The 1,115,395-nt window shown below is 51.9% G+C and overlaps 10 protein-coding genes and 1 long non-coding RNA gene across 28 annotated transcripts; 4 read left to right on the top strand and 7 right to left on the bottom strand.

Moving 5' to 3' along the window:
* Positions 1-8,133: 8,133 nt before the first annotated feature.
* Positions 8,134-106,773, bottom strand: CACNA1S (calcium voltage-gated channel subunit alpha1 S). 2 transcript variants are annotated; one of them, XM_054026421.1, is made up of 44 exons: positions 106,149-106,773; positions 95,895-96,000; positions 85,563-85,702; positions 84,824-84,957; positions 83,364-83,516; positions 82,612-82,817; positions 81,424-81,527; positions 80,013-80,161; positions 78,846-78,927; positions 77,815-77,975; positions 77,096-77,321; positions 75,490-75,697; positions 75,151-75,271; positions 74,606-74,720; positions 74,354-74,447; positions 72,999-73,068; positions 71,994-72,126; positions 71,548-71,677; positions 69,438-69,497; positions 64,653-64,759; positions 62,779-62,866; positions 62,176-62,283; positions 61,260-61,312; positions 58,808-58,954; positions 58,300-58,501; positions 53,415-53,573; positions 52,731-52,841; positions 51,099-51,182; positions 47,260-47,316; positions 42,585-42,713; positions 41,797-41,862; positions 41,199-41,290; positions 39,627-39,786; positions 38,299-38,426; positions 34,889-34,985; positions 33,415-33,517; positions 26,632-26,733; positions 26,366-26,490; positions 24,629-24,757; positions 22,504-22,694; positions 12,717-12,799; positions 11,737-11,831; positions 10,544-10,681; positions 8,134-9,528 (listed from the first exon to the last, which is right to left on the bottom strand). In XM_054026421.1, exons 1-44 carry the CDS (start codon positions 106,307-106,309, stop codon positions 9,352-9,354), a joined length of 5,484 nt encoding a protein of 1,827 aa, XP_053882396.1. In that variant the 5' UTR covers positions 106,310-106,773; the 3' UTR covers positions 8,134-9,351. The 2 variants fall into 2 exon arrangements, with proteins under 2 accessions (XP_053882396.1, XP_053882397.1); XM_054026422.1 differs by lacking the exon at positions 47,260-47,316.
* Positions 106,774-112,019: 5,246 nt separating this feature from the next.
* LOC128836795 (alpha-1,6-mannosyl-glycoprotein 4-beta-N-acetylglucosaminyltransferase-like) lies at positions 112,020-124,073 on the bottom strand. The gene is made up of 4 exons (XM_054027391.1): positions 123,926-124,073; positions 118,841-119,004; positions 117,851-117,998; positions 112,020-114,237 (listed from the first exon to the last, which is right to left on the bottom strand). Exons 1-4 carry the CDS (start codon positions 124,071-124,073, stop codon positions 113,093-113,095), a joined length of 1,605 nt encoding a protein of 534 aa, XP_053883366.1. The 3' UTR covers positions 112,020-113,092.
* An 89,378-nt stretch (positions 124,074-213,451) lies between these two features.
* Positions 213,452-215,696, top strand: LOC128836981 (uncharacterized). The gene is made up of 2 exons (XM_054027739.1): positions 213,452-214,016; positions 215,074-215,696. Exons 1-2 carry the CDS (start codon positions 213,467-213,469, stop codon positions 215,505-215,507), a joined length of 984 nt encoding a protein of 327 aa, XP_053883714.1. The 5' UTR covers positions 213,452-213,466; the 3' UTR covers positions 215,508-215,696.
* A 16,947-nt stretch (positions 215,697-232,643) lies between these two features.
* On the bottom strand, positions 232,644-234,652 carry LOC128837429 (mediator of RNA polymerase II transcription subunit 15-like). The gene is made up of 2 exons (XM_054028618.1): positions 233,744-234,652; positions 232,644-233,147 (listed from the first exon to the last, which is right to left on the bottom strand). Exons 1-2 carry the CDS (start codon positions 234,282-234,284, stop codon positions 232,645-232,647), a joined length of 1,044 nt encoding a protein of 347 aa, XP_053884593.1. The 5' UTR covers positions 234,285-234,652; the 3' UTR covers position 232,644.
* A 16,456-nt stretch (positions 234,653-251,108) lies between these two features.
* Positions 251,109-256,590, bottom strand: LOC128835830 (jerky protein homolog-like). 2 transcript variants are annotated; one of them, XM_054025624.1, is made up of 2 exons: positions 256,308-256,590; positions 251,109-255,686 (listed from the first exon to the last, which is right to left on the bottom strand). In XM_054025624.1, the coding sequence occupies exon 2, from the start codon at positions 255,204-255,206 to the stop codon at positions 253,593-253,595; it is 1,614 nt and encodes a 537-aa protein (XP_053881599.1). In that variant the 5' UTR covers positions 255,207-255,686; positions 256,308-256,590; the 3' UTR covers positions 251,109-253,592. The 2 variants fall into 2 exon arrangements, with proteins under 2 accessions (XP_053881599.1, XP_053881600.1); XM_054025625.1 differs by having other exon boundaries at positions 251,109-255,683.
* Positions 256,591-256,850: 260 nt separating this feature from the next.
* On the top strand, positions 256,851-414,947 carry PPP1R12B (protein phosphatase 1 regulatory subunit 12B). Of its 7 annotated transcripts, none has more exons than XM_054025617.1 (26): positions 256,851-257,211; positions 290,082-290,212; positions 292,864-292,982; positions 297,741-297,900; positions 303,286-303,430; positions 305,422-305,496; positions 307,701-307,780; positions 308,194-308,339; positions 312,365-312,477; positions 318,312-318,509; positions 319,364-319,446; positions 321,329-321,454; positions 326,050-326,232; positions 326,864-327,049; positions 344,511-344,601; positions 349,404-349,568; positions 351,017-351,200; positions 351,811-351,923; positions 352,405-352,446; positions 390,670-390,686; positions 391,550-391,697; positions 393,245-393,349; positions 393,652-393,705; positions 394,953-395,003; positions 397,638-397,724; positions 408,201-414,947. In XM_054025617.1, exons 1-26 carry the CDS (start codon positions 256,933-256,935, stop codon positions 408,285-408,287), a joined length of 3,168 nt encoding a protein of 1,055 aa, XP_053881592.1. In that variant the 5' UTR covers positions 256,851-256,932; the 3' UTR covers positions 408,288-414,947. The 7 variants fall into 7 exon arrangements, with proteins under 7 accessions (XP_053881592.1, XP_053881593.1, XP_053881595.1 ...); XM_054025618.1 differs by lacking the exon at positions 397,638-397,724 and adding an exon at positions 402,647-402,824 and having other exon boundaries at positions 408,201-408,287; XM_054025620.1 differs by lacking the exon at positions 326,050-326,232.
* An 8,083-nt stretch (positions 414,948-423,030) lies between these two features.
* Positions 423,031-620,814, bottom strand: SYT2 (synaptotagmin 2). Its single transcript, XM_054024662.1, has 10 exons — positions 620,748-620,814; positions 493,589-493,658; positions 456,969-457,166; positions 448,752-448,921; positions 437,613-437,738; positions 436,892-437,059; positions 436,176-436,343; positions 435,014-435,131; positions 433,656-433,789; positions 423,031-430,765 (listed from the first exon to the last, which is right to left on the bottom strand). The coding sequence occupies exons 3-10, from the start codon at positions 457,147-457,149 to the stop codon at positions 430,559-430,561; spliced, it is 1,272 nt and encodes a 423-aa protein (XP_053880637.1). The 5' UTR covers positions 457,150-457,166; positions 493,589-493,658; positions 620,748-620,814; the 3' UTR covers positions 423,031-430,558.
* Positions 620,815-643,356: 22,542 nt separating this feature from the next.
* On the bottom strand, positions 643,357-945,521 carry NAV1 (neuron navigator 1). Of its 7 annotated transcripts, none has more exons than XM_054026395.1 (32): positions 945,283-945,521; positions 842,738-843,555; positions 840,520-840,623; positions 821,612-822,355; positions 746,422-746,524; positions 737,671-738,036; positions 679,489-679,627; positions 678,426-678,726; positions 675,929-676,622; positions 674,116-674,565; positions 673,678-673,719; positions 672,758-672,906; positions 671,691-671,861; positions 670,544-670,596; positions 670,229-670,252; positions 670,038-670,115; positions 668,932-669,015; positions 668,129-668,240; positions 666,774-666,895; positions 661,181-661,377; positions 660,484-660,649; positions 659,917-660,091; positions 659,367-659,458; positions 659,120-659,215; positions 658,312-658,471; positions 657,589-657,824; positions 656,792-656,946; positions 655,148-655,219; positions 654,314-654,510; positions 652,648-652,766; positions 652,077-652,274; positions 643,357-651,061 (listed from the first exon to the last, which is right to left on the bottom strand). In XM_054026395.1, the coding sequence occupies exons 2-32, from the start codon at positions 843,535-843,537 to the stop codon at positions 650,966-650,968; spliced, it is 6,495 nt and encodes a 2,164-aa protein (XP_053882370.1). In that variant the 5' UTR covers positions 843,538-843,555; positions 945,283-945,521; the 3' UTR covers positions 643,357-650,965. The 7 variants fall into 7 exon arrangements, with proteins under 7 accessions (XP_053882370.1, XP_053882373.1, XP_053882372.1 ...); XM_054026398.1 differs by having other exon boundaries at positions 821,612-822,352; XM_054026397.1 differs by lacking the exon at positions 945,283-945,521 and adding an exon at positions 883,002-883,054.
* A 112,135-nt stretch (positions 945,522-1,057,656) lies between these two features.
* Positions 1,057,657-1,071,863, bottom strand: LOC128835383 (uncharacterized). 2 transcript variants are annotated; one of them, XR_008444642.1, is made up of 2 exons: positions 1,071,616-1,071,863; positions 1,057,657-1,060,420 (listed from the first exon to the last, which is right to left on the bottom strand). It is a non-coding gene; the product is annotated as an uncharacterized LOC128835383 (long non-coding RNA). The 2 variants fall into 2 exon arrangements; XR_008444643.1 differs by having other exon boundaries at positions 1,057,657-1,060,369.
* A 555-nt stretch (positions 1,071,864-1,072,418) lies between these two features.
* On the top strand, positions 1,072,419-1,095,051 carry RNPEP (arginyl aminopeptidase). Of its 2 annotated transcripts, XM_054026378.1 has the most exons (11): positions 1,072,419-1,072,822; positions 1,076,020-1,076,160; positions 1,079,926-1,080,077; positions 1,084,097-1,084,213; positions 1,084,389-1,084,624; positions 1,085,637-1,085,750; positions 1,087,147-1,087,259; positions 1,089,806-1,089,914; positions 1,091,483-1,091,707; positions 1,093,573-1,093,715; positions 1,094,679-1,095,051. In XM_054026378.1, exons 1-11 carry the CDS (start codon positions 1,072,445-1,072,447, stop codon positions 1,094,841-1,094,843), a joined length of 1,893 nt encoding a protein of 630 aa, XP_053882353.1. In that variant the 5' UTR covers positions 1,072,419-1,072,444; the 3' UTR covers positions 1,094,844-1,095,051. The 2 variants fall into 2 exon arrangements, with proteins under 2 accessions (XP_053882353.1, XP_053882354.1); XM_054026379.1 differs by lacking the exons at positions 1,072,419-1,072,822; positions 1,076,020-1,076,160 and adding an exon at positions 1,078,941-1,079,025.
* Positions 1,095,052-1,106,078: 11,027 nt separating this feature from the next.
* On the top strand, positions 1,106,079-1,112,972 carry ELF3 (E74 like ETS transcription factor 3). Of its 2 annotated transcripts, none has more exons than XM_054028238.1 (9): positions 1,106,079-1,106,194; positions 1,107,275-1,107,424; positions 1,108,284-1,108,505; positions 1,108,861-1,108,944; positions 1,109,054-1,109,179; positions 1,109,491-1,109,583; positions 1,110,523-1,110,639; positions 1,111,275-1,111,470; positions 1,111,734-1,112,972. In XM_054028238.1, exons 2-9 carry the CDS (start codon positions 1,107,283-1,107,285, stop codon positions 1,111,843-1,111,845), a joined length of 1,092 nt encoding a protein of 363 aa, XP_053884213.1. In that variant the 5' UTR covers positions 1,106,079-1,106,194; positions 1,107,275-1,107,282; the 3' UTR covers positions 1,111,846-1,112,972. The 2 variants fall into 2 exon arrangements, with proteins under 2 accessions (XP_053884213.1, XP_053884212.1); XM_054028237.1 differs by having other exon boundaries at positions 1,108,281-1,108,505.
* The last annotated feature ends 2,423 nt before the right edge of the window (positions 1,112,973-1,115,395 follow it).

The following is a 1,115,395-nucleotide window of genomic DNA, read 5'->3' as shown; positions in this document are numbered from 1 at the left end:
CCTGGACCTCCCCCACTGCAACTGGCCATTCCCCTAGCCTGCCAAGCGAAGCCATTTGCAAGGCACAAGAACCAGGGGATTGTGTCAGCCCAGCTACAGTGCTGCTCCTTGTCCAGCCCCGTCCTCAATTAACCCTTTACACACACAGATGTAGCCTGCACAGAGGCTTAGATCGTACGGCGGGAAGGCCCATTGTGATCGCTAGCGTGAGCTCCTGCATAGCACGGGCCAGGGGACCGAGCTGAATTAATTCCTGCCTCAGTAGAGCAGATCTTTCGGGAAACCACCCAGTCTCGACTGAAAAATTGCCACTGCTGGCTGGGTAACCCGGATGCAGACGAGCCTGCCCCAGCTGTGCCGAGGACTTGAAAACCGGCCCCGCAGCCCCTTCCTATTCTTACATATCTCAACTGATTCCACTCCTGTCCAGAGTCGGACGCCCTCAGTGGCAGCTCCTCCACACTGCTGTGCTAATGTAGGAAGGGCACCTGCAGTAGCAGCCAGAACTCCTGGGTCCTCAGCACACGTACTGCCTTGGGAGGTAAAGGTGGGGAGCAGACCTAGGTCCAGACTCAGACTCGAGGGCTGCGCACCTGCATCGCCCAGACGTCAGTGGGAATTCTGGGTGCTCAGCCCCTCTGAGAACCAAGCACCTGGTGTTTCAAGTCACCGAACCCCAGGTCTGTGCGGTGACATACGCTCCCAGACAGCCCTTTGTAATGAGAGGTGCTGGGGGCAAAGCAAGCGTGCCTCATTGTTCAATATTACAGCAGCTGGGGGACCCAACCAAGAGTGGGGCCTCCCTGTGCCAAGCACTGCACAGTCACACAGTGCGAGACAGGCCCTGCCCCAAAGAGCTCACAAGCTAAACAGACAAGACAGACAAAGGGTGGGAGAGGAAACTGAGGCACAGTGCGGGGAAGTGACATGCCCAAGATCACCCAACAGGCCAGTGGCAGAGTTCCCTGTGACTCTCCTGTGTCCCCGTCCAATGCTGTGACCACCAGACATCCCTTCCTCCCATCACCCCATGTATTTGCTCTGGTTAAGCAGCTCCCTCTTCCTCTCCTCAGCATTAGCTTTGCAGATGGGCATATTGTATGTGTCTCTTTCCAGGGTACCTCTCGTCATACCAGGGTTAATTACAGCCCAGATTCACCCCCTCAAATTCCTGAATAATTTCTCCCACCTCTGAAATGCAGCCAGCTCTCACATGACAGGCAGGTGAAATAGCATGCTGCCCCCATAGGAGGGGAAATGTTGCCTGATGACACAGAGCCAACTCCCTTACACTTAAGAGAGGTGCATTATTATTGTCTGTGTTACCAGAGTGCCTCCATTGTGCGGGGGGCTGTACAAACACACACCAAAGAGCTGGTTTGTGGGCCCAAGCGCCAACAGGCAGGTACAGAGAGAGCCAGGAAGCAATGAGACAATCCTGATCAGCGCCATGGCAGCTGGTGTGCTGCACCTAGGGACCAAATAGCAAGTGTGAAAAATTGGGATGGGGGGTGGGGGGTTAATAGGCGCCTCTATAAGACAAAGCCCCAAATATCAGGACTCACTGTAAAATCGGGACCTGGCTGAGCTCAGAGTCGGAATCATTGTCAAGTGTGTTATCAGCATCACAGCAAAGGAGGGATTTGCAGGACAAGGAGCGGGTTTGTGGGGGTTTCCAGGGAGCTGTAGTGTTAATTTCAAAGGATGAATGGCCCCAGACAGTCACAGGTGTGAACATGAGCCTGTCACCACCCCAGGTCTGGAGTCCAGAGACCTCGGCCTGCTTAGTCCCATGGCAAATGTGCTCGAAAGTTCACGCCAAAGGCTGGGAATTATTGATCAGGGGACACAAGAGAAATAGGTTCAAACCCAAACCCGAAAGCCTTCTGCGATTGACGCGGAGTGGTTCTGCAGGAGAAACGATCCAATGTATCACAGGGCATTGGCTAGAGTCGCTTATTCTGTCCCTCTTAGCAGACAGGAAAGGGTTCGTTCTGTAGCCGGATTGCTGTGAATGGGGGTCACTTTCCTGGCTTTTGACCCAAGAGACCGATGCAGAAGGAGGAGAAGAGACAGGGTAGTAAAGGTGGGGCAGTACGGCTTTCCACCACCTTCTCAGGATACAAGTCACTGGCTGATACCTGGGCTGGCAGGTCGGCCTCCTCCCAGCTCACTTCCCCAGGCTGGGGTGTCATCTGGCTGGTCTGGTCCCTCTCCTTCGCTGGCAGGGCAGAGCCGGGGGGGACTGTCTTCTCCTGTCATGCTGGTGTTGGGCCATACTGATGGTCTCACATCAGGTGAAAAGCCGAGAGAGAGAGAGAGAGAGAGAAAGAGAGAGGACAGGAGGAAGACGGTGGGGGGTAGAAAGGAACACACCGGGAAGGGGAAAGCCGAGCAGGTTCTCACCTGTATTAGGTGTGGTCCTCGCTGTCCAGCGGCGACGGGCCGGTGTCCTCACTGGCGGGCTGCTGCGGATGTCCGGATGATCGAGGCTCGCCAACCAAGGGCAGAGCGTCTGCAGTGTCTCTGTTAGCACAAGAGAGCTCCTGCCACGCCGGCTGGGGCCATGCTACAAAGCACAAGGGCCCATGCAGCATAGCTTTTAATGCCCCTGCAGTGCAGACATGGTTTGGCCTCATTTGCAGGATCCCTTGCCTGGAAAATGTTAGCTGGGAGTCAGTTTCTCCATCACGTCTCTGGGAGGAGAATCCAACCTGCACTTGTGTAGCGCGTTTCACACGGCCCCAGCCGTCGCCTCCTGCTGGGCTTGGGGTGGGTTTGATTTCTGGGCCCATTTCCAACCCAGGCCCCTCACAATGACCCAATCTCTTGAGACCCCCTCAGAGCTCTTCCCCTTTGCCTCCCTGACAGGGCTGGAGTCGTTTAGCCAGCAGCAGCCTGCCGTCGCTGCGGCATCCAGGCCAGGACGCAGGAAGAGACACCAGAGAAAACCACTGGGTCTGGCTGTGTCCAGCAGCCTCAGTGGAGGGTCTCCTGTGTATCCATGACAGGCCAGCTCGGTCTCTCCCCTGCCCCGAGGGACACAGCAGTGCTGGGCGGTTGGCACCGTTAGGTGAGTGTCAGCTAGGGTTACCATATCCAGCAAATAAAAAAAGAGGACCCCCACGGGTCCTGGCCCCGCCCATTTCCCCACCCCCAGCCCCGCCCCAACTCCGCCCCTCCCCACCCTAACTCCGCCCCTCCTCCCTCCCACTCCCAGCCACACGGAAAGGGCTGCCCCAGCGCTACCGGCTTCACGGTTTGCTGGGCAGCCCCCAGACCCTGCGCCCCCGGCCGGCGCTTCCCCAGCACAGCTGGAGCCCGGGAGGGGAAGCGCCCAGCCGGGGGCGCAGGGTCTGGAGGCTGCCCGGCAAACTGTGAAGCCGGTAGCGCTTGGGCTTCGGGCAGCCCCCTTGCCTCCGGACCCTGCGCCCCCAGCTGGGCACTTCCCCTCCCGGGCTCCGGCAGCGCAGGGTCCGGAGGCATGGGGGCTGCCCGAAGCCGGTAGCGCTCGGGCAGCTCGGCTCTTAAACAGAGCCGAAGAGTCGGGGAGGAGCAAAGCTTCCAGCCGCGGCGGCTCTGCTCCTCCCCGACTCTGTTTAAGAGCCGGGCTGCCCGAGCGTTACCGGCTTCGGGCAGCCCCCCGTGCCTCCAGACCCTGCGCCGCCGGAGCCCGGGAGGGGAAGTGCCCAGCAGGCGGCTGGGGTCCGGAGGCATGGGGGCTGCCCGAAGCCGGTAGCGCTCGGGCAGCCCGGCTCTTAAACAGAGTCGGGGAGGAGCAGAGCCGCCACGGCTGGAGGCTCTGCTCCTCCCGACTCTTCGGCGCTGTTTAAGAGCCGAGCTGCCCCAGTGCTACCGGCTTCGGGCAGCCCCCATGCCTCCGGACCCTGCACCGCCGGAGCCCGGGAGGGGAAGTGCCCGGCCGGCAGCTGGGGTCCGGAGGCAAGGGGGCTGCCCGAAGCCGGTAGCGCTCGGGGAGCTCAGCTCTTAAACAGAGCCGAAGAGTCAGGAGAGGAGCAGAACCGCCATTTTCCCGGACATGTTCGGCTTTTTGGCAATTCCCCCCGGACGGGGGTTTGAGTGCCGAAAAGCCGGACATGTCCGGGAAAAAGAGGACGTATGGTAACCCTAGTGTCGGCTTAGACTTGAGCTGGGCCTGAACCAAGAGCTGATCCCAGGCACTCAGCAACCCCCTGAGCCACCCATCGCCCACCTCCCCCACTGAACCGCAGCCAGGCCCCAGGGCACGGGACACCTAGGCGCAGAGCCAGCGCTTTGATGTCCCTGGGACTAGGCTGATCCCCTTGGTCACATGAGTCCAGTGAGGCGCTGGGAGGCCCTGACAAAGCCCCATTGTGGGGCAGGAAGTGGGAACAGCCTGTCCGGTGGTGGAAGGAGGGGGTCTGGCTGCACAGAGAGAGCTGTTCCTGGGAGTCAGCTGGAATGAGATCAGCAGGTCGCGGGTATCCTGCAAAGCTCGTGCTATGGGGTGAGCCAAGGGGAGACTCGGTGGCTGGAAGCTGAAGCTGGAGACATTCAGGCTAAACATAAGAGGCCCTTTTTCACCGGTAAAAGGCCCTTAGCCAGTGGAACAATGCACCAGGGCGGGGTGTGTTCACCATCACTTGGAATCTTGCACGGGGATCAGCTGGGACGGGCTCAGAAGCAGGCCCCAACTCTGCCAGGAGTCATGGGCTGGATGCAGGAATCACTGGGAGACAGTCTCCATCCAGGGTGATGCAGGAGGCCAGGCTGGCTGGTCACCGTGGTCCCTTCTGGCCTGAAGCTCTCGGAACTGGTTTCCTGCCCCCTGGGACCTGCCTCTCCCCAATTTCTGGGTTAACTCCTGAGCAAAAGGGAGGGGTAAGACTTGGAGTTGGACAACCAGCCCCCTTTAATGAGGATACGTCTGAATTACATCCCAGATGCCCCATCCACAAACATGGGCTAGTTTACCTCACTCCCCATGGGTAGGTCAGGTGGGGAAACTGAGGCACAAAGCGATTGAGGCCATTAATATTTGTATTTCACCTAGGGGTACATCTACACTGAACCCCCCTCCCCCCATGACAGTAAGTCTCAGAGCCTGGGACAATGGGCTCAGGCTTGTGGAGTCTGAGGTTAACCACTTGTTTCCTTGGCACCAGGCGATGCTCCAGCCCCAGATGAGCTGCAGCGTTTGGGCTCTTTACGGCAGGGAGGGGGCTCCAGTTTGGCCAGCCGGGAGCGTCATAGTCCTGGCCGGCTCTTGCTGCACAGAGCTCCCGCGTTTGCTGGCAACCCAGCGCCTCCCCCCCAGCCCCCATTAAACATACAGCGCAAGCAGATTAAGGGGCCCCCATTGTTTGATGAAGCCTATTTTGCTCAGGTCCCCAGGAATCCCATTCGCTCTGTTCCACCTTCATGTTACTCTTTCTACCCTGCTCTAATGGCCCCAGCCTCCCTAGGTCCCCTTGCCTGGGCGCGGGTCAGCACACAGACTCACGGACTTTAAGGCCAGAAGGGACCATCATCATTCAGCTAGTCTGACCACCTCCAGCTGAGTTACTGACGTCCTCAAATCAGGGTTTAAGGACTCCACGTTACAGAGAATCCACCACTGACACTAGTTTAAACCTGCAAGTGACCCGTGCCCCATGCTGCACAAGGAGGCGAAAACCCCCCAGGGTCTCTGCCAATCTGACCTGGGGGGAAATTCCGTCCTGACCTCCAAATATAGTGACCAGTTAGACCCTGAACATGTGGGCAAGACCCAGCAGTCGGACACCTGGGAAAGAATCTGCAGTGTTGTCCTAGCAGTGTTGGTCCCGGGCGATGAGACAGACAAGGTGCGGGAAGGAATATCTTTGATTGGACCAACTTCTGTTGGTGAGAGACACCAGGACCTGTAGAAGAGCTCTGTGTAGCTCAAACGCTCCTCTCTCTCACCTGCAGGAGTTGGGCCAACTAAAGATATTCCCTCCCCTCCCCTCTCTCTAAGAAAGAGGCTCACAGTGTCAGCTGGGACAAGCGCTCACTGATTTAAAGAGCAGCTGAGTCCCCAAGGGGGACTCTGCCCTACTGGTCAAAACATGGGCTCTAGCTTCCCTGTTCTGTGTCCCCAGGCTGTCTTGTATGAAGACAGGAGCCAGCGCCCCAGCTAATCATTCCTAGGCCTGTTGGCCTCTCTCCAGGAAGTCATAATTATCCGGCCAAGTGGCCTTGATCCAAATGGCTCATCCCAAAACTAAGGAGTGAAAAAGCCACTGGAGCCTCATCCCCATGCAAGCTTTTCTCAGTAGCCTGCAGCCAGGACCAGAGGCAGATTAAGATTTTGTGGGGCCCTGGGTCAGAGCATCTCTTCTGCCTCTAGTCCCAACCCCCTGCACTCCTGGTGCTCCTGCCAGGGAAATGGGATCAGGGCGTGGGGGCCCCCCCAATTGCCAAGGCCCATGGGCATGGGACCCATTAGCCCAGTAGCTAATCCGCCACTGCCCAGGACTTCAGATTTACAGAGCGGAGAGAGGAAGGATAAGCATAATGATACACTGGATTATTATAGATCTCATTCCTTATTGACAGTAGCAGTGTGGCTCAGGCACAGAACTGGGGACCAGGAGGCATGGATTCTGTCCCCAGCTCTGACACTGACTCCCTTGTGTGACCCGGGGCAAGTCACTTCCTTTTGCTGTGCCTCAATTTCCCCCCACCTCAGCCACACACCCTTAAGATCTCTGGCTGGATCTTGATTAATGAAGTTTCACAACTCCCCCGCGAGGCAGATGGGTACCATTATCCCCACATTACAGAGAGGGAAACTGAGGCACGGAGCAGGGCGAGTGATTTGCCCATGGGCACACAGTGTGCCAGAGCTGGGAACAGACTCCAGGAGGCCTGACTCACGGTCCCCTGTTCCAACCTCTAGACAATGCTCAGTTCCTACAGCGTGTGTCTGATTAAACACTTCGCGGGGGGGCCAGCCACTCCTTAAACCCCCAGGGATGCCCCCTGACTTCTGGGGGAAGAGCCCTGAGTTCCGTCTGAGCACAGGCTTAATTTCCCTGCCAACTCCCCAGCTCTCCACCCCCAGAGAGCCGCTGACTGCCTGGCTCCTTTCCCCTCCCCCGCCCCCCCCCAGGGGGACCCCCTGCTGTCACTCGCCAGGGCTTGGCCGCAGATGGTCCCTGTGACAGCCACTTCCCGTTTATTAAGTTAACAAATAAACACCATGGCTGAGAGCAGACGGGCTCTATTGATTCAGCGCGTCCCACGGGACCCATAATTTCTCTGCATTTTAATCTAGATTAGCCGGGGAGGAGCCAGGGACTGGGCTAGCAATGGGCTCACACTGCTTCAAACCAGAGCGTGCAGCCCGGGGGGCAGAGGGGAGGAGAAGCACTGTCCAGCAGGGGGTGCCGTGCAGCCACCCCCACCGCTCACCATGACAGAAGTGCCGTCCTGGCAGCACTGGCTGGGCAATGCTGTCTTGGCTGGGGTGGGGTGTCTCTGGCCTTGTCCCAGATCATGCCACGCTGGCAGGACAGCACGGACCCCTGGAAGCCATGGCAGGCCAGATTCTCCCAAGAGCCCAGTCCCCAGCATCGGGCTCCTTGGGCAAGTTTGCACAGCGAGGGAGAGGACGAATTCAGCAGATCAGCCGTTCGCTACAAATCCCGACCCCAGCACATCTGCTCCCTCCACAACTTTCAAGCCCTATCGGGTTCCTTTCCTGGTACGAATGAATTTGGCTCCGGTTCGTCGCCGGAGAAGGAACGGGGCTGGATTATCAGCTAATCACAGAGAAGCCACATCCTCAGCTGGCCCAGGTCCATTGACAGCAATGGCACGATGCTGATTTACACCAGCAGGGACCCCTGCGCTCCCCTCGTCTGACCTTCTGTTTAACCCAGGCTGGAGAATTTCAACCCGTTGTTCCTGCCTCAAGCCCCTGCCTTGTGGTTTTTGGAAGGAGCCATCCAGATGCAGCAGAATCCACCCCACTCAGAAAGTTGTTCTGATTGTTAATTTCCACCCCCACACAGTAAGAACGGGCGCTGTATCTGAGCTAGATTTCACCCAGAGCACTTATTCCTGCTTTGAAACAGAGTGAGGCAGCCCTACCTTTGAACCCAGCCTGGGAAATTTACCACAAAAGGCACCAAATCTCCTCTTTATTGGGCTAATTAGAACAAAACACACATGTGATTTTACTCAGCATCCGGAAATGCCACCTGTCCTAGGCGAAGACAATGCGACACGGGAGATTGACCCAGGGCTTATGTGGTGAGCCGGCCCCTTAGGGCACGGACCTTCTTTCTGTCCAGTGCCGGCACAGCCCCGAGCATCACGCTGGGGGCTCCTAGGCACTAGGGTAATAGCAATAATAAATCACCACGGGGCAAGCTGCCCCTCCCAGCTCAGGGTCCAAGCCAAGGGCAGGCCCAGGCCGTGGCTCCTGGGACAGAGGAAGGGATGCCGTGTCAGAGGAAGGGTGGGCTCGTGGTTAAGGCTCTGGCCGGGACTCAGATGTGGGGTCAGTTCCCACGTTGGCCACAGACTCCCCCTGTGACCTTCGGCCAGTCACCCCGGCGTTGGTTTGCAAAGGCTCATGTGACAATGAGAGGCGAGGCCTCCCGGCAGTCACAGGGAGTGAGATAAATAGTGAGAATCTCCCCTTCCCCTCGCTGGGCCTCGTTCCCCATCTGTAGCAGGTGCCTTGTCTAGATGGCAAGGGCCGGCTCTGGCTATGTATGTTCAGCCCCACAGTTGGAAAGTGGCCGCTCATTCGGCAGGCCTGACTGGAGACACCTGGGGGGCTGGTGTTCAGAGGGACGGGCACCCACGAGTCCCGCTGGCGTTGGCTGGAGCTGCGGGTGCTCAGCACTGCTGGAAAGCAGGCCCCCAAGGGTCTCCGCTGGCCCCCCTCTGATCGAAGACCAGAGCACTGAAGGACAGAGCGGAGCAGCGCGATCGCAGTGCCAGGGATTTAATGACCCGTCCGGCGCACACGTTACAGCTCTTGAGAGGGCAGGGGGCGCACCTTGCCCACACAGCACCAGACACCCCTGTAGGAAATGCCCCCGGAGTTCAGGCCCTCACCGCTCCTTCCCAAACAGCCCGGCGAGTCCTTCTCTGGCTCCCATCTGCCTGGCCCGGGGCAGAGAGCAACCAGTCAAGGCTGTGCGTGGGAGGAGATGGCGCTGTGTTTCCACGGTAACCCTCTCAAAGCCCACAAACAGGCAGCACCTCCCGGCTCGCACCGTTGGCGAGGGGGATCCCCGGCAGCGTCTCACAGGCAGAGGCTGGAGATGGCCTCTGGGAGCCAGGCATGCCAGGCCCAGGGGAGCTATGCAGGGACGTGGCCAAAGTGTGTCAGTGGGTGGAACCGGCCTCTGCTCCCTCTGGGCTTTCCCTTCCCCTCAGCAGCTCGGCCACAGCCTCTTCCATCAGCACCATCTCCAGCTGGCAGGTGGCAGCCACCTCGACTCTCATGGCCGTCACAAAGGATGGGTCGTGGGCCAGAGCGCCCAGGCCCCTGGAGAGCAGAGCCTGCAGCAGAAGAAAGGGATCAGGACAACCTGGCTGCTCAGGCTGTGGAGAAACGACCTCTGGGCTCTGTGCAGCTGATGCCTGCGCTTCTGAGCTTAGCACAAACCCGTGGAGCTGGGAACGTTCACACGCGGGAGCGAACCGGGCCTACAGCAAAGTGTGAGCAGACGCTCGGCAAATTCCCCGTATGCAGCTTCGCTGGTGCCCCACAATCCCGACCCACAGCCCCTGCTATCCCAGCCCTGGGCTCCCCCCAGCTCCGCCGGTGCCCCTCAATCCCGACACACAGCCCCCGCTATCCCAGCCCTGGGCTCCCCCCAGCTCCGCCGGTGCCCCTCAATCCCGACACACAGCCCCCGCTATCCCAGCCCTGGGCTCCCCGCAGCTCCACCGGTGCCCCGCAATCCCGACCCACAGCCCCCGCTATCCCAGCCCTGGGTTCCCCGCAGCTCCACCAGTGCCCCGCAATCCCAACCCACAGCCCCCGCTATCCCAGCCCTGGGCTCCCCCCAGCTCCACCGGTGCCCCTCAATCCCGACCCACAGCCCCTGCTATCCCAGCCCTGGGCTCCCCCCAGCTCCACCAGTGCCCCGCAATCCCGACCCACAGTCCCTGCTATCCCAGCCCTGGGCTCCCCCCAGCTCCACTGGTGCCCCGCAATCCCGACCCACAGCCCCTGCTATCACAGCCCTGGGCTCCTCACACACACAGCTCCGCTGGTGCTCCTCACTCCCAAACCACAGCCCCCTTCCTGCGTCTATTCCACAGCTGGCTTTCTGCCTGCCTTACTGCTGTGCCAGCACCATTACTGATCTCTGCTTTCACCCCATTCCGATCCGTAGGCTCAGGGCTGGCAACTCCCCCTGTCCCATCCTGCTTCTGTCCCCGCCCCCTGGCCTCACCCCATCCCACTCCAGGAGCTGTGGCCTCTCTCCTCCTTTCACCGCTCCCCGGGGAACAGTCTCTCCAGTCCCACCCTAGCCAGTCCCCCTGCTGGGTGCTGCCCCACTGCTACCTCCTGGATGAGTAAGGTGGTGGCTGGAGTAGAGGCAGCAGCATCTCCCTCCCTGTTCATGTCACTGCCACCATCCAGCTGGCACTTGGAGCTCAGGTCCGCTCCCCGCTCCTGGGCAGCAGCCTCCTCTCTGCGCAGCTGGGTGGAGAAGGAGCCAAAAGTCACATCCTGGGGGGTGAGCAATACTGAACGTGCTGCAACAGCCTCGACAGGTGGGCGAGGTGGAGGCTGATCCGTGGAATTGCCCAAGGCCACCCCCCAGGCTTGCAGAGCAGCTCAGATCCCTCTCGCCCGCCGTGGCGTCCGCTAGCCGCCCGGTGGCATCCCTTTGGAGGAAGAGCGCAGCCTCTTCCGGGGCGATGACTCAGCACTTGGACAGCACTACCTGCGCCTGCCCTGCTCCCCGCTGGGCTCCGGGAACAGCCGGGCGCCCCAGTTAGTTTAAGGAGAGGTGGCGATCGTTGGCGATGGTACAGAACCCGAGGGCCAGTCCTGCCTGGCTGGGCACTAGAGCAGGGACCAAGCTCTGAGCTCCAGGATACTGCCCAGTCACTTGAACTGGGCTCCTGTAGAGTCAATGGCCAACTCCCCCAGGCTAGCAACAGCCCCCATCCATAGCCCCAGGGGCCTTCTTTCCTCTGGAGCACAGGGCGGAAGAGGACAGGGGAATGGGCAGAGAAGGGGCATGGCTACAGAGCCTCATCTCCTTACATAGCGGAGCTGTGATTACCTGGATATAACAAGGCACGCCCCCCGCCCCACAGTGCTCCATTCCCTGGTACGCCCATCCCCACTCCTAGCCACCAGTGGCCCCGGCAGAGGCTCCAGCCCTGTGGGCCGTTCCAGTTGCCATTGGGAAGAGGGCAGGGGTGCCGGAGACGGGGTCTTTGCGCCTGAGCCATTCGGGAGGCTTGTGGCTGGACACTGGGACACCCCCAGCTTCCCCCAGCCCCATGGCCGCGTCTCTGCTGAGGATAGGCCATGAGCGCAGGCTCCGTCCTGCTTCCCAGGGGCCAACCAGGCTGGGGCGGACGCAGCGCACGAGGCAGATGCCAAGCTGGGATCTCCTGCTAGCTGGCCCCGGGGGACCCGGTGCCTCCAGTGCACAGTTGTCTTGGCCAGCCCAAAGTGGGAGGGGGACTAGCCTTCCCCCCTCCCTCAGATGAGCCACATGATATCCCAGCGCCATTTACCTGCAGCTCTAATCCCGGGCATCCGCCGACACTGGCTGCCCGCCTCCTGTCCAGCCACCGCTGCCGCTTCTCCAGGCGGAAGGAGCGGTTGTGGCCTGAGGGGAAGGGAACGGGTGCGTCACTTGGGGAGCCCACGGGAAGGACACTGCTGTGGCCCTGAGGCATAGGGGGTGCCAGCTGGGAAGGGGCTGACTAGTGCGGGGGCTGGGGAAGCAGAGCTCTAGTGCACTTGGAGGTCCTGTGCACATGCCCCAGCCAGCCCTGGGCCAGTCCCCTCCCCGGCGACCCCCCGAGAGAGGCAGAGGGAACTGGATGCGCCCCTCGCTCACAGGGAAAGAGTGGAGCACGGGCCTTCCCTCGGCCTTACACCCAGGCCGCACCTGCCCCCAGCGAGGCCTGCACCTGGGGATGGGAAAATAGAGACCTGGATGACCCCTCCTGGGAACCACGACCTCCTGTCTCTGCCGGCTGAGGGGGAACTTGGCCTGCAGCACCCCAGGAAATTCAGCCTCCTGCTTCCCCTCCCATTGAGGGCCATGGCGCCCTGGGAAAAGGACCCCTGCCCCAGAACTGGCACCCCCAGGGAAGGAGGTTATCTGCATTCGCTGCCGCAGGGAATTCCAGTGTTGGCTTCTCTTTCTATTGCTTAGTTCATCCTTAGGGCCATGAAGAGACAGCCCCTGCTCCCCGATAAAAGGGGGCTCACCGGCTGCCTTGGTGAAAAATGGAGTCCCACCCCCACATAAAATGGGGCCCCTCCCTTCCACGCCTTATGGAGTCCCCCCAATAAAAGGGGGGCCTCCCTCCCAACCCTCTGACAAAAGAGGGTCCATCCTCCAAGCCACTTGGTGAAACATGGGGTCCCACCTATGCCCATCTGGCAAGCTGGGAGTTTCCCCAGGCCATGACACTGCCCCCCTAGGACACTCCTCCTAGTAAGGCCAGGAAGTGCCCGGTGCGACGATGCTGCAGGTACTGACCCAGGGCAGAGTGTGGCTGTGGCTGTGGCTGGCAGGATGCCGGCAGCATCTTCTCCCCCCGCAGCTCGTCCTCGTACTGCACCCTGTCAGAGACAGGAAAGAGCGTCAGGATGGCGCAGGGACCACCACCCAGCCACCCCTCCAAGGGCTTCCATTCACAAGCGTCAGTCACTATGCGAGACCCTAACTGCCTCCTGCCCTCTGTCCACCACAGCTCCCTCCTCTACCCTCCATCCCCTTCTTCAGCACCTCTGGGCTCCTCCCCTTCCTCCTCTACCCTCCAGCCCCTTCTTCAGCACCTCTGGTCTCCTCCCCTCCCTCCTCTACCCTCCATCCCCTTCTTCAGCACCTCTGGTCTCCTCTCCTCCCTCCTCTACCCTCCCTCCCCTTCTTCAGCACCTCTGGTCTCATCCCCTCCCTTCTCTACCCTCCCTCCCCTTCTTTAGCACCTCTGGCCTCCTCCCCTCTCTCCTCTACCCTCCCTCCTCTTCTTCAGCACCTCTGGGCTCCTCCCCTCCCTCCTCTACCCTCCCTCCTCTTCTTCAGCACCTCTGGTCTCCTCCCCTCCCTCCTCTACCCTCCATCCCCTTCTTCAGCACCTCTGGTCCGTCCCCTCCCTCCTTTACCCTCCACCCCCTTCTTTAGCACCTCTGGCCTCCTCCCCTCCCTCCTCTACCCTCCATCCCCTGCTTCAGCACGTCTGGTCTCCTCCCCTCCCTCCTCTACCCTCCCTCCTCTTCTTCAGCACCTCTGGTCTCCTCCCCTCCCTCCTCTACCCTCCATCCCCTTCTTCAGCACCTCTGGTCTCCTCCCCTCCCTCCTCTACCCTCCATCCCCTTCTTCAGCACCTCTGGTCTCCTCTCCTCCCTCCTCTACCCTCCCTCCCCTTCTTCAGCACCTCTGGTCTCATCCCCTCCCTTCTCTACCCTCCCTCCCCTTCTTTAGCACCTCTGGCCTCCTCCCCTCCCTCCTCTACCCTCCATCCCCTTCTTTAGCACCTCTGGCCTCCTCCCCTCCCTCCTCTACCCTCCCTTCTCTTATTCAGGACCTCTGGGCTCCTCCCCTCCTTCCTCTACCCTCCATCCCCTTCTTCAGCACCTCTGGTCTCATCCCCTCCCTTCTCTACCCTCCCTCCCCTTCTTTAGCACCTCTGGCCTCCTCCCCTCCCTCCTCTACCCTCCACCCCCTTCTTTAGCACCTCTGGCCTCCTCCCCTCCCTCCTCTACCCTCCTTCCCCTTCTTCAGCACCTCTGGGCTCCTCCCCTCCATCCCCTTTTTCAGCACCTCTGGGCTCATCTCCTCCCTGCCATAATCACCCCCACCCAATCATATTAATAAAAACAGCACAAACACCACTTGTATTAGAGAGAGAACCAATGACTGGACAGTCAAACGCTCTAGGTACTGGATGGATGGATGTGTAAGATGGACAGATGGATTCATACATGATAGAAGGATCTGTCTCGGGATAGATAGATAGATAGATAGATAGATAGATAGATAGATAAGGTGAATGGGGACAGACACAGACAGGACAGCATGACTAAGTGTGAAGAAGGAGAGGTGACTTACCCTGGGTTCTTTTGGCACCTTAGAGACTAACAAATTTATTTGGGCATAAGCTTTCGTGGGCTAGAACTTACGTCATCAGATGCATGAAGTGAAAAAATGTAGGCAGGTATAAATATACAGCACATGAAAAGACGGGAGTTGCCTTACGAAGTGGGGGGAGGTCAGTGCTAACGAGGCCAATTCAATTAGGGTGGATGTGGCCCATTCCCAACAGAGGACAAGAAGGGGTGAATATCAACAGGGATGAACACAGACTAACACGGCTACCCCTCTGAAACCTGGGTTCTTTGAGATGTTCTGGCACCACAGGATGTGCATGCGGAGACTGCAGTCGTGCTGGCAGGCCTGCACAGAGTCACACCTTGTTCTCTGAAGGAGTGAAATGGGGCGACGTATCCGCAGTGGAGGGGAAGGAGGCCGGGAAGGTGGAGCACCCATAGGAACAAAGCATCTCGAAGAACTCAAGTTATGTAAGGTAAGTCACCGTCCCTTCTTCGTCGAGCATATGTCCCTGTGGCGCCCCGCTGCAGGGCACTCCAGAGCAGTAACTCAGAGAGGAGGGCATGCCACAGAAGTGAGTCAAGGACTGTTCGGAGAACGATATCACCAAAGGCAGCGTCCTCTCTGGAAGCAGGGGACATGGCACATCTTGGCACAGGGCTAGCAGAAGACCAGTCGCAGTCCTGCAGATTTCTGCTATGGGAACATACTGGATGTGGACTGAGCTCCAGTGGAATGTGCTATCACCTTGGGGGGCGGGGGGGACGCACCCCCTTTCTGTCATAACAGGTTAAAATACAACCTGCAACACACAGACAACCCCTGTATGGATTAGGAACAGGTTGGCCCTTTATTCATTTTGTTAGCAACACAAGTAGCCTGGGAGAGGCCCTCAAGGACCTAGTCCTGTCCACAGAGAAGGCAAGGGCCCGTCGAACATCCAGCGAATGAAGGCTTGAGACCTCTCTGGAGGCCTGAGGATGTGGGTAGAACACTGGCAGGCGAATCTCCTGGTGTGATGTTATTGACATAATCTGGGACCATATAGATCATTGTTGAAGCCAAGGTCCTGTAGTGGCACCCAGATCTTGTATAAAGGGGGTCAAATGGGGTGTCTAAGACAAGGTTATGGTTTACTGGTTATGATTATGCTGTCTATATGTGTGTATCAATTTTGTAGTTGAAGTTATGAATATTGGCTCTATACTGTCTGTATTTCAAATTTATGCTATGCTGCTGGGTGACATCCCAGACAAACTGGTGTTAGCTCTGCCTAGCCTGCTTGATGGCCCATTAAGAACCATCACTATACAATGGACCCATTGAGAGAAGGCAGATACGCCTTGTAACTCAGCAAAGTATGCAGGGACTGGCCCATGTGACTCCAGACTCCATTTTGCTGTAATTTTCCACAGTAAGAACAAAGGTGTTCTTACACCTGGAAAAGACTATATAAGGCTGATGCCTCATCTCCACCTGGTCTTCAATCCTGCTTCTTACCTCTGGAGGAACTTTGCTACAAGCTGAAGCTTTGAACAAAGGACTGAGGACCCATCCCAGCGGGGGATGTATTCCAGAGACTTGATTTGAACCTGCAGTTTATTCTATCGCTGCTGCAAGCCTGAACCAAGAACTTTGCCATTACTGTATGTAATTGATTCCATTTAACCAATTCTATCTCTCATCTCTATCTTTTTCCTTTTATGAATAAACCTTTAGATTTTAGATTCTAAAGGATTGGCAACAGCATGATTTGTGGGTAAGATCTGATTTGTATATTGACCTGGGTCTGGGGCTTGGTCCTTTGGGATCAGGAGAACCTTTTTCTTTTACTTGGGTATTGGTTTTCATAACCATTTGTCCCCATAACGAGTGGCACTGGTGGTAATACTGGGAAACTGGAGTGTCTAAGGAAATTACTTGTGAGACTTGCGGTTAGCCAGTGGGATGAGACCGAAGTCCTCTTAGTCTGGCTGGTTTGGTTTGCCTTAGAGGTGGAAAAAAAACCCAGCCTTGGGCTGTAACTGCCCTGTTTGAGCAATTTGTCCTGAGTTGGCACTCTCAGTTGGGTTCCACCAAAACCGCATTGTCACACCTGGTTAAATGTGATCTTCCAAGGAGACCTTAGGAAGAAAATAGGGCTGGGGACACAGTAGAACCTTGTCCCTATGAAAGGGTGGGATATGGTGTATTAGCCAGGAGTGCCCCCCGCTCTCCAATTCGTCTTGCTGAAGTAATGGCGCCCAGGAATGAAATTTTGAAGGCGATATGGAGGAGAGAGCAGGTAGTCATTGGTTCAAAGGAGACTTTCCTTGGAGCATTAAGAAGCAGGTTGAGGTCCCACTGGGTCCCAAACAGGAGGAAACCAGTTGTATAGAGCCTGGAGGAATCTGGCTGTGACAGGGTGGGCAAAAACCGAGAAGCCCTGGATGGGTAACTGGAAAACTGTGAGAGCAGCCACCTGCACTCTAACAAAGCTCACGGAGAGACCCTGTATCTTTAATTCCAGCTGGCGGTCAAGTATTTTGGAAAGGGAAACTTCTAGGGCTTGGGAAGAAGAAAGAGAGCATCAAGAGTGAAAGTGTTTCCATTCCGGAGATAAGTCTTGCCGGTACTGGGCTATCTGCCAAACGAACTGACTGAACTGCAGCCAAATGAGTTAACTCCATGGTCGAGAGAGCCATTCGGGAGCCAGGCCCTGGGGTTCAGAGAGGACGTATCTGTCATGAGGATCTTTGATGGTGTGCGATGCAAGAATGGGGTTCCCACACCGACCCTCTGTGGGTCTTTCTGTCATGTAAGGGAATCCAACACCTTCTGAGGCACCGTGACCCCTTTGGACAGGTGGTGTCTGTCTGGGATATTTACTGTTCTAAACCGCATCCTGGAGACATCTGAGATGGAGTCTCACATAGGAAGTCATGAACGTGCAGGAGGCTGTATGTCCCAAGCGTGGAAGACGAGCCCTCATGATTGTTTATGGGCTGAACTGTAGCACCGAGATTAGGCTAGATAGGGTGGAAGATGTCTCCCAGAATAGATAGGCTCTTGCTGTTGTGGGCTCGAGTGGCTCCTATGCAGTTTATCCTTTACACTGGAGTTAGTATCAATTTTTTGTGATTGATGCGAAGTCCTAGTTAACGCCTTGGCCATGGCCGGTTGGACCTCTTGGAGTGATCAACCCCTGATCAACCAGGTGTCCAAATATGGGAATACCAAGATCCCCCATTGACAGAGACTAGCTACTACTGCCAAGAGGAACTTCGTAAACACCCTCGGCACCGTGGAGAGTCTGGAGGGGAGAACTTGGTGTTGATCGTGGTCCAATTACAAAGCAAAGTAAACACTTGTGGTGATGGGTGTCCTGTAGGTCGTGGGCGACGAGCCTGTGTCCTGGATCCAACAATGGGAGAATGGGAGCGAGTGTCACCATGCTGAACTGTTGTGCTAGAACTTAGTTGCTCAAGTTTCTGAGGTCAAGAATCGCCCTCCCGCCTCCGTCTCTCGCGGGAACTAGGAAGTAGTTGGAATAGAATCCTTTCCTGATGGACGCTGTTGGAACCAGCTTGATTGGCCCCAGGAGGAGGAAGGATGGGACCTCCACAACACTGGACTGAAACCGGTCTCTTTGATCTTGTGGCAGATGTTCAATGAAGTGTGTACGTTCTGAGTATGTGGTAAAGTCCCATTTCACCACCCAGGCCCGAAATTGCCACTACGGAATTGAAGAGCAGCTGGTGAGTTGCTCTTTCTGCCCCATACGTCCAGTCTCTTGGATTCATTGTCTATTGGAGAGGGTCTACATCGAGTCTGACAGCTCCTTTCATTGGCTGCTAAGGAATTAGTGCGAGGGTGGGAAAAGAAGTGCTCCCTCCCCTTTGGTGGGATGTAGTACTTCTTATCAGATCTCTCAGGTGGGTGGAATTGTGCTGGGGATAGCAATGCCTCATTAACGGGCGGAGCAATCTTTCCTTGGGGATTGATATTCACCAAAGAATGTTATGACTCCTGGACTTCCTCTAGCGGGATTTGGAGAGAGTCCGCCAGCCTCTTCATGAGCTCCTGGAATGTTTCGAACTCATCAGCAGAGGAGGGCTGGGGTGGCGTTACCGCCTCGGCCACAGATGAAGAGGACTTAATTGAAGGAGGTGAGACCTCCTCAGTTGGAGGCTCTGACTCCTGCTGTGTATTGTCCGGTACCGAAGACGTGCATAGTACCGGGAGAGGGACAGCTGCTTGCCATGGATGGCATGGGACCAGTGGGTGCCTGTAATCTCTTCTTGGCATCCTGTGGAACTGGTCACCGAAATGGCCCCCAGGACTCCCATTGATGGGGGGAGGAACAGGGAGAGTGTCTCCAATGACAGTTATCGTCTCTGGGTCTGTGAGGCCTGGCAGGTTCTCTAGGATCCTCCTTGGTACAGGGACCCTTGGCAGCCGGATGGTATGGCACCAGGAAGGATTCCTGTACCGAGACCTGAGAGGCTACGTGATGGCTCAGGTAATGTGGCGGATGCTGACTGCTGGAGGCTTGGGTGGGTTTTGGCCTGCAGGTGCCTGGGCTGTACCGGTGAGGAGGCTCTGATGGATCCCATAGCAATGGCGTCAGGCTCATCCGAAATGATGAGATCTTCAGATAACTGAAACCTGGAAGGAGCTGGAGGGCACTGACAGCCGCTGACAGCCAGAGGTGAAAATGTGGACCTTGAGATGGAGACTGCTGCAGTACTGAGGCGGATGCAGGGTCCTGTATCATTTCAGAGCTGGGGTCAGAAGCTGATGCCAAGGGATGTGTGGTAGCCCCATGCGGATCATGGTGCCACGGAGGATCAGGTACATGGTACCGACACCTCGATACCGGACTCAGTTGGAGCCTCTACGGTAACCCTTAATGGACACGAGGGCTCCTGAGAGTGGGTCTTATGAGGTGACCTACCCCTTTTCTCCCTGTCTCTGGATGGGAAGGAGTGCTTTCTCCTCTTCAAAGGCTTTGTCTCCGTGGTCCCAGCTGAGGCTGGGCTGATGCCTGAAGGAGCCAGTGCTAATGCCTGGGGGGAAGCGGACCTCTCCAGAGCTAGAGCATGTCCCTTTAACAGGACTGCTAGTCTCGTCTCCCTGTCATTTTGGGGCCTGCCCCCAAACCCCAGACAGATCACACACTTTGAGGGGATGGGGGAGTTCCCCAAACACCGTAGGCAACTCCAATGTCGGTCACTGAGGGGAAAAGACCTGTGGCAAGTCTGGCAGGGCTTAGCCCCTGGGGTGTTAGGCACAACAGATTGATCGGCACAAAGAAAGGTGCAGGAGTAGATGGGGAACCCCCTCTCCCAGAGCACAGAAACGTGCCAGATGAAATACAAATGAAAATAAAATATAGGGCAAGAAAACAAATGAGAAACGAAAATACACGAGAAAAGTCTTTCCTGAGGTGAGAGAAAGGCGGGAAGCAGAACACAGCTACCTGCCGAAAACTCGGTCTCGAGCCACAGGCGTCTGAGAAGGAACTGAGTGGCGGCGGGCTCTCGCCTCCCTGTATCCCGTCGCTCGGAGCCGGCGCAGGCCCACCAGCACAACGTCGCAGGCTCCAGTCCAGGGCGCACACATCCTACGGTGGAGCACCCACCAGGACGGATAGTGGAAGGACTCATGAGGGCAACCTAGTTATGTTTGTGGGGTAACCCTTGTCCCCCATTTCGCCGCCCTCCTGTTTCTGTCCCTCCTGTGTTGTTTTGTTCAGGTGTCCGGCCTGGGCTAGCACAATGCTGCAGTCTATCGCCCCCTGCTGGCAGGACCATGCAAAGATATTCCTGGCTCTGCTGCTGCTGAGCTACAGGCCTTAAAGCGGTAGCAGCTGATGCGTTCAGATCCGAGGTTCGCCTCCTCAACCAACCCCTGCTGATGACCCTGCCAGGGGCATGTCATGCTTCAATTACAAGCGCTCTGGGCGGTGGCTGTGTCTTTTCTGCACTCTCTGGAGCTGTCTAACTACATAACATCACCGCCAGGGCCAGAGAGAGCCAAGAAGTGTTTGGGAAACCGAAAGCCACATGCAGATGGGCACAACTGGGCTCAGGCCAAAGGAGTCACACTGCTTATGCCAGCCCTGGGGCCAGCCCAAGTTCCTTGCAGCGTCCATATGGATAACAGTCACAGGGGCAGCCTTGGAGGGGCAGTCTGCCAGCAGGCACCATTCATTGCACCTACAGCTGTCCGGGGCTTCACAAAAGCTGCACATCTGCGCACAGAACTAGTCTCAGTGACCAGAGCTTTAGCCTGGGCACCTGAAATCACGCGGCCCGATTCGCAGTGGGGCTGAGCTGCCCCCGGTGTCAGAGCGGCTCTGCTCGCTGCTGCTCTAAATCGGTCTCTGCTCTGTTCGAGACTCTAAAGTGCCCCACCAATAATCTGGGGCCAGATCTTCCTCTGGGGTAAATCAGCCTGGCAGCCGCACCGTGCCTGTTGCTGGGATTAGTCTGACATCTGCTGGTGTAAACAGGATCTGCGCCGGCTGTACCGGGATAGTCGCTTTCAAAGGCACTGTGCTCAGGGCCGGCTCCAGGCACCAGCTTACCAAGCAGGTGCTTGGGGCGGCCACTTCGGAGAGGGGCGGCACGTCCAGCTGTTCGGTGGCAATTCAGCGGACGGTCCCTCACTCCTGCTCGGAGCGAAGGACCTCCCGCCGAATTGCCACCGCAGATCGCGATCGCGGCTTTTTTTGTTTTGTTTTGTTTGGCTGCTTGGGGCGGCCAAAACCCTGGAGCCGGCCCTGACTGTGCTCCCACTTTTTTTAAGAGGCGCTGTATTGTCCTTAACCCCGCGTGTGCCCTATGGGAAGCACAGTGTAGAACAGCGGTTCTCAACCCGTGGCCCGCGTAGGGTGACCAGATGTCCCGATTTTATAGGGACAGTCCCGATTTTTGGGTCTCTTTCTTATATAGGCTCCTATTACCCCCCACCCCCCGTCCCGATTTTTCACACTTGCTGTCTGGTCACCCTACGCCTGCGGGCCGCATGCGGCCCAATTAGTACACAGCTGCGGCCCGCTCAGCTGTGTGATAGAGGCCGCAAGGCGGGCCCTGGGACCAGGCAACTAGCTACCGCGTGGCAGGGTCCAGGCAGACGGCTGCTGCTGGGCCCTGTACAGTGGGGTCCTGGCTGCCCCGCAGCCCCACACAGTGGGGGTCAGGGTTAGGGGTCCCCGCACAGCAGCGTCCAGGTTGGGGTCCCTGCCCCACACCCCACATCCAATTCTCCACTTCTGCCCCCACTCTGTAGAGGGGTCTGTGGGCGGAGGGCACTGAGTATAGGGGTTTGTGGGGGGGTTAGATGGGGGGCCCTGTGGTTCTTAGCCTGTGGCCCAGGTAACACTTTGTGGGCCACAATGATAAATAGGTTGAGAACCACTGGTGAAGGGGTGAAGCTGCCTGGCCATGGGGAGGCGTGTAAATGAGACCTGGGCAATGCAAGCATCTGTTTTTGCCTGAGACCTGAAGGCAGAAACTGCACCCTCCCATGGTTAAAGGGGAGTAAGGTGGCCAGTGTCTGGCCCGACCCACACAAGAGTAAACATATGCATGGGTGCACACTCACATGTGCACGCACGCACAAGCACCCAGGGCTGCACCCGGGCTCACAGTCCCCGAGCGCCGAGCTTCCCCCTGCTCCCCAAGTCACAGCAGCCGCGCAGTCAGGTTCCTCTTTTATGGAGACTGCGCCGTTTATACAGACAGCACATTGCCTTGTGGCCCCCGCTGCCAGGGCCGGCTTTAGGCCAATTCCACCAATTCCCCCGAATCAGGCCCCACGCTTAAGAGGGCCCCACGCCCAGTGGCAGGGCTGCCGGGGTGGGGGGCAAGTGGCAGAGAATCCCTTCCCTGGCTAGAGGCACCTTTTTAATTTTTACTCACCCGGCGGCGCTCCAGGTCTTTGGCAGCGGGTCCTTCACTCGCTCCGGGTCTTTGGTGGCACTTTGGCGGCGGGTCCTTCAGTGCCGCCGAAGACCCGGAGCGAGTGAAGGACCCGCCGCCAAAGACTAGGAGCGCGGCCTGGTGAGTACAAGCCCCACGTGTTTTTTTTACGTGGTTTTTTTTTTTTTTTTAAGTCATCCCTGTCGGGGCCCCATCGAAACTGTTCGAATCGGGCCCCGCACTTCGTAAAGCCGGCCCTGCCCGCCGCCACACGCCCTGGGGGGCTGTCTCCGACCGCCGAGCATTACCATGTGGCTGTGTTGCTGTTGTTGGTGTTGGTGTTCCTGTCTGGGGGGAAGTCATCGAGGAAGACAGGGGAGTCCAAGTCTTCACTCCCCACTTCGGTGAACTGCAGGGGTCTCTGGCTGGTCACGTGGGGCTGCAGGGGGCTGTTCCGCTCCATAAAGGAGTCAACATGACCGAACAAGCCACCCGTCCTCTGGAACCAAGAGGGGAGAGGTCAGAGCGGGCCTTGACAGTGGCGCTTCTCAAGGCTTCCCTGCCTGTGGCACATGCTGCCTGACGGTCCGGATGCGTTTGGACCCATGGTGAGCCAGCAAAGGCCAGTCATGGTGGCTGAATTTAAGATCATGCACAGCAGGGGAGCAGTAATAACAGTCCCAGTTCTTACAGAGCTGTTCTCAAAGCACTTTATAAATAGGGGGGTCAGCTCCTCACTTCACAGTGGGGGAAACTGAGGCACAGAGCAGGGAAGTGACTTGCCTTAGGTTACCCAGTAGGTCCATGGCAGAGCTGGGAATAGAACCCAGGTCTCCTGAGTTGCAGCCCACTCCCAGCCCATCCACTAGGCAGCACTGCCTCTCCTACCAGATAAACCCTCCCATACTAGCAGGCAGCTCTGAACGCGAGGGATTCCCTGAGGAGTGAGACTGGGCAGGACACTGTCACAGACTGCTGGCAACCTGGGTTGCCATGGTTATCATTACACCACAGCCAATTGGAAGCTCCCAGCATAGTGAGTGCAGAGGGAATCTGTCAGCAGTGTTGGGTCTGTGACACATAGTTGTGCACCTGGCAGAGGTGCCAATACACACTAGCCAGTCCATCCCAGGAACGAGCACTCTTCCATCACGTTAACTGGTTAATATCCCGCTCTGCAGTCTGGGGGGGTCAGTACCATTATCCCCATTGTACAGGGGAGGGGAAGGGACAGCCAGGGAGAGAACACCAGTGCTGGGATTAGAACCCAGAGATCCTTGAGCTCAGGTCACCAGCCCATAGCTCCACCTAACACAGGGGTGGGCAAACTATGGCCTGCAGGCCAGATCTGGCCCACCAGCTGCTTTAATCCGGCCCTCAAGTTCCCGCTGGGGAGCGGGGTCTGGGGCTTGCCCCGCTCCAGCCAGGGAGCAGGGTTAGGGGCCGCTCCACGTGGCTCCTGGAAGCAGCAGCATGTCCCCGCTCCTATGCGTAGGGGCAGCCAGGGGACTCCGCTCTGCACGCTGCTTCTGCCCCAAGCACTGCCCCCGCAGCTCCCATTGGTCGGGAACCACGGCCAATGGGAGCTGCAGGGGCGGCGCCTGCGGATGGGGCTGGTCGTGCCTCCACATAGGAGCCAGAGTGGGGACATGCCACTGCTTCTGGGAGCCGCTTGGGGTAAGTGCCACCTGGAGCCTGCACCCCTAAGCCCCCCCTCCATGCCCCAACCCCCTGTCCCAGCCCTGATACCCCTTCCACGCTCCGAACCCCTTGGTCCCAGCCCAGAGCACCCTCCTACACCCCAAACCCCTCATTCCCAGCCCCACCCCAGAGCCCGCAGCCCCAGCCGGAGCTCTCAACGCCCCCTGCACCCCCCCCAACCCAGCCCGGACCCCCTCCCACACCCTGAACTCCTCATTTCTGGCCCCACCCCAGAGCCCGCACCCCCAGCCAGAGCCCTCACCTCGTCCCGCACCCCAACCCCAATTTTGTGAGCATTCAGGACCTGCCATACAATTCTATACCCAGATGTGGCCCTCGGGCCAAAAACTTTGCCCACTCTAACGCCTGGGAACAGAGGAGACGGTGACCCAGGACCCACTTAGCCAGTCGGTGACGTGGTTTCCTGTGACTGACACTCTCCTCTGTGATCAGGTCCATCTCCACAGACTGTGGCATCTCCCATGCTAGTGGTTTTGTGCCCCCCAGCCAACTCAGGTGCTCACACAGTGCTGGGTCCTGCCCAAGCGTTTGGCACCAAGTGGCCATGACAATATGACTATGATCTCGGGCATCATCAGTCACCCCTGGCACCTGCTGGCTGGCCCCTACCCTGTCTGCAGCAATCAACTCTCAGTGTGCTAGGCTCCGCATGGGACACAGACGGTGGGGCTGGTATGTGTGGGGTTAGAGGGTACCTCCCACTGTGCTCACCCTGTATATCCCTTCCTCAATCGCTGCCTCCATCATGGCCCTCTCCAGCTCCTCCTCGGCAGTCAGGTCCCCAGAGATCGCTCGGTGTATCTCGGGCGCAGCTTCCTCTTCAATGCTTCTCAGACCGGCCTGGTTGGATGGACAGAGATGGGGAGGTCGCTCACGGGGCTGCTGGTGGCAGGGGGAGCTTTTCCTCGCCAGGCAAGGGGAGAGGGAGGCTCAGCAAAGCCCAGTGGTCTGGCAGCTCCAGCTTCCTTCCCCAAACCCTCAGCCCTGGCCCCGCAACTGCCTTCACCGAGCCCAGGCTGCCCTGCCTACTTCCCAAAGGGGGCGCTCTGGTGCCTGCTGGTTCAGCAGCCTCTCCCACGGCGCTAGCTCTGTGCACTGGGTGTGGAGGAAAGGGGGACTTCACACAATGGGGCTGGAGGAGGGTAAACGGGTTGAGCCGTGGGGTCGGGGGTTTCTCTCTAGGGCAGCGGCATCTCTGCCCCTCTCGCAGGGACATGGGGGCTGGCACATCTCACCTTGCACATGTTGGAATTGGATTTGATACCCAGGGACAGATGATCCTACACCCCGCAGGGAGGCCATGGAAACCCTGAGACATGGCTGCATTCCAGGTTGGACAAGAGAAATGCCCCCATCTCCCCAGGGGAGGAGTCCTCTGTGCTTGGGACATGCCCCCCAGGACCTCTGACGCAGGGAGACTGGATTCCAGTTTGAAACTCTTGCGTAGGACTGTTCGTTCCATCAGCCAGAAGGGGGGGCAGGGAGCGACATGAGCCTTAGACTTTCCCCTTGTCCCTGCCTCTTTGTCCCCATTTCATGGGTGGAGAAACCAAGGCAGACAGGAGGGAAGTGACTTGCCCATGGCTACACGAGTCAGTGGCAGAGCGGGGAAAGAACCCAGGAGTCCTGCTGCTCACCACCGTGCTTACTCCTCTAGAGCGCGCTACCTCAGTAGAGACTGAGTCTGGGCTCTCGTGGAAGGAGCAGGGCTGCAGGAAGGGTGGTGTAGGGGCACCAGCTCTGAGATTCCATCATGGGAAGCCCTTGAAAGCCCAGAGCTCAGTCAAGGCCCCAGTCCAAGCTGTGTGCAGCAGAGACCAACTGCCAGGCCCCGAGGAGGCAGCCTCCAAGCGCTCCCTTAGGCCGGGCCAGCCTCCTCCATTTCAGGACTGTTCCTCTTAACAAGAGGTCCCCTCACTTACACACTGAGACCTGTTTGGGGTCATCCACGGGCTCTCCCATGCAACGTACCCTTTGTGCAGCCCCATTTTCAGTGTTCTAAGGGACGGAGCTTCCACCCACAGACTGTTCCCCTGTCTCCATTTCCCTTTGTTCAGCTCCATCCCAGTGCTTCCTCTCCGGCCGTCCTCGAGAATTCCTCTGCCAGCCTCGTACCGACACCTTCAAATACTTAGGCCTGCTTCCCACCTTGCCCAGCATATAACAACACCACCACCACCTAGCTCTTGTGAAGCACTTTTCACAAGGAGATCTCAATGTGCTTTACCACAGAGGTCAGTGTCCCTATCCCAATTTTACAGCTGGGGGAACTGAGGCACAGAGAGGGGAAATGACTTGCCCAGCGGTGCTGGTGGCCGAGCCCTGGTCTCTATCCACTTGGCAATTCTGCCCCCTGAGCCCTGCCCTGCCCTTGTGCAGGAGAGACAAGCTGGCTGCTTTATCCAGGCAAGAGGAGCGGCTGGGATCCCCAGACCTGTTTGCACTGACCTGGATAGCAATGGCGTTCTTTTTGGGCCGATACCCATAATACTCCTCCTGGCGCTTCATGAATTTCCTAAAGTGCTCCTGGATGAGGAAGGTCGCGTAGAACTTGCCCACAGTCACCTCATCCTCTGGAGGGGAGAAAGCCAAGTGAGGCCATTAACACTGCCCAGTGGCTATACCCAGCCCCCGTCCGAGCGGTGTGGGGCAGCGGAGGGGGCAGGCAGAGGGTGCTGGGGAGAAATAAGCCAGGGAGCATGGCAAAAACGCACCTCCAATTGGTGGAATGACCTGGTCCAGGAGTTTCATGCTAGTTCTCTTCCAGATCTTCTTGATAATGGCCCTCAGCTCCTCGTTGGCCTGCTCAAAGTTACCTGTGGGGAAACAAACCACCGATCCGTTCATTCCGCCCCGAGGGAACACCGCACACAGCCAATGGCTAAAGGGAAAGCCAAGATGCAGTGGGTGAAATCCATCCTGTCAGCGGTCACTCGAGTGAAGGCCCATCCGTGTTTTCTAGAGCACTCGGGGTTCCCTTCACAGTTGCGTTTGTGTTCCCACCACTTGCGTTAGGTTCATTCGGGAAAAAAACACTGTCTCTTGTCATCCTGACTTTGTGGCTCTGTCCTGGCATGGTGCCTGAAGAGTGAGAGGCGGCAGGATGGGATGACACACCCTGGCCTTGTTGAAACTGGGACAAGCCTAGAAAAATGGGAGGGGTGAGCCTAGGGAGGGGGCTCACTCAGCATGCTGTGACGGCTATTTTGGGCTGTGAGCTTGGGCTTTAACATGCTAAACAGGGAACAGTCTGGCCTGGCTGTGGATGGGAGACTTTGCTGGCACACCTGGATGCTACAGGAAACAGCTTTGGTAACATGGGAAGTAGTCAGTGCCCTAAAAGAGGGCTGTTAGGGGTCACCATGTGGACGAGGCTATTGGTTTTTGAGATACGAAACTGTTGCCTTGGCCATTTATGGCCATTAAAAATGCAAGGGCACCTTTTTACAAGTGCTGACCCTGACAGCCTTCCCAGCTTCCATCTAGGGTTGCCAACCCTCCCGGATTGGCCAGGAGTCTCCTGGAATTGGGCTCCATCTCCCAGAGGCTACTGACGCCAATCCGGGAGATTTTAGGCTACTAAAAGTCTGGCAGCGCAGCGGGGCTAAGGCAGGCTCCCTACCTGCCCTGGCTCTGCGCCGTTCCCAAAGGCAGCTGGCAAGTCCCTCTAGCTCCTAGGCAGAGAGGCAGCCAGGGAGGGTCTCTACACGCTTCCCCCCACCCTGAGTGTCGACTCTGCAGCTCCCATTGGCTGGGAATTGCAGCTAATGGGAGCTGCAGGGGAGGTGCCTGCAGGCAGGGGCAGCACATGGAGCAGTCTAGGAGCCGGACATGCTGGGTACTTCCGGGAGTGGCCCAAGGTAAGTGCCGCCCGGCTGGAGCCTGCATCCCAACCCCCTGCCCCAGCCCTGGGCCCCCTCCCAAACCCAAACTCCCTTCCAGAGCCCGCACCCCCTTCTGCACCCCAACCTCCTGCCCCAGGCTCAGCCCGCAGCCCCCTTCCACACTCTGAACCCCTCAGCCCCAGCCCAAAGCCTGCACCACCTCCCACACCCCAACCCCCTGCCCCAGCCCAGTGAAAGTGAGTGAGGGTGGAAGAGAGCGAGCAACGGAGGAAAGGGAGATAGAGTGAGAAGGGGGCACCTCAAAGAAGGGGCGGGGCCTCAGGAAGAGGCGGGGCAAGGGTGTTTGGATTTGTGGGATTAGACAGTTGGCAACCCTACTTCCATCTCAATCCCACCTCCCAAATTTCCCTCTGCCATTTGAAATAGATGGAATTGCGGTTCACCTTCCTGTCTTTACCTGCTGGGTGGTGTCGCTACCTGCGCTCCGACGGCTGCTGTATTCCCCCCAGAGAAGGAGAGGTTACTCACCTTGTGCAGTAACTGGAGGTCTTCGAGAGGTGTGTCCCTATAGGTGTTCCACTTCAGGTGCGCATGTGCCCCATGCACCTCTGACTGGAGATTTTTGGTAGCTGTTCCCATTCGGCCCATGCATGCCCTCCCAGCAGCCTCCTACCCTGTGCCGGGGATAAACAGGGCTGCGCAAGTGAACTGCCCTCAGTTCCTTCTCGACCCTGAAGTCCCGTGAGACAGAACTCCAAAGCAAAGGGGAAGGAGAGTGGGTAGTGGAGCACCCATAACAACACACATCTTGAAGACCTCCAGCTACTGCACAAGGTGAGTAACCGCTCCTTCTTCTACAAGGAGTGTCCCAATGGGTGCTCCACTGCAGTAGCCCCTGAAGGAGGAGGGAACTGTGGAGCTGCCTCTGACCTAGAGGCGTGTACCAGGGCACAGCGTTCGGGAAAAGTGTGCACCGAGGCCTCCGTCGTCACTCTGCAAATTTCAGCAATGGCTGCATTTTTAAGAGTGCCCTGGAGGCAGGCTGGAGACTGGGCTATTCTTCTCGAGGGGGCCGACCATTAGCAGCCTGGGAACGAGCATGAATGGAACTGGAAACCCACTTTGAGAGTCTCTGGGGGGAGACCGTGGATCCTTTGGATCTGTCCACAACTGAGATGAACAGTCTGGGAGACTGTCTGAATGGCTTGGTTCTGTCCAAAGAGAAGCTAACGCCCCTCTAACATCCAAGCTGTGGAGGGCAGCTTCCTCTCTAGTCTGGCGTGGGTCTGGGGGAAACACAGGAAGGCGGATAACTTGGTTAATGAGCGAATCAGAGGATATTTTAGGTATGAACTTGGGATGTGGGCCTAACAAAACCTTATCCTTGAAGAAAACAGGGAAGGGGGGCAGGAAATCAGCCATCAATGCTCCTAATTCCCCAGTGCTCCTAATTCCCCAATGCTGCCTCTAAGAATGCCACTTTCGTAGGCAAGTGCACCAGAGAGCACTTAGTGAGCAGCTCAAAGGGAGATTTCATGAGGCAGTTCAAATCCCATATGGGAGCAGGCTCTGCGGGAAAAGGTTAACCAATTCCTTGATGAATTTTGCTGTCGTGGGATGAGCAAAGCCTGAATGAATCCCTGCACAGGGGAACGGAAGGCTGTCGTAGCTGATGAATGAACTCTGACGGAACTCACAGAAAGAGCTGAATACTTTAAATCCAATAGATAACCAAAAACAGGGGAGAGAGAAGAAGGAACAAGGTCCATTTTTGAAGGTATATCTGGTAGAGATCTTTCTGATGTTTCTAATAGGATCTGTTGGATCTCTGTCGAATGGGAAACCTCTATCCCCAAAAACCACTGAGGAACCAAGCTCAGAGTCAGCAGATGGCCAGGTTGGGATGGAGAGTCCGACTGGAGTCCTGGGACAGCACACAGGACATGGCTGGAAGCTGCAATGCTGAACAGGAAGTGAAGTGAGTCATGGAAGGGTACCAGACCTGCCTCAACTCAGCTAGTGCAACTAGACTGACTCTGGCTTTGTCTCGTTTGATCTTGTTCAATACCCTCTGAATCAACGGTGTCAGAGATGTATAGAGTAGGCCCAAGGAATGAGAAAGGTGTCTCCCAACGACTGATGGCCCAATCCTCTTCTCAAGCAGAATTTCTTGCACTTTCTGTTGGCAGTAATTGCAAAGATGTCTGCTTCTGTAAACCCCAGGTCAGGAATCTCTGTTTGAGGACCTGAGGGTCCAGTTCCCACTCGTAATCATGGGAGAAATGTCTGCTCAGATCATTGGCCATGGTGCTCTGCATGCCTGGAAGGTAAGCGGCTGTGAGGACGTGACTGGCTTGACACCAATTCCACAGCTTTATTGCTTCAGCACAAAGAGAAGGGGATCTCGCCCCTCCTTGAGATTTACGTGGAACATGCAGGTTACATTGTCTGTCATGACCTTCATGGATTGGCCCTTGCTTAAGGGAGGGAAGTGGATACAGGCATTCCTGACTGCTCCTAATTCTAGGAGGTTGATGTGCAGGAGAGACTCTTGAGACAACCATTTGCCTTGGACAGTGTGTCCCATTAGCTACACTCCCCATCCCACAAGGAGGCGGCTGGGCGATAGGAACTCCTGCACGGACTTTGGACAGGTCCTTCACTTGAGCGAGTGTAGCACGTGATGAGGGCCAGACACCAGATTGTCTTGACTGTTTGTTTGTTCGGGTGATAGACTATTCTGAGCCAACCCTGGAAGCAGCAAGATGTAACCTGGCATGTTGTGTTATGAAAGTACAAGCTGCCATATAACCCAGCAGTTGGAGGCAATTTCTTGCTCTTGTCAGGGGGTTATTTGAATCTTGGCAATAAGACTCATCAGTATCAGAAATCTGTCGGAAGGAAGGTAAGCTCTGGATGTTCGGGCATTCAGAGATGCTCCTGTGAAGTTTATCTGTTGAACTGGAGTCAAAGTGGACATTACAGATGGCTTCTGTATTGCAGAGAAGACTTTGACATACAATGGTCCTTGAACAGCCAGTTGTCGTGGTAGGAAAGATGATTATTCCCCACCTGTGCACAGCTACTATTGCCAGGACTTTGGAGAAAACACTTGGGGCAGATATGCTTTGTTCTGTCTGCTACCTCCTTAACTATTTAAAATACACCTGTTCTAGTTAATACATTTATTTCTGGTTTACAATAGAACCCAGTCAATGTGATTTCTAACGGGGGGGGGGGGGGGGGGAGATGTGCACACCCTCCTCCACACTGAGAGAAGAGGCGAATCTCATATAATTTCGGGTCTGTACTCCAAGGGAGGGTGGACATCTGGGTGCTGTGGCAAGCTCCTTAAGCTGAGCCTTCCCAGAGTGAATCTCTGTCTCTCTGTGCAGGTGGGTGTGGCCCTGCCTGCGTGCTGGGCTGGAAAAGACGGGGGAGCCGAGCCCAGCAAGACCAGATAAAGGGGGGCCCGGGCTGACAGAATGGTCTGACTCAGTGAAATCCCAGCACAGCAGGTGACATCCCAGGGGGGTCCAGCCTGTCACAAAGGTATCAGGAGAGATGCTGCTATGGTGGTACCTAGGGGATCCCCACACAGATAGCTGAGAATCTGAAGTGGAGTCCTCAGCACAGTCCAGAGGAGGAGCAGACATTGGAGGCGAGGATGGTTCTCCACCTGGGACAGGTGGTACAGGAGAACCCGGGGGTACCGGAGGAAAGTAAGGTCTCAGAGGCCCTGCAGATTTCACTACCGATAGCCATGTGGTACCCATTCTGGCTCATCAGACTCCAGCAAGTCTTTGGAGAATCTAAACTTCTGTGGTACTGGGTGAACCTGGACTGGATGGGGCTCTGACGCGACCAGTGTCAGTACCGAGGATGCGGATTGTTCTGGTGGTATCTGTCTAGTCAATAGCGCTGATACTGAAGATGCTGAGCTCGGAGGAACCGATGTTGCTGTCAGGGTCACATGTTTAGGCACTGGAGGTGGTATTGAAAAGTCTGATTATGCTACAGACTTTTTAGAGGCAGAGCGTTTAGGGTCGTTTCTGTAGCAGGATGGAGCCTCAGCAGTGCCCTTCCTGGTGTCAGGATCGGGGCAGCCCAGCCTACTAGTTGGAGCCAGAGCAAGGAGGAACTGGGAACCAGAACCAAGGATCAGAGCTTTAGTCTGGACCCAAGGGGCAGAACCGGAGTCAGGAAGAAGGAGTCAGAGTCCAGAGCCAGAGTAAACTGGGTTTAAACAGGAATCAGGCTGGGGCAGGGCTGGGAGTGGGCAGAACAAGGCTGGAGCAAGATAGACCTGGGGTGACTGCAGCTGTGGGCGAAGCATTGAGCAGCCAGTGACCTGCTGCTGCTGCTGGGCTTACAAGCACACTGGCTGGTTCCCTTCAGCCAGTCAGGTGGTCCTGCTGCAGCCCATCTGGGCTTGCTATGCCTGGAGACTAGCTAGTCCCAGGCTCAGCTGCAGGCCCTCATTCCTGACACCTGGGACAGGAGGTCTCTGAAACGGTCGATCTTGACGGTGACTGAGGGTCGTTTGAAGTGGGCCGTCCAGGAGGAGAGCCGGAACTCTGCTTGGGAATTTGAGCAGTGCGCTCTGTCTTCCTACCCGCAAAGTCCTAGGCGAGCGGGGTACGGCGATTGAGGGGCACTGTGCTCACTTGGCTGCGGCTGTACAGGGGGTCTCTTGGGCTTGGACCCTGAGCTGGTTGGACGGCGAGCTCCATCATGAGGATCCTAAGCTGAATCTCCAGGAGTTTTTAGATCTGCTTTGAAAAGCTGAGCAGATCTTGGAGTTGGCTGGAATTGAAGGTGTGTCCCAGACAGCGGATACACTGGGAATGTCCGTCACTGACCAGGGTCGATTCCCAGCGGGAAAGGCAGCGCTTGCATCCCAGGAATCCTGGCACACCAGGTTGATGACAATCCCCAAGGCAAACCCCTCAGGAAGGGGGAGGAGGAAAAAAGGGGCTATTAAACAGAACCTCCTCAAATTAACCGAAGAGGGACAATTATAAAATAAAGGAGAGAGGCAAGTAAACTAAATTAAACCTTGAACTAGGAACTCGAGGCTAAGCTAGAGCAAAGCGGAAGCGGGCAAGCTTGATGCTCTGTCTCAGGCCAGCGGGGAGTTGAGAAGGAATCGAGGGCAATTTGCCTGGGCAGCTCTATATACCCTCAGTACGGAGCCCGGGGATGTCTGGAGTGCATGCATGGGACGAACAGGCACTGCTAGTGAACATCTCCAATCAAAGGTGCTTGGGGTGGAGCACCGCCAGGGACACTCCTCAGAGAAGAAGGCAGCATTCTGTGGATGGGTGAAAGGATCCCTACACAACCCTCACCTACCTCACATGGGTGTTGTGAGGCTAAATTACAAGGGGCCAAGTTCCCAGCAGGTGTAAACAGGCGACTCTCCTTTGAAGTCAAGTCATGCTGATTTGCAGCAGCAAAGGATCTGGCCCTCGGTCCCAGATGAAATGCACCAGGGTAGCCGATATTACTCACATCTCACGCTGATGGCTGGGGAGGGACCCCTGCATGGGTGAGGCTAGGGAAGCATTCTGGAGGCAGTCTTTATAGATGCACCAGCCAGCGCTATGCTGGCAGGGCAGGGCACCAAAGCAGACAGAGCGTGTCCCTCACCTTCCGTCTTAATCTTGAGAGCAGTCCGCACCAGAGCGAAGAGAGTGGCGTTGAAGGTGACGGTGCCATCGCTGTTCAGAGGCATGTTCATGCACACCAGGCGCTGCACAACAAACGACAACTGCGTTCACCCCCAGCCCGGAGCACACTTCCCACGCACAGGGCCGGCAGCAGACCCCGGCAGGACCACTCAGGCCTGGCCTAAGGGAGATGTTGCGCCGGGACAATGGCAGCACAGTCTGAGAGCTAGGGAACCAGAGAGACCCTCCTGGTCCATCTGTGTCCAGCAGCCCCCTTAGAAAGAGTACCCTTTATATTCATGACAACGGAGATCCATCTCTATTACACGGCACTTGTGCAAAGGACACTCTCCAGAGCACAGCTCACCAGTCAGCAAAGACAGACCACGGAGGCATAGGCTGCATTGGAACAGTCAGGTTAAAGGTTATAACTCTCAGACAGGTTGGTTTATTCGGCAGGCTGCATATGGCAGGTGTGGCCTCACCAGTGGAGATGTCGAAGGTGAGGGAATTGGGAAGACATAGAATCATAGAATATCAGGGTTGGAAGGGACCTCAGGAGGCCATCTAGTCCCACCCTCTGCTGGACCAAGACATCCTTCTATCAGGGATGGGATCAGTGAAATCCATTCAACCACAAAGGCAGCGGGGTGCACTAGAGGATTCACTAGAGAGCCTGTCCAACCCAAAGGATTCTGGGATAAGACTGCATGGCCTTTTGATAACATGCCATTTCACCCAGTGCTCCAGAATCCACAGCTGGTTTAAAATGGCAAAACTGCCTTGAACTCTGACCCAGGAATTGGGTGGCTTTGTTAACGCTTTGATGGCATGAGTCAGAAATGTCTCCCATGCTCTGTGGAGAATGAGCGGGTGCAGGAAGAAGTGCCGCCCACTCTCCCTGCTCCCTCTGCAGCCCCCGGCTTTTGGAGAGCTGCCTCCTGCAGACAACGGGACACGTTCCCCGCTGAGGAGTTTGGACTCCCACCATAAGAGCTTTCATGCAGCTACAATGGGACCCACCGAAGCTGAAGAAGGGCCTGGTCCCCAACCCCAGACCTGAACATGGGGACACTAGAGCTGAGCCGTGCAGCTTGGACCCATCTCTAGCTGAGATTTGTGTCTGACCAAGAGCTTCGGGGTCTTCTCAGAGGTGGGGGCCTCTGCCTTGTATTGGACTGACTGTACCATGGGGGATTATAATTCAGGAAACCTGAAGTGTGTCCACCCATTTAAATTGTCTCGCTCCCCCCAAAAGCTTCCTTCTCCATTAAACACTTGATATCAGATCATGAGGATACACAAAACCAACCCTGGATTTCTCCCCAGCCCCTTTCGGTGGGAGCTGGGGAACCCAGAGGCTGCAGGGTGTGCTGGAGGGAGCGGCGGGGACTGGGATAGAGCCGTTCAGCATATCAATCATGGAACCTTTCCCTTTGCAAAGGGGTTGTTACCTTGCAAGCCACGCGGTGCGGACAGAACTTCCCAAAGCCCAGGGGAGGCTGGATGCGTCTCAGCAGGGTCACCACATCCAGATGTTTGATTCTTCCCCTGCAGGAGTCAAGAGACAGCTGTGCTTTACCCATCTGCTCCAGTGGTAGAATTGCAAACCCTGGCTGGGGGTGGGGAGTTAATTGGCTTGGGGGGCAAGAGCTCAAGGTCCGATCTGTGGCTCAGCCACTGACTGCCTGTGTGACCTTGGGGAAGTCACTTAGGACCAGATTTTAACGGTATCAGACGTTGCTCCGCTGAGTGATGCAATACCGAACTGATTCAGGAGCCAAAGGCTCGTTTCCAAAGGGATATAGATGCTGGCAATGGGATTTTTGGCTATTCACGGCCTAAATCTCTTTTGAAAATGAACCTTAGGCTCCTAAATCAATTAGGCATTGCAAAACTCAATGCAGCAATGCCAAAAACCTTGAAAAATCTGGGCTTTAAGTCTGTCTGTATTTCAGTTTCTCCATGTAGCGGGGTGGACACCCGCTCCTGCCCTGAAGGGCTTGAAATCAGCCCTGAAGGAGGGCTACAGGGGTAAAATAGGGTTACCATTTGTCCGGATTCCCCCGGACATGTCCGGCTTTTTAAGCTAAAAATAGCATCCGGGGGGGAATTTGTAAATGTCCGGACTTCCCCCCCATGCAGAGCACGCGCGGCTAACAGTGCTGCCGGCCGGCCAACAGTGCTGCCGGCCGGCCGGTGTCACTTACATGGGGCTCCGACACTCAGCCAGAGAGGGCTCCTCCTCCCCCCCCCCGCAGCAGAAATCACTCCCTCCCTCCCTCCCTGCATCGCAGATCGGCTCCGGCAGTCTGGAGCTCCTCCCACACTGCTGCCCAGCCTCCGACGAGTGGCTCAGGCAGTTCCTGAGCAAGTTCACCGAGACATTAGGCGAAGAAAGGCCAACAACAAGGGGGCCAGGGGATCGGAGAAGGGGCAGGGAGGTTTTGGAGGGGGCAGTCAAGAGACGGGGCGGGGGTCAGGAGTTCGGGGGGGGCTTTCTGGGGGTGTGGATAAGGTTTTGGGCAGTCAGGGTACAGGTAGGGGGAGGGTCCTGGGGGGCATTTGGGGGGTCTTAGGAGGGGGCAGTTAGGGGACAAGGAAAAGGGAGGCTTAGGTAGGGGGTGGGGTTCTGGAGGGCAGTTAGGAGCAGGGGTCCCAGGAGGGGGCAGTCAGGGGACAAGGGGGGTGGTTGGGAGTTCTGGGGGGGGGCTGTCAGGGGGCAGGAGTGGGGAGATGGATCGGAGCAGTCAGGGGATAGGGAGCAGAGGGGTTTCGATAGGTCGGGAGTTCTGGGGTGGGCTGTCAGTGGGGTGGGGAGTGGTTGGATGGGGCGTGGGAGTCCCAGGGGTCTGTCTGGCGGTGGGGGTGTGGATAAGGGTTGGGGCAATCAGGGTACAGGTAGAGGGTAGAATCCTAGGGGGCCAGTTAGGATGGGGGGAGGGTCTCAGGAGGGGGCAGTCAGGGGACAAGAGGCAGGGAGGCTCTCTTAATGGCTCTCCATGCGTCTCTGGACCCTCTCAGCTGTCGGGCTTGGACGGAAACATTGCCTGAGGGTAGTGAGAGAATGGGTTATCGGTGAGGTGGGGGTGGGCGTGAGCCCGGTCAATAGGGGCAACCCCTACCAAGATCTGAGCCTTTTCTCACACGCCCGTTAGAGCTCGACATTATGCTGTTTGGGACCCCTCTTTGAGGAAAGCCTCTGGATTGCAAGTCCAACCGCTACCTCCTCGTGGTGAGAGTCGGTAACTGGCTTGGATAGCCAGGCGGATTGCGGAGGACGAACCCACATCCCACATTTAGTGGGGTGTGGGACGGGGTTGGGCAGCCCCATATGGTGCCACATGGATGCCCCCCTGGTAAGGGTAGCCTCCCCCAGGTACGGGTTGACTCCCCCTGGTAAGGGTTAGATTCCCCCTGGTAAGGGTAGTCTCCCCCAGGTACGGGTTGACTCCCCCAGGTACGGGTTAGTTTCCCCCTGGAAAGGGTTAGTTTCCCCCTGAGAAGGGTAAATCTTTTAGCTATGGAAAAAAATAATTTATATTTTTATACCGGATTGGCGCTGGACCGGGTTAATAACGCCCCCGCTGTTGGCTTTGATGCCCCGGCTGACAGTGTTAAATATATTAGGGGTGTGATCAGGGTCGCTGGACCAATGGATAAAATGGTGTGGACTATAATGAAGTCTCATGAGAATGAGAGTGAGAATCAAGTCCTCCCAGTGGAGCATGGAGAGGAGGTAGAGGAGAATGTTTGTGATGATCATGGTGAGGAGATTTTATCTATCTTACCGATGGTTTTTACAAGGGACACTTTTAATGATTTAACTATGGACAGTTTTAATCCAGATTTTAAGTATTTAAGTACATTTGATGATCCATATGTTAGGGAATCGGGATATCTTAATGCTCATTTAGTTAATGGGTCTAGTGTATTAAATAGTTTTAGACCAAGTACTGATTTTAATAGGGATCGTAATAAGGATCTTAACAGTACTGGTAGTAATATAAATATATTAGAAAGTAGTTCGTGGAAGGATGGGGTTTTTTATTTAGAGTATCCCGTTGATAGTTTTAATTGTCCAATATGTCCCCAGATATTACCAACATTTGGTAAATGGGCCAAACACATTAATGTGGTTCATAAAAGTAAAGCCATACGAGTTGTATGTAGTAAATGTGGAAAATCTTCTCAATATCATAATATAGCTTGCCACTACCCCAAGTGCATACCCAAGAAGGCGGATACCCCAATGAAGAGCCATACGTGCTCGGTCTGTGGGCTTGGTTTTCATACTAGATCTGGATTGAGCCAACACTGTAGACATAGACACCCTGCTGTGAGGAATGAGCAAAGAAAAGAAGATATGGCTGCTAAAAGTAAGATCAAAGAGGGATCGACTAGATCTCGTATATGGACCAAAGATGAGGTTGCGCAGCTTATACAGTTGGAAAGGAAATATATTGGGAAAAGGAATATAAATAAATGTATTGAGAGCGAGATGAGGACCAAAACGAATAAACAAATATCAGATAAAAGACGAGAATTAGCAAAGAAGAAGTTAGTGGTAACAGGAGATAGGGAGGAAGTGACTGAGGTAGAGGACATTAGAGTAAATATATTAGAAATTCCGCCCCCAAGAGAGAGGATTTTCCCACTAAAAGGACATCCAGAAGTGGATTTAGTGGAGAAAATATGTAAACGGGGAAAACAAAGTAGGGAGGGAAGAGAAATAATAAATAGTTTAGAGGAAATTGAAGGATTCCAGCTGTGCTAACTTCTCTCAGCCTTTTAAGGAAATAATCCGCTGGCCTCCCTGGCTGCCACTCAGACCCAGGCCAGCCACAGAGCAGTGCTCACTCACTTGGCTTCTGGGTCGTATTCTGCCCAGATTCTTTTGAATTCGTCCAGATGGTGAGGACCCAGGATGGACCAGTCTCGCGTGAGGTAGTCAAAGTTGTCCATGATGACGGCGACAAAGAGGTTGATAATCTGGCAAGAGAGGAGCGTACGTGAAGGGGACCAAATGCGGAGCCAGATCCTCAGCTGGCACAAAGCAGCTCCCATTGAAGTTAGCTGAGCATCTGTCCCACAATGCACCAGAGAGGGCAGGACATGAGGTCTCCAAATGTGAAGGACTTATCTAAAATGACAGCGCACGGCCTGGTGCCCTGCTATCTTCCCTGTGCTCTAAACTGCTACTGGTTGGTCTCCTCTGACTTAGTACAAAATTCTCCTCTCCAGCCTGCCTGCTAGATCTCAGCCCCGATATCCTCGCTCAGACATTCTCTGTCTTCTCCCTGAGGGACCCATTGTGCAGGGACCAGGCCTGCTGTGTGGATTAGGGAGAATTTGGTCCTTACATCGATACGCGATGGGCAGCCAATCCAAGCCAGAGAGCGTTTCACAGCCTGTCTAGTAGAACTACTGCATGGAGAACACACTAGAGGGTTGTTTTTACATGCTTTGCTCTCACCAGAGCAAGACCCAACCCAGGACCCATGTGCCCCACAGGATCCCAGGCTGAAAAAAGAGGGTGAAAAGGGTCAGTGGATGGATCCCCTCATGCAGGGGCTGAGTGAGGGCCAAGCAGAGAGGGTTTCCTGAAGCCAGCAGAGTCTGCAGCTACCATCGGGCAGGGAACAGACCTTAGCTCTTTGGAAATATTTCATACCCAGCCAGTAAAACCTGTGACAACCACAGGCGAATCCTCCCCTCGCCCCCACAAGACGGATGCTGACATTTGTCTTCAATTCGCGTGGCAGCCCATTCATGTCAACCCCTCCAGCGTGACTGTGGGTGGCTCAATGGCTTGCCAGGGGGTGGGCTTTGGAGGGTGGAGGACAGCACCTCCTGGTGACTGAGTTCTGGAGCAGCACTGGTGTTTTTCTTCCCAGCCTTCCTTCTGCCACTGGCAAATGAAGCGTGCTATACCCTCAGCCTCGCAGGAAGGGGGGTGGCAGCTGCACATTGCGGAATACCCTGAACCCTTTGGACCCTGTCTGGACTGCTCTGGGCTGCCCCGGACCTGGGGTGCCACGGGACAGCTCATGCGAGAAAGCCTTGGCATTCGCTCTCTGGTTGGTCCCCTGCTGGCACAATCCTATGGCTTCCACTTTCACCCTTCTCCTGCTAAGGACAATGAAGGGACCGGGAGCTAAACACCAGGGGATCCGGAATCAGGAGCCGTACCAGGAAGGCGCAGAGCATGTAGAAGCTGATGAAGTAGAAGTAGGCGAAGCCTGTGCCACAGGTGTATTCCTCCCCTGGGGTCCAGTCAGACTCGGGGTCACACTTTTTCCCGTAGCTGCAGGCCAGCAGGATCTCCTGCCAGGCCTCGCCTGTCGCACACCTAGGGAGAAAGGGAGAATGCCAGCTAGGCTCTGCAGGGAAGGGCTGCCCTGCCCAGGAAGTATGGGATGAGATTAGCTGGAAGGGAGCAGGAGCTAGTGGTTACAGCAGGGGCCGAGAATCAATATTATTGGGTGCTAGTCCCAGCTGTGGCTGGGCAGGGGACTAGGCGTCCGGACTCCTGGGTCCTAGCCGCAGCTCGGGGAGGGGAATACGATGCAGCAGGTAAAACAGGGGACTGAGTCAGGACTCCTGGGTTCAATCCCTGGATCTGGGAGAAGAGTGACGTCTAGCGGTTAGAACAGAGGAGTGGAAGTCAGGGCTCCACTCAAAAGTATTTCATTTCTGAAACATCGAATGTTAGGGACAATTTGGTCCTTACATCGATACGCGATGGGCAGCCAATCCAAGCCGGAGAGCGTTTCACAGCCTGTCTGAGTAGAACTACTGCATGGAGAACACACCACTTCATTTCCACAACGTGGAAACAAACCTAACCTAAGCTGACGAGGAATTAAACATTTTTAAAGTTTTGATTCAAATCATTTGGAAACGTTGCCATCAGAACTGGTGTTGAAATCAACACGTTCCCACGAAACTTTGCAATTTCAGCCCTACAGCGTCTTTGGGTGGTGAAAAACTAAAACTTTCTGATCCGCTGTGCTCCAGCTTGGCCTTGCGTTCAGCACCAAGCCCAGCTGACCTCTGACTTGTGAGTCAGGCACCACTGATGGGCTCTGTGGGCATCCCCAACAGGGCTCATGCGTCTTCTTTGGGCGAGTTCTGGGGAGCCCAGTGTGGGCCCCAAGGCACACTCAGGCCACAACCTGACCCCACAGTGTATTTTCCCTGGAACTTGTTGCAACCGTAACCGGCTGGTCAACGAGCCATACTTCCCCCTCTGTGCCAGGTCCCCAGCGGCTAGGACGAGCCCATGCCAGCTGCAGGACTTACGCCCAGATCCTCAAAGGTGTTTCGATGCCACCGATTTCAGGGGCCACTTGTGATGCCGAAATATCTTTGAGGCTCTGGATCGTAGCCCCGCAGCACAAGCTCCATGTTCAGCTCTGGAGGTGCTGGGTCCAGCTCCTGGGGATGGCCAGGATGACAGTGCCAGGATGGTTACACCTCATTGTTGCTTCCGTGTAGGGGGACCCAGGCCCTTGTGTTGCACCATCATGGACTGGTGCATTGTGATCCAGTGCAACCTCTGGCACACATGAGGGGCCCTTTAATGACCTGTGGGAGTGAGGAACTAGCCTGGGGTCTTCGCTCCTCGGGGAAGTCAGGCTGGCTTCCCCCAGCAGTGGCTCTGCATTACAAATGCCCCCAGGCTAGCTGTACCGGGCACCCCCAGAGGATGGAATGGAAAGGGATGCGGTGGGATGAGGAAGGGGTGGGGCCTACACAGACCTGAAGAGCAGCAGGATGGCTTGTGGGAAGGTCTGGAAGTTGTTGTTCCGGTTGATTTGGGTTCCATCCACCAGGGCGATTTTCCCAAACATCTGTGAATGACATGCTCAGATCCCAGCTGCCCTGCAGAGGAATGTCCTGCCATAGGCATTCGTTGCTACCCTCCACCCCACGTGCTCCCGCTCCTGGCCTCACCACTGCTCCCGCTGGCTCCTTTCCAGCCAATAGCCTGGCACCACAGGGAAAGGGCTGGCCTGCCAGGATGACCTTGTGCACTGGGCAAAGCGCTGGGAATCAGGGGCCCAAGGTGTGTTCCCAGCTCTGCGACTGATTTGCTGTGTGAAGCCGGAGCAGTTTGACAGCTCTGTGCCTCAGTTTCCCCATCAGCGGAATGGGGATAATAACATGGTCTCCCCCTGGCAGGGAGGCTGCTGGGGCTTGATTCACTAGTGACTGCAGAGCACTCTGAGACCCCCCTGGTGGAAAGACAGTGGGGTTGTATCTGTCGTGCGGCAGGAGTGCCCGAGGGGTGACCCCTGGATCCTGGCTCTCCCACGCCCTGCCAGCCGGGGCCCCAGCGCTGTCCCCACCTCCTTACCTGCATCCCGATCACAGCGTAGATGAAGAACAGCATCACGATCAGCAACGCCACGTAGGGCAGGGCCTGTGAGACAAAGGGTCCAGGGCTCATGTGGGAGTGGAGCTGAGAGGGAGCAGCCTATCCCCGCTGTGGATCCCGCCTGCTTTAGGAGTAGGAGTTCTACAGGCTGGAGCTACCAAGCTCTGGTGCCAGCCAGGGGTCCAGCGGGGCAGCTGGCCAGAGAGTGAGGCTGTCTGCTGCTGGCTGGGGCTGGAAGCTGCCACTAAAAACACCAGTTCTCCAGCATTCCTGCTGCTGTCATTCACTCCACAGCCTGCACAGGGAGCAGCCTGCACAGGGAGCTCCCTGCCCCTGCAGCTGGGACAAGCACTGGGGCGGCGGGGGGGGCAGGGAGAAAGGGACATGCACAAACAGGTGCCTACTACTGAGGTGCTGGAGAGCACCCTCAGCGCCCCTCCAGTCCTGGAAGTTCCTGTCCAAGGGAGCTGGCGATCTTACTGATCTGGTCTGATGAATATGGGGCCAACTGAGGCTCTGAGACATGCTGACACCAGTATGAATGAGCACCTGGGAAGCCCTTCTTGGCTCCTCCTGAACTCCTAGATGCTTGGATAACATACATGTCAAGTGCGTGCCAGCTAGTGACTAGTCCATATCGAGGTTAACAGCCTGCTGCTGCTACCGGCTAATGGAGCTCTTGAGCAGTAGAGGCCTGTGCTTTGGGGCTGAAGGTCCCATCTTCAAAGCCAGTTGCCCAGCCACACTGGGAATTGGTCCATACGCACCTGGAAGGACTTGATGAAGGTCCAGAGCAGGGTCCTGACTCCTTCCCCCCGGCTCAACAGCTTCACCAACCTCATCACCCGGAAAAGTCGGAAGAAGGTGATGGAGACGCGGGTATTGTCTGCAGAATCCTGCAGGCAAAGCACGCCCCTTAGCTGCTCAGTGGGAACAGAAGCCCCAGGGAGGGGAGGGAGGGAGCAGGCCCAGGAGACCTGCTGAGCTGTTCTGGGCTGCTCGGCCACAGGGAGGAGCCACTGCTGTGCGGAACTGGTGGCATTTCCCCCACTGTTCACCACTACAGCCCAGGGATCTCTCGGATCTGCAGCCCGGCTCAGTGCTCTCCTGCAGTTGGGTGTTATGTGTGTTAGAGTAAGCCCACTCGCTGGGCCGGCTCAGGGGAGCTGCATGCTGTAGTGAGGGTGGAGGAGTGCTACCAAGTCAGTACATGCCAGCGAGGATGATCCAGAAGAGAGCCTCCCTCCCCCATGCTCAGCTTCACCGGCAAGGGTTACATGATGGAATCCGGTCCCTCCTGCTTCACCTGGGGCTCTGGTTGCCACCACACTGGGCCCGAGAGCAAGTCTACGGCAGAGTGCAAAGGGTTTGAGCTGGCTGGGCATGTCTGGTTTGGGGTCATAGAGCGGGGCTGACCAGGGTGGGGTGGGAGGAAGGGAAGGAAGGAAAAGGGTAGGTTAGGGTGGGGGAGACCTTCGAAAGACGATATTGCTGCCCCAGGTCCCCGCGAGTCCCTCCCTGTCTGGAGGGAAGTGGGGATCGGAGCCCTCCCGAGGGGGAGGTGCAGCAAAGGAGGCTATCAGGAGAGAAAAGCTCTTGGCAAGAGTGGGAACTCTCCGCTCCACGACAGGGGCCACAGACACACAACTGACAGCACGACACCCGCTTGAGTAGCCAAACGCTGCTCGGCGGGTGCATCCCTGGGCATGGGACCTGCAGTAATAACACCTCCTAGCTCTTTGCGTCAGCAGATCTTGAAACAATTCACAGATCCCAGTCTTCGCACCCACCGGGCGGTAAGGCAGGGCTAGGTTCTGACGGGGATCTGAGGCCCAGCGTGACTTCCCCAGGGAGTCTGGGGCAGGGAATTGAACCTGGACCTTCCGTCTCCTTAGCTAGAGCTCTAACCCCATCTTTCCTGTAGCTCACACACTGCCTACCCCACCAGGAGCCCCAGGTGTCTGTGTCGGATCAAAGGCTCCCAATAACTTTTGGAACAAGCTGAGCAAACACTCCATAGTGCTGATCAGCCAGGATCACAGCTTGTGGGGAAAAGCCTCCGCCCCGCCCACGTAAGCTTTGTCTTGTCTCATTGCACCATCTTGTTCGGTAGTGTTCGCTGGGGAGGAGCTGTGGTTGGCACACTGACTCACTGGGCGGCGTGGGGCAGAGGGGGGAGCAGAGACCTGACCTGCCTGTATGTACAGAGGGGGTGTGCCAGGCACAGGCCATGGGCATGAGATCAGATGATCATAGTTCAAGATCCCACTCCCCACAAGGCAGCTGTGGCCAAATGCTCGATGTGGGGAGCCACAAGTCCTGGGTTCTAATCCCGACTCCACCAGCAATTTGCTGGGTGACCTTGGGCAAATCACTGACCCGCTCTGTGCTTCAGTTTCCCCAGCTGCCCAATGGGGATAGTGACATTTGGTCACCAGGCTTTAACACCACAGTGGTACCAGTGCCAGAGGCAGCGGTCCAGCAAAAACAGCAGGTCATCTCCAGCCGCTCCAGGTTGCCACACTGAAACCCTAGCTGCCCCTCTTGATAGCCCAGGGGCTGGCTCGTATGGGGGGAGCTCTGCAAAGGAGAGAGTGGGTTTATCCCGAGGGGTTTAGTGAAGTGTCCCGAATTCTGCTCTCCAAAGGGCTCCTGGTCTGAAAAATCAGCCTGTTGCTATCCCTGCCCCAGCTCCATCTTGGCCCCAAATCGCATCCCAGCCTCCATCTCTGGCCTCTCCTCACGCTCCAGCGTGCTGCTGTCCACCCAGAGCATTATCAGCACCAGCAGCAAAAGCTCTTCCAGGTCTCTGGGCACCGCTTTCTGCTTTAAAACACCCCCACTTGTTCCAGCCGAACTGATGGAGTTTGTTTCTCTCTGTTCCCCTCCATCTGTCCACCGCCGGCTTCCTTCATAACTGCTGGCGCGAGAGCCTTCTCCTCTGCATCGCCGGCTGTCGGAAATTGCCTCCCTGTGCTATTCCGCTTCACTGAGCTTTGATCACAGGTCACATCTCAGCTGGAAAACATGCTTCTCGCTTGCCTGCTCCTCCCTTCCTTTCTCTCTCTCGCCTTCTCTTTCCCCCTTTCTTTCTGTCTCAATTCATAAACACCGCCTGCCATCTCCCCTGGGGTGTGTGCAGCCGCTCGAAACATCTGACTCAGTGACACACCGCCAGCTCCAAAGAACTCGGCACTGCCCCGAGCCAAAAGAAAACTAGCCAGCACCTGGGCAAATGCCTAATAGCCCTGGGCCCCATTGTACCAAAGAGGGGAGGGAAACTGCAGTCAGGGCCCCTGCCCACCACTAAGGATCCCCAGACTCTTGTCCCCCCGACATTCAAAGCTGGGGGCTGCCAGGGACTGTCTCAACTGATCTCGGCTGTTGGGGTGGAGCACGGGGAGAGTGTGTGAGGCGGCTAGGAAAGCGGCTATGTAGAGCTTCACTGTGGGGGCGGGGGAGGTGTTAAAGGGCCCACGTGACTTAGGAGCACAGAAAAGTAAAATTAGACAAAACACCCACGCAGATGTCTAGAGACCTTTACCTGAACCAATAGCAATAAAGGATAGAAAAAGGGGTTTTTGCCCACAATTCTAACAGATACACCACAAATGCGTACATACCTGTCATCCATACGCACATACATACTAGCCTATGGGGTAAGTGTACCCTAACATTTCTGTGGGGGAAGAATGAAATTTGGGCATAAGAGGAAGGATTTCCGACTAATGCCCTATAAAAAGGAGAAGCAGCTCACCATTAGGCAGGCAATCTACCCACCCATCTGCTCCTATCTACTCTTCATTGTCTCAACTACGTATCGATGCTACCCAGCTACCACGGCTATTAACTATTAATAGGCCGTATTTCTATTTCTTTTCAAATTGTAAGTTAAATAGGTATTTCATCTCTCTTATATTTTATTTTAATACAGCTTAGAGTTAAATTAAAAGAGAGTAAACAGCTCTGCATTAGCTTCCTCTGCCAGAGATGTGAAAACGGAAATTGCCATAGGCGTGGTATCACATCTCCCAACACCGGGTTATCAAAACAGGGTGTGAGTATTAAATCAATTTTGCAGCTTATAATCTTATATTCATATATATATATATATATATAATCTTAAAGAACTGTGATATTTGTAACTCTGTAATTCTAACTGTTTTACCATTTGCTTACTATCGTCATTGATGTTAATAAAAAGGTCTTTATGACTATATCTGTCTCAGTGTAAACTTCCTGTCATACCCCCAAAGTTCCTTTTATAAACTCTGTGAAGCCTGATTCAGGACGAACTTTATCCTCTGATCAAACAAATTGGCGAGCCAAAACCCATCCTAATTAATATCCACAATAATAATTATTAAAATTATTAATTAAGTAAAAATTATTTAAATAAAATTAAATTAAGTGGACACATTAAATTAACACTACTAACACACCCCAAATCAGGCTACACCCACAGTCCGAACCTTCACCCCCTACACTCAACCCTCTGCCCCAGCCCTAAGCCCCTCATCCATGGCCCCACCCCAGAGCCCGCACTCCCAGCTGGAGCCCGCACACCCCTACACCCCAACCCTCTGCCCCTTTCCACACTCCGAACCCCTCAACCCCACCCCCACCACATGAATTTTGTTATGTTCACCAATATGGAGGTGATGTGTCACACGTCACCTCCATATTGGTGCACATAACAAACTTCATTCCGCACATGGGTGGGAAAAATTAGAGGGAACATTGCTTCTGGGACTCCTGACTTTTGTCCATCACCAGGAGATCAATTACCACCGACACCAGCACAGGCTCTGTACCATACACAGCCGAACAGGGACTGAGGGAACCCAGAGCCCAAGGCAATGTCAGGCCAGGAGGGAAACTAACCTTCCGCAGAGAAAGGAAGGTTCGAGAAACATATCCCTGCAATTGCACCAAATCACATTGTAAGTAGCTGTGCGCATACAGCTGGGGGAGAGACCTTCTACAAAGTAATGTCGCGTTAGATGATACAATGAGCAGGTAGAGCGACTGTCCTGTCTGTACAACAGCCGGATGCAACCTTAGTTAGATGGTTCTGTCTCTGGTTGAGTTTTGCTGTATTTCATGGACGAAGGATGGATGGATAGAAGAAAAGTGTAATATGGATGGATGGGTCAGGGTAGGATAGGGAGGGGTGGATGGATAGACAGATGGATGGAGATCACATTTCAATGTGAGGTAAGAAGATCTCCTGGAGGTTGGGTGTGTTTCGCTCCCAGACCATTGGTGTCTTTAGCTCCTACCCCCGCTCCGCTATGGGAGAGTCACCCTGTGCATTGCAGAGCAGCTCCCTGGATTCACACCATGCAATACACGCAAACACAGCAGCCGAGTGCAGCAGAGAAACAACTAGAGGAAGAAAAATAAGGAGACCCACTGCAAGCACATGCAACTGATATTTACAATGCCATTACAGCCTCCGCTTAGGCAGTACAGTCCGCCACTGGAAGCAAGAAAAGTCTGTCGAGAGAACAAGAGAGTCAGCAAGAGAAACTTTCAGAGAGGCAGGAAACAAAAGAGAAAGCGAGAAAGAGAAACAGGTGGCTGGGTTCCAGAGAGAGCCAGACAGAGAGACAGATCCTTGGAGGGAAGGGAAAGATGGGAAACAGAGAGAGAGAGAGAGAGAAGACAGGGTAGGATGGCCCAAAATCTAACACACAGAACAAGGCAGATCTGAATTCGGGCCCAACCCCTAGGGCAGTTTGAAGGAAATATCAAGTTGGGTAAGACTGGAAGAGAAATGTTCTGACTTGGGAACCTAAAGATAGGCACTAGGGGAAACATCTGCAAAAGTACCAGAGCAACTTAAAGGCCTAAGCCCCCAGTGACGTTCAATGAGACATAGGCCTTGTCGACACTAGAAAGTTGTTCTGCTTGAACTGTTCCGGGGTAGTTAGAGCAATACAACCTGCCTTGGTGTGGACGCAATTATACTGGTGTAGAAGGTGCTTTATACAGGGATAGCTATTCCCATATGGGAACAGGAATACAAGTACATAGCAGCTTTATATTGGCATTGTTATAGCTACATATTGGTCAAAAATTCATGCCTGTAGCCAACATACACAACAGTTTACATTTTCAAGTGCAGAGCAGGTCTTACGCTCCCAGGTGTCTGAGCCACTTTTGAAAATGAGACTTCAGCTCCTAAGTCACTTCGGGTTCATCTTCACTATCAAGTTAATGCAGGCTCTTTCTCGGGTGTTGCCCCAACCCCGGTTCGCGTCCACACACAAAACCCTCTCACCCAAGTGTGCTGAATTCGTTAATTCCTAGAGAGTAGCTATTCCTAGAGCCCTGTGCGGATACAAAATTTGTATCCACATTCGATCTGCAAAAATAGTCCACAGATAGAAAGCAATTCTCCCCTATGCCCGGAATACAGCTACAAGCACCACTTACAGCGTCACACCAGGCCTAAGTGGTGTCTAGCCCTCGTGCTGGCCCTGTGTGCAGGACTGAATTTCACTTGTAAGGCCTCACCCACTGTGCAGTGATGTCAACGAGTGTATTGACTTAGTGGGCTTTGGATCACGGTCACAGGGCATGATCCAGCAATGGTGCTTAACTTTAAGTCCCATTGGGACAGCTTGCATGTGCTTAAATGTTTTGCTGGATCGGGACCTGAGTGACTCAGGAAAGGGCTTCAAATAGCAAGGCATTCTCCTCCCCATCTTGCACGAGTCAGTGAACAGCCATACACAGAAACACGAGAGAGAAAGGAAGCAGAGAGCAGGCAAGAGAGGATAGACATAGCAAACCAGCGTTAACATTTTTCTGGGAGAAAACAACTGCCAGGGACGGCTTTGTTACTGGTGAACCCATCCCAGTGGCGCTGCTGGGACCCAGTTGGCAGAGTTTCGTGAGGGTGCTGTCTCCCTAAACCACAGTGCTCCCGGGGTCTGTGCGCTTGGGCAGGAAGCAGCATTCCAGAGGCAGTGCTAGCCCATTGGGCTAAGCAGGAACATTTTGAGGGGCCCCCACACAGCACATACTGAAAAAGCCAGTAGGGAGCCCCCATCAGCTGCTCGGGGCCCTAAGCAATCGCTCAGTCTCCAGAGCAGACAAGGCTACAGACTCCAGGTGAGACAGGTGCAAACACATACCCTGATGGGCAATGACCACTTGCAATGACCCAGAAACCCCAGCTGCCAACAGTGGGTAGAGAGGAGTACTTACCGGGTGGGTTGATGCTCTCCAGCTACATGCCCAGCTTCACTAAGCATAGTTCCCCCTAACCAAAACCTCCAGCACGGTCCCTAGAACTCTGGGTCCCTTAGCTCCTGGTGGCCAGACAGGATCTCCCCTTACCCCTGGAGCTTTGACAGTGGCCATGAGGGGGGCTGTCAAGGTGCGTGCCTGGGAGTGATGTCAAGGGGGAAATGAGGGGTGGGGGGATAGCGGGATGGCCGAGTGAACCCTCTGGAACGAGACCAAAAAACCAGCCCCGAGGTCTCTTGTTGGAGGAGGGGATGTGGGGTGATTTGGGCAGCGTGCCCAACCCATTAGTGTTTCTCGATACCCACTGAATGGCAAGCTCTTTCCAGAGGGAAGCCAGAGCTCCAGTGGATCCCTTCCCAAGCAACAAAGGGATCTGGAGCCCAGGTGCCCTCGCGTCTGAGAACTGCTGGGAAGGACACAGCAGCCCAGAATGTGTTTCAAGGCCCCCCAGGCAGACAGAGAGCACTCCGTGGGCACAGAGCCGCTCGATGCCAGCTCGGCGCTTGGGGAAAGGGGCTGGTAGCTGCTGCTCTGCCTGGAACTCCTGACAGCAGCTGGTAACTGCCCAAATGAGCAGGCAATTTGGGGACCTCTGCAAGCTCCCTAAGGGGTTTGTCCTTCGTGCTGGCTGGGAATGGTGAAAAAGTGGAGGGGCTGACACAGTGCCGGTCACTAAAGCTGGGGTGGCAGTCCTGCTTAGGAGGGCTTTTGGTTGCTGTTAGCTGGTGATGACATGGGAATGGAGCCAATGACCCAATACCCGGTGGGGGGCAGCTCTGAGGAGTCCTGCTCTCTGGAGTTCGGCAGCTCACTCAGCCAGTGCGGTCGCCTCAGGAGAACGGAGCCAGCCACAGGGCTCCTCTGGGCTGTAGGGATGGCAATCCACCATGCAGAACTGGTGTGCACTGGGGCTGGGAAGCTGTGCCCGAGAACAGGAGAGGATGACATTTCACCTCCTCCGGGCCAGATCTCCTTGCCGATGGTTCACTCTCAGATGCTACCCAGCTACTCTGGGACAGCACAGACAGCGGGGACACTCTGCAGTGACAACTGGATGGGCTTTTTTATTAGCGAGGACGTGCTAACCCCACTGGAGTGCTCACTTCGGAAGCTACTTCTCCGACTACAGCTGGGTCGATTGTACGCACCGCACACCCGATGTGTGTATGGAGCTGGTTTCCGTGCCACATGCTAGCAACGAGGTACACAGCTCCCAGCAATGCGCTGTGCACACCTCTCTGACAATGCTCCTGTGTGCAGGCTGCTCGGTACATACCCACTGCAGCGTACACATGTGGTACCATGTAGACGGTATATACCGAATATACTCTGGTGTCTATTGGATATACAGGCACACATATACAGAGTAGGCACCGGGTATATGTGGCAATCGTCATACACACTGACACACTCCAAGCACACGCAGCAGATTGAAACGGTGCCTGACCCTCACGGAGCGCAGGGCAGAAACTTCTTATAGGGACCATGAGGCAAGGGGAACCCTTTCAGCCATCTCTATGGTGATCTCAGGCCAATGAGCTGATTACTAGCCATCTGGGCATGTGTTTAAAGAACGCGGGCAGGGCATGGCATGGGTGCAGCCTCTGGGGAGTACTGGCATATGTCACTGCGGAGTCAGCTTGAGGTTCTGGTTCTGTCCCAGGACAAGGGCAGTTTCCACAGGGTACCTCTCCAGGCAGATTCAGGAGGAGGGGTGGGGTGAGGGTCACTGAGGCTGGGGGGGTCCACTATGGCTGTGTAATGGCTGAGGAGAGATCCCGTCAGCGCTCTTAAACAGCGAGAAGAAGGTTAACCCGTGTGCCCACGCCCCTGCCCCATTCTCCTTCTGCCTGGCCCAGGTTGCTCCGCCAGCCGGACCAGTGTCCCGCACAGTCCTGCAGGAACCCGGGCCTCCCATGTGACAGTGGGACGCTGGCAGCCTGCCAAGGCTGTTACTGCCATGACATTACTGTCCTGCCCGTGCTCTCGGACACGTTCCCTCCGCCCACCGCGGCACTTACATCGATCTCGCTCAGGATGACGTCGATGATGCTACCGATGACGATGAGGAAATCAAAGACGTTCCAGGGGTCGCTGAAATAGCCCTGAGATTGGAGAGAGTAATGAGGTGGGAATGACTGTGGGGCTGAACAGGGGGAAAGGAAAGGAAGAAGCTGAGGGTCAGACAGGGGGGTTATAAACTCCCTGCGGAGGAGACCTGCCATTCCTGAGCGCAGTGCGCTTTCTCCCTTGCAAACCGCTGCCCTGCTCACCGCGCCAGAGGGAGGGTCTCCGTTCGCCCACGCAGAACAATGCCAGCACGGCCAGGCTGCCCCCCATGCCCCGAGATGGAGAGAGCACTGCAGAGCTTGGATTTAGATTTCCTTCCATGTCTACTCTTATCCGCTGGCACCCAGCACCCACTGAGCTCTTGGGGTCAGACCTTCCCAGCTGATTGGTGCCGATGCTTATTCTGGGCGAGTCCTCGGCACGCCAGGGAACAAACGCTCCTAGCCCCCAACAGGCCCAGCAACAGTGTGATTGTCCATCAAGGGAGCTCGAGTCAGGGCTGGGATGGTGGGGAAGACACAGCTCACGAGTACAGGGGAGGTGTGTGGCCAAGGAGCTGCACTGGGAAACATTCCCTGCAGTGCACCTACCCCGGCCCACATCACTGTGGATGGGTCGCAAGCAGCGGCTCTTGCGGCATGCCCCACGCTGGCTGCCTGGGTCTACAGGCGTATAGGGAAGGCAGGGGACAGGGACCACGGAGATGATGGCCGTCTCTCAATGGGCATCAGGGACATGCCTGCAGGGTGGGGCGGGGGGCTCTGCCTCGCCTCTCACGTGGCTCAGTGGCTGTGGTGGGGGGAGGTTCAGGGGCTCTCCCAGGACCTCTCACACGCAAGCCTGGTTTGATGGGGGGTCCGGAGAGCTCTAGGGAGGACCACTAGCCTCCCACCCCCATTGGAGAGACACCCAGGACAGTGAGAGCAGCGGAGTGGGGGTGGGGGTGTTGGGCGAACAGGTAGCTGGAGGAAGGGCTCCCCCTTGTGGCCTGGATTGGCCCTGCTCTTCCCCTCAGGAGCTGCCAGGTCAGCCTGCAGCCCTTGCCCAGTTGACTTCAGAGGCACTGTCCACATGAGTGACTGGGCGTGAGCAGGTCTCTTCGGGGCCCCAGGCTCTGAGGCGATTGTGTTCCCAGGACGCCGCATAGGGAGAAAATCCCATGCCCACTGCTTGGGGTGAGCCCCTGCCCTCCTCCAGATTCACACCCCCTGGGCCCCCCTCTGGACTCGCACCCACCAGTCACGAATCGGGGTCTGCAGCGGAGCCATCTCCAGGCAACCCAACGAGCACAGCTGGCCTGCAGCAGGATGCCTATGGATACCGCGCTTGAGGGGTGGGGAGAGCCAGTGGACAGGCTCTTAAGCCCAGCAGCGGCAGTAGCAGCAGTCCAGTGGCTACTCAAAGCATTTGTCCATGGCTGGGACAGCTCTGCCTTGTCTCAGCTCAGGTAACTCGGTTCTGACCCTGGGCTCTGACTCCTGCTCCAACCACTGGGCACGGCTGCCCACATCCTGGTCACGTTATGTACCCCCCCCAGCACCCCTCTCCAGACTCATGCCCCCAGACTTTCACCCCACACTCACCTTGGCTTTGAAGGCCATGAGCTTGAGGAACATCTCCAGGGTGAAGAGGATGGTGAAGGCCACATTCAAGTTGTCCGAGAGGTGGTTCATCTCAGCTGACTGGTTGTAGTGCTGGGGAGCCAGGAAGAGGCACAGGTTAGCCCACTGGGCTATGGGGAGCAGGTATGGGGCTGGGGTCTCAGATTCTGGGCCAGATGTGAGAGCCTGAGAGCAACATACAAACCTAGAGCTCTGGCGGGGTTGGAATGTGAGCAGAAGTTGTGATGCTTTCCCCCATTCCACACACAGCTCTGCCAATAGTCCTGCCCCCTAGCCCCTCCCTGTTCCAGCCCTGGGTCCTGCCCCACTGACTCCTGACTCCTGATCCGCAGCCCGGGCCGTCTCCGCACTCACACACAGCTGTGCCACCGTCCCTCCCTCCTCACCTATAGCACCCACGGCTTTTCCATAGGAGGGGCCTCCCTGGAGCAGTGATGCTGAACTGCCTGAAGTATCCCAAGCCAAGATTAAAACCCAGATATCCAGGGGCACCCGACCAGTGGCCCAGCCTGAGTCTCACTTTGATGGCTTGCTAGTCTGCTACCAAGAGCAGGGTGGTCTCGGACACCCCACCCCCAGGCCCCATGGACAGTGATCAAAGGTTGCCAGCCAACAGCGAGGTCGTTAGCTTTGCTCCCTCCTCACCTGCATGCCCAGGCAGATGGTGTTCAGCATGATCAGGAAGAACATGAGGTACTCGAAGTAGTAGGAGGTCACCACATACCAGATCTGGTACTGATAGGGGTTCTTGGGGATGTAGCGTCTCAGAGGGCGGGCTTTCAGCGCGTACTGGACACACTGGCGCTGGGGCGACAGGAGGAAAAAGGTCAAGCATTGACGCCCGTGGAGCAGAGGTGGCACCGTGGACAATTATGAAACACTCCCAGCTGTAAAACCTCCAGCTCCACTCCCTGCCCCTCTCCCCTGCAGAGCCAGGCCAGGCCCGATTTCTCAATGCGCAGGAAATCCTGTGATTTTGAACATTTTTTTCCCTGTTCTGAAAACATAAAAATTAGAAATTCCCATGAAACAGAAGTTGTGTTTGGAGCCGATCTAAATGTTTTGCTCTGAGAAAACGGGAATGTTTCCCGCCGCCTTCGACCTTCGTCAGCTTAAATCTGTGGTTTGTTTCGAATGAAAAATCAAACCCAAAACCCCCCAAACATTCCATTCAGAAAATGGCTGAATGGCTGACACTAGCAAAACGCTTCATTGCGGGAGGGGGTTCCAAATGATATTTCATCAGAAGGGACATATTTTCAAGAAGGGACATATTTTCAAGAGCATCAGCATTTTCCATAGGAGAATTGTGATGAAACATTTCTGCCCCTCTCTGACTCCAGGCTGCCCTGGTGCACGGTTACCAGCAATCACTTGGGCGTTCTGCTCTCAGCCCCTTTTGGCCCAGGTCACCTGGATTAACGCCCTCTGTTCTTGCACATTGGGCATGAGACTCATAACAACCCCAGGTGCTCAGGATCTGGGATCCACCCATCCATCTGTGAAGCTGGACCACAAGTCCTTAGGGCCATTTGTGATCACAGAAAAACTTGACCCGGTAACCTTTTGATTGCAGCTGCCAGAATCCCTCAAAGTCCACCCCTTGTTCCACATCTCCTTCCTGAAACCTTTCACCGAGAATCCCTTCCCACCCCATGCTACTCCTCCCCCTCTGCCAATAACTGGGCTGGGCCTAGAGGAACGCATGGGCCAGCGGATTCAGGACTCCTGCCGAGTCCGGGGATGACTCCAATAGCTGAGTGATGGGGAGGGATGGGGCCCAGAAGAGCATTTGTGGGAATCCCTGAAACACGTCCATGCCCTGGACCTCCTGCAGGCTCCCCAAGAAACCCAGCCCAAGGGCTCCAGGGAGGCAACCCTAAAAGAAGCGGGGTGCTATCAGGTATCAGACCAGCTAGGACCAGTCACTGGCCTAGTCCCTGACTAACTTCGCTGCAAAGCAATCAGTGAGCCTATCTGCACTACCTTGGAACTGACAGAGAGGTCACAGCCCCTGACAGTTCTAAGCCCGGCCCCCACCGCAGATCAGTGGCTTCTTACCGGGTACCTTGCCTGCAGCATCACTTGCCCTTGTTCCAGTCCCTGCTCCCTTCCAGCTTCAAATTTTTGGCTTCGATCCCCAGCTCTGCCCATGGCTTACCACGCCTTCGGCTCTGGCATTTGGCTTCTGACCCTCGGCTCATTCCTGGACTTTGCCTTCTCTGGACCCAGTTCTAACCAGTTATTAGTCTGGGTGGGAAGCTGGAGCCCCTTGCACTCCCAGGCAGGAATGGGCCATATAGGGCCATATTCTAGCTTTCCTTGGGTGGGTGAGAGGGCACAGGGGGCAGCATGAATCCTGCATGACAGTCGTGGCGGGGACTAACACCACTGGGAATGCCAGATGTCCCTCATGGGTGTGGCTGGGGCCCAGCTGCAAGGCCAGTGTGCAACAGTGGGAGCATTTTCTGCACCTTCTTAAAGGGAGCAGCAGGTCCCACTCCCGAGGGGGCTCCCCAGCCCACCGCCACCCCTTGTTGGCAGGCCACCGCCTGTCACTGACCTGTAGGGTGACCAGATCTCAAGAGTAAAATATCAGGACACATGGGGGGGCACACCCGAGGCACGGGGGAGGGGAGTGCACAACTCTAGGAAGTTGCGAGGGGGGTGCATGGCCCCGGCTCCGGCCCCCTCTGCAAGCCGCGGGTCGGGGACACACGGCGCCGGTTCCAGCCCCCTCTGCAAGCCACGGGTCAGGGACGCACGGCCCCGGCTCCGGCCCCTTCTGCAAGCCGCAAGTCGGGGACGCACGGCCTTGCTCTAGCCCCCGCCGCAAGAGGGGGTCACAGGGCTGGTGCAGGGGGTTGGGGCGCAGGAAGGGAGTTCGGGGTGCTGACTCCGGGAGAGAATTTGGGTGTGGGAGGGGGCTCAGGGCTGGGGCAGAGGTGCGGGCTCCGGGCGGCGCTTACATCAGGCAGCTCCCCAGAAGTGGCAACATCTCCCTCTGGCTTCTAGGCAGAGGGGCAGTTAGGTGGCTCTGTGCATTGCCACGCCCACAGGTGCCGCCACAGCATCTCCCATTGGCCGCGGTCCCCAGCCCATGGGAGCTGCGGAGCCGGTGCTCATGGCGGGGCAGTGCGCAGAGCCCCCCGGCCATCTCTGCACCTAGGACCCAGAGGGAGATTTTACCACTAGTCATCTGGGTAGGGAGCCTACCAGCTCTGCACCAACCAGAGGCCTGGCAGCCCTATAATATTGGGACAAATGGGGTGGGGAGTCCCCTTGGGAGTGGGACCTGCTGCTCCCTTTAAGAAGGTGCAGAAAACACTCCCACCGTTGCACACTGGCCTCACAGCTGGGCCCGAGCCACACCGCATGAGGGACCTCCAGCATTCCCAGTGGTACTAGTTCCCACCACGACTGTCATGCAGGATTCATGTCCATCATACATCGGTCGGGACACAGGACAGAGAGTTAAATATCAGGAAAGTCCCGATTTTATCGGAACGTCTGGTCACCCTACTGACTTGGGGCAGGCCCCCACTGCAGCTCAAAGGGTCGATACTGTGCTGCTCCCACATAGCCAATACGCTAGTGTGGTGGGGCGGCTGCCCCACACAGGGAGGAAGGGTTAAAGCAGGCCAGAGGGAGCCTGTGCAGAACCCTCCCATTAGAGAGGCGAGCCAATCAGAAGGTGGCTTGTTGCAGCGGCCAATCAGGGCCAACAGAAGCCATATATAAAGGGCTGCTCAACAGAGCAAAAGGCAGTCTCTCCCTGGTCTGCTAGGGAGAAGGACTGGGTGCCTAGGAGCACCGTGGCTAGAGCAGTGCTGGGCAGGGTAGCAGAGCAGAAGGAGCTTCTGGCTGACCACTGCCAGACTGAGGCCCCGGAGGAAGGGCAGACAACATGCTAGGGCTGCCCCCGACTTGCCCTGAGGGAAGTGGCCCACACAGACTGCAGTTTGCCCCTGGAGCAAGGGACTAGACTGGTGACTGCAGCAGGCCACTGAGGCGAGTGGCTGGACTATAGACTGCCAGTCCCCCCGAAAGGGGTGGGAGACAGCGGAGAGAAGAGGACGCCGGGGAGCAACGCGGGTCACAGAGTGGTGGAGACAGCAAAGCGGGAGTAACGGCGAGCGAGACACCACCGGAGGAGGCCGCCCTGTGGAAGGATTTGAGCTAATTCCAGAATGGCCAGCAGGAGGCGCCATGGTGGTGAGTCTCGCTCCGTCACAACTAGTTAGTGTAGGGTTACCATACTTCTAGGTTTCCCCGGACACGTCCGGCTTTTCGCTCATTAAATAGCCGTCCGGGGGGGATTTTAATAATCTAAAAATGTCCAGGATTTCCCCCAGTCGGCTATTTAAAGAGCGAAAAGCGGCTGACAGGGCGGCCGAGCACCGCTCGCATTGGGGCCTCGGCAGTCAAAGCCCCTTCCCAGCTCCCCCGATCCCCTGCAGCCTTACCACGCCGCCCGGCAACGCTGGGGGCAGGGCTGTGCACCTGTGAGGGAACGCGGCGGCGGGGCTGGCAGCGGTGGCCAGAGCCCCTCCCCCGCTTCACCCCTCCTCCACAGTCTCAGCACGCCGCTTGGGCGGGACGGAGCCAGACATCTGCTCTAAGCCGAGCGGCACGGTAAGGGGGCCGGGGAGTTGGAGAAGGGGGGCAGTCAGGGGACAGGGAGCGGGGGGGGGTTGGATGGGTCAGGGGTTCTGGGGGGGCTGTCAGGGGGGCAGGGGTGTGGAGAGGGGTTGAAGCAGGCAGGGAGCAGAGGGGGTTGGATGGGTCGGGAGTTCTGGGGGTCCTGTCAGGGGGCGGGGGTGTGACTATGGGGTGGGGATGTGGATAAGGGTTGGGGCAGTCAGGGGACAGGTAGGGTCCTATGGGGGCTGTTAGGGTGGGGGGTTCTCAGGAGGAGGCAGTCAGGGGACAAGGAGCGGGGGGGGGGTACTGAGGGGAGTAGTCAGGGGGTGGGAAGTGGGTTGGAGTGGATGGGGGCAGGGCGGGGTTAGTGCGGGACTTCTCCTCCCTTACCCCCTGCCCAGTGTCCTCTTTTTTGATTGTGGAAATATGGTAACCCTAAGTTAGTGGTCTGTGCAGCCTGGCTTATTGGAACCATCCTGGGCTCCCAGTGTGGTGGCCAAGCCTGGATGTGTCGGTGAAGGTGTCAGAGAGCAGACAGAGAGAGGCACAGAAGAACAGGGGTCTCATCTTTCAACTCTGCAGCTTGGACACACCCTCGTGCCTGGGCTCCCAGCCTCTCCTGCCTGGGGTCCCCTGCACCTTGGTCTTGCCTAGTTCACACCCAGCTAGGGCACCCCGGCTCTCGTCCAGCTGGCACTCATTCCGCATGCTTAGCCACGTCCAGACCCTGGCACCTAGCTCTGGTACAACTGGCTCCTCGCACCCAGAGCCTGGGCATCCCTGGAACCCAGGTCATGGGGGCTGGGGTGGGAGAAGACTGGGGGGTCGGAGGGAGGTCTCGGCAGAGTGGGGGAGGTTCCATGGGGGGGGATTCCACGGGGAGTACCTGGTTCTTGTCCAGCTCGCAGTTCTTGTATTCGCTCTCGCCCTGCTCCTGGAAGGTGACGATGACAAAGCCGACGAAGATGTTCATCATGAAGAAGGCGATGAGGATGATGTAGATGATGAAGAAGATGGCGATCTCCACCCGGTAGTTGTAGATGGGGCCCATGTCCTCGGTGTGGGTGTCAATGGCCTTGTACAGCAGCCTGGGGGGTAGCGAGTAGAGAGCATGCAGTTTACCAGGCTGCATGGGGGGGCGGCTCAGTCCAGCTGAGCTAAGGCAGAGAGGTCAGGACATCCCAGACAGCTGCTTCCCCTTTGACTGCACTGGCACCTCTGTGCCCCTGATCGGGGGTGGGGGGGTCTAACCCCTCTCCCCATCTTCGGGAGAAGTCCCCTCACATGGCATTCCCCAGCCAGGCAGCAGCGCCAGTGGGGTGCTGGGATCTCCCCCCGTGCAGCCTGACCCAGTGCCCGGCCCCCATGCTGCGTGCTCCCCTCGGCGGACTCACTGGGGCCAGCCCTCGAAGGTGGAGACAGTGAAGAGCGACATCATGGCTGAGAGGACGTTGTCGAAGTGGAAGTCGTTGTGCACCCACTCGCGCGGGTACAGCTCTTGCTGCTTGGGGCCGCTGTCCATGTACACGATGAAGTTGCCTCTGGAACGGGAGGCAGCGGCGCATTTACAGACGAGGGGTGAGCGAGTGGGGGACTGGGCCCAGAAACTCTCCGGTCCCCTTGCCCATGACACACACGTGCCCGCCTGCTGAAGACTCCATGCTGCTCAGAGCACGTTACTGTCTCACCAAATCAACCTGGGGAACTCACAGCAGCAGGAAGCCAGAGGCCAGTGCTGGTCGCGACAAGCACCATGGCCAAGTATGCGAGTTCTGACAATAACAGGAATCGGCAGTCATGCAATCAGGGTGTGCTGAGGAATGATCACATGTGGATGCCAGGGCTACAACCCATCTACAACCTGCCCAGCAGCCTCACCAATATCCACCCTTGGTGCCTCTCCCCAGAGTACCTGGGATCAGATGGCAGCCTGGATCTACAGGCTGGAGCAGCTTGGCAAATCCCACCACATGCCTGGCAAATCCTGCTGTCCGGGATGAGCTCTGCCCTTCCACAGCCAGGGAGACTCATGCCCCAGGGCAGCCCCCTATACACCCAGACACGTACTTCACCCACTAGCGTGTCTGAAAGGGGACCTGCAAAGGTGACATAACACCTGGGGATATGGGAGGCACGTGACTCCTCCATTTGGGGAGGCTGCGTGTGCCCAGACTATGGCCCCGCCCCTGCTCCAGCTCCTGCCCCACTCATCCCCGCCTGTGCCTCTTCAGCCCCTCCCCTGGGGTTCCCCTGCCTGCCCACCGGCTTCCGGCCGCTCACCCCTCGTGTATGCGTGTGTCTCTTCACCCCCTCCTGCAAGGCTCCCCTGCAAGCAGACTGGAGACAGGAAGAGGACAAGTGGGAGCGGGAACTCAAGTGGAGTGCGGGCAGGACCACAGCCAGGGTACCCACCCTTTTGGCAGCGGTGCGCTCCAAAGGCGACAGGCCGTCTGTTTGGGGAGGCTTAGCCCCCTCTGGCCTCTTATACCCACCACCCATGCCTGGGGGCTGCCATCTTCTGCTCCTGCTTTTGATGATGAGTGAAGAAGGCCTGAAAGAACTTTCCCAGGTTGTTCCATAAAACACAAGACAGTCCCAGGCTTAGGGTTGCCAACTTTCTACTCACACAAAACTGAACAGCCCTGCCTGCCTCCCAGGCCCCGCTCCCTGCTCACTCCCTCTGTCACTCGCTCTCCCCACTCTCACTCACTCCCTCATTTCCACCAGGCTGGGGCAGGGGGTTGGGATGCGTGAGGGGGTGAGGGCTCCGGCTGGGGATGCGGGTTCTGGGGTGGGGCCAAAAATGAGGGGTTTGAGGTGTAGGAGGGGGTCCGGCCTGGGGGATGGAGCCGAGGGGTTCGGAGTATGGGAGGGGGTTCCAGGCTGAGGCAGGGGGCTGGGGGGTGGGAGGGGGTACGGGCTCTGGGCTGGGGGTGTGTGTTCTGGAGTGGGGCCAGAAATGAGGGGTTCAGGGTGCGCGAGGGGGCTCCGGGCTGGGGCGGGGGTTTGGGGGTGGAGGTGCAGACTCTGGGGTGGGGCTGGGGATGAGGGGTTTGGGGTGCAGGAGTGTGCTCCGAGCCAAGGGCGTGAGGGGGATCAGGGCTGGGGCAGGGGGTTGGGGCGTGGGAGGGGGTCAGGGGTGCAGGTTCTGGGCGGCGGTTACCTGAAGCAGCTCCCGGAAGCAGTGGCTTGTCCTTCCTCTGGCTCCTACGTGGAGGTGCGGCCAGGTGGCTCTGCGTGCTCCCTGTCCGCAGGCACCCCCCCTGCAACTCCCATTAGCTGTAGTTTCTGGCCAATGGGAGCTGCAGATCTGGCACTTGGGGCGGGAACAGCGTACGGAGCCCCCTGGCTGCCCCTACACATAGGAGCCAAAGGGGGGACATGCTCCTGCTTCCAGAAGCCGCGGCTGACTTATCCCTGCTGTGTCGCTGACCAGACTTTTAATGGCCTGGTCAGTGGTGCTGACCGGAGCCACCAGGGTCCCTTTTCGACCAGGTGTTCCGGTCAAAACCCGGACACCTGGCAACCCTGCTAGTGCCTTAACCATTGGCCTGGCCTTCCTCTGGCTTACGAGCCCAACTCCTCCTTGGTCCTGGCCATTCAACACTCCCCTCGGCTCCCTGCCCCCTAGAGCAAGCTGCCCTGTGCTGCAGGCTTTGCTCTGCATAGAGACCCACGCCTGGGCTCCTCTGCTCAGCAGGGTCCCGGGAACAGGCTGTGAGCACAAGAGACAACAAACCAGGACTGGTTCCTCGCCTTCCCCACAAGTCCCCCCTCAGGCAATGACACCCCTGGTCCCTGCGCTCTGGCTGCGAGGTACATGCAGTGATGACAGGGGGCGCCTACCTGCATTCCTTTTCTGTCATCTTGGCCGGATCCGTACAGCTGCTAAACTTCCCCTAGGTTTAAGCAGAGAGCAGAAGAATCAGGGATTGTACTGTGAACCGCAGGGAGCCTGACAGATAGACCTGGGGAGCAAGGACAAGGGCAGCTGCTGGCAACTGCAGTACATCCTGACATGACCCCACGGCTTGGCCCCGACCCAGGGGGCAGCGTCTCCACGGCCCATTCCAGCCTGAAAGGGGCTGGTTAGTGCCAGCCGTGAGCGTCTGGGCCCTACCCCAGCTGGGCCTTTCCTTAGAGGTGGTTAGAGCCCAGCCAGATGTGCCAGCCCTCAACTCTCCCTGCGCAGTCAGCAGCACTGACAACCCCTAGGAGCCTGCAAGGCCCGAAGGCCAGACCACTGCTGCAGCAACCCGTAGCACTTCTAGCCAAAGAGTCACGTCAACCTCATCCAGTCGCACAACAGCGCAAGCGCAGACCTGCCTGCAGTGCCACGGGTGGTCAGGAGGAAACACCTGTGATCCTGCAACACGGTGGGGAGCTGGAGTGGGCGGGGGAAACCGAGTCACAGGTGGGGAAGGGACTGGCCCAAGGCTACCTGGCTGGTCAGCACCAAAGCTGGCAAGAGACCCCCAAATTGGCTGACTCCCACTGGGCCATGGGGCTGCCTTGCTTGGGCACAGATTATGCATACACTGCCCTGTTCTGCCTGCAGCGTGCTGGTACCCCCAAGGGGATGGCCGGGGATGGTCCTCGGCCTCCCTCTGAATTTCTGACATGGGAGAATCCCCTCTCTTAAAAGAAACGAAGAGGAGCCACTTCCTGGCGCTTCCCTGAGCTAAGCTCCACCCCAGCTCTCCCCAGGACAGGGAGGGTTGGGGGAGACCAGCGCTGGGTTCTGGCCGGGAGGGGCTCTCACCTTGAAGAGCTGCACCCCGATGCAGGCGAACATGAACTGCAGCAGGGTGGTGACAATCACAATGTTGCCGATGGTCTTGATGGCCACGAACACGCACTGGACTACGTGCTAGAGAGAGGAGAGAGGCCAATGCAGAGATGGGCCAGGCCTGCAGCACCACGACCTGCTGTGGGTATCGGCCGTGCCCCTGTGCAGGGGAAGGGGCCATCCCAGACACGGTTGGGGGACACAGCACCACACCAGTGTGCAGGGGACATGGCCATCCCAGACACGGATGGGCGACCCAGCACCACACCAGGGGAAGCGGCCATCCCAGACACGGACGGGGGACCCGGCACCACACTGGTGTGCAGGGGAAGCGGCTGTTCTAGATGCAGCGAGGGGACCTAATACAAAACCAATGGGTTGCCTCCCAGCTGTCCACAGACACCTAACAAAACACCTGGGTAAGAGTGAAATCAGGTGGCCTGAGCCCTGGGACGTGCAGTCCTGGGATCCTGCTCAGATGGCCCATGATCTGGCAGGTCCTGGATTCCTGTGGCAGATCTGAGGGGGGCCGTGTCCACCCCCTATGGAGGGCCCTTGTCCCTGCCTTGCTCTCACCTTCAGCCCCTTCGCTCTGTTAATGGCCCGCAGCGGCCGCAGGACTCTCAGCACCCTCAGGATTTTCACCACGGAGATGGCGCTGGACCTGGGGAGGGCGGGGGGAGACGGGGTGACTCAGCCAGCTTGGGGTCTGGCCAGACAAATCAGCTCCTCACACGCCATCAGGAGCCAAACCGGCCTGCAGCGATGCATCGGGGGAGAGCCAACACCTGTGCCCCTCCAACATGGGCAGGGGAGCTGTACCTGCCAGGGACAGGAGGGGGCAGACTGGGGGGACAGGCAGGCGAGGAGGGGGCATGCTGGAGGGGGCAGTCTGGGGGACATGCTTGGAGGGCAGGCCGGGGGGTGCAGAGCAGCAGGGGCAGGAGGGGGCAGTCTGAGGGGAATGCTTGGGGGCAGGCCGGGAGGTACAGAGCAGGAAGGGGCGTGCTGGGGGGGCCGTCTGGCGGTGTGCTGCAGGGGGCAGGCCGGGAGGTGCGGGGCGGGAAGGGGCGTGCTGGGGGGACCGGCTGGTGGTGTGCTGCAGGGGGCAGGCTGGGGGGTGCAGAGCGGGAGGGGGCGCGCTGGGGGGCAGGCTGGCAGTGTGCTGCGGGGGCAGGCCGGGGGGTGCGGAGCGGCAGGGGCAGGAGGGGGCAGTCTGGGGCGCATGCTTGGGGGGCAGGCTGGGAGGTACAGAGTGGGAAGGGGCATGCTGGGAGGGCCGGCTGTTCATGTGCTGCAGGGGGCAGGCTGGGGGGTGCGGAGCGGGAGGGGGCGCGCTGGGGGGCAGGCTGGCGGTGTGCTGCAGGGGGAGGCTGGGGGGTGCAGAGCGGGAGGGGGCGCGCTGGGGAGCAGGCTGGCGGTGTGCTGCAAGGGGCAGGCTGGGCGGTGCAGAGCGGGAGGGGGCGCGCTGGGGGGCAGGCTGGTGGTGTGCTGCAGGGGGCAGGCTGGGGGGTGCGGAGCGGGAGGGGGCGCGCTGGGAGGCAGGCTGGCGGTGTGCTGCAGGGGGAGGCTGGGGGGTGCGGAGCGGGAGGGGGCGCGCTGGGAGGCAGGCTGGCGGTGTGCTGCAGGGGGCAGGCTGGGGGGTGCGGAGCGGGAGGGGGCGCGCTGGGAGGCAGGCTGGCGGTGTGCTGCAGGGGGCAGGCCGGGGGGTGCGGAGCGGCAGGGGCAGGAGGACAGGCCGGGAGCATGCTCTGGCGGGGCCAGGCTGTCATGTGTTCTAGGAGGGGATTGCAATCCAGTTTGACAGAGCTCCCCAAGGGCAGCACTTCCAGGCGCTTCCCACCGTGGGGGAAGGGGCAGGCGGCTGCACAGTACATCAGTAGCAGAGTTGGGCCTAGCCCCCAGGGTCGCTGACATCCCTGTCCTGAGCCCTAGCCCGTAGGCCACATTCCCACCCACCATGAGGAACAGAACCCAGGAGTCCTGAAGGAACTTGGGGGAGGAGGAAGGCAATTCCAGATTGAAGTGAGTGCCTGCCCACAAAATCCTTGCATATCCAATTCATATCATAGCCTCTCCTCCCCATTCTCAGGGGTTGTTTATTTCCTTACTCCCAACAGTGTGGCTGGATGACTTTGTGGCACTGAATAGTGTATGAATGCTAATGCAAGGGGAATCAACCAACTCACATGCTTCTGGGCACAGGCTGATTGTCACAGGGATCAGGAGGGAATTACTCCCCACCCTCCATCTACAGCCCTGCATCTGCCCAGGTGCATCCCTACAATCTGCAGCATCAGTTACTGGTCATTGCTGGAGGTGAGATACTAGGCTAGACAGACCAATGGCCTAACCCATCCTACGTCTCTATTGCCAACGTAGATGACAGCACAGCAGATGGCCCTATCCTCTGCTAAACAGGCAGACCTGTTGCTACAACGGGTGCTTACTCAATTCCCATGGAGATGAGGGAGACAGCAACCACCAGCAGATCCAGGATGTTGAAGTAGTTCCGGCAGAAGGACCCCTTGTGAAGGAATGCACCGTATGCGGTCATCTGAAGGGAAGCAGAGGGGAGTTAATGGGAACGGGGCAGATCACCTCTGATCCTCTTTCTTTTTAGTATCAGGGGGTAGCCGTGTTAGTCTGTATCTACAAAAACAACAAGGAGTCTGGTGGCACCTTAAAGACTAACAGATTTATTTGGGCATAAGCTTTCGTGAGTAAAAACCTCACTTCTTTCTTTTTAGTGACTGCTGCTCATGAAAGAGGCCAGATTGGAGCCCTGGACACTTAAGTCCTCTCTAGATCCACAGAATAGGCACAGTAAAGGAAAAAGAAGAACAGGAGTACTTGTGGCACCTTAGAGACTAACAAATTTATTAGAGCATAAGCTTTCGTGGACTACAGCCTGTTCTTCTTTTTGCGGATACAGACTAACACGGCTGTTACTCTGAAACAGTAAAGGAAGCTTATCATGTACCACTGAGCCAGCGAGCCTCAGCCCCACCCCACAGGAGTCTCTCCAGGGAGTTCATTCTCCACAGCCCATTCTTGGCCCAGCTGCCAATTGTGATGGTGCTTTTCTCACGCAGACACCTGTGGCCTAGGAACTGGGCTGACAGCCACTAAACAAATGCTTCCCTGGGCGCCCAACCGGCCACAGTAGAGCACGGCCCGCAGGGCCTTCTCTGACTGGTCCGTCTAGGGTGGGACTCAGGAGCAGAGCTGGTCAAAACTCGGCATTTCTGTTTCGGGGGAAATTTCGACACATCGTCATTTGGTTTTGGTCCTGATTGGAACAAAAAACATATTTTCAAAATATCCCATGAAATGGAAGTTTTGAAAAATGTTGGTTCTGGAACACTTTGAAATTTTGTTTTATTTTATTTTATTTCTTTTTTTTTGATTGTTTAATATTTTTATTTTTCTATTATTTAATGACATGTCTGTGGCATACACTACTACTACTGGTGTCATAAAATGACATAATCATTTAATTATTCTATTGATTTTATTTTAAATATTTAATAACGGGTGCTTCAGTCTAGCAGAGAAAGGCATAATATAGTCCCATGGCTGGAAGTTGAAACTAGACAAATTCAGACTGGAAAGAAGGTGTAAATTGTTTACAGTGAAGGTAATTAATCATAGGAGCAATTTACCCAGGGACGTGGTGGAGACTCCAGCACTGACAATTTTTAAATCAAGAGGGGATGTTTTTCTAAAGGCATTCTCTACGTTCTATGGTCTGTGTCACATAGTAGGTCAAACCAAGTGATCATAATGGTGCCTTCTAGCCTTGGAATGGATTAATCTGTGCATTTTTAAAACAGTTAAGGGCAGCTGCTACTTAGCACTGATTGAAACATCTTCTCTTCTCTTCTAGGTCAAAACGTCTGCGGTTTGCATTGTAACTCCAGTGTCAAACTATTTCATTACAACACAAACAGGAGACATTTTGATCTAAAAGAAAAGCGAAGCTGTTTCAATCCATGCTAAGTGGCAGCTGCCCTTAAAGAGTTTTAAAATAAACTATATTAAAATAATATTTCTGCTAGGGCTGTCAAGCGATTAAAAAAATTAATCGCGATTAAAAAAATTAATATTGATTAATCTTGCTGTTAAACAACAATAGAATACCATTTCTTTAAATATTTTTGGATGTTTTCTACATTTTCAAATATATTGATTTCAATTACAACACAGAATACAAAGTGCACACTGCTCACTTTATATTTATTTTTGATTACAAATACTTGCACTGTAAAAAACAAATGAAATAGTATTTTTCAATTCACCCAATACAAGTACTGTAGTGCAATCTCTTTATCATGAAAGTTGAACTTAAAAATGTAGAATTATGTACAAAAAATAACTGCATTCAAAAATAAAACAATGTAAAACTTTAGAGCCTACAAGTCCACTCAGTCCTATTTCTTGTTCAGCCAATCACTCAGACAAACAAGTTTGTTTACGTTTGCAGGAGCTAATGCTGCCCGCTTCTTATTTACAATATCACTTGAAAGTGAGAACAGGTGTTCTCATGGCACTATTGTAGCCGGCATCACTAGTTATTTACATGCCAGATGCGCTAAAGATTCATATGTCCCTTCATGCTTCATCCACCATTCCAGAGGACATGCGTCCATGCTGATGACATGTTCTGACTGATAACAATCCAAAGCAGAGCAGACCGACGCATGTTCATTTTCATAATCTGAGTCAGATGCCACTAGCAGAAGGTTGATTTTCTTTTTTGGTGGTTCGGGTTCTGTAGTTTTTGCATCAGAATATTGTACTTTTAAGACTTCCGAAAGCATGTTCCACACCTTGTCCCTCTCAGATTTTGGAAGGCACTTCAGATTCTTAAACCTTGGGTTGAGTGCTGTAGCTATCTTTAGAAATCTCACATGGTACCTTCTTTGCGTTTTGTCAAATCTGCAGTAAAAGTGTTCTTAAAATGAACAACATGTGCTGGGTCATCATCTGAGACTGTTATAACATGATATATGGCAGAATGCGGGTAAAACAGAGCCAGAGACATACAGTTCTCCCCCAAGGAGTTCAGTCACAAATTTTATTAATGCATTATTTTTTTAACAAGCGTCAACAGCATGGAAGCCTGTCCTCTGGAATGGTGGCCGAAGCATGAAGGGGCATACGAATATTTAGCATATCTGGCATGTAAATACTTTGTAATGCCAGCTACAAAAGTGCCATGTGAACGCCTGTTCTCACTTTCTGGTGACATTGTAAATAAGAAGCAGGCAGCAGTATCTCCCGTCAATGTAAACAAACTTTAGAGACTGGGAATGGTTGGGTCATTACACTAATTGAAATTTTTTTCCCCATGTTAAGTTCTCCTCACACCTTCTATGGGTCATCTCGATTATCACTTCAAAGGGTTTTTTTCTTCTGCTGCTGATAGCTCATCTCAATTGATTGGCCTCTTACAGTTGGTATGCATTCTTCCACCTTTTCACGTTCTCTGTATGTATAAATATCTTCTGTCTGTGTGTTCCATTCTATGCATCCGAAGAAGCTTATGCTGAAATAAATTTTTTAGTCTCTAAGGTGCCACAAGTACTCCTGTTCTTTTTGCAGATACAGACTAACACGGCTGCTACTTTGAAACCTTTTTTGTCTGAGTGATTGGCTGAACAAGAAGTAGGATTGAGTGGACTTGTAGGCTCTAAAGCAGGGGTTCTCAAACTGGGGTTTGGGACCTCTCAGGGGGTCACAAGGTTATTACATGGGGGGTTGAGAGCTGTCAACCTCTATCCCAAACCCCGCTTTGCCTCCAGCATTTATAATGGTGTTAAATATATAAAAAAGTGTTCTTAATTTATAATGGGGGTCGCACTCAGAAGCTTCCTATGCGAAAGGGGTCACCAGTAAAAAAGGTTTGAGAGCCACTGCTCTAAAGCAAGAGTGGCCAACCTGAGCCTGAGAAGGAGGCAGAATTTACCAATGTACATTGCCAAAGATCCACAGTAATATGTCAGCAGCCCCCCAACAGCTCCCCGCCATCCCCTGCCCACCAGCAGCCCTGACGATCAGCGCCTCCCCCTCCCTCCCCGCACCTCCCAATCAGCTGTTTTGTGGTGTGCAGGAGGCTCTGGGTGGGGGGAGGAACGAGGACACGGAAGGCTCAGGGAAGGGCGCGGGAAGGAGTGGAGTGGGGGCAGGGCCTGTGGCAGAGCCAGGGGTTGAGCAGTGAGCACCCCCCGGCACATTGGAAAGTTGGCGCCTGTAGCTCCAGCCCCAGAGTCGGTGCCTATACAAGGAGCCGCGTGTTAACTTCTGAAGAGCTGCATGTGGCTCCGGAGCCACAGGCTGGCCACCCCTGCTCTAAAGTTTTGCATTGTTTTGTTTTTGAATGCAATTATGGAACCAAAAAAATCTACATTTGTAAGTTGCATTTTCACAATAAAGAGATTGCACTCCAGTACTTGTATGAGGTGAACTGAAAAATACTATTTCTTTTATTTATCATTTTTACAGTGCAAATATCTGTAATCAAAAATAATATAAAGTGAGCACTGTACACTTTGTATTCTGTGTTGTCATTGAAATCAATATATTTGAAAATGTAGAAAAACATCCACAAATATTTAACAAATTTCAAGTGGCATTCTATCGATTAACAGTGCGATTAAAACTGCGACTAATCGTGATTTTTTATTTAATCGCATGAGTTAACTGCGATTAATTGACAGCCCTAATTTCTATTATATTATGACATGTCACAGTAATAGGGCATATTATGGGTGTACATTAATGGCAGTTGGTAGTTCGTATTGATGGAAACCTAGTGCAGTGTTACTCCTGCCATGGTATGAAATAATGTAAACATGAAAAAAGAAAGGACATCAAATTCTAAACAACATTTTGAACATTTCCAAACCTCTTTTTTTTTGGCAGGAATTTTTGTCAGAATCAACACAATTTCATGACAAATTTCAGTTTTGGAGAAACTAACGAAAAACGTTTGAGGCAAATGTTCTGACTTGCTGTACGGAGGAGGCCGCCCTAGTGGTGACAGTAAGTGGCACAGGCTGGCCAGCGAACCCCCAGTGCTGTCTGTGTGCAGCAGCAGCCTCAATCAAAGATTCCCCATTCACTGCAGCCACTGCTGACGCCTGCCTCTGCTCTGCCCCGATCAGCGGCTCCCCTCACCGCTGGCATCACCCCATTATGCACTGTCTCCAGAAAGATGGGGTGTGACTCACCTTCAGGACTATTTCAACTGTGAACACGGAGGTGAAGCCGATGTCAAAATATCCCAGAACCTGAAGATAAAAATCAGGGAGAGGTTTTGGTAACTCGGGAGACCAGATGTTATTTGAATGTCCTACAACCAGGAGCTTTGGCAGACAGACGGCACACTGCCCCGCTGAATGGAAACTGCACACCTGATACTAATAATAAATACAACAATAATACATACATGCTTTGCACTGTGACTGCTTCTTTCGCGCCAGCATCTTTAAGACACTAATGAATTAAGCCTCCCAGCCCCCACAGCAGTCAGAAGAGGATTATCCTTAGCAGAGCACAGCAGTCCAAGGGTTAGAGCCCAGGAGCCAGGAGTCCTAGCTACTGTTCCCATCTTTGGGAGGGGAGAGTGTTCATAGAATCATAGAAGATTAGGGTTGGAAGGGACCTCAGGAGGTCATCAAATCCAACCCCCTGCTCAGAGCAGGAACAACCCCAACTAAATCATCCCAGACAGGGCTTTGTCAAGCTGGAACTTAAAACCCACTAAGGATGGAGATTCCACCACCTCCCTAGGTAACCCATTCCAGTGCTTCACCACCCTTCTAGTGAAATAGGTTTTCCTAATATCCAACCTAGACCTCCCTCACTGCAACTTGAGAGCATTACTCCTTGTTCTGTCATCTGCCATCACTGAGAACAGCCGAGCTTCATCCTCTTTGGAACCCCTGTTTAGACAGTTGAAGGCTGCTATCAAATCCCCTCTCACCCTTCTTTTCTGCAGACTAAATAATCCCAGTTCCCTCAGCCTCTCCTCATAAGTCATGTGCCCCAACCCTCTGATCATTTTCATTGCCCTCCGCTGGACTCTCTCCAATTTGTCCACATCCCTTTTGTAGTGGGAGGCCCAAAACTGGACACAGTACTCCAGATGTGGCCTCGCCAGTCAGTGTTCTAGTGGTTAATGCTGGCGATTTAGGGTCAGGACTCCTGGGTTCAATTCCTGGTTCTGGGAAAGGACCATGGCCTAAGGTGTCAGGATCCCTGGGTTCTTTTCCCAGCTCTGTAAGCATCTAGCTAGGTTATCTTGGGCAAGTAATTTCCCCTCTCTGGGCCTCAGTTTCCCTGTGTGTAAAACGAGGTTAGTGACAGTGCTTTGGGGTCCTCAGATGAAAGGCTCTGTACATTCACAGTATTACAATCCAAGACAATTTAAAGGTGGGGAATCTGAGGCACAGAGTGATGTTAAGTGACTTGCCAGTGATCACACAGGCAGTTAGTGGCAGTGCTAGGGGCAGAAGCCAGGAGTCCTGATTCCAGTTTTTTAGAGCAGTCCCATTTTACCTCAGCTGTGTGCCCCACGCTGCTGAGCTTTCCACGGAAACCTAAGCCAGCAGTCCAGTGATTGAGGGGCCCACCAATGGCTCAGGCCCCTGCAATGGCAGGGATTTGTTTTATTGAGACATACCCAGCGGGTCCTTGCAAGTGATCTGTGCCCCAGAGGAAGGCAAAACCAGCCAGCCCCAAGATGCCAGCCGGTGTGACCTGGGGGGGAAACTCCTTCCTGACCCCAAATATGGTGATCGGTTGGACCCTGAGCACGTGAGCAAGAATCAGCCAGCCGAGCATCTGACAGCACGAATGCTTGGTGCCACCTCTGCACCCTGCCCAATGGCCCACCTCCAGCCATGGAGTTCTGATGAATAACTCCATCCACACTTGTGGGGTCTCCGAGTGCTTCACAGGGCAATGGACTGCTCTGTGGGTATCTCTACCGCTCCCTGCACCACAGGGGCCGAGCAGATCCCAGTGGGGAACAAATGTAACCTCACAGGGCAGCTTTATTATCCCTCTGCTACAGACTGGGATGGTGAGGCACAGAGAGGAAGTGACTTGCCCAGGGTAAAGTTAGTGCCAGCCAGGAATGAGAACCCAGAATCCCCTGCTGCAGCTCTGGAACAGGTTTTCCTTCCAGAGCCAGGAAAAGAACCAAGGACTCCTGATTCCTCATCCCCTGCACTAAACTCTCCTTGGGCACAAGGCGATAGCCTGGCAAGCAGCTCCCCTGAAGCTGCACGTTTCTGGTGGCTCAAACTGCTTTCCCCAACAGCCCATCCTGGGAACCTTGTTCCTGAAGGACACAGGCCGGATGGGATCCTCGGCCGCCAGGGAGACGCTGCTGAGCAGGATGAAGAGCAGGATGAAGTTGGTGAACCAGGTGGCGTTGACGATTCGGTGGCACAGCACTCGGATCCTGGGGAAGGGAGAGAGGGGAGGCAGGCAGTCAAAGCATTGTCAGCTCCAAGGGGCTGAGTGACAGCCCAGGTTAGAGCTTGGGGAGTGGTGCAGCTGGGGAGATCCCTGCGTGAGTCTCGGGGGTGGCACCCCTCATTCTGTGTGCCCGGCATGCTTCGACCCTGGGACAGCGTGTGGGCACAGCTGGCTCCAGAGGCTGTAACAGCCCATTACAGTTAAAGGTGTTACTTTGTAGCTCAGTCGGGAGGTTCCAGGTTCTATCCTCGCTGATCACTGCTGGGTTTCTGACAGATGGGAGGAGAAGCAGCACCTACTTGTTGGTTGGGCTGAAGATGAAGAAGGCACTGGCTTCGGGCATGGGTACTGCTTTCTCCTTGAGCTGCAGCTCTGCCAGGGGGCGTGGCCGAGGGCTCAGGGGGATTTCGGGCTCATCTTCCTCATCGTCACCTGTGGAGCAGCCAGAGGGAGGGAAACATAGTCAGTCACTTTGAGCTCGCATGTTGGGGTCATTCACTTAGCAGAAGCTAAAACTTAGAGGTAGAGAAGGATCACTTGGTCCCTCTCCATCCTGGGCAGCCAATGAGGGATTGTTTCCTTAACCATCCGGAGTTGGGGATGATGAGACCCCGTGGTCCAGCTGCAGGATGAATCAGCAAAACAGCTCTGACCCTCCATGCAGGGATCAGGAACCTGACATCTGGCCATGTTTCCTTTTATGCTGGGCAGAGAGATTGTGGCCACCACAGTTAGACGAAGGGCTGTGGCTCCCTTCGCACCCCACAGCCCCTGGGGGTACTCACACTCCCGCTGTGGAGCAAGATGCTGCTTGCCATTAGAGACCCATAGGACAAAACCCTGGGGTATCCCCCGACATCCTGACTTCAACTCCTCCAGGCCAAACCCAGCTCCCATTGTTCTCAGTGTGTGTGTGTGGGGGGGTCCCCCATCTTATGTCGCCTAGTGCGCCGCCTAGTGGCCAGCAGGACTCACCCGTCAGTGAGGCAAGTAACACCCCACAAGCAATGGAAGAGGCATGTGCAGAGTCTGGTATCCTCCCCAGAGAGAGGTAGAACTCCCTGATCATGCCCCTACCCTCATACACAGACCAAGTGCTGCAGAGAACTGCACAGAGTTTATTCCAGCTCGGCGTCTGCTGGAAACAAACCATGTGGCTTTCTGCATCGTAATAAGCCACTAGCTGAGCTGCACTCTTGGGACCAGAGCCCTCCAATGGGATTTCTCTCTGCAAGCCACCCCAATCCTTTCCATCGCTCCCTCAGTCTCTCCGGCTGGAGGCAAGGATCAAGCCAGAGCCTTACCTGGGAAGTCAGCAGAAGGGTAGGGGTCTTTGATCTCATTCACGTTTGATTCAAACTCGTCCACTTTTAACTGAGAAGGAGAGAGAGAGGCGACTAGCTGAGCATCCCGGAAACACCACCCGTGGCACTGCCAGGGCTCGGCGTGCCAGCCTTCCGCAGGCCAGCGGGACAATGCTGCAGGCAAGAGGCAGGGAGAGCTCCCCGATCTCCCACTGGGGCAGGAGCCATCTGTTTGTTCTGTGTTTGTACAGTGCCTGGCACAATGGGGCTCTGACCCACGACGGAGGCTCCTAGGCAGAAGTGGATTAAGGTTCCCTGGGGCCTTGGGCCAGAGCAAGTGGGGGGCCCCTCCCCACCCCTTCCGCCTGTGGCCCCACCCCTTTCTGCCCCTTCCCCTGGGGCCCGCCCCTGTTCCACCCAGGGTCCTCCTCATTCTGTCCCCCCACTGCAGCCCCACAACCCCTTTTGCTCCTTTCTGCCCCCCCCCACTGCACCCCAAGACCAAGAAGCTCTGTCCCGTGCCACGGCCCTGGGGCCACAGCAGGGTGTGAGAGCTCCTTCAGTCCCAGGGTCTGGATGCTGAGGCTTCCCCCGCCACCCCCGTGCTTCTCTGTGGGACCAGGGTCTGGCTGCTGTGGAGGGGGCTTCCCCTGCCCAACACTTCTGCCACGGAACAGGGTCAGTGTGTGGGGGCTTTCCAGCCTCACCCGCCCGGCGGCCGCAGCTCCAGGCTTTCGCTGCTGCCAGCAGATTTTTTCCGGGGGCCCCCCCAGTTGGCTGGGGCCCCGGGCCCAGTGGCTAATCTGCCACTGCTCCTAGGCGCTACCATAATAGAAATAATTAATAATAAATAACAGGAGGCAGGGGAGCCAGGATCACTGGCCAGTTGGACAAGGGCCTCTGATGGGCCCTATATGTGTGTGTGTCTGTGAACACGTGTGTGTAGAAAGATCTTGAGTGGAAACTCCACCGAGACAGTCCTTTGATACGGGACCTTTGATCCTGGGCCTGTACCCACTGAGTCCCACTCCCCGTCCCCCCGCCATGCTTTTTGGGAGGGGACAGGGAAAGCAGGCTCGCTCGTCAGAGGAATGATCCGGGCCTACAGGGCATACAGAATGGACGTCTTGCTACAAGTCTCCGGAGATGCGTCTGCTGAAGCTCAGGATTTTGTCCCCAGTCATTCCGTGGGCCCTGGGGAAATCTCCCTCCCTCCCGCCATGGCCATCCACCTTTCATGCACGACAGGACAAATAATGGGAAGACATTACTGCTGGGTACCGTACTCCTCAACTGCCAGGGAAAGTTCCCCTAGACATTTGTTCAGATGAGCTCAGAGGGGTCGCGGCACTGACCTTGGCTGTGGTGGGGATTCCTTCAGCCTTGGCTTTCTGCTCCAGCTTCTTGGCCAGCAGGAGCTTTTCCTCCTCAGATTTCTCTGGGTAACTTCTGGACAGGGAAACACAAAAGAGAGGTGAGGAGTGAGGCCATGGCAGAGATGCAATGAATGCTGCTGAGATGATGCCCAAGACCAGCAGCTCACATTGATTTGCAAGCCCTGGGCCCTTGGGGGTTCCCGCTTTTAAGCAGCAGAGAGCAGCACCGACCTGGACATTTTCCTCCGCTTCTTCTCCTCGGCTTTGGCTTTCTGGGCCGATGTCAGGCTCTCGGCCTCGGCCAGATTGTCCACAGCAATGGCCAGGAAGACATTGAGCAGGATATCTGAGAGGGGGTGGGGCTAAGGAGCTTAGGGAGCATGCTCAGATGTAAGGAATGGCCCAGGCTTAGCGAGAGCCTGTGTGGTGACACTAAGCAATGTACGCAGGCAGCTGGGGAGAACCCCAGGTTCAGCAACGAGCCCTCTGTGTACCCATGACAGCTGCCTCTTGGCTGTCACCAGGGAATCTCTGTTGGTGTAAACAGTGGGATCCAAAGCCATGAGACCAAGAGAGCTCCCAACTGATTTTTTCATCCCTTTTAACCCCCACTCCTGTTTCACCATTTCCCTCACTCCTGGTACTATGATGTCTGAACGTACCATACCCAGCCCCATAGCTCTTCCCCGACGTGTACTTGAACCTAGATGTGACTGTGCTGGATAAGACAAGAAAACGCCCAGCTGTTACTCCCCAACTGGCTAGAAAGAGGATACAGTTCCCGCAGACAAAGAGGATGATGAAGTAAATGCATACCAGCACGCCGGGGAAGGAGGGCCCTTTATAAGCCATGATCCCATTATACATGATTGAATTCCAATCTTCTCCGGTCAGGATCTGGGACACGGGGTGAGTGAAAGAACAGGTCAAGTAGAACCATTCCACTGGACCAGAAAGAACAGAACCCAGAAGTCCTGACTCCTTGTTCCCTGTTCTAACCACTGAGTCACACTGTCCCCCAGAGCCCAAAAAAGAATCCAGGTATCCTGACTTCAGCCCCTCCTCTATGCATTAGACCAGCGAGATTGATGCCCACTGCACCCCATGCCCCGTACCTGGAAGACACTGATGAGCGCCTGGGGGAAGTTATCGAAGGTGCTGCGCCGCACCTCCATGTCTTCAAAGTCGAACTTCCCGCCGAAGAGCTGCATCCCCAGCAGGGAGAAGATGATGATGAAGAGGAAGAGGAGGAGGAGCAGGGAGGCGATGGAGCGGACCGAGTTTAGCAGGGATGCCACCAGGTTGCTCAGAGAGGTCCAGTACCTAGCGTGAGGAGAGGCACACAGGCTGCTTACGTCGAGGGGCGCCACTGGGGCGCACAAGCAGAAATGGGGGGCAGGGTGATGAGGGGAATGCCCTGCTCAGTTCGAGGGGGACACTCCATCATCTCATCTCCGCTTGGCCAAATGTCTCCCGTGTGGTCCTGGGACCAGGTGTTAGACAGGAGATGATAAGAATAATGCCTAGCTCTTCTGTGGAGTTTTTCATCAGTAGATCTCAAAGTGCTTTGCAAAGGAGGCCATGTTCCTTGTCCCCATCTCACAGGTGGGGAAACTGAGGCACTGGGCAGGGACATGACTTGCCCCAGGTCCCCCAGCAGGCCAGTGGCAGAGCTGGGAGTAGAAGCCACATCTCCTGATTCCCATTCAAGTGTGCTCTCCATTAGGAAACACATCCTAGTACTCAGTTCCTGGCTTCGCCACAGATGTCTTGTGCAACCATGGGCCTGGCACTTAGCCCCTCCGTGCCTCCGTTCCCCATGCATGAAACAGGAATAAGGATGCTGCCCTGCCGCACAGGGGGCGTGAGGAGGAATCAGTTGCTCTGATGTTATGGTGATGAGGGCAGATAAGTACCTGCCTAGATAGATCTGGGGAGCCAGGTGAACCCCATGCCCAGCTTCCCCCCATTTTCATTATTGCCACCAAATATCCCAACCTAGGGAAGTGAGGGTCATGAATCCTGTGGCATTCTCAGCTCCCAGCTCTGTTGTGTCTCTGGGACCCCTCTGGCAGAGCGGGCTCCTGCTCCTGCTCCGGGTAGCTGTGAGGAGCCTCGCTGGGTCCCAAAGGACAGGCTGAGCTGCTGGTTTGTCTCGTGGCAGGAGGGCTCAGACCCTGCACTCTCCACGCCCTCCTTCCAGCAGGGCCGCAGGTAACTACTCAGAGTGTGGTTTGCCCCACCACTCACAGGACAGCCTGATCAGCTGGGCGCTGATAGCGGTGAGTCAGTGTCAGATTAGAGCCCCAGGGTTCTGTGTCCCAGACCCCCACCTCCCCTGCTCTGATCCACTAGCCCCCCCTCCCCTCCCAGAGCCAGGGAGAGAACCCAGGAGTCCTAGCTCCCCGCCCCCTGCTTTGACCCACTAGACCCCACTCCCCTCCCAGAGCTGGGAACAGAACCCAAGAGTCCTTACACCTAAGCCCCAGCTCTAACCACTAGACCTCACTCCCCTCCCAGAGTTGTAAACAGACACTAGGTATCCTGACCCTGGCCACACAGAGGCCGGAGAACTCACCAGTTCCCCTTCCTCAGCCTCTGGCAGCTCATAGTTGTAGTCATGCCTGAGGCCTCAGAAGGGGTAAGGACAGCCCAGCCTCCCAGTGCATGCCCCCCTGCCTGTACTGCCTGACCCCAGGCCCTGGGGAGAGGTGCCCCCACCTGGTTATCTTGAAGATCCTCAGCAGGCGAATGCACCGCAGGACGGAGATGCCCAGGGGTGACATGACGTTGATCTCCACCAGGATAATCTCCAGGATGCCGACGCACACCACGAAGCAGTCGAAGCGGTTGAAAAGGGACATGAAGTACTGGCGCAGGCCCAGTGCATACATCTTCAGCAGCATCTCGGCCGCAAAGAGAGCCAGCAGCACCCGGTTGGCACTGTCTGCAAGCAGCGAACCCAGCCGGTCAGCGCTCTGGACTGAGGCGGCAGATCCCCCGATGGCCACTAGCAACTGCTCATGAGACCACATCCTCCTCCGCCCTCTCACTACGCCCCCTGCTGCCTCCCTCTCCCCCAGCCTACGATCCTGGGGCAGCGCAGCAGGGAGGAAGAGGAGCCTGACTCACACTTACCTGCCCAGCTCCTGGCCCTGAGCAGCGGCAGCAGAACGCTCCCTTCCCCACCCCAGCAAGAGGCGGGTCTGTGCGCAGGAGGGGAAACACAAGACCGGGAGGAAACTACATGAGCAAACAGGCACGGGGGGGTGTGCGTGCACTTTTGTGTGTGTGTGTGGTGCGCAGGCGCATGCTCATGTGTGCGATGGTGTGTGTGTGTGTCTATGTCGGTGTTCACGTGTGGGCAGGCGTGTGCGCATGCATGCCCGTGGATGCACTGAACCGGCAGCGGCTCCCCAGCCCCGGGCCGCCCTGCTCACCTTGCACACGAGTCAGCCACTCGGGCTGCCAGTGATGCTCGGAGGCAATTGACAGGGTATTCAGAGAGATGAGCAGGATCACCAGCCAATAGAAAAACTTGGACTTCACCACCTCGCGGCACTTCCTGCGGAACAGGCGGTTCCATCGCCTCCACTGCCGGCTAGAGAGATGGGCCAAGAGGGGTGACTTCAGGGCTCCCTGCCCCCTGGCACCCAGCCCCAGAGGGCAGAGTCATTGCAAAGCGCCCTGCCCACCAGCTCCCAGGGACCCAAGCAAACGCATAGGAGAGGGGTTCTGCAGGCAGGGATACTGCTTTGCCCCTCTCTACCACCTTTCCTCCATCCCAAACTATTACCAGCACGGAGTCAAAGTCCCCACTCAATCACCACGACGCCAAATGGGGATGCACCAGGGTAACAAAGGAGATGCTGGTGTGTTAATGAACAATTTGTTTCAAAGCCCTGGGGAAGTGTGCTTCATTTATCCCCATTTTAAGGATGGTGAAACTAAGGCACTTGCCCAAGGAATAGGAACAGATGGTGAAGCTAAGGCACTTGCCCAGGTGTCCGGGCTGCTCGCCCAGCGCAGGGTCCATGAGATGCCTTCCCTTCCGCATGGCGGTCGGTCCTGTGCATGCTCTGGAGAGGACACTGCCCCTTAAAGAGTGCGCTGGCCTCACCTGTTCATCAGTTGGAATGACCTTGGATTTCCTGACACCACTCACGCAGTTCCCGGAGCCCTGGGGTGTGCTGGGTAGGAGGAGGGATAGTGGACAGGAGCTTGACGCATGGTCCCCCAAAAGAAGAGGCGGGATACCACCTGAACTAGCCTTTTTCCAGATCCGGACATAGCAAAATCAACCTTTGCATGGGCTGCACTGAACATGGTGTATCCACCCCCCCAACAAAACTACCAGCTCTTCCGATAGGGGCTGTTACAACAGGATTGATTCCAAGAGCAGGAGAGTCAGGATCAGGCAGGAGAGAGAGAGACTCTGTGTGTGTGTGTGTGTGTGTGTGTGTATACTCACAAGAAGAGAATCCATTTGTTCATGCCCTCAATTTCATACAGGCTCTCGGTCTCTGAACCCCCTTCCTCTGATGGCAGCATCCCTATGAAAGAGAGAGATCTTCAGTGAGCTGGGGACCCTCTCAAGAGACACATGGGGACATCGGCAATGGATTCCCACCGGAGAGGGAAGGGGAACTCTAAGGGTATGTCCACACTGCAATCGGAGGTGTGATCGCAGCTTGTGCAGATGCACCCGAGCGCACTTTAATCTCGCTAGCTCCGATACTGGAGTGGTGAAATTGGCGCATAATCACTCACAGGGCTATTGCGGCTTCACCCGCTCTGGTGACCGAGCTGGCTAGATGAAAGTGATTGCAGCGTAGCTATACCCTGAGAAACACATCTGCAAAGGAAGGGTTCCCATCTAATAACTCCCTAAGAGACACAAACCTCCTCAAGAGACACGTCCGCGCTCAAGAGAACAAGTTTGGGAAGGAGGGGTTTTTTGGCATCGTAATGTGCGAAGAAACAGAGCGATACTAGACACCGCGGGAGTGTAACCGGTGGCAATAGAGAGCAGGGGACCAGCGATGGCGTTCAGAATTGTGATCATTACATATAGCTCCACAGCTGTGTAAAATGCCCCACAGAGTAAACAAAGAGCCAAGGGATTACATCCAAGCACATAACAGCATCCCAGGGAGGTAATGGGGAAGGGGGCCAATAACTCTCTTCTATAGCAACTTCCACTTCAGGTTCTCAAAAGCCCTTAGCAAATGTGACTAATTTCAGCCCAAAATGGGCAAGTGTTAGTACATCCCACTACACATGGGGAAACAGAGGCACGGATTGGTGAAGTGACTTGCCCGAGGTCACCCAGTAAGTCAGTGGCAGAGCCAGGAACAGCCTATGGGCTTCCCAAGGCCTTGGCCTGTCCTATGCCATAAGACTGTCTTTCTTCTCCAAAAACTCTTCATCTCTGGCGAGTCTGAAGCAGCTTCTAATCCTTGAACCTGGATAATGTCAAGGGAGGGGCAGCCTCCCTCAATGAGTAAACTAGGAGCAAGTGCACACCTTCCCCCGGCCTCCCACCCCGCTCATCCCACAGACACCCCCCTCCCCTTCCCTGGTAGAGGATTTAACCATTCTCCAGAAGCGAGAGGCTTTCCCCAGGTGAGGATGGTACCTTCTCCCCTGGCCCGGTGGCTGTCCATGACTTCGGCATGGGTGATCCAGTCCATGTAGCCCTTCAGATCCTCCTCCAGCTGCTGCTTCTCTCGCAGCTTCTGGAACGTGCCCCGTGACTTGGCCTTCTCACGCTCCTTGGTGAACTCCCTGGAACAAACCCAGATGGTTGGCATGAGGCCAATGGAGAGGAGGCTCTGCGGGCAGCTTCAATCCAGACCTTGCTCATGGGACACACTCATCAAGTGTGTGCCACGTCCTATTCTAGTGGCTAGTCCCCAGAGAGGACAAGAGCCTACTACTGCTGCCAGCTGGTGGAATTACTCCTTTAACTCAACTGAAGACTGAGAATGGATCAGTCCTGCCTTTTACCTTTGTTATATAATACAAAATTGCGGGGGCAGGGGGAGGAATACAGACCTAATAACAGGAAATGCTTCCCTATTCCTCATTTTTTTATCATCCTGTGGAACTCCTTGCCACAGGACACCACAGAACCAACTACTACAGCTAGATTGTAAAGAGGGCAGGTTAACATTAGGAGCACTAATGGCTGTCCCCACTGCTGCTGTTGAGGCACACAGGAGTATCCGATACTGGAAAGCCTTGAGAAAATCATAACAGAGTGTCAGAGCTAAAGGGGAAGCTCATACAGCTGGAGGGTGCAGAGAGATTGCCAGCTGTGCCCACTTTCCTGCACTCTCCATAGTAAAGGTGACCTATCAAGGGGGAAAAACATTGGGCTTGGCCTTTTTTTGCTCCCTTCTGAGGGATAAAGCAGGCCTGGAAAGGACGGGTGAGTTTGTTTTCAGTGGTATTTTACCCGTTTGCTTTAATTCGTGTCTTGGCTACGCTGGAAGACTCGAGGACTAGTAAGATTGTGACACTGCAGGGACCAAGGAAGTGACACCTGGTTAACTGAGAAGGGAAGGGAATTTTACAGGGACCATTTAAAACTGCTGTTGGGGCAGGGACTGACTTTGTGTTCTGTGTTTGCACAGCACCTAGCACTATGGGGTCCTGGGCCAGGATGGGGGCTGCTAGGTGCTACCACAATACAACTGAATAATTACAATGTGTTCATTGTCTGGTTTTAAGTTAAGACTGGGGAGAAAAGCTCTCTGAGTTAAGAATTCCGCCATCCTGTCCCTTCAATTAAGGGCTGAGAGCGCCCCTGCTCCACATTCCTGAGTCATCCAAAGAGTTCTCCAAGAGAAAAGGGTTTGATAGCCTTGGTAGCCAAGGTACCAAGGAAGAAGGGAAGAAGAAAAGGGAAGAAAAAGGTTAAAAACCCCCTTCAGACTTTCTGTTCAGATCCCCAAACTCAATAAGGGCCCGGCCCCTCCCTCAGGGCAGACCCCTGCTGAGACAGAGAGAAAGGAGAGTGGCACCATGCAGTCCACACGCCTTACCCGCTGAGCACGCCCAGCACCAGGTTGAGAACGAAGAAAGAGCCCAGCAGAATGAGGCTGACGAAATAGATCCAGGGCCACTCGTTCCCGATGGCGTCGTTCACCTGAGCAGGACAGAGGCAGATGAAGATCCAGGGGGAGAACCAAATCCACCTGGCTCAGGTAAGCCCATTACTGGAGTAGCTGAGCACCTCACAGTCTTTACGCATGGGGAACTGAGACACAGAGCGACTAAGAGACTTGCCCACGGTCACAATGGGAGTCTGTGGCAGAGCAGGGAATTGAACCTGGGTCTCCCAGGTTTCAGACTTGTCCCTACTCATTGACCAGCCTTCCTCCCAGGAACCCAGTGGTTAGGGCACTAGTTTAAGGCTTTGAAGACCCAACTCCCTACTCTGCCACAGACTCCTTGTGTGACCTTGAGCAAGTCACTTAGCCTGTGGGTCTCAGCTCCCCATCTGTGCAATGGAGATAATAGCACTGTCCTGCCTGCCTCCCGGGGAGTGAGTGGGGCGGGGGGGGGGGGTTAATGACGGTGAAATGCTTTAAGATCTAATGGTGAAAAGCACTGTATAAGAGCTAGGTGGTGTTATTATTAAAAGCCACCAGATACAATATCAGACACTGGCCCAGCAACCTGTGTCTCAAGCTGCCCTCAGCCCACACTCCTGGGAACAAAGGATGCCCAGAAGGGTAACACACCAAGCGCTTTCCAGAGGCAGAGGCGGGACTGGAACTCAGCTCTGCAACTCCCAGCCTGTCCCTGAGCCGTCACACCATCCTCCTCCCCTACCATTCTTCGTGGCTTGGAGGGCAAGTTTATGGTCGCTTATACCTGAGCTCCAGAGCTGAGGAGCCGTCCGAGGACTCGCTCCCACCAGGCTCCTGTCTTTTAAGGCAAGGGTGGGGTTCGTTTGAGAGTCTCAGCGGTACTTGGACAGGGACTCTCTTGGCTAGGCAGGGTTCAAACACTCTGCTGCACTGGCGGGTGCCACCTTCTCCCTGGGAGCTCATTGCTCAGTGGATACATCATCCAATAGCTGCAGAGTCTGCGGGGCTCGCTGCCCCGGAAAGATTCCCACCATTTGGGAAGCCTGGCCAGCCCAACCCACTTAGTACCAGGTTCTTGTTCAAAGAGCGTGCCGGCGTCTCCTCCCTCGCAGCCAGCGGGCTCAGGCCTTCACCTACCCAGTAGAGGACTTCCGTCCAGCCCTCCATGGTGATGCACTGGTACACAGTCAGCATGGCGAAGCCAAAATTATCAAAATGGGTGATGCCGTTGTTGGGCCCTGGCCACCCACTCCTGCACTCAGTGCCATTGAGAGTGCAGTGATACCCGTGGCCGGTGGTGGTGCACGGGGATGGCTTCTCCATTTCCCCTTTGGCAATGATATCTGAGGGTGAAACCGAAGCACAGAAGTCAGGCTGAGCAGAGGAGAAGGACAACTACACTCCTGCTGCTGCTTGTGCCTTAGCCCCCGGCCCCACGCAGAGGAGGGCTCTGGCGCAGTGCAATATACCTCCTAGCCATGCCATATAGCCCTATAACACCCCCAGCCACGCCATACACCTCCCAGCCATGCCATATAGCCATATAATGCCCCGAGCCATGCCATAACCCTCCCAGCCATACCATATAGCCATATAATGCCCCGAGCCATGCCATAACCCTCCCAGCCATACCATATAGCCATATAATGCCCCCGGATATGCCATACATCTCCCAGCCATGCCATACAGCCTTATAATGCCCCCAACCATGCCATACACCTCCCAGCCATGCCATACACCTCCCCGCCATGCCATGTAGTCATATAACGCCCCCAGATATGGCATACACCTCCCAGCCACGTCATATGGTTATATGGCTATATGGTGTGGCTGGGAGGGTTATGGCATGGCCCCCCCCGGCTGGTGGGAGGGTCGCCCACGTTCCAGACCTGTCCCGATGTAGTAGCAAGTCTTGTGCAACTTTCCCTTGAACAGCTCCTGCCCAACGATGGCGTAGATGATGATCATGAAGAGGACCAGCAGGGCGATGTGGAGTAGGGGCACCATGGCCTTGATGATGGAGTTCAGGACCACCTGCAGGCCTGCAGCCGAGAGAGAGAGAGAAGGGTAACAGGTCACACCCCCTCCCCTCCTAACTGGCAGCATGGTGTCTCACAGACACATTGAACCGCTTCGCCACCGCAGCACATGGCAGGGAAGAGAGGGAGGGACCTGGACCCAGCTCTCACTGGTGTCAACCACTAGGCCATCCTTCCTCCCCAGCATGTGTCCCTATATGTCCCAGGAGGGGGTGTGTGTGAGAAGGAAAGCACTGGTGACTGAAATCTCTCAATCCCATTACAGGCAGCAGCAGCTCCAGGCCCCCTCACACTGCCCCAGAGGGATCGGGGAAGGCTGAGTCCCCGCAGTTCATCTCCTTGGGAGATGGTTTCAGGATGGGGGCATCTGGCTCCTAGACACTGGGGTGACCCCCACCAGCTCCTTTCACAACAGGCTATGGTGGGATTGACGCATGCTGGGTCTTGGTGGGTTATATCTCTGCGAGGGGCACTAGCACTGGGACTATCTAGATCAGGGGTGGCCAACCTGTGGCTCCGGAGCCACATGTGGCTCTTCAGAAGTTAACATGCGGCTCCTTGTATAGGCACCGACTCCGGGGCTGGAGCTACCGGCACCAACTTTCCAATGTGCCGGGGGGTGCTCACTGCTCAACCCCTGGCTCTGCCATAGGCCCTGCCCCCACTTCACCCCTTCCTGCCCCCTCCCCTGAGCCTGCCGTGCCCTCGCTCTTCCCCCTCCCCCCTAGACAGGGCCAGCTGCAGGCACCAGCTTGTCAAGCAGGTGCTTGGGGCGGCCACTCCGGAGAGGGGTGGCACGTCCAGCTATTCGGCGGCAATTCGGCGGATGGTCTCTCACTCCGGCTCGGAGCGAAGGACCTCCCGCCAAATTGCCGCCGCAGATCGCGATCGCAGCTTTTTGTTGTTGTTTGGCTGCTTGGGGCGGCCAAAACCCTGGAGCCGGCCCTGCCCCCAGAGCCTCCTGCACGCCACGAAACAGCTGATCTGGAGGTGCGGGGAGGAAGGGGGAGGTGCTGATCGGCGGGGCTGTCGGAGGGTGGGAGGCTCTGGGAGCGGGGGGGGGGAGGGAGCTGATTGGGGGCTGCTGACGTATTACTGTGGCTCTTTGGCAATGTACATCGGTCAATTCTGGCTCTTTCTCAGGCTCAGGTTGGCCACCCCTGATCTAGACTTTGCTGATGGGTTGGCATTCCGCGGAGGCCCAGCTGGGGGCTGGCCACAGACCCGTGCGAAGGGGAAGCCTACTGCAGCTGCCGTGACCCTAGCCTCCTGCCAGCGAGCCGCCTGCCGTCCGGGCAGCTTTCACCCACTTGGCACTCCCGACACCAGGCGCAGGGGTCTCAGCACGCGGAAGGCTCGCAGGGCTTTGACGTCAAAGCCGCCCTTCCCCGACGGCGGTATGCCCTGCATCACGTTGATCTGCTCCACAACCACCGTGACCAGCCTGCCAGAGTGGGTGAGGAAGGGAGTGGGACAGGGAAGAGAGGGGAAAGGGGAGGAGGGGGGCGAGAGAAGGAACATGGAGGGAGAGGGAAAGGGGGGAAGGAGACAGTAAAAAAAAAAAAAAATCCAAGCAAGGAAAGTCAATCTCACCCTGTACAGGCCGGACCGGGGAAGTTCACACCACAGCCCCTGCCAGCACAGCTAAACCATAATCTCATCTCAGACCGGTTCAGTGCGGCTTTTTTTCTGTTTTTCGGCATGGCCAGTGAATCGAAAGATCGGTTATTCTCCCAGCTCTGATTTAAAGCCAGCCCGTGTGCAGAACCTGTAGGTCTCAAAGGAGGACTTAAAAGTGGAGAGGGCGTGCGGGCGAGCTCAAGGGAGTCGTCTCAGGCAGAGGGGCGCCGTGTGGGAAAAGGCAAGTGAGCCTCCTCCAGGGGGAGTCACTAGAAACACTCCCACCGGCTTCAGTGGGCTTTGGCTCCAACTCCAGGTCTCGGGCCTGGTCACGCTCTCCCTACCATGGTCTCACAACCCGCCCCAAGAACAAACAGGACATTTTCTAAGAAACCTTCTGCCCACCCGGCCAAACCAGCTCTCCTTTACCCCAAAGAGACAATGGCGAAGTCCAGCACGTTCCAGCCGTTTCGGAGGTAGGCGTCCGTGTGAAGTAGAAACCCATAGGCGATGATCTTGAGTGTGGCTTCAATGGTAAAGATGATCAGGAAGACGTACTCTATCTTCTCCTATGAGAGACAAAGGGCAGGAGGGAACCAGGAGTGAGGTGGGTAACAGACCAGCGATGCCTAGTGAGGGGGAATGACCCAGCAGCCCTGGGACCCCCCACAGCAATCATGCAGCAAAGTGCAGCTTTTGATGTTATAGTGGGTGACCGGATTTCAGGGGGGTCTGGAGCCTGTCTGGCATTGACGCAAGAAGCTACAGCCCCCTTGCGAAGTTTGGTCCTGCTGGAAGCCGGCAGAGCCAGCACTGGCTCCGTTCCCTCCTCCCATCCTGTGAAAAACATGGACAGGGCAGGACCTCTGCTCTTTTCCCCTCCAGCACCTGGCCTGGAAAGGGACAGAGGGAGCCATTCCTAACCCCCCAGCCTGGGAAAGGGGAGATGCGAGGGGACCCCACTACAACCCCCAGGCCTGGGAAAGGGGGGTGAGGAAACCTAGGAGGAGCAGAGGTGAGGCTCCGAGGGCTGGATTGAGGGGTTGGGGACTGATGGGGGGCCTGAACTGATGGGGGGATGGGGAGGCTGCGAAAGAGAAGACTATTTAAAATAAAAAAATATTTATTTTTAGTTATTTGGACAATTATTAATTAAAAACCAAATTATTCATTGTAATTACTGGATCATGTACATATGTATGTAGTTATCAAAATTATACAACAACAGAAGATGGTTTAAATTATTGTTGAAATGCTTTTGAATGTGACTGAATTGATTATTTTTTAAAAAAAATCATATTCAGGGATTACGACTGTAACTACTGCACTGAGCTAAGGAAAGGTCTGAAAGGGGCTTGCTGTTGTAAAGATCTTCTTACGTGTCAAGATCTTTACAGCTCACCTCATTATTCAAAAATCATTGGAAAACGTGCTGCACAGAGAGAATGCTTTGTGTTTCTCAGTTGTTCATTGCTCATTTGCTGGCTCCATGTTATAGGCCTTGTTCAGTCTATTTCTAAATGTATGTGAATTAGGTTTTTCTATCATATTGTAACTTTGTCACACGACAGAGCTCTCCACTGAGTACTTAGGGTTATACCTGTGTACAAGAACTTCCCATACATCCTCCCCTTTTTCCAACCAGCATGGATGCCTTCCCTCTACGGTAGCTCTCCATTTTGGAATGGATACTTTTGAGGGGCTCCATCCTCATAAGGAGATACCATTACCAGAAGCATGACTATTATATTGAAATGAATCTCTTGGTACTGAGGACTAGCCCAAATACAACATCTTCTGCATCTTCTCCTTTTGAATTCTCCTGAAGTATGTCTGTCTACTTGCAGCTTCCATTCAAGCAGCCAGAGAGAGGCACGTGTTCATTAAAGGTTTACTTGTCAACCGGACATTATCTCTCTCTCTCTCTCTCTCTCACACACACACACACACACGCAGAGGAGAGTTCGAAAGGCAAAAGACAGATTGAAAAACAGAGTTTGATGATTTTTTTTAAAAAAATCTCACTGATTGTGGGGCCACTCACATGATTTTAGAGGATGTGAGTCATGGTCCTGCTTTGAGAAGGGGGTTGGACTAGATGACCTCCTGAGGTCTCCTCCAACCCTGATCTTCTATGATTCTTGATCTCTTGAGGTTGGCAATACTGCTATTGGGTGAGAATCTCTAATTCACGTATCCCCTGTTGTTAAGAGGGAAAACGGAGCAAACCAGTTTAATACGCTTTGAGAGAAGCCCCCCACTCCCTCACTAAGTGGCTTGCTGATCTGCATGTGATTTGCATCCATAGCCTCCCAATAACTCTGTACCCAGCTAGCATTCCTTCCACAGCCAACTCCCAGGTCACCTCCACACCTGCTGCTCCTGCTCACGCACAGCCTCTTACTCCTTGGGGGAATTCTGCGCCGCCACACAATGCACAATTTTGCAGAATTCCATTGCCACTGCAGAATTTCTAACTGCCACTAGGGGCCGCTGGACTCTGCAGAGTGGAGCACTTAGATGCTCATTCTCCCAGGGATGGAGAGGGCCTTGGAGATGCAGCCAGCTCTAGCAAAGGCTGAGGAAGGACACGGCTGCACCACACCATGTCCCCCGGTGGGACAGTAAAGAAGCTGGGGGGAGTAAAGGCTCTGGGGGTGCTGGTGTCTGTGCCGGGGACTGCCCCGCGACTGGGCTCTGCGGGGAGGGGGTGTTGGTCTCTGGGCAGGGAGTGCCCTGCGGCTGGGCTCTGCAGGGAGGCGGTGCTGGTGTCTGGGCCAGGGGGTGCAGTGTGGCTCGGCTCTGGGGATGGGAGTGCAGGTGTCTGGGCTCTGGGGGGCCCCACACAACTCCTTCCAGCGCCCCTCAACTGGAACTGGGTCATCATAGAGGTTTCTTTAATTCTCTACTCCTGGAAGAATCTTTTTTGCTGTTGTCTGCATTTTGTTGACATACTTGTTGACAGGTATTTTGAAATAAATTACCAAAATAATTGAAACTAAAGTGATTATATTGTGTCATTTTGACAAATAAAATATGCAGAATTTTTAAAATTTTGGCACAGCATTTTTAAAATTTTGGTGCAGAATCCCCCCAGAAGTAGCCTCTGTCTTCCTCCTGAGCCCGGCCCCCTCTGCTCCATTCCACCGTGATCTTGTCCCTCTTTATTAAGTACAGTTGAATATGACATCTGAGCCCCACACCCCCACTCTGGCCAGTCCCCCCAGCTGGGTCCCTCACTCCCACTGTGACCAGTCCCCCCAGCTGGGCCAGTACCCCCAGCTGCCCCCAGCCCCACTGAGGCCAATTCTCCCATCTGGGCCCCTCACCTCCACTGTGGCCAGGCCCCCCAGCAGAGCCCCTTTCCCCCACTTCAGCCAGTTTCCCATCAGTGGGGCCCCTCGCTCCCATCAAAACCCAAACTGAGCCCTGGTTTTGCCCAGGGCTGTGCTTGATGGGTTCGAGCTAGGGTGACCAGGTGTCCTGATTTTATAGGGACAGTCCCAATATTTGGGGCTCTTATATAGGCACCTATTACCCCTCACCCCCGTCCCGATTTTTCACACTTGCTATCTGGTCACCCTAATTCCAGCTCCCTTTGTGTTCCTGCCCCCACTAGTGGCAGGAAACTGAGGTTTGGCAAACCAGGGGAAGGGGAGAAAACCCCTAAACTCCATTTGGGCAGAGAGGATGCTGCCCCCCTCCTCTCCTGCCTTCGTCCAGAGGCTTTGCTGTCTGGCGCTTCAGCTGACCCAGTGCAGCTGCCTGCGGCCATCAGGGCCCAGAATAGTTGCTGCGTTTTGCACCGGGCACAGCAGTGCCGGCCGCCTGTCCATCACCACAGCTGACGCTAATCACTGCCTGTTGCTGGGGCCTCTTCCAGGTCAGGATTTAAATACTTTAGAACCAGCCAGATATTGCGGGGGGTGGGGGGGGTATTTATATTTATGTTTTTACATTCACACCCCACAATAACAGGGCAGGGAGATTCCCCACTTTCAGTTTGCTCTGGGGGCTGCTGAAATCCTGACCCCACCTGGAATTACACCCTGAATGCTCTTCGGAGCCAGACTCTAAGACAGATGCCCATCTCCTGCTGCCATCAATAGGGGTGCATGCCAGGTTTCGCCCACACATATCTTCCTAAGTATTCATTTGACTGGTAGATTAGAAAATACCAGAACTGAAAGAGTGAATTCACCTTAACAGAGGATGGGACCCAGGATTGAAATCTCCCGCCTCTAGGTGCTGTGCAAGAAATCAGGCCAAAGCCCATGTAGCTCCCTTTTCACCTCCACACAGACAGCAAACATGCCAGGTATCACTGTATAGCTAGCAGCCCCATTCCATATTGTGACCCGAGAACCTGTTAATGCCAACCAACAAGGAGGTACAGAGGGGTACAGGTGTACCCTGAGGCCAGTATGCACCTTCTCATTCACCCAAGAATGTCATGAGAGGTATCCACAGAAAGCCAGTGTCACATTGGTTATTGATATCATTGTGAGATGTATGTACTGATATTATGTAAGGAGTTAGAATCATCGAATATCGGGGTTGGAAGGGACCTCAGGAGGTCATCTAGTCCAATCTCCTGCTCAAAGCAGGATCAAAGTATATATACTGAAAACATGGTCTTATAGAATGGATTAAGGTGTGGTAGAAATCTATGAAGTCTGGGCTACAGACTTAAAACTGCCTTCACCAAACAAGGGCACTCCACCAGAGAAACAGATCACATCAAGGAACGACCCCACACTGGAACCCATATCATTGGACATCATCCAACAGTTACAACCTATACTCGATGGGGACCACATCCTGAAAGAGCTTTCCTGAACTCTCTCTTCTGGCCTTCAAACAACCCCCCCATCCTCTCCAAACTCATCATCAGAAGCAAGCTCCTCGCAGACTAGGACACACCGACTCAAAGTGGCACCAGAACTGCCAGAACTACAGATGTAAAACCTGCAGACATAGCTCCACTGCTGCAATGACCAACACCCCACACAACACACCTTTCAAGATCTATGGGTCCTACACATGCCTATCACAACATGTGGTGTACCTCACCCAGTGCCCAACAACAACTATGTGTGTGAAACCAAACAATCACTACACTCTCGAATGAACTTGCACAGTAAAATGATAAAAAACAAAAACACCCAATCACCTGCGGGCAAACACTTTTCACCAAACGACCACTCTGTATCTGACCTCTCAGTTCTCCACCTCAAATGAAACCTGCACGACACTTTCAAAAGACGAGCCTGGGAGCTTAAATTCATAATGTTGCTAGACACCAAAAATCACCATCTTAATAAAGAGGCTCTGGGTTTTTTTTACCTTCTTCTGCAGTGTGGGGCATGGGTCACTTGCTGGAAGATTGTCTGCATCTTGAAGTCAAGGACTTCAATGGCTCAGACACAGGTTTGATACAGGAGTGGGTGGGTGAGATTCTGTGGCCTGCGTTCTGCAGGAGGTCAGACTAGATTATCTTAATGGTCCCTTCTGACCTTAAAGTCTGAGTCTATGACACTGGATTTATGGCTTATTACAACAATCTGTAACCCACTAACCCCCTTTGTTTGTCCCATGACTGCAGAGGTGGTAACGGGCCACTTCACCTTGAATGGTCCCTTAGAATATGTGCGAGACTAGGTGGGTGAATGTGTTGACTACTTATGCTAAACCATCTGTTCCACCTTGTATTTAGTACAGAGCACCTTTCCCAGACCCGAAGAAGAGCTCTGTGTAGCACCAAAGCTTGTCTCTCTTGCCAACAGATGTTGGTCCAATAAAAGATATTCCCTCACCCGCCTTGTCTCTATAGTCTTTTTAAGCAGAGCAGAATCCCCTCCCCGGCTCTGCTTTCTACAAGTCTCTTTGGGTCTGTACCCACAGCCCATACACTCCATGTAGCAAGGTCTTATAGACCAACACTGGCTAGCCATGTGGCACATGTTTGTCTCATAGCTGTCCAGTAGGCCACCCCTCCTACTGCCAGTGGACTACTCTCCCCTCTGCCACAGTATTCACACTGGAAACACACAGGGGACAAGGCAGGGAGGTAGGTGACACTGCAGGCATTGGGGTTTCCAGGGTAGGATGTATGCAGGGAATTGCTCATACATGGGCCATGGCCCAGTTAAATCTGGCAGCCAGAGTGCTGACCTGCAGGATCCAGACATGCATGGATAGGATAGACCCTCACGCCTCTGATACCCATTCGTCCTACATGCCAAGTACACATGTAAGCATCCCTCCTGCCAGGCCAACACGCCCCCGGGTGTGTGAGTCACACCAACCTGCCAGTCTGTGCCAGGCACCTCAGCTCAAAATGCCCCTCTAGCAGTGACGGCAGTTCAGATATTGGAGAGGGGTGTAAATTCCAGTCCCCACTCATCCCACCCCCTCCTCCTGCAGGGACCCTGGGTCTCCCTCGGCCGGGAAGTCTCCCCACTTTCTGACCCACACAGTGTGTGAGCCAGTGCTGCCAGGGGTCAAGTTCTTGGTGGACTCCCCTGTGTTCCACGGCACAGCAACAGACGCCCTGTGTGCAAGGTCACAACGCCATCTGTCGGTACAGGGGGGCGGCAGGCCATTGTCAGTGAATGGCGTTACAACCCCCAGGTTGCCCAAGGGCATCCAGCAGCGCAGTGGCAGAGCTGGGTCTCCTCACGCCCAGCCCAGTGCCTCACCCACTAGACCACACTGCCTCTTGGGCACCTAGTGCTATAGAGACTGATGGAGGATAGGAGTGTCTGTGGACAGCATGGTCCTGTGCTCCTTACTCAGCCCACTGTTAATCAGGTGTGACACCAATCGGATTATGCCGGTGTGAATGGGGAGCGAGAGGAGAACCAGGCCCTGGCTTCTTTTCCTGGAGCCTCAGCACCCAGGGCTGGGAGGGGTCTCACATGCAAAGCTAAGGCAGGCCCTGGAGGGGAGACCTGCAGGGATTTTACAGAATCAGGATAAAGAGAGGGCCCCTCAGCCCAGCTGTAGGGGGCCAGTGGCTCACAGCGGACAGAGTGGTGGAGAAGATGGGCCACTGCGTTTCCCAGCTATGCCCTCCAGCCCTGCTCACGTCCACGCAGAGTACTGCTGCAGAGATATCCTCCTAGCTCAGAGGTGGGCAAACTACAGCCCACAGGCCTCATCGCCCTGCGGGACCATCCTACCTGGCCCCAAGCTCCTGGCCCGGGAAGCTAGCCCCCGGCACCTCCCCCGCTGTCCCCCCTCTCCCGCAGCCTCAGCGTGCTGCGCCACCAGCGCTCTGGCGTGCCGCTCCAGCCGGGCAGCATGGTGGCATGGCTGCAAGCTCCTGCCGCTCTGAACGGAGTGGTAAGGGAGCTGGGGGGAGGAGGAAGTTGGATAGCAGTCGGGACAGTCAGGAGACAGGGAGCAGGGGGTTGGATAGGGGGTGGGATACCGGGGGGGGCGGTTAGGACGGGGGGTCCTGGGAGGGGGCGGTCAGGGGACAAGGAGCAGGGGGGCTTGAATGGGTCGGGGGTTCTGAGGACGGCAGTCAGGGGGCAGGAAGTGGGAGGGGGTGGATGGGGCAGGGACCAGGCTGTTTGGGGAGGCACAGCCTTCCCTACCCGGCCCTCCATAAAGTTTCGCAACCCCAATGTGGCCCTAGGGCCAAAAAGTTTGCCCACCCCTGTCCTAGCTTGTCGTCTGGGCCATCTTGCCCCTCTCTTTGCCTCCCTCGTCTCTACTGCATCGTAGGTAAGCTAACTGTCTTCACTGGCAATGGCCCCAGGGCCTCTCCCCACCCTCCCTTTCACCCACTCCCGAGATTCCAGACTGCAACTCCTGCCTCCGATTGGACCACGATGGTAGGGTGACCAGACAGCAAATGTGAAAAATCGGGACAGGGGTGGGGGTTAATAGGAGCCTATATAAGAAAAAGACCCCAAAAATTGGGTTTCAATCCCCTGCTCCCAGTGTAGGAACGGATGCACCAGGCATTAGGCCCAGAGCATGTGGCGGACGTTTTTCCAACAGCGCCCAGGAGGCAGGAACCCAGAGGGAGTATTTCCAACCCAGACAGCCTCTCGATGCTAGGAGACCCCGGCTGGAAGGCTGCCTGTTCGAACGGCTCCCTACGCAGATCACGGGGGATCTCGGCGAGGAATGCATACAGGGGAACACATAGGAAAGAGCGGAGGACCTGTTCCTGGCTTGTACACTCAGCTTTCCCCAGAGCTCCGGCCCCCTCATCCACTGCTCCTCTCCTCCCATAAACAAGTGACGGGGCCTTGCTTGATGAATCCCAGGGCTCCTGAGACAGGCTGCAAAGCAGCAATAACTCTCCCTGGGAGCTGAGCGAGTGGAGGTGCCACTTCCGACAAGAAGCCTTTCCCTTTATGGACTCCTTAGCTCCCAGTCATAAACCTTGCTGCTTTTCTCCGTCAGCGCTGGCCTCTGTAACCCTGCCAGCGGGGCCTTAACTCTGGGACCTACACGGGACCCCCAGCCATAACTTAGCTGCCCGCTCAGATCCCCGAGGTAGGCTGCAGGACTGTCAGCTACCAGTTATTTATTCACTTTAAAAGCAACAATAGCAGCCCCTGCACATGCCCCTGGCTCTGACACTCTATCATCTCCGGGGAGGTCTGAGCAGGCAGAGGAGCGTGCGGATTCCTTTTCTTGTTTCAAGGGACTCTAGCAACTGGATTGAGATCTCTGGGGATTTCGCTCTTCTGTATCCACTCAGCAGGTGCAGCGCGCGCGCGTGCGCGTGTGTGAGAGAGAGAGACACCACTGCCCTCGCCTCTACTCTGCTTACAGCTAATGGAGATTTTCGTTTTGCTCTGAAAGTAGGGGCCTGGGCTTTCTGGAGCAAGATGATCTGAATTAGGAGCCCACCGTCACTATGAAAGTCTAAGCGCACACAGTGTGAAACAGGGGGACAACTATGCAGTTCTTAAGTGGCCAAACTGAGGGGGGCACGGAGGAACATTTGGAGGGGGCACAGCACAGAGCGCGGGCGGGGGGGAAATGCCACCCCGCCCCGCTTTGCCCCCAGCTCCACTTTGGCTCCAATCCCAGCCCCAGCTGAAGATTGGGCCCCAGCCATGGCCCCGCTCCCGACCCCAACCATGGCTCTGCTCCCGGCTGCAGCCCCAGCTCCGGCCCCGGCCTCAGCTCCAGTTCTCAGGGGCGGGATGTGGACAGGTTCCACTATGGGTAAGGGGGGGCAGGATGGAAAAAGTTGGGGAACCACTGATCTAAAAGACCGTCAAGCAGAGTTTTCCCCTAGAAAAGGCTCTAGAGCTAAGGCGAATATGGGAACTGGTTCAAATGAAAACCTTACAAGATGGTTGCTAGAATAGGAGTCGTGACCAGCAACTTGACATGAGCTTCTGGCCCACACAGACTGGTTACAAGCTTCACCACCAGCCTTCATTTAAAATGAATTACTCACAAGCCCCCGCCTAAGGGGTAGCCCCCCCTCCCATAAATTAGCACCATGGGGGCAGAGGGTTGAACTGGGGGCTGTTTGTCGTGTGGGGAAAGAGACAGAGAGAGGAGCAGAATGAGAGACAAGAAAGAGAGGGATGCTGAGCAAAGAGCCGGCAAACCCCAAACCCCTCATTCCCAGCCCCACCCCAGAGCCCTCACCACCCCCTACACCCCAACCCCCTGGAAAAAGCCTAGAGAGGGCTTGTGGGGCGCTGGCTGAATGGGTGCTATGAGTGAGGCCACTTTGGTGCCTCCTGTGTTCAGGGATGCAGGACTTTACAAGGAAGGGACAAACACACAAGACTGCATCGATTGAAGACAATCTCAGATTCCATCATCAATTTCTGCTCTCAACTGGACAACCCGCAGGGTCCCAGAATTTGAGTAGCTGCTCGAGTCAAAGGGGATAAAGGAGTGGTTTAGTGATGTTAACAGTCAACAGAGATGTTTTATTAACATAGAATCATAGAAGATTTGGGTTGGAAGAGACCTCAGGAGGTCATCTAGTCCAACCCGCTGCTAAAAGCAGGACCAACCCCAACTAAATCATCTCAGCCAGGGCTTTGTCAAGCCTGGCTTTAAAAATCTCCAAGGATGGAGATTCCACCACTTCCCTAGGTAACCCATTCCAGTGCTTCACCACCCTCCTAGTGAAATAGTGTTTCCTAATATCCAACCTAGACCTCCCCCACTGCAACTTGAGACCATTGTTCCTTGTTTTGTCATCTGCCACCACCAAGAACAGCCGAGCTCCATCCTCTTTGGAACCCCCCTTCAGGTAGTTGAAGGCAGCTATCAAATCCCACCCTCCCCCACTCTTCTCTTCTGCAGACCAAATAACCCCAGTTCCCTCAGCCTCTCCTCGTAAGTCATGTGCCCCAGCCCCCTAATTATTTCAGCCCCCTAAACAGCTTCTTACTTGTGGGGCCAGCCACTCCCATCCCAATGCAACAGGAACAGAGGCCTGTGTCTTGGTATTGTGGGTCCCAGCTTCCCTTCCTGCTTATGGACTCAGAGGCTCAGGTGCAAATTTCATGACTACATAACTGGAGATCATGCAGCTCACGTGCTGGTGGTTGGAGGGTGAAATTTCAGTGCCAGGCAGGCACTAAAATCCGTGGGCGAGGGGCTCAGCCCCTTCATGCTGCCTTGACTTGATGCCCTGGCTATTTTTAAAAGGTTAGTTTGGCGCACAAGTGAAAGAAAAAGGTTTGCCTCGGGGGCTTTGCCATGAGCAAGGCGGCGCCGGGCGGGTTTGTACAACACGAGGACGAGGATGTCTCTTACCAGGCTGGAGTTGGAAGCATTGGTATCATCGTTCGGCATGGGCAGGTAGACGGCCAACGCCACGCAGTTGGCAAAGATGGTCATCAGGATAATGATCTCGAAGGGTCTGTGGGTGGGCATTAAGGAGAAGCACAGAGCTGAGGCGCAGTCCCTGCATACGCACCAATTAACGGTAACCACCTCGTCAGCTGGTACAATGCCACGGCACCGGCCATATTTACACAGGAGAGGCCCAGGGATGGACTAGCCAGGGGGGCTGGGAGCACTGGCAGAGCTGGGGGGACACCCAGGGCTGCAATAACACGGGGTGCGGTTGCCATCAGACCTGCCAACACTCCCACAGTTTCAGAGCCTCTTACAGATCTGGAATTTTCCTCCAGGGTAGATTGGCTGAGCCTCTGGAGGTTTTTCGCCTTCCTCCGCAGCATGGGGCAGGGATCACTAGCAGGAGGGTCTCAGCCGATTGAAGTCACTAAAACACAGGATTGGGGACTTCAACGGCAGAGTCCAGGGAAGGGTCTTGCGGCCTGCATCATGCAGGGGGTCAGACCAGATGATCATAATGGTCCCTTCTGACCTTAAAGTCTATGAGTCTATGAGTCTATGAGATCTGGGGCACAGCCCATCAGTCTAAAGGGAAATCAGTCTCCGATTGGCTGCCTTCCCTAGTGCCCCACCCCTCGGGGAAGGCTCCCCCTATCCTCTCCTGTGAATGGGGACGGGTTCCTGCCTCCGCTTCTCCCCATCTCCCTCCCACCCTAGGGCTGCCAACTTTCTACTTGCACAAAACCGAACAAACTTGCCCCACCTCCTGCCCCACCCCCTCCAAGGCCCCGCCCCTGCTCACTCCATCCCCCCTCCCTCTGTTGCTTGCTCTCCCCACCCTCACTCACTCGCTCATTTTCACCACGCTGGGGCAGGGGGCTGGGTTGTGGGAGGGGGTGAGGGCTCCAGCTGGGGGTGCAAGTTCCAGGATGGGGCCAGAAATGAGAGGTTCAGGGTGTGGGAGGGGACTCTGGGCTGGGGCAGGGGGTTGGGGTGCAGTGGGGGTGAGGGCTCTGGGGTGGGGCTGGGAATGAGGGGTTTGGGGTTTAGGAGGATGCTCCATGCTGACACCAAGGGGTTTTGAGGGCAGGAGGGATCAGGGCTGGAGCAGGGGGTTGGGGCCGGGGAGTGGGTCAGGGGTGCAGACTCCAGGCGGCACTTACCTCAAACAGCTCCCAGAAGCAGTGGCATGCCCCCCTCCGACTCCTATGCGGAGGCACAACCAAGTGGCTCTGCATGCTGCCCTGTCTGCAGGCGCCACCCCCGCAGCTCCCATTGGCTGTGGTTCCCGGCCAATGGGAGCTGCGGGGGCGGCGCTTGGGGCAGGGGAAGCTTGAGGAGGGGGGATGAAGAACCTCTGCATAAGGAGTAGAGGGGCAAATGTGGGGCTGGGGGAGGGGCTCAGCAGTGAGGGGGAGCTGGGGAAGATTGGGCAGCTAGAGGAGCACAAGACTGATGGGGAGGCACAGAGCTGATGTGGGGAAAGGTGGGAGCACATTAGTAAGTGCTGTGGGGCTGCTGTGACCCAGTGACCTCTTGATGCCAACTGGCACAGCAGGTGCAGGGGGTTTTACAGGGCTCTCCTGGGTCAGTTCTATGCACGTTAGTACTCCAGAAGACAGTCTCCAGCAACAGCCAGTAGCATGCTAGTCATCACAATCATTTTGAAATGTATGCATGGATAATATTTAAGGAATTATGTCTCTATACTTAAAATTATGTTCTTAAAGCCTCAGGAGCTGTGGCAGGTAATCAGGAGGGGACATATCTCAGACAGGTTCCTTTCGGGAAGGGGTTACAGACACTTATCTCCCCGTCTGGTCCTTGTCTGTATTGTGTACGGTCCCTTCATAGCAGGAGTCTAGCTTGTGGCTCAGTATGCAACTAATCTAGATTACAAAATTGACAAGAGACTGCAAAATCTACCAATCCTCGCCTACAGACAGCCCCCCAACCTGAACCAAATACTCACCAGCAACCACACACCACACAACAAAAACACTAACCCAGGAACCAAACCCTGCTGCAAACCCCGGTGCCAACTCTGTCCACATATCTATTCACGGGACACCATCATAGGGACCTAACCACATCAGCCACACCATCCGGGGCTCATTCACCTGCACATCTATCAATGTGATATATGCCATCATGTGCCAGCAATGCCCCTCTGCCATGTACATTGGCCAAACTGGACAGTCTCTATGCAAAAGAATAAATGGACACAACTCTGACATCAGGAATTCATAACATTCAAAAACCAGTAGAACACTTCAGTCTCTCTAGTCACTCAATAACAGACCTCAAAGTGGCAATTCTTCAACAAAAAAACTTCAAAAACAGACTCCAACGTGAAGCTGCAGAACTGGAATTAATTTGCAAACTGGACACCATCAGATTAGACCTGAATAAAGTTTGGGAGTGGTTGGGTCATTACAAAACCTAAATTTCATTTCCCCAATACTAATTTCTCCCTACTGTTACTCACACCTTCTTGTCAACTGTCTGTAATGGGCCACTCTCTTACCACTTCAAAAGTTATTTTCCCTCCCTTGGTATCCTGCTGTTAATTGATTTATCTTGTTAGACTGACCTCACACTTGGCAAAGCAACCCCCATCCTTTCATGTATTTATACCTGCTCCTGTATTTTCCACTCCATGCATCCGATGAAGTGGGTTCTAGCCCATGAAAGCTTATGCCCAAATAAATGTGTTAGTCTCTAAGGTGCCCCAAGGACTCCTCGTTTTTTTTACTGATAGAGGCTAACATGGCAACCACTCTGAAACCTACCGGGAGGAGCAATTAGCACCAGGGGGTCTGGGTTACGAATAAAGATCAAAGGACTGTTTTGAGATAGCCTGGGCTGCAAAAGAGACACTGGGGGCTCCTTTACTTAGGAGGCAAGCTGCCAGCATGACTTGTCTCATGAAACAAGGATCACAGGCTGTAAAAGGCTGGAAGGATTTTGGGTGAGCATTGCTCTGTACAACATGAAAGTATCGAGTCTAGGTTCTAGAATGCGCGCTCTGATTTTACGTTGTATGTAACCGTTGGTTTCCAATACACGCCCCCCACAGCACGTCTCCCATGCTGGGCAACAAGACAGGATGGATAACACAGCAGTTCAGACAATAGAGCTCCTCTGTTGCCCTGCTGTCAGGGGAGGGAGAGAGCAGAGCAGCGCAGAGAGCCCCAGCCAGGACTGAGAGGAGGAGGAGAAAGACAAGCCCTAGCTGCAAGAGAGGTCACCCGGCTGCTGAGTGGCTCCTGCCCGCTAGATTATCCAAATAAAATCCGTGTCCCGTGTGCTATGTGATCTGCATCAAATAAACTGCTGCGTGTGTCCCTCTGGACACACCCAGTGTGTGCAAAGCAGGGCAGCGATCGGAGGTGGGACTGGGGAGCTGTGGGGGGTGTGGTGTACAGCTGCTTTGGGTGCAGCGAACCTGGGACCACTCAGTGAGCGATCAGCACACTCCAACCTCCCAGTGTCTCTTGGCATGTGTCAATTGCTAACCCTTCAGTGACAGCAGGACCTGCAGAGGCCTAGAGGGTAGGGCCTGGGGTGCCAGTGGAGGTGAGGAGCTGACCCCCGGTGGGCAGAGACAAGGCTCCCACAAGCAAAGGGCAGGTGGTAGCAAGGTGCCTCCCAACCCCGGGTACCCGTGTGAAGCGTCACGGCTGGGCACAGAATTCATTCATTTGCATTTAGGGAGAGGCTGGAAGTGTCCCCACCCCCACGCCAGGGAGTATTTCATGCACATTTGTCCAAGTTGGTACAAATTCAAACTCTGCTGCTTTTTGGCCCCAAGGCGTTTGTGACGAACTGGGCCTGTTCTCACGGTGGTCTGTGAATGCTGACAGAGGAGTGTGCTGGGATAGTCTGCATTGCAGGATGGGATCTGCCCGAGGGCGCATACCTGAGTGTGTAACATGAGAACCCAGGAAGGGGTTGAAGGTGAGGTGACTCCTTAGCCCGGGAAACTGAACAAAGGCTGTGTGAGGGGTCGAAAAAGGAGAGTGCTGGAAGCAGGCTAGAAGCAGGAGGGAGAGAGGGCTGGGGGGCAGAGATGGCTCTGACCTCCCAAAGGGGGCTGGGCTGGGATGCCCGGGGACCCCAAGATGGACCTAACTGAGGGGGTCCCTGTTGTCTGTGCCTGCAAGACCTGTCTTGGACTGTATTCCTGTCATCCAAATAAACCTTCTGCTTTACTGGCTGGCTGAGAGTCATGGTGAATCGCAGGAAGCCGGGGGTGCAGGGCCCTGAGTCCCCCAATACTCCGCAACAGAAGCGTCACGGCTGGGCACAGAATTCATTCATTTGCATTTAGGGAGAGGCTGGAAGTGTCCCCACCCCCACGCCAGGGAGTATTTCATGCACATTTGTCCAAGTTGGTACAAATTCAAACTCTGCTGCTTTTTGGCCCCAAGGCGTTGCCAAGTCTGGGGGCTGCAGGTCAGCATTGAGGGGCAGTGGCAGAGCTGTGTTTGGGGGTCTGCCAGCTGGGATAGCAGGGGAGCTGGAGGTCAGGGCTGGGTGTGTGGGGTTTGTCTAGCACCTACCTGCCCCCTGTTTGGCCCGGGACTGCTCTTGGCTCCCTAGTAACAGAGACAGGAAAAGCAAAACAAAAGCAGGGTCTTGCACAAACATCTCCACTTGTTCCTCTGCCGCAGCAGGACCCAGAGCCCCGGGGAGCGGGAAGGGCCGGGAAATGATGCTCGCCGGGCAATTTTGCAAGGCAAACCAATCCAAATGCTCTCCAGCCATTTAACAGATCCAGTCACCCCTCTGCTCGACAGCCTGGGGGGATGGTGCTGGGGGTTTGCTCCCCAGCGGCTGCCCATCCTGCGCCTGCCATGTATGTGGAGGTGGATCGGAGATAGCGGGGGAGGCAGGGGGAAAGGGTGTCACAGGACACACAGCTCGTGTCCCTCTGTCATCCCACCCACGGAGCGTGTTGGGTTTGCTTTCATGGGGCCAAGCTGAGAACAAGGCGGCGAAGATTCAATCCGGGGGAAGCAGCGTGGCCTGGCTAGGGGATGAGGCAAAGGCCTAAGACACGTCAGCTGCTACAGACAGTGACAGCCGGAGAGGCCCAGCCATTGGGCTAAAGATCACATCACACCTGAGGTCACTGCGTGGCTGGAGACCATCCACAGTGATGACAGGCTGGGCCCCGACGGCCAGGAGGCCGCGCTGCTCCTGGGACACTCACACTGCAGGGGACATTAGCTGGTGCCTGATCCTCAGAGTGGGGCTCCCCGGGGCCGGGCTCCCCAACAAGGCACTCCTCCCCTCCCTGGAATACACCTGGGCGCAACCTGAGTCTCTGCCTGCCAGGGCACCTGCCTGATGAGGGCTGTGGGGAGGGGGAGGGATTGATAGGAGTCAGCTTTCAATTACCTTGTGCTGGCCTGTCCTGCAGCAATTTCACACACGCTCCTGCACCCGGGGGTAACTGCGTAAAGCATAAGCAACGCTGAGGACAAGGTCTGACACCCCCATCCTTAGTCCCTTCCCTCTGGGCTCCATTTATTATCCCAACAACCACAAACTCACCCCAGGAAAACAAAACTGCCCCAGCTAGGGCTTTCTACTCAGCCATAGCACCTAGGGCCTCTCTCCAGCAGCTCCTGCAAGCAACTGTCCTTTGCTACAACATCTCTCTGCAGACCCCACCTCCCTGCCCCTCCTTAGAGTGAACTAAGCACCTGTCTCTCCTCAGCTAGGTCTTATTAGTGAACAGGGCCAGCTGGCCACAGGCCTGCAGCCCTTAACAGGGCAAGCTGCCCTGTTACACAGGCCAAATGAACTCTTTAGATATCTTTGGTAAAGGGAGCCATGTATATCCACGACGACGTCTTTCGACGACAAACCAACCCCTTTGCTCCGTGGATTAAATCTCCTGGCCGTTCAGCATCCGCCTGCTGCCTAGACCTGCCGTAATCAGCTGACAAGGAGGCCAATGGCTGCTCAAGATGATCCTCTGCTGCCTTAATTTTAGTCGCGTGCCCGAGGTGGACATGCTGGCCGTCCGTATATTTCACCCCACACTTTACTGTCAATCACCATCATCAGCCTCCCGTAACCCTTCCATCCCAGGCTCTTGGGCCTTGAAAAACTCAAGTCCCTTCCCCACCATCTCATTTCCCTCATTTGCTCCCTGGAAATAACGGTGCTGCCCTGCATGGAGATCTGCAGAGGGAAAGCGCTCATGAGTTGTTACAGAGAACGAAACCCCCCCTTCCCTCGGGTTTTTCTCCCCTTCTCCAGAGGAGTTAAAGGAGGGACATAGGGATCGAGCGACCCGCCTGGAGTCACACCCAAAGTCAGTGGCAGAAATGGAAACTGAATCCAGGACCTCCTAGTCCCCTGCTTCACCCACTGCATGCGCTGCCTTTTGTCCTGCAAGGATGGAAGGAGCCTGGGACTGTTCTCTGTGCCTCTGCCATTTGGGGATTTACTCTATGTAGTTCCCTCCCAGATACTCCCTAGAGAAGTATTTCCTTGTGGTTGGAGCAGGGGCCTGGGAGTCAGGAGCTCTGTCCCTAATTCTGGTCCTAACCTGCTGCATGCTCGGGTCTTAACTCGTCTGTGGCTGAAGTGCCGAGGGGTGCCAGCCTGGCCCCTTTTGCTGGCAGGAAATGCAGCCAAGTTAAACCAATCCAGCCGTTTGGGATCCTGTGGGGGCAGGGTTCCCTCCTGGCTTCTCTCCATTTATGACTCCGGCAAAGCCCTTTGAGAGCATCAGCTCAGCCCTGGTGGCAGCAGCAGCGTGCATCATAAACCTGTCTCTAGCTGCAGCCTAAATCACACCAGGCCTGGAAATTTGCTGGCTTTTATAGCCAGGTTCTCTGGGGCATGACAGGGAGCAAGCTCCACTGGGCACCGGATAAGCCACCTGCCTTCTGAGCATCGTGAAGCGAGGGTGGAGTCCAGGTGCCATGTATACCAGTAATGGGGCACATGTCCCCCCAGCACCCCAACACTCCCAAACCCCACTCCGTACACCCCCAGCACGCTCACAAAGCACGATTACAATTAACCCCCTACCAAGCAACTGGCCTGACCTTTGAGCAAATGCTACCTTGAGTGGGCCAGAACTAGGCCACTTCCTCTCGTTGCAACCCCAAAGCAGCAAACCAGGGGCATTGTGGGTATAAATAGTACCCAGTGCATTGTGGGTATAAATAGAATCTGTTGCATTGTGGGTACCAGTGTTACCTGATGCAGAGGAATCTCTCTCATACACATGCTGTCCCCTACCCTGTTTGCAGTGACTGCTTCTTTGACCTTCCTGTTGGCACACCTGTCTCTTTCCTCCTTCCAATCTGTGTTCAGTAGCAGGTCCATTCGCTCTCATGGCTACAAGGGGTTCAGTGGTTATGGCAGTGACCTAGGAGTTGTAGGTTCTAGTCCCAGATGTGCCACTGATTTGCAGGCTGACCCTGAGCTAGTCACTTCTGCTTTCTGTGTCTCTTGTCCCATGTGTAGCTTGAGGGCACTACTTGTGTTACAGCTGTGGGGAGCAGTTGTGAGAATTAATTCGTTAAATGTTTGTAAGGCAGTGAGAGAGCCTCGGGCAAAAGCAGCCTAGAGCGTTATTATTAAAAGGATACAAAAAACCCACCAGGTCCCAGAGCCCTTTGCATAGGGTAGGACTGGGATTGCTCACTCCTCACTGAAATGCTGCCACTTCTGAGGTAGAACACTGCCTGGCAGGAAGGGAGGGAGGAGGAGTCACTAACAGCTATTATGCAGGAAGGATTTTAGGGAGGCAGAGAGTGCAAAACTGGAGCGTACCCAAGACAAAGGCCCCACACGCCATTTCTTCCAAAGGTACCACCGAGCCTTCAATGGCCACGCCCCACACTTTAGGTCTGATCCAGCAGCGCAGGGCACCCGGCCAGGTGCCAGGCTTCAGGACTAAGTCCATGAGAGAAGCACCACCTCTTGAAGAAGTGAGGTTTTTACCCACGAAAGCTTATGCCCAAATAAATCTGTTAGTCTTTAAGGTGCCACCAGACTCTTTGTTGTTTTTGTAGATACAGACTAACACGGCTACCCCTGATACTTGATGCCACTTCTTGAGTCACTAACACCTCTTCCTGCTGCACCCGAGATGATCTCCCAGCCAAGCTGTGACTAGACCCAAACATGCTTCATGTTCCATACCTGCAGCCCACAGTACAGGGACTCTGATGGCCAAACTGCCAGCATGTACCCACAGGATGACAACCCCCTCCTTGTTTCATTGATTTCTCCCGGAGTGAGATAGCGCCCTCAAGTCAAGAAAGGACCCAGACGACATGCCTGATGGCCAGAATGCAGCCTAGTACGCCTGGGTTGAATCTGGGCCCTTTGGGATCCTAAAAGCAACAGCCTCTGTCATTTGAGCTAATGAAGTAAGGCCCAGCTTGTTACATATTTAGTAACTGACACAGTTGGAGCCGGAATGCCGTTGACTGCCAATGAGATTTTGGCTCCTAAGTCCCTTTTGAAAATGATATGTAGGGTTCTGAGCACAGCAGTGCCTAAATACCTTCCCAATTCTGGGCCTCGGGCTATGAGCTGGAAGCAGCGGCATCCTCCTAAACACTTGTCACCAGTGTGGCTGCCTGTAGCACTCTCTGCAGGCCACGCCTGGCACTACAGGCACTCCCTGCCTCAGTTTCCTCCTCTGAGGTGGCCCCCAACCCTCAGCCTTCCCCACCCAGGCTGGAGGTGGCGATGGGGCCCAGCCCTCCAGCCAAGTCTCTGACTAAAACTTCACTCCTTCCAAGGTAACAAGAATCCAAACACACAAAAGGTTCTTCCGCTCTCCATGGGCTCCTCTTCAGCCCCCCAGGGTTAGCTCCCGGCCCCTCTGGGCTGCCATTCCGTCATCCCTGCTGCAGGGTCCTGATCTGAGGCCAGAAGGGCCCATTGTGGCCATCTGGTCTGACCCTCTGTATCACACAGGGCCTGAACTCATTCCTCTTTGAGCTAGAGCCGAGCTTTTAGCAAAGCCGGGATCAGAGAGCGGGGAGCCTAGGGCAGTGATGGATGGAGAGGGAGAGGTGGAGGGGAAAAACAGAGAGATGGTAGTGGGGAGAGAGAATGAGGAAGAGATGGGGAGAATGAAGGAGAGAAAAAGGGAGAAGGAAAGAAAGAGGGAGAGAGAAGGGAATGGCGGAGGGAGCCATCCATCTGTGATGTCAGACAGCAGCTGCGGGCAGCCGGCGAGCGGCTGACTCACTCTCTGAGCTATTCCAAGCAGCTCGCAGTGTCCCTCTCAGTCCCTTCCCCCCCCACACACACACTTTACTTTCCCAGTCTGACATTTTCTCCCCTACGCCCCGCTCCGGGCCACCTCCAGCTTTTTCTCTTTGCTGCCTCCTGATCAAAGTGCATCCTCTCCCCACCACACCCCGATCCCTGCCCCGGCTTCTCCAATCACCCGGCATCTTCCTGCCCCTGGCCCCTGCATTTCGGTTCTCTCCTCCTAGCCCTCTCCCGAAACTGGTTGATCCTCTCGCATTCCTTCCCCAAAATGGTTTCTGCCTTCCTTGGCTTCCCGCCAGCACCATGTATATAACTTCCCTCCTGAAGTGAAAGCAACGTCTCTCCCTCTCTCCTGGCTGCACAACGCCCTGGAGAGGGGAACCCTTGGGATTATTTCCCATGGCCCCATCTTCGCTTGGTACCAAAGAGACTGAACAGAAACCGCAGTGTCCAAACCGCCTCGGTTTCTCTCACCCAAACAGCCCCCCTTCCACTGAACACATCAATTACCATCTCCAACCTCGTCCCAAGAAAACACAGGCCAGATCCTGATCTCCCTGACTCCGGCTTCATGCCACTGAGTGCAGCAGGATCACAGAACCGGGCCCTTCAGCTATATTTAGCCTTTCCTCGGCCTCCCCTGCTCTTTCGCATTGCTGGCGAGATAGACGGTACAAACAGGCACTTCGTCAGCTGTCAGGAACAGGAAAACCAGATCGATCGCTCACTGAGTTTAAACCTGTCCACACCCACCAAACGGCCCCAAACATTCTCTCCTGCGCCTTAGGCACGCACTTTCCTCTCGCTCACCGCTGGGTCGAGGCATTCCCTCCACACGCTTTCTAATGCCTCCTTCGTGCTTTGCCAGGTGTCCATCCCCCATGTTTCTAGACACCCCCACGCAGGTCCCGTCTCCCCTCCCTGCCTAGACGGAAAGGATACTTCCATTCCACAATGCCGATGCAGGCTTTCCGCAGCGGGTGCTGAAGGGTTAAGCAGAACAGAGCCCTGGCTGGCCGCGGGGCTGCTGGTGGCACCGGTTTCTTTGACTTTTCTTTCTGTTGCTTTTTCTTCTGATCATCCTCGGCAGAAGCAGGCTCCATGATCTTCCTTCCCTAGCTGCCTCCGCCAGTTCTTCTCCCCCCGTCCTCTCCTCCCACGGCTGAGACCCCCGTCCCCAGCCCGAAGCCCCTTCTGGTTCTCTTCTGCCGAGCCAGTCTCCTTGGTGCAGAGCGGGAGGCGGAGGGTGAGGGGGACTGGAAATCGCACTCACACATACACAAATGCACCAGGCATGAGTTTAAAATTAGACTCCGTCCCCGCTCTCTGGTGCTGTCAGAGTTCCTGAGACAGCAAAAGAAGCCCAGCAGCTGTTGCTTATCCCAACACCGGTAACTGCTTCCCAAGCTACGGCTCCAGGTTGGGAGTGGGGGTGAGGGACCCACTTCAAGAGGGAAATACTCGGCGAAAATCCCTTTTCAACCCACTTCAGCTCTCTCCCTGGCCCTCTTCCCCATCTCCCTCTGGCTTCTGAAGCAGCCCAAGGAATCATCAGGCTATTTAAACAACACAAGCCACCTGCTTTGTCCGACTGGGCCCAGGGTGCATCTAAAGAATGAAATATCAGTCCTCGCTTGGGTTGGGTGACTGCTGCAGATAAATCCTACCTCATTTGCAAATGTATTTGCCTCTCCCGTCTGGTGTTCGCTTTCCGGTAATCCTTCCAGCCAGTGCATTTGTTAGGACAAACATTCCCCGTCAAAGCAAATGTTGCTACTAATCAGAATCAGGGAGTGTATGGAAACCCCTCTGTGCTAGGCGCTGCACGTACATGTGCGACAATCCCTGTCCCAACAAGTGTAGAATCTAACCAGACACGAGTGGGAGGAAGTTAGAGTTCTGATCCCCACTTTGCAGAAGGGGAACAGAGCAGGGAGGGCCAGATCCTCAAAGGTATTTGGGCACCTAACTCCCACGGGGCTCAATGAGAATCAGGCACCTAACTGCCTTTGCGGATCTGGGTCAAAGTCCCAGTAGCAGAGCCAGGAATGGAACGCAGCTCTCCTGAGCCCCACTCCAGGGCAGGAACCCCGAGTGTCTCCTTCTGCATTGCAGAGTAGTCACAGAAAGCACGTGCCGAACTCGGAGCGTTTGCCCCTGGATCCTGACTGTAACTAGCGGGCACTTCTCCAAGGCCTGCCCAGCAAAGGGGGGTCAGCAGTGCCGATAGCTTCATCCAGAGCGAGGAACACAGCCCATGTCTCCTGCTGCTTCCACTCAGCTGCCAGGGAAATTCAGTGGTTAAGCTCTGGTGCAGGCTGCCAAGGGAGGCTGTGGAATCCCCATCACTGGAGATTTTAAAGAACAGGCTGGACACACACCTGGTCTAGGTTTACTGGTCCTGTCTCAGCACAGGGGGCTACACTTGATGACTTCCCAAGGTCCCTTCCAGCCCCACATTTCAAGGATTCTACAGGGCTTGTTCTGGATTTCACCCCCTAAAAGGGTCTAGGACTGGCTAGCACCAACACCCAACATCATGTCTTACCCCTCTGTCACATCTCTGCATTTTACACTGACTGATCTGCCTGCATGTCCCCTAGGGAAATGTCTACATACAAACAGTTAAATACTCCAGGAGATGTATTAGACTTTGCCCTGCTACAGGGGCCTTTACCCTGGATGTGTTTTACAAACATTACTAGATAATAATACCGAGCACCTACAGAGAGGCTTGTATCTGCAGATGTCAAAGCTCTTTAGAAAGGTGGGTCAGACGTATTATCCTGTCACAGAGTGTGGGGGGACACAAGGCCCTGCACCCCCGGCTTCCTGCGATTCACCATGACTCTCAGCCAGCCAGTAAAGCAGAAGGTTTATTTAGACGACAGGAATACAGTCCAAGACAGGTCTTGCAGGCACAGACAACAGGACCCCCTCAGTTAGGTCCATTTTGGGGTCCCAGGGCTCCCCAGCCCCCTTGGGAGGTCAGAGCCCTGTCTGCCTCCCAGCCATATCACCAGCCAGCTCTGAACTCTCTCTCTAGCCTTTGTTCAGTTTCTCGGGCAAAGATGTCACCTGGCCTCTAACCCCTTCCTGGGTTTTCAGGTTACATACTCAGATATCCTCCCTTGGCCAGTCTCCCATCCCCCAATGCAGACCGTCTTAGCCACACTCCCCGTCAGCATTCAAAGACCACATTAAGAACAGTCCCAGTTCGTCACATATCCCCATTTCACTGGTGGGGAAACTGAGGCCTGGAGAGGCAATGTGCTCAGAGGCATGCAGCAAACCCACAGCAGAGCTGACAAAACAACCATATCTTGCACTTCTAAACCCTGCTCTGCGAACACCTGACAAAGAAAGAATGTATCAGTGTCCCTATTTTACAAGCAGAGAAACTACAGGCCCACATGACGGGGGTACTGGCCCCACACCAGACAGCAGGCCAGGGACAGAACCTCCATTCCCTGCCTTGCAGCTGGAGGTGCTAACCACTCTGCCACCACCCTGCTATGGCTCATATAGGGTGACCAGACAGCAAATGTGAAAAATCGGGACAGGGGGTGGGGAGTAATAGGAGCTATATAAGAAAAAGACCCAAAAATCGGGACTGTCCCTATAAAATTGGGACATCTGCTCACCCTAGGCTCATACCATCTCAGGATCATGTCATCTGCCATGGAACTGCCTGTCTTGGGAGCATCCCAATTTGAGGGCCAGCAGCCCTGGTGCGACACAGTCCTGAAGGAGAATCCCATAGCTACATGCCTGCTAACCAATGGGGGGAGGGGAGACGCTGCAGCTGTTCCTGTCCATTGCTGTATGTTCTGGGAGAATCGGCTCAGCTGTAAAGGGGTAAAATTAGCAACATTAATGCCACACACGCACACACCCCCAATCTTTTCCCGCATTTTAGGGTCAAATATTCCTTCTCACACCCCAAATGATGAGGTCCCTGGAGGTATCATGGACCGTTCACCACATCTGACTGTAGTCCTGAGTGGGTCCCCATTTTGCCCTCCCTCCTTCTCCCACAAATCACTGTCCCCATGTCACTTGGGATTCAACCTATGAGCTCCGCTACTGCTGCAGCCCCAGCGGGGAGCTCTGAGGATCTCAGCCCTGTTCCTGGCACTAGCAGCTGCTAGTGGCGCTGGAAGGGTCTCTGGGGACATCTTGTGGGCAGCTGGGCATATGGCAAGCTTGGAATTGGTACACGCACCTTGGTAGATGGTTTTCCTCCACCCCAGTCACAGCTGTGAATAATTGCACACACTGACTGATCACTGACTAGGTGTGTTCTTTTAAAGACAGAGATCCAGCAGTGTGTGAATGGAAGGCCTAAGGAAGGTCTGCTCCCTGCCTCGTGCCATCCCCTTGGCCAGGAAGGGTTAGCCGCAGAGGACTGACATGGTGGTGGCTCCTGGGGTTTTCTAAGGCTCTGGGTGAAGAAATATCAGACCTAAATGGTAAATTCAGAGGCGACGGTTCCATACGGCCCCAGCTGGACAGACTCTGCCTCTGGCAGGGATACCGCCAGCCCTAGAAGACACAAGATCGTCCTGAATGGTACCATGGGACCATCACGGAGCTGGATTTGCAGGTGCCTTTTTGTGGTTCAAGAGTTTTCAGGCTTTGACTCAGCCCCAAACTGCCAAGGGAGATTCGGCCCAAACTGCCCCGGGTTAGGAGGCAAACTCTGTGCCAGCCCCGAGTAGCACCTGGCTTCCAATCAAATCCACCAATTGGCAGGCTCCCCTTGGAGGCCTGAGAATCCTCAGCAGAGCCCAGTGGGGACTGTGGCATTCAAAGATCACATCCAGACCACAAAGGTGATTCCATTAATTTCAATGGGATTTAGGAGCTGAAATGCCCTGGAGGATCTGGGCCTCAATGCTGAGGGTGCTCACAAGCGCTTCTATGCCTAGTTCCAGCTTGCTGTGCAAAACAACAAGAGCTTTGTGGCACCCTGCCCAGACTCTCTGTCTGGGAAGCTCAGCCCTTGAAGGCACAACTCCCAATACCACATCTTCCTTTCCAGGCCAAAACTTAACAACAATAACTCTTAAAACCCCAACATTTATATAATACACAATTATACATATTGATAACCAAGGTAATAACTACACTAACAAGGTTCAATTAGTCTGTGAGATGCCCTGCACTGTCGCTTAGACCTGGGAGGTGTAATGCCATGGCACACATACACAGAAGTTAGGGGGGGGGGGGAAATCCCATCAATGGCTCTTGCTGGATGGTTGTTAGGTTCAGAGTTCCTGAAATGCAATATGATTTATTATCAGGGGGTAGCCGTGTTAGTCTGTATCTACAAAAACAACAAGGAGTCTGGTGGCTGGATGCATCCGAAGAAGTGAGGTTTTTACTCACGAAAGCTTATGCCCAAATAAATCTGTTAGTCTTTAAGGTGCCACCAGACTCCTTGTTGTTTTTATGATTTATTAGTACACCGCATTGAACCTATTTTAAATGCTCAGGGACCAGACAGTGGAATATCTTTTCTGGAACTCATGAAGGTCTGTAAAGAACATGACCTGGAACTTTTCTATCCTGATGGATTTGACCTATTGGTGCTTTTGGCAACATTACCTGTTACAGTTGCAACTGCAGAAAAATGTTTTAATGCTAAAAAGTGTAAACTTAGTAGACTTTGCAGCCACCTGACAGAAGCTCGTCTTCAGCAGCTGTTAATTGTTGCAGTAGAGACTGATGTAACCAACAGCGTTAACACAGAAGAGGCTGTGGATACCTTTATCCAGATGGCTCCCCGGTGCATGGATTTCCGTCGAAATGGTGAGTGTGCCACTGTTTATTTCTATGCAGATGATGTAGGTGCGTGTGTTGATATGGTTTAATGTGTATAATATGTATGTGTTTAACTTGCCCCTCCAAAAGTGGTCAAATTGAAATTCCTGCACACGCCCCTGCCCACCAACGTCTCAGGCATGCTCTACCTGTTTGCTGAAACAGGAGTGAAAGCACAAGCAAGAGAAGCTCTTCAAATGGGGACTCCTCCCTGTTGCTGGCTCTGGTTGCTGGGAGCGTGCAGACCCAAAAGACGGCTTGGCAGGATGCGTTGGGAACCCAATGGGCCGTAACAGCTTCCTGCCACGTGCAGGGCGAACAGTCACGTTTTCCCACACTGAACCAGGAGCTAGAGTGGCCACAGCTGGGGAGGGCACTAGGAAGCCTGCGATAGGTGGTTTGACTCCGGTTTGAGTACTGCAGTGTGTATGCTGGAGCCCCGGCTTTGGGGCCTGTGTCCTGAAATTCTAAACCTAGGGCATGGACACTCCCAAACACAGGGTCCACGGACTCAAGTCCCACTAACCCATGCCTTACATTGCAGTGTAGACATGCCCTCTGAGAGCTGGCTGGGGGTTTGGGTTGCCAGGCTTATTTAGCTTGTAGGCAAGGAGTGGAGGAGCAGGCCAGAAGTGCAGGCTGGCCTCTAGAAGCCAAGGCCCAGAGAGCCAGCTGTGTGCGCTTAGGACTGGCAATGATGGGTGTGTCCTGGGGATACCCAATGTTGCCAATTCCCATGATTTTATTGTGTCATGATATTTGATACTCCTCAGAAGGCCTGAAGTCAGGTGAATACAAGAGAATCTCAGCTTGCACTTCAAACAAATATGAAGGGTTCTTTTCACCCTCTCGGTGGTGGAGAAAAGTTTAAAAACGTGACCCAAATGTGACTCTAAAAGCTCAGACACCAGAAGGCAAGTGAAAAGAACCAAATATTTATGATGTTTGTAAAAATCTCGTGACTTTTAAGCCAATCTTGCAATTGTCAAAGGCTTGAGCCTAACAGTGGATACACTAGATGAACACTGCCACAGAACGGAGGAGTTCTTGCCCCTGTATTTGGCCCCGTGGTGCCAGGGGCCACACAAGGCCCTGCTTCTAGGGGCTCAATGTGGTTTCGGAAGAAGTCAGGAGCGAGGAGGGGGCTGGCGAGCAGGCTGTCTTGTCTAGTTAGATTGTAAGCACTTGAGGGCAGGCATTGTCTGCCACTCTGTGTTTGTGCAGCACCTACCACAACCAGGCCCTGATTTTGGTTGGTTCCTAGGCACTGCTGTAATGAATGTGATTAATAACCTGCCCCTCCCACCGGGAATCTAGCCCCCTGGCATTCGGGGTACAGCATTTTAGCCGTCAGGCTGGAGAGGTTGGACGGCCAGTTTAAACTGTTGGGGTAGAGCAGGTCGACTGTGAGCAGTAGGATCCTGAGGCAAGGTTTCCCCCGTGGCTGCCTCTGCCCTGGGAGCAGCCTCACACCCTGGGGGATTGGTTTTGCCCACATCTGGGCTAGAGTTCCCCAGTGGACAATGCTCTGAACCTGCCCCGAGCTGGGCACTGCTGGCTCTCCTGACCTCTCCAGAGCCCCAGAGGTCTGCTGCAAGCACCATTCCAGGTCTCGCTCCTGGGGTCTGGCCCAGCGGGACGCCTTACCTGGGCCTGGTTCTGACTGCACAGCCCCCAGAGGAAGTAGTTCAGAGGAGTCAGTCAGCTCTGTGGGGCCAGGCTCTCCTATCCATCGGCAATTAGTGCCCAAGGACATAGGGCGCCCTGAAAGGCCAGAGTATCAATGTGCTGCATTAGCTCCCATTTCGTGCCCTAATGCATCATCCTGCCATGCTACCAGGATCCTGCTATGCCACTGCCTTGACCCTCAGTGCCCCATCTTCCTTCCCCACTAGGCCCTCACTGTGCCTCCCCTGCAGGGTGCCATTGCCTGGGAGGGGCAGTGCCACCACCCTCCATTGCCCCTCAGACACCCCCAAACCGCTTGCTTGCCCCTAAGAAGGGAGGCCAGCTCCCTGGTGTGTGGGTCACCAGCCATGCCTCTATCCCCTGCACCCCCCTTAGCTGTTTGGTTTGGTCCAGATGCTGATGCTGCGGATGATCAGCCATTCGCTCTGACTCTCTGTCACTAGAATCCGCATGCACTCCGGGGCGGCAGCCATGCTGTTCTCCAAGCCGCTCCGTTCAAAGTGTCCCTTCTCAAAGACTCCGACGTGGGTGTATGTAGAGCAGCCCTTGCCTTTCCCCTGCCGCTGGCTGCCCAGCTCCACGGCCCCTGAGTGGAGATAGTCGGTGTGGCGCTCCTCGGAGCCGGTGTGGATCTGGAGCCGTGAGATACGGGCAGGCTGGTGGAACACGATGGTGAAGTGGCTGCCGGCAGATGGGGCTTTCCCCCAGAAGTACTCCGGCATCGTGCCGTAGGCCTTGCTGGGCAGGTAGTTCTCAAAGGTGTCTATGTCTGTGAACATCACAGCTGGGGGGTTGTCAGGCAGGTCCAAGGAATCTGCCTCAAAGTCGTTGTCTTTCAGCTGATTGACCGCCCCCTGGAAGGAGGAGTACAGGCCGATGTGCTGGAAGAGGGACGGCTTGAAGCGAATCACCTCCTTCTGGGTGAGCAGCAGGCGGAAGTGCCCCAGCAGCCAGTCACACGGCATTTCCTGGTAGAACAGCAGCAGGAACTGGGACAGCTGGGGCAGGTCGCTGGAGTGGTAGAGTTTGCCAATGTAGCCCAGCTTGGAGAACTCCAGCGTGACCCAGTAGGAGCCTTCCCGGGATGCCACTGCCTTCCTGATGGCAGTGAAGAAGGACTTGGAGCACTGCACGTCGTCCTCAATCATGAGGTAGTAGGAGGAAAGGTTGGCAGCGAAGCTGAGGAGATAAGCATAGTCCACGTTCTGCTTGGATCTGAACTGCACTCGATTCTCGGCATCATTGTAGTTCCTCTTCAGGCCTTCCAGGGGCGGGTAGCACTCCGGAGGGGCATGGATAACCAGCAGCTGGCCCCGGAGGAGGTGGGGAGTGAATCTTGCGGTAATGTCCGTCACCACCTGGGTGTTCCACTCCGAGTCCGGGTCAGCCAGGTGCACCACCACCACCATCTCCTCCAGCTCCTCCTGGATTGACTGCTTAAAGATGGACTTCAGTGTGTCCAGGAGGTAGTTGCCTCGCTTCCGCTTGATAGACGACAGCCCCACAGTGAGGAACTCTGAAACACAGAGGGATGAAAGGACAGACATGAGCACCCCTGACACATCAGTAAGGCCCAGACCTTCACGGTATTTCGGGGCCTAACTCCCTTTGAAATCCAGGAGAGTTGGGCACCTAAACATCTGTGAGGGTGCGAGGCTGGCTGATTTCACAAGAAACCAATAGCAGGTCCTTGTGTTTGAACTCAGGCTGACACCCTCTACTGAAGGTCTCAGAGGATGGCTGGGCCTTTACGGGGAGTTGTGCCCAGCCTTACCTATGACAGATTGGCTACATCCCACCTGAGATGGATAGCTGCCTTCAACTACCTGAAGGAGGATCCAAAGAGGATGGAGCTCGGCTGTTCTCAGTGGTGCCAGATGACAGAACAAGGAGCAATGGTCTCAAGTTGCAGTGGGGGAGGTCTAGGTTGGATATTGGGAAACACTATTTCGCTAGGAGGGTGGTGAAGCACTGGAATGGGTTCCCTAAGGAGGTGGTGGAATCTCCATCCTTGGAGGTTTTTAAGGTCAGGCTTGACAAAGCCCTGGCTGGGATGATTGAGTTGGGGTTGGTCCTGCTTTGCAGGGCCGGCTTTAGGCACTGCGGGGCCCGATTCAAAAGAGCTGCCGCTGAAGACAGCGGCGGGACTTCGGCGGCAGCTCCTTTGGCTGCCGGTGCATTCGGCGGAGGGTCCTTAGCGACGTTGCGGGGCCCTCTTAGGGGGAATCGGGTGAATCGCCCTAAAGCCGGCCCTGCTGCTTTGAGTAGGGAATTGGACTAGATGACCTCCTGAGGTCTCTTCCAACCCTAATATTCTATGATTCTATTCCTTTCCCCAACTTTGTGTCTGTCTTCTGAATTTCAATGGTAGGCTCTAGGAGTCAGGAAGCAAATTGTACTATTTGTTTGTACAGCAGCTAGCCCACTGGTAAATGTGAATTGTTTAATGATGCTAGTAATTTCAGGAGAAATGTGTGCGTACCCGCCCTTGCTTATTTATCACGTTTTCTTGTTAATTTCCCCTTTGCGTCCTACTGAATCTCTCTCAGTGAAAAGCTCCAAGCCCGTGTTGTTTAATCAGAGTGGAATAGCTGCCATCTCTCCTTGCCCCAGATGACTCAACCACTCCCACTGCACCTCCAAACTGACGCAAATGAGAATTTTAGTGCCACCAAAAAAGCCCTCCACCAACACACAAGACAGGACAGGGTCTCTTCTCTCTTCTGCTGGTCCCCTTCCGCAAGGGAGAGCAGGAGCAGGTAGGAAGAACTGCCTCCCTGTGGCCATGGAGTAGCAAGAGTTGCACAAACAGAGCTAGAAGGAAGCTGTACGTCTTGTGCCAGATCATTTTGCCCACTGGGCGACAGTGTCACACCAGCTATGCCAAGGGGAAACTCCCTTCCTGGCTGTGATGGGGGACACCAGCCCCACACTGAGCTGGCAAGGGCTATGAGGCTCAGCCCTGCCCCGCTGCACGCTGCCAGGTAATGAACGAATTTACAAAGGGAAGTGGACAAGTCTGTGGGTGGCTGGCTGTCCCAGGAGGAGAACAGATCTCTTATCTTTTGCTTCCTGAGGAAAGGATCAGCCCAGAGCCTTTGCAGAGACTGCTGACTGGGTGCCAGAGCTGTAGGGGGAAGGTGGGCCTGGCGCAGGATGGTGGAGTTTGTTTTTGGAACCCCTTCTGCAGTAAAGCAAAGCAGTAATTTGCAGGCTGCCTGGGCCAGGCCTGTGGGGCCCAGTGAGACTGCGGCAGGGAACCTGTGTCTGGGAGCAGTGGGGAAATGCCTCACTAAACTCCTGTGGATTTTTGCACCCTACGCAAGTCTGCCCTGTGGTTTGTCTCGGACCCGGGAGCGGGGGGGGGGGGGGGGGGGGGAAACGGTCACACACTCCCATTTGCAGCAGAGGGAAGGCCACAGCCCACTGTTGTTTCTGTTTTGGGCCTTCTCCCGTGGGCGTGAATAGCTCCTCAATAACAAACGTCTGCAGCCGCTATTCCAGGCTCCGGAGAGACTCAGCCATGTGTTTGCTAGAGCCCTAGTGAGGGTGTGGCAGCTTGTAGCTTTCAGAGGAGTTAACAGGTAGAGGCTACGGGGAAGCCTAGCCTTTAACTTGACCTGCAGACTCATGTGATAGCTACAACCTGCCTTGTCTTCACTAGGATGTTAACTCAAGTAAAGCCCACATCATTCTTCCAAGTAACGTCAAGGCTGCTCCCAGACCTCTCAAACGGCGGCGAGCCCCACCATGGGCAAGACAGCCAAGCCCAGCACCCGAACACAGGTATAGACTCAGAACCACAGGGTGAGAAGGGATCGCAAGGTCAGCTCGTCCAGCCCCCTGCCACGATGCAGGACTTGTTGTGTCTAACCCATCTCAGACAGACGGCTCCAGCCTCCTTCTGAAACCTCCAGCGAAGGAGTTTCCACAAGCTCCCTGGGCGTCTGTCCCATCATCCTACTCTTCTTACAGTTAGGAAGTTTTTCCTGAGGTTTAATCTACATCTGCTGTGCTCATAGGTGCTGACTCTGTGGGTGCTCTGGGGCTGGAGCACCCATGGGGAAAAATTGGTGGGTGCCTTGCACCCACCGGCAGTTCCTCGCCCTGCCCCCCTCCCCGCTCCAGCTTACCTCCGCTCCGCCTCCTCCCCTGAGCGCACCACCACGTCCTGCTTCTCCCCCCACCCTCCCAGCACTTGGCACCATGAAACAGCTTTTTCACATGGCAAGCCTGGGAGGGAGGGGGGAGGAGGGGGAACGCAGCGTGCTTGGGGGAGGAGACGGGGCCAGGGCGGGGATTTGGGGAGGGATCCAATAGGAAGGGGCGGAGTTCGGGCGGGGACTTTGGGGCAGAGGTGGAGTCGGGGCGGGGCCGGGGTGGGAAGGGGTGGCGGCGCTAGAATCCACCAACACCAAAAAAAGTTGGCACCTGTGGCTGTGCTGTAGTTTGACCCCATCACCTCTTGTCCTGCCCTCTGTGGCAAGAGAGAACAACTTTTCTCCATCTTTTTTATGGCAGCCTTCCAAGTATCTGAAGACGGTTATGTCCCACCCTTAATCTTTTTTCCAAACTAAACATAGCCAGTTCCTTCAGCCTTTGCTCATATGGCTGCATTCCTTCCCTTTGGTCATCTTTGTCACTCGCCTCTGGATCCTTTCCAGTTTCTCCACATCCTTTCTAGACATTGGTGACCAAAAATGGATACCGTCCTCCAGCTGAGGCCTAACCAGCACTGAGTATGCCTCTGTTAAAGCAATCTAAAATTGCATTTGCTTTTTTTGCAACAGCATCGCATTGCTGACTCCTGCTGAGGTTATGAACCACCACAGCTCCCAGATCCTTCTCAGCAGTGCTGCGGCCAAGCTGGTTATCCCCCATTCTGCATTGGTGCCATAGCAGCAGTTGCAGAAATCCGTCAGCTGGCTTCCCAAAGGCTGCTCCGCTATGGCTAACCCAGTGTTTCTTGCCAGTCCCGGAGATCTCCTAGACACAGTTTAGGAAGGCAGCAAGTCAGTCCCCGTGGTATCAAAAAGGTTGAGAACCACAGCTCTAGACCATCTCTCTCCAGATCCAGCTGCTGGCAGAGAATGCTGGAGGCTAAAGCAGGCTGGTCCTGGGATACTCACTCTTCCTAGAGGGGGCGTGGCCGGCAAGGTAGCGATAGGAGATGTTCCTGGAGGCAGAAGCGTTCCACAGCTCCTGAAAGCTGCGCAGGTTCCCATCGGGTTGGAGTTGCTGCAGCACCATTTCCTGGACCCAGCGCTTCACCTCCTCCTGGGAGCCAGAGCAGAGCCAGCGTTAGCTACTGTTAGCGCACCCCAAGGCAGGCCTGTGGTAAATACACCTCGTCTGCCAGGGGTGGCAGCTCCAGCCCAGAGCCCCCTTTGCTCAGGAGGGCTAGAGCTGGAGAACAGCATCCCCTAGTAGTGCTGCTCCACCCCCCACCCGGCCAGTCACGCCCTCCTCCTGCTCAGACATCTCCACTGGAGTGGGGCAAGGGAGGAGAGGCCATGAAGCCCCCAATTCAGGGATGGGAGGTGGGGTTAGGAGAGGGGAGAATGGACCCCAGAGCAAGGGAAGGAGATGTGGGAAAGCCCATGGGGCAGGGCAAGGGGAAGGACGGGGAGGGGATGCGGGGCAGCCCAGGGGCAGGGCCAGTGGAGCACAGACCCCAGAGCAAGGGGAGGGGAGGGGATGTGGGGCAGCCCTGGGGCAGGGCTAGGGGAACACAGACCCCCAGAGCGAGGGGAGGGAGTGTGGGGCAGGGCAAGGGGAGGGACGGGGAAGGGATATGGGGCAGCCATGGGGCAGAGCCAGGGGAGCACAGACCCCAGAGCAAGAGGAGGGGAAGCCACTCAGCCCATGGGGCAGGGCCAGGGGAACACAGACCCCAGAGCGAGGGGATGTGGGGCAGCCCTGGGGCAGAGCCAGGGGAGCACAGACCCCAGAGCAAGAGGAGGGGAAGCCATTCGGCCCCTGGGGCAGGGCCAGGGGAGCACAGACCCCAGAGCGAGGGGATGTGGGGCAGCCCTGGGGCAGGGGAGGGGAACACAGCAGTTAGGGAGCACGGGGGCAGGCACAGGCGAAGTCTCCGCCCAGCCCAGCCCGGTACTCACCACCAGTGGGTCCTCCGGGCGCTGCAGGCAGAGGCTGAGGAGCAGGAGCAGAGCCAGGAGCGTCAGGGCAGTGGCGAGCAAGCGCTTTGGGAAGCATCTCATGGCAGCCGGGCTCCGCGGGCAGGGGCTGGTGCCTGGGGGTGTTGCCAGTTTCGACCGGGCTCCTTCGGGGGAGAGGCAAGAGTGCATGAGGGACACCGTTCGGAGCAGCGCTGCCCGCCTCGCCTGGGGAGCGCCTGGCCATGCAGAGGCGGCCTGCTCAGGGAGCAGGGCAGGGAGGGCTGCCGGGCAGCCAGCCAGCGCCTCGGCTCTCACAGCGCGGAGAGCCAGGGTCCCAAGCGGCTCTCACCAGCTTCCATGACAAGGGTCCGGCACAGGACACCCGTAAGGGTGAGGGGCCCGGCGGGGAGCTGAGGGTGTTTGCTGGCCCTGCAGGGGCCAGGAGGAAACCGCCACAAACAGACTGAACTCCTAGCCAGGGAGCGGCCCCTGACTGAATAAACTTGGGATCTGCCATACTAAGTTATGTCACATGACATTGTCATAGAAATTTCTGTCCGTTCCAGCTGAGGAATAAGGAGAGACGGACACAACTAGCTAAGCAAGGAGCCCCGGGAGGGGCGATCCGTTTATTTCAATTGCAATTGGGTTCGAGCTCATAAGTCAGCAAGAACAAAGAAAACACTTACACCAAAGCATTATATGCAGTTGCTTATGATAATTTATCGCTCTATGATTGGCTAAAATTTGCCATTATTACCATACATAATTAGCAAGTTACATGTATCTGCCCCTCTTATGACCTCTTATTGTTTATTTATTTGCCCCCTCCTCCTTGCTTATTTTGCAAACCAAGCGGTTAGCTATCTACAGGACGCAGGCACAGGAAGTTCCATTATCTCCAGGTTTGGAGTTTGGCGACATTTCCTCTCGAAGGAACTTCCTGAGTTAAGACATAGCTATAGCTGTGCTGTATAGCTTCCATGTGTACGTGACAAATTTGCCCCCTGGCAGGTAAGTAGAATAATTTTATATCAACATGAGCTCCTTTGACTTATTTGTCAAATGGACAGGCTAATACTTGGCTGCCTTCTAGGGCTGGGGGAGGAGGGCTGCAAAGCACCTGAGCATATAAACAGCACTCAGGACAGGTGGGTGCACCCCCACTGGTCTATAGCATATTTGAAGGGAGAGGTGCTGTCTCCCCCCCCACCCCCCAATTCCAATTGTGAGATGTCCCACAAAACCCAGTACACTGCAGAGCTCTGGGGCGGTGCAACCTCCAGATCCACTCATTGCACTGAGCGCTGGAAGATCTGCAGGCACAGATCCATTTGTACGGTGCACAGCAGCTCATGGGTCCTGCCAGAAAAATAAAGCTACTAGTCCAGGGGGCTGCACCCGAAGTTCACGAGGAAACATCAGCTACTGCAGAACATGCCTGCCGACGCAGGTGAAAGGAGCACACCCTAGGGTGGCTCTGACCTCCTGGCTTCCCAGGTGCAATACACAATATTTGTTTTGCACTGTAAAGCCTTTGATGATTTGGCTGTTGCAGTACCTTGGCTCTCTTCTCAAGTGATACCTGGACATCTGAGAGCCGGGGGTGCGACTTGTGCTACCAGCACCCAGCTGTGCAGCACCCTCAGGCGCAGCCTGCTACCTGCAGCAGGAATCTGGCATGAAAAGCAAGGGCAGATTCGGGGCGAGGAGAAGCAGCTGCACAACGTCAGACGTGTCTCAACTCCTCTCCGACCACTTAGAATCCCAGCCCAGGTACGAGCACGTGGACGCACCAGGCACTGGACCCTAGACCCAGTCTTCAGGTGTTAAAGGATATGAATGGCAGGGTCTTGCTCACAGCACTTGATGGTCATCAGTAAATAGGAACCCCAAACTGCTCAGCACATGAATCCAGCCAGCCCAGGCTCCTGGCACCAGCTGCTCCAGAGGAAGGTGCAAGAAATCCCCTAATGAGCAATTACGGACAAACCTGCCCACAGAAGTTTCGCCCTGACCCCGGTCAGGTGCTAGTGGGTAGCAGGAGGGTTTATTAGTCCTCTCTAGGACCCTTTTACCTTGGGAGGATGGGCAGGGCCCGCAATCAACACTTGCTAAGTCACTTATTGTAAATGTTACGGAATTGTTCAGCCAATGATGCAGATGCCCTCGAAACACATTACAGCCCTTCACCCTGCCCTTTCTAATACCTGCTGGCTGCTACCGAGGCGGAGACATGTGCGATGGGATGAAGGAAACTGCCTCCACGGGCCTTGGGTACCACCAGCATGAGACGTGGGCAAGTGGTCTCACTGCAGCATCATTCTATTTGTTTTGAGCGCACTCCTCCCTGTGCCTGGTACAGGAATAGCCCCCCCTTTCTTTTCGATAGCCTCTGTAGGGATGGCTATCCCACAGCCAGAGGGGCAACTGCGGCTTCTATAGACATCCCCCAGCTAGCTTGGGTCTGGCTAGCTTGAAAGCAATAGCCGTGAAGCCCCGACAGCTTGGGCTAGCTCACTTGCTCCAGTATCGCGACCCATGCCACAGTCACACCTCTGCCTGCAGTGGGCTACCTCGCCAGCCCAGGAAGGACGGATACCACACCAGAGCCTGTTTCAGGCCCGTCCCTCAAGGCATCATTTATTGATTAACCAGGAACTTAGGCAAAATCCCCAAATAAGGTACTGCCTCTGCCCGGCACCAGCTCCTACAAGCTCTTCCCTCACCCAGTGCACAGAGCCAGGGACTCCCATAGGAACCTTTCTACTTCCTGCAGCTCTCACCCCCAACCTGTGTACCAGGGAGTCACCTGACAGCTGGGTTCTTTCCCTGACCACAGCAATTCCTGCAAGCATCAGGCTCCCAGCCACTCTCAACTGAGCTCTTGCTGGCCTTTATAAAGACCAGGTGCTTTTCAAGCTATCACCTGATGCCCTGGCCCCACAGCCTGTGAGGATTAGTCACAGGTGGGCTGGGCCCGTCTCCCCTTAAAGGGGCCAGGCATGCTATGACACCTATCTAAAGAGTTCTGGAGGCACCAGTCATGGATCCATAGTTAAAGCTGACCGAATTGTGTTCTTAAAGCAAGGATTCAACTTGTTCATTATGTCTAGAGAACACAGCCTATCCCCTCTAAATTACAGCCCTCACTCCAAGCGGAGGCCGAATTCTGCAAGAATTTACAAATCAATCTATTAGTTTAGGAGTGAAAATGGATTTAAAATTGGGCCTTTAGAAAGTTAGCATTTGGCATCAGGTTTTTTGTTGGTTTTTTTTTTTTTTTTTTTTTGGTCCTTTTTGATCTCAGTTTAGCCATTGTCTATCTAGGCAAAAATTGGCAGGGAGATGAATCTGGACCCGATCCGGTGCAAAGAGTAGCTTTTGAAAAGAAATATGTAGGATTTCAGACTGGAGAAAAGGCGTAAATTGTTAACCATGACAGCAATTAACCATGGGAACAAGTTACCAGGTGGATTCCCCATCATTGACAATTTCTTAAATCAAGATGGGATGTCTTCAGAGAAACTCACTAAAAACTGCCCGTTGGCAAAACGGCCACTGTCTGCCATTGTCCTCCGTTCACGGCCTGCCCTGGAGGCAATACGGTTGAGAGCAGTGGGGGAGAGCTGCCATTTTGACAAAGGGCAATTCTTTGGGGGCTTCTCAGAGGGAGAAGATTCCCTGTGCCAGCCTCTGCTGATGTGAATGTTCAGTTCTGAAAAATAAGGGCAGAGAATTACCACTAATCCTGCTCTCCAGATCTATCCAATAGGGTGGGTAGGGGAGAAGGGAAACTGGTGTACATGCATGGGAGGTGGGTGTTGATCATACAATACCAGGGATGGAAATGACCTCTGGAAGTCATCTAGTCCAACCCCCTGCTCAAAGCAGGACCAATCCCCAGACAGATTTTTGCCCCAGATCCCTAAATGGCCCTCTCAAGTATTGAACTCACAACCCTGGGTTTAGCAGGCCAATGCTCAAACCACTGAGCTATCCCTCCCCTCATCCCACTATTTTGTGCTGATCTGGGGGTGCAAGTTTATAAGACACGGTTGGCTCAGTCATCGGAATCCTACCTCCAGCCCAGGACTCCTGCGATGAGAGGGGATCTCTCTGGAGCTGGAGGCCGGGGGACCTATAGGGACCTATTGCAATCCTGTGTTGCTCGCAGGATGACGTACTGCAAAAAAACTGCAAAAGGACACCTGGGCCTCATAAAATGCTGGGCTTGAATGGCCATGCCGGGGCGCACCTCAGCGCAAGACTTAAGTGCAAGAGAGCCCCATCGGGTTCTCGCAGCATGACCTGAAAGAGAACTCCAAACACGTCCCCTGCCTACATCGCCTGTAACTGCTCCACTAGTCCATGATCTGCAGGTGCTCCACACCTCTGGAAATCAGGTCAAGGGGTCTCAAAGCTGGTGCCCACAATAGCTGCCCCATTTCACAAATATTGGCCTGACGTTCAGCTAGTCATTGGAGAAAAATCGAGACCCTTAACAAGATGCCAATACTGCTAAGCCTGCCTGGAGAGCTGTGCCGGAGGAAACCAACCAGTGACATCTCCGGTTGACTGGTGCCCTGTTTTCAGACAGGAAACAACCCACTGCTCGTATTCAGGGGAGGGATCCTGCTCCTGTGGACCAAGGTGTGACACCACAGCTCTCAACGCCCCTTTGCTCACGCACTCCTGCACAAGAACGCAGACGGCCGGTTACCACACACTGACAAGGTGCTGAAAACTACATTCTTACAGAGAGGACGCAGCGGTGGGAAAGAGTCTAATGCACTAAGTAAATTCAGGAGTCAGTTGCTGCATCTGCCTCTTTGTCCACTTAATCACAGATCCTGGGCCAGGCTCAACAGGCTGCCTCTGCCCTGGCCTGGTTTCCTCTCCACGCAGGGACTGTGGGGCAGCGTTGCAGATCATAACTCATGTGGTAGAAGCCTGCCCAGTTCCATAGCTGGAGGGCAGTTTGCAATTCCTGGCCTCCCTTGATCCACAGGCTATCCTCTGGTTATGGAACCTAGGCATTGCACCTGGACGTCTGCATGCAAGAGGAAGGAGTATCAAACCTACCTTGCTCTCCGTTCTCTGGCCAAGTAACTTCCCTTCCAGTGGGGGCCAGGAACATGCAGACAGTCAGGACAAAGACGAGGCTGGGAACCTGAAATTCAGGTTCAGCTAACAAGTCAGGTGTCTCAAACATGCATCTTTTTACAAACATCTCCTGAACTTCTTGTTTAGTGACAAACAAAGGGCTGGCAGGCCAGGGGTGGATATACAGACAGCAGTGCCTGAGCAGAGCCCTCTCCACCCGCCCCACAAGGAATTCCCTGCATCAGCAAAACCACGCTCTCCTAGAGGGCCAGGCCTAGCTAGGGGACACACAGGGATGCTTCGAAGGGGTCTGCGGGGCTAACTGGGGCTCTTCCCTGCACTCCAGGATCCCTGATTCTACCTCCATCACAGCTGTAGTTCTCCAGACTGATAAAAGAGAGTGTGATGATGTTACACAATGTTCATATATTATTGAAAGGTCTGGGCAGGAAAGGCTCCTCGCATTATGCTCTCAGCGCTGCCTGCTGGTATTTGCTGCAGGGCCAGGCTGTAATAGTCCATAGCACTTAGAGCATTAGGGAATGAACCCTCCCAGCAGGACTATCCTCTATGGGGGCAGGGGAGAAACCGAGGCACAGGAAGGTTGGAGCTGACTGAATTGGTTGGGGAGCTGGCGGGGTTGTGACATCACAGGTACCAAGCAAGTGATGTCTGCTGAGACAGGAACAGAAGGGATTTTTACCCAGACTGTTTAAAGTTCATTGGTTTGTTTCTGTCAGCAGTGTGGCCTAGTGGCCAGAGCTCTGGGCTGAGACTTGGGGAGACCTGAGTTTTATTCCTAGTTCTGCCATTGGCCCGCTGGGTGACCCTGGGCAAATCACATTGCTGCTCTGTGCCTCAGTTTACCCATCTGTAAAATGGGGATAATAATACTGCTCTTCCTTTCTGGAATGCTTTGGGATCTGTGGAAGGAAAGAGTTAGTGATTATTATTATTTAATACACACACATGCAAGGAAAGCTCTCCCAGTCCCAGCGCTCCCATTCCTTCCATCAAAACTTCCAATCCTTCTTTCAGAGTCAAGCAAGAGTTCTTCCAGTGGGCAGACAGACCCGACCTAGCTTTGCTCTCTCTGGCAGGAGTACCAACAGGAGTGAAGCTGTGGCAGCATGGGCTAGTCAATCGAGTCCACATCCAGGGTCCCAGGCAGGATGGCTATTGATACAGCACATGCTGCTGCAACTTCACTGCTATTGTTATTTGAGCTAGCTAGTGCAAAGCTAGCTTGGGTCTGTCTGCCGTCACCCCTCTGATTATGTCTGCCATCACCCTCTGCTGCTGTCACCCCTCTGATTGTGTCTGCCATCACCCCTCTGCAGCCGTAACCCCTCTGATTGTGTCTGCCATCACCCTCTGCAGCCGTAACCCCTCTGATTGTGTCTGCCATCACCCCTCTGCTGCCGTCACCCCTCTGACTGTGTCTGCCATCACCCCTCTGCAGCCGTAACCCCTCTGATTGTGTCTGCCATCACCCCTCTGCAGCCGTCACCCCTCTGATTGTGTCTGCCATCACCCTCTGCTGCTGTCACCCCTCTGATTGTGTCTGCCATCACCCCTCTGCAGCCGTAACCCCTCTGATTGTGTCTGCCATCACCCCTCTGCTGCCGTCACCCCTCTGACTGTGTCTGCCATCACCCCTCTGCAGCCGTCACCCCTCTGATTGTGTCTGCCATCACCCTCTGCTGCTGTCACCCCTCTGATTGTGTCTGCCATCACCCTCTGCTGCTGTCACCCCTCTGACTGTGTCTGCCATCACCCCTCTGCAGCCGTCACCCCTCTGATTGTGTCTGCCATCACCCCTCTGCTGCCGTCACCCCTCTGATTGTGTCTGCCATCACCCCTCTGCAGCCGTCACCCCTCTGATTGTGTCTGCCATCACCCCTCTGCAGCCGTCACCCCTCTGATTGTGTCTGCCATCACCCCTCTGCAGCCGTCACCCCTCTGATTGTGTCTGCCATCACCCCTCTGCAGCCGTCACCCCTCTGATTGTGTCTGCCATCACCCCTCTGCAGCCGTCACCCCTCTGATTGTGTCTGCCATCACCCCTCTGCAGCCATAACCCCTCTGATTGTGTCTGCCATCACCCCTCTGCAGCTGTAACCCCTCTGATTGTGTCTGCCATCACCCCTCTGCAGTCGTCACCCCTCTGATTGTGTCTGCAGTCACCCTTCTGATTGTGTCTGCCGTCACCCCTCTGCTGCCATCAGCCCTCTGATTGTGTCTGCCATCACCCCTCTGCTGCTGTCACCCCTCTGATTGTGTCTGCCATCACCCCTCTGCAGCCGTAACCCCTCTGATTGTGTCTGCCATCACCCCTCTGCAGCTGTCACCCCTCTGATTGTGTCTGCCATCACCCCTCTGATTGTGTCTGCCATCACCCCTCTGCAGTCATCACCCCTCTGATTGTGTCTGCCGTCACCCCTCTGATTGTGTCTGCCATCACCCTTCTGATTGTGTCTGCCGTCACCCCTCTGCTGCCATCACCCCTCTGATTGTGTCTGCCGTCACCCCTCTGCTGCTGTCACCCCTCTGATTACCTTGTAGACACCCTCCAGGACCCAGACAGTACGTCTCAGGCCCCAAAGAGAAGGCTGGAGCTTCAGGGTGCATAAGGACCAGTTCCTCTGGGTATTTGGGTTTGCCTGTGGAGCGGATTCACAGCTTAGGCGCTCCCATTTCTGGCCCAGTAATGGCTCCCGATGGCAGCCAGCACCTTTAGTCCCACTGGTGTCTTTCAGTGAGAACGGATTCACCACAGGTAGCAGCAGCACCTAGTGAAAGTCACTCGACAGGGTTTCGCCGGGGACTTTTCCTTTTATGTAGGTACAAAAAAAGCAATCTAGGGAATTTAGGGCCAGACCCAAAGCCCATTAAGGTCAATGGAAAAACTTCAGCAGGCTTTGAAATCAGGCTCACAATGCACCGAAAAGTCAGGGTATGTGAAACCTGAGCGACCGCAGGAACTCATCATCCCTGCTGTAGTATAAACTCACATAACCGATGCGATGTCTCCAATAACAGCACAACGCCATGCAGCCCCACAATCACAAGACACACGACTGATACTGTATTGCATTATAGGTGGCCGAGCAATAAAATCACACATGCAAACCTGCAGCGCACACCCTGCTGGTCACCTGTCCATCTTTCCCATCCCCTTTTCCTAACGGCGCAGTGCTTAGCTTGGACCTTTGAACAATTTTCACATCTTCTCTCGAAAGCTCTGCTGACTGTATTCGTACATAATGTCTCTTTCCAAACACTAACTGCTGTCAGGATTGTTTTGTTTCTGATATTTACATGGCAAGGATTTGTAAGTCACATTGTTAAAGATTCCAAAATAGTTGAAAACAACTTCCATCAGTATCCAAGAGTAAGGTGCCTCAGTCCCTTCCAACGGGGTAAATCATGCATAAATCACAAGTGATTTGTCTGGTAGTCTAGCAGAGTGCCCAAAGTCTCACTGTGGAATACTAGGGGAAAAAGGGGCAGCCGTCACTCAGTGCAGTGGTAACCTTGATCTAGGTGACTTATAGGGTCATCAGATATCCCGATTTTATAGGGACAGTCCCAATATTTGGGGGCTTTTTCTTATATAAACCCCTATTTAAAAAAGATGTGGAGAAACTGGAAAGGGTCCAAAGAAGAGCAACAAGAATGATTAAAGGTCTTGAGAACATGACCTATGAAGGAAGGCTGAAAGAATTGGGTTTGTTTAGTTTGGAAAAGAGAAGACTGAGAGGGGACATGATAGTAGTTTTCAGGTATATAAAAGGGTGTCATAAGGAGGAGGGAGAGAACTTGTTCACCTTAGCCTCTAAGGATAGAACCAGAAACAATGGGTTTAAACTGCAGCAAGGGAGGTCTAGATTGGACATTAGGAAAAAGTTCCTAACTGTCAGGGTGGTTAAACACTGGAACAAATTGCCTAGGGAGGTTGTGGAATCTCCGTCTCTGGAGATATTTAAGAGTAGGTTAGATAAATGTCTATTAGGGATGGTCTAGGCAGTATTTGGTCCTGCCATGCGGGCAGGGGACTGGACTCGATGACCTCTCGAGGTCCCTTCCAGTCCTATAATCTATGAATCTATGAATCTATGAATTACCACCCACCCCGTCCCGATTTTTCACACTTGCTGTCTGGTCACCCTGCCTTAGCACAATGGAAGTTTATTGTTGCCTTAGTCATTAACTTGGGGATTTAAAATAAAAATACATTTTTCTCACCTTGGACACTGAATGGTCTAAGTAATTCCCAGACTAATTCTGGAATCCAGACCCAAAAGAAGCCACCTTAGCTTGGGCTTTACTGATTGAGACTATGGTGAAGAGAAGCCAGGTCACGGGGTACTTAAAGTTCAACATACTCTGGTAAAAGGGGGGAACCAGTCATGTTATTATGGGGTGCTCTTGCAGCACCATCATTAAGATTGCACGGAGCCTTCTGTTGAGAGACGATTTTTTTAAGTACACTAAAATCCACATGCATAGTCACATTGGGCAGAAAACTGCTAGGCCGGTGGAGAGCCTAGATGAGAGTTAGCATTGGAAATTTGGGGCACATGGTAAAGGGGTTCTTGAGATACCATCCCCACACCATGACCTCATTTTCAAATGTGCTGGTTCTGACTACGCTTTTTTGCCCAGACCTAGGGAAAAACTAGAGGGAGTACTCACATGCAGCTTCTATCACTGGGCTGCCCCTCAGCTCAGCTAGCGTTGGCCACCAAGAGGCAGCTTCAAAACCCGATCGGTCAGCAGTTAGGAGCCTTTCGGGCTGGTTGTCCGAGTGGTGTATGTGATTGCGATAGCTACAGCATGCCAGCAGGAGCAGGCTTAGCAGCGCAGGCTGGAGCAGCATTTCTTTGTAAAGTAGGGTTACCATACGTCCGGATTTTCCCGGACATGTCCGGCTTTTGGGGGCTCAAATCCCCGTCCGGGGGGAAATCCCCAAAAGCCGGGCATGTCCGGGAAAATCGGGAGGGCTGGGTGGTGCTCGGCCGGGGCCGGCGGTGCGGGGCCGGGGGCATGGTGCCGGGCCGGGGTCCGGGCTGGGAGCCGGGTCGGCCGGGCCGGCGGGGAGCCGGGCCGGCGGGGAGCCGGGTTGGCCGGGCCCGCGGGGAGCCGGGCCGGCGGGGAGCCGGGTCGGCCGGGCCCGCGGGGGGCCGGGTCGGCCGGGCCCGCGGGGAGCCGGGCCGGTGGGGAGCCGGGTCGGCCGGGCCCGCGGGGGGCCGGGCCGGCGGGGAGCCGGGCCGGCCGGGCCCGCGGGGAGCCGGGCCGGCGGGGAGCCGGGCCGGCGGGGAGCCGGGTCGGCCGGGCCGGCGGGGAGCCGGGCCGGCCGGGCCCGCGGGGAGCTGGGCCGGCGGGGAGCCGGGCCGGCGGGGAGCCGGGTCGGCCGGGCCCGCGGGGGGCCGGGCCGGCGGGGAGCCGGGTCGGCCGGGCCCGTGGGGGGCCGGGCCGGCGGGGAGCCAGGTTGGCCGGGCCCGCGGGGGGCCGGGCCGGCGGGGAGCCGGGCCGGCCGGGCCCGCGGGGAGCTGGGCCGGCGGGGAGCCGGGACGGCGGGGAGCCGGGTCGGCCGGGCCCGCGGGGGGCCGGGCCGGCAGGGAGCCGGGCCGGCCGGGCCCGCGGGGAGCCGGGCCGGCGGGGAGCCGGGTCGGCCGGGCCGGCGGGGAGCCGGGCCGGCGGGGAGCCGGGTCGGCCGGGCCGGCGGGGAGCCAGGCCGCCGGGGAGCCGGGCCGCCGGGGAGCCGGGGTCCGGCAGTGCTGGGCGGGCCGGGGGTGGTGGGCCGGGGCCGGCACCCCAGGGCCCGAGCCGACCCAGGCTGGAGCCGCCGGGGGGGCTAGCCTGGGCTGCGCCTCCTCCCCCCCACACCCTCCTTACCTGCTTCAGGCTTCCCGCGAATCAAATGTTCGCGGGAAGCAGGGGAGGGGGCGGAGACTTTGGGGAGGGGGCGGGGTTGGGGAGGGGGTATGGGCGGGGCTGGGGGCGGGGGCGGGGGCCGTGGAGTGTCCTCCATTTGGAGGTACAGAATATGGTAACCCTATGTAAAGGCAGCATTTCAAAGTGCTCTGAAATTCACAGGCAGAGTGAAAGCTGGCATGCCAGATCCGAGGCTAGTTCAGCTCGGTGGGGCCGTCCCGGGGTCATTTGATCAAGGGGGTCCTGAGATACAGCTGCCCGGAAATGTCCTGTTTTTAAAATTCAGGCTTGGTGCTTATTGCAGACACAGCAGTGAGAGCAGGGTGGGAGACACAGCACATAGCGCTGAGGCCAGGCAGTGAGCGTATAATGGCCTGGCTTGGTGCATTATCTTGTGCAGCCAAGTATTTCTTCAAAAACAACAAGGAGTCTGGTGGCAGATTAAATAAATCTGTTAGTCTTTAAGGTGCCACCAGACTCCTTGTTGTTTTTGTAGATACAGACTAACACGGCTACCCCCTGATACAAGTATTTCTTCTGATCCTCAGAGCGACTTTGGCTGCCAACTTGCCTGTTCTGGAAGGGAACAAAGTGCTGCTAAGCGTCCTTAACTCCCCTATAACAACAGTTTTTGTGGATGGATTGAAAACTCTAAGGCAAGAACCCACACCAGGGGTTACTCCCACTGCAGACGTGTCGATGCAGCTTACGGGTGAGCTGGTGTTTCTGTGCTTTAAGGTGCTTTAATGAGCACAATAGCTAACGAGCATTGCTGGTTCATTAGCTCCACAATTGAGTCTTTGTGCATACGGCACTTGTGCACTACAAGGGCTTGACGACACAGGGAAATTGACCCGCCCAGAATAATTCGCCCACTATGGCTAGGCCAGTCCACTTTCCCGTGTAGACAAGAATTCCGTCGCGCTATACTTTTGTAACCAGGCCACAGCTCTCTCAGCCGGCCTGGCGACGGAAGCCCGACGCTTTCCCACAGCTCAACCCTGCGTCAGTTAAATCTGTGCCCCTGCACCTAAAACGCTGCCTGGCTGTGTTCAGATTGATGCACTGTGGGGAAATGCAGGCAGCTATCCCATAGTGCCTCAGCAGGGGACAGAGCGCCTGGCAGCCCTGCACTCAGAGCAGCACCAGCAGCACGCAGGGCAATGCACTCTGGGATAGCCTACCGCATCGAGGACAGCCAGGACTGGCCCGCCTGGTTACACAAACTCTTAGGGAGGCCTGGTTTTAGGACCTGGATCTCGAAGATCCAGGTCCTGGGCCCTCTGCCTAATAACAGTACTCAGCACCTGGGGAGTGGATAGGTGACATGGCTAGCGCCAGGCGTACCGAGCTGTTTATCGGATCAAACAAACGTTACAGGGTGTCGCCAGAGCCTGTGGGGACTTCCTCCAGTGCAGAGGCCGCAGGCAACAGAATACCACCCCCTGGCCAAAACCAGCAGGGAAAGGGGCCCCATTAGACAAGCGCCCCATATCCACAGCAAACGTCACCACGAATCTTGTCCGACATGCTGCCACCACACACAGTAGAGAGCCTTTGTTCCCTAGTGTGGGTAGACACCTTGATTTCCTGGCTGGCTGAGTGACACTTCCACCTGTCTGGGGTGGGGGTGGTTTTGTTTGACAGCCTGGACGTGTTCTTCACAAAGGACTGTGACGGGTCCAGGGAGGAGTTCTGAGACGCAGAGGAGTGCTGGGAACTTGAGCAAGACCCTGGCCATCTCTTCCATCAGCTCTGGGGTTTCTTGGGGCCCAAATATTTAACCAGGGGCTTGTCCGTCTAGCAGAGGAAGGTCTAACCCCACCCAATGGCTGGAAGATGAAGCTAGACAAGTTCAGAGTGGAAATAAGGCGTGAATTTTTAACAGTGAGAGCCTTAACCATTGGAACAAGGGCCACGGGTGGATTCTCCATCACTGACCATTTTAAAATCGAGTTTGGATGTATTTTCTAAAAGCTCTGCTCTATGAACGATTCTGGGGAAGTTCCCTGGCCTGTGGTAGACCGGAGGTCAGATCAGTATGACTACACTGCAACCAAAAACCTGCAGCACAGAACCCCTGTTAATTGACTTGGGCTCACCAGGCTCAGGTTGTGGGACTAAAAATAGTCTAAAAGCGTAGACGTTAATGCTCAGGCAGGAGCCCGGGGTCTGAGACCCTCCCCCTCTCGAGGGGTTTCAGGGCCTGGGCTCCAGCCCGAGCCCGTATGTTTACACTGGAATTTTTAGCTCCAGAGCCCAACCCGCGCGAGCCCCAAGCCAGCCATGGCTGCGACGCAGGTGTTTTATTGTGGCATAGGCGTATCCTAGCTGATCACAACGGTTCCCTCTGTGGCATCGATTAATCTTGATTGCAATAAGCACATGGGGTTGGGACGGATCAGGACTTGGTCTATGTACGGAAAATAGCAGGCTCATAAAGTGGGGGATGAACTGAGGGAAGTCTGTGCCTACGCTGTGCAGCACAGAGACCGTATCTCAGCGTGCATTGTCCCAGGTGCTGCCGATGCTGCTCTGAATGCATATCTTCCAGGCACTCTGGCGCAGAGCTACCACAGGATTTAGGCACCTAAACCCCAGTTGCAACGCCTACCTCCCTTTGTGGTGTGGAAGCAGAGAAAGAACTGACAGGAAGGGGATGCAATACATGACAGTTCGTTAGCAAGAGTCAGGCTAACTGTAACCCTGATAACGCGAGATTTGTAGAAGCGAGGATTGTGTGAGGCGGGTGAGAAAGAACTGTGTAAGAAGTCATTATGACCTTGTGTAGATAAGGTATAGAAAATATTGTATGTTGGCAAGAGTCAAAACAAGTGAGGAAATGAGATATCAAGATGGCCTATGTATAAACAAAATGCAACTGTTGCTCATTATTGTCTGTAACAAAAGGTATAAATGCTTGCTGTAATTGTTTACCTGTTGAGAGACCTGCTTAGCTCTCTCCCTCTGCGCAATTGTGAGAGTTAATAAAGCATCTGACTTGCTATACCTAAACAAATAGTGAGAACTCTGTTTTTCTCCGACAATTTGGGGGCTCGTCCGGGATGGCAACGCCCGCAGAGGCACCGGCAGCTGCTACGGATCGTTCCCCTTTGAACCCCATGGCGCCACAATAGAGGTAGGAGACCTTTTGAAATCTCTATTGGGGTGTCGGAGGAGGACTGTCCGTGGGGCCGTCTGTCCCTGTTGGGCTCACGCCATCCGAACTTATTGACTGTGCAGCAAGGTCAGATGCTGAGCGGCGTAATAGGGGAATTGTTTGCCGCCCCCTGTAAGCATATGCTAGGTGCATAGGGTTTGCACCTGTGTTGAGGGGTTGTTACCGCCTCAGGAGGGGTTTTTACCGCCTCGAGTGATGCATCGAGGTACTTGGGAATAGTACCTGGAGGTACTTGGGAATAGTACCTGGAATAAGGCCTTGGTGTGTGTGTGTGTGTACACCAGTGTGAATTGAGTGTTACCGGAAGACGCCCAGAGTACTCTGCGAAGTCTTTTGGCTCGTGACCAGAACTACTCTAATGCAAGCCCGGTAACTAGAGGATCTTTTAGGAGATCCGACCCACGGTGGGCTAACTCGGCCTGGCATCGTCCGGCGAGGAGGCTACCTGGGTCTAGGAGTGTGTGAACCCATCTTCCCTCCCCTTTTCCTCTCCGTGAGCCACTGACAGTCTGATCATCTCACTGGATGCAACAGAGTAAGCGGCGCCATCTCTCTGAGACTAGCCGACGCTCTTTGCTGAAGGGAGGTGTAGGAGGGTTGTGGCCATCCTCGTTAGTCTCTCCTGTGTGAATACCCTGTAGGGAGAGTCCTTAGTTTATGTGCCGCTAGCGCGGACAGGGCATCCTCCTCCCTGTGTGTGTGATTGGAAAATGGGTGGGGGACAGTCTAAGGATTCCCTCTCACCCACTAAGGGTACCCCAGCTTATTTCATGTACGTACATTATGGTACTAAAACCTGCAGGTATTTAGAGAATTGAAATCATTACACGCGTGAAAATTCATCTAAACAATGCCCACTAGAAGGTACCTTCAATCTAGATAAGATCATACATCTCAGAGGAGCTTTTAATCACCAAAAAGCCGCTGACACACAATGGGAGCAATTTGTCTATTGAGGAAAGGAACGGGTTAATTTGAAATTCAGCTTGGTCCAGAGATAAAGAGAAAGTTAATCTGCGTTCAAGGTCAAGAATCAATGCAGACCAGGCTAAGTACAAAGAAAAACTGCTTTCGGCCCCAGCTGACTGTGAAAAAATATAGACATAGTCAAACCAAAGGCAATACAAGTTACAGTGCTGAGATTACATTTGCAAAGCTTAACTGTCCAGTGAGATCCAACAGTCTGCCTTTGCGACCCTGGAGCTGGCGTGGTTTGGGGAAGCTGAAGAAGCCACAGGCAGCCGGCCTGGACTGGAATCACTGAAAAGACGCCCCAGGAGACCTCAGGGTGTAAAAGAACTGCCCTCCCAAGAGAGGAAGCAAGTTAGAGATTGCACAGCACCTTCTCTGAACATTATACACAGACATGGCCAGTCTGGACGTACGTGTGTGAGTATGAAAGTGTGCCTACTCTCAGCCGCAGTAAGTCTGAGAACCGGAGAGGGGTTTAGCATTCCTCTTTCCACCCCGGCTGACCGGGAAGGGTGTCAGGTGGATCTACCCCAGTCGTAGCAGGACTGGGCAATAGAGAAGTTGGAGAAAAGGGAAGAGTTGTGTACTTGATAACTAGAATTGAGCAATTAAGAGCATAGATCATGAACCAGGCAGCAACTCAAACCTACGCCCAGGGCAAGTTGCAAGCCTTGAGACAGGACTTCCAGGCAGAAAAGGAAGCACTGGCTAAGCAAGTGCCGGTCCTTCAGGGACTTGTCAGAATTTAACCATTTGTGTTTGCATATGCTGTAAGAGCAGTGTGTTTGCCACAAGAGAAAATTGAATAGTTAAATGCCAATGGGCCATGCGTTTTGCCCAAGTGGCAAGCCTCACGAGGGAGGACTCGGGTAGCCTTGTGAGTAAGAATGTTTAAGAGAAGAGACCAGGAAGGGTGGGGGCTAGTTGAGAAGCCCACCCTCCTATCTAAATTGGTAGTGAAAAAGCTGGTGCCCATGGAAGGGACGGTTCAGCGAGAAAAGCAGGATCGGGCCCAAGCGGGCAGGTAATAGATAGAGAGATTGGAGAACAGGTTGGAAACTTTGAGGGCATAGTGGAAGGAAAGGAGTAAGTAATTATAAGCATGGGGGATTTCAAATCCCCAGGATAATAATTGAAATGGTAAAATGTGTGTAAGACAGAGTCTTTGTACCAAGGTGCAAGGCTCTCCTTTCTTCTGCTGAATAAAGCAACTCTTCCTTATCCCTGTCTGGCTGTTATTGGCTCTCAGTTAGGTGAACCCGATATTTTGGTGACAGTTACTGGCAACTCCGGTTAATGAATTTCTGTCTTATACATTTAGGTGTTAGGTGTGTGGACGGAACTGAGCCTCTCATTCGTAATTCCTCAGAGTGGAAGCCATCGCGTGCGATGAAGCTCTGAGGTTGAATTGGGATCCTTCTGTCCCGTCCCCTGTAGCGGTCAGTATTAGTAGAAATTCCTGTAATAGGATCCTATTAGGCCATAATTCCCTCTGTTCTCTGTGTAATTCTCTGTTAGAGTATCAGCAGGCAGATGGGTGGGTCTCTGGTAAAACCCTCTAAGGATAGCCCTTTGAATTATATGTTAAGTAAATGGCTTTTACCCAGTGTTCAGGAAAGAATAAAGATTTGAATTTGTTTTTGGGTAACAAAATAGCAGATAAAAGATCTGGTAAAAAGAGAGAGAAGGACAGTGCCCCTGGCTCTGTGTGGTCGAGCTGTCACTTTACTAGGCGTGCATGGAGATTTTGTAAGCACAAAAGAAACAGTTACACCTTGTGTAGAAATTGATGTGGCTAGTGTTGTGGAAATTGAATTGTGGAGAGGATGTGCATTTTCCCCAGAACATGTGCAGTGTATATTGTAGCAGAGGTAAAAGAAATGCAAACCTACCAATATAGGTTGTGTTGTCTCTTTCAGATCACTGGGTGTTTGAAAGCAGGAGTTAGAAGTAAAAGGCAATCAAAAGTCTGGGAAAGTTAATTGTGTCCCTTTTTACATAAGAATTTTTAAGCTGTGGATAGCTTTGGATCTGGAAGCAAGCCAGAAAGCATCTGTATTAATGCAATTTTCTAACTAATAAGGTAGAAGCCACTGAAACCTGGGCTGCCTATGAAACAAATACAAGGAAATATGGGGTAATTCCTCTATTTTGTCTAAAATCAACAAGAGTATGTGTGTATATAAAGGAAATATTTTAAGCAATGACTGACTACCCAGAAGGGGTAGACCTCTGTTCTTTTGTCTTTCAGATCATCAGAGAAAACGGATGCCAGCTGAACAGCATTCAATGTACCATGCATTTACTGGTACAATAGGAATTATTTTTGTGTTCTTTGTCCTGTCTTGTGGTGTTTGTCTTGTGGCCAGAATTGTTGGGTTTAATATTTTCATAAGACAGTCTAGTTCAAAATTAAATAGAAGGGTTAAATCAAAAAGCAGATACTTGTTTTTATTCAACTTGGAATACAAAAAGTGTTTGGATAAATCAGGAAAATGTGATATACTAAAGTCTAATACAGTTGCTTAAGTAAGAAAAAGAAACTTCATTGGCCAGATTTTTTTTTAATTGAAAAAAATTGTTGTTAAAATTTGCATACCAACAGTCTTTGGAAGCAAGGACATGGAAGGTTAACCCACTCCCCATATTGCCCATGGGATCCTTCTGGCTACTTCAGATTTCTAGCCAGAGGGCTGGGGAGGGAGGAAAGCTATTGGACACCTGAGGTTGTACCGAGTGGACTCCTCAAAAGTGGGTGTGCTTGTCCTGGTTTGTTGCTCCAAAGCTCTGTAATAAAGTTATTTTACTGGAAGAGTGTACATGGCATACATTGAATAATCAGACTAATGTACTGTATAATGGCAATGTGTATGTGTCCATTGTTGGGAAAAGGTGTATGAGTGAAAAGTGGAAGTTTCCTTTGTAGGTTAAAAGAAGCCAAGAACGGGAGAAGGAAAAAGAACAGAACGAATTAACTGAGGAAAAATAGCTAGCAAGCTCAGTCCAAAGATAAGATGCTGGCACCATCCAAGGACACTGCCCACAGCTAAGACTTGGCTGATAGCCAAGAAAAGGGGGGCCTGAATGTGCCCAAGCAACTATGAGATCTGCAAAACACTGCCAGGCATTAATGAAATGTGTTAGGTTTCTTTTCTCACAGATAAAAGAAGTGCTACCCAAAGACCCTAGCAGCCCTGCCATTCATTGAAACAAGGAGACTGAGTCTACGTAAAGTCCATCAACGAAAGACTGCTTTGGCTCCACACTGGAAAGGCCCTTTCCAAGTCCTGTTAACCACCACCACTATGAAGTGCCAAGGACTACCTGCCTGGACCCATGCTTCTCACTGTAAAAAGACCCCTCCACCTCGGGAGGACTCTCCGACTGATGATAAGCCTATTTCTCCTTCTAGCTCTGCTGTGTCTTCTGGACAGCAGGAAAAAGAAAGAAAGAAAAAAAAGACAAGGTGAAGTGCTAGTAACCTCTCCCTTGTCCAATGACAGACCTACTGTGCCTCTGGATTTTTCTAGAAGAAGCAAAACCATTACAGGGTGATGTGCTAGTAACCTCTCCCCTGTAGGATGCTAAACCACACTGTTTCAGGAAAAGAGAAGAAGGAACACTTGCTTCACTGAAACCACAAAGTCCAGGGATTCCTGACTACAAGAGACATTAAGAACTGACCCTGGTGAAGAAACAAAGAATTATTCACTGGCAGGAAGAAACTTGTGGGACCCATGCTTGGGAACGTGGTATTGATTGGATTTTGGGGTTTATTCTACAGGCTGCGCCCTGTGTTTTGGATAAGTCCTTCAGCATGTATTGCCCTCCCTAATTGGATTTTAAATGATAAGTACCAAAGGCACCTTGTTGCCATTGCCCCTGCCATCTCCTCCATTACACTATTACCCCTGTAACACATCCAAATACAGACAATGCCATATATTTGATAAAACCAATGACTAAGGCCTTCACACTTTAGTGATTTATTTAAATATTGTTTGAAAAAATATATTTTTAAGGTTCAGGATATCCCATATAAGCGAACAATTGAATGGATCAGTGGAGATAAAAGTATATGATATCACTACCAGTGAACCCCAAGAATTTATAATTGCTCACAGGGGGGTGCCATTAGATTAGCACAACAGAGGGCTTGGGTTATTTCCTCTAGAAAGAAGAGAGACTTGACCAGATCCCTTTGGGATGGGGCCAATAATGCAGCAGCAGTTTGGAATATTTTTAAGAACCAAGAACATGATGAGAAATTGGGGCAACTAGAGAAGGCCATTGGCCTTGTTTCTGGAGCACAACTAACCCAGGTACAGGCTGGAGTTGGTGAGTTACATGTCATCTCCGCCCTTAGTTCTATGACCCAGAAGTTACTGACAGAGATGGTATTGAATATCACTGAGGCTGGGAAGGCATTGCAGTGGGATCTAGCATGCTCAGAGATTCAGGATTTCTTGAATGACCAGCTAATGGCCATTTGGAATGATCTAGAGCACCAGGCTTGGCCCACTGCCCTTACAGACACATCAGGAGTACCATCTGATCTGTGGCCATGGAGACATACTTGGAAACTTTCTGGGTGGAAGTGTGGACATTCTCAGTGCTCCTTCCAAGCATATGGACCGGTTCAGGGGGTGTGGGCTCCCACATACCGAATCCTGCCGGGTCCATGGGGAGGATGCATGTGGGATTGGGTAATTCACCGAGACATCTGGGAAATTAGACCTCCTGGTATGCCCAATCGATTTTTAGTCAGTGCTCCTGGGATTACATCTGACATTTGGATGGGGTTAGGGAGTCAATGGACATTTTGGCCGTTACAACCCCCACAGCTTCAGTGTATCCGTAAACTGAAGCCAGGAGAAGTTGTTACTCTTCATGACTACGTTTGCTGGGAGGGTAGGGGACAAGGAACTACCCTGACAGGACACTTACTTTTTTAAGCTAATGATAGCTGTGTGTATGTTAAAGCCACCACATTGCAAGACATACATTTTAATCTCATTACCACTGCAGGCAATCATATTATTTACTGGCCTGCAGATATAATTTTGCAAGTAGTCCTTAGGTTCCAGATACCCTTTAATTGGACTAGTTTAGTACCTGATCGATTTCAAAATTTGCTTTCACTGTTACCAGAGGTTCAGAAAATCTCTGAAGTACAAAAGGGCAAATTCACATGCTTCAAAATATGTATCAAGTTAAAAAGTATGCCTTTCAGACAGCTTATAGAGTATCCACCTTATGTACTAAGTATGATGTATTGTGTTATATGACTAAGATTGTACAACAACCCCATCATATTATCACTATGGGAATGTTATTGCTTGTGTTGTGCAGGAGTATGTTATTGTTGTTGTAAAGGACGTAATAATAGTAATACCTTTCTCGTCCATGCTCATCATGCATTGTCATTACATCCAATCAAAACCCCTAAGGTTGAAGCATCTGATGTAGAATCTGAATTCCGAGATTTAATGCAAATAGAGATTTGAAAATGTTTGTTGTACTAGTAGTACAAAAGGGGGGGTTGTGGTAGCAGAGAAAGAACTGACAGGAAGGGGATTGCAATACATGACAGTTCGTTAGCAAGAGTCAGGCTAACTGTAACCCTGATAACGCGAGATTTGTAGAAGCGAGGATTTTGTGAGGCGGGTGAGAAAGAACTGTGTAAGAAGTCATTATGACCTGGTATAGATAAGGTGTAGAAGACCTTGTGTAGATAAGGTATAGAAAATATTGTATGTTGGCAAGAGTCAAAACAAGTGAGGAAATGAGATATCAAGATGGCCTATGTATAAACAAAATGCAACTGTTGCTCATTATTGTCTGTAACAAAAGGTATAAATGCTTGCTGTAATTGTTTACCTGTTGAGAGACCTGCTTAGCTCTCTCCCTCTGCGCAATTGTGAGAGTTAATAAAGCATCTGACTTGCTATACCTAAACAAATAGTGAGAACTCTGTTTTTCTCCGACACTTCTGTGAGCTGCTTTCAGGTAAACCTGCAGCTTTGGGGCAAGTAATTCAGACCCTGGGTCTTTGTTGGAGCAGACAGGAATGTCTGGCTCAGCAACACAGGGCGCTGGAGTCCTGAGCTGACAGGGAAAACAGGATCAGAGGTAGTCTTGGCACATCAGGTGGCAGCTCCCGGGGGGTTTCTGTGATCCAACCCATCACAGGTCCCTCCCATGACCCCGGTGGGGAAGGAGAGGCTCTAAAGCCCCGGCCAGGCCAAAACTAATCTGGGCTGGGGCAGCCCATGGCTGGGCAGTCACACATTGGCTGGCTTGTGACTCGCCTGCCCATTGTGACACGCCCCCTGCTGGCTGGCACAGCCTCATCCCCTCACTGCCAGGCTTGGCTCTGGCAGAGCGAGAGCTGGCACGTGCCGCTGGGAAAGCTGATCCAGCCGTTTCAGCTCTGCCACTGGTAGCAGAAAGTGGGTGGCCCACATACACGCCAGCTTCTGCCCACTCCTGACTCCAGGTAGGAGAATCTTCTATTGCCCGCCTCTGCTTTTCCATTGCATCGCCAGCCACACCGAGCCTTCCCCGGGCTCCTGGCTGGGCGGCGCACGTCTACCAAGTGCCCCGGTGCCGGCTGTCTAGCCTGGTGCCAGTGAGGAAGTGGGCAGCGGCATGCACACAGGAGGGAGTCTGCGGTGGCCAGACAGAAGGGGTCACACCAGTCCAGCCCGGAGGGGACGGAGACAGGGAGGAGGGTTTGGCGGGGCTGGTGGCAGGGCACAGGAAGGCGACACAGGCTGGTAGATGAGGCATTGGGCTGGGATTCAGGAGAGCGGTGTTCAGTTCCCAGCTCTGCTGTAAGTCTTCTGTGGGAGATCAGGTGAGTCCCTGTCGCTCTGGGCCTCAGCAAACTAGGGAGAGCAGGTCCCTGCTCCATGCGAGGGGTTGAAAGGCTAAATACAACAACACCCGCGTGCTCAGCCACTGCCATGATGGGGCCAGGTAAGGGTCCAGACAGGGAGGTAGCTGGTGGCCAACATGGGCCATGTGGGGGTGATTAAAGGCAAATGGGAAGAAGCATGAGAGGTGTGTGTGATGGAGTCCCCAGACAATGCTCTGGAGCTGCTCCCTATGAAGCCAGTCAGGACTCTGGTGAAGTCTCCTCTCTGTGAGCAGACTGTCTTCTGGGCCAGAAGCTCAAAGGGCTTCCACCTTCCTGGGTCTGACCTTGGAGCATTCAGCATCCTCTGCCCCTCCTTGCATTTCCCACAGCGAGTCCGCCCAGGTGGGGTCCTGGAGAAGCCAGAGGGTCCTGCACCCCCACTTCGCAGTCAGACGTGACTCTTAGCCAGCCAGTAAACAGAGGTTTATTAGATGATAGAAACATGGTCTAAAACAGCTTGTAGGTACAGAGAACAGGACCTCTCAGCTGGGTCCATTTTGGGGGGCAGTGAGCCAGACACCCACATCTGCACTTCACTCCTCGTCCCCAGCCAGCTCCAAACTGAAACTCTCCAGCCCCTTCTCTCTGGCCTTTGTCTCTTTCCTGGGCCAGAAGGTCACCTGATCTCTTTGTTCTCCAACACCTGTAGCTATCCCCTTGAAGGGGGGAAGGGCCTGGCCATTAGTTGCCAGGAGACAGAGTGTTGGCCATTTATGCACACTGGCCTTTATCCCCCCACCTAGAGACTTAAGAAATGCATAGGGGAAACTGAGGCACCCCTACAGTATTCAGAGGAAACATTAAGAACAGTCCCACTTCGTCACAGTGAGGGAGTTGGAGAGTCTGTGGGAAGCCCCATCTCTTGTGAAATCAACCACCCCCAGACGGTGCAAGCTGCTCCAGATCGGGGGAAGAGTCCAGCTATGAATTTGGAGCCAGATCCTGGTTTGGATCTGAATCCACCGGCGCTGCAGAGCGTTCAGCTGTGGGGAGCTAGCTCCCGCCCATGCCAGATCACAAAGTGCCAGTTCAGCCAGCCGCCTGCCAGGCTCTGGCAGCGCCCTGTGTGGAGCTGCAGCTGGGCCCTCCAGAGCCGAGCTGCTGCTGCTCCTCTCTGCTGGCCAGCCAGCCGCAGCTCCTCAGCACCTGCCCGCTCAGCCCCACCTCAGTGCTCCTGCCTCCCCAATCTCCTCCCTGGCGCTGCACCTTGCCCCCTGCCCCTGGCATGTCAATACCCAGCGGGGCCGGGAGCCAAGCGTCCCGGGGGCCATCTGTAAGGTGCTGATTTCCTCCTGTGCTGGGCTCCAGCTAATCCACAAGCCAGGAACTGGCCTTGTGTCTCCCAGAGCAGGTATATCAGTCTCACAGCAGCAGCTCAGTCTGCTCAACATCACTCCAGGGCCAGGAACTCGCTCCTGCCTGACATAGACAACAGGCTGAGCCTGCTCCAGCCCTGTTCCTAGTCCTACTCCAGCCCTGGTCTCGCTCCAGCCTTGCTCCACCCATGCCTTGCCCCGCCCCCTGAGTCCAGCTCCAACCACTAGGCCTGACCACCTCCATCACCTTTGCTGACACCATCACTTCCATAGGAAATGGCACTGAGGTTGCCGGGGGAACAGGCATTCTCAGGGTGCCAGGAGCCATTGTTCTATTTACCAGGACAGTCCGATGCCAGGACAGTGCCCCTGAGCGCTGGAGAGGACTAGGGCTGCATTAGGACACCTGAAGTGCAGCTGCTGGAGAGTCAGCAGAACCGCCCGGAGACAGCCACGCTTGCCTGCCAGCCCGGGAAGCCCAGAGACCCAGAGCGTAGACGTCTCTCAGAGCATCTCTGCCAGCAGGAGACATTGGGTGAGGAATAGAGCCGTCCCGCCTTCGGGCAGGAGCCATTCAGGAGACCCAGCGTGGGGGGAATCGGGCTGTGTGTGTACAATGTCTAGCACTGCAGGGCCCTGATCCGGGACTGAGCCCTCTTGGCACTTCCAAAATACAAAGGAGAACAGCAGGGCTGGAGGATTTACAGGCTCCGTGTGAGGAGGGCTGGTTGGGTTGAGCCAGCAGTGTGTACCCAGTAACACAGAGCTGCGCTAGTGATGGAAGATCTATTTTGTCTTTCCTACTTAGCACTGACCAGCTGCAAGGATCCTGGCGGGCCCTGGTATGGTTGTAGCAGCAGACTCAATGTTCGGGAAAAGCGAGATATGTGCAATAGGCAATGTAGTTCCGTCTGGGCACCAGCCAGCTCCTGTGCCCCAGAGAGCTCTCACAGCTCACACTGAACCAGGGACAAAGGGGGCAGGAGGTTGGAAGAGAAGGTGCCAGCCTGGGACCCAGGAGACTCATAGTCAATTCCCAGCTCTGCCACAGATGCTCTGAGTGGCCTCGGGCAAATCCCTTATTCCCTCTGTGCTGCAGTTCCCTGTCTGTTCAGTGGAGGTAGCAGCCAGGCCCTGCCCTGCAGGGGGCAGTTAGAATAAATGCAATCGAGGTTGGGCAGTGCTCTGATGCCACAGGGATGAGGGCCAGGATGGTGCCTAAGACAGACCAAAAGCAAGGGGGAGCTACAGAACTGGTGGTGACAGGGGTTTGGCCTTTGACTGTCTGCTCTGGGTGGGGAAGGACAGGCTCTAAAGCCCTGGCCAGGCCAAAACTAATCTGGGCTGGGGCATCCCATGGCTGGGCAGTCACACATTGGCTGGCTTGTGACTCGTCTGCCTATTGTGACACGCCCCCTGCTGGCTGCCAAAGTCTCATCCCCTCACTGCCAGGCTTGGCTCTGGCAGAGCGAGAGCTGGCACGTGCCGCTGGGAAAGCTGATCCAGCCATTTCAGCTCCGCCACTGGTAGCAGAAAGTGGGTGGCCCACATACACGCTGGCTTCTGCCCACTCCTGACTCCAGGTAGGAGAATCTTCTATTGCCCGCCTCTGCTTTTCCATTGCATCGCCAGCCACACCGAGCCTTCCCCGGGCTCCTGGCTGGGCGGCGCATGTCTACCAAGTGCCCCTTTATCCCCCCACCTAGGGACTTAAGAAATGCATAGGAGAAACTGAGGCACCACTACAGTATTCAGAGGAAACATTAAGAACAGTCCCACTTCCTCACAATGAGGGAGTTGGGGGGCAGTAAGCCAGACACCCAAATCTGCACTTCACTCCTCGTCCCCAGCCAGCTCCAAACTGAAACTCTCCAGCCCCTTCTATCTGGACTTTGTCTCTTTCCCGGGCCAGGAGGTCACCTGATCTTTGTTCTCCAACACCTTTAGATATCCCTTTGCCAGGGGGAAAGGGCTCTGGCCATTAGTTGCTAGGAGACAGAGTGTTGGCCATTTATGCACACTGGCCTTTATCCCCCCACCTAGAGACTTAAGAAATGCATAGGGGAAACTGAGGCACCCCTACAGTATTCAGAGGAAACATTAAGAACAGTCCCACTTCGTCACAGTGAGGGAGTTGGAGAGTCTGTGGGAAGCCCCATCTCTTGTGAAATCAACCACCCCCAGACGGTGCGAGCTGCTCCAGATCGGGGGAAGAGTCCAGCTGTGAATTTGGAGCCAGATCCTGGTTTGGATCTGAATCCACCGGCGCTGCGGAGCATTCAGCTGTGGGGAGCTAGCTCCCTCCCGTGCCAGATCACAAAGTGCCAGTTCAGCCAGCCGCCTGCCAGGCTCTGGCAGCGCCCTGTGTGGAGCTGCAGCTGGGCCCTCCAGAGCCGAGCTGCTGCTCCTCCTCTCTGCTGGCCAGCCGGCCGCAGCTCCTCAGCACCTGCCCGCTCAGCCCCACCTCAGTGCTCCTGCCTCCCCAATCTCCTCCCTGGCGCTGCACCTCGCCCCCTGCCCCTGGCATGTCAATACCCAGCGGGGCCGGGAGCCAAGCGTCCCGGGAGCCATCTGTAAGGTGCTGATTTCCTCCTGTGCTGGGCTCCAGCTAATCCACAAGCCAGGAACTGGCCTTGTGTCTCCCAGAGCAGGTATATCAGTCTCACAGCAGCAGCTCAGTCTGCTCAACATCACTCCAGGGCCAGGAACTCGCTCCTGCCTGACATAGGCAACAGGCTGAGCCTGCTCCAGCCCTGTTCCTAGTCCTACTCCAGCCCTGGTCTCGCTCCAGCCTTGCTCCACCCATGCCTTGCCCCGCCCCCTGAGTCCAGCTCCAACCACTAGGCCTGACCACCTCCATCACCTTTGCTGACACCATCACTTCCATAGGAAATGGCACTGAGGTTGCCGGGGGAACAGGAATTCTCAGGGTGCCAGGAGCCATTGTTCTATTTACCAGGACAGTCCGATGCCAGGACAGTGCCCCTGAGCGCTGGAGAGGACTAGGGCTGCATTAGGACACCTGAAGTGCAGCTGCTGGAGAGTCAGCAGAACCGCCCGGAGACAGCCACGCTTGCCTGCCAGCCCGGGAAGCCCAGAGACCCAGAGCGTAGACGTCTCTCAGAGCATCTCTGCCAGCAGGAGACATTGGGTGAGGAATAGAGCCGTCCCGCCTTCGGGCAGGAGCCATTCAGGAGACCCAGCGTGGGGGGAATCGGGCTGTGTGTGTACAATGTCTAGCACTGCAGGGCCCTGATCCGGGACTGAGCCCTCTTGGCACTTCCAAAATACAAAGGAGAACAGCAGGGCTGGAGGATTTACAGGCTCCGTGTGAGGAGGGCTGGTTGGGTTGAGCCAGCAGTGAGTCCCCAGTAACACAGAGCTGCGCTAGTGATGGAAAATCTATTTTGTCTTCCCTACTTAGCACAGTTCAAAACTTAGCACTGACCAGCTGCAAGGATCCTGGCGAGCCCTGGTATGGTTGTAGCAGCAGACTCAATGTTCGGGAAAAGCGAGATATGTGCAATAGGCAATGTAGTTCCATCTGGGCACCAGCCAGCTCCTGTGCCCCAGAGAGCTCTCACAGCTCACACTGAACCAGGGACAAAGGGGGCAGGAGGTTGGAAGAGAAGGTGCCAGCCTGGGACCCAGGAGACCCGTAGTTAATTCCCAGCTCTGCCACAGATGCTCTGCGTGGCCTCGGGCAAATCCCTTATTCCCTCTGTGCTGCAGTTCCCTGTCTGTTCAGTGGAGGTAGCAGCCAGGCCCTGCCCTGCAGGGGGCAGTTAGAATAAATGCAATCGAGGTTGGACAGTGCTCTGATGCCATGGGGATGAGGGCCAGGATGGTGCCTAAGACAGACCAAAAGCAAGGGGAAGCTACAGAACTGGTGGTGAGAGGGGTTTGGCCTTTGACAGTCTGCTCTGGGTGCCTGGGCTGTCAGACCCCAGCCAGCCACTGGCATTGCCAGACCTCCCTGATCTATGGTGCTGCTGCTCTCCCTGCTTCTAGGGGTCACTGCCTCCCCCTGGGCCGAGACTCCCGCAGCAATCATCTCCTGGGGCTGCCATGGCACTGAGCGGCTAGCAAGGCCTGAGACTCAGTTGGGCGGGGGAGGGGTGCTATGAAAGCAGTTTCTGTGTTGTTGCCGCGGTGGGAGGGGAAGCAGAGATGGGGCCATTTTACATCCTACGGCCAAGGTGCCCAGCAGCTTGGGCAGGCGCAAAGAGCCGCCTGCGTGGGCTGGGAGCTGGGGGAGGGGAGCGTTCGGGAACCCCTGTTCTGCGCTGTCACAAGGAGGAGGAACCGGGATGGAACTGATTCTCCCACTCGGGGATCTGGAGACCCCCCCCCGGCTCCAGCTGTATGGACGCGGGGAGGGGCTCTGGCCTGGGGTCTGCAGGAGCTGGGACTAGATGAGCCCAGTGGTCCCTTCCGGCCTAAAGTCTGTGACTGTGGGGAGCGGAAGGTCCCTCCCATGACCCCGGTGGGGAAGGAGAGGCTCTAAAGCCCCGGCCAGGCCAGAACTAGTCCGGGCTGGGGCAGCCCATGGCTGGGCAGTCACACATTGACTGGCTTGTGACTCGCCTGCCCATTGTGACACGCCCCCTGCTGGCTGCCAAAGCCTCATCCCCTCACTGCCAGGCTTGGCTCTGGCAGAGCGAGAGCTGGCACGTGCCGCTGGGAAAGCTGAGCCAGCCATTTCAGCTCCGCCACCGGCAGCAGAAAGTGGGTGGCCCATATACACGCCAGCTTCTGCCCACTCCTGACTCCAGGCAGGAGAATCTTCTATTGCCCGCCTCTGCTTTTCCATTGCATTGCCAGCCACACCAAGGTTGGATGAGAAGGTACCAGCCTCCCTGCCGCTCTCCTGCCTTCTGCTCCTGCCCCTTCACGGGTGTGAATGAGCAACTCCTGCTGCTCACGAGCCCGCCCCACCTCCCCCACCCCGCTGGCCTCGCCCACCTGCGAACTGCCACGGCCCCAATATTCCTTGGGGAAGGGATCAGTGTCATTCCATTGGGCAGGAAGAATCCTGAGTGGTTGGATCCAGCCTGTCTGCTGTGCAGCTTGTGAACCAGGAGAAGGAGAGGTGGGAGTGACCCAGAGGAGGCCGTTTGGCCTGTGGGATGGGCTGCTGGCCTGGGAGTTCAGACACCTGGGTTCTAATCCTGGGTGACTTTGAGCACATCTCTTCCCTTGTTTCCCTGCTGGCTGCCTTGGCTAGTTAGAGTCTGAGCCCTCCAGCCCAGCGATTGTCTGCAGCACCTGGTGCAACAGGGCCCTGAGCTCAGCTGGCATCTGTAGGTGCTGGTGGGACAGAAATAACTGGGCTGGCCCTGATGCTGAACGGGGCAATCGCCTCTCGTCACTCACAAGCAATGCCTTGTCCTGGCTTCTTGTAGGATGGCTGAGGAGGGCAGCCCAGAGCCCAGGCTCGCCTGGGAGGAGACAAAACCTCCCCCAGGGAAGAGTCGGCAGAGGAGGGTATGGCAGGAGCAGCAGTGTGCGCGCCATCCCGGTGAGTGGGCGCCTTCTGGGTGGGCGGAGGGGGCTGCAAAAATGGCTGGGGCCATGGCCCTGCATTGGGGTGGGGCTTGGCCCCTGTGGGGGTTGGGGGGCAAGACTAGGGTGTCATTGTGGGGAGAAGACTCCATAGATCTTGTACTGCTCTGGGTTGCCACGAGATGGAGAGACAGGAAAACCCAGATGGGGGAATGGCCCCTCCTGCTGGCAGCAGCTGCAGCCACTAAAGCTGATCGGGGCATAGCGGCAGAAGCATCAGGTGGAGACTGACTGAATCGCCCACCCCGATCTGTCACGCTGCAGGGTCGGAGGATGTTTTCCACCAGTCGAAGGGGATGCTTGGTGCACGGTGGGTTGTTAAAGCCTAGGATTGCAGGGCGCCGGCCAGAGCGTAAGATGCTCCCTGATGTTGCAGCCCCATCTGTTGGCTCCTTTGTCGCATGTCGCAGCACAGGGCATTTGGGGGGAGTGTTGACGATGGGAGCCCAGTGCCTGCCCAGGTTACACCCAGTGGCTCTGGCTGGCTGTTGGTGGCAGGAGAGGCAGTCAGAACAAGCAGAACGGGCAGGCCCTGGGTCCCCATATCCCATGCAGACTGGGCAGCAGTTCCCTCTCCTGCTGCAAGGACCAGACCGATTCACTCCCAGTCCCTCTGCCCCCTCCAGCAATGGCCCGGAGAGTGGGGACACCCCTCATGGCCTGACATCGTCCCTCCTTCCAGGTGTGGCGCTCCCCAAATCCCCACGCTGAGCCTGCATGCTAGGCGGGGAAGTGGGGTGGCCGCTGGGAACCAGGGCTTCGACTGGGTCTTTGCTGGGCTGGGCAGCAAAGAGGTGGGGAAGCCAGGGATCGCTGTGCCAGCCCTGCCGTGCATCGGGGCTGCTCCCCTGCTGGGGCGGGAGTGGGGGCAAGGGTTTTCTCTAAGATCTCTGTCACCCAGACTGCAGCTTGGCAGACCCAGGTATTACCACTGCTCTGTCTTTGATCAGATTCACGATGGCCATGTAGCACCGCCTGCTTTAAGGGGCCAAACTGGAAGGAGAGAGAGGCCCTGGAATGCATAGACTCCTTTCTGAAGGGCAATGACCAGGTACCAAGAGCCCTCCTCTGACCTGTCAGCTAGTGCCCTGTCCACATGCACATCTGCCCTTCTCCAGATGATGCATGGATTCTAAGGCCAGACGGAACCACTGTGACCTCCTGTATAACACAGGCCAGGGACCTGCCCCCAAATAATTCCTGTTTAAACTACAGCATTTTAAAAAGTCCCGTCTTGAGTTACAAAAGGTCACCCACCATGCCCCTTGCTCAGTTGTTCCAATGGTCTATTACTTTCTCTGTTAAAAACGTACATTTCCAGTCTGAATTTGTCTAGCTTCAATTTCCAGCCCCTTGTGGCCTTGTGCCCACTGGATTTGGTCAGTCCCTAGTGTGACGGGTTGCCCCCCTTTGAGGTGCCACCTGCTGTACCGGGCTACCACCGAGCCCACCTGTTCTGCCAGCCTGGGCCCCCTTTACCTCGTCTTGCTGGGCTAGGCTCACAAGCCTCTTCCAGCCATACACTCAGGCAGGGCCACTCCCAGCTGCAGAAAGACACAGACACTGAGATCAGCTCTGGGAAGACTCAGGTGAAAGGGCTTGTCCCAGTACTCTGGTGCCCACCTCCTTTGGAGTACAGACCCAAAGGTTTTATGAAATTCGCCCCCTCCCTCGATGTGGAGAGAGGTATGCACAACTCTTTGCCCCTCCCCCCAGTTACTAATTGCACAAACTGGGTTATGGTATAAACAAGCAATAAGATTATTAACTACAAGAGGTAGCTTGTAAGTGGTTATAAGAGATAGCAAACGGTACAAAGCAGATTGCATTAGTAAATAAACACAACACGCAAACTAAGCTTTCCACACTGGATAGATAGGCTCTACATGAGCAAATTCTCACCCTGAGTGATAAACAGGTGGGCAGATTCTTAAGGCACAAGCTGCCTTGGCTTTGCAGCTTGGATTTCCCAGGTTTTCTTACACAGGCTAGGAATCTCTCTCCAGCCTGGCACCATCACTTCTCATAGTTCAATCTTTGTCCCTCAGGTGTTTCCAGGTGTCTTATTGCAGGGAGCGTGAGGTCCCCCCTGATGTCATTGTTCCCCTTTTATCTCCTCTTCCCACCCGCTGGAAAACTCTTTTGCTGTGACCTGGGTCCAACAGTTCCCATTGTGTAGCGTTCTCTCGGAGAGGTTTCTATTGTGGACAGTTCCTGGGGTAACCCTGCTGCTTATGTGCATTTCCTCAATAAGCCATTGTTTGGCGTTTTTACTGTTGTACCTGAAAGGCTGTTTTGAACCTCACAACGTGTTTCAGGAACACAGACATAGCTGAACTTCATAACTTCACATACAACGATAGCACATACAATCCAATGAGACATTAATGTCGAGCAGATAAAGACTTTTAGAATGATACCTTACAATACGTACTTTGTACAAAACATATCCTAATGACATGACAGTGGCGAATATTGGGGTGTCAGGGTGTCCCACCCAGCTGTTCCTCCCACTCTGTCAAGCCCCCAGTAACACTGTCTGGCTGCCTAGCCCCCATGTTGCAGTTCCTCTTTGGACACCAACCCCGTGAGATCTGCTCCCTCTCTAGTCTGGTTTCACACAGAGCTGCCCTGCCCTCCCCAGATAGTCACTCCTGTTACCAGATGAATGGCCTTCTGCCACTCGGCATATCAACGCCTGAGCAGCACTGGGGGGAAGCTTTCTAACATCTCTCCCACTGGCAGCGCCTTTCCACGCTAACCTTCCTGTTTGTGTCTAATCTCTGCGGGGCGTAGGACGAGGCCCAGAAAATGAATTTTTTGAATTCCATCGTCAACCTCGTCATAGACATCGTGGCATGGAGCCCAGAAATAAATATGGACCGCAAAGCCCTGCTACTGGAGAAGATAACGGTGAGTAAAACACACACTGGGGCTGTGTTACCTGGCGGGTTTAGTGATTGGCCTGGAGATCTCTGCAGATTTGTCTAACTTGAGCTGCCAATCATTGGATCGTGTTAGACGTTTGTCTGTTAGACTGAAGAGCCCATTATCAAATATTTGCTCCCCATGTAGGTACTTACAGACTGTCATCAAGTCACCCTGTAACCTTCCCTTCGTTCAGCTGAACTAATTGAGCTCCTGGAGTCTCTCACTGTCAGGCATGTTTCCCAATCCTCCAATCACTCTTGTGGCTCTTCTTTGACCCCTCTCCAATTTATCAGCATTCTCCTTGAATTGTGGGCACCGGACCTGGACACAGGATCCCAGCAGCGGTCGCACCAGTGCCAAATACAGAGGGAAAATAACCTCTCTAACAACTGGAGTTTGCCCTGTTTCTACATCCCAGGATGGCATTAGCCCTTTTGGCCCCAGCGTTGCACTGGGCGCTCATGGGCAGCTGATTACCCTGACTGCCAAGTCTTTTCCAGAGTCACCGCTTCCCAGGTTAGAGCCCCCCATGCTGTGAGTGTGGCCTGCATTCTTTGTTCCTAAACATAGAACTGTATGGAAATGTAGATTGTTCCCTTGCACCCAGCTTCCCAAGTCACCGGGTTGCTCTGTATACGCCAGTCTCCCTGCCCAGAGCCCCAACACTCTGCAGTCAGTGCCCACTAGGGAACTAGCAACAAATCTGCTCTGTAGATTTGGCAAGTCTTTGCTCTCCAGCACTGCAGAAAGCTTTCCAGAGCTCACCTCCCGTCCCTGAACGTGGGACAGCGTGGGCTGGTGGGTGGTCCAGTGGGCTGGGGCTCAGCACACCCGGGTTCTACTCCCAGTTCTGCAGTAAGACTTTGGGCAAGTCACGTCCCCCTCTGTGCCTCAGTTTCCCTTCCATGCCTTGTCTCTTCTAGTTAGCTCGTGAGTTCTCTGGGGCAGGGACTGGCTCTCACTGTGTGTGTGCAGCACCGGGCACAAGGGGGCCTGATCTCAGGTGGTGTCCCTGGGTGCTAATGCTGATGGAGCCTTTCAGTGCACTGGTGCGTGACACTGGGGCACTGACCACAGGCCGGGCACTGACCACAGGCCCTGCACTGCGCTCCCCGTCTGGAGCCCTGCACACCATCAAGTCCGCAGTAGGACGACCTGGCTGCCGAGCCCACATGTTGCAGGCCCTGCGCTTTGCTCCCCAGTCGGAGCCTTGAAGGAGCTTGGAGCCTGGCTGGCATTTCCCCACATTGTCTCCCCAGGAGATGCTTCAGCACGAGTCCGTCGACTCCCTGACCGACATGGTGCGTCAGCAAGCGATGCTCACCATCATGGAGCTGAGGTACCCAGCCTGCCCGGCCCAGCCAGTGCTGTGTGCAGCCAGACACGCCAGCCTCTTGGCATGGCCAGTTCTCCAGGGCATTCCCCCCTCTGCTCCTCCCCCATCTTCTGATTCCGCCGGGCACGTGGCAGCAGGTGATGGTGCTGGTTCATGTGGGCTGGCACCAGTGGGTAGATGGTGGAGGATTCTTCGGTGCCTGGCGACCTCTCCACGTGGCCTTATGAAGATGTGGGGGAGGGAGTGAGGGGGTTAGGACTGGTCCCCTCTGGGATCCCGCAGGAGATGGCTCTGCGGGGAGAGGGGCAGTTGGGTGCTGCTGGAGCGGAGCAACCGAAGTCACTGCCAGCTGTGCCAGCTGCGTCACACCGGCAGCTCAGCGACCCCCTGTGGCTGAGAAGTTGGGCAGGCTGAGCCCTGGCCCGTGGCACTGTCTGTGCCATGGGGGGCTCTCTCTCAGCGCCGCTGGTGCCCTGCTCTGAGCTTCCCAGAAGCCTGCCCATCAGGCGTCCGGAGGTGGCAGATGCTGCGGGCTGGAGCTGGGCTCTCGCTGTTGGCTCAATAGGTTCCCCAGGAATGGGAGGGGGAGGCAGGGCAGGCGCTGGAGCGGCTCTCCCCACTGGGCACTGGCTTCCTGACAGCGGGACAGGTGACGGCATTGGCCACGATCCCGTCTCTGCTGGGGCGGAGGGGGGTGATTTGCATCAGCAGTGGGCGTAGCTGTTCCTCACTGGCTGCCACCTGCCACGAGGGGCGTGGCTCTGTCCTGCAGGGGGCAAGTAGTCACCTGGCACCTCATTGCATGTGCTGGGGCCATGCTCTGGCAGTGGGGGTGAAGGGGTTAATGCTGTCTGGGCTGTCTCCACCTTCCTCCCCCCCTGCACACAGCTGGGTGCCCTGTCCAGCAGGCTGAGAGCACTGGGCAAGGGGCAGGGCTTGGATCCCTGCCTGGATTCTGCCCTGCTGCGGGCTGATGCAGCATCTCTCTGCTGGCCCGGACTGTGCAGCCGCAGTGCAGACAGCTGTGGTGGAAGAGTCTCTTTGCCCCCAGCAGGACAGGACTGGCAGGCTCCTTTGCACTGTGGCCACTTGGTTCAGAGGCACTTTGGTGCCAGCAGGCTCTAGTCTCCCGTCCGTGCCGTTTGCGGGATGTCTTTCTCGGCGAAGCGCAGTGCTCTCTGCCCCAGCTGGTGAGTCCTGGTGGGGTCTCAGCAGACAGCTGCAGACTGCACTAAGTCCCTGCCTGTTGGTATGAGAGAAGGCAGCACCAGCTCCCTCCACCGCCCCCTGACCTGTTCTCATCTGCCACCCCCCAGTTGGAGCCCCGTCAGGTGTTTCCATGTCCTGGGAGCCTGACGCCAACATTAGCGCGTCAGTCCCGCCTCAGCCCTCCAATCCGCACGTGTCTCTTCTCTTAGCAGAGTGAAGCCACCGCTGCAGGACCTGGAACGATCCAGCCTGCTCGCAGCCTGCTTCTCCAGCGTCTTCTCCCTGCCTCCAGCAGAGACCATGCAGGGCAAGGAGGCTGCTCTCTACACCAAGGTAAGCCCCAAACCGGCCACGCAGAGCCACCCGAAACCAAGTGGGAATCCTGCCGGTCGCTCGTGTACCTGTCCCCTGGGAAACCTGGCACTGGCACATGAGTATAATAATCACAGCTCCTCGGCAGGACTTCAGCTCAGGACCTGCAGCACCAAAGCACAGGCCCCACCACTGCAGATAAAGGAGTAACTCCCTCATAGGGTAGCAGTAGTAGGCATTTCTCCTTCACATGCACCGACAATTAGTGGGGAACAGACACTCCCTTCACAAGCACATTCATCCCCAGTGCGTGGCTGGGGGCACAGGCCTGCGATTGGCTGCTTCAGACGCACACAGGCCAGAGGAACTGAAGCTTGGCTGGAAATCTCCCCTCCAAATGTGCAGTCCTTTCTGACTCTTCCAGTGGGTTAGACTGCATGCAGTGGCCTTTCTGGGGACAGCAAAGGCAGGTGGTGTCCTGTTGCCAGGAGTTTGCAGTAGGTCCCCTGTGGGTACAAGTGAGTGGGTGAGCTGGAATACCAGGGGCTGCCGTGGCCTGGGGGGTGTCACATGCCAGGGCATTGGTTCATCTCCTGGCTGGGTAACGCCACTTGCTCTGGTGTCTCCTCTGCTCTGCACACAGACTCTGAGAGCCATGGATCAGATGCTGAAGGCCTTGGTGTGTGAGCATCAGGAGCCCAAACTTCTGGTGGTGGAGAACATCTTGGTGGTCTGGAGGCGTGGGGGCAGGAAGGGGACTAGTCCTGTAGCTGGGGTGGGGCTCAGGGACCAAGACTCCATTTAATCACAAGCATGGGACACTCCCCCCTCCTCTCCCCCCCCCCCGGTGCCTTTGGCTCCTCAAAGTACGTTCTATACAAAGGTTCTTGGGCTGGAGGGCCAAGTGCCCCCGCTATATCTGAAAAACGTCTGCACGGGGTGGGAGTGGAGGAGTGCAGGATCTGCCGTGTTCTCCACTGAGCCCCCATCTGACCCTGGCATTCATTTGTGTTCACCAGAGTGAGATTCCCCCAACGTTCTAGTTCTGGGGCCACAGGAAGTAGATTCTGTGGGTGGTTTGTGCTCCAAAAAGAGGGAAATGTCCTTGACAGAGATTCGGTCTCCTCGATTCCAGAGCCTGGGAAGAGGGAACACAGAAGTGCAGGGCTGGAAGGGATCTCAAGAGGTCATCTACTCCACCCCCTGCACTGAGGCAGGGCCAAGCATTCCTAGACCGTCCCTGATGAGTGTTTGTCCAGCCTGTTTTTTAAAACCTCCGTGATGGGGAGTCCACCACTTCCCTAGGTCACCTGTTCCAGTGCTTAGCCACCCTTAGACTTTTTCCTAATATTTAACCTAAATCTCCCTTGCTGCAGATTAAGCCCATTACTTCTTGTCCTACCTTCAGGGGACATGGAGAACAATTTGTCACCATCCTCTGTATAACAGCCCTTAATGTATTTGAAGACTGTTACCAGGTGCCCCCTCCATCTTCTCAAGACGAAAATGCCCAGTTTGTTCAACCTTTCTTCACAGGTCAGGTTTTCTAAACCGCTGAGCACTTTTGTCGCTGTCCTCTGGACTGGCCCCAGTTTGTTCACATCTTTCTTAAAGCGTGGTGCCCAGAACTGGACACAGTGCTACAAGCTAATACACCTCAGAATGACATTTCCCTTTTTCACAACAGCATCACACTGTTGATTCCTATTCAGTGTGAGACCCATGATAACCCCCAGATCCTTTTCTGCAGTACTGCCACCTAGCCGGTTATCCCTCACTTTGTTTTTATGCATTTGATTTTTCCTTCCTAAGTGCGTTACGTCACATTTGTTTTGACTGAATTTCATCTTGTTGACTTGAGACCAACTCTCCAATTTAGCAAGCTCATTTTGAATTCTAATCTGTCCTCCAAAGTGCTTGCAACCCTTCCCAGTTTGGTGTCATCCGCAAACTTTACAAGCATACTCTCCTCTCCGTTAACCAAGTTCTTAATGAAAATATTGACTAGTACTGGACCCAGGCACACCCCTGGGGGACCCCACTTGAGACACCCTCCCACTTTGCCAGCGAGTCAGTGATAACTCCTCTTTGAGTATGGTCTTTCCATCAGTTGTGCGCCCACTTTACAGTAATCTCATCTGGATCATACTGGCTTAGTTGGCTTCTGAGAATGTCTTGTGGAGCTGTGTCAAAAGCCTTACTAAACTTCATATACATCATCATATACTGCCTCCTTCCATCCACTAGGCAAGTAACCCTGTCAAAGAAGGAAATTAGATTTGTTTGGCATGGTTTGTTCTGGACAAATCCATGGTGCTCTTCCTTATCACCCTATTATCTCCTCTAGGTTCTTACAAACTGTTTAATAAGTTGTTCAGTATCTTTCTGGGTACCAAAGTTAGGCTGACAGGTCTATAATTCCTTGGGGCCTCCTCGTTCCCCTTTCTGAAGATAGGTTCTGTGTCTGCCCTTCTCCAGTCATCTGGGACCTCAGCCCTCCTAACGGTTCAGAGATTGCTTTGCCTAGCTCCATCTAGGGTGAATATCATGTGGCTCTGCCAGCTTGAATTCATCTAACTGACCTAAATTGTCTTTTACCTGTTCTCTCCCGAGTCTGGCCTGTATTCCTTCCCCCTCGTTGTTAATATTGTGTTAAGCATCTAGTTGCCATTAACCTTTTTAGTGAAAACTGAAGCAAAAAAGGCATTAAACACCTTGGCTTTGTCTTGCTCCGAATGCATTTATAGAGCTGCTTCTGATTGTCTTTTATGTCCCTTGCCAGTTAGAACTCATTTTTGCCTTAAGCTTTCTGATTTTCTCCCTATGTGCTTGTGCTATTTTTTGGTACTTCTCCTCAGCAATTTGTCCCAATTTGTTTCTCTCAGGCCCTGCTCCCCTGGACCGCATCCAAGGAGGTGCATGGGCGGCTGAGGGCAGTGGAAAGGATCACCTTCCTGATGAAATTAATGGCTTGGCAACCTAAATGCAAGGTGAGCAGCCTGTGACCCTGGCCGCCTCCTAACTGCACTGAGCAGCCTCGCGGTGCAGCGCTCCCTGGCAGGGAAAACCCGGGCCTAGAATAGTGACTCAGCAAGATCCTCGGTAGGAGTCCAATCTACCAAGCACTGATGTCGATGGGTCTGTCCTCTGACTCCAGTGGGCTTTGGGTCGAGCCCCATAATTCTGTCTCCAAGGACTCTCCCCGCTGTTTCCCTAGCACCAAAGTCTGCTCCGCAGGGTCAGTGCATTTACACAGGATGGCCCTGAGAGCAGCCTCTGAACCCAGGTGTCTGTTCACCCCCTTTGTGAGTCGCCCATGGGATGCTTTGGCATCAGCTCCTGCCAGGCTGCCAGAAGAACGCCCCCTGCTCTGGGTGCTCAGGGCCATTTAGCTGCTCCAGCTGCTCCATCCCCCTGTGTCAGGGCCTCCCCTCCGGCAGCTGGAGGGGGGCGTTTGGATGATGTGCCCCCAGAGGCTGAACAGAAGGAGGGAGGTGGGAGGGGACACACTGAAAGGGATGGGAGGGGCCAAAGGAGCCAGAGCACTGGGGAGTGGGTGTGGGGAGGCTGTGCAGACCCCTGGAGAGGAGGGCAAGGGGTTTGGGGCGAGGTGGGGAAGAGCAGGGAGCCAGCGCAGGTGCTGCAGGAGGGGCAAGGGAAGGTCTGGCAGGAGGGGGAGATGAGAGGACAAGGCTGCAGGAGAGAGCCGGCGGGAGAGAGCCGGCAGGCTGGGGATGGCGCAGGAAGGGAGGGCTCTGGGGAGCTCCAGGATGGAGTGAGAGAGGCGGGATGCAGAGCAGAGGAGTCCAAGGTGACCCCAAGCTCCTGGGCCTGAGGTCAATGGAGGGCGGGGGATGGGAGAAGGGGCTGGGATTAGGCGCTTGCCCTTGAGATGGAGGCTGGACGTTAGTTCATTCGTTACCCGGGTCCCCACTCGGTAGCAAGTTTTGCTGACTTTGCTGACCAGATTTCCCCATCCCTGCTGAGCTTTCCTCAGCCCCTGGTGATGGGACCCACGGCTCCTCCTGCTCTCATTGTCCCCAGTCTCTCTGCACTGGGCTCTGACTCCCCCAGTTCTAACCCATTGCTAGGGCAATGCCAGGGGGACACGCTGCGCTAGGCCTGCAGGGGCGAGTGACTCCCTTTGCGCCCTCTCTCCATCAGGAAGCGGAGGAGTTCAGAGTCCTGGGCCAGCTGGTGGCGTGTGTCACTCTGTGCCATCCGGAGCAGGAGATCTGCCGATCGTCTATGGAGGCATTTTTCCACCTCTACTCCTTCATCCTGCAGCTAAAATGTAAGAGCCCTGGAGACCCTTGTCCTTCCTAAATACACTGACATGGGGTTTCCAAACACGGAAAACATATTTCTTGAACACTTCTGCCTTTTCTGCAATCTTTTAAACAGTCTCCATCTAGTAATGAGCCTACACCACTGCTAAGATTTCTTTTGTTCCTAAATCACTTTTTTTTAAAAACCTCCTTATTATCCTTAGTCCTGCAAGCCATGGAGTTTCCCCTGATGTCTTTAGCTTCCCCTATCTATATTCTACTCTTCATAACTCACATAAGAATGGACATACTGACTCAGACCAATGGTTCATCTAGCCCAGTATTGTGTCTTCTGATAGTGGCCAGTGCCTCATGCTTCAGAGGGAATGAACTGAACAGGGAAATTTTGAGTGATCCATCCCCTGACATCTAGTCCCAGCTTCTGGTAGTCAGAGGTTTAGGGACATGCAGAGTATGGGTTTGCATGCCCTGATTATCTTGAACCCAATTATACTTTTAGCCTTCATAACATCCCACGGCAACAATTTCCACAGGTTGCCTGTGCATTGTTTGCAGAGATACCTTCTTTTGTTTGTTTTTAACTTGCTGCCTATTCATTTCATAAAGTGACCTGTAGTTCTCATGTTATGTGCAGGGGTAAATAACACTTTCCTATTCACTTTCTTCACACCAGTCATGATTTTATAGCCCTCTATCATATCCCCCGTTAGTCATCTCTTATCTAAACTAAATGGTCCCAGGTCTATACTACAGACCTCTATTGTTATAACGACATTGCTCAGGGGTATGAAAAATCCACACCCCTGTCGCAGGAGCACCTCTCCCACTGACCTCGCTAGCACCTCTCCAGGAGGTGGATTAAGAGCTTGTTGGCATAGGAGCATCTTCACTTAAATGCTACAGCGCCAGTGCAGCTACGGCGTGTGCTGTACCCAACCAAAAGAGTGAGAACTCTGTTATTCTCCGACAGGCGATACAGTGTTTGAAGTGTAGACTTGCCCCCAGTCTTTTTCATCCTTCCTCATATGGAAGCTGTTCCATCCCCCTAATCATTTTTGTCGCCCTTCTCTGCACCTTTTACAGTTCTGGTATATCTGTTTTGAGACGGTGACCAGAACTGCACGCAGTATTCAAGGTGTGGGCGCACCATGGATTTATATAGACATTATATTTTTCTGTTTTATTATCTATCCCTTTCCTAATGGTTCACAACATTCTGTTTGCTTTTTTAACTGCCACTGCACGTTGAGTGGATGTTTTCAGAGAACTATTTACGATGACTCCAAAATCTCTTTCTTGAGTGGTAATTTAAACCCCATAATTTTGTATATATAGTTGGGATTATGATTTCCAATGTGCATTACTTTGCATTTATCAACATTGAATTTCATCTGCCATTTTGTTGTCCAGTCCCCCAGTTTTGTGACATCCCTTTGTAGCTCTTCGCAGTCTGCTTTGGATTTAACTATCTTGAGTCATTTTGTATCATTTGCAAATTTTGCCACCTCACTGGTTACCCCTTTTTCTGGATCATTTATGATTATGTTGAACTACACTGGTCTCAACACAGATCCTTGGGGGGGACCCTGCTATTTACCTCTCTCCACTGCGAAAACTGACCATTTATTCCTGTCCTTTGCTTCCTATCTTTTAACCACTGACCCATGAGAGAACCTTCCCTCTTATCCCATGACATCTTCCTTTGGTTAAGAGCCTTTGGTGAGGGACCCTGTCAAAGGAGTCCAAGGACACTATATCCACTGGATCATCCTTCTCCACATTCTTGTTGACCCCTTCAAAGAATTCTAGTAGATTGGTGAAGCATGATTTCCTTTTACAAAAGCCATGTTGACTCTGCCCCAACAAATTGTGTTCACCGACGTGTCTGATAATTCTGTTCTTTCCTATAGTTTCAACAATTTGCCTGGTACTGAAGTCAGGCTTACCAGGGATCACATCTGGAGACTTTTTTAAAATTCACTGTCACATTAGCTATCACATACAGAGGACGATTTAAACGCTAGGTTACATACCACAGGGCACCTAAGTCTGTCTGGATGTCTCGTGAGAGCTGCAACCTTTGCACCAGGCAGGCAATTTACCATGTGGTTCTCCCAGCCATCACAAACCAAACTGCTTATATGTCTATTGATTGAATCCCCCATTATTATTACCAGGCTTTTCTTTGTAACTGGGGTTCCTACCTCAATTTGAGAGGACATCATGACTTCATCTGGAAGGTGGGTCCCAACTATGGGATCGTCTCCCTCTGCTCTAGCTCGATGTTCTCCTTCCCCGAAACTTTCACCCTCCTCAGCAGCACAGAGGCTGTCAGACTGGGGGTGGGACCACTCTACTGTGTCCCTAAAAGTCTCCTCTATGTACCTCGCTGTCTCCCTTGGCTCCACCAGTTCAGCCCCTCTGGCCTCCTGGTCTCCGAGGGCCAGTAGCTCCTTGGGCCAAATGCCCACATATGCTACCTGCCCATAGGGCTGGTAATCATACATGCTGCATTCAGTGCAATCAACTGGTGAGCCCCATGCTGCTGCTGCCATTCTGCCTGGTTTATTTTTACTCTTCCAGGGGGGTTAGTTTGTTTAGTTTTGTTTTTGGGGAGGGGGTTATTGGCCTGAGTTTACAGTATGGTTGTTAGAAGTACTTGTCTCTCACACACCCTCTCTAAACTTTCTTGCAAAACTCCCGTTTGCTAACCGAACATCTGATTTATATTGCCTGCTGTCTGTTTCCCCTCCCTGGTTCAGCCTCAATGATGGTGGCTGTCAAGGCTGCTTCCCCACTCTGAACTTTAGGGTACAAATGTGGGGGCCTGCATGAAAACTTCTAAGCTTAACTACCAGCTTAGGTCTGGTCTGCTGCCACCATCCCAAAGCTAATTCCCTTCTCTGGATAGCCTTGAGAGACCTTCACCAATTCCCTGGTGAATACAGATCCAAACCCCTTGGATCTTAAAACAAGGAAAAATCAATCAGGTTCTTAAAAAGAAATTAATTACCTTTTTAATTAAAGAAAAAAGGTAAAAATCATCTCCGTAAAATCCGTATGGAAAATAACTTTACAGGGTAATCAAACTTAAAGAGCTCAGAGGACCTCCCTCTAGCCTCAGGTTCAAAGCATAGCAACAAAGATAAACACTCTAGTAAAAGGTACATTTACAAGTTGAGAAAACAAAGTAAAACTAAGACGCCTTGCCTGGCTTTTTACTTACAAGTTTGAAATATGAGAGACTTGTTTAGAAAGATGGGGAGAACCTGGATTGATGTCTGGTCCCTCTCAGTCCCAAGAGCGAACGAACTCCCAAACAAAGAGCACAAACAAAAGCCTTCCCCCTGCCAAGATTTGAAACTATCTTGTCCCCTTATTGGTCCTTTGGGTCAGATGCCAGCCAGGTTACCTGAGCTTCTTAACCCTTTACAGGGAAAAGGATTTTGGAGTCTCTGGCCAGGAGGGATTTTATAGTACTGTACACAGGTCAGCTGTTACACCCTTCCCTTTATAGCGATGACACTGACGAACAGTGAAGAGTATCGGCAGCTCCTCAAGGACAGGCAAACCCTGTACGGCTCCTGGGACACCTTGTTCACCAACACCAGCGATATCACATGGGTAAGTACAGTCAGTGCTTCACGGGATTGTTGTGCGCAGAGTTATCAGGAGTCAGAAATTAACACCCTAGGAGTCGGGGGAAGGGACAGACCCAGGCGTGTGACTGAGCCCATTCATCTGGGCCAGAGCCCTGCCTATGGCCCACTCCACCTCATAGAATCATAGACCTCAGGAGATCATCTAATCCAACGCCCTGCTCAAAGCAGGACCAACCCCAACTAAATCATCACAGCCAGGTCTTTGTCAAGCCGGGCCTTAAAAACCTCTAAGGATGGAGATTCCACCACCTCCCCAGATAACCCATTCCAGTGCTTCACCCCCCTCCTAGTGAAATCGTTTTTCCTAATATCCAACCTAGACCTTCCCCACTGCAACTTGAGAGCATTACTCCTTGTTCTCTCATCTGCCACCATTGAGAACAGCCTAGCTCCATCCTCTTTGGAACCCCCCACCCCCTGCAGGTAGTTGAAGGCTGCTGTCAAATCCCCCCTCACTCTTCTCTTCTGCAAACTAAATAAGCCCAGTTCCCTCAGTCTCTCCTCATAAGTCATGTGCCCCAGGCCCCTAATCATTTTCGTTGCCCTCTGCTGGACTCTCTCCGATTTGTCCACATCCTTTCTCTTGTGCGTGGCCCAAAACTGGATGCAATACTCCGGATGTGAACTCACCAGTGCCGAATAGAGGGGAATAATCACTTCCCTCAATCTGCTGGCAATGCTTCTACTAATGCAGCCCAATATGCCTCCCTACATGCCACATCCCAAGATGCACTGGGGCTCATCCAAACCTGATCCCAGCTCCTTGTCAGGCGTGGTGGAAGCTTCCCCAGAGATTAATGCAACAAAAGGCATCATTACATCTGTGCACCAGCGCCATCCCCTGCTGAGAACTAGAGAGTGTATCCGTGCTGTGCAGTATTGTGCCCCCGTGCACTGCCCGGCTGGCCTCTGCCATGCACGGCAGTTCCTGATTGCTGACTGGATACTGTGCTGCCCAGGTGCAGTAACCCAGCCCTGTCCCGGCAGAGTGGGGTTTGCCTGCACTCCTGGCTGGGCCAGTCCTGGCTGCTCGGCCACTGACTGGAACCGCGCTGGGCAGCAAAAGTGGTTTCACTGGCAGGTTTGTTTCAGATGTTTGGGAAGTACCTCAACGGATCCGAGCGCATGGACTTCCTCTGCACTGCTATTGATAGCATGAGAGACACCAGCGTCCATGACTCGGTGGTGGCCAGGCACATGCTGCATGAGATCCTGATGGTCCCTGGCCCAAGGCTGGAGAGGGTAAGAGCTGCAGTGAGAACACCCTGCTGGGGGAGCCCATCCGTGGGAGACTCTAGGTGTTATTGGGGGGCAGGTCTCTGGCTTGTGCAATGTGGGGGGGAGGGGGGTCAGTCTAGGTCAGGGATCTCAAACACGCAGCACATGGGCCACATGCGGCCCGCGAGGTAATTTTCTGCAGCCCGCGAGCCCCTCGCAGCCCCCGCTCCTGCCCTCCCCCAGCGTTTACCTAGAGCGGCTCTGGCCCAACGCGCACCGGGGCAGGGCAGACTCCCTGCCTGCCTGCCCTGCCCCCGCGCCGTGCCGGGAAGCGGCCGGAACATGGGGAAGAGGGGGCACACTGCTGTGTGTGTTGATGTTGCTTCAGGCACCACCCCCAGCAGCTCCCATTGCCCGCGTTTCCCCATTCCCGGCCAATGGGAGATGCTGGGGGCGGTGCCTGAAGCAACAGCAATACATACATCCCGGAGCAGCGTGGGGGCGGGGCAGGGCAGGCCAGAGCCCGCCCCCGGAACTCCTCCTGCAGCCGAACGCCCTGCCCTGAGCCCCTTGCCGCATCCTGCACCCTGACCCCCTGCCACAGCCCTCCTGCACCCCAACCCACTGCCCTGAGCCCCTGCCGCACCCTGACCCCCTGCCCTGAGCCCCTATCGCACCCCACACCCCTCCTGCACCCCAACCCCCTTCCCTGAGCCGCCTGACGCACCTTGCACCCCTCCTGCACCCCAATCCACTGCCCTGAGCCCCCTGCTGCACCCCTCTTGCACCCCAATCCCCTGCCCTGACCCCCTGCCACACCCCTCACCCCTCCTGCACCCCACACCCCAACCCACTTCCCTGAGCCCCCTCCTGCATCCCTCACCCCTTCCCTGACTCCCTGCAGCACCCCTCACCCCTCCTGCACCCCACACCCCAACTCCCTGCCCTGAGCCCCTGCCACACCCCACACCCCTCCTGCACCCCCTGGGGGCAGGGAGGGGGCGGAGTTGGGGTGGGGATTTTGGGGAAGGGGTTGGAATGGGGGCAGGGAAGGGGTGGGAAGAGGCGGGGCAGGGGTGGGGCCTCATGGAAGGGGTGGAGTGGGGGTGGGGCCGAGGGCGGCAGGGGGGAGGTGTCAGTAATGCGGCCCTCAGGCCAATGTACTAGTCCTCATGTGGCCCTTGTGGTCATTTGAGTTTGAGACCCCTGGTCTAGGTGATCACCATGGCCGCTTGTGGCCTTGCAGTCTATGAATCGATAGACTGGGAACTGGTCCTGTGCTCTAGGTCTGGGGCTGGCGAAGAGGATCTGGGAGGGCAGATGGCTTTCAGGTGCAGCAGGTCCCTGGCACCCCAGATCAATAGCAGTGCGAGGAAGCCAAGGCCCCCATCTCCTCATTTCCCTTCCAGGTGTCATCCAGCTGTGATGAGCATTTACAAGAACCTGGACTCCATCAGCGAGACCCTGTCCTGGCAGGAGGTGTTCAGGACCCTTCTCGTGCTGGGCAACCAGTACAGCGAGGAGGTGGTCAGAACCCTGCTGGGCTGCTCGCTGTCATGTGACAGGTACGGGGCTGGGGCTGCCGTCGCTTGCGCTCTGGGTCCCCCGGACTGGTCCCGCTGCCAGGGACAGGGGAGTGCAGAACCTTCCAGAGATCTCCTTCTCCCTGCAGAGCTGCTGCTTCTCCTGGAGGGTTTTGCAGGCTGGCTTGCCCTGGAGACAGGCCAGCCTGCAAAACCCTGTATGGCATCCCTCAACCTCCTCTGGGGCTGACACTCAGACCCGGTCCCCAGGCAGCCTGCACCAGCAGCAGCGGGAGGGCAACAAAGAGCTGGCTGGTGCAAGGAGTCCCAGCAGGGTGCCGGGGGGGGCGTGGTGCAGGAGGCTGGCGGGGCTCTGACCAAGTGCCGTTGGCTCTCTCCCTTTGCAGCGTTGCTGCGGAGATGTGGTGGATGCTGGCATCCCACTGCCAGACCATAGAAAAGGTCCTAAAGGAGCTGCTCAACACGCTGCGGGAGCAGCCGCTGCACCACCATCATGTCTCTCAGAGAGAGGCCCCCTTGGCTGTAAGTATCAGCCCCTGCAGCAAAGGAAGGAGCGCCGTGTGTCCCCGTCACTGCCTGAGGGTGTCTCTCAGTCTCCCACTGGGTATAGTCATTGGTCCGAAGAGAGAGAGCGTGACTCTAGCCAGTGCTATAGTCGAGCCGGAACACGCCGAAACACTCTCCTGGTGCTATTCAGCAGCACTCCTAGAACCACAGGGTGAGAAGGGATCGCAGGGTCAGCTCCTCCAGCCCCCTTCCACGAGGCAGGACTTGTTGTGTCTAACCCACCCCAGACAGATGGCTCCAGCCTCCTTCTGAAAACCTCCAGCGAAGGAGTTTCCACAAGCTCCCTAGGCGTCTGTCCCATCGTCCTACTCTTCTTACCGTTAGGAAGCTTTTCCTGAGGTTTAATCTACATCTGCTGTGCTGTAGTTTGACCCCATCGCCTCTTGTCCTGCCCTCTGTGGAAAGAGAGAACAACTTTTCTCCATCTTTTTTTTATGGCAGCCTTCCAAGTATCTGAAGACCGTTAACAAGTCCCCCCTTAATCTCCTCTTTTCCAAACTAAACATAGCCAGTTCCTTCAGCCTTTGCTCGTATGGCTTGTGTTCCGTCCCTCTGATCATCTTTGTTACTCGCCTCTGGATCCATTACAGTTTCTCCACATCCTTTCTAGACATTGGTGACCAAAACTGGACACTGTCCTCCAGCTGAGGCCTAACCAGTGCTGAGTAGAGCAGTACTATCGCCTCCCATAACTTGCATGCTATATCTCTGTTAATGCAACCTAAAATTGCATTTGCTTTTTTTGCAACAGCATCGCATTGCTGACTCATGCTGAGGTTGTGATCGACCACAGCTCCCAGATCCTTCTCAGAAGTGCCATGGCCAAGCTGGTTATCCCGCATTCTGTATCTGTGCATTTGATTTTTCTTCTCTAAATGTAGCACCTCACATTTGTCTTCGGTGAATTTCATTTTGTTGTCTATAGCCCGGTCCTCCAATTTACCATGATCCCTCGTAATTTTAGCTCTTTCCTCTAAAGTATTGGTGACTCTTCCTAGCTTTGTGTCATCTGCAAACTTGACCAGTTTGCTCTCTCTATCTACATCCAGGTCATTAATAAAGATGTGAAACAACACCAGACAACAATATTGTAATCGAGCCAGAACGCACATAGTAGGCAAGCTAAATGACATGATTCACATCTCCGGCACAACTGTCTGTTACAGCCAGCAGTCCTCTGATGCAGTGAAAAGAGCATTAGGAAATTCTTCTCTTCCTAACTACTTCTTTGAGAAGGCTAAAGGTGCTGACGAAGACAGCAGCAGCCGTGCATCGACTGCAGACACAAACACAAAAACAGAGCTCTTCCTGTAATGGAGTTCACTGAGGTGGCTATTGCAGTGAGAACGAACTGTGAAGATTACCCTTCAACAGCCAAAGACCAGCTGGCATGAATTCTGGTTAGTGGATGCTGAAGAAGAGGGATTATCCTTGGTTGTCCTGCCATGATGGTAAGCTTGGATGCCTTAACGGTAGCAAAGTTTCATCAGGGTCTCTCCATAGCAGTAGGGTGGTGGTAGTTTTCTGTTTCTCCTTATGGACCTAGCTGAGAGTCCAGATTAACATCTCTGCCAATGAAGATAAAGGAACACAAAGATTCAACTGCAGGTAGCTTTACAGCTTTCAACAGAAGCAGAAACCTCAACTTTTGAAGATGAAGTGGTTAACATGACAAAATCAGAACTTGACACAACTGTGCAGGTAAAGCGAATGGCATATTACATTGCTAAACATGGCAGACCCTACTCGGATCGTCCCAATTTAACTGAATTCCACATACTGCATGGTGTAGATATTGGTATCGGTCTGTGTTCACAATTCAATGCTACAGACATGCTAGACCCTATCTCATCTGCAATGCACCGAAAGCCTTGCAAATGACGAATGTGTGCTCAGATGCCGGAGAGTGACGGAAAGATAGCCATGTCTGTTGATGAATCAACTACTCTGAGCAACGAATCAACAGTTAGAATCTATTTAAAATGTGACACTTTGAAGGATGATTATCCTCACTTCATGTTTCTTGATCTGATTGCACTTCCACATCAGACGGCTTCAGGCACTGTAGATTGTGAGCTGAAATGCCTCAATAAATCGAATTCTGATTACAATTACTCTTGTAGTATTTGCGAGTGATGGTGCTAGTGTTATGCTTCGGAAGAACTCTGGCGTAGCGAGTTGTATTGTGAAGAAGTACCCAAATGTTCTAGCGAGGTAGTGTGTGAATCACAGGTTGGATTTGGCAGCTGCTGAAACGTTAAGTGAAGTAAGAACTGTAAATCACTTGGAATTCTTTGACAAACTGTATACGCTTTACTGCCGGTCACCTGAAACCAAGAAAGAACAAGAAGAAGGTGTGAGTATCAGCAGAGGGAAAATTACTTTTTGTAGTGACCCATTATTCTTAAATAAAGTGAAAAGGAGGTAGGGCAGCTGTGCAACCGATTTGGTCTACCAGTGACAGGAATAGTCAATGTCTAGCGTGACTTTCTTGACTATACTGGTCAGAAGTGCCAGCTCAGCTGAAACCTCTGTTCAGCTCCACGCGTGTGATTTCATGCAGCACGGCTGAGTGTGAGCGTGGATTTAGCCACATGACTATGATTGTGAATGGCAAATGCAGCAAGCAGCTTATTCCGCATATGTCATTGCTCATGTTTAGCAAGCTACGTGGCCCTTCATTTTCCATGTGGCATCCTCTCAGCTGTGCCAGAACTTGGCTCAGACATCCTTGTTCTCCCTCTGATTCACAGACACATAAATTACAAGATGGAGAAAGACACTTTGTGGAAATACTTGTAGAAATTAGATAAATGCATTACAGCAGGCCTTTGCTACTTCAGCCCCTGTTATGCCTTGATGTATTTTGTGTTACTTCTGTAACCTACTAGCTAGTTTCAATTTAAAATAAACTTTTATTATTTCCACCTGATAGAGTAATGTCTATAGTGCAGCAGCATGATTTATTTTGTATTTTCATTAGCCTATAGGCTAAAGTAAAAAGAAAACGTGCTACGCATTCATTGGGTTTTTCTCACTGTACTGTCTAGCTTTAGATCTTTTACATAGTGTGCTGTGTACACATTAATGGCATTTCAGCATAATGATTTCAACAGTTAAAATGAATTGAATAGCTACCATAGGGGGGTGTGTGTGTGTGTGTGTGTTTGTGTGTGCGTGCGTGTGTATACCAGGGGTTGGCAACGTTTGGCACGCGGCTCGCCAGGGTAAGCACCCTGGCGGGCCGGGCCAGTTTATTTACCTGCTGACGTGGCAGGTTCGGCCGATCGCGGCCCCCACTGGCCGCGGTTTGCCGTCCCGGGCCAATGGGGCCGGTGAGAAGCGGCACGGGCGAGGGATGTGCTGGCCGCGGTTTCTTGCCGCCCCCATTGGCCCCATTGCCTGGCCTGCCAGGGTGCTTACCCTGGCGAGCCGCGTGCCAAACGTTGCCGACCCCTGGTGTATACAATTAAAAAAAAGAAAATCTAATACCTTGTTATTTTGGACAGCCAGCCTGTCTCCAGCCATGCCTGGTTTAGCCAAGTATTACTGTACCAGAAATTCAGTAGACAAATAAAATGTGAATTTGTATAATTCATGTTTATGAAAATCAATATTTTAGTGGCATTCCAGTACCTTCAGATTTTGGACTACACCACTGTCTCTAGCCGATTGGTTAGGGCACCCAACTGGGAGACCCGGGGTCTAAACTCTGCTCCAATGACTATTTAAGTGTTCCCAAGTAGAGATAGATACCGAATTCCCTTTGGGGGTGGGGCTTAGGCCACACCCCTCTCCTCAGCATTTCCTATTGGCTGGTTTAGGCAGCTCCCCACTCTTAGCTTTATAGATTTCAAGGCCAGAAGGGACCTCTGTGATCATCTAGTCAGATCCCCTGCATGACACAGGCCAGAGAACTGCCCGCAGATCATTCCTAGAGCAGGTCTTTGAAGAAAAACATCCCATCGTGATTCAAAAATGGTCAGTGATGGAGAATCTATCACCACCCTGGGTAAATTGTTCCAATGATTAATTACTCTCACTGTGACGTGTATGCCTTATTTCCAATCTGAATGTCTACCTTCAACTTCCAGCCACTGGATCATGTTAGACCTTTCTCTGCTAGACTGAAAAGCCAATTACTAAATATTTGTTCCCCAGGGATATACCTATAGACAGTAATCAAGTCATCCCTCAACCTTCTCTTTGTTAAGCTGAATAGATCGAGCTTCTTGAGTCTCTCACTGTGTAGGGTGACCAGATTTTATAGGGACAGTCCTGATTTTAGGGTCTTTTTCTTATATAGGCTCCTATTACCCCCCAACCCCCGTCCTAATTTTTCACACTTGCTGTCTGGTCACCCTATCACTATAAGACATGGTTTCTAATCCTTTAATCATTCTCACGACTCTTCTCTGAATCCTCTGCAATTTATCAACATTCTTCTTGCATTGTGGGCACTGGAACAGGACCCAGGATCCCAGCAGTGGGTCACACCAGTGCCAAATACTCCCACTCGAGATTCTTCTGTTTCTTTATCCCAGGATCACATGAGCTCTTTTGGCCACAGCGCCACACTGGGAGCTCCTGTTCAGCTGATTATCCACCAGGACTCCCAGGTCCTTTTCAGAGTCTCTGCTTCCCAGGAGAGAATCCCCGTCCTGTTCCTAGATGTATTCATTTACAATGAGCCATAGTAAAACACATACTGTTTGATTGCCCCCCAGTTTACCAAGCGATTCAGATCGCTCTGTATCAGTGACTTGTCCTCTTCATTATTTACCACTCACCCAATTCTTGTGTCATCTGCAAATTTGATCAGTGATGATTTTATGTTTTCTTCCAGGTCATTGATAAAAATGTTAAATCGCGTAGGGCCAAGACCCGATCCCTGCGGGGACCACACTGGAAACACACCAGTGCAATGCTGATTCCCAGTTTACAATTACATTTTGAGACCTGTCAGCCAGTTTATAACCAATTCATGTGTGCCACATGAATGTTACTTTTGTATCCTTCTAGGATTCCGATCAAACTGGAGTGCAGCGCCAACTCAAGCGCCTTACAGAAGTCTACATACATTATGCCAATGCTATTTCCTTTCTCTACCAAACTTGTAATCTCATCGAAAAACAGATCACAATTATCTTGGCGGGAAATATTTTCCATACACCCATGTTGAGTTGCATTAATTAAATTATCTTCTTTAATTCTTTATTAATTTAATCTTCTACCAGCCGCTCCATTATCTTGCCTGGGATCGATGTCAGGCTGATAGGCCTGAAATTACCCAGGCCATCCCGTTTACCCTCTTTAACAATTGGCCCAACTGACTCTCCCTCTGGAGCATATATGGAGCCTGGGCACTTAACTCAGGGCTGTGAGTCCACTGGGCAGCAGGGCACATGAAGCTAGGCATGGCAACGCTGAGCCGAAGTCCCTTCTGTGGTTCTAGCCAAGGTCACACAGGCTAGGAATTGAACCCAGCATCCCAGGCCTTAGCCCCCAGCCCACCCCTCCTCTCTAGGTGCCTCGGGGGAGCGAGGGAAGGATGAAGGCCCTGCAGTGACATCTGTCTCCTGTTCTTGGCTGCAGGCCACCAGAGCCCTGTACGAGATCTTCAAGGAGCAGGCCTGCAGGCAGCAGGTGAAGGAGCTCTTCCCTCAGCTCTCCATCGCCCTGCTGTTCCGGATCACATACACGGTGGAGCTGTCCATGCATAGCCAGAGGGTGCATAACCAGGAGGACACGCCCGCACCCCTCAGCCCTGTCAGGTACCATCAGCCCGACATCCCGCCTCGGTTCTGAACCATCGCCCGCAGGCACGCGGCAGGGCCTGGCCTGGGCTCGCTCAGTAACAAGAGGCTCGCTCTGCATGCAGGTGTGCGGTGAATGCTATGCAAGCCTTGCTCCAATGTGCTGGCTGCAGGGACCAGGCCACGTTCATCCAGAAGCAGGGTGGCTGAGGCATGCTCATGAACGCTGACATGCACCACAAAGACGTCTTGATGCTTGCCCGGTGAGTGTCTTGTCCCTGGGGCTGCTGCCCAGAACTGACCGCATCAGCATCTCCCCTCCCTGGGCCCAGGACACGGCCACATCGCCTTCCCCGCTGGGTGAGACGCGGCTCCCAATCGCCTGCGTGGAACAGGCCACAGCCTCTGTGCCGTTGGCCGAGGGGTCAGTCGGCTACTTCTCCACTCTGCGCTGCCTGGCGTAAACCGCTTCCTGCGTAGCTCTGGCAGGCGTGGCTGGGCAAAGACAGCCTCCGTCATGTCTGTCTGCAGCGTTGGTGTAGCCCTGTCAGGCCCAGCACATGAGAGAGACAAGGTGGGGGAGGGAATGTCTTTGGCTGGCCCAGCATCTGTGTGTGAGAGAGAGAAACTAACACAGAAAGCTCTAACACTTGTCTTAGACCAATCTAAGATATTCCCTAACCCACCTTCTGTCTCTCATCACCCAATATCTGGGCACATGAGAAAGGCCACCGAGCCCACCGACGCCCTTCTTTGTCTGCAGTTCTCTTGCAGCCTATCACGGAGTCCCCGGGCAATGCTCTGGAACTGCTCCCCACAAAGCCAGTCAGGACTTTGGGGAGCCTCCTCTCCCTCGGAGCAGACTGTCTTCAGGGCAAGAAGCTCACATGGCTTCACCTTCCTGGGTCTCTCCTTGGAGCATTCAGCATATGCCCCTCCGTGCGCTTCCCACAGCGAGTCCCCCCAGGTGGGGTCCTGAGGAAGCCAGAGGATCCTGCACGCACCCCCACTTCGCAGTCAGACGTGACTCTTAGCCAGCCAGTAAAACAGAGGTTTATTCGATGACAGGAACACAGTCTAAAACAGAGCTTGTAGGTACAGCAAACGGGACCCCTCAGCCGGGTCCATTCTGGGGCCCAGCGAGGCAGACAACTCCATCTGCACTCACTTCCCGTCCCCAGCCAGCTCCCAACCGAAACCCCCCTCCAGCCCCTCCTTTCTGGCCTTTGTCTCTTTCCTGGGCCAGGAGGTCATCTGATCTCTTTGTTCACCTTTAGCTATCCCCTTGCAAGGGGGGAAGGGCCCTGGCCATTTGTTGCTAGGAGACAGATTGTCAGCCATTTATGCACACTGGAGACTTAAGAAATGCATAGGGGAAACTGAGGCACCCACACAGTATTCAGAGGAGACATTAAGAACGGTCCCACTTGGTCACACAGCCCAGCGCTGCGTGCTCGGAGCTGGCCTCGTGGAAGAGCTCCCTGTAGAGTGATTAAGGGTCTGGGTCTCTAGCAATTAGGCCGCTGGGCATTTTAAGCCAGCAGGAACTAGTCCGTGCCAGCTGCACGTGACTAGTCACCCGGGATCCCCTGTCCTGTGGCACTGGTCTGGTTAGATTTGTAAATGGAGAACCAGTCCTTGCCCACCTCAATGATGTGGTGTTTGTGTTTCCCATGCCAGGGCCATGCTTTCGGTCAGTTTCCAGGAGCGTTGCTGGATTTTCCAGGAGCTGATGGCCATCCTCAACTGCAGGGATGATAGGCGGTACATCCCGGCCATGGCGTTCTTCATTCAGGTGAGCCTCACAGGCGGGTGAGGGTCGTGAGAACAGCCCTAGCCCAGCGGTGACTGTGGCATGGGGCTGACCTATGGCCAGGGGCGGCAGGTTTGTAGAAATTTTGGTGGTGACCAGCAGAGTCCGCCCCTCCAAACTCTGCCCCCCACCTGCCTAAGTCTCTGGGAGGGAGTTTGGGCGAGGGGAGGAGGTCTGGGGTACAGGCACTGGGCTGGGGTAGGGGATTGGGGTGCAGGAGGGGTGAGAGGTTGGGCCCTGGGAGGGAGTTTGGGTGGGGGAAGGGGCCTGCGGTGCAGGCTCTGGGATGGAGTTTGGGTGCTGGGTGCAGGCTCCAGGCTGGGGCAGAAGGTGGGGGTGCAGGACGGGGTGAGGGGTGCAGGCTCTGGGAGGAGTTTGGGGGCAGGAGGGGGTGTGGAGGGATGGGGTACAGGCTCTGGGAGGGAGTTTGGGGGCCGGAGTGGGGTGTGGGAAAGGAGTGGGGGTGCAGGCTCTGGGAGGAGATGGGAGGGTGCGGCGCTTACCTGGGGCTCCTAGGCAGGGCGGGCCTGGGGGTCTCCATGTGCTGCTACCCCCAGGCACTGCCCGCGCAACTTCCTACTGGCTGCAGGGGCGCTTGGGGTGGGTGTGACGCAGTAGGGAGCGGGGTGGATTGACCTGGGTATGTCGGTTAGTTTTACTGGACTGTCTGCATGGGGGATGGGAGAGCAGGGGATGACTTTAGGTGAGGGACAGTACCTGAGCCTGTAACCTGAGCCAGGAAGGGGGGAGGGGCAAGTCGACACTGTTGGAGAAAAACTGAGTTCTCACTATTTGTTTAGGTACAGCAAGTCAGATGTTTATTAACTCTCACATGTGCAGAGGGAGAGAGCTAAACAGGTCTCTCTCTGGTAACTAATTACAGCAAGCATTTATACCTTTCATTACAAAAATAATAAGGGACAGCAGCATTTTTGTTTATACATAGGCCATCTTGATATCTCATTTCCTCAGTTGTTTTGACTCTTGCCAACATACAATTATTTTCTATTACCTTATCTACACAAGGTCTTCTACACTTTATCTATGCTGAGGTCATCATGACTTCTTACACAGTTCTTTCTCACCCGCCTCACACAATCCTCGCTTCTACAAATCTCGCGTTATCAGGGTTACAGTTAGCCTGACTCTTGCTAAGAAACGTCATGCATTGCAGTTCCCTTCTGTCAGTTCTTTTCTCTGCTTCCACAACCCCCCCTTTTGTACTTCTAGTACAACAAACATTCTCAAATCTCTATTTGCATCAAGTCCTGGACTTCTGATTCTAAATCAGATGCTTCAACCTTAGGGGTTTTGATTGGATGCAATGACAATGCATGATTAGCATGAACATGAAAGGTATTACTATTATTACGTCTTTTACAACAACAATAACATAATCCTAAACTAACTAATAACAATACAAGCAATAACATTCCCATAGCAATACTATAATGGGGTTGTTGTACAGCCTTTGTCATAAAGCACAATACATCATATTTAGTACATAAGGTAGATACTCTATAAGCAGTGTGAAAGGCATACTTTTCTACTTGATATACATTTTGAAGCATGTGAATTCGCCCTTGTACCTCAGAGATTTTCTGAATCTCAGGTAACAATGAAAGCAAATTTTGAAATCTATCAGATAGTAAGCTAGTCCAATTAAAGGGTATCTGGAACCTAAGGGCTACTTGAAAAACTCTATCTGCAGGCCAGTAAATGATATGATTGCCTGCAGTGGTAGTGAGATTAAAATGTATGTCTTGTGATATGGTGTCATTAACATACACACAGCTATCATTAGCTTGGAAGAGTAAGTGTCCTGTCAGGGTAGTTCCTTGTCCCCTACCCTCCCAGCAAACGTAGTCATAGACAGTGACAACTTCTCCTGGCTTCAGTTTACGTGTACACTGAAGCTGTGGGGGTTCTAATGGCCAGAATGTCCATAGGTTACCTAACCCCATCCAAATGTCAGGTGTAATCCTAGGAGCACTAACTAAAAATCGATTGGGCATACCAGGTGGTCTAATTTCCCAGATGTCTCGATGAATTACCCAATCCCATATGCATCCTCCCCATGGACCCGGCAGGATACGGTATGTGGGAGCCCACACCCCCTGTACTGGTCCATATGCTTGGAAGGAGCACTGAGAACGTCCACACTTCCACCCAGAAAGTTTCCAAGTATGTCTTTATGGCCACAGATCAGATGGTACTCCTGACGTGTCTGTAAGGGCAGTGGGCCAAGCCTGGTGCTCTAGATCATTCCGAATGGCCATTAGCTGGTCATTCAAAAAATCCTGAATCTCTGAGCATGCTAGATCCCACTGCAATGCCTTCCCAGCCTCAGTGATATTCAATACCATCTCTGTCAGTAACTTCTGGGTCATAGAACTAAGGGCGGAGATAACATGTAACTCACCAACTCCAGCCTGTACCTGGGTTAGTTGTGCTCCAGAAACAAGGCCTATGGCCTTCTCTAGTTGGCCCAATGAGTTTCATTGGAATGTGTAGTACTGTTTGTATCTGGATAAGTTACAGTGGTGGTGGCAAGGGTCAAGGGACTAGTGGTAGGTGTAGTCTTTGTAGTGGCAAGGCGTTTTTGATATTCATCATCTGAAAGCCAATTAGGGAGGGCAGTGCATCCTGAAGGTACCTGTCCATAAGCACAAAGCCCTGATCCTGGAAAGAATCCACCCCACCACTGGACCCCACATTCCCAGGAACGTTCCCCACAGTTCCCTCCTTGCCAATAAACAATGCTTCGTTTCTTCCACCAGGGCCAGTTCTTAATGTCTTTTGTAGTTAGAAAGTTCTGGACTTTGGTGGTTTCAGCAGAGCGAGTGTTTCTTCTTTTCTTCTTCAAAAGCAGTTGTGATTCACCATAATACAGGGGAGAGGTTACTAGCACTTCACCCTGTACTGGTGTGGTTCCTGTAAAAGAATTCAAAGGCACAGTAGATCTGTCAGTGGACAAGGGAGAGGTTACTAGCACTTCACCTTGTCCTCTTTCCCTGCTGTCCAGGAGGCACAGCAGAGTTAGCAGGAGAAACAGGCTGATTAGCAGCTGGAGAATCCTCTCCAGGCGGAGGGGTCTTTTTGCAGTGCGAAGCATGGGTCCAGGTGGGCAGTCCTCGGCACTTCACAGCAGTGTTGGTAGTTAGCAGGACTTGGAAAGGGCCTTTCCAGCGTGGAGCCAGGGCAGTCTTTCGCTGATGGACCTTTATGTAGACCCAGTCTCCTGGTTCCAGCGAATGGCAGGGCTGCACAGGATCCTTGGGTAGTGCTTCTTTCACCTGTGTATAGAAAGACTTAACACATTTCATTAGTGCCTGACAATACTTAAGCATTGTGTCATCCATTAAATGAATGTCCATCTGAGCTAGGGTCAGTGGGGGCGCAGTCGGTAGTCTCATCGGGCGCCCTGTCAGAATCTCATGAGGGCTGAGTCCAGTCTTTCGATTGGGAGTGGCCCTCATACTCATTAGTGCCAGAGGAAGGGCATCTGGCCACTTCAAGTTTGTTTCAGCACAAATCTTGGCCAGTTTATTTTTCAGAATTCCATTCTGGCGTTCCACTGTTCCAGCAGACTGTGGATGGTGGGGGCAGTGAAGGTTGTGTTGAGTCTGCAAAGCTGCACATAACTCTTTTACAATCTGTCCAGTAAAATGAGTTCCACGGTCACTGTTGATACTCACAGGGATGCCAAATCGTGGTACAAAATCTTTAAGCAGAAGTTTCACAACAGTCCTGGCATCTGCTTTCCTGCAGGGAAAAGCTTCAACCCAATTTGAAAATACATCCACCAAAACCAATACATATTCATAGCCACAACATTTAGACAGTTGAATAAAATCAATCTGAATATTTACAAAAGGTCCCCAAGGGGGAGGGTGAGCTGCCTGCCTAACTTTAACAGCTTTACCAATGTTATGCTGCTGACAAATCACACATTGTTGACAGTAGTGATGTGCAATGACTGGGAACCCGAATGCACACCAATCTCGGTTAACTGCAGCAACCATCCCCCCTTTGCTCACGTGAGCCATTCCGTGGTATACACGAGCAAGATAGGGCATTAGCATCTTTGGTGCAACCAGGCGACCAGCTGGGGCACGCCAAAGATGATCAGGGTGTAGAATACAGCCATTAGCACTCCAAAAACGTTTCTCAGCTGCTGGTGCAGCTTCCTGGATCTTGGCCAGATCCTCAAGGGAGGCTAGTGGAGGCTGTTCAATCAAAGCACAAGTATATTCAGCCTGAGGTGCAGAAAGGGCCGCGGCTTTGGCTGCAGAGTCTGCCAAAGCATTTCCACGGGTAACTTCATCATGAGGGGTCTGGTGAGCTGTACATTTCACGACAGCTATAGCTTTGGGCAATAAAAGGGCATCTAAAAGAGCAGAGACATACAGACTGTTCTTAATAGGAGAACCAGTGGATGTAAGAAAACCTCTATACTTCCAGAGCAAACCATAATCATGTACCACTCCAAAAGCATAACGAGAGTCTGTATAGATGGTAACTGCTTGATCCTGTGCTAGAATGCAGGCTCGAGTTAAAGCCACAAGTTCGGCCACTTGAGCAGAAAACACAGAAGGAAGGAAAGCACTTTCAATAACAGCATGTGCAGAACATACAGCATAACCAGCAACCAATTTGCCCTTAGAATCTCGCAAGCACGAACCATCTACAAAATAAATAAGATCAGGATTTTGCAAAGGCACATCTAGTAAATCATCTCTTGGACGAGAGAGAACCGATGTCACAGACACACAGTCATGTGGGTCTCCGTCTTCGGGCCCAGGCAACAAGGAGGTAGGATTTAGAACAGGGCAACGAGCCAAAGTAATATGAGATGAAGACAACAAGACAAGCTCATATTTTGTAAGACGAGAAGTGGATAGATGCTGTGTCTTAGATTTTAACAAGAGAGCAGCCACAGCATGAGGAACAGCAACAATCAAAGGAGATCCTAAGACAATAGATTCAGATACCTGAACAGCAAGAGCTGCTGCAGCTACAGCACGCAGGCAAGGGGAAAATCCAGCTGCCACAGCGTCTAGGGCAGTACTGTAATAAGCAACGGGACGGTGTTTGTCTCCGTGCTTTTGCGTTAATACAGCCAAAGCAAACCCATTACGCTCATGACAGAAAAGAGTGAATGGTTTAGCATAATCAGGAAGTCCCAGGGCTGGTGCACTGGACAGACTTTGCTTGATAGCAACAAAAGCTTGTTCAGCCTCTGGAGACCAAGGAAGAGGCTCAGGGGTACCTGACTTAGTCAGATCCTGTAAGGGTTTAATCATTGTTGCATAGCCTAAAATCCATTGTCTACAGTACCCAGTCATGCCAAGAAAAGTACGCATTTGAGAAATAGTTCCAGGCCTAGGCATATTTAGAATAGCTGAAATCCGAGAATCTGATAAATGACGAGTACCAGGAGAAATATCATGACCAAGGTAATGAACCTTGGGCTGACACAGCTGTAGTTTTTCCCGGGATACCTTATGACCCTTAGCAGCTAAAGCAGTCAAAAGAATCAAAGTATCAGTTTTACAAGATTCAAAAGAGAGGGATGCCAACAAAAGATCATCCACATACTGTATAAGCACTGATTTACCTGGAAAAACCACATCATCCAGATCCTTCTTCAGGATCTGGGAAAACAAGGAAGGGGATTCAGTATACCCTTGGGGTAACCGAGTCCAGGTGTACTGGCGTCCTTTATAGGTAAAGGCAAACAGATACTGACTCTCAGGGTGAATGGGGATAGAAAAGAAAGCTGAACATAAGTCCACAACAGTAAAGTAGGTAGCTGAAGGTGGAATACAAGAAAGAATTGTAGCTGGGTTTGGAACCACAGGAAAGGAAGGTAAAACAACAGCATTAATCGCGCGGAGATCTTGAACAAACCGATAAGTGTTCTTTCCTGGCTTCTTTACAGGAAAGATAGGAGTATTACAAGAACTGGTGGTAGCAACAATAATACCCTGCTGTAATAAAGACTCCATTACTGGGGCTATACCTTCCTCTGCCTCAGGACGCAGAGGGTACTGGGGAACTCTTGGCAAAGCTTTAGAAGGATCAACAAAAATCTTAACTGGTTCAGCGGTCCGAATCTGTCCCACTTCATTAGCATGCTGAGACCAGAGATGAGGAGGAACTTGTGATAACAAATGCACAAGTTCAGGGTTACGAGTTGTTGGTAATTTAGCTGGCTCCTCTATGTGGAGTGTAGCCAACACTAGATTGGTATTCTCATCAGGAACCTGTAAGAATACGCCATCTGGTGTGCAATAGATAGTACAACCTAATTTACACAAAAGATCCCTTCCCAGCAGATTCACAGGAGAGGAGGGGCTGAGCAAGAATGCATGCTTGTCAGCAAGGGGCCCTAGTGAGACAGCAAGGGGTTTTGTGACAGGATGCGAAACAGGTTGATTTGAAATGCCCACAGCATTTACAGACAAAGTTGACAAAGGAACAGAGGGAAACTCCTCGGATCTTAGAGCAGATCTAGTAGCTCCAGTATCCACAAGACAAGTAACAGTTTGTCCTGCAATTTCACAGTTTACAAAAGGACCTTCTTGATCAATGGGAATTAAAGGATTCATGATGTAGTTACGTTCCCTCAGGCTGTCCTAGTATGAGGTAGTTGGTGGGGTAAAGGTAGATGCTTCAGGATTTGGGAAAGGAGGTGGAGGGTTCTGAGACAATCGGGCTGGGCATGCATCTTTCCAGTGTCCCTCTTGGCCACAAATGTGGCATGCAGTGTACCTAGGTTGGGCAGGATACGAGGGACCCTTCCCTCTTCCTCGCCCACGACCTCGTCCTCGTCCTCGTACTCCTCTCATTCCCCCACGGCTCTGGTTTTGATAAGTTTCTAACTGCAGGGTCAACAGTTTTGTTTCAGTAGTCTCTTTCTTCTGCTCTATGCAAGCTGCACAATGATTGGCGACTGTCACCAATTCAGAAAGGGGTTTAGTTTGCCAGCCAATACAGATAGTTCTTAACTGCTGCTGAATCTTTGGTAAGAGTCCCTGAACAAAAGCAGCCCCTACGGCTTCTCTGGCATTTTCAGCTGGCTGAGCAATTCCCGAATGCTGTTCAAAAACCTTAGTCAGCCTATCTAGATAATCAGCAGCGGACTCTCCTTTATTCTGTTTACAATAAGTAATCTTTGTCCAATCTGTCTTCTTAGGGCAGACTTCCGTCACAGCATTTACGAGACGGTCCCTAGCCTCTCTCAAATCACGATCAATTCCAGGGTCAGCAGCTGGCCAGGCTGCCTGCCTGGTAAGCCGTTGTCGAACTTCGGCTGGCATAATCATTCGCAAGAGTTGATTAATGTCTGCCCAAGATGGATTATAACACTGAACCACCGTCCGGAGTTCGTCTCTAAACTTTTCTGGTTCCTCCCTGATGTTAGGAAATTCTTTCACCAAGTTTCTCAAATCTCCTGGTGACCACGGAGCATGCACTGTGACCAACTGTCCTGCATTTCCAGGCAGGTCTCTTAAAGGAACCTGGAGTGCATGTGCCACACTTCTAGTAAAATATCGGGTACTTTCCTCAGAAGGATTAGAATCAGGGGAGCTACTGGGAGGCTCAGCATCATCTCTTTGTGGTGAAGAAGAGGCTTCTCTCCCAGGGGAAGAGAGAACAATGTGTGCAGTTGATACATGCGGTAGTGAAACTGGCACTGCCGGGTGAGATTCGTTAGCAGACCCAGGCTGTGCAGGGGGAGGAGGCAGCTCGGGCTGCTGCTGCTGCTGAATGTTACTGAAGAAATCTAAAATATCCTCAGCAGTTTCCTCCTCACTGTCAGACCTAACTAATTGGGGATAAAGGGGAGTAGAAGGAATTGCTCGAGCGGGAAGAGGATACACAGGAGCAGAAGGAATCGCTCTAGGGGGTAAACAGCTGGATGCCTTACATTTAAGCTGTAAATGTTGCACTTGAGCCTTTAACTTTTCCTGGGAGTCCTTTAGACTCCGCACTCGAGACTCGTGGAGTCTCTTTGTTGCTTCCTCCCACCAACAGACAAATTGCTCCCACTGTGTATCAGAGGCTTTTGGTGAAGCCAGAGTTTCTTTAAGGTATTTAAGTTTGTCTAAATCAAAGGTACCTTCTAGTGGACATCGTTTAGATGGATTTGCACGCGTGTAAAGATTCCAACTATCTAAATACCTGCAGGTTTTCGGGCCATAATGTACGTACATGAAATAAGCTGGGGTACCCTTAGGGGGTGAAAGGGAAGACTTAGACTGTCCCCCACCCATTTTTCCAATCACACACTCAAAGGGGAAGGATGCCCTGTCCGCGCTAGCGGTTCATAAACTAAGGACTCTCCCTACAGGGTATTCACACAGGAGTGACTAACGAGGATAGCCATGACCCCCTACACCTCCCTTCAGCAAAGAGCGTCGGCTAATCTCAGAGAGAAAGCGCCGCTTACTCTGTTGCATCCAGTGAGATGGTCAGACTGTCAGTGGCTCACACGGAGAGGAAAAGGGGAGGGAAGATGGGTGCACACACTCCTAGACCCAGGTAGCCTCCTCGCCGGACGATGCCAGGCCGAGTCAACCTACATGGGTCGGATCTCCTAAAAGATCCTCTAGTTACCGGGCTTGCGTTAGAGTAGTTCTGGTCACGAGCCAAAAGACTTCGCAGAGTACTCTGGGCGTCTTCCGGTAACACTCAATTCACACTGTGTACACACACACACACACACACACCAAGGCCTTATTCCAGGTACTATTCCCAAGTACCTCCAGGTACTATTCCCAAGTACCTCGATGCATCACTTGAGGCAGTAAAAACCCCTCCTGAGGCGGTAACAACCCCTCAACACAGGTGCAAACCCTATGCACCTAGCATATGCTTACAGGGGGCGGCAAACAATTCCCCTATTACGCCGCTCAGCATCTGACCTTGCTGCACAGTCAATAAGTTCGGATGGCGTGAGCCCAACAGGGGCAGACGGCCCCACGGACAGTCCTCCTCCGACACCCCAATAGAGATTTCAAAAGGTCTCCTACCTCTATTGTGGCGCCATGGGGTTCAAAGGGGAACGATCCGTAGCAGCTGCCGTTGCCTCAGTGGGCGTTGCCATCCCGGACGAGCCCCCAAATTGTTGGAGAAAAACTGAGTTCTCACTATTTGTTTAGGTACAGCAAGTCAGATGTTTATTAACTCTCACATGTGCAGAGGGAGAGAGCTAAACAGGTCTCTCTCTGGTAACTAATTACAGCAAGCATTTATACCTTTCATTACAAAAATAATGAGGGACAGCAGCATTTTCGTTTATACATAGGCCATCTTGATATCTCATTTCCTCAGTTGTTTTGACTCTTGCCAACATACAATTATTTTCTATTACGTTATCTACACAAGGTCTTCTACACTTTATCTATGCTGAGGTCATCATGACTTCTTACACAGTTCTTTCTCACCCGCCTCACACAATCCTCGCTTCTACAAATCTCGCGTTATCAGGGTTACAGTTAGCCTGACTCTTGCTAACAAACGTCATGCATTGCAGTTCCCTTCTGTCAGTTCTTTTCTCTGCTTCCACAACACCTTTGCCCTTTAAACTGGACAAAGGGAGAGTGGGAGAGAAGGAGGAGGAGAGAGCCTGAGGGAGGGGTTTTGGTTTCAGTTTTGGGCTGGGTGGGAAGAGGCAGAGAACCCCAAGTCTGGGGTCTAAGATCCTTGCCCCCCAGAGGGACCTGGCTGAAGGGGTCCTGGTTGTACTTACAAGCGCTGCTTGGGACTGTGTTCCTGTCATCTAATAAACTTTCTGTTTTACTGGCTGGTGAGAGTCACGGGTGAATCACAGGAAGTGGGGGGTGCGGGGCCCTGACTCCCCTACACTCCGTGACAGTGGGACACAGACCCACCCCACTCAGGGGCCGCAGGGAGGGGCCGGCAGCCATGTGGAGCAAGCAGGCAGGAAGCCGCTCAGCTCCGCTGCACTGCGGGTGGTGAGTGGGGGCCCTGGGCTCTTTTAAATGGCCCGGGAGACGCGGGGGCGGAAGGCGGGGCCGAGGCCCATGGTGCCCAGGCACCGGGGGCCCATAGAACTCGCCGCCCATGCCTATGGCCAGGAGAGGGGTAGGTGGCTCTGGGGGTGGGTGGGTGACCAGGGGCAGGGAAAGCTCCTAAAGCCCTAGGGGTGGAGTCACTGACTCTGGACATTGTTACAGGCCCCAGCTGGTGTTGCGGGAGTGGAGCAAAGCCCAGGGTCGGGTGTCTCTTGTTCCCCAAGGCTCAACTCCATAGAATGGTCCCTTGTGTGACCTCGGCCCTCAAGCCCCCTCTGACGTCCGTATGCCATGCTCAGGCCGGGCCCATCCACGGTGCCCGGCGTACAGCGCATGCTGTGCCCGTGGCAGGTGGAACTAAGGGCTCCTTGGCAGAGATGAGTCGTGAGGGTTCAGCCCCGTTCTCTAGCTTGTTTCGCTGTTGGTGTGTTAGCTCCTCCAGTGCCCTGACCTTGGCAATAAGCAGGAAGACGCCATCCTGGAGCAGTTGAGTGGGCAGCTGAGAGACCCCAACACTGTGGTGCGCTGGCTGGCGCTCAAAGGCCTCCTGAACCTGTCCCTGTGCCCAGAGAAGGTGAGACAGGAGGAGGGCTGGGGGACAAACTCAGAACCGCAGGGAGCTGCTGCAGGGCTGGGGTCATTGAAAGCTTCCATGGGGACATGGCCCTGGCCTCGAGTCAGGAGCCCTGGCTTCTATTCCTGGCTCTGTCACTGACCTGCTTGGTGACCTTGGGCAAGTCTCCAAGCCTGGCTCCTGCGGGGTGTGTCTCTGGGTGTGTGCAGTACCTGGCACTGCCGGGCCTGATTATGTCTGGGGTCTCTGTGATCCAAAGAAGCCTAGCACTAGATTAGCAGCAGAGCTGTGGACTCTAGACCCCAGGGAATGCTGGCGACACCAGTGATCAGGGACGCCCAGACAGAGCCATTTCGCTTCAATTAGAAACCATTTTTTCCTACAAATCCCCTTTTAAAGCCTCATAGGTTTTAACTGTTGACGTCACAGCTCTGTCCCGCAGCACTTGCTCCTCTGAAGAGCTCTACAGGGGCCTTTTGCTGCTAAGATCTCATAACAAATCTGATACACACAGTATAGTGAAGGCAGAGAAAACCCTTGGGGCTTAAATACACAGATCTGGCAGCCTGGTAAAGAGGAGACAATCTGAAGGCAACTCTCACTAATGATAATTTACTTACCCTGAGAATAGCGGGTCAGTCCGGTTTATTAAACCCGGACTATGATTCTAACAGACATGGAGAGGGCGTGACTGTAATTCTTTGTCATACACCATTCCCATCGTTCCACGCGCCTCAGCCTGGTTTTCACTTGCTTGTGGTTCATTTTTATTTCCGGAACCGGTTAGCCTGCATTTGACACATTTTTTTCCCTGATGCCGGTTGAGATTTTCATAGATTCATAGATTCTATGACTGGAAGGGACCTCGAGAGGTCATCGAGTCCAGTTCCCTGCACTCATGGCAGGACCAAATATTGTCTAGACCATCCCTGATAGACAGTTATCTAACCTACTATTAAATACCTCCAGAGATAGAGATTCCACAACCTCCCTAGGCAATTTATTCCAGTGTTTAACCACCCTGACAGTTAGGAATTTTTTCCTAATGTCCAACCTAAACCTCCCTTGCTGCAGTTTAAGCCCATTGCTTCTTGTTCTATCCTTAGAGACTAAGGTGAACAAGTTTTCTCCCTCCTCCTTATGACACCCTTTTAGATACCTGAAAACTGCTATCATGTCCCCTCTCAGTCTTCTCTTTTTCAAACTAAACAAACACAATTCTTTCAGCCTTCCTTCATAGGTCATGTTCTCAAGCTCTTCTCTGGACCCTCTCCAAAAATGTTTTGTGGGGCTGTCTTTGAAAGGTTCAAAAACCAAATACAGAAATGATTGAATCTGGCTTTTAGTAACAGACCAACCCTAGAACTCGTGTGCAAAATTGGCTCCCTTCTCTAGGCTGGGCTGTAAGGACAGGGACTCGGGAGAACCCAGGTTCGGTTCCTGGCTCTGCCAGACTCTCTGGGTGACCATGGGCGAGTCATGTAGCCTCTCTGTGCCTGAATTCCATGTCTGTACAATGGGGATAGAAATCCTTCCTTTGTGTGCCTAGCCTGTAAGCTCTAGGGCAGGGGACGTCTCTTACTGTGCCTGGAAATCCCCCAGCACAAGCCCTGATTGCAGATAGGCCCTCGAGGTGCTATTTGAACCCCTATAACAATAATAGACTTGATTTATTTGGGGTCAACGTGTTGTGCAGAGAACTTTCCACAGATGATACCCGCTAATAAATACCATCCCCTGAGATCTGGGGTACAAGGAAGCAGCTGCTTATGTTGCAGGTAGCCGGCCCTGCTGCCCATGATCCTAGCTGGCTGTGCAAAGGCTTTGAGGCTCTAACATGTCACCTGGAGGCAGGGGCGCTGGAAGACTTTTTATAGTGGAGGTGCTGCACCCCCCCTTACCCCTGCCCACACCCCCTGCCACTCCTAGAGCTGGGCTCAGGAGCAGGGCCATGGCTCCAGGAGCCGGGGGGGGGGAGGTGGATGAAGCAAGGGGACCGAGGCTGGGGCCACAGATGGGGGTTGGCGCAGGGCTGGCAGCTGGGACCCTGTGAGCGGGGCCAGGAGCAGAGCCCCGTGTAAAACCTGGGAGTGCTGCAGCACCCCCTTAGTTCCCGTGCCTCTGTCTGCAGGGGAGGTGGACGTTGTTTTTGAAATGGCTTGTGGGTCACTGAGGGTGTTTCGTAAAGCAGCTCCTTATTTCACGCAGGTGGGGAAACTCCAGCGTCTGCTGCCAGAGGTCCTGGAGCAACTACAGGAGGTAGACAGGGACATCATCGCCAAGGCCATTACCGTGCTGAAAAACATCCTTGCCGGCATGGACAGGCAGAGCGCCAGCCACGCGGCTGTGCAAGTGGCTGAGAAACTCCTGCCTGTCATTGATGATGTAAGGCCTGGTGGCCCATGGGAGACCGTTCAAACTGCGGACCTGTGAATGGGGGCTGGCGGGTGGGCTAGCAGGGCCTGTGTATGGTCCTAGCCAGAAAAAGGATTGTTGTAAATGACGTGAGCCCATTCCCGCCTTCCTCTGCTACCCCACTCTCCATCAGAGCGTATGGCAGAAAGGATGGGAACCCTTGTGTCCTGCAGGCCTGCTGACAAGGATCAGGGCAGCCTGGGGACAAGGCTCCCCTTGTGGAAGGACATGCATTCCTGAGTGTGCATGCAGCGAGGGGGCCTCTGCAGCACAGGGTGCTGCAATGCTCTTGCTGGCTTCCAGGGTGACAAGTGATGGTACCCTGGTGAAAATCCTGCCCCTCCTTTCCCTGGCCAGGAATCCCACAGCTGGCCTGGGAGCTCCATAAGGAAACGGCTCCGTTTGTAGGTTCTGCAGCTACCACCCTTTCCTCTCCCCTTCGTTCTCATGGCAGCGCAGCGTCAAAGGAGGGCCTAGTTCTCCCCAGGCCTTTCATAACCACAAACTAGCCCCCGCCGGCACGTTCACCAGACTGATGTCCAGTCCCCCACTGGATGGTGAGATCCAGCAAGCGGGCAGGAGAAAGGGGCCCATCCATTACTGCCTTCTAGGGGTAACCCCCCAGTGGGGGCTCCTGGAGCGTCCACCCACCTCCCCAGCTTTCACAACACTAAATACTACCCTCAGCCCTGCCGAACTCTGCTGGGACCCTGCCGCTCTTTATTTAGTAGTGGCACAGGCCCAGCTCAAGCTGTTCTCAGGGTCTCCTGACCCCAGCTGCAGGATCTCGCCCTGGGGTGAGCCCTTTAAACCAAACCCCTCTCGGGCCCAGGGGGAACAGAACAGGTTCTATATGGGGGGGGGGGTGTTAAATCCAAATAGCGTTAATGAACACAACGCCCATCACCAGGGAAAGGCAAATAGGCCTCAACAACTGGAGGGAAGACCAGCGAGGTGCCAATTCAACATCTGCCTATGCCCACTGCAGTGCAGCTCTGATGCCCCCAGACCGCTCCCATAAGTTTTGTGCAGAGCCTGCCCGGCTGCTCTGAGCTGACACCGGGGGCAGGAGCAGCTGGCTAGTAAGATTAACATGGGATGGAGTCTAGCAAACAAGCCAGGCTACCTGTGTAATGGCATGTTACCCTGTATGATACTGTTCGACTACTAGGTGACGCTCTGTAAAATACCTTATTTAAATGAACCTCAGCTGTATCCAGCAGAGCATTAACGGTTCTTATGATGAACCCATCTGCAGTGCTCAACTTGTGCCAGGGCTTGCCAGGGCTTAGCCCTGGCACCTCTGGGCTTGCTGCATCAGTTATGATTGTAAAAAAATTGCTTGAGCCCCAGCCCCTCTTTCATTACAAATTAAGCACTGTCCATCTGGTGTGTGTAAACAAGCTCTGTAGGCAGTACATATCTGGTACAGAACGTGATATGGTGTCAGGAGTAAACTAAGAACAGAAACCAAAGGAAAACAGCAACACAGGTTGCAGACGGAAGGAACAGCAACAAAGTTTGCAGGACCTCATCAACATGCCCCTCTCTGATTCCCCAGAGAACGTCACCTTTCATAACCCTTCACAATGGACAGACTGGAAACAATGTTTTGCACGATTTTGCATTGCAAACAAGCTGCACAAAGGAACTGGGGATATACAGGTATTGACTTTAATTTAGGCTATGGAGAAGCACACAGAGCATATCTTTACCTCCTTTGACTTTACTGAAGACCATCACAAAGACAACTATGCAAGGGTTGTGGTTAGGATTGATGCACACTTTATAACCGAGGGAAATGTGGTTTATTAAAGAGCATGTTTTCAGCAAAGAATTCAAGAACCAGGGGAAAATGTTGAAAGTTTTAGAAGACCTCTGCATCCCCTGGCTGAAAACTGTGATTTGGGGAATGTAAAACATGAAAATTTCAGAAACAGGCTGGTTATTGGGTTAAAAGATAAAAACCTTTCATAGAGACAAGCCAGGTGAGGTCTAAATGATATTCCCTCACCTACCTCTAATATCCTGGGACTGTCACAGCTACAACAATACTGCAAAAAACCTTTCACAGTAGCTACCGCCGAAGAGAGATTTAACTCTACCCACAGCTATACAGCTAGCAAGAGTCAGAATTAGTCAAACAACAGACAAAAGCAAATTGAAAAACCTGCAACTAGCTTAAAAGCTACAAACAGACACTTAAGTGTTAAAAGTCTTTCTCATAAAATCCCTGAGATAAGGAGAGAGAATTCGCAGGCTAAGAGGGACAAATGCCAGTCTACATGCACAAGGTGTGGAAAAGTCATATCCCAAGGGATGATGCATGTCCAGCCAGAGGCGCATGCTGTAATAAATGCCTGAAATATGGACATTTTGCAGCTGTTCGTTACACTGAAGAAATCAGGGAGTTGACTCATATTGCAGACAATCAAGACCCATTGATTCTGGGATCTATCACTTGTGATGACATGGCGCCCGCCTGGAAAGTGACATTGAATATTCAAAGCAAGACTATTGACTTTAAAATTGACTCGAGAGCTGATGTCACACAGCTCTGACCCTCCCTCAAGGGATTTTGAACTGCATGGGCCAGTTCATCACCGAACCAATTTACAAAGACAAAAGCTTTGCGTTCAGTGTGTATGAGATCAAAGACCAACAACCTTCTCAGCTGCAGTGTAGCAGCCATGATGGGCCTAGTGAGAAAGATGGAAGAACTTGAGGATCTGATGCTATTGGGCTTTTGAAAGGTGATCTAGTCCAAATCAACTTAAGAGGCAATGCTAAACCAGCGAACAACCACCTCTACAAGAGAGAGAACTGGGAAAGACTAGCTGCAGATTTTTGTGAATTCAGAAGACATCATTGCCAGGTCTATTGTGGACTATTTTTCCAGCTATATAGAAATAATGTACTTGAAAGACATAACATGTTGCAGTGTTATTGAGAAACTGAAGTGTACGTTTGCTCATTTCTGTATCCAGAACAACTAGTGATGGACAATGTCCCACAATTCACTGCAGCAGAATTTAAGTCAGTCTGAATGAAATATGATTTTGCTCATATCACTGGCAGCCCACATTACTCACAAGCGAATGGAGAGGCTGAGAGAGCTGCGCAGACAGCCAAAAACATCTGACAGCAGGAAGATCCATTCCTTGCTCCTCTGAATTACAGATCAACACCAATAGCAGCTCCTGCATCTAGTCTAGCACAACTCCTCATAGAAAGACAACTCAGAACAGCTGTTGCAAGAACCTACTACGAAGTGGCCAGACAGGAAGAGCGCAGCCAAATCAGATAAACAGGCTAAAAGAATCATAGAATCATAGAATATCAGGGTTGGAAGGGACCTCAGGAGGTCATCTAGTCCAACCCCCTGCTCAAAGCAGGACCAATTCCCAACTAAATCATCCCAGCCAGGGCTTTGTCAACCTGGGCCTTAAAAACCTCCAAGGAAGGAGATTCCACCACCTCCCTAGGTAAAGCATTTCAGTGCTTCACCACCCTCCTAGTGAAATAGTGTTTCCTAATATCCAACCTAGACCTCCCCCACTGCAACTTGAGACCATTGCTCCTTGTTCTGTCATCTGCCACCACTGAGAACAGCCGAGCTCCATCCTCTTTGGAACCCCCCTCCAGGTAGTTGAAAGCAGCTATCAAATCCCCCCTCATTCTTCTCTTCTGGAGAATAAACAATCCCAGTTCCCTCAGCCTCTCCTCATAAGTCATGTGCTCCAGACCCCTAATCATTTTTGTTACCCTTCGCTGGACTCTTTCCAATATTTCCACATCCTTCTTGTAGTGTGGGGCCCAAAACTGGACACAGTACTCCAGATGAGGCCTCACCAATGTCGCATAAAGGGGAATGATCACATCCCTCGATCTGCTGGCAATGCCCCTACTTATACAACCCAAAATACCATTAGCCTTCTTGGCAACAAGAGCACACTGTTGACTCATATCCAGCTTCTCGTCCACTGTGACCCCTAGGTCCTTTTCTGCAGAACTGCTACCTAGCCATTCGGTCCCTAGTCTGTAGCAGTGCATAGGATTCTTCCATCCTAAGTGCAGGACTCTGCACTTGTCCTTGTTGAACCTCATCAGGTTTCTTTTGGCCCAATCCTCCAATTTGTCTAGGTCCCTCTGTATCTGATCCCTACCCTCCAGCGTATCTACCATGCCTCCCAGTTTAGTGTCATCTGCAAACTTGCTGAGAGTGCAGTCCACACCATCCTCCAGATCATTAATAAAGATATTAAACAAAACTGGCCCCAGGACCGACCCTTAGGGCACTCCGCTTGAAACCGGCTGCCAACTAGACATGGAGCCATTGATCACTATCCCTTGAGCCCAACAATCTAGCCAGCTTTCTATCCACCTTACAGTCCATTCATCCAGCCCATACTTCTTTAACTTGGCGGCAAGAATACTGTGGGAGACCGTATCAAAAGCTTTGCTAAAGTCAAGGAATAACACATCCACTGCTTTCCCCTCATCCACAGAGCCAGTTATCTCCTCATAGAAGGCAATTAGGTTAGTTAGGCACGACTTCCCCTTGATGAATCCATGCTGACTGTTCCTGATCACTTTCCTCTCCTCTAAGTGTTTCATAATTGATTCCTTGAGGACCTGCTCCATGATTTTTCCAGGGACTGAGGTGAGGTGAACTTATGAACACTTTTACAACAGATGTCATGCAGAGAACTGCCTGGTCTAGAACCTGGTGCCCAGAGGCGACATGTAACTGCTGATTGGGGGTCACCGTTTAAAGGTTCAGCCACTCCCAGAACAGCTCAAGTCACCCCATACCCAGGCTACCCCCTCAGCCTCACCTCCCAGAAAGCAGTGGCCCCTCCCTACAGCATCCAGCTATTGCTCCTGGTTCTCCCTGCTTGGCACAGCTCGCCCAGCCTCCCTGGTCACTGGACTGGTTCAGCTCTGCCAGCAGCCATGCAGGGAGGGGGCCCAGCAGCACCATGTGACCAAGCGGGGCCGGCTCTGAGTTAACAAGAAACCCATGCACAGGAGTGGGGCAACCCTCAGCCCACCCCGAGCCCCTGGAGGCTGGGTGGCTTCCAGTCATGGCTTCCAAGGCCCCCTATCTGGGAACTCCTGCACATTTACCACTCCTTGGCCCTGGGTTAAATCCACCCCAGGTCCCTGTGCGTGGCTTGAACAAACACCAGTGTAGGAATTTCCCCCCCACGCCTGGCCCCCTTGGCCTGGCTAGAGGGCCGCTGTGGGTCAACAGCAGTGTGAGCTCGGCCCGCAAAGCGGGAGGACAAACTACACCCCCCCCTTCGCTCTTTGAATCTTTCCTCGTCACTCCCTCTCTGCCGCCCCTGTCCTGGCACTGCTCTGCCCTGAGCATTCCCCCTTGGCTGACACAGGTGTGTGCTGATGTCAGTGTGCCCAGAGCTGGCTGTGAGAGCCCAGGGGCAGTCTCACCCCACCTTACTGCTCTCCCTGGCCAAGAAGTTACCAGGCCAGCCCCTCAACTGGTGGAAATCTGCATCTCTATTGCCTTCAATGGTGCTATGCCCATGAGACTCTGGCCCCAGCTGTGGCTGTATGGCTGGGGGTGAGTTACCAATACCCCCTGCAGGGCAGACATCTCTGGCACAGTGAGCGCTCGCCCCGCTGGGTGAGAATGACTGTCACAGCATCTCCTCCCCACGTCGTCTCTTGCAGGTGTCCAGCAGGCTCCAGGTGCTCTCCATCACCCTCTTTAAACACCTGCTGGAGCTTGTAAGGGGGCTCGACAGGAGGCGGATGAAGGAGCCTGTGCTCCAGAGCCTGGTCCCGCTGCTCCTCGTGCATGATGAGCGTCCCAACGTGTCCCAGGTGAGGCCATGAGCTGGAGCCTGCAGCGGATACCGTTACAGAGTGACCAGTAATTTGTTTTGAGGGGGCAGCATGTGACACCCCCTCTTTAAAGGGTCTCGCTGACAGAGGGCAGGTGCTCAGTGCTGTGACAGTCAGGTGCTCAAAATCACTTGAACGTTGAGTGCAGTAGCGCCATGACCATGGCGCCCCACCCAACTGCTGAGTCTTCCCTGCATCCTCTGAGCCCAACACTCCCCCCCTGCAGCCAGGCTGAGAGATTGGGTGGGGGGAGGGGTCGCCTCACCACTCCTACAGCCACTGGCCTCCGCACATTCCCTGGCTGTGCTGGTGGGAAGAGCACAACCCTGGCCATGGCCCCTACCAGGAGCAGGGCTACCCAGTCTCCAGATGGTGCGCAGGACCCAGTGTGCCCTTGGCCAAGCGGCCCGGACAGCCCGTACTAGACATGAGATGCCCAAGCCGCCCCCCCCCCCCCCCCCCCGCCCCAGGTGTCTGTGCACATGCTAGCGCTCATGGCCACCATCACTTGGGAGCCAAATGCCACCAGCACTAATGAATTCACCCTCCTACCCACCATGAGGTGGGGAACTGAGGCACAGCATGAGGCCTAGCGCCTCAAAAGTATTGATCACCCATAGGCATTAGGCACCTAAATCCCTTTGTAGCCCTGGGCCTAAGCAACTTGCCTGAGTTCCTGCAGGGAGAGCTGGGAATTGAGTCAGGTCTCCAGCCATTGCCTTAGCCACACCGCCGCCCTTCCGCAAGCAACCTGGGGCCGGGAAGCATTCAGCACGCACGGCCTCCCCGCCTCTGGGTAACGAGGCTAGTGGCTTCCAGCTCCCGTAACCGTGGCCGGCTCGCCCTGGCCCCACTTGTTTTGCAGGTGTGTTGGGACACCCTCAGCAGTGCGGCAGAATTCCTGAAGTGGCACCAGCTTGGTGGCTTCATCCAGCGCAAGGATACCTGGCAAAGCTGTGACTGCCTGGTGAGGGAGCCCTCAGGTCATTCACTGCGCAGCCCTCGCTGGTAGGAGTGGGGGAATCGGTGGATAGGGCACCCCCCATTGCCCGGCTCTGTGCCCACACTGAGCCCCAGCCCCGGGACCACTCCTGGCCCTGGGTGTAGTCCCTCTGCGTGATCCCCCCGGCACAGGAAAGACGGGTGAAAACAGGACGTGCGCTCCACACACCTGGAACCCGGCCTGCGGGACGGAAAGGCCTTTAATAACCTTGTGCTCCCTTGTTCTGATCCTAGCTGACGCGCTACAAGGGGAGAGCCAACAACTTTCTGTGCCAGACCATGGCCTTTCTGGAGAACCCACAGACTCCACTTAGACAAGCGGCCATCAGGTTCATAGGTAACCACAGAGCAGGGGTCCCTTTAACAGGGGGGCTGGATCCGGTCCCAGGCTCTCCTCAGTCCCTGCCAGCAGCGAGAAGTAACCCTTGGGCTCCTGATTGTCCAATGCAGGATCAACGGTGTCAGAAGTCCGCAGGAGCAAGCTCACCCCAAACTGCCCTGATGGGCTGATGGGCCCCCTCTAACCCCACTGCTCCCCATGCAGTCCCCATTCCCCCCCCGCATACCCCACCATGGGCTCTTGGTAGTGAACCCTCAAGGTGCTGTGCTCTCCTTTGGCAACCAGCCCTGTAACCATCCCTGGGGACTCACCCTTTGCCCTGGGGACTCGGGAGCACCGTCCTGGCCAGCGAGGGGCGGGGGAAGCGAGGGGTTGCTTGGAGGGTGACATTTGACACCCTCGCTGGGGATGCGGGGATGTGACGAGCTGTTTGTATGTGTAGGGCTCGCTGCCCGGCAGCTGGACCAGAGGAGCCAGGACAAGCTGGATGCCATCTGCAACGGTGGGTGGTACCTGCTTTGAGCACTGAGCGCTAGGGGGATGAACGGCCCAGGGCCATGGGCTGGGTTCAATCTCCGACGCCAGCAACATGATCTCGGGCGAGAGCCACAAAGGGATGCAAAATGTAGATCCCCAAACCCCTGATCAGCTGCCCCCTCACCCTGTCGTGTCTGCTGGTTGGCATGTGCCAGGCACTTAGCCCTGACCTCAGAGCTGCGGCCTGGCAGATCCCCAAACTGGGCCTGAGCTGGCTGGCCTTCACAGATGATTGCACCCCCCAAACACAGCCAAGGTGGGGTGCTGCCTCCCCCCTTGCACTCACTAGCCCAGTGTTTGGAGCAGTCACCTCCACGTGGGGTGCCTGGGGTGAAGCCATTGCTCCAAATGAGGCAGAGGTGACGTCCGGTCACCTACCTCCTTGCTGCGTGTCCGGACCCCTGGGCAGTGCAGGGCAGAGCAGCATCTCCACATTTGTTGGCGAAGGGCGAGGGGGGGAGTGATATAGCTCAGGCTTCTCACTCCCAGAGCAGGTTCACAGCTGGGCCTCCCAACCAGAGCTAGAGAATGGCTGAGCTCCCTCCTCGGCATTTCCTGGATGGCAGCAGGGCACCTAAAGTTAGGCATAGCCTAACAATGTCCAAGCCCCCTTTATGACTCTCCCCCTCTCTGGACCTAAGTGCCCATCTGTGCATTGGGGGGAAGGCGGAGGGTAAATACAGGCAGGGATGAGGTGCTCAGATACTGCAGGGATGGGGCAGTCCTAGAAATAGTGAGTGAATGGGGTTCATTGGGACTTCTTGCCTGTGTCTGGAGGCTCAGCCATTTGTGGAGGGCAGCAGGAATGTTTAGTGAAGGTTGCTGGTTGTTCCTGCTAGTCCCCTGCCTCCCGCCTCCCAGCCTGCTGCCTCCTTGTCACAGGCCGAGAGGTACAGCGCTGGCTTGGTCTGCTGGGGCTCTCCAGAGCGCTGTGGCTCTGACCTCCATTTCCTTCCTTTCAATCTTAGACCTCAAAGGCTTGCAGCAGGACAGCAACTCCTCGGTCCAAAGCCTGGCTTCTCAGACCATCTTCATCCTGGAGGCGTTCAAGAACCACCCGCCAGCCCACAGCAGCCTATGGACATGCTTTCATAGGATAAGAACAATGTGCACTAAGGAGAGCCCGGTCATTGAAGCTGCCCAGCTGCCCTAGCTCTGGGAAAAGCCAGCCTCCCTTCCCTGGGAGCTTCGTGCCAGACCATGGCTTCTTCCCCATTGGCTGCCTGCTCTGCGCAGCTATGTGAGTAGTTAACTGCTCGATAGCTTTCATCACCATGTACTTTTTGATAGGTTTCCATGCACTGTGTAGCATTTACGTCCCGCCCTCCATCCCCATTTCCGGTCGTGTATGTTTTTGTCACCGTCAGCCATTTTGAAAATTTATTTTGTATTATTTTTCTGTGTTTGGCCGGGGGAAGGTTGTGTGCCTGTGTTTTGACATATTTAGAGAAAAAGTATGAACGAGTAGAAAGAGAGACTGTAAGGGGTTCACGGCTCCCTCCCCGTCCGTATGGGCGGGAGACCACGCCCTTTGCTATGATACTTCCGGGTACCTTGGTTTAGGGGAAAAGTAGCTCAGTGTTAATGGTTCTAGCCTGCAGTCAGGCCAAGTAATGGTAGAGAGTCTGTTTGCCCAGAGCCCTCAATCAGGGCGGGGCGGCAATCGAGAAGGGGCTGTGGCCTACAGTCAGGCAGCCAGAGCAACAGAAGGTCCATTTGCCTGGCCACTGATCAGGGTGGGGCAGCAAGCAAGTAGGGGGGCTCTGACCTACAGTCCGGCAGAGCTGTCGCAGTCTAGGGGAGGTTACTTCTCTGGTGGGAGAGTCAGCACAACCGTCTGGCATCCGGATTCAGGCGGGTGCCAGACCAATGCAGGCCTCCTGACAACCAGGTGGGGAGGCTACCACTCCTGACGGTGGGGTGGTGGGGGTAGCGGAACCCAGGCCCTCCCGCTCCACTGCGTCCCAGCCCAGGGCCCTAACTGCAGTGGAGTTGTCCGACACTGGGTCAGCGGCAAAAGTCCAACCGCAACATGCTGGCCGGCTTGTAGTCAATAACACATCTGAATCTGATTTGGCTTCCCTGGGCTACTTCCTACATTCGATTCCATGTGTACATGGGTTCCAGGGTTGTTGTTTGCTTCGCTGGGGTAGATGGCTAGTGGCAGCCCCACCAGCTCGTCGGAGACCCCGGCGTCTTGCAGCTCTGTCAGCCCCTCTGGGTCTCTGTCAGGATAGCCGTCTCCATTAGGTCTGGGGTCACGCAGCGGGGAAGAGACGTCCTGCTCCTCCGGCAGCTCTCTCCCGACTGAGCTGGAGGACCAGCCTTTTATAGTTCCGCTTCCTGTCCCGCCCTTCTGCTTCCGGTGGGGTGGCCGCGGAAGTCCCAGTTCTGCCCAACAAGGGGCGTTCATGGCTCCCTCCCTGTCTGTCAGGGTGGGAGGCCACGCCCCCTTGCTACAGAGGCCTTAAAGGAAAGGAGTTTTAAAAAAAGAAAGATTGGTTAGGCTTAGAGGAAAAAAGGAAAGAAAGGTTATTTTAAATAGAAGAAAGAGGGGAAACTAGAGAAAGCAACAAGAGAGAGGAGTTTGTTTTATAGATTAGTAAGAATGTGGTAAAAGGTTATTTTTGTTGGGACTAAAAAATAATAAGAGTAAAAAAGTTGAAATAAATTTTAAAAAGTAAAGGCTAATTAAATAAAAGGGAAATATAAAGGAAGGTTGAGAAGGTTGGGCGAAAGAAATCACATGGCAGAAAAATTAGCAAGAGATCCTGTGTCAGGGACACAGGGCTGTGTAAAGTACAGAAAACAGCAAGAAAGAGAACGATCCTTTTTTGTTAGTAAGCAGAAAACAGAACTGTGCAAAAGAGAGAAAGATCCTTACCATTTCCTGCCGTTGTTCGGCCATCGTGAACCGAGAAGCACAGCTTCCGCCACAAACTCTGCTCCCCCATTCTTGCATCGCTAGCAAATTTCTACATGTTGTCAGTGCTGGGCTCATGTGGAAGCTACAGAAGGCAACCATTTCCTGCCTTTTATCAGCCATCTTGAACCGAACAGCTCTCCTACGTTTTGCGCCATTTTTTCAGGATTACCCATGCAAGTGCCATAGCACGGCAAGCATGGAGCCCACTCAGATCTCCAGTGCAGTCTTGACCATTGTAAATACCTCGCACATTATCCAGCAGTATGTGCAGTATCTGCAAAAATGGGCGAGGAAGCAACGACAGCGCCATTACCATACTGATGAGGACATGGACACCTACGTTCCTAGAAGCATGGCATGTGGCGATTGGGAGATCATGGTGGCGTTGGGCCAGGTTCATGCCATGAAACGCCGATTGTGGGCCCGGGAAACAAGCACAGACTGGTGGGACCACATAGTGTTGCAGGTCTGGGATGATTCCCAGTGGCTGCTAAACTTTCGTATGCATAGGGCCACTTTCATGGAACTTTGTGACTTGCTGTCCCCTGCCCTGAAGTGGAAAGACACCAAAATGAGAGCAGCCCTCACAGTTGAGAAGCGAGTGGCCATAGTACTGTGGAAGCTTGCAACGCCCGACAGCTACCGGTCAGTCAGGAATCAGTTTGGAGTGGGCAAATCTACTGTGGGTGCTACTGTGCTGCAAGTAGCCATCATTGACCAGCTGCTATCAAGGGTAGTGACTTTGGAAAATGTACAGACCATTGTGGATGGCTTTAATGCTCTCGGTTTTTCTAACTGCGGCATGGCGATAGACGGAATGCATATCCCTATCTTGGCCCCGGCACACCAGGGCGGCCAGTACGTAAACCGTAAGGGGTACTTTTCCATGGTGCTGCAAGCACTGGTGGATCGCAAGGGACATTTCACTGATATCAACGTGGGATGGCCGAGAAAAGTGCATGACGCTCGCATCTTCAGGAACTCTGGTCTGTTTGAACAGCTGCAGGAAGGGACTTACTTCCCAGACCAGAAAATTACTGTTGGGGATGTTGAAATGCCTATAGTTATCCTCGGGGACCCAGCCTACCCCTTAATGCCATGGCTCATGAAGCCGTACACAGGCACCCTGGACAGTAGTAAGGAGCAGTTCAACTATAGGCTGAGCAAGTGCAGGTTGGTGGTAGAATGTGCTTTTGGACGTTTGAAAGCGCGCTGGCGCAGTTTACTGACTTGGTTAGATCTCAGCACAACCAATATTCCAGTTGTAATTGCTGCTTGTTGTGTGCTCCACAATATCTGTGAGAGTAAGGGGGAGACGTTTATGGCGGGGTGGGAGGTTGAAGCAACTGGTCTGGCGGCCAATTTCGCACAGCCAGACAACAGGGCAATTAGAAGAGCACAGCAGGGCGCGCTGCGCATCTGAGAAGCTTTGAAAGACAGTTTCATGACTGGCCAGGGTACGGTGTGACAGTTGTGTTTGTTTATCTTGAAGTTACCCGCCCCCTATATTTATGAAAGGAAATAAAGTCACAGTTGTTTAAAAACTGTTGTTTATTATTTGTCGCACAACACATTGAGAGAAATAAGAAGGTAGATGGGCGGGGGGGGTTGGGTTATGGGGATGGAGGAGGAGGGAAGGACAAGTCCAGAAACCGAATCAAAAGTTCGCATATGCCAGCTTTCTGCTACTTGGGCGATCCTCTGGGGTTGAGTGTGTGGGTCCCCATAGCCTCCCCCCTCGTGTTCTTAGGCGTCTGGGTGAGGAGGGTATGGAACTTGGGGAGGAGGAAGGGCAGTTAAACAGGGGCTGCAGCGGCAGTCTGTGGTCTTGCTGCCTTTCCTGCATTAGATCCACCATACAATGCAGCATGTCAGTTTGCTCCCCCATATGAGCTTGACCACAGCGTCCTGCCTGATCTCATCGCATGCGTCCCTCCTCTCTTCGTGTTCCTGTAATGCTTTATGGGACTCCGCAATTGTTTGCCACCACACATTCAGCTGGGCCCTATCAATGCTGGAGGACTGCATGAGCTCGGAGCTCGGAGAACATGTTGTCCTGAGTTTGTTTTTTCCACCTTCTAATCTGGACCAGCCTCTTGGATGGAGTAGGGCCACATTGAAACATCTGCACCTGTGGGAGGAGAAAAAGGGAGGGTAGTATTTTAAAAGATACATTTCAGAGAACAAAGGACACACTGTTTCTCAGTGAAACGGGCAATTCATAGTACACAGCACATCACACATGGCTGGGCAACAGAATTTAGTTTGCAGCCAGCCATGGTAAGCCCTAGGGGCATGCGGGGTTCTGCTTCTTCCGCATTCATTTCAATGCTTTCAAACTGCCGGGCTCCCTTTCCCATAGCAAGCAATGCCTGGTGGGTTTGCAATATAAAAGGAGGGCCTGCGGGCTCTCTGGGATGATCGCTTCACACAACCCCCCCGCCCCCGGGACCCACCGCGTGGCTCCGACGAGGCTCTGAGCAGGGATGAGCCCTTTGAACTAAATGCGAACAGCCCAGCGTGGCTGTGTTTCCCCCCAGCCCCCCACCGCGTGGCTCCAATCAGGCTCACTCACCAGAAGTACCTTCTCCAGGGTCATGGTCCGGGAGCCCACCTTGGGAGTTGGGGGATGGGCTATTGGCTCCTGCGTTAAGAATGGTTCTTGGCTAGGGGTGAAAACGGATTCCCCACTTGCCGCCTGTGCACTGTCCTCCTCCTCCTCTTCGTCCTCCAATAACTCATCCTCCTCGCTCCGTTCAACTCCCCCCTTGGAGGTATCCACGGACAGTGGTGGGGTAGTGGTGTCATCACCCCCCATAATTGCATGCAGCTCACAGTAGAAGCGGCATGTATGGGGCTGTGACCCAGAGCGCCCATTCGCCTCCCTGGCTTATTGGTATGCTTGCCTGAGCTCCTTGATTTTTGTACGACACTGCTCTGTGTCCCTGGAGTAGCCTCTTTCCGTCATGGCTCTGGAGACTTTAGCGTACGTATTTGCATTCCTTTTTTCGGAACGTAGTTCTACCGTAACAGAGTCATCTCCCCAACATGCGATGAGATGCAGTACCTCCCGTTCGGACCATGCTGGATCTCATCTGCGAATCTGGGACTGCATGATCTCCCTGTGATGGTGGACTCTGCATGGTCGCCTATGATGGTGGACTGTGCTGCTAGTCACCTGTGCTGCTGGTGACCAAACAGGAAATGAAATTCAAAAGTTCCCGGGGCTTTTCCTGCCCACCGGGCTAGTGCATCGGAATTGAGAGTGTTGTCCAGAGCGGTCACAAGGGAGCATTCTGGGATAGCTCCCGGAGGCCAATAACGTCGAATTGCGTCCACAATACCTTTAACCCGGGATTGCGATCTCGATTGAAGCACTACTCCACTTGCCAAGGTGGAGTACAGAAATCAGATTAAAGAGCCCTTTAAATCGAAGAAAACGGTTTGATCGTGTGGACGGAATGATTTTTTTTCAAATTAACTCAGCTAATTCCGAAATAAATGACTAGTGTAGACCAGACCTGAGAGAGGGAGAGTATAGAAAACAGCAAGAGATCCTTTTGGCTTAGTGAGAGAAGGAAAGTATAGAAAGCTGAAGGGAGGGCAGGGAGCGTGGGGGTGGGGAAGAGAACTTACCCTTGCGGCTGTATGGGGATAGATAGATAGAGGGGGTGTATGGGGATAGATAGATGGGGGAGTGTATGGGGATAGATAGATAGATAGATAGATGGGGGTGTATGGAGATAGATATATAGATAGATAGATGTGGTGTATGGGGATAGATAGATAGGTAGAGGGGGGAGTATGGGGGTAGATAGATAGATAAATAGATAGATAGAAGTGGTGTATGGAGATAGATAGATAGATGTATGTGGTGTATGGGGATAGATAGATAGATAGATAGATAGATAGATAGATAGATAGATAGATAGATAGATAGATAGATAGATAGAGGAGGTGTATGGGAGTAGATAGAGAGAGGGGTTGTGTATGGGGATAGATAGATAGATGTGGTATATGGGGATAGATAGAGGGGGAGTATATAGATAGTGGGGGTGTATGGGGATAGATAGATAGATAGATAGATAGATAGATGTGGTGTATGGGGATAGATAGATAGATAGATAGATAGATAGAGGGGGAGTATGTAGATAGATAGATAAATGTGGTGTATGGGGATAGATAGATAGAGGGGGTGTATGGGGATAGATAGATGTGGTGTATGGAGATAGATAGATGTGGGGGTGTATGGGGATAGATAGATAGATGTGGTGTATGTGGAGAGAGAAAGAGGGAGAGAGAGAACCCCATTTGCTTTAAGCCCTTTTACATTTTATGGGACTTTTCTGTAATCTCAGCTCCTTGAACTTTTTCGTGGTCCAAAGCAAACAACAACCCTGGAACCCATGTACACAGAGAATGGTCGTGTAGGAAGGAGCCCAGGGAAGCCAAATCAGATTCAGCTGTGTCATTGACTACAAGCCGGCCAGTGTGTTGCAGTCGGATTTTCCCCACTGACCCAGTGGCAGGCCACTCCACTTCTATTAGGGCCCTGGGATGGGACGTAGGTGAGTGGGAGGGCCTGGGTTCCCCTACCCCCGGCAACCCAACATCAGGAGTGGTAGCCTCCCTGGTTGTCAGGAGGCCTGCATTGGTCTGGCTCCCACCTGAATCCGGACGCCAGACGGTTGTGCTGACTCTCCCACCAGAGAGGTAACCTCCCCAAGACTGCCACAGCTCTGCTGGACTGTAGGTCAGAGCCCCGCTACTTGCTTGCTGCCCCACCCTGATCAGTGGCCAGGCAAATGGACCTTCTGTTGCTCTGCCTGCCTGCCTGTAGGCCACAGCCCCTTCTCGATTGCCGCCCCGCCCTGATTGAGGGCTCTGGGCAAAACCCCAGGCTGCAGGCCTAGATAAAGGCCTACTGTAACAGGGTGGCTACCCCGCTCCTGCCTGAGGGGTTTAAAACAGCCCTGGCAGAGGGCTGGGGCAAAGGGAAAAGCTACTGGGCTGATTGGGGAAGTAGCCACAGCTGGGCCATGCCCCAATCAGGCCCCAGCTGGCCTGTATAAGAAGGCTGGGAGCCAGGAGCTCAAGAATCTCTCTCTGCACTCAGAGAGAGAAGGGCCTGACTGCAGGGAGCTAGACAGGATACCTGAGTGGAGCAGGGCTGGGGAAAGGCTGAGGAGCTGGGGAGCTCCAGCCTGGATAGCCCCAGGCTGTGGCCTGGTAATAGGCCAAGGGGTGCTGGGGGTTGCAGAGGGCAGCCCAGGGCTAGGCCAAGGCAGCAGGTCCGAACCCAACCTTGCCGATGATGAGTGGCCTATACTGCAGTCTTCCCCAGAGAGTGGGGGCTAGCTGGTGACTGGCAGTGGCCTTATCCTGAGGTGAGGTGGGGTTAGTGGGTGGGGGTTCCCCTGGGAGGGGAGACCTAGCGTGTGTGGGTACTGCCAGGGGGCAGCACCCAGGGCAAGGGGCACCGGGGTCCTGGGAAGGACACGGGAGCCTGCGTGCAGAGGACAGGCGGATCACTGGCCTGCAGAGGGCGCTCCAGAGGCTGGAGAGCTAATTCCCTGGATGACCAGCAGGAGGCGCCGCAGGGGTGAGTCCGGATACTCTTACACCTACAAAAGGTACTCGGGCTGCAGAAGGGCAGCCCAGAGATAGGCAGAGGCAGCTGGTCCAACCCCCCTTGCCGATGATGCGTGGTTTATATACTGCAGTCCGCCCCAGTGAGCGGGGGCTAGACAGTGACTGGCAGTAGCCACTGAGGCAAGGTGTGGTTAGAGGGTTGGGGGTTCCCCTGGACACCCAGATAGTGGGTTACTGCCGGGGGCAGGACCCTGACGTAGAGGGGTACCGGGGTCTGGGAGGTACACCGGGACCAGCGGCAGGCGAGACACCAGCCTGTAGAGGGCACTTAGAGGCCGGAAGAGATCATCCCTCACCGTTGCCCTGCGACACAGACTCTCTATCTTTGCTCGGTCTGACTGCAGGCCTGAACCATTAACACTGAGCTAATTTTCCCCTGAACCAAGGTATCCCAGAAGTATCATAGCGAGGGGCGTTGTCTCCCGCCCAGATGGACGGGGAGGGAGCTGCAAACCCCTTACAGCCTCTCTTTCTAGTCTTTCATACTTTTTCTCTAAATATGTCAAAACACAAGCACGCAACCTTCCCCCGGCCAAACACAGAAAAATGGGGATGGTGTCGGCAATGGGGATGGGGTGTGGTAACCTGTCAAAAACTATATGGTGATGAAAGCTATCGAGCGGTTACCTACTCACATGGGGTTGTCAGGGAGGGGTAGTACCTCTGATGGGGGAGCAGTCGTACTCCTAGGAGTAGCTCATCCACTTTGGTCCCCACTTGACAACATCCAGCTCTCACCTGTGGCTCCAAGTAGCTGTCAGCATGCGACAGCGGCCACACCCCGGAGACCGTCTCGACCGGTGGGCTAAACCAGGTGAGGGTAGCCGATGAGTATGAGACTCTCGGTGAGTGAGGGCCTGTCTACCCATTGCATGCGAAGGCTGGATCCGGCTGACTGAGGCAACCTGGTTCAACCTGGTTCAATGGTCAGGAAGGCGATGACAGCAAGCGTTGTGGAACGCTTAAGAGCACGACAAGACACGTAGGCGTCCTGGTCATCCACTGCGCCCTGCCCTATCTCCAGCCGTCTCGACTTCTGTTCTTGCCATTGGATACAGATAGGAACTGGGAAGAGAGAGTGAGGCTGACGTCGCGCAACTCTCCCTCACTTTAATCCAATTCATGCGCAAGTCTCGACATGATATGATGTAATATGATACGATATTAAGTCCTGTGGCGATGGGCGAGCGACGAAGCAGCAGGTGTGGATACACTGGGAGCTGTAGCTGCGGACCTGCACATAGGCGGCTCAGGCATAATGGTCATTCCTCACTGACCGAAGCAGCAGTGGAGCTCGGCATCTTTTGAGTGACTGAGCAGCCCTATTCAGGATTGCACTGCTCACCTCCGTAGAATGAGGAGGGGGCTAGAAAAGGTGCCCTAAACATTGCCTGCTTCACCTTACCCTGGCCAGCATACCGCAGCTGGCGGGGATCCCACAAAAGCGGTCGTACAAAAACAAAACTTAGAGTGACACCGATCACTATTGGCACATGGAATGTGCACATGTTACTGGACAACATCACGGCAGACAGACCGGAGAGAAGAACAGCACTTGTCGCTAGAGAGCTCGCACGCTACAACATTGACATTGCAGCCCTTAGCGAAACTCGCCTTGCTAATGAAGGACAGCTGTCCCAGTCAGGCTGTGGCTATACATTCTTCTGGAGTGGCCGCAGCAGTGATGAGCGTCGCGAATCTGGAGTTGGCTTCGCCATCAAGAATCATCTTGTTTGGAAACTTGCCAGTTCCCCCAAGGGTATGAATGACAGGCTCATGACAATGCAGCTTCCGCTTCAAAAAGTTAAAAACAAGCTATTTTGATCAGCGCATATGCTCCTACAATGACCAACCCAGAGGATGTGAAGGATAAATTCTACGAAGAACTAGATACTCTGCTATCGTCAGTGCACCGCACAGACAAGCTGATTCTGCTTGGCCATTTTAACGCAAGGGTCAGATGTGATGCCGCAGCCTGGGAAGGAGTCATCAGGAAAAACGGAGTGGGAAAGTGTAACAGCAATGGCCTGTTACTGCTGAAAACTTGTGCAGCACATGACCTTCTGATCAGCAATACGGTCTTCCGCCTTCCTACCTGTAACAGGACTTCGTGGATGTATCCCCATTCCAAGCACTGGCATTTGATCGATTATGTCATCAGGAGAAGGGACAGACAAGATGTCAGGGTTACAAAAACTATGTGTGGCGCTGACTGTTGGACGGATCATAGGCTCCTAGTATCCAAAATGAAGCTCCGTATCATGCTGAAGAGACGACCACAAGGCTGTAAGGCTCTCAAAAGGATCAACGTGTCGAAGCTGAAGAACAGCCGCACCACTGAAAATCTAGCGGAAGACCTAGAGAATGAGCTTGCTGATCTTCGTATTGAGTATGACGCTGAGAAAGACTGGGAGCGATTCCGCAACACTGTCCATACAGCTGCATCGAAGATATTGGAACCCTCCGCATGCAGGCAGCAAGACTGGTTTGACGAAAATGATGCAGAAATCCAGGCCTTACTTGCTGAGAAGCACCGCCTGCATCATGCATATCAAAACAATCCATCCTCAGTGGCAAAGAAGACCGCCTTTATCAGCGCTCACAGAACAGTACAGAACCAACTGCGCAAAATGCAGGACTTGTGGCTGAGCGTCAAAGCAGATGAAATACAGGCATATGCGGACAGGAACGACTATAAGCAGTTTTATGAAGCCCTCAACACACTCTATGGTCCACAGTCTTCTGGGAGCTTTCCCCTCCTGAACTCTGATGGTACTGTGCTCCTTACAGAGAAGACGCAGATTCTCCAGAGATGGGCTGAACACTTTGAAGCAATTCTCAATCGCCCCTCAGTCATTAATGAGGAGGCCATTGACAAGATGCCCCAGGTTGCAGTCAATGACTCCATGGATGCTTCACCAGAAGAGGACGAAGTGAAGAAAGCTATCAATCAGCTGTCAAGTGGCAAAGCCCCAGGGTCAGATGCTATACCAGCAGAGGTGTACAAAGTTGGTGGACCCGTGCTGCTGCGGAAACTCACTGAGCTGTTTCAGTCCTTCTGGAAGCAGGGAACCATTCCACAAGAATTTAGAGACTCATCCATCTTGCACCTCTATAAGAGGAAGGGCAATCGCCAAGTATGCGACAATCACCGTGGAATCTTGCTGCTTTCTACAGCGGGGAAAATTCTTGCACGGGTTCTGTTGAACCGATTGATCACTCACCTGGAGAAGGACTTACTGCCAAAATCACAGTGTGGCTTCTGCAAGGGACGTGGGACTATTGACATGTTTTTTGCTGTGCGTCAGCTACAGGAGAAATGTCAAGAGCAGAATCGTGAACTCTACACCACTTTTGTGGACCTCACAAAAGCATTTGACTCTGTCAGTCGCCAGGGCCTGTGGAGGATCATGTCGAAATTTGGCTGTCCAGACAGATTTATATGAATGGTACATCAATTTCATCACGGTATGATGGCTCGTGGCCTGGATGATGGTGAAACATCTGAGGCCTTCCCAGTCACCAACGGCGTCAAGCAAGGGTGTGTTTTAGCACCCACTTTGTTCAGCATGATATTCTCTGCCACTCTGTCTGCCTTTCAACACTGCTCTGAAGGAGTAGGCATGAAGTATAGAACTGACGGGAAACTAGTCAATCTGAGGCGACTGCATGCTATCACCAAGGTGAAGGAAACTGTGCTTCGAGACTTTCTCTTTGCCGATGATTGTGCTCTGAATGCTAGTACAGAGCCAGAAATGCAAGCCAATATGGACAAGTTTTCAACTGCATGCAACAACTTCGGTCTCACCATTAACATCAAGAAGACTGATGTAATGCACCAGCCAGCTCCCCACGCTCCGTACTCAGAACCGTCCATCACTGTAAATGGACAGACTTCAGACAGTGGACCACTTCATGTACCTGAGCAGTACCCTTTCCCGAGCAGTGTCAATCGATGATGAAGTAAACTGCAGAATTGCTAAAGCCAGCTCTGCATTTGGCCGATTGCGCTCCAACGTTTGGGAACGTCAGGGATCAGCCTACCAACGAAGCTGAAGGTCTACCGAGCAGTGGTGCTTCCAACTCTGCTGTACGCCTGCGAGACGTGGACTGTCTATCGGAGTCATGCACGAAGGCTCAATCACTTCCACATTTCCTGTCTGCGAAAGCTTCTAAAAATCAGATGGCAGGACAAAGTGCCCGATACTGATGTCCTTACTAGAGCCAGTCTGCCATCAGTTCACACATTGCTGATGAGAGCCCAGACCAGGGGGGCTGGACATGTCGTGAGAATGTCAGACGAACGCATTCCTAAACAGCTCTTCTACGGAGAACTCACTCAGGGAAAGCGCTCCCATGGAGGACAAAAGAAGCGGTTCAAGGTCATGCTGAAGATAACTTTGAAGTCCTTCGAGATCAACACCGCCACATGGGAAACCTTCACACTGAACCGTCCAGCATGGCGCAGCCTCATTCACACAGGCAGTAATACCTCTGAGGCGAGGCGTATTGCTGAGGCTGAAAAAAAGCGTGAGCTGCGCAAGTCCAGAGCTGCTTGTACATCATCGACAGTGCCATTACATGTCTGCCCGACGTGTGACAGGACGTTCCACGCCCGAATCGGACTGATCAGTCATCTTCAGACGTACAGAGCCCGGTCATCGAAAGAATGAGTGGTTGAGGTCTTCATCGATAACGATGGACGAACATCACTCACATGCAATCCCCCACCCTGTACATAGCAATCCTCTGTTTCATTTTGATGTTTTTTGATGTACTTTAATGCTTTTATTCATTTTATTGATTAAATAATTGTAATTACAGTAATACATCGAGGTATAAAAGATCTACACATCTTCTCTTGAACACAGACCGCTCCAATGGATCCCACAACCCATACAGCGAGAAAGCTGTAGCAAGCGTTAACATCTCCAAAATCATAGCAGGTGCATTTTCCTGCCCGGATGTTTGCAACACTTCTATAGTATAGACACAGGGTGAGGGCTAGACAAAGTGACCACGGTTAGTCCTGCTCCATCTCTACTGTCTGGGTTTCCATCTGCAGCTATTCACACTGGAAATGCAGGACAGGGGTAAGGTTAGCCCATCACCAAAAGAACCTTAATGTAAAGCAGTGCTCCTGCCAGTGCCTGGTGGGGATCATGCAGACAGACTACACCCCAGGCTGGGCATTGTCCCAGGGTAAAGCAGGGCTGTAGTGGAAGGTGGAGGAGCCCCTGGACGAACAGGGTGAGGCATGGGACAATGCAGCTAAGAGTTGCAGGGCTGGGCACCAGAAGAATCGCCGGGTGGAACTTTGGGGTATGGCAGGGAGGGGTGGAACGAGCCCCGCTCTGGGTCAGTCCCAGTGCCAATGGCCCACTGCCTTTGAAGAGGCCATCGATGAAGGCCATTTGTCCTACTCCCCTGGGTCCCACAACCCAGCTCTGGCCAGAGAGAAACTTTGCCTTGGAATCTTAAAGCAAGTGACTTTGTTGTTAGGGCTGAAGGGGGTGGTGGGATGGGAGACGCTGTCAGCTCAGAGAAAAATCTGACCCTTGTGCTCGTTGGGGGATCGTACCTGAAATGGGGGTCAGCGGGAGGTGGAAGGGCTGAGTGTAAAGGACCAGGAAGGAAACAGGGTCCTGGGAAAGAGTCAGTGCTGGGACACCCCGTTGCTCATGAGACTCCACCTTCCGAGTAGTGCGGCCCCAGGTCTGTAACCCTTATGCTGGGGAGCGCTGCCAAGCAAAGTCTCCTGCTGCAGGCGCACGGCCCTGCCCAACATAAGGGCTGCAGAACAGGGCCCTCAGAAGGGGGGTTACTACTGTGTCCTGAGGAGCATGAGGGATGGGACCTCTCGGAACCATGGGCTTCCCCCAAGGCTTTGGGGGCTAAAGGAGTCGGCTTCTGAAGTGGACACTGTGCCCTGTCACCAGTGATTAGTGGGAACGGGCCTAGCACTCTGGCTGTACGGGTGCTAACAGCTAATCGGGGGTCTGAAAGGGGTGAGCCGAGGGGTGCTAGACCTTAGTCAGCCCTACCCCTGCAGCGCACATGGTAGCAGATGGGGCAGAGTGAGTCCCAACTCCAGGAGGATACAACAGCCAGTGCTGCGAACGGAGCTGCACGGCCCGTACGGCTGGGAGAGGACAAGGGTGCTCGTGGGGGAGAAAAGAGCCTGGCAGAGACAAAGTGGGGGGAACCAAACAAAGAGTTCCCACTTTATGTCAACTCTATTTAAGGCAGGGAAGATAAGCAATCAGGGTCTTCAGTTCTTCCTCCCCTGACTCCAGCACAAAGAGACACTGGAAAACACCTGAGAACAAAAGACTGGACTGAGGGAGGAAACAGCTGCTGATTCAGGCTGGAAAGATCTTTCTGGCCTGTGAAAGAATCTGCCTGGAACAATATTTAGGGTGAGAAATATTAGTTGTAGCCAATTTCTGTAGTGTACTAAGGTTAGCAAGCCTGTTTTGTTTATTTACTGAAGTGATTCTGCTTGTTACCACTTAAAATCTACCTTCTTTTAGTTAATACACTTTTCTTGTTTATGCTATAAGCCAGTTTGTGCAATTAATATCTGGGCAGGGGCAGGGAGCCGTGCACATCTCTCTCCACACCAAGGGAGGGGGCAACTTTCATAAAACCTTTGGGTCTGCACCCCTTAAAGGGGGAGTCCCTGGGTACTGTAATAAGCCCTAAAGCTGGTCTCTGTCTGTGCAGCTGGGTGTGGCCCTGCCTATGTGCTTGGCTGGGAGAGGCTAGTGAGCCTGACCCAGGAAGATCAGGTAATAGGGAGCCTAGGCTGGCAGAAAGTGGGGGAACTCAGTGATTTCCAGCACATCAGGTGACTCCCCAAAGGGTGCAGCTCATCACAGTGGTGACCTTGGGCTGTGGGGCCCGAACACAGAGCACCCTGGGATACCATGTCCCTGGGCACCATGGGCCACGATCCTGGCTTCATTTTAGGGGCAGACATCTGGGCTTAGGAGCAGTGTCAGAGGGGCTCAGTACACCAGCCAGTCACCCCAAAGACTGCAGCGCTGGGTCCGGCTTTCACCCATCCTTGGGCCTGATCATCTACCCTGGGGACCTGCCCCAGCAGCTGCTGTAGTGCGAAGCCCTAGCATAGACAGACTAAGCTGCTCAGGGTTTGTGCCAGGGCAGCGGCCCCCGGTGTCAGTCCTATCTCTGGCCCTTCACCCTGTCTATGCTGGGGGCCACCCTCCTGCTCCCCCTCCACTGGGATTCTGGCTCTGGGGTCCCTCTGAAGAGCCTTGGCGTTGAGGCCAATAGTCCCAAGCCAAATCCATCCCTGCCTCAATAACACAGCTTCCAGCCAGGAGGGAGCAGGCCCCCGCCCAGCACATAACAGCTGCTCCCTCTGCCTACGCAGCACCCGTCTCCCTCCCCACAAGAGCTGCCCTCACCTGGGGGCCCAAGCTAGCCCCGTCCGGGCCCTGGCGGTACCGCCCCGAGCTGTTGAGCTCCCAGATGTAGACAGGGTGAGGGGTGGCTCATGGAGGGCATGAAATTGTGCTCCAGTGGCCGGGCCCAGGGAAGATGTCCTGGGCTGGATGGGGTCTGGATCTCAGCTCTCAGGACTGGCGGCATGGCAGGGAAGAGCATTCCAAGCTAGAAATATGAAGTATTATTCTGAAGTCCTATTGTAACTATGCAAAATGTGGGCTATTAATGGTGGCTTGGAATCTTGATGGCTTCCATTAACTAGGACAATTGGTTGTAAATGGCTCTGTTTACTTGTAAGCCTACCTGTGTGCCAGCCAGTGGGTAATGAAGTCGCACAGGACATGTGAACATATCACATGATACTGGAATCCATCTTAAACCTGGTGCTTTTCCATTTAGAAGGAAAGGTGGGAACCCAGAGAGAGACAAAAGATTCCTGCCTTGTGCCAAAGCTATAAAAGGGGGTGGAACAGAATAAAGGGGGCTGCAGTCATGAAAAAAACCCTAGTTACTACCGAAGCTGGAACTAACAAGAACTATACCAAGGGAAAGGATTGGACCCAAACTAGGAAGGAGTCTAGTCTGTGAAAGATGCTTATTGGAACATCACTGAGGGTGAGATTTACCTGTATTCAGTTTCTTAAATGTATCAGGCTTAGACATGTCTGTTTTCTTTTCTTTTGCTTGGTAACTTACTTTGTTCTGGCTGTTATTACTTGAAACCACTTAAATCCTGATTTTTATACTTAATAAAATCCCTTTAGTTTATTAATTAACCCTGAGTAAGTGATTAATACTTGGGGGAGCAAACAGCTGTGCATATCTCTCTCTGTGTTCTAGAGGGTGGACAATTTATGAGTTTACCCTGTATAAGCTTTATACAGAGTCAAATGGATTTATTTGGGATTTGGATCCCATTGGGAGCTAAGTGTCTGGGTGCTGGAGACAGGAGCACTTGCTGAGCGGCTTTGGGGGCGTGGACCAGACCTGGGTCTGTGTTGCAGCAGACTAGCGTGTCTGGCTCAACAAGGCAGGGTTCTGGAGTCCCAAGCTGGCAGGGAAAACGCGCTCAGAGGTAATTCCAGCATGTCAGGTGACAGCCTCAAGGCGGTCTCTGTGACCGAACCCATCACACCCCCTATTCTCCCGTCCCTTAACTGACAAAGAAGACTTAACACCTATCCTGGGACCTCCCCCCCCCCCCCACTCCTTTATCTAGGCTCCAACAAGCACCTCTGTAGGTGTTGCCCATAGACAGAATATCTAATTCCCCACCTGTGTGCTCCCCTTCCATCTGTGCAAAAATGCACCTTCATGGGGGGGAATAAGAATACAGATAATAATCTGTTTCATAAGCCTGGAATTCCAGACATTAGCTGTTTTGAAAGGTACAGTCCAGTTATGTACACTGCTTTTCACTGCATTTGTGTGCAAGAAAAACTACCTTTGTGTTTAAATATAAATCAAAGGGATACAGTGTACTATTTATTGTTTGAAAACAGTATTTTCTATGCTCAGTTTTAAAAGTTTTTTTGGGGAAAAAAACCAGAGGAATACTGCATTGACGCTGATTTAACAAATATTAGAAGGGATAGGCTAATATGCATGTGTTATCACTGCCCTCTCCTGGAATAAACCAGAACGGCTGAGTTGTAAACCATAGGTCCTGCAAACCCACTAGCTAACTTTTGCTCAAGTGGTGGGGCCTGTGCTTTTGGAGCAAGAGGATCAGGATTTATTCTTGCTGTCCTTGTCAATGCTAAGTGACCACACCTAGTACAGCGTAATGACAACCATCCGGAGCTCAGATACTGCAGCAAAGGTGCTCAGCGGGGCGTTACCTGCTAGTACCTAGACAGACAGAACCCTAAAGTCTTAAGGGACCAGCATTTTGTTATAACAGATTAAAAACTCGAATGCAGTTTTTAAACATTATGGTCAGAAAAATAAAGATATTTAAGAGATCTGTGTGAGGGAATGAACGAAGAATTAAAATTCCAATAAGAAACTTGAAACAGCTGCCCTAAAGCTAAACCCAAGAGAAGCCCAGGTTAAAACGATTCTGACTTTCATGTAGTGTGATGGACACGAGTCACCTTTTCTTGATGGGTGGAACAGAAGGGAAGACAAAGAACTGTTGTCATCCAGTCATCTTAAATGCATCGCATCCAGATTGCCTTGCTGAGTTACTTTAGCACCACACATCCTTGCAGCTGCTTGGCCCAGTAAGAACTCCCAATGGATACACATGCTACTTCTCAGTACATCATTTCCTTGCAACTGGGGAGAGATTTGAGACTCCTGTGAGGAGCAGGCCAGGAATAAACTGCACCAGAACACCCCTCGTGAACATGACATCCGTGTTCATGTGCTACTTCAAGATCTGAGCTAGAAAACAACGTGTTGAAGGAAGTAGAAAGAAAGAGGTCCGCCTTCCCTTCTAGGTCATGGTGTTCTTGCATTGTTTTGAATTAAATCCTACCATTGGCTTTAAAATCTTTATTGCAGATTTTTAGAGAATCTCTTCTCGAATGGTTTGTTCTGGGAAACGTGCTCCGTGACATAGTTTCACTCCACATGACCTGGACACAATCCTTGTGATGAAATAGTTCAGAGGCAACCCAGGGAGCTACAAAAGCTAGTATTTGTGACTCAAAAAGAAGCACTCATCCCTCTAGGTGTTTCTACACTGAGGAACGGTCCGGCAGCAACAGGTACTAAGGCACTAATGCAGGCAGCGCTCAAAGGAGTTATTACCACCATGTCATGGGAAATTGCGCAGAGATGGTTTTCCAGACACAGCGGTTAAAACAGCCTGTCTGCTCTAGTGCTCATGCTGTTGCTACTGCCCGTGCAGCTGAACGACGGATAGCAATTGCTGTAATACTAGTAATTAATGTGTCTAGGATTGACAGGGCTTCCAAGTAGAGTGGGCGGGAAACTTATTTGAGTTGGAAAATTCCACTTTGCTGGAGCAAAATGTTTTATCAAAACTGTTGCAGATTCCACAAAACATAGGCAGGTTTCCATGGAAACCTGCTGGTGTTCCGGTGGACAGCCCCACAGCAGAGCACTGGCTGGAGGAGGAGTTCTCTCAGCTGTGACATTCCCTGATCTGCAGCAGGGAGCCTGCCCGCCCCCAGAGCGGGGCTGGAGCTAGGGCTCTCAGAGCTGGCTAGGCTCCTAGCTCAGCCAAACTCTCTGCTGCGGTGCGGTAGCCTAGAACCCCTGAGTGCCCTGGCTCAAGCAGGGGCTCAGAGCTGCCAGATTCCTTTCCATGGAGCTGGGAGCCTAGCTCCCAGGGTCTGTGGCCCCAAGGCAGTCCCACCACCAGCCAGGGAACCCAGGGCTTCCAGACTCTCTGGTCAGTGGTCCGCCAGTGTAACCCATCTGCCTAATAGGGAGATATCTCTTTAAGAGATCCGCTGCGGGAGGTAGGAGTGAGGAGTTGTTGCTAGACAGATTAAGTACTCCACATCCAGAAGCTTCTGGAATTGGGGGTGGTAGTTTTGGGTGTGCGCCAATAGGTTCCCCGTTGCTGGGGTCAGACTCCAGGACGGCGAGCAGTCAGTGCAGGAAGCAGGCTGGTGCCCCGAACTCTGAAGCATTTTGCAGCAGTTGAGTGATCTTGTGAACCCTCGAACAGGGAAGCCTGGGCAATGCTGCTATAGCCAGGGGAAACTGGGAGGGAAAATAACTTCAATTTTAATTGTATGTTTTGAATGTTGTTTTGATTTTAGCCAAACTGTTCTAGTTACATTGGTGACTGAGGCCTGGTCTACACTACGACTTTAATTCGGATTTATCAGCTTTAATTCGAATTTACCCTGCAACCGTCCACACAACGACGCTATTTATTTCGATGTAAAGGGCCCTTTAAATCGATTTCTGTACTCCACCCCGACGAATGGAGTAGCGCCAAAATCGATTTTAACATTTCGAATTAGGGATAGTGTGGCCGCAATTCGATGGTATTGGCCTCCGGGAGCTATCCCACAGTGCATCATTGCTGTCCAGAGCGGTCACAATCTAAACTCGGATGCACTGGCCAGGTAGACAGGAAAAGCCCCGCAAACATTTGAATTTCATTTCCTGTTTGCCCAGCGTGGAGAGTACAGGTGACCACAGATAGCTCATCAGCACAGGTAACCATGCAGGCTGATAATCGAAAAAGAGCACCAGCATGGACCGTACGGGAGGTACTGGATCTGATCGCTGTATGGGGAGAGGATTCAGTGCTTGCAGAACTTCGTTCTAAAAGACGAAATGCCAAAACTTTTGAAAAAATCTCCAAGGGCATGATGGAGAGAGGCCACAATAGAGACTCAGATCAGTGCCGCGTGAAAGTCAAGGAGCTCAGACAAGCCTATCAAAAAACAAAGGAGGCAAACGGTTGCTCCGGGTCAGAGCCGCGGACATGCCACTTCTACGCCGAGTTGCATGCAATTCTAGGGGGGGCTGCCACCATTACCCCACCTGTGATCGTGGATTCTGGGTCGGGGATAGTCTCATCAGCTACACCTGAGGATTCTGCCGATGGGGGAGAGGAGGAGGAGGAGGAGGAGGAGGATGAGCTTGCAGAGAGCACACAGCACTCCGTTCTCCCCAACAGCCAGGATCTTTTTCTCACCCTGACTGAAGTACCCTCCCAACCCTCCCAAGCCAGTACCCAAGACCCTGACCCCATGGAAGGGACCTCAGGTGAGTTTACCTTTTAAAATATAAAACTTGTTTTAAAAGCAAACGGTTTTTAATGATTACTTTGCCCTGAGGACTTGGGATGCATTCGCGGTCAGTTCAGCTACTGGAAAAGTCTGTTAACGTGTCTGGGGATGGAGCAGAAATCCTCCAGGGACATCTCCATGAAGCTCTCCAGGAGGTACTCCAAAAGCCTTGCCACAAGGTTTCTGGGCAGTGCATCCTTATTCAGTCCTCCATGGTAGGACACTTGACCACGCCATGCTTGCAGCAAGTAATCTGGTATCATTGCCTGACAAAGCCTGGCAGCGTATGGTCCCGGTGTTTACTGGCATTCAAGCAACATCTGTTCTTTATCTTGTTGTGTAATCCTCAGGAGAGTGATATCACTCATGGTAACCTGGTTGAAATACGGGAACTTAATTAAGGGGACAGAGGTGGCCGTTCCTACTGGGCTGTTTGCCTGTGGCGGAAAATAAATCCTTCCCTGCAGTTAGCCAAGCGCAGATGGGAAATTGGCCCTGAGCTTTTCGCGTTTGGCTAGCAGGGATCTTCCCTGTTACCAGCCACGCGGTGGGGGGAGGGGTACCGTGATCATCCCAGAGAATTTATGGCGGGAGGGGGGCGGCGGCGGGGGGGGGGGTGGTTAGTTTGGTTCCTGCAGGGATCTTCCCTGATACCAGCCACGCGGTGGGGGGAGGGGTACAGCGATCATGGCGGGAGGGGGGGGTGGGGTGGTTAGTTTGTTTTCTGCTGCTGAATGTTAACAGAAAAACCGCAGCACTCTACAGGCTATGCTTGGTATGTGGGAAAGGAGGGCGCAGAAGCTGTAAGACAATGGCTTACCATGGCCGCATGCAAGCCGAATTCTGTTGCCCAGACCTGTGATCTCTAGCAGCAAAGCCACAGGCACTCAGCATTAAGAGGCAAAATGCGACCTTGCACAGAAATCACATGTGCTATGTAATGTGAATAGTGTTGGTCACCGTGAAAGAGTATAAGCATTGTTCTGCAAAATGTAGCTTTTTAAACAATTCTCTCTTTTTTCCCCTCCCTACAGCAGCTGCAAATTCCTCAAGCCTCCCTCCTCCATCCCGAAGGCTATCACAGATAAGGCGTCATAAGAAGAGAATGCGAGACGAGATGTTTTCTGAAATTATGGAATCCAGACACAGTGACAGAGCTCATCTGAATGAGTGGAAGGAAACGGTTTCAAAGTATAGGAAAGAAGCCAGTGAACGTGAGGACAGGAGGGACCAACGTGAGGACAGGAGGGACCAACGTGAGGAGAGGAGAGACGCTCGAGATGAGAGGTGGCGGCAGGAAGATCAGAGGAGGCAGGATGCAACGCTGGGGCTGCTGCGTGAGCAAACAGACATGCTCCGGGTCTGGTGGAGCTTCAGGAACGGCTGCAGGAAAACAGACTGCCGCTACAGCCCCTGTTCCACCCTCCCCTCTCCCCATGTTCCGTATCCTCCTCACCTAGACGTGTAAGAACGCAGGGGGGGAGGCTCCGTACACCTTCCCATTCCACCCCAGTAGACAGCCCAAGCAAAAGGCTGTCATTTTTTTAACCTTTTTTTAGTGGCCTTTTCCTTCCCACCGATCCTCCTCCCAAATCCCACCCGGGTTCCCTCCCTCTTTTTCTAATCTATTAATAAAGAATAAATGATTTTTAAATGATAGTGACTTTATTTGGTTTGAAAGAAAGCTGGGGGAAGGGGGAGGGTGGGTTCCTTACAGAAAACCAGTCAATAAAGGGGGCGGGTTTTCATGAAGGAGAAACAAACAGATATTTCACACTGTAGCCTGGCCAGTCATGAAACTGGTTTTCAAAGCTTCTCTGATGCACAGCGCTTCCTGGTGTGCTCTTCTAATCGCCCTCGTGTCTGGCTGCGCGTAATCAGCAGCCAGGCGATTTGCCTCAGCCTCCCACCCCGCCATAAAGGTCTCCCCCTTACTTTCACAGAGATTGTGGAGCACGCAGCAAGCAGAAATAACAATGGGGAGATTTCTTTGGCTGAGGTCAGAGCGAGTCAATAATGATCACCAGCGACCTTTTAAACGGCCAAATGCACATTCTACCACCATTCTGCACTTGCTTAGCTTGTAGTTAAACAGCTCCTGACTCCTGTCCAGGCTGCCTGTGTATGGCTTCATGAGCCATGGCATTAAGGGGTAGGCTGTGTCCCCAAGAATAACTATTGGCATTTCTACATCCCCAACGGTTATTTTCTGGTCCGGAAAGTAAGTCCCTTGCTGCAGCCCTTTAAACAGAGTAGTGTTCCTGAAGACGCGAGCGTCATGAACCCTTCCCGCCCAGCCCGCGTTGATGTTCGTGAAACGTCCCTTGTGATCCACAAGTGCTTGCAGCACCATTGAAAAGTACCCCTTGCGGTTTATGTACTCGGTGGCTTGGTGCTCCGGTGCCAAGATAGGGATATGGGTTCCGTCTATCGCCCCACCACAGTTAGGGAATCCCATTGCAGCAAAACCATCCACTATAGCCTGCACATTTCCCAGAGTCACTAACTTTCGTAGCCGCACCTGAGTGATTGCTTTGGCTACTTACATCACAGCAGCCCCCACCGTAGATTTGCCCACTCCAAATTGATTCCCGACTGACCGGTAGCTGTCTGGCGTTGCAAGCTTCCACAGGGCTATCGCCACGCGCTTCTCAACTGTGAGGGCTGCTCTCATCTTGGTATTAGGGCGTTTCAGGGCAGGGGACAGCAAGTCACAAAGTTCCATGAAAGTGCCCTTACGCATGTGAAAGTTCCGCAGCCACCGGGAATCATCCCACACCTGCAACACTATGCGGTCCTACCAGTCTGTGCTTGTTTCCCTTGCCCAGAATCGGCATTCCATGGATAGAATCTGCCCCATTAACAACATGATCTCCAAAGCACCGGGGCCCGTGGTTTCACAGAATTCTGTATCCGTGTCCGTGTCCATGTCCATGTCCATATCATGCTTGTCGCTGCGCTGCCGCCGCCGCTGCCTCCTCGCCTCGTTTTTCTGGTCCTGGCTCAGCATAAACTCCACGAGAACGCGCAAGGTGTTTACAATGTTCATGACTGCTGTCTTGAGCTGAGCGGGCTCCATGCTTGCCGTGGTATGGAGTCTGCAGTGTTCACCCACCCAGGAAAAAAAGCGCGAAATGGTTGTCTGCCGTCCGTTGCTTTCATGCAGGGAGGGAGGGAGGGAGGAGGTGAGGCTGTACCCAGAACCACCTGCGACGATGTTTTTTGTCCCATCAGGCACTGGGATCTCAACCCAGAATTCCAATGGGTGCGGGAGACTGCGGGAACTATGGGATAGCTATGAGATAGCTACCCACAGTGCAACGCTGCAGAAATCGACGCTAGCCCCGGTACTTGGACGCACACCGCCGAATTAATGTGCTTAGTGTGGCCGCATACATTTCGACTTTATACAACCTGTTTTCCAAATTCGAATTATATAAATTTGGATTAATCCCGTAGTGTAGACATACCCTCAGACGAGTTGAGACAACTTTTCTTTAAATGCAGTAATAGGGAAAGAGTCATTTCTAGTTTGCTCTTCTCAGATTTGTATTTTCTTGTAACAGGATTTTCTTTAAATCTAGACCGGTAACTGAGTGGTTGGTTAATCAGTCAGCTGGCTGGCTAGCAGGGATTTCAGCAGAGGAAGAGTCTGCCTGGATTCCAGCTGAAGATTCCTACAAGCAATGGAGGGAAGATGTTGTTTGAGACTCAGCAGACTGTCTAGATTTGGTGATCAACGACTCTGAGACTTAGATGAACAAAACCAAAGCTTTTGGGAACTTTCAGTTTCTTCTAGGGTGACCAGATGTCCCGATTTTATAGGGACAGTCCCGATATTTGGGGCTTTTTCTTATATAGGCTCCTATTACCCCCCACCTTCTGTCCCAATTTTTCACACTTGCTGTCTGGTCACCCTAGTTTCTTCTCACTGTATTTCTGTGGGGACTGAACTGTTCAGATTTTAATTAGTTTTCTTTATGTATAACTGTGAAGGTAATGTCTGTGGATTATAAAATAGCCATGTCATGCTGTAACAATTAGATGATTATTTTTCGCTGTCATAAGATTTTATCAAGTTATTTAATTAAATTCATTTCTTTAGTTCCTTTTGGGACTTGAATGTGGGGAGGTTGACCCTGTGCAATCCTTGCTTGAAAATCCTTAGAGACTGAACTCTGGGTCTCCAGCTACTTTCTATGGGAGTTGGGATTTTTTATTTAAGGCACTGGAGACGGGAAATGAAGTGAGGTTACAAATTGGCACCCGAACAGACAGGAACTTGAGGATTGCTCAAAGCTCACCTCTGAATTCTTTTGAGGAATAGTGCCATTACTTATAAAAGAATGTGGCATTGAATAGTATTGAATTTGTGCACTGTATTAATATTATGAAGATAATGGAAACTTGTACACAGTTAGTGTTAGATCCCTATAGGACCATTTTGGTCAATGATATGTCCCCTGTTGATAGTACAGCAGAAATGAAGAGGGCTATTAGAATCTTTGGTCATGTGACCAATGAGGCGGGTGAACGGAGAACAAAAAGATACGATTCTCTGTGAATTTGAAGACTTTTTCTGACACACACCTAGGAAGGACATGTGTGTTGCAGAAGCTAGGGCAGAAACGGGATGTGACTCCCATTCATTTTGAGATTTTGCCATTTATATCCACTGGTTCTGTGCCCAGAGTACCTCAGTGCAGGAATCTGGGATATTCTGTGTATTCTGACAGAGGGTTCAAAACTGAGACACAGGCTGTGATTACACCTGTGGCTGACAGACAGACTAGGTGGTTAACAGATGCTACACCAGTTATAGACCACGATCCAGTAGAAGCCTCTATTCCTGCTGTGAGTCTCCCTCCTGACACGCAACAGTTTTTGTTAGAGAGGGTGCTGAAATCTGCCAATGAAACTGTGACTGATGTGAAAATTAAACTGAAATATGTGTAAGCAGTCAGATGAGCTCTACCCTGACATCTGGTGGTGAATTATGGCGAGTGTGGAAAAGAACTCCAGGGGCTGATCTGGTTTGCATAGGCACACCCACTCGCCTGGCATGAAACAACAGCAACTGAAAGTGGTTACTTTGGCTGGTGTGGGATCCCCAGTTTCTCTATTATTGGGGGCAGGAAGAATAAAGTTTTGTTACTCTGATTCTGTGAATCAAGGCCAGTGGAACTGTTGTATGACAGAAGGACTGAGTGAGTCCTTCACCATTACCTAAGTATCACTTGCTTGACAAGGGGCATGGGTTACACAACCCAGTGAATTGAGAGAGGATGTGGACAGGTATTTGTACCTGATGGTATGGGCCCTCTTTGAGGGTTTGAGACACCAATTGCACTACCTCCTCTCTCCACTGTTGAATGTCAGAGCTAACTTTGATTCCCTTAGGAGTCTAGTTACAGGCTGCTGAGCTGAATTCACTTTGGGCCAATGGTGCACTAGCACTGGGGCTCCCCTACTATGAGCTGAAATTGCTAAGAGCTGAAATCACAGAAGAGCTAAAGTTATTAAGAGCTGAGATCACTGAGACTGTGTTAACTAGTGGGGGAGCCTGAAGCTATATTGCTAAGCGGCTGGCGGAGCAGCTAGCAGAGTGGAGCCTCACGGGGACGGTTGGAGCGGAGCTGAGCGACTCACAGGTCGGTGAGCAGGGCGGAGCGGCTGGAGAAGCAGCGAGCAGAGTGGAGCCTTGTGGGAGCGGCTGAAGTGGAGCAGAGCTGAGTGGCTCACAGGTTGGTGAGCAGAGTGGAGCAGCTGCCAGAGCAGTTCATGGACAGCGGGAGCGGCTCACGGGACAGCTGGTGGAGTGGAGTGGAGTGGCTCGTGGAGAAGGCTGCGGCGGAACCCCACGGAGAGGCAGCCGGTCGGCCTTGGATCACGTAAGGTGCCCCTTAACACTCTGCGTGCCTTCCCCCGCCCCCTGCTTGAACTCTGGGGCTGCACTGACCAGGGACAGAGACTTTGGGGGGTTGTTGGACTTTTGGGACTTTGGTGATCCTTGGGTTGCTGGACCCAAGAGACTTTGGGGGGTTGTTGGACTTTTGGGACTTTGGTGATTCTTGGGTTGCTGGTTTCAAGAACCAAAGGGAAAGGACACAGCCCAATTTGCTGGGGTGGGTTTTTTGCTCATGAAGCCTGTTTGTGGTGTTTTTTCCAATTTAATGCTGATGTCGTCTACCTCATGTTATTAAACATTTTCTGTTACACAGACTCCGTGCTTGCGAGAGGGGAAGTATTGCCTTTTAGAGGTGCCCAGGGGGTGGTATGTAATTGTCCCAGGTCACTGGGTGGGGGCTCGAGCCGGTTTTGCATTGCGTTATTGAAACGGAACCCCTAGATACAGAACCCGGCCCTTGTTGCTGCCAACTTAGATGGGCAGAAGGGTTACATATGGTTTTGGGTAGTTCACCCAGACCCAGTGGAGAAGAAGATTATCCTACTTGGCGAGCACAAGCCAAAGAGATGACGGAAGACAGTGAGATTTCTGACAAAGTCAAAAGGAGGAAGATTATTGAAAGTTTATTACCCCCAGCATTGAAGGTGGCTTTAGGAGCTGGTAACAAGGCATCCGGTGTAGAATGCTTTGATATTTTAGAGAAGGCATATGGAAGTGTCAAACGCATCTGAGCTTAAGGCTCAATTTTCTGAGACTCACTAGAGAACCACCTTCTACGTACCTGACTGGACTACACACATTAGTCCAAGAAGTTTTGGAGGCCAGTGGGGAAAAAGATACTGAATTGGACTCATATACAAAATCAATTTTTCCGTGGTGGTTGGCATGAATCCTTATTAAATGCACTCTTATTAAAAGGGATTAATTGTAGTGGTAGAAAAAAGAGCATCTCTTATGCCACACTCCTTTTTGAGGTGAGATCCATTGAAAGGGAGCACTCTGATAAACAGAAGAGAGAACTTCAACAAGAACTAGAAGAAAAAGGAAGGCCTTTGAGTAGGAGTAGTTTGCAGTTGATGAAAGCCTATGAAAATACTCCCAGTGCCCATGAAGAAGTCACTGCAATAGACTGGAAGAAGAAATATCTGCAGGCTGAGCAGCAGTTGGAAGGACTGCAGTTGACCCAGCCAAGTTCTGAAATGTCCATTGCAGATACACGATATACTCCTCAAAGACCCAAAGAATTTAATAAACAAGCAATACCAAGATTTAACAGAAGAAATCCTTTATGTTTTAACTGTGGGCAAATAGGACATTTTCAAAATGAATGTCAGAATTCTCCTGACCCCAATTTAATACATCAGGAGCTGACTGGTAGACATTCAAATCAGAGCAAGTTTGAGCCAGCAAGAAAAGAAACTAACTCCTCTCAGAGCAAGGCTGCTAGTCAATGGGTTCAGGAGACAGATGTTACCCAAATGGGTGTCAGTGAGGCCATCCGGCAGTTAGCGGGACCTGCTTGTCATGGCTCTGTATACCTAGGTGGAGTAAAGAGTACCTGCCTAACAGATACTGGTTCTCAAGTTACTTGCATATGTGAAACTTTCCGTAATGAGCATTCATCTTATCGAAAGTTACAGGCAATTGGCAGTATAGTTCAGATAGAAGGGGCAGGAGGGCAAATGGTTCCATACCTGGGATACATAACCTTGAAGATATGATTCCCAAAGTTCGGCTGTGGGACTAACAAACAACACGTGCTGGTGCGTAAGAAGACCGGAGCCCTTGGGATGGTGGTGGATTATAGAAAACTGAACAGCATTACCAGAAAGGATGCCTATCCATCACCCAGGAGAGAAGAAACCACAAAGGGATTAAGGTACCTAACTGCAAAAGTAGATCCCCGAAGCTCCCTGATCAGCTGCCCCCTCACCCTGTAGATGCCTGCGTGTGTGGGCATGTGCCCAGGCACCTGAGTCCTGACCTCAGAGCCTGCGGCCTGACAGATCCCCAAACTGGGCCTCAGCTGCTTGGCCTTTGCACACAATTGGGTCCCCCCCAAAACACAGCCGAGGTGGGGTGCTGCCTCCCCCCTTGCACTCACTAGCCCAGTGGTTGGAGCAGTCACCTCCATGTGGGGTGCCTGGGGTCAAGCCACTGCTCCAAATGAGGCCACAAGGTGACGTTCAATCTCCCACCTCCCTCCTGTGTGCCCGGAGCCCTGGGCCAGCGTCTCCTCCACATTTGTTGGAGAAATCAGGGGATGACATAGCTCAGTCTCCTCCTTCCCAGAGCAGGTTCACAGCTGGGCCTCCCAACTGGAGCTAGATAAGGGCAGAGCTCCCTGGGCAGGCCGGGCTTAGCGCATACCCTCCCCATGGCATTTCCGAGGGGTCGCGCAGCAGGCTGGCCTCCCCGGAGCCTGGGTGGCAGCAGGAGGGCACCTACACTTCGGCCCAGGGAGGGGGAGATCCACAAAGGGGGTTCAGGTGTTGTCAGGCTGCACCTAAGTGTCCATCTGTGCACTGGGGGGCAGGGGGAGGGTATGTAACCCACACACCTTCTGGGTGTGGTGTTCTGGCCGAGCTAGTGGCACTGAGCCCACTTAGAAGGTGGGGTGTGTGTGTGTGTGTGTGGAAATGAGTCTGCTCTACAGCCTTAGCTAAGAGCCAGTTGGCTTTTAGCTCATGCACTAAGCTTCCAAGGTCCCAGGTTCCATCCCGGACAAGCCCCCACGTGTAACAGTGACAGACTCCGGTCGTCAGCAGGCGGGATCGAACCTGGGACCTGTGGAGCTTAGTGTATGGCTCTTAAGTCTGCGCTACAGCCTTAGCTTACCTCTCTGTCTCTAAGTGGTCTCAGTGTCACTAGAGCGGACAAAACGCCACACCCAGAAGGTGTGGGGGTTACAGGTAAATACAGGCAGGGACGAGGTGCTCAGATACTGCAGCGATGGGGGAGTCCTAGAAATAGTGAGTGAATGGGATTTGTTGTGACTTCTTGACTGTGCCTGGAGGCCCCCCGTCAGCTGTGGAGGGGACGTTTAGTGAGGGTTGCTGGTTGTTCCCACTAGTAAGCTGTCTCCCGCTGTCCAAGCCTGCTGCCTCCTTGTCGCAGGCTGAGAGATACAGCACTGGCCTGGTCTGCCGGGGCTCTCCTGAGCGCCACGGCTCTCACCTCTGCTTCCTTCCTTTCAATCGTAGTCCTCAAAGGCTTGCAGCAGGACAGCAAGTCCTAGGTCTGCTGCCTGGCTTCTCAGACCATCCTGATCCTAGATGCCTTCAGGGACCAACCCCCCACTCCGGCTGCAACTACAGACCTTCGCCCGCAGGATCAGAAGGATGTGTGCTAGGTAGAGCCCAGTCACTGGAGCTGCTGGCTGCCCCTGCTCCGCTAAAAGCCAGCCTCCCTCCTTTGGGGCTTCGTGAGCCTGCCTGATCAGGGCTCTTCCCACCACTCTGGCTTCTTCCCCATCGGCCGCCTGCCCCGCTGTGTGCAATCCCTCCTCCTACAGAGCAGCCCTAATCCTCAATTTCATTTTGATGCGTTTATTTATGAAGATAGCGCAAGGAACAGACACCTCCATTGGAAAAAAACATGTACTGCATGAGGCTTAAATAACCCCCGTTACAGTAATACATCGAGGTATAAAATCTATACACACCTTGTCCTATACACAGAACGCAGAACGCGCCGCTGGGTCCCACAACCCATACAGAGAGAAAAGCCTCAGCAAGCACTGACATCTCTAAAAACATCTCCGGGCAAGAAAAGGCACCTGCTGTTTGCAACACTTGTACAGTATAGACACAGGGTGAGGGCAAGACTCAGTGACCAGAGTTAGGTCTGCTCCATCTCTACTGTCTGAGGTTCCATACACAGCTGTTCACCCTCAAAATGCAGGGTAGGGATAAAGTTACTATCCCATCACCAAAAGAAAGAACCTCAATGTAAAGCAGTGCTCCTTCCTGTGCCTGGGGTGGGGGAGAAATCACGCAGACGACTACACAAAAGGCCAGGCATCATCCCAGGGTAAAGCAGGGCTGTAGTGGAAGGTGGAGGAGCCCCTGGACGAACAGGGTGAGGCATGGGACAATGCAGCTAAGAGTTGCAGGGCTGGGCACCAGAAGAATCGCCGGGTGGAACTTTGGAGCATGGCAGGGAGGGGTGGAAGGATCCCTGCTCTGGGTCAGTCCCAGTGCCAATGGCCCACTGCCTTTGCAGAGGCACGAGACCACTGATGAAGGCCGTTCGTCCTACTCCCCTGGGTCTCGCAACCCAGCTCCCCCAGGAGAGAAGCTTTGCCCAGGAATGTTAAAGGAAGCAACTTTGTTGTTAAGGGTGAGAAGGGAAGGGGAGACACTGACCATGTGATGGCACCAGTCAGCTCAGAGAGAAATCTGACCCTTGTGCTCTTTGGGGGAATCGTACCTGAAATGGGGGTCAGCGGGCGGCATGATGGGAATGCGGTCGGCAGTGCGAGGGGGTGGAAAGGCTGATTGTAAAGGACCAGGAAGGAAGCAGGGTCCTGGGAGAGGGTCAGTACCAGGCCATCCCATTGCTCATGAGACTCCACTTTCCAAATAGTACGGCCCCAGGTCTGTAACCCTTTCGCTGGGGAGCACTGACAAGTGAAGGCCCCTGCCTCAGGCACCTGTCCCTGCCCAACATAAGGGCTGCAGAGTCTGGCAGGAGATTAGAGAGAAAGCAGAGCAAATAGTGCAGCAACCGCGAGTTCAATTGTCTCCACTGTCAGTTAGGGCCTGGCCCCCTGGAGAGATCTGTATGAGCAGGGGCTGAACCGACAGCAGGTGAGGGAACAGGGCCCCTGGGTGCCACGCTAGGGGTACATGCAGTGCCCTGCAGTGTAAACAAAAAGGAAAGTCATTCCAGGCAGCTCAGACTTTAACTTACATCATCTCCCCACTGGTCAATTTCACCATCCATCTGCAGGAGGCGCCATTGCTGCAGCGGCCTTGAGGGCTACCTGCGCTGACCTGTCCCTCCCATTGAAGGCCAGTGGAGCCACTCCCTGAATTCAAACCCCCTTCACGTGCAGTGCGTAGGGGAAGGCAGCCAATGGCCTGTCAAGTCTTGGATGGTTTCAGGGCCAGAAAGGGGGATGGAGAGAGAGGAGGTGGGAGCAGGGTGGAGAGAGGTTGGTGGTCAGATGCAGATGCCATTTGTAAGGGTGTAGGTTACGCATCCATAAATGAGTGTGTGTCTATGGGCCTGACTCTCACGGCCCCACAGACACTGCAGTGACAGGTCAGGATCAGAATCAGGGCTAGGGAGACGCAGCTGACTGCAGTTCCCAGGCCTGCATCCACGTCGGGCTCCTTTCAGCCCCTGAGTTACTGGGCTACAGCACCCTTCCCTCCCCACCCCCGTGAGCTGGTGCCAACACCAAGGAGACTCGTGGCGGTGAATTTGTCTCCTGAGCCCTCGCTGTCCTGCCCTGTTATCTGCTTCCCAGAATAGACACACCCAATTAAACTCTCCCAGCTCACACACTGTCACCATTACTGTCACCCACTGCCCCTGCATGGAGGCATTTGTTCTCCATCTCCCCACCTTACATGGTAACATCAGGATGATTGTACCCAAAGGGACCTCTTGATTTGTACTGTTCTTTTGCCTGTGCTGCTGCCTGAAAGCACAACCACGTGCAATCACGAGCAGGCAGATTTTGAAGACAAGGAACAAAATATGACTCCTTAGTTCTTCCAAGAGGCTAATGCGCCAGCTACCAAAGACAGCAGGGGTACATCGGGGGTGTGCTTTGAGTTACTGGCCCCCAGAAGGGGTGCAGCATATATAGTTTAGGGGAATGTGCTTCCTCTTTGTACATTACAAAGCTGCCCCTTATTCCCATGATTAAGTGGCATTGTGCTTTCAGCTGGGACTGGTCCAGGATTTGCTCCCTGGTTACGAGGAAGGATAGTTTTGTGGCTAAAAATCCAGGGAGCAGATCCTCAGCTGCTGTAAACCATCCTTGATCCATCCATGAAGCTGTGACCATTTTCACCAGCTGAGAATCTGACCTGAGGGCCTTTGGATTCAGAAAGAAATGGACATTAATCCAGCGGCTGGGAAAGAGTCCCTGTTAGGGGCCATTTCAGCCAAACACAAGCTGTATACAACATGAGCTTAGGAGAAACGCCATACCTCTGCTCTCACATGGGTCCTGAATATGATGCCACAGGAGGCTCTTGTTAAATTAGGGTTAAGTGCAGCCAGATCATGGTAAAATCGGTCACTGCATGGTTCCAGACAAGGAGCCATTCCCAGGTGGCTACAGCCAGCATCAGGACCAGGAGGGTCATGAGGGCGCATATCGATTTCACTAAATCTCAGAGGGCCCCACTTCCCAGGTCCTCAGCTTCAGCCGAATCAGCGTCAGGCTACGTCAGTGCTTTCAAGAACAGGCAGCCAGGGGCTTGGCCCGGGCCCTTCTGGGCTCACAGCAGGGTTATTGTGGGTTCGAGAGGCATTCCGATGTCCGCCCGGCCCACGCTGGCTCAGGGTGGCATTCGGACTCCTCTTGACAACCTGCAGAGAGGGTCCCCATGTAAGAGTCAGGGTCATGATTTTCAAGAGCGGCTAGTTGTTTCAGGGGCCCAGCCCATGACCCCTTAAAGAGAAAGCCCTGAGCACCCCCTGTCTGGAGGTCAGGCCCCTGTCAAGTGTCAAGTTGGGCCCTCCAACAATCAGAGGCCCTTTTTCAAAGGCTAAGGGGGGCATTTTTCAAGCAGAGCAAGGTGCGGTATGTCACACTGCAATGCTAAGGCAGGACAAGCCCCCAGGACCCGAGTGGTTCAGCAACGCAGGTGTCAGCAGACTGTGCGTTTCCAGGACAAATTCAAGTTTCAAAATCATAAAAAAAAAAAAAAAAGGCTCAGACCGTGAGGTAGCTTAACCAAAAGAACCCCCCATATGACACCCCCCCAATGAAAAAAGACTGCAGGTGCACACACAACTACAGTACAACACGGCCCCTGCCTGCTCTCCCTGCCACACAGGGAGAGGAGCCGGCAGGGGCACCTCAGGGGAAGGGCTTTGCCCAGCACACGGGAGCTGACAGTGGACACACGCCAGGTGCTTTGAACTGGATCATCTGATGCCGGCTGGCTGGGCGCCAGCCATGGCCTCGGGACAACTTGGGAGGTGTGACGTTATTGATATAATCTGGGACCATATAGATCATTGTTGCAACCAAGGTCCTGTAGTGGCACCAAATCTTGTATAAAAGGGGTCAAATGGGGTGTCTAAGACAAGGTTATGGTTTACTGGTTATGATTATGCTGTCTATATGTGTGTATCACTTTTGTAGTTAAAGTTATGAATATTGGCTCTATACTGTCTGTATTTCAAACTTATGCTATGCTGCTGGATGACATCCCAGACAAACTGGTGTTAGCTCTGCCTAGCCTGCTTGATGGCCCATTAAGGACCATCAGCTATACAATGGACCCATTGAGAGAAGGCAGATACGCCTTGTAACTCAGCAAAGTATGCAGGGACTGGCCCATGTGACTCCAGACTCCATTTTGCTGTAATTTTCCACAGTAAGAACAAAGAGGTGTTCTTAAACCTGGAAAAGACTATATAAGGCTGATGCCTCATCTCCATCTTGTCTTCAATCCTGCTTCATACCTCTGGAGGAACTTTGCTACAAGCTGAAGCTCTGAACAAAGGACTGAGGACCCATCCCAGCGGGGGATGTATTCCAGAGACTTGATTTGAACCTGCAGTTTATTCCATCGCTGCTGCAAGCCTGAACCAAGAACTTTGCCATTACTGTATGTAATTGATTCCATTTAACAATTCTAACTCTCATCTCTATCTTTTTCCTTTTATGAATAAACCTTTAGATTTTAAATTCTAAAGGATTGGCAACAGCGTGATTTGTGGGTAAGACCTGATTTGTATATTGACCTGGGTCTGGGGCTTGGTCCTTTTGGATCAGGAGAACCTTTTTCTTTTACTGGGGTATTGGTTTTCATAACCATTTGTCCCCATAACGAGTGGCACTGGTGGGAATACTGGGAAACTGGAGTGTCTAAGGAGATTGCTTGTGAGACTTGCGGTTAGCCAGTGGGGTGAGACCGAAGTCCTCCTAGTCTGGCTGGTTTGGTTTGCCTTAGAGGTGGAAAAAACCCCAGCCTTGGGCTGTAACTGCCCTATTTGAGCAATTTGTCCTGAGTTGGCACTCTCAGTTGGGTACCGCCAGAACCGCATTGTCACAGGAGGAAATTTCCATCTTTCAACCTGCTTGTTCCTATTGACCTCCTGTGGGGTTTTGCTGGCCGGGAACGTCACGAGATGCAATCGCTTGGTGCGAGACAGGGGCCCAGCCCCCATGAGCGCTCGGTCTTGCAACGTGCTGCGGGTCACTGGAGTGGTGTTGCCTGGGATAAGCCCCGAGGGAAAGAATCGGGGAATCCCAAGAGGTGGCCACTGGGCTACATGCCAGTGAAATCTTCCCTTCTCATGCAGCGACCCCCACTGAGCGCCTGAGCCAAACTCCATGGAGGTCAATGGGAGACTTTCGGCTGGCTTCGGATCAGGCTCTTAAAGAGCAGATGAAGCCCCATTAAAGCAGAGACACCACTGCCCTGGCTGCCTCCTGCCCCCAGAGCCAGTCACACCTGCCAGGGCAGAGCGGATGTCAAGTGTTACCCCATGAGAGCAGCTGCATTCGACAGCCGTTGTGCCAAGCAGAGACTCAGACATCCTCCTCCAGCGTACAGACCCCCCACCCATGCACCAGTGACATGAGTGGCGACTCAGAGCCCCTAGCTCCCATCCTCTTCATTTCAGACAATTCACGTTTGCTTGTCCCTCTTGTTGCCAAATGGAAAAAAAAAATCCATCTTTTCTCTCCCAGCCAGTTTAGTCTTGTTCCATTGGGGGGGGGGATCTTGGATATAACCCACTCTCTCGGTAGCTGGAACGCATCACTTTAACATGCGTTCCCCTCCCCCATGGCATCGGCAGAGCCCTGGGGACGCTTCTCCTTTCGTTGGGGGCAGGAGTGGGAGAATGATGGGTGGTTGTCAGGCGTAGCTAAGCAAACCAAGTCACTGTGTTTGGATCCCCCAGAGCCAGCACCCTGGCAGGACTTCCGAGCTCCCCATCCCGGTCAGTAGCCAGATGCTCAGGGTATGTCTACACTACGAAATTAGTTCGAATTTATAGAAGCCGGTTTTATTGAAATCGGTTGTATACAGCCGATTGTGTGTGTCCACACATAAAATGCTCTAGGTGCTCTAGTCGGCGGACCGCGTCCACAGTACGAGGCTAGCGTCGACTTCCGGAGCATTGCACTATGGGTAGCTATCCGACAGCTATCCCACAGTTCCCGCAGTCTCCGCCGCCCCTTGGAATTCTGGGTTGAGTTCCCAATGCCCGGATGATGCAAAACAGTGTCGCGGGCGGTTCTGGGTACATGTCGTCAGGCCCCTCCCTCCCCCGTCACAGCAACGGCAGACAATAGATTCGCGCCTTTTTACCTGGGTTACCTGGGTTACCTGTGCAGACAACATGGAGCCCGCTCAGCTCAGCTGAGCTCACCGTCACCATATGTCCTCTGGGTGCCGGCAGACGTGGGACTGCATTGCTACACAGCAGCAGCTGCCAACTGCCTTTTGGCGGTAGACGGTGCAGTAGACTGGTAGCCTTCATCGGCGATCTGGGTGCTGGCAGCCGTGGGGCTTGCCTTTTGGCAGTAGATGGTGTATTACGACTGTTAGCCGTCCTATTACAAGTCGGGTCATCGTACGTTAGCAGAGTCTTTCCTGAGCAGCCGATTGTGCAATAGGCCTGAAGACCATCGTCATACACCGCCCCGTATTTGCTGCCAAGCACCCAGAAAGATGCCGAGGACTATCAGTCACGCTGCACCGTCGTCTTAAGATGTAAAAAATAGATTTGCTCTGTATTCATTTGCTTCCCCCTCCCTCCGTCAAATCAACGGCTTGCTAAACCCAGGGTTTTCAGTTTAATCTTTGGGGGGACCATTCTGTGTGACAGTTGTTTGTGTCTCTCCCTGATGCACAGCCACCGTTCTTGATTTTAATTCCCTGTGCCTGTACGCCATGTCGTCACTCGGCCCGCCCTCCCTCCTTCTCCTAGTCCGTCAGATACTACGTTTGCGCCACAGCTCAGAAAGCCGAGAAGCGGTTCGCGCCTTTTCTTTGAATTCTGGGTTGAGATCCCAATGCCCGGATGATGCAAAACAGTGTCGCGGGCGGTTCTGGGTACATGTCGTCAGGCCCCTCCCCCCTCGTCACAGCAACGCAGACAATAGATTCGCGCCTTTTTACCTGGGTTACCTGTGCAGACAACATACCACGGCAAGCATGGAGCCCACTCAGCTCAGCTGAGCTCACCGTCACCATATGTCCTCTGGGTGCCGGCAGACGTGGGACTGCATTGCTACACAGCAGCAGCTGCTAACTGCCTTTTGGCGGTAGACGGTGTAGCATGAGTGATAGTCGTGGGGCTGGCAGCCGTAGGGCTGCATTGCACCAGCCCCTTCCCAGGCGATGGTATATTATGACTGGTACCCATCGTCGTCGTACTGGTGTGGCTGTCAATCATGGCCACCTGGGCAGACATGCTACTGTTTCGATGATGATGGTTACCAGTCGTAATATACTATTTTCTGCCAATTGCCCAGTATTGTCTGCTAAGCACCCAGAAGAGGCCGAGGGCGATGCTGGGTGCTGGCGGACGTGGGGCTGGCAGACGTGGGGCTGCATTGCTACACAGCAGCAGCCCCTTGCCTTTTGGCAGATGATGGTATTTTATGATTGGTAACCGTCATCATCGTACTGGAGAGGCTATCACTCATGCTGCACCGTCGGCTGCCAGCTTAAGATGTAAAAAATAGATTTGTTCTGTATTCATTTGCTTCCCCTTCCTCCGTGAAATCAATGGCCTGCTAAGCCCAGGGTTTTCAGTTTAATCTTTGGGGGGATCATTCTGTGTGACAGTTGTTTGTATTTCTCCCTGTTCCTGTACCTGTACGCCATGTCGTCACTCGGCCCTCCCTCCCTCCCGCCCTCCCTCCTTTCCCTGGTCCATCAGATACTACTTTCGCGCCTTTTTTCTGACCAGGCGCCATAGCTAGCACTGGGATCATGGAGCCCGCTCAGATCACCGCGGCAATTATGAGCACTATGAACACCACGCGCATTGTCCTGGAGTATATGCAGAGCCAGGACATGCCAAGGCGAAACCCGGACCAGGCGAGGAGGCGATTGCAGCGTGGCGACGAGAGTGATGAGGAAATTGACATGGACATAGACCTCTCACAAGGCACAGGCCCCAGCAATGTGGAAATCATGGTGTCACTGGGGCAGGTTCATGCCGTGGAATGCCGATTCTGGACCCGGGAAACAAGCACAGACTGGTGGGACCGCATCGTGCTGCAGGTATGGGACGATTCCCAGTGGCTGCGAAACTTTCGCATGCGTAAGGGCACTTTCATGGAACTTTGTGACTTGCTCTCCCCTGCCCTGAAACGCCAGGATACCAAGATGAGAGCAGCCCTCACAGTTGAGAAGCGAGTGGCGATAGCCCTGTGGAAGCTTGCAACGCCAGACAGCTACCGGTCAGTCGGGAATCAATTTGGAGTGGGCAAATCTACGGTGGGGGCTGCTGTGATCCAATTTGCCAGGGCAATGAAAGACCTGGTGATAGCAAGGGTAGTGACTCTGGGCAACGTGCAGTCAATAGTGGATTGTTTTGCTGAAATGGGATTCCCAAACTGTGGCGGGGCCATAGACGGAACCCATATCCCTATCTTGTCACCGGAGCACCAAGCCACCGACTACGTAAACCGCAAGGGGTACTTTTCAATGCTGCTGCAAGCCCTGATGGATCACAAGGGACGTTTCACCAACATCAACGTGGGATGGCCGGGAAAGGTACATGATGCTCGCGTCTTCAGGAACTCTGCTCTGTTTCGAAAGCTGGAGGAAGGGACTTTCTTCCCGGACCAGAAAGTGACCATTGGGGATGTTGAAATGCCTATCGTGATCCTTGGGGACCCAGCCTACCCCTTAATGCCATGGCTCATGAAGCCGTACACAGGCAGCCTGGACTGTAGTCAGGACCTGTTCAACTACAGGCTGAGCAAGTGCCGAATGGTGGTGGAATGTGCATTTGGACGTTTAAAAGCGCGCTGGCGCAGCTTACTGACTCGCTCAGACCTCAGCGAAAAGAATATCCCCATTGTTATTGCTGCTTGCTGTGCGCTCCACAATATCTGTGAGAGTAAGGGGGAGACCTTTATGGTGGGGTGGGAGGTTGAGGCAACTCGCCTGGCCGCTGATTACGCGCAGCCAGACACCAGGGCGGTTAGAGGAGCACAGCAGGGCGCGGTGCGCATCAGAGAAGCTTTGAAAACGAGTTTTGTGACTGGCCAGGCTACTGTGTGAAACTTCTGTTTGTTTCTCCTTGATGAACCCTCCAAACCCCCCCCCCCGACCCAGTTCACTCTACTTCCCTGTAAACCAACCACCCCACCCCACCCTCCCCTCCCGCTTGCAGAGGCAATAAAGTCATTGTTTTTTCACATTCATGCATTCTTTATTAGTTCCTCACAGAAGTAGGGGGATAATTGCCAAGGTAGCCTGGGATGGGTGGGGGAGGAGGGATGGAAAAGGACACACTGCATTTTAAAACTTTAACTCTTATTGAAGGCCAGCCTTCTGATGCTTGGGCGATCATCTGGGGTGGAGTGACTGGGTGGACGGAGGCCCCCCCACCGTGTTCTTGGGCGTCTTGGTGAGGAGGCTATGGAACTTGGGGAGGAGGGCTGTTGGTTACACAGAGGCTGTAGCGGCGGTCTCTGCTCCTGCTGCCTTTCCTGCAACTCAACCATACGCTCGAGCATATCAGTTTGATGCTCCAGCAGACGGAGCATTGCCTCTTGCCGTCTGTCTGCAAGCTGACGCCACCTATCGTCTTCAGCCCGCCACTTGCTCTGTTCATCCCGCAATTCAGCCCACCACCTCTCCTCTCGTTCATATTGGGCTTTTCTCATCTCCGACATTGACTGCCTCCACGCATTCTGCTGTGCTCTATCAGCGTGGGAGGACATCTGCAGCTCCGTGAACATATCGTCCCTCGTCCTACGTTTTCTCTTTCTAATGTTCACGAGCCTCTGCAAAGGAGAAACATTTGCAGCTGGTGGAGGAGAAGGGAGAGGTGGTTAAAAAAGACACATTTTAGAGAACAATGGGTACACTCTTTCATTACAAGGTCGCATATTTCGGCTTGCAGGCAGCCATGGTAGGCCACAGTGTTTTGGCTTTTTTAACCTTCTTAACATGCGGGAAAGGTTGCAAACAGCAGCGCATTTCCCATATCAAGGATGAATTGGGTTGTCCATTTAAAATGGGGTTTCAATGTAAAAGGAGGGGGCTGCGGTTTCCCGGTTAACATGCGGCACAAACACAAGTAAACCACCCCCCCACACACACACACACGATTCTCTGGGATGATCACTTCACCCCTCCCCCCACCGCGTGGTTAACAGCGGGGAACATTTCTGGTCAGAAGAGCAGGAACGGGCGCCTCTGAATGTCCCCTTAATAAAATCACCCCATTTCAACCAGGAGAGCTTTCTGGAGATATCCCTGGAGGATTTCCGCTCCATCCCCATACATGTTAACAGACTTTTCCAGTAGATGTACTGGCCGCGATTGCCAGGGCAAAGTAATCATTAAACACGCTTGCTTTTTTTTTGTAATGTTTACAAATATTTACAAAGTTACACTCACCAGAGGTCTCCTGTGTGCCCTGAGGGTCTTGGGTGAGTTCGGGGGTTACTGGTTCCAGGTCCAGGGTCACAAACATATCCTGGCTGTTGGGGAAACCGGTTTCTCCGCTTCCTTGCTGCTGTGAGCTACCTACAGTACCTCCATCGTCATCTTCCTCGTTCCCCGAACTGTCTTCCCTGTGTGTTTCTCCAGTGAGAGAGTCATAGCACACGGTTGGGGTAGTGGTGGCTGCACCCCCTAGGATCGCATGCAGCTCCGCGTAGTAGCGGCAAGTTTGCGGCTCTGCCCCAGACCTTCCGTTTGCTTCTCTGGCTTTGTGGTAAGCTTGCCATAGCTCCTTAATTTTCACGCGGCACTGCTGTGTGTCCCTGTTATGGCCTCGGTCCTTCATGGCCTTGGAGATCTTTTCTAATACTTTTCCATTTCTTTTACTGCTACGGAGTTCAGCTATCACTGCTTCATCTCCCCATATGGCGAGCAGATCTCGTACCTCCCGTTCGGTCCATGCTGGAGCTCTTTTGCGATCCTGGGACTCCATCATGGTTACCTGTGCTGATGAGCTCTGCGTGGTCACCTGTGCTCTCCACGCTGGGCAAACAGGAAATGAAATTCAAACATTCGCGGGTCTTTTCCTGTCTACCTGGTCAGTGCATCTGAGTTGAGAGTGCTGTCCAGAGCGGTCACAATGAAGCACTGTGGGATAGCTCCCGGAGGCCAATAACGTCGAATTCCGTCCACACTACCCCAATTCCGACCCGCAAAGGCCGGTTTTATCGCTAATCCCCTCGTCGGAGGTGGTGTAAAGAAACCGGTTTAAAGGACCCTTTAAGTCGAAAGAAAGGGCTTCGTTGTGTGGACGTGTCCAGGCTTAATTCGGTTTAACGCTGCTAAAGTCGACCTAAACCCGTAGTGTAGACCAGGCCTCAGAGGCATGATGGAAATGAACACGTTTTCCCACCTCAGAAACACTGCTTTGTTTCCACAGAGCAGCAGCGATTGGAGGCAATTTTTACTTTGTCCAGCAGGGGGCGATCAATCACAGTTTTTGTAGGGTTTGCTACTGCAAGACAGGGCAGCTGGATTATCAAAAGGCAAAACAAATAAATAAAGAGGCTGCTGATGTTTAGAAAGTGGAAACATTTCCCATCCAGTTTATAAGTTTGAAAGGAGGTCAAATCTGGGGTAAGAAGCCCTTGGTGTTGTCCTTGGAGCTGCCGTGTAGAAGGACACCAGGGGAAATCACCTGTTAACCAAGGATACTGAAAGTCTTGGATCCCAGAGAACACACAATCCATTGCTGATGGAGTTAGCTGAAGAGCCAACACTTCACCGCCCCCAGCACATCAACGGGAATCAATCCGTAAAACCAGACTCCAGCCGCCGCTTCCTACGTGACGTGCGGAGCGACACAAGAAATGCACCTGGGGAAAACGGCCAGCCTGCTGCGGTTCCCTCAGGTCCGTTTCGCTGCAAGTTCTGCACCCCCAGGGCGTTAAGCAGCAGCGAGAAGCTGGCTGACGAAGGGTGCGACTGCACTGGGCGTTGGCTGCGTGGGACTGGGACGCCTTAGCCAGTCCTTAGGGGAGGGAGTGAAGGTAGTGAAAGACCCCAGTGAAAGTGAGTCCATGTGCTCTGGGGAGTGCAGCGCTGTGGGGTGCCCACGTGGCTCTGGCAGCTGCAGGCACTTGGCACCCAAGCATGGCGGGAGATGGTGGCGAGAGACCTTACGGAATTTTGACCTTTATAAAACCCAAATCTGGGGTGACCTTGGTGATTTAGTGTCTCGTGCCAGACTGGCAGTGCAGGTGGGTGGCAAGCAGAGCATGGGCAGGCCATGGGCAACCCCTCATTGCCCCCCCCCAGCTCTGCTAATGCACCTCAAGTCTCATGTGGGCCCCTCCCGCTACCCCGTCCTCCCCTTCATCCAGCTCCATTCTAGCCCTGCCCCGCTCCCTGCTGCCGATCCCGTCCAGAGCGCCCCACGCCCTCTGCCTTTGCCAACGCACCTCTCTCCTCTCCTGACCATATAACCACCCCCTGCCTGCCCTTCCACTACTCTAATCCCAGACCTCTCCCGAGCCAGGCCCCACAGGCCGGCAGGCAGGGAACTGCCCCAAGCAAACCTAAACCCCTCCTGTGAGATGGTGCGGAGAGCTTAGCCCTTTTCCCAGCATTAAAGCCTTTCCCGGCTATTAAAAATCCCCAGGTCCCAATCTGTTCTCAAGGGTGCTTAAAACATTCTTTAAAACCCCACTATAAAAGCTTCGATCCCTTCCCGCAGCAGCTGGGAATGAGCTAGTCCCACGCACAGCAGAGATGGCACCAAGCCGGGTGTCCAAATGGGCAGTGAGGGGACCACAGGGAAGAGCGAACCGACCAGTGCGGGATTAAGGCTCAGTCAGGTCAGGGGGTACCTAGAGTGAACAGATCCAGAAATTCCACTTTTCCTTGGAGACGCCCACAGGGATTTTCCCGATGTGCCAGCTTCCTTCTCTCCACCCCTGGGGCAGAAGGGGGGGCGTCCTGGCTCCGAACGAGGTGGGTCAGATGCAGAGGTCGACAATTGCCAGGCAGCATGCGGATTTGGTCAGGAGACCCAGCGATGGAGCTGCTGCTGGAGCCCCTTGCAAGGAGCCCCAGTGCAGTGCCGGGGCTCGGAAGCCATCTTTGGGAGCGGGTCATTCCCCAGTGGTGCTCCATGCACCCTGCTGGTTCTAGGCTGGGGTCGGTAGCACACCAGCCCTCTCCGTATTTCGGTACCGGCCGGCAGATCCCAGCTCTGCTGAACGACGAAGTGTGGAGAGGGGCCTGCAGCCGCTTGCAGAAGGAATGAGACCCCAGGCACCCAAGAGGTGCAGAGGCAAGCAGCAGGATGCAGGTGGCAGGATCCCTCTCGCACATCCAGGATCTGGGGCTGCTGAACGGGCTGCGGGACAGACGGGAATGATCCTGTTGAGTCTCTCAGCTTGGGGTCCTCCCCGTGGCTGGCAAGGCCATGTCCTGAAGCAGTACCTGGCCACGCCCTGGTCAGCAGAAAGCCCTATGCGTCATGGAAACCCAGCGTGGGGCTGGACGGGAACAACGCCCCCTAGCTGTGGGAGTTGGCAGTTCACAAAGCCCCAGCTGAGACGCCGTCACCCCAGAGTCCTGGAAACTGGAGCACACACGGGCCAGGCCGCTCCCAGCTCTTCATGGCCAGGGAGAGGGGCTGGGGCCTGGGCCCGGCAGGGAGCCTGACAGTCGCCCTGGCTCCGGCCTTTCCAGTGCCTAGGTCGGGCCGTTCAGCAATCTTCTCCGGCTCCAGAGCTTCACTGTCAGGTCGCTGGGGAAGGAAGAGAGAGAGGAAGTGAGGCCGGGGGCTGCCCCCGCCCTAGCTGGGAGAGGCAGCACAGCGAGTACAATCAGCTAAAGGCCACGCCCTGCCCCCAACTCCCCCGCCCCCAAATGCATCACGCTGCAGCCCAGGAGAACCAGGCCACTGTGCCCCAGGCGGGCGGGCACCGGTGCAAGGAGGGAGCAGATGCGACCAGCTGCCCGCCAGCGGGATAATCCCCCAGAGCGCCAGTAATGGGGCACTCGGCCAGAGCGCAGGCTCAGCCAGTGACACCTCACTGGCAGTGGCCAGTGAAGGCAGTGGGGGGTGGGGATGGGGCGGGGATCCCCCCAGCAGTGGCCCAGGAGGAGCAGTAGTCAGATGGGCAAACCCCATGCAGCACCGAGCCGGCCGCTGGATCCAATCACCTGGGGGGCAGGAGGGGCCAAGAGGACAATCTCTTCTTGCAAAGAGCTCTACAAGGGGGGAAAATCCAAAAGACTCTCATACCGTTAAGAAGCACCTGAGACCAGAGTGGAGAGAGAAGAGACAGAGAGAGAAAAGGAAAGAGAGCCGGAGATGGAGTGAGAGCCAGAGGAGCGTCAAGGCAGAAGCTAGTGGCACGCCCCTTTATGGCAAGGACGTGGTGAGGAAGGCAGGGGGTGAGCCCCGGCACGTAAGTCCATAGCTTTACCCAGCAGTCACTGCAGCACAGAGAGAAACAGAGCGGGGAAGAGAGGAAGAGAAAGGAAAGGAGAAAAGGGACATGGTCGGAAAAGAGGAGATCAGAGACGGTGCCAGCGACATTGTGAGCCCGGGGACCCTCTCTGGGGGCCAGGGCTGTGCCCAGGGGCCGGGGAGCGGAGGGAGGGGGCAGTGGCACTCTGATTGGAGATGCACAAGGTGCCCTCGAGGAGGAGCTGGTGCCCAGCAGGCAGGAAGCCCGTTCTCTGTGCTGAGGGTGGCAGGGCCAGCAGCACCAGGTCTGGCTAGTCCTGGCACGTCGACGGAGCTGGCAAGAGCATCCCAAAAGCACGGCGGGGCAGGTCAAGACCAGCGCTCGGCATAACGGGATGGGGCAGAGGAGCCTCACTGTGGGGCAAACCACCTGTAGCCCAGCTCCAGCGCTGTTCCCGTCCCTCGCTCCCAGTGCCATTCCAGGCCCTGCCACATGGGGGGAGCAACAGTGGGTTTGGAGAGCTCCTGCAGCTCTGCTGCACTGGGGTGAGTTGGGGGTCAGACCTCCCTCCCCCATGCCGCAGGGGCCTAGCCCTACCCACTGCCCTCACCTGGAAGCAGTGAATATGTGCTTGGAATTGGTGCAGATGGCATTGATGGGGCTGTCGTGGCCCTTGATCTCCCCAACGGGAGTGAAGTTCTCCATGTTCCAGACCTTCACCACGCCCCCGCGGCAGGCACTCAGCAGTATGGGGCGGCCGGGGACGAAGGCCAGGACACAGACCCAGTCCTTGTGCGCGTTGGGGATTTGCTGGCAGGCACAGAGACAGGGCAGAGCCAGTGAGCGCCCACGATCCACGCTGCCAGCCGGGGCCATCAAGACCCAAACTGCCCCCTGAGCTCCAGGGCAGGGTCAGGCCAGCAGCCAGAGCCAGATGCTGGGTTTGCAGCTGGCTGCTGGCTCTGTAATGGGCTGAGACAAACCCCCCACATCTGTACCGTGGCTGAGAGCTGGAATTTTTAAGCTCCGCTCCATTTCTCATCAAGCAGCAGCCGAGGATTTGAATTGCTCGCGGTCTGGTTCACAGTGAGACACATCACAGGCCCGATGTGGCCGGTCAGCTTCCCGATAGGCTGCAACCTACAAGCAGGAGCCCGGGGCGTCAGGGTCTGGGGTGTGCTCAGCAGGAGGCGCTCGTTCCTGCAGGCCCTTCGCTGGCCCAGCCTCCAAGGCTCCCAGCAGGGACCCTTCCAGCCCCAGGCCCCTCTCCACCATCCCAAGCAGAAGTGGGGACCTCGGGCTCCGGGGCGCAGAGCACGGAGCAATCTCGGGGATACCACATCCCTCAGCACCATGGGCTGTGATCGTGGCCTTGGGCTAGGGGCGGGGAGCTGGGCTCAGATGCGGTGTCAGGGGGTGACCGGCTTGTCCTCTGAGTCCCTAAGGCAGGGGCGGGGAGAGCTACGGCTCGCAGGCTGGATCCAGCCCGTTGGTTAATTTCATCTGGCCCGTGGCGCCCTCTCCCACCACCCGCTGCAGGGGAAGCCCCAAGCCTCCACGCCCTCCTGGCAGGTAAGTGGCCCGTGATTGATTTTTCCTGTGGGTCAATGGCCAGTGACAGAGAAAAGGTTCCCCACCCCTGCCCTAAGGGCTGCAGCTGGGAGAGGAGCACTGGGTCCTACTTTCAGCCCCCCTTGGGCGTGATCAGCAGCTGCTGGGGCTGATGTAGTGCAAAGCCCAGGAGCAAACAGGCTAAGCTGCTCCACGCTGGGGTTTGTGCCAGTGCAGCTTCCCCCGGTGCCAGTCCAAATCCGCCCCTGCCTCAATAACACAGCTTCCAGCCGGGAGGGAGCGGGCCCCTGCCCAGAACGGCTGCTCCCTCTGTCTACGCAGCACCCGTCTCTCTCCCCACAAGAGCTGCCCTCACCTGGGAGCCCGAGCTAGCCCCGCACGGACCTGTTGAGCTCCCAGATGCGGACGGAGTTCCCGGTGGCGGCATAGAGCATGGTACCGGCGGGGTTGAGCGTGATCTGGCTGATCTGGTGCTCACCCTGCACGCTGGCGATGGTGCGGGTGCTGGTCCCGGCACAGGCATCCCCGGAGATCACCTGACCCGAAGAGCTAAGCCGAAGAGACAGAAACAGGTGATCCTCAAGGCAGAGACCCTCGGGGGAGGGAGGGGGCAATTTACACAATGTGGAATGGAAGATCTAGCCCGTTGTGGACTGATTAGAAGACTGGACAGCGTCTGTCCCCAGCCATCTAGAGGGTGAAGCAACGCCACTTCCTGGCCACATGCAGTGCCAGTGGTGCCAGGATGAGACCCCCCCGCTCAGCCCCACGTCCCCTCAAGCCAGGAGCAACGGCACAGCAAGGGTGACCCAGGCAGCAGGTTTTGGGGGGGGCGTCCCCAAGGGAGGTGCCTTGCCGAGCAGCCAGCCAGACCCGTACCAGCAGGCATGCTAGCTCCACGCCCAGAGCGGAGCGACACAAACCCCACCCCTGGCCTGGAGTTGATGTTGACAGGCAGCCCAGGCACGGTCCTGCCAGTCAGATTTTAGGCCTGGGGAGGGACTGCCGGCAAAGAGACGTCTCAGTCTGTGGCTGGGCACCAGAGAGAGGGGCTGATTCGCTGGGGTCTCGAAACGGTGCTGGCAGCTGCAGATGGGTCATTACCCATCCCTGGTCAAAGCAATCGTAGGGTGCACGGTGCCCCCTGAAAAAGACGAGAGGAGCAACTGCCCTCAAGCCACGGAGCCTCCGCGAGCCAGGCCAGGCTAGAGCGACCAGTAGCATTGCAGCATTCCTAGACTCAGGGCTGCAGACTGGCCCAGCCCCCTGGCCTTTGCAATGGTGCAGGACGCTGGCAGGGCAGCGTGTCGAGCTTGGCCAGGCCCACAGGGCAGCCTCAGTGCACCAGGTACTTACGTGAGGGTGCGGACGCACTTGGCCGAGTCCTGGATGTCCCACACCTTGATGTAGGAGGTGGAGACGGTGAAGACCAACCCTGAGTGGCTGCAGTACTTGATGGATACCACATTATTGGGGTGGCCCTTCAGCGAGGCGATTTCCTGGCCTGTCACCAGGTTCCACATTTTGCAGCTCCAATCTGTGGGAGGAGGCAGGAGCATGTGATGCTGCGGGACCCTCCTCTCCTCAGCAGAGGAACCACACAGCTCCCCCCTCACCCCACTGCCTCCCCCTGCTCCAAGGAGTCCCAGGGGTGAGAGGGGAGCTCAGTCCTCGTGGCCCATCCAGCCCCTGGCATCTCAGAACTGCCGACGGGGGGAAGGTCTATCAGAGCCAGGTGCGAGGTGAACATCCGGCCACTAGGGACCGGGCAGAGGCCCCAACAACTCACTTCAGGGATGTCACCACACAGCTGTTCAGCCTAATGATTCATGCAGCATTGCTGCCCTCTGCTGGAGGGACCCAGAACTGCTCCGGCCCGATGTGGTGTTTGGTGCTCTCAGGCATGCTGGTGCCATCCGAGCAGCAAACTAGGGAGAGCAGGTCCCTGCTCCATGCGAGGGGTTGAGAGGCTAAATACAACAACACCCGCGTGCTCAGCCACTGCCATGATGGGGCCAGGTAAGGGTCCAGACAGGGAGGTAGCTGGTGGCCAACATGGGCCATGTGGGGGTGATTAAAGGCAAATGGGAAGAAGCATGAGAGGTGTGTGTGATGGAGTCCCCAGACAATGCTCTGGAGCTGCTCCCTATGAAGCCAGTCAGGACTCTGGTGAAGTCTCCTCTCTGTGAGCAGACTGTCTTCTGGGCCAGAAGCTCAAAGGGCTTCCACCTTCCTGGGTCTGACCTTGGAGCATTCAGCATCCTCTGCCCCTCCTTGCGCTTCCCACAGCGAGTCCGCCCAGGTGGGGGTCCTGGAGAAGCCAGAGGGTCCTGCACCCCCACTTCGCAGTCAGACGTGACTCTTAGCCAGCCAGTAAAACAGAGGTTTAATTAGATGATAGAAACATGGTCTAAAACAGCTTGTAGGTACAGAGAACAGGACCCCTCAGCTGGGTCCATTTTGGGGGGCAGTGAGCCAGACACCCACATCTGCACTTCACTCCTCGTCACCAGCCAGCTCCAAACTGAAACTCTCCAGCCCCTTCTCTCTGGCCTTTGTCTCTTTCCCAGGCCAGGAGGTCACCTGATCTCTTTGTTCTCCAACACCTTTAGCTATCCCCTTGGAGGGGGGAAAGGCCCAGGCCATTAGTTGCCAGGAGACAGAGTGTTGGCCATTTATGCACACTGGCCTTTATCCCCCCACCTAGAGACTTAAGAAATGCATAGGGGAAACTGAGGCACCCCTACAGTATTCAGAGGAAACATTAAGAACAGTCCCACTTCGTCACAGTGAGGGAGTTGGAGAGTCTGTGGGAAGCCCCTCTCTTGTGAAATCAACCACCCCCAGACGGTGTGAGCTGCTCCAGATCGGGGGAAGAGTCAGCTGTGAATTTGGAGCCAGATCCTGGTTTGGATCTGAATCCACCGGCGCTGCGGAGCATTCAGATGTGGGGAGCTAGCTCCCGCCCGTGCCAGATCACAAAGTGCCACTTCAGCCAGCCGCCTGCCAGGCTCTGGCAGCGCCCTGTGTGGAGCTGCAGCTGGGCCCTCCAGAGCCGAGCTGCTGCTCCTCCTCTCTGCTGGCCAGCCAGCCGCAGCTCCTCAGCACCTGCCCGCTCAGCCACACCTCAGTGCTCCTGCCTCCCCAATCTCCTCCCTGGCGCTGCACCTCGCCCCCTGCACCTGGCATGTCAATACCCAGCGGGGCCGGGAGCCAAGCGCCCTGGGAGCCAATTCCAGGTGGCACCCCGGAAGGAACCCATCGCAATACTGATCTAACTTAATTCAATAACAATTAATTTATGGTAAATTGAGATAATTGTGATGTAAATAGAATTAAGAGAGTCTGCATTGTGATTTAAAGTAGTTTAATTAAATCAGTTTTAAATTAATTGAAAGTTAAACTGGTGCAATTTTGAATCTAGACAGAAACTTGGAATACCCTAGAAATTGCTCTAACTTATGGTAGCTGGTTATCCCCATGAGCCAATACACCAACTGAGATGCTTAACCCATCCTCTCTTGCTCCTGACACACTCCATACACTGGCAGGGGGCAGTTGATGCAGGACCTGGCTATGCCAGATTTATACAAGCTGAGAGTTGCCCCTGCCCCCTGGGAATCCTCTAAGGCCAGGTTCCACTCATTTGAATCAAATTTCTCAAAGAAGTTGGGTTGGAAAGAGAAAATCTGGCTCTTTGTACCAGAGCAGGTTGAAAAATCTGATTTATTTTCTGCAAAAAAAATTCAAAAGAAATGAACATTGTTTCTTTTAACATTTTCACTGAATTTTTCAGGATTTCAGAAAAACACATAAACCCCCAAACTGAAAGTATTTTGTCAAACAACAACAAAAATTTGGTTTTCAGGCTTTTGGGGGTTTCTCACCAAAACCTGAAAAACTTTGACAAAAATGGAAACTGTCTCATAAAAATGTCAATTTTTTTAAAAGCTGATGTGACGAAGTGGAGGGTTTTCTTGTTTTCTGTGGAGTTTTCAATGGTTTGCATGCGGAGGGGGTGGGACTCAGTTTCCCTGGGTGTTACTGGTTTAACGAGGTGAGGGGAGAGGGAGTGTGTTTTGCAGAGGACCGGAGAGAGGACTTGGGGACCCAGCCGATGGCCGGGAGGATGGACACCCCAGCAACTGATGACCTGTCGACCCAGAGGCCCAGCTGAGGAGACACAGCCGGTTCTGGCCAGTGGGTGGACAATGGGCTGCAGAGTGAGGACCCAGTGACCTAACCAGCCGGTTCCAGCCAGAAGACAGAAACGAGGAGAAGAGGCCCCGGTTTACGACCCTGTTTACCTGGAGAGAAGACAATGGACAGAGGCGGGGCCTGGGGCCGGTGATCTCAGATGCCCAGCTGGGAAGCAGGGGGGCTCGGGGCTGGAGAGAGGAGGCAGGCAGAGCCCACCTGGATGCAGAGAGACTGGGATGTGCTGGGCTGAGGGAGGCCAGGCCTGAGGCTCTGAGAGTTTCCTGTGCTGTGTTCAATTCTCAATAAATCCTCCTGTTTTATGCTGGCTGAGAGTCACTCCGGTCTAGAGAACAGAGTTGCATCAACCCCTTCGGGGGTGGAGGCCCCGGGGGTCCAGAGCGAGTGGACTCCCTGACGGGGCCCACGGCAGAGACAGACGTGCTAAGGCTCAGATAGGTGCGGCTCCAGGAGGTGGAGGGGCCTGACCCCGAGAGAGAGTGGACCCCCGAGAAGGGCTGTCGCACTGAAAGGGGCACCCCCCACGGACCACACGGGGCCAAGAGTGGGCACGATCTGTGAGTCCGTGACAACGTGGTGTCAAAAGTGAGATATGTTGTGGATGCACCCTGTAGACGTTGGCTGCGGGCGTAGGCGCTTTGCAGTGAGTGGCTGCCAGCAATAGAACGAGGATATTGAATGGAACCAGCCTGGAAATGGCCTATAACCAGCTCCGTAAGAGCGACCTGGCACATCTCTGCAGGGAGAGGGGGCTGAGCGTGGGGAGGCTCACTAAGGAGCGGCTGATTGCTCAGCTTGTAGAGAATGACCCGTCTGAGGCGCAGGCTCCAGACCCCAGGGGGACTCCTGGGGTGCCCGGAGAGCAGGGGAGTAGCCGTGAGGGCAGTCTGTGTAGCGACCGGGAGTGGGTCAGTCCTGACTCCCCAGTCAGTACAGGGAGACCCCAGTCAGGTTCCTCCCTAGAGGAGCTGCGGAGATTGGAGCTGCAGCTGAAAGCAAAGGAGCTGGAGCTAGAGGATTGGAGGCTGGTGGACACAGAGAGAGAACGAGCAGACCGTGTAGAACAGCAGAAGCACGAGTTGGAGATGGACAAGAGGCGGGCCAAGAGGGCCTGCCGCGGGGTAAGTGGGGAAGGGCCCCGAGACGCCAGTGGTGTGGGGAATCTAGACACCAAACTGCTGCCCCAGTTCGAGGGGGGGGGGGCGGGGGATATTGATGCCTACCTCACAGCCTTTGAGAAGGCTTGTGAACTGAACCAGATTGACCCCGCAGACAGGCTTCGCTGTCTGACCCCCCTGCTGGGTCCCAAAGCCATACAGGCGTTCAGCCAAATGGATGGTGTTGATACCGGGGACTATGACCTGTTCAAACAGGCTTTGCAGCTGAAGTTTGAACTGACCTCCGAGGCGTACAGGAAACAATTCCGGGGTGTGCGCAAGACCCCAGGTGTCTCTTACAAGGAGGTCACCAACTTGCTGGGGGAATATCTCCGCAAGTGGGGGAAGGGCGCAGGGGCCACTACCGCAGAGGATGTGTATAACCTGGTGGGCTTGGAGCAGCTGTATGACATCTGCCCTCCAGACTTGAAGATGTGGCTAGTGGACCGGAAGCCCAAAGATCTGCGCAGTGCAGGGGCACTGGCAGATGAGTTCGTGGACAGTAGATCGGGGGCAGGGGGGAGACCCACATCAGGGACTCATAAGGGGAGTCACCCTGAGCCCTCTCAAAGGTGGGACTCCAGGAAGCCCAACTCAGGGGTGCCCAGGACTGCTGGGGCGGGGCGACCCCCCTCGTGGAACGGAGGGACATGAGATGTAATTACTGTGGCCAAAAGGGGCACAAGGTGGCACAGTGCCTGAAGATGAAGGAAATGGCAGCCAAGCAGAACCCGCGGGGTGTTAACTGGGTGGAAGCCCACCGAGAGGGGGCACCGCCGGGCCCAGGGGCTGCAGTCAAGAGGGCTGTGCCAGGGGGAGGGGACCACCAGGCCAGGCCAGCAGGGGAAGGCAGGGCCCCAAGTCCAGAGCACCCGTACCCAATCCGCCGGGTGAGCATGGGACAGGCCCCAGGGGACAAGCGCCACATCATCCCCATTGAGGTGGGGGGAAGACGCGTCCAGGGGTTCTAGGACACGGGTGCAGAGGTGATGCTGGCGCGGTCCGAGGTGGTGGACCCAGACCAGCTAGTGCCCGATGCCTACCTGACCCTGAGGGGAGTGTTTGGGCCCCCCGTCAAGGTGCCTGTAGCGAGGATACACCTGAAATGGGGGGCTAAGGAGGGACCCAAAGAGGTCGGGGTGCATGACCATCTGCCTACCGAGGTGCTAATGGGTAATGACTTGGAGAACTGGCCGGATGGCACTCATAGTGCCCTGGTCCTTACCCGGAGCCAGAGCCAGCGAGGGGCGCGGGACCTCCCGAGGGGGGGGCTGAAACGCCGAGGGTAGGGCTCGACAGGGCTGGGCCGGAGCCTCCGTCCCAGGGTGGGGAAACTGAGGCGCCACCAGCCAGGGCTGTATCCTCAGACCCAGCAGCTGAATTCCAAACGGAGCTGCAGGTGGATCCCTCCCTGGAGAAACTGAGGGCCCTGGCTAGCCACGACAGTGCAGGGTCCGAGGGGGAGGACCGCCAGAAGCAATTCCTGTGGGAGAGGGGATTCCTGTACCGGGAATGGACTGGTTCAGGGTGAACTGAATCTTGGAAAGTTGGGAGGCAGCTGGTGGTTCCCCAGAGGTACTGCTGCAAACTGTTGTTCTTGACTCACGATATCCCCCTTTCGGGGCATCAGGCGCACCAGACAGAGGCTGCTGCAGAACTTTTACTGGCCTGGGGTCTTTGATGCGGTCCAACAGTATTGCAGGACCTGTGACTCCTGCCAGAGGGTGGGAAGGGCCCGGGATAAGTGTAAAGCCCTGCTGAGACCTTTGCTTATCATAGAGGAGCCTTTCCAGAAGGTGGCCGGGGACATAGTGGGGCCCCTCAGCAGGGTGACCCGGTCAGGGAAGAAACACATCCTGGTGGTGGTAGATTTTGCTACGCACTACCCCAAGGCGGTGGCCTTGTCCTCTATCGAGGCAGACACCGTGGCAGACGCACTGCTGACCATCTTCAGCAGAGTGGGGTTCCCCAAGGAGGTCCTCACAGACCAGGGGTCTAACTTCATGTCAACCCTGCTCCAGTGCTTGTGGGAGAAGTGTGGGGTCCGACACACCTGGGCCTCAGCCTACCACCCTCAGGCCAATGGGCTAGTGGAGAGGTTCAATGGGACCCTAAAGAGGATGCTGAAAACCTTTATGGACCAGCACCCGCAGGACTGGGACAAGGATTTACCCCATCTGCTGTTCGCATATAAGGAAATGCCCCAGGAATCCACAGGGTTCTCCCCGTTCAAGTTGCTGTACGGAAGGAGGGTGAGGGGGCCCCTGGACTTGATGAGGGCCGAGTGGGAGGGAAAGGCCTCTCCCGATGGGGAATCAGTGGTAGAGTATGTACTGACTTTCAGGGAAAAGCTCGTGGAGCTCATGGGCTTGGCTAGGGGGAACCTAGCAAGGGCCCAGAGGAAGCAGAAGGTCTGGTACAACCGCTCAGCACGTGCCCGCTCATATGCTACCGGGGACCAGGTGATGCTCCTCATCCCCGTGAGGAAGAACAAGCTGCAAGTGGCCTGGGACGGCCCCTTCATGGTCATCAGACAGGTAAACGAGGTGAACTATGTGGTGGAACTGTCCAACCGGGCTCACAGCCACCGGGTGTATCACGTCAACATGATGAAGCCGTACTGGGACAGGGAGAAGTTGGTGCTGGCTGTGTGTGGGCAGTGGGAGGAGAACGGAGAGGACCCCCTGGTGGGACTCCTCCCTGAGGCTGGGGCTAACCCCTTGCTAGAATCAATTCCCCTCTCAGACCAGCTAACCCCCGCCCAGCAGGCAGAGATCAGAGAGGTGCTGCATTCATATTGCCAGCTGTTCTCCAGCTGGCCTGGGCTCACTAACCTGGCTCTCCACTGGGTGGAGATGGGAACCAACCCTCCCATCAGGTGTTCCCCATTCAGGGTCACTGGGAAAATAGCCCAGGACCTGGAGAGAGAGGTCGGGGACATGCTGGCTTTAGGGATGATCCAGCCATCCGCCAGTCCCTGGGCCTCGCCCGTGGTGCTGGTCCCCAAGAAGGACGGGTTGATCCGGTTCTGTGTGGACTATCGGAAGCTCAGTGCCATTACCGTGTCCGATGCCTACCCTATGCCTAGGACCGATGAGATCCTAGACAAGTTGGGGGGTGCCCGATACCTCACTACCATGGATCTTACCAAAGGCTACTGGCAGGTGCCTTTGGACCCGGAGGCCAGGGCGAAGTCCGCCTTCACCACTCCAATAGGGCTCTTCAAGTTCTTGGTCCTGCCTTTCGGCCTCAAGGGGGCACCTGCCACCTTCCAGTGCCTGGTGGATCAGTTACTAAGGGGGATGGAGGGCTTTGCTCTAGTGTACATTGACGATATCTGTGTCTTTAGCCAGACCTGGGAGGACCACGTGTCCCAGGTTAGACAAGTGCTGGACCGACTCCAGGAGGCTGGGCTGACCGTAAAACCGGAGAAGTGCAAGGTGGGGATGGCTGAGGTATCCTACCTAGGCCACCGGGTGGGAAGCGGCTGCCTAAAGCCGGAACCAGCCAAAGTGGAGGTGATCAGAGACTGGCCCGCTCCTCAAACCAAAAAGCAGGTCCAAGCCTTTATTGGGATGGCAGGGTACTATCAAAGGTTCGTGCCCCACTTTAGCGCCATAGCCGCCCCCATCACTGAGCTGTGCAAGAAGGGGAAGCCAGACAAGGTGGTCTGGACCGAGGAGTGCCAGGAGGCTCTCCGGGCGCTGAAGGAGGCTCTGGTCAGTGGCCCAGTTCTGGCAAACCCAGACTTTGACAAGCCCTTTATGGTGTTCACCGACGCCTCAGACACGGGACTGGGGGTGGTGTTAATGCAGGAGGATGAAAAGGGGGAGAGACACCCCATCGTGTACCTGAGCAAGAAGTTGCTACCCCGGGAGCAGAACTACGCGGCCATCGAGAAGGAATGCCTGGCCATGGTGTGGGCCCTCAAGAAACTAGAGCCATATCTCTTTGGGCGACACTTCACCGTGCACACCGACCACTCTCCCCTGGCCTGGCTGCACCAGATGAAAGGAGCCAACGCCAAGCTCCTGAGATGGAGCCTGCTCCTGCAGGATTATGACATGGACGTGGTCCTTGTGAAGGGACGTGACAACCTGATAGCGGACGCATTGTCCCGGAGAGGGAGCCCTGAACTTCCCCAGGTCACTGGTCAGAGTGACCCCGCTCAGTTCAGTCTCGAAGGGGGGAGAGATGTGACGGAGCAGGGAGCGGGGCAGATTTGACCTGGGAATGTTGCAGGGGGGTTGCAGTGGGGATGTGGGACTTCCCTTGAAGGAAGCTACCTGAGCTGTAACCTGAGCCAGGAACGGGGGTGGGGAGAATTAACACCTTCTGCCCGGGAGACTGAACAAAGGAGAGGAGGAGCTGGGGGGAGGGGGAAGAGAGGAGCTGCAGGAGGAGTTTTGGTTTGGTTTCAGTTTGGGCTGGGTGGTGCAACGCAGGGAACCCCAAGCTGGGGTCTAAGCTCCCTGAACCTCCCAGAGGGACCTAATTGAGGGGGTCTGGTCGTACCTACACGCTCTGCTTGAGACTGTGTTCCTGTCCTTAAATAAACCTTCTGCTTTACTGGCTGGTTGAGAGTCACAGTGAATCTCAGGAAGAGGGGTGCAGGGCCCTGACTCCCCCACACTCCGCGACAGGGGGAGAGACACCCCATTGTGTATCTGAGCAAGAAGCTGCTGCCCCGGGAGCAGCACTATGCGGCCATAGAGAAGGAATGCCTGGCCCTGCTGTGGGCCCTTAAAAAAACTGCAGCCATATCTATTTGGGTGGCGCTTCACCGGGTACACCGACCATTCGCCCCTGATGTGGCTGCACCAAATGAAAGGGGCTAATGCTAAGCTGCTAAGGTGGGCCCTGCTCCTCCAGGGTTATGACATGGAGGTGGCCCATGTGCGGGGGAGGGCCAATGTTGCTTTATCACGGGGCGGGGACCCTGAACTTCCCCAGGTCACTGGCTAAGTGACCCTGCTCCGTTCAGCCTTGAAGGGGGGAGAGATGTGACGAAGTGGGGGGTTCTCTTGTTTTCTGTGGTTTGTATGCGGAGGGGGTGGGACTCAGTTTCCCTGGGTGTTACTGGTTTAACGAGGTGAGGGGAGAGGGAGTGTGTTTTGCAGAGGACTGGAGAGAGGACTTGGGGACCCAGCCGATGGCTGGGAGGATGGACACCCCAGCAACCAGTGACCTGGCAACCTGGTGACCTGGAGGCCCAGCTGAGGAGACGCAGCCGGTTCTGGCCAGTGGGCGGACAATAGGCTGCAGAGTGAGGACCCAGTGACCTAACCAGCCGGTTCCAGCCAGAGGACAGAAGCAGGAGAGGAGGCCCCCAATTACGACCCTGTTTACCTGAAGAGAAGACAATGGACAGAGGCAGGCCCTGGGGCTGGTGATCTCAGATGCCCAGCTAGGAACAGGAGGGCTCTGGGCTGGAGAGGGGGCGCAGGCAGAGCCCACCTGGGTGCAGAGAGACTGGGATGTGCTGGGCTGAGGGAGGGGCCTGAGGCCCTGAGAGTTTCCTGTGCTGTGTTCAACTCTCAATAAATCCTCCTGTTTTATGCTGGCTGAGAGTCACTCTGGTCTAGAGAACAGAGTTGCATCAACCCCTTTGGGGGTGGAGGCCCCGGGGGTCCAGAGCAAGTGGACTCCCTGAGGGGGCCCACGGCAGAGACAGACGTGCTAAGGCTCAGATAGGTGCGGCTCCAGGAGGTGGTGGGGCCTGACCCCGAGAGAGAGTGGACCCCCGAGAAGGGCTGTCGCACTGAAAGGGGCACCCCCCACGGACCACACGGGGCCAAGAGTGGGCACGATCTGTGAGTCTGTGACAGTCACTTTGTGGGAAAAACGTGTTAATGACAAAATGTTTAACCATCTCTACTTTATATGCTCAGGACACAATGTGACACACCTGGGATCAGGGGGATCTGAACTGTTCGGCATGGAAAGGGCTGATGGAATCACAGGAGGGATGTGTACATATAAGTGCAAAATTAAACATTCCCACTGTTGATTATTTATACAATTTGGACTTTGCTCTTGGCAGATATTTGAGTTTAACAGTAACTTTCAGTTTTGGGGTGAAATTCACCTTTATCTAGAGGTCTAGGCATCACTTAAACACACTTTAGTCTAATTTGCTAGATGTTCTTATAACGCACAGATCACCATAGTATTAATTACACCCACAGGGTCTAATGTAGTCTGTGTTCTCTAGAGCTCTACGCTGGGTGCCAATCTGTACCCTTTGATATGATTTAAAGTGAATTTAGTAATGCTGTATTACACCACCGTGGGTTCGGCTCTGGTGGCTAGTTTCAAGCTTAACAGAGTGAAAGTCACCTCTGCTACTTGCTTCTGATTTAGAATCTCTAGGAACACAAAGACCAAGGATAATGACCACACAGACATTCACAAGTACAAGGTCTAGACTGTTTTCCAAGTTTTATTAAAGTTACAGTTAAAGTTATGATTACCTAAGCATATAGAAATTCTATACACACCTATGCACAAGTTACATATATAGCCATACTCACATCCTTAATGATATTCTTAAGGTCTGATGGCTGCCTTGCCAACTGATCATCAGTAGAGGGATGGTTCCTCCTGGAGTTTCCCATAGGGAGCTCAATTTTCCTAATCTGGGCACCCTCTTTTTAAAGTGTGATTCTGATTATACATTATTAGGATTTACACACATAGTGAACCCTGTGGTTAGGGCATGTGTTAGAAAAATGTGACTAACACCACTACTGTTACTGTTAATTTTTTGGCATATCACCCATTAGTACATCTTTTCCCGTAATCTTGTGGCATAGGGTCATTCTTTGGTCACTTACTTATGTCAAGCATTTCTTAAGCCTAGCATTGCTAAGCTAAAAGCGTTCCAGCCCTACTTACTTAGATACCTAATACAAAATTATCCCTCCTAACTACTGATCAGTCTTGTACTTTTATAATCCTACAACGTAACTCTATTGAACATACAATGATTATATATGACGTAACATGTTAGTTAATCATAATATCACATAATAAATTAACAATAAACTAAAATCATTGGCTACAAGACTTAGAACCTAGCTTGGAGACTGTCAAAAATGATATTAATATACAAGTATCACTTTTCACAGCAGCAGACTTACTAGCTAGCAAGTCTTAAAAAAAAAGCAACCAAAACAAAAGAAATAACAACAACAAAAAAGACAAGAACATGCAAACACCTTATTTGTGTTTCTATTCTGTTTAGGTCCAGTAAAGAATAGACACAACTGTCCATTATTTTTATTATTGAGTCTGCAAAAAAAAAAAAACAACCACCCTATATAAATAAATTCCAATGATTTGGATGTGTATATGTGCATATTTATTTGTTTTTCCTAAAGTTAATTAAGTATTTTAGGAAAAATGATCAGAGCAACCACCAGCAAGAGTTGGTGGCTGCACTCTGAGGACACCAAAAAATTTGCTGTGAGAACCACTGGACTAGCAGATCACAATGGCCCCTTTTGGGCTTGGAATCTATGACTTTCCAGGCTGGGCAGCCCCCTGTCTACACTGTGAATTCCCCAGAAAACTCAGACCGCCTAAGCAAGTCCGCTTTACTTTTTTCCTCAAAGCACAGTGTCAAAGGTTGGGTCCAGAGGTGCGAAGTTGCCTTCACCTTTTCCCAAATATTTCCTACGAATCCCACTTAAATTTGTTTGTCTAGGACATTGTTTCAAAGAATCCTTTGACGCTCATAACATTTCCTAGGGTAAACGTTTAACCATGTTTCCTCCCTAGAGATGTTCTATACAATCCCACAATTTTACATACACATTTGCATTTTTAATATAATGAACTCCTAAGATACTGAATGTTAATTCAATAAGGTTTAACTTCATTCAATAAGGCTGGACCAGGATATTTAAGGAAACTGCCATATCTGTCACACTGACAGCCAAAGTCCTTTTTGAAAACACAATTACTGCAGAATTATAGAGATTTTTGCAAACAGAGATAAGAAAACAACTAAGAGGCAACAGATGTGGGAACCACTGACAACCAGGAGAGTGAATTTTAATAAAACAAGATTTAAAACCATGGTCTCTCTCCTATATCAAAGTCATCCCGTGAAAGGTCTGAAACTGGAAACACTTAACACGAAGCATAATGCTTATTACCATGAGTAGTTAGCTCCATTGTTCAACAAGAGTTTGATCCTGCACAATAGACTGAAATCAATGGGCCTACCCCCCCTATGTTTAAAGTTAAGGATGTGCTTAAGTGTTTTGCTGGATCAGGCCAGAACGCTAAGCATCTGGTAGGCTCACACCCCCATAGGCTCTGCAAAGTGATTGTTGGTCAAATAGATATGTAACAGGGAAGTTAAATGCCAATTCTGGCCACCAGAGGGAGCTCATAATGTACAAAACAGTAGAACCTCAGAGTTACAAACACCTTCTGAATGGAGGTTCTTCTGAACTCTAAAATGTTCATAACTCTGAACAAAACATTATGGTTGTTCTTTCAAAAGTTTACAACTGAACATCGACTTAATACAGCTTTGAAACTTTACTGTGCAGAAGAAAAAATGCTGCTTTTAACCATCTTAATTTAAATGAAACAAGCACAGAAACAGTTTCCTTACCTTGTCAAATCTTTTTTTTTTTAAACTTTCCCTTTTTTTTTAGTAGTTTACGTTTAACATGGTACTATATTTCAATTTTAAGTAATTTCTCTTGCTTCTTTTTTAGTGTTAGTTATCCATGAAATAAAAAAGCCAACATAAAGGCCCACCAATTTAAAAGTCCATTCAAATAGCACTAAAAAAATGCTACCGCAAAACGTACCGACACTAGTCTTTATAATGACAATTTAAAAAAAAAAAGTATCCAAACTTAACTTTCCTGCTTAACTTTACAGCATAAACTATGTAGACTTGAAAAAATCTTTAATGGTACTTTGCTTGAGGTTGCTAACAAGCTTTTTTGCTGCCAAGGTGCGTAGCTTGTGAAGCATCATTAGGTTAATCGGTGTGGCTTCAGGCTGTTGTTCAAGCCATTGAAGACAGGCAGTGAAGCACTCTTCTGCTTGCATGTGTGGGATCTTCTTGGCGTTCTCCCCCTCCTTGTCGCTGTCACTGTCCGGTTGTGCTGTTTCTCGTACCAATTCAATTATCTCATGGTCGCTAAGAATAGGGTGCCCGTTCTCATGTTTATCTGCGTTTAGCCATTCCTCCTGTTCCTCCGTGGTGATATCCAAAAGCTGTCGCTCTTCCGAAAAATCTAGTTGATTTATTTCCATCGGCTCATTGTTTTCCAAATTATCTGGTTCAGTGTTATCAATACACCGCCAAAGTGTATTCCATGAGTGTCTCAAAGACTCAGAGCTAATCTCACTCCAGGATTCGGCACACATGTAGACAGCATCTTTGATTGTCAGCTGTTTACAAAAATCTGTGTAAGATTCAAATTGCATTGATCCCAGTAATAATCGCTGTAAGAGGTTTCGCTTGTATCGACATTTCATGTTTTCCAGAATGCTTCGGTCCATTGGCTGAATGAGGCTGGTGACATTTCGTGGCAAAAACAAACAACGAATGCTTCCATCTTCTGTCAATAGATTTTCAATGGCAGGATGAGATGGAGCATTGTCCATCAGTAGCACAGCTCGGATAGGTAACGATTTTGAGGTAAGGTAGTCTTTCACAAGTGGAACAAAGTGTTTAAAAAACCAGTCGGAGAAAATGCCTTTATCCATCCAAGCACAGCGCTGGCTGTAGTAATGGACAGGTAGAGCTGACATAGTGACGTTTGCAAAGCAGCAAGGTTTCGCCTTTTTATGAATGAACACCAATGGGAGACGGAAATCCCCGCTTGCATTAGCAGTAGCCATCAGCGTGACCCGATCTTTACTGGATTTGAAATTCTTTGCCTGTTTTTCTGAATTGTCTGCCAGAGTCTTGTTTGGAAGCAGGCGCCAATACAAGCCCGTCTCGTCGCAGTTAAACACTTGGTCCCGGGTAAGTTCGTGCTGTTCAATAAATGATTTGAAAATGTTTTTAAATACACCTGCAGCATTCCAGTCACTTGTTAGAAACTCTTCTTGCATCCTCAACTGCCGTATTCCATGCCGATTTTTGAACCGACAAAGCCACCCTGTGCTTGCTTTAAAATGGTTCTCACCTTTGTCTGGATACATTTCTCGGTAGAGTAACTTTGCCTTCTCAGTAACCATGACACCACTTATAGGAGTGCCTTTTGATCTCTCTTGTGCAAACCACAGATGCATTGCCTTATCAAAAGCATCATCAGCAGCTTTGCGTACAATACACCTGGTTTTTACTGTTCCATTGTCTTTGGCTTCTTTTGCAAATTGCTTTATTTTTTCCTGGCTTTTCCGAATATCGGTGATGGTTGATTTCCCGATACCATATTCTACTGCTATGTTGCTGAGGCTAACACCACTGTCGAGTTTTTTTAATATTTCTAGTTTTGTGTCAATTGAAAGTGTGACACGTTTGCGCTTCCTACTGCTTGCCATTTTGTTTAGTCACACAGTATTTGCTTTCCCCCCCCCCTCTGGTGCTGCCTGATTGTGTAATTCCGGTTCCAAATGAGGTGTGTGGACCAGTTGACAAGTTAGTTTGTAACTCTGGTGTTCGTGTCGGCGAGGTTCTATTGTATATGTAACAGAAACATACTGAAACTATTGAATAAAATGTAGTCACAGACTCCTAATGGAAAACTGAAAAATATTCTGTTTTGAAACAATTCAGCTCTGATCGAATATGTTCTGTTTTCTTTTTTTCCGTCTCTACTTGTTGTTGTTGTTCATGAAAATAGGAACTTTGTTACTTAAAAATTAATCTGCTGCTCCTTCTTTCTCAGTTTGTAACCTTAAAAATATTCCCACTACAAACAGATGTGATGTATCAAAGGGAGTGTACTGAATTCGGAATAAGGTGCATGAGTGGGTTAATTTCTAAACAATGAAGTTCCTCCTTTCAATCAAATGTTCCTACTGATCAAACAGAAGACAAAAAGAAAGAACATGTTATATTAAGTTATTACAATTCATTATTGAGTAATTAAAAACTGGATCATGATGCACACTTATGAGGAGGCAGAGGAAGTTTGTATGTGCGCCTTTAGGCACTGATCCTGCAAATAGTTATACACATGCTTATCTTTAAGCATGTGAATATATCCATTAGTTTCAATGGGACCACTCATGTAAAGTTAGGCAAGCATTTGCAGTTTGGCATCGACACTTCCGGCCTTTTGAATGCTTTAGGCCCTAATCCCACAAATTTCAGTGGGCCCAGTAATGTGCTTAAAGTGCCATCTGTGTGGACGTGTTTGCAGGCTCAAGGCCTAACTGTGCAGCCTTAACAGATGGTTTTTTTTACATACATTTTAAAATCTATTTCTTTGAATTGCACTTAGAAAATCCACAATTGGGGACTGTTTCGACAAGACACCCCCAGGAGGCAAAATACGATGCCATGGTGTAACAGACGCCTAGGGCTGCTAATGTTGTAGTGCAAAAATATGGGGCAGTTTTCTTAGCACCCCTGCCCTACCCCTCCTCCAGATATTAGCACTGTCATCATCATTAGTAGCAATAATACGCAGTACTCACCTGCATTTACAGGGTATTTCTTGCTGCTTTTTGCAGCACTCAGCAACTCCTGATCTTGCTGTACAGAGATGCAGAAACAAGGGACAACCCTTGGCACGAGGGGCTGTTAGCCAGCCTAAAGCCCCATGTTTGGAACAGCCTCAACTTTGCATGCCTGGGACCTGGCTTTCCCCAGGCCCAACGCTGGGGAAAGTGATTGACTGTATATCCCCCGCTGGGCTGTGGGTCGTGAATTACTGCGGGGGGACTGGATTCAACAGGGGCTGCAGAGGAAGGCGGAAGTGATGCAGCTGCCCAGCCCGCAAGAAAGGGAAAGTGCTTCCAGTTCCGGAGGCTGAAGTCTCGCTGCTCTTTCCGCTTGGAAGTCTGGGAGTTGTAGTCCGAAGGGGGCTGTGCGCGACCGGGCGGAAAGGACAGGCGCGGCTCCTGGGCGCGGAGGAGTCTGGGAGTTGTAGTCCGCGCAGGGCCGGCGTCGGAGGGCCTGGGGGAACTACGTGGCCCATGGTGCTTCCGGGCAGCGGCGCCTGCGCGGTGCGGCCGAGGAGTAGTAAACATGGCGCCGGGGGCGCTGCGCTCTCCTCCGGGGTGAAGCTGGCTGCGGTCCCTGCTCCTCAGTGCGGCGGCGATGTCGGAGCCGGGGCACCTGGGGGTGAAGCGGGCCGAGTCGGCGCGGCTGCGGCGGGCCGAGCAGCTGCGGCGCTGGAAGGGCTCGCTGACCGAGCTGGAGCCGGTGGGCGCCCGGGGCCGGCACCGTGGCGGGGGGGCCCCCCGCGTCCGCTTCGAAGAGGGCGCCGTGTTCCTGGCCGCCTGCTCCAGCGGGGACGCCGAGGAGGTGAAGCGCCTGCTGGCCCGCGGCGCCCGCATCAACACGGCCAACGTGGACGGGCTGACAGCGCTGCACCAGGTACCGGGACCGGACCCCCTCCCCGCGCCCGGTCCTGGCACCCCCCCGGCCCGGACACCGGTCCGGACCCCCTCCCAGGGACCGGACCCCCTTCCCGCGCCCGGTCCTGGCACCCCCCCCAGCCCGGACACCGGTCCGGACCCCCTCCCAGGGACCGGACCCCCTTCCCGCGCCCGGTCCTGGCACCCCCCCGGCCCAGACACCGGTCCGGACCCCCTCCCAGGGACCGGACCCCCCCCCCAGGGACCGGACCCCCTCCCCGCGCCCGGTCCTGATCTCCCCCGGCCCGGACACCGGTCCGGACTGCCCCCAGGGACCGGACCCCCTTCCCGCGCCCGGTCCTGGCACCCCCCCGGCCCAGACACCGGTCCGGACCCCCCCCCAGGGACCGGACCCCCCCCCAGGGACCGGACCCCCTCCCCGCGCCCGGTCCTGATCTCCCCCGGCCCGGACACCGGTCCGGACTGCCCCCAGGGACCGGACCCCCTCCCCGCGCCCGGTCCTGGCACCCCCCCGGCCCAGACACCGGTCCGGACCCCCTCCCAGGGACCGGACCCCCTCCCAGGGACCGGACCCCCTCCCCGCGCCCGGTCCTGATCTCCCCCGGCCCGGACACCGGTCCGGACTGCCCCCAGGGACCGGACCCCCCCCAGGGACCGGACCTCCTCCCCGCGCCCGGTCCTGATCTCCCCCGGCCCGGACACCGGTCCGGACTGCCCCCAGGGACCGGGCCCCCTCCCCGCGCCCGGTCCTGACACCCCCCCGGCCCGGACACCGGTCCGGACTGCCCCCAGGGACCGGACCCACTCCCCGGTCCTGACACCCCCCCAGGCCGGACACCGGTCCGGACTGCCCCCAGGGACCGGACCCCCTCCCCGCGCCCCGTCCTGACACACACCCCCGGCCCAGACACCGGTCCGGACTGCCCCCAGGGACCGGACCCCCTCCCCACGCCCGGTCCTGACACCCCCCGGCCCGAACACCGGTCCGGACTGCCCCCAGGGACCGGGCCCCTTCCCCGCGCCCGATTCGGACTGCCCCCCTGGGACTGGACCCCTGCGCCCAGTTCTGACGCCTCCCCGTCCCTGACTGCCCCTTGAGACTGGACCCCCCGCGCCCAATCCCTATGAAACTGACATCCTGGCAACGGACCTCCATCTCCCCGGGAGAACCTCTCTCCAAGACCCCCATGGGACTGACACTAGCGAGACCTTCTCTCCCTGGGCTGTCACTCCCCCGGGGCTGGGACTCCTCGGATCTCTCCCAGGACTGGCACCTCCAGGGGGCCTTCCCTCTGCACCCTCACCCCCTGAATGATTCTCCCTCTGTGATTGGAACCCCTAGGGGACTTTTCTCTCCTAGACTGCTCTGGACTTACCCCATGGGGCCACCCCACACTGATCTCCCCACCCATCCCCAGGGCTGTCACCTCCTTCCCTGGTAGGTGGTCTGTTCCACTCCCCAGGGGCCAGGACTTCTTGGGCTTGATGCCCACTTTTGTGTGGCTGACTCCTGGGGGACAGGCTGGTTATGCCCTGGGCATTACCAGGTGATGGTGTCTGAGAGGTAACTTCCCCGACAAGGGCAGAGTAATTGCTATTTCCCAATCTCACAGACAGGTACTTGGCTCTTCACAGCCCTATGTCAAGTACCAGCTGTGGAGATGGGAGGTAGTAAGGGTCAAGGGGTGCTGTCCCATCACCTTCCTGGCTGGGGTGGTGGACACCTTCACCAGGTTGTATTCCTGGTAGCTCTTCTCCAGGTAATTGTATCTAAGGACCCCTCATCCCCTGAAACAAAATCTGCCCCATCAACTTCCCGTGTTAAGTAATCTTTGCTGCGCTGCACAATGTAATAACCTTCCTCCAGCCTATTGCCCAGACTAAGATAATCCTCTCCTTCTCTTCCCCCCACCTGGCCCCTTACAGTCCCACTCTGGAATAACTACTGATCACTGCCCAGCGCTATGTACAAAGAATCCTCCTTGCTCATCAAATTTCATTCTCCCCCCAATGTAATGTTCTCCTTGCAGCAGGTTACACCCCTACCATGCCACTATTCACTCTCCATGCCTTAGGCTACATTGCCTTCCCTTCCCCAATAACAGCCACATGGGTTTTCTTTCCACCAGTAACAAATAATACTCCCTTCCCGAGAACCCAGGCGGAGAACAACATAAGACTGTAGAGACTTGGCTCAGTGCACCATCTTTTCCTCTTGGGGGGGGTGGGGGTAGGGAGGGAATCACTGAGGAGAAAGAAAACAAAGCTTTCAAATATCTTGTCAGTTTCTTGCAGGAGAGGGCAAGATCAGATTGGCCATTGTTAAGGGCAATGCCTATATCTGGGTCTTAAGATGTTTACGAACAAAGTGAAATAAACAAGGCTTTGGTGTGAGAGAGGTCCATTTTGCATATATGTCTATGTCAGTACCTACAGAAGGGACCCTATAGCATCTAGTGCAATAACATATGAGCTGCTCTGGCTATTTTAAAAATCAGGCAGTTTGATTATTGTAAAATCTCGCAAGGAAATAGAGCAGCTAAATGAGCCAGATAGAGTGCTGGGCTGGCTGTCCAATCTTACAGCAGAGAGAGAAATTGACAACTCTGATTTCTTGAAACTTTATATGTAGAAACTGTTTCAGCTCTAGGACTGTGTTTTTCATGTCTAGAAATAACTACTGTACTTGGAAAACTTGGGGGTTGCCATTTTTGCAAGGTCAAAATGGGCTCTTGTCTGCCTCCTCGTATCTACCATGTGGGAGTTGCCCTGATACTTTTGACTTCCAAAATTTTTTTTTCTTGGCAACCTTTGCAGAGACCACAAGGTGTCAAAGTCTCAGATAAGCAACATGGATTCTATTAATATAAATCCAGATGTACTGCAAACTACGCAAAAGTAACCTTAGAGGCTAGCCTTAAAATGTCAAAATCTTGGAAATTCAGAATCAAGCCCAATTCGTCCCTTAGCTTACGTTGTGCCTATGTAATGCAACGTGTTACATGATATAGTGTATTAATGTCAGATCTGTGGTACCCTGGTACAACAGTGAGGCAGCTATATGTTTAAAATGACTGGCAAGGAGCTTAGCAGAGCATCTGAAATTACAGCTGGTTGCTTTTGTCAGTGAAGTCAGGTTTATTTTAAATTGTATTTAAAAGTTCTTGTTTCTTGCACTGGCTGAGACCTTGTAGACTAACTATCACTGCGTTAGATTTTTGTGGTCAAGTGATAAGACTTTGAAATTATGGTTTTATAAAGAATATGCTGACTATGGTGGCACAAAAAAGCAACAATAGTTGAGTTGTGTAGTAGCTCCTGTCTTGGTTTGGTTAGTATTGTGAACTGAAATATTTGGGACACCTAGCAACTCTGTTCAAGGAATGTGACCGTTTCTGATCTGGATGTAGGCTGTGGTCTGCGTTCATATTTCCTCATGACCAAAGGTGACGTGCTTTGACATATCCCGTCTCCTCCTCTGGGCCAGTTTGATTGCTTGAGTGTACAGGTATTAAAGGAGTTTTTTAGCTATGGTATTGTGGAAAACACCAATTGACACTGTAGTGAAAATCCATAATTCACATTTTTCTGATATAGTTTTATTTAATAGGTTGTACCTCATAAGCTATATAACATTTGTACTTCTACTTTAATTATCTTGGTGGTAATAATGGATAATCCCATGGACTCTAGCAACAACCGTTATGTAAGTAGTTATTGAAGAGTTTAGGGTGTAAAAAGTATTTGATAGAGGAAAATTGAATTAGTGGTGGATGTAGCATGGTAGAGTTGGAAGGAGAGGTTCTTTTGGAGTCCAAGATGGAATTGTTGCCACAGTTCGAGGAAATTATTATATCACCTTGCTGACGCTTGCAATACAGACCTCCAGAAAAAGCTTGTAATTAAGCATATCGCTACTTGTGGTTTGAGCATTGGTCTGCTAAACCCAGGGTTGTGAGTTTAATTCTTGAGGGGGCCATTTAGGGATCTGGGGATTGGTCCTGCTTTGAGCAGGGAGTTACCTCCTGAGGTCCCTTCCAACCCTGATATTCTATGTGTTGTCCGAGTTTTCAGACATTGATGATAAATTATTTCTACCATGAGATCAGATTTATTGAATGAGGGACCAGCGATCAGCAGACAGCACCCAAACTTCAATTTGTATATGGAAAGGATTCTATCTTAGTGACTAACAAAGTGTTGGATAACACAGTGAAGAATAACATTTAGAGCTTGATATTGTAAACTGTTAACTTATCCATAAGAATAGTTCTTAGATATGTGAGTAGTCAAAGTGAAACAAATGAGACAACACAAGTGTGAGGCTTAATTGTATGAGTAAAGATTTGCAGGAAGGGAGGTGATATTTTGATTGCTAATAAACTTTGCGCTAGTTTCCCCCTCCCGCGTTAGAGTGTTGCCGTTTTTCACTGTGATGCCAGACTAAACGTTCTTGTATATATTATAAATTCATGGAACGCTGTTTATATATGATAAAGTTGATGCTGACTGATGTAAACCATGTTGCACCCGACAGATTTATATCAAATGATAATGCATATGTAACCTTAAATATATCTGAAAATCTGAGTGATGGTGTTTTGGTATTGAGTATATGGGTCACAGGATGTTTTCTTTCCTATTTGGAAGATGACACTCTGGATAGTGTAAAGCCATCCCTCAAAGCCAAAGTAAGTTGAAGGGCCTGACAAACAACTAGTGTGTTGACAAAAGCTGCAACAAATAGAGTATAATACAGTCTGAATATTTCTGTAATACGGTTATTTTTATTGGCATTAAAAACATATTTTGGAGAGAGATTTAGGGCAGACGGTATAGGGTGAATGATGTGCACGTACACTTGTAAAACCAAATGGCTACGTAAAGAGGACAGGGATTCTGTTAATTGGAACAAGTCTGCTTTGTTGCCGGGGTAGTTGGTAGGAAATGTTTTCTTTTCCATTAAAGCAAGTATGTTTAGGCAAACGAGGTGCTTGTGTTCAAGGAGTTAAAATGAGACTTTCAGTACAAGCAGAGGTTTGTCTAGCTCAGCAGTTCTCAAACTTTAGCAACCTGAAGACCCCCCATTTTGTGTTAAAAATTTTCGCAGCGCTCCAAGCCGGCTTCTAATTTTCCCCTGGGATGCTCAACCCCTGTTCGGCCCCAGGCCCCACCTTGTCTCCACCCCTTGCCCCAAGGCCCCACCTTATCCTGCCCCTGCTCAACCCCTGCCCCTCCTCTTCCCAGCCTCTTTCCTCCCTCCGAGCATGCCCCATCCCCTCTCCTCCCCCTCCCTCCCAGTGTCTCCTGCACACTGCTGAACAGCTGTTCTGCGGTGTGCAGGAGGCACTGGGAGGGAGGGGGAGGAGTTGCAATGGGGTCAGTGGCCTCGGACATGACTCACTGACCCCCAGGGGTTTGTGGACTCCAGTTTGAGAACCGCTGGTAGCTCATTGGTTTACGCAAGTTAAGAATGTGAGTTTCAACTTTCTGCCATTTCATTCTTGCGTGATTTTACATCTTCATATATAAATGTCACAGGCCACACAAAATAATATTAGTTTAGTTTCACTGGAAGCACTCAGTGGCTTCACACACTTTATTGCTTTCATACAGGGTAAATTTGAAGCATCTTGCACTTTTCCATTTGGATAGTCATAGCTATATGTACTTGGGGACCTACTCTTTGCTATATAACTGTGAAACTGTATTTTGAAAATGACCTTTGAAATTACAAGTGGCATTACAGAGCCTCCAGCTGGCGGTGGCCATCTTTCTGAGAAGTGTCATGTGTGGTATGTGAGTCTGATCTGAGGGCCAAATTCTGATCTCCGTTATGGATGCTGTAACTCAAAGTAGACTTCAGTTGAAGTTGTGCACTTAGCCCAGTGACTGTAAAACTGTTTTTGGGTTAACATCAGCCAAACTCATCACGTAAACCTTCAGTAGCTTTTCATGTGTTCAATATAAAAATTCTTGCTATGATCATTTTTAGTATTTTTAAGCAGGATGGAAAGTAGCTTCCCGGCTCTTTGAGCTCTGGTCAAGTGAAAAATTCTCTGATATAATGTGTGGAAACAGCTAGTGTCATTAACTTACCCATCAGCAAAGCCTCCATTTCAGCTGGAGAATTAGAAATACCAATTTCATTTAGACTTTATTTTCAAATAGTTTAGGCATGCTGTGTAGCAGGACTCAAAACTATTCGTGCTGAGTGGGAGGTGGGACTCAGCAATCAATTTCAGCAAAACTTTAAACTTTCTTTAAAAAATGTTTCTAGTTCTCCTTGTTGTGAAGACAACTTTCTGACCATAGACACCACTGCGTGGTTTTGGGTCTTGTAGGCACCTCCAGTGCCTGTGCTGATCTTCTTCAGAACTTGGCCCAGCAGCAGCAGAGTGAAATTAAGACTTGTAGCACTTTCATTGCTGCCATTCGGAACCCTGAGGGCATTAGTGGAACAAAAGTTTTGGGCCGGCTTTATGCTATAGCTGTTTAGGAGAACTCTGAGCGGCAGCAGGCACTAGAGCTATTTATGAAGGGAGTGCAGTTCAAAGGGGAGCCCAAAAATTCGAGATGAAGGGAAAGGTAGTGTAATGAAGACACCTCCCCATTCTCACAGCAGCCAGGAGGCTCTCAGGGGGAGGTATGTACGAAGTAGTGAAGGGTATATTTGGCTAAGTATTCAGACGTCACATTTGCATGTTCTGTTTTGGCCTCTACACCTTTAAATTAAGTTTTGCCTATTCATCCAGCCTAATATAATTTAGGCTTAGATGGCTCTATCACTGAAACATATTCAATTCCTACAAGTCAGAGGACTGGTTTGCTAGTCAAGGTGAAACATACCTGTGCCATCACACGTGCACAAAGCCACTTCTCCAAGCTGTGATTCCAGCAATTTAAATTAAATAGTGCTGTACTGGTTGTACTCTACTTAATTATAACATTGTTCATCAAATTTCTATTTGATAAATTGTTAAAAATATAACTTACTACTAGAGCTGGTTGAATAGTAGGAAAGAAATGTGTCTGATTTGATATCTTTTACTGCTGTTCGTCAGACATTCTCTAACTACTGTTTGAGCAGCTGTGGGTGTAGCTGAATACCCCAGAGACGTATTGGTCAGATGAATTTAATTGGACAAGGACTGATGAAATGTGAAGAATAATCACTGAATACTACGTGACCAGCCCAATTCACTCAATTTCTTTAGCTTTTGGAATACTTTTTTTCCTTTCTGCATTCACTCCACATCATCTTTTCTTTGCTATGTTAAATCATGTTCAGGCCTTTTTTTTTTTTTTTTTTAGCTGTCCTCAGTCCCTTACACCTGCCTCCATACACCTGTCCATGTGCCCACAAGTAGGCTTGGAAATTTTGCCTGGCACTTAATAGCCAGAGGACTAAAATTAACCACATACTGAAACCAAACTGGGAACTTCCTGTCCAGGACAGTGTCCAGTGAGAAGCCAACACCCTTTCTCCCCCATCTACTAGGGAATTCCTACCAGGATGCTTTTCTTGGCCCTTCTTTAGGGGCAGCATATTTTATATCGTCCTCTAGCTAGTAGGTGTTACATTTTGAAGCCAGCCCTCATACCCCTTATCCAGCTGCTGGAAGGTAGGGGGGAGGAGACATCCTTTGTAGTCCCATTCCCCCCCACTCTGTTGCACCCCCAGTTTACTTGCTGGGAGGAAGATGGGCAGGGGTATCTCTCTTCCTTCTCCAGCATACTGACACCAGTATTGGGGGAAGTCCATCTATGCTACTTCCTTTTCCAGCCTCCATTCAGCCCTCAATAGTAAATAGATGCACTGTCTGTTTCTGCTGCTGCTCAGAGCTTTCCCAAGCAGGAACAAAGTGAAATTGATGAGATTTTTTGTTGTCAATTTCACTGATATCCCCAGCTTTCTCAGTAGCAGCTCTGAAAACTGACAAGTAGAGCCCTGTGCGGATACAAAATTTGTATCCATGTCAGATCTGCATGTGGATATCTGGATGCGGATATCTGCGGATATAAAGTAAATCCACGGATATCTGCAGGGCTCTACTGATAAGACTCTGGTCCCTTAAGTCTATTGCTGCTTCAGAAATCTTTGAGCAGTAACAGTAATGCTGTCTGCAGATTTCAGAAGAGGAGCACTGTGTTTGTTTACACTCAAATGATGCTTGGAAATTTACTTTCACCACTATAAATTATTATTTTTTTAAATGAAAGCTTGGATTCTACAGGAAGCATTCTTTTTGCCTGTGGCAAATAAATCTTTAAGGTGCTGGGTGGGTGTAACAATACTGTGCCCTAATATGAAGACACATTGAAGGCCTTATGACTGACCTGCGTAAATACTGCTCCTTATGTCAGCAGGTGATATTGGAATCTTGCATAAAAACGTGTTGTGTGGTGCTTCTCACACAGAATACCTGGAATGCTCTGCTGATTTACAGCTATGTCATAGCACATCTGAAGCCTGAGCTATAGGAACCAGTTGAAAGGTTAGGGATGCTATTTGAATGCAGAGTTCTGTTGCTGTTAAAGCCTGAATGAGATTACCATAAAGTCTATAACATGAAATAGGCAGAAGTGTCTGTGATAAACTTCCAAGACTAGTGTTCAGTTTATATTTTTGCAGAGTAACAAAGAGGGCTAGAGACTCTTTTGAAAGTGCCGATTAGGTGGAGTGTGGCTCGTATGGCACTCACCAAGGCTCTCACAGAGGCCATAACACATCGAGATCATCACTAACCACTAAAAAATGTAGCACTTCAACTCGATAAAAATAGTCCCATGATCTAGCGCTCTATTGAGGATTAGTGCATGCAGCAGGTCTGAAAAGCTGGCATGGTAGAAGTATGTGTATTAGAACAATTGTCAAAAAGTGAAACACCACCCAAATGAGATTTTATTTTTTTTTAATTACAGATTTTACAAGATAATTCTCTTCTAAGCTAGGGGTGAGAGGGCAGAGTTACACGGGCTATAACTTATGCAGAAAAAAACCTTTTTCAGAGGACTGGGGAAGGGTGTAACTCAAAACAGAAATGGAGGACCCTTTGAGGAATATTTTCTTGTTTTTCTCAAGAACAAAATCTTCCATGCAATGAATGAGGCTGCTTGGCTTAGTGATGATGATACAGCTTTAACATGCTGAAGGAGCCAATTCTGATTCCAGGGATCTGGGTTTGGAGTTAATTTCAAATGTTCCCTGAGGGTAGGTGCAGCAGGGGTACGCTAGGAGGTGCACTCTTGCAATCTCGTGCCCTAGACTACAAATTCCCAGGAACCTGTATGAACTTTACAAATCCCAGAGCCATTGTTGTGGGACTCATTCTGTACCTTCAGCTTGAACAGGTGTACAGGTAACCTGTCTAGCGGTAGCTCTGCGCAGACCCAGACGGGAGCATTTGTAGGCTCTTAACTGATAACTAAAAAGCCTTGAAAATGGAGGGGAAGGGAGATTGCCCTGCCCCAAATCATCCCTGCTCCTACAACCATCAGTCTCTTTCAGAGCTTGGAAGTTTCCTAGGACACTTATTTTTTACCCCTCAGTACCCTGTAGAGGTTATGGATGCCTCAGTGTTCCTTCCTCCCTCTTTCCGTGCAACTCCTGAGAAGCTCAGAAGGGCAGAATAGGAAGTCTGCTAATGTGCATCCGCTGGTGTGAAGTAGCAGCACTCCTTGTGTGTAGTGGTTGCAGGGTTCTCCATTGCATGCCAATACTCAAGTTGTTGTGGAAGGTGCTGGTTTTGTTGTGCTCCTGAGTTCATTGGACTGTGCTGAGCTTGGAGCGCCTCTGGCTAGGCATCTTGTTTTCCTCTATCAAGAGCTGTTTATATTATAAAAATCATAACTCCAGTGTTCAAAACTTAGGCATTTGATCCTGTTTTGTAATGAATGCAAGATTTACGAATGGAATCTAATTGTGTTCTTTAGGGGGGGAAATCTTGTGAATGGGCCTCTGGTTAGATTTAAATCCATTTCAAGTTTCAGGTGTTAAAGCAGATGTTTGTAAGTTAAGTTCTGAAATTTTTTACACCCAGCCCTAAAAATTCAAGAGTCATTTCAACTCCTTGGTCACAGAGTGGACTTATTTGAAACTGTGTAGAAAACGAAATCTTTATCCTAAAAGCAAATGGTGTAACTTTGGTCTTGGTACTCACTTTGTTTTCACTCCTGACAAAGGGATTTAAATCCTGCTGAAACTGGAAAAATTGAACCTCACCCCTAACTTTGAGTTTCGCTCCCAACATTTCCACAATACAATAAGCTGACCTTGCAGAGGGACACTAGAGCAACGTCGGCTTTGCTTTTCCAGCATTCAGCCTTGGTCGTAAATCTTTGTGAAATGTACAGAATGTGGAATGACCACCTGCCATTAGCCTTTTCTGTGTCATTGCCTTTTCAGGCTAAAACTAAACCTGGCCCCACTCTGATACTTTGAGCTGCAAAGTTGATCTGACATTGCAATCGCTCAGCATCCATTTCCAGACTCTGTCTGAAACTGCCTCCTATTTATAATTTGTCGTTCACTGCTGCCTTCCAGGCTGTTAGTGTTGCTTCTCTGCAAAGTTCAGCTTTGTTTGGAAAGAGGTGATATGAACGACTTCAAAAATCTAAGGTCTGGGCTAAATACCATTGTACAGTTGAACAATCGGTGATTTTAAAACTGCCTTAGTTAAACTGGTGTAACTTTGTGTGTGGGCACTCTGTTGGTTTATATCTGTGTAGTTTGTGTCATACAAGCGCAAGCTAAACGGATATAAATAAAGTTTAAACCAATGGAGTGCCCCCCCCCCAAGGTTTCACAAGTGTAACTAAAATGATTTCAACTTAAATTGATGCAACCCCTGTGTGTAAACAAGTTTAAGAATCTCAGACATAATAAAAGGTATTTCTCACCTTGCCTGGTCAAGATTAGAATGTATGCAAGGGTTGGTTAGTCTGTCCCAATCAGAGGTTGTGGGGGATTTCATCATGTGTTCACTGTCCATATAGCCAATAATAGGTGCATTCAATTGTCTGACAATTAAATTAATGTCTGTGTAGGAGCAGGTACGTTGAGTAGGAGCTTGGATTTTCTCCTTTGGTGGAATATAGTGTAGTTGAGAGTGAACTTGGCCCTTCCAGTCTATTTTGTGCTATCTTAAGTCTTCCTTGGGGCTTGTTTAAGCAAGTTGTACTACTTAAGCTGTATCAGTATCGTTAAAGCAAAACAAGCCCCACTGTGGATGCATACCACATCCTTGTGGAGACGATGTAGCTGCATTGAGGCTCCCAGCATTCCAAGCTGAGGATGTGCTGCTATTCTTCTACTTTACCACTGAGCTGGCTTTTAGAGGGGACTGTGAATCCAGCATCATGAACTAGCTCTATTGGAGGAGGGGCTCATCTTCATACCCGACATCAAATTAGCCCCGCAATATGTTTAAAATAATGATACTTAGCACTGTACATCTTCAAAGCCCCTCCAAGCCGGTTACAAACTAAGAATCTAGTGCATGCGAAGCATGTCCAGGATTTGAAATCCAGAAAAAAAATTGACAATTGAAGAAATATTGCCCCTGATCATTTCGTTCATGGCTCAGGAATAAATGATTTGATTTGTCTGATCAGCAACATTCTGTCATCATCTTACTACTTTGTAGACCTCACATTTTAGCAGATTGATGGAATTTTCCAGAGCAATACGATGCAATGTAGGAAGTAATAGGTACAAATAACACTTCAGTAGCCTAAATACATGAAAAGCCCTGGAGTAGGGCGTCCTCTCTCCTCTCACTCTACTCAACACAGTGCCCCACCCCGATGCTAGGTGGTGGTTTGCTGCTTGTGAAGCTTCTGTCAGATACAACGTAAAGACAAAGCCCTGAATATTTGCAATCTTGAAATGTCAATGAAACTCTTCATAAAAGGGGGGTGTTATGTCCAAATCTCAGTTTAGGTGATTGGACTCTGCTTCCTCTCCTCCCCCATTCACTTGCAGCTCCACAGTTGCAAGGTTGCTGTGGGCTGTTAGATAATTGTCCTGTTTCACTGCAGTGCTGACTGCACTTCAGTGGTGAGTAAACTGATCCCTTTACCTGCCTGGCTGAATTCACAAAAACTGTTGTTGGTTGAGCACTTTGGGGGCTTAGCTAGAAGGCGCTAGACGAATACGTCGCAGTTACTATATGCCCTGCATTTCCCTCCTTGCCTTGTTTCTTGAGCTTGCTCTTTCTCTAGCACTGCCAGAATGACCCAATTAGATACTCCTCTGGTCAGGTAATGCTAATGCTCTACTGGAAGAATGCCTGAATGATACTGCCAGCTAGATGCTTTAGAGCTACCTTGCCAACCCTGCAAAGGCAGCAACCTTGCCTCTGAGTCATCGCAGGCACTCTTTCTGTATGTGTGCGCTTGAGTGGTCTCCCTTGGAGATGGTATAGAGTAGGGTTACCATATTTTGTGCCTCCAAATGGAGGACACTCCACGGGGCCCCGGCCCCGCCCCCAGCCCCGCCCACGCCCCAACTCCGCCCCCTCCCCAAAGTCTCCGCCCCCTCCCCTGCTTCCCGCGAACATTTGATTCGCGGGAAGCCTGAAACAGGTAAGGGGGAGTGTGGGGGGAGGAGGCGCGGCCCAGGCTGGCCCCCCGGCGGCTCCAGCCTGGGTCGGCTCGGGCCCTGGGGTGCCGGCCCCGGCCAACCACCCCCGGCCCGCCCAGCACTGCCGGCTCCCGGCCCAGCCCCCGGCCCGGCACCACACCCCCGGCTCCCCGCCCGGCCCGGCACCGTGACCCCGGCTCCTGGCCTGGCACTGCGCCCCTGGTTCCCCGCCCGGCACCGCGCGCCCGGCTCCTGGACCCCGGCCCGGCACCGCGCGCCCGGCCTGGCTCCCGGCCCGGCACCCTGCCCCCGGCCCCGCGACCCCGGCCCTGCACCGCCGACCCCAGCCAAAGAGGCCCCGGCCGAGCACCACCAAGCCCTCCCTCCCTCCCGATTTTCCCGGACATGCCCGGCTTTGGGGGATTTCCCCCCGGACGGGGATTTGAGCCCCCAAAAGCCGGACATGTCTGGGAAAATCCGGACGTCTGGTAACCCTAGTATAGAGAAACGTGCTCTCTGCCCTTTCCATAGAAAATCTCGTGTGTCCGAGGTGGTTAGGTGTGTGAACTGCGCTACTTCTGCAGGCTGTGCTTTGCTTACCCTGTGGTGATCTCACAAACAGCTGCACGTGTCCTCGTGACCACCAGGGCAGGTGAGCATCATTCCTCTTTAGTTGGGCTTCTCTATGATCGCAGTTTGCTCAGAAAGCAGTCTCGTCTTTGCTTGCTGGCTTAGCTAGCGTGATCATATTACACCTGCACTGGGTTCTTTGTTGACTGACAAAGCTGGCACTGTTGATCCTAAAGCCCTTATCTGTGTTTGAAATATCCTCCCTGAGCATTTTTCTCACGGGCATTTCTACCCAAATACCACCTCTGTGAAAGCTCTCCGCCATCTCATCATAACTGGTAGGCAATCTTGCCTTTGCCCTGACTGACCCTAGGTATGGAATTTCTTTCCCACTTTCTCTGTGTAAACCACACAGTCCACATCCTCCCAAACCTGTATTCCACATGGTTGTGAGTAACCACTGGTAGTTCCATGTTTGTTTGTTTTTATGACAGTTCGAAGAAGATGGTCTCTGATTTTGATTTAACATAGTTTACTGTTCATCTCTCCCAATGGACTGGATGGGTGGGCTTAAGGTGATCAGAGAACAACTGTGAAAAAACGGGACGGGGGTGGGGAGTAATAGGCACCTATATAAGAAGTCCCAAAAACCGTGACTGTCCCTTTAAAAATGGAACATCTGGTCACCCTAATGGGCTTTATAAATGTAACTCTATTAAATGAGTTAATTGTGGTGCTGGGTAGACCTAGGGTTGCCAACTTTCTAATCACACAAAACCGAATACCCATGCTCCGCCCCTTCTCTGAGGCTCCGCTCATGCCCCGCCCTGCCCCTTCTCCGAGGGCCTCCCCCACTCGCTCCATCCCCCCTCCCTGTGGCAGGGGTTTTGGGTGCAGGGGGAGGGGATGAGGGCTCCCTCTGGGGATGAGGGGTTTGGGTGTGGGAGGGGACTCTGGGCTGGGGCAGAGGGTTGGGGTGCAGGGTCCCACCGGCACTTATTGCAGCTCCGAGGAAGCGGCTGCCAGGTCCCTGCGGACTCTAGGTATGTGGGCCACCAGGCGGCTCTGTGGTGTGCGCTTCCTTCGTGCTCGCAGGTGCCGCCCCCGACAGCTGCCATTGGTCGCTTCCTGGCCAATGGGAGCTGTGGATCTCCAATTGGGGTGGGAGCAGCATGCCAAGCCTCCCTGGCCGCCCATGTGCAAAGGAGCCACAGGACCAGGTGGCCACTTCCGGGAGCCCGAGGGTCCTGCTGTGCTGCCGACCGGACTTGTAACGTCCTGCTTGACGGTGCTGACTGGGGCCACCAGGCGTTCCGGTCAAAAACCGAATGCCTGGCAACCCTAGTGCTACCTCTTATTCCAAGTGTATGAGTTTAAAGTTCAGAGCATATTGCAAGACTTGTTTAGATCTCAAGTCAATAGTGGCTATAGAAATACCAACAGGTATTCCTAAATATTATGTATTATACCCTGGCCATTTCAAGCCCTATTGGGTTGTCTTCAGTAGACAAACCGATCAGTGCCATGGCGTCCAATTTTAACTTGGAAACCTGTTAATCCTCAAGAAAACTGCTTAAAGTAGCAGGAGGTGCACAGGGAACAAAGAGTGGACTTTGTCTGCAATAGTTGGGAATAAATCCATATATGCTGACACACTGTAGCTAGACTTCGGTAAATTGTGCTGTTTATAAAAATTCTCTTTCCACTGTTGCCCTATACAAAATCAAAAACTGTTACTTAAGGGAAATGGGCTGGTCTCTTAATGTAATTTGTTCCCAAAGCTAATCTTATTAAACAGCAATATTTAAAGCCATATGCATTGTATAGCCCAGCATGTTCTAAGCTGTGGAAAATCCAATGTTGCAGCAGGATGTCTGCCTTGATCTTGGGAACAAAGGTGTCTCTTTAAAAAGTTTTTTTTTTTAAATACAGATTTTAATCTAGGTTCTTGGAATAATGCAAGCAGTTGTGATTGCAAAAACATGATCAATGAATGTGGCAGTTCCTACTTCATCTACTATCTTTCCCTTTCACATGATTTGCAATATTGCCATCTTAAACTTCAATCTAATCTTGAAGATATTGCAAAATTCTGTCATTGTTACCTATATATCAAAAACTACTGTTTCCTCTCTTTATCTTTACTGCAACAACTCTTGGTCGTATATTGCTTCGATTGCTGTACCTTCTTTTTCCCTCCTCCAGTCTAGCCAAAACACTGCATCTCAAGTCCTTTTTCCTGTTGATCATGCCCTCGCCCACCCTTGAATCCTTACCCTTGTTTTCTTTGTACTACACAATTCAGGATCATACATCTCTCTCTTAGGCCACTTAGGTCTACACTTAAAACTTAGGTTGACCCAGCTACATTGCTCAGGGATGTGAAAAATCTACCCCGGAATTCTTCCATCAATCTGGCTACCAGCGATGGGAAAACCTTTTTTGGTGCTATAATGCGTGTCGACACAAGCGCTACAGCGATGCAGATGCAGCACTGCAACTGTGCGGTGTAGCGGTTTAAGTGTAGACATAGCCTTAGTTCCCTTTCTTGCTCCCTTCACTTACCCTGCCCAGACCTGCTCGCCTTCTAATCCAGTCACTTCCTTCTCTCCTCGATTTTGCACTTTTATTTTTGTTACTCCACATTTGTCCTCCAAGTGTCCTATTTCCTCCAAATTTCTCCTTAGTTTGTTCTCATCTATTACCTCCCCACTCGCTGACCTCTTGTCCTTCCAATGCGTTGTCTGTCTCTTGTCTAGTGTCTGAGATTGTAATGGCTTAGTCTGTTTTGTAAAGAACAGTAAATATTTGTGGTGCCGCATAAATCATGGCTGATACTGTTATGGCTTGCGGGGGGAAAAGCTTCTAGAATAGAATGCTTTTAATTCTTGCCCCTGCAGATAATGTTCAAACTGTTCTGCTGTTATACAGTGCACTGTCAACTCTATTGCAGTGCCTGCTGTCAGTCAGACAAAGTGAGAGGTGACAGAGTTACGGCACTACACCACAGTGGGAAGATGAAGGGATGCAGAAGTGATAAATAGAAATGATTCCACAGGCCACATTGGGGAAATGGTGTACAATCCATTCAAACTCCGGAGGGCTCTTCAGAGACCAAGGGCTGCCAGTAAGACATTGGGTTGGAACAGGTATTCTGTTGTTTCTCCCTTCTTTCTAGAGACCTGAAATTCTGCATTTCTGCTGGGAATAAAATTGAAATTTGTAACAGCAAATCTGATTCTGCATTACTTTGTACACAGAAGGTCACTATTCCTGACTATTAGCATTTAAAGGGACGCTTCATTAAGACTAATGAGGAAAGTTTACACCTTAGTACTGTTCAGTTTTCAAGCTGAGATTCAGCAGTATGACCTTGCCTTGCTTATACACCTCTACCCCGTTATAACGCTGTCCTCGGGAGTCAAAATATCTTACCGCGTTATAGGTGAAACTACGTTATATTGAACTTGCTTTGATCCTCCGGAGCGTGCCCCGCAGCCCCGCCCCTCCGGAGCGCTGCTTTACTGGGTTACATCCGAATTCGTGTTATATCGGGTCACGTTATATCGGGGTAGAGGTGTAAGGTCGTCCAGGTGTTTAAAATTGGAAAGGCTAGAAACTGCTTAAATCTCAGTCTGGAGAAAACTGCAAAATCCTTAACACCCTTAACTATACAGTTCTCTCCAGGCTTCTGTGAATTATTTATTTACATAATTTGAATATTGAAGAACAAACAGAATTATTCCTACAGAATGGATTTCCTGTGCTACTTCATTGCTCATGGGAATTTCCTTTTTTAAACAGTGGTGGTAAATATCTCTCATTTGTCATTCGATGAAGGGTTCAGTAGCAGGTTCTGAAGCTGCAGCTCTCAAATTGCCAAAGGAACCTATAAAATGCACTACTCAGCATGCTCTGTCCATGACCTCAAAGTTATTTTATTTTTCATTTGGGTATAGTAATTCTCAAATTCCTTCCTTCTACCGATCACTTCATAAGAGATCTTTCCACACACTACCTCCCCTAACATCCCAGTCCAATACATGGTTCTCAATGTCTTTTCCTGGGGCCCGCCAGGAAAGACTTCATGAACCACTGATAGTCCACAGATGGCAGTATGGGAGATATGCAGTTGGAAACTTATCTGTTCTTTTCTGTTTATTTCATATTTTGCTTTGAAGAAGGCTTTTTTTTTATTACAAAACTTCCTTTCCCTATATTTAGGCATGGCCAAATTAGATTTTTATTTATTTTGTAACTTTGATGGATCATAGCTGTTTATTTTAAAGCACTTTTTAATTTGTATCAGTTATAGGAGGATCAGACAGTGGGGTCAGGCAGTAATTATTTAATGATAGTAGATGTTGAGATTCAAAAAGTTAAAACTTTATAACGTGAAAACACCAAATTGTCAACATCACGTGTCAAAATATACAAAGTAAATATCCTGAAATTAAACTCTTAAGTTCTCAAGCAGCATTTTTGCTACTTTGGTATCCATAAATTTCACTTATTATCGATAGATATATTTGCCGGTTTGTACATGCGTGGTGTACAGATCTAATTCTTCCAAGCCTATCTATATTCAAGAGAAGTGTTTAGCAACCCTAATAGGGTAGAGAGCATCCTGTTATGATTAAGGGCAGCACAATCTGAGCTCTGAGCAGAAGCATGATTGACACCTCTCAAATCGCATCAAATGCCTGTGCCAATTCTATTTTGTTCTTTAAAAATATCTTACTAAACATAGTAAGTGGAAACACCATTTATTGGGGACTGACAGCAGACTCCTACGCTTGCTCTTTTCCTCATTCATTAGTCTAAGAACTTAGTGTTGGCCACGTTCTGGACTTACAAGCTGTTTGTAAACAACTTCAATCTTTTTGCCCGTCTCCAGAAAACATACAACTTCTCTCCGTTTGGGGAAGAAACCCTGTCACATTCTGTTTAATGTGTCAAAGGCAACGCTTCCTCACAGGTTGAAACCTTTGTCAATATGAAGGGAACTTGCCCTGCAAACTGTAAACCCTAGCTACTGCATTTTGCAATGGCAATGCGTACACCTATTCCTGCTCAGTGGGAAACTTAGGGCCAGTCTCCACTACCATACTACATCGTGATGTATCTAGCAGAAAAAATGTATATATCTAGCCGGAAAGGTTCCACTCTGCCATTTGCCACGTTACTGTGCTTGTAAAATTAGAGCTGGAACAGGGGTGTATGGGCCAGTACTGGTGGCCACTTTTTACCGGTGGGCAATACTGGCTTACTTTCACCCTTGAGCTGAATTACCTGGCCTATGTTTATCTGGGGGGGAGGGGAAGGCACAGAGCTAAAACATTGTAGGGGGTTGTTAGCATGACATCTATTTTTGGTAGGAGATGTGAAATTGCCTGAAAACATAGAATATTTGTGTTGCATTGATCTTTCAGACTCCAACTTATTCAGACATGAATAGTTGTGGATCCAGCCACACTGTACTACTAACTTAAACTCCTTCAGGAATTACTGTCAATGGTTATGGCCCTTTACAATTGATGCCATTTACTTCTAGAGCTAAGAACACAAGGGTCGCTTATTAGAACCCATTTGCTAGTTACAAACACTGGATGTAGCTAAATCCTCCTTCAGTCTTCTAACTCTGACTAATGTACAATAGGCAGAACTTTTTTCTGTTATGAAATCTGAAGTCACTCAGTCCAGGGGCTGAAAATTACGGTAGTTTTAGGGTCAGGATTTTCTACATTCAGTCCCAGCTGTGTGGCAAAAAGAACTAGTAGGTCAAGTGACATGTTTATGGTGTCTAATCTACTGAACCATTAGGGTTGTCAGCTTTCTAGTGACAGGCTTTATTTTTTAGCTCTGGCAGCTCAACAGATATTGAACTCATTCCAGTATGCTTTCAGATGGTATAAAGCATTGACTTCTAGCGATTATTTCAATACTGGGTACTAAAATCATGTTGGAATTTGGGGCAGGGGAGGCAGGGCAGAAGGATGGGCGTAAAGCATGACAGACACTTTACTAGGTATGCATTCTGGGCAGTGAGTTGTCAAAACACTAATTCTGGTCAGTGATTAGGAATGGAAGAAAGCTGATGTGGAGACTGTGTGGATCATTGTATGCATGTAAATCAATCCTTCATTCACTGAGTGAAAGAATAACTTAAACTGGTATTGCTCTCAGGGCCGGCTCCAGCATTTCTGCTGCCCCAAGCAAAAAAAAAAAAAAAAAAAAAAGCCGCGATCGGCGGTGGCAGTTCAGCGGCAGGTCCTTTGCTCCTAGAGGGAGTGAGGGACCTGCTGCCCCCGAATTGCCGCAGTGCCGCCCTTCTCCCTTGGCCGCCCCAAGCACCTGCTTGTTAAGCTGGTGCCGGGAGCCGGCCCTGATTGCTCTACATATGGAAGATGCTGTACTGTAAGATCAGCCCATAAAAAAGGCCTTTAATAGTAGTGTTTGCAGAGACGTACTTTGCATAATTGGCACAGATCATTGGTGCATGTTCATCAAAATGCTAATTGCCTGCAAATCTAATGAGGGGGTAGCTGTCTGCAGTGGTGATGGTACATACATATGAATGTTTGCCTGTCATATAGCAAAGGCAGAGGCTATTACCTTGCTTCCTAGGCCTAGCTTAGCAAACTTTTGGCTTGACTAAATTTAGGGGCTACGTGTCAGTCTGATCTTGCTTTCTTTATATGGATGGCACCTGTTACTTACCAAGGGCGATTGTATCACAGAGTACTAACATGCCAAGGGATAACCAGGTGAAAGGAGAGAATATAGAAACTATGTGAATGTGGCTTATTTATCTTCATTTTAAGAGGAGGTAAATTTAAGTAACAAGGTTTGAAGTGATTTGCCCAAGAACACGTAAAGACAATAGCATGGCCCTGGGGAGAATCCAGAATTGGACTCCAAGTCTTGTGCTTAAACCAATGAGTTTACATTACTGAAATCTTTTTCACTGTCTGCTACCTTCTTGCCCTTTCTTTCAGCCGTACAGGGTTTTTATTAACTGTCTTCTGATTTATAACAGCTACTGTGTTTTCAGGGGAATTGTCTTATGTTCCTGTTAACTGGCCTTGATACTGCTGTGGACTTTAAGGTTTTAAATATTTTTGACAGTAAAAGGAGACAGCAGTCTGTAACTCTTCAGCCACCAGATTAGAAAGATTACTTTCTCTTGGTGAGAATGGTGCAACTAATATCAAAGCATGGGGCAACACAGCCACATAAGTGGTGCTTAGAAAACAGTGTTGCCTTCATTTTTAGTATGCTAGGAGTTTCTCTTGTTATAGTTATAATATAAGAATTCTGAAACAGTTATGTCCTGCATGAGGGATTTCAAAGGGTAATGAAAATGGATTTTAAAAGTGGATTCCTGGCAGGGAAGTGCCTACCGTAGTATTCCCATTGGGTATACTAATATTTTAGCAAGGGTAGGTTGGAAGTGTGTGGGGAAAGCCCTGCTACTCTTTTGCAGATATTTGGATTTACAGAACCACTGGCAAATGTAACCTGGTGCTGGAGATACAGGATCACTTGAAAGTGGGATTTTTGGTGGTGGTAGTTCTGACAAACGACCCTTTAAGTGGAGAGCTGTGATCATGGGACATAATGGCAAGGTCATACCTTCCCGTGCTGACAACTGCTAGCGGTGACAGTTGCAAAGCTATTTTGGGAGCTCCGTTCTGTTTTCTCTGAACTTCTGTCTCTGTGTTCCCGGATTTAACTCTGATGCTGTTCAGCTGTCATCAGGCTTGCCTTTATTTGTTGAGTGCTGGTCCTTTTGCAGTGTATGTTGACACAATAGCTTTACCCTTTCCATGCATTTAGCAGAAGAAACCTAGCCTGAAGTCATGGAGTCAAAGGCTTTGTTCTGCAGATGTTCTGCTTCTATCAAGAGAATGTAATATTAATAAATCTTGCTGTAACAAAACTTAGTAAGACCTATGTACAGTAGTGACTGTGTGGTTTCACTGGACTGCCATTTCTCACAGACCAGGGTGTTAATACAGTAACTAAAATCTTCAGGCGCAGCTGACATTTTCCTGGTTGTTGTAAATCTTCAGCCACTTTTAAAGTCAGGTTACAAGCTTGTTAGCTCCAGTCAAATCTTCCGAACAGTTTGTTCCTTGATTACATAGGGAGCAGGACATTGTATTGGCTTTAGGTATCTTTGAGGTGCACCATCTAATACATCAAGGCATCTTGTGGCTAAGGGGTAGGAATAAACTACGTAATTTTGGTTCTACTCTTGGTTGTGCTGTAGACTTCCTGTGTGACTTTTGGTAAATCACCAAATCTCTCTGCTTCATGTTTCCCTATCTGTAAAATTGGGGGCAATATCTACCTACATCAAAGAGGGAGGGTGGGGTGGTTGAGCTCAACTCATTAAAAGCTTTGAAGCACTCTGCTGTCATGATATGGTAATGCTATATAACTGCAAATTGTCAGTGTAGTATTGTGTAACTTCCTAATCAGTCATGCCAAATAAATTAGTCTTAGTCAGTTGTGCATATTATAGAACTAACAGTTTGGAGGGAAGACCTTCCTCTCACAACGGAAGCAAAGGGTTGAGTATTAAAAAGACAGTCTTCATGAATTTTGCTCAGTTTTTAAAAAAATCAGTTAAAAGTAGCTTTGGGAACTTCAGAATCCCCCTCCTGGTTCTTGTAATTTTTTTTGACCTATTTTCCAATTTTTACCTCTCAACAGTGTTGCTATGTGACCTATCCAAACAGAGGAAACTGACTTTATAAAGTGTAGCCAAATACACAAATTAAACTGAAAACATGATTTTTTTCCTATAATCTTTCAGTTACACTATTGTTAGTATGCATTGTAGCGGTAGTAGGGATCAAATTGTGTAATGCATTGTGGTGGTATCCTGAACAAAATTGCCAAAATCAGCCAAAAATACAAAGAATATTTTTGTTTCCAGACATTTTACTTGCATAACTAGATTTCATTAGTTCTTATGAAGGGTGAATTGCTTTTACTGTTTTTAGACAAATATTTAGGTTGACCATATTTATTGCAAAGACTAAACATGAACATAACTTTCATGATGTCTCTAGTAAAAATCTGACAAGTAGGTCATAAGTTCTGTCACAGTAGCTGATTGAGAGAAAGCTTTAAAGGCTTCATGTCCATAGCAAGAGAGTAACTTTAGTTGCTGTTTAGCTAGTTTGGCATATGACAACTGACACTAAACTCGTTTAGTCTCTTGCATGGAGGGGAAGGATGCAGAAACCATGCTTTCTGAACCGAATAAGACTCTTGTATACCCTCAGAGCATAGTACTGTACTCATGGTTAGGCACTCCTCATTGCCAGTATCCAGCTACTATAACTCTTTTAACTCCACCTTGTTCAGAGCGAACCTTTAAAACTAAATTCTTAGCATGATTTGGACCTGCCTAAACTTGCTGAAAATGGCTTAGCTGCACCTGTTTGGTTGCTCCCATTACAGATGCCTGTTGACAGCACCAGGTAAATTTCCTAGGGTGGACAGGATAAATCAGGTTTCAGAGTAGCAGCCGTGTTAGTCTGTATCCGCAAAAAGAACAGGAGTACTTGTGGCACCTTAGAGACTAACAAATTTATTAGAGCATAAGCTTTCGTGGGCTACTGCCCACTTCTTTGGATGCATGTGCTAAATCAGCAGCTTCTACTGTTCCTGACGGCTAATGCAGAATCTCCTGCCGCTCAATAGGTGGAGCTACCTCTTCGTGATGCCAAGGTGCCTACTTCAGGTTTCTTCTAGGATAGATTCCTTCTGAGGAGAACACTAAAGGAATACATGTTTGCTGCCCTTTTATTTATTTATTTATGTAGTAGTTCTAGCTGTCTTTCCAACACTTAGACACAGTCCCTGCTCTGAGGAGCTCATAATCTAAAGGCAGAGGTCAGGGAAAGGGAGTAAAAATAGGCAAGTTGTATACAAATCACTTTACTATTGGCAGTGTGACAGGGAGGTTTGTCGAGAGACTTACATATGGGCAGGGTAGGGCCTGTGCTGTTGCATGAAGTGAGGTCCTACCATGGAGAGTGGGCTGCATGAAAGAGGCTTGGAGGTGACCATATTAAAATCTGATTGTGCAAAGCTTGACAAGGACGGGCAGAGTTATGTAGAACTTTGAAGGTGATAACAAAGTTTAAATTTGAGACTATATTGGCTGGGAAGACAATGAAAGGATAAAAAAAAATCAGGAGTTCCATGAACAAATTCATGGACAAGGAAGTTTATTGGCAATATTTTGAATAGACTGAATGGGGCAACATGTCTTTGGGAAGCCAGAGAGGAGGACGTTGCAGTAGTCAAGATGGGATAAAGTGGGGGACTGAATCTCTTTAACTTGATTACTTAGCTGCATGCTACATTGCAACTTTTCTACTGTTCTAGCTGTAATTCTCAGTAAGAAGGTGGTACGCAGCTGACTGTTTACACTCTACACATATGCAAAGGGAAGTGCATGTTAAAATAGAGCTCTTCAATACTGTTTTCTCTTGCTAGAAATGGGTGAGGCTTGCTGCCCAGGGGTCTGACTCAGCAACATTATTGCCTTTTCTCTTAAGAGCTGCGCGAGTCATGGAAGGGTGCTGATACAGGATTCTGCCACAGGCCAGTTTATTTATAGTAAAGGTCAGCATGCCATGAAAGCCATACAGGTTACCCTGCTCACCCTTTCCCCATTCTGCATATCCAAACAAATCTCCTAATTTTGTGGAGGTTTTTTACTCTTAAACAAATTCTGCTAAACTGGGGAGGAAGCCCAGGAAATGCAGAAGTGGTCTATGGTTTTAAAGCACAGTGAATAAGCAATTACTCCGTGGCAGCTTTGCTCCCAAACTCTTGTGTGTAGACATGGGAGCTGTTCTGTGATCACATGGCATAGGGCAATGGGACATACTATCTGTAAACTAAATATTTGTTCAATTGGACTAAGTGAAGTATAGAAATGAAACATACTGTGGGCCAAGATCACCCTTGGCATAGGTGAGTTGACTCAAGTGCAGTCACACCATTTAACTTGGTTAACTGACTTACATCACACTAGCAAACTACACCGGTAAATTGGCAATTAAGAGGCTTGTAGAGTACTGGGGAGCGAAGGTACTCTCTTAAAGTATTAATATGGGCTGTTCTACTTGTGTCCTGGAAAGGAGTGACACATGGCCAATTTCAGGATTTATTTGTAAGCAGTTAATTAAAGTCTACATAGTTTGATCTCTCAGTTCTGGAGTATGTAGTAAAATCCCATAAAATTTGGTGAACCCTCGGGGAGGAGGGGGGAGCATAACATGGACATCTGTAATACTCTGAATGTCTCCATCTGCCTCAGTATTCATCCACACTTGAACCCATCCATATTTTCCGTACTTATGGGGTTTTTCCTGTAACCAGCTGATTCCAGACAATTCCTTGGAAATTTTATGCTGGGATTGGAGGCGGGGGAGGGGGTGTCTCACCTATATATAGGTGCATTGTGATAGTGTCTAGGATCCCCAGTCATGGACCAGGGTCCCATTCTGCTAGGCGCTTTACAAACACATACAGTCCCTGCCTCAAAGAGCTTACAGTCTAAATAGTCTCTCTGGGGACCTGTGGGGGATCTCTTCTGAGATGACTGGCATAAATGAGCAGTAAATCTGGTCGGACACAAACATTTCATGAGAATTTCATCACATTTTCTTCTATTTCCCTAAACTAAATCTTCCATCAGCCCCATTGAGCAGATTGTTGGTATCTGTGTTGGTGTATTGCGGCCCAGATGTGTCCGGTCCCCTTCAATACCTCTGCCACTCTTCATGTCTCCTTCTAAGAGGAGTGAAATCCAAAGAAAGCCTGGCTGTGTATCAGGGTGGATTTGGTTTAAATCAAATTGATTTAAATCATCATTTAAATCACTAGTCAGACTCAATTTAATCATGGTTTTCTACATAAAAGTGCATTCTTGTTGGTTGTTATAACCTTAATACATATTCTTCACAACTCAGAGATAGATGTAAATTTCATTTTTAGAAGGTACACACTATACATTTTTAAGTGATTTATTTTGAAAACTCTCAGATTAGTTTTACAGCTATATCAGAAAATGAATGATTTTTTGGTTATTTCATTTACCAAAGGTAATTGAAGCAGATATTTACGAAGTCATTGGGAGGTGAACTATCTCCAATTCAACAGGTTAATCATTAATATTTGGAGATTTTCTTGGTCTGCTGTATTAGGAGGAGAACATCACCCGACAGACATTTAAATTGTTTTATTTAACTAAAACAACGTTATGTATTCTGGATTTTTTTCTTCAACAGCAAACATAATATTTTAACAAAACAAGCATATGAATTTGAGTTTAGTTAAACATTCAAGTTTTTTAAAATCAGGTTTGTTTTTGTTAAAAATTGTTTTTAACTAAAATAGTTAAATGAAATATTAAAAAAAAAAAATTAAATCGACTGTGTCAGTCAGGTCAACATGAGAAACTTAAAATATTGGCTTCTGCAGCTAACTCAGTCGTCTTCACCTTCGTTTTCCTGTTTGTTCATAATCTGGATAAGAAAAACAAGCTTTCCTGCTTTTTAAGGTCCCAAACGATTTCTCAAATTGGAACGAATTAGTCCAAAGGAAGAAAATATTCTTTCTACACCAGCAGAAGAAGCTAAGGCTGTTAAAAGTGAGATTATCACTTCAACAGTCTCTAAATCCAAGTGCTTAAGTGACTTCCACCAGTTCACTGGTGTGACTTTCTTTAAAACATAATCATCAAACATCTATTTCTTGAATGGTTCTTATTCCCAAACTGGGTCTCTCTTATGGCCTGCTGCCATTATAGGTTTTTCCCTTCTAGTGAGAGAATGGTATGGTATATCTCAAATCAATGAAAGCTACACTCAGAAAGACCTCAAGACTTTTGGAATATGCTGTTCAATCAGTTTCACTTTTGTTTCTACTGCCTGTCCCTCCCTTCTCACATTTATCTCCAGACTTCTCCTTGTCCAGATCTATTCTGCCCCCAACAATCTTCTGTTCATTGAACTTTTTGAAACGTTGCACTTTTAGAGAGAGGTAAGGGATTGACTCTGTGTACACAAATTTGCAGAGGGACAATAGAGTTCAGGTCTGTTATTTCTCACCTTTTCTTTCTTTCTTTCTCTCTTTCTCTCTCTTTCTCTCTTTCTCTCTCTTTCTCTCTTTCTCTCTCTTTCTTTCTTTCTTTCTCTTTCTTTCTTTCTACACAGAAGCCCTTGGAACCCCATAAAATTGGGTCCCTAATCCATGAACTATTGAAACTCATTTACAAAACTTTTCTTAAACATTACATGAATATATTGTCTCATACTATAGAATTAGAATGTATAATCCCTATTCCATGAGATGAGATCTTTGAACTGTAATGTATCTTAATTAAAACTATCTTTAGATAGGTTTTCTCCTCAAAAAGCATTTGATCAAATAATTGATTTTTAGCCACCCTGCTGTGTATTTCAATTCTCTGAACTGTTGGGACAGACCTCCATGTGCACTGTCTGTTTCTGATGCGGGACTGACAGCTAGCAATGTTTTCATAGTGATAGTATTTCAAATAGAAATGAGATTTTAGCTGGTTGCTGATCTAGCAAAGATTTGTGTGTTGTGTGCCCCCATGTTTTTGTGTCCCTTTCTATTAGCTCATGCTTTCTAAGTGACCACCTTAGCAAGAGCTATTGCCAGATAATGCAATACAATCATGTGGATCTGTACCTGCTACCTGAGGTTGGAGGTGGGAAGCTAATATTTGGAAACTGCAAGTTTTATGAACTGAGTTTTTCCTCCCAATGAAAAACTGCTAGGGGGTCTGGTCCCCTGCCAGGACCAGAGAGACGAACACAAGGAGGTGCAGATAGAAGTTACTCAGCAACGCCAGAGATTTGAAGCATACAAGCAATCTTCCTTTGAATCCTAGTTCTAGGCACTGCATGAAACTTGCAGTGAGAGTCACTAAAGTATAAAATAATATACTGTAAAAAGCATTTAGAATGAAGTAGCTGCCAATAAAAATACATGGGTCACTAATACTTTTACCCACATAAGAGGCCGACGCTGGCTCCTGCTGAAAATCTTAGCTAGAGCAGTGGTTCTCAAACTTCATTGCACGGAGACCCCCTTCTGCCAACAAAAATTACTACATGACCCCGGGTGGGGGTGGGTGGGAGCCTGAGCCCCACTGCCCCGGGCTGAAGCCCTTGTACTTTGGCTTCAGCCCCGGGCGGCAGGGCTCAAGCTTCGGCTTCAGCCCCAGGGCCCAGCGAGTCTAACGCTGGCCCTGGTGACCCCTTTAATATGGGGTTGCGACCCACAGTTTGAGAACCTCTGGGCTAGAGTGAACAGTACAGATGGTATCCATAATTTCTCTCCTTCCTCTCCCATTCCATCAGATGATTTAGTTGGGATTGGTCCTGCTTTGAGCAGGGGGTTGGACTAGATGACCTTTTGAGGTCCCTTCCAACCCTGAGATTCTGTGATCCCAGTGCAAGCTGTATTTCTTCTTCTTTTTGCAAGTTTTACACAATCACACACTGCAACTACTGTACTTTAGCCTGCTCTAGAGGAAACTTGCAGTGTTTCCACATTTGAGCAACTGTTGTAAGTGGACACTTGTATTGTCTAAAGCTAAAAGGGGTGAGAATTCTTGACTATTTTTTACTTTGCCGTACACAAGAAAACAAAATTCAGTAAATGGTGTAGCTAGGGGGCCTTGTCTTCCACGTTTCATACAAAACAATTGCCCAGCTGAAAAACAGTGTTTTCTATTTCTATGCTAAGCTTCTTTTGGAGAATTTGAAAGCTGTGTGCTGTATTAATACAATATGCCGCCGGGGCCGGGGCGGGCCGGAGCCGCTCGGCCAGAAGCAGGGGAGAGGGATGGGCAGGAGGGGGCGGAGCGTTCAGGGGAGGGGGCAGAGTTGGGGCAGGGACTTTGGGAAAGGGGCGGAGTTGGGGCGGGGCTGGGGCCTCGTGGAGTGTCCTTTTTTTTTTTTTAAATTAAAATATGGTAACCCTACAGGAACAGGTGGGGATTTATCCCATTATCCCTTCTCTTTCCAGCTTGCATTCCACAGGAATCGTGCAGGATGATAAATTCAAGGCCAGTACGAGACAGAGACCCCAAAGAATGCATTTCCCCCTTTTTTTGCATCTAGAAAGCTTCCTTGGAGCCCAGTTAATCTAGTGGTTTGAGTGAGGACCATTTCAGTTCCCTTAGCTGACACCCAATCTGTGCAGTTATAGTTGGTGGTGGCTATTTTTGTAGTTCGGATGATAAACAAAATAAACTCTATTCTATTTCTGTCTAACTCATATAGTGTAGACAATGTGAGTACATTCTCCTGATTGTAAAGTCAATCGTTTAAAGTTTATCTTTCAGGTAAAACTCAAACAGAATAACAAAGTAATTTACACAAGCAACAAATGTATAATTTTTGCCAAGTTAACTTATATCTCAAAACCCCATACTACAAGTTGTTCCCTGCGAATTTAAGTGTTCTCTGCAGTCTGCTAAAACTATGGGTCATGAAACATTTAAAATGTTGTGTGTTAAGTCCTTTTCTTTACTCTTATTGATCATACAAGATTTCCAGGCATAATTCGCTTTTTTTTAATATGTACATTCCCAGGTGAAAAATTAGGTAACATGGAGTTGAGTTTGTAAATATAACTTATTGAGACATGGGTGGGGAAATCTTGAATCTTATCTTGTGTTTAGGATGATATCTTTGAATTTTGAAGGCTAAGCTTATTATTGTCTATTCTTTAATTCAGGTTTCCCCAGACTTAATCTCACCTGTCCCCTAAAAAGAGATAATGACCTTCCATTCTGCCTCCAGCTCAACCTAATTTAAAATTTGTGTATAGAACTGTAAGCATGCTAGGTAGAACTGGTGTATGATGGAGACATTTTGATGAAATTCTTGAAGAGGACTCCTGTGTGCTAAATTCAATGGAATAAATGGTCCCAGAGTCAAAAATTTTAATGTGATTCTTTCACTGTACAATGTTAAACATGGTTCAGTGTTTTGAGTACAGAGACTTGGGCCTGTTTAGTCTCATGGTGGAAACGCTAGAAAACTAATGCCAAAGTTTGGAAATTTACTGATTATTTCTTTTTCTCTTGTGTATTCTAAACAAAACATAAAATATTTTGAGTTTGAAATTAAGTTGTTTTGCATAACCACTCAAAGCTGCAAATTTTTGTCAAGTATCCAGCACATTTAAGGTAGTTTTAACTACTAAGAAATCCTTAATTTCAAACTCAAAATGTTTTGTTTAATCCCTTTTCTCGTGTGTATGCTAATCAATACATTTCCATCCATTCCAGTTTCCATCCAAATGCAGCTTAATACAAATCACTAGTTAAAAAAAATCTAGTAAATAAGAAATGCGTCTTTCATAATTGTCTAACAATTCAAAATTGTAAAAATTGAGACTCTGAAGAAGTGTATATTAAGCTTTTATAATTGATTAAATGTGTATAGATATTGTTTATACTCCTAGTTAGCAAATAAAGTACCAAATGTAGTGAAAAGACTCTCAACATACTTAATTGTTACTAACAATGAGACAACCTCTAGGAAAATGACTAAAAGGTGCAAATGCAAAACAAGATTTAAAATCAGTCATTTGAATCAAGGCTTCCTATTTGCTGATTTAAATCATGATTAAAATGTGTGATTTAAATAAATCCTCCCTGTTCTGCTCTCATGTAACTTCCTCTTTGCTTCCGTACAGCCCACAAAAATAACTGAGAGTTGGAGACATGTATAACACTTCTTATACATGAAAAGTGTAAATATACTGTGAGAGGGTTGTCTGGAATGTGGTCACTTTGAGGAAGAGATCTGAAAACAAATCTCTTTTGGGTGACTGCCTGTGACCTAAAGTAACCCAGGAATAGCTTGTTGCGATAAAAAGAGAATGTACTTTAGTTGATATTGAATACTCCAATATTGCATTGTCTGTCGAGTAGGATAGTCCGGGTATGTAGTCCTACCTTTGGAGTAAGTGATGTGTATTTTGGGGTATCTAGGATTGTCTCCTGGTTTTTGTGGTTCTGGGTTAAATGCAGGGGCCGCGTTAAAGCTGTTTAGGTGACTGAAACTGTTCTCATGCTATACTTCTGATTTTGAATAATGCTAGTGGATTTTTTGAGAAAATGATCTATGAGGCTTTTTCCTTTCGTAATTGGTAGATGTTTCCAAATCTTGTAATAGGCCCGAGTGCAGTGACCTTTGGGCTGCACAGGAATAATTGCCAAGGGTATGCAGTTCTTGCCTCTGAGCGGTGCGAGCTGCTTTCCCACATATAGATCAGGCTGCTGCTACCTGCCCCGTCTCTGCTTCGGTGCTTCCCAGTCCAGTTTTGATGCTCTCAGAGAGAGGGAGCGTACTGGCTGGGTATGGAGAATACTAAGGCGCTAGCTGAGGGTGTGTCTACATGTACAGCGCTGCAGTTGCACCAATGCAGCTGTACTACTGCAGTGAGTCTGGTGACGACACTCTATGCTGATGGGAGAGAGCTGTCCCATTGGCATAATAAAACCACCTCTATGAGCGGCAGAAGCTACTTTGGTCAGAGAAGGTCCCACTGACATAGAGTTGTCCACATACGTTACACTGACATAAGCACTGATGTCGCTCAGGGGGGTGGTTTATTCACACTCCTGAGCAACATAAATTGTGCTGACATGAGCTGTAGTGTAGACATAGCCTTAGACACCCTCCACCTTATGCCTCAGGGCTTTAAAGGGTAGGGAGTGGGTTGTAATAAAAAATCCTACAAAGGAAAAATTCCTCCTAGCAGTCCAGCCACCCCATCTCCATTCAGGTGCAAATCAGTAGACAGCAGGATTTTTTTTTTTTTTTTTTTAAAGGGCAGCTTCCCTGCAGGCTAGAGACAGGAATGATGTGTAACCCATGAGATGGGAAAGCTTAAGAATTTTGTCATCTTTTTTTGAAAACCTCCCTTCCTGACTAGTTAGCTCAGCATCAGTTGAGTGTGTCCTTAACATATTCAGATTTTGTTTAAAGCTTCAAAATAGGTTCCTTGCTGAAAGAGCAAATATGCTGGTAAAAGAACACAAATACTCCTGGATGGACATGAGTGGTAAGAGTCCTAACTATTTAATAACTGACACTCCCCCATCCCCCAATCTGCTATAGTTTAATTACAGAATGCAGGCTTTTTATTTTAGATGTTTGAGGAGTGAATATGCTTATGAAGGGAACCTCATAGTATTTTTATTTCACTTCAGAAAATGTGCTCTTTGTTTCCTCACTGTTTTTTGGTGGTGAAATGGCTTTTTGTTCAAAGCACAAAGTGGCTATTTTCAGGTTGTGTATCACAACAAACATGCCATGGTGGCCTCATTAGGGACCTTAGGAAGTCTGCAGCCATGGCCTACAGATGATCAGTCTGGCTAGAGGCCAAACACCCATATATGTGAACATAGGAGGTGTGTAATCCTTCAGTACTTACTACACCTCTGGCCTCCAAGTAACTCGTTTTATCTTCCCATCTACTCCTTCCCCTGCCAAAAAAGTTAAAAGGACTCCTTGAAAGGCACAAACAAGAACACAACAGAGAATCACAAATGAGTCCAGCTACTTTTGAGCAATGAAGGGATAAAGTGTATAACTTTCAAGTATTCATTCTCTTTTGCGAGCTTGTGTATATTTGAAACATTGTCCAATTTGCCTAAAACTGATCAGAAGAATTCCACTCTGTATGTCAACTATTGGGCAGATTGTTTTGATGAAGCTAAAGGGGGATCAAAATCATCTTCACAGTGGAATGAAACCTTAAGTGGTGGTCCAGTCTAAAACATGACTGTACAAATGTTTTTGTGAGGATCCATGTCTGTCTAAATGATTTCAACGCCAGATCTGCTCAGGTTACATGGGAAAACATTTGTCCTTACACTCAGGTTTGCAGGCTTAGCCTGGGATCTGAAAGTCAAGCTGGTTCTTTCTGGCAACCTCATAGCAAAAGTTTCTGCAGTTGAAATCTAGTAGTATTGATACGCATGCTAGACTAGAATCCCACTCTCTCTTGAATAGCTGTTTGGATTCTGTAGTGCTAACAGGAATAGTCAGATTTAATTTTAGTCAGTAAGGTAAGCAAAAACTACTCTTAATAAATGAGTTTGAGTAACAATATGACATTTTTATGTCGTTACTTCTCAGTAAAATTTCATTTTCACTACGGATTCATCTGTATAAAGGGGCAAATATCCCGTGTGCAGAAGTTCTGATTTTCCTGCATGTTTGACTGTTAATTTCCCTGAACTCATACTTGGGCTGTACAACCCTAATGCAATAGTTATTTCCTGGAGTGTCCTGTCATTCATGTCATTGAAACTTTTCTGGAACACCATGATCTAAATAAATCTACAAGTTGCCTTGCTTATAGGAATCTAATGGCATACTTAAGATGAATATAGACAGATCACTTTACAGCATGATCCTTTCCACTGAGGCAGGGTGCGTATGGGGGAGGGAGGGAACAGGACAAACCAGTACAGAGATATCAGAGGCAGAGCTGTCAGGTAGACAGACATCAGTGAGCAGGCGTAGTGTGGGTGTGAAGCCTAGGCATCACTTACTGCTAGTAAACCGAAAATGGAAGTTGTTTACTATATTTAACACCACCTGCTTCCTCCCCCATAGGCCTGTATAGACGAGAACCTGGACATGGTGAAGTTCCTGGTAGAAAATGGAGCCAGTGTAAACCAGCAGGATAATGAGGGCTGGACCCCTCTTCACGCTGTGGCATCCTGTGGCTATCTGAACATAGCAGAGTGAGTGAGTTTCAAGCTGTCATGGGTATTTACAATAACAGATTCCACACCCTCCTTCTCAGATCTGGCACATGGAAGGCTGATGCCATGTGACTCAGAACAGTAGATCTTGGAAATGCTAAGTTAAAAGGACAGAAGATAAGTTGCTCTTAGTCTTTGCTGTTGATTGTAGGGGTTTGGGTGGAAGATGACACCAGTCTGCCTTTTGATAATTGCATCTGAAGTGCTTAATGCATTGTCAGATGTCTAAGCTAAAATTTGCTGAGCAAAACAGAAGCACAGTGACTGACAGTCTGCACACTAGAGAAACGAGGTGGCTTTTATTGGACCAACTTCTGTTGGTGAGAGAGATGAGCTTTCCAACTTACACAGAGCTCTTCCTCAGGTCACGCTAATAAAGCACAAATCAGCTGCAGCTCAACTACTTGCTGAGCAGCTGTGCCGCTCCCCCTTCAAAAGGGAATGCATGCAGAATTGTAAACTTCTTTTCTGGTGTACATTTGAAAAATGTCATAGATATAATTACCTTGATGCTGTTACTCCTGTTTAAACCCCTACCGTCAGACACAGTGCACAAGTGTAAAGTGGTTAAATTATTGGATTAAGCAGCACCAGTGTAAAGCCTTGCTTTTTATACCCATGCAGCACCTCTGACTAGGGGTTTGCAGGATAACTATAGTGATGTCCTCTTGAAAATGTTCCTAATGTAGACAGGTCCTTGGAGTACCACTGCTCAAAAGGCATGAAAAGCCCTTAGGGGAAGGGGAGATGTTTGGGCTGCAATGTCCCCAGTATGCTAACGCCGTTCTCTTCAAATCCAGATTGAGTTCCCATTATTTGCAAGCTGCCTGACAAAGATGGAGGACTAAGTAAAAGTAACTGCCTGTTACTTAATCCAGTTAAAATGGGTGTTGCTATGTTGGGTTTTCGTGTAACATTTAGGTACAACACAAGGGATTGGGCTCAACACGGATAACTAGGCAAAATTCTTTATCATGTTACACACAAGTTCAGACTGGATAGTCTAATGGTCCCTTCTGGCCTTAATTGATTAATCTTTGATTACAAGTGCTGTAAATTAACAAATGTAAATGCAAAAATAGAGTGCTAAATCTTATTGATTTTTTTTTTTGGTCCAGTAGGTTTTTAAAAATATTTAATTTTAAAAACAGAAGGCTTGTCTACATGGAGACACTCAGGAAAGTTAATACAAATTAACTAAAGGTGTGGATTTGTTAAATTGCACCTGTGTGGACACGCTCATTCAGAATTAAAGTAGGCTTAATTTGGTGTAGGTAAGATCATAGAGTGACTTGCTCCTCAAGACTACTCTGACTTCGGTACTTGGAATCAGTAAATGTGCTGAGAGGACTACCACTCTGCAATTGACCGTGGCATTCATTCCAAGCCATGGGACCAATAACTCTAGTTGCACTGGGGGAGATGTTACGATATTAGATTTGTTGTTCTAAGCCAGCCAGTTACTGTGAGGATCTGTTTAGGAAAGTGGAATAATTGGCATCAAAATATTGCAAAACTAAGCAATAGGGTTCTCATTTGGTTGAGTTGTGCTTCTGAAAAGCAGACTGGCTCATACTCAAGGCAAAGAGAAATTAGCAATTTTTTTCTTCAATTTCCGCTCCATGCACTGTCCTAACCCAAGAAATGTCCACTACAGTTCAATTACTCCTGTCTTCTCATGGGGTGGCCTTTTGCCTGAGTGGCCCAGGCAGACTCTGCACCATTGCACTGATGGTGAGTGGCGGGGAATGCTAATTTCCAGGGGCAAAGGGTTAATGAAGGTGTTTTTTGTGGGTTTAACTTGGGTGAGGAAGAAAATTTTGACAAAGAGGTGTAACATTTTTGATAGAGGACATTTAGGGGAAAGGTCAAGTATAAAATGACAAACTTGGCATCAAATATCAATGTAATTTCTGCACATCCTAAAACCCAATCAAAGATATCATGGAGCTAATAAGCTTAGTGGATGTGCAGAGTTTGGGAAACAGCTACTGTGTTTTTCATGTCTAAATCCAGAGCATAGAGAAGCTTCCAGATACTGTACAAAACTTGCCTTTACATTGTGTTCACTTTAGGCTTCCTCCTCTGGAGAAGCTTTCAATGCTAGATAAGCTTTGGAAATTTCAAATAAGCTTTTCTGAAAGGGGATGAATATAAGGAAACAATATTTTTCCTACCACTCCCTCCCTAACCTGTCAGACCTTTAACCGAGAACGTTGCTAGTCTGTCACATTCTTTAATGACATGCAGGCTGAAGGAGGAATTGCCTGCTCTTGTATGAACTTTTGATTCACTTATAAAAAGGGAAGTGGAAGAACATAATGAAGATCAGTCTTGTTTGGTTTTTTGTTACTTCAAAACTCCTTTAAAAGCGCAAGCATGACCATGTTCGTACATGAAATCGAGGCATTTTAACTGGCTGTATAGGAATGGGAGTATATCAACTGTCTGCATGGGCTGCTATGGAGGAGCAGCAGGAGTTCTAAACTCTCAATTGAGAGGCTTACAGAGCAGTCTCATTTGGGACCTCACTTGTATCAGAAAACCAGATACTCTTCTGCTGTTCAGTCATATCTGAATTTCAATTCTGGTAACAGTCTGATACATCAGTATGGGTCTAATCTGTATAGATACTTGCTCAGCCATGGAGCCAACGTGGCTGCTGTGAACAGTGAAGGTGAAGTCCCATCTGACCTTGCAGAGGAAGCAGCCATGAAGGACCTGCTTCTGGAACAAGTAAAGAAACAAGGTAAGCCAGCTGTGTACTTGAACATGCTTCCTTTGGGCCTTCTAGGGGCTTTATAAGGAAACTGGATGTACTAGATGTCTTGATGAAACTGAAATCTGGCCCAAGGAGTAGCAGAACAATTTTACTTTGATGGCCTGGCATTAAAATAATTGTACAAAACACGCTGTGATCTAGTTCACAAATTACTAATACTTCATTTCCATTCTGCATCCTCTGTAAAAGGGCTTGTGCAAAGAAGGCAAAATACCAAATGGTTGAAAATGATAATGCCTCATACAGGATCTCTTTACTCTCAGATGAAGTTAAATTCAAGTCTCTGATATCCAGAGTGGATTGATTTAAATCAGTGACTTAAATCACTGATTTAAAATCATCAGCCACAAAATTTTGATTTAAATTATTTGTTTTAATCTTGTGTTGGACTTGTACTTTTGAGTTACTTTTCTAATCAAAGGTTGATTCTCATTGGTTGATAGCCATTAGAACATGTTGATTTGCAATTAAAATAGCCTTTATGCTAAATTTGGTACTTTTTACTAACCAGGATGATACACTATATTATTTATACACATTTAAGCAATTATAAAGCTTACATTTATTCAGATTCTTAACATTTTTTGCTAGAAAATGGTGACTCCTTTCTTTACTAGATTATTTTTTACTCGTGATTTGTCAAGCTGCATTTGGATGGAGATTGGAATTCAATTAAATGCACCAACAACATTTTAAAATTGTCTTTATTAAAATACCTTAAAGTTCTGGATACATAGGAAAAAAGTAAGTTTCCCATAACATGTTTTGCATTTAATGCTGATTTATTAAACAGAAGTACTATCCGTTGTTAATGAATCGAACTGATTGTGTCTGGTCACCATGTCCTGCAAGATTTTAGAAATAGTAAATACCATCCTCTCTCATGATTTTTATCCATTGATTGAAAGGGGTATTTTTCCTGCTTTTTCAACTCCCAATTGGTTTCTCAACTCTGAATGAATTAGTCATTGAACTGAACTAGTTGAATAAACTGAAATGATGAAAATATTCTCTGTACGTGCAGACGAGGCTACTCTTGTAAAAAGCTGGTTTAGCACTTGGACAAACTCTGGCTGTAGGTGCTTAGCCAGTGACTTCAAGTTCAGTGACTCATAGACTCATAGACTCATAGACATTAAGGTCAGAAGGGACCATTATGATCATCTGGTCTGACCCCCTGCATGCTGCAGGCCGCAAGACCCTTCCCTGGACTCTACCGTTGAAGTCCCCAATCCTGTGTTTTAGTGACTTCAATCGGCTGAGACCCTCCTGCTAGTGATCCCTGCCCCATGCTGCGGAGGAAGGCGAAAAACCTCCAGAGGCTCAGCCAATCTACCCTGGAGGAAAATTCCTTCCCGACCCCAAATATGGCGATCAGTAATACCCCGAGCATATAGGCAAGAGTCTCTAGCCTGACCCTTGTTGGCCATTATGCTGTTCATGTACCATTGCTTGGTTTTCCTTGGCTACTATGTTTTATCATTAAACCATTCCCTCCATAAACTTATCCAACTTAATCTTAAAACCAGACAGGTCCGTCGCCCCCACCGTTTCCCTCGGAAGGCCGTTCCAATATTTCACCCCTCTGATGGTCAGAAACCTTCGTCTAATTTCAAGCCTAAACTTCCCCCCGGCCAGTTTGTATCCATTCGTTCTCGTGTCCACATTAGTACTAAACTGGAATAATTCCTCTCCCTCCCTTGTATTAACCCCTCTGATATATTTAAAGATAGCAATCATATCCCCCCTCAGCCTTCGCTTTGTCAGACTAAACAACCCAAGCTCCTCTAATCTCTTTTCATACGACAGGTTTTCCATTCCTCTGATCATCTTAGTCGCCCTTCTCTGCACCAGTGGTTTGACTTTATTTAAAACTTTGGCAGCAATAGTACTGTTTGACTATTTTTTCTTTAAAAATTATTTTAATAATTTAGGCCTTAAAATTGAAGTTGAAATAATGACAACTTATATTATGTTTATTTTTAAAAAGAAAAATATATTTAAATACAAATCCAATTTGAATAAAAGATTTTTTTTTTTTAAACCAGCTAATTGATATTTATCCAGCCAGTTGGTATCTGTGAAGTCCTAACTTCACTGAGGTCTGTTATAATATTGCCATCATGTTATTTCTAACAAGAAAAACTTTTGCAACTTGGATTTGCATTTGATATTTTTCTCCACTGGGAACCACAAAGGTCTTGTCTATACTGGGTTTTTTTTAGCAGCTACACTGTTTTAAAAAGTGTCTTATGTCTGAGCGGTTTGTGCCAGATTCAAACCAAGGTAAGCTGCACTGGTGCAAGTTGCTGTTTACAACAATGAAAAGCATTGGTGCTAGTTACGATGATTAGGGCCCTACCAATTTCAAGGCCGTGAAAATCGTGTCATGGACGATGAAATCAGCCCTTCCCTGTGAAATCTGATCTCCCCTGCTGCTGGGCACCCCGGGTTCCTAGCTGCTATTCTGGCTGCACTGGGGAGGGTCAGGAGTTGTCCTTCCATTGCATGGCCGCTCTTGGTGGGGAGATCAGACCCACCTCCAGAGGCGGCTCAGAAATGAGTGGTCTGCCCTCACTTCTGCACTGCAGCAGCCCAGGAGCTGGGCTCTGGGCTTCCGTTCCCCCACACCCCAGCGGCTCCACCCACAGCACCAGGCGCCAAGCTCGGGTCTTCCTCCCCTAGCGGCTTCGGCTGGGCTGGGGCTTTTGCTCCCAGTGGCTGCAGCTGGGGCAGCCCGGGCTCTGGGCTTCAGCCCTGCAGCTTCAGCCAGGGCTCGGGGCAGCCCGGGCTGGGGGCTTCCTCTGCCACTCCAGGCGGGGTAGTGTGGGCTCGGGGTTTCCACCTCCCCCACCTGCCTTCCCGCCTCAGCAGCTCCAGCCAGGGCAGCGTGGTCTCTGGGCTTCCACCCTCTCTCTCCCCCACCCCCGCTCCAGCTGGGGCTCAGGGCTGCCCGGGCTCGAGGCTTCAGCCCCACGGCTGCAGCTGGAGTTCATGGCACCCGGGCTCGGGGCTTCTTCCCCTGCTGCTCCTGCCGGGGGTCAGGGCGACCTGGTAGGGGCTTCTGCCAGGGCTGTGGCACCTGTTTTTCCTGGGGGCCCACAAATTGGCCAGGGGCCCCTGCCTTAATCTGTCCCTGGCATGGACTAGCAGCTAGGAGCCCCTGCCTGGGGTGCTCCCAGCAGCATGGGGGAGATCCTACTCACCTCCACCTCTGGGAATCTCCTCTAACTGCAGGAAGTTGGGAGGGTGCTGCCTTCAAAGCCCAGCTCTGAACCCAGCACAGAAGTGAAGGTGGCAATCTTGGGACCCCACTACAACAACTTTGCAATCCCCTCCATGATTCCATTTTGGGCGGGACCCTCAGGGTTACAAAACCATGAAATTTCAGATGTAAACATCTGAAATCGTGAAATTGACCAATTTTAAAACCCTCTGGCCGTGAAAGTGACCAGAATGGACTGTGAATTTGGTAGGGCCCTAATGATGATGTATAACCTCCTCGGGCACACAAGGCCTAAGTGTTCCCTCTACAAGGCACTGACTAGACTGGCTATCTTTGCGCTGGTGTGGCTAAACATGTTCCGCACGTCTCCAGTGGAAGCTTGCACCAGTGTAAGATGGCGAAGTTTTAAACAGCAATAAACATACTAACCTGGCTTATCTGCAGACTTGGGAAGGCACCATTGTAGTCCTTCCTTTTTGGAAGGTATTCTCTGCTGCTATAAGGGTTAGAGCCTTAACTTTTAAAAATGGAAGTTTAAAGTCTGTAGTAATTAATGGAACTGAGCCCTTATGCTCAGAGACCGTTTCCTACTTGATATTGGCATCTGGGAGACTGGAATTTTCAAGCCTTGCTTAGGAAGAAACTTGAAAGCCTGCCTAGAAGGTTTGCCAGGAGTTTCTACGGAAAATGTAGCCTTTTCTGAGTTTTACTGCATTCCCTTGGAAACGAGAGCCATTTAACTCTGCTTCGTTGTTGCATAGCTTACTAATGATGTTGGTGCTGGAGTAGTTTGTGTACTGGAATGACTCCAGCCTTAACCCACATATGCAACTTAGACGTTGTGTTGGCTGTTTTGTTCCTAAGTGATCTTTGGGGCAGGATCAGTGACTCCATTATTATAGGAATGTGATGAATCTTGTTCCCTTCCATGTGGGCGCACACCAACATGCATGCTCGCATTTCTGTGGTCACTTAAATGCATCACTTGTTTCTTTGCAATACAACACATTGACTTCAGTGAGTTTTGGGCATGCAGGAATGTACTGTTAATAAGCTCATTTATCAATAGTTTTTTGGGTATTTTAACCTTGCAAGAGGTGTCTGAGGTGCATCTCATCAGCTGTACACAATAGGTTAAATGTATATTCATGTTTAATTCAGTTTGTTAGTCTGTTCTTTAGGCTGTGCTTGACTTTTTTCAAGCTAGGTCTGCATTTTTGAGGACTCAATTCTTGCACCTATAACAATTCATGCTTTACCTAGTAATTAATTGTGGGCTGGCTTGTGAATGAGCCTCTCAATTTTAAGTATTATGAATCTCAGTGAATTTATTTCTATTGAGGGTGGTTCAAGAGTTCTCCTACATCCTAGGAAATGCTATTAGTGAGCTTGCAAAATGGCCAAAAATTTTGTTAAAATTATTCCATTTTAAATTGACACACAAGTACAGGTGAGTTTTGGTTTGATTTTGTTTTTCCATCTGCGATCTGCTCCCACAGGGGTGGACCTGGACTTGGCAAGGAAAGAGGAAGAGCAACAGATGCTGCAGGATGCACGGCAGTGGCTAAACAGTGGGAAGCTTGAGGATATAAAGCAACCTCGATCAGGTGCTACTGCTCTGCATGTAGCTGCAGCCAAGGGCTACTCTGAAGTCATGAGGTAATGACTCCTTTACATCGGTCAATGCCTTGCATTCGGTTCTGTTGTGGAATGGGGCGCTCCTAGTGCTGTAGTTGAGGGTGGAGTTTGTTAGGCACCCAACTGCCTTTCAATCTCAGCTGTTCCGTTTATAAACATATGCACCCCAAAAGATGCCCATCCAAAGCGCTGGGTGCCTCGGGGTATTTCTTAGCCTGAAATTGAAATAAGGCGTGTGCCTCTCCTTCCCCTTGCCATATGACCTTAGGGGAGAATTGCGGAGAGGAGCCAACCAGACTCCAGCCTGTAGGCGCAGAAGCAACCACAGCAGGGATCTGGGGACATTCTCATCAAATGTTTTCAGATGTCCTCTGCCCTGTGCTGATTGGCTGTTTACTCCAACCTTCCCACTCCCTCTAATTCAGTCTCTTCACCTGCTCCTCCTACCCTCACCCTCCCTTCGTTCCATGTAGCTGATCCCCCCCCCCCCCCAAGTAAACCCACCCAAAAGAAGAAGAAAAAATATGGAACTATGTGACATTTGCCACCATCACATTGTTGACTTTGTTGGTGTGTTCTACCCCATCCCCCACCCTGTCTCTGTCTTGTATATTTAGACAACACTGTCTCATGGCTTCCTTGTACTTTGCCGTCTGTCTGCATCCATCCACATGTAGATTGTATGCTCTCCAAGGCAGGGACTGTCGTCTTGCTCTGTTTTTTATGCGCCTAGCACAGTGGGATCCTAGTCCATGACTGAGGCTTCTAGGCGCTATAGTAATACAAAGTACCGTATGTACTCCTTCATTAGCCCATTTGTTTATAAGCCGACCCCCCCAAGATGGTTAGGTAAAAATAGCAAAAACTGTATGATCCTTTCATAAGCCAACTCTATATTTCAGGGGTTGGCAAACTTTGGCTCCCGGCCAATGAGGGTAAGCTGCTGGCGGGTTACGACGTTTTGTTTACCTGGAGCATCTGCAGGCACAGAGCCCCTCAGCTCCCTGTGGCCATGGTTCGCCGTTCCCAGCCATTGGGAGCTGCAGGAAGTGGTGCACCACTTCCCACAGTTCCCATTGGCTGAGAACGGTGAACCACGGCTACAAGGAGCTGAGGGGCTCCATGCCTGCAGACGTTCCAGGTAAACAAAACGACAATGTATTAGATATTCAATTCAATGATTCCATAGAGTTTAAAATCATCAAATTTTGGTGTAGGCCCGTTTATAAGACGACCCCCGCTCTTCAATGTGTCACTCTTTTACCAAAAATGTTCGGCTTATGAACAAGTATAGACGGTAATATAATGTAGCACTTCTGTAGGTAATATAATGTAATATATATGGTAATATAATGTAGCTTAATTCTTGACTATGCAGGGTTGGGAGTTGCAGGTTAAATGTTATTGCAGTGTAAAAGTGATTGCAGTCTCTGTACCAAAATGTGTTTTGCCTGGAAACTCTGGGTTGAAGTGTAACTAATTATTTGCAGGAAACCAATGACTGCCAGTCAATGGTACAGTGATGTACCAGTTATGTGAGATTAAGTTTTACTGCTTTTTGCATGTAACTATTGGTGCCCCATAACTTAAGCCCCTGTCACACTCTTTCCTATAGATATGCTAAATAAGTTAAATTAGTCATGCAAAATTGTTGTTTGAACTTGTCAGCCTAGGGAAAAAAACACTAGCCAGTCCTCTCTTAACACCCACATTCCACTTAGGACTTGTCTACACCACGCAGCTTTTAGTGACAAGGCTGTGTTGACACAGCCTTGTTGCTAAACGTCGGTGTGTGTAAACGCTGTTTGTCAGCACTTTTGCCAACAAAATACTTCCAGCCCCGTGAGTGGCATTCGCTTTGTCGGCAGGAGCCGCGTTCACACTGCCACTTGTCGCGGCAAAACTTTTGTCTTTCCGGGGGGGAGGGGAGGTGGAGACTTTTTTAAGTACCCGTGAAAGACGAAAGTTTTGTCGACAACTTGGCAGTGTAGACAAGCCCTTAGTGCTGCTTGCAGTTTCTGTAATGGAGAGGTTCCACTTGGACTGCTGCTGAGCTGAAGCTGAGTGGTTCCTCTGATAGGCCTGTGAGTGTAAAAGAAGCAACCCCTGGGCAGCCTAGTAATGTACTTGGGCAAGTGGAACTTAGTGAGGTTTTCTCCAGCAAGGCGTTTTCCAACATTCACCTGTGTGCTTTGTCCCATGCCACCTCTTGTGCTATGGAGGAGCACCTTGTAATCTCCCACAAGGCTGCTCCATTGTCCAGGCTCACATCCCCCCTGAAAACTCTCCTCCAGTGTGATGACTACAAGACACTCAGTTGTGGTTAGGCAGTTGGTGTGCTCAGACTGCTGGTTTTATCCAGCTCTTCATAACCATCTCAGTGTTTCCTTGTGCTCCACCATCCATATGCACCTGTTGGCTCTTGTCTTATACTTGGATTGTAAGCTCTTTGAGGCAGGGACTGTCTTTGTTCTTTGTATAGCGCCTAATGACACAATGGGGCCCTGATCGGGCCCCTTGGGCTCAACCACTGTAAAAAATAATGGTGCCTTGTCATGTCTGTCCTTAGCAGTGTTTTGCACACAGTCCAGTAATGAGGTGGCCACACTTTCCAATAGTCACTGTTGCGAATGGTGCTTATACCTCTTGTGGAGAACTTCCCCTCGCTTCTAGCTATTTCAGAAAATAAAACTGAGCTAATCTGGGCTCTTACCCTTCGATATTTTATGACCACCTTTGAGCTCAAATCTAAACTCTAGTGACTTACACCAAGGGCAGAGAGCCAGGAGCTAGCAAACCTCTTGATGAGACACTGAATTGCTCCTTGACCTTGAGCAAGTCTCTTAACAGCCTTGTTTCCCCACTTTCTCCAGCTGGAAAATTAGCTTAAAAAGTCAGCACCTGATCGAAAAGCACATGTTTCAGCTGAGCTGAGCTTTCACAAGGAAACTGCTATGTGAGCCATTTAACAATACTATAGTTAGTTAGCACTGTAACACAGCAGTTTAAAAGCAGCAGAAATGTCAAAATCCCAATGCTGCCTCGAATGACAGTGCTATAAAGGCAGCATGCTCTGCCTCTGATCAGTGGTGGCAGTTTGGAATGGCACACGGGTGCTCATTCTCTGTCCAGTGCACCTCTGCCTTCGGGAAGGTTGGTGTGGTGATGTGGGTATTCTTGAAGGTGATGGTGGAATCCCCAAAATACAAATAATCAAAGAACAGTGGCAAGCGTCTCAATGCGTAGAGCCCTGCTGTGACCTCCCTAAATGTTTAGGCTGGTGGGTGCTTAGTGTTGTTAAAAGGCAGTAGGTCTTGTGCTTCTCAGTCACTTTGGCACTCTTGACAGTCCCTTAGGATCTCAACTATGGACACCTGTTTTTCAAAAACCTTCACATAAAGGTCTTGACTGGGTGCCAGTGTTTCATGGCATCTGCAATGATCAGATAGACAGGTGAGGGGGAAAGTCAGACAATGGTATACATGGTGGAGGTGTTCCCAAAGTGTCTGGCTTGCACCAGGATTTGCTTTTACTGCACAGATCCCAGTCTATTAAGATGCATGTCTTGTAAGGCTGATTTGTGGGTTGTCTTGTTCATTAGCTGTCAGTCACAGGCAGTGAAATCCTTGCTCCAATCCCTCTCTGGTAGTCCTGCCCCCACTGGCCTGTCAGTCTGGGGAATTTCAGTTGTGCTCTTTGGCAGAACCAGCACTAGACTCATCTCTAGACTGTAGTGAAGGGCAACCAGCTTTTTCTTAGAAGCCATTACTGGGACTTCTCTACCCAAAACTTATTGGGTCTTCGTTTGGCTCCTTCTCTGCCAAACATCTTCACACTGCAGAGATCCCATCTGGCCTTCCCTTCCAAATGCAGGCTTCTTCTTAGAGGTACTGGGGTAGTGATGCACAGTGGCTGGACCTCTCCCAAGCCTCCCAGTTTCCCCCAGTCTCCCTGCATTGCCAAAATATGCTTTTGTTTCAAGGCCAATTTTGTGTGTAGTCCTTCCAAGATTTTCCTCCTTAAACTGTTCACGTAGTGGCTCATGCACAGATTATACTACTTCTCTTTTGTGCACTAGGTGCAATTCAGGATGTTGGGACTTCTAATCTGTAAGGTTTTGCATGGCTTGTTATGGCAACCATGAGTCTCCCTGTGCACTGTCCTACCAGCTGCAATCATCTGGAATGATGTGGCTAGTAGACCCCAGATTAATAGACAAGGTCTTCCCCTTTTGGTTCTACCAAAGTCTCTTTGCCCTTCAGGACAGGCTACAAGTCATGTTTTTCCATTCAGGTATATCCTGGGTAAGAGGGTCCTGTTGTGGGCTGGGGAAGTATAAATTGACTTTTGTTGTTTGCCTTTTGACTGTCTTTCATATTATGACAGTAATGTGCCCGAGAGAGATTACTAAATTACTCAAGGTAGTCGAGTCCAAAGCTGACTGAAGAGTTACAAAGGGATGTCACAAAACTGGGTCACTGGGCTACAAAATGGCAGATGAAATTCAATGTTAAGTGCACAATAATGCATGTTGGAAAAATATAATCCCAACTATACATACAAAACGATGGGTTCTGATAGAATGTTAAGAACCATTAGGAACGGGCTCGATAATAAGATAGAAAAAATCATATTGCCTCTGTATAAATCCATGGTACACCCACACCTTGGATATTGCTTGCAGTTCTGGTCGCCCCATCTCAAAAAAGATATATTAGAATTGGAAAAGGTACAGAGAGAGGCAACAAAAATGATTAGAGGTATGAAACAAGAAAGGCTATGAGGAGAGATTAAAAATTTTCCCCCAGTCTCCCTGCATTGCCTGAGGCTTTTTATCTTAAAAAAGAGACCCAGGGATGATAGAGGTCTGTAAAATGGTGAGTGGTGTGGAGAAAGTGAATAGGGAAATGTTATTTACCCCTTCACATAACACACGGGCCATGGGTCACCCAGTAAATTAATCGGCAGCAGGGTTAAAACAAAGATAAGGAAGTTCTTCATCCAACACACTGTCAACCTGTGGAACTTGTTGCCAGGGGATGCTATGAAGGCCAAAAATATAATTGGGTTAAAAAAAGAATTCGACATGTCCATGGAGGATATGTCCATTAATACTATTCGCCAAGATGGTCAGGGACGCAACCCCATGCTCTGGGTGTCCCTAAACATCTGACTGCCAGAAGCTGGGACTGGATGACAGGGTGTGGATCACTGAAAATTACCCTGTTCTGTCCATTCCCTCTGAATCATCTGGCACCAGCCACTGTCGGAAGACAGGATATTGGGCTTGGAGGGATGGTCTGACGCAGTACAGCCATTCTTATGTTCTTATTTGCAAATAAACATAAAAATACAAATGGCCTAATGTTTACCATGGGGATTCATTCTCTTTTTTTCTTTCCTTAGGCTCTTGATCCAAGCTGGGTTTAATTTGAATGTCCAGGACAATGATGGCTGGACTCCACTCCATGCTGCTGCACACTGGGGAGTGAAAGAAGCTTGCACTATCTTGGCTGAAGCGCTCTGTGACATGGACATCAGGAACAAGCTGGTAAGTGAGTGTTAAACTATTGATGCAACTTCAGAGTTCTAGTGACTGTCTGGAAGCAAGGATTGCACTGCTCTGCTCTGCTGAAACAGTCTTTACCTAGAAGAGCCCTGGTCCCTGTTAGGTCAGAGCTGAAGTGTGATTTTTTTTATAGAGAAATGCACACAAACCTCTTTTGCCCATTGCTCAGCCCAGCCATCTGGTAAGTTGCACCAGCTCTAATTACCCTGTATAAATTGAAACGTATTTGGAAACACAGAATTTAAAGACTTCCTGTTTCTGAGACTGCTACCCTCCCTTGTCTTGTGGAAAAAGGTTAGTGAGTCTTGAGGCTCAAGAACGTAAGGGAAGGGAGTGCAGGGTATCTTCTGTCCTGATTTAATACAGTCTTGACAACTTAAGTGACCAAAAATCAGTCTTATTTGCATGGGAAATAAGCCAGGTACAAAAAACTTGGTGGTGGTAAAGCCAGAGATTTTAACGGGAAAGCTTTAATTGTGGACATGTAGCTGTGACTGAAAGCCTGTAGCTTTTTGGAGATAACCGATTGGATGCTGAAGGTTTTAAATCCTTTCCGTTCACTCTGAACATCTTGGTCAAGCTGGGGGCACCTGCAGAATTCTCTAGTTGTGAGGGTGGGAAGCAGAGAGACAGTGTAACTATTTTTTTTTTGCTGCTGAAGTATTAACTTCAGAGCCACATACTGTTAATGTTTTAAAATGTACTTGTCCCCCATGAAACTCCCATCCTGTTCTCCTTTCCTGTTATTTCTGAACTCTGATGTGTATAAAACTGTTTTTACCTGTCTAAATGGCTTCCTGCCTGAATTGATTCAGTGCTGTGATATCATGGCCACTTCTTTGGCAGTGGATTGAGATTATACCTGCTAGAGCGACATCAGTGAATGAATCCAGGCAGGAGGCTTAGGCAGCTGAGAGAACAAATTATTTTTTTAAAGTGTCTGGCTGAGTGTGGCATTTTCCTCCTTGTATAAATGAGGAATAGAGTAACATCTGCTTGCAGTGGAAATTGATTTGAAAAATTACACTTGTGATTCATTCTGTTTATTTTTGTTTGTATGATCATTCATCTAAGGCCTGATCTGGCAAAGAGAACCACATGGACAGACCCCTGCCACCACAATTCTCTTTGCCGGATTGGGACCTAATTTGCAAAATTCTGTAATCCTCAATGATTGTCTCAGTAACTGCTGCAAATTAGCAAGGTTCTACTGTCTTATTGCTCTGCAAACAATCCCTTTGAAAGTTAAGTGGATCATAATATCTTTAGTGATCTGAGTATGGGTTGTAAATTCCCTGGCCAGGAGCTGTGGCCTGTCAGTCTTCATTTAATCAACAGCCATCAGGTTTCATTATTAATGTGATTAATAAGGTGGCTGAGTATTTTAATTAAAATGACGGTGTTGGAGGTCTCTTTCATTACATCCCAAAGTGGCCTTCCTAGTTATTTTATATTTGAGTAACAGTTCAGGACAGAGACCCCTCAACTTTGTCCTGTTGATGGCTGCATTGGCAAATTGCCAGGAGCTTAGAAGGGTGCACTAATGAATAGGGCAGGTTGAGGTCACCCTCATCCTTAATGTAGATGTGCAATTTTTGGAGAGCACGTGACCCAAATGCAATAGCTCCTGCTGCTGAGTTGGAGCATGGGATCTCATTCTCTCTGAGCTGCACTTGTAACAAAGGTGAGTCTGGCCATGGGTTGCATTATAAAACTGCAGCCTCTGCTTTTGGCCAGTCCTAGTCTAGGAATTAAGTGACTATGTCAGAATGACACGAGGGCTGTCTTCTCTGCCATCCCATTCCATATGTCAGCTGGCAGTTGGAGGTCCAAGCAGGTCTCTGAAGGTGGGGATCTCCTGAATGCGTACTGCGGCAGGGAGTTCAGTTCTTTTATCCACTGGTAAAGAACACTTCTGATGTATTAATGAAGCTTGGATGGTGCCTCTGTTTTCTAATTGCCCATGTCATCAGGGCCAGACACCATTTGATGTGGCTGATGAGGGACTGGTTGAGCACTTGGAGATGCTGCAGAAAAAACAGAATGTGGTGAGTTTTTGGCTGATCTCTTTCTTGCTTTCTAAGTAGCTATCTCTGCATGGATAATCTAACATATATATGATGTCTCAGTTGAGGCATATTTTTTAGATAATTAGGAGACATTAAACGTAATGGCATACTTAAAGTTCCAGAACCCGTTTGCTAGCACCTCAGCTGTAGCAAGAGGGTCAATGATTTATCAACATCTGGAATTCTAGATATTGAATGTAGCTGTACAGTTAATCTTTAGATTTACCATTGTCCCTAAATCTCTTGTTTCTGGGAGGTACTTACATAGCAACTAAGGAAGGCTTATGGTTACTATAACTTCACGTAAAGGAAGGTGATTCAAACACTGTGTCCTGCTTTATTCTGAACTGGTATATTTGTTCCTGTATTGTCTTTTAGAAGAGCAAGACTGAGGGAGGGAGAAGTAATTATAACTATGTGAACCCCAACATTGGGAGAAGTTTAGTAATTTCAAACCCACACTAAATAATGTGTCATCTTGTGATGTGGTGGAAGCCTTTGGTGAAGGTGGTGTGGGTAGCAAGCTGATAGCAAAAACGGTGGGTCTTGATCAAAGGAAAATTGACCCTCGTATTGCAGCATTGGCCTGGAGTTGCACTCCTTCCTAGTCCATCTCAGACTTGCCACTTATTCATTGATGTCACCAAGATCCAAGCAAGCAAAAAAAAAACCAAAAAAAAAAACCACTGCATCTGGCTGGATTTAACACAGTGGAATTAAAGCGGTGTTGCTAGAGAGAAAACGTTCGCTATAAAAACGTGGTGATACCAGTACTTACAGCTTTGAGCAATAGGGCAGTGAGAGAGGTAGAACTCAGAATTCTGGCTGCAACACAGTGGCCCAGCAGTCCCCCATTGCATCCCAACTTCTCAGCAAATTAGGGGAATTGATAAACTAATATGTAAACAGGGTTCTTTAGGCTTTTTCCCAGGAAGTGTGAACCAGCCTAATGCAGAAAACTGCACTCCTAATTAAAAAAAAAAAAAAAAAATCAAACTACACCTACAAATTCTCTTGCATATAGCATAAAAAATTGCTATAGCATGTATGAGCTGGCCATACACAAATTTCTTAATGAATCTGGCCATATTTCTTTCAGGCAGGACCAGGAAAAATGGTGGGCTGTCTTCTGTATTCTCACCTAACCTTAGGCTAAATGAGGCACTCAAAGCTCATAGGAGAAGCTCCTTATTTCAAGTCATGAAAGGCTTCCCTGAGCCTATGTCTGTTAGTTTTTGTGCATTCAAAGATGCGACTATGTTTCTGCTTCTTACCTGTCCAGAGGGATTCTGGGCCTCTATCAGCAGAGGAAGAACTTGTAACTTACCTTGGGCAGTGTGGAGAAGAAGCGAAGGAGGGGAGAAGTTCTCTGCTGAACAGACCTAGCTACCCCAGTCAACCTCCCCTTATAGCACTGCCTTGAGTATTCTGTTAGCTTAAGGCATCCAATCCTGGGGTCCCGCAATGTTTTCCAATCCTATAAACCCTGCACTGCAGTGTTTACAATTTTGGGATTCCAGGATACGTTCACTTGAAGAACATGAGTGCCAGGCTGAGGGTTTTTTAGTGGGATTTTCAGGCTCAGAATGATCCTCAAAATGCACAACAGTGCTAGAATTAGTCTCTTTCTGCTCTACCTAAAAACATGCTTATAGCTCCTGGGAGTTACCCTGACTATTACCATGCTGCTGCTGGTTTATCCATCCCCAGTGGAATCACTGGTGACGAGATTTCCTGAACCAGTTGGCCAAAACACTTCCATCACTGCAGGAATTGACACTTGATGACAACCTCCCCTCTCCCCCACCCCAATTCTGTGCATGTGCTTGAAAGAACAGGGCAGTACATCTGGGGCAAGTATCTGACCCTTAGGGTCAAAGGGGACTCCCCTCCGTCAGCACTGTTGCTGATTTCCATGGAATTCCCATGAAATAACACTTGAGTGTAACAATGTACCTGGTATCTACCTTATGCTGTTATAGCTATTCCTGGCCATGATGCGGTGCGCTTATAGATGTGTATTTGCCTGTCAAATTGAGCAACGACAAAGCACTTAACAAGGAAAAACACCTGCTACTTCCTCAAAATGAGGTTTGGGATGACTTCAGACTGATAACGAGCTGCTCGTGCTGCTGATGCCTGTTCAAACATGACCTTCCCCTTCTTCTTCCACCTTTTGACAGCTGCGCAGTGAGAAGGAGACGAGAAACAAGCTAATTGAAGCTGACATGAATGGCAAACTGCAAAGTGGACTCTTCAAAAAGTAAGACCCACAAAATAGCTGGTGTAGCTTTTGTCTTTTCTACAGTCTCCCATACTCCTGTCTTCCCTGTGTAGCTATCTCCAGCCTCTGGCTGAGGACTTGATGATCTCATTTGAAACCTTTTAGTACAGCTAGAGGGATTGCCCTGGAGTAACATAAGGCACTCTAGTCCACATCTCCCCAGGGTGAGTGGGGAGCTGCCCCTGCCAACATGGGGAATGCAGGATCGGGAATTTCACCAATAGCAAATGTACTGGGTAGGAAATACTGGGGAGCAGAAGTGTGTAAGAGATACTTGTGTGCTTACCTGTTCTAGATGTAGTGACTTATCTGCAGGTTCCTTAAGAGTAAAGGTCACAAATAGCTGATTTTCCCCCCTGTTGGCACATCTTAAAAACTCCTATTTGTCTCAGCAAAGAGAAGATTCTTTATGAAGAAGACACTCTGAAGTCCCGGGAACCAGAAGAGGAGAACAAGGAATCGAGCAGTTCCAGCTCTGAGGAAGAGGAGGAGGCCGAAGAGGATGAGGCTTCAGAATCAGATGCTGAAAAGGAGGCAGGTAATGCATAATGCAACACCTGAGATTTTAGTTAGTTAATTAAGATATGAGGCCTCAGCTAGGGAGTCCCACTCACTGTTTTTTCCAAGGCTAAATGCATTTTAAAAATGTTTCTTCAGATGAGATGAGCTGCTAAGTAAATCACATGGACTGGTATAGCATATGGTGGATAACTGTATAGTGAGACATCTTTTAAAAAATGGAAGACCTGACTTTATTGACCCTAAATTTATTTTAAAACAGATGAATACTTCTTAGGTGAGAAATTAGAATTTGATCTCAATACCCAAAATTAGAATTGCTAGAAAGCAAATGTAATAGTCCTTGCCCCATCCTTTCATTTAATACAACTTTGCAAGACCCTTTTAGAGGGATGAAAACTTTCATCTTGCCAAATGTTTCAAACCAGCGTTGTTGTTTCAAGCACTGAATGCAAACAGGACATTTTCCTTTTTGTTTACTGGCTCATAGATCAGCATAAGTGTCAGTAAAGATCTGGGGGTAGGTTTTAATTTATGTTCTCCATCAGCTCTGCATCAGGACAACACAAAATGTTATGTAGGTCTTATATAAACGGTGCCTTTTCCTCAGCTTAAATGTTAAAATGCTTTAAATTTTTGAATGGCCTTCCCCACTAGACAACGCTAACTTTGGGATGGGCAGTCGTTAGACACCCGTGAAACTTTGTTGTTAGATTTTTTTTTTTTTTTTCATTTTTTTTTGGGGAATTTTGTGTTTTTGTTTGATCACCCCTGCCTCCTCGCACACCCCTCACCCCCTCCTCCATCCCCTTTCCCTCCACACTCTTTGTACAGCCGTCAAATCCTCCTGCTGACCCCCACCTGCTCAGCACGCATGTGACCTGTACGGGACCTGCCATTGGCTGAGTGCACTTTGTCTGGTGGAATTGATCCGGTTAGCTCACCATTTGTGCTCATGGGTGCTGCCATTGGCTACTGACTCTCTCCTGGCTGATTAGAAGCTTTTGATTTTTTTTTTTTTCATTTTATACATCGCTTTTTGTTTTATTTCGTGGTTATTTCATGTTTGAGAATAACACGGGGCTCTCGTTAGTTTCCAGCCTTACTTGCTTATGTTCCCCCTTAAAGGTAAAAATTTTGGTGAATGAGAGGTTTTGAGTAACCAGTTCAATGTGTGGAGAAAATAGTACTCCTATTGTACCTTGAATATAATGAACTGAATGAAGATGTGTCTAGAAGTTGGTCTTCTAGTTAACTTATTTTAATGCCGCTCAGTAAAAGCCACTTGCTGTTGTTCTAGATAAAGGACTAAAAATGTGTTTTCAGGAAAAATAAACCGTAGGAAATGGAAACTTATTTCCTGTTACATTTAAATACTCCATCACCACATGGGAGCAGGGAAAGCTTTTTCTGATCTTGGTGTATAAAGGTTTCAGTCTGTTGAAAAATAATGGATTCACTAAGTACATAATGTACTCTCAGGCTTTAGGTGCTGCTGCTAACTGCTGGAGTTCCAAGCTCCTGGTTTCTTCATAACGTCTCTGTGGCTTCAGTTAGGAACCTAGTCAGGGGGTGTGTGGTGCACATGTTGTTCAAGTGACCATATTTAGGTCTCGGCTTCCTGATTTACCCATATCTCTGCAAAGAGGGGCTGACCACAGATTCCTGTGACACTGTTTAGCTTTCATCCCCAGAATAAAAACAGAAAACGAGTCTCCACCCTAGTGTTCTATAGATGTAAGACTGTTAGGATCCCAGTTGTTCTAAACAATGACTTTAGAAAGCTACAAAACAGCATTTCGTTGGATGATAATGGTACTTAGTTTATCAATATATTTGCAGTTTTTTTCACTAGATAAGGAAGAAGAATATTGATCAAAAGTTAGTGTGGCTATGGGTTATAACTGCACCTTACTTGGTCTATTTCCTTAGTGTGCTAATCAATAAATCTTTACTCCAGTGAGCATTACAAAACTGTCAAACAGCTATGGAAGCACAGCCTGGCTTCTGTCTGGCAGCAAAAGAACTATCACTTGGGCTCTGATTGAACAAACTTGAAGATGGATGATGAGTTAAAGGGACCGAAGCATCTAGGCTGATCTTGGCAGAACTGGCAGTTTAAAAAAAAAATCTTTGTCTATGTATGTTAATGACCAAGATTAAACGTTTTTTAAAATTAAGTCTTTTGGTATGTAAATAAAATAAATGTCATATGGATTTTAGTCCATGTGTAGTTGCTCTTCTATTTAAAATAGAGTTTTAATAAGCAGCAACTTTGTCTTGTAATCTCAGGTCTTGCAAGCAAAGCAGGGGCTTAAATTAAATACCAACAAGTAAGCTTGGCAGAATGACTTATTTTTTTTATAATTTTGAGGGATAATATCTGTTTTTAAGTATTTTTTTATTTTTATCCATTTTAAATTTTCACAGTTTCACAATTATGAGGTATTCACATTTTTTATTTTCAAATTAAATTTTCAGCTGTGGGAAATTATGGGGGGATCAGACAATTACTTAATGACAGACATTAAGATTCAAAAAATTAAAGCTTTATAGCCATTAAAGCAAATTTGTTAACATTGCATGTCAAAATATACAAAGTACAGTAAATAGCCTTAAATCAAACTAGTAAGTTCCCAAGCAGCATTTTTCTTAGCTTTGCCTATCTGTAAATTTTGATTATTGAGGGAAAAATTTGTTGTTAGTGTGTACAGTGAAATCGATGTTTACTGACATTTACCGATTTTAAAAAAATGTAATCAATCCTTCCAAGCCTGCCTATAAGGAGTGGTTTTGCTGCAGGAAGTGGTGTGTCATAGTGTATCAGCTTCAGAAACAGTATGGATGAACCTTATACAAACATGGAATTGAAGTTAAACTGAAGTCAGAGCAGACCTGTTTTGGCAACTCTTGGTGTAAAGTAGCTTTCCCATATGTAAAACACAGATGTGTTTTAATTGCTGACTCTGGTATGAAAACTTGAGAAGGCAAAAGAGCCCAGAGTTTTTTGTCTTGGCCTTATTTCTTACAACTCTTACAGGAGTTTAGATCCCTCTCTCTGCTCAGCTTTCTGATTTGCTCAAAGTGAGTGAAGGCAGCCAAGTGAAACTGAGAAGTTCCCCAGTCCCTGAGGAGCAAACAGCAGTGCACAAAAAGTGCTGCATTGTATCTTTGTGTACTAGTCTGCTTCAAACTGCTACTGAAAGATAAAACAAGTGCAAGACAAACTGTGCCAGGTGGGCGGCCCCAGCGCTGGCAGCCCCCACCTGGGCGCTGCAGGCCCAGCACCCCCAGCCCTGAAGCTCCAGGTGGCACAGCCCCAGCGCCCGCCTAGCCTGCCCCAAGTCCCAGCCGCAGAGTGGGTGAGGCCACGCAGGGCTGTTTGGGGAGGCATAGCCTTCCCCAGCCTACGATGTGTGCCTCCCATGTTCTTAGGTAACAAGGTGTTTGGAACCGAATGCTATATTGTAGGGGTAGAGGCATCTGTCTTGACTAGAAATCAAAAAGCCTTAATGGTGGAAGCTTGAGCTTGTAGAATGGAGTAACTAGGTAGCCACAGGATCTGGCTGTTTTGGGTTAGTTTATTCTTGACTATCTCCAGAGTGATCAGCTAGTCCCAGCTGTACACAGAAATGTCCGTATATTTCGGCATTGCAGAAATACTTTAGTTCTCAAACCCATATGTCTGGCAAGAATGATCAGTTAAAGGAAATCTAATGAAGGAAGCCTGTTATCTGGCCTCAAACGCTCTCAGGAAAGAAGGGGCAGTTTACCTGCTGGGTGTGAAATAGATGGCTCTGTAAAACCATGCTTCAGCTTTAACCACTTAGTGCAGAGGTGTTTTAGGACTGGGCAGAAATACCTTTTGTTCAATGAGTAGACTTAGGGATGCTTCCCTTTATTCTGAGTGTGGGGAACTAGAATGTTCTGTTATTACACAGGCTCTGGGTCTGCTTATTTGCACATCACAGTGGTAAAGGGAAAGTGGTTTATAAATGCAACATTCAAACACCTTGTTTTTCCTCCCCTTCTCTAAAATTGTAGAGAGAAAGAAAGAGTCCTTTGCCAACCATTCTAGTCATGAACCCAGGACTAGCGTCACTGAGCAAGTACCACCACCAGAACATAACTCCTTCACCGCAGCTCCTGCCAGAAAAGTAAGTGAATTGGGGATTGACTTAGAGTCCAACTGTGCATTCCATTGTTGCTTTAAAGCAATTGGGTGCACTGGAGAATAGATTTTCTTAAACTGGTGTTCAGAGAGGTTGCAAGACTTACAATCAGATACTATTCTCTCTCTGATTTAACAAAGAGGCACAGTTAATGGCATAATAGTCTGGGACATGCACAAATAGGGCTAATTTTGTCTGGTGTGCTCTCTTTCCATTATGTCACCCTCTGAAATAAGTTGGGCCATTTAAAAAAAAAAACAACACCACGTTACTGCTTAACAAGTACTCCTGGTTCTCTGGCCAAGAAGGACCCCACTGCCTGTTTGGTGACAGAAGCAGTTTTGTCTACATCTGTTCCCCTAGTTCCTTTCAGCAGAAAATACTGCAACAGAGAGAACTCCATTGAAACTGTCCTTATGGAAGCGACTGGTAAAATTCCTGTTTTTGCCCTTCATGGCAATGTGACAACAATGCAATTGGTATTGAAGCACATAGCCTGAAGATCCATCCAGGTTACATAACCTGCCCCAGACTTGATGGCACTGTATGAGCTGTGATGCTACACTAATGAGGTAGAAGTGAGACAGCTTGTCATTTCTCTGGCAATGATATTCTCCCCCCTCTCCCTCGAGTGAAGCTCTCTATAGCTACTGAGATTAGACATAAACCTCTTCTGACTCTAAATCCACTTGGCTAGCAGGAGCCATGAGTGTGGTCCCTATGTGTATTCCATACATGCCCAAGACTGGAGAATTTGCAAGTAGTGTCTGTTGGTCCGTTTTTGGGCCCTGGTGTTCTTTGTGCTCAGTTATCAATGGTATAAGGAGAGGTGCAGACCAACCTGTTTATTCTTACTGTTGCCCAGCCTGAGTCGGAATCCTATGTCCAGAGCCACCTTTGCACTGTTTTCGTACCTGTAAATATCATAGTGTATAGTTTTTAGTGTTTTCAGTCTTTTAATTAGCGTAGTTTGGTCCCCCTGCGCTCTGCTCCTGCCTTGGGGCCTCCCCTCTCAATTTCTTTTCACTCCCCTCTGAAGGACCATGTCTAGAGTCCTGGGATTTAAGAAATGTCTCTTGCCCCTGCCCCATCTCAGTCAGCGATGATGGCTAGTGCTGCCTTTAGTGTCTTGGCGAGGCTCACATCTCCGCTAAGTGCAGCATCTGCCTCTGCTGCCCTCCCCAAACCTGAGAGGCGACAAGGGTTTCAACTGAGGAAGTACCTCATGGAGAAAGTCATGAGACCCAGTCAGAGCCTGGCAGGTGAACCCTCTGGTACATAGGCCTCGGTCTGCAGGCAGTGCCCCTCTGAGCATGAGCTCCGAAGCAGAGGCCATGGCTGTTAAGTCAGAGTAATCATTGCCTCAGGCCTCTTAGGAGAGTTAGGGGCACTTTCATAGATCCTTTTCCACATTTGCTTCTAAAAGAAGGATCCCTCCCTGACTTGGACAGAGTCAGGTGAGTCCTCGTGTTGATCCTAAAGACTCAGCTCTGCTTAAACCTCCTGACCACGAGGGTAAGGTGTGAAGTAGAAAAGTCTTATCGGTATTGGCTCTGGCTGACAACTTGAAAGCCAAAGGATCGGCACCTGCCAGCACAGACTGGGAGCTCTAGGATAGACTCCTCTTCAACTGTACTGACTTGTTCCCAGAAGGATCCGCTGAGCACCATCAGTCCCAAACACTGGGATACCTCGTGTTCTGGGAGGGACTGAAACTTTTACCTCTTTTGAGGATATTTTCACCTTACCTTGTCCTCTGTTTCCTCTCCTTTCTGGTTCTCCTGAGGGACACCTCAACAACAGAAGAAGAAAGAAGAAACAACCCTTGAGGAGAAGGGACTAGTCCTCTATTCCATAGATGAATTGAAACATTCATCCACCAGTACGGCCAACAGAGCCAGAATTTACCTTCTCATTGGTTGATTCTGATGTCCAGACAAGCCATCGCTTCCATGTAGGGGGTTGGCTCAGACAGACAGCAGGAGATCTTGGACCCATCCTATGCCCAGACGTGACCACCTAGGGAACCGATGGTATCCACTGCATTGAGATTCCCCCCCCAACCAGTTGACACTTCATACTGGCCCTGTTGGGATCCATGGGATCCCTATGCTAGAGACACTCCAGATCTATGCGTGAATCCTGCCGGCCCTCTCCTCCTAGTCAATGCCAGCTGGCTCCATCAGAGCACGTGGAAGGAGGAAATGGAGCTGGATCAACCGGTTCTGACAGATGTCATCGTCTTTGCCTGATGAGGCAATTGCTCCATCCTCAGCATCCCTGCCTGAAAACCACAGGCAATACCAAGAACTCTTGCAGAGTGTGGCAATTGAACTCCAGATTCCACTCCAGGAGATCCATGATATGCAGTATAAGCTCATGGACATCTTGCAGCCCACTGGCCCCAGTCAGGTGGGCCTCCCAGTAAATGAGGCCATCATGGAACCAACCAGGGCGGTATGGCATACTTCTGCATCTTGCACCCCTACCCTGAAAAAGGCTGAGAATTGCTAACAACCAGGTCCTGTTAGCAAAGCACGATTTTACAAATTACTCCAAATTCTTGGAGTTTGAAGACACTCCATCAGTGGACAGGGTCCAATTCCAAGCCCTCACTGATGAAGGCAAACTGGTAGCTAAGATTTCTTTTCACTTTGCAATGGACACTGCTGATACCACATCTAGAGCTATTGCTACGGTGATACTTGAGGCATGAATCATGGCTTCACTGTTTGGGGTTCCTCAGGGAGGAATCCCATTGAGGACTTGCCCTTTGAGTCTAACCTCTGTAACGAAAAGGCGGATGAGTCACTGCGCTCATTAAGACTCCAGGATGACACCCCACTCCCTGGGCATTTATAGCCAGCATCAAAGAGGAAACACCACAAACAGATGTATAAACCAAGACATCTCCCTCAGCTGTTCTACTGCCAGCACCCTTACGAACTGCCGTGCAATGTCAGAAGGTGCAAAGCCCTAGGTAGGCAGCTCTTTCAATCACAGCCACTCAGCCCCATCCACCAACTAGAGGTTACTTTTGACAGGATGCTTGAGAACTACATACATTTATTTATGTCATCTCCAACTGCCCCACTAAACCTTTGGTTGCCCCCTCGCATTTTTCACTTACAATTGGAGGGCAATAACAGTGAATAAGTGTGGAATGGATACCATCCACTCTGGCTATGCCATCAAGTTTCTCTCCTTCCCCCTTGCAAACCCCTTTCCTGGCCCATCTCCAGGGACCACCCTCAAGAGGAAATCTTCTGTAAGGAGGTGGACTGTCCCCTCCAAGGAGGGGATATAGAGTAAGTGCCACCTCAGCATCTAGGAAAAGGGTTCTACTCCCTATATTTCAGTCTCCAAGAAAAAAGAAGGATGAAGACCCATTTTCGACCTACATCAGCTGGATATTTTTATTTGCAAATCATAATTCTGCATGTGCACATTGGCATTGATAATTCTCTTCCTGGAGAAGGGCATGTAGCTCACGGCTCTCAACGTGAAAGATGCTTTCTTTCATGTGGGCATTCATCTGCCCCACAGAAGGTTCCTCAGATTTCTGTTTGGACTGGCAACCTCACAATGGTGGTGGCCCAGATGAGTCAAAACAGCTATACCAACTTCCCATACCTGAATGAATGGCTCCTAATGGGCAGATCCAATCAGGAGGTTCAATCAGCCACCCTATCTTTTCTCCACCTTCGGACATCCTTGGGTATTTGTGTAAACAGAGAAAAGTCTACTTTGAGTCCCACAAAAACCTTAGACTTTGTAGAAGCAACCAAAGAACTGACTTCAGCAAGGGCCTATCTCCCTATGGACCAATTTCAGGCCATGAACAGCTTAATTCAAGTCACCCTCAGACCTCAAACTACAGTCAAGGTCTGTCTTTCTCTGCTAGCCCACATGCCCTTGTGTACTTGCATAACGCCATTCACCAGGCTTCACCTCTGTGTACAGGCTGGCTTTGGGCTGTTTATTCATCAGACAGAGACTAAATGAATATCAAAGTAACAATCTTTGCCAAGGTCACGGCTTTCCTGGTATGGTAGATGAACCTGGAGTAGATGCATGTTGGAGTTAGCATTCTTTGTGCACACCTGACGGGACCATAATCTGTATTCCACGACCCCCCCTCTTTCCCCTCTGCTTTGGATCATGACTAGATTCGCGATAGCGAAGGATCTGGAGAAGCAGTTGGTCCGCACCTCACCTTACACCCTTGGAGCTCTAGGATTCAGGCGCAGACCTACAGACACAACGTGCAAATTCTCTGGTCTCAGGCACAAGGAACATGGGCGTACCCATGTTTGGCATACAGATAGGGACCGTACATGTCAAAGAACTTCCAGTTACAGCTGAGTAACCTTCATATCTTGCATTCCTTTTGGTGGCCCTGTGCTTAACATCTCAGGTTCGTACACTGAAGTGCAGGTTGTTATATGCTAGGTTATTTTTTTTAGAGTGAGCTAATAGGTATGAGAGATGCAAGAGGTTTCATAGTTAGTCATGAATTGTTTTGTATGTGCCAGTCAGCCTAATTGCTTGCCCAGAGCAAATAAGATAGCACTCCCTATGGCATAAACTTAAATTTACTTAACCAGGCAAGTGATGAGGAAGAGAGCGCGAGCAACAATGAATAGTGCAGTTAACCCTTTCCCTGCTGCATGCATTGCAGCTACCTCAAGCCGATGAGTGCTTCCTATGCAAGTATGAAAATCCGAAATCTTAGTAGTTTGAGACTTTTGATTAATTGAAGTGGGTTAACACAGAGTAGGTGTACGTTTGTTTTATAGATAAACTCCTTGTGTACACACTCATCAGATTAACCGAAATCCCTTAATTAACACAACTTCGCTTACAACAACTGTCTCCTGCCTCTTGAGCTTTTTCTGTGTCTCACTACCATCAGACTAGATTTCTTGCTGGGAAATGTCAGTATAGTGGCCTCACTGTGTCTTGTAAGGTAAAATCTAATAGCTGTAAGGTCTCCATGAGGTACATGGGTTAAGGTAATCCGGTAGTGTTTAGCTTTTTTTTCTTTGGAGTGAAATCCATCCAAAACCACATTAAAAAAACATGAAGGTTGCAGTTAAGTACACAAGTCTCGAAATGCCAGAATTAAGGTCCCGTGTGCAAACTAACCGTCCCATTGTAAATATGCATTGCAATAGTGTTAAATGAGTGCGTACTACAAAGGTACAACAAGAAAAATACACATCTCTTCTATAGCCTTGCACATGAGTAGATGGAGGCAGATGTTTTGCAGGAGCCTCCCTCTTCTAGTACTGATTATTTTCATGGATCTCTCTAGCATACATAGAGAAATATGCCAGTACTACAATATGGTACATATCTGTAGCTGAAACAAAGTTGTGAAACAATTGTATATTTGAGGAAATAGTATGTGGTTGTATAGCTGAAGTCCATAATAAAACCAATACAGAGCAGCATGTACAGAATACATGGTTGCATGGTTTCTCATATGAAGTGTTCACTTGCACTCATGTGGGATGAGCTGCATAAGGCACTTGGGTCTTTGCCATTCTTGAGTAGTGCACCCTTCTTAAACACATGCTGACAAAACCTTTATATTACACCTTTTTATTCCCTCTCTATATCCTAATTAACCTTAACTTGCATTTACAGATTAGAATTGTGTGTGTGTGTGTATATGTGTCTAGCTATCGCTAGAGACTGCATTGAATCTCATGCTTTAAAGTGTAACCTACTTAGTAAAACTCTCTGGGAAGTTAATTGATATACTGTCTGCAGTACCCTAGCTTCCTACCCGCTGTTGTCTTCTCCCACCGCAGTTCACCAGTTTGCTCAACAAATCAGAGGAGCAAAAGGATGAATCTCCCTCATCTTGGAGGCTTGGTCTACGGAAAACTGGCAGCCACAATATGCTAAGTGAAGCTGCTTCCCGGGAGGCACTGAGAGAGAGAGGTTCCTCCATCTACCGCTCTTCATCAAGTCCCCGGATTTCTGCATTATTAGACAACAAGGAAAAGGTCTCCTTTCCCTCAAAACAGTTTGTAGAGAATCCCATCTGAGGGGTGCTTACCAAGCAGCGTCAATCAGCTTACCCATCTGTAAGGCCATCCCACTTTTGAGCGTCATCCCACTGGGTTTCAGTTACGGCCACTCGTTCGTAATCTCCATAATTTAATGCCCCTGTCATTCTTCTTGCAGCTTTTTTTCATGCTGCTTGAATCTGTGTTCAGATGCTTTAGTACATTTATACTTTTCTCCTGTTTTGAAAAGTACGCCATCTTACTTTCTATGTTGGTAGTTCATGCAAAATTGTTGGAATTCAGCCAAAGCATTCCTTTTACCCCTTCCTACCTAAATTGGAGCCTGCCTCGCAATCCCCCAGCAGTTTGGCATCCCACATACTTTAGTGGGGAATGTCTAATCCAGCCAGTGAGTGACCTGTGTTCACAGTAGGTATTGTGCTGCTCTGAATCTAAAGGCTTCCTCAGTGTGCTCTCCATCCATTCAGCTCTGCTGCCCATTTACACACGATCTATCTTAGTTTAGAAGCTGCCCTCAATTACTAGCCTCACCTTTACCATGCTAGTTGCCAGGGAAGCCAACTCCCTAAAAAGAACATATGGTAAATTCTAGAAAACAGATCTTTTGGGCTATTTCTTGAAATGGTTTCAGGCTGACTCCTCCATGCCAATTTTTAAACTTAGAGCAAAGGCCTTGAAAACTGGCAAATTTGGAAAAATTAAAAACTGACTCTCACTTCTAGAAGCAAGAATGGAAACACTAATTCAGAAGTGTTGATGAATTCCATTGAAGATGTAACTTCCATGTGGAATATACATTATCTTGAAATACGTTTTGTTTTTTCCTTCAGGATAAGGACAGCAAAAACTACTTTGCCCCCATAACCCCTAGAAGACTAAGCAGTACGGGTGACATAGAAGAAAAGGAAAACAGGTAGGACTTGGACTGAATTTAAGGCTCAGATTTTATTCTGGTGAAGATTCTGCTGGAATTTAATTCTTAGAAATGCCTTTCTGCTGTTTGTGTTCATGCTTCATAGTTTTCACTCATCACTCCCAAGCGCACAGGTGTTTGATATGGCTTGAAATCTGGCAACATTTTATGAAAAGTGAATTTAATGGGCCCTTCCCTCAGTAGGCGATAGTATCTGCTCCCTAAACTCTTAAATTATTGGCACACTTTCAGAATTTAAAATGTGAAATGCTGAAAACGATGATTATACACACATCTCTCCCCTCCATTGTGATACTATGCAGATGCCTTCTTGTCCTCTAAAATAAGTCTAAATTTGAGTTCTATCAGAGACCCCGGCTTATTGTACTGTAACTTGCTCAAACATCATCTCTTCCATCCCATTTGTTTTTGTCCACCAGTTGCTTCTTGATTGTAGCTTAAGTTTGTGAACTCTGGTGCAGGGACTCTTCTGTGTGTCTGTAAAGTGCCTAGCAGGATGGGGCCCCAAGTCTTGTTTGGTTACTCATTGCTGCTGCTGCAGTATAAAAATGGAAGCAGCATCTGTCTCATAACATGATTATTTGGGGAAATGCTGCCTCCAGTGGGTTCCTTGCAATGTGATCTAAGGGGAGTAAGATTTGAGCTTGGCTTGATTTGTAGAGCCAGCACAAACTATAATTGTTGTGAAGCAGTTACACCAAATAGGCTCTGAGAAACAATTTCACAGCAATTATAGATTCTGTACTGTTCTTGTTACATCCTGCCTGCCGTGCTCTAGCTTCAGTCTCAAACTGCCACCATTATTTGGATCTTAGCAGACAATTTGTATTTGAAATTACAGGAGGGATGACTGATAAAGCTGAGTGTATTTGAACAGTGCCTCAGACTGTGCTGTACTCAGCTGATTGCTGCTAAGTGTCCCTTGCTCTGTAGGATGAAGAAGGATCAGGCTATATTAGCAGATGGTATTCACAGTATACTGTGTGACACAATTTTTCCAGTACTTTTCTTTTAACACCAGCCAAATCAGTGCTTCATGGAATGCTCTAGAGGCTTGAAGTAAAACAGCACGAATAGCTTGAAATCAAAATTGAAAAATAATTGGGAGCTCTGAAGCATATTAGCTCATGCTACAAATAGGTTCTGAGTCCTATAGCTGGCGAGAGGCAATTGCCAGAGAACAACACACAAGATACTTCCAGCATGGGAGTGAGGGACTTGAGCTCAGATTCTTAGATCCCATTCCCCTGCTCCTTCACACGTTAACACTCGTAGGGGCATTCATTTGTTTCTGAATCATGGCACATAGTTCTAGTTGTTGCTAAATGTTTATACATGCTGCTTCTGGCTCCTAAGTCAATAGCCTAAGACTTAACATATTGGCTCAGGCCATTGATCCATGGCCTGGGTATCCTGTCTCTGGCAGTGACCAGTCCTTGATGTCTCAGAAGGTAAAAGGAGAGAGGCAGGGAGAGCAAGATCTTTCTAGGTCTAATGTATGAAGTGATTTTCTATAAACAGTCTGAATTTGGATCAAGTGCTTGTGGTCAGAGACCTTGTGTTAATGTGTGTGCAAAACACTATGCATTCTTGTGACATTAAATAAGTAATAAATACTTGGGAATTACTAGAGCTAATTTTAAGGGAAATAGTTAATCAAAATGTCCCCGTTATCCCTGTGGTGAATCAGGACTGTAGCTGGAAAAGGGTTTGTATTGCCTGAATGTGGAGGGCTCTTTGCTCTTGCCACTGGATGTTGAGACTCCAGCACTTAACTTCGTGCTCAGCAGTGTGATAAACCACGACAACATGGCTCCAGAGTCTTTTTAAACTGCCGAAGTGCTCTCTTCTGCCTCAACAGAGAATCTGCTGTTAACCTGGTGAGGAGTGGCTCCTACACCCGGCAGCCGTGGAGGGATGAACCAAAGGGAAACGAAGCCCCCCAGACTGGTGCACCTTCCACCTATGTATCTACCTACCTGAAAAGGTACCACCTGTAACAGTTAAAATCAGTTTTGCTCAGTAAGCAACTTAAGTTCTTAACATGCCATCCAGACTTTTGAGTGGTTGCTTTCTTTCTAATTGCTGCATTAGTGTGGCTGGCCTTGGTGTCCTCATTGCTTTCCTGCACCCAGCAGCAAACATCCAGGCCTGCTTAGCTTTTTCATTATAAACCCTGTCGTCTGCAACTTAGATTTTCATGGATTTTAACACATTGGGCTAAACTTTAAAAATTGTTTTCGCATAATTCAGATGCAAACTTTTTCAACAAATTATATTGGTGTAATTGTGTTAGATCGCTAAAAACAAAATTCCTCTTACTGCACCCTTGGCTTAACGGAATTGTAAAATGCAGTCTTGTGGGGGACCTAAACAGGTCTGGGAGTCCATTTCTAATGGTGTTGCACGTTACTGCACAACTTTGGATAACAAACTATCCAAAAATAACTTGGAGCATTCCTGTTTCTCTTCTCTCCTGTCTGTGCTGCTTCTCTTAAGTCCAACGCCAGCAGCTGGAGCAGAAAATGAGTGCTCCAGAGTTCATGAGCATTAACAGCCAGACTTGTGAGGAATGTGACTGGTATCCAAAATCAGCCCACATAGTCCATTTCTTCTGGCAGCAGGAAAATAGCTTTTGTGCAGGTGCATGTGCCACTCTACATAGGCAACTGCTGCTTGCTGATGGGATGGGAAGGCAGAGTCAGGAAAGAAATTTGCTCTGCATACAGCTTTTCCCAGTTGGCCCTGTCCATTATCAGTTTGGAAGGGAGAGGTTCACCTGGTATTGACTGCTCCTGGACTGAATGGACCAATGGCCATTATGACAACCGTTATATTCTAGACTTCTCTCATCTCAATTGAGAGAGGGAGGAAACTTGCTCCTAGTGAAGGGGGATGGTGAAATTTTCACCCCTGAACTTGCCTTGTGAAATGACAGGCTCACTCACAAGTGTGTTGCTTAAAACTTGAGTGTGTAAAACCATCACAGATCATTAGTGCAAGGGAAGTAAAGTTTACAATTTTAGATGACAGGTTTCTTTTTAGATGAGGCTTTTTCCAAGTGCTAGACCCTCAAACTGAATAATTTGTCCTTAATGTGGCGTAACTCTGAATATATGGGGTGAGGGAGATTCTTGTGAATGTTACCATATTCCTTGTGTTCTAGTGTTTAGGGGATGATAGCAAAACTCAGCCTTTTCATAGGATATGGCTATCTAGCTGCTGAGTAAATGGAGTTATTCATACACAAGGGGAAGCAGCTGGATATTTTCAAAGCAGGAGACCTTTCTTGTGAGGCAGTGTTCCATTCCAATGAATTTACATCTATCCTGGGATCTGATGCCACCAGCCAACGGTGTGTGCTTCTCTCTCATTTGACAGTCAGACAGGTGGCAGCTGGTTGCAAGACTTTCACCTCTGCTGCCAGATTGTCTTAGACATAACATAGATGTTGTCACTTTAGCTGACGTGGTTCAGGTCAGTAATGTTACTGAACAACCTCAATTCTGCTGGGATTTTAAAACTTTCTTCCTTTGTGACTCAGCTAATCCAAAAATCAGATTTACAAGGAATATTTACCCAACCCGCCCCATGGTGCCATGATTAAACTCGGAGGCACTAGCTGAAGCCTTGGCTGGCACAGACCACTTTTGGAATTGCACACAGTCAAGTTATTTCCTATGAAAGGCCTCATTTAAGCATTCATCTGAAGGGAGAATATCTTTACATAATAGGAAGAATGTGCAGCTATATGTGGCTACAAAAACCAAGGTGATAACTTGTGCATCTTATGCACTAAGAGTGAACTTGTGATCCGTTTGTATAGTAGTTTCAAATACCCCTCCATTGTAAAGTGCAGAGAAACAAATAAATGCTAATATAGATCATGTATGAAATGTTAAAGACTTACAGGTTGTGAAAGACTCTAGTCCCATACACCAGCGTGTAGCATGAGGAAAGGAATCTGATTGTCCTTCACGTAAGGTAACATTTTGTCACTAGAAACTTGACTTCCTGGTACTACAAAGTCACTAAATAGATCTGTAAAATCAATTCCCTCTATCTTAGGATGGGCCTTTAAAATGGACCTGCCATACTTTAATGTAGTTAAGGGAAAAAATCTCCGCAATTTTTCAGTGTGGCTTAATGAGGAATACAAGGCTGCTCCATGTTGAGACCTTAGTTTTCTTCTTAATCTCTGCATTTCCCACACATGTTGCTTTAATTGATCTCAAACACATTCATTTAAACTGTATAAATGCTCCTCTATGTTTGCAAATGGACCCCTAGTGGACACCAGCTATCAGTGACAGATCCCCCTGCATCAGTGCTGAAAAGGGCTTTCCTGCTAGTGAGGAGGGGACAGCTGTTTTCATTATTATTGCAGAAGGTGTTCTTTAGACTTGGCAAATGACAAGAATATTTCTCAGTGATGCTGAAAGTGTCATTCCCTCTCCCCATCTGCCCCCCAAACTCCCTCCTGTGTGCACACAACAGTGGTGAAACAATTCTCAGCGCCCCTTGCTGACAACCAACCATAACACTTCCATTTCTGAGTATAGACTGGCCTTAAAGGTCTAGTTTAGGTCACTTGCTGATGCTAAAACATGCAAGAATTGACATCGCAAATCAAACAAGTCTAGGATCCTTTGACAGCAACTTGATACTTCAGAGGAAGATGCCAGATACTCCAAAATGGACTGACCTGCTCATATGATCAGCTTCTTCCTACGCCTCCCTAGGCTCTCATACTTAGGACAAAAATATAGAAGGGCTATGCCCCATGTAATATAATTGAAAATGTTTTCATTATGCATGAGACACAAGGTGGGTGAGGTAATATCTTTTATTGGACCAACTTCAGTTGGTGAGAGACAAGCTTTCAGTAAATCCAGTGTCTTTATTATGACTGTGATTTTTAGTGTCTAGCAAAGTTATGAGTTTAAGCTCCCAGGCTTGGCTTTTGAACGTGTTGTACAGGTTTGATCAGTTTTAAATATGTTGCTGTGAGTTTAATTGAATGTCCCCTTGTTCTTGTATTGAGGGTGAATAGAAGTGCCCCAACACCTCTGTCTATACCATTCTTTACTTTAGAGAAGGAATGAGAGATCTACACAGTCCTGATCATTTCAGTCTATTGTTGCATGAAAGGCTTCCCATTAATCACTTTCATTGCCCAGTCTCTGGACTGCTATTCCAGATGTGAACATGGTATTCCATGTACAGTTGAAAAACCAGGTCAGTTTCAGGTTTCATCTCAAATTGTCTGACATCGTCTTGCATAAAATGAAGGGGAAGGGTCAAATTTATTACAGGCAAAGCAAGTAGTGTCTCCTGTTTAAAGTTGACCACCACTTCCCTATATTATACATACCCTATTTTCAGTTGTGTATAACTTTGGTTAACATTTAGCATTTGGGCTGAAATTTTGCATGTAAGGTGTCTGCCTTCTGGCTGCCTTTTTTTTTTTTTTTTTCTTTTAACTTTCAGTTGTTTCTGAGCATGAGACTAGAGAAGTATGTTTTGTCCATGTTAGAAAAAATGTAGTTTCGTTAAGAAGTGTTAGTATCCCCGTGCTTTGCAGCATGGACTCAGATGGGCCTTTGTGTTGGGGATGTGCCTCTTGCTGTTCCTGAGAAAATCTACCCAAGTTAGAAGTCTTTGGAAAAATCTCATGTTGTACATGCTCAGTAGATGTCAGCAGCTATGTAGTCCTGGGCTGGAGCATGCTCAGTAGTTTTATGAGGATGATACACGTGCAATTCAGCCACATGAGCTGGGAGGGACTCAGTGAGGATGGAATCTTCAGAGATTTTAGCTGCAAAGTTCCATGTCTCTACTGCTCATGTGCAAATTGACCTTTTTCAGAAGCTTGTAACTTAACCAAATTTGGGTGGATTTTCTTGAACAGCAAAAGGAACATCCCTGACATAGTCTACCTCCCTGTCAAATGTCAAGTCCCTGCTTCAAACACGGAGGTGCTAGAGTTTCTCAGTGAAATAGCTGTAAGAATTTAACATGGCAAAACATAATTCCCTAGCATTATTCTTGCATATGGTTGAACCATTTTGGCTGAAATGTTCCAAAAATATCTAGTCTGAGGCAGACAACCTGCATGGAAAATTTTAGCCCAAACAGTTAAAAAGTTTGGCAGACTTATAAACAACTGGAAACAGGGTCAGGCAACATCTGCCTATGTCTATATATACGTTCCTTGGGTTAAGTGATTTGATCCTCTATTATTGTCTCCACCTTTCCCCAGTGCTTGAGAACACTACTGGTGGTGCCAGTGGTGCTGCTACAGGTGGAAGCAGGATTTTCCTTGTTTTTGTCAGTTCTCTAAACTTCCCTGATTCACTTCCATCCCATTATTCTCTCCCCATGACTTACAGAGCAGGGCCATCGTTGCATCATTGATATATGTCCAGAGTGTTCTCTTCGATGACCTCTTCTTGGTCTAATGTCTCTTGCATTCATTTTGCTGAGATTTAAATATTCCCCCTCCAGTTCACCTAAGGGCCTGTGATGGTCAGCAACTGGTTAACCATGTGCTGAAGGGAGTGATCTTGTGATGTTTTACAGTGCTTCATTTGGTAGAAGTAGTGACCTCAACAGTCCCTACATTTCAGCCAATCGTAATACATCTGCTACCTCACCCACTACCATTGGTTCATCTACCTCATTGGGCACCCAGTGGCAACCTGCCTCTTCCTGTCCTACATCTCTTAGTGCGAACACTACTGCATCAATCCGCCAGCATACCAGGTAAGGGCTCTGGGCTCCATTCAGAGAACACGGTAGAATGCTCATGTCCCTAACTGACATACACAGTTCTGGGGGTGGAGGTTCTGAATTCTAAACTGGTTGGAAATCAGTTCCATTATATAGTGAGCTCCTGAACAGTGGGTGCTGATGAGGCATTTCAGTTGAAAAAGTGCATATATTGTGTTCAGACTGTTTTAACAATGCATACCGTTAAGACTGCATACACAGCCTTAGCTTTGTCACTTCCTGACTTGTGATTAACTATGCACCCTTATTTTTCTAGGTAGCTCTTCGTTACAGCATGTGTAATTTCTAGTGCCACTGAGGTTTTATTTTTGAATTGCAGGAGCTTTGAGACCATCCCTCCTTCTGCTTATTGACCAATTAAATTCCCTCAGATTTTCCAGTCACTTCTACAACAATCAGCAGTGATGTCAGGAATAATTCCTCCTACTGCTTATTCTTCTAGACATCCTTAAAAATGCCTTCTTATGACATTCCATCATACCATTGTATTCATAGAATTGGGGAAAACTTCTTCCTAGCTTCTAATGTTTCCTTAAAGGTATTGGGGTCTCTAAGCCAATTGAGTTCACTTGCTTTGTATCCCATTATGTCTTGTATCTTTCAGAGCCACATACCGGCAACAAACTGACTCTACCATAGAGAAAAATACAGAGAACATCTCTGCTAGCACTCCACTAGGTGTAATCACAAATCGCACTTTACTCAACACTGCCAATGGTGTTACATCTGCCAACGCCACATCAACTACTGGAACGGACTCCTCAAATGGAGAAGTCAGGGAGCGAAGAAGGTTAGTGATCAGAATGATGGTGAACTTCATCTGTGGTGTGTGCAGATAAGAACTGATAGAATCATTCTTTCTGGGTGGTGCTTGGTGTTAGTTAGAAGATTTGAGTGTCTTAGGCCTTTCTGCAAAGACAAACACTGATGCCAATTGCAGTGGTGGTGTGTGGTGTGGACACACCTCTACAGTGAACTGTGGTCTAAGACATGTTCGTTCCACAAAACAAACAGCCATAACAACCTACAGCTACAATCACAACAATCTAGACCTGGGTGTGGGAGGAAAAGGAAAGGGAATAACTAAGCAGAAGCTGAATTCTGGTATGGTTGCTAGACAGTCAGTTATGCTCTAGGAGGAGCAGCATTTTAAAAAAACTGCTGCAAGCATGAGGCTGCTGTTGCCGTTTTCTTTTTCATGTGGAATTATTTTAAGATGGGCAGGAAATAAGGCTGGGGTAGCCAGTTTCAGATGCAAGGTAAGATTTTCTTTAAAAAGGGAAGTGCAGAACATCAAATGAACACCATTCCTTCATGCAAACAGGTGAAATGTGCCAGGACAGTCTTACAGTGGCATCAGAGTCCAGTAAATTTTAATAAAAAAGGCACAATGCTGATTTGCATATTTCTAATTAGCAGCCTGGTTTTGACAAGTTACTGTCAATGGGAGAAGAATGTTTAAAGCAACTAGACTCTTGTAAGCTAAAGCTAACTCTTTCCCCTCAATTCCCAGCCCTACTGAGTGGGGAGCTCTGTGCTTGGTTCAAAAATGAGGGAAGGGAAAGGATTATAATGGAAATTGTTAGATTGTTTACTACAGCCAAAGTCTGTATCACTAGAGCCCTGCAAATCTGTGGATATCTGCTTCATATCCCCGGACCATTTTTGCGGATAGTGGATCGGATGCAGATACAGCCGCGCAAGGCTCTACTTACCAGCGGCGCCTGGCCCGCAGCATCCCAGTTAGGGCAGCCTGGGAGGTGCAGTGCGCTTGGTGACAGCGGCAGCAGCAGCCAGTGGCTGGGGCTGGGTGGCAGATTGGAGTCGGGGCTCGCCGTTTTACTTCCTGTCCAGCAACTCGGGCCCCTCGGGCAGCACCAGTGTCCCCACCATGGTCCGCCCAGCAGCACTGACCGTGCTCCTGGGCCCGCACCCGGCCACGGGGATTGGAGCGGGCGGGGCCCTGGCACCCCTTCGCCCCACTTTGATGAAACACCACTGCTGCTGCTGTCACTCGCGAGTCCCCGGGAAGAGCACGTGATGCCCCTCCATTTCCCAAAACAAACAGAAAAGAACTATAAGCTCTCCTTGTCTATTCTCAACCTTCTCACATGTGAATCTCAGTCTAATTTACCGGTGCTTGGGAGTGTGATCTCTAGCAAACCAGCAAACTGTGTGTAAATCCTGTCTTTGTGGCCAGTGTGTTGGTTCCTCATGCCACCCAGGACTTAGTTACCTAGTCACCCCTTACCTCAGTGAAAGACCCCGACTTGGTTGTGCTTAACTGGTGGTCCGCTTCCTGGTAATACTGGTCTGCTAGTCATTCAGACAATCTCTTCTGGGCTCTGCCAACCCTTACTTTGCCTTATAAGTAACAAAAGGTATACCTCAGCCCCTGGGCCCCTCTGAAAACATCCCTGGCAGCGTTCAGCCCACCACTGGACACTCACAGAAATGGATATGTTTGCTGTCCCCAACGGGAACAGTATGTACATAAGCTTCTTTCATTCAGCTAAGCATTGAAACATATTTATAATAAAAACACAAATATGTTTATTAATCAAGAACAGAGATTCAAATGAATAGCGAGGAAGAATATTGGAAACAGAATGGTTACCCACATAAAACAAAATGTAAAATGCCATTCTAGGTCTACACTTATTGATGGTTACCTTTCTTCTTTTATAAAGTAGATTTTCTCCCAAGGATTCAGTTTTTGACAGAGCTGCTAGTTTTCAGTCAAAACCATGATCCAAGTTTTCATGAGTATATGCCACACCCTTCAAGGAATTTCCTCAGTAAATGAATACTAAAATGTTTTTTTTTTTTTTTCATCTCCTCATATTACCCAAAACTCATTGTTTTGACCCTCAGAGTCAGGATGAACCTCCCCATCCTGCCATGGTTCCCTTCCTGATGTGCTGACTCCAAGGTGCATTCACATCTTCGTGTTGACTTGAAATGCAGATGTAACTCCCTGTTTTGTTTGGCTTACAATGTTTAATCTACATATGAATCTAGGTAGACAAATGAACATACATCCCTTTATATGGCAAAAGCAGTTTTTCACCCCTGCTGGGGAATAACAGATGGATTAAAAACTATAAGGACATAGTTTCAGTATATAGTCATAACTTAAAATATAATCCGTATTTACAACAGTATTAATGACCAGCATGATCCTGGCTTTCGTTTAAGATCTCACATGATACTCTTTATAAATGGATATTATGATAGCAAAGTGTTTAGGTATAGCGAGTTTCAGGTACTGTGATAGAACAGTGGTACTGTGATAGAACAGTGAACACTTTGCCAGCTAGCATTGAGGGATTCTTAAGGTCACCTGTTATCACTAGGCTTCAGAGTTAATACCATGTTTTGATGAAAGAAGACCGTGGCCCTTCTTTCAGATACTGTAGACTATCTAAGACCGTATCCCATCAGTTCATATTTAGATGTTTCTTTGCAACAATAAGGGCTGAAGCTTATGTTTGGGGAGAAAATGAGAACTTGCAGTTTGTAAAATCTGAATCTGTCTCAGTGGCCAGACTGATCCGTTGGGTGAGCTGGATCCTGCGCTCAGGTGGGAGTTAGGCACCAACTGGCCAGACCAAGTTAAATGTATTATCCAAATGGAAACTTAACCATAGTCAATTACAGCTATGCAGCCTTCAAGTTCTTCCCCTTAGCTTGCATAGATGCTTTGTAATGCTGTCATTGCCGTGAATACTCCATTGTGGGATATTGTGGAGACTGGTCAAAGTGCACTGTGCTGATTTGACAGTATTGCAGTGCCGTTGGGGAGAGAAATCTGCCAAGATATCTGAGTGATTGGAATTAGACAGGCAAGGCTAAAAAGTTAATTGTATTGCAAAACCAGTTCACGCACATGATATCGGGTCCTTTTAGGTGCCTTGCATTTTTATTAGTGAGCCATCTTTTAAATCTGTTCTCTATAAAGAAGAGAAACCCCCAAATCCTTGCCCCATCTCCACTCGCTGTATAATCAGATGCAGTATTTTCATTCATGCTTTGCACCAGTGGGTTCAAGCTGCCTCATTGGTTAGCATGGAGTCTCGTGACAGCAGGGATACCGGAACGGTGACTGCTTGCAGGTTTTGAACTAGGGTTTGGAAATGGCAGAAGTCAGTGGGGTCACCTCAGTGGAAAAGCACTGCTTGGCAAAGAAACCGGTTTGTTAAAAACAGAAAATGGCAAACAGTTGTCAGGGAAGTGTTGTATAGATTTCAGCTCCCAATGGCAGCTGTTTCTGCACCTTGAAGTCTTTAAACCATGATTTGAGGACTTCAGTGTCTCAGACACAGGTTTGATTCAGGAGTGGGTGGGTGAGATTCTGTGGCCTGCATTGTGCAGGAGGTCAGACTAGATGATCATAATGGTCCCTTCTGACCTTAAAGTCTGTGATTCTATGAATAGCATTCTGGTCTGGTACAGTGTTTCCAAAGCTCCAAGTTCCTCTTAGCAACAATAACATGTAAACAGGCCCACCGGATAATATTAGAACAGTGAGATGCCTCCATAACATTCGGCCTTAGACTGTCTGAAGCCAAAAGATTAAAGTGAAACACTTTGTTAGGTTTAGGAGAAATGACTAGAAAAGCGGTCTGGGATGCGCTTCTGTCTCCACTGCAGGCGGCACACTTCTCTGTCTTAAATGTTGGCTTGCTCTGCTGTCTCTCGCTGTGTCTTTGCCACTTTGTTCTTCTGGCTACCAAAATATTGTGATTGGCAAATGCTGCATAATCACTTAAGCATCACATCTTAAGCACCTGCATCTTTCCTTTAAAAGCTCACAAATCCATGTGGGGATTATCCTATGCAGTTGGAATATGCCGTACCAAACTGCTGCCCGTGTCCTGTAAGAGAGCTGATTTTAGATACTTGTATATAATGTACAGCTGTATGTTAGTGTCCCCTTAATTCTGCTGCTGCATTCTGTTGCTGAGCCTGCTAGCTGGAAAGATGTTCTGCCTCCTGTGCAGCTCGAGTATTTTTGCCAGCTGATTTTTCATGGAATTAGAGAAATTGGAGATGGAGAACACTGTTAGGCTGTCTAGATTATTTCCTGCCAATGCAGGATTGCTCCCTATTGTAAAATCTTTGTCCAGGCTAGGCCAAACTGTGTAAATAAAATTCTCAGAAAGGCATGGATTACAGGCTTATGGAAGCAGTATATAAAAATCTCACATGCAAGTCCTTCCCCTCCATATGCAAGGCTAATTGATCAGCCTTCCTGGGTTTGTGCTCTGCCATGGATGGTAAGGGCTCCCATAGCTTTTCTAATTGGAACTGCAGGCACGCTATTGGTCAGGTGATTGTTTTTCTGAGGTGCAATGATGACCCTTACTGCCTGTGAAAGATCTTTACACAGCTGAGAGGCTGTCCCTTCTGCTGCTGTCACAATGATTTCTCTCAACTGTTACCAGCTATTTGATCGCTTTTTCCCAAGGAACTGTGTCCGCCCCTTCACTGCAGTGCTCGCTACCCCTCACAGCCTTACCTTGCATTGAGCATCACGAGTGGTGGCCATGTTCTCCTCATCCCCCACCAGTCTGAATGCAGCTCACTTGTTCTGAGTCCAGTTACTAATGTCCCTTGTAGATGGATATGACTTTCAGGAAGATCTTGGCAGTCCTGACTCGCTGTTCGATTTGTCTGGTATTGCTGTGAGATGTCCGGTCCCAGAACAAGCATCGCAGGGGTCTGGACTTCTCTGAAGCCTTCCATCAAGCAGGGCTGATTCAGATGAGGTTGCTAAACCTTCGGCTATAAGGGGCCACACCCTCCAGGGACTGGCTGAAAAGTTTGTGTGGAGTGGACCACTTGTTTTGAAGTGCCATGTGCTGAGAGATATGAGCTTCCCCTAGGATTTTTTGAAAGGATTGGGGGGCAAGTCCCTTGTCTACAGTACAAAAAAGTCTTGCTGGCATAGCTATGCTGGCAAACCCACCTGGTATGACATAGCTAATGCCAGCATAAAAGTGGTTCTGCTGGCATAGCTTGCACATAGGGCTTCTGATTTTCAGCTCTAACTGATGAACACTAATAAAACACCCTGATTCAATAATAATATTAATGAAATGGGTGGAACTGGTTACTTGTATCTAAGGCCTTGTCTACATGGAGCATAATGTGGGTTATGGTGGTATGATTTCTAAAGCATGTTAATGGGTTGAATGTTAATTGGTCCATGTAGATCCTCCTGGTGTGTGCTGAAGGTTCCCTAGTGTGCTTTAACATAGTGCTGATTAAAACAGTGCTACATTAAAGGGCTCTAGGGAACATTACAAAGATGACTCATTACAGTACATACTATTATAACGGGTGCATATAATACGCCATTACTCAGTACAGTATATACAGAGGGCCTCACCCCCCCCAATTTTGAACAGCTTCATAAAACTCAAATTGCTGAAAATAACCCCCCAAAATGAATTTACTAAACCCCCCAAAACCAGAAGCCCTACTTATGCAGTTCCCCAAGAAAGACAAGCCATACCAGCAAAAGCACTTCAGTGCTGATGTAAGTGCATCTGCACTAAAACTTATACAAGCACAGCTGTATAAGACACGAAAAGTCATTCTTCCGCTCTACTCTGCGCTGGTTAGGCCTCAACTGGAGTATTGTGTCCAGTTCTGGGCACCGCATTTCAGGAAAGATGTGGAGAAATTGGAGAGGGTCCAGAGAAGAGCAACACGAATGATTAAAGGTCTTGAGAACATGACCTATGAAGGAAGGCTGAAAGAATTGGGTTTGTTTAGTTTGGAAAAGAGAAGACTGAAAGGGGACATGATAGCATTTTTCAGGTATCTAAAAGGGTGTCATTAGGAGGAGGGAGAAAACTTGTTCACCTTAGCCTCTAAGGATAAAACAAGAAGCAATGGGCTTAAACTGCAGCAAGGGAGGTTTAGGTTGGACATTAGGAAAAAGTTCCTAACTGTCAGGGTGGTTAAACACTGGAATAAACTGCCTAGGAAGGTTGTGGAATCTCCATCTCTGGAGGTATTTAAGAGTAGGTTAGATAAATGTCTATCAGGGATGGTCTAGACAGTATTTGGTCCTGTCATGAGCGCAGGGGACTGGACTTGGTGACCTCTCGAGGTCCCTTCCAGTCCTAGAATCTATGAATCTATGCTGATTACACCTGACTTTCTTTTTAACTGGCATAGCTCTTCTGGTATGAGTTATAAGCGTAGACCAGGCCTTTGAGCTCCTGGTGGCGATAGTAGTTTAAAGGGACGTTTCTGAAGTTGAAATCTAATCAGTTTATGCAAGAATTAGGAGTCGTTTAGTTTACTGCTTCTGTCCCTCCCTAGTTCCTCTGCCAGTTGGTGTTAGTTTTATAATCAGTTTCCTATTTTGTAACATAACTTTCTTTCCAGTGTTCCCCTATGAAAGACCCATCGAAATGGGGGAAGGTGCTTAGTGCACAGAGCAAGCTGTTGGTGTACAATCAGTTTCAGACAAATGGTAAATGGTTGGTTTCCCTTATTTTTTGAATAAGCGCTGCAATGTTTCAGGGATCCATTTGCTAATTAAGGCAGCATGTAGATAGCTAAGTAAGTTCTGTAATCTATATTAATAACTTAACCCATGCCCTCCTTCGTCAGTGCTCTTGGAAGAGCAGATTTTGGCAAGACCATTGTACCTCGTGATTCTTGTTTTGTCCAGAGTCAGAACACAATGACCTAACAAAGTGTGGGTTCCTAGTATGGCTGTTAACCCTTCGTGTTGTTTTCTAGAGCCGCCTGCAAAACAGCATGGGAATCTGGTCTCCAGAGGGTTAGACCAGAAAAATAAATTTTTTCAAGTGATAGTTTAGAATGTCAATCCAGAATAGACACTAGAACAAACCACGAGTGTCTCCACACTAACATTGGAGTGCCTTTCTGATATCAGGTGTTTCAGATGTTAAGAACTTTGGTTCAATTCAGTATTTAAGTTTTGTGTATGTGTTAATTTGATCATTTCCATGGATTGCAAGTTTGAACACAAATGGTCTCCACACTATGGACTTTCACTTCGTAAAGTCTCACTACTTAATCTAAAGCGGGGAGATTTAAACCTTTTGAGCTGAGCCTCCCCCCTTTGCGGCAAGTTTCAAATACACAGATACTTACCAATGGCCCAGCCTAGGCTTCCTCAGCAGCTGGCTGCTTCTACCTTGCAGTCGGGCTGCACTGCTAGGGCAGGGCTACTACCTGACCCTTTCCCCATAGCCCCTCAGGTTTTCAGAGTAGGGGAAGGTACGTGCCATGGTCTCTGGGGACGGAGGCTGCCGGGAGTGCAAATCAGCAGAGGTTGACACTGACCCACAGGCTAAGGTTAGTTGGAGGGGGTGCAGGTGGGGCTCCCTCCTTGCCCCTCCCCTCCCCATGGGGGCTGGCCTGCCTGGCATTGCTGCTAACCCTCCCCAAACCCTTAAGGGGGCATGCCCCACAGTTTGAAAACGTCTGATCTAAAGCTTTTCAATTGCCTGAACCTCCTTATAGTTCTTGTAGAAGTTTGTCAGGGCCTTAGACGCTAATTGAGCAGAGTGCTTAGGGCATACGTGCTTAATTAGAAGGGAGAGATTTTTCCTCATGCAACACACTGGGTAAGCAAAGGACAGCAACAAGTTAAAAGGTCTCCCTGCACATAAAGTGAGTAATCATCCAGCACCTGCTGTTGAAAGCTCTTATCTGCTATGTTCTTACAGTTAATCTCTTTCAGATAAAATTGTCCCTTTTTATAAAAAGCTGGTGGGATGACGTGGGAGGGTCAGGAATTCTTTTGGCTCTCTGATTTTCCATGTTCGGCAGAGGAGAGATTATGTTTGCTTTATCGGAAATCAGGCTGCATTTGTGTTTGGGAAAGGTTGAGGTGAGGGGTGGGGTGTCACTCTTCTCAAGAGCCTGGTTTCCTGTGCAGAAAGCAAGCAGGTGTGCTGCTAGGCTTTCAGCTCCTGGACTGAGTTTGCGCCACAGTTTTCAGGGTGGGGATTTTATTTGGCACCCACGTCCTGCGTTTTTGGTCCTGAGGAAGAAACTGGAATTTGGACGGATCAGCTCAGGCTGTGGGCTGGCCTGCTGACCTAAAGGGTCACCTCCATGGCTTTCTAGCACATGCAAGAATCTAGAGGAATACCCAGGAGAACTAAGTAGCTCCAGTGTTCTCTGAACTGCTTAGAAGGGACTGGAATAAGGGACAGAATGGAACAAGCAGCAGGTAAAACTGCCTTTCACTTCTAGATTTTTGCATCCAGTGTGTTCCCCTTTACCTCTCTTCCTTACTAATCAAAGGCACTGGTGTGTCCCATTTGTTTGCTCAATGTACTTGATAGTGAGGTTGTCTGTGTGCGAGGGGTCCATTCAGGGTTCTTTCTCTATATGTGTCTGATTTACAGACCACCTATCCAAAAATGGCCCCAAAGGCTAAATACTTATTGGTGTATTCATGGGAGACTATATACAGTGTGGATAGCTGAGAACTAATTCAGCTTAAAAACATGGGCTGTTCATTACATTTGCCTTAACTCCCAGCACCTGCTGGTGAATGCTGAGAGCTGAGTGGTGAATCAAGTGAGTTAGCTGCTCTGGAGTTTTTGTGCGCCAATTTTGGCATAAGCTGCAGCAATAAAGTCTAGGTCCCTTCCATTCATCTTGGTAGGAATTACTGCTCCCAAAAGCCCGTGTAGCATTTAATTTTGAGTATCTTCAGCATAATGCTAAAGGCTTTGAGTAGGATAAAGGATTACAGTCTTAGCTATCCAGCGTATATAAATCTATTACAAGTTATAGAAAATATTGCCAATATTACTAATAAGCTTCCAACCACTGGCAAATATTCAGTCATTTTTGAAATCTCATGATTCCATAAGGTGGCAGTAGAGGGCTGCTTAGCAGTGTCTGCTGGGCATTCATTTTTGTTCCTGGTTTGTTTGTTCCACCCCTTGCCCCTCTGGTAGCATTTCATCTGTGTCCCCATTCCATTTTAATTTCTCATGGTGAGATGTTTCTTTCAGTGTTCAGGCATCCAGGTGTGTGTATTTTTTTTTCTTCAGGAATTGCTCTCCTTACAGCAGACTGTAAAATATCTATTGTCAGAGTTCTTCTAATTTCAGTTTTGCTTGCTGTGTGGCTTTACCTTCTAGGTGAAATATGTGTTCACTGCTTTCATTCAAGAAATGCCTCTCGCTCTAAGATGAGTGTGAGAAACTTTGAAATCTTTCTGGGCCGGGGCACCCAAGCTGTGCCTGGCTGAGTGTTCCACCTGACGTGCTACAGCTGACTTACATTCTGCTCCATTTCATGCAACAGCTCCCTTCTTTGACACAAAGGTGCAGCCTATGGAGACCACAGCCCCAGCATGCAATGCTCCATCTAGATCTGAGACTAAACAGCATTGCACGTTGGGACCTGTAGTTTTGGCATCACATTGCCACTTTTAAGGGAAGCCAGCTTGAAAATCCTAACTCTATCTAGACAACTTTGCAGCTACTGTAGCTGCAACTAACGACATGGGTAACTAAAAAGCTAATGTAGGGAATTATTTCCATTCTTTCTGTTTGCCTTGCACTTGACAGCACTTACGTATGCTTTATTCTTTTCCCCCTGCAGTCAATTAATCTTTCCCTGGCTGAAAAGCTCCACATGAACCAGAAAAAAAACCAAAACCCTCCCAAGCATTTTTTTGAAGAATATTTAAAATTTAAGATGTACAACAAAACAAGCCCAATCAGAAACTGAATTCATATTCTCTCTCTCTCTCTCATATATATTTTTTTCAGGTTTCTCTATAGGGTTTAGCCAATAATTGGTTTTGAGGAATATGATGAAAGAGGTCAACCAAATTATTAACTGAGTGTGGTTTAGCCTTTTGCATTATCCAAAACATTCACCAGCTTGAATTCCTTGCTGTTTTCCCCCCTGCTGTCTTTGTGAGTTTTCCTGAATTAGTCCAGACTCAATACCACTGTTTCATTTCCTCATCCCTTTGGAAGACTAGGGAGCACCTGATGCTGAAGGACAGCCAGCACTTGGGTCCCCGAGCAAAGCACTTATCTGTATTGCAGTAACTCTAAGGAGCACTGGTATGGACAAAGCTGTACAAACACAGAACAAAGCCAGTCTCTATCTCCAAGAGTCTTCAGTCTAAAGACAAAAGTCAACAGGTGGATACAGAGAGATAGGGGAGCACAGTGAAGCAGTGAGAAAACACTAGATGGCATGGCAGGCAGCGGGCTCAGCACACCAGCTGCCTAACAGTTGTCCAAGTCTTCGTAAGCATTGCAGCAAAAGAGGAGGAATAAAGGAGCACGTGTAGTTTGAATAGGAACTGACACAGATCGCAAGTCCTCTGAACCTTTTCATTTTGGGGGGGTCAGGCCTTGACAGTATCAAGTACAACTGAGCATATGCAGAATTTCAGCTTCATTTCTGTCAACCTTTTAATCATGCTGCAAAATAGATCATCCGAACTCATGAACATTTAAACCTTTTTATGTTAAGACTTTCACATTCAAGCTGAAGCAGCATGACTAGTCATAGACTGGCGGAATTCAGTTTGTTTTTTATTGTTTTGACAGATATTGATTTTTTTTAAAGCAGTTTTTTATTTTTATTGATTTTTTTTTTTAAACTTCACAGTTGTGGGAAATGATGAGGGGTCAGACATTTAATGACAGTAGATGTTGAGATAGAGAAAGTTAAAGCTTTATAAACTGTTAAAACAAAAATTTTCAACCTCACATCAAAGTATACAAAGTAAATAGCCTTAAATCAACAAATCATACCTGTTACTATTCATTTGCTAGTCCATTTGTAACAAGCCTAATTCAGAAATCGAAATCACTGGATTTTGACTCTTAAGTTTACAAGCAGCATTTTTTTTTAACTTTACCTATCTGTAAATTTCGATAATTACTGGTGGAAATATTTTTGTCAGCTTTTGTGTAGAGTGAAATCAGCATTTACTGACACTTACCAATAAAAAATTGAATCCTTCCAAGCCTAACTATTCACCACAGTCTAAACTAATGTTAAGGCAGAAACACCAGGGACTGAAAATGGTGTATGGCCTGTTCAGACAAGCTGTTTACAGTAAGCTGAGGCACACTTAGAGTATTAGATCCTGAAATCTTATCCCCTTGTCTTCAGCTTATTAAATCACTCAACGTTGGCAGGCTCAGTCCTTTCTGATTTTCTGCTTAAAGTGCTTGCAGAGTCTGACATATCCCTCACTCCTGCCTGTCAGGTATCCCTAAATGTTCCTCGGCCGGCTTTCTGTGGCTACTGATTTAATCAGTATTTATAGTTAACTTGGATTGATGCATGAGATGTGTTAGTGCCAGGGTGGAATAAATGAAGCAAAGAACAGGAACATTCTGTGTCTGCTTTTTTTGTGTGATCAGGAGAGTAGCCTTTTTGCCTCCTCCCCAGTAAGCCTAGTTATTGATTTGCTGTCTAGTGCATAAAATATGTATCTGTATAATGGATTGTATTTTGGGAACTGTTATCAGCACTGTTTCCTGCAGCGCTTGCGTATGGCCTCCCCCACAAAGCTTGCGGGCCGTTTGTTAGCAAATGGCAAGTCTCTCCCTACCTCAAGCTTGCGGGGATAGCTGCGGCAGTGCAGGTTTCCACTAGTTTCCCAGGGAGACAGTGCAGATCCTGCAGGATTTCACCATCTTTCCCAAAATCTCCACGCTTGTCCTGACCTTCAAGCCGCTATGCAGGCCTGCGTTAGGAGGTAACATGTTTATGCTTTCTCTGTGCTATCCTACCAGAAGGGTTCCTTTCTAGGGATAATGGATTTATTTTGTAAACGCTGCCATTTAAAAAAAATCCTCGTTTATTAAAAAGCATAGTGGGTTAGCTGCCTTGTCACAAGACCCTGAAGATGCTTAGCAACATTATAAATATCTGTAAAGTGGCAGATTCCTGCTCCACATTTTTAGCTGAAAAGATTAACATGAAATTGCTGCATTATTTTGAATAGTGATACTGTACCTTTAGGAGCAGGAACTCAAAGTGCTGGCTTTATCTGTGGGCTGAACATTTGCAGATTACGTAGCTGTTCAGGGTTCAGTAACCCATGCTATTCATAGCCAGAGATGTCATGAAGCAAAATTCAGCTTTGGCTTCTAAGAAAATAAAACAAACAGATCTCTAGGCTGTCCTGTAATATTGTCTATTAAGGACATTTCAGAGAGTCCGTCATGAGCTAGAGAGGTGGGATTTAAGGAGAGCGTGTGCCCAGTACACTGGGGGAGTTCCAGGTAGAATGAGCTGCATGAAATATAGCCCTTCTCTGTCAGCAACAGCGCCATTGTTGAAATGAATGGAAATCATGTACTTATTGTCTGCACAAAATGCATTTATTCTTAGTATTATTATTGCTGTGAGAATATTGGTCTTTGTATGAACAGGCAGGATAACGAGGGGTTTTACAAAGGTGTGGACCCTTTGTAACTAAGGCCGCCTCTATACGTACAGCGCTGCAGTGGTGCAGCTGTACCGCATCTGGGGAAGATGCTCTATGCTGATGACATGCCGAGCTTTCCCGTCAGCATAATGAAACCACCTCCATGGGCGGCGGAAGCTCTCCCACCAACATAGCGCTGCACACACAAGCCTTTGTCGGTGTAACATATGTTGCTCGGGTGTGGTTTTTTTTCACACCTCTGAGTGACATAAATTATGCTGACATTGTCTGTAGTGTAGACATAGCCTAAGTTTTTAAGATAAATGCATCCTCTGGGTTTATAGCTCTTTCATCACAGGGCATTTGACAATATTCAGCTGGAAAGAGCCTGGGAGTTAAATGAAGACAAATGTTTAACTTCCAGTGTTGAGTTTTGACCCACGCATACCTTAATATCCTTGGGGCGAAGGGCCCTTCATCATTACTACTAGAATAAAATACGGTAACTTCAGTAAGCTTTACAGGTGCTGGCTGTCATGCTGTCAGACAGACAAGGTGGGTGAGGTGATATTTTTTTATTGGGTCAACTTGTATTAGTGAAAGAGACAAGCTTTCAAGCTACGCAGCCGCCTTCTTCAGCTGGATGATGAAGTTTTTGCCAGAAGTGGCTGACTGCTGATAGCTAGGCGGTATCCGTCTACTTGGCTATAGGTCATTGACTTGGATGGCTGGACCCTGAAAGATGCTTGTGCTGTTACAGACTAGCATGGAGGAAACTAACACTTTTAACCCGACCATCTTAAACTGCTGTATTCTTCAGGCATATTCGCCTCCTTCTCCAGTATCCCTGGGTATCCAGAAGGTTACCATGTTGTTTCTTCTGCAGTGTTTCTTTTCGCTTAGGTCTCACTTGGGAGATGTTTCTCTCCATGGCATGTTCTCACTTTGGAGAGACACTGGTCTCACAGGCTAACAAGTTGACCTGCCCCCAGTACTTTGGGTTCACCAGTCTGTGTGCTCACTTTCACTGCTGCCCGTTCTGTGCCCCATCCTGAATCTCCCTTTCCTTCTTTGCAGGCAACATATTTTTTTTTTGTTGCCCTTCTGACCCAAACAGTTAAACCACGGGACCCTGAATATTAACTGTTTTAGGAGAAATTGATGGAATCAGGTGTGTTCTTTGGTGCAATCCTGTTTATATAAAACCAATGAACATAAAGTCTTGTTTCCCTGAACACAACAGAAATCAAACAGCAGGAGACCATTCCTTTGGTTGCAGAATGTCTTTCCAGGCATTACTCTATCCAGAAGCACTTAGTTTTGTCTCAGGTTCACGCTAAAGTATTTCTCTGGCTGCATCTAGGGCATGGGTTCTCACATGAAATTTTTGGTGGCCTCAGAGTGCGGCCACCAACTCTTGCTGGTGCCCGCTCTGACAATTTTTCCTAGAATACTTACTGTAATATACTCGTTCATAAGTGTATGGTAAAAAAAGTGACGCATCAAAGAGTGGGGGTCGGCTTATAAATGGGTCTACACCAAAATTTGATGATTTTAAACTCTATGGAATCATTGAATTGAATATCTAATACATTGTCGCTTTGTTTACCTGGAGCGTCTGCAGGCATGGAGCCCCTCATCTCCCTGTGGCTGGAAACGGCAAACCGCGGCCACTGGGAGCTGAGGGGCTCCGTGCCTGTGAACGCTCCAGGTAAACAAAACGTCCCAATCCGCGAGTGGCTTACCCTGACGGGTCGGGAGCCCAAGTTTTCCAACTCCTGAAATATAGGGTCAGCTTATGAAAGGGTCATACAGTTTTTGCTATTTTTACCTATCCGTTTTGGGGGGGTCAGCTTATAAACGAATGGGCTAATGAACGAGTATACATGGTAATTAACTTTAGGAAAAACAAATAAATATGCACATATACATGTCTAAATCATTGTAGTTTATTTATGTAGAGGTTTTTTCAGACAAAATAATCTACAGTTGTCTCTGTTCTTTACTGGACCTAAATAGAATAGAAACACAAATAAGGTGCTCCCTACCCACCTCCCATCCAGGGCTTAATTTGTCCCCCAGCTTGCCGGGGCTGAGTAAGTCGGCTGTGAAAAGTAGTATTAACAAATGCACAAATATCACTTTTCACAGTAGCAGACTTACTAGCTAGCAAACATCTGACCGAGCTGTCACTAGACGTGTTGGTTGTTGATTGAATTTCCAGACTCAGGGAGACATCCACTGAAGGAAAAAGCTGTAAGAGCAGTGTGGAGTTGTTCACATTTTAGCTTTGAAATAGCTACTCTACACAGCAATGGCATGGTTGAGTCATGTCTGATGATAGAATTACCCTCTCAGACGTTTACAGTAACTTTAGGTGAGCTCCAGAAATAACACTTCTGCAATGAGTGATGGAAAATACGTGTGCAAATGGAGGCCAGCATTTTCAAAAGCCACTAGTGATTTTTGGGGCACCTCAATCTTTGGGGGTTCAACTTGAGACCTCTTAAAGGGGCCTGATTTCCAGAAGATACTGAGCATCCGCCTTCTGGAAACCAAGCCCCTTCAAGGTGTTGCATGTTGCGCACCCAAAATCGCTAGTCACTTTTAGAAAATGTTGACCTAAGTCTTCGTAAATGTGGGGATGAAAGGAAAGCTTTGCAAAATGTGCTGTCCTGATGTCCCTTTGGGCCTCTACTATACCCCATACACTAGGGTGACCAGAGACCAAGTGTGAAAAATCAGGACAGAGGGTGGGGGGGTAATAAGAGCCTATATAAGAAAAAGCCCCAAATATCAGGATTGTCCCTATAAAATTGGGGCATCTGGTCACCCTACCATACACATAACTTCCTACTCATGAATGCATCACAAATATGTTAACACCAGGATATCCTGGAGATTATTCCAAATACTACATCCATCTTAGGCAGGGCTTCCCAGTAGTATTAAGACTCATCACAGGTGCAACTCTTTAGAAGACTTGCTGGTCCCAACTCCAGCCTCTGGTGTCCTTTTAATTCTACCCACTTGTACACAGGCATTATCTCAATTTACACAATCACATCCTGTTTCTCAAATGCAGTATATTAGACACTTTTTTCCCTACAGTCTTTGATACAAACGTGGAGCATGCTGTAATTTTTCATGTACAATCAAACTTTGTTGGAATGGTCCAGTTTCTTCATTTACTTAGACTTTCCACGGGACTGATGTCTTACTGGTATGTATTTTACTCATTTAGCAAGTCCTACAGTTTCTCCAATATGCAGCACAGCAGTTAGGTGCAGTTCAGAGCAGTAAACTAACAAATCTACTTAGCTACAAAATTTCACTGGCTAAATTTCACTACTGCTCTGTTGTACTTAATTTGTTGTATGTTTTGTAACTGTACTCTTCATATAAATGACTTTAACTGCCTCTGGGTGGTATGCAGAGTAGAAGACTCTCCACTTGTCTAAGGTTGTAGAAAATGTATATCATACTGATTTAGACTGTCCTTATGCATTGGTGTGCAACCTTCACTTTGTCCCTTCCTGGTTTGAGTGCTTAACCAAACAGGTACTTTTCTCAACAGTCGAATTTATTTAGGAGTTTAGGAGGAGGGGAGCAATAATCAGAATGTAGAAATGTGTGTTTGGCTAGACGTGGCCAGAAGACCCTATTCCATGCACCTGCAGGAGCAAGCTGCTCACCCTTAGAACTAATTCATTTGCAGTTTGTGCAGTACAAGAGACACAGTGAATGAAGCAAGAATGTCCACAATCCCTGTCTCATTGAGTGTGTCTTCAGCTAGTTGATCACTGTCCAGTTGAGTACAAAGGCTAGTACCAGAAACTTCAGAGGAAGGTACAAGTAACCCTTGATAGACAATTATGAAATAACCTGCCTAGAGGGGAAGGTTTTCCTGCAACACCTATCATTTAGTAGATGGCTTATGCCCTGAAGCAGGAAAGTTGATTAACCTTCTAAAACTCAAGTATCAGAGGGGTAGCCGTGTTAGTCTGAATCTGTAAAAAGCAACAGAGGGTCCTGTGACACCTTTGAGACTAACAGAAGTATTGGGAGCATAAGCTTTTGTGGATAAGAACCTCACTTCTTCAGATGCAAGTGACTTGCATCTGAAGAAGTGAGGTTTTTACCCACGAAAGCTTATGCTCCCAATACTTCTGTTAGTCTCAAAGGTGCCACAGGACCCTCTGTTGCTTCTTCTAAAACTCTTTAATCATGTCTATTGTACAGGTATTTTCTCATATAAACATCTAATCTTTCCATATGTTAACTATGCTGTATAAAGTGGTTTCTTCTGTCTGCTTCAAATGGATTACCTTTCACTATAAGAAGGTTGGGTGGGGTTTACTCCAATATGTATGCTGGAGTGGGTTCCTTTGGTATTGCTGCACTTCAGCAGGGGTCCATTGTAACAGACTTCATAATGATGCAGGATTTATTTACATTCTGAAGTCTGATTGTGAATGAGATTACGCATTTCTGGATTTATTTAATTCTGTATTGAGACTTGAAGGAGGTAGGGGTATATGAGGTCCCAGACGGTATGCAGAATGTGCCTTCTAATGGGGGTTGGCTTACAGGGGAGCATAGAATGTGTCTAACAGGTTAACATTTCAGAAGTCATTGCTTGAAGATACTACAATGTACGTGGCAGCCGCAGCAATCAGCCAGGTGCTGGGTGGCCCTAGGAAATGGGAGCAGAAGGTACTTTCCAGTATTGTGTATGAAATGGCATGAATACTGTCATTGCTTTGAGACTTGCAAATCAAAATTGTCCGATTTTATGTTAAGTGTTTTTGACCCTTTCTTTCAGGTCATATCTGACTCCTGTGCGGGATGAGGAAGCAGAGTCACTAAGGAAGGCCCGATCCAGACAGGCCCGCCAGACTCGTAGGTCTACACAGGTGAGGAGTGAAATTCCTGATGGCCCTGCAGCAGAGTAGCAGACAAACTGGCATTTAATGGGCGGTGGTATCTTGTTCTGCTAGTCCATCGCCATACACATATAGACTTGTCTGAGGAGACAGAAGGGGAGTTGGGTGGTGGCCTACAAAAGGTGCCAAGGCAGCTTTACAGTCCTTTGATTGGAGAAGACTTTGTACATCACTTGGGTTTCAAAGCCCTTTACAGACTAAATGACCACAAACAATACACAAGGATTCATGTAATTTGCTGAAATGCAGCCACTTAAAAGGATGTCATGTTTCACCTTATAACAGCCAACAACAATGTTACACAGTTCGGAACAGAAAACAAAGAAACATATATCCATCTTAAACTTCAGGAAGAATTGGGTTAGCAGATTGCAGTTCTCCAGGTCCCAGCTTGGCTGGGACAGTTTTCCAGGATGTGTGAGCAGTTCTCTGAAGATCTATCAGTGTTTGTTACAAATACTGATTGTCTTTGTTTGAAGTGATTACAACTAGGCTGTAGAAATACATCCCAGGCTGACATCCAGTGCACGTCCTTGCCATTCAAACCATTTTACCCCAAACTTGTTTAAAAACAAGTTTATATATTTGAGCTACATAAGTGCAGGAAAATAAGACCACATGCTGAAGACGGCGTGTGTGTATGTGTTGATTTAACTCATCAGTATTTTTAAATGACTTCACAGAATCATAGACTTTAAGGTCAGAAGGGACCAATTTGATCATCTAGTCTGACCTCCTGCACAACACAGGCCACAGAATCTCACCCACCCACTCCTGTATCAAACCCCTGACCTATGTCTGTGCTATTGAAGTCCTCAAATCATGGTTTAAAGACTTCATGGTGCAGAGAATCCTCCAGCAAGTGACCCATGCCCCACGCTGCGGAGGAAGGCGAAAAACCCCCAGGGCCTCTGCCAATCTGCCCTGGCGGAAAATTCCTTCCCGACCCGAAATAGGGTGATCAGCTAAACCCTGAGCATGAGGGCAAGACTTACCAGCCAGCACCCAGGAAAAAATTCTCTATAGTAACTCAGATCCCACCCCATTTAACATCCAATCACAGGCCATTGGGCATATTTACCGCTAATAGTCAAAGATTAGTTAATTGCCAAAATTAGGCTATCCCATCATACCATCCCCTCCATAGACTTATCAAGCTTAGTCTTGAAGCCAGATATGTCTTTTGCCTCCACTGCTTCCTTGGAAGGCTGTTCCAGAACTTTACTCCTCTGATGGTAGAAACAGTCATCCAATTTCAAGTCTAAACTTCCTGATGGCCAGTTTATATCTATTTGTTCTTGTGTCCATGTTGGTACTGAGCTTAAATAATTCCACTCCCTCCCTGGTATTTATCCCTCTGATATAGTTATAAAGAGAATCATATCTCCCCTCAGCCTTCTTTTGGTTAGGCTAAACAAGCCAAGCTCTTTGAATCTCCTTTTATAAGACAGGATTTCCATTCCTCGGATCATCCTAGTAGCCCTTCTCTGTACCTGTTCCATTTTGAATTCATCCTTCTTAAACATGGGAGACCAGAACTGCACACAATATTCCAGATGAGATCTCACCCGTGCCTTGTATAATGGTACTAACACCTCATTATCTCTACTGGAAATACCTCGTCCGATGCATCCCAAGACCGCATTAGCTTTTTTTCATGGCCATATCACGTTGGCAGCTCATAGTCATCCTGCGATCAACCAATACTCCGAGGTCCTTCTCCTCCTCTGTTACTTCCAACTGATACATCCCCAGCTTATAACAAAAATTCTTGTTGTTAATCCCTAAATGCATGACCTTGCACTTTTCACTATTAAATTTCATCCTATTAATATTACTCCAGTTTACAAGGTCATCCAGATCTTCCTGTATGATATCCCGGTTCTTCTCTGTATTGGCAATACCGCCCAGCTTTTTGTCATCTGCAAACTTTATTAGCACATTCCCACTTTTTGTGCCAAGGTCAGTTATAAAAAGATTAAATAAGATTGGTCCCAAAACCGATCCCTGAGGAACTCCACTAGTAACCTCCCTCCAGCCTGACAGTTCACTTTTCAGTGTGACCCGTTGTAGTCTCCCCTTTAACCAGTTCCTTTCCCCATCTTTTCCAATTTAGCTAATAGTTCCCCATGTGGAACCGTATCAAATGCCTTACTGAAATCGAGGTAAAATACTGTGTTTCCTTTGTCTAAGAAATCTGTTACCTTCTCAAAGGAGGAGACCAGGTTGGTTTGGCACAATCTACCTTTTGTAAAACCATGTTGTATTTTGTCCCAATTACCATTGACCTCAATGTTCTTAACTACTTTCTCCTTCAAAATTTTTTCCAAGACCTTGCATACTACAGATGTCAAACTAACAGGCCTGTAGTTACCCAGATCACCTTTTTTCCTTTCTTAAAAATAGGAACTATGTTAGCAATTCTCCAGTCATACAGTACAACCCCTGAGTTTACAGTTTCATTTAAAAATTCTTGCTAATGGGTTTGCAATTTCATGTGCCAGTTCCTTTAATATTCTTGGATGAAGATTATCTGGGCCCCCTGATTTAGTCCCATTAAGCTTCTGAGTTTGGCTTCTACCTGGGGTGTGGTAATATCTACCTCCATATCCTCATTCCCATTTGTCATCCTACCATTATCCCTAAGCTCCTCATTAAAGACTGAGGCAAAGTATTTGTTTAGATATTGGGCCATGCCTAGAGTATCGTTAACCTCCATTCCATCCTCAGTGTTTAGCGGTCTCACTTCTTCTTTCTTTGTTTTCTTCTTATTTATATGGCTATAGAACCTTTTACTATTGGTTTTAATTCCTTTTGCAAGGTCCAACTCTACATGACTTTTGGCCTTTCTCACTTTATCCCTCCATATTCTGACCTCAATAAGGTAGCTTTCCTTGCTGATCGCTCCCATCTTCCACTCCTTGTAGGCTTTCTGCTTTTTCTTAATCACCTCTCTGAGATGTTTGCTCATCCAGCTTAGTCTACAATTCCTGCCTATGAATTTTTTCCCCTTTCTTGGGATGCAGGCTTCTGATAGTTTCTGAAACTTTGACTTGAAATAATTCCAGGCCTCTTCCACCTTTAGATCCACAAGTTCTTCAGTCCAATCCACTTCCCTAACTAATTTCCTTAAGCTTTTAGTTAGCCCTTTTGAAATCAAAAACCCTAGTCACAGATCTATTTTTGTTTATCCTTCCATTTAGTTTGAACTGAATTAGCTCATGACTTCTCTTGTTACAGGTAGGAAGACCAAAATGACTTGCTAGTTTGGTTTCGGTGTGGGAGGGAACACAGCAGTCTCATTTTAAAGTGTTAATATTTCTACTGATCAGTGTTCTAATGGAGAAAATAGAAATGATCACATTACTATGAATTTACACTGACGTGAGGACCATCCAAAATTCGAGAAAAATATGGGTGGTCTGTTAGAGGCACAGATACCATCACTAATCCCATAAGAACCACCCTGTCTGCTTGGTTACCAGCTTCAGTAAACATACCAGATGAGTAGACTCAGTTGTCACCCATTATTGCAAAAATGTGTAATGAAGTGTTTGTAATATACCTGCCGATGTTTTTGTGGGCTGAAGTCAGACACACAGCAGCATCGTAGGGAAATTCAGAAAGTAGGTTGAATTAAATTTCTTTGAATACAACTCTAGGCATCAGTCCCATAAATTAAACATCACAATGTGAATTTAAACCAAGAACTGCCCATAAATATATCCAGTGCAGCCCATGTCATTCTCAGCAGCCTTAGTGAAAAGAGAAGATGGGCTTTGCAACATGCCTGGAAGGCTGACTGATCTGGGCTCTGGTGGATCAAGGCTTGTATTCCAATCTCTGCTCAGACAGCTGTGCCTCTTTCCACAACACCATGGGCTTCATATCTATCACCTGCACAATTTAAAAATTCAAAAACCAACTTATTTCGTCTATGTACAACAGTGGCCCACGGAACCCAGGAGAGGGGTAAACTTTCCAGAAATCAATCTAGTGTTCAAAGTCTCTTTCCAAGGAGCTAGCTCCTTAACACCCATCACCAAGGAAGGTGTACATTCAGAATGGGAAATAATCTGTCTGATAGTCATGTGAATTATGATGAGATTGTCGCCATATGGGTTTTAGTCCTTTGTGTTTATAGGAATGTTACTTCCCGGTCTGAATTTACTAACTTTACACATTGAAGCCTGTAGTTGATGGTTACCATTTGTGGCTTAGTCTAGAATACATCAGACTGAAACACCATCAGAAAAGTGTGTGTGTGTGTGTGTGTGTGTGTGTGTGTAACAGAATAAAAAGTAAAATCCTGTGATGACAAAGTGGCTGGAGAAAGTATATATTGGAGTGCTATAGTCCAGACCCTCCGACTGGCACATCTGGTGAGCTCTAGTAAGTGTTCCTGGGAACAGTTAATTCAGCGTACCCCTTCCAGATGTACAAACTAAGGCTGCAGTTCTGGTTGCCGGTGATATTGCAAGCTCCTTTGCTCTTCACTCTTATGGCTTGATGCTCTGCACTGAGTTTGCTTTTGAGGAGTCCAGTGATGATGCATGTTAGCTGAGAAGTATTAAGTGCTATCCCAATCTATTACTTTATATAAGGGGCAAGAGACCTCTTTCAGGATCAAGACCCATTGTGCTAGGCAAAGTGGACAGGTGTTACCTGTCTTGAAGAACTTGCCATCTAACTAAAGAGACAGGTTTTGTCAGGTGGGTGAAGCACATAACAAACCAGCATGTGTAACTGATGCAATCTTACCCCTTTCCCAGGGTGTAACACTCACAGACCTTCAGGAGGCAGAACGAACTTTCAGCCGGTCTCGAGTGGAGCGGCAAGCTCAGGAACAACAAAGTGAGAAACCTGAGAGCACTGAGGACAGCAGTGAGAGACGGGAGGAGACCCGGCCCTGGTGGAATAGAAACCAGGATGAGGAGGTGATCTCTCTATCCTTAATAGTTGCTACTTGAGAGTTCAGTGGTTTGGGACAACTGATATTGATTAAAATTCTTCTGTCTGTCTCCTTGTGGATTTGCTACTAGGAGGATTAGTACAGTCAGAAATGACCCAGGCTTGATTAATCTGTGTATAGTGTTGCTGTGTTATGGCTCAGCTATTGCTTTGTTCTCGACTTGACATAACACTTGTCTCTTGTCAGACAAAATAAATCATGAAAGTAACAATACCATGGAATGCAAAGGCTAATAAAAGGAGAATTGTGCCACAGTTCCTCTCTTCTGGCAATAAGGGTCAGGATTGAGGCCTAGCATCTGAAGAAGTGGGTTTTTTACCCACGAAAGTTTATGCCCCAAAAATCTGTTAGTCTTTAAGGTGCCACTGGATTCCTTAATGTTCCTCTACAGATGTTTTGAATGTAGTTGGTGGATTCAGGTGTTTGGGGGTGGAGGGAGGGGAGAGGAGAGAGAGAGAAGTGTCGTAGGAGGTCATCATCTCCCCAGGCATTACGTTTATTTGGACTCTTGAACCCAAGCGGCTTTTCTTACATAGAGAATACTTACTGCAAAATGAACATCCAGCTGGAGTAAAGTCAATGAACACCACAAGAAGTATTGTAAACAGATGAGTTGTGGAACCCCTTCTGTATAAAACCTCACCATTGACTTGACTTCCTATAGAAAAGATTGAGTGGTTGAATTAACAAAACCTGTTACACAACTGTTAATCTTATCATTGGCATGTATCCTTGTTTTACATGGAAGCTGATTAACAACTACATGACAAGAAAAGAAGCCTGAATCCAGCAACTCTTTAGTAGATAATGTTTTCACCCCTCAGCTCATATACACACCTAGCAAGCAACCTGGAGGTCTGTGATATTTCTACTAACCATCTTCTATAGCCCAGATTGGCTTTTCCCATAAAATGTGCTCACAGCTTTTTGCACCTCCATACCTCATCCCACTGTGAACCAAGTCCTGTGGTGATGGTCTCCTATATCTCTGCAGGAGTGACATTGCAGTACTGGCCAAACACTTTACTGGGGACAGATATATAATGGTCCTGTCTCTTTTGTCCCCCTTAGACTCTCGACAGTTCATTTCTATAAAGGATACCTGCTAGTCTTGGCAGTATGGGTCAAGCAAGGCTGCTCTTCGGTCTTCAAGCTGTGTTCCGAATGTGACTGTGCAATCCAAAATTACTTAAAAATAAACAAAAACCTGTTTCCTCTTCTGCCACTCACCCCAGCAAGATGGAATACATTTTATGCTGTTTTCCTAATCTGTCGTCTATGGCAAGGTGTGGTTTATCCAACGGCAGTGTGGAGGGCTGTAAACGCTGAGTGATTACATCCAGTAGCTAAAGTCCAGCTCTCCTAGTCGTTACCTTTCTGCTAACCTTTATTTATGGCTCTGTTTATTTACAGTCTGTCTATCGGCGATTAAGGTGTCCAGCACAAACAGACAAACCCACAACACCAGTATCTCCCTCCACGTCAGCCCCTTCTCTTTACGCAAGTTCTCACCTGGCCCGGACAAATAGATCTCTGGACCCTGACTCTGTGAACCCAGCAGACTTCCAAAGCACAGCCACTGAGATGGAGAAAAATGGTATGTACCTCCTAAAATGAGAAGACAACCCAAGCATTTCAGGTCAAGGTGTTTAATGAATAAGCAATATGCTCAGTGTACATAGCCTGAGATTCTAGGTTTATTTCCTGCTCTTCTAGCAGGGGACTGGTACAGGTGTGCTGCCAGCTTGTCAGATGTGTATGTAAACAGAATGACTGAAAGAGGGTATCCAAGTCCCTTATGAAGTGGTCCATTTTTATTGCCTTTCGAGACATGAATAAGAGGTGGTGGCTTTTCCTTTGACCATCTACTGGGAGGGAACATCTAGATTCTCCAGGAAGTGGTGCTAGAGAACTTGACTAATGTAACTCCTCCCTCAGAATCCTGATAAGCTAATGCCCCTGCATGGTGGTGGGAGCTATGCAGATAAAGGGACAGCCACTATCTGGGCCCGTCTAGAAGAAAGGAGCGCAAAATATTAGGTTTAGTGGGGAAGAGGGATTCCATCTTGCATGTTTATTGACTGAAGTGTAGTACAACACGAGCCCTTTCTTAGTGATGGAAACCAGTTTGAAAATGTCACCAGGGCTTTGAGAAAAGCACACAGGTAAATCATTTAAATCAAAGCAGTCTGTCCTTGTTTGGCTAGAGTGTGAAGATCAGGATTTAGATGATAGATCTCCAAACAAGCAGTCAATCCGAGAGAGGCGGCGGCCAAAGGAGAGGCGAAGAGGCACTGGAATCTCTTTCTGGACAAAAGATGTGAGTGACTTTGTTGGGGTGGGAGAAAAGGGAATTTGTTCTACCACATTCAAAGTGAATTTGCTTCTGGTTTTGAATAGGATGGCTGCATCCCGTTAGCTTAGTGCATAGGCCTGAAAGGTCCCAGGAAGAAAAGCTCTGTGTAAGCTTGAAAGCTTGCGTCTCTCACCAACAGAAGCTGGTCCAGTAAAAGATATTCCCTCACCCACCTTGCCCTTTAAAGTTTATCAAATGGGAGGTAATTGGAGAAGCTCTGAGATAAGCACCATCTCCTGCCTTTGAGAATCTGCCTTTGATTACTGAGACTTAAAGTTCCTTTGTACAATCCCTTTCTCAAAAGCTTTTCACAGTTACCTAGATATCAAGAATCAGCACCTCTCTCTTGAAAAGCCTAGTCACGTAAATACCAGGAAATCCAAACCTTGCTGCTATAGAAGTTATTACCCTACATGGCTACATTCATTTTCTTCTTTCTCTCTAGGATGACGAGGTTGATGGGAATGAGGAAGTGAAGGAGTCTCGGGTAAGTGAGGATCCAACGATTTACATTGCTTTAACTACCTTGCTGTCATCTACATTTTGGTGGCAGCAGGACTGCTGTGAATTCACTTGTATTTGTTAGGGAAAGTGTGTCTGTCTGAATTACACATTGCTTCCAGGCCTGGTAGTCACTCCAGTTCTGTGAAGCAAATCGCTGCTGATCTTTCCTCGGGAAGCTATGGCACACATACACCTTGAATCTGCTGTTCTATGAGGTCTGTGTAGTCTGATTGTCAAGGAAACCTGAAGGGTTGTAACAGCGGCTGTGAGATAAAGGCTGTGCTAGGGGTCTAATATACTGTATCAAAAGGCTGACTGCAGAATGTGGGAAGTGTGGCTATCACAGGTTGCAAGGGAAGCAGAGATCTCTTAACCAGAATGTGGCTTAATAGAGTAAGAGGGATTCATTCTAACTTAGAAAACAAGTATATTTATACTTCCCATGCCTACACTCTTGTCTTGTGGGTGCAGGCTTTCTATTCTTCTATCCCCTACAACTGGAACGGTCTTGCTATTCTCCAAATTCCTTCAAATCTCTCTTCCTTTCTTTCATCTATAATTGCTAAACCCTCCATTGCCTGAACAGTCTTGTATCTTGCCTTGTTTTGGTCTTGTCGGTCTTGGGCTGAGACACGTTTGGGGCCAGGAACATGTCTTGGTCTGTTGAACAATGTTTGTTCCGAAACCATCAGTGCATCATTTGTTAGACCAGGAGAAAAATAACAGCTGTTCAAGGCTCCATAAGTACCTCACTGGTGGTTGACATCAGGTGCCAGCATGGGCATATGATTTTATTGTTTAAAAAGAACCCAATTTAATTCAGTCTAAATGGCTTTTTCACATATTTTGCTAAACAGATAATTTTGTGGCATGGCGGTTGGTGGCACTGTTTTAATCAATTGTTGAGGGATCCATATTCAATTCTGTGGTGTTACAAATTAAGTTTTCTATGTCATGGATGCTTGTCCTTTCCTTAAAAATACCCTACTTTGACTCAGCCTGATAAAAGTGAATCTGATAGGGACTGAGACTGGTAGGCAAATGGGATGACGGCACAGTATGTCCTTATCTTACAATTGCATAAAGTTGCTCGTGCCAGCCTTCCCTTGTAGAGCACTGAAAACATAGAACTCAAGATGTTCTTCCCAGACTCCATATTGTAGACAGAGCAGTAGCACCATAATTCCCATTATTAGAACCTGCTTTCAGTTGCCTAAAGATTGCCAAACTTTAATCATTTGAGCTGAAATGTTCCATGCCAGTGGTCTGCCTGAAGCTGAAACAGAAACTTTTCTGGGCAGTTTCAGCCAAAACTGTTTAGCCATTTCAGAGAACGACATAAGTGGAAAAATACATTGGGGTGTGTGTGTATGTACTCTCACATACACAGACACACACTGTCAATCTTTTCTCTGGGAAGCTCTCTGGAAACAGGAATTTGAAATTTGGCAGGCTGGTGGCCTTTGAGCTAGCTGTTCCTGTGAAAAGCTGGCCAAGTTATAAGCTTTTGAAAAACCTCAGTTATTACACGCTCACTAGAGACTTCTTAGAGTTTAGCGGCTAAAGTCTCCCCAAAATCTGCTCACAATGAGCATGTTCCAACCCCTCACAGCTCCTGCATGTGACCATGACTCTCCCCACAGAACAACAGAGTATGGACCAGCTCAGGGTTGTGGGAACTAAACTCGTCTTTCTATGTAATTGCTGCTCTGGGCCGGGTTGTGACTGGGCACCAGAACTGAGAGCAAGCAACTAGACCAGAGGGAGGAGAAGGAGTAGAATGAGATGAGGAACCTAGTGAAACTGACTTGGGGGGAGGAAGAGACTGGGACAGGGAGGAGCCAGTTGGTGGAGGGTGAATGGGAAACCGATCTCATGAGGTGCTGGTGTGCAGAGGGGATGACTGAAAGCCTGGGTGGATGGAGTGGCAGATCAGACTAGGACTGGGATGAGAAGCCTGAGGAGTGGAGACTTGGACTGGGTAGGCAAGGGGAATGGGACTGGAATGAGGAGCCGGGGTGGGGAAGACGCAGGACCTTGACAGGTTGGAAGGTACAAGGCCGAAGGTGTCAAGCTTGGGAAAGGCAGGCAGAAGAGTCTGGTTCCACTAAATGAGACACCCTTCAGAGCCTGGAATGGACTCCAATATTCCTGAGTCCCACCCATTCCTCTGCTGTTAGTAAATATCCCTGAAACCCATGGGTAAAGTGTCCTATCCCCCTATAGTGCCCATCCATAGATGGGATGACAACCTACTACTGCTAGCAGTTACTCGTTTAGCTCAAGTGGCAGAGATCTGTGCAGTGGATCTAAAGGTTCTAAGTGGAATTTCTATATTAGTTTGCTTTTTAAAAAAAACCATTAAATTATGCAAACTATGTTAAAAACCTAAGCGTTCTCCTTGTGAACATTGATCACTCAAAAACTAGGAAATTCCAGAGTTAAGGTTGTTTTACCTTAACCCCCTTGTGCATATGCATTATGGTACAGTTGTTAGTTACATGATCATAGTATTTTTTCCACAGGAGCCCTGCCTCTTCATCCCAATCTCATTTTCTTTGACTACCTTGTACAAGTGTCTTCACTTCTCAGGTCTCATCCCAGTCTCCTAGTCCTGCCAGTCCCAGATCAGTTTCTGTAAGATGCTGCATTGCCTGACAAGTTTTTATAGGCATGTTGCTGTACTGTGAGAAATACTTGGCATAGTGATTAAGAATGTAGTGTGGGGTTCTGCACTGCTAATTGGAGAGAGAAGTCCTTACTACTGGGTGTGTGTCAGAAAACCTGGTAGATCAACAAATATTTGGACTTGGATAATCTGGATGCAAAATGTAGATGAGGATTTTGTTTGGGCAAAAAAGATGGAAGAAAAATGTAACTTAAAATAGCAAATTTTATATAATACAAGTAGAATAAAGGTTGTGATTCATAGAGAAATTATTTTCCTGCAGTTCTTTTTGGTGGAATTCTGTCTGGCACAAAACTGTGCCTTGCCCAGAAGTTCCAAAGATGGGCCAATGGGCATTTAAGCTTTTTGTAACACTCAGCTCTGTGCCAAGTATTTCTCTCAGTACAGGAACATGCCGATAAACTTGTTTGACAATGCAGCATCTTAAGAAATATTGTCTTTAAACCTGACTTGTGTATAAATACAATGAAACACCTTTGTGAATGCTTACTTGGTAAAGTTATAAACTTCCAGGACAATGAGAGGTGATGAAGAAAAGGTCTGTTTACATGAACTTCTGGTATCAGCCCAGAGAATACTTCACAACAGCTATGTTAATGGATTTGAATCTTTACACAGAAGTGAGTCATAGGGCTACAGGTCTAGCACATCTGTTTCTATTGATTGTTATCCTATTTATTACTTATTAAAAGATTCCTGATGATTTGAAATTGCTGCTACAACCATCCAGCCAAACTCCGTTCCACAGTGTTTACCTTTTTGAGTGTTGTGTGTCTTTAACACAGTGTCATCAGATGAGGCTGTAGGAGTTTGAGTTTGTGCTCCAACTCATTTTTATTAAAAAGCGTTCAGGAAATTCAACCCTTCTATAGGATAAGCTAGAAATTCAAAGTGAAACCTGATGCATCTGAGAATCCTTTTATAAAACTGCAGCTGCCATGTGGCAGTGTTACAGCTGCTGCAGAACCATAGCTTTATGGACGGGAGGGGGGGGCAGGCTAATCAAACTCATTGCTTTAAAAAATACATATACATCTTTAAATCCAACTAGTTGGAAGCTTGTATTTCAGAGCACATGACCCTGGCTCCATTACAGAGGTGCTGTCTTTAATAGTATGATTGCATATTTGAATAGTCCTGCAAGGCCATCACTTAGAACCATGATGGAGTCTGTCCTTTCATCCTCCTCCCTTTCCCCGCTTCCAAAAAGGAAACTGTTCTGCTGCTGCACAGGAAGTTCCTAGCCTGCCCTTTTAGGTGAAGGGAGGGTCCGCCTACATCTTGAGTTCTCTCCTTCCTAGGATCTGATTGCCTAATATGGTAAGGTATGTCCAAAGCACAGGCTGTTCTTTGTCCAGATACAAGGGAAGTTGATTAGCAAGAGATTGCCATAGGTGAACGCTTTAGTGACTGATCCAGATGGAAAGCCTGCTTGTCTAGATTAGTGCAAAATGTTAATATGTACCATAACTTCCTGTCAGAGACCAGTTTGCTGCTCAATTCCTCTTGGGGTAATTGTAATGCAAAGAGAGGGGGAAATATTTACCACGTTGTATTCACTTTCTAGCACAGATGCAGTATGACATGGGCGGGAAGCCATCCTGGCCCATGTCCAAGGCAGTGTGGGAGGAACTGTGTGTCACTTTAGATGAGTACAGTGAAATAAGGCACTTAATCATGCACAGAATAGGGATCGGTCTCAGAAACTTTGGCTCTGTGCAGCCCTGTTACAAACAAAAATGCTACAGTTGATTGTATATGTTTCAGGGAAAGTGGTTCTGCAGTCTAAACGCATGCAGTTAGCAACATGTATCTGAATAAAAGTTGAGGCTAAAAATGGCAGTAAACCAATCTGCAACAGCATTCAACTATTGGAGCCCTTAATATGTTTAGGGATGGCTGTATTATGTTGGTAGTACCCTGAGTATCTTGGTGGGGCACTGTAGAAATAAATATGTATTGTACAAATATTTTTAAAGCTTTACTCACCATCTGCACAGATTCTCTCTTATATCTTTTGTCCAGCCTCATGACTGTCGGTTGCTTTTTCTTAAAACATCATAGGATTGTCCTGGAGTCTCCAGGAATTAAAGATTAACCTTTCATTAAAGATTATCATGTGATGAAGCCTCCAGGAATATTGGCAAACCAAACCAAAATTGGCAACCCTAAACATCACTGTTTTGGGAAGGAAGCCTGACTTCCTATTTATGCATCACCATGATACAGCATTTAAATCATCGGCCTGTATGCTACAGTAAAAGTGAAGGGGCAGCTGGCTAATTCCTATTTAAGGCACCAGGCATTTGGGGACAAAAATGTTTTGTGAAAAGCTGAGTAAACCACACCCACAAATCTGTTCCATGTAAAACACATGCTATGGCCTCTTCAGACTGCTCCCCTATAATCACCCAGGTCCTGACTAGGGAAGGGGCAGGATGAAACAATATGCTTGATGAAGGCAAGCAAGCCAAAGCCATCTTAAACCTGGCTCTGTGTCCAAAGAGAGGCCAAACCAAAGAAAAATTCCAGTAATACTTTCTGGAGTTCACACTGACCTTCTCACAAGATTGTGGCTATAGATTTCTGTGTCTGGGTGACTCCAAAGGCTAGCCTTGTGCTTCAACTTCTTGGTTTAATGCAGTACCTTCAGACTTGGTCTAGTGTAAACCTACTAGTCTGTGGAGGTTGCTTATAAGGATGGTCTTTGATGGGTTCGATGGCCCTTAAGTCATGACCTGGACCTGGACATTCCCTGCATTGCTTGTATTGAAATAAATTCCTGTTACTTTAAGGATTAGCAGAACGCTTACAAGCTTAAACCATCCAAACAAAAATTAACAGGATGTTTGTTTATAGTGTCCAACTATATCGCTTCATAGCATGTTAACAACTTATTTTTCTTTTCATCTTTATCTGGTTGACTGTTTTGTCGGTTCCCTACTCCTGTTGGTAACTAAACAATTTAGCCTTTTAGTGCTTGCAGTAGCTTGGAGCTGGGCCCATTTGCTCCAATGGGCGGTACGGACTTGACCTATCAAAATGTCTGATTTTGCTTTGTAATAACTCAGGAAGGGACTAGTAAATATCTGAATGTTAATGTGAGTGTCATGATGAGATTTGTGTAGCTATAAGGGTGTATTTCTTGAAGACTATATGGGTTTTGTCCAAACAGTAGAGGGAAATGGTTTCAGAAGACACTAGCTCATACTTTTTTCCTTACTAAAAGCTTCCTCAGTTTCCTTTATTCATTCCCCAAGAAGCAGACAAAATACTTGGAATAGTGTGGCAAAGCTCCTCTGTAGCTGTCACTCCTAGCTGCCTACAGGTGCCTTTGGAAATGATGCATGCTCATGTCTGGGTGGTATGCAACTTGTGTATACAGAGAGCATAAGAAAATGGAGAGGCTGCATTGGTTTGTGGCTTACAAGTGGAACAAAAAGGGTACCTAAAATTCATTTGGAAAAAAGAAGTCAGACTGACCAAAAAGCATCCTACCTGTAAAGGAAGAATTGTGTGTTCTAAATTTTCAGTGTGTAGATGCCGCTTGTCACTTTGGTCCTTGGAAGGTCATTCCCCTTGTTCTGAAGCACTGGCTATATTTTCCCTTGATGGCTAACTTCTGCAAGAGGCCTCATAATTGAAATGTCATTATTGGTTATACTCCGATAGACTTAGATTCCTCATTCTGGAGGTTAGCATTGCTTTGCGCTGGGTATTCTGTCTTTCCATTTTATAAAAAGTAAATTCCTTATTCTGTAAGGCTCTTTACTGGAAGAAATTGTCATCCAGCCTGGTCTCACCAGGCGTCGATATGGGGGAGTTCATTTCTTAGTGCATTTTATGTGCCCGTTACTATTCGTGCTAGTACAGAGTGACACTTGGGTGTCTTTTGCACAAAATCTTGCCCACCGCTCCTAGTTTCAGCAATTTATTTACTAGGAGAACTTAAAATCTCTATGAAAAATTGCACCAGCTGTTGAAGAGAAGGTTTGTCCACTAAAAATTGGCCATCCTGATCTCCTTGATAGAAGACCGGAAATGTGATCATTTAAAGATCAAAATAGTAGCATTTGCAGAAAATCATATATTTTAAAGCATTTTTAAAGGAAAAGAGGACAGAAAAAATATCCATTACATAACTTCATTTGTAGCATTAGGCCAAGATTTTCCAAAGCAACTAGTGACTTTGGGTGTCCAACTTGAGATGCCTTAAAGGGGCCCAAATTTCAATAAGTCTTAAGAACCAATCCTCTGAAAATCAGGTCCCTTTTGAGGGGTCTCAAGATGGGCACCCAAAATCACTAGTCACTTTTGAAAATCTTGGACCTAGGTTTTGGAAACATAAAACTTCCAGGGAAGTGAAAGTTTATGGCAAAAATGTGTATTTCAAAACTCTGAATTATTTTGATAAAGGAATTGAAGCTACAATTTTAGTAACCAGTCATTAAAAATGACCTGAATGACCTGAAAATCAAAAAGGAATTCTACAAAAAGTGGAAACATGGACAAATTGCTAAGGATGAGTACAAAAGAATAGTACAAGCATGTAGGGACAAAATCAGCCTCTGGCATAAAATGAGTTATACCTAGCAAGGGACATGAAAGGCAGTATGAGGTTATATAAATACATGAGGACGAGAAATAATCAGCTTAATCTTCAGCCAGGCTGATTAGGTTGGATATTAGGAAAAACTTTAAGGATAGATAAGCTCTGGAACAGACTTCCAAGGGAGGTTGTGAAATCCCCATCACTGTCCATTTTTAAAAACAGGTTAGACAAATATCTGTCAGAGATGGTCTAGATTTACTTGGTCCTGCCGCAGCACAGGGAGCTGTACTAGATTACCTCTCAAATTCCCTTATAGCCCTGTGTGTCTATGGTTCTATGATTAAACTAGTATACAATGTAAAGGGTTCATCTTTCTAGACAAAAATTGTTAGGAACTGTTACTCGTTTTATGATAATACCGCATAGCTGGTTATGAATTAATATCATTATGAAACTCCCATTAATGTACTCTGAGGGGAGTTAACCCCTCACCAATTCTCCTAAAGCTTTTTTAAAAGTGAAGGTTATAACCTATTGGTCTCCCTCAACATATGCCTCAAAAGTGACAAAATGTGGAAGGATGGGTATAGGGAGGGATTGTCTTCATAAAGAGAAGTCAATGGTAATTTAATTCTAGCATTGTTGCACAAAAGGTAATGTGCAGGAGGAAGTGAAGTCGGCGTAGGCCCCGATCCTGCCGTCTGCCCCAAGTGGGCACTCCTGTTCTGAACAGAGTTCCTTTGAAATTGGTGGACCTCTGCCCTCATGCAAGAGTCCACTCAGGCAGACTAGCTTTCCCTAGTGTGTACTGCTCTTCTGGTGAGCTGGAGAACCCTTCTATGTGGCACAGGCTCTGAATTGTCACGTTTCCTAAAGGAGGTGACAACCGAGCTTGCGTTCATTTCAGTGTGCCAGTTTATATACTTGCAGTGCACTCAGAAATAGGTTAGAAACCATAATGAAGTGGAATTTTGTTGACTTAGTTATAAATGTTTCCAGTGCCATTAAAAAGGCAAGGTGGGTGAGCTAATATCTTGTCTCTGTAATATCCTGGGACTGACACAGCTATAACTACTCTACACACTAAAAAGGCAGGCATATTTAAAGTATTTCAGATTGGTTCCATCCTCCATATCTCCCTGGTTATTTCCATACACAAATGAACAGGAAAGGTCATGGATGGCTGGGTTGGGTAGGAAGCACATGGAATCTGGTGCATCCAGAGATGAATAGAATAAAACTTGTCTTAGGCATATTAATAGCTGTCTGAGGCTTTCATATATCTTTTTACATACTAAGCTCTCATGTTCTGGAAAGTCCCCTTTGGTTTAAAAGTGCTACATTTGCCTCTGGTTATGATGTTACTTTGGCCTTGGGTACACTTTCCCTGTATGGCCCTTCAGCAATATTCTGGAAACTTATGTTCCTCTTTCATTTATTTGACTTGTTACTGCTTCATGCATCCTTGTTATGAGAGCTATACTGAGGACGAGGGAAACTAGAGTAACATTTCCTAGAATGTAATCATTGAGCAGCTCTTAGTGGAAAATATTATACACTGAAAAAATGCTATATCCAGTGGCAGACATGGGCTTGAATTTTAAGTCACTTGCATGAGCACTGTCCTGAATGGGAATTGTGTATTGACCATGTAAAGCAGCAGTGCTGTTTTTGTCAGGCTATGTTCAAATTTTAAAGTTGCTGCTTCCCTTTTTTGAGTAAAATACAGAACTGACGCTGTGGCGTGAACCTGGATGTGGAAAGACAGGTTAAAAGGGTTTTTTTTACTGTCTTTTTGCTGCCTGTGTGAAATCAGCATTTGATCTCAATCTAATTCCTAATGGCTCAGTAGTCACACATGGCTCAGTTTCAGCTGAGACCCAAGATTCTAACAGGCATGAAAATCAAACCAACGCTAGAAGTGAACACTCCTCTTGAGACTGAAGCACAGTGGGGATGATGGTAGGAGGGAGTTCAGCACCGTCATTGCCTGTGCTTCTGAGCTTTATACCCAGAATTTAGAAGGGAATTAGAACTGCAGTCTTTAAGACCATCTATTTTAGGCAGAATAGGCATTGCTATGCCAATCTTCATATAACAAGAGGAGTCTGTTTCCCAACATGAATGCAGTTGTTACTTTTGATTGCAGGCAGCAAGGACATTCTATTTTGCTGTAACTCCCTTTTGCTGTCTTTTCAGGTGTTTGTGAATCTGACACTGGAATTCTCCCTCCAACTCCTCTCTAGTTCATTACACTAAATAAGTTGGGGAAATTCCTAGAATGGGGGAACAAATGTTCACTCTTCTAGTTGCTCTGTTCCAACATATTTTATGCTTGAATAATGAGTAGCTTGTGCATCTCATCTTTTCTTTCAGTAGTAACCAGAGTAGTTTGATTACATTTAGAAGAGAAATGTATTTAAACTTTTACAGGTGCTAAGGACCAGTCACTTTCTTGCAGGTCATGTGGCTTTTTTTTATTGCTCTTTGCTCTGGCCTTTTTTCTGTATTTCTTAAAAACAAAAAAACAAAAACCAGACTCAGAGACACATACACCACTTTGTCCAGAAACCTTGAACTTCATATGTGAAACAAGGGGCTAAGATGACTACACATTATGAGGAGTTAGTTTTAGTGCTGATTGAAATATGTCTGTTGGTTTATGGTTCCCAGCCTTTGTATGAGCAGAAAACAAGCTATTGCATTTCAGCTACATTGGAGTATGTAGGATGGGGGAAAGTATGACTCCAGATGTGTGTTGGAGTGATAGTGAGTGAGAGAAATTGCTGTGACTTTGGGAGAGTGGGGAAAAATGGATCCTTTCCTTCCTAGACTGCAAATCTGCAAGACATACGATAAAGTCAGCTCATGGGAACGCCAGTTGGTACACTGCAGACGAAAGACTATTCACTTGTACAGTTTGTATTCCATTTATGGGAAAGTGCTGCAGTGCCTTTATATGTTTACAACAGAGCCTAGTGCCAGCCCAATAATTTTTTTGTTACAGTCCGTTCAACCCTCTGTTGCTGGACATAACCTTGTTTGGTTCTAAATAAACGTTGTAAGACAGTATTTGTATTAATGTTACCTGTTGGAGTGCTACATTACATTTTTCAGGGATAGTTACCTCTCTGGAACAGATTTTAAATGTACATTTTTCCCATATAGTAGAAACAAAAGTAAGTTATTGTTACTACTCTCAAAGGAGACTTTCCTGCATATCTTTTGAGAATAGAAGGCTAGCGGTAATACAAGAAACATGCGTCATCCCAAGAGCATGAGTAAGTCATAAAGCTACCAATCTCAAAACGAGGTCACCCACTGAAATAGAGGATTATAATGCAATTCTGGCAGCATTTCTTTAAGGATGATGGGAATATGGGATAAACAATAGCATGTACGAGATTCAAACTTTTATTTGTTTACAAGTCCACCTAAAGCCGGGGTTCTCAGACTGGAGGTCAGGACCCCTCGGGGGGTCACGAGGTTATTATATGGGGGGGTCACGAGCTGTCAGCCTCCACCCCAAACCCCACTTTGCTTCCAGCATTTATAATAGTGTTAAATATATTAAAAAGTGTTTTTAATTTATAAGGGAGGGTCACACTCAGGGTCTTGCAATGTGAAAGGGGTCACCAGTACAAAAGTTTGAGGACCACTGACCTAAAGAATCTGAGAATGCTTTTGTGGCTGTTTATCAGAATGCTTACAGACCTGTACTCCAGTTACCTGTGTCCCATACTATCAGGAATTTAGTGTCACTGTTGCCATCCGTTTCTCTGCTTGTAGAGCAACAGATATTAATTTCAGAATCGCTACGTCTCGGCTAAGACTAGTAAGGCTTATTAACCACCAATTATTTGGAGCCCACATCTTCTACAAATGTCAGTGCCTCTCTTTCTGCATTGGAAAAAAGTCATGACCTTTTCTCGGTGGAAATCAATGGTGGGGTTTATTCAATATATGCAAGGAATTATATAAGCTGAATTTTTTTAGGAAATCATGATATTGAGGCAGTCATGAAACTCATTAACTTCTGACCACATTACAAACCTACACACCACCAAATTACCACCAGGCACTCAATACAAACAACTTAATATACTGTCAAATTCAATATTGATCTCAATTCTCTGGGTCTAGTTTTGTGTACCAAACCAGTAACACAAGAATCCAATTTAGGCAAATGTATATGTTATATTTGTCTCGTGACAGGTAGTTCAATTTTTAAATTAAATTTCCATGTATTTTCTATAAACTGCTTTGATCCCAACATAATTACTTTTAATTTTATTTTATAGCTGAGAGTAACGGCTTTGTAGCTTGGCCTATAGAAAGACAACTGTCAGGGCAGCTTAATTTCATAAGCTTTGGAATTTCCCCCCAAAACAGTGTCTCAGGAATAAATGTGGCTTTAGAATATTCTTGTGAATCCTGATTTTAATGTGTAAAACTAACTTTAAATACAGCTTTAAAAAACTTTCCATGAGTCCGAGCAAGACTAACTGGATAATGTGCATAAGTAAGAGCATCAGGCAGTTAGCCTGCACTACTGAGTTCCAGAAACGATAGAGGTGAAATAACATTTTAATAGGAACAGAGGGTCCTGTGGCACCTTTAAGACTAACAGAAGTATTGGGAGCATAAGCTTTCGTGGGTAAGAACCTCACTTCTTCAGATGCAAGAAGTGAGGTTCTTACCCACGAAAGCTTATGCTCCCAATACTTCTGTTAGTCTTAAAGGTGCCACAGGACCTTCTGTTACTTTTTACAGATTCAGACTAACACGGCTACCCCTCTGATATTTAAATAGGGTGTCGATTAATTGCAGTTAACTCACGCAATTAACTCAAATTAATTGTGATTAATCGCACTGTTAAACAATACAATACCAATTGAAATGTATTAAATATTTTGGATGTTTTTCTACATTTTCAAATATATTCATTTCAATTACAACACAGAATACAAAGTGTACAGTGCTTACTTTATATTATTTTTTATTATAAATATTTGCACTGTAAAAATGATAAAAGAAATAGTATTTTTCAGTTCACCTCATACAAGTACTGTAGTGCAATCTCTTTATCATGAAAATGCAACTTACAAATGTAGGTTTTTTGTTACATAACTGCACTCAAAAACAAAACAATGTAAAACTTTAGAGCCTACAAATCCACTCAGTCCTATTTCTTGTTCAGCCAATCGCTAAGACAAACGAGTTTGTTTATATTTGTGGGAGATAATGCTACCCACTTCCTAATTACAATGTTACCTGAAAGTGAGAACATGCGTTTGCATGGCACTGTTGTAGCTGGCATCGCAAGATATTCACGTGCCCTAGATGAGCTAAAGATTCATACGTCTCTTCATGCTTTGGCCGTTGTTCCAGAGGACAGGCTTCCATGCTGATGACGCTCATTTAAAAAAACAAATGTGTTAATTAAATTTGTGATTGAACTCCCTGGGGGAGAATTGTATGTCTCCTGCTCTGTTTTATCGGCATTCTGCCAGATATTTCTGGCAGTCCCGGATGATGACCCAGCACACGTTGTTTGTTTTAAGAACACTTTCACTGCAAATTTGACAAACTGCAAAGAAGATACCAGTGTGAAATTTCTAAACATAGCTACAGCACTGTACCCAATATTTAAGAATCTGAAGTGCCTTCCAAAATCTGAGAGGGATGAGGTGTGGACCATGCTTTCAGAAGTCTTAAAAGAGCAACAACCTATGCGGAAACTGCAGAACCCAAACCACCACAAAAGAAAATTAACCTTCTGCTGATGGCATCTGACTGAAAATGAAAATGCATCGGTCCACACTGCTTTGGATCGTTATCGAGCAGAACCCGTCATCGCCATGTCCTCTGGAATGGTGGTTGAAGCATCAATTGACGTATGACTCTTTAGCGTATCTGACATGTAAATATCTTGCGAGGTTGTCTACAATAGTGTCATGCAAATGCCTGTTCTCACTTTCAGGTAACACTGTAATTAAGAAGTGGGCAGCATTATCTCCCATAAATGTAAACAAACTTTTTTTTGTCTGAGCAATTGGCTGAACAATAAGTAGGACTGATCGGACTTGTAGGCTCTAAAGTTTTACATTGTTTTATTTTTGAATGCAGGGGTTTTTGGTACATAATTCTACATTTGTAAGTTCAATTTCATTATAAAGAGATAGCACTACAGTACTTGTATTTTTGTTTTTAACAGTGCAAATATTTGTAATAAAAATAAATATAAAGTGAGCATTGTACACGTTGTATTGTGTTGTAATTGAAATCAATATATTTGAAAATGTAGAAAACATCAACAATATTTAAATGGTATTCTGTTGCTCAACAGCGCGATGAATTGCGTAATTAATCACGATTAATTTTTTTAATTGCTCAATTAATTGCGATTAATTTCTTTAATCTCTTGACAGCCCTACCTTTTAATGCAATAAACATCTAAATTATATTCCATAGACATGATTATTGGGTGCCTGTTGTACAGTTGAACTAGTAGACACTCTTATTGTATTTCTTGAAGCAAAGCAGAACAATCTAATGGTAGGTCCAAACTAAAAGATGAAGTAGCATATTCCCTGCCACAACCACTCTTTGCACCACTCATCCCTTTTGATCACAGCCCTCACCCCCATATTAAAACAATTTCCTCTCCATCCAGAACTCCTTATCGGATGGTTAAGGGAAAATAGGAGTTACTAAGACTGCAGGGCTCTTGATGTAACTTACTGAAAAGGCACATGGCTTGAGGAGCATGCTTCTTAGTTAAGCCCAAGGAAATAATGGTAAAACTGCCAAGTTAAATATTAAGAAAATCAGTCTAAAAGTAAGAATTTGAAATGGGTGACATTACAGAGATCTCAAAGTAATACACAAAGCTATCTTCAGTGTAGTAGCCCGATCTCAGAAACTTTTTGCTTCATGGGAGTCGTCAAGGGAAATAACCTTGTTAATAAACATAACTCTCTGAAATCTGTTCCGGGGCAGTCGTCCTCACCACATGGAAATCCCTATAAATAAAATATTAACTCTCGAAAATCGGGGATTTAGGGGATTGTTGTATTATATGCTGTAGTATGGAAGCATCAGGTTTTACTGGAACAGCTGAAAAATAGTTTTGTCATAGGTTAGGCTGTGCCAAAATAAACTGGATGGTGCATATTCAGTGCTCGTGTGTATTTCAAGCATCCAGGGGAAGGTGGTAAACTTTTAGTTGCCTGTAGGAACTGGAACTGAAGGGCAAAGCAGTGGGTTGGAAGAGATGGGACAAATGCTAAGCCATTGGTCTTTCTTTGAATCTTGCCTACTTTTCAGTGTTTCACTAGTAGATTTCTAATTCTTTCTTCTATGAGCAATGTTCACGGGTGTTATGGAGTTAGATAATCTGTGTGTTGTGTGGGAACATCTTACAAACTGTTTCCAGCTTCCATCCCATCTACAGTGAAGAGAGTTCACAGGGTTGTTGTCCAGAATAGATTTCTTCTGCTGGCTCCATATCCTTTGAAGACTTCTAATTTGCTCAAGGCTTGATGTCCTAGGAAGGGTATTTGTCTTAATAAATTATCTATGGTGGAAGCTTTATAGCTAAAAGATTTAAATTGTTCTGTTTGGCTAAGGGCTTCGTCCTGCTCTTTCTGATACACTGTGGTGTTGGATTAGAGTTCATCATGCTTTCCCCATTAATTATTTGTATAAGTCTCCTCCGTTAACCAGATCCACACAGTGATTTGTAGGTATTGTGTTTGTACCCAACTTCCCTTTAGCCTCTTGCCTCTCCCTGAAATACCGTTATAGATGGGGGCATAAGACTGCATGAAATGGTATGCTGTATGAAGCGGCTGGGTGTAATTAAGACTGCATTATATTTATACTTCAGGGATGATCTGAGTGTAGAATCTTTTTCTGTTGCTATACTCAACTGCTTTACATTGTTGTAAATGTCCTGTACCTGCCAGGACTGTCTGTCCATGAATGGAGTCTGTGGGAAGGGGCTGTTCATGACATTAGCAGAGATGTGTTCTCTCTGAAATGCCTTGTTCTGCAGCTCACCGTGATTGTAGCTGTATAAATGTTCCTAGTCACAATCAAATCACCGTGGAGAACAACACACATAGCTACATAATACAACATATTGCTGCTTACACATGAGAGTATTTATTTCAAAACAAGCCAGGCAGAACACACAGCCAGTCAGGTTGAGGCAGCAATCCCAAACATTGAAGCATCAGTCTCCATCAGAACATGGTGAATAGCAGAACCATGAGGGATAGAAGATTCAGTTTGGATAACAACACTGGGAAAACTTAAAGGGAAACAGTTTTAAAAGCTGAGAAGAAATTAGGTAGCTGTATGTCTGAATGTGATTACACTTTAAAGTATTCTCTTGCTCCCCTCCCCTCCCACCACCGGCCACTTTGGTCTGCTTCTTATGAGGTGACGGAGAGGGATTCTCATGCTGTCCTTTCTAGCCAAAAATTAGGCCATGTCCAACTAGTGATCAATGGTTCCATGTCTAGTTGGCAGCTGGTATCAAGCAGAGTGCTGCAAGGGTTGGTCCTGGGGTCGGTTTTGTTCAATATCTTCATTAATGATCTGGAGGATGGCGTGGACTGCACCCTCAGCAAGTTTGCAGATGACACTAAACTGGGAGGAGTGGTAGACATGCTGGAGGGTAGAGATAGGATACAGAGGGACCTAGACAAATTAGAGGATTGGGCCAAAAGAAATCTGATGAGGTTCAACAAGGACAAGTGCGGATTCCTGCACATAGGATGGAAGAATCCCATGCATTGCTACAGTCTAGGACCGAATGGCTAGGCAGCAGTTCTGCAAAAAAGGACCTAGGGGTTACAGTGAATGAAAAGCTGGATATGAGTCAACAGTGTGCCCTTGTTGCCAAGAAGGCTAACAGCATTTTGGGGTGTATAAGTAGGGGCATTGCCAGCAGATCGAGGGACATGATCATTCCCCTCTATTCGACATTGGTGAGGCCTCATGTGGAGTACTGTGTCCAGTTTTGGGCCCCACACTACAAGAAGGATGTGGAAAAATTGGAAAGAGTCCAGCAGAGGGCAACAAAAATGATTGGGGGCTGGAGCACATGACTTATGAGGAGAAGCTGAGGGAACTGGGCTTATTTAGTCTGCAGAAGAGAAGAATGAGGAGGGATTTGATAGCTGCTTTCAACTACACCTCTACCCCAATATAACGCGGCCCGATATAATACGAATTCTGATATAACGCGGTAAAGCAGCACTCCGGGGGGCGCACTCCGGCAGATCAAAGCAAGTCCAATATAACGCGATTTCACCTATAACGCAGTAAGATTTTTGGCTCCCGAGGACAGCGTTATATCGACGTAGAGGTGTACCTGAAAGGGGGTTCCAAAGAGGATGGATCTAGACTGTTCTCAGTGGTAGCAGATGACAGAACAAGGAGTAATGGTCTCAAGTTGCAGTGGGGGAGGTTTAGGTTAGATATTAGGAAAAACTTTTTCACTAGGGGGGTGGTGAAGCACTGGAATCGGTTACATAGGAAGGTGGTGGAATCTCCTTCCTTAGAGGTTTTTAAGGTCAGGCTTGACAGAGCCCTGGCTGGGATGATTTAGTTGAAGATTGGTCCTGCTTTGAGCAGAGGATTGGACTAGATGACTTCCTGAGGTCCCTTCCAACCCTGATATTCTATGATTCTATGAACAATTTACACTTTTTCAGTGCTAGCCTCACTTGCATTCCAGATGAGTAGTTAACTTTAATTGGCATATGTAGAGAGCACAGAACTCAGTGTTTGCTTTGGTTTTAATAATCAAGCTGTGAAGGTCACTGCCAGTCACCGTATTGCACTTAAACTCTGAATTCAGAGCTTTCCCTGCCCCCTCCAGAGCAATATGACCACGAATGGTTATGAATCACTGCATTGTTCCTATGCAGTGTATCAGCAGACTGTTGGGAAATGAAGAAACAATAGAGTGCAATTCAGAGTTCTTTAACTCCACCTTGGTGACTAGCATGGACTCCTTCAGACTTGTTGCTGTTATGACACTCTCTCATTGTGGTTGCTACACAAGATAGGCTAATTTGAATCATTGTATACTGTTTTGGAACCTCAAAATGCAAGACTTTGTAAGACAAAAACAGATGTGTCAGAGTTCTATGACCATTCATTTAGAGAACCGAAATAGCACTATTGCCAGCTGTGAAGAAGGCAGAGTTTGATTCAGAACTGAGGTGCAGGAGGATGGTCACATGGTTAAGGCACTGGACTGGGACTTGTGCGATCTGGGTTCAGTCCCTGGTTCTGCCATAGACTCAGTGTGACTGAAGGCATGTCACCGAATATCTCTGTGCTTCCTTTTCCATCTTGTAAAATGAGGGAGTATTGTCTGGATACATGAGACCACTCCCAAGCTTTCCCACTAGCTGTCACTTTGGTTTGCCTGTAAAATGGGTGACTGGATCTTCAACACAATCACTTACCAAGTAAACTTGGTCACTGAGATGGCTTCATTTATTGTGTGGAGAATGAGTCTCTCAAGCAGATATTGTTCTCCCCTTCTTAGGGTACTACAGAAATTATATTCCTCCCCCACCCTCCATGTGAAGTCAGTACATATGATGAATGACTGAAGAATTTCTATGTCTAAGTTCTGTATCGTTCTCTCTAAGCACTATTCTCCAAATATACCCTTCAGCAATGTTTACACTCCACAGACATGCAGTTTGCTAAAAAGGTGGAGTGTTAGACTGACAGGCAGATATGGAAGTGCCGGAAGAAAAAATGCTTGTTATACTTACAGTAAAATGTTCTGTGATAAACTACCTATAGAGGTGGTAGGACAAGATACCACACACAAGTAGGTTAACTCCAGGCACAAAGCCACCTCTGTCAATAGCTGACTTCAGTAGAAGTCAGTGTAAATAAGCCCTATGGTGTTCGCCATCCATTGGTTGCAATGTGCTGCTCCTTCATCAATGCTGGATAAATGGAAGTAGTCCAGTAAACTGATACCTGGACTAATGTGTTTCCAATAAGGAACACCACTGTAGGGTTAGAAGCTTGGGAAATCACACATTCTCAAACACATGCTGTTTGACTGAGATCCTACTTAACACATGAGAAGACTTTAATGATAGGATCATAGAAATGTAGGGCTGGAATGGATCTCAAGAGGTCATCTAGATCATCCCCCTGTCCCGAGGCAGGACCAACTATACCTAGGCCATTCCTGACAGATGTTTGTCCAATCTGTTCTTAAAAACCTCCAACGGTGTCAATTCCACAGCCTCCCTTGGAAGCTTATTCCAATACTTAATTATCGTTATAGATAGAAAGTTTTCCCTAATATCTAACCTAAATGTTCCTAGTTGCAAATTAAGCTGATTACTTCATGTCCTAGCTTTAGCCAGAATGGAGAACAATTGATCCCTGTTCTCCTTATAACAACCCTTAACACATTTGAAGACTCTTATCAGATCCCCACTCGGTGTTCTTTTCTCAAGACTAAACATGCCCAGTTTTTATAACCTTTCCGCATCGGGCAGGTTTTCTAAACCTTATCATTTTTGTTGCACTCCTCTGGACACTCTCCAGTTTATCCACAGCTTTCCTGAAGGGTGGCATCTAGAGTTGGACACAGTACTTCAACCGATGCCTCACCCGTTTATCTCCCACGTCTTACATGCAACACTCCTGTTAATACACCCCAGAATATTAGCCTTTTGGGTAACTGCATCACACTGATATTCAATTTGTGGTGTGCAGTAACCCCCAGATCTTTTCCAGCAATACTATCCGCTAGCCTGTTGTTCCCTATTTTGTAGTTGTGCATTTGATTGTTCCTTCCTAAGCAAATACTTTGCACTTGTATTTATTTAATTTCATTTTATTGATCAATTCTGCAATTTGCCAGGGTCTGTTTTGAATTCTAATCCTGTCCTCCAAAGTGCTTGCATCCCCTCCCAGAGCACCTCGGGCATGCTTCATGTGCAGTCATTCAAATAAATGTACCGTTTATTCTTATTTGATTTGGATTTGAGTGGCATTTGCTCGGCCTATCAAGTGCATTTATTCAGATGTGCAAAGTGTTATTTTTCTTTATTTGCCAGCACTGAAAATTCAAAACCGTTTTCCTGACAGGCCAGTTTGTGCAATAAAGACTGTATCCAGAATTGACAAGCCGACTGGCAGGGTGCAGGGCAGGGTGCATGAGTTTGGAGGTTAAAAAAAAATCCAGGCAGAGGGGCTGTCCAGCTACACTCCTGTGTAAGAAGAAAAAAAAAAAAAAAAGCGCCTGTTTGAATGCCAGCACATCAGACAGGCTCAGCTTGCCTGCTCATAGCTCTAACCAGGCTTTTAAAAAAACCCACTTGTCCTCCAAATGTTGTACTCTGTGTAAGCCTGCGTTCTGTCTAATGGTAGCCTGAAATGTTGTTCTGTTACCGTATCTTCCTAAGTAAGCAGCCTTTGACCTAGCCAGCTGCAAAATAGTAGCTTGGAATTTAGATCTTGCATAGTGTTATGAATTTGTGTGACCTCCAGCTCTGAGCTCTCTTCGCCATGGGAGTTTGCATGTTTTCTTCTTCCTACAAGTGGCAGCCTGGATCCCAAGTTGAAAGTGAATCTTTGGCTTTGGCCTCCCTCCAGCATTCTTTGCTGAACAAGTAAGGATTTGGAATGTCAGAAAATAGCAAGAGGGGAGGGAAGATTTTGTGTGTGTGTGTGTAAAGCCTTCTGTAACGAGGAGGACGGAACAAAACACAACTTCATCTGGACTGCCCCTTTCTGAAACAGTGCTCGTTCCTGATTTATACAGTTTTGTTTCTCTTAAATCATGCAGCTCTGCTCTGCTGCTACAGCAGAGAGCTATCGGCTGTGGAGTGAAACAGGTTTCTTGCAAAAGCTTCCTATTTGGATAAAACTAGCTATTCCTCTGGCTTCACCCTTGTAGGACTGGAGGGGTTCTACCTACTGCAGTTATTGGAGGTCTTCAGTAATATTCTGGCTTTGGGTGATCCATAGGAAACATCCTTTTTTGGAAGACCTTAAAGCGGGCCTTGATTCTGAGGGCGGTGCTGCAACACCCCGGACTGTAACGCAGGTATTCCTTAACACTTTCCCTTCAACTTGAACAGGAAGAAGCATTGTGGGGCAGCGTTTACTATAAAGCTACACTCTGATGCCTAAAAGTATCACTCTGCAAACAGCAGGCTTTTAAAATTACCATAACTGTGTTAATGATGAAATTTGTTTGATCTGACTTCGGAGAAGGAGCTTCCCAACAGCACGTAGCGGAAGGAAAGTGAAGACTTGGACTTCATTGCTGCTTGCAGAGGTGCTGCTATCCCCCTCCTGCCTCGGAGGGACCATGTCGTCCTTGTACACCAGGAGCAAGGAGTTCACCCGAAACAGGAAGTCTCAGTCTGACTCTCCCCCGTCGTCTCCCTCCCCGATTGCAAAGACGCTCAGAGTAAGCAGCGTTTTCATTACTGTATTCCATTGTGACCTCTTCAGCGCTGGTTACAGCCAGAGATGAATGAAGTCAGTCTGTCCTCTTGTAGTGGGAGACCTAAGTACTTCTTGCTTCTCTGCACAGGGTGACAGTATGAAATAAACTCAGGAAAGCTCCTGTGTAGCAGCAGGTTTGAACCCTGTAAAAAGGTATTTTCCGCAGGCCCCATGCGGTAGTTACTTGGCTGAATGATTAGAGAATCTTTGTCACCCTATCTCTGCGTTTGCTTTCTGTTTCTTTGCAGTGGGCACAAACCCTTGTACATTAAATGGCGGAAAGCTTTGCTAGCAAAAAGTGTTTGAAGTGGAAATGAGGCAAAACCTGAACAGCTTGTTAAACTACACTTTGTTTTTTCATGTGCACTTAAATCTTACAAATGCACTGAAGTTTGCCGTGCAACTGGGCTCAACCTCAGCAGCCCTGTGAAGTGGGATGTACCTGAGTCATTTTCAAAAACTTTGAAAATAGCCTCTTGGCAGAGATGACTAGGTGGAGGTGGCTGTAATTTTGCATTGTCCCATTCCTTCAAATCGCTGCGTTTGGAGATGACCCCTCTGACAGCTTTTAATAATACGTTTACAATCACATTGCTAGTGGCTTTGGAGTTGTGTGAAAAATACTCTCCAGGGGCCCACGTTGTTAGGTAGGCAGCATGCCCTTGGTCTAGAGATTTTATGCATACCGTAGTCCCGCAGGAAAACTTTGGCTGAAGAGGTGAACGAATCTCTAGGTAGCCTGAAGTGGTCACAGAAGACTAATATGCACTTGTCTCTTTACATTTTAATGACATAATATCCTCTTCAGAAAGATGGGAAAGGTCATTTAAACCATTGTTTCCTTATGGGAAACAGTCATTGACACTATAAATCTTTAGCTGTATGCTCTCCGGCTGCTGCTCGCCCCTGGCAGTTAAATTTAATCCTGTAGTGCTGGGAGTCGGTCTCCAGCACTGGCAATCGGTTCTATTACTGCATCTACTGGGAGCTTCTAGATGCTTATTGCCAGAGCCAGAGAGCTAGTTTGGGAGCTCAGGGAGTATCCATCTTCCTCCAAAGCTGCGTGAAACTGAATGGATCTTTTTTAAATGTTCAATTTCTGCAACTGCATCTGCACAGTAATTTGATCAGTTGGCAAAGAGGGGAAATAGTGGGTGGAGAGCCTTTAAATTTTGTTCTAAACTGGAGACTGAAACGAATGTTTAAATACTCCAGTCATCCACTTATTAGAGAAGGTCAATGTCCACATTGTTTCTCAGACCCAAGCTGACTCATTCTCTCCTCCTCAACCATTTGTGCTGGGAAGCATATGACATGCACATCTGGCTGCAGCTGTCATTGCTGTGGTCACAGACACTCACTTGAGCTACCTCTGGCTACCTAACCCATAAGATGCAGAATGATTAGGAACTCCTTCTTTTATCTGGAGTAACCATGAACAGGAGCACAGCCTCTTTGGGTGGCTCAGCTGCAGATCACAGAACCGAGTTAGTGATTGGTCCTGCTTTGAGCAGGGGGTGGGACTAGATGACCACCTGAGGTCCCTTCCAACCCTGATAGTCTGAGTCTATGACAGGTGGCTCAGTCTCTGATCTAGAGTCCCTTGCCCCAGAAGAGTGCTCACTTGGGATTGTAATACCAATGAGAGGATTTGTATGATTGGAGAAATGCTCTCATAGCACTAGTGGGGCCACTGCTCCTGGTAGAGCACAGGGATACTTTAAAAGTGCAAAGATTTCAGACTGCAAGTACACCAGCATTATTACAGTTCAGTGTAGGACAGTCAGAAGTAACTTTGTCTCGTTCCTGTAATGGATGTCAATGGTTAATTACTGAAGAGGTTTCAGATGAAGTGTAACAGCCCCAAACAAGTTGGACTTACCCAAAGTAGGCCAAGTCGGTTAGCTGTTTCTCCCAGTACCACTCCCAGACTTGAAAACAAAATTGTTGATAATCTTAATACAGCAGGGAGCACTGCATGATCCCCTCAGTTTCTCTAATCTTAAGGCCTCATAGCTAATGACGTTTGAAACGTGAATTTATCAACACCCATACATAGTTGGCTTTATGTTCATCCGAAATTCTGTGGTCTCTCCTTTTGTATTATGGTACGTGTCACCCAAGTTGTCTTTTCACCCTTAATTTGGAAGACCTCTCCTAATCACAAAACAGAGACATGGGATCACATTGCTTCATTATAAACTTTTACAAATAATAAGAAGCAGAACATACTGTACTGCAAAACACAGAGCATCACTGCAGTTACTGAAAAGACTGTAGAGGTAATTCAGGATGAATCCCAACACTTAGTTCTCAGCTGACCTCTATGTCAGCGCACTGTGTTATGGTATGCAAGATCATCCATCGTCCTAATTCCCTAGGCACATCAGAGTCGTTCAAGAACAAGTAATCCTGAAATGTTTTATTTTTTTGTTTCATATACTAAGACGGTTTACAACAGTGTTGGAGTGGGAGTAGCCAAACAAATCCTACCAAACCTTCTAGAGTAACCACAGCTCACTTCAATGTCCCAGCTTGCCAAAAGAAAATTAACTAGTTGGTTTTACTTTTAATTCAGGTTTTGGTGATCTAAATTAACATCCAGTTGGCATAACAGTCCAAAGCTTCCAATGAAATAATAGTGGGAATTGTGTGGCAGCTTCTTCATGGGGAAACTTTGTACCAGATTCCTTCTCCCCCAACAGAACCTTCTTCATATAAAGTATTTGCACCATCACTGACAAGGGTTTGTTCCAGAAGAGCTCTAGTAGTTACTTCAGTGTTAGGTAACTCCATAATATCAAGGGGCTGCATATTATGCATGTGGAAAACCTGCTCAGAGCAAGACAGGCAAGGTTGGAAAGGGTTGGGGCTTAAAATGTTGGCAGTCTAATTTAAAGTCTTTTAAAAGTCCCCAATATGCTGTTTGAAAGCCAAATGGCCCAGCTCTTTTTGTCATAGAGTTAAGCATGTCTTCCAACTCCCTAGTACCTGCTTCTGTGATTCCCCCCCCCCCCCCCCCAAAAAATAATTACCGGTTAGCCAAGTCTTTCAATGCCCAGGGATGCATATCCCCCCAAACTGCTGACTTGGGTATATTCAGCTTTTTCAGGTATTTCCTTACCTGTTCTTATCAATAGCTATTTTCATTTATAAGGTCCTCATTACTTTCTAATGGTCCATACCTCTTGTTCAACACTGGCTGTGAAAAAGCATGTCAGTAGCTCAGTGACTTTAAATCCATCAGTTATGTTTGTGCCCCTCATTGAATCATGTGGTACTTTCCCTGACTAGCATTAATCTGTGCTGTCTTTTTGCTACACTTTGTCCATAAGGTACTCCATATCGGTTACTTCCCAGATTGCCAGTTGCAGTACAGGTTCCTTTTTCCTGTGCGATCTTGGAATAGTCCTCCGTATTGGCCACTTAGTCCTTGAACTGTCTAGCAGAATTCTCCTCTTCCCTGCCTTAATTATGACATTTCAAGATGCTCCAACTTTATTCCATGCTGACTGATTTCAGTGTACCTCTCATTTGACCATCTAAAGTGCTATGTGAATGCTAAGTATTATCACAGTGGGGAGTGCACTAGTAACTTGGTTAGGATCAGTCTCCACTGTGAGTGGGCCATATGCTTGATCTCTGACTCTCCAATATGGTGGCATCTGGTTGGGAGGAGAGGGCAAAGGCTCTCAACTTGCTCCCACTCATATCTCTAGAATTCTCCCAGTTCAGTCCTGTAGTTCTCTTGAGCAGAGGCTTCTGGGTGTACTGAAGTGCACCAAGCTACATGGTGGCTTAGTGATGTGAACAAGTGATTCTAGACTCTAACCCAGGTCTTAAAAGGAGAAAGGCTAGTGTACGGACTTGTTAACGACTCAGTCTGCAAACGTGTTGCACAAAGACAAGAGCAGCATATCTTAGATGTTAAAACATGAGTAACAGCATAAAAACTTATTTGTGTGGATATACAATCAAAACCAGAGTTCTGTCACTTCCAATCCAGGAGCACTGTCCTTGTGCACTCACTTTGGTAGAAATGTTTGATTGGATTACAGCCTTGGAATAGTTTTGAGTACAAACAGATCTGACAGTCCCTTTGCACTGTTTGATTTGTGAGGGTTTTTATTCATGTGACAAGTTTTTTAATCCTGTTTCAGATATGAATGGTAACAGGTTTATTCTTATATTAGGTAAAACTACTTAAGTGTCACTTGACTTGTTTCTTAACTGCAAATGAATTATAGAAAAGGCTACTTTTTATGTCAATATTCCTAGAGAAAATATTCTCTCTGGGTTCTCTGCTAAATGGCTTGTTGGAGTACTCTAATTGCAATAAATTGGAACTAGATAAAAAATAAATGGTCTCCTGACATTTTACTCCTGGAGTGCTGACTGATTAGAGGGCAGTAGCTTATATGCTATCTCCAGTTATCCTGTTAAGCGTCAAATACAGTAACCTGTAGTCTTTATAGAGAACTAACTTGGTCAGTGTTGCTTTTCTGCATCCTGGTTGGCTTATCTCTGGTCTAGGAGACGAGTTTATGGATATCCTTTCTTAGGGACATTTAGCCAGTCAGAACACTATCTCATAATTAGAGGGTGCATTGCACAGAAGATGTACAAACTATATAAATATGTTCCTGTTTTGCACTAAGAACCTGCAGCCTGAACTGTTCCAAGATACTCTAAAGACCAAATCTCAGATACAACATGATGTGGTGGGCACAATTAAAGAATCCAGCACTGCATGTGAGAGCAACAGCTGGTTGGTAGAGACTTATCTTATTTGAATGTGTACCATGAAACGAGTACCTTTTGTCAGTCTGTATGGAGACTGATAACAGATGTAGATTTGCAGGGCTCCTCTGAGTCACCTTAGATGCTGGTGCTAAGTCGCAGTATTGGGTTTTGATGTGAATACTGTCAAGTCATGCTGATGGATCCAGTTAGCTCCATCAGGGTATAAAGGGGGATGAATGCTTTTTTTGGGGCCAGAGGTCCTGAAGTGACAGTCTAGAAACAGACAGCCACAAGGAACAGACTAGCCATAGATTGAAGCTATTCACTTATTTTAACATAAAACAAAACTCTTCTTCCTTGGTGTATGTATCTTTGTTCCTGTACACCAGTGAACATTGCTCAATTCCAATTCTGCTGCTCCCCCACAAAGCTGCTGCTTAAATGGCTGAGTAAGGAATTGCTTCACATTTAGTCACTTTTCCGATTCCTGAGCACTGCACTAGCTTTTCCATCTGACTTTTCATATATATCTTGGCTGCATCTGGAAATGGGTTGTATTTGCCTTCTAGCTACCTGTAATCCATCTATCACTTGAATTGCCACTATGATGTTCCCTTACCCCTTATTGGTGAGAGCAAGGAAGGAATAATGGGAGACTTTCAGATGAAGTCTGAGTTTTATACAAATGAGCAAAATCTAATAGGCAGAATTCTAGTCTGGTGTAAAAGTTAGCATGTTCAGAAGCTTGTTTTGCTACCGTAGTCAGTGACTGGTCGCAGAGTGGAACCCCACATCCTATCTCTGATTTTTAAAATTCTCCATTTGACCTGCTACCATTTTTACCGCCGATATTTGCTGCTGAAGAGCCTGGTGGTTCAGTTTTAGCTGTCAAACAGCTTGCATATAAACTGGCCATTTAGCTTTCATGCTCACCACCTAGAGAGAAGTAAGAGTTTGTTTCCGTTCCTGTTACTCCAGTCAGGAGACTCCTCCAACCTCCATATTGTATTGTACTCCCTAAACAAAGTAACACAATGAAATGTGCATCAGTTGCATCTTCACTGCATGTTCACACATTTCAGTGATAAGTATATGTATTTTATCAATTTTTAACTCGTAAAACAGATTGTAAAAGTAAGATTGCTTTTGAATGCCACAAAATGCATAAGTTGCTATTGCATTTTATTTTGTCCAATTTTTAACTCCAATTCCAGACATAAATACTGTCCTTAATTAGCTTAGCTGCCCACTAAAACTACCGATGCTAATCTCATGATCTTTAGAGCAGTGATTCACAGACCTGTTCAGGAACCTCTTGTGATCCAGATCACTTGTTGATGGTCTGAACATAGCTATGTGATAACACTGTGCTCTCAGCAGAGAGAAATAAAACGAACGAAAGGGGACAGTATGACCAGCTTTTTCTAAAGGGGCAAGATATTTAGTGCATTGAAGACAGCTAAACATACCCAATATTCTCCAAATTACTTTTCTGTGTAATTGTTTCACGTGATTGTTGCAGTTGCCACGGTTACACCTTTGCAAAAAGTAGGGGAAGTGTTCATAGGGCAACATCCCTGAGCGTGTTCCGCCCTCTGAGAAAGTTGCAGTAGCTCTGCTTTAGGCAACTTGAATTCTGGCCAGTTTCCAAGTGCCATAAATGTGTGTTTAAATCCCCCATACTAAAACTTGGAAAAGCCCAGACATGGTGTTTGAAGGGGAGGGGAGCAGAGAAGAAGCAACAGCCTTACAAACCTATGACCTTGTGAAATTTAGAAGCAAAAAGCCTTCCCACTCCTGTGTCACTTGGGTGCCTGCTTTTTATTTCCTCTTGAAGCTGCAAGTCTGGAGGGTTGTGGCTAAGATCATATTGCTTCTCTGCAAAATTAAATTTTTCACCAATAAAATCTGATCTGCCTTCAAAAAAGAGGGGGTGGAGAAAAGAAAAATTATCAGCCACAAAACCAGGTTTCTGAATTGTGGCCTTTACTAAATTAAAATACAATCCAGCTTGACATTTTACATGCAGACTTTTATCCCTGTGGGTTTGTGATAATGAAGTTCAGCTGTTGTAAAGCCAAAGGGCCGTGCAAGAGAAGAGACTGGGAACTGAGGGTAGGACTGGAAGTCATGCAAACTGTAGTATTACTGTTGAATTTTAGGCCCAGTTTGGGATTGGAGCAGTGCACTAATCACACACAGTTGTCACTCAGAATTATAGTACTATGTATTAGTTTCTGATTTACAACAAGGATAGCAAGTTTAATTGTCTAAGCTGTTCAGCTAGTCTCTGAAGCCGCGTTCATTCTTGGATGATCATCTAATGTGCTCCAATAAGAGCAGCTTTTATGAAGCTAAGCCTGCTGATTTATAGTTTGGGAAAACATACTTTGCATCAGGTTTATTGGGGTTTGGGGGTGGTTTGGTTTTACGGGGTCATTAATCACATGCACAGGACTTGTAACACTTGCACTCACACATACCTAAAATTGGAAGGCAAGCTGTGTTCTTTTTCAGCCCTAGCTTAATGGAAGCTCCAGAAGTATGTAGCTGTCATGTCAGGAGGCTTGTTTTTCCAGAGATACTATAATTTCAAGAAGCATTATCAAGTACTCTATGCCAGTAGGGCATTCCTTTAAGAATGCATGTCCTTGTTATACTGCTTCCATTCTAAGACCGCACTCTTCAGTTCTTGAGTAACATATGTAATTCCAAAGAAATGTGTGGGGTAAGAGGCATTAGACTGAATCATATACTTGTCCGATCTGTATATGCATGAATAGGAGTGTGAGAACCTACAATACAGGTCTTTTTTCCTCAACGCTATTACTAGTGCAGCTCCTCTTATGGTAGTAATGGTGAGAGAGAGCTCTAGTCTGAACAAGGCACCAGTGGTAGCTGTCATTTTTTACCACCGTCATACCAGAGGCACTGCACCAGTGATAGCAACTGTATAAAATCTTGGGAGTGGGAAGCGGGCATAGACAAGGTGAAAGGTGTGTGTGTGTTGTCTTCTTGACAAACAATGCCTCCTAACTCTTTGGGTGTTATGCACATGCGGGAAGGGGGAAATGCCCCTAAAAGCAGGTGACTTTTGTTTTTGTTAATGTAAGTGGTAGATTCTCTGTAACTTGAAGTCTTTAACCCATGATTTGAGCAACTTAGCCAGAGCTGAGGGGTCTATTACAGGAGTAGTGGGGGAGGCTCTGTGGCCTGCAATGTGCAGGAGGTTGGACCAGATGATCATGATGGTCCCTTGAGACCTTAGTCTATGCACTCCAAGTTGTTTTAAAACCCAAACTCATGAGGCTCTCTGGGCGGATACTTGTCAACAGAAGCTTAAACTACAGGCAGTGCATAAAACGTGGCCTTTTCATTGGGAAAGGTGATGAAGGGGGTGTGGCTTGAGCTGTGCTCCAGGATCTCGTTAATGGATAGTCATTTTATCATGGATATCCATCAGACACTATGACAAAATACAGTAAAACAAGTCCCGTGTAAAACATCCCAGAATAGCCCAGATTTTCCCAAGCTTGACGAGTTAGAGATGATACAGCATAAAATGTTCCCGGCCCATGTATTGTCTTTGGAAGAAATGTAAATATTAGATTTTCCCCCCCATCCTTGCAGGGTCAGATCTTGGCCACAGAAGAATGCAATTGAAGGCAATTAGGCCAATTTCTGTTTTGGCAAGAGAAAAGGTTGAGCCCCTTCTGGCACTGCCTTTTAGGGCTGCATTTTATCTTAAGCCTTCTATAAGGAGGTTGGTTTTAATTATACTTTACTGAACTTCTAATAGCTGCAAAAGCTTTTGAGTTTTTTAAAGGAAGTCTCCAGTGTTCCATAATCCGAACACATTTCTAAAATCAAAAGCATATGGCGTCCCGGGCTCTTTTCAATCTCGTTGCTATCCAAACTAATAAACTGCCGATACCTAGCTCTGCTTTTTAATTAGAAATGGGAACAGAGTAAGCCCAATGAAATATCCTGGGGCAGGGAAGGTTGGAGAGAAATAGCTTCATGTGGGAAAGTTCAGAGCAATATTAGGATAACTAATACTGCGCTGTTTGCCTCCTTGGTTCCTTAGCACCAGCCCACCTCAGAGGCCCTACGTTCTGCCAACCAATCAATCTCGTCTGGATGAGATTCCCACTGGGCCTCATTAGTACCCTTTCTGGATTGGCTAGACAGGTTGCTGAAGAACAATATAATGCATCCTCTGCTGCTGCTGCTACCTGACCCCAAGGTTTGATGCTTTGAGTAGTTCCTTTGTATGTGACCATAGTGGTTTCACATCTTAACTCTACATGGGAAGAGGGCAAGCACTAGGGCTTACCAGAAACTTGAGTGTGTGCCAATATGCTCTCCTTTTCACCGTGCTCTGGTTTCACATCTTTAAAAGACTGCACCTTCTAGGGCTTAGTGCTTCCTGAAGAAATGCCGGCACATTGGTTTAATACCGACTCGGGAAGTATATTGCCATCCGTATCACTAGCACAGCTCCTTGGTTTTCATTGGTTTCCTATCTGAATACTGCCCCAATCGGGCCCTCTTTGGCTTGTGAGATGTATGATCTCACAGCTTGAAGTTGTAAGGCTGCAATTGTTTCTAGTTAAACTTCAGCAAGACCTCAGGAAAATGGAATGAAGTAGACAAAACGGACAATATAGTGTCTGAAAATGCAGTATTAATGGCCAAGAAAAAGGACAGTTAAGGTTCTGATAGTTATAGCTGCATTGCACTCCTGGGCGTACTTTTAACATAGCATAATGTAAGGTATCCATTTAATAAAAAACAGGAATGGAAAATACCACACTTGTATGTACATGTCTTACTGAGTAATTCTCTCATTGTACTATGGTAACCTTTTTGTCGTCCTCTTCTCTTCCTGCTCCCCACTCCTTTCCTCTTTAGGAGGTTGAAGTCTTCAGCCCTTACTTGTCATGTATGAATTTAGATTTTCAACTCTTTGGGGCAGGGACTAGGTCTCTGAAGCACACACCACACTCCATTGCTCATGTATCATGTGTTCAGTGAGATTGAGTTAATGCTCCAGGACCCGTAACGCTTGCATTTTGACTTTAAAAATAATGTTTAACTATGCAACTTCATTGTTGCTGTCAATTTTTTTGCATTTTTCCTACAACTTTTTCAAAGGGAAAACTGGTGGAGGGAGAAGCGTTGGTCAGTAAAACAGTTGTCCCAATGCAGTTTTGGCCAGAATTTCAGACAAGCTCACTGCCCACAATTGGGCCAGATTTTCAAAAGAACTGGGCATGTTGGGAGCTGAGCTCTTTTAAGAAGCTGCCTCCGTTTTGGGGTGCTGACTAGTACATCTGGATGTCTGTCTTTGAACAAATGACACTGGCCTAGCTTTTGCCTCTTAATTTGCCCCGAGGCTTACTCTTTCCCAAGTCATCCCTGGTGTGCGTCTCCTGAAATGCGCAACTGAAAACTTAAAGTATCTACTGTAAGTTCTCAATCATCAGTTTTAAAATACTCATCGCTTTGTTAGCTTCAAAGCTGCCTCTGTGAGGATTATGTTCAGACAGATTTTCGCAGTTCAGCTCCTTTGGCTGGAGCCTACTCCAAAATTTATGCTTGACCTTTTTTTCACAATGGGGGAAAATTTATTTTCTTCCACTATCTTAAAATTATGTGAAACTTCTCCTCTGAAACTTTCACACACACAAAATTGGCCTTTGGACAAAGACCAACCATTGAAAATGTCAGTCTCAAAACTGATTCCTTCCCTCCCGTACACACCCAAAAGCCTGTGGTCAATTGTAAGCATGGTTTTATGAGAGAAAACTTTTTGCAACTTTTAATTACAGTAGGGTTATAGTGCAGTTTCCTCCAGGTTTGGACAAACCTGGAACTTAATGATCTTTCTCTCAAAATATTACTTGAACTGGATCACTCTGCTGGACTATAAATAGGCTGAGGGAAAGCGTCCAAGGCTTTCAGACCTTGGGAATAACATACTTGCAAATTCAAAATGGGGAGCTAACCCAGCAACATTAAGAGCCGCCACACTTGCACTTTGCTATTCAACGGCCAAATACACACGTCCCATGTGGGAAAGATTGGCTCATGCAAAGAAGCTGGGCCCTGTTCTGAATGACAGCTGTCGTTACATCACAGGATGTCTAAAGCCAGACGTGAACAGCCTCTATGCGCTTGCCAAAATTGTTCCGCCGGATATCAGCAGATCAGTCACAAGCAAAATAGAATGATTGCGTCAAGTCGAAGGTACCAGACATCTGCTACGTGGCAGTTAGCCGCCTGAAATAACCCACACTTTCTAGCTCCAGTGCAGTCTCTTAGAAAATCACTGATGGCCATGTGACTGGAAATGGGGCACACGCAGCTAGAAATACAAGCTGAGGATGTCAAAAGGCACATCAGTGTTGCCGAATACCTTCCGACAGGTGCAGGGAAGGATTGGTTGACCTAGAGATGTTGTTTAAAGCACCTCCATATAAGAGATGGCCATTCAAAAATCCCTGTGCACAAAAGGGGCTACCAACAACCCAGACATGGGACTGTGGTGAAACACAGCCATGGACCATCTGCTGGTCAGCTAGCTCCCGGAGGAGCCATACACCATGGAAGACCTCTCCAGGGCCACAGACGGGGCCATATCATGTGCCTGCTACGGGGAAAAAAAAACTATGATTGTGGGTGGAAGGACACAAGAAGATGATGGACCTTGGGAAAGATGCTAAGCTTTCTGCAGAGCTGCAGTCTGGGGTACAAATGTGAAATCCAATGATTTCCTGTAAATTATTAACTTATAATAAATTGGATTAATTTAACAAGACAGAGCCGCAGAGATTAAGTGTGCACCCAGACCCACCCATCGAGAAAAGCATCAGGCAGCCTTGGCTTTGTAAGTTGTGGTATAAAGATGTTTTTAAAATAGGGTTACCATATTTAAAAAAAACAAGAAGAGGACACTCCAGGGGCCCCTTCCCCGCCCCGGCCCCTCCCCTGAATGCTCCGCCCCCTGCTCCTCCCCCTCCCCTGCTTCCCGCGAATCAAATGTTTGCGGGAAGCCTCAAACAGGCAGACAACAGGTAAGCTGGGACTGGGGAGGTGGTGGGGTGCGAGGAGGCGCGGTCCAGTCCAGCCCCCCCAGCCGAGCGTCTCTGGCCCCGGCGTCTCCGGCCAGGCTCGGCTTGGGCCCTGGGGCGCCAGCCCCGGCGACTCCAGCTCGGCTCAGGCCCCGGTTCCGGCCGAGCAGCTCCGCCCCGGCCCTGGGCGTGTGGCGCCAGCCGAGCACCCCCAGCCCCGGTCCCAGCGGCTCCGGCCCAGCTCGGGCCCCGGTTCCAGCCGAGCGGCGCCGGCTCCAGCCCAGATCCAAGCCCCATGACCCCTCCCTATTTTCCCGGACATGTCCGGCTTTTTGGAATTTCCTCCCGGACGGGGATTTGAGGACCAAAAAGCCGGACATGTCCAGGAAAATCTGGACGTATGGTAACCTTATTTAAAATAACCACTGAGGGGGTTGTTTGGCTGTTCCTTTCATGTCGGTTCCTAAATGCCTGTTGGGCTGCCTTGCAGTGTCCTTTCCAGCAGTAATTTTGGCCCTAATGAAGTAAGAAGTGCCCTGCCTGAAAGGATGCTGCCTGATGCTCTCATGGAAGGGAGTAGAGCTGGGATGACACAATGCTGTTGTCTCTTTTCTCCCTCTTTCTGTCAGTAGCTTTTAGTCTCTTCCCCCCCGACCCCAACCCCCAATCTCATTTGGTCTCTCTCCCCTCTGCCTGAGAAAGACTTCCCTGGTTTGTGAACGAAGTGACCACATTGTGCTTTTCATAAGGTGACCATGTGATATCCCCCTCCCTCCCCAATTCAAAACGGTTTCCCCTTCTCCCCCCACGCTGCCCTCCAGGAAAAGAGACCTGTTATTTGAGGACTTTCTCAATGCTGTTACAGAACATAAACAGTCCTGATGTAATAGCAGCAAAGCTTCAAATTAAGTGGATTATTTCCATGACCGGTTGCTGTCACTGAAAGGGATTAGCATATTGGTCTGTAAAACACTTGAATCATTTTCAACAAGAGCGTTGTTAATCACCCCCTAATTCCTCTGCCCTGCGGAATGGAGAAGATGGAGCCAGAAGACATTGGGTAGCTGTCTGACTTTTGTGCTGAAGTGAGATGCTTTATTTTAAGAAGCAAGTTTTACTAGAGCCTCTTGCAAAAGAGCAAGGAGGCTTTGTTGTGTCAGGCAGGAAGCACAGAAGCGGGAAAGCTACTCAAGGTAAACATCACAGTATGAGATGCCAGTAAAATGTGGAGGTTTTCCTCCTTAACTCCCTGCAAGGCCTCTTAATTACAGCTGCCCCAACCAAAAGCTCTTAGAAAAATAAGGCACATGCCAAAGCGTAGCCTTGTGGTTAAGGCAGTGAACAGAAGGTCAGAACTGTGTTCAATTCCCAGCTCTGCCAAAGACAGCTCAGGCAGTTTAGGAGCCAAAGTTTCTCAGAAGATCAGAGTGATATGGGCCCCCAAGTGCTCAGACACCTTTGAAAATGGGACAGTCTCCTGAATCACTGAGGTGTGTTTGAAAATGTCCTCTCATCCAGGGCCGGCTTTAGGCCGGTTCCCCGGAATCGGGCCCCATGGGTAAGAGGGCCCCGCGCCTTAGGTTCACAGGGGGGGGGGGTCCACTCCGGGGTCTTTGGCGGCGGGGGGTCCTTCAGTGCACCGGAAGACATGGAGCGGACCCCCCCCACCCCTGAAGTGCTGCCGAAGACCCTCTGTGCCTCAGTTTGCCACCTGTACAATGGGGAAGAACAAACGTTCCTTATCTTCTGGCCGTCAGAACAAAGTAATGTTGGTGAGGTACCCACATGCTATGGTTAGGGCCCTATCAAATTCATGGTCCATTATGGACAATTTCACGGCCATAGGATTTGAAAATTAGTAAATTTCACGTTTGCAGATGTTTAAATCTGAAATTTCACAGTGTTGTAACTGTGGGGGTCCTGAACCAAAAGGAGATTGTGGGGGTCGCAAACCTGTGTAGGGGGGTCATGGGATTGTCACCCTCACTTCTGTGCTGCCCTCAGAGCTGGACAGAGTGAGGAGGAGGGGGTGTAGAGCTATCTGTAGACAGAGAGATTCCCTGCAGGGCTGCTCTTGGGTAAGAGCAAGCCCTGCCCCGCCCCAGCCCTGCCCCAGCCCTGCCCCGACTAGCAGCTAGGAGCCCCCTTTGCTGGAGCGCTCCCAGCAGCACAGGGAAGATTGGATCCAACTCCACAAGCCTCTAACAGCTGTAGGAACCTCTGGGGCTGCTGCCCAGTCCCAGAGCATCCTGCAGCAGGGGGAGGCACCCGGAGGTGGGTCTAGTCCGTCCTCCCACCCTGAGCAGCTGTGCAGGGGATGGACCAGTTCTGTCCGTCCCCAGCCAGATCTAGGAGCCCCCTTTGCAGGGACGCTCCTAAGAATAAGGGGACATCGGATTTCACGGGGAAGGGCTTATTTCATGGCCCGTGTTGCATTTTTCATGGACATGAAATTGGTAGGGCCCTAACTATGGTGATGGGGCCACACAACTGCCTACATGGAGATAGTGGTTCGCTTTTTTGCTTATTTCCCTAACAGCAGACACGCTAAGGGGAAGACTTTCAAAAGTATAAATAGAAGTTAGGTGCCTAATTGTAATTTGTCTCTTTTGAAAATCTTCCCCTCAAACTTTTATGGCAGAGCTACTTCAAGAGTTAGCAGTTGGCCCTAAACAAGGGTGCCCAAAGTATGGTCTGAGTGTAACACAAGGGATCCGGCAGCTATAACTGTAGAAAGAAGACGGAGCTAATTGATGGCAGCTTTTTTCCATTGCTGGTGAACTCAACCAACAAAGCAATTTCTGTTCACTTATCAAATGCGGTTTCACTGTTTGCTCCCCCAGCCTTGAACTGTTATGTAGAGTTGCTTTGTACAGCTAAACACTTGCCAGGTTTCACTCCAGAGGTGGCTGTGTAATGAAGTGGTCCCTGTGTACTGTTTGAACAGCGTTTTTGTTTGCAAAGCACTTTGGAATCCTTCTCTGTTGCTATAGAAACGTGAGATTAAATTATGAAGAATATTTAAGTACAAGCAAATGTGGCAGTGCACACAAGCTTCTGATGCACCTTAAGGTTGTACTTGAGTTAAACTGGATGCAGGCCTCATGCTGCTGGAAAGTTGACAGAATGATGTGGTGCTTCTCTCAGTTGCTCTGTTCTTGCTCAGTTTCTGTAAGCAGGATTTTTAGGGTTTTTTTCACCCTGCCTGCTCATAAGAATATTATAGCCAAGGAGAATATATAGAACCATTTGCTGTGTATTTCTCCATGAACATGGAGAAGCCCCTGGACTTCAGACGTTGATAGAGATGCTGAACACTCTAACACAGGGGTGGCCAACCTGTGACTCCGGAGCCATATGTGGCTCCTTGTATAGGCACCGACTCCGGGGCTGGAGCTACAGGCAACAACTTTCCAATGTGCCGGGGGGTGCTCACTGCTCAACCCCTGGCTCTACCACAGGCCCTGTCCCCACTTCACCCCTTCCCACCCCCTCCCCTGAGCCTGCCGTGCTCTCGCTCTTCCTCCCTACCTCCCCCAGAGCCTCCTGCATGCCACGAAACAGCTGATTGGGGGGGGGGAGAGCGCTGATCAGCAAGGCTGCCAGTGGGCGGGAGTCGCTGGGGGGAGGTGGAGCTGATTGATGAGGGGCTGCTGATGTATTACTGTGGCTCTTTGGCAATGTACATTGGTAAATTCTGGCTCTTTCTCAGGCTCAGGTTGGCCACCCCTGGGCTAACAAGACTGCAACCCTAGTTTTGAAGCCTAGGTGGACTTTTCACTATCAAGCAGTTTGAGATAGGGTTGCCAATTTTGGTTGGACATATTCCTGGAGATTTCATCTCATGACCTAATCTTTAATTAAAAATTCATCTTTAATTCATGGAGACTCCAGGACAATCCTGAAGGGTTGGCAACCCTAGTTTGAGAGACAACTTCAAGCTAAATCTTGGGTCTTAGCCCATGACACCCTTAAAGGGTTCAGATCTCACCTCTTGAAAATGGGCAATAAGTTATCCACTCAAGTGAGGCTTTTGGCATTAAATTTTACAGCGTATTTGATTAGCTCAAGTCCAACAAAGGAGAATTAACTGGGGAGTGGGGTGGAGGGGGCGGGCATGGGATTAAAACAGGGCCCACTTCTCTACTGCTTTGTGCTGTCACTTGCACTAGTGCAGTGGATGTAAAGCATTAATACTGTGATATAATAGCATTTTACACCCGTTTTAGAGGTGACAAAACTAACACAAGGTTCAAAAAGGGAAAATCGTGGTCCAGTTGGCATTGGATTCTGTAAATTAAAACTTAAATGTCTATAAAATAAACACAAGGGTTACAGAGATGATGGAAGGATGTGTGGGGACCATACTTGTGATAGTACATGCTGTGTCATCTATGCCACTACTGTTTGACTTATGCACTTGTATGTAATGGAGAACATTCCAACCCAGAAGACTCTTTTTAGCAAGTGTGGCTTACCGCAGCTAACCTCTGTAGCAGATTGTTGTGCCAAGCCAAACTATGCTCTGATTTATTTTATGTATAGGTTGGCTCAGATTGTCTTTGGTTTAAGAGCACAAGTGGGCTGCAGCAGATGCAGTGCTAAGAATAGAACTGCAGGGGTGATTTGGAGGTTGGTTGAACTCGCAGGGAAATACTCTGCACCAAAAATTCCAAATCATCTTGCCTGGTGCTCTGCAGCCAGGGTCCCCCAAAGTTTCACTATGCTCAGGTACTGCTGTGTCCCCTCAGTATTCTTGAGTAACTTCTGAATAGAGCATTCCTTCTGCAGGAAGTTTGCTTTAGGTGGGAGATGTTCAGCCTTGAAAATAATGCCAATTTGCAGATTTTCAGACTCTAACACAAATACGCAGGGGGAAGGAGAGAGGGTTGTCTTTGTGTCATACTTTTCCATACTGTTCTCATCTATCTCGCTCAATGGACGCTTCTTCCGTCAAGGTTAGAAGGCATGCGTTCATTTAGAGAGGAGCACGTGTACATTTGTTATGAATCTAAGGGAGATCTGACAACCAATGAATTATTCCTTTCATGACGAATGTCCCTTCCATGAATAAGATTTTGGGTGCAGTGCACACATGGTAGCAGTCTTCACTAATGGATATTTTAGGCTTGCATTTAAGGATATGTAAAACGTAAGCTATCATTGGTCTTGGTAGAGACAAAATTTAAGTCAGCCTAATGTGAACTAGATGGAGGAAGTTTAACGTACAGCCAACGGATTTAGAACTATCTCCATGTAAAGGAATCTCATTTGTTACAGACAGACACACACACTCCTATCTGACTCCATTTTCCTCCCTGACAGTCATCTACAATGTTATGATTTTGGAAACTTGGATTTTGCCCAGTGTCTTCAGATAGGTTGAAACTTGAAATGTTGCAGTGAAGTCATAGCAATTGAGAGGTTATGGGAAAAGATCAGAGATTTGTGGTTTGGATACGAGAGATCAGTTTGGATAAATGGGAAAAAGCTTGTAACAGTGTTCTTGGGGCTTGCTTTCAGAGTTGGAAAGTAGCTCCTAAGTGCTGTAGCTGCAATTCTTGAGTTGACGTGTTAATGGTGTCTCACTTGCTAATCCTGTTTTCTTTTGTCTCCCTCTTCCTTTAGCATGAAAGACTTTCCAGGTAAGAGCTTTACCATTCACACTTTCTAATTAACAGATATAAATGGTATATTTGTCTTGCCTCCTACATTCACAGCACTCTAAATGAGTAGCATTTCCTGCTTATTGGAGATGAAGCATGGATCAGGGTCCAGGACTAAGTTGATTCCAAAAAGGGTTCCCTTGATATAATACTTGCCTCATGCAAGTTTTGGAACCATTCTTCTCCCAAAAAGAAATCACATAGGCCTTGGCTACACTCGGGAATTCGCGGCAGCACTGTGAAGCGCGAGTGTAGTCGCACCGCCAGCGTTGCGAGAGAGCTCCGAGGGGAGTAGCGTGCAGCGCTGCAGGCTCTGATCACACTGGCGCTTTACAGAGCTGCACTCGCTGTGCCCGGGGGGGGCTTTTCACACCCCTGAGCGCAGCAAGTTGCAGCGCTGTACAGCGCCAGTGAAGCCAAGGCCATAGGCAGTGACTCAGCAAGGAAAAAGACATTATCCCTTTCACTGCTGTTTGAATGGGTGGGGAACCCCTCCGCCAGCGAGGCAGAACCATACCTTGGGGGAAAGGTTGGCAGAAACCGCTGACTTGTATATCCTTGATTGGTGGGGATGGGGCCAATACCCTGTTTTCTGAGTTTCCAAGCTGTAGGTGACCATGTCGGTCAGGAGTTCCTCATGTGAACTTCATTTAAGCTTTGCACTGAGCTCCAGAATGGTAACAGTGACGCTATGTCAGTGACTGTTCTGAGGTGCTTCTGGTAGGTGTTGAGATGTTTCTTGGAAGGCTTGAGTCCTGACCAGTCGTGGTCACACTGACCACATCTTAGCTGTTCCCAGGCTGATCTTTACTCTACTAGTGTTGGATCTTGTTTGTTTTTAGGTTGGAATCAGCAGGTACAAGCCCTACCACCAGCGACTCGTACAGCGATCGCGCCTCCAGCCGCTCCAGCGCTTACACCAGAAGAGAGAACCGCCTGGCTTCCCTCAGCAGTAGAACAGAGGAGGAGACTAACAGGGACTATAAAAAAGTAGGGCTCTTTTATATGTAATGTTTCTACCCCATGTACCCTAAGAGCTGCCTGTTTGAGCTGTAGCCTTCTTGCAGAAACCTGAGGTCTGCGGGGAGGAGCTGTGAAAGAACAAAAAGGGAGAGTTTTCAGGAATCACTAAAAGTTACCTTGCAAGCAAAGGGTTATTTTAATCAGCTCAGCCATCACCGGCCTTGTTTCTCTTGACTTCACTGTCTGTGGGAATCACACTCCTTCAAAGGTATAAAGAATCATGGACTCAGGGAGCGAGAGAAGATTGAATACACAGGAAAGAGGCGAGCAGGCTGGAGAATGGTTCCAGCTCAGAGTAGTTTGGTTTAACAACATGCAGCTAGTTTACAAAGTTCCTTTTCAGGGGAATTTCTCAAATGACAAAGATGAAAGCATCTGAAAAGTAGCTACACAGTCTGAGTGGCATTTTGGAAAGCCTTATCGTGCATTATCGCTGGGTAATCTTTGCTCAGTGTTTATAACCACTGGTTTTCATGACATTCTTCATCTGCTTTGAATTAGCACCAGGATGAAACCTGGAATGCTAGTTGGCAGGGGAAACCAAAATACGTAGTTTGGTATTATGAGCTAAGGGGAACGTAATATACGTCCGTCCGTGGGCGTTAAGCTACCACCTTTATATAGCTATTTTGGAAGAACCTAATTTAACTCTTGCCTTAATCCTTCAATAACTAAAGCTAAGGGGTGAAATCATTCTTTAACCTGATCTTAAAGCAGGGAGGAACGTGTGGGTGTGGATGTGTGTGAGAAATAAATGAAATAAAATATGGTAATAGCAAGTTACAACTGTGTGAAAGGTGAACCGATTAAGGTGATTTTAATTCCTAGGGATGTTAAACCCTAAAAGGTACTTCATTTTCGATTTTTAAATAATGTGGTATGGTGAGAGAGGACTCCATCCGAATTAGAAATCAGTGTCTCCTTAATAGCCAATCAACGTGCAGGACTGTAACATTCCAGCACAGTTTGTCTAAAGGTGTTTGTCTTGCCTCTCTGAGAGGTGGGAAATACTGATGGACTCAGGAATTGGTGAGGCTGGTAATCTTTCTCCCTGGTAGAATGTCTTGACAGTTTTCTCTCCTCCTTGAAGTGAAACCATGTAAGAGCATAGCAACACACACTCAGATGAATTATAGGTTTAGGTATGGTCAGCCAACTCAGTGACGTTGATTGAACCTCTGAGTTCTTTATTATATTAAATTATTAAGACAGGCAAGCCATTCTTAAAAATGTCCCTTTTCTTTGTCCACTGCCTGTGGCTTTAAGAAATTACAAAAGCCGCAATGGACCTTCTTAATTTCTTTTACGAAATCAGTTTATTAGAACTTGGGAGGAAAAAATCAGTGCAGAAGAGCTAAGCCATTCTTAGAAAGTGGTGGCAATGCGGAAACGGCTCTAAAACCTGCTACTGATGTTCAGAGCTGCGGAGCACCATGTCTCCATGCAGTTGTGACTGTTAGGCAGGCTCATCTGATAGGCACAGAGCAATTCACATACCTGGCTTCCTGTTTCAGCTCTATGAGGGCGCGCTGTCTGAAAACCAAAAGCTGAAATCAAAACTGCAGGAAGCCCAGCTGGAGCTGGCTGATATCAAATCGAAACTGGAAAAAGCAGCCCAGGTAAGGAGGAAAGGGTCTCCAGACCTGGGGAGATGAAGACGGGAGGAGGAGGTGTTGGCTGATGAACCTATGATTTGGAGGTGCTGGTATGGTTTCCGTAAAAGAAAATTGTGCTTGCTTGTAAAGTGCTTTGGATTCTCTGAAAGGTGCCATTGAAGAGGAAAGTATGATTGTTCATGTTAACTACATTAGGCTCCTTGGAAAGACAACTTTCTTAGGTATGGAGGTTCTGGACAGTCCCTTTGTGCTGTCCCTGTGCATGCCACTCTGTTTTAATAACTTTCTATTTTTAATTTAAATAGCAGAAACAGGAAAAAACCTCTGACAGATCGAGTATGCTGGAAATGGAGAAAAGGGTATGGGTTTGTGTCTCATTCTTTGACTTTTATGGCTCTGATATGCATGTTAGTTTCTAGAAGGAAAATGTTAATAAAAAACATGGGCACATTTTGTTTTTGCCCCACGGGATAGCGCTTGTGATAATACATGAGTTCTGATTTTGGCTCCCCAAGCTTTTCTGATCACTGTAAAACAGTTAAACTTCACTTTCTACCTTATCACAAGATGCTACAGAACCACAATTTACCTTTCATGGTGTTGAAGGGTTATTGGCCCAGTGTGGCAATTCCTTCCACATCCTCCAAGTCTTCACCAACACAAAGGACCGTCTCATCAAAAAACCCAACCCTTTCTAGTCAAGTGGGTAGTATCTTGTACCTTGAAATATGAGCCTCTGAGCACTCCCTTCCCCTGTCTGAGCAGTCCAATTCACGGCAGTAGATCAAAGACTTAAATTGCCATTCCTGGCTAAAGTGATGTCTTAATCCCATTGCTTAAACTGTGTTTGATTAAGTAGATTTTGGAGCCTTCTGCTAGTTGTGAGGATGGGGTTTAAATCCAATTCCTGAAGTGAAAGACCTGAGCTACTTGTGTGCAAACACATACCAGTGTTATGTCTTTCAGAGATGGTCACATTCAAGCATCCTTAGTTTGCACAGTAGCAAACATTCTTTCTCCTTGGCCTGCAGCCTATACTGTCTTAATCTCATCAGGTCTCTCCAGTTAAGCAAGGCTGAGCCTGGTCAGTACTTAATTGAGGGCTCTTCAGCGGACGTGTAGGTCCTGCAAACAGTGGTGGTAGTGTGTGAGTCAATGGCTTTCTTCCCCTCTGAGAGGGTTCAAGCCAGTGCTGCAGCAGGAAGTCCTGAACAATTGTGGATAGTAGAACCCACAATGCAGTTTCATAAAAGGGGTGTAACTGGGCTCTAGTTCAATTCCAGTTCATTGGTGAAGGTGGGGGAGTAGTTCTGCCTCCTCAAACTCCCCCTCTAATTTTAAGCACATACAGTTTTCTCACATCCTGTCTTTAAAACTGTGCCTAGTTACACTGCATGTGAGTTCAGCTGCCATACTTTACTCCAGTGATGGCTACACTTGATTGGTAGATGAAGTAATTCCTGCCTTTCTGAAGTGCTTTGGGATACTTTTCTATGAATGTCACTATAGAAATATAAGCTACTATTTTTTTTCTTTGAAGAAAAAGTATTGAGTTCTTCCCCAAATCTGCCGCATGATCATCAGTGTTTCGAATGTTTCTAAACAGGGGAAACGAGCCCTCGAGCGGAGACTTTCTGAAATGGAGGAGGAGATGAAGGTATGAAAGAATTTGCTCACCCCGTTTTCCCTTCTGTGTTTAGGATTAATGACTGTAGAGGTTATCATGCAGGAGTGGAGTACGTTGTGTGGGAAGAGGTGTCCAATGTAACTCTCTGTGTGTGTCCCTTTATGCAATCCTGACTTGAGTTACTGGCCATGTTCTCAGAGCATGGGCTGATACTAGAATTGCTATATCTGATCACTCAGTCAGTTGCATCTCACATTGGATCTATGCCTGTGCCGTTTGATCACACAATAGTGGAAGCTATTTCTCCCAGAGAGCTTTCAGAAACTAACCCTTTGTGATCTCCTGGGTGAGCTTTGTTGTGCTGATCCTGCGTGCCTTGGAGCAGTAGGCCAGCTAAAGTAAAGCCCTCCGTGTTTCATTTCATGTGAACTGGAAAGGCAAAGGAGTTTGTCAGGGAGGTGATGGTGGCTTTGAGAAGTCACACACAGCAGCCAGGGGAAAACTTAAAATGATTGTACTTCTGCCCTCCCTTCCGAGAACACATTGCTGGAAGGAAATCTCAGTAAGTCATCTTGGAACAGAAGATTGTTGTCAGAGTTACCTATATTTGTTCCCTCTTACTCCCGTTGAAATGTACAGGGATGCTGAGTAGCACACGCCCTCTCAGCGCAGCGACTGCCCCACTCAAACAGCTCCTTTGCTTTGCCACTTCTCCTGCCAGTCAGCTGCATGGAAGGACTGCCACCCTCACTTGAAAGCTCTGCGAGCACTGATCTGGCTGGCACAGCTCTGGAGTCAGCTTATTCTGATGGGGGGAGAGGGGGGCATCATGTTGTGCTGTCCCAGTGAACCGAAGGCTTTAAGCTGGCTTTGCAATGTTACATCATCTTATGCAATACACTCCTGCTGACATTGATAGAACGCACCTCTTTGTTCTCTCTCCCCCCGGTTCATTTCCCTTTGAATGCAGTCCAAGTGGGACTTAGCTTCATCACTTTAAACAAAAAGAAGGATTCTCCTCGTGAGGGTTAAGAGCTGCTGAATCCCCTTAACCTATTGCAGTGATGAAAGCGATTTCCTGCCTTGCTGAAGATGGTTCCAATTTCACATTTGCTCAAAGGAGCTTCAGATTTTTACAGAGCATAATGAGTCTTTGAAGTAAAGCTCCAGTTGGCTATTCCTGTATCTTAAACTCAAATTACTAGAGGATCTCGACTCCCCGGTTGTAGGCAGGGGCTCAGAGATGGTACTACAAAGTGAGGTTCTGGGCACAGTCTGGAGATGTCAGTGTCCCAGAAAGGCCACGTTATGACGCTGTCACATATAATTGAATGCTCACGTAGGGAGGCAGACATCCCGGTACCATGTAAGAACCCGAATAGAGCAGGGAGAATGAAGAACCCGGAATGTAATTATTAATTGTGGGTAAAAAAAAGCTCAGCTGGAGTCTTTGTCTACAGACCTTCAAACAGTAGTTTGATTAGCAGAAAAGTTTGAAATCCACACTTACTAGCTGGTGGGAGAGGAGGGAGTTGGGGACTAGATGTTCACATGGATACATTTATTTTAAATATAAGCACCAGAATAGTGAGCATTTCATCACCACAGAGAAGTTGTTCTTGCTTATAGGCATGAAAATGTGACTCTCAGGGTAACCATGTTCCCCTATTTTTACAACAGTCATACTAACAGTGGGCTTGTCTATATGAACACTTAGTGTGCAGCAATCTGAGGTGTAAATCTTCCTCGCAGTAAGTGTGCATGTGGACCACAAAGCAGCTTAAACTGCGGAGTAAACAGGCCAATCGATGGCCTGTCAGTTCTGTGTGCTTCAGTGCATTTGATGCTGACAAAGTACTGGGACTGGCCTACCAGAGCCCCTGGACTGACACTTACTCTTTTCATCGGCTACTTTTACCCATTCATAGCCTCACTTTACTGGGCTCCTCCCGAAGAAAGCAGCAAAGTGACCTTGTGTTAATAGAACAAAGATACATTCACCCTGACTGCAGCTCCTCTGTGCTGCCATTACGTTTTGACTTGTTACTCTTGCAGAAAGTTCATAAGAATGCTGTCAGACCCTGCTGTGTTGTAGCATTTCTTGGCTGCCAGCCACTCATTAAGAGGGTATAAATTGCTGAGCTAGAAATGTTAAATGAGGCAATGCTTGTGAGCACTCAGGACTGTTAGAAAAGCAGGCTACTCGCTAGCATCTTACATCTTTCCTGAAAGTGAGAGAATTGACACTATCTAATCAGCTGAATGAGAGGTTTAAGAGAATAAGCATTTTAATCGCTAACGTGTGAATGGCACTATGAAAACTAAAGCATTTACCTGTGTGATTGTGCATCACTCCCAACACTGCCACCAGAGAGGAGCTGCTGACCCCATCTTCCCCTTGCTTCCTAGTCTTGTATATTCCCACCAGCTCTGCCTACTGATTTGAAGTGGTGTCAGTTGAGCCAGTTCACTAATTGTCCTTAACATGGAGGCGTGGAATGTGAGTTGTTCCAATAATCAAACATCTGGGGTCATTAGCACTAGTGTTAATCCTGTCATTTTCAGAAGGTCATAACAAGTTTTGAGTTATTGTATGTCTGACCTATTTCCAAGTTCCCTGTTCCTTTGGTATTTGTCTTGCTCTCCTCCTGCTCTGTGCATCAGGTGTCCTCCAGTAGACTGATCCCAACCAGAGTGAATAGAGAGGACTTGAATCCCCTTGTAGCAGACTCTCTAGGGCTAGAGAAGCAGGTGAGGATCACACACAGTGCTTGGGCGTACAGGGTGCAAAGCTTTTCTGCCCCATCTTGTGCTTCGGAATACTAGTTACTTGGCTCCCCCAATTCATGGACTTAGCTTGATGCTAAGGTAGCAACCAAAAAGCAGGGAACAGTGTAAAGAAGAAAATAGCTGATCCTGAGAAACCTTCAGTGCGTGAAGAGAAATGTGCCCACAGACACACTCTTGCTGAAGTGATAGAGGGGTGCCGAATGTTTTCCTGACTAAATCTGAGGTGGTGCTGATCTGACTGAAGGTGCAGGAATCTGGTTAGTGAAGTAGAAAGAAAATTACCATTTATGCTGAATTGAATTCAATGCCCAAGCTCCCAAGGTTGCTCCATTCTCCTAAAACAGGATACAGGAAACTTCCACTGAAATCAATGGAAGCTGCCCATATTGTGCAGCAGAAGAGGATCCCAGCATTTGGTGAGAGATGTGTGCATTGAGCCCTCTTGAAATAGCTGGATGGTCGAATGCATGGATTCTCAAACTGGGGGTTGTGACTCCTCAGGGGGTTGCGAGGTTGTTAAATGGGGGTTGCAAGCTGTCAACCTCCACCCCCAACCCCGCTTCGCCTCCAGCATTTATAATAGTGTTAAATATTTTTTTAAAAAGTTTTATTTTAATTTATAAAGGTGGGGGAGGGTGTCTGTACTCAGAGGCTTGCTGTTTGAAAGGGGTCACCAATAGGAAAGTCTGAGAACCAGTGCAAACTCATTGTATTTGACTGATGCACGCCCAAGATGCTGGAAATTGAGTTCACAGACAGCTGCATTGGGCTGTGCTGTTCTGTAGCCCAAGTACCAAGAAAAGCAATGAGCAATTGTAGCAGTCTCACTCAGGGGCTGGTATTTGCTGTTGGCTTTGGGCCTGGCTTTTTGGCTGTTACTGGGCTTTCTTTGAGTGTAAGAACTGGAAAGCTGGCTTTCCTCACGGTGCTTTGCCTTGCTGGGTGTGTACACACACCTCCACACAGTAGCCAACACCAGATTATTGTAGGTTGCAGTGTTGGTGAGGCCAGGCTGTGCTCAGATGCTGGCATTCTGAGGCTTGGATCCAATATCTGTACTGGAATATGAACATTGTCTCTAAATCAATATTGTGGCGGGTTGGATCACAGAAACCCCCTTGGGAGCTGCCACCCGATGTGCAAAAGACTACCTCTGCTCCTGTTTTCCCTGCCAGCTCAGGACTCCAGCACCCTGTCTTGCTGAGCCCGACACTCCCGTCTGCTCCAACAAAGACCCAGGGTCTGAATTACTTGCCCCAAAGCTGCAAGTTTACCTGAAAACAGCTCACAGAAGTGTGCTTGTCTTTAGCACTCAGATGCCCAACTCCCAATGGGGTCTAAACACAGATAAATCCGTTTTACCCTACATAAAGCTTATGCAGGGCAAACTCATAAATTGTTCGCCCTCTAGAACACTGATAGAGAGATATGCACAGTTGTTTGCTCCCCCAGGTATTAATACATACTCTGAGTAAATTACTAAATAAAAAGTGATTTTATTAAATACAGAAAATAGGATTTAAGTGGTTCCAAGTAGTAACAGACAGAACAAAGTAAGTCACCAAGTAAAATAAAATAAAATGCGCAAATCTATGCCTAATCAAACTGAATACAGATAATCTCACCCTCAGAGATGCTTCAGTAAGTTTTTTCTCAGACTGGACACCTTCCAGGCCTGGGCACAATTCTTTCCCCTGGTACAGCTCTTGTTGCAGCTCAGGTGATAGCTAGGGGATTCTTCATGATGGCTCCTCTCCCCTTTGTTCTGTTCCACCCCTTTATATAACTTTTGCATAAGGCGGGAACCGTTTGTCCCTCTGGGTTTCCACCCCCCTCACTGGAAAAGCACGAGGTTAAAGATGGATTCCAGTTCAGGTGACATGATCACATGTCACTGCAAGACTTCATTACCCACTTGCCAGCACACACATATACAGGAAAACTCACAGGTAAACACAGCCATCTGCAGACAATGGTCCTGGTTAATGGGAGTCATCAAGATTCCAAACCATCATTAATGGCCCACACTTTTTACATAATTACAATAGGCCCTCAGAGTTATATTTTATATTTCTAGTTTTAGATACGAGAATGGTACATTTATACAAATCGGATGATCATACTCAGTAGATTATAAGCTTTGTAATGATACCTTACAAGAGACCTTTTGCATGAAGCATATCCCAGTTACGTTATATTCACTTATTACCATATTTTTCTAAAACTATCCCAGTTACATTATATTCACTTATTATCATGTTTTTATAAAACCATATAGACTGCACAACGTCACAAATATAATGCTCTCTCTCAAATACATACCTCTCATTTTACGTCTTAGATCTATTTTATGTTTGTTCTATTCTTGCCAGCCACATGACTCCAGTGAAACACTGCAGTTTAACTGAAACGCCACGAGGGGACGGCTTTCTCTTGGTGTCTGTTTTGAGGCAGTATCGTAAGCATATCAGTCTCCCAATATTTGTCAGTTTAGATCATATTTGAGGCTGACTGCTCTGGTCTACTAAAGGTGCATGAATATTCATAGTGAGAGACCAGTTTGGCCTGGACAAATTAGGGATAGACTATGACTCATTTCCCTAGTGTAGGATATTCCCTCCCTGAGATTCACAAGGAGATTTCTTTCCAATTCCATTACACATGTTCATTGCAATGTGCTAAAGGCCATTGTTTGTTCTTTCCCATTTATGTGTAAGCTCCACTCATTTTGCCGATCAGCTGAATGCTGAATCCTTTTGGAAATCCCCACTAATTTTCTCCTTGCATCAAATGCATAACTTACACTGCCATTAACACCAGTGATGAATTTGGCCCCTTGTATCAAACGTTCACTGCTACATAAAATGAATAGTGCTGGTGAATATAAAAACAGGCTAAGTAGAAGTAGCTGTTTGTTGCTTGTAACAAGCACATAGTTTAAGCTTGACAACACTGATATTAAGCAACTCTCCTCTATTCACCTCTGCTGCTTATGTTTATCTTCCAAGGCTTTAGAGTTAGCTCTCCTGGTTCCTGACTTGTTCAATAAAGTCCTTTGTCCCTCTGTTCCATCTGAATGGTATTTGCTATTGGTTTATGGCATGGGGATTTCAAATGCCATTTGCAACTGCTCTCATCTTTAATATATAGGTACAGCCCTCAGATGCTACAGGTCCCAGCCTGCAGTGGTCCCTCTGGTGACTGTAGTCAGTGTTGTTTGATGCAAATTGGATGTAGTCCTTCAGCTCTTGGCCAGTTTGCCGGTGCATCTTACGGTTCGGGAAAGACCAGCTGCTCCAATGAATAGAGGCCTCCTTTTTAATCCACCATATTGACTAAACTGCATAAATAACATTACCTTTCCAGTGGCTGCTTCCCTTCAGAACCCACCCCAGCGTATGCCCGGGTACTCGGAGGAGCATTCGACTGTTTGAATTTTCAGGGAACACAAGATTTTAAGCCGACGTGATCAGGGCCTAGGTGTTTTCACTTTTGAATTTAGGATTGTTCTTCTCATGACTGCTTCAGTCTCTGCTCAACTTCTCTGCACCCGTCTCCATGATACAGCCTTGTATCTAGCACATGCTGTGCCTCTGTTGGACTGGCTAGTGGCTGGTCCTGCTGGAAAAAGGTACCTGGCAAGGCCTCAGTCACTTCCTGTCACTTGAACTTGGCATGTGTATTGCCATTCGTGGCACAATACGAATAATGCCTGATATTCAGCTAGTGTCTGTGTTGCTCTTACTGCTTTTCCTTTTACTGTGTGTCTTCCATGCTTTCCTTCATCTTACTTTTCCGCTCTCCTGTAGCAGCTATAACTGTACTAATTTCATCTCTATATTGCCCTGGGTCCATTGATTTCTTTTGTTAATTGAGAATGCTTTGTTCCTAGTATGCCTGCTGTTTAGGGTGCTATTTAGTGCAGCACTGTTCAGGAAGAAATAGATTTCTCTATTTAAAAACGACTAATTTATTGGGAGCTTGGGGCACTGAATTTTCACTGATTGAGATCGGGGCTCAAATTTAGCTTGGGTGGCTGAGAGAAGAATTGAGTGGTGATCTCGGCGGGGATGCACGAACACATGCACTTTGGCACAATTGGTAGATGACCAGGCACCAGTGTAGAAGATGCTGCTGTTCAGAGTGGTGAGAGACACAGGATGGAATTGCAGGGCTGCAGCAGATGCATTGATAGAACTATGCATGTGCTTTAGTCTTAGTATGGGGATGGCTGGTACTTGGGTAGAGAGTCAGGCAGATCAGAGGACTGTAAGGTACCCGTTAGCCTTCCCTCTGCTGTTGGAAATAGCTCTGCAGGCTGGAGAGTGAAGGGACAGTAGAGTTAGTATGTGGTGTAATCTGTATTTTCAAAATTCCTCTGCGCAACTCTACTACAAGAACCTGCTTTACTACACAAAGCTGCTTTTGTTTGGGCAGGAGGTCATGTGAAGAGGAAGAGTTAGAGATTCTTAGTTGCCCCTGAGCTGCTTTCAAAACCATGGTCCCTGTGGCCATTGAGTCATTGATTTCAAACGCTCTTAGTAAATTGTAAGGAAAGTTCAGGTACCATGTCCAGGGTTACCATGTGTGGCTTTCAAGGACAGTAAGATGGAACACAGTCTACAAGAGAACGCTGCCATTCTTAATAAAATCGCTGTTTAAGTGGGTTTAGCCTGTAGCAGAATGGACGGTGCCTGAGGCTTCCTTTCTAATGCTTCAATGTGTTGTCCAGCCTCTTGTGTGCTTTCACATCTCTCCACTTCGCTCACATTGCTGTTCTTTTTTTTTTTAGTGTTTGTGAACTAAATTCACACTTGTGGCCTCTTATATCCTTGGTCTGTTTTGTCTGTCTTTCTGTCCACTCCGTGTCTCACTCTCTGCAGAACCTCCACCAGCTCAAACAGATTCACACCCTGAGGCAGATGAATGAGCAGCTGTTGACCGAAAACAGGGCCTTGACCCGGGTCGTAGCCAGGCTCTCAGCGTCCACCGAGCCCCCAGAATCAGAAGAGCTATAGCTTCTTCCCCTCCAGTTCACCTCGCCTCCTTCCTCTATTCCAGGCAGGTCTTTACTGTTATTGTCTGAACTGTCCCTTGCCCCTTTTAACTCTTCATGAAGGTGTTTGGTAAGCCTGTGGCTCAAAACACAGCATGTGGCAAAGGGGTGGTGGGCAAAGGATTCCCCTCGCCCACTCTTAAAAAAGCCCACCTTCCAACATGACATAGTTCTGTGTTTGAACCCAGAGTTTTAGAATACACTGCATTTGGCTTCTCTGCTCTTTGTCCCACCTTGGAGATGCTGGCCTCATCGTTTTTGCAAATAACTCCTACTCCAGGGATGCATTTTCCATGTGTGGGCTTGAGATTGGAGAGCATCGTCCTGCGTAAATGGAAGACTTCAACCCCTCCCCCCTTTTCTCAAAAACTCCTGAGCTGAGGACACGGTAGAGGCTGGAGTGGATAACAAGCTGCTACTCAAAACCGGAATATTTGTCCTCATGATCTCCTGGGACTCTTAATGCTGATAAATGGACGTGTTACAATGAGTCTGCCAGCACCATCCATTATATCTTAAAGTGGGAGCATTTATTGCAGCATGTAATTGATCATACCAGGTACTATGAGTCGCTCTTATTTCACCTTGGTAGAGCTGTATCAGAAGTCAGTAGCTAGCAACTAATACTCACTGCCTGTGACACCAGGATTATCTGAAGTCAGCATTAACGTCCTGCTGGGGAGACTGTGAATAAGCATTACACATCTCAAATGAGATAGCTGTTTATAAAAGTCTGGCACTTAGCAGTTGAAAGCTCTGTTCTTTTTAACTTTACTTGTATAAGGAAACGGTTTGTCTCCCTCTGTGTTTTGAAGGGTACTTGTTGACTGGGACTTTAATGCAGCATTTACAATATCCCCCAAGCAATCTATTTAAAGGTTAACATGAGCAGGTAGGATGCATTTGCTTTTTTCACAATTGTTAAATTTACTGCCGAGCAATTACTGTTTGAAGCCCCAAAGTTGTCTGTTTTGATCAGCTTTGCGCATCACATGCCATGCAGTTAGGTCTCTTCTGTCATGCTTTTTCTTGCTCAGTGTTAAAATTAAGAGAACTAAAAATGTAAATCCTAACTGTCCCCTTCAAGCCTCTGTCAGTCTTGTGCCAGGTTAGTTCAGAGGTACATGGGCACACTCAGATATAACTAGGGAGGCAATGTGTTCCATCCCTTGGAACTAGGAGACTCATTCGTATTTGAAATAAGGTACAAATCTGTAACAGTGTGGGTGATTAATCATTGGGAGAAACTACCAAGGGAAGGGGTGGAGTCCCCATCTCTTGAGATATTCAGATCAACACTGGATGTCTTTCTAGAAGATGCACTTCAGCTAAACCCAAGTTTAGGCTCAGTACAAGCGTACCTGGGCAAAATTCTCTGGCCTACGTAAGAGGATGTCCGACTAGATTAGGGGTCGGCAACCTTTCAGAAGTGGTGTGCCGAGTCTTCATTTATTCACTCTGATTTCAGGTTTCGTGTGCCAGTAATACATTTTAACGTTTTTAGAAGGTCTCTTTCTATAAGTCTATAATATATAACTAAACTATTGTATGTAAAGTAAATAAGGTTTTTAAATATTTAAGAAGCTTCATTATAAATAAAATGCATAAATTAAAATGCAGAACCCCCCAGACCGGTGGCCAGGAACTTGGGCGGTGTGAGTGCCACTGAAAATCAGCTTGCGTGCTGCCTTCGGTACACGTGCCATAGGTTGCCTACCCCTGCACTAGATGATCTAATGGTCCCTTCCTGGCTCTGCTGCTGACTCATTTATGACCATAAACAGGAAACCAAACCTCTGTTTCCCATCTGGATAATGAAAAAAATGGTTACCCTCCTTTTTAAAGTGCCTTGATCAACGAATGAAAACTGACAAGTATTTTCATCCCCATTAACCACTCCATATGCAAGGGTGATGGTGCCATTTCTCAAAGGGTTTTATTTAATTTTCAAAAAATCCCCATCCCTTCGAAAGGTCTCCATCACTTTCTCTTTCCAGTCACACCCTCGCTTGTACCTGACATGTGACAGATAAGTGAAGTGCATATGCAATACTTGCACATGTAGGATTCGCTTTACCATATTGTTACACCAGTCAAACAACGCTGGAAGGGATGTCCAGAGGACTGAATTCCCGCTGCTGTGTTGGTTCAGCTCGTTCACTTTCAGTATTGTATTGACCAGAAAAGTGTTCAGTTGTCTGTCCTAGTCATTGTCAATCTGCTTTGTGTCTAACTCATTTTACAAGACTCCAGTTTGCTTTACAGTGAAACAGATAGGGATCTGGTACATTCAGTAAGTAAGGGTGAGGAGGGGGGATGGTATTTTAAAAGCTTGGCTTTCTGCAGTCAAGCAGTCAGGTCTGTTCTACTTTCAGAAGTTCCCTTGGGAGTAGTTGGTTTCTTTGTGCCAGGGCTGAACCTTTTTAGAAGTACTTGTTTTATTGTTAAAGTTGCATTCTTACTGGTGCAATAAATCGCCAAACCTTGGTGGACCTCGCTTGTAAAACGTGGCCAAGCTCCAAGCTTCCAGTAAGCAGTTAATATTGAGACACTGCTATGTAACCTCTTTCAGTCCTTATGGGAACCTATGACAGATTTACCTGTTCCCGAACCAGGAGACACCAACTAGAGGGTCCCCCACAGCCATTTGGGTTTGTTCAAGACTTCACAATACACCAGAATCCACCAAACAGGGATGTAGAGAGCAGGGCTGGCTCTAACTTTTTTGCTGCCCCAAGCAGCAAAAAAAAGCACCACGCCCCATGCCACCCCCCGCCCCCTCCCGCCGCAGCGCCACCGGAACCTGCCCCCAGCGCCCCGCGCCGCACCCCACGCCGCCGGAAACCCCCCCCACCCAGCACCGAGTCCCGCGCCGCCACCCCCCCCCCGCGCGCTGAGCGCCGCGCTGCCGAAGCCCGCCCCTGCCTCCCGCCGAGCGCCGCCGGAACCCCAGCGCCGCACCCGCAACGCCCCCCCGCCGAGCGCCGCGCCGCCGGAGTGCCACACTCCCCCCGCCGCCCCTTACCAGGTGCCGCCCCAAGCATGTGCTTGGGTGCCTGGTGCCTGGAGCCAGCCCTGGTAGAGAGGACACCAGCTTCTGGGAAGCTTTGCTTGTCTGGAAACTGAATCCTGACATGCAAACAGGAACTAATGTGATTAAACTGACTAGGTCTGTTGACCTAGCAGTTTGTGTATGGCTGTGCTGAATCTTGCTTGGGCTGCAAATTGAATTGGAAGGCAGGAGAGAAGCAACCAGATACCAAATGCTTTCCCCATGTCACATGGTCTCTTGGGACTACAGTGATGTACGGTGTCCTCCATCCACCTAACAGTGGCAAGTTACCGTATATACTCGTTCATAAGCCGAATTTTTTAGTAAAAAAGGGAAGCACCAGAGAAGGTGGTCAGCATATGAACGGGTATAGAGAGGGAGACATGGGACACAGCCCCTTCCCCCAACAGAGGGAGCAAGGAGAGGCAGCAGAGCCAGAAGGGAAGAGGCGGGGCCAGAGTCTCTCCACTTCTGACCACGCTGCTCTCCCCCCAGCCTCCGAAGCATCTGCAGCTCCGGGGCTGGCAGGCTGCAGCCATGCTGCTCGGCCCCGCCCCCAGAGCACGCTGGGGCCGTGCCACCCGGCCCAGCCCGCTGGAACATGCTGCGGCCGCGCCGCCCAGTCTGGCCCGCCGGAGCAGGCTACGGCCGTGCTGCCCAGCCTGCTGGAGCATCTCCAGCCAGGCCAGAGACATCCTCCCCTGGCCCGCCCCAGATAAGGTGGGATGGGATGGGGAGAGTGTGGGGGTCCCGGGCTAGGGGTGGGGTCATGTGGGGGGTGGTCACAGGGGTTACTCCTGTGACCCCCCCAGCTTCTCACCCCCCAAAACATTTCCCCACCAGTTGCTGTCCCGACCTGTCAGGGTAAGCAGCTGGCGCACCGGGACACTTTGTTTAGTTAGGTTTACCTCCGTGCCTGGCTCCTTATGGGTGTGCTGGATTGTCCCACTTGAGCAAAATAAAAAGATTCTTAAAGATTTGTGATTTTGTTTGGGGGACTTTCCCAGGTTTTTAAAATCCATCTCGACATTGATATTAATTGACATGGATAACTTATCAGTGTTGCCTATCATTGTCCTCAACCTATCCAGTTTTCAATCGATTGTGGCAGCCATGAGTCCAGCGCTTAATCTATACCAGTGTGATCCATGAGAATTTTTTCATAGCACAGTTTAGTGTAGACAAGACTAATCTTGTTGGATGTAAACTGCCCTGTCCTCTACCTGGAATTTCTGACTTGGCCATTTAAAGTTGACCTGCAGGGGAAAAAATGGGTTTGTGACCCTTTCAGCTTTGTGTGGCCGTACCCGAAAGGCTTTGAAAACATACTGTTTACCCCGAAGGTCTGGTGCAATGACATCCCAAGAGGGGAAGGGAATAGTCCACTACTGTTTTGATTTTAAGACTTATTAACTGAAATTACTAATGAACACTATACAGGAATTTCTGCTTCCACAGGACGGATTTGCTCTGTCAATGTCTTCCTCCTCCTTCAGGTGCAGTATGAAAACTTGCAATACACAGCCCTCAGATCCTCCAGAAAAGTCAGGGATGACCAGACTTGCATTTGATTTTTTACTAAGGGCTTGTCTACACTTACCCAGGGATCGACGCATCGGCGGACAGTTTAGCGGGTTTAGTGAAGACCTGATAAATCAACCGCAGATTGCTCTCCCGTCAACTCCTGTACTCCACCAGATCGAGAAGAGTAGGGGGAGGCAATGGGATAGCATAGTGTGGACGCTATTAAAATAAACCTTTCCGGTCTCCTTTGTCTACCATAAAGAGGCAAAAACAGGGCATGCACGTAACTTTCTAAAAATACTTCAGGTCACCCTCAGTCTGTCTGTCAATCATAACTAGCCATTGGCAATCAATTCACGATCTAATGATCAAGCTCTAAAATGATTCCCTCATCCTAGCCCTGCCTTTGTCCTGCTGCTTAACTCATTTCATGTAGTGCTGGCGTAACTTTAAGAAAGAATGCTGTCTCCGAACCTCCCACTCTGGGTCCTTTGGCTCGTCCAGAGAGCTGCCTCCGTGGCCGCACCTGTTCCCATTTCTCGAAAGGGCTGATCAGAATTGCAGAGGGTTTTGGAAAATCTCATAAATGTGCTGACTGCCCCCAGCAAGCAGCAGATGGGAAGTGTTCGGTACTGAAAGCACGCCGCGCTCATCCCCTGTCACTCCAGCTTTGAGTCTCCTGGACTGCTGTAATTCAGTGTGTATGTTCCTTTCCACCGGCCGCTGGCTCCCATTAGCCTGGTGAGGCTTTTGTGACCGTAACAATGAGCTGTGTAACCCTTCCCCTGCCTTTGTCTTTGTGCAGGTTTTGACAGAGCTGAAGTCTGACAATCAGAGGCTGAAAGATGAAAATGGAGCACTCATCCGTGTCATCAGCAAACTCTCCAAGTAGGACGTCGGAGGGAAGGAAGGAAGGAGGGGGCTTCTGTGCACAAGCTGCCAACCCTGCCACCCAGCCCCCAACCGCCTCTTGCCCTCCAATCGAAAGTACAGCAAGCCTTTCAGCCGTGGGAACAATGCGCCTCGCACTCCCCCGTCCCGTCCCCTCATTGTACATTCCCTTAGCACCCCTCTGAATGCACCCCCTGCCATTTTATTATTTTAATTTAAGCATGTCGTGGTATCTTGGACATTTTATTCAAGGGGAAAAGAGACATGAGAGCTGGGATTGAGCTGCCAAAACTTCCTGCCACAAACCCAGCCTTGTCCACATTGGACTCCAGTCTGGAGCAGAGAAGCTTCTACTGTAATAAGCGATACAGAAATGACTCTGTAGAAGTGATCCGACGGGTCCAGAACCTTTGTAGCTGGGGGCGGGGGGACATGAGCGGGAGTTGTCACACTGAGGGTGTACGTCAGCTGCCCACTTGGCGTTGGGGGTCCGGTTACAATGTGATGCTGTGAAAGCCATGGGGGCTCGTTTCTGTGACAGACTGTGACGACAGCTGCTTTGCACAGAGGCTCTGTTCTCCTGTCGTCCCAGTAGCTGACTCTATTCTTACGATTTTAAATCTGTTTGCTATCTTCATTTCTGAATCCCAGTTTCAGACAGACACACACACACACACACCCCCGCCCTTTGCCCATGCTTCATTTCTGCAGCCCAGGCAATCGTGGGTCACTCTGTACTCCTTCCACAGTTGCTGTCTCGGTTACTATCCAGGTAATAGCATCTGCTAATTGCATCTGGGCTCTTTCCTCTTGGGATAAGATTCATTGCTGATATTGGCCGGGGTCTCTGATGAAGGAGAAACTGAAGCAGCAGAGGTCACCCGCTGCCCTCACATGCACATGTAACAAATCTGGGTGTGAATATCCATGCAGGGAGGTACGCATGCACAAGTAACCAACCCCCATCTTCTTCCAGTAGCAACAGGATGAGCATTTGTCTGTTAGTGTTACTTACAGGATAGCACCCTGCAAAGTACTCGGAGCAGATGTCTGGTGTACTTGTTTTAATTTCCAACAAGAGCAAAAACGAATGAAAATACAGGTGTATTTTGAGTTGGCTTTAAAGGGGAGAGGGTGGAGAGGCTGTATTTGGCTACAAAAAGGATAGCCCGGCCTTCGATGGCAAATCCTGACACAGCTAATACAGCAAGGTTGAGAAACCTTAAGCAATGATCAGTTGCCAGCTCCATGTCATTAGAGGGTGTAACTGTTTTCATTTAATAGTGGCCAGAATGAGCCAGTTTTGGGGTGTGTACTGGTAACCAGATCTGTGGGGTAAACTGTTTTGATTGCTGGAAGCTAGCAACAGGATTTGACCTGGATGAAAACCTCAAAGGGCTCTTTCATGTCCTGTGTACTTGGAACAATTTGGAAGTGTTCACTTCCAAGGGCATTAAGAAGGTGACTCCTCCAGATGTTACACACGTCTCTTTCTAGCTTCCAGTGGAAGCCGGGCATTAACTTGTTAACACATCTGCTGAGCCTACCGTTAGAGGACTACTTGTGGTGGGTTCGGGAAAGGACCCTCCTTGTTCAGAGATTCCAGTGCTGGCGCAGAAGATGTGAGTCTAGCCACTATGTTGACAGGGACAGATGAGTAACTTGAACATGGATATTATTCTCATCATTGCTCAACAGGGTAAAGTCTAACTCTGTCTTTAGCATCTCGGTTATTGCATCAGTAGGTGTTGGCCTGAGGCAAAGTTTCTTCTCTCCCTTCTATTTTTTGTATCCAAAACTTGGTTTTGCACCTACTCTCCAGCTACTGTGGTGCATCCACCATCCTCTCAGCTGAGCAGGATGACAAGAGCAGCCTCAGTGGCATCACTTGTGTGTAACGCGAGACATCACTTTTCCTCCGAATGCATTGAGTTGATGCAACTGCAACACATCTAGTCCGGAGGTGAAGAGATCAAAGCCAATCATGGCACCTGGGCCTTCTGCATAGCACTGTCTCTGAGCCAGGGATCCATTTTATTCCTTCTAGAACTTCATAGCATCCGGAATTAAAATGGGCAAATGCTTATCTAGTTTAATTCCTCACACCTTATCCAAGCACTGCTCTCCTCTAGTAAGCACTTGTTCTCTGGGGTTTTCCCCATCCCCCTGGAATTTTCATTTTATGGCCCACTGCTTGCTTCAGATTTGGACTGTTAAGTCTAGATGTGACAGGAACTTGCTCACTTCCTATGTATATGGAGGTAGAGGTTCTACACCTGTCAGTGGGCTACGGAGAGCAATGCCTTTCAGCTGACTGGTATGCTATTGCGAGTCTCTCATCAACATGTTTTCCATTGGACAAGAACCGCTGTCTGTTTTTTCAATACTCCAGTCTGCAGTATTCCATTCTGCACTATGAGTTTGCCACTACCTACCTGGACCATTAAAAAGACAAAATTCAGGGAATCCTTCTTCTTTACTGCACTTGATCCTAACGAAGAATCTGCAATAGGTAATATGGGATGCAAGAGGCATGAATCTCATGTTGTACCATGTGAAGCCAAGACACTTTAAATTAGGTGTCTGTTTAGCACTAGGTTTATCATCCTAATATCTGTCTAGGCTAGAACTCAGAATAAAAATTTAATGTCCTTGACTAGCCAGAGCTACAAGCATTTCATGATGATACAATACTGTTGTACACTGACTCGGTCAGAATGTTTCTTGGGCTCAGTTGACCTTTGCTGACTTAACTATCCCACTGAGGAGATACAAAGCAAGACACACGGCTTTCTACGCTCAAGGCAGGGTGCAGTTTTTTTAAAATGTTCCCTATTTTAATCCATAGCATTTGCCAGCGTTCTCCCCTAGAACGCACTAGAGCTTTTTCCAAGCAATTGCTTGGGGGTGAACCAATTTTTATCCAAGAAACTTAGCATAACTTGCAGCTGCAGTAGCTTTCAAGGACAGTTTTAATGTGCTTCTTAATTTATCTAGCAGGCTTTCCTGGTAAATTATTTCCCCATAACAAGCAGAATTCACACCTGTCTTTTTAACTGGCAGTGAAATCTAGAGAAGTATTTCTTCTGCATAAAAATTGCTCCATTTTTCAGCATGCAAGGATTAGATTTTAGCCAGGTTGTATGCAAGGATGACCTAGCATTGCAGTGACTCCTAGAATTTTCTCTGTCAAATAGAAATTTGGTGAGGAGGAAAACGTGGAAGTTTAGATCTGTGTGTTCTAAACATACTTGGGAAAGGTGGAAAGTGCAGGGTGTGTGTGAGAATTCTGTTTAAATTGAGAGAGGAGTCCTCTGCCTCTTACAGCTACTTTCCCACCCACAAAAGACTTGCATCAAAGCTGAACTTCAGAAATAGCCTCACACCTTTTGAAGTGCTTGCATATCTCTTATAAATCCTTATGCTGCGAGCTCTGTGCAACTCTGCCTTTGACTAGCTGGGCCATGTAGGTAACAAAGGGCCACAGACATAACCTGAAATGAGGAAGAAATGTTCTTGAGCGGGTTTCAGTTTCATTGCTCACAAATTGGGAAACCAGGGTTTATTGAAGTGGGAGTGGGTCTGTTTGTCAAAGGTGAGTTTTAGGTGAAATCGAAGGCTTGCTAAGAGGGGTATCTGGGGTGTTGGAGTTTGCAAAAAAGCACTCTCCACTTACATAGAGAATGTAGCTAGTCTTGAAAGCTGCTAATGTGGGACAGATCTGGAGTGATGGGCTGTATTGGCTGGAGATTAAGGTGGGCGTTCATATTTTTGAGTAAACGTGAATGATTTGGAGGTCATTGCACGGGAGTGACCTCTGAGCTATTAAAGGACAATGCGTTTTTTTAAAAAGAGAACAGAGGCAAAGCGGAGCCTGTATAGGATAGGTGTATTGTCAGTGTGGCTTCAGTTCTATTATACCATGTGACTGGAGATTTTATCTAATGGATATTGATGTGGGACAGTAGTGACAGCAGCTCGCTGTACCAATATTGATCTGCTGTGTGTTGAAGAAGTGAATTGATTAGTCTAGAGAGCAGGCCAAATGTGCCTCAGCCAATCCGAGAGCAACTTATCTGCAGTGGTGCAGGTTTTTATAAGTGTACTGCACTCTTACGAATAAGCTGGTTTCAGACTGGTTAAGGGTTTTTGTGTCTTTTTAGTTTTGATCCGTGAATAAGTCGGCCATACAGAAATTGGATTGGCTGGCACAGTCTCCAGGTAATTTTACAGCACTTCCATTTCATCATAAAGTGCGGCAGATAATTGGTTTGGGCTTTCACCGGCCATTACAGGTCTTTTTCCCTTACAGCTATCAGTCATAAGACACTGGAGTATGACCAATAATCAATCGGTTGACAAAGTGCATGTGACGCAGGTATTGTACTACTCTCTTTGAATTATGATGTGTCCATTGGTGAAAGGTCAGTTCAGTCCCAACTCTGGAAGGACCTGATTTAAAGGCATCCGGATTATGTGCATTGTGGAAATGTCTCAGAATGAAGTCTGCTAATCTGGGCTAGTGAACTATTGTGCTCGAGTCTAGTTGGTGGGAAGCAAGTTAGGTTGTTTTCAAAGCCATTCTGTACAAAGCTTGTCAATCCATAACACACTTCAGCCCCCTGCAGGGGAAAGGATATTCCAACCCTGATTCTGCCCATCATGCTTGGGGCTGAGCGAGCTGGTAAGAACTTCACCATGTTTGCCCGGGATAGGTTGAATAAATCTTGCCATTGCTAATAGAGGACATTCTCCTTGCTGACTGCAATACCTAGGGCGAGTCTCCAGCAACCGATAAGCCCTCAGAGATGAAGGCTAGGTTTTCCTGGATTTGTCTCATTCATCCATCAGCTAGGTAGAGCCTCTAACTTCCAAGGGTAACGGAGTCTCAGGCTGCACTTTGAAATGCTGGTCATGTTGTACATATGCTTTAAAGTTTCCACTACTCTCTCCTTTCCTGTCCTCCTCCACCAAATGCCAAAGGCCATAGCTCCTATTGCTTTTTCTAGGCTATTGCACTGCCAATATGCTCATAGTGCTTAAATGTTCTCTCCTTCCTGGCTCTGAGTGAGGGAACCGCCCGAAAAATTCCGAGTGACCTCACTGGGATAAATAATGTGCCGATTTGCACTGAGCCAGCACGGGAGCTATCCTTACCACATTTGGGTGTTGAAAACGAATCTAGGTCTGGGATCTTTGTGATGCTGAGCAGAATTCAGAGGTGGTCCACAAAATATGGCTGTGTGGAAAAGGTATGTGTTCTAACCATACAGGCCTTCCCTAATTCAGAGCCGCCAGCATCGGTGTATAGGGTTGCTTAGTTTTGTGTCCTTGGCAATAACATCCTGAAGAAATGCTCCCTTTTGCTAGCTAGTGGTCAGGTCTTTTGATGCACCGGGGAGTTCTCTTGCATAGACTTGTCCAGAGCTCATTTCAGAGGGAGGAAGAGTTGTCTTGCCCCCAGTCTGAGCTTCACCTGCAGTTGTTCCGGGGTAAAAGGATCTGGTAGTGACTGATCGCTCCCCGTGAACGCAAGCCGTGGAAGGCCTATGTCAGCCTGCTGTTGCTGTTAACAGGCTGATCAGCCTTACTAGACTGCAGGAAGGCGAAGAGAATGAAGACTGTCCAAGCTTTGCAGCTGTCATTGGTGAGAGGAATCTCTGAAGCTGGAGTTCTTGTCTGACACTTCCAAATCGACTCTGGCTGGATTCACGATCCTTTGTTTTGCAGTAGGTTCCCTTTTTCCATACTTCCATCTTGGTTATTCCCTTTCCCATTGCACTGTTACCATCCAGAAGCACAGAGCAGCTCCTGAAACTGTTTAGAACCGGTATTTCTCCTCGACTCTCTGCTTTCACTGCCCTCTGAAAAGACTGATTGATGTGGGAGCTGGAGTGGGTTCCAGCTTAGAAAGTAAAATGGCCTTTAAAAAAAAAGGGGGGGGGGGGTGAAATAGGGTTGGAAGAAATCCACAATGCCAATTTCCTGAATGACTGCTTAGTTCACTGCAGTGTTTGTAGTTAAACCCAGCTTTGAGGTACTGTGGAGTCTCCAGCCCCTAGGAGCATCCCATGAGCAGTTCACAGAAGGCTGCACCTGAAATTCAGACCAGCTTTAGGGTTGATTCTTCTTCCTCCTTCAGTCTTTTTCCCCTAAAGGCCAATCCCCTAATTCTGCCTGGGGTGAGAATGGGTTACTTGATTGATGTGGTTCTTTAAATAGTTCCCTGGGCAATGCTCTGGCTGCAGCAGGGCAAAACACATGGTGAGCTTCGTTTTCCTGAGCATATCCTGTCGAGGAAGCCAGGCGTTTGCCACGCTCACCCCTCGAATGCTAACCCTTGGAAGAGATGAATTAACTGTGGGGTCGGTGCGTCACCTTTCCAAGCAGTACGTGTGCTGTACTTACCTTTCGTAAGGAGAGTTTTACAGCTCGTTGTAAATACACTACTTGGAGAAAGCTTATGAAATGGTGGGGAAGAATGTATTTTTATGCAACTTTGAGTGGCCTTTCAAACCCTGAGACGAATGATTTGTTTTACTGGTTGTTGTTATATAGTATTATGTGTTTGAAAGTTTGGGAATAATATTCACAGCTATATGATGCTTGTAAACACAACAGTATTTATAAATGGATAAAATAAAACAGTGTTTTAACTTTTGCCTCTGTCTGTCTAGCAGGGTGTAGAATGGTGCAAAACAGACCTGATGATTCTCCCTCCGCCCCCAGTTAACCAGACACTGGGTAGGTTAGACTTGGGATGGGTCTTTCCCTTCTGCTGAGCCTCTTACATTAAAGATGAAGTTAAAAGCACAGAAAATGTTCTGTCCCCTTTATCACTCCCGTGGGTCTCAAAGGCTTACCAGAAATTTCCTTCTGGTTTTCTTTTTTTGCAATAGAAATACCTGGTTCTGACTCACTTGAGAGCAGGACAAGCTCCAGTTCTGGCTTCAGCCCATTGTGACCTCCCTGGGAAAGACTGATTCATGTTTGTTGTTTAATTTGATCTGGGGTAACTGACCAGTTTGTCTGTGTATTGAGATAGCTCAGTGATTTGAGCGTTGGCCTGCTAAACCCAGGGTTGAGAGTTCAATCCTTGAGGGGGCCATTTAGGGATCTGGGGCAAAAATCTGTCTGGGGATTGGTCCTGCTTTGAGCAGGGGATGGGACTAGATGACCTCCTGAGGTCCCTTCCAACCCTGGTATTCTATGATTCTATTGGGAGCACAGTTATTCTAGTTCAGTAACATTCTAATAACGAACAGTCGGGTTCAGTTCCCCAGCAAAAAGAGGGGAGTGAGATCTCCGTCATTCTGATTTTTCTGTCGTTAAACAAAACCCAACTTCTTCCAAGCAAAGGCCCTTTGCTACCACTTTATGGATGGAGGATGTTTCTAAGAGCACTAGTTCACCTTTAACAATAAGATATGCAATTGAGCTATGCACCATAAGCAGCTTCAAGGACGACCTCTGCAAAGCAGCTGCTCAGACCCTGCATAGAAGGCAGTAAGAAGCGTGAGAAATGCTCGAGTTTTTTGGGGGGCAGGGGAGTAGACCTGGAAAAGGTGGAAACCCATCCCTTCATTCTGGGGTAAAAGTGGGACCGGGGCCAGGCCTGAATGACAGTACAGCTGTTGTTCAGTGGAGAGGACAGACTTCGGAACACATACAGGGGAGTGAAATTGTAGCCATCAGTTATTGACTGTGGAATCAGGTGGAGCAGTGAAGCTTAAGAGGAACGTTCAGCATTTCCCAGAGGTGTCCCATCTTTGCATTAGCTCATGGCAGTTTGCACCCTGCCCTAGGATGTTCATTAGCACAAGGAGATGGGCCACTAGCCAAGCTTTATGGGCCTGTCCCTTTTAAATACACCTCCACACTTCCAGGGGTAGGACCCTGCCTTCCTCCCCACCCAGCCCCCTAGGTCTAGATTAGACCATGACAACATATCAGCATGACAAACACTTTCAAACCCAGGGACCTAAAGTTAGGTTCCTAAAAATCCATGGGGAGGGACCTTAATAAAAGCAGCCTGGTTATCAGAAGTGCTGAGTGCCTGCAGTTCCCAGGCTCTGCAGTGGGGTTTGTGGGTGCTTGGCACCTCAGCAAATCAGGCTGCTCTTTTTGTGCCCTAAATATGGATTTAGGCACCCGGGTTTGCAAGTGGGGGCCAGTAGCATTCAACTCACATTCATGCTAAGTGATTCCCGGTTTCCATTCCCTCTTCCTTCCCTGCTAGTTCTTTTCTCCCTCCCTGGAGTGTCTGCATCCCATTTTGTTTTGCTTCCGTCTCCTTCTCTTGTATCTCTCCCTTTTCCTTCCCTTCCACTTGGTTTCTCCCGGTTCCTCTTTCCACTGGAAATGTTCCTGCCACTTATGAGGTTTAAGAATTCGTCACAAGGCTGCATATATTTGGCTTAGGGAGCCAGCATGCTGGTTACAGGCTACTTTTGCTGGGGGTTTTCATACCATAGGTTAGCTACCTCTTCTGATATTGAGGTATTGGAGTGAACCCTGCAGTACTGCCAACCCCACATGCTCAAAAGTCATGAGCCAGGCCTCAGATATTTGAGATAAAAATAATTTTTCAGTGTCCATTTACCTTCTGTTTTCAGAACCTTTAGGGCATCCTATTTTCAAGCCTTTCTGTCCATGAAGGCTAGAAACAAAAGCTAAGCTGCTTGTGTGATCACAAGACGCCAGGAGCTTGGGCTTTAAAACAACAAATATCATGAGACTTCTGATAAAACTGCAAGAGTTGGCAATGCTGTCCACGTGCAGAGGTACTGCTGGGCCTGGGATCTCACCCTGGCCTGGAGGACTCTGGATATGTCTGCACTGCAGACACACCAGAGCTAGTTTTGATCTAGCTAGCTCCAATAACAGTAAAGCCGCAGCAGCATAGACTTCAGCACAGGCGGTCCAACCTTGTCCAGGATCCAGGGTACATCATACCTGCGTAGCTAGCCCGTCTGAAGTCCATGCTGCAGTGGCTTTGCTGCTGTTGGTATCCAAGGTGGCTAGACGACAGCTAGCCGAGGTATGTACATGCTGTGGTCAGACTCAAATTGCGGTGTTGACATCTGCGTGAAATACTCGGGTTGAAATCAGAGAAGCTTAACATGGGAAGTTGGTGGTGTGGTGACATATTGGGAAGAAACCTGCACGTTTTCATAGGCAAAAATAAAACTATTAAGTGATTTACTCCGATTGGCCCAGTTACTGGCAAAACCCATCAACATCAGAGTGTGATGTCTTTTCAGACGCTCACTGTCCATATGTGAAAAGTGTGATTTGTGAGACAAGGTGGGTGAGGTACTCTCTTATTGGACCCATTTCTGCTGGCGAGAGAGACAAGCTTTCAAGCTACACAGAGCTCTTCTGTGGGGCCGGGAAAGGTCCTCCAAGCGTTACAGCTCAATACAACATGGAACAGACACTGTCTGCATTGAGGCTCCTACCTCAGGCCTGAACGGTCAGGTCCCATTGACTTCCCCACCACTCTGTGAAGCCATTAGCAGCTGCGGGTGCTTGGCATTTCTGAAAATCAGGCTGCTTCTACTTAGCTGCCTAAATGTGGATGTCTAAATTTAGGTACCTAAATGCAAAAATGTTGCCCTCTGCCCAAGAGCGAGGGTGAGGTATAAGTGAAGGCCCTTCATTCCTTAGTAAGGTGAAAGGGGTAATCCCAACACAGTGACGGCTGTCTGGACTGTCTTCCTCCCACCTATTAATCAAGACAAGAAACACTGATGCTGTTGCCATGGGCTGAGCTTCAGCAGAGCGTGCGGGATCGAAGTGAGGTGGGGCTCGGGCTGCTCCTTCAGGCGTTCTCTCTCGCTTTCATCTTCATATGCCTCATTTGGAAGGAGAGTGAAGATATCCTGTGCCAGCCCTTGGGCAGCGACACACCTGATGAATCATGATTTGGATCAAGCTGTGTCTGGTGTTTTCCCTAAAAGCTGAGCCACATCTTGGGGGAGAAAATGCCTATGGGGACAGGTTGCTGCTGATGGGTTAAAACAATCATTGATCTGTAAAATGCATTGCTGTCCGGGTACCAATGCATCTGCAACATCCACTCAGTGCAGTGAACCTCTAGAGTAACTCCCCACGTGGCTTCTGTCTTTCTATTAAGGGGTTTGCTTTTTTTAAATTTCTGGTAACACCCAACTGAGATGAGGTCCTTGTGGTGGGTGCTGTACACATGAAATAGTCCCTGCCCCAGAGAATCTACACTCTCGAGAGGAGACAGGCCCAAGGTGGCAGAGACAAATTATCCTTGTGCTTAGGGTAATGTGAAGTTCATGACCATCAGGTGCATAACTATGGAAATTCCATGTACAGAAATAGACCAATCAACCCCCTTGGTTGGACCCACAATGGCCAATTTTTCCATTTTTAGCATTAATAAATGGGAACAGCCTGGCTGGTGTGAAAAGTGACCCCTGCTGTTTGCTACCTGTATTCAGTGCCTGTAAGTCTCATCCTGCAACTTGCAGCTATAGAACAATTGTTCAAAGCGTAGCAACGCGTGATGCAAAGTTAGCTGTCACGAATGGCTGCCTGCATTGGCTCTGTCACGGCGCATTGCCAGTCTCCCATCAGGCCAGGGCTTCCAGTGACCTTACCAAGAAGTGCTCAGCCTTGGTGCAAAAACTTCAAGCCACTGGACAGTGTCTAAATAGAGACACTCCAGGCTGCCTTTAAAAACGCTGGCCATGATCTGATTATTCTCTTGCAGTTGCCGGGGCTTGGAGCTCCATTGAGCTGTGTACCCCGCCAGCCAAGCCCTGCCCCAGACACGGTGCAGTTTAACAGCACGGAGGTGTGTATGGAAGGAAGTGTGCAAAACTGTCTTTGGGTTTTGCAGTAGCCCTGTGAGCATCTGACAGTCTAGAGTTGTAGCTGGGTTACCCGTCCCCACGGGATCTGAACATGCTTTGGGCACCCGGGATGCTCTACCAAGGAAGGGAGCAGAAAGCTCAGGATTTGTTTTCAAAAAACAAAACCGACATGAAGTGTGAACATTTACATTTAGGAAATGCACAAAGCAAAACCCTCCCCTAATATACAACAGCCCCCAGAGTGGGTCTGTAATGGGCAGCATCGTTCTGAGCCCCGACAGCTCTGGCTGCATTCAGGTGCAATCACTGCCTGGTTCTATTCCTTGAATCCAGTTCTTAAAAGCCCCTGGGAATTGGCAGCTGAGGAAATGACTAACAGTCTTTAAATAGGCTAATGACTTTCCTGTAACCATCCCGCTGGGGGCAGAAAAAGTAACTGCACCACAGAACCTGCTCTCCCCTCGTCCTTCCTGCAGGGTAACTGGGTGCTGAGCCTTGCGCTGCAGAATCAATGGCAGGGGCCTGATCTTCCCACCAAGTCAGATGCTTTTCTGTAACGAGGCCCCTTTCCCGTGTGGAGCGTGACTGTGCTGGAATCTGGCTTTGGGGGCTGGTACTCAGTGTGGGATAGTTTACCCCCTGCCAGGCTGGGGCTGTTGGAATCTCTCCTTTATGCTAGGACGGTTTGGTTTGATATCGTTAACATCTCCCCACTTCGCAGAGCTACTCTTCCTGTTCTAGACACCAATGTTCTAAGATGACAACGGTCATGACCACGTGAGCAAAGCTACTCGATGCATGGGTTTGTGCCAAGCCTCCCTTGGCTAGCAGGGGAGGGGCCTGGAAATTCAGCCCCTCAGCAGATGTTGGGGCTAGGAGGGTCCACTTGCTACTTGGGGGTCCTGCTATGGGTAGTACAGCAGAGTCACATCTGGATCCACGTTACACTGTCCTAAGGAGGCCTGAGCTAAATCTGAGTCCAACATCTTCACTCAAAGTAGCCCAGAGAGAGACTTCGCCAAACTTCAGCCATTCAGGCTGACATGTCTCTGGCAGGTGTCTTTCTCAGGCTGATTTTTTTTTTTAAGTTTCAGCTAAAACCGTTTCCAAGAACAAGTTTCTAAAATGAGACTAAGGAAAAATGGTTTTGCCCATGTGTTTCCATAACAAAAGAGTGTTTCATTGAGAAGTTCTAGCACTTCTATGCTTGGGAACAGGAACTTGTAATTGACCTTGTGGTTCGCCCTCCTGTCAGGGATGTGCCTTTTGCTCTCACCATGAAAATTAGACCAAGATCGAAGACTCCAAATAATCTTTCTCATGTGCTCATTAGAGACTTGTTCAGAGAATTTCTCTGTCAAACTAAAGATTCCACCTGTAGTGAGCGAGCTCCAGGGGCAACCTTAATTCTGCTACTTCCAAAATTCTGAGCATGTGACTTAGCAGCCTTGCTGTTCTCTTAAGGTAGTTTATTTGTGTCTCATCTGTAATTAAAGTGAGGAACTGCCACGGGAAGCCCACTAGCAGCCGGTATCGTGTGTGTCATGTCTGAAAGCTGAGCTACGTAAGCTACAGTGAACAATCTCCCCAGGACAACAGGCCTGGTGCCGCTTCATGGCATTGATCTCTAGAATGAATTCCATTTCCTGTGGGGGCCGTACACTGAAACATCGGCTCAGCTCCACTAGCTCGCACAGGCCCAGGCAGGAATTCCTGCCGCTACGCCTGTCTGGATCAAGAGCTCCATGGGGTGAGCTTATGAGCTTGGTTCTCCAGCAGCAGCTGTGCAGCCGAGTGGCAGAAACCCCTTTGCAGGCAATAAAGGGGGCTTGTGTTCCCCTTTTCTCTAGTTCTTGCTTTTCCCTCTGTGAATTCAGAATTCTCTGGGGTTGTCTCTCTCCCTAGCAGAGGGAGGGTTAATGGGAAGGAAGTGCTTTCCAGGGAGAGTAGCATGCACTGTATTAATTCATGGAAGAAAAGCAGCAGATATGTGGGCGGCAAGAGAAATCCTGCCTGGGAAACCCTCTGCAGTTAGTGGAGTGAGAGGAGACGCTCTGTGATGCAGGGAAGACATCAGAACCATCCTCCCCTCTGCCTGTTTCTCCGCTCTAGGGCTTCTGCCTGGAGCTGTAGTGGCCCCAGAGAATGCCCCAGTCCCTCCATCAGGGCTGGGAGACCCTCCGTTTTGCACATTCACTTGCACCCTGAGCTAATGTCCTGGGCTGCTCCCTTGCCCCATTGACCCTTTATTGCTTCCTGGCTCTAGGCTGCACTTTATGCAACGTGGGGTCTGTTTGGGCCCCTGGGGCTGCGAGCGCTGCTCCGTTAGCTGAAGTCAGCACACTGCAAGACACAAGTCCTGTACCTGTATCCACGTCTCTGCTCGCAGGGGAGAATGTTCTGGTGGCTGTAAGTGCAGCTCAGTTGGAAGCTGGGGTATTAAACACTCCAGCGAAGGCTCTTTTCTTCCCCATCAAGAGTCTCCTGAGTGCCTGCTGCCTTGTTCTTGCTGCATCTCTTTGTTTCAAGTTACCAGGTGTGGTGAGAGTTGCGATGTGGTTGCCCGCCATTGCTACACGTGGCCAGCAGGGGGAGACCACCCCCTAGCTCCAGTGCTCGGAGAGTTGGTTCAACTTGACTCCTGGCTACTGGGGCTTCAGTGAAACCAGGTGAGCAGACTCCAGCTCCTAGGGATCGTGTGTCCCTCTGTGTGTGCTGCACCATGCCCAGGGGGGCCCTGATCTTGCCTGGAGCTGCTGGGTGTTACCGCACTCAGAGTAGCCCATCACCTTCAGGCCCGCACCCTACACAGTTTGGAAGCTATAATTTCCTGCAGCTCTAACTGGCTCAGCACACACCCTGCCACTGGGCGTGGGGCTGTGGGGCTGGGTGGGGGAGGTGGCCAGGCAACCTGATTTTTTCCAGCCCCCTTATGGCTGCCCAGACAGACAAGATCTCAGGACCCTCATTCTGGGATTTCTCCCATACGCGGAGCCATCTGCAGCCCCACAGCACCAGCCATCCAGGAGCAGAGCCTGACTTTTGGGGCACTTGGAATGCAGCAAGTACCAGCTGCTTCCCATCTTCCTGCAGGGTTTTTTCATAGATTCCAAGGCTAGAAGGGACCACTGGTGGGTATCCAGTCTGACCCCCCGGCCCTAGGACTTCCCTGAGTTCATTCCTGTTTGAACTAGAGCAGATCCTTTAGAAAACCATCCAGCCCCTGCGAACTTTGGTAAATTGTTCTGACGGCGCCAAGTCTGTGCCTTGTTTCCAGTCCGAATGTGTTTAGCTTTTTTTTTTTTACTGTTTCTTTTAAACCTCCACAAACCAAACCTAGATCAATCTGTAAAAAGCTCCATGAGCTACTTGTACATTTGTTACTATCTCTGTGCCCACTGTCTCGACCATGAAACGAAACCTGTAAATCCTCAATAGTGGTGGGAGGGCCTGGATGGGACACAGGACTCGCCTGCTCCTAATATTTTCTCCGGTGTTTACTGGCTGTGGATTTCATTGCCACGCCCCAGAGCTGGGCGAAGGGGGGGGGGGTGGAGACGCAGCTGGGTTTGAGCCTGTTCTCTCCTCCAGCCCCTGTTTAGCTCTTTGATTCTCACCTCCTTCCTGCTTTCTCACTCCAGTGCTTGGACAACCACGCTGGAGCAGCAGGGCCTCTGAGACGCATGTTGCAAGGAAGAGCCCCAGCAGGCATCAGATTTGCATTTCCACTGGCTTACACTGCTGTGGGGCCCTGAGCTGCCCCTAGCGATCTCAGGGTGGGGGCAGAACCGCTCTGTGACCCCGGCTACAGGGCTGAGGCTGTTCCTCATTGCTCCAGCCCTGGGGTGCCCAGGGCCTAGCCGCGCTAACACAACAGGGACGCCCAGTTGCTGCTTTCAGCTCATTTCTTTAATAAGGAGACGGACATTGTTACAAAATAACAGTTTGACAATAGACACAGAAACAACAGAGTCCACACAAGGGGGGGCGGGGGGGTGTTAAAAGCAGTTTCCTGCCGGAATTCAGTGCTGCAGAGACGGGTGCACTGGGGGAGAGGCCAGGAAGGGGTTGAGAGCGGGATGATCTCAAGACTTGGGGGGGAGGGAGATTTGTATACAGACCCCTCAGGAGGAGGGGAGTGGAAGGAGGGGGCAGGAAGGCAGGACCCCACCCTGGCCCAGCCTGGTGCTTGAATGTCCAGATTTGAAGGCTGAGATCCCTTTCCTTCCCCAAGGCAGCAGAGCAGAGCCTGGTGGCTGTTACCCATGGGCCTGTGCTGGGGGGGCGGACACTGAAAGGGGACGTACCCCCTGTTGCCAGCAGGAATTTCCCAGCTTCTTGCAGCCGCGCATGCAGGGCGTGAAGGCCTGACATGGCCCCCACTCCCTCCCCCGGGTGAGCTGGCTTCCTCTTGCCTACAGCTCCCTCCCCTGCTGCTTGATCCCAAGACCCAGGCCGGCCGCAGCGTGCAGGGCAGGGCGGCCAGCCCTGCGTCCCCTGCTGGGCTCGCTCCGGGGCTGAGGACCGGGTCAGTCCTTTGCCTGCTGCAGCCTCGTGCGCTCTGGTTGATCTGTGCTGGGGCAGCAGCTCTCACTCCCCCTCTCGCCTGCCCAGCTCCCTTCCCCCATTGCTGCAGCTTTGGCCACATCTCCCATGAGCTGCTTCAGAGGGGCGAGGTTGGATTTGCTGCACCCCAGTCCTGGGGGGCTGCAGTGGGCACACACATCCATGGGGGTGAGGGGTACAGGGGCCATTCTGCTCTTCTCTGAGCTCCTGCACAGCACGAGACAGAGCATCCCTCTTAGGGGAACGTCCAGTCTGCATTGAAGCCTCTTAATGCACCAGGATCCCGGATCATCTGTCCCAATGGCAAACAATGTTCCCTGCTCTGAGTGCGGCTGATGGGTCCCAGGCCCCCAGCACAGCCAGCAACAGCTGTGTGGTTGCAACCCACTCCTGTCTCCCGGGTGGGGACGGGACTCGAGAGCTGGTTTAAATGTTACAACTCGGCCCCACCAATGGCAAGAACTGTCCCATCCGGCCCTGCTGTCCAGGGGCTGCCCTTGATCCAGAGGGGGGGTCGCCCTGCTCAGACAGAGTCCAAACTCTGCTCAGTCGCCCCAGTGCCCCTGGTTGGAGAGCCAGGGTCAGGAGCAATAGCAGGCCCGATCTCAGTCACAGGCGGCCAGTAATGCATCAGATTCTCTTGGGTCTCTCTCTGTCCCCTGAAGAAGCTCATGGCACAATGGACAGGACCTCGGGCTGCATCAGACTGGGGAGGGCTAGCACCGAGGAGCTCAGGCCATGCTTCTCTGCCAAAGGAGCTCCAGCATTTGCCCCTAGCATGTAACAAAGGGATCCCAGCGCTTCAAACTGTGCCAGTCCAAACCCACCTGTACGGGGCTCCAGCTTGGACGTAGCTGAAAGCCATGGTGAGGACTAACCTCCAGGCCATGGCAAAGGCTAGCGTCCTGAGCCAGCCCACCCCCAGGACGAGGGTTTGGGAGATCCTTAACAAAACACAGGGAGAGACGTTACCAAGAGGGGCCAGGAGGACACAGAGTATCACCTGTCGGCCCATCCCACTTGAGGATCCTGGCAGGCCGTGGTCTAATATGGCTTCTAAGTTTGCTTTGACAGTAAAATGCATCAGCACGGGACAGGACGCCAAAGCCACAATGTTGCCGCTACCTGGACATGGCATAAATTCAACAAGATACAGTTTTACACGTATAGATTACAAGACACACATGAAATTATCCCCCGTACTGGCTTGTTATTTACCCCGCAACTATTTGTGAATGGATCAGGCATGCTTTGTTCCTTATCATTTTTAATTGTTTTTTTTTTTTTTAATTGAAAATAAATGGCTATTGTTGAGCCTACTGACTTGGGCAATAAAGGTGGTTTTTTTAATAGGTCTTGCTCTGTCCTCTTGGGTAAAATAAATCCACTCACGCCACATTTTAAAAATGACTCTGCAGCCTGGGTGTGTCCTGCCCAATGGCTGAGGTGTAACAAAGTGTATGGAGTCTGCGCTAAGCATGCTGCTATTTACAGAGTGGTTATCTGGCATGCATTGTCACCAAGGTTGGCTGTTTGTAGCTAGCTATATAGATATGTAACTACATATACAAGAAGGGAGTTTGGATGAGGCTCAGATGGCTTGAGTATGTTGGGGTGGGGGAGCTTTTTCCCTTTTAAAAAAAAAAATTAAGTCACAGTTCCCACCGTCTCCTCCCCCCCCCCCCCACTTTTTAAACAGTCCAAGTTAAAAATGTGCCAAATTCAATAGTGCAGGACTCGATTCGGGGGGAGGGTGGGGTGCATTGTCCATTGCAGAGGAGTTGACGCCTGATAGAGGCCAGTGGAACAAGGAGCAAAATGGGAGGGGGAGAGGGTTGGTAGTGTCCCCCCTCCGCCCCCCCCCCCCCGGTGCCCCACTCACCAGTTGTGCCCTACACCAATCCTAAGCCGGGTATGTTGAATGCGCATTCTGCTCACCCAGTTATTCTTTCCTGCTCCCCCCAGTCCCATATATGATTGTTTTTTAACACCCTTAGTATTCTCTGTAATAATAAACTGAACACTAGGTCAGGCGGTGGTGGGCCACGGCATTAGAGGCTGATTTAAGGACCCCAACAATAGAAGTAAGTAGGATGGGGCAACAGGCCAAGGCCTGGTGTGAAAGCAGAGCCCGTTGGGTTTATTCGTCTGCTTGTGTCACAATCACAGAGCTCTGGTGTGTTTGTTCAGAAAACTCCCATTAACCTTTCACTGTCTTGGACCAGCTTTGCTTATGGACTGGAGGAGGTGGTAGATCTGTGTCTAGCGCAGGCAGACGCCCCCCCTCTCAGAAAAGGGAACACTCCTTAGATCATGCTTGTAACCCACTGAGGGCTGCTTTGCTCTTTCCCGTCCCGCAAAGGTAGCAGGAGCTCTGAGGCAGCCGGGTGCAGCGCTTAGACACTCTGCTGTGGGGAATCGCTGCCTCTGCTCCTTAGACCTCCTAGCCTTCGCCGTTGTGCAGCAAGGATGTACGATCAGCAATGAGGCTGGCTTGTGTTTAAAGCTCCTGTACGGAGGGCTCCCTCCTACAACGGTCCCCAAGCACCCTCAGCAGCCTCCTGGCTCTTAGAACTGGGACCAAACTTACTCTTCCCTAGTTACAGGTAGTAGGACTGCCCCACTGCCAGGCTCATGCGTGCACAGAGCTCTCCTGCTGATTAAATATTTAAGCTCCAGCAGGACTTAAAAGGTAAGGGGTTGGGTGTGTGTGTGGAGTGTACAACTAAAGGATCAATAACTGTCGGAGGGAAAGGATAGGGTGGAGAGGGGGTTGGGAGTGAAACATTCCCCAATTGTACTAGGGGGTAAGGGGTGTGAAACTGACAACTGCACAACCTAGACTCTCTGGGCACTGGTGAATTCCACCTCCTGTGCGGTGTCCCGGACTCTGTGCCACTGGCCCCACCAAAGCTTATGACTTCTGCTCTCCTCACACTCTTCCTACTCACAAAAATCTCATTTCAGCAGCTGCGTGGTGCTGCGGTCTGCTTCTCTAAACCACAAGCTGTGGGGCTGGAAAGCCTGGGTAGAGGCCAAAGCAGGAGCAGTCCCTCTGGTAAGTTTGCTAGTGGTGTGGGAAGACACTTCCATAGGCCAAGTCACGTTGCCAGGAAAACGTAGTTGGTAATCAGGGAGATTTGCAAGGATACTCCAGAGCTGGCTGTCACGGGGCTGCAGCGAGGTCCTTTAAGGGCTATTATGCAAAAGGTCCAGAATAAAACAGGACTGGACTCTCAGAAGAAAAGGAAGCTACTGAGTGGATGCACATCAGATGCTACTAGCCAATGCGCTGGTTCAACCAAAGCAAAGCCACTAACATTGAAGGCCTCTTAGAGCCGGTAAATGGGAAACTGGCTTGCTTGGTCTACTCCAGTACAGAGTGGACCGAATTGGGACGGGATGGTGGGTCCTCTTTGTTACCTCAGGAACCGCTGTAGTGGGGGCATGACGTGAGTCTGTTTCCGTATCAGATCCAGTCCTGGCCCATGAAAAGGAGGAGGTTGGGGGCTCAAGACATTCACTGCTCTTTGGGAGAGAGGGGGAATATGGCCTATATCTGGAAAGGCAAAGGAACTGGACTGGATTCATCAGCCAGACGGCCTTGTGGTAAGCAGCAGATACCTTGGCCTTTGGGGCACCTTTGGTCCTTGTTTGGAATGGATTCAGTCTCTCTCTTAGCCAACGTACTTCCTCTCTTAGCTGTGTATGATGCTGGAAGGGGGTGAGAGAGCACTTCCCTTCCCCTCTGACCTCCCGGGCCAGCTACTCACCCATCCCACGGGCACCAATGACTGAGATTATCTCAAGGGGTTTCATGGCGAAGCCAGACACTCAGTGTTTCAGCTGGCTCTCACCCTGGGTGTGCTCCTGGCTAGCGTTTACCAGGCTTCCTGTTAGCCCACAACTCCCCACTGCCCCAGACTTTATAGCAACTCGGGGCCCTGAGACAGGCTCAAATGCCCTTTTTCCTCTCAGCCCAATGCCTAGTTAACACTATGACATGGGACCGCTTCAACAGGGCAGAGCGTGAGCGCCAGAACCTCAAGGCCTGGCTTCCCCCAGGGTTAGGCTCGGGCCATGGAGAGTGGGAGAGCCAAGTTTGAGGCTGACTCAGAGTTAGTTGATGGCAGCTTTTGCTGGAGCGTCCCAGCCTCTGGGCTGTGTTGGAGGGGTGGTGCTGCCTGGTGTGAAAAGACTGGGGCAAGGTCTCGTTTGTGCCAGGAAGCAAAGCACTGCAGGCACATGCCCCCATATAAGAGTGCTGCCCAGGCTCAGGCAGTCTAGACAATTTCATACACACATATCGAGGTAGGGACTTAAACCTGACACTCATACAGCCCAGCTGAGGGCCACTACTACCGGGCTAGAAAGTCAACTGCTTGTGCTGGGTCTCTGGCCCAGTGTCAACGGGGGAGATTGACAGTGCCCAGCTAGGCAATTCTCTCTGGCCCGGGGGTTAAGGCCCAAGCTGGGGTGTGGGAGAGCCTGGTCCCAGTGCCCTACTCCCTTGGCAGGGCCAGAAAGGTGGGGCTCTGGCTGTGTTAGCTACTGGTGGAGTGCCCCACTGGCAGAGTTTATAGCCACAACATTTCTATGAGACAACTGTGTTTCGGGCACAGACGCTATTCTCTGAAGCGACCCACCTGGTTTGAGATGCTCGCTGCCTCCACAGCACTCAGCGGGCACCCTAGCAAACTCCCATCCTGCCCATGCCTGGTAAATCATCTAACCACGGGCCTAGCGAGGGACTTCCTCACAGCTCCCTTGTTTCTCTGTGGAGCCCAATACCTATAACTATAAAGTGTAACAACTTCACCAGGGGAGATTAAGACCTTTCTGCTGTGAGTTCCCCTGTAGCCCTCTGGTTATGCTCTGCAGCTGGGATATAGGCAAGCCTGGTTTGAGGCTGCATCCTGACTCAGAGGGAGGAGGTCTGGTTTTACTTTTAATTAAATATTAATTGGCCCACATCCCAAGGACTTGTTTAAACCCCCTACCTTTCCCAGGAAGACAATGGCTCCTGCAAAGGAGACGGGATTTAAACAAAGACACACACACACACACCCAGTCACCTGGGAGAGAGGAAATCCCTGTCCAAACCCCTCCTTAGGGGGCCGAGGGGAGACTGGCACTAGGCTCCCCCACAACACAGGCAAGTACCCTAACCACTGGACTACAGCGCGCTCCTAACCCTTGGGTGGGCCCACCTAATACTGAATGGAAGTGGCCTAGCGTCAACAGGCAAGGACAAGGATAAGAGCACTTAACCGACTCTTCCTCTCAGCAAGCAGAGGCAGGAACTGACCCAGCATGTCCAGGTCTGGCTCCAGGGTTTTTGCTGCCCCAAGCGGCGGAAAAAACAAATAAACCGTGATCGCGATCCGCGGCAGCTCCACCGCGCCGCTTTCTTCTTCGGCGGCAGGTCCTTCCCTCCGAGAGGGACCGAGGGACCCTCTGCCGAATTGCCGCCTAAGAGCCCGACGTGCCGCCCCAAGCACCTGCTTGCTCAGCTGGTGCCTGGAGCCAGCCCTGAGCATGTCCAACATCTCAGGGGCTGGCCCAGACCCCTGAGCTAGAGGCAGCTTCTGACTTTGCTTGGCCCCAGTAACAGTTAATTAACGTGGAACAGCTTCAAGCGGCAGGCTGGAGCAAGCTCTCTCATCACAGCGCCACATTTGAGCAGCTCACTGCATAGGTCACATGCAGCCATACGGGTAGAAACACTGGGGGGGATTTGCACCTGCCTCACTAACACCCCAGCTCCACCCTCTCGCCTTAAGTTCTGAAGACCTTGTACCTTAAACCCTCCCCGGGACGTATCTGGCTCTGGACACGCATCTTCAGAAGATGTACAGTAGTGCAATGCGTGATGGGACATGTATGCAACTCCTCCCAGAGTTGCTTGCATTTAAGACGTCGTTTAGCCTACACGGATGGCTTTAAGCAGCCATTTTGGTAAATCAACCTAGATTCTTCTTGATTGGGTGGGCCCGTCTCAAGTCCAGCTGCTACTGTAAGCCTGCCTCGCAATGGTCATTTGCATAAATATCCCATGATGCTGTTTTTCAAAACCAAGACTCTCTTGTGCTCTGTCCTGCACTGAGATTGGAATTGTGAATGTTCAGTTATCAAAGACATGCACCCGCGGTGTAACCGCTCCCCTTCTCTGGCAATCACATGGGGAGCTGCAAGGTTCAATACCCTACCTAGCTGCCACAGGGTGGCAATAGCCCAGGGTCTATATGCCCAGCAATGCACCTGTCGCACCAGAAGAAACTAAACCTTAAGATGTTTGATGGAGCCTTGGACGTTCCAGTCCCAACGCGGCTGCCCTCTCGCTTCTCTGGGCGGCTGATGGGAGTCAAAGCAGTCGTACGAAGACACCCAGATGTTCATCACAGCTCTTCTCCACCGACCCGCCTAGTCCAGCTGTACGTATCCCCAAAGCAAGCACAGTGTATCTGGTCAACTCACATTTTCAGGCTCAGCTGTCACCTTAGCACAATGTTTGAAGGTCCCAGTGTAAAACCGAAGAGAAAGGAAGACTATGTCCTGCCACGGCCTGGCGCCTCTGGGACCTACGGCAGAAGCTGGCTTTACGCTTCAAAGAACAGCACGTAGAAACGATGAGACATGCAGCGGAAGGAAGCGACTTTGCAGAATGAAAAGAACCATCCCTGTCTTTAACCATTTCCCGTGACAGCACTCAGGACTGTCTGGAAACCCTTCCACAGTCACCAAAGGGTAGTGCAGCTTAAAACAAAATGGAAGCAAAAACCAAAGGTTACATAACTGAGGTATCGATAGCTCTGGGTCGCTTAGAATGTCCGTAGGTTATGCTGGGCTATGGAGCTTCCTATTTGTTCTTCCCGAGCGATGCGTCCACCTCTTCTTCCGGCTTCAGGGAGTGCCACTGGGCGATGGGCCGCCTGGGGTTAGCCAGCATGTCGGACCAATGCCGCAGCTCCGTGCCACTGGCGTTGGAGCCAACAAATACTTTGCCGATGGCTTCATTCTTCCCCAGCTTGTCGTAATCCAGGACGGTGATCACCACCTGCACTTTCTGGGGTACACAGAAATGCTGTGTTATTAGCAACATCGCAGCAGCAAAATGGCCTGATGCCACTGAGAACCCAGTGAGAATCTATTGTAGACAAGATTCCCCTGTCCATCATTGGACAGGCTGGGAGACGGGTACCAGCCTGTCCAATGATGCCTGATGGATCTGAGCACCTGTTCCCATGGGAATCATGTTCCCAACTCCCCCAGGCAGCTAGGCAAAGCTCAGCCTGTATCTTCAGACAGCTCTCCCTTCTCATTTTAGGGGCAATGGATATTAAAGGGGCAGGTCTGTCCTGAAAAGGGGCTATGTAATATTGACAGAACATCTGGTCCCCATGTCCGAATTTAGCTTCTGAAGCAAGTTCTTCCTCTTCCTCGAGCTAGGCAAAGCCGATGCAGCTAAGGGCTTATCCACACCCAAATGTTGCACCATTTTAACTCCACTGGAACAGTTAGTGATACAAACCCCGTAGCATGGATGCCGTGATAACAATATAAAGGTGCTAATACCAGCATCGCTAAACCTGTAGGCTGGGTGAAGACACCTTTATACCAGAGTAACTGCACCCATCCTACGGCTTGTGCTGGTATAACTAGTTCAGTAAAAAAAAAAAAATCGCACTCAGCAGAGTTATACCGGGCCACACGCTGGTGGAGAGCAGGCCTGCGCTCCCATTGGTTGCACTCTGCACACCATTACAAGTGACATGGCTGCAGCAGGGAAGGGTGTCACTGAGGTCAGAGCACGATGGGACCAGGGCTGTGCTGGGGGCCTCAGGGGCAGTGTGTGAAGGGGATGGGGCTGTGCAGGGGTCACTAGTGAAGGGCCTGGTGCTGTTATGGGGTTCACCAAGGCCAGTGAAGGGGCCAGAACCGCCTGGGGGCTGCCGAGGGCAGAGTGCAGTGGGCACAGTGGTCTCCAAGGGCAGCAGATGAAAAGACCAGGGCCACGTGGCGGTCACCGAGGGCAGTGGGGATGGGGGTCACCAATGGCCTCATTTGCCCAGAAGAGCCTTTCATTACAGGCGATGAAGCAAGAGGAGAAAAGGACCCAGCTTGACTTGCTTAGGGTCCTAAAAATGTATGTAGGTGCTTAGCTTTAGGTCCCTCCTTTGAGCCATTTGGCCTCAGATCCCAGACTTGGGGGTTTGCAAGGCTGGCAGGCCAGGAGAAAACCCAACTTTCTGCGTGGAACCTGGGCAGGCCGGCCCTGGAGCAGCTGAGAGACAATAGCATAGGGCCTCTACTCTAGCCGTGCTTTGATCAGCACCCGTGTCTTTGTCTCACTAGCTCTGCCCCTCCGCACTCTGGCTGCCGTTAGCACAGGTTATTTCTGAAGGTGGTGATGGACCTTATTGGCAGGAGTAACCCATGCTGCAGGGGGCTAAGGACTAGTGGTTGTAATTTGCAACAAGGGGGTTCATTTGCAGAGCTATGGAGCAGCCACAGCTTCGGCCGAGGCCAATGGGAGCTCCAGGCGCCCAATGACTCTAACATTCAGGCCCCAGTGATAGTGGTAGCATTTGCCCAGCGTAGTTCCTGGCTTTCTATGCTGCCTCTTGCGTTCAAAGCATCCACCCTCATTACAGAGCAGGGACACGTCCGTCTGGAGGAGCTGAGCTCCTGCTCAGAACTAGCATGTATGAAATGCTGGCTCCCATCTCTCCATCTCCTCCGCTGCTCAGGGGGTGGAAGTGTCTAGATCAGGGGCAGGCAAACTTTTTGGCCTGAGGGCCACATCGGGTTTCTGAAATTGTATGGAGGGCCGGTTAGTGGAGGCTGTGCCTCCCCAAACAGCCAGGCGTGGCCCGGCCCTGCCCCCTATCCGACACCCCCCGCCCCCGCTTCTCGCCCCCTGACGACCTCTCTGGGACTCCTGCCCCATCCACTCTTCCCTGTCCCCTGCCGTCCAATCCACCCCCCCGGGACTCTGCCCCATCCAACCACCCCTTCTCCCTGTCCCCTGACCGCCCCCGAAACCCCTGCTCCTGACTGCCCCTCGCTGCCCCATCTAACCCCTCCTCCTTCCTGACTGCCCTCCCAGAACTCCCGCCACCATTCAACCCCCGTTTCCTGCCCTCTGACCGCACTAACTCCATCCACACACTCCGCCCCCTGACCACCACCCCAAACTCCCCTGCCCTCTATCCAACCCCCCTGCTCCCTGCCCCCTTACCTGGAGCACTGGTGGCTGGCGGCGCTACAGCTGCGCCGCCCAGAGCACCAGGACAGGCAGCCACGCCGCCCAGCTGGAGTCAGCCACGCCACCGCGCAGCACAGAGCACCGGGTCAGGCAGCCGCGCCGCCCAGCTGGAGTCAGCCACGCCACCGCGCAGCACAGAGCACCGGGTCAGGCAGCCGCGCCGCCCAGCTGGAGTCAGCCACGCCACCGCGCAGCACAGAGCACCGGGTCAGGCAGCCGCGCCGCCCAGCTGGAGTCAGCCACGCCACCGCGCAGCATAGAGCACCGGGTCAGGCAGCCGCGCCGCCCAGCTGGAGTCAGCCACGCCACCGCGCAGCACAGAGCACCGGGTCAGGCAGCCGCGCCGCCCAGTTGGAGTCAGCCACGCCACCGCGCAGCATAGAGCACCGGTCAGGCTGTGGCTCTGCAAGAGCATTGCGCCGGCGGCACGGCAAGCTGAGGCTGCAGAGGAGGGAGAACAGCAGTGGAGGGGCCGGGGGCCAGCAGGAGGGTCCCGCAGGCAGTAGTTTGCCCACCTCTGGTCTAGATTATCTGAAGGCTGGGTGGTCACCTTATATGGGTGGATGTCATGGGGGAAGGGTCTGATCCCTCCAATCAGAGGATCTCAACTCAGTCATGTGAGCTGTCACTCACCCGTCTCTATGCCCCCACCCCAAACCTCCCAAGACGAGAATTTCGGCTCAGGAACCTGTATCTGCTCAAAGGGGATCTCGAAGCTGAAGGACTCATTGAAGTAAGGGTTCAGGGTCTTCTTCTTCACAGTGGTCTTCTTCTTCTTCAGCCTCTTGCCATTCTGCATCAGGTGGATCTTCACATACGGATCTGCAGGGAGAGCCCAAAGCGGGAGAGGTCAGAGCCAGCCTTACCTGTGGGCATACAGGAGCACAGAGACTGTAGAGGGCAGGGTAGCCAAGCTGGGTTTATCTGTGACTCGGGGGTATGAGCTGCAGAGTGCATCATGCAATGTAGCGACCTGCTGTCAAATCAGGAGTGGGTGGGAACAATAAGCACACCCCATTTCTCTATCTGGCTACTGTTAAGTACCTACATGGAGGGAAGATACCTGAGAGCACAGGGCTCTTCAATCTAGCAGACAGCTCGGGTCCTGCCAGGAAGACGGGCAGCCGTGATGGAAGCCGTACCCGTCGCAGCTGCTCCTGAACGACCACTTGGGCTTGATTCCTGTGTCTCAGGAACTCCTTGACCCCAGAGTGAGCCGTGTCCATGTTCCTTTGTACTGGGGTCAGTGCATACACAGGCAATGGGGAGCCCAGCCCCACAGAAAGTCAAAGGGCACACAGGGAGCAAGACCCGCTCCCTCCCTTGGGGGGCTGGGGGGCAGCCACCCGCGGAGATGATGGCCTCAAGACAATAAGATGAAGGCTACTGGAGCATTGTTTTGCAGAGGGAGCTCTCTGACCCTCTGTTCCTAAAGCTCATGCTTCAAGCCAGTCGCCTGCAGGCGTCAGGGAGGAATTCCCCCCCCCCCTCCATGTATGCAGGGGAGTGGTCTCCGTCCTTTGAAGCAGCAAGGATGGCCATGGCTGGAGAAGGGACATTGGGTGGGGTAAGCCAGGGCTCTGAGCTGGCATCGATCATTCTCTCACTCAGGTGCTTGACTTCAGCGTGTGGGTCACTTGCCAGGATTATCTGGGTCTCTCTCACATAATCAGTTCCCTGCCATTGCAGGGGCCTCGCGCACTGGTGCATCTCAGTCCCGCCTGTTCTCTGTCGGTGGTACAACAGTCTAGTCTCCTCTGGGCTGGAACACTTTGAGCTAATTTCGGTTGTTGGGTTTAAGGTGGGGGTGCTGGGTGGTCTGTGAGATACAGGAGCTCAGACTAGATGATCTGTGTGGTCCCTTCTGGCCTTAAGATGTATGACTCCATAACCCCACCGGACACAGCTCTCAGCACCTGGGTTTCTGATTTAAAGGCTGAGCCCTGGGCAGGAATTCTGCCTGGGGGAGGTTAGTCAGCAGCAGGATTGGGCTGGTGTGCGAGAACAGGAGCACCATCTGGTGCTGGAAGGTGGCTCTGCTCTTACCTGAGAGACCCCCGACATCCATCTTTTTCAGGTTCTTGGCTTCCAGGATGCAGACGGTGAGTTTCCCGGCGGTGGGCACGTACCGTAGCGAGATGCAGATATCTCCCAGCTTTTCTGGCTGTGGAGCAAGGGGGAAAGCAGAGGTCAGTGCTTTTCCGTGCCCTGGTATCCTGGGATATTTGCACTGAGAATCAATCCCTCGGGAAACCATGGGAGGAGATCCAAGAACCCCTTCACCCATCGAGCTAGCCCCTGCACTGGACACCACACTGCATCACTGGTGCAGGCTGGCAGGAGGTCCATGACAGTGCCAGTCCCCAGCTGGTGGGAGAGGCCAGATCAGTTCTAGCAGTTTTTACCAGACTTAAGGCAGGGCTTTTGCACAAGGAAGACACCTTGCCGTGGACAGTGAGACCTGAGTTCTGTGCAGGTCTCAGGGTACAGCCAAAGCCCATGTTAAATTGGGGGTTCTCCCCATTACTAGGCCCCCCAGCTCAACATGAACTGACACACAGAGTAGTATTTACCAGCTCCTGCAGTCAGACCACTGTACCAACAGTACTGAGTTCGGCCTCGCAACCCTTCCTGTGAGGTGCGTCACTATCATTAACCCCACTGTGCAACTGGGAAAACCAAGGCACAGAGGGGCGGTGACATGGCAAAGTCAGACCTAAAACCCAATTCTGCTGACTGCCAGCCACATCACCCCACCACTTCTTTCTTCCTTAGCATTCATCAATGGAGCCTCCCATTTCCTGGGAGGTCCATAAGCATTATATTGACTTAGCGAGGCTAAGTGACTTCCCAAGGTCACACACCATGGCAATGGTGGACCTGGGAATAGAACCCAGGAGTCCTAACATGTAGCTGTGAGACCCTACTTGCTTGCCAGAGCTGGGAATAGACCCCAGGACCTTTGTCCCTTGCTCCCACCACTAACCCACTCTCCTGCAGGTTATCAATCTCCCGTTGCAGGATGGATCCTCTTTCTCCCCCTTTCTCCCCCCAGTACTCGCCTGCAAAGACAACTCTTATAAGGACCTTGAAAGCACAGCCCACCCTTCTGCCTGATGAGCCCAATTCCTAACGCTTTGCAGCACATTTTCTGAACCCACCTCCTGCTGGCCAGACACCCCCAACTCACTTTGCCCTCCCATCTCACCTCCTCCTTCTCGCCGCCCTGCAGGTCTCTCCACTCCTCAATGGGCTGGCCCAGGTCCACTGTGTTCATCGGCACCTTGACCTCCCCAATGATGTCGTGCTTGGAGAAGCGATCAAAGTCGTAGATGGCCATCACCAAGGTTTTCCCGCCCAGCTCTTGGTAGGGAACCTGTTATGAAGAAGGACCCTTGCAAACCATTGCCATAGCCACATGGGGCCTGGTGTAAGGAAGGATCTGATTGGCTGACGAAGGATCTGGCAAGCGCTCATGCACCGCAGTGACTAAGACTGGGACCCCTTCACTGGTTCTTGCAATGAGGGGCCAGAATTGCTGTGTCAGAGCAACAGCACCGCTCAGCCACACAGCTGCACATGTAGTGCGGGCCAAGGGCTCTGGTCAGTACTTATAACTTCGCAATCTGGGCAACTGCCTTGGTTCTCATTCAACATGCTGGTAAATTATTTACTGGGGGCAGCCCCTCTACCGGGGAGGTGCAGTTCCTGTTTGGGGCAGAAGGCTGGGATACATCCCTGGCTGGAAGACAGACAGGAGTTCTGCCCTTCTGACAGTATTACACTGCCTTAACAGCAAGGCTAAGGGGCTCCTCGTGGTCACACACCATGGCAATGGCAGACCTGGGAATAGAACTCAGGACAACTGTTCCCTGCAGGACAGAGTGGGGTCTAGCAATTGGGGAGAACTGGAAAGGGTCTCACCTTGAAGACGAAGGTCTCATTGAAGGCTGGGTTGAGGGTCTTCTTCTGCACTTTGGTCTCGTATTTCTTCTTCTTGTCCGGGAGCAGGAAGACTTTGACGTACGGGTCCGAGGTGCCGCCCATATCCAGCGCCGGGAGCTCGGCCGCTTGGAGAATGCCCACCGTCAGCTGGAGGGGGAAGAGGGATGTTTCCCTCAGTGAGACGACTCACCAAGACGCCGCTCCCACTCCACACTGCATGGAAAAGATTCCCAGTGGATCTTCCAGCTCCACATTCCTTCTGCCCCTGGCCAGTCAGGGACGGCGCTTGGTCACCCTCCCCCACACACTGCTGCAACTGGGGGCAGGAGATCGCTTGCTGAGCCGTGTATTCCCACAGACGGTGCTCTCTGTGTGCTGACGGTGGGCCTGCCAGCTCTGGGCTCAGGGCCCGGTGGAGAGGCACCTTCCATCCATCTTCCCCTTCCTCACATCCCAGGGTGCTTGGGAAGTGCTAGAAGGGGCCCTTTCAAAAGGCATGTGGGACAATCATGGTGAGGATAAATTCCCTCCCCACATCTCTGCCCTTTGCAGGCACCTGTGCCACTCAGAGGCTGGTGTTCACCCCGTGCTCTTTGACCGGAGTTTCCAAGGGTGAGTCCTTCACTCAGACCCTCTCCCCACAGCTCTCCCACACTGCCCTGCCCTCCTTCCCCAATCTCGCCTCTCCTGCCCATGTCACCTGGTTAGCCTGGAAATCATAGTCCAGCGAGAACTGCAGCTTGCCCAGGTTCTCTGGCTCCTTCTCCTCCTCCTCACCTTCTCCCTCCGTCAGGCCCATCTCCGCGTCGTCGTCATCCTGTTTGTTCTGCAGAGGACACAGAGCCTGCCTGCTCAGCTATGAGGCTTCAGACCCTGCCGGCCGATCACACGCACATAGCTCTTCCCCAGCTCGGTGCCTCGGCGATTCCCAGCCTCAGAATTCATGCACCACTGTCACCGACTGAGAAGAGGCAGGAGGCTGAACTGGGGTTCTGTTCAGTGGACTCCCTAGAGACACTACCGCCCTCTACTGGAGGGACAGCAAGACCCTGCTCTACTGTGTAACCGGAGCCTGAACACAAGTGAGCTTTGGGAGCAGAAGGACCTTAGATCTAGCTGCCCTGATGGCAGCATAGCAATGGCTGGGAAGTAACGGATCTGTTACAGAAAACAGCACTGCCGGGAAAGCAGGCATGGGAGACGCCGCTGCAAAGCACGGAGACCACTGGGTGGTCAGCACTGGCCAGACATAAAGGGGAGGGAGAGGTTACTTACTTCCTACGGTACCTGGAGTTCTTTGAGATGTCTTGTCCCGGTGGGTGCTCCATGGGAGGATGTGCGTGCACTCGGGTACTCTTGACTAGAGATTTTTTCGTTAGCAGTGTCTGCGGGTCTGTGCCTGTACCGTATGCCTCCTCATGCTCCAGTATGAGGGCATATAGGGAGGAGTGGACCCGCGCCACTCCAATTCCTTCTCAACCTCACAGAAGCAGAGGGAAAGGAGGGCAGTGGGTGGAGCATCCATAGGGACAACACATTTTGAAGAACTCCAGTTACTTTCCAAGGAAAGTAACCTCCCCTTCTTCTTGGAGTTATTGTCCCCATGGGTGCTCCGCAAAAGGAGGCTCCAGAGCAGTACCTCAGTGAGGAGGCGGGTGCTGAGGAGACGGATTCAGTGCAGAGTTTAGAACAGCTTCACCAATGGCTGCGTCCATTCTGGAGGCACATACTAAGGCATAGGGGTGTGAGAATGTGTCCTTGAGGGGGACCTTTCTCAGGAGGGCTGTGGGCATGGATTGAGCCCTAGTGGAATGAGCACTGACTTTAGGAGGGAATGCACTCATAGCACGCCAGAATACACTCCAAAACCCATTTAGATAGTCTCTGGGTAGAAACAGAGGGACCTCTCATCCTCTCAGCAAAGAAGATGAAGAGCCTGGGAGAAACCCTGAAAGGTACAGTCCTGTGTAGGTAGAGGGCCAGAGCTTGTCTTGTGTCCAGAGTATGGAGACTGGCCTCTGGCCTCAAAGACTGAGGGCTAGGATAAAAGTAGTTGGATGTCCTGACCAATATGGAACTCCAACAAAACTTTAGAGAGGAAACGAGGTAACTGTAAGGACAGAACTGTGTATGGTGGCCCCTAATTCACCTACCCTCCTGGCCATGAGGAATGAAGTCTTGAAGGGCAAATAGAGGAACGAACAGGTTCCCATGGATTCAAAAGGATGCCCTCTTAATACATGAAGCACTAAATTGAGGTCCCAGAGTGGAGTAGCCTCCTGCACTGGAGGAAACAAGTTAAGGAGGCCCTTAGAAATGTTGCAGTTGTAAGATGTGTGAAGATCAAGAATCCTTCGACTGGCTTCTGAAATGCTGTGAGAGCAGCTAGGTGAACTTTGACCGAACTCAGGGAGAGACCCAGCAATTTCAGGTTTAACAGGCAGTCAAGTGAAGACTTGGCAGGGGACATAGAGCAACGAGAGCACCAAATCCAGAAACGCTTCCACTTCTCCACGTAAGTCTTTCTTGTGGTGGGCTTCCTGCTATTCACCAGAACTGTCTGGACTGCAGGAGGACATGCCTGCTCTAAGCCCAGAAGCCGTCGAGGAGCCAGGCCTTGAGAGGTTGGGGTGGGTTGTACAGCTCAACTCCTGTATAAGGATGTCCGTCAACAGAGGGAGGCGAAGAGGCAGACACAGCAAAAGACGAGTCAGGGCCAGGAACCATAGCCTGGGCTCTGAGACTGATCACTGCTCTTTCTTGTTTCAACTTTTTCAGGACTGTGCAGCAGAAGAATTGGGGGATAAGTGTATAGCAGACCTCGAGGCTAAGGGGCACAGAGAGCATCTCCCTTCTTGAGTAGAAATATCAGCACTTCGTACTGAAAGGCATCATAAAAAAGTCTACCAGTGGAAGACCCCAGGTAAGGCAGATCTTACAAAAGACTGAATCATTCAGTTCCCTCTCATGGAAGAATCTGCTCCATGAATGTACAATGGTGTTCTGCAGTGCTGGCAGATAAACAGCTGAAATATCTATCTGACGGGCTCTGCACCAGTTCCACAGCTTTACCAACTCTTTGCATAAGGACTGGGATTTGCTCCTCATTGGTGGTTTATACACTACCTGCCTTCTCAGCTACCTTACATCACTCTGACCAAATGGCATAACGGACTGCTTGGAGTTCGAAGATGTCGATGGGAAGTAATGACCCCCGAGGAAAACCACCTGCCTTGAGCTGCATTATTGCAGAGGTGAGCGCCTCAGCCTGGGAGTGCGGTGTCCATGGTAATGACGTGAGCAGCAGGTAGGGGTGAGAAAGGGGTTCCCACACAGTCTTTGAGGATTTTTCCGCCAAGAGAGGGAGCTGAGTCCCATCAGAGGCACTGATACCCTTCCAAACACATTGTGTGTATTGGGGGGATAGGGTGTCTTGAGCCAGGCTTGAAGGGACCAGGTGCGCCATCTTGCATGGGAGTTACAAAAGTACAAGCTACCACGTGTCCACAGTTGAAGGCAAGCCCTCGCTGCAGTTCGTGAGCTTTGTTGTGGCGTGGAGATTTGGCTGGACATCGTGGCAAACCTGTCTGCAGGTAGATACAATCTGGCTGCCACAGAGTCTAGGGCAGTGCTGGTAAAGCCTATGCATTACACAAGTATCAAAGGCGATTTCTCTATACGTAGCTGAAGGCCCAGGGAGTGGAAAAGGGCTAGGGCCTGCTTGGTAGTGGACTGCACCTTGAGCAAAGAATGACCCCTTGAGGAGCCAGTCCCCAGTAGGGGAGGATGATTTCCCCCAGTTGCCTAAGGCTGTCTGCTACAACGGAGAGGACCTTCTTAAAGACTCTCAGGGCAATTGACATGGTACCGGTAGTGTGTGGTGCCCACTACAAATCTGAGGAAGTGCCAGCGCTCTGAGTGTATGGCAACATGAAATTAGGCATCCTGGAGGTCGAAGGTTACGAACCAGCCCCGGTATCTAATGATGGAATAACTCCTGCAAGGGTGAGCGTCCCGAATACGGAGTGTTTAGAATCCAAAGGTCCAGAATCAGTCACCACCCTCCTTTTCTCTTGGGACCAGGAATAAAATCCCTTTCTGACGAAGCCTGAGGGAACAGGTTCTAATCACCCTCAGTTGCAGGATGGATTTCACCTCCTGCTTTAGGAGCCCCTCATGAACAGGCAGGGGGAGGAGGCCATGTAGCTGAAATGGACGGAGTAGCCCTCTGGTACCCATTTGTCTGAGGTGACGTGCTCCCAGAAAGGGAGAAAATGGGCAAACTGTGCCCATAGGATGGGTGAATGGAGGGTTGATGCAGCTGAAGATCCGATGGGGAGAGCTTTTGGTCCTTGACTAATGGGTCAAAATGGTTGTTTGGCTGAGGTAGCCAATTGACAGGTGATGGTGGAAGATGGGCCTTTCTTATGCAGTCTGGGCCTCTTTCTAGGCAGCTCAACCAATCTTTGGGGGCCTGAGAGTACACAGGACATGAGCGTTGCCTTGTCTGAGGCTTGCTGTATCTTCTCTTTGTAGATGGTGCATGTGTGCCGAGAGATCACAATATTGCCTTTAGTCCATGGCATCACTAAAAAGTTTAGGCCCTTTAAAGGACCAGTCTTCCACAGTGTGTTGTACCTCCCTGGGCAGGCTGGAGGACTGGAGCCAGGAGGCACAGGGCATGACTACAGCAGTAGTCATAGAGCATCAGGCTGTATGTGCCACATCAAGGGAAGCCTGCAGCAATACCTTCGTGATTGTCTGACCCTCTGTCATAAGAGCTGGAAACGGCTCTCTCTTGTCCTGAGGCGACAAATCAGTCCAATGGGAAAATTTAGAACAATTTGTAAAGTCACCTTTTGCCATCAGGGCTTGATAGTTGGTGACTCTGAATTGAAGGGAGGCCTTTGAGTAGCTGATACAACCTAGAAGGGCCAGCCATTTAAGCTCCTTATCAGTTGGTGTTGATGTGAAGCAACAGTGCCTACTTCTCTCATTGGTAGTGTTGACGACCAGAGAGTTAGGGATGGGATAGGAGAACAGGTGCTCCAAACCTTTGGCTGGGACATAGTATTTTTTATCCGCCCTCTTGCAGGTGGGTGAGATGGCAGACGGAGTCTGCCACACTGCACAGGCTGGTGACAGTAGGGCCTCGTTGACAGGTTAGGTTCCCCATCCCTGAGGGGAGGCGTGCAGGATGTCCACCGCCAAGTCCTTCTGATCCTGGACTTCCTCCAGAGGAATCTGTAAAGCCTCCACTACGTGCTTCAGAGGATCCTCAAAGGCCTTGAATCATCCATGTAGGACGGTGGAGAGGCACAGCTGCCTCATCTGGGGAGGAAGAGGATGGTGGTGTCTTCTCCTCTGTTTTCAATGGTGGGTCTTCTTGAGGAGGACGAGGAGGGTCCTGAAGATGTTATTGGCCAAGAATCTTGGTGGATCCTCTTGTGTGAAGACACCCAGTAGACTCAGTCCCTGCGAGGGGCCCAATGGTTCAAAAAAAGCCCTCTTGGGAGTGGCATAAGGAAAAGGAGTAGGGCCCTAGAAGTGTTCCTGCCCGTGCTGATGGGTTATGCATAGGCTGGTTCCTGGCATCTCATCCTCAGGGAATGTCAGGGGAAGGAGGGTGAAATGGGTCAGTGGGGGAGCCTTGAATGGATACCTCTGAATCAAAGGAAGTGTCCTCTCCCATGTTCAGTGGTGGAACTAGTGGAGTTAGTACTAGGCTTGGATCAGTACTGGGGGTCAAACTGGCAATTGTGATGGTGCTGGTGGGTGAGCATTTATATGAGGCTGTGGCCAATGTGTTGGTTCCAGTTGGCATGCAGGTGCTGGTGGGAAAGTCCTCCCAGTACCCTCAGCACAGGGGACTTGGTTCCTCCAAGACCTGAAGGTCCTCATGAACGAGGAACAAGGAAGGCACCAGTGAGCCCGGGTAAAACACCTCTAGTGGTATCGGAGACAGTGGACTCACTTGCTCTGGAGAGGCCCGGGTGAAGGTAGACGGTACCAGGTGATATGGTTTCTTCAAAGAGTCCTTCCTCTTCAAGGAGTCCTTCTGTTTGGAAGAGTCCAATTCTGGTACCAGTGGGTCTATCGTTCGCTGCTTGGTGGTGGGCTTTTCAGTGCGCAGCTTCGCAGAAGAAGCCTTCCTTGGAGGCATCAGTGCCTTGGTACCGTGACTGATAGGAGCTTCAACAGGAGATGTGGTCTCATTGCTCCCAGGTTAAAGCAGGTAAAAATATATGTACAGGTGAGTCACAGTCTATAAAGTCAAAAGGTAGCAGAGATGTAGTGTTCTGCCAGTTTCTCAAAAGTCTTTCAGGGCTACCCAGGATAATGCTGGGAATCTCTGCCTCCTTGTTCAGTTTTCTGCCCTATTAGAATCCAAACAGCCAAGACATGAAGAATTTTTCCTTGTGTCCATATTTATTGCTTTTTCTCACAGAAACCAAGCTGACAGTAACAGCTCCCACGCATGCCCCATCTTCATGGATGTAGAGGGGTGGGGTGGGGTGGGGGAGGAATGCACTTAACAAAGGCTTTGATCTCACACACAATGCCCATTTGCTCTCTCCGGTACAAGTTCTTCATTTGCATGAAACAAGGCTTCCTTCTCGCTTGATAGGTTACTTAGTTACAGGGGTACATACAACGCAGACATTTGCCATTACATTATACCAGGGCACTGATAAGTGAAAACAACGCATGCAACATCCCACCCGTTTTTCATGAAGGTTAAACACATTCTTATACATTTTAACATCTACTTGGAACAATACTAACACACACGTGAGCTGTGAGGTTTGTCAGTTCTCAGCTGACGCCTAGGCCTTGGCCAGAGCCTGCACTTGCCTTACCAGCGTCACACCCATCATGGGGCTGGCAAGACTTGAATCCTGGGATCTTGGGCATAAGCCGCCAGGAAAGCCACTGGTCGAGAGGAGCGAAAAGGGGAGAAGGGGGAACCCCCTCTCCCAAAGCTAAGAAATCATGTGAAGAAAATGAAATAATGACACAATTAAAGCAGCAAGATAGCAGACACTACAGAATTCTGTCTCGAGCCGCAGGCAGTTGAGAAGGAGCTGGAGGGCCACGGGACCACTTCTGCTAGAGGCCCTCGTGCCGGAGCACAAGAAGGCATATGGCATAGGCACAGACCCGCAGACACTGCTAACAAAAATACCTCCAGTCGAGTGCACCTACACATCCTCAGGCAGAGAGGCTATAGGGACGAGAACTCCAAGAACAGAGGGAGCAGCCCTGGGCGGATGGAGGGCATGGCCTCCCTGCAGACGGGCCAGGAAGGGGAATGGGGATATGGCCCTTGTGGTAAAGGACCAGAGTAAGAGCCCCCAGCCTTTCCAGCATGGAAGGCTACAGGCACCCACCTACCTGCAGGGGAACGTAGGACCAACATTCAGAAACTGTCTCCCAAAGACAAGGCAAAGTGGCTTGTCCAAGAACTGGGGTGGAGCAGGAAACTGAACCCCGGGCTAGTGCCCAAACCGCTGGCCCATCCCTCCTGTCATGCATTATCCGCTACATATTAATCTATTCAGGGGAAGGAGGTGTCTAGGAGCAATGTGGCAATGATCTCTTAGATGTGAACAAGGCATGGGAACGGAGCCACAGCTCAGCTGGGGAGTTCCCCTCTGACCTCCCAGACCTTAGCCTCAGACACAACTTGTAGCCTGTGCTTTGCAAAATGGGGCTTTGTATAGTTTTCCTGTAGAGCAGTGGATGTATTGGAGCCCCAGCTGCCCACTCTCCCTGGAGAACTCTTCAGCATGCATTGGGCCTGCCGTGCGTGAGCTTTGGAGCTAACTGGTGCATTGCACAAATCCCCAAACCCCCCTCTTTGCATGGCTGATAGAGAAGCGACATTCACTTTGTCACCTACCATGTGTTGCCATCCAGGTTAGTCAGAAAACATGGAGACAGAACAACACAGAAGAAGGACAACGAGAGCACAGAGAAGGAAGAGAAGGACATTATAGAGACAACCACCACACAGATAATCAACAACACCCAATGTGTGTGAGAAACAACAGACTCCACCCTCTTAAAGGCACACCGTACCCAGGCTGTGTGCGCCCCCTGGAGTGGACTCTACTTTCAAGCAGTGAATTTTGAAAGTTTTGTCAGCACCAACATTGATTTTGTACATACTCAGCCAATCTGTAAAAGGGGGGTGCCCATTCATCACTTTGCCCTCGCTACATGTATCTGAAACAAGCCAATTTCATCTTTCCCTTTAATGGAAAAGTGCCCAGCAAAGCCACTGTAGTTGCTACCAGTCCAGTGTTTCTCTGGAAACCAAAAGCACAGGAAGGAGAGAGAGAGAGAGAGAGAGAGAGAGAGAACATGATTTTCCTTACAAAGAGAACAGCATAATACTCCTCTGTATAACCCATGTCTTAAAGGGACAGAGATGGGTGGAGAAAGGAAACTGACATGAAAAGGACGAGAAAATGAAGCCACTGTGACATCCTGGCTAAGTGTGCATGATCACCTCTCCCCGGCTAACGGATACAAGCCCAGCTACTAGTGCTGTCCCCTGCAGAGATTCTCCTTTAGCTCAGGTGGGCGAGGTCTGTCTTTTCAGAGCAGCCCGGCCTGCTTTCTGCGCCATGGAGCACGTAACAATAATGGGCAGCTGTTTATTCAGCTCTTTTGGAATCCCCATCCCAGCTGTGGGCATCCTGAGGAGCTGTGCTCTTGTTGAGATCAGACCCATGCCAGTCATGGCCACCGAGTGCATGGCAATAGCTCTTTCCCCTGTTCCTTTGTATATGCATCAGCCTGTCGCTGCCACTGCAAGCCCTGGGTTTGCACCAACCCTCAGCCTCTGCCTCATACCAAGCAGCCTCCTGCCTGGTGCTAGGACCGTCCCTCCAGGCACTGCACTTCCCTTTAGTGCTCTGGAGCTAGGCGGTGTCACTAAGGCACCGCCCTGCCGTGGGGCGATGGGAAGCCGCATCAGCCAAGAGGGAACTCCAGGAGAAACAATCCTTTCTGAGCTCTAACCAGGCCCACTGCACCCCTTGGATGCAATGTGCTACCCTCAGCTCCCCTCCGCACCCTGTGGGGGCAGCACAGACTCCAAGGGGTACTAGCAGGTGATGCACAAGGGGCACAAATTGGCATAGTGAGGCAGGCTCCTTGCACCATTCCCTACTGCACACCTGCCAGGCTGGTCCTACAAGTGTCTACCTAGATACATGGGGGTGGTGATCGCCTCCTAGGTTTCATCCTCTGCTTGTGTAAGTAGCAGGGACAGTGACGTGGGTTGGGGGATGCCACTAGTAACAGGGCAGGGTAAATGCACAGAGCTTGAAGAAGCAGTTCACTGAGGCATTCAGTCACCAATGATCAAGTCCTGATAAGACTCGCCATCCCCAGAGGAGTGAGCCCCTGGGCTTCACCTCACTAAAATGCCTCCTGCAAATGCAAAGATGCCAGCAGTATGGGCTATAAAATGTTCATGTCCCAGCCTGGCTGGAAAGGGGGGTGGGGATTTGGAGCCTCTACCCGACCCAGGCTCCACATGGCTGACCTGCTGGATTGCTACAAGGATCTGCTGCCACGGTGGATTGATTAAAACAAAAATGAAGAGTTCACTAACAGATCTCTTAGTCTTTAAGGTGCCACCGGACTCCTCATTTTTGTGGCTACAGACTAACGTGGCTACCCCTCTGATACTTGGTGGATTGATTGCCAAGTCCAACGGCATAGATCCAAGCAGCAGATGCCAGCTGAAGGGGGAATGACTGGTTGATTGGAAAGGTCTAGCCCAGGTCTGAGAGGCATGTGCTGCAAACCAGTCTGTATATGGTGCTTTCCATAAAACAGGCCTTTGGGATCCCATCTGCCCTCCAGTATCTCTAAAGCCTCCGACATCCCTTCTGAATAGGATCAGCCAGTGCTGTTGGGGCCTGATTCACACCAGCTGGCAGAACTCAAGCTGTGGGCCCTGCTAATGGAAAGTCCATCCAGACAGGTCCCACTGCTGTGGGCAATTCCTGCTGTGCTGGGGCGTCGCTGCTGGCTGGCACTGCTGAGGAGGGTGCTGGGAGGAAGGCAAGGCCAGGGCATGCCAGTCTGGGACCATGGGGCTCCCATGGAACTTGCCTCACCATTTCCCTAAGGAAAAGAAAAAGGACGCATGGGCAGAGGGGGGTGAGAGTCCACCCTGGAAGAAACTCATGGGTTCTCAGGAAAAGTCACTGGGCACTTTGTTTTCATGAGGGAAAGTACACAAAATTGGGACAGGGGATGGTTTTTCAGCAGCTGTAGTCAGCAGATGATCCACCAGCACCTGTGGGCGTTGTTTATGAGGTGCCACGGATCAAGTGAGCATCTGGTGTTCCTCTTATTCTAGCCATAAATGTTCTCCAGGAAGGGCCAATGAAGTGGTTTGGAGACAAGTTAGGACCCTGTTCTTGAACTTTTGCCGGCTCCTAGGACCAAACCTGACCCTAATCTGTTGGGAGCTTGTATGTTTGGAGCCTATGTTCCCCCTGGAACTTTTCAGTCTCATGCACCTCACGCTGCTCTTCTGGTTAGCAGCTATGACCGTTATCTGAAGCACTAAAATGCCTCAAGAAATGCTGCTCTCCCTGGCTTTCCAGCCCAAATCTCATGAGACACCCCGTTTTTGTGATATTCCCCGTCCCGCTTTGTATACTTGAGGGGTTTGCAGTTTGATCACGTTGCTGGGTGATCACTGATCCTGAACTCTGACTCTTCAGGATGCTCCTCATCTCCCCTGAAGGGGCTGATCCTTAAAACGTGAGAATGACTAAAAGCAAAGAGGAAATGGGAGGAAACAGGGGGAAAGAAATACTTAAATGGCCTGAAATTTATGAATGGTGGTTCAGATAACACAATCTGCTGTTTTATACCAGTCAGACTCTCCGACGTCTTTAAGCTTTAGAAGCAGACAGCGATCCTGTGGGGAACGTGAGATAGTTGTTGTGTCAAATGATAAAGAACAGCAGACGCATTTCCATTCCTTGACAACAGAGAAGCAAACTCCGCTGATCAAGAGCAAAGAGCCCTGTGTAACTTCCTGATTCCCTTGGCTATCTCCTATGTGTCCTCTAGGTTTGGGGGAAACAGTGCTATTAACAGGTGGGTCTGAATTAAAACTTGTGTTACAAGACATCTCTATAAAAAAGACTGCACAAATGTATAATGGTAGGTAATGTAAAGCATGCCACCTGCTGGCATGTTTCATGGCTGGCTTTGTTCACAAGTTTGTAGGTTCAATAAAGTTGTTGTTTTGCGGCACATGACTCCCTCTGTCTGAAACCCTGTGTGTATGCGGAAGGTCAAAAATACCTGGATCCTAATTCCACGTCTGAAGCCCATTTCTAGTTAGGAAAACAACCCCCCCCCGTCCGTACTGCAGAGGGGAAGACCCTATGACTCCTTAGCAAAATAGCTATTTCCCACCCAGTGTCTACAACTAACTCCTCAGGCTGGTTAAACCCTTCCCAAGTGCCTTATGGGAAAGTAACCCACCCTAGGACAGCTGGGGAGCGTTGTCTCCCTCTGGTGGTATTAATCTGCTCCTGCATCAGTTTGATGCCATTACTGCTTTAGCCCTAGCTCATGCTCGTAGCAGTAGAGGTCCCTGGGGTTCAAATCCTGCTCTCGGCGAAAGCTGAGCTGGTTACCTTCACTCCCTGTATCTGAGGAACTGCACGCTTCTGCTGCTGCTCTAGGAATAAAGGACTGTGTGTGTTTGTTCCCTCGGTCAAAATTACAAGCAGGCCCTTTCTAACACGCTGCTCAAGGGACCCGGCTGAGCCTTTACCAAGGGGCGTTTTACCTGGTTTCCCGATTTCATGTCTTTCATGTTCATGGCGTTCTTCATCCCTTTGCCCTTCTCCTTCTTGTTCTTCTTCTTCTTGCAGCAGCATTTTTTGCAGATGCAGAAGCAGCAGGTGAGGAGGAGCAGGCCGCCTACCACAGCGATGGCAATCAGGGCCCAGGGAGGCACTGTCACAAAACAATGCCAGCCACATGATTCGTCTTGTGCCACAGCCATACCTCCAGCAGCCAGCACCCACCCGGTGCAAGGCCTCGGAAATGCCCCTGGGTTATACAGGGTGTTTGTCATTGCAGGGCCTGCGTGCGGCTCATTGCCAGGGTCACACACATCTACTGTGCTTTGCAGGGCACAGGCAAGTTGGGAAAAAATGGTTACCTACCTTTCATAACTGTTGTTCTTCGAGATGTGTTGTTCACGTCCATTCCACATTAGGTGTGCGCGCGCCGTGTTCATGGACGTTGGAAACTTTTTCCCTTAGCGGCTCCTGTCGGGTCGGCAGGGGAGCCGCGCCAGAGTGGCGCCTCCACGCTGGTGCATATATACCCCTGCCGACCCGACCCCACTTCAGTTCCTTCTTGCCGGAGACTCCGACAGAGGGGAAGGAGGGTGGGAAGTGTAATGAACAACACATCTCGAAGAACAACAGTTACAAAAGGTAGGTAACTATTTTTTCTTCTTCGAGTGCTTGTTCACGTCCATTCCACATTAGGTGACTCACAAGCTTACCATAGGAGGAGGGTAGGAGTCATGGAGCAATTGATTGAAGAACAGCCCTGCCAACCGCCGTGTCATCTCTGGCCTGCTGATTGACTGCGTAGTGGGCTGTGAATGTGTGCACCGATGACCGGGTGGCTGCTTTACAGATCTCCTGGATCGGGACGTGCGCCAGGAAAGCTCTTGAGGACGCTTGTGCCCTCGTTGAGTGAGCCGTGATCGCCGGGGCTGGAATCTTGGTGAGCTCATAGCATGCGCGGATGCAGTCCGCAATCCATGATGATATACATTGCATCGAGACAGGAAGCCCTTTCATTCTATCGGCGATGGCGACAAACAACTGCGTCGACTTGCGGAAAGGTTTAGTTCGCTCCAAATAGAACGCCAGGGCCCTTCAGACATCCAGAGTGTGCAGGCTATGGTGACTCTGGTCCGTGTGTGGTTTAGGAAAGAGTACTGGCAAACAAATATCCTGTCCTATATGAAATTGTGAGACTATCTTAGGGAGGAATTTAGAGTGTGGCCTGAGTTGTACTTTGTCCTTATAAAAAACTGTATAAGGAGGCTCCGAGGTTAGGGTCCTCAACTCGGACACCCTCCTCGCCGATGTAATGGCCACCAGGAACGCCACCTTCCAGGAGAGGTGAAGGAGGGAGCAAGAGGCCGGGGGGGGGGCTCGAACGGGGGCCCCATAAGCTTGGAAAGGACCAGATTAAGGCTCCAGGGAGGGACCGGTGGGCGTGAGTAGGGGAACACTCTCTCCAGTCCCTTGAGGAACCGCACCACCATGGGGTTAGAAAACACAGAGCATCCAGATTCCCCCGGGTGGAACGCTGAAATGGCAGCTAGATGCACTCTGATTGAGAAAGGAGCGAGTCCCTGATGCTTGAGATGCAGGAGGTATTCTAGGATGACTGGAATAGTGGCCTGGAGTGGCTGTATCTGCTTAGGCTCACACCAGCAGGAGAATTTTTTCCACTTAGCTAGTGGAAGGTTTCCTACTGCCAAGGAGAATCTGCTGTACCGGAAGAGAGCACTGGCTCTCCATAGTGTTTAGCCAGAGAGCTTCCTCGCCATGAGATGCAGAGACTGCAGATCCGGGTGGAGCAGGCGCCTGCGGTCCTGCGTGATGAGATCCCGGTGCAGGGGCAGGGCAATCGGGATGGCCACTGATAGCTCTAGCAGGATTGTAAAGCAGCGCTGACAAGGCCAAGCTGAGGCGATCAAAATGATCATCGCCTTGTCCCTGCGAACTTTGAGGAGGACTCTGTGGATGAGTGGGAGCGGAGGAAAGGCATAGTTCAGACTCCCACTCCAAGGGATCGCGAATGCGTCTGCGACTGAGCTCGGACTGTGGTTCTGGAACGAGCAAAACTGTGAACATTGGCTGTTGTCCTTGGTGGCAAAGAGGTCCATTTGGGAAAACCCCCACTTCTGGAAGACTGATTGCAAGACGTTCGATCTCATCGACCACTCGTGTATGCGGTATGACCTGCTGAGGCTGTCCGCTAGCTGGTTTCGCTCTCCCGGGAGGTATGACGCTACAAGATGGATGGAGCGGGCTATACAAAAGTCCCACAGGAGAAGGGCCTCTCGGCAGAGGGGAGAGGAGCGGGCTCTGCCCTGCTTGTTTATATAAAACATGGCGGTGGTGTTGTCTATCAGAACTGTCACGCTGTGACCTTCCAGAGTAGAGTGAAAGGTTTGGCAGGCTAGACAAACCACCCTGAGCTCCTTTACATTGATGTGGAGTGACACCTCGGCCTTGGACCACAAGCCCTGTGTCCTTAGGTCCCCTAAGTGAGCTCCCCAGCCGAGGTTTGATGCATCTGTCACCAGCGTCAGAGCAGGCTGCGGTGCGGCAAAGGCGATACCCTTGCATACTACGGGCCGATTGAGCCACCAGCGCAGGGAGTCCAACACCTGGGCCAGAACCGCCACGACAAGGTCTAGGTCGCCCTCTGCCTGGGCGATACGACCGGGCAAGCCACGCTTGTAAAGTCTGAGCCGTAGTGGAGCTACGTGAGTGCACGCCGCCATGTGCCCTAGGAGCTGCAGGCAGCATCTGGCCGTGGTAGTGGGGAATCTTAGCATCGAGTCTACCACGTGCTGGATGGCCAGGAATCTGGATTCCGGGAGGCTCGCTCGCACCTGCACCGAGTCCAGCACTGCCCCGATGAACTCCAGCCTTTGCCTTGGTATCAGGGAAGTCTTGGGCACATTGACGAGAAGACCCGACCTGCAGAATGTATCCAGGGCCACCGTCACATGGGAGCAGACCTCCTCTTCGGACCGACCCGCGAGGAGCCAATCGTTGAGGTATGGGTATGCCTGTATTCTCCTCTTTCGCAGAAAGGCTACCACTACTGACATGCATTTTGTGAACACACTGGGGGTTGCCGCCAGGCTGAACAGGAGGACCATAAACTGATAATGGTGCCGGTTTATGGCGAACAGCAGGAACCGCCGGTGAGTGGGGTGAACAGCGATGTGAAAGTATGCATATTTCATATCGAGGGCAATGTACTAATCCCCCGGATCCAGGGACGGGATAATAGTGCCTAGGGAGACCAGGCGGAAGCAGACCTTAACTAAGAACTTGTTGAGCCCGCGAAGGTCTAAAATGGGCCGAAGGCTCCCCTTTGCCTTTGGGATGAGAAAATAGCGGGATTAAAACCCCTTCCCCCTTAGTTCCCGAGGGACTTCCTCCACCGCTCCCGCCTCCAGGAGTGACTGTACCTCCTGCATAAGGAGTTGCTCGTGAGAAGCGTACCTGAAGAGGGACGGGGAAGGGGGTGGGTAGGAGGGAAGGAGGAGAACAGCAGCGTATAACCCACTTGTACCGTGCATAAGATCCAACGGTCCGATGTTATATGAGATCATGCCTGGTAGAAGTGGGACCGGCGGTCCAAGAAACATACGGAAGGATCCGGGAGCTGGGTTGGTACGCTGTCCTCGAGCGCACCTTCAAAACCTCTGCTTGTTGCCAGGCTGGGGCTTGCCCTGGCCCTGGCTTTGATTAGGTGTGCTGTTCCGCCCACGTCTGTTGTCTCTGCCCCTCCTGCGATAAGGCTCCTGCCTAGGGCGAGGCTGGTACTGCCGTTGTTGCGACGATTGGGGCTTGAATGGCTGAGTCGCCGGGGTGTGCATTCCTAACGACTTGAGAGTTGCCCGGGAGTCTTTAAGGCTATGAAGCCTGGCATCCGTCTGGTCGGAAAAGAGGCCAGACCCTTCAAAGGGGAGGTCCTGGATGGTATTCTGGACCTCTGGTGGAAGGCCTGAAGCCATGCTGAGCGCCTCATCACCACACCTGAGGCAATTGTTCTGGCTGCTGCGTCTACCGAGTCCAGAGAGGCCTGTAAAGAGGTTTTTGTAACTGCCTTTCCCTCTTCCATGAGGGCCGTGAACTCAGGTTGAGAGCCCTGGAGCAAGGAGTCTCTACATTTGGAAACTGCTGCCCAGGAATTAAAATTGTGCCTGTTTAGGATCGCCTGCTGGTTTGCAATCCTTAATTGGAGGCCCCCAGAGGAGTAGACCTTCCTTCCAAAGAGGTCCAGATGTTATCCTCCTTGGCTTTGGGAGCCAGGGCTTGCTGGCCACGACGCTCCCGTTCATTCACGGCTGAGATGACCAGCGAACAGGGGGCCGGATGACAAAATAGGAAGTCGTATCCCTTGGAAGGGGCGAAGTACTTCCTCTCCACCCCCCTTGCTGTCGGTGCACTGGAGGCTGGGGTTTGCCAGACTGTCTTGTAGTTGGACTGAATTGTCTTTATGAGCGGGAGCGCAATTATGGAGGGGCCTTCAGGGCTTAGGATGTCCACCATAGGATCCTTCTGCTCCACCACTTCCTCCGCTTGTAGGCCCAAGTTCTGGGCGACCCTGCGGAGCAGCTCCTGATGTGCCCTATGGTCAATCGGAGGAGGGTCCGACACTGCCGTGCCCGCCACAGCTTTGTCTGGAGAGGATGAGGGGGTGAGGGCCTGCTGTGCCGCCTCCACCAGCTCATCATAGGCCGGGGGCACGGCTGAGCCCTGCCTGGTTCATTGTCCCTGGGATGGCCCCGGGCTCGCTGCTGCTTCCGCTCGCCGGTGTTCCGGAGAAGTGTCTGGCGGCCTGGATACCATAGCCTCTTTGGGTGTGGAGGGGTACCTGCGTGGGGACCAGGAACAGTGCACCGAATAGCCGGATCTTGAAGCTCTGGAGGAGGTCCCTTGTTGCTGCTGATAGGCCCACGGTGTCCAAAAGGGCCATTGTCCTGGCGGGTCCCATTGGGAATGCCACGCAGTTTGGGGCTCCCTGCTAGCCAGTGCCCTGCGGGCATAGCTGGAGCGGCCTGAGCCGACCTCGGATTCCGAGGATGCTGACCTCGAAGGTAGGGTTACCATATCTAGCAAATAAAAAAAGAGGACCCTCCACGGGCCCTGGCCCCACCCATTTCCCCACCCCAGCCCGCCCCAACTCCGCCCCTTCCCCGCCCTAACTCCGCCCCCTCCTCCCTCCCACTCCCAGCCACGAGGAAAGGGCTGCCCGAGCCCTACCAGCTTCACGGTTTGCTGGGCAGCCCCCAGACCCTGTGCCCCCGGCCGGCGCTTCCCCAGCGCAGCTGGAGCCTGGGAGGGGAAGTGCCCAGTCGGGGGCGCAGGGTCTGGAGGCTGCCCGGCAAACCGTGAAGCCGGTAGCGCTTGGGCTTCGGGCAGCCCCCTTGCCTCCGGACCCTGCGCCCCTAGCCGGGCACTTCCCCTCCCAGGCTCCAGTGGCGCAGGGTCCGGAGGCATGGGGGCTGCCCGAAGCCGGCAGCACTCGGCTCTTAAACAGAGCCGAAGAGTCGGGGAGGAGCAGAACCGCCGTGGTTGGAGGCTCTGCTCCTCCCCTGACTCTTCGGCTCTGTTTAAGAGCCGGGCTGCCCGAGCGCTGCTGGCTTCGGGCAGCCCCCATGCCTCCGGACCCTGCGCCCCCGGCCGGGCGCTTCCCCTCCCGGGCTCTGGTGGCGCAGGGTCCGGAGGTATGGGGGCTGCCCAAAGCCCGTAGCACTCGGCTCTTAAACAGAGCTGAAGAGTCAGGGGAGGAGCAGAGCCGCCATTTTCCCGGACATGTTCGGCTTTTTGGCAATTCCCCCCGGACGGGGGTTTGAGTGCCGAAAAGCCGGACATATCTGGGAAAAAGAGGACATATGGTAACCCTACTCGAAGGCCAAGATGGTGCCGTGGCACGATGCCATCGGGAGGCTGGAGAGCAGCTCCTCGCTGACCGGGACCGGATCGGTACTGATGCCCTCAGGATCGGGATCGCTGCCTTCTGCCTGGGATCAGGGACTGCGGCCTTATGTCCCCTCGGTACCAGCTTAGTGACGGTGCTGGGGAGCGGTGCGCCGGTGGAGCCGGTGCCGTATGCTGGCTCGGTTCCGGTGCCATCGAGTCCCACTGAGTTAAAGGTAACTGGGAGTCCAGGGATGCTGAGCTCGACCGGGACCGGCGCCAGGAGCGGTGCTGGGACAGTGACCTTGAGCGGCACAGCATTGCCGGCTTGCCTCTGGATGGCACCCTTGGTGATGGTGCCGGAAGGCTTCTCCTTGCCAGGGAGGGGGCTTGCCACCGACATCTCAATGAGATCTTTTGCCGCCTCAAAGATGTCTGGCATGGAGGGCTGTTCTAGGATGTCCTCCAGCCCTTCTTCTGCACTCAACCCACTTAGCCTGGGGCTCGACGGGCCCTGTGACGCCAGAGCCACCAGTGCCGGTGTATGTCCTTGGGCCGTACTGCCCCTTTGAGTACTCGGTCCCTTGGAAGGCGCTGCTTTCTTATGTGGGGAGCGCCCTCTATCGCCTTTCAGCTGTCCCTTCGACCGTACTGGAGAGGTCGAGTGGTGCCGGGGCTTGTCCTGTTGTTTCAGTGCCGCATGCTTGCAGCGCCCCACAGGCGCCGGATCACGGACTGATGCCGGGACACTCCGCACCGAGGACGCCGGCACCGAAGCCGGATGGTCCGAGGCCGCAGGTTGCAGCGCAGCCTCCATGAGTAACTGCTTGAGGCGAAAGTCTCTTTCTTTCTTGGTTCTTGGCTTAAAAGCCTTACAGATCTTGCAGTGCTCAGTCTGGTACGATTCCCCCAGACACCGGAGACACGAGTCGTGGGGATCACTGATCGGCATAGGCTTGCGGCACGTGGCACAAGCCTTAAACCCTTGGGCCTGCGGCATGCCCCGCAGCCCAGGGCTGGTGCTGGAAACGACTTCCAGACACCTAAAACAAAGGAAGCTTAACTATGTACTATAAAGAAATGCTAACTACTGATAACTATTAACTACAGATAACTGCTAACTACTGATAACTGCTACAACTGTGCTAAGGGATCACTCGCAAGTGAGAGAAGAGTTGTTTCAACCCCGCCACAGACGGCAAGAAGGAACTGAAGGGGGGTCGGGTCAGCAGGGGTATATATGCACCAGCATAGAGGCACCCCTCTAGGGGGCTCCCCTGCCGACCCGACGGCAGCCGCTAAGAGGAGAAGTTTCCGACGTCTGTGCATGTGGCGCGCACGCACCTAATGTGGAATGGACGTGAACACCTCTTGAAGAAGAACTCGGCCATTCGCCCGGTGATAACACGGTGTGTGATGTGAAATTACCCTGCAACAGCCCCTCCCCTGGCCGTTAAATGGCATTTACCCTGGAACTGAGCATTCTGACTCCCCACTACCCCAGTCCTTCCAGGATAACTCCCCTTCCTCCCACCTGCCACCTCGGGTTACCACCTTTGAAATGCATCCCCCTCACAAGGCAAGCCTGCTGCAACCCCAACTCCCAACCACAAGGCAACTGTGCAGTCCTCCCCCATTTCAATAGCCCCTTATAGTATCTAGAGAGAGAACACATACAGACAAGACTGATAACATCACTTTCTTTCTTACACTGGGGGAGGGAGGACACCGAAACATCTTTAGCAGGACACACAAACTTTTAACATTAGATATCCCAGTGCATTGTGATAATCATGCAAACCTTTAGACCCACGTAAAAAAACATGGCAGATTAAATTATTTTTCTGGCAACAAGCAAATCCACACAAAAAAAACGGCCAGGCTGGTCAACTACCAGCCACATTGTAACCTTCCCCCCCTCCCCACCCAGATACCACATGTTAACACCCCCCCCCACCATCAGTCACTCCATGAGAACTCCCCACTTAACTCCCACCTCCCCCAGATCATTCCATGGTAACTCCCCACTGACTCCCCCCAGATCATTCCATGGTAACTCCCCACTGACTCTCCCCCCTCCCCAGTCACTCCATGGTAACTCCCCCTTCCTCCCCCATAGGGTTTCAGTGACCAGGAATTGATGCCTAGATCTCGTCCATCTCGCCCCAGTGTCTGTAAGGGCTGCCCAGCCGTGCTCTAGCTGCACTGGGCTGAGCAGATGCCGGGGCCCATCCCTAGCGAGCTCTGCCAGGGATGCTTTCAGAAAGGGATGCTGGAGGAGGGGCTGGTCGCCAGCTACTCACAGGGAATCTTGTTCAGCTCATTCATGAACTTGGCCTTCAGCTTGGCAAATATGTCCTCCTTGCTGTCACTCAGGCTCGTGGTGTTGGTCACATTCTCCATGGAGCCCACAGACATCGCAGTGCTGACAGGCTCCGGAGCCACCACGGGCTCTGGGTTTTTCTTGGAGCCAGTCCCCATCATGGTTAGTTAGGGGCTTCCTGAAAGACACAGGAATGTTGCGAGTTACATGCTAGGCCCAGCCTGTCTTCCGCTCTCGGAGTCACCCGGGCAGTGTTTCCAGATGTGATGCCTGTACCCAGTTCTTCATAATCCTGAAATCTCTGCGTCACAGGCCGTCTTTGGAATGCTTCAATAAAGGCCAGTTTGTTTCTCCCCTACTGGAGGGACACAGGGTCTAACAGAGTGAGGGGTAGCATGGGAGTTAGGACTCCTGGATTCTCTTCCCCCTTCCTGTGAACGCTCCAAACAGCCAGTGGGGGATGGCTGCTGTGACTCTACAGGGACATGTGACCAGGTCATCTGGTGCTGGACTCCATCTTGGGATGTCAGTATTTTTCCACTGGCATGGGCACCAAGCTTTGAAACAAAGGATTCCCGCTATATGCAAAAGCTATATAAGGCAGGGGAGTGACATCCTCTTGGTCCTTCACTGACTCCCCACCCAAGAAGACTCTTGCAAACACCTGAAGAACAAAGACTGAACTGGGGGAAGTGCTGGACCCAGGCAGAAGGGATTTTTAGCCTGTGAATGGAACACCTGGGGATTCCAAGCTGTAAGCCTGTGCAGCTTGCCCCTTAAGAATCTGCAGCCTGCTTGTATCATCACTTAGGGTGAGAATCTACTATTCATATCCCATCTCTTTAGTGTATTAAGCTTAGTTTGAGTGTTTTGTTTATTTGCTAGGTAATCTGCTTTGATCTGTTTGCTATGCCTTATAATCACTTAAAATCTATCTTTTGTAGTTAATAAACTTGTTTTTGCTTTATCTAAAACCAGTGTGTGGGAATCATAACTCAGGGGCAGAAGGCTGTCACATATTCATCTCTACATTGAGGTAGGGGGCAAATGTTATGAGCTTACGCTGTACAGTTCCCTGTGCAGCACAAGATGGTATAATTTATACTCCAGAGGGGATTTGTGTCTTAGGAACTGGGAGGTGCCCTAGCTGAAGCCTTACCATGCAGGGGCTGGTTAAAGAGCCTGTCTGCATATAACATAGGGTGTGTCCCTACCTGTATGAATGCTAATGAAAATGCAGGCTAGAGAGGGCTTTGCAGCTTGTCACAGCAGTACAGTGTAAAAGGGAGCCCAGGCTGGTGGGTCAGGGGTCTCAGTGGTACCCCAGTTCCAGGTGGCACCCCAGGGGGAACCCATCACACCCATATCCCAGTTCCCTGCTCTAACCACTCCCTTAAGTAGACAGAAGCCTCAGAAGAGGTGCCATTAAGCTGCTGGACTGTACATGACAGGGCACTCTCCTGCTTTTCATCAACCCACGCAGGAGCCGGTTGTCAGTGCGGGGGTGGCACTGTACGGAAGGACTCAATAAACCGCCACGGGGCTGTCACTGCTAATGGATGAGAGGTGGCCCTGATGACCCTGGGAAAAGGATAGGATTGTTCTCAGAGGCAGTTCAGCCGAGGAAGACCCAGGGACCACGGCATCATTTCCGGCTGTCAGGGCACTGACAGCTGCCAATCAGTGTGATAAGTCAAGCAGAAGAGAGAGGCCCCAGAGGGTCAGCAGAGATACAAACCCTACCGAGAATGGAAAGCACTGGCCTCAGCAAACCCTTCCTGAGCAGGGTCAGCAGGAGCCTCTGCACAGATCCAGCCTCCAAACTGCTCAGTCTCCCAGGGCTCCTTTGCAAACAGCCTCCTGAGCTCTGCTATGCTCCTGGATCTCTGGCCATCACATCATGGATTCCCCCAGCCCCTGCCCATGAGCCTCCCATGTATCAGGTCCTCACCCTTGCAGCAGCCTCGAGGAGGCAGGAAGGGTCAGTGGTTTAAACAGGGCATCGTGAGTCTGGGTTCACATACCCAGCTTGCTACAGACTCCCCACGTCATCTCGGGTGAGTCACTTAATCTATCAGTGCCTCAGTTTCCCCATCTGTACAATGGGAGCAATAATTCAAAGTGCGGAGAGATCTGTGGAGTAAGCAGGTTATGGTGTGTTATTGCATCTGATTGTTAAATATATATGAAACTAACAAATCTGCACTGAAAGCCGAGACTGGAATTGATTGCTGGGTGTTTGTATGTTACAGAGGGTAAACTCCCTGGGCTAGCACAGGTGAGAGCGCTTTGAAGGAACTGTGCTCAGAGAGGGAATCTTTCTTAATGGAGATGAGACCTGAGGGAGAAGGAACCCAGCTTGACTCTCAGATCCCAGGCTGAGTGTGCAGGGCTGACAGCCAGAGAAACTCTTTTATGTGAGCATCCTTGATCTTGATGCACTAAACATCAGTATCAGTAGGGCCCTACCAAATTCACACCCTTGAAAAACATATCCAGGACATGTGCTTTTACCCTGTACGATAGAGATTTCACGGGGGAGACCAGCATTTCTCAAATTGGGGGTCCTGACCCAAAAGGGAATTGCGGGGGGTGTCACAAGGTTATGTTATGGGGGCTTACGGTATTGCCACCTTTCGGGGCCGGCTCTGGCTTTTTTGCAGCCCCAGGCAAAAAAGCCTCCCACTGCTCCCCCTTCCCCCCCCCCACCAGGGAGCGCGGCAGGGGAGGGCGCGGAGCCCCGCCGCGGGCCTGCTCTCCCCAACCGGCCAGAGCGCCGGGGGGAGGGCAGCGAGCCCGGGCGGGGCTCCGCTCTCCCTGGCGGCCAGAGCCACATCTCCGGGCACCTTGGGGAGACAACAAATACTTGATGATAGAGCCCCGATCATCAGAATCAGCACCAGAAGAGCTTGGCATGTTGGGTGCTGAGCTCTTGTGAAAATCCAGCCCCAACTGTGGGTATTGGGTGCTTACCAGTCTGGCCTTGAACTCTCCTGGGCTTGCAATGAGAGCTGGTGCCCAGCTGCCCTTTGAGTTTGTAGCTTTTTTTCCGCTGCTCTTCTTTAAAAGACACACCCACTGGGCCCAGCCAAGGGTTACACCACTAGTGGTTATGTCTGATCTGTATCTGATTATTCTGGCCTGGGGAAAGTACCAGCTAGTTCTTCCAAAGGAAGCCCAGGCTGGTGGGTCAGGGGTCTCAGTGGTACCCCAGTTCCAGGTGGCACCCCAGGGGGAACCCATCACACCCATATCCCAGTTCCCTGCTCTAACCACTCCCTTAAGTAGACAGAAGCCTCAGAAGAGGTGCCATTAAGCTGCTGGACTGTACAAGACAGGGCTCACTCCCCTTACGAAGAGGCAGAGAACACGCAGGAGGTAGGAGCACCCATGGACTCAGAGGGGCTGAAGCCAGAAACCAGGCCAAAGAAGACCCAGTAGGTGCTGCTGGGGACACGGAAGGTGAACGATCTAAAAGTACAAGGCACCATCACAGGGTCAGAGCTCACATGCTGGCCTCCTCAGCAACAAGCCAATCATCCCATCTGGTACCAATGTCAGAGTAGAGGACAGGTGGGGTCTGCAAAGTTGAATGCTGGCCCGGGCCTGATTCCCGGACACGGCTCTTTCAGCATGGCATATGCTGCCATAAGAGAGTCTAGACCCTCAGGCTATATCTACACTGCATTGTAAGCTTGGATCTGTGGGACTCGGGCTTGTGGACTCAGAGTTTCCAAGCCCACACTTAAGCGTCCACACTTCATTGTACACTTGGGCTTACAATTGCTGGAGCCAGGGTCTCCCAAGCATGCTAACACGTCCATATTGCACTGTGCAGTCATTCTGAGTCAGGTCTTTGGCTTGAGCTGCGTCCTCACTGCAAAATGCCAGGGCTCGGACCCGAGTCACAATGAGACTTGGGCTGACCCGCCTCCCTGGCAGGGTCCAAAGCCCAGGTTCTGAATGCTGGCTGACCCGAATCAGACTGATTTGCGTGTGGACAGAAAAGGGCAATGGGCTCAAACCTGAGTCACACCCTGGGTTTACTGCGTAGCGCCGACATACCCCCAGTGAAATGAGCGCTCCCGCTGCTGTGTGTCAAGCCCCAGCACATGTACCACCTGGGACTATGCCCCTGGGAGGCACTGAAGTGCTGGCCTGGCAGCATGGTGACAGATAGGTCAGCACATGATGGGAGGGGAGCTGAGTCTGACCACGGAGTTGGCGTTCACAGGAGAGGGATTTCTGCCATGGTCACAGAGGGAGCTCAGTGCAGGGCTGTGAGACCAAAGGTGGGAGGCTCACAGTTTGATAGGAGGGGAGGTGGAATGGTGTATGTGTGCACCCTGGGTGGGGCCCTGGGTGCTACCTACTTATACATAATAATAGTGAGGTGCCCCATCACACCACAAGCTGCTCTCCGTGGGGCGAGCCAGTAGAGAAGGGCATGACACTCCAATCCAGATTTGAACTGCCCCGTACACTGTTCTGCGCTGGGGGGTCGTGCCAGGCTCCTCGAAGCTCCAGAAAGGGAGCTGTGGATTTTCTCCCAGTCCCTCCCCACTATCTAGGTGCTGGATCTAATTCTTTAACTGGGTCCAGCCAGCCACAAAAGGCCTTGCTTGTGGGAGGTCATGAAGAGAGGAAGCAGAAGAGAACACTGCTACTAACCACGCGCAGCCGCAACGAGGCCAAGAGCACAGCGGGATGGCGCTGGGCCTGGAACCCACTCGGCGATTCCCAGCCAGCTGAGAACAGAGCTCGACGCACGGACCAGGAGAGCTGCGCTGCCGGCTCCCAGCTGGAGCTCAAGCCCCAGAGCTCAGCGCAAGCAGTCGAGCAAATCCAGTGGGAGCCAGGAAGTGAGATTCGATGGAAGTTCTGCTTTCAATATTGATTACGGTGAAGGTGAAGCTGACAGACAGCGGGAGGTTGTCAGACAGGCCGGCTGGGCCCTGGCAGCCAGACTGGGAAGGAAGCTAGAGTCATGCTAGGAATATTTCATGTGAGTGAGTGAAAAACAAAAAAAAGTCCAACCCAAACCCCTCCCCCATTGGCCCTGCCTGCAGAGCATAACGGCCAGGCCCTGACTGGCAGGGGAAGCTGGACTGGCAGCAGGGCCGGCTCCAAGTTTTTTGCCGCCCCAAGCAAAAACATTTTCCTGTGCCCCCCTGATCCCGCCCCAACTCCGCCCCTTCCCTGCCCCATTCCAACCCCTTCCCCAAATCCCCGCCCCCGTCTCCTCCCCCAGGCACACCGCATTTCCCCTCCTACCCCTCCCTCCCAGGCTTGCTCAGGGGAGCAGGCGGAGGTGAGCTGGGGGAGGGGGAGAGCGGTTCCTCTGTGTGTCGTCCCCCCCCGTCCCTCCCCGGGTAACTTCGTGCGGCCCTCCCCGCATCCCACACCACCGCAGCTCACCTCCGCTCTGCCTGCTCCCCTGAGCGCAGCACCGCCGCTCCGCTTCTCCCCCCCCTTCCAGGCTTGCTGCAAAACAGCTGATTCGCGCGGCAAGCCTGGGAGGAAGGGGGGAGAAGCGGAGCAGCGGCGCGCTCGGGGGAGCAGGTGGCTGTGGAGTGGAGGTGAGCTGGGGGGGGAGGAGTGGTTCCTCTGCCCCCTCCCCAGGGTTATTTCCTGCGGCCCTCCCCATAACCTCCACTGCTGCAGCTCACCTCCACTCAGGGCCGGCTCCCGGCTTTTTGAGCCCCAAGCAAAAAAAAAAGAGGAAGAGCCGGAGTGCCACCCCTTGGAAAGTGCCGCCCCAAGCACATGCTTGGAGTGCTGGTGCCAAGAGCCGGCCCTGACTCGCGGGTAGAGAGACTTCGCCCCTGCCACTTCAGAGCTGCTCCAAGGGCTCCTGCGGAAAGGAATGATTCAATGATCCCTGCTCTATGCTGCTGTAACCCCCGCAACGCCAAGGGGAACGCTGGGTGCTCAGCACCTCGCAGAATCAGGCTCTCTTAGTTAGGTCCCCAGCTAGGGAGGTCGGTGCCTCTCTCTGGGCCCCCAAGTTTGGAAATTTGCACCTACATGTTTTCCCAAGGTCACCCAGCAAGTCAGTGGTGGAGTGGGCTGGTGTTTTCTCTCTCTCTTTCTCACACCTCCCCCCCCCAAAGTGCAAATGCACACACCCAGACACACAGAGTGGAGTGCAAATACACACACATGTACACACACACACACATGCTGGGACACATCTAAGGCATTTCAACCAGCGCACTGCACTCCTTAATGAAAAGACCTCAGACCCGGGTGTGTCTGTCAGTCCGTCCATCCAATCTAGTCCATTTATCTCCTACAGAGAGCACTGTGGGTGGAATGGCTGGAGACAACCGTTACTAAGAAACCCATCGCTCCGGATTCTGTGCTGTACCGCGCACTGCAGTGCGCTTTCGGTGGCGCCCGGGGAGTCTGTGCTCTTAACAATTTCTTCCTGAGTTACAGCACAGTGCGGCAGCCTCTGCTGGAGCATTTGAAGGACACAGTTCTCATGTCCCCAGCCTTTAAACTCTTTGCTCCTGGAGCCTGGGAGACGGAGGAGCCTGACAATTCAATTCCAGCCGTAACGTGTCAGCTACATGTTGCACTGGTGCCACCGCTCAGATATGGCGCATGTATCATTCATGCGCCCGGAGCTCAGGAAAGCAGGGCTCACCCAACGTCTCAGTGCTTTAGGCTGGCCCTTTGAGTGCTTGTTTCTGCTGGGCTCAGATGGGGAGGTGGGTGCAGACTGTGACACCCAGGGCATGTCGCCAGCAGCCCCCAAGGCTGCAGTTAGTATGATGCTGCGCTTGGCTCTGGGGTTATAGGCTGGGCATTCCTGGCTTGAAAGTGCAATGACCCCACTGCCGGAGCGGCTGCCCTGCCAGCGTGAAGCACTAGCCAAGCTGAAGGACACCAGACTAGGCCCGGGGGTGAGGGTGGTGGGGTGGGGGCAGGGCTGAGGAGACCTCCAAGAAAGCAGCACTGATGGTAGATCTGCCCTGTTGCCCTACTACACACATGTCCCCAGGGATGAGGGAACGCCAACCATCCAACTCTGGTGCCCACCCATGGGCCCAATCCGGCACTCAGGACAACACCCCACACCCAAGAGTGTAGTCAGGTCCATGTGTCTGCCACAGTGTGTTCCCAGGGCAAGATCTCCAGGGATGTCACCTCCTTCATGAACCCCTTTCTCAGCACATCAATAGCTCTCACTGTTAACCACCCCACTGCCTTAACCATCATGCTGATCCAACTCCTGGGCACCTTTACTCAAGTTCTGAATTCTCTTCCCCTTTGAAATTAGAGACAGGCCAGAATCAAAACACCGGCTCCAGACCCCTCCAGGGAGCTGGAAAACCGGAGCCGGATCTGTATTCAAAGTCAGTGTCTGGTCCTGCTCTCCAGAACGGATCACACCAAAGCCTCAGATGCAAACACGCCTGAGTGTTGGGAGGTTTCAAATCTGGAACCAGGTCCAAAGTCGCTGGCACGCGCCTCTCTCTGAAACGCCAGGCTCTTGCAGAAGCTGCGACAACGCAGAGATGGGAAATAAGCTCCTGGAGGGTCTTTATAGTCGCGGAAAGCTATGTTAATGTGCCAAAGAAAAGCCTGCTCCCCAGTACTGGGGACATAGGGGTCCCCTCCAGCAGGAACACCCAGCTCAGATGGCCTTAAACACAACACAACCTGCGTTAATGCCAGAGAAAGGAAGCAGCCCTCTGCTTATCCCCAGAACAGATTGCATCAATGCAGACGCAGCAGGGAACCTGTGGGGCAAGCTCAGTCTCCATGGACCAATTTGTCTTTCTCCTCTCCAGGAGCCACTTACGATGTGATACAGACTCACATCCCGCATTGGGCTGAGATTTATCGTTATTATTTATATTACTGTCGTGCCTCAGAGCCAGAGACACAGGCCAGAAACCCATTGCGCTAGGAGCTGTACAAACCCAGAACAAAAAAGACAGTCTGTGACCCTGGGGGATTACAACCTAAGACAAGAAACAACAGATGGTGCAAACAGACCCAGAGGGGAGCACAGGTAGACAATATTGGTGAGCATGATGGGCAGTGATCTCAGCATTTTTGTAGGCATCCTGGCAAAGGATGGGATTTAAAGGACAATGGCCCGGCTTTGCAGATGTTCACGGGAAGTGCCTTCTGAGCACGCGGGTGGCCGGGAGACAGCACGGAGGTGTTTGAAAATTAAACAAGCGGGCGATGGAGGGTGGTATCATGGGCCAGTCAGCTCAGCAGCAAATGAGATGCCCACCAACTCTTCTCACTTGGGGCCATTTAACCACTGAGCAGATGGTGACAACTGTCAGTCACCACCAACCTTGTCTGGATTTGAGCCAGCAAGTCAGAGGTTAACGACTTGAAGAGCCCACCAGCTGCCCAGTGCCCTCTACATATTCATGACTTCATATCAATGCCTCCTGCCCATAAATTCACCCTCTCAACAATAAGAAAGGCGGTGAGGCTCATTTAGCTCTTTCAGGACTAACTAGTTCATGCTGCTAATGCAGGCAGCCTGGAGGCTGCTATGTAAGTGCCTTCATAGACCAAGCATAACAGATCCCCCCACCAACACACCCACCCCGCCCCTGTAATAATTTCCTGTTTGAGAACTGGCGAGAAGGGGGAAATGACAGAGAGAATCCTGCGCAAACCAATCTGGTTGCGGTGCGGCTAATGAGTCAATATGTCTTTGCTGTTTCCTTTCTATTATAACCAAGAGCGCTCAAGTAAATGGCACGTCTCCATCAATCAGGAGCCGGGGCTAGTCAACAACTGCGCTGCAGTTGAGATGACAACATGTTACGGCCATAAAAGAAAACTATAAGGGGGTGGGAGGGGAGGAAAGGTGAGGCTCTATCAATCAAGGCCCAATCTGTTGGTGGAAAAACAATACACACCAGCAGATGCTCATCAGTCACTAACGGGCTCCCTTTGGGGGAAATCAGCGACACCAGGCAAATTACCATTTTTAGTGCCATTTACCATTTTGCTGTTTAGGCAAAATAAAGTGGCGGGGGGGGGGGGGGGGGAAGGCTGCGCTGAGCGGAATCTAATGGGATCTCAAAAAACAAACGAACGCCCCATATGTTGTCTGTTCTATTGGTTTAGCTGAGAGGGCGAGAGATTGCCATTTATCAGTTTAAGATGTCCCATTAAAATCTAAATGGCCTTCATGTTTTTCTAATGTCCTTTGGAACAACAGGCTTGACCCAGCAGTCCTTTCGCTCAGGTGAGTAGTCCGTACCCCCCAGGAACAGTCCCACAGGTGACAAGAAATAATAAGGTCCCTTGCTGCCTGTAGATCACAAGGGACATTACTCTGGAGGGTGAAAATCCCTATGCCCGTTTTGCATAAGGTTGCATAGGGTTAAAGCTAAGGTTACGCCCCCCTCCCCCATCCATACTGATGCACCCAAAGGAGGAGCCTGATTTTCAAAGGCTTTGGAAGTTCTGAAAATCGGGGCACTTACGTATCTATCCGACGTACCTATACAGATACCGTTATGGTCTATCTGAGGTTACGTCTCCACTGCAAAGGCAGGCACGTGGCAGGGAATCTCAGAGCCTGGGTCAACTGACTTGAACTCATGGGGCTTGGGCTGCGGGGCTAAAAATAGCCACATAGATGTTCAGGCCAGGGACTCAGAGCCCAGGCTCCAGCCTGAGCAGCCACACAGCTATTTTTAGCCCTGAGCCCCACGAGTACGGGGCAGTTGACCCAGACTTTGAGACTTGCTGCCGCAGTGCAGTCGTACCTGTAAAGCCTCACCATCTTTAATGTGTTGATCCTCACAACACGCCTGTGCTATTAGCCCCATTTCACAGATGAGGAACTGTGGCTAAAGGTCACACAGGAAGTCTTTAGCAGAGCAAGGACCTGAACCTATCTGTCCTAGTCCCAAACTCAGGTTCACACCCTAACCACTAAGCTCTCCTTCCCTGCTAGATACCTGCATTTGAAAGCTTCGAACGTAGCGGATTACCCAAGATCATACTGTGAGGGTTGGACCCCTGGGGAAGCCACCTGATGTGCTGAGATACCACTGAGTCTACCTGTTCTGCCAGCCTGGGCCCCCGTAACCTGTCTGGCCAGGCCACAGCTGCAGATCCGCTCTGGGAAGCCTCAGCTTAAGGGACTTGCTCCAGCACTCAGATGTCCCCCTCCCTTGGCGTGCAGACCCAAAGATATATTATATTCGCCTCTTCCCTCAATGTGGAGGAGGGTATGCACAATTTCTTGCCCCTTCCCCCCCCCCCCCCCCGTTAGAAATCATACAAACTGGGTTGTATTATAGAAATACAATAAATAATAATAAAAAAATTTATTACAGAAATAAATGTATTAACCATAACAGGTGTATTTTAAGTAGTTAAGGAAGTAGCAGACATAAAACAGAGCATGCAAACTAAGCTAAATACACGAAAGAAAGTGGTTACATGTGAGTTCTCACCCTAAATGTGGTGCCAGTGTAGACAACCCCTTAGTTGTTTACAGCAGTCCTCCTGGGTGGGGTAGCAGGAGAGAACTGACGACCTCAGATTACCTCACTCCACACCCTTAAATAGGATTTGCATAAGGTGGGTGTCCTTTGTTTTCCCTTCCCATACAGTGGAAAGTTACAAGAAGTCCCAGGTAATGTTTTAGTATCAGATGACAAGACCACCTGACTCTGTAGGGCCCCTGTAGCCATTCTTCACAGGTTGACCCACATGGTCACAGGAAGACTAAGCTATTTAATGTCCATTGTCCTTGTTGATGGGCCATTCGCCCTCTTTGGCTTTTCCATTGTTGTACCTGAAGTGTTAGCAGTGGGCGTCACCTAAAGTAGCATAGTTGAAATACAGATACATAGTCATATGTTGCATCTGAAGAAGTGAGGTTTTTACCCACGAAAGCTTATGCCCAAATAAATCTGTTAGTTTTTAAGGTGCCACCAGACTCCTTGTTGTTTTTGTAGATATAGACTAACACGGCTACCCCCTGATACGAGATACATAGACAATATTCCTAACTTCAGATACAGAAATGATACAGGCACACAGATTCTATAATCACATTCAGTAAATCATACCCTTTCCAATGATCTCACATCAGCCACCTGGCATAAAGTACATCTCAGTTATGTCATATTTATATCATAAGCATATTTTCATAAAGAATATTGGAATGACACGTCACATACCAGAGCTGGAAGAGAACCAATGGCGTCTGAGTGCCAGTCCAGTCTCCTGGACCATGCTACCTACTTGCCATGGGGGCTGCTCCTTGTAAGGATGGGTCCTTGGTTGGGCGACCAGACAGCAAGTGTGAAAAATCAGGACGGGGGTGGGGGGTAATAGGAGCCTATATAAGAAAAAGCCCCAAATATCGGGACTGTCTCTAAAAAATCGGGACACCCTAATCCTTGGCTACCACAGTACAGTAATCTGAGAACCCCCAGAAAGCTGCATGCGAGTCTAGTACAGGAGTGCTGGAGCTCTGCTAATCAGAGTACTATCCTGTCTTCATCCGCTTGCATTTACTTCCCAAGAAACTGCACTCGTGGGAGCACGAGTTTGTGACATCAGATCCCAGAACTGAAAATAGCAAATATCACCCTGGCACCAGGAAAGGCTGGCAGACTTTTAAGAAGTAATTACATGTAGCCACTTGGGTCGTCCTACAGCTGATTCCTTCCCCCTCGCCCTCATTTATTCTCCCTAGAAACGAGCCACCTCCTGAAAGGACTCTTCAACAATCAGAGAGAGGAAAAGAAACTTTGCTCAAAATGGCACCAATGTAGTGCACTGAGAGGAAAATGCAGAGTCCGTTACAGGCTTGCGAGGAACAGATAAGAGCAGCCAGAAAGCCGAGTAAAGTAGCTGTGCCAGGGGGTTAAGGAGAATGAGAAGGGCTTTGAGATATACATTGGGGGGGAATAAAGAGAAAAGCAGCAGCATTAATAACTGAGGAAGGAGATGAAACTGACGATTTAAAAACTGCTGAGCTACTGAACTGGCTTGTTCCAAATCTGTCTCTGCTGAGAAAAGAATAAAAGTTTGGATGAGTAGGAAATAATGAAAAGCTTGTGTAGATCTAAGGGTTTGTCTACACTAGAAAGTGCCACTGCCTTAACTATACCAGGATAATTAAAACAGCAAAACACTAGGCATTGGACTGGTATAGTAAACAATTGCTAAAACTTCTGCACCCCCATCCCCCTCTCATACCAGTAAAACTTTTCTAGGGTAGAGCAAGTCTAACTGCTGATACCTGAAGAAAATGGATGTACGCAAATCAGCATACAGATTATCCTGTTTGAATGGAATTAGCTCATGGTCATGGACTTAAGGAATTTTTGACTATATTTTTCCTAATGTCACAGAGAATTAAATATGGAAGTCCTGAAAATGTGTCACCGGTTTTCAAAAAAGCAAAGCAGGTCGATCCTGACAATTCCTGCTTGCTATAATTAGCTTCACTGCCAGATAAAAGTAATGCAGCAAATTAGTGAGAGAACAATCAGAACCCTCAAGAGGACTTCGGAAGCCGGAGCAATAAACGGTACAGATTTATAAACAAACCAAACATGCCGGACGTGCCTGATCCCTTTGTAAGCAAATTACAGATTCAGAGGATGAGCGGCATGCAGTTGATGGGCTTTAGTAAAGCATTTGACACAGTGCCTTGCAAAACCATACTTGAAAATATAATGCATGCAGCTTTGGAAATGAGCGTTTGCACAGCTGACAGAACTGACCCAGACAGTAATGTCTTCGGGAAGATGCAATGCAAATTCTGGTTGCTTTTCTCCCCCAAAACAGTAGTGAATGTTCATGAACTTTTTATCCCTGTACATGAATAGTGCATAGAAGCCTCTCTCAGTTTCTGTTCTCTGCATACAAATCCTTCCCTATCTTATTATTTATTATTTCTATTACAGTAATGCTCAGAGACCCCAACTGGGATCGGTGCCCAACGGCACTAGGCACTGCACGTACTGTCCCTGCTTTGGACAGTTTAGAGTCTAAACTGGCTGAAAGAAGACAGTCTTATTTTACAAAGGTAGCCAACTTGAAGATTTTGAAACTGACTAGTTAAAATACTGCTTGCAGTGTTGTTACAGTTGTGCTGATCCCAGGATATGAGAGAGACAAGGTAGGTGAGATAATATCTGTTATTGGACCAACTTCTGTTGATGAAAAAGAGAAGCTTTCAAGGTACACCAAGCTCTTCTTCAGGTCTGGGAAGGGTACTCAGAGTGTCACAGCTAAATACAAGATGGAACAGATTATTATGAAGCATAAGGAGTTAATACACATTGCAAGAGACCATTCTTTCAAGAAACACGTTGCAAGAAGTTGGCCGTTATCACCTCTGCAGCCGTAGGACACAGGACAGGAGGGTTAGGGCGTTACACAGATGGCCATTAAAATACGTCAACTTTCAGAGCCCTAACTTTAAAAAAAAAACTTTAAAAAGCAAAATTATGGCTGAGGTTTTCAGCACTGCCCAATGGATTTGTTTAATGTAAAATTAAATCCCCTCGATGGTTTTGCAAATCCCACTCTATAAGGATATGCTCTTCCTCTCCAATATTGATGTTTAGAAGGGTCTTTTGCATGTATCACCACTAAACATTCCTGTCTCCTCTCTGCCCACTTTAAACCCACTCTCCTGCCCCTTCAGTTTAAGGGTGTGTCTATATTACAAGCACTATAGCAACGCAGAGGCGGAAAGGGCTTTTCCACTGCTGTAGTGAACCCACCCCCCAAGAGGCGGCAGCTAGATTGACAGAAGAATTCTTCCATCAGCCTACCGGTGTCTACACAGGGGATTAGGTCATCTTAACTACGGCTCTCGGGAGTGAATTTTTAACACTCCTGAGCAACGCAGCTACGTTTAGGCGTAGGCCAGACCTAAGTTTCAACTCAGCGTGCTGGTCTACACTAGAAAGTTAGGCTGAACTCATTACGTTGCCCAGGGCAGGTCCACACTACGGGGGATAGCGGGGGGATGGATCTAAGTTACGCAACTTCAGCTACGTGAATAACGTAGCTGAAGCCGACGTACTTAGATCTACTTACTGTGGTGTCTTCCTTGCAGTGTGTCAATGGGAGAGTGTAGATTAACCTTGCACTTCTCATTGAGGTGGAGCACCAGAGTCAACGCTAGAGCGATCAGCGGTTGATTTATCATGTCTATACTAGACATGATAAATTGACCCCCGCTGGATTGATCACTGCTCGTCGATCCGGCCAGTAATCTAGACAAGCCCTCAGAGGTGTAAAAAATTCACACCTCTGAGAGGTAGTTAAGCCAGCCAAAGTCCCAGTGTAGACAGCACTAGGTCATGGGAAGAATTTGAGGAAGTGGATTTACTACAATGACAGAAGAACCCCTCCCATTGCTCTAGAGTTTCTGGTGTACACATAGCCTTGGTTTACACTGAAAATGTACGCTGGCCTAGCTCTGTGGGTCAAAATCACCCCCCTTTTCTGAAACAGTTATGCTGGCAAAACCCCAGTGAAGACTTATGTCAGCACAGCAAAAGTCATTCACCCCCAGGCAGAATGGCAGAACTCCTTCTGTGAGCATACGCTGGGTCTTCACTAGGGAGCTATCCAACATAGTTATGGTGACATAGGTTCTGTAGAGTAGACACAGACTGCGACACAGCCCCCCTGCAGAGCCACCCGCCAAGGTGCGCCTCCATCACCAATTACAGTGCTGCAGCTGTGCCGCTGTAGTGTAGACACTTGCTACAGTGACAGTGGGGGGGGGGTTCCATTGCTGTAGTTAAGTCACCCCAGCTGATAGGTTGCAGGTAGGTTAACAGAACAATTCTTCCATCGACCTAACAGTGCCAACACCAGGGCTTAGATTGGCTTAACTACAGCACTCAGGGGTGCGAATTTTTCATATCCCTGAGCAACACGACTAAGTCAACCTAAAGTTTAGTTGTAGACCGGGCCGCAGGTAAGAGACACAGATACGTGGTGGTTTCAATTGGCTGTACTTTTTTTCTTAATTAAATAGCTGAAAAATATGTTTTTTTGCCCATCTGCTATGGAAATTTTAGAAACAACATAATTAATGTAATGAAGCATGAACACAAGCCCTTGTTGGTGTCCTGCCAAAGCTGGTATCTTATTTGTTACAGAGCTGGATGATCATCCTTAAATATATGTTATGGAGAGACACTCATTTCTCCATAAGGCTGCAGCCATCTCAATTAATACAACTGTCTTCGACCACCTCCCAACTCTGCCAAAACTAAACCAATCTGCCTGAAATCATTCACAGACATGGTGTTACCCAGAGGAAGAAATTTTCTGGAAAGTTTAAGGTAAACAGGATAAGAGGCTTGGGAGATACCAGGATTCAAACAAATGAGGTGGTTAGTGTTGATTTTCAGTAAGTCTTGCTGAGCACCGGGGAAGATCCAGGAGACTGGAAGAAAGCTAATGTGCCAATATTTAGAAAGGGTGAACAGGACGATCCGGGCAATTACAGGCATGTCAGTCTGACATCGATCCTGGGCAAGGTAACGGAATGGCTGATATGAGACTTGATTAATAAAGAATTAAAGGAGGGTAATGTAATTAATGCCAATCAACATGGGTTTGTAGAAAATAGATCCTGTCAAATAACTTGATAGCTCTTTCTGATGAGATTGCAAGTCTGGGTGATAAAGGTAATAGCGTTGGTGTAATATATTTAGAATTCTGTAAGGCCTTTGACTTTGTTCTGCATGACATTTTGATTAAAAAAACTAGAATGATATAAAATTAATGGCAAACATTAAATGGATTAAAAACTGGCTAACTGCCAGGTCTCAAAGTGCTACTATATACGGGGTGTCATTATTGAAGATATGCACTGCTAGTGGGGTCCCACAGGGACTGGTTCTTGGCCTCACGCTATTTAATGTTTTATTAATGCTGATAAAGTTTGAAAAAGACACAAAGATTAGGGGAGTGGCAAAGAATGAAGAGAACAGGTCACTGATCCAGGATCATTTGGTAAACTGGGTGCAAGTGGACAATATGCATTTTAATACAGCCAAATGTAAATGTACATATCCAGGAACAAAGAATGTAGGCTATACTTATAGGATGGGGGGGGGGGGTGTCCATCCTGGGAAGCAGTGACTCTTAAAAAGACTTGGGGTCCTGGTGGATAATCAGCTCCCAGTGTAATGTTGCAGGCTAATGTGAACCTTTGAGGTATAAACAGGGGAACCCCAAGTAGAAGTAGGGAGGTTATATTACCTCTGTATTTAGCACTGATGTGACCACCACTGGAATACTGTGTCCAGTTGTGCTGTAGTAGTTCCAGAAGGATGTTGTTAAACCGGAGTCAGAGAGGGTTCAGAGAAGAGCCGCGAGAAGGATTAAAGGATTGGAAAACATGCCTTGTAGAGAGAGACTCAAGGAGCTCAATCTATCCATCTTAAAGAGGAAGTTAGGGGGTGACTTGATTACCGTCTATAAGTACCTACTTGGGGAACAAATATTTAATAATGGGCTCTTCAATCTAGCAGAGGAAGGTCTAACACAATCCAATGGCTGGAAGTTGAAGCTAGACAAATTCAGACTGGAAATAAGGCATAACATTTTAACAGTGAGAGTAATTAACCATTGGCACAACTTACCAAGATTTGTAGTGGAGTCACCATTGCTGGTCATTTTAAAAACAAGATGTGATGTTTTTCTAAAAGATCTGCTCTAGTTCTATCAGAAATTAATTCAGGGAAGTCCTATGGTATGCAGGGGGTCAAGACTGGATGATCACAGTGGTCCCTTCTGGCCTGAGAATCTATTCATCTATTTAAAAAAGGTCTTGAAAATTCGTCTATCCTTTTGTTTCTTCATACAGTAACACCCTTACCAATCGTCCTAGGGATGCCACATTTGGCATGTTCTTTCAGCCTTGGAGACAATACTGGTGATTTTGACTCATCTCACTGGTTAACCTTGCAGTTATTAACACCAACACTGCTTGACCATCCTCTCTCAGGGCCCATGACACAGGGTTTCAGCCTGGTGTCAGGATATGTCATTTACAGTGGGCACTGGTGACACAGCAAAGTGCACTTCCAAAGCAAACGCGCTGCCTAGAACGTATTTATTAGTGAGGTTCAGTGATCAAGTGCTTTTCTCAGCTCATCCCTCGAGAAAACAGACAGGAAAATACAAACAGGCAAAGCAGGAAGCGTGGCGCATTGATTTCCACGCCAGTAACAGGAATGCTTTCCAGCAAACCGTTTTTGGTTACGAGAGTGCTCTACTGTATATGTAGGTAAACAGTTATTGGATAAGGTGCCAGTAGATGCCACTCCAGAAGATAAAGGGTAGTTCCTGGGTTTTGGAGGGCCTCATAAAACCTGTTGTGAGTGACCAATGGCTTCCTTTGTGCAGCTTCCGACATTGGCTCCTCACAGTTTTGGTGGGGCACTGAGGTCTGAGCCTGGGAAGCTGAAAAGGGCTTGGGAACTGCTTGCGTGTGTTCAGCTCAAAATGGAGCCCTGCATATTGGGGGCTAGCCTGAAATGGGTCACTCCGCTCCTCTGCACAGCAGGGAGCATGGCAATGGGACTTGCAATCTCCTCTTTGCCCCGTCTCGTCTGTTTAATCATTCGCCTTGCACCCGCTGGGCCAATATATTGATACACTCACCTCAATTAGAGACCATTGGTCTCTATGTCCAGAAGACAGACCACTCCATGCCCTCCGCTCCACCTCCCATCAACAAGACCGACCAGTTTTTGACCCACATCAACAGAAAGCCATATTCAACAGATGTGTCGTAGGGGTGGACAGGTCCTGATGGATGGCAAAGGGGAACAGATCTTAAAGCTGAGGGCCCTCCGCTGAGTATGGAATGCAACTGCCCAGGAATCCAGCCCTGGGGAGAGATCATTCTGAGCAACCCCGCATGGTGGGATAAGAGGGTCCCACTTCAGGTTGTAAGAATATGCACCTCCTTAAATTGCAAGCAGAAGGGAAAGCGGAGCCAGTGCTCTCTCACCAGTCTAACACACCTGAAAGGTAGGCAGCCTGATGCACCCCTCCGAGGAAGCTCTAAGCACAGCCCATTGCAGTAGATGGTGGTGACGTCTACACCAGACAGGAATGCTTGCAGCCCGTGGGCTGATGAAACTCAGTGATGCCGCGTGGGGTTCCGTTGGCCAGTCAGCTGCATTTTGACCTTCCCAGCCACTTCATCCCTCCTAATAAAAGTCACCTGCTGCACCTCAGGCTCACCTCTTCCAGAGGCAAGAAGGAGCACAGTGCCCTCTGTGAAGAAGCTAGCAGTAATTTGGGCTCAGCTTGTGCGTAATCGATGCTGCAGACACATCTCAAAGGGCCTCTGGATGGTGGCTGAAAGCAGCAGGAGAATGCCAATTAATGGTGTGTGCGGTGGGTTGCACAGAGACGCTTTTGATGAGGTTACAGATACTGTAACTATTTTAAAAACTGTCTTAGAAGATTCTTCTCTGGGGCTTTTTATTTGTACCGCTGCATTTATTCTGCAGAAGTTCCAATCAATACACCAGCATGGGGCACAAGCTGAAATCAAATGATAGGGAAGAAAGGGAAAGCAAAGAGGGTTTTTATCATTCAGGGTTTCAGGCCAAGCTAACTCTCCACTGTGAAAGGAGCTTTTCCAAGCCATGCACTATCAATATATCGCTACACAAGAGTAGAGAAGATTAGAAAAGAACTAAATGAGTCAGTGCAGAGAATAGAGAGAAAAGAAATCTCCATTTCAGAGACCCGACAAAGAATTCTCAGTCAAAGTCTTGGTTTTGCATCTAGTTCTGAGTTCAAACAGGGAGCTCGGGTGTTGTTAGTGAATTTCTGCTGAATGAAGCATGCTGGACTGACGGTCTTGCAGCCTTAATGCCTGGCTGGGCCTGATCCTGCAGTCCTCACATGACATCTTTGCTGCTGCAAGTGGTTGTGCTGCCTGCAAATGTGCGAAGACAACACATGTGAGTACAGGGCTGTAGGATCATGTCTAAGTGCAGCACATCCTCTGCTGCAGTGGGGACTTCCCTCTGCTACCCCACCAGGGCCTCAGGCCAGGCCAGAGGTGGAGGGTGGGGAGGCCAGACTTTAGTCTGTACTCACTCCTTGACTTCCATTATAAGCCCCTGCTTTGAACAATTCATCACAATCCCAGGTTCTTCTGAGCTTGCAGACACTGCTACATCAATGAAAGAGTTAATAAATAAATGCATAAAAATAGCCAAGGCTAACCTCTCCCACCTCCGGGCATCCCCATAAAGCAACGCACAAGTCATTGGGCAAAAACATAGCGTGGAAGGAATGATCCAAAGGGAGCAGATCGAGAAAAGCGTGCCATCTCCCTGCAGCCCTCTGGGCCCTCTCTGAGAGCCACAGCATGAGGCAGCTCCCCAGCTTGGCTCCGGGATTGGTTACTGCTACAGCACTGGCAGGTTCAGCTTTATCTGCACAGAAAAAAAAATACATCCTGCTCCGTAACACTGGGTGTCTGCTGGTGTAACTCATACGATCTAGACACATTTCTCTGCACTGGTGAGTTCTGGGACCACTAAAAGAGAAGCATGTTTCTGGCTAAGTGGCGGTATGACTGTCTGGTTAATGATGCATTTTAAGCACTAGTGTGTGTTCGGAATCCACGCCAGTCAGGCACAGGCTATCAGGATCGCTCTGTAAAAGGGGTTGCTGATAAAGTCCAAAGCTGCATCAGGTAGGAGAGGATTCTTTGAACCACCTGGGAAGATGGATTTCTGGGCAAGTGTTGTAGAAACAGGAAGTGACACTAACTAGAAATCAAACATGAAAGAAGACCCAGGCAAACACTGAACTATCAAGAGTCTATTACATGTTCAGGACATATTTGAAGGGGGGGTCTCTTCAGCTGTGCCTGGGAGTATTGCATGTGCAGTCTGCATTTTGCACATACATCCACCAATATTGCCAAGCGTTCAACAGTCATGTGTCAGGATCCCCAAAATCATGAGGTTTGCCTAAAAATTGTGAGATTTTAAAAATCAGAAATGTTAAGTTTCTCTTTTTTTATTAAAACACAAATCTCAGAAGTATAATTATTGAGGCCCAATAGAAATGTGGTCCTTAAAATGTCTCACATATTATTATTTGTATGGCTGTAGTGCCCAGGACCAGGTTCCTTCCCAACCTAGATAATGAGTTTTCCTGTTGTCTTGTATTTGCTCCATGTCCACATCAGACTTGCGGGAGCTAATCCTGCGCAAAAGTCCTACCAGCATTTGCCTCGAAAGCCAGAGGAGTGTGACATCCGGGTCCTCCTGGACTGAATTCAGATAGTGAGAGAGACAATTGGAAGGGCAGAGATGTGGTAGATTCTTGGCAGAGCCGTTTCACGCTCCTTGGGTGCGTGATTTCACTGAAACAAGAGTGAAGGTAGCTCATCACGCACAGGGGACTTTTGCATGTCCCCCTCTCGGGCGTGCCATCCATCCTCATTCCGTATCCTGAGAACCTCTGCCAGGTTTATGGCCTCAGGAACAGGCTCAGCGAAAAAAGAGTTATAAAATCCTCTTTGAGGCCCAAAGAGACTGAGACCTGGGCTACACTTAGAAGTTTTGTTGCTTTAACCAGAGCACTGTAGTTAAAGTAGTTTGACTCCTCCTAGTGTGGATGCAGCTACACTTGCATAAAAAAAACGTTCATATTGGTATAAAGCACCTCACGCTAGTCTAACTGTATCCATGCTAGGGCTTGTATTGTCATAACTCCGTCAGAAAAAGAATCAGACGTCCCACCAAGCGAGTGATCCTGGTACAGCTTTTTAAGGGCAGACCAGGCCTAAGTGACCTTCTCAAGGTCACACAGAGAGGCTGGGCACAGAAGCGTTGAACACAGCAGCCCCAGAGTCTCAGGCTAGCCATCTTTCCTGCTGCTGGGAGCGGTTAGGCCACTGCCAAATGCTTTTGAAACTCCCACTGCAGACATTCTTACCGACCCTAGAGCCTCTCAGTCCTGAGAAGCACGGCTCTCTGGCAGGGAAGGAGATGCCTGAGGTAGGATGGCATCGCTGCCTTGGTGCTTCACAGGTGAATGACACTCCTGTGCAGACCCCACACAGTCACAGGACATGACTGCGCCTGCGGAGAAGCCCTGGGGGCTCTCAGGGGACATGGGAGTCTCTGGTGTCAACTCCTCTCTTCCTCCCAGACCGTTGGGAACTGGGTTCCTCAGGCCTTGCCCCGATGGCCACCCTCATGATGGGTCCGAGTGATGCCCACCAGTGGTAGGCCAAGGACAGCATCCACTCAGCCCTCACTCGCCTGCACAGCTGGTCCTGCCAGAGCCACGGGGGAGCCTGTCCGGCTGGAGCCGCTGGCTACATTGGGGCAGCAACCACCTTCAAGGCTGGTGGCCAGAACTGAACTCGCTAGAGAACGTGATATGGAAATGGGCCTGGCTGAGGAGACCCACTGGCCCTCTGGGACCCTGGATCCTCGGGCTGGCAGGGGCCAGCCTGGCCTCTCCTGAGTCAGCAATGCCTCTGGGCTGTTGCTGACGTGTCTCACAGACTTTAAGGCCAGAAGGGACCATCATGAACATCTAGTCTGACCTCCTGCACATCGCAGGCCACAGAACCTCCCCCACCCACTCCTGTGATAGGCCCCTAGCCTCTGGCTGAGTAACTGACATCCTCAAATCAAAGTTTAAAGACTACGTTACAGAGAATCCACGACTGACACTAATTTAAACCTGCAAGTGACCCGTGACCCATGCTGTAAAAGAAAGCAAACCCCCTCCAAGTCTCTCTCTAACCTCGCCTTGAGCTCCTCTGGTGACTCACCCTTCCTTCACTGGAGCACAGAGGTTTCCCTTAGCACTAACTCCGCCACTGGCAGAAGCTTTCATGTTACCACCTCACTGCTCTGCTGGTACCTGCCTGTCTGCCTGGCACGGTGTCTCGGAGAGACAGCATCCCACTGCAGGTTTGGAGTCACGCTCCATCCCTCCGAATGTCCCCGCCCCCGGCTGGGACCCCCACCCTGGCTCTCTCCTCCTCAGCCAGCTGCCAGACTTTCTTCCTTGAAATCTATGCCACCCTCATCCTCTCAAAGTTGTACAGTCACAAGAACAGCGCCATCTCAGCCCCCGCTTCCCCCACTCCCAGCCCCGTGCCTAGCCACTAGTCCACACTGCCTCCGATGGAACTTTGGTTGCAGTCAACACTCTCAATGCTGTGGGTTTCTCCATTGTTTGGGAGCCAAAGTTGGGGCCCAAACTTTCAAAGGTGCTGAGCACCTGCAGCTCCCACTGACATCCGCTGTACTCACGGGCGCTCAGCACTTCTGCAGATCAGGGCCCCCAGGGCTTGAAGACGGACACACGGAAACAGCCTGCCAAAACCAAACACCGCTTTGGGAAAGGCTGCGATGCAGCACTGAAACCAGTTTGCAAACAGAAACGAATAACGTTCCCGATTCCTCAAAGCCCCAGGTCTAACCCCCCTGGCTGTTGGCTCAATGCCTGCACAGAGGATTGAAAGCATCATCGTTGTGAATGTGTCACAGAGAGACCCCACACTCCGCTCACGAGGGGCGGAGCTGGGGGAATTCTAGTGGCTCCCGGCGGTTAGTCATGGCTCCTCCGGGAAGAGGCACTGGGACAGCGTAAGTACTGATGTGAGACACAAGATCTTAGTCCCAGCTTGCCAAGCTGCATCACCTTCCCCACTGAGCCACCGCTGAAGCCCAGAGCACCAGTGAGGTGCACAGAGCCACTCCAGTGATGGGGGCCAGATAAGCATAATAGACAGAGGCTCAGGGCTTCTGGGAATCCCTGGGCATCTATCAAGTTTGGGGGGCTGGACTCTCCACCCATCCCTGTCCTGGCCACGCTCCAAACCCAACTGAGATCCTATCCCTGTTGAGAGGGGACAGTGAGGCCCTGCATGGCTGTGGCCACGGTCTAGCCCGACAAGCCCCTAGTCTGGCTGTTAACAGGCAGCCCTCCTGGCCCCATGGTCTCTGAGGCACTGGGATGGGCAGAACAGCGCCCAGCGGTGTGGTTTGGTGCGCATCAGTGTTCTTCTCCTGTCTTTGAAGCCTGTCACAAGAATCAAAGCTCTTCAATTGCATCGGGGCCTCCGGGACCAACGTAGCAGAGGGCGGTGCAGGGCAGCCTGCCAACCCCCCACGTGGAACAACAGGCAGCTCACAAACCCAGGTGAGCAACCCTCTCTTCCTTCTCCCTTCGTGTCCTTGACTCTGCTCTCCTCCTGACTGGCTGGCCCTGCAGTCCAGCATGGAGGGGAGCTGTGGTCCCGCCCCTCCAAGCTGGTATCAGTCTCTCATAAGCTCCAGCCCCCTGAGCTCCCCAGCCCACAGGGGGAGTGGGCCTGTTGCTACCTGGCTTAAGGGGATGCAAATGAGTGCTCCCCTTGGGGACAGATCCACAGCCCTGCATTCGCCACCATCCCCACCAGCGTTAGCCAGGAGCCACGTGCTCAGGGAGACACAGGGGCTGCAGTGGCTGGTGTAAGGACTGGAGCTGCCGGATCCTTCCTCTCTCCACCGGGGTGTGGGGGGGGAGGCAGGGTCAGAGGAGCAGTCCAGTTTGGCCCCCAGCTGCATGCGATTTATCCTGCTGTTCAATTGGCTCCCCCGCTGGTCCTGGGTCCCCTCCCGTAATGTGATGCATGTTACTGCTCAGTGTGGACAGGTCCCTGTGCTAGCACCCTGCACTGCAGCTCCCGAGCTCAGCATCTAGTGGAGAACGTGGGAAATGCGCCAGAGGCTTTAAATCAGGAGCGGGTGTCTTTGTAACAGCCACGCTCCAGCTCAGCCAGGAGTGACGGCTGGACGCCGGAGTCTGGATAAAGCTCTCGGGCCCATGGAGCAGGTCGGGACAGTCCCTTCTGGCCTTAAAAGCTACGAATAGGGAAGTGCTTTGCAATGCCGTGAACAGGGCTGCAGCCAGCTCAGCTTCCTTGATGATTCCCTATTCTGTTCATTCCCTCTCGGGCACCTGGCACTGCCACTGTCGGCAGACAGGACACTGGGCTAGATGGGTCATTGGTCTGACCCAGTAGGGCCATGCTTATGTTCTTATATTCCTCCTGGGTCGGTGCCGAGTCGCAACCAGAGCCTGTGCTTTGCTCAGAGACAGACGTTTTCCAGGACAGATGATGTCAGCAAAGGCTCAAAGCTGGCCTGGAGGGGATCCAAACCCTGGCCTCCATTAACTGGCCCAGCGCTCAGGGCCCAGACTGTGGAGCCGAATGTCCAGGGTTGGTTTGAACTTTGCCAATTAGACTTTTTTTTTTTTTAAAGCATTTTTATTTTATACCTTCTCTCCCCCCCCCACAAAATCCAACTCTCCCACCTCCCAAAACAACCCCAGACATTGGTTCTCGCTCCGCCAGCTGGCCCCAGTGCCGCAGCGTCCCCAACGCTGTTCCCGGAGCTGGGCTGAGCTCCCACTGCAGAAACCAGAAGGGGAAATTCCCAGATGTTTAGCACAAAAGCCGCAAGAAGAGACAAACAGGGCCCAGCTTCCCAGAGCGTGCTGCAAACGGAGTTTGAAAGAAAAGAGCCAACAGTCTGTGTCAATGACTCAGGAGGGGCCTGTGAATCAGTGAGTTTCTCCTCCGGTCCCAGACACCTCCGCTGGTTCCTCATGCCGTCCAGGACCCAGTTAAAATAATTCATCCTCCGGGTCTGCAAAGCTTTGTTCCAGGTGACTCCATGGACCCTCTGTGCCATCATCCCTCATAATTCCTTCGTCCTTTCTCCTCTGCAACTGACTCTGCTTCACCCACCCTCTCAATCCCTCATTTCACGTCTCCTCTGAAAAGGCACCTTTCCTCTGATGCCTCTGGATCCCGCTTTCCCCCTGCTCTTATGACTTGACTCTGGAAAGGATTTAGCGAGACACTTCATAGGAAAAAGGTCCCACAAACGGAGCTCGCAGGGCTAGATTCAGGGTAGTTGCATTGTACCAGACTGGGGGAGAGGGGAAGAGAGGATTTGCCGGCCTTTGGGTGTACACAGTGCAAGACAAGCTGCTGTGACAGAACACTGTAACAGTAAAAATCACTCTGTTCACTTCAAAATTCCCTGAGACCAAATGCATATGTAGATAAGTGCATTCCAGCAGCACCCAGAGGTGCTGCATAAACACACAGGAAGACATGGCCCCTGCCCCGAAAAGATTAAATGGAAACAAGAATAATTAGAACCCTGAAAAAAAATGAAGGAAAGGCAGAGAATAGGAAGAGAAATGTGGAAAACAACAGAGGTGATTGATTTTATAGAAAGCTTCCTTTAAATAGCACTGTGATGAACTGGGACTGTTCTTAATGTGGTCTTTGAAGGCTGAGTGGGGAGTGTTGGCTGGGAAGGTAGGGGACGTTGGCTAGGACGGTCTGCAGTGGGGGATGGGAGACTGGCTGTGAGGGAGAATACCTGAGCATGTAAGAACCCAGGAAGGGGTTAGAGGCCAGGTGACACCTTTGCCCAGGAAACTGAACAAAGGCTGTGGGAGGAGATGCTGGCGGGAGAGTTTCAGAGCTGGCTGGTGCAATGGCTGGGAGGCTCTGACCTCCCAAGGGGGCTGTGGTGCCCTGGAACCCCAAGATGCACCTAATTGGGGGGGATCCTGTTGTCTGTGCCTGCAAGACCTGTCTTGGACTGTGTTCCTGTCGTCTAAATAAACCTTCTGCTTTACTGGCTGGCTGAGAGTCATGGTGAATCGCAGGAAGCCGGTGGTGTCCCCCCACACTCCATGACAAGCACGCCAGGTTGAATCTGTAACAGTGGGCAGAGCACTGGACTGGAAACCAGGAGACCTAAATTCTATGCCTGGCTCTGCCACTGACCAGCTGGGCAAGTCACTTCTCTGCTTCATGCCTCAGTTTCCCCATCTGTACAATGAGGATAATGACACCAACCTGCTTTTGAGTTCTATGGAAAGGTAACTCCAATTCCAAACCCTGCCTTTTCCCAGCACTGCCTCCTGGGGATGCTGGCAGTCCCCCTCCTTCGCTGGCTGAGAGGCCGGCAAGGTGGCCCATGAGCTGCATGCACAGGGCGAGCGGAGAGTTAATACTGCAGCGCAGCCGGAGAGGAAAGACACACCAGAAAAGTGCTGAGTCACTAAGCCAGCTCTCACTGCAGCACTTCCATCCTGCCAGGTTCCTGGAGCAGTCCCAGAGCAAGAGCGGCTGAGCCAGTCCTCTCTGACACGGGTCACCGGAGCCAGTGCCATTCCCATGACGGATCCGACACAGGAGCAGCAGGGAAAGACGCCTGCAGTTAATTCAGCCGTTTTGCTGCAGACGCAGCAATCCCCACCCCCTCTGTGGGATTCCTGTCTAGGTTACCCAGGTGGAAATCGACAGCAGTCAGTGGTGCCTGGGAGGTTAGAGCTGGCCCGAGAACCATTGTGGGCCCATGCTCAGGAAGGAGACTACCTTCCCGATCGATCTGATGGAAACCGCTTCCAAAATCTCAATGGACATTTTTCTTGAAAAAGAAAAAGATGCAAATTCCCCAACTCCTCCTTTGCTTCAGTGATAATTCCTTCCACTTTTCACCCAGGAATCTCAACAAAGATGATTTTTTTAGGTTCACATTCTGGCCCATTTCCCTGGTGGGGAAACTGAGGTATAAGACTTGCCAAAGGCTGGAACAGAACTCAAGTCTGTCTCTCCTTAGCATGCATTAGCCATAAACGCACCCTTCTTGCTGTGACCTGAGAATGTGCCCTTCCTCCCGAGCTCATCCTGACAGCATGTTTTCTTTCTTTGCTCAGTAGAACAGCCTGTGCTGTCAAAGCTGGGAGTCCAAATACATCCTAACAGAAGTCAAGTCTCTAATGGCTGAGTCTGTGGTTCATGCATGTCAATGAGAGGGCTGGCTGGCTGGCTGGCTGATTAAGCTGCCACATCTGTACATAACTGTTCTGGTTTTGTTATCCTGCAATATGATACGCTGGGATCAATAGTCTAGGGGCTAGGTTGTGGTTATTCCTGATGTCACAGTGGATTTAGAGGGGATGTAAATAAGAGTGGCCATGTATGTAAAATAATGAATGGTCTAACAAAGCTAAATGGAGGGGCTTCTATTTATCCATATAAGACAACAGCCATGAGACCTCCAATGAAACTGAAAGGCAACTTATATACACGAAGTATTTTCATGTACAGCATATCAGCCTGTGGGACTCATTGCCACAAGATACCAGCAATGGCAAGAGTTTAATAGAATTCAGAAGAGGCTGAGTATGGGTAAAGAGAATATAGAACACCTCCAATGACATAAGAAAGGGTCTAGCAATGTTTTTATAAGGGAGTAGAAGCCAATCACTGACAGATGGGGTTAGGAAGAAACGAGGATGTCCATAAGGGGTTTCTGTAGCAACTGGTCCTAGCCATGTGAGAGCCAGGATACCGGGCTAGATGGATCCCTGGTCTGATTCAGGCTGGTAAATCCTGGGTCTCCCCCAGGTTAGTTCCTGTTAGACCTGGACTTGCAAACTCACCATGCTCGAGGGAACCTGGGATCAGGTGACAGGAGTCTAACTGTCCCTAGGAGGCTCTAACTGGGCATGGCAAAACAGAATGGAGGGACACCCCCAGATCTGTATTTGGGGATGCAGATGTCTTTGCTAGGTGGCTCCAGCCCACTGTGCTGGAGGAAGGTTTCAGTGCGTTCTCTCACTTGGCCTCCATGGAGTGAACAAGTGCCCGTTTCCCCACTTCCCCTCCCTCCAGTCCAGAGCCTGTTTGTCGGAGCAGTGGTTTACCAGGTCAGAACTCTTCATAGGAATTCAGAGTGAAGACACATGTCCCTTAGGCCCTATCTAGGGCATCCTCCCCCTATTGCTCTGCACAGGGTCGTCCCGGACACTCGATCCCTCGTGGCTTGTCTGGTCCCAAGCAATGGGGCTCCCACCCCTCCCTCAGGGAGACTCTCCTGCAGAGCTGCACGCTACAAGCAATTTCCTTATAATCCGTTTAGGAGCCAATTCCTCCTCTCACTGACAGCTGTGCAATGCCAATGACCTCCAAAGGGTGCACAGGCAGAGCGGAGCCAGGTTTAGCCAAGATACGTCCTTTCCCTAACTCTCACCCAGGGCCTATGAGACCTGTGGTGCGATTGGCTCTTCTGCTAGAACGTCCCAGTGACTCTCTCTACCTCCAGGTCTCTCTTCCCATTCTTATCCCAGTAGTATCTCACTGAGATCAGAGCCCATTATGCCAGGCACTGCAGAGACACAGTCCCTGCCCCCCAGTGAACATACAGACAAGAGAAGAAGAGGGTGGAGAAAGGGCACTATTATCACCCCCTTTGATAGAGGGGAAACGAAGGCACAGAATAAGTCAGTCACCAAGATCACACAGCGAGCCAGGAATCGAACCAAGAAACTCATAAGCCCCAAGTCAGAGTCTTAACCACAAGGCCAGACTTCCTCACCTCTCCTAGGGCTTCCAAACCCTCACACGTAGGACAGCAGTCCTGCAATCTTCCCCCTTAGCATATGGTTGGGAGCTTGGATGCTGAAGGTCAGTCCAAGGGCTCCTGGCTTCAAAGGGTTAATCTGCCTCGAAGGCAGGGGGATGGAATTGAGGGGACACATTATTCTGAGCTGCCTCTTCTTGCTCTTTGTTCCCAGCTGTAGCAAATTGGCTGATGTTTGTTTGTTTGCTCGCTTTGGAGACATCAAAAGGGGCTAACTGGCTTGCCAGCCATGAAAGGGATAATTCATTGCGCTGGACGGGCGTATTAGCATTTACAGCAAGGGGATAAATCGCACGTGGCAATGAGCGTTCATCATCCCTTTGGCGCAGTTGTCAGCACGCGCGATCGGAGTAGAGAACTAAGCTGTGTGTCAAGTCAGCAGCTCCACGGCGGGAAGATCAATGGAGTCCTCCCTGGCACTGCTTCCCTGGGCACGCTGGCGGGGGAGAGAGAATGCCATTTCCCCGCGTTGTGGTGCTCGAGCAAGGTAATTACTTCTCGGCTTTAGAAAAGCAGCCAAGGATTCATTCGTCTCCTCCGGAGCCGAGTCAGGATTTCAAGGGAAGACCATAAGAACGGCTGTACTGGGTCAGACCAAAGGTCCGGTCTACCGACAGTGGCCAATGCCAGGTACCCCAGAGGGAGTGAACCTAACAGGCAATGATCAAGTGATCTCTCTCCTGCCATCCATCTCCTCCTCTGACAAACAGAGGCTAGGGACACCATTCCTTACCCGTCCTGGCTAATAGCCATTAATGGACTTAACCACCATGAATTTATCCAGTTCTCTTTTAAACTCTGTTATAGTCCTAGCCTTCACAACCTCCTCAGGTAAGGAGTTCCACAAGTTGACTGTGCGCTGCGTGAAGAAGAACTTCCTTTTATTTGTTTTAAACCTGCTGCCTAAGGAGGCAGAGACTGGAGGGAGCTCGGGGGTCAGGCAGATTCAGGGGATGATGAAGAGTCCCCGGAATGGCGGGTGTTGCGGCTGATGGTTTTTTGTTCAAGGCAGGGATGTAACAACCCCGGCCAGGAACGAAAAGCACCAGTCAGTACCCACTTGAGCTAAAGAAGGGGCTCCTGTGAGGTAGGCCGATGCTTCAGTCGGGAGGTGGGATTGCAGTATAGGTCAAGAGCCTTAGCGAACTTTAACCAAGCTAGCTCCGGTCCTGGAGCAGCACATGGGATAGCTGCCATCACCCCTCCAAATGCAGCATCGACATACCCTTAGCCACGCGCAAGCGGCAGGGTGAGCCAGACACTATAGAGCGGCATGCGCACACGGACGCGTAACCACTGTGCTCCCCAGACATCACCCTCACTAACTGCCTTGGACACATGCTGCACCCAGAGAGAGCTTTAGTCCCAAGAGTACAGACTCCCCTAGCACTAGCTGCAGCAGAAGCAATGCTCCTAGCCTCCGGGAGCCAGCCGCAAAACCTGGGGGCTCCTTTTTAGAACCCGTATGGAGCTGAGATACCGTGGTGATGAGCTTGAGATAGAGGGGTGGAACCCTCGGGAGACAGATAACTATAGGACAATGTGCTCATCATGGTAGCCATTCCATCACAAACACCCCTACATCAATAGCTGGAATACACAGTTGTCTTTATGGGCACCTTGACTTACTTCTCTGCAAGCAGTTATAATCACAGAAGCACAGGCAGTGGCAGACCAGATCAGACTAGGGGCCCATCTAGCCTGATATCTTGGCTGTGAGAGTGCCCAGCACCAGCTGCTTTAGAGGAAGGTGCAAGACCTCCCTCCCCCAGTGGAAAAGTATGGAGAAACCAGCCCAGGGGAGGACTTACTTCCAGACTGTCAGACTTTGGCTTGTGCCCTGACACAGGAGAGTTTATACCTTTCATACATTTTATCCTTTTCATTCTTACCTCCTTGGATGTTCTCATTATCCATATAAAGATCTACTTTTTCCCAAATCTTTCTAAGCTCTTGAGTCCAGTATCTTGTGCCAATGAGTTCCACAAGCTAATTATGTGAGGTGCAATTCAGTTAGAGCTTAAGTGTTTATTTTCAAACCTAGAAAAATAAAATCATAGAAATGTAGGGCTAGAAGGTACCTTGAGAGGTCATCTAGACCATTCCCCACCTCACACTGAGGTAGGACCAAGTAAACCTAGACCATTCCTGACAGGTGTTTATCCAACCTGTTCTTAAAAACCTCTAGAGAGAAGGGGTTCCACAACCTTCCTCAGAAGCCTGTTCCAGAGCTTAACTAGCCTTAGAGTTAGAAAGTTTTTCCTAATATCTAACCTCAATCTCCTTTGCTGCAGATTAAGCTCATTATTTCTTGTCCTATCTTCTTCAGTGGACATGGAGAACAGCCCTTAACATATCAGAAGACTTACCAGGTTCCCCCTCAGTCGTCTTTCATCAATACTAAACTTCCCTTTTTTTTTTAACCTTCCATCATAGATCATGTGTTTTGGCAGGCCCTGATGACTTGAATATATCTAAACTTACCTAAATATTTCTTAAACCTGTTCTTTCTCTATTCTGGCTTCTGTTCCCTCCCCTTTGTTGTTAATATTGTGTTGAGTATCTGGTCCCAATTCACCTATGAAATGAAGACTGCAGCAAAATAGGCATGAAACATCTCTGCCTTCATCATGATATCCATGATTAGCTCTCCTTCCCTGCTAAGTAGTGAGCCTACTCTGTTCTTTGTCTTTCTCTTGATCCTAATGTATTTAAAGAACTTTTTCTGGCTGTGTTTTATGTCCCTTGCCAGGTATAATTCATTTTGTGCCTTGGCCTTTCTGATTTTGTCCTCACATATTTATGCTATTTTTCTGCATTCATTAGGGCTGTCGATTAATCGCAGTTAGCTCACGCGATTAACTCATAAAAATTCATTGTAATTAATCGCACTGTTGAACAATAGAATACCAATTGAAATGTATTACATATTTTTGCATGTTTTTCTACATTTTCAAATACATTGATTTCTATTACAACACAGAATATAAAGTGTACTGTGCTCACTTTATATTATTTTATTACAAATATTTGCACTGTAGACATGATAAAAAGAAATAGTATTTTTCAGTTCATCTCATACAAGTACTGTAGAGCAATCTCTTTATTGTGAAAGTGTAACTTAAAAATTTAGATTTTTTTTGGTTACATAACTGTCCTCAAAAATACAACAATGTAAAACTTTAGAGCCTACAAGTCCACTCAGTCCTACCTCTTGTTCAGCCAATCGCTCAGACAAACAAGTTTGTTTACATTTACGGGAGATAATGCTGCCCACTTCTTATTTACAATGTCACCAGAAAGTGAGAACAGGCTTTCGCATGGCACTTGTGTAGCCAGCATTGCAGGGTATTTACATGCCAGATATGCTAAATATTTGTATGCCCCTTCATGCATCGGACACCATTCCAGAGGACAGGCTTCCATCCTGATGATGCTCGTTAAAAAAATAATGAATTAATTAAATTTGTGACTGAATTCCTTGGGGGAGAATAGTAGGTCTCCTGTTCTGTTTTACCTGCAGTCTGCCATATATTTAATGTTATAGCAGTCTTGGATGATGACCCAGCACATGTTCATTTTAAGAACACTTTCACAGCAGATTTGACAAAACACAAAGAAGGTACCAATGTCAGATTTCTAAAAATACCTACAGCACTCGACTCAAGGTTTAAGAATCTGAAGTGCCATCCAAAATCTGAGAGGGACGAGGTGTTGGGCATGATTACAGAAGTCTTAAAAGAGCAACACTCCAGTGCGGAAACTACAGAACCAAAGCCACCAAAAAAGAAAATCAACCTTCTGCTGGCGGCATCTGACTCAGATGATGAAAATGAACATGTGTCAGTCCACACTGCTTTGGATCGTTATCGAGCAGAACCCACCATCAGCATGGATGCATGTCCTCTGGAATGGTGGTTGAAGCATGAAGGGAAATATGAATCTTTAGAGCATCTGGCACATAAATATCTTGCGATGCCAGCTACAACAGGGCCATGCAAACACCTGTTCTCACCTTCAGGTGACATTGTAAACAAGAAGTGGGCAGCATTATCTCCTGCAAATTGTAACAGAACTTGTTTGTCTTAGTGATTGGCTGAACAAGAAGTAGGACTGAGTGGACTTGTAGGCTCTAAAGTTTTACATTTTTTTATTTTTGAATGCAGGTTTTTTTGTACATATTCTACATTTGTAAGTTCAACTTTCATGAAAAGCGATTGCACTACAGCAGTGTTTCCCAAACTTGGGACGCCGCTTGTGTAGGGAAAGCTCTGGCGGGCCGGGCTGGTTTGTTTACCTGCCCCGTCCGCAGGTCCAGCCGATCACAGCTCCCACTGGCCGCGGTTCACTGCTCCAGGCCAATGGGGGCTGCGGGAAGCGGCGCGGGCCGAGGGACGTACTGGTTGCTGCTTCCAGCAGCTCCCATTGGCCTGGAGCAGCGAATCGCGATCGGCCGGATCTGTGGACGCGGCAGGTAAACAAACTGGCCTGGCCCGCCAGGGGCTTTCCCTACACAAGTGGCATCCCAAATTTGGGAAACACTGCACTACAGTACTTGTATGAGGTGAATTGAAAAATGCTATTTCTTTTGTTTTTTACAGAACTAATATTTGTAATCAAAAATAAATATAAAATGAGCACTGTACACTTTGTATTCTGTGTTGTAATTGAAATCAATATATTTGAAAATGTAGAAAACCTCCAAAAACATTTAAATACATGGTATTCTCTTATTGTTTAACAGCGTGATTAATCATGCGATTAATCACCATTAATTTTTTTAATCGCTTGACAGCCCTAGTATTCATCCTTAGTAATCTGTCCATGTTTCCACTTTTGTAGGATTTTGAGATCTCCTGATGCTGTCATAGTGGATCTTACTATTCTTCCTAGCTTTCCTTCATGTCGGGATAGTTTGCTGTTGTGCCTTTAACCCTGACCGGGAGTAACCAGGTGTCATATGGGCCAGGGAAGCCTGTCGCCCCACTTGCCCAAGTAATCACATTGCATCTTTTGGTAACGATGAGCGATGTTCAAAGGTGAAGGTTTCATTTCAATGAACCCCTGCAGACTCTCCTTAAAGGGCTGGAATAGCCAGGGACTGCAGGTCAGGACTGAGGGGCACCAGCAGAGCTATGTGTGGAGAACCCAGCCCCGGAACAGCAGGGGGATGGTGAGTCAGGCTTGAAGGGCATTGGCAAAGCTGAGTGCAAGGAGCCCAGGGCTGGGATAGCAGAGGGGAGCAAGGGCCATTGGAGAGTTGTCTGAGGGAAGATTTCACAGCACCGGCTGCACAATCCCTCTCCCGCGCTACCATGATCAGACTGTCACTTTCATTAGCTCTAAATATGCTCCTTTAATTAAAGGGCGATCCAGTGGAATTCTTGTGGAATTACATATCGTCTCCCAGCGAAGAGCAGCTGAGCTCATCCGGACTCAGGCCATTACACTGCATGCCGCAGGAATTCACATGACTCACATCCCGTAGCCTTGCCAGGCACTCATTCCACCTCTCTACACAAAAGGGTCATTGTCCGACAGCCAGCATCAGACACAGTCAAGATGCAACACCTGGATCGCCATCAGAGAAAGCTTTGACCTAGATCTGACTTTGTGGCTCAGACCCAGCTCTCATGGAAATAAACAGGCAAAAAAAAAAAAAAAAAAAACAATCACCAGTAACACACTAATGCTCTGCCCGGAAACACAAGCACACATGCTGTGAGAGCAGCTGTCAGCCTGGGAGCTGCCAGGGAGGGGCCCTGCATAAATACTCCCAAACATTGAAGCAAGTTGGGGTGATTTTCCTGCCTCTGATAGGGACTCCCCAGTCTTGCTGCTGCTAAATCAACTCCTAGGCCCATAAACCCACAGCTGAAATGCAGATGTTTCCAAGAGAAGGAACAGTCACTGAGCCTACAGTCCCAGTATACCCCATCCTGCTTTCAGGAGAGGGTGTGAACATTATTTGTAAATATTTGTTGGTGTGTTCTCTCTTCGGTCACAAAGAGGAGGAGACATTATTCAGCTCCTATCATCCATCAATGCCAAAGCAGTGTACAAACAGGGTGTGTGTCAGTATCATTAGCCCCCATTTTATAAAAGTGAAGAAACTGAGGCACAAAGAGAAAAAAGGATTTGTCCAAGGTCCATCCCACAGCAGTGACTATAGCATTGGTCTCCTGTCTTCCACTCCAGAACCCTACCCTCTGGCTACAATCCCACCCTTTTTGAGCCTGCTGTCCACCGCCGTTAAAGCAAGCGAGCCCTTTTTCAAACATCAGAGTTACCCATGGAAAATGTTCACACCTGAGGTGTTTGCAGGCTCCTCCAATCAGGGGACAGGAATACCACCATGTGACTTGACCGACCGATTGCACCTAATCAACCCAGCTGGACCATAGATTGGCGACTGGTCTGCAGATTTAAAAACCACCATGGAAGTGATAAAACAATGACTGCAAATAGAGGAAACTGCATCGGCTCAGAGTGATTCTATGAGCAAGGAAAAGGGGCTGAATTCAGCCTATTGGTTACCCCTCACACACTATTTGCTGAACTTCAGTAGGCTGCTGTACATGGGGGCAAAGGGAGATCTTTGTTGAAATATTGACAGTGCGTTGCCAGAGATAATCTCAATCAACCCAAGATTTGTAGGGCTCATAGACTGGGGACTGTTTGTTGTGACTAATAAGGCAAATTCCAGCAATACCTTTGGGAGACCTTACTGTATTAAGTTTATGTATCATTGTGGGTCAGGGCTTGCATGTAATTCCATGTGGGCGGGTGATCAACACCCTCCAGGAACTAAGCACTTTATGAGGAGTTGAGGCAAATTCACTCAGATTGTAACAACTCCAGAGGGGTATCACCACCTGGGGAGGCTGCAGATACTGGTTCCAACTGGATTCTCCAGAGCCCACCGGGCAAAGAAAGGACTTTTGGATAAATTGCCTAACTCAGGGCGTGCTTTCTGATCCAGCAAACAGACAGGACCTTCTGTCCAAGGGGGGGCCCACAGGATGGATGGGTGATGTCAGGTTAGCTTTTAGCATGTGCATAGGAACTTTTCTTGTTGTTAATGCATTTTCTCTGTAATGCTTTCACCTTAACAATAAATGTGCTTGCTTACAAAGAGCTGCGGGGTAACTTATACCTGCAGCCCATTATGCTGTTTACAGCCTCTGGGGACAGAGCAAAATACAGACTCTGGCCTGCTTAGGCCGTCTGACTTGTTGGGAATAACAGTGTAGGCAGGGAACTGTGGGGCCTGGAAAAACCCAGTTGAGAGGGAGAGAGACACGAGCCTCTATCCCAAGAGAAGTGATGGCTGAGGAGCCAGGAGCCTGAGAGTGGGTGCCCTGGCTGGACTATGGGGGAGAAATACAAGTGCAGTTGCCCTGAACTGTGACATCCACAATGAACTCCTTGGGTAAAACTTCCTTATTAACCTACAGGCTCGTGTCTGTGTGTATTATTGGTCAGACTGGTCTGTGCTGGAAGATTATGTGAAGAACGAACACTATGGATCAGCAAATACAAATGCGCAGTACCGAGCTACCCCTCTGGTCCGGAGAAGGTGTGCTCCCCCACACGCACCCCTTTTAAGAAACATTTTGTTAAGGCAAAGTTACAATAAAACATTAACATACTACATCACACATCACTTGTTCGGGATCAGGTTAATATTAAAAGAACCTGGCAGTTTCTCAGCTCACACTAAGGGGCCAAATTCCACTGACACCAGTGGAGTTATTACACCGTGGGCATGTCTATATTATGCGCTGGATCGACGGGCAGTGATCAACCCAGCAGGGGGCGATAAATCGACCGCCGAGAGCTCTCCTGCCAACTCTGGTACTCCACCGGAGCGAGAGGTGCAGGTGGAGTCGACGGGGGAGCGTCAGCTGTCGACTTACCACAGTGAAGACACCGCAATAAGTAGATCTAAGTATGTGGACATCAGCTATGTTATTCACGTAGCTGAAGTTGTGTAACTTAGATTGATTCCCCCCACTGTGTAGACCAGGCCCATGAGTTGGATTCAGCCCAAGATGTTCTCACAGACCAGAATAAAGCTGAAAGGACTTACCACAGCCACTCGTGTTTACCAGTTGTTCAGGACCGTGGGAATCTTGTGACGGGTGAGAGAGACAGGAGACCTAAACAGAGCAAAGCAACAAGAAGTAAGATGGGCACAGCCATGGGCTTTCTCACTGCCTTGTGGAACTGCTCGAGTTCATACATAGTGCCAGGCACATTTTTTTCAGACAAGATTTTTTATCAGAGAAAAATGCAGATTCGACGACACCCAGATGTTTTGTGAATTCATGTCGATTTGGACTAACTGTTCAGTTCAAAAACAATTTTCATCTCAAAGCTTCTGTTAACTTTATTTTAAAAAATCCAATCAAACGGTCAAAACTGAAACAAACGTAGCGTAGACGGGCCCTTAGAAAAAAACCTGCACTTTCAAAACATGCTGTAATTAAACCACGGACGTGTCAGGAACTGATAAAGCCCTTACACGGGGAAATGGGACAGATTCATTCTGGAGCAAGAAAATGAGAACGCAGTGAAAACAATAATGATAGAAAAAGCCATGAGGAATCAGCTAACCAGACTAATCCTCCAGAATAATGAAATGGGAAAGAACGTGAAATCATTACAGCCAGAGCTAGGTACACCAGGCAGAAATGTACACCAGGCAGAAACTGGTAGTTAGAGGGGGAAGGACTTTCAGGTAAGTTCTCTGGGGGAGGGGCAAACTTTTAGTTGCACCTGTACGGCTCCTAGCACAACCGGGAACTGGTCCACAACTGGGACTCGTGGGCACTACGGTAATAAACAACACAGCCATTGTGTGGTTTCAAACTGCATGAAAAGAGGAACATGGGTTAGAACGATTTTGATTTGCAGCCCATCTAGAGTCAGGAAATAGGTGGGTTTAAAAGGTGTTTGATAAAGGCAAGTGTACAACAAGGCAGGGTGTTATTTATAAGTGGATTCTTTCTCACCGGCAATTTTTAAATCAAGATGGGATGTTTTTCTAAAAGATCTGGTCTAATTCAAACAGGAATATTTGGGGGTAGTTCTCTGGCCTGTGCTATGCAGGAGGTCAGACTAGATGATCACAGTCCCCATTGCCCTTGGAATCTATGTATTTTAATCTGGTCTAGTTAAATCAGGGCAAAAGGCCAGGTGGATGCCCTCATTTTGGTTTAAACCATGCTTGTTTCCATTCATGAGGTTAAACTAACCCAAACTCAGCTGCTCTTCAACTGAAGGCAGAACGTCCACACAGGAGTCTGCACCGTTTGACTAAACTGGTTTCAGTAAACCAGTGCATGTTTGTGTGTAGACAAAGCCCAATGCATTTTAACTCACTTCAGTCTAAACAGGACTTTGCACTAAGTGTAGATGGGTGAGTTGTGTTTAAAGACATGTTAGCCAGTTGTGGTTGGGATTGCAGTTACAGAACTAGCTGCATCTCTGATCTCTCTCTGCACTTTCTGTATGCAACCGCCCTCCCCCCTGAGGTGTTAGGCCTCTTTCTTTCACCTCACTAAGGTGGGATCCCACAACTCTCTTGGTCCTGGACTGGGTCTCTGGCTACAGCCCTATGAACTGGCCGTGATCTCTCAGCAGATCCAACCGGGCTCAGCGCCTGCAAGACTTCCCTGCACCAGCTGGAATGATGACTGAAGCGCTGACTGCACAGCTTTCTTAAACCAAAGGACTGCTCAATCTTTGCAGCGCAGCGCAGCACAAATGAGGATTTTAAGACAACAACAGGCCTATGAGCTTGGCTGTCTGACCTAATCCTCAGCATCCCCCAACAGCTTAGTCAGGCCCACCTGCTTCCGACCCATCTGCAGGGCCTGGGTCTTAGACAGGGGGCTGTTAACTCCCCTACAAAGTCACTCTAACTGATTCAGTCCTTTGGATCCCTCTATTCCCAGCCTGGGCAAAACAGCTGTGTAACTCAGGCTGGGGCCCGCAATTAGCATCTTCACAGCTTAGGCCTTGGCTACACTTACCAGCTAGTTCGACGGCTGGAAATCGAAGTTCTGGGTTCGACTTATCGCGTCTAGTCTGGACGCGATAAGTCGAACCCGGAAGTGCTTGCCGTCGACTGCGGTACTCCAGCTCGGCGAGAGGAGTACCGCGGAGTCGACGGGGGAGCCTGCCTGCCGCGTGTGGACCAAGGTAAGTTCGAACTAAGGTACTTCGACTTCAGCTACGTTATTCACGTAGCTGAAGTTGCGTACCTTAGTTCGAATTAGGGGGGGTAGTGTAGACCAAGCCTTAGTGGCTCCAGCCCTGTGTCTTATCCACCTGCCCTGTTTACCCTGAGGTGCCCTATCCCAATCCACTGTGTTACCTTCCTGCTATTCAACTAGCCCCCCAGGGGCAGACAGTAAACCTCTCCCATGTCACGGTCACATACAGCATCTAGAAATTAACACAGATCGGAATTCCTAGCCCCACATCACCACAGCCAGCTTGAGGCCCCTTCTAGGACTATCCATGAGCTGCTAACCCATTTTTATAGGCACGGCCCGTTCTCCTAAACTCACTGGGCCCTTTGTGGGGGTCTGGTTACAGTGACAGCGTGTTCACAAGCACAGCTACATCCCGCCAGGGCGGCTAGGCAGGGGCCCTGCCCCTCTCTGGGGCAGAAAGCCCATCCCCCATTTCCTAGTCTTCTCTCTGCACCTTCTCACAGAAGACCTGCTCTGCCAGGCTCATCCCCCTGGAGTGATGCCCCATGCGCCCTCCTTCCAATCCCTCCTCAGGCCTCTTTCTTGGGGGTGTGTGTGGAAGCAGTGTCAACCTCCCCTCCACCACCTCAGCTCCCCAGCAGCCTCAACCTCCCCTACCACCCCAGTCCCTAACTGCATCAACCTCCCCTCCAACCCCCAGCAGCACCAACCCGAACCTCCCCTCTACTGCCCCCTCCTCCAACCCCAGCAGTGCCGACCACTGGATTCATCCTCCTTCAGATTAGGGCCGGCCCTAGACCAAATGGCGTCTGCCCTCCATTTCCTAAACTTTTGAATACCTTATTTTTATTGCATTTGTAGCCCATTTCATGACTTTGATGCACGGTTTGATTTGCGTGATTTATCCCTGTCATATAAGATGACAAATTTGCATGCAAGGATCTGAAGGCCAAGGGAACCAGCATGAGAGGAGGGGAAACTGAGGCAGAATATGGGCCCAGAGCGAGACCAGGTAGATCCCTGTTAGTCTAGATACTTCCCTGGGTACTGTCCAGCCTAGCTTTAAAGATCAACCAATGCAGCCTTCACCACTTCTCTTGGGAGATGGCTCTGCAGCCTATGTGACCTTGCTCTAAGGAAGTTTCACTCTCTAACATCTTCTAGCAGAGCTGATAGACCCTATCAGAGGTGCTGATCCTACACACACACACCCATTAGCTTCACTGCACTCTGCCCATGCATAAGAAGGTGGCAGGCAGAGCTTTCTGTCCTTTAGGTCACCAAATCTACCCGGGTCAGTAGCGACACAGCTGTGGCCATTAGCCAGCTGCTCAGTGTCCAAGGTCTCAGTCCACTTCTACCACTGCCCAGGTCATCAAAATCTTTGCATCGCCCATAGCCCGCTGGCACGAACTGGGCCACTCATTGGCAGCCTCAGAGGCCATGGACTGAAGCTCTGATTCCAGACAGCACTTGAGCAAGTGCTTAACTTTAAGCATGAGCTTATATCCCACGGACTTCAGCACTTCACTGAATCAGGGCCAGCACGTGCCATGGATATGGAGCTCGTCCCGGCTAGAGGTAGGTTCCTGCACAGGCCAGGGCTGAGGTACAAGGCGGGGTGGGCGTGCTTGCACAGCCACGGCTTGCTCCGTGCTGGTTGGGATGATAAATTAGAAGCCTCCAGACTCCAGGGCCGTCCGGCTGGCTCCTTTCCCCAGCGCTATCGCTCACTGTGTCAGCATGGCCCATTGTCAGACTGAGCGGCTGCTGATGGAAGGGAGTTATTCCAGGTCAGGAGCAGGTTGCACAGGCGTATGTGATTGGTTTGGTTCATGCCCAAGCAGAGCTCTGGGGCAGGGGGGAGGGTTGGGGGGTGCATTCGGGATTGCTGCAGGTTGTGCAGCTAGGGATGACCCCGGTAAGTCATTAAGAGCCAGCCGGATGCCATCTGCGGACATAAGGACTCGTATTCAGAAGCTTCCAGTTCTATGCCAGAGACATCTGGCCGAGCTCTTTATTTTTGCAGTTCATGGTTCCAGTGCCATACTGAGCTGAGTGCGGGGGTGAGGATGGCATGTCTGGGATCTCTCCCTCTTCTCAAGGTGCTGGGACTCTGTTCTCCAACGCACGCAGCCATGCTTAGGAAGGGGAGAGGTCAGGACACCAGCCTAGAACCAGGCGTACTGGTGCCTTGCTCTGCCCCTGTCCCCCCACCCCCCGCATTCAACAGACCAGGGGTGGAGTCAGGAGACAGGACGCGACAGAGCTGATGTGGGTGGCAGTTGTGCCACTTCTGCCGTCTTTGTGCTTGCGAGGATTCCCCTGCCACTTTCAGCTCACTCTGCACTGCGCACAGCTTCGGGGGTTGTCTCCGCTGCAAACGCAGGTGTAAGGGTAGCGCGGCTCTGAATACCAACGCTAGCTTTAATCTAGCTAGCACAGAGAGCAGCAGCAGTGAAAACACAGCAGCACAGAGCCCAGCACAGGCCAGCAACCTGCCTACGTATGTCCTGATTCTGAAGCTCACATTGCCCCATTTTGACTACTATTGTTACCTGCACTAGCTAGACCAATGCCAGCATAAGTATCCCAACCCATGCTGTGACCACACCTCCATCTCCCATCTGAGTGCACTTGGGAGATGAACAGTGCTCCGTGTCTAACTACAACCACACAGAGGCACTTCCGCAACTCTATCGGGTCAGGCTAAACCATGGCTAAATGAACATCTGCATCTGCCAGAAAGTCATCTTCATGCCAGTGCTCAGAACTCAGACTCACAGACTTCAAGGTCAGAAGGAACCACTATGATCTTCTAGTCTGACCTCCTGCACAACGCAGGCCACAGAATCTCACCCACCCACTCCTGTAACAAACCCCTGACTTAGTCTGAAGTCCTCAACTTGTGGTTTAAAGACCTCAAGGTGCAGAGAATCCTCCAGCAAGTGACCCATGCCCCACGCTGCAGAGGAAGGCAAAAAAAACCCAGGCTATGGCTGCCCGGTCTCTCTGATCCGCTGGAAAAAGCTCCATATTTCAGCCTCTCTACTGGAGTTGGCCAAGAAGTTTTTTGATGGAAGAGTCGATACAGCATTCAGACTGGGGAAGGATAGCCCAGTAGTCAGAACACCAGCCTTGGCGATGGGAGACCTGGGTCAAGTCAATTAAGGCCAGATTTTCCAAGCTGAAATATCTAAAGATGCCGATGGGCACCTCATGGCACCTGCAAAAGCAGCTAAGCAAGTCAGGTGCTTCGCTCCCATTGAAGCCACGGGCCTTAGATACGTTTGGAAATCTGATGATTCGTCTCTCAGGATATAGCGACAGCTAGAAATGAGCCTTCCAGCCCAGGTAGACAGATGCGCTAGCGTGCTAAAAACAGCAGCGTGGCCCGGGGCGGGGCGGGGGGGGGGGGGAGAGGGTTGGGTGCTCAGGCCCACCAGCCCCTCGGTCTGATCTCACAAATCTCCACTGTAGCTACAACCCCCACACTGCTGCTCTTAGCACGCTAGCCCTTGCCAGGCTGGAAGGGTAGACAAACCCTCTGGGCCTCAATTCCCCATCTGCGCTACTTCACGGGGTGTTATGAGCACTAATGCATTAGAAACTGTGACGTGCTCAGATACGACAGTAATGGAGGCTAGATAAGAAAGAAACATTCAATCTTATTAAAAACAACCTCTTTTAATGAACAAATGTTAATGTAAACATTGTGATGTTCCTGAAAGTTTGTTTTTTTGACAAATACAATGAACATTTTTGGTTGGTTTACTGGGTTTCAGTTTTGTTTTTCTGGGTTTTCTTTGTTGTTTGTTTCTCTTCTGTTGCCAGTTTTGATTGTCTTAGCTACAGGGGGGTTTCAGAACAGGACATTTACAAAGGCAAACACTTACCATGAGAAAACTTGAAATTTACATTTTCAAAGGTTCCAATTTTCAGAAAAAGTCAATACATTTCCCCAGAAATTTTTTTTAAAATCCCTCCATGTTATAACCTAGCAGAATAAAAATGTACTTAATACTTCTGTGAAACTTAACATTTTGAGCAGCTCTTCTTTGCACTAATCCTTATTCTCAACTTTTCTTCCCCCAGTAAAAGAAATAGTTCTTCAGTGCCTCAGGCTACCCTCCTCATAGCATGAGTCACGTCGATATCCTCTCTCTAATCATTCCCCAATATCCCACTTTGGAATAACAGCCTTCCATGCTGAAACTGGGCCTAACCAACTAATACTGAGCAACTCCAAATATTCACTGCATGGCAAATCGGATTCCAGAAAATCAACTTCTGACCTGCCCCAAGTTAAGACAAATATCAGCTCCTTGATTCACACCCCTTCATACCAACAGCCAACTCCTCAGTCACACGTCAGCTCGTCACCTTTCGGGGGCACAACTGACAGTTTTGGAATTCCAGCTTGATCCAAAGCCCAGAGAAATCAACAGAATGGCTCCCATCGGTGGGCTCCGGAGCAGACCCTAGCAGAGCTCTTTAGGCCACACGGTGGAGCTCAGCACAGCTATTTTATATCACAGTAACATCAGGAGGCCCCAGCGCACCAGGTGCTGTGCAAACGGAGCGAGACACAGTTGCTGCCCCCAAAGTGTTTACAAACTAACGGCCAACCCAGACAAAGAGCAGGAGGGGAAACAGAGGCACGAAAAGGTGAAACACTTTGTCCAAGATCAGTGGCAGAGGTGGGATAAGAAGCTAATTTTTGTGACCCCAGGAAGGGAGGGGCTGCTGAAGATACGGATCAGAGGGAAGTATTTCTACGGAATCTGCCATGACAGTGTGGGCCGGGATTCCTGGCAGTTAGCTGTTTCCCCAAAGAAAAGCCCCTATAAATAGCTCAGCTGCTGCCTCGGTGAAGGCTAGAGTAGCTATTGGGTTCCGGGTCTCTGGTTCCTGAACTCTGAATCCCGCAGTTCACTGGAAAAGCTTTTCTGAAGCGCCTTCCATCACGATGCTCAGGACAAACAGCGCGCTGGCTCCTTGGCGGCTGTCCCAGTGAGAACACACCCAGCTGCGGCCCTCTTACCCTCCCCACATCTCACCTGGAGCCTGCCTGGAAGGGCATGACCCTGCCAACACCAGGGCAGAGTGCAGTGCAAAGTCAAGAGCGCAGGGCTGGATAAGGAGCCCCCGGGGGCCTCTGATCCTGATGCTACTGCCATGTCACTCCTCGCTGTCTGACTTCCACCCTGTAACAAACCCGGTGGCAGTCTGTTCACAGCTCGGCCTCCCATTGGAACCTGCTGTTCAGGAGACCCCGGCACGCGCTGGGTTTTCTCTTCAAAGGGGCCCTTGGATGCATTCAATGGCCCTGCCCTGTTCTGATTTAATGCCGAGTTGGGGGAACAGCACTACATGGTGTATACAGGCACAATACCATTAAACCCCATAGGGGGCCCTGGAAGACAGAATGAGACGGCTCATAAAGGCTGCATGGAAAACGCGCTCATCAAAGTTACAGGCAATTGATGACTAAATCCTCCCTGCTCTCAAAAGCCATTTCTCCGCTTGTCCCTCCTGCGGTAGCTTGCACGGGGAGGATAAAAGGCTGTCTGCCTGACAAATTCGCTCGCCTCCCTTGACATCCCCCCAGCTATTGTGCTGTGGGTCCCCCACACCCCGCTCAGCAGCTTCCCTCTACTCAGGGCTTTGAAATTGATTGAAAAGTTAAGGATCTTGAAGGAAGCAGAAGGCGGAGACGTGTCATCAGGAACAATACTTCAAATATATTCGGGAATGCACAGCGAATCGTCTGAGGCATAAATCAGGTCAGCTGCCTCCTCTGAGTCACTAAGGGGTATTTAATGCAAAGGACTCAGAGTCCATTATAAAACATCCCAGGCTGCTCAAGCACAAGAGCTCAATTCTAATTTAATTTAATTTGATCCCAGCATTAATTTTGACTCGCCGCACCTGACAGCACCTTACAGAGGCTTGAAAGGCAATGGGCCAAGTCCTCAGCTGGCATAAATCCTGCTACACTGGGGGGCGTAGCCCATTTCTACTGATTGTGACCACAGTGTTCGGGGCTTGAAGTGAGGCATTTAGGGCTAGAGCCACAATGGAGCTGGGAGGTGGGGTCACCGAGCAGCACCATGCCGAACGTTTCAAAAGCCACCGGGAGCCACAAAGTTTGGTGCCTAGGCTCCCTATGCAATGAATGGGGACAGTAAGGGTAGGTCTACACAGCCCGCAACAGCGAGTCTCCCATCCTGGGTTGACAGACCTGGGCTTGCGCCAGTGCCTTAACAGCTGTGCACACAGCACGTGGAAGTTGCAGCTTGGACTGGAGCACGGGATCCAAAGCCCCACACCCTCAGCTTCATTGTAAATCCCAGCTCAAATCCCTTCTCTCCCTCAGGTGGTAGTGGGATTTAGCTGGGGAGGTCTCACGCATCCCATGGCGCTAACGGATGTGAGTGAGGTCCTCCTCCTCTACCCCCCGCCAGGGACTGTTCTATGTAAGCCCCCAAGCAGGAGCCCGGTCCGATCAGCGAGTTCTGAGCCCACTTACCAGGCAAGTAAGGCCCATCTTCCCCTGTTTTGTGCGTTCCTCTGGACCTTAGGCATCCGGAAGCCGAGAGGGAGGCAGTGGTGCGCGTGCGCAGAGGCAGAAATACAGGTACCAAGAGAACTTGTACAGCAAAAACATAAGCACTGGGGAAGTTTAGGTGCCTGTAGGGTTTGGAGGCAGCTGAGCAGGGTTTTGTGAAGCTGATTCTGGGAGTTAGACACCTAAAGTGACAGTCAGTCAAAGTTGTTTTGTGAATGAGCCCCTAAATCCACAAGGAGGCACCTAAATAAGTAGCCTCCCTGCCCGGGACGCTAGCAAATCAACGGGAGCTGCAGGGGAGCAGCACCTCTATGGGTTGGGGGTGACTTTAGGCTCCACCCTGGGACGCAAGTGCCACCATCTCAGGAATAGCTCTGGGAGACACAGCAACACCCCCTTCTTGCTCTGGAGGTAGTAACTTACTCCTGGCCTACACCTGTAGTCACTTACTACTGGCTCAGCTGTTCTGGCTAATGAGCAGGGGGTAGGAAGTGAGACCTGGCTCTGCCCATTTCCTGCCCCTCCCCCTGCTCCAGGTAGGGAGTAGGTGAGCAAGCAGCCCCACATATCTGGACCCAGGTCCAGGCAGTCTGTGTAGGGGGGTTCCTTGTGTAACCGCAAAGCCTGACTCACAATCTACCCTTTACTTAGGCATCTGCTTTGAAACCCTTAAGTGCTATTTGGTTGAAAACCCACATAGAACCACTATTTCCAAACAAGCAGGTCCAAAGAGTGGGCCAGTGTAGCTCAGCATAGCTCCCGTGATCTGACCAGAACTGTGCTTTATAGCCAGAGTTAGAGAGAGAAATGAGGAAGGAACCGTAGAGTTAACTGCCCATTTCTTCCCCGCCATGCTGAAAACACTCCACATTACCACCCGAGAAGCAGCTTTAAAATCAAGTTTACTTTTCTTCAGTCACAGTCAATAATGATTAATAATATTACAGCAACACCTAGAGACCGAGGCCCCATTGTGCTGGCAGAACATAGATGAGTAAGAGCCAGACCCTGCCTGGAAAAAGCTTGGGCCCAGATCCTGACTTCTGTGGAAGCCAGAGCCTGCATACCTTGAAGGATCTGGGCCTTATAGTCCAAGCAGACAAGTCAGAAAACTGGTGGGAGGGGAAACTGAGGCACAGAGCAGCAACATGGTCACCCAGCTGGTCAGTGGTGGAGCTGGGAATGGAGTCCAGGTCTCATCTGTTTCTCTCGTCACACACAGGAAGAACACTCCCTATGTTTTAGTAAACGATCATTCTCATGCTCTGCCCCTCCAGAAAGCTCTCCTTGGCCAGCCCATGGAGTTAAAGGCTGAGTCTTTCCCTTCACACATCCCCCGTTGGTAGATTTGATCGGGATTCAGTGTGCTGTAGCTTTACCTGGTGCATTTCACTTTTGGGATCTCAGGCAACACCCCTGGCTTTGGCGCCACAGCCCTGCAGGGAAGCCTCACTCATCAGGACCAAAAAAAGGTCATTAATTACATGGGGCCAGATCCTCAGCTAGTGTCCAGGGTCACAGGTCACTGAGGCCAATAAAGTTGTGCTGATTAACAGCAGCAGAGGGGCTGGTCTTGTTGGTTTCTGTTGAGTAAAACTGTGTTTGCCAGATGGAAAGAACAGAGATTGACATTTTGAAATGTGGGAGCCAGTAGCTAGGCAGAGAGCATTCACAGCTGGACTTCTGTAACCATGGTCATGCAGGTCAAAATTGGGAGCTAAATGTGACAGTGCGACTTTAAAATTCCCTAGCCTGTTGAATGATGACATGAGTTTGATGCTGGATAGCCCAACCTCTGCCTGTCCCGTGTTGGCTGCCAGCGGCCAGGGCGGACTAGAGATGAGTGAAAAGAGCAGAGTTGCTTTAGCGAAGTGGCAGGGGCAGAGTGTGCAGCAGTTGGGATCCGCATTAGGATGCAACGCGTGCTGTGTGCACAGACCGCAGGGATGCGCTGCACTTTCCAGAGGTCTTTGCCTTCGCGCTGCCTGCCTCCTGACACTGACTGCTCCATCCCAGCGGCTGGTGGAGCAGGAGCCGCTAGGAAGTCAGCAAGCTGATCTGGATGATAGCAGAGCGTCCAGCTGTATGGGGATGGGACCCGTGCTACCTTCCCTCTCCCTGAATGGAATGCCCCTTATGTGACATGAGCTATGAGGGGGAGCAAGGACAGAGTAGAGGGAGATTCGCTGCAGCTGATCACAAAGGAATGACTCCAACCTGAGGAGCCCTAACCCCAGTGACTGGGAGGGAAGAGCCATCTTAGCCAAGTGGGGGTGGGCAAGGGAGAGGTTGAGAACGTCCCCTAATACCGGGCCAGAAATCTCACCTGCACAGCCATGATTATTAGACCCTACTGCAGCGCAGCTCCATGTAGCCTCCTCGCCTCCAAACAGCCCCAGCTGGATCTGCATTCCTTCGCATTCAGATTGCTAGATACAGATCCCAAATCCCTGATGGATTTGTTCCAGCTGAGTTCAGCTACAGCGCTTAATAAAGAAATCACACACAGCCTTGCTTCCCATGGGGATCTCAAAGCACTTCGCAAACACCCATTAATGCTCTCAACACCCCTGCGAGAAACTGACTGAGAAACAAGCAGAGGCCTCAGGAAAAGAAGTGACGTGCCCGACATCACATGGCAAGTCAGTGATAGAGAAGAACCCAGGAGTCCTGGCTCCTAGTCTTTTGACCTAATCACTAGAACATACTGCCTCACAGAGCTGGGACTAGATGCCAGGAGTCCTGGGACTCCTAATCCTTTGCTCTTACCACTAGACAACACTGCAACCAGTTTAGCTGAGCAAGCATGTAACTCATGGAGAAATGAACTCCAGCGCCCCGTCGGAATATGGGTCTAGCTACCAGTGTCCAGTGCCCAAAAGTACCTGTTGCTGGGGACAGAGGACGTCAGTCGCGGGGGCTGGCCCACCACTGAGCAGACAGTCAAGTTGGATTTTCGGTTCATGGCTGTCAAGTTTTGGGCAGCTCCGCATGTGATGTTGCATTTAATTTGCATCTTTGTGAATGAAATGCACGTGACCATACACCCTGCCCCTAACACCAGAGGGGCAGGGCGTGGAGACACACAAAACTCGGCAGCTGTGGGTGCCAGAGTGTTCCTGGGGCCTGTTAGACCTCCCCTTATCTTGTGTCCCCCACCATCTCCACTTGCTGCTGCCTTCATCTCCTGGCTGCTCCGTGGATCCAGCAAGAGGGGCAGCAAGGCGAAGGGAAGCGGGGGCACCAGGCTGCCTGCTCCGAGTGACCCCTGGGGCACAGCAGCAGTCATCGGAGACCATGGCGACAGCCCAGCAGGATGAGTCACATTTCAGCTGAACTGCAGAAAGGCTCATCCCGTGTCCACCAGCCCTGGTTAAGAGTCAGGGTTAAGCCTCTCTGTCACACTCGCTTTCAGCTTTGAAATAATTCATTTCCTCCAGCTGGACCGGGCTACGGGTGCAGGGCTAGAACAATGCTGCTCTGAGAGCCAGTTGCAGCTGAGTTGAGCTTAGTTTTGTTCAAGGGAGCGAACAGACCAAAGGTGTCCGGCCCACCGTGTGGCTGGAGCTAATGTTGCCTCCCTGTTAACCACATAGCTAATGCCTGACACTGGCACAGAGAAGCCCTGGCTGGGATGCGCCCGCCCTTCTTTGCGCTTCGCTAGCTCCTCCTACCAAAGGTCTCAAAGCACTTTGCAAGCATGAATGAATCCAAGCTCACGTACCCTCCGCCCCACCCAGGAGGGAGGTATCATTGTAACAGTGGGGGAAACTGAGGCACGGAGAGGGGAAGTAACTTGCCCAAGGTCACACCGCGAGTCAGCAACAAGAGCCAGAGCTCCTGGTTGTTCAGTCCTGTGCTTTAGCCAAAAGACCGTCCTTCTCCAACCGGGGAAGGGACTGGATGCTGGGGCCACTCTCCACAAGTCATGCTGGGCAGCAGCCTGTGTACATGGGGGCCCTGGAAAGGGCTTTACGAGGCTCTGCAGAGAATCAGTGGGTCTAGCTCCACCCCTCCACTCCTCCCGCAGCAGCTGCTGCCCAACGGGCGAGGTCGGCTCACTTTTCCTGCTGCTGGAGCCAGCACAGACTTCCAGGGAGTGTCACGAGCAGGACTGGCTGAGAACAAACTACAGGCAGTAGCCAGAGGGCTCTCGGGAAAGGCTTTGGATTGGTGAGCTGGGCACTGCCAAGCCCCCTGGGCACATTGGTTTCCCAGCATTCATGCCCGGCGTGTATTTGCTTCCTGCAGATATTCTGGCAAATGGGTTTCCTGGAGACAGCATTAATGGAAACGGCTTATTTGGAGTGAAATTCAACCCATGCAGAGGACCAGCACCTGGCCTATGCTTAAGCGCTGCTGTGCCACTCCTTGGCTCCCCACCACAGCTCTGCTGATACCTTTCAGTCCGAACCTGCAGCCCCCTTGGTTCCCCATGCTCAGCTCTGCCAATGCTAACCTGCAGCCCTCCCTTCCCACTTCTCCAAGCAGCAGAGCTGCTGCTCACATCAGGCCGTGCAGCAGGTTTGGGATATGGATGCACAATTGCAGGTGCCGAGCGTTTTTGAAAAGCTGGCCAAGAGGGGGCTGATTCTCAGATGCTGAGCCCCCATGGGAGTCAATAGCAGTTGCTGGCACTCAACACCACTTCAAACCAGGCTGGCGTTGCCCAAGGACTCGGGAGCCACCCTCCAATTTATGTTGCCACGACAGCAGACCAAATGAGCGCCCCTGCTCTGGACCCCAACTTCCCATCCCTTGGTTATTAGGAGCACTTATTTCACCAAAGTTTCCAGGCTTGTAAAGTTTCATTCTGACAGATCCTCGGCCGTATTTCTACATTGTGCCCCTCCTGGCCCAAGAGTGACTTGAACCGGCCAGCGTTTCTGGCTACTGCAAGCAGAGGGGTATGTCTTGTGCCTACCCCTGTAGGGCCCCTGCAGGAGGACTGAAGCTGGAAGCTAAGCGGTTAAATGTGATGCACAGAGGTGAGAGACAATTTCGCAGGTACACCTGTGTAGACACTTCTCTGGCTCCCATTATCACAGTATCTGAGCACCTCACAATCGTCACCATATTTAGCCTCAACTCCTTCCCCCACACCATGAGGCAGGGCAATGCTATTGTCCCTGTTGTACAGGAGAGAAACTCAGGCACAGAGAGACTAAGGCCCAGATCCTAAATGGTATTTAGGTGCCTAACTCCCATAGACCCGTCTCAGAGGAGCTCCCTTGGGCATCTCACCCTTGATGGGGAAGAAGCCCGGTGCAGTGCTTATGGCAATAGTTGGGGAGATCCTGGTTCAGTTCTCAGCGTTGCGCTGTTCTTCCCCCTCTGGTGCATGTGTTTAAAGAGACACCAAAGGGAACTCCTGCAGGGTTCTCGCAGATGCCCCTCACGGGTCAGTGGGAGTGAGGATGGACATGGGGGCAGCTGCTTTCTCGCTCCGCATGCCAGCCTGGTGCAGGAGGAATGTGTTTTCCATCCCAGACGGCCTTGCTTTGGAAGTGAGTGCAGGGCTCCCCTCCCTCTCCCTGTCTCTTGTACTTCTGCCCTTTCATGACACTTGTCTGATCAAACTGAACTGAAGCCCCTTTGGGCTGCTATGAGACACACAACCCCATGCATCCAATGAGAGGTGATCTCCCCAGGACTTGGAGAGAAGCTTTCATCACACTGAACCGGCGCAGACAAACACCTGACCAGCCTGATGTATTTACACAGCCGCCCCAAAGGCATTTTCAGATCGGACAGAATCTCCGCTTTCATCGAAATGTAAGTATTAGCTCTCTCGGTTGCAAAAAAGCGCTTCGATGTGACATGAATGTAGCCGGCTGTGGCATCTGCTTGAGTTGATGACCGTGATGTGAAAACTCTCCTGACCTCCAATCCTTTTATCTTACTGGGCGTGGACTTTGACGTCTATGGTTTTCCAGTTGTCAAAGACCGTTTCTCAGTAAAAACTTGTGGCTTTCAGTGAAAATTTTCCATTTTCATCAACAGATTCTTTTTTAACCAAAATCAAATGGGGCTGGGGGGGGGGAGGGGAATCAGTTCATTTCAATCCTACTGAAAATTACTACCAAAAAATGTTGGTTTTTCCATGAAAAACTTGAAAAATTTCAACCAAAAACCCCGGTTACCTGCCTTTTGTAACTGTTGCTCTTCGAGATGTGTTGCTCATGTCCATGCCAAGTAGGTGTGTGCGTGCCACGTGCACAGTCGTCGGAGGGTTTTTCCCCTAGCCGTACCCTTCGGGTCAGTTGTGGAACCCCGCGGAGTGGTGCCTTCATATAGGTCCCTGCCAGCCCACTGCCTCTTCAGTTCCTTCTTACTCCGACAGAGGGGAGGTGGGTGGGTCTTGGAATGGACATGAGTTACACATCTCAAAGAACAACAGTGAGGAAAGTTATGTAACCGTTTTTTCTTCTTCAAGTGATTTCTCATGTCAATTCCAAGTGGCTGACTCCCAAGCAGTCCCTAGGAGGGGTTGGAGTTCACCGAGTCGCAGACTGCAGGACCGCTCTGCCGAACGCGGCATCGTCTCTAGCCTCTGCGACATAAAGGTGTGATTAGACAAACATATCGCTGCCTTGCAGATGTCTTGAATAGGAACTGGTGCCAGGAACACTGCAGACAAAGCTTCTGCTCTTGTGAAGTGCGCCGTTAATGCTGGGGCCAGTATCTTTGCTGGGTCGTAGCACGCCCTGATACAAGCCGTGATCCATGAAGAGATCCTTTGGGACGACACCAGGAACCCCTTCATCCGCTCAGCAATCACAATGAAGAGCTGTGTCGATTTCTGAAACGGCTTTGTCCACTCAATGTAAAAGGCTAACGCTCATCTGACATCCAGGGAATGGAGCATTCCCAGTTATTAGCATGCGGCTTAGAGGGAACCACTGGAAGAAAAATGTCCTGATTTGCGTGAAATTGCGAAACTACCTTGGGGAGGAAAGCTGGGTGTGGCCGCAACTTCACCTTGTCTTTATAAAACACAGTATAAAGGGCCTTGAGCTCAGACGTTCTGAACTGACGTTATAGCCACTAGGATGCCACCTTCCAAGAAAGGCAAAGTAGAGAGCATGTTGCTAGGGGCTCGAAGGGAGGGCCCATCAGCTTCAAGAGCACCAGATTGAGATCCCATGGGGGATCCTATGGGGGTTGCCTTACTTGTGGGCAGGGGTGAAAGTAAAAATAGGTACTTACTGGTACGGGGCTGGGTTGGGGCCGGCTCTGGCCCCCAGAAGGGGCGGGGATAGGGGGGTCAGAGCCAGCCCCGGCCCACCCTGTACCGGAAGTGCCCTCCCTCTCCCCCGCCGGGGTAGCAGCGGCAGCCGGGGGCTCTAGCAGCAGTTTAAAGAGCCAGGGCTCGGCTGCTGCTACCGCCCCGGGCCCTTTAAACCGCTGTCGGAGCCCCCAGCTGCCGCTGCTACCCCAAGGCTCTGGCAGCAGGGCTCCAGGGGCTATTTAAAGGGCCCGGGGCTCCCGCTGCCTCTACTGCCCTGGGCCCTTTAAATAGACCCTGGAGCCCCGCCACTACTCCAGGGCTCTGGGGGCTATTTAAAGGGCGCAGGACTCCCCTGCTTCTACCGCTCCGGCCCTTTAAATAGCCCCCGGAGCCCTGGGGTAGCGGCGGCGGGGCTCCGGCGGCTATTTAAAGGGCCCAGAGCAGTCGAGGCAGCATGAGCCCCGGCCCTTTAAATAACCCCGGAGCCCCGCTGCCGCTACCCCAGGGCTCCAGCAGCGGGGCTCTGGCAGCAATTTAAAAGGCCTGGGGCTCCAGCTGCTGCTGGGAGCCCCAGGCCCTTTAAATTGCCGCCTGGAGAAGTCGGCCGCCCTGGTACAGCGCACCGGCTCTTGCCAGTACACCGTATTGGGGTGTACTGGTTTACTTTCACCTCTGCTTGTGGGTACAGTCTATGTAGCCCTTTGAGGAAGCAGCCAACCATGGGGTTAGCAAATACTGACCATCCAGCTGACCCGGGATGGAAAGCCAAAATAGCGGCCAGGTGCATCTTTATCGACAGTACCGCCAGGCCCTGCTGTTTTATGTGAAGTAAATAGTCCAGGATGAAAGGAATCGATGACTGCAATGGAGGAGTGCCCTTCTGCACAGGCCAAATCGAAAACTTCTTCCACTTAGCCAGATAAGTGGACCAAGTGGATGGTTTTCTGCTGCCGAGGAGAACCTCCCTAACCGAGTCAGTGCACGCAGGTTCTAACAGGTTTAGCCATGGAGTTTCCATGCCATGAAGTGGAGAGACTCTAGATTGGGATGCTGGAGGCAGCCGTGGTCTTGTGTGATCAAGTCCAGGACCATGGGCAGAGCTGTCCACCGACAGGTACAGCAGCATGGTGAACCAGTGCTGACGTGGCCACGCTGGTGCTATCGAGATGATTGATGCTTCCTCTCGGCCAACCTGGAGGAAGACCTTGTGGATGAGCATGAAAGGCGGGAAAATGGACAGCAGGCACCCCTTCCGAGGACGGAGAAAGGCGTCCATGAGCGAGCCCGGGCTGTGATTCAGGAAGGAGCAGAACTGCTGACACTTCCTGTTGCGCCGTGTTGTGAACAGGTCTATCTGGAGATCCCCACCTTTGGAAAATGTTGATTGCAACATCCTGGCGGCGAGACCACTCGTGGCCGTGAAAGGATCTGCTGAGGTGATCGGCCAGTTCATTCTGCAATCCTGGAAGGTTCGATGCCTCCAAGTGTATCGAATGGGCAATGCAGAAGTCCCACAGCTTGAGGGCTTCCTGACACAGGGAGAGGAGTGAGTAGCACCCTGTCTGTTCATATAGAACATCGCTGTGGTATTGTCGGTCAATACCGATACACATCTACTCTGTGGATGGGTTTGGAACGTCTGGCAAGCCACACACAGCTCCCTGACGTTGATGTACAGCAAAAGTTCTGCCTGGGACCGAAGACTTTGAGTCCTGAGTCCGCCTAGGTGCACCCCCCGTTCCCCGGGTCAACGCATCTGTGACGAGGGACAGCGATGGCTGAGGTCTGGAGAAGGGTGTTCCCGCACAGACTGCTAGTGGGTTGAGCTACCACCAGAGGGACTCGAGGACTGGAGGAGTGAGTGTGACCAGTCTGTCTAGGCAGTCTCCATTCGGCCTCTATACCCGGGCTAGCCAAGCCTGAAGGGGACGGAGCCGCAGCCTGGCGTGCTGTACCACATACGTGCAAGCAGCCATATGTCCAACCAGTTTCAGGCAATTCCGCACCATAGTGGTGGGGAATCTTCTGAGATCCTCTATGATGGCACCCATGGTGAGGAAGCTAGATTCTGGGAGGAATGCTCCGGCCCAACTGGAGTCCAGGCAGGCTCTGATGAACTCTACCTCTGAGCGGGGGCTATGGTCGATTTCGCCATGTTCAGAATGAGGCCAAGTCTGTGGAACGTCATCCACACCAGATTCACGTAGTCCTCCACTTGGGCCTGGGAGCGGCCCTAGATTAGCCAGTCGTCTAGATATGGGAATACTTGCACTTGCCGCTTCCGTAGGAAGGCTGCCATGCCCACCATGAACTTGGTAAACACCCAAGGGGCCGTTGAGAGGCCGAAGGGGAGGACCATGAACTGATAGTGGGTATTGCTGACCACGAAACGGAGGAGCCGTCTGTGGGACGGAATTATGGACACGTGAAAGTATACGTCCTTCAAATCGAGGGCAGCACACCAGGCCCCTGGATCCAGGGAGGGAACAATGGAAGCCAGGAAGACCATGCGGAACTTTAACTTCTTCATTAATCTGTTTAGGTTTCGCAGGTCTAAAATAGCCCTGAGCCCACCCTTGACCTTGGGGATGAGGAAATAATGGGAGTAGGACCCCCTACCCCTGAACTCCAGAGGAACCTCCTCTACTGCTTGAGTTGTAGGAGCGTTTGCACCTCCCTGCACTAGAAGTTGCTTGTGAGAAGGGTCCCTGAAGAGGGACAGGGAGGGTGGGTGGGAAGGCAGGAGGGAACAGAATTGGAGAGAATATCCCAATTCTACCGTGCTCAAGACCCATCTGTTCACGGGGATCCTCCCACATCGAGACACCTTGTGTGTGGTGCTGGGGACTGTGCTGGTTCCGGGCCCGTGCCTCTCTTGGTACCGGTACCAGTGCAGAGGTTCCTGGGCTACCGAAGTCGATGATGGAGGGACCCGAGCCTCCGAAGCCACCAACAGGGATCTGAACACTGGCCCTTGGGCTTGGTGGTAGGCCCATGTGTCCAGTAGGGCCATTGAGCTGGCATCTGCCACTGCGGAGGCCAGGACATCATGGGTAGCAGCTGCCCTTCTTCTTGCCTCGAGCGGTGCCGGGTCCACCCAGAGGTGTACTGCTCCGCCACCGAGTCCAATGAATACTCCAACCTTGGCGACCAGGGCGGAGTGGACTGAGACGGTGCCGGGGAGCAGCGCTGAGGTGAGGGCGAGCGGTGCCGCATCATTGCCGACTTGCCTCTCGAGGGCACGGTGCCTCTCTGTGGTGCTGGTGCGGGGGATTGCGCCGTCATTGCGATAAGGTCCCTAGCCGCCTCAAAGGTGTCCGGCGTAGAAGGAAGGTCTATGCCCTCCTCCCGACACTCCTGCACTGGGGAGTTCACGAGAACCAGACTCGCCGGACCTCCCCACGAGGCCGGAGTCTACGGTGCCGGCAGAGTTGGAGCCGGAGCAATGTGTCCCGATGTGGGACACACCCCGCTAGTGCCTGCTCGCTCCACTACTTTAGCTGGAGAGCGCCCTCTGTCTGTCCTCTTCTTCTTGTGCAGCACCGGCAAATTGGAGCGGTGCCGGGCACTCGCACCGGAAGGAGTCTTCAGCACCGGGGAATGGTGGTGCCGAGGGTCCTTTAGAGCCCGAGTCCTTTCTCGGCGCTACGGTCTCCCTTACTGAGGCTGGCACGCTCTGCACCGAAGTGCCGGGCTTGGGGTCGGACGCCACCTGGGGACAAAGGGCTGACTCCATAAGGAGCAGTTTCAGCCTGAAGTCCCTCTGTTTTGGTCCTTAGTTTGAAGCCTCTGCAGATTTTGCACTTATCTGTTTGATGTGCCTGTCCCAAGCACTTCAGACAGGACCCACCTGGTTTGAATCCCTGAGACCAAGGCATCCCCCAGTCCCCGGGGACGGGAAACGTGATGGGTGGGTGGGGGACCCCAACTGAAACTTCTCTAAACTAACTACACTATTTACACTAACTAGCTATAAGATTTTAACGATTTACAGATAACACTGAAAGAAAGTCCACTAGGAGATCGCTTGCTGTTTGCAAGAGAGAAGCTGCTCCAATGACCATCACTGGCGGTAAGAAGGGACTGAAGAGGCAGCCGGTCAGCAGGGACCTATATACACCGCCATGAAGGTGCGACTCCAGGGGGCTCCACAGCTGACCCGACGGGTACCGCCGGGGGAAAACCTTCTCGCAACTGTGCATGTGGCGCGCACACTCCTACTTGGAATCGACACGAGCAATCATTCAAAGAAGAATGAAAAAATTTCTGCCAAAAAGCTTTTCTCATTGAAAACAATGCTTGGACCAAAAAACCCTCACCCAGTTCTAATGGTGATACTATAAACGTCATCATGCATATTAAGTTGCTGCACATTTTATCAAAGGGGCAGAGGGCCACGGCCCACGTGAGTGGGAGGTGCCGCAGGGCAGGGAATTCAGAAGACGAGACATAAAGCTGGAGATGAGGAGGAGGACAGAGAAAAGAGAAACAAAGAGCAAGGACAGTGCTAGAGGCGAGACTTTTCCCCCACTGAATGATGATGAATGTGAGTAACAAATACTTATGAGAATGAAGGACTTGGTCCTGCCATTGATTTGAATGGGAATGGGATGAGGCCCTAAACATTTAGTTACTACATAGAGGCCAGATTCCCACTTTGATCTCTAGGCAAACATTCCGAGGTCAGTGGAAGTTCTGACCTGAACTCAGGTGAGCATTCAGTCTCACCTGCACCTGCTGCCCCACGGGCCAGAATGATAAATGCCAGCCAATCCTTCCCATCAGCAATTTGACAGGCCTTCCTCTAACGCAGGGGTCGGCAACCTTTCAGAAGTGGTGTGCCGAGTCTTCATTTATTCACTCTAATTTAAGGTTTCGCGTGCCAGTAATACATTTTAACATTTTTAGAAGGTCTCTTTCTATAAGTCTGTAATATATAACTAAACTATTGTTGTATGTAAAGTAAATAAGGTTTTTTAAATGTTTAAGAAGCTTCATTTAAAATTAAATTAAAATAAAGAGCCCCCCGGACCGGTGGCCAGGACCCAGGCAGGGTGAGTGCCATTGAAAATAAGCTTGTGTGCCGCCTTCGGCACTCGTGCCATAGGTTGCCTACCCCTGCCCTAACGCCTTGTCTCGCGAAGCTGCCTTGGAAATCTCGGGAGACCAGGCTAGAAACTCCTGAGATTTGTGCAATATTCTGCTTCTGAGCTCCCCTTTCATTGTGGGTCAGGCTGTGTGCTCTCGGCTGAAAATACAACAGTACAAAGACATGCAACAAAAATGAGAAATAACCGCCTGGGAGGAAGGGAGAAATTAACCCAAGAAACTCTAGAATGTTTGGCTCTGGTTTGAGGTTTGACCTAAAGTCTGGGATGCAGAGGAGGAGTTCTCAAGAGGCAGTTGGGTCTAGTGGTTTAAACAACAGACCTGGGAATTCTTCTCCTGACTATCACAGTGTAACTGGACTGGTCACTTCTCCCTGTGCCTGTTTCCTCTATGGCAAAACAGAGACAGTGATACTTACCTACCTCCCAGGGGGGCCGTGAGGGTAAGTGAAGGTTTATCGAGCACTTTCCTGAACAGATTAAGCGCTACAGAAGTGCTAAATTCTGGCTCAGACTGCAGCTGGAAGCACATGTAAGAGATCAGAATCTCTTTCTGGGTCACTATCATATTATCATTGTACCTCTCAGTGCCTCCTTCCAGGACTTTGTGCCATCGCAAAGGGATCTTAGCTCACCAACAAAGATTTCCCTGTTGTTCCTGAGTCTCTGGCTTGAGCTGCGTGGGGTGGTCTGCTTTGCTAGGTCTGCTCAGTCCCTGGCGAGCCCCCTCTGTAGCGTCCTGGATGAAGGAGTCATGATGGCTGTTTAGCTCTAAGCAGGGTGTGAGTGTTTGGCTTGCACTAAATTCACTCCAGCTGTGGATTTCCCAGTGTAATCCAGATACTGTATACCACTTGTGCTTCTCGCCCATGTTATTTACTGCAAAGTACCAGATGGGCTAAGAGACAAACTTGGGTTCTGATCCACAGGGCTGGCTCCAGGCACCAGCAAAGGAAGCAGGTGCTTGGGGCGGCCAATAGAAAGGGGTGGCACGTCCGGGTCTTCGGTGGCAATTCGGCGGCGGGTCCCTCACTCCCTCTCGGGCATGGTAGAGCTGCGGCCGAAGTGCCGCCGATCGTGGCTTTTTTTTTGTTTTTTGTTTTGTTTTGTTTGGCTTCGCCGCTTGGGGCGACAAAAAAGCTGGAGCCGGCCCTGCTGATCCAGATCTGGGTATATTCAGATGGTGGGGGGAGACCATTCTGTTGGGTCCTTTACAAAAGCGGGAGTAAGACGTAAAATTCCAATCCACCACTGGGTTCCAAAGCCGCCCGTTCCTCCTCCACGCTCAGAGTCTGGGGGTGTTTATATCCGGCGCCTCTCTTCTGGTGACCTTAGGAGATCCTTCGGCTGCATGGCCCCCATGAAACAGAAACTGATGTGGTAGCTGGGGTGCAGCAGAGGCTGCGGCTGACTTCTAATGACCAGCTGCGCATCCCCCCAGGAGGGCAGCAGCAATAGGCTGTTCCTGGGTGGAAGCTGTAAACACCGGAAGAGCCACTGCTTTGCAGAGACAGCCAGAGAAAAAAGAGTGGACCTCTAGTCGAGCTTCCAATTGACCCTTTACTGCAGGTCACCATGTCTGCAGCAGTGTCTGTCTGGCTTTAAAATCACTTGAGAGACTTAGTACAGGATTTGAACCCACAGCCCCAGCACACTACCACCCATACTACCGCTGACTGCCCTCTTGTTGTGTGCGAGAACCCTCCCATCTAAGTACCTGCCTCCTGCCACATATATTTGCCATCCTCCTGGTGTATGACTGAGTCTGCTCCACATTAACTTCCCCTACCCACTCTGTGAGCTGCCCACCCAATATGCTAATAAGCCTCCTCCCCTGCAGACCTGAGCCCGTCCTGCTTTGAGTCCCTTTCAGTGGTGTATCAGAGCCCAATCCCAGCAAAACCGACTGCACGTTCACGCCTCTCCTTCCAATGTGCCTGAGGGCAGTCCTGACTGCACTTCCCAGTCCTCTCTGTGGATTCCAAACCCTGCTGCACCCTGGGTTATCAGCAGATCTGCTGGAAAATCAGAATCCCCATGCCATGGAAAATTCTGATATTTCAGCAAACTATCAACATTTTTTTGTGATATGATGAAATGAAACATTTTGACCTTTCTGATCAAAAGGAAACATTTCAACATTCCCAGAATGAAATATTTGGCTTCAGGTTAGTTTGACATTCATCTGGGTCATGGTCCCCTCACCAAGCTACTGCATCACCCTACCAATTCACAGTCCATTGTGGTCAGTTTCATGGTCATAAGATTTAAAAAATCGTAAATTTCACGATTTCAGAAATTTAAATCTGAAATGTCACAGTGTTGTTACTGTAGGGGTCCTGACCCTGCTCTGAAGGCAGCAGCACAGAAGTAAGGATGGAATGGTATCTGTGCTGATGTTAGAATCATAGAATATCAGGGTTGGAAGAGACCTCAGGAGGTCATCTAGTCCAAGCCCCTGCTCAAAGCAGGACCAACACCTGGCGGGGTGCTGCCTTCAGAGCTGGGCGCCTGGCCAGCAGCTGCCATTCCCTGGCCTCCCAGCTCTGAAGGCAGTGCAGAAGTAAGAGTGGCAATATTGTGACTCCCCCTGCCCAACACGACCCTATTTTGAGTCGGGCCCCCCAATTTGAGAAACGCTGGTCTCCCCTGTGAAAGCTGTACAGTATAAGGTAAAAATACACGAAAGACCAGATTTCACAGAGGAGATCAGATTTCACAGTCCGTGACGTGTTTTTCACCGCCGCGAATTTGGTAAGGCCCTACTCATGGAAGTTGTAGTTTGCATGCCTCAAGCTCCCATGTTCCTCTATGGGCCGGAATCCCTATTCGAACTACATCTTCCATGATGCACCGCGTTGATTCAACCAGAGGCAAGATTGTGGTGCATCATCGGAGATGTAGTCCAGCCAGGTAGCCTGACCCATAAAGGAGAATGGAGACAAGAGGCACTCAGACTACAGTTCTCAGAAAGTATCATGGCAGCTCAGGCAAACACAGGTTAATGTCAAACTGATATGAAATTAAATGTTTCGATTCGGTTCGACAAACCAAAGTCTTTCGATCCGGTTGACCCAACCAGAAACAAAATATTTTGTTCAGATTTTCCCAACAGACAATTGAATAATTTTGACAAAATTGAAATTTGCCTGCAGAAAATTTTAACTTTGTGGAAACTGTATTTTTTGTTGAAAAAACATGTTGATGGAAAATTCCCAATCAATGTTTAGACAGGTGCCTGAACCTTTGCCTTTCCAATAGACAAAAAGTGACCAATGACACTTGCACCAAACATACCTGATAACCCAGCATGCTTGGCTGGCTCCAGCCCTAACACAGGACCTCAAAGACCGCCCCCCCATTCACCTCTCAGGCTGCACCCCATTCACCTCACTTTGCCTCTGTGTCCCACTGCTGATGTTCTAAAAGGACTTCCTCCCGCCTCCTGTCCCCAGTTTTAGTGGAATACTGGATTCTTCTTCACTTCCTGTCTCAAACTGTAGAGTAGTGTGCTGTTGAAAAGAAGCCGTGTCCCACCTCAAAGGTGGCTGCATGTCAGTGGTAGGTGACGTGACCCATTTGTCAGTAGAGGATGCTCAATGTATGTGGGGAGAGCACTGCCTACCCCGTTTTGAATCACGTGATCCTGCTGTATATTGGCATAGGGTACAAAGTGGCTGTGAGTATCAGACACCAAGGTCTGGTGAACCATGCTGGGATCTTCCAGGGGGAAGATGCCAGAGCAATATAGATTTAAATGATTGCTGTAAATAATAATAATATAATTAAATCTTAGCTCTTATATAACACTTTTCATCAGTAGATTTCAAAGTGCTTTACAAAGGAGCTCAGTGCCATTATCCCCATTTTACATCTGGGGAAACTGAGGCACAGGGAGGTGACATGACTTGCCCAAGGTCACCCGGCAGGTCAGTGGCAGAGCTGGGAATAGCTATGACTCCTGAGTCCCTGTCAAGTCCTCTATCCACTAGGCCATAAATATAATCAATGTTTCCTTAGCATGACACTATGTCTCCCTCCTTAGTGGTGGCCGGGCCACATGAAGGTTGAGGAGTCTGCTACAACTTTCAAGCTCCAAGGGATCTTTTAGCTCAGGTGGTAGAGGCTCATGGTTATACAGTCAGAGGTCCCAGGTTCGACTCTGCTGCTAATGCCCCAACAAAGGGCATCATGTTACTTGAGAGCCAAGAGAGGGGCTGGATCTCACCGACTGTGGCATAGATCCCGAGGTAACCACATTGAAACCAGGGCAGTTTTTCTGGATTTACACCAGGGTGAATGAGATCAGAATCTGGTCGGAGGGGAAAGGCAGGTGGAGGTAAGGAGGCAAAAATGGAACATGGGACAGCGCAAGAGGCAATGACAGAAGGGCACTGAGTACATGGAGACCCCACTGTACCCTCAATCAGGTCACAACCCTACAGTGAACACCACTAGACCTCCCTATTCCCTGGCACCCTCTCTCTGGCCCTAGCTGCCTCCCATCAGCCTGATCTAACCGTGAGGCCACTGGGTCCCTCTGAACTGGGACTGTCTGTGCTCTAGGGGGCATTGCACAGCTTTGAAGGGGGGTGCTTGGCACAGCCAGGCCCACTGCTCTCACCCCCAGCAGGAAAGGAGGGAGCTGTGCTCCCCCTCAGAGATTCCTGTTGCCTGGTCGGGGGCAGTGGGGCTGCAGCAGGGGTAACAGGCTGTGTGTGGTGGGTAGGGGTATCGTGGTGGGGGGGGAGTCCAGAGGTTACGAAGGAGAAATGGGGGCTGATGGGGAGATAGGTAGAGAAGAGCCCAAAAGTGTGGGAGGGTAGGATAAACTGAAGACAAGCCTCACCGCAGGAGTGTGGACTGGTGATTAAATCAAGGGACGGCACTATTCCTGTCTCTGATACTCTTGCTCTGAGATGTTGGGTAAAGCCCTTTGATGCCTCAGTTTCCCCATCTGTAACATGGGGGGAGGGAGAATCCCTGGGGACCTGCAAGGCTGGATTCGTTAAAACTTGTAAAGAAAGGATGGCTCAGTAGCTAGGTCCCTAGCCTGGGACCCAGCAGATCTCACTTCTCTACTCTGCAACAGACTCACTGTGTGACCTTGGTCAAGTCTCTTGTGGGTATGTCTATGCTGCAAAAAACAAAACAAAGCAAAACAACCCCCCCAAAACCCAAGGCAGTGAGTCCCGAGGCCAGGTCTACAGACTCTGGCACTGAAACAAAAGCAGCAGAGTCATTCCCGCTGGGGCTGGAGCCGGAGCCCAGCTCTGAGACTCGCTGCCGTGGGTGTTTTCTTGCAGCACAGATGTACCCTTAGCCTTGTTGGGCCTCAGCCCCCCCTCCCCCCAATGTGTAAAATGGGCCCATGGCACTGGTGGGCTTCCCAGGAAAAATGCACTAATGATCGCCAGGTGCTCCGATGGCTCCAGCGTCGGGGGCCAGGGAAGTGCCATGGGGAGACAGAAAGATTCAGGGGGACGTGGTTTTTATTTCAATGCAAGGGATACTCAGCAGCAGCCTGTCAACGGCTTCTGGCTGAGGGGGGGGTCCTGGCCCAAAGCTCTTCCCCTGCCACTGGGTCACCCCCCAAGGGAAACGTCCAGGATCCCTTATCCCCAGCCCAGCTCAGCAGCTACACGCTGCCTCTGACCGCAGCCGTCAGGACAAAGCGCTGGAAGGGCCCATCCGACAGGGGCAGGTGGGGGCAGAAAGACCCTGGCTCCCAGCCTGCCCTTTGCCAGGGGCTGTTCGCCTTGGCTGGGGGAGCCAGGTGCGGATGGGGCTCACCCCAGGGGCTGGTGCAGGACCAGGGGTGGTTCCAACTTCAGTTGAATTGGGGAGTGGGGGGAGGGGACAGGGGCAGAGCGGAGCCCCCAGTGAGCATTAGGGGACAGGTTACCCTGGTGTAAATCCGGACTAATTCCACTAACTTGCTCCCGCCCCAGGCAGCCTCCGCTGGCCGGGATCGCCCCTGCCGCTGGGCTGGCGGCTCTGGAGCTAAAGCTGCGCCGGGCAGCCCCCTCCCGAGCCCAGGTTGGACAGGGCAGAGCTGCCCCGCGGCCGGGCACCCCCCGTCCCGTCCCGTCCCAGGAGAGCACCCCGGGGCCGGGAGCCCCGCAGCGCCTGATGCCCTCAAACTTCCACTGCAGCCCGTGCCCCGGCCTCAGCCCCACGCCGTGACACCCCCCATGCCCCGGGGGGCAGGAGCCCCCGCCTCCCCCAGCTGGCTGCACTTCACGGGGGGGGGCTTCCCCGGCCCACCCCCCCTCCCCGGACAGCAGGCAAGCGCAGCGCTCTCATGCTCGGTGGGGCCCGGCTTACCGGGCAGGTGCCGCGGCCGCTGCCTTCCGGAGCACTGCGGGACTTTTCCAGCGCCCGGCCAGCCCGCCGATGAATCGCCCCCCTCCCGCGCCTCCTCCCTGCTCTGCGGTAGCGCCAACACCGCTCGCTCCTGCGCTCGCTCTCCATTGTGATGCCTCTCACATCCCGCTGCATCGGCTCCCGCGTGCGTCCTGCACCCCGCGCGGGGCGGAACTCTGCCGGGGGGGGGAGCCCCTGAACTTTCTGCAGCCTGGGATGCTACAGCGCCCTTGGCAGGGGAGCCCAGCCGGACCCCTCCAGCCTCCCGGCTGCTGCAACTCCCTGGGAGAGGGACAAATGCTACAGGGGCAGCCCTCAGCACTTGCCCCCTGCAAGGACACTGCACGGGCTGGACTGGGGTCCCTGCTTGTGTGCATGCGTATGTCTCTGAGCATGGGAGCGTGGTGGCTATGCATGCATGCACAGGCGTGTAGGGTGCATGTCACTATGTTCACACGTGTGCATGTCTGTTGGGAGGGGTGTATGGCACCATGTGTACTTTTGTGAATGCCTGTCTGTGTGCCCATACTTTGGTGCATGTGTGAGCAGGTCAGCATGTGTGCCTGTGTACATGGCAACAGGGGGCTCTTGCTGCAGAGACAAACTTGCATTTTCCTCTATTTGTAATGCTACTAAATAGACTCTGGATTTAATTTCCTGCCGAGGCCCGGGCAATTACACCAGCAGTTACTCGGGCCCTGGAGTTTTTACTCCAAATTTTTTTTCCATGATGTTGTTTTAGGAAGGAACCCGCTTCCCTTCTGCCTGAGGCTTTGCACATGCACACAGTCTTAGCCCCGGTTTTGTTCTCAGGGAGATGAGGGGCAGAGCAGAGCTGTACTATTGGGGGCGGGGGTAAAGCCCTTTAGAGAAGATTCAGGGTGGAGGGGAATTCAGTGAGTCCTAGATTGCAAGGCCCAAAGGAATCATTCTGCTGGTCTAGTCTCACCCCTTACATAACAGGCTGGAGAACTGCACCAGGAATTCCTACAGCCCGTGCTTAGAGTGGTCAGAGAAAGCACAGAGGGGAGGAGAGAACTATCCTAACTTGGCAGCAGCAGCTTTGGTAAAACACTGCTTAAAGCTGCCCTGGCTTAATTTTTTTTTTTTTTTTTTTTTTTTTTTGGCTAGGGCTGCAGGCCCCCTCAAGCCCTGCCTCCCATCAAGCCCATCACTGGTGGCGGAGCTACAGCACGATTTTTATTTTTTTAAATAGAGAGACACCCAAGCTTGATTTGCAGGCACTGGAGTACACAGGTACATCATTCCAAGGGTTCATTCCCCTCCTTGTTAAACTTATGCACCTTATTTTGAGCCTCAGTATTTCCAGGGGCTACGGAGGAGAGGTTTGGGGTGCAGGCTGCCTGGTGTCTGCAGGGGGGAAGAGGACTTCCCCAAGGGCAGCCCAGGGCCAGGTGCCTCTCCCCACCTGTGCCGCCCTTGATAGCCTGCTGTGCAGCCACCCAGCCTAGAGGGAACTTAGGTCAGCCCTGGAGGGTAGATTAGGGGGAAAAGGGAAAAAATAAATCTTCCTTGCCCCCCTATCCCCCAATTTGCCTCTTCCCTCTAAACACAGGGGGAGAGCTGGAGGGAGTTTAAATGAAGCATTTACCCATCTTTCAGTTTGCCTGCTGAGCAGGGGCACAGACTGGATGCCTCTCCTGGTGCCGCACTTGATGGCTCCCGCCCTCACCTGGGGCCCAGGAGTACGCTGCAGCCAGGAGCTCAGGGTGAGCACTGTGCTGGGAGTCACGACCAGCCTTTAGAAGATGGGACAGTCTGTTCCAATCTTCCTCCCTGTCAAGGCAGCCGTGTTAGATTGATTTCTGGAAATAATTTATAATGCAATAAGGAAGAAACCCCATAGCTAATGTGATAAGGAAGCTGGAGGAGGCCATAAAGCTGCCTTGGTGCAGCTAGACGGCTACAGGAGCATGGGCAGCTGCAAATTGCCATTGATTTTGATCCTACATCAACTCATTGATTCTATCCAGGGCCTGTCACGCTAGCCCAGGCAGAGGCAGGGATTCCTCCATCAAGCCTTTGCATTTTGATCTCCTGAGCCCAGGCCAGAAAGCTGATGGGGAGCAATTCAAGTCCTCGGTCAGTTGGAGGTCATTTCCTTTGGCAGCAGTGGGCTGCTTAACTGCTCGTTGCCTCAGTATCCCCATCTGTGAAAGAGGATCTTAGGATCTGGCTTATGATTTAGATTGTGGTGATGCCTAGAGGTAGCTCCATAATATCTGCAAAGTGCTTGCAAAATACTAGTTAGACCACCTCTTCCACGGCCTGGCCTAAGAATGGGTGAATTGCCCCTGCTAGCCCTTTGCTTACTCTACTAAGCTAGTTGGCTGGCTTTCGAGGACTCACCCACTCCCTACTCTTCCAGGGGGAGAATACCATTTCACAAGACCATGTTGCATTTTGGACCACACGCGGCTTTTGACGTTGTCCCCGCGGTGGTGGAGAAAATCTACTTCAAATTTTCCATCAGACAATTGGGAAATATCTCACACATAAAATTGCTGCTGCTTTGCAAACTTGACCGCGGGCAAACATCAGCAGGAAAGCTGCCTGGAGCACCTTGCTCACGCAGCTCTGTTGGTGAGGTGTTGCTGGTGGACATTCGGCAAGGGTTCAGAGGGCTTTGTCTTACCCCTGCTAACCCAGTGTAGCCCCCTCGACTGGCAGGACCATGCAAAGTACTGTAGTTGATGAATCCACTAGCAAATACCTGGGGAGTTTAGCTCAAGCAGGAGACACTTTTCGAGCGAGAGATGATGGGTTCAGCCCCTGCAGAAGACGGTCCATTTAACATCTTGTTATGCTTGGAAGGAAGAGATTTCTACTATCACAATAGTCCAGTCATGCTACACATCCTGTGTTTTCTAATTCTCTTCTCCTCCGTCTCCAGCCTCAGTGCCTTCAGGTATCCACTCCAGCATCCCTCTAAACAAACAGCATGGGGGCAGGATGGTTTCAGCAGGTCAGTGGCAGGTTTGTGTGCATCACTCTTTATCCTTCCAGGAGCCATAAAAGATGGGGTAGGAGTGAGCAAGTAAGTCAGGTGCTCTTATTCCCCCTTTCCAAGGGGACATCCAATAAAAAAATAAAAGGGAAACTAATCAAAGGGAACCTAGTTTTGCGCAACACAATTAACTGGTGGAACTTTGCACCACAAGTATCAGTGAAGCCAAGAACTCAGTAATATGAAGAAAAAGAAGAAAAAAAGACAGATACGCACATGAGTAATGAGAAGATCCACAGTTACAGTAGAGAGAGAAATAATACAAGGGATTAAACTCCAACCTCAGGGCACTACCTGGCAGAGGTTAAGAAGAAGCTTCATTTTAGCTGCAGGGGGAAGCACAGATGTGTCCTGACCTAATGCAGGCCAGGGCTTTGTGGTTCTTCCACAGTCTGCCGCAGAGGGTTTTTATTACTGAGCATATTTTGGATGTGTTCTTCTTGCGGGGGTTTACTCTATGCACACCGCTCACCTCACTTACCTCTGCGGGAGCTGGCCAGGGCACTGCAATTTTGGATGTGGGTTTGAAGTTACCAGGAAGAAAAGAGGTGGGCTCCTGTACCTGTTAGAATGGTTCCTGGTAAATTACGTCACTCTTACATCTCTGCAACACGCCCTGAAGCTCTAACCTAACCCCAGCACATCGGAAGCACCAGCGCAGCTCCTTGGGCAAGAACACATTTGCCTCTGGTGCCCTGGGGGCATATTCTTTTGAAGAAGTTACAATCCTTCCAAACCAGATCTCTGTTTTAAAGCAGGTCCTTCACTTTAACGTGTTCTCTCTACCAGGTTTGTGCCAATGCCCAAAGCCAATGATTTCCCCTATTCCTTTCGGCACCACTGCAGAGATGCAGGATGGAATCAGATGTATCCCCAGTCGCACCTTAGTTTTTAACGCCTACCACCTTGTACAGAGATCTTGTTGGCTCTTCCAAGCCGAGCAGCCAAGCCGTGGAGTTGGATGGAAGATCTCCCTAAAGAGCAAAGATGGCAGCATTGCTTCGGTAGGAGGCACTCAGTATTGAATCAGTGCACCAACATGGTGGTCAGGGCTGTGCCCCTGCTGGCGCCAGCTTGGCGAGATAGATGGCGAAACCAAACTCCCAGCTGCTGTGTTTGCTACAAGCACATAGTGATGAACGAGGGCATTAGCCCTGATCTCCTGGGCTAATGAATTGCAACCAGTGTCCTTAAATTCCTCCTGGAGCACCACTTCTTCCCCCACCCCCCACCTTCCTGTCCTAAAACTCATGCTATCATTTACATAAGCACCCTCTGTTTTGCAGGGGTCAACATTGTTAGGTGTTCAGCCTGAGACATGTGGGGGCAGATATCCCTATGTGCTCAGCACCCAGCAGCCCCAGGTGAGACACAGGCTGTCACCTTCCCCACCCGTGCCACAGGGAGAATCATTCTTCCTTTCTCTGGTCTATTTAGCCTATGAGCTCTTTGGAGCTGGGAGGAGTCTCACTCTGGGTCTGTGCAGTGCCCAGCCCAGCCGGGTCCAACACCCTAATGCACTGAACACTGACTTTCTGGGAGCTGAGGATCATAGGACACTGATCTTGAGGAGGATTGACTCCAGCCCCTTGCTGCATTTTGGGGTCTCCAAAGAACCTAGGCACCATAGAAGCTATTGCATTAGGTCTGGTTTGGATTGCGGGCTTAAGTTCCATGTTACCTTTCTGCAAAAGCTGTGAAAAAAACCTGAACTGGCCTCAGTGTCACAGGAAACTGGGCTCAAAACCCCTGAGCCTGCCTGGCCTGAGCTCAAACAGAAACCCCGGTGCAAGTGAGAGCCATGCAGTTCGTACCGATATTCTGCACAGCTCCACCCGTGTCTTTCTATTGCCAAACACTGAAGCACAATGCTCTGCTTCAATTACCAGGCCCCAGTTCCTTCCCAGAGCCTGGACCCCGAGGCCCCTGCTCACACACCCCTCCGAGAGCCAGAAATAGGACCCAGGGTCTCCAACCCCCACTCTGTCCGTCCTGCTCTGATCAGTGGCACACACTGTCTCTTTGAGCTTTGATGTGCCATGTACATCACGGCACCTATTGGAAACCAGCTGCTGCATGGGAATTGATATTCCAAGGCAGGTGCTGATGAATGCCAACATGGCAAGGGCTTGCACCCAGTGGGGAGATGGGAGAACTGTGAGAAAGGATCTTCACAGGGCCAGCCTCCTGATTCATCGCACAGCTGATTGCTTGGAGACAAGAACATGCAAGGTAGCTCCAGCCCAGCCATGCCAGGCTCAGGAAATGGCTAACTTCCTAATTAGAAAACACCCAAAGCATCTCTCATTCTCCCCACTGAGCCGGGGAAAGAAATTGATTGCAGGCTATTTTTGACTCTGATTACAACGGGGCAGCCTAGTTCCAGTGCTTGATGGGAGTCACTCAGGGCTGGCTCCCTTCCCTTTCTTCTGCCGATGATTAAATAATCCCAGTCAGCGCTGGCGCTGTTGGATTCTGGCTTGAGCTTGTGCTGGGGACCGAGCAGCAGCCACAGCAGGGGATCCCTCACTCACAAAAGGGGTTTAAGGAATAACTCCTCCCAGGGCAGATTATTGCTGGGTCCGCATCAGGAGAGTTTTTTTGCATGTTCCCCCAAGGTAGGTAGTGCTGGTCACTATCAGAGCTGTGACACTAGGCTAGATGGCCGGTCTGATTGCCTGGGTCATGCTGTAGATATTTTGAGGTACATCATTCAACGTGGTTTGCAGTGGATTTGCCATAGCGCGTCTAGAATATGCTCTCTCCTTTCACAGCTTTGTCCTGACCTCAGTAAGCCATGTTGTAGAGAGATGTTTGGGATGGGATCAGGGACAAAGATTTCCCCCCCCACACACGACTCCAGAGGACTTCAGAGTCGAACGACACTAACTTCGGCTTCTGGCCAAAATTTCCACTGGCAGCGTGCCCCAGGTGCCCCAGAGGGAGAGGCCAAGACAGGCTGGGAGATGCTTAGTCTCTCCCATGTGTGAGCAGGATCTCACACCTCATTCTGGCCTCGTGGAGACAGAGCAGGGCAGGGCACTTGCAGGCAGGGTTTGGAAAGGACTATTGCTTCTCCTCTCTCCCACTCCCCTGTGCTCACCAAGAGTGGGGGAGGGGGTGGATACCAGGGGATGCCTACCATTGTCCGGAGCACTCTGCGCGGCACCCCAAGGGCCTCTTGTAGAGCAGCCCATGTAGAGCAGCCCAAGGGCCTCTTGCTCTTTCCTGTCCACAAAGCCCCTGCCATGGAGCAGGCGCCTGGCTGGACGCAAGGCAGCAGCATGGAGTTGCTTGCTCACTGATATGGGTACAGCTCTGGTCCAAACAGCCATGTTTATACCACTCCCCCCGCCAGGCCAGGCCTCACTCTGCTGCGCTCAGGGAGCTTCTCAAACACAGGACACACTCAGCGAGCCCCACGAGAAAGCTACCCAGCTATTTAAAGGGATACTGCCCAATTCCTATGCATTGCAAGTAGCCTCAACCCCTCCTCTTTTTCCATTACTCCCCTTTTACACCAATCCCTGCTCTCCTCTGCCAGTTCATCCACCAGGATGATGCCTTCCCTCGCATCTCTCACCTGGCTGCTTGGTGGGAACATTGCCAAGCAGACTCCTGGGACAATGGCCATTGCTAGATGAGGACATAAGAACAGCCATACTGGGTCAGACCAATGGTCCATTTAGTCCAGTATTGTCTCCGACAGTGGCCAGTGCCAGGTGCTTCAGAGGGAATGAACAGAGCAGGGCAATTATGGAGTGATCTATCCCCTGTCATCCAGTCCCAATTTCTGGCATCAGATATTTAGGGACACCCAGAGCATGGAGTTGTGTCCCTGACCATCTTGGCTAATAGTCATCAATGAACCTATCTATGAATTTAGCTAAATTCTTTTTTGAACACATTTATACGTTTGGTCCTCAAGACATCTCATGGCAATGAGTTCCACAGGTTGCCAGTGCATTGTGTGAAGTACTTCCTTAGGATTGCTTCAAATCTGCCCCCTATTCATTTAATCAGGTGACCCCTAGTTCTTGTATTACGTGAAGGGGTAAACAACACTTCCCCATTCATTGTCTCCACACCAGTCAGGATTTTATAGACCTCTGTCCTATCCCCCAATAGTCTCTTTTCTAAGCTGAGCAGTCCCAGTCTTTCTAATCTTTCCTCATATGGAAGCTGTTCCGTACCCCTAATCATTTTTGTTGCCCTTCTCTGCACCTTTTTAATTAATCCCAATACATCTTTTTTGAGATGGAGTGACCAGAACTGCATGCAGTATTTGAGGTGTAGGTGTACCATGGATTTATACTGAGGCATTATATGTTCTGCTTTATTATCTAACCCTTTCCTAATGATTCCTAGTGTGCTGTTGGCACTTTCTGGCTGCTGATGCACATTGAGCACGTTTTCAGAGAACTAGCCACAATGACACCACGATCTTGGTCTTGAGTGGTAACAGCGGATGGTGATGGAGCACCAGCACCTCTCAATGTGAGGGTTTGCCCAGGAGGGCAGGTCCTTAGTGGCGGTGCTGCTTCCATGATGGAAACAAACATTTAGATGGTCAGGACAGAAACATGGGATCCCTTGAACAGCAGACCACAAAATGTAGGTCTATAGTAACAGCCTTTCCCCTCCTCTCACACATTTCACCCAAGGAACTTTCAAATTGCTTTATGCACATTAATGAACTGAGCCTCGCAGCCCCCCTCTGAGCAAGGAAAGCATTAATAGCCCTAATTAGTGCCATTTAAAAATGCATGGGATTGCTGCCATCTGCCACTAGGACTTTCCGGACTCGGGCACAGGCAGCAGTCTAGGCAGAATGGCTGTGGGGTTGGAAGCTGGGAGCGCTGTAGCTGAAACGCACTGCTAGTGCATGAGCTGAGTCCAGTTTGTTATCTTGGAAGCAGGAGCAGTCTCATTGAAAGTCTATTCGGGGGTCTAACCACCCCTGGGAGACAGAGTTGGCCAGAGATAGTGCAAGTTACACCGGGCGATTGGCTAGCTGGGCATATGCTGCAGAAGAAGATGGGAAAACGCCTGCAGGCGTTTTTCCCACTTGCCTTCAGCCTTTACATGGATGCTTCCCAATTAACCATATCTGGAGCTATCCCATTGAGGTGCTGCTAGTAGCCACACCTAGAAGAGTTCCTTAAAAGGTAACCTGTAATGGGGGAAAAGTAGCCCTTTTAGCAGCTTTCTGAAGGAGGCCAGGAAGGTTTTTGGTTTCCAGTTACCTGCCTGACTTATCTTTAGAAACTCAGCTCTCATCAGCTGTGTTTTCCCTGGAAGATGCTGGACAGATGGAGACCTAGCATGGGTTCTGCCAAAGGGATACCAATCATGTGAGAGCTGATTAAATGAGAGGGGGAGTGATTTTTGTTCACACTGTTCAATGCTCTAGGCTATTGTTGGTTGTTTGCGTGTCCCTATTTAACTCCAATGCCCCCAGAACATTGTAAGAACAGAGGTTAGAGATTTGACACCCTTTCTCCTTTGAGTAAGGACTGCAAAAGTGCCTGACTCTGATCTGAGAACTCAAGGGGAAAACTCTCCCCTTCTTTTTCTTAAGCCTTGCAGGTCCTCTCATCTCAGAGAGCCAATGCCAGTTCTCCTCACACTTTGCTGTGATTAAGAGAGGGGCAGTGACTAATGAGGTATCACTGTTAATACTGTAGGGTGACCACACATGCCTGTGATGGGTAGGTTAGAAAATGAAGCCAGACGGATGTGTAAACACCTACCACAGTCAGGTGCACATTCAGAGGTGGCCGCATTTTAGTGGTAGGTAAGTGATCCCCATTTACTATGCATGCATGCCCGCCCATCCACCCACCCCTTCCATATGAAACAAGCAGCACTTATGGTCTATAGAGCCCATCCCTTTGTAAAAAAAACCCCTCCCATTTTACACATGGGGAAACTGAGGCACAGAGGCGTATGCAGGGTCACACAGGGAGTCTATGGCACAGGTGGAAATAGAACCCAGAGCTGACTCCTACGCCAGTGAATAGGAAACCGGCCTATGCTGCTCCAGATACTAATGATGCCATAACTACAGACTATGTCTAAAATCCACCCTGGGGGCTGGAGCCTGCTCCCATTCAGGGAAAGGGGGGGGAGCTCATTCAGGGGGATGAACCTGCTTTGTCTAGTTAGACTGTCAGCTCTTTGGGCCAGGGAGTGTCTCTCACTATGTGAATGTACAGACCCTAGCACAACAGGGCCTCAGAGCAGTGCCAGTAATAATATGGGCTGAGTGCAGGTTTGCCTGGCTGTCCTCTGGTCAAATGTCTCTCCCAAGGATACCCAGCGTTTCAAAATCCACATGGCGCTGCTGCTTTAAGAGTGCACCACGTTGGCTCATTCACTCCCTCGCCTCTGGCTGCCTCGCCCAGTGCCAAGCAGCAGAGCAAGGAATATTAATATGGCCTTGTGCCGCTCCCTCGCAGTGCTGGGATGGAGTTTACAGGGGAAATTAGAGTGACATTGTTGCAAATAATTGAGTGCCTTTCCTGAGATAGCTAATGCAGTGAGGCCTGGAGACTGTTTCTTAAATGGATGAGCTAATTAACTTAACTGATTGCTCCCACAGACTAATTTTTTTGCTGTCACGTACCCAACAAGCATGTTCTCTTTTTCAGTCACCTGCATGTTTGTTTCTCAGAGACTAACATCAGAAGGGACCATCATAATCATGTAGTCTGACCTCCTGCAGAAGGCCACAGAACCTCCCCCCCGCCCCCACTCCTGTAATAGACCCATAACCTCTGGCTGAGTTACTGAACTCCTCAAATCATGATTTAAAGACTTCAAGTTACAGAGACTCCGTCATTGACTAGTTTAAACCTGCAAGTGACCTGTGCCCCATGCTGCAAAGGAAGGGTTTCTGCCAATCTGACCCAGGGAAAAATTCCTTCCTGACCTCAAATATGGCGATCAGTTAGATCCTGAGCATGCCATTGTAGCCAGTCTCATCATACCATCCCCTTCATAAGCTTATCAAGCTCAGTCTTGAAGCCAATTAGGTTTTTTTGCCTCCTCTGCTCCCTGTGGGAGGCTGATCCAGAACTTCACTCCTCTGATGGTTAGAAACCTTCGCTAATTTCAAGCCTAAACTTACTGATGGCCAATTTATATCCATTTGTTCACGTGTCCACATTGTCACTTAACTCCTCTCCCTCCCTGGTATTTATTCCTCCGACATATTTATGGACAGCAATCACATCTCCCCTCAGCCTTCTGTTGGTTAGGCTAAACAAGTCAAGCTCTTTGAGTCTCGTCTCAGAAGGTAGGTTTTCCATTCCTTGGATCATCCTAGTAGCCCTTCTCTGCATCCGTTCTGGTTTGAAATTTACCTTTCTTAACCATGGGAGACCAGAATTACACACAGTATTCCAGAGGAGGTTTCACCAGTGCCTTGTGTTGCGGATTGTGGGGGAGTTAGGGCCCTGCACCCCTCTTCCCTGGATTCACTGCAACTCTCAGCCAGCCAGTAAAGCAGAAGGTTTATTTGGATGACAGGAATACAGTCCAAGACAGGTCTTGCAGGCACAGACAACAGGGCCCCCCCTCAGTTAGGTCCAGCTTGGGGTCCCAGGGCATGCCAGCCCACCCCCCTTTGGGGGGGTCAGAGCCATCCCTGCCTCCCAGCCATCTCTCCAGCCTCCTTCTCCCTGCTTCCAGCACTCTCCTTTTCCGACCCCTCCCACAGCCTTTGTTCAGTTTCCCGGGCTAAGGAGTCGCCTCGCCTTCAACCCCTTCCTGGGTTCTCATGTTACACACTCAGGTATGCGCCCTCGGGCGCCCTCGGGCAGATCCCATTCTGCAATGCAGACTATCCCAGCACACTCCCCTGTCAGCATTCACAGACCACCGTGAGAACAGGCCCAGTTCGTCACACCTTGTATAACGATACTAACACTTTCCTGTCTCTACTGGGAATACCTCGCCTGATGCATCCTAGGACTGCATTAGCCTTTTTCACAGCCACATCACATTGGTGGCTCATAGACATCCTGTGATCAACCTAGGCACCCAGATCTTTCTCCTTCTTTGTCACTTCCAACCGAGAAATCCTCAGTTTATAGCAAAAATTCTTGTTAGTCTCTAAATGCATGACCTTGCACCATTAAATTGTATCCCATTTGTATTACTGTAGTTTACAATGTCTGCTAGATCTTTTGTACGATATTCTGGTCCTCCTCCGTATTGGCAATACCCCCCATTGTCTCATCTGCGAATTTTATTAGCACACACCCACTTTTTGTGCCAAGGTCCATAATAAAAATGTTAAATAAGATCAGTCCCAAGACCAGTCCCTGAGTGGAACGCCCCTAGTAACCTCCCTCTAGCCTGGCAGTTCATCTTTCAGTATGACCTTTTCTAGTCTCCCCTTCAACCAATTCTTTATCCACCTGTAATGAGGCGGTGTGGCTTCCCGGCGCCCCAGAGGGGGAAGAGCCCATCCGGAGGCCGCAGTGGGCGGAGCCAGGGAGCTCTGAGCCCGCCCCTCCTGGGGTCAGCCGGCGACCTGGAAGTATAAAGGCTGGCCCTCAGAACCCAGTCAGGCCCCAGCCGCGGAAGAGACCAGATGTCTCCAGCCTAGCTCGGGGCTGGGAAACCTCTGCAGCCCGGGGCGCCTGCTACCCAGGAGCCGCCAGGCCTACCGAACGACGCCTGGCCGGATGAACCCATGGTCCAGGATCCCCCCGCCCCGAGGTCGACACCAGCCCCCAGGAAGGCCCAGAGGCAGCCATCCCCAGTCTGGCTGCAGCATTGCCAGAGCTTATGTCAGTGTGTTGCGGCCAGGATCCCCACTGACTAAGTAGAAGGCCTTCTGCTGCTGCTAGGGCCCCGGGCTGGGATGCAGTGGAGTGGGAGGGCCTGCGTCCCCCCTGCGTCCCCCTCTCCCAGGCTTGTTGAGGCTTAGTTTATATTGTTGCCCAGCCCTTACCTAGGGCCTGGGCGTAGATACTGTGTTTACTGTCACTCAACCCTGACGGAGGGTCTGAGCCCTGACATAACATTGGTGTCCGCCCTGAGCCAGGGTCGGGCTGACTGTATCTTTTCAGGATTGCAAGGGCTGCTGGAGGAGACCCTGCAGCTGGACAGAGTACCCTAGCCCCAGTGGGTAGTGAGTCGGTGTGGCTCCCTGCTGCCCTGGAGAGGGTTGAGCTCTGGCAAACACTTGTACACCACCTTTCAATTCTCATATTAATCCCTATTTTTTTCCAATTTAATGAATAATGTCCCATGTGGAACTGTATCAAATGCTTTCCTGAAATCCAGGTGGATTAGATCTACTGCATTTCCTTGGTCTTTTAAAAAAAAAAAACACAACCCCACAGAGTTATCTTTTCAAAGGAGGAGATCAGGTTGGTCTGGCACAATCCACCCTTTGTAAAACCTCCTTAGGGGAGCTGTTCTCCTCATGTGTTTGTGCCACTTGAGCTTAGCCATGGTGTCTACCGAGCAGGCATCTTGGGTACAATGGTCTAACACAACCTTCCCAACCAGGCTCCCAAAATCAGCGTGCCCCCTTATTTGCAAATGAGGATCCCACTAGGAGCTGGAGATGCTTGATGCCCAGGGACCTGGCCTTGTCATCCCACATTAGCAGCTTAAGTGCCAGGCATCTATAAAACTGAAGGGGACAGCTCCGTTGAATGCCATATTGACACAGAGGTCAAATTCAGGCCTATTGAACCTCTGGGGGGTTCAGTTTCCCAGCTCAGAGCTTCTTCCTGGGAGTCAAGGGAGAGGAAACAGGACTACAAGCTGCCCCTCGGCTGCCACGAGGCTATGTCAGCTTTGGCACCTGGAGCTTCCCAACCATCAGTCTCACAGCAGGTTCCAGTTTAATGGGAGGAATCAGAGGAATTGGTGGCAGCTGGGGGCCCATAGACATAGCTCGGGTACATGCATGTCTCAGTTCCTGCTTCCCAGCGGGCACATGTTTCCCCTCCAGCAGGGATCCAGGCAGGCAGCCTCCCTTAGATTTCACACCATGGATCCTCATGGGGAGGAGGCTTCCTACAGACACAGTGCTGTTTGTAAGGGCAAGTCACCGCAACACACTCAGCTGGTGCTGCTGCTTTGCTCCATCAGAACCCAGAACTCGCTCCGCAGGAGTGGTGGGTGGAGCTACACGTGGATCGACTCTGCCGTAAGCTGCCCATTCAGCTCGCATAGCGTACGCGGTGGCCAGGGAGTGCCTGTGACTATGGGTACGTCTACACTGCAATCACAGGGTGCGACAGCACAGAGTTCGCTTTGTTCTAGCTAGCTTGGACACTGCAGCAGTGACGCTGTAGCAGCCCAGGCTGTACAAGTCCCCCCGGAATCCCATTAATTACTTGGGTGGCTAGTCCAGCTTGAAACCTGCGTTCCTGCAGCTTCACTGCCACCAGTAGACAAGCGAACTCAAGCAAAGCTAGCTAGGGTAGGTCTACACAAGCTGCCATCACACCCTGTAACTGCAGAGTAGGCAGAGAAGTCTCAGGGGCTTTGCAGAGTCCTGTAACTTGCATTTTGGCTGAGAACAGTCAGAAGAACGGTGTGCCATTGACCCATTAATGCTACGGCTCTGCTCAAGCCATCTGGCGTAAATTGGGAATGACTCCCCTACCTGAGAGTCACAGGTGTCATCTAACAGGTGTGAGCAAGAGGAGACTGTCCCCCACAGGACTGCGTCCAGCCACATCGCAGGGAATTAGCTTCTGAAGATCATTGGAAGATTCCCATCCATGCGTAGCCTGAGCCAATGACATCTTGTGGGGAGAGGGGAGATTAGCTATCTCCAAAGGGTAACGACAAGTGGGGGAGAGGACGTGGGTTAGACTGATTCAAGGGGGTGTTCCTAGCAGACAGGAGATGAGTTTGAAGAAGGGGAAAAAATGACGCTGAGTACCAAGACAGACTTCTCGGCAGTGTGGAAGAGCCCCGGGGCCAGAGCTCATGTCATTTTAAGACAGTCTCCAGAGCCTTGCCCAGTCTATGTACTTCGTCTGTTCCAGCATCTTTTCCCTGCATTCATCTAGGAGATGTGCTAGAAGAGCCGTGGAGAAGGAAGAATGGACTTAGGACCAAGGTACTGGCCTGGAGCTCAGACGATGCAGGTTTGAGTCTCAGCTCAGCCAGCAAGTCCTTTGGTGAAAGCTACTTCATTGGGCTTTGGGTCCAACCTTAATGTCTCTGGGCCTCAGCTCTTCACCTCTAGAGCAGGGATAACAGATGCTGGGGGAGGCTATGCGTATTAAGGATTGTGCAGAGATAGTGCAGTGATGAGGGTCCCTGGACATCCCATAATAGGGATACTCTGTCCCCTTGCACCACCCAGTTCCACTTCATCCTTCTATGGTGCTTTCCATTCAAGGATCTCAAAGCACTTGGCTAAAAATGGACTGAGCCTCCCAATCGCCCTGTGAGGGAGAGGGCAGCATTCTTAGAACCAGACCTCCTGCAGAACATACGCCAGAGGATAAGATCAGACAGGAGGCCCAAGTCAGAGCCAGGACTAGACCCCACAGCAGCTGGCTTGTGCTGAAACGAGACCATCCTCCCTAGCCTTTGTGCGCTCTACATTAACAATTCTTATTTATGTGCATATGCAAAGAGTCCCTAGCACAGCTCCCCTCCTCCCCCCACCCCAACCCTTACACACCCTTCGCCAGCATGGAGCATGAAAACACTTCAACCCATGCCTTGAGGGCTGCATCACAGACTTGAAAGCCAAAACGGACCATCATGCTCATGTAATCCGACCTCCTGCATATCACAGGCCACTGAACTTCACCCACCCACTCCTGTGATAGACCCCTAACCTCTGCCTGAATCACTGAAGTCCTCAGATCATGGTTTCCTGTGCGAATGCATCTCAGGGCAAACTCCAGCTAGCACATGCTTTTCCCCAAGGTGGGGAATTGTTCCAATGGATTATTACATGCTGGGAGCTGTAGTTTCTCTGGTAGGCCAGCTCTTCATATAGCAGATGAGGGTGGCTTTGGGCAGCATCACCTAGCTTTGCAGGTCCACGTCTGACCTGCAGACTGCACTTTGGCTGTCCCCAGCTCTGGGAGGTTTTTGGACTAAATATGCCCTTGATCTATTTCAAGGGATGACAGCTCCAAAAGCCAAGCTCCTGAGGTACTAAGGGAGAGCATGTCTCTTCTGGAACCAAGTCAATCACATTTCCCAGGGATAGAGCTGCATTGCTTGCATTATTGTCAATGCAAGTCAGGGCTGGTCTAAGTTTACATGGTCCTGCCTCAGCACAGGGAGCTGGACTAGATGACCTCTCAAGGTCCCTTCCAGCCCAATCTTTATAGGATCCTGTAAGACACACAGCATCCTAGTTCCAAGCCACTATGGGTGGGGCTGTCAATAACACTCAGCATTGGCCTAGCTCTGCCTTCATCAAGGGCAACAGTACAGAGGATGATTGAAGTGCATCTCCCTCCTTTGCTGGATGGAACCAGACCTGCTTATCTGTGAGTATTTCCACCTGTTAGGTAGACACTCACACACCAGGGGTGAAAGCCACCAACAGGCATTCAATAAATGTCATCACCAGCTACCACTGGGGCCTCCAGTGGTCCCTCCACACTGGGGTGAATTTCACTCTGACTACAGATTTTACACGTAAGTACTTGTGGAGAGCAAAATTTTATATCAATGCCCCCTGAGCACTGGTGCCAGAAACCGACAAATCATTCTAATGATGCTCGAATGTTCCCAAGCAGGGAATAGACACGGTACCAGGTGACGTAAGTGGGCAGTCAGCACGAAGCACCATAACTAGACAGCACGGCATACAGAACCAGAGAGTAAATGAAATTCCCCTACGTTTTCACTTGGATCAGTTTGAGCAGCAAATCCATCCTGGGGAATCCTGCTCTGTTCCTCGCTGACACGCCACACCCAGGAGAAGGGGGGCTTTGTCAGACTTCATATTACTGTGCTGGGCACTGCACAGTCACAGACCCTGCCTTGGAGAGTTCACAATCTAAATAGACAAGGGCAGGAGGGGAAAAAGAAAGGCAAAGGGACTTATTCATAGATTCTAGGACTGGAAGGGACCTCAAGAGGTCATTGAGTCCAGTCCCCTGCCCACATGGCAGGACCAAATACTGTCTAGACCATTCCTGATAGACATTTATCTAACCTACTCTTAAATATCTCCAGAGATGGAGATTCCACAACCTCCCTAGGCAATTTATTTCAGTGTTTAACCACCCTGACAGCTAGGAACTTTTTCCTAATGTCCAACCTAAACCTCCCTTGCTGCAGTTTAAGCCCATTGCTTCTTGTTCTATCCTTAGAGACTAAGGTGAACAAGTTTTCTCCCTCCTCCTTATGACACCCTTTTAGATACCTGAAAACTGCTATCATGTCCCCTCTCAGTCTTCTCTTTTTCAAACTAAATAAACCCAATTCTTTCAGCCTTCCTTCATAGGTCATGTTCTCTAGACCTTTAATCATTCTTGTTGCTCTTCTCTGGACCCTCTCCAATTTCTCCACATCTTTCTTGAAATGCAGTGCCCAGAACTGGACACAATACTCCAGTTGAGGCCTAACCAGCGCAAAATAGAGTGGAATAATGACTTCTCGTGTCTTGCTCACAACACACCTGTTAATACATTCCACAATCACGTTTGCTTTTTTTGCAACAGCATCACACTGTTGACTCATATTTAGCTTGTGGTCCACTATAACCCCTAGATCCCTTTCTGCCGTACTCCTTCCTAGACAGTCTCTTCCCATTCTGTATGTGTGAAACAGATTTTCCCTTCCCAAGTGGAGCACTTTGCATTTGTCTTTATTAAACTTCATCCTGTTTACCTCAGACCATTTCTCCAATTTGTCCAGATCATTTTGAATCATGACCCTGTCCTCCAAAGCAGTTGCAATCCCTCCCAGTTTGGTGGTATCTGCAAACTTAATAAGCGTACTTTCTATGCTAATATCTAAGTCGTTGAAGATATTGAACAGAGTCGGTCCCAAAACAGATCCCTGCGGAACCCCACTTGTTATGCCTTTCCAGCAGGATTGGGAACCATTAATAACTCTGAGTACGGTTATCCAGCCAGTTATGCACCCACCTTATAGTAGCTATCTAAATTGTATCTGCCTAGTTTATCGATAAGAATATTATGCGAGACTGTATCAGATGCCTTACTAAAGTCTAGGTATACCACATCCACAGCTTCTCCCTTATCCACAAGACTCATTATCCTATCAAAGAAAGCTATCAGATTGGTTTGACATGATTTGTTCTTCACAAATCCATGCTGGCTATTCCCTATCACCTTACCACCTTCCAAGTGTTTGCAGATGATTTCCTTAATTACTTGCTCCATTATCTTCCCTGTCACAGAAGTTAAACTAACTGGTCTGTAGTTTCCTGGGTTGTTTTTATTTCCCTTTTTATAGATGGGCACTATATTTGCCCTTTTCCAGTCTTCTGGAATCTCTCCCGTCTCCCATGATTTTCCAAAGATAATAGCTAGAGGCTCAGATACCTCCTATTAGCTCCTTGAGTATTCTAGGATGCATTTCATCAGGCCCTGTGACTTGCAGGCATCTAACTTTTCTAAGAGATTTTTAACTTGTTCTTTTTTTATTTTATCTACTAAACCTACCCCCTTCCCATTAGCATTCACTATGTTAGGCATTCCTTCAGACTTCTCGGTGAAGACTGAAACAAAGAAGTCATTAAGTACCTCTGACATTTCCTAGTCTCCCTCCTCACTGAGCAGTGGACCTACCCTGTCTTTGGTCTTCCTCTTGCTTCTAATGTATTGATAAAAAAAATCTTATCGTTTCCCTTTATTCCCGTAGCTAGTTTGAGCTCATTTTGTGCCTTTGCCTTTCTAATCTTGCCCCTGCATTCCTGTGTTGTTTGCCTATATTCATCCTTTGTAATCTGTCCTAGTTTCCATTTTTTATATGAGTCCTTTTTATTTTTTAGATCATGCAAGATCTCGTGGTTAAGCCAAGGTGGTCTTTTGCCACATTTTCTATTTTTCCTAACCAGCGGAATAGCTTGCTTTTGGGCCCTTAATAGTGTCCCTTTGAAAAACTGCCAACTCTCCTCAGTCATTTTTCCCCCTCAGTCTTGATTCCCATGGAACCTTACCTATCAGCTCTCTGAGCTTACCAAAATCCACCTTCCTGAAATCCATTGTCTCTATTTTGCTGTACTCCCTTCTACCCTTCCTTAGAATTGCAAACTCTGATTTTATGATCACTTTCACCCAAGCTGCCTTCTACTTTCAAATTCTCAATGAGTTCCTCCCTATTTGTTAAAATCAAGTCTAGAACAGCTTCCCCCCAGTAGCTTTTTCAACCTTCTGCAATAAAAAGTTGTCTGCAATGCAGTCCAAGAACTTATTGGATAGTCTGTGCCCCGATAAGTTCTTCTAAGTCACACACCAAGTCAGTTGCATATACAGGAATTGGAACCATGCTGAATTATTCTCTGGGATATAACAAATGGCCTGCTTTGGCCCCAAAGGGTAGGTGTACAGCAATATCCCCTCCTCTTCGCTCTGTGTAACCCTGGGTTAATTTATCAAGACATTTGCTCACTGGGTTCCACCCGATCCGTCAGTCAGATCTGCCTTGTCACAATCAAGCCCTGTAGGGCTTCAAAGGAAGCAGAAGCCATTTTTTAATTAAATCCAAGTTTTGTTTTTTAAATAGCAACAGCACTCCCTGGAGGCTTTAGGGAAATAGGCTTTCAATTCTGAACAGCGTTTTAACGAGGACTTGGTGCCGAAAGGAGATTCTGGGAAGCAGGTGTGATCTCTTCTAGGTGCAATAACCCAGAAATGGCAGGATTTCCCCACACGCTCCACCCTTTCTAGACAAGGTCAGCATGACAGAAGGGCTGACACTTAGAAGCAGACAGAAGAATAACAAGGGCATATGGACTCACCGGGTGTTTCTGGGACCAATTCACATCTGTAGCTGTAAATAAGAATTTAAAAAATGGATTCAGAATTTCTGAATAGCTCCAAGGGCATCAGATCAAAATAGAGCAGGCAGCACGGTTATAAAAGTACATGGTGCACCCAGAGCCAGACGGATCACAATTCTGTTAGGGATCAGGGCACACCATCATGTGTGTAGCGGGGAGTACTGCCAGTTATTTTCCTGGGATTAGCAGCTTTCACGCCTGCATGGGGGTTTGCTTTCCACAAGTATTCTAGCACCAGAAGGACTTGTAGAAAGACCAGGCGTTAAGGACTAAGGGTCAGATTTTAAAGGTTTTTAGACACCTAGTTCCCATGGGAGTTAGGCACCTAAATACTTTTTAATGATCTGGGCCTAGGTGATTTTGCAAGCCTTGCTCATGTCGATGAGCCCTCGCTCACATATGTCCTGTGCACCCCGCTATTAGCAAAGGGTTGCACGATCCAGCCCTCTGCAAATATTGCCGGAGGCGTATAGATCTCCATGTTTTGGATAGTGAGTTTGACTCCCATGGATTTCAGAGGGCTTTGGGTTAGGCCCATGCATGTTGCTAGGGTGGGAGTCACCAGGTGGCGCTGATAGAATTTGAAAGACTTTTTTTTCTAGCCGGCAAACAGCACATGGTGTTTATATCACAAATGATCCAGTATTACGCCTTCAGTTTCTTTTAGGGGAGCTGTCACCAGCAGCAGCAGGAGGGTTTGCTCTGTGCTGGGATTTAACTAGAGTCAATTGCCAGGGCAGAGCTGCTGCCTGGGACCTGGATATTGGTGTCTGGCAGCAATTTCTGAAAGTTGGGTTCGCTGGCATGCTGTTGGCGACCACCTTTGTCCCATCACCGGTGCACGATGCACAGAGAGGCAACCAACCAACTGCACCAAGGAAATGCCCAGATTCGGGGTCACCATTGGGAATTAGCGAGGTCGCGGGCCCAGCGGACCAGTCACTGCTCGTGGAGAGGAGATTGGTACTGATGTGCACATGCAAGGTCAGACTGTGCGCCAGGCACTCAGGTTGATGACCACTCGTCACCAGGGCTAAGTGCTCAGCAGCACAAGATTTGAACAGCTGGACACAGCTGGCAGAACACACCCAGAGTCCAGCGCCTGCATCCTTCATGCAGACTGAGTGCCCGGAACCCTCGTATTCACTGCAGTTACAGGGAGAGAGCAGGTGGGGACTGGGCCAGGTCACTGCCATTTGGGCTCCAAGCACAGAGCACCATGACACAGTCTCCCCACCCCTGCACTTACAGTGTCAGCGCCCCCCCTTCCCTCCCAGAGAGCCAGATGCAGGGAGTGGGGTCCCCTTCTCTCACCTAGGAAGCAGAAGAGGTCTGTATCACCTACACCTTAATCCAGCCCTGGCTGGGGCAGTGGCTCCAGACCCCATGCGCTGTGTCTGGCCCTGGCGTTGGGAACAGCGAGTGCCCCTTCATAGCTCTGTCAGACGCCGCTGCTCCACAGCTCAACCTCTGCCCAGCTGCTCCTTGGCCCAGGAGTGAGACTGCAGGGAGTGGCTGTGCGTAAGGGAGGCTGGCAGGGAGCTGGGACTGCAGCAGCGTCACAGATCTGCAGGTTAGGAGGTGGCAGCACAGCCAAGGGACTGGAAGGCAGGGATGGGGGCTGGTGGCAGGTGTTCTGCCACCAGCACGTCCCTCACTCATGATCAGGCAGGTGACTAGCTACTCTGGAGCCATAGCTTGAGCCTGGGAAGCTGAACAGATGGCCCTGGAGACACTGCTGCCCTCCCTGCCCAGGTCCCACAGCAGGACAGCCAGCAAACTGCACCTCTGCAAAGGCACTCAGTCCAGAGGGGGAGTGGGAGAGCTGGGAACCTCAGGGCAGAGGATCCTAGAGGTTTGAGACTGCAGGGGCCTGCTAGACCATCCATTCCACTGTGGGGCCAGACCCTCAGCATTGTGTAAATGCCAGGCATGCTAGTTAAGTCAATAGGACTTAACTGATAGACACAGCAGGAGCCAGACTCTCAGCTGGTGTAAGTCACCCTAGTACATGGCTTGGGTTTAGCTGTTCCAAGAGGTGGGTCTCTTACTCCCGCCAGCCTGACTGATCATCCAGGAAGCCTTTCCTGAGACCGTCGGATTTCAGCCCATCACTCTTTGTTTTATCCCCCGTGTCACATTTATCCCCCCCTCTCCTGCCCAGCTGACCGCTACAGGAATGATTTCCCATCCCCTCCCCGGGAGAATTTTCCAATGAAAGCAGAAATGCCTTTTGTCAAAAGCCCCTCCCCCGAACTAAACTGGTTTGGGACTGAAAACGCTTTCAGCAAAAAGCAGGAAGTTTTCAAACATTTTTCACAATGTTTCTATTTAGTGTTGGGGGGAGGCAAGAACACCCCCCAAACATTTTTTTAAACTCCCCTCTCCCCCGCCCAGCAACATTTTGGTGCGGGATTTTCAGCAAGCTCCGCTTCCAAGGACTTGCAGACTTCTAGTCTCCAATAGCCCCTGCTTAGCTGCGCTCCATCACATTACTCTTCTAATCTCTCCCCAGGACACCATCCTGCCGGCCCTGGCTCATTTTGCAGTTACTTTCCAGTAACCTCCGTTAGGAGGGGAATTTTCAAACACCTCCCTGTTATTCCAGCCCTGAACCTCCCTCGCACAGACCTGCCGCCAATGTCCCTGTCACTCGGCTCTTGCAGCCTATTCCCAAGCAGAATCGCACTTGTCCGGGATGGTACAATAGCTTTATGGTCTCTCCCTCCTAGATGATCATTTCCAAAAGATTTACATTTGTCCCTGTTTCACTCAGCCCTGCAGAGCAGGGGCACCAGTTACAACAGGGAAACATCAGCTGCAGTGGACGGAACCCTTCTCCGCATCCATGAAGTTAGTGGTAGTGGCTATGCCTCTCCCAACTCCCCCACCCCCTCGAGATTGAGCTCTCCTCTGGCGACAGTCTCCAAGGCCTGGTAAGGCTTTAGCCTGAGTCTACCCATGCTTTAGGCAGCCTGCCCACTAGCGGAAGGATGGGCCAGTGGTTACGGGTCTAACCTAGGGATTAGGAGACCTGGGTTCAGGTCCCTGACCAGCCACACACACACACACACACACACACAGTGACATGCGTGGGCAAGTTATTTAGCCTCTCCATGCCTCAGGTCCCATCTGTACAATGGGGCTAATAGCACTGCCCTGCCATACACGGCAGTACATTCGAGACTGTGGAGTGCTTTGAGATCTCCTGATGAAGAGCACGCTAAGAGCTAGGGGTGGTTGTTATGGGAGTCGTGCCTAGAGCCCTCAACCAACATCAACGCTGTACCAACAAGAGACAGTCCCTACTTCAAGTTGCTCACAACCTAAATAGACAATAATTGGGGTGAGAGGTGAACTGAGGCAGAGAAAGGGGGTGTGTGAGACACACCCAAGGTCACAGGCAGAGTCAGGAACAGAACCCAAGTGTCCTGAGCCACAGCCCACTACTATATCCACTAGGCCATACTGCCATCCCGCTGTGCACCCCCCTCCCCGCAAATCCCTGGGAATTTCATCGCAGGCAGCTGCTGGAGATGGCATCTCCAGCTGGCTGGGTTTTCCAGAAGTGCATATTCAGCAAAGCAGCCCCTGCTGCAGCCATGCTTCTGACGAACGAGCGCTCAGCACAGTGAGTGGGTGGAGGTGCTCCCAGCCAGTCTGGCCTCTCGCCCAGCTTGGGGCTTTATTCATTATTTATTCCAATGTATAAAACTCCATCCATCCATCACCCAGGCGTCAGAGAGAGAAACAAACATTCAAGCACTTGCTCAGCCAGGGCTCCGGGCACAGGGATAAATCAACATCCCTTCTTTAAGGATACACGCGATCTCAAGCCAGCCAATATCAATGAAAGCTCCCCCTGCCCCATCCCTGATCACGCCCCCCACACTCTGCCAGGACACGTATACAGTCTGCCATGAGCCCTCATTGGCTGCAGACCCCAGCTCTCTGCCTTAGCAGAGGTGGAGAAAGCAAATCTAGAGTGGAGGGCCCATGCCTGCTGCCTGCTCCCCACCCTCCCCCCCTGCAGTCTCCAGAATTATTTGCAGAGAGATCGGTCCATAAGGAAGCTGTGCACTATTGGGCTGCTGAGCACCTAGGTCAAAAGTAAGTCCTTGAATGGTCTCTGGAGACATCCTCTCTAGATATTTATCTGGTCCTGGCATTACTGCAGTATCTGAGCTGCTCACCAGCCTTACCCTCACCCCTACCACGAGGCGGGGCACTGCTAGTATCCCCAGCGTGCACATGGGCACTGAGACAAAGCAACCAGCCCAAGCTTACACATGGAGTCTGGGGCACAGCAGGACTTGAACCTGGGTCTCCTGGGCCTCAGCCTAGTGTCCTTCCTCTGTCCCTCCTCCCCCCCCCCATATCATCCACCCCCTTCTCCAGACACACTGGAGCTAGCAGCTGGGAGGCAGGCTGCATGGGGCACGCGCAAGTCCAAGGGCGGGGGGGGGGGGGAGAAGGTTAGCAGCGAGGACATGGAGCTCGCACCAGGCAAGAGTCCGGACCTGCTGTCCCTAGCCCAGCCCTTCCTCATCCTACCCCCGCAAGGCAGCTACGTCCTGGGTGTCCTTTGCTGCACACAGGGAGAGAGCAGAGCGACTCTGGGCCCTCTGCTACACCTCTAGGGCAAATGCAACCCATGTGTTTTAACCTTACAAGGGTCTCCCGAGAGTCCCCACCCAACATTGCTACACTGTGGTATGCAGAGATGGGCATCAGCCTCAAAGGCACTCTGTGGGGGGGCAGGGGAGCTTTTAATGTAGCTAGATCCATTGTCCTCAATCAGTCAATGGGAGTGTGCGGGGACGAGGTCATGCAGCTGACTTGCTGTTTAATTTGTTGAGGCTAGAGGGGATAATGTGAATTGCCCCAGTTATACAACAAGTTTGGGGGGGGGGGGGGGGAGGATTTGAATCCAGATGCCAGTCTAGCGCCTTGTCATCAACGGGGTGACAGTACAGCAAAGAGCTTCTAACACCGCCAGGCTCTTCATCTTTATCAGGGTATAGGTCCCTCCCCTTGCAAACAGGTGGGTGACAGAAGTCTGGCTGTGTAGACAGTTGTCCTACTCTCATGTCTCAGATCCAGCAGGGGCCCAGCCCAACCAGCAGTCAGAGGCTGGAGGTCAGGGAAAGACCCTGCAGCCCTAGAGATTGTGACCTTTGATCAGCAGGCTCCTCACGAGCTCTGCCCCCGCGCTCAGCTTTATTGGCGCTGTTCAAACTACCCTGAATAATGGAAGCGTTTCGGGTGGCTGGAGGTAATTTATGTGCTAATCACCGGGAGGAGATGGATCTCGCTGCAGGCTAAAGATTGCTGCAGGTTTGGGGAAACAACTGAACCAGATGCTGCCGCCTCTGCCCCCGGGGTCTGCGTGGAGTTGGCAGCGACTCAGAAAACAGTCCCCAATCCAGCTTGAATGCACAACAACCCCCTTCCAAACTGCCACCCTCTCCTTCGCACCCTCATGACTGGGCATCCCCTCTTAGCCACTGAGGCTAGGTAGACGGAGTTGCCTCCATTTCATTCCATCTCCGACTCAGCTTCTGTCCAACCTTGGGGGGCTGGCACCGGGAGCCCTGGGACCCAGCATGGAGCACTGCGTGAGCTGCCTGAATCCAGAAGAGCAGAGCCGTCATGGGCTTTCCCAGATCAAAATTCAGTCTTTAGTAGCTGGGGCTTGATCTGTTCTTTGCTTTGAATATTAAGACCAAGGCCTTAAGCCAGGGGTGGGCAAACTTTTTGGCCCAAGGGCCACATCTGGGTGGGGAAATTGTATGCAGGGCCATGAATTTAGGGCTGAGTTGGGGTACAGTGTGTAGGAAGGGGCACAGGGCAAGGGGTTGGGGTTCAGGAGGGGTGCAGCAGGGGGCTGAGGGCAGAGGGTTGGGGTGCAAGAGAGGTGCAGGATCTGGCCTGGCGCCACTTACCTCAAGCGGCTCCAGGGTGGCAGCGGCACACAGCGGGGCTAATGCAGGCTCCCTGCCTGCCCTGGCCCTGTGCCGCTCCCAGAAGAGGCCAGCATGTCTGGCAGTGGCTCCTAGGGGTGGAGGGGAGGTGGCTTCACAGCACGCTACCCTCACCTGTGGGCACCACCCCCGAAGCTCCCATTGGGCACGGAGCCTGTCTTAGCCCCACTGCGCCAAGGGGCTAGCAATCCCGCCAGCCGGATTGAAAGCCCTGACAGGCTGGATCCGGCCCACGGGCCGTAGTTTGCCCTCCCCTGCCTTAAGCTGCCACCTGAAACCGCCTGGGAGTGGGTGGCATTTGTTTTCCAGCAGGGGTGCCGTGGCAGATCCTGATCATTTTTGATGGTCAGCGGTAAGATCAGTCCCTTGCCAGCACTCCTGTGGCTCATCTTCATCAGGCAGCATCAGAAGCTAACTCAATGGAGCAAATGAAGCCCCCTGCACCCTTCTGCCCCACTGCTCCCTGGGGTGGGCCCAGAGGAGCTACAATGCCTGCCAGAGGAGCCTGGGAATTCAGAGCACTGTGCTCCATGCAAGACCGTCGCATGGGAGACATGAGTGATCTTTCAAAAGAACAGTGTAGCAGGGTGAAAGCACCGGCCGTGATGTTACTGAGCCGTGTATCGAAGCCAAGTCCTGTGATCCTGAACTGCACATGCTAGAGAGAGTCTGGGAAGCGCTGATGGAGCTTAAGATGACCCATCACCCACATTTTGACTCCCCCAGAGCCCAAATTCATAGGCCAGCATCCTCCTCCACGGCCACGTCTTCCTCACCTCACCAAGGCACACTGACCACACACAGTGGCACCCTCCACCCCAGCACCGACCCTAATCGTGGACTGCTACAGAGGAGAGGCCCCAGGGGGAGGGAAGGGGGGGTGCAGAGGCTCCTCAAGACAAATCTGTAGTCCTAGGTGAGAAGTCTCTGCGCCACCCCCCCTCCCGTTGTAGGCCTAGGCCAGCAGATTTGAATGAGAGGTGTTGCAGCCTGGTTCAGGGGGGCGTAATGCCACTCAGGTTTGACCTGGCTGACCTTTGAGGAGGGGCAGCCAGACCAGATCTGCCACCCGAGGCAGCTGCTTAATTTGCCTATAGCAAGAGTAACCCCTGCCCAGGACAGGACATGTTGGAGAGAGAATAAGCCTGTACTGCGCTCACCCCCTCAGTAGTGGTTCTTGTCCCGCAGGGCTGGGCCCAGGTCCCCACTCCGGCTGCTGCAAGCTAGTGTGTGGGGGCTGCACCGCCACTCAGGTTTGGCCTGGCTGCCCTCTGCCATGACAGAGGGGAGGCCGGGCCAAATCTGAATGGGTGGCACTGCCCCTTGGTACACAAGGCTGCACCACCACTCAGGTTGTTCCCAGCCACCCCTCTGCAGAGACAGGAGCTGCCACTGTGAGGTGCTGGCCAGGCAGGCTTACTGTCCAATCCTTCCCTCACCTGACTGCCACAGGGCCTCTCCTCCACACCTGGCTTGCAACTCAGAGTTATTTTGGGTCATGGATTTGACTTTGCAGAGAACAGCAAATATTTGCAGGGCTAATGAGAAGAGCTGCCCAAAGGAAAGCCTTAGCAAGGATGAAAGTACTCCTGGTTTCCTTGTACTATCGCCACCAGCTGTCAGACTGGACGCTCTGGGGGCAGGGACTGTCTTTTTGTTCTGTGTGCGTACAGCACCTAGCACAACAAGGTTCTTGGCCATGCCGGTGCTCCCAGGTACCTGTAATAAATTCAGAAGGCAGAGGCAGAGCACCAAGGTAACCAAGTAACAGATCAGGTTCAGAAACAGCCAGTAACTGTAGAGGCAGCTGCCACGCAGCAGGGAGGGGTCACATTTGCAGCGACATCGTTTTGCCAAGCGACTGCTCTCTCGCTTTGGGCATTCTCCAAAGAAATGCAAAAGCAAACCGTGGCCAGGACTGCCCAGTGGAAGGGCAAAGCTCTGCCGAGGATACAGAAAGAGGGTTCTTTTGCAGGAGTCTCTTGCTAAACCTTCTGAGTGAGGTTTTACAGCAGATGAACCTATTTCCTATGTCAACCAAGTGGATTTCAAAACAGATACCGGAGCACAGAGCGACGTCTGTACATGAGTGACAGTCCAGTGATAACACAGAGAAAAGGCAGGCACAAGATGAGCCCCGGGGCAAAGCCAGGCTGGTTGTATAAGGAGCAATCTGAGTGCGGCTGCTCAAATGGGCGTATCATGTGTCTCACAAAGAGGATGCATAACAGGGTCTGATGTGCTGGCAAATGTACATCCATCTGTTTGATCACCCATGTTTACATGCTGCTCATCAACCCAAGCACACTTTCTGTGCTGCTGTTTCAAACCTGAGTCGTTTCTGGCCTTAGACGTGCCAGCAGCACTGTGCCACTTGGGCTCACGTGCGCCTCTCTGGCTCGAGAAGTACTGTGGGCTCCAGCGTTCAAGCTTGTCCAGTGCAAAGAGGATCGTGTGGATGAGGTGCAGGGAAGGCGGCAGAATTCTGCATTGCTTCCCTGCTCCGTATGTGCATCAGAACATAGGATTTGCCAGGCTGGAACAGACCAATAAAGCCAAGCTTGGGATCGATTCTTCAATACTCTGGCAGTTGTGTATGTGTCTAGAGCTGCTCAGAACACTTGCAACAAAACTTTTCCCAGCAAAACACACTGTTTCAAAGAAGCCAGAACATTTCACAGAGAAATAAAGATTTTGACAAAGGTTTCTAAATTCCAACAAGACAGGAGAAGAGAGACCCGAATCAAAAAGCTGACTGCTTTGATCAGACATTTCAACCCAGTTCTCTTTGGCAAACATATCTGAACGATTTTGTTCTGCATTAGAACAAAATTTCAAAGCCATGAAGGTCATCACAAAACTAAAGATGGTCACCCACCAGCCAGCGTGACCCATTTCCTTCCTGACCTCTATGCTGGTCAGCTTGTGCCCCAGAGCACAGCATTTGATTACCTCTGTCTTAGCACAGATAATGAATGAACTTAGTAGTGGTTAATGACCCATTAATGTTTCTACATTTCTAAAGCACTGTAAAGCACGGCATTAAAATGCTAAGTATCAGTCATCAGGACTCCTGGGTTCTGTTCCCAGTTCTGACACTGACTCACTGGGCAACCTTGGGCAAGTCCCCTCTCCTCTCTGTGCTTCAGTTTAATAGATTCATAGGGTGACAGCCTGGCTCCATCAAAATCAATGGGGAAACTCCCATTGCTTTGAAGAGGCCAAATTGCACCTAGTCCGACATGCTGTCTAATACAGGCCAGAGAATTTCACCAAGCCGTTCCTGTATCAAGCCCATATTTGCTAGTCGAGTTAGAGTGTATCATTTAGAAAGACATCCAGCCTTGATTTCAAGACTTTGCAATGGAGAATCTACCATGTCCTTTGCTTCCTCATTCCAATGGTTAGTTCCCTGCACAGCTGAAAAGTGCCCCTTATTTCTAGTCTGAATTTGTCTAGGTTCATCCTCCAGCCATTGCATCATTACCCTTTTGTCTGGTCGGTCAAAACCAGTGATCAAAAAACCTCTTCCACGTCAGTTCTTGAAGACCATGATCAGGTCACCGCTCAATAGACGGGAAACTGAGCCATGGAGACTAGGCACAGGCCCTCAAAAGGTATTTAAGCACTGAACTCCCATTGAAATTGTGGGAGTTTGGTGCTTAAATACCTTTGTCTCATAAATTGCAAGCCAGTGCTCTAACCATTTGGCCATCCTGCCTCAAGGCATTAAACTTGTTTGGGGAGTTGCCCCCACATTGCAGAATCAGACGAGACACCAGAACCCTGGGCACATTCCGTCATTTTTTCCCATGCCATCATGGGAATGGGGGGTCTGGCTAATTCTTCCCCACACCCGAAGTCGCTCAAAGTCCTTGTTTAGCATCTGCCATCAGAGGTCCTCCAAGTGCTTTGCTTCGGTTATGCTCTTGAGACTAGAAAGCCTTATTGACAGACGTGTGCTTATGTCTAGTCACCACTCTAGCCACCAGACCATGCTCTCCTCTCAGAGCCAAGCATGGAACCCAGGAATCCTGACCGCAATTTATCTGCTCAAGCCACTAGACCCCACTCCTTTCCCAAGGAAATCAAGTCTGATTCTAGCCATTCACTGCAGTTCAGTGGGCAGTCAGGAGACCAGGGGTCTCTTCCCCACTCAGACTGACTGTGTAAGCTTGGCCAAGACACCTCGCTCGGTGCCTCAGTTTCCCCATCTGGTGAGCAGTCCCAAAGGCTTACAATCGGGCACATAAGTACTTAGCTGAATCAGGGCCACTAGATTAAAGAGCCTTTTAGTACCTGGTATTTTCTCCCCATGAAGGTGCTTATCATACACAGTCATCCAGTCACACCTCAGTCATCTTTTTGATCAGCTAAACGGATTACCGGACCTCATTTTTTCCAGCCCTTGAAGTTTTTTTGTGGGTCTTTTCTGCACTCTCTCCAACCTCCTTTTTAAAATGTGGGCACCAAAACAGGCCACGCTACTCCCATATTGGTCTCCTCGATGCCACATACCAACTGTAAAAAGCACCTACCCACTTTCTACTCCCCTGCTTCCACAGTCAAGTGTCACATTAGCCGTTTGTGGCACAACATCACTCTGGGAGCTCATGTCTAGTTGCTTGGCCCCTAAATCTTTTTCAGTCCCCACTTTCCAAGCTACAGGCCGTCTGTAGGTCCGGCCTGCACTCCTTGGTCCTAGATGCGCTATGGAAATGGTATTTGCGTACACCCAACAGTGCAGGCCCTGGTGCAATGTTGCATAGTGAAGAGAGATTAATATTATGGGGCTTCCGCAGAGGAGTTCTCTTCTGTCTCCTTATGCACACATGCCCTGTTACACACGGACTGCCAGCTAGCCTGGCTCTGCGGGTACCTGAAATGACCCTTCTCTTTGGAGAGTGAGCTGCGCTAGGAGGAAGCTGGCCGAGCTGCATTGAGCATAAAGCAGCATGAGCAGTCCCGTCAGCACAGGCAATCTCAAAGGTACTGCAATGCAGTGGTAATTTTTTTTTTTTTGGTAATTCTTCCCCCCCCCACCTTTTGAAAGTTGCAATGCAAGCACTTTGAACAGGGCTAGGAGTTTGTGCTGCGCACGCCTGGACTGACCTTATCAGTCCCAGCACACCTCTCTCGACAGTCCAATCCCAGGGCATAACACGGAGCTACCCTGAGCTGTCAGTTACAAGCATGTCAGGCTGCAGGGAGATGTGATTTCAGGCAATTCCTGTTATTAACAGAGCTATCTCAGGCTTCACCCACGGCTCATCCCTCTGCCCTTTCCTCCAAAGAATGGACCTTTGGCTCTGGCATGGCCATGATTCAGTGGGAAGGTGACCCCTCCCCTTGCCTGCTGAGGGGGGGGGGGAAGGGGAGCAAGGGGTTAAAGTAAACAGGAGCTAAAAACCAGAGGGAGGATCCCCCTCCTCTCCCTGGTTTGGAGAAGAGCTTCTCTGACAGGGCTGCTTGGCGGGCAGAGCAGACGCTAGCAGGGGAGGCTGCTGTGGCAGCAGGAGGAGGAGCTGGGGAGTCACTTGGGCCTCTGGCCTCCTGCCCAGGAGATGGGCATGCATTAGCAGCACCAGACAGGAGGAGAGCTGTTCCCAACACTGGGGTTGGACCCCTGCCCTGCTCCACCATGGCAGAGAGGGTCTCCTCAAGCTAGCTCCAGAGCAGATAGGAGACTGGGTGCATCCTCCCCTGCCCACCCTGAAGCTCTGCCCATGGGATGGAGCTCTGAAATCCCATTCCTGGCGAAACAGGAGAGGAGACCAAAAGCTGCCCTGTCCCACACAATGCCAATGCTGCCTTCCCTGTTAACGCGGCTAGGTGGAAGGGGGCTCCCCGCACAGAGGAGGGGGGGGCTAAAGTACCAGGAGATGCTGCAATTGAGCCTCGCTCCTTTAGGCTGAACAGCATGTGTGCGCTTGTTGACATAATCTGATGTAATCCAGTTACTCCATGTGCCAAACACTGAGCTCATGGGATGGCTGCTCTCTTGGTCAATGCACCAGGGATCAAACCAGCGACTCCTAGTGCAAAGAGTGCAAATTCCTGTAACACACACCAATGGATTACACTTGCAGGTCACTTGTTAGCTGAGGATTTTATTCTATAGTCCCTATTAGAGGGAACTGTGTGGACCATGCCCAGGTTCTGCCTTGTTACTCGGGGTGTTTGGGAACAAGAATCTGACCACTCATCAGTTTTCTTTAATGGTCTTATTTTGAAGGATGAATAAAGAATCACTGAATCTCTCCCCCCCCCCCACTCCTCTCTGCTTCCAGCTGTCCTCTGCACAGGTTCCCGGGTACCAGATATTGCAGAAGAAACTGACCGACCACAGCAGCACCCATCAAGCCTGTGTGGCTGTAGGGTTTGGCTGGCACTTGGCCAGGAAATGATTTTCCATCCGACCTGTATTTGCTACCCGTGAAGAGCGCATCTTCGAGGAACGCCATTGCAGATGGCAGCGGTGTGGCCATTGCCAGGGTAATGAGAGCAGCGGCAGCTTTGCCATTAACAAAGCTGGTGATTCATAGATTTTAAGGCCAGAAGGGACTGTTCTGATCATCTAGTCTGAGCCCCTGTGTAGTGCAGGCCGGTAAATTTCATCCAGGGGTTCCTACATGGAGTGCAGGTGAACTGGGATTTCTCCTTTAGAAAGAAACATCCAATCTTGATTTAAAGACGCCAAGTGATGGAGAATGCACCACATCCTTTGCCAAGTTGTTCCAATGGCTAGTTACCTTCCTTCGATTGTAGATTCTCATGTAGAAACTGGATTGGGCTCCTAGAGAGCTGGATTTAATCCATGCTTCCAAAGTAGGCTAGTGAGCAAAGATTTAGCAAGGCAGACGCAGTTCAGGGGAAGTGGATGGGACCCCAGCTGGGTCATAGGATTAGGGATGGTCTCTCACTATGCCTATGAACGTGCAGGGCTTGGCAGAATGGGGCCCTGCTCCCAGTTAGATACATATAGGTATCTCAATCCCTCCAGGGCACCGCCCTGTCTTCCAGCCCCTCGGCTTGCAAAGCCGATCTCAGTGGCGACCAGAACGCTAACACACAGAGAGGAGGTTAATTTATTACTGTATCAGACACAGCTGATGGCTCCTGTGGATTAACCCACACCCACCTCCTTTCCCCAACAGAAATTCCTCTTAAAAAAAAAAAATTATAATTGACACTCATGCACCAATATTACGTAGCTTAAGGAGGATGTCAAGTTGTTATCCTGGGTGGCTAGTAACTGAACCAAGTGCAGGCTCCTCCTCGATTGGCTGGTTTCTAAACTGGAATGAATACTCCTTCAATTGCTTGAGTGTGGCCCTTTGAAGCCACTTGCTCAGGTTTTTCTTCAGTTTGGATGCTCTTAAGTGAATTTGCAGGTGGGTGGAGTTGCAGGCCTGATCGCCCTGGAAACCAACATCCCCCTGATGCAAAGAGCTGCTATGGACCAGGGTGAGCATCCCTCACCAAACAGGCCAGATTCCCGCAGTTATTTACCCCCTGTGCAGGATGGGTGTGAATTGCTACCAGATCACATGGGAAGCTCTGACTCTCGTCCTTGGGTCCTGCATGTGTGGCAGAATCTGGCCCAGGGAAGGTCATGTGGCCTACCTCTGGGATGGAACACAGCAGCCATTTAATAGTGGTGCTACAGGGCCTGAAGCGGGGAGTGGCCTCTGCCGATTCAGTGCTGGAGGGATTTCAGCCAGGTGGATGCGAGCTGGGATGTCGGCAGGCACCATGCAGCTCGTACAAAGGCCGGCCTGGCATCATTCGCCAAACACTGCTCAGGGCCTTATGTTTTACATTTCTTCCAAACAGATGGCAGCTTCAGCAGCACAGTGCCCCCTAATGCCACTCTGGGCACTCGCCCAGACAGAAAAGCATCTTCTACTGAATCCCCACCTATTGGTGTTCTTACCAGCCTCCATCACCATAGCATCACACACACTTTTACTGTATTTCCCCCCACGACAGTGCTGGGAGGTAGGGCAATGCCATTTACAGATGGGGGATGGAGGCAGAGAGGGGAAGGGACTTACAGTCACACAGGGAATATGTGGCCTAGCAAGGAATCGAACCTGGGTCTCCCTGCCACCCCCCACAACCCAACCCACATAATTACACCAGCAAAACTTTTAAACCTAGACCAGGGCACAGCGAGCAAGAGCTGAAAGGGACCGAGACCGGTGCGTCCTCTGCTGGAACACTAGCTCCATAGCAGAGCGTGGCACAGGAGTGTGCTCGCTTCACCCCCATAAAGAGTTCTCACTGCAGCTGCCTCAGCTGTGCTGATGGCCAAATTGCCACCATGGTCCCAGCCGGCTTCCCTGCCAATGAAGGGGTGAGGGGAGGAGCCATTCACTCATACGGCATTGGCCCTGCTGAGCGCAGCCAGCCGCTTCCTCGCTCACGGCTTCGGCAGATGGTCCTGCTGCGTGCACATCCTCCAGCAGCTCACGGAACCCATGCTCGGATCATCTGAAGGGGACGATTTGCCGTTGGGTGCTCGGGGCAGTCCAATCTGCTGCGGAGGTCACAGTAACTGATATGTAACTAAGAGGGCAGTGAGCGGATGTGGAAAGCCACAGGGTCTGTCTGCACTTGGCAGATGTAAGCGGAGGGAGCGGAACACACTACCTGCTCTGTTGGCCACTAAGATGGAGCCAGGGGGTGAGGTGGAACCTGTTTCCCCATATGCCAGAACTGAGCGATCCAGGATAATGAGCACAGTTCCTGTTACAAAGGGATTATACAGGATTAGTTGACATTAGAAGCACGTTGCAGGTAGCAGTAGCAAGTGCTAGGCATGGTTATGAGCTCAGAAGCAGGAGGTGGTGTAAATTATTATATAGAGAACTATTTGGAAGTGTTCCTCCCCCCCACCTGCTGAAAAAGTGCTTATGAATTTTCTTCTTCATTTCTCTCTTAAATTTTCAGCAAAATGTTCGGGTTTTCACAAATTCCTTTTTCCAGTTTTTGGCCCCAAACAAACCCTCCATTTTTTTGACAAGTCCCTTTTTTGTCAGAAATGTTGGGGTTATTTCACCCCCAAAAAAACCCAAAACGTCTGAGCACACTTTTAATGGAAAGTTCTCAACCAGCCCAAGCTATAAGCCATGGTAACAGGCTTGACCCGTTGGACTCTAACAATTGATAAGCCATCTGTTGACATCTATTTGTCATTTATTAACCCTTTATAGGCTCTTTAGAAGTGGACCCTCACTGTCAAATGGGACCAATATATATTTGTATAGCAATTTCAGTGCTGGCCTGACAGTCCTGGAGAGCAATGCCCTCTGCTTGCCCCCCCATGGGAGAGATGGCAAAGGCAGGGACAGCACAGGGGTGTCCCCATTGGCCCACTGGGTGTCCTGTCCCCACCCTGAAGGAACCAGCTCTTGGGTACTTCTCTCCAGTAGGCCTTTCCCATAGAATAGCAAGTCAAGCTCAAGGTTTCGGTCCTTATTGTCAAGGTGCCCAATGGCCTGGGATACCTTCAAAGATCACCTAAAGCTCTGGGATGAAGACCGTGGTAGATAGTAATGTTCCTCTGGCCCAACAGAACTGTCCATCATGAGGGAAAAGCTTGTCTGTGCAGGAGACAGAGCTGTCTTGGGGCTGGGCCCAGACTGGGGAGTGAATTCCACCAGGATCTAAGGGCCACCACAAACCTCCTCACTTCCCGCTCCAAGTGTCAGGCCTTGGACCGGTCTTGTGTCACCCCACAGAGCACCATGGGCCTTTCAAAAATACCAGCCATGCTGTAACAAGCCACTTCGCTGCTAGGGACCGGATGAGAGAGAATGAACTAAGTGCGACAGACACTAGTTACGTTGCTTGATGCATGACTGGAAGGTGCTGAGAAACCATGGGGCTGACAGTGGGATAAGAACCTGTACAGAACAGACTGGAATTCACTGCTTGCTCTCTACTGGGCCTGCCTAAGAGGTTCCTAAACAGAACAATTTGTGACGGGGACCCCTGTTCCCTCGAACACGGGTTCTGAACCTGGTGGGAGCGAATAGCTGTCAGAGTTGTGGCTTGCTGGCAGAAGGGTTCTGCAGATGGTTCCTGGTATGGAAGAGGTTGAGAACTGCTGCCCTAGGAAACACCCCGAGACCCACCCACTCCTCACAGATGGGTTACCAAATAGCGGTCACATGGGAATGACTCTTAGCTCTTTACTGCTCACCAGGGCTAGATTCAGACTGACCCAACTTCAAGGCAAAAGGCACCACTGACCATTACCAGCCCTCCGAGCCCGACTCTGCAATGATATCCTCCTCCTGTGCCACAGCAGCTGGGATCTAGGAGCTTTGCTGGTCTAAGTCACGGAGGTCAGTGGCGGTTCACTGCTGGGGTCAGCAGAGGGAGAGTCGAACCCCAAGGCCCTTCCTTCAAAGGGTCACAAAGTTCGGACACATGCTGGATGTTGGGATAGAGCGCAGCCCTCCCCCACCCACCCTGGTTGTGGTTGCTTTGTACCAACTATGCAGGGACTAAGGGGCTGCACAGCACCCCCATGAATTCCCCTGGCACAGCAGGGCCCTCTGCTCAGCCCCAAGCCACCTCTGTTGAAGTCCTGATGCATTATGGGCCAGAGGAGGGGGGCGGGGGCTGGAAGAGGCATGACTGGGGCAGATGCGCTTCCACCGATCCCCCAACTGGGGCTACAGCAGCATGGGCCACGTTAGAACAGCTCCAGGGCTACCCGTGTTGTGCCCCAGCCGTAGCAGGAGAGGCAAGGTGCACATGTGCCAGCATTGGCATCAGTGCTGGGGCAAGCCCAGCTCCACCAGTGAGCTGGAGGGAGGGAGAAGCGATCCAGCAGCCGCTAGGGGCCTTGCTTCTAACTTCAGTCTCCTCCCAACAGGGCCAGCTTTACTCTGCCTATGAGCTACAGTCAACACCCCATCCCCAGGCCAGGCTCCCACGCACTCTGGTGCTGAGACCTTGAATGTCTTGCCTTTGACTAGAGCCCTCTAGGAGGGGCCACACTTGCAGAAGTGCTTAGCACCCAGCAGCTCCCATTGTGCCACTGATGGGCTGTATTGAACATCTGGAGCCAGTTGTGGGTCCTGCACCCTTCTGAGTATTCTGGTCCTCACAGGATAGCAGCAGGGGCAGGGGTGGGGTGATATTTTTGTTCTTAATTTATGTGGATTTAATCAGCTATGAAACCCCTGTAGCTCCTCATACACTCTCTGACAGGAATCTAATGGTTTAAATAAATAAATATCATTTTAAAATCTACACTGGTATCCCTTTAACATTCAATAATTGTAACCCTAAATCAGATATGGTATATTCCAGCACTTTAATTTTAAACCTTGTGCATTATTTATACCATTCATGGGGCTCTCTTGTCTAATGGGCATTCATCATTATAACCATTTTTAACAGGGCTGCACTCTAATCCTGTTGGAATTTCATTACAAGTTATTAATTTTCAGGTATTTGTAGTAATTATTGGGACAGGACAATCATTCAGAAGCAGTATTGCAGGAAAGGAACAAATCCATGTTTTCAAAACAGCAGGAATGGTTGGCTTGGAATACACTGAAATAATCACACCAGGAAAAAAGTTAAACCCATGCTTGTGTTAATACACAGGGCAATGCGCTATCCGGATCTACAGCTACTGGGGACTTTGTTTAATAATCATGAATGGTGCATCCTACAGTACAATAATGATGCATACACAGGACCATTCATCTGGCAAATGCTCAGATGGCACAAGTGAGCTCCATTGAAGTCAATGGCAAAAACTCCTTGGCTTCAATGGGGCCAGGACTTCACCCATGCATGTACAGAGAAAGCTTCAACAATCACTGAAATGCAGTAACCTCTGGAGTAAAGCACAACCGAGCCCAACAGCACTAGAAAATGGTTTAAGATAGGGGTAGTCGATAGGCTGATCACAGGCCAAATCCAGGCCACCAAATGCTTTTGAACAGACCCCGAAATCGTTTGATTTACTTTTTTATTATTATTATTTTCTTTGGAGTCTAGACCTTGACAAAAAGTAATTGCCTACTCCTGTTTTAAGCCAAGGAAGTGATGGATACAGTGTCCAATTGAAACGACAGGGAAGAATGCAGATACCTGATGGAGAATTTGACCAGGATACCATGGAGAACAGTCACAGTCCTGCCTGCAAATACACAACACCTCGGTTTTACATCTCACCAAACAAGACTACACCTCAAGCAGCAGAGTATACTCTAGCACCATGGAATATCAGGGTTGGAAGGGACCTCAGGAGGTCTAGCCCAATCCCCTGCTCAAAGCAGGACCAATCCCCAACTAAATCCCCAAATTGCCCCCTCAAGGATTGAACTCACAACCCTAGATTTTAGCAGGCCAATGCTCAAACCACTGAGCTATCCCTCCCCCGCTATGCTAGGACCTCAGATTAGACTCACCTCCTAATCCCCAACACCCGCCAGCTACAGCACCATGCCCCAATCACCACTGCCTGCAGGATCCGGTGTTTTTCCTGGACCACTCCCAGCCGAGCACAAATCAGACTTGACCCTGCTTAGTTTATACTATCAGGCAAGGTCGCAGCCCGGCTGCTTATGGCACTGGGCCATCACTAGTTGCTAATCTCAGTGTCTATTACTTGTAACTATATCTTAAATATGAAACAGTGATTTAGTGCAGTGTTTTTCCAAGGCTCAGAGGGGGAAGCTGATGAGCCGTAACTTATCTTGATTTCTCCCTCTCCCTGTGCTCCCATTCAGCAATAACAGCTTTATGCTGCCAAGCTATGTGGGTGAAGGTGAATGGACTCAAAGATCCCAGTCCCGTAACAGAACGCACTTAAAAATGACCAAACAACAAAACAGTCACTTAGCTGCAGGAACTGGGCTGTCCACAGCGAGAGACAGCCATAACATAATAGCACCCGTTTGCATTTCTATGCAGATCTCAAAGCGCTCTGCAAATGCTGATAAATTAATGCACGCACCAGCCCTGCAAGGCCAGGGCATAATGATTGTCCATGTTCTGCAGCTGTAGAAACTGAGACTCAAAGCCCCACAGCGTGTCAGTGGCAGGACTAGAGCCCACGAAGCTGGACTGCTAGTTCTGCACTGTCCCTACAAGGCTCGCCTCTCAGCATCACCCAGATGAAGAGCCCATCCATGGGTAACCTTGAGAGCCCATCCAACCACAGCACCTTCCCCATCATCATGATGCTCCCCACCTATCAAACTATTACAGCTAGCTGGAAGATAGCCAGCCCCGCTGCCCCCTCCCCACCCAAAATTTTGCCTTTTTGACAAAATATTCCATCCACGTACCACAGTATTTTGTTTCAAAGGGACACTGTGGTGCCTCATGGGAGTTGTAGTTTGGCTACCTTATGTTCCCATTCTCTAGGATTGCAGTCTCAGGCTGGACTATTTCTCCCATGATGCACCATGGCCTGGGACAACACCTCCTTCCCAGCACCAAGAGGTGTGGTCACCTTGGGAGATGTAGTCTGGCCCAGAGAGAACAGGAGCATAAGGCACCCAAACTAAAACTCTCATGTTTCAGAGTAGCAGCCATGTTAGTCTGTATCCACAAAAAGAAGAACAGGAGTACTTGTGGCACCGTAGAGACTAACAAATTTATTAGAGCATAAGCTTTCGTGGACTACAGCCCACTTCTTCGGATGCAAGTACTCCTCTTCTTCTTAAAACTCTCATGAGGCCCTGCAGTGCCATTTTTAATAGAAATACCAGCATTTTCTACAGAAAGCAGACTCTCTTCATGAAAAGTTTAATTTTTTCAAGTTCTCAGTTTTCTGACAAAAAACAGTTTTGACAGAAAGTGCTTGACCAGCTTGAGAAACGATCCCTTTTTCTTCGGTTATGCACCAGACCCAAACTCCAGCTGCTTCCCTGCCATAGGCTCCGCTCCCTGACCTGCTGACTCAAGGCCAGAGAGGCTAGGTAGGAAATTGGTAATGCACACCTGGCTCACTTGCTTCCCCCAAGCCAGATCCCCTGTCCATGGGCAGACCAAAATCTGGCAGTAGGGTGACAAGTCCTGTGGGTTAGGGCTACCAAGGTAAATGGGGGTGGGGATCAGAACAACCCCTGGGCCTGTACCCCATCCCTGCCCCTTCCAAACCCAGCTGTTATCCAGGTGCTGCCAGTTTCCCAAGGCTTAGAACACAGCAGGCCATATAGCTCCCCACGAGGTCCCTGGGCATGTCCTTTTGGCAGGCACCATATCTGTAGGACACTGTCTCAGATTTCCCTCCTCAGAGCTCTAAGAGGGGCTTTCTTATAGCCAGTAGCCCTGTTTGGCGTTGATTTGTTAACACAGTGCAATGCAAGCAGCTCCCAAAGTCCCAAAACACAGCCCAGTCACACAACCCATAGTCAGCTCCCTACTGCCAGCCCCAGGCCTTCTTTAGCCCTAGCCTGCTTTTTGCCCAGCCCCTTCTAGCTGGATTGCTTCCATGCTCTTCCGTGCAGAACTCCCCAGCCTTCTTACCTGGACTCCTTGCTTCTCCAGGAGAGACTCCAATGCTTCCCTAGTGCTCAGCACAGGTCAGCAAGCAAACCCTTCTCTTACTAGCCTGGCCCTCTGCCTCTTTCCAACTAACACCATTCTTCCTTAATTAACCCCAGCTGCCACCCACCCTCCTAATCAGGTCCAGCTGGGGAGTCCTGGTTTTATTACAGGAAAGCAGATCTGCTACTAGCACCAAGCTGGCTGGCTCCAGACTCCCCAGCCTTCTACGGGCAGATGACCCTGATGCAAAGGGGCTGGTTGTGCAGGGGTCGAAGATTGGTGTTGGCCAAGGGCAAGGTAACAAAATCCAATGCAACATGTCACATAAAATTATTTACAAGTGTCAGCAAAAGATAAAGAGCCTGGGTGCCAGGGGCTTGTTTCCGGTAAAAGGCCTGAGTTCAGGGGGTCTGCTGGGCTCCTGGGCCAGGGCCTGGGTTGGCATGGCAACGACTGGAAAGGTGCTAGAAATGGGAGGGAATGGTTAGGGTTGAACTAATGGACACGTGTTTGATTGGTGAGTGTTAGTGGGATGAGCCCCCACCCCTGCCCCCTTGGACACTGGTTATCAGAGGGTCACTAAACAAAGGGGGGGAGGGGATGTGCAGACTGACAGGAACCAGCTTCACCATCACAGCTAGGGGGATCCCAGGAGCCACCATGACACCAATGGGCCTTCATCAGCCTCCTCCTGAAAGGGCTCCTGACAGCACCAGGCCAGGGACCTGATGACATTGTGAACACGTCTGGCTTCAGCTAAAAATCTGACCAAGGCCTGGCCCTGAGAGGCTGGGGTCTCTGGCGTGCTGCCCCCCCTCACCCCCCCCCCCTTTTTTCTCCTCTCACCTCTGTCCAATACACGTCCGGCTGAGCTGCCAAGACAGCATCCCATTTGCACCAGCACTGTGCGCCTGTGCCCAGAGAGGCAGCTAAAAGCAAGGTCTTACCCAGCCCCTGGCGGGTACAAGTCCCCCAGGTCACAGCGGCTGAGCAGACCATGGGCTGGGCCTGTCTTTCTCCAGCAGAGAGGCTGCAATGGAGACTCTGCAGCTTCTCTGCTGCTCTCTTCTCCCTTGTGCAGGTCTGGCTTAAGGACGGCAGGATCAGACTTCAACATGTGCAGCTCCAGCCCACCTCAACGAAATACTTCTCTTTTCCCCCAAAGGGGGCTGTAACCCTCTTTAATACGATCAAAACAATTGTCAAATAGGGGGTTTCCCCATAAAACTCTCTGCAACTAACGGGACAGGGACTAAGGGGTACCGTTAACATGGAAGCCTTAGTTAATTAACACTTTACATGACAAATGCTTTCACTGTTTTTCCTCCTTTTCCTGCCTCTTTAATAAATGGCTATCAAGATCTCTCCTGGCGGTTGTTACAATGGGAGTGGGCAGGGGAGCATACTGAACTGAGCAGTGTGACAGTGACCAAGGGGTTCACTAACCTCACTGGACCTCAGTTACCCCTTTCCAAAACAGCAGGGTGCTATGGAAGGGTGTGCCTGATGCAGCTTCAGCCTTCTTTGCTCAGCGTGGCCTGCTGCCCCAGTGCAGAGATGGGGGGGAACGGCCCCACCTCTGCCTTGCCCTGTACTGCCTGGGGCTGGAAGATGGAGCACATCCTGTGGCTCAGGGACTGCGACTGTGAGCTTTGGATGGAGCATGCCCAAGGGCAGGAAGAGGCCCCTTATACCCCCTCCACAAACCCTGGAAAGACTATGCTGCAATCTGTGATACCCTCAGCAGTTGCAGGGGAAACTCAGAAACCTGGGTCTTGGCAAGCTGAGCTCCCCTCTGATCCTAGTCCCTGTTGGCTTCCCTTGGATGGTTCCAGGAGGAGGGGCCTGTATCTTCCCTGGGAATAGCTCCGCCCCCTTGGCCTGGGTTGGCCCACAGGGATAACACATATCATATATTTTAACGAAGGGTTTTCCTTGGAAGAAAAATTCCTTCCCCCTGGTTCCTTCCCAGTCAGGATACCTTGTTCTGTCATGACTGTCCAATTCCTCACCCCCATCCATTGGCTCTCCTAGACCAATATGCAAATCTAATCCTGACAAAGGACCTCTGGAGTTTACCTTTATAGAGTCAGTAGCTTGAACTCCAGAAAGGAAAAGCAAAGAAACAATCTGTCCCTGGCTATAACCGTAGCCAGACAAGACGCTCCAGGGGCCCAGCATGGGAGTTGAAGACTCTAGGCTGGATTTTCCAAAGAGCTCAGCTCTATTTAGGCTCAGCACATTGGAGAATGTCCAGCACAATTGTAGGTTCCGAAACCTTGCAAATCTAGCTGTTAGCGCCTACCATGTACTCAAAGCAGCAATGCTTTTTGTTAAAGCGTGACAGCGCCGACATCTGAATGCCTTTCCACTTGCTTTAAGTGGGAATCTCACCTCCCCTCTTGTCTTTTTGTCCTTGTTTCTCTGCCTGCAACCGGCTTTCTCTGGTTGTTTGCTTGCTTAAAAGTGGGCATCTAAGTTGACGGCAAAAAGAAAAAGGAACTGACACAAGATTCCCAATGTTTCTAACGCAGAGCTGGACAGAGCGTGATTCAGACACAGCCTCGGGCATAGTGCAGGACAACCGCAGTCTTCAGAAAGGCACAGGAGTCCACAGGACAAGTCAAAGTTGGGGGCTGTACTATACAGTTCATGGTGTCCAATCAGGTGGTGCATTCTTCAGAAAATAAGACCAAGCAAGAGTGCGACAGACATGAAGGCAGTTCAGAGAAATGAGACCTGAGAAAAGTCAGTCGGGTCCCCTCTAGTCTCCACCCCTTGGCCAGTGCAGAAGGATTCTCTAGCATCCAGTGCTCTGTTTAGTCCAGTGTTGGAAAGCACACAAGCAAGTGGGCTCCTACCCCATCCCTTGGGGGGCGGGGATCATTCCCCCACTCTAAGGCTCTCACTGTTGGGAAATGCTTCCTGAGATCCAGCCTCAGGTTTCTCTTTGCTCAATTCCATCCCATTTCCCCTAACCACACTACTGCTCATCAACAAGGCCACTCCTAATTGAAGGTGATGATCTTCTGCAGGGACTGAACCCATGACCTCTGGATCTAAAACCTTTGCTCTTGGACCTAAACGGGAGGTCTATTAGCCTGGAGGCTGGAGCAGACTCTGCAGAGCCCATGCTCTGGAGGAGGACAGAAAACCAGATTGGGTTCATATTGGTTCTATTAGCACAGTCTGGCAGCCTGGGTGAAGGAGAAGGGCCAGGTCTGGAGTAATTTGCTTGCATGGCTTTGTTGGGGGAGGGATGTTGAGCAGAGATGGGCCAAACCCCAAAGTATAAGTGATCCAAAAGCAGGGGAGTTTGGACACAGTGAGACCCCGATCTGACCCACCATACCAAAACCTCACTGCCCAGCACTGATTAAGCCCAAGCCCAAGCTCCACCACCCTGTCCTCTCCAGGAGCCCCTCCTCCCTATGCCAAATGACTGCACCTAGCACAGGGATGTTGGTTAATCAAACTTAGCTGTGCCTCTTCAGCTGCCACTGAGAAAATCAACAGCTCCCCGAGCAGCCGTGAATTAACTTGGCTCTTCACTGCCATGTGCTTTATGCAGCTCACAGGGGCTGCTTGAATTACCACCTCACTTAGAGCCTTTACTGCCCCATAATCTGCAGTAAAAACCTGGGCAACACAACAAAGGAAGTCTTATAAATAGCAGGGGAATGTCAGACACCCGCAGTGCCATTATAACTGCTGGATTAAGTATGTATTTGCTCAAGTCTCCTGGGGGGATTGTTACAGTCTATGGGGCTGATGCCAGACATACATGCTTGTGTATAAGCCAGGAAAATGTATACTGCAGTGCCAACTCATCAGTTGCAAAAGGACACGGCAAGCCCCCAGGCCCTGGTGCTCCACGACGTGGGAGCTGCGCTGGGGTCAGGGAGCAGGGCTCCTGACTGCAGACATGGGACTCACGATCCCCATTGATGCCAATAAAGCCTCCTGCAAGGTTAAATCAGGAGTGAGGTCAGGGTCAGGCCCAAAGAGTGTTCAGCACCTCTGGAAATCAGAGCCAAAAAGCCTCCCAGAAGGAAAAAGGAGGAAGATCTGAAACTGGCAGACTAGCCACTAAGACCAAGCTCCTCAAAGGGATCTAGTACATAACTGCCATTGATTGGGGATCTGCCAGTTCATTGGAGTCGGGTTAACACATTGCCCAGACTAGCATTCTTTCAAGAAGGATCACTGAAATAGCAACATGCACCCTGGATATTAGCAAGGAGCTGAGAGATACCTCAGGAGCAGAGACTAAGGCAAAAGGGAGTTGTGGACAGCAGTACCTCCCATAGGGTGTGCTGAAAGTCAAGCCCCAGGTAATGACCAGATTGGTAATCCAACACAAAGAAAATCCGGGATCCACCTAGCCAGCAAGTCACCTCTTTGAAGGTTGGCAACTGAAACTGCTCGCCTTTCCCATATTTATTAAGTGACCTAAAATCTGCACACAGTCGAATATCACCCTTCTTCTTGGATATGATCACTGTGGGTGAGCTCCAATCCATAGGCCCTTCCACCTCTCAACTGATACCATTATCTTTCACGCACTGCATATCTGCCAGGATTTTGGCCACAAGTGGAGGAGGCACTCGACAGGGTGGCGGTGCCAAGGTTTTGGTGTTCGAATCCAACTGCAGGGAATACGACAGAACACTGCCATCATTCAGTAAATCCTGATGTCTCTGAACAATACTTTGGGTGTTCCCTTCTGTTCTAGCCAGCATAACCACACCTGAGCCCATGCATAATACCAAGCGGTAAGCACAGATCGTGCGACGATAATGGAACAGCATTCCAGCTGCGCCTTTAACAATGCGAAACTTTGCAGTCCATGCTATGTCTTTGTAGAGCACAGACCATAGAGCTTCACCAGCTATCTGTGAGGCATCCACATTCCAGGCTTTTATAACCTCTGCAGTCCGGCAAATGTCCAGATTGTGAACTAACCCAGAGAGGTTTCAGAGTGGTAGCCCTGTTAGTCTGTATCAGCAAAAACAATGAGGAGTCCTTGTGGCACCTTAAAGAGGAGGATGTTCACTTCAGCACTGGTATCCACCATGTACTTCAGCAATGTGCCATTAATTTCCACGATATGGGATACCAGCCCCAGCGGTATGAGAAGATGATAAACATCCGGGTCCCTGGTAAAGGTGGTCTCATGCAGTTCCACATTCACAGTAGGCACTTCAGGCCCCATCTCCGTGAACCAGTGTACAGCGGCACCCTCACTTCAAGTGTCCTTCCCACAAGCCTGGCGCATAGCAGTTCTAGCTGAGCAGGCAGGGAAATTGACCGAGTGACCCGTACTGCCTCAGTGGAAACAGTGAGGAGATGGCAGCTTTCACTGCCAAAGCCGTGAAGTGGGAGTAGGCAGCACTGGTTGAGGGAAATAGGAGGAGCAGCTGACAGTTTAAGTGTAGACACAAAATTAGCAGCTGTCTGAGACCCAGAGCCCTTCTCTGCCCCAGCCCTCTCAAATGCCTCACTCTGAGCAACGCAGTATCAAAAATTAGCGGTCCGGCAGCGTGAGCCAGTAACCGTTCCCCCAGGCGGTCTGTCATTGGCTACGCCAGTCTTAAAAATATCTCTGAGCATGACCATCGTAACGTCCCCAGTTCTGCAGCAAGGGTAACCCAGCAGCATCACAGGGTTGCCTGATCTGCACATAATTCCAAAAATTCCAAAAGAAGTATCGCCGGTCAACAGCCGAAGGATGTGCAGGCAGCATGGGTTGCAGAATTAAAACACTCATCACCATAACATTATGCTCTGGTGCACTCCAGAGCAAAGTCAAAGCTCCCCCAAGCCAATGGCTCATTGGGCTGATGCAGTTAAGGCAAGTCAGTTTCATAGCCAAGGGAATGCAAGGGAGTGATGGGGCCAGCATCACATCCAAGCACATTTGACTGCTCTAACCCAATAGATCAGATCTTCATTTTGCAGCCGGGTGAACTGGAGGTGGCAGCAATCTCAAAACACAAAAAATGTTGAGCAATACCCACAAGTAGGTTGTCAATCAAAACATGTAATACCCATGAACAGGTTAGATCAGTAACAGTGTGAACAACACATAACATAACAACAGCCCGAACAGCAGCTCTGTAGCGGAAGGCTCTGAGTAGCTGCACACATAGATGAGGGAACAGGAACCAGGAAACAAAAGAGGGAGCAGGAAGGCAAGACACACCAGTCATCACCCAACCCCAGCCTGTACAGCCCCAGTACGACATGTGGCTGACCCCTGATCAGGTTGCCAACAAATAATAGTCACTCAACACCCATTGCATTCAAGCCTGGTCTACACCTAAAACTTAGGTCGACTTAGCTATGTCACTCAGGGCTGTGCTAAATTTCATGCCCCATACAATGTAGTTAGGTCAACCTAACCCCTAACTCCCACTGGAGACACAGCTAGATTGAGAGAGTAATTCTTTCATCCGGCCAAGCTACCGCCTCTCAGAGAGATGGATTACCTACATTGATGGAAAAACCCCAGTGCCGCTGCAGTGTAGACACACCCTCAGCCTCCTGCCAGCTCAGGATTTTGCTGCTAAGCCGGGGTTGCCAGCCTGCCATGGAAGTTGGTGCCTTCTCCATAGATCCCTGGGAGCAGTGTCACGATCCGTCTCCCAGCAAAGCGCGAGGAACAGGAATGGTTTTCATTCATCCACAGAAACGTGTTAGAGGAAACTGATAGGTGCCCAGTGCCCAGGCCCTCCCTGAACCCCTGCTTCTAAGGAAGCACCAACCCGTAGCCGGCTGAATTCCTGGCTCTGCAGATCACCCCACAGCGTCTCCTGACAAGCGGAGATACTTAGTTTCTCCTCAGTTCCATCTCGAGCTTTCCATAAAAACCAGGACCAGGCTCATTTAGGAACGTGGTCTCGGACGGAGCTGATAAGCTAAAGGGAGTAACTGGATTCGGGTTTACAAAGTTCTCTGTTTATAAAGTTCCCAGTCCTGGAGCCTTTGTGTCCTGCCTGCATTTGTTACCCTATCCAACAACAGCAGCGTAGCCTCTGACACCTGCCAAGGGCATGGCTTGAATCCTATTGTGCTATCTCTCCCCAGCCAGTCCCCATAGGGCGGGGGGGGGGGGGGAGATTTCCCGAGTCCCCCGCTGCCCCCTCAGGCTGGCTGCACCCAACCGCTCCTTGTGAGAGACTTCAATGCCCTGATTCAGCCAGGCACCCAAGGACGCCCTTCTGTCCATCCCTCCTAAACAAGGTGTGCGTGCCTGGCCAGCATCCCTGGCTTTCTTTCCGGCTCTGCACTCGCTCAGGCCTGGGCCTGGCCATGCTCCGGGGTGAGCGGCCATGGGGGTGCACAGACCCACTGGCTCATCTGTGGCCTCCTGCCTCCTTCACCACATGAGGGGACTGAGGCTGGTGGGAGGCGAGGATGAGGAGGGTTTGGTCATGGCCCACCCAGCTCCACAGCCAGGTGAGAATGAAGACACCCCTCCCTCCCACTCGCCTCTCCATCAGCCCCTTCCATCTCTTGGGTGGCCTTGACTGAGCCCTCAGCCTGTGGCCCCTCTCTAGACCCACACAGGCTGCTCCGCGGTCTGCAGCGGGGGAAGAGGGGCTATCTGTAGATAGGCAGAGTGGTACAGAGCCTCCCTACGTGGGAGGAAGAGGCCTTAGCGCCCCTGAGGGCATCACCTGGTAAATACCATTACAACATGGCGGGGCACAGCCCGAGCCTCTCCCTCTGCTGCCCCTGCTGTGCTTTATTGCTTTAATATCCTGGAACCAGCCCCCAAGCCCGACAAGCCTTTCTGCTCCCGAGACGAATCTCTTTGCAGAGGGGGAAACCAACAAAGCTGCAGGGACAAAACAGCCCGGGCGGTGAGCGGCAGGTCGCCGGCTCTGCGTGCCAGGACCAGTCCGCACTTAGGCTCCCCAGTCAGGTGTGTATGCACCTTCCCGGCCACTTGCATATCCCATCCGCTCAATGATTAGGGGTATGGAACCACTTCCATATGAGGAGAGATTAAAAAGACTGAGACCATTTAGCTGGGGAAAGAGACAACTAAGGGGGGAAAAGATAGAGGTCTATGAAATCAAGAATGGTGTGGAGACAGTGAACAAGGAAGCGTTATTTACCTCTTCACATAATACACAAACCAGGCTCACGCAATGAAATTAATGGGCAGCAGGTTTAAAACAAAGAAAAGGAAGTGTTTCTTCACACAACGCACAGTCAACCTGTGGAATTCATCACCAGGGGATGTTGGGAAGGCCAAAAGTATAGCTGGGTTCAAAAAAGAACTAGATACATTCATGGAGAATAGGTCCATCAATGGCTATTCGCCAAGACGGACAGGAGCACAGCCCCATTCTATGGGGGTTCCTAGACTTTCTGACTGCTAGAAGCTGGGACTGGACGACAGGGGATGGATCACTCAATAAATTGCCCTGTTCTGTTCATTCCCTATGAAGCATCTGGCACCAGCCACTGTCGGAAGACAGGATACTGGGCTAGATGGACCATTGGTCCACTATGGCCATTCTTATGTTCGTATTCTTATGTTCTACAGCCTGTGCATAAGGACTTGAACCAGCCACAAGTCTGAAATGCCTGGGAAGGCCACCCCTGGTGTAATAACTCTATTAGAGTCCGTGGAGTTGCACCAGGGGTTCTGACATTGGCCCCTATTGTCTGTAAGGCAATGGTGTAAATCGGCCTAGCTTCATTGACTTCACCCTGCTGAGGATCTGGCCCGCTCTATTTTGTTCCAGCGGTGCTCCAAAGGGATAAACATCATTCTCTTACTTTGCTTGGAACTGATCCTTTTCCAGCCCCTGCACGTGCTGTAATTAAAGACCAGGGCAAGGCTTACACTGTGCGTTTAGCCCACTGACAGCCTGTGATGTATTTTGTTTACTCAAATCACTCGAGAATCTGATGGGCGCCTGCGGTGGCTCTGAGATGGAAATTTTGCTTTTACGAGAATGATCTAATTTATATACAACTTATCGCTCCGGTTGCTAGCAAGCTGGCTGCCTGCATGTGCATGGCGCAGGGTGGGCTCCAGTGGCCCAGCCATTAGATCAGCCTGTGGACAGCCCCCCAACCACCTGTTGTTACGTCATGGGTGACCCCAGCCCAAGGCAGAGCACGAGCAAGCGTGATCTGGGCTGAGATCCCAGCAGTGAACATGACTTTCCTGCAGCAATAGATCCGCCGGGGCCCATCCTAGGAGCCACAGCACAGAAGGGGCAGCCGGGAAAGACGGGGATGAAGGTGGCCAGAAGCCACCTTAGTGCCACCTGGATTCTGGCTCCCAGCATAATTTAGAGCAGCCCCAGACGCTGCGCTGCCTTACAACAGCTTCCTCACAGCTCCCTACCGCGATACTGTGGCCTGCCCCATACCCTGGGTCTGTGAAAATGGGCAGTGTAAGGCCAGTTATGTTGGGAAAAGTCTCCCCCAGCCCTCTGGGGCTGCTTACAACCCCTACACACTGCTGCACGGGCATATAGGGTTGGGGAGGCAGAACTGACCCCCCTAGATTTTAAAGTCCAAAGGGACCATTAGATCATCTAACCTCCTGCATCTCGTTTCAGCCACAGATTCCTGCAGTGGAGGGCAGGGCTAGGAACGATTCCTCCCCAAGCATCATAACACCGCCTCTCTCTGGACAACACTGCAAACTGCCCGGCAAAGCAGGACCTCCCTTCTTGCTGCACAGCACCCAGCCAGGGAGGCCCTGATCCCTGAGCAGTGGCTCTCAGCGCTACCGTGAGCCCCAATGTTGCTCACTAACCATTGCCCCAGGCAGAACTTGTCCATTTCAGAGATGGCTGAAGGGGGAGGGGGGAAGGACTCACGCTGGGTGCAAATCAGGGCATGTAGACGCCTCGCTGATTGGTGGGTGTGGTCAGGTGGCTTTAGCCTGTGCTCATCACTGGAATATCTGAGGGGCTCCCATCAGAATGAGGTTCCAGGATAAGCTCTTGACTGTCCCCAGACCTGAAGAAGAGCTCTGTGTAGCTTGGAACCTTGTCTCTCTCACCTACAGAAGCTGGTCCAATAAAAAACATGACCTCACCGACCTTGTCGCTCCCAGATCCTATCCCTTTAAGGCACAGTGCCTGAGTAAAGTCAATCCATCACTGTACAGGCAGCCAGAATGCAGGTGCTGAGAATACCCACTTCTTTCAAGCAATCCCATTGTCCTCAGATGTGGAAATGGATCCGTCTAGTTATGGGCTGGGGAACTATTCCTTCCATCTTGAATTGGGCACCAGGAAGGCGTACGCTTCCTGTTGTAGCTGATCCTGACAGAGCTTCCCCTGGAGTACTCCTGCCTCCCCGAAAGCTGCTAAATCAGAACGTGCAGGAAACAGATTCTCTGTAATAAATCAAGATTAATGAAGTTCAGACAGTAATTAATTACTGCACTCTTTGGTAGCTAGTTAGAGTCGCATGTGTGGAGCCATTAATAATGTTCATGTCATGTTTTGGACAGCACAGAGAATCGAGTACCAGAACCCCTCCCTCCCCAAAGGCAGCAGAAGAGATGTCAGAGGGCACCCCTGTGACCAGAGCTTGACTGACTGCAGAGGAGCTATGGGTCTGTGGGAAGCTGGCAAAGAACTGGAGGCTGCAGTTCATTGGGCTGTGGACATGCCAGCCTTGGTTCTCCTTTAGTCCTTCATACAGTTATAACTGGTGAAGCTGGGAGAGGAATTTCAGATGGTCTAGTCCTGCCCTCTGCAGAGGCAGGGAGGGATCTGCCCTGCTCCTTCACTAGCCTTGTGGTACCTCTCATTTGCCAGTGAACGAGCTAGAGATGTGCCGAAGCTAAACCCCAGATCTGAACTCCGTGGGCTTTTGAAATTTGCTGAGCTATTCCCAGTTGCATTATTCTAGTGAACTCACTGGAATCATGAGTGTCTTGTGAATCTGGCATAGCACTAAGGGGAATCAAGCCATGCGGCGCTAAAACAAACACCAGAGAATCAAGGCAGCAATAGAAGGGTAGCTGCAATTCCTGACAGCTGTTGCATTAAGTTAGGTCAGAGGATTGGAGTGGATCAGCTGGGACAAGAGACTCCACAAGCTTTTCTCTCCCAGCACTTGTCCCTTAGGTTTGCAGAGGGCCAGGCTGACAACTGGTGAAACCATATTTGACTACAAAATACTGAACAATTCCAGACTGGGTGTAATTACTCCCCATACCTGGGCTCAGAGCTCTGGCTTCCGAACCCCCCAGTTAATCAGGAAGAAGAGCTAGTCCCATAAATGGTTTCATTCAAAATGTTGATATAATTTTCATTCCAAAATAAAACAATTCTTTGTGTTTTTTTTAAATTTGTCATTGAACTATTTTTTAATCGTAAAAGGTTGTGGATTTTATTTTTGTTCCCTTTTTTCCACTGAATGCAATTGGACGACTGACAGCACTAGGGGGTTTCTTTCCACCTTTTCATTTTTCTTAGTCTCTTTCTTTTTCCCTTTGCTGCTCCATAGCTTCTCAAATCTGCCTCAATTTGGGCAGAGGGACAGAATCGTATTTTTCCTATTGCTGCTCTGGAATTTCACCAAAGTGAAGGAATTTTTTTAAAAGCAAAAAAGGAACAAAATGAAAAAATAAAAAACAAACAAGCAAAAAAAAAGAAAACACCCTCCCCCACCTGACAAACAACAGTCATTCTATTGCATTTGGGGAGGGGGGGAAATGGGGAAAGAATTTGAGGAAAAGGTGAAAATCAAATTTTTGAAATTTCATATCTACATTTTTGACATTTCTCGTTTCAACAAAGAAAATGGAAAATAAAATTTTAAAAGTTTGGTAAAAGTTTTTCTCTTTTGAGAAAAAGCCATTTTTTGTTCCCCTTCCTTTAAAAAAATTGAACAAAAAATGTCAGCCGGTTCTCCTATCAAGATGGTTTTGGGGAGGGAGATTTTGGGATATCCTCCCAATGCCCAGGGCTGGCTCCAGGCACCAGCGTAGCAAGCAGGTGCCTGGGGCGGCCAATGAAGAGGGGGGCGGCATGTCCGGCCGTTTGGCGGCAATTCGGCGGCGGGGCCGTCACTCCCTCTCAGAGCGAAGGACCTGCCGCTGAATTGCCGCCAATCGCAACTTATTTTTTTTTTTTTGGTAGTTGGGGAGGCAAAAACGCTAGAGCCGGCCCTGCCAATGCCAGACTGGTCCCAACCCTCCCTCATTATAGATTCATAGATTCCAAAACCAGAAGGGACCAGAGTGATCATCTAATCTGACCCCCTGCATAGCACTGGGCCTGAGTTAACTAATGTCTGAATTAGAGCAGAACTTTTAGAAAAACATCCAGTCTTGATTTAAAAATTACCAGTGATGGAGAACCCACCACAGCCCTTGGTAAATTGTTCCAATGGCTAATTATCTTTATTGATTAAAAAAAATTACACGTTATTTCCAGTCTGAATTTGCCTAGCTTCAACTTCCAGCCATTGGATCATGTCAGACTTTCCTCTACTAGACTGAAGAGGGCATTATCAAATATTTGTTCCCTGTGTAGGTACTTATAGACTGTGATCAAGTCACCTCTCAGCCTTCTCTCTGTTAAGCTAAATAATCATTCCATCCTCTACACCTGTTCGAGGCCTAAGCAGGGCGTTAGCTCACTGCTTCCTAGAAAACTATCAAGCTCTTCGAATCTTGCCACTGGGGGACTAACTAAGATGAAGTTGCCACTTGCCCCCCTCTAGATGAGGCAATTTTTTTTTTTAAACCCACCTGGTCTGGTCCTGCAAACTCTAAACTTCTCCTCTGGGTTGTTGGGGTAATGGTAGAGATACTGCCAGCAGAGCACTACTCATGCAACCCCCACACATCCAGTTCGCTTATTAATACCTGCGATCAGTGCTCTGCTCTGCCTGAAGCTGATCAGGGTGAGTGAAGGCCTGAATGCCCCAAAGAAGAGCTACCAAAGTCAACCCAAGAAATGCTGCATATTCAAGACAAGATTCTAAGACCCTGCCAAAATTCCCTGCAGATTTCATTTACAGCTAACGTTATATTAGTTAATTACACAGCTCAACCAATTAGGGAACAGAAGCAACACCATGTGGCTTGCGTAGCTCACCAACGCAGCACAGGTTGCAAGTTACATATATAGTTGATTGTAAACACGGCAATTTTGGTTCATGGTATTCATGGCTTGTAGGATCTGCTGAAGAAATTCATGAGTAATTCTGAACCACAAATAAATTCAGGAATTTGTGGTCGGTTTGTGGACAGGACGACAACACATCAAAGTTCATTGAATAAATTACTTGTGGTGATTGATTTGCTCAGAGATATTGGTGTCTCTGGCCCATATGGAGCTCTGAAGTCACTATAAACATGATCGGATAGGCAGGGCAAAAGAAGTCTGTGGTCTGTTGTGGATGGTGGGCAGAGAGATGGGGTCAGAGGTAAGGGTGTTTGTGGATCCAGATATCTGAATTTCCTTCATTCCTAGACTTTTGGGGGTTGAGCTACAACAAAATGAGATTCTTCCTATTTAAGGAGTTTATATTTCTAAACTTAATTCTAGCCTCGTGACATATTTTTGTGGGGGGAATTGATACTCCCGGAGAAGACTAGGGGAAAAAGAACACTCCTAGTACTGTATGTTAGCCATGTATACCCAAGGGCAGGGATGGACAAAAAAGAGACCATGGACCTCCTGAGCGATCCTGCTTTCTCTTTTATTACAGGGTCATAGTGGGTGATGCTCTATCTTGGGCTAAGCAACTAGGTCCCATTGCATGCTGGGAGCTGTACATGTCACAGGTCTTATCTCCAATGCTGTTTGATCGTAAACAGGTGCAGCCTTGGGCTCTGCAGCGGGTCAAGATTGAGTGCTCCCAGACTGGACTTGCCAGCGACGTGCGACTCTCCTGTGATGCACCACCGCTGTTTGCTCTCTACTCTGCCAACGGGCATCATTATTTCCATGCTACGATGACTGGCAGCGCATTTATTATTCAACAGCGTTTTACAGCCAGCCATTGCTCTTCGTTGTTTAACTCCAGGCATGCTTGCCTGCAGAAGATTTATCCATTGGCAACCATGAGGTTTGCTTCGCACTCTCCCGAGCAGAGAGGAGACTCCCGGTCTTAGGCCACCAGATACGTTCACCCATCATTCCAGGCAGAAGAAGGGTTGAAGCTGCTTTGATCTCAAGGGGGCCAGAATCCACTGGGATTACTTTTTTGAAGGGGTATGGGAGAGTGGTGGAAGGATACAGGGCAAAATTCACCCCCTGCGCAGAGAGCCTACATACCCTGAGGGTTTAACTGGGACTTGAATGTGCAAAGAGGTGAATTCCACACACAGTGCAAGATGACATCTCCATTGTGAGACACCACCACCACCACCATTGGGCAGGCAGATATTTCAGGTGACTGGTGAGGTTATTTTTGACAGCTCAATCCTTGGCCACGCTGAAATCAGTGAGCGTTTTGCCATTGGTTTCAACCAGACCAAGATTTGGCCCAACCACTCAGGGGAAGCAACTGTGCCCCCATAGCTGCATATTGCAAAAGGACTGGATAAAATGTTCCACAGGTAACACAGTATATATTTTCCATCCACACGTCATACCTCTCCCGTGACCTGATCCAAAACCTGCAGAAGTAAAGAGAGAGACTCACTGACTTTGGACCAGCGAGTATATTTTGAACTTGATGGACCACGTCACACCCTCTTTTCCAGGTGCAGACTCCAGTGACTTCCATGAGGTCACTGAGGGCAGAATGTGGTTGGTTGTGTTCATCACCTGCAAAGCACGGCTAACTCGGTCTCACAACGATAAGTGATTGATGTCGATATACCCTAGCATATTTCATCCTGAAGTATCCCAGGGTGCTTTGCAAACGGCTGCGCAGACACAAGCTAAACATCAGGACTAGAAGAACCTAGGTCACACATTCAACTTCATCTCAGATTGGACATGACCAGAAGTCATGAGGACCTGAAAGCTGCACACTGACCTACATGAAATGAGTGGCTGGACTCCAGCCCCCTTCCTTTTGTGTCCTTTTCACAGAAATCACCATCTCCACTGGCACGAATGGGCAGTAGATCAACGTGCACTATGGAATTTTTAGGGTGTGGTGGCAGGGTCCACACAGCTAGTTAATGCGCTGTGGATTTGCACTAGGGTGACCAGACGTCCCGATTTTATCGGGACTGTCCCGATATTTCCTTGTTTGTCCCGCGTCCCGACCGACATGCGGTCGGGACACTGGACAAACGAGGGAATGCTCCGGAGCCTGGAGCCCGGAAGTGCTCGCGCCCCCCCCTGCCCCGACTCTGCCCCCTCCTCCCCGATTGGCTCCCTCCCCAAATCCCCGCCTCTTCCCCGGGCTCACCATTCCCCCTCCCTCCACAAGCGCTGGAGGGAGGCCCGGGAGACTCAGGGGAAGCGCGGGGCCGGGGTGAGTAAGAGTCCGGCCTGGCCCCGAGCAGGCAGGACTCAGTTGGGTGGTTGGGAGAGGAGGGGGGCGGCCCGCGGGGCCAGGTGGTGGCTGTTCTCACCCCCGGCCAGCGGGACTCGGGAGCAGCCGCTGCTGCAGCTCCCACTGCCGCGGGGGAGGAAGCGGCCATGGCGCTCTGCGGCTGCGGCGCCTCCGAACCCCCCGAGCCGGGGCCTGCTGCGGGGACCCAGCAGCGCGTACGCTGGGCCCAGCCCCTGGCCAGTCGCGTCTGGGCTGCTGCCCAGCTGGTGCTATCGCGCGGCGGCCCCGGGGCGGAGGCATCGGCAGCCCAGCCCCGTTCGTTCCCCTGCGGGACCCGAGCGGGACGGGGGGTCTGGGGCCTGCTGCCCCCACTCCGGGGCCGCCGCGGGATAGCACCAGCTGGGCAGCAGCCCAGACGCGACTGGCCAGGGGCTGGGCCCAGCGTACGCGCTGCTGGGTCCCCGCAGCAGGCCCCGGCTCGGGGGGTTCGGGGGCGCCAGAGCTGCAGCCGCGGAGCGCCATGGCCGCTTCCTCCCCCGCGGCAGTGGGAGCTGCAGCAGCGGCTGCTCCTGAGTCCCGCTGGCCGGGGGTGAGAACAGCCACCACCTGGCCCCGCGGGCCGCCCCCCTCCTCTCCCTACCACCCAACTGAGTCCTGCCTGCAAGGGACCAGGCCGGACTGTTACTCACCCCGGCCCCGCGCTTCCTCTGAGTCTCCCGGGCCTCCCTCCAGCGCTTGCGGAGGAAGGGTTCTTTTTTTTTTTTTTGGCCACCCCCCCCCCCCCGCGCCACCCTCCCTCCCCCCGCGTCCCGATATTTGTCTTGGGTGATCTGGTCACCCTAATTTGCACCCCAGTGTGCCATGCACTAACTCTCCACTTAGAAAAGGCCCTTTGTTCTTCTTGTCTTTTTAGATTACAGGCTCTTTGGGGCCCGGACTATCTCAGTAATTGTGTGTCCAGCACAGTAGGGTCACAGTCTACTGTTGGTAATGGATGGACAGCTCAAAATGCTGTTTAAAAGATACTGTCGGTGCCCACCCCTCACCTGAACCTGATTAAAATGATTAAAGGGCTAGAAAACATGACCTACAAGGAGAGAGAGAAAAAATTGGGTTTTGTGAGTCTGGAGAAGAAAGGACCGAGGGGAGACATGAAAACAGTTTTCAAGTACATAAAAGGTTGCTCTAAGGAGGAGGGTGATAAATTGTTTTCCTTAGCCACTGAGGACAAGACAAGAAGGGAGATATAGGTTGGACATCAGGAAAAACTTCCTAACTGTCAGGGCTGTTAAGCACTGGAACAAATTGCCTAGGGAGGCTGGGGAATCTCCATCATAGGAGGTTTCTAAGAACAGATTAGACAAACACCTGTCAGGGATGGTTTAGATAATACTTAGTCCTGCCTCAGTGCAGGGGACTGGACTAGATGACCTATCAAGGTCCCTTCCAGTCCTACATTTCAATGATTCTCAGGAATGCACCTGATGTTTGACCCTAATTCACTTCTGCCCGCCAAAGATACGCTATTCTCTCTCCTTTTTCAGAAGTCCAGCCAAGGTTTCTCTGTCCATTTTAAGCCCTGTCTTGGGTTGCTTTGCCAGCCAACTGAGAGCTACCTCTGCACATGCCTCCTAAAGGCGTCCCCTCCAACACGCAATCTGGCCCTAGGAAGCCACCATTACCTGACTTAACCCAGAGCAATGTGCGAGCTGCGTTCCTTCCAGGGGGAGAAATTCCATGAGGCACCTGGAGATCAATAAAGTTCAATTATGCAGGCCGTAGCACTTACACAAATACACTGTGCTTTCCAGAGCCATTTGTACGACTTTGCTCCTCATGGGGAACGGAGTCTAATTAAGGAAAAACATGACTTTGCGTCTAACAGTCACTTAATGAACAGATTTCTGGCCTCCTGTTAACCTTTCAAAGGTTCCACCTATAGCTGCAGCATGGGCTTGATGGTGCTTCACAGACCCGGCTACGTACTAGAGCATAACTAGCTAAGGAACTGACACACACAGAGATCAACACATGAGCTACCCTTGATCATGCCCATTCTATGGCAGAGCCAGGACTCAAACCCAGAGCTCCACAGTACCTGCCAACTGCTGTAACCAAGGCCAGCCAGATAACAGTGGACAGTAAGGCCAGATCTCCATACCCCAGCCTGCTGAGCTCCCTTGCACTCCTGACCTCTCTTTCCGAACAGTGTCTGTTGCTGGTTCTCACGCAATGCATCAGGCTCTCATTTTTGGGTTGCCAACACCAGGGCGGAGGATCAAATCTAAATGGAGCACTGTTATCTGTGGGTTAAAAAATAACGAAATAATAGAAACATTTCTAATGACTGAAAGTTTGGGAAATGGATTACCTACACTTGGGGGCCTGATTTGATCTGGCAATGAATGGGTAGGATTTTCCACCACCAACTGTGGTGTATTGAGGACTCTGGAGGAATTGCAAATTGTACCTTTAAGAGGAGACAAGGTAAGGAGGTAATATCTTTTATTGGCCCAACTTCTGTTGGTGACAGAGACCAGTTTCAGGTCCAGACCTGAAGAAGAGATCTGTGTAGCTTGAAAGCTTGTCTCTCTCACCAATAGAAATTAATCCAATAAAAAACATGAGCTCACCCACCTGATCTCTCTAATATCCTGGGACTAACACAGCTATAAAAGCATTGCAAACTTTAAGAGCAAGGAAGTTTCCTGGTCCTGTTTGCAGCCTGTGTGGCTCTGCAGCAAAGTGTGTGATTGGACTCAGCTTGGAAGGAGTCAGCTTAAAGCAAGTTGGGGTAAATTATGTCTTAGGGAGCAGCCTGCTTTCTCTCTTTCTGGTTTGGCGTTCTTATATGTTGTTCTGAATTCTAAGAAAAAACGTAACCTTCCAGCAAAAGGAATAATGTTTTTCATTGATGCTGCGAATTTAACATCAACTCCCATTGATTTTCTCACCAAGTGTTTCTCTAATTCATCTCACTTCTCGTTCTGGGGATGGCTCTGATCACCAGAGAAAGGCTCCTGAGCAACGATACCATCCCCATCACCCACCAGGCATTGATCTGCCTAAAGATGTCCATGCCTTCTTGCCAAACCCTAGATGCTAAGGCACAACATCCAAATGGGCACTTTAGCCCATCTCCTGACACTGGTGAAGGACTGTGTACATCTACAGTTGAGGATCAAAACCCAAAAGGGACTCCGCTCTCCCTTGCTCCCCTGTGTGGACACATTGTCCCAGTCACAATCCAGCTTGGTTTTTGCTGGATCTCAAAAGTCTCTCTCTCTCTGTCTCACTCCTGACACATGAGGCTCTGGGACTTGTATAGCAGACTGATGGGAGAATGATAGCTCACAGAGATGGGACAGAGTTCTTTCTCCTCAGAGCTTCACTCCAGATTTCCCAAGGCTATGATTTAGCAGCTCCCATTCATATCCAGCCACCTTCTCACTGCTGAAGAGGTCCCCCTAGAAGTCACTGGATTTTTCCATTGTCCCATTGGGACCGTAGGTGGTGGAAATCAAGTAGGACTAGAGAGGTGGTATTATCTCCATATACGGCATTGGTGAGACCATTTCTGGATACCGTGTGTGGTGCTGGTGTCCACACTTCAAAAAGGGTGTTGACAAATTGGAGAGGGTTCAGAAAAGAGCCACAAGAATTATTTGAGATCTGGAAAATCTGCCGTAGGCTGGGGCTACATTAGAAAAGTTTTGGTGGTACAGCTATTCCTGTACAGCTACACCAGCAATCCCTCTCAGAGCTGATGCAGCTTGTGCTGGGAAAAGAGTGCTTTTACTGGTCTAGCTTATCCTGGTTCTGTGAGCAAAATACATTCGATGGCAAAAGGAATTTTTTGCCAGTATAACTGTGTCTATACTAGGGCTCTGGCTGGTGCACACCCCTAACTGACATTGCAACACTGGCCAAAGCTTCCAGTGTAGACCTGGCCCTACAGTGAGAGTGAGAGAGTACAGATGCTCAATCTATTTACTTTATCCGAGAGAAGGTTAAAATGTGACGTGATCGGTGCAGAAACCACTAGATCACACCTGCCTCCAACTGGAGGCATTCTGGCAGGCACTACAAACCACCAGAGACGCTCCAGGCACCAGAACTCCAAGATGGACTCGCAGTGCACATAGTATCATATTATACAGGGCCCCAGCCACTAGCTAATGCATGAAATGGCCCTGAGCACTACCTATCAACGGTGCTGGCCACCTGAAGGTGCAGTGCCCAGGGCAACAGCAGATGCTATCTGTCTATCGTACTTCTCTGGCCCAATCAAGCCACAGTACCTGAGCATCTCCCAGTCTGCACTGATCCTCACACACCCCTGGGAGGCCATGCAGTGCTATTCTCCCCCTGGGCACAGGGAGACTAGGAGTCCAGAAGAGCAGAGAATTAAAACCAGGACTCCTAAACCCCAGCCTAGTGCTCCAACCACTAGGCCACCCTTCCTGTCCAATAACCCTCATTGAATATCAGGGTTGGAAGGGACCTCAGGAGGTCATCTAGTCCAACCCCCTACTCAAAGCAGGACCAATCCCCAGGCAGATTTTTGCCCCAGATTCCTAAATGGCCCCCTCAAGGATTAAACTCACAACCCTGGATTTAGCAGGCCAATGCTCAAACCACTGAGCTATCCCTCTCCCCACTCTGAACGATTTGTTACGTCTGCTGTGCTCTGTCCACTGGGGGCGGAAGTTTCCATCTTCTGGGGATTTTTTTCTAATGCCAGGGCAGTCCATTCAGATGAAAACTCCACCGTTGACAAGCTACCCACTACATGCCTCTCTGTGTAATAGGTTTGACTATTCATCTCCACGCCATCTGAGCTGAATATTTAATAGCAGGAGTCACATCATCCATTAGTGACTATGAATTATTCAGAGCAGGGATCTAGGAACAATGACCAAGCTACGACATCGACATTGTCTGGCAGGTGATGGCAGAAACATACACCTGCAACTTACATGTGTCAAATTACATGCAGGGGACTTCCAGCCTCCATCCCTCCACCAGGCTCCTCGCTCTCCTACTGAGCTATTTGTGCTGAGAGCTCTCTTTCTTTAAACTATTTCCCTGAAGCTCCCAGCCACACATCAGCATAGGGGGCATGTCAGGAGTGTGGCCAAAGAAGGGGTGTGGCAAGGCATGTCGGGGGTGTGACCAATGGAGAGGGTGCAGCCAATGGAGAGAGTGCAGCCAACAGAGAGGGTGTAGCAGGAGCACTGTGACCCTCAGTGGCACCAGGGCCCCCTGGGCTGCCACAGGCTGATGTAAACTAGAGCAGCCCCAAGGCTACTCTAGTGCCAGCAGTCAAGCCAGCGGCCCTGGATAGTGGAGCGTGCAGGTGCTACAGACCCACACAGACACCAGGGTCCTCAGATAGAGCCCAGGACTAGACCTGAGGAGATCAGACCTCCTGGGGCTCCAGGCTTGCTAGTGGGCTCTGTAGCCTTCCCCCTCGGTGCTGGGGATGCAATCGTCTCTTGCTGACAGCTTCTCCATGGCCAGGTAATGAAATCACTGAAACCATACCCCTCACCTCAGTGGTATTAATCACACCCATGGGCAGCCTCTGCAGATAGCCCAAGGACTGAACGTACCTCAGAGACTGATCCCCTCCCATAGCTATAGGGCATGGGAGGGAGCCTTTGCTGTGGCTTGGTGGAGACCTTCAGACCCCAGTGCACAGAGCTCCCTTACCTGGTGCTCGGAGAAGGGATCGGTGCCAAGAGTTTGGCTGCATTTTATCCATGGGAAGTTTCCTTGCTTTCTCTACTTCATCCCCCTTGCAGTGACACGTGGGCTTGCAGCTACACAATTCAGCCACTAGATGTCACTGTACAGAGTTCCAGACAGGGAGGGGTGCCTGGTAAACAACAGCTGGAACGCGAGCTGGGTGGGAGCCTGCTTGTAGTTAGAAGTTGATTGCTATAATAAACGCCCACTGTTTAGGAAGGATCGTAATTCCATGATACTGTATATCATGATTCTCCCCCAGCACTGAAAGATCTGCTCTATTCGGGTCCACCCCTTCCTGCTCACTCTCAGAAGAAAGAACATTTGGCAGGAGCGCACTGGCTGACCTGGCCACATCCCAGGTTCCCTGCTCACGTCTCCTCCAACACCCCACCCTGTGGATGCTGTCAGCTGCTTCCCTTGGCACGGGCAGCTCGAGGGGCTGGGTCTGCCAGGGTGGATGCTTCTCACTCAGGAAGGCTGCCAATCAGTTGGACAGGGAGGGAGGCATTTCTGTTGGGCACGGGCACTGCTGCCTGACAATGAGACAGAGGGTGCCTGGCTCACAGGGTCCTGCAGTGATGTCAATGCCCATGTGCTATAGCCAACCATTATGCCCCAGCTATACTCTGTTTAAGCCCTGTGCCAACATTGTGGCTGTATCGGACACATGCGCACGCAGATACAGGATAGGTGCATATGCCCAGCTTGGCTGCAGTATTCCCCACCTTGTGCAGGCCCCGTTCCTAGCAGTGCGTCCCACCCCATCTGCTACAGATTTGGCTGGGACGGCACCTCACGCACACTGCCGTACTGGCAAGCAGCTGGCGTCTTCCTGCTGCTCCCGCGCCACCTGCCAGTGCTGCAGTGTCAGTGGGGCTGCCCTGCCGTTGGCTGCTACAGACATGCTGGTAGTTTAGGAGCCTGGCACAGCCTCCTGGAGTAGGCTGTGCCAACTGCCCTCTGCCCCATCAGCCACAGCTCTGCCCGGCCCCACACACACACCTGCAAAGGGAGGCAGAGATCTACACCACCAATGCACCGATGCACATAACACATGGGACACACACACCCCAGCACAGACACACACGTTATCCACATAGACACACACAGTTATAGTCCCAGATGAACACACACATTTTTACCTGCAAGAAAAGTGCCCCCGACAGATGGTTCCACAAAAGTCCCTGCTTTTCCAGCCCTGGCCTGCCCACCCCACACATAGCTCTGCTGATGCCCCTCAATCCTAGACTGCAACCCCTGCCCTTCCAAGCCCTGGGTTCTTCATATTGTTATATGCTGGAATGTATTAATGGTCACTATCAAGCGGGCCTTTGCTCTGCAGAGAGTCACCAACTGGTAAAAGCCGGTGGGTGTGCTAAGCATCCTTCTTTCAGGCTAAACAGAATGAGCAATGAATCCCCCTTTTATGCAGTGATAGCTGGAAACAATAAAAGCCACCACCCAAGGCAATGGGCCGCATGGCAAGACCTGAGCAGAAGCTAAATTGTGTGGACTGAGGGGTTCCCTGCTTGCAAATGCAGGAGTGAGGGGGTTGTTTGGCAAGCTGTGTACATAGATTCATAGATTCATAGATTATAGGACTGGAAGGGACCTCGAGAGGTCATCGAGTCCAGTCCCCTGCCCGCATGGCAGGACCAAATACTGTCTAGACCATCCCTGATAGACATTTATCTAACCTACTCTTAAATATCTCCAGAGACGGAGATTCCACAACCTCCCTAGGCAATTTGTTCCAGTGTTTAACCACCCTGACAGTTAGGAACTTTTTCCTAATGTCCAACCTAGACCTCCCTTGCTGCAGTTTAAACCCATTGTTTCTGGTTCTATCCTTAGAGGCTAAGGTGAACAAGTTCTCTCCCTCCTCCTTATGACACCCTATTAGATACCTGAAAACTGCTATCATGTCCCCTCTCAGTCTTCTCTTTTCCAAACTAAACAAACCCAGTTCTTTCAGCCTTCCTTCATAGGTCATGTTCTCAAGACCTTTAATCATTCTTGTTGCTCTTCTTTGGACCCTTTCCAATTTCTCCACATCTTTTTTAAAATGCGGCGCCCAGAACTGGACACAATACTCCAGCTGAGGCCTAACCAGAGCAGAGTAGAGCGGAAGAAGGACTTCTCGTGTCTTGCTCACAACACACCTGTTAATGCATCCCAGAATCATGTTTGCTTTTTTTGCAACAGCATCACACTGTTGACTCATATTTAGCTTGTGGTCCACTATAACCCCTAGATCCCTTTCTGCCGTACTCCTTCCTAGACAGTCTTTTCCCATTCTGTATGTGTGAAATTGATTTTTCCTTCCTAAGTGGAGCACTTTGCATTTGTCTTTGTTAAACTTCATCCTGTTTACCTCAGCCCATTTCTCCAATTTGTCCAGATCATTTTGAATTATGACCCTGTCCTCCAAAGTAGTTGCAATCCCTCCCAGTTTGGTATCATCCGCAAACTTAATAAGCGTACTTTCTATGCCAATATCTAAGTCGTTGATGAAGATATTGAACAGAGCCGGTCCCAAAACAGACCCCTGCGGAACCCCACTCGTTACGCCTTTCCAGCAGGATTGGGAACCATTAATAACAACTCTCTGAGTACGGTTATCCAGCCAGTTATGCACCCACCTTATAGTAGCCCCATCTAATTTGTATTTGCCTAGTTTATCGATAAGAATATCATGCGAGACCGTATCAAATGCCTTACTAAAGTCTAGGTATACCACATCCACCGCTTCACCCTTATCCACAAGGCTCGTTATCCTATCAAAGAAAGCTATCAGATTGGTTTGACATGATTTGTTCTTCACAAATCCATGCTGGCTGTTCCCTATCACCTTACCACCTTCCAAGTGTTTGCAGATGATTTCCTTAATTACTTGCTCCATTATCTTCCCTGGCACAGAAGTTAAACTAACTGGTCTGTAGTTACCTGGGTTGTTTTTATTTCCCTTTTTATAGATGGGCACTATATTTGCCCTTTTCCAGTCTTCTGGAATCTCTCCTGTCTCCCATGACTTTCCAAAGATAATAGCTAGAGGCTCAGATACCTCCTCTATTAGCTCCTTGAGTATTCTAGTATTCACATGTGTGTGAGAGAAAGCTAGCAGACAGGGAGAGAAGCACTGGTGAGCATGGCCCTGGAAAGAGCAGAGACAGGTCTCCTGGGGGCCCAGGACTGGCTGGAGAGACTGGCTTGGAAATTGTAAGCAAGGAAACTGCTTGCAGTTGTTTGATCCTGCCGCATTCAGGGGAACAGGAATGTGTGTGTATTCTGTGTACCAAAGAATTTGCCTATTTCCTATCATCAATTTCTTCTCCTAATGGAAACAATCTACAAAGCCCTGAATATTGGCTAACCGATTGGGCCACAGAGCCAACAACACACAGAGTTCTGCCAATGCCCCTCAATCTCGACTCGCAGCTCCCCCAGCGAGTCCAGCTTTCCAATCCCCTCGCATGCAGAAAGCTCTGTTGACTCACTGCGACGCTGAGCTAGTCCTGGACTCTTATGGGGAAAGCAGCCAGGGTGAGATGCAGAAGAATAACCAAGGACATTTAATTAAGCAAACACATAACCACCTTGCTCTAAAGTGCAGCCCCGCATCGCTCCTAAGACCCAATTCTGTGCCCAGTGCTCCGGGTATGATGCCGATTGGGCCTGATTTCCTGCAGGCATAACTTGAATGACTCCACTCGGAGTTGCCCCCCTGTAACCATGGGCAGAATTAGGCCTCGGTCTTAAAAGAAGGAGTGATGCGAATATACCGGGCCCAAGTCAACCCAATGGAATGGTAAGGACAAGTGCAGAGAGGGGGCCAGACTCTTGGTGCCCACCCGAGGGTGCCCACCTGAGGCATCTCCAGTGAAGCCAGAGGGTGGCTCCACATTTCCGCCAGTGTACCTGAAAGCAGCATCCATCCCTGGGATGGAGGCCTGAGCGCTGCCCCAGCTGCACGTTCTCCCTTCTCTGAGCCGAATGAGCCTGCTAAGAGCACTGGACCACAGCAGGATCCGGTGTGTGGGTGGAGGGGTCCCTGCCCTGGAAATCCAGGAAAGAGCCATCCTGTGGGCCCCTCCAAAGCCAGGCCCCAGGAGCCTGCGATGGGGGTGGGGGCGGCACTGCAGCATGTAATGCAGAGTGAGAGCCTCGTTCATCAGAGCTGTCAGGGCAGCACTGCAGAGCCCTGCGCACTCTGTCGCAATCAGCCTCTCCCGGCAGCTTCCCACCTGATCTGGCGCAGGGCTGGGGAGCGGGGACAGTTCCCCTCCCTGCCCGGCGCTGATGCAGATGGGGAGCCCCTCAGAAGAGCTGTGGGCATCATCTGCATTCTAATCAGGGAGCCTCCCAGGGGACCCCGGGATATGCAGTCTCCGTGCTGCTCTGCAGAAGAGAGCCCCCATCCTGACTAGCTGGAGTTTAGCAGATGGCACAAGCATTTCCCCACATGCACAGTTCTGCGCCCCTACTCCGCGCCCCATCCACTCCCCAGGGACTTCAGCCCCAGTACCAGCATCCAAGGGAGCCACTCCCAAAGCGTGAGGATCTGCACAGACTGAACACAACTCAGTACATGTGCCGGCTCACGCCTCCCATCCGCGGACGGGACCGGAGTGCTGCACGACTCGCTCGACCAATCAGCACAGTCCAAGTAACCAATACGTGCAGGGAGCTGCCTGTGGGCTCAGAGTATTCCCTCTGCGTTTGCTGAGCGCTCTCGGATAACAAACCCGCCTGGGAATTCCCAAAGCAAGAGAGAGCCCGGATTCCCATCTCCCAGCATGTGCTGGAGGAACTGGCACTGATGGCTCAAGAGGGGGTGCCCTCTTCTCCAAGTCCATTAGAGAACCAACGCCCACCCCCAGTGCGAGGGGGCACTGAACCGCTGGAGGTGCCGATGGTTTATTATCTGAACCCTGCTGTGCAAGGTGCTGTACGAATCAGAACAAAGAGAGGCTCCCTGCCCAACAACGCTCGCAATCTTAGTGTAAAACAGGAGCCAGCAGGTGGATACAAGCAAGCAATGAGACAGCACAGGCCAGCGGGGCAGGAAGAGCTCTCAGCCCATCAGGTATCTAAGCAGTGCTGAGTCAGGAGCACTCGACTCCTGAACCTTACGGTGCTTAGAGATCCCCTGGTGCTATATGCAAGAGAAGAGCTGTTCACCCCAACCTCCAACTGCCACAGCCCAGCCCTGTGCCCAGCACGGAAGGGAACTCAGCACAGAGGCAAGGGCTTGTTCTCTTTGTGATGGGAATGGGATGGGTTGTTTGAACGACTGCAGATCCTCTCTGCCCACCCCCAGGGCACAGCAGAAATGAATGACAGATGGGCTGTGAGAGATTACAAGTGTAGCCCCACACAGTGCCCGGGATCAAACCTAGGCCCTCGGGATCCAAACACCTGCATCGTTCCTGCATGAGCCAGAAGTGCCAGCGCTGCTAGCCAGGCCGACAACAGCCTCCGTGACCTGTATATGTCGCCCAGCCAGCCTGAGCGGGAACAGAGCCCCACACAGGTGGGTTACAGAAGTCACTGCAGCCATTGCTTGGGTGGCTTATGTTGGTGTCACCTCCAAGGGGACATAATTCCTCACACCCGCAGCTCATTCAATGTCCATCTGTTCAGGGCATAGGCCTGAGTTTTCTATAAGGCGCTGGCGGCTGTGGAGCAGGCGGGGGTCTGGCTGAGGCAAACAGGCGTGCACAGTGGGCTACAAAACCAGGTGCCACCCTGAGAGCTAAGGATCGCCCACTATGCCCAGCCGTTGACGAGGGCTCTGGGCATGGAGACCCTGCAGGATCGGGCCCTGTCATCCTGTCTCATTGCTGGGATGTTGCAGCAGAAGAATGAAGCTTCGGGTGCCCGAAGGGTGAGGTCCCATTGACTCAATCAGACCAGCCCCGATTCCCCTCTAATGCACCCTGGTGTAAATCAGGAGTGACACCACTATAGACATTGGACCAGATTCTCGGCTGGTGTAATTTGGAGTAGCACCACCTACTTAAAGGGGGTTATTCCAATTTACATCCACTGGGGATCTGGCCCTTATCCAGACATTATGGGTATGTCTACACTGACACCGAGTCTCAGAGACGGGATCAGCTGACTTGGGCTCACGCTGGGGGGCTAAAAATTGCCGTGTAGATATCTGAGCTTGGGCTGGAGTCCATGCTCCTAGAGCCAGTGTCTCAGCGCCCAGGGTCCAGCCCCAGCCCGAACATCTCTACTGCCATTTTATACCCACAGCCTGAGTCAACTGACCTGGGTTGAGTTTTATCGCAGTGTAGACGGACCCTCTAAGGTCCCATATCTCATCTCACTCCCCCTGCTTTTGCACAGGTGTAACTCTGCTGATTTCAGTGGCCTTTCTGCTGCTTTACAGCCCTGTAACAGAACAGTACATGGCCCAAAGCCGTCACCTCTGGCATTTCCCATGGGGTAGCTGCAGAGACCTCAGCAGAGCTCAGGAGCACCGGGCTAAGGTGCTGTAATATCTGAGCAGCTTGCAATCTTTACTGCATTTACCCTCTCACACTACTGTGCAGCAGGGCAGGCCTGGTGTCCCCTTTTTACATGTGGGGAAGCAAGGCACAGACCCAGATCCACAAAGGTGTTTGGGCACCTAATTCCCATTGATTTCAATGGGAGCGATGAACCTAATAACTGAGGCTCTGCAGCTAAGTGACTCACCCAAGGCTGCACAGAGACTGTGTCAGAGCAGGGAACTGAACCTCATTTTTCTTGACTCCCAGGCAAGTGCGCTAACCACCAGGCCTCCCTTCCCTGCCTTTAAGCTTTCCATTCCACTCCAGCGCCATTCTCCAATAGCTAGTCCAATGACTAAGGTATTGACACAGAATCCCAAGTATCACCAGGCCCCTTCAGTGGGTTCAGCCTTGTGACACCCCGAGCCAAGTCCCCAGCTGCTGCAACTCAGCAGAGCTCCTTAGAAGCCAGCAGAGCCATGGTGGTTTACAGGCCCCCTCCCGGGTCTCGAAGCTTGTGTTATCCAGCGAGGCAGCCTCGGGCTGGGTTTGCCAGAGTAATTAGAAGCACTAGTAGCACGAGGTATTGGTGCTGGGTTGTGGCATAGCCTCCCCCACCTCCTTCAAATTCACAGCTGCTGCAAGTTGCTAAGGCCTGAGAGTTACTGGGTGGCTAATGCAAGATGAGTTTGGCAGGTGTGAATCCCACCCCTGGCAGACTGGGATCCATGTCATTAAGATCACAGGGCTCTCTCTGGTTTCATCAGAGGGGCCCAGGGTAGACCTGGCCTCGGCGACTGGACCTCAAAGCCGGTCTCTTGCTAGCAAGGCACATTGGTGAGCAGAGGGAAGCTTGCAGGCCCTGCTGTCCCCGGGGCTGGCCTACCAGCAGGAAATGTTTCACAAGGACAGATCCTAACTTGGAATGTCCCTGGACTCAGAGCAAAGCCGCTGGGAAACTGGGGAGATGAAATCCACAAGGCACCCAGGGTGCATCCACCTTACCAGCAGAAATGAATGACAGATGGGCTGTGAGAGATTACAAGTGTTGCTTGTAATTGCTGCAGTAGCTCAGAGTAGATGGGCAGGGGCAAGTGTCGTCTGAGAATCCTGCTGGGCTCTGAGCAGTTGGTCAGGGGTGGGGCAGCTTTGCACTACATCCACCGACAAATTTAGGCACCAACTGAGCAGTGGGTTTGAGAACATCAGTGGTGTCTAAATACCTTTGTAGAGCGAGCCCAGGAAGAATTGGTTACTGGCCAGAGATCACAGACACCCTCTGTGGCAGAACCAGGAAACAATCCCACATCTCCTGAGTCCCCAGGATGGTGCCCTACCCACTAGACCATCCTTTCCCACATAGGCCATAGAGCTTAAGTGGGACATAAGCCTGCTGCTAGCCCACTGCAGAGCGGCGAATTTCACCAACAGACATGTAGAAACACAACTCTGGTAGCAAATGTTCAAATACAGGCTGGGCACACAGCCTAAAGCACTCAGTCAACCAAGTCAAGGAAAGGATCAGGCTGTAAGGGAGAGAAGATTAAAAAAAGAAGGGTACAAGTGGTAACATACTGTCTGGGGCGGGGGGGGGGAGGGGGCGGGTGCGCGGGTGTGTAGATACATCACTGTCCTCTCCTGGGGGATGGAATTAATTCTGCTTGTGGGTAAGAAGATTTTGTTGCCCTCTAGAGGCCTTTCTGTATAGAGGATAAAAATCTTATTACTACTGACTGCTAACGGTGAATCCCTCCCAGCCCACTTGGAAGAGGCCCTGATCACTGCCCCAGGCCACGTGTCAATCATTTAGCTGGTGTTTGCAAAAACGTGTGTGATTGTTACAACAGGAGTGGAGGGGGGAAATGAGGCCATGGCAAGGAATAATCCCAGCCCCCTTCACTCAGTTATGTGCAGCCTGGAGAGAAAAAGTCACGCTCCGAATTATTGGGATTTCTGTGCCAGTGCCTCAATTAAGCAGCTGTCTGCCAGCCTGCAATCAAGCACCATTTACCACCCAGGGCAGAGTGGGAGCGGCCCAGACATGCCCGCCCCCATATTCAGAGTGTATCAACAGACTCTTTACAGTGTCAATATCGAGAAAATACAGCCTTCAACTAACGACACCCCAGGTGGCGTGGCAGCCTTCCGCCTCTCTCACTGTCAACCCAAATAGATTCCCAGCCCCGTTGGAGCTGGGGATTTCCCTCTCTCGTGTATTATGCTCAGAAAGGCTGCACCAGCAACGTCAGGCCCTGCATAAATTAGCATCACTGGCCAGGAACCTGAGAGGCAGTGCGGTCTAACGGATAAGTCGTTGCCTTGGGACTCAGGACACCTGGGCTGTATTCCCAGCACTGCAGCGCCACCTCTGGTTTCTCAGTCAGTGAACTTTCTGGGGCAGGGTCCAGTTCTCACACCGTGTCTGTGCAGCACCCGGCACAATGGGACCCTGACCTCGGGTGGTGCAGCTATCATCATAAATCAGTGGTTTGCACCAGCTGAGTCATTTTAGAGCAAAGGATCCCACTTCATTTTAAGCCACCTGGCAAGGCAATTCTTCCCCTCCTCTGTCCCCTGTCAGGGCCCTGGATGGGCTAACGAGAGCATCTTCCTAAACTGACGGCTTTCAGGGACTGACTGAATTCCAACCACCTGCTGGTATTTCCCAACGAGGCCCCTGAGAGCAGAGGGCCATTATTACTCAGTAGCGCTGATGCAGTGGGGTGGTTAATGGAAATTACATGGGAAACAAACATGGATCATCAATCAGCAGAGGCTGCAGATGAGCAGCCGTCACCTTGCTATGCTGCTCATTCTTAAATACATGTACTTGCTAATTATGCCCATCCACTTAACTGCTTTCTAGTCCATGCCAGAGCTTCCCCTCTCAGCTCACCACAAATGAACTTCCTTTGGGAAGGGCCCTTTGCGAGAGGCTGTTAAGAAAACTAAGTGGCAATGGGAGCGAGGTCTGTCATGGATCGGAAGCGAGAAAAGAGTCAGGAGGCCTCAAAATAAGGATAAATGGTCTTGACTGTTAATTTAGCCAAAGGATAGTGGTGGGTTCCCCAAGGATTTATGCTAGGACCAGTCTTCAATATATTTCTCAATGATCTGGTCAGGCATGCAGGGAGGTGGCAAAGCATGGCAGAAAATTATAGAGCAGAGAAGCCTGCAAGGAACTTTAGAGAGATCTAAGCCAACTAAGGGAATTGGCAAAAGGAGGGCAGATTGACTTGGGTGTTGACAAAGGCAAGAGAATGCACACTGGAAGTAATCATGGGAAGTGCTTATACATTATGCCAGGAGAAAGATCTGGGTTACCTCCATGGGAACATCTGATCATGGTGAACAGGAGATCGAGAGGCAAATGAGATGGGAGGCTGGATTAAACAAGGAGCAGAAATAGAATACCAAAATATCCCCCAATGGCACACCCTTCCCTGAGGTGCTCTGTTCAGTTCTGAACACCCTACCTAAAGATGGAGAGAGCGGCAGCTAAGACACAGAAACTTCGTCAAAGTCACATAGCTAGTTAGCAGTTAGGCATCTCTAATCAACCATAGCTAGGATTAGAATCCAGGTCTCCTGACTCCCTGTCATAGAATCACAGAATATCAGGGTTGGAAGGGACCTCACAAGGTCATCTAGTCCCACCCCCTGCCCAAAGCAGGACCAATCCCCAACTAAATCATCCAATCGTCCACTAGACCTGGCTGCTCCCTGCTGAGATCTCCTGCTTTGCAGTCTAAACTAACCACTAAGTGCCTGGGATTAGGAAGCTATGTTCTCACAGCCTTAATTATCTCTGGGCATTTTACGCCTTCCCGTGAAACACTGGGTCCAGACCAGAGTCTCAGGGAGCATCTACACTGCAATCAGGGCGTGACTGCAGCACGTGTAGACATCCATGACCTAGCTACTGCCAAATACAATAGCAGCGAAGCCGCCAACAGCACGAGATGCACAAGCCCTCCTGAGAACCAGGGTATGTACCTGAGCAGCTAGGTCGTGCGGTCGCAGACTCACTCCTATTGCTACCTGTGTTAGCTAGCTCAAAGCTAGCCAGGGTCTGCCTATGCACGCTGTAGTTACACCTCTTGACCGCAGTGTAGACCTACCCTCAGACAGGACACTGCATGAGAGGGGCCATTGTCTGACCCAGCAGAGCCCTTTCGACATGCCCCAGTGTCATGCTAGCAATGCTGAGCATACGCTAGTTACTTCAGGGCATGGTTGTCTCAAGCACGTTCCCACTGGATGGTCGTACAGAACATTTTGATTCCCCCTGGTTGTATTTACGTGGCTCCGAGACCCCGGCACTCTGATCCCACAAAGCTCAGGCCTGCGAGAGTGAGGAGGGGAGGGAATCATGCACAAACGGGTTTAGACCCTCACTCCCACCACTACATTGCGGGCCTGGAACAAATTGCAGAGGGTGAAGAGAAGCGACACAAAGCCGGGGTTATGTGGCATGGCAAAGGGGCGAGTTCCAGGGGCTCTGAAGACGGGATCTGAGATCAGTCCCTTCTGATCAGCTCCTCGCTTTAACTCCGACCCATGATGTGGAAACTAGGGGTCGCTTGCTGGAGTTGGCAGCGGATAAATTTAGAACAAATTAAAGGAAGTCAACTGCTGCAGCTGGAATTCTAACAAGTCCTGATAATTGCATGGCCGGTAAGGACCCTGGGAGCTGCACAGGCTGTCAGGAAAAGAAACAGATCTGCAGCTTCATGGCCAGGAAGGGGCTTTCTCCCCCATGGGACAACACCTCACAACGACCAGCCATACTGGGCTTAGGAACACAGGTCCAGCTTGTGCATTGCTTCCTCACGCTGGTGAGCAGTTACTCACACAAGTAGCTCCACCGAAGTCGGTGGGATGTACCCACATGAGTGACTGCTCATAGACTGGCCCAAAGCAGTTATGATATCGGAGCAACTGTGGGCCTGTCTAGTTCAGTATCTTGCCTCCTACCCTGCCAATGCTAGATACTTCAGCAAGAGGTGAAACAAACTCCCGAATGGACAACTGGGAACTCACCTGCCCATATGAGACGTCTCTTCCCAAGCCCCACCAGTCAGTGTTTGGCTCATATCTTGGAGCATGAAAGTTTGTACGTCTTCTAGACTGTTTTCTATCCTGTCTGACGTAACTGAGGAGGGTCTTGTTAGCTAAAGAAACGTCTAGCCCTTTTTGGAACTCTTTCACGCTCTTGGCCTCAACAATATCTTGTAGCAATGAGTTCCTCAGGTTAAATCTCCATTATATAAACAAGCCTTACTATATATATCAATTTGAAATGCAAGGTATCCGTTTGAATGGATGTTCCCTTTTTTCTCACATTACAAGACCAGGTAAATAGGGGCTCCTGATTCACCTTCTCCATACTATTCATTATGTTGTGAAATTCAATCATGTCCCTAGTCATCTCTAAACTAAAGTGTTCCAGTTTTTCCTCCATCCATCTGGCACCATGTGTGTAGCAAGTATACTGGGTGGGGGAAGGGGAGGTTAATGAAGTCCTTTCTATTCTGCAAGGATATTCAGTATTCCCTGAGACTTTTTGGAAGAGTTGAGGTCTGCCCCAGTATCCAAGATTTCCCATTTCCCAGAAAGTTGTACTGCATGATGGTTGGCTGCTACACTGCACCCCAGAGCTGGCTGTATTCCAATCTTGCTGCATGTGGATAATTTGTGTTTGCACTTTGGGATCTTTCAGGATGACAGATGCTATGGAAATGGCAATCAGGATTATCACTAGAGCTGGTTGAAACATTTTAAATGAACATCTCACTCAAACTTTGTTTTTAAACTGAAAACTTACTGTTTTTATTAAAACAACATTTTTCATGAAAATTTTTTTTTAGCAAAATTTCACTTTTGATTTAAAAAAATCTTTTTTGTCAATTGTTTTTGACCAAATGTAGCAATAACACTACTTTACATTTCTATAGTATCAACCGGCAGGATCTCACGTGGAAACACAAATTATATACTTGCACCACCACTGGAATGCAGCTAGCTCTGGGATGGAATCTGTGAGGTGGAACATCACTAGAGAACCTCAAGAGATTGCCAATGACAAAATTCATCCAACTTCACTCCAACTTTGAGTTTTAAACCAAAAACTTTTCAATTGCTGAAAACTCAAAGATTCTTGGGGGGAGTCTCAGGTTTTTTTGCTCAAAACCCAGCATTTTTCATGGAAAAGTTTTGACAAAACCAAAGCATTTTTCATTATAATTATTTTTAAAAGGGAAAAAAATAATCTCCCAACTAGTTCTAATTATAATCTTAGTGGAGTGGCCTTTTGACAATGCTTTTTTCTATGAGAAGAAATCAGAGAATAAGAACCTTTGTCATCTGAGAATGAGATCCAAAACAAAAGCAATTTTCTCCTCTCTCCTGGCCTACCTGCTGTGTTAATGCATAGGGTGCCCCTTCAGTTATGCACAGTGTTGAAGCCCATCACTCCTGGATGCACAAGACTGTATTTGCAAATTGGCAGCAAACTTGAAAGTTGACACGTCCAGAAAGTTGACACATCTGGGAATGGGCAGTTTGCAATATGTGTATGTCTCTGTTTGAATACATCCTTTCTACATATTCCCTTGTCTGCCTGTATCAACCTGCTGTCTCTTGTCATATTACATCGTAAGTTCTCTGGGGCAGGGAACATCTCTCTATTCTGTTTGTACAGCACCTAGTACAATAGGATCTGTGTCCATGATGGGAGCTCCTAAGTACTACAAATTGCATGCACATGCATGCATGCACACACTACAATAAAAGACCATTAAGTAAGCAAAGCAAAGTACACAAAAGTTAGGAAATGCCAGCATTGAGGTTGCTCATTCACTTATAAGCAACTGAAAACTGGGCCTTATCATGGAAAATGTCAGGCAACCTTAATCACAGGCATAGCTATCATCATAATCATTGTCAACTAGCTGCAGGTGATAGTACATGTCAAAAATCAAACACAGGGGAAACAAGGTGGCTTAAGGATTGGTAATGAATGAGCCTTTCACCCCCTGCCAGGGCTGGTCAAAAAGCAGAGTTCCATTTTTGTGAAAAATTTCAAAAGAACCAGAAAATTTTTACTTCAACTTAAAATGTGGCACTTTTCTTCCCCATGGTCATTGAGACAGACATTAGGGTAGGAAGGGACCTCATGGATCTTCTAAGACTAAAGGAGTGAGGGACATACCTGGAAATCAGCATGGAAAAATTAAGGCCACAAAAACCACTTGCTAATCCCTGATTCTCCAAGATGCCATTCAAATTGTTCTTTTACACACACTGGGCTTGATTCAGATCTCAGTGTAAACTGAGACACACTCCGTTGCTTTCAGTGGACAACATCAGGGGAAACGCCACTAATTTAACAGGGGTCACACCATTGCAAACTTGACATCAGAGAGATCGGCATCTAGTCCAGCATCTCAGCCACTGTCGCATCAGTGAACTGTGATGAACTGATAGCACTGGGGGGGATGCATGGGAATCTGGGAGGTCTGAATGCATTTGTACCAGAATTGGCTGAAATTTTCCAAATACTTTTTTTCCCCATTGAAAATTTGGAATGTTGATTTTCAAAATGTTTGTGTAGGTTGAACTTCATCCAAATTGCTTTTGGGACCCCTCGAGTTCGCACCCTGATTCTCCGAAAGGCCACCTCCAGCTCCTGCATTTGCCTGATTGCTTAGGTGTCCCCGCTGCCTTTCACCATCTGGTTCAACAAATATTTGCCATCACTCCCAGGCCCCCACTCTGCCCAACAACACTACCGGCAGCCTGTGCTCTTACCTCTTACACTCTCCTGCTATCACTTACATCAAAAGCTAGACACCATAACCCTGTCTAATTAAAAATAATTATGTGCTTGGGTTCACCGGGCTGCTTTGGCCCGGCACCTAGCTCCCGCTCGCTGGGAGTGCCCCAGAGAGCAGACACAATTGCAGAGAGAGATGAGTAATCTGGAGGTGTTTTATTTCGGCCGAGACATACGTGGCTTCTGTAAAGACCCATTTGATCAGCCTCCTTGGCTGATTTTACAGCAGAGCTAATTTTATTGTATTGCTGAGTCCCTGGAGCAGCCTCTGAGCCATATGATATTTTTATCGTCTAAACTCCTAATACATTTTTTTGTGCCTTCTAAGCTTTGAAAGAGATAAAATGATCATTCTTTGGTCACAGACTCTCCACTTTCCCATCAAACTCTCTTAACCTGCAGGTAGGGGGAATTCCCCCCAGTGCAGAGTGCCCAGGACCACATGTGTGTGGGTGGATGTGTGCGGGGGAGGTTATGGTGACCCCTTGGCTTTGCACTGTTCCCTCTGCCCGGGGGGTGGGGGGCAATTTCAGCCTAAATTGGAGGCCTATTTCCCATTCACTGGAAGCTGTCCCTTAAACACCCAGTTGTATTTTAGGGAGCTGTCCACACACTCCAGTTCTGAAACACGTGGGCCCTCTGATTAAACCAGCAGTCGGTTAAAGCAAAGGGCCATCTTGTGGCAGTGATTTTTGAGCAGAACTCTCCCACTGGGCCTAGATGAAGCCTGCAGGATCTGACGCTAGCTAAGATCCTTCACAGTTCATGCGTCACTGGTGAGTGCTCATAGATGTGCATTGACACACAAGTCAGCAGCTGAGATATCAGCTGTCCCACCATGATCCCAGTAATAAGCCTGAGCTCCTGCACAGAACCCTTCATCAGCATATCACAAAGTACTTTACACAAGACAGAAGCATCATTATCCCCATTTTACAAATGGGGAAACTGAGGCACCAGGTTAAAGTCACTTGCCCAAGAACACGGAGCAGCCTGGGGGAAGAGCCAGGAATAGAACCTAGGCCCCCTGAATCCCAGTCCAGTGTTCTATCCACCAGGCAATATTGCCTCTGTAGGTGACTGTTATTTACTCCTACACAGCTCTGAAGGCTGCTGTCGGACCCCATTCTGGGGATTGCCCAGTTAGATTCCTCCCTGCAGCAGCCACCTCCCTGAGTGAAATGCACATTAAAGTCCCTTTAATGCTTTGAACTTTCACTATTAAAATGATATGAGCAGGGAATAATGGAAGCAGTTGCATTGCAAGGCAATACATTAAGGAAGCAATAACCAATTGTTCTGACCGCAGAACATCATAAGCCATTCATCTGGTAGCCGAGTGATGGATGAAGGCTACTTTTCAGACTATATTTAAGTTTTGTTTATTTTTAAAGAGTGTCAGAAACATAATGTCTTTACTGTGACTGCCAGAGAGGGAGGTAGGGAGGCAGAGATTGGCTAAAAGGAAAAAGGGCAGATTTTTTAAAATTAGATTATTTTGAGAAAAGGTGTCGACATTTTCGATGTGATCTCAGATCTGTTCCCCTTGGCTACAGAAATGCTCACCGCTATGGCATGAAAGAACAGTAGGGCCAGACTGATCAGCATGCTAAGATCTAGGAGGACAGATAGATATATCCGATAGCTCTCTTCCGCCTAGCCTCCTGAGCAGGACCAGGAGGGCTATGCTGAATGGGAAAGCTCAGGAAATATTGGACATGATTTCCCAGCGATATTTGCTGGAACATAACAATGAATTTGCTCAGGCCATGCTCACAACCCTGTTCTGTTCACTCCCATTTATCTAATCTCTCTATTTATGTGGCCCTCAGTAGATAGATAAATGTACTAAGATCTAGGAGGAAAGATGTATCCGATAATTCACTTCTATCTATCTTCCTAGATCTTAGTACACTGGCTGGCCTATCTATCTTCTTAGGTGATACTCATCATGATGGTATCTGGGTACTCAGCTCTGTGGCCATTCGAGCCATTGAGTTTCACTGGGATCAGTGTTCACAGAAAGTGTATTTCACAGCAGCATATATGAGTACTCATGCTGGAAGTGCTTAAGAGGCTCATCCAATCGAAGAACAGGACCAGAACCATGTGACTTAGCTGCCCACTCGGCTACCAGATGAATGGCTTATGATGTTCTGTGGTCAGAACAATTGGTTATTGCTCCATTAATGTATTGCCTTGCGATGCAACTGCTTCCATCATTCCCTGCTCATATCATTTTAATGGGGAAAGTCCAAATCATTAAAGGGACTTCAATGTGCATTTCACTCAGGGAGGTGTCCTGGCATGACTGGGTATGTTTGTTTCTCTATGCAAAATAGCATTGAAGGGCATTGGAGGAGAGATACCTTCTTGGTTTGGCATACACAATTTCTTAGTCCTTCTATATGCCAACCAACCAACCTTGACATTTGCATGGCCCTCATCACAGCAGAGACAGAGGGGTATGCATGGGGATAAGCAGATAGACCAACCTCTGTATCCTCCTAGATCAGAGGTGGGCAAACTACAGCCCGCGGGCCACATCCAGCCCGTGGGATTCTCCTGCCTGGCCCCTGAGCTCCTGGCCGGGGAGGCTCGCCCCCGGCCCCTCCCCTGCTGTTCCCCCTCCCCCACAGCCTCAGCTCACTGCGCCGCCGGCATAATGCTCTGGGCGGTGAGGCTCTTGCAGAGCCTGGACTGACCCGGTGCTCTGTGCTGCGCGGTGGCGTGGCTGGCTCCAGCTGGGCGGCGCGGCTGCCTGTCCTGGTGCTCTGCCGTGCTGCCAGCCACCGGTGCTCCAGGCAGTGCGGTAAGGGGGCAGGGAGCAGGGGGTTAGATAGAGAGCAGGGGAGTTTGGGGTGGTGGTCAGGGGGTGGGGGTGTGGATAGGGGTCAGTGCGGTCAGAGGGGAGGGAACAGGGGGGTTGAATGGGGGTGGGAGTCCCAGAGGAGCAGTCAGGAAGGAGAGGGGGGTTGGATGGGGTGGCATGGGGGCAGTTAGGGGCAGGGATTCCAGCGGCAGGCAGGGAGAAGGGGTGGTTGGATGGGGTAGGGGTCCCCAGGGAGCAGTCAGGAATGAGAAGAGGGGTTGGATGGGGCGGCAGGGGGCAGGCAGGGGGTCCGCGGGCAGTCAGGGGACAGCGAGGGGTGGATGGGGCATGGGTCCCGGGGGGGTTGGATGGGGCAGGGGGGGTGTCATCAGGGAGCAAGAAGCAGGGGAAGGTCGGATAGGGGATGGGGGATGGACCATGCCTGGCTCTTTGGGAAGGCACAGCCTCCCATAACCGGCCCTCCATACAATTTCAGAAACCCAGTGTGGCCCTCAGGCCAAAAAGTTTGCCCGCCCGTCCTAGATCTTACTATATGGGTGTACCCGTGATCTATCTAACTCTGACCCATCTTCTGTTCCCTCCCCTCTGTTCATGTATCTAGGGGGTATTTACATGGCCCTCATCACAGCATGTAGCTACTTCTCTCTCTCTAGATTTTTATTCCCATCACCATGATCTGTGAGCCTCCTTTGATGCTGGGAAGAGTGAAGTTTTTGCACTAGGTTTTAGCTTTCCTGTGCTTAAGCCAACATGTTCCCATCCCCCTTACACTTCCCCAGGCCTAGGTCCTCTTCAGAAACACACTTAAGTACATGGTTCACTTCAAGCACATACCTCGGTCCCATTAAAGTTGATTGTGTGCTGAAGGGCTTTCCTGAACGGGGGCCTTCGTGTCTGGCTGTGCCATCAGTCTTCTATTGGCCTGGCCACCTGAGCCAGACTCATCCATGGCTGCTGGGGATTGGTACCCAAACCATAAACGTTTTTTCCTCACCTTGACTTAGTAAAATCAGGCCACCGCCGAGGTAAAATCAGGGAATGGGCTACAAGAAACAGTGGAAAAGGGAGTGCATCATGTGATCCAATCAGGGCCCCAAGGATGCCGGACTGCCAACGGCTTAGGTCAGATCCCCCTTCTGCCGAACTACGGCACCCCAAATCTTTGCCCCGTTCCCATCTGGCCGTGCTTGTGGTTAACCCCCACTTGCTGTAGTTCAAGTTCACATGCTTCTTTTGCACATGGTAGCAGTGCCTTGGCTGGAGTCACCTCCCCAATTATACGGGAGGTGCCACATCCTGCAACCCGTCCCTCCCGCCAGTCGTACTTACTCATGCCAGTCACATTGCAACATGCGAGCTTTGGGTGTGGGAGCCGCTGATGTCACCCTCTAGGGGCCAGGTCTGCAAGAAAGATAAAGGAACAGCTTTCTGCATCCACCTACAGGAGCTCTCTAGTAACTCGGGTGCCTTGAGAGCTCAAGGACCAGGGTTCTAGCCGTAGCTCCCAAAGCATGCGTGCAATTTATACAGCGACTGAGAGTGTCACTCACTAGCTGGACTCATTACAATCGAAGGGTGGGTTTGTAGGGTCAGGATTCCTAGGCTCTGTGGAAGTGCTGTGAGGCTGAACGTATTCGTGTGCTTGGAGATCCCCCAGAGCCTGCTCTAGCTTTTTTGCTGCCCCAAGCAACAAAAAAAAAAAAAAAAAGGGGGGTGACAGCCACAGGGAGCGCGTGGAGGGCAGTCAAGGCGGCTCGCAGGGAGTGAAGGGCGGCGCCCGCCCGCTCCCTCTGCCCGTGGGCAGCCAGGTGCTGCAACCCACTCGCAGCTAGGTGAGAGGGGCTCCCCCCTCTGGCCTTGGGATGCCTTTCCCGTCCGGGCAGGTGGAACCCCCGGGGGCTGCAGGAGGTGCTGGCTCAGCTGCTCCTTTAAAGGCGGCTTGGCTGGGCTCAGAGTGGCGCGGGAGGCGGAGGCCAGTGCAGGCGGCGGGGAGTGGCGCATCCCGGGGAGCCCGGAGGCACAGTAAGCGGCAGGGATCGCTAGTTCCTGCCCCCCCAGGCTGGGGTCCGTGCCCCTGCAGGGCTGGACTGGGACTGGCGGAGCATGGGGAGCCGGCCAGAGGCTCCGGAACTGCAGACCGGGCTGCCAAAGCAAAAAAAAAAAAACCACGGCAGGACAGCCGGAACGTGCCGCCCCAAGATTGGCCGGAATGCCGCCCCTTACAATGTGCCACCCCAGGCACGTGCTTTCTCGTCTGGTGCCTGGAGCCGGCCCTGTAGACAAGCCCCAAGATACTTATATGGCCCCCCATCCCATAGTATCTGTGTGCCTCACAATTTTTAATTTATCCTTATGAGGCAGGACAGTGCTATTATCCCCATTTTACAGAAAGGGAATGGAGGCACAGAGAGGATAAGGGACTTGCCCAAGGACACACACATTCTGTGGTGGAGCAGGGAATTGAACCCAGGTTCTGAAGCGTTAGACCTTCTTATTCTCTTATTTATATGAGCTGAATGGTATCACGTGCTTGATTTTCAGCTACAAAGCCCCTAACTTTGCAGTAGAAGTTTTGCACTTGCAATGAACTGCAATTGCAAATGGAAAAATGTAAACATCCAATGACATTTTACCCTTGCAAGCCAGCAAGTTAGGTATCTAACCACTACTGCAATTTGTTGCAGGCTCAGTTATTTATCCGTATAAAACTGAATGTTCAAAATTAGAGGTAAGATTCAAAATGAGCCTCTGAAAATTTTAAGGGGCTGTGTTCCATCCTCGGTCTGGCAGGGAGCACAAGCTAGCGCAGTTCTGCTGGGTTTACTTTATTGTCACTAGCATCATCCGATTTATGGGCAATAGTTGTAGCTTTGAAAGATCTGGGGAAAATCCTGATGAGCAAACAGATTGCTTTGATGCATAATCGACAATTAGGGAAAAAAGTAGTAAGTGCTAGTACATTAAACCGAGCAGGGACAGGTAGACACTGCTGACAGAGACCCCGATGGTCGGAAATCTGCCATATAGGAAAGTTCTCCTCACTGTCAGAGAGTCCCCATAAAGGGCCAGTCCATCACTCAAAGTGGAGGGAACGGGCCAGGGAGGGGGTAAAGCAGGGCCGGCTCCAGGGTTTTTGCCGCCCCAAGTGGCGAGGGGAAAAAAAAAAAAAAAGCCGCGATCGGCGGCAGCTCCACCGCGCCACTTTCTTCTTTGGCAGCAATTTGGCGTCAGGTCCTTCCCTCCGAGAGGGACTGAGGGACCCGCTGCCAAAGAGCCCGACGTGCCGCCCCGTCCCCTTGGCCACCCTAGGCACCTGCTTGCTGGGCTGGTGCCTGGAGCCGGCCCTGCCCAGAACGAAGGGACCGCAGTTGTGGAAAGCGTCGCAGCGCTTGGGCCCCAGCTGACAGAAATCCCTCTTCTCTATTGGAACCAATGGATCTAGGTTCCTTTACTCCAGCTGAGGAGCCGGACTGCCCTGTGCAAATGAACACGAGACAGAGCCTGGGTCTGCAGTAAATGATTAAACTACCAAAAATGTGAAGGACTGAAAAGGTCCAAACTCCCTCTTGTATAATGGTGCCCTCAGGAGCCATCAGAAGCCACTGGAACAGGGATTGCCATTTCCCTCGGAGAGAAACAGCATTTTAATATGTTTCCAAAGCAATCAGACCAGCGACTGTTTTCTCTTCTCCCTCACCCGTCCTTCCCTGCTTCTCTTTGCTTTAGATTTTCATTAAATGTTGTTGCAACATTCGGCCAGCTGCCAAGAACTCCAGGGAAGGAAGGAGAAATCATTTCTAGATACCTGCTCCTGTGACTACTGAGCCAAAGATCCCTAGTGGGAAATACATTTCTCCCTTTGCTCGGGGCATGCTCACTTTCCTTGGGCTTTAATCAGGTTTTTTTAGGATCCTGCCATGGAGCAGAAGCAAGACCTAACACACCCAGCATAAACCCCAGCTTCCCAGACTCCCAGGGCACTGTTGGTATTGCTTCCACTGAGCGGGTGTCTGATTGGTTCATGCAGGATGGGCGAGGGCAGGGGTAGGCAATAGGCAGACCGCGGGCCAAATCCAGATGCCAGACGCTTTTTGAACAGACCCGGAGATGTTTTTATTTATTTATTAACATTATCGGAGTTTTTATGGGTTTCTCTGGAATCTGGACCTCGCCTATAGCATGACCAAGAAATTTGGACCTTGATAAAAAATAATTGAGTACCCCTGGTCAAAGGGTTAGAGTAGGGAAGGGGAAAACATGATTTCTGGCCAGGATATGCTACAAGCCTCCTGTCTGATCTCAGATAAATCCATTAGCTGATCTTTATTATGGGAGTGCCTGGATGGCTCAGCCATGATCAGCCATTGTGCTGGGTGCTGCACAAACACAGAGCAAGAGACAGGCCCCGCCCTGAGGCGCTTTCAGTCTGAAGAGGCAAGACAGACAAAGGGTGTGAGGGGAATGAGAGGCAAGGCCTGGTCCAAGGGCAAGCCAGTGGCAGAGCTGGGAACAGAACTCAGGTCTCCTGAGTCTTACTTCTGCATGCCTCAGTTTCCTTGCCCAGGGTGACACCTACCCGCCTCAGGGGGAGGGGGGCTGTGTGGGGTTAAACGGTCACGTTTTGTCAAGTGCTTTGAGATCCTCGTAGGAACGGTGCTACAGAACGGGAAGGGAATGAGCCATTAATAACAATGACTCTGCATCCCACTGCTCCCCCGAGCCACCTTGTGATGCTCGACCCTTGTTTCCAAAAAGCTCGCAGTCACAGTTACGCCGCACGAGCTCAGCGACGGTGGCAAAGGCCCCCATGCCTTCTGCGCAGCCTTGGGAGAAGCTATGAGAGACCCTGGCTTGAGCAAGTTCCACAGGCTTGGAATAAAGGCTTCCAAGAGGCCGGTGCAGACCCAGAAGGAGCAGCAGTTTAATTGACGCTGTACCGAAGCGCGCCCTGAGTTACCTCCGGTCAGTGCTTAGAGCAGAGGGCTGGAGGTCAGGACTCCTGGGTCCCATCCCCCTTTTCGACACTGACTATGTGACTTCGAGCAAATTGTTTGTGCTGTGCAGACCTGAGCTGTGCAGAATGGGCCCAGTCACCCCTGCCTACCTCCCCACACCGGAGGGTTGGCGGGGTGAGGTACTGGGTGGGTTCTTTGAAATCCCTGCACAGGAGGGAATGTTGAAGAGCAAAAAGCCATTTGTTATGAGCAGACTGCAGGACCCGGGGTCATGCTGGAGAGAGGAGGCCCAGCCCTGCCAGCCATCACTCACACATGCAAGGATTGCTCCTGAGACAGTTTGCAGGTTCAGAGTCCCAGGGACACCCTGTTTGCTAACCTCACCCAACCCCACCCATGCCTGTGGGCAGAATGGCTCTCCTGGCCTGGAAACATCCATAGGGCAAGTCTGGAGAGGGGGAGAAAAACGGCCCCATCTCTAGATCTCCGTGGGCTCCTTCACTGCACCCCATGCCCAGATCAGTGGGGCACAATCAGGCCCCAGAGGTGATTTCGCTGGGCACGTGTGGCTGCTGCTGATTTTCCTGGGGCTGCAAGTCTCTGAGTCATCAAGGGAAAGACTCTCCGGCTGCTGAATGCATGACAAACCAGGGATCAGAGTAACCGCGGGTTCTGCTGCAGCCAGACTTCTCCCAGGCCCCTGGGACACTTGTTGCCTTTATAGGTAACATCAACCCTGGCACTTGGTGACACCTTTCCTGCCCGGCCAGCCTTCCCCTCACCACGGGCTCATCTCGTCCGGGTTGGGATCGATCATGCCCTGAACCCAGCTAGACTCGCACGCTGCAGAAGGGTGTCCCTGAGATTTCTGTGGCGGCCAGGCTCCCATTAGCAGGGCAGGGGTAGCACCGTGTGTGCATTAAGTTAAACTGGGCCTTCTCTCCCTTTGCCTCACACACATACACAAACACAATCACACTCCTCTCAATGCATGCTGTGACTCTCACATACATGCTCACACACTTCCTGGTGCACAATCATCCTCTCACTCAAAGACACACATACTCACGTACACACTCAAGCATGTGGCTGGACTCGATGACCTCTCGAGGTCCCTTCCAGTCCTAGAATCTATGAATCTATGTGTATAGGAATATGTCACACACATGCTCACATCATGCACAATCACACACTCATGCATGATCACACTCTCCTTCAGAGACATTCACACACACACGCTTGCATACACATACAGGCACTGGCATCCATACCCACCCTCATGTACAATCACACACACATTCACACACACAAACCTATTACTCATCCATTCACACACACCCCAATAGTCACACGTACACTCACACCCATACTCTTGCTCAAGCAAAATACAGCATCACTCTTCATTGCACGGTAGCCCATGCCAACACTGAGTTGTCTGGCTTTGGTAACAGATGCCTTCCTGAGGACAGGCGCAAGAGGGCACGTGGAGGGGCACCTTGTTGACTAGATGGGGCTCTTATCAGCATTCCGGTCTTCTTGTTATGTTTTAAAACACAGGAGCTGGTGCTCATGGGAGGACTCCTCAGTCCATGAGTAGAGGCTGCTCACGTGAGTAAGGGTCACAGGACTGGGCCCAAACTGTAGTAGAAAGAACACAGTTTTAGTCTCAGCTCCTAATCTAGGCACACGCTCCAGAGCGCACACAGGCTACATGCCCCATGGGCACTTTTAGGGTCAGTCTTCTCTGGAGTGTGTCTGTGTGGGGGGAAAAGGTCTGTACTTAACTCAGATTCAAATAGCCACGAAGCGACAGCAACTCTGCTTTTAACTCGCGTTAGCAAGGCGAGTTTGAGCCTAGGGTTGAACCGGCGTTCAGTGGCTGGTATGTGATTCCAGGGATGGAATCTGCAAAGTGTTTGGCGAAGAGAGAAACACTACAGAGAGAGGAGCATTCCTTGGCTCTGGACAGAGTAATAGCAGTTAGGAAATCCCTCTTAGGTCCCCCAGCCCACCCACCCCCCAGCGCCAGCCTGGTCTCTCCAGCACCTTTAGTGCTTTGTCCCGTTTAGCTGTAAATATCGCAAGGGATGGAGCCAGCGTTCATATGGCATATAGTGCCTCGTGTCAGAGCCTGTAGGGGCTCTACACACATACCGAAAATGACATGCCCAGCCTCAAGATCTCAACAGCTAAATGAGGCCTGCGCTGGGGTGCTGAAAGCTGCAGATTCAAAGCCTGCGATGGTCCAGGTGTGAGATAATCTCCCCCCCCCCCCCCCCCGAGGCCAGGTGTGTGCAAAGTATCTTCTCCCCAGTGTTGGCAGACCTGCTCCAGGCAGGAAAGGATGGAGGAAGAAGCCCCCCCAGGAAGTGATGCAACTGTGGGGAGTTTGGGTTAAAATTCTCTGACCAGCAGCAATGACATCTAACCCCTACTGGAGCAGAGATCCCAGGTATAAGCTCCCCTGAGCTAGGCTGTTTCTGCTGTTTGTTACACAGCTCTTTCCGAAGCACCGAGTAACACCAGAGCTTATTTTACCACCACCATCCCCACCTTGCCCCATTTCATCCAATGACCTCTATGCGTTTTAATGAATTAAGCCTCACAACACTTCTCCGAGGGAGGGATCAGGATACCCTAGATGGGGGAAACTGAGGCAGGGAGGGGGAAGTGACTTGCCTAAGGTCACGCAGTGAGTCAAAGGGACTTAAGAGTAGAAGCCAGGAGTCCTGACTCCCCAAGAGCCTACAGCACACTGCCTGCCAGAGTCAGCAATAGAACCCAGTACTCCCCTCCCAGAGACTGAAATAAAACCCAAGATTCCTGACTCCCAATCTCCTGGTCTAGCCCCTAAGCCACACTGCTCTTGTCTTGTGCTGGTTGTGCTGCTCAGAAGGGATGCAGATACCACTATGACCGAGTCCTTCCCCAGTATCTAGGTTCCTAGGTTCTAAGCCCAGAAGGTACATCTGTGATCATCTAGTCTGCCCTCCTACCTAACACAGGCCAGAGGATTTCCCTGAAATAATTCCTGTGCGAACCAGAGCAGATCTTTTTTCAGAAAAACATCCAATCTGGACTTTAAAACGTCCAGTGATTGAGTCTCCACCCTTGGTAAATTCTTCCGCTGGTTAATCATTCTCACTATTTCTAGTCCGGATCAGAGCAATCTGTGTGAGGTCAGGCTAGGTAGGACTGGCCCGATGCACAGCCAATGATGCTTGCATGAGCGTCATAAGAGGTGGCTGGGCCATTGCATCAGATCTGTCCTGGACTCATGAAGGGCCCCAGGCATTGCCAGCGTGCATGGGACAACAGTGCTTCTAAGAGAAAGATGAGGCCTTGCAACTCATTGCACCCAGAAGCTCCCTGGGCCGCATGCCAGAACTGCCGAGAGAGGAGATCAGTTCTTCACTTGTGTCTCTGTCTGGTTTAGCCTTCTGCCTTAACAATAGACCCATGTGGTAAGAAAACTGTCCACAAGGGTAACCAGATCAGACCAGGTATCCTGAGAGCTGGGAGAGAGGCAGGAGGTGAGAACAAGCCGGGCCTTGTTTATTGTGCATTTCGCTGCAGTGACTGTGCGGGACAGTGGGCTGGGTTAGGGATCAGGTGACAGAGAACGTGCATGGAAGCATGTTAGTGAGAGAGAGAAGGACAGGGGCAAGAGTAGGGTTACCATATGTCCTCTTTTTCCCCGGACATGTCTGGCTTTTCGGCACTCAAACCTCCGTCCGGGGGGAATTGCCATAAAGCCGAACATGTCTGGGAAAATGGCGGCTGTGCTCCTCCCCTGACTCTTCGGCTCTGTTTAAGAGCCGAGCTGCCCGAGCACTATGGGCTTCAGGCAGCCCCCTTGCCTCCGGACCCCAGCCGCCGGCCGGGCACTTCCCCTCCCGGGCTCCGGCGGCGCAGGGTCCGGAGGCATGGGGGCTGCCCGAAGCCGGTAGTGCTCGGGCAGCTCGGCTCTTAAACAGAGCCGAAGAGTCGGGGGAGGAGCAGAGCCTCCAGCCGCGGCGGCTCTGCTCCTCCCCGACTCTTCAGCTCTGTTTAAGAGCCGAGCGCTACGGGCTTCAAGCAGCCCCCATACCTCCAAGCCCTGCGCCGCCGGAGCCCGGGGGGGGAAGTGCCCGGCTGGGGGGGCAGGGTCCGGAGGCAAGGGGGCTGCCCGAAGCCCAAGCACTACCGGCTTCACGGTTTGCCGGGCAGCCTCCAGGCCCTGTGCCCCCGGCTGGGCGCTTCCCCTCCCAGGCTCCAGCTGTGCTGGGGAAGCACCGGCCGGGGGCGCAAGGTCTGGGGGCTGCCCGGCAAACCGTGAAGCCGGTAGCGCTGGGGCAGCCCTTTCCGTGTGGCTGGGAGTGGGAGGGAGGAGGGGACAGAGTTAGGGCGGGGAAGGGGCGGGGCCGGGGAAATGGGCGGGGCCAGGGCCTGTGGAGGATCCTCCTTTTTTTATTTATTAGATATGGGTAACCCTAGGCAAGAGAGCACAAGCCACTTGTGGCCACATTTGTGGATCTGCGGTTGTTGGTGCCCCTCTCTCCCACACCTTGAAGCTGAGCCCAGCCCCTTGCCCTATTCCGTACGCAGCTCCACGGAGCTGACTGAGTGCAGGATGCTGCCCCCCCCCCCCCCCCCCCCCCGACTGATTAACACTCTGTCAGGAAGGGGACGGGCAATCCCTGGCCCCTCACATGTCTGGAACACAGGCTTGACCTTGAAGTCGGCATCTGAGATTGGCTTGAGAACAGCCCCAGCAGGCTGGGCTGGGAGCTTTTTGCTGCCTGCCGTTCGTAGTGACCCTCATTAACATTGCCCCAGAGGTGGGCCTGCATGCCAGCACTGCACCAGTTTCCTTTGCAGACCTATCTCCTCCTGCGTTTGCATTCACCCAGTGCAGGCGATGGGGATATTCCCTCCTTGCTCCAACCTTCCGCTTTTCGGGAGCTAGTTTTGCAGCAGGAAACCAGCCAAGCGGGGGCAGAAGCGGATCCTGAATTTGCACGGGGTTCTGCAGGGAACGGAGGTGCCTTCATTCTGGTGCAGTCTCTTCCTGCTGCAGCAGTGAGCGGAGGGGTGCCGGAGAGGAGAGCAGCGGCGAGTAGGCAGAGCTGCCAGCCCCCAGGCAACCTGCAGGCTTTTGCTCACCAGCAAACAGTCCCTGCAGTTTCTTTGCTCCGCATACCCTCTACCTTGTTCCCTGACATGAGGAGCCTGGACAAAAAATGACTCCATGCAATAGCATCGTCCCAAAGCCAACAGGAAATTCAGGGCAAGAGGAAGAAGGGGGTGTAACGGGCGGGGAAGGAAGGAGAAAAGGGTTAATATAAAACACCAGCCCAGCAACGGAACTCAAATAGAACGACTCCTTCCCTTCCACCTTCATTGGTCTAAGGCTTGGTCTACACTACCCCCCTAATTCGAACTAAGGTACGCAACTTCAGCTACGTGAATAACGTAGCTGAAGTTGAAGTACCTTAGTTCGAACTTACCTTGGTCCACACGCGGCAGGCAGGCTCCCCCGTCGACTCCGCGGTACTCCTCTCGCCAAGCTGGAGTACCGCAGTCGACGGCGAGCACTTCCGGGTTCGACTTATTGCGTCCAGACTAGACGCGATAAGTCGAACCCAGAACTTCGATTTCCAGCCGTCGAACTAGCTGGTAAGTGTAGCCAAGGCCTAAGTTAACATTTGTTTCCCCTTTTTCCAGGGCACACAATCCTTGATGAAAGGTGGTGATTTCAGAGAAGCCAGAAATGATACAAACAGATCACAAGGGACGTGCTGATGTCGGATTCCAGCTCACGCAAAAGGCTCCACTCATGTAGAGTGAAGGGTGCTCCCGGGAGCTCCCAGTCACTCAATGCAGCCGCTAGCATCCTCTGCAACCTCCAACAGCATCGTACCCCCAAACGGCATTGTGCCCCCCACACCCTCACTAACCCTCTCCAGTCCCAGCACTCCCCCATCCCCAGGCCACACATCCAGTCCCCCTCCACAGCACTTGGACACGCAGCCTTGACTCGCGCCCCATGGAGCGTAAGGGCTAGGCTGTGACTTGGCTTGGACACCTGCATAGGGGACTCTGTGCACCCCTGCCTGAGCTACCTGGGCCCTGGGGTACTCCTCCATCCCAGACCAGGTAAGCAGGAGAACAGGTGGAGGAGCCTTGTCCCCATCTGTTAACACAACTGGCACCAGGGGGTATCAATTTCCAGCTGCAAAGTGGGATGCAGGGGGGGAGGGGGGAAATTCACCCCAGTACCGAGAGCCAGCCCACGGGGAGGTCGGATTGTCAAGAAGAGCGGAGAGCCAGGTTTTGTGGGGCTCAGCACCCACAACTGGGGGAGAATTTCACCAGAGCCCACCTCCCATTTAGGCACTGAAAGAGGGGGCCAATGTGCAGAAGTGCTCAGTGCCCAACATGCTGAACTCTTGAAAATCTGGCCACTTATTTAGCTGCCTACGTGGGAGCTGAGCTCTTTGGAAAACCAGACCCTCGGGGGCTTAACTGGGACTTAAGTGACTTCTCTGCACAGGATGCATTCCCCCCAGAAATCAACAGCATGTATCACCCACACTGTGTGTTGCGTGCTCTTCCCCCCAGTGGTGGCTGGGCCACAGAGCGAGCTGACTGCAGCCTTGGCTAGCAAAACTAGCATTTTGGCTCAGGCGTTAGAGTCTGGTGCTTTTAGAATCAGGAGTCGCAGGTTCCATCCCCACAGCTTACACCCAGCCTGTCGCACAGCGTTACTTTAGGAACAATTTGCAAATGGGAAAAAAAAAAAGCATCAAACTTGTAAAGAAATAATCCAGCCAGTTCTACTTACCACCTGATTTCTCTCCCGCCGATGTGTGTGTAGTGCTGCACGCACCCAGCTCTACCAGTCCAACACCCCCCGCGCGCCCTCCCCCCCCCACCACCTCCTCTTTTGGACCCCCCAGAAGTTAGTGCTCCAAGGATGTTCCTCTGCAGCGGGTGCAATCCCTACACGCCGTTCAGAGGACGAGATCAAAAGGGAGCTTTTTAAGCACCTCTGCAAGCAGCATGAGGGCTAAATCTATCAAGCGGTTATCTGAGCAGCTCACATTCAGTCTGGCCTGGCCCTTGCTGCTCAGTTCATTGCAGCCAAAGCCAGCCACAAAGCAGCTGCAAATAAATAGAATCATAGAATATCAGGGTTGGAAGAAACCTCAGGAGATCATCTAGTCCAACCCCCTGCTCAAAGCAGGACCAACCCCAACTAAATTATCCCAGCCAAGGCCTTAAAAACCTCTAAGGAAGGAGGTTCCACCACCTCCCTAGGTAACCCATTCCAGTGCTTCACCACCCTCCTAGTGAAATAGTGTTTCCTAATATGCTAATATCTCAATGGAGGTTTCCTGCGTGAACAGAAGACAAGGGTGGAGTTGATCCCCAGGCTGCGCAATTTGCACAGGTCCACATGCAGCAGGTCCGGCTAAGGGAGTCATTCTCCCAGCTTCTGCGGGGCCACTGGAGCCAGCAAGGAGAGCAGAATTGGGAACAAAGGCATCTACCCCGCAAAGCCCCAGGCATGACTCCAAGGTGCCGCAGCAGGTGGAGCAGGTATCTACCGGCAGGCGGGTCAAAGGGAGGGCACGGCCGTGCTTGCAGCGACAAGGAGGAGATGGTCAGAAGGCGTAAGCGGACACAGGTGTCCCTTTCTTTTGCCAACACCATCCTCCACCAAACCTAAGCTGCTTGTCAAGGCCCTTCCCAGGCAGTCCCCACTCTGTTGCTGCTATCTCATTTGCTACTGAGCTCTCGATGCTCACCTCTAGTCGGGCCACGCTGCCAGTCTCCCTTGCCCACTCGTTAGGTTTTCCAACAAGCACCTTTATGCTTTCTCCCCAGCTCCCCTTCATGATAGGGGGGAGCTCCCCGTAAACATCCACAAAGCCACCTCCTTCTCCTTAAAACTCTCCTTTGCCGTGATGCCTACACAAAACTCGGCCATGAGTAGGCCGCTGGTGTGCCAAGACCACGGCCTGCCATGCTAACTCCTCGTACTCCCTCATCTGGCTGCGGGCATCAGCTGTCTCAGGTCTAATGCTCAGAGTGTCAGCTCCTTGGGGCAGAGACTGTCGGTCTGTTCTGTGTCTGTACAGCACAAGGAGGTCCTGATCCGTGGCTGGGGCTCCTGGCCAGGACGGTAATATAAATAATATTTATTACTATTTAAGTCACATCAGCTACACTCTGACTCAGTGGACAGTGATGGTGGTAGGGACCCGGTTGTGCTTCCCTGGTCCTTGGCCACCTGGCCTAGGCAGAAGTTAGAGGGGCAGTGAGGCTACCCTAATTTCTGCTTCTGGTGCTCCACCATGCCCCTGCCTCACCCCTTCCCTCCCCCTTGCACGGTGGGTTTCCCAGGGAGCAGCAGAACCACCTCTGCCACCAGAGAGTTCCCTTCCACAAGGAGAATTCTCCACCAGCTTCCAGCCCTCAAAGGGATGAGCACAAGCCCACGATGCGTGTGGCCGCTCTAAGGTCCAAAGGGAATTAAATCCTAAGCCCCGCAACTTCGATGGTTGTGATGGGAAGACGGCTCCAATTCCAACCACGCGCTGTCTGAATTAGCCTTGAAGTTTTAATTAATAAATGAGGAATTATGCTGATTGTATCCAATACTTTAGGACGCGTGACGTTATCAAAATCCCATTATAAATGAAGGGAAGCATGACAAGGAAAATTAGCCACAGCATCTGAAACATCTCAATCCAAGTGATAATGCCGTTATTAGGGGGTAATAATCAAACAGCGCTTTGGGAAGTGCAGCCTCCTCTGGGACGGGGCATGGACCTGAGGCCCAGACTATTTGAGCCGAGAGCACATGGGGCCATGGCATCTGCAAAGTGACCCTCATAACCAATGGTGGAGAATTCAACTTCTCTCCCAACTGAGATAGCTCTACTGGTCCCAGCTCGCAACGGCAGATGCATGAGCCAATTGGCCAAGATGCGAGCTCCCATGCACAGCCCTGTCAGTCCCTAGCATTCAAAACTCCTGAATCGAGCCTCCAAAATCATGGTTATTGCCTTAAAAAAAAAAAAATCACAAGATCTCAAAAGTAACACATGCTGGGTTCTGTTTATTTACCTTCTGGTGCCACAGCCTTTCGGGGCCATGTTTTCCAGCTTTTCTTTACAACCAGGAGGGCTAGGAACTGAACGGTGACCCTCCCAGAACCACCTGACTCCAGGAGCTGGAGCTTGCTGGGAAAACACCCAAAATCGCAATCGTCATGATCCAGTAACAGGAGCCAGGACACAAGGGCCCAATCCCTCCCCTTGGAAGTCAAGTGGGCGTGTTTCCAGTCTGTGTGGTTTAGGTCAGGCCCGCTGCCCAACGTTATCGGGGGTAGGGTCCCCAGAATAATGGCAGAGGCATGGGCTCAGCAAGCAGCAGGGCTGTGTCTATTTCTGGCTGGCACAGGGCTCCTGCTGCTGGCACTGCTGTTCCCTTGGAGAATCCCGAGTGACCTTCCCTTCCCAGTTATCTCCAGAGACGAGGGCTCTTCCCCTCCAGAGGCACTACCCCTCTCGGGGCTGCCTGTGGGAGTGCCACGGGACTCCTACTCACCCGCCTGCAGGGGAGCGAGCTCGCTGGCACTCAGCACCTCCCAGGATCGGCCTGGAGAGCTCCTTGCAATGGAGAAGAGCCAGACTGGGATACAAAGGGGAGTCTCTAGTGAGGCTGCGGAACCTGGACAGACCCTGTTTCCCACTAGGGCTCTCCTTCTGTCATGGCATGTCCCCAGAGAGACTTTGCCCAAACTGACCGAGGCTCAGTGGGGTACGACACTGATGGGGAGGGGGGAAGAGGGAAGAAGGAGCAGGAGGCAGATTTCCCAGGCCCTTGCACAAGAAGGTGGGTGTGTGCTGCTGAGATAGCATCTGGCCATGCTAACAGACAGCGCTGCCAGGCCCCCGTTTCCACAGACACAACAATCGGGCTGTCATTCCCTTTTAAAACATAAAGACGGGGGCACTTGATGGCCCAAGGGGCTGAGAATGGGAATGGAGCCTCCCAGGCCCTGAAACGGAGCCCCAGGCAGCAGTGACCCAAAGCCGATGGCTGCTGCATGACCCTAGTGCGCAAGGCACCATTTGGGTCTCAGTCCACTTCCGAGCTCAGGAGATGTGTTGGCCTCCCATTGGCTACCCCAACCAGAGCTAATTAGCCCACCCAGCAAGAGTCTTTTTGTCTTTTTCCTTTGGCTCAATTGTGCGTACAGCCCCTTGCGCAAAGGGGTCCTGATGCTACTGTAATACACCTAACAACAACGACGTTAGGTTGCTGCTGGTGTGTTGGGGGCTGATGTTCACAGAAAGCAAGCCCGTCATGGAGAAACTGGGCATTTGTGACAGCTTCTCTCTAGTTACACCAGGGAAGGTCAGTGTGGTCCAGTGGATCAAATATATGACTGCCGGTCAAAAGATTGGGGTTCTAATCCTGGCTCTCCCACTGACTTACTGTGTGACTTCAAGGAAGCCACCACCCTGCTCTTTGCCTCAGTTTCCCCATCTGTAAAATGGGGAATAAACACTGACTTCTCTTGGCAAAGCACTTTGAAATCAATGAGCAAGAAGGCCTGGAGGAGTGTTTCAGTAGGTTTTGTTCTGGTGGAGTAGCAGTAATATCGTCTGAAAGGCAGTAAGACCTAGGAAGTCTGACCCCACAACTAAATCACTGTTAGGACCTTGGGAGTGTCACGTCGTCGCTCTATGCCTCAGTTTCCCCAATCTGTAAAAGGGCTTTGAAATCCTCAAGTGACAGGTGCAAGGTACAGCAAAGACAGAGTATTAACTACTGCTCCTATCGCACTAGGGCAGCCAGCAATTACAGAGAGTCTCCTTTAAAGGACACGTGCTACAGAGAAATGACGCAGCAGACGGCCGGTGACCCTTCCTGCCAGTCGCTGCTCTTCTGTACAGTTTCTGGTGCCAGGAGGGGAAAAAAAATCTGCAGCATCATCTCAGCACAAAGAATTAACAAATAAAATCCTTCGCTCATTAAATTACAGGCACTGTGCGGTAACCACAGCACTGCAGAGAGTGGCTCTGAACTGGTTAACCCCAAGCAAGCACAAGCTGGGGGGGCAGAAAGAATGGAAGGTTCTGAGGAGCTTTCCAAAGCAGTTCCCCCCACTCAAGCTCCCACGCCCCGAGGGATGAACGCAGCTGTCTGACTGGCAATAAAGATCCAGGATGTGTTGTGCCCACTCATCATGAGTGGCGCCAAGTCGTGCTGTTTGACCACCATGCACCAAGGAATCTGCCCGCAGAAACCTGGCTGCTGCTAGATGAGATGTTTGGGGCGGCAGGGGGGGAGGGGAGGGAGGGAGTGGAGTGCAGGCTGCCTGCCTATGGATAAACTCCTCCTGCTGCCCTCCAGCTCCCTAACCCTTCTCTCTCGGTGAGTAGCCGGGTGGGACGATCCTAGCACCAGGGCCAGCTCCAGGCACCAGCAAAACAACCAGGTGCGTGGGGCGGCACATTTCTTGGGGCGGCATTCTGACACCAGCCATCATAGGCGCTGACTCCGGGGCAGGGGGAAAAAGTGCCCCCGCTGCCCCAGCTCGCCTCTGCTCCGCCTGCTCCCCTGAGCGCGCCGCCGCCACTCCACTTCTCCCCCCTCCCTCCCAGGCTTGCCGGGTGCAAAACAGCTGTTTCGCGCAGCAAGGCTGGGAGGGAGGGAGGGAGGGAGGAGAAGCCGAGTGGCAGGCACTCGGGGGAGGCGGCGGTGGTGGAGCGGAGGTGAGCTGGAGCGGGGAGCGGATCCTCTACCCCCCCGTTACTTCCTGCATCCCCCACCCGAGCTCACCTCTGCTCTGCCTGCTCCCCTGAACGCACCGCTGCCCCGCTTCTCCCCCCTCCCTTGCCTGAGGTCGCGGGGGGACCCGCAGGAAGCAATGGGGGGGGAATGCGGCACACCCGGGGGAGGAGGCGGGGCTGGGGATTTGGGGAAGGGGTTCGGAAGGGGTGGAGTTGGGGCAGGGCTGGGGGCAGGGGGGTACAAAAAAAAGGGGGGGCAGCCAAATTTTTTTTTGCTTGGGGCGGCAAAAATCCTAGAGCCGGCCCTGCCTAGCACAGACAGAGATGGGCCCAAGCTGCAAGGTTGGGATGCAGAACCTCCCTCCCTCTCATGGAATTTGGGGAGGTGGGACCCTGGATTTTGGTTCCGATCCCTCAGTCCAGATCTATCCTGAGCTCCAAACCACCTACCAGGACCTATGGCAGGCAGCTGCTCTGGGCCAAGCTAACATGGCTAAACACAGGAGTAGCCGGGGTTCCCCACATGGCGGTTGCGGCCAGTCAGAAAACGGCAGCATGTGCAGCAGTGTCACAGGAAAGCAAACCCCCTCCCCTTCCTGCCCCGTCCCTTCACTTCCTCCAAGGCATTTGGGACTGTGAGATGCCAGGCATCTGTGTTGCGTGCCCGCCTGCCCAGAGGTCCTGCATGCGAGAGGAGTGGGAATGCGAGCAGGGAACTAGCCTTGGCTAATACACCGAGCACGGCACTCTCAGCCAGACCCAACTCAGCTGTCATCACAGCTCTGCCACTGACTCATTATGTGACCCTGGGCAAGTCACCTACCTGCCCTGGGTTAGACCCTTGCTTGGGTCCTAACCCCTTTCCCTGCTTCTGGAGGAAGAGTGAGCCCTAGCCACATGCTGCCAGAGAACAGGAGCCATAAGAACGGCCATACTGGCTCAGACCAATGGTCCATCTAGCCCAGTAGCCTGTCTTCCAACAGTGGCCTGTGCCAGATACTTCGAAGGGAATGAACAGAACAGGGTAGTTATCAAGTGATCCATCCCATCCTCCAGTCCCAGCATCTGGCAGTCCGAGGCCCAGGTCTACCAGCTGCCTCTGGCCACGCTGCAAGTGGGGGTGTTTCACAGAGATGTGGCTCAGCACTGACAGGGTTAATGCAACCATTCCACTCTCCTTATGTTATCATGGGCCCCTGGGAGCAGAACCTTTTCTTTCAAGTCTCATAGGAAGGCGGCCTAGTCTAGCAGTTAGAGGGGACTAGCAGTCCGGCCTGATGGGTTCTATTCTGGGCTCTGCTGTGTGGCCTTGGGCACTACCTGTTTCTCTGCCTCAGTTTCCCCCTTTGTCAAATGCCAGCCATAATAATGACGCTCCCTTCTATAGCACATGGTGATCTCAAAGCACTTTGCTGGTGTTCATTCATTCGGTTTCACAATCCCTTTGGGTGGTGGGTACAGGACAGAGAGACCTTACTTATTCCATGGCTGAAATGCAGGCGCCTCTTGGGTGGGACGTGGCTACTGCTTAGCAGTGCACAAGAACATGACACTACACTAGGGTAGGAAGCAACGGAGAATGTTGTATCCAGCTGAAACTGCAGGGGGGATTCAGTTCAGCAGAATGTAATCACTGGAGGCGGCGTTTGGCCAGGGCACCAGAATTAACTCCTCTGCTCTGATGGAAAGCACCAGGGCCCATAATTGGGGAGGGCCTAGGCTTGATGTTTCACCAAAAACATCCCCCTTTTTGCAGCACTGCACCCCCTACACCGTGCTGGGGCATGGGGGTCAGCACTGACTCAGAGAGGAGAGCGCCCCCTACTGAGTCCCTTGCCTGCTTCCTGCAGCACAGCACCCTCCAGTGCTACACTGGGGCATTAGGGTCAGCGTTGTCTGTAAGGGGAGACTGCCCCCTAACACAAGCTCTAGCAAGGTCCCAGCTGGGGTAGACTGTGCTTGCAGGCTGGACTCCCAGTGAGCGGGCTCCCAGAGGGCCATGAAACACCCCCTCTCTGCCCAGAGAGGACGAAGCTACCAGAAAGCAGGGTACCCATGCCAACAACACCAGCCACGTCACAGCCAGACAGGCCCTTCTTAGAACAAGAGGGGTCAGATCCTAGATGTGCTCGTGCCGTGCCATCACTGCCACCAATTTCTGGTGCTGTTGTAGGGTTATATGTCAGAGCCCACTGGAGCATGCCCCCACCCCCACTGGGACACCCATCCTGGGATCCCCCTTCACACACCCAACTAGGCAACCCTTCCTTCCACTCTCCCCACACCTGCCTGGTACTCCTCCACCTCCACCACCAGGACAACCACACACAACCCTTCAGTCCTGGCACCTCCCCTGAGCAGTGGGGCACTCACGCCCCACCCTACACCCCCCTCACTAACAGCGTTGACACCCACTGAACCTAGCAAAAGAAAAGAGGCAAAGTGAACAGCAGCTGGCACAGCCCTCCTGGGGAGAGAGGGCAACTATACCCACTCCAGAACTGGGAGCCTACCAAGCAGGGGAAAGACCTTTCAGCATAAACACCACAGGAGACCAAATCCTGGCCCAGTCCGGTCCCCTCTCCCTTACCCCTCCTGCTTTAACAAGAACACCACATCAGAATGGCCACCCTGGGTCAGACCAAGGGTCCATCTAGCCCAATCTCCTGTCTTCTGACAGTGCCCAATGCCAGGTGCTTCAGAGGGAATGAACAGAACAGGGCAATAGTGGAGTGATCCTTCCCCTGTTATCCACTCCCAGCATCTGGCAGTCAGAGGTTCAGGGACACCCAGAACGTGGGCTTGCATCCCAGCCCATCCTGGCTAATGGGCATTGCTAGACCTATCCTCCATGAACTGATCTAATTCTCTGTGTGCAGGAGTCCTGGCTGCCAGTTCCCTGCTCTTACCACTAGACTACACTCTCTGCCTACGGCTGGGAATAGCGCCCAGGAGTCCTGGCTAGACCATCCTGCTGTAACAGGTTATAATGCTCATGCGCCAGCTCTGCCCAGTGCCTGCCTTTGGAGAGAACCCCGATTCCCATTTGCTCTGCCTGGCCTGACCAGATCCTCTGGGGGTGCTAGGCTGGGCCGTCAGGCTGCAATCCCAGCCCATCTCTGCAAGCCCATCCCGCCTGCACTAGGAGGAGACCCAGCCTTATCGTGGACAGGCAGCGCTAATGACTCAAGAGTAGGGAGTCGGTATCTCCCGCCTCATCTTGTAAGTGCTCCAGTGCTGTAATAGACCGAGAGCTCGGAGACTGACCTCCTCTCAGCAGCCAGCAAGGAGACAGAGACGCCTCTGCCAGCAATTCTTCCTAGGCACTGCTGGCAAGGGGGGAGAATGATGGGGGCGGGGGGGGGGGTTAATGACCAGTGATAAGCAGAGACTGTCAATCTGCTGCATTCCCTGGGATGTGAGAGATGGACCCTGCCCCCAATGACATTGGTGTGAAGCCATCAGAGTCCCTGCACTGACACCGGCGTCTCCCAGATCCCCACCCCCCAGGGCCCACTTTGGCCTGCTGGGCTCTCGCTTTCTTCCTGCTGCAGATCACACAGAGAAATGCCGTCCCTCAGCAATAGAGCTCGCTGTAACAGAGCGACCCTCCGCAAACTGAGGCGCTGGCCTTAGCCTCAGCCCCACACCGGCGGCTGGCATATAGGGCTGGCACAATCTCACCCACCTTCATCTGCGCCCGCTTACTCCTGTCGCCTTTTTCTCATTCCTGCCCTTGTCTCACTCCCCAGCCTCTCTTTTCTGTCCCATTCTGGCCTGCTCTTGGCCCCGCTTCCAGCTGCATGCTCAGAGCAGCTCGTTCTCATCTTCTCCCCTGGCGCTGACACGCTCAGCACGCCCGGTACTGACACACTTCACTTTGGCGCAGTGGGTTCATCCCATAACTGTGCACTCCTGGCAGGGGATGGGGCGTCCTTCCGCAGCAACACAGCAGATGGTGCCATTGGCCTAAGGGTCCCTCTGCTCTCGGCGAGCAGGGCTGGCCACACGCACCAACCGGGGGTACACGGAGGGTCCCAGGGAACGGGCTGCTTGAATCCAGGGTTTGGATGTGGCCCATTGTAGGGTGACTGGGATCAAAGTGCTGGGGTGTTCGGAGCTGGCCCATCTTACCCATGAAAGGACACCCCTGAATCCACCCCTTCCGCACACCACAAGCAGGCAGCCAGAAAGTTTGTTTGAGTGCCAGTCAAGCAGCGCTCTCCAGGGACCCTGCAGGCGGCAGGTGCCCGCTGTGTAATCGCCCCCACCCCACCCCTGCCACATGCGCTATTGGGATCATGGGCACTGTACAGCAAACTAGCATGAGCACAGGTGCTCCAGATCCTCTCTGGGGCTTCAAGCCCAGCCCAGGGCGTTCGCATGGGACAGACAGGCCAGAGACCAGGTGGGAAATGTTCTTGTCTCACTTCCCTCCTTGGCTCACCAGCATCCCCTGGGATCCCTAGCCCCAGGTCTTGCCTGAGGGAAAACCCTGAATTGTAGCCTTGAAACAATAGATACCAGCCCTACACCATCACCTCTGCATATGTTTTGCTTTACCCTAACCAGTGCTCGGGAGCCTCCCCTGCCAGGACCAACCCGGGGATGGAGCCCCGTCCTGGCTGGAACCTTGAAATTACCCCTAGGTCTCGCCTGCTCCACAGAAGCACCCAGAGGCGAGGGTCCCTCCGCCAAGCCCACCGCGCACTAGGCTCTCCAGTACCAGGGCTTCATTGGTAATGAAAGAGGGGCTGGGGCTCAAGCAATTTTTATACTTTCATAACTGATGCAGCAAGCCCAGCGGCGCCGGGGCTCTGCCCTGCCAGTGCCCCGCATAGAGGTGCCCGGGCTCAAACCATGCACCGTGCAGTACCCCCCTGTGCAAACCAGGCTCCCCCCCAGAGTCAGCCCGCGGGCCCAGGAGCCCACTCCCTGCCCAGAGAGCAAACAAACAAACAAACAAACTTCAGCGAGCTCTTTCCCTGCGCCCCCAGCCCACCCAACTGCTCCAGAGGCGCAAAGCCAGGGGCGGGGAGCGGCTCGGAGCGGCGCTGCCACAAAGCCACAAAACTCACCCGCGTGCTGGAGCGGAGCCGGTCCCCACCGCGCGCGCAGGACCAGGACCAGGGCACACCGAGCCTGGGCTCCAGCAGCACAAGCCCTAAATGCTGCAGTGAGCCGCGCTACCCACCAGCCCTCCGGGGCTCCCGTGCGGCGTAGGAGCGCAGCGCTCCCACCTCATTGGCTGAGGTGCTGCTCACTAGGCTAAAGCATCTGCATTAATTGAGAAGGGTCGGAAGGGGGGGGCTGCTCCCCTCCCTCAGCTCCTCCCCACCACGGTGCGGCGGATCCGCCAGCCGCTCCCCTCCATCCCAACTCCTGCCCAAGTGTCCCCCGCGCCAGCTGGACTTTGCTGAGCTTTGCAGGGGGAGGCTGCGCGCAGCGGCCAGGCAGCTGCAGCGCCTGGGGAGGGCGGGCAGAGCAGAGCAGAGAGCACAGCGGGAGGAGAGGGGGTTTGCGCAGCAGTTCATTGCGCTGGCAGGAGCGGCGAAGAGGGGAAGGCAACTTCAGGCGGAGCCAGGGCTCGCTCCAAGGTCAAGCTCTGAGGCTCGCTAGCCTGGCTCCCGGCCCTGCGCAGTCACGGGCTCCGAGCCAGGCGACCCGCCCCCCCCCCCCCCGGGCAGAGGCAAAGGCCCGGATCGAGGCCCCCTTGCAGGGATCTGGCTCCGCTCCGGAGTCGCAACCCCCTTCCCTTTGGAAGGCCCCTCTTTGGGGCTGGCGAGTTGTGGCTTCGGCTTCCCCTTGCCCGGACCCAGGCTGAGCTGCAATGCAGAGCCGGGGGCGGGGAGGGGGGGCGCTGGAGGCCAGGGAGCACTGCCTAGCAGTGGGGCAGGACTCCTGGGTTCTTTCCCTGGCTGTGCCACTGGCCTGCCGGAAGAAGTTGGCCAAGTTGCTTTTCTGTGTATCAGCGTCTCACTCTGTGACATGGGGACAATAACACCTGTCCTGTCTCCCTGGCGGGCTGGGGTGAGGGGATGGAAGGATGAGGCTTACTTCAGGAATGTCTGGAATGGGCTTTGAGATCCTCGGAGGGAGAAGGGACAAAACTATTACTCGGTATTAGTAAACTACAGCCAGATGCCCTCTGCCCCTGTCTAGGGATTGTTCATGTATCGGTTAAAGACCTCAATTTATACAGGAATGTAATATACTCTTGGATGAGTTGTCAGCTGTGGGCTTGAACCTGGGACAGCTGTATCACTCCTGCTGGAGCTACTAAACCCAGCTCCTATAACTCAAAGCCTGTAGCTGCCTCATAAACCACCATACATGGAATTGAGTCTCTCCCAGGGTTTGTAGCCATTAGAGGGAGACAGAGACACTCTGTTAGCACAGGTTACGGTACTATAACATTGCTGCCCCTCTGTGGCATTTACTTAGGCCTTGCAGGTCAGCTACCAGTAGAGAGGAAATCAGTGACACAAAGTCTGAGTGTAACTTGTTTTAATTACATGTAAACACTCGTCCTGGAATGGAAGGAGGTCAAACAGCATGCAGACAATCCGTTTTTCCAGGAATCTCAGCCCAACAGCCTTGTCGCATTCCCAGGGAGCAGTCCCAGAGTTGACTCAGGCTAGAGAGAATAAGGTAGAGAGCAAATTCTCCTGCTCCTTACAACAGCTCCCCTAAAGAAGGCCAGCAATAAAAACTAACATCAATACAGCATTTCTTCAGAGACTAAAAACTTGCTCCCACGCTAGGAAAAAGAACTTGTAAGATTATTTGTAACAGCGCCATCTGGTGGCTCCTGCTATGACAATGTAAGATACTTGACTCTACTCTAGCCCCTTTTACCAGAGGATCCCAAAACACTTTGGTACCAAAGTAACCCTCCTCTCAACCCCCCTGAGGGCAGAAAAGAGGAGAATCTCTGTGTCTGATCAGCAGCTCTTCTCTCAGTAAAATATGCTCTTGTGACCCAGGCATGGGCAACCCCCCTGTTCCCGCATCATGTCCCATGGTCCTCAATGCAGGATCAGAGCCTGGGACTTTATGTGATCTAATGGCACTGCTGTGCCCAGCATGACTGCTGGGATGGGCAACAGAGGCTATACTGCGGCCACCTATCCAGCTGTGCTTCTGCAAGCAGAACACCCTGTCAAGCCAGTGGAAATTTTGCCTGCAAGATCCATCCCCCGCTTGCAAAGTGCTTGGAGTTCCTTAAGAAACTACTTACTCGAGTATCTCAGAACATGGCAGTAATGCTACTGGATGCAGTAACACTTGGGCAAAATGACGGCATAGTACACTCAGTGGTGAGCTGGAGCCGGTTCACACCGGTTCGCGGGAACCGGTTGTTAAATTTAGAAGCCCTTTTAGAACCCGTTGTCCCGCGCGGGAGCAGGGAGGGGGTTGGATAGAGGGCAGGGGAGTTCGGGGGGGTGATCTGGGGTGGGGGGGTGGATAGGGGTCGGGGCGATCAGAGGGTGGGGAACAGGGGGATTGAATGGGGCCAAGGGTCCCGGGGTGGGGGGGCAGTCAGGAAGGAGCAGGGGTTGGATAGGACGATGGGAGGCAGTCAGGGGCAGGGGCTCCAGGGGCAGTCAGGGGACAGAGAGAAGGGGTGGTTGGATGGGGCAGTGGTCCCGGGGGGCCATCAGGAATGAGAGGAGGGGTTGGATGGGGCAGCGGGGGGCAGTCAGGGGACAGGGAAGGGGGGGGGATGGGGCAGAGGTCCCGGGGGCGGGGGCGGGCCACGGCCCCCTCATTGGGTGAGGAGGGAAGCGGTTGTTAAGATTTTGGCAGCTCATCACGGAGTATACTAGCAGCTAGCCTATCGAGGGATAGAGCCAAAGCTATGGTGCACATTCTCCTTCAGAAGCAGTTTCTAATCACGCTAGGTGAAATTTGCCCCTGTGCAGAGGGTCAGCGTGAAGCTAGGCACCACTTAAGTTCCACTAATGCCATTCAAGTGGCAGCTGGGCTTTGGGCTGACTCTCTGCAGAGGGGAGAATTTCACCCATTGTCTGGCAGCGACTTTCCCCATCGGAGCTATGGGGCGTCGCAGCTAGACCTGGTCAGCCATGAACACTTGGATGAGAACTGGTTTAGAAATGGAAATTTTCAACCGAAAAACATCCATTTGGGGAGCAAATGTTCAGGTTTACATAAAAAAAAATCAATCAAGTTAAATTTTCTCCATTTTCAATTGATTCTCTCCCAGGGTTTGTCTGTCTTTTCCAAGGAACATTTCTAATGAAAATTCTGACCTTTGAATGTTGATTTTTGTCACAATTTTTCATGGGGGGAAAAAAAAAGAAGAATCATTTCCCCTCCAGCTCTGATTGGACAGAAAGCTTTTGTGGGCACAAGGATGGGCACATTACATTATCCAGGGCATCCCCCAACTTATTCCTAAGCAGACCTTTAACCCATCCCTACCATCATGGGTTTTGCTTAGTCCATATATATTATATCGGCAAATATTCCAGCGATGTCTGATCTTTGTTTGTTTGTATTTTTAAAACAGTGTCAGACTCATTACGATCCCTCTATCTCAGAGGTTCTCAAACTTCATTGCACCCTGACCCCCTTCTGACAACAAAAGTTACTACATGACCCCAGGACGGAGGACCGAAGCCCGAGTCCACTCCAGCCCCACTGGTGCAGGGCAGGCATATAACCTTAGCCCCCTTTCCCAGAGCTGAAGCACTCGGGCTTCAGCCCCCTGCAGTGGGGCTTGGGCTTTGGCTTCAGCCTCAGCCCTAGGCACCAGTGAGTCTAACACCAGCCTTGGTGACCCCACTTTGGGGTCCCGACGCACAGTTTGAGAACCCCTGCTCTATCTGTAAAGCCAAGTTCGTGCCTTGAAATCAACTCTACAGGCCTCAGGTGGAAAGAAATATTCTAATTAATAGAGATAAAGATCTAGACTAGGAGTCAGGAGATTCAGGCCCTATTCCCAGACTTTGTGTGAACTTGGGTTAGGCCCAGACCCTGATAGGTATATAGACACCCAACTCCCTTTGAAATCAGTGGGAGTTAGGTACCTAAGTACCTTTGAGGATCTGAGCCTTAGTCCCTTCCCAGCTCAGTGCCTTAGTTTCCCCCCCTAAACAATTGGGCTAATGCTCCTTGTAAAGGGCTTTGAGATCAGTGGGTGAAGAGCTAAGTACCATGATTATTTCTATAACTCAGAACATCATGGCTTTAAAGTCCAATACCTCACCAGCTTCCTCCCTGAGCTAGAAGCCAGGGAGGTGTCTCATGGGCAAGGAAGACCCCAGCTTCTCGCTGCTTGGAAATAGCTCCTGCTTCTGGCCTCGAGAGGTCACGTGGGATCAGACATTAGACTTGTCACTGGGATGGAATGGGAGATTGTCCCTCTTGGGCCTCGGCTCAGTGTAATCTTGGAAAGAGGGGAAATTTCACATTTGGGGGAGAAATAAACTTTTCTGCCTGGCATGGGAGGAAGTTGATTTAACAAAGCAAAATGGCAGCTGTTTGGAGTAGGGAGTGTACAGGCAAAGAGGTCCCATACTCATATGATCACCCCCTCTTACAGATCCATATATACAGCCCCTTTATCCCAAAGGATATCAAAATGCTTTCCAAATGCAGCCAGCACTGGGGTGGAAGGCAGCAGCCAGAAAGCCCCAGCCTGGGGAGGAGGACAAATGTGGGCCGAGGGTATTAGGTGCTAGCATAGGCGTGCACACGGGGTGTGCTGGGTGTGCCCAGGCACACCCTAAAGCAGGGGTGGGCAAATGGCTCCACTCCCCGGCGCGGCAAGCTGCGGGGTCCACGCTCCCAGACAGGAGCGCCCAGCCGAGCGCAGAAAGACGCCAGGCCCTCCCCCGCCTTCCTTCCTCCCCTGGAGCCATGCCGCCGCCTGCACACCACTCCGGCAGCCGGGGCTGCTCAGGGAGTCAGACACGCTCCCCCCCTCCCCTGGACCCATGCCGCCGCGCGTAGTGCTCTGGGTCTCTGGAGGGGGTGGTCAGGGGACAAGTAGCTGGGGGGGTTGGATGAGTCAGGAGTTCTGGGGGGAAGCTGTCAGGAAGCAGGGGTGTGGAGAGGGATTGGGGGAGGCAGGGAGCCGGAGGGGTTGTATGGGTTGGGAGTTCTGGGGGTCCTGTCAGGGGGTGGGAAGCAGTTGAATAGGCGTGGGAGTCCCAGGAGTCTGTCTGGGGGCGGGGGGATATGGGTCAGGGCAGTCAGGGGACAGGTAGGGGGTAAGGTCCTAGGGGGGCAGTCAGGGGACAAGGAGCAGGGAGGCTTAGGTAGGGGGTGGAGTCCTGGGGGGCAGTTAGGGGCAGGGTCCCAGGAGGGGGTAGTCGGAGGACAAGGAGCAGGGGGGGTTGGGGTTCTGAGGGGGGAAGTCAGGAGGCAGGAAGTAGGAGGGAATGGATGGGGGTGCAACTAGGGCAGGGCAGGGGCGTGTCTAGGGCATGGCTCCCTGGGTGGACACCCTAATGAAATGGGCTGTGCACGCCTATGGGTGCTAGCCAGAAGCTGCCCTGGAATCTTTCATGTCTATCAGAGCAGGGAGGACATTGGGTTTGTAAAGGCTACTCTGAAAGACGCACACAGAGTAAAGTGAATAAGCATCAATGGCTGAGAACCTCAGCTGGGGTAAATCAACCTAGTTCCGTGGGTGTGTGTGACGGGGGGGGGGGTGAGCTAACCCTGATAGAAGTCACACCCTTTAGTTTATCCCAAGGGGTGTAGGGATTTCTGAGCTGGGGCTTGTCCCTCACTAAGGGACAGCCTGATGCCTCCGGTCGGGCTGCAGCCCATTGATTTAGCAGATCTAATGTACTGATACCTTCCTGCATGTGCGCAAACCAGGCCAGTCACCATGGCAGGTTTCTCCAGTGGCCTACTCCCAAGCCTCTTGCTCCCAAGCAGAGCTAGGCGGGGGGTAGAAAATCCATTTCATGACGGATTTCGAGCTTTAAAACATTGGCTGCATTTCGAATCAGAACAAAGCCCCCAACTTTCCAAATTCGACATGGAAGATCATTATAAAAAACAATTCATTTTGGATCAGCTGACATGTTTTTCTTTGATTTTGACTTTTTAAAAATTCTATCTTCTACTAGAACAATGCAATATATAAACTCTAAATAAAAATAATTCAAAACAAAAAGTCAAAAGGGTTCATTCTGAAATGTCCAAATGGTATTGTCGGGACTCACCCCCACCCCCAGTTTTTCTCCAAAATGAAGATTTGGTGAAACTGACACGAGTTCCCAAGGCATTTCGATACCAACAGAACTGCATTGTCCAACAGAAAACTGTTCAGTCCAGTTTTTCTTAGCTCTGTGGCTGGCAGAAGGCTGCACCTGCCACCTCTGGCTTGCAAATGATGGGTGAGTGGCAGGTCAGCAATGCAGCCAGGGCTCACCCTGAAAAATACTGGCAGCCTGCTTCAGTTCTGGCTGCCTTCTCTCCACAATGATTTGTCCTTGCTCGATCAGAATCTCAGCAGCTGGACTTACCTTTCCCTTCACTCTAGCACAGGGGTAGGCAACCTATGGCACGCATGCTGAAGGTGGCACGTGAGCTGATTTTCAGTGGCACTCACACTGCCCGGGTCCTGGTCACCGGTCCGGGGGGGCTCTGCATTTTAATTTAATTTTAAATGAAGCTTCTTAAACATTTTAAAAACCTTATTTACTTTACATACAACAATAGTTTAGTTCTATATTATAGACTTATAGAAAGAGCCCTTCTAAAAACATTAAAATGTATTACTGGCACGCGAAATCTTAAAGCAGAGTGAATAAATGAAGACTCGGCACACCACTTCTGAAAGGTTGCCGACCCCTGCTCTAGCACTCTGCTCTGGTTTTACAGCCCACATGCCACTCCCCACTGCTCTCCCTCCCCTCCCCCCCGGCTAAATCAGAAAGTCTCCTACTTCTTGTTTAAGTCAAATGTTCTTCATACTCTTTATCTGCCCAATCTTTGCAACAAACTCATGGGCATGTGAACAGATACTATGGGAGCAGCTAACTCACATGCACACAATTAGTCTCTTATGCTGCAAAAACACAAGCCTCCAGCACTCAGGCGAGAGCAGATTTGCCATCCAGGGCTGGTACCATTACATCTCACCCTCAGGGAGGCTCCAGTGACTAGAGAGTGAAGGAAATACAGACACTCCAGCAAGGTCCGATTCCACCCAGCAGGCAGCAGCGTCTCTCTCTCCAACACACACACATGGTCAGTGTGACTATTATGGCATGGGAAGTGTCCACCAGACAATCTATATATTCAAATGTCATCCACACTAAAGTTTGGGACCCCCTCTCCCTTGCATATTGGTGAGAGAACACGTCCCTGGGTGGGTCATGGATGGGGCTTTCTGAACTACAGAACATAAGCGTGGGCTTTAGAGAGAGACAGAGAGACACGGGGTTACACTTAGACCGGCTAAGTGCTCTCACTGAGATCAAGGTGCAGCAGATTTATCACTAACTCAAATAGCACCATAGAAAGAGCAAATACTGTGGAAGTCTGAATTTCTAATTAATGGCCCTTAATAGGGGAATATGAATCCTTTTTATAATGCAGCCAACTAATCTCCCAGCAATAGCAAGCTAGTTCAAACAGGCATCTCTTGGCCTCAGCTTCTTCCATACGCTCATGAGAAATAAGGTTAGAAAATGTCAAGCTGCCTTGTTTTAGGCTGTTAAGAGATTCTGTACTGCACTCAGTGTCGATGTGAAATACACTGCACTGCTGGCATTCGTTTGGATGGTCTCTTCATTCCTGAGAGTGCATATGTGACAGTGGCAAAGTATGGGCCACCCACATCCCCCTCAAATGGCTGGTGCACTGGAGGATAACAGCCTCCTACTGCTATCCAGTAATGAAACTGCTCTTTTAGCTCAAGTGGCAGACCTTAAACAAGTGCCTAACTTTAAGCATTTCAGTGGGATTACTTTTGTGCTTAAAGTCAGGCACATATTGTTGGATCAGTCTTGGTGACTAGTAACAGCCAAAGCAACTGTTTGCGGGCTCGCCGTCCATTAGAAGTTACCCAGCCAAATGATACAGTGAATTCATCTGAATAATAAATAGAGTCACAGAAATAAAGCTTGATTTTCCTGGGAGATAAAAGGACAGCAGGCTGATGGAGCATTATGCCCGGGGAATAATATTCAATTCACTCTACTCCATGGCAGTCTTTGTTGTGATGCCGGGCTGGGTTTTGTGTCAGAAGAGAACAGGATTCGAGGTCCCAATCCAGCAAAGCATTTACGTATCCCCGCTAATATTTCAGCACTATAGCCTGGACAGCTTTGAGCCACCGCAGGGCAAAACTGGAGTAACTCCACTGATGTCAGTGTCATTACCGCAGTGTAAATGAGAGAAGAACTGAAGCCGCAGGGAATAACATTCATCCCGTTTCTGACCCCGGCGCAAACCCACTGACTTTGCCAGAGTGGCCCTGAGGTAAATGACAATAGAGTTTAACCCATAGCCTTCAACAAAGCTCTCAGCCCAGCCTGTAAGAGCTGCCATGTAGCATCAGCCTGCATCCTGACTCTATCCAGGGCTGGATAGAGGAGGGGGACAGCACCCGGGGGGTACAGCACCCAAGCAGCAGCCACTGCAGTTTGATCTTGGGGTCGTCTGAGTGCCCGGCCCAGAGACCCCCGTCCAGCACCTAGGATCCAGGTCACAGCTCCCATCGGTGCAGAGTGGCTGGCGTCTCTGGGAGAGACGAACAGGGGCTTCCACGTTCTCCCAGCCCCATCGCCATAGGCCCAGCTCAGCCCACATCATTTGCCATCTCTCCTCCGCCCCCTACACGAGCAGCGAGCTTGGCTCCTGTCTGGCCACAGCTATGCAGCTGTTTAGCAATCCCACTCCACTTCCCCAATGCACCTGGCTCCAGCAGACTCCCATGAGCAGGGGGGTCTCCAAACACTGGTGCAGAGGACACAGGTTTCCTCAGAACATGCACATGTAAAGCACACACGTCTCAGCTCCATGGGCGCTTTGATATAGAGTAGGCAAGTGAAGCTGGTACCATGCTGCAAGAACCCATAGAATAGGGACAGAGCAACACCCCCCCACCCTTGGCTTTCACTACTGATGCATTCAGCCCTTAATGAGACTTGAATTATTGCAGTCTTGGGGCAGCCTGAGCTGTGGCACAGACCCAGCGCCACCCAGCAAATGGGGAACTCCAGCACCAGAACCCCGGCCAGCACCTCCATTAGGGCTGAGCCGTCTGGGGTCAGGGAGCGACAGCCTGTTCCAGACAGAGTCTGAGGGGGCTGATTCATTGCCCTCCACGCACCGTCCTTGCAGACAGCCAGGGTGGATGTCTGCCCTGGCTGTAATGAAACGGGTGCTGTCCCGTTAGTGAAATTGAAACACAGATTCATTGCTCCCTTTGCTGCTGCTGCAGCAGAGCCAAGGGACCTTTCCGCCGCCCAACTGAGGTTGCTTCAGCTCAAGCCAACGGTGAGCGATAAACAACCCTGATCTAGCCACCAGGCAGAGGGAGACAGGGCTGTTTTTTTCCCCGTGCGGCCGGGAGCAAAAGGACTTAGCTGTCCTCAGTCTTCCACTGCCCAGCGCTTTAGAGCTGTTCTTCGTTCTGCAGCAGACACTTAACTCAGCTTCCCCATACAGGAAGTCAGAGAACTGGCTTTGTCTTTGGGTGAGACGAGGACCCACTAGTGTTCATGCCACTATCACAAGGGAAGGGGTGATAATATTTTATAGCAGCTCCCAATATTCCTTCAGCGCGGTCATCCAGACACTAGATTCAGCTGGGCTTCTTGCCTTCTATTACTTCCAACTGATACGGTGCACTGTTAAACCGGTGCCATGTTCCTCCCCAGAGGCAGCTGCATTTCAGCAGTCCCCGCCTGGTGCTTGTCCATGAGCTTGCCAAGTGTTTTGGCAACGTGCCAACTGAACAGGGCTCTGGGACAGAGGATGAGCTGATATTGTACCTGACCACTCAGGGAGTCCCTGCGGGTGTAGAGCTGTCCGGAATTCCTTCCCATGACGGCACAGTCCAGACCCAGATGTAGGGAGAGCTTGTGCAGTGACACTGGTCAGCACAGGCTGTGTGTCAGGCTGGGAGCTGGAGAGACAGAATGATGCACAGAGTGTCTGTAACCAGCAGCCTCAGTGAAGAATCCCTGGCTGGGCTGTAAAGGAGTGACAATCCCATCACAGACACACCACAGCCAGCGGTGGAACAGCCAGACCCAGAAAGGAGCCTTGCTAGCAGGCTAGGTTTAGCATCAGCTTGGAGCAAGCCCTACAGACACTTCCACTCCTTAGGCCCCATTGGCTCCCGCCCAGGGCCAGTGCAACCATTTAGGGGGACAGTGGAGCGCGGGGAGGGCCGCCTGCAGCAAGGGGGGGGCGGCACGTAGGGGAACTCCCCTCCCAGCTCACCCCTGCCCTGCCTCCTCCCCGAGCACGCCGTGGCTGCTTCACTTCTCCTACCTCCCAGGCTTGTGGTGCCTAAGCTGATTGGCGCCGCAAGCCTGGGAGGCGGGAGAAGTGAAGCAGCCACCGCGTGCTCGGGGAGGAGGCGGGGCAGGGATGAGCTGGGGCGGGGGGTGCCTCAGGGTGGGAGCTGCCGCGGGGGGGGGGAGCTCCCCACCTACAGGTGCCGCCCTAAGGGGGCACCTCAGGGCGGAGGGGGGAAGCTGCCGCGGGGGGGGCGCCTCAGGGCGGGGGCTCGTGGATGGGGGGGCACAAGGTGGAAGTTTCGCCTAGGGCGCGAAACATCCTTCCACCCGCCCTGCTCCCGCCCCATAAATGCTGATACCCGTCTGGCCACAAAGAATTCCCTGGGGCTGGCTGAAAGAGGGGGGTGAATCCTGGAGGTACAGAGCCTAACACCTAAATACCCCTGAGGAACTGGGCCAAAGTCTTCATTGCAGAATTATGAAAGTGGAGGGCAGCCTGGTACAGGGGTCTCCACACCTACCCTGGTCCCTGGACCATTCGTACTCATTCAACCTCCCCTCCCCCCCCAGGGAGTTAGCCCATACTTAACACGTTACTTGGCCTGATTTTCCCCAAGTGCCGAATGCCCCCCAGCTCCTAGCGAAACGGGGGCCAGTTGAAATGGCTAGTGCAGTCTCAGTCTAGTCTCTAATTCTGGCTCTTTCTCCATCCGTGTACAATGGGAGAACGGTCCCTCTACTCTATGGTCCAACTTGAAACTGCAACAGGCGTACACCAGGCCCCCTCCCCTCCAGCTGCTGTAGATCTGCTTAGCAGCCGGCTACGGGCACATGCCTTAGGCACTTCTGAAAATCTCACCTGGCACCCACGGTAACCTACTGGATTTAGAGTCCTATGAAGATGAGACCTTTGTAGCTTCAATATCACACGCCAGACTGTAGGTGGTGCTAAAGACAAAGGGCCAAATCCTCAGCTGGAGTCAGAGCCGGCTCCAGCATTTCTGCCGCCCAAGCAAAAAAAAAGCCGCGATCGGCGGCGGCAGTTCAGCGGCAGGTCCTTTGTTCCTAGGAGTGAGGGACCTGCCGCCCCCGAATTGCCGCAGGTGCCGCCCCCTCCCTTGGCCGCCCCAAGCACCTGCGTGTTAAGCTGGTGCCTGGAGCCGGCCGTGGCTGGAGTAAATCAGCATGGCTCTATCATTGTCACTGAGGCTGTGTCAACTCAGGATCTGGCCCAATGTTTTTTTCTACACCAGTTGCCACTTGCCACATGGCCTGTGATCAGCTGCTGCAGGGACCTTTCCTCCTCCATGTGCATCAGCTGCGCTTTAAGGCAACCAAACCCAGCTACAAGCCTCTTCCTTTTTGATCTGGTCACAGTTTCTGTCTGCCTTGCTCAGGGACTCCAAACCAAACACACCGAGCTGCTCTTTCTGCATGTGACACGTCGTGGGCCTGAGCGCTCTCCCATTTGAATCAGTGGAAAGTCTCAGCTGAGCTGGATCAGAACCCCAGCCCTTCAGAAGACTTACCACCTGGCAATGCCACTGTCTTGGTTAAATCCTACCATGCTAAGGCAGTTCTCACTGCCCAGACACTTGCTTAAATTAATCTTCCCACTGCCAGGCAAAGACATTTTCCAGCAAATCCCTTAGGGCCGACTGGACCATGGACAGATTGGGAATGAATTTTGCCATCTGGCTGGATGACCCTGGATCTGGTCTCCATTGTGGACTGGCCATTCCAGCCACTGTTTCCATCAGACCTGACTCAGCAGTTACATCATCGCTGCTCAGCCTTGTGCAGAGGACATGCCCGAAGCCCTGAGCTCTTCAGTGGAAGGGACTGTGTGGGGTGTTTCCTTTTTCAGCTGACGCAGGCTCTGTTCCACCCCGTGCTGGGATGAGAGAGAGAGTGTCAAGGCTCATCAGAGGAACCCTTAACTTAGGGGAAAGATCCCAGGGCTGGGAGCCAGGAGTTGGAGTTGAAAAGCCCAGCTCTTCTGTTCACTGCTGTTTTTATCTCTGCGCATGGCACAGCCCATATTACTGAGCCAGACCTCAGACCCCCATATCTGCTCCGCCTCCTGTTTTACAGATACATTAATGGAGGGGTTACATACAGTCACTTCAGGGCGAGTATGGAACAGTCCCCGTCTCATCTACTCAACCACAGGGCCTCTGGGGACTAACCAACTATGGGCTTGGCTAACCTACCTGTCGCTGATGCCTGGACCATACTCGCTCCCAGAACCCAAGAACACAGATCTACAAAACCTACCGCTGTCTAGCAAACCATTGTGTCCCCCACTGGCAAAGCACCCATCACAAACTGCTCTAGTGGCTAGCACAGAGAGTGCCTAGCAGCTGCTCTTTGAGCCCCAGGAGCAGAGCTCTGTGCTTGAGACGGGAAGGCCCAGCATTCAAATCCTGCCGCTGAACTATGCCAATGGCACGATATAAAACAAAATCCACATTGCTTGTCACGCATTGGCAGGTTTGACCATTAAGGGTATGGCAAGGCCTAAGCACCACCTGAAGCTTCAAAATAACACTTAAATAGTGCCTTGTTCTTGTGCTGTATGGGAGTGAATGTTGCCCACTGCGTCCCTTTCAGAGAGCTTCTTGGAGACCAGCTTTGGACTTGTGTCTAGAGGCAACCTTGCAAAGGCAAAGCAAATGGGCTTTGTGGCCTGATCTGTTTCTTTAGGATGACTCACAAAGCCTGGGTGGTTGGTTTTGTTATTTTTACTTTAGAAGTTCAGGCCTTGCCTGTCCGGTTTTTCGGGGAAGACTCTACGGCTGACTGGCGAACTGCTAGAACGATGACACCCCAGTGACAGCTGCCAAACTGAGATGGGAGGGGATTTCTATTAAAATATTTTAAAGCTCTTGGTTTGTTAACTCTCATTTAACTCCAATGTTTAATAAACACTTGGGAAAAATCCTCTTTTGCTAAACATTCACCATTCTCTGTCAGTGGCACAGAGCAGTCTAGTTTCCTGAGGGCTGTAATACTTTGGTCTCATTTTGGTTGCTACAAGGTGATCTTTGATATGCAGGAGGTCAGACTGATCTGGTGGTGGTCCCTTCTGACCTTAAATTCTATGACTAAGTTCTACAGGTCCCAAGGTGCACCCAATACACTGAGCTCTTCTGAAAACTCTGCCACTTCATGTCTACACTGGAGCTGGAGATGTAATTTCCAGTGCAGGTTGATGTACCTGCACTGCTTTGATTGGATATGTCCAGCTCCAGCGTAGATGAACCTTAGCCAGGTGCCTAAACAGGAGCTGAGGTCTTTACAAAATCTGTCTTTTAGGGGTGGGAGTGGGAGTTTAGCAGGGCCTAGACCTGGTGCTGGGGGCCCATTGCACAGCAGTGAATTTTACCACATTAGTAATGTCACCAGCACCAACCATTAAAAACAAAACAAACAAACAAAAAACCCACACACCACACCATGAGTCAGGCATCTCAGAATCATGAGATCAGCTTTTAAAAATCTCAGGATTTTAAAGTCATCCCTGTTGGTTTCTGGTTTTGTTTGTTTGTTTTGTTTTGTTTTTACATTCTGCTTTCTGAGCCTTTAGGTCACATTTTACAGTTTTGTCTGCAATCCCAAAGGCTGGACATTTGCTTTTCTGAGCTTTTGACTCAGTAACCTGACTCCTGGAGCTGGGACTTTAGAAAAAAAAACACAAAGTAAATTGAGCTTCCCTAGTTGGCAACACCATATCAGAGGTTGGGCTTTGGATGCTAAGGTATTACAAGGCACATGGGAGCTGCAGCAGAGCACGAGCAGTCTTCCACAAGTCCCCTTTAATAGGTTGTATGTGCTTTAGGATCAATGTTTTACTACTGAAGGTCTCCTTCTAAAAAGCATGCTCTAGTCTAGCTCGACCACAAACTGTGGGCTGGATGCAGGAACCCCTGGGGGAGGGGGTTCTTAGGCCAGTGCATAAGGATCCCTTCTGGCCTTCAGTCTCTAGAAATCTATGAACGTTTGTTTCACGTCACCAAGCCCGAGAGTCCGGACAGGGAAGAAATGACCAAGGAGGACTTAAGCTGTGATATTAAAGCAAGGACACTTGCCCGCAAGGCAAGGACATTTCATAACTTAGCAGCACTGGGGCACGCTGTTGTTTGAACAGCACTTTCCATCCCTTGCAAAGAATCACTGGGAAGGTTGAAACAGGGGGCTTAGAAGTTGGGCTGTTTCCAAATGCACATGGCTAGGGAGCCATCTGCTGGCAGAACGTTGCAGCATGTCCTAGCTTGCACAGACACGGGGCACTGGGTGTGGAGTTCAAATGTGGGACCCTCGAAAGCTTGTCTCTGTCACCAACAAAAGTTGGTCCAATACAGGATAAAGACAGGGAGGGGCTGTGGAGTTCTTCTCTCTCTCCTTGCAGACCACCAAACATCAGTCCAGCCCCAAGGCTTTGTTATCACTGCCTCTTGGGCTTCGCTGCCTGCAGCTTCTCCCTGGCTCAGGACTGCCCACCTCTGGCCCCAGGCACCCCCAGCCTCCCTCCTGGACCAGAACCCTCTGGCTCCAGGCCTCCTACTGCCGTTAGCCCAAGAGCAGAAACTCCCAGCTACCTCCCTCCCTCCTAGGTTGCTTCCCTGGCCTCCTTCTCACTGCCCTGTGCCCTTCCTTTCTGAAGACCCAGCTCCTCCCCAGCTGGGGTTGGTCACCAATTGTGCCCCGCACTCCTCCAGGTAGCCTAACTGGGCTATTAACTCCTGGTTAACCAGTGTGGGGTTTATACAGGAGACTGGCTGAGCTCTCCTGATTTCAGGGGCTGGTTGGGAAGTGAAGGAAGAAGCACAGTGGAGACATTTCATTCCTTCTGGGGCTGGAGGGACTGGATCCCTCTGGGGAGCAGAGCTAGGGCAAGGGGCTTCCCCCTGCTAGGCTGCTGGTTTGCATACACGCTGGGTCAGGAGCCCCTGAACGCTGCCCCGTCAGGAGGTGATTCAGTGGCCGGGGGAAATGTGGGGCTGTTAATACAGCGCGAGTTCCAGGGCTGCACAGAGGATTCAGGGGGCCTGGGGCAAAGCGGGGGAGCTGCGGCACTTGTACTCACCCGGCGGCGGTCCGGGTCTTCAACAGCATTTTGGCGGTGGCGGGGGGGCCCTTCAGTCGCTCCACATCTTCGGCAGCACTGAAGGGCCCCCCGCTGCCGAAATGCCACTGAAGACCCGGACCGCCGGCGGGCCAGGGCTCGTGGGGCCCCTGCGGGGCCCAAGGCCTGGGGCAAATTGCCCCAATTGCTCCCCCCCTCTGGGCGGCCCTGGCGAGTTCCCAACGCAAAGGGAGCTGTGCTGCAGTGCAGCCCGGGCGCGGCATCAGGTGTATCACCACCGGCAGGGAGCAGCAAGGCACACGGGAGCTGAATGCTACTGGCCTTTGCGGTGGGTGGGCAGCGGCTCTTTGTGGGGAAGTTACCACCCTGCGGCTGCATGCGTGAGTGTGTGTCTGTGTGTGTGTGCACCTGTGGGCAGATGAGTATGTGTGAATCTTGGGCAGAGCTGGCACCGGGAGGGCAGGATGGCAGCGCTGGCTGGAGCTGGCTGGCCTGTAGGAAGTAGCGGAACAAGCACCTCCACCCATACACGCTCTGCCCTCCCGCGGTGATAGCCCTCACGCCTGACCCATGTGCCCGCTGCTAGGGGTGACCCAGGTGTTTGGCAGCCATGCCTGAGCACTGCCCAAAAAGGTGCCCGTTGTGACCCCGGCCTGCTATGAAATGTGCTCAGAGCCACCAACTCTGTTCCCCAGAGGTCAGTGTGTGGCTGTCCCGTGGCAACAGCATCCATGGCAACAACCATCACCATCAGCCCTCTGAGCCACCCCCAGGACCGGATCCAGGGTTTTTGCCGCCCCAAGCGGCGGGGGGGAAAAAAGAAGCCACGATCGCAATTGCCACTCCAGTGGCAGCTCCACTGCGCCGCTTTCTTCTTTGGTGGGAATTTGGCAGCAGGTGCTTCCCTCCGAGAGGGACCCGCCACTGAATTGCCGCCGAACAGCCCGACGTGCCGCCCCTACCCCTTGGCCGCCCCAAGCACCTGCTTGCTGGGCTGGTGCCTGGAGCCGGCCCTGGCCACCCCCCACAGAGCTGGACCCAGGACGGCCAGGAGCACTGGGGCACAGGAGTGCCCGGGAAAGCAGGACCCCCTCTTCCCACGGCCAGTCAGCCCTGCCCGACCTCCCCCTGGCTCTGGGCTCGGCTGGTCACCTCGCCTGGCAGCTTGTCACTGCTCCTGGAAACGCAACCCCCCATTGACAGAGCCCGGTCAGATCTCTGGAGGCAGGAGACAAAGAGCTGAGGCACAGCGCGCTCCCCAGAGAATGGAGCGGGATCGATGGGGAGAGAGAAATGCCCATAAATGGTTTTATCGGCAGAGCGCTCACTCATGGTGCACGCGGACAATGGGGCATGTCAGGCTGATGCCAGCTCGTGGTAGATCTAGGACTGCTCCCCATCACATCCACATGCTGCCATTCAAACCCTGGATTCCTCCCCCCGACCCCGGGCACTTTAGCTCGGGGCCGGACCGTCGCTCATGCAAGCCGGGGTGAAATCTGAGTCACTTGGCCTGCTGCAGTCTCAGAGTTTGGCCAAGGCCTGGCAGTGCCAGTGGGACCGGAGCAGGTACAGCAGCTTGGCATGGCTGTGCAAGAAACTTTGCAGCCCCTGGAGTTGGGCGAGAACTGAAGCATTCTGAGGGGCTGTGCGATGGGCAGGCCACCTGGGACAGTGCCCAGCACCAGAGATCTGGACCCACAAGGCCGGATTGCACCTCCGGGGTACATCCGCTTGGGGCAGGAGATGGGAAAGCTAGGAGGGCGGGTGCCAGTGTAGTGGCACAAACTGCTCCCTGGCAGAAGTTCCTATCTAGGTTGTACTGATGGGGGCTGGGTCTGCGGGACACCCGGGTAGAGGCAGGGGGGTCTGCAGGACACTGGGATGGGGTCTGGGGTCTGCGGGACACCGGGATAGGGGCTGGGGTCTGCGGGACACTGGGATGGGGTCTGTGGGACACCAGGATAGGGGCAGGGGGGGGTCTGCGGGACACTAGGCTGAGGGCCGGGGGGGGGTCTGCGGGACACCGGGATGAGGGCCGGGGGGGTCTGCGGGACACCAGGGTAGGGGCAGGGGGGGTGTCTGCCGGACACCGGGGTGAGGGCTGGGGGGGTCTGCAGGACACCAAGGTAGGGGTGGGGGGGGTCTGTGGGACACCGGGGTAGGGGCGGCGGGGGTGTCTGCGGGACACTGGGGTGGGGGCAGGGGGGGTCTGCGGGACACCAGGGTAGGGGCTGGGGGGGGTCTGCTGGACACTGGGGTGAGGGCCGGGGGGGTCTGCGGGATACCAGGGTAGGGGCAGGGGGGGTCTGCGGGACACCGGGGTGGGGGTAGGTGGAGTCTGCGGTACACCGGGGTGGGGGTCTGCGGGACACCAGGGTGAGGGCTGGCTTTGTGTGATGATGGGTTCTTGGGTTCCTGAGCTCAGCAAGTGCCTGAAAAGTCCCTATACCTTTGCACCTGACTCACGAGGCTCTGTGCCTGGGAGCCCTGAGTGACCACTGGATGTCCAGCCCTGGGTGTCCCTAGAGAGCAGTGCCACTGGCTATAGTGAGGCGGTGCCTTGCAGTTCCAGCAGATTGCTCCATGGTGTGATAAATGAAGCGGGGGAGGGGGGTAGCTTCCTTTTATGGACACCCAGCCAGCCAGTTAGCTATAAAATCCCTCTTAGTAGCTGTTCTCTACTTGCTTCACCTGTAAAGGGTTAAAAAGTCTCATTGCTATGCATAGGTAAAAGTGAGTGGGCACCTGGCCAAAAGAGCCAATGGGAAGGGTAGAACTTTTTAAAATTGAAAAAACCCCACCCCTTTTGTCCATCTGTGGGGGTTCTACCAGCTCATTTAAAACCCCAGATATGTAAGTAGATCAGGAAATGTCTAGGCAGACGCAATTAAGTTCATCCCTTTTATTTCTTTATGGCTTGTGGACTCCTCTGTGCTAACCCCAGGTGCTTTTGTTTTGCTTGTAACCTTTAAGCAGGACCTAAAGAAAGCTACTTTTGGTGCTTAATACTTGTAGTTGCTCTTTTAAAATCTAGCAATAACCTGAGTTCCCAGATGTATTTTCTTCTTTTTAAAAAAATAAAATAAAATTTACCTTTTTTAAGAACAGGATTGAATTTCTGTGTCTTAAGAGGTTGTGCACATGTTTTTTAGTTAGCTGGTAGCAACAACTGATTTCTTTTTTTTTTCTTTTCCTTTCTCAGCTCTTCCCCAAAGGGGATGGGAGGGGGCAAGGGCTTGAGGGTACCCCACAGGGAGGAATTCCCAAGTGCGCCTTCCTGGGCTCTCAAAGGGGTTCTGCACTTGGGTCGGGGCAGCATCTACCCATCCAAGGGCAGAGAGAAGCTGTAACCGTGGGAGTTTAATACAAGCCTGGAGTGGCCAGTATTCATTTTTAAAGTCCTTGCTGGCCCTGCCTTCTGCACTCGATGTGCCAGAGTGGGGAATCAGCCTTGACACATGGGCTCCTCCCTGACCCTCTTCTCTCCTCCATCACCTCCGCTGGAAGCTGCCTCTGCCTTCGGCAGCATTGCACCGGTGGTGCCATTGGCACAGTGGTAGCTGCTCAGTGGCCCGCAGAGAGCTTTGCTGGAAGGGCCTGGCACTAGGGGTTTGCAAGGAGAACAGTGGAGGCAGCTGGCAGAGGGACAAGGGAGCAGAAGGCGGAGCAGAGAAAAGAGAGTCCAGCTGGGAAACGGGGAGGCGACTTTGCAATTGCACACCAGTGCCTGGCTGCTACGGTGGGCGACAGAGAGCCAGCTGAATGGATACACAGGCAACCGCAAGACGTAAACCACCCCTTGGTTTAGATGCAGTGTGAAGCCCTGTACTCCCGAGGGCAGCTGTGTTCGAAGCCAATCTGCATTGGCTGTGAGCTGCGGATTTTAGGCTATGAAGTCTGGTTCACCTGCATCCCTCTGTGAAGGCTGTAGGGGGCGCTGCCTCTCCAACTCCCTCCCCTGGGCATGGGGGAGCTTGGCCCAGCAGATGCTGTTATGAGCGACTGTCTCTTGTATGGTTACTGCCCTTGTTACTGTAGGAGCTGCGCAGATCACAATCTTTACTGCATTTATCCTCACATATGCCTGGGAGGCAAGGCGATGCTATTAGGCCCATTGTACAGCGGGGGAAAACTGAGGCACAGATAGGCTAAATGATTTGCCCAAGGTCACACGGGGAGTCCGTGACAGAGCAGGGACTTGAACCTAGCTCTCCCCAGTCAGTGCCCTAACCAGGGGGCCCATCTTTCCATTTGCCTCCTTCCTGGGTAGGCTGTGTGGGCAGGGGCAGCAGGGGGGAGGGAGAGTGTGACATAGGGGTTTAGTTGCGTGTTGCACCATAATTGAACTATTTGCTTGGGTTCTAACTAGGGATCCTGCCTGCTGTGTCCTCACAGGGTCTAGGAGATAAACCAGGTCTTTACCAAAGGGCACGGGAAAGACAACTGCCATCCCGTGCAGCCAAGTCACCCCTCCAACCTGCATCTGGGTAGGGTGTGCCCCACCACAGGTCTCTCCCACTTGGCCTGCAGCAGCTCCCCGACGGGGCGTGGCATGCACTGAGGGTGGGGCTCACCACTGTTTGTAGGCAGCCTGAGTTGCCAACACTTATGAAACTACCATGCTGGGTAGGGGCTGCTTGTGATCATGGAACTGGCCACAGGCAGATCAGGATTTGGACTCACACTTCCGATTGCAGAGTAGACACACCCTGAGTATGCCTGGTGCTGAGCGTGGGGCAGGGCTGCTGCAGGTGTGACATAATTAGTTGGTGTTGGTCCTGCTTTGAGCAGGGGGATGAACTAGATGACCTGCCGAGGTCTCTTCCAACCCTGATATTCTATGATTCTATGATCCTGCTCACCTGGGGTTATTAAAACCCCCAGGGCACTTTTCACTTTTGTCATCCTGGCTCAAGTGGAGTTTGAGAAACTCCATTCCCGCTTCCTACCTTCAGGCGGCTTTCGGCGGCATGCCTGCAGGAGGTCCGCCAGTCCCGCGGATTCAGCGGCAATTCGGTGGCGGGTATGCCAAAGCCGCGGGACTGGTGGACCTCCCGCAGGCATGCCGCTGAAAGCCACCTGCCTGCCATGCTTGGGGCAGCAAAAAACAGAGCCACCCCTGCCTACCTTCCCCTACTGTTTTCATTAGCTACAATGGTGAGTCCCATCTGTCTGTAAGAATCCAAATGTATTGACCGCTGAGATGAATATTGACTGGTGAGAAACCAAAGTCAGCGTGTAGCTGGGGGTGAGATCTCCAAGGTCACTGACAGCAGGATAGAACTGGCTGGGTTAGTTACCTAACGAATAGAGCAGTAATTTGCCCTGTCGTTTCCTGGAGGGCTATTGGTGGTGGTGCTTGGCCTGCTCGGCCAGAGAGCATGAACACACCCCGCGAGATTGGAAGCCGTCTCCCAACCCCTTTGGAAACCGAGATTCCCAATAGGAGGGCTGCAAACTACCATGCGTGATGAGACAGATGACGCATGTGCAGCCCATCAAAAGGCAGTTGTACGCAGCTGAGCTCTCTCTGGTTAACACCATCCCAGGCTGAATTTCACTGAGCTCCGAGCTTGTAAGCAATAGAATCCGGTCGACTGTTTGGCCATATCCTGTGCAAAGGTTTCTGGGTATGCGGGGTTTCACAGGGCTGTTTACCTGCCTCTGGGACAGGGTGGCTGGGACTATGAATGTTTGCAAGGGGCTTGGAGAGCCTCGGGGGAAAGGGTACATACGGCTCTACATGAGAGCTATCAATGGTGGCATCCTGGTCATTAACTGAGGGTGGGCCAAGTGGATCATATGGGCTCTTGGGCTACTGGGATTACCCAATATAATTTTGGAAGAGCCCTTAAGGCATGAGTCACATGACTGGCTGAACAGCTGCAGAATTACACCAAAAGCAATTACCAGTGTCTGCCTCCAGAGCGGCCCTTGCAGCAGGCAGTGGCACCAAGTGTAGTAGTGAGCTGTGACAATTCTGGGACCACGCATCATCATGTAGGCCCAGATCACGGCCCTCCTGGCTCACTGCTCATTGGCAGGATTCAAACCCAGGACACGATGGGTGGAACGCATGGGGAATCTTCCTTAGCCCGAGCAGTGCTGGGGCTTATAACATTGGTGGTGCCTTTAGCCACAAGGGTGACAACCTAGCCCCCAAAATAGCAGCCAGCTGGTCACAAAGCACAGGGCTCTACTTCCATTCACATACACACCCTCCTCTGGTGGAAAAATGCACCAATAAACACAAACAGGAGTGGAAACGGCTAACATTAAAAATAGGGCGTCAAGGGATATTGCCAAGCAGTGGCCTTTATTCCTACAGCATTACTGCCAGCTTCAACCTGCGGCCTAGGTAACACTTTGTGAGCCGAGAACCACTGATCTAGTCTGACCTCCTGCACAGCCCAGGCCGGAGAACGGCCCCCCAATAATTCCCAGAGCAGATCTTTTAGACAGACATCCCATCTTGATTTAAAAATTATCAGTGATGGAGAATTCACCACAAGCCTTGGCAAATTGTTCCAGTGCTTAATTACTCTGTTAAAAAAAATTACGCCTTATTTCCAGTCTGAATTTGTCTAGTTTCAACTTCCAGCCATGGGATCCTGTTAGACCTTCCTCTGCTAGACTGAAGTGCTCATTATTAAATATTCATTCCCCATGTAGATACAGCTTGTAATCAAGTCACCCCTTAAGCCTTTTTTTTTTTTTTTTTGTTAACTAAATAAATTGAGCTTTTTCAATCTATCACTCTCAGGCAGGTTTTCCAATCATTCTTGGGGCTCTTCTCTGCACCCTCTCCAATTTATCAACATCCTTCTGGAATTGTGGGCACCAGAACTGGACACGGGATCCCAGCAATGGTTGCACCAGTGCCAAACACAGAGATAAAATAATCTCTCTGCTCCGACTCGAGATTCCTGTTTATGCATCCCAGCTTGACACACACTTGAACAGCTCTAATTCTATGCAGTAGAGGGCAGTGCTCTCTGGTTTAAATCCCCTCCCCATTACAATATGATAGTAATTAGCAAGGGAGTCAGAATCAACCTTCTAGATAAAGGGGTGGGGGTGGGGCTTAGAGGCAGCCCTCCATTCCTGGGATAAATAGGACCAACAGACAAATAGTACAGGAGATAAATTTATTGAACTTCCAAAGTGTTAGACAGATGACCCCAGAGGAGACATGCCATTTGGTGTGACCGGCTTGGGCAGCAAGAGATGAGTAGGTGGAAGGTTGGATTTTGCTCTATGTCTTTATTATTATTATTTTAAAAGCCTGTTTCTGGCTTCTTCTTCTTCTTTTTAAAATTTTTAAACTTAAGTAAAAACGATTCATCTTGGAAACAGTCCAGCTCGTGTTGGTGTCCCATGATTGTTTCCACAGCTATGTACAATGTCTGACTCGCGGCTTGTTGTCGTGTCTACATCAGGTATAAAATGGAGCAAGTCTACAAAGAATCTCTTTGAGAAGGAAAGGAGAAAGCAAAGACAGACAGGAGAGAGAGAGAGAGACGGCAGTAGAAATTTGGACCAAAATCTTAAGAGAAATTTAAAAAGTGCTATAAAACCCCCTCAGCAGGAATACCATGCAGTTAAGAAACACAGAACCTCATCAATTACACAGCTCGTCTAAAACAGGAATTCGTCCATTTCAGGTTTTTTTATTCAATAAAAAAAAGGTTGGTTTGTTTTTAATAGAAAAAAGCTAAACTCGTACGGTTTGGGCCACCCGTCAGCAGTCGCTAATGGGCCAAGGAGACACAAGACTTTGGAGGAATCCTAACTCCATCCCCTGATGGAGTGCGGCCCAGGCTCAGGGGGGAAGAGCAGAAAGGGTTAATCAATGTCTTTGGCGGGGAAGGGACTTTAGGTTGGCCAATGGTTGGATGAATTAGTGCAATTGTCCGCTTTTCCAACAGCCTCACTCCGGGCTTCCATGGGCATCAAGGCCTTGGGTATCTTAGCACCAAGGCTCCAGGCAGAGCCCGGAGGAACCAGCCACCGTCTCCCTTTGGCTTGCTCATGGACTAATGGGTGGAATTCCCACAATCTCTCCCCCTTTTATTTATTTTTTGCAAAGCAGGATCTGAAGTTAGGACAGCGTCAAAGGCTGGCCCCACAGTCCTGCCCCTCTGCCCCCTGCAGGCCCTGCACTTGCTAAAGGAGGCATCCAGCACTGAGCCCCTCTCTGCAGGGCTGGAGCACTAGGCCCCAGGCTGTGTTTGCTCTCATGGGTGTCCTCTTTCCCTTGCCCCGTCCATATGCAGGGCCAGCTCCTCAGCTGCTGTAAATGGGCAGCACTCCACTGAAGTCCACGTCTGCTGACCTGCAGCAGCTGAGGAGCTGGCCAGTAAAATGTAATTAGCACTTTGGCATCTCCAACCTTGCATCCCTCCTTGCTGAGGCTAGTCATATCTACCATCACCCTATGGGCCAGAGTCCCCCTCCCTCACGCTGGTGTAAATCAGGAGTAATGCCATTGAAGTCAACCATGTCTCCCTCCCCTCCCCAGTAAAAATGGGGACTTGAGCCTGTTTCTTTAAAATCCTCCCTCGCGAGGGTCAGCTCAGGCCTTCGGGCCTCGCCCAGCAGGTGTGAGCAGGCAGCACCCCATTGCTCTCCCTACATGGAGCACCGAGCTCCCTTGATTATGGGGTGCCTGGTGGGGGGGAAGGCAGGGGAGCCTCACTTGAATTGGGAATGGAAACCATAACTTGGGGGGAGGCAGGGGCAGAGGAAAGAGGTGGTTCCAACGCTGGGTGGGTCTCCCCATGCTGGATGGACAAGGGCTGCTCCTAGGGATGGAGCTGGACTAAGGGCTCCGGGAGTGAGGCACACAGCTGCGGTTTAAGGGCAGCTGGGGGGCTCATGCCCTTAGGCTCCTTTTAACTGCCCAGTCGTAGCCTGTTAGAAATGGGCCTCTCCCTCCCTCCCCCACCAGCTCTCAGCATCAGGCCCCTGAAGCCCTCCTGTCCCCTGTGCTGCCCTCTCTAGCACTGCTGTTCCTGCAGCCCATGCAAGGGGGCAGGTGGGGGGCAGTCCCAGTCTGATGGGGCAGGGCTCATGTCCCCCAGTTCTTGCTAATGCCCTATAGCGATTGCTGGGCCAGTGTCTCATACAATCAGAAACATGAGTCAGCACAGCACAGTTATTCACACATAGTACAAAAAGGGACAGACAGGCGGGGCCGGGCCCCATCCAACCCACTCAGGGCCTCCAGGTACAGCGCTATTTACAGTGTGTCCTTATCCTACAGAGTGAACAGAAAAGGCAAACGAGAGAAAACCCCAGTGTCGAGCCCAGCACGTGGTGTTTAAATCGCCCGGCTCATCCGGAGCTAGGGAATGGCGCAGCGGGGACGTGCTGTGATACAGAGCAGACAGACAAGGACCAGGGCTGACCCTGTAAAGACGCATTGACAGAGATGCCGCCTGTGCCATGCAGTTTGCTGCGTTCCTGCCCTTGGTGGCTTGGCTGGTTTAATACGCTACCTCTTGGCTCTTCCTTCCTCACCAGGAATGGGCGCAAACCTGGAATCCAGTGCTAGATGCCAAGGGTTGATTCAAAGCCTACTGAATGCAGCTGGGTCTCGGCCACCCAACTGGGCCATACCCAGCCCAGTGCTGGCGCACTCACAGGGACGCCTGGCCACGGTGAGGAGGGTGAAATAATGGGTGTGGTTGGGCAAGAAATTAAGGCCTAGGGCCCCGATCCTCAAAAGGGATTCAAGCGCCTCACACCCACTGAAATGAAATGGGGGCGAGGTGCTTACGCACCTGGGAGAGTCCCCCCAGGAGTGACAGCTCTTGAGCGCCTTCAAACCCAGGTCTCCAAAATGGAAGCCACAACGTGTGTAAAAGAAACCTCTGGGTGGGATCATTGGATTCCAGTGGGGATTTCATTACCCAGCCACCTGTAATTAGGGTGACCAGATGTCCCGATTTTATAGGGACAGTCCCCATTTTGGGGGCTTTTCTTATATAGGCACCTATTACCCCCCACCCCCATCCCGATTTTTTACACTTGCTGTCTGGTCACCCTACCTGTGCTGCTAAACACTGAAAACTAGAATATGGCACCTCCCTTTGAGACAGAGCCCAGCTGCCCAGTATGAATCCAGCTCTGAATCCAAACGTGTGTGTGTGGGGGGGGATCTTGGGTTCGGCGTTGGGCTCATCTTTACCTGAAAGATGCCAACGATTTTTCTTCGACCACGGCCCAGAAACCAATAGGAGTCAGGCACCGAAATATCTTTGAGGCTCTTGAACTCAGTCTTGCTGAGAGTTTGTGCAGCACACCCAGGCCCCCGTCCCGAACGGGCTCTCTGGCTGCTCCTATACCGTCGGTGTTACAAAGCAAAGGGGATTGAGAGATGAGCAGCTCTGGTGAGGATGGAGCTGGAGAGATGAACAGTAGGGGGAAGAATGAAGAGAACTCAGTATTAAGAGCTTTGCTAAGTGGTGGCTAAGAGACAGTGAGGTCCTACTAATTGCCTGCAACTCTTGGAAAGGCGCCAATGGAAAAGGATGGAAGAGGAGGAATCACGTGGGTTGGGACTATGGGAGTTTTGAGCAAAAGCAAGTTTCTCAGCAGCAAGAGGGATCAGTCTGGAACGGTCGCTCGGGGGCAGAGGTGGCTGGGCCATTGCTTGAGTCGTTTAAGAGCACAGACCAAAGCCCTGGAGACCAGAGTCTGCAGGATAGACTAGATGGAGAAAAGCCTGGGGTATCCCATCTCTGCACGGATTCTACCTCCATTGTTAAGAGCCGTGGACATCATCTGTGTCCATTTGTCACTTCACCCCTGCTGTAATGCTCCAGTGCAGCTGGACCGATTTCAACCGCTCGAGGGGCATAACATCAGCAGATTTGCGTGAGGTAAAGCTCATAGCCAAGAGTAGCAAAAACCAGCGCCCAAGGGGATTGTGCACATTAAACCAGCCAATGGAAGCTTCTGCTACACCCGAAGTTCCCAGTGTTGGTATTGGGTTACATTGACAGGGTGCACGTGTCCACAATTACACACAGAGAGCGAAGCGAGCACCTTAGATCTGCACAGGACATTGCTGCAAATCCCTGGCAGCGCCGGTCCAAGGGTCTGCCCTTGGGAGGGTCACAGATACATTTCAATGGGAACGCCCCCCCCATGCCTACACACACGGCGTTGGGGGGGGAGGGGAGCGGGGAAATGCACCAGACCAGATTTTCCTTACACCAAAAGGCCTCTTGGGTTGGTTTTAAGCCCCCGGAGAGTCAGGGACAGAGAGATTCTGTGCACAGGCCTCGGTCATACCCAGAGGCGCCATGTGCCAGACCCCCCAAGCCCTGCACCCCGAGATAGCACACGACTGAGAAAGGCAGGTCGGGTGGTGTTTTGTGTCGTCTCCGAGCAAAAGCAAACCGGAAAGATAGCAGCACCTGCCTCCTGCCAGAGACGCCCTTTGGGAAGGCAGGGCAGTGGGTCCAGGCCGAAGGGGAGGCAGCTGATCGCACTCTGCCTGTAACATGTTAGTGCGTGGGGCCAACCTCCACCAGCAACGAAGTTCGCCCTTGCTCCCCGCTGCGGGGCTGCCCATCGAGCCAGGAGCCCACTGTCCTGCCCTCCCCACCAGGATGCCAGGCTGCTGCATCTGGCCAGATCCACAGGGGCTCCAGTAACCACCAGCATTAGGCACTGGCTGCCCTACTCCACACCTCCGCCCTCCATCGCCACCAGGGTGAACTCAATGCAACAGGCTGCAGGATGGGGAGAGCCGAGATCGGAGCTACTGCTCTCTCCTCCACTCATGCGTTGTTCACCAGCGTGTGCCCATAGCCACCTCCCCAGCAGAGGTGGCAAGCTGCATGGGACAGCGTAGGCACCTGGGCAGGGCTGGCCCATGGGATCAGACCTGTCAAGAGACCAGGCTGGTGCAGCAGCTCTGGCTGTGGGTGGCACCAGGTGGAGCGCGATAGGGCCAGGAGTTTGTGTAGAGGACGTATTTGTAAGTCATGTCCACGGTCACGCAGGGACAGGGTGGATTCTCCGTCACTTGGAGCCTTGAAATCGTGACTCTTTACATGATCCGCTTGAGCCCAACCATGAGCTTTGGCTGGCAGCAGGAATCCCTGGGTGAGGTTCTCTGGACCCCCAGAAGTGTAAGCAGGGTCCTGGGGTCCGACAGGCCCTTGGAGGCTGAGAGACCTTGTCCAGAACTGCCTGGCTACGGACGCTCACGAGACCCAGCTCACGGCCGGCAGCGATGTCAAACACGAGCACAGCGGGCAGAGGCCAGGGATGCATCTCTGTTAGCAGCAGGCACCCCTCCAAGTCATGGAGCCGGACAGGGATCGACCTATCCCAACCCATGGGGAGCTGGGGTGGGTGCTAGCTGGAGCCCAGCACTCCACAGCAGGGAGTGTGGTGGGGCTAGGACCACGTCTCCAGTTCAGTTTTCCTCCCTGCTCGCCGGAGAGCGGTGAGGGCCTTGGCGGTCCCTGAACATACGTCAGTGGAACATTTATGCAGGACAGGAGCACCGCAGGCACCAGCAGAGATGGGGTTAAACATACCCCCCTCCCCCTGGTTACACATATCAACTCTGTTTGGCGCTCATGGGCTGGGATCCAGCCACGTACCCAATGAATTGGCCAACAGGTGCCCTTGGCTCATACGCTCCAGGCTGCTCCGTTGGCAGAGGTAATAAGGCAGCATTGCAGCACCATGGTTCGTTCCCCCCATTCCACAGCCACCTCTTCTGGCTGTACAGTTGCATATTTCTTTTGCAGGCCTTGGCTTGGATCTTCACAGCTTGCAGAGACAGCAGCGCAGATTCAGTCTGCAGCACGAGGCAGGGCAGCTTCCCAGACTGGGGCTTCTGCTCCCTGTGTGGTCCTGGGCGAGGGAGATCCCTTGGCAGTTTCCTGCTCCGGGGAAGGGACGTGCCTCCGCCCACAGCTCACCTTGAGCTGCTCAAGCTGAATTCCAAGCAAGACCACAGGCCGCTTGCCAGAGATTCAACCCGAGGTGCAAGTCTGTCTTGATTGCTAGGAAACAGCACTCGCTGGGCTATTATCCCTCGGGCCACGAGTTACTGGCCCCCTGGGCTGAGTATATGAATGGCCCTGGGGGAGTAGTTGCCTAGAGGATGTGTCTGCACATCACCAAGTCCCATGATCACCAATGTAATGCACACCAGCGGTACTGAACCCACCGCATGGATGGGCCTAAGCCAACACCGCCAGCCGGCTCTGGGGCCTGAGGAAGGGCTCTCCAAGGGCCTTGGCTGGGAGAGGAGGAGGGGGCTCTTTCACTGGTTCCCCTGCTGCTGTGCATGGAGGAGGGAGGCCCATGTGCTGCCCGCCCCTTGTCTAGATGCCACCTAACGGCTACTGAGATCTCTATGCTGGACATGGAGCAAGAGCTCTGCATGCACTAACCATGCATGGAGATGTGTCATAGGCAGGGCCTCCTCTGCCAGCCCCCTCGCCTCAATGTCCTGTCACCCTCTACCCTAACTAGCCGAGAATGCTCATGGGGGACGGATGCTACCAGCTCTGCTGGCTTGGTGGGAGATTGTCACTATCTCTGGCTACTCCCTCGGACTTGAGCCGCCAGGGGCCGCAGCAGCACGGTCTCTCAGCTCCCACTGCCAGGGCCTGGCCCCCGGCTATGGGCATCTTGTGCTTATAGAAGATGGGTGTCACAAAGTCAGGGGTGGGGAGGGGAACCCCCCCAGCCAGTTGTGCTTCTTTGTGAGCGTCGTGCTGCTGACTGAAGCCACGTTGAGTCTGATAGGAGCTGCAAGGGGGGAAAATCAGTCACTGGAGAGCATCCAGTCAGCACCAGTTTCATCACCGAGGTGACTGGGGGCGGGGGGGGGGGGAGAAGAGGGGAGAGAAAAAAAAACAACAGCAACAAAAATAAACGAGTCCAACGAAAATGGAAAAAAGGAATCAACTCAATGCGAGGCTGCCCGCCCCTCCTCGGGCCGCTGCAACGGGGAGAAACCAACCAGAACCAGAGGAACAAAGGAAGGACTGAACTCTGTCCAAATCAAATGGGTGGGTGTGGGGGGGAATAATATAACCAAAGCAGGGTTTATTGGGAAGTCCTGGTTTAAATGACGGTCATGCAGATTAAATAAGGGATGTACAAAGACAGAGCTGAGAGTCCGCCTCCTCCTCCCAGGCCTTTGCTTGCACTGGAGTTTGTTGGGTGGCTGGCGCGGGAGACAGTGGAAGCCGGTGCCCAGCGGGTCTCTGACAGCGCGACTCAGACACATTCATCAGGAATTTGTTCTTCTCTTTGCTCCGCAGATTGATTGTTTCATTAAAACAACAAAAAAATCCTCGTTCTGGGGCTGCATGCTCCTCCCTGCCCCCCCAGCGTACCCCGGGAGGGGTCCCGCGGGGTCCCCGCCCCATGCAGGTGCCTGCCCGTTGGTGCTGGGGAGTCTGTGTTGGCTGCATTCGGCCCCCAATCCCCAGGAGTTTGTGACAGAGACAGAAAAACCAAGAAGAAAAACCAGGATTCTCCTACCGCCAGAGTCAGGCTGGGAGGCGGGTGCCTCGCGCTTTCTCGGGGGCCGAGCCCTGCTGCCCCCATGCCCAAAGGGGACGTGCCAGAGCCCCGCGTCCCCGCCGCTTTCCAGCCCTGGCCGCGCACTCCCAGGAGACCAAATGAAAAGCAAAACCAGCCGGGGGGACGCTGGCGGCTGAGGGTGGCGAGCTCCCCTCCCCAGTGCGTTGCGACCTCACGGCGTCGGCTGCAGGTTGGGATCCACCAGGGTCTCTCGATCCGGAGACTCGATGTAGTTGGCTGCTTCTTGGAGCTTCAGCAACATGGCCATCTGCGCAGGAGGTAAGGGCACCAAGAGTGGGTCAGCCAAGCACGTCCGCAGCGGGGCACGGCCAGCGCCCCGCACACCTGACACACAGCCCCCCTCGCCCTTGACCGTCAGCCAGTCCAGTCATGCCCTGCGGATGCCCCTCCAAGCCTGCCCCAGCCCTCAGCTCTACCAGAGCTCCCCACTCCTGACCTGCGGAGTCCCCACCCCACGTTCTCATCCTTCAGCTGGAACTCTGTGACCCAGGAACCTCTCGGTGCCAACTGGCGCAGGGGCACACAGATTTTCATAGGAATCCCCTGGGTCAAGTAGACACACATGAGTTCACCAAAGGGTGGCAATGTGAGGTCATGACTGAGAGCCAATAGCTTGCTGCTCCTCGTAAGCGTTGCAAAATGCGAGTAAGGCGAAGACTGAAGAAGTTACATGTCTACACTGAAAATTATGGTCGGAAGGGAAGGCCGGTCAGCCCAGGAGGGGTGCTGGGCAGGTGGGTTCTTTCCAGGCAGCGGGTAACAGATGCTTCTCTCTCGGTCTGATGGGGTATGTATTGTGCATTGCAGGGCTGACGAGGGATGCCTGTTTGCAGACCAAGCCAGACACCAGCCTGCTTGTACTGGGCCCCATCTGCCATGCGTTTCGGCTTGCTCCCCCCAGCACCCATTATACGGAGCGGCCCCGCTATCAGCTGCGTGCTCAATGGAATCTGTCTCTGGGGAGCGTCTCCAGCCTGAGACACCCTGGGGGGGGGGGGGGGGGAGGGGGTTGCTCTGTGACGGTGTATGGACAGACACCTGGGGAGGATGGACTCACCTCCCCACCAGCCAGCTGGTCAATGGGATGACCCTGTGCTCCCCACCAACCCTCCCCATAGTAACCCCCTTCCCCTCCAGGACCCCCTACCCAGCCATTACTACACTGCCCTGCCCCCGCTGCCTCTGTGACCCCCACCCCCGTATCTCGCAGGCTCTGATCCCCCACATACTCGCTTGCGCCCCCTACTGGAAGTGGCCCATACCAGGGGGTCGGAGTCCAAGGAGCTGGGCGTGGTGTCTTTGACAGTCCGCTCCTCCGGGGGGGAGGCTGTGGTGTGGGGCCCCACGCTGGGTGGGGGCAGGTGGTACAGCTTTGATTGGTCCTGCTGCGCTGATGGCCAGGGCAGGGTGTCCCGGACCCACTCCACGGGGTCTTCCCAGGCTGCTTTCTGGCCATGGACCTGAAAGGGGAGGCAGAGACTGGGTGAGGGGGTGCAGGGCTCAATGCTCACGGCACCGTGGGTCCAACTGCCCCACGGAGGCAGCTGCAGCTCAGTCCCACTGACGGACAGTGGGGCTCAGGACAGGGAAGGCCTGGAAGGTCAAGGTTAGCGCAGGCGGAGACTGGTCAACCTTCTAATACCCAGCTCTGCTGGTGCCCCTCAATCCTGACCCTGCCCAGCCCAGCCCTCCTCATCTCCTGACAACTCTGTTGTGGGTCATTCTCCTGGCTGTAGGGCAGAGGGCTCAGGGCCATTCTTCTGATCGGATGCCCCCCACGAGGGCTGGGTCTGTTCAGCCCACGCTTGGCAGGCAGAGGTTTTGGCCGGGTACCTTGATCCCGTCCTTCGCCCCCTCCTGCAGGTAGGGGATGATGGAGTTATTCCACAGGTCGATGAACCAGGTCCGGAAATCCTCAATCCCGATGGGACAGGACAGGAAGAAGCAGGGGCCTGCAGGAGGGGAGGGGACAAGGAGAGGCCAGTGAGGTGAGCCGAGCAGACACAAGCCCCCCGTCCGACTTGGCCTCTAGGACCTGCCGTGCACCTCCCCAGCCCTTGGCTACCAGGTCTTGGCTCCTCCCAGCCTGCACAGCCACAAGGGAACCATGATCCCAGAAGGTGCCTCAACCCTGCCCCTATGAGGTTCTCAACCCGGAACACCTGTCCTCTCCCCAGAGGAGGCCGCGCTCCCAACAAGGACTTGGACCAGCCTCAGCCGTGATCCCAGCCCCAACACCAGCAGGGCTGTGATGGAAAACACAGCGCTGGCGCCTGGGCAGAGGTGGCTCCTGACCCTCGCCTGGAGCTGAGCACCCCCCCAAGTGGCCAGTCTGCCCCTGCAAAGGCTGCACTGGATGCACCCACCCCAAGCTGTTTGCCACAGCTATCTCTGGGGCAGGGGCCACTGGGAACGGAGCAGGATGGCGGCACTGGGAATGCTATCCGGCATTGCTGGGCAGCAGCTCCCTGAAAACATCCCCCGGAATTTGGATCTTTCACCCCAAGGGCTTTACAAACCAGAGAGACGTGCACTGAAATGCAGCCGCCTCTGGGATGGCACACTGGTGGAGGAGAAGCCGTTAGGGACCCAAGCCAGGGGACCAGATCCCCCTCTGCAGGAAGCACCCTTGCAGGCTGGCTGTATAACAGAGTGAAAGCGCCTGAGTGGAGCTGGGGGAAACAGGGCAAAAATAACCCACCCACAAAACGCCAAGAGTGCCTGGATTGGTAGGGATAGAAATGGAGCTGCTTTCCCAGAGCTCTGAAATATTTCCCAGGACTTTTTTTTTTTTTTTTTAAATCAAAATCTTTATCAAAATCCTAATTGAAAAATGGGTCTTGGAATCTTTGGGTCACCCCAAACACTTGGTTTCAGGTGATGAGTAATTTTAATAATGGTTTTTGGTAACAATCTCAATGAAAAATTCAATATGAAATGTCACCCACCAAAATAAATAAATAAATAAATAAATAAAAAATAAATAAAAAAGGTCAAAAATGTTTGTTTTGGGGCAAAAAAGGAAATTTCTCAAGGAAAAAACAGCCTGGAAGTTCAAAAAATGTGTATCAGCACCATCTTAGCACTCATCCTAGCTGGACTCCAAATCCCAGCCCATCTCACCATGGCGGTGGAGCTCCTGTGTTCTGACTCTGCCATGTCACTCTCAGAAGTCCCGCCTTCTGAAGGCAGTACTTCCTGCTGTGCTGCGGGAACCTGGCCAACAGATCAGGCAAGTGCAGGGGATTGGCTTTGGCTCTTGTTTCCAGGTCAGTGGTAGGTTTGCCAACGACTCAGTAGACAGCCAATGGAAGTTGATTATTGCCTAGATGGGGCAAAGCATTTAGCCTTGCCCCTTCCTGCAGGCTCCTCCCCTGTGGGAAGGCCAGTGGCAGAGAAACTGCCTGCTGGGGGAGCTGCAGAGCCAATCCATGGGCCGTAGTGGGTCTGCTCCACTTCCTGTCTCCGCCCTGGCCGTGCCGGCTCCCACCCCGCTCACCGATGAGGAAGTCCGAGGTGCTGTGCTTCTCCAGGAAGGTGTGCAGGTGGTACCAGAGCTTGGGCACCCAATCCAGCACCCGCAGCAGCTCCACCCTGTTGGCGTTGATGTCGCTGTCCGACTCGAGCAGCTTCCGGCGCAGGTAACGGACCAAGAAGCCATTGGCTGGCTCCACGTTGTTGGAGAAAGTCAGCATCCTGGGGGACAGGGAGGGCTCAGCGCTGTACATCTGGACAAAACAATCACCCCCAACGCCGCCTTGCACACCACATGTCCCCCAGGCATTGCCCCCCGCATCCCACACGGCACACTGTGCACTGTATCCCAGGCACCAGCCCCAGCACCCTCTGCACCCTACCCCTGGTATCAGCTCCAGCATCCCCAGCGCACTGTACCCCCAAGCATCAGCCCCAGTGCCCCCTGCACTCCTCAGGGCACGGTACCCCCAGAGCTCCCTGGAGCCATGTCATGCGCTGCAACCCCAGCAGTGCTCACCCTAAAGGCCCCTAAAACGCTGCCTCCCAACGCATGCCTCGAGCGCTCTCCAGAGCCTCCCACTGGGGTCGATGGGGGGGATCTGTTTCCCTGGTCAGCAGGAGCAGGATCGGGCCTGTGCCACATCCCCAACAGGTCATGGCTTCCCTCCAGCGTGGGAGCCCCTGGATCCCAGGCTGGGCAGGCACAGAAGCAGCACCCTCAGGGGATGGAGGGGTCAGGTCCAGGGCCCTGCTCAGCCTGGGCCTCCAGGGCAGACAGTGGAGGAGGGACCAGCTGCTGTGCGGGGACCCACAGAGTAGCTCTTGACCCCCACCCAGGCCCTGAGGTTCCCGGTACCTGAAGCTGAGGTGCAGGCCATGGTTCGGGGTCATCTTCACGGGCTGGTTGGTCGTCCCGATGATGTAGGGGCTGGGGAGAGAGAGAGAGACAGACAGGGGCCTCATGAAACTCTGCACAGCTGCCCCCTGCTTTGGGGTTAACGTCGTCACCCACTGGGGCTGGCATGGAGGAGAGGAAGGGACAGCGATCCCAATGTCTCCCCCGTCAGGCAGGAGGAGAGATTGGCCTGCTGCCCCCCATCTTGTGGGAGAGAGGCCCAGAAAACAGTCCCCAGCCTCCTCCCTGCCACCCAGGAGACCCGCCAGGGGACTCGGGTGGGATGCTGGTCCTGGACTTGTCCTCTGGCCAGGGGAGGAGGCTCCCCAGCTCACAACCTTCTGGGCTGGGCTTTGGGAGTGCAATGGCCCTGTGCTAGGGGAGCTGCTTGGGCCCCACTGCTGTCCCCCCAGGCTTCTGCAGAAAAGGACCTAGGGATTACAGTGGACAAGAAGCTGGATATGAGTCAACAGTGTGCCCTTGTTGCCAAGAAGGCTAACGGCATTTTGGGCTGTATAAATAGGGGCATTGCCAGCAGATTGAGGGATGTGATCATTCCCCTCTATTCGGCATTGGGGAGGCCTCATCTGGAGTACTGTGTCCAGTTTTGGGCCCCACACTACAAGAAGGATGTGGAAAAATTGGAAAGAGTCGAGCGGAGGGCAACAAAAATGATTAGGGGGCTGGAGCACATGACTTATGAAGAGAGGCTGAGGGAACTGGGATTGTTTAGTCTGCAGAAGAGAAGAATGACGGGGGATTTGATAGCTGCTTTCAACTACCTGAAAGGGGGTTCCAAAGAGGATGGATTTAGACTGTTCTCAATGGTAACAGATGACAGAACAAGAAGTAATGGTCTCAAGTTGCAGCGGGGGAGGTTTAGGTTGGATATTAGGAAAAACTTTTTCACTAGGAGGGTGGTGAAGCACTGGAATGGGTTACTAGGGAGGTGGTGGAATCTCCTTCCTTAGAGGTTTTTAAGGCCCGGCTTGACAAAGCCCTGGCTAGGATGATTTAGTTGGGGATTGGTCCTGCTTTGAGCAAGGGGTTGGACTAGATGACCATTTGAGGTCCCTTCCAACCCTGATATTCTATGATTCTATGAGAGGGAGAGGGGCCTGGCCAAGGTGACCCACAGCTGGTGCACCTGAGAGGGCGCAGGGAGCCCCCCGAGCCCAGCTCCATGTCACGGGGCAGCTGGCATAATGAATGGGGTGGAGTCCAAGGCGGTGGGGCTGGCTGGAGACCAGGGGGGTCTGCAGCCACGGAGCATAAGTGTCGTTTCCCCCACCTCCCCAACGATGGGCAGGCTGGGGTCCCGATGGTCCATTCCCCCCGGATGCCTCCAGTGAGAGCAGAGCTGGGCTCTCACCACAAAGCGCAGGGTGTGGGGGTTGGGGAGCGGGGCTGGGGGGCCCATGGGCTGTGGATCCCCAGGGAGCTGCGGCTGGTGGCGGGGTCGAACAGCCCCACCCTGCCGGAGCGGTGCCAGGTGCTGGGCACAGGGCGCTACCTGGGGGCACAGTAGGGTCCGAGGCTTGGATGCCATTGGTGCGACACCAAGCAGGGGGTGGGGCCAGCACGCAGGGGGCAGGGCTCTCTTACCATTTGTGGTATTTGCAGGTGAGCGCTCCATTGACAAGCTCACTGATGGAGCCAGCCTCGCTGAGGTCATCAAGGAGGATGACCAATGGCACGTCCCCGATGCCCGTCTCCCGGTCGATCTGATTGGCCAGGTTGGAGAGGTACAGCTGTAGGTCCTGGAATGGAACAGTGGGACTGAATCAACCATCACAGCAGGGAGTGAGGGGTTTCAGGAGCGTGGGTGTCAACGGAGCAGCGTGGGGTGAGCTCAGGGCTGGGATAGTGGGGGGCTCTGGGTCGGGACTGAGGGGCACCAGGTCCTGGGGCTAGGCTAGCAGGGGGCTGTGGGTCGGGAGTGAGAGGCACCGGCAGAGCTGTGGTGTGGGGAACCCGGGGCTGGGACAGCAGGGGGCTGTGGGTCGGGAGGGGCATTGGGCAGAGCTTGGGGGGATCCCAGGTCTGGTATAGCAGGGGGCTGTGGGTCGGGTCTGAGGGGCACCGGCAGAGCTTGGGTGGGGAGCCTGGGGCTGGGACAGCAGGGGGCTGTGGGTTGGGTCTGAGGGGCACCGGCAGAGCTGGGGGGAATCCCGGAGTTGGGACAGCAGGGGGCTGTGGGTCGGGTTTGAGGGTTACAGGGCAGAGCTTGGGGGGCAGCCTGGGGCTGGGACAGCAGGGGGCTGTGGGTTGGGTCTGAGGGGCACCGGCAGAGTTGCGGTGGGGGGATCCCGGGGCTGAGAAAGCAGGGTCTGGAGATCTCAGGCTCTCCTGGGGTTAGTGCGGAGCGGGATCCAGGTCTCAACCATCACGGAGCCCTTCACCTTGCACGACTGCTGGTGCATGTTGAAGGTGTTGACGATGCCCTCGGTGACCTCCCGGCCCGAGCGCTCCACCAGGTACTCGGCCAACCGGTTGGTCAGGTAGGTCTTGCCCGTGCCGCTAGGCCCTGAGAGGATGAGGCGCCGGTGCTTGAGCAGGAGGCTGATGTAATGCTGCATCATGGGCTTGGGGATGAGCGTCTCGAACACCAGGCTGTCCACGCACTTCTCCTTCAGGCCTGTCGGGGGCAGGGGGCGTTAGAGCGACCGGCTGGGGGCTTTGCAATGGGGCCCACCCCCAGCTCGACCTGAGCTGGACTCTGCCCCTGCAGCACAGGCCCAAGGACCGGGGGGGGCGGGGGGGGGGAGGGGATGGGGGGGAGCTGCCTGAGTGAGACCCCAAGGCCCCCTCCCCTTCAGGGCACAGCCTGCAGGGCCCCCTTCCCCTGGCAGATCCCCCAGCTGCCTCCCGTCCATGGTGCAAGGAGCCCTGCTGTGGGCCAGGCCAGCCCTTCCCCACCCGGCTCCTGGTGCCCAACCCACGGGAGTGGCAGGGCCTGCTACTGGGGGAAGAGAGTGGGCCCGGTGCCCCCAGCTGGCCCCTGGGCTCCCTCCCCTTCCCTCCCCAGATCCTTAGCTGTGGCCCCTTGGTGCTAAGGGGGTGGGAAGCACTGGACACACGGTGCCCCACAGGGCTAATGCCAGAACCCCCAGCCCAGTACTGGCCTTTCAGCACCACGGCGATGCTGGTCACGCCCCTCCGGCAGGGGGGCAGCTCTGGGGGCTCCGTGTCCAGGACCCTCTTCACATGGCTGATGCTGTAGCCGTGCACGGACTCGGTGCTCAGCCCCAGCGTGGAGGCGGGGTCCATCTTGGTGACGTAGTCCTGGGCAGAGAGGGGCAGTGCCGGTGCTCAGCTTCCCTGGCTCCTGGCTGGTGCCCCTCAATCCTGACCTACCGGCCCCTGTCATCCCAGCCTTGCACTCCCCCCCAGCTCAACCAGACATGGCCCCACCCTGCAGCTCTAGGTCCCCGTCGGGCACTGGACAGGTCCCACCAAGGGGAGGGAGGTGCAGGGCTGCTGGGGGACCTGGGCTGGCCTCATGCAGCTCTCACAATAAGCTGGGTGTCACTGGCCAGGGTTAAGCTAGGAGACACGGAGGGGCCGGGGCACCAGCAGTGCCAGGGAGGGGCCTTCCGACGTCAGCTGAGAATGCCACTCGAGAGAGAGGTCCACACCGACTGGATGGGCAGAACGGTCCCTTCTGGGCTGGACATCTAGGAATCCCCATGGGAGGTGAAGCATGCCAAGGTCCAACACGTGCGGAGATCGGCTCCCCTTCTCCCTGCTTCCACCCATCCAATACAGGCATTTAAAGGCCCCTTAGCCAAGTGTCTCCCCTCTTCTCTGGCAAGGAGCAGCGAGAGCAGAGCCGTGCCCTGCTCCGAACCAGGGCAGGGCCCAAAGCCCAGTTCCCTAGCACCGCAAACCTCTCGAACCCTGGGAGTTTGGAGGATCTGTTAGCGTCTGTACCTTGAACACTTGGCAGACGGCTTCATCCAGCGTCTTCCAATCCACCTTCCCGCTCACTTTGCTGCAGCCCAGAAAGAATTCCTGCTGCTTTAAGTCCTGAAAGGCAAAGGCAAAGGCATGAGTATAGCTGGGTCGTCCCAGCTGGCCCCAGCCCTGCTAGCCATGGGCCATCCTGCCGCGAGCCATCCACACGCCCCAACTGGGTCATGTGCTTGCCCTGGACCGGCAGCACCCCTGGGGTCCTTACCCCTTTGATGATGTGCTGGGGCGGCATGCGCACCACGATCCGCAGCGTCACCTCATCCTTCTGGGCCCCCACGGTGTCCATCGGCGACAGGTCTGGGGAGGGAGCAGCAGTCAGCCCCGCTTGCCTGCTGCAGGGAGTGTGGCTTCCTGCAGCAGGCGAAGGCCGTCCCCCGACAGCCCTGCGAGCCAGGGCCTAACCCATAGCTTGCTCCGGCTCCCAGTGTCTGCAACGAGGCAGGGTCACGCCCCTCACCCCTGCGCCCTGGGGTGGACCCTTGGATCTGGCTCCAAGGGCAGGAGGTCCCAGCTCCTTTGGGGCTGCCAGGGGTCAGGATTTCCCTGCATATCAGCCCTTCGCCTGCCCCTGCATCCACTGTGTGGCTCCTCCCAGGCTCTGTGGGGCACGGGCTGACCCCAGCCTGCAGCAGAGCCCATGGTAGAGAGGCAGCCAGACCTCTGCCCCGGAGCGGGTTGAGGCTTCGTGCTGTGGTCAGCGGTGCCCACTCGCTGCACAGAGGGCCCACCCCAATGCATCCCGCTCTCCCTGGTACCTGTATCTGCCAAGCCAGGGCTGAAGGACTGAGCGAGGGCGAGGCCCAGTGAGCGCCGTGGGGACGAGGAGGCTGACGTGCTCCTGAGGTGCCCGGGGATGGAGCCCGGGATTGATGAAGGCCCTGGGACCACCTTGAGCCGGTCGTTCTCGGCCTTCAGGAGATCCACCTCCAGCTGTGGAGAAGGCAGGGGTTACAGAGCAGAGCCTGTGGCCATGGACCCAGATCAGGAACCCTCCAGCTCTGCCAGCACAGGGAAAACAGACCCTGGGCTGCTCCGGCAGGGCTCTCAGCGCCCCCCGTGCCCTGCAGCCACTGAGCCCCGATGCCACAAGACCAGAGCGTGGCCCCACAATCATCAAAGGTTACGAGCTGGACTGTGTGCTCAAAGCACATGCCCCCATAGCAGACCAGGGGTGGTGCCTGGCCCCACCTAGCTGTGCGCCCCACCAGGGAGAGGGCTGGAAATGGCCGGAAGAGGCAGGCCAGGGGAGCAGCCCAGGGTCGATGAGCCAGGCACACTCTGCGGTGGGTCTGTGGCTCCCCACGCAGGGACGGGGCCCTCACCTGCATATTGTGCATGGTCTCACGGAGCTGGTCCAGCTGGTGGGCTGAGTTCAGAGCCTCCAGCCGGATGTCGGTCAGTTTCATTTCCTTCTCCCATAGCTCTGAGCGCAGTTCCGACACCTCCTTCTTCTCCGGCTCTTCCTCCTCCTCGTTGGCCTGGAAGAGCCTGCACCGGGGAAAAGACACCCGCAGGGTGGCCAGTGACAACATGTTCTGCTAGGGGGTGCTGAAGCGAGCTGTGACCCCAATTTCCACCCAGAGGCCGCTGCTGGGTCTGAGTGATGCTTTCAGAGGAGGCCGAGCAGCAGCCGGATTGGGGTGCGGGGAGGGAAGGTCGTCACAGGACCCAGGCAATGCCGATGCCCCGATGGCTTCCTGTGCCCACGTGGCGGCAGGACCAGCGAGCACTAGGGAAGCAAACAATGCCAGCCAAGCTGCCTCGTCCACCCCCATCCACAGCGATCTAGCCAGAGCAGCAGTGCTGAGGACAATGACTCCACCAGGCCAGCGTCAGTGCTGGGTTCCAGAAGGGAGAAAAGGGCCCGGGTGCCCCCCACCATGGCCTGGGGCCTGAGCAGCTGGCACAGGAATCCGAGTGTATGGGCCAGGCTCCCAGCTGGACTCCATGCAGCGTCACTGGGTTACACCAGCTGGGGATCTGGCTCTGCGCCAGCCGCAGGGCGAGGGCTGCCCTTACTCAGTGGCGTCGATGCCCACGGAGGAGGAGTTGGAGGACTTGATGGAGGGCGAGGCGGTCTCAGTGGAGCCGTGCTGTAGCTTGGGAGAGGACGGGGCTGAGGAGTCAGGGGTGGCGATTTCCTCGATGTCCGAGTAGGAGGAGGCCGACTTTGGGCCCTTCTTGATGCTGAAGGCCTTGTTGAACGAGCTCCGGAGCTGCAGGAGACAAGGACGACACCCGGAAAGGTTAAACCGCAGATCACCCCAGCTGTGACACCAGACACTTCCCCCAGCCATCTCCCATCCTCACCCCGGCTCTGGCCAGCGGGTGATGAACTCCAGGGTCGCTCGGCAGGGAGAGATTTATCTTGGGTTCCTCCTGGGGGATTCCAGCTCCCCCGCCCTTCCACTGCTGCACTGGCCCCGTGGGGGAACCCACAGAGGGTGGGTGGATCTCCCATGATCACAAATGCACGTGCCTCGTGTGCCCTCCTCCCCGCCCCCACCCCGCTTGCAAGAGCGGCATCCCGCTGGGTGGTGGCTGCGTCAGAGGAGCCAGCCCTGGGGGAGACCGACCAGGATGTCTGGTGCACCTCCTTGCCTGGGTAGAAGGAAAGAGCCGCTCTGCCTTGCTCGTCGCCCAGCCCCAGCCAGGGGTCAGCGCCTCTTACGTCCTGCCTGGCTGCCTCCTTTGGCTACTCAGCCACCCCACAGGGGAGAGGGATGCTACCCATAAGACAGGGGCCAACTGTAAATATTGGGGTCCCTCCAGACCTAAGTGGGGATGGGGACCCTGCATGGCAGAGTGCCTCCCACCCTCTGACCTCCATCCCTGTTGCCCTCACTTGCTGCCCAATGCTTAGGGCCCAGATCCTCAAATCCCAGATCCACCGAGGGCCGCGCAGGACGAAGCTGTAACCTCAGGGGCTTCAGCACAGTCAGAGGGACCCAGCTACGTAAGTTCAGCTACACAAGTTCCAGGCCCATTGGCATTCTGCTGGGCCCCAGGTCAGCCCAGCGCTCCCGGGAAGGAGAAATGGCCTCCCTGAATAAATCCTCCAATGCCGATGGAGGGCAGCCAGGAACCCCCACCCCCATGGGCAGGCTCCACCATGCCTGCAGCTCTCAGGCACGCTTCCCCTTTTCCGGAATCCAGAGGTGTGGCCGAGCAAGCAGCAGCAGAGGCAAGCGCTCTCCGAGCCTGGCTGAGCCAGCAAGGCAGTGCCCAGTGCTGCAGGCACATCCATGTTACACTCCAGGGACAAGATCCCACGGGGCCATGGGCAGGTCCCATCACTGCCCCCTGGCAGCACACACAGAATATGTCCCCCGTGAGGCGGCTCACGGGCATCCACACACAACCTCTTGGCACCCCAGGCCAGCGTGACAGTGGCAGGGCCACTCATGCCATGCCAGCTCCACTGCAGCAGGAGGTGCCCTGGGGCACATCCAGCCCTGCCAGGATTCTGCGGGACTCAGGCCAAGGTCTTCCCTGGTCGGACTCCCCTGCTGTTATCCAACCCTCGTTTGAAACGACCCTGAAAGGGGACTGCAATATGAGCGAGGCATGTGATCCAAGCCCACTATCCCGCTTTGGCAGGGGAGCACGGGATAGTGGGGAGAGTGGTGGCTTGAGTGACAGCACTTGGGGTTTCTCTTCCAGCGCTGCTTTGCTGGGGGGGGGGGGGGGGGGGGCTGGTTCCACCGTTCAGCCCTATGGGAGGGCACAGCGGGACTGATACTTCTCCAGCTGCTCTGTCTGGGTCGGGGCTGGTTCAGCTCAAAGCAGCTGTAACCGGTTGCCCTGCACAGGACTCCTGGGACGGGAATTGCCAGCATCCAGGGGCACAGAAGGCAGAGATCAGCCTCAGGTCTCTGATGCGGGATACCCAGTCCTAGTGTTCTCTGGGAAACTTCTTACCGTCTCTCCAGCCAATCACCAGCCCCAATTCTACACCTGCAGATGATTGGCTGGCGAGGGATTCTATTTGAATGGGATGGCACTGGGGGAATATTCCACTGCACGCAGCTAGGGGACAGCCTGGCAGAGGAACATCCCGTTCTGGTGGGCGTGGGACGTCCCATTCCCCTAAAGCCCAGCTTGGCTATACCATGAAAGGCAGCGGGCGTGAGGCAGGGAGAGCACAGTCCCTGTCTCTGGGGGCTTGAGTCTGTTCTGCCAGGCCAGGCCAGGCATAGCTGGTGGGAAGCTACGGTATGGGGGAAAAGCACCACAGATGCCAAATCACGGTGCTAGCGCATGGTGGCTGGGGCCCCGTGTGGTGCTACAGAACATCTCCGTGGCTCTGATCACAGAGGAGCCTGGCTCATGGTATGAGGGAGAAGGCCATGCCCACGCAGCTGTCCGTTCTGGTGCCTGATGCCCCCGTTCTGCAAGGCTCACGCCCACCCCCCTGAATTCAATGGAGCTGCTCCTGCCAGTGCAAGGAACCCAACCCAAGGGCGGGGAATCCAGCCCCAAAAGGCTCACCGGACTCTGAGGGCTCTGGCAGGGGACGCTGCTCATGGTCAGCCCTGCATGAGCCTTCCCCAGCAAGGAGGATGGCAGGGTTGCTAACACGTGATGGGCCTGGCGGCCCAGACTCCTGCTCGATCCGCACCCCAGATGGAGCATGCAGCATGCATACACGCACACACCGGGGGCACAGAACATAGACACCGACTGACAGGACTGCTCGGGGGGCGCCAGATGCTGCGATGGGCGGAGGGGACTCTGAAATGGGGGTGTCGCCTGCCTCATTCGTGGTCCCACACCAACCCCGGATCACTCGAGGCTGCTCCCTTTTAGCACTCATCCTGCAGGGTGAGCAGCTTTCACATCGACTGCAGGATGCCAACCGGCCCTTGTGGATCGCAGGGGGCGTCACCAGATGCAATGTCACAGGATTGGCAATCCGTGCATTGCCCTTTCCTTACCCTGGCCTTGTAGCATGGCTGACAGACTCGTACGGACCAGGCCTTTCCTGGGAAGTTAAGGCCCTGTTCTGCTCCCACTGGAGCCAATGCAAAGCTGGGTTCAAAGAGGGCAGGACTGGGCCTTGGGGATGGGCATCAGCCTGTTGGCCAGTGGACTAGGCCTGGTGGGCAGAGCTGGCTGGACAGTATGGTTGGGAGGGAGGGCTCCCTGCTGTAAATGTTGCATTTTCAATGAGGAAAAAAAACGTCAGAAATCAGGACCTGAAATAGTTTGATTCTGAAATGCTGCCACAGTGCTACATGGGAGTTGTAGTTCGGTTGCCTCATGCTCCCGTCCTCCTTCATGGGCTAGGATCCCCAGTCAGATTACAACTCCCATGATGCATGGTCTCCTCTGTGGACAGGAGAGGCTGTGCCTTATGGCAATCGTATGGCCGCAGTGCATCATGGGAGAAGTAGTTCGATTGGGGAGGTTGTGTGTCCCTGAAATACAATGGGGTCTTTCACAGGATTGTGGAGTTGGCCTTTGCCAACAGATTTTCATATTAAAATATATCTGGTCATGCTGCGCATTTCAGAGGGGAAGGAGGGCGACCCAGCTCCCTCCAAGGATGGACACTGCCATCTCTGGAGCCAGTCATCCCACTGAGAGGAACTGGGGTGCCCTGGGGGATCCAGTGCTACCTTAGGGCCTGAGCCTCCATAAATCAGTGCCTAAGGGCTGAAGGACATTCAGCCACCATCTACTCGGAGCACGTGGCATTGCTGGACACCTTCACCAGAGAGGGGCAGTGACCTGGGTCAGTGGCAGAGTCAGGCTAGACCCACATCTCCTGACTCTCAAATTCCACCCCCTCCAAGCACCAGAGGATGCTGCCTTTGGAGCGGAATAAACGAAGGAGCTTGGAGAACTTTGCCCTCTCGTCCGATTTGGTTTCAGCAGATTCGGGATGGGAGTGGGGACGTTGGCAACCCAGGAGCAAGGCTGAGGAAGGGGTCTCAACCGGCTTGGCTGAAGATGCTGACGAGAACTTTGGGGGAGAGAAACTTTAGCCAGGAGGGTCAGTTTAGCCTCTAGAAAGTGTATGATGATTTTGTTTTCAGCATAACCTTGTTTCCAGTATCCTCACTCCTCATGACTTGAATCTCTAATCTTTGATGATGAACGTATTCTCGTGTTTGCTATAAATATATCTTAGCGGGGGTGCTATTCAGAGGGCTGATCCTCTGATATGTGCGGTTTCTTCAGGAACAGCGGGCTGGATAATTTGGTGAGGGCTCAGTGCATCCGGGGCTGGACACGCAAGGAATGGGCCGAGGGCTTGGGGCTGGCCTGTACCTGTTGCTACCTGCACAGACCGAGCGAGGCCTGGAAGGCAGGTGGTTTCAGGGACATGAGGTATCATCACAGCTGCCCCAGGGTGTTCCCAGTCTGGTCAGCAGCAGCAGAAGGATTCCACGAGCGCCAACCCAGCCCGTTGTCGCAGTACCGAAAGGTTCAGAAAGTTCAGGCTCTAGGGATTCGCTCCTCACCTGGAGGAGGAGGTCCAGAGCGCGGCCTGTATTCAGCAGTGACTAGCCAGCTGGGGTACCCAGCTTCATAGGTTTCCAGGTTCTGATTAATCAGTCTGACCTCCTGCACCGTCTAGGCCAGAGAACCTGGTCCAGCCACTGCTGCCCTGAGCCCCAGGCCTTGTGGCGGAGACAGAGCATCTCTCCAAAGACCACTAAGGCGTTTCAGGTACCAAAACTCAAGGGCACCCAACAACCCTAGCCCCCTCTGACAATTCAGACCCAGGAGCCCAACTCCCCTTGGCCAGAGCTCAATGGGGGCTGAGGAGCTGGCTTCAAAGCTAAAATAAGCCAGCGAGGTAGCAAGGCTCAGCAACTCCGGTGGATGGACCATGCTCCACGGGTGGTGAGCGCCAGTGGAATGGATGGAATGGTTAGTTTCATGAGTGCCGTCCCACTGGAAATGAGCCATCGCCCTGGACGGGGGGCAAAACACGGGGAACGGGGGGGGTGGGGAAAGGTGTCAGACTTACCTCGTATACCTGGAAAAAAAGGGTTGGGTCAGCATTGGGGGAGAAAAAACAAAACAAAGCAAGACTTAATCACACACTCTGCTCAGAGCCCTGCCTGGGGTCAGTGCATGGCTAGGGAGCCCTGGAGACCAGGGCAGCCACCCCTAGCCTGCTGCTGCTGGCTCTTCCCCTCTACCTGAGCTGGGATCTGGAAAGAAGGGGGGACCGACCCCCATGGGGAGCCCTGGCATGGGAGGGCTACCAGGCTGGTCCCTGCTCTGTCCGGCTGCATTGCGGGAGCCAGCGGTTCCAGTGTGGGACTGGAGGGTGAGAGAGATCAGTCCGGAATGGTACACACGTACTAGAACTGGGCAGGGGAGCTTCGAACCCCGCCCAGCTGGCGACACAGCCCTCAGCCCCAGAGCCAGAGTTGGCAAAGCACTTCCGAGAGGAAGTCCCAGCCTGCGGTGTCCCCACGGGGCAGACAGCAGCGTGCTAATCCGGGGCACCAAGGGTCCAGCCCCACGCCGCCCCGGGATGCCTTGTGTGCTAAGAACACAGTGTGGAGAGTCCGATCCTGGGCCAGATCCTGCCACGATTTCCCCCTGCGCCGCACCCCGCGCCTCCTCCCCGCCAGCCCCCCTGACCTACCCAGCTCTTCTTCTTCTTCTTCTTGGCGTCAGCATCCTTGCCGCTGCCAATGCTGGAGTGGCTGGTGATGCTGTTGAGGCTGGAGATGCTGTCGGAGGAGTTCTGCCTCTTGATGCGCAGCTCTGGGGACCAAGGGAGGGAAGGCAGAGAGAGAGAGAGGGGCTGAGAATCTACGTGTTGGCACAGAGCCCTCCCCACTGGGGCCATTCGCGCACCCCATCTATCCTGCTCTGCTCCCCTGGCTCAGCCAGCACCTTCCCCAGCTCCTGCACCCTGCAGTGGCTTCCCTGGATTTCTCCGCACTTCGCTCGTCCAGCGCCATGGGGATCCTTATCTTCCCTTACAGGAGGAGTGTGCTGTCTCCAAGAAATCTGTGCTTATGGGAGCTTTGAGATATTTTGCCACCATCTAATAATGGTTCTTTGTCCTCCTAGAGCACCCTCCTAGTTTGGGGAGCAAGGGGGAAGGATCAGAACCCCATGGTGGCAAATAAGGGCAGTACACAACTCTCAGCTATTGGTCCAGGCTCTCTGCAGACTCCGGCAGACATCTCTGCATCAGTTACATTTGGATCAGGCTTTCAAAGCACCAGAAAAGCTTGGAACGAAAGCTGGGATTCCCACAGTCCTGCAGCAAAGGGGCTGGGTTCTCTGGTCAATTCTGTGACAGGGCTCTGTGTAGGCTGGGTTTGCACAGACTGTAAGAATTAGACCCAGATGCTCAGCACCACAGTGAGATTTCCAAAGGTGTTTCGGTGCCAAACTCCCATTGAAATCAATGGGAGTTCAGCGCTTGAGACCTTTGAGATCTGCGTCCCAGTGAACGGCTGGTTGTAATTACCAAGCCGCTCCTAGTACAACAGCACAGGCCATGCACAGCAGCAGCTTGCTCCCATTGGGATACGCTGACAGACCACGCAGGGGTCTCTCTCATCACCGGCCAACGTTATTCTGTTTCAATGAGATTCCAGACTCTCTCTCCTGCCTGGACTTGAAAGAGACGCTCATACATATTGCATCAAATACACAAGGACCCGGCGACAGTGACACGGATCAGACATGTGCTGCTGTGAGACGGGAGAGGCTGATGCAGGATGGTCTTTGCTGGGGCGGTAGAGAGGACACCCCATCTCCCCTGGGGGAGAACTCAAGACATTGCACTGGGAGTGTTTTAATCCTCCCGGCTCCTTGTGAATAAGCAGAACCCCATCGTCCCCCTTTCCTCCCCGTCCTGGAGAGGATCTGGATCCCCTGCCTTGACGAGCACACGGCCCAGGGGTCTAGATCACAGGCCTGGTGCTGGCCCCACAGCAGCGAGAAGGGGGGGTGGCAGCACTGCCACAGAGCCTGGCTCACCTTTGGGCGTGATGTCGGTCCCGTTCAGAGCTCCTTGGATCACGGCTTGGGCCTCTGAGTTCTTCTTCTTCAAGAAGTCGATGGTCTCCCGCAGGTCCAGCAGCTCCGTGTCCTGGCAGAAGGACAGGGAAGATACCCTGTAGTCCCCGGCTGGGTGGAGGTGCCAGGGACATCGCTAACCCGCGCCCACAGCAAGCACCTCCCCCCACAGCCAGGACACATGCCAGCTGCTTGCTCAGGGTGCTGGGCACAGCGGGCTACCAGCCTCCAGGGTTAATAGCCAGAGTCCTCCAGGGATGCCCAAGAGAAAAGGAGGGTCTGGCTTGTGCCCCTTGCTGTCCAGGGATGACCCCGGCCACTGCAGGGCAGCCCACGGCACCAGCCGGCACAGATCCAGGGACACAGGAGAAGCTCAGGCCCAGCAGGACGAGCGAGGGCACTATGTGTAGGGGTAGGTGCGTCTCTAGTCAGACAGCTCCCCCAGGGATCAGCCCGCAGCACGGCCAGCCTCCTGCAAGGACGTGGCAGGCTCTGCTCCTTCTCCGGGAAGAGGTTTCCCCATCACCCAGCGGGCTGGCTGGGGCGCTGGTGGCGCTTGGGCCCTCTCCTGGACGGAGGTGCCAGCCTGCCCATGGGTCAGGCGCCCCTTCAGCAGGTGAAGCCCTGAGGGGACTCACAGGGAGCTGCGCTGAGCCCAGTGCCAGCGAATAGGAGACCCCTGGGGGGAGGGGGTAAGACCTGCTCCCTGGCACAGAGACCCCGGTGCCCCACCAGCTGCCCAGCTCTCCCTGCGCAGCACCCACCTTCTCTTCCGCAGTCTCTGCCAGCTGGCGCAGACGGGACGTCATGTTCACCAGGCTCTGCTCAAAGGCCGCCACCAGGTTAGCCTGAAAGACAGCGGAAGAGGGCGTCACACTCAGCCGGGGAACGGAGAGCACGGTGGGGAGCCTGACCGGCAGCCGCTCTGTGGCTGTGTGGCAAGCACCCGGTGTGGGGGAGGCGAGCGTGCGGCATTCCCCCCTCACCTCCCAGCATGCTGCTTTACTGCCTGCTCTGTCCCGGAGGGACCCAGGCTCGCAAGCCCAGCAGCCCTGCGTTGGGCTCGCAGCCCGGTCCGTACTATAGCCACGGCCTCTCGGAACAAGGGCGGGGAAGGGCTCTGATCTCTTGCCCCCGGGGAAGAGGCTCTCTCCTAAGAAGGGAGGGCCGGGAGCCAGAGGGAAGGTGCCGGAGGTGGGGATGGACACCTGGAGTCTAGGGTGAGGAGGGATGGGGCCTGGGGTAGGAGCAAGAGGGAGGGGAAAGTGTGGCTCTTGTGGGAGGGTTCCCCCAGGGCTGACAGTGGCTGGGAGGGTTCTCAGCTCGGTGCCCACTCTGGGTCCTGACGCTCCGACCCCTCTGGTCCTGGAGCCAGTATTGCCGACACCATCGACGTGTGCAGTCTCTCCCGCTGGGACGCAGCAGGCCATCTCCCAGGGCCACACCTCCCCCGTGCAGCAGCAGGCTTCCCCAGCGAGCCAAGGGCCCTGCGCACCATGGGGACGCTGCGTGGCTCCGGGGTGGCGCTCCTGCCCTGCAGAGAGCAGCCATGTGGGGGCATGATCTCAGTGGGGAGGTGACCCCACCCCACAACATAGAGCAGGGGTGGGCATCTTCCTGCAACCTGCCAGTTGAGGGGGCCAACAGTTGAGGGGGTGAGCTTCCCCTCCTTGCTCCTGGCAGGGTCATCTGCTCGCCAGGCCAGCGTGCGCCCGACCCCTGCCTTGTCCCCGGGACGATGCCCCAGCACTCCTCCCCCCATCTTTGGTATATTACCACAGTTGGCATTATAGTGGGTCCAAAGATCTCTGACGATGCCCCCCACTCCGGACAAGCACTAGGCTTGGCCTGGAGCTGTGACTGGACTCACGTTGGCTGACAGCTGAGACGTCAGGGTCGCCACCTTCTCCTGGGACGACTCCAGCTCCCGGCGCAGCTTGCGGATTTGCTGGAGGGGAGAGAAGGCAAAGGGGGAAGGGTCAGGGAGAAGTGGGCCGCTCCCCCCCTCGGGGGCCGGGAGCGAGCCGTCAGGGCGGGTGGAGAAGTGGGGTCTCACCGTACCTCGGATTGCATCCTCTCCTCCGCCTGGCAGAGCACAGCGCAGCAGGAAGGAGAGACAGACAGAGGCCAACGTTAGGACAGAGGGGGGAAGTGAGGGGCAGACAGGCAGAGATTGGGGGGCAGAGCCATGCACAGAACTGAACCCCGCCCCAAGCCACCGTGGGGCTCCTCCCGCAAAGCCATCCAGACAGCAGCTGGCTGCGGCCACCCCTGCAAGGCCCTGAGGGCGCGGCCTGGCCCGTGCCCCACCCCCCAGACGTGCAGGTAACAGGAGCGCCCTGGTGCAGGCGGGGGGACCGTGGGAGCAGCTCTTACTGAGGAGTAGGTGGAGGAGGCGCTGGAGGCCAGGGACAGCACCGATCCATGAACTGCAACAGAACAAACATGCCTGAGTCACGGAGCCCTCCACCGCGCCCTGGCTGAGAGCACGGGAGTTGGGTGGCGGGCGGGGGAAGGGGAGGCAGCGCCAGCTTTCCCAGAGGGACCTGTGGGGCGCCACAGCAGGGGATGAATGGGGGAGGCAGGGGCAGGAGGGGTACTGCAGAGGTTACAGGCAGGGGCCACATTCAGCTGGGCAGCCTGCCCTGGCAAATCACCCTTGCCACAGGGCACCACCCAGCCAAGGAGCTCACATTGCTGTAGGGACACCACTAAGCAGAGCCTGACCACCCCCAGGCCCCTCCTCATCCCTGGGAAGAGCTGGGTCAGCATCACCATCCCCGCTATACAGCGGGGGAAACTGAGGCACTGGGGCAGGAGGAATGTGGGGCCTTGCCCCAGGTAACACGGCGAGGCCCAGCCAGAATAGTCTGACTCCCAGCCCTGTGCTTTGCCCATGGTGGCTCCGTCTCCCTCCAGGCTGAGCCCATGAGGATCTGCATCCCCAGCTTCTCAAATCCTCCCTTCCTGGCCCTAGAGCCAACCCATCCCCAGCACCCACTCGGCTGCCAAACCCGTTGCAACGTGCCAGGTGGGTGCTTGGAGCCCCCATGTCCATCTGCTCATCTACGCTCAGGGACCTGCGGGCCCAGAACTAGGTTCCCAGCCCAGCTTTGCACGAGCAGCCCCTGAGCTCAACCCCCCTCTCCCCCAATAGGCCTGTGCAGGTTCCTTCCCCCAGAGGAGCCATGGAGCCTGCACTCGGGGGCAGGGAGCAGACAGAGCCAATGGGCCCAGCCACTGCTCTCACACTCAGTGGGGGAGGCTGGTTTGACCCATCCTGCTGCCTTGGGACTGACAGGATTCCCCACTCGCTCGCCAGCAGGATTAACTCTTTCTTGTCTCCCTCACAGTAGCAGGAAATGCTTCGGTGCTCAGGATCGCGAGCGCCGCCGCTGCCACCTATGGGTACCAAAAGGGATGCCCGGGGCACGGAGGGGCAGGCAGGGGACCCTGGAGCCATGCTACCCCCGGATAACGGGAGGAAGAGCCCGTCGCTCCGGCCGGAGCACGAGTGTCTCACCGTCGTCCGCAGGGTCCCGGAAGGAGCCCGAGCGGATCATGCCCTTGGGTCTGTCTGCCAGGGAGAGGGTGCTGCCCATCTGGGAGGTGCTGTAGAGCTCGAAGGCGGAGTCGTGGGTGGGGATGCTGTTGGAACGGGTGATCCGCGGAGTGGTGGCAGCAGTGGGACTCACTGCACGGAGAAGGCAGGGGAGGGAGAAGAGAAGAGGCAGGGTCAGAAACGCGCCTGGCCCAAGGGAGCAGCAGGGAGCGTGGGGCGGGGAGGGGCCGGAGCCCTGAGGAGCCAGGGACGCAGGAGGATGCCACACATGGTCACGCTCGGGACCAGAGCCTCAGGACGGGGAGACTCGAATGAAGCCAGTACTGCAAGGCTGAGGGATACCTGCTGGGGCTGGCCCACGCGCTCTCCCAGATGGTGAATCCTGGGAACAGCGAGTTCATGCCAAAGCCGGTGTCCACTGGGCCCCAATCCCTCCCCGCACTCACTCCAGTGTAAAACAGGAGTAACATTGGGCCCAATCCCCAGCTCACTCACTCTGGTTTCAATCAGGAGTAACCCCACTGGGCCTGAACCTTCACGCTGGTTTAAATCAGGAAAATCCCTCTGAAGCCAGTTCCTCAGGCACAAGCGAGAGAAGTGGGTCCCACACCTGTGAGGGACTCTCCTACCCGACAGTTTGCCTCCCACTCACTTTCATTGGGGGCGCTTTCAATGGGAGCCCCCCGCAGCTGGGCTATGTCAGAGCATGGCCCTTTGTGAGGAGGCTGCCCAGAGAGGAAGCAGAGGGCAGGTGCCAGAGTCTGGGCAGAGGGCCCGGGGTGGATTAGGCACTTCATGGGGCTTCTCCACCTCTGGTTTCTATGGGCAAGGCCCTCTGGCCCCGCCAACAAGCCAGCTCCACCCTCTGGAGCACACAGGCCTTGCTGTGATCCTTGCTGCACAGACACCAGGGGCCAGCTCCTCAGCTGGCATAAACCGGCAGAGCTCCCGGGACGCTGTTTTCAATGGCACTGCGCTGATTTACACCCGCCGGGGATTTGGCCCTGACCCGGCCATGGCAAACTGACCGATATTCGTGAGTGGGCTTTTCCCGGCCAAGGACACGGAGAGGGCGGGAGGCGAGGGCAGCTCCGACGGGTCATCCGACTCTGGGAGCCCGCCGATCGTGTGGGAGTGGCGCCTCTCCTTGGTCTCCTCTTGGGACTGGAGCTGGTACCTGTCAGGGCCGAGGGAGAGATCAGCAAGGCAACGCTGCTGGGGGTCCCCGCCAGTCCATTTTCCCCAGCCAGGGTCGAGTTGCCAAAGGGCTTCGGAATAGCCACGGCTCTCGCCGAAGAGCTCAGAGTAAAGCCACGTGGCAGATCCTTGCACACACTGGGATGCTGTGGGGGCAGTTCTAGGGGCTCGGTCCGCCTCTCCCTCTGCAAGGATCTGAGAAAGCCAATGGCGAAGGGGAAGGCTTGGCCTGTCTCTGGAGTATCGGGCGCACCAAGGAGGTAGAGGGCTGGGCTCAGCTCTGGTATAGCAAACCCTTCTCTTGCCAAGATGTCCCCCTCAGCCCTGAGACATTTCCCGCTGCCCGGTACAGCACAGGGGAGGCTGAGATACTAGCTGCAGCACTGGGAAGCCAGGTTGGGGGACATGGGCTCGACACGACAGCGGGATCTCTGGCATCGATGAAGGGCTGGTCTCCCGCTGTTCCGGGGACGATATTCTGCCCTTGCTCTGAGTGACCTGCGGTGCCCTGGGCAGCAAAGCCGCACTTTTGGTGCAAGAGGATGAGGGGCCGGGAGGATGGCCCAGTGGTTAGAGCACTAGCTTAGCAAACCGGGGGTCAGTTCCTTGCTCTGCCACAGTGACCTTGGGCAAGTCCCTTAGCCTCTCGGAGCCTCAGGTCCCAGCACTAATGGAGGGCCAGTACCCCACTCCCTGCAGCTGAGAGGTCCCAGAGTGACCGTGAGGGGCCACAAAGGCATTGAAGTTTTACCTCAGCCCCTTTTTGGGCAGCGTGTTCCGGTCGCGGTTGGTGCTGGGGAGGAAGAGAAACACGAGTCATGGACGGCTCCGCGGGCTGGGAGAGGGAGGGCACTCGCCAGGGGCAATGCCCAGCCAGGGACCATGCCAGCTTGGCGGTGGGAGCGGGTATAGAAGAGGCGGGTGGCACCAGGGAGCTGGCATTTCCAGGGTGCGGCGGGGATTCCGGCCCGAGGCTTGTGCCTCACAAAGCTGTCCACCCCTAGGGCTGCCGGGTGCCCCAAGAGGTCAGGCAACCCTCCCCATGGGAGCATGGTGGGGGTTGGGGTTCTGTGCCCCCCATAGCATAGCAGGGAGGCTCTGGAACCCCTCCCCGACCCCGATAGCTGAGCCCCAGCACATCTGGGAGGTGGCCCTGCTCCTGCCCACCCTCCCCCTCCTCCAGCGGCACCTGTCCAGATGTGCTGCTCTTGGGCTGCCGGTCCAGCCCTGCTCGCTGGTCTCCTCCTCTGTGCTGACGGGAGGGGTGGGAGCAGGGGCAGGGGTGGTGGTGGTGGCGCTGCTCCCGGAAAAGGCACTGGGCAGGCTGATTGGCATCTGCAGGGACTCCATGCTGCGGTGCAGGCCCGAGAGCTTGGGGTACATCCTGCCCTCCTTGGGGACGCTGAAGCCGCTCATGAGCTCCAGGCCCTGGGAGAAGCTGGCTGAGTTGATGTTGAGGATGGGGGCGGGGCTGGGGGAAAAGCAGGGCGTGAGGTGCCCGGCCGCCGGGTGCAGGTCCTGCCGCTTGTTGGCGTGGGGCTGGGGCAGGTCGTTGGAGGAGGGCAGGTCCAGGCTGTTGGAGTTGACCTTGTCCAAGTTGGCCAGGGAAGGGGGCTTCACGTAGCTCTTGGCAGGTGCCCTGTGGGAACACAGAACCAGGTTGGGGAGGGGCAGCAGAGACGCCGGGCCTGAAGCTGAGCCCAGACGGGGGAGGAAGCTCGGCTGTTCACCCAGCCCAGCCTGCCAGGGGAGAGCATGGTGGGGCCTGGCCCGGCTGGGCCCACATCCTGCACTCGCAGCATATGGGGCCCAGCCCCACTGCTGAGGCCTGACCCACTTTTGGGGAGAGTTTAAAAAAAAGGCACTTGAACAGTCTGTTGGAGACCCTTATTCTAGCAGTTTCTCTAGTTTCACATACCGCCCATCCCGTACCCCCTCAGTGCTCTCCCTGACCGAGGTCTACATCCAGATGCCAGGGTGATGGGCAACCGTACAAAACCCCAAGGCTGATCGACAGTCACACATACCTCTCTGGATAATATGCTTCCCCCCATGGCGGGAGAAGGCAGCGCCATGGGGATTTTCTATATAGACACTGTTGCTTTGGGGTCCCCAACCAGAGTTTGGAAGAACCCCCTTGGGAGCAGCTTCCTTAGCCACAGCAAACTCCCTTCTTTATCCCATACGCCCCCGGGGGTTTGTTCCTGTTGGCTGGGCTCCCCTCTTCAGTGAGTTAGTGCAGTGCTACTCACTGGCACCAAGCTGCATGAGCTGGTGTGTTACTGTAGGGTTGCTGGTTAGGAACAGGCAGCTGGTATCAACAAAAAAAGCAAACTACCCCAAGCACTACAGAATCAGTGCCAGCCGGCCAAGACCAGGGATCTGACCCTGTCAGACCCCTCTCTCATGTACCCATAGGGGAAGAGGAGGGTGATTGTGTTGAACTGGTGAAAAAATCCCTCCCGCCCCCCCAAGAAAACTTCAATTTTTCAGCAACTGTTTTGAACACTGACAACTCTTAGCTGAAAACCAAGAATATTTCGCTTGGAAAGACCACCACAATGCCTTATGGGAGCTGTAGTTCGACTGCCTCATAGTCCCATTCGCCTTGATCTGCCCGACTTCCTAGTTGGGCTACATATCCCATGATACACCCCAGTCTCAGCTCTTGGGAGAGGGAAAACATGCATCCTAAGAGACCCTAGCTGTGATGCAATATGGGAGATGGAGTCCAGCTGAGGAGCCCAGCCCATACAGAAGAATGGGGATAGGAGATAACCGAACTACAACTTCCAAGAGACACTGTGGCAAATATTGAAATATTTGGGGTTTCGGGTGTTTGATTTCTTAGTCGAAAACCCAGTTTTCCATCAAAAACCAGTTAAGATGGAAAATGTCTGACTAGCCCTCATGGCAAGCTCAGGGGAAGAGCCCTGACTCAGGCTGGGGGGTGGCTGCCTGTGGCAGTGGGGCTGGTACTGGGATGTTTCCCTGGCTCCTACCTGAGCGGCGTTGGGGGCAGCTCGGCCACTTTGGCAGCAGGCGGGTGGCTGGCTTGGGCCTTGGGGGTGCTTTCGGGGGAGCCGATGCTCTTCAGTGAGACGCACTCGGAGTCCAGGGCCACGGCCTTGGCTTTGGCTTTCTCCTTCTCGCGGTCTGTCTGGTTCACCGGGGCCGGCGTGCTCCGGCTCGTGCCGATCTTGGAGGGCTCCTTGAGCCGTGACACCGAGATGCCCCCTTGCTTAGTGCTTAGGAGGCTGGGGTCGATGCTGCTGCTCACAGGCCGGTTCCCGCCACGCCCGCCTGTCACACTCATGGAGCTGGATTTGGCCGGCCGCGGCAGGCTCCGGTACTGGATGTTGGAGCGAGCCCCGGGCGCCAAAAAGCCAGGCTCCCCGGCGTTGGAGACATCCAGGCTGGTTTTCCTCCCGTTGACAGGCTTGACAGGGATGCTGGAGCTCTTCTGGATCTTGCCAAGCGTGGCCGAGCCACCCGCCTGCATCACCGTAGCCGTGCCGGTGGCGGGAGGCGGCTTCTTGTAGCCGAAGGAGCCAGAGGTAGTGGGCCGGGCGAGCCCCGAGGGAGGCTTCTTGGCATCCCCGATCCGATCCCGGCCAGCGTCGGAGGAAGAGCGCTGCAGGCCCGCGTTCTTCACAGACAGCTTGCTCTTGTCAGTGGCTTTAGCTTCAGGTTTGCCTGGGGAGAGCAGAGCGAGAGGGAGAAGGTCACAAGCAATAGAGGAGAGTACCTCAGCCCCCTGGCCCTTCTGGGATTGGACTCCCCTGGTACAACGTGGGCTCCTGTGGCTAGGAAACTTCACCCTATCCAGGGAGCTTCTGTTCTGCAAACAAACAGTCTTGCTCTCTCCACTAGGACACACTGGAGCAGGGGATCATGCTGTTCAATATGGAAATCTGGGCACGGTTTCCAGGCGAAAGACAGCCTCATTTCAAGGCAGAACCGAACCAAACTTGAAAGGCATCAAATCCCCCAGAGTGGAAAGGTGCTACCCAGTAGGGGGCACGACCACCGGGTCACGTCAAAGATTTACACTCAACTTTTGCACAAGAGCCGGCACGTGCCCTGCTCCGTTCTGTGGTTCTTGCCAACTGGAGGCAAAGTTGGCAACCCTGGGACGGGCTGAGCCCCCGGGACAGGGAATACACTGCGGGGAACAGTCCAGCACGGTCCCCTGGGATGATGGGACTGATGGGCTCTCTGATGGCTGCTGTCACAGCAGGACATGATGTGACACCTCTCACGCCCCTGGGGAATCAGAGTGATGTAGGGGCTCTGCAGCTGTGCTGCAGTGACTCTCAGGGACAGCGCCAGTGGGGTGGGTCTGGCACCAAAGGCAGCATGAGCCTGAGGTCACCAGCTGCCCACATCGCCCAGTGACCTGGGCGAGCCCTCGGTGGATTGAACCCTGCACATGCTCTCCCCAGGGGAGGGGTGTACCACCCCTGTAAGGCCCCCTAGAGCATTCTCCAGGAGGATGCAGCACTCCCCTCTCATAGCCTTCCTTGGGAGGTGTCACGGAGTCCCCGGGCGATGCTCTGGAACTGCTCCCCACAAAGCCAGTTAGGACTTTGGGGAGCCTCCTATCCCTTGGAGCAGACTGTCTTCAGGGCAAGAAGCTCACATGGCTTCACCTCCTGGGTCTCTCCTGGGAGCATTCAGCATATGCCCCTCTGTGCGCTTCCCACAGCGAGTCCCCCCAGGTGGGGTCCTGGGGAAGCCAAAGGGTTCTGCACCCCCCACTTCGCAGTCAGACGTGACTCTCAGCCAGCCAGTAAAAGAGAGGTTTATTAGACAACAGGAACATGGTCTAAAACAGAGCTTGTAGGTATAGCGGCGAATGGGACCCCTCGGCCGGGTCCATTATGGGGTTCAGAGAGCCAGACACCCACATTTGCCCTCACTCCTAGGCCCCAGGTAGTCCCCAGTCCTCACTCCAACTCCCAAACCCCCTCCAGCCCCTCCTTCTCTCGGCTTTGTTTCTTTCCTGGGCCAGGAGGTCACCTGATCTCTTTGTTCACCTTTAGCTATTTCCTTGCAGGGGGGGAAGGGGCCCTGGCCATTAGTTGCCAGGGAGACAGAGTGTCAGTGATTTATGCACACTGGCCTTTCCCCACCACCTAGAGACTTAAGAAATGCATAGGGGAAACTGAGGCACCCACACAGTATTTAGAGGAAACATTAAGAACAGTCCCACTTCGTCACAGGAGGTTCCCAGCCGATCCCCAGGCTGAATCCTGAGCACACAGACGCTTCAGCCAGCCAGGGGGATCGAACCCCTGCCCGGGAGCTAAGGGAGTAGCTGGCTGGCATAATCCCCGTGCCAGCCACTAGGGGGAGCCCTGACTCCACAGACCGGGCCCGTCTGTGGCACATCTCACTCCTGAGGCTGGAGGGGTCGTGCCCGTTTTGGCCGAACCCAGTGAAGGCGTGGGAAGGTGGGAACACCCAACACCCTCCCGCCTCCCGCTGCAGCCTCACCTGCAACTTTGAGGGTGCTCTGGGCCGTGTGGGTGATGGGCGAGGTCACTGCCACCGGGGGCGTCTTGCCCTTCTTCAGGGACCCCGGCGGGCCCAAACTGACGGGCTTCTTCAGCTCCCCCCCCTTGGCAGGGGCCTCGTCGCAGCTCTCAGCCCGCTCCCGCCGCCACTTGGAGGCGCCGTGCTCCATCTTGAGGCTGCCGCTGTCGTAGTCCAGCTTCTTCGGGCCCTTCTCCTCCGCCTCGCTGTACCAGCTCAGCCCGCTCTCGGCCAGCGAGCGCTTCTCTGAGTCTGTGCGCAGCTGCGTGGGGTGGGGACAGAGAGGTGAGGGGGGCCGCGCTCTGCCAACCCCACCTGCCGCCCGCCCAGGAGACGCTGCCGCTTGGGGAGGAGAACGCAGGGGCCTTCCCCTCTAGCTCTGAGGCCTCTCACCCTTGAGGACGGTGCAAGGGGCTGGGGTCCTGGTTCTCTTCCCAGCTCCACGACTAACCCGCTGTGCGTCGCTGCCCCAGCCAATGCCTCAGTTTCCCTCTCTGCAGCATGCCCAAGGCCATGCAGGGTCAGTGCCGGAGCCAGGAAGAGACCCCAGGATCCTGACTCGCCCCAGTGCTATTGCCACAAAGGCTCATTCTGCTCCTGTACCAGGGCTGGAGACAAACTCTTTAGATGCAGCGTTATTGCTGGGGAAATGGGACAGCCCCACACTCTGATGGCCTAGACTCCTCTATAACCCAGAGCAGGCTCTGGGGCCAGCCCCTCTGCAGGCAGGTCGGGGCAGCCCGGCTGAAGTCAACGGAGTGATTCTAACTGGCGTCAGCTGGGCTGGCCCTGATCGGCAGACACAAAGTCCTTGCCCGCCACTGCCCCATCTGTGGTGAGATGGCGTGTCGCAGTCTTAGCCACCAGTTGCCCATGTCACTGGCGCATCCCCCACCCACTGGCGCTCTCACTGGGACATGGGCCGCCCCTCTCCAGGTCTGCCCGCCCCACCCCTTTCGTCAGCGCTGAACAGGCACAAAGGGGGTGGACCCGTCCCGACCTCCGCGGGGTGGCCAACACGTACCGCTATGGCCGAGTTCCGCCGGGAAGCCGTGGGGCTGGACGGGAGGGAGTTGAGGGAGGAGCTGGCGTTGAACTCTTCCGAGCTGAGGTTGTCAGAGGCATCGCTGAGGCCGCTGCTGATGGAGCTGCTCTCATCCCAGCTGAAGCAGGGGAGGGAGGGGGAGAGAGAGAGAGAGAGAGAGAGAGTTACCCCCACTGAGCGCAGCCACAAGTGCTGTGTGCTACAGGAGGAGAACAAGGCTGCAGTTCCTACCCCCAGGGCTCCCAGAGAAAAAACAGCCAGCCCCCCTGCCACCCAAAGGGCTTTCCGTGGCAGCGCACCCACCACAGCCTCCATGGGAACTCTGATCCAAACAGTCCCGAACCTGGGGGCGCTCACAACCGGTATCTGGGTTCTGCAGCTCGGGCCCATCCCTCGTACCAAGGAGCGGGGAGGAAGCTCGGAGAAGAGCAAATGAATTCACTGGAAGCAGCCTGGCTGGCCGATTCCCCAGGAGGGGAAGCGTTACGCGGCCAGCCTCAGGAAGAGCAGCCAATAACACATTCTCCCGCGTGGGTTACGCCTGAGGGGGGCTGGAGAGCTGCTCTTTCCCGTCCGGGCTGTGGGCCGGGATTTTGGGAAGAACAGGAGGGGGTGGGATGTTCCTCCAAAGGCTTCATCTCCGCTATTGTGACATGCTTTAAACCCAGCTGGAGCACCCGCAGGGACTGGGTGGGTAGCAGGACTAGACTGGCTACAGCCCAGTTTGAAGCATGCTTAAGCCCAGGTTTTAAAATCATCCATGAGATCATGGGACACAAAGACCTGGGGCTTGGGCCAGCGGCGGTGACACGGCAGGGGGCCATGCTAGTCACGTCTGATCAGTCCCGTGCAGAAGGGGCTGAACTACCCAAGGCTGCTTGTCACCCGAATGTGGTTAGATGCTATTCGAACATGATCCCGTATCGTGGTCCAAACCACTGGCTAGCCTTCCGAAAGGGAGGGCACTGTGCCAATCCCTCCTAGCCACAGGGCCGGCCTCAACATGGGAGCTAGTCGAGAGCTCTCGTGTGCTCACTAGGGGCCTGATCCTGCCCCTGTTCGAGTTACTGGCAAGCCGGCTTGTTCACTGTCTTCAGTGCGAGAACAGGCGGGGGGTCCTCAGTCCCATTGCTGACCCATTAGAGGGCACCAGCAGGATGGCACAATGCATGTCCCCCAGCATGGACAGGGCAGGAGGCAGACAGCTGCTCATCCAGCCACTAAGAAGCACATTTCACGTCGCTAGTCAGGCGGCAGCCAGTGAAAAAAGCCCCAGGATGGGTGTGTGTAGGGGTAGTCCTAGCAATCAGTTTGCCTGTGCCTGGCGTTCCTATGATCCTCCAGAGCCTGAGTGTCCTAGAGGACTGTCAGGGCAGAGACTGGGTCCCTGTTGTGCCCAGATTGTACAAGCACCGACGATCCCTCTTGGATCAGTGCTCTGGGGTTAACACAGACACATTAACACAGCCCAGAGCAGAGGATAGCAACCAGCTCTCTGGCGGCCCAAGGGTTAATACGGATCCTATTGACTCTTTGACCTAACTAACCCCATACTGCACTGACCACTCCCCTGGCCAAGGGAGACGTGACCCTTTTATCTTTGATAGGGACTGAAGATGGGCTGGAAGCAAACCTGCATTCCCAAGCCCCACAGGGCCCAAATACAGCAAACCACTCCCCATTGTGGGGCCTGAGCTCACTTCTAGCAGCCACTGATCCAGATAGATTAGTAGATATGGAGCTGCTAGATCTGGAGTCACTCCACTGACACCAGGTAGCTAGTATCAGAGGGGTAGCCGTGTTAGTCTGAATCTGTAAAAAGCAACAGAGGGTCCTGTGGCACCTTTGAGACCAACAGAAGTACTGGGAGCATAAGCTTTCGTGGGTAAGAACCTCACTTCTTCAGATGCAGGTAGCTAAAAGACACTGCACCTTGAAGCAGGTTGCCCAGCGCAGGTTTGTCTTTAACCACCGCCCCAGGGGAAAGATGAAACATGGATGCCTCTGGGATTTCTAGAGCAGTTTTTACATTTCAAACCCACTCCAGCCCCCTGCCGGGTGAGGGGATTCACTTTACAGGAGGGGACAGATTCCCGGTTCCAGTAGTGATTCCGGTTCAACTTCAACACCCCAGCACGTCTGAGGTGCTCCCTGGGCAAGTCTGCAGAGCGCTGAGCTCACCTATCACAGCGCCACCCCCCACCCAAATGGCAGGGACCACACAATAACCCAGCCCCACTGCCAGGAGCCAGCCAGGACCCCAAAGCATCATCTGGGAGACAGCCCTCTGCTAGCTGGGCGTGCCACAAGAGGGACCCCATCTATCTGTGCCCACAGTCACACAGTGGCTAGGAAAAGGACTCAGGAGTCCTGGTGCCCAGCCCATCAGACCATGCTGTCTCCCTCCAACGGCCAAAGGAAGAACACTAGATTGAATCATTCCCAGAGAGCCCGGCACTCGTTCGTGGCCAAGTCTCCCTCTCCAGCGTGGAATCCCACCTTCCCGAGCCCCGCTGGAGCAGGAGCTGAGGACGGAAGGGAGAGCAAGGCTGCTCTGACCCGTGACACATACAGATGCGATGGTTAGTTTTCAGAGACTGGCTGGAAACACCTGCTCTCCCCCTTGCTCCTGCCCGGCCTGGCTTTGGCATAATAAAGCAAAAGTTTTGCCGCCAAACCCAGCAACTGGGCATCCAGCAGCCGCAGCCTCCCCTGGCCTATGATACCCACCGCCCATGGCTGAGCTCCTTCCTCCCGCCAAGGCTGAGCTGATGTGGGAGCCACTGGAGAATTCGCTTCCAGGCTTATTTTGTAAGGCAGCTGGAGGGCTTTGCAGAGAGGGGGCGGGGCTGGGACAGGCCAGCACCCCTCCCATCCCATCGCCTACATAGGTGCTGGAAGCAGGGGCGTTCCGGTGCCCTCTGGCTTGAAGTGCATTCCATCGTATGCAGGGTTTACAGTTTGGTTCAATGGCTCTCAGCCCCCCACTATATATATGGTTCCAGCCCCGCTGACTGCCTGGTCTCCCCGTCCCCACTCCCAGCCTAGTGGCCTTTGCTCCCGTGTTCCCCCAGCTCAGTTCCAGCCCCCTCACCCCCAGCCCAGGACCCTTAGACATGCTGCACGTTCGATTTGAGTGCAGGCATTTTTGGTCTCTCCCACACACCCCTTTTCCACCCACTGGAGTTTTACTAATTTTAACATCAGCAAGAAACCCTCCCCTCCCAACACAGCGAGAGGAAGGGGCTTGGCACGGAGCTCAGCGGGGCCAGGACTTCACCCAAGGAATGCACACACATCCAGGGAATGCACACACACACACGGAACATAGAAACACACCATGCATCCACGCAGGGAATGCGCACACACATGTGCTGGTGCATCCCCCCACCCAGCCGGAGATCCCTCTTCCCAGCCAGCCAGCCCCACTATATCCAAAAATCCCCCACTGAAATCACTGGCTGGAGCTCGAGGGCCAGGGCACAGCCGCCTTTCGCATGGCTCCTGTGGCCTAGAGGCATCGTGCACACGGATGTACGGTGTCCCAAGGGGAGCTGAGCTCTTGGGAGAGTGGCCCCAAGTGGACCTGGGTCATAAGAGAGAGATGCCCCCCGGCCCCTCATCCTCTTACCTCCGGGCTGTCCAACCCTCCTCCTCCCAGCTGGCGCCTATGCAAGCTTGGGCCTCTCCATCCTGCCAGGCCGGGGCAGCAGCAGGGGTATGGTAGGTCTGTGGCTCACGGGTACAGCGGGGCACTGTCCCACCCCGGCTGCTGGGTCCCTGCCCGGCAGAACTCCCTCTGGAGCAATGGGCTGCTTGCCGGGGTAGCTGGGAAGGAGGCGGCAGGCTCAGCAGACCGTGTGAAAAAGCCCATCTCCCAGGCTGTCAATCAGCCCTCAGCTGGAGTGAGGAAGGGCCACTCCAGCCTGGGGTGGCAGCTACCATTTCTCCCAAAGGCCCATCCGGCCCATGACGGGGGGAGCCGTACGCCCGCAGGGCTTCCCCGCCACAGACGGGCCCGGATGAGCACGGCCTCCTTCCAGGTCAGTGGCTGAGTAGGTCAGCGAAGCCCCCGCAGGCCGGTCGAAGGAGTCTAGCCAGGGACAACGGAAAGGGCAAGAATCGGTGATGGGATGTGGGGGAGGACCCTGTGCCCCAGCTCCAGCCCCCCCCCCCCCCCCCCCCGGCACTGGGGTGCATCTGGATACAAACAGGACAATGCATCGGAGATGCCCGTTCACAGCCAGCTCAGGCCATAGGGAGCATCACGCTCTCGGTCTAGGCCTCCTGCGGATGTCCGCCCACATTACATAGCCCCATGCTGCCGACCCCAACCCATTATCCCAGCCTGGGGCTCCTCCCCCCATCCTGACCTGCAGCCTCCTGCTATTCCTGAGCCCTGAGCTCTGCTGGAGTTAGGAACCAAAGCACCTTTGGGGATCTAGACCTCAGAGACGGGAGGGGGAACAGGGAGCTTGCCTGGGCGGGGAGGGGTCTGTGCCTCCCAGAGGTTGGGCAGCAATGCAGAGGGGCTGAAGGGAGGAAGGTGCTAATGATCAGGATGCTACAGGTGCCGGCTCAGTTCCAGCCTAGGTCAGTGATCAAGTAAAACCTTTCCTGTGACTTGTCAGCACAATGGTCTGTGTTCCGCGAGTTGGTGGGTTCTCAGCCCAGCTACTACGGGACCCCCGTCTCCATTGCAACCCCCACCATGTCGTGTTGGCAGCTTGGGCGGAGGGGCTGAGGACTTGGGTTTGCCCTTGGTCCAGGACCCCCTCCCCCCCGTGGGTCTGCGTGGAGGCACTGCAGCTGGGAAAGCCGGTGCTGCTGCTACCCTTGACAAACCTAGATAAATAGAGGACTCGAGGCCCATGTGGCTGCACTGACTGGGGGTGGGGGCTGGAACCCTGCACCCAGAGAACAGGGTGGGACCCCAGGGGCAGGGGCACCTGAAGGAGGACACAGAGACGAGCCAGCTCCCACAAGAGGGGCTGGGGATGCAGCGCTGCATCGGCCAAGGGGATGGACCAGAAGGGGCCATTTCTAGTTTCTATAATGGAAGGACACTGCAGGGATGGACACCAAGCATTCAGCCTCCTGCTGAGGGACTACTGCCTCCGGGTGAAGGCTAGTTACCCCATGGCCTGTGCCCCTTGCAGGGCCGGGCAGGTGGTCGGCTGGCTGGCAACGAGATTCCTTTGTTCTCCAATATGGAGCGACTCGCTGTCAACACAGATCACCTTCCCCGCCCCCCAAGACACTCCGCTGTGAGGCCAGGTAATTCCCCAGCACCTGGTGCTTTCACAGCATCTCTGGCACGCTGGGCTCTGCAGCTGGGGTTTCCTGGGTCATGCAGAAGGAGGGGAGGTGGTTTCACTTCTCCAGCAGCTGGGTCCTTAATTAGTTAATGCCTCCAACAGGCTCTGAAAATGTGAGGCACTAGAGAGGGGTGGGGTGTCCTTGTGATCCTTCCCACAGCTGGGGGTGGGCAGGGGGAGACCCCGCCGTGCCCCAGCCATCCCTGGAGATGCCAGGAGCAGTCCTGGCCCATTCCCTGGGGCTGCACACTCCTTCCCGTGATCCTGGCAGCTGTCACCTCCCCCAGGAACAGCCGTCTGAAGGCACTTAGAGCCAGGCACCAAAATCCATGTGTAGGCATGTGACTCCAAGGGGCCAGCCCATCACTGCCCCATGGCCCATCGGAGCCAGGGTGACTCTGCCCCTCCATAAACCAGCCCCCCTCATGCACACCAGACACTGACCACTGGGTTAGCTATCTGGGTACTTCTCTGGCCCCCCTTACCACAGTATCTGAGCACCTCACAACCTTTACTGTATTTACCCGTGAGGCCAGGCAGTGCAGTTATCCCTATTGCACTGATGGGAAACTGAGGCACACAGAGGTTAAGTCACTTGCCCAACGGAACCAGGAGTTGACCCCAGGGCTCCTGAGTCCCAGTCCAGTGCCTCTAACCACTAGCCCACCCCTTCCGACCTATACAGCACCTGAGGATCTCAAAGCACTTTACAAAGCTCCTTAGTCAGGGAAACTGAGGCACCAAAAAGGGAAAGCCTTGCTCAGTGTCCCACATTAGTCAGCAACAGGAGTGGGAATAGATTTCAGCTCTCTTGTGTCCCTGTGCGACACTGCCCCACTGCATGCCTGGTATGCAATCTTCACCCACACTGGGCAGGCCTGCTGGGACGCCCTGGGCAGCTATTCCCTCTGGCAGTGAGCAGCTAGGCAGCACTGAATCCACAGAGCAGCACCCCCAATTTGTAGTAATTAGACTGCAACAGAGGCAGGTCTCCATGCAAAAGGCAATTAAGGGAGCATTAGCCTGGATTGTGAGCAAACACCTAGGTAATTAGGTTTGAGCTCCAGCCACAGACACAACACACACCCCTTGAAGGATGGGTAACCATGTTGTCAGGACAGATCCACAGCCCTGATATTAAACCACTTGCTGCAGGGCTTAAGCCAACCCCTAGCTATTAGGGATAAGACCTACCTGGGGGCAAGTTGTTCCACCTCTGCAGCAGTTGGTACTGGCCGCTGTCAGAGACAGGAGACTGGGTACCGGATTCCAGCTCCCATCCAGCCTGGCAGCGCCCATGTTCCAAGGATTTGTTTCCTCATTTCTGTGGCATCCCTCGCCTTGGCAGGCCCGTTGCAGGGATCACAACATAAAAGCACCAGGGGACCTTGGATGACCTCAAGCAAATCTTCACCCAAAGCCGGCCCTGAATCCAGAAGGCTGCTCGCTAATCTCTCTGTGCGGTAACTACTGACTCACCGAACCAACCACTTCTCCATGGGAAAGTCATACCGGGTGTGTTGGGGGGGGGGAACCCCACAGCCATCTCTTCCAAACCCCCTCCTTCCCCTGACTCGGGGCAGCTCCTGCAGTCTCTGGCTCCCAATTCCCTCACTGAGCTGCTTTCACTTTCCGGCGAGGGACCCAAACACTAAACCCGAAACTGAGCTTGTTCCTTGTTTGCGAAGGTGATAAGCAGCCGGGCGCCCTGGCCCAGGGCTATCACGAGGCCCCAGGAGTAAAAGGAGGCTGCTCCTCACAGCCTTGTGCCAGGGGACTTCACCGTCCAGATCCAACAGCAGGGACTTGCTCTCTTTGGGATGGCACCCCCACCTCTACATCCCCCCACCTCCAGCAGTGCCATGAGTGAGGCAGCCTCCAATGTACTGGGGGGGAGGGGGTGCCCAGAGTCTCCCCCACCGTGATGACCTCATCGTTATCATGGCCTCTCGCTCCATTAGGGTTGCTGTGTAGAGGGGGCTTGTGGGTTGGTCATGGCATGGGAGGGGGCTGTGAGCTCTTTAGGAAAGATTGCCTTTGGTTCGGTGTCTGTACAGCGCCTAGCACAAAGTGGTTCAGGACCACGCTGGGGGCTCCTAGGCACTACCGTAATACTGTACACCAAATACAGAATAACAAGCTGCCGGCCTGAATCCAGGGCAGCAATCAGGCCTGAAAATGGCTCCATTTTGCCATCTGTTTGGCAGCTTATGCCAGATGACTGAATCGGTGATGTGCACACACTTCCTACAGGGGCCACGGTCCACCTCCCGAGATGAGTGCAGGAGTGACCTGCCCTCTAGGTGGATGCCCCCATGCAGGGATGAGGACGCTAGAGCTTGTCTGCTGTAGGAAAATGTGCTCTGGGGTGTTTATATCCCCGGGGCGGCTCCCTATGCTAGTGTAAGCCTAGGGTCTGGTGCACTAATGCAGTGAGCAATGGCTCCAATGCAACCACGCTCACGTAACTGCACTGGGACAGATTGCTGCCATCTAGACGCAGCTTCACAGGCCGCATGGGGAAGAGCTTGTCCCAGCTCCGTGCTGCAGAGTCCAGAGCAGAGGGGTGGCCCTGGTGCTTCCTGCAAAGCTCCTAGAACTAGGTCGAACATTTTGGATGGAAACATTTTCCCACCAGAAATGCACCTTTGTCGAAATCAAAACGTTTTGCGGGACTTTGAAGACATTGTCACGAGAAAAATGTCAAAGAGAATCACCTTGAATGCAGCATTTCAATTCATGTAGACTTTGCTAGGCTAGTAAGATATTACCTTGAATATTCCCTTATGTTTGCATACAGAATCTATCAAACACTACCTAATATTTCATATTCTATTATCATGTTTTGACTTTATTCAACCCCCCCCAGTTTTGCCTTGCTGGAACGAAACACCTCAGCGTTATCCGAATGAAACTGTTCAGCGTTCCCAAGCTGAAATATTCCAGAGTTTCTATCCCATCGGGAATTTCCACTTCTCCAGATTGGACTGAAAACCAACGTCGAAACATCAGAATTTTCATGGAATGGAAATTTTCTTTTCCATCCAGCTCTAAAAATTAGCATTCTTGAACCTAGCAGTGGCTATCCTGAGCTCTGCTCTACTTTGATATTATTTGACACCATCATTCATACACCCTTTGCTCTGTTTCCTTTTCCCGAACAAAGGGGAAGGACTTTTTTCCCTTTAAAACTGAAGGTGGAAAGACACTACGCAGGAGGCAGTGCACATGGGAGCATCCCCAAGGCACTGCTGCATTATCCCTACGCAGTGGGTGGGGACCGTGTTTGTAGAGCACCTAACACAATGGGATCGCCGTGCTGAGCGAGGTCTGGGGGCACTACGTCATCCTCAACAAAAGGCCCATAAGGGAGACAGAGACAGTTGTTTATGGATCTTTCAGTTCAGTGCATAATTTTAAGCCCAAAAGCTGTTCAGGTTCAAGTGGCATAGGTTCTAGCCCTGACGCCTCTCTGTGAGCTTTGGGAAAGGTTTACCTGGCCCCTTATCAGGACTGGGAGGATCTGCCACTGAAGGATCTTGACTGTACAAGGTCCTCAAGCCAAATCAAAGTCCCCCCTCTCCCGAGGCAACACTTCATGCCTCCCGCAGTCAAGTGAGGCACAGACCCACAATGCCCTTTGTAAGAGGAGCTGAGGAGCAGCTCTCATACCTGCATGCCCCAGGCCAGAACTGGTGTCAGGCAGGGAATATGCATCCTCGGCCACTTTATACCATGACTGTCGCTCTGCAACAAGCCTGTGGCCCCTAGGTCCTTCCCAGCGGTCAGTACAGTGCAGGTCACAGCCATGGGTAACATTGTGGCAAGAACGCAGCTCTTCCCGCTCCCAAAGCCTAGGCCCTGCCACTTGAACTACAGGAGAATCTCCAGCAGTTCTGATCCCATCCAGTAGAGGCCAGCAATACTCACATTAAGCCTCATCTGCACTCCTCTCAGGCTGTGCTGTTATGTTGTCGGCTCTGCCAAACTAAGCAGCACTCTGCTGTGTTAGTGCTCGGATGGGGGACCTGAACAGACTAGATAATTCAGAGGCAGGCCCTCTCTTCATCTGAGTCAGCAGGGGGCGCAGTGGGGCTGCTGGAGGGACTGTCACTCAGATTAGACACTTGAGGCCCCATTTAGGGTCCCTAAAGACTCCTGCAGTAGTGACTCCATTAGCACAGGGGCTGGGGCAGGGGGTATGTACAAGGCACCTGGAGGAGAAAGGGAGGCTACTTGCATGCTAAGCATGATCACTAGGGCCCAGATTACTAAGGAGTTAAGCTCCTAACTCCCATTAAAATCAACGTGAGTTCGGAGCCTAAGCCCCTTTGAGAGTCTGGGTGCGGGTAACTTCGGCGCACCCCCCTTTGTAGCGCATGCTGTTACAGCAGGGAGTGAGCAATCCATTGTGGGGGGAGCAGAGCAAACATGGGGAACACTTTCCAGCGAAGGGAGCAGCTTGCTATGGAGCAATCGCAGCCGGCCGGGCGCATGCGATCAATAATAGACTAGCTCCTGCTGAACGCCAGGTTCAGTGGCTGGAGGACTCTTCAAAGTCGTTCGGGCTGCAAGGCGAGGCCAGCGCTGGCTCAGAGCCGGAGAGTCACCATCTCCTGCTCCGATCCATCATATACAGACCCCCCCGCCCCATCTCCGCCGGTGAATAAAAGAGGGACTGTCAAAGCAGCCAGCTCCACCGGGGCTCCCCGAACACTGTGCTGTTTGTATCTGCCCTGACAACTGCTGGAGCACATGGAGCGGGAAGAGCACCAACACCAACAATCGGCTCCCAGCCCAGCCACTCCCCTCCCTGCTTGGTGGGAGGAACGAGACAGATGGATGGGATGAGAGGGGAAAGGGGCGAGAGACAAGGAGCGCAGTGTCACCGGGGTGAGAACCAAGCCAGCTGGGTGTAAAGAGGAAGAGGGGGCGGGAGAGATTTGCAAGCTGCCCTGGGACATGCGGAGAGCCCCCTGCTTCCGCTGCAGAACTGAAGATGTGCAGCAATTTGCAGGATCTGGCCCTTTAAAGCCCATCCACGTGGGTGAAACGATAACCCGGTACATGCTAGCGGTGTGCAATATTCCCCTCTAGTGGCTGGTGCCCCAAAGGATAACGGCCTACTATACTCACCCGGAACAGAGTGACTCTTGTGCCTTGAGCCAACGATCAAGCTGTGCTGCTGAGCCAGCCAGGGGGCTACCCCAAAAACAACTCAGAGCACACCCACTCCCCCCAAAGGGCAGGAGAGCAGGGTGTGTTTGAACAACGCACCCTTCAACCCCAGCAACAGCCATCCTTAAAAGGCACTCCCCCAGGTCGGCAGGAGTACAGCTTAGCTTGCACAACAGCAGTGAGCACAGAGTCCAGCAACAGCCGTTCTCAGGGGCAGCCCCGCCCTGGGCACAGGGCCCCACTCACACACCAGGCACTGCGCCCCCAGTCCATCTCCCCTCCGCCATCCACGCTGGGCACAGCTTCCCAGCCCTTCCCTGCTTTGGGTCATGCCCTGCTCTCTTCTGTGCAGGCCTGCCAACCGGGAGTCTGCCCCAGCCCTCTGCCTGCCTTGAGCTCAGCTCTCCAGCCAGGCCCCAGCTGCTGTGGGCTGCCTGCCTTGCAGGCCAACCCTGCACAGGTGTAGCCGGTGGGGCTCATGGAACAGAACTGATTGGCCCAAGGCCTCTGCTCTCCCCTCCCTCCCCCACTACATTAACAGTCCAGAGAGCAGCACCCCTGGCTGGCAGGCAAGCCCTGCAGTAATGAGCCAGAAGGGGGAAAATACCCTAGCTAAGGAAAGTGGCAGACATGACTCCAACGCAGCAACTCTCATCGGGTTACTGATAACAGCGAAACGAGTGATTCCAGCGACAGCCTTCGCAGCCACCGTAGGGAGCCGCAGGTGGCATGTGCTGGAGTCACACAGTGCTGATGCCCTGTGACTATGAAGTGGGGGGTGCAGAACCCTCTGGCTTCCCCAGGACCCCACCTGGGGGGACTCGCTGTGGGAAGCACATGGAGGGGCATATGCTGAATGCTCCCAGGAGAGACCCAGGAGGTGAAGCCGTGTGAGCTTCTTGCCCTGAAGATAGTCTGCTCCAAGGGAGAGGAGGCTCCCCAAAGTCCTGACTGGCTTTGTGGGGAGCAGTTCCAGAGCATCGCCCAGGGACTACGTGACACAAGGGGAGGCACCAAATGCCCTTCACTAGCAGCTTTTCTGTGCTGGCATCATAACAAGACCGTGTCTGAGGCACGACGCAGCTCAGGGTGTGGGGGCGGGGGTTCAGGCCCTGTGCCTCTAGCGTTAACATCCCGATTCAGCCCCCTTTCGCCCAGGCAACCTCCCATCCCATCTGGACTGCTGCAGCAGCTAGGAGAGGTGACAACCTCAGGTCTTCCTCTGGCAGCTGGAAGCACAGGACACGTCAGCCACCAGAGCACGGCAGTAGCCTCGCTGGCCCCTGGCCGTCGATAGCTGTGGCTGGGTTTAAACTCTGGCTAAACCTTCGCTTTGATGCCCCCAAACACGGCAGCATTGTTTTAAGCCCCTAGCAGCAAGTGCTGCGCTGAGTCCTTGGCGGATGTGTATGATGTTCTGCGGGGGAGCCAGCGGTAGGGATGGGAAGGGAGAGATCTGGACCATGTGTGCAGAACAGACATTCCTCTTGGATTTAACATTCCTCCCCCCTGCCCCTAAACACACAAACTCCCCTGCTCCCATCCTTCCCCTCGACCTCAGAGCAACTCCAGTGAGGGAAGGCCGCTGTCTGCCTCATCACGTGTCTGTGGTTTGGAACGGCTCGGCGTGAGCAGGGCCACTGCGCTCAGCCAGACGGCGGCGGGGGAACAAGCTGAACCCGATGGAAAGAAGGATTTGCGGCAGAGGAGAGAGGCTGCATTGCTGAGCCGTGAGTTTGCCGGGAATTAATTGGTGGAGGCAGGGGAAGATCGCTCCAGACACAACGAAGGCCGGTGGAGGGTGGGGAGTGGACACCTGACGCCTAGCGGTTAGAGGGCAGCAAATGTGTGGGGCTCCTGGGCAGCTCTCAGCAAACCCTCTGGGAACGGCATCTGACCCCAGGGAGCAGGGCTGGGCTGGGACACAGGGGTCACTCTGGCACGCGGAGGACGTGCTGCCACAGTATTTGATGGGTGAAAGTCCTCAGTGTCATATTAATCCTGTATCAGAGGGGTAGCCGTGTTAGTCTGAATCTATAAAAAGCAACAGAGGGTCATGTGGCACCTTTAAGACTAACAGAAGTATTGGGAGCATAAGCTTTCGTGGGTAAGAACCTCACTTCTTCAGATGCAAGTAATGGAAATCTCCAGAGGCAGGTATAAATCAGTATGGAGATAACGAGGTTAGTTCAATCAGGGAGGGTGAGGTGCTCTGCTAGCAGTTGAGGTGTGAACACCAAGGGAGGAGAAGCTGCTTCTGTAGTTGGATAGCCATTCACAGTCTTTGTTTAATCCTGATCTGATGGTGTCAAATTTGCAAATGAACTGGAGCTCAGCAGTTTCTCTTTGGAGTCTGGTCCTGAAGTTTTTTTGCTGTAAGCTGGCTACCTTTACATCTGCTATTGTGTGGCCAGGGAGGTTGAAGTGTTCTCCTACAGGTTTTTGTATGTTACCATTCCTGATATCTGACTTGTGTCCATTTATCCTCTTGCGTAGTGACTGTCCAGTTTGGCCAATATACATGGCAGAGGGGCATTGCTGGCATATGATGGCATATATAACATTGGTGGACATGCAGGTGAATGAGCCGGTGATGTTGTAGCTGATCTGGTTAGGTCCTGTGATGGTGTTGCTGGTGTAGATATGTGGGCAGAGTTGGCATCGAGGTTTGTTGCATGGGTTGGTTCCTGAGTTAGAGTTGTTATGGTGCAGTGCGTGGTTGCTGGTGAGAATATGCTTAAGGTTGGCAGGTTGTCTGTGGGCGAGGACTGGCCTGCCTCCCAAGGTCTGTGAAAGTGAGGGATCATTGTCCAGGATGGGTTGTAGATCACTGAGGATGCGTTGGAGAGGTTTAAGCTGAGGACTGTAGCTGATGGCCAGTGGAATCATGGATTCCACCATGATTTCAACAGCTTCCACCCCACCATCAATCTCAGCCTGGACCAATCTACACGAGAGGTCCACTTCCTAGACACCACCGTACAAATAAGCGATGGCCACATTAACACCACCCTATACCCAAAACCCACCGACCGCTACGCCTACCTTCATGCCTCCAGCTTCCACCCCGGTCACACCACATGATCCATCGTCTACAGCCAAGCACTGAGGTACAATCGCATCTGCTCCAACCCCTCATACAGAGACCAACACCTACAAGATCTTCACCAAGCATTCTCAAAACTACGATACCCACACAAGGAAATAAAGAAACAAAATCAACAGAGCCAGACGTGTACCCAGAAGCCTCCTGCTACAAGACAGGCCCAAAAAAGAAACCAACAGAACTCCACTGGCCATCACCTACAGTCCTCAGCTTAAACCTCTCCAACGCATCATCAATGATCTACAACCCATCCTGGACAATGATCCAGGCCAAACTGGACAGTACATTGGCCAAACTGGACAGTCACTACGCAAGAGGATAAATGGACACAAGTCAGATATCAGGAATGGTAACATACAAAAACCTGTAGGAGAACACTTCAACCTCCCTGGCCACACAATAGCAGATGTAAAGGTAGCCAGCTTACAGCAAAAAAACTTCAGGACCAGACTCCAAAGAGAAACTGCTGAGCTCCAGTTCATTTGCAAATTTGACACCATCAGATCAGGATTAAACAAAGACTGTGAATGGCTATCCAACTACAGAAGCAGCTTCTCCTCCCTTGGTGTTCACACCTCAACTGCTAGCAGAGCATCTCACCCTCCCTGATTGAACTAACCTCATTATCTCGATACTGATTTATACCTGCCTCTGGAGATTTCCATTACTTGCATCTGAAGAAGTGAGGTTCTTACCCACGAAAGCTTATGCTCCCAATACTTCTGTTAGTCTTAAAGGTGCCACGGGACCCTCTGTTGCTTTTTACATATTAATCCTGGGGGCAGCCGTGGGGCATAAGAGGGATCCCTTTTGCACAGTGGGGAACTGTCACCCCGTGCAACCCTTAGTCAGCGTAACCCGGGCAGGGCGCGGTGATGTTATATACTCTCAAAGGCAATGAAGGAAGCTTTCTGGGTGGCTGTAGCTTTCCCATACAGACTCCTAGATCAGCGGGGGTAGGAGCCGTAGCAGGAAATCTAGTCTCACCCTGCACGCTCAGCCAGCAGGAGCCAGCCAGATGGCACAACAGCCCATTCGCTGGCATTTACGGAACTGACACAGAGTCGCTTCGCTGCGATTGGTGGGCGCCTCCCTGTCCTCAAGCAGTCCTGTGAAAAGACGACAACCATCCCTAGCTCTCATCCAGCCCTTTTCATCACCACCTGTCATGTCTTGATCCTCACACACCCCTGGGAGGCAGGGAAGGGCTACCAGCCACATTTGGCAGACGAGAAACTGAGGCACGGAGTGATTAAGTGACTCTTCCAAAGTTACACAGGAAGGCTGCAGAGCAGGGAATTCAACACAGGTCTCCCAAGTCATAGGCTAGGGCCCTAACCACCTGACCATCCTCCTGAATCCTGAAACAATCACAAACCTGAGCCCAAATGATTTGTGGCAAGAGTGTTCCTTGATATTTATTAGTCTCAGCAGACCTGGCTTCTATTCCCAGCTGCCACCAGCCTACTGGAGGACCTTCTCAAGTCATTCTCCCCCCCCCGTGCCTCAATTTCCCCATCTGTAAAACAGGGATAATGATTCTGACCTCCTCTGCGAAGCACTTTGAGAGCTATTGATGCAAGTGCTAAGTAAGAGCTAGGGGTTATTATACTCCACCTAGTCACAAACTTTCAGCCATCCAGACAGGAAACAGAAATGATCCCAACGTGACTGAGGGGGCCAATCAGACAACATGAACAAGGACGAGTCTAAATCCTTAGTGAAGAACCCATAGGGCGGAAATTTGCCGCAACTATTCAGCCTAATCTTTGACAAACAGAACTGGCAGAAAATCCAATCAATTCACAACTGCTCCCCTGCCCAGAAGGAGACCAGCTTCATAGTGACTAGGGAGCAGCTCCTTCTCCTGCACAATGCCTGTCAATTTCTAAAGAAAACAACAAATATTTGACGTGCCCAGACGTGTATGCACAGCACCTAACACAATAGGGCTTGAGTCTACAGCTGGAGCTCCTTGGTGCTACCATAATACACCTAATGAATAATGTCCAGCACCCATTGCAAAGGGGTCTTGGTCCAGGACAAACCTGGATAAATAGTCTCCTTTGAAAATCCACAAGCAATCGATATGTTATCAAGATCTGGCTTGAGGAGCACGTGCCAGCATTCAAACAGGTGTGATACGACCACCGCAGGCTGAGCTCAATTCTACTGCCCGAGGTAAAGGAGAATTTCCATTTGCGATGCAATCTTCTGCACTGACTTCAAGGTAACCTGCAAAAGTGGGTGGTGGGGAACAGGTCCGTCCCCCTTTCGTTTCTTTATGGTCGCTCAGAAATTCAGGGCTTATCTATCCTGGAGGGCTCTCTGCTGACTGGTGTGCACGGGAGTGATACACAGACAGATGAAGGGTGCTGGAGCCAAACAGATCCCACCACCCCATGACTGCCAATGCACCTCACACCTATAGCCCTGCCCCCATCACCCCAGAGCTCTGCCCATGCCCCTCTATCCTAACCCACAGCCCCCTGCTATTCTAGTCCAGGGCCATATCAAATCAACTAAACACACTTCCCATGCACTCTCAGCAGGATAGGAGTCCAATGGCCAGTTCAGCACAGGCCGTGGGTTGGCTTCCTAGTAATCTACCAGTCTCTGACTCATTCCAACAGGAGATTTGCAAAGTCAGGTCAGGTGCATCCAAACAGCCATTTCCATGGTAGTGAAACTTCCCCTATGCAGGCAGCGTTAAAATAACTCGGTAGATTCCTCCCTGGGCCTGTGCATGAGGAAGAGACCAGACCTTGCCTTCAGATAGCAGGGCTTGCTCCTGGCGATCGGGCCCAAGAGGAGGTCGTTCAGACAGAGGACATGCATGTCATTGAGTGCCGACTCCATGTAACTGTAGCTACCAGCAATGGCCAGCCCAGCCACACAGGCCACTTGGAGATACTTTCTGGCACACACAATCAGCCTGTGGAACTCCCTGCCATTAGATCGGATTCAGGCACAAAGCTTCTCTCCATCAGCTCTAGAAATGGACTATAGTCATACACCTTTGTCTGTAACAATGGGGCTGGGTGGATGTGAACCCCCCATTCCCATTCCCATTGATAGGCTAAGAAAAATCTCAGTCTAAGAGCCCACGAGTCCTGCCCAGCCCCCAAGTCAATGAGCCACACAGGCCATAGGCAGAGGGAGACTCCAAGCCCCATGGCTTTGGGATCGGGGGGTGAGAGGCTGGATGCTGTGGGGATTGGCAGGGGGTGCTGCTGCTCTGGCCCTTACATACTAACTAGGGGCCCAACTTGGCATAGTGCTTGGCACCAAGCACCCCCCAGCAGGGAGGCAACCAGGATCTGGAGGCGGCGGTGGCATCTAGTAGTCAGAGCAGGGCTCTAGCTCAGTCCCTTCCCTGGTACTGTGAGCCCTGTGGTTGCCTTCGCCATCGGGCAGTAGCAGTCCCTCCTCCCAGACCAGGAAGCCCTTAGCTAGAAGGTGCTCAAGAGACGCAGGGCATCAGAACACTACCCACAGCGCCCAGGACATGGTACCTCTTGAGCCCGGGGTCTACTCCAGGGCAGAGCAGGATTATCATCCATGACCAAGGGACTGTCCTGAGGTCACAGTGAGTGGCCAGGTCCTGGATGAGGCCCTCACTGTGCTGGGTGCAGCACAGACCCAGAACAGAACCTGGGGTCTCCCAAGCCTGGGTGCAGTGACCCAGCCATGGGACCATCTCGTCACTCATCTGAACAGCAGCTTAGCCCCCAAACAACCCAGCCCAAAGCCCAAGTCCTGCAGCACCCCTGTGGCTCCTGCTCTGTTTCCCATCCAATCTCCCAAGGACTCCTGGGTTCTGTTTGACTCCGCCACCTACTCATCACTTTGGGCAAGTCACATCCCCCTCCATGCCTCAGTTTCCCCCCCACCTTAAATAGGGGGATGAGAAGAACAATGACACACACCCACTCCACATTTCTTCTGTCAGAGCAGTGTCTGAGGTGCTGAGTACGCCAGTGACTTCAGAGGGTGCTCTGGGTACCCAGCGCATCCCAGGGTTGCGGCTGTATTGCAGGAGTCTGAACAGCCTGGGAGCAGAGCAGGGGCAGCCTCTCCTCCCAGGGATGAGACTCTCAGGTGCTGGCTGGCAGCACATGGCCACGCTCCCTGCCCAGCTGCAGCCCTCCTCTGCCCAACAGTCCAATCCGCATTACCTCATCTGCGCATGGGTTCCTGTCTCCCGGTGCGTGCCCCTTTGTCTGCTGGGGCCGTCAGCCTGACATTTCCCCTCTTCACACCTGTATCTGTGCCAACCCCCAGCACCGGACCCTGGGCCCCACCTTCTCTCGAAGTACGCCACGGCCACACATGCCTGCAGACCCCGCCCCCGGCTGCAGTCCATCTCCACCCATGGCATGTCACTATCAGATTGAGATGGTGGGGGGTGTGTGGGTGTGTGTGCAGGATGAAAGCTCCTTGCCTGGCTCCCAGCACGTTTCTCCAGGCAGAGACCATGCCAATGGCAGTGTCTGATGCAGCACCAAGCATGCTATGGCTGCTCAGGAAATCCAGAGGTGCACATGGGCCTGGCAATTCCTGGGGGATCTCCTTCCCCTGCCCCCACCCCCACCGCTCCAGAAGGGGGCATGTCATCAGGTGCTATAGAATCATAGAATATCAGGGTTGGAAGGGACCTCAGGAGGTCATCTAGTCTAATCCCCTGCTCAAAGCAGGACCAATCCCCAGACAGATTTTTGCCCCAGATCCCTTAATGGCCCCCTCAAGGATTGAACTCACAACTCTGGGTTTAGCAGGCCAATGCTCAAACCACTGAGCTATCCCTCCCCCCAATGAGAATGAGACAGCTTTCAGGTGCAGGCTAGAACAACCCCACCCTGTCAGCCTCCCCTTAGCAGGATGGCGGGTGGCCAAGTTACCAAACCTCCAGACGGGGCTGAGGCGGAGCGAACGTCCACGCCCCAGCTACGCCTCTTGTCTCCTGCCCCGTGTGCCCACATCTTGCTCTGCTAGGGAAGACTAGACATAGCAGATCATGATTGGCAGGTTGCTCGGCTGCAAACAGGAGAACCCGGTGCAATGAGCAGGCCCAGGGCAGGGAAAGAGAGGGTGTGCAGGCAGATCAGGACTGTGTGTGTGGGGAGCCCAGGGCTAGGATAGCAGGGGGACATTGGCCGAGCACAGGTGAAGGGTGGCAGTTGTTCTGAGGAGAGTCCCATGGGTGCTGCAGGCCAGGATCTGGGTGCACTGGGAAGGAACCTGCACAGAACCTGCCCAGCTAGCCGGCTCTCACAGGAGTATCAGACATCTAACTTCACCCAATTAAAGGGAAAACCCAGGGCTTCAAGGCAGGGATGGCCAAGTGCAGACCTCATCCGGCCTGTCCAGAGGGTTACCCCCGCACTGTCTAAAGAGGAGCCACTTGGCTACGCTGCAGCCGCTGCCTCCGACTTGTTGAGACTGTAATTGCAGTCGGACGTGGGCCAAGCAAAGCAGCTCTGGAGACGGGAGAGCAGGAAGACTGCACTGCCAGAGGGCAGCCCTTAATCACTGCGCTCACACGGCCCCCAGCCGGTGTGAATTGGCAGAGTCCCAGGCCCCCAAGCAGCTGAGTCACCCCAGCTGGGGGTCTTTGGGCACGTGCTCGGGGCAGGAGCAGCCCAACCCTGAGCATAGGGCGGGTATGGAGTTAAATCAGAACCCAGCACGGGACCTTTGTCTTCTACTAACGAGCCCCCAGAGGCACTACAGCTCATCACACTCTCAAGGAGCCAGGAAGCTGACCCACGTGTAACTCCATCCAGGGACAGTTTGGCACCGCTTAACCTCACACCTCAAGAGTGTCCTTATCCCCATGTCCCAGTGGGGGAAACTGAAGCACAGGGAAGGGACCTGACGTAGCCCAGGGAGTCTGTGGCAGAGCAGAGACTGCAGGCTGGGAGTGCCAGTCTGCAGCAGGGACATTCAGCAAGACTGGCCACTGCAGGTGTCAACATTCCTGTACGAGGGGGGTGCCGCTAGTGGATAGAGCAGGGCCCCTCCATGGGCTCTGTTCCTAGCTCTGGTCCAGTCACTCAGTTTTTATGGGCCTCAGTCTTCCTCTGCTGTAAAATGGGGATAGCAACACAAACCTCCCCCATGTGACAGTCTGATGGTGGGGGGTCCAACACAGGACACATTGTTATTTGTTATTATTAGACACACAAAACCCTATTCTGTTCCCAGGAGCACCATACACTAGCACTAGTGGCTAGTCTATATATGCATCTACTACTACTACTACTAGCTAGAGGAGTTACTCCTTTAGCTCAAGTGCTAGAAGCTTGTGCTATTAGTGCTGAAAACCCTGGGTTCAAACTTCTCTAGTGACCCTTGGGGTGCCGTACAAGGTTCCCTGAGGCACATCCTTGTCCTACTGAAGTCAATGGGACCGCTGCTTGTGCCTCCAATGGGACCAGGAATTGGCCATCAGGGTGGTGGCTAGGAAGAGAGACATGGGCCAATTGCTGGTCTCTAGGTCTTGGCCAGTGAAGGGAACTCCAGCCCCAAGGATCCAGCTAGGCCGGAGGCTGAGAGCTCTTTGGCCTGAGTATAGAACGATGAGCCGCTTGAGCTGTAGTCGACCGCACCTGGATCTGCCCAAGGCTCTGTCGGCCACAGCACCAGCAAATTCAAATGCAGCTGTCCTGCCATTGGCCTCGCTGTGCAGGGGCTGCGCTTACAGAAGCTCCAGTAAAAGGGGTCAGGAGCACTGGAGAGAGAGCTCAGAATGGGAGTCCTGGCTCCTAGCTGGGGGGACAGAGCGGGGGGGTGGGGAGGGTCTGTCTGTTAGACTTACCCCAGCCCTGATGATGTAGGACAATTCCTTCATGGCCAAAGAGCTGTCCCAGCTTCTCCTGGCATCCCAGGAAGCACCGCCTCTGGGGCGAGGAACTTAACCTCCCTGCCTTCCAGAAACAGAGCTACAGCCCTGGGGAAACAGAGCTAACCAGGACCCCTCGCTCAAACTGAATACCTGGCAGCTGTGAAGGAGAAATCCCCTTTGTGCATGTGACAAGGCTGCTGTCAGTCACTTCCCCATCCAGGTGCCCACTTCCTCCCTTCAGAGGCTGCCTCAAAGGGCAAATATTTAACCATCTGCCAGGGCGGGCTGCAGAGACCTGTTTTATGTTACGCTGCCCCTGGGGACGGGGGGGGGGGGGGGGGGGGGCGGAGGGAGGGAGGGAGGGAGGGGTGCAGTGAGCAGCGGGAATCCCTGCTGCCATGAGGCTGGCTTCAAGGCAAGTGACCTCCAGATGTGAGAAGCACCATTCACAGGCCGTTAGCACTTGGTTCAAAGCCCCTCCCCATCTCCTGGAGAATTAGCTGAGATCAGCATTCTCACTTCCTTTGCCCCTGTAGAGAGGATCAGTGTTGGGCCTGCTGCACCCTCAGCAAGGGGGCGCCGGGAGGCAAAAAGGACCCATCTAAGCAGTGCAAGGGCCCAGTGACTGCTGGGTGGGAGGTGGTGGTTGGTGGGAAGTTAGTGCCCAGCTGGTTTAAGGATACCAGCCAGGGCGGTCAAGCTGTCCCACAGCCCCCTGCACTGCATGGGTTAGCACCTGCATCCGCTGGGACTCCTGCAGGATCTGGGGTTTGGATCTTAGGTACAGGCACACCCATAAATTGGGAAGCAGGTGGGAGGCGGGCGAGGCATGTGGCAGGCTCACAGCCTGCGGGCCCAGGAAAACTTGCCCAGGGAGCCGCTCCAGCGCCACTCAGGGCCATCTCACACAGAGGGAGGGTGCGGGAATTGGGCCAGGGTATGATCTCCTGTGGCCACCGCTTCACCCCACTACAAACCACTGGCCTCTGACCGGCATCCCAAGCCAAAACAGGCCAGTGCCTGGCTTCTGACCCGGGCTCCGGCACCGAGCTGCCAACCCCGGGGGTTCTGATCCCAGCAGAGGGGTGTGGCGCCCATTAATTTCCGTTTGGGAAGCACTAGGTGACGCTCTGTGGCGGGGAGGCAAAGTCTAACTCCTGCATTCAAACTAGTCTAGACAAAGCCCTGCAGGGATCGATCCTGCCCCAGCCCCGGAGGGACCGGTTAGATGGGACCGGCGGGCCCTGTGATTCATCCCAAACCGCCCAGCCCCCTTCGCAGGCAGGGGCCGGAAGCAGATTGCCAGGGCTTTTCGGGGTGCAGGGTTTGATGGGGTGTCCATTAGAGCTTTGTTTGCAAAGCCACGCGGATCCCGGGCAACCGCCGCCGTGCCCTGCCCGGCCCCCTGCCCCACAGACGGATCAGGGAGCGACCCCGCAACAAGACGGGATTGGAGGGTCGCCAGAAAGCTCTCCCGGGAGCGATTCGGAGCAATCCACTGCCCAGTGCCCCCGGCGCCTCTCCATTGGTAGTTTAAAACCCGCCGCTCTCACACCCTCTCTGCCGTGCCTAGGTGCCGGGGATTTCCCAGCCGGCTCAGGGCAGCTCTGCCTGCACAATATGCAGCAACGCAGCGATTGCAAATCCCCCCGTTTGCAACGCCAGGCTGCCTGCATTCGCGCCGCTCGCTCGCCGCACGCCTGCCCCTTCAAATCCGCCCCCCGCCAGCACCTTGGCCGGGCAAGTTGCTGAGCTCTTGCGTTTCGCAGGAAGCACGGGGAAGAAAGCACCGCTTGGGTACCGGATCCAAACGCGCTCCCGGGGAAGGGAAGCATCGAGCCCGTTGCATAAACCAGGCAGAGCCGCTGCCCCGTGTGCTGCAGCCAGCGCTGCCTAGACCCCGGAGTCCAGGGCTGCAAAGGGGTGTGTGTGGCGTATGCAAGGGGGAGCGGGCGCGTGCAATGATGGGGGGGGACATCTCTGCAGATTTTGCAAAGAAAATATTTGCAACTTCCTCCCCGGTGGGGGATTTTTTCTTTACTCGTTTCCCGACACGCCTGGTTTCAAACGAGGCTAAAACCAACGGGGGAATATTTCCCCCCGGCTGAAGATCAAATTCGATCATCAGAAAGGAAGGAAAACTGGGGGAAATGCGGCCGTTTCCCCCACAACACGGGACGCGCCCCCAGGGGACACTGCCCGGCTTCCAGCTCAACAACGAGCCACGGTTTCAACCGGAAAATTACAGTGCCATTTGGGGGGGGGGGGTCCACCAACCCCGCCTGCCAAGCACAGGCTGGGCTGCAAACACCTCGCCTGGCCCCCAGCGCCGCGACCCCCGGATCACACACGGGGGGGCAGGCTGTCATGGTACCCCCCCGCACCGCCCTGCTGGAGCTCAGCCCGGCTCTGCCACCCCCCCGTCCCTTGTCACCCCGCACTGGCGGCCGGGCCCCCCTGCAGTGTAGGGGCGCAGCGGGATGCGTAGCCCGGCTCCACTCTTACCTGCTGGCTAAACGCCCCGTCCTGAGAGCCCGCCCCGCGCCCTGCACCGGGACATGCAGCATTTCCGCCTCTACCCAGCGCCCGCAGCCAGCGCCCCGCGCCGCGTTCGGGTTCCCAGGGAACAGCCACATGAAGCGAGCGAGCGAGGGGACGGCCGGGAACAAGCCCCTGCCCGCGGTCCCTCCTCCTTCCCCCGCCTTCCCCCCTCGCTCTCCGCGGCTGGCTCCTTAAAGCTGCAGCGCCCCTTTCCCCCCAGCGCTGCCTGCCGCCCCGGAGCTGCCCCTTTAACACCCGGCGCAGGTACCGCAGACAAAGGGCTGCTGCCGAGCTCTCGGCTGCAGCGGCACAGGGCGCACACCCGGCCCGGGCATGAAGCTCCCACCGCCAGCACCCCGTCCCCAGCTAGAGACGGGGGAGCCTGGGCTGCACCCTGGCTGAAGAATCACCTGCTTTGGGCAGAGGTCACCTCCCTGTGCCCAACAAAACAGCCTTAACGCCTCGGTGGGCACATGCCAGGGGTGCCCGTGCTGGGAAATGCATAATGTTCCGGGGCAGCATTTCTCTGGGTGACCGAGGAGCCAGATGGCTTTGTTCTTCCCTAGGCCTTCTATCAGCTGGCTGCCAGGCGGCTCCAGCAAGCCCAGCCCTGCATGGCAGGGCACTGCCCAGTTACGGGCACACCGGCGGAGGGGAATGTCCTGTGGGTACCAGTGTCACGCTGCTACCCCCCATACTGGATTCTGCAAGGACACTCCCTCTTTTAAATCATGCCAAACTCCTCCATTGGCTACACCCGGGCTGGCTGATTCAGAAGCAGAGATGATGCCCCAGGGGAGGGGTCAACACCAGTGAACAGGCTTAAATCCCCCCCCCGCTCCATTGAGTGCTATTAATTATAACCCACATCTGACCCACTGGCAGACTGCTGTGGCTCTCCCCTCCGTCCCCCGGCCAGGTCTGCCTTCCTCACTATTCAATGGCCAGGCTTGGATCATTCCCTCTCTAGCTAGGTACTTATCTGCCCCTTATTACCACAGTATGTGAGACCCCCCTCCACTCCCAATCCTTACCACACTGATCCTTACGCACCCCTGTCAGGCAGGGCAGTGCTATGATCCCCACTTAGTCAATGGGGAACCAAGGCACAGACAGGCTAAGCAACTGGCCAATGGCCACACAGGAGGGGCTTGGCAGAGCAGAGATTTGAACCCAGGCCTCCCACAGCTTAGGCTAGTGCCCAAACAGCTGGGTCTCCGCCAGCCCCAGCTAGCAGCCCCACCTTTCCCTGGGCACCGTGACTCGCTGCACAACATGGCCATGTGCCCGATGCATGCAGCCTGGCGGGTGGAATCCTTCCCTCTCCTCCAGGGAGCCAGTTTGGAGGGTGCTGAAAGGGTTAAATCCAGTGGGCCTCCCACTTCTGATAACGCTAACACTCCTATGGCACCTTCCGTCCCCAACGCCTTAGCAGCACCCCCAAAGCGTTTGCACCCCACACACACAGGGCCCAGAGCAGCCCGCTGCTCACTGTGACCCAGGCCAGCCAGGACGGTGTGAAAATCATTGAGACAGCGCCTATAGCCATGCAAAGTCAGAGGTCCCATGTACACAAGGACTTGGGTGCAAGCCTGGCCATGCACTGGATCTGTGTCCTCAAAGCTAGGCTACCACCTCGGGATGCTCAGGGCTTTGAACTGGTCCCAGCAAGGTCACCGTTACATTACAACTTCTGACAGTGCTGTAAAGAAGTCTGCCTGACTCAGCGCATACCTATAGCCTAGACAGGGCCTCAGGGAGGCAGACACAAGGGGAGACATGTCAGGGAACCATGAGCAAGGAGGAATCGGTGGTGTGAGGAAAGAGAGATGGACAGAGGACATCTGCTCTCCTGGGTCTGTAAAGATAAAAACCCATGTGGACCATCAGTGTCTATGATATTGTTGCCATTGAATTATATCAGAAACTGGCTCATCCCAGCCCTCTGCTCCCTGGGGAGAGCCACTTGTGAGCATGGGGGTGCAGGGAGTTAGGCATCAAAAGGGCCTGCCAGCCCCTTCCATAGCCCCCACTCCCTAACTGCACTGACTGGAGCCCCCCTCCAGAAGATGCCCCAGGAAGCATTTTTCAAATAAGCCCCCTTTTGACACCCCCCACTGCCCCGAACCCTGTATCTCCAAGTGGGGCACTCAGGCGATGGTGGGGGGTGTACACAGCCCCTGTTCACACCAATGGGAACAACAGCTGTGCGGAGATTTGCGAGTGTGTGTAGGGGAGAATTGGAAGCACTTTCCTCCTCCCCACTGGAAGGGATCCCAGGTGCTTCCTGGCCTGGGGAGACGCAGAGAGCTGGGGGCAGATTCTGGACCTGGGATGGGACAGTGGGGGTAGCTGCTGCCCTTGGCTCCAATGGCTCTGCCTGGCCTTACAGAGGCCCAATCCAGCTCTTATTAACAGTGGCGGATTAGCCACTGGGCCAATGGGATCTGGGCCCAGGGGCCCTGGCCAATTGGGGGCCTTCAGAAAAATGGGCACCCCGACCTGCTCCGCCCACCCGGAGTCGCGGTGTTGGGGCTTACCCCGCTCCGTCCGCCTACCTGTCGCTCCCCGGCTGCCCTGCCCCCGCACCCCAACCCAGCTCCCCGTCAGGAGCACGGGAGGTGGGGGGACTGCAGGCAGAAGGGGTGGGCCCCACAAACCCCTAATCTGCCTCTGCCTATTAACATCCATGAAAACGCTCCCACTGAGCGGGAACATGCCCTTATGGAGCAGAAAGGAACCCTTGATCTCCATGCCGTGTCCTCTGCAGGGGTGGGCACCCTCATTTGTTGCCTGGAGGAGGTGTTTATGGGGGAGGTTGAGCTTGGCAGCAGGGTGGAGGGGGTTAATTGCAGCACTAGTAGAGCGGTTGCTGCGAGCCCTGCAGAACTGGTCCCTGTGGGCTGGGAAATAAGTAATTCCTTCCTTGGGCTTTCCTCTGCCTCAGCAGCCTGTCTCTGCTCCTTGGTAAATGGGTCTCTGCTTTGTTTATTCCTGGGTCTGGTGAAGCAGTAAAGTAGGAAGGGCCAGGCCAGGCCAGGGCTCCTGCTGTCAGCTCCGAGAGGCAGCATGTTCTTATTTGCCAGCAGCATGCTAGGGCTAGTGCATTAAGCATGCAGGTCTGTGCAGTCTCAAGCCCACTCCAGAGCATGAATTCAGGCACCTTTTGTCACAGATTTGCAGTGCAATTTCCTTAACGTGATGTGGCCCTGCTATCCCTCCGAGGTCACGTGGAAAGGATGCAGCTCCTGAATATTCTCCACACACTGGCACACAAAGGGTTAAGGCAGCTCTTAATAATAATCCCTAGCTTGTCCCAGTAGATCTCAAAGCGCTTTACCAAGGACGGCAGGATCATCCCCATTTTACAGCTGGGGAAACTGAGGCACGAGGTCAAGAAGTGACTTGCCCAGGGTCATGAAGCAGAACTGGGAATAGAGCCTAAGTCACCTGGGTACCAGTGCGGTGCTGTGTCCACTAGGCCATGCTGTCTTCTCTAAATGAAGGAGATCATAGAGGTGGGGAAAAAACACCAGGTCTCATCCAGGCAACTCCCTTGAAGCGCAGGCAGGATTGTCTATTCCCAGGGCTTTATCCAGCTGTCTCTTAATTCTAATGGCATCCTACAGCACCTTTCATGCCAAAGGATCACCCAAATCTCTCATGCATTTAATTGTCCCCAAGAGCCAGTACTTAGGGGAGAAAGAATCACACAGTAGTTGTTACACAGGGCAGCAGTTCCAGTGGCCCAAAATTCCTTTCCCCCCTAGTAAAATGCAGCCATCTCTGGGGAAGAAGGTGGAAGCCTTTTCACAGCTCACAAAAACAACGTGGCGTTACAATGATTCAAATCATGGGGCTTCTGCCGTTTCCCACGGGAGGCTTCTCCACTGCTTGACCCTGTTCAAGGACATTCCCGCCCTCCCCCCCCCCCAAACACACATATGCAGCCTATCTCTAGACGTCTCACTGTGTGCAACAACCACCAGATCAGTGAACTATATGGCTGCTCACAGCATGCACCACCCAGCCACTACATATGCCAGACACGCAAGGCCTGGAGCCAGTCAAGCACAGCCTTCCCAGAGATTACTCTGTACAAGGGCTGCATCCCTTCACATTCTCTCGGAGCTGTGTCTCTCTCCCTGCCATAACATATGGCTCCTCCACCACCACCTCCCCTCCTGCTGGCAGGCTGCCCCATTCCTCCCCTCGCCCCCCACAAAGGCTAGCACACAGGGGGCAGAGTTAAAATGAAGACGTAGGCTGTCAGAACCTTAAAGAGACAGTCTAAGCGCCAGGAGGTCGACATGGGGCATTGGCAGACCCCGATCTGCTGGGACCGGGTGCCCCGTTAACAGCCGACAGGGCGAGCGGAGTTCTCCAGCAGTTTATAATAAGACGGGTGGCTGGGTGTCAAGGAGACCCGGACACCACCCACCCTGGACTGTCACTCACTCATGTGCCTGACATGGTGATGAGAACTGATTGCTGCCTCAGAAGACCGAACAGCGGGTCTTGATGGGTACGTCCACATGGCAAAAGAAAGATCTGAGTCTCAGAGCCTTCCTCGCCGGGTTTCAGAGCCTGGGCTCCAGCCCTAATGTCTATACTGCTATTTTTAGTGCAGCAGAGCAAACCCCAGGAGCCTGAGTCAGTTGACTGAGGCTCTGACATGGTACTGCTGTGTAGACATACTCAGTGACTCCCCAGAGCTGAATTCCTGCACTGGCCTTGTGCTCATTTAGAGGGGCACTATTTGAACTTCACACCACTTTCAAAGCCAGTTCAGTTGAACTGGGGCACACGCCTGTGTAGACGCTCTTAGTTCCACTGTTATTGATTTGGCGTGGCAGGTGCTCAGATATCATGGTGACGGGCATCAATATTGAGCTTGATAGATTTCAGTTTAGTTCAGGGGTGGGCAAACTTTTTGGCTGGAGGGCCACATCTGGGTATGGAAATTGTATGGTGGGCCATGAATGCTCATGAAATTGGGGTTGGGATGGGGGAGGGGTGAGGGCTCCGGCTGGGGGTGCGGGCTCTGGGGTGGGGCCGGGGGATGAGGGGTTTGGAGTGCAGGAGAGTGCTCTAGGCTGGGACTGAAGGGTTCAGAAGGCGGGAGGGGGATCAGGACTGGGGCAGGGGGTTGGGGTATGGGGGGGTGAGGGCTCAGGGGTGCAGGCGCCGGGTGGCGTTTATCTCAAGCAGCTCCTGGAAGCAGTGGTGTATCTCCCGCTCCAGCTCCTACGCGGCGGCATGGCTAGGTGTCTCTGCTGCGCGCTGCCCCATCCGCAGGCGCTGCCCCTGCAGCTCCCATTGGCCGCAGTTCCTGGCCAATGGGAACTGCAGGGGCAGTGCTTGGGGTGGGGGCAGCATGCGGAGTGTAGCGCCCTGGCTGCCCCTACGCATAGGAGCCAAAGTGGGGACATGCCACTGCTTTGCCAACCCTGCTTCCCAGCTGGAGCGCCGGAGCAGGGCAAACTCCAGGCCCCGCTTCCCAGTGGGAGCTCGAGGGCCGGATTAAAACAGCTGGTGTGCTGGATGTGGCCCGCGGGCCGTAGTTTGCCCACCCTTGCCTTAGTCCTTGACCTGTCTTTGCCTCAGTTTCCCCATGTGTAACACAGGAGGCTTTGTTAATCCTACACAGCCCAGTGCATTGATTTGTATAATTTATATGACGGTATCAGTCCAACTGAGATCAGGGCCCCACTGTGCAGTTACTGCACAAACACAGAGACAGCCAGCCCCTGCCCCAAACAGCTTACAAGCTAAACAGACAAGAGGAGACTAAGGCATAGAGAAAGGAAGTGACGTGTCGAAGGTCCCATAGGCGGTGAGTGACAGAGTTGGTCCTGGCGCGCAGGACTCCTGGGTCCCAGGCCTGTCCCTTGGACTGCACAGCACTGCCTCTCCCCATGCTAAGAACCCCCCCTCATTGTTAGCAGCACTAGGATAAGGAAGGAGAACGGGAGCCCCTGGCCGGGCAGCTCCTTTGCCAAAGCTCGGAGCAATGGCAGTCCCTAGGTGGGAGGGGCGAGCCAGTGCATCCAAGCTTGCGCCAAAGGGCTTATTCATTCTGCCCACGTGCTGCTCTGCTCCAGTGTGAGGAGCTGAGCCCATTGTCTGCCTTGTAAATCAGCCAGCTCCATCGATCTTGCTCCTTCCAAAGTCCGGGCCTGCTGCGATCTCCTCCGGCGTGTGGGGGAGTTGCAGAGAAATCAGGAAATGAGCTGTGATCTGCTGACAGCAGCCCCCATCCAAAGGCTGTCCTTTACTCCTAGGGGTACTGCTAATAGTGTGCCATGCATCCCCTCCCCCACAAGGAGCTGCCACTCCTCTGGATCTCAGCTGGAGGCCTTGGTGACGCTTGCAGGGGAGCCCCCAGGGACACCCCTCTGCTATATTTGGCACAGCTGGGAAAAGAGGTTTGGATTCCAAAGAAAGGACGGCGGCTCAGTCTCCGGCCTGCACTGCACCTTCGCTCAGAGGCATGCTGCTCCCAGGCTGGCTGATTCTGCTGCAGGACCTGGGCTGATGCTCTTCAGAAAGAGAAGCCGCGAGCGAGATCAGGGTCTAGACATCAAGATTCACACCAGCGCAACTGGGAACAGAATCCGGGCCCTTTGGTTCCAACACGTACACTCCCCCAAACAGATCCTGCATTGGAACAACCCCTGCGGCCCAGGCAGCTCCCTGAAAAGCCTGGACAGGCCATAGTGGGCACTGCAGAGCACTGGGGGCAGAAGCCCTTGTCCCATCGGGCCCTTCTCCCTGTAACCTCAGTTGCAATCAAGGCAGAGGCAGGACAAATCTCTGGGCTGGACACATGGGCTGGCAAGGCTGTGTGCACCCCATCTGCCCCGAGACATGGGACTTTTCTGGGCAGACAGAGGGCATTTTGGAGGACCATGCACCTTTCCCCAGGCTGCTAGCACAGAGCTAGGAGCCTGAACTGGCTGGGGGGCTAAAAGCCAGGGCGGATTTCCAAAGCCTCCTTGCTACCAGGCAAGTATGTGACAGCTGGGGCACATGGCATGTGCCGTCGGGGACACCTGTTCAGCATGGACCTGAGATGAAGAGCCTTTGCGGAGAACTCTGCCTGACACTCAGATTGTGTGTGTGTTTGTGTCTATATAGAGATACACACACACGCGCGCGCCTGGAAATACTGAGCCTTCTGGAATGCAGCCAATGCTACACAAACATCTCACTCATCCCAGCGCACTATCACACATGGCAAATCGGGGAATGCCCCACATGCCGGGGATCGCTGTGCAGCAGGCAGTGCAGACCCCTCCGTGGCCATCACAGATGCAACGGCCTCAGACTGGGCCACATGGCCCTTACAACTGGTACACGAAGATGAGCCTCTGTCCCTGACTAGAGTCTCTGCCTGTCCCTTGGAAAGCATCAAACCTCGCCCCCAGTTAAAGGAGCCCTCACACAATCTGGAGTGTCTCAAACCGGGCGCCCCAAATCAGTAACTTCCAAAGTTTCCCAAGTCATCAATACCACATGCAAAGAAATACGTGTGTTCGCAAGGCAGGGGATTTCCAAGAGCACATGTCCCACTGCGAGTCAGCGGGCCTTGCACTTCTAAATTCCTTCAGCGCTTTTGAAAAGCTGCCCCCTGAGTAGAGTAGCCCCTAGAGACCCCACGGTGCGAGGGGCTGGCCAGACATATAGCGAGAGACAATCCCTGTATACAGACAAGGGGAAACTGAGGCACGGGGTGGGGAAGTGGCTTGCCCAAGGTCCCACATCAGGTCAGTGGCAGAGCTAGAATTAGAACCAGGGTCTCCTGACTCTCACTCCAGTCATCCATCTGCTGGGTACCACATGAGGGTTCATGCCTCTCCACAGTCCTGGAGTGGTCCAGTTCTTCTCCAGGCGGTGCACAGGGTCCCCATGCAGCAGCGGCACCCAGGGGTTCGGTGCTCCCCGCAGCAAACGCACGGCTTGAGGTGGGCTGGGGGGACTCAGGAAGTGAAAGGGTTAATGACATCTTGTTTGCATTCAAAAATGCTGCCAGGCGGGGAAGGGGCTGGAGAGATGTAGGGAGGGGAGGTGGGGGGGGGGGGGGGCAGGCTTGCTCTGTGCCTGCCTGTTACTGGTTAGGGGGGCTGTGGCCTGAGGGAAGGGCGGGGGGGGGGGTCATTAGCTCCTGTCTCTGGCCATTGGCTGAGAGGGAGCCAACCAGATTCAAACCCCCCAGCTCAGCTGGCGAAGTGGAACCGTTAGTGCTTTGGGGAAGGAGGGGCAGAGGCAGCTGAGGTGGGAGGTGGTGATCACTGATGCTCCCAAGGGAGGGGATTTGGTTCTTTCTGTCCTAACTCCATTGCAAACTGCTGTGAAATCCCCAAGCAGCCCCCAGGCCATGGGGGGAGGTGCAGAAATTCCTCTGCTCTGGGTTGGTGCCTTTTTGGAAACATGGTGGGGCTGGTGCTAAAGCTCCGATTCCGGCAGGCTCTGTGCTGCGCTATCCTAGAAAACATAGCAGATCCAGATCCACCCCGAACCGAACGGCAACGCCAGAATTGAACTCACATCCGCCTGCTCCCAAACCACTGACAAATTGAGGAGAATCTCCGTTAGTTGGTGCAAGTATTGGGTGTCTGACACATGAGCAGCTCGGACTCCATCCCCTAGCTGCATCACACACACACACACGCACACACCTCTATTTCATTACAGTATCGCCACCATGGGCTAATTCTGAACAGGACGAGTCAGGAATTTTCTGAACAAATATGTTGATTTGTCAAAACCAAAACTGTCTGCAAAACATTGCTGGGTTTGATGAAACACCCAACTTGCAAAATATTTGGTTGAAAAAGTTTTGATATTGTGAAAATGCCCCACTCTGATGTTTTCAAACTGAAAAGTTTCGCAGGTTTTGAGTGAAACTTTTGGTTTTTGTTTGGAAATGTTGGTAAATTTTCTTTACAAAGAGGTAAAGATGAAATCACCCAAATGAAATGTTTCCATGGACCCAAACCAATTTTTTCCCCCTGGATTATTGTTTCATGAAATTTTTTAAGATTTCGACTTTTCATCCCAATTTGGGCCGGGAATATTTTTTGAAATGTCAAATATCCTCATAGGACGGGGAAACCGTCTGCTGCCCAGCCCTGATGTGAAGTGTCTAGGCAGATTTCTTAGTGCAGTGTTGCCTCTGCTCTCTGATTGCAGTGGGCCTGACCTAGTCTGGCCTGCTAGATAAACCTTAGCACAGTTGTGTGTGGGCCAAACAGATTCTAAATATTTTAATAAGATTGAAAGTCCCCTGTGCTGATTTATATTTTCAGTTCAGCTTGTTTCGTAGGTATTGAGATCGGTGGTTTCTATGTACAGTACTGTCTGTTTACACACTTGTGTAAACTAAAACCATGCAAACGTGATCACAAAACGCTAATGAATCAGCTGTTAGTATAATGTATTGAAGCGGGCTGCGGGCCTTATGAAATGCTCAGGTGGGCTGTGTACGGCCCGTGGTCCGTATGTTGGGCACCCCTGTGTTAAGACATAGCAGCTCTTGTCCTTGCCTGCCCCAAAGCTCCTCCCCCGGGGAGATACAACCCAGCATCCCTGTTTTGATGGGTGGGTCCCACTGGGACAGGGAGCTGGAACTGGGCCATGGTACTGGATAGCATCGCAGACAGGCATGAGCAAAGGGCTCCTTCGTCACAGCCCCACCGACTGCGAGACTGCGGGTGTTCCTGTGCCCCACAGGGGACATCAGGATAACGATCCCCTGCAATCGGCGATGAAACTGGAGCAGCTGGAGAACAGTCTGACTACCCACTCACGGCACTCAGGAGAGGACCTCTCCTCCACCTTGCCCCCGGCGGGGATCTGTCCCCAGGAGTGAGGAGGCTGTGCACTCGCACACGAGCCCTGCACGTCTTGTCTCGTCCCGTCCCTTGGCAATCCCTGCAAACAAGAAGGCAGGCACCTCCTCGCCCTGCCACGGGAGGAGCAGACAAGTCACCCTCTGGCTAAGAGTCTCCCTCTAGTGGCTGCCCCTGGTGAGTTCAAGCGCCTGTTGCTGGGGGCAATGCAATACTCCCTTAGCTCACATGAGAAAGGCCGGGACTGAAGCTCCCAGCTCAGTGAGGTCCATGTGGCCCATGGCGAGGCGTCCTGGTCCTGTCCCAGGTCAGCAGGCCTTCCAGGATCCCTGTTTTTAGGGTTGATGGGGGAGATCGTTTGTGCCACTCGCCAGGGAATTCTGCTCTTCTCCCCGACCGGCTGCACTGGACTCTGAAGGCCCCACTTGGGAAGCAAAGAGCGGAAAGGAAACAGGGAGCAGCTCCTGCTCGGGACAGGACCGCGGCAGCTGTGGGTGCTGCGTCTCTGTCACCTGGGCTCTGTCACCTGGGCTCTTCCCATTTACTTTCACTGAACTGGGTAGCAAAACAGTTTCATAAATCAATATTTGTGTTGGGGGGATGGAGCTCTGGGAAAGGGGGAAAGAGTCTCGTTCTCAGAATCATAGAATCTCAGGGTTGGAAGGGACCTCAGAAGGTCATCTAGTCCCACCCCCTGCTCAAAGCAGGACCAATCCCCAACTAAATCAGAGCTCATGAACCTGCCACTTTGTTTCTGTCCAGCCCTCAAAGCCAATTAGAGAATCGTTCGGGGGACGAGCTCTCCCAGAACCCCACGTTTCCTTCTGTGGGAAGGAGGAAAAATAAACACACCCGCGTTCTCCAGCCCCTCAAACGCTCAACAGCCAGTGCTGCCCTCCCCGCTCTGACACAGCTAGTCCCTCTCATGTAGACAAGAGCCGGATTCCCCGCTCGGGCTGCTGTGGTTTGCCTTGTGTCCACCAAAGAATTGTAGCAGGCCCTGCCGTGTGCCAGGGACAGACGCTTTGTTTCCCTGACTGTGGCCAAGGTTTGGGGCAAGGCACCACAGGTCAGCCTGTCCCAGCTGTCCTGCGCGGCAGCCCCCGTGACACAAGCTAAGCTCTCGGCATGCCCGTTGTCTTTGCATGGTGCTTAGCTGTTCTTATATCTCACGCAGAGACCCTGTCCCTGCCTGCTTCTCCCACGGCAGCCTTGGCCCCTTCTGACCCATGGCCGCCTACGGGCAAAACGCCTGCTTATCGGCAAGTCTATGGTAATCTCCGCCAGAGCCACTTCTGCCACCAGGCCTGCACGTGAGTAAGGGTTAGAGGGAATGGTGTGCAGGGACTATCACTACACGGTGAGGTCTGTGGGGCAAAGACTGTCTGCAGAGGGCCCAGCACAATAATACCACCCAGCTCCTAGACAGCACTCTTCCTCAGGAGATCGCAAAGCGCTTCATAAAGGAGGTCAGTACCACTATCCCCACTTTACGGATGGGGAAACTGAGACAAAAAGTGGTACTGTGACTTGCCCCAGGTGGCTAGTGGCAGATCTGGGAATAGAACCCAGGCCTCCTGAATGGCTGTCTAGTGCTCTGTCCATTAGGCCCCCTGAGTCAGTTGCTGGCACCTACCACAGTTGCCATATCACTAACACATGGTCTCTGAGTCAGGCCTGGCCATGCCCCAGCGGGATCTCCGATCCCAGACCTCAGCTCTCATTCCCCAGCCCTGCCTGGGCCCCTATCCCTGCCCCAGCTGGTGCCAACCACACTAGCTCTCTCGCCCCAACATCCCAGACCCCAGTCCTACTTGAGGGAATCCTCTGCTCCATCCACTGGATCCCGCATGCCAACTGGATCCCAGATCCCAACCAGCTGCTAGCGCTGACCGGGTGCTGCTGTATCCCACCCCCAGCCTATTGGCTCATGACAGTTCCCACCTTGGGGTGTATCATCACTGTCTTTCCAGAGAGGACATGCAAGCCTGGCCAACACCGCCCTGGGGATCTGCCATCCCCTGCTCCAGAGCAAAATCCCCACTCTCCTATGAGCACTCCTGTCCCAGGAAGCCGCTCCAGCCTATCTCTCTGTGCTGAGCAGCCAGAACTCACACTGCATCTTCTCCCTTCCCCCAACCCCGTTCCAGCTCCCCGCTGAAGACTGCAGTAATAGCGGGGTCTGATTTCCGTGGGGAAAGCTCTGGCGGAGAGGGGAGGCCCAGACGATCCCGGCGCTTACCCACTTGTGGCAATGATGTCAGCGGCAAATCTGAACCATGTGCCCTGGCTGGAATGCCACGCAGAACTGCTGAGGTCAGCGGAGAGCCAGCACCCTGGAGAGCAGGAGCCTGGGTATCCTGCAGAGCCACACTGCCTCACGTGTAGCAATGCCCTCCCCAGCCAAGGATCTCAACGTGCTTTGCAAACCATCATCAATCAACCCTTGCAGCACCCTGCTACGACTCCCATATGGGGGCAGGGAAACTAAGGCACACGAGGGGACGTGTCCAGCCCAAGGTCACACAACAAATTAGCAGCAGATCCAGGACTAGAACCCAAGACAACCGACCACCTCGCCTCTGGTCTACCCAGGAACCCTTGCTTCCTCCACTCCCACCCTAGGCCTGCTGGCTCTCTGCATTGGGTGTGCGTTGTCAGTGTCCGGAGTCGCTTTCATCCCAGCGCCACAGCATCACTGCCCCAGGCTGCTGCCTTAGCTCAAAGTGCCAGAGGGACAGTGCAGTGCGGGTCCTGTCCCGGGAGCAATGTTTGCAGAGTCCAACCAAGGCTGACTCCCCACAAAGCTCAGGGCTGAGCAGCTCCAGGGGTTTAGCTTGTCCAGTTATAAGTAGGGGCTGGTTGTGAAATCCAGATCTCCCAGTTTCCCTCCTGTCTTGAGCAAGGCTTTTGTCTCAGACTCCTCTCTGCACACAGTGGTCCGGCTCTGCCCTGCCACTGTAACAATGAAACTTCCCACCCACAGAGCTCAAAGCACTTTAGAAGGGGAAACTGAGGCACAGAGACTTGCACAGTGTCATACAGTGGCAAACCGAGGACCAGGCTCCAGGACTCCTGACTCCCACCCCAGTGGTCCATCCACTTGATTAAGCTGCCTCCCCTCTAGCAGGCTCCGGACTGAAAGCATAGACCTTTACAAATCAGACAAGCCAGCTGTTGTGCTCCGGGACCAGGGGGACAGATTGTGTTATGGGAGAGGGGGGCTGTCCCTGGACTGTTCTCCATTAGGTGGAAGACTCCCAGAGGAGGATCTCAGGGTTGCGATTTTCCATCTGCACATCAAAGTGCTCCAGCCCTGGAGGGGGGCTCTCCTGATTCGCCGAGCAGCTGGGCGTCAAACCCAGCGGGGCGGTCTTCCCAAATCACTTCCAGCCTTCACACTACCATGAAATGCTAGCCCAGGCCTCCCCGCTGCCCGCTCCCTCCCCTCGGCCATGCCCGCTGTTTATATTGGAAGAGGCTGCCTGACAAAGCCACTTCTAGGAACTCTAGGACATAAGCGGGGTCCAAACCTCTGGCTCCTCCGCTGAGAGCGCGCTGACAATGCCGGCATTTAGCGAAGTGCGGGCGCACGCCAGCCCGGCACTGCCTGCTGCCAGGGCACTGGAGCTACCTCACACACACAAGGACTCCCTGGAAACCAGGCTCTGCTAGGAGCCAGGGGCCCGATCCTGTTCCCAGGGAAGCGGCACAGGATCAGGCTCTGTGTTCCCAGAGGGCAGGTGGGCAGCTGCTCCTCGCAGTGGATGGATCTAGCACCCTTCCCCCTTTAGACACTCACTGATGTTGGGGAGGCAGGACACGCTTTGGGCCTTGCTACCGGCTTGGGACAATCTCCGGCTGGACCAACCTCCATGCAGGAGGTAGATGCTACATAGATGTCCCTCGTGCCTCAGTGTGCTGGCCTGCACCACCCCCTGCTGCTTAACCACCAGGCTGGTGTCAGAGCGTGGGCTGGCTTAGTGCCTGAGGACAGATTTCCAGGGCTGGACAGACAAACCGGCCACATTCCTGTCACTACAGACCGCAGGGAGGGGCCAGGGGGCCTGCAGCAAAGGGCTCATACAGGAGCCTTATGCACCCAGCCAGCCAGCTCACATACCCTCCCATGGACAACCGCACTACGCCACTCCCACACCTCCCCGCTACACAACCCGCGGCCATCTGCACTCCCACACACAACACTCCCACATTCACCCACATCCTACAGGTGCCCAGACACCCAGCCGACCACGGGACACCGCAGAGCTCCTCTAGTCCTCCCACACGCCTCCACAAGCTCACGGCTGTGCTGGGCACACACATCCTGCCACACTTACCTCCTCGCACGCACAGACACGCAGCCCCTGAGCCCCACATCGGCTCCTTGTGCCCAATATTTAGCTGCTGTCCGTGGGGCAGAGGGATCCCTCCCACGCGATCTTTGATTTCCCCCTCCCTGGTGAGGCCCGGATCCGGTAACCTGAGAGCCGCTCCTTGATCCCTCACTCTGTGAAGGCGTCAAATCCTGGGCAGGGCGACGGGTGCCAGTGACACGGCTGGTGAGCTGAGCTGCTCCCAGCTTCCTTCACTGCGACCCAGACAGATTGCTCCGCGTGGGAGGTGGGGGGGGAGGCCCAGCTGGCCCTGGGCCAGTGCAGCTGGCCACAGCTGTTCTCTCAGGGCCCAAGTCACAGAAAGAAGAGTATGTTTTGCTTCGGGAACAAGGGTGGGGCTGGACCAATGCCTTAATTCAGAGCTGCACGCTCAGGAGAGGGGGCTATTTACCCTGGGGTCATACAGCAGGGATGGTAACCTGCCTATCCAAGTTCTCCTCTCCCCCTCGCTTACCCTGGGGTCACACCATTGACTGCAGCAGGATTACTGCTGATTTACACCGGGGTGAGTGAGAGGGGCAGACAGTACATGCCACATGACAAGGGGCTTGGAGGTTCCTATAACAATCACAATTATTATCAGTGACCCTATGCACTTATACAGCACCTTTCACTGGAGGATCTCAAAGCACTTTCCAAAAGTGGGTATTAATGCTGCTGGTTTACAGATGGGGAAACTGAGGCCCAGGGTGGCTAGTGACCAAGGTCACCTGGTGAGTCAGCGGCAGAGCAGAGAATAAAGTCCAGCTCTCCAGACTCCCAGTCTCCTGCTGTAACCTCTAGGCTGCACGCCCCAGGAGCACACATGTTATCCGTAGCTCTCTGTTCTGCGGGATGGATGTGCAGTGCAAGCGAAAGGAGCGAGGGATATGCACTGAAGCAGGGGGCATAAAGAGTTAAATGCCCCCCTTCGAGGGGAAGTTCCTCCTGCCCTGCCCTGTCTCAGCCCTGCTCTCTGCATCCTACGTCACCCCACTCCTCACCCAGCCCACTGAGTCACAGCACGGACTGTGACAGTGCCAGGCCAGCTGCGATGCAGAGGGGCTGGGGCTCCCAGTAATCCCTGCTGCTTATTACAGGGTGGTAAATATTTATACAATAGCAAAACATCCCTGGACGTCCTTCCCCCCACGAGCGGCAGCCTGCACAGCTGCCCGTGAGAGAGTGCCAGCTCACAGCATGCACACAAACCCGCACAGATCTACACCGACAAACGCACAGGCGCACACAGAGACAGACAGACACATGTGCAGGGTCACAGCTCGCTGGCCAAGTTCTCTGTCCCCCAGGGTCTTCTCAGCTTCAGAGGCGAGAGCCAGACGCTGCTGGGGTGGCAATGACTTCATGGGCTCTTCCGGTGGGAGCCTCCGTGTGTGGACTCAGCCCTTTCCGGGGGGTTTAAGGGCCTGAGGCTGGAGATGGCGCCCAGCCAGCCAGCGTCGGGGGGGATCAGTGGGAGAGCGGACAGGGCTGGAGCTCCAGCACCAGTCCTGCCTCAGACAGGATGACGCTGGGGAAAGGCAGCGAGGCCTCCCACTCCTGCAGCTCACTGAGCAGCTCAGCCAAACAGCTGCTCTGACCTCCTGGCTGTGTTATGCTACAAGGCTGCTGAGAATAGCAAGTCAGGCTAGCTGTGGGCTGGCTGCTGGGCACCGTGCCTGTCCCAACCCAGAGCTCAACGGGGGCCCCATGTTAGAGGGGCACTACTTCCTTCCTAGCCTCACGCCCATAATCATCACACTGATGGGGGGCCATCACCACCACAAACTCTCCCTCACATGGGAGCAACGAAAAAAAGTGTCTCTGCCTACAAGTCGCCCCGATCCCTGCAGGAGCTTCCAAATCCCAGCCCAGCCTGACTGGAAAGTATTCATGTCTTTGAGCTATACACAATCACAAACCTTGTTAGGACTGATAGGTGTGCTATGCACCCTTCTTTCAGGCTAGATGGTGGGAGCAATTAAACATCCCTTTATGTAGTGATAGCTAGACACAATAAAAGCCACTGCCCAAGGTAATGGTCATATGACAAGGCCTGGTCAAAAGTTAAGCCATGTGGGCTGAGTGGTTCCCCAGGGACTGATTTAAAACACAGGGGCTGGGGGATTGTTTGGCAAACCATGGGTGTTAGAAGGAGAAAGCCACAGCGAGAGAAGCAGTGGTGAACATGGCCTGCAGAGACAGGCCTGGAAATGGTGAGCAAGGAAACTGCCTGCTGAGAATTATTCCTACTATTCCCTACAGGGGAATGGGACTCGGTGTGCATTCTTTACAAATAAACAGGAATGGCACCAAAGAATATCCCTGACTCATATAATCAATTTCTTCTCCTAATGGAAACAACCCGGCAAGGCTCCCAATATTGACTAACTGCTCCAGCCTCTCTAAATATTACAGGTGGCTCCCCAAATCCCTGCCCTGTGTGTGGATTTCCCCAAATAACTCCACCCCTGAGTTCTCTTTCTAAATACTATCCCAGCGTGCTGCATTCCAGGGCATCATCACCCCTTGATCCCCTTCCCACCCCCCACAGTAACATTTCTGGGGGAGTCGTCCAGCCTCAGCCAATCTGAAGCCACTGGATTGTGCCTAGAATCCCCATGCCTCCTCCCCAGTCCCCACTCTCCCAAGGCCTCCTAGAGTCTCCAGCCACTCTGGGTGCCAGCTGTCAGGAGCAGACAATGCCCAGGGGCACCGTGTCTCCATTCTGGTTGGCGTTACTCCTTCCATGCGCCCCATGGTGAGCGCTTGCTGGGCTGAGGCTGCATGAGGCTCTCTGCATTAGCGATGCCACCAGTGGGGAATCATCCCCCCGCAAAGGAATGATCCCTGGTTCCCAGCTCAAGCAGCAGCCAAGGGGCAGCCTTTGGTGCCCACAGCTCCATTGCAACACAGAGGCGTGACCCATGGAGACTACAAGGCCCAGCATGCAGTGCTGTGTCTGACTTCCCACGACCTCCGCTGAGCGCACGGAATGCTGAGGACTGTAGTCTCCATGGGCTGCATCTTCCTATTGAACAAGAGGGCTGTCCCAGTGGCTCCGTTTCATGCCAGCGACAGTGGGGCGGCCCATGGCCTGGTGATACACTGCTGGTGAGTGCTTCCTGCCCTAGCTATTGGGCTAGAATGGTTGCAGAGGGTGTGTGTGGAGGGGGATAATCTTTATGTCCCGGCTTCCTTTCCTTTTAATGGTGAATCAGACAAATGGGGGCCCAGGAGGACACCCCAGATCGGCGCTGGGCTTTGCAGAGCAATACCATGACTCCTACCCCACCTGTGTCTGCACGCATGAGACTCCTCAACTCGTGTAGCAGATGAGCCCACCTCAGCACCAAGAGTCTCGTGACTAAAGCTGCTCTACCCCATCCTTTTATCCCGGCCTCTGAGCCAGAACTCTGGAAAGCCCCCCTCTCCCCTCTCCCCTCCACACCTGGCTGGTGTGTACCCTTCCCCTCCTCCACCCCACGTGCGTCCATGCAGACACACACACACAGCCCTGTATCCCAGTCTGCTGGTGACTCATACAGCCAGCAAGCATGGCCTCATAAACCACAATGAGGGAAGGTGCGGTTACCTTGATACCCCCTAGCCTGATGGAATCAGCTGTGAGGCTGGGCATGCATCTGCAGTAACACGCTGTCTTCTGCAAACCTGCCAGAGCTAAGCCAACTGCGGGCACCACCCCTCCCATTCTACCTGGCACCGAGAGCGTAAAGGACTCGGCCACAGTCACATAGCAAGGCCCCGACAGAGCCAGCAACAGAGCCCAGGTGTCCTGAGTGTGGGGCCCCGTTGTGCCAGGTGCTGTACGTGTACACACACACACACACACACACACACACACACACACACACACACAGACAGACAGTCCCTAAAGTGCTCACCATTCGAGTGGACAAGACAAAGGGTGGGAGGGGAAACTGAGGCACAGAGCAGGGTCATGACTTGCCAAGGTCACACAGAAAGTCAGTGGCAGAGTTGGAAATTGAACTCAAGTCTCATAAAACCCAGCCCGTCGCCCTTCCCACTCGACCACGTCGCCTTCCCAAACCAGGTGCGGACCCCCGGTGATTCCACAGTGCGAACCCAGCCCCTGGAGCAGTGCCATGTAAGCCAACAGTGAGGCCAGACACTGAAGCATTGCTAACGAGGGTGGGGGATAGGCTTGCGGGGGGGCTGTCCCTCTCTGCACTGGCCAGTCCCCAGTAGTTTAGGCCTTCGGGAAAGGCAAAGACAAAGATGATAAGAAGGTTGCCCCGCATGGAAAACCCCGACCCCTCTCAGCATCTGCCCAGAAGCCAAGATAGGAAGTGCTCATGGGCACCCCATGGGCCCTACCTCCATCCTCTGAGAAATACCTCGCACTAGGCCTCGTAGTGAGGAGCCCGCACCAATGGCTGGCAGCACAGGGGGCACCCGGGCTCCTTTCACGCTGACGGATACCCTGCAGCGGGGCGTCAGTCTCCCCTCCTAGTGCCAGCGGCACTGGGGGCCCCTCTATCCAGTCTGACCTCCCAGTGCTGGAGGACTGGGCCTGTCATGAATTTCTGGAGATGAGCCATGCTGGGTGCAGAGCATGTGCCAGCATCATCAGGCAAGACTTTAGCTAGCTGGGTTTACAACAGATGGGCGGGGAGTCTCTCTCTGCCACCATCTATCGCCTCTACTGAGGGCCTGGAGGGAAACCCACCCCTCTGAGCAACGTAGTTATACCAATGCTATGTCAACAGGACAGCTTCTCCCATTGGCGCAGACAGAAACACTACAGTTGCAGCACTGAAAGCGTAGACAAGCCCAGAGCCTCTCTGCTAGTCCATTCGGCAGGGGCCAGGGCAGGATTGGAGCCTCACGGAGCTCTGATCAGTCTAGCTTTCAATGCCTGAAGCAGTGAGCCTTCTGCCCCCCTCCCCTTGCGCTTGTACCTTGTGTGATGTTGCACTCCATATGCTTTATGGAAATATGCTTATGAATATGACATAACTGGAATATGCTTTATGCTAAATACCCCTTGTTTGGTGTCATTAGAGAGCTTGTAATCTACTAAATGTGTTCAGCCTATTTGTTTGCATGTATTATTTCTATATCTGGAGTTAGGAGGATAAGATATAAACTTGTATCACTGATGTAAACATATTAAGTGGAGGCCATTAAGGGTGCTCCAGAAACAATAAATTGTAAATAGCCTTAGTTACTTGAAAGTCTTCCTGTGTACGTGTGGGCCAGCCCATGCGGAATGGAGACTAGGGGTCTTACAGTGACATGTGACTATGTCACCTGATAATGAAATCCATCTTAAATCCAGTACTTTTCCATTTAGAAGGACGGGTGGGGACCCAGAGAGACAAAAGATTCCCGCCTTGTGCCAAAGCTATAAAAGGGGGTGGAGCAGGACAAAAGAGGTAGCCGGTCATAAGAAAACCCCTACTTACCACCTGTGATGTCTGCTGGAACTAACAAGGACTGTACCAGGGGAAAGGATTGGGCCCAGACTAGGCAGGCGTCTAGTCTGTGAAAGAAGCTTATTGGAACATCACTGAGGGTAAGATTTACCTGTAATCAGTTTCTTAATGTATTAAACTTAGACTTCCATGTTTTTGCTTTCTTTTGCTTGGTGACTTACTTTGTTCTGTCTGTTATTACTTGAAACCACTTAAATTCTACTTTTTATACTTAATAAAATCACTTTTGTTTATTAATAAATCCAGAGTAAGTGATTAATACTGGGGGGAGCAAACAGCTGTGCAAATCTCTCTATCAGCGATATAGAGGGCAAACAATTTACAAATTTACCCTGTATAAGCTTTATACAGAGTAAAATGGATTTATTTGGGGTTCAGGCTCCCAGAAAGGCTGAACATTGGGTGCTGGAAAAGTCCCTGTTAATTGAGAAGCCCCTGGGCTGAGTGAATCTCAGTTTCAGTGAACTGCAGAGGGGCATGGCCCAACCTCGGGGTCTGTGCTGAAGCTGACTGGAATGTCTAACTCAGCAAGACAGAAGTGGAGGGGCGCCTGTTCTGGCAGGTGGGTTGTTCTCAGTGGTATCCCAGCTCATCAAGTGACAGTCTCGAGGGATGTCTCTCTGACCGAACCCGTCACACCTTGTCCAATGTATAAAGAAGCCGTGTATGGCTAATGATCATCCATCTTTTCCAGGTCTAGCCTGCAAGTCTCTATGGCTGACCAGAGAGCTGGGAGGGGCGTGGCATTAGAATGACCAAAAAGGGGGGAAGGGAAACTATTTTCATTCCAACTCTTCCTTTGCCGTGTGCTCCTGTTAATGCCTGTTTAACCCTCCCTGGGAGAAAAGTGAGCCATGCAGAACTCTCCCCCAGGGGACAAAGTAGCTCTGCAAAAATCTTGACAGTCAGCTGGTGTGCCGGAAGATGCAGGACCAAGTCCTAGGAAGCCACCAGCAAGAGCTGTGGCTTTGCATCCAGGTTACAGCAAATTGTCCACCGTATTCTTCCTATGAGAAAATGGGGAATCTCCCTGTGGACCTGACCAGCTGCGTGCTGGGTTCTGCTACTCTGGAGGGCGGTGGGTGAGCACCCGCAGCACAAGACTCGCACCCGTAGCAAGCATAGGTTTGAATCCCATCAGAGCAAACCCAACCCTTCCTCCTGCAGTGATGAGAGCAATCAGATTGGCCAGGAGCCAGTCGCTGTGCAGGGATCAAGGTCCTGCTGCTGCTGTGACACTAACCTGCTGCCCCCCCTTCCCTGGAAGCCATGGCCTTGGGGTGCACCCCAAGGCCCAGCATGGCCTTTATCCCCACACTTTGGCTCTCACTCAAACTGCCAGCGGCCCTCCCTGTCCTCCCCCCACCCAGCTGGAACACTTGGTAGCGGAGCTGCTTGTGGTTGAATGGACAGGGTGATGATATTGGCGAGGGCGGCTCGGGAAGGCACCAAGACACCCAGCATGAATATTTCAAGGCATCGGAGCAGCCAGCTCATGCGGAAGGAGCCGGGCTCATCTCAGATCGGCTTGGCATGGAACAGGGTGATTGTGTTACGGCGACGATTATGGAGCTCACGCACCGAACCAGAGAGACGCCCGCCCCTGCCGGAACCCACGGCATCCCCCACATGCTGCTGTTGCAGCTCCTAGCCGAGGGGAAGCAACCAGGGATTTGTTCTGATCTGCTAGGTTCAGGGGTCAGGCAGCCTCCGCATGGCTCCTACAGGCCCCTTGGGTTGCCCTAGGAATAGTGACAGGCTCCGGAGCAGGGGCTGCCTTTTCATTGCGTGTGTACAGCACTAGCGCCAAAGGAGCGTCATCACTGCCTGAGCCTTCTAGGTGCTGCTACTATAAAAACAATTCATTCATGGTTCCTTTTACCCGGGAATTCAAAGCATTTTCTGAGCTCACAGCTTCCCTGGGAAGCAGTTAGGACTGTGTGTGCACTGCTATTGGATTGTGTATGCACTACACTGTGTGCGCTACAGTCGAACTGGGGCATATGCTTGTCTGACAACAGTGAGGTTCCAATCAGGAAGCTGTTCACCTCCTGAAAGATCAGTAATAGGGAGGTTTGGCAGAACATCAATGAATCAAACTGCACAGGCAACTGCTGCCTCCTGATTGGCTGCAGCTGATTTCTCTGAAAAGGCATATTCACCTCTAATGAGCCAATCCGATGGTGCATGCAAATCTCTGCTACCTGACTGGTTCAGAGATTAACGACAGCTCTTTTCCCAGCCTTCTCCTTTGGAATGTCATTGTCAGAGGGAAAAAGTGTTACCAACTGGAAAACCACAGTCATTGTGGAGCGAGTTTTCTGATGTACCCTTGCTGACTCCATGCAGCCAGCTACGGCCTTCAGGTTTAATCAAAAATGATTTATGCGCCTGAAATGTCCTTACATTGACTTTGGGAGTTGTACATCTTAGTGTTCACCTCAGCAGAAACCAGTATCTGCTCCCTGCTTGGATTTAGATGGGGAAACGAGAGGCCAGAAAGACTAAGGGGAATGTTTTAAATACGGCAGGGTATCCTATCCTATCTTCTAGAACTGGAAGGGACCTTGAAAGGTCATCGAGTCCAGCCCCCTGCCTTCACTAGCAGGACCAAGTACTGAGTTTTGCCCCAGACCCCTAAGTGGCCCCCTCAAGGATTGAACTCACAACCCTGGGTTTAGCAGGCCAATGCTCAAACCACTGAGCTATCCCTCCCCCCTCATGTTAGCCACCCAGAACCCAAGGGACCCACAATCAGCAGCCACTGTGGAACTGTACCTGAAAGTGACTAGCCCAACCTCCCCAAGCGAGCCGTGGCAGAGGTGGGGATAGAACCCAGGAGTCCTGGAGGCTGGTCCCTGAGTTCAACCATTCGAACACACTCCCCCTACAGCAGGGAACTATGGCTCTGCCCCAAAACTGTGCCCAAGAACACCAGCGTCTGTCCCTCTGTGCCACTGGGGAAAGCTATGATGGAGAAACGTCTCCCATCCCTGACTCAGAGGGAAACATCCTCTTGAGGGTGGATTGTAGGTGAGTTCAATGCCTGGGGGAGCAGATGTGGGCTCTTGTCCGGGGAGGGGCAGGCTGGGAGGGCAGAAGGGGTAAGGAAGTGGATGCTGCAGTTAGACGGGTCAGGTCCAGGGCTGGGCACTGAGTAGGTTTGATGAAGAAGATCCAGAAGATTTGGGCCAATGGGGAATTGCAGCAGCTGGGCCTTGCTCAGAAGTGGGGGTCAGTTCTTCCCCCTGGAAATTCTTGGAAACTCCAAGTCATGCTTGGGTGTGATGCGGTGCATTCCCAGAGCAAAGAGCTGCATAGAAGCCAAGGACAAAAGGCACCAAGGAGCAGAGAGGGGGTGACCCCCACCAAAGGCAGGGAAATCTCCCCTCCTACTCGAACACTGAACCCCTAAGTGGCAACACAGCTTCAAGGCTACCCGAATTCACAGGCTGTCAGCACATCAGCAAATCCACGGCACATTTGGCAACGGAAACGAAAGCCCATTGCTGGCTGGCAAGTTCCTAGAACACCCTTAGCGCATTTGCCATGGAACGGGCCCCGCCCGGCCATGATGCCATGAAAATGTGCCTGTACCCTCACCCCCGTCCCTCCCCACACAAACATCTGTCACACAATCCCAGCTGTTCCTTGCCACGCAGGCAGATGGAGCAGCGCGGCCGGGGCTGCGCTCCCACATTTCCCCAGTATGGCAGGTACATGCCTGCTGGGCTAGCAGGAGGAGGAGACATGGGCCTGGGTTTCTAGCATCACAAAGCCCCAGTGCTGGGGCGGTTTGAATTCAGAGCCTACAGATACAGGAAGTGCTAGAATCTCGCAGGGGTTGTGGGTGTTGAATCCATGGGTCTGGGCTTGACCAGTCTCTGGAAGCCGGAATGTTGCAGCTGTAACTGACCAGGACAAAGGCTGCCCCTGTCCAGCTGTAGTGCATTACAGAGCCATCAGACGCATCCCAGCCTCCCACAGCTCAGGCCTCTGGCCAGAGCCCAGCAAAGCATGGAGACACTATTTTTTCCATTCCCAGCACCTTCTGCTGTGCTGTGGCCTGGCGAGGCAGGCTTTGCCCAGTCACCCTCTCCTCAGGGGGCGCAGCGAGAAAAGCAGAAACGCTGCAGTAGTGTCCAGAAAAGGGAGTCACCTCCAGGGAAAGAAAGAGAGACCTGGCAGCTGATCTCTGCAGGGCTTCAGTCCCTTATCATCACCCAGCCCCAGGCCAGAACCAACAGGTGGGCAGCCCGGCAAATCCTGCCCAGGGTCCCCTCCCCATACGGGCCTGCCCCTGTGGGGATGCTGCTGAGTGGTAGGTGACTACAGAGCTGGGGAAAGGTATCGCCCTGATGCCATGTGACCAGGAGGGGACCCCTTAGGGACTAATGAGCTGCTGTGGAGCAAGTGTGAAGTGTTATAAAAGTCCCCAAGGGGTGCCTAAATGCACAGGAAATTGCTGCCTGTAAGTCACCCCTGGGCTGGGGGCTACTGATGGCAGCGCAGGCCCCACCCACAGGATGCTTGGTCCTGGCACCTGCCTCAATCAAGCAGCCAGGCTGCATGACACAGAGAAACCCCAGCGCCGCTGACCACATGGGGACAGTCCAGTCCAGCCACAGCCTTCCACTCTGGGGAGCTTGGCATGGCTGGGACTGACGCTGCAGCTGGGAGCTGTGCCTTCCGCCGGGAGAGCAGCGCCTATGAATCCAGATCACTCCTCCCTGGACAGAGGAGTCAGCACAGAGTCTAGGCACCATTTCTCCAGCCTATGCACCACTTAAGTCGTGCTTCGGCCCAGCTTAAGTGTGAGCCTGTCTCCTTGTGTATGCACTACACTGGGCCTTAGACAGGCCCGTTGGCAAAGGGCTGTGTCTGCCCCAGGTGTTCCCTGCACAAGCAGCCGGCCGTCCCCGCAGGGGCAGGCTGGGGAGTGAGGAGGAGTATGGGCAGGAGGAAGAAGTGGCAGGTGTGGTTTGGACGAGAGCCATCCAGCTGGGGCAAATCAAGTGGGGAGTTTGGGGGGCAGGGAGCTGAACCCAGCACAGCTACAGGGATGGGGGAGAGGGGGAATGGGGTGAACCCCTTTGAGCTCCCCTGGTATCAATGCAGGCCGAGAAACACCTCAGGAGCCCCGATTTAATGGCAGCCCTGCAGACTCAGCTCTCAGGTGTGCATGGGATGGGTGCGGGCAGGGGGAGGGCCTGAGGAAGAACGGCTGCTGAGAGTGAGCTGTCATTGGGAAGTGGACCGTTCTGATGGCTGATTGGTGAGTAGCTGACCCAGGGGCAGCCTTGCCTAGGGATGGTGCAGCTGAACCGGGAGAATGGGCAGGAAAGGCACTTGGGTTTTGCCCTGCCCCTCTGCATGGCCATGCCACGTGCTGCCTCACCCAGAAAGACTCCGGGCAGCGCCTGGGGGTTGGAAGCAGCGTTGCACAAAAATAACCAGTGTGTGTTAGCCATGTGGCAGCGCCAGATCACACAGAACCCTCGCTAGGCACAGAATGCAACCCACACACGTATGCAGAACATTCTCACACTAGTGTGCAGGCACCCCCCTCTTCACATTCACCCAGACTCACACACGTATGCAGACCCTCTCACACACAGGTATACACACACACACACACACACACACACACACACACACACACACACACACACAAGCTTTTGTGGCTCATCAGTTCTGCGGTGGAGCAGTTTCGTGGCGAAATGCAGCCAGGTCATTATTGATTCCTGGCTCTGGAAAAAATCAAGACCACAAAGGACACTGAACTGTCTGTTTTGTAAACGTCATCTAAAATGTACAAGGCTCCCCGGAGAGCTGGAGATCTGAATCCCCCACCCCTGCCTCCTACACACACACACACACACACACACACACACAAAGTATGCAGGCGCACAGAGCAACGCAATCACATCTACACTGTCGCGGGAGGTCACCCTCCCACCCCCAATCTCCTGAGGTTTAAACTGCAGCACTCAGCGAGCAGGCCCATCTCCTGCAGTCAGTGCCACTCTCCAGCTGAGGGGCGGAGGTTAATTAACCCAGCGAGTGCTGAGCCTTACAATGATCAATAGGATTGGGGGCACCTTCCCAAGGCTTCAGCGAGGAGGCGGGAGAATTAAGGGGTTAATCGGAGAGCCCCTGACTCTGCATTAATATCTGCACTGCGCTGTGACCTACTGCCCTACAAAATCTCGCTTCGGCATCACATCCATTTCCATTCCCCCCCCCCAACATATTAGCAGCCCAATCTCAAGGTGGCTAATGGCCCCATTTCGAGTGCTCTGCTTCTGCCTGGTGCACTATTGCCAATGGGAGACATGATGGGGCACAGCTGGGGAAGTCACAACATCTTACTGATTCCAGGTCACAGTCAGCAGGAGAGACATTAAAGGCAAGATCCTGAATTGGATTGGGGGCCTGGAGTGCTCCAGGACGTACAGCACAGGCAGGGCAACTCCCCCACCGCCACCAACATGCCAGAGTTGGAGGGAGTAGCTGGAGGGCTGAGAGAGAAGTCTGGCTTCCATGGCCCTGTGCCCACTCTGCAGGCTTCGATTACAAGGTATGCGGGGCAGGGATGGCATCTCTTCCATGTTCTGTACAGCACCATGCATGCGCCCATCCTCGGCCTCTCTGCTGAGGTGCCCCAGGATCCCCCAGGATCTGGACTGGGATCATGCACCCATGTCACCAAGGCCGGGCATCACAGGAAACGACTGCCAGGCACTACCAGCCTGGGCTGCCTTGGGAGCAGTCACCTTGGGCACGAATGTAGGACCATCCCCCTCTGGCTCTCATATGCCCCAGAGAGATGCCACTGTCAGACCTAGAAGATCAGCAGATCCCGCAGGTCTCTGGCATGACCGTGCATGCAGTACTGCTGACTCAAATTATACTGCACCTGGCCCATCTGGAAGGGTCCTGGGCGGCCCCAGCAGAGCTTCTGCTGCTGCTAATGGCACAGTCCAGTGGTCACAGACCTGACGCTGCTCCAAGGTCAGTTCAGCACCCACCCGTTTGGATGCTCCTCCGAGCCTCTCATGGAACAAAGCTCCAGATCTGGCCACAACTCCTGCAAGGAAAACCTTTAGCACCTCTGCTCCCGGTTCCATCCAGAGCCCGGGAGGAGAGAGCCCCAGGAACCGAGGGTCGCTAGGCTCAACCCAGGAGGCTTGAGGTTCCACCACTGAGTGGGAGCGCTCTGGGGCTGGGTGGGAAAAGGGGCAGGGAAGGGAAGCACGGCTAACTCACGGACTCCACAGCAAGCCCGGGTTTCTGCATCTGAAGCAAAGCAGCTGATCCGCAGGGCCGGATTGTCAGTGGCAAAGAGAAGAATCTCGACAGAGCGTGCTCCCCCCAACTCAGCTCGCGTCACTCAGACTGCGTCCCCAGAGAGAGCCATGGCCCAATACAGGAGACGGGACATTTGTCTCAGAGGCCCTAGTGAGGCGCCTGTGGTTAAAGGGGACGGCTGTATCGGGATGGCTGGAAGGACTGCTAGAGAGTCATGGTTTAATCGGCAAACTGGCTTTGTCATTGACTGGGTCTGTCTAGCGTTGATCGTTTTGGAGGATGGGGGTGGCACACGTGTTTCACAGTCCCGGATAATCACCATATGAGAACAGCCCCCTAGTGCTTTTCGTTGCTAGATCTTCAAGTGCTTTACAAAGGTGATGGGGAAACTGAGGCGCGGAGCGGTGAAGTGACTCACCCAAGGCTATGCAGTGGGTCAGTGGCAGCGCCCAGTGAGGAACTCAGGTTACCCAATTCATTGTCCCATGCCTTGTCCACTAGACTTCTCTGCCTCCCCGCTACGTAGTTCTGAGCTGGACCCTGCCTCTGGTGTTCCCAAACGCTATTGACAGACCCCCCAAGAAGGCTCAGGATGTCGGGGGGGGGGGAGGGGTTGGGGAATGGTTAGACTCCCTCCTGGCTTCAGTGAAAAGAGCGAGTCGGAGCAGAACAAAGCCCTGCAGTGAGATATGGACCATCAAGCAAAGCCATCCCCACCTTGCCAGAGCGCTCTCAAAGGCAGCGTGCAGTCAGCCAGGTCTGCTGGGCCGTAGGCCCCAAACCATGTGATTCCCGTAGTACAGGGGGTCTCAGAGCCTCGGCACGGCTGGACTTAAGGCGGCTTTCTCCTGACAGCTGGGCACTTGGAAGGAGAAGGAGAAAATGAATCCCATCTGTGTGAGGAGCTTTAAATAAAGGAGGGAAACCCACTGGCAAGCAAAACAGCAAAGCAAAGCTGAGCAAGGCAGCAGGAAGTGACCCTGGGCATGGGAACCACAATGAGTGGGGGCCACTGTTCTCACTCGGTGCAAAGGAAGCTGCAAAGGCGCTGTCTGTTGGATGCACCTTCCCACTTGGTCCGTCTAAGCAGCTTATCCGACGGTCCATGCTCCCGCTGACGGCTCAGCATCAAGCTGCTATGAGGTGTCACCTACACAGAGGGCTTGGTCTTGGCTCCTCTCTGCACCTTGGCTTCCAGCCAGCCAGCCACATGAATCTCTGCACACCAAGATCGCAAGGGGTGAGTCCCTCCCCTTCTGTGTTACCTGACTCCATGCGCTGTCCCGTGCATGAACCTGCACTAACTAGGCTTCTGCATCTGTCACATCATGGCATTTGAGCTTGTGTTTGCACAGGACGATCTGAGACCAAACAAAGCCAGTTCATTAATGATCTGGAGGATGGCATGGACTGCATTCTCAGCAAGTTTGCAGATGACAGTAAACTGGGAGGAGTGGTAGATACGCTGGAGGGTAGGGATAGGATACAGAGGGACCTAGAAAAATTAGAGGATTGGGTTTTTCAATCTGATGAGGTTCAACAAGGACAAGTGCAGAGTCCTCAACTTAGGATGGAAGAATCCCATGCACTGCTACAGACTAGGGACCGACTGGCTAGGCAGCAGTTCTGCAGAAAAGGACTTAGGGGTTACAGTGGACGAGAAGCTGGATATGAGTCAATAGTGTGCCCTTGTTGCCAAGAAGGCTAATGGCATTTTGGACTGTTTAAGCAGGAGCATTGCCAGCAGATCGAGGGATGTGATCATTCCCCTCTATTCGACATTGGTGAGGCCTCATCTGGAGTACTGTGTCCAGTTTTGGGCCCCACACTACAAGAAGGGTGTGGAAAAATTAGAAAGAGTCCAGCGGAGGGCAACAAAAATGATTAGGGGGCTGGAGCACATGACTTATGAGGAGAGGCTGAGGGAACTGGGATTGTTTAGTCTGCAAAGAGAAGAATGAGGGGGGATTTGATAGCTGCTTTCAACTACCTGAAAGGGGGTTCCAAAGAGGATGGATCTAGACTGTTCTCAGTGGTAGCAGATGACAGAACAAGGAGTAATGGTCTCAAGTTGCAGTGGGGGAGGTGTAGGTTGGATATTAGGAAAAACTTTCACTAGGAGGGTGGTGAAGCACTGGAATGGGTTACCTAAGGAGGGGGTGGAATCTCCTTCCTTAGAGGTTTTTAAGGTCAGGCTTGACAAAGCCCTGGCTAGGATGATTTAGTTGGGGATTGGTCCTGCTTTGAGCAGGGGGTCAGACTAGATGACCTCCTGAGGTCCCTTCCAACCCCAATATTCTATGATTCTATGAGTCTATGATCTCATGGCATCCACCATCCAGGAGCAAAGGTGCCACAAAGAGACCAGGGCTCCTGCTATTTTGGCCCCACAAATGGCTCCATGAGCCATGAAACTAGCCCGTAGGAAGCACCACAATACCAGGGCCAGATTCATACCTAGGGCAGACATAAAATGATGTGGCCCCATCACCGAAGGGCTTACAACCTAGTACAGACCAGAGGGTGACCCTATGGATCAGGATGGAAGAAAGAGAGATTGTTATTATTACTTACAGTTTTCAGTACTTATTCAAGCATTCAAGAATTAACAGACCCAATGGAGTTACTCCTGATTTACACGGGGGCGAGTGAGGGGGGAATCGGGCACAGGAGTTACTCCTGATTTATGCCAGACCCCATCCCCCACATAATGGAGAGTTTGGGGCACTGATACAGCCCCTTAGACGTGTTCTACATTTAGCCTGATTCACCTGCACAGGGAACCAATTATGTTTCATTCCGTGGGTGGGGGAGGAGGGAATCCTAGAGCCAAGCGCTAGGGCAGTATTTAGAACCCTGCCAATAGGGACACATGACACTTTAATGGAGCTCTCTGCAAACCCATGTGCTTTGCCTTTCACTTGGCCCCAGGGCCAATAATAAGCCGGCAGCTGCTGCTGGGGCTTAGTGCCCATGCACAGAGACTGAGGGGCACTGGAAGCAGATGCCTGCATTACCGTCCATCATTCCCCCGTGGCATGACTGGGGCCCCAGGTAGTGAGCAGCCATAGAACTGGTACCGCAGGAGAGCTCCCCTTATAGTGCCCCATGCCTGATCCATGTTCCCCTGCTATGCTGCAAGGTGCCAAGGGCTGCCACAATGCGGGTGGGGTGCGGGATTTTAATCCAAAGATCAGCACTGACCTTGTTAAAGGCAATGGATGCTAAACACCCTTCTTTTAGGTTCAATGGGAGCAATGAAGCCTAAAGACAGATGCAGACAACGTGGGAGACCGCCCAAAGCAACAGGCCACATGGCAGTCACAGCTAATCTGTGTGGGCTGAGGGGTTTCCCTGCTTGCAAATGCAGGAGCTGGGAGGTTGCGAGCTGTGTGTGTTGGAGGCAGAGAGCCAGGAGAAGGAGCTGTGAGCCTGATCTTGAGAGGAAGCATCAAGCAGCCAGATGGAGCTTCTTGGGCACAGAACTCGCTGGAGGGGCAGGCATGGGGATCTCTGAGCGAGGAACCTGCCTGCTGCTCCTAGTTTCTGCGGTGTTCAGGGGGACGGGCCTGCATGCACGTTCTTTGTAAATAAACCAGATCCCACCAACAACCGACCTGAGTCACAGCATCGATTTCTCCTCTTGACAGAAACAACCCTGCAAGGCCCTGGATATGGCTACCACTTGGGCCAAAGGGGCAACATCCCTCTCTAGGGCAGCTCAAGGAGATCAGTCGCTCTGGCCCATTTTCAGCCTTTAGCCACAGTAAAGAAAGTCACTTAGTGCCCTATGATGTGTTCACATGGCCACAACCTGTACAGAGACCCACCACCGCCACATCGCCAAAGCCCAATGAGCAGCCACCAGTAGACAATAATGCAACATCATTACCACTCCAGGTAGGATCTGAACCCGTGACCTAGAGCTGCAAGCCGGTAACCTCCATCCCCGCAGCCAGCCAGCCTTTTCCTACCAGCCTTAAACCCTACAGTCATCAGACTTTCCAAAAAAGGAGCTTGGGGCCCCAACTCTTCCGGCTCCTAAAGCCTCGAGAGCAGAAGCCCGGTCAGCTGAGCGCAGAGGGAGCTGGCAGGCTCTGTCTCGGGAAGACTTCCCTGGATGTCGGGCTGTAGGTCAGATCCCAAACTGGCTCTGTCTCCCCCAGGCAGCCTCAGAGCCCTGCCTGGCTTCTGCTCTAGGCTCCTATCGAACCTCCCAAAGAGGGCAGCAGCAAGCAGCATAACAAGCCAAGTCCACGTCCATACAGTATGGACACTATGGGCTCTAAGGGTCTGGCTACACTGCAGTTCAGACACCCATGGCTGGCCCGTGCCAGCTGACTCGGGCTAAGGGGCTGTTTAATTGTGGTGCAGACATTCCCTGAGCTCTGGGACCCTCCCATCTCTCAGGGTCCTAGAACCCGGGCTCCAGCCCGAGTGTCTACACCACAATGAAACAGCCCCTTAGCCCGAGCCCCTTAGCCCAAGTCAGCTGGCAGAGGCCAGCTGTGGTTTTTTAATGGCAGTGTAGACATGCCCCAAAGGGGCAACGCAGAGACCCAATCCTCTTTACATGTGTCTCTGGGAGCAGCCACTTCCCGGGAGACAAGGGGACCTGCGCTAAGTCAGCATATGTGGCTATCACAGCCCTCTCCCTCCCCCCCACAGCTGCCTTTGTTTCTCACCCACATAGGCCAAAAAGAAAGGAACTGAGGCTGTTAAGGGACAGGGCTCCTCGAACAGAGTGGCCATTTGGGATCAGGAGAAACATACAGGGTTACTGGTCTCATCATGTGTCAGCAGGGCCAGTTCTAGGCACCAGCTTAGCAAGCAGGTGCCTGGGGCAGCCACTCCGGAGAGGGGCAGCATGTCCAGCTATTCGGCGGCAATTTGGCGGACGGTGCCTCACTCCTGCTTGGAGCGAAGGACCTCCCGCCGAATTGCCATCGCAATCGCAGCTTTTTTTTTTTTTTTTTTTTGGCTGCTTGGGGCAGCAAAAACCCTGGAGCCGGCCCTGTGTGTCAGAGAGTCCCCAAGACACCCACCAGAGCTGCGGGCTCTCACCACACACCACAAGCAGCTGGCATGACTAGGAGCTGTAAGCAGCGTAGAAGGCCAAATACCTCCCCATGCTCTGGGACAAATCAAATACCAGGATTATTTATTTTCTCATGCGTTGAAACAGGAAACCTCCAATGTGCTGAAATTCTGGCCTTGAGTCAGAGGCGGGGGCGGGGAAGAGACGGGGACTGGATTTTTGTTCAACACAAACCCCCCCAGGCGGCATCTCAAGAGCTCGATGGGATCAGCATGGGGAGGGCTGCGTTTCAAAAGAAAACAACACATGCTTTAAATCCAAAAAGTCCCACCCATCTGTCCCCTTCTAACAGCCACTTTCACAGCATTACTTGGCATTAGAAACCTCTCCTGGGCAAGGGTGGAGGAGAACTCAAATGGGCTGGGGAGACTGGATGCAGCTCTTTGCAGGGATTGGCTGGCTGCCGACTCCCGCTAGCCTCAGGGTCTGATCCTGCCAGGTGCTGAGCAGTCTCACCTTCTAGTGGGGGACCCACAAGAGGCAGAGTGCTGCTGCGGGGCACTGAATGACCCAGCACCCCCTGGGGATGGAACAAGATCTCCAATACGGATTTTCCCTCTGCAGCGCCCTGCTCCCGTGCAGCAGGGACTGGGATCCATCTGCCCCTCCACTTGAATGCCCACTGATTGTAACAGCCGGGAGGTATGGCAGAGTCACTGGACTCAGGCCTCGTTGGTTACACATCTGCGGCCCAGAGCTGTGAAATTAACGAGGACTTGTACAGAGCTCTCTCCATGCTGCAGGGGTATTTTTAGGATCAAGGCGATGCCCCATCCCTCGAAGGATGTTTGGGCTATTTCTCCCTCCCCCCCTTTTTATACTTCCAGGGATAAATGGGAAACTCATGACATCGTCTCTCTCCCTGTGAGTTTCCATTTCTGACACGCAGCGAGGAACAGACAAGGCTGGGCTGTATCAAATGAGATCCCCTCCACGCCCACTGATGTCAACGGTCAATGGACAGAGCTGAGCACAACCCATGATCAGGGCCTCCGTCTCTGCTCACATGGAGTGTGTGTATGGACCAGCTAGGCTGCTGCGAGAAGGACACGAGGGAGGTGTTTCTGGACATCCTGCCTCGGAGGGTTGATCAGGAATTATTGGTTGATTCCCTTCCTGGCTGCTTTTAACCACTGCTGGGGTCCCAGCAGACCCAGGGCGAGCTGCCTTGGAGCCGTGCTCTCCTTCCTCTCCTTGGGATGGCTCAGCAAACATTCCAACAGCACAGGTGCATGCAGTCAGCTGGCTTTTCCTCCGGTATCGTCTCTAACCAGGGATCACATACACACTGCCATAAACCAAAGAGAGGTGGCACAGAAAACATCACAGCCTGCGGCTAACCCAGTCCTGCTCCTGTCACCCTGGCTATTGAGACTGACCTTCCCTAAGATACTTTCTCCCACCCAGTCCATTTGTAGCCTTTCCCTGATGTGGGGGATAAGGGTGGTGAAGAGAAGGTGAGCTGAGTTTAATCCCATGTGCACCAGGGAGCAGTTAGTACCATCTCCCACTGATCCCAGACTGGTACTCAAGAAAAATCTGCAGAGCACTGAAAGCATCTTTGCTGGTTCTAGCCCTATCAGGTCCTGAGACACTGGGCCTTGAAATCACGTCCTTCTGATTACGGTCATGCTTTTCCCTCTCCTTCACCAACTGCCCGCTGGTTAGGCAGCTGATCTCCCCCAAACCACTAAAGGACCAGATTCTCAACTAGTGTAAATCAGCACAGAACTACTGAAGTCAATGGGGCTACACTGTTTTACACCAGCTGAGGATCTGGCCCTTTGCAGAAGCGCACGGCAGATGCTCTAACACGTTAATTTCTCACCCTAGTCGCTGTGGAAGGAGCAAGTACTAAAGCCGGATCAAAGACCAAGTGGCAAATACAGCCAGATGGTCATTGGAATACGAAGCCCCAGATCTGAGGACCTGAGCGAGGATTGAATGGCTCACATTGCGGAATAGCTCCCAAGCCTGCCAGCTTCCCCGTGGTTATTCAGCACTCCTTCCCAGCCCTCTGCAACGATGCACCTGAGTATTGTCCCGTGGTTATTCAGCACTCCTTCCCAGCCCTCTGCAACGATGCACCTGAGCATTGTCCCGTGGTTCCCTAGGATCCAGCCGCAGAGCAGCTGGGAGGTGCTTCCCAGCAGGGGCAGAGACTGACACACACTAGCTCCGCTCGAATTAGTGCGCTACAAATAGCAGTGTGGCTGCGGTGATGGCACGGGCAGTGGCCACCCAACCCCCTGGGAACATACTCAGGAGATAGCTCGACCTGCTGTGGCCATGCTGCCATTTGTACCTTGAGCACAGCGTGTGTGTCTACCTGAGCTGGGACGCTCCCTCCCAGCTGCAGCGCAGACAAACCCTCGGTCTAGCAGGGCTAGTTCAGCACTAGGCCTGGCTCTCAGCACAGTATTGTTGCCATTAACTTTGCTGATCCCCAGATGCTGCCTACGTCAGATAAAAGACACTTCCAGAGCTGCCCCATGCAGCCTGTATTCCTCCCAAACACACCACTCTGCCCAGGGCACAACAGCACCTTACAGGATGCTGGCCCGCTGGCCTGGCACAGCAAGGAGCACCATCTCTGCAGGCCACCAGATACTAATTATCACCTGCCACAAAGCATGGAACCTACTAGAAATATAGTGGGTGGGGGAAGGATTCTGTGATGTATATAATTATCCATCCATCCATCTATCCATCCATCCATCCACCCCCCGACATGCATCTATCCATCCATCCCTCTATGCACCCATCTATCTATCCATCCATCCATCTGCTCTTTCTGTCTCTCTCTCAATCTTGTAGACTCAGATTCCAAGGCTGAAGGGACCCCGTTGTGATCATCTAGTCTGATCTCCTGTATAATGAAAGTCAGAGAACTTCCCCACAATAATCCCTAGAGCAGATCATTTAGAAAAGAATCCAATCTTTGGATCCCTCACAGTCCTTGTAAGTCGTTCCAGTGTCAATGACTCTCCCGGTTAAAAACGTACGCCTTATTTCCAGTCGGAATCTGTCTAGCGCCAGCAGCGGCACTCACCCCGTGGTGATGTCGTCATCCTCCGTCAGGGTCTTCCCCATCAGGTCGCTGTCGCTCATGTACCCGGACTTCAGATCCACGTCGTCGGCGTCCAGCGACTCGACGAGCTCCAGCCGGGAGATGTGGCTCAGCTTGCTGGGGCTGCGCATGGGCATGGTGTGGGAATAGTGCGCCCGCTCGCCGTGCATGTACCAGCTGGGGGTGCCTTCTGACCGGCAACTCCCACCCACTGAGGGAGCATCCCCGGCCTGCAGCCGGGGGCTGGATTGCCCATAGCGCCAGGACAGGGGGGAGGAGCGGTTGGACAGGCTGGACACGCTCCTGGGGTTGGCTTCGTCGCTGTCGTAGCAGGTCATCTCCAAAGAGCTGCAAGGAAGGAGCAGAGAGCAAAGCTTTAGGGACAGGGGCACCCCGGGGCGGCCCTAGGGGAGAGGTGGAGTCCTGGGCTCCATCCTGCTATCGGACCTGCAGCTGCTCAGCACCTCTGGAAATTAGGGCATGTCCTTAGTCACCCAGCTTTGACACTTCGGGTCCAAGGATGGGGTGGAACCAGGATGGGAACCCATGAGTCCACAGTGCTAGGCCACTGTCTCAACTGTAAGCCTCTCCTTCTTCCCAACTGCCCCTGATCCCTATTCCCATGACCCCAGCAGCCCCTATGCTCCCCTCATTTATCTCCTTTCCCCCTCCAAATGGCTCTGCACTGCTCTTGGGCCCTTTCCAAGTCTCCCACGTCCCAGGCTAGTGCCCTAACCACTGGGCCGTCCTCCCTCTCTGAGCCTAACGGTACCGAGGAGTCAAGCTCTGGGGCTGCCTTACCCTCCAGCGTGGCAGGAAAGCAATGGCAGCCTTGGAAATAGAAAGAGATTAATTTAGGGGACAGCATTCCGTTCCCTCCCTGTGCCTTGATTTGAGAGGCAGCAGAGGCAGGCGCTGGCTCCCCACTCCGGTGAGGGCCCCCTTTCATTTTGATTCAATAAAGTGGGTTTTGGATGCTAAATACAAAGTGATGATTAAAAACAAATCGACGGTGGATTAACAGCTCTGGAGAGCCGCCCAGCAGAGCTGGTTCCAATCATTTGGTTGATGCACAAGAGTTGTCTTATTAAATCTAAATTAAGTGGATGTTTTGGAGCCTGTAAACTGAGGGACAAAGCTGCCAACATCTTGCTTTGCGCAGGCTCCTGCACCATGCGTGAGGGGACGTGCCTCAGCTCTCTGGTTGCAAGCTCCGGGAAATGCATTTCCCCAGAAAGATTTCAATGAGGCCCGGATAGTATTGCGTCCCCTGCTGACAGACACACCAAGAGTATGGCAGGCCCAGAGCAGAGAGCCTGCAAACTCACTTCCGTCTGCCTGTAACGGGGAGGAACTTCACACAGACAACTCGGCTGCCATAAATGGGGGGCTTCCCCTGCCCCGACACTGGGATCCTGCCCCTGGCTGTGAATCGATTGTTCTAGCCAGATGGAGAGCAGGTTCTGAATCCATAGGAAGCAACTGATCTCTGGAATCTAGCAGAGACAAGAGCCAGTGGGAGGACGCAGGGGCACCAGCAGAGCTGAGTAAGGGGAGTCCAGGGCTTGGATAGCAGAGGGAGTTGTACGGCTAGACAGAAGCGCGTGGGCAGAGCTGTGGCGTGGAGTAGCAGCGGGAGCCCTAGGCTGGAAAAGCAATGGGGGCCAGGGGTGCAAATCAGGATTGAGGGGCATCAGCAGAGCAGTGGGGTGGAGGCAGCCCAAGTCTGGAAAAGCAGTGGAGGCCGGGGGTGCAGGTCAGATTGAGGGGCATCAGCAGAGTGGTGGGTGGAGGAAGCTCGCACAGCCCCTGCCATGCACTCAAACCAGCCTATTATTTCCTTATTTTAATATCAGCTAAATTCCTCAGCCCCTCCAATCTTACTGTACTGTACACACACTGCACTTCTTCCTGCTGCTGAGTGGCCCGGCTGCCCAGCGCCCGCCTCCTTCAGACAGGGGAGTCTCCACGGAGATGCCTCCAGACTCTCTGGATACCTGCAGGCTCGGTAGGCAGGGGATGGAGAGACTTGGCTGACTCGGCCTTGGCTAAATCAGGGATTGGTCCCACTGTCTGTTTCGCTGACTCATCAGGCTGCACAAGGCAATGAACAAAGGGAGACTGGTCTGAAATCCAAGGGCATTTGCTAAGGCACAGAGCAGGCCCAGCCTCGCCCGTTGCCCTGCCCTGCTGGGATGTAGGGGACAGGGAGTCCCGTCCCTGCGGTTATTCAGTGCTTAGCTCCGTCAGCTGCGAAGCTGAGTCAAGTCCGAGCTGCATGGGGGGGGTGATGGCCGCATTGGGACATAATCCCATCGTGACACCAGAGCAGAAAAGGCCAGGGTGGGAGGAGGGGAGAACCACTGGGTAAGTTGCAGGAGTTGGCACTCCACTAACATCTCCCGTCTGTGGGGTTTTGGGGGATTCCCCAAACCTTAGCTGCAGACCCAGGCAGCGAGCAAAGGGCTTTCACCACAACTCCTTGGTGCGCATCCACATTCCCCACCGATGGGTGTGCAACAGGGAGCGGCCTCAGAGATCCCAGGGCATATGGCACCTATGGAGAAGCAGGGATGGGAGCCACCGCATCGGAGGCTGGGAGTGGCGCTAGACATCGATCGGCGATGGAAGAAAAGCCAGGGAGCCCAGCCCCAAACCGTGCACCAACGTTTTCCACATTCTGCGGTACAGCTGGCGATTTGCACACTTGTCTCCTGCACTTGGCTCAAGTGCACAGCGCACTTAACTTGTGATCTCAGTCATAGAATCATAGAAGATCAGGGTTGGAAGGGACCTCAGGAGATCATCTAGTCCAACCCCCTGCTCAAAGCAGGACCAATCCCCAACTAAATCATCAGCCCACACGCAGTGCGCTTGGCCAATGCTCGTATGCGGGCGGCGTGCTTGGCCCGTTCTCTCACACGGTGTCTGTTGTGCTCAGTGCGCAGGTTTGGCTCACTATGTGTTGATCTTGTGCCCAGTCTGGGCGGTGCACACGCCTTGATCCAGCGGGAGGCTCTCGGCGCTAACATGTCCCTTGTTCCCTTGACTCGTGCCTGCGTTCTCTGCTTGGGCCCTTGGCCACTGGCTCAGATTTCCCGCACATCCAGCATGTCTGTGTGTTCTGCCCCTGGCCCCTGATGGTGATTTCAGTGCACTCGGCTCTTGTGATGGACTCTTGCACCCTCGTGGTTTTCAAGTGCTCAGCTTCTGCACTGTGCTGTGTGTGTTGGCGTGTCCCGCTTGCTCACTGACATCTGTATACTCTGCTTGTGCACATGGCTCACAGTTTCCGTGCAGTGAGCACGTGCCCCCCCTGGCTTGTGCTGTGGGTCCCCAGTGCAGGCACGTTGGACTCTATGCGCTCAGACTGCGCCCATGGAGTGTGTACTCTCCGAGTGCTTGGCTAGTGTACATCTGTCTCCTGCTCTCTGTGCACACTCCTGGGTGTGTTCTAGCCTGGGCTGGTGTTTCCGGCATTCTCAGCTCCCGTGCATCTGGCTTGTGACAGCTGCATGCTTGGCTTGTGCTTGCTGCATAGAAATGCAGGGCTGGAAGGGTTCTCAAGAGTTCATCTAGTCCATTCCCCTGTATCTTAGACCATCCCTGACAGGTGTTTGTCTAACCTGTTAGCAAAAACTTCCAATGAGGGGAATTCCACAACCTCTCAAGGTAACCCGTCCCTGAGCTTAGCCACCCTTAGATAGGTTTCCCCAATATCTAACCTGAATCTCTCTTGCTGTAAACTCAGACAATTCCTTCCGTCTACCCTCGGTGGACAGGGAGAACAATTGATCACCATCCTCTTTATAACATTATTTACTCATCTGAAGACTTCTCAGGTCCCTGCTCAGTCGTCTCTTCTCTAGATTAAACGTGCCCAATTCTTTCAATCTTTCCTCGCAGGTCAGATTACCTAAACCTCTGATCGTTTTTGTCTCCCCCCTTTGGCCTCTCGCCATATGTCCACCTCTTTCTCAGGGCGTGGTACCCACAGCTGGACACAGTTCTCCAGCTGAGGCCTGACCAGTCTGTGCAATCCCTGCCTCTTGCTCACGGTCAGGTCCTGGTTTCTGCTCATGATCCTCTGCTCCTGCTTTCAGGGCTGCTGTGTTTTCTGGGCTCGCCCCAGGGGCTGTGCTCCCAGGACTGGTGCAAGAGCATAGCTAGTGTTCTCCGCCTGCTCCCCTTGGGCTGCCTGGGTGCTCAGCCCATGAGCTCACAGCAGCTTGTGCATGGATGGCTCCTTGTAGGCAGGTCTACCTTACCCCACTCTGAGCCCCAGCGTCTCCGTGCACACAGCGCCACAGGGAATAAAGGTGCATGGAGCTGGGCCATGCCGCTGCTTGCAGGAAGCTGTTGCTAGTGAGCTGCCAGCTAAACATTAAGCAAAGCAGATGGGCTGGAGCTCTGCCCTCCTCCCCTCCTGCCCTGACTCATCTCGGGTGGAGCTCAGCTGGCAGCTCTCCTCCTCCCGAGTGCCCTCACGGTGATCCAGCGTGAGACTCTGGTTACGCAAGATGGGAAGGCGAAGCCACAGGTGCTGTCCAGGAGCCAGATTGCAGGAGACCGGAGGGGTGGAGCCTTCCCCTCTGACTCCTCGTCCCGAGAGCCCACTCAGACAGGGGGCTGGCGTTCACAGGGGTGGGAGCGATGGTTGAGTTATTTATTTCGGTTCATGCCCAAATGTCCTTCAGCTCCCTGAGGCGGAGACAGGGGTCACCCCCACAATACACCTCCCCGCCCCTCCCACGGGGGCAGGGAGGGTCCCACAGCCCTGATGGGTCTCAGCTCAGATAGTGACACCATGCTGTGCAGAGACCTGACAATGGGCACCCGGCTGGGAGCAGCCGCTCACGTCCCAGGCCTCCAGGCAGCCGCAGAAGGGACCCTCGCTGAGCTATCCCCAGCATGACACATGCAGAAGGGACCTCCCTGTCTCTCAGCCCTGTCCCTGGCTCCTTGCTCTCTGCAATCCAGCTGGCTGCCTTGACTCCTCATTCCCATCACTGGCCTCTCTGCCGTTATCACTTGGCCGCTGATTCCATGGACTCAGTGGTGAGCTAACCCTGCCCAAGCTCCCTCCCTCCTCCCACTGGCCACCCCTCACCAGGGCACGGCCTCTTCCTGCTCCGCTCGCTCAGTCTCATCACCTCCAAGTGAGAATCCCCTGCCGCCCCCCAGCCCAGATCACTGAAGAAGCTGCTATCTCTGCATTAGCTCATCTGGGCCACAGAGCCAGGGAGGGGAAAAAGCTTACTCAAGCCGGGCACGGCTGCCAGCTCCGAAGGTAAGCAGCGTGACAAGGCAGCTCCCCCGGAGCTGTGCTGCAATAGGCCCAGAACTCTGGCCTAGAGGCCAACTAGCCCAGCCCTCCCGGCTACAGGCCACGTTGGCTAACGGAGCCCCCCGACCCAGCAGGAGCTGAGCCTGCAGCCATTGTTTGGAGCAAGGGGGGCCCAGGCCTTCGTGGGATTGAGCCCAGCATTTCACAGCTAAGGCCCATGCCCTAATCCCATGCCCCAATCCCAGCTAGCCAGTGGCAGGAGCTTGGAGGGAACCTGGGGGCGGGGAGATGTGCCTGGCCACTCAGGGGGAGAGCTCAGGGTGTCGTGTTAATTATGAGGGGTGTGGTTCTGGGTGACCCAAGAAACTCCACCCCGACCCCTATGTTAGCAGCTGGTCCAAGAAAGATCCCATTGGAGCAGAAATTATGCCCCCACCCCACCCCTCCTGTACAGCCCAGCGCTGCCACATGTAGCCAGCCCAGCTCCCTCCTGCCGGCTGTGAAGGGGTTGGAAGGGGAGATGGGTCGGATCCAAGGGCCCCGTTTCAGCCCAAGCTGCTGCTGTGTAGGGCCTGGGGAAGGCAGCTCCATGGGGCGTGATGCAGGCAGGCCAGGCCATGCATCTCCAGGAGGGGGCCCTGGTGCCTAGCACTCAGGGGATGGGTGTGGTCGGCCCCAGGTCTCTGATCCAAGAGGAGTCTCCTTCCTTCAGCACCAGGACAGTGTGCTGGGTTGGCACAGGAAAGCCCTGTGCATCTCAAGATGGAAGGCAGGAGCTGGGGGCCTTGGGGAATCAGCCCTGCCCGCTGGCTGGTTTTGAGCAGTGGGATGGCACGTTACCGTGTCTAGCTAGGGGACCTCCCCCGCCTCCTGGAGGGGTTAGGGGGCTCTCTGAAGGCTCCCGACTTTCTGACTGACTCACTGCATTACCTGGGACAAGTCCCTGCCCCACTCTATGCCTCAGTTTCCTCACCTGTAAAAGGGGGTAATAATGATATGGAGCCAGACATTGCGGAATGCTTTGAGACTCTTCCCTGAGAGGCACAGCTTGGTCTTTGCTCGGTGGTGTGGGGAAGGTGATGCAGAGAGCTACCACGGTCAGAGGTGGATTCCACCCAGGACCTTCTGCACCAAACACATAGCCCCTTGAGTTAGAAGAGCGACTCTGGCGGTGCTGAAGTTGCCGTGAGCAGCCCCTAGAGGGAGCGGTGACCACGGACTCTGCAACAAAGCACTTTAATCTCCCACCGCCCTTGTGCTTTTAAGTAGTTGAGCCTTTTCCTGCTGCTTGTGCTGCCCCCTGCAGGGGCAGCGGGGCTAGTGAGAGCTGTTAGCTGGGCTCCCCAATGAAATCCCCGCATTGGCTGAGCCCCTATTCCAGTGGGGCAGAGCATAACTCATGCTGGGAGCCAGAGCGGGGGGAAGGGGGCTTCAAATGGACATAAACACATGGGGGTCCCCCTATTGTCATAACCCCCTAGGGCAGCTGTGCTCATCCCTGGTGCTCTTTACAGAGCAGCTGGAGTCAAACTAGCTTCCCTGTGTCTCTCTCCTTCTCCACCTGGCCTGACATCATCCTCTAGTGGCTGCAGCCCCCATTGCAGGCTGACATGGGTAGTTCCCAGTGCCCTGCTTTGGAGGAATTTGAAGCATATCCTTGCCCTGCTCACTTCTCCTCTCCAAACCAGATGGGGATTTGCTGGTGTCCTTAAGGAATCACAAGCCCAGTCAAACTTGTGTCTCCAGCACCGTACCCGGATGAGCCTGGGGAAACCTGTGATCGGCTCGGGCAAGCAGCTCTGCTTTCACAGATGGGGTGACACATGGGCTTGCCGTGCCATGACCTACAGATTCCACCAGCAATTCATTCCAGTTGCTGGGAGAGCCTGGTATCAGCACTGCGCTAAGCTATAGTGCAACTGCACAGGAGAACGGCTCACCACAGAGGGGGCAGAACTCCCGTTTGGGCTGCTACTGTAAAGCTATGACTATAGAGGCAGTGTGCCCTAGGGGTTAGGGCACAGGGCTAAGACTCAGCCGATTTGAGTTCTAGTCCCTATTACGTGACCTTGGGCAAGTCATGGCCCCTCTCTGTGCCTCGCTTTCCCCTCCCACTATGTCTGTGTAGACCATACGCTCTTCAGGGCTAGGACAATCTCTTAGGCCTCTTCCATATTGAAATTTGCACAGATTTAACACAGTTTTTCAAGTCTATTTAACCCCCTGTATCTCAGGCCTTGTCAACATGACAGAGATAAGCCACAGTGTCAATTTACAGCAAGAGTTAAACTGGTGCAAGCCCCCAGGGGATGCACTGATTCTAAAACAAGCTGTTCTCAAACTGGGAGCTGGGAACAGGTTTAAATCATGCTGAAATAAACGACCCTTATCCCGAAAGAAGAGTGTTCACACAGGTTTTTTTAAAACTGGTTTGATCGATTGAACTAAACTAATTGAATTAAACCGCTGCATGTTTGTGTGTACCAGGGTCTACAAGCATCCCCATGAAGTTTCCACCAGGACTAAGGGCTTGTCTACATTTAAAACGCTGCACCACTTCAGCGCGACAGTGAAGACACTGCCTACGCTGATGGGGGGGGAGTTCTCCCATCGGCACAGGTAGATCACGTCCACAAGGGGCAGTAGCTAGGCCAACGGGAGAATTCTCCTGCGGACCGAGTGCTGTCTATACTGGGGGTTGGGTCGGTTTAACTGCACTGCTCAGAAGTGTGGATTTTTCACACCCCTGAGCAATAATTATACTGGCCAAATTTTCTAGTGTAGACCAGGCCTAAATTGACTAAATTGCTAAAAAGAGCAGCGTAGACATCCCTGCTCAGACTGGAGCTCAGGCTTGGAGACCCAGCCCTCTCGGCAGAGTGGGAACACCAACACGGCTATTTCTAGCCCCGGAGCGCTAGCCCTGCAAGCCTGAGTCAATTGACCCAGGCTCTGAGACTGGCTGCTGCAGGGTTTTTTTGGCCCTGCAGATGTACCCTCTGTGGCTGTGGCAGCCCCTAGCACAATGGGACCTTGATCTCAGCTGGTGCCTCGCGGTGCCACCGAAATACACCTGCTAACGAGGTGCGACTCACTGTGAGAGGTGCTCCAGAGAGACTGGCTGGAGGGATTAGCGAGTGGGGCAGTGAGAGTCATCCCTGAGTCAGAGGATGGCAGCTCTCCATGCTGGGACAGAGGCCTTGGTGACACCGGGGCTGTCAGATTCTTTCCCCCGGGGGAACAGCCCCACCCTGGGCTGGAGACACTGCCGCAGAACGAAGCCCAGCCACATCACTAGCCCCTTGTCCCGCCAGGGTCCCCACCCCCCAGAAAGGGCTCAGCTTCGGGGATCAGACCCAGCAAGGAGCCATGGTGGCGGAGGAGGGGGAAGAGAGGGGTCAGGTGAGAGAGGAGGGGAGGGGAGAGCGCGGGCGTCATGGCCTCACCTGTGTGACACCTGGGAGCCTCTCAGACTGGACATGGTCTCCTCCAGATTCTGCCGAAGGTCCAGCACGTTCTGCACCGTCCTCTTCCTCTGGGACTCGGGGTCTGTAGTAACACGGAGAGCGAAGGCTTTTATAGCCATGGCTGTAGGGTGAGGAGGGCGACACGGGCCCCCTCCATGCCCCCACCCACTCACCTACACTTCCCCCATCTGTTCCAGGTGCCCCCACGACGCTCCCCACGCCATGTGCCCCCTCCTCACCCAGCTGCCATCCTTATACTGTCTGCCCATGTGTCCCTTCCCTGCCCTCCCCCCACTGGTGCAAGCGCCACTCTGCTGCTTTGGCATCACAGAGCCACATTCTGCGACAGCTGGAGCCCTCAGCAGAGCTGTGAGTGTGACCCATCTCCCTGCCAGGCCTGGGGCGCCTAGACCCGCACCCTGCCCAGGTGTTGCCAAGGTCCTCAAGAGCTGCTTTAGCAGGGAAAGTTTCCCTGCCTCTGCCCAAGGCCAACGCCCAGGAGAGGGAGCGTCTGCCTCCCGGCTCCAATCCGAGATGGGCCGCAGGGAGAGCACCGGACCAGAACTTGCTACATTCCAAGGCCAGAAGGGACCATTGGGACACTGCACAGCACAGGCCGGAGAACTGCCCCACCGTAATCCCTAGAGCAGATCTGAGAAAAGACCTCCCGTCTGGATTTAGAAATGGCCAGTGATGGAGAATCCGCCACGAGCCCTGGTCAATTGTTCCAGTGGTTAATTACCCTCCCTGTTAAAATGTTCTGCCTTAGTTCCAGGCTGAAATTGTCTGGCTTCAGCTTCCAGCCATTGGATCTCATTAGATCTGTCTCTGCTAGACAGAAAAGTCCATTATCAAATTTGTTCCCCATCTAGGATACTCGCAGACAGTGATTAAGTTACCCCTCAACCTTCTCTGTGTTATGCTAACTAGGCCCAAAGAGCTCAGTCTCTCACTCAAAGGCAGGTTCTCTAATCCTTTAATCATTCCCCAGGCTCTTCTCTGCCCCCTCTCCAATTTATCAACCTCCTCCTCGAATCGCAAGCACCAAAACTGGACCCAGGATTCCAGCAGCGGCCGCACCAGAGTCAAATACAGAGCTAAAAACACTGCTCTGCTCCTGTCCAAGGATTGCATTAGCAAGCAGCACAAATCTCCATTGCATTCTAAACTCAGTCCCAGCAGAGCCCCCCACCCAGCCAGGCACTGGCAGCTTCTGACCCCAGCTCCACGGGTGTGGCAGCTCCCCTCCCCAGCCAGCCAGCACGCACAGGAGGGGAGCTCTGCAGGGTAGGGGCTTTCCACAAGCCCAGCTCACCCTCCTACTCTGCTTGGCTGAAGCTGTTGCATCATTAGTGCTTAGTGTCAGTGCTACAGCCCTCCCAGGGAGCAGGGGGAGTGGAGGGAACAGGCGCATGGGCTTCAGGAACAAACAGAAGCCAGCAAGGAAATGCTGGGGCTGGCTGCCAGCCAACTGAAGGCAGAATGAGTGGCAGCAGCTGGCAAGCTCATTCCAAGGGATCTGAGCTGCTGCCCCAGGACCTGGAGCCTGCCATCACATGCAGGAATCCTGAGCAAACTGCTCCGCCTGCAGACCAGCATACCCAGGGGAGGGGTGCTACCTGGCTGGCTCTCCCTGGGATTGCAAAGCTGGTAATGTCTCTTTGGATGATACGTTGCCTCCAGGGAAACGCCTGAGCAGGCCTGCAAACCTACCCTAGAAGCCTGCTGCAGCAGGGTGTGACATCCCTAGACCATTGCTACGAGCCTGGAGGAAAGGGAGCTCCTAGTGCTAAAGCCACAAACCAGGGACCATCTACACTATTCAGTCAGCAGCCTTCTGATCTGTAGATATCTATTTGTGCAGTAGATCAGTAGACAGACAGACCGACTTGTTCACGTGCATTTTGGAAGACAGATGGGCAGACAGAGCAGTATACTAACAGCTAGGAGCGTGGACGGAGAGACAGAGCAGTATACTAACATAGGGTTACCATACGTCCGTTTTTTCCCGGACCTGTCCGGCTTTTCGGCAATCAAACCCCCGTCCGGGGGGAATTGCCAAAAAGCCGAACATGTCCGGGAAAAATACCATCCAGGCACTTCCCCTCCCGCGGCTGCTCTGCGAGTCCTCCCCTCTCAGACTTCGGCTCTGTTTAAGAGCCAAGCTGCCCGAGCCAGCGCTACCGGCTTCGGGCAGCCCCCCTTGCCTCCGGACCCCAGCCGCCAGCCGGGCACTTCTCCTTCACGGCTCCAGCTGCTCTGCTCCGGCGGCTGGGGTCCAGAGGCAAGGGGGGCTGCCCGAAGCCGGTAGCGCTGGCTCGGGCAGCTTGGCTTTTAAACAGAGCTGAAGTCTGAGAGGGAGGAACAGAGGCAGCTGGAGCCGGGGAGGAGAAGTGCCCGGCTGGCGGCGCAGGGTCTGGAGGCAAGGGGGCTGCCCGAAGCCGGTAGCGCTCGGGCAGCTCGGTTCTTAAACAGAGCCGAAGAGTCAGGGGAGGAGCAGAGCCTCCGGCCGCGGCGGCTCTGCTCCTCCCCTGACTCTTCGGCTCTGTTTAAGAGCCGAGCGCTACGGGCTTCGGGCAGCCCCCATGCCTCCGGACCCTGCGCCACCGGAGCCCAGGAGGGGAAGTGCCCGGCCGGGGGCGCAGGGTCCGGGGGCATGGGGGCTGCCCGAAGCCCGAGCGCTGCCGGCTTCACGGTTTGCCGGGCAGCCTCCAGACCCTGCGCCCCCGGCTGGGCGCTTCCCCTCCCGGGCTCCAGCTGCGCTGGGGAAGCGCCGGCCAGGGGCGCAGGGCCTGGGGGCTGCCCGGCAAACCGTGAAGCCGGTAGCGCTCGGGCAGCCATTTTCGCGTGGCTGGGAGTGGGAGGAAGGAGGGGGCGGAGTTAGGGTGGGGTTGGGATGGGGAAGGGGCGGAGTTGGGGCGGGGCTGGGGGTGGGAAATGGGCGGGGCCAGGGCCCCGTGGAGGGTCCTCTTTTTTTATTTGTTACATATGGTAACCCTAACTAACAGCTAGGAGCATGGACAGATCTGTAAGCTACCCTCTAGGAAAGACTGTCATTATGTTCGGGTTGGATGGCTGGATTAGATGCACCAGTTTGCTATCATTGGGAGGGATAGTTAGATAGATGGATTACGTAGATTAGGAACAAATGGTTTGCACATGGCCTGGCTACAATCGGATTTGTCCTCCCTTCAAACATAGCTACAACACTGTTCCACCTGGTAGTGTAGACAGGACCCTGCTCGTTACAGACCGATAGGTTTGGAAAAAATCACAAGAACCTCTCCCGCAGCCCGAACCGGCACCCCTTATAGGAATCAAATCCAAAGGTCCATTTGCCCTGGGCCCGAGGGACCAGAACGCTGAGAGAGTCTGGTGGGACATGTGGGCTGGCCCGGGACGGCACCTTCTCAGGAGATGCCTGTGACAGGTTTGGTCACGGAGATCCCCTTGTGACTGTCACCTGATGTGCTGAGATCACCTCTGAGCCCGTTTTCCCTGCCAACTTGGGACTTCCAGGATCCTGCCTTGTTGAGCCAGACACACTAGCCTGCCGCAACACAGACCCAGGGTCTGGGCCACACCCCCAAAGCTGCAGACTTTAAGTGAAAACAGCTCTGCAGGTTTCCTCTGCAGGCTGCCGCCCTGACATGATCGCGACCGCGGGCCCTGCGCGGCGCCGGCTCCTGCCCTGACACGACGGCGACCATGACCGCGGACCATGCACGGCGCCTGCTCCTGCCCTGACACGATGGTGACTGCGATCACAGGTCCTGCGCGGTGCCTGCTCCCGTCCTGACACGACGGTGACTGTGATCGCGGGCCCTGGGTGGCACCTGCTCCCGTCCTGACACGACAGCGACTACGATCATGGGCCCTGGGTGGCGCCTGCTCCCGTCCTGACACGACAGCGACTACGATCATGGGCCCTGCGCGGCACCTGCTCCCGCCCTGACACGACGGCGACTGTGACCACGGGCCCTGCGCGACGCCGGCTCCTGCCCTGACATGATGGCGACTGCAACCACCGGCCCTGCACGGCGCTGGCTCCCGCCCTGACACAACGGTGACAGCGACCGCGGACCTTGTGCGGCGCCTGCTCCCACCCTGACACGACGGCGACTGCGATCACGGGCCCTGAGCGGCACCGGCTCCCGCCCTGACACGACGGCAACAGCGATCACGGGCCCTGCGTGTCTGTTGAGCTCAGTACAGCTGGTCAGTGAATATTTCCAGGCCCTCATGAGTAAGTTCCAATTCTGTGCAAGAGGTGGGAGCTGTTCGGGGACATCTCCCAGACATGCTGTTGGTATTTATCAGCTGCAATCAATAGGGAAGTGCGCGCACACACACACTCTCTCTCTCTCTCTCTCTTACTTACTTACTTACTTCCAGGCATCTTGGCTCTCCACAAGAGATATGAAGTAGCCACAGGGCACTTCCAGGACGAGCCCCTCTCTGCACAGCCCAGCCAGAGGTGGGGAAGGAGTCTCCACCCTGGGTATCAGTGTCCCCAGGCTCCAGTGTTGATGAGCGTCACGCAGCATCTTATCAGCTCCCCTCCCTCCCCGCCCGCTGAGCCGGATTCTTTGCTCCCCCGGATTGCCCCACGTCAGCTTGGAGGAGCCGTGCGCCGCCGGATTGAGTGCGGGAGCGGGGCATGTTTCACGCTGGCTGGGTCAAGCAGGGCTTAATCGAGTATAAAAACGGCCATTTGATTGCCATTCTCTCCCCGGACAAATGACTTTACCGCCCAATCGATGGCACCATTGATTTCCAGATGGCAGAGCCCCAACATGCCAGGGGCTTGGTGCGGGCTGTGAAGCCATAGAGGTGAGGCTGGGAGGCAAGGAGGGGATTTGTGGGTCCTTACGTTGGAGCAGGGCGTTATATTCAAGATCTACGACCTCACCTTGCAGGGTCACTGCTGTTTCTGTTCGGCAAAGCCATGGTCCTATGGGGAAGTTCTCTGGCCCTGCGCTTAACCCCACCAGAAAGCAGCATGGACAGGGGCCCCCTGTAACACCCCTGTCAATTATTATATACCCCAGCCCCTCCACCCATTAAGGTGATCCGGGTAAGTGCGCCGGAGTCTTGCCAAAGTGCTCCCAGCCCTCCCAGATCTCAAGAGACAGAACCTTAGAATCACACCACTCTGATTCCCATCTTGTGCCTCACAATACATACACGCCAATTCTGAGCTGACTTGAGCTGCTGCTATCTGGAGATCAGCTACCACTAATCACTCATGCACTATACCGTCAGGCAGCCTGCAATCTCAGCCCGCAGGTGGCGGGCAGCTTTCATGAGTAGCCGTTTCCCTGTCACCGCTCCTGGGGCCTAGCAGTGGGGCTGCTCCGGGATTCAGTAGGGAAAATCTGGATCTACAGACCCCTGGGATTTTCCATCCGCTGCACGGGGCTGACTTGCTGTCACGGAGTATTGGGGGACTCAGGGCCCTGCACCCCCGGCTTCCTGCGATTCACCATGACTCTCAGCCAGCCAGTAAAGCAGAAGGTTTATTTGGATGACAGGAATACAGTCCAAGACAGGTCTTGCAGGCACAGACAACGGGGCCCCCCTCAGTTAGGTCCAGCTTGGGGTCCCAGGGCATGCCAGCCCACCCCCCTTGGGGGGTCAGAGCCATCTCTGCCTCCCAGCCATCTCTCCAGCCTGCTTCCAGCACTCTGCTTTCAGCGACCCCTCCCACAGCCTTTGTTCAGTTTCCCGGGCCCCGGAGTCACCTGACCTCCAACCCCCTCCTGGGTTCTCATGTTACAAGCTCAGGTATGTTCCCTCGGGCCGACTCCCATCCTCCGATGCAGACCATCCTAGTCACACTCCCCTGTCAGCATTCCCACACCCCAGCAAGAACAGTCCCAGTTCGTCACACTTGCTACCAGGCCTTTCTTCCTCCCCGCCCCAGGAAGATTCCCACACCTCTGCCCCTGTCTCAGCACCAGATGCGTGGCTATAGCCTCTGGCTAGGACATGTTACGTATGTGGCTGTTATAGGCCAAGCGCAGAGATTTAGGCTCGATAGGTTGTCAGTTCAAAACCCGCTGTGTCAGCCAAGATGGGGCTGTTAGAAATTTACCAGGACAAACTCCTAAAGAGGCTGCTGGGTTGATTCAGACCCATCAGAGAGAGGCCGAGTGTGTGTGAGGGAATGGGACGCCAGGGCAGATGGGGGATGCAGTCAGTGCAGGCCCTTTTCTGGGGGGAAAGAGGCAGAAACAACCCAGTAAATGACCTCTGTCCCCTCCCAGCAGAAGGGACTAAGGAGGGGAAGGTGTCAGTGACACCAGCTTAGCCACCCCTGGGCATGGCCAGGTACAGGCCAAAGCCCCCCACAGATCAGGGAATGGGGTGTGGCTGCGGAACCCCTTCACCTGGTGCTGAGCATTTGGGTATCACTCACCCCAGGCTGGCCTCAGTATCAGAGGACCATACAAGTGGCTTGAAGACCCTCTGGCTTTGCACTGAGCACAGGCTGGCCGGAGCGGAAGGTCTGGTGTCTCCATCTCTGAATGAAGTTCATCCTCTATGCTGGCTCTGGGCAGAGATCCATGGGGATGTGTGGAAAGGCTGGGGGCAGGTGCTTGGCACAGAGGGAGGTGGGACCTGCATTAAGTCTCCCCCTCAAAGCAATCACAAGGCAGACCCCGCCCCCCCCATGCCAGCTGTTAACGACCGTGACGCCAGCGCTTTGATCCACAATTTCCAGCCCTTTCAGTTGGGGCTGGGTTTTTTCTCATTCAAATGTAGTGACAATTTAGTTGACAGGCAGGTCGGTAGTGGGGGAGGGGGAATAATTATGGCTTCTTTTAATGTAATGTGGCAACCAACACTTTTGCAATTGCCATGGTAACACACAGAAGCGACATGTAAACAACAGCTAAGTACCCAGCATGCAATGGAGCATCTGCATTGGGAGTCGGAGGGGGGTGGCTTGCCCACTCTGTAGAAATAATACAGGGAGTATTGTGCTTTGTCAGGAGGCGATGTGAGCGATAGTGTATTACATACACACACTGTAATACACGTGTATTACACACACACCCATACAAAACACAGGCAGGGTAATATACACACAGTAACACACTCCCACACAAAATCATCCATCCAGCCAACCAAGGATCTCTTAACCACAGCATGGCACTGGGATGTTAATTCATGTTCCGCCATGACCCCAGAACCCTTTTCTGACTCACTGCTTTTCCCTACCTTACATGGGTGACCTATACTCTTGGTTCCCAGACACATGACCCTGGATTTGGCTATTGAAAAACACACATTGCTAAGGTGAGCCTAGTTCCCTGTGCAGCCCTGAACTGTCCTTACCACTGTTTACCAAGTCATGCCACTTCTACCCCGGTTCCAAGATGCGTTTAATCCACCGAGTCGCTGTCTGAGCTCAAGACACCCAGTTCCCTTGAGGAACCTTGATGGCACCTCCAGGCTGTGTACTAGCTGGCAAGACCAAGCTTCAAATGTAGCCAGTGCCTATCTTGTGATGGATCCAACAATCCAGTCCAGCCCCCTGGTTTTGATCGTTCACACCACCAGATGTGTTGCTAATGGCCACACGTGGGGCCTTCATTTTGGATGCTATGGCCAGGTAGAATATGCAGGGCACAGACTGGCAGGCTGCATCCATTGGTGAGGGCTGTCTGGCTCCTTCATGGACTTGCACAATGCCCTTCCCTCCACTCCGGCGTGGGTAAGACACTTAGATGAACACACTTGACTTGACCATCTATATAAATTCAATCACAACATATATATGTACTCCATCGGTTTCTGTGTCATCCGCACTCTACCAGCAATGATTTTATAATGTCTTTCAGATCGCCGATAAAGAGCTGGGAAAACGTTAGCTCAACGAAGCTAGTTTAACTCGACTGAAAACCCTGCTGAACACCACTGCGTACGCAGCTTAGCATCTTTAGCTTGATTTGAGAGGTTGAGTTACAGCCCAGGCCGGATTCTAGGCTACAACTTGACCTGCTAGAATGGAGCGAAAGGTGTTAAACAGGGGCTTTGTCTAGACTGGTATTCAAGGTGTGATGTTAACAGATCTTAGCTGACGTGTGTTAATAGCCCAGTGTAGACAAGGCAGCATGCCTTCAATGTGTGTTCAACTGGTCAAATTAAAACCTAGTCTAGACAAGGCTTAAAATGGAGCTATTGGAACTGACTCACTTCAGAGGCCCGGAGTATCCCGTTCCTAGTTCCCTGAGCCTCCCAGCCTTTAAACAAGCACTCTTTGATAATGAGAAACATGCCCAGGGAAGAACAACAATTCAAAGGTAAAGGATTCAAGGGCACGGGGTAGGTATCAATGTCTGTGCATCTATTACATACCTGCCAGGCTTCCATAAATACAGTTTAATAATTAACTGGTAATTAAACCCCAGGCAATAACTGTCTTACTAAATCTTAATGACAGCCCATGCATATTTAGGGGCCTTAATCAAAAGTATTGCCAAGCAGAGAGGGGTCTAATCCATGGTAGCCCCAGAGATCATTCCAGAAGGGGAGAGGACGGGGTCATCATTTAGAACCTGGGTTGGCTCAATGGGATAAATATCATCCGTTCAAAAAAACGGCAGAGGGTTGAAACTGGAATCATGGCCAGATGCTCAGTCCCATGGCACCAGGGACGCTGCTGTTTACATTTCACTAGGTTTGGAAATTGCAATGAGATGTGTCGGTTTCTGGTCAGTTTCTCTTCCAGCAGCTCAGTGCCCCAGACTGCAATGCAGAGCTTAAAGCTATTGTAAAACCCAAGCAAACATTTTATATTCCTAGGAGGGGTTGTTACATCCCTTGACACCTCCCTGCCTTTTCCCCCAAACAAACCCTACATTTAGTCCTAAACTAAAGTGACAGTGTCCATCTATCAGTCTGTCTGGTGCGTCTCTCTATGGCATCCTACAGGTGAGGACTGAGATGTATTGCAAAAGGGATGGTGGGGACTGGAATAGCAGAGGGGCTGTGGAATGGGGCTAAGGGACATTGGCAGTGCTGTGGTGGGATGCTCACAGTAGGGGACTGCAGGCTGGGTGTCAGCATAACTGTCTGCTGGGTGGAATACCAGGGGCCTGCGGGTGGGGACTGAGGGGCACCAGCAGAGCTGTGGGGAAGCAGCTAGCACGGCACTGACTGCACTTAGCCTGACTCACGGAGAAAAGCAGTTCCCAAGGTGAAGGGACGGGAGGCCCCTGAAGCCGAAACCAGTCCTTTGGGCTGGTGGATTGGCTGGTAAAGCGACTAGCCCCAGCCCTCTGTTTTACACCTCCCCCAGCCAGTTCCCCTCCCTTTCCCCAGCCCTTTCTCACCCCCAGCACAGACACACCTGCCTTTCTTCCACCTCCACCAGTTGCTAGATCCAGCCACAAGATGGTGCTGACAGACCTCGGCCAGCAAAACGGCAGCCACCTATCCTGGGCATGGGCGTAGCTGCAGCGCTGAGCAGCTGCCCGTCCAAGCATGGATTTTCTCGTGGGCATTGGACCCAGCCTGGAGAGGCTCAGGAACCAGGCGGGGGCCTGGGGTGTCTTTCACTGGGGGCGCTGGGGAGCACCTGCTGCAGCCCCCGCATCCAACTCAGCCGACCCCTCCCCTGGGCCTGCAAATCTGTTTTGCAACTGAGTTCCCCGCATCTCACTCTACTCTGCATCCTCCCTGTTTCCCCTTGTCCTTCCCCACCTTCCGGCACCCATGGCCCCTTTGCTCTGACCATCAGATCCAGGTACACTGCCCAGAGCTCCGTGCAGCCCATAGCCACCTGCCCCTCCAGCTACAGGCCTGGGGTTTGGGGTCTGAATCCCTCAGCACAGATCACCTTGGGTTACACAGCTCAATGCATCCCACCCAAGCTGGACCTGCCCAGGACCAAGGGAAAAATCCTGTTTGTGAAAGATACATTGAGTCTGCTCTCTGCTCTCCGGCTCGGCCACGCAGCCGGGAATCTGTGCCTTGAAGGGTTCCTCCATCAAGGTTATGACATGAGAAGCCATTCGCCTCTCGCCCTGTGGGACGATGCTGCCAGAGGCTTGGCTGGCCCAAAGATGGGGCTAGAGATTTATTTCAGTCTGAGCAAACAGAGCCAAGAGCAGCCTCTACCCCGACCCCCCCACCCGTCCCATCTCCTGCTCCGGCACAGCCCGAGCGGGAGCCACAGAACCTTGGTGCTGTGCCGGGGGCTGCATGGAGCTGCTCCCCAGTTGGGAGGGGTGGCACACTCTCTGCTCTGCAACCAGCCACATCTGCCAGCCAGGGTGGAAGAAGGTGAGGCCAAGACCTGGCCTCTCCCTTCCCCTGCCCCTGCCCCTCTGGAGCAGTGACAAGAACAGGGACTGTGACACAACTGCCCTGATCAGTAGAAGGTTCTCAGCCCCTCCAGTGCACTTGAACAAAGCCACTCCCAGTCTGGCCCATGGCTCCAGGGGCCTTGTGGGAGCCAGCCCCTCCCCCTGATTTTTGCTGATTCAGCCGTAACCCAAGTGTGGGTGCAGGTGAACCTGCCAGGCTCTCCCCCATGCGAGCAGGGGTGATGCTGTGGATGTCAATGGGACCCCCTGTGCCAAGGCCAGGTCTGCAAAGAGCCACACGCTCCTGCATAGATATTTCCAACTGGCAATGAGGCCCTGGCCACTGCGGCCTGGCACCAGATCGATGAGCCACGCCCGGGCCCCCACTCAACACACCCTGGTGTGGCTTGCGCCAAGCGGATCAGTCTCCCCAGGAGGCTTGTGGGGAGCTGGAGGCTGTTTTGGGGTGAGCAATGCTGCCCCCTGCTAGGCATTCGCTCAGGGGTGGGGATTTACGTGCCCACCAGGATCCGATTGCTAGGGATCAGGGCCGGCAGCGAGCTGGTTGCTGGGCAATGTAATGAGCACAGCAGGCCAGTAGCAGGCTGGCTCTTAAGCCCAGCAGCACCAGGTTGGTGTGATAGCTCCTGTGCCTGCTGGTTCCCAGCCCTGCTCCTGCCTTGCCTGGCTCCAGATACCCTGGTCCTGACCCACGGCTCTGATTTCTGACTTCAGCTTTGACTCTTGGCTCTGATTCCTAGCTACTGACTCCTGCTCTATACGCTGGGCACGACGGCCTGGATCCCTGACACCGATCCTACAATTCCACTGTTGCCAGCTCCTATGATTTGATCGCACATCTTCTATATTTGCTGTAAAGCTCCCAGCTCCAGGAGTCATGTGAATACACCAGATTCACTTTAAAATGGCCAGTTTCTGCCTCTCTTGGCTGCGAGGAAACGCGTGAAACTGTGACCTTTGAAGATTCAGTCGCCAGGAGGTGAGGACTAAGAGCCCACAGCTAGTATTGTTTTTAAATCTCAGGATTTTTAAGCCAATCTCAGGATTTTCTGGGGACCTGACACGTAATCTCTTGAATGCTTGGGCCAGGTATCCACAGCAGCGTGTGGCAGTAGCGAGAGTAAACATGACCCGATCCTGCAAGGGGCCAGTTACATGCTGCTCATCTGGTGCTTACGGCCACTCAGCCCCTGGTGGCATCAGAGCTGCCTGCCACTCCCACAAGCTGTCCCTCTCCTGGCCCTTCCTGGGGCCTGACCCCACAGCAGCTCCTGAGCCTCCTTTGGCAGCCCCGACGCACAGTGGCAGCGGCTCGTCTCTGCCTTTGGACCCAGATCGCAGCAGCCTGGCTCCGCGCACCTGCCATCTCAACGGTATTTGGCTCCCAAACGTGGATCGCTCCAGCTAATGACCCAGATTCCTCCCCCTGTGGTTTATTTAAAGATGTTTCCGTTAGGGACAATGCCCTGGCACTTCCCGCTGACACCTCCTCCTGCTCCCCAGCAGCGGGGTTGCCACAGCAACCTCACATACAGATGAGAGCTGGGGGGGTGGGGGTGGAGCTGTGCTGTGCAGCTTCCCACCTGCTGGCAGGTCCCATGGCAGGAGCCCGAACGCCCAAGTGACTAGCACAGGCTGGGCTGGCTCTGTCCGAACAAACCTGACCCCGAGGTTCATGAGGGGCTCCCTGGCGACTGATCCAGAGAAATGTGAATTTGGGCAGTTTAGTGCTTAAGACTCTCATGGCTCTACTGGAACGAGCCGGCACATGACACCCAGGCAGCTCTGCCAGCGCCCCTCAACCCAGAACCACGGGGCGAGAGGGACCACCAGGGCCTTCTAGTCTGACACCTGCCCGGATGCAGGATTTCCTCACCTACAGCCCTTTGGCCCCTGCTAGCTCAGCCTTGAGTCCCCACCAGCTCGGTGACGCCGCGCCTGGTTCCGCCTTGACAGGTCTCTGCCCATGGAACACTCCTTGCTACTCTAGTCTCTGGCGCTGCCCCTCAATCCTGCTGCTATCCCCGTCTTGGGCTCCTGAACACACATCCCCCTCAATCATCCCTCCTGGTATGCCACCGCTGGCCCCCCACACACTCAGCTCTGCCCAGGCCTGTCAGCCCTGATCGCTCTTAGCCCAGCTGGACCTGTAACTTCCCCCCCCCCCCCAATGTGTGGTAATGCAAGGACATAGACACTGGGGACTAGGCAAAGAGAGCTGCTAGCCCTGTTTGACATGGTATAAGTCTCCTCCAAGGTGAGTGGCACACACTGGACCGTCCCTTTGAAAGTGCAGTGGGAACAGAGCCCCTCCACAGCCGGAAGATCTTGTGGAGCATGTATCGTCAGCAGGGTTCAAACTCAGGACCTACAGCTCAGACCTTTACTGCTAAGCTAAGGGAGTCACTCTGTGAGCAGGTAGCAGTAGTAGGCTTTTATCCTCTGTGGGCATGGTTTCACTGCAGAGTTAACCCAGCTCTTACCTGGATAGTGCCCCTATTATCCCTCCCGTTCACACACAAAACTCTGGCCTGAGTATGGTGGTGTTTTCAATGCAGGCCAGCTGGCCTGGCTGGGGGGTAGAGGGGCTAGAACCAGAGTACCACTTTCACTGGGGCTGGAGACCCACCCATTCTGTAAGGAAGACACAAGCAAAATCATTCAAGAACTGACAGGCCTCCCTCCCATGCCTTCCCACAGTTCCCTCTGTCTGTCCTTCTAGGCACACAAGTTCTCCCACAATTCCCTGAACCACAGAGTGACAGCTCACTGACCTGAGATTCCCCCCAGAAGTCCTAACAACATGCAGGGCGAACAGCACCAGTGAGGACCCAGTAACTCAGACAGGGCTGTGAAGTGTTGCTACTCACACCTGTGCTAGACTAAAGTAGCAGTGTAGCCACAGCTGCAGGGGTGGTGGGTCAGGCGCGCTGCATGAGTAGAATGGTTTAAATGGCCGCAGCACCCTGCAGTGCAAAGGATCTTTGCCAGCAGGAATCACTGCACCCACTGCAGACATGCAGCCACCTCTGGAGTGGAATGCAGCAGCTCTCTAACCACATCCAGCAACACAACATCTTAGGACAATGGGTCAGGGTTAGGGGATATGTGAGGCACTAATGCACACACTCAAAAGGAAAGGCAGGCTGTGTTTGGGGATGTGATTGTCCCAGTAGCTAAGCAGCTCCCCCCTGGGGGGAGGGATAGCTCAGTGGTTTGAGCATTGGCCTGCTAAACCCAGAGTTGTAAGCTCAATCCATGAGGGGCCATTTAGGGATCTGGGGCAAAAATCTGTCAGGGGATTAGTCCTGCTTTGAGCAGGGGGTTGGACTAGATGACCTCCTGAGGTCCCTTCCAACCTTGATATCCTATGGAAAGGCAGGCTGTGATTGTCCCAGTAGCTAAGCAGTGCTCACCTGGGTCGGTATGTAGGTAGAGGACATCCAAGAACCTTCCTATGAATGATTCAGTAGGGGGCACTCTCCCTTCTTACTGTGTATCTGCTGGAGAAATGGCCCAGTATGAGGATAAGGGTTGCTGTGCTGTGCACCCTGATGAGAGGCGCCTCCTACATTAGAAGGGTGCATTTTTTCAGGTAAAGCACAAAGCCCAGGGACTGACAGCTCATGGCCTGGGCTTTCATAAGTGCAGGGGCATTAACTCCAGCGTCCTGGCCAATTCCAGCACCTATAATCCCATCCTGTCTCTCTAAAACCCGCCACAGTTTGCAGTGGGTATAGGGTTCTTCTTCATTTTCTGTCCTAAACTGTGTAGTGGAGCTGCAGCTTCAGAGCTCAAAGGCTGGCCAGGTTCCACCCCAGGGATGGCTGCATTTCAGCGCTGAGTAACAGAGTTTAAGGCCAGAGGGGAGCACAGATCCTCCAGTCTGACCTTCTGTATATCACAGGCCACCAACCCCCCAACCAGAATGAGACCAATGCATTACAGCCCTCAGGAGACTAAGCAACTGTGCGCAACAGAGAACAGGTGGGACCGAGGGATACCAACACCCGGGGATTAAGTGAGACATACCTAATCTTACCGAGTGACCCATGCCCCACACTGCAGAGGAAGGTGAACAAGCCCCAGGGTCCCCTCAGTGACCAGAGAGACGCCTCTCTAAAGCACCTCTGAATTGAAGATAGCAATAGTAGCGGCTGCCGTGAGCTTTCAGCACACACGAGGGGAGGCTGCTCTCGCTCAGGAAGGATGGGCTTGGGGAGAAGGCACCAGACTAACAGCCAGAAGAGCTTGGTTCAGTTCCCAGTTCTGCTACAAACTCCCTGTGTGACCTTGGTCACATCACTGACGCTACTGTGTGACTCAGTTTCCCTTCTGTAAAATAAAATGGAAATCCTGCCGTTGTTTATTGAGAGTGCCAGCAAGGTGGGGCAGGGAGTGTCTCTCACTATCTGTTTGCACGGCACCTAGCACACTGGGACCCGGATCCTGGTGGTGTTACTGACATACAGCTAATAATAATCAAACCCTTCTCTGCTGGAAGATGGCAGAACTGGGTGGCCCTGCAGGGGTCTCACGTCATCATAGGACAGGAGGTGATGCCGGGTGGGGAGACAGGCTGGCATGCTGCTTGGATACGTTCCAGCTGTGTAGTCTGCCATGGGGATTGAGAATCCCGGGCTGGCATCAGTGGGGGGTGGGGAAGTTTTCACAGGGTGGATGATCCTTGGGAGCTGGTGTATGTCAGTGAGCCCTGCAGAAACCGGATCCACTGGGAAAGACCAGAGTGTGGGAACAGCCGGAGAGCGCTGAATTCTGGCTCAGATCAATTAGCGAGCCGCTGCTGCCACAGTTGTTCGGGTGCTGCAGAGAGCTGAGATCCCCAGCTCTCAGTGATGGCGTGTGCACTGGGTCTGACCCCCGTGGCCTCTCGAGCATGCCGCCTGCAATATGGGCTCATATCCCATCTGTTGCCTATGGCACACGATGGCTGGACTCTGCATTTCTCATAGAAACAGTGATTGGCAAGTTGCCACCTGTGCACCCAATGGGGGGGATTCTCTACCCCTCACCTCACTGTGCCCACACCCACACAGCCTGGGGCCCCCAGGATAACCTCAGCACTGGCCTAAAGAGCTGAGGGTCCCCCACCCTGAGGTTCTGACTGCAGAGCCCATGCTCTGCTTTACAACGTGCTGGATTGCAGACCCGTCACCAAGGCCGCTGGCACGGCCCCCATGACTGGGGGCCTGGCATTCACTCTCACCCAGAGAGGGGCCGCTTCCCCCAACCCCCAGCTTTGCTCAGCTGTGGAGAAACATCACTGGCCCCACCAAACGTCATGGCTGTCCCATCACTCAGAGCTTCATGACAGCAGCAGGCACAGAATTCAGATCCTCCTGCGCCCACCCACAGCGGGCAGCCCCTCACAGCACAAATGGTACCAGGGTCTGTGAAGCATGGCTGAGCTGTTCTCCCCCCAGCCAGCAGGGCGCAGCAGTAGACAGATAGCCAGCCAGTATGTCCTACATACACAGCAACTTTCAGCTGTAGGTTCACACATCAGCACTGGCATGCAGCCGCCTCTGAGGTGGAGGAGTGCAGATAGCCATGAGAGAAGGAGAAATACCAGCCAAGGATACCCTCCCCTTTGGAAAAGGGCTACACCAAGCAGACAGGGCCTTAGAGGCTTGGAAACCCAACACCCCAAACTGCTTGGGACCAACCTCACAGAGGAGGATGGCTGTGCTGCCCCGAGCAGGGCTCAGACCTGTGGCTTAGGTACGACTGGGTGCTGGACAGCTGATGCTCAGCCTGTGAAACCTCCTCTGCCCCCAGGATGGAGCAGGCTCCCCTCCCCAGGCTGAGAGGTCTTTGACTCCACACTGTTCCCCTTCGTGTGTGGGTGCTGAGCTAAGAGCTGCAGACACTGGAGCAGGAAGCCAGCTACATTCATGGGCTCCCGTCCCTGCAGACATACCACGATTCCTGGGGGTGGGGGTGGAGGGGGGGGGGAGGAAGAGACTGGGCAGATGTGGGTTGCCCCAGCATCACACTCACTTGGTAAGGCATGCGTCAGGGGTTGTGATTCTGACTCATTCCAAAGGGAAATCTCTCTGTCATCGCCGCAGCACTGCAGGCGGAGGCCGTTTGCATGCACCCTGGCATTAATGCACAGGGTCTCACAGCATGCACTCACAGCAGCCCCTGTCCCCTTGGTGGTGCAGGGACTCCGAGGCTCTCTGTAAAGCTGCATGGTTCAAATCCCGGCAAACTCCCCACAAACCCTGGAGGAGCTTGAGTCCGTCTCTGTGTAGAATGCACGGAGGGTGCAATCAGAGTGCTAGAATCTTTGTGTCCTCGCTCCAGGACCCTGCCAGCTGGGACCATTTCCTGGGCACCACCTGGGTTCAGTAACCCATCTCGGTAGCTCTTGGGGACAGATCTGTTTCTGGGACCCAGCCTGAGAGTAGCTTCCAGACTGGGCTCTTCACTCCTGTCTCTTCCATTCTGACACAGTTTGTTTCCATTAGTGCCTAGACTCCTGGGCCCTGGGAAACGCTGCCCCTACCAGCTGCTAATGGCCCATTGCTTTCTCTTGCCTGCCCTGATTTACATCACATTCAGGCTGACAATGCAGCATCTATCCTGCTGCCTCCCCCAGCCTCTGTCTACAGGGTAATTCGTCTCCAAGAGGGAGCACGACCCACACATGATTCACTGATCATGAGGCATGGCAGCCAGTCACTGAGCTCTACACAGAGGGGCCAGAAGAGACTGGTTGGGTCAGTCATCAGTCCTGCTGTATTCAGCATTGTTCAAGCCAGGGTTGGCTCTAGCCTGCTCTGGATCTCAGCACTGGTATCCATCCATCCATCCATCCACCCCAAAACCAAAATGGGGTTCAAGAAAGAACTAGATCAGTTCCTGGAGGATAGGTCCACCAACAGCTATTAGCCAAGATGGTCAGGGATGCAACCCCATGCTCTGGGTGTCCCTAAACCTCCGACTGCCAGAAGCCGGGAGTGGTCGACGGGGGATGGATCACTTGACTGCCCTGTTCTATTCATTCCCTCGGAAGCACCTGGCCACTGTCGGAAGACGGGATACTGGACTAGATGGAGCATTGGTCTGACCCAGTTTGGCAGTTCTTATGTTCATCCCATACACACCCCTCTATCCAACCATCCACCTCTATATACCTCCCTCTATCCAACCATCCACCTCTATATACCTCCCTCTATCCAACCATCCACCTCTATATATCTCCGTCTATCCAACCATCCACCCATCCATCCATCCATCCATCCAGGTTTGTACGCATGCCCAGCACCATGGCATACCACCACCATCCAGGATCCAGGGAGGCCAGTGCCACCCAGCATGGTTCTGTTCCTTTTGACGGAGCTGCACAGATTTACACCAGCTGAGGAGCTGGGCCTGAGTTTTAACCTTGCAGTTAAGAGCTCCGCCCCCACCCCCCATACCTAGCATTAACTAAGCCCTGGAGGCAGGAAGCATCCATCACAGTTCCAAGGCAGAGCAGGAGGGCTCAGGGGGGCTCTTCTTTACTCCCAACAGTGGGCTGTGGGGGTGTCAGTTTCTTTCCTTACAACCAGGGAATGCCCTTTTCAAAAAATGCAATAAACAACCCTCAGTAAATGTGGCACTTAAATTAGGTCCTACGAATAAACAACATGCAAACTGCTGGGTACCAAACCAGGAGCCCAGTGCTGGGTTCCAGGGTGGGACCTCAAGGAAGTGCTGTAGAGGGCTCTTGGTTCTGTAATTATCCAGGCTGCCATTACTTGTCCCCCTGATTTAATTTGGAGCCTCACAGGAAAAGGTGTTTTCCACCCCTCCCCCAGTGCACCCCTTAAGGTAGGAGAGGTGAGTGTTACCCCTAGGTTTTGAGGGTCCTGAGGGAATTCTTTCTCCTTCTTTTCATCCCATGGTCTCAAAGCCCCCGTGAAACTGAGACACAGAGAAAGGAAGACATGACTTGCTCAAGTATAGTGGGAGAGCCAGAAATAGAACCCAGGAGTTCTGACACCATCCTGCAGCCTGACCTCCCGGGAAGATTCCCTTCCCACTAGAAGAACCAGTGGGTTGCTTGGCTGCTGGGATTTTGCTTTGCAGCTCGTAGCTGGAATGGACGGGGTTAACGAAATGAACCAGCAAGCCCCTTGACAGTACAGAGCCCTGATTGCTTTGCTCTGAGCCCTTGGCTTCCATGGTAGAATATCAACATCACTCTCCGCTGCTCCCCGAGCCGGCTGGATCCATGTACCCCACTGCCTGACTCCCAGCATCACCATGGCAACGCTGCGGTACCTTGGCGGAACGCACGGCAAGGAAGTCAGGGAAGCATCAGCAAAAGTGAGATGCCGAGGGACTGGGGCATGGATTGTTCCCTGAGCAGCAGTGGGGTCTGAGCATGGCCCAGCTCCCCCCACTAAGATCGATGAGAGTCTTTCCATTGACGTCAACCAGCTTTGGATCAGGGCCTGGTCTTCCTGCATACAGAGTGGGATGGTTTCCTGGCAGGGATGGGTGAGATAGTTCAGGTCTGGGCACAGCTGAAATCCGTAAATGCTTTAGAATACTAATACGAGGAATAATAAAATAATAACAAACTCAGCACAGCTGATCACAGCTAATTTCAAAGGATCACACTCCTACCAACACTTGTAATGGCAAGACAGAGCCAGGGCCTGCACCACGGAGTGCACATGTGAGCACGCGTGTGGGCTTGCACATGTGTTTTTCAAGTGTCTGCATCATGTATGCAGGCATATTTGTGAAGATGGTGCATGTGCATGGATGTGCTGCTGTGCAAGCACATGGAAAGGTGTGTGAGTGAGAGACAGAGAGAGATAATGGCCCTCGCACGCACATGTGTGTTTGCATGCATGAGTGCATGCAATGTGTGTGTGATGGTGGCAGTAGCTTCTACAGTGCATCTGGGGTGGATGCTATGATGTTTGTGTTTGTTTGCCCGGGTACATTTGTGTGAAGATGGATGTGAGGGGGTGCGCAGCAGTGACACTAAAATATGTGTGTCTGTGTGTGGCACTTGCATCCACGTGGGTGTGTGTGATTGTGGCCTTAGTTTATAGCGCATGTTTTTTTTAGCCCCCTCTCCAGAGTCTCCCCAGGCACCCTCCTGTTTCAGACACAAATCAAGTTTGGAAACAGCTCCCAGTAAAACCTTCGAATGGTGAATAGGAATTGACTATAAAAGGCCTCGCTATGTTTCTGAGCCATTACAGAGAGGCACTATTATACACAAGCCGTAATGAATCTCCCCAGACAGTGAAATGTTTTTAAATGGTTGCTTGATCCCTTCCAGAGCTTGGAAGAAATATTAATAAACTCTGCAATAAAAGGCTATATTCCAGGGTAACAAAACTCCTCATGGCCCTGTGGAGGAGCCTCAGCTCTATAAATCCTCTAACAGACACGTCCGTCCCCGTAAGCCGCTGGCTCGTCCGGCTATCACAGCCGCATTTATGAATGAATCAGGGCCATATTTCAAAGCGGCAGGAGAGGGACCGAGCAGTGAGGTAGAGCACTGCAGGAGGGAATTCCCCACCAGACACCCACGAATGCTCCAGAAACATCAGGTTGAATCCACGCCAGGAGTAACTCTGCCAAGTAACCACCGTGAGGTTTGGCTGCTGTTAGCCTGGGTCTCCCAGTTCCTTCCTCCCCCACGTTTTATTATTTTCAAGCCTGTTTGCCCAAAACAGGATCTGAAACATCTTCCCTCCACCTCCGGCCATGCTGCCTCCAAAGCTGCCACAATGGTATCGCCGAAACTGCCAGCTGGGGGACAGGAAAATCTACCCCCCTCGCCTACCCATATGGCAGGAGCCCAGCCAGGGTGGGGGAGTCAATAAAGCCACGTCAGAGGATCAGGTGGCCAGATCACAAAGTCCTTACTCAGGCAAACCTCCCATTGATCTCAATGGACAGCACTGGTGGGAACAGACTCTCAATGGAGTTTGACGGGGCAGAGACTTCAGGATTTGGCCAATAGAATTCAGGGATGGAAATAGCCCATGCTCTCTGGTCCAAAATGTCCTAGGTAGAGGGTGTTGGCCCCCTCCCCTGGGGAGACTGCCCCACAGCCTGCTATGGAGACTGGATACCCCCTTCCTCCCTGACTCCCAGAGGGCTAAGCTCAGTTTTCAGCCCATGCTAACTGTCTATGTCCAGTTGCTCCCAGCTGTGCCACCCTGACCCCTCCTCTCCTTTCCCCATCATTCCTTCTGGATATCGGCTCCCTCTGAGCTGGGGTCAGATGCAGAGAGCTTTCCTGCTGCCCTCCGAGGTGGATTAAGATTTATTGGAGCCCTGGGCATAAAGAACATTTGGGTCCCCCACACCCTGGGGCCCAGGGGTGCCAGAACTGGGGAGGGGCAGGGGAGCCATGCCCACCCACTTTTATCATGGGCGGAGTAGCCTAGGGCAGGTGCGGAATGGTGGTAGCATGGGGGGGGCAGGAAGGGCACTGCCCCCCCAAACTGCAAGCCTTGGCTGAAATATCCGATAGGCCTAAGAGCCTCCCAGAGCCGCACCACCCTCTATAGGATTGGTTCAAGTTGTATGAAGAGAGGAGCCAGCTCCTCAGCTGGTGTCAACCAACGAAACTCCACTGAAGTCAAGGTAAACCAGCTGAGGGCCTGGCTCAGCAAAGATTTCAAGGCCAGAAGGCACCATCCGGTCTGACCCCCTGCACTGCCCAGGCTGGGAAGCCACCCAGGGATTCCTGCACCCAGCCCAGAGCTTGTGGTCGATCTCACTCTCCGTTAACCGACTTAGAGGAAATGCTGGCTGCAGGCAGGGGACTCCAGCAATTAGAAAGAAGGAGAGAGAAAGATGGGGAATCAAATGGGCGGCAACAGGCCTGTCTCTTAGCAGAACTTGCCAGCAGGAGACTCGCAGTCCCACCTCGGCGGGGTTGTTTGTGTTGGCAAGAGGCGGGTCATTAACAGGGTCTGTGCTCATGAACAGCTGGGGAAAGCTGCACTTCCCAGAGGGCTTTAACCAGGGCTATAAACCAACCACAGCGTCCAAGGGAAAGTTTTTATACCGGCTTGTAAACCTGCCAGCCCCACTGCTCCCAGCCCTGGCGCTCCAGGCATGGCAGGAGAAGGATCGAAGGATGGAAATCTCCTCTGCCCGTGATCTTGGCACTGTTCCTTCCACGGGAACGCAGCTCACTATGCAGAGCGCGTCGCACTCCCGTCTCCTGAAAACGATTTGCAGAGACAGCGGTGATCCCCAGAGGCAATTACACACAGAGGTGAAGCCAGCCATGGCTGCGTTAAAGACCAGACCACCCACCCTTTAGGGCCTTCAGCAAACCTGCAGCCAGCACAGGATCTGCCACAGCACATCAGACCACTGGACTGTCCCGCCTGATGCCCTCTCCTGCAGCAGCCTATGCTGGATGCTTGAGAGGAAAGGGAAAACTGAGCGTGGCAGAAAACCAATCCTTCCTGACCCCTACCTTCACCCTGGACCATGCGATTTAATTCCCATTCTCTTAGCATGCCGAACGCAGAGCCTCTCCAAACAGAACGAAACCGCTTCATCTCGCTGCAGGGGAGGGAAATAAACCCACCACCGAACCGCACTCCTGCGCGCCTGGCTTGGGGATGGTAGTGACTTGCGAATGCTGTCCCTGTGGTTTAATTAATTCCCCTCCGACAGCTATGGAGCGCGCACCAGTGATGGCTGACCAGGCTAGCGAAAGTCACTTTCAATGGCTGCTGTGTGTTTGCTTAAAACGACCACGCTGAATCTTCAGGTTTCCCTCAGGCTCTGGCCCATTGCAGCCAAGGGCAGGCCAGAGCTGCGGCCTGTGGCTCTATGTGCTTGTAATGGACACTGGGATGTACGTGTGAGGTGTACCCACACTGAGGTTGCATCCGCATGTTGACGTGGCCAGTTGCACTGTTGGGCTCCTGGAACTACTGGGGGCCCCTCCCGGGAGATGTCCCTGTTCACATGGTTTGGATCACCCCCGAGTGAGCCGCCCCTGAGCTCTGATCTGCCTGAGCCCTGCCTCACCACACTGCACGGATGGCAGAACACATTGCTTGAGCCAGTTCCCTTCCCCACTGGCAAAAGGGGTCTGGGGTGGGGGCAGGAGATTTGCTCCAGGGACATCAGCCTGGGTTTCTTTTGGCAGCACTGCAGGAGCCCAAACAGGCTGCTGCAAGAACTTGCTGATTCAGCACCTCCGCTGTGGGCCCCAGCCACACCCCTTTTCTGACGCTTTTCAGGCCAAGCTGGCCCCCCCGGGCTGGACTGCGCTTAGCCCTTGGTCACCAAAGCCACGTCTCAGGCCAAGTCTCCACGCCGAGCTTTTGCTGGTGTAGGGGGCTGGAGAGCTGTGACCCCTGCTGACTGTGGGTGCAGCTATTCTGGCAAAACTGCACTTTGATGGGATAGCTGGGCTCACTCGGAGGCCAGGAATAAGCTATGCTGGCAGGAGTGCTACTGTGTCTATCCCAGGGCATATGCCAGCATCGTTATGTTGGTCAGGGGCCATGTGTTTTTTTCCCACACAGCTACACCAGCAACACCTTCTAGCATAGACGAGGCGGCTGAGTGGGGCCAGGCCGCAAGCACAGAACTGGTCGATACGGAGTCACCCTCCTTCGCTGAAGGAGCGAGCTGCAGCAGCACATGGCTGTGCCTTGGCCTTCCTATCTCTGGAGCAGGGAGCACCTCGCAGGTGCAGTCTGTGCATATGGAGCACACGAGGGATGGCAGGGCATGGCTCCAGATACACATGCATGCTCTGTATTGATTGCTGGGTACCAGGTGTGCATGGGGAGAGACACCTGGACCCTGGCAGTGTCCCAGCGTGGAGGGCTTCACCAGAACTCCCGGCAGGAGTCCGGGGATCCCATCCTCTCACCTGGTCCAGGTGAAAGTAACACAAAGATGATGCTCGGGTGCGAGGCAGCTGCAGTACTTTCTGTTGCCCCCTTGTGGCAGCCCAGAGGACACTGCAGAGTCCAAGGAGGAGTGATGGATACACTCTGTGTGCTGCTCGGGGTTATTTCTAGGCTTGTTTGCAAAAGAGTGCCCCCTCTACAAGACTGCACCAAGGATCCTGGATTCTGGCTGCCCAGGAACTCAAGGTGGCTCTTCCACAGTGACCCCTCCTGCCAGGGAACGAGCTCCATAGGGGAAGCCCATCCAGTTTTGGCCAGCAAGCTTTAGGGTGCTGTCTCTCAAAACCAGGCTATCTTCTGATTGGCGTCCTTTTCACAGGCTGCCGTCTCATGCAGTTACAGTGTGGAGTGCTGTCTGAACCTCTTCCATATTCCCAAAGAGTATCCGTGCTTGCAAAAGCTCAGCTTTATTCGGTGTTGGTTCCACCTGGCTGAGCGTAAGACCAAGAGCTTCCCAGCACCCCGCCCTAGGGTGACCAGACAGCAAGTGCAAAAAATCGGGACGGGGGTGGGGCGTTATAGGAGCCTATAGAAGAGAAAGAACCAAAAAATCAGGACTGTCCCTATAAAATCAGGACATCTGGTCACCCTACCCCGCCCTGACTCTTGGTCTGGGAAGCTCAGCCCTTAAAGGCATAGTCCCCAATACCACACCCTCCGTGACTGCCTTTGGGATGCATCAGAACCCAGTGGGGCATGGAGACTGGCACGCAGCAGCATTCAGAACTGCAGCCCTCAGGGAGACTGGATGGCTAGGTGGGTTGGGAATGGGCTTCTAAGCCTTTCAGCCGCATGGCACCAGCTCCAGGGCCGGGATGCTCAGAGGTTATTCCTGTCTGTTGGCCCAAGTAATCTGAGTTGGTGGTGGGAGTTCGGTTTATGGAATGATGCCATGTAGTCAGTGTCTAGGAATTGTGTAGTGTCCCTTTAAACAGTCTGCGAATCCTCTGGTGGTGCTGACTGTCTTCTACAGCAGCAGTTGTTAGCCCCAGTAAACGTAGTTATTTGGGACACAGCTGCATCCAGGTGGTTTCTTCATATACTTACTGGTGCATTGGGAGCAAAGACCCAACGCCCAGCAGCTGACCTACTAAGCAACAGCCCTGGCATGAAAACGGTTCTGAGTCAATTCCTGCCTCCTCTTGGCCGCTAGATGATCCAAATCCAAATCCTCTTGAGCCAGGGTCCTAGGCAAATCTAGCTTTCGTGTCTACCCACAGCCTGTCCTGCGGATTGAAATGGGGGCTTGGGGCGTGAGGCTGTCTTGGCACCCAAAGCCACGGGAAGCCCACACTGTCAGCTTGGTTGCAAGGCCAGGTTCCACCCAGGCTATGTTGGACCCGGGTTCCCTGATTTGGTTAGTCACAGCTGTAGACAGGGATTGAGACTCACGGAACCCATTGCCCCAGGAGGGCATTTTACAGGGCACTGCCACACTTAGCAGGCACTTCCCCTCCATCTCCGCAGCCCTTTGCCTGTTCAGGAGGTGGCAGATTCATTCCCACTCCCGCCCTTGCTTTGGTTTAATTGCCTCAGGCTCCACCAATCTGTTTGCAGCTTTTGTGCGCCCGCCAATCTGCTGCAGTTTGTTCGCTCCTCGCTGCACGTTATTGACCTTTGCCTTTCCCCAGCAGCCCCCCGCCAGTGGGTCTGGCATCTCCAGACCAGACGGGCACAGATGGGGAGGGGTGGGGCTGTTAGCCCCCAGGGGGACCTAAAAGGGTATTACTGACACTCACCACATTAACTCTTTGCTGCCTGGCTGCTCACGTCTCACCAACGGCACTGAGGACCTGGAAATGGATCGACACAGCTACTGCAGAATAAGAGCGTCCACACAGGGCCCAGCTGAGAAAATGATTCTAAACTAGCTATTTCGGTAAATTTCCGACTGTAGGCGAGTGCTCCATGATCTGCTTTTGGTTAATGCTGGCACATACCGTAATGACAGACAGACACCGTACAGCAGATCAACCAACAGACACAGGCAGACGATCGATAGACAGACAGACAGACAATGTTGCAAGGTGACGCATGGGCTGGGAGTCTGGAGTCAGAACCCCACTTACCAAAAGGAACTGATGACATCTGACACCGTCAGGTAAACAGGAGTTCACATCTGAGGGTGTACGTGGCTAACTGAGAGCAGATCTCTTAGCTGCCCGCTTCTTAGCCCCTAATTTACCTCCATCCCATGCAAACTAGGCACTCGCTCCCTGTTAGCACACCGCCGTAGCATTACTGACATCACTGCTCTGTCCCACACCATTTCGAGCTGCCTGCCAAGTACCTACCTGGGGAACAAAAAATTCCTACTGGCCTCTTCGGTCTAGCAGACAAAGGCATAACATGATCCAATGGCTGGGAGTTGAAGCCAGACAAATTCAGACTGGAAATAAGGCATATTTTTTTTTAAAAGCGAGGGTAATTATCCTCTGGACCAATTTACCCAGGGTCGTGGTGGATTATCCATCACTGGCAATTTTTAAATGAAGATGGGAGGTTTTTCTAAACGATCCCTTACTTTGCTGCTGTTTTGCATTTGGGTCTTTGTCACCCTGCTAGATCCAATCCCATATGCCCAAGCTTTCCTGGACTTCGAGGGGAGCCTGGCTTGGATAAGGAGGATGGGATGGATCCATCGTGTCCAGCGTTTGTGCCTTGGCAGGGTGGCAGGTGGTGAGGAATGGCCAGGCAGTTCAGTTAAAAGGTGGTGAGATAAATGAGATTATAGCGAGAAGGAGACAGCCCCTAAAAGCAGCAGGGAGAGAGCTCTGAGTTACCAGCACCCCTTGCGAAGCAAAGGCAAAAAGCCAGGACTCAACTTCAGTTCCATTCCCCTCTCCCACCAGAAAGACCGTGATGAAGTGGTAGGTCCCATAGTTCGTCTTTGCTTTGTTCATCCCTGCTTTGGCAGTGCCAGACCCTGGCTCCAGGCCGGCATTGGCTGCTGGGGTGGATCCTTTAGCTGCAAACACAAGTCTCCATGAGAACCCACAAAACCGGCAGCTGTTGAGAACAGAGCCCCGGGCCCATCTTCCTGCAGCCTTTTCCTTGGGAATGCCACCGCCAGCACCATGCGCCAGCCAGCCGGGGAGCAGTCTAGCTGGGAGTGATTGGTCAACCCTGAAGAATCTATTCAGGGCTCCAGGGTCTGTTGCGCCTAGAGAGGCTTTAACTCATCGGCAGAGAAGGGAAGGCTGGGGAAGGAACAATTCTGCAGTAGCTACCGGGCAGTGACAGCACTTTAGCCACATCAGCACTTCCTGGGCAGCTACTGCCACTAAGTCATGTGAATCTCTCTTAATAATAGGGAAAAGTCGAGAGACCTGAACCTTAAACCCACTCTGGCGTAAAACAAGTGAGCCAAGCTTTTAAAAGGGATTTGAACTTTCTCAGGCTAGAGTGTCTATAAATCTAGTTAACTGGGCTACACACACACACACACACACACACACACACACACACGATCCCCCTCTGAGCCATACAGAAGTGCTCGATGGAACCTTAACCTTCTGTCCTGGTTTTGACAGTCCTTTGGGATTCTCTCACCATTGGTCAGGAACAAAGCTGTCCTGCATGTGCTGTTCTCAGCTCAAGGACACTCCAGTTGGACACCCAAAAATCACCGGCCACTTTTAAACACGCTGGCCTGAACTTCCCATGGTGGTTTTAGGCCAGTCTTGGTCCCGATCTGTGCCTCAGTTTACCCGTTTGTATCATTGGGTTGTACGTCCCAGAGCTGTTGGGAAGTGGTTAATGTTGGAGAGCTCTGGACGCGGAGCTGCCCAAAACTCGGGATTTCCGGTTCATGAGTAATTTCAATATTTCAAAACTTGGTTTCATCCCCAAACTGGAACGAAACTCACATTTTTCAAAATTTCTCACAAACCAAAATCTCAAAACCTTTTTCATTTTGGAACCATCGACACATGGTGTGCCTGAAACCAAATATGGACCACACCAACTACTGACTGAAAGGCTATGTCTGCATTGCTGCTGACACGTGCCACCCAGCGCGGGTCGACAGACTCACGCTAGCTCGCTAAGAATAGTGGTGTGAACTGTGGGCATGGTGGTGACTCGGGTCAGCCACCCAACTTCACACCCATAGGGTCGGGTTCTTGCCACTTGTTGCTACAGCACAATGTTGCTACAGCACAAGGGGAAAGCTCGTCTGTGCGAGGGCTGGTCTGAGATGGTGAAACAAACTTCTCCAGGATCGAAGAACCATCACAAACCTCCCCATCCTGCCTTCCTCTCCCACTGCAAAGTGCACATCTCTGACTGGCCTCCTCTAGCATCAGCACAGAGCAGCATGGACATATTTATTAACCCCCTTAGCAAAACATGCCACCGCACCCACAACTCTCACTCTGGGGAGACGATGAAAGAATGAACCACATGGGACAGACATCAGTAATGTCACTTAACGCAATAATGGAAGGTGGCCAGGCATTATGGTGATGAGGGTGATACAAGAACCTATAGAGCAGGGGTCAGCAACCTTTCAGAAGTGCTGTGCCGAGTCTCCATTTATTCACTCTGATTTAAGGTCTGGCGTGCCAGTCATACATTTTAACGTTTTTAGAAGGGCTCTTTCTATAAGTCTATAATATAGAACTAAACTATTGTTGTATGTAAAGTAAATGAGGTTTTTAAAATGTTTAAGAAGCTTCATTTAAAATTAAATTAAAACGCATAGCCCCCCGGTGTGGTGGCCAGGACCCGGGCAGTGTGAGTGCCACTGAAAATCACGGCATGTGTGCCATAGGTTGCCTACCCCTGCTATAGAGAATGGAACAGGATAATGTATATAAATGCACGATCCTATTAATTATCATAGGACACAAATGATCTAATCTATGTATTCTTATCCATAAAGGAGGCAGTGTTGTCTAGTAGCTAATGCAGTGACCTGGGAGTCAGGACACCTGGGTTCTATTCCCAGCTTTGTCACTGCTCTACTGTGTGACTTTAGATATGTCATCACTCTATGCCTCAGGACTCTTTCCACTGATCCTCCCCCTTAAAGCAGACTGCTTTATATAAAAGAGAAAAGTGTAGTCACGCTAATCTACCTGTCTTAGCCTGGTCTGCACTCAGGGTCGGCTCCAGGCACCATCTTAACAAGCAGGTGCTTGGGGCAGCCAAGGGAGAGGGGCGGCACCTGCAGCAATTCAGGGGCGGGAGGTCCCTCACTCCCTCTAGGAGCGAAGGACCTGCCGCTGAACTGCCGCCGCCGATCGCGGCTTTTTTTTTTTTTTTTTTGCTTGGGGCGGCAGAAATGCTGGAGCCGGCCCTGTCTTCACTGGGGGGATCGATCTAAGTTATGCAACTTCAGCTATGTGAATAACTTAGATCGATTTACCGTGGTGTCTTCACCGCGGTGAGTCAACTGCTGCTGCTCCCCTGTCGACTCCGCCTGCGCCTCTCGCAGCAGTGGAGTACAGGAGTCAACTGGAGAGCGCTCGGGGATTGATTTATCGTGTCTAGGCTAGACACAGCAAATCGACCCCCGCTGGATCAATCGCTGCCCGCCGATATGGCGGGTAGTGTAGACATACCCTTAGATATTTATAGAGAAGCAACCGTCCCCAAAGTACAGATACAAGTGCACCGGTCCCTGGTTGAAGTATCGCTCAAAGGAACCCCTTTGTTCTACCAAAAAAAGTGACACAAATAGGTACATATGCTCTTACGTCTCCAGCTGCCCCACATCACTCCTGCAGGTTCAGAGTGGAAATCTACAGTCAGAGACTGAAAACCAAAAGGAAGAAGAAAGAAAAAAAGAAAAGCCAGAATTCAAGGGTAACTACACCCTTGAGGTTCTAGAAAGGCTCTAGCATGTCTGGGCCTATGTTCTAGAACCGCAGGTTGTCCGTTCCCTGGTCACACAAAGACATACAGTGGTTGGACGCCGTGGAAATTCAAAATTCCAGATGGCCTTTCTTTTATATTTTGGGGTTTTGGTCTCGTTTCCAAGGCAACAAGACTCGCTGCCATCTGCTAGTTGCCATAGCAATTTCACCTGCTTCTGGTTCAGCAGAGCAGGGGAAGATAAAGCCAGCCCGAGCTCTCTGCTGCTGTGGCATTGCCGGCTGTGTGCATTCAGAGCTACTGCGGAAAGCAGAGCTCCATGGGACTTTCTTTGACACAGGCAATGGGCTGATTCGAAAGATCAAAGCAGGGGGCTGAAGGTTCCTGCTGCACAAGCCGGCCCTTCGGTTAATTGCTTCAGCTCCCTCCAGATGTGTCGTGTACACATGGCCGATCAGCCTGCCCCCTGCTTCCGGGAGCTTTCTGGCAGGGAGGAGGAGAGTCCAATCCAGCATCTTGTGCTCTGGGTGCTGGACTTACCTCTGGACCTGGCCTCTGTTTGCATTTCAAGGGACTAGTGCCCAAGCTGAGTCTCTGTGAGCAGAGGCAGGGTGGAGGCAAAATCCTTTCCCTCTTGGCTGTTGGCTGGAGTGTGAATGAAGTCAGCTGTGAGTTGGCCCTGATGGCAGGGGAGGTGATCCTCAGCTTGGCGCCCCGTGGGCGGGTGGGAACATCACAGAAAAGATCAGCAACTGGCACGACCTGCCCCGCTTTGGTACTATCATCATCATTTACATGGCAGTAAGGCCTGGAGGCCTGAGGGGTCCGTTGCGCTAGGTGCTGTACAGATGTAGGGGGGGAAATCCCTGCTCTGAAGAGCTCACAAGCCAGCCAAAGGGTGGGATCCAGTGCCCAGGCAGCTGGCAGTTTCAACAGACAGGCCAAGGATTAGTGGCCAAGGGAGAGTAAATGCCCATCTTAGCCCCAGAGGTGACCTTTCAAGGCAATGTGGAGGACCACTGACCATGCCCACAGCCTCTCTGTACGTGTGCTGGGAATACAACCAGTCACTATTTACAGTGTCTATTTGGTTTCCATCACCACAGCATCTAGGCACCTCTCAGCCTATAATATATTTCTCTTCACAACCCCCCAGTGAGGCAGAGCAGTGCTGCTATCCCCATTGTAAAGATGGGAAACCGAGGCACAGAGAGGCTAAGTGACTTACCCAGGGCCACACAGGAAGTCTGTGGTGGATCAGGGAATTGAACCCAGGTCTAGTGTTCTAACCACTGGGCCATCCTTCCTCACTGTAGGGCTGCTTGCCCAGGCGCACTGAAAATACTCGAAGGGTCTGGTAGGGAGATGGCCGGGCAGCCGCTCAGGCCCCATGAAGCTGTCTCATAATCCCAGGGTAGCTCTCGAGAGTTCAGACCTGTTTTGGGGGTCTGGTCCGAGGACAGGTCTCAGGTGCCCCGGTGGATCCAGCAAAGCTCTGGGGCAGTGCTGGCTCTGCTGTGGGCATGCTGGGAAACAGCCTGTCAAGGCTAATTCCCCACTCTGGCATGTTGAGTGCAGAAGGTGGGGGCCCGCAAGGATTCTAAAAATGAATACTGGCCACTCCAGGCTTGTATTAAACTCCCAAGGTTACAGCTTCTCTCTGACCTTGGATGGGTAGATGCTGCCACCACCTAAGTGCAGAACCCCTTTGAGAGCCCAGGAAGGCGCACTTGGGAATTCCTCCCTGAGGGGTACTCTCAAGCCCTTTCTCCCCCACTACGGGGAAGAGCTGAGAAAGGAAAAAATAAATAAATCAGCTGTTACCAACAGCTAATTAAACATGTGCACAAACCTCTTAAGACACAAAAATCCAATTCTATTCTTAAAAAAGGTAAATTTTATTAATTAAAAAAAGGAAGAAAATACATCTGGGAACTCAGGTTATTGCTAGATTTTAAAAGAGCAACTACAAGCATTAAACACCAAGAATAGCTTTCTTGAGGCCCAGCTTAAAGGTTACAAGCAAAACAAAAGCACCTGGGGTTAGCACAGAGGAGTCCACAAGCCACAAAGAAATAAAAGGAATAAACCTAATTGCGGCTTCCTAGACATTTCCTGATCTACTTACATATCTGGGGTTTTAAATTAGTAGTTTCTAGGTATGATCTGGTGATTTTTTCAAATCTGTTCCAAGCTTCTTACAGCATAGCTGCTGCCCTGTCTGCCTCTCCCCGGGAGAACATCAACAGACAGACAAAAGGGGAATCTTTGTTTCAATTTTAAAAAGTTCTAGCCTTCCCACTGGCTCTTTTGGCCCGGTGTCCACTCACTTCCTTTTACCTATGCATAGCAGTGAGACTTTTTAACCCTTTACAAGTAGACAATTAGAGAACAGCTATTAAGAGGAATTTTATAGCTACTGGCTGGCTGGGTGTCCATAAAAGGGAGCTACCCCCCTCCTCCCCTTCATTTATCAAACAGCCCCTCATGCTGAACTGCCAGTAACTCTCCAGGACGGGCCAGAGTGGTAAGGAGCGGGCGAGGCAAAGATGGAAAGGGAAAGCTTAGTGCTGTCAGCATGCAGAGCCGAGTCCCCGCCAGCTGTTACGGGGCAACGATAGAGAGCCAATCAGCAGTGGCGGGACCGTGAGTCTGCAGTGTATTTGCATACAGTGAGCCAGGAGGCTGAACTTCTATCAGTGTGTCTGTCGCTTTCACCCTTTTGGGTGCATGTGAGTGCAGCTGGGTGAGTGGACTGTGAGTGTGAGGGGGATGGGTGTGTGGGTGGGTAGGGGGTGTGTGCTGCAGGGATGGGTGTATGTGTGGTGTGACTGTGTGTGCAGTGAGCTCTGTACAGCAAAGGGAACCCTGGCTAATCTCGCTACAGAGCCAGTGCAGTCCCGTGGCCCAGCTGGGGCATTGCCCTGGACACTCGTGCAGCGGCTGGGCCTGCTGCAGGCACATCCTGCACCACAGCACAGCTGGGAGCTCCAGCAGGACCCTCCTGAGCTGGAGCCCAATGGCAGGATGCACCCAAGCTCTCCCTAGCTTCGCCAGTAAGCTGGGCTGAGCCCGCCTTCCTGTGATGGTGCTCTCTCTCTCTCTCTCTCTCTCTCTCTCTCTGATGGTGCCCTTGCAGGGCCATTCAGAGTTCAGAATGTGTCTGTGCCAGCCACTCCAGACAGACAGGGGAGATCCTCCTATCTCAGGGTCACAGTGGGTGACAAAGACCCTCCAGCTCCCTTGCTGGGCTAGGGGCTTGTCATGTTCCCAGATGGGCTGGACCCAGAGGCAGCTTTGCTGCCCCCACCCAGGACAATCAAGTCATGGAAGAGACATTGACCGTGCATGCTCAGAAAGGGGAAGGGGACAAGTCAAGGGCAGCGCCCTCCTGCTCTGTGCCTGCCCCTCGCCTTTGGAATGAAGGCTCCCTAGGGCCTCATTTCCAAACACGTCCTAAGAAAAATCCCACCTGGCCCCAGTCAGCTGCAAGCCTGGACCAGTGAAGTTCCAGTCTCATGCCTTCCGCTCCGTCCCTGCTGCCAGGCGGCTAATGCCATTCGTCAGAAAGGCAAGCCTCTCCCCAGGGACTTGCCCCAGCTGCTGGGCAGTGGGGGGGGGGGGTCAAACAGGGAGCATCTCCGTGCTCACCTGTGCCACTGCTGGCTTACGCGGAGAATGTAACACGTGTTTGGGTGGCCCTCTCACTATCGAGCGAGCAAGCTGGCGTTGGCAAGTGCCTCGCAAGCATGCTGGGGCAAATGGGAGGAGCCACAGGCTCTCTCCCGCCTAATGGAGGCCCAGGCAGCTCTGACACCGGGTGCTGTCACAGCTGTAATGTGTGATGGATCTGTTTGGAGAGTTCAGCCTATGGCTGCAGGGCCATAGACCAGCGTTTCTGCTGGGATGGTCCCCTGGGGCAGTGGACCCCGGGTCACTCCAGCCCCGTACGCTCGTGGAGCGCTGATTTTATTTGCAAGCAGGTATATATGAGGCTGATTTGGAGCCACCCAGGGACACTAGTGCGGTGCAACAGCTCCCTAGGAAACCACTGATCTATGCTTCCTTCATCTCCTCTGCCCCATTCCCTCCATGCATTTAGCGCACTCAGTACTTTCCTTGCATCATGTCTCAGATTAGACGGTAGGCTCGGTGCAATAGGGATTGTGTCTGACTCGAGGTGTATATAATACCGAAGGCCAGGCTGCCCGGATCCCGAAGTAGGCTGCTAGGGACTGCCCCACTACAAAGAATAGCTAACAGTCATGGTCCCACTCCACTCCATACTCTACTCTGTGCCATCCAGGCTTTATATATATTTCATCCCCCCAAACGACGTGCGTGTGCATTAAGGTTTGCAAAGTCAAGCACTAAGAAGTTAGCAAATGCCAGAATTGAAGGTTGGCTGTGCGGATGCATTATGGATTCCCTTACACTATCTGATAAATTCAAACAAGGTCATAGATCGATGCCTCCTTATTTCTCTTATCAGAAGCCACTTCAGATAGGAAACGCTGCCAGATAAAGAGACAGACAGATCAGTATACTAAGATCAAGGAAGATGGATCGATAGATAACGAACCCTACTGGTCTGCCCCATCCATCCTCTCCATATGGTTCTCAACTTTACTCCTTCCCAGAAACTAATGTCCCATAATTCCCACATCAGGTTTAGTAGGGAGACAGAGTAGGTGATTCTACTCTACAATGTGACGGTGAAAATGACGCGGTGTCAGGCCATAGACACGGTGTCTGTCTGATCCTGTACCAAAGGTGCTCAGCTTGTGAGCAAACCGATGGCTTCTCTAGACACAAGGGACACAAGGCCCTGGAGCTTGGCGTGCCAGGGTAGAACCGCGCTCTCCTTTGTGGCCTGTGATGCGAAAAGCTCCCTTGTAAGATGGAGAATGCTCCCCTTGACAGGAGTCCGGCAGGGACACAGGGCCAGATTTAAGGCTGTCCGTGGAGCCAGAGCTCGCACACGTCGTAAATGGGGTTTAAATGATAGGCCCCGTTCCGTCTAGAGCTGAGCGGACTTTGCTACAAAGAATGTTTGTTTCGGGTGAGTCACTCATCTGTGCTGCCGCCCTCTCAATGCCCTCATTATTCCAACGCATTCTCTAAATAGCTGATATGAGCAAATTTCAGCCTAGCGGGTGTCCACGTTCTGTTCACTTCAGCTGCTCACTGGCCACGACCCATGCTTCGCGATGGTTTGTCCCATGACATGATCATTCACTGCTTGGATGGTTGAAACTTTTAAAGAGAAGCTCAGAACCTGGGGCATGCCCTGCTTGACAAAGGTATTTAGGTGCCAGCGAATGGATGTTAGAAAAATGCCTATGTGAGTTAGGTGCCTAACTCCCATTGGCACATTGCCACTGGAGGTGTGACTGCAGCTTGGGTCGGCTTTAATCAAGCTCGCAAGGGTAACAATGGCAGTGACAAACCCTGGACAAGTCTGCCTGGGACCCAGGGTATACACTCCAATTGCTTGCCCGGCCACTACTAATTTTAGCTGTGCTAGCTAGGTCAAAGCTAGTTTGGAGATACCTCCCCAAGCCGCCGTCACACCTCTGATTGCAGGAGAGGCACACCCTTAGGGTGTCTGCTCTTGGAGCTGGGGGCGTGATTCCCAGCTGGAGCAGATGTGCTCACGTTAGCTTGCATAGAGCTAGCATGCTATAAAACAGGAGCGTAGCCATGGTAGCATGGCCAGCGCTCAGGCTAGCCGCCGGAGTACAAACTCATGGAGTCCAGGCAGGCTTGTTCTCGAGGTGGCTAGCCCCTCCCACCGCTCCCCAGGCCACATGGCTATTTTTAGTATGCTAGCTTAATGAGAGCTTGTTTTCTGGAGCTGGGAATCACACCCCTGGCTCCCAGTGTAGATAGACCCTTAATATCAATGGGAGTTGGGTGCCTAACCGGCTATCTGCACCCGTAAGCCCTACACACCTCTGCAAAGCTGGCCCTTAGCACGTAAGAAGCTCTCTGCTCCAGTCTGAGTTCGCCTAGGAATATTTATCCGTGCTAAAACTCAACACTGTGGGGATTCACAACCATTTGCAGTGATACTAGGCAGCCACCCGAATACTCACAGGTAGTGAATAAAGTGACCCAAGAAATCCCTGAGATTTGAACTCAGTGCTTTTACTTGCAGGGATAGGCACATAGCCAGGGTTTTCCAGGATTCAGCCAGCTCCGTTTGCAAACAGAACTGGTTTTCTTTTGCTTTTTGCTCTGTGTTCTGGCCTCCGCGCTTCATTAGCGGCCCAAGCTTAAGGAATCACTTTTAACAGGTTATTGCCCACCACAAAGCTAGAGTTTTAGAGCCAGCTGTTAGCCAAGTCTCCTCGCACTGCTGTCCTGATCGCATGGTGTGTGGGAAGGAAACAAAGCTGCGCTAACAACGCCAGCTTTGTAGACGGGCCTGGAGGGGAGGCTGCACCCAAGCAATTTCTCCTACGTGAATCTTTCAGCATCTACGCTGCCTTTCATGCGTTGTCCCCGTGCCAGCTCGGCAGGGGCTTGCCTTGTGTTTGCTTTGGAAGAGGCAGCAAGGGCTAGCAGCTAGAGCAGAGAACTGGGCTTCAGGAGAGCTGGAATCTATTCCCAGCTCTGCCACTGACTTGCTGTGGGATCCCAGCCAAGCCGCTTGGTGCCTCAGTTTCCCCAACTGTAAAATAGGGACAATGCTACTTCCCCTTCAGAGGGATCACCCGATGCTGAAAGAGTGCTGGGAGGCTCTTGGGCTGCACAGTTTGGATCCAGAGCATTTCCATGTGCGGGGCCCCTAGAGCAGATGAGTGAGTCAGGGGATGGGACTGACCAGTCCAAATTTTCAAGGGTGCTCCCCTCCCTCAGACGTTTGTCTCCCTTCCCCTCTCCCACATGCAGCCGGTTCAGTGGGGCTGATACTCTCTCTCAAAGTCCCGTGACTCCTGGCTGCCTCTGCTCTGCCTGAGGGTCGGGGCGGGGGTGCATTGCCAGTTCTGTGGGGCAGCGGGGGGAGGATACTGCTACTCCCCCTGTCCCAGCCTTGTTAGCCCAGAAAGCTCAGCTCCTCCTGCTTTTCTCACAGCCCCGGATCATGTATCTACAGAACTGGCCCAGCGGGACTGCAGCAGGGGCGCCTTTCCCCCTCCCCGCTACCAACGTGCAGCTGCCCTCAGCCAGAGCCAGAGCCATCTCTGCGGCAGAGGGGAGGCCAGTCTCCATGTCTCTGTCACTCCATGGCAGGGCCGCCCAGAAGGGGGGGGCAATTTGCCCCAGGTCCCGGGCCTCGCAGGGGCCCCCACGAGAATATAGTATTCTATAGTATTGCAACTTTTTTTTATGGAAGGGGCCCCCGAAATTGCTTTGCCCCAGGCCCCCTGAATCCTCTGGTCGGCCCTGCTCCACGGCCTCCTCCCAGACTCCCAGCTGGGGAATCAACCGTTACTTTCCCTGGGAACGGCGGGGTATGGATAAACGGATTGAGATCCACCAATCTCATTCCACACAAGCCTCCCTACAACCATCCCCTGGGAACCACTGTCATCCTCCATGAACCTGGGCTTGATTTATCCTAGGGACCTAGAAGGTACATCTACACGGCAGCTGGGAGTGGGCCTTCCAGCCCAGGGAGACAGATGCCCCACCTGGGCTTGTGCTGTGGTGGAGGCTCCCACACCTGGGCTCGGACCCCGGGGCTCAGGTGAGCTTGGGCTCCAGCATCTAGCCTGAGCCAGCAGCCACCCTGTGCCTTCTAGCATGCTAGCTTGAGCGGCGCTAGAGCGAGTCTGGTTACTTGGGTTGGGAGGCTTGCTCCCAGCTGCAGTGTAGACAGACCTAGAGGGTCCATATGCCCTTAGTAATCTCCAGCCACTCCTTTCCCCAGCTCCATGCACCATGTCAGCTTGCATACTAGAGGCAGATCGGAGGCACAGCCCGGGCGTCACTTTGCATATATTCCCTTGGTTTTGCAGGGAGCGCAGCTCCAAAGCAAGAACTGAATTGTTAGCTGAGCCAAGCACGTGCTCCCGGGCAGAATACAGACATGCTCGGGGAAGCTTTATATTCATATGGAGAGACAAACAACTCACATTTGCTTTTTAACTGTTGGACTTGCACCCAGCGGGATGAAGCGAACAAGGAGCCTTTTGTCAGGCTCTCCTAGTGACCGAGAGCTTTGTGTAGAGAAATGCGTTACAAACACAATTTTCCGCGGCCTCAGCTGGACTCCGTGGCTCTGATATACACTCGGTCTGCCTGTCCATCAGGAGAGCTGCCAGAGAGCCCTAGACTGCAAAATGTCCTCCTGCTCCCCTCCCCAGTCATCCAACAGGCCGAGTTTCCATTCAAAGAATGCCTTTCATCCCCCCGCGCTTTACAAACAACACTGAAATGCAGCCACCTCTGAGGTGGAATGGCAGCCGTTCAACAGCTGAGAGTGACGCTTTAGGACAGGAAGATGAAACCGCTGAGGGAATTTAGGGAGGCAGAATTGAATTACTCAGGTTGGGTTTTGGCCAGAAACCAGGATTAAGAGCCTGCTTTGGTGAATTGAATCTTCATAACCACAGCTTTGAAGACCTCAGTTAGTTTCATGTCTCAGCCACTACGACAGCATTTCATACAGCACATTGCCCATCAGCACCATACAGGGCCCTTTGGTCCAAGAGTGACTCAAAGACGCAAGCACTACACGCTCAGAACGGTGTTGCTTGGAGTTCCCCAGGGTGATCCCTCCCCATGCCCAGCCTGGCTGAGCTTGCCAGAGCTGACAGAAGCGCTTGTCAAGCTGGCCTAGCTACAGCCGACCCCCTCCAGAAAGGACGCTAACCCACGCCAACTGTGAGAGCATTTTCCCAGATGGGGACACCTGTCAATGAGGAGCTGGGGTGAGCTCCAGCAAACTCATGACACTCAAGCCAACAAGCGAACCCATTCCTGTAGGTTTCAGAGTGGTAGCTGTGTTAGTCTGTATCAGCAAAAAGAACGTGGCACCTTAGAGACTAACACATTTATTTGGGCATAAGCTTTCATGGGCTAAAACCCATTTCATCGGATGCATGGAGTGGAAAATACAGTAGGAAGATATATATATACACAGAGAACATGAAAAAATGGGTGTTGCCTAACGAGACTAGTCGATTAAAGTGGGCTATTAGCAACAGGAGAAAAAAAACTTTTGTAGTGATAATCAGGATGGCCCATTTCAAACAGTTGACAAGAAGGTGTGAGTAACAGTAGGGGGAAATTAGCACGGGGAAATAGTTTTTACTTTGTGTAATGACCCATCCAGTCCTAGTTTTTATTCAAGCCTAATTTATTGGTGTCCAGTTTGCAAATTAATTCCAATTCTGCAGTTTCTTGTTGGAGTCTGTTTTTGAAGTTTTGTAGTTGAAGAATTGCGACTTTGAGGTCTGTAATAGAGTGACCAGGGAGGTTGAAGTGTTCTCCGACTGGTTTTTGAATATTATATTTCTTGACATCTGATTTCCTGTAGGCTGGTGTGTTTGTCAGTCGAGCACTTGTCCTATGCATTTTATTTGTTCTAGGTCACGGAGGCCAGAATTTTCAGATGGGCCCAGCATCCACATTCAGGGCCAGGCTTCCAGTAAGCGCCCCGGTTTCCAGACCACCTCGGTGTGTTAGGTGCTGAGCTCCTCGGAGCGTCCTGCCGTGGTGTGCGAGAGCACTTGGAAATCTGGCTGGAGGCTCTTTGGAAAGTCTGGGTGAAATCCTCCCCCACTGATGTCAATGGGAGTTTTGACACTGACCCCAGTGGAGCCAGGATTTCACCCTCTCTAAAGATACGTCTGTTCTGCACACACGGGGTGTGACTGCACCTTGGGGAGCCGCAGCTGAGCTAGGCTCAATCTAGCTAGCTCGGGTCCTGAGAGAGCAGCGGGGGCTTCGGCGTAGGTGAGCTGCCTGAGCAATTACCCTTGGTCCCAGGTGCGCTTGTACAGACCACGCTGAAGCATGCACTGCCGCGGCTCCAGTACCGGAGCTAGCTAGAGGGATCAAAGTTATCTCACATACGTCTACACCAGCTGCACTCACATCCTGTACCTGCAGTATAAACACACCCTAACAGAGCAGCCAATGGGAGCTACTCCACTCCAGGAATACTACGTTGCCTTTTTACGTCCTGACCGTGCACCTGGATCCACATGGGTCCTGGGGTCTGTCCATACTGACTGGATGGCCAGCTCAGGGCCTTAGCCAGCCCACCTGCCATTACCCCTTTGGGGCTGGGCAATAATCCCTGATTAGATGACTGTAAAACCAATCTGGGGATTCTGCTGCAGTCACCGCCTACTGCGGGGCAGGGTGGGGGAACAAACGAGGCTATTTTTATTTCCATCTGGGAAATCTTTTTTCTCCGACGTGTATTACAACTATGCTAATTCTCGGGCCGTGGGATTAATTGATGTCAGTCTCGTTATTGCACTGACGGGCTCACCCAGGACCGAGGGAACATGTTTTGACACATGTTGTTAGAGCTGCATGGAACTGACGTTCCAACAATGCAGGGATGATAAGAGTTATTAACGTCAAAGGCACTAGAAATGGGGTTGGGGGAAGGGGATGTCTGGGCACTGCCCCAACGCTCTTGACTCTACGCATATTACTAACCAGCCCCTTTACATTTTGCCCCAGTTTTATCCCCACTGACAAAATGTTTCTTGCACAAATGAATACAGGGAAGCAAGTCTCATACTTCAGAGTGTCACATGATCAGCTGCAGATGGGGGTCAGGAAGGGGAACCGTACTCCTCCACCACACTGTAGGGATTTTTGCCTTCCTCTGAAGCAGCAGACACCAGCTGCCAGCTGCCATGGAAGGGCCAGGTACCACATTACAGGGACCTGCTCTGCTGCAATGCAAGAGGCAGCTCCTCAACCTCTCCCTGAAGCATGCACTGCCGCGGCTCCAGCTCACTGAGTAAGGGGCATGCGGGCCAGGGGTGAGAAGAGCTGCAGTGGGGTTGGGGGTGCAGCAGTGACAGCAGCAGCGAGTGGAGGTGGGGGACTCCCCTTCCCCCATGTCCCCTGGATCCGAGTGTCCATGTTGATTGTGCTGCTTGCCCATGGGGCATGGCCCAACAGGTACCCCTTAGTGACCCACCTCAGGGGCTGAGAAACATGGGACTAGATGGACCCTTGGTCTGATCTGTTATGGCTGGCGCTTGGGCCCACTGTCTGATCCATGAGGGCAATTCCTGGGACCATTTGTAGGATGGGGGCCCAGTAAGTACCTGAGGGCATAGTCAGAGTCACTCCCTATCCACCACACCTAGGCAATTGGGATGGTGGAGAAGGTCCCCGAATCTGACCCACATGTTCCCCTCCCTTCCAGCCCGCCCATCTCCTAAGAAAACACCAAAGCAAACAAGCAAGCAGCAGGACAAGCCCTGAGAGCTAACCACCGAGACGGACCAGCTGGGCAGCCAGCCGAGTGCGGTCAGCGGGCGGGGTGCGCAGCCACCACATAGGGTCACTCCACGTTCAAAGGGAATGCAAAGCCACGGGGCAACTGGCAAACTGCACAGCCATGGAGCCAGTCCCCTTGCACGAGAGCCGGCACAGAAGCAGGGGGGCATGCAAGGGGGGGAGTGAAACCAATTCTTCCCTGGAACACCCAGCCTGGGGTGGAACAGCATCGAGGGAAGAGTCAATAAACACACACCAGGTCTGAGACTCTGAAAAGAGCCTGACACCAGATCCTCCTCAGTGTCACCAGTGTGCCAGCAACATCACTGGCTTCTCTGGAGGTGCTCCGGATTGACACTGGTGTGACCGAGAGCAAAGCTGGGCTGTCGGGCATGTGCACAGAGCTCCCAGGGAGCAGTGGGAACCCCTGGTGCCCAAATCTAGGGACAGAGTCTGGCCGTTAGCCATAAGTGCTGCTTTTGCATTGTGAATGAGCATGCAACTCTGGCCTGGGATGTCCCCCCTGCCTGGGCAATTCATTCGGAAGCAAGGAAGAGGCTGGCACTAGGGCTAAGGTCAGGATCCTGCTCAGCTGGAGGATGCTAATACAAATCTGATTCCCTCCTGGCCAGGGACTGCGGCAGATAACCCCCAGGTTGGAGCCTGCTGCAGCCCTGTGTGGAATTCTACCTGTGTCCTGGCAGCCCTTAGGAGCCACCTTTTAAAAGAAACAGGCCCCTCTCCCCTCCCCCTGGGCTGCAACCCCAGCTCCAACCCCCAGGCTCATCCTCCAGAGCGCCCCTGGGTTAGACCAGTGACACGATCACTCTCCCTCCCCACGCACCCAGATAGCACAACTCACTGGCAGCAAGACCCGTGGCATGGCCGCCCCAGGGAGCCTGATGCCACGTCTAAGAGCCACAGGGCAGCTGCAGAGCCGTCTCCTGTAACAGGATGGATCTGAGCAATACTGAATCCCACAGACACCCCTATACCAGGCTGCCTGTTGCCCCCCAACACCAGGGTGCTCATGGTCCCTGACACCAGATGTCTGCTCACTGACCCTGTAGATTTTCCCCTTCTGTGATACCAGCCTGCTCCCTACCTTGATATATGTCACTATTATCTCTGCTGGGCATGGTTTCTCTTCTGTGGACCTGTCCTCATGCTCTTCAACTGAATTGCAATCTTCCAAGCATGCCCCTAGCCTGCCTCCGATAAACATTTCCATTTCCAGGGTCCTCTGTGCTGTCACAGCGGTGCCTGCAGAACCGTAACAGCCTTCCCCAGATAATGCCTCTGATACCCGTGCTCCAGGGCCCCGGCATCTCCAGCCCTATCCCCTTTCACAGCCTGCCTCTCTATTGCCTCTGGAATTCCAGGGATGGAGCCCAGCTGGCTTGGGAGTTCTCATGGGGCCCAGACTGCCTTCAATACCCTCTTCTGCTTCCCCTGGGGAGTGTCTGTTTCTAGCTATTCCCACCCTGGGCTGGATCCCCAGCTGGCATCAATCCGCAGTGGCTCAGTTCACTTCAGTGGCTGCACCCAGGGCCGGCTCCAGGCACCAGCTTGGCAAGCAGGTGCTTGGGGCGGCCGCTCAGGAGAGGGGCGGCAGGTCCAGGTATTCGGCAGCAATTCAGCGGACGGTCCCTCACTCCTGCTTGGAGCGAAGGACCTTCTGCCGAATTGCCGCCGCAGATCGCAATCGCGGCTTTTTTTTTTTTTTTTTTTTTGGCTGCTTGGGGCGGCCAAAACCCTGGAGCCGGCCCTGGCTGCACCAATTGACCCCCCCACACCTTTCATGGGTTCCACCTTAGCAGGGGTGCCCAGAGGATTCAGGGGGCCTGGGGTCTTCAGCGGCAGGGGGCCCCCACCACCGAATTGCCACCGAAGACCCGGAATGGAAGAAGCTCTGGGGGCTCGGGCCCCGCAAGAGTTTTCCGGGGGCCCCGGAGCGAGTGAAGGACCCCGTTCCAGGAGCCCCAAAAAACTCTCATGGGGGCCCCTGTGGGGCCCGGGGCAAATTGCCCCACTTGCCCCCCCCTCTGGACGGCCCTGCACCTTAGCTTGGACGGGGATCGTATCATTGCTGGAGCGGCCAGTGGCGTCTGGAACTCCCTCCTCGCTAACACCTATCTCCATCCATCTGTCATCACTTCTGAGGATCCGCCCAAAATACTTTCCCCTCTTAATCTCAAGTGTGTGAGTGTTGATCTGTTGAGTCTATTATGGTGATTGTATTGTAATTGCTATGCAGTGCCTCAAGCACTCTTAACAAGGGAAGGGATGCACAGGAGTAAATTGTCTGTTGTAAGTGTTGCTGTTTTCCCATCGGGAACAGAGACAAAGATACTCAGCAGTGTCAGTGCATTGCCCATCCTTTCCATGAAACCTCTTCCTTACTCCTCTTTGCTGTCCTGTTGTTACTCATGTGTTAGCAAAAGGTTGCCTTTAGGGCTGACAGAAACATTCCTACCACAGCTGTTTTTCAAAAGAAAATTGGGTTTTTACTAAACAAAATTTTTTGTGGGAAATATCTGTTTTCTGCAGGAGAAAAAAATCAAATTTTCACTGAAAAAACAACTGCTCGGAAACAGAAATATCTCAGTTTGGGTGTCCCACTGCGGTGCCTCATCAAAGTTATAATTCAGTTTCTGCATGTGCTCATTCTCCACTGTGGGTCAGGTTCCCCATCCAGACTATGTAGCCCATGGTGTGCCATGGCCAAGGACTCCCATGATGCAACTGCCATGAAGGGAGACTGTGGTGCATCATGGGAGATGTAGTCAGACCAGGGAGCCAAACCTACAGAGGAGAATGGGTGTATGAGGCACCCAAATGACAATGCCCACGAGGCCCTCGGGGGCTGGAGCACATGACTTATGAGGAGAGGCTGAGGGAACTGGGATTGTTTAGTCTGCAGAAGAGAAGAATGAGGGGGGATTTGATAGCTGCTTTCAACTACCTAAAAGGGGGTTCCAAAGAGGATGAATCTAGACTGTTCTCAGTGGTACCAGATGACAGAACAAGGAGTAATGGTCTCAAGTTGCAGTGAGGGAGGTTTAGGTTGGATATTAGGAAACACTATTTCACTAGGAGGGTGGTGAACGACTGGAATGGGTTACCTAAGGAGGTGGTGGAATCTCTTTCCTTAGAGGTTTTTAAGGTCAGGTTTGACAAAGCCCTGGGTGGGATGATTTAGTTGGGAATTGGTCCTGCTTTGAGCAGGGGATTGGACTAGATGACCTCCTGAGGTCCCTTCCAACCCTGATATTCTATGATTCTATGATTTCATAATTGAATGATTTTGGGGGTTGATTTTTTGCTGAAAAGTTGAAATTTTCTGCTGGGGAGTAAAAGCCCATTTCCCAAACAGCTCTACTTTTAGTATTAGCTTCAGACAAGGGCCTGAGTCGCTCCCATGCTCCATACTCGCCTTTGGTCACCAAACTCATTCACACTTTCAGCTCTGGAGAGTCCCAGCTGGGGGAAGTATATACGGAGGGAGGCTGGGTCCTGGAACAGGAGGGGGGACTGTGAGTTGGGAGCAAAGTGCATGGGCTAAGCTGCGTGTGCAGAGCGCACCAGGAACACAAGACTAGCGATGACGTGCCTTAGCAGAAGCTTGTGCCACACTTCCCTAGGTGGGCTGGGAGGGAAGCAGTGGGGCTGAGTGGCTCAAGCACCGGCCTAGAACTCAGGAGAGCTGGGTTCTAGTCCTGGAACTGGCCTGTAGTGTGACCTTGGGTCACTTGCTTCACCTTCCTCTGTGTTGATTTCCCCATCTGTAAAATGGGGCTAATGAGTGACTTCCTTGGGAAAGCTGATGAGGATCTATCCCTTCTATGAACACCTGATTCAGTGGTGGTGTCACCTCCCCAAATCCTAACAGAAAAAGAAGCCCCTGGGAGAGGGGATGGATTCCCATTGTAACTCACAGCGCCCTGCTCCTGTCTTACCCACAGAGCTAGAGGCAGCATGAGCCGGTGCCACCTTGCTCGTGTGCTGGCAGTTCACAGGACTCTCCCATTCACAGTTCAGGGACCCAATGACCAGACTGGTTTTGCTTGGAATTTACACAGCAGTCGGATATAATCACCACGGAGACAGTGCTGCATGAAAGTCGCTGCTCTAGCAAGGCCCTACATTTTATGGAGCTCTCGCGTGGCAGAACAGGGGTGTTTTTATTCACCTCCCTGGCTCAGACTGATTCGACCCCTCTGCCTTGATGCTGCCCTCCATGCCTCCAATGGAGGGGCTCTGCTACAAGTTGGCGCATGGGGTTGCAACGTCACTCACTCAAATTCAGCCTGGCTGCCCTCCTGCCACCAGCCAGGCCAAGCCTGAGCAGCGCTGCGACCCCGGGCACCAGGTCACAATGCCTGGAGCAGGGAGTCAGGCTCAGCCCCAGGGACCCACTGCTGCGAGGTGAGTGTGGAGTGGGCTTGTTCAGCAACCCCCTCTCCCCCCCCCCCCGGGCCTTCTAATTCCCAGGAGCAGGAAATGACACACACACACACACCCGCCCTAGGGTGGTGACCTTTTGGGGAGAAAAAAATACCAGTTTTTTTGGTTGAAATTCAAAATGTTGACGATAAAAAAATCACAAGGTTTCGGCCAGTTCCAGCTCTAACCAGGATCCATCGCTCCCTCTCCAAGTGTATGCCCTCTATTGGATGGAAGATACCAGCTATGATGGTAGTCATCTCAGCCCCCTCTGCTTCTTTTACTGGCTGGGGTTTTTGCTGTTGAAGCCGGCGAGTTCTGGTCCCTGTGCTGTGTGTGTGCTGCACTGATAACCGTGCTGCCTTGGAATATCTGTGGCCATGAAGTCTTTCAAGAAATCACTGCCCACTTGGCAGTTATAGATGGCCTGGCCTGGAATTTTGCCGTGGAGCTGTTTATAGGAGTGATCATCGCCTATCACACAGCCCTGCATGAGATCCTGGTGCAGCCAGCCCTGAAAACACGCTCGCAGCTTTGGAATGGAATGTTCTATTGACACACAGTGACAGGCCCATGGCTGTACAGCCCCCAGGACACGTCAGCTGGGGGAAGGGAATGTCAGATTTCCCAAGCATTCATACATTAAGCAGGGCAATTGCCCCCTTCCTGGAAACACCACGTAATGACAGGCTACCACCCTTCAGTTCAGCGGGAAAGGCCTCACAGGCCCCAGGGGGGATTGCAAGAACCGTTTAAGTGTGTCAAAAACTGGCTGAGTGACATGCCTCCATTTCAACATCTTGAGATTGCAGAGCTACAGAGCTCCCTATTGTGCCGAGAAAGCCGAGTTCGTAGCTGTTCTGGAATCACTGCCTGTCTGTCTGTCTCCCCGCATTTAGGACACGATCCACCCAAGTCAGTGGGACGTCTTTGCACTTTGGACTGGACTTTACCTGTTAGAAACTGTATTAGGTGCCTACACACAGGAGCATGTCTTGACCTATATGTGATGGTAGACGCCGAACCAGGAGCCCCTCAGGCAAGGTTGCTTTTCAGTGGGAAGCACACTATTGTAATGTTTCTGAGGTCCACCAACCCAGCTTGCTGGAGGGGCTTATTGTCCATGCAACGGTGAAGCACAGAGGTCAAATAGCAAGCAGCCACTCAAACAAGAAAGTGGATTGTCTTTGTCTGGATTCACTTTCCGTTAGAAAAATGAGCAAGGTGGCAGGAAAGTTCAAGTGGCTACTGGGGAAATTTCAAGCCAAGCAATTTTTGAACCAGTAAATTGCCTGATTCATCCAAACAGGGAACAGAAAAAATACATGACCTATGAGTCCAATGAGAACTAGCCAACACAGCCCCAATTTTGAATCTGAAATATTCACAATGAACTGTTCACAAGCATACTCCGAGTACTGAATATATTCATGAACACTGCAAACTGCTTGCAGACAATTCAGCAAGAGAAAATTCTAAAGTCATTGTAAAAATTACTCACTACAAATTATTTTTATATCGGCTCTGGTATCAAATATAAATAGAGCTTCTGGGAAATCTCTATGCCTGACAAAATGCTAAGGCAATGCATTTAGAACAACTATAAGGGAAGAGATTTTTTACACAGAACAGAATTGGTCTGTGGAACTCATTGCTACCGGATATCACTCAGGCCACAAACTTTGCAGGATGAGAGGCTTATATGAACGATTAGATCAACATCTCACTTATATTTGTGACCCTACCTAAACTCTCCAGCTTCAGAGCACAAACCAACCTCTGGGTGCTAAGGATTAGCAAGAAACTTTCCTCTCAGGGATGAAATTGCCTGGTTTGTCCATGATTACTCATGTCTTTGTATTATAATTGCATCTATGGGTCTCATTGCGATGAGCACCACACCAACACATAGGGAGAGAGTGTCTCTCCCAAAGTGCTTACACTCTACAACAGACTAAAGATTGGGAAGGGAAATTGAGGCACAGAGAAGTGGAGTGACTTGCCCAAGCAGGTCAGAAGAAGGAACAGAACCCATGTCTCCTGATTCCTAAGCCTGTCCATGACCCACTAGACCACATTACTTTCCTTTTAGATGCCAACAGATGCTCCAAAGCAGTTAGTGCTAGCCACTGTCAGAGACAGGAGACTGGATTGGATGGGCCGCTGGTGTGATCTCTTGCAGAAATGCCTCCGCTTTGGTGACTAACTCCGTCACTCTCTCTAGAAGCTGGTGCAGAAGGACCATCTGCCCCAAGGTCTGGCTCAGCTTTAGAGTTAAAAATGGGCTTTAAGCACAATGTTCAGACCTGAAACTGAATCTGGATTGTCCAAATTCTGGGGAGGTCTGGGCTTTGGGTCTTTATGCAAAGGGGGCTAACCACAAAAATTGGAGCCAGCTCAGAAATCCCCCAAAGTCAAGAGAGCTATTTGGATCCTGGCTTTTGCTTAGGACCCATCTCCTCTGTCAACATCCCTTGAGAATCCTGCTGCTAGCTCCCAGTGAAAATCGTATGTCACGAGCTCTTAAAAACATCCAACTACCATGGCGATGTGTGTAACACAGGCTTTGGGTCTGCAGTCTCTCTGGGAGAGGAGAACGCCCACAGGAGCGCCTGGAGGTAGGGTGGATGGGAAGATGTAGATGAAATATTTTGATGTTATCTCCCAGCTGTTGGGCTAGGTTTCATAGCCTGTATTTGGTTGCCTCGAGGCACTTTATGAGTCAGGGATAAGAGAAATGCTATTTCAAAGCAAAGTCCATGCATGTAATGTCAGCTATAAATTCTGCTAACAAAACAGGGCGAGCCGCTCGTGATCAATGGGAGCTTGGCAGCCGCATCTGAAAACGGAGCTCACCACTAACATTCAAATGCACTGGGCCTAATTAGCTATAGCAATTCACTCACCTCCTGCCGTCCTATTTCCCTCTCTCTTTCTATGTATTTCTTTCTTTTCCTCCTCATTTCAGAGCAGCGTCTCAGAGGAGGTGGATCTGGGATAACTTCACACTCATTTCACACACAAATGCATGCCAAGGTTCTGTCTACACACCATGTCAAAGCAATGAGTTATAACACAATTGTGTCCCCACCATGTTATCATGTGGATTGGTCTAATCTAGGACTAAACCATCATAGAGACCCATATGAAGGCCCTGGGGACCCGTTCTGCTCTGTATTACCCCAGTGCAAATCCAGAGTGACTCCACTATGTCAACAGAGATAGTCTGGATTTACACTGGAGTGACAGCAGATTTTAGTTCCTTTGATAGGCAGAAAGATACATAGATTTCTCTCCAGCACCCAAACAGAAAGATGGATCGATGCTGCAGATGGATGTATTGTCTCTCCCTTCTTTCTCCCTCTAGAGAGAATATCTATACATTTTCTCTCTGTTTTCATACAACTTGTGCTTAACCACTAGAGCCAGGGGAACCTTTTCCACCCAAAACTGTTCCCTCCAGAAAAGGAGGTTTTGTCAGACATTTTTTCACTATGATCACTTGGGAACCTTTCCCAAGGAGCAGATTTCTATAACACGGTTACAATCCACTTTGCACCTGTCCACTCAGGCAAGGTCACAGCCCCAGCTTATTGGAACATGGGGCTTTACCCTCATGCTAAACCCTCTCCAAAAGGCAAGTGATGGGCACTGGCCACCAGTCATGGCTGCTACTGATGCCGTTTGCAGCACAAGACGACAACTTTATTGACCCTGTTACATAACAAGGTGCCACAGTGTTGCCAGCTCTTGTGACTTTATTGGGAGTCTTATGAAAGCGTGTGTGTGTGTGTTTCGTCCCATATGTTACGCTGCCATTTGACTTAATGCTGTGATCCTGTCCCATCTCATGAGCTAAGTAAGACCAGGCAGGTCCAGAGGAATGACTAGGTGTTGAAGAGAATGATTTTGTTGATTTGGTACACGTTCTTCTATAGGTTTCAGAGTAGCACCCTGTTAGTCTGTATCCGCAAAAAGAACAGGAGTACTTGTGGCACCTTAGAGACTAACAAATTTATTAGAGCATAAGCTTTCGTGGGCTACGGCCCACTTCTTCGGATGCATAGAACTCCCACCTTTTCATGATCTCTGTATGTGTATATATATCTCCTCAATATATGTTCCATTCTATGCATCCAAAGAAGTGGGCTGTAGCCCACGAAAGTTTATGCTCAAATAAATTTGTTAGTCTCTAAGGTGCCACAAGTAATCCTGTTCTTCTATAGGTTAACTAAGGGAAGGTCAGCAAGAGACTTGATCGCAGTCTATAAGGCCCTACAACTATTGGATAATGGACTCTTCAGTCCAGCAGACAAAGGTCTAACAAGATTCAATGGCGGGGAGTTGAATCTGGACAAACCCAGGCTGGCAATAAGGTGCACATTTCTAACAGGGAGGGTAATTTAACCATTAGAACAACTGACCAAGGGCCATGGTGGATTCTCCATCATTGGCAGCTTTTAAATCAAGACTGGATGTTGTCCTAAAAGATCAGCACTAGTATAAACAGGAATGATTTCGAGGAAGTTCTCTGGCCTGTGCGATGCAGGGGGTCAGACCAGACGGTGACAGTGGTCCCTTCTGGCCTTGGAAACAATGAATCGCCTCTGATTCAGTACCCTGTGCCCCAGCATGACGTTAGGGGGGTGCAGTGTTGAGGAACATGCTGTCCTTTGGTCAAGATATAAAGTAGAGGTCCTGCTACTTGTGGGCATTCAAGATCCAGTAGTGCCAGGGTGCTGTCGGCAAGAGTTGTAGATGTTACCGTCGGTGTCCTGGCAACATACCATGTGGGTGATTCAATTCTGCCTGCTTAAAATTCCCCCCACTTTCAGTGGGAAAAGGTATTTACTCTTGCCCAGAGCTGTTAATGTTGTTCTACACTGGGAAGAGCTGCTGCATTCTTCCCTAAAAGTGGCTGCATTTCAGTGGCAGACTCAATGATGCCTGTGTACAGCTTATACATCAATTGATTATGTTTGAAAATGCTGGAATGTGATGAAAGACATAGATGGAAATGCAAGATCATTACCATTATCTCCCTGGAAACATAGTATCAGACCCAGTATCCCCCCCTTCCCCCCCCTTTTTTTTTTTTGCAAATGTACAAATTCTGGCACCGGATGCAGCTCCTGGCTTTCGCCTCCGCAATGTGGTTCCAAAAATGCAGGCATCTGATTTTTAAAGCCATTGTCTGGCTTATACTATTGAGCTGCAGAACATGGTGGATTTAGGATGCAAAATGTGAATCTCTTGCGGTACAAAAGGAAGCTGCTAACCTGTCTGTGAGGCTGCAGAGCAGCTAAACCAAATGTAACTGGCTTTATTCCACGCAAAGGGAGCTGGGGTCTTAGCAACAAACCAAAAATCAACCTCGCCGTTCCCCAGAATGTAATGACTGGTAAATTTCGAACACATAAAAGGAAATGCTTCTCTGACACTGTCACTGACCTGTGGAACTCACTGCTGCAGGAGATCACAAAGTGGCTGGATTTGAAAATCAGCTAGATGATTTTAAGATCACTAATAATGTTTGTGGATAAACACACGAAGGTGGTGAGTAGAACAGTGGAAAAGCTGATTTACAAATTTCGTTTTGAATCTGAGCCCTGAGTTTCATTCACTGCCATCCCTGGGCTTCCATTTTTTGGGAGTGTTCAGACAACTTGTGGCCATGCAGGAACACTTTTCAAGACTCCCAAATTTCACCAATTTTAGTACCAACAATTATTTGACTGGAAATTCATAATGGAAAGTTGATTGTTTACTCTTCACTGTTCTCCTCGAAAAATGTCTGTCATCCAATTGGGGAGCAGAAACAAAGCCACGTGATTTATGTGACCCATTATACAGCATGAATAATGAAGAGTGGATAGCTGAAGTGTGCTGTCTGTGAACTCCCCATAAGCTGAAAAATGGGTCATATTCTCCGCTCTGCCTAAAGTGATTTAGCGTATCTTGTCTGTTCACTTACTTGTCGAGATGTTAACATGTGACTGCCGAAGTACAGGAAAAGCAGTGTTATCCAGGACTTTACCAACTGGAAAGCTTTATAAACTGGCATTTCTGATCTTCATTGAAAGTCTGGTCTATAGTCCGGTTGGCCCAGGGCTGGCAGGCCTACCTGGCTTCGCGTGGCTCCCCGGAAGCAATGACATGTCCCTGCTGCTCCTAGGTGGAGGAATGGCCACAGGGCTCTGTGCGCTGCTCCCGCCCCACCCTGAGCACTGGCTCTGCAGCTCCCATTGGCCGGAAACTGCGGCCAATGGGAGCTGCGGGGGTGGTGCCTGCAGGTAGCGACAGCGCGCAGAGCTGCCTAGCCACGCCTCCGCCTAGGAGCAGCAGGGACATGTCACCACTTCTGCGGAGCCGCCTGAGGTGAGCGGTGCCTGGATCTGGCACCTTGCACCCCCTTCCGTGCCCCAACCCCCTGCCCCGCGCCCCCTCTTGCATCAAAACTCCCTCCCTCTTAGTTATCCGGAATTTTTGACTTATCAGCACCCCCATTCCCCCAATATGCTGGATAACAAAGCTTTTACTGTATTTGGCAAAAACCAAATCAATTAACAGGAAATCAGGATCCATTTTAAAATGAGCTATTAATCCAAAAAAGAATTTAACTTCATAACAGGAGTTATATGGAACCATATTGCTCGACTGTCAAACCTGCCATTGTGTGCAAGAGACACCAGAGACAGAAATGTCTGACAAATGTGGAACCCCTGGGTTTTGCTGTACAAATTCTAACAGCTTTTAACTAGAAAACCTGCTTTAAACGATGTTTGCCCCATCTCAAAAAAGATATATTAGAATTGGAAAAGGTTCAGAAAAGGGCAACAGAAATTATTAGGGGTATGGAACGGCTTCCATATGAGGAGAGATTAATAAGTCTGGGACTTTTCAGCTTGGAAAAGAGATGACTAAGGGGAGATATGATAGAGGTCTATAAAATCATGACTGGTGTGGAGAAAGTAAATAAGGAAGTGTTATTTACTACTCCTCATAACACAAGAACCAGGGGTCATTCAATGAAATTAATAGGCAGCAGGTTTAAAACAAACAAAAGGAAGTATTTCTTCACACAACACACAGTCAACCTGTGGAACTCTTTGCCAGGGGATGTTGTGAAGGCCAAGATCATAACAGGGTTCAAAAAAGAACTAGATAAGTTCACAGGGGATAGGTCCATCAATGGCTATTAGCCAGGGTGGGCAGGGATGGTGTCCCTAGCCTCTGTTTGCAGAAGCTGGGAATGAGCAACAGGAGATGGATCACTTGATGATAACCTGTTCTGTTCATTCCCTTTGAAGCACCTGGAATTGGCCACTGTCAGAAGACAGGACACTGGGCTAGATACACCATTGGTCTGACCCAAGGTGGCCGTTCTTATGTTCTATATTGCTCAGTGGGTGAAATAAATAAACCAGGTTTTAAAAAAGAAAACTGGACAAACAAATCTGTACCATGTAACCCCAAAGGTGGGACCTCTGCCCTTTAGATCCCCAGCACAGCTCTCTACTTCTTAAACTAAATGACAGATGCTGACCCTTTACGTGAGCCAACTACTTGAGGAAGGTTAGACACACACTTTGCCAATGCAGTGCAGGACTATTAACTAGATATATGTTAGAATATCAGCGATCAGAGCTTCCGGCTCTGGAAGGAGAGTGTGGTATGGTGGAGGGATAACAAAAGAATTTACATTTGGGATGTGCAGCCTGACAGACAGTGTGGCTGAGATTTCATTCTGCCCAGGGCCGGCGCTTCCAGTAGGTGACCCTAGGCGGTCGCCTAGGGCGGCAGGATTTGGGGGGCAGCATTTTGCCGTCCTCGGCGGAAATTCGGTGGCAGGGGGTCCTTCTGCTCCGGATCTTTGGCGGAAATTCGGCGGCGGGTCCTTCACTCGCTCCGGGACCCGCCGAAGTGCCCGGAAGACGTGGAACGGAAGGACCCCCACCGCTGAATGCTCAGAGGAGGAGCGCTGCCGCCCAGGGCGGCAAAAACCCTGGCACCGCTCCTGAGTCTGCCATGTTAAAGAACTGGGTTCCTATACTGTAGCCTGTTAGCTTACTTGTGGGGGGTGTTCCTGGGTGACTGGCTTCTAGGGTTGGGGGTTAAGCCTGGGTCAGTAAGAAGAGCTGTGTAGGACAGAGAAATATAAAAACATGAGTCAGCAGAGGTGAGATTTAATTCTGGCTCCGAGTTTGGTATCCCTTCCCCCACACTGACAGGCTATTTAATGGGAAGATTTCTCCCCAGCGCAGGCAGCCCGAATCAGAGTATTGCATGTAGAGTAATTCAGTTCCTAGCTGTCTGGAATAGCGATTTTAACCAGATCCCACACACCAGGCAGAAGCAAGAGGCCTACAGCTGTCAAGAACTAATCCCCTCTCCCCATGTATCACACCACATACTGCATTACGGGGGAGAGGCATTCCCCTTCCCCTGAAGAGATTGGCCAATGGGGCATCACCAAGGGCAGGAAACAGAAATGGAGGCGCCAATGAGCCGAGCTGACCACACAACAGTTCATAGTCGCAACAGCTTACGTTTGTGTAGCACCTGCCATGATCCAGGATCCCAAAGCACTTTGCAAACTACCGCTAGAATATAAATCTACAGGGCCAGATTCTCTGGGGGGTCCCCAGTGTAACACTGAACAGCCTCAAAGCTGCTCTGCCTTCTGGCAGCTTGTAACAGCCTCCGAGGGGTCATTATATTGGCTGGGGATTGCCGGAGCACAGCGTACTCTGGCCACCTCTCTCATACCCTGACCCAGGGGAGCCATGTGGGGCAGAGCTGCAGGAATCTTACACTGGGAGAATCCTCGGTTCCTCCAGAGCAGCGCAATTAGGGCAGAGCGAGGGCCAGGATATGGCCTAGATGGTGCAACCCTCTTTGGGGGTCAAAATGCAGTCATTTCTGGGGTGGAACTCAGGAGCTATTTAACAGTACTCAACAACTGTACACAGCAGTTTTAGACAGGACATGCAGAAGAAAGCCATATCCAATTAAGAAAGAATTAAATGGACCAAACTGGAATTTGTGGTCCCCCAAGAGAGCAGAGTGAGCCTTCTTCCTCCGATGGAAAGCGCCGTGGCCTCTTTAATGGCCATAAGGAGCAAGGACCTCAGTTTTACACCTCTAATAGTGAGGCAAACCTTAGTCCTTCTGTTCCTCAACCTAACACAATGCACCCAGCTGCCATTTTGTCCATGGCTGAACCAGAGAGAACGTTGTCGTTTGCCCTGGGTAGGATTTCAATCCCAGATCGAGCCTATGTGCATGTTTGGGGGTAGGGATCGCTCAGTGGTTTGCGCATTAGCCTACTAAACCCAGGATTGTGAGTTCAATTTTTGAGGGGGCCATTATAGGGAACTGGGGTAAAAAGTCTGGGGATTGGTCCTGCTTTGAGCAGGGGGTTGGACTAGATGATCTCCTGAGGTCCCTTCCAACTCTGATATTCTATGATTCTATGTTGCTTATGAGAAAAAAGCAAGAGAAATAAAACAATTCTTGGCTACTCTACATGTGTCCTGCCTGCTGTGCTACCAACACAACCTCATGCATACAGGGAGGCTACTGACCTCCCCCCAGGACAATTCGTGCTCTTAGGAAACACGTTTTTATTGGTATTTTTTAAAAAGAAGCCTTGATTTTTAAAAGGCTCAGTACAGGAGCCCCCAGATGTGCCCAGAAGTCCACCTGGGAGTGAAGCAACCTGCACTGGAAAACTCAGGAGGGCTCTGAAACGCTGACTGCTCAGAAGGCACTCCGAGGAGCCCTGTTTGCCTTGCTCTCAGCTTCACAATATTGCAATCAGAGACAAAGGCAGGAAACCAAATGTTAAATCTAACAGGGCAGGATCCAATTAACTCCGAATTTTCAGTTTGCAGCTGGAACTCCAGCTCTGCAGCTAGGATCTCTTCAGGAACTGGCATCAGACCTTTCCCAATGAATGCAGGGTAACAATAAGGTTTCCCCAACACAGTTTTTCTCTCTTTCTTTGATGGGAGAAGGGAATGGAGCTGGGAGCTGATTATTTCCCTCGAGTCCTGGCTTTTTGCCTTTGCTTTGCAAGGGGTGCTGTTAATTCTGGGCTCTCTCCCTGCTAGTTTTGGGGGAGAGCTATTGTCTCCTGCTCACTATAATCCCATTTATCAGGCCTTCTTTGAACTGAGCTGCTTGTCCATTCCCCTCAACCAGCCAAGGCACAAACACAAGACGTGAGGCATCTGATCCCATCCAGAGGACAGAGATGGGTCACTCAAGTCACTCAAGGTCAGTGACTAACAAGGCCAATTAAGAAGTCCTAAATGAAGCCCTCTAGGCAAAAGGTCTTGGTAAAACCTTGACTGGGAGTGTCCCTTTGTCTCTGTGCCCCGTTTCCACCTGCTGGTACTCGCCAGGTGTGATGGCCAAACCCCTCAGGGTTGCTGAAGAGACCTTCTGCTGTGCAGTGTACTGAGAGGGATGGACAGAAGCACCAACAATGAGCGGCCTTTGCCCAGCAGTGGTACTGGAACGGCTGATACAGATGGATGGGTGGGATGCAGCATCAGAGGCATTTCCCCCTGCTTCTTCTCATCTTCTCTTCCCTCTTTTACAGGCTTCCCTGGCGACTATCTTTAATGCCCCTGAGGCCAGGCGGAATCAAAGCCGCTCCTTTGGAATTGCAGGTAGGACAGCGGAGAGGAAAGGCTTCCTGGGATGGCCCCTGCCGTATCTTGTTTGAGCCGCAGTCTGCTTTGCTAAAGACAAAACATAAGCATCCTATTTCAAGGGCAAAACCTTCCTGTTCCCCCTGGCACCCAGGCCCAGCAGGAGAAGAGCTCTGAGTGACGGAATGTGCGGTGATGTCAGACGGGGAGAGCGCTCCCATCTGGCTCCCGAACGGGGGTCTCTGACCCCATGAAATGGCCTGTGGAGAAAGTCCCCTGCCCTGCATCCATAGCAAACAGGGAGAAGCTGCTGGAACCCCCAAACCATGTACGTCCACACGAGTTAGCTGTTCTCCATCTTCCCACATGCCCAAGCAAGCCCTGGGAAGGTAATGCCAGTTAGAGATGAAATGAACGAGAAATGCCATGACAGCTCCCAACGCTTCCTGCCTGAGGGGTTTGTGAAAGGGATGGGTTTCAGTGCGGGGTGTCCCAGAGTCTGTACCAGGGGCTCCTTCACCTTGAGTCACAAAGCGGAATAAATGGGCAAATGGCCTGCTGTCAATCACAGACACATCGCATTGCCCACTGGGCTGCAAAATTAAGGGCAGGGGGGAGGGAATCTGGGCTGAGACTCCAGTTCAGTCCCACCAAAACCCTGGGAAGAAGAGGCAGACGATATCAGTACAGCCAGTGCAACCTTTCCTCAGTCAGTGCCTAGCTGTTCCCTACCGTGTCCCAAGGGATTTCACACAAGTAGGGGCTTCCATCACTTCCCTCCCACTGGATCTATTTGAATGCAGTGTCACCAAGCGGTGGGACACACCATCACAATGCACGGCAACACAGCGGCTAGCAAACAAGCCCCTTACACTGGGTGGGACGTCACCTGGCTCCTGCTGGAGATTGAAAGGAGCTTCATCCAAATCACCATCACCATCATTGTTCCAACCGCCCAGTTAGAGCCGAAAAGTTCCTGCCAGTCAAAAGACACAAGAGGCGGCAGGCTAGCCCTGCCCATCCAGGACCTTGGATATATTCTCAAGCAGCAGCTGCCTACCTGCGGTAGCTTCACTTCTATTGTTATTTGCTCTAGCATACTACACAATGTACTGGTAGCAGTAAATGGGTCAACAAAAGCACTATGGTGCAACTTCTGCTCGCTGGGAGCTGGGCTTCCATGCGGGCAAAACAGGCCATGCAGCCATTGTGCCAGAGGTCTGAGACCATCACGAGGCGCACAGGCAAGAGGCATCGGATTGTGAGAACTGCCTAATCAGAGAGCTATTCTCAGCCTTCAGACACGGCGAATGCTTACACGTCTATAAATAGCCAGCAACGGAGCCGTACCTGCATCTCGGCTGTAAGTGTGAGTCAGGAAACTCAAGCCGCTTAGAGAAGAGATTTAGAAGTGTCGGGACATTTCAGTCCCATACAAAAAGCCTAAAGGCTGGATTTTCAGAAGTGCTCGGCATTAGCCTCGGGCTGGTCTACACTGAAAGGTTACAGGGGCACAGCTACATCGTCAGGGGAGTGAAAAATCCACCCTCCCCCCGAGACATGCAGCTAAGCCGACGTAACCCCCATGTAGACAGCACAACAGACAAATTCTTTCCTTGAGCCAGCTACCGCCTCTCGGCGATGGGAGAGCCCTGCAGCGCTGTAGCTGTGCCACGGTAGCTTTTTCCGTGTAGACATAGCCTAAGTGGGCTCTTTCTGAAGTCAACAGCCATTGAATTCAGTGGGGGCAGAGTTAGGTGAGCGCTGAGCACTCAGGAAAATCTCACTCTCAGTGAGCTCGTTGAGGGCTTTGTTCCTGGCTGCCCTAGAGCGGAGTGGCTGGTGGAGCAGACCGTTCCTGTGCGCAGTGGGCTGGCGATCACAGCAAAGCCTGGCACTGGCAGAAGAAGCATTGTTTGTTGTTTCATTGCAGCATCTCGCATTTGGCTGTGGCGCACGTCGTGATGAGACCACCTCACATTGTTACTGCAAAGGATCTAGGGATAGGAAGAGCTGGAATTTGGATCTTCATTCAGATCCAAACCCGAACTTCTCTGAAGCTTGGAAGTGTCTGGGTTTAGTGCTTCAGTTTGGGCTCAACGTAGACATAGGCCAGAGCCAAGAAATTTGCAGCCAACTCCCGATCTGACTGTATCCTTCTATGAATACACCCCTAATTGGGGTACCACTTTCTCCAGAGACAGCTCATCTCTGAAGGCCAGAGTGGTCTGCTCACGGCCTCATCTCTAGTGATGAAGGCATCTCAGGGCTTGTCTACACGGTGGTGTTCTGTGCATTATGCAGGGTGATTTCTAAAATGCACTCACGTGTTGCACATGAATTGGTCTGGGTAGACCTTGCTGGTGCGCTCGGATGTAGTGCTGTTTGAAACAGTGCTACCTTAAAGCACACTAGGGAGCCTTTAGAGAGCACCAGCAGGGTCTGCACAGACTGATTAACGTGCAACACATCAGCACTCTTTAGAAATCACATCCCCGTAGGGTGCATTACTCCAGCATGGGGACAAGCCCTAAGAAAGTTTGGAAGCTCAGTTCTGAGTAGCACTGAGACAATAGTTGCATAACTGACCCTCTTGGGCCTACAAACTCCTCTTAAGTTTGTGTGCATTGGCTCACTCGTGATTTCCAACTTTCTTATGGGATCCTGGCATTGTCCCTTTTGGTCCAAGATGGAACCAGGTTACATGCTGCCACAAAACAAAAATTAGGGGTTGGGAGGGGAGTTCTCTAAATGTTTTCCAACCTCTAGGTTTGGGTGTAAGGTCAGGTCAGTCCATATTTTATAGAAACTGGTTCCCTTCTTCCTAATGGAACCTAACTTGTCACTGCATGGAAACTCCTCTGGATACAATATCCACTATGCAAGTGGCAGTAAAGCCACCCCTGTCTCTGGATCACGGTGCAATTACCGTGTGTCAATGCTCTAGGTCACACACTGGGGCATCGGTACTCAAACCGCTGCTCTCAGCATCTCCCTGCTGCGCCCAAGAAGGATTGCCAGCCTCGGCAGCTGCACTGAGCCGGAGATATTTTAAAATGAACCACAGAGGCAGATGACCTCTGCAGGTGCGGGCAGCACTTCCCACTGTGCTGAGCAGGAGAGCAGGCTTCCGTCCTGCAGGCCAATGTGGCCAACTGGCCAGTGATCTATGGGGACTTGGCTACCAGCCTGGCCCACAAGCTGCTTCACCGGCAGCTGGAAGAAGAGCTTGCAGCTGCTGAGGAAGAAGTGTGGTTTAATGATCTCTACATGGACCAGGAAATCTTGAGCTCTGCTCCTGGCTCGGAAGTTAACTCTTTCCGTGACCTGGGGCAAGTCATGTCCCTGTTCTGTGCCTCAGTTTCCCCTTCTGTGAAATGGAATAATCTTTACTTACCTGCATCGCCGTTATGATTGATTAGATAATCATAGAAATGTCTGGCTGGAAGGGACCTTGAGATGTCATCTAGTCCGTCCCCCCATGTTGAGGCAGGACCAAGTAAACCTGGACCAGCCCTGATGGGTGTTTGTCCAACATGGTCTTATAGACCCCCCAATGATGGGAACTCCACAACCTGCCTTGGGAGCCCGCTCCAGAGCTTAACTCCCCTTATGGTTAGAAAGTTTTCCCTAATATCTACCCTACATCCCCCTTGCTGCAGATTAAGCCCATTGCTTCTTATCCTCCCCTGGTAGGGCATGGAGAACAATCGGTCACCCTCCTCTTTAGAACAGCCCTTAACCTAGGTCAGGTGGGAAATGACAGCGAGGAAGGATGGTACAGAAGTCAGGGCATTGGCCTGAGACCAAGGTTCCAATCTTGGCTCTGTCCCAGACTTCCAATGTGACCTTGGGGAAGACACCTGGGGCCAAATTTCTAAAGCTGCAGGTAGGTGCTTAGTGAGATCTTCCTAAGCCCCTAACTCCCATTGGTCTCAGATCTCGGGTGCGCGCTGATAAGGGCCAGAGATGTGCTGAAGACAGATGAAAAGGGCTGTAAGTGGGAGGTACGATTATCACTGCATGAGTATCACAGGGTTGGAAGGGAGACCTGCCGAATACTCCACGGCAGCCAGTGTCTAATCCCGGGAGGCGTCTGTGTGAACGGGTGGTTTCGTCGCAGTACAGCATCTGGGCACGAACGTGTGTACGTCTCGGCGAAGGAGTGGGTGAGTCTCGGAATACATGGGGACCGATAGATGTGCACGGTGGGTCTCTGTGGTACCAGGTGCATTATTTGTTTAATATGTTTGCTGGAGTACGAGTGATGGTGCCAGGTGTGTGTGTCGATGGGTGTGCCCTGGCCTGGGCCACCCCAAACAGCTGGCACGCTGCACTATCCCCATAGAATCATAGAAGATCAGGGTTGGAAGAGACCTCAGGAGGTCATCTAGTCCCATCCCCTGCTCCAAGCAGGACCAACCCCAACTAAATCATCCCAGCCAGGGCTTTGTCAAGCCTGACCTTAAAAACCTCTAAAGGCCTCTCCAGCTCTCAAAAACCTCAGGCCTCTCCAGCTCTCTTTCCCCTCTAGGCACCGACAGTTGCTAGGCTGTACTCTGCCACCGCGGCAAAACATCCTATCCCCTGACTACGCGAGGAGAAGTCTTGCAATAAGCGAGTGCCCTGAGCTCCCGAGAGCCAGGCTCTGGCACTTCCTTCCAACAGGAGACGAGTCTCAGCCCTACTTGAGAATGAATAAACACCACCTTACTGTCTCGCTTGGACAAGGCAAATAGGGAGGTGAAGAAGGAAAGCCGCGACGGAGGGAAACACAACGTGAAAGAAACAGATTAGAAAGCATCCGAGTTAATGCAAGGGTCTGATCAGCACAGCTCTGCATCGTCACTCCTGCTTTGCCACAGATAGAGCCACTTTTGCACAGCTTCTCGGCTCAGCTCTGCAATGCAGCATCCCCTGCTCCCCTCTGGGCTCTGCTCCCCAGCTCAAAGCTGCAATGCAGCATGGCGGGGATGCTCCTGACCCCTTGCCCCCTGGGCTCCAGTCCCCTGCTCAGCCCTGCCCTGGGGCATCATCAGAACTCCCCTGCTCTCCGGGTCAGACCTGCTCGGCATTCCTGGAGCACACTAGCTTTATGCTGGGCAGCAAGTAGAGATCATCACCACCCCAGTGCAGCAAACCGCCCCCGAGGGGAACCACTTCGCCCCACTGAGAGAAGGTGCTGCACAGCAAAGGGGTGCGGGAGTCTGGTTTGATTTTCCATGGCCAGGGATCGCACTGCTCTGGGGACAGTGCTTGAGACACAGGGGCTGGAAAAGCCAAGGGACTGGCTTACCCCAGGTACTACAGTTGAGAGCCACCCCCACTTTGCTCAGTGCAGCCTCCTGCACAGCCAGGGGCAAACTCGGCCCCTGATGAACAAACGCTGCCCTCTGGAAGTGGCACGCTGAGGGTGAACTGGTGCTGCAGTGGCCACCCTGCTGGAAAGGCGGGACTGGTGCCCGGCATCAGAGATCCTAAACCACCACCCAGCCAACTGCTTTGCACTTGTCACAGCTATGCCACACACACTCAGTACTGCTGCACCATCACACACACTCAACACTGCTGTACCACAACCGCATACACAAACACACAAACACACACACATTCAGCACTGCTGTACCATCACACACACTCAACACTGCTGTACCACAACCGCATACACAAACACACACACACATTCAGCACTGCTGCACCATCACACACACATGGCATTGCTGTACCACAACCGCATACACAAACACACACACATTCAGCACTGCTGTACCATCACACACACATGGCACTGCTGTACCATCACATACACGTGGCACTGCTGTATCACCGCAAAAGCATTGTTGTACAACCACACACACATCACTGGAGTACTACCATAAATACTCACACACACACGACATTGTGGGGACACAACCCAGGACCTCCTGCTCTAAAAACCCACGACTAACCACTCCAGATCAAGGAGGGTCTCCATCTCAAGAAATAGAATCTGAGCTTGTATCCCAGCTGGGCTCCAGCCACTGCCTAATCCAGTCATGAACTTGCTAATCACATGCAGGCACCAGAATTTGAACTCGAGTCCTTTGTTCTTCAAGGAACAGCTCTTGCCCCTCGCTACGGTGAAGGAGCTGCTCTACCAGCCGCTAGCAGCTAGAGATGAAAGCACTTGTCACAGGAGATGGCCCGTCAGCAATGTTTGGCATCATTAAAAGGTTACGCACCTTAAAGGATGTTATCTGCAGCTCTGCACTGACCTGGAACGAATTCCCCAAGGTAAAGCAGGCACAAATGCTGGCTGAGTGCTTCCCCTGGAGGTTTTAATGAGATCGGGACTGAAGGAGGCACGGAGGTGAATAACTATCCTGCACCATGAAGCATGAAGCTGACTGGGAAATCAAGGAAGTCGTAACTCAACTGAACGTGACAGGGGTGGGGGTGCTGGAAACCAACAGAGGCCATGGTGGGAAAGGGGACTCATGCTGGAAATAATGCTCCAGCCACTGAGAGGAGTGGGGGCTGCTGCAGCAAGGGAAAACACAAAGCAAAGCCCAGGACACAATGCACAGTGATCATAAACTGAGAGCTGGGCAGAGCCAAGGGGTCTACTGAGCGTTCTGGCATATGTCACCAGAGCCAGAGGCCCCGGGAATTGCATCAGGCTGCTAACCATGCATCACACAGGCCTGGAGGTTCTCGGAGTTGCATCACCTAGCGCAAAAGTCTTAGGTTGCATCACCCAGGAGTGGCTTGGCTAGGAGGTCAGGACCTTGATGGGATAATCCCTCAGGCAGGGCAACATCAACACCAAGTGATGCTCAGGTCTCAACTTCCCAGCCCCGAGCTTTCATTTCCTGAGCTAAGAGCCCAGCTGTGGAGTTGTCCTCTTGCTGGTTTCCCTGCCCATGTCTGCTTGGAGATGGGCATATTGGCTCTCCTAATAGGCCCCCTCACCAGCATGAGTCTAGGCCACATTTTTCAAAATGTTTTTTTGGGACAAAAAATGGATTTCAATCAAAATGGACATTTGCCAGTTTCAGCAAAATTTTCAAATTTTCAGTGAAGAAATTGAAATGCAAAACATTTCGTTTTAGGCAACCAAAGCCACGTTTTTTTTGGGGGGGGGACAACAAAAATAAGATCAGGTTTGGGGGGTTTCACTTTTTTTACTGAAAACTTTGGAAGAAAATGTTTTGATTTTCATCCCCCATCCCCCAATTCAAAGTTTCTTGCAAGAACACACAACCTTTCCCAACCAACGGGCTCAGTGATTCCTGGCTGGTGTCAGCACACCCTCCTCGCCACGCCCATCACATGCTAAGCAAAGGGGAAATTACCAGCTTGTATCCTCCTAGAGGCCACTACAGCCATCTCGTTTCATTTCAAGAAAGGCACCTAGCAGCGGTCACTTGAAGGATCTAGATGAAGCCCTGGGACCAGAGGGTGACAGGATGGCAGGATCCTTCCCTCCTCTTCTACCCCATGTCCCAATTTCAGGAGCTTTACTCCAGATTTGACAGCTGGCATGAAGGAAATCCATCCCCTACCAATCGTCTCACCTGAGTGCTGGGGCACTGGGGACTTGCAAGCGGAACAACATTAGCATAATGGCGCTCTGAGCACCACGGTGTGGCTTTACAAGGCAACACTCCGCTGCTGCCGCGGGGGAGCTACTCGACCTTTGGCCTCCTTGCGCGTATGGGGCCGGGTTATTGCCTTGTAAAGCAGCATCGCAGCCCTATTACCGCTTAACTAAACAGAGCAGCAATAACTGGGGGAAGGGGCGGGAGGCGCCAGGCCCCGTGGCCAGCAGGCAGGTGAGATGGGGAGCGGCACACGCACGGCCATGTTGGGCAGCATCACCTCCTCTGCGAGTGGGGCTGCCTCTGAGCAGGACTTGTCATGTGCCAGCCTACCAACTTCCCTGCTGCTGTGAATGACAGGGGTTTTTAGTCAATCAGTGACGGAACTAGGTGGCAAGGTACTGCCCCCTGAGTTGGCCATTGTGCCCATGAGCTTTTGGAAGACTGTGGGCGGCTTGGCTCCTTCCCTCCCCATCCTCCCATCTCCCCGTCTGGGGACCTGGCTCTTCTCAAACAGGCAGCCTGCTGCCTCTCCAGCCCCCAGCCAACCCCATTAGGAAGGGAACATTCTTGAACAGGAAGCCTGGCCTAGTGGGCAGAGCACAGGCCTGGCAGGCAGGACTCCTGGGTTCCATTCTGACCTGCTGGGTGATCTTGAGCCAGTCCCTTCCCCTCTGTGTTCCCCAGCTGTGAGCCAGAGGTGATGATACTGGACACACCGGGCGTACCTGTGACTTGACAGCCCGGAGCACTGCTGAGCCACATGCCTCCCACGTTCCCAGCGTTCAAGGAGAAGCAGCACGCTCCCTCCTCTGCAGCTGGCCACCGCAGTACAGGAAGAGCTCCATCCCAACTATCCGGGGCCAGCCAGCATGAACATGGGCTTCTGTCGTACCTGGCCATGGCATGGGGATGCAAGGAGACAGAGGCGCATAGTGTCTTGCCCCCATGCACATCCATGCTGGCCCCTGCCCACATGCGCACCCCTCCATTCACTGGCTGCCATTTAAGAGTCATCCTCTACAATAGGTGCTGCCCAGAGCCAGCTGCATTATTGCTAAACCTAGAACAGAAAATACCTGTGGGATTTCAGACACCACGCCTAGGAATCTCCTGGGAAGTGCTGACCTTTTCATGGCAAACCACTGTACATATTCACGCCTGCTTCCATCCATTCATCCCCCCTGCCACACAAAGCGCACCCACTACTGCAAATAGAGCATGTGCTGACACACACATCCTATGCACCCATGCACCTACACACCCACTCGTGCACACACAGAGAGCATACATACCTGCAAATACATCATGTACTGACACAGCATATGCACTCTTGCACCGACACAAACACGCACATACAGAGCACACACACAGACACAGAGAGAGCACACACACACGGCAACTACAGCATGTACTGAGACACACACATCATATGTCCCCTTGTGTACACAGAGAGAGAGAGAGAGAGAGAGAGAGAAAAGCAGCTTCAAGACATTCTAAACTGGGTTCTCCCACCACACTGCCCACATGGTCTCTATGCCCCGTCATGCCGGGGCCTGCTGCCAGTGGAGTTAGCAATCCCAGCTCCCGTCGAGCTTTGATGAGAAACCTCTGTCTCCAGATGACATGGAAGGTATAATTTGATGTTAGAAATAGTCTCTGTAAAACACATGTGGTTGATGGGGCCAGTGGCCTCTCCCAGCGGGTGCAGGCTTCTCCTGATTTATGGAGGTGGCTTTGTTTGTGCAGTCCTTGCAAAGACTTGGGTGTTGTTACATGGGTGACACCTAGGGTGACCAGACAGCAAGTGTGAGAAATCAGGACAGGGGGTGGGGAGTAATAGGAGCCTATCTAAGAAAAAGACCCAAAAATCGGGACTGTTCCTATAAAATCAGGACATCTGGTCACCCTAGTGACACCCCACAACAATAAGATGTTATGAGGCAGCAAATATCCTACATTTTGGCCAGTGTTGCACTAAGGTAAAGGCCTGTGTGTCCTTCTGGCCTACGGACCATGAAGCAGAGATGAGAATTCAGGCAGTAGTGAGCAAAGCACCCGCAGAGCGCATAAATCGCCAGGCAAGGGGGAGTGGATGGCTCTGGACTGATGGTGGGAGGCAGAGGCTTTCACGCAAAGGCCACCGGTTCACAGCCAACTACTTCCGCAGTGACTGAAAGCTGGTACGATATCTGCCTGTTGAATTTCAGGTGAGTTGGTGGGTCTCATAAAAAATACCTCATACTTGGTACCAACTGGCCATCACCACGGACAGGCCAAGGACTGAATGCAAAGATGGAGTTCTCCTCTAGCTCTGGCAGATGCCCCATCGTGAAGCACATCGCTGGAGTGTGTGTGTGGGGGCGGAACCGGCACGTCTGCTGTCCATGCTGCTCTGGGGATGAAGAAAGAGCTTTGCTTCCCATGGCTCTCCACCCAGTCCCTTTTCCCTAGCCCTACCTGCACTTTGAACACCATCTCCTTGTCTAGTCTGATCAAACGGGATCCTGTACCAGTCTGGATTTGTTCCACGCTCTATGGTCATTGCCCCCTGCAAGGAAGTTACCCAGCTGATGCCCGACCTCTGGAGAAGGCACTACATGCTGCACACATATTAAGTATGTTGCTATGGGGATGAGATTTAGATGCCTGAATGCCCGTGTCCATTCATGGGTCATGTACTTCCGGTGGCTATTCTGCCATTGGTAAATATGGGGAAATAATACAATAATAGACTCAGCTTGTCTATTGTGCCTTATGTCTGTAACTCTCCAAGAGCTACTAGTATCCTCATTTTACAGGTGGGGAAACTGAGGCACAGGGAAGGTATTTGCCCAAGGTCACCCAGTGACTCAGTGAAGAGAACCCAGCTCCCTTGACTCCCAGCCATGGGGCCTGGTTGCACTTAAGTTATCCTCTTACACAGGAGCAATTCCTGCCTCCCGGGACTGAATCCTGAGCTAACTGAAGTCTAGGGCCCAGCTCCTATGGATTGAACAGATCCAGGACTTAACCGGTAACAATCTGAAACTAAAGCTAAAAGTTTACTCTCTTGAGTCTGTCCAGTCTTCTCCCTTCAGAGCTTCCATCTCAGGTGGTTCATTGCACCAGTCCAGTGTCCTGGCCACTAGGGACACCCTCCAAAGAGTAGAATCAGCGGCTTTCCAGGATTTAAGGATGGCTCCCAGAAAAAGCATGGTAGATAACAGAGTGGCCAGTTAGAGCACGAGACAGATCCTGGTGGACGCGTCCTCCACAGGCCATGCGAGAGAGTGTATTTCCACAGCAAGGAGACTGAAGAGCTCAGAGATGCTCCAAGCCTCGAGTCCAGTGACACTCAGAGCTCAGTGGTTCAGGGGCCAAATTAACGATCAACATTACCCAAAGGAGCCAGTGTGAATTCATTGTTTCATTTACATATATATTAGTGTCACAGCAAAATGACTGACCAACTATTTGACAATTGGTTAATAACATAGTAAAAGCATCCTGATTGGTTAATAACTGAGACTGAGTGATTGAATTATTAACCAATGTTTTAATATCATGTTCTGCAAAGAGCCGCAGGAGACACATTAAAGAGCCGTTTGTGGCTCGTGAGCCGAAGTCTGAGTCTCGCTGCTCTAGCAGACACCATCATGCCCAATTGAGAATCTACTTCTGTCTTCCAGAGGCAGCTCCATGTGAGGGCTTCTTCTCCATAGCCCCAGGGTGGATGGATACACCTCCACAGCCACAGCAGGAGTTCAAGGTTTCACTGAACAGTCCAGCAGCCAAAGCAGAGAATGGACGGGCATCTCTGCCAAGCTTGTGTGAGAGGTAGTGTGGATTCTAGCAATGGTCAGACTGGGATCCATCACATCCAATGGTCCTGTCCGCCATGTTGCCCAATGACCAGTTGAAGGTGCAAGAATGCCCCTAGTGGGCAATAAGGGACTAGCCCCCAACTCCCACAGAGGGCATTCAGGCTAGCACACCCTGCAGCATCTCCACCATGTTAATCCTGGCCAGCGTCATTGCAGGTAATAGTTTCATTATACATGTCTAATCCTTTACATGTCTAATCCTTTCAGAATCCTGCTAAGCTCTTTGCTTCAGTGACATCTTGTGATGGGTTGGTATCAGTGTAACACAGCCCTGTCACTGTGCTGGACATCACATCCCAAATACACCCTTGGGGCTGACATCAAGAAACATAGAATATCAGGGTTGGAAGAGACCTCAGGAGGTCATCTAGTCCAACCCCCTGCTCAAAGCAGGACCAATCCCCAGACAGATTTTTGCCCCAGATCCCTAAATGGCCCCCTTAAGGATTGAACTCACAACCCTGGGTTTAGCAGGCCAATGCTCAAACCACTGAGCTACCCTCCACCCTGGGAATTACAGTACCCCCCAGCCCCATGTGCAAAGTCCTGCGGGCTCCATAGGCTGGGTCTAGTGCAGGGTGACGTAGGCACACCAAGGCGTAGGCTGTCTCTATGCTGGGGCTCGCATTGTTGTTCATCTCTCTGTTCTAGCTGGCTGTCTCAGCACCTCTGTTCTCACACAGCCCCGTCTCTCCCAGGGTTCAGATGGGAAACCCACAGCGAGTGTCCCTTGTGAAGTGCATGAAAGGCAACTCCCTGCATTCCGGGGAAACCTTTGGCGGATGGAGCGGATTCCCGAGGCGGTTGTGCATGGCAAGGAGAGGAACGGTAGCCAGGCTGCAGCCCATCAAAGCAAATCCTCACTCCCCATAGACTCAACACGATCCCCATAGAGACCGGACATTCCTGAGCCCGGGGGGTTAGGGATACACCGCTGTGGACTGTCTGCTCTCTTGCGCTGGTGTACTGCCTTGTGTGTGCCCTGAAGCAGGGACTGCAGTGGGTTGATTATATGCCAGTGAAGAAACTTGTCAGCCCTCGAAGTGGCTCCAGCGAACCAATCTCTCCCTTCATGAGGTCCTCACTTGGGAGCATATTCTGCACTTGCAGTCCCTACTAGATATGGCATTCTTCCTCAATGGATCATTGCTGGGCACTGCCACCCAGCTGCTGCATTCCATCCCAGAGCTGGCTGCATATTGCCTGTGGGTGAAGTGGTTCCTACACATATGGCCAGATCCTGCCCTGGCCAGCACCACAAGGGGCGGCGTGATGGTGGCAGATGCATCTCTTGCTCCAGGACTCCAGCTGGCGGGGACCAAAGATTAGGAAAGGGGCAGTGTGTTCCCAGAGGTACAGCGTGGTGCATTTATGATGGGCAGCTGTGGGGTGGGTGGATTGCAGACATGGCCCTTTGCTGGCCAACCACTGCCCCTTGGGGACGTGCACCATAAGCCATCCTCTGTCCTAGGAGCCTGGTGGAACAGTCCTGCCCTTCTGCTCACACAAGGGAAGGAACAGCCCCCCGCCCCAGGCAGCTTTCTGGGCCTGGAGGGTCCTGAGCCGCTCCTCGCTTCCTGTGCTGGAGGAACATCACTGGAGTGGGCCTCCCCCCAGGGATGCAATATCCTGCCCTAAAGCCGACCCTGCGGTCGCTCTCTGCCCTGATGGGTATCTATTGATTCACTTGGACTCAGAGGGATGCCCATGGAGCATCCCCCATGGGGAAGTGGTGCAACCTCTCGGCATGTCACCAGCTTAAAACCAAATCGCCAAAGTACCCGAGGCGAGTGGTTGTCCTGGAAAAACAGAGAAGCAAGCAGGCCCTGCTGCAGCCCAGTGCCAGATTGTATGCAGCGATCCTGAGCTTGCACAGGCACCATAAGGGCACTCTTACATAAACCACCACCACATGCCATTGGTCACCCCTGGGTCAGTCCAGTGGCTCAGCCAGGAAGGGGGAGCTCTGATCACAGGGATGGAGCAAGGCCAAGCTGGCTGGCTGGAGAAACCTTGGCATTCCTCAGTCTGATTTAGAAGCAAGACAGTGCCCAAAAACACAAGCTTGGGAGGAAAGAATCAAAGCAGAACCTGAAATTCCCCTGAGCAGCAAGGCCGGAAACAATGTGAATCTCCATCCTGCTGACCTAGTGCTGTGAGCTCCCTGGCTTGGCCCTTCCCTTCCCCTTTTGGGGAGGAAGCTGGGGACATTCTAATTAATGGTACAGAAATGATGAAAAATAACCCACAATCGTTTCCCTTCCTCCCGCCTCCACCCACCCAATGCTGTAGAGGTGCATGTCACCCAAGAAGCACAAAGCCGGGGATGTTAGACATATAGGCAGAGAAGAAGGATAGCCTAGTGGTTAGGGCCCTAGCCTGCGTTCCAAAGACCTGGTTCAGTTCCCTGCGTCGGTGCAGAATATGGTGATCAGATGTCCCGATTTTATAGGGACAGTCCTGATATTTGGGGCTTTTTTTTATATGGGCTCCTATTACCCCCCACCCCCATCCCGATTTTTCACACTTGCTATCTGGTCACCCTACTGCAGAATCCCTGCGTGACTTGGAGCTAGTCACTTTGGGTACGTCTGCCCTGCACACTATGCCCGGCTCTGAGGGACTTGTGGACTCAGTGTTTCCAAGCCCGTGCTGGAGTGTCCACACTGGGCTTGCAGTGGCTGGGCCCAGGTCTCACAGCTGTGCTAATGCATCCACACCGCACGGTGCTGACCTTCTGACTCAGGTCTGCAGCTTGAGCTGAGCCAAACTGACAGGGTGTGGAGCCGAGTCAGCAGGGCATGGGCTCCACCCCCCACCCTCGGCAGGGTCCTAGGAGCCGGGTGCTGAGCACTTGCTGACCCGAGTCAGACTGATTGGTGTGTGGATGGAACGGAGGCTTGGGCTCAAACCCAGGGCTAGTGTGCAACGCAGCCATAGGGCCTGGTTTTCAACGGGGTTTAGGTGCCTAATGGGATTTTTCGTATGTGCCTAACTCCCACTGGTTTAAAAAATCTCACTAGGTGTCTATCTGCATCTTTAGGTGTCTGATTGCCCTTGAAAATCCGACCCGTAATCTCTCTAGGGCTACGTCTTCTCTGCAAGCCACCCCCACAGCAGCAAGTCCCAGAGCCCAGGTCAACTGATTTTGAGCCGTGTAGACGTTCCTGCTCGGACTTTGAGACCCACCCCCTCCCCGGGTTTCAGAGCCTGAGCAGGAACGTCTACACTGCTGGTTTTAGCCCTGTTGTGTGAGTCCTGCCAGCCCGAGTCAGCTGACCAAGGCTCTGAGATTCACTGGGGGTAGGTTCTTTTTGCAATGTAGAGGTACTCTCTGTGTCTCAGTTCTCCACCTGTAAAATGGAGAGAGTAACACAGCCCTACCTCACGGTAAATACAGCCAGGTGCTCAGGCACTGTGGTGCTGGAGGCCAGATAGTGCCTAAGATAGTTGGATGCAGCGATTCTTATCACCTATAGATCTCGAAGGGGTGTGTCGTTATCCCTGTTTCACAGATGCGGCTCAGAGAGGAGAGCGGGGACGTTCCCAAGGTCACGCAGGGAGCTGTTTGCAGCTATGAATAGAAGCCTGTGCTGAGTCCCAGCCGGATGCCTCATCCACTGGACCACCTGCCTCTCAAGCGGAAAGGGAAGTCACAGCTGCTTTCCCCTGCCACCTCTCGGCAGATGTTCCTCCACCAGGTCTGTGCTGCTGGGTTAGACATGGGGGTGAATCTGGGCTCTTCCTCACGAGCTGAAGTCAGAGTCGAGCATCCACAGTGGCAGAGGGTTTGTGAGCCTGGCCTGACCCCTCTCTCAGAGTCCATGCTGCACTCGCTACCACACCAGGAAAGGGGAACAGTCCTGGGACTGTTTGCTAATGACCAAAGACATCTGCGTTTAAAGGAAGACCTTGGCTCCCGCCCAGCCCCACTTCCTTCCCTACATGACCGGGCCATTCGCTGGGTTTAGCCATGGAGGAACCAGTGCGGAAAAAATAACAGGGGCCCCAGACCTTTCCCTGATCTGTAGGACCAAGCACATGCTGAATCTTTTCAGGATGACCCTTTCCTTACCATGTGGAAGGGCCAAAATATTGCAGGAGAACTGGATTCCCCACTCCAGTTCTGCAGTCTAAGCAGGTCTGCTGATTAGGGGCAAATCCAGCACCTGGACTGCCACTTGCCAGATGGAAGCCAGACTCCAAAACCTAACCTTAAAGCTGGATTTGTGGGACCACGGCTTGCCATCAGCAGAGGATGCTCTGGGCCTGAAGAAGGAGGTGGATCTAGTGGTTAGAGCAGGGGTCGGCAACCTTTCAGAAGTGGTGTGCCGAGTCTTCATTTATTCACTGTAATTTAAGGTTTTGCGTGCCAGTAATACATTTTAACATTTTTAGAAGGGCTCTTTCTATATGTCTATAATATATAACTAAACTATTGTTGTATGTAAAGTAAATAAGGTTTTTAAAATGTTTAAGAAGCTTCATTTAAAATTAAATTAAAATGCAGAGCCCCCCGGACCAGTGGCCAGGACCTGGGCAGTGTGAGTGCCATTGAAAATCAGCTTACGTGCTGCCTTCGGCATGAGTGCCATAGGTTGCCTACCCCTGGGTTAGAGTAAGAGACTGGAAATCAGGAGTCCTGGGCTCTATTACTGGCTTTGGGAAGAGATTTAGTTGGAGCAAATGATGGCTTATCAGGCCTCCTGGGTTCGATTCCCACTGCTGCCTCACTGTGTGGCCTTGGACAAGAAATGTGACCACTCTGTGCCTCAGTTTCCCCCTCTGCACAATGGGGACACTTGCTTGTCTCACAGGGGTTGGGAAGTTTAATTCTTTAATAGCTGCGATGTTCTTTGGGCTCCTTGGAGACAAAGTGCTAAGGCACTGTTACGTCTGGAGACGGAGGCACTGGGCTGGAAGGAAATCCATGCGTAGACATAGTACAATACATAAATCACAGGCCTGAACCCCCACTGGTGAAAGTCAATTGAAGCCAATGGAGCTGCGATGAACTACAACAGCTGCAGATTTGGCCCAGTCTTTCCTCCAGGGTGTCACTGGTAGATATCCCATGACCTTCTCTCCCTGCTCCAAGGCTGGATAGTGCCGTTACCATGCCCAGACCCACTTTGCCTCTAGCTCGTGTTCAGGTAACTCCTGCAAGTGTGCCAGGAAACTACACACATGGGGGCCGATAATATTTTTTCCAGAGCCAGTCTCTAATCCTGCCTTTTGCAAGGTGACTGGGATCTGGGGCGTGGTATTGGCAAAGCATCTGTGGCCCAGCTGAGCGGGGCAGGGGGCTCCCAGTGAGGGGGGGGAAGGGGATCGGGTTTCGCGGCTGCCTTTTCCTTTCATTTGGGTCTAGGCCTGTGTGTCTGACAAACCTTCTAGCGTTAGGATTTACACTCCCCTCTTGTACTGGGAGCGGGCGGATTCTCAGCCAAGACGGGGACGTGGAAAGCTTTCCAGGTCTGCAAGGAAATGGGATATTCTGTGTGTTTAGCCTTGAAACCCAAGCCAGCGATGGAGCCTCCCACCCCTTCCCCAGCTCATGCTGAGCCTCGCCAAGGCCCCGGTCCTTTAATATTTCATCCTTTGTGAAATGTGTGTGAATATCGTAAGCACTTGAAAGCCAGGGCTTGGCTGCTGCTTCGAGCTGGGAAAAGAACAGCCAGACGCTGTGCAACTTTCCGCTGTGCAGCTTTGCAGATTCATCTTGCTCCTGAAGTGCAGAACCTCCTGCTATTTCCATCCTCTGCCTCGCCAGCTTTGCCAGGCACCTCACACCGACCAAATCTCTAGTCTCCTCCCCTGCTATTCCAGTCCTGGGCTCCCCCTCTGCAGCTGTGCCAATGCACTCCAGGCCCGCTCTGCAGACCCTCCTGCTATTCCAGTCCTGGGCTCCCCCTCTGCAGCCGTGCCAATGCACTCCAGGCCCGCTCTGCAGACCCTCCTGCTTTTCCAGTGCTGGACCCACCCTGAGCTCTGCCAATGCCCCTCAGTTCTGACCCACTGCCCCCCCCCATCCCAGCCCTGAGCAGTGGCTGCCAATCAAACTCCAGGGTGTGGTAATTTTGTGTGATGTGGACAAATACATGTCTGCAGTGTAACAGATGAAGGCTGTGAAGCTCATGTCCATATCAACCACAGCCGGCTGCTAGCCCAAACCTCCAGAAGCAAAAGCTCACCCAGTCTGCCCCTCCCACCTTGTTCTCCAAAGCGTCCTTGCCGGCAGCACTAACCCCACACACCGCTCCGGCCAATTATCAGCTGTTTTCCGGTGTGTGTGTGTGTTTGATCATGGGGGGCAGTTGCATAGAAACAGGCTTTTCTGTGCTTAGAGCAGATCAGCTGCTGCTGCTTATTCCCCAGCTCAGATCACACCCGTTGGTCGGTGCCCCCCCGAAGCGCCCATTCGTGGAAGGGTTACAGAGAGTCCAGGACTCCAGACGGGGACTAGAACTGCAGCAGAGCCGTGCCGGAGCATGAACACTGCTGTTGTCAGACAGATGTCCCTAGTGATACCACGGGGGGGGGGGGGGGGGATGGCCATAGTAACAGAGGGGATGGTCAGAGCAGAGCTGATACCGGGTGTCCCTTCATCAAATGACTCTCTGTCTCTTAACAGGAGGCATCAGTGCATCTTTCGGCCCAGTAGCCTGCTTCTCACGCTTGTATTGCAGCTGTACCACAAACAAGGGACTCGATAGGGACTGGAACAGACCCTGGTAAGCGGCCACTCCCCCTTCTCCCACAGATCACTCCATGTCTGCCTGCCACGGGCACTCAGCAGCACTGCTAAGAGCACGCGCATCCCCCCCTCCCCCCATGAAACATACAACCATTCCGCAGAGCCAGTGGTCAACAGCACGCAATATTTCAGGGCACCGCTGTATTTACTGCATGAATGTCACCTCAGACAGCCCATGTTCGGCGCTGCCGGTGCCTCCCCTCTGCCTGTGGACCCACGCCTCCCCCCCCCCCAGAGATCTGCCCTTTCACAGCTGCGATCATCACAGCTGCAAAAACGAAAGTTGGTTCGTTTGCAGCTGCCTCTCCCTAGGATGCTAGGCACAATCTGTCATCCATTTTCCTCTTGAGTGTCACATTCCAGCTCCCCCCCCACACACACACACACGCCCTGACACAGATGCACACACACACACCAGCCCGTCTTGTGGTCTCTGGCTGATGCCTGACATCTCACAGCTCTCTCTTCCCCATGTCAGTCATACATTGGCATGCACATCACTCCCCCCACCACAAAACACCAGCCCGTCTTGTGGTCCCTGGCTGATGTCTGACACCTCACACCTATCCCTTCCCCGTGTCAATGACACGGCTGAGATAATCCTGACATGCACACCCTTACACACGCGCACGCCCAGGATGATGGCTGTATCTCACAGCTCTCCCTTCCCCTTGTCAGTTCTACCAGCCAAAACAATCACAAGGACGCCCAGGAAAGCGCCGCTTTTCTACCCCCCACATTTCTGTCCCTGGGGGCGGGGGGGGGCGTTTGCTCTCTCCTCCCTGGCGCCGTCCCCCGCTCCCTGTTCGAGCTCGCACGGCCCCGCCAAGCCAGGGGGTTTCTCTCGGGCTAGGAAAGGCTCGCTTGGCCAAAGCAAGCATTGTTCTCCGGAGACAAAGTGTGTGTGTGCTGGGGGGGGGGGGGGGGGGTTCAGGCAGAACCTCAACGAAACACTGATAAATACCCAGGGGGGAAAAGCCACGTAAAAGCCTCAGTGTGCCGGCGCCTTGCAGAATAAAGGAAGAGGGGAAGGAGAAACCCAGGAGGAGACGAGTGGCTCCTCCGGGACTGGGCACTGTTCACTCCTTACTCTCCGCCAGTCCCTTTGATCGCAGCCTCAACTGGACCCAAACGCCGACACCAAGCCCCGAAAGGGCAGAGGAGGTTCCCCCCAAACTCGCCCTCGCTTTCAACCGCGGGCCCCTGGATTCCAGGGGGGCAGGGTTCCTGCTCTCTCCCCCGGCCCTATTCATTCATTCCCTCCTGGCTCGGCGGATCCCGCTCCGGAGTTGAACTCGCCGGCGGTAACGGGTGGGGGGCGCGGGGACAGGACTCACCCAGCATCTGGCTGAAGAGCAGCTGCTCCAAGTCCCCCAGCACAGTCACCACGAGCTCCGGGTCCACCTTCAGGTAAGCTCGCTCGTCCTGCCCCTTCCCCGCTGGGCCGGGCGCCGGCGCCGGCTGCTGCTGCGGCTTCTCCCGGCCCTTGGCTTTGCTGGAGAGGATCTCGTCGTCGGATTTGCTGTCCTCCGCCCCGCCGGCCTCGGGCGCCTTGCTCAGGGGCTTCACCTCGGCGTAGGGCCCGCGGGGGATGCGGCTGGGCTTGCCGAGGTTGGACGGGAGCGGGGCCAGTGGCGGCTTGGCCAGGCCGGGGGCGAGCCTGGCTTGGAAGAGGGAGTGCTCCGACTTGGAGAGGCTCTTGGACATGAGCGGGGCTTCCTTGGCTTTCAGTCCCCCGCGCCCGCCGCCCTTGGCCGCCTTGGCCATGTCGTCGCTCCAGCGGGGCTCGTAGAGCTGCATCTTCTTCTCGGCGTCGGTGAGGAAGGCCAGGTTGGTGAGGGATTTCTGTTTGCGCAGGCTGGGGCCGGGCGGCAGCCGGCTCTCCACGCTGCCCGACTTGAAGACCCGCAGCTCGTGCGCCCCGGGCGCTTTGGGCCGCTTGGGCATCATGCCGCCGCCCTTGCCCTCGGCCCCCTTCCGGTAGCCCTTCAGCTCCTCCGGCCCCTCGCCGCTGAGCTCCAGGCTTTTCAGGTTGGTGCCAAGCATCCCGCCTGCGCTGAAATCATTTAACACGCCGGCTGCTGGGTGGGGGGAAGAGAGGGGCACGGAGCGGGGAGAGAAGAGAGAGAGAGAGGAGGTGAGACCACGGGGGGTGCCCAGCCCAGCGCGCTCCGCTGCAGCCCCTCCGCGCTGCGCCGCGCCGCCGGCAGACTGAGACCCGGCGGAAGGTCTGGGACCGCAAAAAGGGCCCTCCCCCTCCGCCGCCTGCCTGCGATGCTCAGCCAGCGAGGGGAGGGGAGGGGGGCAGGGCCGGCTTCTATTTCCAGCGCTAGGGGAGGGGAGGCTGCGCGCCCGGGTGTGCGCAGGGTTGGCTGGGGTGGGGGCGATGCGGGCAGGTTCCCTAAAGAGCCCAGGAGGAGCCAGCGCCCCGCCTCGCCCCCCACCACAAAGGCGAGAGGTGGCTTCGCCCCACACACGGCCCCTCCCGACACCCCTCCGCGGTCCCTGCCCTGGATCGCCTGCGTTCCTACTGGCAGCCGGAGCGCAAAGCGCACGGCCGGCTTGCAAAGGGTCTGCTGCACCCAGGGGCGGCCCCCTGCCCCATCGCCTCGGGAGCCTGGCCCCACGGGCGCCCCTGCCACCCCCTGTCCAGGGCACTGTGCTCCGCAGTAGGATGTGCTCGGGAGGAAGCGAGGAGCCAACCCTGAGCCCCGCTGCGTCGAGCCACCTGGGGCCCGGCTCCCCCAGCGGTTCCAAGGCTTTCGCTTCACGTGTGAGTGGGGGGCGCAGCTGGGGATCGGGGATCGCGTGGGCCGGCCACTCCCAGAGCCACAGAAGGCAGCCAGGAAAAAGCCTTCTTCCAGATCCCTTCTTGGGCCACAGCTCAATAGCTGCTCGCTCCATTCCCTGGGTTCAAAAGCAGCACCCTGACTGGGCCGTCTCAAAGCAGGATCTCAAAGCGCTCAATAGCCCTGTGAGGCAGGGCGTATCATTATCCCCAGCTTACAAAGGGGGAAACTGAGTCACAAAGCTATTAAGTGACTTCTCTAGTGTGGCAGCACAGTGTGTCGGAGTCTGGGATGGAGTCCTGACCCCAGTGCTCTGCTCGGGGCTGCACCCCCGGATCTCACAACGCCTTTACCAGGATGTCCTGGCAAACAGGGCTTGAAGCAGGCACCCCCCTAAAGAGCAGGGTTTGGAATTTCTGTGCCCTTGGCAGGGAGTAGAGATGCTGTTGCGGGGGCTGAGGAAAGGGGAGCATCAGAGTTAGGGTGACAAATATGTGATGGGGTGGGAAGCGCCTGCTCAGGCTGCATACAGAGAAATACCTAGGCCTTGTCACTAGGGCTAGCTCAGGATTGTATAAAGAAAAGCCAGACTCGGTGGACAGGAAGGGTGCGTGGGTGCTGAGGGAAAGCAGAGCTGCCCATAGGTGCTCCGGAGAGGTAGAGCTGCCTGTGAACACTGAGGGGAAGAGGAGCCTCCTGCGTGGGCTGAGGAGAAGCCAAGCCACCAACCAATGCTGAGGAGAAGCGGAGCCACCTGTGGGCAGTGAGGAGAAGTGAATCTGTGGGTGCTGAGGAGAAGCAAAGCTGCCCGTGGGTGCTGAGGGGAAGGCAGAGCCACCCGTGGGTACTGAGGAGAAGCAGAGCTGCCTGACAGTGCTGAGGAGAAGCAGAGACACCCATGGGTGCTAGGAGGAGCAGAGATACCTGTGGGCAGTGAGGAGAAGTGAAGCAATCTGTGGGTGCTGAGGAGAAGCAGACACACCCGTGGGCAGTGAGAAGCAGAGACACCCATGGGTGCTGAGGAGAAGCAGAGACACCCGTGGGCAGTGAGGAGAAGCAGAGACACCCGTGGGTGCCGAGGAGAAGCAGAGCTGCCCGTGGGTGCTGAGGGGAAGGCAGAGGCCCAACCCAGGAACAGAAAGCGAAGGCCGTGAGGGCTGAGGCTCAGCTGGCCCACTGGAAGTCTGCAAACATCTCAAGAGCAAACGCATATTGGAGGAAATTGCCTCTCGGCTCTGCCCCTGACTCATTGCGAGGCTGGGTTGTGGTGAGCCAAGCCTGCTCCAAACCCAGACAAGATAACTCGGATCAGGCCTGTTTACTTCACATGGACAGACAATGACTTGGAGCCTCCCCATGGTCCACCCCCCATCCAGTGTCTGGCCCGCTTAGTCACAGCGATGACCCTGCAGAGGCTCTGTAGTGAGGTCCCAGCTCCCGTGGGTTTGGGAAAGTTTGGAGGGAATGTCCAACCAGAAGCCTGAGGGGCCCAGAGACTTTCCCTATGCCCAGGTCCGGTTGCTGCAGGATCATGGAGCAGTTTGTCCTTGCAGCAGTTTAGGACATCCGGAAAGCAAGGCTGCTCTGGCATGTCCACATGTGCAGAGCTGGATGGCGCAAGGAGCTAATCATCCTCTGTTCCCCGGGGGTCAGTGGGAAGGAAGGAGGGGGCCCCAGCCCTCAGCACCAGATTGAACCGAACCCACAGCACATCTTACAACTGTCCTGCCAGCAAGGTCTGTGTCTCCTATCCCATAATGTGGGGAGCAGGGGCTCTGGGGCAGTTTCTATATGCCAAGCACCGCACTGTGGGATGGCGCTCAGGGTCAGTGCAGTGTGCTCATGATTTCCATCTGTTTTTATACAGCGCCTGTCCCTGTGGTATCTATCACCACAGCTCTCCATCCACAGCGCTGCCCAATATGCCTGACCCTGTAGGTGCGCCCCGTGAGGGGCTGGCTCATCTCCCCAGGGGCCGGGTTTAGTGCCTGCCGGTCACCATCTCTGCACTGTGCTCTGCAGTCCTACCTGCTGCCCTGTCCCCAGGAGTCCCCCAGCAGCTCTCTCCAGGTCTCATAGTCCTGACCCCACTGTCCGGAGGGTGGGGGTTGTTAAACCCATTTTGTGGCATGGGGAAAAGGAGGTGACACAACTTGCTCCAGCTTATACACTTAGAGTAGGTGGAAGAGGCAGAAATAGAACCCAGGAGTCCTGCCTGCCCAGGCTCCTGCGCTAGCTGCAATACCACAGGTTTTCGAGTGACTCAGCTGCCTCAGTGCTCCAGACAGCACGTCCAACTCCCCCCGCCCCCACATGGCTACCTGCGGGCACCTGCTCAGAGGACGTGAAAGCAGCCAGGCAGCTGAAGACGGGCACCTCCAATCTGAGCCAAAGCGCATTGAAGTCAATGGAAAGACTCCAACTGGATCAGATCCCTATCACTGCAGTGCCACGCTGGGCCCTGAGAGCGGTGGGTGCAGGTGTGGCACCTCTGGGAGAGGAGGTGAAATCCTGGCAGCAGGCAGGCTAATGCAAGGAGCCAGACTCACAAGACTCCAGCAGCCTCCCCCGCCCCTGTGGAAGGCGGGTCTGCGTGAATCTGTCTGCCCATCTCTAATATTCCAAGGGAATTAAGGGCAAAGCGGGGAGTGGGTTCTGGTTATCATCATTTTTTGTTAATTACCCTTCCCTTGGGAGGGGGGAATTAATTCTATCTGGTGACCTCACGTAGGATTCCATGGCAACTGACGAAATATATTGCATTAGGGCACATTACTATGCTATAGAGATAAGGGAGAGGGAGGAGACTTGGAAAAGCAGAGAAAACTCCTACAGACAGACCAGAGCTCCTTGGGATCCAATTTTGCAGTCCTTTCTTAAGTAAAACTCTCTGTGACGGGAAGATCGGGCCCTTAGCCACTCAGAATCACAGGAAACAGGGACCGAGACAAGCTGGGGAGCAGATCTCCTTGGGGAAGCAATGTCTCCTAGGGATTGGAGCACAGGCCTGGGAGTCAGGACCTGAGTTCTCATCCTGGCACTGGCTCACTGGGTGGCCTTGGGCAAGTCTCTTCCATCTCCCATGGCTGCCCATCCATGGATTCAAGGAAGCTACTTGCATGAGCAAGGCCAAGAGGATCTGGGCCGTGCTTCTGCCTTATTGCTACTTTCTGGGTTGGCGCTGTCCCAGGCATCTGGTCTGGCTCATAGATTCATAGATTCTAAGGGCAGAAGGGACCACTGTGATCATCCAGTCTGACCTCCTGTATGACACAGGCCAGAGAACTTCCCCAGAACCATTCCTAGAGCAGAGCTGTTAGAAAACACGCCCTGTTTTGATTTAAAAATCGTCAGTGATGGAGAATCCCCCACGGTCCTTGGTAAATTGTTCCAATGGTTAATTACCCTCCCTGTTAACAATTTACACCTTGTTTCCAGTCTGAATTTGTTTAGCTTCAGCTTCCAGCCATTGGCTCGTGTTAGACCTTCCTCTGCTAGACTGAAGAGCCCATTATCAAATATTTGTTCCTCATGTAGATACTTATAGACTGTGATCAAGTCACCCCTTCGCATTCTGTTAGTTATGCTAAATAGATTAAGCTCCTGGAGTTTATCACTAGAAGGCAGGTTTTCTAATCCTTTAATCATTCTCGTGGCTCTTCTCTGAACCTTCTCCACTTTATCAACCTCCTCCTTGAACTGTGGGCACCAGAAATGGACCCGGCCTTCTAGCAGCGGTCACACCAGTGCCAAATAGGTAAAATAACTTCTCTGCTCCTACTTGAGATTCCTGTGCATCTCAGGGTCTCATTAGCTCTTTTGGTCACAGCATCACACTGGGAGCTCCTGTTTAGCTGATTAGCCACCATCACCCCCAAATCTGTTTCAGAGTCACTACTTCCCAGGATAGAGTCCCCCATCCTGCAAGTATAGCCTGCGTTCTTTGTTCCTAGAGGTATACATTGACATTTGGCCATAATAAAACATCTATTGCTTGCTTGCACCCAATTTACCAAGCGATCCAGATCACTCTGAATCAGTGAGCTGTCCTCTTCAGTATTTACCACTCTCCCAATTCTTGTGTCATTTGCCAACTTTATAAATAATGATTTTATGTTTTCTCCAGGTCATTGATAAAGATGTTAAATAGCGAAGGGCCAAGAACTGACCCTTGTAGGACCCCAGTGGAAACACATCTGCTTGATGATGATTCCCCATTTCCAGTTACAAGGTGAAACCTACCAGTTACCCAGTTTTTAATCCATTTAATGTTATATTGTTCTACCTTTTTAATCGAAATGTTGTGCACTATCAAGTCAAATACCTCACAGAAAACTAAACATATTACATCCACACTATTACCTTTATCAACCAAACTTGTAATGTCATCAAAAAAGATATCAAGTTAGTTTGACAGGATCTGTTTTTCATAAACCGATGTTGATTTGTATTAATTATATTATCCTCCTTTATTTCATTATTAATTGAGTCCCATATCAACCACTCCATTATCCTGCCCTGGATCTATGTCAGGCTGGCAGAACTACTATTACCCGGGTCATCCCATCTATCCTTTTTAAAATTAGCACAATATTAACTTTCTTTCAGTCTTCTGGAACTTCTCAATGCTGCAAGACTTACTGAAAATCAACATTAACTGTCCAGTGAGTTCCTCAGCCAACTCTTTTAAAACTCTTGGACGCAAATTATCTGGACCTGCTAATTTTAAAATGTCTATCTTCAGTAGCTTCTGTTTAACATCTTCCAGAGATACTAGTGGAAAAGAAAGAGTGTTATCACATGATGAGATCACATTACCTGTTTTTCCCCAAACAGAACAGAAATATTTATTAAACACCCTTTCTGCACTATTATTGATCATTCTACCATTTCCATCTAGTAATGGACCAATAACATTGTCAGGATTCTTTTTGTTCTCAGTATATTTAAAAAACTCCTTATTGTCCTTAACACTGCTGTCCATAGATTTTGCCTTGTGCCCCTTGGCTTCCCTTATCAATTTTCTACGATTCCTAACTTCTGATTTATATTAATTACTGTCAACTTCACTCTTCCATTTGTTATCTTTTATATATATATTATTTTTTACAGCTGCCTTCAATTTCCCTCTAAACCAACCAAGTTGTTGTTGTTGGTTTTTTTAACTAGCATACCCTGCTTCCTAAGTTATGGGACTAATTCTATGCACACAATTGTGGGCCTTTTTGGACATCTAGTTCTGAAATGATTCCCAATGATTATTCACATTCTTCTGGTTATATTCTTCCTTCTAGCTGATTTGACTCATAATTGTTTTCAGCTCTGTGAAATTGTCCCTATTAAAGCACCAGGTGTGTATATATACCTATATATAGATCTATATATAGAGAGAGATATATTACTGGTCTGGATTTTATTCTGCTTGCACATGATAAATGTGATCAAGTCATGATCACTTGGACCTAAGGTGCCATTAACTTTTAGTTCTGTGATCAGTCCCTCTTTATCTGTCAGGACAAGGTCTAATATAGAATTTCCACATGTGAACTGCAACGCTTTTTGGTTGATTCTTTAGGATGAGACTGTCAGATGCCTAGGGGATTTGGATGCCCAATTCCCATTAATTTGGGGCACTCATATCTCTTAATCAGCAGCTTCGCACAGCCCAGGCACTTTATCTGTATTGATTGTCTGTGGCAGCCGTCGTACAAATGGGCTAGACACAAATAAACTAATAATCAATTGTTGGGATGGGGTGACTAGCCCTGCACCAAGCCAGCGAGGGTTAACAAGCTGCTGTAGCTGACTCAGCCCCTCCCAGCTACACCTGCACTCTCTGTCAGGTAATGAAGGGACGGCTCAGTTGTTGGCTGACCCCAGAAGAACAGACCTCCTATTCTTTGCTCCCTGAATAGGGATAGCCCAGGACTTCTGCAGACTGTCAGAGCCCTGCTGGGGGAGGTAGGCCTAGCCCTGGACTACTGCATTTGTTTTGGGACTATTTTTTCTTTGGATAACTATAAAAGGGTGACAAGTATCAGAGGGGTAGCCGTGTTAGTCTGAATCTGTAAAAAGCAACAGAGGGTCCTGTGGCACCTTTAAAACTAACAGAAGTATTGGGAGCATAAGCTTTCGTGGGTAAGAACCTCACTTCTTCAGATGCAAGACGGGTGATTGACCCAGAGTGATTGACCGAGGCTGGGCTGCTTGTGATTCCCAGAGTCATAGAGTTTAGGCCAAAAAGCAGGACCTGAGGGGTTTTCTGAGACTGTTTTAGGGACCCCCTGCCCAAGATGCTTGTGGGGAAACTGCTTAAACTCTATGGATCTTTTGCACCCTAGCTGAGCCTGCCCTATGCAGCCATAATTGTCAAAGAATCAGGACAGAAAGCGAAAAGTTCATGCCAGAAATCCAGCACCTGAGCTTTCTATTCCTCGGCTGACAGTCCCAAATCCGGCTGTGCAGACTTGAACCCCAGAGCAGGGTCTAGCAGGCTAATTTGCACCTCGCTAATCCACTCACCCTGTAACTCGCACCCCCCAAACCCAGCAGCCCCTCCTCGTTGCTCAGCACAGGGTTTAACAGCAGTGATGGTCCAGTAGGGTGGTCTCCTTAGCTGGAAAGTTTATTACTTTTGCAAACCGTACTGCAGAGCATCCAAGAGGGGCATCAGGAATTCACAGCAGGCTAAGGCAAATAAGCCAAGGCCAGTCTGTGAGGCCCGCTCCTTGCTTTCACCATGTGTGTACACTCACCTGCTAATTTGCTACCAATAGGTCTCAAGTCAATCATTTGTAAATGGGCCGTCCTCACTTTAGCTGATTTTGGACATCTCCCTTTTTGGGGGACCCAACCTGAGGCCCCCTCAAAACAGAGACTCACAAAAATCAGAGGCCCTCTTTGAAAAAGGTGGATGCATGGGCTGAGTTCATGTCAGACAGGCACCTGTTCCTGCCCTTTGTGCCCCCTGACAAACCGTAATATGAACACTGTCAAGACCTGCTTGCCGAAGGGCCCTATCGCACTGCAAAAATGAGAGGTCTGTAATAGGACTTTCACTGGGACTTGGACTGAGTTCTGTCCCTTTAAAGAATCATTTCAGCTAGAGAAGTTTCAGACGCTCCCTAAACCAACCTCTCCCTTTTCTCTTCTCTCCCTTTCTTTTTATATTCTCTGCACATCCCTGGAGTATCACCCCATCCTCCACTGCAGAGCCAGCTCCTTGCTGCCGTGGCAACAGCCATACCAGTATTGGTCAATAAAATAACAACCCAGAGAGGTCTGGAGCATTTGTAAGACCAATTTGCAAAGGGAATTTTTTTTGGAGGGGTGGGGGTCTGATTATTCCTCTAAGAAATGAGGTAACAAGATTTCCCTCCCTCTCCCGCCTGAAACCTCTCACTGTATCACTGGCAGCACAGAGCCTGCAAAATACAATGAACTGGAATAAATGTCTGTGAATGGTTCATTGAAGAATGACTTTGTAAACGTGGAATCAACTATCAGATTGGAAGGGGGCGAAGATGCCAGGCAAATAGCGCACATAGTGGCTTCTGCATTGAGGAGATTAATTCACCAGTGATTTTCTCCTCGTGACCCTCAACCCAGATATAACCTTCCTCGATGCGGAGGGCATCTGTACGGGGAGCCCATTGGCTGTGTCTCGCTTGCAACATTAAATTCTCTGCTCTCTCTCTCTGCATCCTCCTAGCAATGGGTCATTCCTGGAGCTCAAAAGAAAACTGAAAGGGTGGATGGGGGGAAGACAGAGGAGAGAGAGCAATGCCCAGTGCTTGAGCATGTATAATAGATTGTTGGAATCCAATCAAGTCATTAGAGGAGGAAAGAGACAATGTTGCTGTATTCTTCTTTCCATTTAACAGGAAAGAAGGGGCTGGCAAGAGGAGTTTAATCTTGGCTGCAGCAGGATGTGGCTTGCTAAGGGGCTTTCCCATCTCCCAGCAAAGCACTGGGATCAGCATAGCCAATGTGATTTAGGCACTGAACCTGCTTAGAGGCTTTTGAAAATGGCACCTGGATCCCTTTGGAAATGAGTCATTTAGGCACTTCTGAAAATTTGACCTTAAATCTCCTTATTTTGTGGAGGGTTAGAGTGTGGGAGGTGGCGAGTGTGAGGTGGGACGGCTGATGGGGCATGGGGACGGTGGGGGTGGCCTACAGGACATCATCACTGGCCTCGCCTGCGATGAACCGCCTCTTGGAAGTTGTTAAATGGAGCTGCTTGGGGGGGGGGGGGGGGGAGGAGAGCCAAGTTGTCCAAACTGAACCTTTTCGCAGAAATGTGTCCGCTGCGATGGAAGTTTCCTCAGATCCAGGATGGAATTTCTGATCAAAGCCAGAGAGAGACCGACCCACCCCAGTATAGCCAGAAGCCCAGCGGTGAGGGCCCTCACCAAGAACCAGGTTCAAATCCTTGTGGTGCCAAGTTCAGAGTAGGAACTTGAACCTGGGTCTCCCATGTGAGTGCCCTAGCCACTAGGCTAGAGCATCAGTGGCTCTGTGAGCCACTGAATAGATTTAATTCTTTATACCAAGTGGAACAGCTTCAAAAGGAGAGGTGGACTCTATAGCTCCGTGGCTAGGGAACCTGGCTGACCCAAGTGCAAGCCCCTACTCTGAGTCAGGCAAAGCAGGGGTTGACACTAGGTCTCCCATACTCTAACCACTTGGCTATGCTGGAATGGGTCTGTAACCTCCTCCTCAACCCCAACCCCGGGGTCAGGCCAGTTTCCCATGTGCAACGGCCCAGCAGCTGGGCTAAATCAGAGCAAGGAGAAGTTCACCTGTGGGGAGAGCTTGTGATGGGAAAGAAACGGCCCCACGTCACCCCAGCAAGATTAATCCCCCCCCCGACCCCGGCAGGAGCCCCAGGGTCTGCGGGTCTATTTTTCACTCTAAGTACCACAGCTGAGTGCGGTTCTAATTTACATTGCCAAATCCCAACTCGGAGGGGCTGCCAACGAAGCCATTCTGTGTGCAGAGATCTAGGGGCATTAGGTGCTTGAGGATGGGTCTGGAGTGACAGCCCTGGCGAGCCATGGATCTGCTGATCCACTGGGGGCAGAGAGCATCGCTGTCAGTGCCGGAGCTGCTCCAGGTGTGCGAGCCTGTGCCCCTTCATTCGGTTCCCAGGCCGCTGCTGCCTCTTGAGCAGGCCCCATGACTAATCTGCGCTCTCAGCCCGGACTCAGAGCTCCGCCAGGCCGGATAGTGTTACACCCATGAGGCTGAGGGGCCAGGAGGAGCCGTTCCCAGAAAGAGGCTGTCATTTTCACACGGACTCAGTGAATTAAACACCCTCCCTAGCACCTGGAGATGGGCTGCAGCTGGCAGAGAGGGGTTTCTATTTTCCCAGGCAGGCTGAGGGCTGGAAACAGCTGGGCCCTGCTGGCACCGGGATTTGCCCACAATGGGCTCCCAGCCTCATGTGGCCATAAGGACAGAGAGACAGCGGGAAGGCAGGGACAAGACCAGAGCCCATTGGGCCGGGCCCTGCAGAGACACAGCACCTGCCCCAAAGAGCTTACAGTCTAAATGGGCAAGGGAGGTGAAGGGAAGGGGAAACTGAGGCACAGAGAGGCTCTTTAAGCCAATGCCTTAAAAACCCATTCTCTCTCTGTGCAGGCATAGCTGGATGAAATTCTCTGGCCCGTGCTATACAGAAGGTCAGACCAGATGATCAGAACGGTCCCTTCTGGCCTTAAAAGCCATGATTTTGTCAGGCATGGTCCTTAAAGTCTCCATGTCCCTTTCCAGAAGAGTGGTGGCTTCTCACCTCCCCACAAGTACAGTGGTGAGTCAGCTGAGGTCCTGCCACGAATGGCAGACACCTCAGCGATGTCAGTGGGGCAGGAGCAGGTGTCCAGATTGCAAAGCACTTCGACTGACAGGGAGTATCTGGGATTCTGCTGGAGGAGCTGCAGAATTGGAGGCTGGAGGGGGGGCAATGGGGACCAATCCTTAACTCTTACATAGGGCTTCCCAGCTGTAGATCACAAAGTGAAGAGTTGTGTTACAAATGGGAAAACTGAGGCACACAGAGGGAACTCAACTTGCTCAAGGTCACAGAGCCAGTCAGTGGCAGAGACAGGATCAGAACTCAGGGCACTCCCAGTCCTTGGGAAAATCCGGCTGGGAACCCAGGTTAAGCTGATGACCTGTTAGAAGTTTATGTCTTGCCACACTGCTCTCTTAGTTACTTTAGCCCTGTTGCCTCATCAGCTGGATGTTGGTGACCTAATCGTTGTGGGCGGGGGGGTCCCACAAGCCAAGCTGCCATTTCTGGAACAGAGGGTCAGAGGGGCGAGGGCAGGAAAGTGGCACATAATGCACCAGAAGGGAATGACCAGGTAGATGTGGGTTTCCTAGAGGCAGAACCGCATGCCAGGCACCTCAAGGGCACCCATGTAACCCATGGGGATGTGTGCATTCTGGGTGCCCCCGTGACTGAGCTGCAGCGGATGTGAATTGTTACAGCGCAGAGCTATAGAGTGGTAACAGCTCAAGACTTGAGCTCTAGGGGTCTCTGGTTCAGTCCCTGGGGTGTGGGTCGTCACACGTATTCAAGGCACTCCAACCTTGGGAAGCGAGGGAGCTGAGCTCACAGCTGGTCGGTGACTCAGCAACAGTAAGGAGTGAGGGTGGGCCAGGTGCTTCACGTGGAACAAGCTTCCCGCAGCTTGGTGATGGCAGAGACTCACGGCAGAGAGAAGCCACAGAACCGGGAGGGAACCAGAGTCACAAACAGCCCAGCTGCTCCTTGATGAGGGAGCTGCAACTCTAACAGTGCCGGGGTTTTCCTTAAAGTGCCCGTAGGTGCTTGGTCATTTAAGTCACAAGGTTACGGATTCTGCTCCCTGATTGGCTGAGGAACACTTTTTTTAAAGATGAGAATAACAAATGCTGACCAGCATAGAGTGGGGGGCCCCCAAACAGCAGTCGGCTCTTCGACAAAACTCACCTTGCACAGCTGTTTGCGGATAGCAAACAGGGAAGGGGCACTGCCGTGGCTGCACTGAACAGCGGCTTAGAACTTGAATGCACAGTTGTGCACATGGACTTTGCAGGATTTGACCAGCTCTATTGGTGAGTAATAAGATACCACAAATCCATGGCAATCTGCTGCCTTCTCATTCTCTCTCACACACCCACACTCCCTGATTCTTGCATTCCCGCCCAGGCCTTACTGGGCTAAGTCCCAGGGAAGTCAGTGAGAGTTTGACCTGGATGACAACCTCAGGATTTCCCTTAGAGCCAGACACTGGGCATGAGTTTCTTAGGGCCAGTTTAGGGGAAATGTACCCATATGTAAACAAGAGTAATTCTCTGTATTTAATCTCCATTGCAGTGATGTCTGGGCTGCATCCACTGAGCCGATCACTAGCTCCCCTGTTTGCTTCATGGCCATGCAGGCAAATTAGGGCAGAATCACCTAATGGGGCTGTAATCCCCTTACACTGTGTGAGCCAGCCCCTCTTTCTCTGTGTGGATTCGCATGCTGGGCTCAGCTGTGGCTAATTCCAGCACTGAATGGCACCTGCTTTCCAGGAGTTCCCTCACTGCTGCTCCTCGGCCCATTCTGCATGCTGGCAGGACTGGACATTCCTTAACCCCACCAGCTGGCAGTTCTCCCCATTCATGCTGGCTTGGCTATAGGCTAGTGTACGTGCATGGTGGGGTGGGGAGGGACAGAGCACACAGCACTCTGCTGCTCTGAGTCAGCCCAGTGCTCTCTGGGGCAGCCAGCAGAATTTAGAGCAGCCCTTAGGTTGCTCTAGTTAATACCGGGGCTGTTCTGGCTGCTGGCCAGCTTAGAGCTACTTTCCCTCCCATCACTCTCCTCAGCTGAGAATCCAGCCTCAGTGTCCAGGGATGGAAGAAACCTGTCTCCAAGTGACCAGCTACTGGGCAGGTGCAGTGTACCACGGCAGGGGAATGCATGTGCCCGCAATGACCTGGCTGGGCCAGGCCTCCACAGGGGGCTCAGCTGTTAGCCAGGGATTGAAGAGATGTTGTGGGGCCTTAGCTTGAATCTTGGCACGCTCATGGCAGGGTATAGCAACGGCCATCCACTGCAACAGGGAAGAGCACAAGCTCTCCTCTGACTACCAAGAGGATTTCTATAGTGCAGCTGGTCCCAGCACAGGCAGGCAGACGTGTAGGCTCTGCTCCAGCGAGCGCAACTCAAAAATAGTCGTGTGGTCGTTGCAGCGCAGACGGTGGCACAGTCTAGTTGCCCGAGTGGTGATGATGATGAGGGAGTCTCATGTCTCTCACACATCAGACCAATGCGAGAACCACCAACGTGGTAACATGTGGGCCAGGCCTGTTCATCCACCACCAGCGCAGGCTGCGCTTTCCTTGCTTTGCATGGTTCATGTTCTTCACGCAAAGCGTTAAGGCGCCTTGCTTCAAAGCGGGCAACAGCCACATGACAACTCTGCCGCCACCTTGCTCTGTGGTGGGCTGCTGCTTCCCCGTCGCTCGGGTGAACCTGAGAGGCTTTCAAGTTTGACTTCAGCATGTCTTTATATTGTATATACAGGCCACCATGAGAATGGTTGCCTTGCTTTCGCTGGCCATAAAATATGGCCTTGCGTATTCTCCAGTCGTCCATATGAATGAGATGCCCAGACCAACATAGCTAGCTTGAGCAGACCCGACACACCCTACAGCAGCTTTTCCTCTTGGTATTAAGCACTCAGAACTCTGGGCTATTGAAGCAGATCAGTGCAGTGCTAGAGCCCACTTGGCAGAACCCCCCACTGCCTAGTGCTATCTCCGACCTGGCTCCTCTCCAAATCCTCCCTTTTGGGTTCCAGAACTGAAACGGCCAGCCTGTCCCTCACCCACTCTTCTCCCTGCTCCCAGTACATGCTGAGTCCAAGGACCTCACAGAGATTTACAGAGGGATCAGTATCACAGGCTGGGGAAATTGAGGCAGGAAGAGGGGAAGTGGTTTGCTCAAGGTCACACGTTGAATCAGTTGGGGAGTCAGGAGCAGAGCCCTGCTCTCTGCCTGCCAAGGAGCAGCACCTTCCCGGCTTTGCCTGGAGCTGCAGAGTTCTCCTCTGAAACACCCCAGACAGTCTTTTCAAGAGGGGTAAAGTTCAGCCGATCCCATTGTCCCCTGTTGCATTGGAGCCGGAAGCAGGGTTATGAGACTGACTGGACATTGTCCAGCCCATCATGCTGGTAACCAGCAGCCGAGCTCCGCGTAAGGGCCCGATCCTGGCAGCTGCACAGTACCCTCCTCTCCATTGGCTTCTGTGGGTGTGGAGGGCATTCAGCACCTTGCAGGAGCCTCTTGGAATCAAGCACACGCAGGGCTGCTGACACATTAACCCCCTGCTCCTCTGCATTCCGGGGGCTGGGACATCCCCAGGCAGCATCTCCAGGAAATCAGCCACATCTGGGGAGAGAGGCTGGAGCCAGGCTAGTGGGAGGTGCCTTGTTAACAGAGCCAGGGTGAGTTTGGGCACAAACCCAGAGTAGGCGGATTCTGTCCGAAGGCCCCATTTGCAGTCCCTTTAGCCAAAGAGCCACTTTCCTTACCAGGCTCCTAGAGAGATACAAGGAGTTCCCAGAACAGACGGTGTAATGGAGCCCGGTTCCTATCATGAATGCAAACAAGGTCACAGATCGATGCCTCCGCCTTGTACATTTCTATGCAGAGGCCACTTCAGTCAGGTAACCCTGCCAGATAGCCAGGCAGACCAGTTTACTAAGATCTAGGAGGACAAACAGGCAGAGACGATACTAACAGGTAGCAGGACAGACCGACAGATGTGTAGACTAGAAGCTCAGAAAATAGAGAGATAAGGGAGTGAGGTAATACATTTTATTGGACCAACTTCCCTTGGTGAAAGAGAGGAGCTTTCACACAGAGCTCAGTGTGACTCGAAAGTGTCTCTTTCACCGACAGAAGTTGGTCCAGTAAAACACATGACCTCACCCACCTCGTCTCTCTAATATCCTGGGCCCAACATAGCTACAGCAACACTGCAAACTGCAAAGGTCCGCTGGGAATAGCCAGCCAGCCCTTTGGCAGAAATATCACGACTATTTAACACGTTCGGTATATAACACCTCACATTGCTGGATGGATTGGTTGAGGTTTATTTTCTAGTGCTACAGCTCTGGGCACATTTACAAGTTTCAAACTGGCATTATAAATGTCAGCACACTTGTCCATTGTGTGTGCAGGGTCAGAGTGCAAAGAGCTCACCTCCTACAACCGGGCCCTGAGTTTTAGACTCCCTCAGCACCCCTTTAGACACCTACCTAAAGGCCAGACTCAAACCCTGTGGAGTTACTCCTGATTTACACCTGATTAGCTAGATTTTCACCAGAGCTGGGCACCCAGGGCTCGCAGCCCCTCTGAAAAATCTGGCCACTTCTTTCAGTGCCCAACTGGGAGTAGAGTCTATTGAATATCTGCTCCGTAATAACCTGCCTTTCCCTGCACTGGCTGCTTATGGCTGCCCACCAATGCACTCCTCCAAAGCTCCATGCCTAACCACCACTTCCTCACATGCCTCAGGAAAATGAAGCACCTTCCAGCATGTCTGGCAAAAGAGGACACGAGGGGCAGAGTTAAAGGGCTCTCACAAACAGCCTGCCAGGTTCCCCTTTCTGTTTAAATCAAGAGGGATTCTAGTTTGAGGGCCTCTTCTGCTTGCACTGCAGCTGCAGTGCTGGGAGGAGACAGGGTCTCAGATCACTGCGGGCTTCACATGACCCTTCACATACCCCTGCAAGGTTGGTCTTATTTGTTCCTTCTCTCGGTACTGACTAAATCCTGGGTTGTGGGCTCCCTGGGGCAGCAACTGCCTGTGTACTATTTGTCTGTACAGTGCTCAGCCCATGGTGCCTCAATTGGGGTCCTTAGAAATAATAAATAATAGAAATTATTAGAAATAATAGATTAGAAATAAAAAATAATAGCGGGGCCTCTTTCTGACATCACTATCCCGCTTTCACCCCAGTGTCACTCCTCAGCTGAGCAGTGGCAGTGTTCTGGGGCCCCACAAGTCAGCTTCCCAGAGGAGTAGAGATCAGTGATGCAAAGTCTGAGTATCTCCAAAGTGTGACTTGCTTTATTCACACAAACACCAGTCCTGGAACAGAGGGGGTCAAATAACATGGAGAGCAATCCCTTCTTCCAGGAATCTCAGCCCAGCATTAATGACCACTTCCCAAAGAGCCTCATGCATTGACTCCAATCAGAGCCCATGACAGAGAGCAAAGTTTCCTGCCACTCACATAGCTCCCTGTACGCAGAACCTTGACCAACCTAAAAGTAATAACACTAGTATTTCTTCCTACACTAAAAACTTACTCGCACATGCAGAAAAATTACTTGGAGGATATGTGTAATAGCACCACCTGCTAATGCCTGCCATAGCCCCATATTCTGCAAAAGGGTAAACAGAGGCATAGAGAGGAGCCATGATTTGTCCAAGGTCACACAACGGTCAGTGACAGAGCTGGGATTAGAAGTCCTGCAGTTTCCAGCCCTGAGTTCAGTCCCCTACATCACATGACTTCGGAGATCAGACCAGTGGGGGAGCCCAGCTCAGAAGCATGGCTCTGATTTCTATTAGATTCTCCCAGGGGATGGGCACCAGAGATAAAAGTGTGCTTATATTCAGGGCCCAAACCTGTGCCGGGGCAGCATCTCCTCAATTCCTATTCTCTCCATCTGGGAGATAAGGCCGCTCCACCCCAATGTTCAAACACTCCACGCCAGCAGGATTGCGCCTTTCTGCCCCAAATGGTTCAGGTCAGGGAAGCACCCCATGGGTCTGATTCTTTTCTGAATGTGCCCGAACCCCTTTGGTCTTGAGATCAGGCCACACATCTGCCAAGTTCAGGTTTACCCATGAGAAATCCAGCACTGCCAGCTCAAACGGGCTGGCGAGCGAGCGGTCATTTCATGGCTGTCACTGGCTGAAACCCAGAAGGCGAGAGCCCCACACCATTACTGAAAAAATGAACCAAACTCTCCTGTTCAGGCTGGGTTGGATCCGAGTCCGGGGCAGATTTCAATCAGTGCAAACCAGCTTTCCTGCCCCCCCGATCAAAGGGCATGGTAAATACACCACTTGACATGCGGTGGCTGGGCAGACCTCCTCCCCACAGACAGACGGTCTGGCAGCCACCTCAGGCCGTGTGGTGATAATTCAGGGCGGGAGTGAAATGGACGTGAGCAAAAGGCAGAGGCGGTTGCTAGCTCCGGAGGGGCTGATCAGTTCCCTGACCATGAGTGGAACTGATGTGACTCACTGGAATTGCAGGGCCGGATTCCTGTCCTGCTTTACACCACAGTAAATCCAGCATCACTCTGTTAAAATAAAGTCCCCTGGTGTAGGTGAGAGCAGCATCTGCTCCTTCTCCCTCCACAAGAACTGTCTATGGGCCAAAACGATGTCAAACTGACAGGCAAGAAATATACAGCCGCGTTGTCGTTGTGCGCCTTCCAGAGCCCCAGCGCCGCTATGGGAAGTGCAGAGGACCACAGGACCAGCAGCAATCGCGGGAGCCTTTTCCCGGTATTAGACAGAAACAGGCAGCAGGAGCCTTTCCCCAGTATTAGAAGCAGGCAGTATGGCTCCGAGGTGACAGTCCAACTCCCATTGAGTCCAGCACAAGTTTTGTCATTGACAGCTATGGGAGCATGTCTTCCCCCAGCCACTAGCAGGTGCTGAAGAGGCAAGGGACACGGATATGTCCCTGCAGAGTGCCTACTGGTGCTAACGCTCCCTGCCCCTTGCATTCGGGGCCTGGCTTTCCCTTCTCCAGCCCTTGGGCATTGTTCATAGCAGCATTTTACATCCATTCTGCACTGGTGGAGGATCAGGCTGCAACCCATCCAGGTCACAAAGGCCCAGCAGGGCTCCCTGCACCCTCTCCCCCATGGCAGACCTAGAACCCAGGCGCCTGTAAAAACCACTGACATCTGGACCCGGGTTCAGAAAAAAACACTCCGCACAACCGGTGTGAGCACATCCGCTCTGTCATAGCATCCCCAGCCAACGACGAGCGCTCCCCAGACGGCCTGCTGCCAGCGCTCATTAAACGCCCCAACATTAAAGGCCCGGCACATAGCCGCAGGGTTTAGCAGGTAATGACGCACTCACGGCCAGCCTCATTTGAGCTAATTACCCGGCGTCTCAATTTTTCTCTCTCATTATGCCGCAAGAGCCAATCAGCCGCATCCCGCTGCCCTTGGCCACCGAGTGCAGCAACCTCAGTGTTCCACCAGGCCTTGCCGAGCGCCAGATTTGGCCGAGTTAGTCAGTCAGTTACCCTAAAATACCCCTGCTGGCTCCTTCCTTCCCAGGCCCCTCACCCGGTGACAGAGCTGTTTGCTCAGGTCCCACGTGCTGCCCCCCACCCCAGTCCCTAGAGGGGTGAATCCTAGCTTGACTCACCCAAGCCTGAGAAGCCCAGTTCAGGCCCGTCTGCAGGGCTGGTTGGTTCCTCACACGCGTGCTCCTCCTGGGAGAATTCACTCTTCTCCCTGTCTCCCTGCAGCCTGGAGACGGAGAAAGAAGTTAGCATATGTGACCCCCGGTGAATGTGTTACGAGTCCCACTCTGTGCCGCTCCACAGGGGATGTGAGTCTGTTACAGCCCTCAAGCCAGGTGTCTGGCCTGTTTAACTCAAGCTGCTGCTTTGAGCTCTGGAGATCCCCGGTTCAATCCCTCATGTCAGGTGTTGGCCAAGAGGGCTACTGTCATGCATGCATGAAAAGCAGCCCCCTGGAGATGCAGGATAATCCCCTGGGGTAGGGGTTCGTTCCCCAGCTATTTGGAGACCGAAAGCTCGTTGGGCTGCCGGGCAGCAGACTCAGCCGGCCCCACGCCAGTAGCAGCAACAGGGGAAGCCAGAAGATCCGGGCCCCACAGCTGGAGGGGACCATGACAGAAAGGGTGGGGGCAGGGAGCCAGTGGAGGGCACAGCTGGTGGCCAGGCTGCCTCTCCTGGTTGGGAGGTAGGGCCCAGCATCTGATTCCAGCAGGGAACCCATCTGGTCCCCCTCGTGGCCTCTGGATTTGGAAATGGGCATGGGACTCACTAAGGATTGGGGGTGTTTAAACACGTGTCGGATCCTCATTCCTTCCGTGAGGTCAATGATGTGATGCTTATGGGTCTAAAGAGATCAGGGCTTGGGTCTTACTGAGACCAGTGTAACTGGCACTGGCTCCACAGGGGGTTCCTCCTGATTTACACCAGAGTGAGTGAGAGGGGAATAAAACCCTGTGGAGTTACTCCTGATTTACACCCAGTTGGATGGGTGGATAACACAGGGATCAGGGGTTTGCTCCAAGTTGCTCCACACTTCCTATCCCAGTGTCTTTTCAGCCACTCAGCCCGGGCAGGCTTTTTCCAGGGGAATTCTCTGTTCCACAGGGGATCATTGTGTCCCCAAACAGCTGTCCCTGGCACCCCCACTGTGGCCACGCCCCCCCAGCTTGGCTTGGCAGTGGCAGAGAGGCCTCTCCCCTCCCAATGCTGCACTCTTGCTTTCCCCACACAGACCCCCCAGCTTGCGTGGAAGCTGGTGGAGCCCTGGGAGGTCACACCATTTGGCGATGCCTGCTGCAGTTCACACCCCTCTGAGCCATTGGTTCAGGCTCCCTGCAGACTCTGGCATTGCTGCCAGGGTCACAGGCAGGCCACATTATCAACTTTTTCTCTGCATCCACAAAGGCTTGAAACATCAGCATGGGGTGCTTAGGGGCTAGGTCTGGCTGCACCGGCGAAGGGGGGCAGGGAGTATAGAATGGGGAGCTGAAATGACGTGGAGCGCTGGGAAGGATCCAGCTGTTTAACCGCACAGGACAGACCCAGCTGCAAAGGCTCATCTGAGCTACTCTGATGCTGCCCAGCTGGACCCCGGCTCCCCCGGGAGCCTGTGGGACCATCCCTCGCGTGCAGCTGTTATGGGATAGAGTTCGGTGCTCTGCTCCTGCGAGCGCAGCTGGGATCAACACCACGGCGGAGGTGGGATGCTTCCGGGAGCACAGCTCTCTCCCTTCCAGCAGGGCAGACTGCATAGCCTACAGCTCCCAAGGCCCAGCCGCCTACTGCAGCCCAGCCTTCTCGGCGAGCAGAGTGCAAGGCTGCTGGCTGGCGAGCTGGCTGTGTGTTGGGACTCGGGGCCTTTCCCCCATCCCACACGCCAGCGCCAGGCCTTGGAGGGCTGGAGGGTCCCCTCCCGGCTGCAGGACAGAGCCCCATGACCCCACAGGGACTTGCTCCTCCTGCTCTCAGAACCACCACGACTTGAGGCACAATTGTGGCAGGCAAGGCATGAGAATGACAGGGGTGAACAGCAGGAGTAGCCCTCCAGTGCCCCCCATTGTCTGTGGCCAGCCCAACCCTACCACGACTGTGTGTGCCCAACCCCCATCCCATGCATGAACTGAGCCCCACATTCCTCATGTCTGATCTCTGAAAGCCACCCCCCAAACCCCATGGTGTGAGCCCACCCCACCCCCGCAAATGCTCCCAGTGCCAATGAGGGGCATGGGCAGATGGTCCCGTGGTTTGTGTGGGGTGGGAAGAGTTGGGGGAGGGGAAGATAAGATGTCCCTGCCCGCAGAGGAGCCCCGTGCCCTGTACACTGCCGGTCAGGGAACTCACCGGTAGTGGAAGGGTGCCACGGTGGCAGTGACCGGGTGACTTTGCTGCGGGACTGAGGAGAAGCTGATGGCCGGCTCCTTATTCTGCATGGGGCTGCTGGTGCCCAGCGAGATCCCCGGGGACTTGTCCTCACCCCTGGCTGCCTTGGGCACCCCGCTGCCTTTCCAGAGGGCTTCCGACACCCACTGGCCTTTCACCGGGCAGCTCTGGGGCCTCTTAGCACTGGATCCTTCAGGGGTGCCGGGCAGCCCAGACTCACTGCACAGGCTGAAGCGGGATGGGCTCTTCCCCTGCAGCTGAGGGGTCTTGGCCAGCTCGGCAGTGCCACTCGGCTTCCCCGAGCCCTTCTTGGCGCCATGGCTGGTATAGGCCTCTCCAGGCTTCGGACTCTCCTTCTCTCTCTCTGTCCCTTGAACCAGAGCCTTCTTAGGAGCCCCCGTCGCTCGAGGTGTTGTCTTCGGGCCCCCCCGGGGGCTGCTGCCTGGAGTCCTAGTGCTCTGGCTGAGGCCAGACTCCACTCCGTCGGCCCTTTTGCACTCCGATGGCTCTGCTGTCTCCGGCCCAGGCCCAGCCTCCATGGGGGCTTTGGAAAGGCTCTTTGGCTTGGAGCCTTTGGCCGCCAGGCCGCTAATGTAGCCTGGCGCCTTCCCTGGCCGTGGTGACGCCGCCCGCTGGGAAGGGGGGGCCCCCAGGCTGCTCTGCTTCGGGGGCAGCTTGCTCTGGGACATAGCGCGGGGCACCGGGATAGCAGACGCATAATGGCTCCGGCCAGACACGTTCACGTTGGCCGTCCCATTCATCGTCAGAGGGTCCGCGGGCTGGGGAGGGAAGAGAAAAGCAGAGCAAATTAAAGCTGGGCTTGGGGATGAACGGGGGTTAGAGAGGCCCTGGGGATGCTCCTAGACGGAGTGCTAGAGGGGCCCCTCTGGCAGTGTGGTGCCCAGACTAGGTGGGGCAGAGGAACTGCTGGGGTTTGGACTAATGAGGAGGTCCGTGAGCCTGCCCTTTGGCAACAGGATCTTTTCCTTGGCCTCAGGATCCCTTAAAGATCTGCGTACTTGGCTCCCCCTCTCCAGCGCACCCTGGGGGATGGGGTCCCTGTCACACCCAGCCATTTACCCTGGATCCTTTACCCCGGGACTGTATTTTCAGAGCTCTGCTTGAACCTCGGGGAACTGACTGCAGAATCCAGGAAACGGAGAGGCTGTGGTGTCTGCTGGCTACAGCCCGAAGAGAGCATGATCACAGAAAGGGCACCACTCCTTGGGGACCCTGAGCTGGCCCAGCCGAGGGGAGCTGGCTCAGGGGCCCTGCTTCTCTCATTAGCACAGGGGTGTCCTCCGACACGCGGGACCCTGCAGCCAACTTGCCAGGAGCCCCAGTGCTGCCCTCTGGATCTGATCTCATGGCAATAACAGCATCTCTCATCAGCCTGCCTACCCCATCCCCACAAGGATAGACCACTGGCCCTGGTCTAAAAGCCCATCCCAATCAACGGCAAGCGGGGATGCACCTGGGATGCTTCTGGCTTAGACAGAAGCAGGAAACGTCAGCAGGAAGCACTAAAAAAGAGGGTTACTTCATTCAGAAACATTTAAGATCCATTCTTCTAGGTGCTTCCCACCAAACTTTTGGAGCAGAGATAGGCCAGAGACATGATCTATGCTATGGCATCACAGTCTTTCGTAAACTGGTGTCCTAGCTACAACTACAGACACAAACTATCTTCCACACAGCTTGTGCTCCAGCTTTGTTGTGCTCATTCACCATGGATCATACCCTTTCTGGACACTACACAGCACAGAGGCAGCTAGAGGTTGGGTAATATATTGCAAGCAAACATGGCATCACATGCACCAACCCTCTCCCAGATCCAAACCCACCTAAAACTTTGGAGACGTCCAACTCCAGATTCACAACTTGCAGCTAGCCTCCATCTTGAGGATGGGTCTGAACAAAACCCCCTTTGTCATCCACACCCCACAGACCTCCAGGAAAGTTGGGATCCGGGTCTGTTGCCTGGAGCTGGATCCCACTGCTGTTTTTGAGGTTCCCCTTTTCACAATGCTGGGGGGGACCAAGGACCCCAGTACAGTGGCCAGAACGCAATAGCCATTTCCCTGATTATCCATTTCTACATGATTCCTCTCCATCCCCTCACTTGAGCCATGTTTCAGGGAGATTCTCACCTGTCCCCCATGGTCCCTTGCAGCTGAAAGCAGGGGATGAGGCCCAGCCACACAGAACATGTCACCGTCTGAGCCCTCGAGTGGCCGAGAGGAATTCCTTTCATATGCCAGAGAAAAACGGGCAGATGAAACGATTGCAAGAATTCAATTTCCATTAAGAAGCCACCCAGAGTCCATATCGCTCACCCCCAGCACTTTAGTCAGATTACAGGAAATTGAGGTCACGACCCGATTTGGGGTTCAAAGCAACAACGGATCTGAAGAGCGCTAAGTGCAAAGCCCTCTCTCGCTCTCTGTGAAATCAGCTGTAAACAGTCAGCCAGGACAGGTGAATGTGACTAGGGTCTAGTGCTCTGTTCAGCTTCCAAGCTCCCTGCGTCTCCTGCCAGGACCCAGGCTCGCTCTGATCAGCTAGTGCCGGCCTCCTCCCTGCCCCCTTCTGACGGGGTGCAAGAGCATTCTCCACTGCAGCATTGCACCCCCCAGAGTTCCTGCACTGGCCTTGTCTGTCTAAATCTCATCTGAACACACAGCTCTTCTCCCTTGTCTCTGCCCCCGAGGGTCTCTCCTCTTTCCCGTATTTATCATTGAACTCTACGAAGTGTCTCAGGACGCAGGCTGCGTAACGGACTCTACCCAGCAGAAAATATTGTATTCAAGCACACCTGGGTGGGCACTGCCAGCTGGGCAACAGAGAACCGCTCAGCCGGGCTTATCAGAACGAAGAGAGAGGCTGGTATCACCCTGCAAGGGCTGCCGGGAGACAGGATTTGCGACCGTTCTGGGGATCTCGTGTGCTGCATGTCCCAAGTTGCCTGCACATCCCGAATGAGACCTGGTGCAGGCGGATACAACTCCAGCAGCGGCACACTGGCCTCTGATTCCCCCCAAGCTCAGATGTAGCAGAGAGAGGCAGCTGCACAAGGCTGACTGTGATCTCTGATTCAGGGCCACCTGGCCACAGCAGCAGGAGACTCCTGCTGTACCTGACACAAGGTCCAGCAGAGGTTGGGTGTAGCACAGCTCAGCTCAGACACAGGTCTGACGGGCCCCCAGAGACCTGGGCTCTAATCGAAGCAAATCACTTCACTACCCTGTGCAGCAGTTCCATGGCTGTGAAACCAGCTTCATAGATTGCAAAGCCTGAAGGGACCAGTGTGATCATCTAGTCTGACCCCTGTATAGCGCAGGCCAGAGAACTGCCCCACAGTAATCCGTAGTGCATAACTCCCCTACCTCCTGGGACATGCGTGGGTTAAGCCATTGATGGTGAGCTGCTCGGATGCTACAACAACAGAGCAAATATCTACATAGACAGAAATCATAGAATCATAGAATATCAGGGTTAGAAGGGACCTCAGGAGGTCATCTAGTCCAACCCGCTGCTCAAAGCAGGACTAATCCCCAACTAAATCATCCCAGCCAGGGCTTTGTCAAGCCTGACCTTAAAAACCTCTGAAGAAGGAGATTCCACCACCTCCCTAGGTAACCAATTCCAGTGCTTCACCACCCTCCTAGTGAAAAAGTTTTTCCTAATATCCAACCTAAACCTCCCCCACTGCAACTTGAGTCCATTGCTCCTTGTTCTGTCATCTGGTACCATTGAGAACAGTCTAGATCCATCCTCTTTGGAACCCCCTTTCAGGTAGTTGAAAGCAGCTATCAAATCCCCCCCTCATTCTTCTCTTCTGCAGACTAAACAATCCCAGTTTCCTCAGCCTCGCCTCATAAGTCATGTGCTCCAGCCCCCTAATCATTTTTGTTGCCCTCCGCTGGACTCTTTCCAATTTTTCCACATCCTTCTTGTAGTGTGGGGCCCAAAACTGGACACAGTACTCCAGATGAGGCCTCACCAATGTTGAATAGAGGGGAATGATCACGTCCCTTGATCTGCTGGCAATGCCCCTACTTATACAACCCAAAATGCAGTTAGCCTTCTTGGCAACAAGAGCACACTGTTGACTCATATCCAGCTTCTCATCCACTGTAACCCCTAGGTTCTTTTCTGCAGAACTGCAGCCTAGCCATTTGGTCCCTAGTCTGTAGCAGTGCATGGGATTCTTCCGTCCTAAGTGCAGGACGCTGCACTTGTCCTTGTTGAACCTCATCAGGTTTCTTTTGGTCCAATCCTCTAATTTGTCTAGGTCCCGCTGTATCCTATCCCTACCCTCCAGCATATCTACCACTCCTCCCAGTTTAGTGTCATCTGCAAACTTGCTGAGGGTGTAGTCCATGCCATCCTCCAGATCATTAATGAAGATATTGAACAAAACAGGCCCCAGGACTGACCCTTGGGGCACTCCGCTTGATACCGGCTGCCAACTAGACATGGAGCCATTGATCACTACCCATTGAGCCCGATGATCTAGCCAGCTTTCTATCTACCTTATAGTCCATTCATCCAGCCCGTACTTCTTTAACTTGCCGGCAAGAATACTGTGGGAGATTGTATCAGAAGCTTTGCTAAAGTTAAGGAATAACACGTCCACTGCTTTCCCCTTATCCATAGAGCTAGTTATCTCCTCATAGAAAGCAATTAGGTTAGTCAGGCATGACTTGCCCTTGGTGAATCCATGTGGACTGTTCCTGATCACCTTCCTCTCCTCTAAGTGCTTCAGAATTGATTCCTTGAGGACCTGCTCCATGATTTTTCCAGGGACTGAGGTGAGGCTGACTGGCCTGTAGTTCCCCGGATCCTCCTTCTTCCCTTTTTTAAAGATGGGGAAGATCAGGCCTCTTGCTCAGGGGTCTAACAAGAAACACACAAATAGGAAACTTGGCCTTAGCCAGGCTGGGGAACAGGCGCAGAACAAAAAGATGGGATAGCCTTTCCGACTCCCAGCGCCTGCTCTGCTTCAGGGAGCCAGTAAAACTCCTAGTGATCTGAATTGTGGTTTGCCCTTGGGGCCATGATCCCAGAGCAGGCAGCCCCCACCACAGATCGCTCCTCCTGGTTTCCTTCAGACAGGCAGGTTTGCAAGACAGCTGTCAATCACTCTGTGCCGTAATTCACCTAAAAAGAGCACCACTGGCCCTAAACTCCATCACTGTTAGCCCCTGGAGTCCTTATGTGCTGCCCTGAAGAGGAGCTGACTGCATTGTGCCCTGAACACCAAGCTGGGTGGAGAATTAAGCAAAGCAAGAGCTGATTCATTACAAACAGATTAACCTATATCCCTGCCATCCCCAGACTGACTCACTCCACCACGTTCTATCGGACACGCTCCCGCTGGTGGGAACAGCTACCTGCTTACTTGGGGGCAGGGCACACGTGGAAGCAGGTTTGCAGAAGAGCTCAGCCCCCAACATGCCGAGCTCAGTGGAAAACCTGTCCCATATGGTCTATTTCACCAGTGACCCACAGCACCGCCCTCCAGCCATCTGCTGTAAGCATTTCTAGGGGGCCAGTCACCACCGGATCTAGGCACTGTGCCGGGTGCAGTCCAAAGGCTGATTTGCCTCTACAACGCCCTTTGTACCAGAGATCACAGGAGACTTCTGTGGCCTGCGCTGTGCTGGAGGCCAGGCCAGACCATCCCAGTGGCCTTGGATTTCAGGAAATTAGCATAGGGAAGCCTCACTTTCCCCAGCCCCTGTTTGTGTGTATGTTAAACCAATCAGACTCCCTGAGGGCTTGTGGAAACTGATCAGCATAACATGTAGTGTGAACATGCTTACTCCAGAATAAGCCTGTCCACACAGTACATTTCCCTGGGTAGACTAGTCCCACGACTCACACACATCATCTCCCATTTGAGCCCCCTGCTCTAAGGGAATTAAGGGCCAATCCATGCTCTTGGCTCGATCCTCAGCTGGTGTAAATACAGGCAGCTGCATTCCCTTTAACGAAGCAATACTCATTTACACCAGCAGAGGATCTGGCCCTATCAGTGCCACTTTGTAACCCGGTGTGACAGCATGGCTGCCACCCAAACACCCCCTTATGGCCAGGGGTACCTCTGCAGTGCCTGCCCCATTTCCCCATCTTCGGGGGCAGGGCTCCTTCAGCCCCATGCAGTCTTTCTCCTTCGCTCATAGCCCTGCTTGGGGGCTGGTTTCTGTATTCACAAAGTTCCTCAAACACAAGCAGAAAAGGGAACTTCCCCAGTCACTCACAGAGTCCCCAAGCTGTCCTAGAGCATGGCTCTTACCTCACAGCCAAGGGAGCACACAAAGCTTCCCTCCCAGAGCCTCTCTTATCTGCCCCACCCTGACTGCTTCCTCTGCAGCCCCTCATGCCCTGCCCCCCAAACTGCTTCAGCTCCCTTATAAGGAACCAGCTGCATGAGGGGCGGGGGGCCTGCCCCATGCCAGGTATCTCTGGTTGGCTCCTTTAGCAAATCTGCTCTAGGCTTCACATTTCCTGCGAGCAGCTCCCTCTGCTTAGGTTAAGACTCTCTCTCGTCTGACCGCACAGGACAAAGTTGTGGCCAAGCAGCCGCTTTTCCATAACTTCCTCTCCTGTATCTGTGCCGGCCATGTTGCCCAATTGTGTTTGCATCCAGTGCATTCTGGGCTGCTGCCCCATGGTGCCACACAGCAAAAGACAGAGGGCCCTGCGGCCACACACAGAGAATGATGCAAGGTTAGCGCTATAAAGGAGTATGAACCAGGTGGTGTGGGGATACCCACTGTGTCTTGAGCCAGCCATGTGCCTCTTCCATTACAGCAGACAGAGACAGGGCCTACAAGAGTGTATGTGATAAATGGAGGAGGGGAGCGTAGCAGAGGAAGCAGCTAACAGAAGGGGGTAAGTGAATGCAGGTCCCCCCCTCCTGTAAAGTATGTGATAGCATTGTGGGGCTGGGTGAAACGGTTGCGCTGCGGGATAAAATTCAGATACAAAAGGGGGCTTCAACCCAAAACGCAGGCAGGTCCGCACCCAAAACATAGGTAAGGCACATCTGAGTCGGCTCAGCAATTGGCACGATGCGGGTGGAGGGTTTGGGCTGGATGTGGGGGTATGTGGGAGAGAGAAGGGGAGAAACACCAGAGGAGGAAGGAGAAGGCAGCAAGGAAGTTTCAGACACAACCTAAACAAGCCCTGGGAGCGTGACCCTGAGAAAAGCCTGGGGGGAGAGCTTTTAGGCTGAGTATTGGCTGAAAGGGGGTTGGAGATGTGAGCACAGAAACTAACTCCTACAGCTTGAGTCCTGCTGTGGTCAGGGAAACAGGACTTTATGTACGTTCTTGTAAATAAACATCACGGCACCAAGGATACCCGATAGGGTTGCCAACTCTGACTGAAGTTATTCCGGGAGATTCCCCCCCCCCCTCCCCCACCAACATGACGTAATGTCATTTTCTTAAAATATCCTATTAAAATCTCCTGGGTTGCTTTCAATAGTCAGCGAGTGATCGATGCCAATTTCAGGAGACTCCAGGCCAATCCTGGAGGGTTGGCAACCATAATACCCGACTCCACCTCCACCATCACTGTCTCCTCCTAGCGAAAACAACCTGCTGGACCCAGACACTTTGGCCAACTGCACGGGTGTAAAGGGGTAACAGCAGCATGCCCTGCCTGCGTGGTATGCCAGCTGCCAGCCTCCCCCATTGGTGAGTGGGAGTGCATTGGCCCAGCGGAGTCCTAGGGAGGGTTAGTTAGTATGAAAGGCTGTGTTGGGCCCTCAGTGTCAGGGGGTCAGAACTGAGGGCGGAACGAGGACTGAGGAGTCCAACCCACCCCACGCATCCCCTTGGAACTGGCCCCGCCACACGCTGGCGGTTTACGTTAGCCCGGGCTCCTGAGATCAGCTTACATGCTCGAGAGGAAAGTAATTCAGGATGTGCAGGGTGATGAAAGGATGCTCTCAGGGCAGCAGAGGGTGTTGGGAGACCGCAGATCCTGCTTGGAGATCCCCACAGTCAGACGGCGTCGAGTCGCATCGATGAGCAGGATCCGGTTCGTAAAGGAGCATTTCCGAGCAGGGGGGCAGGCGGCTTTGCTAGCCCGCGGCATGCCGTGGGGAGGGGGCCTATGGCAGCCTCTTCTCGCATTGTCTTTTGGAGCCCTGCTGCTCTGATTGCTCCTGCTATTCAGCCTGGCTGCACTTCCCTTCGTGGCCCGGTCAATCGATTTCACACCTGTTCTCCTCAAGCCCGGAGGAGGCGTCCGGGTGAATTTCCCCCTTCAATGCAGAACCAGGATGGGCTTGGAGCTCCTTGTGCAATTATACCAGCCCGCGGCATGCACAAGGAAGGGGGTTGACACCTGTTGGCCTGGGAGAGCTTGTGCATGTGTGAACGTAACAGGGCCAGGAGAAGAGCTCGATGGTCTCTGTACATCTCTGGAACAAGTGCAGCACAAGGAAGATCAGTGCAAACTTCCCACATGCTATGCTGGAGGGACGATGGCTAGGGCCGAGAGGGAGTGGGGGTCTGCCTGGCTCGGTCCCCCCTTGGTCTCTCGGCAGAGACGCATACTAAGGGAGCCAATTAGCAGCGACTGTGATGTGGTCTGAAACCTGACAGCTCATTTCACAGGGGCGGTGTCCGGTGTGTTAACCACATCTAAAGAGGGGAACAACTTTCCGTCCCTGACGTGGGCTGCTTTGGAGCCGCTCGACAGGCCTGTCACCAACCCCTGCAGCCAGAGATCACAGCGTTGAAGGCCAGAAGGGACCATTAGCTCGCCTTGTCTGACCTCCTGCCAGGAAGTTTCCCTCAGTTGCCCCTGTGCTGAGCTCAACAGAAAGGTGTCCTGGCCGGATCTAAGGACATCAAGAGATGGAGACTCCACCGCTTCCCGGGGGAGTTTGTTCCAATGACTCACGGTTAAACATTGGTACTTTGTCTGGCTTCAGCTTCCAGCCACTGACTCTCCTTCTGCCTCTCTCCGCTAGATTACAGAGCCCTGTAATACCTGTTGTGTTCTCCCCGGGAAGGGACTTACGCACAGCACCGCTCACTCTGCTTTCTGATCAGCTAAACAGACCAAGCACAGCAAGTCTGGCGCTGTCCGGCATTTTCTCCAGCCCTTGAATCATTTTGGTGGCTCTCTTCTGCGCCCGCTCCCATTTGTCAACGTCCTTTCAAACACTGTGGACCCCACAACTGGATGCAGCGTTTCAGTGTTGGTCTCCCCAGCGCCGCACGCAGAGGTAAAGTCGCCTTCCTGCTCCTGCTCACCGCACCCGTTGAAACGCTCAGATATCGCATTTGTGCTTTTGGCCACAGCATCTCGCTGGGCACTCGTGTCCACTCTGACCCCCCTAGAGATAGTCTGAGTCCCTGCTTTCCAGGACACAGTCCCCCAGTGTGTGGGTCTGGCCTGAATTTCTTCCTTCTCGATGGATGACCTTGCATTTTGGCTGTGTTAGCAAGCATTTGATGACCCTGTCCTACATCTGGGCTTCCTCCCTTGCGCTAGCCCTGGGAGCCTCCCCTGTCCTAGTGACCCCCCGGAGATGCTGTTAGCTGCAGTATATATTACGATTCCTGCTGCGTGCAGTCCCAGTTTCTCGTTGTGAGATCCCTGGGGGGACCTGCTACGTGCTGACACTGCCTGTTCCAGCCTTCTAGTTCTCTGCTGTGCTGGAGAAGGGGCAGGCAGGCAGAGCTGTTCGCTCTCCCTGAGCCTGGCCCGGGTGTCTGTCTTGTCGCATCCCTGTAGTTTCCTAGCCTGAGCATCATTAGGCAGGGCCTCCAGGGGCTGGGATAATGCGCTCCCCCGCACAGGCTGGCGGGGAAACTTTCCCCTGCTTAGGAGCCTCTTTCTTGTCCTGTCCAAGCACCGCCCAGGACAGATGTGCAGGGAAGCCCTCTGCTGGTCCCGGGAATGCGCTCAGATTACAGGCCTTGCGGAGCACAGCTGGGAAGCCTGCCAGCCACAGCTGGCCTGCAGTAACGCTTCCCGTCCCTGAAACCTCAGCTGCCCATTTCCCCCTCCTCTACTGGGGGACAATGGGCAGGTGATGAGGTGGATACAAGCGGCTCATGGGCACGGGCACCACGTTCTCGCATTCCCAGCCAGCCTCCAACCCGCTCCAATGCAAAACACATGGTCTCTCCTGCTTGGATGCTGAGATCTTGGAGTTGCAGTGGAGGACACCGCTTGCAAAGTGCTAGGCCAAATTAGCAGTGTTAGGGCAGCTTGATTCTCCACTGCCTTGCACCTTAGCATTGTTTCTATTCCAGTAGCACTTAGTGACCCCACAGGAGACCAGAGCCACAAGCTTGTGGCCCTAAGTCCAGTGCTCTATCGATTAGGCCAATGTGCCATGACTATCGCCCGGTGCAACAGGAGCCAGGCCAGCACCTGATCCCACAGCACACTGCACCAGCCTGGTGCCTTTTCTGCACCCACAAAAGGGCAGGGCAGGAGCTAAGGAAACGGTGGAACACAAAGGCCCGGATCTGCTGTGCAGCTATACTCAGCACCTGCGGAGCACTTTTTGCAGAGTGCAGGTGGGAGTCGCCCCATTTGGGAAGCGAGCCCAGAGCCCCTGACTTCCACTCAGATGCTCTGCCCACTGGAGCATGGCTTCTCTGCCACAGCAAGCATCAGACCCAATGACGACAAGGATAAGGTGCCACCTCTCGATGTCCTATCCAGTAGCCCGCAGTGCTACCTTAGCATCCACCTGCACACTGACCCCTCCACCACTAGAAAGCTACATGGGACATACAGGTTCCCCCTACTCCTACCTGACCCTCTTGGCACAACCCTCCTGCTCCTAAACCAGGTGCGAGGGGTGGATGCCATGCGAGAGGTCATGCGACTGCAGTTAGGAATGGTGCGGGGGAGGGGAAACAAGGGGCAGAGTTAAGGTTAAGGGTGGGGAGGGGAAATAGGGGGCAGAGTTACTGGAAGCTTTGCTGAGCATGTCCAGACAGTCTGATAATACTGTGGATGAATGAGTTAGCCCCTTGAGCGCATGCTAAAGGAGGCATTATTGTACCCAGGGGTGACAGCACAGGTGGGGGCAGGGGGATGGGAGGATTAGCACCCCTGCAATGGAAATACTGCAGGGGCTCTTCCCCCATGTAAACTTGCACATCCCTGGGGGGCGGGCAGAGGCGACAGGGGGACCTGGAGGGGCTGGTGCAGCTGCTGTGGTGCCCAGGATGAAGCCAGGGAGCAGGGAGTGGAACCCAGAGTGGCTGGAATGGGCCCAGGCAGGGATGACAAGGGGATGGGGAAGGGGGACAATTGTATCGGGGCCCTGACCTGAGAGGTGCCCTGGAAACCGCTGTAACATCAGTGTAAATGAAGTGCAGGAGCAGGGGAGCTGCCCCAGCAAACAGGGCATTTCTCTCAACGGGCCTGGGAGCAGCAGGTATGAACCTCCAATCCCCCACCTCTCCATGCCTAGTCCCAATACCTCCCTCATCCCTATTCGCAGGGAGCTTCCACCCCTGCCCCCCCAAAACCGGCCCATTGTCCAGTCTCACACCCACACCATCATCACGGGGTTAGAAGTCTCTGCGTCCCACGCTAACTGGAGTGTCACTGTCCAACGCTGCTCCCTCCACAGCACGCTGGAGCGCTGTGAACCCATCTACACGAGCGTGGCTCACAGCTCACGTACCATTATGGGCAAGTGGAGTGCTTGAAAAGCCTGCTGGGTACTGGCATGCAAATGAGCTGCACCCAGCCCCTCCCTTTGCTTCAGCTTTCCCGGGGCCTACACACAGGAAGTAGCTATGAGAGGCGGAGCAGGGCTGGCCCAGATCCTCCCTTTGCTTTCCTAGCTCACGGCGAGTTTGCAGAGCTTGGCCAGGGGCTGGGCTAGGCAAGCAAAAGGAAACGTGACCATGCAGGGGGGCACAGGCCTGGCCTGTGCATCGATCCCCAGCCGATGGAACGAGCAGCATTCTGCCAGGCGACAGGGCAGAAGAATGGGCCTGTGGAGAAGGCATTGGACTAGAACTCAGGATCTGTTCCTGGTTCTGTGGGCAAGTCTGTGCCTCAGTTTCCCCATCTGTAAAATGGGGGAAACACTCCCCAGCCTCCCGGCGCCCCCCGTGACTGTTCATGAGCCGCTCGGACACTACACGCACGAATGCGGGAAAGGAGATGAAACGAGAGAAAGGAAGAATAAACCACAACAGGAGGTCACTTTCTTCTTAATCCCACTGTCCGCTTCTCAAGCCTTCATGTCACAGGACCGCAGCCCATTGCTTCCACTTGCACAGGACCGCCTGCATTGCAGCCACTTTCCACTGCACTGCAGCCTCCCGGGAGGGGACTCCCTGCCTGAGCACAGCAGCTCCCTGCACCCCAGCTCCTTCCAGCCAAACGTCCGGAGTTGCAGCCCAGGGCTAAGTGCCACCCGCCTGCATTCAGGAGGCACATTACATAGGAGAATGAGAAAGGGGGGATTTGACTCACCAGAGCGCTGGGCTAAGCAGCCTCCGCTCACACGCTCCTCGTAGGCCGTACGCAGAGGAATGCAAAATCTGGGAATGCAAATCCCATTTCTCACCAGATGTTCGCTGACTGAAGCATCCCTCCCCGGCACACTGGCTCCTGCTCTGCAAGCCAGGCAGGGAATCGGAGGCTCTCAGTGCTGCTAAGCTAATTCACTTGCTAACCCGTCTGAAGCAGCTTTGCCAGCCCCTCGGATGATCGTCAACAGCTCACTACAAATCGGGCTTCTTTAGGGTTTGTTTTTTAATTCCCCCCCTTATGACTATTTCCCCTGGTTTAATTCCCTTCCCTCCACCCGTTCTCCCAGCTGCCGTCTTGGCTCTCAGTGCTGGCTCCATCTGGGGGGGCGGGGAGAGCTAGTTACTCTGGAGGAAGCCAGCGGGAACGCGCTGAGTGAGTCCCTGGCAGTCGAAAAATGCTAGTCTGGCTAGTTCACATCCCCAGCTGCGCTTGCTTCACGAGGGCAGACCCAGAAAGTCTCCATGGAGGGAGAATGGGTCTAGAGGTGCAAGCAGGGGCTCCCGAGTTCTGATCCCGGCACTGACTTCCTGCACGGTCACAGCCAAGTCACCTAACTGCCTGATGCCTCAGTTTCCCCCCATGCAACGATACTTCCTATAACAAATCCATGCGCTACAGAGACTCTCAGTGGGTAAAGCACAGGTATGTGCAAAGCTGGGGTTAGAACCCTTGTCCGGCACAGAAAACACAGGCCTTCACCACTTGAGATACTGGAGATTTCCCTTAGGTGGTAGGAGTAGTAGATCTCTTATCTTCTTGCGGGCCCAGCCAGTGAGGAAACCATCACTGAAAGACAAAGCTAGAGCATTGCACAAGGAGACTAGCTGGTCAATGATGGGGAAGAGCTTCATGAGTAATAGGGAGCATTGAAAGAGAGCAAAAGACTTGTAGTTTGGGAGCTTCCCCAGAGGGTCAGAGCCTCTGCCAGGCTGAGCATCCAGCCACATGAGTCTGTCTGGTCAGAACTCTTGGCTCCAAAATTCAGGCTGCGGTTTCCCTGTAGATTCCAGAGCTGCAGGCTGGGACTGCAGGCCCATGTGGTATCTGGACTCTCTGGCTGCTGGTCCCAAACGGGACAGACTGGCTGGAGGAGCTGCAAAAATTGTGTTTAAAAAAGTGACAGCAACTTTTCCAAACCTCCTTCAAGGTTCCACTCGGCCCCGAGTCCTGGGAGCAGGTCTGGGTTGGTTCTGATTTTTCTGGAACCGGTTTTCCAGTCCCTAGGTTTGAAGGGTGTTTCCCCCTAACATTTAGGGCCCAGTCCCCTCTCTGGGGGTAATTCCCCTGGCAGAGAGGGTAGCACCAGGCTTAGACACCCACTTCAGCCCCATTCAAAGCTGGCTTTGCTGACTTAAGTGGTGCCTGTGCCTTGGGCAAATCTCATGCCTTGTGCTCAGTTTGGTGTCTAAGCCCCACATGCCCTCAAACATGCCCCCAACCAAGGTCTCTGGGATGGCTTCAACCCTCTGGAACTGGGGAGCCTAGGTGGAGGTGCACCCAGCAGAGAACAGCCCAGGGCAGGACAGCCGCCTTAGCAGGGCCACGGCCGATACTGGCGCCAGTTAGCCCAGCGGGAGGACTGAGCATCAGGGACTTTCCAGCTGCCAAGCTTGCGTGGGAGGGGGGCGCTGAGATGGGTGGTGAGCCAGCCCGATCAACACGTGGGTCAGGCTGTTATTCCCACACACCTGCAGTCCTAAAAGCTCCCCACAGGGCATCCCGCAGGCTGCTCCCCACGCCAGGCTGTATGGTGCAATGTGATCAGAGCACCGCCTGTGTGCGCAGCAAGGCGCTCTGTGAGCCACCGGCCCCATGCAGAGCTCCCTCCTGGAGGGGCCAGCTGTCTGCTGCAGAGCCTCCGTTCAGCATCCTTCTCTTTGCCTCCCGCCAGTGACCACCCACGCCTTGCCCCTGCAGGGATCTGTCACGGCTTGGCAACCCTCATTCCAAGTGCCCTTGTCCCTGCCCCAGGGAGAGCGGTGCTCGGTGCCCCCATGCTGGCACACAGGCCAATAGGTGTAAACTGGAGCTGCCTAGAGAAACCCTGGTGTGGATTTCAAGCAAGCCGACAGGGGAGGGAAGGGACATACAGCTCTAGCCACGCCTCTTTTTCTTTGTGCCACGCCCCTTGTGTGTGCACATGTGTCATGTGTTCACCCCTTGCACCATGCTACCGGCTCCGCTCTGTGCCCTGGGCCAGCACTAGCCCCATGCTGCACAGCATTAGTTGCACCTTCTTTTTCTTGACTCTTGTGCTCCTCGCATGGGCTGACTGGTCCTGCTGAGTCGGCACATTCTGGAGCGGAGCGGCTCCCCTCTGCCCACTATTGACCCCCTTCTGACAACAGAAATTACTACAAGCCTCCAGGAGGGGGGACTGAAGCCTGAGCCCGCCTGAGCCCCACCACCCCGGGCTGAAGCCTTTGGATTTCGGCCCCAGGCCCCAGCAAATCTAACGCCAGCCCTGGCAACCCCATTAAAACAGGCTCGTGACCCACAGTTTGAGAACCGCTGCCTTAGCAAACTCTGAGTCAGCTGGAGGAAGCAGTCAGAGCGCCACTGAGCGCTGCAGGCGGGTGAAGCCAGCTGGAAATTTTATTATGAAGTTCTTGGTGGACTTGGCCTGTTGGAGCCCTTTGGCCCCAGGAAAGTTTGGATTTCTCCCCTGCTGCCAAAGCATCCCTGCTCTTGTGCATGTGGTTCATGTGAGGTTGGGAAGTGGGGACGCTCTCTGTACCCGCCGCTGTCTGTGCCGTGCACAGGGTCGCCTGGAGAGCTAAGTCCGTTCCTGAACCGGCTAAAGTGAACAGCTTGGAAACCGCAATGAGCGACATTGCCAGGACACTGTGACTGGGGCCGTTTACAGCCATGGCCCCTTCCCAAGGGAGATTGGAAGACCGTGAAGACAGAGAGGAGGAAAGCAGGAAGGTGGAGGAGAGATTGGAGGAATCTCTGCCATGATGTTCTCCAACCTCCTCTATTTCTATGATCCTAGTTTGCCAGCTAAAGCCAGCCCAGAGTCACCTGCTGCAAAAAGGGGGGGCTCATTTGGAATCTCTCCAGCCTGTGTGCGAACTGAAATATAGGTCATGCTTTCAGGGTGCATCAGGGCCTACAGCTCAGAGATTGCAAAAAAAATGGCTGAAAGGACATCTGTAATCCAGCAGAGGAATCAGACTGGCAGTGTATTTAATCTTTAAAAAGCACAGCAGGCTAAGGGAATGCAAATCCCAGCCTCCACGTCCTGCGACGTCCACGGGCTTTTCATTTCATCAGGCTACATTCAGCTAAATTAACATGAAATCTAGTTTTCAAAGGCCCTTGGGGGCTAAATCATATGACCGGCAGGGCTTTCGGAGGGACTCCGGGTAACACACTGAGTCACAGAAAGAAAGGTCTTATTTATCAGACAAGATCTAAGTGTTCTCATGCATTAGCAGCAATGCTTTCATTGGGAGCTGTGAGCTACAAACCCTTCAGAGTTGTTTTAATTAGAGGCAAGGGGGAACCAGTTCAAATAAACCTTGTCTTGCTCTGAGCCGAGGGCTCTGGGATGTTCGGGTAACCTCTCTTTCCTCCCATTAACTTTCATTTGCAGAGCTGCCTCTGTGGTTTGGGCTCAGGTTGGGATCTGGCCCAGGAGCGCCAGGATGCTACGATCCCCTCGGTATCTGTAGTCCAAACAGTAGCAGGAGTGCGCAGGGATCTCATGGAAGAGCCTGTTGCGGGGCGATCCAGAGCAGCTGTGCCGGTGTATGAGGCTGGGGCAGGTCAGCCGAGGGCTGCATGGGCATTTGGACTTCTGGGGGCCGAGCTAGACAGAGACCCAATTCTGAACCATTTGGGGTTGCTAGACATGTGGAACTTCAACTCTGAACCCTGCTGAATCAGGGGGCAACTCACATTCAAATCCTGGGTTCCAAACCCACAGCGAGGGCTTTGGGTCTGGGTCAGACCCAACAGGGCTTTGAAAGATGGTGGAGTTGGCCAGGCCAGCACATGAACTCCAGCTCTGTCAGACCCAAATCCAACCCCTGAGTCAGCTTTAAAGCCAAATCCCAAACCCAGCTGAAGCCCAACCCAGGTCCAACCCCCCCGTTTCCAGCATTAGCACAGACCTGTGCCGGGCTCTGCAGAGACCCGTGCATGGGAGCTCCGCATTACTGCACAATGCACTGGAGAAGCTCAGAGACTGGCAGCTACTTCTGGACTCTTGCGCCATGGGCCAGTGAGAAGCTGGGAACAACGGGGAGGAGTGTGAGAGCAATCTGCTGAGTCTAAGACGGGGCGACACGTACGACAGTGGGGGATGGGGACCCATGGCAATGGGGCCAAGAAAAATGGCAATCTTCAAACCCCAGTTTTCTTTCGATCTGGGTCCTGATCCTGCCCCTGTCTCCCTTGCACGTGAATGGATTTAACTTGCACTAACCCCTTGGACAGGTGGGGAGCTGAGGCCCAGATTTCCAAAGGCCGTCGGCACCCAGCAGCTCCCACTGGGACACTCAAACTCAGATTTGCCCAGCGCCCAACACATGCAGCTCTTCGCAAAAGCCAGTCCACATCGCGGATGCCAAGCCTTCTGAAATGGCTGCTTAAGGGGCTTGCCTGAAGTTACACGTCGAGTCTGTAGCAGAGCCCGGAACTGTCCCCGGATTTCCCAAGTCTGAGGCCAGGGCCCCAACCACTAGGCCATCCTCCCCTTGCTTTGGCACCGCCCTTCTGAATTTCTATTAGCAAAAAGCAAGCGATGTTCATGGCTGGCAGCAGACTGGCTGTGAGTCTGACTAAGGAGGCAGCTGAGAGCTGGATGGGCGCTTGGTCAAGATCTCGCTGAAGGGGAACACAGTGTTAGTGGCAGCTGCAGAGAAGCACAGTCAGGAAACGAGGATGCGTGGAAGGAGTGGCCATGCATGAAGAGACGGAGTCAGAACTAGGGAGCTGGACCAAGGGCTGGATGAGGAGGAAGCCAATTGAGGAATCGGTGATTTGGATCATGTTACTTCTGAGGAAGGGCCAGGATCAAGCCCTACAACAGAGTCTGGAGCAGGACAGGAAGTCAGGAACATCATCTGGCAGCCATAGCCCAGGTAGGCCAGCAGCGTGGCTCAGTGGTTAGGGTGCTAGCCCGGGACTCAGGAGACCTGCATTCAATCCCACCACTGACTCCCTGTGTGACCTTGGGCCAGTGGAAATTAGGCCCCTAGATCCCTTTGATGATCTGGGCCTTAGGGTCTCTGGGCCTGAGCACTGCCTCTTTACAACACGGGCAACAGCGCTGCCACCCGCCCCAGAGCAGTGTGAGGGGAAAGAGGGGAAAGACCGCAAGGTGTTCCTTTTTCATGGGAATGGGGATCTTGACCCGCATGGGACATGGGGCCAGAATGAAACACAAGCAAAGGAGGCGGATGTCTGGCCCTGTGCTCCAGGGCAGGTCCTGCCAGCCAGGCACCAGTCTGAGCTGGCCAGACGGGAGACATCTCAGTAGCAGGCCCAGCTTTGGGAGCTGTGGGGGCAGGCAGCCCCCACCATGGACAGTGGGACTGCTCCTTCCCCAGGGGCCGTGCGAGACCCGGACACGGATGGAGAGCAGCTGGCTCTAGCATACTCCAAAGAAAACTGAAGCAAGACTGCTAGGAAGAGGGAAGAATTTCAAGGACTCGGCCAGAACTTTGATCTCTCCTGCCACTGAGGGCATGTGCCCTCTGATTGCTAGAATGCCGTTTCAGGGCTGTGCCTGTCTCAATCTGGTTAGGAGACTGCACCGGGATTCATGCCTCCATCACCTCAGGTTAGACCACTGCAAGGTGCTCTGTGTGAGCCCTGTGGAATCACCAGGTGGCCCACACAGACAGATAAGTGCCCATCGCGTCATGCTTCCCACTGGCTCCATCTCCAATATCAGATCCACTGCAAGATCCTCATCCTTTAGAGGCTAAGATTTTCAAGAGTGATTTTAGGTGCCCAATTCGAGGTACCTCGAAGAAGTCTGATTCCCAGAGGCTAGGTGCTGGGCACTTTGCAGAAACTGAGCACCCCAAATCGCTAGTCACTTTTGAAGATCCCTTCTTCAAGTAGGACCCAGCTGTCATGGACAGGCAAGCCATCATGCCCGCTGCAGTTAGATGGACAGCCCAAGATTCACCGCTGAGCTTTTGGCTGTGAAACTCCCTTCCAGTGGAGATCAGGATGTGTCCAAACTGTGGCATGCTCAGCCTGCACCAGCCTTCTCACACTGACTGTAACTAGGGAATGGCCAGGAGTCTTTCCCCAGGCAACAAGCAACTGAAAACAAAAATCCCTGCTTAGAAAGGGCTGGAAGCAGCAGCAGAGGGGCAGGAAGGCTGAACCTGCTGGATGAAAGTAGCTTTTAAAATTGTCTCTTTGGCGCCTAGATACCATGGTGATGGGCACATCGTAAATGCATTGAGAAATGGATGAGATTCGCTAGTGACGGGTGCTCTGCTAACCTCATGGGACGGGGACCGAGGTCGGTGGGAATGTGGGGAAAGTTGCTGTATGACAGGAGGCAGTGTCACCTCCTAGTGGATAAAGCAGGGCCATGAATGAGCAGTTCAGGCTGCACACACTAGAGGGCAGCGGTGTGCTCACACTAAGATTATTACAGCATTTTGCACTTGCAATTACAACACAATGACTTTTATTTTGTGCCACTTCGTACAGAATGAAATTGTGTGTTGACGGGACTAAATAATAAACAACAGCAGATGGAGAGGGGGAGGCAGAGACAAGGGCAAGCGAGAGAGAGAGAGAGAGAGAGAGAGAGAGAGAGATCTTTCCTGCTGAGATGGGAAGAGAGTTGAAGACTCAACGAGACGGAGACATGGGGAGTGTCGAGTTAACACAAAAGTGTTCTTAGCCGTCTCTTTACAGGGGCCTCTGACAAACTGGAGTCCAGCCTCCACGCTCCTGCCAGGCTTCTGATTAAAACACGCTGGTGATGGGGAGTGAGGATAAAGGGATGAAACCCGAGAGACGCAGGCAGGCAGGTCTCCAAGGACCCCATGGAACACCCGTTTTGTTCAGTGTCTTTACAGTGCCTAGCACAATGGAGCCCGGCCCATGACAGGGACTCATAGGCACTACCACGGCACAGATACAGAACAGCTGAGGAGGTGCAGCACCCATCCACTAGAGCTCAGCACCTCGGAGAATGAAGTCTTTATGCCCAGCCCCCTCTCCTCATCTCTCATATACACGCCTGCTTCCCACCATGTTTGTCCCTCTCCATGCTGAGCCCCACTTCTATGCCCACGTGGCAACCTGGTGTCTAAGCCAATTAAGGCAGATGAAGCCGAGGCAGCCAATGATTGGCCAGAGTCAGCCTCAGGAAATGTAATTCTGCTGCTCATTGCCAGCAGCGTATTTGGCTGATGAGGACCCCGTTATGGATGGCAAGTGTTTCCAAAAGTGACTAGTGATGGGGGCCCCAACCTGCAAGCCCTTAATAGGGCCTGGCTTCCAGGAAGTGCTGGGCACCCAGCCCCTGAAAAACAGGCCTGTGTGAGGTGTCAAAGGTTGGGGCCTCAACACCACCAAACCATTTAGAAAATGTCAGCTGATGGGGGTAGAGCATGAGCCTGGCATCCCTGACTTGAAGGTGCCAGGGGCTTAGCTTGGGCTATCACAGGCCACATTTCATTTTACTGGGATGCTCCTTTTAAAGTGAAAGGTTTTCCAAACCACTAGAATCATAGAATCATAGAATATCAGGGTTGGAAGAGACCTCAGGAGGTCATCTAGTCCAACCCCCTGTTCAAAGCAGGATCAATCCCCAACTAAATCATCCCAGCCAGGGCTTTGTCAAGCCTGACCTTAAAAACCTCTAAGGAAGGAGATTCCACCACCTCCCTAGGTAACCCATTCCATTGGCTTAACTCCACCCTCCTTGAGGTCACTGGGAATCCTCCTCGTTGGGAATAGTCTGGCCAGTGCTGAGTGTTCTTCAAAAGTCCACGTTAGTGTCCTACCAAGAGAGTGTCTGATTTCTGACAGCCAAACAGAGCCAGGAGACTAGCACGTCTCCAGCTTGTCAGCCCTTCTCCCCGGTTACAGGGACATTGCTCTGGTGAGAGTTCCCAGGCGACCCTAGCAAGGGCTGTCCATAGGGATTTCTTTTTAATAGCACAGCCGCCTTGAGAAAGGTGATTCTTTCTTTTGCTTTCTGGCTCTATTTCAAGGGATTGCCCCCAGCTATTGGTGTTTCCGCTTTGCTGTATGTTCTGCATTTTCTCTGCATGAGGCAGGTCCGCATTTTGCTTTACAAATATTGAAAAGGCAAATTGACATAAAAAAGCAAATACCCATCATCCATGTGGAAGGCCTAGGGGGTGAAGGTCACAGACACATATGGGAGTTAGCACACAATGCCCACTGACTTTCAGGTGCCTACCTGTCTCTTGGGCCTGTGAATCCCTCCAACTAAATACGAGGGATAGATACAATCAGGAGGGACTGTCGGGAAATGAAGAGGTGGTAGCTGCTTGCAGCTGGAAAAAGCTAATAGTGATCAAACCTGGAGTAACCTAGAGAGATCCCAGCTGGGGAGGTTTTTAACATTTCAATGGATTGTACAGCTGCTACCTGATGTCACAGAAAGTGGGCTGGGGAAGGAGAGACAGTCTAGGTAGTTAGGTAGCTCCCACTATTAACAGACAGTATCTAAGCTCCTCCAAGTTTTTAAAAACAGAAGTGACAACAACAATCTCACCTGCCTCTTTCCTCCCCAGTCAGAGTCATGGCTTGCTATAGTGCATGTGTCCATGTGTGCACAAGTGTATATGTGTGCATGCAAACCTGAGTGTTGGTGTGTGTGCATGTAGAACTTACTACATCAGAGATGACGTTCTCAGAAAGATGTGAATGCCCCTGGATCCCAGCCCTGGTGGTGTTCCCAGGGTCTGTCACTAGTGGTGCTGAAAGGACAGCTCCTAGGGGCATTGTCAAAATCTAAATGAGGGCTGAGATTTTCAGAGGATTCGGGTGCCTGATTGCCACTCATTTTAGAACTCCGCCTGTATTTTAAGCCAGGCCCGGCCCTGTGCCACTAGCAGCATCCAGGACAATGAAAGGCGAATGCATTTTTTAAAAATCCATTTCATTTTCCCCACGGATGCCAGGGCTTTGCCACTTTGGTCTCCACTTGCTGGGACAGGGATTTAGCCAAGTCTGTTTCAAGTCAGTTTCACTTCCCTGAGCCTAGCCCAAGGATTGCTAATGCTGCTGGGGAAGAAAATGTCTATTAAAGAAAATTAAAGCAACATGTCAGGAATACCAGGGTTTGTAAATCATCCCTTTCCCTCCCCTCCGAACCCCAGCCAGCTTTTCTTTAACAACTAGAATTAAGGACGTCACACTGTGTGCTCTTCTGACAAGAGTTCATTAGAAAGCTCGGTGATGGTGATTTTTAACATGATTTATTATTTGCTTGATCCTGCTGCCTTTGCTCAGGTGAGTATAGCCACTGATTTCAATGGAGACACTCCCAGGTGTGAGGGCTCCCAGGCTGGCTCTGTTATTCGCATGCTTACCGGGCAACACGCTGAGAAACTAGCCGTCTCTGATTGGGATGGAGTGGAACTCGATCTGCAGGTGGCATTTTAAGGCTAAGAAAAAGTGTGTGAAATTAACGGAGAACAACAGGGATGGCAGTGAATGCAGCTGCCCCTGTCTCAGTCTCTCTGAATCCCAAGCATGAAAACTAGGAACAAATGCCTGAGCAGGAGATGTCAGAATCTCCACTGAGTGTATTGGGGCCCTTTGACATCTACGGCAAAACTCACATTGACTTCAGCGGCAGCAGAATTAGGCCTGTTCTGGGCAGGAGGCGCATCTCCCCGCTGCGCCAGGGAATTGGCATGCAGAGTCTGCTGTCTTTCATGGCGGATCAGTTTTGCTGGTCTTAATTCATGCTTTTGTCAACTGTTCCTCTCCCTCCCGCCGTCCCATGAGGAATGGGACCAAAGCAAAGTGCCAGGACTGATCTGAGCTGTGCTAAGGAGAATGGCCCACGAAGGGCTGTGTTCCTATGCACTGCAGCAACCAGAGAGCACAAGCATGGGGCATGGAAATGAATATGTTCTAGCCACCAAGACTGTGTCACATGGATGCTAGATGCAGCAAGCCTGTGGTCCGGCAGGCTGCATTCCCCAGTGGTTAGAGCAGGGGACTGGGACTCGGGAGAAGAGCTGAGTGGGCAACTGGTTTTTCATTTCAGGGTCCAAAAAAAATTCATCTTGGGTCAACCTGAAACGTTTCATTCAACCTGAAGTGATTTCTTTTTTGTTTTGGGGTATTTTTTTCATCCTTTTTGTTTGTTTGAAATAAATCTAGATACATTTCTAAATGAAAGATTTGGAGTTTTAAAAAAAAAATGTGGGCCAAAACTATCTATTGAATTCGACCCGAATTTGTGAATAAATTTGGTTGACCTGAAACTGCATTTTTTGGCAAATCATGGTTCACCCAGCTCTAGCCATAGAGTTTAAAGCCAGAAGGGAGCACCAGATCATCTTTTGTGACTTCAGATGTATCGCAGGCTACCAGCACCACCCACTAACCCCAACAACCACTATGAGATCTCTCTATGCCTGTTTACCTAGGGACAATACTCAGCCATGGCTCTTTGGAAAGCAAAGTATCACTAGGATTAGGAAACCAGGGAAATCCCTCCCTTTCTGCCCATGACGCCATCCTAGGAGGCCAGCCAGCTGGAGATGCTTCATTAGTACCCGCCCCACCCCGACAGTAGCTCTGGAAGGTGGACACATATCAGTGCTCTCGGGGAGCTCCTAGGCCCCCAGGATGGAACCTTGATGTCCAGCTGCTGCAATGCCACAGGGATGGGCATGGCGGAGATCACCTGACCTAACGGGATTTGTCCCCATGTGCCCAGGTAGACTCTGCCGGCTTTCCAACATCCCTCCTGGAAGGAGGTACTGGGGGGCTTCCAGCAGTGACCTGGGAGCGCAAGAGAGACAGGCTTACTAGCCCCTTGGATCACTCCAAGGCTGCAAACACCATGGGAAGTGCTCCCACAGCATGGGAGGTGCCTGAGATGCATGTACCAGTCTACATGACATTGCCCGTCCCTACCCAATAAACCCTGCTGCATCCATTCTGGATCCTTCACCTCCCAGGTAGCAACAGAGCAAGCAGATCCAGGTTCATTGTTCTCTGCAGAGTGGACAGGACCCAGTTCTGTCTCACAGGTGACACAATCCTTTTTCCCATTGCACTGTCCTGTGTCCTCTCACTGATCGCTGTTATGATCAATTACGCTATAACCCACCAGTGCTCATCCCAGGTACATCCTCACCAAGGGAAACAGATACAAAACCCCAGAGGAAAATATGGGCCTCATTCCTCCCTCCCTCACCCCCATGTAAATCAGGAGCAACCCCAATGGGCCCAATTCCCCCGTCACTCGCCCCATGTAAACTGAAGTGAAGGGAGTTATGTTGCTAAATTGACTTGAGACTGAATCAGGAAAGGCCAGGCCCAGCCCTTCTTGACAGCCTGGGACGTGTCTAGTGCAGCATGGGTGGTACCAAGACCAAATAATAAAGTGACTGGAATGTAGATGTCGCCATCTGCCCCAGTGGGCGCCCCTGTGCGGGGCAGCCAAATTCTGGTGCACTCCTGCGAGCACTGGAGAAGAACCCACGCAGTCCCTATAAAGGTGCAAACCCCTCTCATGCCCCAGGGGATACAAATCGCACAGCTCATTGTTGCAAGATGAAGAGTACTCGCTCTGGTGCGCCAGCCAGCATCTGTCATCCTGCCTTTCTAACCCTGCCAGCTATCCCAGCCCTGTGCTCCTAGCGAGCTAGCGTTCTGCATTTCTGTAGAGCCTCCCAGCCCAAATCCCTGCCCAAGCCAGGCACTGATCCAAGACTGCTCACTCCAGGGAAACGGATGCAGGACCGGTGATGTGCGGCCACTTCTAGGAGAGAGAGCAGCAGCCAGGTCGGTGGCCAGTTCACTGCGCTTGTGGGGTAGGAGGCAAACATTAGCCTAGGAAACACCCTGGGGCAAATGTCTCCTCTCACAAGAAGTGTCCCTTGGACTCTCATGTCCATGCAGAACCGGCAGGACATGATGTCTAGGACCTCCTATCCTAGACTGTTGTGTATCCTTGCAAATGGCAGCTGCATCCCTGTAGCGCTGCCAAATACACGAGAATCCAGCTTGGGAGGTGGGGGGAATGGGCGACAGGGTTTCCAGCTGCATAATGTTAAACAGCTGCCACCTCTCATCCCAGAGGTGGCTGCACTACAGTGGTGGGGGCAGCGTATATAGTTTGTATATTACGCATTGTAATCTATACAGCAATCGGGGGCCCTTCATAATGAAATTAAACAGAAGATGGAACAGTAGCAGTTCCTGGAGGCCAAAGCTAATACTGGAATCTTTTACTCTCTGCTAAGTGTAGGGAGATGGGTACAGGGAACAGTTTTCATCTAGGCCAGCCCAAGCCAGGACCCAAAGAAGCTCCAAAAGGCAAAGAGCTTGTGCTGTCTCAGCATGTGGAAAGGAACAACAGACATGGCGATTTTTGTGCCTCCCCTGCCCTAAAGCAGCAACTGTTGACTGGATCCTGATTCTATAGTTGTACTGGTGATGTCATGTCGAGGGATGGTCACACAGGGGACTGTTTATCAGAAGCTGCCCAGCTGCAGGATCTGGTGCCACGTCTGGCTCTGTGCCAGTACAGCAAGGTCACAAAAGAATCTGTAGCTGCAGCGCTGGGATTGACAAAGAACCAGGCAGATACTACGCCGCTCTTCTCTAGCCCCATGCTGCAGGAGATCCCAGTGCCTTTGTCTCACCATTCTCCTGGGATGTAAGGAAACACCAGCCTCATTTTTTCATATGGGAAACTGAAGCAGAGAGGGTAAGGGACTTGCCCCAGGTCTCCTGGGATGGCAGTGGCAGAGCTGGGCAGCAGCTACGAAAAGGCTGGGACAGATGGAGCTCATTGCAGTGTTGCTAGGGGGCCTCCTATCTCTCCTGGGCTCCAGCCTGTCTGGACACTGCCAGAAAAGTTGCAAAGCAAGGGGCTTTCAGTGTATTAATAAAGTTAACTCATTACGGGTCAGTTTTCTCTCACTCTAACTCAAAAATGAGTCTATCCATCCTATAAACAGTTAATCCTCATTATTTTATTAGTCAGCACAAATTAAGAACACTCCTAGGCCATTCGGCAAAATTCCCACGTTGAGCAAATAATTAACTCAATTCCAAGTTTTCTGCTAAATCAAACAATTCCATTAATAGACATTTTTAGACCCCAGTGACTGTGTGTTTTCTAAGGGGTGCGCTCCATAGCAAAGTGACTGCAACTAATGAAATCCGATTGCCACCTGGCCGCCAGGCGGAGAAGAGCTGTGTTGCTTGCCGGGTGTGCCTCACACGCTGTGTCATGCTTTGCTACGTGAGTGAAAGCTGGGTCACCAAGCTAAGCAGGATTCAGATTTGACCTAGATAATCAGCCCTGGCCTCCCATCTCAGTGGGTTCTTTTTCAATTAGCTAAAAAGGGAAGTGATTTAGCGCTAATGAAAATAAATTAACAAATGTCCCCCAAGTCGCAAGGGGGCCCAGGCTGCGTCAGTGCCGGCTGGAGACATGGGACAGCAGGGAGGTGAAAGGGATGCGTCAATGGGTCTGACTCAAAGCAGTGCTAAGCCCGCCAGCCCGCCTGCCCTGGGAGAGCGGCTGCTATAAATACTTGGAGCCTGATTCCCCATTGCCTTGCACCTACTGTGCCACACTGCAGCAGCGCAAATTGAGTAAGACGCCACCACATCAAAACAGGAGCATTTCATACCCCCATTGCCCTGGTGTCAATGACGACAACACAAGGCGCGGAGCAACGGGGAACCGGGCCTGTGGCATGGAGACAAACCGCAATGGCAGCTTTGATTTAGGAGGAATCTCCCCTAACCGGGACTTGAACCAGGAGCCTGGGGGAGCAGAGCTGCAGCTGGAGCCCTTGAGCTACAGGAAAATCACCATTAGCTCAGCCCAGTGCTCATGACATGCCTTGCCAGCTTCTAGCTAGTGTCCTGTTCTCAGCTGCTGTAGCTCATGCCCTGCAGCGGTTGAGCAGGACTACATGGGTGTCTGATACTGGTCTCATCCCCATACTCATATCCGCAAGGGTCACACCAACCTACAGGCTCTTTCTAGCGTATTCCCTCCCCTGTATGCCGGAAGAGAACTGCTACAAAACCAAACAAACCCCAGCGCTTCCGCACTAAATATTATTTCCATTCTAGCAAAACAGCTCAATCGATGCAGCTGTTTCACAAACACCCCGAATGCTGTGCAGAGCTGGCACCCGAGGACACCCTGCCAGGGACAGGCATAGCAGCATAATTGCTCCATTGCATAGAGAAACCGAGGGCCCTGCCACACTTAGTGGGCTGGAGAGCAGAATTCACATGGGCGGATTCCAAAGGCTAACTCTGCCCCACCTCCAAGCAGCCCAAATCTAGGCAGATTTCCTCTTCGAAAGCTTGATTTCTTAATGAAACATGGTCAAGGCTGGGGGCTCAAAGCTGCCACCTTCCATCTGCCCATACCTCCTTGCTAGGCCCACAGGGAAGTGTTTAGTCCCCAAGGTAGAGCAACCCACAGTCCCTGTGGCTGAGGAAATGCCTGCTGCAGCCCTGGGTCGGTCACAGACTTGCACACCCAAAGCAACCAGTGACATCTGTACGGGGTCACGGGGCAAAAGCCACAGGGGATCAGGTGGTTGGTGCAAGTCTCAGCAACACTCCATGCCTCTGTTTCCCTATCTGTCAGTCACCAGAATGGAAACATTTACTGCAGGTTTTGATTGGCTTTACTTTTGACCAGCCCTACAATAACTTCTCCCACCACAATAACAAGCCAGTGTGCGGTTGAGCCCTAAAGAGCAGGCCTACAACAACAGACTCTCCCCAATAACAAACCGGCCTCCAGGAACAGGTCTATGAAAATAAATTAGTGCACCCAATCCTCAGGTAGACCCTACAATAACAAACCCATCACCACAGCAAACAGGGCCACCCATGAGCAACAGCATGTGTAGGGGAGGGATCTCTGCTTCCCTTGACCCATGCAAAGCAGGGCTTAAATTAGAGCAGTCCTGAGGCTGCTCTAATTTGTTTTCTGGGGCCCCCATATATATGGATTCCAAAAGTGGCTTAAAGCCCCTGTGCCCCAACCCAGCTCCAAGCACAGGGGCAGAGTAACTGAGTGATTCTCCCAGCCTGGGCACTGGCTGCTGCTGCAGAGACATTTTTGCATCTTCTACACTGTTTACATAAACCCACAAACCTCCCTGTGCATGAGGAGAAGAATCCCCTTGTGATGGCTCTGGACAGACCTGGGCTGCTGAGCTCAGCAATAACCGTAGGCCTGTCCCTCTTGCCAGCCCCAGCCCTGCACAGCTTTGGCCCAGTTGGCTGCTCCGCTGTAGGGAGCTGGGCCGACTCCAGGCACTGTCGGGTGGATGGATGGATGCCAAGAGGCTTGTGCGGCTTCAAATCACTTTCCCAAGGGGTTTGCAAGAGCAGGATCCACCTCCCATGAACAGAGCAGCCAGGATGTGCCATTAATCAGGGGCTTTCTATAGCCTGCAGCAGCCGGGGGAACATGCTGGGACATGGTCCAACGGGAACCTGACAGAGAGACCTGGGGACAGGTCCAAAGAGACCATGCTGGGGAAGTGGGTAGAGATCTGGGGACAGCATTCAGCAGGGAGCATGTGGGGGGTGTGGGCCATTTGGGGGACACACACTCTGCAAGAATTGTGCCAGAGGAAGAATCCAGGCTCAGGATCTGAAAGGAGCATACCAGGGGAGGATGTGGGATTAGTCTGAAGGGAGTTTGCTGAGCTGAAGCCCTGCTGAAAATGTCTTCTACTGGCAAAGAGTGACCAAGCCCTTGAAATTCCTGCACCCAGGCCCTGAGCTCCAGAGCAGCCCCTCTCCTGAGTTATCTGTACACAAACAGCACCTGGGAGCACGGCAGCATTCAAACATCAAGAGTGGGCCCCCCCAAATCACAAAACTGCCTTCCAAATCATGAGATCTGAACAATAACCCATCTCGGATTCTTTTTATTCCCCTTCTGGAACCTGAGAGATGAACCGGTCACATTTTCCAGCTTTTTTCCACAACCAGGAGGGTGGGGGACTGGCTTGTTTTTTTAATAGAAGAAAAGATTTTCCCATAGTCCCCTGACTCCTGGAGCTGGGGCTTTCAGAAAAGCCCCGAGCACCGTAAGAGTGGTGGTAAAGCTGAGAGCAGGAGATGCTGAGTTCTGGCTACATTCTAGCTGGGAACCTCTCTTCTCCACCCTCCCATGTATCACAGGGTTAGTGGTGAAAGGTTCACCAAGCCCAGCTCCTGGGAAGAAAGGCACTAAGGAAAGGAGGCTGGGGAGATGAGGTGCAGATGCAGAACTAACCTCCCCAGAGTGGCATGCGCTCAGCAGCCCGGGCACTGCCTCTCTCCTTGATTTCCTGCTAAAACACTCTGGGGAGTATCATTCTGGAACATCCTACCTAGCGGTCCCAACAACAAATCCCACAACCGGGTCTTTGGCCCCTCTTTCCTAGGCTTGCGTCCTTCAAAGCATGACTAAATCAGCTGCACCAACTCCAGCATCTTCTGCCCCAGCAGGCTCAAAACCTTAGTGCCCTCTGGCTTCTGATTTCATCCTCACAGCAAGAACCTCCTCTCCTGATGTCATCAGTTCCTTGTTCCTTCCTAGGACCTGCTACAGGGGCTGTCTTCCCCCTGCAGCCTTACTCTTGCTTCTTGAGTCCCCACTGGCCTCTGCAACAGAGAGGAAACCCCTGGGTATGTGGTGTCCCTCTCCAGCCACTCTGGGTTCCCTTCTAATAACTTCAGCTTACCTGACACACCGCCTCCAGGGCCCAGTTACTCCCTTTAGCACCTTCCTAAGTCCAGCCTTTCCTTCCCAGGCCTCCCCTGGGGGGTGAACAATCAGTCACAAGGGGCTGAACCAACCCCATCTCTTCAAAGGGCCAGCCAACCCTTGACAGTGAGGGAGATTTTCAAAAACCCAGGCCTGAATGGGTTTAGATAAAACACAACCTCCTTTTTTCTATTTATCATTAAAAAGCTCAGGACTGGGGGTGCTTGCCCACCCTGTTTTTGCTGGAGGTCTCTTTGGAGGACTAGAGAAGCAGACTGGGGATCTAAGACCTGTGACTCTCTGGGTCAGGTTTCTCAGTTATAGTAATAGATGTTAATAGAAAACAAGGGGCTTATGTTCTTATGCTGTTCATACGTCCAGTTCTGTTCTCAGGTACATGGTGCTAGTCCTGTTGGAATCAGTGGGACTGTGCCCACATAAGCAAATTCTTTGAATACGGGTGTGTCTAGATGAGGGACATTTGCACCAGGGCCAACTCTAGTTCAGACACACTGTGTGGGTGCAAAGCAGCACTGACATTGGTGCTATTTACCTAGGGTGACACTGGGGCAAATTGCATATTTTAGACAAGTCATGACAAAATTTCCCTTCTAGACAAGACTTACTCCTGCCATGAGTGCAGGGGACTGGACTACCTGACCTCTCGAGGTCCCTTCCAGTCCTGCGATTCTATGATTCCCTTCCACTGCTCTTGCTCGGTGCTTGTGCTGTGAACATCTCACCAGTTCTCCAGTCAGCCAAAGAGTCTACCAGGAAATCCAGGGAAGACAAAGCCCAATTTGTAACATAAAACACAAGCTGATTAAAAGTAAATCAAACCTCTCTGGAACTTTCAGCTCTTTCAGGCCTGGGTGATGCACCATAAAGGAACAAATCAGGGTGGACTCATGGCTCTTTCATGGGTCACCTTTAAGGTAGGACAGCCAAAGCCAAGCTCGGAAGCAGGGGGTTGATCTCAGAGGGGATGGATCTGACCTGAGGTAACCCTGGTGGCTTGGCCAGGATCTCCACTTGGCATTGCCAGACTGCCCAAGCGAAAGGAACAAACGGCGTTTATAAAAACCCACACACACAAAAAGAAATGATGTCTAAGGAGTTTGCTTCCCTTCTCAGTTCCAGCACATTAATATGAGACTCACATCAAGGCCAAGAGACCGAACCCTGGCATGAGATCAAACCTCAGCTCCCAACCGCCTGGGGACAGATCCTCATTGTCGCTACATTGGTGTCAATCTGAAGTAACCCCCTGGAAGCCGATGCAGCTACACCAGGGGAACCGAGCTCAGGATCCAGCCCTGAGCTGGAGTTGGGCAAGGCTGTGCGTGTAATGCACCCACTCTGTCCTCCCCTCCCCCAGCCCCTCAGGAAGGGCAACAAAGAAAGAGCTGTTGTTACGCAAGAGACATAAAACTTTTCTAAAAGAAACAGATCCAAGCAGGGAGAGAAAGGAGCCCTGAGAGGGGAACAATCTTCCAATTCAGCCCGAGCCCAGGCAGCTCCTCTGTTAATAATATTAACAGCCCTCACCCCATGCCCCCTCTACGCCCACCCTCGGGCCTAGATCCGGATGTGAACAGAGCTGGACTGCAGGATGCTGGGTGCAAAGGGAGAAGCTGCTCTAGCCCCAGCAAACCAGGCTTTCCCAGCCCACCCCTTCATTCATGCACTGGAGTGACTTGGTGATTGAAATGCTGGCTCCCAGGCCATATACACCAAGGGACAGTGCATGATGCAGGTGCTTGGTAAACAGCCTTCCCGATAGCCGGGTCTGGGGTGGGGAAAGGACTGAGCCAGCCAAAGCCTGGAGATGAATCGAACTTCCCCCTCCAGACTTGGACACCTCCTGCCAGTCTGCCCATTGCCTGCAAGCAGCAGATCTGCAGCACCAAGGAATTCAGGGCCAAAGTTTGCCCAAGTCTCGCAGCTCAGTGGTGACACTATAAATAAGGCGCCAAAAGGCCCATCCCGCTTATTGTCGGGTCAGTAACGTACATGTCAAAACGCGCCTGCCAGGAAGGCAAGGACAGATGCTTACAGAGGGCTTTGATTCCCGTATTCCATTATGTATCTTTATCACTAGAGATGGATGCCACCCTGCCCCTGGATCCTGACACCAGCCTCCCCGCTCAGGGACCATTCAGATATGGATCAGAACTATGGGGCAGGGAGCCGTCCCTGGTTATTCACCTGCTGCAGCCTGACCCGTTTCCTTAGCATTGTGTTCTTTCCCAACGCTGCTCACATGCTCCCAGTGATTGCACTGGGCAAGGGTTATATGTGGGGCATGCACATGGGTGTTGGACCTGGGGGAATGCATGGGACCCTGGAATATGGGTGGGGTGCTGGACCCAGGAGGCATATGCCGGGCCTTGGAATATGGATGGATGTGCCAGGCCCTTGGGGAGCACACAGCAACGCAGGGCCCACAATTCCCACGATCGCCAGTTGAAAAAAGAAATGGAAGGAGGGTGAGCTACTGTTATATTCCCTCCCCCCTTCAATCCAAACACTGCTCATGTGGCCTATTATTGTAGGGCTGGTCATGGGAGAACTGGGGCCAGCACCACTGACTCGTGCCATTTTTGATTGAAAGGAATAAAGCGAATGGCAAGGCTTTTAATAAACAGATCTAGGAAAGTAAGTGGGGTCACATGTATGGGGCCCGCCCAGGCTGTCTGGGGGTTAATAGCTCTGTAGGACACTGACTCCACTCGTGACTCCGCACTGAATCCTCATGTAGTTTACTAATCAGCTGCTGATCACATGCGCGAACCATCCTGGGGAATTTCAGCCTGTGGCCATAACAAGATTATTGCTAACGTATGTTTCATGGCAATGAACAGTGCCACAGTGCCATGCCCCTCGGTGGAGCTGGGTGGGGGAGAAAAGGACACTGGCCCCTTTAAGCGAAAAATCGTAGTGATAAGAAGTGATCTGTGAGTGGCTGGGGAGGTCAGTTTCCCTGTCTCCTCTCCTCCAGGCACATACTGCTAAAAACTTAATCTCCCTGTCCCACTCCACCCCTGTTACCAGCAGGCCTGGGGGAGGTGCTGATGGGATAGGGATTCAGCATCACCCCTTATCTCCCCATCAGTTCCAGGTCAGCTTCACTTCCTCCTCCCAGCCTGACTCACAAGCCCCTGAGATGTGGCTTTCCCTAGCCCACCCATCTGAGGACAAGTGCCAAGGGGGGTCTCTTCTCACCCACCCACCCCTCTGGGCAATGCCTGGCTCAGAGAGGAGGTTTCCCTACCTGGGGAGTCCTCACACTCATCCACCCCCTCAGTCTTGGCGCAGCGCAGTGGAGTAGGGTGGTATCCCTTCCCAAAGGGACTGCAAAGGATCCAGAGGTGAGCGACAAAGATGATCAAAGGGATGGAATGCAAACCCTATGAGCAAAGGCTGCAGGAACCGCGTACGTTTCGTTCGGAAAAGAGGAGATTGAGCAGGGACATATGAGCGGTCTTGAAATACTTGAAAGGCTGCCAAGCTGGAGAAAAGTTGTTCTCTGGCCGCAAAGGACAGGACAAGAGGCGATGGGTTCAAACTACAGCACAGCAGATTTAGATTAAATCTCAGGAAAAACTGCCTGTCAGAACAGTAGGACAATGGAACTGACTGCCAAGGGAGCTTGTGGAAGCTCCTTCACTTTTCAGAGGTTTTCAGAAGGAGGCTGGAGCCATCTGTCTGGGATGGGTCAGACACAACAAGTCCTGTATCGTGGCAGGAGGCTGGACTAGATGGCCCTTGCGGACCCTCCCAGGGCTGCCCAGAGGATTCAGGGGGCCTGGGACAAAGCAATTTTGGGGGTCCCTTCCATTAAAAAAAAGTTTCAATACCATAGAATACTATATTCTCATGGGGGCCCCTGTGGGGCCCGGGGCCTTGGGCAAATTGCCCCACTTGCCCCCCCGTGCGGCCCTGGTTCCTCCTAACCCTGTGGTTCTACGATTCTGTAGCTTGTGAGCCCTCCAGTGGCTCTAACTATGTTCTAGATTTGAGGGTGAGAGCCACTGAGCCTGGCCTGGTGCCGTGCAGTAAACAAGCCGTGCCTTGATGCTGCCAGCAGGTCAGCCCTCAGGAGGGAGAGCGTGGCGGGCGCATGGAGCTATTGGCACTTCTAGGTGGGTCAACGTTCATGTGAGTGGTTGCCAAAATGAAGGAGGAAGTCACATGATAACAGCACTATGTGCCTTCCTAGCACCTCTGAGCCCACAATCCAGCTCCCTACTCTCACTCACCATCTGCTACGAGGCTGATAAATTGCATTAGCCCCATTATGAGGGGGAAAGTGAGGCACCAGGCAAATCATGAGCTGCAGGACATAGGTACAAGCCCAGTGAAATCAATGGGACCTGCTTACACCCAGGCTATATGTAGGTGGTTATTTTTATTACAGTAGGGCCTACATGCTCCTACAAAGACTGGGCCCCATTCTGCTGGATGCTGTGCGGACACATCACAAAAGACAGGCCCTGCTTCCCTCCAAGCGCTTACACTCGAAATAGACAAGACAAAGGACGGGAGGAGAAACTGAAGACTTGCACAAAAACAAAATGGGAGAACAGGGGACCGAACCCAGAAGTTCTGACTTCTACTGACATGCCCTAATGACCAGACACCATTCCTTTCCCTGAGCAGGGATTGGAAACCAGGAGTCGAGACGCCCCTTCCGCTGCTCTAACCCTTAAACTGAGCTCCCATGCCGCACAGCCTCAGAAATCCTGGGTGCCCCACACGAATGCTGCCTCCCGCTATAACACAAACATCCAGCCAGCCTAACAGAGTCAGATACAGCGGACAGCACCCGGGGTGATCACCCTGGGGCCCCTCCTAGGCCACAGCATGCACAGGGTGGGGCATTTGTATTGGAGCAGGGAGTCAGCACCCCGCTCTGCCTGGATTTACTAAATCCAGTGCTAGAGTCAAGTACCCCGCATCTTCTCCGCCACCCTAGGATTTGGCTAGGCCATGCCATAGAAGGCGATGAGAGGAGGGGAGTGGAGAGGTGATGGCTGGCGTGGTGGGAGCAGAGGGGAAGTCCTGGAGGAGATTTAGCCAAACTGCTGGAGGCGTAGTGGGATCGCCAGAGCCATGGGGAAAGAAACAATGTTTGGGTGCAGCAAGCAGGTTGGATTATCATCATCATCTATTAGATATATTACGGTAGCATCCAGGCGCTCCAGTCATGGACCAGGACCACAATGTGCTAGGTGCTGTACATTATTTATTAGGTGTATTACCATAGCACTAAGGAGGCAGGTCCCCATTGTACTAGGCGCCATACAGACCCAGAACACAATGAGAGTCCCTGCCCTAAGGAGCTGACGTAATCCAGTCCCTACCTTGTTGCTCAGCTTCTCAAGTCTCTTTACTGTCACCATGGCAAGGAGAGGCTTTATCTTTTCTTTTTTTTTTTTTTCCTCTTCGCCGCTTGAGGTGGCAAAAAAGCTGGAGCCGGCCCTGGCAAGGAGCCTGATTGGCACCCCTGGAAACTGCATCTCTCCAAGCTCAGAGCAGGCACAGCACCGACTGTCTTCCCCATACACTGACTATCCACAGTGTTTGACCTGGAAGGGCTCCTCCTAGGAGTGTGGGGGATTAAGTCTCTATGATCTATTTGATGGATGGTTTCTCTGCTACGCAACGAGGCCAGTTACGAGGCACTGTGAAGTGGACAGAACCTTTCTTCCTGTTCCCAGCCAGTAACCAACTGTTGCCCTGAAGCATGAGGGTTAATTGGCAGCCTTAGTTATCTTTACCTTAATTATTACTCACTTAAAATTTGTACAGTGGTTGGAAAATGCAGACACTATAAACCAGATTCTGCATTCAGTTACACTAGTGTAACTCCGTAATGATTATCATCCCTACCTGCTATATAATAGCACTTTCCATGCGTAGATTTCAAATTGCTTTACAAAGGAGCTATTATCCCCATTTTACAGAGGGGGAAACCAAGGCATAGAGAGGTGCCAGGACTTGCCCAGGGTCACCAGCAGGCCAGCGGCAGAGCCAGGAATAGAAGCCAGGGTTCAACCCCACTTAGTCTGCTGCTTTACTCCTGCTTTACTCTTGTGTAAGTGATGGCCGGCGCTAGCCCCATAAGTACCAAGGCCCAGCTCCTCAAACATATTTAGGTGCCAAACTCTCATTGATTTCAATGGAAGTTAAGTGCCTAAATCTCTTGAAAGATCTCTTGGGTCCTAGTGTGATTTTGCACTTCTCTGATGTAACTGTGGGTGCTGTCCTTACCCTTTGGGGTGTCTAATCTTTTAGCTCGGCAACTTCCTGCAGCAGGGAATAGCACAGGTTAACGGTCTGACGGAATGTCTTTGTTGCCTAAGATGTTGGAGACCTGTTTGTCTGTGAGGAATCTGTCCTGTCCAGGCTCGAACCAATGGAACCAAAAGCATCAGCCCCACTACATGAGCTTAAAGGGGTCCTGGCATTAGCTACCTATTGTAGTCCTACAATGGGCCTTGGCTAGTAGCAGGAGAAAGCTACAATGGGTACAAGGCTCAGCTAAGTTAAATGTCAACCAATAAGCAACAGGAACTCTCAGTAATGACAGCATTAATATTCTCTTTCCTGGCCATTAGCCACTACACAGGGACCCCATTACGTACTTTCATAAAATCTTGCTCCAGGTTTTGATTCAGCTCACAGGGGAAGTGTTTTCAGCGGTGTCAGCCTGTAACAAAGGCACCAACAACACACCAGGATAGGCAGGCTCCAGGGGAACTCGGGACTGGAATAGCCAGGCAGGGATGCAGGCGTACTCAGAGTGCTGTATAGGGCCCTAAGCTGAAATAGCAGGAGGCTGGGGGGAGTGGGTCTTGTAGGTCAGGATCGAGGGGCATTGGAAGAGATGCGTGGGGCCCAAGGTTGGAAAATTAGGGGGCACCGCAGGCCTGCAGTGAAGGGCATTAGCAAAGACATATTGGGAGGCTCAGATCTGGAAAAACAGGGAGGCTGTGGGTCAGGACCGAGGGGCACCAGGAGATCTGAGGCTGGGTCTACACTACCCGCCTGAATCGGCGGGTAGAAATCGACCTCTCGGGGATCGATTTATCGCGTCCCCTCGGGATGTGACAATCGATCCCCGAATCGACGCTCTTACTCCACTAGCGGAGGTGGGAGTAAGCGCCGTTGACGGGAAGCCGCAGAGGTCGATTTTGCCGCCGTCCTCACAGTGGGGTAAGTCGGCTGCGATACGTCGAATTCAGCTACGCTATTCACGTAGCTGAATTTGCATATCTTAAATCGACTCCCCCCTGTCGTGTAGATGTAGCCTCAGAGTGTCGGGGAGGAGCCCAAGGCTGGAATAACCTGAGGTCTTCACGTTGGGATTAGAGGGACATCTGCAGAGCTGGGTGGAATCCAGGCATGGAACAACAGAGGGGCATTAGCACAGGAGCGAGAAGAAGCTCACAATGCCTGCTTCTAGCTAGTGATCTGTACCCTTCATGCCATTCTCACCCATGCTTGGGGTCCATGTATAATGTGTTTGTGTGGTGTGTAAATAGCCACACACTGTCTGATTCCTGGGAGGCTGCTGCACATGATTATGCTGTACAATCTCAGCTTTCATTCTAAACAAAAACACCAACCAACCCTAACGCTTCAAAATGTGACTGGAGGGCAACCAGTGGTGTAACGCCTGCTGAGTCTGCAGCCAGCATGGGACAATGAATGAGCTGTCCAGATGCGCCCAGGAAAATCAATAGGAAGATCTCACCAGTAACCCAGAGGAATGAACTGGCTTGTTCAAATCAGTGGGTGCTGATTCTGAAGCCTAATGATGTTAATGCAAATCTCACCATCATTAACTATTTCACCGCTGATATCTTAGCAGAAACATCCAACGAATGACCATCTCCAGCCCCGGGGGTTGCAAAGGCAGATATGGGGGTGGTGTGGGGTATGAAGTAAAGTAGGGCAGCAAGTTTCTGATACGGGTTGCTGGAGGTGAGATAGGTGGAACCATTTTAAGTCACCTCCACCCCTGCCAGAAGGTGGTCCAAAACGGGGAGGCACTATCATGGTAGAGATGCAGGGACAGGCTAGAGATTATGGTGGACTCACATGGTACATTTCCAAAGTGCCTTTCATTGCACAGAATCTCAAAGCTTTTTTATAGTCTATTTATCCAATGCAATGCAGCTACGTCTGGGGTGAAGCAACAGCCAACTAACACATGGCCCATCGGCGGGAGGTGGGGGAAGGGAAAATTTTAACAAACACAGGGCAAACACCTGCCAGTGGTCTTATCCTAACCCTACATGGACTGCTATGGAATTTTTAATATTAATAACTCAGTACTTCTACAGAGAATGCCTTCCATTATGATTATTTATTTCTCTGACAGAAGAGCTTAAAAGCCTAGAAGAGACGTATAGTGAGAGACAGCGGCTGCCCCAGAACGCAAACAGTCTGAGGATTTCAAAATAGCTACATCCAGCAATACCACTGTGAGGTCAGTAAGGGATATATAGTATTCACTGCGCTCACCTCTAGAGGGGAACACAGTAGCTGTTTAGGACAGGACGTGGAGAATACCAGACTTAGTGGAAACTGCAGGGGAAATTTCATGAAGCAGGCTGCCATTTCCTGAGTTGGAGATACCACCTCTTCTAATGATGCCTTGATTGATCACAGGACCCCGCCCAGTTTTATATCTCATCTGAAGACAGCACCCCACTACCAGCTCAATACTGAACCAGCAGAAGCATCAACTCCCAAAGGTCTTCCCTTCAAATTCTGAACTAGCCCAGCTCTGTTTGGCTTGATTAGCCATGATCACAGCTTTCCTTCCAGATACAGTGGGAAGATGCAGAAAGCAGCTCCTACAAAATATGATTAGGGAGAGAGGCCAGGCCAAGGCTGGAGGACCCAGCTGGTCTTTTTCTACCCCCACTGTCTGTGATTCCACCATCTATGGCAAACTCCTGCAGAAACACTCCCCCTGTATTGTATAGATAGGGTTGGAAGGGTTATATTTGTACCAGTAAATGTTGGTAACCATCAATTTCACCAGACACACACAAACCAATGGGAAAAAAACCCATTTCCATCCGCAATAATCACAATTTACAGACAGGTAAAGTAAGAAAAATGCTGCTTGAGAACTTCTTAAGAGTTTGATTTAAGGATATTTACTTCGTATATTTTGACCTGTGGTGTGGCTATTTGTGTTTTCATCATTATAAAGCGTTTACTTTTTGAACCTCACTGTCTACGGTCATTAAATAATTATCTGACCCCATAATTTTCTCCACAACTGTGAAAATTTAAATCAATAAAAAAAATTAAAAAGCTTCAAAATACATTATTATCCATCAAAATTATGAAAACACTAGAAATCAAACCTCTGTATATTTAACAGCAGTGTTCTAACATCTTGAAAAGAACTGGTAGATTTTTTATAAAGGATCCCTCCACATCCCAACCTAGAAGTGGCTTGATTCAGGTGCTGGGTGACATGACACAGTGACATAAAAGAGCAGCTGCCTCCCCAAAGGTGGAGACTGACTGACCAGAAATAACCACCAAACCAAACCACGCCTGACAATGACCCGTACAGCCTAGCCCCTTGCATGTCACTGGGCAGAGCAGTGGGCTTTGCCCTGAAAGTCAATAGATCCAGGCTATTTCAGACCCAGGTAGGCAGGGATGGGAAAGTCGGGGGCTGCCTAGGGAGAGCACTGCGTGACTTGCACCCCAGCGTGTGACCTGCTGAGCCCTGCCAGCTTCCCCCGAAGTCAACAGGAATTCGGGCTCTCCACTCCTACACACTGGGCGACAGGCTGACAGCACTGCAGGGCACTGGGTCAGCGGGTGGGGGCTGAGGTGACATAGGCCTCAGTGTGTGCCCAGCACTCTGCTGCCCCATTTGGCAGGCTGGCAGGGTCCTCGCCCCACTCAGACACACAGATGGGGCAAGTGCTCATCTGTACGTGTTCTCACCACCAGGCCAACTTCAGGCTGGCTTGGCTCAGGGGGTTTGCAGCCACCCACGCCACAGGCCTCCTGCCCAGCCTCACAAGAGGCCTCTCCACACATGCCTGGCAGCTTCACCCGCTGCACCCTAGGCCTCTAGGAGAGATTCAGCTGCAAGCCACAGAGCCAGCCAGCACTCTGGGACAACGACTCCCCCTCTCCAGCCACCAGCCTGGCCAGTGCCGGCAGCAGGGGCAGGCCATGGGGAAGGAGATGGAGTCCAGGTGGATCAGGGTCTCCCTCCATTCACTTTAAAGCTGGGATCAGAGGAGGGAGAAGTTCTCCTGTTACCAGGATTTGGGGAGGTGGGAGCAAGGCGGGGCCAGGTGTCACTGAGCTGGGGGGACGGGACCTCAGGGAACAGGCCGATCTCGGGCAGCGGGGGTGGCGATGGGGAGAGCCTGTCCCCCCCCCTCGGTGGGAGGCAGATGCCGGCCGCTCCCCCGGGGAAGCTCCCCGCTCTGCTCTGCTGGCCACGACCCGGCAGGAGGGACAGCGGAGCGCAGCGGGGACCGGTCAGATGCCTCTGCCCCTGCCGGGCTCCGGCCAGCCCCGCTGCAGCGCGCCCGGGCGGGGCTGGCTGCGGGCAGGGGCAGCGCTGGGGGGGTCGCGGCTTTGCAGCTGCGGGAGGGACAGAGATGGGGCGGGGGGCGCAGGGAAGCGTAGCCAGGAACCGGAGCGCGGCCGCGGGGTCGCTCTCACCTCGGCCTGGGCCCGGCCGACTGCGGATATCAAAGGCCTTCGGCTGCCGGCTGCCGGCTCCGGACCAGCCCCGCTGCCGAGCGCCCGCGGCGTGTGACTGCGCGGGCGGGGGGAAAGGTGTGTGTGTGTGTAGAGGTGTGTACAGAGGTGTGGGGGGAGGGGGTGGTGTAGAGGTGTACGTGGGGGTAAAGGGGGTGTACAGAGGTGTGGGGAAGAGGGGTGTGTGTAGAGGTGTACGTGGGGGGAGGGGAATGGGTGTGTGGGGTGTACAGAGGTGTGGGGGAGGGGAAGGGGTGTGTGTAGACGTGTATGTGGTAGGAGGGAAGGGGGTATGTGGGGTGTACAGAGGTGTAGGGGAGGGGAAGGGGTGTGTGTAGAGGTGTATGTGGTAGGAGGGAAGGGGGTATGTGGGGTGTACAGAGGTGTGGGGGAGGGGAAGGGGTGTGTGTAGAGGTGTATGTGGTAGGAGGGAAGGGGGTGTGTGGGGGAGGGGAAGGGGTGTGTGTAGAGGTGTATGTGGTAGGAGGGAAGGGGGTATGTGGGGTGTACAGAGGTGTAGGGGAGGGGAAGGGTGTGTGTAAAGGTGTATGTGGTAGGAGGGAAGGGGGTGTGTGGGGTGTACAGAGGTGTAGGGGAGGGGAAGGGTGTGTGTAAAGGTGTATGTGGTAGGAGGGAAGGGGGTATGTGGGGTGTACAGACGTGTAGGGGAGGGGAAGGGGTGTGTGTAGAGGTGTATGTGGTAGGAGGGAAGGGGGTGTGTGGGGTGTACAGAGGTGTAGGGGAGGGGAAGGGTGTGTGTAAAGGTGTATGTGGTAGGAGGGAAGGGGTGTGTGTGGGGGGTGTACAGAGGTGTGGGGGAGGGGAAGGGGTGTGTGTAGAGGTGTATGTGGTAGGAGGGAAGGGGGTGTGTGGGGGAGGGGAAGGGGTGTGTGTAGAGGTGTATGTGGTAGGAGGGAAGGGGGTATGTGGGGTGTACAGAGGTGTAGGGGAGGGGAAGGGTGTGTGTAAAGGTGTATGTGGTAGGAGGGAAGGGGGTGTGTGGGGTGTACAGAGGTGTAGGGGAGGGGAAGGGTGTGTGTAAAGGTGTATGTGGTAGGAGGGAAGGGGGTATGTGGGGTGTACAGACGTGTAGGGGAGGGGAAGGGGTGTGTGTAGAGGTGTATGTGGTAGGAGGGAAGGGGGTGTGTGGGGTGTACAGAGGTGTAGGGGAGGGGAAGGGTGTGTGTAAAGGTGTATGTGGTAGGAGGGAAGGGGTGTGTGTGGGGGGTGTACAGAGGTGTGGGGGAGGGGAAGGGGTGTGTGTAGAGGTGTATGTGGTAGGAGGGAAGGGGGTATGTGGGGTGTACAGAGGTGGAGGGGAGGGGAAGGGGTGTGTGTAGAGGTGTATGTGGTAGGAGGGAAGGGGGTATGTGGGGTGTACAGAGGTGTGGGGGAGGGGAAGGGGTGTGTGTAGACGTGTATGTGGTAGGAGGGAAGGGGGTATGTGGGGTGTACAGAGGTGTAGGGGAGGGGAAGGGGTGTGTGTAGAGGTGTATGTGGTAGGAGGGAAGGGGGTATGTGGGGTGTACAGAGGTGTGGGGGAGGGGAAGGGGTGTGTGTAGAGGTGTATGTGGTAGGAGGGAAGGGGGTGTGTGGGGGAGGGGAAGGGGTGTGTGTAGAGGTGTATGTGGTAGGAGGGAAGGGGGTATGTGGGGTGTACAGAGGTGTAGGGGAGGGGAAGGGTGTGTGTAAAGGTGTATGTGGTAGGAGGGAAGGGGGTGTGTGGGGTGTACAGAGGTGTAGGGGAGGGGAAGGGTGTGTGTAAAGGTGTATGTGGTAGGAGGGAAGGGGGTATGTGGGGTGTACAGACGTGTAGGGGAGGGGAAGGGGTGTGTGTAGAGGTGTATGTGGTAGGAGGGAAGGGGGTGTGTGGGGTGTACAGAGGTGTAGGGGAGGGGAAGGGTGTGTGTAAAGGTGTATGTGGTAGGAGGGAAGGGGGTATGTGGGGTGTGTAGGGGAGGGGAAGGGGTGTGTGTAGAGGTGTATGTGGTAGGAGGGAAGGGGGTATGTGGGGTGTACAGAGGTGTGGGGGAGGGGAAGGGGTGTGTGTAGAGGTGTATGTGGTAGGAGGGAAGGGGTATGTGGGGTGTACAGAGGTGTAGGGGAGGGGAAGGGGTGTGTGTAGAGGTGTATGTGGTAGGAGGGAAGGGGGTATGTGGGGTGTACAGAGGTGTGGGGGAGGGGAAGGGGTGTGTGTAGAGGTGTATGTGGTAGGAGGGAAGGGGGTATGTGGGGTGTACAGAGGTGTGGGGGAGGGGAAGGGGTGTGTGTAGAGGTGTATGCGGTAGGAGGGAAGGGGGTGTGTGGGGTGTACAGAGGTGTGGGGGAGGGGAAGGGGTGTGTGTAGAGGTGTATGCGGTAGGAGGGAAGGGGGTATGTGGGGTGTACAGAGGTGTGGGGGAGGGGAAGGGGTGTGTGTAGAGGTGTATGTGGTAGGAGGGAAGGGGGTATGTGGGGTGTACAGAGGTGTGGGGGAGGGGAAGGGGTGTGTGTAGAGGTGTATGTGGTAGGAGGGAATGGGTGTGTGGGGTGTACAGACTTGTAGGGGAGGGGAAGGGGTGTGTGTAGAGGTGTATGTGGTAGGAGGGAAGGGGTGTGTGGTGGGTGTACAGAGGTGTGGGGGAGGGGAAGGGGTGTGTGTAGAGGTGTATGTGGTAGGAGGGAAGGGGTGTGTGTGGGGTGTACAGACGTGTAGGGGAGGGGAAGGAGTGTGTGTAGAGGTGTATGTGGTAGGAGGGAAGGGGGTATGTGGGGTGTACAGAGGTGTGGGGGAGGGGAAGGGGTGTGTGTAGAGGTGTATGTGGTAGGAGGGAAGGGGGTATGTGGGGTGTACAGAGGTGTGGGGGAGGGGAAGGGGTGTGTGTAGAGGTGTATGTGGTAGGAGGGAAGGGGGTGTACAGAGGTGTGGGGGAGGGGGAGGGGAAGGGGTGTGTGTAGAGGTGTATGTGGTAGGAGGGAAGGGGGTATGTGGGGTGTACAGAGGTGTAGGGGAGGGGAAGGGGTGTGTGTAGAGGTGTATGTGGTAGGAGGGAAGGGGGTATGTGGGGTGTACAGAGGTGTAGGAGAGGGGAAGGGTGTGTGTAAAGGTGTATGTGGTAGGAGGGAAGGGGTGTGTGTGGGGTGTACAGAGGTGTGGGGGAGGGGAAGGGGTGTGTGTAGAGGTGTATGTGGTAGGAGGGAAGGGGGTGTGTGGGGTGTACAGAGGTGTGGGGGAGGGGAAGGGGTGTGTGTAGAGGTGTATGTGGTAGGAGGGAAGGGGGTATGTGGGGTGTACAGAGGTGTGGGGGAGGGGAAGGGGTGTGTGTAGAGGTGTATGTGGTAGGAGGGAAGGGGGTATGTGGGGTGTACAGAGGTGGAGGGGAGGGGAAGGGGTGTGTGTAGAGGTGTATGTGGTAGGAGGGAAGGGGGTATGTGGGGTGTACAGAGGTGTGGGGGAGGGGAAGGGGTGTGTGTAGAGGTGTATGTGGTAGGAGGGAAGGGGGTGTGTGTGGGGTGTACAGAGGTGTGAGGGAGGGGAAGGGGTGTGTGTAGAGGTGTATGTGGTAGGAGGGAAGGGGGTATGTGGGGTGTACAGACGTGTAGGGGAGGGGAAGGGGTGTGTGTAGAGGTGTATGTGGTAGGAGGGAAGGGGGTATGTGGGGTGTACAGAGGTGTGGGGGAGGAGAAGGGGTGTGTGTAGAGGTGTATGTGGTAGAAGGGAAGGGGTGTGTGTGGGGGGTGTACAGAGGTGTGGGGGAGGGGAAGGGGTGTGTGTAGAGGTGTATGTGGTAGGAGGGAAGGGGGTATGTGGGGTGTACAGAGGTGTGGGGGAGGGGAAGGGGTGAGTGTAGAGGTGTATGTGGTAGGAGGGAAGGGGGTATGTGGGGTGTACAGAGGTGGAGGGGAGGGGAAGGGGTGTGTGTAGAGGTGTATGTGGTAGGAGGGAAGGGGGTATGTGGGGTGTACAGAGGTGTGGGGGAGGGGAAGGGGTGTGTGTAGAGGTGTATGTGGTAGGAGGGAAAGGGTGTGTGTGGGGTGTACAGAGGTGTGGGGGAGGGGAAGGGGTGTGTGTAGAGGTGTATGTGGTAGGAGGGAAGGGGGTGTGTGTGGGGTGTACAGAGGTGTGGGGGAGGGGAAGGGGTGTGTGTAGAGGTGTATGTGGTAGGAGGGAAGGGGGTATGTGGGGTGTACAGACGTGTAGGGGAGGGGAAGGGGTGTGTGTAGAGGTGTATGTGGTAGGAGGGAAGGGGGTATGTGGGGTGTACAGAGGTGTGGGGGAGGAGAAGGGGTGTGTGTAGAGGTGTATGTGGTAGAAGGGAAGGGGTGTGTGTGGGGGGTGTACAGAGGTGTGGGGGAGGGGAAGGGGTGTGTGTAGAGGTGTATGTGGTAGGAGGGAAGGGGGTATGTGGGGTGTACAGAGGTGTAGGGGAGGGGAAGGGGTGTGTGTAGAGGTGTATGTGGTAGGAGGGAAGGGGTGTGTGTAGAGGTGTATGTGGTAGGAGGGAAGGGGGTATGTGGGGTGTACAGAGGTGTAGGGGAGGGGAAGGGGTGTGTGTAGAGGTGTATGTGGTAGGAGGGAAGGGGGTATGTGGGGTGTACAGAGGTGTGGGGGAGGGGAAGGGGTGTGTGTAGAGGTGTATGTGGTAGGAGGGAAGGGGGTGTGTGGGGTGTACAGACTTGTAGGGGAGGGGAAGGGGTGTGTGTAGAGGTGTATATGGTAGGAGGGAAGGGGGTATGTGGGGTGTACAGAGGTGTAGGGGAGGGGAAGGGGTGTGTGTAGAGGTGTATGTGGTAGGAGGGAAGGGGGTATGTGGGGTGTACAGAGGTGTGGGGGAGGGGAAGGGGTGTGTGTAGAGGTGTATGTGGTAGGAGGGAAGGGGATATGTGGGGTGTACAGAGGTGGAGGGGAGGGGAAGGGGTGTGTGTAGAGGTGTATGTGGTAGGAGGGAAGGGGGTATGTGGGGTGTACAGAGGTGTGGGGGAGGGGAAGGGGTGTGTGTAGAGGTGTATGTGGTAGGAGGGAAGGGGGTATGTGGGGTGTACAGAGGTGTGGGGGAGGGGAAGGGGTGTGTGTAGAGGTGTATGTGGTAGGAGGGAAGGGGGTATGTGGGGTGTACAGAGGTGTGGGGGAGGGGAAGGGGTGTGTGTAGAGGTGTATGTGGTAGGAGGGAAGGGGGTATGTGGGGTGTACAGAGGTGTGGGGGAGGAGAAGGGGTGTGTGTAGAGTTGTATGTGGTAGGAGGGAAGGGGGTATGTGGGGTGTACAGAGGTGTGGGGGAGGGGAAGGGGTGTGTGTAGAGGTGTATGTGGTAGGAGGGAAGGGGGTATGTGGGGTGTACAGAGGTGTGGGGGAGGGGAAGGGGTGTGTGTAGAGGTGTATGTGGTAGGAGGGAAGGGGGTGTGTGGGGTGTACAGAGGTGTAGGGGACGGGAAGGGGTGTGTGTAGAGGTGTATGTGGTAGGAGGGAACGGGGTATGTGGGGTGTACAGAGGTGTAGGGGAGGGGAAGGGGTGTGTGTAGAGGTGTATGTGGTAGGAGGGAAGGGGGTATGTGGGGTGTACAGAGGTGTGGGGGAGGGGAAGGGGTGTGTGTAGAGGTGTATGTGGTAGGAGGGAAGGGGGTATGTGGGGTGTACAGAGGTGTGGGGGAGGGGAAGGGGTGTGTGTAGAGGTGTATGTGGTAGGAGGGAAGGGGGTATGTGGGGTGTACAGAGGTGTGGGGGAGGGGAAGGGGTGTGTGTAGAGGTGTATGTGGTAGGAGGGAAGGGGGTATGTGGGGTGTACAGAGGTGTGGGGGAGGGGAAGGGGTGTGTGTAGAGGTGTATGTGGTAGGAGGGAAGGGGGTATGTGGGGTGTACAGAGGTGTGGGGGAGGGGAAGGGGTGTGTGTAGAGGTGTATGTGGTAGGAGGGAAGGGGGTATGTGGGGTGTACAGAGGTGTGGGGGAGGGGAAGGGGTGTGTGTAGAGGTGTATGTGGTAGGAGGGAAGGGGGTATGTGGGGTGTACAGAGGTGTGGGGGAGGGGAAGGGGTGTGTGTAGAGGTGTATGTGGTAGGAGGGAAGGGGGTATGTGGGGTGTACAGAGGTGTGGGGGAGGGGAAGGGGTGTGTGTAGAGGTGTATGTGGTAGGAGGGAAGGGGTGTGTGTGGGGTATACAGACGTGTAGGGGAGGGGAAGGGGTGTGTGTAGAGGTGTATGTGGTAGGAGGGAAGGGGGTATGTGGGGTGTACAGAGGTGTGGGGGAGGGGAAGGGGTGTGTGTAGAGGTGTATGTGGTAGGAGGGAAGGGGGTATGTGGGGTGTACAGAGGTGTGGGGGAGGGGAAGGGGTGTGTGTAGAGGTGTATGTGGTAGGAGGGAAGGGGTATGTGGGATGTACAGACGTGTAGGGGAGGGGAAGGGGTGTGTGTAGAGGTGTATGTGGTAGGAGGGAAGGGGGTATGTGGGGTGTACAGAGGTGTGGGGGAGGGGAAGGGGTGTGTGTAGAGGTGTATGTGGTAGGAGGGAAGGGGGTATGTGGGGTGTACAGAGGTGTGGGGGAGGGGAAGGGGTGTGTGTAGAGGTGTATGTGGTAGGAGGGAAGGGGGTATGTGGGGTGTACAGAGGTGTAGGGGAGGGGAAGGGGTGTGTGTAGAGGTGTATGTGGTAGGAGGGAAGGGGGTATGTGGGGTGTACAGAGGTGTAGGGGAGGGGAAGGGGTGTGTGTAAAGGTGTATGTGGTAGGAGGGAAGGGGTGTGTGTGGGGTGTACAGAGGTGTGGGGGAGGGGAAGGGGTGTGTGTAGAGGTGTATGTGGTAGGAGGGAAGGGGGTGTGTGGGGTGTACAGAGGTGTGGGGGAGGGGAAGGGGTGTGTGTAGAGGTATATGTGGTAGGAGGGAAGGGGGTATGTGGGGTGTACAGAGGTGTGGGGGAGGGGAAGGGGTGTGTGTAGAGGTGTATGTGGTAGGAGGGAAGGGGGTATGTGGGGTGTACAGAGGTGTGGGGGAGGGGAAGGGGTGTGTGTAGAGGTGTATGTGGTAGGAGGGAAAGGGTGTGTGTGGGGTGTACAGAGGTGTGGGGGAGGGGAAGGGGTGTGTGTAGAGGTGTATGTGGTAGGAGGGAAGGGGGTGTGTGTGGGGTGTACAGAGGTGTGGGGGAGGGGAAGGGGTGTGTGTAGAGGTGTATGTGGTAGGAGGGAAGGGGGTATGTGGGGTGTACAGACGTGTAGGGGAGGGGAAGGGGTGTGTGTAGAGGTGTATGTGGTAGGAGGGAAGGGGGTATGTGGGGTGTACAGAGGTGTGGGGGAGGAGAAGGGGTGTGTGTAGAGGTGTATGTGGTAGAAGGGAAGGGGTGTGTGTGGGGGGTGTACAGAGGTGTGGGGGAGGGGAAGGGGTGTGTGTAGAGGTGTATGTGGTAGGAGGGAAGGGGGTATGTGGGGTGTACAGAGGTGTAGGGGAGGGGAAGGGGTGTGTGTAGAGGTGTATGTGGTAGGAGGGAAGGGGTGTGTGTAGAGGTGTATGTGGTAGGAGGGAAGGGGTGTGTGTAGAGGTGTATGTGGTAAGAGGGAAGGGGGTATGTGGGGTGTACAGAGGTGTGGGGGAGGGGAAGGGGTGTGTGTAGAGGTGTATGTGGTAGGAGGGAAGGGTGTGTGTGGGGTGTACAGAGGTGTGGGGGAGGGGAAGGGGTGTGTGTAGAGGTGTATGTGGTAGGAGGGAAGGGGTGTGTGTGGGGTGTACAGAGGTGTGGGGGAGGGGAAGGGGTGTGTGTAGAGGTGTATGTGGTAGGAGGGAAGGGGGTATGTGGGGTGTACAGAGGTGTAGGGGAGGGGAAGGGGTGTGTGTAGAGGTGTATGTGGTAGGAGGGAAGGGGGTATGTGGGGTGTACAGAGGTGTGGGGGAGGGGAAGGGGTGTGTGTAGAGTTGTATGTGGTAGGAGGGAAGGGGGTGTGTGGGGTGTACAGACTTGTAGGGGAGGGGAAGGGGTGTGTGTAGAGGTGTATGTGCTAGGAGGGAAGGGGGTATGTGGGGTGTACAGAGGTGTGGGGGAGGGGAAGGGGTGTGTGTAGAGGTGTATGTGGTAGGAGGGAAGAGGGTATGTGGGGTGTACAGAGGTGGAGGGGAGGGGAAGGGGTGTGTGTAGAGGTGTATGTGGTAGGAGGGAAGGGGGTATGTGGGGCGTACAGAGGTGTGGGGGAGGGGAAGGGGTGTGTGTAGAGGTGTATGTGGTAGGAGGGAAGGGGGTATGTGGGGTGTACAGAGGTGTGGGGGAGGGGAAGGGGTGTGTGTAGAGGTGTATGTGGTAGGAGGGAAGGGGGTATGTGGGGTGTACAGAGGTGTGGGGGAGGAGAAGGGGTGTGTGTAGAGGTGTATGTGGTAGGAGGGAAGGGGGTATGTGGGGTGTACAGAGGTGTGGGGGAGTAGAAGGGGTGTGTGTAGAGGTGTATGTGGTAGGAGGGAAGGGGGTATGTGGGGTGTACAGAGGTGTGGGGGAGGGGAAGGGGTGTGTGTAGAGGTGTATGTGGTAGGAGGGAAGGGGGTATGTGGGGTGTACAGAGGTGTGGGGGAGGGGAAGGGGTGTGTGTAGAGGTGTATGTGGTAGGAGGGAATGGGTGTGTGGGGTGTACAGACGTGTAGGGGAGGGGAAGGGGTGTGTGTAGAGGTGTATGTGGTAGGAGGGAAGGGGTGTGTGGGGGGTGTACAGAGGTGTGGGGGAGGGGAAGGGGTGTGTGTAGAGGTGTATGTGGTAGGAGGGAAGGGGGTATGTGGGGTGTACAGAGGTGTGGGGGAGGGGAAGGGGTGTGTGTAGAGGTGTATGTGGTAGGAGGGAAGGGGTATGTGGGATGTACAGACGTGTAGGGGAGGGGAAGGGGTGTGTGTAGAGGTGTATGTGGTAGGAGGGAAGGGGGTATGTGGGGTGTACAGAGGTGTAGGGGAGGGGAAGGGTGTGTGTAAAGGTGTATGTGGTAGGAGGGAAGGGGTGTGTGTGGGGTGTACAGAGGTGTGGGGGAGGGGAAGGGGTGTGTGTAGAGGTGTATGTGGTAGGAGGGAAAGGGTGTGTGTGGGGTGTACAGAGGTGTGGGGGAGGGGAAGGGGTGTGTGTAGAGGTGTATGTGGTAGGAGGGAAGGGGGTGTGTGTGGGGTGTACAGAGGTGTGGGGGAGGGGAAGGGGTGTGTGTAGAGGTGTATGTGGTAGGAGGGAAGGGGGTATGTGGGGTGTACAGACGTGTAGGGGAGGGGAAGGGGTGTGTGTAGAGGTGTATGTGGTAGGAGGGAAGGGGGTATGTGGGGTGTACAGAGGTGTGGGGGAGGGGAAGGGGTGTGTGTAGAGGTGTATGTGGTAGGAGGGAAGGGGGTATGTGGGGTGTACAGAGGTGTAGGGGAGGGGAAGGGGTGTGTGTAGAGGTGTATGTGGTAGGAGGGAAGGGTTGTGTGTAGAGGTGTATGTGGTAGGAGGGAAGGGGGTATGTGAGGTGTACAGAGGTGTGGGGGAGGGGAAGGGGTGTGTGTAGAGGTGTATGTGGTAGGAGGGAAAGGGTGTGTGTGGGGTGTACAGAGGTGTGGGGGAGGGGAAGGGGTGTGTGTAGAGGTGTATGTGGTAGGAGGGAAGGGGGTGTGTGTGGGGTGTACAGAGGTGTGGGGGAGGGGAAGGGGTGTGTGTAGAGGTGTATGTGGTAGGAGGGAAGGGGGTATGTGGGGTGTACAGACGTGTAGGGGAGGGGAAGGGGTGTGTGTAGAGGTGTATGTGGTAGGAGGGAAGGGGGTATGTGGGGTGTACAGAGGTGTGGGGGAGGAGAAGGGGTGTGTGTAGAGGTGTATGTGGTAGAAGGGAAGGGGGTATGTGGGGTGTACAGAGGTGTAGGGGAGGGGAAGGGGTGTGTGTAGAGGTGTATGTGGTAGGAGGGAAGGGGTGTGTGTAGAGGTGTATGTGGTAGGAGGGAAGGGGGTATGTGGGGTGTACAGAGGTGTGGGGGAGGGGAAGGGGTGTGTGTAGAGGTGTATGTGGTAGGAGGGAAGGGTGTGTGTGGGGTGTACAGAGGTGTGGGGGAGGGGAAGGGGTGTGTGTAGAGGTGTATGTGGTAGGAGGGAAGGGGGTATGTGGGGTGTACAGAGGTGTAGGGGAGGGGAAGGGGTGTGTGTAGAGGTGTATGTGGTAGGACGGAAGGGGGTATGTGGGGTGTACAGAGGTGTGGGGGAGGGGAAAGGGTGTGTGTAGAGGTGTATGTGGTAGGAGGGAAGGGGGTGTGTGGGGTGTACAGACTTGTAGGGGAGGGGAAGGGGTGTGTGTAGAGGTGTATGTGGTAGGAGGGAAGGGGGTGTGTGGGGTGTACAGAGGTGTAGGGGAGGGGAAGGGGTGTGTGTAGAGGTGTATGTGGTAGGAGGGAAGGGGGTATGTGGGGTGTACAGAGGTGGAGGGGAGGGGAAGGGGTGTGTGTAGAGGTGTATGTGGTAGGAGGGAAGGGGGTATGTGGGGTGTACAGAGGTGTGGGGGAGGGGAAGGGGTGTGTGTAGCGGTGTATGTGGTAGGAGGGAAGGGGGTATGTGGGGTGTACAGAGGTGTGGGGGAGGGGAAGGGGTGTGTGTAGAGGTGTATGTGGTAGGAGGGAAGGGGGTATGTGGGGTGTACAGAGGTGTGGGGGAGGGGAAGGGGTGTGTGTAGAGGTGTATGTGGTAGGAGGGAAGGGGGTATGTGGGGTGTACAGAGGTGTGGGGGAGGGGAAGGGGTGTGTGTAGAGGTGTATGTGGTAGGAGGGAAGGGGTGTGTGTGGGGTGTACAGAGGTGTAGGGGAGGGGAAGGGGTGTGTGTAGAGATGTATGTGGTAGGAGGGAAGGGGGTATGTGGGGTGTACAGAGGTGTAGGGGAGGGGAAGGGGTGTGTGTAGAGGTGTATGTGGTAGGAGGGAAGGGGTGTGTGTGGGGTGTACAGAGGTGTGGGGGAGGGGAAGGGGTGTGTGTAGAGGTGTATGTGGTAGGAGGGAAGGGGGTATGTGGGGTGTACAGAGGTGTGGGGGAGGGGAAGGGGTGTGTGTAGAGGTGTATGTGGTAGGAGGGAAGGGGTGTGTGTGGGGTGTACAGAGGTGTGGGGGAGGGGAAGGGGTGTGTGTAGAGGTGTATGTGGTAGGAGGGAAGGGGGTATGTGGGGTGTACAGAGGTGTGGGGGAGGGGAAGGGGTGTGTGTAGAGGTGTATGTGGTAGGAGGGAAGGGGTATGTGGGGTGTACAGAGGTGTGGGGGAGGGGAAGGGGTGTGTGTAGAGGTGTATGTGGTAGGAGGGAAGGGGGTATGTGGGGTGTACAGAGGTATAGGGGAGGGGTGCCTGTTGCTCGTAGCAGCAAAGTCAAACCCTTCATCAGGGACAGGGCTAACATCTGCAGCAGCCGGAACACCCTGCCTTACACCCCCTGCCAGCCAGCGGGGTAAGGCAGCCCACAGGGAGGGCCGGGCACTGTGCACGGGCACACAGCAGGGGGTGGCTTTGCGCATGCGGAGCACAGGGGGTGATTTACGGCCACCTGCCGAGGTAATTTCCTCTGGACAGTGACATGTTGTCTACGCTCCGTTCCTTGTCCCTACCCCCAGGTTTGGGCACTCGAGGGCAGGAATGCATGCCTGCCCTGTGCGCTAATGGCCATGCGGCTCACAGAACACAGACATGGCTAGGGAAGCACCCAGCGGCACTAGCCTCCTGAGTGGGTGTAGCCTGGAACACACTTCCAGCAACCCCCTCCGCATACACCATGGTACCTTTGTTTGCCTGGATGGAGCCCAGCGAGACCTGCAGGGGTGCTGTACGGAGGCTGTTAGCCACTCAGGACACTCCAGTCCCAGATGAGCCACAAGACCTTATGGCCAAGCTAGGCGGACTGGCCTTTCCAGCCATACACCACAGCCTCTTCTCCCGCGAGGGGCTGGCCTTCCTCTGGGCACCTCCTGCTGGCTACTGTGTGAGAGCAGGACTGGCAGCGATCACTAGGGGTACATGTACAGATTCGTGCCCATTAGGCAGTCTTCCTTGCAAGAGGCTCAGGACTTTGCCAGACTTTCACCTTGCTGTGTGGTCTTAGGTGAGTCATGGCCTTTGTGCCTCCGTTTCCCCATCTGTAAAATGGGGATCATGCTGACAGCGTTCCCAGCTTTTTCATGGGAATGAATTAGTTACAGCCTGATTCTAAGAGATGCCGACTCCCATGGGGGTCTGTGGGAGCTACCGATGCCCAGCACTGCTCAGGCTGAGGGCTCTGTGCCGCTGCATGGAAGACTGATGTTCTCAGTTGGCTCAAAGTGCCAGAAAAATTCACCCAGACCAAGATTCTGCTCAGTTCAGAGAGCATCAGAGCGGCTCTGATAAGGGACCCCTCCTAGCCTGTACATGCAGCAGTGTTGATGAGCAAGGAATTATGCCCTCTCTGTCTCTGCCCAGGGTGGGCCTGAGAGGTAAGTGGGTCAGGGAATGCTCCTGTAGCGTTGCCTGTGATGGGTTTACTGCATGAGGCTAGAACAATTCCCAGCTGGTGACAGAGGTCTGAGGACACACAAGTATGGGTGGTAGTGATTACAGGTGCTTTTGGCTAGCCTTGAGGGCACTTTAACAGCATTACAACCACACATATCAAAATCATGTAATCCCCCACTGAAATGCAGCCACCTCTGGGGCAAGATGTGACAGCTGTTTAACAGGTCACAGCACCACTGAACAACACTTGGAAGTAAGAAGTGAAGGCAAATACTGCATTCAGCTGACGCTGCAGGGGGAGTTTGGGGAGAGACAGGGCCGGCTCCAGGCACCAGCTTAACAAGCAGGTGCTTGGGGTAGCCACTCCGGAGAGGGGCGGCAGGTCCAGCTATTCGGCGGTAATTCGGCGGACGGTCCCTCACTCCCGCTCGGAGCGAAGGACCTTCCGCCAAATTGCTGCCACAGATCGCGATCGCGGCTTTTTTTTTTTTTTTTTTTTTTTTTTTGGCTGCTTGGGACGGCCAAAACCCTGGAGCCGGCCCTGAGGAGGGAGAACGCTATGACCAGAGGTGGGGTTTGGTCCAGACAACTCTGGCTCCAGGGAGGGGCCTGGGACATTTGTTGACTGGATGCTCCTGCCTTATCTTTTTGTGTCCTCTGAAAACCAGACACTCTCCCCTAGGAGTGGACTCAGTGGGAAGAGCCCCTCCAATGCAGTCACCGCTTGCTGCAGCCCCCAGCTCTCCCTTTTAAAACTAGAGTGGACATGGCCTTAAGAAAGGGGTTAGAGGGATTAATCCTGGATTATCAGCAAGATGCTCTAATTGCACTTGGTCACCTCTAACTTCTAGCAAGGCTGGCCTCCCCCCAAGCACCGATCCAGCCTAAGCCATGGAAAGCTTGCATGAGCTAGCAGGTTGGGGATTTGAATGCACACTCTTGCTCTAATGCAAAGTGCCCTGGGGTCTGATGACCATGTGGTCAGGACCTGGTTTCTCCCAAAAGCTGGCTGCTGCATGAATGGTCCAGGGGAAAAGCCCTCAGCTCTTGCCAACCCATGCAGCGCTGCCCCCAGCACCTTGGGCTAGTGCAAGAGAAGAAAATCCCACTTCACAGCAGCCAAGCCAGCTGCCAGCACCAATCTCCCTTCTGATCTTACAAACCCAGTGGAGGAATAGCCTCCCCAGGTTCTGCTCAAGAAGTAAACATGGTCCCCTACAGCATGGAGAAAGGACAGACTGTGATTCTTATTGGGTAGTCAAATATCAGGGGGTAGCCGTGTTAGTCTGTATCTACAAAAACAACAAGGAGTCTGGTGGCACCTTAAAGACTAACAGATTTATTTGAGCATAAGCTTTCGTGGGTAAAAACCTCACTTCTTCAGATGCATAGAGTGAAAGTTACAGATGCAGGCATTATATGCTGACACATGGAGAGCAGGGAGTTACTTCGCAAGTGGAGAACCAGTGTTGACAGGGCCAATTCGATCAGGGTGGATGTAGTCCACTTCCAAAAATAGATGAGGAGGTATCAGTTCCAGGAGAGGAAAAGCTGCTTCTGTAATGAGCCAGCCACTCCCAGTCCCTATTCAAGCCCAGATTAATGGTGTTAAATTTGCAAATGAATTTTAGTTCTGCTGTTTCTCTTTGAAATCTGTTTCTGAAGTTTTTTTGTTCAATGATAGTGACTTTTAAATCTGTAATAGAATGACCAGGGAGATTGAAGTGTTCACTTACTGGCTTATGTATGTTACCATTCCTGATGTCCGATTTGTGTGCATTCATTCTTTTGCGGAGGGACTGTCCGGTTTGGCCAATGTACATGGCAGAGGGGCATTGCTGGCACATGATGGTATATATAACATTAGTGGATGTGCAGGTGAATGAGCCCTTGATGGTGTGGCTGATGTGGTTGGGTCCTCTGATGGTGTTGCCAGAGTAGATATTGGGACAGAGTAGGCAACGAGGTTTGGTTCCTGGGTTGGTGTTTCTGTGGTGTGGTGTGTAGTTGCTGGTGAGTATTTGCTTCAGGTTGGGGGTTGTCTGTAAGCGAGGACTGGCCTGCCTCCCAAGGTCTGTGAGAGTGAGGGATCATTTTCCAGAATAGGTTGTAGATTGTGGATAATGCGCTGGAGAGGTTTTAGCTGGGGGCTGTATATGATGGTCAGTGGTGTTCTGTTATTGTCCTTGTTGGGCCTGTCCTCTAGTAGGTGATTTCTGGGTACCCGTCTTGCTCTGTCAATCTGTGTCCTCACTTCCCCAGGTGGGTATTGTAGTTTTACGAATGCTTGATAAAGATCTTGTAGGTGTTTGTCTCTGTCTGAGGGGTTGGAGCAAGGGCTCATTCACCTGCACATCCACTAATGTGATATATGCCATCATGTGCCAGCAATGCCCCTCTGCCATGTACATTGGCCAAACCGGACAGTTCCTCCGCAAAAGAATAAATGGACACAAATCGGACATCAGGAATGGTAACATACATAAGCCAGTAAGTGAACACTTCAATCTCCCTGGTCATTCTATTACAGATTTAAAAGTCACTATCATTGAACAAAAAAACTTCAGAAACAGATTTCAAAGAGAAACAGCAGAACTAAAATTCATTTGCAAATTTAACACCATTAATCTGGGCTTGAATAGGGACTGGGAGTAGCTGGCTCATTACAGAAGCAGCTTTTCCTCTCCTGGAATTGACACCTCCTCATCTATTATTGGGAGTGGACTACATCCACCCTGATTGAATTGGCCCTGTCAACACTGGTTCTCCACTTGCGAAGTAACTCCCTGCTCTCCATGTGTCAGTATATAATGCCTGCATCTGTAACTTTCACTCTATGCATCTGAAGAAGTGAGGTTTTTACCCACGAAAGCTTATGCCCAAATAAATCTGTTAGTCTTTAAGGTGCCACCAGACTCCTTGTTGTTTTTAATGGGTAGTGTTTATATACACACGAGTCCTGTAAGGGAAGCAACTGGCACTTAGCATGTTGGGATAGTGGTTGCCAGCCATCCCCCTCCCCTCAGCCAGGCACCAGCGGTACACAGGGCTTTGATCGTGCATCTGCTGGCAGGCCTGCAGCAGCCAGATTGTGGGATGTTTGCCTAGTGGAAGAGAATGATCCCCTGATGCTAGTCCCCCTGTACCACAGGCTCAAACCCTGAGGCAGAGCCACTGCTTCCTCTACCTCCAAATCAATCCCTGGCCCTGGCCCCTTCTCCAGCACTTGGGGTTGTTGTGGTTGGCTCAGAGGCAGGTAACAGCAGGACGAAGGTGCTCCCAGGAGCTGGGGGTGAGTCTGGTTTAGCCAGATTTACCCAAGAGTTTGGGAATGTGTGTGCTGGCTGGCATATGGTGGATGAGTGTGTGCACAAATGGGAGGAAGTATCAGCTGGCTTGAGGGCGAGGAAGGAGTGTGTGAGGGGTGTGGGAGTGTGCAAAGGGATGCACAACTAATATAGGGGGATACATGGGGTGGAGGCATGCCTGGGAGGGTGAGCAGAGAAGCACAGGTGAGTGGTTGAGGGGTGCGTGCCAGGGATGAGCAAGATGGGATACTAAGGTGTGGCAGGGGGATATGAGCATACAAGAGAGCATATGGGCATGCGGTTGGGTGGAGGGAAGGCAGGTGGAAGGGAGCGAGTGCCATAACCAGGTTCCTCGGTTCTAGCCCATGACCGCCCAGTATCAAACCTCTCATTCCTGAGCAAGCTCAGAGACACTAGCCAAAGGCCAACTTCAATTAGATGAGATTGTAGTTAACATCTAGACCCAGCAATTCCTCGATTCAAGCCACTTTAATGGCATTGATGGATGATCTGTCAGTAGATGGAGGGTAGACAGACATCTATTCTCATCCTTCTGGACCTCTCTGCAGCATTTAGTGCTGTCAACCATGGGATACTGCTGTCTGACGTGAGAGAAGTGGCAGGGGTCAAGGGGAATTGTGCTAAGATGGCTCGAGTCTGACCTGGAGGAACGCACCCAGTGAGTAGTGATGGGAAACAGCACCTCACCCCTAGACTTCTCTCTTGTGCAGTCCCACAAGGATCCAATGCTTGTCACCATCTACATGCAGCTCGAGGTGAGCTAGTCTGACGATATGGACTCAAGTGTCAGCAATATGCAGATGACACACAGCTCCACTTATGTCACCACCTATGATCACACCACTACCACCAAGATGGCCCAGTGTTTGGACAAGATCAGCTCAAGGATGAAGAGCAGCTGGCGGAAGCTGAACCCGAGCAAGATGGAGGGGATGCTGGTGGGCAGAGAAGAGCATATTGAGGCATTTGCAGCCATGGTGCCATCTCCTTTGGATGAAGGTTTACACCAACAGTTGGTCAGTTCATTCTATAGTTAGGCGTACTCTTGGATTCTTTGCTGATGCTAAGCTCTCAGATACCTGCTTCCACAAGAAATTCTGTCATCTACAGTTGGCTAAGAGACTTCATCCCATCCTGACTGAAGATGAGCAGGCCTCAGTTTATGCTCAGTTTTATCACTTCTCGGCTAGACTACAATGTGATACGCTTGGGCATGAGGCCATCGGCACTTAGGAAACTCCAACTCGTACAGAATGCTGCAGCGCATCTCCTCAGCAGCACAGGATAACCGTGGGCACATCACACCCGTCCTCCACTGGCTTCCCACAGATCTTCTAGTCAAGTTCAAGATCTCAGTCCTTACCTTCAGGACATGTGATACTCTGGGCCCAGCCTATCTATAGGAGCCTAAAGCTCCAGGACAAACACTGTGGTCAACAGCTTTTCTCCTCTGACCCAATGAAACGATCTACCATAAGGGTAACACTTGTCTGTGCAGAAGACAGAACTCTCTCAGCGGCCAGGCCCAGACTGTAGAAGGAACACCCCTGGGAACTAAAGGCCATCGCAAACCTCACCACTTTCCCCTCCATGTGCAAGATGTGTTTCTTTGACCTTGCCTTAAACAACATAAATACAGAGCAACAGGTGTATTTAAAGACACTCTACCACAACAAGATACTCCCCTGCACATGCTCCCCGCCCCGAAGTAGATGAGAACACAAACATGGGACTGATGTTAATCATGTTGCTTAATGCATGACTGGAAGGTGGTCAGATACTATGGGGATGAGCACAGGATAAGAACCAACCTAGAATAGAGATAGTTAGGAAGACATAAACACCTTCCCAAACTTCATGGAGCAAAGGGTCCCCAGCTAGAGCGAGCAGGGACTCTGCACATCAAGGCCAGGACTGGGGGCTCCAGTGAGATATTTTACTGCCCCAAAGGCAGGGGTTGTGCTTCTCTTGCTAACCCGGAGAGCTGTGCTGGATTAAGGGCAGCTGGCTCCTGGGAACATGCCAATGCTTGTAGCACACAGACCAATCTGGGAATGGCACAGAGATGGGGCAAGGAGAGTTATCCTGGGAAGCAGATGGTCCTAAGGGCCTCTGGCAGTTCATGAGATTTCTGCTTATACCACAATCACTCAGAGACCTTTCCTGAGAGCTGCCAAGGCTTTGTCACAGGACCCAGGACCCAGGGCCCAGACACAGGGATTTGGCAGTGACATATAACACACACTCATCTCTCGAGTCGATCTCCAGAATCTGCCTTCTGGTTTCACTGGGTCCATCCAGTGTCCAAAGAGAAGGAACAGCCCAAGGACTCACCGTCTCCCCAGGTGTCATTAAGCACAGGTCCCATGGCTGCTTTTCAGGAGGCTCCTTTGCTGGACAGTTCCCCACTGACAGAGCAGCAACAGAAGACTCAAACTCATCCCTAACTCTCTGAGCTGGAGAGGTACTTCCAGGATGGGCAAGACTCATTAAATCTCTCTCTCACCCCTCTGCTGTGATTATCCCCCCTCCCATCATGCAGAAGGGTAACTGAGGCATGGCGCAGGGGAGTGACTTGCCACAAGACCCCACGGAAGGAAACCCAAATCTCCATAGTCCCAGGTCTCTGATAGCCATGAAAGCCCCATTCCTCGCCAATGAATCTTAATGATTTCCTCACAAGTAGTTTGGCAGACCAGGATTAGGGGACATAGAGTTAAACGGAGAGGGCCTATGGGTTTGATCCCACGCTCACTGAAGTGAATGCAAAGATTCACATTGATTGCAAGAGGCTTTGGATCGGGTTCTGTGTGTACACAAGGAAACAAAATGGTGGTTATACAGAGCTACTGATCAGCAGGTGGGCAACCGGCACATGGAGAGCACAAGCTGGACATCTAGGTGATGCGCCATAAATTAAAGAGGGTTTAATCAGTTTCTATGATTGGGGAGGGATTTCCCACTGAAAATGCTATTTAGTTTAATTTTATTCTAGTCTGGCATGGGGCTGGGGGAGCTCCTGATTCCTCTAGCATAAAAAAAGGAAATAAAGAAAATTAAAAACTTTAAATATATATATGGGAGTCAACACGCTGCTGCCATGATGCTTGGGATATCCAAGGGAGCCTAAATGAGGTAGGGTGCCAAAATCCCAATGGAATAAATAGGAGTTGGGTGCCTAAATCCTATGGGGGCCTTAGAAAAATCCTGGCTGAGGAGCCCCAGCCTCCCTCTAACCCTGCATTGTTATATGGCTGTATTGATCTGATATGGAGCAGCACTGTTATCCTCATTCTACACAGGAGGAAACTGAGGCACATGGAGAGGAAGTGACTGGTCCAGTCACTGAGTAAAAGGGCTGGTCTCTGCTCCCCACCCCTGCTCTAACCCTTGTGCTCTAGGGAGATTTCAGCAATGAAAGATGGGGATCGATATGAAAATTCAGAGGTGGATAAGGAATTGGTTAATGGGGAGAATGCAGCGGGTGGTATTGAAGGGTGAACTGTCAGGTTGGAGGGAGGTTACCAGTGGAGTTCCTCAGGGTTCGGTTTTGGGACCCATTTTATTTAATCTATTTATAACTGACCTCGGAACCAATTGCAGGAGTGGACTGATAAAGTTTGCAGATGATACGAAAGTGGGAGGCATTGCCAATTCGGAGGAGGATAGGGATATTCTGCAGGGAGACTTGAATGAGCTTGTGAATTGGAGTATCAGAAATAGGATGAAATTTAATAGTGAAAAGTGTAAGGTGATGCATTTAGGGATGACTAACAACAATTTTAGTTACAAGCTGGGGACGCATTGGTTAGAAGTAACGGAAGAGGAGAAGGACCTAGGGGTTCTTGTAGACCGGAGGATGACTATGAGTCGACAATGTGACGTGGCGGTGAAAAAAGCCAATGCGGTCTTGGGATGCATTAGGCGAGGTATATCTAGTAGGGATAAGGAGGTGCTGCTTCCGTTGTATAAGGCGCTGGTGAGACCTCATTTGGAGTACTGTGTGCAGTTCTGGTCTCCCATGTTTAAAAAAGATGAACTCAAATTGGAACGGGTGCAGAGAAGGGCCACTAGGATGATTAGAGGAATGGAAAACCTGTCGTATGAAAGGAGACTGGAGGAGCTCGGGTTGTTTAGTCTGACAAAACGAAGGCTGAGGGGGGATATGATTGCTCTCTTTAAATATATCAGAGGGATAAATACAAGGGAGGGAGAGGAATTATTCCAGCTTAGTACTAATGTGGACACGAGAACGAATGGATATAAACTGGCCGTGGGGAAGTTTAGGCTTGAAATTAGACGAAGGTTTCTGACCGTCAGAGGGGTGAAATATTGGAACGGCCTTCCGAGGGAAACAGTGGGGGCGAGGGACCTGTCTGGTTTTAAGATTAAGTTAGATAAGTTTATGGAGGGAATGGTTTAATGGTAAAACATATTAGCTGAGGAATACCGAGCAATGGTAGGTAAATAGTATAATTGCTAACAAGGGTCAGGCTGGAGACTCTTGCCTACATGCTCGGGGTCTTACTGATCGCCATATTTGGGGTTGGGAAGGAATTTTCCTCCAGGGTAGATTGGCAAAGGCCCTGGAGGTTTTTCACCTTCCTCCGCAGCATGGGGCAGGGATCGCTAGCAGGAGGGTTCTCTGCCAATTGAAATCACTAAAACACAGGATTTGGGGACTTCATCAGCAGAGTCAAGGGAAGGGTAGGGACGGTTTTGTGGCCTGCAGCATGCAGGGGGTCAGACCAGATGATCATAATGGTCCCTTCTGACCTTAAAGTCTATGAGTCTATGAACTCACCGCAGGAGAGCGAGCATGTGGAAGCATGTGGTAACTGGCAAGGAGGAGTTTGCCTTGGGTAGTGTGCATCCCTGCTGGACGGTGCGTATTTTCCAAACACAGAGGCAGCAGCTCAGATTTACCATTATTGAACAGAGGGGCCAGGTCAGGGAGCTCAATCTCTGGCCTCTCTGTTCGGATTGCCCCAGAGGGGCAGCTATGGCTAGGCATCTGCATCCCTCGGGCCTGTCCTGAGACCCCCAAACTCATTCCATCCAGGCTAGCAAGCAGGCCTCAGAAGGGAATGACGGTCACCACTGGCATGGGCTGGATTCAGAGCAGGGACTCACAGGAGATCAGCTCCAAACTTCTCCCATTGGTCATAGAAGCAAACCCAAGCACTTCTCAGCTGCACCCTGAAACCCATCTCCTCCGGACTGCTACAGGCACAGTGAACAGGGAGGAATATTCACTAGATCCCAGGCCAATGTTCACACCATCCTTCCAGGCAACAGAAGACATGATTCCTCCCCCCCGAACACGCTGACTGGAGCAAGGGCCCTGGGTTCTGTTCCCAGCTCTGCCACCAACTCTCTGGGTGACCTTGGGCCAGTCACACAGCCCTCCGTTTTCAAGAATCTCAGCCGATTTTGAGTGCTTTGATTTTTGGGTGCTCAGTTAAGGCAGGTTGGGCCTGATTTTCAGAGGCACTGTGCTCCCATTGATTTCAGTGAGGGATTGAGCTAGCTCCTGGTGGAAGGGCATTATCTGCACAGTGCTTTGGGATCCTCTGTGCAGACGGACAAGGGAAGAGCAGAGCACCGCTTATGCCTCCTATTTTGGAAGAATACCACTCAGCAGGCGCCTCCCACACCCCCAGCTTCTCTGAGCCTGCAGAGCTGCTCAGATAGCAGCAGCAGTGAAGCCAGATTCTATTTAAATCCTCCCACCTCTGCTGGAGATGAAACCAGTGCAGAACTCAGAGCCCCACCCAGCCCCCCTTCCTAGCTTGTGAACAGACAAAGCAATACATCTGGAGCTCTCAATGTAAACCTGGTCTGTTCTGCTCTGCATTGCTCCAGCACTAAGTGCTCCTGGCGCTTAGGAAATGCTGCTCATGATGGTCCCTGCCTCTGAAGTGAGCACAAAGCCATTGCTAACCCTCAGCCAACAGTTCTGCCTTAGAAGCAAAGGGCAGATTTAGCAATACAGTTCTTCCAGCTCCATCCCGACACTGGGAATGCTGGGAAGTATGGAAGCCGAGGGATGAAATGCTGCAGTCTGAATAGGCGGCCTTGCCCTGAAGGAGTAAATTCTTCCACATCCAATGGCTGCACCCCACAATGGTGGTATTCTCCCTGGTCAACACCTGCAGCTCCAGCACCTGGGAGCTTGCCCCTCCTGGCTGGCGGGGAAATGCTGTTCTCTGTATTGACAGGGTCCCTCAAGCCAGCAGCAACGGCTTTCATGCTGGCATCAGGTCTTTCCTCAAAAGGCCACTGAACACTACTGCTCTTGGGGATTACTAGCCAACTCCAGCATCATCTGACTCACTCCATATCTTTCTTGTCCCCCAGTCGGTCAGGTTTCAGAATAGGATATGGCCCAGCAATTGCATTAGTTTCAATCTTTGCTGATCTCCCCAAGGCAACAGCTGGAGGTCAGCTGTCCAGGCTGATACTACTGGGTGTAAAGGGGCCTTCAGCATCAGCCATCCGGAAGTACTGCTAGCTTCACTGCGGGACCAGCAGGGTGGAGGGAATGGCTGTAACGTGGGGCAGTGGCCTCACATAGGACAGAGCAGAGAGCAGGCGGAGTCGATACACATGGGGGACACTGACAGACCCAGGGAGTCTCTCTAGCTGCCAAACTGGCCAACACAGCCTGTGGGGTCAGATTTTTTTAAAAGGAATGTAGGCAACTAAAGGTGCAAATGAAAATCCCACTAGGTGCCTATCTGCATCTTTAGGCACCTAAATCCCTTTAGAAACCTGGCCTGTGCTGCTAGAGTCACTGCCTAAGCTGGGCCTGAACTCAGCAGCCATGGAAGGGATTGCTGACTGCACCACAAGAGAGTGACTGTCCTCGTTCCTTTCTGGAGAATCCGAGTTTAGTGCTAGGCAGCTGCTCTTCCTCTCAGAGTTCTCAGCTGCTGAATCCCACAGGGCGCCCTCCTCTCCTATCTTGTTCAACACACACACACACACGTGCACACGCACGCACTGGGGGACAGCTTGAAGCTCTGCAGGATACCATGTGCTGAAGATGCACAGCTCTGGGTCTTCCCTGTGAGCTGGATGGGAGCGTTTTTCTGCAGTGCCGATGTCCAGTGAAGGTGAGCGGACTAGGATCCAGAAGATGCTGGGTCAGCAGGAGGAAGCAAGAGCAAGATCCATGGATGCCCAGACCCCTGACTGCTGCTGGATTCCCAGACATAGGCAGTATCCAGAAACCCTTTCCATCAGCTTTGTCTCACCAAGGAATTGCACCTGTTCCTCTGGCAGGCAGCCCCCACTAGGACCATCCTTCCCTTCATCACCTCCAGGTGAGATCACTGCAATATTCTTCAGCTGGAGCTACCCTTCAAGGCCTCTTGGAAGAGCAAGCTATTGCAGAAGAAGGCTGTCCTCCTCAGGGCAGAGTAATGAGAACATAGCATTGTCTGCCATGTTGTTTCTGGGGAGGGGAGTATTCAATACGCTGGTTATTCTGTTATGTCCTAAGCACAGACACACAATGGGGATACCTAATGGGATATTATATGATGTTATATTGATCCTCTCTGCACTGAACAGGTATCTGCACTGCACTAGCTCAACTCCCCAAGTCCTGCCCCAGCATGCACTGAGCTCAGTGCAAAACCTCCAATGGATTCTCTATGGAACAAAAGGTCTAGAGTTGTGATCAGGTACATGGAAGGGTTCCCCCAGAACATTACACTGTCTATAGAGTCCTGAATGGTCTAGTGTTCAGTTATCTCAGAAACTGATTATGCCCCAGCTACCTCCCGCAAACATGCAACTTGCAGTGGCCAGGAGCAATCTCACTTGTAGGCCACCCCCTCTGGAATTCAATCCTAAACCACTTCCAGAGCTAGATGTAAACATCTTTGTCCTGGATTTCCACCCAATACAGACCTTAGAACCTGCTGACTTTTGGTCTGCTTGGCATTGCATTTCCACCTATGACACCTTATGGCCTCACCAAGGCAGAGAACATTCCATCTGGCGCCCACACAAAAGGGGGACCAATTATGTTTCCCAGTGACCATGCAGTGAACCTTTCCAACCAGTCTCCATGCCAAACCAGCGTGGGTGAGTCTGCCCAGTGATCACACTAGGCCAGAGTGAATTATCCCACCGTGCCAAGCAAGACCCAGTCCCCGTTACTCTTGCTGGTCAGAAAAAATGAGAAAAGAACAGGAGTACTTGTGGCACCTTAGAGACTAACAAATTTATTAGAGCATAAGCTTTCGTGATGGGCTGTAGTCCACGAAAGCTTATGCTCTAATAAATTTGTTAGTCTCTAAGGTGCTCTACTCCTGTTCTTTTTGCGGATACAGACTAACACGGCTGCTACTCTGAAACCAGAAAAAACGAGAGACATCTTTGTGAATTTATTTTCCATTGAAATTTTGTTTCCATAGTCGTTTTCCAACCAGCTGCGGTGTCAACATGCCATACACACCCCAAAATCACCTTGCAACCAGTCCTTTCAACAGAACAGAAGGATACACAATACATGTTGGGGGGGGAAGGAGGTGGGGGCTTGGAGAAGTCACTTGGTTGCTCTCTAGGGGCCTGATCCAAGGGCCACTTAATCAATCAATGGAAAGACTCCCACTGACTTCAATGGACTTTGGATTAGGCTCCGGGACTTTGTTTTCAAGTATCAGTCATGCCATTATCCCAGGTCCAAGAGCTGCTGCTTTGAAAAGATCCCAGAGGCAGGAAACAAACCTAATCTGGAAAATTTAGCTTGTCGGGTGACATTTGGATAAACTTTTGTTCAGGACAAGATCTCAGAAGCCCACTGAGTCATTTGTTTATTCCCTTCCTCCTGCCATATTGCTCAACCCCCGTGTCCGGCCAGGGAACGCTGGCTCAGCCCCGCAAAAGAAAAGTAAACACTATGAAGTTCTTTGCTTCAGAGCATTTGAGGAATAACAGATGTCTCAATGTACGGGCTTGGATTAGTCTCCCCAGTGTAGAAATAGACCTCCCAGTCCTACAACTTCAGACCTCGGGATGTGGAATGGCCAACTGGCTGATGTGTGCTTTTGGCTTTAGCAAATGTAAAACACGTACAGACGGATGCAGTCTGGAGGGCTGTTAAATGCAGTCCTTTAACAGATGCATGCTTGTGTATATGTGTGGAGTGGAGATGGTCATGTGGCGGATTGCAGCACGTATTTATTACTTGCATTAGGGTAGCACCTAGGAGCCTCAGTCCTGGACAAGCACCCAGTCACATGAGGTGCTATACAAACAGAAGAAAGAAGCAGTCCCTGCCCCAAAGAGCTTCCACTCTATTTGCTTTCAATGCACATCGGCTCACCTCACCTGCTCTCGGTCCATTGTGGACAGGATTTATTCTAACGTTCCAAGCCTATGGAGCAATATTGCCTTCTTTCTCATCCAAATGCAGACCCAGCCCTGCCCACCAACCCCACCCCAGCCATGTACCATTTTGGGGGGTGGGCATTAAAAAGCAGAGATTCCGAGCCTTTCAATGGGATGCACACCACTTGTTTCCAGCTCCTGAAACATCAGACTTTAAAGTCACAGCATTACGATGCACAGAAAATTGAGAGACGCATTTTTCTTTAGAGGTTTCTAAAATGTGTTGGGTTACAATTTTCACCTCTGAGGTCTGTATGGATGGACTCATCGGCGCCTGCGATGGGTGTATGCCTGGCCTTTGCTGGTCCCTACAGGAGGCCCAGTGATCCTACTACACCCTGCCCCAGAAAGCAGTGAGGTGGGAGGAACAGAGCAGTAAAGGTGGGTCCTCCAAGCCTGTCTAGAGAGGCCTCTCTGGAGAAGCCATCTTGAAAACTACAGAGATGTGGTCCTCCAAGGGCTAGCGACAGCCAATTGGAGGCCACCAGGCTCAGACAAAAGGCACTGCATGTCCCTAGTGGGGCAGTCCCTGGCTGGGACCACAAGAGCAAGGAAACCTGAGGATTAGGTGGGGTTTCTCTCTGGCTGCACTTGCCTACCTGGGTTTGCAGGGAGAGAGGGGCCCGAGAGCTTTGGCCCTGAGCTGAGGGTGAAGATAAGGGCCCAGGTGGGAAGAGGCCCAGGGAGGTAGCAGCAATGAACTGAATTGAATAGTACGTGGCTGCTGCATATAGAGTCCCTGGGTTGGAATCCAGAGTAGTGGCCCTTGCCGGTCAATGGCAAAGTGGCATTAACCCCGAGAAGTGGGGACAAGCCTAACGTAAGCCTCAAGAAGGGGACTGGACTCATTTGGAACCCCGAGCAAAGGACTGAATTTAAAAAGGCCAGAGCAGGGTCTGAAGACCTCGGTGAAGGCAGACGGACTGTTTTATTTGTTGGACAGTGGAAGGGGGTCATTTTGACTGTGTTCTGACTGGAGGGCACCAAAGACCTGCCAAACTAGGTAGACAACCTACTCGGGACCAGGAGTGGGAACAAGACTGCATTGCCCCCCCCCCAGCCACAAGGAGGCGCTCAAGAGGTGACTGCTCCCTTACAGCACGTAAAGAACGTTGACGATCGAGGCTATACAGGCAGACGGAGCTGGGCATTAACAACAATAAAGCATTTTAAAACATTGCTGAAAATAGCTTTTCTGGGAGACCCTGCCTAGCTGGAATATAGGATGGCTTAAAGGGTTTCTTGCCGCTCCTCTGACCTGAGCTATAACTCCCAGGTAATGAAGGCCCCAGTCCATGATGTGGGCATCCCCAATTGATACTAATGAAGGCTTTGTGCCATGCCACGTGGCCATGTATTCCTGTCTCTCTAGCGAGCGCAACACAAAGAAACTCAGAAGTTGCAGAGTAAGCCCGGAGATCAGGAAACGTCAGCCTGAAGGCGGCTCGTGGAACCCAAGCTCCACCTCCACACGCAGATGCATTGCAACATTTGGGGGTTGCTTGATGGGGAAAGATGGTCACGTGACAAAGTTGCTAGGCTGAGACTTGGGGAATACAGACTCAGGGTAACAGTGGGAGCTGAGGCCCAGAAAGACTCTCTGACACGGGAAGTGCCGTTGTCCCTGTGTCTGTCTTGTCTATTTAGATTGTAAATTCTTTGGGGCAGGGACTATCTCCAGCCAGGGCTGGCTCCAGGGTTTTGGCCGCCCCAAGCAGCCAAACAAACAAACAAACAAACAAACAAGCAAGCCGCGATCGCGATCACGATCTGCATCGGCAATTTGGCGGGAGGTCCTTCGCTCTGAGCAGGAGTGAGGGACTGTCCGCCGAATTGCCGCCGAACAGCTGGACGTGCCGCCCCTCTCCGAAGTGGCCGCCCCAAGCACCTGCTTGGTAAACTGGTGCCTGGAGCCGGCCCTATCTCCAGCTATATGTACAGCTCCCAGCACACTGGGGCCCTGATCTCAAATGGAGCCTGTGGGCACTCATGGAGTACATGTATCTAATGAGAATCACTACTGCTCAAATAATACATCGTAGCACAGTTTTTTCTAGAGCCTCAGAGATAACCCCGGTATGTAAAAGATTGCAAAATTCTACATGGATATTTGCACTAATTCAATTTTTCTTAACGGTCCCAGACCTTGACTCATGGCCAAATCCTGAAGCTGCCAGATACCCCAGACTTAAAGGGCAACTGTAGATTCTCAGCGCCTCTTCGGATTTGATTCTTACTGTTTTAGGCTGCGATCCTGCAGTTGGGTCTCTGTGGGTCTTCCTCTTGCAGCTCTGGAGCGTTGCAGGCTGGGCTGTTGCACTAAACTGTTTCCCTCTCTCTCTAACACCCTTCTTATTTTCCTGTATAGCCAGTCAGACTCTTGCTCCCTTCAGAGACAGCAGGGCCCACCACCAGGGGCCTGGCTATGCTGATCCAATTGCAAGGTAAGGCCTTATCTAGCAAGTTCTCTTTTCTCCAGGGTCTGTGTTTTACTAAACCTCAGCTCCCATATGTGCACAGAAGAGATTTTCTTTTGCAGACACCCCTCTGGCCAGTAGCTATCTGAGAAGCAGTTCCTCAGAGAAATATCCAGACAGGAGTTGTATTAACATATTTTATGGCTTTTTGTTTGCCAACATCGATTATGTAGCAGTGTAACTATTCTGTATTGCTCACATGAGTTAGCCTCACACGTCTCAGTAAAAATTATTATATTGCTTTCGCTGAGAAATGGATAGATTCTTTAATTTCAGTACAATTTAGTGCATGGGAATGTGTGTCATTTGTTCACGACTGATATGAACCTTCTCAATTTCACTGTATTAGGACAAGTACAATTTACTATAGATTTTTTTACCCATAATACCACTTAAGTACCTGTATAATAAATATTACCACGAATGACACTTTTCTATTACTTTCAGCCAAAGATCTTAGTCACACCTGGTTTCTACTGAGCCACTTGCCAAAATTAGGGTAACACGCTCCCTGTTAAGCGGCAGTTACTACCATGCACAATCATCATGCTGAATGCATTTCCTGGGGGCCTCATTCCTTATAAACAGCTGCAGGACTGGGACCACACTGTAGCAATGCATCCGTTTATATCATGACTACTGTATCTTCGCAATGGAAAGAAAAAGGCCCTTGCTTTTCTGAAATGAACACACAGAATTCTGCAGGGTGCTGGAGAATGTAGCAGTAACCACAGGGACCCTAACGCTGCAAGATGTGTGATTTTTTTTTGCACCTAATGTCTTCTCTTATCTCTAGGACAGGGGTTCTCAAACTGGGGGTCGGGACCCCTCAGGGGGTCGCAAGGTTATTACATGGCAGGTCACGAGCTGTCAGCCTCCACCCCAAACCCCGCTTTGCCTCTAGCATTTATAATGGTGTTAAATATATTAAAAAGTGTTTTTAATTTATAAGGGGGGGGGGGGCTTGCTATGTGAAAGGGGTCACCAGTACAAAAATTTGAGAACCGCTGCTCTAGGACATCAAGAACGAAATCTTGGCTCTACTGAAGTCAGTGGGTTTCGCCCCGAGTTTCTGTACTGCAGTAGCCACAATGGCAACTAACGCAGGGGGAGGGGAATTTGGCAATGAGACAATTACAATCTCCCTGGTGCAAACTGTCCTGACGACTTGAATGCAACGCTGCTGCATAGACACGAGCTGGCCTGATGGAGCTGGCCAGCAGAGGGCAGTGATACATATACACAGCAATCTTGGCTTTCCCCGATGAGCCCCACTGCAGGGTCTTGGGACAAGAGAAGCCTGCGCCTGCTACCCTGTTCCACACGGTTCGGAGGGAATTAACTCACTGCCTGTCCCAATGGAGGGGAGGGCTAGCTTGGTTTTGTCTGATGCAAAGGATTCCCCAGCCCTGCTCCTGCAATACTGGAGTATCCTGGTTGCACGGTTGCACCCTCATCTATCTCCTCCCCCCGCAACCCCCCACAGACACCCTTCTTATTTTCCTGTGTAGCCACGGTTGGGCTCCTGCACCCTTCAGAGACAGCAGGGTCCACTGCCAGGCTTGTCAGCTGCTGGCACCAGCCTCACCATCAATGGTTCAGAAGCATCGGTGCTGACTGAGCATCACTCTGTCTTGCGCCATCTTTCCTCCTCCACTCGACTCTTTCTCCCTCCTGCTCCAGACCCAGCTCCTTTCCTTGGTTCACAAGGAGTCACTAATGTACAAGTCATTCGTTCCAACCCCTAAGTCCGGAGACATGCCTACAACAGCTGAGCTGCTCTCCCCAGCCCAAATGCCCTTTCCTCCCTGGGATTAGCCACCTGGCCTCCAGCCACATAGCACAGCCCCCCGTGAGCCCAGGACTTGGCCCGGTGCCTGGGAGGGAGTGGGACAGCACGTTGTGGGCCGCGGCAGACAGACTGCATGGTGCAACGACCTCACGGAGGAAGTCTTGCATCTGTTATGCAGCCGTCTTGGAAAGCGAAGGGAGCTGACCCCTCACCTTGGAGCCATCAATTCCGCTGGGCGGCTGGCTCCCCTGCTCGCAAAACTGCCATGATTCTGAACCCCCATGAAAGTGAGCAAAGAACGGACCTGCCCAGCCTGAACTCCAGGGGCCACGGAGGGGGAGGGGCTGGAGAGAGAAGGGGAGGGGATGAATTATTGCTTATCCCTGAGTAGAGAGCAGTTTCAGCTGTCGGCAAACATCCCTTTTAGTTTAAAACAACGCATCTCAGCAGCCTCCATCTAGGTCTTGCAAAGCTCCAGGGGGGTCTGATTGCAGAAGGGCTGGGCACGGGTTGGAGAGGGAAGTCAGGAGCAAGTTAGCACAGCAGCCAGAAAAACTCAGGCCTGAATCACGGGAGCGGATAAGACTCCACTAGCTCCCGTGCTCCCCGCAGCCTCATCCATGACCCCCCCCATTCTCTCTTGGCTCAGATACTAGACAAACCCCTCCGGGACCGAGCCCTCACCAGAAACGCACAGGCTGCGGGAGGGAGCAGGGAGAAGTCATTTTTAACATTGCTTTTCCAGACACGCAGCTTCTGCAGCCTCGTCGCCAGCACACTAAGGTACCACTTTTGCAAAGACATTGAAGCACTGAGCAAGTATCCCTCGGTCCCGCCAGTAGCCACCCAGCCCAAGTGGGCAGGGAACAGAAGCCGTTGCAACCCGACATCTCAGCACAGTGTGAAGAGACTCAGTGGGTCTCAGTCCAGTTCCTGATAGACAAGCGTCCACCCCACAGTGGGCATGACCAGGCACTGCCTGGGATGCTCTGAACAGAAAGACCAAGGACTCAACAGGCCACAACAGCAATGATCGCTAGCATTTATCATCGGCAGCAGGGGAAACTGAATGAAGGGAAGGGACTTGGTCAAGGTCTCAGGAGAATTGGGAATAGAATTCACATGCCTTGACTTCACAGGGCAGGGCTGAGACACGTCGGCCAGTCAGCGTAGGGGCAGTTTGGAGTGCAGTCCAATGCTGTCAGTCCAGCCCCTTGCATCACAGGAATTCTGGAAAATAGTAGAGTCTTAAAGAATAAACCAAAAAAAAAAAAAAAAAAAAACGGGGGAGAGATAACCCGAAACACTTGGCTGCATTTATACGATGCTTGGACAGAGAAATGGCAGGCGGAGGCAGGGGGTGCTCTGTGCACAGCACTGGTGAGCCCATTACTGGAGACAGAAAACTTGGAAAGAGTTCAGAGAAGAGCCACAAGACAGATTGGTGGGCGGGAAAGCCGCCTCCTAATGAGAGCCTAAAAGAGCTCAAGCTATGTCATTTATCAGCGAGAAGGTTCACTTAAGTAGGAACATATAAGTAACTACCCAGGGAGATGATATCCGATCCTCCATGGCTCTTTAATCTGAGAGACAAAAGCAGAACAAGATCCAGGGGTGGGAAGTTGAAGTCAGCAAAGTTCAAACTGGAAATAAGCTGCACATTTTTAGCAGGGAGGGTAATTAACCCTTGAAGAGCTCACCTTGGTCACCACTTCAAGTCCTTAACATTTGGACCAGTTGCTTTCTACAAGATGTTCTCTAGCTCAGCCACAGCTGGATGCAAGAATCACTGGGGGAGATTCTGGGGTCTGTGTTATGCAGGAGTTCAAGCTAGATTAGTGGCCTTCAACCTTTCCCATACGAAGGCCCCCTCCCTTCGAGCCAAGATCTCACTTCAAGGTAGCAACATGGGAAGGTCGGGGTGGTCATTACCATCAGACACCCGTTTGCAGCCCCCCAGGTCCAGACCCTCTAGGTAGATTATTGGAATGGCCTTAACATTCACAACTGAAACAATGGATATCCATGTCCATGACCAGTGTCCCCAGCTGCTGGAGGGGGAGGTACCCTCAGAATATGCTCTTGCCTCAGTCTTCTTTGAGCCCATTTATACCAGCTCCTCCACTAGCCCTTGGAAGTTTATGTTTTAGATCATTCGCTCTCCCTGGGAAGAAACTCCCCCAAATTCCCTTAGATTAACCAGGATCCAAGTGACCTCTGATCAAGCCCTAAATCTGGCTTTCAGTTGGAAAAGCACAGAGGGTCTCTCCTGTGCAGAACGCCCCGTCCCCTGCTGGCAGCAGCTCTGCCTCACCCTGGCACGCCCTGGCCTGCAGAGAGCCCCATGCGTGGCTGAAGTTCTGTGGGTGGGTAGGGGCAGGCTGGGGGCAAAGAACACGCATTACTAGCCCTCCCATGGAAGAGAGAGCTAAAAGGAAACACACCCGATGCTGCATGAACCTGCCCGAGGCCCCCTCCACGCTGGGATCTCCTAGTTCTGGGGCAGCACAGCGCCTATTGAGCCAGGCTGTCAGGCAGCCAAAAGGAGGGGGAAGGGGACTCAGCACCCGCACAGAGTTAGGGACTTTCTAGACCTCCTGTGGGGTGCTCAGAGACATAACGACAGCTCACAGGCACTGCCTCCCCCTCAACGGAGCGAGCCACTCCACGAAGGGCCCTTAGGGGAGCGAGTCTTCCCACACAATGCCTTCCCAAGGGTATTTCTGCCACCTGGGGGAGATCCAGCCCTGTCTGAGCTTCGGGCTGTGCCCACGTGTAACAGCACCTCCTCGCCTCAAGAGCGCCCCCGCCTCTCTGGTTGCAGCATTGCCCAGGGTGCACCCCGACTGGGCTCTCCCTGGGACGGGCAATGGCCTCTCTCAGCCTGCATCTTCTCCAGACCTCCACTCTGGGGGCTCGGGGGCTCAGCCCTCTGGCCGAGTCACACTAGAAGCTAACCCCTGCTGGGGGCAGCATGAACAAGTCCAAACAGATCTTCAGACTAGCAGCCACTCTGCTCCTCCCAGACCTCTCTGTGGTTCCCCCAGGGCTTCCCCCACAGGGCTCCTGTCATGTCCTTCCTCCACTGTATCCTGCCTGTTAAACCCTGTCCCAGGCCTGTCTCCTGCTCTGACCTTCCTCAGGCTTAGATCCGCCTCCTCCTCCTGGAAGAGGAGGTCACTGACTCTTCTGTCCCTCATAAGCTCCATCACACCTGGTGTATTGTATGGCTGGTTCAGACAGCTGTGTGCCATGCCCTCTCTGAACTCCCAGCTGGCCTGAGTGCCCCACAGCGAGGTCCCCTCTCCATCAGCTGTTTGCCAAGGAACATACAACGTTGTCACGTCTTTCAGAAGGGCCCAGATCCTCGGGGCTCGGGCCATTCTGCCCAGCCTTCCCGCTCTCACTTGCCTTACTAGCCTCTTCGACTGCATAGTCAACAAGGGCTGCAGCTGGCACTGAACATGTCCTTCATGATCAGCCCCCTCCAGCCAGCCGAAATATTCACCTTCCAATGGAGGTCCTGTGCTGCTCTTCCTGCATTCAAAATCCTAGCTGTTTACATGGCATGCCCCCAGCACACTTAGTCCTCAAAGCCCTGGTGAAACAGTGGCTACTCTGTTCTCAATCCCCAGGCAGCCCCTGGGTGCTCACTAGGGCCACACGGGCCAGATTCAGGTCTTCATGCCACCCCTTAGCTACTTCTGGCAGGAGATAACTGCCTCAGTACTGCTTTTAGCAAGGTGGAGACTAAGATAGACAAAGGCTAACCCGTTGCATGGTAGGGGCCTTGACTTAGTCCCCTAAGAACCTTTGAGGATCTGGGCCCTACATCCACATGCTAACCAAGGGGCCGGGTGTTCAGAGTGGTCCATGGGATGCGGGTGCAGGAAGTCGAAGGGAGTTGTGGATTCCCAGCCCCTCTGGAAGTTAAGCTGATTTGACTGTGGTGGCCAAATTTGGCATTTTAGCTCCAGACCAGCGAGCGACAAAGCTGGGATTAGCGCTGAGCAGTCGCTGGTGTCCTGGGCTCAAATCACTAGGCCACTCCTCTGAGAGCAAGCCCTTAATGCCAACTTCTTTCCTGCTCCAGAGATTTCCCCATCCCCCCACCCATTCATTTCCACTCCACCTCTCCTGAAAGCCCTTGTGTCATGCAGAAATGCCCACAAACCCTGCTCTGCAGTGCGCCTCTGGTCAGAATTCAGCTCAGCCTCCCCTGGGGCCCAAGTGCTCTGGTCCTGCTGCATTCCTGTGGATTAATCTGTTTGACAGCCACCTGGCCTCCCTGGGCCTGACATTTAGTTAGCAGCAGAAGGCGGATCATGGGATACCTTTTCCTATCCACATCCATCCTGGGGAGCTGCCTTCTCAAATCTAAATTAAATGTACATTGGAAACCTTCACTAAATGCATCATTTGCTTTTCCTTAGGATCTGAAGCCCAGATGATTTTAATGGTAATTGCTTCTGTGGGTGAACGATCTGAAGGCAGAACTGTGGATTTGTTTCTCACCAGATGTTCTTCCATGCAAGATACGAACCAGTCTTAGGCCTGATCTCCTTCTTTTGAGTCTGGGTCACTTCTCCCTAGTGACGCCCAAACATCCAAGCCCTCCCTTATTCCATCCACTCAGCGCCTCCAGCATCTATCCCACTGCCTGAAACAGACAGCAGGCCAGAATGCCCTGCACCTTGTCTGGTCATGTACAACCACAGGGTACGTCTATACTTACCTCCGGGTTCGGCGGTAAGCAATCGATCTTCTGGGATCAATTTATCACGTCTTGTCTAGACGCGATAAATCGATCCCGGAAGTGCTCGCCGTCGACACCGGTACTCCTGCTCCGCGAGAGGAGTAGGCGGAGTTGACGGGGAAGCCTGCCTGCCACGTGTTGACCTGCTGTAAGTACCTTGTAGTTCGAACTAAGATACTTCGACTTCAGCTACGTTATTCACGTAGCTGAAGTTGCGTATCTGAGTTCGAACTGGGGGGTTAGTGTGGACCAGCCCATACAGCGTGAGGAACAGGAATCCACGCCCAGCCACATTGCACAGGTGTACACTTCTAGACCAGTGATTCTCAACCAGGGGTATGGGACCCCCTGGGGGTATGCAAAGGTCTTCCAGGGGGTTCATCAACTTATCTAGATATCTGCCTAGTTTTACAACAGGTGACATAAAACGCACTAGTGAAGTCAGTGCAAACTGAAATTTCATACAGACAATGGACTTGTTTATACTGCTCCATACACAATACACTGAAATGTAAGTACCACATTTATATTCCAATTGATTTATTTTATAATTATATGGTAAAAATGAGAAAGTCAGCAATTTTTCAGTAATCACATGCTGTGATATTTTTGTATTTTTATGTCTGAGTTAGCAAACAAGTCATTTTTAAGTGAGGTGAAACTCGGGATACGCAAGACAAATCAGACTCCTGGAAGGGGGACAGTAGTCTGGAAAAGTTGAGAGCCACTGGACTAGACAAAGGGGCAGGACAAGAGGGAAATCAGACCCCTGTTTCAAAAGGGCTTCCCAGGACCACCAATGGATCAAGCGATGCATCTTGGCCTATCTCCTAAATGGAGAATTTTCCTTGTTATAAGGAACAATAATCATTTTAAGGCACCATAGGCCGGATTCTGATCTCTTTTACAGCAGGGGGACTCCGTTGACTCCACTGACTTACACCAGAGATCAGAACCAGGCCTGATACCTCATGAACCTTCAAAGTCAGAAAATAATGGGATCTCATGCTTTCCAAAGATGCAAGTTCTTGGGATCTGAAGCCAGATCCTCTAAGGTCTTTAGGCATCTAGTTTTCATTGATTTCAATGGGAGTTAGGCTCCTAAATACTATGAGATCTTGGCCCAAGACCTACAATCACAGAATTCTGATTACCTTCTTGCCTTTTACACCATCACTTCAATTCAGACCTGATTTTAGGGGCCACTATCTCCCGAACCATTAGAGTTGGAAGCCAGGGCTGGACAGCAGAGATTTTATAATCCCAGCTTTCAATTGGTCACAGGATTTCTCTCAACAGCAACCCCAGCTCTACCAGCCACTTGCATCTGGCCCCAACCACCAGCACTCAAACCCATTAACACCATTACCCAGCTGGAAGTAGCAGGGATTCAATTCAGGTCCACCTGCCCTAAAAACACAGATCCTCCCAACCCCTGGATAAGATATACAGGAGACTCCCCATTAGCTGCTAGCAGTACAGGGCCTATGACACATAGATGAACAATTTTGATTCCATCCAGTGGTACTATCTACACAGTACACGAACCACTTAATTACAATCTGGCACAATGGGACCATATGTGTCCAGAGACCCCAAAACTCAGACATACCTCACCAGCAGAGAAGTGTTAATCGAAAACCTGTCTACTATGGGAGAGAGACGTAAAACATCCCTCCAGCCACTTGTGAGTTAAATAGCAGCACAAGAGATCATGCACTTTTCATTTCCAAACAATCTTCGCTTGTTTGAGGGCTCACACAATTAACACAGCTGGGTCCACACACTGCTTTTCTGGCTCAGGCGTAACACAAAACCTGCTGTCTCTTCCCTTATGAATGGCCCACGCTCAGCGAGAATGAAGCCCTTGAGCACAGCAGTGAAGCCTCAAGTGCCCAAAGGCAGGAAAACAAACAGAGAGAACAACCCCAGTGTTAAACGAACAAGGCTCTCGGGCACGTGCTTGTGGGCTGCCTCTGGGTTACTGGTGGGCACAATGCTGCTCATTAAGCCTGTGTTGCTAAGTAGATCAATATTATCTTGCATCTTTGGCACAGGACCCAGGCCACTGGTCTGGCTAGCCCAGGTTCCTGTCTCCAACGGCAGAGGCGGCGAGGTGCTAGGAATCTCACCCAAACAACCAGGCCTGCTCCACCTCCCCTCTGACCTAGAGGCAGACCCAAACCCAGTCCTGGATCACAGCAACCCCACTCCTTGGGGACAATAGGGCTAGAGCATCACAACTCGGTCCCTGGCTAATGCAGACAGCCCCACTCTGGGACGATTCCCTGCAGCCGAGACAGGGCCCGCCTGTTCCCATGAGTAGCCCAGGAGGCATGACGAACACCCCAGTACAAGCCCGCTTCCTGGGCACTGCTTCGTATTTTGCCCTGCCTTCTGACTCCATCCCCTCCAGGCTGAGGCTGCTGTGCGTCAAACACAGGCAATCAAGCCACACAGGGGACTCGAACCCAGCTCGCTGCCCTACGCCCAACCTTGGGAGGGATAATGCAGCAGGCAAATTGCTGCTAGGGAGGGGACTGGATTATACAAAAGGCCTAGATGGATTTAGTTTTGTACCCTGCTTGCCCTTCCTGGTGCTGCCCTCACAGGCTGCGCTGGGATTTCACCCTTTGTATCCAGCACCCTGCATTGCGATGTGACGCACCCGCCGGTCCCCACATGGACTCAATCCCGTGCTGGGAGAGGACGGCCGGGGGCAGCAGCAGAGGGAGGGCAGAAGAAATACTCCTGCCTCACAGTGCTGAGTCCAGAGATCCCACTGCTACCAGGAGCCCACACTCACCGGGGCACTGCCCCCTCTAGTGAAGGCTCCCACACAGATGCGGATGAGCCTGCCGTGGTCTGGGCTAGCAGAGGTGGCTCTTTTAGCTCAAGCTGTAGATGTGTCTGCAGATCCCGAGGTCACAGGTTCAATGCCCGCTGCTGAACATACACACTCTGGGGTACGTGCAACGCTGAGCAATGGCTGAGACGGCTTGTGGCCAGCCAGGTCCCTGCCCCTCACACACTTCCCTCCATCCAAAATGGACAACAGGTACATTCAGTGCTTTAGAAACAATCCAGAGAAGTTAGGTGAGCCAGGACGGCACTCGGCTCACAGCAGCCAGCCAGAGCCCTCTGCGGAGCGGCCAGTCAGTGTCGCTTCATGGCTGTGACACGGGGAGCCCCGGCTTCTCTGACCGCCACGGAGGAGCCCAAGATGCCGGAGTCAGGCCCGAACACCTCTCCAATGTGGAGACTCAGGCCCAGCGCCTGAGACGAGGCAGGTATGGTGGCCAGATGTTTGGCACTTGGAGCAGGGGGACATCTGCAATAGCTCTGCCTGGACTTCAAAGCAGCCAGAAGCACGGACAGCTCAGATGGCGTCTGGGAGGGTCGGCAGTAAATTACTTAGTGTTGCTGAACTGTACACAGGATTAACCTCCCTGTCCTACTGCGCCACCTTGCCCGCTCCTCGGCTTGCCAGGCTCCGGGAAGCGCTGTTCGGCGGTGCTAGACGTCCCCTCCCAAGGAGGGATAGGCATGCAGCAGCAGCCAGGAAGAGGAGGGAGAAACAATGCTGATTTCACTGGATGTGACAGGAAGGCCAAAGCACAGGAAAGAGGAAACCCAAGAGGGTCGGGGAGATGGTAGCGCTTATGGGCAGATCCAGCCAGAGCTACAGTCAGATGTTTCCAACCAGTTGGGAAGTGACCACAGCCACATGCATGCACACAGTCCAGGGCCCCGGTCCCTGTTAGCCACCCAGAAAGAGGAGGAAAATTCATCTCTGCCTTGTGACCCCTCTGGGCAGAGCCGGCTCCAGGCACCAGCTTCTCAAGTAGGTGCTTGAAGCGGCTGCTCCGGAGAGGGGCGGCACGTCCAGGTATTCGGCGGCAATTCGGCAGACGGTCCCTCACTCCGCCTGGGAGCGAAGGACCTCCCGCCGAATTGCCGTCGCAGATCGCGATCGCGGCTTTTTTTGTTTGTTTGTTTTTTGTTTTGGCTGCTTGGGGCGGCCAAAACCCTGGAGCCAGCCCTGCCTCTGGGGAAGCCTCTCTGCTGGCTGGTAAGACACCCACCCTGAGCGGAAATGCAGCACGACCACTCTAGTGAGTGGGCCCACAGCCAGGACAAGGGACCTGCGGCAAGCCCCAGAAAAGCCCTCTTGAGCTAAAGGCGAGGGGCAAGGACCTGTGTTTCTGGGGGCGAAGGGACAGCTCTACCTCCCCATGAGACCGATCTGTCCAGCAATTGTCTGCAGGAACGTGGATTCCTTACAGCGTATGCAGGAAGAGTGACTAATCACATGCCCCAAGGGAACACCTAATGCAATCTCTGAATGGCGGAGAGGCGGGGGAGTCGGGCAGTAGCCCACCAAGCAATTCAGCTACATGTGCAAACATGCCACTGGATTTTATAGCCACCAGTGCTTGTAACTATACCCATAGCCCCTCTCCCTGCCCATTTGCTGGGGAGATGGGCTCCGGGTCACTGAACTCACAGCTCTTCACAAAGGAACATTATTAGCCCCTCTTTGCAGAAGAGGAAATGGAGGCAGAGAGGAAGGGACTGGCCTAGGATCACATAGTAATTCAGCAGGAGATCCAAGGATCTCCAGCATCCTACCTCCCAGTCTGGTGCAAACTGGCAAAGCTCCTTTGCTAGCTGAGCTCTACCATTACCTCGGTAAAGAATTTGGCCCATTAACCGCATTACCTAATAGCCCCTCGCTGACTTCAATGTCAGATTGCTTGTTGTCATAACTATAAAGGGAAGGGTAACAGCTGTCCTGTGTACAGTACTAGAAAATCCCTCCTGGCCAGAGACTCCAAAATCCTTTTCCCTGTAAAGGGTTAAGAAGCTCAGGTAACCTGGCTGACACCTGACCCAAAGGACCAATAAGGGGACAAGATACTTTCAAATCTTGGTGGGGGGAAGGCTTTTGTTTGTGCTCTTTGTTTGGGGGAGTTCGCTTTTGGGACTAAGAGGGACCAGACATCAATCCAGGTTCTCCAAATCTTTCTGAACAAGTCTCTTATATTTCAAACTTGTAAGTGAACAGCCAGGCAAGGCGTGTTAGTTTTATCTTTGTTTTCTCAACTTGTAAATGTACCTTTTACTAGGGTGTTTACCTCTGTTTGCTGTAACTTTGAACCTAAGGCTAGAGGGGGGTCCTCTGGGCTCTTTAAGTTTGATTACCCTGTAAAGTTATTTCCCATCCTGATTTTACAGAGATGATTTTTACCTTTTTCTTTAATTTAAAGCCTTCTTTTTAAGAACCTGATTGATTTTTCCTTGTTTTTAGATCCAAGGGGGTTGGATCTTGATCCACCAGGAGTTGGTGGGAGAAAGGAGGAGGGATGGTTAATTTCTCCTTGTTTTAAGATCCAAGGGGTTTGGATCTGTATTCACCAGGGAATTGGTGAAGAGTCTCTCAAGGCTACCCAGGGAAGGGAATTAGCACTTTGGGAGTGGTGGCAGCGGACCAGATCTAAGCTGGTAGTTAAGCTTAGAAGTTTTCATGCAGGCCCCCACATCTGTACCCTAAAGTTCAGAGTGGGGAAGCAGCCTTGACACTTGTTAAATCTCCACCTCTGCAAAACCAGCATTTCCATCAGCCCTTTGCCTTCCCCTCGCTCAAAGCCAGCACACCTTCTCGCGCATTAGTTATCAGCGCCCACAGATGAAGGCGAGCGCGATGGAGACAGACTACCTTGGCATCTGTTCCCAATTTAGTTTGCCTGTGAGACTGTTGAATGTAGGTCTCTAAGAATAGCGCTGTGATGTCTGAACGCATGTTTAATAATTAAAGGAGCGGCGGGGAAAGCACAGTGAGCGTTATTGTGTTTGTTTGGTAGAACTTACTTTTTTTTTATTACATGGATTTGGTCACCATGGGTCAGTTTCTTTTACCTTAAACATTCCCTGTTAAACACGTGCCAAAGAGCAAGCCAAAGAAACTACTTTGTGCAAAACTCATCTACTCCAGAGTGATTTCACCTGTGCTGACCAGCGAGGGCACTGCAGGAGATCATGAATGTCAATTGCAAATACTTCGCACAATGTTTAGATGCACAATCAGGCACCTAAGGATGATGAAAATATCATTGTACACCAATGTGCTGCTGGCCGTATGACCTGAGGCTCATAAGGGTTTTCTTGTGTGATAATCCTGATGACCCAAGGGGGGTGGGGGGTTAAACCCCTGGCCCTTCAGCACTAAAGACACAATCATAGAAAATTAGGGTTGGAAGGGACCTCAGGAGGTCATCTAGTCCAACCCCCTGCTCAAAGCAGGACCAATCCCCAACTAAATCATCCCAGCCAGGGCTTTGTCAAGCCTGACTTCAAAAACCTCTAAAGATGGAGATTCCACCACCTCCCTAGGTAACCCATTCCAGTTCTTCACCACCCTCCTTGTGGAAACAGTGTTTCCTAATATCCAACCTAAACCTCCCCCACTGCAACTTGAGACCACTGCTCCTTGTTCTGTCATCTGCCACCACTGAGAACAGCCAAGCTCCATCCTCTCTGGAACCCCCCTTCAGGTAGTTGAAGGCTGCTATCAAATCCCCCCTCACTCTTCTCTTCTGCAGACTAAACAAGCCCAGTTCCCTCAGCCTCTCCTCGTAAGTCATGTGCCCCAGCCCTCTGATTATTTTTGTTGCCTTCCGCTGGACTCTCCAATTTGTCCACATCCCTTCTGTAGTGTGGGGCCCAAAACTGGACACAGTACTCCAGATGTGGCCGCAACAGTGCGGAATAGAGGGGAATAATCACTTCCTTCAATCTACTCACAATGCTCCTACTAATGAAGCCCAATATGCTGTTAGCCTTCTTGGCAACAAGGGCACACTGCTGACTCATATCCAGCTTCTCGTCCACTGTAATCCCCAGGTCCTTTTCTGCAGAACTGCTGCTTAGCCAGTTGGTCCCCAGCCTGTAGTGGTACATGGGATTCTTCCGTCCTAAGTGCAGGACTCTGCACTTGTCCTTGTTGAACCTCATCAGATTTCTTTTGGCCCTATCCTCTAATTTGTCTAGGTCACTCTGGACCCTCATATCTACCTCTGGACCCTCATATCTACCCAGCATATCTACCTCTTCCCCCCAGCTTAGTGGCATCCGCTAACTTGCTGAGGGTGCAATTCATCCCATCATGAACCTCTGCCTCTTCAGAAAAGGGTATACTTCCATCAGCTGTCAGGTACAGTAGCCTGTTATCCTCTTCTGTGTTATATTGTTTCCTTATTCTAAGAGCTGCTGCCACCTGCTAGGATGTGGTGGCACATAGAAGAATAACTCTGTGTTCAGTAAGGGGTGAAACTACAGGCATCTCTCCACGCCTGTCTGTGCCAAATGAGCCAGTGTCCAGGCCGGCTTGGTCCGTAGCTTGTCTGACTGCAAAGCCTGGAATCCCTGCCTGTAAGTTGCTGATAGAACAGCCAGTTTCCCTCTGTATGCAAAAACCACCTCCTGGGTTTGCTGCGGTGAGACGAGCCCGTTCGCTTCTGTGTTTCTAGCTCTGGCGTGTTGGTGGCAGACAAACAAAGCTGTACGTCTCCCTCCCACCGTGCCAAATTCCTGCTCGTCAATCTGTCCCTGCCCCACTGGCTTTGTTGTGGCATTTTCCAATAAAGTGATGTCTACATCTGGAAGCAACCAGAGCAAAGGCTCTTACTATAGGCCCTGCCAGCTGAATTCACTCCTGGCACAGAGGGACGGATGAAATCATTCCTCCTCATGCACAGTTAGTGACAGCCCCTCTACCTGGGCACTTCAAAGAGCGGCCATTCCCCTTCCCGCCAGCATCCCCCATCCCACGTGGCCGCCTTTCAAGGGAAAGGCCAGGACCACACTCAATACAAGCAGTTTACAAAGGGCCCCATTACCAGTAGTGCATCCAACTGCCTGCAATGCAATCTGAGCAATTTCCTTGACAAGTCAGCTTTTTAAATGGGGGAGGCCTTTCCCCAAAGCCTCTAAACAAGCCGTAAAATAGATTGAGCATTAAACCCGGCTATCCTGCCAGGAATCAAGGCGAAGAAGCAGGGACAGCATGTTGCAAGGAAGTGACGCTAGTAGAAACCTTGGGATAGATACATGCATTGAATCAGTGAACGTTTTCTTGGGAGATTAGGGGCAGATGAGGACTGGCCCAACAGAGAGCAAGGTTGGGTGGAGAATGGCCCCAGCACCGTACGTTGACCATCTGGCATTTCCCCCTCCCTAGAAAGATCATCTCCCCCTGAGATGGCACCTCCTTTCTACCACATTCACATCCCCTCCTCTTCCACTCCGTCATCCCCAGAGGAGGATCACTTGCCCTTCCCCATCTCTGAAAGCTGCCAGCCCAGCAGAGCCCATCCTGACAGACGACAGCTCTGCTCCTCAGGGCTGAGAGGAAACAGGCTGCAGTGGAAATAGCCAACCTATTTTGGGGTACACTGACATGTGGGGAGCAGAGACTGGGCTGGAAAAGCTGGGCCTGCTGTCAGGCAGGAAATGAGGAGCCCGCATGCAAAACAGCAAGGAGGCTGCAGGTGGGGTTTGAAGGGGAAGGGAGCCCAGGACACACACAGAGAGAGAGAGAGAGAGAGAGAGTGTGTGTGTGTGTGTGGAAATCTGGGGCAGAGGCAGAGCTAGGGGTGTGGTTGGGGAGTCCCGGACTAGAGTAGCAGGGGGTGCAGAGTGATGCCAATTGGCAGGGCCCCCTGCAGAGGAAGCCCCCCCAGACCCTGCCCTGGTCAGCCTCAGATAAAATAGCTATTGCTTTGTGTGGGTTTGTAAAGCGAGTTACCTCCCCGTGGACTCCAGCTGCAGCTCCCCACCCTCCCCTCATAGTCCAGACACCCTAGAGCTGCCCTGAGCTCCCACCTGCTGCATCACTCCACTGAGGGCAGCAGAAGGACTTTGGCTTTCCCCCTGTGTAAGAGATAGCAGGGTCCAGCCCAGTCCCCCCGCAGCTGGAGTTCCCGCTGGGGTGCGATATAACCCGTGTCTATTGCACTGCTCTTCCCACTCAGGCGCTCAGCACAGTCATGGTGCTTGTGTTTGCTCCCGTGACTGATGCCCAGGCTTAGGGCATGGAAAACTGGCACCACACTGGGCTCAGCAGGGGAGAGAAGCTGCTGACGACCTTGGGATCCTTCTGCCAGGGCCCGTTGGGTTATACTCTGCTGGCCAGGGGCCTAGCTCCATTAACGTCCTTACCATAAACACCGAGGGGAGGCACCTTAATGAAGCTGAACTGCTGCTAAAGCTTTGCCCAGGCTGGGAGCTTGCTGCAGCGTCTCAGAGATGGCCCCTTGGTTGGAACAATGGGTTTGCACAGAGCTACTGCCTCCTATTCACTGCAAGGAGTGCCCCAGACGTGTGGTGTGGGCATCTCCCCTACAAAGGGTTAATTAACACCACCTCACCCTCAGGGCAGGATCAACCAATTGGAGTTGGTTCTCATGAGGTCATGCTTCTATCGTACATTCCATTGGGGCAGGGCATTGTCACTCACGCTCCTGGCCAGGTGAGCTCCTACAGAAAGCTCAGTGGTTATTTTCTCTGCCCCCCTACAGCCTCTCTACTGCTACAGACAGGCTGCTCTGAGGCTTGCCCATACCCTGCTATTCCTATGCCACTCACAGGGCCTCCCTAGGGCAAGGCAGCGCACAAGGAGAGCTGCCTCACCGCCTAGCAGCTAGCACTGGCCAGCCAGGCAGGGGGAAAATCCATGGCCCCGTCTCTTTCCCACTTGACCCCCGGTGCTGCTAACAAGGAACAGTTCACTCAGTCTGGGGTGTCCTCCTCCCACCTCTGTCATGCCTGGGCTCTGTCCCTAAACCCTGGTGTGAAGCCAAGTGCCACCCGAGTGGTGAGCGCTTCCCTGTTTGGGAAAAGCCTCCTGCAGCCAACGCCGGGTGAGTGCAATGAAGGGACCCTGGGGGCGGTGAGCAGAGCACAGAGCTGCCTTTCCCAGACCTTGGCTCGGTTTGGCTGAAGAGCCGGGCTGCTCCCGATTCGATCCCAAACCATTGGCCCACCCATGGGTGGAGAAGAACCAACCCACTAGGGCTCTGCGCCTCCCTGGAATGAATCAGGGAGGAAATTAAAACCCCCAACAGGATTTTGGTGCCATCCCAGCACAGCCTCTGCTGTGAACCATGGGCAGCATTAGCAGTCAGTGCCCAAACCCTGCCTCAATGTGGCAGCGCCTTGATAAGCTGTCAAGGCCTATTTCTGAGCAGGAAAGCCCCCTCCATCACCCACACCAAGCTGCACCCTGGCTGGATTTGTCACAGCATATGTCAGAGAAATGGACGAAATTGGGCTCACCCACATGTACCTCCCCTCCCTGCTCCCAATGCATGAGCCTCTTTGGGCCTCCTAGCACCAGGCCAGGGTCACATTCACCTCCCCTGGTTGTCAGGCTGGGCCCAGGCTGTCATGGGAGGCTGAGGTTTATTTCCTGGGGCTGGCGAGAAAGATCAGGCCCAGAACCACATACGGGGCATGTCTCCACTACTCCAGCTGGTCCCTGATTTCTAGCAATTGTTCATACTTGCTAGCCACTGCAGACAGGCCTCAGGAGTCGAGCTAACCTGCTTGGGATCTGGGCATCCTTTGCCCATCTGGCAGGAGAACTAGACTGTCTGGATATGCCAAAATGCTACTGATTGTTTCCAAGCTGCCTGAAATTAGCAGCTGAGCTTCCTGGGGGCGGAGGAGATGTCAGAGAGAGAGAGATTCTCTTTGAAGCTGATTTTGATGCTTCCCTCACTGACAAACGTAACGTATCAACGCAGAACCGCCACTTTCCAGAGACGCTCCCTGCGTTCAGCCGCCAAGCAGGGACATTGCAACATGCAGGACGTGCATGCGGAAGGGAGGTTCTCCCCCAGCCCAGCCACAGGGAAGGATAAGGCCTCTGCCAGTAGCAGCTAGATGAACCAATAGAGACCTCCCCCGGTAGCGGGCGGAGGTTTTCAGAGCAGAAGGAAGAGGACTCCACTCCCAGTCCCCAGAGCAGACGTGTGTTCTAGACCATGACGGTCACTAAGCGCTGCAGTGCCCAGCTCTGTTATGATATCCTAGAACATCCTTCTTCCCGCAATTTGAGTACGGAGCCCTGTCCCGCTGTGGCAAGGGGCTGGGATCTTGAGTCACAGACAGGGAGCAATCCACCCAACACAGAATAGTCAGGTGTTAAAAGACGGGCTTATGTTTCTCTAGCCCCTTCCATCCTCCCAATACATGTTGGGAACTGTCCTCAGAGTACAGCATGGCATTACCTAGGACTCAAATGCAGCCATCTCTGGGGTGAAGCAACAGCAGCGCACTGATGCACAGCAATGCTGCACACATCAGGACAGAAAAGGAAGAAAGAACTGGACAGGGTAGCAATTAAACAGCAGAGGGGATTTGGGCAGGCACAGAGAATCACCTGACATTTCTAACACACCTTCAGTCCCTTGAGAAGTGTGCTGACTACAGGCACTATGTGTCCAAGCCTCTGAATTTAATACTTTCCCAAGAATCAGTGTGCCATCCAGAACCCACTAATGGTCACAATTGTTCATGGGAACTCCCACAAAGCACAGCACCTCCCACTCAGGGAGGCCGGGGCAGTGGGGGATAGGAGGAGTGTGTGCAATTGTACCAGGGCGCTCCCCTGCTGGCTGCATCCAGCATCACAAAGAAGGGCACCACTGCTTGGGAGGTGTTGCCAAGACTGGCGAGACAGACTCTGAATATAGCATCCAGTTGTGGAGCCCACATATCGGAGTGGGAGCAGAAAAGAGCCACACAAAGTGATTTAAGGCCTGGGGGGAAAAATGGCCTGCTGGTGAGAGACTAAAGGAGCTCCATCTGCTTAGCTTATCTAGACGCGACTTGATCACGGTGTGCAAGTACCTGCATGGGGAGAAAATACCAGGTACTAAAGGGCTCTCTGATTTGAGAGAGACAGAACAAGAATCGGTGGCTAAACGTTGAAGCCAGATAAATTCTGCTGAGAAACAAGGGAAGTGGTGGATTCTCCATTGCTTGGAGTCTTCAGATCTGTGCCGGAACCTTTTTGGCAGAGATGCTTTAGCCAAATGCAGGTCACCGGGCTCAATACAGGGGGAACTGGCTGACGTTCTCTGGCCTCTGCTACGCAGGAGGTCACGTCAGATGATCTAATAGTGCCTTCTGGCCTTAAGAAATTGCTGAAAATGCCTCCTACCCAGTCATTGACCCAGCCTGATCCTGCTTAGCGTGGGAGAGCTAATGCGTTCTAACCAACAGGCAGCCAACAACCCCCCACCCCAGTAAAACAGCCTGAGAAACCCTATTTCCTCCCCTCTCCCCCAGCAGGGTCAGTGCCCTCCACTCACATGCAATGGCCACAGGAACGAGAGGTTGAGTCCATAACCCAGGATTGCAGAACGCAAGCCAGGCCTGGGGCTCTGAAGCTGACCAAAGCCTTATCCATGCCAGGCAGGGAGCCCAGCCTGCACCGCCACTCCCAGCCACGGGCACGGCTCGTCAGGAGGCAAAATGCTTCATGAGCAACACTGCCTGCAGAAGGTGCTGGAGGAACGTACAGCACCAGACAGCACAGCCTGGGCCACTGGGGGCCTGGGGCAGGGTCTCAGCGGCTCACCCCGAACGGGCAGCGTTAGTAGCGACATTATGTCTGACGCAGAGCCTCACTGCACAGGGACCGAGGGGGGCCCCGCTGCGCCGGGCTATCTACGATTGACCATCTTGTGCTGTCTCTCTCTAATCCAGAGTCACAACGATTTTCAGCAATAATGAATCTATAGTGACATATTTAGAATGTGTTCGTGTGAACGCACCTTGGACTGAAGAGGACTGACGACGGAGGAGTCCAAGCAGCATGTGGGTCATCAGCGGGTGGGCTCCTGGCTTCCTCACGCCGCTCGGACTCATGCAAAAAACTCTCCCTGAAGTCAATAGGAATTTTGCCAGAGTAAAACCTGACTAAGAACTTCAGGCATTAGCCCAATAATAAAGTCTATTTTTCTAAGCATCTCTCATTCAAAGGCATTAATGGCACATGCTGCTTGGCCCAATGTGATGGGCAAGGATTGTTTTCCCCTTGTTACAGAGGAGGAAACTGAGGCACAGATGTGCCATTACTTACCTCAGGTCCCTTGACTTAATGGGCAAGCTGGGAAGAGAACCCATATAGCTCTAGGAAGCACCATTAGCTGAAGAGTGCTGGGTCCCCATGGAAGGATTCCAGGGGAGGGGGTGGAGGAGGATTTGCTGATGTAGACGTTTTATCTTACTCATTAACTAAATGGCCAGTGTGTGTGTTTATTCCGATAGATAAATGGCCCTGTCCACAGCTCTAGGCACAGACCAATACTGACAGGGATAGTTAATAAACCCAATGATCCAAAACAAACAAGACTCCCAAACCCTCCAAACTGTGTTTCTCCCTTCCCCTCCGCACTGCCTTCTTCAACCCCCACAGAGAAACCTTAGGAGGAGACAGGCCTTGAAACAGATCCAGAACGTCCCCAGACTCAAACGCCGCAAACCCAGGGGCTGGGCACTTCCTCGCAGCCTGCCACCAAAACCTGCCCTTTTAACCCGTTTGGGTACAAGGGCCTTGGCTCCCAGCCGATGTCCCAGGATCACCTGCAGAGCGAGGTGGGCCAGCCAGGACAGGGTTGGGTGGAGCCCTGCAGGGTACAAATTCCTCCAGCCTGCACACACCCGATACGCTCCAAGCAATGCCCATGATGGAATGAGCCACTCGTAGGCAGCTCTCTCTCCAGGGACCAGCTCTACAGCTGCTGCAAGGCAGCAGGGCTCCATCGAAGCCAATGATGCTGTGCTGATTTATGCCAGCTGAGGCTCCTAACGTGGTAGGGCTCCAGTGGAGGATTCTGCTGCCATCCCAACCACAGCTCCAGAGGGTGCAGGGAGAGTTCGAAGGGCCCTGAGTTTGCGTGTGGCTTGGAAGACTTAATCAAAGCTTCCCCCAACCTCTCGAGCCTTCCACCTGGCTGGAAACACCCTAAGAACAGCCCTTCCTGGGACACCTCAGTGTTCTGGGTCAGGGAAAGCAAGCAGCTTGACCCAGCGTTACAGACCGCTTGGCGTCAGCTCAGCCTTAGAAATGGGCACCCCCTTAGGGGCTGCCTCTTACTTCTCCTAAGCTGGTCCGGTTGAGCACTGGCAGGGCACATGCATGGCCCAGCCCTCCCCCACCACTGGACTCTGCCTCTATCACTAGAGTAGCACATGACAGGGTGCATGCAGCAGACGTGTGCAATGACATGCATGTTGCTCTACTGCCACCTAGGGACACATGGAGTATGGCCGGGGAAGCATGGTCTAGTTGTCCAAAGATCTGAGATGAGGATTGGGTCCTATTCCCAGCCCTTTCAGTGATGCTGCACTGTGCCTCAGTTTCCCTGTTTAAGGGGGATCATGACACTGATCCATGTCATGAGGCGTGCAAGGTTTAGTTCATTAACATGAGCAATGGGCTTTGAGAGCCTTGGCTGGAAGGTGACATTGCTGGGCCATGAGCCACAGACAGCAATTCCAGCTGTCGTAAGTAGTGCATAGGAAACCAACCATGGGTCTGGGACTTTAAGCTACTGCCCTCCCTGTGCCCTAGGCCTGGGCTGGAGCAGTCACCTCTAGGCAGGGAACAGGGGAAACTCAGTCTCCATGGGGCACCTTGGCTGAGCTGCCAGTAACGGGATCATTCACTCCACTTAGTCTTGGTCTGAGACCCACCAACTCATCTCATACAGTCCCTGACCAGCCATCAGCTGGTCACAGCGTCCAGTCACTAGCCCCAGGGACTGCATTTCAGCTGAACTGCCTGTTCCCACTGTCTTTACTGGGTCCTAAGGGCACCCACAGAGCACACACCTGGGCTACATCTAGGCTACTATGCCACCAACTCTCACTGTGCTAGGGCAAGTCTCAGGACTTTTCTTAAAGTCCCAGCTCCTGGAGTCAGGTGATTCCAGGAGAATCTCTGCTTTATTTTTATTAAAAGGTTTCCACCCCTCCTGGCTGCAGAAGTAGCTTATAAATGTGACTCCTAGTGGCTTAAAAAGCAAAATAAACAGCACCCAACATTTACTGTGTGTAAAATCCCATGGATTTTTTAAACCTCTCTCATGATTTTCAGGGCCCAACTCATGATTTTTGAGGGCCTGCAGTGGGCACCAATATACTACAGGCTTTGCTCCATGGCCAAGGGTAGATCTCCCAGGGCACCCTATAAAGGGCACAACCAGGCTCTGAACTCTCCCAGACTTTGGTCCTCCATCTCCTGGCAGGTGACAGCACAGGTCTGACTGGGGGGAGACTCACCCCCTCCAGGTGAGCCTCTGAGAGGCCACCCCTTCCAGGGGTGCTGAAGATCAAAGGGGAAACTGGACCCAAGTGAACACAAGACTATGACAGGACTCTCTTCCTGCAGAGCCTCTGGTAGGGCATAGCCCAGTCCAGCACCCAAAGGCCAGCCTCAGCTAACAGCCCCAAAGTAACAACTCAGTATCAGAACCTCCTTTTCCCCAACAGGCAGCCATCAACCCAGCAGCTCCTGCTGTCAGCCAGCAACTGAGATCTGCTCTCCCCAAAGCACAGCCAGCTGACCTGCTCTGTGGGGGGGTGAGACATAACACCCCCAGAGCAATCCTTAACCCCCACCTGCCCAGTGAAGGGTTTCTATGGCCCCTCCCCCATCACACTCCTGCTTTCACTTGAGCTTACTGATTGCCAATTAACTCAGGTTGGCTAACAACTTTGCAAATGCTAATTGGATGCTCCAGAGAGGTTTGGTCCAGGACAGGGTCTGCAGGTGACCCTGTGCTCTCTCCTAGGCTTGCCTGGGCTGGTGGTTAGACCCATGTTAGCTAACCCTGTCCAAACCTCCAGTGTAGACAGGGATGCGTAGACGGTAGCATGTCCTTACTGGTGGAGGGGAAGCCTGGGGCCTAGCTGTTCCCTAGGAAGCCTCCAGAACAGGGCTGGGCTGTTTGTGAATTTCAGCCTGGGGTTTCTCATTGCACTGAAAATACGCTGTTCTCTTAATTATTTGATCAGGCCTGTGACTCAAGGGACCCCCGAACACACACTCCTCCCTGGAGGGTGCTTTCCACTCCTGATTGCTTTTCCACCTGTCCAGGGCAGGAAGGGGAAGGGCTGCTGGAAGGGTGGGACAGGCAGCACTTTCCCAGCTGCCAGCTGATAACAGATCCTAATCAGGCTTCTCCCGGACTCCCCCATGGAGGGGTGTTATCTCGCACAGCACAAAGGGCCGGATGCTGCCGTGGGGCATCATGGTCTCTCATGTCAGTCAGTGTCAGGCAGTGAGAGTGGGCCTAAGGCCCAGATCCTCAAAGGTATTTAGGTGCCTAACTCCCAGTGGGCCCACCTAAGTGTCCACGTAGTGTGCACAGGAGCCCCCAGCCCCAATGTGGCAATGCCCCTACTTATACAGCCCAAAATGCTGTTAGCCTTCTTGGCAACAAGAGCACACTGTTGACTCATATCCAGCTTCTCGTCCACTGTAACCCCTAGGTCCTTTTCTGCAGAACTGCTACCTAGCCATTCAGTCCCTAGTCTGTAGCAGTCCATGGGATTCTTCCGTTTTAAGTGCAGGACTCTGCACTTGTCCTTGTTGAACCTCATCAGGGTTTTTTGGCCCAATTCTCTAATTTGACTAGGTCCCTCTGTATCCGATCCCTACCCTCTAATGTATCTACCTAGTTTAGTGTCATCTGCAAACTTGCTGAGAGTGCAGTCCACACCATCCTCCAGATCATTAATAAAGATATTAAACAAAACTGGCCCCAGGACCGACCCTTGGGGCACTCTGCTTGAAACCGGCTGCCAACTAGACATGGAGCCGTTGATCACTACTCGTTGAGCCCGACGATCTAGCCAGCTTTCTATCCACCTTACAGTCCATTCATCCAGCCCATACTTCTTTAACTTGGCGGCAAGAATACTGTGGGAGACTGTATCAAAAGCTTTGCTAAAGTCAAGGAATAACACATCCACTTCCCCTCATCCACAGAGCCAGTTATCTCATCATAGAAGGCAATTAGGTTAGTCAGGCACGACTTCCCCTTCGTGAATCCCTGCTGACTGTTCCTGATCACTTTCCTCTCCTCAAAGTGTTTCATAATTGATTCCTTGAGGACCTGCTCCATGATTTTTCCAGGGACTGAGGTGAGGCTGACTGGCCTGTAGTTCCCCGGATCCTCCTTCTTCCCTTTTTTAAAGATGGGCACTACATTAGCCTTTTTCCAGTCATCTGGGACCTCCCCCGATCGCCATGAGTTTTCAAAAATAATGGCTAATGGCTCTGCAATCTCATCTGCCAACTCCTTTAGCACCCTTGGATGCAGCGCATCCGGCCCCATGGACTTGTGCACGTCCTGTTTTTCTAAATAGTCCCAAACCACTTCTTTCTCCACAGAGGGCTGGTCACCTTCTCCCCATATTGTGCTGCCCAGTGCAGCAGTCTGGGAGCTGACCTTGTTCGTGAAGACTGAGGCAAAAAAAAGCATTGAGTACATTAGCTTTTTCCACATCCTCGGTCACTAGGTTGCCTCCCTCATTCAGTAAGGGGCCCACACTTTCCTTGACTTTCTTCTTCTTGCTAACATACCTGTAGAAACCCTTCTTGTTACTCTTAACATCTCTTGCTAACTGCAACTCCAAGTGTGATTTGGCCTTCCTGATTTCACTCCTGCATGCCTGAGCAATATTTTTATACTCCTCCCTGGTCATTTGTCCAATCTTCCACTTCTTGTAAGCTTCTTTTTTGCGTTTAAGATCATCAAGGATTTCACTGTTTAGCCAAGCTGGTCGCCTGCCATATTTACTATTCTTTCTACACATCAGGATGGTTTGTTCCTGCAAACGCAATAAGGATTCTTTAAAATACAGCCAGCTCTCCTGGACCCCTTTGCCCTTCATGTTATTCTCCCAGGGGATCCTGCCCATCTGTTCCCTGAGGGAGTCAAAGTCTGCTTTTCTGAAGTCCAGGGTCCATATTCTGCTGCTCTCCTTTCTTCCTTGTGTCAGGATCCTGAACTCGACCATCTCATGGTCACTGCCTCCCAGGTTCCCATCCACTTTTGCTTCCCCTACTAATACTTCCCTGTTTGTGAGCAGCAGGTCAAGAAAGCTCTGCCCCTAGTTGGTTCCTCCAGCACTTGCACCAGGAAATTGTCCCCTACACTTTCCAAAAACTTCCTGGATTGTCTGTGCCCCGCTGTATTGCTCTCCCAGCAGATATCAGGGTGATTAAAATCTCCCATGAGAACCAGGGCCTGCGATCTAGCAACTTCTGCTAGTTGCCAGAAGAAAGCCTCGTCCACCTCATCCCCCTGGTCTGGTGGTCTATAGCAGACTCCAACCACGACATCACCCTCGTTGCTCACATTTCTCAACTTTATTCAGAGACTCTCAGGTTTTTCTGCAGTTTCATACCGGAGCTCTGAGCAGTCATACTCCTCTCTTACATACAACGCAACTTCCCCACCTTGTTTCTCAGCAGAATTTATCTGGCTTCAGCGTTTAGCCACCGATTCTTGTTCTGTCTCTCTCAAATCAGAGAGCCCTTTAGTACCTGGTATTTTCTCCCCATGCAGGAATAATCAAGTGATCAAGTCACGTCTTGATAAGCTTGCACGCCGTGATCAAGTCGCGTCTTGATAAGCTAAGCAGATGGAGCTCCTTTAGTCTCTCACCAGCAGGCCATTTTCCCCCCCAGGCCTTAAATCACTTTGTGTAGCTCTTTTCTGCTCCCACTCCGATATGTGGGCTCCACAACTGGATGTTGTATTCAGAGTCTGTTTTGCCAGTCTTGGCAACACCTCCCAAGCAGTGGTGCCCTTCTTTGTGATGCTGGATGCAGCCAGCAGGGGAGCGCCCTGGTACAATTGCACACACCCCTCCTATCCCCCACTGCCCCGGCCTCCCTGAGTGGGAGGTGCTGTGCTTTGTGGGAGTTCCCATGAACAATTGTGACCATTAGTGGGTTCTGGATGGCACACTGATTCTTGGGAAAGTATTAAATTCAGAGGCTTGGACACATAGTGCCTGTAGTCAGCACACTTCTCAAGGGACTGAAGGTGTGTTAGAAATGCCAGGTGATTCTCTGTGCCTGCCCAAATCCCCTCTGCAGTTAGAACTGGACAGGGTAGCAATTATTCTTCCTTTTCTGTCCTGATGTGTGCAGCATTGCTGTGCATTAGTGCGCTGCTGTTGCTTCACCCCAGAGATGGCTGCATTTGAGTGCTCCTCACTCCCCACTTTGGGGCCCAATCTTGTCCCTTTAAAATCACTGGCACAATGCACGTTGGCTCCGCGGGAAGTGACATCAGACCTTTGTCCATAATCAGAGGAGTCCAATATCCTCTGTGACAGACCCTCTGCATGTGGGATTTTCAGCCTATTCAAAGCACGAAGTGCTGGAAATCTTGCTGGAATGCCTAATCACCATGCGAAATTTCCAGCAGAATCTTTGGGACCTAAAATTTCAGATCAGTATCCTGACTTCTGGACACGTAACTGTTACATGGGTGGGAGTCCCCAGGGGGTGCCATTACAGATGGTCTCGCGCCATCTGTTTTTCTAAATGCAAGTTAGATCTTGGAGAAATGCTTACTGCTAGATGCAGTGCAGTTCTTTTTAGAAGAGGCCAAGTAGATCCCAATGCTGTGTGCAGATCTCCAGACAGGTCTGTTCTGCCTCATCACTGACTGAGAATCATCCTTTGCCACAGCTGCTGCCCACAGGTTATCCCCATGCAAACCAGGCAACGCTGTCGAGTGCCAAAACTTTACATGGTGCCACAGCATGATCTTCAGCTTCAAGAGTATAAGCCTCTCTGCTCCTTGTTCCATTAGGCTAGGTCCACTAAACACTCCCTTGGGTCACCCAGACTTGATCTCAGCTGGTCTCTGAGAGACTTCAGCTGCAAGTCCCTGGCTCTTTTGACAGTTTTCTAGTATTGATCAGAGTAAAATCATTTGGCTCTGAATGCACGTACCATGGAAATCAAATTCAAACAGTCCCCTGGAATGGCCCATCAAACCCGTACAGGATCCCATCACAGCCACTGGTGCTCCGGGGAAGTCAAAGACCAGTCTATAATGCACCCAGCCAATTCCAAACTGGTGTTTGAGGAGGGGAAGGGAATGCTCATTAACAGGCCACAGGTGGGAGGACACTGGCCAGGAACGGGATGTTGAGGCACTTGCCCTTTCATCCCGGTTGCCAGGTGGCCTCTGGTGCCAGAGAGAGGAGTTCTGGGGCCAGCTGCAGGGGCAGTGGCTGCACCGGTGTCCAGCTGGCAGTGTGCCCTGTGTGGTCACCATCCCTGTGTTTGTTCCGTGGGACAGAGAGCCACATGGCAACACCAAGTCCCCACAAAGATGGCCATCTGGACCAGGCACGCTACATCCTCAGGTGCTGCCACACCACCTTGTCCCACCCCGGCCAAGACACAGGGCAGACCATGGAGTTTGGGGCTGCCCCCCCAGTCTGGGGGTGGGTGGCAACCACAGGCCACTATTCCTCACTCACACATCTGCTCTATGTCCTATGGAACTGTGAGGGAGACATCATCCCAGCACCTCAGAGAGCTGGGATCAGCTCCCAACCAGGCCACAATCCCCTGGGCTCCAATACAGGAACCTGGCTGGATAGACACAGGTGGGGAAAAGTGGACTCCAGGTTAAATTACTTAGCTACTCAGCTGCTGCTGCTTCCCCTTCTGGCTGGTCTGACCCAGGATAGCTACCCAGCTTTTCCGAGCAAATCCATAAATAAACACCCTGCGCAGCCTCTGCTCTCCGGACCAAGTTGCAGCCCAGCAGGAGGAGCTGGCAGCGGGCAGCCTGGCTTCCAAACCCTTCTTCGCATGGTTTGATTCCTCCAAGGCAAAGGAAATTGACCTGTAGCCCAAGCTTTGCTGACACCCTGGGCTCCATGGGCGTGGGGCTGTAACTGAAGGGGAAGGGCCAGCCTGGAGTTTCAGTGAGATACCAGCTCCTTCTACCGAGCGAGCCCGAAACTGCACCCAAAATACAAACAAAGGCCTGGCTGGTTCTGATTCCCTCCTTAATATCCCTACCTAATGAATGCAAATAAACAGCGGGAGTGGCCATTTCACAGGCCACTCTGCTGGCACCATTCCCTCCAATGCCTCTTCAGTGCAGCTAGCCAGGTCGCCGCCTCCTGGCAGCGAGTCCCCACCTGTGTCCCTGCTGCTCCGGTGGGAGATGCGTGGCCGGATAGACACAATACACTGAGCCCCACGTGCCGCTGCGGGGGATGGAGTCCAACCCTAGGAGGTTTCATTCGTCAGTTCCTGATCAGTGCCCGGCTGGACTTCCCAGCAGCTTGGGCCTGGGTGTGGGAACTCCAGGCCTGCTCCTAATTTTTTATACCAGTTTATACCCTGACTCCTGGGTCCATGCATCGTAAATCTCATACTTTGCTTCTCCCCGAAACAGAGCTCAGAGGTTGTGGCTCCAACACACTCCGGCCAAGCCTCCAAGGCAATGAGATCCATGTGGCCTCTGAACGGCTTTCCCGAGGGAAGGGGTGGGAGCCCATAACTGGGGCTTTGTTAAACCAGACACCGCCAAGCACTAGGAAACTCCCCTGCCCTGGGGAGTGGCCAGGCTGGGAACTTACAGGCACTTTCCACCACTAACCCCTCTGGAAAATACCAGAGCATTGACCAGTCCTGGTTCAGAGCACAGAGCCATTGGCACTCTTACTGTGCAATGCTCTAGGATTTTTAATCAGGGCAATTCCTGTGGCAGTCCCCTGGAAGGAGATTCCCTTCGGGTGCACTGAGGCCCCTCTCCTGCCCATGGCATTCTGGGATACCGGCTGGCTTTTATATTACGTTCTTATGTTACAGTGAGCAAATCAGCAGGGAGGTTGCATTTCCTTCTGCTAATGCAGGATCCATTAGCTATTTATGTGCCGGCTGCAGTGCTCTCTGGGAAATCTCCCACTGCTACCAGCACTGGTTTGACCCTACCTGTGGTCTCAGCAATAGTGCAGACAGGGCTCAGGAGGTGGCTGGATTTGTTACTGGACCACTCTCCACGCCTGCTGTGAAACTGAAGCCTTTTGGTCCAGGGGCTGTTAGCACGGCAAACCACCTCCCATACTCGAGGCGTGCTCCCTGGGCGCTGCAGAGACAGGATGCTTAGCCCCTGATAGGGAAGGAGCAAACCTATGGCTGTGATGTCCATCTCTGCAGCTCCCATGTCCCTGTCTGGGTCTCCTGTAGTGTATCCAGTGCTTAATTTGTAATGAAAGAGGTGCTGGGGCTCAAGCCATTTTTTTTTATATTCATAACTGATGCAGTAAGCCCAGAGGTGCCTGGGTTCTGACCTGCCAGGCCCAGAGGTGCCGGGGCTCGGCCCTGGCACAAATCAAGCACTGCTGTACCACAAAGATCCCATGAAGCTTCTCAAGTTTAGGACAGCATGCATCCAGCTGCAGAGAAAGTGGGGAGTCGGCACCCCCCGGTGGCCATAGCGTTGTGGCGGTGGGGAGTGCATGCAGCCCTGCGACAGGCTGGCAGGAGCTGCAGCAAAACCACACAGCTCCTTTGATCTGTGAACCAAAGCGCTGGCAACTCCCATCCCAAGGCCAGTGGCGCAGTACCTGCAGAGAGAGGTTCCGTGTGACTGACACGCAGCTCGGGAACAAATTACAGTGCAGACCCAGCACCCCCCGTCCCGAGGCCCTGGAGTGGGACTGGGAGAATGGGCCAGGCTGAGCAAGGGGCTGGGCAAGATCTGTCTGGTTCCAGCCCTTCACGACCCAACCTTCCCTGGGGGATGGTCCAACAAGCTGTTACTCCTGTTTTTAAAGAGCCCTCCCCAGAGCGGGTGAGGATCATATGTCACCCACTCCCCACTTTCTCTCTCGACGGGTGCCATCTGGCCTGGCGCTCACAGCTTCAACCCGTGGCCGGAAACACCTTTTTCCTGTCCGCTGGGCTGCAGCGCAGGGCTGGAGCAGGAAAAACTTTGTATCTCAGCAGGTTATTTATAACCCATCTCCCAGCGATCGGGGCCTGCTCCTCTGACACTGCCAGGCCAGAATTAGACACGCTGACCCAGCGAAACGCTGCTTTTGTCCCAGGCCAGGCCCCGCTAGCCAGGCGCAGCCGCTCCCTGACACAGCACTGAGACCAGCTGGGGCCAGGAATCACCTGTGCGTGCAGCATCACGGTAACAGAAGCCGTCTAACGTGCAGTCATATGCCCGTGGGCCCCATTCACCCCGGGAACGCCGGGGATTTCAGTAGGGTCACACCAGGGACACGTCGATCGCTGTGCTTGGGCTCCTCCTCCTCCTCTATTTCCAGGTATTCCTTCTGCTCTGGTCCCCCTGTGCTCCCTCTGCCCCCTTCTTCAATTTCCCCATCCCCTGGCCCCTCTCTGCTCTGATCCCCAGTTCCTCTGCATCCTGATCCCCTTCCACCCTGTCCCAATCCTGCCTCCCCTCCTGCTCTGGTGCCCTCTGCCCTGGCCTGGCAGGTGCAGCTAGCGGCAGCGCCTTGGGGGCTAGGCCCACACAGAGATGCTGTTTGCCCCGCAGGGGCCTGCCTGGCTATGGGAACCCCGTTTCCCCTCCAGGACAGGCTGAATGCCACGTCCCCCTTCCTGATCCCGCCACATCTTGCTTTTTGTTTCTGCCCATGTTGCCTCTGGCATGTTCTTTTCCAATCCTCCTCTGCACCCCCATCCCTAGCCGATACCCTCCCCCACCTTCACACCCTGTCTTCCAGGTGCCTGAGCAATTCTGGCCATTTCTACACAGCACTGAACACCTGGGGCTGTTCAGGAGCAGAGGCGGCTCCCAGATGACCACATGATCAGTGCCTCTGTCCTCGTCCTGCCCCATTGCCTCCCACATCTCCTGTCGTTCTCGTGGCCTGTAAGCTGTCTGGGGCAGGGACTCCACGGGGCCGTGCACCTCTGCAGCACTATGTAGGGAGCAATAGCGGTGCTGTCTCCTATAGGGGCATCTGCTGCCCAATTTATGCAAGGAAATATTTATTTTACGCGGTGCATAACTGGCCTGAGTAACTCACTGCCACTGGATACCACTGAGGCCAAGAGCCCTGGAGAAGTCAAAGAGGGATTGATAATGAGAACAGACCCAGCTACATTATGGGTTAAAAGATAGGGCTATAACCCTCCTGCTTCAGGGCCTGAGCCAACCTCTAACTGTCAGGGTCAGGAAGAAACTCCTCTCTGAGCAGGTTGTTCCTTAATTGTCCATGGCGGGGTGAGTCCTTGCACCTTCCTCTGAAGCAGCTGGTGCCGGGCACTGTCAGAGCCAGGATACTGGCTTAGATGGCCTCTGGTCTGATCTGGGCTGGCCAGGCCTGAGTTCTGGGTCCGGTCTGCTCTGCTAGTAAAGTTTGCAGAGAACCATGCCTGAAAATAAAGGCCTAGACCAACCAAGGAAAGTCTCCAGCTCAGACAGGATGTGTGGCACCAGAACACGGCCCACTGCATTCCGGGGCATCAGCCCTTGTCCTGCCGCCAGGCCGGGCATTAGCCACACGCCCAGCCTTCCTGCCCCCCAACACACTGTTCTGCTCCCACTCATGGGTAGCCCCACTGTGGTGAGATGCAGCTGGAATGCACCGCAGGCCCCAGCCAGACGGGGCGGGAGGAGCCGAGCAGCTGGCTCAGCCCAGAGCTCTTCTGGCCGAGTCTTGAGCGGACTGGAGGCCTCCGAGGGCTTAGAGTGAGCTCTGCAGGAAGCTCAGACCCTCGTCTTCCTGGCGCCTTGGCACCTGCGTGGCAATGCTGATCCCGGCAGCTGAGAGGCCTGCTCCTTCACCCAGCAATCAGGGTAAGGGTCTGTCCCCCTGGCCCTGCTCAGCTGGGCCTCTGGGGACGGGGCGGGGGGGAATTGAGGCACCTTGTAGCTTGGGTGTTCCCTTCCTTTGTCATGACTTGGTGCCCGGCCTCCTGCCCCTGCGGCCCACCCGCTCTGCTCCTGCTGCCCAGTGTGTCTGCCAGGCAGGTGGCAACACATCAGCAGTACAGCTGGAAGGGGAGCCCAGGTCTCTGCCTCCCTGGCTCGAGCCACTGGGCCAGGGCGCTGCACAGGTGGAAGCTGATCTCTCAAGATCTTGCAAAACACACAACCACCCCATGGTGCTGCTGCAGATGCAGGGCCTGGGCCTGACTCCGGGGGGCTGGGGGATCTCAGTGCAGGAGGAGGGGACCAACAAGCTCTCCACTCCTTGAGAGGCTCTGTAGTCAGCTGGCTCTGGTGTCATCCCCTATAGTGTATCCAGTTACTCAGCATTCTGGTAAATGACTCAGCCCAGCAGAGCGCTGTAACTTGAGAGAGCCATTCCCAGCGTCCCCCCCGAAACAGCAGCTCCCCACCAGTCAGCGTCCCTGAGATCACCCAGAGTGACACACCGAGAGCAGCCGGGATTCCATGTGGGGGGGAAATGATTTCTGGCCTCAGTTTCCCCAGATGTAAGACGGGGTGATAATTTGGGCCACACCCCAGCACGGGGGGAGGGGGGTATATGGGCGAACATGGGTGGCAGTGAGGTGGCATTAAGAGTGCCCTTCTGGTGTGGAGGGCGTCCTGTTAACCTAGGCATCAGCCAGCAGCAGGAGGGAAGGTGGGCTTGTGGGCGAGGCGCTAGGCAGGTCTGGCTGAGCCCGTGTTATGGGGATGGAGCCATGCAAAGACCTGGGTGGAGAGTATCAGTGCAGAGGCATTACATTGCTGGGGTTGGATGGGTGATGTGGTTTGGGTGTTTGGTCTCTGGGTATTGTCTAGCTCTGTCCCAGACAGTGCAAGAGAGGTGCAATCCCCACTGACATCCTTGCCCCGACTCGTCTGGGGTCGGTGGCACGCCGGGAGCTCCCTTGGTTTAACACCAGACAGCATTAAAGGAAGCTAAAGTCCACGTGCCCCTTTCCTGCTTAGCCACATGCAATCGCTGTGGCTGCCCGGGGGTGAATGGAAGGGGGAGGCATCCAGCATCCAGACAATTTCTGTATTCAAACGAGGGCCGCACTATGAGAGGGTGTGAGCACCCCTGGCACCCCACGTCTCTCCCGTCAGGCATGCCAGGGCGTTAATAATCCCACATCTGGAACTTACACGGCATTTGGCCCGCAGGCCCTGCCTGGAGTCTCAGGGGTGGTGCACGGTGCAGACTAGACCTCCAGATCCAAATGCCCCAGGGGTACCAGAAATACGTCTCCAGAGCAAACATCCAAACAAAGCGCCTCGCCTTGGTAAGCACAGGGGGAACAAACGGTAACAAGCCGATGGGAATGTCCCCCAATGTTAACATCTGCAGACACATGACAAGCAAACCACGGCAGCAGCGATACGGATCACATGCCGGATGGGCAGCAAAGGGCACTCCCAGCAGGCCGAGCAGAGCGGCGATGTAATGCCCACCCACGAGCTGGTACTCAGTGAGCAGGAACAGCTTGTGCCCTGGCAGCGCTTTTCTCCCGAGACCTCCACGCGCTTTGCAAACACACAGGCGCTGAACCTCCCGACCCCTTCTGGCAGGAGGGCACGCCCCATAGCAGTGCCTGCATTTTACAGGTGGGGGAATTGGGCATGGAAAGGCTTGGGCCAACATTTTCAGAAGTGGCCAGTGATTTGGGGTGCCTCTATTTCTGCACAACCAACCTGCAACACCTTCGGAGTGGCTAGGGTACTGGACTGCGATTTGGAAGAGCTGGGATCTTTACTGCTGTGACCGTGAGTCACTGCCTTCTCTGTGCCTCAGTTTCCCCTGGCCTGTCTTATCTATTTGGATTGTAAGCTCTTTGGGGCAGGGACCGTCTCTCTCTCAGGGCAGTGCCCAGCATGATGAGGCCCTGATCCCTGCCTTAGGGTGTGAGTCTAAGACAAATAATTAATAATTGAAAATTTTTGCCTAAAAGACTTGACCAAGGTCACAGAGCAGGTGAGTGGCAGAACCCAGGAGTCCTGCCTCTCCCAGTCTCCTGCTGAAGCACACTGCCTCCCCGTGATCACGACTAGCCTTGCTCTCCAATCTGCCTCAGCTTCCTCGGGACTAAAAACGCCACTTCCTGAGTCCAGTTCCCACTTCCTTCCGTGAAAATCCCCTTCCCTGCCTGCCAGGCTTACTCCCCAGCACATCCCTGCCCGTAGTGAATGATCGCCCGTGGCGTACCAGGGGCACGGCCGGCCCAATCGGGAACACACACTGCAGAGTCCCATAGTGACACCGGGAACCTCCACAGTGAGCCAGGCTGTGGTGCTGCCTTCCTGTGCCACACCCTGCCAGCCGGAGACCGGGAAACGCCCTGCCTGGAGAGACACTGGGAGCCGCAGGGCTTGGGAAGTTTCTCACTGCTCACGTCCCGTCGCGCGTTCACCCTGGGGATCCCCACGTCCCAGACACAGCATGTGCCTTGGGCAAGATCGTCCCCAGGCCCTGCTGGGAAGGCAGACGGGAGGGGCCAAGTCGAAGTGGAGAGAGGAGAGCTGCGTGGGCACGAGGCCTACTCTGCCCTGGGGCAGGGGGCTTCCCACCTGGTGACAGAACCACGTGGCTGGCTCTGCATCAGGGCACACGGGGGCTCTCGGTAGGGCTGGGCAGTCACTCAGAAAGACTCTACCCCCACTGACACCCGAGTGACTCCAATGGAGCTCTGCTGGATTCACACTGCAGCCCCTGTGAACGGGCTGGCCCCTGGCCTTTCGCCACCGGAGTCCTGTGCTCCCCTCTGGGCCACCCCGCCTGCCGGAGGGGCAAGGTGTGGGCAGGGGGTGGCCCAGAGGGCAGTGCCAGCAGGAACGTTCTGTACGGCACAGAGCTCCTCCCCTGTCACCTCCGGGCAGATGCAAACACAGGCTGCAGGGGCTTCCCCCGACCCTCCCAACATCCCATCGGGACCTCCCTGCCCCCGCTTGCCCCCCTGGGCGCCAGTGCCGCCAGACCAGCAGCGGAAAATCAAACCCAGGCAACCTCCTGGCTTCGAAGGGCAGCCAGCGCCACGGCACTCACCGTGCGATGCCCCGGTCACCGTCGCATCCTCACGCCAACCGGAGACAGCCGTTCATCATCGGTTCCTCCCGAAAGCGCCTCCCGGGGCTCCCTGTCTCGCTGCCAGACCCGCGGCATGGAGGCCGTGGGGAGGGAGCCCCACGCGCTGCTCACAGCCTCTCAGCTCCAGCTGGTGACTAAGGAAACTGCCGGCTTTGGCTTTCACTTCACAATGGGAACAACAGCAGCATCCTGAACAAAGTGTCTGTCCCCCCGGGACCGTCGGCGGGGAGGGGGAGTCACGTGGGCCCGTGCCCCTCAGGCACACGCCAGCTCTTTATGCTGCTGGCTGAGGGGAGGGTGCCAGGTGGCTGTTGTGACGCCACACACACACACACACACACACACAGTGTCTATATACACACACACACTGTCTATATACACACACACACACAGTCTATACACACACACGCGCACTCAGAATTTCTCATGCTGCTTGCTCGGTGCCAGCTTACCCCACACGTGGGTGTGGGCGGACGCGTCCGGTTCATTGCCAGACTCTCTCATTGCAGAGGTCTCCGCCAGCGCTCACTAACCCTTTCCTTCCCAAGCCTGCCTCTGGAGAGAGCCGTCGCAGACGCTGACCCTGCCAAGCCTTGCTCCCGGCTCTGTCCAGAGCAGGCAGGAAATCTCTCCAGTTGTTCGCTTCCTTCAGTTAAGGGCGACCCCGCCAATTGTCTTTCAGCGCAGGGTGTGTGGCCTAATTAACAGGGCCTGGGGCCAGAGCAGCCAGGATGTCCTGGGTTCTGGGGCACTCTCTGAGAGGGAAGCATGGCCTAGTGCTTAGCGCAGGGCTCTGGGAGGGGAGTGTTTAGAAGAGGGTGGTGGGAAGCAGGACTCCTGGGGTCTGTTCCTGGCTCTGCCATCGACTCACTCAGTGGCCTTCATCAAGTCCCTTCTCCTGGCATTGCCAGCTGCAAACAGTCCAAAAAAAAATCACAGGTGAAACACCCCAGAGAATCAGGAGATGGAAATGTGCATTAGAGCTGTCTGCCTACAAAAAAAAAAAAAAAAAAAAAAAAAGAGGGGGAGTGATAGCTCAATGGTTAGTGCATTGGCCTGCTCAACACAGGGCTGTGAGCTCAATCCTTGAGGGGGCCATTTAGGGATCTGGGGCAAAAATCTGTCTGGGGATTGGTCCTGCCCTGAGCAGGGGGTTAGACTTGATGACCTCCTGAGGTCCCTTCCAACCCTGAGATTCTATGATCATTTTTAACAGCTGCCTGCTGATTTTGCACCACCCCATCCCCCATTCCTCACCAGTGTGCAGGCGACAGTCACTCATGTGTCCCCGACTCACTTCTCCACTGTGGGTGTGACAACCACAGCATCAGCAGCTCTCACAAATCCCTCAGGGGAGGGGATTTTGTGTCCCCTGCTGCAGGAGCACTCCCTAGTGAGCTCAACTGGGATCAAGACCCTATTGTGCTTGGTGCTGTACGGACACAGAGCAGGAGAAAGGGCCCTGCCCCGAAGAGCCAACAGCCTAGTGAAAACCTGGCAGTGGGCCTGGGACGAGGAAGCTGGAACTGAGACCCACCAAACTTATCCCATCTAGGAGCCTCGGAAACAGCTTTAGTCCCTGCTGCTTCCCAGGAGTGCCCTACAAGCCAAGGGCTCTGCAGCTCGCTAGTGACACCCTGGGGCGACCAGTCCCCATCAGTGCCAAGACGACACTGATGCTTCTTTTATTAAAGCCAGCCCTGCCCTTCTTGTAGGGTAACCCTCTCTGCTCCATCTCAAACACACTCTCTCTCTCTCTCTCTTGCAGGCACACCCTCTTCTTAAAGGGACAGCTCCCAGTAACTGAGCACACCAAGTAAAAATGCAGCTGTAATGGAAACAGTGGCACCAGAGCCCAATTCACTAGAAAATAATTTGCAACATGGAACCATTGCAACGACAGTCCCCGGGCCCGTACGCCAACCGGGCCTCAGGCTCACCTTGATGGCACGTCTCGGTTTGTCTGTCACACGATCACTTTGGAACGCTGCATTCAATTGGGTCCAGATTTCCAGGGAATGTTCTGGGCTCCGATGGACAGAACCCTGTCGATTCTGGAGACCATCGGAAAACGTGAAACGCCCGATTCTCACCAAACCGGCCCAGGCAGGCGGAGCAATTGCTCTGGTGCCCCCTGCTGCCACCCAGGCATCTCACCAGCTGTTTAACAAGCTGCCCTTTCTCTCATCGCGCGTACGGCCCCGCTTGCTTATGCAACCCCATGTGCATCATTGCCAGCCCTGGGAATTTCTCCACCAGCAACAGGGTTTTGGCCACAGCTAGGCCTGTCCAGGAAGGAGGCCATAAGCTCCAGCAAATGTCAGCCCTGCCTGGGGGGAAAGGCCCCCCTGACTGGCTGCTTTCCCCACTGCCCCACCCACCAAAGAAGAGCAGCCAATCAGAGCACTCCCCCCCCCCCCGCTCCTCCAGGAGCCAACACAGTTCTCACAAAAGCTCAACGGCCAAAGGTGGCTCCCCTCCCCTGCGCAATAGGCTGGTTCCTCTGCTCTGCCCCCTCCCTCCCTGCAACACCCAGCCTGGGGAGGGGGAGAGGAGACCCCTACAGTAGCCCTCCCGGGCCTGGGAGAGGGGGGTGAAGAGACCCAGGAGGAGCAGAGGTGAGGCTGGCAGAGGTGGGGGAAGAACAGATGGAGAGGCACAACTGAGGGGGCTGGTGGGGGACTGAATTAACTGCTGGGCAGGGGGGAAGGGGGGGGTGAGAGCTCCCACAGCAGGAGCCAAAGGTCACTTTACTGAATGATGGCAACACCAATTGTCAACCCCGCACACTCGGGGAGGCGGGGTTTCAAAAACCACAAGACAGACCCAATCCCCCCACATAATCTTTAAAAATAACCTCTCTTGATTTTTGGGCCACTCTCCTGATCTGGGGGCGGGAGGGGGGGTCTGACGCCCGCGTTTTGAACCCCTGGGGTTGGCAGTGCTGCATATCGCACACAGATGACTGCAGGCAGAAAACACGCAGGTTGCAAAGTCAAGTCCTGGGAAGCTAGGACATGCCAGAATGAAATCTGTGCCTGTGCATTGTGATACAGTCTTCAATGACATCATTACTGACTCGTTTGTCCCCAGACCTGACCTCATTCAGGGCAGAGGATGGACGTAGTGTTCGGGGAAAGAATCAAGGGGACAAAGGAACCGGTTGTCTGTAGGGACCCCTTCTCTCCAACTTGATCCCCTCCCCGCACCCTCAGAGACCATCTCCTCCCCTCCCTGCAAAGGGGGCCCCCTCCAGGGCCAACAGCGCCACTCCGGGAAGGGTTAGTCCCGCAGCACGCCCAGGCCCTAGCAGCCTGGGACAGAGCCCAGCTCTGAACGCCAATCTGCTCCGGGGCAGCAGGCAGATCTCTGCCTCTGTTCGTTGCCATATGCTCTATTTCCCAGGGCTCCTGCCATCGGAGTAGCTGGCAGGAGGGTTTGCCTGGACCAGGATCCCAGGCATACTGTTAGCCGCCCGGGACCATCCAACTAGCAGCCCTGGACCTGCAGCATAGACAGGCCATGCTGGCCTCCCCGGGGTTCCCTGCTCATCCTTACTCCCAAGACACATCCCAGATGGCTCAGCAGCTGCCGCAGAGCACTGGGGGCAGGGAGCTGGGGTACTCAGGGGTTGCGGGAGGAACACTCCTCCAGCATGCAGACCAGGAGACGCACCTAGCAGTCGCTAGCCCAGCTTGTAGGGCTCCCCATGGTGGGAAACTGGCCACCTCCAGGAGCAGGGCAGGCCAAGGGGCTGCTTGGTCTCTGCCCAGCCCACAGTCATTGCCATGACACTGGCTGGGCAATCTCGCCTACCTGCCCAGATGCGTCCTGGCTTTCTGTGCAAGACATAGCTAGATTCCTCCCACCTGCCCCTGCTCCAAGCCCCACTGCTAATGGGGTAAGTGAGCAGGAGTTTCAGGGGGCAGCGGGGCAGTGCTGGGGCAGGGTAGAGTGGGCTCCGGCCCTCTTTGGCCAGAGGAGCAGCAGTGATGGAAAAGCAGGAGAAAAATGGGGGGGGAACCCAGAAAACCCTGGAGAGAGTCCCCCATAAAGCGCAGGCATCCTGGTCTGGCTTTGCCAGCAAGCTTCTGGTTTGGGAATGGAGTGTGCGTATGGGAATGTGTTTGCATATCGGCATGGGTGTCTTTGTGTGTGTGCACACGTGTGTATGCGTGCATACATGTGCATGCATGTGCATCTATGTATGGGTGTGTTTAAATGTGTGTGCACATGTATATGCATGCATTGTGCGTGTATGCATCTCTGTATGGGTGAGTTTAAATGTGTTTGCATGTGTGTCCGTGTGCTCGCCTGAGCATGTGTCCATGCATACATGTGAGTCTGCATGTTTATGTGTGTGTGCATTAATCCATAGATGTGTGGGTGTGCATATGCATGCATACTTCTCTGTGTGTGTCCCGTGGCTCTGAGCATCCCCATTGCAATCAGCCCGTGGGGCTGCGGGGGCTGGGCCTGGGCCTGCTGAGTCATGGAGCGATGGTGACTCATGGAAAGAGTGAGGGCCAGTGCTGGGCCAGACAGCCCTTGGCAGGAGACAGGGGAGTGCCTGCCAGTGACTGCTCCTCCCCTCTCTCTCACTCGCTCCCCATCTGGCTATTAACCCTCGCCCCTCCACTTCCAAGCCACCGCATGGAGCCAGAGCAGCAAAGCCCCAATGCTCCTGCCCAGTTGGCTGCAGGATTTGGGGGGATCTGAGTGGACTTTCCCTCCTCCCCCCAAATCCTCCCGCTCTGGGGAGGGATTTATAGGGCTGGCCTGAACCTGGGGGATCTCAGGGCTGTCACTGGAGCTCTCATTCTGGGTTCACTCCAGCCAGGCAGCAGCAACCCTGACAAACAGATGCACAAAACTACCCCTGCCGAGGGACTGGCCGAGTGCCTGCACCCCAGAGACACAGCCGGCATTCTGGGTATCGCTGGGCTTTGACATCTACTTCCCTCCTCTAGGAGTGCTTGTGATTGTGAAAATAAAACGGACGGTACCAGGCCTAAGACAGGGGCCCCATGCAAACTTCCAAAGACCCCCCCTTCCGGCCCCACCGTCGCCCCTCCATCCTACATCCCCGCTATTCTAGTCCTGAGCGTCCCTCCCACACAGCTCTGCTCCTATGCCTCCATCCCCACTCACAGCATCCTGCTAATCCGGCCCTGTCCTCCCCACACCAGATCTACTGATGACCCTCAATCCTGACCTATAGCCTCCCTGCTATTCCTGCCCTGAGCTCCCCACCCACCCCAGCTCTGCTGACGCCCCTCAGTCCTGACTGCAGCTCCCACCACTGCTACCTTCATCTTGTCCCCTTCGCTGGTACCAATGTGCCAATGGGAGCTGTGTGACATGGACCAGCACCTGCAAACTCATATCCGGCGTGTGACACCACCACCCAGATTCTCTTTCCCCCAAGATTTCCAGGGGTCCAGGGCTGCAACCTGACCCCACCCAGTCATTGCCAGTCTGAACACCCTGGGCTCAGCCATTCTCCTGCCTTCCAGCTCCAGGGAAGGGCCTGAGTGACACCTCCCCACCCCTTCCTCTGCTCCACTATGCTCCATCACTGAGCTCACATGTCACAGATCACCTGACAGCGTGAAAAGGAAGAGCTCTCTCGTGGTTTCCCGTCATGCCAGCCCGCAGAGGCTCAGCTAAGGGGAAGTGGATGCCGGATATGGAAGCCACGTCCTAGGGAGCAAGGCTGCACAGTGTCAACTGAGGGGCTGGTGACATTCCGGCAGGGCTATGTGCAGCCTCTCTTTCACCCGGGAAATGTCCTCAGATCCCCTGGGGCCTTGCAAAAAGGAAGCCCTTAAAAGGCAAATAAAAAGCCCAGCACCCCTTGAAGGACCCTGTTTCCTCTTGGGAAGCTGAGACCCGTGGCAGCACTCTGGAAGGCTAGTCACGTCCCCAGCAGGGCCCAGAGCCAACCTTTCACCCCTCGCACTCGAAGTACAATGGCCCCTTTGTGTGAAAGTGCCAGGCGCCCATATGGGCCCCTTTGTACAACTCAAATGCTCGGACGGCTACCCACGTGGACACCCGTGGCTCATCTGGCTTGCCCACCATCAAGCATGGCTGCTGCGGAGCCAGTGCTCAGAGAGTTAAATCCTCCCCGGAGCAGAACCCTGCAGATAGATCTAAAGGCACCCGGTTTCCTGGGAACCCCAGGGGCGCAGCCAGAATCCATCCTAAACATTCCAGTCCAGGACTTACCTGCCACAGACCCCTGGAGATGGAGTCACCCCATCTGCGACTGCGGTCAAAATGAGATGCAGACCGCCTGGGTGAGGTGGTGCCCATGTGAGGCAGGTGGGGTATGCTCTGTACCCAGAGGAACTGGCACGGAGGGGAGCACCAAGCCCATGAGGGAGTGGCAGTCTGGGGCCACCCCTCCCAGGACTGTGCCAGACCATGGGGCGAGCAGCTGAAAAGCCGGGAAAACCATTTAACAAACTGTTGGCATTTCCCACTTTGCATGGTTGGAACCGGGCCCATTTGTTGTTTTCCACCATTTTGTAATTGAATTGTTCACCAAAACCTTTTAATTTTCAAGTTCCCCAGACCCCATTTTTGGGTAGGAAAATGAAACATTAGGGTGACAGTTTCGGTCAAGAGGGCAGTGCAGTACCATACATTGTGGGCAATTCCGATAAATGTCAGCGACTTTTGGGGCCAATTTCTTGAAAGAACAGTCAGTCCCCTTTTTCCAGGAAAACCCCTTTTTGTGTGAACACCTCTGAGCAGCTGCAAATGGGGTGTTCAGCATAGGGGTGGCTGCCCCATGGACTCTCTGCTGAGACCCCCGGCCCAGCCTCATGGCCCCTGGGCCCTCCCGGCGGACATGGACACTGGCACAGAGCTGGAGAGGGCCTGAAGATCTCAGCTGCCAGGTCGGGTCTGTTCAGATGGGATCAGACTCACTCACAGGTGGGGATTTGATGTTTCACCGTCAGCACGATTCTCTTTTTGCTACGGGGAGGGGAAAGGGGGCAGTGTCCTTAATCCAGCCAGAACTGGTGGGCACAGAGCATGTGGGTTGGGGGGAGGGGAAGGTACTTTTCACGATGCTCAGGCGCAGATAGGGAACCCAAGACAAAGAACAGTTCAAGAAACTTAAAGCATACCAGGACATGGTTCTTCAGCATCAACAACGCCCTCTGCATAAGATCCATTCCCTCCACGGAGATCCAAACACATCACAGGCACAAGTAAGAAGGGACCATCACTTTGATTATACACATGGGGAAACTGAGGCACGGGGTGACTTGCCCAAGGTCCCACAGCAAGTCAGTGTCAGAGCTGGAAAGAGAACCCAGAAGTCCTTATTCTCATACCCCTGCTCTGGCCACTAGACTCACTCTCCTCCCAGAGCTGGGGTTTTACAGTCTGAGCAGCATCAGGTTGGCTAGTCAGTGTGAGATGGGGGAAGTCGGCTTTAAAAATTTATAGCATTGGCTGGCTGCTCCCTCCCCCCATTAGCCAGGGGGGAGCCCAGGCTCCTCCCAAGACGCAGCCGCTCCCCCAGCTCCACTTCAGAGAAAGCAGGCCGCTGCCAAGAACAAGAGGTGGGGTTGCAGTGCCACCTGCTGGACGCCTCTGCTGCAGCAACAGCTGGATCACTGGCATAGTGTGGAAAGGATAGGAAAGAGCTGGGCTGGGGAAACGCAGGAGCAGATCTGCAGGGACAGGCTAGGAGGCTGCTTTCTGAAACTGAGGGTATGTCTACACTACGAAATTAGGTCGAATTTATAGAAGTCGATTGTGTAGAAATCGTTTTTGTACAGTCGATTGTGTGTGTCCCCACATAAAATGCTCTAAGTGCATTAAGTCAGCGGACTGCGTCCACAGTACCGAGGCTAGCGTCGACTTCCGGAGCGTTGCACTGTGGGTAGCTATCCCACAGTTCCCACAGTCTCCGCCGCCCATTGGAATTCTGGGTTGAGATCCCAATGCCTGATGAGGCAAAAACAGTGTCGCGGAGGATTCTGGGTACATGTCGTCAGGCGCCCCCTCCCCCCCGTGAATGCAACGGCAGACAATCGTTTCGCGCCTTTTTTCCTGGGTTACCTATGCAGGCGACATACCACGGCAAGCGTGGAGCCCGCTCAGCTCAGCTCACCATCACCATATGTCATCTGGGTGCCGGCAGACGTGGTACTGCATTGCTACACAGCAGCAGCTAATTGCCTTTTGGCAGTAGATGGTGCAGTATGACTGGTAGCTGTCATCAGCTATCTGGGTGCTGGCAGATGTGGGACTGCATTGCTACACAGCAGCAGCTCCTTGCCTAAGGCAGTAGATGGTGTATTACAACTGGTATTCATCGTCGGCGTACTCCTCAGTGAGTTTGGTCAGAGGCACCTGGGCAGACATGTTTTGTCTCCTGGAGACTCAGTCCTAACGGCAGTCCTATTGCACCGTCTTGACGATGATGGCTAGCGGTCGTAATGCAGCATTTTCTACCAAGCCCCCAGAAGATGCCGATGGCTATCAGTCATGCTGCACCGTCTGCTGCCAGCCTAAGATGTAAAAGATAGATGGACCAGATTTGTTCTGTATTCATTTGCTTCCCCCTTCCTCCGTGAAATCAACGGCCTGCTAAACCCAGGGTTTTGAGTTCAATCTTTGGGGGGGTCATTCTGTGTGACAGTTGTTTGTGTTTGTGTATGTGTTTAGTAATCAGAGGGGTAGCCGTGTTAGTCTGAATCTGTAAAAAGCAATAGAGGGTCCTGTGCCACAGGACCCTCTGTTGTATGTGTTTGTGTTTCTCCCTGATGCACAGCTACCTTTGTTGATTTTAATTCCCTGTAAGCCATGTCGTCAGTCGTCAGTCGCCCCTCCCTCCCTTTCGCGGCTTTTTTGAGCCCAAACGCCATAGTGTAGATCAATCTCTGATAATTTTCATATAACTTTACATTGTGCCTCTTCGTATAACCTTGTGGTGGGTCTACCCACGTGTGACCTCTGTTTTCATGGGACTTTGTATCAAAGCCTCATTTAGAAACTTTGCATTGCCCTTGGTATAATATTATAGCCCCTAAGAATAGAATAAGATAGAAGAAAAATTCTTTTTGCTAGCAGTAGAACAAGAGCTCTCCCCGCCCCCACTCTTAATCAATTGCCCTGTTGAATGAATGAGGTGTGAATGAGCAAGGCATGGAAGGCAGCACCTCCAGACAGCCTCAACTGTTGGAGAGGGGCTGGGAGCCAGACCCAAGAACAATAAAACGTGTCAAGTGGGCTCATTAAAGACAAGCAGACATACCGACGGCCTCGGGGGTTAGAAGCAAGCACCTTCTTTTGGAAACACCCTCTTTGCAGCATTGGGACAACACTCAAAAGAAAGCAGCACAAAGGACCAATGGACACAGACACAGAGTTTGAATCTGGTACAGATTTGCATAAGAGGAAAGCTGCTATAAAAGTGAGGTGTCTTGCAGAGGACCCCGGGTCTCGTCTTGTCAACATGGGAGCATCGATCTGGATCGGCAGAAGCCCGGCTCCACCCCCTCCCCCATCTAACTCACCTGGCCAGTGAAGTTAAGGGGAGCAACTAATTGGTAACAACAAGACGGAGTGTGTTTGTGTGTGTGTGTGAGTGTAAGTGTAATATATTATATGCATATAATACAGTGTTAATAAATACATGTATTGCTAATAAATGTGGTGTTTTGTCTTATTCCCCCTGAAAAGATCCTGTGCAGTACTTTAAGTACAACAATAGCACTGGGATCATGGAGCCCACTCAGATCACCGCGGCAATTATGAGCACTATGAACACCACGCGCATTGTCCTGGAGTATATGCAGAGCCAGAACCTGCCAAGGCAAAACCAGGCGAGGTGGCGACTGCAGCGCGGCGACGAGAATGATGAGGAAATAGACATGGACATAGACCTCTCACAAAGTACGGGCCCCAGCAATGTGCAAATCATGGTGTTAATGGGGCAGGTTCATGCCGTGGAACGCCGATTCTGGGCCCGGGAAACAAGCACAGACTGGTGGGACCACATCGTGTTGCAGGTGTGGGACGATTCCAAGTGGCTGCGAAACTTTCGCATGCGGAAGGGCACTTTCATGGAACTTTGTGAGTTGCTTTCCCCTGCCCTGAAGCACCAGAATACCAGGATAAGAGCAGCCCTCACAGTTGAGAAGCGAGTGGCGATAGCCCTGTGGAAGCTTGCAACGCCAGACAGTTACCAGTCAGTCGGGAATCAATTTGGAGTGGGCAAATCTACTGTGGGGGCTGCTGTGATCCAACTAGCCAACGCAATCAAAGAGCTGCTGATATCAAGGGTAGTGACTCTGGGAAACGTGCAGGTCATAGTGGATGGCTTTGCTGCAATGGGATTCCCTAACTGTGGTGGGGCGATAGACGGAACCCATATCCCTATCTTGGCACCGGAGCACCAAGCTAGCGAGTACATAAACTGAAAAGGGTACTTTTCAATGCGTCTGCAAGCCCTGGTGGATCACAAGGGACGTTTCACTAACATCAATGTGGGATGGCCGGGAAAGGTACATGATGCTCGCGTTTTCAGGAAATCTGGTCTGTTTCAAAAGCTGGAGGAAGGGACTTTCTTTCTGGACCAGAAAATAACCGTTGGGGATGTTGAAATGCCTATAGTTATCCTTCGGGATCCAGGGTGCCATGGCTCATTAAGCCGTACACAGGCAGCCTGGACAGTAGTCAGGACCTGTTCAACTATAGGCTGAGCAAGTGCAGAATGATGGTAGAATGTGCATTTGGACATTTAAAAGCACGCTGGCGCAGTTTACTGACTCGGATAGACCTCAGCGAAACCAATATCCCCATTGTTATTGCTGCTTGCTGTGCACTCCACAATATCTGTGAGAGTAAGGGGGAAGACATTTATGGTGGGGTGGGAGGTTGAGGCAAATCGCCTGGCTGCTGATTACATGCAGCCAGACACCAGGGCGGTTAGAAGGGTACAGCAGGGTGCAGTGTGCATCAGAGAAGCTTTGAAAACCAGTTTTGTGACTGGCCAGGCTACGATGTGAAACTTCTGTTTGTTTCTCCTTGATGAACACCCCTCCCCCCGGTTCACTCTACTTCCCTGTAAGCTAACCACCCTCCCCTCCTCCCTTGGAGCACCGCTTGCAGAGGCAATAAAGTCATTGTTACTTCACATTCATGCATTCTTTATTAATTCATCACACAAATAGGGGGATAACTGCCAAGGTAGCCCGGGAGGGGTGGTGGAGGAGGGAAGCGCCGGGTGGGGTGGGGGAGGAGGGAAGGACAAGGACACACTGAACTTTAAAACTTTAACATTTATTGAAGGCCAGCCTTCTGATGCTTGGGCAATCCTCTGGGGTGGAGTGGCTGGGTGGCCGGAGGCCCCCCCACTGCGTTCTTGGGTGTCTGGGTGAGGAGGCTGCGGAACTTGGGGAGGAGGGCTGTTGGTTACACAGGGGCTGTAGCAGCGGTCTCTGCTCCTGCTGCCTTTCCTGCAGCTCAACCATACACTGGAGCATATCAGTTTGATGCTCCAGCAGCCAGAGCATTGAGTCTTGCCTTCTGTCAGCAAGCTGATGTCACCTATCCTCTTCAGCCCGTCACTTGCTCTCTTCAACCTGCCACCTCTCCTCTCGTTCATATTGTGCTTTTCTGCACTCTGACATTGTGCCTCCATGCATTCTGCTGTGCTCTGTCAGTGTGGGAGGACATCTGGAGCTCCGAGAACATATCATCCCGAGTCCACCATTTTCTCCTTCTAATCTTCACTAGCCTCTGCGAAGGAGAAACATTTGCAGCTGGTGGAGGAAAAGGGAGAGGTGGTTAAAAAGACACATTTTAGAGAATAATGGATTTTTTAACCTTCATAACATGTAGGAATGGTTTCAAACAGCAGCGCCCTCATTTCCCATACCAAGCACCCGTTGGGTTGGCCATTTAAAATGGGTTTGCAATGTAAAAGGAGGGGCTGCACAAACCCAACACCCCCCACCCCACACCCAATTCTCTGGGATGATCACTTCACCCCTCCCCACCACTGCGTGGCTAACAGCAGGGAATATTTCTGTTCAGCTGAGCAGGAACAGGAACCTCTGAATGTCCCCTTTATAAAATCACCCCATTTCAACCAGGTGACCGTGAATGATATCACTCTCCTGAGGATAACAAAGAAAGATAACGAATGGATGTCTGCATGCCAGCAAACACTGGGACCATACGCTGCCATGCTTTGTTATGCAATGATTCCAGACTACGTGCTACTGGCCTGGCATGGTAAAGTGTCCTACCATGGTGGATGGGATAAGGCAGCCCTCCCCAGAAAGCTTTTGCAAAGGCTTTGGGAGTACATGAAGGAGAGCTTTCTGGAGATGTCCCTGGAGGATTTCCACTCCATCCCGATACATGTTAACAGACTTTTCCAGTAGCTGTACTGGCCGCGATTGCTAGGGCAAATTAATCATTAATATTAAACACGCTTGCTTTTAAACCATGTGTAATATTTACAAAGGTACACTCACCAGAGGTCCCTTGTGTGCCCTCAGGGTCTGGGAGCACGCCTTGGGTGAGTTCGGGGGTTACTGGTTCCAGATCCAGGGTGATAAACATATCCTGGCTGTTGGGGAAACCGGTTTCTCCGCTTCCTTGCTGTGAGCTATCTTCATCATCATCATCTTCCTTATCCTCCAAACCTGCTTCCGTGTTGAGTGATTCTCCATTGATGGAGTCAAAGCACAGGGTTGGGGTAGTGGTGGCCTGCACCCCCTAGCATGGCATGCAGCTCCGCGTAGAAGAGGCATGTCTGCGGCTCTGCCCCGGACCTTCTGTTTGCCTCTCTGGCTTTGTGATAGGCTTGCCTTAGCTCCTTAATTTTCACGCGGCACTGCTGTGCATCCCTGTTATGGCCTCTGTCCTTCATGGCCTTTGAGACGTTTTCTAATGTTTTGGCATTTCGTTTACTGCAATAGAGTTCAGCTAGCACTGATTTGTCTCCCCATATGGCGAGCAGATCCCGTGCCTCCTGTTCGGTCCATCCTGGAGCTCTTTTGCGATCCTGGGACTCCATCATGGTTACCTGTGCTGATGAGCTCTGCGTGGTCACCTGTGCTCTCCACGCTGGGCAAACAGGAAATGAAATTCAAAAGTTCACGGGGCTTTTCCTGTCTACCTGGTCAGTGCATCTGAGTTGAGAGTGCTGTCCAGAGCGGTCACAATGAAGCACTCTGGGATAGCTCCCGGAGGCCAATACCGTCAAATTCTGTCCACACTACCCCAAATCCGACCCAGAAAGGCTGATTTCAGTGCTAATCCCCTCGTCAGAGGTGGAGTAAAGAAATCGGTTTAAAGGGCCCTTTAAGTAAAAAAAAAAGGGCTTCGTCGTGTGGACGTGTCCAGGCTTAATTCGATTTAACGCTGCTAAATTCGACCTAAACTCATAGTGTAGACCAGGTCTCAGAGAGGCAAGGGGGCTAGGATCAGCAGGCCCAGGGGGTAAGGACGAGGTCGTTCTTGTAGCCGACCTGCCTGGCCCCCCAAGGAATTGCCCAGGAATGCGCTCATCCCACACCAGCGACTGAGCCTGGAGTCGCAGGAGCTCAGCACCCATCTATGGAGAACTCCACCTTCTTCCCCCACTGAGAACAATGGGGGCTCCTGGGTGCTGAGCTCCCTTGATGGTGGCGCGCAGGCTGGCCAGACAGTCCTAAAGCACTGTCCAGATGTTCCTGACCCATGTGGAATCCCAGAGAGCCACAGTCCGGCTGCCCAACAGGCTCCGATGTCTGTGTTCATTGCCACTGAAACTTGTTTCCCCCTCAACAAGGCAGATTGGGTAAGATCCCAACCCCCCGGCACACTCAGGAATGGGTGGGCAGGGGGCACTTCCCATTCAGCATCCCCTCTTTAGCGCAAGCATGGGCTGATATTTACCAGACAGTGAGGGATCTGCGGGAATCCTTGAGCCCAACCCTGGGGATCCCCGACCAGTCCTCGCTCAGGCAGCGCTTTTGGGGAGGGAGTAGAGGCAGCTGTGCAGAAGGAGTGGGGGGGAGGGGGTGTCCTCTTTGCACATGCCACCATCAGCTCTCCCTGGCTTCCCCTTCCTGTGCTGTGGCAGGGGATCTGCAGGGATGGCTCCCCTACCTCCCCCCGGAAGGGCAGGGGTCTGCTCCGAGATCTTGTGAGATGATTAATAACGTGTCAGTACAGCATGACAGTCAGGGCCGGCTTTAGGAAGTGCGGGGCCCAATTCGAACATTTTCGGCGGGGCCCCGGCAGGGATGACTAAAAAAAATAAAACACGTAAAAAAACCCCTTTCATTTCTTCCATGTATTATTTACTTTCCATAACTATATAAACAATAACAAAATTATATATTACGTACATTGCTGGCTGGAGGCAGGGCACGGGCTGACTGGCGGTAGGGTTTGGCTAGAGGCAGGGCAGGGGGTGCGGGGCTGGCTGAAGACAGGGGCTGGTGCGGGCAGGGCAGAGGGTGCGGGGCTGGAGGCAGGGTAGGGGGTGCAGCAGGGGCTGGCTGCGGGCAGGGGCTGCGGGGCTGGCTGGAGACGGGGGCTGGCTGCAGGCAGGTGGGCAGGGCACGGGGCTGGCTGGAGACGGGCTGGTATGGGCAGGGCAGGGCAGGGGGTGTGGGGCTGGAGGCAGGGCAGGGGGTGCAGCAGGGGCTGGCTGCGGGCAGGGGCTGCGGGGCTGGCTGGAGATGGGGGCTGGCTGCAGGCAGGCAGGGCACGGGGTGCGGGGCTGGCTGCAGGCAGGGTAGGGGGTGCGGGGCTTTGCTGGAGATGGGCTGGTGCGGGGCTGGAGGCAGGGCAGGGGGTGCAGCAGGGGCTGGTTGCGCGCGGGGTTGTGGGGCTGGCTGGAGACGGGGGCTGGCTGCAGGCAGGCGGGCAGGGCAGGGGGTGCGGGGCTGGCTGGAGAAAGGGGCTGGCTGCGGGCAGGGCAGGGGGTGCAGGGCTGGTGCGTGCAGGGGGTGCAGCAGGGGCTGGCTGTGGGCAGGGGGTGCGGGGTTGGCTGCAGACGGGCTGACTGCAGGCAGGCGGGTAGGGCAGGGGGTGCGGGGCTGGCTGCAGGCAGGGCAGGGGGTGCGGGGCTGGCTGGAGACAGGGGCTGGTGCGGGGCTGGAGGCAGGGCAGGGGGTGCAGGGCTGGTGCAGGCAGGGGGTGCAGCAGGGGCTGGCTGTGGGCAGGGGGTGCGGGGCTGGCTGCAGACGGGCTGACTGCAGGCAGGCGGGCAGGGCAGGGGGTGAGGGGCTGGCTGCAGGCAGGGCAGGGGGTGTGGGGCTGGCTAGAGACGGGCTGGCTGCGGGCAGGGCAGGGGCTCCCCTGCTTCTACCGCCCCAGCCCTTTAAATAGCTGCCGGAGCCCTGGGGAAGCAGCGGGGCTCCCGTGGCTATTTAAAGGGCCGGGGCGGTAGAAGCAAGGGGAGCCCCGGACTTTTTAAATAGCCCCCAGAGCCCCGCAGCTCTACCCCAGGGCTCCAGAAGTGGGGCTCTGGTGGCAATTTAAAGGGCCTGGGGCTGCAGCCCCTGCTGGGAGCCCCAGGCCCTTTAAATTGCCCCCTGGGGAAGCTGGCTGCCCCAGTACAGCGTACCGGTGGCGGCAAGGGCGCGGGGCCCGATTCAGGGGAATCACCTGAATCGGCCTAAAGCCAGCCCTGGTAACAGTGCTACAGGCAATAAGCAGTTCTCCTAGCCCTCACCTGCCTTGACCACAAACACCTCTACAGATAGGGTGACCAGATGTCCCGACTTTATAGGGACAATCCCGATATTTGGGGTTTTGTCTTATATGGGTGCCTATTACCTCCCATGCCCGTCCCAATTTTTCACACTTGCTATCTGGTCACCCTATCTATAGAGCTCAGCACAAGCTGGCATGACTGGACTGCTCAGGACCTGGACGGTATGGGGCTGCAGGTCAGGACGGAGTGCCCAGCTTGGAATGCCAGAGGGGCAGTGATAGGTCAGGAGTGAGGGGCGTTGCCAGGGCTGGCTGGGTGCTGCAGGCCATGGCGAGACCTGGTTGGATAATCCAAACACAGGAGAAACATCTCGTAGGTCACCAGGCTCAGGGACGTCATTGCAGAAAAGTGGGGGGGGGGGCAGGGGCACACCATTGTGTCTGCATCATCTCCACCCTGCTGAGTCTGGGACTGCTCGTGAGGCCAGTCCCATCCTGGAAGGGTTCAGGAAGGTGGCAGGCAGGTCCTGTCCCGGGAGTGGGAAGAGTGGTAGGCTGGGGGGCCGGGGAGGCTGTGGCTGGCCCTGGACAGCGATCAGGGCCCAGCTCGCTCTGTACTCAGCTCTGGGCCAGGCTGCTGCTCCCTGTCTGGCCGGCAGGCAGGCAGAGTGGGGCAGAGTCAGAGGCTGCTCGAGACAATCTACTGCCTCCTTCCTCATAGACATAGGGCGTTATGGAGGGGGAGCTGGGCCAAATCTGAGCGAGTGGCATTGCAACCTGGCTCACATCACCACTCAAATTTGGCCCAGCTGCCCTTCCAGCATGACGGAGGGACAGCCAGGCCAAATCTGCCACCCCAGGCAGCTGGCCAGAAATCTGCTGCCCTAGGCAGCGGCCTCAAAGTTGTGTGTGTGTGAGGGAGCCAAGGTGGAGGGGGGGCAACTGCCCCATAACAAATGTCACCCCCACTGGGAGCAATACCAGGTTGTGGTTATGGTGACACTACTGCTTGCAGAAGAGCTCCTGTCTACCTGTTATTAGCCTCCCTGGCACAAGTGTCTGAGACTTTGCTCTGATGGCTCGGCAGGTGAGAGGCTAGGGCAGATTTCAGAGCAGCCAGGAGCCGAGGGGACCCTTTAACACAGACGGTTCCCCACTGGCCATCCCATAACTCCATCCCCCCAGCTAGGATCACCCCTGGGAAGTTAACCTGGAGTGGGGGAACTTGTTAAATACAAATCCTGCTAAGGTGCAAACAATGATTCTCATACGGGGAGGGGCAGGGGAGAGGAGTGCTTGGAAGGGGTTAATCCCAGCTGGTTGCTGGAGCAGGTGGCATTAGGAGGCTCTGCCAGTGGCTGGGCGTGTATCCAGTATCAGGGAAGATGCGGGCAGCAGGCAGCTGTGTGCTGCAGGGGCCGCAGCTCTGAGTCGTCCAAGATAACAAAGCCCAGCTCAGCCTGCAGGACGAAATGAGAGTCAGAAAAAGTTGGAGACCAGTAGACTGGGGCTCCCAGGCTCAAGCCCTGCACTAAGGGGTCTGCACGGCTCCTAGCACAGTCCCTGGCTGGCAGGGCAACGAGCCAAAAGGTTCTAGAAGTGGGAGGGACTTGACGGGTTGGCTTGGAGAGTGTGAGTGGGATGAGGCTGCCCCCCCACCCTTCTTGGACCTTATTGATCTGGGGATCACATGGGAGAAGTGGAGACTGACAGGAATGAACTTCACCATCATGGCTGCCACCCCCACTGGCTCCTGGGACCCCAGGATTCACCATAACACTGCTGGGCCTGCATTGTCCTGATCCCACAAGGCCTCCCGCGACCTGGAACTGATCACACCACAACTGCTACTAGCTTTGGCTAAAATCTGAACAACGCCTGGTAGAAGAACAACGCCTGGTCTGCGCTGTCAGCTTCTCCTGCGAGTGTCCTTTTCCTCCTCTGCCGCCTTCTCCTCTCACCTTTGTCCAATACACGTCTGGCTGAGCTGCCAAGACAGCATCCCATTTGCACCAGCGCTGTGCGCCTGTGCCCAGAGAGGCAGCTAAAAGCAAGGCCTTACCCAGCCCCTGGCGGGTACAAGTCCCCCAGGTCACAGCGGCTGAGCAGACCACGGGCTGGGCCTGTCTTTCTCCAGCAGAGAGGCTGCAACAGACACTCAGCACCAGAGACAGAAACTGCATCTTCTCTGCTGCTCTCTTCTCCCTTGTGCAGGTCTGGCTTAAGAACGGCAGGATCAGACTTCAACATGTGCAGCTCCAGCCCACCTCAGCGAACTGCTTCTCTTTTCCCACAAAGCGGGCTAGAACCCTCTTTAATATGATCAGATTGTCACAGAGCAGTTTCCCCTACGCAGGCCAAGGAACAGTGCAGAAGGGATATGGATGGTTTAAATGAGAATCTTAGTTAGTACTTTACGGGTCAAATACTTGAACTGTTTTTCCATCTTTTTCTGCCTCTTTGCGGTTGTAAAGATCTTTCATGGCAGCTGTTGCAATGGGTGTTGCTAGCGATAGCTTGACATGAAACCCTGGCGCACACTCAACTGTCCTGGGTAACAGTGACCAAGGGGTTCACTAACCTCTTCTCTCTCCTTGGGCCTGAGACCCCTTAGTAACACACCAGTTCACACATTTCCTTTTCGCAGCCGGCTACTGGGAGCTATTCACCCCTATCCGGGGCCTCTGCTCCAGGCTCCACGCCTGGCAGGGACAAAGGGCTCATTAGTAGAGCCCTGCACGGATACAGAATTTGTATCTGCATTTGTATCACCACCTAAGGATCCAGCCCATAGTCTTGTAATATAGCCCCGTAGCAGCAAGGCCGGCTCCAGGCACCAGCAAAGGAAGCAGGTGCTTGGGGCAGCCAATGGAAAGGGGCAGCACATCCGGTTCTTTGGTGGCAATTCGGCGGCGGGTCCCTCACTCCCTCTCGACCTCCCTTGAAATCCTATTCCAGAGCTTAACTCTTATTAAATTTTCCTAATATCTAACTTAAATCTCCCTTGCTGCAGGTTCATTACTTCTTGTCCTCCCTTCAGTGGACATGGAGAACAACTGATCACTGGCCTCTTTCTAACATATTTCTTAATATATTGGAAGCAGGGACGGCCTGTCCATATAGGTGAACTAGGTGGTCGCCTAGGGTGCCAAGTTAAATGGGGTGCCAAATTCGAGGAAAAAAATCAAATTAAAAAAAAATAAAAGGGGGAAAAAATGAAAAAGATGAAAAAAATACAAATAAAATAATGAAGATGTCATTATTTCAATTCCCATGTGCATACAGAGGGAATAGGAATTATAATTAATTTCTCTACATTTTTGAGAATTTATTAATATGTCAAATTTTTTATTTACCGCAAAAATAAATAATATTTTAGCGATTTTTTTTTCAATTTGCAACGTAGGGTCAAGATGACCCACTCCGCAATTTTGATAAGCAATAACTCAGCCATAATGAAACACATCCGCCAGTGGCAAGAGCTACAATGCTAGTGACACCTAACTCGAATATACATCAAGGTCGCATAGCCAGAAATGAATGTAGAGCGGAGATATCACGACTTGATACATGTCAAACGGTCATTTTAACACACATCGCAGGTAGGTGGTTAAGAATCGAGTGAATACTGTGGAAAATTGTGTTTCCTGGTGCCAAAGAATAAAGAATAACGTCTTTCAGCATTATAAATCCAAAATGTGAGTATTTTTAAGCGTTATTAAATCTTAGCGTTATTATCAGGCTGTATAATTATGAACTTTTTTTTGTTATAACTGGTTCACATGTAATCAATAAGGTCCATAAAAGAAAAGTGACAGCGTTAACGCTTAATAGACTACGAAAGTGATGACGTCCCCCTCCAAGCGGGTAACCGTGAGGAAGGGGATTACTTTCCAAACAACTGGTGTCAGGTTATAACGTCAAAAAAGGTCATTTTGTTTCCATGTAAACGCTGTAACTAACTGTTTTAATAGGTAAGTGAGTGTATGTTACTAATTATTGAACCTTTAAGCAGTGAAAAGACATGTTGGAATGGCTGCAATGTGGTTTAAATCACCAACCATGTGGTGCGACAGCCATCCTTAACACTATAAGGCTTGCAGTCGGGAGCACAATACATAACAATATTCAAGTGCCCCATGGCAGAAAGAGGAAAAAGAAAACCCTCCGGAGCTGAGTATCATAAACAAAAGACTGAGAAGGAAAAGGACCAAGCAAAACAGCAGGGATCCTTCCTGAAATATCTTCTCTTTAATCCAAATAAAGATGGAAGCAGTTCACAGCATCCAGATGAAGGAATTTTACTTGGAGAGAAGGTTATCTCACATCCGCATGGAAGCAGTTTGGAACATCAAGATGATGGAAACTTACTTCTATCTAGATGAAGGCAGCTCACAGCATCAGACTGATATGGAAGTGGAAAAAATTTATTCACCTTCGGACACATGCAGAAATTGAAGTAAATGAAGTAGAATTCTGGAAGAAAGGATGAGGACGTTACAAACAAATTACAGTATGGGGACCCAGCTTCATGGCCCAGATGTGATGACAGCATGCGGCAAATTCTTGTCCGAACAAGAATTGTCAAATCCGAACAAGTTCATGAATTTCCCTTACCTAAGGATGGAAATAAAAGAAAATTCTCTGCTCAGCATTACGAGAGGAAACTCATAATGGGGAAGAAATTAATCTAAACTGGTTACAATATTCAGTGGCGAAGGACTCTGTGTTTTGCTTTTGCTGCAAGTTGTTTAGAAATCAAGCAATTGGTACATCACTTACTGAAAATGGTTCAAAGGACTGGAAAAATATATCTTCAATTCTCTCTTCACATGAAAGAAATACAGAACATTTGGAATGTTTTCAAAATTGGAAAGAACTTGAATTATGATTGAAAAAAGGAAAACTATCGATGAAGAAAATTTACGTGTGATCAAGGAAAAAGAAGAATATTGGCAACAAATATTAGAGCATCTGATAGTTTTAGTGAGAGTTCTCGGTGGGCAAAATGTAGCATTCCGCAGCTGCGGTAGAAATGAAAAATTATATACTCCAGGTAATGGAAACTTTTAAAAATGTGTTGAATACCTAGCTTTGTTTGATCCAGTCATGAAGGAGCATCTACGTAAAATAACTAATCATGAAACACAGGTTCATTACTTAGGAAAAATATGCAGAATGAACTGATTCAAATCCTAGCAAATGCCATTAAAAATAAAATTGTAGAAGTTGCCCATTCTGCAAAATACTTTTCAATAATACTGGACTGTACACCAGATGTGAGTCATGTTGAACAAATGACGATGATAATTCGTTTTGTAAATATGGAAAAGTCTGCAGATGAAGATAATGTTGAAGTGCTCATAAAGGAACATTTTTTGGGTTTTGTATCACTGAAGGAGACAACTGGAGCATTTATGACTGAAACTATTCTACAAGAGCTTGAAACAATGTCATTATCTGTTGAAAACTTACGTGGCCAAGGCTATGATAATGTGAGTAATAGGAAGGGTAAAGACAATGGTGTGCAAAGGAGAATGATGGAAATCAATCCTAGGGCCTTTTTCATTCCTTGCAGTGCGCATTCTCTGAATTTGGTTGTCAATGATGCTGCTAGATGCTGTTTGGAGGCAAGCAGTTTCTTTGACCTGGTGCAACGTGTTTATGTGTTTGTCTCAGGCTGAACACGCCGTTGGGAGATTCTGACTCGCCATGTGAATTCTCTAACTGTGAAGCCACTTAGTCAGACAATATGGGAGAGTCGCATTGATGCTTTGAAGCCTCTTCACTATGAACTTGGAAACATTTATGATGCCCTAATTGAAATTTCTGATGATACTACCTTTATTGGATCATCTGGAAATATGGCACGTTCAGATGCAGAAGCTCTTGCAAATGGTCTTTCCAAGTTCAAATTTGTGACTTTTCACTCATTTTGTGGTATAATATCCTTTCTGAGATTAACCTCACTAGTAAGCAGCTTCAGGAAAAGAACTTGAACATACAGTCTGCTATTCAAAAACTGCAGCAAAATAAAAATATTCTGGAGGAATTCAGAAGTGATGAAGGGTTCAAAAGAACACTGGTAGATTCTCTTGAGCTTGCTGAAGAAATAGACTTTCTGACAGAATTTGAAGCAGAGCCAGTTCTGATTCGGCAAAAGAAACAGCAGTTTTCGTATGAAGGACGAGACACACCCATTCAGAATCCAAAACAAAGGTTCAAAGTGAATTTCTACTTCGCAGTCCTTGATACTGCTATTGACTCGGTTGATGAAAGATTTCAATACATGCAGCAATTAGAGTCAGTATTTGGCTTTCTATATGATATCCACAGCTTGCAAAAGAAAACAGCAAAACAGATAAGAGAATTTTGTATAAAACTGGTGTCGGCATTGACTCATGAAAATTCAGAAGACATTGATGCTACAGATTTATGTAGTGAGCTTCATTCAGGCTTTTTCCAGATGACTTAAGAAACATTCCACTCCTGAAGTTTGTTTGTGAAAATAAACTCAGAGAGTTTTCCAAACATTTTTATAGCTCTTTTAACTTTGCCAGTTTCCGTAGCTAGTGGGGAACATGGCTTCTCAAAGTTAAAATTGATAAAAACATATCTGTGTTCGACAATGGTGGAGACTCGTTGGACTTGCCACAGTGTCAATAGAGCATGAAAGAGCTGGAAAACTGGATCTAAAAGAACTAGTGACTGAATTTTCAAAACTTAAAGCAAGAAAAGTCATGTTTTAAGAGCACAGAGTGTTTTTTATTCGGAGTGTTTTGTAAATACAGGTTAAAGTTCATTGCAGAGTTTTCTTATTTCTTTCTATATCGGATGTGGTGGTAATGGCAGTTAAAGCAGGATAGCGTAATGGATGATTTTGGATTTGTAATAATAAAAATTATAATTAACATTTTTAATGAATTTTTATTTGAAATCGGATTGAAATATCATCTAGCTGTCGTGTACAAATCTATTCTGAAAATTGGGTGTCTCTATTTTATCTGATCTCAGAAACATTGGTTGGACAGATGGACGGATGGACAAACCGAATAATTAAGTCTCTGTTTAAAAAAAAACACAAACGCTTAAAAAACATTAAAATGAAAAAAGGGGCAAAATGTTTCCCAGTTTACCAAAAACCTCAGCCTAGATCTGCCCTTGGGGGTGGGGGGGGCGCCGATTGCATGGTTTGCCTAGGGCGCCAGTTCCTGGCAGCTCGCCTAGGGCCGCCCCTGTCTGCACAGAGCCCATTGTAGCGGTTCAGAACGGGCTGGTGGCAAGGGACGGAGCCATGGGTCGTTCCTGGAGGGGCAGGGATTCATTTCAGCCTCTAGAAGGTGCTATGACGGCCTAGTGGAGAGGGACTAGGGAGCCAGAGGACGTGAGGGGTCCAACAGCCTGGGAACTGGAGGCAGAGGAAGGGAAGGGGATGCAGCCAGGAGAGGAGGCTGCAGAAGCTGCAGCAGGAGCACAGAGGCAGGTGCCCTTCAAGTCTCTCAATGGGGCACTAATGTGAACTAACGGTGCAGTGCAGTGCCCCAGCCACCAGGGATTAGCCTGGGACGGAGGCAGTGTGTTCTGACCACAGCGAAGGGACGTCTCTGCATGGAAAGGGCCTGGGGCAGGTCGTGCATCGTCAATGGGGTGGGAGTTTGGGGCTTGCAGCCTAATGGTCTCTCCCAGGGGGAGCTGCCTGGAATAACAGATGTGATCCAACCGCTGTAGCTAGACAGGAGGAGAATGAGGTGAGGCCCCAATGAGACCAGGCTGCTTGACTGAGCCCCGGACAGGGAAACCTGCCCTCTAACATAGGGACGGCCTGGAAGGGGCACCCCAGGCAACAGACGTGAGAAACACCCTGGGGCAGGGTTACCCTGTACCCCTCTACTGGACTGCCCCCTACAGGCCAAGATAGGAATTACTGTGTGTATCATAGAGCCTAACTGGTCCCTTGGGTATGAGCCCACCAGATGCTAGAGCCTGTAGGGCCCAGTGCGTGAGGCATCTTCAGCCCCATCTCCAAGTCGCAGCCGAGCATCTGTTGCACAACACGGCAGCAACTCCCCTGCGAGAGATGGGCGCCAAAGCCGAGCATTGGCCCAGTGCTATGCCAGGCTCCGCAGCCTGCTTCTGCACCATGGGAACAGCTTCACCAGGAGACAGACCCCAGAGCCCGGGGCCTGGGCACTCTCCTGGGAGGTGGGAGCAGGGTTCGAGGCCCTGCCCCACATCAGGCAGAGGGGGGATTCGGATCCGGGTGAGAGCTGTGATTCCTGGGCTATTGCGCAGGGGCCACCACCACCAAGTGTAAGCGCCTCACAGACTTCAACAGTGGAAAAGTAGATGCCTAGGGGCTTTAGGTGCCTACAGGGTAGCAGCTGAGTGGCTTTTGTGAATGCTAGTGGTGCCTAATTGTTGGATTTAGGTGCCTAACTGCCCCTTTAGGCACCGACGGGGTTGTCTACACGGCGCCGCAGTCCGCTCTATGGGGGTGTGAGTTGTGCAGCACTCGCACGTTGCACTCTAGCCAGCCCGTGTAGACCCCGCTGGTGGGAACTAAAAGTACCTAATGCACATTGATGCAGTCCTGAAACAGGCCTGCTGGAGGGTGCAGGGTCTGCTCCCGGCTAGTAGCCTTGTGGACAGTGGCCACCGTGGTGAAAGGACTGGAGTGGAGAGACAAAGCTGGTGAGCAGCAGAGGGGAGGGCACCCTGCACCCTCCTGTGGGGCACAGCCATGGGCCCAGGCTGGGGAGCTCTGCAAACTTTGGGCCTCATACTCCTATGGGCAGTGGATTTGCCCTGCGCAGGGTTGTGCCTATATGGCACTGTCTAGTCCGTGGGGTTCTTCTTTACGTAATGTATTGGAGGAGCCGCATACAGAACATATACACCTCGAGTGCCATACCAGAGGCTTCACCTGTCGCGTCCTTACCCTGCCCAGTTAAGCCATTCCTTGCCATTCAGATGCTCTTTTCTGCATGCAGCTTCACTGGACCAGGCGCATTCTGCGGCTGCACCCTTAGCAGTCCTGCCCCGAAACCCAGGTGAAAGGTGTTAGTCTGTACAAAGGAACGTCAGCGACCTAATCACAGCCTGGGATCTAAATGCTCCTAATCCCTCCAGCGGCAGCGTGGCAGCTGGCATTTATGATGGGCAAGAGTGGAATTCCAGCCCCATGGCGCTGGACACCCACATGCGCTCTGGGACGTGCTGACTGTCATGCTGTGAATCCCAGAAGTGGGTCCCAGAGGTGGGACTGTTGGAGAGCAATTGCAGTCCCAGTCCATCTGTGTTTCTGATTGTTTCAGGAAGTCCTCAGGTATGAGGGGGTGGTACTTCCTGGCCAGCCAGTCAAAAGTGTTAGTGTCACCGTGAGATAAACCCCTCTCCCAGACCACACCCTCTGATCCACCTCTTCCACTCCAGATCCAAAAAACCCAGATATCAGGTCTTGTCAAATGGCACCTGGACACGCAAGCCGGAACTCGGACTGGCCGGGTGGCAACCCTAATCCTCCATGAATTTATCTAGTTCTTTTTTGAACCCTGTTATAGTTTTGGCCTTCACAACATCCTCTGGCAAGGAGTTCCACAGATTGACTGTGCGCTTGTGAAGAGACTGTGCATAGTGTGAAGACTGATCCCATTGATAGATTGTCAGCTCTTCATGGCAGGGATTGTCTTTTGTGTTGTGTTTGTGCAGCACCTGGCACAATGGGGCCTAGTCCATGACTGGGGCGCCTAAATCGTATGGTAATATAAATAACAAACACATATACAGCACCTGGCACAATGGACTGGGGCCGTTAGGTCCTACTGAAGTCCAAATAAATAATAATAATAACAGATTTGAATTGCACTGGGCATAAGGCCAGAAACCTATGCCCTAGGGAAAAGACGGTTACTCACCGTTGTAACTGTTGTTCTTCGAGATGTGTTGCTCATATCCATTCCATTAGGTGTGTGCGCGCCGCGTGCACGATCGTCGGAAGATTTTCTACCCTAGCAACACCGGCGGGTCGGCTGTGGAGCCCCCTAGAGTGGCGCCTTCATGGCGCTGAATATATACCCCAGCCGACCCGGCGCCCCCTCAGTTCCTTCTTGCCGGCTACTCCGACAGTGGGGACGGGGGGCGGGTTTGGAATGGATATGAGCAACACATCTCGAAGAACAACAGTTACAACGGTGAGTAACCGTCTTTTCTTCTTCGAGTGCTTGCTCATATCCATTCCATTAGGTGACTCCCAAGCCCAACTTAGGTGGTGGGGTCGGAGTGAGACATTGCCGTGTGCAAAACCGCTGATCCGAAGGCAGCATCGTCCCTGGACTGCTGCACTAGTGCATAGTGAGCTGTAAATGTGTGGACTGATGACCAAACCGCCGCTCTACAAATGTCCTGTATCGGAACATGTGCCAGGAAAGCAGTCGAGGAGGCTTGGGCCCTCGTGGAGTGAGCGGTGAGGTGCGGTGCTGAGACACCTGCCAGGTCATAGCAAGTCCGGATGCAAGACGTAATCCAGGAGGATAGGCGCTGTGAGGAGACCGGTGAGCCTTTCATTCGGTCGGCCACTGCAACGAAGAGCTGCGTCGTCTTTCTAAAGTGCTTTGTGCGGTCAATATAGAAGGCCAGGGCCCTTCGTACGTCCAGGGAATGCAAGCGTTGATCCTGGCGAGTGGCATGTGGTTTGGGATGAAAGACCGGGAGAAAGATGTCCTGGTTGATGTGAAAAGGAGAAACCACCTTAGGGAGAAAGGCAGGATGTGGACGAAGCTGCACTTTATCCTTATGGAAAACTGTATAAGGGGGCTCGGATGTCAGCGCCCTGAGTTCAGAAACGCGCCTTGCTGAGGTGATGGCTACGAGGAAGGCTGTCTTCCAGGATAGGTACAGAAGTGAACAGGTGGCCAGTGGCTCAAATGGAGGACCTGTGAGCTTGGAGAGAACCAGGTTGAGGTCCCACGTCGGGACGGGCTGACGTTGTTGTGGGTACATCCGGTCTAAGCCCTTGAGGAATCTAACGACCATCGGGTTAGAGAATACCGAGGACGCGAGTTCCCCTGGGTGAAAGGCCGATATAGCGGCCAGGTGAACCCTAATTGAAGATATCGCCAACCCCTGATGTTTTAGGGAGAGGAGATACTCCAAAATGAGAGGAATGGGTGCCTGCAACGGGGACGTGGCTCGTTGTTCGCACCAACAGGAGAACCGCTTCCACTTGGCCAGGTACGTGGTGCGTGTTGAGGGCTTCCTACTGCTCAGCAGAATCTGTTGGACAGAGTGCGAGCATTGCTGCTCTGCCTGGGTGAACCATGGAGCAGCCACGCCGTGAGGTGGAGTGATTGCAGGTCGGGGTGACGCAGCCGGCCGTGGTCCTGCGTGATGAGATCCGGATACAACGGAAGCGGGATCGGTGTCTGAACCGAGAGTTCCAACAGTGTGGTGTACCAATGTTGTCTCGGCCACGCTGGAGCGACCAGAATTACCTGTGCCTGGTCTCTGCGCAATTTGAGCAGTACCTTGTGGACCAGAGGAAACGGAGGGAAGGCGTAAAACAGGTGGTCTTTCCAGGGAAGGAGAAACGCATCCGAGAGGGAGCCCGGAGCTCGACCTTGTAGGGAGCAGAACACGTGGCACTTCCTGTTGTCTCGGGATGCAAACAGGTCTACCTGGGGAAACCCCCACCTCTGGAAGATGGAATGTATGATGTCCGGACGGATAGACCACTCGTGCGTCTGGAAGGACCTGCTGAGTCGGTCCGCTAGAGTGTTCTGGACTCCAGGGAGGAACGATGCCGTGAGGTGGATTGAGTGGGCGATGCAGAAGTCCCACAGGCGAATGGCCTCTTGGCATAGGATTGACGAACGTGCTCCTCCTTGCTTGTTGATGTAAAACATGGCCGTGGTGTTGTCGATGAGAACTAACACACATCGGCCACGTAGGAGGTTGAGAAATGCCTGGCACGCCAGGCGCACCGCCATCAGTTCCCGAACATTGATGTGCAGGGCTAGCTGGGATGCAGTCCACAGGCCCTGGGTATGGTGTTCGTTGAGATGGGCGCCCCAACCCAGAGATGAAGCGTCTGTGACCAGGTGCAGAGAGGGTTGTGGGGCGTGAAATGGCATCCCCTCGCAGACCACATTGTGATCTAGCCACCAGGTGAGGGAGGTCAGGACCGAGATCGGGACCGTGACCACCATGTTCAGGCTGTCCCGATGTGGACGGTATATTGAAGACACCCAGGTTTGAAGTGGGCGAAGCCGAAGTCTGGCATACCTGGTTACGTACGTGCAGGAAGCCATGTGGCCCAGCAGGGTAAGGCACGACCTCACCGTGGTAGTTGGGAACGCCTGGAGCCCTTGAATGAGGCTCATGATGGTGCCAAATCGGTTGTCTGGCAGGATGGCTTGTGCACGTCTGGAGTCTAGAACTGCGCCTATGAATTCTATTCTCTGGGTAGGTTCTAGAGTGGATTTGTCCTTGTTGAGTAGGATGCCCAACTCGTTGAATGTGTGCACTATTATGTGGACGTGAGCTTGAACTTGCTCCTTGGTGCGACCGCGTACCAGCCAGTCGTCTAGGTACGGGAACACCTGTATCCCTTGCCGACGAAGGTACGCTGCCACGACAGCCATACATTTCGTGAACACTCTTGGGGCCGAGGATAGGCCGAAGGGAAGGACTGCAAATTGGTAGTGCACCATGTTTACCACGAATCGCAGGAAGCGTCTGTGAGGTGGGTAAATTGAGATGTGAAAGTATGCGTCTTTCATGTCGAGGGCGGCGAACCAGTCTCCAGGATCGAGGGAAGGGATAATGGCCCCCAAAGAGACCATGCGGAACTTCAACTTTACTACGAATTTGTTGAGTCCGCGCAAGTCCAAGATGGGCCGCAGACCTCCTTTGGACTTGGGGATCAGGAAGTAACGGGAATAAAATCCCCTGCCCCTTAACTCTACTGGAACCTCCTCTATGGCCCCCATGGCCAGGAGCGTAGAAACCTCCTGAATAAGAAGTTGCTCGTGAGAAGGGTCCCTGAAGAGGGACGGGGAAGGGGGGTGGGAGGGGGGGATAGAAGAAAATTGGATAGCGTATCCCCTCTCCACCGTGCGGAGGACCCAACGGTCCGAAGTTATAAGGGACCAAGCACGGTGGAAGTGGGAGAGGCGATCCCGAAAGGAGGGGGTTGGATCCTGGGGGATGACTGGGGCGCCGTCCTCGACCGCACCTTCAAAAGTTCTGCCTGGGGCCTGAAGGTGGTCTAGGTGGCCCCTGGTTTTGGCCGGGTTGAGGGCCGGTCCACCTTCTTCTACCACCTCGCCCTCGCCTCCTGGCCGAGTCCTGTCTCTGACGAGGTGGGGGGGGGTAGAAGCGCTGAGGCTGCGGCCTAAATGGCCTGCGCTGAGGGCCCACAACATGCATCCCCAGGGAGCGCATGATTGTTCTCGAGTCCTTTAGGCTCTGCAGGCGAGAGTCCGTTTTGTCTGAGAACAATCCGTGTCCCTCAAAGGGGAGATCCTGTAGGGTTTGCTGCAGCTCCGGAGGCAAACCCGAGACCTGAAGCCAGGAGATCCTACGCATAGCGATACCCGAAGCCAGGGTCCTCGCAGCTGAGTCTGCTATGTCCAAGGAGGCCTGCAAGGAGGTCCGAGCCACCTTCTTGCCCTCCTCTACCATGGCTCCAAACTCTTCCCTGGACTCTTGGGGAATCAGCTCCTTAAACTTACCCATAGAGTTCCAGGAGTTGAAACTGTAGCGGCTCAGCAGCGCCTGCTGGTTCGCTGCTCTAAGTTGTAGCCCTCCGGCTGAGTAAACCTTACGGCCAAACAAATCGAGCCGCTTAGCCTCTTTTGATTTAGGCGCTGCAGCCTGCTGGCCGTGGCGCTCTCGCGCGTTCACTGATTCCACCACCAGTGAACACGGTTGGGGGTGGGTATACAAGTACCCATAGTCCTTAGACGGGACAAAGTATTTCCTTTCCACCCCTCTCGCTGTGGGTGGGATAGAGGCAGGAGTCTGCCATATCGTATCCGCATTCATTTGAATCGTGCGGATCAGGGGTAACGCTACCCTCGATGGGGCATCCGCTCCAAGGATATTCACGATCGGGTCGTGAACCTCCACTATCTCCTCCGCCTGCAGGTCCATATTACGGGCCATCCTGCGCAGAAGATCCTGGTGAGCCCGAAGATCTATTGGAGGCGGGCCTGTGCACGATGTGCCCGCCACTGCCTCATCGGGAGAAGAAGAGGAAGATGCCTGCGGTGGAACAGGATCCAAGGGCTGGTCCTGGTCTCCCTGTTCCTGGGCTGGAGCATCACCTGTGCCTGGGTCCAGGGTGTCAGGTGGTGCGGACCCAGAGGCCTCCATGCCCCCTGGCGGAGGCCGAGAGATGGTGGACTCCGGGGCCCCTCTGACGGAGTGACCGGAGCGAGAGGTCGACGCAATTGGAGCCCCTTGCGCCTGATGGTACGCCCACGGGGTCCAGAACGACCAGTGAGATGGGCCATGAGCAGGGTCCTCTGCTACCTCCTGCCAATGGCCTATGTCCTGCTCCTCGGCTTGACCCTGAGGGGGGTATGCCGATCTCGATACTTCCTCAGAGGAGCAGGACACCGATCTCGATGGCCATGGCGGTGCCGAGTGCGTCGAGACGAATCCCGTGGGATGCGGTGCCGCACGGTGCCGGTCCGGGGATGTTCTATCTCCACGCGGTGCCGGCGATCGGTGCCGGGACCGCGACCGGTGCCGATGACCTCGTCGGTGCCGGGAGTCGGATCTGGACCTCGACGAGGACCTGGAGTATGCCCGGTGCCGGGAGCGGCCTCTCGACGTCGAGCGTCGACCGTAGCGGTGCCGAGAGCTACGTCTCGACGTTGATCGGTGCCGACGATCATATCGGTGCCGAGACGTAGAGCGGTGCCGCGAAGAAGATCTTGGCCGCGAGTACGACCGGTGCCGAGATGATATTCGGTGCCGGGACTGCGAGCGGCGTGGGGACCTGCTTCGGGACCTGGAGCGGTGCCGAGGTTCCAGTCCTTGTGGAGGGCGCATCAAGGCCGGTTTCCCCCTCGACTGGACCGGGCGAGTCAGCGGTGCAGTCGGTGCCGGTGGTTGAGGCGGTGCCGGCTCCGTGAGAGCTATTAAGTCTCTCGCCGCCGCGAAGGTCTCTGGAGTCGACGGTAGGCACTGTATCACCGCCGGCCTCGGTGGAGACGCTATCTGCACCGGACTCAACGGCTTCGGTGCCGGAGTCGACGGTGCTGGAGGCACCTGTTTCCTTTGCTCCACCGGCGGACGCGGCTCTACCCCCGGCACTGGGGGAGCTGGCGTCTTCGGCACGGACGTCCCCGTTTTATGGGCTTTTTTATGCCCCGGGGATAATGATCGGCGCCGAGGCACTGCTTGCGGTGCCGACGAGGTCCGGTGCCGGGGAGGCTTGTCTGACGCCACTCGCGTGGTCGTCAAAGCCGGTGCTGCCGGTGCACTGCGCACCGAGGTGCTAGGCGCCGGGGTCTGGCCCGTAGAGGGAGTGTCCGGGCTAAGTGCCGCCTCCATCAGGAGTTGCCTGAGCCGAAAGTCCCGCTCCTTCTTGGTCCTTGGTCTGAAGGCCTTACAGATCTTGCACTTATCTGTTTGGTGGGACTCTCCCAGGCACTTCAGACAGGAGTCGTGCGGGTCGCTCGTGGGCATAGGCTTCGCGCAGGAGGCGCACTGCTTGAAGCCGGGAGCGTTGGGCATGAGCCCGGCCCCGCGGCCGGGGAAGAAAGGGGGAGACGACCCCCTTAATCCCCTGAGCTACTTAGAACAACTATAACAACTTTTTTAAAACTATTTAACTATTTAACTATAAACACTATAACTATAACTGCTAATAACCAACAAAGCTAGGGAGAGTGGAGAACAGCTAAGCAGCGCTCCACAGTTCCAACGACCGTCAGGGGCGGTAAGAAGGAACTGAGGGGGCGCCGGGTCGGCTGGGGTATATATTCAGCGCCATGAAGGCGCCACTCTAGGGGGCTCCACAGCCGACCCGCCGGTGTTGCTAGGGTAGAAAATCTTCCGACGATCGTGCACGCGGCGCGCACACACCTAATGGAATGGATATGAGCAAGCACTCGAAGAAGAACCAGTGGTGTCAAGAACCTAGCTCTGGGTCTGTTATTGTCCATGTCCTTAGCTGCTCTTGTCAACACAAAGCTGAACCGGGGGTGTTTTGGTGGCACTCCCTCTGGAGCTGCCTGTATTGTTAACAGTTTGCAGGTGAAATACAGTCCAGAGCCGAACTTGCCGTGACCTACAGTCTGGTAGGTTTGTTTCCTGCCACGGCTCCGTGTTTGATGTGGCTCTCGGGAGGTCAGTGAGAACGTTTGCATTCCCATGAGTCACCCTGTGGCTCGAGCAATGCAGAATAGGTGTGTTTTCCCCACAGAGAAGTAATCAGAGGTGTGGATCATTTATCCTGTTACCTCTGCATGGGGCAGAGAAAATTAAAGCTCTCCAAGTGTTTCAGGCTTTTATCTACACATGAACAGGAGGAGGAACAGGAGCAGGCCGTGATGTCAGAGAATGCCAATGTGTAGGAGCATCTACAGGCACCTGAGGATTTGTTTTTGCAAGACCTTTTAACTTATGATTGTTTACCTCCTCATCAAATGTCACTCAGATGTGGTCTGATTTCCCCCTGGCCAACTATGAATCTTCCAGCCTGCACTGCTTGGAATGCAGGAGCTGGAGGTCCTTTGTGTCAATACTGAGCCAGTGGGACTAGGGGGCGCTCTGCTGCTGGACCACCTGCCGGAGGAGCCGTAAAACTGAGATCCCAATCGGGTTGTTGCTGAAGATCCCACACCACTTTTTGCCAGAATTGGGGGGTTACTCCCACTCTCCTGGCTAAATTTCTAGGTAAGAGATGAATCAAGGGTGGGCAAAGCAGAAGATGAGGTAGAGAACAAGGGAGGAAGGAACAAAGATGGAGGGAGAGAGACACGCAAGGAAGAGGAACAGATAGAATAACCCACAGGGCAGGGGAAAGGGTGATTTGTGATGAAGACAGAATGATAAAATGGAGCAAGAAAACAGAGAGTGGGCAGAGCTGGGGGACGTCGCTTGTAGGTGTTTCTTCTTGAGAGAAGGCGGCTTGTGCTGCAGGTAGGGTTGCCAAGCCTCCAAGATTGGCTTGGTGTCTCCATGAATTCAAGATTACTCTTTAATTAAGGATTATGTCATGTTATGAAACCTTCAGGAATACGTCCAACCTAAATTGGCAACCCACGAGGAGGAAGTACCTTTCCCCCTGCCAAGGGTTAGACGCAGAGGCAGTAGGGCCAACACTCCATGTTCAAAAATCATGTCATGTCCCCCCAAATCATGAGGTTAATAAATCAATAAATGATTTTCTCTCTGGTTTTTGAGCCTTTGGAGTTCACATTTTCAAGTATTTACCCACAGCCATAAAATCTAGAGCGACTCACTTGAAAGAAAGGAATAAGAAAGCTGAGATTCTCCTTCAAAATGCCCCGCTGAGTTTTCGAAAGGAAAGGCTGAACTTGCTCCACTGTGAGCCAACAGGCACCACTTGGAACTACAGCAGGCTCCCCGGCTTTGCCCCCTGCCCCTGAAAGTCAGCGTTAGGGCTGCTGACTTTCTAATCACACAAAACCGAACACCCCTGCCCTAACCCTTCTCCAAGGCCCCTTCCATTGCCACCCCATCACCGAGGCCCTGCCCCGCCCTGTCTCCGAGGCCCCACCCCCGCTCACTCCATTCCCCCCGCCCTCTGTCGCTCGCTCTCCCCCACCCTCACTCCACTCCCTCATTTTCACCGGGCTGGGGCAGGTGGTTGGGGAGTGGGAGGGGGTGAGGGCTTTGGCTGGGGGTGTGGGCTCTGGGGTGGGGCCAGGGATGAGAGGTTCGGAGTGTGGGAGGGGTCTGGGCTGAGGCAGGGGGTTGGGGTGTGGGAGGGGACATGGGCTTTGGGGTGGGGGTGCAGGTTCTGGACTGGGGCCAGAAATGAGGGGTTCAGGGTGTGGGAGGTGGATCCAGGCTGGGGCAGGAGGTTGGGGTGTTAGGGTGAGGGCTCCAGCTGGGGGTGTGGGCTCCGGGCTGGTGACGTGGAGTTTGGAGTGCAGGAGGGGGGTCCAAGTTGCGGCAGGGGGGTGGGGCGTGGGTTTCAGGAAAGAGTTTGGGTGCGGGATGGGGTTCAGGGCTGGGGCAGGGGGTTGGGGTGCGGGAGGAGGTTAGGGCTCCAGCTGGGGGTGTGGGCTCTGGGGTGGGGCTGGGGATGACGGGTGGGGGAAGGGGTTCAGTGCTGGGGCAGGCAGTTGGAATGTGGGGGGGGGTGAGGGTTCCGGCTAGGGATGCGGGCTCTGGGGTGGAGCTGGGGATGAGGGGCTTGGGGTGCAGGGGAGGCTCAGGGCTGGGGTAGGGTGTTGGGGTGTGTGCAGACTCTGGGAGGGAATCATAGTCATAGAATATCAGGGTTGGAAGAGACCTCAGGAGGTCATCTAGTCCAACCCCCTGCTCAAAGCAGGACCAATCCCCAAGCTTGGGTGCAGGAGGGGGCTCAGAGCTGGGTCAGGGGGTTGGGGTGCAGGAGGGGTTTTGGAGTGCGGGCTCTGGGTGGTGTTTACCTCAGCCGGTTCCAGGGAAAGGGCGACATGTCCCTTGGCTCCTAGGCGGAGGTGCAGTCAGGCAGCTCTGCACGCTGTCTCCACCCTCAGGTGCCACCCCTGCAGCTCCCATTGGCCGCGGCTCCCAGGCAATGGGAGATGCGGAGCCAGCGCTTGGGGTGGGGGCTGTGCATGGGGCTGCGGCCGTCCCTCCATCTAGGAGCCGAGGGACATGTCGCTGCTTGCGGGGAGACGCGCGGAGCCAGGTAGGGAGCCTGCCAGCCCCACGCCAACCGGACTTTTGACAGCCCAGTCAGCATTGCTGACCGGAGCCGCCAGAGTCCCTTTTCGAGCGGGTATTCTGGTCGAAAACCGGACACCTGGCAACCCTAGACAGGATGCTTGCAGCCAGCAAGATTCCTCTACTATTAAAGGTGCAGTGCCTAGAAAAGAGAAGGCCGACATCTCAGTCACATGGTTACACGCAGCCTAGTGCACAGTGAGGAAAGTTGGCTGCACACACTTGGAAATCAGCAGCAGCTTTATTATGCAACAAACAACTCTATGCCACGTTAACTCTGGCCCGTACTTCTGTGATGCTTGGAAAGGCTCCTATGAGAGGGGGAAAAAAACACAATAAAAGCAATGATCTTCAGCTATATATTGATCTTCCAAACTCTCTGTTTCTATCCATCCAGCTTGCATCTAAACACTGTACACTCATATTAAAACGACCATCGTTTCCACCTGAAAGGACCACGTTTCCTGCCCCTCTAGGGTTACAGGGGTGTACCCAGGGCCAGCACAACCCATTAGGCAATCTAGGCGGTTGCCTTGGCCGCTAATATTTGGGGGGCGGCGACAGCGGCGGCCGGATCTTCGGCTGCCCCCGTTGTCGTCGGTATTTCGGGGGCGGGACCTTCTGCCGTCTGTCGGGGGCGGCATTTCAGGGGCGGGACCTTCCGCCACCTAGGGCAGCAAAAATGGTGGCAGCACTCCTGGGTGTACCTAGAGCTGTAGTGCACGGCCCGTGTCTGTGCTTACCTCGCTAGTCCTGGAACAGCTCCTCGGGAAATAGCACCTCAGCCCTTCTGGCCTGGAATAGGAAGAGGAAGGATTAATCATTCAAACACATAACAGCCCCTGTCACCGTGGGGCTGAAGGGCTCCTGCTACTCAGACTGCATCAATGGGCACAGAGACCGGACATAATCTGATTCGCTGCAAAGGGACCTAAGAGGAGAAAAACGTAGGGGAGGCAGAGCATCAGCGCCATCCTGTGGTGAGTGGCTTACATGACTAGTTTCTGCCTTACTTTTTTGGAAGAACAATACAAAGTCCTAACTAAGGGGGAACTGTTTCCTTGCAGTGAGCCCAGGACGAATTCCCACCAGAGGGGCTGCTGCTGGGCTAGGGTGTTAACTTGGACCCTGCCTTCCTTTGCAATCCCCAAGCCTCTTCAAGTGTAGTCAATTAGGACTCTAGGAACAGAGGTGGTTGCTTTGGGTAGGTCTACACTTGGGGCTATTTCGACCCTGCTAGCACGGGTGTAACAGCAGTGTAGATGGTGAGGCCTGGCTAAGGCAACTAAAGGGACGCTTGAACCCTATGGCTATGCACCCTACATGCCCATGCAGGGCCTCCCGTGTCTACGCTGCTATATTTAGTAGGGTAGAGTCCTGCCCCTTCCCCGCTGCCAGAGCCTTTCCCCACGGCAATGAAAGATTCCAGTGGGGAAAGGCTCTGATGGGGGGAGGCAGTGCGGAATGGCACCGGCAGCTCCCCAAGCTGAGCCTGGCTGCCCTCCCTACCACAGCCTTTCACGTGTAGCTACACGCACCCTACGTGCTGACGTAAGTGTAGACAAGGCCTTTGTGTAATAAAGGACAGTGCAGGATGGAAGAGGGACAGGTTCAGGATTTAAGGATCATGGAAGCTTTTTTTTTGTTAGCTGCTGTATGGCGATGGCTGCTGTGTTCGTAAAGGGACCCCTGTACTACAGAAATAGCTCAGGGTCTGGAACAGGGTGTCACATTTTTCCTTGTCCTTCTGCACCTCAAAACTTTTTTTTTTTTTTTTTTAAAGGCTACTAGTCAAATCCTGCAGTTGGGAACCCAGTGTGCAGTGCACACAGCCTAGCTACACACCAGGAGTTATTGTAATCAGCGACTGCCCCAAGCCACATCATTAAGCTCTGGCTCCGGCTCCAGATCTCAGCGTCCCCAAATCCACCAGTGCTGGGTTTGGGGTTTCCAGTCTGAGCCCATCTCTCACTGCCATGATCATTTCAAAGCCTCAGCCAACACACTCCAGTGTCCTGAGTCACTGATGCTGCAGGGCTAGAGATCTTCAGCTGGTGTGAATTTGCAGAGCTTCATTGCCGTCCATAGCACTAAGCCAATTTGCACCATCCGAGGAGCTGGTTCTTGGAGTCTGGTACTGACTAGTGAAGGACTAGCTATAGGCATTAGCAGACTGAATCAAAACTTGAGTTCCATCCAGTCCAGGACCCCATCTCTGACAGCAGCCAGCACCCGATGATTCAGAGGAAGCTGTCAGAATCTCACAGTAGCAGCTGTAGAAGAATCTGTCTCCCAGATCGGCTTTCTACAGATCTCTAATAGGCCTCTGTCCTTATTCTCCCCCAAAGCGGAGTGACATTAGCACAGGAAGGAACAAAGGTACCTGTTCTAAATAGAGTTCAGCCTGAGAATTAGTCTGAGTCCAATATGCTGACAGGCTGAAAAACATGAAGGGCCCAGCCGGCTCTGTAGTGCTCTGCGCTTTCCCAGCCAGGCAGGTCCTTCCTGAAGCCGTTGTTCAGAAAATAGGGGTCTCCTCAGAATCACCCTGGGCTCATGTGCGCATGGTGGCTGGGATGGGAGACTCAGTGGGGACAAGAGCCAGAGTCAGTCCAGAGCGACTGTAGGAGAACTACGCTGCGAGCTGGACTGTCCCCGTCCCAGGCAAACCGACAGGCTGCTTTAATGGTTAGCGTGGTCTTGCCTCCAGCTTTCCTGTCTTAGTTTTAAGCAATTGTCCCGGCCTCCTGAGAATGTGAATAACTCCCGTAGGCTCTCTGACCACTGGGACCACACTCGCCCCGAGCCTTCCCCTTGCCATCAGCTCCCTCACTCCATGCCCATAACTCTCCTCCCACAGTCCAGGGACCATTTATTTTGCCCTTTGCTGTATTTTGTCTAGAGTCTCCTCTGTAAATGTGTGTGTGTGGGGGGGGGGTTGGGGGAGGGATGAGAATTGCCATACGAAAGGTGGCAAGGAGAGAGCTTGTCTCTAGCTCTACAGAGCTTTGATCTCCTTGCTGTGATTCACACCCTTACTGCTGCGTAATAGAGGTGAAGGAGGCATGGCCCAGTCTAGTGGCACTAGCCCATTTCAGTCATGAGGACAGAGGTTGCTGTGCTCTGGGTTTATCCTGCCAGCCTGGGGCTGGCCAATCACTGTACTGTTATGTAATAAGGGTCCCCTGTGGAACACATAATGAGCTAGCCAGGGTCAAAGGTTATTTGGTCCGTCCCCAGCCATGAATTTTAGCAGGCGGATGCTGCTCCTCCCTCTTTTCTCCTCTTTGTGGACTTTGGCGGTGCCCAGCAGTTCGTGTGTTGGGGGATCAACAAGGAAAAAAGAAGTTTAGCAACAGCAGAGAAAGGGGAACCCTGGATTAGCTTTATTCCAGCTCAATCATCACACTATTAATGATGGAAATGGTCTCTGCTCTGTCCTTTGTAGGGCTCAAAGATCACATTCCCTTCTCCATGGGCCTGGGCCAAAGCCCATTAAAGACAACAGAGAGACTGACTTCCGTGCGCTTTGTTTGGATCAGGCCACCATGAACAAAGAGGGGTTGGACTCATTCCTGCGTCTCTAGGCTTAGCCTATAACCATCTCACTGTCCACTATTTCCTTTGACTGATGGGCTGGTCTCACCCTCACTCAGATCCCGGACTAAGGAACTGGATCTGGGGAGTTTGTACCCAATATCCCCCACCTCCTCCCTCTTTACATCTGAGGGTCTCTCTGATGAGTCCTTGCTGAGGACTGTCAAGTCATGTTGCCCTGGCCTGATCTTCTTTGACTAAACACCAGGAAATACGGGCTTCCAGGGCTCCATCTGTGTCTTTGCATTAACCAGGTGTATCTTCCTGCCTCATTTAACTACCAGGCTCCTCTGATCAGCGAAGCAGCACAAAAGCTTCCTGACTCAGGATACAGAGTAACTCTGCTGCTCAGTGCAGCATCTGCCAACCTGCCAGCCTTGAGGCCCAGCCTGTGATATGGTTCTGCAGATCCTAGGCTCAGTGCAGATCCTGGCAGCTGCGTGGGAATGTGCCTGAAAGCCGCTTTTGTGCACCACCCCCACCAACTTGGAGGCTATCTGGCCATTGGGCCAGCCCCCAGCATAAAGCAGAGAAGCCTTGGGGATGCCGCAGCCATGCCCCCTCTCCCTTGGGAACACCTCCCTCTCCTGAGGCTGGGAGGAGGGTGGTGTTGGAGCCATTACAACAGGCCGATGGCGCCCATTACAGAAGAGGATCATCACACAGTGGATGACCAAAGCACACAGTACAAATTAGACCCCATTGATGCCATGACAGGGCCTCTGCATCCCCATTGCCATCTCCTTGACCCACACCCTGGGACCTCTGCTTCCTCACTGCACTAACCTAAGGATATTACTTACGTTCATGTACCAAGTCCAGGCCTTCTGATCTGGGTCTGTCTGCCGGCGTGCTGGACAGTGCACCCTAGGGAATCAACTTAACGGCTCTCCTGTCAATGCTTACATTCTCCAGGGCGAACTTTCAGAGGTTCAGCCTCTCAACAAAGAGAGCAGTTTTCAAGACGTCTCACGGGAAATCAAACGCAGTCACAATCTGGGAAATTACCGAGGGACTGATGGCCAAATTTCCACTGTTCCAGAGGGATTTCCTCAGAAGTATCTGGATGATTATGGTTTCAACACAATCCTTGCCTTTTACATAAACCCCAGGCCACCCCACTTACAGGTCAAGAAATGAGGATGCAAGGTGCCCCAGACATACATATGGGGCACTGCCAGTTGTGAGAATATGGGACTGAGCAATGCTCTGCAATCTCAGTTCAACAAGTCAACAAAACTTACCTCAGCAAAGAAGGCAACTGAGGTGAGCATGTGCTTCTTCCTGCCCCACTTGGGCCTTGGGCCTGAAATCCTTCCCTCTCTCATGTGGGGCTCTGGAACATAAATACCCATGAGTAACAGGGACAGCAAGCTCTACAGAGCAAATCCGTACGGCAGATGGTAGAAAGAATAGCTTATACTATCTATCTATCATTACATGTTAATAAACTTACAGCATCTAGGCCTCCCCATTGTAGCTGAATGGCTCACAGTCAGAAGCTGGGATGTATCTGTTGAGGGGCTGGATTGTAGGATGAGAGTCCATGCATAGGCTCAGGCCAATGTCTTCTTATGTCACTGTCCAAAGTCTGGCACTAACATTCATATTCAGGCTTCTAAATGAGTGGATTGATTTTCAGAGGAGCTGAACAGCCACGGCTTCGGCAGATTCGAGTGAGAAGTTCTTGGTATCCAGCATTTGAGAAAGGTCAGGCCATTTATTTAGGTGCCTGAGTGTGGCATTGCAGCCTCTGCCATGGGTCGTTTACAATGAATACGGAATCAACATCATCTCGGCACGACAACCAAGTTCAGGATCTAATCGAGCTGTATCCTCTCTGTACTGCTGTACGGTTGCGAAACATTGGGACTGCGCCACTCAGAGTGGGCAAAGCTGGAGGCTTTCCACATAAAATGCCAACGTTGTATATTGGGCATAGAGTGGAATGACTTCATTTGTAAAGCAGATGTTTATGGTCGCTCCGGTCTACAGACTACTGGGGCCATTGTCCGCAGATGGTGTCTTATGCTTTTCAGACATGTCGCGAGTATGCCACAAGACCAGGCCTGCACAACATACGGCCCGCGGGCCGCATGCGGCCCGTGGGGGCTCACTGTGCAGCCCGCGGGGGGATTCTAAACCCCACACACACAAAGTCCCGAGGCTGGCGTGGCGGCACTTCCTGGGGCAGCTTCTCGTGGCGTGCTTGCCTGCCGACAGGAGCCAGCAATGCGGGCGGCTGAGTCCAGCCCAATCAGAGCTACGGGGGCGGGTCTTTCAGGCGCTCCCCCCCCCGACCCGATGCCGGCGCCGGCGCAAGGATATTTTTGCGCCCTTGCGCGCCACCGGCCCCCCTGCCCCAAGCGGGACACGGGGATGGAGCCCTCACGCACCGCCGTGCCTCCACCCGCCCCCCTCCCCCCCGGCCCCAAGCGGGACACGGAGCCCGCGCGCGCTGCTGCCCCTCCCCACTGCCCCAAGCGGGACACGGGCACGGAGCATTCGCCCCCCCCACCCCGAGCGGGACATGGGGCTCAGCCACCGCCCCCGTCCTGAGCACTTTTTGGCCCACCCCACCCCAGGACTCCTGCCCCATCCAACCCCCCGCGTTCCTTGATGCCTCCCCCGGGACCCCTGCCCCATCCACCCCCTTCCCCGTCCCCTGACTGCCCTCCGGCGCCCCATCCAACTCCTCTCCTGATTCCCCATCCAACCATCCCTTCTCCCTGTACCCTGACCACCCTTGGAACCCCTGCCCCTGACTGCCTCCCACCGCCCCATCCAACCCCTGCTCCTTCCTGACTGCCCCCCGGGACCCTTGCCCCCATTCAATCCCCCTGTTCCCTGCCATCTGACCGCCCCGACGCCTATCCACCCCCACACACCCCCTGAACTCCCCTGCCCTCTATCCAACACCCCCTCCCTGCTCCCTTACCGCGCTGCCTGGAGGTGGCTGGCGGCGCTACAGCCGCGCCGCTCGGCTGGAGCCGGGCCACGCTGCCACCGTGCAGTGCCTGGAGCACCGGGTCAGTCTGAGCTTGCAGCCCCCCCGCTTCCTGCGAATCAGCTGTTCGCGCAGGAAGCCTGGGAGGGCTGAGAAGCAAGCGGCGGCTTTGCACTCAGGCCCAGGGAGGCGGAGCGGAGGTGAACTGGGGCGGGGAGTGGTTCCCCTGCGCGCCCCTCCCCCCGGGTTACCTGCTGTGGTGCGGACGGCTCCCCCCACCCCAGCTCACTTCCGCTCCGTCTCCGCCTCCCTGGGCTTGAGCGCGAAGCTGCCGCTTGCTTCTCTGCCCTCCCAGGCTTCCCGCGCGAACAGCTGATTTGCGGGAAGCGGGGGGTGAGGGAGAGAAGCGGGGCGGAGTGTTCAGAGGCAGAGGCGGAGCGGAGGTGAGCTGGGGCCGGGGAGCGGGGCGGAGAGCTGGAGCACCCATCGGGTCGGCTCCTAAGGCGCCACTTTTGGATAATGTGCTCAGGGGGAGCAGCCGCTCCCTCTGCTCCCCCCCAGCTACGGTCCTGGTCACTTCAACTTACCGGTTGTTAAATTTAGAAGCCCTTTTAGAACCGGTCCCGCGCAGGACAACTGGTTCTAAAAGGGCTTCTAAATTTAACAACCGGTTCCCGCGAACCGGCTCCCGCTCACCACTGGAGACTCCCCTTGCCGCTCTCACCCTAGGAGCCAGAGACCTCCCAGCAGGGCTGGTGAGTGCGGCCAGGGAAGGGGGAAGGGTGTGGTGGAGTGAGTGTCTGGGAGGTGTGTGGGGGGTGCTGGGCTGTGAGGGTGTGGAGGGCGCTTGGCAGTGGGGGAGGTTTGTGTGTTTTGGGGTGCTAGGCAGTGGGGGCCTGTTGGGGGGTGCTGGGCAGTGAGGGAGATCTCAGACTCATAGACTAAGGTCAGAAGGGACCATTATGATCATCTAGTCTGACCTCCCGCTTTATGCGGGCCACAAAACCTGACCCACCCACTCCTGGAAGAATTCTCTCCCTTGACTTAGCTGTTGAACTCCCCAAATCATTATTTAAAGACTTCAAGTCGCTGAGAATCCTCCAGCAAACGACCCCTGCCCCATGCTGCGGAGGAAGGCGAAAAACCTCCAGGGCCTCTGCCAATCTACCCTGGAGGAAAATTCCTTCCCGACCCCAAATATTGCGATCAGCTGAACCCCAAGCATGCGGGCAAGATTCTCTAGCCAGACCACCTGGAAAAGTTCTATGTAGTAACTTTTAATATCCCATCATTGACCATTGTTATTGACCTATTGACTAAAATCACTGTATCCCATCAAACCATCCCCTCCATAAACTTATCAAGCTTAATCTTAAAGCCAGAGAGGTCTTTCACCCCCTCTGTTTCCCTTGGAAGGCTGTTCCAAAACTTCACCCCTCTGATGGTTAGAAACCTTCATCTAATTTCAAGCCTAAACTTCCCGATGGCCAGTTTATATCCATTCGTTCTAGTGTCCACATTAGTACTGAGCTGAAATAATTCCTCTCCCTCCCTGGTATTTATCCCTCTGATATATTTAAAGAGAGCAATCATATCCCCCCTCAGCCTTCTTTTGGTTAAGGTAAACAAACCGAGCTCCTCGAGTCTCCTTTCATACGGCAGATTTTCCATTCCTCGGATCATCCTAGTGGCCCTTCTCTGTACCCGTTCCAGTTTGATTTCATCCTTTTTAAACATGGGAGACCAGAACTGCACACAGTACTCCAAATGAGGTCTCACCAGTGCCTTGTATAACGGAACCAGCACCTCCTTATCCCTACTAGAAATACCTCGCCTAATGCATCCCAAGACAGCATTAGCTTTTTTCACGGCCACGTCACATTGCCGACTCATAGTCATCCTGCGATCAACCAGGACTCCAAAGTTCTTCTCCTCTTCCGTTACATCCAACTGATGCATCCCCAGCTTATAACTAAAATTCTTGTTAGTTATCCCTAAATGCATAACCTTACACTTCTCACTATTAAATTTCATCTTATTACTATTACTCCAGTTTACAAGGTCATCCAAATCTCCCTGCAGGATATCCCGATCCTTCTCCGAATTGGCAATACCTCCCAACTTTGTGTCATCCGCAAACTTTATCAGCCCACTCCTACATTTGGTTCCGAGGTCAGTAATGAATAGATTAAATAAAATTGGACCCAAAACCGAACCTTGAGGAACTCCACTGGTAACCTCCCTCCAACCTGACAGTTCACCTTTTAGTACGACCCGCTGTAGTCTCCCCTTTAACCAGTTCCTTATCCACCTATGGATTTTCATATCGATCCCCATCTTTTCCAATTTAACCAATAATTCCTCATGCGGTACCGTATCAAACGCTTTACTGAAATCGAGGTATATTAGATCCACATTTCCTTTATCTAAAAAATCTGTTACTTTCTCAAAGAAGGAGATCAGGTTGGTTTGGCACGATCTACCTTTCGTAAAACTGTGTTGTAATTTGTCCCAATTGGCATTGACCTCAAGGTCCTTAACTACTTTCTCCTTCAAAATTTTTTCCAAGACCTTGCATATTACAGATGTTAGACTAACAGGCCTGTAGTTACCCGGGTCACTTTTTTCCCCCTTCTTGAAAATAGGAACCACATTAGCTATTCTCCAGTCAAACGGTACCACCCCCGAGTTTATGGATTCATTAAAAATTATCGCTAACGGGCTTGCAATTTCCCGTGCCAGTTCTTTTAATATTCTCATATGAAGATCATCCGGTCCGCCTGATTTAGTCCCGTTAAGCTGTTCGAGTTTGGCTTCTACCTCGGATAGGGTAATGTCAATCCCCACTCCTTTATTCCCATCCGTCTCACTTCTACTATTCCTCAGCCTTTCATTAGCCTCATTAAATACCGATGCAAAATATTCATTTAGATATTGTGCCATGCCTAGATTATCCTTAATCTCCACTCCATCTACAGTCTTAAGCGGTCCCACTTCTTCTTTCTTTGTTTTCTTCCTATTTATATGGCTATAAAAGCTCTTACTATTGGTTTTAATTCCCCTCGCAAGGTCCAACTCTACTCGGCTTTTTGCTTTTCTCACTCCATCTCTACATGCTCTGACCTCAATAAGGTAGGTTTCTTTGCTGATCCCCCCCCTCTTCCACTCCCTGTACGCTTCCTGTTTTTTCTTAATGACCCCTGTGAGATGCTTGCTCATCCAGCTCGGTCTAAATCTCCTGCCTACGAACCGTTTTCCCTTTCTTGGGATACACGCCTCTGACAGCTCCTGCAACTTCAACTTGAAATAATCCCAGGCGCCTTCCGCCTTTAGATCCCTAAATATGTTAGTCCAATCCACTTCCCTAAGCAGTCTCCTTAATTTATTAAAGTTAGCCCTTTTGAAATCATAAACCTTAGTCTCCGATTTAATTCTTTTAATCTTTCCATTTAGTTTAAACTGAATTAGCTCATGATCACTTGAGCCAAGGTTGTCCCCTACAACCATTTCCTCAACGAGGTCCTCACTACTCACCAGCACCAAATCTAAAATGGCATCCCCCCTCGTCGGTTCAGCAACTACTTGATGAAGGAATTCATCAGCTATTACGTCTAGGAAAATCTGAGCCCTATTATTGTTACTAGCATTTGTTCCGCAATCTATATCTGGGAAGTTAAAGTCTCCCATGATTACACAGTTCCTATTAGTATTTACTTCCCTAAAAACGTTAATGAGTTCTCTGTCCATATCCAGGCTAGATCCTGGCGGTCTATAGCACACCCCAAGCACTATCCCAGGGGAGGCTCTAGTAGTTCTTTTACCCAATGTGAGTATTGCCCAGACAGACTCCGTCTTATCCATTCCATCACTTATTATTTCTTTACAGTTTACCTCATTATTGAGATACAATGCTACTCCCCCACCTTTACCTTTGATCCGGTCTTTCCTAAACAGCACATACCCTTCCATACCTGTACTCCAGTCATGACTACTGTTCCACCACGTTTCAGTTATTCCTACGATATCCGGTTTCATTTCTTAGACCAGGAGCTCCAATTCCTCCATTTTGTTACCTAGGCTTCTCGCGTTGGTGTATAAACATCTTAATTTATGCCTTTTGGCCTCTCTCACGTTCATTCTCCCATTTGATATGGACACCGTACTGCTAGTATGACCCATTAGTCTGGTATCCGCCCCCCCCCCCTTATGTCCAATCTCTTCCCCCTGGCTGTATCTGTTCTTATCTCATTGTCCTCCCTCTCAATGTTATAATCTGGTGTGGAGATTAACTGGACATCTCCCAACCGTCTCCCCCAAATTCCTAGTTTAAAGCTCTTTTGATGAGATGAGCCAGCCTCCCTCCCAGAAGTCTATTTCCTTCCCTACTCAGGTGAAGTCCGTCCCGTGAGAACAGTTTTCTGTCCCCGAAAGCCTCCCAGTGGCCATACATCCCAAAGCCCTCTTTATAGCACCACTCCCTTAGCCAACTATTTATCATCACAATCCTTTCACCCCTTTACTGCCCTTCTCTAGGAACAGGCAGAATCCCACTGAAGATGATCTGAGCCTTGAATTCCTTAAGCGTCTTCCCCAGCCTGGCATAATCTCCCTTGATTCTCTCTAGTGAGAACCTAGCCGTGTCATTTGTTCCTACGTGAAGGATGATCAAGGGGTTCTTACCTCCTCCTTTTAGGATCCTTTTCAGCCACAAGTCCACATCCCATATCTTAGCGCCCGGGACACCCTTCTGTTCTCTGGGTCCGCCCTGGTTACAGGCCTGTCCAACCTCCTCAGTAAGGAGTCCCCAATCACGTACGCCTGCCTTTGCCTGGTGGCAGTGCGATCTACTAATCTATCCCGTTCCCTCTAGTTGCAACCCCTGTCCATTCCTATTTTCCCTTATAGTCCCCCTTACGTCATCCTGTATCCTCCCGGGGCTCAGAATTGGTGCTGTCTCCATCAACTCCTCCCCTCTTTCTATGGGACTAGCTGCTCGTCTCTTTTTCCTCACCCTGCCCCCTTCAGTTACCACCTGCTGCACCCCTTCCTCGTTCTCCAAACACCCAAACCTGTTCCTGAGCTCTATTTCTCCTTCACTGGCCCTCCTTTTCCTTTGCCTGCTTCTCACAGTCACATGCTTCCACTGCCCTTGTTCTCCCCCCGGCACTCCCCCCTCACAGGTCTTAGCCCCTGCTATCACCTGTACCCCTGAGCATTCCCCTTCAGCTCCCACTTGCCTTTGCTCCATCAGGTGCTCGAACCCCCTTCTAAACGCTATCTGGGTATCTACCTGCATCTCCAAGCCTTGGATCTTTTCTTCCAGCAGTTCTATTAGGCAGCATTTCATGCACACATACCTCTGTTCAGGTACCGCTGCTAGGACCATGTACATACCGCAGCTGCCACATGCAATCATCTGCACTGTGTCACCTGTGGCTTGGCTCATGGCTGCTGTTGCCTGGGCCAGCCTGCTCAGCTGTGCCCTCTGCACCTGGGGAAACACAGCACACAGGGCACCACGCCCGCCTGCCTCCCCTTCCACCTCCTCCAATGGAACTCCCACTCACACTCCCGTTAGCAGCCCTGTTCACTGCCTCCTGTGCTGCTGCTCGCAGCTGTTGCCGCTGCCTGGCTGGATGCCTGCTTTTATAGGCCCTCTCCTCAGCCAAGCTCCGCCCCCAATCAGGGCTCAGCTGCCCACCCAGCACGCTGCCCCTACAGGCCGCTACACATACAAGCAATACAAAGACAGACGCAAATACAGGTACCTTCTCCTCCAATGGAACTCCCACTCAAAGATCTGTGTGTGTCAGGGCACTGGGGCTCTGTGTGGGGCATTGTTTAGTTGTGGTGGTGTGGCTGTGGGGAAGGGCACTGGGAGGGAGAGAGGAGAAATCTGTGTGTATTGGGAAACTAGCGAGTGGAGGGTTCTATGTGTGGTGCTGATGTGTATTAAGAGTTACCAGCTGGATTGAGGACTGATAGATTTGGACAGAGTTTATGTTGAATGGGCAAATAAAAAGATCGCAGGGAAAAACAGTAAGGTTAGTTTAGCAGTCTTTGACATTTCGACCAATAAAGAAATTAAAATGCATTTGTAATTACATATTTTATTCTTGGCTGATAATCATTTATTGATATTTTTTAGGAAATTTTTCAATTTAAAACACAAACTTTTGTTTTTCTTTTTTTACTTATGATGTCTCTATCTGAAAACCCATATAAATTGACACAAATTGCTTTAACTGATCACTTAAATTGGTAGAAATGTCAGCTATTCTTCTCCGTACAGTCATGAGTGATAGACTGACATTCTCAAATATTGCCCTCTTTTCTGGACATAACTCAGATACAGCAATCAACATACACTTTTTTAATAACTCGCCTTCTGTGAAGCATTTCCCAGCAGCAGCAATTTCCTTAGAAATTTTAAAGCTTACTTTAGTAACTGTATCGTTCTCAGTGCTCACTTTCTTGAAAATTTGCTGTTCTCTACTAAGGTTTTTCGCTAAACTGGCTGCTTTAATTATTTTTTCATTTGGGCTCAATTTGGCGAGATTGGGATGCTTAGTTTCAAAGTGCCACCGAAGGTTGTATTCTTTCGGAACGGCTAACGTTTCGCGACACACGAGGCACAGTATTTTGTCTTTGGAAATAGTACATAAGAATTTATTCGTCCATTCACTGTTGAAAACTCTGTGCTCTGATTCTATTTTTCTCTTTTTCTTTTCACTCATGGTATCCATTATGAAGCTCAAGATTTTGTTGAATAAATTCACACACAAGGGAAACACTCACAGTCACACACAAAGAGAAGAGATATCTCACGGCGCATGGCACACTAGCAAGGCACTGACAGTGTGTGGAAGCCTGTAGGTCCAGGGGTAACTATATTACTGCACACAGCAGTCAATCAATGCAGTTGTAGATAAATCTCTGCATTATGCATTTTTGTATAACTTTTATATGACTTTGTATTGAACCTTGGTACTATGTTATAGAGGGCTCCTAAGATAGTATAATTAAGGTAAAAGAAAAATTTCTTCTGTGCAAATTTTTGAAGCAGAGTTCAAATTTGTGTGCCATGAGGCAAATGCGCCCAAGTGAGTAAAATGCTTATACATTTAAAAAGTTTTAATTTGCAATTTGTGTCAATTTATATGGATTTTCAGATAGAGACATCATAAGTAAAAAAAAGAAAAACAAAAGTTTGCGTTTTAAATTTAAAATTTTCCTAAAAAATATCAATAAATGATTATCAGCCAAGAATAAGATATGTAATTACAAATGCATTTTAATTTCTTTATTGGTCGAAATGTCAAAGACTGCTAAACTAACCTTACTGTTTTTCCCTGCGATCTTTTTCATTTGCCCATTCAATATAAACTCTGTCCAAATCTATCAGTCCTCAATCTAGCTGGTAACTCTTAATACACATCAGCACCCCACATAGAACCCCCCACTCGCTAGTTTCCCAATACACACAGATTTCTCCTCCATCCCTCCCAGTGCCCTTCCCCACAGCCACACCACCACAACTAAACAATGCCCCACACAGACCCCCAGTGCCCTGACACACACAGATCTCCCTCACTGCCCAGCACCCCCCAACAGGCCCCCACTGCCTAGCACCCCAAAACACACAAACCTCCCCCACTGCCAAGCGCCCTCCACACCCTCACAGCCCAGCACCCCCCACACACCTCCCAGACACTCACTCCACCACACCCTTCCCCCTTCCCTGGCCGCACTCACCAGCCCTGCTGGGAGGTCTCTGGCTCCTAGGGTGAGAGTGGCAAGGGGAGTCTCCAGTGGTGAGCGGGAGCCGGTTCGCGGGAACCGGTTGTTAAATTTAGAAGCCCTTTTAGAACCAGTTGTCCTGCGCGGGACCGGTTCTAAAAGGGCTTCTAAATTTAACAACCGGTAAGTTGAAGTGACCAGGACCGTAGCTGAGGGGGAGCAGAGGGAGCGGCTGCTCCCCCTGAGCACATTATCCAAAAGTGGCGCCTTAGGAGCCGACCCGATGGGTGCTCCAGCTCTCCGCCCCGCTCCCCTGCCCCAGCTCACCTCCGCTCCGCCTCTGCCTCTGAACACTCCGCCCCGCTTCTCTCCCTCACCCCCCGCTTCCCGCAAATCAGCTGTTCGCGCGGGAAGCCTGGGAGGGCAGAGAAGCAAGCGGCAGCTTCGCGCTCAAGCCCAGGGAGGCGGCGACGGAGCGGAGGTGAGCTGGGGTGGGGGGAGCCGTCCGCACCACAGCAGGTAACCCGGCGGGAGGGGCGCGCACGGGAACCGCTCCCCGCTCCAGTTCACCTCCGCTCGCCTCCCTGGGCCTGAGTGCAAAGCCGCCGCTTGCTTCTCAGCCCTCCCAGGCTTCCTGCGCGAACAGCTGATTCGCTGGAAGCGGGAGGGCTGCAAGCTCAGACTGACCCGGTGCTCCAGGCACTGCGCGGTGGCAGCGTGGCCCGGCTCCAGCCGAGCAGCGCGGCTGTAGCGCCGCCAGCCACCTCCAAGCAGCGCGGTAAGGGGACAGGGAGGTGATGTTGGATAGAGGGCAGGGGAGTTCAGGGGGTGTGGGGGGGTGGATAGGCGTCGGGGCAGTCAGATGGCAGGGAACAGGGGGATTGAATGGGGGCAAGGGTCCCGGGGGGCAGTCAGGAAGGAGTAGGGGTTGGATGGAGTAGTAGGAGGCAGTCAGGGGCAGGGGTTCCAAGGGTGGTCAGGGGACAGGTAGAAGGGATGGTTGGATGGGGAATCAGGAGAGGAGTTGGATGGGGCGGCGGAGGGCAGTCAGGGGACAGGGAAGGGGATGGATGGGGCAGGGGTCCCGGGGGGGGCATCAAGGAACGCGGGGGGTTGGATGGGGCAGGAGTCCCGGGGGGGGGTAGGCCAAAAAGCGCTCAGGACGGGGGCGGTGGCTGAGCCCCGTGTCCCGCTGTGGGGGGGCGAGGGCTCCATGCCCGTGTCCTGCTTGGGGCAGTGGGGAGGGGCAGCAGCGTGCGCGGGCTCCGTGTCCCGCTTGGGGCCGGGGGGGGTGGAGGTGCGGCGGCGCGCGAGGGCTCCATCCCCGTGTCCCGCTTGGGGCAGGGGGGGGTGGAGGCGTGGCGGCACGCGAGGGGTCCATCCCCATGTCCCGCTTAGGGCGGGGGGCGGGTGGAGGCACGACGGCGAGTGAGGGCTCCATCCCCGTGTCCCGCTTGGGGCGCGGGGTGGGGTGGAGGCGTGGCGGCACGCGAGGGCTCCATCCCCGTGTCCTGCTTGGGGCGCGGGGTGGGGTGGAGGCGTGGCGGCACGCGAGGGCTCCATCCCCGTTTCTCACTTGGGGCGGGGGGGTGGAGGTGTGGCGGCGCGCGAGGGCTCCATCCCCGTGTCCCGCTTGGGGCGGGGGCGGGTGGAGGCGCGACGGCGCGCGAGGGCTCCATCCCCGTGTCCCGCTTGGGGCGGGGGCGGGTGGAGGCGCGACGGCGCGTGAGGGTTCCATCCCCGTGTCCCGCTTAGGGCACGGGGGGGGGTGGAGGCGTGGCGGCACGCGAGGGCTCCATCCCCGTGTCTCGCTTGGGGCGGGGGCAGGTGGAGGCGTGGCCGCGCACGAGGGCTCCATCCCCGTGTCCCGCTTGGGGCGGGGGCGGATGGAGGCGCGGCGGCGCGCGAGGGCTCCATCTCTGTGTCCCGCTTGGGGCGGGGGTGGGGCCGGCAGCGCGCGAGGTGCTCCGTGCCCGTGTCCTGCTTGGGGCGGGGGGGCCGGTGGCGCGTGAGGGCGCAAAAATATCCTTGCGCCGGCGCCGGCATCGGGTCGGGGGGGCGCCTGAAAACCCCGCCACCGCAGCTCTGATTGAGCTGGACTCAGCCACCCGCATTGCTGGCTCCTGTCGGCGGGCAGGCACGCCACCGCGGGCCTAGGGTGACCAGATGTCCCGATTTTATAGGGACAGTCCTGATTTTGGGGTCTTTTTCTTACATAGGCTCCTATTACCCTCACCCCCTGTCCTGATTTTTCACATTTGCTGTCTGGTCACCCTACCGCGGGCCGTATGTTGTGCAGGCCTGCTATATGGCATGAACCTGTTAGTCCCTTGTAGATTAGCCCACACTGCATCTACTTCTGCTGTCAAATCTTCTCGTGGCTCCATAGCATGAGAGGGCTAATGCACAGATTCCATTTCTTCCTACAAGATCACAAAGAATGTATCAGAGATCGGAGGCTAATCAGAAGAAAGGGAAAAGGTCAATAATGCCGTGGCTGATGTAATGAACCAGCTGTCTTGCAACTCATCCTGTTATGGAAGGAAGACAGAGACGTGAGAGAAATGAGGTTGCAAGGTGCCCCAGACATATATATGGGGCACTGCCAGTTGTGAGAATATGGGACTGAGCAACGCTTTGCAATCTCAGTTCAACAAGTCAACAAAACTTACCTCAGCAAAGAAGGCAACTGAGGTGAGCATGTGCTTCTTCCTGCCCCACTTGGGCCTTGGGCCTGAAATCCTTCCCTCTCTCATTTGGGGCTCTGGAACATAAATACCCATGAGTAACAGGGACAGCAAGCTCTACAGAGCAAATCCGTACGGCAGATGGTAGAAAGAATAGCTTATACTATCTATCTGTCTATCTATCATTACATGTTAATTCACTTACAGCATCTAGGCCTCCCCATTGTAGCTGAATGGCTCACAGTCAGAAGCTGGGATGTATCTGTTGAGGGGCTGGATTGTAGGATGAGAGTCCATGCATAGGCTCAGGCCAATGTCTTCTTATGTCACTGTCCAAAGTCTGGCACTAACATTCATATTCAGGCTTCTAAACGAGTGGATTGATTTTCAGAGGAGCTGAACAGCCACGGCTTCGGCAGATTCGAGTGAGAAGTTCTTGGTATCCAGCATTTGAGAAAGGTCAGGCCATTTATTTAGGTGCCTGAGTGTGGCATTGCAGCCTCTGCCATGGGTCGTTTACAATGAATACGGAATCAACATCATCTCGGCACGACAACCAAGTTCAGGATCTAATCGAGCTGTATCCTCTCTGTACTGCTGTACGGTTGCGAAACATTGGGACTGCGCCACTCAGAGTGGGCAAAGCTGGAGGCTTTCCACATAAAATGCCAACGTTGTATATTGGGCATAGAGTGGAACGACTTCATTTGTAAAGCAGATGTTTATGGTCACTCCGGTCTACAGACTACTGGGGCCATTGTCCGCAGATGGCGTCTTATGCTTTTCAGACATGTCGCAAGTATGCCACAAGATGTTCCGGCGAACGCCGTTCTTTGAGTGGCTCGTAACATCCGAGAGACAATTCCACCAATCAAGGGGTGCAGGCAGCCCAAAGGCAGGCCCCCTATTACATGGGTGCCTCAAGTCTATTCCGACGTTGGGCTCTCGGCCCGTCAAGCACAGGAACGGATCAATGGTGAACAATTGCTACGGCCGACCGTTCGGCTAAGCGTTGAAGAAGAAGTATGGATTTAGATATCTAACTTTTGACATCCATGTTTGAAAGTGCTGGCCCAAGTGTCTAAAGAAAAGTGAGATTATATAATGTCAATGGCTGGAGAGATGAAGGGTTTTATTTAACTGTCCAAGGGGAACTAGAGGCCTGGATCATACGAACAGCCATATTGGATCAGACCAGTGGTCCATCTAGCCCAGCATTCCATCTTCTGACAGTGGCCAGTGCCAGATGCTTCAGAAGGAATGAACAGAACAGGGCAATTTATCAAGTGATCCATCCCCATCATCCAAAATCCATCTCTTCCTACAAGGTCACAAAGACTGTATCAGAGATCGGAGGCTAATCAGAAGAAATGGAAAAGGTCATTAATGCCGTGGCTGATGTAATGAACCAGCTATCTTGCAACTCGTTCCATTATGGAAGGAAGACAGAGACGTGAGAGCAAATGCCCTTGGTTTTACACTAACAGTCTTGTCACCTTTTTGTTTAGCTGGAGCCAGAAGCCGTCATTCTGCTGAGTACTGGGGTCACTTAAACTCATCTCCAGCTGCCTACATCTCATGGGGAACAATGCAGGTAATTACCACAGGATCATGCAGGCACTGGCTTCAGGGCTGGGGTGGTGGCTCAGCTGACCTCCTCCAGTCACCAACTTCTCTGTGGGAACTCAGGGCCCTCCTGAGTCCCATCGGTGGCTTTGGGAAGGGTCCGGGCCACCCAAGAGATCTCTGTCAGGAGCATTTTCCCTCTCCTCCTGGCCAGTCAAGCAGCAGAGCAGGTTCCTGAATCTAGCTCCTAGGGTCTGACGTGACTGGTTTCTGCCACCATCCCGAACTTGCTGAATGGCCCGTGAGACACTGACACGGACAGAGGAATCCGGATCTTGCTGCAGGCCACTGAGAGCTGAGACAGAGAGAGGAAGCTCAGGTCAAAACACATATCGTATTAGCATGTCCTAGCACCTGCACCATGGGCCTCTGTATCTTCCACAGGGGCGGCTCTATGTTTTTTGCCACCCCAAGCACGGCAGTCAGGCGGCCTTTGGTGGCATGCCTGCGGGCGGTCCGCTGGTCACGCGGATTCAGCGGCGTTTCTGTCGGTGATCTGCTGGTCCCGCGCCTTCAGCGTACCTGCCGCTGAATTGCCGCCGAAGCTGTGGGACCGGCGGTCCTCCCGCAGGCATGTCGCCGAAGGCTGCCTGACTGCCGCCCTGATGGCGACTGGCACGCCGCCCCCCCGTGGCTTGCCGTCCCAGGTACGCACTTGCTGCGCTGGTGCCTGGAGCCGCCCCTGATCTTCCACAGCAACTAACTCCTCCCAGATGCTCTGGACCCACCAGGGCTATCAGTGTCATCGCCATCTGATAACCGCTTCAGTCCTCAGGGACATCTGCCCTTGGCAGCACCATCTTCCACTGCATTCTGGGGCATCCACCTCCTTAGCACCATCTCCCTGACACATGCCAGGGCCTCTCACCCTGCCTGGCATTTACTTTCTCCTGGTAAAACCTTCTGGCACCTGGAGATGGAAGTGACACCTGACATCAGAGAAAACAAAGCTGGGACTGATGTCCAGGCTCTCTCAACAGCTACCTCTGGCCACGTCTAAATTGAACTCAATGCAGCAGCATGGCGGGGGAGTTGCACTTTTTCCTAGACTGGTTCACAAGTGGGAGGGATAGCTCAGTGGTTTGAGCATTGGTCTGCTAAACCCAGGGTTGTGAGTTCAATCCTTGAGGGGGCCATTTAGGGAACTGGGGTTTAAAAAAACAAACAAACACTATCTGGGGATTGGCCCTGCTTTGAGCAGGGGGTTGGATTAGATGATCTCCTGAGGTCCCTTCCAACCCTGATATCCTACAAGGAGCATGAGCTCTCCTTCCACATGCAAACACAGCCATGTGGCAACTACTTACACTGAAGTATCAGCTCCTTCTCTTGCCTGACCATGGTGGGCTCTGAGCTTTGAACAGTGCAACCTGGAACGTACAATGGAAATGAATCTTGCAGGAGTTTTCACCTCCCCTGGGGCTACCTTTTAAAAAATGTCAGTCTTTCCAACAAGCAAAACAGCTTTCAAGTGGTCTCTGGGATAATCAGACAAGTCCACAAGCTCCAAGACAAAGAGGCTCATGTCTTGGAAGATACAGAGAGCCTGATTGCCAATGGCTATGGTATTGCTGCAGTCCCACAGGGATTCCAGTCGGTGGAGCTGGAGGGTAGGGTTGTAATTTGCTTCAGGCCTTTTGATATAATCCCCAGCCCAACTGCCTCAAGGGCAGGAAATCTAGACACTAGGATCCCAGGGGGTTAATTCTTGCTGCTAGTGCCCTCCAAGCAGAACACGGGACAACCTCTCAGATAGAAGTTGCTTAAGAAAAGTCGTGGTTACCGATAAAGATGGCTGCTGCCCGTCGTATTGGAGCCTGGGGGCTTTGGAGGTGATCCAGACATTGGAGCAAGATGTCAGATACGCTCTTGAGCTTCAGCACCTAGGAATAGAAACCAAAGAAGTTTCTTGTTGCTGGGGCCGCAGGGTGAGGAGAAGAGAGATTTCATCTCCAGGTAGCTGCTTGGCTTGGAGGGGTGGGAAGAATGCAGCTCCCATCTCCATGTATCCTGGGGGCGACCATCTACATGCCAGGGAGTCATTAAATGACCATTTCAAAGTGTCACCAGACACATTGCTGGTGTCTGAGCTGCTGGCACTGCAGGGCTGGAGCCTGGCACTAGAGAACACTGAAGCCCGGTTGTATGGGCTTCATCTGGGGAGGACATTAGAGAGGGTGCAGAGCATAGGAAATACAGTGCAGAAGTGGCCAATGGGCTGGGGTAAGGTGAAAAATGGGGACATCCAGTTTCCTGCAGGATTCGGAAGGCATTTTTGCCATCAACTGATTCTTTATGTTGTGAGCTTTCACGTCCGTACTGAACTCTTGGCCAGGTCTGGCTGTTCAGATCTGACAGGCACTGGGAGGAGTGGGGGAGCTGGGTGCTTCTAAGAGGAAGCCAGAGTGCAGTATGCTAGTACTAGACATGCAATCAGAGCAGTGAGTGAGGGAACACGTTTCCAGTCCTACATCTAGAAGCAGCACTCATGAGAAGCCGATTGTTCACTTACAGAGTGCTGGCAGATCTTGTCCACCACCTGGGGATGGGTGTGCCAAGCCTTCTTGCTGTTAATCTGTTTAGGACAAGACCATCCCAGGAGCTGAAAACACCCAGCCAAGGCTTTCTGACACCTCTGCAACACAAGATGGGACAAGGAGAGTTTGCATCATGAGAAGAGCTGGAATCTGTGGTCACTCTGCAGTGAAAAGCCAGCTGAAATGATCAATGAGGGAAAGGAATGTGGGGGTCACATGGTATCCTGCAGACCCTTGGTGTCTCTTTGTTCCTATTAGTGGAGGCTCCTGGAGTTTGATCTTCATGGTGGCTGCAGTTCAGTGACTTAGGAAGTGGCTGCTGGGAGCCATAAAACATCTCCACTTGTGTGTCCATTGAAGGCCAGGGAACTTGCTTGGGTAAGCGGGTAGGGCTGAGATTTTTCACTTTTGGGAGGCGGCTCTGGAGACAGATCTAGCAGGAGAGCTGGAGCAGTCAGGGCCTGCTGCACCAGGGAGCACATGGCAGCGGGACTCACCTTGCCCACGTCAGGGTCCTCGTCCTGTAAGTGAAGGAGTAGTGGGACCAGGCTGCGGGTCACTTCCTCCTGCAGCAGGGGCTTCTGCCTCCTCTTCACTGTGTTAAGCAACTTTGTAAAGAGCATGATGGCAGCAGAGCGCACCTGGGGTCTCACCTGGGATGGACACACAACCATTTTTAATTAATTAATTAATGGAGATATCCTATCTCCTAGAACTGGAAGGGACCCTGAAAGGTCATCGAGTCCAGCCCTCTGCCTTCACTAGCAGGACCAAGTACTGATTTTACCCCAGATCCCTAAGTGGCCCCCTCAAGGACTGAACTCACAACCCTGGGTTTAGCAGGCCAACGCTCAAACCACTGAGCTATCCCTCCCCCCATGAGGGGATCTCACCGAGGGAGCTTCACACTCTCCTTACAGGGTGAGCTCGGCACAATGCAAACCACAGATAGGGGCCAGTCTGACTAATAACTCCATGGTCTGCCAACCAAGAGGGCACCCATTTGCAGAAAGGTTTGGGTGGAGGGGCAGACAACACAGGTTAGGACAGTGGTTCCTAAATTTCCCTGGAGGCCTCCTGTAAGTGCTGACTCCATCCACAGTGAAGGGCTCTTTGGAGGGTTTCTTTAATGGGGTCAACACTTTCATAGTTTCATAGCATTTAAGGGCCATTCATTCATCTAGACTCCAAAGCACAGGACATTACATTTCACCCCATGACCACTACATTGAGCATGTTAACTTGAGTTAGATTAAAGCATATCAGTCCTCAGGAGCCCAAACGGTTGCATGCCACACACAGAGAACACAAGAGACCAAGGTGTCACCAATGCCTGAGGCCCAGGCAATGGCTCGGAACTGATCAGGTCAGATATGCCACCACTACGACTCTAGAGTCACAACACTGCCTGGCTGGGGATGGGCAGGTCAAGAGCCCCTGACTTACAGCATCGAGTAAGGGGATTAGCTCCTGGCCACGCTGGTGAGCTCACTCCCATCCAGGCTCTGCAGAAGGTTCTGAACAGCTGAGATGGCCTCCAGAATACTCCCATCATCCATCTCATCCGAGCCCCAAAGAATGGCAGGCAGCAGGGCCTTGACTTGTTCCACCTACACACACACACACACGGGGGGGCTCATCAGACCTCCCAGCCCTCCAGTGAGTACACGCCACAGTGCCAGGGCTGTGTTTATTCTACCCCGTGGCACCAAGTCAGAGAGAAGCTCCGTCTCCACAGTCGGAGGCATGGTGCTTTAGAATCGATGGGGATGCCTGACGAGGCAATCAGTGAATCCTAACCCTGTCCTGGTTCGTTCTGGTGTAGGGTGGGCAAAGCTGTGGTTTGCTTCGGGGCTTTTCTCTCTTTTCTACGTGCTATTAATTATTATTATAGCAGATGCTGGCAGCAATCTCCATAGTTAAGGCTGGTACACAGTTTCCATTCTAGTTGCTCCTTTTGATACGCTCCTAAAAACATTCCCTTTTTAGATGGAAATGTTCCATGCTGTCTCCCCAGTCAATTGTGATTTTTTCCTGGGGTGATTGCGTCTCTGAGCTGTAGGACAGTTTTTCCACTTACAAACAAACAAATGAAAACTTCTAGCCACCTTCTTTTCCCATGCAGACAATCCCCCAAATGGTGAAACTTGGGGAAAAAATCAAACCTGGCCCATGGGGAGTCCTAGGTGAGAGCTGAACCCTCTGCAAAGTTTGAGAAACTTGGACCTGATAGTGCAAGGCATTGAAATATCATTTGGGGGCAGGGTCACAAACACTCTTAAAGAGAGTACTCTGCCTCTCTCAGGGCCAGAGACTTTGGGGCCAGCCAGCCCCTTGCATTAATCAGATGCAGCGGAGGAGGAGAGAACTATTTTGGGCTGTCAGGAAGGAAGGGGAAGCAGGAGCAGGGGGGAGTGGCTCCTAGAGTACCCTGGGAGGGAAGGCAGGGGGAATCTGATGGGGGAAAAGGGCCTCCAGGGAGGAAGCCTTGGGAAGCAGTCCTCCCCCAAGAGAACAAAGAACTCCGCAGAGCCTGGGGGCAAAAAGCTTGCAGAAGCCCAAACGGTTGCATGCCACACACAGAGAACACAAGAGACCAAGGTGTCACCAATAAGGACTGGGAATGGCTGAGCCATTACAAACATTGAATCTATCTCCCCTTGTAAGTATTCTCACACTTGCTTCTTATCAAACTGTCTGTACTGAGCTATCTTGATTATCACTTCAAAAGTTTTTTTTTCTCTTACTTAATTGGCCTCTCAGAGTTGGTAAGACAACTCCCACCTGTTCATGCTCTCTGTATGTGTGTATATATATCTCCTCAATATATGTTTCACTCTATATGCATCCGAAGAAGTGGGTTGTAGCCCACGAAAGCTTATGCGCTAATAAATTTGTTAGTCTCTAAGGCGCCACAAGTACTCCTGTTCTTTTTAAGGTCTTTAGACCAATCAAAGTCTTCCTTTGTGACAGCACCAGCAATGGTCTCTCCAAGAAGGAACAGGAATGCTGCTGGGGTAATTTGTATGGGGGAGAATTAGGGTTACCATATCTGAACTTTCAAAGAGAGGACACTCCATTGGGGGGGGTAGCTCCGCCCCCTAGCCACTCCCTCCCACTTCCCGCCCCCTGACAGCCCCCCCAGAACTCCCGACCCATCTAACCCCCCCTGCTCCCTGTCCCTGACTGTCCCAACCCGTATCCACACCCCTGCCCCCCTGACAGCCCCCCCGAACTCCCAACCCATCCAACCCCGCCCCCCGCTCCCTGTCCCCTGACTGCCCCCCTTCTCCAACTCCCCGGCCCCCTTACCGTGCCACGCGGCTTAGAGCAGGTGTCTGGCTCCACGCCCCATGCTGCCAAGTGGCATGCTGTGGCTGTGAAGGAGGGGGGGAAGCGGGAGAGGGGCTCTGGCCGCCGCTGCCAGCCCCGCTGCCGCGTTCCTTCATAGGCGCACAGCCCCGCCCCCCAGCGCTGCCAGGCGGCGTGCTAAGGCTGCAGGGGATGGGGGGAGCTGGGAAGGGGCTTTGGCTGCTGAGACCCCAATGCGAGCGGCGCTCGGCCGCCCTGTCAGCCGCTTTTCGGTCGATAAATAGCCGACTGGGGGGAAATCCTGGACATTTTTAGATTTTTAGAAATCCCCCCCGGACGGCTATTTAAAGAGCGAAAAGCCGGACATGTCCGGGGAAACCCGGATGTGTGGTAGCCCTAGGAGAATGATAACGTCCACCTGAAATCCAAGCAGTAAAATCCCATCTAAAATACTCTCCGAGGAAAGATCTGCATTGAGGGGCCGTTGTGATCCCCGTTCCTGCTGGGGAAATGAAGGCACCGAGAGGGTCAGCAAGCCAGCAGCAGAAGTGAGCTCAGAACACTGTGCCTCACTGCCTGCCCAGAACTCAGTCCACTGGGTCACAGCCACCTCGTCGTTTTCCAGTTAACCAAGCCTGGGCTCTCACCTTCCCTGGTTGGGTTGCCACAATGCCGAGTCCTCTTAGACCAAGTGAACGGAAAACTGGGCTGGGGTGTTTTGTCCACTCCTCGAGACGGTCCAAAGTGTCTGGATGTGGGAGCTTCTTGGCCTCTTTGTAACGCAGAAGCTGAAAACAACACAGAATGAATCAGCAGCAGGGTGCTTACCAGAGAACTTTGTGTCGGTTCTGTGGAGAGGCATCATAACCTACATGTTGTACCGTCCATTGCTATACATCAGCCCCACTTTGTGTGTGACACCCAGTCCTCCCACTGACTTCCTGGCCGTTAGCACTAGACTCAGCCATAGGCGTTAGCAGAGCTGCTCTACCCTCCAGGAGAACATGTAGGGCAACAAAATGTTCAGTGACCATTTGTATGGCGGACTCTTGTGCATCTGGGGGTTTGCCAAGAGCAGCCGAACCCCTCATGGTGACCCTGTGAAGCAGAACAAGCCGCTCTGAGATAATGCGAAAGCTGGGACTTCAGAAATCAAACCCCTGAGTTGAAATCTTGACCCCACTGAAGTCAGTGGAAGTTTTGCCATTGATCTCAATGGGCCCTGGATTGGATTCCTGGTGAGGAGAGAATTAAACCCCATCCCTTAATGAGTTAGATGAGGAGACAATCCCTGAAAACTGTCAATAGGAACTAGCCAGACAGAAACCGTGGAAATGGGGAGGACAACCTAGCGATGGACTATAGAGCCACCTCATTCCTGGTGATGTGCCTCTAACTAACCCATCCAATAGAGAAGGTTAAAGATTGCTCACCACATTCAGAGCTAATGATCCTGCATCTGGGGGAGCTTTTACCATGATCCTCTCTCCTCCATACCCACTCTCAATGCCCCTCTTTGCTTTTTCTTAGTGACTTCGCAGGGAGGAACCTTTCACGGACCTGCAGAAAGGCTGATGCCGACAGGAGACCCAGCTGCCCTTCGGGAGAGTCCAGGCTGATGCTGTTCTACAGAACCTTAGTTTCTTGGATATTCCCATCAGGCTCCTGATTACAACTTTGGAGCAACCAATGATCCCCTAAAGGATCCATCTCAGATTTTACACTGAGCGTGCTGGGACAGGACTGGGGGAGCCTAGTCAGTGCTGCATGGACACCTGGCAATGTGGACATGACCAATAAAGCTCATCGTTTATGTAGCGCAATAATGAGTCTCAAAGGCTTGATTTAAGGAGTTGCTCACTAATCTAGGACACAAGACCCAATTGCTCTCATCAGCTAATGAAACTTACTTCTACAAAGAAGGCCATCATGGTCAGCCTGTGTTTCTTAGCACCTCTGTCGAGGAGCGGGATCACTAGGTCCAGCAGCATCCTTGTGGTCTCAGGGCAAGCATAGTGCACCATGGCTCTGTGACACAAAGCAGAAATACCTTTTTAGTAAGGGAAGAAGCACATTCTGCAACAAGGGAGTGAGGGGTCAGCTTGGGGCCACATGGCAGCCCAGAAGTGAGGAATGTTTCATTCTGGAATTGCCCCCACTAGCAGGACTGACTGCATGGAAAACGCTTGTGTATTACCTGGCCAGCAGGCTCACCCCATGGAGGTGATCTTGGGGGCTTTGTAGGAGGATCCAGCCTTGCTCCTTCTCCATAACAGTCAGCTCGGAACGGCAGCCAACACAGAGAAGCAGCATCTTTATAGCCTCCACTGCAGAGCTAGATTCAAACAACACACCAGCGTGACTGAGTGCCAGGAGCCCCCTCATGGTAGGTCTGTCAGGGAGTGACGGATTCACTTGTGTGTGGAAAGACACACCAATGGTTTAAATAGAGCTTAGGAAGGCACAGGTTCATGACTGGGGTTCCTAGGCACTATAGTAATACAATTTAATAATATGAAGAAAGAGAAAGAGTTCTGAGCAAATCCTACAGACAATTGCACATCAGCACTAGGGCATGTCAATGTCACAGAACAGGAGAACTTCAGCCCTTTAGTGTCGGACCCACATTCCTTTGACACACTGGCAAATTGGCTCCCACTAATTTCTCCCCATAGCTGCTGGGATAGTCTTTCTACTTCCTCTGCAGTGCATTGGTCGGTATGTCATTTACCACTGAGAGACACCCTTGCAACCTAAGCCCTGCCTGCTAACTCCCTCAGAATTAGAGAGTTATGGAAAACCTGCAGGGGCCACATGAGAGCTGGAGAAGAGAACTATGACTTCTCTATGACTGTCCATGTAATTAGACCGTTGACTTTCCAGTAGGCACAGTACCTGGTGTGGAGGCTCTGCCGGCTGCTTTCCCTTCCAGAGACTTTATCCCCTGGTATGCTCTGTCCCAGGCTGAAATGGATTTCGACAAGAAGAGCCATTAGCAGCTGAGGATAGAGGTGGGTTGTGGCATCTCTGGACTTGCTCACCGAGATCATTTCATAGAGGGCGCATGTGGCCTGAAGAGGGAACAAGACAGACACAAGCTTACTTGGAAATCCTACTCCCTCCTGCGTCAGTTCTCAGGACTTCCTGCTTATGTGCTATGAAACTCCCCTGATTCATGGAGAAACAAACCGAGTTAAACTGCCCTGAGCAGCAGGGCGGGGGAAGCCGGGCACTGGCAGGTTGAAGGCTTTGCCTTGTGGAGTCTGGTGACACTAGGCTGCATTGCCACACAGGGGACCTAGCTTTGATTTCGGATCTCGCAGAGCTTCCTGACCTGCAGAGACAGCATGCTTGGGGTGGGGGTAATGCCTCATGGGACTAAGAATGGGAGAGAATAAATTAATGAAGAGAAGAGTGGCTCTTTCATCAGCTTCCTCGGCATCTTTCTTCTCCCTCATTTGGACTTCCACCGTTATTCTTTCATGCTTGCATTGTTTCTTGGCTTCCAAGTGCCTCAGAGGGGCCTTTTCTTCTGCATCTGGGGTATAGGGGGGCTGAGACCCTGCTTTTTGGTCAAAGTCCATGAGCAAATCTCTCAGTTCGTGTTCTGCGGCTTTCTTCTTAACAGATAGTCCCCTTTCTTTACATACTTTTTCAAGTTCTTTTGAATCAAGACTCTCATAGGATTGTGATTCACCCATTGTAACTCATCTTTAACCCTTAAAACTCTCCATATCAAATTTAAACTTTAAATAGTGTTGGGTTATGAGCTTTAAGCCCAATTGACCTGTGGCATGTGACTCCTGTGCTGACTACGCCAATTGTCACGGTCTCTGGAGTGGTTCACAACTATGAGTGCCAATCTTAGATCAGACTGTCATAAAACAGGACAGGCACCCCAGATTAGTAGTATATTCTATAATTGGCTTCACAAAGCCAGTAACAATTGTGCATTCCTGGATTACAGTACCAGTTTTACCAAAGACAGTCTTACCACAGACAGTCCCCTTAGACATTCCAGCCTATCTTGCCACCCAGACAAACTAAACTTTGTGATTAAAGGTTATTAAAACCAAAAATCACACCACATCAGGTTACTCCCAACCCCAAAGGGTCAGTCACTTACCCTAGGTCAATTGGTACTCTGGATCTCACACCAAAAACAACACTGGCAGCCAATTCTCTAGTAAACTAACTAAAGATTTATTAGCTAGGAAAAATAAATGAGAGTTATTGAGAGGTTAAAGCAGGTAAAATACATTAACAGGTGAGTCAAAATTTGTAAATCCCAAATGATAGCGGAGATGTAGTAATCTCTTGGTTTCCTAAGGAACCCAGACATTTCTGGGGATCTCCATTTTGCATTTGGCATCTTCCCTGTAAGAGTCCAAACAGTCAGAGATACAGGATCATTCCTTGACATCTATTTTATAGCTTTTCCAGAAACCAATCTGAACAGTGTCTTTACCCAAGTGGGTTTTGATGAGTAGGAAATTCAGACTTAGTCTGTGAATTCCCGTTGTCAAACACAGTAGCCTTTGCTTTGAAGTTAGCAGTCTTCTTCATTTACATTTCCAAGTCTCCAATTGTGTTTGATGGGTAATTTAATTACAGGGATATACACGATGCCAATGTAATGTAATAGCAAACAAGAATCCTTCATTAGTTTTCATAAACTTTACACATCAAGTTCATTCTCATCTTTTAACACCAACGCACACTTTTGATCTAGGGTTAACTAATTACAGGGATATACACAATACAATAGAAAGAAGAACAGGAGTACTTGTGGCACCTTAGAGACTAACAAATTTATTAGAGCATAAGCTTTCGTGGACTACAGCCCACTTCTTCGGCTGTAGTCCACGAAAGCTTATGCGCTAATAAATTTGTTAGTCTCTAAGGTGCCACAAGTACTCCTGTTCTTCTTTTTGCGGATACAGACTAACACGGCTGCTACTCTGAAACAATACAATAGCAATCAACAGGTTATAAAGATAAGTGTTTCCTTTAACTTTTCCTTTGAACTAAACAAACACACAGGTGAACTGCCTGATTACACTACAATAGCTTTTGACACTCCTTTGATTTCTATTAGCATCTGAGTGAATTAGCCTGCAACCCTATCCTGAGCTGGCACCAGGGCAGACAGTGTCACAGGGGTTTCTCAGAGCTCCAACATGGATGCGATGAATGGAACCCTCCCCCCAAGGGTTTGTCAGGACATTATGGAGTAGCCCCAAAACGGAGGGGAGAGTCTGTCCCTGTAAAGGTAGCGGTGCTAGGGGTCAGCCCATCCTTGTCATGTGGCGTGGCCCTGTCAGATTTTGAGATGTCTGATATACGTAAGGAGCTGGGAAATACTGGTAGGGAAGAAGTGGTCCAAGGAATAAGTCGTGTTCAGGAGGAACTCCTGTTATGTTTCTGTAAGGACCTGGGACCAGGAGCCTTGCAAAATGGGAGGGCCAGGACTCCCCTCTCTCCCAGTGAATTGGGATGAGCTTTAGGAAGGGGATCAGCATACATGCTGCCTCCTCCCTCCTAGCAGAGAAAACACCAGCAGGAGAAGGCTGAACCCAGGGGTGCTGGAACACGTGTAGTGGGGGTGCTGAGAGCCATTGAACCAAACTGTAAACCCTGTATATGATGGAAACTGCTTCAAGCCAGGGGGTGCTACAGCACCCCCGTTCCCCCAGTTCCAGCACCTATGCCTGAACCCTCTGAGCCTGAGGACTGACTGGGGAAAAAGGGCCACCAGGAGAATCTGGCTAAGGCCCCACAGTTGGCTAACTTACAACCCAGCATAAAGGAGGAGACTGGGGGAGTCCTGCCTGCAGGAGAGGTGGAGGGACTGCCTGAAGTAAATGCCACCTCCAGGAGGAAGGCTAGGGGGCAGGGACTCCTATCTTATGGAGGGAAACCAGAAGGACTGTTTGAAACACAGCCCAGCTGCTGCCAGGGAGGCTGGGAACAGCTTTGAGGAAGCTCCTCAGAAGTTGGGTGGGAAGAAGTCACAAGGAGCCACAAATCCAGGGCAGGAAAAGCAGAAGCTGCAGACCCATGGGAGTTGCTAACAAGCAGGAAAAAGGGAGGAGCAGCTCAGGGAAGTGGTGAGGGATTGAAGGGTCAGTCCTTAGCAGCCTATCATGGGGTCCGTGGGCTGGAACCCAGAGCAGAGGTCAGGTCTGGGTTCCCCAGCAAGAGGCAAAGTACCGACCTCAGGACTAAGAGACCAAGAATGATGAGGCTCAGATGGGGGCTGAGGGCCTGGCACAGAGGCCACTACATGTTGGGTTTTCCCATATTGGACTTTTCTGTTAACCCTGGAAGAGGTGACGTGGCCAGAGGGCCAGACCATGGAACCTACGGAGTGTTGCAGAACCAGGAGGCTGGACAAGGGGACACCAGTGTGGAATAAGCCCTGCAACATCATGTACTGGCATGAGGAGGCGCGTTGGCGGTGAGTGTGCCTTGTGACAGAGACATAGGATAGATTTAACTGTATGGGGCTACGGATGTTCAAACAGGGACTTACGGCAGCAGACGTGTGAGAGGCTTGGTGCTCAGAGCTGTGGTGACTCTGCAGCTTCACAACCAGGTTCTCCATCACCTGTCCTCCGAGGGCCGGGTCAGCAGATAGGAATTGCCATAGCTCGGCCGCATTGCTAGAAATTCAGAAATACGGCAACATGAGGGACTGGATGGCTTAGGAGAAAAGCTATTAAACCTCTTCACCAATGTAATCTCTTTGTAAGAGAAATCCTCCTGTGGAGCCAACGCCCTGCCCAGCAGTCCAGTCCCCAGAGCTTGTGCAATTCAATGTGGAGCATGAACAAGGACTCCATGGACCTCAGATTGAGAATCACTGGCACAGGATATGGAACATTTCAGCTCAAGGCTGCCAGTGTGAATCTGGCCTCAATTGGTCACGACCTGTTACTGGCTGATGGCTAATACCGAGAGGCTGATGGCTAATGGCTAATACAGCTTCTCTGGCAGCAGATGTCCTATATGAAATGAACTAAGGGTCTCAGACCAGTGCCCAGTGCACACTGTCCACATTAGAGTCAACCACCATACTTGGCCCTTGTTGGTAGGTTCAGGGATTGAACGGGACATGGAGGCTGAATGAGATTTTCTTGCCTAGTCGGCAGCCCCTCCAGCTATGAGCTCAGAGTGTTGTTAGGGGCAGTGTGGAGGAAGCTTCATCGTCACTTCCTGGGTTGCAGCTGAGGTCTTCATTATCCAAGGGTGTCAATGGGGCACCTTTCACCAGCATTAAATTCCCTTTAAAAAAAAAGGGAGCGGGCATGCAGCAGTGTGGCTCAGATCTCCGCAGCGCTCAGCCAACAACTGTGTGAGGGAGGGTATCAGTGGAGTCCTGTGATATGCAGGGCTGGCTCTAGGATTTTTGCCGCCCCAAGCAAAAAAAATTTTGGCCACCCCCACTTTTTTTTTTCTTTCCCCCCTCCCCCAGCCCCGCCCCAACTCCACCCCTTCCAAACCCCTTCCCCAAATCCCCAGCCCCGCCTCCTCCCCCGGGCGTGCCACATTTCCCCCCCCATTGCTTCCTAGGGGCCCCCGCGACCTCCCGCCCTAGATCACCTCCGCTCCGCCTGCTCCCCTGGGTGCACTGCCGCTCTGCTTCTCCCCCCTCCCTCTCAGGTGAAGGAGGGGGGAGAAGCAGAGCAGTGGTGCGTTCAGGGGAGCAGGTGGAGCGGAGGTGAGCTAGGGTGGGGGGGGCCCAGGAAGTAAGGGGGGGTAGAGGAACCACTCCCCACTCCAGCTCATGGCAAGCCTGGGAGGGAGGGGGGAGAAGCGGAGCGGCGGCGCATTCAGGGGAGCAGGTGGAGCGGAGGTGAGCTAGGGTGGGGGGGGGCGCAGGAAGTAACGGGGGGTAGAGGAACCGCTCCCCACTCCAGCTCACCTCCGCTCCACCACCGCCTCCCCCGAGCACCCTGCTGCTCGGCTTCTCCTCCCTCCCAGACTTGCTCGTGAAACAGCTGTTTCGCGCACAGCAAGCCTGGGAGGGAGGGGGGAGAAGCGGAGCGGCGGCGGCGCGCTCAGGGAAGCAGGTGGAGGCGGAGCGGAGGCGAGCTGGGGTGGCGAGCTGGGGTGGCGGGGGCACTTTTTCCCCATGCCCCGGAGTCAGCACCTATGATGGCCGGTTCCAGAATGCTGCCCCTAGAAATGTGCCACCCCAAACACCTGCTTGTTTTGCTGGTACCTGGAGCCGGCCCTGCTGATATGGATTGTTTTTGGAACTCACCGCTTGGGATCATCCATCATAAAACCATGCTTTGCGTAATCACTGTTGCTCAACTTTTCCTGCCCAAACACAAATGTGCTTCAGACAGCAAACGTTCCACCTAGGCTCACTATCTGTACGTTCAGATGAAGGAGAACGGCGGAATGAGCTCTGCGCTTGCCAGCCGGAGTAGCAAAGGGATAGTGAACTCAAGAACACAGACTTAAATCCACCCCCTGCTCCAGGACCCATGAGCACTGACTGTAGGTGCGGGGGACTGTGCTTTTGAGAACCCCTCCCACAGGCAGATCTCTAACAAGTCCCAGGGGCTGGGAGAGGGGGACTGGGAATGAGAGCTCCTGCCTTGCACATGGGGAGACACATTCAGGGAATGGGGGAGAGGAATCTCTGACAGGCGGATTTCGCTCGCTGTGGTTTGTGGCTGAAAAGAGAAGAGCCATCAGGAGGAGAGGGCAGGTAATTTGCCCCATGTAGAGGGGGGAGATTCAGTCCTCAACAGTCAGTGCTTTATACTTTGCCTTAGTAAGACCAAACAATGTGCTCAGTGGTGAGGTTCTCATATAGGGCCTCAAAGGATCACGCGAGGCCTGAAGAGTGGAGGCATTTTGTACCTGTCTGTAGGGAAGGAATAGTCCAGAAGGCATGAGATCACTGTGTCCAGATGCTCCGCCTCGCCAGCCAGCAGGGCCACTAACTTCTTCATCAGGGTCCTGGAGCTGGGCTGCTGGACTGAATCCAACCGGCTGCAAACCCCAGCCACAAGATCTGCTGCCTGAGAGAGAGGGAACCAGATGAGACGGGACAAGACTCTCATCCCATCCTGCAGCTGGGGCAAGAGGGAACCTCAGCATCCCTGGAGAATCAGAGTTAGCCTCTAGCTTTTGCCTAAAAGTCACAATTTCCTATATTATTGGCAGGGCTCATTTCAGAGCCTTACAAGGTGCATTGTCGCAAAGACCACATATCAATGGCTCAAAGGAGATGAGTCCTATCTAGGCACAATACAGGGGTAACATAAGAATGGCCATACTGGGTCAGACCAATTGTCCATCTAGCACAGTATCCTGCCTTCTGCTGGTGCCAGATGCTTCAGAAGAAATGAACAGAACAGGGCAATTTATCGAGTGATCCATCCCCTGTCACCCAGTCCCAGTTTCAATCAGAAGGCGTAGGGACACCCTGTGCACGGTGTTGCACCCCTGACCATCTTGGCTAATAGCCATTGATGGACCTTTCCTCCAGGAACTTCTCTAATTCTTTTTTGAACCTGGTTATACTTTTGGCCTTCACGACATCCCCTGGCAATGAGTTACGAGTTGTGTTGTGTGAAGAAATATTTCCTTAGGTTTGTATTAACCCAGGTTTGTGTGTGTGTGTGTGTGTGTGTGTCTGTGTCTGTGTGTGAAAGGATAAATAAAACTTCCCTATTTACTTTCTCCACACCATTCATGAATTTATAGGTGTGGGCATCCCATGGATTTATACAGAGGCAATATGATATTTTCTGTCTTATTATCTATCCCTTTCCTAATGCTTCCTAACATTCTGGTAGCCTTTTTGACTGCCATTGCACACTGAGTGGATGTTTTCAGAGAATTGTCCATGATGACTCCACCCTTGAGTGGTAACAGCTGATTTAGACCCCCTCCGTTTGTATGTATAGTTGGGATTATGTTTTCCAATATACAGGAATCAGACTAGAATATCTGATGGTTCCTTCTGGCCTTAAACTCTCTGAACTATGACTATTCCCAGCACTGGGAATTTTAGTTTCCGTCCATCTCAGCAGCAGCGCCCCATACCTTCTCCACCTTAGTCCCCCCGCTGTTCACCATGGCAGACAGCAATCCCTCTGCAGTTGGCTGGCAGTTATTGTTGCAGTGATTCGTCAGGCCATCCATAACAGTCAGAATGAAATCTGTCCTCTCTCTTGGGGTGAAATAGACTCCAAAGAGCTGAAGCATACAGGGAAAAGTGTAATTTACAAAAGGCCTCGTCCTGATTCCATGGGGGGCTGATAACTACTGGAGGCCAGAGAAAGCCCTGTCTGGGGGTTGCAGGTCCTCTCCAGCTTCTCAGGGGCTCTGTTTTACTCCTTTCTATTACAGGGCCTCAGTGGCTGATGAGGCTTCTGCTGCAAAACCATATCACTCACAGTGAGGCAAGAGGACTAGTTAAACCATTACAGTGGCCAACCTAGGAGTGCTGCCGTGCACGTCAGGATGTGCATTTAGTGGTGTCAGACACCTACTTCTCAGGCATCCGAGGTGCAAGGGTCACCATTAAAAGATCAGCAATTGTGGGATCCATGTAGTAATATTAGTAATGACTGTTACAGTACTCGGTCTTTGACTGTGACTGTATGTGATACCCTCCTACAACACATCCCAGCATAAATACAGCACCCAAATCCTGATTACGACACCATCACCATATTTCCTGGCTTGCAGCCTGACCCAAAGACCATTGAAATCAATGGAAAGACTTCCATTGGCTTCAATAGGTTTTGGATCAAGCCTATATAGTATAGACCTCGTTGTGACAGCTTCTAACAACCCAAAGTACTAGAGCAGTAGGCGTTCAACCTTCCCCATATGGACACTCCCTTTCCTATACTAGGACCCTCCCAGAGTCCCCTTCCAAACTAGCCAAGACCCTGTCCCATTTGGCAATAAGGAAAGGGCAGGGTGGCTGTGCCCCCCAGGTTGGGAACCCATCTGCTAGAGCAGTGGTTCTCAATCAGGGATACGCATACCCCTGGGGGTACACACAGGGGCGGCAGGTTTGTATAATTTTTGGCATTGCCCAGAATGGGTCCAAGTCCCGCCTCCCCCTACACCTGCCTAAGGCTCTGGGAGGGAGTCTGGGTGCGGGAGGGGGTTTGGGGTGCAGGCTCTGGGAGGAAGTTTGAGCACAGGCTCTGGGAGGGAGTCTGGGTGCGGGAGGGGGTTTGGGGTGCAGGCTCTGGGAGGAAGTTTGAGTGCAGGCTCTGGGAGGGAGTCTGGGTGTGGGAGGGGGTTTGGGGTGCAGATTCTGGGAGGAAGTTTGGGTGCGGGAGGGGTGCAGGCTCTGAGATGGAGTTTGGGTGCTGGGTGCAGGCTCTGGGTTGAGGCAGGGGACTGGGGTGCAGGAGGGGCTGCGGGCTCTGGGAGAGAGTTTGGGTGCTGGGTGCAGGCTCTGGGTTGAGGCAGGGGGCTGGGGTGCAGGAGGGGCTGCGGGCTCTGGGAGGGAGTCTGGGTGCGGGAGGGGGCTTGGGGTGCAGGCTCTGAGATGGAGTTTGGGTGCTGGGTGCAGGCTCTGGGCTGGGATAGAGGGTTTGGGTGTGGGAGGGGGCGTGCGGCTGGTCCAAGGATGAGGAGTTTGGGGTGCAGCAGGCAGGCTGACCCTGGGCTGGGGCAGGGGGCCAGAGAGGAGGACTCCCCCCAGCCCTCTCCCTGCTGGCGGCAGCGAGCTCTGGGGGAGAGGAAGGGGGGGTCTCCTCACTGACCCCCAACACGACACTCATCCAAGCCCCCCCAGGCTGCTGCTCAGGAGGTCCAGCAGGATAAGCCCCCCCCTCCCCTCCCCCTAGTCGACTCAGAGTCTCCTGCCGGGGGGCAGGGGGGAGGGCTGCCATGCGCTCCTCCCCTCCTCCCTCCGCAGGCACAGCAGCCGCCTCAGCCTGCCCCCGGCGCCGCTTCCTTGTAGCTGGCTGCGGCAGCGGCTGGCGAGGAAGCACAGTGCGGAGCTGCAGGGGGCAGCCACCCGCTGCCCAGGGAAGGCAGGGGCACTTGGGGGAGGCGCGCGGGGGTGGCAGCCGGGGCCGGGAGAGGTGCGTGGGGGTGGCAGGCGGGGCTGGGAGAGAGACCCGGCCCCGAACATTGGTGGAGCCGGGTCCCCTGGGCCCTGAATTTTCTCAAGCCCGGGCACCATGGGCCCATATAACTTGCCGTCCCTGGAGGTACAGGGGGTACATCAACTCATTTAGATATTTGCTTAGTTTTACAACAGGCTACATAAAAAGCACTAGCAAAGTCAGTCCAAACTAACATTTCATACAGACAATGACTTGTTTATACTATCTACTATATCAGTGTTTCTCAATCTGGGGGTGGCAACCCCCAGGGGGGTCATGGGATGGGTTTAGGGGGGGGTCACGGGTTTAGGGGGGGGTCACAAGTTTAGGGTCACCATTGGGGGTGGCAAGCAGGGCCCCCGCAAATCTAAGATACATGCAGAAGCTGAAGCCCAAACCAAGCCCACTGCCTAGGTTTGCCAACTTTGTAATATTTAAAAACTGGACACTCATGCAGGAGTGCTGGACCTCTTCTGCCCTGCCTCTTCCCCCCGAGGCCCTGCCCCCCATTTGGTCCTCTTCTCCCCTTCCACTGTTGCTCACTGCTTTTCCCCTCTTCCCCGCCCAGGTCAGGAGCAATTTGCCTGCTGGGAGCTGCAGCCGCATGATGTGGGTAGGTGGCGGCCCCGGTTGAGTAGGGTCTGGTGCGGGTGATGACCTAGCACCTCCCCACCTCCCTCACCTGCAGTAACTGGACTTTGGGTGTCCAGTCAGTAAATCTGACCGGACACTATCAGATCCCCTTTTCAACCAGATTTTCTGGTCGAAAACCGGGCACCCGGCCACCTTACCACCGCCTGGGGCTCAAGCTGAAGTCCGAACCCCGCCACCTGGGACTGAAATCAGTGTCTCCTGAAAGAGGTACAATAGTCTGGAAAGGTTGAGAACCACTTGCTACAGAGCAGATCACTCTTTATGAGCATTTGTTGTCTTCACTGTTGTAGCTGTGTCGGTCCCAGGATATTAGAGACACAAGGTGGGTGAGGTTATATCTTTTATTGAACCAACTTCTGGTAGTGAGAGAGACCAGCTTTGAGCTACACAGAGCTCTTCTGTCTCTGTCTGAAGAAGAGCTCTGTATGGCTCAAAAGTTTCTCTTTCATCCACAGAAGTTGATCCAATAAAAAAATTGGACCTCACCCATCTTGTTTCTTTCTGAGAATGTCATTTCTAGCCATGAGTAAGGGCAGGAGCTGTAATTCTTGGGTAAGCCATACACAATAGAGATGGGCGATCCAGGGACAGGAAGTAGTTTGGAGCTGTGCGATACCGTATTGTACTGACACCAATGTAGAATGGTCATTAGTGCCAGGATGTGATTACCTCTGCGATCCTGGAGGGGCTGTTGCAAACCACAGTGGGGCTCCAAGCAGCCAGAAATTCCTTGTTCCTCTGTTCAGTCCATTCCACATTCTTTCTGTCCAACTGTGCAACTGAAATACACGTTAATAACACTCTTAACTTTCCATTCTGCTTCCTGGCTTCTGCTCTCATCCCTCTTTACTGGACAAAGCCCTTTGTTTGGCCCTGATCCAGGAAAGCATTTAAGCACGTACATTATTCTAAGCAGATGAATAATCCCAGGGACTTCCGTGGGACTACTCGCCTGATGAAAGTTACAGATGTTCGTAAATGTTGTGCTGGATCAGGGCCTTGACCCCCAGAGTAAAGTGACTCTATCAAGTGGTGACTGGAATCTAGCCAAAACACTTCAGAGGCATAGAAGTGGATTAACACAGTCATGAATCGAGCCCCAGATTTGGATCCAGATTTCCAACAGCCATCAAAGTTCTGGGGCGTTCGGGGTACAGGCATCTCGAACTGAACTAATTGGTCTGATGGCGTTTAATCCCCTATCATCGTGTCCCACTGACCCTTCCCATTCCCACTGACGGAATGAGCTCTACCAGTCTCAGTTTGCGGTAACGTGTGTTGCCTTTCTCTGTATTCCCCCCCTCCCCTTTCCTTTCTTTGAAAGTCAGGGCTAGAATTATGGGATGACTATCAGACGCTTGTTTCTAGATCCACAAAAAAAACAGCACTCTGTTCAAAGGAACGTAAGGAATAAATACCGAGCCAGATGCTCTACTTCTTACTCAGGCACTATCCTGAACAGGAGCTTTGCCTGAGGAAAGTCTCTAGCATTTAGCTCCCAGGAGGGGGATTCAGATGCTCATCAGTGCTTCTCTTACTCTTTTGGTGCCACGCAATAGAGACAAGGTAATGAACAGCCTCTGTTGCCTTTGAGCTGATCGCCGTGACGGGATCCCCACAGCGGATCCCCAGCACTGCAACCAGGTGTTCGAGCCTGGTGAATGGAGACGCTTCCTAATTGTACAAAAGAGGAGAGGAGGAATCCATTACCACTGCAGGTAAAGCGGGCTGTGTCTCCTAGGCAAGGAGTCTATATCCACACAGTCCCTTTCTATGATGGGGCGTGATCCTCAGCTCTCCTTCTTCAGAAGAGGCTTGGGAGCCAGAAGAAGAATATAGGGCTCGATCCTGCACCACAGACGTCCACTGGAGTTTTGCCACAGACGTCAGTGGGAGCAAGATCAGGATCATAATGATCTGTAACGGCTGAGGTGGGATGGAATGGAGAGGCCTCTTCCTGCAGCTCCACAAGAGGAAAGTATCCCATGGTACTAGGATGAGGAACGGAGGCAAACAGGGAACCAGCTGGGGATGAAATGTCTTCAGTCTCTAGGATTTTGAAATCTCTTTTCTCTGAAATTCATTTGATCCAACCATAGAAAAACCCGTTCTTCCCGTGCCCCTTGTTAGCTGCCTTTCCTGCATTGGAAAGAGGTGGCCTATTCCTCCAGGGCACTGGATTTATTTTCCAAGTGTATCAGACGCCAACCCATCTCAGTCAGGATGATGGACGAGCAACGAGATCGGTTTTTCCTCCGCCTATTAGGGAGCATTGCACTGTGGGGCCCATCAACATACTTCTAAGCAGGAAGTTTCTCTGGCATGGGAGAGTGCCCTGTAGGTCTAGTTTGCAATCAGGTCACTAGAAGTGAAGAGTTACTCACATCCAGTTTGACTTCTGTGGCCACGAAGTTTAGGAGCAGTATGCTGCTCCATACAGCCCTCTCCCGCCGGCAAGCTTCCCTGGACTGCATCCAGGAGTCCATGAGCTGCAGGAAAAACAAGAGAGGTTAAAAATAACAGGGGGAAAGGGTGTATACAAGTGATCCCCAAAGGATAATCTTTATTCTGGCTGAATCATCTCACTCTTACAGGTACAGGCTGTGTCTGCTTTGTGCAGACTCAAAATACACATGGAATTCTTCTCTTCGAACGAAAGCAAAGTGCATTTCTCTCTGAGGGCCCAGTCACACACCTGCTGAAGTCAATGAAAGTTTTGACATTGATCTAAGGACCGATCCAATGCCCATTGAAGTCAACGGAAAGGTCCCCATTTGATTTCAATGAGCATTGGATCGAGCCTTTAATGGATGCAGGATTGGGTCCTATGTAAGGAAGGGAAGGGCCAAGTCTTCTCTGGACAAGCCACACAATCCAGCATTTCATTCAGCAAAATAAGAGCAGCTGGAGGAAAACTTCTATCCTTTCATGATTGCAGACTTTGGGCCAGCCCTCATGCTCTGTAGTTAGCGGCAGTCTTGGTTCCCATTGCACCCATTGGTTCTCACTGTGGGACAGCTGGAGCTGGGCGTTCTGTGGGGGCCAGGTGCCAGCCCTCACGGGGGACTAGAGTCCTGGCAGCAACCCCTCCAATTGCATCAGGAGTGGCAATGATGGGCAGTAAAGGGAATAACGTCCTCATTTGGAAAGGACACTGTGATGTAAGGGCCACCAGGAGACAGGAAAGAAACTGAGGGTAACAATGGAGGAGATTGTCAGACCTCACAGATGGAAATAGAAGACTCCCCCGTGCTACATGAACCTTGTCACATATGCCCTAATAGGAGAACCCTGTGGAGATGGGGCACTCCATTCTTTCCTTAACTCTCCTTTCCCTCACAAGCTCTTAACAAGATTTTCCTGTTCCTCTTCCCTACCTTACCATCCTCCAACCGGCATCTCCAGATCCTGTTTACCTGCAAGATCCTCTCTAGCTCAGCCGGAACTGGATTTTCTAAAATCAGACTCAGGAGCATCTCGTTGAGGGTCTTCAATGTTTCAATGAAGAGAACCTGAAAGGAGGGGGAACCGTTATGCTCAGCGCTACAGAGCTGTGGATTATACAAATAATTTATCTTATGGGCTTGAGGCAAGAATCACAGGGTGAAATTCTTTGGCCTGTATTATACAAGAAATCAGGCTAGATCAGGGGTGGCCAACCTGTCGCTCCGGAGCCATATGCGGCTCTTCAGAAGTTAATATGCGGCTCCTTGTATAGGCACCGACTCCAGCACTGGAGCTACAGGCGCCAATGTTCCAATGTGCCCGGGAGTGCTCATCAGGGGCGTAGCCAGGTGGAGGGAACAGGGGTAGTGGGAAAAAAAAGGCGCCACCCGCTGTGGCGCTTTTACTGACAGGGCAGCACTCCGGGTCTTCGGTGGCACCTCGGCGGCGGGATTTTCACTCGCTCTGTGGGTCTTCGGCGTCATTTCGGCGATGAAGCTTCAGTGCCGCCAAAGACAACCGGAGCTAGTGAAGGTCCCGCCGCCGAAGTACCGCCAAGACCCGGAGCGCCGCCCCGTCAGTAAAAGCCCCGCAGCAGGTGGCTCCTTTTTTTTTCTGCTCCCGGGTGAGTAAAATTAAAAAGGCGCCACTTGTGCTCGGTGGGGGAGCGGCCGCTGCCCCGCTTCTACCCTAGCTACGCTACTGGTGCTTACTGCTCAACCCCTGGCTCTGCCACAGGCTCTGCCCCCACTCCACCTCTTCCCGCCTCATCCCCTGAGCCTGCCGTGCCATCGCTCCTCCCCTCCAGAGTCTCCTGCACGCCACCAAACAGCTGATCGGGACGTGCGGAGAGGGAGGGGGAGGCGCTGATCAGCAGGGCTGCCAGAGGGCAGGAGGCACTGGGAGTGGGGTGGGGGAGCTGATGGGGGGCTGCTGACATATTACTGTGGATCTTCAGCAATGTACATTGGTAAATTCTGGCTCCTTCTCAGGCTCAGGTTAGCCACCCCTGGGTTAGATGATCTAATGGTCCTTTCTGGCTTCCAAGTCATAAACCAATAGAATGTATAGTTCAGACCTTGTCCTAAGACAAGGTCTATAAAAATAAGGCCAGATCCTCAATGAGTGCATATTGACATAGCTCCATCAGCGGGCATGAAGCTACACGGATTCATACCAGCGAAGGGTCTGGCCCATATTTCTTGTACACAATAGTTGCTAAATAATTAGCTACTTCGCTTATTCAATAATGTGGGTGCCCTGAGCACAAGAGAAACCGTATTTAGATTTGTTCTGGGCAGTGAATCCTTCAGGAATCTCGAGAAAACTAGCCTCATGTTTCAACTGATATTGGCCTGCCGTGATTCAAAGCTGTGCTCTTGACAATCACCCAGAAAGCCAGATGCATCATTATATCCCTGCCTCATTTCCATTATAAACCAAAGGAAACTGATAACAGAAAGACATCTGCCGTATAAATGACCCTTTTCTTATAATTGATCTTCCAAATCATCCCCCAAACCTGATGTAATGAATTCATCAATGCCTCCCTTGGGAAGATAACATGCAGCAAAGCCCTTACCAGAGAGTAAGGAAAATGTTATAGCAAAAGAAAGTCCTACATTGAAATGAGATTTTTTAACATTAGAAATAAATATCACTTTAATAAATATATCACCTTGTCTTTGCAGGAGTGCCGCCAGCTTTTCTGCTGCCCTAGGCGGCGGAAGGTCCCGCTGCCGAAATACCACTGTGGTCGCCACCCCCCAAATTGTAGCGCCGTAGGCGACCGCCTAATGGGTTGCGCCGGCCCTGTGTCTTTGCCCTTTACTCCTCTGGGTCTTAGATACTATTCACTCCAATGATTTGGTTAGAGAGAGCATATGTGAGCATGCGGGATGTGAGGCAAATTAAGTGTTCTAAATTCTATTGACTTTGGTAGCGAATTTGGTCCAATGTCTGTAATTTCTCTCCCCTCAACTTTAGGGCCATAAATGGCTTTTCAGAATTAAAAAAGCGCAGGCACTGAAAGCTTTAGCAACTCTGACAGTACGGGTCAGATGTTTAAAGATTTGCCACCATATTTACACCCACAATTTGCAGGCGCAGCTTTGCTCCTACTGGTCTTTTCACCCGTCAAGTTGATCACTTCAATGCCAAAGTACTGGATTTAGGTGTGAAATCAGGTATTTCAGGTGCCCACGTGAGCTAAGGTGCAACTGCAAATAATTGCAGGTCAAAAGTAGGGACTAAAGTAAAGTTCAGGCTGAAAATGTGGCTGTATCGAGTGCCACAGGACCCCAACTTTATTCAGCCCCTTCATGTAAGAGGATCTAGCTGTGGGAGGTGCCACACACCAGAAATACCCGGTCAGTGATCAAACAATAGCCAGCCCCATTTCTGGGGCAAGCACTAAGTATGTTTTCCTCATTCCACATGCCTCATTCTAGCTTCACCACCCAGATTGGGATCCCCAGTAGTTCCCTAGTAAATTGAAAACGGATGGATCATTTTCATAATTGGGAATGTGGCAGCTACTTGCTGTATGCATGGGACGAATGATCAGGGCCACGTCACCGGGGCTAAAGTCCCCAACTGATACTCCACAATGGCGTTCCATGAGAAATTTCGCTGACAGTGTAATCACATATCACCAATATGGGCCCAAAGTAAGTAACAGGAAGCCATTCTTGAGTTACCTTTGTGTACTGGCCGCTTATACCCCTGATTACTCCTTGCACCTGCAATGTCATTAGAAATGGCAGGGAAAACACGCTCTTGAGGAATGTTCTCAGCAGGACCCTTCTCTGGTGGGAGCCCATGGCCTTCACCACATGCTTTTTGCTGGTAAAAAGAAGAAGCCTGGATTGGACTTTGAGGTGCTGAAGCGTAACGGAGGCATCAGATGGTGAGGACATGAACTGAGGGTTATGCTGAAGGAGTGTGAGACTAAGAGACATCTGGACTATACAAGAGAACAAGATCATGTGAACAGTAACAATGTAGAAGAGTAAGACACTGGCAAAGATTAACAGAATACAGGAAAAGCACGGGAGGGCAGGGACTGGTGACCCGAATAGTAAATCTGGCTCAGAAACGCTACAGAAGAGAGTGAAGGAAATGACTCAGCTGACACCTCCAGAAAGAAAATCATCTCAAAATGTCTGCAGAGACTCTTGGCTTTGAATCACATGTGGAGTAAAGAGGATTACAAAGTTACTGGGTAGAAAATCATCAGTCAGCCATGCAATAGTCCCCCAGCTCCTCCCCAAAGAGTCCTCAGCATCTAAAGAGAAAAAGGCACGAAGTGAGGGACTGCTATTGGCAACTCTGGTCCCACAGAGCATGGAGTGAGAAGCCAGGTGTGAAGGCTGGGCAGTTAAATGGAAGTCACGTTACCTCAGCTCGATAATGATGGCCATGGCCTGGAGCCGTATGGTGCTGGAGAGAGAGTCCCGGGGTTCTTTCTTAATCATCTCCTGTAAGTCACAAAGGGGCAAACATAGTAAATGAGACACAAGTGCTCCCAGCATCAGTCCTACTCCCTCACACATTCATTGAGGAGGTTATACAAAGCCCTGGCATCACAGCTAACTCTGGAGGCCTCAAAAAAGGCTAAATTAGCCACAGGCTTCTCCGGAGTCTCCAATAAATCCCCAGCTAAAAGAACATCAGATATTCCAAAAGTAACAAGGAGCCCAGCCAAAACCCAGGATCTTCCTTTCTGATGGAAGAGCTCCCAGATCATGAAGCTGCTCAGCCAGTGTTGTTGTCCAAAGGGATCTCATCTGTTTCTACCCAGCCACAAATTCACTCACTCATTTCCTCATCCATCTCTGTTCACTCATCTCCTACTTCCCACCAACTAGCATCCTCTCTCTGTCCATTCACACTAATATTTCCAGTCAATCAGCACTGACCTCAATTTTACACACTGAAATAATTGCTTCAGTGTATACAATAAAGTTCTTTACAACTCTCCAGATTCCATGGACCCTAGCGTGGGTTTAGCAGCTAAGTATTCTCCACAGTTCATCAATCTTTTCCAACCAACAACACGGACCCTGTGTATATTATTTACTCACCACTATGGCTCCTGCAGTGTCTGATGCAAAGTTGTGAATAAAAAAGTCAGGCATGTTATGCCAGTCGATGCTCTTGCTGAGAACAAACAAGAGTCTTAAGAAACCTTTTTTCATAATGAAATCCTAAACCAAAATGAGAAAAAATATATATCAGGGTGAAAGGGATTTAGATAGAGAACATCATCGGGTAGAATATTCTACCTTCATTCAAAACCCCTCCACACGGAACACCTGGTAGATAAATTAACAATGTTGCAGAGCAATGAATAGTCAGGATCAGAAATCGTGGTGAGTTGAGGATGATGATGTATCCGGGCAGCACCTACAATATACTGGGCTCTGTCTGCAAACAAAGGAAGACACAGGCCCAGCTCCCAAGAATTGACAGTCTAAGAAGGGTTCTGATGACTTCCAGCAGAATGTTGGATTGTGTAGGACCTGACTGAGTGTGCTACTTGTTCAGAGAAGGGTTGGATCAAGGAGAACAAGCAGAACAGCAATGGGACTCCATGTGGAGGACTCCACACAGGACCTGTTTTCTGTAGGACAAGTAGCCAGATGTAGCGTGACCATGTGTAATAAATGAAGGGGGGGGGCTCCCTTTTATGAACACCCAGCCAGCCAGTTAGCTATAAAGTCCCTCTTGGTGGCTGTTCTCTGCTTGCTTTACCTGTAAAGGGTTAACAAAGTTCCCCAGCTAAAGGAAAAGGAGTGGGCACCTGACCAAAAGATCCAATGGGAGGGCTAAAACTTTTTAAAATGGGGAAAAAACTTCTCTTTGTCTGTGTCTGTTCTCTGGAGACGGGACACAGAGCAGCAATTCTGTGTAAGGCTGGAACCAGGTATGAAAATTCATCTTCCATACCGAGAAAAATCATTGGACAGGAAATGTTTAACTAGACGCAATCAGGTTTATTTCTTTATTTTGGCTTGTGGATCTCCTCTGTGCTAACCCCAGATACTTTTGTTTTGCTTGCAACCTTGAAGCTGAACCTCAAGAGAGCTATCTTGATGCTTAATTTTTGTAATTGTTTTCTTTTAAGATCTAGCAAAAAGCCTAAGTTCCAGATGTACTTTCTTCCTTTTTGTTTTTAACAAAATTTACCTTTTTTAAGGACAGAATTGGATTTTTGGTGTCCTAAGAGGTTTGTGCATGTTGTTTAATTAGCTGGTGGCAACAGCAGATTTCCTTTGTTTTCTTTCTCAGCTCTTCCCCGGGGCGGGGGGGGGGGGGGAGGCGGGATTTGAAAGGGCTTGAGGATACCCCACAGGGAAGAATTCCCAAGTGCTCCTTCCTGGGTCCAAGGGGTTTTTTTGCATTTGGGTGGTGGCAGCGTTTACCAAGACAAGGTCAGAGAAAAGCTGTAACCTTGGGAGTGTAATACAAGCCTGGAGTGGCAACTATTGATTTTTTAAATCCTTGCCAGCCTCCACCTTCTGCACTCGAAGTGCCAGAGTAGGGATTCAGCCTTGACACCATGTGTATAAGCGACAAAGCTGGACTCATTTGTTTTGTCAGTGAAGGTCTAAGGGTACGTCTTCACTACCTGCCGGATCGGCGGGTAGTAATCGATCTATCGAGGATCGATTTATCGTGTCTCGTCTAGACGCGATAAATCGATCCCCGAATGCGCTCCCTGTCGACTCCGGAACTCCACCAGAGCGAGAGGCGGAAGCAGAGTCGACGGGGGAGCCGCGTCCGTCGATCCCGCGCTGTGAGGACCCGAGGTAAATCGATCTAAGATATGTAGACTTCAGCTACTCTATTCTCGTAGCTGAAGTTGCGTATCTTAGATCGATCCCCCCCCCAGTGTAGACCAGCCCTGAGAGAGCAGTTGCCAGGGGAGACCTTGGGTGGAAATGTCTCGTTCTTGAGTCCAACGGATAGTGTGAGGCAGGGGAGTAGCCGGGCAAGAATTTACTGAAACTAGCACAGAGTGGTGGGAAATCCCTGCAAATCAAGGATACCACCGACAAACGGGGCATGAGATCACCAAAGAGTTTGTGGGATGTATCTGGAGAAGGCACCTAATATGTATAATAGGAGAAAAGCATCCAGAGGCTGGATTGTCTGGAGTAAGTGAAAGAAGAAAGGTTGAGTGCTGTAGGCAAAGGGTTTGAAGCGAAGTCAGACCCTATGTGATAAACCTTCTGGGATGTCCCAGGCTGGGTCAGGTGGGACGGACAGCGTGAGGGGACACTAGTTTACAGATTAGATGGAGAAGGTTTATACCTCTTTGTTACTATTGAAGTAGTAAACGGTGTTTCTCCATGATTCCAGCAAGAGCATGGCTCCCTCCATAGCACAGCCATGCTGCTCACGTCCACTTTCATCCGCCTCCCAAATAGTCTCCATGCATGAGATATCTGGGACTAATAAGAAAGAAGGAATGACAGAAAGAAAGAAATTACTGCCATTGCTGGTTAAAGGGGAACGAACGTGCCCTGAGGTGTCATTCATGGACTGATTGGTGCCCAAAAGACAGTTCATTTAAACCAAAGAAAGGACACGGTCTGTCTGTCTTGAGGTTGTATACTGCTGCCCATCGCCGTGGTATCTGGGTTCCTTCCAGCTAAAATCAATGAGCAATAGCGAAGTTCCTAGTGGAAAGCTTGGTGTCACTGGCACATCTCCCTTTTTGGGGTAAGATATCTCTGCTCTGGGTAGGGTTATCTTTTGTTTGTTGACTTGATTGGTTTGATTCCTACCGTTTGTTTTGAATAGGGCTAGACATCTATATCCTGCTTGAGCAGGGGAGAAGTGAAGGAAACTGTGATGCTGGTGAAATAAGCCACTGACTCTCAAAGCAAGAGAGATTGGTGTGATCAAAATCAGAATCAAATTGGGGATTCCTTAAAAAACAGAAACAAAATAAGAGAGACCCAGAATGAGACTCCTTTGCACTTCTATGGAGTTTTTCAGTGGAGGATCTCCAAATGGCTTTTAAAGGTGGGCCGGTATTATTACCACCATTTTTATGGCCGGAGAAACCATGGCACAGGGAGGTGAAGTGACTGGCTCAGTCAAACAGCAGGTCATTGGCAATGCTGGGAATAGACGATAGTTCTCCTGACTCCAGTCACATCCTCTACCCCCTTTATTTCTTGGATAAATGTTATTGATTCATTACACAATAAATATCTTGTGCTCTCCGATTGGACATGAATGAGCACAGACCCAAAGAAATACCAGGACTCGCTGTACTGTATAGGGCCAACCAAATAATAGATTTGTCCGACAGCATGAACATTAGCCAGCCAAATATGGCTGAATAGGACTGTCTGATGCTCTTGCAATTAGGATTCAGTTCACATATCCTGCTTTGCCGCCGTCAGCAGCATGGGAAAGCAGCTAGGAGCTCGTGGTGGGTGGAACAGCCAGGATAACATCCTCCCAAGGAAAGTGGTGGAAGCCCCATTGCTTAAGTCTGTGGTTTTCAGGTTGGCCACTTATTCAAAGTCAAAGAATTTCGCCTTTACACTCACTATAAGAGTTAGAAATGTGTCATTGCTAACAACGTTAGCCCTACAGAATTCACCTGCACGTGTGTTGTGAGAGGTTGGCCAAGAATATTTGACCTTGAAGGGTAAAGGTGTGCAGGGAGTGGGGGAGCAAGATTATTTTTGCTTTAGGTTATAATACAATTTTCAATGCCTCCTGACTCCCTGGATTGCTCTGTATAATCATCTGGGGTCAAGACCCACTGTTTGAGAAACGTTGGCTAAAGACATTTAAAACTAGACTGGACTAAACCAGGGCTCAGCGTGGGATGGGCCGCGGTGGCCTGGCATATTGGCTTCTTTTTTCTAATGCCTTTTTGTTCTGCAGCATCTAAGCTTTCATTTAGAAACAATGTAAGTCTCTAGCTGTTCTTTAAGATTTTTATTACAGTAATGCCTACGGGCTCTCCAAGAGCAGGGCCCTACTGTGGAGAGGCACCAGGTGGGCCCAGAGTGTGTGTGGGGGTGTCTCCTTTGCACACTTCTGGGTGCAGAGGCGTGGCCACACCTAGGCCCCATTTTACTCCCTCCCCATTCCTCCTTATGGTTCCTGAAAGAGATGTACCTGCCAGAGCAGTGGAAAGAGGCCTTAGTGTAATGAGAACCAGGCTCTAGGATCCAGAAATAGGACTCCCATTCCAACCCAGGTATTGGGCTAGTCAGTCATCCCGAGTGTTGTATTGTTCTCCCTGCTCCAAGCAATGACTTCACTACAAGGGTAAGAAAGAGAAGGGAGAGCAGTGTGTGGTGGAGAGAAATAGAAACTGCCCTTCCTCTTCCAGCAGCCAGAGATTCCCAGAGAAATACAGGCTCTGGGGGCATCATCACCTCCACCAGTGCTGGAGAGCTTAGAAATACAGGGGTCTGACCGTCACCCGGGTCTAGTGTTTGTATCAGGGCTTGTAAGTATTGTGTTCACACTGGGGATGGAAGGACCTCACGGAGATCCAGCATTTACCAAACTGGTCCTGATTCAGGAACACTGTCTCCCGTCATTCCAGTCTCTGGGAGATTCCGGGATGATTAGTACTGGGACTGATTACTGCTAGCTCATTATTTATTTGCCAAGCTCCAGCAGTGATCTCTGCCCCCCGTGCAGAACAGAGGGCTGCCCTCGAGCTGCATGCAGACTCAGCCATGGAAGAGCGCCATCCACCCACTAGCAAAGCCATGCGGCCACATCTATTTGTTCTCTCCTCCTCCACTTTTTCCATGTTCCCCCCCCCACACACACACACTCTCTGTGCCTTGTCTTCAGTTTCCCCTAAGTGGAACACAAACCCAAGAGCCTTTGGGATCACTGCAAATCTTTGAACACATGGGGGTTGAGACTGAGTTTGCCTTCCTTCATTCCCACCCCTTAGCGCATCCTTAGCCTTTCCTTTTACCTGTAGTGACAGTTCGGGGATATCGCGTCTTGCCTCTCTTCACTTTTTGGCAGATTCGCTTTAGACACCTTAGGATGGGCCCACTCTGCTTAGGAACCACCTTGGCTGGGCCATCTTGAGTATCTTCTCGAGCCAGCTCCGGCTCACGCTGACTCCCACTGGAATGTTCCTCTCTTCCCAAGGTGGACGTGCCCTCAGCAGCCGCGTCCTCCTCCTTCTCCTCCCTTGGCAAGCTGTGCACGTCCATTCTGCAACAAGTCAGGAAGGGTGGCCAGTTTTGTTTCAGTCGATCTTATTGTCTGCGGGACAATTTCCAGCCTGAAGCTAGTGAGAATGTGTGCGTCGTCCTCCGGCTAAAAATGTGAGCCACAGACAGCAGAGCCCGAGAACTGGGGCCCAGATCCTCAAAGGTATGGAGTTTCCTAACTTCCATGGAAATCAATGGCAGTTAGGAGCTTAAATACCTCTGAGAATCTGGGCCTGGGACCCTGCACCCCCTGCCAATCCCCCCACCAAGTGTATCTCTACACTTGCAGCTGGGGGTGTGATACCCAGCTCGCATACACATATTCGCACTGGCTTGCTAAAATAGCACTGTAGCAAGGATAGCACAGACAGCGGTGAGAGGGGCTAGCCACCCCGAGTACAACCCCACCCGGACCCTATGAGTACGTACTCCAGCGGCTAGCCCAAGCCACTGCCTGAACTGTCGCAGCCACGCTGCTATTTAACACGCTAGCTTGATGACAGCTAGCGCAGGGATGTCTCCTCAAGCAGGGAATCGCACCCTGCTTGGTCCTGCCTCAGTGTAGGGGGCTGGACTTGATGATTTCTTGAGGAGCCGTCCAGCCCCATAGTTCTGTGATTCTACAAAATGAGAAGTAGCTGGGGCCAGATTAAAGGTTGGTGCCAGAACCTCAGTTGAGAATTGCCTTCCTTTTTAACATGTAAATGCTCAGCTGTAATGAATCCAGTTCTTTTAAATACAGAAATAAATCCTCGACTCAAATTGTATATTAGCAAAGGTTTGGGGGTTCCTTTTGGAACTTTGTTGTTTTAATAAAGTCAATAAATATACTCAAAACTATGCAAAGGATAAACAGTGTGGTCTAATGGTTTGAGTATGGGACTGGAAACCAGAAATAGATTTCTCATCCTGGCTTTGCCACTCACTCACTGTGTGATGCTGGGCAACTCACGTCCCCGCCCCGTGCCTCAGTTTCTCCATGTACCAAAAAGGGATGATACTGACCCTTCTGTACCTCCCAGGGATGAGGAAGGTTACTTAGTTAATGTTTGTAAAGAGAAAAGAGGCGACAAAACTAATCTGACACAATGACGGCACCAAGAGTGGAATTATAAAGCACCTAAAAATCCAAACAAATATATATGTATCACAATATTTGCCAACCCAAAATTCAGTTATGGTGCTTCTAAAAAAACCCACATTGAACACTGTCCATCGCATACGCGTTTCATTTGAATAATACATTTGTTGAGTCAGATCCGCAGCTGCTGGAAATCAGAATACTTCATTCAAGTCAATGGAGCTGTCGATTTATAGCAGCTGAAGATCTGGCCCATAAAACCCAACACATTTTAAGCCCGAAGTTTACTTGCTTTAGAAGTTGGGACTCTTAACTAATTTCACAATCATTGATTTCCTCCAATACTTGAGCTATGAACAAAGATGGAGAAAGAAGTTCACAAAGCTAAGATTACAGGCTTGATGGTCATCAATCAATATCACAATATACTTCTTAGTCTAGTGGGCAACACAAAGTTTAGCTGTATTCAAAATACCACATTGTGCTCCAATATTACTTAAATCCTCTGTCAAAGATTTAAATTTTAATCTACATGCTTGCGCTCAGGGGAGGCTCTAGCTTTTTTGCCGCCCAAGCACGGCAGGCAGGCTGCCTTCGGCGGTGCGCCTGCGGGAGGTCCACCAGTCCCGCAGACTCGGTGTACCCACTGCCGAATTACTGCCGAATCCACGGGACCGGCAGACCTCCCACAGGCGCGCCGCTGAAGGCAGCCTGACTGCCGCCCTCGCAGTGACCGGCAGGGCACCCCCCGCGGCTTGCCACCCCAGGTACGTGCTTGGAGCGCTGGTGCCTGGAGCCGCCGCTGCTTGTGCTCCACTGGAGACAGCAGGAAAAATTACAGCTCTTCACATTCATTGCAAAATTTCATTGCACTCTCCAAGGCTCTGGATTTTAGTGGGATGTAAGAGATACATGATTTTTTGCTGACCCTCAGCCCGGGGGAGAATTGCACCCTGTCATAACTATAAAGGGAAGGGTAACAGCTGTCCTGTGTACAGTACTAGAAAATCCCTCCTGGCCAGAGACTCCAAAATCCTTTTCCCTGTAAAGGGTTAAGAAGCTCAGGTAACCTGGCTGGCATCTGACCCAAAGGACCAATAAGGGGACAAGATACTTTCAAATCTTGGGGGGTGGGAGGCTTTTGTTTGTGCTCTTTGTTTGGGAAGTTGTTCGCTCTTGGGACTGAGAGGGACCAGACATCAATCCAGGTACTCCACATCTTTCTAAACAAGTCTCTCCTATTTCAAACTTGTAAGTAAATAGCCAGGCAAGGCGTGTTAGTTTTCCTTTGTTTTCTCAACTTGTAAATGTACCTTTTACTAGACTGTTTATCTTTGTTTGCTATACTTTGAACCTGAGGCTAGAGGGAGGTCCTCTGAGCTCTTTAAGTTTGATTACCCTGTAAAGTTATTTTCCATACTGATTTTACAGAGATGATTTTTACCTTTTTCTTTAATTAAAAGCCTTCTTTTTAAGAACCTGATTGATTTTTACTTGTTTTTAGATCCAAGGGGTTTGGATCTGTATTCACCAGGGAATTGGTGAAGAGTTTCTCAAGGCTTCCCAGGGAAGGGAATCCATTTGGGAATGGTGGCAGCGGACCAGATCTAAGCTGGTAGTTGAGCTTAGAAGTCTTCATGCAGGCCCCCACATTTGTACCCTAAAGTTCAAAGTGGGGAAGCAGCCTTGACACACCCCAAAAGCATTTATATGTATCTCCTCATTCCTTCCTAATCCTGGAAAATTTTAAACATTGAAATGGGCAGCGCAAAACCAAAATGATCTGCCATAGTGGGGAAAGGAAATGTTATTCTTCATCCAAGATGGAGAATTATGGAGAATCAACTTGAAGGCAGATTTTAAGGGCCATGTCTCGAGCCCAATTGCTGCCTCTCATGCCAGCTGTGAGGGTGAGGCCACAGAATGGGGATCAGCTTCCCTAAATCTCCAGGAACTGAAGTAGAAATCCCCTACTGTCCATTCTGCACTGGAGGAAATAATGCCACAGCAAAGAGCCTCTCCTTTCCATACTCTGCTGCAGGGACAGCAGGAGCCATCTTTTTATTGGGCCTATATCTGGGCCAGATCCAAGCCCATTAAATTTAGTGGGCGACTCCCCTGATTGTGTCCTCTGGGGTCTGTGCGTATGGAGCTCGTCTACAGATGAATGGAGGCCTGGAACAGAACCCACTTCCTTTCATTCTCCACTTCAGGGACAAGGGCCCTGTGTGAGATCCTAGAACAGGGTCCCAGAGAGGGATCAGCGGAAGAGACTCCCAGAGGGGGCAAGTCTTTCTAGGGATCTCAGTGATCTCCGGAAGTCCTTGCTGGGTTAATGAAATATAACCTTAACATGCAGCCTTATCAACTCTGGAGTTATTCCCTATCTGCCACAATTTTTACAGCTGAACTAAAGAATTGAGTGTAAGAGAGAGGTAGGGTACAAGTAGCCCCTGATCAGACAGCTGGATTCCCTCCTGGATTCTGTTAGGATGGCACTTTTCATGCCAGAGCGAGAGAGACATAAAATGGAACAAAGGCCCAGATTCTCAAAGGTATTTAGGCTCCTAACTCCCATGGATTTCAGTGGGAGTTAAGTGCCTAAATACCTTTGAGGTTCTGGGCCAAAAAAATGAATTTAATTTGGTGACCCTTTTCAAGCAGAATTTAAGCAAAGTGGGTCTCTGTTGGTCAGAGGTAGGACAGCCATGGGGAGGGCCCACTTACTTTTTTCCCCTCAGTAATAGATTAGATCTTGGATCTGAAATCGACTTTAGCCAGCACAATACCCAGCCTCTCCTTCTGTCCAAGTAAAAGCAACTGACACTGAGGGCCAACTGAGCCAGTGTTCAAATCACAGCATAGTGAGGTCACACTGCAGCACTTATGTCATTGTTGCCATGAACACGGGTGGGTAATAAAGGAAGGACCAAGGGTTGTTAACCATATAAGCGACATAAAGTATTATGGAGGTGCCTGGTGGCGACTCCAGTTAAGGTTAAGGTTTTGTCTAAAATGGGGCATAAATTCCTGCTTTTCCCTATGAGCAGGTGGTTAACCAGTATGGATTAACCTTTACTCTGAACTTTACTCAGTCAGGGAGTTAGGCTCCTAACTCCATGGATTTCAGTGGGAGTTAAGTGCCTAAATACCTTTGAGGTTCTGGGCCCAAAAAACAAATTTAATTTGGTGACCCTTTACAAACAGAATTTAAGCAAAGTGGGTCTCTGTTGGTCAGAGGTAGGACAGCCATGGGGAGGGCCCACTTACTTTTTTCCCCTCAGTAATAGATTAGATCTTGGATCTGAAATCGACTTTAGCCAGCACAATACCCAGCCTCTCCTTCTGTCCAAGTAAAAGCAACTGACACTGAGGGCCAACTGAGCCAGTGTTCAAATCACAGCATAGTGAGGTCACACTGCAGCACTTATGTCATTGTTGCCATGAACACGGGTGGGTAATAAAGGAAGGACCAAGGGTTGTTAACCATATAAGCGACATAAAGTATTATGGAGGTGCCTGGTGGCGACTCCAGTTAAGGTTAAGGTTTTGTCTAAAATGGGGCATAAATTCCTGCTTTTCCCTATGAGCAGGTGGTTAACCAGTATGGATTAACCTTTACTCTGAACTTTACTCAGTCAGGGAGTTAGGCTCCTAACTCCCATGGATTTCAGTGGGAGTTAAGTGCCTAAATACCTTTGAGGTTCTGGGCCAAAAAAATGAATTTAATTTGGTGACCCTTTTCAAGCAGAATTTAAGCAAGGTGGGTCTCTGTTGGTCAGAGGTAGGACAGCCATGGGGAGGGCCCACTTACGTTTTTTACCTCAGTAATAGATTAGATCTTGGATCTGAAATCGACTTTAGCCAGCACAATACCCAGCCTCTCCTTCTGTCCAAGTAAAAGCAACTGACACTGAGGGCCAACTGAGCCAGTGTTCAAATCACAGCATAGTGAGGTCACACTGCAGCACTTATGTCATTGTTGCCATGAACACAGGTGGGTAATAAAGGAAGGACCAAGGGTTGTTAACCATATAAGCGACATAAAGTATTATGGAGGTGCCTGGTGGCGACTCCAGTTAAGGTTAAGGTTTTGTCTAAAATGGGGCATAAATTCCTGCTTTTCCCTATGAGCAGGTGGTTAACCAGTATGGATTAACCTTTACTCTGAACTTTACTCAGTCAGGGAGTTAGGCTCCTAACTCCCATGGATTTCAGTGGGAGTTAAGTGCCTAAATACCTTTGAGGTTCTGGGCCAAAAAAACAAATTTAATTTGGTGACCCTTTACAAACAGAATTTAAGCAAAGTGGGTCTCTGTTGTTCAGAGGTAGGACAGCCATGGGGAGGGCCCACTTACTTTTTTCCCCTCAGTAATAGATTAGATCTTGGATCTGACATCGACTTTAGCCAGCACAATACCCAGCCTCTCCTTCTGTCCAAGTAAAAGCAACTGACACTGAGGGCCAACTGAGCCAGTGTTCAAATCACAGCATAGTGAGGTCACACTGCAGCACTTATGTCATTGTTGCCATGAACACGGGTGGGTAATAAAGGAAGGACCAAGGGTTGTTAACCATATAAGCGACATAAAGTATTATGGAGGTGCCTGGTGGCGACTCCAGTTAAGGTTAAGGTTTGGCTAAAATGGGGCATAAATTCCTGCTTTTCCCTATGAGCAGGTGGTTAACCAGTATGGATTAACCTTTACTCTGAACTTTACTCAGTCAGGGAGTTAGGCTCCTAACTCCCATGGATTTCAGTTGGAGTTAAGTGCCTAAATACCTTTGTGATTCTGGGCCCAAAAAACAAATTTAATTTGGTGACCCTTTTCAAACAGAATTTAAGCAAAGTGGGTCTCTGTTGGTCAGAGGTAGGACAGCCATGGGGAGGGCCCACTTACTTTTTTCCCCTCAGTAATAGATTAGATCTTGGATCTGAAATCGACTTTAGCCAGCACAATACCCAGCCTCTCCTTCTGTCCAAGTAAAAGCAACTGACACTGAGGGCCAACTGAGCCAATGTTCAAATCACAGCATAGTGAGGTCACACTGCAGCACTTATGTCATTGTTGCCATGAACACGGGTGGGTAATAAAGGAAGGACCAAGGGTTGTTAACCATATAAGCGACATAAAGTATTATGGAGGTGCCTGGTGGCGACTCCAGTTAAGGTTAAGGTTTTGTCTAAAATGGGGCATAAATTCCTGCTTTTCCCTATGAGCAGGTGGTTAACCAGTATGGATTAACCTTTACTCTGAACTTTACTCAGTCAGGGAGTTAGGCTCCTAACTCCATGGATTTCAGTGGGAGTTAAGTGCCTAAATACCTTTGAGGTTCTGGGCCAAAAAAACAAATTTAATTTGGTGACCCTTTACAAACAGAATTTAAGCAAAGTGGGTCTCTGTTGGTCAGAGGTAGGACAGCCATGGGGAGGGCCCACTTACTTTTTTCCCCTCAGTAATAGATTAGATCTTGGATCTGAAATCGACTTTAGCCAGCACAATACCCAGCCTCTCCTTCTGTCCAAGTAAAAGCAACTGACACTGAGGGCCAACTGAGCCAGTGTTCAAATCACAGCATAGTGAGGTCACACTGCAGCACTTATGTCATTGTTGCCATGAACACGGGTGGGTAATAAAGGAAGGACCAAGGGTTGTTAACCATATAAGCGACATAAAGTATTATGGAGGTGCCTGGTGGCGACTCCAGTTAAGGTTAAGGTTTTGTCTAAAATGGGGCATAAATTCCTGCTTTTCCCTATGAGCAGGTGGTTAACCAGTATGGATTAACCTTTACTCTGAACTTTACTCAGTCAGGGAGTTAGGCTCCTAACTCCCATGGATTTCAGTGGGAGTTAAGTGCCTAAATACCTTTGTGATTCTGGGCCCAAAAAACAAATTTAATTTGGTGACCCTTTTCAAACAGAATTTAAGCAAAGTGGGTCTCTGTTGGTCAGAGGTAGGACAGCCATGGGGAGGGCCCACTTACGTTTTTCCCCTCAGTAATAGATTAGATCTTGGATCTGAAATCGACTTTAGCCAGCACAATACCCAGCCTCTCCTTCTGTCCAAGTAAAAGCAACTGACACTGAGGGCCAACTGAGCCAGTGTTCAAATCACAGCATAGTGAGGTCACACTGCAGCACTTATGTCATTGTTGCCATGAACACGGGTGGGTAATAAAGGAAGGACCAAGGGTTGTTAACCATATAAGCGACATAAAGTATTATGGAGGTGCCTGGTGGCGACTCCAGTTAAGGTTAAGGTTTTGTCTAAAATGGGGCATAAATTCCTGCTTTTCCCTATGAGCAGGTGGTTAACCAGTATGGATTAACCTTTACTCTGAACTTTACTCAGTCAGGGCGTTAGGCACATTAATACCTGCAAAACTCTGGGCCCAACTGCCACTCAGAACTTCCCCTGAAGATGGTGGCCTCATTGGTTCGAACTGTCGACATTCCTATGCTGCTCATAGACATTGCGGATGCTCCATCCAGCTGGATGGTGTACACAATGATACCATCCAAGTAGAAGTAACATCTGCTTAAGTCATTAATATCTGAGAGGCAGCAGGCCCCTGGGTCATCCCAAAAAGCTGAACTGAACTATAATGACGCAGCCCAATAGTGAAGGTTATCTTTATGCAGAACTTCCGTAAGAGAACCTGGCAATATCCACTGGGCAAATCCAGAGTAATGGATTCCTGAGCACCCCCAAATTGGTCCAGAACATCATCAATCTGTAGGATTGGCGGTGTATGTTTTTTGTAACAGTATTTAGCTGTCTAACAACCCCACAAAAGCAGTGTACTTTATCTTCCCTTGTGACTAGAAAAACTGGTGATTTCCATGACATGGCCAAATCACTCTCTTTTTGACCTGCAACAGGTTTTCTACTGTCTTGGCACAGCTGTGCAAGAGGGTCTCTGTTTATGGGGTGTACATCTCGATGTATCGATATAGTGCTGTCAAATGAGCCCATCCCAGCTTGGCGGTAAGTCCTATAATTAAGATGCCTTTGTAACTGGACAAAAGGATATTCACATCCTCCAAGGGCACTGTTGTATCAGTCACAGAAGATGAAATTGATACATTGGTGTTAGTGTGTAATTCAGCACGATCTTCATCTCACCCTGATGTTTGATTACTCACATGGAATCGCCATCAGATTCCAGTCTACAAAAATCTACTCCCAAACTGGACCATATCAGTGACCACAAAGGGGTGTCCCCTGCTGAGGCACCAATATGTACAGTGAGATCTGCCTTGCCTTTAACTGACAATTCTTGGCCCTCAGTTCCGTGGACAGGAAGCTGATGAGGATAGGTCAGGGGGATATTTGCTCAAAGTTCTTAAGTCACTAGAGAAACAGCAGCTCCCATAGCCACTAAACCAGGCAGCAGCTGTCTGATTCACAGTGACCCATACAACACGAGCAACAGAGGTAATGCTACTTCAGTAAATGGCCTTTGCTCTGCTTCAGTTAGTCCCTATTCTATTCTGATTCACCGTATCCATCACCGTATCCATCATCATGATAACAGAGGGTCTGGCCAATAAGCCCAGCCCTCACCCCTAATTTCCTTATGGCTTCCAGGCATTATTCTTAGCCCTGCATTCATATTGTAACAAATGGCCCATCTGTGACCATATGTAGCAAGAAATTTCCCCCCACCCCTCTTTGTGGTTGCTGGGGAATTGAAGCAGCATCTGCTGGTGCAGCTAGTTGACCCACACACTCTGCTAGTTGTTGTAAGTGCTGAGTTGATCTTCCGCCTTCGCCAGGCAGGACAGGTTGTACCTCAGCTACCCAGACTCCCGGCATGGTAACAGATAGCTTCTTAGCTTCATGGACTAGATGACCTCTTGAGGTCTCTTCCAACCCTGATCTTCTACGATTCTATGATAGCTGGATGCACCAAACTCAGAGAATCTGGGTCCCCTGGAGTCACATCACCGATAATGTCTTTTCCTCGTAGAATCCAGCATTACTCCATCAGTGTCAAAACGGCACCGTTCTGTAGCTGCTCTCACTAGGAAGCATAAATATCAATGCCCTCCTGAGGTTTCCACATCCTCTCCAGCCACACCAGGAATTTCCCTACACCCCACCCCCCAAAAAAACTCCCCCATCACCCTCCCAGGGGTCAACCCAACCAAGCTGAAGAACATACCAAGAACCAGGAATATACCAACATGTCCTCTGCAGGTTCAAAACATCCAAACAGCCCGAAGCACAAATACAGCTACCTACTGAAGAAAGTCTCCACAATCTAAAGGCAATTCCCGATGTTTGTCGGTCAAACTTGTCCCATTTATTGAAGTTACAAAACATGGCTGCTGGTGCACCTCTTGCAAATAAGCTTACAAAGAAGGAAAGCTTCCCACTGTTACAATTGGTAAAACTGGAGGAGCTTGGTTTGCTGGACCGATCAGCAAAGCCAGAGCTGACAAACTACATGAAAAGGCTGCAAAACACCAAGCCTGCTGAAAGCCTTATAAGCCAGTCACTGCCAGAAGTACTTAATGAGGCTGTTAAGAATGCTGGAGACACAACACAGTTTATGCAAACAAACATGGCTGTCGTATCATACTTTCTATTTAAGCAAAAGATACCACATCCTACAAACTGAAGGCCAATGTTAAGTGCATTGTTACTTGTTAACCCTGAAGTTGGACACTGGTTCCAACCAAGACCAGCAAATGCTCACTATCTTTCTGCAAGGTTTCAGAGTGGTAGCCGTGTTAGTCTGTATCAGCAAAAAGAACGAGGAGTCCTTGTGGCACCTTAGAGACTAACAAATTTATTTGAGCATAAGCTTTCGGGGGCTAAAACCCACTTCATCGGATGCATGCAGTGGAAAATACAGTAGGAATATATATACCAGTATACACAGAGGACATGAAAAAATGGGTGTTGCCATACTAACTATAACAAGCCCACCTTAACTGATTACTCTCATTATAGTTAGCATGGCAACACCCATTTTTTCATGTCCTCTGTGTATATATATATATTCCTACTGTATTTTCCACTGCATGCATCCGATGAAGTGGGTTTTAGCCCACGAAAGCTTATCTTTCTGCAAGAAACTCAATGGACTGGTTAGAATCATGTGGTGCAACATTGAAAGACTCAGCAGTTGAAAAAGTGAAGAACTCTCTCACCACATTCAAAAAATGTGCATATATGTCTGATGAATGCACCAGTGCAAATGGACATTGAATATTAAGTCATTACATGTCTTATCTTGATGTCAGGGGTAGGCCAGCAGATGCATTTCTAGATGTTCAGGTTATAGAAGACACATCAGCTGCATCTGTGACAACGTCTTAGAAGAGTTAAATGCTTGTAAATTGAACCCCAAGATGTCTGCTTGTGCGTTTGATGGAGCTGCAAACTTCTCTTGAAGACATGGTGGAGTACAAGCTTTGCTCAGAAAAAAAGTGTAACCCTAATCTCTCCTACACACACTGCAGAGGCCATCTTAAGTTCAGTACCCAGAAAGATAAATGGAGCAAATAATTAAGCATGTTGTATTGGGGGGAGGAAGAGCAAAGCCAAGATTCCACCCATTTCCTACCCCTCTCCACCCCCTCCCATCCACCTGCATGGGCTGGGAGTGGAGGTGAAATGCCAGGTGTGCAACTCTTCTCCTTCTCCCATGCCTGCACTTGCAATGTGGAGAGGCAGCAGAGCGGAGTGGGAGTGTGACCAGGGTCTTGCTTCCCAGTACATCCCTGCATAGCCATGTAAGGGTGGGCTACAGTCTGGTCTGTAATGATCAAATGAAATATTAAAGCAGCCCAAAGGCAGCATTTCCCGATGGATACAAAATTCTGTTTGCAGAGAATCTCAGGCTTCAGCTTTTGTCTTTCAGAAGCTCAGCTCCGTAGAGTACCTCTAGGTGGCACTACAAGCTGGAAGGTGGCACCAGACACACCCCTGGTGCAACAGAGCATTTCACCTTACAGTAATATCACTCTATGCCCACAGGCTATATCGGCTGGGTTTCTCTGGCCTGGCCAAAGAGCTGAGCTCAACTTTTGACCAAAGACCACTAAAAAACCTCCCTGGGATAGGGCTGGTTTTATGGCAAAGCATGTGCAGGAGTTAGGAGATGCAGCTTCTATTCCTGAGTCTGCCTCACATTTGCTAGGAGACCGTAGGTAAGTCACAAAGTGTCTCTGTGCCTTAGATGCCCCGTCTGTGACTTAGGGATAATACTTTGCTATGTCACATGAGGCGCTATTCGGCTGCATTCCATGCTGATTGTAAACCCGCAAGCGGAAGTTGCTATAGAAGGTCAAAAGAGTATTTATGTTATTCGTGTATTATTTATTACCTTCCAAAGGAGCGAGGGGAGAGAACCCATCTCCAGGAGCAGCTCAGTCAGTACTTCTCAGAAATAATCCGATCGGCCAGTCACTTTCAATGCTTCTGTGACGGGGAGCTTGACTCACCACTAGAATGGCACCTCCTCTGGCCTTTCTGGGGATTAGCTTCACGAGGTCAATGCCCCTTCCCGCAGTTACATGCAGTCTCTCCGCCTCTCTGGCTGCCCTCTAGTTCCACAAGCTGCAGCCTGCTCTTGGTGACTTAGCATTCCGGCCAGGTCACTCAGCAGTTTTTCCCTACAGGGTACCAAAGTTCTTCCACATGAATGGTCTCAGGCAGTCTTCTCTGGCACTCCCCTGAGGGTGCCACTTCCCCCGTGGCTAGCAGGGGAACCCAGGCCTGCCCACTACTCCAGGTTCCATTCCAGGAACCTTGCACTGGGCAACTACGGTCTGCTTTCCCTCAGACCCCATTGCTCCTCCCCTGGACTCCTTTCTACAGTTTCTGGTTCCTCTCACTGTGGGTGTAACAGCTCAAACTCCCTCCTCCCAGGGAGTAACTACAGACTACTGAACCCTGTGACAGACCTCCCTATTCCCAGGGATTCCTTCCCTGTAGCCACATTCTGCTGCCAACTTCCTGGCTTTATAAACCTGGACCAGCTCCTCCCCTAGCTGGACTTTATCAGCAAATTAGGCTGCAGCACTCCCTGACTCTCCTCAATGTGGCCTATAGGTTAATTGGCCTAATTTACCCCTTCAGGCCCTGTAGGGGACAGACACCCTGTGACGCTCTATACCTTGGGGAACACCCTGCACCCGCATGTTCATCCTTATAATATGATTGTGTGGTATCCAATGCAAAGTTTGTCACGTTGGGTGTTTTCAGAAGGCTCATGATGCATGGAGCATTGTTGTTATAGTAATGTTATAGGTTGTAATTTCATATATATAGTTATGAGGCTGAAAATGTGTCCTCGTGGCTTAAAAAAAGCCCAGGCAAAACCCTCCAGGAGCAGAGGCCCAAACAAAAACTCTCCAAGAGCAGAGGGGCAGTTCACGCCTCATCAGGGCATGTATGAGACAAACCCAGCCCAGCCTCACAGGAACAAGGACACTGGCCTAAGCAGCAACAAAGGATCTGTTGGACTTTCGAGTGAGTCACTCCCCTTCCCTTGGTCAGTTTGGGACTACGATGAGGTAATGCTCACCTGACTCTGAAGAGGCGGGGGGCAAAGCCAAGAGGGAAAAAAGAACATGATAAAAGAGAGAGATGTTTGCCATGCTCTCTCTCTTCCACCTCTATCTACAGACACCACCACCAAGCAACTGAAGCGCTGATCAAAGCAGAAGGCCTGGCTGAAGGGCAACCAGCCAGCCTGTGGTGAAAAGCATCTAAGTTTGTAAGGGCACAGAAAGTGTTAAGATCAGCATAAAATGCGTTTTGCTTTTATTTCATTTGACCAAATGTGACTTGTTGTGTTTTGACTTATAATCACTCACAATCTCTTTTGTAGTTAATACATTTGTTTGTTCTACCTGAAGCAGTGCGTTTGGTTTGAAGTGTGTCAGAGACAAGCCTGTGTGACAGACCCAGACCAGTGGGGTACAGGAGTCTGGTAGAGGGCAAATACACTGGTCACTGGATGAGTAGTTTTCTGTTCCCTGAGTGACCAGAGAAGGAGCTGCACTAGAGTAATCAGGAACCTGCTAGAACCAGTTAAGGCAGGCAGGCTAATTAGGACACCTGGAGCCAATTAAGAAGAAGCTGCTAGAATCAATTAAGGCAGGCTAATCAGGGCACCTGGGTTTTAAAAGGAGCTCACTTCAGTTTGTGGGGGGAGTGTGAGGAGCTGGGAGCAAGAGGCACAAGGAGCTGAGAGTGAGAGGGTGTGCTGCTGGAGGACTGAGGAGCACAAGCGTTATCAGACACCAGGGGGAAGGTCCTGTGGTGAGAATAAGGAAGGTGTTTGGAGGAGGCCATGGGGAAGTAGCCCAGGGAGTTGTAGCTGTCATGCAGCTGTTACAGGAGGCACTATAGACAGCTGCAGTCCACAGGGCCCTGGGCTAGAACCCGGAGTAGAGGGCGGGCCTGGGTTCCCTCCAAACCTCCCAATTGACCTGGACTGTGGGTTCTTCCAGAGAGGAAGGTCTCTGGGCTGTTCCCCAACCCACATGGTGAATCTCTGAGGCAAGAAAATCCGCCAATAAGCGCAGGACCCACCAAGATAGAGGAGGAACTTTGTCATACCTGGTACATATCAATTTCTTTGCTAAATTGATGAACTCATATAAGCTTGCAGCGTCCAGTGGGCATAACTGGAAATTGCAAGACAGAGGTTCCTAGGGTTGGGGCTGGGGCTGGAGATATTGGCTAGTGTCATTCGGTTGCACGATCCAAGCAGCAGCTTGCTAAAAGTGCTCACTCATGTAGCTGGGAGCAGGTTACATGCTAGATGTTGTGCGTGAACAGTCCAGGAGTGGGGGTTCTCACAGCAAAGCAGGGTAAGGCTGGTTCCCAGAGTTGAGGATTGGAGTGACCTAGCAAATCACCAGTCCAGATAACACCATGGGAACGTTACACATCCCATCACAGCTTCTATAAAAACAGATATCACATAGAACTAAATAAGATCATTATTACAAAAGACAGAGAGAAAACAACACAGGACATCAAGCAAAGTTATTGCAATACTAGATTGTATCTTTATATAATATGTATTATATAACAGATGCATGTGTGCTGTATGAGTGCCGCATACAAACATAAACAGCTCTATTCATCTTTGATATAACTGATAAATTAATGGACTCAGTGTTAAGCATCTCTATATAGCTGGGTTTTCCTTGAAAATATAGAAGACCCTCCACACATCTCTGGAGATATATGGCAATACAGGCCGTATATCAGAGGGGCGATTCAGGAGGGAGCTTAATAGTGAAAATCCTAGCTGGTCTTCAGGCCAATTATTTGGTTTTAAATCTGATCTTTCATTTTCCACTAGAAGTTTCCAGCATCCGCTGTAAGGAAAGTTTGGCCTTAACTATGGTCTAATTGTATAACCCTCACTCACGCTGATTATCTAGCTAACTATTGGTTTTACACTACTGCCCATCACCATAGTATCTGAGTAGCTTTCATGTAAAATCAATAGCAACTGCAGAGTCCCTAGAAGACATCATGGAGTCTCTGGATTGTACCTCACTACACAGAGTCCCACTTGTTTCAACAAGACAACTTGTTTAGTACAAAAACAATGAGGAGTCTGATGGCACCTTAAAGACTAACAGATTTATTTGGGCATAAGCTTTTGTGGTTAAAAATAAAATAAATCTGTTAGTCTTTAAGGTGCCACCGGACTCCTCATTGTTTTTGTGGATACAGACTAAAATGGCTACCCCCTGATACTTGTTTAGTACGACACTATCTCTGTGAGTAAGGGCGGCACAACTGGTCTCCTAATCGCAGTTTTATTTGTCTTTGGCTGAGAGTGCAGATCTTAGCTAAGTGCAATTGTTTCATATTTTTAACTCCTTGCTCAGACCCATCCTCCCAGATCTCAGGTGGAGTCATGTTAATGGTCAAGATTAATATTTCTCATCAGTCATGGCCCTTGCTTCTCATCCTTTTCCCTGCCACGCATTCTTGCTGTTTTTTTTGAAGTCTCCCAGGCCGATGTCCATTATCCATGAGGTGCCTGCCTTCATGTTTCTTGATGTTGGCTGATACTTTGTCTTGGATGAACTGGTTATGATGCCAGCTTGTCTGGATGGCCCTTTAAATCAGCACTCCAACTCTAGAAAGTGCCAGACACACAGATGGTGGAACAATATTAATAATATCCATTTTTCCTTTGTTGCGATGAATTCATCCCAACGTCCTGTCCTTTTGTTTATTTATATAGGTTGATCAAAGGCACTCAGACTTCTGAGAGTACAAAACTGAAACACATTAGCTAAAGTAGCAAATAACAAATTGATCCAATGTTAGTTAAAGGACTGATCTAAAAATCCAGTAAATGTCTCAATAAAATCTGCACTCACCATAAAGATCCTTTCCTCTGATCACCATCACTTCCAGCAAATAAGTCTGCAATTGAAAACAAATGGGGCTTGCAGTGTACCTGGAAGGTCAACAAACTTGGGGTCTGTCAAACCCGCTGTGGGAGGATCAGCCTGTTCACCCAGCGGGGGGTGGTTCTTAGTGAGGCAGCCTATTCCAGTACACCAACCATAGGACTAGGAGCCACCATGGTCCATCTGCATTACCCAAGTGTTCCCCTACACATGGAAAACCCTCAAGTGGCTGGTTAAACCAGTTTACAGCTGCTGTGTGTGGCTGGAAAGGCACAACACTCAGGTATATGAGTATGTCTGACATTACATGTCTAGTAGCCCCCTCAATGTACCAGACACTGTACAAATACCTGCAAAAAAGGCATGCTCCTGCCTAGGAGATTATGACTCATACCTTCAGATCAGTGCTGCTCCATTGAAGCTGAAGATGTGGCCCATTATTATTATTTTATTTCTGTTTCATATGTATTTTCCTTGTGTATCATTTCCTGCTCATATCAGGGCTTTCATCATCTCCTATCCTCACAAAGAGCCCAGTTATGCAACCCTCTACTACATCTGTCACATTAATTTACTACATTAAGTAGTAAATTACTCTGCAAGAGCCCTGGAGGGCCTGATTCAAAGCCCATTGAAGTAACTGGAAAGACTCCAAAATCATGTTGACTCTTCCCCAACAAATTATGTTCATCTGTGTGTCTGACAATTCTGTTCTTTACTAGAGTTTCAACCAGTTTGCCAAGTACTGAAGTCAGGCTTCCTGGCCTCTAATTGCCGGGATCACCTCTGAAGCCCTTTTTAAAAATTGGCGTCCATTAACTATCCTCCAGTCATCTGGTCCAGAAGCTGATTTAAATGCTAGGTTACAGACTACAGTTAGTAGTTCTGAAAATTCACATTTGAGTTCCTTCAGAACTCTTGGATGAATACCATCTGGTCCTGGTGACTTATTACTGTTTAATTTATCAATTTGTTCCAAAACCTCCTCTAATGACACCTCAATCTGGGACAGTTCCTCAGATTTGTCACCTAAAAAGAATGGCTCAGGATTGGGAATCTCCTTCACATCCTCAGCCGTGAAGACCGATGCAAAGAATTCATTTAGTTTCTCCGCAATGGCCTTATCGTCCTTGAGTGCTCCTTTAGCACCTCGATCGTCCAGTGACCCCACTGATTGTTTAGCAGGCTTCCTGCTTCTGATGTACTTAAAAAAATTTTTTTTTTTGCTATTACTTTTTGAGTCTTTGTCTAGCTGTTCTTCAAATTCTTTTTTGGCTTCCTAATTATATTTTGACACTTCACTTGACAGAGTGCCAGGCGGGCAGGATGGGGGTGTGGGGCTTTCAGAGCTGCCTCCGCTAGCATCATAGCTGGACTCAAGGTCCATACTTTGCCAGCAGATAATGGACAGCTTAATGGCCAGCCCGCGGCCCACTTCCACCGGCCAACTGGAGCGCCGAGAGCAGTGGTGCCGCTCTAGGACATGTGTCAGCGACCAGGTCCTCCCACCTGCGCAGGGCCCCTCCCACACAGTGAGTCCCGCTCCCCTCCTGAGCGCCAGGCAGGCAGCCAGCAAAAGGAGCACTGCCTGCCGGGGAAGGAGGAGGAGGGGCTGCCCTGCCCGCAGCAGGCCAAAGGCTCCTCCGGGGAGCAGGCAGGGCCGGCTTTAGCAAGAGCGGGGCCCGATTCCTGGGGGCGGGGCTTGCTGCAAGCCCCGCCCCCAGGAATTGAGCCGCGCTTCGGCCGGGGTTGCTGGGCTTGGGTCCGACCCGGAGCCGCACCGCGGGGGCCGGGCCGGGGCCGGAGCTGCGCCGCGGGGGCTGGGCCGGGGCTGGACCCGAGCAGCGCCGTGGGGGCCGGGCCGAGCCGGAGCAGGGCTGCGCCGCGGGGACCGGGCCGGAGCCACAGCCGCGCTGCGGGGACCGGGCCGGGCCGGACCTGAGCCGGGCCAGAGCCTCTGGGGCCTGCGTGCTCGGCGGGAACGGGCGGCGCCTCCCCGGAGCCCTTCTCGTGCCCCCACCACCCCAGCTTACCTTGTGCTGCTGGCCCGCCCCTGTTTCTTTTCAGACTTCCCGCGAATCTCTGATTCACGGGAAGCAGGGGAGGGGGCGGAGCGTTCAGGGGAGGGGAGGAGGGGGAAGTGAGCTGGGGGCGGGGTGGAGAGCTGCAGCACTGGGCCTCTTGGCGCGGGGCCCAATTCAGCCGAATCGGAGTCTCTGCTGTTCCTCTCTCTGGGATGAGACTCTCCTTCATGGACAAGAGCAGGCTCATAGTTCCTCATCCAGCCAGCTGAAGCTGACCCTTCGCAACTCATAGCAGGCCCAGAGCTCCTCATCCGGCCAGCCAGAGCCCGCCCTTCACTGCTCGGAGCCAGGGCCGGCTTTAACAAGAGCGGGGCCCGATTCCTGGGGGCGGGGCTTGCAGCAAGCCCCGCCCCCAGGACCCGAGCCGCGCCGCGGGGGGGGGGGACGGGGGGACCCGAGCCGCGCCACGGGGGGGGGGGGACCCGAGCCGCGTCGCGGGGGGGGGGGACCCGAGCCGCGGGGGGTACGGGGACGGGGGACCCACCTGCCGCGCCGCGGGGGGGACGGGGACGGGGGAACCCGAGCCGTGCCACGCCGCGGGGGGGGACCTGTTTGTGTTCGTTTCTGATTGGCACAAGCAAAGTTTACACCAAATAGGGGAGCAGGTGCCTCAAAGTCTGGCTTCGCCCCCAAAAGGTGAGGAAATGCATATTGCTTTAGAATGCGTGCAACACTGAATGACAAAAGAAGAGGCCAGGGCAATACCGGTATGGGCAAGTTTTACATTATGCAGACAGGAACTCATCTCAACAGGAGGGACCCGAGCCGCGCCTCCCCGGAGCCCTTCTCGTGCCCCCACCACCCCAGCTTACCTCGTGCTGCTGGCCCGCCCCTGCTTCGTCTCAGACTTCCCGCGAATCTCTGATTCGTGGGAAGCAGGGGAGGGGGCGGAGCGTTCAGGGGAGGGGAGGAGGGGGAAGTGAGCTGGGGGCGGGGCGGACAGCTGCAGCGCGGGGCCCTCTTGGTGCGGGGCCCAATTCAGCCGAATCGGCTGAATCGGCCTAAAGCCGGCCCTGCTCGGAGCAGGCCCAGAGCTCCTCATCCAGCCATTACACACTGTCCCACAGCACCGGCCCTGTTCCGCTGGCCGGCCGGAGCTCTGGGAACCGGCCAGCCTGCGGCCCCGTTCCGCCGGCCGGCTGGAGCGCCGGGAGCCGGCCACCCCACGGCCCCGTTCCGCCAGCTGGAGTGGCCGGGAGCCGGCCAGCCCGTGGTTCCATTCCGCCGGCCGGCTGGCCGGAGCACCATAAGCCGGCCAGCCCACGGCTCGAGAGGGGTGCTGGGAGTGCAGACAAGAGGGACATTTTCGGCGGGATTGCCCATTTATGGACTTGCAATTATGGACAAGCCTGGGTTGCCGGCAGAAGGGCCCGGAAGAGAGGACTGGGAAAGCTCGTGGTCCCCGTCCGGGTTGAGGGGATCTGCACAAATGCCCTCGTGACTCGGGGTGCAGCCAGACCCTCATACGGGAGGGGCTGGTCCCCAACCTCAAACTCTCGGGCCCCTCGATCCACTTACAATGTGTACATGGGGACATCCACCCTTACCCCACGGCCTGGGTGAAGATAGAAGTCTGCTGCTGTGAGGGGGGCCTCCGGGTGGGCATGGCCCCCAGGTTAGCCTACCCGGTGGTACTGGGGCGAGACTGGCCAGGCTTCGGGGAGGTTCTCCAGAAGTACCAACCACCCGACCCACGAACGGGCAGGCTGAGGCCTCCGGGAGCAGGGCTGCTCGGGCGCACGACGAGGATCGACCCCGGAGAAGGGACCTTGGCACCGGAGGAGATACCCACAACTCGTCCCGCAGCCAGGTCCCGTTCGGTGGGAGAGGCCCAGGTGGAACTGGAGCGAGACGTGGACTGTGTTCAGGAGAAGAGGGAAGACTGAACCCTAAGTAGAGCCTGGGAACAAGCCACCAGCCCGGACCCCAATGGAGACCCGCCTCCGTGAGCCCCACAGGGCTCCCGCTTTGAGATATGGCGAGATCGTCTATATCGGATCGTCCAAGAACTCTAGACCCAAGAGACGTTCCGCCAGCTCTTGATTCGCAGGAGGTTGCGGCAAGGCCTCCTACAACTAACCCATGCAAAGCCCTGGGCAGGACACCTGGGGCGGGAGAAGACCCTCCAGAGGGTGGCTCGCCGGTTCTTCTGGCCAGGCATACACCAAGAGGTTCGGGACTATTGTGCGTCTTGCCCGGAATGCCAGCTGGCAGGACCGAAGGGGATAGTCTGGGCACCCCTGGTACCCATGCCGGTTGTCGGCATACCCTTCGAATGGATTGGGATGGATCTAGTCGGCCCCCTTGAAAGAAGCAAGATGGGGAATCGCTTCATCCTAGTGATCGTGGACTACACGATACGTTACCCGGAAGCCGTTCCTCTAAAAATGGTGACAGCGCCTGCAATTGCTAATGAACTAGTTAAGATTTTTGCTAGAGTCGTGATACCTGCGGAAATCCTGACAGACCAGGGCACGAATGTGTCCTCCAAACTGATAGCCGAACTGTGTCGCCTCCTCCACATACAAACGCTCTGGACGTTTGTTTACCATCCGCAGACAGATGGCCTGGTGGAACGTTTCAATGGCACCTTGAAATCCATGCTACGGAAGTTCGTGGAGGAGGACCCTACACATTGGGATACACTGTTGCCAGCACTGTTGTTCGCCATAAGGGAGCTACCCCAGGCCTCGACAGGGTTCTCGCCCTTTGAACTCTTGTACGGAAGGCAGCCCAGGGGGATCTTGGATCTCCTGAAAGAGGAGTGGGAAGCCCAGGAGATGTGAGTTCTCGGGACCACCCAGAACGCATTACAAATCCGAGAGTGGCTCCAAACACTAAGGGCCTTTGCCCGGGAGAACTTAATACAGGCCAAGCGAGCCAAGAACACCTCTATAACCGCGGGACTAGGGGGCGGAGTTTCGGCCCAGGAGACCGGGTGTTGTTCTTGCTGCCCTCGGCTGAGTCGAAACTTCTGGCCAAATGGCAGGGCCCCTTCGAGGTAGTCCGGCGAGCTGGGCCAGTGGACTACGAGGTCCAACTATCGGGGTGATGGAGGGAGACGCGTTACCGCCATATTTTATGATAAAGAAAAGACAATCTATCGTTAATGATATTCCAGGTGTATCTCTCTGCTGCACTATGTCTCTTTTAATTAAAAATTTAAATAGGAAAAAAAAGCACACACCTTGAGTATTTTCTGAGCTATGTGTGAATGGAAGGCCAGACAAAGAGTGGCCTCCCATCAATATCTTCAGTCTTTAAAATACGGAGATCTCCTTTGGAAGTGAACTTACTCCAGTCTTTCCCCAATCATGGTAAGGACTACAGGACCTAATGAATCAAGCTCTTTCCACAGTGAACAGATGGGCTGTACAAACTGACTGTCTGATATCAGTTTCCAAGAGTACTTCAAATACTTGACTGGGATAAGAGGTTAACAATGAGACTGATCAGTGGTAGCTGTTATTTAAAGTCATGCAAGAAGAATAAAATCACTGAATAAGAGACAAACTTTTCTCAGTGACATGGAAAAACCTGTGAATGTTCCGTTGCTCATCTACGGACCTCCATCCAAACAAACCCCAAATTAGCAAAGGACCTGCTGTCAAATGTTTTTCAAGAGCCCCTTCCCCAAGAGATGGGACTTGTTTTAAAAACTGCCTTCAGTGTTAGGGATGTAATTAATGGAGAATGCAAGTGCTAGAAATGAAGGGGCTGATCTTCAGTGCCAAGAGCAACAACTCCCAATGAGTTAGGTGTCTAACTGCTACCGTTTATGCCTTTGAAAACATCCCCCTAAATGTCGAGCTATTAGATTGGCCACACAGGGCAGATGGCTAGACATTTAGCTATTAGCAAATTGTGCCCACAGTTTTTTTTTCATTTGCAGTTCATTCTTCCTCTGCTGCAATTATTCAGTACTCCCTATCTGAAATGTGAGCGATGTGGATTAGCTGATCACTCATGTGTTGTGGAAGGGAAGGATGAGGAGCAGTTCTCCTCTCCACATTCAGCTGGTGGGAGCCATTGCTTGAAAGCCTGATTATTATACGGATAGTCCCTCTCCCCAGCCCAATCCCCAAACCACTTCCTTGTCTCAGCCTTCCCTATTACGCCTGGGCCCTATGAAATATACCACCCCGGGCCTCAGAAACCCCCTGGCTCGAAGGCCTTCCGAGCTCCCCCTACTCCTGATCTTATTGCCCTAAACCAGGTGCCTAAACTTGCTGATTCACACCAGCTGAGGATCTCACCCACAGAGCACATCTCCTCGCTTTTCCTTGTGCCAGTTCTTCTGTAGTGTGGGAGAGGGTGGGAGGGACAGGTGTGCTCTGTGGCACAGTTTGCTCTTCCAGGGCCGGCCTTACGGGTGGGCCTCCCGGGCAACTGCCCAGAGCATCAGGGGCGTCATGCGTCAGTGCAGAGGTGTGCACTGCCGGCGTAGTTAGAAACTGCTCCCAGCTGGCAGGGGAGCGCCATGTGGGAGGCGCCCAGATTTCTCCCTGCTCCCTCCCGGTGGAGGAACATGGGGGCGGGGTTAGCAGCAATGACATACAGATACTGCTCACCCCTTCAACATTCCTACGTCCTCCCCCAGGGGGCTGTGAGGGGGGAGTGTGACGTTATTGACATAAACTGGGACCATATAGATCATTGTTGCAACCAAGGTCCTGTAGTGGCACCCAAATCTTGTATAAAAGGGATCAAATGGGGTGTCTAAGACAAGGTTATGGTTTACTGGTTATGATTATGCTGTCTATATGTGTGTATCAGTTTTGTAGTTGAAGTTATGAATACTGGCTCTGTACTGTCTGTATGTCAAACTTGTGCTATGCTTCTGGGTGACATCTGAGACAAGCTGGTATTAGCTCTGCCTAGCCTGCTTGATGGCCCATTAAGGACCATCAGCTATACAATGGACCCATTGAGAAGGAAAATATGCCTTGAGACTCAGCAAAGTATGCAGGGGCTGGCCCATGTGACTCCAGGCTCCATTTTGCTGTAATTTTCCACAGTAAGAACAAAGAGGTGTCCTTACACCTGGAAAAGACTATATAAGGCTGATGTCTCATCTCCATTTTGTCTTCAATCCTGCTTTGTACCTCTGGAGGGACTTTGCTACAAACTGAAGCTCTGAACAAAGGACTGAGGACCCATCCCAGCGGGGGATGTATTCCAGAGACTTGATTTGAACCTGCAGTTTATTCTATCGCTGCTGCAAGCCTGAACCAAGAAATTTGCCATTACTGTATGTAACTGATTCCATTTAACCAATTCCAACTCTCATCTCTATCTTTTTCCTTTTATGAAAAAAGAACAGGAGTACTTGTGGCACCTTAGAGACTAACAAATTTATTAGAGCATAAGCTTTCGTGGACTACAGCCCACTTCTTCGGATGCATATAGAGTGGAATAAATATTGAGGAGATATATATACACACATACAGAGAGCATAAACAGGTGGGAGTTGTCTTACCAACTCTGAGAGGCCAATTAAGTAAGAGAAAAAAAACTTTTGAAGTGATAATCAAGAAAGCCCAGTACCGACAGTTTGGTAAGAAGTGTGAGAATACTTACACTTGGTAAGAAGTGGGCTGTAGTCCACGAAAGCTTATGCTCTAATAAATTTGTTAGTCTCTAAGGTGCCACAAGTACTCCTGTTCTTTTTGCGGATACAGACTAACACGGCTGCTACTCTGAAACCTCTCCTTGTGATGCAGATGCTCTAGAGATAGGCATAGGTCCTTGGGAGCGGACTGCCACCGGGCCCCGGGAATGGATGATAAGTTAGGGTTACCATACGTCCGGATTTTCCCGGACATGTCCGGCTTTTTGGGCTCCAAATCCCTGGCCTGGGGGGAAATCCCAAAAATCCGGACATGTCCGGGAAAATCGGGACATGGGGGCCGGCGGTGCCGGGCCGGGGGTTTGGGGCCTGGCGGGGCTGGGGGCTCGGGAGCCGGCGGTTGGCGGGGCCGGGCCGGGGGCTCAGAAGCCGGCAGTCGGCCGGGCCAGGGGCTCGGGGGTTGGCGGTGCCGGGCCGGGGGCTCGGGGGCTCAGAGGCCAGTGGGGCTGGGGGCTCGGGGGTCGGCGGGGCCGGGGGCTCGGGGGCTGGCGGCTCGGGGGCCGGCGGTCGGCCGGGCCGGGCCAGGAGTTCAGAAGCCGGCAGTCGGCCAGGCTGCGCCGGGGGCTTGGAAGCCAGCCGGGCTGCGTCGGGGGCTTGGAAGCCGGCAGTCGGCCGGGCCGGGGGCTCGGGGGCCGGCGGCTCGGAAGCCGGCGGTCGGCGGGGCCGGGCTGGCGGCTCGGGGCCGGCGGGGCCGGGGGCTCGGGGCCGGCCGGGCCGGGGGCTTGGGGGCTCGGGGCCGGGAGCCGGCGGGGCCGGGCCGGGGGCTCGGGAGCCGGGGCGAGGCCGGGCCGGGGGCCCGGGGGCCGGCGGTGCTGGGCGGGCTGGGGGTGCTCGGCCGGGGGCTGGCAGTGCTGGGCAGGCTGACCCAGGCTGGAGACGCCGGGGGGGCCAGACTGGGCCGCGTCTCCTCCCCCCACACCCGCCTTACCTGCTTCAGGCTTCCCGCGAATCAAATATTCGCGGGAAGCAGGGGAGGGGGCGGAGTTGGGGCGGGGACTTTGGGGGAAGGGGCGGGGCTGGGGCCCCGTGGTGTGTCCTCCTTTTGGAGGCTTAAAATATGGTAACTCTAGATAAGTGCTCTTAAAATATTACTGCCTGCACCTTCCCTTAAGAAACTGTATATAATGGAAGAGCAGAAACCAGGAGAGGCCCCGGAAGCTTACCTAATTGGAAAGAAAATGCTGGCAGCTCTCTCTGATTCATTACCCCAGACAGAGGAGAATGGGATTATCACTTTCCAGTATAAGGGACACGAATTAGTACTGAGCACTTATGCAGGTCTAAATTCTCAGACAAAATTGACCATGGGGACTGTGGATTTAGAACACCTAACCTGGAGTGAACTCGTGGCAAAAATCAAACAGGCAGGAGATTTGCTGCGAGAAACTGGTGTCTTGAAAAGACAAGTCAGCAAAAAGACTACCTCAGAGCCCGTGCAGGCTATCACATTTACAAATAATGGTCCTCACTCCGCCAGGCACCCTCCCAAACTTAATTCCCCTACCTCCCACAACCCTGGCCAGCGCTGACCCAAGCAGACGCTTAGGAACATGATTTGGAAGGAGCTGGTGAATTTAGGGGAGGATATGGGAAAATATGATCACCAGCCCCTCAGCATCCTGATTAATGCTTTGTCTCAGATCATGCAGAAAACGGAGTAAATGCAGGGAGCTCCCCCACAACCCACTGCCCCGGTACGGAGTCCATCCCGCACGTCCACTCCCTGTCAAAGCCAGATCCCTGCGCCCTCTTTTGAGTGGATGCTCTGGGAGTCTGATGATTAGTAGGGGTGCCCGGTTCCCCACGGGCCTCCCCAGCTGATCGCAAGACGTCAGTGCAACGTATGGAGGAGACCCACTGTGAGGGCTACAGTGGGGAACCCAGGGATGTTAGCCCAATTGCCAGCGGACAGGATCTCTGAAGGGAGACCCACCACTAAACAGGTTCAGCTCAACGGGTATGAGGGAGAAACTGTCTCCAGTGCTTTGTCTCTTGGGAGTGGCAATTTGCCTGTTAAGAAAGTCATCCCAATCTCCCAGTGTTTGTCTGTGAAAAGCCATGTGGTCTGTGACAAGGGGGAGGGCTGTTCAAACTGTTTGTCTAGTCAGAAAAGCAGTTTAACTGCCAGGGGAGAAACTGTCTCCAGTGTTCTGTCTGTGGAACAGGCAGAAAGTACCTCTCAGTTTATGCTGACTGAGGATTTGTCAGTTGTGCCAGATGTGATTCTGGACTCAACTAAAACCCAGGAAGGAAGTGTTCTTAGGACTGTGTCTGTTGGGGGTAATGACTTGCCCATGGAGGGAGCTACCCCAATCTCCAAAAGTTTATCTGGGAACAAAGGGGAGGAAATTCCAAACCTTGTGAATGTTAAGAATGGCATCAAGTATCAGGGGGTAGCCATGTTAGTCTGTATCTACAAAAACATCCGAAGAAGTGAGGTTTTTACCCACGAAAGCTTATGCCCAAATAAATCGGTTAGTCTTTAAGGTGCCACCAGACTCCTTGTTGTTTTTTTTAAGAATGGCAGTTTATCTGTTGGGGGAGAATTTGTCTCCAATCTTCTGTCTGAGGAGCAAACAGAATGTGCCTCTCAGCTTATACTGATTGAGGATATGTCAGTTGTCTCAGAAGTCGTTCTGAACTCAACTGAAACCCAGAAAGATGCTCAGGAAGATGTTTCTGTAGAGCAACCCCTAGCTGAAAAGGGAAAGGACAAAATTTCTGGGGGAAATGGATTGTCACCTAAAAGTGCTCCTGAAGGAGTAAAACCTCATGCTAGCTTTTGCAAGCAGTTTGCTGCAACTGAAGGGTGTGGAAGTGAGTTGATTGAGTTAGCTCAGAGTGAATCCTTGCCTGCAGCGAGCAACAGTGTAGGCGCTGAGGAATTTAGTTCAGTTTCTAGCTGCCAAGTTTCTCAGCTGTGTATAAATCCACTGACTTTGTTTTAGAAAAATCCAGGGTGAAAACCATCCCTGCTAAAACCAACACTGCCTCTGTCACTGCTAAGCAGCTCTTTACACACACCTGGGATGGCTGCAGCTCTATTGTGAATCGGGCCAGCCCCAGTGTGTGTCAGGTAGAAATCCTGAATGGGAGAAATGGAAAACCCTGGCGGAAATGTTTTCATTCTTCACAGCTCAAAGAATGGAAGGACAAACCACCTGACCCTCAAAACTGTCTTCTCCACCCTGTCGGCCACCCTTCTTGGCCAGCAAGAAGGAACGGCTTTGAGCCGTTGAAAAATACGCATCGAGTGGGCTGGTCAGTGCCTACCCCGATGTTAAGACAGGAAAAGGCCAGAAAAGTCCTTAACTTATTATGGCCACCCTCACGTAGGTCACTGCTTCATGTTCACCCTGTAATATTGGTCCCAGTCTCTCCCAGTATATACGGGGGGGAGTGTGGGAAGTTTTTCTCTCTTCTCTGCCCCCTCACAGGTCCCGTACACAAGCCATGACATCCCACCGGTGCACCAGCACCTTGCTGTTCGTAAGTGTCTGAAGTCTGATGTTGTCCAGGCTCTATGCTGTATCTGTGATCCCTCTGAACCTCGGGAGGTGCTTGCCAGCTGGAGCCCAGGAAGGCAACCTGCTGTGCCACATGCATGGATTCTATGGGAATGTGAGCAATCCCCTGGCCCTGCAGTGTCGCTACCAGTTCTACGCTGTTGGCAACTCCTCGGGTTGCCCCTGGGAAAGCGTTGCCAATTGCACGCAGAGTGCCACCGGAGAATCGCTCAAGTTTTGTTATGAAACTAAGACCACCCCAGACTCCATCCCATTCTTCTGTAAGCCATTGTAATCTCAAACAGGACGTACACCATCAAACACACCCAGTGACAGCCTCCGGGGTGGCGGAAGGTGCAGGGTAGCCCTGGTTTCCTCCGCTGTTTGGAGAACAACCACGCCCCTACCTGTCATCATTGTCATTGGAACTCAGACACCTCCGTTACCCGGAGAGGAACTGCAGCTGTCTCTGATCACGCCAGCAGGCAAGAATATCACACAATTCGTTGTGAACTGGGAACTGCTGAACTGGACTTTAGCTGGACATGACTTGATTCAGCAAGGTTCCCCAGACTAGATAATTCCATTAAAGGGCACACGTGGTGACGAGCTCATGCCAGCAATTTGGTTTAAATTCACATTGCACCTGCATGTGCTCCCCTGATTGGAACTAGCCATAAGGGTTGGGATGAATGGGTAACCTGGGAATAAGTCTCAACGTTCCTTAGATTTATCTAGGAAGAGGGGTCTGTTATTGTCTATATTGGTAAAGCATGTGTGTGTGTAAGGACAAGATGTAATATTGTATTAATTAATGGACATTGGGTCCACCTATGGTGCCTTACGTTAATCGCTGTTTCTATAATGTAACCACCATTGTTAGTTGTGATATTAAGTTTTCTGTGCCTATATGGACTGTACAACATTTAAATGCCTATCCTGAGCTCTACAAGGAGGTTTCCCCCATTTCACTGGGAATGGGTCTCATTGCCATTAAGGTAAAAACACAGGCCATCACTCTTGATGAGAGACTTTGCTTGGGTGGAGCCCCAGAGTGTTGTACTTAAAGTACTGCACAGGATCTTTTCAGGGGGAATAAGACAAAACGCCACATTTATTAGTAATACATGTATTTATTAACACTATCTTATTCTATCCTTAGGGGCTATAATATTATACCAAGGGCAATGCAAAGTTTCTAAATGAGGCTTTGATACAAAGTCCCATGAAAACAAGAGGTTACACGTGGGTAGACCCACCACAAGGTTATATGAAGAGGCACAATGTAAAGTCATATGAAAATTATCAGAGATTTATCTACCATTGTCCCCCTTTTGACCTCTCAAGAACAATTCTTGAGTGGTCACCATATAAATCTTTTGTATTTGTTGCAAACAAAACAATTATAACCAGGTGAATATAACTAAAACCATTACAATTGACTAAACACCAGATATAACATAAACACAAATGCAAACAATTATAATTATAGTAATTGGAAATACAACAAAACCATTACCATTACAATAATTGGGTACATTGACAAACAAAATGAGGCCCAAGTTTGATGCTGCAATAGCCATCAAAAAATAAAAGTCACTGAGGTCAGGACCTTCTTAAGCACACACAACAAATAAGATTTTGTAGGAGTACCACAGTTGTTATGCAAGGTTAAGCTGATTTGGACTTAAACTAACATTTAGTTGCTAAAATGTTGTAGAATTCCCTATTTTTAACAGTTGTTTTTAGAGGTTTCTGGGGACCTGAAAGATGGGGCCATACAATTATGGGCCAAGGTCTTACAGGTTATGGGGGCCCAAGAACTACCCTTCAGGGCTTGGGGAAATAGAACTAGAGTGCATAGAGGAAAGTGTGGAATTAATAATAATACAAGCAAATGTAACCAACAATACAAATGTATTAAGAACAAAAATTAACAACAAAATGATTATTAGAGAACCTAACAAAACAAAACAAAATAACCCTGATGCACTGGGGACCAAAGTCTTTTGGACACAAGGGGTGATTGATAAGTTGGATGGAGATGGGGGAAGTAGAGAAAGGAAAAGACATTTGCCCTGTCTAGTGTAGTATCCCCTTTTTCTAGACCCAATGCTAGCACAGGACACCAATAGAGACAGACACAGAACATGCAACACAGAACACTGAACACAGACTTTGTCATGACACTATAACCATGGAATTTTATAACTCTTCAGCTAGTACCAGCTCTCCTGATGTTCTGGTCCAGAGCCTGAAAGATAGAAGCTTGGAAACAAATTAGCACAGTGCTTTCACCCTGGCAGAACCTGCTTGGTCTCTGCCACAGTGTGTTTGGTACTTGGGGCTGCACAAATGCTAATTAAGTGGTGCATTTTTTGTGAGTGTAAATTCTCCCTTTCTTTCAGTAAAAGGGCGTTAACACTCCATCTAGAAAAAAAATTCTGTTTTAAAATCTCCAGCCATTTTGCCATGGCCTGGAGATCTGAGGCAGAAGCAGGCACTGTTGTTAACTGTTTTAATGGCATTTTGGCCCTGGGAGGAGGAATTTACCCAAATATCCCAAATATCCCCCTTCCCAATCTCCAGAGGGGTCCCAAAGGTCTGCCCCCTTCTGGGGTCTCAAATGTTTCTTCTCCTGATGTTACTGCTGCTGTAAGATTTGAGAGTGCTGTTTTAACTCTCTGTACCCAACCTGTTTTTCAGTTTCTTTATCTATTGCTTGCCTGGGCCCGATTCTGCTTTTTTCAATAAACAGTTTTTTTCCATGGGCACAAGCCTTGTTTTACTACCAATTTAGCAAGGAGGGTGGGCTTTCCAACTAGCCCCCACCCTTCCTGGTTCTGTTTCTTAAACATTTTCTGCAAAATTGTGAAATTACCACAATATTACTTACAAAAAAAACAAAACAAACAAACATACATTACACTACACTGCCCAAACTCCTATATCCTTCAGAGTTTGGTTTAACAGAACAAGATCTGCATCTTATGTTTTTAACCCACTCTGGGCCAGAGGGAGAGACGCTAAGCCTCCCTCTGTATTACTCGGTCTGCTACCACCGAGGGTTTATACACCAATTATACAAATCCTTCCCCGGATTAGATCCTTCCCCGGATCAGAGTGAGAAACACTAAGTTTTCCTCTTTAGCTCAGTCTTGCTACGGCTAAGGGTGTATGTACCTCTATAACACAATTTAAACCTAAACTCCTATATCCTTCAGAGTTTGGTTAATTATGCATCCGAAGAAGTGGGCTGTAGTCCACGAAAGCTTATGCTCTAATAAATTTGTTAGTCTCTAAGGTGCCACAAGTACTCCTGTTCTTCTTTTAACTGAAAGTTTACGCTCTTTTTCCTATAGTGCCAGGCTTGCTAAAGCTGGCGGTGTGCACACCAGTTTTATAATAACTGTGGGTTCTATGCTTGCTCCCCCTTTCGCATTCTCCACCAAAATGTTGTACTTAAAGTACTGCACAGGATCTTTTCAGGGGGAATAAGACAAAACGCCACATTTATTAGTAATACATGTATTCATTAACACTGTATTATATGCATATAATATATTACACTTACACTCACACACACACACACAAACACACTCCGTCTTGTTGTTACCAATTAGTTGCTCCCCTTAACTTCACTGGCCAGGTGAGTTAGATGGGGGAGGGGGTGGAGTCGGGCTTCTGCCGATCCGGATCGATGCTCCCATGTTGACAAGACGAGACCCGGGGTCCTCTGCAAGACACCTCACTTTTATAGCAGCTTTCCTCTTATGCAAATCTATACCAGATTCAAACTCTGTGTCTGTGTCCATTGGTCCTTTGTGCTGCTTTCTTTTGAGTGTTGTCCCAATGCTGCAAAGAGGGTGTTTCCAAAGAAGGTTTCAGAGTAACAGCCGTGTTAGTCTGTATCCGCAAAAAGAAGAACAGGGGTACTTGTGGCACCTTAGAGACTAACAAATTTATTAGAGCATAAGCATCCGAAGAAGTGGGCTGTAGTCCACGAAAGCTTATGCTCTAATAAATTTGTTAGTCTCTAAGGTGCCACAAGTACTCCTGTTCTTCTTTTTCCAAAGAAGGTGCTTGCTTCTAACCCCCGAGGCCGTCGGTATGTCTGCTTGTCTTTAATGAGCCCACTTGACATGTTTTATTGTCCTTGGGTCTGGCTCCCAGCCCCTCTCCAACAGTTGAGGCTGTCTGGAGGTGCTGCCTTTCATGCCTTGCTCATCCACACCTCATTCATTCAACAGGGCAATTGATTAAGAGTGTGTGTGGGGGGGAGAGAGCTCTTGTTCTACTGCTAGCAAAAAGAAATTTTTCTTCTATCTTATTCTATCCTTAGGGGCTATAATATTATACCAAGGGCAATGCAAAGTTTCTAAATGAGGCTTTGATACAAAGTCCCATGAAAACAGAGGTTACACGTGGGTAGACCCACCACAAGGTTATATGAAGAGGCACAATGTAAAGTCATATGAAAATTATCAGAGATTTATCTACAAGAGCAACAGGTTTTTTAAATTTCAGGCTTCACCCCATTGTGGTGATCATCTGTTTCCAAATTATATTAGCAATTGTTCTGGCTCTGCTGGTTTGTTGGATACAACGACTGATGCGGCGGCTGCAATGGATGGAGGATCAGACCCGGTACCACGGAGGAAGGATGTGATGGGGATACTCGCTCAGTGCAAGCACCCCATCAACGAGGGGACTTGATACCAGACACCTCTGTGGTCTTGGGGAACCAGGGTGCAGTATCCAGCCTGACTCATGAAAGACACCCTCCCCCCATCCTCTGCATAAACCAAAACATATCAGAGGACAAAACTTGCAGAGAGCAGTGAAGGGCGTTGGGAGACACATCTAGACCCCTCCTGACAAGGGTGACAAGATTAAGACATCTCCATTAGCATACAGAATGGAGAGCAGAGACAACTCCCCTAGCCTCATCTGCATGGAAGATGGGACAGGAAGACATCTCAGTTTACATACAGAATGGAGAACAGAGAACCACACTGAATTCTGGGACCAGAAAAAGCAGGGAAGCACTGCATCCTGGGAATCTCTGCTCCAGATGCTAATGAACCTACGCCTGCACACACACCCAGCTCATCAATTATCAGACCAATTCTAGTAATGAATCCTTAATTGATATCCAAATACTGAAGCAGCCTAGTTGCATTGTGAGCTCCCTGGAAGAAAACACCACCCATAGCCCAGAGGGATCAGGTCCTATTGTCTAGTAGTCTAAAGAAAACCCTTGCATAATGAAGAAGTGGGCTGTAGTCCACGAAAGCTTATGCTCTAATAAATTTGTTAGTCTCTAAGGTGCCACAAGTACTCCTGTTCTTCTTTTTAAAGAAAACCCTTGAGTCATCAGCCTTACCTATAAACAAATCTAGTGTTCTCCCTTGAACCATTGTATTTTCTCTACAAAAATCCCTACTCACCCTCTAGTCAGGGTTCTGATGCTTAGATCCAAACTATGCATCAGTTCCACTGGAACTCCATCTTCTCCTGACTGATCGTGCTGGGGGCTCTGCCTGTCTCCAGCATTCAGGACCCTCAGCTACCACCATCATCTGGGAACCCTGACCAATTCAAGCCTCATGGAGTGGATGAGACCCCACCTCTTTCTCTCTCTCTGTTTTCCTTTCTACCTTAGGTATTAACCTTTAATAATGTATGGTTATGTTGGTTTAGCCCTCTTGTGTAGTTATCACTATTATTCAATAAATAACTTTTATGGTTAAGTTGGTTGCTTCTCTCTCTCTTGCTGAACTTTACTCTTTTGTGTTTTTAGCTTCCCCCATTCACTCTACAGCAACGCTTCTTTTACCTGTGCTAAAGATCCCTGCAGCACCCAAAATACTGTGGGGTTTGCTCATCAAGTAGGTTACTGCCAGTACAATTGTGTTGTGAGATTGGGGATAGGGACCTGCTGAATCTGGGATGCATAAGGGTAACAACTAAAGTGCTGCTTGAACCAGTCCATGGAGCCCAGGGGCATATAAGGAGAGGCAGCTTCAAAGTGCTGCTTCATCCAGCCCAGTGAGTCCAGAGACATATAAGGCGTCAGCTTGACAGTGCTGATTGCCCCGGTCTGCTCAGACTTGCTCTGTTAATGTATGTATGGGTGGGTGGGTGTTTATCTGGTTCTGGGGCTGCAGTAACCCAGCCCTAGGAACCTAGGTCCTGCAGGATAGCTTCATTGGGAGGGAATTTGCAGAAGGGAGAAATAGAGCTCCATATGAAAACACAAGTGACACAAGCAGTACATTGATAGGATTACAGAATCCCCTTCCCCAGAAGAGTAACCCGAATAAATGAGCATACCCCAAAGTAATGGGCACATCTGGTAACACTATCTTCTCCATATTTCTACAGTGCAGTGCTGAATTTATGATATCACGATTGATTCTACTAAGCAACAGACTAAGAATTTCATGATGACTTCGCTGCAGAATTAAGCAGAAAGAGGAGCTAGGCTGAAAACCAGAAAGAGTTTATAATAGTTAAAAAGAGTGATGCTGCAGTCCTTGGGCACCCAAAACTCCCAGTGACTTTGAAGGATTGAGCCTAGATCATTTAAAACTGTAGAAACTGGGATTTAGCAAGCTTCAGGCAAAGTACTGTAAAAGGATTGCTTGCTTGTGTAGAAAATGTTCTCGCTTTCACATTTGCCCTGGTATGAAAGTTCCTCTGAGTCAAGACATTTTATTAAAACTAAACAAAGATCTGCATGGGCAAATTTTGTCTTGCATTGCTTTAAAATATTTTGTGTATTGTGACATTTCAGATGTAATTGGTAGTATGATTAAGGTGCTCATCTAGCCCACTGTTCAGATAGGAAGATGAAATGCTTCATTAAAAGTTATTGTATACAGTAGTTAAATCTGACACAAATAAGTCCAGCACTTATGTAACTGACTGCTGTTCTATTTGGGGGGGGAAATGAAGTATATGTAGACAAAGGACAGACTTTGCCAGGAATGAACGACATATGAGATTTAGGACATTCCTGTGTGTAAAACTGGGAGTATTCCTTGCTGCCATAGATTTGTAAAAAATCTTCTTATGATCACACTGTTAAATTCAGCTCCATGTTATGTTAATTTCCTATTTTTCCTGCTATTAATCAGATGATTGGTTTCAGTTAAAAGTTAATCAGGCTTCATACTGGAAATATGCATTGAAAGAATGTGCTACAAAAGAGGGAATACTCCGATTCCAAATGTTTTCAAGACACAGATATTTAACAGTTTTAGCAGTGTTCAGAAGGTTCAAGGTCCTTAAGCAAACAAAACAAACTCACAAAGCCCTCTATTTTTGTTTCTTGGCACTTAACTTTCTGAGAACTCAGCTTTTTTTAGTATTGTTGGGAGTTAACAGGTGTCAAAAGCTCCAGACAGACAAATTCATCTTAGAATTTGGTGACCTGAAATGTGCTCCTGCTGTTAAAAGAATTGTCAAAATTCTGGCATCTTTAGCTTGTATTCACTGAATGCCTCAATTGCCAGACTAACAAGGGCACTCAGCACACAAATACTGAAAATCTCATTTCTGTTTTTGTTAGTTTCCAAGACATGTAGCCCGGATAATTGACTCCAGCTCTTACATGATGGTTTAGCCAGTTGGAGGCATTACATTATTCAAGGATCTCCCTGCAACATGGAGCCAGTCTATAGGAAACCAAATAAGTATCATTTTTTTACTCTATTTGCGCAATTTGGCAATGACTAGGGGTCTTTTAATATTGTCCCAAAGGATATAAAATATTAGAAGACAATAGTAGCAATTTGCAAACTATGCTCTCTAGAAAAAGGTCAATGTTTGCTTCACTCCCTGTAGACTAGCTCAACATGTCAGAGGTGTTTAATAGTTTGATGCTTCCTGTGGCATTATATTGTAATAGGACCACATAAAAATAGAGGATAGAGCCTAACAATAAAAATATAACTTAGTTTTCAGTGTTGAGTACCCCTGTTTAGCCTGGTGATTGGCAGCATTCAGAACATGTAGTTGCAGAATTTTGATAATTCCCTTTGCAGGGTGATTAACATTTTGTTTTCGCGTTTTTTAATTAAAACGATGAAAAGCATGAACAAGCGGGAGAGGAGTTTTAAAACACAGAAGCTAATATTCTGTGTTTACTTCCAGTTTGTGGGGATGTTAACATTGTCCGGTAATAAGTTTTAAAGGACAGTCTACTGAAGCCATTCGGAAGCTCCATCCTTTAAAGTGTAACAGTTCTATTTTAGGGAGTGGTAGTCTCCAGTGAATTCTATTTCCTTCCTTCTTGCTTTTCCTCCCAAACTAATGGTGTAACTTTTAGTGTGTAACATCATTCCTACAGGTCAACATCGCGCAATCAATGTATTTTTTATAGAACTCTTTTATGTGAAGTATGACAAGCCACTAGAGAGAGAGAGAGAAATTAGTACATTTCTATTGTCGGAATCTAAGATTCTCAGAAGGCAGAAAGGGTAAGCTAATGTGCAAAGATGGAGGAAAGTAAAAGAAAAGGAAACTGAAATTTCAGAGCAGTCATGGTAAAACTAAAAGGTAATTCTCATTGCACATGGGTTTTGTTACCCCAAATCTCTCTGTAGAATAATAAGGAAGTGACACATACAACAGGTTCGACTCCTACCAGCATCTATCAACTGGGAGAATTAGAAATCTGTGTGCCTCCCACCCGTGCTGCATTGACCTAAAGGATAGAAAGAATCTAACCTTAAACAGAAAGAAGATTTATTAAGGGATAGATACAACTGGGGGAAGATTCACTATGAGGAACACTACAAATATGACTACCCCCGAATAGATTCCAGTAAGGGAGCATAAAGCCCAGGCCCTTAAACTCTCCCTTGGCTAAACTAATACATGCCCCAAAATAATAACTAACTGTCTCTCTTCTATCTGCAGATGGAGGACACCAGCAACGGATGGTCAGTTTTAGGATTTCTGGAACATCGGAGGATCTACTGCCGGGGGCATAGACCTGTTGCTACATAGATTCAGCAGTCACTCATCTCTGTGGAGCTGGACTGCAGAAGTGACAAGAGCTACTGCAGACTCAGGATTATCATCTGTATAAAATCGATTTCAAAATCGACTTCTATAAAATTGACCTAATTTCATAGTGTAGACATACCCTCAGATAACTCCCTTAATTTCAATCAGAGAGCAAAGATGACTTTGTGGTTAAGACACTGGATTGGGGCTCAGGAGAGCTGGCTCAGTGTGACCTTTTGCAAGTCCCATAGACCTTGCCTATGCCAGAAAAGTGGTATTAGTCTGACTAAATCAATTTAGCTTGTTTTGGTAGAATTAATCAAGGGTTAAAAGTAGACTTCTAAGACATATGCTTAAATTGACTTGATACTGCTCAACATTTTGTTAAACTAGAATGATATAAAATTAATATGGCACACATTAAATGGATTAAAAACTGATAGGTCTCAAAATTTAACTGTAAACAGGGAATCAAAATAAGCAGGATTGTTTTTAGTGGGGTCAGTTCTTGGCCTTATGCTAGTTAACCTTTTTATCAACGGAAGAAAACAAAATCATCACCTGATAAAGTTTGCACACAACTCAAAAATTGGGGGAGAGAGGTAAACAGCGAGAGGACAGATCACTGATACGGCATGATCTGGATCACTTGGTAAACTGGGTGCAAGCAAACAATGTGTTTTAATATGGGTAAATGTATACATCTAGGAACAAAGAATGTCAGTCACAATGGAGGACTTTATCCTGGGAAGCAGTGACTCTGAAAAAGATTTGTGAGTTGTGGTGGATAATCAGCTGAATATAGGTTCCCAGTGCAACGCTGTGGCCAAAAGGGCTAGTGCCATCCTGGGATACATAATCAAGGGACTCTTGAGTTGGAGTAAAGAAGCTGTTTTACTTCTATCTTCAGACCGGTGCAACTGTTACTGGAATATTGTGTCCAGTTCTGATGTCCACAATTCAAGGATGTTGATAAATGAGAATGAGGAGAATAAATGAGGAGAAATGGTCTGAGTTAAACAGGATGAAGTTTAACAAAGACAAATGCAAAGTGCTCCACTTAGGAAGAAAAAAAATCAGTTTCACACATACAGAATGGGAAGAGACTGTCTAGGAAGGAGTACGGCAGAAAGGGATCTAGGGGTTATAGTGGACCACAAGCTAAATATGAGTCAACAGTGTTGCAAAAAAAGCAAACATGATTCTGGGATGTATTAACAGGTGTGTTGTGAGCAAGACACGAGAAGTCATTCTTCCGCTCTACTCTGGTTAGGCCTCAGCTGGAGTATTGTGTCCAGTTCTGGGCACCGCATTTCAAAAAAGATGTGGAGAAATTGGAAAGGGTCTAGAGAAGAGCAACAAGAATGATTAAAGGTCTTGAGAACATGACTTATGAAGGAAGGCTGAAAGAATTGGGTTTGTTTAGTTTGGAAAAGAGAAGACGGAGAGGGGACATGATAGCAGTTTTCAGGTATTTAAAAGGGTGTCATAAGGAGGAGGGAGAAAACTTGTTCACCTTAGCCTCTAAGGATAGAACAAGAAGCAATGGGTTTAAACTGCAGCAAGGGAGGTCTAGGTTGGACATCAGGAAAAAGTTCCTAACTGTCAGGGTGGTTAATCACTGGAATAAATTGCCTAGGGAGGTTGTGGAATCTCCATCTCTGGAGATATTTAAGAGTAGGTTAGATAAATGTCTATCAGGGATGGTCTAGACTGTATTTGGTCCTGCCATGTGGGCAGGGGACTGGACTCGATGACCTCTCGAGGTCCCTTCCAGTCCTAGAATCTATGAATCTATAATTAGGGAGGGTTCAGAGAAGAGCCATGAGAATGATTAAAGGATTAGAAAAACATATCTTAGAGTGATAGACTAAAGGAGCTCAATCTATTTAGTTTAACAAACCAAAGATTACGGGGTGACTTAATCACAGTTTAAAAGTACCTACATGGGGAACAAATATTTGATAATGGGTTCTTCAATCTAGCAGAGAAAGGTATAACACAATCCAATGTCTGGAAGCTGAAGCTAAACAAATTCAGACTGTAAATAAAGCATCAATTTTTAACAGTGAGGGTAATTAATCACTGGAACAATTTACATCAAGAGTTGTGGTGGATTCTCAATCCTAGCAATTTTTATATCAAGATTGGATGTTTTTCTAAAAGATCTGCTCTAAGAATTATTTAGGGAAGGTTTTCTAGCGGTAGCCTGTGTCAAACTAGATGATCATGGTGGCCCCTTTTGGCCTTGGAATCAACGAAAAACCAGTTTAAGTGCTTCTATATTAGGGATTTTCACCAGTTTAATTTAGTCAAACCAATGCAATTTTTCTAGTACAGACAAGGCCTTAATCTCTGCCTTAGTTTCCCATCTGTCCAAAGCTGAGAACAATTTTTCTATCCTTTGTCTAGTTTATTTAGATTGAAAGATCTTCATGGCATAGGCTGTGTTTTACTATGTGTACATACAGCATCTAGCACCAGGGAGTGCTGGGCCCCAAGCCACCACTGTAATAAAAATAGTAAATAATAATAAATACTCCTGGGATTAAATTGGCCCAGTATGTGCATGAGGTTATTCAATACCAGAAATAAATTGGGGCTGAAGCAATCTGGATGCAGGAAAAAGAGGATGGGTTTCTCTGGGAATAAGTTAAGATCCTTGTTCCCGTTAATAACGAAAATAAATAATAAATCACACACATACATATGTTGTTTGAAGAGGGGCAGGTCACTTGAACAACGATTCCTAATCCAAGACTTTTTATTACTGGGATGTTACATCTAATGATATCCTAACATCAGACCCGCCAAGCCCCACACATCTGAAGGGAGGAACTTCTCATTCCGGGTCATTTCTCCTTTTTATGATTACTTTTATTACAATAGCCTGTAGAGGCCAGTCAGGATCAGGGTCACATCGTATCAGACACTGTGCAAACACATATAATGAAAAGACGACCCCTGCCCTAAAGAATGTACAGCTTAGGGGTCAATGTGATACCTTCATTCACATTGAATAGTACCTTATACCACAAGTAGTCCCATTGCAGTCAGGGTAATACTCTGGGCCTGTTTTAACTAATACATTTTTAAATTCGAGTGTAGTCAGGGAAGTTGTATTTTCCTAAGTGACTTAGGTGCCCACATCTCATTTTCAAAAGTGACAGGCTCTTAAGAGCCTAAGGCCCATTAACTTTCAATGAAACAAGCTCTTAAGCACCTCCGTCGCTTCTGAAAATGGGACCAAAGTGCTTTTAAAAAATGTGGCTAAGGTCCAAGCAAAGACAAGGTGCTTAGGAGGAGAGCCAAAGTTTCAGCTTGACCAGCTAACACATTTCAATACTGCCTGCCCTGTCAATTCTAGGTGTCAGCATACACTTTTCAAAATACCCACATTATAAGCCAGTGGACAGGATGAGTGAGGAAGGGCGCCAGAGCGTTTCTATCTAACATCGCTCGCTCCAACAAGGAAGGGGTTTGTACCCAGTATGCGCATGTCAACCAGACAGTCACCCTCTCCTCCTCCAGGGCAGTTCAGCATCTATGCCGTGGCCTGTGGGTACAGGGCCATTTGGAGGTCTATGTAGCTCCCAGACCTCCCAATTCCTATGGGGAAGGCGGTTCCAGTCCCTTCCCCCAACCAGTTCCTATGGGAAAGGCAGCTCCAGCCGTTGTCCCCAATCCCTCACCTCAGTTCCAATGGGGAAGGTGGCTCCCACAAAACACCCCCGCCAGTTCCTACAGGGAAGGCAGCACCGGTTCTCCCCGCTCCCAGTTCCTACAGGAAAGGTGGCTCCAGTCCCCCCAGTTCCTATGGGGAAGACCGCTTTAGTCATCCCCAGCCCAGCCCAATTCCTATAGGGAAGGCAGCTTCAGTCCCTTCCCCCCACTCAGTTCCTAGGGGGAAGATGGCTCTATTGTTCCCCCACATCCTATGGGGAAGGCAGCTCCAGGCAGCTCCCCAACCCCGACTCCCCGAGTGGCGCCATCCCCCAAACCCAGCCAGAGTCAGGCGCTGCTGAGCCCCGCGCTGGGGCTGCTCCCCCAAAGCGCCCCTCCCCTCGCAGGGCTGACTACAGGCACAGCCCCACGTGGTGGGAAAGCCGCTCGGCTCGCCTCGCCCCGCCCCCCCAGGCCCGAGAACAGCCGCGCGCCACCTGCTGGTGGGCACTGAGGAGGGTGGGCACTGAGGAGCGGGCGGCCAATCAGAGCCTGGAGCGGTGCGGCCCCGCCCACGGCTCCATTTCCAGCCGCGCGCCTGGCTTCCGACTCCCAGCTGCTGAGGGCTGAAGAGAGCGGAGCGGTGCCCCGCCCCCACCCCGAGCGCTGCCTGCGCCAGGCTCCGCCCAAGGGGGCAGGGCGTCGCTGCCGGGCATGCCGCGCGATGGGGCCACTTATTGCCCCCGCCCCAACGCAGGGATCGGGTCCGGCTCGGCTCGGGCCTGGCCCCGCGGCTCCGTCCCGGCCCCCCTGGCCCGGCCCCCACGGTGCAACTTCGGGCCGGTCCTGAGCCCGGTGACCCCGGCTGGAGCGTGGCTCGGTTCCTGGGGGCGGGGCTTGTGGCAAGCCCCGCCCCCAGGAACCGGGCCCCACTCTTTCTAAAGCCGGCCCTGAGCCCAGGCGCCATTTCCCTGCCCTGCCCTGCCCCCACCCCCCACACTCCGGGAGCCCTTCTCGCGGCCCGGGCCCCCGGAGTATGTGAGGAGAGGAGGGGAGAAGCGGAGTCCCCCGGAGCCGAGCCCGGGCTGCGGCGGCAGCGAGAGGGGCTCCCGGAGTCAGGGCCGCCCGGGGAGGGCAAGTGGAGCAATTTCCCCGGGCCCCGCAGGGGCCCCCATGAGTATGTCGGAGGCTCCCCCCACCTCCGTCTTCCCCCATCCCCCGGCGTCTCAGCCGGTAATGGGGCGGGGCTGCGAGCTGCAGCCGAGCGGCGGGCCCATCCCCCACAGCCCTGACCCCCAGCTCCGAGCCTAGCCCCTCTGAGCCGGACACCCCCGACCCCATGCCCCACAGTCCTGACCCCCAGCTCCGAGCCCAGCCCCTCTGAGCCGGGCAGCCCCTGACCCCATCCTCCCACAGCCCTAACCTCCAGCTCCGAGCCCAGCCCCTCTGAGCCGGGCACCCCCCGACCCCATCCTCCCCACAGCCCTGACCCCCAGCTCCGAGCCCAGCCCCTCTGAGCCGGGCACCCCCCGACTCCATCCTCCCCACAGCCCTGATCCCCAGCGCCGAGCCCAGCCCCTCTGAGCCGGGCACCTCCCGACCTCATCCACCCCACAGCCCATCGCCAAGCCCAGCCCCTCTGAGCCGGGCACCCCCTGGACCGCATCCCCCACAGCCCTGATGCCCATCGCTAAGCCCAGCCCCCGACCCCATCCTCCCCACAGCCCTGACCCCCTCTCTGAGCCCAGCCCCTCTGAGCCGGGCACCCCCCGACCCCATCCCCCACAGCCCTGACCCCCTAGCTCCGAGCCCAGCCCCTCTGAACCGGGCACCCCCCGAGCCCATCCACCCCACAGCCCTGACCCCCTAGCTCCGAGCCCAGCCCCTCTGAGCCGGGCACCCCCCCGACCCCATCCCCCTCAACCCTGACCCCCAGTGCCGAGCCCAGCCCCTCTGAGCCGGGCACCCCCGACCCCATCCCCCCACAGCCCTGACCCCCATCGCCAAGCCCAGCCCCTCTTAGCTGGGCACCCCCTGACCCCGTCCCCCACAGCCCTGACCCCTAGCGCCGAGCCCAGCCCCTCTGAGCTGGGTGCCCCCTGACCCCATCGCCTCCACAGCCGTGATCCCCAGCTCCAAGCCCAGCCCCTCTGAGCCGGGCACCCCCTAACCCTATCCCCCCCCACAACCCTGACCCCCAGCTCCGACCCCAGCCCCTCTGAGCCGGGCACCCCCCGACCACATCTCCCCACAGCCCTGAGCCCAGCCCCTGTCAGCCGGGTACCCCCCAACCCAGAGCCCAGCTCCACACCCAGCCCAGGGCAACAGCAGCGCTACCCCCAGGCAGTGACAGCCCATTGGCAGCAACCGTCACCATCACCCAGCAACAGCCCATTATGTAACTGCAAATGTATACATACCAAATAAAGCGGACATCTGTGGGTTTACGGGGCTCTGCTCATTCGCTCTTCTACCCATACGTTCCACCCCCGAACTCAAAGTGCTTTACGAAGGCAGGAGAGTGCCAGTGACCCCACTTTACAGAGGGTGACCCCGAGACACTAAGAGACAACCAGGATCACACAGCCATCGGCAGCAGGAGCAGAACATACATGAGGAGGGGGCATCTGCCACGTGGATCTGCTCTCCTCAGCCACCTATTGCTGGGCTTTGCAGGAATCCTCCATCCCCACCCATTGCTCCCCAATGCCCTATCCCCACCCCATCCCCTAGCCTCACCTACTGCTCCCCAATGCCCTATTCTCGTCCCCTAGTCTCACCCACTGTTCCTCAATGCCCTATCCTTGCCCCCTACCCCATCCCCTAATCTCCCCTACTGCTTCCCAATGCCCTATCCCTGCCCCATACCCCAACCCCCTAGCCTCATCCACTGCTCCCCTATGCTGCTCTACCCATACCGTCATCCCTTATCCTCCCCCACTGCTCTAACCCCATTCCATATCCCCACCCACTGCTCCCCATACTGCTCTCCGGTTCCCTAACTCACCCCATATTCCCAGACTACACCCACTACTCTCCAATACCTTATCCCCGGTCCTAACCCTTCCCACATACTCCCTTTCCCCTCTTTGTAGCGAGTTTTATGCTCTTCACCCCGCCTCCGGCTCTGTCCCACGTGCGAGGGGCCGGGGCTCCCGCCGCACGGTCCCACCCATCCTTAGCACCCGGGCCACCCCTTCCCCTTCCCGGCCCCTCCCCCGACCGCCTCCCGGGCTGGCCCCAGTAGCGATGGCGGCGGCAGTGGGGCGGCGGGTGCCGGATGTGGCCTCCGCCTGCAGCGCGGAGAGCTTTGAGCTGCGGCACCTACACCTGGAGCTGTGCGTGGCCTTCGGGCCGCCGGGCCCCGGGCAGCTGGAGGGCGCAGCCCGGCTGGAGCTGCGCTGCCTGCGGGACGGCGCGGCCGAGCTGAGCCTGGACTCGCACCCCAGCCTGGCCGTGCGCAGCGTGGGGCTGGCGGCGCCGGGCGGGGACTCGCGGTCGCTGCGCTTCGAGAGCCGCCCCTTCGCCAACTACGGCTCGGAGCTGCGCGTCTTCCTGCCTGAGCCGCTGCGCGCCGGGGAGCGCCTGGCGCTGGACATCGCCTACCGCACGGGCGAGGCGCCAGGGGTGAGCGGGCTGTGCCGGGAGCCGGGCTGCTGAGTCCTGGCTGGGCCCCGGGGTCCCTGCTCCCGAGTTCCCTGGCTGCCCCCCCAATCCTGCCCCTGGCTCCCTGCCCCCAACCCCTTGTTGCCCCCCTTGCTGGGCCCCGGGATCCCTGTCCCCTTGTTGCCCCCCCATCCTGACCCCTCACTGCCTTCCTGAGCTTCTGACTTCCTGATTTCCTTGCTGACCTCCACTGTGACGCTTTGCTGCTCCCCTAGGCTCCAGATCCCACAGTCCCCTTGTTGCCTCTCTGGGTCTTCCTACTCCCCTAGTTCCCTTGCTACCCCCATTCCCTATCCTCTAATCCACTTGCAGCCCTGTACCCTGACCATGGGCCCCCTCCATCCTAATTTCTCTGCCCTGCCTTTCCTCCCTGGGGCAAGATCTCCAATCTGTCAGTCTCCCCAGTCCCTAATGTGCTGCCCACCTTTTTTGTCTCAAACTTTCTTGCTGAGTTTGAGGCTACCCACCCCTATCAGCTCCTGGCTTGCAGGTGGCAGGCGCTTCAGAGGGGAAAGCTGGCTCGTGGCAGAGCAGAGGGGATGTAGATACCAAGGGCTGAATTCATAGCTACCTGCACCGAGCGTCACTGTTCACAGCAGTGCAAAGTGGGTGCAAAACACGTCCCAGGCAGGGTGGCAGTGTTTGGCCCGCAGTTTGCACTAGAGTAAATGACACAGGGTGCAAGGCAGTCTGGGTTGAAAGAGGAGTAGAGGAGGGATCTGGAGCAAGTCCACAGTGTGATTTAGCCTGGCTACTAAATCGACTGGGGAAGTATGGGGTTGTTGGAGGAGAGAGATCTGGAAAGCAAGGAGCTGCAGTGAGAAAAGGGAGAGATGGAGGCCTGAAGGAGTAGTGGGGAGGGGGGGCACCATGGTAGCCATATTTAAAGGTGTGACTTGCAAACATATGCCTGAAAGGTCAGGGTGACAGCAAGATTATGTAAAGGGGAAGGTAGGTGGGAGAGAAGGAATTGTGCGGAAGGCGGGAGGTGCGCCCTTTCTCCAGTGTAGCCTCCTTGGACGTATTTAGCTGCAGGGTGGCGAGTTTGCTTGGTCAGGACAGGCAGGAGGATGGAAGTTCTGTATTATCCAAGGTTGAAACTAGAGATCAGAGAAAGCAAAGCAGAGGAGGAGGAAACTACCCTTCTCCATCCCGTTGTGCTCTCTTCAGGTCCCCAGCTCGGGCTCCAGTGATGCTAACCCTGATTACAACTAATCACCCCCTTTTGGTAAATCTAGGCAGTGGCAGGTTCTCAAAGAATGGAGTGTGGTTGAGTTCCAGCCCATGAACTCGATCCCCCGCTAGGAAGCACTAATTGATAGTAACCCTCAGCAAGAACGTCAGTTTTGGTTTCTCTTGAGCTTCTGAGTCCCCCTGGGACCAGGCCCAAACTGGTCCCAGCTGCAGAGTCCCGTTTCTTTCTGTGCATTTGCAGTCTGGGATCACTGACAAGCTTTCCGGTTCCAGCCTTGTCTAGCGAGTTTAATTTCCCGGTAGCAATCTCATAACCTTTTTTCCAAACCCCACCTCATCCTTGGGCAGGAAGGGAATGGGGTGTTATCTGCCTCCAGAAGGCCGGGTCTGCTCAAGGAAATGTGCTGCAATGATCTGCCTGTTAGAGAATAGAAGTGCCAGAGTCTTGCCTTTGCCAAGAGTTAAAGTGTCTCTGTCCCTGCAAAGAACAGGACTCAGGGTTATTTTGTTGGCTTATTTATCCTAGCCCTGCCCAGCACCCTGGCTCCTTTCAACAGTTAAATGAAGGCCTTCAAGGTGTTCATGAGAGAAGAGCTAATACAAATGGATGAGCTGGAGTAATTCTGAATTATACATGCTGAGAATAAAAACGTCACGGCTAGGAACGGGCAGCCAGCTGGAACGAGAGAGGAGCAGATCCAAACCCGTGCTTATGCTTGGAGGGCCAGCAAACACGGCTGATTTGTTCGTCGTCGCTTCCTCGTTTGGGACAGGAAGTGGAAATACTATGGCAGTGTGTGTGAGCCCCGAGGGCAGCTGCCTGTTTCCAGCTTGGTCAAAAGCAAGGGGCTTGCAAATGTTGAGCCCCTGCCTTAGTGGTCAGCGTTCAGAGAAGCATCTGATTTCTTAGGATTCGTAGCCAATTTTTTTTTTTAGATTTTGCGCTTCAATTGTCTAATTTCTGCCCATCTGGATTCAAAGGGGGATTTCAGTCTCATTGAAGCAGGCTCTTGATCACACTGGCCTAAATTTGGAGGAACCTCTCTGACTTCAGTAGAGTTAGTCTAGGTTTACACAAGAGTAAATGAAATCAGAAGTCAGCCCAGAATAACACCCCTTACTAAGCTTAGTTCTTGTTTTCTTTTTTGAAGCATTTTGTGCACCTGACGGAGTTTGCTGGTATAACAAGCTGGCTGTCCGCCCTAGGGGAAACGTACCTTATGCCACTTCCCCAAACAAAATAAGTATACTGGAAAAAGGATTCTTTTGCTAGTGTAACTTGCGCCTACCTTAGGACTTTTGCTGGTAGAGCTGTGTCGTTTGGGAGGGGATGATTTTCTTGCACACCCTTGCCAGTAAAACTTTCTAGTGTAGATCAGGCCTAGCGCCTCCCTGGGAAAATCACTGATGTGCCTAAGTCCTTTTGCTGCTATAGCTCATTTAATTTCAGGAAGTGGGAGAAGTTAAACCAACAAAAGAACTCTTGCTGGTATGAGCTGTCTCACCACTAGGGCAGTTTGCCAGTGTGGCTATATATGTATATTTGTGTTGCCAAACCCTTTCTAGTGGAGACAAAGGCCTGGGTGTGGGCTGTACATCCCGGGGAGAGCTTGATCAATTTACAGCTGTCTTAAACTACTTAGTGGGGTTTGGCTACACAGGGAAATGGAGTATAATTATATGGCTGTAGTGATGCTGGTAGAACGAGCGAGTCTAACTTACTCTTGTTTGATTTTTACTGACTTTCCCTCTCCTTGTTCTGCCTGCTGCTCCAGATGTTCTGGCTGGACTCTTTCCAAACAGCCCAGAAGGAGAAGCCTTTCCTTTATACCTCTGGCTTTCCTGTGCTCAACAGGTCCTTTTTCCCCGGCTTTCACACTCCAGCAATAAAAAGCACCTGTTCTGCAAAAATCCAGGTAAAGTCTCCCATCCCTCACATGAAGCTGTCTCTCGTCTCTCATCAGGTTTGTTGGCTCACTCCAGAGCAGACGGCAGGGAAACAGAAGCCTTATATGTACACACAAGGCCAGGCTGTCCTCAATAGAAGTTTTTTCCCTGGCTTTGACACCCCTGCAGTTAAAAGTACATATTCAGCCACTATAAAGGTAAGCAGGAAAGGCATAAGTGTGCAAATTGGATCATTTGTGCAAACTGTATTTAGGATAGAAAATTCATTTTTCAAGAGGGCATCTGTTTCTAGGCATTGGAAGGAGAAATCTTAGTAAGCTGTCTCTTCAGACAGCTCACCTTATTAAAACAGAGCTTTGGGAAGTGCTGTGACCATTTGTCACCTATGCCCGAGATTCAGGACAGCCGAAAGGCCCTGATCCTCATGCAGAGCCCATTGGTTAGCGTCCTCCAGGTGGACTCTGCTCCCAGCATGTGCTGCTCCTGCTCCTTGTTTGCCAAGCATAACACAGTTACCTTCAGATCCCTCCTTAAAAGTGACCTGCAATGGACACTTGAACAAAACAATTGTGCTTTGAGTCTCTCTTGCTTTTTAAATGATGAATAAAGAAGGGCCTGAAAGGGTTTTTTGGGGTGGGGGTGGGGAAGGTGTCTTTTCTGGGGGCGGAGGCAGTGTTTTTTCTCTTTAACTTTAGAAATAACCAGCATGTCAAGTCTGGTCTTCCTTGGTTTTGCTAGAGCACCTCTGGGTGGGAGTGGGCTTGGAGTCAGCGTATTGCAAGCTCTTACATCTTAAAGAGGGGAGGGTGCTGAATCTTTTACACAGAGGGACTCTATCCAAAATCTGTATTGGCAGATGCAGTTAAGGGAGTGTTAACAAATCTCTCACTGGCCCTTCGTGATAGGACGAGCGCCTTCCAAATACTTACAAAATAAAAACAACAAGCTGGCTTCCTCCCAGCACATAGAGAAGTAGCTTGATTGGGGATTTTGAGCTTTGTTCATGTGCGTTATTGAGAGAAAGTGAACTCAAAGTGCCGACTTTTGTGTGTGCTGAAGCCTATGCATGGTTCCTGTGGGGCATAGCTGTTACGGGTGGTCGTGATTGTAGTGAGAGAGATGGTTCTCTCTGGTACCCAGGGCCGATCTCACAGAAGTCTTGGAATAGCAGGACAGTGTCCTGTATCCAGGGAGGAGCCAGAATGGAGTGTGGTAGAGGGGCAGGGATGGTATATTTACCAGAAGTGGTTTTTACCCAGTAAAATGTTTTTTACTAACCTGGGAAGAACTCGTCATTTTAGAAACCGTTTCATTAATGCACACCACATATTACATATTCAAATTGTGGTTTCATTGGGCAGTAGGTTTGGAGATTAATTCAGGGTTGTACGAATACTAATATATGTAATTATAACACTGGATGTTGGAATGGCTCTGTATATTTTGGTTTGGTATTTTCTCAATGAAGTAATACATATTTCAGTTTTCACTGTCATACAAACAAAAGTCAAAAACATTCAATGATATGAGAACAACAATAATGCAGAGTAGGCTCGAAGCATTAAGCAATCAGGAGCATTGAGAATTGCGGATTACCAGTCCTGGTCCATTTCGTCATGCCGCAGTCTGTCGCAGAAGACCAACTTTGATGCAGTGGATCGACCGAGCCTATTCCTCCGTTCTGAATGGATGTATCCGAAGCTGGAAAAAAATTGTTCTATGCTTGTTGAACTTGCAGGACACTGATGCAATTGCCCCACCAGTTCTATGAAGTCAGATGGGATATCAGCCTTCTTTAGATTTTTTCCACTCTGTTAGAGGAAACTTTTTCCTTGACAGCGTCTGAACATATTGATTTTTGGATAAGGAGTTTTTACTTTAAATATAAGTAAATATGGCAGTAACTTGTGATTTTTGCTGAGCAGCCACTGCCTTACAATTTTGTTGTTGTTGTTGTTGTTCAGTTGACAATTTCTTCTCTGCATGTTTTGGACGAAGAAGGTTGGCCAGGTGTGTACATGAATAAGTGCCTCCTGAAGTCTCTTTGTGCACCACATAAAGCAGAAGTACAAATCTTCATTTATCAGTAGAGCCACCATATTTCACATGCAACATCAGTTCTTAAAGTGTCCCTTTGGAGTGTGTCAAGTGCCACAGCAGCTGGGTTCAACTGACCGATCAAGTTCTTTGCTTCTCAGTAAATCTCTTAATTATTAATTATACTGATGACTCGGTCTTCAAGTTCTGCATCAAGATCGCTCGCAATCCTGAGATGTGACCGATTTTTGACATATGTTTCCATCCATGTTGGTTGACTCTTCCATTGTACGTCCCTGGGGACTTAGGGTTTTACAGATCCTTGGCATTCTTTTAACCAGGTGATTATGAAAGTACTTTTGTAAATCTGCAACATGTGTCATCAAAGCATGTGGTTTAAGGTCTTGTCCAGGTGGATTTAGCCAATGTCCTACACATCCATACGTAACCAAGGTTTCATCATCTTGTTCCGAATCACTTCTTGTATTTTGCATCTTTTTCTCATTGTCAGGCAGCTCTTAACAACACAGCCGTACCGTTCATTTGTAAATGCCTTGGCGTCTCTTGCCAGTATAGCACAGTACTTTCCAGTTTTCTCATTGCTTCCAGTATGAACTGCTGATACATAACCACAGTTTTCCCTATCTGCACCTAGTTTGCTATCACTGTGCACGTTACTCCATCCAGCTTGTATTAATGTAACTGCTTCTCCATGCAATTTGTTGTGTGCTTCCACCTTCAAGCCAGCATCAGTAACTGTGGCTAAGAGTTCACCTGCTGCCTGCTTTTGACTGGGTGCTTTGTAGCCTGGCCTTAGCTAGCTTGCTGGAAAAGTTGGATGTTCAATAACAGAAAAGGGAATGCGACAGCCATAAAAACTTGTGCAATGTTCAAGGCTATTTTTTGTTTCAGTTCTGGAGTTGTTTTTGTTACAGACACATCCCTTTGCGGTTGAAAAACTGTGATACTTCCTCCTCGTCTTTCCCCGACCTGGAGCTAGCTGGCTTGTGTTGTACTTGGCAATGGTAATGCAGTATTATCTGTACCTTTTATCCTCCAAGTGTGATTCTAATACACTCACGCGTTTAACCAGTCTGTGATTCTCGTGTCTTTGTTACTGAAAGGTGGTAGCTGAGAGGTTAACTTGGGATGCAAAGTGATGGTTTCCAATAACTCAGCCAGCATTGCTAATATATCAGGATAGAGGTTAACTCCTCAGCCTGAAATACTGCATTCAGCACACACCAGGAGGCCACTATGGCTCCTGCTGGGTCCATCACTCTGAGTTCACTTTTGATCACTGCCACACTTAGTTACCTACAGAAGGGATGTAGAAGAACTTTGATCACACATTTAAATGCAGCTCACTGCAAGGCAGGTGCTTCTCTGCCTGCTGCTCAGTTAAGGGGGGGAGGGGGATGTGCTTTAAAAGTGGCCTGAAAAGTAAATAAAATAACAAAAACTCTGGGCTGTGCCCTTTTCCCCCAGGGTATGTTACACTCAGGATTTTGGGTGGGGAAGGGCAGACTGTTATGAATGGGCACGTTAAAATGGGTCAGGATATGTCTATGTGATAACACAGCGGCTCAATGTGGTAAAGCTTGCGCTGTGTTTGGAGCTGGATAGGTTCTCTGGACCCTCGTGTTTGGAGTTCTGTAAATTACCCCCCTTTGTGGTGGTGATCCTAAGGGAGCCACCGCCTTCACCTCCCCCTGTCTGTCAGGAGAAGCCTGAATGCTTTCCTCTGCCTTGAAAGGGGTGGTGGGGTTTGAGATCCAGGTGGTAGGAGCATTGTTGGCGAGAGCTTGACTCTGGGAATGCTCATCATGGTCACAGAGCAGTCAGGATAGCTCAGATCCACCCCTAATGTGTGCAGTGTGACCCCCTCCCAGATGGAGGCTGTTTACAGGTGTCTCTGTTGCTAGGTCCCTGAAGGCTTCACAGCTGTGATGAGTGCCACCACCTGGGAGAAGCAGGAGAAGGACAACACGTTCACCTTCAAGATGTCCCAGCGGATCCCGTCCTACCTGATCGCCTTGGCTGTCGGCGACATAGTTTCTGCTGAAGTCGGACCTCGGTAAGATGCTGCCCTCTTATTCACAGGAGGGGAGCTCTTCCCCCAGTTCAACTCTTCACGTGAACACTGGGTAAAACTCGCCACTCTAGGCTCCCATGCGCTGTGGTGTTCCCCTGAGAGCTCCCTTTTCCACACTGTCTGTCTTGCAGCATGTCTGTGCTCTGTCCTGCCAGCCACTCGTGAGCCCAGGGGGTCTTGCGTGGGAATAGAATTAACCATGGGTTCTTTGTTACTATAAATCTGGGTCAAAACCAACCCAGTCATCTAAAACTTGCTTGCAGCTCTGCCAGTCGTTAGCGGGTTATCAATTCTCATGCTCAGCAGGAGACTACATAATCCCTACAATCAAAGGACAGTAGCAAATTGTACCCTTCCTGTCTGAGTAGTGCATCTGTGGCTTTTAGTACGCCGCAGATTATCTGGTTACGGATCACCTCTCATTCCTTGTCCTGGGCAAGTTCCCCCCCATCCCCCCTTCTGGGCAGAGGGGAATGCAGCTTCAAAGTGGTGCTGCAGAATTGCACTCCAGTTGTCCAGCTCTGTACCTTGCTTTGAATGTGTTTCCCAAAGTCACCTATGCAGAGGGCTCTTAAAACATATTTACTGTTGGGTCCTGACACACGGGAGTCTGGCCACTCCTGCTTAAGGGGAATAAGCCCTCCATTTTTTTTTTCAGCTCCTTTAATTCATAGATTCATGGATCTTTTAGGGCCAGAAAAGATCATTGAGTGTGACCTCAACTTGCTTGATCCTTGTTATTAAGGACTAAAGATTAAATTAACAACATCTGCAGTAAATGTCTCATTAGCCTCGTTTATGGCCAGACCTTTATTCTTCTTTGGTTTAAAGTCCATTAACTGTTAAAACTTCCCAGTTCTACACACTCAGCGAAATGTCTTAACTTTTTTTTGTAGCAAATGGCCACTCTCCATCCTCCAAATTCCCCTCCTCCATGCGGAGATAGTAGCCACTAGACCACGCAGGCGTGCAGAGGAGAGGGACGTTAAGGACAGCAGACTGGGGAAGATGACTCATTGTGTAGGGAGCGATGGGGGCTGGGCTTAGTCAGGCATTTTTCAAATGAAATTTGGGAAGGTATCCTTAACACGCAAGGAAGTTAGAAAGCAAGCTGCTGTAAATCACCGGTGTCAGACCGCGTTGTCTAAGGCTTCTGAAGGAAAGAATCATAGAATATCAGGGTTGGAAGGGACCTCAAGAGGTCATCTAGTCCAATCCCCTGCTCAAAGCAGGACCAATCCTCAACTAAATCATCCAGTTTTTTTGCCCCAGATCCCTAAATGGCCCCCTCAAGGATTGAACTCCCAACCCTGGGTTTAGCAGGCCAGTGCTCAAACCACTAGCTATCCCTAGCTTAATCTTTGACAAAGCTCTGTTACAAATCCCCAGACTGGCTACTCACTGAGAAAAGAGAGGTGCTAATGGGTGTGTGTGTGTCTCCTTAAAAAACCCAAAGCCGTTGGCGATGCTGGTGGCTAGGCTGGTGAGTCTAACCTGGGTTCCCAGGCAAAGGAGCGTAAACAAAGATTTGAACAATACACTGGGATAAGGGTAACCTGATACAGTCAAACCAGCAGCCATGCCACTGTCCCCATCAGAGCCCTATGAGTCAGTGACAGCGTAGATCAAAATGATAACTTGTGTGCCTTTTCCAAAAGGTCCTTTGTTAGGCTGGGAAAACAAATGACTGGAGGGTGCGGTGGCTGAGATAAGTGGTTACAGGAAAGGCTTTCCCCTAAGGCTGGTTTCTGCTCAGATTTTGTGATGGTGTAACTGTTACAGGGTTCCCGGGCGATGCTCTGGAACTGCTCCCCACAAAGCCAGTCAGGACTTTGGGGAGCCTCCTCTCCCTCGGAGCAGACTGTCTTCAGGGCAAGAAGCCTACACGGCTTCACCTCCTGGGTCTCAGCATATGCCCCCCCGTGCGCTTCCCACAGCTAGTCTGCCCAGCCAGGGTCTTGGGGAAGCCAGAGGTCCTGCACGCACCCCCACTTCGCAGTCAGACGTGACTCTTGGCCAGCCAGTAAAACAGAGGTTTATTAGATGACAGGAACTTGGTCTAAAACAGAACTTGTAGGTACAAAGAACCGGACCCCTCAGCCAGATCCATCCTGGGGTCCCGCGAGCCTAGGGTGACCAGATAACCCAAGTCAAATATCAGGACGCGGGGGGCGTGGCGGGAGGGGGCAGAGCAAAAAACAAAACCAACCCCCCCTTCCTCCACAAGCGCTGGAGGGAGGCCCGGGAGACGCAGGGGAAGCGCGGGGTCGGGGTGAGTGAGAGTTCGGCCTGGCCCCGAGTGCAGGCAGGACTCAGTCGGGCGGTAGGGAGAGTAGGGAGGCAGGACTTTGGTCGGGACGCGGGACAAACAAGGAAATATCGGGACAGTCCCAATAAAATCGGGACGTCTGGTCACCCTACGCGAGCCAGACACCCCCGTCTGCCCTCACTCCTAGTCCCCAGCCAGCTCCAAACTGAAACGACCTCCAACCCCTCCTTCTCTGCTGAGTTCCTTTCCTGGGCCAGGAGGTCACCTGACCTCTTTGTTCTCCCACACCTTTAGCATGCCCTTGCAGGGGGGAAGGGCCTGGCCATTAGTTGCCAGGAAGACAGAGTGTCAGTGATTTATGCACACTGGCCTTTATTCCACCACCTAGAGACTTAAGAAATGCATAGAGGAAACTGAGGCACCCACACAGTATTCAGAGGAAACAGTAAGAACAGTCCCACTTCATCAGAAGTAACTCTGTTGGTTAGGGCATGATTTTACTAACATTTATACAGATATAGCTTATTTCCCTTCCCGTACGGGAATAAGCTACCCCAGGATAAACACTTCACATTGGTATGATTGTGCCCACACGAGGGGAGATTATATTGATCTAGCTACATCGGTACAGAGAAAGCTGGACAACTTGTGGGCAAGGACAAGGCCTTGGAATGGGGTGAGTTCTCCAGCGTGCAGCTCTGGAGCTTCGGGGTGGGGATTGTTAACATCTGTTAATGTCCTGGAGGAGATAGTGGGCAGGGAGACGAGGACAGAGCTGTTCTGGTTATTGAAGGATTGAGTCCCCCGGGGCTTTGAGGAGCTTGACAGCAAGTGAAATGTCTTTAAAACGTAGCTTTGTTTTTTTTTCCCATCCTCTCCCTACCATGCATCTAGTCCATCCTAGGTGGCTAAAGACCTGTGGACAATGTGGAGGCTGCAGGAAGCCTTATGAATTCTAGAAGTTAGAAAGCAAGCTGCTGTAAATCACCGGCGTCAGACCACATTGTCTAAGGCTTCTGAAGGAAAGAATCATAGAAGATCAGGGTTGGAAGGGACCTCAGGAGATCATCTAGTCCAACCCTCTGCTCAAAGCAGGACCAATTCCCAACTAAATCATCCCAGCCAGGGCTTTGTCAAGCCGGGCCTTAAAAACCAGTAAGGATGGAGATTCCATCACCTCCCTAGGTAACCCATTCCAGTGCTTCGCCACCCTCCTAGTGAAATAGTGTTTCCTAATATCCAACTTAGACCTCCCTCAATAATCATTTCTCATAACAGCATGAAGACTGCAAGCTTCAGACCCAGGAGCCTTGTCAACTTGAATATCACGCTTCCATCTAGAAGCCATGTGCTTCCAAGACTCTGATCGTGGACAGCTTGGAGGGAACATGTTTCCTCGTGTTAGGCTTTTCCTTTCCCTTGTGTATTCGGCAGCGTGTTGTATAGAGTCCGTTTGCCGAGATGTAGATCTCCCTGCAGAAAAGGGTCACGAACAGCAGCAGTAGGGGTGGAACTGAGCAGGCAGAAATGTGCAGACATTGTGGGCTGGGGGCTGAGGAGGAGGAGTGAGGCTGAGCCGGTTCCAAGGCTGGGTTTAGGGTGCCAGCCTTCCACACAGGTTCAAATCAGAGCGGCTCTCCTAACCGAGTTACCGTGCGTCACGCTTGATAAGGACAAGGCTCAGTCTGCCCCGTGTTTGTTGCAATCAGGATTGTGTCTTCGCTGTCCCTAGGAGTCGTGTGTGGGCTGAGCCCTGTCTGATTGAGGCAGCCAAGAAGGAGTATGATGGTGTGATCGAAGAGTTCCTGGCGGTGGGGGAGAAGCTCTTTGGACCATATGTTTGGGGCAGGTATGGCTCACCTGGTTGGAAGGCACTGGGGTGCTCTGGACGGCTTTGGTTCCTTCAGGTGCCTCGCTCGGTCTTCACGCATTACGGCTGGGGAGGGAGAGTCACCTGGGCGCTCCCCTGGTGGGGGTTAGGGGGGAGGCGGTTCCTTACTGACCGCTCTGCCTGCCTTCCCCAGATATGACGTTCTCTTCATGCCACCCTCTTTCCCCTTCGGCGGGATGGAGAACCCTTGCATCACCTTCGTGACCCCCTGCCTGTTGGCTGGAGACCGCTCCCTGGTGGACGTCGTCATCCACGAGATCTCCCACAGCTGGTTTGGCAATCTGGTCACCAACGCCAACTGGGGCGAGTTCTGGCTGAACGAGGGCTTCACCATGTACGCGCAGAGGAGGATCTCCACCGTCGTCTATGGTGAGGGCCCAGCCCCTGGCTTCTGCTCAAGGACCCAGGGAGGAAAGGGGTTGGACTGTCTGCTTTTTTTTAGAGAGGCTTTTTCTACCTTTTGATAGATTAGAAATTCCAGTCTTGTCTTCTGTGGGCTGCTGGAGCATGGTGGGGGATAGCCAGGCATGAAGGAAGTAAAACCTGGCTGAGATGGGGTGTGATTTTTATTCAGATTCTTTAAGAGTCTTTAGTTAACACCTGCTTAGCTCAAATGCCATGGAAATTAGCTACTTACGAGCTAGGTGGTATTTTTATTTATGCATCAAAAGACCTAAACCACTTTGGCACAAACACACTTTTTCCTGGTCATATCGGAAGAGATTAGACCTTCTAACTTAAGATGTTTCCATAATTCCGTCAGGTGGCAGCTGTAAATTTAACAAGTGATGGGGGTGAACTCGTTTTTCCAAACTTTTGTTTCAGAATGCTTTGTTTGAAGCATAAGAAAATGCTTTCTGCTCAGTTTACTCTGTCCGTGCCCTCAGTAAAACACACATCGGTAGATTCTACAGGTCAGCATTTCGGTGTAGTTGTCCGGTGACTTTTAAAAGTCGTTTTCAAATAGGTGGGGGAGGCTGGCCTTGTGGCTGAGTCTTGGGAGGGCCAGGGCTCTCAAGAGATTCTCTGTGAAGGACTCGCGCCTGGGTCTTCACTCCAAAGCACAAGGCGGGCAGGGCAGAACTCCTCTAGTTTGTAAGGTTGCTTGACCCTGGCAGGCAGCACATGAGCTGTGCCCCGAAAAGCCACGGTACTCCTCCCCCCCCCCCCCCCCCCCCCGCATTGATTTCTTCTCCTTCCTCTAGTCTCTCTCTGAACTAGCTATGCTTCTGCTCCAGGAGCAGTGACTGTTTTGCCCTGTTACTGGCCCTTGAAGTAGGGGTAGCCCCAAAGGAACCTTAGAGGGCCGTTTGCCTTCCTCCCCAGCTCTGATGGGAAAGTGCAGTGTCTCAGTGCCAAGTCCCTGTCTTCTTCTCATCAGGTGCTGCTTACACCTGCCTTGAAGCAGCCACGGGAAGGGCCCTGCTGCGCCAGCACATGGACAACACGGGAGAAGATCACCCTCTAAACAAGCTCAGGGTGAAAATCGAGCAAGGTCTGTGCTATCTCCAATCTCCCACTGCAGAGTACCTGGCGGGGGGGGGAGGGGGCAGGGGGTACGGGTCTCTGGGGCTGTCAGCGATATCCTTATCGCCAGTGCGTTGAACTCAGTAATGGCTTGGAATAAAACTGCATCTACAGTAATAATGCTTGAGGATTGCAATAATTAGGGTGTGTTGCGAATAGACCATAAAGCTGCATATGGATTGTGTACAGTGTGGCTGTCAGACATGCATTGGTATAGTCCAGTCATCTTACTACTGTTTAACATGAAGGCTACTCATTAGTAACAGTGTTATTTATAGAGTACCGTAGGTATGATCAAAGTCCCAAGCCTTAGTAGTTAGCTTATTTACTGAAGGCAGGTTTAAAGGAACGGGCTATAGATGGGCCAGAACTTACACAGTGGATGCCTCAGGTTAGGCACCGCAAGAAGTGCCCTGGGTTTTCTGAAGGCCCCGAAAACCCTCAGCTCCCGTTGACGTCCGTGGGCGCTCAGCGATTCTGAAAATCAGGCCACTCTTACACGGGTGCCTTAAACATGGGTTTTGTATGCTATCCCTTTACTCTTGTTTTAGATAAAAGCTTTGAGTAGCCCTGACATTGGTAGCACTAAATGACAGAGTGTTTGATGACAGGCAGCTGTTGCTAGAAGAACATGCAGTTAGCAAAACAACCTCAGTATTTTTACCTTCCCTTTGCAAGGCGATGTGCTAGTTTTCATGAAGTTAAAGCATCATGAAAACGTTGTGTCCACGAAGCCTGAGGTTTTGGAGCTCAACCACTTCAGAGTTCCAGATAAACAAGACGCTCTTGTTAACATTTGAAATAAGGGTGAATTTTTATTCCATTCTGAGAACCAGTGTGATCAATTTCCTTCAAACTTTGCCCATCCTCCACCCCACAAAAAAAATCTCAGCTGGCTTGAGAGTGATCTGCCAGTCTCCAGGCCAAGAAGAGGTTTCTGGAAAGGCCTGAAAAGCATGTTTATAATAGTGGTCTGGCTGCATCCTCAGCTTTCTCCGTAATCACATGTGACTGAGTAAATTTCTGTGTCCTCTTGGATGGCATCGCTAGAGCAAAGAAGGTGGCTGGTCTCTAGGAGGAATATGGCTGGGTGAGAGGCAGTTGATGAGCAGGAGGAAAGTCCACTGTGCATAGCATTCCCTGTATGTCTCCATGAATTACGCAGGGTGGTTCGGATCTGAGCCAGGGTGGTGCTGGGTGGAGGCGCCAGAGGCCACTGCCCTTTTGTGCTTCATGTTGCAGGTGCGGGGCAGGGGGAGCTTCTGGAGTTGAAAAATGGGAATCTAAGGCAATTGGAACAGTTTGTTTTAAATGGTGATTTATTTCGTAAAGTTCAGGCCCCTGTCATGTCTTTGACCCACTAGGCGTTAACCCTGATGACACATACAATGAGACCCCCTATGAGAAGGGCTACTGCTTCGTGTCCTACCTGGCGCACCTCGTGGGAGACCAGAGCAAGTTTGATGCTTTCTTGCAGGTACGGGGTGTGGGTTCACTGGCTTCCGCCTGGGGAGCTCTGTGTGCAGGGATGCACAGGGCCTGGAGGCAGGGAAACTCCCTCCCTCTAGCATGTTTGTTAGCAAGGTTTCTTTCCTGCCTGTTGGTACATAAGTGACAGCATCGCAGGTTCTTGGTACTTTCTGAGCTTGCAAATAATGCCACCATCCCAAAGACCAAAGCTGTCCCTTCTGCCTCGGGCTGGGACTCTCCTGGGGTATCCGAAGCCTTGAACAGATCAGAATTGCAGGCTGCAAACCTAGCATTAATGTTCAGTTTGAGAACCCAAGCGCTTGAAGGGAGGAAACATAGTTAAGACTGAAGGCCAGTTTAGACTTTAATGCCTTGACTTATGGAGTCTCTTCATACCTTCCCCACATTGTATTAGCTTATACGGTAAGCAGCACTTGTTAAGTGTGGGTTGATTAGATCTCGAGGAGATGTACAAAGCAAGCCAAGCTTGAAGAAAATTCCTTTAGTATCGTTTGAAGTTGTGGGTGCTTAAAGCTGAGCAGTCTGGAGCAGGAGGGTCTCAAGTCTGGGACTTTTCCCTGTGTTAGATGCTCTCATCCCTCCAGATCCACACACTAGCCTGGAATATATCTGGAAAACTGAATGAGAGCTTCAGCTGGTAGCTCTATTCAGAGAATGAAAACCCAGGCCTTGTGCAGCACGGGCCTCCAGCAATGGGACTAGTGCCACTGGGCAGCTGAGTCAGCACCTCTCCTGAGCAGTCAGTGCAGCCTCTGGCCTCAGTAGTAAAGGGTTCTATAGCTCTATCACCTTATGATTTTGACAGGTTTCCAGGCTCTCTTTGCTTTGTGTCCTGCCCTGCAGTGTCAGTTTTGGACACATACACTTTTGCATTGGCAGCCATTTCAACTTTTTAAAAAAAAGTTTAGGGGGAGTATTAGGATTCCTTGTGTTTCACATTTAGAAACATTTTAAAAGTTTTAAGGTTAGAGGGGAAAAAAAGAGAAGTCTCTTTAGAACAAAATAGGCTTTACACACATTAAGGCCCTTTTGCATAAAGTTTAGTAAACAAGAATAAAGTGTTAAGACAATTTTTTCTTTTAGGAGAAAAATATTTGTATGCGTTTAGGTTATTTTGAAATAGTCTGAATGCCAGATGTTTTTAGAGAAAAATAATTGTAAGACATGTTAAATAAAGGCATTAAATATTAGTAATAGAACATATGGTTTTAGAGACAATGGGGGGTAAACAAGACACAAAATGAGATAGAAGCTGTAGAACAGCCAAGAAAAGCAAAAACCTGTCAGCTGGTTACAGAAAGAGAGTGAGAAGCTGCAGAGAAAGTTTTAAAACAGGAGGAGGAGAAAGCCGGGTCACTGACCAAGTGGCAGAGAGAAGCCTGCGACTGCCACTAGTCAAATGTCAGTAATTCCAGGACAGTCGGCCTTGGACAAGCCACACCTCTTGGCTGTGCCAATCAGAAACTATTCTTTAGACATGTCACAGAATTGCATTTTCCTGAGCCAATCATAATGTGCCAAAAGGCATGGTTTCAAAGGCCACTCAGGGCATGGGGAAGCATGTTCTTGTGGGCTAAATATAGGGCGGCTGTATTCTAATTCCAGGTCTTGTGTCATGTCTTGTTTCCCCCTGTACAATGTGGATAAAAGGCCATCCCGCACATGGGGCTTAGGGGTCTGGTGAGGTGATGTCTGGGAAGCATTCTAGGGATGGTGAGTAGGATTTAGAGAGGAGGGGAAGAACTCGGCAAGAGAATGGGATACAGGAGGGAATGAAGGGGACAGAACAGAAGATTGGGAGCCAGTGGCCAAGCATATGGGGGGTTGGTGGGAGGGGGCAGGTATTTGAGAAAAGACTGGATGTGGGGAAGAAACCATGAGACTGGCCTGGAAGGAAGAGGATGGGGAACAAGATGACCAGCCGGGCATCTTTCAGCCGTAGTTGCCAACACGTGTGCAAGCAGTCGGGGGGAGCAGGCTTCCATGCCAAACAGCTGGCCCCATTGCTCCCAGCACGGGGGCTGCTGGTGACCTTCACCCAGGGTTGAAAGTAACTTAAAGGACTTACTGGCACGCTGGAGTGCTGAGCAGGGGCGTGGCCTCAACTGGAAGAGGCGGGGCCTTTCACAATTTAAAGGGCCCGGGGCTCCCCACAGCAGCCGGAGTACCGGGCCCTTTAAAACACCGCCGCGGAAGCCGGTCCAGTCCGGCACGGCATACCTACTCTTGCCGGTATACCGGACCGGACCGGCTTACTTTCACCTCTGCCTTCGCTCCATGAAACAAAAGGAATTGGCCAAGGTTAGGATGTGGAGATCAGAGAACCCTGTTGCAGAGCTTCCCTCATGCCTGTGTGCGCCAGGGCTGTCAGAATGGACAGGAATTGCCTAAACGTGAGGGGGAGAGAGTCTGGGGATCCAATTAACAACTGGAAGTGGAAACAGAATTGTTTAAAGTAGTTTGACTTAAGCCCTATGGGTCTGCGCTGGTCCTGCCTGCGTGGAGCGTAAGTACGAGCACCCTGCCCCGCAGGCCTACGTGAACCAGTTCAAGTTCCAGAGCATCATGGCCGACGACGCCCTGGAGTTCTTTCTGGAGTACTTCCCGGAGCTGAAGAAGAAAGGCGTGGCCACCATTCCAGGTCAGTATTGCTGTCGAGTCTCAGATCTCCTTCCAGGCACTTAGGAGCCGCAGCCTCCTTGTCCCAAGTGCCGGGGACTCACCAAAACCAGAGAGAAACCTTTGTACGGGACTCAGTCAGCAACTGCAGCTTGTTCCGATTGCCCCTTCTCCAGGGCTCGAATTGGGCCCGGTCGGTGACCCAGCACTGCCTGAGGCTGCCCCCGCCTTCTCCAGAGTCTCCGCTTCGCTTTTATTTTGAAAAAAAGTTAGTTTCTTATCTAGTGCCTGTAGCTGTATCTCTAGCTATGGATTTCAGCCCCTTTTCCTTCTCTGTATTCCCTCACCCTACTAATGTGGGGTGCCCTTCGCCCATAGGTCACTGGGACTTTTCCCTCAAGCTTATTAGCATGTACAACAATTAGTTACCATGGCATTCTTGTGATTGGACATCTGCAGATGTTCCTAACTTAAAATATCTAAGGCTGCTATAAACTGGCATCTTGTGGTTACCTACATATTTATAACACCACTCTATCAGGTGACGTCTTGTGATATAGGGTCATTTTGGGTTACTTATGGCCCATCTTTAGCTTAGCCAAACAAACTAGGGCCAATGGCCTATTGTCTTTACGGGCTTGAAACGTGTAGGCTTTTGCCTTAGTGCCTTAATCCACACCTATAGCTTATTTAGCGTAAGCCCCTATATCTTTAGCAGCATAGCTGGCTACAAACCCATGGTGCCAAAGAAACCTTAAAATGGAAATGGCGTGTAGCCAAAGCAGAAATGCTAGCCTGAGTTTGCAGAGAGCCTGAAACAATCAATCCCGACATGCAAGCTGCCCCTTCATCTCAATGGGATGTTAACTTAGATGCCCATTGATGGGTTGTGGGCGGAGCTAAGGACAGGACCATTATTACTTTTCCTTCTCCTTAAAGTTGAGCCCTGCTGCTCTGGCCCTACCAGTCTGTTACTCTGTTTATTTACATGCTAATTACTGTGTATTCTCTCATTTATTTGCCAGATGCTAATGCACTGCCTCAGCTTTCCCCACAGAGGGCTGATTCCAGGGATAAGTCCACATGCTCCCTGCCCTCGTCCCCCTCGCCCTTGCGATTAGAACTGGGATAATAAGACATCATCCACAGAACTAATAACTAACTAGGGTTTCAGTAACGCCTGTGGCAGATCCCCCTGAAAGCAATGGGAATGCGCAAGTGACAGAGGATAGAACCTGTTACATGGGATGATGCATTCGATGGAGAAAACCCAGCTTGACTCTCAGATCCCAGGCTGTGAATCCAATCACTTGTAAGCTCAGCACAGTTGAGTCAATGAGAGACGACAACTCTGGAGCTCCCATGATGCAGTTTATTAAGGGGATGGAGCTTAGAAACCAATCTCTCCATTCTCAGCTTCTCCTGCTTTTGCTATTGCTCTGTGTGACCGCTTGGGGACACTGGCATGCGGCAGAATCCGGCTCCACTGCAGTTCCTGCCTGCTCTGAGCATGCTTATTCTGGGAGGTGGCTTCAGTGGTGAGTCCAGAGAATGTGACCCAGCTTCTTCTTCTCCTATTCTCCGCTGCAGGCTTTGAGTTTGATCGGTGGCTGAACACGCCCGGCTGGCCCCCTTACCTGCCTGACCTTTCCCCGGGAGAGACGCTCATGAAGCCAGCGGAGGAGCTGGCAGAGCTCTGGGCAGCCAGCAGTTTGAACATGGAGGCGATCAAAGCTGTGAACATCTCTTCCTGGAAAACCTACCAGCTCATCTTCTTCCTTGATAAGATCTTGCAGAAATCCCCTTTGCCAGACAGTAAGGACCAGTAACCTCCCCTGGGCAGGGCATGAGTTGGGTACAACCAGTGGGCTCTGTAAAGCAGTGAAGCCTTAATGCAATTCTACCGCTGTGTAGAGGCAGCGACTTCCGATACAGTCAGCTAGGTGGGGAGACATGCGCCAGGCAACATGCCTCCAACCTCGCTGCAGCCAGGGGTTCATGCGCCAAGGGCCCATTCAGCCGACCTGTCCCACGATGGGAGTCCAGTGGCTGGGCTCTCGTTTTGCTTTTGGGGGGGAAGCCTCTGTCTCTCCAGTAACCGAGAGGGGAGGGAAGAGCAGGGCTGTGTGTTGGGGCCTTGCCGCCTGCCTAGGATCAAAGAGAGAAATGACTGATTGCAAGTCAGGATAGCAGAACTTCACACCCAAGCAAGCGCCCTGCATTCACTGCTGTGTAGTGGTCTCCATCACTCCAGAGCTCTGGTCCCTCTGGCTGCCAGAGCTGGGCGTAAAGTGCATGCACTCATAGAATCATAGAATATCAGGGTTGGAAGGGACCCCAAGAGGTCATCTAGTCCAACCCCCTGCTCAAAGCAGGACCAATTCCCAACTAAATCATCCCAGCCAGGGCTTTGTCAAGCCGGGCCTTAAAAACCTCCAAGGAAGGAGACTCCATCACCTCCCTAGGTAACCCATTCCAGTGCTTCACCACCCTCCTAGTGAAATAGTGTTTCCTAATATCCAACCTGGACCTCCCCCACTGCAACTTGAGACCATTGCTCCTTGTTCTCTCATCTGCCACCACTGAGAACAGCTGAGCTCCATCCTCTTTGGAACCCCCCTTCAGGTCGTTGAAGGCTGCTATCAAATCCCCCCTCATTCTTCTCTTCTGGAGACTAAACAATCCCAGTTCCCTCAGCCTCTCCTCATAAGTCATGTGATTCAGACCCCTGATCATTTTTGTTGCCCTCTGCTGGACTCTTTCCAAGTTTTCCACATCCTTCTTGTAGTGTGGGGCCCAAAACTGGACACAGTATTCCAGATGAGACCTCACCAATGTCGAATAAAGGGGAACGATCACGTTCCTCGATCTGCTGGCAATGCCTCTACTTATACAGCCCCAAATGCTGTTTGCCTTCTTGGCAACAAGAGCACACTGCTGACACATATCCAACTTCTCGTCCACTGTGACCCCTAGGTCCTTTTCTGCAGAACTGCTACCTAGCCATTCGGTCCCTAGTCTGTAGCAGTTCATGGGATTCTTCCGTCCTAAGTGCAGGACTCTGCACTTGTCCTTGTTGAATCTCATCAGGTTTTTTTTTTGGCCCAATCCTCTAATTTGTCTAGGTCCCTCTGTATCTGATCCCTACCCTCTAGTGTATCTACCATGCCTCCTAGTTTAGTGTCATCTGCAAACTTGCTGAGAGTGCAGTCCACACCATCCTCCAGATCATTAATAAAGATATTAAACAAAACCGGCCCCAGGACCGACCCTTGGGGCACTCATTGCCTCCTTTGCGTGTGAACCTTCCCTCCCCCCCCCCGGGTGCTGAGTCTGAATGCCTGATGTAACCTGCTGAGTGCCTCTTGCTTTGGCTTAGCGATGATTACACCAGGCCCGCTGGCTGCAAGGCTCGCGTCTCTGGTCTGGGGTGTGGAGGAAATCTCTCTGTCCAATGACTCATTAGTGACATGTCCTGACTCTGTGTGCCGTGGGCATGTGCAAGTAAACTGCCGCCATCTCTTTGAAGGCACATGGCGCCTGGACTACGTATTTGCTAAGTTGCCGCCAGTGGCATTTTCAGCTTGTTCTTGCTGACTGTACCCAAGTAAGCGCTAATGATGCTCGTTTCCGTGTGTCTGAGTCTGGCTGGGCTGACACTCCTGCTGTTCACTTCCCAGCGAACGTGGAGAAGCTGAGTGAGACGTACCCGAAGATCTCCAAAGCGCAGAACGCCGAGCTGCGCCTCCGCTGGTGCCAGATCGTCCTCAAGAACAACCACGAGCCCGAGTTTGGCAAAGTCAAGGACTTCCTCCACAGCCAGGTTTGTGGGTAATGCCATTGCCAGCTCCGTGGGGCTGGGAGTGCGGCAACCAAAGACCAAGCCCTGCTTTAGCACCGCAGGCAGTGTTACAGAGAACGCCGTGTTCCGCCCGGAGCCCTGTTGCACATTCTCTTTGGTTTTAGGCATACATTTAAGGCCACAAGCACTTCCCTAAAGCCCTTTGCAGTCAGTGGGATTTAAGCATGTGCTTAAAGCTCGGCACATGCTTAATTTCTTTGCTGAATTGAGGCCAGAAACAGGCATCTATTAGAGAGCACATTGAAGAAGAGAGAGCAGCAATAGGCGGTGGAGTGTATATGCAGCATGGACGAGTGCCATTGGAACCGTAACTGCATTTTCCTGACTCCAGTGCTTATGTGCAACCAGGTGTTTTTATAAGTGTGGGAAGAGCTGAGAGGCCCAGAGAATTTCATGGGGTTTAGGAACTGCCTGAGAGAGGGGGCTGTAGGTTCTTGTACAAACAGGTGCTGCCCTCTCTATCTGCTCTCACTCTTCTAACCTGTTTGCAGGCCTTGCAAAGGCGCTAGGCCTGAATGAGGACTATCCAGATCACTTGCTCTTGTAATCTTGCCATTTTCTCTGTTGCCCGCTTCTAAAAGAGGGTGGGTTAGAGTTTCTGTTACATGGGGAAAGTTGGTTCTGCATGTGCACACCCAGGTGTGTTTGCACACCTACGTGTACGCTTTCCGGATGTTACACACTTGGATTTGGCTAACGCTCTCTACGTGCAGCGTTTTCGGCTGAGGCCAAGCCTGAGGGATGTCCGCTGGAAGGGGGACTGTCTCAGGGAGCAGTGGGCGTGTTAACGCATAGGTTCTATGGGAAACTGTTCTCCAGCCCTAGTGACAGAGTGGCCCCTGGGCAGAGCTCTGTAATTCATGGCTCCAGTCGTGTCTTCTAGATCCTAACCTCCTCGTGGCCTTTGCAATTTGTGCCTTGCAGGGGAAGCAGAAATACACCCTCCCCATCTACCGTGCCATGTGGAGCGGCTCCGAGTCCGCCCGAGCGCTGGCCGTGGAGACTTTCTCGGCCACGGCCCCTCAGCTACACGTCAACGTCCAGAACTACGTCAAGAAGATCCTGGCTTCGGAGCCAGGGGGGACCTAGCGGCTTGTCCCAGAGAGAAGCAGGCAGAAGGGCCTCGTGCTGCTGCCTCAGCTCTGCTGCATCCATCCCAGTGATCCAGGGGGCCTCTCCCCATTGGAGCTGCGCTTCCGGGCCTGTCTGAGGCTCCGTCCCCCGGCTGGTGCGAACCCTCGTGGCCCCCTCGCTCGCTGGCACAGATTTGGTTTTATTAAACACTTTGTCATTTGTATTCTGCCTGGTGGTGCTCGGAGGGGGCTTCTCAAGGGACTCGGGGTCCATGTTAAAAGCAACCCCCCTGGCTGAACCTGAGCTAGACCCAGTCCCCATGCTACAGGTGGCTTTATCCCTTGTGCTAAGCACTAGCAGGTGTTTCCCTGCCGGGGGTGAGATCCCACGGGCTGCAGAGCACAGAGGTCCTAACCAGGCAGGGACCTTGCTGGTCCTTCCTGTGCTCTGGTAGCCACTGATGGCCCTCTGTCTCTCAGGGCTGTAGAGACCTGAGTCCTGTGCATGCCTGTTCCCTGCCCCCAGGTGCTGGGGAGCATAGCGTGGGCTGTGTCAGCCCAGGGGCCCCTGCTCCTTGCCTCCCGCTAAGAGCCCAGGTGCTGTCTGCCAGCTTGGGGAGGGGATTCACCCATTGACACCTGGGTATTTTCTTTCAGTTCCAGGGGGGGATAAATGATGATGCATCCTGCACAAGGGGGGCCCTCTGGGTCCCATCTCCCTCATTCCCCCCAGTCCTGCTGCACCCGTCCATCTTCCAGCACAGCATCCCCTTCTCTCCAACTCACCTTTTCCCCCTCCACTCCATGCCCTGCCACAGCCCAGCCTTCGCCCAGGAAGTCCAGGCCTGCGTTCTGGTTGGGGGCACACTCCCGCGTGGGGGTCTGAACAGCTCTAGGCCCCAGGCTTAGGGCCCCCATTTGGGAAGTGGCAGCAGCTCTGCCAAAGCTGGGCAGTTTGCCTCCTTTCGTGTGGGGACGGGGGGAGGGGGTTATTTCTCTGGCGGGGCTCTGCTGTGTTCTTGCAGACATTGGCTGTTCCCTCTCTTCCCTCCCTGCCCTGGGCGGCTCTGCGTTTGCCAGAGGCCGGCAAAGCCCATCAGTGTCACTCAGTTGCTCCTTTTATTGCAGCTGGTGATCAGGCCCTGAGGTTTGAGGTGCTTGTGTCATGGGAAGGAGCCCCAGGCTGACGGACCCAAGGGGAGCTGGTGTGCTCTGGTCAGGGCAGTTTCAGGCCTGCGCCCAGCACCGCAGGGGAAACGCTGGGATGCGCTGAGCATCCACCACGACGCATGGCTCAGCTGTGCGGGGATACGGATTCAGACCATCTGCCCGTTTACCATTAGTACAGCTAGAAGGAAGGATCACTGATTTCTGGCAATGCCACACTCCAGTAGGCAAACCTTTCCCCCCAAACACTCAGCAAGGGGGTGCGGGACTTGTTCTTACTTTGATCCCTGGCCCAGCGCGCTGCCTGGCGTGCCCAGAGAAGCTAGGCTCCGTCTTGGCCTTGCGGTTTCGTGGCTGGTTGAGTGGGGCTGTGCAGCAGCGATGGGCCATGTCCTGGGTGTTGCTGCCAGTGCTCAGCCAAGCAAACGAGCGAGTCCCCATACAGCAGGATGTTCCCCCGCATCACGGCCACTTCATGAGCCTGGTGCAAAGCTGAGGAGAGATCAGGCAGGGACAGACGGGACTTCAGCAGCCCTGGCTCATTAAACTGACCTGGCTACCAAGCTGTTTTCTCTTCACTGAGCTTTTCCAAGGCCACTGGAGGAGTTTGCCCCCCTCTTCCCCAAGGCTCTCAGGCTGCGTGCGCAGGAGCGGCTCCAACCTCCCTCCCCGCCTGGCTCCGGGAAGGCTGACCAGGTGCCTGGGGCAGAAGGGGCCCAGCCTGCACAACGGTGATGCTTGGGACGGGAGGAGAGCTCCCTGCAGCTGGGGCGCCTGCTCTGGGACTGAGACACCAGCAGGGCGTGCCTACCTGCCTCTGAGCAGGGTCAGCTGTGGTGTGCAGCATCTTTGCTCTCCCAGGGCATTTGGGCCTGGCCGTACCAGAGCTGGGAGTTCTGTTCCCCTTGCCCAGTGCCCTCTGCTCCGTGCCTTGCCAGCACTCCCCAGCCAGCCTGGTGCAGGCAGGGCCTGGCACAGCCAGCTCGCCATGCCTGTGCCCAGGTGCACACAGCAGTGTAGGTTATTGCTGTGCTCTGTTGTGGCCAGCAGGTGGCGCCCACAGCCTGGTATGATGTGTCCACTGCTGCTCAGTCATGGGCCTAGCCCTGTGGGTTCAGATGCAGTCAGTGGTTCTCCCTGGGGTGGGGCTAAGCCCCCAACTGGATCTTTTATTAGTCTCTCCCTCCTCACAAGCCTGTGGCCTGCGTGGAGGGAGAGGATGGTGGCAGAGAGCCATGGCTTGGCATGGTGCGTCGGCCCTCAGGGCCCCATGCTTTGCTAACTGTTCCATGGGGCAATAGCGTTGCCACCATTCCAGGAGCCTGAGCCCTTGAGGGAGCCCCCTACCATCCTCTCCCAGGAGCCCCTCCCTTCCCCACCTTGCTCCTTACCCTATCCTCCCTGCTGGAGAGCCTTGCCCTCAGCTGATGGGTCTGTCCCGCTTCCCGGCCGGTCCCTAGTGCCGAGAGGAGCCACATGGCTTCAGCAGCTGGCAAGCTGCCTGTATGCGGAGTGGGACCCGGGTGCCAGCCAGGCTGTGACGGGCTCCCAGCCGCGATGGGCACAGCCAGTAGTTAAGATCACTGCATGTGCAGCCGAGTGCACGAAGCGAAAAGCCCAGCACATTACATCCAGTGACCAGCAAGGCAGTAGAAAAACTGGCCGGGGGCAACCCTAAGAAGCCACCATAAATCCCCCTCTGCCCCCTCCTGACTCTGGTGTCTTCGGTGCCATGGGCTGGGGGGAGCTGGAGTGGTTGGGCTGGGTGGTTAGTTATGATGGCTGGTTTATTAGGGGAAATGGAGGTGTCTGGGGGCCCTGGCATTGATTTCCTAGTCCCCAGCATAGTCCAATGCTATTAAACCTGACAGAACTGCCACGAGCAACATCTAACCTGTCCCTTTTGGGCTGGGGAGCCCAGCTGAGTTCTGCCCAAGGCTAGCCTCTAGCTCGCCAGCCAGCAAGCTGGAAGGACTTGATTGAGCTAAACAGCCCTGTATGGAGGTAGTCGCAGATTCATAAACCTCTCTACTTACTGTAGCCACTACGGGGTGCCAGAGAGCCATGCTGTGTTAGTGTGGGTTGCACAAGCACATAGTTGGCATGCTCCTCCTGAAAGGCGGTGTGGCTGAGGTTTGGCTGCCTTAGATCAGGTCTCTGGGCTCTGTCCCAAGCTCTGCCTGGTGTGATCCTGTGCGAGCTCTGAGATTCCACCACCTCCTTAGGTAACCCATTCCACTGCTTCACCACCCTTCTAGTGAAAAAGTTTTTCCTAATATCCAACCTAAACCTCCCCCACTGCAACTTGAGACCATTACTCCTTGTTCTGTCATCTGGTACCATTGAGAACTATCTAGATCCATCCTCTTTGGAACCTCCTTTCAGGTAGTTGAAAGCAGCTATCAAATCCCCCCTCATTCTTCTCTTCTGCAGACTAAACAATCCCAGTTCCCTCAGCCTCTCCTCATAAGTCATGTGCTCCAGACCCCTAATCATTTTGTTGCCCTCCGCTGGACTCTTTCCAATATTTCCACATCCTTCTTGTAGTGTGGGGCCCAAAACTGGACACAGTACTCCAGATGAGGCCTCACCAATGCCAAATAGAGGGGAATGATCACGTCCCTCGATCTGCTGGCAATGCCCCTACTTATACAGCCCAAAATGCCGTTAGCCTTCTTGGCAACAAGGGCACACTGTTGACTCATATCCAGCTTCTCGTCCACTGTAACCCCTAGGTCCTTTTCTGCAGAACTGCCATTTAGCCACTCTGTCCCTAGTCTGTAGCAGTGCATGGGATTCTTCTGTCCTAAGTGCAGGACTCTGCACTTGTCCTTGTTGAACCTCATCAGATTTCTTTTGGCCCAATCCTCTAATTTGTCTAGGTCCCTCTGTATCCTATCCCTACCCTCCAGCGTATCTACCACTCCTCCCAGTTTAGTGTCATCTGCAAACTTGCCGAGAGTGCAGTCCACACCATCCTCCAGATCATTAATGAAGATATTGAACAAAACCGGCCCCAGGACCAACCATTGGGGCACTCCGCTTGATACTGGCTGCCAACTAGACATGGAGCCATTGATCACTACCCGTTGAGCCCGACGATCTAGCCAGCTTTCTCTCCACCTTATAGTCCCTTCATCCAATCCATACTTCTTTAACTTGTTGGCAAGAATACTGTGGGCGACCGTATCAAAAGCTTTGCTAAAATAAAGCCAGAAGCTACTCCAGTCACCTCTGCCATAGCAGGGGTGCGGCAAAGGCAAGGGTCAGCAGAGGTGGCCCCGGGACATCTTTAAAAGCGCAGGGCAGGCAGCACTAGTATCCCTATCAAATGCTGCCCCTGCTCTGCTGGGTACTGTGCTGAAAGGGCTGTGAGCAGCACCAGCCTACCTATCGGGCTAGCGAGGGGCAGCCAAGTGACCCCTGCTTTGAGTCTCCACTGGCCCGTGCCCCCACGCCTGTCCCTGACACCCTGGCAGAGGCGTGGGGTGAGGGACAGGGCCACGTGGCAGATGCTGGCTGACACAGCACTCGCTGTGAGCAAAGATTTGTTTGGATCCAGGCATGAGAAGCTTCATCTGTCCAATCACCGAGCCCCGTCCCGCTGAACGCCCCCACCCTGCGCGGTACAATGACAGAGAAGCATCTGTACACAGCGCGCCCAACTCCCCATCCCTGGGCACCGTCCGGCCTGGCCCATCAGCTTTGCTGCGCTGTGGGCAGCAGCAGGATTTGCCTCCTTGCAGGGCTGTGCCCAGGTCCTGTCCCCAAGTAGCTGCCCCTGGTTCACCAATGCTGGACCTCCACGCTGGGAATGTCTGTGGGGAGCCGTGTGTGCGATGGGTGTGCAGTCTGGCTCTGCATCCACCCTTGTCAGTTTCAGTGTCAAGGTTATTTCAGCACCTAGCCTTTGCTCTGTGATCTCTGGGACTCGGGATCCCTGGCCCCGGAGCTGGGGATGGGCTCAGGTTGGCTGGAGAGCTCCTGGGGGGCTGTGCTGGCCCCTTTCCAGTGCCAACTGCCTGAATCCCAGCTGAGCAGCTCCAGAGGCAGAAATCTCTCCTGGGAAATGCCTTCAGGTGTGCACTGGGAATGGGGGATGGGAACTGCAGGCCGATCAAGGATCTCAACGCGCGTGCCATGCAGTGAGTTAAGCAGCTTTCCAAGCCACAGCAAGATAGGTGATACAGATGGGGAAACTGAGTCACGGAGAAGGGACAGGACTTGCCCAAGGTTGCCTAAAATAGGCCTCTTGGCACCCCATCACCTGCTCTAAGCACTAGACATGCCATCCCAAGGGGGCCGCTGAAAGATGGGGCTTTAGTGATGGGAGGTGCCTGGTGCCACCCTCTGAGCTACACTAGATTAACCCAGAGAAGGGCATTTCCTCAGGTAGCACCATCAGGAAGGGTGAAGGGCAGGGGCGGCCGCCATGGGCAGCTTGTATTGCGCTGAATCCCTGACCAGCAGCAGCACCTGACCCTGGGCCACTGAAACCTCTGCTCAGGCAGTTATGCTCTGGTCTGGGCTCGTCCCAGCGGATGGTGAGTCACACAGTGGTTCTCAACCTATTTATCATTGTGGGCTGTGGCCTACAATGTGATACCTGGGCTGCAGGTTGAGAACCACAGCGCTCCCCTCTCCCCCCTCCCCCGAACCTCCCCACAGACCCCTATGCCCAGCGCCTCCCGCCCAGAGACCCCTCCACAGAGTGGGGCCAGGAGCAGAGCCCTGGGTGGGGGGGGCCAGGCGGCAGGGACCCTGGACCCAGTCGCGTGGGGCTGGGTGGTAGCCCCCGACCCCAGCCCCCCGCCGCCACATGGCCCAGCAGCCTTTAGCAGACTCCTGGGGCCACAGCTGTGTGCTAATTGGGCCGCATGCAGCTCGCAGGCTGCGGGTTGAGAACCGCTGACCAGAGGCCGCATGTGTTGGGGTGTCGGATTCTGGGTGCATTTTCTCAGTAGCCTGCCCTCTTCCCAGCAGGACGTTGTTTGGGAGGGCAAGGGCAGTTCCCCACGCGGGCGTGCGACTTGGCTGGTTGGGGAGGAGCAGTGAGCAGGCGCATGCATGGGGCTGGTTCTCCTGCATTCCAGGGAGCCAGTGGCTCTGCCGAGGGGGTGTGGCTGATCTCCCCAGCATGGAAATTCCCACTCAGCCCTGGGTGCAGTTGGGCCCACGAGCAGCACAGCAGGTGTCCCCTAGCTGGCAGGTCTATGCTGAATTCAGTGGCCCAGCAGGGGATGCTCCCTAGGCCCATGCACTCAGGCCCATCCTGCCTGGAGCAAGTTAGCAGCAGCCAACTAGCTAGAGTCAGCATCTGTAACAAACCACCTCTGCACAAAGATAGGCCCTAGCAGGACTCGAACCCTGGCCCTTCAGGACCAGAAACACAGGCCTCTCCTCACAAGCTAGAGAGAAGCTTGCCAGGGTGTGCCTGAGTGAGCAGCTGGCTGTCCTAGTCACTGGGACCAGCCATTAGACAGACGGTGAGCTGGGTGTGATGCCCACACACCCACGGTATCCTGAGCTGACTGGTCTCACGACATTCTGTAGCCTATGCTCCCATCTCCCGTGCCTCCACATCGATACTGGCATAGCCTCTGGTGTGCCCAGCCTGGAGTGGCTCTGCTAGGGTGACCAGACAGCAAATGTGAAAAATCAGGACAAGGGGTGGGGGGGCAATAGGAGCTTATATAAGAAAAAGACCCAAAAATTGGGACTGTCCCTATAAAATCGGGACATCTGGTCACCCTAGGCTCTGCTCAGCATGCCTGGTCTCTCAGCCATACCAAAGGCTGGGGGCAGAGAGGGTGCTTTCTGCTGAGTCTGTCCCCATGCCCAGGAGCCCAGTGCCCACCACGGGCAATGTCTGTGCAGTGCTGTGACTTCCAGCTCACGGACCATCTGGCTCCTCTCTCCCAATCTGGGTTGATTACCAGCCTGTGGAACTCACTGCCACAAGCTGTTATGGGGAAGGTGAGCTCAGCGGGATTTGGGAAAGACTTTAGCGAAGGGATTGAGTGAACTGAGGGACACGCCGGGGTCACACAGGCCTCCTGAGTGCCAGCCTCGATGGCAGAGCCAACCCATGCCTTAGAAAGCCTGGCAGGTCCTGCTTTGAGCAGCTGCTAGGTCCGCGCACAGGCTCCAGTATTGCCCTGCGAGAGTGGCACACGGGAAAGATGGTCCGTCCAGAGCGAGAGCCGACAGCACCATTGGCTGGCAGGAGGTGGGATGCCCGGGAGAGCTGCTCTCCCAGAGAGCTCCCAGGAGAGAGGGGCCAGGATACTCCCTCACCACAATCGGGCACTGGGAGTGATGGGCGGCTTGCAGCATGGCGCAGCGACAGCCCATTGCTCAGGGACAAGGCTTCCCGGCAGCATGCACAGTGCTGGGACGCCACTGCCCTCACCGGCCGCCCCAGGGAACAATTAGCACCAGCCTCGCACAGGCCACTGCGGGACGTTCTCGAGGACAAAGTGCCGGAGGCCATGACATATCTCTCTCTCTCTCGTGCGCGCACACATACACACACAAGCCCCACTGGGTCGCACACACCTGCCCTATCAGGTCAAACACATATACAACCGCCTTCCTGCATCACACACACACACACAAACAAACACACACAACTGTGCTGCTGGGTCACACATACACCCCTCCAGGTTACACACACACATACACACCTCCACCAGGTCTCTCTCTCTCACACACACACATACACACACGGTCAGGTCTCAGGCACAGTGCTGCTCTCAGCAGCCTCCTGGCTGGATCCATCCTGTCGGCACCAAGCTCAGCCCAGCTAGGTGAGAACACGAAATGTTCCAAGTAAACCTGCCAATCGATCAGCTCATCCTGGGCACCCTCCCTGTCTCTCCACCCCCCATCTCACCCGCTCCTCCCCTTCCCCCACCCTCCACCAACAAACCCCAGCTATGCTAAAAGCTGTGAGTCAGCATGCATATCTTACACTGCAGTGACCTCGCTCTGACAGACTGCAGGCAGCACTGCGCTGCAGAGTTGGGGAACATTGCCCGGGAGGGCTCAGCTATCACCCCCCAAGTTTGGGGAGCGTGAGAGCAGTCCAGCCTTTCTTTGTATCATGAGCCTTGTGCTATTTAGGGGGCGGGGGTCCTTCAAGGTCCAGCTCCTGGAGTCCTATGATTTCATGAGATACTCGGCTTGCATTTTTCAAATGAAAGTCCCATTTCTAGCCCTTGTGGTTACAAGGAAAAGCTTGAAAACGTGGGCCCAGCGCCTCCTAACGGTCTTCTGTAGCAAACAGCCACGAGCGGGGGAAAGGTATGGGAACAGGGATCCTAGGGACTGTGCAGGGAGGGGCTTAGTCCTGTGGCTAAAAGTTCAATTACACACAGGCCAATTGGAGCTAGAACTCCAGAGCAAGGTCCAGAGCAGGACTACCCCAGCAGCGCCCTCACCACTCGGCTCTGGCCGCGTATCCCTCTCCTCTGACGCAGTTCCTCGGAAAGCTTTCGTTGTTGTTCCATAGCAGACTGGAAACACATTTCGAAACCCGCTGACAGGCATCGGTACCCTCCAGCTCGAACACACAGTCAGCAGCCTCTGCAAACCGGCCCCTGCCTGCACAAACAGCCCTTTGCAGCAGCAATGCCTCTTGGGGTGCTCGGCTGCCTCATCCGGGGGCACATTTTCCACACTGTACAAATCACTCTCTTTAAGTCCAGGTGGCTGCTGAGGGTGCCCCCAAAAGGACGCTATGCCAGACTTGCCCACCAGAGGGCAATGAGGCCCAGGGCTTGTGTGTCAGATGCACCTGTTGTCCTGCAGGTGTATAGGTGTGAGTGGGACAGAGATAACAGCATGGGCAGTATCAGCACATCTGGCCACTGCTGCTCCCTAAGTCAACCCCAGGGGAACTTTGGAGCTCAGCCCAGCTCTGCGGCTGCTCAGTTCCTGGGCAGGCTCCAGGCTATGCTGGGACAAAAGCGGCTTCTCCAGCTCGGACCTGTGGGACAAGTTGGATTTGGGGCCGGGGAGTGCAGGGATTATACAATGGGGCATGTTTCCCACTGGGTCACATCCTGAGAGCAGGGCCGTGAGAAAGTCCTGCGATTTCAACTCCCCGCCCCATGCTGCCTGGGGCTGCTGTTCCACCCCAAGGGGGCTGCATTTCAGTGGCAGAGGGGAGTGATCTCGGTGGGGGGGGGGGGAGTTATAAGCTGGTTTTGGACTCTTGGGTGAAAGGGTAGGAAGGGTGGTCTAGAAGCTAGTTACTGGGTTAGCTGAACCTCAGTTGGAAGAGAGGGATACTGAGGGTCCTGCTTTGAGCAGGGGGTTGGACTAGATGCCCTCCTGAGGTCCCTTCCAACCCTGGTATTCTATGAGTCTATGACACAGGGGCTGGGGCAGTTGAAATGCCATGGAAGAGGGAAAACATCTCACCCTAATTGTGCCGTCAGCCTCTTCAGCCAAAACTGTCTCGCTTTCAGATGCAGGCAAACGGAGCGAAGCCTGCAGCTGAGCCTCCAGGAGAGGCGTGGGGGTGGGGGGCGCACAGCGGGAGCCTCCGTGAGTTAAGGTGTAGTGCCCAGAAAGCAAAAGGCCGGGCGGCATCCCCATCGCACACAACGCGCTAATGACTGTCCTGAAGAACAATGAAATGAGGCTAGGTCATTAGCCAGTTTGACCTGCTGCCTCTTGGATGGCGTCACAGGCCCAGGTAACACCGAGGCCATGGCAACTTTCCCAGAAGTGGGGTAACCAGGTGTGATGTCACTGGGCGGAGGTGTGAAACGCCTGTGACGGGAGCGGCCGGTTAGGTGGGCTGTTCACAGCCACAGCGGGGACTAAACTCGGGCCACCTGGAAACATTGACTTTTCAGGCTAACAAATGGTGCAGCGCTCGGTGTGAGAGTGCTGTGATGCATGTGTGCGTGTGTGTGCATGTGTGTGTGCGTGCATGTGTGTGTGTGCACACATTGTGCCGCATCTGGGTGTATACGTATGTGTTGTCGCACACTCAGCCGTCCCTTCCAGGCCAGGATTCAGCCTGTGTGTGGTGACACTAAGCAGTGCAGGCGGGGAGCTGGAGAGCTGGAGAGAACCACGGGATCCGTCCGTGACCCGCAGCCTCAGTAAAGAATCCCCCGCATGTCCACTCCAGCCCGGTCGTGTGTGAGTGTGAGCGAGATGCCACGGACTTTGGCAGGGCTGGGACAAACAGCCCTCTCCAGCACCTGGGAAGTGGAGGGGCGGGAATGGGCAGGAGGGACCCCACCCCAGCTGGAGCTGGTCAGAAATAAATCCATGCATACATCGGAAATAGCAGAATAAGGAAAATCCTCTCTTCCCATCGCCCGATGTACACCATTCTCTGGTCAAACCAGCTGCCCCCCAGGACCCAGCCAGCTCCGGGCCTGGCTGGGGGAGGCTTAGGGCCTGTCTCGCCCAGTGGCACTGCCCTGGCTCTGGAGGCGCTGTCACTGCATCAGGCTGGCCAAGCGGCGAACGGGCCCCTCCTCTAACGGTCTGGCGTGGTTCCACTCCAGGCGGTGCAGTGCCCATTTTAGAAGGGTCACTTACGAGGGCCGGGCTGAACCCGAACTCTAGACTTTTGGGGGATCCGGAGCTGTTGCGGAGGTTCTTAGCTCAGCCAATGGGAGCCGCATATTGGTGGGGGCCAGAGTTCAGGTTTGTCTGGCCAGCTGCCCCCTTCTCCCTGTGCTGGGCTCCTGGCAGGGAGAGGCCCGGCTGGCACGCCAGCCCCTTACATGGCTGCTATTCCTGGCAGGGAGGAGGCAGCCGATTAACCTGCTTTTGTGAGCAAACAAACACGTAAGATTAGAAAGAGAGAAAAACATGGTGAGAGGGGTGAGACGCTGGCACAGGCCGGGCGAGGGCTTTGACAATCATTAAACTGGCCAGCCCTGATTTCCCGGCAAGAAAGCGCTGGCATGGGGCCAGTGGCACCTATTATGCAAATCCGATGGAGCTGGGAGCTTGAATACTTGGGCTAGGAATTCCCCTAGAGCCGTGAGATCATGTTACCGCAGACACGCTATATAAGGCGAGACACCCGGGAGGGGCCGCCTATAGGGATAGGCGCTAAGGGCTCAGGCACAGATGAGTAGTGGTTAGAAGCCAGTGGTGCACCTGGAGTATTTACAAGCTCCCTTCGCTGCCTGTGGATTAACTGCTGCTGCTGGGGGCACTGTGGTAGGTATCAAAGCCTTTGTGCTCTGTGCTTTAAAGGTGCTGTTACCTTTTCCCGAGGGTGGAGGTGTTTGTGCCCCCTGCGCTAGCTGGGGGATGCTGCTCCTTATTCGCCAGCCACCTGTTGGCCAAACGTGCCACAAGCCCTTTGGGCACTAGGGGTAGAAAGCACCAGCACAGACCTCAGCCGCCCTGGGCTGAGCCAGGTGAGTGTCAGCATTCCTGCTCGCCAGCTTTCCACGCCTGGGCAGGCCTGTCCATGCCGGGACAGTTGCTTTTCTGGCTCATTTAAGGCTGGGTTCAAGGACTGGGCTCTGGGGAGCCGGTGGGAGGGAGCAAGTGTGGCTGGCCGGGTGCCCCTGGGCTGCACGGGGGCTGGGGTGCTTTGGGAGATGGGGCCATGGGGTGAGAGGTGATGACCGATTTTTCACATGGCCTCTTTCCTGGCGGAGCAGCCAAACCCACAGCTCTCTGCAAATGACAGCGTGATGAACCTGCTAAGCAGGAGACTCCGAGTCCCATCCACCCTAGCCCCACTGCGCATCCCCTTCCTCCTGGCCAGGTGCTATCAGACTTACAGCCTGGATGGAAGGAGGCCTTGGAACCAATGACAGCTGCTTGTTCTCATCCTGGTGCTCAATCAGCAGCTTGCTGAAAGCACTAAGCTGGTTGGGACGCAGCCTGCAGCCCAGGGGAAGTCTGTCTCTGTTCCCTTTTACAGTGGAAGGTCAGCAATGGGCCCCAGGAACATAGGGTGCTTGATAATGGTCTGGTGAGGGCTTGACCTTTTTTGATGTGGTGACCCCCGGCTAGAAATCTGCAGGCTGGGCTCTGATCTCGGCTGTCCCGGATCGCAGAGGAACCTGGGCCTGAAGCCCCAGAAGGGGGAATCGGGGTGCTGCTCTAGGGAACCGTGGAGATGCACAGACTGCTCGCTGTAACCCCGTCCCCTCCGCGGGGCTGGGGCGGGCTCCGTGCTCCCAGGCTGTACCCAGCCCAGGGTTCAGGTGCCGGCTTGGGAAGGTCTTTATCCCGCAGGCAGCGCTGCCTGGAGTCATGCTGACAGATGCAATCTCTTGGCAGAGAGCTTTATGGCGGGATCCTGCGAGATCAGCAACATCTTCTCTAACTACATCAGCGCCATGTACCAGCCGGAGGAGGCTCAGCCCCCCATGGAACTGCTGGCCCACCTGGGGAAGGAGGACAACCTCGCGCTGCCTGCGGAGTCCACAGGTGGGGCCGGAGCCTGCGTGCCACGGGGCAGAGCTGGGCATGAGACCTGCAGTGACAATGAGTCAGGGCATAAGCTAATCACCAGATGGAATCCCGCCCCTGGACTAGAAGGCAGACAGAGTTGCCTAGTAGTTAGCACACAGGACTGGGCTTTAGGAGACCTGGGTTCTCTTCCCACCTCTGCTACTGGGTGACCTGGGGAAGTCCCTGTCCCTCTCTGTGCCTCAGTTTCCTTCTCTAAATGCTACTTTCAATAGCTCTTCTAGAGCAGTGCCTGCCAGGCTTATCCTATTAACGTGTGTGTCCCATGGGAGGCTGGGCGGAAGATGTTTTAAAAGTTCAAAGTGTTATCGTTATAGTTTGTGTACCCCATTGCCCAGGTGCATTATTGGGGGCTGTGGGAGCAGGTGGAGAGTTCAGCGTCCTTCCTCGGCAGCATCAGGGTTTAGTCTGCTGCCAGAGACAGGGGACTGGGTCGGATGGGCCACCGGCCAGCTGGGACTAGCGGAAGGGGAAGATCACTCTCGGGCGGTTGGGATTGGTGTGTGTGGGGTCCCTCATGCCCTCTGGCGGGGCTGCAGTGCCCTTTGGGGAATGACTGGGCTGTGAGCTGAGCGCTGCCATCGGCCATTTCCTCGGGCCCTGCCGTCAGGCAGAATCCGAGATAAAGGAGCAGGAGACAGGTGTACAACAGTGACTAAGCAAGATAACCCCCCCGCCCGTCTGACTCTCTGTGCCCAGGAGAGCCAATCCCGCCCCTTGTGACATAGGCTCATTGAGAGCCCTGCCCAGCCAGCCGGTGCCGGGTGCCCCATCGGGTGAGCAGCTCCCCTGAGCCCTGCTCCTTTCTCCCCAGCAGAGAAGCCGGCGTGGTTCGGCGAGCTCCCGTACTTCTGGAGCAAGGCGCAGGTGCTGGAGTGGATCGGCTACCATGTGGAGAAGAACAAGTATGACGCCAGCGCCATCAACTTCTCCTGCTGCAACATGGACGGCTACACGCTCTGCCACTGCACGCAGGAGCAGCTGCGGCTCATTTTCGGGCCGCTTGGGGACGAGCTCTACACCCGCCTCCATGAGATCGGTGAGTGCCAGTGCCCCAGCACAGATCTTCCTCTGCCCCACATCAGCAGGGCCCACAGCAAACCAGCCCTGCCTAGCCAGCCAGAGCTGGGGACGGGCACCTCCCTGGAGCTTCCAGATTGGCATGTCCCCTGTCACTGCTGCCCTATAACCCGGGGCAAGGCCCATTCCTATCCCGAGATTCCGGTTAGAAGGGAGGTTTGGGTGGCATATTGGGGAGCGTAGCAGGGCTTGCACCAGAAAAGTTGGAGGAACAGCTGGAACCCATGAAGGGGCCCACAGGAAGAGCATGCGGAGGTGCCTTGCCCTTCGTACTGGTCAAATACAATTAATTCCTATCCGCCTCCCTCTTGCAGTCTCAGTCTCGGATGAGCTGACCTGGATCATTGACCTGCTAGAGAAAGAGGACATGTCTTCCCAAGAGATCTTCCAGGACTCTGGTAAGAGAAGCACCCTGGCCACAACTTGTCCCTCGAGGCCCCTGCAGTGTGCATGTCCGTTACCTGGACGGGGCTCACCCTTTCCTGCCCTCTCCTCCACTCTTTCTAGAGCTGGGAAACTTGTGCACGAAGGAATCCCTGGAGGAGATGAAATCCACAAACCCTTTCTACCAGGCAGACTTCAGCTACATTTCCGGTGCCCTGTCTCCAGGCAGCTCTGACATCTCTGTCTCAGGTAAAGCCCTCGTTGCTCACACTCAGTGTCGGGACATCCTTGGACATGGTGCGGGCTTGGGCTTGGGCTCTCCCATCAGTCCTGGATGGCCCTGCGTCTGCTCGCATTTCGTGGGTGGTTCGCTGGGGTGGGGACACAGTTGGAGACCCTGCCCTGTTTCGTGCGAGAGTTCCCCCCAAACCCATACCAGGGCAGACCACCTGCTGGGGAGCGTTTGGTGTGTCTGGCTGGAAGAACTGCTTTCTGCTGATTGGAAGCGTTTCTGGAGGGGAATAATGGGAAAACCAACCTATCCGCTTTGCCCCCCCCAGGGACCGGGATGTCCCACAGCCCCAACTCTCAAGACTCCGGTGGAAGTGACATAGATCCCGACCCGACAGAAGTGAAGTTGTTCTCCTCTGACGGTGAGTCGCCTCCTTCCTGACTGACCGGGACAGAGATGAGTTTGTGGCTGGTCGAGGCTGGAACAAAACCCGGGTCAGAGAGGGAAAGGAAAGGCCACTTGCCACTGGAGAGAGCTTAGTTGGGTCCCCTGGGCTGGGGAGGAGGCTGTGAGATCTAACCTCTGCTAAAGATGGCCTGCCTTAGCTTTCTGTTGTGGAAACTTCCCAGGCACTCATTGCCATGGTATCCAGGCAGGATGGGTCAAACCCAGAAACTTTTATCCAGATCTCCCGCCCTCCAGTGGGCTGGACTAAATGGAACCTGGACAGGAAGTCACCTTGACTTTGGCTCTAGGTTTTGCATGTGCTCCTCCATCTGCCCCTGCTTTGTGCACAGGGAGGGGATGTGATCTGCCTTTGAGATCCTCTGCCTCAGCAGCTGCTGGCAGAATCTTGGTGCCATGGTGACCTGGGAAGAGATGGGCGATGGGACGGATGCCAGCAGCACCGTGGGCTGGGATGGGGGTTGGGGACTTGGCCAAGGTGCACCTCGCTCCCACAGGCAGCGGTCAGAAACCCCCTGGCATGGGGAGCTTCTTTGACTGCGTGTCTGTGCCACGCTCAGCGTAACAGGGCACGATGCAGTCCATAGCGACCATTCGAATTAGTGTCCAGGCCTTCTCCCCAGGGAATCCCGGGGAACCCGAGGTGTAGGAGATGGGGGAAGGGGCCCTGTCGCTGGATGGCTAAATAGGGACCCGCTGGTTAGGTCAGGCACACTGGCAGTTCCCTGAGCCTGCAGAGGGGACCTGTCCCTGGGGAACTACAATGGGCATCCCCCCTTGTATTTCTAAAGAAGGAGGATCCAGGAGCTGAGGCTGCTCAGACCCCACGGGGCAGGGTGGGCCCACTATAAAACCCAGACAGGCCCAGTAACGTGTCCCACCTCCTCCTGCCCAGATGGCTTTGCTGACTATGACAAAGAGGACGTCAAGCATGGGAAGCGGAAAAGAGGCAGGCCCCGGAAATTCAGCAAGGAGAACAGAGACTGCCTGGAGACCAAGAAGAGCAAGCACTGTACGTGAGAGGCCAGTGGGACTCCTGTGGGCTAGGGTTGCTATGCCCTGGCTTGTCCAGGGGCTGAAGTTAATGGCCAGCCCTGGAATTGACCAGGACAGTTGTCTCAGCCGTGTTTGTGGAGGGGAAGTGGGAGGAAGGATGGAGGTTCATAGCGCATAGTACGTTGAGGCCCAGCACCTTGCACGGTGCAGCCTTTAGGCACTGATCCTCAAAGGTGTTTGGGCACTGGACTATTGCTCAGTGGCTGTTACAGCGCTGCTGTTGCCTCCTGAGCTGCTGTGACCCCTGTCTCACCTGTACGGGGGCCGGCATGGGGCCAGCGGATCTGTGTAACTGCACCACCCACAGATTCTCCCCTGGGGGCTGGGTCACAGCTGCCTAGCCTGTCTGGGCTGCAGCCCCCCAAGTGAGCTCCCATGTGGAGGTACAACACAGGCTGTGCTGCCTATTGGACCATCTGTACCCATGGAGTGGGGGGCTGATTTGTTCCCAGGGTGCAGGGAGCTGCCGCTGTTACCATGGCGCTCCCAGCCCTGGGCAGCACTATCCGCAGAGCCTCCTCCAGCCTGCTGGGGTCCCGGCTCTGCAGAGCCCCCCATTGAACTGGACCATCCCTCCTCTCTCTGTTCCAGCCCCGAGAGGGACTCACCTGTGGGAGTTTATCCGGGACATCCTGCTCCACCCCGAGCTGAACGAGGGGCTGATGAAGTGGGAGGACCGACGCGAGGGCGTCTTCAAGTTCCTCCGCTCCGAGGCGGTGGCTCAGCTCTGGGGGCAGAAGAAGAAGAACAGCAGCATGACCTACGAGAAGCTGAGCCGGGCCATGAGGTGGGTGTCAGGGGATTCCCCCGTCCTGCCCAAGAGCTGCAGGGCAGTGGAGCCCCAGCCTGTCTCCAAGGCTCAAGGGCCTACCTCCACCCAAAGCCCCATGCTTTGCCTCCTCTGCTTCCCTACCCTGCCCTGACAGCTCCTGTCCCAGCCTCCGTCCCCCAGCGCCCCCAGCCTCAGGCTCTTCCCTTCCCAGATGGCCTCCAAACTGGCTCACTTGGCTGCCTTGCATCCGGTGCTGATGTCCCCTCCTTCCCTTCCAGGTACTACTACAAGCGGGAAATCCTGGAGCGGGTCGACGGGAGGCGGCTGGTCTACAAGTTTGGGAAGAACTCCAGCGGCTGGAAGGAGGAGGAAGTATTGAACCGAAAGTAAGGAGCCAGGGGAGCCCTACAAGGACTCGGGCTCTGCCTGTCTGGCCCAGGGGTGAGACCCAAGGCATAATGCACTGAACCATGTTCCCTAGACAAGAGTTTTTGTCACACGTTGGAACCCAAAGCTGCTGGCCTGGGCAGTGTGTTAGCCTCCAGCCCCTTCCTAGGGGCACAAGTGTATGTGCTGGTTACCCGCTGGCACCTAGCTAACTACAGCTGATATTTTGGCTCAAGTAGGTTATTGTAAACCATTATTTCTGTTGTTGCATTGCTGGACTCTTCTTTCCAAGTGGAATTACAGTGACTCTGGCTGTCCCCAAAGCCTGGAAGAGTGGAAGGAACATGCTCCGTTCTTCATGATCGAATTTGGGGGACTTCAAACATGCGAGCAGAGCAGGGGGCCCTGGCTACTGCTGCAGTCAGCCGTGGTCCAGGAAGTGGGATGCACCGGTGTGCCAGCTACAGGGGCACTGGCCGCCCTGTGCGATAGATGGAATGAAGAGAATGGGCACTGAACGCTGTGTCTTTGCCAAGCATGCCCTCTCCGCACTGCCTGCCGTGGGGCTGCTGCCAGCCACGCGGGCTGTGCGCTGGCATGAGTAGCCTGCTGCTCTGTGAATGGCCCAAGCAGAGAATTTCAAGCAGCACTGGCCCAAGGGGAGTCGGAGAGAACTGTGAATTTCAGACGGCTCCGGAGGGACCGTGACAGTAGCCGGGGCATCAGGCAGAGCCTCCCTCCTTGTTCCTGGGGTGTTCGCCTCCGTGCCCCCCAAATCCCATCCCCTCAGTGTGATAACATCCCCTTTCCCCATGAGACGCTCTCCTCCTGCTTCTAATTTATGTAACATAAACAGAGGGTATATAATGTATATAGAGATCTATTTTTTCATAAATAAGCTTGTTCTTGCGTGATTGTGACTGTCCTGGAAGCACTTGGCCTCTTCGAACCAATGACGGTTCTCAATATTCAGCTGGACTGAAATAAGGTTCTTCTGGCCTTTGAAGGTCTCTGTACAGAGCGCGGCATTAGCATGTCCCGGCACTGAGGGGTCTGGCAGACGCACGAGGTCTTTTCCTGTTTTGATAATGAGTATATCAGAAATAAATTGTTGCCTTTTTTACAAACAGCGTGCATGCCTCCTCCTTGTGGCTTCTGTAATGGCTGGGGGTAAAGTGGGGCCAGGCTGCTCATGGGGGGAGGAGGGGGTACAGATTCCATGGTCACAAGAGACTGTACTCATCCCCGCTAATCTGACCTCCTCCATAGGGCTGCCTGTGTGAACTGGAACACATCCTTTAGGGAAACAGTCAGGCTCGATTTAAAGATGGCCAGTGTTGGAGAACCCACTGCTGCCTTGGGTAAAGTTGTTCCAGGGGTTAAGTACCCTCGCTATTAAAAAATGTACACTGTATTTCCAGCCTAAATTTGTCTAGCTTCAACTTCCAGCCATTGGGTCGTGTCAGACCTTTGTCTGTTAGACTGAAGAACCTGTTGCCAAAGATTTGTTCCCCATGTAGGTATTTATAGGCTTTGATCAAGTCACCCCTCAACCTTCTGTTGGTTAAGCTAAATAGATTGAGTGCCTTGAGTCTGTTCCTGAAGGACCCATGTCTGTCCCCCACATATTTGCTCTGGGGCCATCGGTCCCTGCCTGAAGTCCAGAGCCCCTCAGTTCTACTCGAGAAGGCTCCCTGGTAGAGAACCCTGGAGGAAGAAATGTCTCTGCAGGTGAGCTGCCTTTTCCTCCCAAAGCAGTGACCTGAGAGGAGAGAGCTGTTGGGTTCTTAGCTCTGCCGGGGAATCGCCGAGTGACCCTGTGCCTCAGGTGTGAAGGGGGGATGCTCCCAGGCTGTGGTGAAAATGAGCTTATGCAGAGGGGGAGGGGGCTGTGGAAGGGCCTAGGTAGGCAGGATGAGCAGGCCCTGCAGCCTGCATGGACGCACACACAGGGTCCCTGCTGTTGCTGGGGCTGGGTGTTGAAAGCACCTGCCATGTTCTCTTCTCTTCAGGTTCTTCCATCTGAGCATTTCCAGTGGTGCATTAAGCAACATGGCCTTGTCTGTCACCCTGGCTGTCTTTGCCCCTTGTTCCCTGGCTGGGGGAGCTGTAGTCTGGCTCTAGCTTGCTGCTCCAAGGCTATGGGTATGGATGGGTTGGGGGACCATACTCTAGGCCACATCCCTTTGATCAGAGCCCTCCTGGGAGCCTGACCCAGTCTGGAGAAGACAGTGCAGTGCTGCAGCCACCAGAATGGAGCTCTCCCTGTGGGGACTGAACAGACTCTAGCTCCTGTTAAAGTGTAGGGTGGCTGAGCAAAGGATGGTTCCCCTGTGGTCCCTATAAGGAACATCCTGGGGAATCTCACTCACCCTGCCGAACCAATGCCCTCTAGGTAGCTGTATCTCAAAGGTGTCTCCATGGTTTGCGGCCTTAAGGAGACTGCCAAGGCCACTCCCACTGCAAGGTCCCAGGTCACCCCACAAGCTTTGCTTCGTGAAGAGTCCAACAGACAGGGGCCTGTCACCCCCCAACCCAACACACATGCAACCACCAGTCCCATGGAGCAGCTCACTCACCCCAGACCGCTTCAGCCCTACCCCCCCAACTCCCAGCTCTCTGCAAAGCAGGGGCCTGAAGGCGAGGAAGGGTCTGTGAAAGAACAGCCACAGTGCAGCCCTTGCCTGCTCACGCCTCTGTGTTGCACCCAGGCTGCTTGTGTTCTGGGCTGACCTCCTGGGCAGGGTGAGTGGGTAGTAACCACATGGACAGCAGATCTGGGCCAGATGTGCACAATGGCTTTACTCTACCCCAGAATGGCTTTGGGGGAGGTGGGAGATTTGGTGTGGCACTAACATCCTCCTATGCCATCGCAGGGGGACTGGCCCCTTTAAGAGGGAACGGGGTCCCGTGCACCTATGACTGCCTAGCTACTTCCCAACGGGGCTTACGAGGAGGCAACTGGGCCAGATATAGGAGGCGAGGCAGGGGCAGGTGAGGCTGTTTGAGACCAGAGGGGAGGTGGACGGACAGAGCAGCAGAGTGGCTGGAGGGAAAGCGCTGCAGGAGAGCAGCAGCTGGGAGCTGCTGGGGAGGGGTTCTGGGGAGAGCTTTCGGGAGGACTGGCTCGAGCAGAGGAACCTGCCAAGTGTCAGGAAGGTTTGTCCAGAGGCCCCTATGACTGAGGAGAAGAAGCATCTTGGTGAGTGCAAGCCGGGCCCAGGTGTGAGGGGTTGACTCTGGAAGGAGGTTTCCCGGAGCACCGAGGGTTTGAATTTGCTGCTGAACGAGGCAATGTTCCTTCGCAGGGATGGATGAAGGGGAAACTGAGGCAGGTCTGCCTGTGTTGCTGAGGGCCTCTGCAGGAAGGTGCCTGTGTCAGGTTCTCCCTGTACCCTCTCCCTTCTAAGAGCTGGCACATGCCCCTCTACTCCTGCCCCCAAAGCACCAGCCCCTGTGGCAAATAAATGTAACAAGAGCTTGGAAGAGAGTAGTCTGTCACTCCATACGGCTAAATGCAGTGGGTAGTTTCTTTTTTATTACCTCAGAGGAA

The sequence above is a fragment of the Malaclemys terrapin genome, chromosome 4 (assembly GCF_027887155.1).
Source record: "Malaclemys terrapin pileata isolate rMalTer1 chromosome 4, rMalTer1.hap1, whole genome shotgun sequence".
NCBI lineage: Eukaryota > Metazoa > Chordata > Testudines > Emydidae > Malaclemys > Malaclemys terrapin.
Note: the sequence above shows the minus strand (reverse complement) of the source record. Positions and strands in the feature narration are given on the sequence as shown.

Excerpts from the sequence above, each read along its gene's own strand:
- CACNA1S (XM_054026421.1), bottom strand. The coding sequence starts at position 106,309 with ATGGAGCCTGCTTCTGCCGAGGATGATCAGAAGAAAAAGCAACAGAAA. Across the intron at positions 77,322-77,814 it reads GTGGCTGACTCGTGTGCAAG|ACAGTGCCAACCGGGTGCTG; the intron begins GTGAGCAGGGCG and ends CGCTGCTTGCAG. Across the intron at positions 58,955-61,259 it reads ATGACAGAAAAGGAATGCAG|AGGCAACTTCATCGTGTACA; the intron begins GTAGGCGCCCCC and ends CTCCCGTTCCAG.
- LOC128836795 (XM_054027391.1), bottom strand. The coding sequence starts at position 124,073 with ATGTTTGTAAAAAGATGCATGTTTGAGACACCTGACTTGTTAGCTGAA. Across the intron at positions 119,005-123,925 it reads GCCAGAGAACGGAGAGCAAG|GAGCCCGGTCGAAACTGGCA; the intron begins GTAGGTTTGATA and ends TCTCCCCCGAAG. Across the intron at positions 117,999-118,840 it reads GCCCGGAGGACCCACTGGTG|GAGGAGGTGAAGCGCTGGGT; the intron begins GTGAGTACCGGG and ends TCTGGCTCCCAG.
- LOC128836981 (XM_054027739.1), top strand. The coding sequence starts at position 213,467 with ATGCAGGCTGATAATCGAAAAAGAGCACCAGCATGGACCGTACGGGAG. Across the intron at positions 214,017-215,073 it reads CCCCATGGAAGGGACCTCAG|CAGCTGCAAATTCCTCAAGC; the intron begins GTGAGTTTACCT and ends CCCTCCCTACAG.
- LOC128837429 (XM_054028618.1), bottom strand. The coding sequence starts at position 234,284 with ATGATGGAGTCCCAGGATCGCAAAAGAGCTCCAGCATGGACCGAACGG. Across the intron at positions 233,148-233,743 it reads GGGCACACAGGAGACCTCTG|CTGCAAATGTTTCTCCTTTG; the intron begins GTGAGTGTAACT and ends CTCCTCCACCAG.
- LOC128835830 (XM_054025624.1), bottom strand. The coding sequence starts at position 255,206 with ATGGCAAGCAGTAGGAAGCGCAAACGTGTCACACTTTCAATTGACACA.
- PPP1R12B (XM_054025617.1), top strand. The coding sequence starts at position 256,933 with ATGTCGGAGCCGGGGCACCTGGGGGTGAAGCGGGCCGAGTCGGCGCGG. Across the intron at positions 308,340-312,364 it reads AGATGCTGAAAAGGAGGCAG|AGAGAAAGAAAGAGTCCTTT; the intron begins GTAATGCATAAT and ends CTAAAATTGTAG. Across the intron at positions 326,233-326,863 it reads TCAATCCGCCAGCATACCAG|AGCCACATACCGGCAACAAA; the intron begins GTAAGGGCTCTG and ends TGTATCTTTCAG.
- SYT2 (XM_054024662.1), bottom strand. The coding sequence starts at position 457,149 with ATGATGGGGACTGGCTCCAAGAAAAACCCAGAGCCCGTGGTGGCTCCG. Across the intron at positions 435,132-436,175 it reads AGGGCGGCGAGAAGGAGGAG|CCAGAAAAGCTGGGAGATAT; the intron begins GTGAGATGGGAG and ends CTTGCTCCACAG. Across the intron at positions 433,790-435,013 it reads GGATGTCGGGGGTCTCTCAG|ATCCGTATGTGAAGATCCAC; the intron begins GTAAGAGCAGAG and ends CTCTCCCTGCAG.
- NAV1 (XM_054026395.1), bottom strand. The coding sequence starts at position 843,537 with ATGAATGGGACGGCCAACGTGAACGTGTCTGGCCGGAGCCATTATGCG. Across the intron at positions 670,253-670,543 it reads CCTCCTCCACCTACTCCTCA|GCGGAGGAGAGGATGCAATC; the intron begins GTAAGAGCTGCT and ends GTGCTCTGCCAG. Across the intron at positions 655,220-656,791 it reads ACCTGCAAATACCACAAATG|CCCCTACATCATCGGGACGA; the intron begins GTAAGAGAGCCC and ends CTCTCTCCCCAG.
- RNPEP (XM_054026378.1), top strand. The coding sequence starts at position 1,072,445 with ATGGCGGCGGCAGTGGGGCGGCGGGTGCCGGATGTGGCCTCCGCCTGC. Across the intron at positions 1,091,708-1,093,572 it reads GAAATCCCCTTTGCCAGACA|CGAACGTGGAGAAGCTGAGT; the intron begins GTAAGGACCAGT and ends TTCACTTCCCAG. Across the intron at positions 1,093,716-1,094,678 it reads AGGACTTCCTCCACAGCCAG|GGGAAGCAGAAATACACCCT; the intron begins GTTTGTGGGTAA and ends TGTGCCTTGCAG.
- ELF3 (XM_054028237.1), top strand. The coding sequence starts at position 1,107,283 with ATGGCGGGATCCTGCGAGATCAGCAACATCTTCTCTAACTACATCAGC. Across the intron at positions 1,107,425-1,108,280 it reads GCTGCCTGCGGAGTCCACAG|CAGAGAAGCCGGCGTGGTTC; the intron begins GTGGGGCCGGAG and ends CTTTCTCCCCAG. Across the intron at positions 1,108,506-1,108,860 it reads CACCCGCCTCCATGAGATCG|TCTCAGTCTCGGATGAGCTG; the intron begins GTGAGTGCCAGT and ends TCCCTCTTGCAG.